The sequence below is a fragment of the Mauremys reevesii genome, linkage group 3 (genome assembly GCF_016161935.1).
Source record: "Mauremys reevesii isolate NIE-2019 linkage group 3, ASM1616193v1, whole genome shotgun sequence".
Classification (NCBI taxonomy): Eukaryota; Metazoa; Chordata; order Testudines; family Geoemydidae; genus Mauremys; species Mauremys reevesii.
The window spans coordinates 71,985,650-73,139,082 of record NC_052625.1 but is presented as its reverse complement, the minus strand read 5'-3'; the positions used below and the strand labels follow the sequence as shown (position 1 = coordinate 73,139,082).

At 41.9% G+C, this 1,153,433-nt stretch overlaps 6 protein-coding genes and 3 long non-coding RNA genes across 49 annotated transcripts; 5 read left to right on the top strand and 4 right to left on the bottom strand.

The window, feature by feature from the left end:
- Window positions 1-289,420: 289,420 nt before the first annotated feature.
- Window positions 289,421-290,353, bottom strand: LOC120401130 (taste receptor type 2 member 1-like). The gene has a single exon (XM_039530799.1). It carries the CDS (start codon window positions 290,351-290,353, stop codon window positions 289,421-289,423), a length of 933 nt encoding a protein of 310 aa, XP_039386733.1.
- Window positions 290,354-290,816: 463 nt separating this feature from the next.
- Window positions 290,817-291,708, bottom strand: LOC120401128 (taste receptor type 2 member 40-like). Its single transcript, XM_039530798.1, is given in 2 exon segments — window positions 290,817-290,952; window positions 291,593-291,708. Coding segments are annotated over 2 exon segments (252 nt in total).
- A 21,283-nt stretch (window positions 291,709-312,991) lies between these two features.
- Window positions 312,992-511,879, bottom strand: CEP170 (centrosomal protein 170). 11 transcript variants are annotated; one of them, XM_039530488.1, is made up of 20 exons: window positions 511,627-511,879; window positions 470,038-470,183; window positions 438,474-438,563; window positions 432,089-432,167; window positions 428,945-429,003; window positions 427,912-428,074; window positions 419,634-419,768; window positions 408,438-408,914; window positions 403,808-404,442; window positions 377,005-377,154; window positions 370,379-370,505; window positions 358,612-360,489; window positions 352,581-352,631; window positions 350,461-350,695; window positions 340,693-340,870; window positions 338,929-339,096; window positions 331,813-331,901; window positions 320,522-320,615; window positions 317,925-317,976; window positions 312,992-315,307 (listed from the first exon to the last, which is right to left on the bottom strand). In XM_039530488.1, exons 2-20 carry the CDS (start codon window positions 470,140-470,142, stop codon window positions 315,021-315,023), a joined length of 5,052 nt encoding a protein of 1,683 aa, XP_039386422.1. In that variant the 5' UTR covers window positions 470,143-470,183; window positions 511,627-511,879; the 3' UTR covers window positions 312,992-315,020. The 11 variants fall into 11 exon arrangements, with proteins under 11 accessions (XP_039386422.1, XP_039386428.1, XP_039386425.1 ...); XM_039530494.1 differs by having other exon boundaries at window positions 340,774-340,870; XM_039530491.1 differs by having other exon boundaries at window positions 350,461-350,665.
- Window positions 511,880-511,980: 101 nt separating this feature from the next.
- Window positions 511,981-661,934, top strand: SDCCAG8 (SHH signaling and ciliogenesis regulator SDCCAG8). Of its 16 annotated transcripts, none has more exons than XR_005596239.1 (20): window positions 511,981-512,286; window positions 530,351-530,503; window positions 530,609-530,694; window positions 540,291-540,404; window positions 542,717-542,842; window positions 543,153-543,293; window positions 545,808-545,872; window positions 548,210-548,398; window positions 550,276-550,414; window positions 554,077-554,229; window positions 560,057-560,191; window positions 564,237-564,353; window positions 582,472-582,614; window positions 602,387-602,514; window positions 605,118-605,226; window positions 611,252-611,383; window positions 654,831-654,957; window positions 656,449-656,600; window positions 657,403-657,444; window positions 661,573-661,934. XR_005596239.1 is itself a non-coding variant. In XM_039530501.1 (19 exons), exons 1-18 carry the CDS (start codon window positions 512,650-512,652, stop codon window positions 657,432-657,434), a joined length of 2,148 nt encoding a protein of 715 aa, XP_039386435.1. In that variant the 5' UTR covers window positions 512,493-512,649; the 3' UTR covers window positions 657,435-657,444; window positions 661,573-661,934. The 16 variants fall into 16 exon arrangements, 9 of the variants coding, with proteins under 9 accessions (XP_039386442.1, XP_039386440.1, XP_039386435.1 ...); XR_005596237.1 differs by lacking the exon at window positions 511,981-512,286 and adding an exon at window positions 512,492-512,704; XR_005596240.1 differs by lacking the exon at window positions 511,981-512,286 and adding an exon at window positions 515,423-515,468.
- A 2,819-nt stretch (window positions 661,935-664,753) lies between these two features.
- Window positions 664,754-950,037, bottom strand: AKT3 (AKT serine/threonine kinase 3). Of its 11 annotated transcripts, XM_039530519.1 has the most exons (18): window positions 924,088-924,213; window positions 855,995-856,095; window positions 854,495-854,630; window positions 853,811-854,240; window positions 815,191-815,316; window positions 793,469-793,520; window positions 783,105-783,216; window positions 780,605-780,749; window positions 771,272-771,403; window positions 765,589-765,654; window positions 762,316-762,384; window positions 743,706-743,828; window positions 742,595-742,723; window positions 713,856-714,070; window positions 690,980-691,067; window positions 682,902-682,961; window positions 674,003-674,105; window positions 664,754-666,978 (listed from the first exon to the last, which is right to left on the bottom strand). In XM_039530519.1, the coding sequence occupies exons 7-18, from the start codon at window positions 783,203-783,205 to the stop codon at window positions 666,893-666,895; spliced, it is 1,317 nt and encodes a 438-aa protein (XP_039386453.1). In that variant the 5' UTR covers window positions 783,206-783,216; window positions 793,469-793,520; window positions 815,191-815,316; window positions 853,811-854,240; window positions 854,495-854,630; window positions 855,995-856,095; window positions 924,088-924,213; the 3' UTR covers window positions 664,754-666,892. The 11 variants fall into 11 exon arrangements, with proteins under 11 accessions (XP_039386453.1, XP_039386448.1, XP_039386450.1 ...); XM_039530514.1 differs by lacking the exon at window positions 793,469-793,520; XM_039530516.1 differs by lacking the exon at window positions 793,469-793,520 and having other exon boundaries at window positions 854,605-854,630.
- LOC120401030 lies at window positions 725,536-735,117 on the top strand. Its single transcript, XR_005596244.1, has 5 exons — window positions 725,536-725,676; window positions 725,925-726,066; window positions 726,506-726,589; window positions 727,153-727,257; window positions 734,404-735,117. It is a non-coding gene; the product is annotated as an uncharacterized LOC120401030 (long non-coding RNA).
- Window positions 777,309-806,876, top strand: LOC120401033. Its single transcript, XR_005596248.1, has 4 exons — window positions 777,309-777,699; window positions 796,394-796,547; window positions 798,866-798,915; window positions 806,701-806,876. It is a non-coding gene; the product is annotated as an uncharacterized LOC120401033 (long non-coding RNA).
- A 265-nt stretch (window positions 950,038-950,302) lies between the features above and the next one.
- LOC120401032 lies at window positions 950,303-955,521 on the top strand. 3 transcript variants are annotated; one of them, XR_005596247.1, is made up of 3 exons: window positions 950,303-950,507; window positions 953,352-953,476; window positions 953,993-955,521. It is a non-coding gene; the product is annotated as an uncharacterized LOC120401032 (long non-coding RNA). The 3 variants fall into 3 exon arrangements; XR_005596245.1 differs by lacking the exon at window positions 950,303-950,507 and adding an exon at window positions 953,141-953,200; XR_005596246.1 differs by lacking the exon at window positions 950,303-950,507 and adding an exon at window positions 953,152-953,209.
- A 92,139-nt stretch (window positions 955,522-1,047,660) lies between these two features.
- On the top strand, window positions 1,047,661-1,055,978 carry ZBTB18 (zinc finger and BTB domain containing 18). Of its 4 annotated transcripts, none has more exons than XM_039532646.1 (3): window positions 1,047,661-1,048,000; window positions 1,050,125-1,050,181; window positions 1,052,193-1,055,978. In XM_039532646.1, the coding sequence occupies exons 2-3, from the start codon at window positions 1,050,169-1,050,171 to the stop codon at window positions 1,053,773-1,053,775; spliced, it is 1,596 nt and encodes a 531-aa protein (XP_039388580.1). In that variant the 5' UTR covers window positions 1,047,661-1,048,000; window positions 1,050,125-1,050,168; the 3' UTR covers window positions 1,053,776-1,055,978. The 4 variants fall into 4 exon arrangements, with proteins under 4 accessions (XP_039388580.1, XP_039388578.1, XP_039388581.1 ...); XM_039532644.1 differs by having other exon boundaries at window positions 1,050,098-1,050,181; XM_039532647.1 differs by lacking the exon at window positions 1,050,125-1,050,181 and having other exon boundaries at window positions 1,047,662-1,048,000; window positions 1,052,193-1,055,977.
- Window positions 1,055,979-1,153,433: the final 97,455 nt, after the last annotated feature.

Below are 1,153,433 nucleotides of genomic sequence, written 5' to 3'. Positions count from 1 at the left end.
CATTTGGAGCTAGGGTTAGGGTTCCTATGGGTAGGGCTTACCTCCATAGGGTTAGGGTTCCTATGGGTAGGTCTTCCCGCCCTAGGGTTAGGGTTCCTATGGGTAGGGCACTTAGAGCTAGGGTTAGGGTTCCTATGAGTAGGGCACTTGGAGATCGGGTTAGGGTACCTATTGGTAGGGTTTCCCACCTTAGTATAGGGTTCCTATGTGTAGGGCACTTGGAGCTAGGTTTAGGGTTCCTATGGGAAGGGTGTCCTGCCCTAAGCTTAGGGTTCCTATGGGCAGGGCTTTCAGCACTAGGGTTAGGGTCCCTATGGGTAGGGCACTTGGAGCTAGGGTTAGGGTTGCTGTGGGTAGGGCTTCCCGGCCTAGGCTTAGGGTTCCTATGAGTATGGCTTCCCACCCTAGCGTTAGGTTTCCAATGGATAGGGCACTTAGGGCTAGGTTTAGGGTTCCTAACGGTAGGGAATTTGCAGCTAGGGTTAGGGTTTCTATGGGTAGGGCACTTGGAGCTAGGGTTAGGGTTCCTATGGGTAGGGCACTAGGAAATATTGTTAGGATTCCTATGGGTTCGGCTTCCCAGCCTAGGGTTAGGCTTCCTATGGGTGTAGCACTTGGAGCTTGGGTTATGTTTCTTATGGGTAGGGCACTTGGAGCTAGGGTTAGGGTTACTATGGGTAGCGCACCTGCAGCTAGGGTTAGGGTTCCTAGGGGTATTGCGTCCTGCCCTAAGGTTAGGGATCCTATAGGTAGGGCTTTCAGCAATAGTGTTAGGGTTCCTATGGGTAGGTCACGTAGAGCTAGGTTTAGGGTTCCTATGGGCAGGGGATTCCGGCCCTAGGGTTACGGTTCCAAAGGGAATGGCATCCCACCCTAGGGTTAGGGTTCCTATGAGTAGGGTACTTGCAGCTACAGATAGGGTTCCTCTGGGTAGGGCACTTGGAGCTAGTTATAGGGTTTCTATGGGTATGGCGTACCGCCCTAAGGGTTAGGGTTCCTATGGGTAGGGCAGTTGGAGCTAGGGTTAGGGTTCCTATGGGTAGGGGACTTGGAGCTAGGGTTAGGGTTCCTATGGGTAGGCCACATGGAATTAGGTTTAGAATTGCTATGGGTAGGGCACTTGGAGCTATTGTTAGGGTTCCTATGGGTTGGGCTTCCCGGCCTAGGGTTAGGGTTCCTATGGGTGTAGAACTTGGAGCTAGGGTTAGGGTTCCAATGGGTAGGGAACTTGGAGCTAGGGTTAGGTATCCCATGGGTAGGGCACTTGGAGCTAGAGTTAGAGTTCCTATGTTTAGGGAACTTGGAACTAGGGTTAGGGTTCCTAAGGGTAGGGCACTTGGAGCTAGGGTTAGGATTCCTATTGCTAGGACAGTTGGTGCTACGTTTAGGGTTCCTATGGGTAGGGCTTCCCGTCCTATGGTAAGGGTTCCAATGGGTAGGGCACTTTTAGTTGGGTTAGCGTTCCTATGGGTAGGGCTTCCAGTCCTAGGGTTAGGGTTCCTATGGGTAGGGCAGTTGCAGCTAGGCTTAGGGTTCCTATGGGTAGGGGACTTGGAACTAGGGTTAAGGTTCCAATGGGTAGGGCACTTTCAGCTAGGGTTAGGGTTCCTATGGCTAGGGCACTTGCAGCTAGGGTTAGGGTTCCAATGACTAGGGCACTTGGAGCTAGGGTTAGGGTTCCTGTGGGTAGGGCATTTGGAGCTAGGGTTAGGGTTCCTATGGGTAGGGCTTACCTCCATAGGGTTAGGGTTCCTATGGGTAGGTCTTCCCGCCCTAGGGTTAGGGTTCCTATGGGTAGGGCACTTAGAGCTAGGGTTAGGGTTCCGATGCATAGGGCACTTGGAGATAGGGTTAGGGTACCTATGGGTAGGGTTTCCCGCCCTAGAATAGGGTTCCTATAGGTAGGGCACATGGAGCTAGGGTTAGGGTTCCTATGGGAAGGGCGTCCCGCCCTAAACTTAGGGTTCCTATGGGCAGGGCTTTCAGCAATAAGGTTCGGGTCCCTATGGGTAGGGCACGTGGAGCTAGGGTTAGGCTTGCTATGGGTAGGGCTTCCCGGCCTAGGGTTAGGGTTCCTATGAGTATGGCTTCCCACCCTAGCGTTAGGGTTCCTATGGATAGGGCACTTAGGGCTAGGGTTAGGGTTCCTAAGGGCAGGGCACTTGGAGCTAGGGTTAGGGTTCCTATGGGTAGGGCACTAGGAAATATTGTTAGGATTCCTATGGGTTGGCTTCCCAGCCTAGGGTTAAGGTTCCTATGGGCGTAGCTCTTGGAGCTAGGGTTAGGTTTCCTATGGGTAGGGCACTTGGAGCTAGGGTAAGGGTTCCAATGGGTAGGGAACTAAGAGCTAGGGTTAGGTCTACCATGAGTAGGGCACTTGGAGCTAGGGTTAGGGTTACTATGGGTAGCGCACCTGCAGCTAGGGTAAGGGTTCCTATCGGTAGGGCACTAGGAAATATTGTTAGGATTCCTATGGGTTGGGCTTCCCAGCCTAGGGTTAGGGTTCCTATGGGTGTAGCTCTTGGAGCTAGGGTTAGGGTTCCTATGGGTAGGGCACTTGAAGCTAGGGTAAGGGTTCCAATGGGTAGGGAACTTCGAGCTAGGGTTAGGTCTACCATGGGTTGGGCACTTGGAGCTAGGGTTAGGGTTACTATGGGTAGCGCACCTGCAGCTAGGGTGAGGGTTCCTATGGGTATTGCGTCCTGCCCTAAGGTTAGGGATCCTATAGGTAGGGCTTTCAGCAATAGTGTTAGGGTTCCTATGGGTAGGTCACTTAGAGCTAGGGTTAGGGTTCCTATGGGAAGGGCACTTGGAGCAAGGATTAGTGTTCCTATGGGTAGGGCACTTGGAGCTAAGGTTAGGGTTCCTATGGCTTGGGGACTTGGAGCTAGGGTTAGGCTTCCTATGAGTAGGGCACTTGCAGCTACGGATAGGGTTCCTATGGGTAGGGCACTTGGAGCTAGGTTTAGGGTTTCTGTGGGTATTGCGTACCGCCCTAAGGGTAGGGTTCCTATGGGTACGGCATCCCTCCCTAGAGTTAGGGTTCCTATGGGTAGGGCACTTAGAGCTAGGGTTAGGGTTCCTATGGGTACGGCATCCCTCCCTAGAGTTAGGGTTCCTATGGGTAGGGCTTACCTCAGTAGGGTTAGGTTTCCTATGGGTATTGCGTCCTGTCCTAATGTTAGGGATCCTATAGGTAGGGCTTTCAGCAATAGTGTTAGGGTTCCTATGGGTAGGGCACTTGGAGCTAGGGTTAGGGTTCCTATAGGTAGGGGTTACTTCCATTGGGTTAGGGTTGCTATGGGTAGGGCACTTGGAGCTAGGGTTATGTTTTCTAGGATAGGGTTTCACGCTCTAGGGTTGGGATTCCTATGGGTAGAGCACTTGGAGCTAGGGTTAGGGTTCCTATGAGTAGGTCTTCCCGCCCTAGGGTTAGGGTACCTATGGGTAGGGCACTTGAAGCTAGGGTTAGGGTTCCTATGGGTAGGGCTTCCCGCCCTAAGGTTAGGGTTCCTTTGGGTAGGGCTCTCTCCCCTAGGGTTAGGTTTCCTATGGGTAGGGCACTTGGAGCTAGGGTAGGATTCCTGTGGGTATTGCGTCCTGTCCTAAGATTAGGGTTCCTATAGGTAGGGCTTACCTACCTAGTGATAGGGTTCCTATGGGTAGGTCTTCCCGCCCTAGGGTTAGGGTACGTATGGGTAGGGCACTTGGAACTAGGGTTAGGGTTACTATGGGTAGCGCACTTGGAGCTAGGGTTAGGGTTCCTATGGGTAGGTCACTTGGATCTAGTGTTAGGGTTCCTATGATGCGACTACCCGCCCTAGGGTTAGGGCTCCTATGGTTATGGCTTCCCACCCTAGGGTTAGGGTTCTTATGGGTAGGGCACTTGGAGCTAGGGTTAGGGTTCCTATGGGTAAGGCACTTGTAGCAAGGATTAGGGTTCCTATGGGTAGGGCACTTGGAGCTAGGGTTAGCGTTCCTATGGGTAGGGCACTTGTAGCAAGGATAAGGGTTCCCATGGGTAGGGCACTTGCTGCTACGGTTAGGGTTCCTATCAGTAGGGCACTTGCAGCTACGGTTAGGTTTCCTATGGATAGCGCACTTGGAGCTAGGTTTAGGGTTCCTATGGGTAGGGCACTTGGAGGAAGGATTAGGTTTCCTATGGGTACGGCACTTGGAGCTAGGTTTACGGTTCCTATGCGTATTGCGTACCGCCCTAAGTGTAGGGTTCCTATGGGTATGGCTTCCCACTTTGGGATTAGGGTTCCTATGGGTAGGGCACTTGCAGCTAGGGTTAGGGTTACTATGGGTAGGGAACTTGGACCTAGGGTTAGGGTTTCTATGGGTAGGACACTTGGAGCTATGGTTAGGGTTCCTATAGGTAGGGCTTACCTCCCTAGTGTGGAAGCCAGTAAATAATTAACAAGGTTTTGAAGAGATCTTAATGAATGTTAGTTAGCATGAGTTAGGTTAACTGTGACCCTGGTGACGTGAGGAAGCAAGATAATGTAAGACAGAGTGAATTGTGTGAAAGTTATTACGACCTTGCAATGTGCAATCTTGCAGTCTTGTTTTTCTAGTGAGATAGCAGGAAAGCTTATGTATAAACAAAATGTATTTGTTGTTTTTTACTGTCTGTATTATTGCTAGAAATTGTCTGTAAAAGGTATAAAGGCTTGCTGTGATTGTTTACCAGTTGAGAGACCTGTCCAGGACCCTGTGTCCTATGGCACTCTCTCCCTCCATGGTAATTACTGGAGAAATAATAAAGTATTTGATTTTGCTGCATCCAAACGAAAAGTAAGAACTGAGTTTTTCTTCGACAATTTGGGGCTCGTCCGGGATGGCAACGCCCACGGACCCACAGACAACTACTACGGATCATTCCCCTTCGAACCCCATGGCGCCACATGAGAGGTATGAGACCTTTTGAAATCTCTATTGGGGTATCGGAGGAGGACTTTCCGTGAGGACGTCTGTCTCTCTGTTGGGCTCACGCCATCTGAACTTATTGACTGTGCAGCAGGATCAGATGCAAAGTGGTATTGGGGAGAGGCCCCAATAAGGTTAGTTTATTGCAGTACTGGGAACTGCTGAGTTGGCCAAGGAAATGCATAAGGTAATGCATAAGGTAATGCATAGGTAAATGCATTAGAATGCACCGGTGCTGAGGGGTTTTTACCACCTCAAGAGGGGTTGTCATACCGCCTCATGGTATTGGTCCGGACCAGGTAAAGATGCATCGTGGTTAAAAAAAAAAAAAAAAAAAGATAAAAAAGGTTGAAAAAGGGTTAAAAAAAAGAAAGAAAAAGAAAAAGGAAGAAAAAGAGGCCTTGGTGTGTGTGTGTGTACACCAGTGTGAGTGGCTGTTACCGGGCTAGCCCAGTAACTAGTGGATCTTTAGGAGATCCGACCCATGGTGGGCTGACTCAGCCTGGCATAGTCCGGCGAGGAAGCTGCCTGGGTCTAGGAGTGTGTGAACCCATCTTCCCTCCCCTTTCCTTGTGAGTCTCTCCTGTGTGAGTGGAAAATGGGTAAGGGACTGTCTTAATATTCCACCTCACCCCCTAAGGGTGCCCCAGCATATTATATGTACGTACATTATGGTCCTAAAACCTGCAGGTATTTAAATGATTGGAATCTGTATACGCGTGAAAATTCATTTAAACAATGCCCATTAGAAGGTACCTTCAATCTAGATAAGATCATATATCTCAGTGGAGCTTTAATCATAAAGAAAAACCTCTGTTACAGTGTGAGCAATTTGTCTAGGAACGGGTTAATTTGAAATTCGGCTTAGCCCTGAGATAAGGGAGAAGTTGTTTTGTCTTCAAGGTCATGAATTAGTGCGGACTATGCTAAGTGCTAAGTAAAACTGCTTCAGCCCCAACTGGTTGTGGAAAATAAAAAAAAAGGGCAAACCAAAAAAAGCAGTATAAGTTACAAAACTGAGATTGCATTTGCAAAGCTTAACGGTTCAGTGAGATCCAACAGTTTTTGCAACCCTGAAGCCGGACAGGCAGCTGACCTGAACTGGAATCTCTGAAAGAGACGCCGCAGGAGATTCCAGGGTGTAAAAGAACAGCCATCCCAAGAGTGGCAGCATGTTGGAAATGCTGGACAAGCTGTATACAGGATAATCTCCCGTCCACCTATTTCCCTTCTCTGAACATTATACACAGACATGCCAGTCTGGATATGTGTAAGTATTAAAGTGGCTTAAGGCTTGGGGCATTCATATTTTTCCCGAGTGATGTGGGAGCATTCCCAACACTCTCCATTGTTGTTTTATTATTTTAATGAAGCTCTAAAATTTTATTATATGCTCTGTCAGTTTGATCACCTGACATGAGGGATAAATTAGTAATAGGAATTTGTCACAGTTTGGTGAGCAATTGCAGAATTTACACCATCTATCTGTTTTACCCTTGTTAGTTTATGTTTGCTTTGTTTGGTACTGTTGGTGTTTTGTGTTAAGAATAGCATGATTATAGGTGAGCTCTAATAGAATAAGGAAACACTATTTGGTTTTGGTGCACTATTTAGCTTTGGCTCTGTTTTGTTTAACCGGTTACTGATGTTTTTCTGCTCTGTTCATTTGGGCGTTAGGTGTGTGAGCGGAACTGAACTTCTCGTTCGTAATTCCTCAGGGTGGAAGCCATGTGTGCGATGAAGCTCTGAGGTTGTCCTGAAATTTTACAGTCCCGCCCCCCCGTAGCGGACAATATAATAGAAGTAGAAAAATTTGGCTTAGACTGTAATTTTCTTTGCTTTTGTGGTAATTTTCTTTTCTGTTTAAGTGTCAGCAGACAAATGGGTGGGTCTCTGGGTAGACCCCCAAAGGCGTTTGGATTATGTGTTAAGTGAATGGCCATGTATTTTTGCCCAGGTGGCAAGCCTTACTAGGAAGGACTCAGGTAGTCTTGTGAGTAGAAATGTTTTGGGGACAAGACAAGACCAGAAGGGTGGGGGCTAGTTGAGTAGCCCACCCTCCTAGCTAAGAACTGGTTGTGGAACAAGCTAGTGTCCATGGACGGGACGATTCAGTGAGGAAAAAAGGATCGGGCCCAGGCAGGCGGGCAACAGACAGAGAGATTTGGAAACTTTTGAGGGTGTAGTGGAAAGAAGGAGTAAGTGAATATAAGCATGAGGATTTCAAATACTCAGAAGGATATTTGGAATGGTGATTTGCATTTGGCTATGAACAATTTTGTTAAATCAGTTGAAGAATGTATACAGTGCTATGTAATGACATTGTATTAGGCCCTACAGGCACTATAAGTGGTGATGTTTTCTTTCAGTGTTTAAAAGCAGGAGTTAAAAGAAATAAAAAGCAAGCCGGAGAGCATCTGTGTTAATGCAAATTAACTAACTGATAAGGTAGGGGCCGCTGAACCAGGGCTGTCTACGAAGCACATACGAGAAAATATGGGGTAATTCCTCTGTTTTGCCTAGAATCAACAAGAGTATTTGTATATTTTAAGTATTTAACTGCCCCGAAGGGGTGGACCTCTGTTTTTGTCTTTCAGATAATCAAAGAACATTAATGCCAGCTACACAGCATTCAACATACTATGATTTACTGGCAGTCACAATTATGTTGTGTATTCTATGTTCTGTTTTGTGGTGTTTTGCCAAAGAATTGTTGTGTTTAATATTTTCATGAGATGGTCTGATTTGACATCAAGCGAAAATGTTGCATTGCAATGCAGATACTTGTTTTGTTCAACTTAGAGTACAAAGTGTTTAGTTATATCAGAAAAATGTGATATACTAAAGTCTAATACATTTTCTTCAGTAAGGGAAAGAAACTACATTGGCCAAATCTTTTAATTGAGAATTGTTGTTAAAATTTGCATACTGACAGTCTTTGGAAGCAAGGACATGAAAAGTTAACCCACTCCCCATATTGTACGAGGGATCCTTCTGGCTACCTCAGACTTTAGCCAGAGGGCTGGGGATGGTGGATAGCTATTGGACTAGAAGTTATATTAAGTGAACTTCTCAAAGTGGGTGTGCTTGTCCTGGCTTGTTCTTCCAAAGTTCTGTAATAAGGTTATTTTAGTGAAAGGGTATATGTGGCATACATTGAATGATAATACTTCTGTACTGTATAACAGTACTGTTTATGTGTTCATGGTATGAAAAAGGTGTATAATTGAAGAGTAAAAGTTTCCTTTGTAGGTTAAATGAAGAAAAAAAAAAGCCAAGTAGAGAATGGCTAACATGCGCTGGCCCCAGTCAAGGACACCGCTTGGCTGCCTACCAAGGGAAGAAGGGGGGGGAAATGTTTGCTGCAGTTACACGAGATTGGTGTGCAGTGGCCAGCCCACGCTCCTCCTTGGGGACCTTTTGTAAATATTCAGATTGATTTTATTTCGATGTCTACATGTTGTGGTTATGGATATGTATTTGTTTTAGTTGATGTATTTACCAATTGGGTTAAAGCTTTTCCCTGCAGGAAAGCAGGTGTCAGGACTGTTGTGACATTTTGCTTAAAGATTTTGTGCCACGTTTTGCCATCCCTGTGGGTATCAACAGTGATCGTGGAATTCATTTTTACTGGACCGATTGTGAAGGAGTTATGTGCAACTCACTGCCCTCACCACCCACAGTTGGGACAGTGGAACGCCAGAACGGGATTTTACAGAATAAACTGGCCCAGATTTGTGCTGAAACGAACTTAAGGTGGCCGGATGCCCTTCTTTTGGCACTGAGGTGTATGAGAACCATTCCCAATTGAACGACTGGACTCAGCCCTCATGAAATTTGACAGGACACCCAATGCTGACTACCAACTGCACCCCCGCTAACCCCAGCTCAGATGGACATTCATTTGCTGGATAACATAATGCTTAAATATTGTCAGGCACTAATGAAATGTGTTAAGTCTTTTTATACACAGGTGATGGAAGCACTACCAAAGGATCCTGTGCAACCTTGCCACTCGTTGGAACCAGGAGCCTGGGTCTACATAAAGATCCCTCAGCGAAAGACTGCCTTGGCTCCATGCTGGAAAGGCCCTTTCCCAGTCCTGCTGACTACCAACACCGCTGTGAAGTGCCACAAACTGACTGCTTGGACCCAGGATTCTCACTGCAAAAAAGACCCCTCCACATCAGAAGAATTTTCCTATTGATGATTAGCCTATTCTTTCTTCTAGTTCTACTGTACTTCTGGACAGCAGGAAAAAAGCTCCCTTGACCACTGACGGACCAACTGTGCCTTTAGACTTTTCTAGAAAAGAGCACAGCTATTACAGGGTGATATGTGCTGGAAACCTCTCCCCTGTAGGATGCTAAACCTCGATTGTTTTGGGAAAGAAGAAGACACACTCACTCCACTGACATTGCCAAAGTCCAGGAATTCCTGACTGAAAAGGACACTGAGAACTGACCCTGGTGAAGAAACAAAGAATTACATACTGGCAGGAAGTACTTTGTGGGACCCATGCTTGGGACTGTGGTATTAATTGGATTTTGGGGTTTATTCTACAGGCTGCGCCCTGTGTTCTGGATAAATCCTTCAGTATGTATTGCCCTCCCTAATTGGATTTTACCTGACATTGCCCTTATCCAGTTTTCTACATACCCAGATTGCTCACAAGGGGCTACCATTAGATTAGCACAACAACAAGGCCTGGGTTATTTCCTCTGGACAAAAAGGGAATTGACCAGATCCCTGTGGGCTGGGTTATTTCATCTGGCCAATAGTGTAGTAGCCATTTGGACTATTCTTCCAGGCCAAGAACATGATAAGAAATTGGGGCAACTAGAAAAGGCCACTAGTCTTATTTTTGAAGCTCAGCTATCTTCAGTACAGGCTGGAGTTGCTGAGTTACATGTAATTTCCACCCTTAGTTCTATGACCCAGAAGTTACTGACAGAGATGGTATTGAATATCACTGAGGCTGGGAAGGCATTGCAGTGGGATCTGGACTAGACTTGGCCCACTGCCCTTACCGACGTCAGGAGTACCATCTGATCTGTGGTCATGAAGACATACTTGGACACTTTCTGGATGGAAGTGTGGACATTCACAGTGCTCCTTCCAAGCATATGGACCGGTTAGGGTGGGTGTGGGCTCCCACATACCGAATCCTGCTGGGTCCATGGGGAGGATGCCTGTGGGACTGTAATTGTTTACCGAGACATCTGGGGAAATTAGACCACCTGGTATCTCCAACTGATTTCTAGACAGTACCCCTGGAATGACACCTGACATTTTGGATAAGAATAGAGAGTCAATGGACATTTTGGCCGTTAGAACCACCACAGCTCAGTGTATCTATAAACTGAAGCTAGGGGAAGTTGTCACTGTTTATGACAATATTTGTTGAGAGGGTTGAGTTTAATGAACTACCCTGTTGGGACACCCACTTTTTCAAGCTAATGATAGCTGTGTGTGCGTTAATGACACCACTTTATAAGATATACATATTGATCTTACCACTACTGCAGGCAATCCTATCATTTCCTGGCCTGCAGATAGAATGTTACATGTAGCTCTTAGATTTCAGGTATATTTTAATTGGACTAGAATAATACCTGATTGGTTTCAAAATTTGCTTTCATTGTTACCAAAGGTTCGAAGAATCTCTGAATTGCAAGGGCAAATTCCCATGTTTTAGAATGTATATCAAGCTGGAAGGAATGCCTTTCATACAGCTTATAGAGTGTTTACTTTATGTACTAGGTATGATGTTTTGTGCTTTGTGTTCACGATTGTACAACAGCCCCATTATATTATTCCTATAGGATTGTTATTATTTGTAGTGTTGTTAGTTAATTTAGGATTATATTGTTGTTGTTGTTGTTGTTGTTGTTGTAAATAACGTAAGAATAGCAATGCCTTTCATGTTCGTGCTGATCAAGCATTGTCATTACATCCCATGAAAACCCTAAGATTGACATATTTGCTGTAGAATCTGATATCCATGGTTTGATGCAAATTGGGATTTGAAATGTTTGTTGTACTAGAAGTACAAAAGGGGGGAGTGTGGAAGCCAGTAAATAATTAACAAGGTTTTGAAGAGATCTTAATGAATGTTAGTTAGCATGAGTTAGGTTAACTGTGACCCTGGTGACGTGAGGAAGCAAGATAATGTAAGACAGAGTGAATTGTGTGAAAGTTATTACGACCTTGCAATGTGCAGTCTTGCAGTCTTGTTTTTCTAGTGAGATAGCAGGAAAGCTTATGTATAAACAAAATGTATTTGTTGTTTTTTACTGTCTGTATTATTGCTAGAAATTGTCTGTAAAAGGTATAAAGGCTTGCTGTGATTGTTTACAAGTTGAGAGACCTGTCCAGGACCCTGTGTCCTATGGCACTCTCTCCCTCCATGGTAATTACTGGAGAAATAATAAAGTATTTGATTTTGCTGCATCCAAACAAAAAGTGAGAACTGAGTTTTTCTTCGACACTAGGGTTAGGGTTCCTATGGGTAGGGCCCTTGAAGCTAGGGTTAGGGTTCCTATGAGTAGGGCTTCCCGCCCTAGGGTACGGGCTCCTATCGGTAGGTCTCTTAGAACTAGGGATAGGGATCGTGTTAGTAGGGCACTTGGAGGGAGGGTTACGATTCCTATGGGTAGGGTACTAGGACCTAGGGTTAAGGTTCCTATGGGTAGGGCACTTGGAGCTAGGCTTAGGATTCCTATGGGTAGAGCATCGCACCCTTGTTTTGGAGTTCCTATGGGTAGGGTTTCCCATCCTAGGTTTAGGGTTCCTAATGGGTAGGGCATTTGAAGCTAGGGTTAGGGTTCCTATGGGTAGGGCACTTGTAGCTAGGGTTAGGGTTCCTATGAGTAGGGTACCTGGAGTTAGAATTAGGGTTCCTATGGGTAGGGCACTTGGAGCTAGGGTTAGGGTTCCTATGATTAGGGCTTCCCGCCCTAGGGTAAGGGCTCCTATGGGTAGGTCACTAAGAGCTAGGGTTAGGGTTCCTGTGAGTAGGGCATTTGGAGCTAGGGTTAGGATTCCTATGGGTAGGGCATTTGGACCTAGGGTTAGGGTTCCTATGGGTAGGGCACTTGGATCTAGGGTTAGAGTTCCTATGGGTAGGGCTTCTCGCCCTAGGGTTAGGGTTCCTATGGGTAGGGCACTTGGAGCAAGGGTTATGATTCCTATGGGTAGGGCTTCGAGCCCTAGGGTTGGGGTTCCCAAGGGTACGGCTTCCCGCCCTAAGGTTAGGGTTCCTATGGGTATGGCTTCCCACCCTAGGGTTATGGTTCCTATTGGTAGGGCACTTGCAGCTAGGGTTAGGATTCCTATGAGTAGGGCACTTGGAGTTAGGGTTAGGGTTCCTATGGCTAGGGCACTTGGAGATAGGGTTAGGGTTCCTATGGGTATTGCGTACCGCCCTAAGGTTAGGGTTCCTATGGCTAGGGCTTTCAGGAATAGGGTTAGGGTTCCTATGAGTAGGGCAATATGAGTTAGGGTTAGGGTTCCTATGGGTAGGGCAGTTGGAGTTAGGGTTTGGATTGCTATGAGTAGGGCTTCCCGCCCTAGGGTAAGAGCTCCTATGGGTAGGTCTCTTAGAGCTGGGGTTAGGGATCCAGTGAGTAGGGCACTTGGAGCGAGGGTTAGGATTCCTATGGGTAGGGCACTTGAACCTAGGGTTAGGGTTCCTATGGGTAGGGCACTTGGAGCTACGGTTAGGGTTCCTATCGGCAGGGCACTTGGAGCTAGGGTTAGAGTTCCTATGGGTATTGTGTCACGCCCTTAGGTTAGGGTTCCTATGGGTAGGGCAGTCAGCAATAGGGTTAGGGTTCCTATGGGTAGGGCACTTGCAGCTAGGGTTAGGGTTCCTATTGGTAGGGCACTTGCAGCTAGGGTTAGGGTTCCTATGAGTAGGGCACTTAGAGCTAGGATTAGGGTTCCTATGGGTAGGCGACTTGGAATTAGGTTTAGGGTTCCTATGGGTAGGGCACTTAGAGCTAGGGTTAGGGTTCCTATGGGTACGGCATCCCTCCCTAGATTTAGGGTTCCTATGGGTAGGGCTTACTTCAGTAGGGTTAGGGTTCCTACGGGTAGGTCTTCCCGCCCTAGGGTTAGGGTTCCTAGGGTAGGGCACTTGGAGCTAGGGTTAGGGTTCCTATGGATAGGGCACTTGGAGCTAGGGTTAGGGTTCCTATGGGTAGGGCACTTGCAGCTTGGGTTAGGGTTCCTATGAGTAGGGCACTTGGAGTTAAGGTTAGGGTTCCTCTGGTTAGGGCACTTGGAGCTAGGGTTAGGGTTGCTACGAGTAGGGTTGCCGCCCTAGGGTAAGGGCTCCTATGGGTAGGTCACTTAGAGCTAGAGTTAGGGTTCCTGTGAGAAGGGCACTTGGAGCTTGGGTTAGGATTCCTACTGTAGGGCACTTGGACCTAGGGTTACGGTTCCTATGGGCAGGGCACTTGGACCTAGGTTTAGGGTTCCTATGGGTAGGGCACTTGGAGCTAGGGATAGGGTTCCTATGGGTAGGGCACTTGGAGCAAGGATTAGGGTTCCTAAGGGTAGGGCTTCCCGCCCTAGTGTTAGCGTTCCTATGGGTATGGCTTCCCACCCTAGGGTTAGGGTTCCTATGGGTAGGTCACTTAGAGAAAGAGTTAGGGTTCCTGTGAGTAGGGCACTTCGAGCTAGGGTAAGGATTGCTATGGGTAGGGCACCTGGACCTAGGGTTACGGTTCCTATGGGCAGGGCACTTGGACCTAGGGTTAGGGTTCCTATGGGTAGGGCACTTGGAGCAAGGATTAGGGTTCCTATGAGTAGGGCACCTGCAGCTAGGGTTAGGGTTCATATGGGTAGGGCTTCCAGCTGTAGGGTAAGGGTTCCTATGGGTAGGGCACTTGTAGCTAGGGTTAGGGTTCCTATGTGCAGGGCACTTGGAGCTAGGGTTAAGGTTCCTCCAGGTAGGGCTTCACATCCTAGGGTTAGAGTTCCTATGGATAGGGCACTTGGAGCTAGGGTTATAGTTCCTATGGATAGGGCACTTGGAGCTAGGGTTAGGGTTCCTATGGGTAGGGCACTTGGAGCCAGGATTAGGGTTCCTAGGAGTAGGGCACCTCGAGCTAGGGTTAGGGTTCATATGGGTAGGCCTTCCCAAATCTAGGGTAAGGGTTCCTATGGGTAGGGCACTTGGAGCTAGAGTTAGGGTTCCTATGATTAGGGAACTTGGAGCTAGGGTTAGGTTTCCTATGGGTAGGGCACTTGGAGCTAGGCTCATGGTTCTTATGGATAGGGTTCCTATGGGTAGGGATTTCCGCCCTAGGGTTAGGGTTCCTATGGGAAGGGCATTTGGAGCTAGGGTTAGGGTTCCTATGGGTAGAGCATTTGGAGCTAGGCTTAGGCTTCCTATGGGTAGGAGACTTGGAGCTAGGGTTAGGGTTCCTATAGGTAGGCTACTTGGAATTAGGTTTAGGGTTCCTATGGGTAGGGCACTTGTAGCTAGGATTAGGGTTCCTATGGGTAGGGCATTTGGAGCTAGGGTTAGGGTTCCTATGGGTAGGGCACTTGGAGCTAGGGTTAGGGTTCCTATGGGTAGGGCACTTGGAGCTAGGTTTAGGGTTCCCATGGGTAGCGCACTTGGAGCTAGGGTTAGGGTTCGTATGGGTAGGGCACTTGCAGCTAGGGTTAGGGTTCCTATCGGTAGGGACTTGGAGCTAGGGTTAGAGTTCCTATGTGTATTGCGTCCCGCCCTAGGGTAGGGTTTCTATAGGTAGGGCTATCAGCAATAGGGTTAGGATTCCTATGGGTATGGCACTTGCAGCCAGGGTTTGGGTTCCTTTGAGTAGGGCACTTGGAGTTAGGGTTAGGGTTCATATGGGTAGGGCACTTCGAGCTAGGGTTAGGGTTACTATGGCTATTGTGTACCGCCCTAATGTTAGGGTTCCTATCGGTAGGGCTTTCAGCAATACGGTTAGGGTGCCTATGGGTAGGTCACCTATGGGTAGGTTCCTATGGGTAGCTAGGGTTAGATTTCCTAAGGGTAGGGCTTCCCGCCCTAGGGTTAGGGTTCCTATGGGTATGGCTTCCCACCCTAGGGCTGTATTCCTATGGGTAGGGCACTTGGAGCTAGGGTTAGGGTTCTGTGAGTAGGGCACTTGGAGCTACGGTTAGGATTCCTATGGGTAGGGCACTTGGACCTAGCGTTAGGGTTCCTATGGGTAGGGCACTTGGCGATATGGTTAGGGTTCCTATAGGTAGGGCTTACCTCCCTAGGGTTAGGGTTCCTATGGGTAGGGCCCTTGAAGCTAGGGTTAGGGTTCCTATGGGTAGGGCACTTGGAGCTAGGGTTAGGGTTCCTATGAGTAGGGCTTCCCGCCCTAGGGTAAGGGCTCCTATCGGTAGGTCTCTTAGAACTAGGGTTAGGGATCGTGTTAGTAGGGCACTTGGAGCGAGGGTTAAGATTCCTATGGGTAGGGCACTTGCAGCTAGGGTTAGGGTTCCTATGAGTAGGGCACTTAGAGCTAGGATTAGGGTTCCTATGGGTAGGCGACTTGGAATTAGGTTTAGGGTTCCTATGGGTAGGGCACTTAGAGCTAGGGTTAGGGTTCCTATGGGTACGGCATCCCTCCCTAGATTTAGGGTTCCTATGGGTAGGGCTTACTTCAGTAGGGTTAGGGTTCCTACGGGTAGGTCTTCCCGCCCTAGGGTTAGGGTTCCTAGGGTAGGGCACTTGGAGCTAGGGTTAGGGTTCCTATGGATAGGGCACTTGGAGCTAGGGTTAGGGTTCCTATGGGTAGGGCACTTGCAGCTTGGGTTAGGGTTCCTATGAGTAGGGCACTTGGAGTTAAGGTTAGGGTTCCTCTGGTTAGGGCACTTGGAGCTAGGGTTAGGGTTGCTACGAGTAGGGTTGCCGCCCTAGGGTAAGGGCTCCTATGGGTAGGTCACTTAGAGCTAGAGTTAGGGTTCCTGTGAGAAGGGCACTTGGAGCTTGGGTTAGGATTCCTACTGTAGGGCACTTGGACCTAGGGTTACGGTTCCTATGGGCAGGGCACTTGGACCTAGGTTTAGGGTTCCTATGGGTAGGGCACTTGGAGCTAGGGATAGGGTTCCTATGGGTAGGGCACTTGGAGCAAGGATTTGGGTTCCTTGGGGTTGGGATTCCGCGCTAGGGTTAGCGTTCCTATGGGTATGGCTTCCCACCCTAGGGTTAGGGTTCCTATGGGTAGGTCACTTAGAGAAAGAGTTAGGGTTCCTGTGAGTAGGGCACTTCGAGCTAGGGTAAGGATTGCTATGCGTAGGGCACCCTGACCTAGGGTTACGGTTCCTATGGGCAGGGCACTTGGACCTAGGGTTAGGGTTCCTATGGGTAGGGCACTTGGAGCAAGGATTAGGGTTCCTATGAGTAGGGCACCTGCAGCTAGGGTTAGGGTTCATATGGGTAGGGCTTCCAGCTGTAGGGTAAGGGTTCCTATGGGTAGGGCACTTGTAGCTAGGGTTAGGGTTCCTATGTGCAGGGCACTTGGAGCTAGGGTTAAGGTTCCTCCAGGTAGGGCTTCACATCCTAGGGTTAGAGTTCCTATGGATAGGGCACTTGGAGCTAGGGTTATAGTTCCTATGGATAGGGCACTTGGAGCTAGGGTTAGGGTTCCTATGGGTAGGGCACTTGGAGCCAGGATTAGGGTTCCTAGGAGTAGGGCACCTCGAGCTAGGGTTAGGGTTCATATGGGTAGGCCTTCCCAAATCTAGGGTAAGGGTTCCTATGGGTAGGGCACTTGGAGCTAGAGTTAGGGTTCCTATGATTAGGGAACTTGGAGCTAGGGTTAGGTTTCCTATGGGTAGGGCACTTGGAGCTAGGCTCAGGGTTCCTATGGATAGGGCACTTGGAGCTAGGGTTCGGCTTCCTATGGGTAGGGCTTCCTGTCGTAGGGTTAGGGTTCCTATGGGAAGGGCTTCCCACCCAAGGGTTAGAGTTTCTATGGGTAGGGCACTTGGAGCAAGGATTAGGGTTCCTATGGGTAGGGCACCTGGAGCTATGGTTAGGGTGCATTTGGTAGGGCTTCCCGATGTAGGGTAAGGGTTCCTATGGGTGGGGCACTTGGAGCTAGGGTTAGGGTTCCTATGAGTAGGGAACTTGGAGCTAGGGTTAGAGTTCCTGTGCGTAGGGCGTCCCGCCCTAAGGTTAGGGTTCCTATGGGTAGGGCATCTCGCCACACGGTTAGGGTTTCTATGGGTAGGGCTTGCCGCCCTAGGGTTAGGATTCCTATTAGTAGGGTACTTTGACCTGTGTTAGGGTTCCTATGGGTAGGGCATCTCGCCATACGGTTAGGGTTCCTATGGATAGGGCTTCACACTCTAAGGTTAGGTTTCCTATGACTAGGGCACTTGGAACTAGGGTTAGGGTTCCTATGGGTAGGGCACTTGGAGCCTGGGTTAGGGTTCATATGGTTAGGGCTTGCTGTTTTAGGGTAAGGGTTCCTAAGGGTAGGGCACTTAGAGCAAAGCTTAGGGTTCGTATGACTAGGGCTTCCCGTCCTATGGTTAGTGTTCCCATGATTAGGGCACTTGGAGCTAGGGTTAGGGTTCCTATGGGTAGGGCACTTGGAGCCAGGATTAGGGTTCCTAGGAGTAGGGCACCTCGAGCTAGGGTTAGGGTTCATATGGGTAGGCCTTCCCAAATCTAGGGTAAGGGTTCCTATGGGTAGGGCACTTGTAGCTAGAGTTAGGGTTCCTATGATTAGGAACTTGGAGCTAGGGTTAGGTTTCCTATGGGTAGGGCACTTGGAGCTAGGCTCAGGGTTCCTATGGGTAGGGCACTTGGAGCTAGGGTTCGGCTTCCTATGGGTAGGGCTTCCTGTCGTAGGGTTAGGGTTCCTATGGGAAGGGCTTCCCACCCAAGGGTTAGAGTTTCTATGGGTAGGGCACTTGGAGCAAGGATTAGGGTTCCTATGGGTAGGGCACCTGGAGCTATGGTTAGGGTGCATTTGGTAGGGCTTGGATGTAGGGTAAGGGTTCCTATGGGTGGGGCACTTGGAGCTAGGTTAGGGTTCCTATGGGTAGGGAACTTGGAGCTAGGGTTAGGGTTCCTAAGGGTAGGGCGTCCAGCCCTAGGGTTAGGGTTCCTACGGGTAGGGCACTTGGAGCTGTGTTAGAGTTCCTGTGCGTAGGGGCGTCCGCCCTAAGGTTAGGGTTCCTATGGGTAGGGCATCTCGCCACACGGTTAGGGTTTCTATGGGTAGGGCTTGCCGCCCTAGGTTAGGATTCCTATTCGTAGGGTACTTTGACCTGTGTTAGGGTTCCTATGGGTAGGGCTTCCCACCCAAAGGTTAGGGTTCCTATGGGTAGGGCATCTCGCCATACGGTTAGGGTTCCTATGGATAGGGCTTCACACTCTAAGGTTAGGTTTCCTATGACTAGGGCACTTGGAACTAGGGTTAGGGTTCCTATGGGTAGGGCACTTGGAGCCTGGGTTAGGGTTCATATGGTTAGGGCTTGCTGTTTTAGGGTAAGGGTTCCTAAGGGTAGGGCACTTAGAGCAAAGCTTAGGGTTCGTATGACTAGGGCTTCCCGTCCTATGGTTAGTGTTCCCATGATTAGGGCACTTGGAGCTAGGGTTAGGGTTCCTATGGGTAGGGCACTTGGAGCCAGGATTAGGGTTCCTAGGAGTAGGGCACCTCGAGCTAGGGTTAGGGTTCATATGGGTAGGCCTTCCCAAATCTAGGGTAAGGGTTCCTATGGGTAGGGCACTTGGAGCTAGAGTTAGGGTTCCTATGATTAGGGAACTTGGAGCTAGGGTTAGGTTTCCTATGGGTAGGGCACTTGGAGCTAGGCTCAGGGTTCCTATGGATAGGGCACTTGGAGCTAGGGTTCGGCTTCCTATGGGTAGGGCTTCCTGTCGTAGGGTTAGGGTTCCTATGGGAAGGGCTTCCCACCCAAGGGTTAGAGTTTCTATGGGTAGGGCACTTGGAGCAAGGATTAGGGTTCCTATGGGTAGGGCACCTGGAGCTATGGTTAGGGTGCATTTGGTAGGGCTTCCCGATGTAGGGTAAGGGTTCCTATGGGTGGGGCACTTGGAGCTAGGGTTAGGGTTCCTATGAGTAGGGAACTTGGAGCTAGGGTTAGGGTTCCTAAGGGTAGGGCGTCCAGCCCTAGGGTTAGGGTTCCTACGGGTAGGGCACTTGGAGCTGTGTTAGAGTTCCTGTGCGTAGGGCGTCCCGCCCTAAGGTTAGGGTTCCTATGGGTAGGGCATCTCGCCACACGGTTAGGGTTTCTATGGGTAGGGCTTGCCGCCCTAGGGTTAGGATTCCTATTAGTAGGGTACTTTGACCTGTGTTAGGGTTCCTATGGGTAGGGCTTCCCACCCAAAGGTTAGGGTTCCTATGGGTAGGGCATCTCGCCATACGGTTAGGGTTCCTATGGATAGGGCTTCACACTCTAAGGTTAGGTTTCCTATGACTAGGGCACTTGGAACTAGGGTTAGGGTTCCTATGGGTAGGGCACTTGGAGCCTGGGTTAGGGTTCATATGGTTAGGGCTTGCTGTTTTAGGGTAAGGGTTCCTAAGGGTAGGGCACTTAGAGCAAAGCTTAGGGTTCGTATGACTAGGGCTTCCCGTCCTATGGTTAGTGTTCCCATGATTAGGGCACTTGGAGCTAGGGTTAGGGTTCCTATGCGTAGGGCACTTGGAGCTAGGGTTTGGTTCTTATGGGTAGGGCACTTGGTGCTAGGCTTAGGGTTCCTATGGGTAGTGCATTGGAGCTATGGTTAGGTTTCCCGTCTTAGGGTTAGTATGGGTACATCTTCCCACCCAAGTGTAAGGGTTCCTTTGGGTAGGGTACTTGGAGCAAGGGTTATGGTTCCTATGGGTAGGGATTCCCACCCTAGGGTGAGGGTTCCTATGGGTTTGACACTAAGAGCTAGGGTTAGGTTTCTTACTGGTAAAGCACTTGGAGCTAGGGTTAGGGTTCCTATGGGTTGGGCTTCCCGACCTAGGGTGAGGGTTCCTATGGGTAGGCACTTGGAGCTAGGGTTAGGTTTCCTACTGGGAAAGCACTTTGACCGTCTTAGGGTTAGTATGGGTACATCTTCCCACCCAAGGGTAAGGGTTCCTTTGGGTAGGGCAGTTGGAGCTAGGGTTAAGGTTCCTATGGGTAGAGTACTTGGAGCAAGGTTTAGTGTTCCTATAGGTAGGGCACCTGGAGCTAGAGTTAGGGTTTCTATGGTTAGGGAACTTGGCGCTAGGATTAGGGTTCCTATGGGTAGGGATTTCCGCCCTAGGGTTAGGGTTCGAAATGGTAGGGCTTCCCGCCCTAGGGTTAGGTTTCCTGTGGCTAGAGCACTTGGAGCTAGGGTTAGGGTTCCTCTGGGTACGGCACTTCGAGCTAGGGTTAGGGTTCCAATGGATATGGCACTTGGAGCTAGGTTTAGGGTTCCTATGGGTGGAGCACTTGGACATGTGTTAGTGTTCCTATGGGTAGGTCTTCCCACCCTAGGTTTAGGGTTCCTATGGGAAGGGCATTTGGAGCTAGGGTTAGGGTTCCTATGGGTAGAGCATTTGGAGCTAGGGTTAGGCTTCCTATGGGTAGGAGACTTGGAGCTAGGGTTAGGGTTCCTATAGGTAGGCTACTTGGAATTAGGTTTAGGGTTCTATGGGTAGGGCACTTGTAGCTAGGATTAGGGTTCCTATGGGTAGGGCATTTGGAGCTAGGGTTAGGGTTCCTATGGGTAGGGCACTTGGAGCTAGGGTTAGGGTTCCTATGGGTAGGGCACTTTGAGCTAGGTTTAGGGTTCCCATGGGTAGCGCACTTGGAGCTAGGGTTAGGGTTCGTATGGGTAGGGCACTTGCAGCTAGGGTTAGGGTTCCTATCGGTAGGGACTTGGAGCTAGGGTTAGAGTTCCTATGTGTATTGCGTCCCGCCCTAGGGTAGGGTTTCTATAGGTAGGGCTATCAGCAATAGGGTTAGGATTCCTATGGGTATGGCACTTGCAGCCAGGGTTTGGGTTCCTTTGAGTAGGGCACTTGGAGTTAGGGTTAGGGTTCATATGGGTAGGGCACTTCGAGCTAGGGTTAGGGTTACTATGGCTATTGTGTACCGCCCTAATGTTAGGGTTCCTATCGGTAGGGCTTTCAGCAATACGGTTAGGGTGCCTATGGGTAGGTCACCTATGGGTAGGTTCCTATGGGTAGCTAGGGTTAGATTTCCTAAGGGTAGGGCTTCCCGCCCTAGGGTTAGGGTTCCTATGGGTATGGCTTCCCACCCTAGGGCTGTATTCCTATGGGTAGGGCACTTGGAGCTAGGGTTAGGGTTCTGTGAGTAGGGCACTTGGAGCTACGGTTAGGATTCCTATGGGTAGGGCACTTGGACCTAGCGTTAGGGTTCCTATGGGTAGGGCACTTGGCGATATGGTTAGGGTTCCTATAGGTAGGGCTTACCTCCCTAGGGTTAGGAATCCTATGGGTAGGGCCCTTGAAGCTAGGGTTAGGGTTCCTATGGGTAGGGCACTTGGAGCTAGGGTTAGGGTTCCTATGAGTAGGGCTTCCCGCCCTAGGGTAAGGGCTCCAATCGGTAGGTCTCTTAGAACTAGGGTTAGGGATCGTGTTAGTAGGGCACTTGGAGCGAGGGTTAAGATTCCTATGGGTAGGGTACTTGGACCTAGGGTTGGGGTTCCTATGCGTAGGGCACTTGGAGCTAGGCTTAGGATTCCTATGGGTAGAGCATCGCACCCTTGTTTTGGAGTTCCTATGGGTAGGGTTTCCCGTCCTAGGGTTAGGGTTCCTAATGGGTAGGGCATTTGAAGCTAGGGTTAGGGTTCCTATGGGTAGGGCACTTGTAGCTAGGGTTAGGGTTCCTATGAGTAGGGTACCTGGAGTTAGAATTAGGGTTCCTATGGGTAGGGCACTTGGAGCTAGGGTTAGGGTTCCTATGATTAGGGCTTTCCGCCCAAGGGTAAGGGCTCCTATGGGTAGGTCACTAAGAGCTAGGGTTAGGGTTCCTGTGAGTAGGGCATTTGGAGCTAGGGTTAGGATTCCTATGGGTAGGGCAGTTGGACCTAGGGTTATGGTTCCTATGGGTCGGGGAATTGGATCTAGGGTTAGGGTTCCTTTGGGTAGGGCACTTGGAGCTAGGGTTAAGGTTCCTATGGGTAGGGCTTCGAGCCCTAGGGTTGGGGTTCCCATGGGTACGGCTTCCCGCCCTAAAGTTAGGGTTCCTATGGGTATGGCTTCCCACCCTAGGGTTAGGATTCCTATGAGTAGGGCACTTGGAGTTAGGGTTAGGGTTCCTATGGGTAGGGCACTTGGAGCTAGGGTTAGGGTTCATATGGGTATTGCGTATCACCCTGAGGTTAGGGTTCCTATGGGTAGGGCTTTCAGGAATAGGGTTAGGGTTCCTATGAGTAGGGCAATATGAGTTAGGGTTAGGGTTCCCATGGGTAGGGCAGTTGGAGCTAAGGTTCGGATTGCCATGAGTAGGGCTTCCCGCCCTAGGGTAAGGGCTCCTATGGGTAGGTCTCTTAGAGATAGGGTTAGGGATCCTGTGAGTAGGGCACTTGGAGCGAGGGTTAGGGTTCCTATGGGCAGGGCACTTGGAGTTAGGGTTAGAGTTCCCATGGGTAGGGCACTTGCAGCTAGGGTTAGGGTTCCTATTGGTAGGGCACTTGCATCTAGGGTTAGGGTTCCTATGAGTAGGGAACTTAGAGCTAGGGTTAGGGTTCCTATGGTTAGGCGACTTGGAATTAGGTTTGGGGTTCCTATGGGTAGGGCACTTGGAGCTAGGGCTGGGTTCCTATGGGTTGGGCACTTGGAGCAATGATTAGGGTTCCTATGGGTAGGGCACTTGGAGCTAGGGTTAGGGTTCCTATGGGTAGGGCACTTGGAGCTTGGGTTAGGGTTCCTATTGCTGGGGGAGTTGGAGCTAGGGTTAGGGTTCCTATGGGTAGGGCACTTGCTGATACGGTTAGGGTTCCTATCAGTAGGGCACTTGCAGCTACGCTTAGGTTTCCTATGGGTAGGGCACTTGGAGCTACGCTTAGGGTTCCTATGGGTAGGGATTCCGGCCCTAGGTTTAAGGTTCCTATGGTATGGCTTCCCACCCTAGGGTTAGGTTTCCTAAGGGTAGGTCACTTGGAGCTAGGTTTAGGGTTCCTATGGGTAGGGCACTTGGAGGAAGGATTAGGGTTCCTATGGGTAGGGCACTTGGAGCTAGGGTTAGGGTTCCTATGGCTGGGGGACTTGGAGCTAGGGTTAGGGTTCCTATGAGAAGGGCACTTGCTGCTACGGATAGGGTTCCTATGGGTAGGGCACTTGGAGCTAGGTTTAGGGTTCCTATGGGTATTGCGTACCGCCCTAAGTGTAGGGTTCCTATGGGTATGGCTTCCCACTTTGGGATTAGGGTTCCTATGGGTAGGGCACTTGCAGCTAGGGTTAGGGTTACTATGGGTAGGGAACTTGGACCTAGGGTTAGGGTTTCTATGGGTAGGACACTTGGAGCTAGGGTTAGGGTTCCTATAAGTAGGGCTAAACTCCCTAGGGTTAGGGTTCCTATGGGTAGGAAACTTGCAGCTAAGATTAGGGTTCCTATGGGTAGGGCACTTGGAGCAAGGGTAAGCGTTCCCATGCGTAGGGCTTCCCGCCCTAAGATTAGGGTTCCTATGGGTGGGGCACTTGCAGCTAGGGTTAGGGTTCCTATGGGTAGGCCACATGGAATTAGGTTTAGGGTTCCTATCAGTAGGGCACTTGGAGCTAGGGCTAGTGTTCCTATGGGTAGGGCTTCCCGCCCTAGGGTTCGGGTTCCTATGGGTATGGATTCCCACCTTAGGGTTTGGATTCCTATGCGTAGGGCACTTGGAGCTAGGGTTAGGGTTCCAATGGGTACGGCATTTGGAGCAAGGATTAGGGTTCCTATTGTAGGGCACTTGGAGCTTGGGTTAGGGTTCCTATTGCTGGGAGAGTTGGAGCTAGGGTTAGGGTTCCTATGGGTAGGGCACTTGCTGAAACGGTTAGGGTTCCTATCAGTAGGGCACTTGCAGCTACGCTTAGGTTTCCTATGGGTAGGGCACTTGGAGCTACGCTTAGGGTTCCTATGGGTAGGGCACTTGGAGCTAGGGTTAGGGTTCCTATGGGTATTGCATCCTGCCCTAAGGTTAGGGATCCTATAGCTAGGGCTTTCAGCAATAGGGTTAGGGTTCCTATGGGTAGGTCACTTAGAGCTAGGCTTAGAGTTCCTATGGGCAGGGATTCCGGCCCTAGGTTTAAGGTTCCTATGGTATGGCTTCCCACCCTAGGGTTAGGTTTCCTATGGGTAGGTCACTTGGAGCTAGGTTTAGGGTTCCTATGGGTAGGGCACTTGGAGGAAGGATTAGGGTTCCTATGGGTAGGGCACTTGGAGCTAGGGTTAGGGTTCCTATGGCTGGGGGACTTGGAGCTAGGGTTAGGGTTCCTATGAGAAGGGCACTTGCTGCTACGGATAGGGTTCCTATGGGTAGGGCACTTGGAGCTAGGTTTAGGGTTCCTATGGGTATTGCGTACCGCCCTAAGTGTAGGGTTCCTATGGGTATGGCTTCCCACTTTGGGATTAGGGTTCCTATGGGTAGGGCACTTGCAGCTAGGGTTAGGGTTACTATGGGTAGGGAACTTGGACCTAGGGTTAGGGTTTCTATGGGTAGGACACTTGGAGCTAGGGTTAGGGTTCCTATAAGTAGGGCTAAACTCCCTAGGGTTAGGGTTCCTATGGGTAGGAAACTTGCAGCTAAGATTAGGGTTCCTATGGGTAGGGCACTTGGAGCAAGGGTAAGCGTTCCCATGAGTAGGGCTTACCGCCCTAAGATTAGGGTTCCTATGGGTGGGGCACTTGCAGCTAGGGTTAGGGTTCCTATGGGTAGGCCACCTGGAATTAGGTTTAGGGTTCCTATCAGTAGGGCACTTGGAGCTAGGGCTAGTGTTCCTATGGGTAGGGCTTCCAGCCCTAGGGTTCGGGTTCCTATGGGTATGGATTCCCACCTTAGGGTTTGGATTCCTATGCGTAGAGCACTTGGAGCTAGGGTTAGGGTTCCAATGGGTAGGGCATTTGGAGCAAGGATTAGGGTTCCTATTGTAGGGCACTTGGAGCTAGGGTTAGGGTTCCTATGGGTAGGCCACTTGGAATTAGGTTTAGGGTTCCTATGGGTAGGGCACTTGGAGCTAGGGTTAGGGTTCCTATGGGTAGGGCACTTGCAGCCAGGGTTTGGGTTCCTTTGAGTAGGGCACTTGGAGCTAGGGTTAGGGTTCATATGGGTAGGGCACTTCGAGCTAGGGTTAGGTTTCCTATGGCTATTGCGTACCGCCCTAATGTTAGGGTTCCTATCGGTAGGGCTTTCAGCAATAGGGTTAGGGTGCCTATGGGTAGGTCACCTATGGGTAGGTTCCTATGGGTAGCTAGGGTTAGATTTCCTAAGGGTAGGGCTTCCCGCCCTAGGGTGAGGGTTCCTATGGGTATGGCTTCCCACCCGAGGGCTGTATTCCTATGGGTAGTGCACTTGGAGCTAGGGTTAGGGTTCCTGTGAGTAGGGGACTTGGAGCTACGGTTAGGATTCCTATGGGTAGGGAACTTGGCGCTATGGTTAGGGTTCCTATAGGTAGGGCTTACCTCCCTAGGGTTAGGGTTCCTATGGGTAGGGCACTTGGAGCTAGGGTTAGGGTTCCTATGGCTGGGGGACTTGGAGCTAGGGTTAGGGTTCCTATGGGTAGGGCACTTGGAGCTAGGTTTAGGGTTCCTATGGGTATTGCGTACCGCCCTAAGTGTAGGGTTCCTATGGTTATGGCTTCCCACTTTGGGATTAGGGTTCCTATGGGTAGGGCACTTGCAGCTAGGGTTAGGGTTCCTATGGGTAGGGCACTTGGAGCTAGGATTAGGGTTCCTATGGGTAGGGCTTCCCGGCCTAGGGTTAGGGTTCCTATGGGTAGGGATTCCCGCCCTAGGGTTCTGGTTCCTATGGGTAGGGCTCTTGGAGCTAGGGTTAGGGTTCCTATGGGTAGGGCACTTGGAGCTAGGATTAGGGTTCCTATGGGTAGGGCTTCCCGGCCTAGGGTTAGGGTTCCTATGGGAAGGGCACTTGGAGCTAGGGTTAGGGTTCCTATGGGTACTGCACTTGGAACTTGGTTTAGGGTTCCTATGGGTAGGGCACTTGGAGCTAGGGTTAGGGTTCCTTTGGGTAGGGCACTTGGAGCTAGGGTTAGGGTTCCTATGGGTAGGGCTTACCTTCCTAGGGTTAGGGTTCCTATGGGTAGGTCTTCCCGCCCTAGTGTTAGGGTTCCTATCGGTAGGCCACTTGGAATTAGGTTTAGGGTTCCTATGGGTAGGGCACTTGGAACTAGGGTTAGGGTTCCTATGGGTAGGGCATTTGGAGCTAGGGTTAGGGTTCCTATGGGTAGCGCACTTGGAGCTAGGGTTAGGGTTCCTATGGGTAGGGCACTTGGAGCTAGGGTTAGGGTTCCTATGGGTAGGGCACTTGCAGCTAGGGTTAGGGTTCCTATCGGTAGGGCACTTGGAGCTAGGGTTAGAGTTCCTATGTGTATTGCGTCCCACCCTAGGGTTAGGGTTTCTATAGGTAGGGCTTTCAGCAATACGGTTAGGGTTCCTATGGGTTGGTCACTTGGATCGAGGGTTAGGATTCCTATGGGTAGGGCACTTGGATCAAGGATTAGGGTTCCTATGGGTAGGGCACTTGCAGCCAGGGTTTGGGTTCCTTTAAGAAGGGCACTTGGAGTTAGAGTTACGGTTCATATGGGTAGGGCAGTTCGAGCTAGGGTTAGGGTTCCTATGGCTATTGCGTACCGCCCTAATGTTAGGGTTTTTATCGGTAGGGCTTTCAGCAATAAGGTTAGGGTGCCTATGGGTAGGTCACCTATGGGTAGGTTCCTATGGGTAGCTAGGGTCAGATTTCCTAAGGGTAGGGCTTCCCGCACTAGGGTGAGGGTTCCTATGGGTATGGCTTCCCACCCTAGGGCTGTATTCCTATGGGTAGTGCACTTGGAGCTAGGGTTAGGGTTCCTGTGAGTAGGGCACTTGGAGCTACGGTTAGGATTCCTATGGGTAGGGCACTTGGACCTAGTTTTAGGGTTCCTATGGGTAGGGCACTTGGCGCTATGTTTAGGGTTCCTATAGGTAGGGCTTACCTCCCTAGGGTTAGGGTTCCTATGGGTAGGGCACTTGGAGCTAGGGTTAGGGTTCCTATGGGTACCGTACTTGGAGCTAGGGTTAGGGTTCCTATGAGTATGGCACTTGGAGCTAGGGTTGGGGTACCTATGGGTAGGGCTCTTAGAGCTACGGTTAGGGTTCCTATGGGTAGGGCACTTGTAGTTAGCGTTATTGTTCCAATGGGTAGGGCATTTGGAATTAGGGTTAGGGTTCCTATGGGTAGGTCTTACCTCCCTAGAGTTAGGGTTCCTATGGGTAGGTCTTCCCGCCCTAGTGTTAGGGTTCCTATGGGTAGGGCACTTGGAGCTAGGGTTGGGGTTCCTACGGGTTGGGCACTTGGAGGTAGGGTTAGGGTTCCTATGGGTAGGGCACTTGGAGCAAGGGTTAGGGTTCCTATGGGTATGGCACTTTGAGCTAGGGTTAGGTTTCCTATGGGTAGGGCACTTTGAACTAGGGTTAGGGTTCCTATGGGTAGGGCTTACCTCCCTAGGGTAAGGGTTCCTATGGGTCGGTCCTTCCGCCCTAGGGTTAGAGTTCCTATGGGTAGGGCTTTCAACAATAGGGTTAGGGTTCCTATTGATAGGTCACTTGGAGCTAGGGTTAGCGTTCCTATGGGTAGGGCTTCCCGGCCTAGGGTTAGGGTTCCTATGGGTAGAGCACTTTGAGCTAGGGTTAGGGTTCCTATTTGTAGGGTATTTGGAGCTTGGGTTAGGGTTCCTATGGGTAGGGCTTACCTCCCTAGGGTAAGGGTTCCTATGGGTCGGTCCTTCCGCCCTAGGGTTAGGGTTCCTATGAGTATGGCACTTGGAGCTAGGGTTCGGGTACCTATGGGTAGGGCTCTTAGAGCTACGGTTAGGGTTCCTATGGGTAGGGCACTTGTAGTTAGCGTTATTGTTCCAATGGGTAGGGCATTTGGAATTAGGGTTAGGGTTCCTATGGGTAGGTCTTACCTCCCTAGAGTTAGGGTTCCTATGGGTAGGTCTTCCCGCCCTAGTGTTAGGGTTCCTATGGGTAGGGCACTTGGAGCTAGGGTTGGGGTTCCTACGGGTTGGGCACTTGGAGGTAGGGTTAGGGTTCCTATGGGTAGGGCACTTGGAGCAAGGGTTAGGGTTCCTATGGGTATGGCACTTTGAGCTAGGGTTAGGTTTCCTATGGGTAGGGCACTTTGAGCTAGGGTTAGGGTTCCTATGGGTAGGGCTTACCTCCCTAGGGTAAGGGTTCCTATGGGTCGGTCCTTCCGCCCTAGGGTTAGAGTTCCTATGGGTAGGGCTTTCAACAATAGGGTTAGGGTTCCTATTGATAGGTCACTTGGAGCTAGGGTTAGCGTTCCTATGGGTAGGGCTTCCCGGCCTAGGGTTAGGGTTCCTATGGGTAGAGCACTTTGAGCTAGGGTTAGGGTTCCTATTTGTAGGGTATTTGGAGCTTGGGTTAGGGTTCCTATGGGTAGGGCTTACCTCCCTAGGGTAAGGGTTCCTATGGGTCGGTCCTTCCGCCCTAGGGTTAGAGTTCCTATGGGTAGGGCACTTAGAGCTAGGGTCTGGGTTCCTATGTGTAGGGCACTTGGAGCTAGGGTTAGGGTTCCTATGGGTAGGGCACTTGGAGCTAGGGTTAGGGTTCCTATGGGTACTGCACTTGGAACTTGGTTTAGGGTTCCTATGGGTAGGGCACTTGGAGCTAGGGTTAGGGTTCCTATGGGTAGGGCTTACCTTCCTAGGGTAAGGGTTCCTATGGTTAGTTCTTCCCGCCCTAGGGTTAGGGTTCCTATCGGTAGGGCGCTTTTAGCTAATGTTAGATTTGGTATGGGTAGGGCACTTGGAGCTAGGGTTAGGGTTCCTATGGGTAGGGCACTTAGAGCTAGGGTTAGGGTACCTATGGGTAGGGCACTTGGAGCTAGTGTTATGAGTCCTATGTGTAGGGCGTCCCGCCCTAAGGTTAGGGTTCCTATGGGTAGGGCTTTCAACAATAGGGTTAGGGTTCCTATTGATATGTCACTTGGAGCTAGGGTTAGCGTTCCTATGGGTAGGGCTTCCCGGCCTAGGGTTAGGGTACCTATGCATATGGCTTCCCACTCTAGGGTTAGGATTCCTATGAGTAGGGCACTTGGAGCTAGGGTTAGGGTTCCTATGTGTAGGGCACTTGGAGCTAGGGTTAGGGTTCCTATGGGTATGGCACTTGGAGCTAGGGTTAGGGTTCCTATGGGTAGGGATTCCCGCCCTAGGGTTATGGTTCCTATGGGTAGGGCACTTGGAGGTAGGGTTAGGGTTCCTATGGGTAGGGCACTTGGAGCTAAGGTTAGGGTGCCTATGGGTAGGGCACTTGGAGCTAAGGTTAGGGTGCCTATGGGTAGGGCACTTGGAGCTAGCATTATGGGTCCTATGTGTAGGGCGTCCCACCCTAAGTTTAGGGTTCCTATGGGTAGGGCTTTCAGCAATAGGGTTAGGGTTCCTATGGGATGGTCACTTGGACCTAGGGTTAGCCTTCCTATGGGTAGGACTCTTGCAGCTAGGGTTAGGGTTCCTATGGGTACGGCTTCCCGCCCTACGGTTATGGTTCCTACGGGAAAGGCTTGCCGCCCTAGGTTTAGGATTCCTATTGGAAGGGCACCATGCGCGGTGTTAGGGTTCCTATGGGTAGGGCTTCCCACTCTAGGGTTTGGGTTCCTGTGGGTAGGGAACTTGGAGTTAGGGTTAGGGTTCCTCTGAGTAGGGATTACGGCCCTAGGGTTAGGGATCCTATGGGTAGGGCTCTTGGTGCTAGGGCTAGGGTTCCTATGGGTAGGGCATTTGGAGCTAGGGTTAGGGTTCCTATGGGTAGGGCACTTGGACCTAGGGTTAGGGTTCGTATGGATAGGGCACGTGGAGCTAGAGTTAGGATTCCTATGTGGAGGGCGTGCCGCCTTAAGGATAGGGTTCAGATGGGTAGAGCTTTCAGCAATAGGGTTAGGGTTCCTGTGGGTAGGACACTTGGAGCTAGGATTAGGATTCCTAAGAGTAGGCCTTCCCGCCCTAAGTTTAGGGTTCCTATGGGTAGGGCACTTTCAGCTAGGTTTAAGGTTCCTATGAGTAGGTCATTTGGAGCTAGGGTTAGGGTTTCTATGTGTAGGGCACTTGGAGCTAGGGTGAGGGTTCCTATGGGTAGGACACTTGGAGCTAGGGTTAGGGTTCCTGTGCGTAGGGCACTTGGAGCTAGGGTTAGGGTTCCTATGGGTAGGGATTACCGACCTGAGGTTAGGGTTCCGATCGGTAGGGCTTCCAGCCCCAGGGTTAGGGTTCCTACGGGAAAGGCTTGCCGCCCTAGGGTTAGGATTCCTATTGGAAGGGCACTTTGAGCGGTGTTAGGGTTCCCATGGGTAGGGCTTCCCACTCTAGGGTTCGGGTTCCTGTGGGTAGGGCACTTGGAGATAGGGTTAGGGTTCCTATGAGTAGGGATTCCGGCCCTAGGGTTAGGGATCCTATGGGTAGGGCTCTTGAAGCTAGGGCTAGGGTTCCTATGGGTAGGGCATTTGGAGCTAGGGTTAGGGTTCCTATGGGTAGGGCACTTGGACCTAGGGTTAGGGTTCGTATGGGTAGGGCACTTGGAGCTAGAGTTAGGATTCCTATGTGGAGGGCGTCCTGCCCTAAGGTTAGGGTTCCTATGGGTAGGGCTTTCAGCAATGGGGTTAGGGTTCCTGTGGGTAGGACACTTGGAGCTAGGGTTAGGATTCCTAAGAGTAGGCCTTCCAGCCCTAAGGTTAGGGTTCCTATGGGCAGGCATTCCCGCCCTTGGGTTATGGTTCCTATGGGTAGGACACTTTCAGCTAGGGTTAGGGTTTCTATGGGTAGGGCACTTGAAGCTAGGGTTAGTGTTCCTATGGGTAGGGAATGTTGAACTAGGGTTAGGGTTACTATGGGTAGGGCACTTGGAGCTAGGGTTAGGCTTCCTATGGGTAGGGATTACCCCCCTGAGGTTCGGGTTCCTATGGGTAGGGCTTCCAGCCCTAGCGTTAGGGTTCCTATGGGTAGGGCTCTTGCAGCTAGGGTTAGGGTTCGTATGGGTACGGCTTCCAGCCCTACGGTTACGGTTTCTACGGGTGAGGCTTGGCGCCCTAGGATTAGGATTCCTATTGGAAGGGCACTTTGCGCGGTGTTAGGGTTCCTATGGGTAGGGCTTGCCACCCTAGGGTTAGGGTTCCTGTGGGTAGGGCACTTGGAGATAGGGTTAGGGTTCCTATGAGTAGGGATTCCGGCCGTAGGGTTAGGGATCCTATGGGTAGGGCTCCTGGAGCTAGGGTTAGGGTCCTTCTGGGTAGGTCTTACCTCCCTAAAGTTAGGGTTACTATGGGTAGGTCTTACCGCCCTAGGGTTAGGGTCCCTATGGGTAGGGCACTTGGAGCTAGGGTTAGGGTTCCTATGGGTAGGGCACTTGGAGGTAGGGTTAGGGTTCCTATGGGTAGGGCACTTGGAGCAAGGGTTAGGGTTCCTATGGGTAGGGCACTTGGAGCAAGGGTTAGGGTTCCTATGGGTATGGCACTTAGAGCTAGGGTTAGGGTTCCTATGGGTACGGCACTTTGAGCTAGGGTTAGGGTTCCTATGGGTAGGGCTTCCAGGCCTAGGTTTAGGGTTCCTATGGGTAGGGATTCCCGCCCTAGGGTTCTGGTTCCTATGGGTAGGGCACTTGGAGCTAGGCTTAGGGTTCCTATGGGTAGGGTATTTGGAGTTTGGGTTAGGGTTCCTATGGGTAGGGCACTTGGAGCTAGGATTAGGGTTCCTATGGGTAGGGCTTCCCGGCCTAGGGTAAGGGTTCCTATGGGTCGGTCCTTCCGCCCTAGGGTTAGGGTTCCTATGTGTAGGGCACTTGGAGCTAGGGTTAGGGTTCCTATGGGTAGGGCACTTGGAGCTAGGATTAGGGTTCCTATGGGTAGGGCTTCCCGGCCTAGGGTTAGGGTTCCTATGGGAAGGGCACTTGGAGCTAGGGTTAGGGTTCCTATGGGTACTGCACTTGGAACTTGGTTTAGGGTTCCTATGGGTAGGGCACTTGGAGCTAGGGTTAGGGTTCCTATGAGTAGGGCTTACCTTCCTAGGGTTAGGGTTCCTATGGGTAGGTCTTCCCGCCCTAGGGTTAGGGTTCCTATCGGTAGGGCACTTTTAGCTAGTGTTAGAGTTGGTATGGGTAGGGCACTTGTAGCTAGGGTTAGGGTTCCTATGGGTGGGGCATTTGGAGCTAAGGTTAGGGTGCCTATGGGTAGGGCACTTGGATCTAGGGTTAGGGTACCTATGGGTAGGGCACTTGTGGCTAGCGTTATGGGTCCTATGTGTAGGGCGTCCCGCCCTAAGGTTAGGGTTCCTATGGGTAGGGCTTTCAACAATAGGCTTACTGTTCCTATTGATAGGTCACTTGGAGCTAGGGTTAGCGTTCCTATGGGTAGGGCTTCCCGGCCTAGGGTTAGGGTTCCTATGCATATGGCTTCCCACTCTAGGGTTAGGATTCCTATGAGTATGGCACTTGGAGCTAGGGTTAGGGTTCCTATGGGGAGGGCACTTGGAGCTAGGGTTAGGGTTCCTTTGGGTAGGGCATTTGGAGCTAGGGTTAGGGTTCCTATGGGTAGGGCTTCCCGGCCTAGTGTAAGGGTTCCTATGTGTAGGGCACTTGGAGCTAGGGTTAGGGTTCCTATGGGTAGGGCACTTGGAGCTAGGGTTAGGGTTCCTATGGGTAGGCATTTCCGCCCTAAGGCTATGGTTCCTATGGGTTGGACACTTGGAGCTAGGGTTAGGGTTCCTATAGGTAGGGCACTTGGAGGCAGGGTTAGGGTTCCTATGGGTAGGGCACTTGGAGCAAGGGTTAGGGTTCCTATGAGTAGGGATTCCAGCCCTAGGGTTAGGGATCCTATGGGTAGGGCTCTTGGAGCTAGGGCTAGGGTTCCTATGGGTAGGGCATTTGGAGCTAGTTTTAGGGTTCCTATGGGTAGGGCACTTGGACATAGGGTTAGGGTTCGTATGGGTAGGGCACTTGGAGCTAGGGTTAGGGTTCCTATGGGTAGGCATTTCCGCCCTAAGGCTATGGTTCCTATGGGTTGGACACTTGGAGCTAGGGTTACGGTTCCTATAGGTAGGGCACTTGGAGGCAGGGTTAGCGTTCCTATGGGTAGGGCACTTGGAGCTACAATTAGGGTTCCTATGGGTAGGGCTTCGTGGCCTAGGGTTAGGGTTCCTATGGGTAGGGCACTTGGATCTAGGGTTAGGGTTCCTATGGGTACTGCACTTGGAACTAGGTTTAGGGTTCCTATGGGTAGGGCACTTGGAGCTAGGGTTAGGGTTCCTATGGGTAGGGCTTCCCGGCCTGTGGTTAGGGTTCCTCTGGGTAGGGATTCAAGCCATCGGCTTATGGTAACAATGGGTAGGGCACTTGGAGCTACGGTTAGGGTTCCTTTGGGTGGGGCAATTGGAGCTAGGTTTAGGGTTCCTATGGGTATGGCACTTGGAGCTAGGGTTAGGGTTCCTATGGGCAGGGATTCCCGCCCTAGGGTTATGGTTCCTATAGATAGGGATTCCAGCCCTAGTGTTAAGGTTCCTATGGGTAGGGATCTTGCAGCTAGGGTTAGTCTTCCTATGGGTACGGCTTCCTGCCCTACGGTTACGGTTCCTACGGGTAAGGCTTGCCCCCCTAGGGTTAGGATTCCTATTGGAAGCGTACTTTGTGCGGTGTTAGCGTCCCTATGCGTAGGGCTTCCCACCCTAGGGTTAGGGTTCCTGTGGGTAGGGCACTTGGAGATAGGATTAGGGTTCCTATGAGTAGGGATTCTGGCCCTAGGGTTAGGGATACTATGGGTAGAGTATTTGGAGCTTGGGTTAGGGTTCCTATGGGGACGGTTTCCCGCCCTAGAATATGGTTTCTATGGGTAGGACACTTGTAGCTATGGTTAGGGTTCCTATGTGTAGGGACTTGGAAATAGGGTTAGGGTTCCTATGGGTAGGGCACTTGGAGCTAGAATTAGGGTCCCTATGGGTAGGGCTTCCCGGCCTAGGGTTAGGGTTCCTATGGGTAGGGATTCCCGCCCTAGGGTTATGGTAACTATGGGTAGGGCACTTTGAGCTAGGGTTAGGGTTCCTATGGGTAGGGCTTACCTACATAGGGTTACGGTTCCTATGGGTAGGTCTTCCCGTCCTAGGGTTAGGGTTCCTATGGGAAGGGCACTTTTAGCTAGTGCTAGAGCTGGTATCGGTAGGGCACTTGGAGCTAGGGTTAGGGTTCCTTTGGGTGGGGCAATTGGAGCTAGGGTTAGGGTTCCTATGGGTAGGGCACTTGGAGCTAGGGTTAGGGTTCCTATGGTTAGAGCTTCCCGGCCTAGGGTTAGGGTTCCTATGGGCAGGGATTCCCGCCCTAGGGTTATGGTTCCTATGGATAGGGATTCCAGCCCTAGGGTTAGGGTTCCTATGGGTACGGCTTCCTGCCCTACGGTTACGGTTCCTACGGGTAAGGCTTGCCGCCCTAGGTTTAGGATTCCTATTGGAAGGGTACTTTGCGCGGTGTTAGGGTCCCTATGGGTAGGGCTTCCCACCCTAGGGTTAGGGTTCCTGTGGGTAGGGCACTTGGAGCTAGGGTTAGGATACCTATGGGTAGGGTTTCCCGCCCTAGACAATGGTTCCTAAGGGTAGGGCACTTGGAGCTAGGGTTAGGGTTCCTATGGGTAGGGTTTCCCGCCCTAGAATATGGTTCCTATGGGTAGGGCACTTGGAGCTAGTATTAGGGTTCCTATGGGTAGGGCTTCCTGGCCTAGGGACAGGGTTCCTATGGGTAGGGCTTCCCGGCCATGGGTTAGGGTTCCTATGGGTAGGGATGCCCGCCCTAGGGTTATGATAACTATGGGTAGGGCACTTTGAGCTAGGGTTAGGGTTGGTGTGAGTAGGTCACTTAGAGCTAGTGTTAGGGTTCCTATGGGTAGGGCACTTCGAGTTAGGGTTAGGGTTCCTATGGGTAGGACTTCCCGGCCTAGTGTTAGGGTTCCTATTGATAGGTCACTTGGAGCTAGGGTTAGCGTTCCTATGGATAGGGCTTCCCGGCCTAGGGTTAGGGTTCCTATGCATATGGCTTCCTACTCTAGGGTTAGGATTCCTATGAGTAGGGCACTTGGAGCGAGGGTTAGGGTTCCTATGGGTAGGGCACTTGGAGCTACGGTTAGGGTTCCTTTGGGTAGGGCATTTGGAGCTAGGGTTAGGGTTCCTATGGGTAGGGCTTCCCGGCCTAGTGTAAGGGTTCCTATGTGTAGGGCACTTGGAGCTAGGGATAGGGTTCCTATGGGTAGGGATTCCCGCCCTAGGGTTATGTTTCCTATGGGTAGGGCACTTGGAGCTAGGGTTAGGGTTTCTATGGGTGGGCCATTTGGAGCTAGGGTTAGGGTTCCTATGGGTAGCGCTTCTCGGCCTAGAATAGGGTTCCTATGGGTAGGGCACTTGGAGCTAGGGTTAGGGTTCCTATGGGTAGGGCACTTGGAGATAGGGTTAGGGTTCCTATGGGTAGGGCTTCCCGCCCTAGAATAGGGTTCCTATGGGTAGGGCACTTGGAGCTAGGGTTAGGGTTCCTATGGGTAGGGCACTTGGAGATAGGGTTAGGGTTCCTATGGGTAGGGTTTCCCGGCCTAGGGTTAGGGTTCCTATGGGCAGGGATTCCCGCCCTAGGGTTATGGTTCCTATGGGTAGGGCACTTGGAGCTAGGATTAGGGTTGCTATGGGTAGGGTATTTGGAGCTTGGGTTAGGGTTCCTATGGGTAGGGCTTACCTCCCTAGGGTAAGGGTTCCTATGGGTTGGTCTTCCCGCCCTAGGGTTAGGGTTCCTATGGGTAGGGCACTTAGAGCTAGGGTTAGGGTTCCAATGGGTAGGTGATTTGGAGCTAGGGTTAGGGTTCCTGTGGGTAGGGCTTACCTACTTAGGGTTAGGGTTCCTATGGGTAGGTCTTCCCACCCTAGGGTTAGGGTTCCTATGGGAAGGGCACTTTTAGCTAGTGCTAGAGTTGGTATGGGTAGGGCACTTGGAGCTACGGTTAGGGTTCCTATGGGTAGGGCACTTGGAGCTAGGGTTAGGGTTCCTAAAGTTAGGGCTTCCCGGCCTAGGGTTAGGGTTCCTATAGGCAGGAATTCCTGCCCTAGGGTTATGGTTCCTATGGATAGGGATTCCACTCCTAGGGTTAGGGTTCCTATGGGTAGGGATCTTGCAGCTAGGGTTAGGGTTCCTATGGGTAAGGCCTGCCGCCCTAGGGTTAGGATTCCTATTGGAAGGGTACTTTGCGCGGTGTTAGGGTCCCTATGGGTAGGGCTTCCCACCCTAGGGTTAGGGTTCCTAAGGGTAGGGCACTTGGAGATAGGATTAGGGTTCCTATAAGTAGGGATTCTGGCCCTAGGGTTAGGGATACTATGGGTAGGGCACTTGGAGCTAGGGTTAGGGTTCCTATGGGTAGGGTTTCCCGCCCTAGAATATGGTTCCTATGGGTAGGGCACTTGGAGCTAAGGTTAGGGTTCCTATGTGTAGCGCACTTGGAGATAGGGTTAGGGTTCCTATGGGTAGGGCACTTGGAGCTAGGGTTAGGGTTCCTATGGGTAGGACTTCCCTGCCTAGGCTTAGGGTTCCTATTGATAGGTCACTTGGAGCTAGGGTTAGCGTTCCAATGGATAGGGCTTCTCAGCCTAGGGTTAGGGTTCCTATGCATATGGCTTCCCACTCTAGGGTTAGGATTCCTATGAGTAGGGCACTTGGAGCTAGGGTTAGGGTTCCTATGTGTAGGGCACTTAGAGCTAGGTTTAGGGTTCCTATGGTTAGGGCACTTGGAGCTAGGGTTAGGGTTCCTATGGGTAGGGTTTTCCGCCCTAGGGTTATGGTTCCTATGGGTAGGGCACTTGGAGCTAGGGTTAGGGTTCCTATGGGTGGGGCATTTGGAGCTAGGGTTAGGGTTCCTATCGGTAGGGATTCCCGCCCTAGAATAGGGTTCCTATGGGTAGGGCACTTGGAGCTAGGGTTAGGGTTCCTATGGGTAGGGCACTTGGAGATAGGGTTAGGGATCCTATGGGTAGGGTTTCCCGGCCTAGGGTTAGGGTTCCTATGGGCAGGGATTCCCGCCCTAGGGTTATGGTTCCTATGGGTAGGGCACTTGGAGCTAAAATTAGGGTTGCTATGGATAGGGTATTTGGAGCTTGGGTTAGGGTTCCTATGGGGAGGGCTTACCTCCCTAGGGTAAGGGTTGCTATGGGTTGGTCTTCCCGCCCTAGGGTTAGGGTTCCTATGGGTAGGGCACTTAGAGCTAGGGTTAGGGTTCCTATGTGTAGGGCACTTGGAGATAGGGGTAGGGTTCCTATGGGTAGGGTTTACCGCCCTAGAATATGGTTCCTATGGGTAGGGCACTTGGAGATAGGGGTAGGGTTCCTATGGTAGGGCACTTGGAGCTACAATTAGGGTTCCTATGGGTAGGGCTTCCTGGCCTAGGGTTAGGGTTCCTACAGGTAGGGCACTTGGTTCTAGGGTTAGGGTTCCTATGGGTACTGCACTTGGAACTATGTTTAGGGTTCCTATGGGTAGGGCACTTGGAGCTAGGGATAGGGTTCCCATGGGTAGGGCTTCCCGGCCTAGGGTTAGGGTTCCTCTGGATAGGGATTCCAGCCCTCGGCTTATGGTAACAATGGGTAGGGCACTTGGAGCTAGGGTTAGGGTTCCTATGGGTAGGGGATTTGGAGCTAGGGTTAGGGTTCTTATGGGTAGGGCTTACCTACTTAGGGTTAGGGTTCCTATGGGTAGTTCTTCCCGCCCTAGGGTTAGGGTTCCTATGGGAAGGGGACTTTTAGCTAGTGCTAGAGTTGGTATGGGTACTGCACTTGGAGCTACGGTTAGGGTTCCTATGGGTAGGGCACTTGGAGCTAGGGTTAGGGTTCCTATGGTTAGGGCTTCCCGGCCTAGGGTTAGGGTTCCTATGGGCAGGGATTCCCGCCCTAGGGTTATGGTTCCTATGGATAGGGATTCCAGCCCTAGGGTTAAGGTTCCTATGGGTAGGGATCTTGCAGCTAGGGTTAGGGTTCCTATGGGTACGGCTTCCTGCCCTACGGTTATGGTTCCTACGGGTAAGGTTTGCCGCCCTAGGGTTAGGATTCCTATTGGAAGGGTACTTTGCGCGGTATTAGGGTCCCTATGGGTAGGGCTTCCCACCCTAGGGTTAGGGTTCCTATGGGTAGGGCACTTGGAGATAGGATTAGGGTTCCTATAGGTAGGGATTCTGGCCCTAGGGTTAGGGATACTATGGGTGGGGCACTTGGAGTTAGGGTTAGGGTTCCTATGGGTAGGGTATTTGGAGCTTGGGTTAGGGTTCCTATGGGTAGGGTTTCCAGCCCTAGAATATGGTTCCTATGGGTAGGGCACTTGGAGCTAGGGTTAGGGTTCCTATGGGTAGGGCACTTGGAGCTAGAATTAGGGTTCCTATGGGTAGGGCTTCCTGGCCTAGGGTCAGGGTTCCTATGGGTAGGGCTTCCCGGCCTAGGGTTAGGGTTCCTATGGGTAGGGATTCCCGCCCTAGGGTTATGGTAACTATGGGTAGGGCACTTTGAGCTAGGGTTAGGGTTGGTATGGGTAGGGAACTTAGAGCTAGCGTTAGGGTTCCTATGAGTAGGGGATTCGGAGCTAGGGTTAGGGTTCCTATGGGTAGGGCTTACCTTCCTAGGGTTAGGGTTCCTATGGGTAGGTCTTCCCGCCCTAGGGTTAGGGTTCCTATCGTTAGGGCACTTTTAGCTAGTGTTAGAGTTGGTATGGGTAGGGCACTTGGAGCTAGGGTTAGGGTTACTATGGGTAGGGAACTTGGAGCTAGGGTTAGGGTTCCTATGAGTAGGGGATTTGGAGCTAGGGTTAGGGTTCCTATGGGTAGGGCACTTGCAGCTTGGGTTAGGGTTCCTATGAGTAGGGCACTTGGAGTTAAGGTTAGGGTTCCTATGCGTAGGGCACTTGGAACTAGAGTTAGGGTTCCTATGGGTAGGGCACTTGGAGCTAGGGTTAGGGTTCCTAAGGGTAGTGCTTCCCGCCCTAGGGTCAGGGTTCCTATGGGTAGGGCACTTGCAGCTAGGGTTAGGGTTCCTATTGGTAGGGCACTTGCAGCTAGGGTTAGGGTTCCTATGAGTAGGGCACTTGGAGCTAGGGTTAGGGTTCCTATGGGTAGGCCACTTGGAATTAGGTTTAGGGTTCCTATGGGTAGGGCACTTAGAGCTAGGTTTAGGGTTCCTATGGGTACGGCATCCCTCCCTAGAGTTAGGGTTCCTATGGGTAGAGCTTACCTCAGTAGGGTTAGGTTTCCTACGGGTACTTCTTCCCGCCCTAGGTTTAGGGTTCCTATGGGTAGGGCACTTGCAGCTAGGGTTAGGGTTCCTATGGATAGGGAACTTGGAGCTAGGTTTAGGGATCCTATGGGTATGGCACTTGCATCTTGGGTTAGGGTTCCTATGAGTAGGGCACTTGGAGTTAAGGTTAGGGTTCCTACGGGTAGGGCACTTGGAACTAGGGTTCGGGTTCCTATGGGTATTGCGTAACGCCCTAATGTTAGGGTCCCTATGGGTAGGGCTTTCAGCAATAGGGTTAGGGTTCCTATGGTTAGGTCACTTGGAGCTAGGGTTAGGGTTCCTAAGGGTAGGGCTTCCTGCCCTAGGTTTAGAGTTCCTATGGTATGGCTTCCCACCCTAGGGTTAGGGTTCCTATGGGTAGGGCACTTGCAGCTAGGGTTAGGGTTCCTATGAGTAGGGCACTTGGAGTTAGGGTTAGGGTTCCTCTGGGTAGGGCACTTGGAGTTAGGGTTAGGGTTCCTACGACTAGGGTTCCTGCCCTAGGGTAAGGGCGCCTATGGGTAGGTCACTTAGAGCTAGAGTTAGGGATCCTGTGAGTAGGGCACTTGGAGCTAGGGTTAGGATTCCTATGGGTAGGGCACTTGGACCTAGGGTTACAGTTCCTATGGGCAGGGCACTTGGACCTAGGGTTAGGGTTCCTATGGGTAGGGCACTTTGAGCTAGGGTTAGGGTTCCTATGGGTAGGGCACTTGGAGCAAGGATTAGGGTTCCTAAGGGTAGGGCTTCCCGCCCTAGGGTTAGCGTTCCTATCGCTATGGCTTCCCACCCTAGGGTGAGGGTTCCTATGGGTAGGGCACTTGGTGCAAGGATTAGGGTTCCTATGGGTAGGGCACTTGAAGCTAGGGTTAGGGTTCCTATGGGTACTGCACTAGGAACTTGGTTTAGGGTTCCTATGAGTAGGGGATTTGGAGCTAGGGTTAGGGTTCCTATGGGTAGGGCTTACCTTCCTAGGGTTAGTGTTCCTATGGGTAGGTCTTCCCACCCTAGGGTTACGGTTCCTATCGTTAGGGCACTTTTAGCTAGTGTTAGAGTTGGTATGGGTAGGGCACTTGGAGCTAGGGTTAGGGTTCATATGGATAGGGCACTTGGCGCTAGGGTTAGGGTTCCTATGGGTAGGGCACTTTCAGCTTGGGTTAGGGTTCCTATGTGTACGGCATCACTCCCTAGAGTTAGGGTTCCTATGGGTAGAGCTTACCTCAGTAGGGTTAGGTTTCCTACGGGTAGGTCTTCCCGCCCTAGGGTTAGGGTTCCTAGGGGTAGGGCACTTGGAGCTAGGGTTAGGGTTCCTATGGATAGGGCACTTGGAGCTAGGGTTAGGGTTCCTATGGGTAGGGCACTTGGAGTTAAGGTTAGGGTTCCTATGGCTAGGGCACTTGGAACTAGGCTTCGGGTTCCTATGGGTATTGCGTAACGCCCTAAGGTTAGGGTTCCTATGGGTGGGTCACTTGGAGCTAGAGTTAGGGTTCCTGTGAGTAGGGCACTTGGAGGTAGGGTTAGGATTCCTACGGGTAGGGCACTTGGACCTAGGGTTACAGTTCCTATGGGCAGGGCACTTGGACCTATGGTTAGGGTTCCTATGGGTAGGGCACTTTGAGCTAGGGTTAGGGTTCCTATGGGTAGGGCACTTGGAGCAAGGATTAGGGTTCCTAAGGGTAGGGCTTCCCGCCCTAGGGTTAGCGTTCCTATGTGTATGGCTTCCCACCCTAGGGTTAGGGTTCCTATGCGTAGGGCACTTGAAGCTAGGGTTAGGGTTCCTATGGGTAGGGCACTTGGAGCTAGGGTTAGGGTTCCTATGGGTACTGCAATTGGAACTTGGTTTAGGGTTCCTATGGGTAGGGCACTTAGAGCTAGGTTTAGGGTTCCTATGGGTACGGCATCCCTCCCTAGATTTAGGGTTCCTATGGGTAGAGCTTACCTCTGTAGGGTTAGGTTTCCTACGGGTACTTCTTCCCGCCCTAGGTTTAGGGTTCCTATGGGTAGGGCACTTGCAGCTAGGGTTAGGGTTCCTATGGATAGGGAACTTGGAGCTAGGTTTAGGGATCCTATGGGTATGGCACTTGCATCTTGGGTTAGGGTTCCTATGAGTAGGGCACTTGGAGTTAAGGTTAGGGTTCCTACGGGTAGGGCACTTGGAACTAGGGTTCGGGTTCCTATGGGTATTGCGTAACGCCCTAATGTTAGGGTCCCTATGGGTAGGGCTTTCAGCAATAGGGTTAGGTTTCCTATGGTTAGGTCACTTGGAGCTAGGGTTAGGGTTCCTAAGGGTAGGGCTTCCTGCCCTAGGTTTAGAGTTCCTATGGTATGGCTTCCCACCCTAGGGTTAGGGTTCCTATGGGTAGGGCACTTGCAGCTAGGGTTAGGGTTCCTATGAGTAGGGCACTTGGAGTTAGGGTTAGGGTTCCTCTGGGTAGGGCACTTGGAGTTAGGGTTAGGGTTCCTACGACTAGGGTTCCTGCCCTAGGGTAAGGGCGCCTATGGGTAGGTCACTTAGAGCTAGAGTTAGGGATCCTGTGAGTAGGGCACTTGGAGCTAGGGTTAGGATTCCTATGGGTAGGGCACTTGGACCTAGGGTTACAGTTCCTATGGGCAGGGCACTTGGACCTAGGGTTAGGGTTCCTATGGGTAGGGCACTTTGAGCTAGGGTTAGGGTTCCTATGGGTAGGGCACTTGGAGCAAGGATTAGGGTTCCTAAGGGTAGGGCTTCCCGCCCTAGGGTTAGCGTTCCTATCGCTATGGCTTCCCACCCTAGGGTGAGGGTTCCTATGGGTAGGGCACTTGGTGCAAGGATTAGGGTTCCTATGGGTAGGGCACTTGAAGCTAGGGTTAGGGTTCCTATGGGTACTGCACTAGGAACTTGGTTTAGGGTTCCTATGGGTAGGGCACTTGGAGCTAGGGTTAGGGTTCCTATGGGTAGGGCACTTGGAGCTAGCATTAGGGTTAGGGTTTCTCTGGGTACTGCACTTGGAACTAGGGCACTTGGCTAGGGCACTTGGAGCCAGGGTTAGGGTTCCTATGCGTAGGGCACTTGGAGCTAGAGTTAGGGTTCCTATGGGTAGGGGATTTGGAGCTAGGGTTAGGGTTCCTATGGGTAGGGCACTTGCAGCTAGGGTTAGGGTTCCTATAGGTAGGGCACTTGAAACTAGAGTTAGGGTTCCTATGGCTAGGGCACTTGGAGCTAGCGTTAGGGTTCCTATCGGTAGGGCTTCCCGCCCTAGGATCAGGGTTCCTATCGGGAGGGCTTCTAGCCTAGGGTTAGGATTCCTACGTGTAGGGCACTTGGAGCCAGGGTTAGGGTTCCTATGCGTAGGGCACTTGGAGCTAGAGTTAGGGTTCCTATGGGTAGGGCACTTGGAGCTAGGGTTAGGGTTCCTAAGGGTAGGGCTTCCCGCCCTAGGGTCAGGGTTCCTATGGGGAGGGCACTTGGATCTAGGGTTAGGGTTACTATGTGTAGGGCACTTGGAGCTAGGGATCGGGTTCCTATGCGTAGGGCACTTGGAGCTAGAGTTAGGGTTCCTATGGGTAGGTCACGTAGAGCTTGGTTTAGGGTTCCTATGGGCAGGGGATTCCGGCCCTAGGGTTACGGTTCCAAAGGGAATGGCATCCCACCCTAGGGTTAGGGTTCCTATGAGTAGGGTACTTGCAACTACAGATAGGTTTCCTATGGGTAGGGCACTTGGAGCTAGTTATAGCTTTTCTATGGGTATTGCGTACCGCCCTAAGGGTAGGGTTCCTATGGGTATGGCTTCCCACCCTAGGGTTAGGGTTCCTATGGGTAGCGCAGTTGGAGCTAGGGTTAGGGTTGCTATAGGTAGGGGTTAATTCCATAGGGTTAGGGTTCCTATGGGTAGGGCACTTGGAGCTAGAGTTAGAGTTCCTATGGGTAGGGCACTTGTAGCTAGGGTTAGGGTTCCTATGGGTAGGGCTACCCGCCCTAAGGTTAGGGTTCCTATGGGTAGGGCACTTGGAGCTAGGGATTGGATTCCTATGGGTAGGGCACCTGGGGCTAGGGTTAGGGTTCCAATGGGTAGCGCTTCCCGTCCTAGGGTAAGGGTTACTAATGGTAGGAGACTTAGAGCTAGGGTTAGGGTTCCAATGGGTACGGCACTTTTAGATACGGTTAGAGTTCCAATGGGTAGGGTACTACGATCTAGGGTTAGGGTTCCTATGGGTAGGGGACTTGGAGCTAGGGTTAGGGTTCCTATGGGTAGGCCACATGGAATTAGGTTTAGGATTGCTATGGGTAGGGCACTTGGAGCTATTGTTAGGGTTCCTCTGGGTTGGGCTTCCCGGCCTAGGGTTAGAGTTCCTATGGGTGTAGAACTTGGAGCTAGGGTTAGGGTTCCTATGTTTAGGGAACTTGGAACTAGGGTTAGGGTTCCTATGGGTAAGGCACTTGGAGTTAGGGTTAGGATTCCTATTGGTAGGGCAGTTGGTGCTAGTTTTAGGGTTCCTATGGGTAGGGCTTCCCGTCCTATGGTGAGGGTTCCAATGGGTAGGGCACTTTTAATTGGGTTAGCGTTCCTATGGGTAGGGCTTCCAGTCCTAGGGTTAGGGTTCCTATGGGTAGGGCACTTGCAGCTAGGCTTAGGGTTCCTATGGGTAGGGGACTTGGAACTAGGGTTAATGTTCCAATGGGTAGGGCACTTTCAGCTAGGGTTAGGGTTCCTATGGCTAGGGCACTTGCAGCTAGGGTTAGGGTTCCAATGACTAGGGCACTTGGAGCTAGGGTTAGGGTTCCTATGGGTAGGGCATTTGGAGCTAGGGTTAGGGTTCCTATGGGTAGGGGATTCCGGCCCTAGGGTTACGGTTCCAAAGGGAATGGCATCCCACCCTAGGGTTAGGGTTCCTATGAGTAGGGTACTTGCAACTACAGATAGGTTTCCTATGGGTAGGGCACTTGGAGCTAGTTATAGCTTTTCTATGGGTATTGCGTACCGCCCTAAGGGTAGGGTTCCTATGGGTATGGCTTCCCACCCTAGGGTTAGGGTTCCTATGGGTAGGGCAGTTGGAGCTAGGGTTAGGGTTGCTATAGGTAGGGGTTAATTCCATAGGGTTAGGGTTCCTATGGGTAGGGCACTAGGAGCTAGAGTTAGAGTTCCTATGGGTAGGGCACTTGTAGCTAGGGTTAGTGTTCCTATGGGTAGGGCTACCCGCCCTAAGGTTAGGGTTCCTATGGGTAGGGCACTTGGAGCTAGGGATTGGATTCCTATGGGTAGGGCACCAGGGGCTAGGGTTAGGGTTCCTATGGGTAGCGCTTACCGACCTAGGGTAAGGGTTACTAATGGTAGGAGACTTAGAGCTAGGGTTAGGGTTCCAATGGGTACGGCACTTTTAGATACGGTTAGAGTTCCAATGGGTAGGGTACTACGATCTAGGGTTAGGGTTCCTATGGGTAGGGGACTTGGAGCTAGGGTTAGGGTTCCTATGGGTAGGCCACATGGAATTAGGTTTAGGATTGCTATGGGTAGGGCACTTGGAGCTATTGTTAGGGTTCCTCTGGGTTGGGCTTCCCGGCCTAGGGTTAGAGTTCCTATGGGTGTAGAACTTGGAGCTAGGGTTAGGGTTCCTATGTTTAGGGAACTTGGAACTAGGGTTAGGGTTCCTATGGGTAAGGCACTTGGAGTTAGGGTTAGGATTCCTATTGGTAGGGCAGTTGGTGCTAGTTTTAGGGTTCCTATGGGTAGGGCTTCCCGTCCTATGGTGAGGGTTCCAATGGGTAGGGCACTTTTAATTGGGTTAGCGTTCCTATGGGTAGGGCTTCCAGTCCTAGGGTTAGGGTTCCTATGGGTAGGGCACTTGCAGCTAGGCTTAGGGTTCCTATGGGTAGGGGACTTGGAACTAGGGTTAATGTTCCAATGGGTAGGGCACTTTCAGCTAGGGTTAGGGTTCCTATGGCTAGGGCACTTGCAGCTAGGGTTAGGGTTCCAATGACTAGGGCACTTGGAGCTAGGGTTAGGGTTCCTATGGGTAGGGCATTTGGAGCTAGGGTTAGGGTTCCTATGGGTAGGGCTTACCTCCATAGGGTTAGGGTTCCTATGGGTAGGTCTTCCCGCCCTAGGGTTAGGGTTCCTGTGGGTAGGGCACTTAGAGCTAGGGTTAGGGTTCCTATGCGTAGGGCACTTGGAGATAGGGTTAGGGTACCTATGGGTAGGGTTTCCCGCCCTAGAATAGGGTTCCTATAGGTAGGGCACTTGGATCTAGGGTTAGGGTTCCTATGGGAAGGGCGTCCCGCCCTAAACTTAGGGTTCCTATGGGCAGGGCTTTCAGCAAAAAGGTTCGGGTCCCTATGGGTAGGGCTTCCAGTCCTAGGGTTAGGGTTGCTATGGGTAGGGCTTCCCGGCCTAGGGTTAGGGTTCCTATGAGTACGGCTTCCCACCCTAGCGTTAGGGTTCCTATGGATAGGGCACTTAGGGCTAGGGTTAGGGTTCCTAAGGGTAGGGAATTTGCAGCTAGGGTTAGGGTTCCTATGGGTACGGCTCTAGGAAATATTGTTAGGATTCCTATGGGTTGGGCTTCCCAGCCTAGGGTTAGGGTTCCTATGGGTGTAGCACTTGGACCTAGGGTTAGGTTTCCTATGGGTAGGGCACTTGGAGCTAGGGTTAGGGTTACTATGGGTAGTGCACCTGCAGTTAGGGTTAGGGTTCCTATGGGTATTGCGTCCTGCCCTAAGGTTAGGGATCCTATAGGTAGGGCTTTCAGCAATAGTGTTTGGGTTCGTATGGGTAGGTCACATAGAGCTAGGTTTAGGGTTCCTATGGGCAGGGGATTCCGGCCCTAGGGTGACGGTTCCAAAGGGAATGGCATCCCACCCTAGGGTTAGGGTTCCTATGGGTAGGCCACTTGGAGCTAGGGTTAGGGTTCTTATGGCTGGGGGACTTGGAGCCAGGGTTAGGGTTCCTATGAGTAGGGTACTTGCAGCTACGGATAGGGTTCCTATGGGCAGGGCACTTGGAGCTGGTTTTAGGGTTTCTATGGGTATTGTGTACCGCCCTAAGGGTAGGGTTGCTATGGGTACGGCACTTGGAGCTAGGGTTAGGGTTCCTATGGGTAGGGCTTCCCGCCCTAAGGTTAGGGTTCCTATGGGTAGGGCACTTGGGGCTAGGGTTAGGGTTCCAATGGGTAGCGCTTCCCGTCCTACGGTAAGGGTTACTAATGGTAGGGGACTTAGAGCTAGGGTTAGAGTTCCAATATGTAGGGTACTTCGATCTAGGGTTAGGGTTCCTATGGGTAGGGGACTTGGAGCTATGTTTAGGATTCCTATGGGTAGGCCACATGGAATTAGGTTTAGGGTTGCTATGGGTAGGGCACTTGGAGCTATTGTTAGGGTTCCTATGGGTTGGGCTTCCCGGCCTAGGGTTAGGGTTCCTATGGGTGTAGCACTTGGAGCTAGGGTTAGGGTTCCAATGGGTAGGGAACTTGGAACTAGGGTTAGGTATCCCATGGGTAGGGCACTTGGAGCTAGAGTTAGGATTCCTATTGGTAGGGCAGTTGGGGCTAGGTTTAGGGTTCCTATGGGTAGGACTTCCCGTCCTATGGTAAGGGTTCCAATGGGTAGGGCATTTTTAGTTGGGTTAGCGTTCCTATGGGTAGGGCTTCCAGTCCTAGGGTTAGGGTTCCTATGGGTAGGGCACTTGCAGCTAGGCTTAGGGTTCCTATGGGTAGGGGACATGGAACTAGGGTTAAGGTTCCAATGGGTAGGGCACTTTTAGCTAGGGTTAGGGTTCCTATGTCTAGGGCACTTGCAGCTAGGGTTAGGGTTCCTATGGGTAGGTCACTTGGAATTAGGTTTAGGGTTCTTATGGGTAGGGAACTTGAAGCTATGGTTAGGGTTGCTATGGGTAGGGCTTACTTCCCTAGGGTTAGGGTTCCTATGGGTAGGACTAACCTCAGTAGGGTTAGGGTTCCTATGGGTAGGTTTTCCCGCCCTAGGGTTAGGGTTCCTATGAGTAGGGCACTTGGAGCTAGGGTTAGGGTTCCTATGGGTAGGGCACTTGGAGCTCGGGTTAGGGTTCCTACGGGTATTGCGTACCGCCCTAAATTTAAGGTTCATATGCGTAGGGCTTTCAGCAATGCGGTTAGGGTTCCTATGGGTAGGGCACTTGGAGCTAGGGTTAGGTTTCCTATGGGTAGGGCTTCCCGCCCTAGGGTTAGGGTTCCTATGAGTATGGCTTCCCACCCTAGGGTTAGGGTTCCTATGGATAGGGCACTTAGGGCTAGGGTTAGGGTTCCTAAGGCTAGGGCACTTGCAGCTAGGGTTATGGTTCCTATGGGTAGAGCACTTGGAGTTAGGGTTAGGCTTCCTCTGTGTAGGGCGCGAGGAGCTATTGTCAGGGTTCCTATGGGTTGGGCTACCCGGCCTAGGGTTTGGGTTCCTATGGGTGTAGCACTTCGAGCTAGGGTTATGGTTCCAATGGGTAGGGAACTTGGAGCTAGGGTTTGGGTTCCTATGGGTAGCGCTTCCCACCCTAAGGTTAGGGTTCTTATGTGTAGGGCACTTGGAGCGAGGGTTTGGGTTCCTATGGGTAGTGCTTCCTGCCCTAAGGTTAGGGTTCCTATGTGTAGGGCACTTGGAGCTAGGGTTAGGATTCCTATGTGTAGGGCACTTGGAGCTAGGGTTAGGTTTACTATGGGTAGCGCACTTGGAGCTAGGGTTAGGGTTCCTATGGGTACGGCTACACGCCCTAGGGTTAGGGCTCCTATGGGTATGGCTTCCGACCCTAGGGTTAGGGTTCTTATTGGTAGGGCACTTTGAGCTAGGGTTAGGGTTCCTATGGGTAGGGCACTTGCTGCTATGGTTAGGGTTCCTATCAGTAGGGCACTTGCAGCTACGGTTACGGTTCTTATGGGTAGCGCACTTGGAGCTAGGGTTAGGGTTCCTATGGGTAGGGCACTTGGAGCTAGGGTTAGGGTTTCAATGACTAGGGCACTTGGAGCTAGGGTTAGGGCTCCTATGGGTAGGCCACTTCGAATTAGGTTTAGGGTTCCTATGGGTAGGGCTTACTTCCCTAGGGTTAGGGTTCCTATGGGTAGGGCTTACCTCAGTAGGGTTTGGGTTCCTATGGGTAGGTTTTCCCGCCCTAGGGTTAGGGTTCCTATGGTTAGGGCACTTGGTGCTAGGGTTAGGGTTCCTATGGGTAGGGCACTTGGAGCTATTGTCAGGGTTCCTATGGGTTGGGCTACCCGGCCTAGGGTTAGGGTTCCTATGGGTGTAGCACTTGGAGCTAGGGTTAGGGTTCCAATGGGTAGGGATCTTGGGCTAGGGTTAGGGTTCCTATGGGTAGCGCTTCCCGCCCTAAGGTTAGGGTTCCTATGTGTAGGGCACTTGGAGATAGGGTTAGGGTTCCTATGGGTAGGGCACTTGGAGCTAGGGTTAGGTTTACGATGGGTAGCGCACTTGGAGCTAGGGTTAGGGTTCCTATGGGTAGGGCACTTGGAGCTAGGGTAGGATTCCTATGGGTATTGCGTCCTGCCCTAAGGTTAGGGTTCCTATAGGTAGGGCTTACCTACCTAGTGATAGGGTTCCTATGGGTAGGTCTTCCCGCCCTAGGGTTAGGGTACCTATGGGTAGGGCACTTGGAACTAGGGTTAGGGTTCCTATGGGTAGGGCACTTGGAGCTAGGGTTAGGGTTACTATGGGTAGCGCACTTAGAGCTAGGGTTAGGGTTCCTATGGGTAGGGCACTTGGAGCTAGGTTAGGATTCCTATGGGTATTGCGACCTGCCCTAAGGTTAGGGTTCCTATAGGTAGGGCCTACCTACCTAGTGATAGGGTTCCTATGGGTAGGTCTTACCGCCCTAGGGTTAGGGTACCTATGGGTAGGGAACTTCGAACTAGGGTCATGGCTCCTATGGGTAGGACACTTGGAGCTAGGGTTAGGGTGACTATGGGTAGCGCACTTGGAGCTAGGGTTAGGGTTCCTATGGGTACGGCTACCCGCCCTAGGGTTAGGGCTCCTATGGGTATGGCTTCCCACCCTCGGGTTAGGGTTCTTATGGGTAGGGCACTTGGAGCTAGGGTTAGGGTTCCTATGGGAAGGGCACTTGGAGCAAGGATTAGGGTTCCTATGGGTAGGGCACTTGGAGCTTGGGTTAGGGTTACTATGGCTGGAGGAGTTGGAGCTCGGGTTAGGGTTACTATGGGTAGGGAACTTGGGGCTAGGGTTAGGGTTCCTATGAGTAGAGTTTCCCGCCCTACGGTAAGGGCTCCTTTGGGTAGGTCACTTAGAGCTACGGTTAGGGATCCTGTGAGTAGGGCACTTGGAGCTAGGGCTAGGATCCTATGGGTAGGGCACTTGGACCTAGGGTTAGGGTTTCTATGGTTAGCACCCTTGGAGAAAGGGTAAGGGTTCCTATAGGTAGGGCTAACATCCCTAGGGTTAGGGTTGCTATGGGTAGGGCACTTGGAGCTAGGGTTAGGGTTCCAATGGGTAGGGGACTTGGAGCTAAGGTTAGGGTTCCTATGGGTAGCGAACTTGGAGCTAGGGTTAGGGATCCTATGCGTAGGGCTTACTTCCCTAGGGTTAGGGTTCCTATGGGTAGGGCTTACCTCAGTAGGGTTGGGCTTCCTATGGGTAGGTTTTCCCGCCCTAGGGTTAGGGTTCCTATGGGTAGGGCACTTGGAGCTAGGGTTAGGGTTCCTATGGGTAGGGCACTTGGAGCTAGGGATAGGGTTCCTATGGGTAATACGTACCGCCCTAAGTTTAAGGTTCCTATGCGTAGGGCTTTCAGCAATACGGTAAGGGTTCCTATGGGTAGGGCTTCCCGCCCTAGGGTTAGGGTTCCTATGGGTAGGGCTTCCCGCCCTAGGGTTAGGGTTCCTATGGGTATGGCTTCCCACCCAAGGATTAGGGTTCCTATGGGTATGGCACTTGGAGCTACGGTTAGGGTTTTTATCGGTAGGGCTTCCCGCCCTCAGGTTAGGGTTTCTATGGGTAGGGCACTTGGAGCTATGGTAAGGATTCCTATGGGTAGGGCTTCCCGTCCTAGGGTAAGGGTTCCAATGCGTAGGGCACTTTTAGCTAGGGTTAGGATTCCTATGGGAAGGGCACTTGCAGTTAGTGTTAGGGTTCATATGGGTAGGGGACTTGGAGCTAGGTTTAGGGTTCCTATGGGTAGGTCACTTGGAATTAGGTTTAGGGTTCCTATGGGTAGGGCACATGGAGCTAGGGTTAGGGTTCCTATGGGTAGGTCACTTGGAGCTAGGGTTAGGGTTCCTATGGGTACGGCTACCCGCCCCAGAGTTAGGGTTCCTATAGGTATGGCTTCCCATCCTGGGGTTAGGGTTCCTATGGGTAGGGCACGTGGAGCTAGGGTTAAGGTTCCTATGGGTAGGGCACTAGAGGCAAGGATTAGGGTTCAAATGGGTAGGGCACTTGGAGCTTGCGTTAGGGTTCCTATGGCTGGGGGAGTTGGAGCTAGGGTTAGGGTTCCTATGGGTAGGGAACTTGCTGCTACGGTTAGGGTTCCTATCAGTAGGGCACTTGCAGCTACGGTAAGAGTTCCTATGGGTAGGGCACTAGGAGCTAGGGTTAGGGTTCCTATGGGTAGCGCACTTGGAGCTAGGGTTAGGGTTCCTATGGGCAGAGATTCCGGCCCGAGGGTTACGGAGCCTATGGGTATGGCTTCCCACCCTAGGGTTAGGGTTCCTATGGGTAGGCCATTTGGAGCAAGGGTTAGGGTTGCTATGGGTAGGGCACTTGGAGCAAGGATTAGGGTTCCTATGGGTAGGGCACTTGGAGCTAGGTTTAGGGTTCCTATGGCTGGGGGACTTGGAGCTAGGGTTAGGGTTCCTATGAGTAGGGCACTTGCAGCTACGGATAGGGTTCCTATGGGTAGGTCACTTAGAGCTAGGCTTAGGGTTCCTATGGGCAGGGATTCCGGCCCTAGGGTTACGGTTCCTATGGGTATGGCTTCCCACCCTAGGGTTAGGGTTCCTATGGGTAGGCCACTTGGAGCTAGGGTTAGGGTTCCTAGGGTAGGACACTTCGAGCAAGGATTAGGGTTCCTATGGTTGGGGCACTTGGATCTAGGGTTAGGGTTCCTATGGGTAGGGCTTCCCACCCTAAGGTTAGGGTTCCTATGGGTAGGGCACTTGGAACTAGGGTTAGGATTCCTATGGGTAGGGCACCAGGAGCAAGGATTAGGGTTCCTATGGTTGGGGCACTTGGAGCTTGGTTTAGGGTTCCTATGGGTAGGGCTTCCCGTCCTAGGGTAAGGGTTCCAATGGGTAGGAAACTTTTAGCTAGGGTTAGGGTTCCTATGGGTAGGGCACCAGGAGCAAGGATTACGGTTCCTATGGGTAGGGCACTTGGAGCTAGGGTTAGGATTCCTATGGGTAGGGCACTTGGAGCTAGGGTTAGGTTTACTATGGGTAGCGCACTTGGCGCTAGGGTTAGGGTTCCTATGGGTAGGGCATTTGGAGCTAGGGTTAGGGTTCCTATGGGTACGGCTACCCGCCCCAGGGTTAGGGTTCCTATGGGTATGGCTTCCCACCCTAGGGTTATGGTTCCTATGGGTAGGGCACTTGGAGCTAGGGTTAGGGTTCCTTTGGGTAGGGCACCAGGAGCAAGGATTAGGGTTCCTATGGGTAGGGCACTTGGAGCTAGGGTTAGGATTCCTATGGGTAGGGCACTTGGAGCTAGGGTTAGGTTTACTATGGGTAGCGCACTTGGAGCTAGGGTTAGGGTTCCTATGGGTAGGGCACTTGGAGTTAGGGTAGGATTCCTATGGGTATTGCGTCCTGCCCTAAGGTTAGGGTTCATATAGGTAGGGCTTACCGACCTAGTGATAGGGTTCCTATGGGTAGGTCTTCCCGCCCTAGGGTTATGGTACCTATGGGTAGGACACTTGGAGCTAGGGTTAGGGTTCCTATGGGTAGGTCACTTGGGTCTAGGGTTAAGGTTCCTATGGGTACGGCTACCCGCCCTATGGTTAGGGTCCTATGGGTATGGCTTCCCACCCTAGGCTTAGGGTTCTTATGGGTAGGGCACTTGGAGCTAGGGTTAGGGTTCCTATGGGAAGGGCAATTGGAGCAAGGATTAGGGTTCCTATGGGTAGGGCACTTGGAGCTTGGGTTAGGGTTCCTATGAGTAGAGTTTCCCGCCCTACGGTAAGGGCTCCTTTGGGTAGGTCACTTAGAGCTACAGTTAGGGATCCTGTGAGTAGGGCACTTGGAGCTAGGGCTAGGATCCTATGGGTAGGGCACTTGGACCTAGGGTTAGGGTTTCTATGGTTAGCACACTTGGAGAAAGGGTTAGGGTTCCTATAGGTAGGGCTAACATCCCTAGGGTTAGGGTTGCTATGGGTAGGGCACTTGGAGCTAGGGTTAGGGTTCCAATGGGTAGGGGACTTGGAGCTAAGGTTAGGGTTCCTATGGGTAGGGCTTATTTCCCTAGGGTTAGGGTTGCTATGGGTAGGGCACATGGAGCTAGGGTTAGGGTTCCTATGGGTAGGGCACTTGGAGCTAGGGAGAGGGTTCCTATGGGTATCGAACTTGGAGCTAGGGTTAGGGATCCTATGGGTAGGTCACTTGGAATTAGGTTTAGGGTTCTTAAGGGCAGGGAACTTGGAGCTAGGGTTAGGGTTCCTATGGGTAGGGCTTACTTCCCTAGGGTTAGGGTTCCTATGGGTAGGGCTTACCTCAGTAGGGTTGGGCTTCCTATGGGTAGGTTTTCCCGCCCTAGGGTTAGGGTTCCTATGGGTAGGGCACTTGGAGCTAGGGTTAGGGTTCCTATGGGTAGGGCTTACTTCCCTAGGGTTAGGGTTCCTATGGGTAGGGCTTACCTCAGTAGGGTTGGGCTTCCTATGGGTAGGTTTTCCCGCCCTAGGGTTAGGGTTCCTATGGGTAGGGCACTTGGAGCTAGGGTTAGGGTTCCTATGGGTAGGGCACTTGGAGCTAGGGATAGGGTTCCTATGGGTAATACATACCGCCCTAAGTTTAAGGTTCCTATGCGTAGGGCTTTCAGCAATACGGTAAGGGTTCCTATGGGTAGGGCTTCCCGCCCTAGGGTTAGGGTTCCTATGGGTATGGCTTCCCACCCAAGGATTAGGGTTCCTATGGGTATGGCACTTGAAGCTACGGTTAGGGTTTTTATCGGTAGGGCTTCCCACCCTCAGGTTAGGGTTCCTATGGGTAGGGCACTTGGAGCTATGGTAAGGATTCCTATGGGTAGGGCTTCCCGTCCTAGGGTAAGGGGTCCAACGGGTAGGGCACTTTTAGCTAGGGTTAGGGTTCCTATGGGTAGGGCAGGTGGAGCTAGGGTTAAGGTTCCTATGGGTAGGGCACTAGGAGCAAGGATTAGGGTTCAAATGGGTAGGGCACTTGGAACTTGCGTTAGGGTTCCTATGGGTAGCGCACTTGGAGCTAGGGTTAGGGTTCCTATGGGTAGGTCACTTGGAGCTAGGGTTATGGTTCCTATGGGCAGAGATTCCGGCCCGAGGGTTACGGATCCTATGGGTATGGCTTCCCACCCTAGGGTTAGGGTTACTATGGGTAGACCATTTGGAGCAAGGGTTAGGGTTCCTATGGGTAGGGCACTTGGAGCAAGGATTAGGGTTCCTATGGGTAGGGCACTTGGAGCTAGGTTTAGGGTTCCTATGGCTGGGGGACTTGGAGCTAGGGTTAGGGTTCCTATGAGTAGGGCACTTGCAGCTACGGATAGGGTTCCTATGGGTAGGTCACTTAGAGCTAGGCTTAGGGTTCCTATGGGCAGGGATTCCGGCCCTAGGGTTACGGTTCCTATGGGTATGGCTTCCCACCCTAGGGTTAGGGTTCCTATGGGTAGGCCACTTGGAGCTAGGGTTAGGGTTCCTAGGGTAGGACACTTCGAGCAAGGATTAGGGTTCCTATGGTTGGGGCACGTGGATCTAGGGTTAGGGTTCCTATGGGTAGGGCTTCCCGCCCTAAGGTTAGGGTTCCTATGGGTAGGGCACTGGGAGCTAGGGTTAGGATTCCTATGGGTAGGGCACTTGGAGCTTGCTTTAGGGTTCCTATGGGTAGGGCTTCCCGTCCTAGGGTAAGGGTTCCAATGCGTAGGGCACTTTTAGCTAGGGTTAGGGTTCCTATGGGTAGGGCACTTGCAGTTAAGGTTAGGGTTCCTATGGGTAGGGAACTTGGAGCTAGGTTTAGGGTTCCTATGGATAGGCCACTTTGAATTAGGTTTAGGGTTCCTATGGGTGGGGCACTTGGAGCTAGGTTTAGGGTTCCTATGGGTAGGGCATTTGGAGCTAGGGTTAGGGTTCCTATGGGTACGGCTACCCGCCCCAGGGTTAGCGTTCCTATGGGTATGGCTTCCCACCCTAGGGTTATGGTTCCCATGGGTTGGGCACTTGGAGCTAGGGTTAGGGTTCCTTTGGGTAGGGCACCAGGAGCAAAGATTAGGGTTCCTATGGGTAGGGCACTTGGAGCTAGGGTTAGGATTCCTATGGGTAGGGCACTTGGAGCTAGGGTTAGGTTTACTATGGGTAGCGCACTTGGCGCTAGGGTTAGGGTTCCTATGGGTAGGGCATTTGGAGCTAGGGTTAGGGTTCCTATGGGTACGGCTACCCGCCCCAGGGTTAGGGTTCCTATGGGTAGGGCACTTGGAGCTAGGGTTAGGGTTCCTTTGGGTAGGGCACCAGGAGCAGGATTAGGGTTCCTATGGGTATGGCTTCCCACCCTAGGGTTATGGTTCCTATGGGTAGGGCACTTGGAGCTAGGGTTAGGATTCCTATGGGTAGGGCACTTGGAGCTAGGGTTAGGTTTACTATGGGTAGCGCACTTGGAGCTAGGGTTAGGGTTCCTATGGGTAGGGCACTTGGAGTTAGGGTAGGATTCCTATGGGTATTGCGTCCTGCCCTAAAGTTAGGGTTCATATAGGTAGGGCTTACCTACCTAGTGATAGGGTTCCTATGGGTAGGTCTTCCCGCCCTAGGGTTATGGTACCTATGGGTAGGACACTTGGAACTAGGGTTAGGGTTCCTATGGGTAGGGCACTTGGAGCTAGGGTTAGGGTTCCTATGGCTAGGTCACTTGGATCTAGGGTTAAGGTTCCTATGGGTACGGCTACCCGCCCTAGGGTTAGGGTCCTATGGGTATGGCTTCCCACCCTAGGCTTAGGGTTCTTATGGGTAGGGCACTTGGAGCTAGGGTTAGGGTTCCTATGGGTAGGGCACTTGGAGCAAGGATTAAGGTTCCTATGGGTAGGGCACTTGGAGCTTGGGTTAGGGTTCCTATGGACGGAGGAGTTGGAGCTTGAGTTAGGGTTCCTATGGGTAGGGCACTTGCTGCTACGGTTAGGGTTCCTATCAGAAGGGCACTTGCAGCTACGGTTAGGGTTTCAATGACTTGGGCACTTGGAGCTAGCGTTAGGGTTCCTATGGGTAGGCCACTTCGAATTAGGTTTAGGGTTCTTATGGGTAGGGACCTTGGAGCTAGGGTTAGGGTTCCTATGGGTAGGGCTTACTTCCCTAGCGTTAGGGTTCCTATGGGTAGGGCTTACCTCAGTAGGGTTAGGGTTCCTATGGGTAGGTTTTACCGCCCTAGGGTTAGGGTTCCTATGGGTAGGGCACTTGGAGCTAGGGTTAGGGTTCCTATGGGTAGGGCACTTGTAGCTAGGGTTAGGGTTTCTATGGGTAGGGCACTTGTAGCTCGGGTTAGGGTTCCTATGGGTAGGGCACTTGGAGCTAGGGTAGGGTTCCTATGGGTATTGCGTCCTGCCCTAAGGTTAGGGTTCCTATAGGTAGGGCTTTCAGCAAGAGGGTTAGGGTTCCTATGGGTAGGGCTTACCTCCCTAGGGATAGGGTTCCTATGGGTAGGTCTTCCCGCCCTAGGGTTAGGGTTCCTATGGGTAGGTCACTTGGAGCTAGGGTTAGGGTTCCTATGGGTAGGGCACTTGGAGCTATTGTCAGGGTTCCTATGGGTTGGGCTACCCGGCCTAGGGTTAGGGTTCCTATGGGTGTAGCACTTGGAGCTAGGGTTAGGGTTCCAATGGGTAGGGAACTTGGGCTAGGGTTAGGGTTCCTGTGGGTAGCGCTTCCCGCCCTAAGGTTAGGGTTCCTATGTGTAGGGCACTTGGAGCTAAGGTTAGGGTTCCTATGGGTAGGGCACTTGGAGCTAGGGTTAGGTTTACTATGGGTAGGGCACTTGGTGCTAGGGTTAGGGTTCCTATGGGAAGGGCACTTGGAGCAATGATTAGGGTTCCTATGGGTATGGCACTTGGACTTAGGGTTAGGGTTCCTATGGGTAGGGCACTTGGAGTTAGGTTTAGAGTTCCTATGGGTAGGGCACTTGGAGCTATGGTTAGGGGTCCTATGCGTACGGCACTTGGATCTAGGGTTAGGGTTCCTATGCGTAGGGTTCCCGCCCTAAAGTTAGGGTTCCTATGGGTAGGGCTTCCAGGCCTAGGGTTAGGGTTCCTATGGCTAGGGCCCTTTCAGCTAGGCTTAGGGTTCCAATGGGTAGGGCGCTTTTAGCTACGGTTAGGGTTCCAATGGGTAGGGGACTTGGAGCAAGGGTTAGGGTTACTATGGGTAGGGAACTTGGGGCTAGGGATAGGGTTCCTATGAGTAGAGTTTCCCGCCCTACGGTAAGGGCTCCTTTGGGTAGGTCACTTAGAGCTACGGTTAGGGATCCTGTGAGCAGGGCACTTGATGCTAGGGCTAGGATACTATGGGTAGTGCACTTGGAGCTAGGGTTAGGGTTCCAATGGGTAGGGGACTTGGAGCTAGGGTTAGGGTTCCTATGGGAAGGGCACTTGGAGCAAGGATTAGGGTCCCTATGGGTAGGGCACTTGGAGCTTGGGTTAGGGTTCCTATGGCTGGAGGAGTTGGAGCTAGGTTTAGGGTCCCTACGGGTAGGTCACTTGGATCTAGGGTTAGAGTTCCTATGGGTACGGCTACCAGCCCTAGGGTTAGGGCTCCTATGGGTATGGCTTCCCACCCTAGGGTTAGGGTTCCTATGGGTAGGGCTCTTGGAGCTAGGTTTAGGGTTCCTATGGGTAGGGCACTTGGAGCAAGGATTAGGGTTCCTATGGGTAGGGCACTTCGAGCTACGTTGAGGATTCCTATGGGTTTGGCACTTGGACTTAGGGTTAGGGTTCCTATGGGTAGGGCACTTGGAGTTAGGGTTAGGGTTCCTATGGGTAGGGCACTTGGAGCTATGGTTAGGGGTCCTATGCGTACGGCACTTGGATCTAGGGTTAGGGTTCCTATACGTAGGGTTCCCGCCCTAAAGTTAGGGTTCCTATGGGTAGGACTTCCAGGTCTAGGGTTAGGGTTCCTATGGGTAGGGCCCTTGCAGCTAGCCTTAGTGTTCCAATGGGTACCTGGTGGACTGAGAGCAATCAATGGGACACAATCATTCCAGGGTACAAAATATATCGGAAGGACAGAACAGGCCGTGCAGGGGGAGGAGTGGCATTATATGTTAAAGAAAGTGTAGATTCAAATGAAGTAAAAATCTTAACCGAATCCACAGGTTCCATAGAGTCTCTATGGATAGAAATTTCATGCTCTAGTAAAAATATAACATTAGGGATCTATTATCGACCACCTGACCAGGACAGTAATAGTGATGATGAAATGCTAAGGGAAATTAGAGAGGCTATCAAAATTAAGAACCCAATAATAGTGGGGGATTTCAATTATCCCCATATTGACTGGGAACATTTCACTTCAGGACGAAATGCGGAGATAAAATTTCTCGATACTTTAAATGACTGCTTCATGGAGCAGCTGGTACGGGAACCCACAAGGGGCGAGGCGACTCTAGATTTAATCCTGAGTGGAGTGCAGGAGCTGGTCCAAGAGGTAACTATAGCAGGACCGCTTGGAAATAGTGACCATAATACAATAGCATTCAACATCCCTGTGGTGGGAAGAACATCCCAACTGCCCAACACTGTGGCCTTTAATTTCAAAAAAGGGGAACTATACAAAAATGAGGGGTTAGTTAGACAAAAGTTAAAAGGTACATTGACTAAAGTGAAATCCCTGCAAGTTGCGTACGCTTTTAAAGACACCATAATAGAGGCCCAACTTCAATGTATACCCCAAATTAAGAAAAACTGTAAAAGAACTAAAAAAGAGCCACCGTGGCTTAACCACCATGTAAAAGAAGCAGTGAAAGATAAAAAGACTTCCTTTAAAAAGTGGAAGTCAAATCCTAGTGAGGCAAATAGAAAGGAGCACAAACGCTGCCATCTTAAGTGCAAGAGTGTAATAAGAAAAGCCAAAGAGGAGTTTGAAGAACGGCTAGCCAAAAACTCCAAAGGTAATAACAAAATGTTTTTTAAGTACATCAGAAGCAGGAAGCCTGCTAAACAACCAGTGGGGCCCCTTGACGATAAAAATACAAAAGGAGCGCTTAAAGATGATAAAGTCATTGGAGAAACTAAATGGATTCTTTGCCTCAGTCTTCACGGCTGAGGATGTTAGAGATTCCCAAACCTGAGCTGGCTTTTGTAGGTGACAAATCTGAGGAACTGTCACAGATTGAAGTGTCAGTAGAGGAGGTTTTGGAATTAATTGATAAACTCAACATTAACAAGTCACGGGACCAGATGGCATTCACCCAAGAGTTCTGAAAGAACTCAAATGTGAAGGCGGAACTATTAACTAAGGTTTGTAACCTGTCCTTTAAATCGGCCGGTACCCAATGACTGGAAGTTAGCTAATGTAACGCCAATATTTAAAAAGGGCTCTAGGGGTGATCACGTCAATTACAGACCGGTAAGTCTAACGTCTGTACCGGGACAATTAGTTGAAACAATAGTAAAGAATAAAATTGTCAGACACATAGAAAAACATAAACTGTTGACCAATAGTCAACATGGTTTCTGTAAAGGAAATCGTGTCTTACTAATCTATTAGAGTTCTTTGAAGGGGTCAACAAACATGTGGACAAGGGGGATCCGGTGGACATAGTGTACTTAGATTTCCAGAAAGCCTTTGACAAGGTCCCTCACCAAAGGCTCTTACGTAAATTAAGCTGTCATGGGATAAAAGGAAAGGTCCTTTCATGGATTGAGAACTGGTTAAAGGACAGGGAACAAAGGGTAGGAATTAATGGTAAATTCTCAGAATGGAGAGGGGTAACTAGTGGTGTGTCCCAAGGGTCAGTCCTAGGACCAATCCTATTCAATTTATTCATAAATGATCTGGAGAAAGGGGTAAACAGTGAGGTGGCAAAGTTTGCAAATGATACTAAACTACTCAAGATAGTTAAGACCAAGCAGATTGTGAAGAACTTCAAAAAGATCTCACAAAACTAAGTGATTGGGCAACAAAATGGCAAATGAAATTTAATGTGGATAAATGTAAAGTAATGCACATTGGAAAAAATAACCCCAACTATACATACAACATGATGGGGGCTAATTTAGCTACAACGAGTCAGGAAAAGATCTTGGAGTTATCGTGGATAGTTCTCTGAAGATGTCCACGCAGTGTGCAGAGGCGGTCAAAAAAGCAAACAGGATGTTAGGAATCATTAAAAAGGGGATAGAGAATAAGACTGAGAATATATTATTGCCCTTATATAAATCCATGGTACGCCCGCATCTCGAATACTGTGTACAGATGTGGTCTCCTCACCTCAAAAAAGATATTCTAGCACTAGAAAAGGTTCAGAAAAGAGCAACTAAAATGATTAGGGGTTTAGAGAAGGTCCCATATGAGGAAAGATTAAAGAGGCTAGGACTCTTCAGTTTGGAAAAGAGAAGACTAAGGGGGGACATGATAGAGGTATATAAAATCATGAGTGATGTTGAGAAAGTGGATAAGGAAAAGTTCTTTACTTATTCCCATAATACAAGAACTAGGGGTCACCAAATGAAATTAATAGGCAGCAGGTTTAAAACAAATAAAAGGAAGTTCTTCTTCACGCAGCGCACAGTCAACTTGTGGAACTCCTTACCTGAGGAGGTTGTGAAGGCTAGGACTATAACAATGTTTAAAAGGGGACTGGATAAATTCATGGTGGCTAAGTCCATAAATGGCTATTAGCCAGGATGGGTAAGAATGGTGTCCCTAGCCTCTGTTCGTCAGAGGATGGAGATGGATGGCAGGAGAGAGATCGTTTGATCATTGCCTGTTAGGTTCACTCCCTCAGGGGCACCTGGCATTGGCCACTGTCGGTAGACAGATACTGGGCTAGATGGACCTTTGGTCTGACCCGGTATGGCCTTTCTTATGTTCTTATGTTCTTATGGGTAGAGCACTTTTAGCTAGGGTTAGGGTTCCAATGGGTAGGGGACTTGGAGCTAGGGTTAGGGTTACTATGGGTAGGGAACTTGGGGCTAGGGTTAGGGTTCCTATGAGTAGAGTTTCCCGCCCTACGGTAAGGGCTCCTTTGGGTAGGTCACTTAGAGCTACAGTTAGGTATCATGTGAGTAGGGCACTTGATGCTAGGGCTAGGATCCTATGGGTAGGGCACTTGGAGCTAGGGTTAGGGTTCCAATGGATAGGGGACTTGGAGATAGGGTTAGTGTTCCTACGGGTAGGGCTTACTTCCCTAGGGTTAGGGTTGCTATGGGTAGGGCACTTGGAGCTAGGGTTAGGTTTCCTATGTGTAGGGCACTTGGAGCTAGGGTTAGAGTTCCTATGGGTAGTGCACTTGGAGCTAGGGTTAGGGTTCCTCTGTGTATTGTGTCCTGCCCTAAGGTCAGGGATCCTACAGGTAGGGCTTTCAGCAATAGGGTTAGGGTTCCTATGGGTAGGTCACTTAGAGCTAGGCTTAGTGTTCCTATGGGCAGGGATTCCGGCCCTAAGGTTATGGTTCCTATGGGTATGGCTTCCCACCCTAGGGTTAGGGTTCCTATGGGTAGGTCACTTGGATCAAGGATTAGGGTTCCTATGGGTAGGGCACTTGGAGCTAGGGTTAGGGTTCCTGTGGCTGGGGGACTTGGAGCCAGGGTTAGGGTTCCTATGGGTAGGGCTTCCCGCCCTAAGGTTAGGGTTCCTATGGGTAGGGCACTTGGAGCTAGGCTTAGGATTCAAATGGGTAGGCACTTGGAGCTTGGTTTAGGGTTCCTATGGGTAGGGCTTCCCGTCCTAGTGTAAGGTTTCCAATGGGTAGGGCACTTTTAGCTAGGGTTAGGGTTCCTATGGGTAGGGCACTTGCAGTTAGGGTTAGGGTTCCTATGGGTAGGGGACTTGGAGCTAGGTTTAGGGTTCCTATGGGTAGGCCACTTGGAATTAGGTTTAGGGTTCCTATGGGTGGGGCACTTGGAGCTAGGGTTAGGGTTCCTATGGGTAGGGCATTTGGAGCTAGGGTTAGGGTTCCTATGGGTACGGCTACCCGTCCCAGGGTTAGGGTTCCTATGGGTATGGCTTCCCACCCTAGGGTTAGGGTTCCTATGGGTAGGGCACTTGGAGCTAGGGTTAGGGTTCCTATGGGTAGGGCACTAGGAGCAAGGATTAGGGTTCCTATGGGTAGGGCACTTGGAGCTTGCGTTAGGGTTCCTATGGCTGGGGGAGTTGGAGCTAGGGTTAGGGTGCCTATGGGTAGGGCATTTGGAGCTAGGGTTAGGGTTCCTATGGGTACGGCTACCCGTCCCAGGGTTAGGGTTCCTATGGGTATGGCTTCCCACCCTAGGGTTAGGGTTCCTATGGGTAGGGCACTTGGAGCTAGGGTTAGGGTTCCTATGGGTAGGGCACTAGGAGCAAGGATTAGGGTTCCTATGGGTAGGGCACTTGGAGCTTGCGTTAGGGTTCCTATGGCTGGGGGAGTTGGAGCTAGGGTTAGGGTGCCTATGGGTAGGGCACTTGGAGCTAGGGTTAGGGTTCCTATGGGTAGGGCACTTGGAGCTAGGGAGAGGGTTCCTATGGGTAGCGCACTTGGAGCTAGGGTTAGGGTTCCTATGGGTAGGGCTTACTTCCCTAGGGTTAGGGTTCCTATGGGTAGGGCTTACCTCAGTAGGGTTAGGCTTCCTATAGGTAGGCCATTTGGAGCAAAGGTTAGGGTTCCTATGGGTAGAGCACTTGGAGCTAGGTTTAGGGTTCCTATGGCTGGGGGACTTGGAGCTGGGGTTAGGGTTCCTATGAGTAGGGCACTTGCAGCTACGGATAGGGTTCCTATGGGTAGGGCACTTGGAGCTAGGTTTAGGGTTCCTATGGGTATTGCGTACCGCCCTAAGGGTAGGTTTCCTATGGGTATGGCTTCCCACCCCAGGATTAGGGTTCCTATGGGTAGGGCACTTGCAAGTAGGGTTAGGGTTCCTATAAGTAGGGCACTTGCAGCTAGGGTTAGGGTTCCTATGAGTAGGGCATTTGGAGTTAGGGTTAGGGTTACTATGCGTAGGGAACTTGGGGCTAGGGTTAGGGTTCCAATGAGTAGAGCTTCCCTCCCTACGGTAAGGGCTCCTTTGGGTAGGTCACTTAGAGCTAGGGTTAGGGTTCCTGTGAGTAGGGCACTTGGAGCTAGGGTTAGGATTCCTATGGGTAGAGCACTTGGACCTAGGGTCAGGGTTTCTATGGGTAGGACACTTGGAGCTAGGGTTAGGGTTCCTATAGGTAGGGCTAACCTCCCTAGGGTTCGGGTTCCTATGGGTAGGGCACTTGGAGCAAGGGTTAGGGTTCCTATGGGTAGGGCACTTGGAGCTAGGTTTAGGGTTCCTATAGTTAGTGTACTTGGAGCTAGGGTTAGGGTTCCTCTGTGTATTGTGTCCTGCCCGAAGGGCAGGGATCCTATAGCTAGGGATTTCAGCAATAGGGTTAGGGTTACTATGGGTAGGTCACTTAGAGCTAGGCTTAGAGTTCCTATGGGCAGGGATTCCGGCCCTAGAGTTATGGTTCCTATGGGTATGGCTTCCCACCCTAGGGTTAGGGTTCCTATGGGTAGGGCACTTGGAGCAAGGATTAGGGTTCCTATGGGTAGGGCACTTGGAGCTAGGGTTAGGGTTCCTATGGCTGGTGCACTTGGATCTAGGGTTAGGGTTCCTATGGGTAGGGCTTCCCGCCCTAAGGTTAGGGTTCCTATGGGTAGGGCACTTGGAGCTAGGCTTAGGATTCAAATGGGTAGGCACTTGGAGCTTGGTTTAGGGTTCCTATGGGTAGGGCTTCCCGTCCTAGTGTAAGGTTTCCAATGGGTAGGGCACTTTTAGCTAGGGTTAGGGTTTCTATGGGTAGGGCACTCGCAGTTAGGGTTAGGGTTCCTATGGGTAGCGGACTTGGAGCTAGGTTTAGGGTTCCTATGGATAGGCCACTTGGAATTAGGTTTAGGGTTCCTATGGGTGGGGCACTTGGAGCTAGGGTTAGGGTTCCTATGGGTAGGGCATTTGGAGCTAGGGTTAGGGTTCCTATGGGTACGGCTACCCGTCCCAGGGTTAGGGTTCCTATGGGTATGGCTTCCCACCCTAGGGTTAGGGTTCCTATGGGTAGGGCACTTGGAGCTAGGGTTAGGGTTCCTATGGGTAGGGCACTAGGAGCAAGGATTAGGGTTCCTATGGGTAGGGCACTTGGAGCTTGCGTTAGGGTTCCTATGGCTGGGGGAGTTGGAGCTAGGGTTAGGGTGCCTATGGGTAGGGCACTTGGAGCTAGGGTTATGGTTCCTATGGGTATTGCATCCTGCCCTAAGGTTAGGGATCCTAGGTAGGGCTTTCAGCAATAGGGTTAGGGTTCCTATGGGTAGGTCACTTAGAGCTCGGCTTAGGGTTCCTATGGGCAGAGATTCCGGCCCGAGGGTTACGGATCCTATGGGTATGGCTTCCCACCCTAGGGTTAGGGTTCCTATGGGTAGGCCATTTGGAGCAAGGGTTAGGGTTCCTATGGGTAGGGCACTTGGAGCTAGGGTTAGGTTTCCTATGGCTGGGGGACTTGGAGCTAGGGTTAGAGTTCTTTTGGGTAGGGCACTTGCAGCTAGGTTTAGGGTTCCTATGAGTAGGGCATTTGGAGTTAGGGTTAGGGTTACTATGCGTAGGGAACTTGGGGCTACGGTTAGGGTTCCTGTGGGTAGGGCTTCCCGCCCTAGGGTTAGGGTTCCTATGGGTATGGCTTCCCACCCTAGGGTTAGGGTTCCTATGGGTAGGGCACTTGGAGCTAGGGTTAGGGTTCCTATGGGTAGGGCACTTGGAGCTAGGGTTAGGGTTCCTATGGGAAGGGCACTTCGAGCTAGGTTGAGGGTTCCTATGGGTATGGCACTTGGAGTTAGGGTTAGGGTTCCTATGGGTAGGGCACTTCGAGCTAGGTTGAGGGTTCCTATGGGTATGGCACTTGGAGTTAGGGTTAGGGTTCCTATGGGTAGGGCACTTAGAGTTAGGGTTAGGGTTCCTATGGGTAGGGCACTTGGAGCTAGGGTTCGAGTTCCTATGGGTAGGGCATTTGGAGCTAGGGTTAGTGTTCCTATAGGTAGGGCACTTGGAGATAGGGTTAGGATTCCTATGGGCAGGGCTTCCGTCCCTAGGGTTAGGGTTCCTATGGGTAGGTCTTCCCGTCCTAGGGTTAGGGTCCCTATAGGTAGGGCACTTGGAGCTAGGGTTAGGGTTGCTATGGGTAGGGCTTCCCGGCCTAGGGTTAGGGTTCCTATGAGTATGGCTTCCCACCCTAGGGTTAGCTATCCTATGGATAGTTCACTTAGGGCTAGGGTTAGGGTTCCTATGGGTAGGGCACTCGGAGCTAGGGTTAGGGTTCCTATGGGTAGGGCACTTGGAGCTAGGTTTAGGGATCCTATGGGTACGGCTTCCCGCCCTAAGGTTAAGAACATAAGAGCATAAGAACATAAGAACATAAGAAAGGCCGTATCGGGTCAGACGAAAGGTCCATCTAGCCCAGTATCTGTCTACTGACAGTGGCCAATGCCAGGTGCCCCTGAGGGAGTGAACCTAACAGGCAATGATCAAGTGATCTCTCTCCTGCCATCCATCTCCATCCTCTGACGAACAGAGGCTAGGGACACCATTCTTACCCATCCTGGCTAATAGCCATTTATGGACTTAGCCACCATGAATTTATCCAGTCCCCTTTTAAACATTGTTATAGTCCTAGCCTTCACAACCTCCTCAGGTAAGGAGTTCCACAAGTTGACTGTGCGCTGCGTGAAGAAGAACTTCCTTTTATTTGTTTTAAACCTGCTGCCTATTAATTTCATTTGGTGACCCCTAGTTCTTGTATTATGGGAATAAGTAAAGAACTTTTCCTTATCCACTTTCTCAACATCACTCATGATTTTATATACCTCTATCATGTCCCCCCTTAGTCTTCTCTTTTCCAAACTGAAGAGTCCTAGCCTCTTTAATCTTTCCTCATATGGGACCCTCTCTAAACCCCTAATCATTTTAGTTGCTCTTTTCTGAACCTTTTCTAGTGCTAGAATATCTTTTTTGAGGTGAGGAGACCACATCTGTACACAGTATTCGAGATGTGGGTGTACCATGGATTTATATAAGGGCAATAATATATTCTCAGTCTTATTCTCTATCCCCTTTTTAATGATTCCTAACATCCTGTTTGCTTTTTTGACCGCCTCTGCACACTGCGTGGACATCTTCAGAGAACTATCCACGATAACTCCAAGATCCTTTTCCTGACTCGTTGTAGCTAAATTAGCCCCCATCATGTTGTATGTATAGTTGGGGTTATTTTTTCCAATGTGCATTACTTTACATTTATCCACATTAAATTTCATTTGCCATTTTGTTGCCCAATCACTTAGTTTTGTGAGATCTTTTTGAAGTTCTTCACAATCTGCTTGGTCTTAACTATCTTGAGTAGTTTAGTATCATTTGCAAACTTTGCCACCTCACTGTTTACCCCTTTCTCCAGATCATTTATGAATAAATTGAATAGGATTGGTCCTAGGACTGACCCTTGGGGAACACCACTAGTTACCCCTCTCCATTCTGAGAATTTACCATTAATTCCTACCCTTTGTTCCCTGTCCTTTAACCAGTTCTCAATCCATGAAAGGACCTTTCCTTTTATCCCATGACAGCTTAATTTACGTAAGAGCCTTTGGTGAGGGACCTTGTCAAAGGCTTTCTGGAAATCTAAGTACACTATGTCCACCGGATCCCCTTGTCCACATGTTTGTTGACCCTTCAAAGAACTCTAATAGATTAGTAAGACACGATTTCCCTTTACAGAAACCATGTTGACTATTGCTCAAGAGTTTATGTTTTTCTATGTGTCTGACAATTTTATTCTTTACTATTGTTTCAACTAATTTGCCCGGTACCGACGTTAGACTTACCGGTCTGTAATTGCCGGATCACCCCTAGAGCCCTTTTTAAATATTGGCGTTACATTAGCTAACTTCCAGTCATTGGGTACGGCCGATTTAAAGGACAGGTTACAAACCTTAGTTAATAGTTCTGCAACTTCACATTTGAGTTCTTTCAGAACTCTTGGGTGAATGCCATCTGGTCCCGGTGACTTGTTAATGTTGAGTTTATCAATTAATTCCAAAACCTCCTCTACTGACACTTCAATCTGTGACAGTTCCTCAGATTTGTCACCTACAAAAGCCAGCTCAGGTTTGGGAATCTCCTAACATCCTCAGCCGTGAAGACTGAAGCAAAGAATCCATTTAGTTTCTCCGCAATGACTTTATCGTCTTTAAGCGCTCCTTTTGAATTTTGATCATCAAGGGGCCCCACTGGTTGTTTAGCAGGCTTCCTGCTTCTGATGTACTTAAAAAACATTTTGTTATTACCTTTGGAGTTTTTGGCTAGCTGTTCTTCAAACTCCTCTTTGGCTTTTCTTATTACACTCTTGCATTTAAGTTGGCAGTGTTTGTGCTCCTTTCTATTTGCCTCACTAGGATTTGACTTCCACTTTTTAAAGGAAGTCTTTTATCTGTCACTGCTTCTTTTACATGGTTGTTAAGCCACGGTGGCTCTTTTTAGTTCTTTACTGTTTTTCTTAATTTGGGGTATACATTGAAGTTGGGCCTCTATTATGGTGTCTTTAAAAGGGCCCATGCAACTTGCAGGGATTTCACTTTAGTCACTGTACCTTTTAACTTTTGTCTAACTAACCCTCATTTTTGTATAGTTCCCTTTGAAATTAAAGGCCACAGTGTTGGGCAGTTGAGATGTTCTTCCCACCACAGGGATGTTGAATGCTATTGTATTATGGTCACTATTTCCAAGCAGTCCCGCTATAGTTACCTCTTGGACCAGCTCCTGCGCTCCACTCAGGATTAAATCTAGAGTCGCCTCTCCCCTTGTGGGTTCCCGTACCAGCTGCTCCATGAAGCAGTCATTTAAAGTATCGAGAAATTTTATCTCCGCATTTCGTCCTGAAGTGAAATGTTCCCAGTCAATATGGGGATAATTGAAATCCCCCACTATTATTGGGTTCTTAATTTTGATAGCCTCTCTAATTTCCCTTAGCATTTCATCATCACTATTACTGTCCTGGTCAGGTGGTCGATAATAGATCCCTACTGTTATATTTTTACTAGAGCATGAAATTTCTATCCATAGAGACTCTATGGAACCTGTGGATTCGCTTAAGATTTTTACTTCATTTGAATCTACACTTTCTTTAACATATAGTGCCACTCCTCCCCCTGCACGGCCTGTCCTGTCCTTCCGATATATTTTGTACCCCGGAATGATTGTGTCCCATTGATTGCTCTCAGTCCACCAGGTTTCTGTGATGCCTATTATATCTATATCCTCCTTTATCACAAGGTACTCTAGTTCACCCATCTTATTATTTAGACTTCTGGCATTTGTGTACAAGCACTTTAAAACTTGTCCCTGTTTATTAGTCTGCCTTTTCTGATGTGCCAGTTTCTTTTTATGTGACTGTTTATCATCTGATCCGGCCCTTACATTATACTTCTCATTCCTCTGCTCCTGACTATAACCTGGAGATTCTCTATCATCAGACTCTCCCCTAAGAGAAGTCTGTGTCTGATCCACACGCTTCTCTGCAGCAGTCGGCTTTCCCCCATCTCCTAGTTTAAAAACTGCTCTACAACCTTTTTAATGTTTAGTGCCAGCAGTCTGGTTCCACTTTGGTTTAGGTGGAGCCCATCTCTCCTGTATAGGCCCCTCCCATCCCAGAAGTTTCCCCAGTTCCTAATGAACGTGAACCCCTCCTCTCTACACCATCGTCTCATCCACGCATTGAGACTCTGAAGCTCTGCCTGCCTACCTGGCCCTGCGCGTGGAACTGGGAGCATTTCTGAAAATGCCACCATAGAGGTCCTGGATTTCAGTCTCTTCCCTAGCAGCCTAAACTTGGCTTCCAGGACATCTCTCCTACCCTTCGCTATGTCATTGGTATCTACATGTACCACGACCACCGGCTCCTCCCCAGCACTACACATAAGTCTATCTAGATGCCTCGAGAGATCCACAACCTTCGCACCAGGCAGGCAAGTCACCATACGGTTCTCCCGGTCATCACAGACCCAGCTATCTACATTTCTAATAATTGAATCTCCCATTACTAACACCTGCCTTTTCCTAGAAACTGGAGTTCCCTCCCCCAGAGAGGCAACCTCAGTGCGAGAGGCAACCCAGCACCATCTGGAAGGAGGGTCCCAACTACGGGAAGGTTTCCCTCTGCTCCCATTGACTGCTCTACTTCCCTGGGCCCTTCTTCCCCCTCAACAGCACAGGAGCTGTCTAAGCGGAGGTGGGACAATTCTACAGTGTCCCAGAAAGCCTCATCAACATACCTCTCTGCCTCTCTCAGCTCCTCCAGTTCCGCCACCCTGGCCTCCAAAGTCCGTACATGGTCTCTGAGGGCCAGGAGCTTCGACTGCACACATACGCCACCCGCCCACAGGGCAGGTAATCATACATGTGACAGTCAGTGCAATAAACTGGATAGCCCCCACTCTGCTGCTGGGCTTCTGCCTGCATTGTCTCCTAGTTAGTGGAAGGGTGGTTTACGGAAAGTAGTTTTGGAATGTAGTTTGGTTTATAGGTTTTAGGATTTTAGGGGGGGGGCACAGGGAAGGGGTTACGGCCGGCGAGGGGCTCCCACTCCCTTCCCACTCCCCTTCTAAACTCCCTTGCAAAACTCCCTGTTAGCAGCCCCTGGTCGCTTGTGCGTGGCTTTATAAAGCCCTGGCCTGAGTGAATGCCCCGCCCACTGATTAAGGCTCAGCCAATTACCAGAGGCTTCGAGCTTTCAAACCTGCCTCCAACTGCCAGCCAGAGCACACGGTCCCTCAAACAACCAAACAAACAAACAGACTGACAAACACAAGCTCAGCACACAGCAAGTAACCCCCAAACACAAACAAACACACACTACAGACAGTCACTTACCCCACAGATGCTGTATTAGCTCCTCCTTCACCTGGAGAACTCCCTTGCGAAACTCCCTGTTAGCAGCCCCTGTTCGCAAAAAAAAACAAACGGTTAGTGTTCCTATGGGTAGGGCTTCCAGCCCTAGGGTTAGGGTTCCTATGGGTAGGGATCTTGCAGCTAGGGTTAGGGTTCCTATGAGTTAGGCTTGCTGCCCTAGGGTTAGGGTTCCTATTGGTATGGCTTCCCACCCTAGGGTTAGGGTTCCTATAGGTAGGGCACTTTCAGCTAAGGTTAGGGTTCCTATGAGTAGGGCTTCCCGCCCTAGGGGAGGGGCTCCTATGGGTAGGTCTCTTAGAGCTAGGGTTAGGGATCCTGTGAGTAGGGCACTTGGAGCGAGGGTTAAGATTCCTATGGGTAGGGCACTTGGACCTAGGGTTAGGGTTCCTATGGGTAGGGCACTTGGAGCTAGGGTTAGGGTTCCTATAGGTAGGGCACCTGGAGTTAGAATTAGGGTTCCTATGGGTAGGGCACTTGGAGCTAGGGTTAGGGTTCCTATGAGTAGGGCACCTGGAGTTAAGTTTAGGGTTCCTATGGGTAGGGCACTTGCAGCTAGGGTTAGGGTTCCTATGATTAGGGCTTCCCGCCCTAGGGTAAGGGCTCCTATGGGTAGGTCACTTAGAGCTAGGGTTAGGGTTCCTGTGAGTAGGGCACTTGGAGCTAGGGTTATGACTCCTATGGGTAGGGCTTCGCGCCCTTGGGTTGGGGTTCCCATGGGTACGGCTTCCTGTCCTAGGGTTAGGGTTCCTATGCGTAGGGCACTTGGAGCTAGGGCTTGGTTCCTATGGGTAGGGCACTTGGAGCTAGGGTTAGGGTTCCTATGGGTAGGGCACTTGGAGCTAGGGTTATGATTCCTATGGGTAGGGCTTCGCGCCCTAGGGTTGGGGTTCGCATGGGTAGGGCTTACCGTCCTAGGGTTAGGGTTCCTATGGGTAGGGCACTTCAAACTAGGGTTAGGGTTCATATGGGTAGGGCACTTGGAGCTAGGGTTAGGGTTCCTATGGGTAGGGCACTTGGAGCTAGGGTTAGGGTTCCTATGGGTACGGGACTTGGAGCTAGGGTTAGGATTCCTATGGGTAGGGCTTCCCGGCTTAGGGTAAGGGTTCCTATGGGTAGGGCTTTGAGCAATAGGGTTAGGGTTCCTATGGGTAGGTCACTTGGAGCTAGGGTTAGGGTTCCTATGGGTAGGGCACTTGGAGCTAGGGTTAGGGTTCCTATAGGTATTGCGTCCCACCCTAATGTTAGGGTTCCTATATGTAGGGCTTTCAGCAAAAGGGTTAGGGTTCCTATGCGTAGGTCACTTGGAGCTAGGGTTAGGGTTCATATTGGTAGGGCACTTGGAGCTAGAGTTAGGGTTCCTATGGGTAGGGCACTTGGAGCTAGGGTTAGGGTTCCTATGGGTAGGGATTCCAGGCCTAGGGTTAGGGTTCCTATGGGTAGCGCACTTGGAGCTAGGGTTAAGGTTCCTATGGGAAGGGCACTTGGAGCTAGGGTTAGGGTTCCTACGGGTAGGGCTTTCCACCCTAGGGTTAGGGTTCCTATGGGTAGGGCACTTGGAGCTAGGGTTAGGGTTCCTATGGGTAGGGCACTTGGAGCTAGGGTTAAGGTTCCTATGGGAAGGGCACTTGGAGCTAGGGTAAGGGTTCCTAAGTGTAGGGCTTTCCACCCTAGGGTGAGGGTTCCTATGGGTAGGGCACTTGCAGCTAGGGTTAGGGTTCCTATGGGTAGGGCACTTGGAGCTAGGGTTAGGGTTCCTATGGGTAGGGCACTTGGAGCTAGGGTTAGGGTTCCTATGGGTAGGGCACTTGGAGCTAGGGTTAGGGTTCCTATGAGAAGGGCACTTGGAGCTAGGGTTAGGGTTCCTATGCGTAGGGCACTTGGAGTTAGGGTTAGGGTTCCTATGGGTAGTGCACTTGAAGCTGGGGTTAGGGTTCAAATGAGTAGGTCTTCCCACCCTAGGGTTAAGGTTCCTATGGGTAGGGCACTTGTAGCTAGGGTTTGGGTTCCTATGGGTAGGGCTTCGCACCCTAGGGTTGGTGTTCCTAGGGGTAGGGCACTTGGAGATAGGGATAGGGTTCCTATGGGAGCGCACTTGGAGCTAGAGTTAGGTTTCCCATGGGTAGGGCACTTGTAGCTAGGGTTAGGTTTCCTATGGGTAGGGCTTACCGCCCTAAGGTTAGTGTTCCTATGGTTGGGGCTTCCAGGCCTAGGGTTAGGGTTTCTATGAGTACGGATCTTGCAGCTAGGGTTAGGGTTCATATGGGTACGGCTTCCCACCCTACGGTTACGGTTCCTATGGTTAAGGCTTGCAGCCCTAGGGTTAGATTTCCTATTGGTAGGGCACTTTGTGCTGTGTTAGGGTTCCTATGGGTAGGGCTTCCCACCCTAGAGTTAGGGTTCCTGTGGGTAGGGCACTTGGAGATAGGGTTAGGGGTCCAAAGAGTAGGGCTTCCGGCCCTAGGGTTAGGGTTCCTATGGGTAGGGCACTTAGAGATAGGGTTAGGGTTCCTATGTGTAGGACACTTGGAGCTAGGGTTAGGGTTCCTATGGATAGGGCTTCCCGTCCTAGGGTTAGGGTTCTTATGGGTAGGGATCTTGCAGCTAGGGTTAGGGTTCCTATGAGTCAGGCTTGCCGTCCTAGGGTTAGGGTTCCTGTGGGTAGGGCACTTGGAGCTAGGGTTAGCGTTCCTATGGGTAGGGCACTGGGAGCAAGGATTAGGGTTCCTATGGGTAGGGCACTTGGAGCTTGCGTTAGGGTTCCTATGGCTGGGGGAGTTGGAGCTAGGGTTAGGGTGTCTATGAGTAGGGCAGTTTTAGCAAGGGTTCGGGTTCCTATGGGTAGTGCACTTGGAGCTAGGGTTAGGGTTCCTCTGTGTATTGTGTCCTGCCCTAAGGTCAGGGATGCTACAGGTAATGCTTTCTGCAATAGGGCTAGGGTTCCTATGGGTAGGTCACTTAGAGCTAGGCTTAGGGTTCCTATGGGCAGGGATTCCGGCCCTAGGGTTACGGTTCCTATGGGTATGGCTTCCCACCTAGGGTTAGGGTTCCTATGGCTGGGGCACTTGGATCTAGGGTTTGGGTTCCTATGGGTAGGGCTTCCCGCCCTAAGGTTAGGGTTCCTATGGGTAGGGCACTTGGAGCTAGGGTTAGGATTCAAATGGGTAGGCACTTGGAGCTTGGTTTAGGGATCCTATGGGTAGGGTTTAGCGTCCTAGTGTAAGGTTTCCAATGGGTAGGGCACTTTTAGCTAGGGTTAGGGTTCCTATGGGTAGGGCACTTTCAGTTAGGGTTAGGGTTCCTATGGGTAGGGGACTTGGAGCTAGGTTTAGGATTCCTATGGATAGGCCACTTGGATTTAGGTATAGGGTTCCTATGGGTGGGGAACTTGGAGCTAGGGTTAGGGTTCCTATGGGTAGGGCATTTGGAGCTAGGGGTAGGGTTCCTATGGGTACGGCTACCCGTCCCAGGGTTAGGGTTCCTATGGGTATGGCTTCCCACCCTAGGTTAGGGTTCCTATGGGTAGGGCACTTGGAGCTAGGGTTAGGGTTCCTATGTGTAGGACACTTGGAGCTAGGGTTAGGGTTCCTATGGATAGGGCTTCCCGTCCTAGGGTTAGGGTTCTTATGGGTAGGGATCTTGCAGCTAGGGTTAGGGTTCCTATGAGTCAGGCTTGCCGCCCTAGGGTTAGGGTTCCTGTGGGTAGGGCACTTGGAGCTAGGGTTAGCGTTCCTATGGGTAGGGCACTGGGAGCAAGGATTAGGGTTCCTATGGGTAGGGCACTTGGAGCTTGCGTTAGGGTTCCTATGGCTGGGGGAGTTGGAGCTAGTGTTAGGGTGTCTATGAGTAGGGCAGTTTTAGCAAGGGTTCGGGTTCCTATGGGTAGTGCACTTGGAGCTAGGGTTAGGGTTCCTCTGTGTATTGTGTCCTGCCCTAAGGTCAGGGATGCTACAGGTAATGCTTTCTGCAATAGGGCTAGGGTTCCTATGGGTAGGTCACTTAGAGCTAGGCTTAGGGTTCCTATGGGCAGGGATTCCGGCCCTAGGGTTACGGTTCCTATGGGTATGGCTTCCCACCTAGGGTTAGGGTTCCTATGGCTGGGGCACTTGGATCTAGGGTTTGGGTTCCTATGGGTAGGGCTTCCCGCCCTAAGGTTAGGGTTCCTATGGGTAGGGCACTTGGAGCTAGGGTTAGGATTCAAATGGGTAGCCACTTGGAGCTTGGTTTAGGGATCCTATGGGTAGGGTTTAGCGTCCTAGTGTAAGGTTTCCAATGGGTAGGGCACTTTTAGCTAGGGTTAGGGTTCCTATGGGTAGGGCACTTTCAGTTAGGGTTAGGGTTCCTATGGGTAGGGGACTTGGAGCTAGGTTTAGGATTCCTATGGATAGGCCACTTGGATTTAGGTATAGGGTTCCTATGGGTGGGGAACTTGGAGCTAGGGTTAGGGTTCCTATGGGTAGGGCATTTGGAGCTAGGGTTAGGGTTCCTATGGGTACGGCTACCCGTCCCAGGGTTAGGGTTCCTATGGGTATGGCTTCCCACCCTAGGTTAGGGTTCCTATGGGTAGGGCACTTGGAGCTAGGGTTAAGGTTCCTATGGGAAGGGCACTTGGAGCTAGGGTTAGGGTTCCTAAGCGTAGGGCTTTCCACCCTAGGGTGAGGGTTCCTATGGGTAGGGCACTTGGAGCTAGGGTTAGGGTTCCTATGGGTAGGGCACTTGGAGCTAGGGTTAGGGTTCCTATGGGTAGGGCACTTGGAGCTAGGGTTAGGGTTCCTATGAGAAGGGCACTTGGAGCTAGGGTTAGGGTTCCTATGCGTAGGGCACTTGGAGTTAGGGTTAGGGTTCCTATGGGTAGTGCACTTGAAGCTGGGGTTAGGGTTCAAATGAGTAGGTCTTCCCACCCTAGGGTTAAGGTTCCTATGGGTAGGGCACTTGGAGCTAGGGTTAGCGTTCCTATGGGTAGGGCACTAGGAGCAAGGATTAGGGTTCCTATGGGTAGGGCACTTGGAGCTTGCGTTAAGGTTCCTATGGCTGGGGGAGTTGGAGCTAGGGTTAGGGTTCCTCTGTGTATTGTGTCCTGCCCTAAGGTCAGGGATCCTACAGGTAGGGCTTTCAGCAATAGGGTTAGGGTTCCTATGGGTAGGTCACTTAGAGCTAGGCTTAGGGTTCCTATGGGCAGGGATTCCGGCCCTAGGGTTACGGTTCCTATGGGTATGGCTTCCCACCTAGGGTTAGGGTTCCTATGGATAGGGCACTTGGAGCTAGGGTTAGGGTTCCTATGGCTGGGGCACTTGGATCTAGGGTTAGGGTTCCTATGAGTAGGGCTTCCCGCCCTAAGGTTAGGGTTCCTATGGGTAGGGCACTTGGAGCTAGGGTTAGGATTCAAATGGGTAGGGCACTTGCAGTTAGGGTTAGGGTTCCTATGGGTAGGGGACTTGGAGCTAGGTTTAGGATTCCTATGGATAGGCCACTTGGAATTAGGTATAGGGTTCCTATGGGGGGGGAACTTGGAGCTAGGGTTAGGGTTCCTATGGGTAGGGCATTTGGAGCTAGGGTTAGGGGTCCTATGGGTACGGCTACCCGTCCCAGGGTTAGGGTTCCTATGGGTAGGGCACTTGGAGCTAGGGTTAGCGTTCCTATGGGCAGGGCACTAGGAGCAAGGATTAGGGTTCCTATGGGTAGGGCACTTGGAGCTAGGGTTAGGGTTCCTATGGGTATTGCATCCTGCCCTAAGTTTAGGGATCCTAGGTAGGGCTTTCAGCAATAGGGTTAGGGTTCCTATGGGTAGGTCACTTAGAGCTAGGCTTAGGGTTCCTATGGGTAGAGATTCCGGCCCGAGGGTTACGGATCCTATGGGTATGGCTTCCCACCCTAGGGTTAGGGTTCCTATGGGTAGGCCATTTGGAGCAAGGGTTAGGGATCCTATGGGTAGGGCACTTGGAGCTAGGGTTAGGTTTCCAATGGCTGGGGGACTTGGAGCTAGGGTTAGAGTTCCTATGAGTAGGGCATTTGGAGTTAGGGTTAGGGTTACTATGCGTAGGGAACTTGGGGCTAGGGTTAGGGTTCCTATGGGTAGGGCTTCCCGCCCTAGGGTTAGGGTTCCTATGGGTATGGCTTCCCACCCTAGGGTTAGGGTTCCTATGGGTAGGGCACTTGGAGCTAGGGTTAGGGTTCCTATGGGTAGGGCACTTGGAGCAAGGATTAGGGTTCCTATGGGTAGGGCAGTTCGAGCTAGGTTGAGGGTTCCTATGGGTATGGCACTTGGAGTTAGGGTTAGGGTTCCTATGGGTAGGGCACTTATTAGGGTTCCTATGGGTAGGGCACTTGGAGCTAGGGTTCGAGTTCCTATGGGTAGGGCATTTGGAGCTAGGGTTAGGGTTCCTATAGGTAGGGCACTTGGAGATAGGGTTAGGATGCCTATGGGTAGGGCTTCCGTCCCTAGGGTTAGGGTTCCTATGGGTAGGTCTTCCCGTCCTAGGGTTAGGGTTCCTTTGGGTACGGCACTTGGAGCTTGTGTTATGGTTCCTATTTGTAGGGCACTTGGAGCTAGGGTTAGGGTTCCTATGGGAAGGGCGTCCCGCCCTAAGCTTAGGTTTCCTATGGGCAGGGCTTTCAGCAATAAGGTTAGGGTTCCTATGGGTAGGGCTCTCCACCCTAGGGTTAGGGTTCCTATGGGTAGGGCACTTGGAGCTAGGGTTAGGGTTCCTATGCGTAGGGCACTTGGAGCTAGGGTTAAGGTTCCTATGGGAAGGGCACTTGGAGCTAGGGTTAGGGTTCCTAAGCGTAGGGCTTTCCACCCTAGGGTGAGGGTTCCTATGGGTAGGGCACTTGGAGCTAGGGTTAGGGTTCGTATGGGTAGGGCACTTGGAGCTAGGGTTAGGGTTCGTATGGGTAGGGCACTTGGAGCTAGGGTAAGGGTTCCTATGAGAAGGGCACTTGGAGTTAGGGTTAGGGTTCCTATGGGTAGTGCACTTGAAGCTGGGGTTAGGGTTCAAATGAGTAGGTCTTCCCACCCTAGGGTTAAGGTTCCTATGGGTAGGGCACTTGTAGCTAGGGTTAGGGTTCCTATGGGTAGGGCTTCGCACCTTAGGGTTGGGGTTCCTAGGGGCAGGGCACTTGGAAATAGGGTTAGGGTTCCTATGGGTAGCGCACTTGGAGCTAGGGTTAGGTTTCCCATGGGTAGGGCACTTGTAGCTAGGGTTAGGTTTCCTATGGGTAGGGCTTACCGCCCTAAGGTTAGGGTTCCTATGGGTGGGGCTTCCAGGCCTAGGGTTAGGGTTTCTATGAGTACGGATCTTGCAGCTAGGGTTAGGGTTCATATGGGTACGGCTTCCCACCCTACGGTTACGGTTCCTATGGTTAAGGCTTGCAGCCCTAGGGTTAGATTTCCTATTGGTAGGGCACTTTGTGCTGTGTTAGGGTTCCTATGGGTAGGGCTTCCCACCCTAGGGTTAGGGTTCCTGTGGGTAGGGTACTTGGAGATAGGGTTAGGGGTCCAAAGAGTAGGGCTTCCGGCCCTAGGGTTAGGGTTTGTATGGGTAGGTCTTCCAGCCCTAGGGTTAGGGTTCCTATGGGTACTTATGGGTAGGGATCTTGCAGCTAGGGTTAGGGTTCCTATGAGTCAGGCTTGCCGCCCTAGTGTTACGGTTCCTATGAGTAGGCCAGTTTTAGCAAGGGGACACTTGGAGATAGGGTTAGGGTTCATATGGGTAGGGCACTTGGAGATAGGGTTAGGGTTCCTATGGGTAGGGCTTCCGGCCCTAGGGTTAGGGTTCGTATGGGTAGGTCTTCCAGCCCTAGGGTTAGGGTTCCTATGGGTAGCGCACTTGGAGCTAGGGTTAGGGTTCCTATGGGTAGGCCACCTGGAGCTAGGGTTACGGTTCCTATGGGTAGGGCACTGGGAGCTAGGGTTAGGGTTCCTATGGGTAGGGCACTGGGAGCTAAGGTCAGGGATCCTATGGGTATTGCGTCCCGCCCTAAATTTAGGGTTCCTATGGGTATGACTTCCCACCCTAGGGTTAGGGTTCCTATGGGTAGGGCACTTGGAGCTAGGGTTAGGGTTCCTATGGTTAGGGCTTCCCGGGCTAGGGTTAGGGTTCCTATGGGTAGAGCACTTGAATCTAGGGTTAGGGTTCCTATGGGTAGGGCTTCCCGGCCTAGGGTAAGGATTCCTATGTGTAGGGGACTTGGAGCTAGGGTTAGGGTTCCAATCTTAAGGGCACTTTTAGCTAGGGTTAAGGTTCCTATGGGTAGGGCACTTGCAGCTACGGTTGGGGTTCCAATGCGTAGGGCTTCCTGCCCTGTGCTTAGGGTTCCTATGGGTATGGCTTCCCACCCTAGGGTTAGGGTTCCTATGGGTAGGGCACATGGAGCTAGGGTTAGGATTCCTATTGGTAGGGCACTTGGAGCTAGGGTTAGGTTATCTATAGGTACGGAACTTGGAGCTAGGGTTGGGGTTGCTATGGGTAGGGCACTTCGAACTAGGGTTAGGGTTCCTATGCATAGGGTACTTCGCGCTAGGGTTCCTATGGGTAGGATACTTGGAGCTAGGGTTAGGTTTCCTAAGGCTAGGGCTTCCCGCCCTAGGGTTAGGGTTCCTATGGGTAGGGCACTTTGAGCTACGGTTAGGGTTCCTATACTTAGGGCTTACATCCCTAGGGTTAGGGTTTCTAGGGGTAGCGCTTCCCGACCTAGGGTTAGGGTTCCTATGGGTACTGCACTTGGAGCTCGGGTTAGGGTTCCTATAGGTAGGGCTTCGCGCCCTAGGTTTGAAGTTCCTATGGGTAGGGCATCCCGAACTACTGTTAGAGTTACTATTGGTAGGGCACTTGTAGCTAGGGTTAGGGTTCCTATGGGTAGGGCACTTGTACCTAGGGTTAGCGTTCCCATGGGTAGGACACTTGGAGCTAAGGTTAGGGTTCCTATAGGTAGGGCTTCCCACCCAGGCTTAGGGTTCCTATGGATAGGGCTTTCCGCCCTAGAGTTAGGGTTCCTATGGGTAGGGCTCTTGGAGCTAGGGTTAGGGTTCCTATGGGTAGGTCTTCCCACCCTAGGGTTAGGGCTCCTATGGCTAGGGCACTTGGAGCTAGGGTCGGGGTTCCTATGGGTAGGGCACTTTGATCTAGGCTTAGGGTTCCTATGGCTAGGGATTCCCGCCCTACGGTTAGGGTTCCTATGTGTAGGGAATTTGGAGCTAGGGTTAGGGTTCCTAAGAGTAGGGCACTTGGAGCTAGGGATAGCGTTCCTATGGGTAGGGCATTTGGAGCACGGTTAGGGTTCCTATGGGTAGAGCTTCCTGCCATAGGGTTACGGTTCCAATGGGTATGGCTTCCCACCCTAGGGTTAGGGTTCCTATGGGTAGGACACTTGGAGCAAGGGTTACGGTTCCTAATGGTATGGCTTCCAGCCCTATCGTTACGGTTCCTGTGGGTAGGGATTCCCACCCTAGGGTTAGGGTTCCTATTGGTAGGACACTTGGAGATGTTTTAGGGTTCCTATGGGTAAGGCTTCCAGCAATAGGGTTAGGGTTCCTATGGGTAGGGATTCCCGCCCTACGGTTAGGGTTCCTATGGGTAGGGATTCCCGCCCTACGGTTAGGGTTCCTATGGGTAGGGATTCCCGCCCTAGGGTTAGGGTTCCTATGGGTAGGGCTCTTCGAGCTAGGGTTAGGGTTCCTATGGGTAGGGCTCTTCGAGCTAGGGTTAGGGTTACTATGGGTAGGGATTCCCACCCTACGGTTAGGGTTCCTATGGGTAGGGCTTGCCGCCTTAGGGTTAGGGTTCCTATTGTTAGGGCACTTGTAGCTAGGCTTAGAGTTCCTATGAGTAGGGCTTCCTGCCCTGCGGTTAGGGTTCGTATGGGTAGGGCACTTGGAGCTAGGGTTAGGGTTCCTATGAGTATTGCACTTGGAGATAGGGGTAGGGTTACTATGGGTAGGGCTTCCTGCCCTAGAGTTAGGTTTGCTATGGGTATGGATTCCCACCCTAGGGTTAGGGGTCATATGGGTGGGCTCTTGGAGCTACGGTTAGGGTTCCTATGGGTAGGGCACTTGGAGCAAGGATTACAGTTCCTGTGGGTACGGCACTTGGAGCTAGGGTTAGGATTCCCACGGGTAGAGCACTTGGAGCTAGGGTTAGGGTTCCTAGGAGTAGGGCACTTGAAGCTAGGGTTAGAGTTCCTATGGGTAGGGCTTGCCGACCTAGGGTTAGGGGTCCTATCGGTAGGGCAGTTGGACCTTGGGTTAGGATACCTATGGGTAGGGCAGTTGGACCTTGGGTTAGGATACCTATGAGTAGGGCTTCCCGCCCTAGGGTTAGGGTTCCTATGGGTATGGCTTACCCTACTAGACTTAGGGTTCCAATGAGTAGGGCAGTTGGAGCTAGGGTTAGGGTTCCTATGGGTAGGTCTTCCCGCCTAAGGTTAGGGTTCCTATTGGTTAGGGCATTTTGAGCTAGGGTTAGGGTTCCTATGGGTATGGCACTTGGAGCTAGGGTTAGGGTTCCTATGGGTAGGGCACTTGGATCAAGGGTTAGGGTTCCTATGGGTAGGGCAGTTGGAGGTAGGGTAAGGTTTCCTATGGCTATTGCACTTGGAGCTAGCGTTAGAATTCCTATGGGTAGGGCTTCCGGTCCTAGGGTTAGGCTTCCTATGGGTATGGCAATTCGAGCTATGGTTAGGGTTCCTATGGGTAAAGCTTCCTCCCTAGCATTACTGTTCCTATGGGTAGGGCACTTGGAGCTAGGGTTAGGGTTCCTATACGTAGGGCTTCCCACCCTAGGGTTAGGGTTCCTATGGGTAGGGCTTCCCGCCCTAGGCTTAGGATTCGTATGGGTATGGGCACTTCCTACCCATAGGAACACAAACCCTAACTCCAAGTGCCATAACCATAGGAACCCTAACCCTAGGGCAGAAAGCCCTACCCATAGGAATCCTAACCCTAGGTCTATGTTCCCTACCCATAGGAACCCTAACCGTAGGGCGGGAAGCCCTGCCCATAGGAAACCTAAGCCTAGGGCGGGAAGCCCTACCCATGAGAACCCTAACCCTAGGGAGGGAAGCCCTACCCATGGGAACCCTAAACCTAGCTCCAAGTGCCCTACCCATAGGAAACCGAACACTAGCTCCAAGTGCCCTACCCTTATGAACCCGAACCCTAACCCTAACCCTAGGGCAGAAAGACGTACCCAAAGGAGCTCTAATGCTAGGTCGGGAAGCCCTACCCATAGGAACTCTAACCATAGCTCGAAGTGCCCTACCCATAGGAACCCTAAACCTAGCTTCACGTGCCATACCCATAGGAACCCTAACCCCAGTATGAAGTGCCCCACCCATAGGAACCCTAACCCAAGACCGTAATCCCTACCCATAGGAACCATAACCCTATCTCCACGTGCCATACCCATAGGAACCCAAACCCTAGTTCCAAGTGCCCTAACCATAGGAACCCTAACCCTTGCTCCAAGGGCCCTACCAATAGCAACCCTAACCCTAGCGCGGGAAGAGCTACCCTTAGGCACCCTAACCCTAGCTCCAAGTTCCCTATCCATAGGAACCCTAACCCTAGGGCGGGAAGACGTACCCATAAGAACGCTAACACTAGGGCGGGAAGCCCTACCCACGTGCCATACCCATAGGAACCCTAACCCTAGCTCCAAGTGTCCTACGGATAGGAACCCTTACCCTATGCCGGTAACCCCTACCCATATGAACCAGAACCCTAGGGCGGAAAGCCCTAACCATGGGAACCCTAAACCTAGCTCCACATGCCATACCCATAGGAACCCTAACCCTAGATCCAAGTGCCATACCCATAAGAAATCGAACCCTAGGGCGGGAAGCCCTACCCATGGGAACCCTAACCCTACCTCCAAGTGCACTACTGATAGGAACCATAACACTAGCTCCAAGTGCCCTACCCATAGGAACCCAAACCCTAGGGTGGGAAACCCTACGAATATGAACCTAAACCTAGGTCAGGAAACCCTACCCATAAGAACCCTAACCCTAGCTGCAAGTTCCCTTCCCAGAGGAATCCTAACCCTAGATCCAAGAGCCCTACCCATAGGAAACCTTACCCTACGGCGGGAATCCCTACCCATAGGCATCCAGAACCTAGGACGGGAAGCCCAATCCATAGAAACAATAACCATACGTCGGGAAGACATAGCCATAGGAACCTTAATGCTCGCTCCAAGTGCTCTACCTATAGCAACCCTAACGCAAGGGCGGGAAGCCCTACCAATAGGAACCCTAACCCTTGCTCCAAGTGCCCTCCCCATAAGAACCCAAACCGTAGCTCCAAACGCTCTACCCATACGAAACCTAACCATAGGGGAGGAAGCCCTACCCAGAGGAATCCTATCCCTAGCTCCACGTGCCATACCCATAGGAACCCTAACCCTAGCTCTGAGTGCCCTAACCATAGAAACCCTAACACTAGCTGCAAATGCCTTACCCACAGGAACCCTAACCCTAGCTCCAAGTACTCTACCCATAGGAAACCTAACTATAGCTCCACGTGCCCTACTCATAGGAATCCTCACCCTAGGGCGGGAAGCCCAACAAATAGGAACCCTTCCCCTAGGGCGGGAAGCCCGACCCATAGGAATACTAACCCTAGCTCCAAGTGCCCTACCCATAGGAAGCCTAACCCTTGCTCCAAGTGCCCTACCCATAGGAACCCTAAACCTAGGGCAGGAAGCCCTACCCATAGGAACCCTAACCCTTCCTCAAAGTGCCCTCCCCATAGCAACCCTAACCCTAGATCCAAGTGCCTTACCCATAGGAAACCTAAAACTACCGCCAAGTGCCCTTCTCATAGGAACCCTTACCCTAGGGCGGGAAGCACGACACATAGGCACCCTAACCCTGGGGCGGGAAGCCCGACACATAGGAATCCTAACCCTAGCTCCAAGTGCCCTACCGATAGGAAACCTAACCCTTGGGCGGTAAGCCCTAACCACAGGAACCCTAACCCTAGCTACAAGTACCCTACCTGGAGGAACCCTGAACCTAGCTCCAAGTGCCCGACCCATAGGAACCCTAACCCTAGCTCCAAGTGCCCTACACATAGAAACTCTAACCTTAGGGCGCGAAGCCCTAATCATAGTAAACCTAACCCTAGCTCCAAGTGCCCTACCCAAAGGAACCCTAACCCTTATCCTAGGGCGGAAAGCCGTACCGATAGGAACTCTAACGCTAGGTCGGGAAGCCTTACGCATAGGAACTCTAACCCTAGCTCCAAGTGCCCTACCCATAGGAACCCTAACCTTAGCTCCAAGTGCCCTACCCATAGGAACCCTAAACCTAGCTTCACATGCCATACGCATAGAAACCCAAACCCTAGCTCCAAGTACCCTACCCATAGCAACCCTAACCCTAGGACCAGAAGCCCTACCCATGGGAACCCGAACCCTAGCTCCACATGCCATACCCATAGGAACCCTAACCCTAGCTCCAAGTACCCTACCCATAGGAACGCTCACCCTAGGGAGGAAAGCCCTACCTACAGGAACAGTAACCCTAGCTCCAATAGCCCTACCCATAGGAACGCTAACCCGAGGGAGAGAAGACATTCCCATAGGAACCCTAAACATACCTCCCCATATGAATCATAACCCTAGGGCGGGAAGCCCTATCCAGAGAATTCCAAACCCTAGCTACAAGTTACCTACCCATAGAAACCATTATCATAACTACAAGTGCCCTACCCAGAGGAACACTAACAGTAGGGAGGGTAGCCCTACCCATAGGAACCGTAACCCTACGGAGGGAATCCTTTCCATAGGAACCCTAAACCTAACTCCAAATGCCCTACCCATAGCAACCCTAACCATCTGGCAGAGAGCGCTACCCATAGGAACGCTAACCCTAGCTCCAAGTGCCCTACACATAGGAACCCTAACCCTAGCTCCATGTGCCCTACCTATAGGAACGCTAACCCTAGCTGCAATTGCCCTACGCATGTAAACCCTAACCCTAGGGCGAGAAGTCCTACCCATAGGAACCCTAACCCTAGCTCCAAGTCCCTAGCTGCAATTGCAACCCTAACCCTAGGGCGAGAAGTCCTACCCATAGGAACCCTAACCCTAGCTCAAAGAACCATAGCCACAGGAACCGTAACCCTAGCTCCAAGTGCCATACACATAGGAACCCTAACCCTAGGGAGGGAAGTCCTTCCCATACGAACCCTAAATCTAGCTCCAAATGCCCTACCCATAGGGATCCTAACCCTCTGGCGGTAAGCCCTACCCATAGAAACCCTAACCCTAGCTCCAAGTGCCCTACCCATTGGAACCCTAACCCTAGGGCGGTAAGCCCGACACATAGGAATCCTAACCCTAGCTTCAACTGCCCTACCCATAGGAACCCTTACCCTAGGGCGTGAAGCCCTACTCATAGGAACCCTAACCCTAGCTCCAAGTACCCTACCCAAAGGGATGCTAACCCTAGGGAGGAAAGCCCTAAACATAGGAAACGAAACCCTACGGCGGGAAGCCCCAATCACAGGAACCTTAACCCTAGGGCGGGAAGCCCTACCCAGAGAATCCCAAACCATAGCTCCAAGTGTCCTACCCATAGAAACCATTACCGTAGCTCCGAGTGCCCTACCCAGAGGAACACGAACCCGAGGGAGGGAAGCCCTACTCATAGAAACCGTAACCCTAGCTTCAAGTGCCCTACCCATAGGAACCCTAACCCTAGCGAGTAAAGACCTACCCATAGTAACCCTAACCCTAGCTCCAAGTGCCCTACCCATAGGAACCCTAACCCGAACTCCACGTACCCTTCCCATAGGACCCTAACCCTAGGGAGGGAAGCCCTACCTACAGGAACCGTAACCCTAGCTCCAAGAGCCCTACACATAGAAACGCTAACCCTAGGGAGCGAAGTCCTTCTCATAGGAACCCTAAACTTATCTCCAAATGCCCTACCCATAGGGATCCTAACCCTCTGGCGGAGAGCGCTACCCATAAGAACCCTAACCCTAGCTCCAAGTGCCCTACCCATAGGACCCCTAACCCTAGGGCGGTAAGCCCTACCCATAGAAACCCTAACCCTAGCTCCAAGTGCCCTACCCACTGGAACTCTAACCCTAGGGCGGTAAGCCCGACACATAGGAATCCTAACCCTAGCTTCAACTGCCCTACCCATAGGAACCCTAACCCTAAGGCGGAAAGCCCTACCCATAGGAACCCAAACCCTAGCTCCAAGTGCCTTACCCACAGGAACCCTAACTCTAGGGCGGGAAGCCTTACCTATAGAACTCTAATCCTAGTTCCAAGTGCCCTAACCAGTGGAACCATTACCGTAGCTCCAAGTGCCCTAACCATAGGAACCCTAACCCTAGGGTGGGAAGGCCTACCCATAGGAACCCAAACCCTAGCTCCAAGTGCCCTACCCATTTTAATCCTAACCCTAGGGCGGGAAACCCTACCCATAGGAACCCTATCCCTTGATCCGAGTGCCCTACCAATAGGAACTCAAACCCTAGGGCGGGAAGCCCTAGCCATATGAACCCTAACCCTAGGGTGGGAAGCCCTACGCATAGGAACCCTAACCCTATCTCCAAGGGCCCTATCAATTGCAATCCTGACCCTATCTCTAACAGCCCTACCCATAGCAACCCTTACATTAGCTCCAAGTTCTTTACCCATTGGAATGCGATCCCTAGCTCCAAGTGCCCTACCCATAGGAACCCTAACCCTAGTGCAAGAAGCCCTACCCATAGGAACCCTAACCCTAGCTTCAAGTGCCCTACCTATAGGAACGCTAACCCTAGCTGCAATTGCCCTACCCATGGGAACCCTAACCCTAGGGCATAAAACCCTCCACCTAGAAACCCTAAACCTAGCTCCAAATGCCCTACCCCTAGGAATCCTAATGCTAGCAGCAATTGCCCTACGCATGGGAACCCTAACCCTCGCTCCAAGTGCCCTACCCACAGGAACCCTAACCCTATGGTTGGAATTCCTACCCATAGGAACCCTCACCCTAGCTCCAAGTGCCCTACCCATGTGAACCCTAACACTAGCTCCAAGTTCCCTACTCACAAGAACCCTAACCCTTGGGCAGAAAGCCCTACCCATAGGAACTCTATCCCTAGCTCTAAGTGCCCTATCCATAAGAACCCTAAACCTAGTGCGGGAAGACCTAGCCATAGGAACCCTAACCCGAGCTCCAAGTGCCCTGCCCATAGGAACCCTAACCCTGGTGCGGGAAGCCTAACCCATAGGAACTCTAAACCTCGTTTCAAGTGCCCTACCCATAGGAACCCTAGCACTAGGGCGGGAAGCCCTACCCCTAGGAACTCTCACCCTTGCTACATGTGCAGCAGCTTTTGGATATAGTCCATCACAGCTCTTGATTGGAATACAACTCAGAACCACTGTTCTAACTTTGATAAATAACTTATTCTCCATAGTGTCCAAACTTGAAGAGAACAGACAAAGTGGATAAAAAAGCTAAGAAATCCCATGAACACTTTTACAACTGATAAAAAGTGACAAAATTATGTGGCACCTTATAGACTAACAGACGTATTGGAGCATAAGCTTTCGTGGGTGAATACCCACTTCGTCAGACGCATGTAGTGGAAATTTCCATATCAGTCTGGAGATAACGAGGTTAGTTCAATCAGGGAGGATGAGGCCCTCTTCTAGCAGCTGAGGTGTGAACACCAAGGGAGGAGAAACTGCTCATGTAGTTGGCTCGCATTTATCCTTTTACATAGGGATTGTCCAGTTTGGCCAATGTACATAGCAGAGGGGCATTGCTGGCACATGATGGCATATATTACATTGGTGGACATGCAAGTGAATGAACTGGTGATGTTGTGGCTGATCCAGACTCTCTACTCAGACCCTTCGCCACCAGCATTCCCAGCTATCTCTGCGACACCATTGATTTCCTGACAAATGGCAATATACAAATCCCATATGGGAACACAGACTAACACAGCTACCCATCTGATCATTTCACAACCGATGTCACTCAATCAGAGAGCAGCTGAAGCTAGAACCTGTGACCATGTTTATGTCAAACTGGATGGAGAACTCCAGCTGTCATAAAGAAAAAGAATTCAGCGCTCAGTTCATATGTGATTGAGACCAACAGTGGAGAGTTCAACAGAAACCATCATCATCTGCAGTTTGTTCCTCAGAAAGAACAATCAACAAAGCAAAGTCTGTTCCTCAGAAAGAACAATCTATGGAGTAGTCTACAGATGGCAGATATAGATCAAGACAATGACAACTCAAGGATCCCAAACTGACCACAACCAATTGTTGCAACTAATGGATATCAAGATGACCATGTTGTTATGCAGTTGAGTCATGTAATTAGAAAGCCCGTATGATTCAAAGACACTTAACAGACTGATCCATACTAAACTTCAAAGATAGAGTGATACTGTATATTTTGTGAACAGTAGGAATGTAAAATTTAAAGCAGGAGACGTAATGGAATACTAAAGTGCATTATGCCATTCAGCCACTAGGTGGCAATACATGTAAAATACCTCATTTAAGCTAACCTCAACCATATGTGGCAGAGCATTAAATGATCTCATGATGAATGCATCTGGTGTGTTCCTCGCTAAAAAGGAAGCTACAGGATTCATCACCAGAGTGCCTCCTGTGGCCAAGCATAACATAGCAGGTTTCTCCTGGTCTGCTGCCTCCTGTTGACAGCCTCTCTGGTCCTCTGATTGTCCATCTCTTCCTGTGACTCATCTCTCTGTCTAGGTCGCAATTTAAGTCCATCCCTTCCAGGTAACAAAATGTCCAACAAACCGGTGTCCAAGACCTTGTATCAAGTCTTCAGCCCTAACTCTGGGCCCTGTGGTTCTCACCCCTTTTCTCAGGATTCTCTGTTGTCATTGCCCCTTTCTCTGGTCTCATGACACCATATCAGTGGCTGGTAGAGGAACACAGAACCTCCAACTACACCAGATTCCAGGCCCAAAAAAATCTATCACCAGCATCCAAGGTCTGCTCAGTCCAACTCCTTGCTGCTGCTGCCCTGGGCTTCTTCCTACTATGGCCTTTCTCAGGCCTTCTCGCCTGCAATCTTTCTGGGTTCAACTTTCTCTCTGGCCTCTCCCCTGAAATCCCCTAACAAAATCCCAAATTAAAAGTGTAAACATAAACCCAACTCCTGCCCTCCCTGGGCTTGAATTTTTATCCCCTTTTAGTTTCTTCTTACTCTATAGCCCTTTGAAATGCTTTCCAGACTCCCCTCTGGAAATCCAATTCCTGCGCTTTTATCAGGGTTTAGCACTGTAGCTCACTGCCCTCCTAGCTACCACTTCATTTCTCTCCTGGCCTCTTGCCAGACTTCTCTACTTAGGAAAGCATCCCAAAACCAACCTTCCTTCCCAGGCTTGCTCTCCTTCTTCTCTGAACTTCCTCTATTTATTGTCTTCTTCATTAAGCCAGTCCACTTCTCAGATGCAGCCTAGTAATTGGCCTCTCAGGCCCACATTAATCCATTCAGAGCCTTTGTGGGGTATTCAACCCATCACAGACCCAGTCCTTCAACTCTTACATACAAAGTATTGCAAACTCCAGGAGGTCTAAAATCATGAATCAGGAATACAAAAATCATGAGTTTGTTTTTAAACAATATACTATGGTTCTTTTCATTTACCTTCTGAGTTCTGAACCTTTATGGTGGAAGTTGGATCACATTTTTAAGCTTTTCTCCACAATCATAGGCTAGAAATTTACACTATTTTTAATTAAAACTCCGTTTCTCATGTATTCACATGACTCCAGAAGCTGCAACTGTAAGAAAATATATTCCAAATAGTTTGAGACACTATAAAAATCAGAGTTTACAATACCACATATGTGAATAGTCATTGGATTAAGTAATAAGCAATTTTAGCTTCTTCATCCTGTTCCTCTGGTGCTTGTGACCTGGGATTGGCTGGTTTTTGGGATGACTATTCCTTGGATGTTTTTGACCTCCTGGCTTAGTCCCTCATTTTCAAAATCAGGATGTAATCCTAGGTCTCCTGAAAAGAAAGTCTACTGAACTAATTTACTGAATCACCCAAAGAGAAACTAAAAATTAATTTCCGCTCCTGAGCCTGCAAGCCTACCTTTATTGCAGAGTCAGTAGAAATATTGACACTTTTAACTTATTTTTCTTTGTGTGCTTTGAAAGCAATAGGAGGAAGATCATTAAGGTTGTCTTATTACTATATTGGGAAAAGCTGCAGAAATATTACATACATCTTCTTGGCCTTTTGCCTATGCTCAAGTGTAGTGTCAGTGCAATATCAAACAAAGTCTCTCTGGGGGAGTATCTCTTGCTTTTGCAGAGGTCTCTCAGACTATGATTTAAAAAGCCTTTTCCTTCTCTAACTGCTTTGATCACTATAGCCTTTCACATCTACAAAAGGTGAAAGGAGGAAAGCAGAGAAAACTGAAGAGAAGTGATCAGTTCTCCTCATTAAAAGCTAAAAGATTCCATACAAGAGCAGTTGTTAAACTGCAGTTGTTATTCTCAGAAAGGTAATTCTGAAAATGGCTCTTTGGGGTTACATATTTATTCTCACAATGATTTCCATATAAACTTATTTTTCAGTTGAAAAACTAAGAATGAGAAGGATTTGTGTGTGTTTAAGGGATCCTGTGGAAAGGCATTCATTCCCTTCATGCCTCATGAGAAAGGAGAGGGGAGAACTGGCCATGGTAACACAATGACAATGCAACACAGATGAGATTGTGATGTATCTTTATAGCGTGACCATGGAGTTTGTAAATGAGCATTTCCCCTACCATCAGCCTTCCTGAAATAGTGAGCCTTTCAGTGAGCTCTGACTCTTCCTCCAGTGAGGCACATTCCTCGGTCAACTCTGGCTTGACCTTGGAGAACCCAAGATCAAATGTGCTGTAGCTGTTTGTAAAAAAGTGGAGAAGAAAAGCAGGATGCTGGAAGTGGGTTCCAAGTCAATACACTATGAATGGTCCTTTAAAGGCAAAGCAACTCCTCTTTGGCTCCACTTCCTTTCATCAGGGTGATATTGAGTAGAAGACTGGATTTTGTTGGGGTAGAATCATCAGTGAATGAGACAAGTGTAAGAAGAAGAAAGGGAAACTGACAAAGTAGGTGATATGGAAAGGCATCTCATACTTTAAAAAAAAAAAGACATTCACTGTATGGCAGCTTTTGTTCAGTCTGTGGACATGCCTATTAATAAACACAGTATCTGAAGCTGCTGAAAATCTCCTCTCCTTGTGAAAAGCTTATTTGTCTGGAGGTACATAGCCCACACATACCAAGTATGGATCTTCAAGAGTTAGCACAGCCTGAACATAAAGTTCTTTGTGACACTGGAGGCTGCATGTTATCAGTGCAATGTATTCTTTATCGAATTACTGCTAATATAGATGCTAGAGGAAGAGTCTTTCTATGCATATGGCCAATTGATGCAGGAGTAATTATTTTCGAAGTTACAGACATGGATTTAAAATTCCATCTGTCCTGCAGGAATGCAGTGAGGGTTATTTTTATTCATTTGTTTTTGTGTTCTGCTTTGAGTTTCTTTCCCCACCCCATCCTCAGAAAAATCAGTGTAATTCAACATAATTCACTCAGCAGGCCAGGGAATTGCATGGGACTCTATTCAAGCCTAGCATAGCTGAGCTAAGACTCCACATTTACCAATTTTAATATATGCTGCAGGAATAGGTACTTGAATTGAACATCTACTTCCACCTGTAGAAGCGCTTCACCTCCATGAATCCTTCTGCTTAGTTTCTCAGCCTACTCCTTTTTCCTATGGCATCCTGAGTGTTTAAGTAGTGCATGTATGAAGGGCTGGTGATTTTGTTCCAAGCGGGGATGTCTCTTTTGTAATTTATCAAGATGGAACTAAGACAACATGATATGAAGGGAATATTTGGGTGACTCTGATAGGTCATTCAACATCAACCTAACAGCAACTTTAACAAGCTGATCCTAAAGGCAAAGCATCACAAATACAATCTCAAGAAAATGAAAAAAGCAGAAGTAGGCTTAAGTTATAATTTACGTATTGGGTATACAGATGATAGGCAGCCCAGAGTCTCAATGACCTTGATAGTATCACAGGAAATTTTTACATAAAGAGTAATCTTCAATTGCTTAGGGACTGAATAAGCGGGGTTTTTAACTCTTTTGCTTTTTTCACTGCTGCCACATCTTTAAAGTGTACTGTGACAGACCCAGGCCAGTGGGGTACAGGAGTCTGGTAGAGGGCAAATATACTGGTCACTGGATGAGTAGTTTTCTGTTCCCTGAGTGACCAGAGCAGGGGCTGCACTAGAGTAATCAGGAACCTGCTAGAACCAATTAAGGCAGACAGGCTGATTAGAACACCTGCAGCCAATCAAGGCAGGCTAATCAAGGCACCTGGGTTTAAAAAGTTGCTCACTCCAGTCAGGCCAGAGGGAGCCAGAGAAGAGGAAGTGCATATGAGGAGCTGGGAGCAAGAGGCGCAAGGAGCTGAGAGTCAGAGGGTGTGCTGCTGGAGGACTAAGGAGTACAAGTGTTATCAGAAACCAAGAGTAAGGTCCTGTGGTGAGGATAAAGAAGGTCTTTGGAGGAGGCCATGGGGAAGTAGCCCAGGGAGTTGTAGCTGTCATGCAACTGTTACAGGAGTCGCTATAGACAGCTGCAATCCACAGGGCCCTGGGCTGGAACCCGGAGTAGAGGGCGGGCCTGGGTTCCCCCCAAACCTCTCAACTCCTGATCAGACACAGGTGGAGTTGACCCAGACTGTGGGGAAGATCACTGAGGTGAGCAAATCTGCCAATAAGTGCAGGACCCACCAAGGTAGAGGAGGAACTTTGTCACAGTCCCTATGTTATTCTCTTAAAAAGTCAAAAGTCCAAACTCATCATCATTGAAATCTGAGCTCAGATATAATCTTCCTTCTCCCCTAATTCATTGTACAGAATAACAAACAGTATGATATTTGGATGCTTTGTGTGAGTATTATGCTGAAACCAAGCCCCACACACTCCAACATAACAGAGGTACAGCATTAAAAAAAGGGACCACATATCAGAACAAAAGTCAAAGGAGAGGAGAGGACAGAAAAGCACCACAAAGATAGCTGAGTCACAGTGAGCACAATTACTACTAGGGCTTCCATTTTTCTTAACTCCATCCTGAAAAGGGAAAATTACTTTATGTTTCTTTTTTTCCAGGAGAGGGTGCACCAAGAAAGGAGGGAAGCTACTGATATAATAGAAATCTCTAGGCAATAATGTACAGTACAGGTGTAATGTAGTAAGCATGTTGGGAAACCAAAAAGTTTCTTATCTGTTCATATCCCATCTTTCTCTTCATTTACATTGCCCTTTGGTTTTCACCTTTCCACTACAGTGACTCCTTTGTCTCTTTTTACTGCAACTAAACCGTGGCCTACTTCTTTCCTACAGCCAGTAGAAAGCTTCAGGGCAACAACATTTCTAGCTGTAAGAACTTTACATTAGCAAATAGTATTTTGAGGAAATGTACTCAGGAACATTAATGCAATACCAATTATGTATCCAAGTATTGCTTCTTGTGCTTATGTTTCCCCTAAATCAAGATTGGCACATTTTTCACTCTAACACCCAGAACCATACTATAACTGCCACAAGGAATTATTCAGAACAGAAATAATGGGAAAATAGCATAACTTGGGCCAGCTCATGAATTAACATCCAGGTTTAAATGCTTTCAAATGTTGGAACAAAATGCCAAGCCCCAAGCAAAGTGTTTGTGATGCTACATTATCTGTAACCTGAGATGACATTTTAAAATGAGACCCAGACAAAGGGAAACTGTAATCCAAAGGATTTTTATCTACCTAAATTGCAGATTTTTAGGGCCTGATTTTTATACAATTAGATGAGCAACAGCAGACATGATATGAGCAAGCAATGGTGCACCATTATTTGTGAGGTTAAATCCATTAAATAATGTTTCCTATACAGAGAAAGAAGCGCATTCTGGGTTATATCATTCCATTTGTCTTGCAGGCAGAAGAACAAAAACCTGACAAATCCAAGGGGACAGAGGGCATGGAAAAGGATACAGTACCCCTCTAAGGGCATTATGGTTTACTCTACAAGAGGGAGAAGAAAAGGGCTGTGGGGGAGTCAGTTGGTACTCTACGGTATCATAAACCCACAAACCCTAGCCAAATTTTAAAAAGTGTTAATTCTGACCTCATCGAGGGACGAGGTTGTGGAGACCTCCATTACTGCTCCCCAGATTCCCTTATCACAGGGTGGGAAAGAAAAAGTCTCTCTGGCTTCACTAAGGCTTGTCTCATTGACCAAGGAGAAAGGTGTGATAGAACCATACAACCAGATCTTGGCACTTGTCTCCTTCAGGTTCCACCAGACTCTATCATCCCTCTAGTTATTCCCAGCACATCATAAATGCAATGAATTAATGCTAGCCAACATTAAGAAGAACAGGAAAGGATTTACCAAAATCCAATGGTTGAAAGTTAAAGTTGTCAATGTTAAAACTCGGATATAAGATACACATTTTTAATGGTGACAACATTGGAACAGATCATCAGGAAATATGGCAAATTCTCCCTCATATGGATGTCTTTCTAAAAGATATACTAGAGCTCAAACAGAAGTCATGGGGCTAGATAATCCCTTCATGAAATTCAGACTGGAAATAAGGCATACATTTTTAATAGTGGGAATAATTAAATAGGGAACAATTTACCAAGGATTGTGGATACGATTCTCAGTTATAATTCCCTCTGATCAGGGATTTTTTTTTATTACTATAATTCATTATTTTCTCTAGCTGTACCTTTGTCCATAACTGTAGGCACTATTTAGCTCAGTAGAACCATATCGCTGATAATATTTGGGCTCATTTATCATGTAAATTAAATGTTACATTGCTACTATCGTTTTTAAGTACTAGCCCTACTGAAAGATGTTCTCTGATTTACAGAGGTGTAGAGTGAGTACAAGCTTACATTGGCTTCATTTGGACCTGTAAACACCTCTGTGTTTGAGTATTGGACAACTCAGAGGGGATGAGCCAGCCTGACTGATAAACATCTGCCACATAAAACAATGGTGAATAAGTTTAGTAGCTGATATTTTAATTTTTTTTTAAATCATCAACTTTTCATTAGTCTTTGCAATGCCAATAAACACAACAGGACTACTTAAGGGATTGAATTGTCTGATGGATGAAAACAAGATGTTATTCTTAAAGTCTTTCATGTATTGTTTTAATACCAAAAATGTTTTACCAACACAGACAAATCAGAATGATTTCATAAAGCATGAATCATACAGGTATCTGCAAAAGTGAACACTGACAAATTGACCAAAACAGAGTACAATGACTATGACTGACTGGACACCAAGCTGAGTTTTAACTGTTTGTGATTTCTTTTCCCTTTTTGTTTTAGTGGTGATGGTATATTTACATAATATTCCTTCATATTCACAACTTCATACATGATAAATGAAATGAACTTCTGTACATTTGTGAAATCGAAGCATGTAGTGGTTCACTTTGTGAACTTCCATCCTGCATAGACTCCTATGTAGTTTGCACAATTATGGTATGACCCCCAGCAAAGCAAAACTGCTTCCTTCCAGACATTACTAACACTGGTGTAGTAGAGATGAGGGGGAAAAAATCTCATTGGGTCAAATTGAGCCCTGGTCTAAACATGCTGAATTCTACTTACGTCAAAAGAGTTTTGCCTGCATACACTATGGCTATTTTTTGTATTACTGAAGCTGATCTTGGTAATGAATGTGCTATGAGCTATCCAAAGTTTATAGTATTTTATTGTTCAGAGGTTTTATTGTTCATGTTATGCTTGTTATTTGACATTGACAGAGCACCAGTATAGAGTCACAGTTGTTATATATTATATACTACAGCATTTATAGAACAAGAAAAACATTTTTCACAACCCAATCCTAACACACATGCTAGGTCCTTTGGAGCAACACAGAGCAATTTATAAATGCAGTTGCAGTCCATGTATGCCCAGGAGGACTGATTGCTGAGCAATGATTACATAGTTCTTATAATCTGAATGAACTTTATGACCTAGCTATGAATGTATTCACAACAGCAATATTAATTATGTATAATGTATTGTGCCTCCTTTTTTGCTCAATTAAAAGCATTGCTATATTAAAAAGCGTTAAATTAATTAATTGGTAATTGCATGAATGGAAAATAGCTCATAGACATTTTGAACAAAAGGATAACCTTAAGAGACTCTTAATGCCTTGCCTTTTGAAATATGATGAAAGAGCAATTTAATCCATTCAGTTGAAGAGTTTTGGGTTGCATTCATGGAAATTTACAGGTTTTCTCATTAACCAGATGTCTTTTCTATTGTTCAGTAACTGCAACAACATATGGAGAATTAAATGGAAAAATAATTTAAAAACACAGAAAATAAGGAATGCAGAATCTGAACAAAGCATGCCACCCTAGTTCATACCAATGTCTTCGTGTGCATGCAGCATTCTCTGCAAATCAGCCTGAATTTACTGTGTCTTGCATTTTCATAAAAGCCACAATCTAGCTATGATTTTGGGTTCAATTGATTACAACAGGAGATTTACCTAAGTGACTACTGTGTCAAATCAGATTGGCAGTGACCTTGGCACATAATAGTCTAGTAGGATTTCCAAATTTTGGCTGGAGATAATCCTGGAGATTTCATCACATGACAATCTTTAATTAAAGATTAATCTTTAATTCCTGGAGTCTCTGGGACAATCCTGGAGAGTTGGAAACTGTATAGTCTAGTCTCCTGTGGGCTGTACCACTTTGGTCTAGTTTCAGTTGTTGAGTTTAGTGCGTGGGTACTGGTGGTTTGTGATATAAAGGAAATGAGACTAGATGATGGTCCCTTCTGGCCTTAAATGCTAGGACTCTATTGGGTCCCATTTTTGTCAGAAGCACAAAGACATGATATGGTGTAACCTGTGCTACCTCATAGCATGCAGGGTTGCACCCACATTTCCAAGCTATTTGTGTTTTACTAAGAAAGATTGGACTGACCCCTAGGTTTACAGGCCCTTTGATAAAGATGCCTTGCCTTTTCCTATTTACCCTCAAAGGACTGGTGTAATCCAACACCTCTCTGTCATCAAGAATGACCCTATTTCTCTAGATTTTTTTCTACACGTTTACCCTTGTCGAAAAGATCACGCTGAAATGTGTTAATTGCCTCAATTACCTTAAGTAATGCATTACACTGTCACAACACTGACAGATGATGTTCTCCGGAGTTCATAAAATATCCGGTCTTGGTTGCTTTAATGTTCTTTTCCAACATCCATCAGATGCTATTCACACACATTATAAAAAAAGTGTATATCTAAAGATTTGCAGATTCAGATAAAATCTAAATGGCAACTGTCCACAATATGTGCCCTGAAATACAGGAGGTGCTGGTCCAATGTCTTACATACTTTAAATACACATCCTCCCTTTCAGATGCTAATTTAGACCTTTTCAGGATTCATTTCTAAACAATTGAAACAATTCTCTTAATAATGTAAATTAAGATTGCTAACTACACATTTTATTTACAGATACAGAAGATAGATGTTATATATTCAATAAATAAGCATTCACTAAACAAATCCACTGAGGACCCATAGACTATGGAGATTCATAGATTCCAAGACCAGAAAGGACCATTGTCATCGTCACGTCTGACCCCCACTTTATAACACAAGCCATAGAACTCCCCCAAAATAAGAATCCTAGAGCACACGGTTTAGCAAAAAATCCAATCTTGATTTTGAAATCACCAGTGATGGAGAATCCACCACAACCTTTTGTAAATTGTTCCAGTGGTTAATTACCCTCACTGTTAAAATTTACACCTTATTTCCCATCTGATCCAGCCATTGGATTGGGTAATACCTTTCTCTGCTAGATTCGAGAGCATGTAATAGAGTAGTTGCTAATTCTGCTACATGGTTGGCAAGCCTCACAAATATTTGCTTTAATCAAATAATCATTGAAGGTCACACTAGTTTCTTCATCTAAAGATTACATCTAAAGAGTTGATTGAGCAGGAAAGGTGGGCACATGGTACCTAGAAAAAGGTGGCAGTTTGACTGGAAATTTGATATATTTATTCATCACTATTTTAATTCCCCATTAGGCACAAATATAAGAATAAAAAGTTTTCTGGATGCCTATTGTATCAAAAGATTAATTTTTATGGCAAACAAAGAGATAATAAGAGAGTGATGCCTAATTCTCCCAAAACAGACTTTACCTCATTGCGACAGAAGCATAGCAGCAAGGCCTAGCACAGGATGTAGAGAACTAAGGGGCACCCTAACAGAAAAATTAGACAACATTTAACAGACATTCATGTGTTCCCTCAGAAACCACGTTTCTGATGTCAGTTTGCAAATGTCTTGCACAGAAAACGATCTACAGAAAGTGGCCATTGAAACAAAAGAAATAAAGGGGAAAATAACTTCCCTTACACTGAGGGTACGTCTTCACTACCGGCAGTATTGGCAGGTAGCAATCGATTTCTCGGGGATCGATATATTGCGTCTCATCTAGACATGATATATCGATCCCCGAACACGCTCCTGTCGACTCCGGAACTCCACCAACGCGAACGGGGGTAGCGGAGTCGACAGGGGGAGCCGTGGATGTCGATCTCGTGCCGTGAGGACAGTAGGTAACTCGATCTAAGATACTTCGACTTCAGCTACGCTATTCACGTAGCTGAAGTTGCGTATCTTAGATCGATCCCCCCCACAGTGTAGACCAGCCCTGAGAATGTAGTCTGGGAAACAGGTCAAGAAGGAACAATCTTTATACAGCACCACAAGAGGTTGGGAAGGTAAAAATATCATCTCTTCACACTCCAATGCTCCCAAATCTCCCCAAGTCAGGCCCACTGCTAGTTTTTAACCACTCTACCCATTTATATTTCCTTACTGGTTGCCAGTGAAAAAATTTAATGTGCCGGGGAGGGAGGAAGGGGGTTGCTGCTCCCTGCTCTCATATCTTGAGAGTGAAGCAGGAGGAAATGTTCAGTGGGGACTTTTCATTAGGTTATTCCTTTAAGAACTGGGCCTCCCTTGAAGGACTTCTTGGCTTCCTTCCCCTCCTTCCTGGCATACTCCAGGGTTGGCTGGACTCTTTAGCTGCCATCTTGATAGGAGGAATGCCTGGGAGAGGGTTGTTGTTGTGGGGCCACCTTCCCTGCCAGCTACTGTGGATCTGACAAGGACCCTGACCCACCTTCCTCCCTGGATGGACAGGTGTGAGGAGGTAGGGAAGTCTCTGGCATGTGACATTACCCAGCCCAGAAGTGGGGGTTTTCACAGCAAAGAAGGGTAATGCTCCCGGCTACTTGCAAGTGAATGACACTAGCCCATATCTCCAGTCCCAGACACAACCGTAGGAACCTCAGTCTTGCAGTGTCCAGTTATGCCCACTGGACGCTGCAAGCATATATGAGTTTGTCAATTTAACAAATAAATTGATATGTTCCAAGCTTGGTATCCCAAGGGGAGTCTCTGACACATTTCAAAGTCTTTATTGCTGTGTTTCCCCCAGCAAGGTTGAGCAACTCCCCGGTGGGGCCTCATGCAGGTGAATCATTTCATTGTAGCTCCCTTGCTGGACAATGGCTGTTGATGGGCTGTTTTACACCATGCCTGGACTTTGGTTACTTTCCTTACTGTTGCCTCTGGGGACTTAATATCTGGCTGATTCCCCCAACGTACAACATATTTTAGTGACAACCATACTACACAATTCTCATAACTTCATATGCATTAATGATATACATATAGATAGAGAAATGACTTTCAGCAGATCATAACCTTTCCCCTGATACCTGGTGTGCTTTATATGTAAGATCACGATTATATGAAAATTAGGAATATGGGGATTACAGCATGCTCCCCCAAGGTATAGAATGTCACAGAAGGTATAAATATTGGCAAGAAAACATAGTAAACAATTATTCTGATATGTTCTTAAGGATCATCAGTATGTCCACATCTATGACTCTACTTTATGACTTAATTATGAAGTTTGGACACATATGAAACCATGTCTTCTCACTTTTTCCAAGATGCACTGAAAAAAGTAATTGAAGAATAAAAGTAATCTTGGTGTCCCTGAGTACTACCAGTGCAATTGGCTCTCCTCCCAAAAAGTCAAATGGAAATTATTTTTTGCTTCTTACTGGTATTTTTAATATGCTGCTGCAAAGATCTTCTGAAAGAGAACAGATTGTCTTACAGAGCTGCGCCAGGCACACCTGAACTAATACCCTGTGGAAAACATCACATATAATCTAGAGAAAAAAGTATGGTATCAGTGACTGTACCTCTTGGGAGAAAATATTTGCAAGCATCCTGGAGAAGCAAATTAAAGAATCTGTGTGGGAGTATGACATGAGCAGTTAGGCAACAGAAGACTAAAATAGTATTTGTCTCTCCACAGACACGATAACCACTTTTTAGCAAAATTTTGACTTATTTTACAAACAGCATGTATGATCTCCTGACCTCATATGAATGCCTCCCCCCGAAAAAAAATTCTACCCTAGATATATAAATTATGTGCATAAACTTTGTAAAACTTGTTTGTAAACTTCATCAATGGGTATGTCTACACTACCCGCCAGATCAGCGGGTAGTGATCGATCTATCGGGGATCGATCTAGATGTGTGTCTCATCTAGACACGATAAATCGATCTCTGAACGCACTCCCCATCGACTCCAGAACTCCATCAGGGCGAGAGGCAGAAGTGGAGTTGTCATAAACAGATAGTTAAGGGTTAAGGTCTCTTTTACCTGTAAAGGGTTAACAAGCTCAGTAACCTGATGAACACCTGACCAGAGGACCAATCAAGGGACAAGATAATTTCAAATCTCTGTGGAGGGAAGTCTTTGTCTGTGTTCTTTGTTTGGGTTGCCGTTCTCTTTTTGGATCTAAGAGAGGCCAGACATATCTTCAAGTTCTCCAAGTTTTCCTGAAGTATTTCCTACTATCCAGTATAGTGAGTATTAGAAAGGCGGATTAGTCTTATAATTAATTTCTGCATTTGCAATTGTGTGTTGGCTGGAGAAATATCTTTATCTTTATTTCTGTTTGCTGTTACTTTGATTATTCTGAGGAAGAAGGGGGGAGAAGTCTCTCCAGTTTTATAAGTTAGACCCTGTAATTTTTTCCATCCTGGTGTTACAGAGATAGTGTATTTTCTTTCTTTCTTTTAATAAAATCCTTTTCTTTTTAGAACTTGATTGATTTCTTCCCTTGTTTGGATTTTCAGGGGAAGGGAAGGGGGATAGGGAATCCCTCTTTGTTTGATTCAAGGTACCTTTCCCAAGGACTAGGGGAGGGGGAAGAAGGTGGGGGGGAATGGATTATTTCCCTTTGTATTAAGATTCAAGGAGTTTGGATCTGTGTTCCCCAGGGAAAGTTTGGGGGAACAGGGAGTGTGCCAGACACTAAAAACCTGGCTGGTGGCAGCTTTACCAGATCTAAACTAGGATTTTAGTTTAGAGGAGTCCATCTTGTGGACGCTAAAGTTCAAAGTGGGGAATAAACCTATGACAGGAGTCAACAGGGGAGCGGTGGCCATCAATCCCGCGCCACGAGGACGCTAAGTCAATCTAAATAGATCTAAGATATGTCAACTTCAGCTATGCTATTCTGTTAAACAGAATTAAACACTATTAAAATCATTAGGGTTTAACAAAACCTCACATTTGTATGTTAAGATATGTCCTCACAGCCAGATGGGGTCAACACACTTGGCCTAGTGGGGTTCACACTAGCGCTCTAAAAACAGCTGCATAAACGGTACTTTGAAATTGCAGCAGATCAGGCTCTGAAACCCATCCCCCACCCTAGGCTTCAGAGCCTGAGCTGCAATTTCGAAGTGCTTTCTAGACAGCTATTTTTAGAAGTGTTAGCATGAGCCCTGCTAGCCCAAGTTTGCCGACCCACGCAGGGAGGCTCACTGCCACAGGCTGTGCAGATGTATCATTAAAGTCAATCCTCTCTCTCTTTTTATTTTAACATTAGTAAGGACAATTTTTATGCTCTTCCATATTCAAAGAGCAAACAAACTGACCTGCGGTCTATAATGATATATATTAAGGAAAATAAGAAAGAACAAACCTTAAGTCTTCAACCAAGAACATAATGTCATGTCTATAAAAACTGGCTTCACAGAAAGGTAGACTTAGAAATGTAAAGGGCCAATAGAGAGGAAACAGTCATAACAATTACATAGCTACACGTTCCACAAAACCAAAATAAATTACCATATAAAATTATATTAAACTTTAATGTAAGAGTGTCTGTGAAAAAATCTGAAAACCTGGTTCTAAAGTGCTCCTCTAGATCTCACTGGATGAGGTTCTAAAGAAGCTCTGCTTTGGTTATTGAAAATGTAATGATTTTGTTATTCTCTTCATTATAAAATAGCTGTAAATAGCTACTAGAAATGGAAGTTTTGTGCATTTTATGCTCTCTCTCTTTTTAAATGTTTATATAAATGTAAGGATAACTGACCAAGAGAATATTGATGTGTTTATTTTAAGTATGAAAGAAAGATAGCATGAACTTAGAGAGGACTTGATAGTCTGTTCAGAAACTAGTGCCAGCATCACCAGCTGAGGATCCCTCCAGTTGTATACAGAAGGCACAACACATCCCACGTGTGTAGTCAAGAGGAGTTCCATGGATCAGGGACTGTAAAGTTATACTCATATCCAGAATGAAAACAGGAAAGATAATTAAAGAAATTCTTAAGCAACAAGAAGGTTGAAACTGGAGCAGCCTGATGGGGATGAATGGTCCTGATTTGGCTTCACAGAATTGATAGCTAATATTTTAACTAATTTTTAGTAATGTCTTCCATTTTATTAAATTATTCTTTCCTGAGTGTCAGACTAATACTGTAAATATGTTAATGGTGTGTGTTTATAATATATGCAAAAGAATTGTGCATTTCAAGATGAAAATATCTGTCTGGAACTCTAACACCTAGAAATCAATTAAAGTTCAAGGTTAACATGCAGCATGCCTGTAGAGTTTGCTTTTATTATAAAAAGATTTAGACGCACCTCCAGAAAATCCTAAACCTAAGGGAAATAGGTAACAAATTGATAGGAAAGTGTCGAGATATTAGGATAAACACAAAGTGTTAAAAGACATTGGGGCTGATCTGTTACAGAACTGTAAGTCAGCAGTAACTTCACTAAAGCCAAAGGATTTACAATGGTGTAAAACTGGTGCGAAAAGAGAATCAGGCCCATTAACTTGCTGTATACCATACAACCATAGGTATGGTATACCTGTATACCATACAACAGTTATCCTAGTATGTACACCTGTAGCAACAGTATCTCTTGTGGACTGAAAGCCCCCTGCCCAGCAACACAAGAGGGGTCCAGCATGTGGGACACTAGAAAATAATATTGTAAGACAATCCTGCATTGACATAAGGGTGGGATAGTCGGTAGAACTGAATGAATCCCAAAAGGTTTGGTAGTGTAATATACTCAGTCTACACCCTGCAAGGTCCATTTACAGGGCTTGGATATAAGCCATCTATGTGACAATATGCAAGTATTCTACCTAATCCAGGGGCAGGCAAACCTTTTGGCCTGAGGGCCGCATCAGGTTTTGTAAATTTTATGCAGGGCCAGTTAGGGGAGGGGGTCGTGGCCCAGCCCCCACCTCCTATCTGCTCCCCCACCGGGACTCCTGCCCCCTCTGTTCCCTGACGGCCCCTCTGGGACCAATGCCCCATCCACACACCCCCGCTCCCTGTCCCCTGACCACCCCCAGACTCTTGCCGCTCCATCCAACCCCTCCTCTCATTCCTGACAGCCCCCCCGGGACCCCTGCCCCCATTCAACCCCCTGTTCCCCCCCTGACCGCCCTGACCCCTATCTACACCTCTGTCCCCTGACCACCACCCCAAACTCCCCTGCCCTCTATCCAACCCTCCCTGCTCCCTGCCCTCTTACCGCGCTGCTTGGAGCACTGGTGGCTGGCAGTGGAACAGCCGGGCCATGCCACCACCACCACTCAGTTCAGATGACCGTGTCAGGCCTGGCTCTGCAGCTGCACTGTCCCAGGAGCTCACAGCCCCACCACCCAGATCATTGCATCAGAGCAAGCGGGCGAGCTGAGGCTGCGGGGGAGGGGGGACAGAAGGGGTGGGGCCAGGGGCAAACCTCCCGGGCCAGCAGCTTGGGCAGGCCAGTCCCACGAGCTGGATGTAGCCCACAGGCTGTAGTTTGCCCACATCTGACCTAGTCCCTGGAATATAAGGAGAGAGAGAAGGAGAAAGCCTGTGGAGAGAGCCCTTCTTTCTCCCAGACACTGGCAGTTGGGAAGATAGGCAGGGTGGGAAGTTTTTGGCTTGTTACTCTTTTTTTGCTTATGTTACATCCTTTGGTCTGTGTGTATAAAGAGTCTCTCCTTCATAACACACCCATTTCTGCAGTACTGCTTCCTAGGCAGTCATTTACCATTTTGTATTTGTGCACTTGATTATTTCTTCCTATGTGTAATATTTTGCATTTGTCCTTATTGAATTTCATCCTATTTAATTCAGACCATTTCTCCAGTTTGTCAAAATCATTCTGAAATCTAATTCTGTACTCCAACGTGCTTGCAACCCCTCCCAGCTTGGTACTGTCTGCAAACTTTGTTTACTCTCTGTCATTATCCAAATCATTTATAAAGATATTGAATAGAATCAGACTCAGGACAGATTCCTGTGGAATGTCACTTGATATGCCCTTCCAGCTGGATTGTGAACAATTGATAACTACTCTTTGGGTATGGTTTTCCAGCCAGTTGTGCACCCACCTAGATTCATCTAGGCTATATTTCTCTAGTTTGTTTATAAGAAGGTCAAGAGAGACAGTATCAAAAGCGTTACTAAAGTCAAGATGCACCACATCTCCTGCTTCCCCCTATTTACAAGGCTTATTATCCTGTCAAAGAAGAATATTAGGTTGGTTTGACAGGATTTGGTCTTGACAAATCTATGTGGACTGTTCCTTATTACCTATTTTCTTCCAAGAGCTTACAAAATTGTTTTTTTTTAATTATTTGCTTCATTATCTTTCTGAGTACTGTAGCTAAGCTGATTTAATCATCCCATACACTTAGCATGCTTGTAATTACTTTATTACCTTAGTATCGTCTAACTTTAATAAGATGAAAGCTATAGCTAGCTATTCCTAGTTTTCATCTCATTATCAAAATAAGTGTTTAGGTATATAAGTAGTAATCAATAGTCTCCAGGAGTTCAGTGAGCAGACAAGCTCTCAGTAATAACTGATTATCCCAAGGGCTTAAGTTGAAAGGACCAGTGATAACATAGAATGCTAAATTATATAGTGCCAGAGCCCCATAGAAGCGATCTGAAGTTTGTAGTTCTAACACATGTGAGATAATCTTCTAAATCTGTCATGTGTGATCATCATAAGAGAAAGCATCCATATTCAAAACCTAATACTTTACCAGAACATTTTATCCACTTGAAAATCTGCACAACAGCAATAATGAGATTTCACATATTAATAATAAATACACATATAGTATCAACATAAAACACGTGTAATTCAGCTTTCGTATGCCAAACTTTAAACTAAGTAGCAAGGCACATCCAAAGCATACATGTAGTTAATCAAAAGGCCATGGGGGGCACGTAAAATACCATTTTTACAACATTCATATTATCTGCAAACTTCAAATAAGCCATTTATGATTCCAAAAAGAGTATTAGATACTGGTTTTGAACTTTATTCATATTTTACAGCCACTTATTAACCTTCTAGGAAAAAGGTAGATTGGCACCAATGCATAAGATTTAATGAGGTTAGCTTGAAAAGAAGTGTGACTCTCAATTTGAAAACACGATGTGTCCGTGATAAGGGGATTCAGACTATAATGGTATTTTAAAAGGAAACAGTAAAAAGCTACTCACCCAAACTAAAGCAATAGTTCCCACAGTGAGTCCATGATACTGCTCGTAGTCACCATAGCCACTCTTGCTTTGGTATCCTCAGCTGAATGGTGACTGCACAACCAAGTATTAATGTAATTTGTGAGGTCCTAGTCTCGAAATGCAGGTCCATGCAGTTTTATAAACATAAGTGAAGATACCCGATGAAGCAGAAGTCATGACCATGTAGGAGCTATTATTAAGTTTGTTTGGCTGAGCTGCCTAGTATTCATTTTGCATAGGTCAACAATGGTTGTAATTCTTGAAGGATTCAACATCCAACTTCATCAACATAATTGCTTGTAGGCAGTTATAATAGCAGTAGTTTGCAGAGAGGTTACTTCTAACTCAATGTAGCAGGGAAGAAGCTTTGTTGGCCAGGAGTCACAGTCAAGAACCCATATCTGTATAATTAGAAAGGCATGACTGGATTGAGCCTGGGATTCTGAACTTTTCGATGAAGATGCCATGAATATGTGCAGAAATAAATGCAGCAAAACCATACCATGCCACCTTACTACTGTGCTGCTGCTGGCAGTGGCACTACCTTCAGAGCTGGTCAGTGGGAGAGTGGCAGCTGCTGGTCGAGTGCCCAGCTCTGAATGCAGTGCTGTGCTGCCAGAAGTAAAGGTCGCATGGAATATACAACTGTATGAACACATCTGCAAAATTTGCTCTTTATGCTCTGACCAACCTGCAAAAAAATATGTGATTTCTCTGCAAGTTAAGTAGATCCTTACTTATAACTTGGCCAACTCAGAATGACTCACAGACTTTAGTGCCAGAAGGGACCATCAAAATAATCCAATCTGACCTTCTGCACTTTGCAGGCCACAGAACCACACCCACTCCTATAAGAGACCCATAAACTCTGGCTGAGTTACTAATGTCCTCAAATTTAAAGACTTCCAGTTACACAGAATCCACCATTTACTCTAGTTTAAACCTGGAAATGACCCATTCCCCATGCTGCAGGGGAGGACAAAAAATCTCCAGGGTTTCTGCTAATCTGACCTGGGGGAAAATTCCTTTCCAGATGCAAATACGGTGGTCAGTTGGATTCTGAACATGTTGGCAAGAGCCAACAGCCAGACTCCTGAGAAAGAATTCTCTGTAGTAAGAGAATTACCTCCCCATTTAGTGTCCCATCATCAGCCGTTGGGGATATTTGCTACTAGTAGTCCCAGATCAGCTATATGCCATTGTAAGCAGTCTCATCATACTATCCCCTCCATAAGCTTATCAAGCTCAGTCTTTGAAGCCAGTTAGGTTTTTTGCACCCACTTCTCTCCTTGGAAGGCTGTTCCAGAACTTCACTCTTCTGACGGTTAGAAACCTTCCTCTAATGTCAAGCCTAAACATGTTGATGGCCAGTTTATATCCATGGATTTAAGTATTGACAGCTCTCATGATTTTAATCTCAAGTCTCACAATATTTGGTACTTTTCTTAAGAAACCCTAGCTGCTAGAATCAGAAGATTGTATGAGAATCTCAGCTTGCATTTTTTTTTAAAAAAAGTAAGCTTCTAGATCTCATAATTGTGGAGAAAAGCTTGAAAACATGAAGTGAATGCAATCAAATGGGTCAGAAACCAGAAGACAAAGAACCCCAAACCTATGGATAAAAAAAAATAAAAATAAAAAAAAACCACACACACAATCCCATGACTTAAGTCAATCTGATGATTTTTTGGACTTGACATATGACATCTGAATACTGGGAGTATGCAATACTGTGACTTTCACTGGCATAAAAAAGGCACTTTTTGGACTCCTGGCAAATTTCAAGTGGTGGTATGCAAATTTCTTCAAATTGGAAAAATGTTTATAACAAAGCATTAAACAACATATTTATTAGGGGTACACTACCAGCTCTGCCTAGAGTAAGTTGATTATCTCAAAGCTACACAATGAGCAGACCTGCCAACTCAGTGATGTTTCTTTCTAGACTACTGATTTTCAAACTCTGCTTTGGATCTGGAGAGTCAAATTTCTCAACACCTATCCTCTTTTCGGTGCTTCTCTTGTGTACACACATGGTGTGAAAGCTTTTCTATCATAAGGACAATTAAAACATTACTTTACCACAATTCCATAGGAGGAGGAGGTATCATACATTTCCACTAATGTGCAATATAGACTCTAGCTGCTAACAATAAAAAAGTAATTAATGTGTCAACCTGTTTAAAATGCAGATCCTTTTCTTGAACAGCGCATAAGCAGGTCAGGGGATCTCTAGGAAGCTGGCATTTTGTCATAAGATGAATCTCTTTAATAGTTTCCTCTCAAAACTCTAACTCTCACTGACTGCTATACTTACCCACATGCCTCCAGCTTCCATCCAGGACACACCACACGATCCATTGTCTACAGCCAAGCTCTAAGATACAACTGCATTTATTCCAATCCCTCAGACAGAGACAAACACCTACAAGATCTCTATCAAGCATTTTTAAAACTACAATACTCACCTGCTGAAATGAAAAAGCGGGGCAGGACAGCAGAATCCGTGGAGCAGGCAGGCATGGTAAGCCGTAGACTTTTGGCTGCTTAAAACTTAATGTATAGCAGTGCCCTCCTGCTGCAGGCAGTCCGGAAAGCATGAACTCTGCCCCTGTTCTACCCCCTCGCAGCTGTCCCCGGGAAAGATTGACAGAGCCAGAAGAATACCCAGAAGTCATCTACTACAGGACAGGCCCAACAAAGAAAATAACAGAACGTCACTAGCCGTCACCTTCAGCCCCCATCTAAAACCTCTCCAGCGCATCAAAGATTTACAACCTATCCTGAAAGATGATCCCTCACTCTCACAGGTCTTCGGAGACAGACCTGTCCTCACTTACAGACAGCCCCCCAACCTGAAGCAAATACTCACCAGCAACCATACAACAAAAACACTAACCCAGGAACTATCCTTGCAACAAAGCCCAATGCCAACCTTGTCCACGTATCAATTCAAATGACACCATCATAGGACCTAATGACATCAGCCATGCCATCAGGGGCTTGTTCACCTGCACATCTACCAATGTGATATATGCCATCATGTGCCAGCAATGCCCCTCTGCCATGTACATTGGCCAGACCAGTCTCTACGCAAAAGAATAAATGGACACAAATCTGACATCAGGAATCATAACCAAAACCAGTAGGACAACACTTCAACCTCTCTAATCACTCAGTGACAAACGTTAAGGTGTCAATTTTGCAACAGAAAAGCTTCAAAATCAGACTCCAATGAGAAGCTGCTGAACTTGAATTAATATGCAAACTAGATACCATTAACTTAGGTTTGAACAGAGACTGGGAATGGCTCGGTCATTATACTAATTGAATCTATTTCCCCATATTAAAGTATCCTCACACCTTCGTGTCAACTGTCCAAAATGGGCCATCTTGATTATCACTTCAAAAGTTTTTCTCCCCTGCTGATAATAGCTTCTCTTAATTAATTAGCCTCTTACAGTTGGTATGGGTACCTCCACCTTTTCATGTTCATAAATATCTTCTTACTGTGTGTTCCATTCTATGCATCCGATGAAGTGGGCTGTAGCCCACGAAAGCTTATGCTCAAATAAATTTGTTAGTCTCTAAGGTGCCAATAGTACTACTGGTTTTTTTGCTGATACAGACTAACATGGCTGCTATTCTGAAACTCCTAGACACTAATTGTCACCACATGTACAAGTATTTTCCACTTTCTCCACAAGCCTTCCAAAAGATCAGTTCCCTAATAGCAAAAATATGATGTATTTTAACTGGAGTCAAGTGCTACCCATAAAGTAATTTATAAAAAATCTCTTTATAAGCTACACAAATAGACACCTTCAATCTATCCCCTTTCCCATATAGAGACTCACTTATGAAGATCAATTTCTTTGTCCAAATCCCTCTCCAATCGTTTCATCTCATTTGCTTTCTTATCAACATTTTTTCAATCAAAATTGTATACATGTTAGAAATCAAACCTTTTGTTCCAGCTCAGTCCTGGGTCAACTTCTCAAATGTGGATAAAGGTCTAGCTAGAATCACCTCATATCCAGATTTCAGACTCAATCTCTTTGCTAGAAACTTGGCATGAATTTTAGCATCCACATTAATTAAATAAATAGATCTGTCTGATGCACAATTGGTCAGATCATTTCCTTTTTTAGGAATGACCACAATTTTGCCTCTTTCCATGACTCTGGAATCTCATTCTCCTGCAATATACCATTAAACAATACAGTTAAATTACCAACACTTACTTTAAAGCTCTATAATTCCCCTCCAGAAAACCCATTGGGACCTGGAAGTTTTATTGAATTTTAATTCTTAATTACATCTTCAACATCCTCTGCAACAATTTGCCTATCAAGAATTCCCACATCATCCACTGAGAGCTGAGGAAGTTTCGTGCTTCTCAAATTTCTATTTATCCTGGTCCTCACATTTTTAAGGCTCTGAATAATTTTGACTTCCCCTCCTCCTCTGTTCTCATTGGCTCCTACTCCCTCTTATGAACCCTGCTCTTCCCAGTCCTTTCTCCAACTCTCTGCTTCCTGCTATCTTTCATACATCCTCTTACATCAGAAGCAACCCTCTGTTCACTGTGCTCCAACCACCCAAACATTCCTTCTTCAAATCCCACCTCAGATTGATTTAATTAATCAATTAATTAATTAAATTGAGCCCCTGGCTTATTAAGATCATCATCGTAAGGACATGATTTTGATTAGTTTAATGCCTTTTTTAAAACTGTAATCCCCCAAATGGAGCAGTATCATTTGCTTGTTGGCTGAGATCACAGGCAATAAAACCCTGTATTGATTAGGGCTGCCTTTACCCTGTGGTTTGTGGACACAGGGCTCCCACAAGCTGCATGGCATTCAGGAGAGGAGAGATGTCTGCTATAGAGTGAGATATGAACAATCAACCTTCCACTCCCTGCCCACACACAGCATTGTGCCCAATTCTAGCCAGAGTCACTTAGCATTCTGGAATGCTCCCCTCTGTCTCTGGACACATTCCCTCTCCTGGGCACAGATTTCTCTCAGATAGCTTCAGCTGAGGCACAAATACAGCAGACTCCCAAATGCCTGCGTCCAACTGGGCCCCCTGAGAACCTGTCTTTTGTCCTCCACTTAAATGTATCCCCCACTAGGTCGTCTCCTCCCTGTACTGCAGATGAGACAAGATACTTACCCTGAAACACTCTTGATAATCAGGGATGATAACAAAACCCCACATGTTAAAGAAAAGAGTAAATGGACCTGAAAGAACATGAGAGCTTTGGCTGGCAACATGCAGTACAGAATACAAATATTTCACTGCAATCTGATACACTAATATGAAAAAGAAGTTCTCTTCTGCAGTACATTTCATTATTGTATGTGTGATACATACATACTTTCAAAGAGACAGCTCTTCAATAAACTATTGTAAACCTTCTATCCTGACTAAAATAATTTGAATCTGTTTTTTCCTTGAGTTGTGTTCCCATTTATTTATGATGCCATGTATATGTACTAGAAAACCTGATTCTATCATGACATATGCATTAACCTCTTCATAAACAGACTAAGAATTATTTGTAGAAATTATTCAGCAAATAATTTCAAACAATACATTAAAGACCATTTGTGCACAATTCACAAATAGGAAAATAGGTGAGATTCACTGGATACATAATTTGATATGGATCATTCACCTGGCACTATCTGTGATGGATGACTAAGAGAATAAGATAGGCAGAAAAGAAAAGACATTGATTAAAAGCATTATAAAAACCACAAAAAGACATCAATACCTGCAATTATGTTGTCTGCCTGCTCCTTCTTACCTAGCAGCTTTTAAAAAGTTATGCTGGCAATATTCCAGTTTATACAGCATTGTTGCTAACTCTTAACATGTGCAATTTAAAAGTGTATTATAAAACAATGATGTAAATAAACATATGTAGGCACTACTCCACAACTGAGAGTTTTATCTGAGGAAAGACTTTAGTATCAGACCCAATGTTCATATTATTGCATATCCTATCAGCTAAAATAGCAATCACTTAACACTGTTTGACTCCTAAAGCAACATATCAGCTGTTTGTATGCATACTGTTGCATGCTTAAAATATCTATATACAAGATTCCAAGATTGTCACTGCCTGTGTGTCACTCTGAAGCCTAGAATGTCTGTTCAGTCAGTGTGATGGAAACAGCTACAAGCATGGCTGAGGGATCTTTATGTTCAGAATGTCACCAGGTTCAATCAACACTGGGATTCGCCATCTGTTACCATCCTCTTTTAAAATTCTCAGCCATTTTTACCTTACAAATTACACTTGTGCAGTATAGCTACAGCAAGGCAGGTATCTATGCCAGGGGTTCTCACACTGGCATAGTGAGCCTCCTTAAGCTAAGAAAAAAACCTAAAACAATTCTGCCTCTGCATAATTTACTACAATACAAAAAAACCCTGAAAATCGTATACTTTGCAAGAATATGAGTAATAAAGTAGAATGGCTTTGATCAATATAGTTATAAGAGCATGTGTCAAAAGTACTAATTTTATTTCATAAAGCACTTTTCATGTGTAGCTCTTCTGCCGTCTGAGTTGGTAGCAACAAGGGCCGGGTTTAGTATCTTGGGGTTCCATTTCAACAACTCAATGCAAAACCGGCTCGAGCCCCCACCCTGTGACCTGGGACAATTACATACCATCCCCTGGGCACCTCTAAGAGGCAATACTTTCCCTCTTGCAAGCACGGAGTCTGAGTGTAGCAAAGTCCTTTTAATAAAGGAAGGAAACAATGCGGCATTATGTTGGGGAAACACCACAAACAGGATTTATAACACAATCCATGAGCAAAAGACTCACCCCCAAGTAAGTTTGGCTGTGTCCTTTTCCCCTCAGGGTCTTAAGTCCAGCAACCCAAAAAGAGTAGAAATTGCAGCAGCTAAAATAAAACTACAATAATATTTTAGGAATTCATAACAATTCTCTCTTTTGGCAGTATCCACCATTCCTACCTTGTCAGTAGGAGGAGTGAGTTTGTTTCCTAGATGTACAAAGTAGTGGAATTCAGAGTTGCAGTGTAGAAAAATAGGAACATAAGTCATTTTCCACTGAAAGACAGATGTGACACTTAATTTTGATTGCAGCCAAAGCTGAAAGGCCTGATTCACATAGATAGGGTAAAGAAAAAGGAATGAGGACTTTGTGGGTATGCAAGGGGGAGGGTCTCAGAGTCCTGGCTCCAACCCAACCTAGAAGGTCTACATTGCAATTTTATAGCTCTGCAGCCCAAGCCCAAGTCGGTTGACACGGGCCAACAGCGGGTGTTTTATTGCAATGTAAACCTACCCTAAGAGTTCAGTGAGTTAACTTAGGAAACTGACATTCAACTGAACCAAAAATCTGTGACTGGCATTTGTGAAAATACAGTTTCTTGTTGCTTGATAGGTCAGTAAGTCTTTCCTCCCCTTTTGAAGAAAAATTATTTGCAGGGTTTGGCTTAAAAATTGAATGCACTTCTGATCCAAGCCACTTCAGGAATGTACTTGTGTAAATGCTCCTCCATGGAGCTGTTGAGCAATTACATCCTTGATACTGTCAAATGACCAATTACTACACTGACACACAATGTCTTCCAGTGTTGGAACCATGCAAGGAGATCTCTGCTGCACTCAAGAAGACCACAGTTCTAGATTGTTCATGCATGCTTCTCTCAGGTCGCTAACAATTAAAATATTTCCATCTCCTCACTGAAGTGACACAGGAAGAGTATTTCTATGATTCTAGGTATGCCAACAAGGCAAACTGAGTGTCACTGAAATGCTGTACAAATGAAGAGTTACTATCAGCAAGAGAAATATGGACTTCCTCATGCAGTTCAGTCTTGTCAGTATCTTCTCCCTGGACAGCCAACAAACTTCTGCATGTAACACCTGTGTAAAGACTACCTCCAACTCTTTGCATAAAATGGCAAAAACCCTTGAATTAACTAGCCAGCTCTTTATAAAGTTTGCAATTTTCACTGCATCAGAAAGGACATTGCTGAGCTCCTCTGATATCTTCTTGACAGCCAACGTCTGTGGGATCATACAATGGTTACAGACTGCTACGTCGGCCTCTGCCTGTACCCTTGTCACATGCCTGCTATGCTAAGGATACAAGTTGAAATTGTGCCCTTGTTGCCAAGAAGGCTAATGGCATTTTGGGCTATATAAGTAGGGGCATTGCCAGCAGATCGAGGGACATGATCATTTTCCTCTGTTCGACATTGGTGAAGCCTCATCTGGAGTACTGTATCCACTTTTGGGCCCCACACTACAAGAAGGATGTGGAAAATTGGAGAGAGTCCAGCAGAGGGCAACAAAAATAATTAGGGGGCTTGAGCACATGACTTATGAGGAGAGGGAACTGGGATTGTTTAGTCTGCAGAAGAGAAGAATGAGTGGGGATTTGATAGCTGCTTTCAACTACCTGAAAGGGGGTTCCAAAGAGGATGAAGCTCGGCTGTTCTCAGTGATAGCAGATGACAGAACAAGGAGTAATGGTCTCAAGTTGCAGCGTGGGAGGTTTAGGTTGGATATTAGGAAAAGCTTTTTCACTAGGAGGGTGGTGAAGCACTGGAATGGGTTACCTAGGGAGGTGGTGGAATCTCCTTCCTTAGAGGTTTTTAAGGTCATGCTTGACAAAGCCCTGGCTGGGATGATTCAGTTGGGGATTGGTCTTGCTTTGAGCAGGGTGTTGGACTAGATGACCTCCTGAGGTCCCTTCCAACCCTGATATTCTATGATTCATCCTGTCATACAGGATGTGCCATCTCTGCAAATTCCAAAATAATATCTCCAATCAAAGCTCATGTTATGGACAAAATTATGTAATAGTTTAAAAAGCTATTCACCAGTTGCTCATGTGGGGCATATACAGCAAAACAGAAATTCTTCCTTCAGAAGAACATAACCAATATACACCAATAGGTGTGCAGCATTCAATGTATCAGTAGATTCATCAGTCTGAATGGAATAGTTCAAGTTCTGCTGAACACTTTGGATGAGCTGCTCTTTTACATCGGTGGCCATATCTGCAATACGACATGACAGTGTCTCATTGGAAAGCAGGATCACTGTGCTGCTGCCTTCTCTCCCTGCATCACTGAGCACACGTTCTTTGTGGTGGGAAGGAATAGTTTCTCATCTGTGTTGTGTGGTTTGCCAATTTGCAAAGAAACAAAGATAAAAAGCTTCAGTAGCTTTCATATTAACAGTGCTACATTCTTCAACAATCTTTTTTTGCTCTGTTAACTCATTCAGCTTCCTCTGAAAAAAGACAACAGATATAGATAAGGTAGGATGGCCTGTTTCCTGATGCTGGCATCACTTACAGGATCCTATGACTGTGAAATTGACCAAAATGGAATTTGTTAGGGCCCTACTGATAGCCAAAAGACAGGCAACTGACACCTCTCCTGGTGCATGCCTGCACCTCCCCAGAAAGGCACACCCAATAGTTTGAGAACCTTTGGTCTATGCCATGCCAAGGATCCTAGACCATTTTGATAGGAGACATATTTCAACCAATCTCTACCCTTATTCTACAGTTAATTTTCATGCAACAGTTTCATTGGTTGTATGAAGGAGACTGTGGAGATGGTGGATTACTTGGTCCAGTTTGCCATGTTACAAAATATACCGGTATGTCAAAAAACACATAACCCCACCACCACAACACACCCCTCTTATGCACCTCACACAAATCAACACAAAGTCTCCCAGCACAACCCCCCTGGACATAACTCAGCACAAATATCCCAGCCGAACACCACAACCAGCACACACAAGAACCCCAAACACCTCACCATAGAAACACCCCTCATTCAGCATGCACACAAGTCAACACAAAATCTCCCAACACAATACACATACTCGTCCACTCTCACTCATACTACTATAAATCTGTAAACTCGATCATCGCTAGTAACAAAGTAAAGATCTTCAGAGGTTAACCAGGAACACATTATCTCTCTCTCTGGCATTAAAATAGTTGGAAGTTTCATTTGTTTAGTGTAGAAGTTATGTGAAAGTTGCAGGGCTTTCCTCTCAGTATTTGGAAATCCTATTGTTTTCTCTTTGTGCTACAGAAAGCTGGTGATAAATACAATTATTAAGAGTGGTACCTGTGCCTTTGTGTACTGACATGGCCACCCTTGCCTTATACCATGGGATACAGATATTACAAGTAATACTAATACATGCAGCAACTTACAAGCATTTTTATAGAGTCTAAACACATCCTCACAAATCTAACACGCATCTTGAACAATACTATCATACAGGTGAGGTGGTCTGGTTTCCAGCTATGAATTTGTTAGTGCTCAGCTGACACCTACAGCCTTGGCAAGAGCTAGCATATCGTGTACCAGCATCACACAGGTTATAGTAGTTTTACAGGAGACGAACAAAACATTTGAATAGGTGGAATTTTAAAAGTCAATTTAAAATGTTCACAAAGCGTGAAACTTTCACTTCAGCGAACAGCTTGTTGGAAATTCACATTAATTATTTGACATTTGTTATTCAGAATTAATTATTGCTTTAAAAAAATACAGCTGAGGAAGAGATACTCTATCATGTGACTTAAGGGATGAATCACAAATAACAAACAAACAAGAAATAGTTAGCTAGTTAAAGCAAACAGTTCATGTCCCCCACACAAGGTGAAATTTTTTCACTAAACTATTCAACAAATACTTATGCATAATGAATACATTTGTGGAAATATGATTTAGTTCATGAATGATTTGCAGACAGAAAAAAGGCTAATTCTAGCACCAATTATATGCACCCAAAAAGGAAAAATAGTATGAAGAATATCTTTAAGATGGTTTCCTTACTGTTTGTTGTTTGTTCGTTCATTCCCTCACATCAGTTATAAAGAACGTTAGGGTTTCTGAGCTGAGTCTGTGTCTGGGTTTGGCATTTTCACTTTATTTCTAAGTGTTACTGGCTATCCATATCCTATTGCTTTAATGTTTTTATTTTTAGTGAATTTATGGCTCACAAAAGTTGCCAGATTGAGCTTCAGGGCTATCAAAGACAGATATTTATCCACAGAATAGAAAGGACAGAAAGCAGCAGCGTAAGTTTCCCTACAGCATCCTGTACTTGAGAACTCAGCACAATAGATGAGATAATTTAGTTTTCATGTCCACTTGATTCTTGGCATCTTTGCTGAGACTGCCAATATTCTCGCTAATTAGTGCCAACTGTGGTGCTGATTTTTATAATATGAACACCTGTCCATTAGAAACTGGACTCAGACTATTAAGAAAATGGCCACTCCGACCTCTAGCAAACTCAGCTGATTTAACTGGTGACATATAGATGAAACTTCCATTATGAATCCCCTAAACAATCCAGTTTCCCTATTTAATCTCATTTCTCCCCAAAGGGGGGAATGCAAATGAATGAAAGTAGATCATTTAAAACTCCTGTCTCCCTACCTGTGTGTGTGGGCACCTGATATAGCCAAGCAACTCCAAATATGCTAGTGTTTAGTTAGCCCCATGAGAAATTAGGAAGCTTAAAGATACAGTAACAATGATTGAAGAAGCGGTAAGCAAATATAGTTCTGTTAAGAGATTTTCACTGGAAAGAGAATAAGCGCCTTCTGAAAGCACAGAGACAACACAACAAGGTCGCTATTCCTGCCTGTGTGGAAATAACCCACATAGGAAGTAGAAATTGAGTCAAACATGAAGTTTCCCTGAAATTCTATCTGCGGGTACGGTTTGTCCTCCCTCTTCCCCCAAGCCCTCAATAGAAGAGGCCAAAGGCTCCATCCCAAACCTACGGATTTCAGGGGATCCACAAGAAGCAAGGGATGACCTTTGCCTCTGCTCTGCCACTCAGCCCTTGCCTCCCCTGGGATCACTGCAGCCTTTGGCCAGCATGAGTGCTACAGGAGTCATGCTGTTGGGGCTCCCACAAGAAGCCCCTTCAAGAATGTTGGGGAGGGAAGTCCAGAAGGTGGATAGGCAAGAATAGAAGTTAATGCAGATTTTGTCTGCAGTGGTCCCCCATTGGTTTGCTGTTAAAGTGGCACCTCTTCTCTGATTGGGGAGGGGAGAGATCCACACATCTCCAGTGTGTAATCTGGCTATACACAGGAATCTGTGGAGGATGGCTCAGGTAACACAAGGGAGCTAAGAGTAAATACAATGGGATGTAATACTACCTTCTCGGCAAATATTACTCAATTAACACATCATTAGGAGACAGGGCTCAGAGAATACAGGCCAGAGGCTGTTGGAAGTCACAGGACTGCTACTCTGAAATTATTTCAGTCCCTTTGAGCGCTGCTGTTAACCCCTACTTATGCTCCACTGAATACAGCATTGGGCTCTGATGGAGGATGGGAAGGTTTTGCTGTAGCATCTATCTGCTAGTGGATAAAATATGAGCCCTGGAGATGGTTGCAATACTGGAGGAAAATCAAATTGAAAATGAAATTAGAGTAGCACTAAAAGCACACTATGCCAGCCACAGTTTCATTTGTTGAGAGATCTGATTCAGCCAGCTACTTGGGGTATTTCTAGTGTAATCAAACTCAGAATGGCTCATCAGCAAGTCCGTGTTTGAAATATTAACGTACTGTATTCACAATACAGTCTGTCTGTCATCTGTTCAGCTCTGAGGCCTAGAGCTAAAATAAAGTGGGAACATTGTATCTCTTATTAATGAACTAAAACCAAGCAGACACCAGGTTTAGGACACAAGCAGAAATATAATATGAAAAAGAGGCAACAAATTACCGATTTCCTCTTTGATTTCTTTCCTACTCTTAAGCAGAGACACAAAGTGTGTGTGTGTGTGTGTGCGTGCGTGTGCACGCATGTGTTGGGGGAAATTAACTAGCCGAGAATAGAGATAACTGTAATTTTGGGCCATATCCCCCACGTGGGGTGTCAAGCTTTTTTCTGGGGGCATACAATTGTCTAAATAATCTATCCTTTCATTTAAAGGAAAACCTTAACCTTAATGGAAATAGCATTATTTAGTATATGTTACATCTTTTCCAATAATAAGATAATGTATCACTTATATTTTGGCATATTTTAAATTGTGAAATCATCATATTTTTATGTACTGAATGTAAATATCGTTTACATTCAGGAGGCACTCTAGCTGCCTATAAAGGATCCTGCTGCACACATACAAATCATAGCCTTTTTCAAACTCTGTATTTTTGTTTGATTGTGTGAGGGAGCAGAAACTGCTGTCCAGCACAGCAAGGGTTAAAGAAGGAACCTTTGGGTTCAGCGAGCCCTGCCCTGCTACACCTGCAGCCAATGCCAGGCCTGGAGGGGGAGAAAAGAAGGGAGCCTGGCTCAGTTAGGGGCTGACTAGGGAGGCGCTCTCTGTCTGCCTGCCCCAAGGGACAGATCAGCGACCTGCCAGCCAGCACAGCCACTTAAGACAAGTAAGGACTCCCCTGCCAGGAGGAGGCTGCAAATAAGCCCCAGCACTTGAGGCTACTGGCCTAGCGGGGCCGTGTCCCAAACTGAAGAGACTTGTAGGAAGTAGCCCAGGGAAGCAGGTCTTGACTCTCCGCTGGGAGGGAGACACCATCTCCCCTGTTTAGGGGTTGATTTACAGAATAGACAGGACATAGACAGTATCAGCGTTAAGTTTCCCTACAGCATCCTGTACTTGAGAACTCAGCACAATAGCTGCGCAATTAAATATTACCCACACACACAGCCCACAAGACAATGTGTTTTAGTGTGACTTAAAATTACATGAACTAGAGAAGCATTGTATTATTTTAAAAGAATTTTATATAGAGAGACACACAAGAGCACTGATCCTAGGTTCTAGGCACCTTTGGCACTATGAACAATCAACCATAGCAAAATTCAGGCCTGACAATACTTCCCTCCCCACACAAATCACACTCTCTTCCATTGACCTGTAGATGCTTCAGTAATGTAAGGGTTTAATATGACCCTGCTCCTTACTTCCCCAAATTCCAGATAAATAGGTGGGTAGAGCAGCATGTCCTGAAATCAACAAACTCAAGCTAATTCAGGCCATTGAGGAGGGGGAGAGGGAAGCTTGAAGTCATTTCCTGGACAACACAATGCTGGCTGCTTTCTCTTTTTTATACCAAAAAGAGTCTTCAAATCATGTTGGTCTTCTGCCCACAACTGCAGCAATATGATATGGGGAGATGTATAATTTCGGACAGGGCCCAAGTCTTGAGGCTTTACAGCTCAAAACCTGCATCTTAAACTTCACCTGTGGGGTTGGGGAAATAGGCAGAACTGCAGATCCTGTAGCACAAGTTTTCCTTGGAAAACAACACACTGCTTAATTAGTAGGCTGCCACATCCTGCACCACCCAGATGACTGAAATCCTTATCATTAAAGTACCCTAAGATTGAAGTTTTCATTTCAGCTATGCAGTTACTAAAGCTGGTTGGGAATTTTCCACCTCAATGATTTTTCAGTGGAAAATCCAGTTTCTGCAAAATCTGACTGAGGCATGTGGTGTATTAGAGGAGCTGTAGGCCGGCCAATGAGCCTGGCATATATCGGAGAATGGGGGCAAGAGGCATCCAAACTACAACTCCCACGAGGCACCACAGACAGATGCTGTTTAATGTCAGACTGACTCATTACAATTCATTTTCGATTCCAAACAGAAATGCTTCCATTTCAAGTATGTCAAAACATTTCATTTCAATCAAAAAAAATCTCAAAATAAAACATTTAAACATTTCTGAAATCAATATTTTTCATACTTTTCATCCTGAGAAATGTTGACATATCAGAATTTGCTCTGGAACAGAAATTCCAATTTTCATTCAGCTTTGCAACAACTTTTCTTCAAAACATGACAAATAGAGAAATCAAATTGGATAGTGAGCTGAAAATTCTCTGTTATAATACTTTGTGCTTATAGTCTACTTTTCATCTACAGGAAGTTTTACAAAGCTGGCTAAGTATCATGAGCTCCATTTTACAGAGGAGCAACCCAACACCTAGAGGTTAATGAGTTGCCCAAGACCATGTAGAAAATAATTGGCAGAATTAGGGTTAAAACTCAAAAGTTCGGTCTCTCAGAATCCAATATAATATTCTTCTCTAGACTCAGACTTTAAGGTCAGAAGGGACCATTATGATCATCTAGTCTGACCTCCTGCACAATGCAGGCCGCAGAATCTCACCCATTCACTCCTGTAGCAAACCCTTAGCCTATGTCTGAGTTATTGAAGTCCTCAAGCTGCAGAGAATCCTCCAGCAGGTGACCCATGCTCCATGCTGCAGAGGAAGGCAAAAAACTCCCAGGGCCTCTGCCAATCTGCCCTGGAGGAAAATTCCTTCCCAACTCCAAATATGGCGATCAGTTAAACCCTGAGCATGTGAGCAAGACTCACCAGCCAGACACCCAGGAAAGAATTTTCTGTAGTAACTCAGATCCCACGCCATCTAACATCCCATCACAGACCACTGGGCATACTTACCTGCTGATAATCAAATATCAAGTGCCAAATGAATTGCCAAAATTAGGCTATCCCATCATGCCATCCCCTCCATAAACATATCTGGCTTTAAGACTAAGCTTGATAAGTCTTTTGCCCCCGCTACTCCTCTTGGAAGGCTGTTCCAGAACTTCACTCCTCTAATGGTTAGAAACCTTCGTCTAATTTCAAGTCTAAACTTCCTAGTGTCCAGTTTATATCCATTTGTTCTTGTGTCCACATTGGTACTAAGCTTAAATAATTCCTCTCCCTCCCTAATATTAATCCCTCTGATATATTTATCAAGAGCAATCATATCCCCCCTCAGCCTTCTTTTGGTTAGGCTAAACAAGCCAAGCTCTTTGAGTCTCCTATCATAAGATAAGTTTTCCATTCCTCAGATCATCCTAGTATCCCTTCTCTGTACCTGTTCCAGTTTGAATTCATCCTTCTTAAACATGGGAGACCAGAACTGCACACAGTATTCCAGATGAGGTCTCACCAGTGCCTTGTATAACGGTACTAACACCTCCTTATCTTTACTGGAAATACCTCGCCTGATGCATCCTAAAACTGCATTAGCTTTTTTAACGGCCATATCACATGGGCAGCTCATAGTCATCCTATGATCAACCAATACTACAAGGTCCTTCTCCTCCTCTGTTACTTCCAACTCATGTGTCCCCAATTTATAACTAAAATTCTTGTTGTTAATCCCTAAATGCATGACGTTGCACTTTTCACTATTAAATTTCATCCTATTACTATTACTCCAGCTTACAAGGTCATCCAGATCTTCCTGTATGATATCCCGGTCCTTCTCTGTGTTAGCAATACCTCCTAGCTTTGTGTCATCTGCAAACTTTATTAGCACATTCCCACTTTTTGTGCCAAGGTCAGTAATAAAGAGATTAAATAAGATTGGTCCCAAAACTCATCCCTGAGGAACTCCACTAGTAACCTCCTTCCAGCCTGACAGTTCACCTTTCAGTACAACCCATTGTAATTTCCCCTTTAACCAGTTCCTTATCCACCTTTCAATTTTCATATTGATCCCCATCTTTTCCAATTTAACTAATAATTCCCCATGTGGAATCGTATCAAATGCCTTACTGAAATCAAGGTAAATTAGATCCACTGCGTTTCCTTTGTCTAAAAAAATCTGTTACCTTCTCAAAGAAGGAGATCAGGTTGGTTTGGCACGATCTATCTTTTGTAAAACCATGTTGTATTTTGTCCCAATTACCATTGACCTCAATGTCCTTAACTACTTTTTCCTTCAAATTTTTTTCCAAGACCTTACAAACTACAGATGTCAAACTAACAGGCCTATAGTTACTCGGATCACTTTTTCCCCCTTTCTTAAAAATAGGAACTATGTTAGCAATTCTCCAGTTGTACAGTACAACCCCCGAGTTTACAGATTCATTAAAAATTCTTGCTAATGGTCTTGCAATTTCATGTGCCAGTTCCTTTAATATTCTTGGATGAAGATTATCTGGGCCCTCCGATTTTGTCCCATTAAACTGTTCGAGTTTGGCTTCTACCTCGGATGTGGTAATATCTACCTCCATATCCTCATTCCCATTTGTCATCTTACCATTATCCCTAAGTGCCTCATTAGCCTCATTAAAGACTGAAGCAAAGTATTTGTTTAGATATTGGGCCATGCCTAGATTATCCTTAATCTCCATTCCAGCCTCAGTGTTTAGCGGTCCCACTTCTTTCTTTGTTTTCTTCTTATTTATATGGCTATAGAACCTTTTACTATTGGTTTTAATTCCCTTTTCAAGGTCCAACTCTACATGGCTTTTGGCCTTTCTCACTTAATCCCTACATGTTCTGACCTCAATAAGGTAGCTTTCCTTGCTAATCCCTCCTATCTTCCACTCTTTGTAGGCTTTCTGCTTTTTCTTAATCACCTCTCTGAGATGCTTGCTCATCCAGCTTGGTCTACAACTCCTGCCTATGATTTTTTTCCCCTTTCTTGGGATGCAGGCTTCTGATAGTTTCTGCAACTTTGACTTGAAGTAATTCCAGGCCTCCTCCGCCTTTAGATCCACAAGTTCTTCAGTCCAATCCACTTCCCTAACTAATTTCCTTAATTCTTTAAAGTTAGCCCTTTTGAAGTCAAAAACCCTAGTCCCAGATCTATTTTTGTTTATCCTTCCATCTAGTTTGAACTGAATTAGCTCATGATCACTCGAACCAAGGTTGTCCCCAACAATGATTTCTTCTATGAGGTCCTCACTACTCACCAAAACCAAATCTAAAATGGCATCCCCTCTTGTTGGTTCTTCAACTACTTGGTAAAGAAATCCATCAGCTATCACATCCAGAAAAATCTGAGCCCTATTATTACTACTAGCACTTGTCCTCCAGTCTATATCTGGAAAGTTAAAGTCTCCCATAATCACACAATTCCCATTAGTGTTTACTTCATTAAAAACATTAAAGAGGTCTCTATCCATATCCAAATCAGATCCCGGCGGTCTGTAGCACACCCCAAGCACTATCTCAGGGAAGGCTCTAGTAGCTTTCTTTCCCAATGTGATTTTTGCCCAGACAGACTCTGTCTTATCTATTCCATCACTTCTTATTTCTTTACAGTTAACCTCATCAATGATATACAATGCTACTCCACCACCTTTGCCTTTATTTCTGTCTTTCCTAAACAGCACGTAACCTTCAATACCTGTATTCCAGTCATGACTACTATTCCACCATGTTTCTGTTATCCCTATAATATCCGGTTTCACTTCCTGCACCAGTAGCTCTAGTTCCTCCATTTTGTTTCTTAGGCTCCTCGCATTAGTGTACAAACATCTTAATTTTTGCTGTTTGGCTTCACTGACACTTACCTGATTAGGCACAGAGATTCTACCACCAGTATCACCAATTAGACTGGTATCTACACTACCCTTCCTCCTTATGTCCATTCTTCTGCCCACAGTTGTATCCTCTCTTACTTTGTTTTCTTTCCTCTCAATGTTAAATTCTGGCGTGGAGATTATCTGGACATCTCCCAACCATCTCCCCCAAATTCCTAATTTAAAGCTCTCTTAATCAGTTGTGCCAGCCTCCATCCTAGAAGTTATTTCCCTCCTTACTCAGGTGAAGTCCATCCCAAGAGAACAGTCCTCTGTCCATGAATGCTTCCCAGTGGCCATACATCCCAAAGCCCTCCTTATAGCACCACTGCCTGAGCCATCTGTTGATCGCCATAATCTTGTCACACCTTTGTTGACCTTCTCTAGGAACAGGCAGAATCCCACTGAAGATCACCTGAGCCTCAATTTCCTTGAGCGTCTTCCCGAGTCTGGCATAGTCTCCCTTGATACATTCCAGCGAGAATCTAGCCGTATCGTTCGTTCCCACATGAAAGACAATCAGCTGATTCTTTCCCGCTCCTTTTACCCTCTCTCTACTTCAACATAACTTAGTAAAGAGCAATATTTAGGCACCTACGTACTTTTCAACTACGTAATTCAAGAATACACTCTTGGGTGCTCCTAAAATGGGCTCTTTACTCATTACAGATTTTTATCCGTTTAAATCTAAAAGTCATCTGAACTTAAATCAGAAAAGAAATTTACAATAAAATTCAATTGTGTTTTTCTTTACTTCAAGTCTATTAAAAGAAAACAAAAAAAATCAAATACTTAAACACTGGAAAATAGAAAAGGAATCCCTTGAGAATATGCAGTTTTGGTTGCAAATTTGTACTTATTCTCTGACAGCTCAGGTCTTACAAAAATAAGGTTTAAATATTGATAGAAGTAAGAAAAAATAATCCCTTGACAAAGAACATGACTGTTTTGAGATGGGTCTTATTTCACCAGACCAAAGACCGCCGCAAGCTTCCTTTTGATATAATATGTTTAATGTACATTTCTATTTCCAGTCTCACTATTAATCTTTAAGTGGCATTAAAAAGGTGGCTATTTCTATTTAGGGGGTTGAGGTCAAAACTTTTTTTTTTAAAAAGGGCAGGGGAAGAACAGCCATCCAGTATGTAGAAGAGTATCAGAACATCTGAATGCCTACTGAGAGCACGTGAATGCACTATGGCAGGGGTCAGCAACCTTTTGGAAGTAGTATGCCAAGTCTTCATTTATTCACTCTAAGGTTTCGCGTGCCAGTAATACATTTTAACATTTTTAGAAGGGCTCTTTCTATAAGTCTATAATATATAACTAAACTATTGTTGTATATAACGTAAATAAGGTTTTTTAAATGTTTAAGCAGCTTCATTTAAAATTAAATAAAAATGCAGAGCCCCCTAGACCAGTGGCCAGGACCCAGGCAGTGTGAGTGCCACTGAAAATCAGCTCGCGCCATAGGTTGCCTACCCCTGCACTATGGCAAAGCAGGGTCACAAAAGAAGAACTACAAACACGAAGTGGGTATTCACCCACAAAAGCTCATCTCCAATATGTCTGTTAGTCTATAAGGTGCCACAGGACTCTTTGCTGCTTTTACAGATCCAGACTAACACGGCTACCCCTCCGATACACTACAAACACGAAGAGTTATGTAATCACAATCCCTCTGTTATTTTTGCATGAAAATTTCATTGAGTTGAAAACTGGGTCAGAGTGTCTCTCTCCAGGAATAAGGCATATTATTCTCTCCGCGCCATCCCAATCAAAAGTTCAGTCTGCCTCATATCAAATGATTAAGTTGTTACAGTGAGAAAACCACCCTAAGTGAGGGATTAATTTTGCACTGAACCTTTAATGAAAAACAAAGAGACTCTCTGATAGTGTAGATAGGGAATACTTACTGAACTGATAAAATATTGATTTGCTCTGTGCTTTTGGTAATCTTTAGCTTCAAAGGCTCTGCCTCAGTGCTGTCAGGGCCACAGTGTTGGACTGAAAAGCTTGAAGCATTAAGGCTTGATCATCATTTAAAGAAAAAGACAATGTATGAGCAGGGAACTTGATACTCAACACTGCAGAGTCACTGGAGTGCAACAGCTGTTTTTTTTTAATATCACTAAACTTCTAGTAAACAATGTGATCAGGTGCCTGGATGGATCACTGATAACGCCTCACTCAGGACAGGCTTCAAGACAGACTATCCCCAGAACTGGTGGTTTATTCTATACTTACATTAACCAAGCCAAAACAGTTTCTGCAATACCAGACTAGTTAATAAGAAGCTAAACACGGTCCCCTTTAACATTCCACCTCATGGCGCCCATCTAGGCAACCAAGAACCGAGTCTAATATAGTGAGGTGTTATGGAAAACTTAATTCACCATACTTGAGGTTCACCAATCCCAAAGGACCAGACACTTATCTCCAGGTCAGTATGAGTCTCAGACCTTACCCAATAATCACACTGATGCCAATCCTATAGTAACTAAAACTAAAGAGATGATAATAAAAGGAAAAAGAAAGAAGAGAGTTACAAATGGTTAAAAGATCAATATACATACAAATGTGTAAAGTCTTTAGGTCGGTTTCATAGCAGAGATAGTGAGACTGGTGATTTGTAAAAGTCTTTCTGGAATCAATTTAAAGGGTTATAGTCCAATAGACAGTCCAGGCATAGAGTCTGTTCAAATTCTTCCATGAGAATTCCAGGGTAAACCAGGGTAAACCTGGAGACCTCAGTTTTATGGCTTCGACCTTCCCTGTTAAGCTTGAAGAAGGCCTGAGATGAGAAGATCAGGCCAGAGGCTTTCCTTTATAACTCTCTAGGGGCTGACAAGCCTCCTCATAGCATTTGTCACAATAGGGCTTTCTCCCCAGAAAGAATAGGCAAATACAGATCTTTGAAGCTAATCTTCTATTTCCTATGCATACTCAGAAAGCAATTAGTTAAGCTGACGACAACATAGATATTATTAGTGTACTGCAGTATCTCTCACATCTTTGATCTTAAGGTTAACTGGACATAGTCACATATGTAATTTAGGCAATTAAGACATGAAAGAGAATTAGCATCTACAAGCTACATTGTTAAACTTCTAACCGGATATAGGTAAACACAGACACATGTGTATATCTAACCGGATATAGGTAAACACATGTTCACATATCTAGTCAGGGGACACAATCATAGGACCTAACCACATCAGCCACACTATCAGAGGCTCGTTCACCTGCACATCTACCAATGTGATATATGCCATCATGTACCAGCAATGCCCCTCTGCCATGTACATTGGCCAAACCGGACAGAATAAATGGACACAAATCAGACATCAAGAATTACAACATTCAAAAACCAGTCGGAGAACACTTCAACCTCCCTGGTCACTCAATTACAGATCTCGAAGTTGCAATACTCCAACAAAAACACTTCAAAAACAGACTCCAACGAGAAACTGCAGAATTGGAATTAATTTGCAAACTGGACACCATTAAATTAGGCTTGAAGACTGGGAGTGGATGTGTCATTACATAAAGTAAAAACTATTTCCCCATGCTAATTTTCCCCTACTGTTACTCACACCTTGTCAACTGTTGGAAATGGGCCACCCTGATTATCATTACAAAAGTTTTTTTTTCTCCTGATGATAATAGCCCACTTTAATTGATTACTCTCGTTACAATTGGTATGGCCACGCCCATTTTTTCATGGTGTGTGTATCTTCCTACTGTATTTTCCACTGCATGCATTCGATGAAGTGGGTTTTAGCCTATGAAAGCTTATGCTGAAATAAATTTGTTAGTTTCTAAGGTGCCACAAGTACTCCTCATTCTTTTCACAAAAAGCTACATTTTTTCCCCAACAGCACTGTACACCTTGACATTTCCAGCTGCATTTGTATTCATCATGTTTTTAAAAAGGAAATCAGATCCTGTGAAGGCTTGTAAAATAGTTGGAGGGCAGCCTGGATGCACTCAAATAGATAGAGTAAAACTCACTTTATAGTGTTTACCTGAAGAGACTATAAAAAATTCTCCTCCTTACTCAGCAGATATGCTCCCTACAGACATGTAGAGTCAGATGTTATTAATTTAGTGACAAATATACTTTTTATCCTTGTTTGTTCTGCAGAGCTACAGTTTTAAAAAGCTATAATCACTAATATTAAATTAATAAACTACATTTAAGGTCCTGAACTTACATTCTTTATTCAAGCACTAATTCCCATTCACTTTTATATACCCAAATATTAGTAGAAAGCAACTTAAATTTAACAACTTTTTTTTCTGTTTATATATAATACTTAGTAATTGAATTGGGTTGTTGGAAAAAGATATTGATAATGACAGTATATGTTGTATACATTATTATAGCTTTCGGTGCCTTGGGATACTTTTTGGGGAGTATTAACACATTGTTACTTATCTCTTGAGGTGACTGAATATTTTGCCTCATGACCTGAAACTAAAGATGCCCAAGTATTCAAAGGAGATACCCATTTTAAATGTCACCTATCAAAACAATCTATATGGCTCAAACACATATTGAGATAATCTGGTTCTTTTGTATCTATAAGAGACATGGTTTCTCTCTAAGTGCCTTGCTGGCCTTAAGTATGTGCTTACCTTTAAGCATGTGAAATCAGTGGAAGTTTATGTGATTAAAGTTAAGCATGTGCTTAAATGATTTGGTGGATTGGGGCTTAAATCTTCAGTTTAAAGATCAGCTTCGGAAACTATTCTGAAAATTCACAGCATGAACGATAAGAGATTGTGGTTTCCATTCATTGACATGAGAAGCTAAGGAAACTTCACTGTGGTTCTCTTTTTTGTCTCACATAGTTGCTGTAATGCAGCATAACCCAACATAACATGATGCACAATTACATAAAGCATAAAGACACTGTCAAGTATTCTTTTTTTTTTTAACAAATACAATTATAGCCAGTTAATCTGTATACTATACGTCTGAACTTGCTCTCTGTGAAGTCACACTAAATGTGGCTTATTATCCATTGCTACTACTCTGGAGTGTATGTCCCCTATTCTTAAAATGAATTTACAGGAATAAGAACACACACTCCTCTTACTACTTCACAAGAAACAGAGATACTGCACTTTATGCTGTCACTGTACCACTTTCTCTCACCCTGTTCTTTTAAGATAATATCAGCAAGAGCCATCTTTATATTTTCATTCCTTGCTCTGTTTACTGTACCATAGCCTTTATATCTGACAAATCCTTTCTGCAGTAAACACTGGAATTCAGAATTCTCTACACGTTAGAACTCCTGGAACGGTTTGAACTTTTCCCTTTTTAGCCACCATGTTTGATGTTAAAGAGAAAAGCACACGCATTATTTATTCCCTGAGTTAATACAGTGCTGACTAAAGAACACACCAATGGCTTCAATTTACACTTTACACTACCAAAAATGCTGAAAACAGGATTCATCTCAGCCACTCTGATTCACCAGCAGACATTTTATACAACAAAAGATGTGCTTTATTGAACACTTCTTTTGCAGCTACCTTTTCCATAGATTATTTTTTTTAGAGAGTGAGAGGGGGAAAAAACATGCAGTTTAAGAAGCATAAGGAATGGTTTATTCCTAATGCAGCTTTATCTTGTCACTACTAGCACTGAACTACAAAAAAAATTAAAAATGTAACGATAGGTTTTACTAAAATATTTATAATCTTCAGCCTCCAGAGCTGTCAATCAAGCCACTTTCACAAGTACAAAATTAACTTTAAAAGTGTGTGTTTGTAGGAGCAGGATTTTATAATTGTACTATGAGAATTAATGTATGATTTGATTTCATCCTGCCAGCCACCCTTTTTGAATAGCAGAAAGGAATGACAGACCAGAACAATCCTTATGACTGATTATGGTCACCCTTTTGTTTTAAGCTAAGTTATAATGTCTATTATGGTTTCCTATATGTATTACAAATTAGGCAGTCTAGTTAATATACATTTATTTGTTTTAAGGTTTAGAAAGTAAGAGACAGGAACTTGTATTGTGTCTATGTTAAGGAGATTAGAGGAACATTGAGGGCCTGAAGCCCCAATGTGAATTGTTTTAGTTGTAAGATTTAGCAAGGCTTGATTTACAATGTATTCTGCTGAATATAAAATACTGCTGTCTGTATACCTTTGAAGGTTTCTGTAAGAGATTGTTTGTGTGACTGAGGAATGCATGCATCAGGAAAAGATAAGGTGTGAAAGCCATCACAAATGTCCAGATGGTCAAGAAAAACTGAGAGACTTGGAAAGACCAGAAGACAATCAGAAAACATCCATTGTATCCAATGCTGAACATGTTAGCAACACTGATGACCTCAGAGGTGGGGCAGGGTTCCCCAAAGGTGAGACAACAAATAGGAGATAACGGATGGGAAGCCCGACAATAACCATCAAATGATAACAGCAGAAAACCCCAAGATTAACACCACTTAAGGACATGATGACATTGCAAAATGCATGGACTCAAATGGGAATTTACAGCTATAAAGCTGGGGTGTTTTACCATGGAACTCTGGGTTCAGTCCTGCGAAGCCTCGGAGCATCAGATCGCGACCGACAGAGCCCAGCTCCTCACTCGTGCTCAATCTAACTGGCCATTAGATTGACTCGAGCTACAACAGACTGGTAACTATAAACATCAACTGGCAGGTGTGTGTGTGTGTGTGTGTGTGTGTGTGTGTGTGTGTGTGTGTGTGTGTGTGTGTGTGTGTGTGTGTGTGTGTGTGTGTGTGTGTGTGTGTGAAAAGCCTATGCTAACTATTGTATTTTCAATAAATCCAGCGTATTTGCCTTTTCCCCCTGAAAAGATCCTGTGTGCTTTGTATAGCATAACATATGTATAATATAAAAAGAGCTAATTGGTAAAAAATCGTTACCTCACACTTTCTAAACAGATATGCTGCCATTTCATTCTAGGTAGAGTGTCAGACTAGAAATAGATCACAGGCCTTCGTTTTAAAAATAGTTTCATGATGTATGATGACTATCCTATAACACTTTCAACTTTTAAACATCTTAAACATTTTCATATCTTTAAAAATGTTTTAGTTTATGAACAATAACTTTTTGTACTAGGGAAGGGCAAGAACACTCCCCTCCAAAACAAGCAAGCAACTAGTCTAAATTAACAACCAATCTGTTGTGTGTGTGGGTGGCAGGGGCGGCTCTAGACATTTCGCTGCCCCAAGCAGGGCGGCATGCCGCGGGGGGCGCTTTGCCGGTCGCCGGGAGGGCGGCAGGCGGCTCCTGTGGACCTCCCGCAGGCGTGCCTGCAGAGGTTCTGCTGGTCCCGCGGTCTGCTGGTCCACCAGAGCCGCGGGACCAGTGGACCTGCCGCAGGCACGCCTGTGAGAGGTCCACCGGAGCCACGGGACCAGCGGACCCGCCGCAGGCATGCCTGCGAGAGGTCCACCGGAGCCGCCTGCCGCCCTCCCAGCGACTGGCAAAGCGCCCCCCGTGGCATGCCGCCCCACGCACGTGCTTGGCGTGCTGGGGCCTGGAGCTGCCCCTGGTGGGTGGGGAAATAAATATGATTTTAAAAAGGTTCTTCCTGACTGAGAAAGAGTATTAGCTCTGAAGGAGAAACCAAATATCTTTTTAATTTAAATTCCCTGCAGCGGCCCAACTTTCACTTTAATTAATTAGTCAAGTTAATACATTGTGCAACACTATTGACTTCAGTAGAGTTACAACAGAGATAGATTTAGCTCATTAATATGATTTAGTTCCAATGCCTCACCCTAGAATGGCGGTCTACTCATTTACCCCTCTCTCAGTAAAATACCACCTCAAAGTTCATTGTATGTCATTATATGTTCTCTCTAATTCTGCGTTATGTAGTTTAGATCCATCCACTTAAAACAGATATAAGATCTAATATTGCCATCCTTTCATTTGTAAGAATCTCCAGGACAGCTATACATTTTCAGATGGCATTTATTGGAATTAGTGGATTTTGTCTGTGGCAAATTTCTTTCAGCCAGCTCATTTATTATAGTAAACACATCAGTCAGAATTTGGATGATTGTTATTCCCACTTCAGTATACTTTCCAACTGGCAGAGTAAATTTCATTAAACTTGATATTTACAGACGAAATACTATATGAAGCAGATGGAAGAAGTGTTAGGAAAACAGTAAGCATTTCAGTCAGCTGTTTTCCCCAGAGATGCTTATTACTCTCCCCTTCACTGTAAAACATGCTAAAAGTTAGATTAGACTTTTGCTATTTGTCTCCCACACAGACACCTTACAATGTGACAAAGGTAACTTGGCAAATATTTATAGGAACATTTCTGAAAACCATTTGGATTGATGGAAAGTCTTCAAGTCACACTATATCCTATACTACCCAGGTGTTGACAAACTGCAGGTTGAAGGAAGAATATTTTTCTATTATTTTTATCATTCCTTGTATCACAAAAAATACATACAAAGGGAAAACAGCACACAAGATATTGCTCATGTACACAAAGATTTGAGGACAAACTCTGCTCCCAGATACACTTGTGAAATTCTCACTAACAGAGTTTCACAGATGTAGCAGAGAGTAGAATTAGAGTATCAGGCAAAATGAACAGCCCAAACTACCCAAGAATAACCACTTATTAATCCAGCGTCTTTTCCCAAAAGGGCTCTTATTGCAGTAGTGTATATTCCAGTGTCTAATATCTATGTATTATTTTGTAATATATTATTTAGTGTCAGATTTTCCCATTTCAGAGCTACCAAGGATGAAATCATGGCCCTGTTGAAGTCCATGGCAAAACAAACCTAAATTTGTTGCTTATGCTGCCAAAAATACCAAAACAACTAAACATATTAAGGGAGGTAAAGAAACTATTCATAGTAGATAAGAGATCTCTGTAAGGCCTAGTCTACAATGGGGGGTGGGGTCGAACTAAGGTACGCGACTTCAGCTACGTGAATAGCGTAGCTGAAGTCGAACTACCTTAGTTCGACTGACTTACCCATCCTGACGCCGCGGGATCAAAGTCCGCGGCTCCCCCGTCGACTCCGCCACCGCCGTTCGCGGTGGTGGAGTTCCGGAGTCGACGGGAGCGCGTCCGGAGTTCGAACTATCGCGTCTAGATTAAACGTGATAGTTCGAACTCCGAGAAGTCGAACTCTCCGCGTCGACCCGGCCAGTAAGTATGGACCTACCCTAAGATACAGCCTCTCTTATTTATCCACACAGCTAAAGCTCTTATCCAAGCCCATCATCTCATCTCAATTACTGCAACATTCTCCTCTCTGGCCTTGACAAATGTAATCTTGCCCTACTCATATCTATCCTGAATGCTGCTGTGAACATCAATTTCCTAGCCTGTCATTTTGACCATGTCATCCCCCTCTTTGAATCCCTCCACTCACTCCCCCTCTTCTTATTGCATCAAGCATAAGCTGCTTGTATTCAAACACCTTTATAGTCAATCCCCACCCAGCCTAACATCTCTCAGTAGTTATGGGGCTGTCAATGCTTACCTCTACTGCCTGCTTGTTAAATATTCTAACAAGCACTTTTGTGCTTTCTCCCTTGTATCCCAATACCCTTGGGACGTGTTCTCCAAAAACATCTGCAAAGCTACCTAATTATCCACCTTCAAATCCCTCCTCAAAATTCTCCTTTGATGTGATGCCTACATAAAAACTTAACAGTTGGGCAGTGGCCTCTGCAAACCAGCAACTTATTATGCTGTCCAGTACTTTCCTTGGACTCCCCAGTCTGTCTGTATCCATCTAGGTTTAGAAGATAAAATAAAAAAAGAACAAGTTAAAAATCACTTGGAAAAGTTAGATGCCTGCAAGTCACCAGGGCCTGATGAAATGCATCCTAGAATACTCAAGGAGCTAATAGAGGAGGTATCTGAGCCTCTAGCTATTATCTTTGGAAAATCATGTGAGATGGGAGAGATTCCAGAACACTGGAAAAGGGCAAATATAGTGCCCATCTATAAAAAGGGAAATAAAAACAACCCAGGAAACTACAGACCAGTTAGTTTAACTTCTGTGCCAGGGAAGATAATGGAGCAAGTAATTAAGAAAATCATCTGCAAACACATGGAAGGTGGTGATGTTCGTCCATCGTTGTCAATGAAGACCTCAACAACTTATTCTTTCGATGACCGGACTCTGTGCGTCCGAAGATGACTGATCAGTCCGATTCGGGCATGGAACGTCCTGTCACACGTTGGGCAGACATGTGATGGCACTGTCGATGATGTGCGGGCAGCTCTGGACTTGCGCAGCTCACGCTTTCTTTCAGCCTCAGCAGTACGCCTCACCTCAGAGGTATTACTGCCTGTGTGAATGAGGCTGCGCCATGCTGGACAGTTCAGTGCGAGGGTTTCCCATGTGGCGGTGTTAATCTCAAAGGACTTCAGAGAGGTCTTCAACGTGTCCTTGAACTGCTTCTTTTGTCCTCCATGGGAGCGCTTTCCCTGGGCGAGTTCCCCGTAGAAGAGCTGTTTAGGAATGCGCTCGTCTGACATTCTCACGACATGTCCAGCCCATCTGGTCTGGGCTCTCATCAGCAGTGTGTGAACTGACGGCAGACTGGCTCTGATAAGGACTTCAGTATCGGGCACTTTGTCCTGCCATCTGATTTTTAGAAGCTTTCGCGGACAGGAAGTGTGGAAGTGATTGTGCCTTCGTGCATGACTCCGATAGACAGTCCACGTCTCACAGGCGTACAGCAGAGTTGGAAGCACCACTGCTCGGTAGACCTTCAGCCTCATTGGTAGGCTGATCCCTCGACGTTCCCAGACGTTGGAGCGCAATCAGCCAAATGCAGAGCTGGCTTTAGCAATTCTGCACTTTACTTCTTCATCGATTGACACTGCTTGAGAAAGGGTACTGCCCAGGTACGTGAAGTGGTCCACTGCCTGAAGTCTCTGTCCATTTACAGTGATGGACGGTTCTGAGTACAGAGTGTGGGGAGCTGGCTGGTGCATGACCTCAGTCTTCTTGATGTTAATGGTAAGGCCGAAGCGGTTGCATGCAGATGAAAACTTGTCCATACTGGCTTGCATTTCTGGCTCTGTACTAGCATTCAGAGCACAATCATCGGCAAAGAGAAAGTCTCGAAGTACAGTTTCCTTCACCTTGGTGATGGCACGCAGTCGCCTCAGATTGAATAGTTTCCCATCGGTTCTGTACTTCAGGCCTACTCCTTCAGTGCAGTGTTGAAAGGCATCAGTCAGAGTGGCAGAGAATATCATGCTAAACAAAGTGGGTGCTAAAACACACCCTTGCTTGACGCCGTTGGTGACTGGGAAGGCCTCAGATGTTTCACCGTTATCCAGGACACGAGCCATCATACCGTGATGAAATTGACGTACCATTTGTATGAATTGGTCTGGACAGCTGAATTTCAACATGATCCGCCACAGGCCCTGGCGACTGACAGAGTTGAACACTTTCGTGAGGTCCACAAAAGTTGTGTAGAGTTCACGGTTCTGCTCTTGACATTTCTCCTGTAGCTGACGCGCAGCGAAGATCATGTCAATAGTCCCACGCCCCTTGCAGAAGCCGCACTGTGATTCTGGCAGTAAGCCCTGCTCCAGGTGAGTGATCAGTCGGTTCAACAAAACCCGTGCAAGAACTTTCCCCGCTGTAGAGAGCAGCGAGATTCCACGGTGATTGTCGCATACCTGGCGATTGCCCTTCCTCTTATAGAGGTGCACGATGGACGCGTCTCTAAATTCCTGTGGAATGGATCCCTGCTTCCAGAAGGACTGAAACAGCTCAGTGAGTTTCCGTAGCAGCACTGGTCCACCGACTTTGTACACCTCTCTGGTATAGCATCTGATCCTGGGGATTTGCCACTTGACAGCTGGTTGATGGCTTTCTTCACTTCATCCTCTTCTGATGAAGCATCCATGGAGTCATTGACTGCAACCTGGGGCATCTTGTCGATGGCCTCATCATTGATGACTGAGGGGCAGTTGAGAACTGCTTCAAAATGTTCAGTCCATCTCTGGAGAATCTGCGTCTTCTCTGTAAGGAGCACAGTGCCATCAGAGTTCAGGAGGGGAAAGCTCCCAGAAGCCTGTGGACCATAGAGCATGTTGAGGGCTTCATAGAACTGCTTATAGTCGTTCCTGTCCGCGTATGCCTGTATTTCATTTGCTTTGGCGCTCAGCCACAAGTCCCGCATTTTGCGCAGTCGGTTCTGTACTGTTCTGCAAGCGTTGATAAAGGTAGTCTTCTTTGCCACTGAGGATGGATTGTTCTGATATGCGCGATGCAGGCGGTGCTTCTCAGCAAGTAAGGCCTGGATTTCTGCAGCATCATCGTGGTAAGGTGATAGGGAATAGCCAGCATTGATTTGTAAAGAACAAATCGTGTCAAACCAATCTGATAGCTTTCTTTGATAGGATAATGAGTCTTGTGGATAAGGGAGAAGCGGTGGATGTGGTATACCTAGACTTTAGTAAGGCATTTGATATGGTATTGCATGATATTCTTATCGATAAACTAGGCAAATACAATTTAGATGGGGCTACCATAAGGTGGGTGCATAACTGGCTGGATAACCGTACTCAGAGAGTAGTTATTAATGGTTCCCAATCCTGCTGGAAAGGTATAACAAGTGGGGTTCCGCAGGGGTCTGTTTTGGGACCGGCTCTGTTCAATATCTTCATCAACGACTTAGATGTTGGCATAGAAAGTACGCTTATTAAGTTTGCAGACGACACCAAACTGGGAGGGATTGCAACTGCTTTGGAGGACAGGGTCATAATTCAAAATGATCTGGACAAATTGGAGAAATGGTCTGAGGTAAACCGGATGAAGTTTAATAAAGACAAATGCAAAGTGCTCCACTTAGGAAGGAACAATCAGTTTCACACATACAGAAAGGGAAGAGACTGTCGAGGAAGGAGTATGGCAGAAAGGGATCTAGGGGTCATAGTGGACCACAAGCTAAATATGAGTCAACAGTGTGATACTATTGTAAAAAAAAGCAAATGTGATTCTGGGATGCATTAACAGGTGTGTTACGAGCAAGACACGAGAAGTCATTCTTCCGCTCTACTCTGCGCTGGTTAGGCCTCAACTGGAGTATTGTGTCCAGTTCTGGGCACCGCATTTCAAAAAAGATGTGGAGAAATTGGAGAGGGTCCAGAGAAGAGCAACAAGAATGATTAAAGGTCTAGAGAACATCACCTACGAAGGAAGGCTGAAAGAACTGGGTTTGTTTAGTTTGGAAAAGAGAAGACTGAGAGGGGACATGATAGCAGTTTTCAGGTATCTAAAAGGGTGTCATCAGGAGGAGGGAGAAAACTTGTTCACCTTAGCCTCTAATGATAGAACAAGAAGCAATGGGCTTAAACTGCAGCAAGGGAGATTTAGGTTGGACATTAGGAAAAAGTTCCTAACTGTCAGGGTAGTTAAACACTGGAATAAATTGCCTAGGGAGGTTGTGGAATCTCCATCTCTGGAGATGTTTAAGAGTAGGTTAGCTAAAGGTCTATCAGGGATGGTCTAGACAGTATTTGGTCCTGCCATGAGGGCAGGGGACTGGACTTGATGACCTCTCGAGGTAACTTGGCAAATATTTTAGTTTATGAACTAATCCTAGAATTCCAGTCCTAGAATCTATGAATCTCTTGTCTTATACTTAGATTGTAAGCTCCCTGGAGCAAGGACCAACTTTTTTGTTCTGTGCTTGTGCACTGCCCAGCGCACTGGGGTTCTGGCCCATAACTGGGACTCCTTGGCAGCACAGTAATACAAATGAATACGAAAAAGAAGAGTGTTCAGCTAATTGTGAGTGCTCCAAACCAGACTTCATTTCCAAAACCTTACCAATATTAAAAATTAACGGAACAAAATGTGTGTATTATGCTGGTTATTTCTTCTCTGAAACGCTCAGATTTTTCCAAAAAAAAATTTTTGTCCTATCATTTGTATATTAGATGCTCATGGGTAGCAGTTTCAATCATGACAATATACTATCCTGTTACAGTAAGCTATTCCATATTCATAGAAGTAAAATGTTTGTATTGGCCAAGAAGAGCCATTTTCTAAATGTCTGAGTTCAGAGATCCTTGAAATCTTCTCAGCATGCCTACATCTCCACCTAGCACACCTCAGTTACAGAAAGCTCACCACTTTTATCACAAAAGGGAAGATAAAAAACTTACAATGAGCAGATAGTGAGTTGAAAAAACAGTCTCTGATTCTAAACTTTGCACTGGGGACGAACTGCCAGATTTAACAGAGGAGCCAGTTCAATCTGAGGGAAATTGTCTGGTGCAGAGTGTTGACTTAATAGCATCTAAAAATGGTAAGTACAGGGCCAGCTGGGAAAATAAACAGGTGTTGTCACAGCTGGAAAGAGCAAAGCACAGTGTTTTTAATATTGGTTACTGCCTCTGTTTCAGTCATTCTAAACTGACTTACGAAATTCCAGGGAGCGATGTTATAGTGATGAAGAAAATTTGCAAGTGACTGAGTGGCCAGGTTCCACTAATACCCTCAACTAGTTTTGAAAACCATGGTTTATTCTAATGTGTCCTATTAACAGAGGAGGATTCAAGATCAGTCAGGTAAGAGTGGCAATGGTGGTGGCTATTAAAAGGAAGTTAGAATAAAACACACCCCCTGGCCGACATCAGCTTCACTGACAAAAGTGCTGGTGTGGACAGTGCTATGTTGGCAGGAGAGGCTCTCCTGCTGACATAGCTAATGCTGCTTGTTGGGGGTGGTTTAATAATGCCGGCAGGAGAGTGGCACAGCTATGCTGCTGCAAGGTCCGTAGCATAGACACAGTGAAACAAAGGCAAGGACATGCAGTTAAACAAAGGATTACAACTCTGAAGAAAAGATACTGCTTAAGCTGTGATCCAGAAGAAAACAGAAGGATGAAACCGATGTAGGAGAAGCAGGGGGATTGTAAAGAGAGAAGGAGGCATCATTCAGAGGAAGCTTTTGTGCCAGCTCTGTAAAAAGTAGAACCAAATGCAATTAGGTAATCTATTTGGGCATTCTAAGATTCATTGGCTTAATTGACTAATGAGCACCACAGAAGTGAAAGAGAAGGAACAACATAGCAGTGGTTCTCGATTATTGGCAGCAGCATGTGGCAGTACATTTTCTCAGGCTGCAATATGACACTGGACCACAATCTGTATTGATGGCAACAGTGAGATGATATTTTATTAATGAAAGATTTTCAGATGCAAAAACACTAAGTGTTAGTGAACACTAGATCAAAAGGACACTTTGTTTGTTAGGATGGATAACATGGAATTATAGCTCAAGTTTCACTCAGCAAATCCACCTCCCATACATATATATTAACAGCAGCAGCAGCTAGTTAAAGAAATTTCAAAATATGAGCTCATTTTTCCCTTCAGTACTCAAGGAAGAAAATTTAGGCCCCGCTAAAAAATATATTTGATTTAGAGCAGTGACTCTCAACCTTTCAGGAGTCTAATTTGTCTTGCATACCCCCAATTTTCACCACATTTAAAAAACTACTTGCTTACAAAATCAAACATAAAAATGCAAAAGTGTCACAGCAGACTATTACTGAAAACCTGCTTACTTTCTCATTTTTACCATACAATTATAAAATAAATCAATAGGAATATAAATATTGTACTTACATTCAGCGTATAGTATATAGAGCAGTAAAAAAGTCATTGTCTATATGAAATATTAGTTTGTACTGACTTTGCTAGTGCTTTTTATGCACCCTGTTGTAAAACTAGGCAAAAAAATGTAGGTATAATGGGTTCATGTCCAAGTTCAGGAAGGAGCGTATTCTTGTCTCTACAAACCTTTCTGTTCCTATCAACCCTCTCCCGAGTTCCTGACTCTCACCTTTAGCTCCTGCCCCCATTCCCATTCCTCTGCTCCTGTTCCCAGTTCCTGCCATTGTAGCCTTCTTCCTGCCATTGCTCTTTCACCACCCATACTCCTATTCTTTCCCCTTCTATGGCTCCTGCCCTTCCCCTTGTGATGATTTGAGGAATCTGTCTGTACAACTTAAGAATTCTGTTTGATACTATGGCCTCTTCATATGTATCAGTGTCAGACTGAAGGCTCCATTTTGGATGTTGGGTTCTTTACCTCCTCCATTGCCTCTTTACCTTCATGTTGGATTGAAATTCCAAAGGGTGGTAGTACAGGACTGACCATAGGCAGCGGGTGAAAATATTTTTGGGGGAGGACTCAGTAAAACCTAATAGCTAGTGTGGTCAGGAACATTATGTGGTGTTCAGCATTGTGTAGTTCATAGTTACAGCAGTAGTTTTATCACCGATGGCATATATTAGCATACATATTCAAGCTGCACATTAAAGTAAGGGACCGCTACTAAATAATAATACAAAAAAAATTGATTTACTGCATACAGCATTTGTCCATACCCTACCTGCTAATCTGTTTATCTTTTTTTAGTCCACTTAAAATCAATAGTAAAACACATTCAGCTGCAAGAATATGAATAATAAAAACCTTGCTCTTATTTTCTTTATTCCAATAGAAGTTATTTGTTTGCCACGGAAGCACAAATTTTCACAAATTCTGCACAATTAATGTCTTTGGTGATGTTATATTCAAAGACCAGTGTAGCCAAAGACAAAAACCTTTCCTGGTTCATTGTTCTCAAGTGCATTTTAAATTGATGCATAGCTGCGAAGGACATTTTAGTTTTTCTAAGCCAACAGGGAATATACGTGCTAACCAGCTTAAAGAAACTGGGCTATTCCAAGGCTGCTCCATGTGGGATTTCAGAATTTCTAATGTTACACATCTCTACAAGATTCAGTATCGGAACATGCAATCTGCATTTCAGATTTTGCTAAACTGGCATTGCTTCCTATAATCTTCCCATAGATTTCCAGCACTTTGTCAGTTCTGACAGGTTCACAAGCCAGAACAGCATCTGCACTTTGGCAAGCATGAATGTTTCCTCAGAAAACCTTTAATTTCCCTTGTTAATGCATTAATAACTGGTGGGGAGAGGGAAGTTGCTGGCACCGCTTTTGCTTAGTTAAATGGCTCATTCGGAAAATGTTCTCTCTCTCCACACCTCAAGTACAACACAAAGTTGCTCAGTTTTAAACTCTTCGTGGGCCACTAAACACTTTTGTCTTCCTCTCCCACAATAAAGTTTCCAACATTTTTGCCCTATTGCAAGACATCAGCCCAGACGCTGCCCCATAATTTTTTATTTCTCATATTTCCAAAGTTGCAGTGGTTACTAACTACTTTTGCTGTTGAGGAGAGTGTGGCATTTTTGGCTTGCAGTGCCTTGTGAGCAACTTGAATGACAGCAGATGATCAAAAACTACAAGGCATATAATAAAATCTACTTTTTGGCACTTGCTGCAGTAAACCACTTGCTTCAACAAAGCTTTGATTACCTCCTGGCCGGCTGAGCTCATTTAGACACTGGATGAAAATTTTCAAGGTGGATTTGCATGCACTGACATTTCTTCATCTGCTTGCCCAATGTGGATCACTCAAACTAGTCTATTGAACAGGCTTGATTCCTAGTGAATGCTGTACAGCAGGGGTTGGCAACCTTTCAGCAGCGGTGTGACAAGTCTTCACGTATACACTCTAATTTAAGGCTTTGCGTGCCGGTAATACATTTTAATGTTTTTTAGAAGGTCTCTTTCTATAAGTCTATAATATATAACCAAACTACTGCCATATGTTAAGTAAACAAGGTTTTCAAAATGTTTCAGAAGCTTTATTTAAAATTAAATTAAAATGCAGATCTTATTAGTTTAGTGTAATCCTTTTCCTTGCTTTTCCTTGCTGAGTTTTCCAATGTCTGGTGGTACGTATTTGGATACTTCAAGCTGCACACCGGCTTCTGAGTGATCAGTTGTTAACCAGCTGGAACCCCAGATCGGCAGCTGAGGTGAGTGGAGCTGGCAGCTGGTAGGGCCAGAGGCCTGAACCCTGTCTGGCAAGGGGCCTGCGCTGGAACTCCACCCAGAAGCAAGGTAAGTGGGGCTGCGGCGGGGACCCCCGCTAGCAAGGGACCAGCAGCCAGAACCCCAGAGCGGCAGCGGGCTGAGCAGGTCAGCCCACCCAGCTCTGGGGTTTCGGCTGTGGACTGAGCATCTCCACCCGCCCCCGCTCTGAGGTTTCAGCCAGGTCACAGCCTGCTGCCAGCCTGGGGTTCCTTGACCCAGGCCAGCAGCGGGTGCTGAGTGGGACCAGTGGCGGGACCCCAGCTGGCAAGGAGCCAGCAGTGGCAACCCCAGAGCAGTGGCGGGCTGAGCGGCTCAGCCTGCCCCATGTGCCATCAAAAATTGGCTCAGGTGTCACCTTTGGCACGCCTGCCGTAGGTTGCCAACTCCTGCTGTACAGTCTGTGGTGCCCAGGCATGGAGAAATAGCAATATAGTGATCCCATAATGCTGAAAAATCCCAGCACAGTTTTGTTTATTTTACAAGCATATGCAAGAACAAGGTTAAGCTTGTGAGCCATACAATTGGCATATGTGGCATGGTGTGTGTGTGATTTTTAATATTTTGCTGTATCCCATTAGTGTTGCCTGAGAACACTCACCCAATCATAAACCTGAGCCACCCTAAGAATGGTGTATATTCCAACTGTTTCTTTTCATTTCTTTCTTTGAGACTATTGTAAATTCCCTCTGCACTTCATGAGCCAGAGCAATCTTTACACAGGAGAAATCTCTCATGTACATTTAAATCAGCACCTACATAACACACACAGATTAAGAGTTGCTCTTCTTTAAGAGTGTCCATCAGCAATCAGGCAATAAAATCTAACATTCTCCATTTTCTTGACTATGTTTCTTCACCAGGTCAGCTGCAATGCGCAGCAACTCATTTTGAATTTCATGGCTTGTTAAGTTAAACATACCATGCAGTTTTCATTCAGACTGCTCACCACATTTCACAAAAAAAGAGCACTACTTTGGAAAAGTACCTCCATTTTCCATTGTTTGTGGTTCCTCACTTTTCCTTGGAATGAAAGTTAAAGCAGCAAAAGTAGTAATTTTCCTTGTTTTCTCCATTTTCTTATTTCTTTGTTTTTCTGAAGTGAACTTCTGAAGTGATCTTGTGAGAATTTGAAAGTAAAAATACAACTGAGTGTGATTTACTAGCCCGCCTAGTAATCTCTCTGCTTTACCATGCACTCTAAGTGAATATTACAGTTGGCATATCTGATTCGTTTCTCAGCAATCTTTTTTCCAATCACACACCTCCATTCTGTGCATTCTGAAGCACGGTAAAAATTCCTACAAGGATTGCAAAATACAGCATCAGCAAATATTGTATTTGATGAAAGGATACAAATTGAACAATGAACTTGAGAAGGCACAATTTTATTTGCCAAAAAAACTTTTGAGATAATTAGCCATCTTCATCTGTGCTGGCCCACATGATTGGGTACTTAGTTGCAGATCTTTATAAATATGACTAGCACAAGCAACACTGCAGTACCCACTTTTACATCATCACCACCAAACAAGCATATTTTACTGAGGACTGCTCACCAGCCAGAATGACCGCAGTTGATGGTGTCACGCCAGGCAGTGTGGAGTGAAGTACCCAGAGCTGGCTCAATCCTGCAAATTCACAAAAAACTCTGAGGCAGCCCCATGGAAATCAATAGAGAGTATGGTGTGCTGGGGTGTTTTCATCCATCCTGGCAACATGGCTGAAGAGCGTTCAATGCCAGTTTTGAATATGAGCAATTGAAAAAAATCTTGCTGTGATGTGGCCTATGACATTTTGCACAAAGTCAAACAACTTTATACTCAGCGACACAGCACATATGCAACACCTCTAGCTGCTCCAAGTCTGCCTGTAAGAGTGTCCAGGTGTCTGATCCATATAGCAATACAGGTAGTACACACATTTGATAGATCCAGAACTTTCTTTAAGCACAAAGACATTTTTGTGCCTGTCACAGGGTCACTCACCACACTGGCACCTCCTGCAGGACATTTCAGGAATTAGCTCTGTCCCTACAGATGTGCCCTCAGGTGGTGACTCTTCCGTCCTCGCCTCTACCTGCAGACCAGTTACGGCGCCTTTCTCTCAGCATCTGCTGTGTCACCATCCAGTTCCCCCACCCCTTCCGGGGGACTCCTCCAGCAAGAGTCCAGCCACTCCTCGCAGCAGGTTGGCAGTCCCCAGCCAGGTCGGCTCCTTCGGGGGGGGCATGGAAGGTGCCCAGGCCTGCTCACTACTCCAGGCCACAGCCCATGGACCCTGCAAACAGCAGCTTCCAGCTGCCTCTTCCTTCCAGCTCACGGGCTCTATTCCCTGGGCCACTTCACCGCAGCCGCTGTTCCTTCTACTCCTGCCTCTGGCCCCAACTCCTTTGCCTCCTTCCCAGGGCCTCAAGCCTGTAAGTCCTGGCAGCCCATCAGTAGCTCTCCTTAGCTCCTCCTGTCCCTGCTAGCACCTGCCCTTCTCCAAGTGCTGGTCTCTCTGTAGCCCTCTAGGAAGCCAGTCTTCTCCCTAGGGCTCCCTGCAGCAGACTCCCCGCTCGGGTCTGCAGCTTCCTTTCATATGGGCTGGCTGGGCTCAGATTGGCTGGTCCAGCCGCCACCCTAATTGGCTGTTTCCCCTGCAGCCCTTCCTTTGGCTCCCTGCCACTCAGCCGCCCTAGGCTGGTTTTAATCCTCTCAGGGCTAGTACGGGGCAGGCGCCCTGTCACAGTTCCCATAAGCAAGACATGAACTTAATGCAGGAGGCAGTGAGACCAGTTCATTGAACATCCAGTTTGCTGCAACCCTTTGAACTCTGCTTGCAGCCTAGGTAGATGAACTCATTAATGCTCTCCATGCTACTTGACCCCACCTATCCAGGGATTCTGGTGGCTCAGCTCCAAGCTCTTGGACATGGGTCTTCTGCCATGAGACGTTCAACCTTACTGTGTGGGTGGCATGTTGGGTGGGGCTAATATTCTCTCCGCATTCAAGGCAGCATCGTTGGTGTAGGTTCAGTTAATACTTTTTGGCCAGCCTTGATTAAAATGTGATGCTTCACACATCAGAATATCCACTTGATAGTTTGACAGAATATGCCAGTGAAAAATGCATCCCTACTACAGACCTAAAGTTCTGCAGAAACACAGTGAAAGCCATGAACCAATGCGCACACACACACTTGTTCCACCACCAGCTAGTAGCAAAATTCCAGTCAACTCCACCATTTGACACACTAAAAACCTCTGAGCACTTGCAGTCTCGTGACTGGCTGTGATCAAACTGGGTATGAAACCATGATAGGTCCCTTTGATTCTGGTTCCTCAAATGAAATTCTACCCAGCTTTTGATACTGTGTGCCACTGAAAGCTTGTCTGTTATTGGCACCTGCCTTTGCCACCTTAACAATCATAGCTGAAGTTGGATTTCAAACAATGGACAGACCATGAAGAAGACTGACCACATCCTCATCAGAAATTGCTCCACAGTGAAATCTCACTGGGTCTTCAGCAGTGCAGAAGCACCAGAAAACTCAGACTATAGATTAGGTCATAGATCAATAGAGCAGTGGTCTCCAAACTTTTTTGATCATGCACCCCTATCAGTAAAAAAATTGAGCATGCACCACCCTGCCGCGCTGAAGCAAAAAAACAAAAAAAACCCAACACCAACACCAAACACCTCAGACTCCCACCTGAACTGCCAAAGCACAAAAAAAGCAAAGCACTCCTCCTGCCATGCACCCCCAAGAATCCTCTTGCGCACCCCTTGGGGTGCGCACCCCCCACTTTAAAGACAACTGTAATAGAGCATAGATCAATGTGCAGCAGCAGTCAAAAATGCTAACAATGTTAGGAACCACTAGGAAAGGGATAGATAATAAGACATCATAATGCCTCTATGTAAATCCATGGTACCGGCTACATCTTGAATACTGTATGCAAATCTGGTTGTCCCATCTCAAAAAAGATATATTAGAATTGGAAAAGGTACAGAGAAGGGCAACAAAAATTAGGGGTATGGAGCACAGGGAGGACTGGACCCCCTCACAGCAATCTGGTGAGCTGCCAGTAGCAAGAGCAGCCTGACCAGCCCTGTGACACCCCTTCACCTTCCCGCACCTATCCTTCCCCATCCTCAACTCCCTCCCCTCTCACTGGCTCCTTGCACTTCCCTTCTCCATCTGCTGGCCTTGTCCCCACTCCCAGCTCCTGCTGCCCATCTCCCCCACATCCTGCATCCCTTCTTCCCCACCCGCAATTCCTCACCCCGCCATATTTGAGCCAGGCAGCTTCCTTCTTCCACTGCACACCACCTGGAGCCAGCAGTGGGAGCACTGAAAGCTCAGGGGAGACCAGTTCCCAGCATCACTATGGCCTCTGGCAGCTGGGAGGAGCAATTGCAGGGAACGTCCAGCTCAGCCCCCAGCAGCCCTGAGCTGGAGCATGTTCAGTCACTAAGGGGATGGCGCATGCACAGTCCAGTCAGCATATAGGAGGTCTGTGGGGATGGAACATGCTTAGTGCACATGGCATCTTCAGAGACTATAGCAGCGAAACCCTAAAAAGTCACTACTGAGCATGTGTGAATTGAGATTTTTCAATGGTTTATAATTTGGCCAAATTTTCCTGGGGATGGCAAAGGCATCTCAGGCTGTCCCGCTACCCAATTTCAAACCTCTGCTCCAAAGCACCAGGGCACAATAGCTTCTTCTGTTTTAGGTCTATCAGGCACAACCAAATTTTACATGGTTTCCACTTTAAATCAGAAACAGGCCGCAGTTTGTTGAAACTTCGACCAGGGCTTAGTAAAAATATTCAAGCCACAGCAAACCTGATGAGTTTTTCTTCAATTCAGTATCTATAACAAAGCTTCTGCAACTATAAGTGAATTCTTCTTCACCGTAAGTCTTGAAATAAAGTCTGGATGTCTTTCTAAAATCATATACTATAGCTCAAACAGAGGTTATGCGTTTGATGCAGAAATTATTGAAGGAGGTTTTAGGACCTGTGTTTTGCATAGGGCCCTACCAAATATCACAGCCAGGAAATCTGGTCTTCCCCCATGAAATCTGGTTTTTGTGTGTGTTTTTACCCCCATACTATACAGATTTCAAGGGGGAGACCAGCATTTCTCAATCTGAGAGTCCTGATCCAAAAGGGAGTTGCTGGAGTGGGGTCACAAGGTTATTTTAGGGGGTCATAGTATTGCCACCCTTACCTCTACAGTGCCTTCAGAGCTGGGTGGCCGGGTGCCCAGCTCTGAAGGCATCGCCCTGCCAGCAGCAGTGCAGAAGTAAGGGTGGCAATACCATACCATGCCACCTGTACGTCTGTGCTGCTGCTAGTGGGGGCTCTACCTTCACAGCTGGGCTCCCTGCCAGCAGACGCCGCTTCCTAGCTCTGAAGGCAGCACCACTGCCAGCAGCAGTGCAGAAGTTAAAGTAGCAGTACTGCAACCCTCCACAAAACCACCTTGCAACCCCTCCCACCCACCCCCACACACACACCCCTCCTTTTTGGGTCAGGACCCCTACAATTACACACTGTGAAATTTCAGATTTAAATAGCTGAAATCATGAAATTTATGATTTTTAAAATCCTATGACCGTGAAATTGACCAAAATGGACTGTGAATTTGGTAGGTCCCTAGTTATGCAGGAGATCAGACTAGATCATCAGATTGGTCCTTTGTGGCCTTATGCATTTGTGAATCAAGTAATAATGCTAGAGTGAAGGGGCAAAGAACATTCTATCTTGTAGCAGAGATATTGTGGAAACCCTCGATGCTCCTACTCCTAATTAAATCACATCTTTATACAGTGCCTTAGATGTCCATAGTGTTTTGAGAAGAGAATAAAGTCTCTGCTCTCAGGCACTTACAGGCTAAATAGCATCATAAAAATGGTCTATATTTCACAAGAATCCACTGAGTTATGAGAAAGAAATCTTAAAAGGAAATATCAGAAAAAAGAGAAGCTCTAATTCAGGATGCCCCAGTTATTATTTATATAGGGCTGTATAACAGTTTACAAACATAAGAAGAGAAGGTCCTTGCCCCAAGAAAGTACAACAACCTTAAAAAAATCCTGCACACCTGACTATATCTTTCTATGGGCAGGTTTGTTTCAAGGAGCCTCCAGCTCCATAATATGTCCTAGGAATATTTAATATAAGTCTTGGTGTACTATTTTGTTATTTCTACTTCCAGTCTCAGCCTAAAGCAACAACTGCAGAGGTTTACACCAACTTTTATTTAGTTCCAGTTTGAGCAAAGGTTCAGGGCAGCTTTTATTTTATCTAAATTGGTTCGCCAAATAAAATCTATAAATAATGTGTTTTACTTCTTAAATTCCGTAGCATATATATCGTTAGTAATTGATAAACTCCAAATACAACTGTCTAAGAACTGAATGGAGGAAGAAATTAAAATATTCAATAGAGTTGTCTATATTCAGTCCTCATATAATTGCATTGACTGCAATGGAGTTGTACCTATTGACACAAATTCACTGTCTGAATTTTGTCTATCACATCTCCCAGTTGAAATATTTTTGGAATCAATAATTCATCAACAACAACATACAACATTGTCATGATGCTGTTGTGAAGAACAGACTGGAAGTTTGCAGTGATATGGAATATAATGTCAGTGTTTAAAATCATGCACAGTTTTCACTGAATTGGATGTTTGCCATCTGTGGCTAATGAACAAAGGCACTGGTGATTATTGTTCTTTATTTACGGATCAGATTAGATCCATGTTGATCTACCTGAAACAGGTTCTGAAGACTTTCACTGATAATGTTTCTTTTTTCAAGATAGTGAACATTTTACTACAGCCAACAGCTAACTTATCCATCTAAAAACTCTGCCTTAGGAAGCTAATTAAAAAAGCTAATAACTTCTCTCTGTTTAAATTCTTTGGCTTAGTAAAGTACTGAAAAGGGTAAGCCCCCAGCCAGAACAATTTTTATTAAAAACGTATGGAAAGTTTTTCAAAGCGAGCTCCCAATAATATAGAATAAAAATAGCAGGCCAGGAGGCAAAATTCAGAAATGTGAAAATCTTGAAAGACATCCAAACATTATGCAACATGACTCTTAGATAATCTGGCAGAGCAAAATGAAAAAGCACAGTGGCCAGTTTCCAACTCAGCTAATTATATTCTACCTAATTTCTCCTTCAGTTTTCAATTGGATTATATTCATTTCCTGACCTAAACTGTTATATAATGTGCATGTGCTGTTAAAGAGTTGCCCCAATTCACCCCAGACATGGCCACAGAGATGTGTGTATAGTTTTTACCATAATCATTCTCCATTTGTAAAACACTTTGGGAGGTGCTAAGTTATTATATATAGTATATCCAAGCTAGCTCCAGTATTTGTTAGATCTCCACAAGGCCAGCTACCGAACCTTAAATATAACCTGTTTTTCCTTAAGTCCAGCTAATGAAGATCATTCCATTAATGTATATACACATTCAGTATTCATGGTATAAGATGAAGCTTTTTAAATTTGTAGAAGAATGCAACTAAAGAATGAAGGTGGCAGCAACTTTCTGTAAAACCAGAACCTATCCTCCTAACCACTGACAAGGTACATGGTAGAGGGTGAAGGGTTTTGGTTTTCTGCAACATTGGTCTACCTTTTAGAAGGAGTGGGGGCTGTCTAGTTTGGATGGCCTCAGCAGAATGGGGACCAATCTCCTCTGGGACATAGCTGGCTAGGCTATTCAGGAGAGCATTAAACTAATAACAAAAGGGGAAAGTAAAAAGAAGGGAAGATATGAACACTCCTTTAGCAGAAAATCAAAATACTGAGAACAAAATTAACCAAAGGACATGGAGAGAGGAAATTCTTTAATCACCGATACATCAATACTACAAGCCTGGGTAACAAACAAGAGGAATTTGAATTGCTTATTTAGAAACAAGTTCAATCTAGTTGGTATTACTGAAACCTGGTGAGGTGATTTCTGTGATTGAAGTGCTAAAAATCAATGTTTATAACCTGTTTAGGAAGGCTCAAGTGAGCAAAAGGGGTGGGGGAGTGGCACTCTTTATCAAAAATGACATTATCTATTTCTGAGTAACTGATAACTCAGAAGAAAATGATCTTGAATGCTTATGGATCAATGTCCTATCAGACAAAGCACAAGATGGAGTATTAGCTACAGACAATCAAGTCATAATAAGAAATAGGATGACCAGCTCATTACACACCTATCTATGAAGTGTAGGGGAGAAAGCTGCATGATCATGGGGAATTTTCAATTTGAGTGACATATGCCAGAGCTCTCTTGCTGACAGTATTAAAAACATCCTTGGCATTTCTAATTATTATGGATGACAATTTCTTAAATCAAAAAGTATTGCATTCAACACAGGGGAATTCTATATTAGACCTCATCTTGACAGATAAAGAGGAACTGATCACAGAACTAAAAGATAATGGTAGTTTAGGTACAAATGATCATGACTCGATGTACAAACAGAATGAAGTCCAGACCAGCAATATATATACTTGGTGCTTTGAATATGTAAATTACACAAAGCTGAAAACAATTACAAGCCAAATCAGCTGAAAGGAAGAATTTAATTAGAAAAATGTGAATAATTGGAAGTTGTTTAATAACACTTTACCAGATGCCCAAAAAAGCCACAATCAAGGAAGGTGGTCATGTTGGTTTAAAAACCAACCTGGTTTGGAAGTGAAGTGAAGATAGATATATGAGTATCAGAGGGGTAGCCATGTTAGTCTGTATCCACAAAAACCAACGATCCATCTGGTGGCACGTTAAAGACTAACAGCTTTATTTGGGCATAAGCTTTCATGGGTAAAAACCCACTTCTTCAGATGCATCTCCTTGTTTTTGACAGATATATAAAAATATATAAAACAAATGGAAAAAGGGGGAAGTTGGTAGTAATGAATATAAATCAGAAGCTAGGAATTATAGAAAATTGGCAAGGGAAGCAAAGGCAATTGAGAATAAGGAGGGATTTTAAAAACATATTAGGTACAAAAAAGAATCCTAACAATGATGTTGGTCCATTAGCAAATGGAAATGGTAGAATTATCAATAATAATGCAAAAAAAGCACAAGTGTTCAATAAATATTTTTGTTCTGTATTCGGGGGAAAACAGATAGTTGTCATAATACATGATGATGATGGATGATGATACTCTTTCCACTCCACTAGTATCTCAGGAGGATGTTAAACATCAGCTACTAAAGTTAGACATTTTTACATCAGCAGTACCAGATAACCTGTATCCAAGAATTTTAAAAGAACTGGCTGAGAAGCTCACCGTTCCATTAATGTTGCTTTTCAATTAGTCTGGGAACACTGGAGAAGTTCCAAAAGACTGGAAGAAAGCAAATGTTGTGCCAACATTTAAAATGGGTAAACAGACTGACTCAAGTAATTATAGGCCTGTCAGTGTGACATTGGTACCTCAATTAATGACGAATTAAACGGGTAAAATAATCTGTTAGGGTTCAGTGCTAGTTAATAACATGAGATGTTGATTACCCAGGCTCAATCATTTTGATTAGTCAAAGACAAAAACAGCACAACACGAAAAGAAGTCAGACACTACCTTCTTTGTAAAGCAGTCTGCAATGTTGTACCTCACAGTGAAGACCTGTTTCCAAGGTTTGCATTCAAGCCTATTTATATTTAGAGAGTGGTTGTTTACGATTGATGGAACATTATCCAAGATTTTTGCACAAGTTCTTAACAATTCCTTACCTTATTTTCAACATAACAGTTTAGAAGCTAGAAAAAACATAGGGACATCTGCATCCTGGTACAGCCTCCATGTTGGTCAAGCATCAACCAGATCATTTATTTTATCCTGGTATTTTTTTGGTATATCTCCACACTTAGAACTGAAATTAAAACAATTCACATTTCCTCTTGGTTAAACAGCTTAACATAAAAAAAAGTATCCTGAGAAGAGCTGAATTCAAATACAATTCATAGTTATACAAGAACATATGTAATAGCCAATATAAGATACAATATTAATTTATCCTCTGTCTCCCTACATGTTTTGCAAAGCACTGAGGCATCTTGCACTAACCAGGCCCTGTACCTGATAGATTGCTTTCACAAGGCCCAATAGAATATCCATCTTATTTCCAGATAGATTTTATATAAACAAAAAACAGAGCTTCACGTACACAGGATCAAGATTGCAACAGTTCAGCTCCCAGTAAGTTTCCACAGCAAAATTTATAAAGAATTCTGAGAGTACAATCCATAGATATAAAAGTATTCTATAGACCATACTTTGTTTACCCTTAGCTACTATCTTATTTTAATTGCACAATACTCCTTCAAATCACACTTGTAGTTACAGCAATGAAGCAATTGTACACATTTTAGTTAATACATCTGTTTGCAAGAGCCAGTTTCACAGTTCTTAGTACAATTCCATTCCCTATATGGTGAAACTGTCAGTGCTACATCAGCACCATAGCTTCTCAGGCAAGGTTTTTCTACTTCACCTTTGGCCTATCCATAAAGCATTACTGGACTTTGGTTCAGTTTGGTCAACAAATCAATACCAAAGCACCATGGGTTTATGGAAAATAGATCCTGTCAAATTAACTTGATATATTTCTTTTTTTTAAATGAGATAACAAGTCTGGTTGCTAAAAGTAATAGTGTTGTTTCAATGCAAATAGGCTTCTGTAAGGTGTTTGACTTGGTAAAAACTAGAATGATATAAAATCCACTTGAGAGACAGGCCAGGTAAGAATATCCTTTATTTTGTTTTGCTGGTGGTTTTTGGGCTTCACAGAGCTCTTCCTCAGGTCTCTCAGGTCTGGAGAAAGAGTCCCAGCTAAATACAAAAACAAACAAATTGTTAAAAGTTAAAACACATGTGTTAAGAGACCTTTTACATAATTTAACAATACAAATAACACAAAGGGGACAATAAGGGACAATAACAGACAAGGACAATAGAGTTAGTGAACACATCCACTCATCGTCATCCAGAACAACAAAACAAATGTCAAAACCAGCCAAAAACCCCAAACCTGGGTACAAGCTCTCCAGTATGTCAACCTCTTCATGAGCCATCTAGAGGAAGAATTTTGGTGAAAATACACCATGAAGCTGTTACATTAATGATATTTTAATCTTCTGGACAGATGAACTAAACTCCCTCATTGATTTCCACCTCAATCCTGTTATCTACAGCCAGGCACTCAGATACCACAGGATATGCTCTAAAGGAAAAGTCTGGGATACACACCTTCACACACTTAAAACCTAAATGGGGAATCATCATTGAATGGGTGTGTTTCTAGTAGGGTTCCACAGAGATCAGTTCTTGTCCCTGTGTCAATTAAATTTTTTATCTATCACCTGGAAGAAAACATAAAATCACCACTGATTTTGTCAAATTGCAATTATGTCAAATTGCAGATGACATAAAATTTGGAGGAGTGGTAAATAATGAATAGTACGGGTCACTGATCTGGATCACTTGGTAAGCTGAGCACAAGCAAACGATATGTATTTTAATATGGTTACATTTTGAAATGTATACATCTGGGAACAAAGAACGTAGCTAGTACTTAGAGGATAAGGGATTCTGTAAAATATTTAGGGGGCATGGTGAATAGTCAGCTGAACATGATTTCCCAGTTCAATGCTGTGGCCTATGTATGTATAATAAGGAATCTCATTTAAGAGTAGAGAGGTTATTTTATCTCTTCACTTGGCACTGGTGCAGCCGCTGCTGGAATACTGCATCCAGTTCTGGCATTCACAATTCAAGAAGGATGTTGAATAAATTGGAGAGGGTTCAGGGAAGAGCTATGAAAATGATTAAAGGATTAGAAAACATGCCTTATACTGACAGACTCAAGGAGCTCAATTATTTAGTTTAACAAAGAGAAGTTTAAGGGGTGACTTGATTATACGCCATAGGTACCTACTATTTGATGATAGCTCTTCAGTCTTGCAAAGATAGATAACATGAACCAATGGCTAGAAGTTTAAAGCTAGACAAATTCAGATTAGAAATAAGGTGTATATTTTTAACAATGAGATTATGAGGTTAATTAACCATTGAAACAATTTACCAACTGTCATGGTAGATTCTTCATCACTGACAATTTTTAAATCAAGTTTGGATGTTTTTCTAAAAAGATATGTCTAGGAATTATTTTGGAAAAGTTCTATAGCCTGTGTTAAGCAGGAGGTCATCCTAGATCATCACAATGCTCCCTTCTGGCCTTGGAATTTAGGAGTCTCTGAATCCAGAGCTGTGTGTGATTATCACTGTTTACACATTTTACAATCACTGTGTAAAACTTACTAGCTTAAAACTCTGTTTCCAAATGTAATATGAAACTATTTACTTGCTTCATTGTTAATATTCATGCCACAGGTATATTTTACAGCTACCATCATAAAGTACTGTCTTCATATGCACATAGGGCATGCTAGTCAAATAAGCTACTAGGTGATATCGTATCAGCATTTAAGCAAGGTCCCCATTGATTTCAAGTTCCACTTGAAGTCTACATTTAAATCGGGAAAATGGCCCTAAAACCCAAGTTTCTCCAGCCTGCTTTGTTAAACAGTGGTTAAAATAGTTAAACTATAAAAAGGCTTCAAACATTTTCAAATTAAAACAAAACAGTACATAAATACTGCATTAAATTGAGCATGGAACTCATACATTCAACCATGTCAATTTCAATAGATGCTGGTGTTTGGAAGATCCTGAATGATCAAATCTATCCCTTGATATCCCTGAAGGACAATGAGGATCACTCTGATATCATCACTCAAGCCATTCAAAACTTGGTAGTTTCAGGTCACCAGAGTTTGTGTGAACACTGTCTAGCTTTGGTTCATATTTGGTTCAGGATTTGCACCCCAATTTTTGGTATGAGTTCCAGGTTTAAATTAAAATCACTAAAAGTTTCAAAGTGAAACGCCGTTGGAGTTACCAAGTTTTTTGCTTGATTCCATGCCAAGAAAAACAAACAAACAAAAAAAACCACCCTTTCAGGACTACTGAATTTTACATTGTTTCGTCCCCTAGCTATAAATAGAACTATATTTTTTTTAAATTTGATCTGAGGTTGCTCAGAATTTGGCCCATCTTCACCAAAAGCTTCACAAAGGTCAATGAGCCTTTTGAGAAATCTGACCTATGTTTCAGATTTAGAATTAGCCCCTTGTTTGAGAGTGGTGTTGCAATAAAACATACAGCTCTGATCATCATCTGTGATTCCACCCTCCCCCCAAATAATATAATTCAAAATGCAACATTTGCCAATAAGTATCACAAGTTGTACTCAAGCAATAGAGTGATATTATTGCCTATTTTAAGTAAAGGAGAAAACAATACTAATCTGTGGACCAAAATCAGAAGTGATGCCTCAGATGTTCTAAACAAGACTCCCTTTAATTTTAGGCTCTTAATTACAGTTGCCAGGGCCTGATTCTCTATTGCCCTGAATCTTGTGTAGTCATTTGCACCAGTGCAGAGAATGGTTTGAGTTCTGGACTGAATTTTTTTAGACTCACATGGTAAATCTGTTTAGCTTATCCAAGAGAAAGTGAAGAGCTGACTTGATCATGTTCTATAAGTACCTACAAGAGAAGAAACTATCTGATGGTAGAGTTGTTCTTCAGTCTAGCAGACAAAGGCATTAACAACCACCAATTGCTACAAGCTGAAGCTAAACAAATTCAGACTAAAAGTAAGGTGTAACTTTTAAACAATGAGAATAATTAACCATTGGAACAACTTACTTAGGGATGTGGTGGACTCTCTGTCACTTGAAGATTAGATGGCTTTCTAAAACATACTGACGGTCTAGCTCAACCAGAAGTTATAGGCTTTAACTCAGGAAGACCTATAGAAGTTATGCAGAAGGTCAGATTGTAAAGATCTCTTATGGCTTAAAAATCTACAAATATATGAAAAGGAGTGCAAAATGAGTATGAAATGCAACCAGTCTGATATGAGAGTGTTCAACACCCATGCTATGTAAGAGCTGAGTATTACTATTATTTATACTGATGTAAATGACTACATAAGGTGCAGAGCAATGTAGAATACAGCACAGATTCCTTTAGACTTGCATTCACTCCTTGGGACATTGTCTAATTCAGGGGTCGGCAACCTTTCAGAAGTGGAGTGCCACGTCTTCATTTATTCACTCAGATTTAAGGTTTTGCATGCCAGTAATACATTATAACGTTTTTAGAAGGTCTTTTTCTATAAGTCTATAATATATAACTAAACTATTGTTGTATGTAAAGGAAATAAGGTTTTTAAAATATTTAAGAAGCTTCATTTAAAATTAAATTAAAATGCAGAGCTCCCCCTCTCAGACCGGTCGCCAGGACCTGGGCAGTGTGAGTGCCACTGAAAATCAGCTTGCATGCCACTTTGGCATGTGTGCCATAGGTTGCCTACCCCGGTCTAATTCAAATATAACCATGAAAACTATCGTTGCTACCACTGTTATATAATTGCAATAAATCTTCTACAAAACATGTAACACATGTCCAGAAAGGATTAAGCATCCTGCAGGCTAAATGATCCAAAGCCAACCATTAAAGACATGTTAGTAAGTATGTGAATGGTCATTAAGGCCATTCCACGTTAGATAGGCTAGAACTTTGAAGTGCAAACCTGTATTGTTAGAGAATTAGATGTGATGCTAATTGTGTGTCACTATAGCTATTGATTCAGAGATCAAAAGGGAATATTAACATTTAGATGAATCTCGATTGCAATAATGTCATTGTCTATCTGTCTCTTTAAAGTTTGTGATAGACTCCCTAATGGAGAAGTTATTTTATGTTAATCCATGTAGTTAATTACCAGTGATGTTTGGGAAAGAGAAAGTTACATCAAAAGCCTATTGTTCACCCACAACTGTATGGTCAAGTGGGTGCTAGAACACTGTACAAAAGACCCGTGAGTCCCAATCCTTTTTATTGCAGGTCTGCTTGAGGTTTCATGCAGGGGAAGCCTAAGCCATAAGGACTGAGCTCCCAGTCCTGACTCGACCACCCTGAATATAAACATTGGACTATAACCTTTGAACTATTTCTGAAAGAACTCTTTGCAACAACAAAGCTCACCATCTCTGCTGTGAATCTGAATCTCAAGATTGTGCTCATGTCTGTATGTATACTGATCTTTTAACCAATACTCCCTCTTTTCTTTTTTTAATACATTTTAGTTTAGTTAATAAGAATTGGCTGTAAGTGTGTATTTGGGTAAGATCTGGAATATTCATTAACCTGGGAGGTAATGTGTCTGGTCCTTTGGGATTGGTAGAACTTTTTTATATGATGAATAAGATTTTCAGTAATCCTCATCATATTTGACTTGGGTTTCTGGATGGAGGCCTAAGATTTGGTTACTTTAAGGGAACTGTGTTGTTGGGTAACCAGTGAGGTATTATAGAAGCTGTTCTGTGCTGGGTTGGTAAATCTAAGTATTGAAATATCCACCAGCTTTGGGGATTGTCTGCCTCATTCTTTACAGTTCACCCTAACTGAGTGACCGTGGTTGGCTGCCCAGGACTCTGGTCACACTTCCGAGTAAGGGAGTGTGTATGTAATTTACATACAGAAGGTATGAGCAAATACTGCTTAAAGTAGGGTGTGGAATTGCCACCTCACTGGGTAAATGGATTTGGAGACACAGAGTAGAAGCTTTTAAAAACAAATAAAAATAAATAACATTGCCAACTGCTACCCCAACAGTTCCCACACGCATCTGCTGTTTTAAACATAGGGGGTAAAAATGGTCACATTCAGAGAGCACTCCCTGATACCTTTTGGCAAATGTTTTTAATGGCCACTGTTGTACTTCTCCATCTCCCCTGTTTCTTTTTCTGTTATCGTGTTTGATAAACAGTACTGGGGACAGACATTTTCTGGGATGGGTTTGTGGGTACAAGTCTAGAGGGTCTGGCAAATATTAATATCTGAGGACTGCGAGAGCATGAAAGTGAATAGCTGAGCATAAGTATACAGCAAGGTAGGTATCTAAAAGTGCAACCTGACTGGTTATTTAATACAAGCATCAGTCAGCTTTTTGCTGAAATTTGGGTGGCAATATTCATAGCTTTTCTTGCCTCCAGTTGATGGCTGAGATCTCTTTCCTGTGTAATTCCTCAAACAGCAAGTGCCTTCAAGTTACTAAATGTGAAATTTGGCTTCTTATATAGTTTTACTTACATTAGTCTGTACCATGAAGACATCTTCCCATTCCAACTCTTAAAAACAATGACATTGCTATATAAAATTTCCTGTAATAGTACCTTATTTAAAGATCTAATGAAAGAAATGTATTTTCAAATTATGATTACATTGTCTGTCTGACTTCTGCCCTACTTTTGCAACCTATTTTCAAATTTTCATTTGCAGACAGAATAAACCAGATAATATTTATATGCAGGTCTAAGGTTATTATTTTTATTGTCTCTAAATAGCTATGGTGTCTAGAAGTGATGACATCTGGTAAATACCAGACATATTTATTTTCCAGTTTCTATTACACCAGTCAGCAAACCGATTAATTGCCCAAACTGCTTCAATGTGTAAAGCAGAGCAGAATTAAATATGTCCTAATGATTACCTGGGAGGATACTCCAAAGCATCTATATTTTGGCTCATGTTATGATTCAGCTGGCAATGTTGTAGAATATCCAGTTTCAGAAACAAAGCTGTTTGAATAATTCAATGCAAATATTGGCCAATGTTTTCCAGTGTAGGTGCCTAAGTTGACACACAGGCACCTGAATGTACATTTACTCAATGGACGCTGCAGAGAGTCAGCACCTCTGGGGGGGTAGGGGGGTGGAAATCATACAGGTAGGGTCCTAACTTGAGGAATCCACATTTATACATTTTGGCCAATAGTCATTGTGAATTTTTACATTTTTCCACTGAAAAATATTTTCCATGATTTAACCAGGTGTACAGCAAAACAAGGAATTCTCACTACTTGAGTTGTTCAGAAGCTGGAATAGACATTCAGACACTGAGATGATGCTGCAAGTTTCCAGGAAAGAGGGTGGGGCTAGAGGGTATGCTTTGCAGCATTCCCTAGCAAATCCTAGTGACTGTGCATCCTATATAGCCTTAAGAAAGCCCATCTGGCTTTGCTGCTGAAGAATTGCGTAACTGCATTTATGTCATGTATGTTCTGCAGCTTGGGATGTGGTGAGACCACGCAAGTTTCAAAGAGCCACTCATGAAAATCTGATAAAAGGGTGGGTGAACACTATATACACATCTCCAATTTACCCCTTGTCCTTTGTACATTTCATCTGTATTGATGCTGTGACATGTTTTGTTGGCTAAGTGTTCTGGCTGAGATTGAACATAGTAAAGTACAGCTCCTGCTGAAATGTCTGCAGCTTCCACCCACAAAATGATTATTTTACTTCCCCCTCTTATAAAAGTATAATTCAAGATCAATTTGGATTTTAGGCACTCTATCCATTACAAGGTCATTCATTCTAAGAACAATCTCTTTGCTGGTGTCCTCATTTTCTGCTCATTTAAAAAAAAATCCTTTGTTAAAATCCTTGAATTGCCTGGGGTTATTGTGAGGCTAAAACAAGTCTCTGAAATGGAAGTTTCTTCATACCTTGATGAAAAGTTACCTGAAAAATGTCCTGTTTACAAAATGACCTCTTAGATATCATGGGTGCTCTCAGGAAGCTTTGTATGCTTCCACATGAGGTAGAGGAGCAGGGAGAGCCAAAGTCATTTATTTTGCAAAAGCTATTATGTATTAGGAATGCCAAACTCTGTCCCCTTTTAGATTTGAGTCATGCTTTAAAAAAAAGCAAAGAAAAAAGGAACACCCCACACACGCACCTTTGACATCTTGCAAAGCAGCCAGGACCCAGATTTACACACAGACTACATTTTCATAAAATTTCCATTGGTAATAAAGGAAGAATCGATGTAGGCCTCCAGGACAAACTTCAGCTATTTTTTCTTCCACATGTCAGTGGTGGAAATGGGCAAAAAAAATTCTAGCAGAACTCACCTTCTGTTGCAAGGTGAAAGGTTGTTAAGTGGGTCTCTGTCCCCGACTCCCTACCAGCAGCTTCTCTCACTGAGACCAGGCAGTTGTTGAGCATCTCTCTGCTTCCCCCAATCTGTATTATCACTGAGACAAGGGGAATTTCTTCAGACATTTTCCTCACTCCCTGGAGCGGTCTGTCCGCTTCCTTTCAGGCTCTTTTTGCCTCAGTAACTACCAGCTAATGGGGTTCCTTTTTCTACTTCCTCAAACAGACCCAAACAGGGATAGGTCATGGAGACAGGATAGCAGACCTGGAAAGGAGAGAAGGTCTCATAATCCCACCTACACTGAAGCACCTTCTGCTGATTGCTAGCAGGGATGGAGGAAGGTTATTAGCATAGCTGCAAAGGAGGAAGGAGAAACATGCAGGAGACAGCAACCAAAAACTCACCAAATCACTGGTCAGAATGAGAATTGAGGGAAGGACACTTCATGCCAGCATATCCCATTGGGGGTGTTCAGACCTGACTAAGGGGGAACAGAGGGAGTATCAGGGCCCTGAGCTCCATAGGTCCCCCAAAACATCTGTAATGCCTGTGTAAATAAAGCGAAATGGGGGCAGGGACCATGAACATAATGTACCAGGGCCCCTAAGTTTCCCTCCACAGGCCTGCTGGTGTGGTCAGGTCTCAGATTTAAGTTCTATTACAGTTTCACTGTGCACACCACTGTTAGAGCTATGGTCCTACATCCTTCCTTGCAAGTCTTGCCTGTGTAATCTTACCTGTGTGAAAGAATAGGCCATAATACTGCAATAGGCATGTATTATGGCATCTCAAGGGTTCATACGAACCTGGTATTTTTCTAGTGAAAACAATGGGTGATGATGGAGATTGCATGTGATATAGGCTACCGGGAAAACTTAATATTTCTGAAGATGTTTTAAAAATTACAATAGATTTAAATGGTTTTCTGATCATCATAGATTCATAGACTCTAGGACTGGAAGGGACCTCGAGAGGTCATCGAGTCCAGTCCCCTGCCCTCATGGCAGGACCAAATACTGTCTAGACCATCCCTGATAGACATTTATCTAACCTACTCTTAAATATCTCCAGAGATGGAGATTCCACAACCTCCCTAGGCAATTTATTCCAGTGTTTAACCACCTTGACAGTTAGGAACTTTTTCCTAATGTCCAACCTAAGTCTCCCTTGCTGCAGTTCAAGCCCATCATATATGCTTGAGAGATCCCAACCAACTCTCAGATCTTTCCAGCTATGATAGAGCATTCCATTGTATTACAAGGACTAAAATGTTCCTTCCCTTTCCATTTGGAATCCCAACTAGCACTGACAAAGCGGGTGGGCGCCAGACGAAGGACTGTGGCGGCAGTGGAGCATCCGCCGAAATGCCGCTGAATTTCTGTGGCATTTCGGCGGCAACGCCTCTCGATGATGTCACTTGTCAGCGGCAAGCATCATCATTAAGAGGCATCGCCACTGAAATGCCGCAGAAATTTGGGGGCAATGCCTCTCAATGATGCCGCTTGTCAGCAGCAAGCGGCGTCATTGAGAGGTGTCGCCGCCGAAATGCCGCAGAATTTCAGTGGCATTTCGGCGGATGCTCCACCACCGGCCAGGATGCGGGCACATTTAGATGCCCCCGCGGGCGCCATGGCACCCGCGGGCACCACTTTGGGGACCCCTGCCCTACAGCATCTCAAAAAAATATATACATAATTACACCAGAATTTAACATGGGCCAAACCACCCAGTATTCACCATCTCATTCTCAGTAATGGCTGAACCATTTTGGCTAAAAAATTATATTATATATATACACACACACACACACACTTATTTCAGCATGAGGTAGACACCTGACATGAAAATTTCACCCAACTGTTAATGTTTGACAAAGTAGTACGCAACTGAAAACAGGGTCTTATAATGGGAAATGTCAGAAAACACCACCTATTAATAAGGTTATCAGCCCATCCTATAATATGGAACCCATTCAGCATAGTGCTCTGTCCTTCTCTAGAGGTGCCTGGCCACAAATAGAGGTTGATGAGTTAACTGAAGTTTTGGTATCAGAGGTGATTTTTCTAGCTCAAGCAGTAGTGGTTCATGTGTTAAGATCCCAAGATCACAGGTTCAGTGTCTGCTGCTTATAATCCTGCCCCCCCCCCCAAGGGGTATGGCAGTTCATATATAAAAACCAACCTGAATTCCTAATTTATGAATCCAACTTTGATCCAGTCTCCTATAATTTACTACCATCGTTATTGGATATTAGCATTTCTGTAAAGAGTTTTAAGTAAACCAAAAAAAGGATTGTAACTCATTCAAATTGCACTGACTCATTATTTGCCATTATATCTTTCATTAAACAGAAGCTAGAAGCTACCGTTTAGTCTTTATGTATCCGTTTCATCACAGCTGAAGGAAATATTTTCAAGAAGTCTGTGATGGGTTGGGTCACAGAGACCCCTTGGGACTGCCACTTGATGTGCTGAGACTATCTCTGAGCCCATTTTCTCTGACAGTTTGGGCCTCCAGAACCCTGCCTTGTTGAGCCAGACACACCAGTCTGCTCCAGCACAGACCCAGGGTCTGAACCACATGGCCAAAAACTGCAGAACTAACTAAAAACAGTTTAAGACGTGCTCCTGTCTCTAGCACCCAGACACCCAGCTCCCAATGGGATCCAAACCCCAAATAAACCCGTTTTACTCTGTATAAAGCTTATGCAGGGTAAACTCCTAAATTGTCCACCCTTTATAACATTGATAAAGAGATATGCACAGCTGTTTTCTCCCAGGAATTACTTACTCTGGGTTAATTAATAAGCAAAAAGTGATTTTATTAAGTATAAAAAGTAGGATGTAAGTGGTTCCAAGTAATAACAGACAGAACAAAGTAAGTTACCAAGCAAAATACAACAAAAAAAAACACACAAGCCTAAGCCTAATACATTAAAAAACTGATTACAGATAAATCTAACCTTCATAGATGTTCCAATAAGCTTCCTTCACTGACTAGACTCCTTTCTAGTCTGGGCCAAATCCGTTCCCAGTACAATCCTTGTTCCAGCTCAAATGGTAGCTAGAGGATTTCTCATGACTTCAGCCTCCTTTGTTCTGTTCCACCCCCTTTTATAGCTTTGGTACAAGGCAGGAATCTTTTGCCTCTCTGGGTCATGCTTCTAAATGGAAAAGCACCAGGTTAAAGATGGATTTCAGTACCAGGTGACATGATCACATGTCCTGTGAGACCCCAAGCCTTCATTCTTCCTGGCCTGACTCACAGGAAAGCTTGCAAGTAAGCAGAGCCATTTACAACCAATTTTCCTAGTTGATGGGAGCCATCTAGATTCCAAACTACCATTAATGGTTCACACTTTGCATAATTACAATAGGACCTCAGAGTTATACTTCATATGTCTAGCTTCAGATACAAGAATGATACATTTATATAAATAGGATGAACACTCAGTAGATAAGCTTTTTAATTATATTTTACAAGAGACCTTTTTGCATGAAGCATATTCCAGTTACATTATATTCACACTCATTAGCATATTTTCATAGAATCATATGGAGAGCAACATCACAAAGTCTAATGAAGTCTTTAAATCAAGAGTGGATGCCTTTCTAAAATAGATCTTCTAGACCTTGAGCTCAATTACTGGATGATGGGTATGGCCTTTGTTATGCAGGAGGTCAGACTAGATGATCAAAATAGCCCTCTTCTGGCCCTTCAAACACAATATCAGATTCTACCATTACTTTTCTTTTGGCAACCTGCACAATTAACAAAGATAACTTTTCCCATGAGAATCTTATAAAGAAGAAAATAAATGGAATTAAAATTCTTCCACCATGGACGACCAAACGTATTTCACAAACAGAAATGGGAGAAAGCCAACAATTTCCAACATTGTCCTACCCAAGCGCAAGTCAAAACAGGGTGCTCAGGGTGGGTGTACTCCCACAGATGTGGAAGCACCTATGGCACAGAGTGGATTCAATGATTTGGTATGTATTTTCCTATTAGGCCACACTCCCTCACCACTAGAGAGGAGTAATGTGACTGCTGTGCAGCAGTGCTCTCCTTCATGTTCTTTTGTGCACTTTTTAACTTGGGCTTATATGTACAGTGCTCCTCACTGCTGCTGTGCAGGCTCAAGCCCAAGATGAGGTGAGGTGGTTTCACAAATTCAGATTCAGACCTGCATTTTACCCCATTATTTTACCTTGCAGTGTGGTAGCAAGAGATCTCTTGCTCATGCAGTAAAAGGATTGATCAGATCCTGTATTTTATACTATTGCAAGTTTGTGTTGTGTGTAATTCCTTCTGCCTGCAAACACATTATATAAACATGTTATGACTGAGAAGTACAAATCCAAAGTTTATAGTACTTGGATAATTCATGGTATCCCAGGGCACATTATGAGACTTTTTTTAAACCCTTGTCTAATAGGTTATCCAATATTCAGAAAGAGAAGCAGCTGACAGGAGATGAATTTCCTGATCTCTCTCCCTCCACCACTCCCCTCAGCACTTCAACTTTATTCAAACAAATAAAATGTTCTTTGGATAATTGCTTCATCTGAGAAACAAAAATGTTGAAAAGGCTAAGATGGGGTGAGGGATAGCTCAGTGGTTTGAGCATTGCCCTGCTAAACCCAGGGCTGTGAGTTCTATCCTTGAGGGGGCCACTTAGGGATCTGGGGCAAAATCAGTACTTGGTCCTGCTAGTGAAGGCAGGGGGCTGGACTCAATGACCTTTCCCTTCCAGCTCTGAGATAGGTATATCTCCATATTAAATAGAAGGAAAAAAGTGAAAGAAGAGATTGTGTTGGAGAACAAGCTATCAATTATGAATAATAATGACAAACAGTTATAAATTAATAACAAACCCCATTCTTTAACTATAGTCTGTACATAAGATTTCAGGGAGTTTTGACTACATGGGAAGTTTGAAGAGTCTGTGTCATTCCATTATTAAGATGATTTGGGACAACAGAAGGTCTACATTTCTTCAAGATTCTTTAACTGTTAATTTCAGCTCCTACTAATCAGATTTACTTGAAAAGTCTCTGAAAATTCATTCTGTACTGAAAAGTACTGTAACACAGGGGAAGATGTGCTGTATTCCTCGTACACAGCGAAGAGGTTGAATTGCATCACCCCAAACTGGGACCCAAATGAGGTATCATTAAACAAATTACAACCAACCCTCAGGGTTTGTCTAGACTACCCGCTGGATCAGCAGGCAGTGATGGATCCAGCAGGGGTTGATTTATCGCATCTATAATAGACATGATAAATTGACCGCTGAGCGCTTTCCCATCGACTCCAGTACTCCACCTGAATAAGGAGCACAAGTGGAGTCGATGGGAGAGTGTCAGCTGTCGACTTTCCACAGTGAAGACACCGCAGTAAGTAGATCTAAGTACATCAACTTCAGCTACGCTATTCCTGTAGCTGAAATGGGTATCTTAGATCAACCCCGTGCGGTAGTGTAGTGGGGACCACTTTCCTGAACCCTCTCTTCTGGCCTTCAAACAACCCCCCAAACTCATCATTAGAAGCAAGATCGTGTAGCCCTGAGGATTAATCTGTTGGTCTGTATAAAATGTCTTTTTGATAAAAGTGTGTAGGCTGCATAGATTAATAGAATTTGCAATAAGCTGTAATGATACCTAGAAGCTTCTAGACCAGACATCCTGGCCTATTTCCTCTGTGATGCTGAAAGCAACCTTTAAGACCCTTACTCAGAAAAGTGATAATAGGAAACAAACCTACGCAAATTGTCTAGGGACTTTTCGAATATCTGCTAACCTTTCACCTAGTTAGGTGCAAAAGGACCTAACAAGTACACCACAAGATACGTAGATAGTTGTCATTTAATACGTATACAAAGGTCAGCCTATGAAAACAGGTACCCTCACCTTTCCATGGGGGAAAGACAAATTTGGGCATAGGAGGAAGGATTTCTCCCTATAAAAGGTGTGATAATCCACCATTAGAGCAGGCGATACATCTCTCTGTTTCCTTATCGTCTCAACCTGCTTCGAAGCCTCTTTCTCCTACGAACGCTGTCAATACTAAGTCGTAGTATTAATTCTTTTCAAAGTTGTGAGTATGAACAGATTCTTATTTCTGCTACAGCATTTAGGTTAAAAAGAGAGTTTTACTCATAACCTCTTTATAACTTCCTCTATCAATAGGTGTGAACAACACCCTCTTTGCTGCAGAGTGCATTCAGAACTGTGTAATATCATATCATATCTCTTACAGAACTGTGATATTTTGTAACTTTGTAATCTCATACTGCTTTTAACATTTTACATTTACTTCTTGTTTTATTGGTTTTAAATAAAAGGTCTTGTTTGACTAAACTTTGTCTCAGTGTAAATTCCTGTTATACCCCAATCTCCTTGTATTAAATTCTGTGAAGCCTGATTCAAGACGAACTTTTATCTTCTGATCACACATATTGGCGAGCCATACCCATATTATTAATATCTATTAATTATTACTAACATTCTTAATTAATTAGAAAATTAATTATTAAATAAAACTAAATTAAGTGGATAAATTCCACTGTCCCTACTAACCCTCCCCAAATCAGGCAACAATCCCCACAGACCAGGGCACACCAACTAAAAAGAGCATCAGATCCTGCCAGAACAAATATGAAATCTGTAGACATCTCTATTACTATGATGATTAATACTCCCCCAAAACACACCTTTCAAGATCCATGGGTCCTACACATGCCCATCACAACGTGTGGTGTACCTCATCCAGTGCACTGAATGCCCCAACAACAATTATAGGGGTGAACCCAGACCATCACTATGCTCTCAAATGAACTCACAGGAAAATGGTAAAAGACCAAAACACCATATCACTTGTGGACAAACACTTTTCACAAAGCCCTCTTTCCATATCTGACCTCTCAGTCCTTATCTTCAACACAAACCTGCACAACCACATCTTCAAAAGAAAGCCTGGGAACTTAAATCCATAACTTGCTAGACACTAAAAATCATGGACTCCGTATTGATACTGGATGTATGGCTTTACAACAATCTGTAACCACTAACTCTCCTTTTTTGTCCTACAACTGCAGATGTGTTAACTGCCCACTTCACCTTGAACGGTCTCATGCAATCTTTTAACTTATGCTAAACTTTCTGTTCCATCTTCTATTTAGCAGTGGCATTGAGGACCTGAAGAAGAGCTCTGGGTCAGCTTGAAAGCTTGTCTTTCTCCAAGATATTACTTCACTCACATTATCTCTCTAAACCTTCTAGATTACTTTGAAAATGTCAACCATATAGACTGTGTGGATGTCTGCCTTTTTTGCTTTTCTCCCTCCCACACCATTCCTTTTTATTCTTCCTCTTCCCTACAATCCCTTGCTGATTCCCCCCACCATCACCACCACCAGCATTCATCACCTATCTTGCTGCTCCCCATCTGTTTGATGTACTGATGAGCCAGGCTGACAGAGGTCAGCTAGACTGAGGCAGCACCACCTGCAGTGAACGAAGCAGCACTGTCTCTAATTGACAGGAGGCACCGTGTTCAGCTAAGCCACTTTCAGCTAGGCTCACTGGAACATCAGACAGGACAGGAAGGGTCAAGGACCAGCGAACAGGTCATTTAAAAAAAAGAAATGCATAAAAGGAGTAATGCACTAGAAATCTGGAAGGGCTACATGTGACTCACAGACTGACTGCAATTTGGCCACTGGTGAATTATCTGAACTTTCCCCCTGGCCAAGGCAGGCTTTTATTTGGACTGGCTTTATTTTCAGTATTCTTTCTAAATCTTGGCTGGTTATGTAGCAGTTCACGTATTTTGAAAGAAGAAGAATATCCAGATGCATGCTACCATGTTATAATTTAGAGTTTGCTTAAAACAATTCTGTATATTCAATCTGTTGGTTGATGAGCTTTATCTCCTTGATGAACAGTTCTGCTAAAAATAGCTATGGGAGGTGGTGGTGATTCAGTGAAAACAAATGGAACTTTACAACATCTGTTCCACTCTGATCAGACAGATTTTATTAAGGACTTTTGGTCACATAGAGATTATACCGTAGGCAAAGCTCAAATGAGATAAATGAGATAAACAAAAACAGCTCTCTAGACGACAAGAGATTTTAAACACTATAGAACAAGCATTAAAAAAATAAAGTGAGCTTCTTAAACCTGTAGTGTATCATTTTTCTAAACTCACATATAGAGGCATACATTCATCAAGCAAATGGAGTTTGGTTGCGGATATAACTGTAGTATACTGCAGGGGTATCCTCTTGTGCTGCCCTTGCTTTGAATATTATAACTTCACTACCCAGTGTCTTAATAAAATTGAATTAGTGCCAAGAAAGAGCAAGTTGCTATTTTAAAGCTTTTAGAGGAGCTACAAGGCTTTGCCTATCAAATGCTGATCTTTTAAAATTGTACTATTGCAGTTTTCTTTGGCAAAACATTATAACTAATAACAGCACTATTAGACATAAAAATTCAAATCATCATTATGGTGCACATCTTGAAAACAAGGAGCCAGAAATGGACCTGAGTGGTAGACTTGCATCGTTTTAAAAAAAAAAACCCTCCCCTTTTGGTGCTCTGTGCAATCACTTGATTCAAGTTCAATGTATTGCCAGTCCTGAAGGTTCAAAAAGTCAGATCCCCCAAAATCATTACATTGGCCCAAAATTCATGAACTTTGTAAAATGAGAAATATATTTTGGTCTGTCTTTGATTTTGACCTTCTCATGCCCACCCTTAAGATGTACATAACAAATAGCTTAGAAGTAGTTCACTGTCACACATCTTGAATCTAGCTCACTTTGCTTCTCCAAAATCTCTATCCAAATTTTGGAATCTTAAACAATGAAAAATGAGTCAAGCCCCCAAAGGGATAATTTTTTTAAAAAGACAACATTGAGATGGTTCTTTTTCCCCCTGCTTTTAACCCTTTAATGGATCATCTTGTATAGCTTTTCTCCACAACCATGAGGGCTGGAAACTTACTCCTTTTATAAATGAAACTGAGAGCCTCACTTTCTTACATGTCTCTAGAAGCTGGAGCTTTAACAAAAACATCAAATGTTATAAAACACAAAGAAAAGGAAAGGAAGGAAAAGCCACAAGAGTGAGCCATACTGCACATCTGCCACTTAGTAGCTTTCTAAATGCACCTTTTTCATTCTGATGGTGGTTTTATATCTTCCTTTAATTCTTTATAACAAATTTCTGGATTCTTCTATGGAAGATATAAAATATAAAATACAATTTTTGAGAAGTCGTCTGCTTCAGAGATAAAATGTGCTATTTATTATGTATTTTGATGTGCTGAATTCAAATATGACAATTAAAACAACTCCATAGAAGAATTTAGAGGCATTTAGAGGCATTCCATAAGATGGTACATTTTAGAATTCTCATTAAAAGTGAAGGCTAATCTATTATTTCATTGTTGCATAATTCCCAGTTTGCCACATAATTCAGAGTACAGCACTGCCACATAAATTGTGGATGTCAAGAGGGAAAAGGCTTTCTGCAATTTAGGGTCTGGCACACTAATGAACGCAAAGCCCTTCTGAGGACTGAAAAATTGTGATATGGACCTGATGGAAATAATTACAAAAATTAAATTCTATCAAGGTAAGGAAAAATGAGAGAATTAATAAAAACTCTACTTGTGAAGTACAACTTACTGTTAAATATAGTAATAAACACCTCATGTAGCATTTTCATTCATACATCTCAAAGCACTTACAACAATGGGTACAAATCATCACCATTGAAGAAATTAAGGCACAGAGGGTGACTATACTTGCCAGAGGTCGTTGACAGTATCAGGAATACAATCCAACTCTCATCCACTAGATCAGTTTCCTCTCTATATACCATTTATACTTTGCTAAGAAAACTACTGCTCCAGGGAGTTGTGGGAAAAAGTGTGCCTTCCAGGAAGAAATCCTCTTGACACTCCAGTTGCTCTTCACCTGACTGATTTGAAAAATCAAATCCACTTTTAACATCTACAAATCACCTGCTTTTGACTTATATTTCACACATCCAGATTGGATCGGGAGTGTAAGTGTGTTTCAGTGGACCTATAATAAAAGTCTGAACTGTCTTAAAAGTACTATTTGTTATTAAGATGGATAGTTACCCTCTCCTCACTCAAAGGCTAGGTCTACACTACCGTGGTAAGCTGACCTATGCTACACAACTCCAGCTAAGTGAATAATGTAGCTGGAGTCAACGTACTTTAGGTAGAGTTCCTGAGGGGTCAGCCCCGAGTGCTGTAGACAGGAGAAGCTCTCCCGTAGACTTACCTTACTCTTCTCATCAGGGGTAGAGTACAGGGGTCAACTGGAGAGCGATCTGCAGTTGATTTGGTGGGTCTTTACTAGACCTGCTAACTTGGCTGCCGGTGGATCAATCTCAGAGCGCCGATCCTAGTTGTAGTGTAGACCTGCCCAAAGATAATGATGTTCCAGTTTAACAAAAATCTTGAGGGAGGAGACATTTCCTTTTGGTACTCAGATATTGTAAAATGTCATTTTTACAAAGAATTACATGACCCCTTTATGTAAATGAAAAATGTAATCAGTGTTGAAGCTTGCAGAGTGTTAAATTTAATTGTACGATTCAGACTAAATCAATAGCTTCATGTTTGCAGTTTTTTTTTATCCTGAAAATGTTCAGCTTTTTGCTTTTGCTCCAGTTTCTTCTTTCTCCTATCCTCTCTTTTCATTGGCAAAATGGAAAAAAGGGAATTGATGGAAAAAAGGAAAAGAGAAAGTAGTCTCTTTCACCCTCAAATTTTCTGTTTTTACAAAGTCAGTTAAATGAAAGTTGTTTGTTTTTTAAAAATATGGAACAGGAATTATTTTTATTGTGTGTGAGAGAAGTCTTCCATTTTTCAACCAGTTCTAATATTTAATGGATTTTTAGGTCCATTTTCAATTTTCAGTTTAGGAAGACAGTCAGTACTATGTGACTAGCCAACTCTCCACAGACCTGGCAAGTTCTCCACAGACCACTGGTAGTGCACATCTGCAGGTTGAGAACTGCTACTTTAAGTAATCCCAGAGTAAAGCGAGATCAGGTTAATCTACTAGATGAGGAATAAAATGACTACTTCTTTCCAACCTTTGGCATTCTAGCAATGCCTTTTCCTTCAAGAGATTCAGAGCTGTGTAAGCATTCTAACACCTGTCCAAAACAGGTCAGAAAGATGATAGCATGTGGAAAGTGTTCTGTGATTGTTCATCTCATTTTATAGATTAAAATGTGTTCATCTCTCTGATCATATTTATCTAGACAGAGTTATAATAGTGAACCCTTGGGTATCAGTCATGCAGAGATACGTATAACATATGGTGCCTTCTAGTTCATGCCTAATTTAAAATTGAAGTTTTGTTGTACAGATTCAAGTATGTAGTTCTATATATGAAATCACCTGGGACTGTTACTTGATCAGAGTTTTAATTAGCTGTAATTTAATAGCCTAAAAACATCAGTTCTGGAACCCCTAAAATTAGTATTCTGAAAGAAACATTTTCCAAGTAAAGAAGTGTTCATTTTAAATGTTTTTGACCATCTCTGTTAAATACATCCTTCAACTTTTCCATGTAAGCAATTGCTATAATTGGCACATAGACATCATATGATAAGGACCAGGAGGGGGATGGTCTGTGAGATAGCAATAGGGAAGAGAGGTGATTGAGAAATTATACTGAGATTTGGGCCCTCGCTATGAAAAACTTCAAACTCCTCTGAATGAAAAGGAAATTAAGAGAATGTAAAGGAAATTAAGAGAAATTTTCTCCTGATTAGGTCTGAAATGAACCAGAATCCTGGATGTGAACACCCCTGAACTTTGGGAAAGTTCAGATTCAGACCCAATCTTGTGATTAGCCACAAGTTCTATAACAGACTAAAACCAAAGTCTCTCCCTGCTTTGGGAAAGGTCAGATCATGACAGGCTGAGGCTTGGGCCTATCTTCAGCCATGATGAAAAGATATTGAGAACTACAGTGTCCAACTGTTGTTTCAAATAGGTTTGCTGAGGTCGCTGTAGGAGTTCCACTCTTCTACACCTGCATCAGAAGTGGTGAACAATGTATTTATGTAGAAATGAAGTCTGCAAGCCCTATTTTTGGTACTAGAGGCACAAGGCCACCCAGAGAGAATCTCTGCTGTTTCTGGGCTCTTTACATTCCCACTCCCTCCTTGTGAGGGGAGGCAAAGACTATTCCCATCTCCTACAGTGGTACCAGTGTTTAATCATGAATAATGTGATTGTAGCCTCCACTGGAGTCACTAGCCATGAGATGAGAAACTCCAGCCCTCATGCTATTTTTGGCCCTGCCAGGGGGAAAACCCCCTCTGATTGGCTGCCTGTCCTACCTCTTAGGGAAGAGCAGCCAATCAAAGCTGAGGCATAAGTCAGGCAGTGCTCTTCCTCTCCCTCCTCCCCTCTAACACCCCACCCCTCAGGAGTCTGAGCAATTTGGGGGTAGAAGAAATGGAGCAGCTCCCTGCTCCCCCACTTCCTGGAAGCAATGGGTCAGTCTCCTCCCTGCTCCTCCTCTCTCCATCCCAGCAAAACCAGGCCTGGGAAAGGAGAAGGAGGGGAATAACTCTGGAATTCCAGCAGAGGCCAGGAAGTAAGGGGACCCTGCTGCAGATCCTCACCGCCAGGCCTGAGGGAAGGGGGAAAGAACCCCTGAAGGTGGAGGAGGAGCCGAGGTGCACTGAGGGGAAGGGGCAGATGTGGGGCTGGGGCAGCAGAACTGTTGTCCAAAGCTGATGTGTGGGATGGGGGCACAATTTATTGGTGGGCTGGTGAGATGCAGAATTAATTGTTGAGCTGGAGGGTGAGCAAATGTGGGGGGTGTAGAATGCAGAATTCATTCCTTCAACTATTGGGGGTTAGAGAAAGCTGGAAGTTCCACACTATCAGGCTGCTAGTGAGAGCTCCTGTGACAGCAACCAGAATCACCTTACTTTGCACATTGGAGCACTGGCAAAACTCTCACCCATACACTTTAGCGGTTGGCTGGGGGAGTTAAAAGAGAGAGAGAGACCAAAAGATCTCTTTAAAAATATGATTTGGGACCAATATGATTTTTGGGGGGAGGGGGTCCTGATCATTTTTGAATGTTTGGGGTTGGCAATACTGCTCTTATAGCTGTATATATTGATTTTTTTGGTGTCCAGGCACTTCAGTCTATAGCCCACGCCAGGGCTCTTGCCTGTTCCCCATTGTGCCCTTAACTGCCCACCCTCCCAATGGATGGCCCCAGTCTTAGTTCCTTCTCTGTGCTCCCAAATTAACTCTTTTCCAATAACCAGCTTCTTCCTTCCTGCTAGTGCGTCCCTTTTTCTTGCCACCAGGGCTGCTTCCCCCTCTTCTGGAAGAGTTGTTTTGAACTGCTGCCTTTTTAAACAGAGTGCAACTGAGGAAGGGAGGACTGCTTTAAGCCTAGCCTAAAAGCCCGAATAGGAAGCAATAAGAGGTACTGAAAATGTTAACGAGCGCTTTAAGTGGAATAGAATCATGGGGAGTTTGTTATAAGACATCACAGTGGTGGTAGGGCTACCTAAGCTATGATGGGGACTGTTTCAGCCCCTGCAGCAACCCAGCATTAGGAGGGCACGAAGGTTGTTTACAGCTACCTCTGCCAGACATCCCAGAGGTGCAGCACAAAACTGGCAATCCAGGTATGGGGAAGAGCACCCCATATTTGCGCTTCTGGAAGGCAGATCTGTGAATAGCTGTTTAATTTGGACCAGATTCCCCCTCATATATGCACATGCTTCCTTCACTCTGTTTTTCCTAGGCAGATGGAGGCTGTAAGCTCTAGTGCATTAAATACTGAAACAGTTAATTAAAAACTTAAGGACACCAGTCACTCAAAGCATAAGTGTAATTCTCAACAGCATGATTGGACGTTATGTGTGTACAACAAGAAGAGAATAGAGTCCTTGAGGTGAGTCTTCACTTTCCATCATTTGTCTTATTAAACAGCATCACAGGCAGCATAGCCAGACGTCAGCAAGTAGGGTCAACAATAAAAAAATACATTATTGGCAAAAGTCCTTTGGTTCTAGCTCCTGTTCACAATATAATAAAACTGTGGAAATGAAATGTTAAATGTCAGACAGTCTGGGTGAGTGTGAAAGTAGAGAAGTTCTATTTTTGTCTCAAGGACAGTAAATATGGCATCTCTCAGACTGATAAAAGCCTTGCATCATAAAAAGATATTTAAAGGAAGAACAATGTGGACTAATCATGTCTGAAAGAAATCCAAAAATATTCCATATTTCTTGTGACATTACTGTACCTTGTAAGCAGCTATTTGTATTTTCCTAACAAAACGCCTGACCATTATATAACCAAAAGGAGGAAGATTTTAAGTAGCTTCGAGCTCTTAACATTTGTCTAACAAGCACAGAGGCCAACATCCTCCTCATTCCCATTAGCCCTACTGCTCTTCTGGACAGTTTTCTATTGACTAATGAAACATGGTGCAGATAGTTTTTTGGAAAGTAATGTCCTATCATCTGGCTGTTTCCAGGCATTCTAGCTAATAGGAAACAGCAGCTCATATGGATTCCTTCAAACTATCAGATAGGATCACTGATCCTCAGCTACCCTGATGCCACCTCATGCTGCCCTCCCAGTGCAGTGTGGGCCTAAAAAGCCAAGGGGGTGTAGAGCTACCGTAATGGCTACTATACTAACCCACTCCTTACAGCTAGTCTAATTTAAGCTGGGGCCACCCAAATGCCTGGGAAGCACCCCCATGCTGAAAAAACACTTTTACACCCCTATTCTGAAAGGGGCTGACCACACCAAAGCCAGGGATCAGGACAATTGACTCTGGCAACATGCAGAATTAAATATTTTTCAGTGGGTATCAATCCAGCCATCAGGTTGCAATACCTAAACCCAAAGTAGGAATGGTTAATCAGGAATTCTTAAGAAAGTAAAATTCAAATAGCGCCACAAACTTCAGCTGGTGACAAACTTTCCTAACTTCAGGCATCAATTGACTATGTAAGTTCCTTAAAGAAAAGGCCGACCCATTATTATAACTTCACATCTTTGATTATAACCATTCCTCCAGGGGAATGTAGTAGAGAAAGAACTTCTCTATATATTATTTTCTTCCATCCTATGGAATTGTACCCCTACTATAAGATTCTATATAAATTCAAAAACTTAGAGAGTTTATCATTGTCTATTCAATACTACAGGTTTGTTGAGTAATTTCTTTATAACCCTATTCAATTTCTAAATAACCATATTCATTTCTATATGACTTTTCAATCAAGGAAAAATTAAAAGTCATATGTACATAAAAGTTAACTATAATCTGGTTTGTAACTTTGATAACAGCTCATGTCTGTGCAGCACCCCAATATTACAGTCCTACCCTCTCCTGATTATGTTGGTTTTAATATTTTCTCCAAAACAGTGGAAGCAAATTCAGCCATATTCTACTGTGACTGGACAATTCTCTTATTTATACAGTGAAAAAATGCCTCACAACAGCTAAATTTTAGGGACTTGGTCACACATACATGAAAGATGAAGGAAGACAAGTTTTCATACACATAAAACTTGTCCAAACAATTTGTAATGCAAAGAAAAAGAAGCAGCAACCCCAACTCCCAATTTTTCCTGAGATGATATCTAACCTGGCATGTTTCAGCCCAGAGTGAATGTTTATGCATGAGCTATGACGCCTGGATAAACCATTCAGAATGGAAGCTGTATAATCAACATAGAATCATAGAATCTCAGGGTTGGAAGGGACCTCAGGAGGTCATCTAGTCCAACCCCCTGCTCAAAGCAGGACCAAACCCAACTAAATCATCCCAACCAGGGCTTTGTCAAGCCTGACCTTAAAAACCTTTAAGGAAGGAGATTCCACTACCTCCCTACGTAACCTATTCCAGTGCCTCACCACCCTACTAGTGAAAAAGTTTTTCCTAATGTCCAACCTAAACCTCCCTCTCTGCAACTTGAGACCATTACTCCTTGTTCTGTCATCTTCTTCTACATTTGCAATTCCTATGTTCTCACAGGTTACTCTGAGCCCTGCACTGTAACTGTAGTGCAGCATGGCTAGTAGTCGTCCTCCTTACTCTGAAAAAATGGGACTAGAACAGTAATTAGGGAGCTACAGAGTAACTCATCCCTCCCACGCACTTCCTCAAAGCATGTAACTGCAGCTGCTTTTTATACTCCTGCGCAGAAGTAATGGCTTTCTGCAGCATTGGAAGTGGATTTAAAAAACTTTTCTTGTACTATTGATAATGCACTAATTGGGACAGTGGGCATCTGAACATTCTCCTGCTCTCATCCCTGGCAACAAGAAACCAGGACTCCCCCTTCACATCCAACCCCCCACCAAATCCCAAATTACACTGTTCTACAGTAATGGACCCACATAGTGGAGTGTTGCTGTTGCTAGTTGTGGTTGTTTATTTTTAAGGTTTTCAAGCCTCTCTGGATATGACTACATTGCAGCTGAGAGCTTTGATTCCCAGCACTGGTATCATAAGCACTGACTTTTGTTTTTGCCAGTAGGTGCTTTTGAAGAGGTGTGTGTTGAGGGGGGGGGGACCTTCTGCCAGTTTTGGGGGGAGCCTATTTATACACTTTTCATATTTAGTTATTGCATGTCACTCATTGGTATCTTTTACTTTTTTTTACTTTGATTCAATTGTTATGAACTACATAATTACATTATCATGAATTACAGTATATTAAAATCATTGCAATAATCTACAAGCTGTCTTCACTGATGTCCCATTTTAAAGACATGTCTGCTGATAGCTTTCTGGATGAAACTACAGTGAATCTTATTTATATCTAGAGTCCCTGGTATTGTTTTGTTACACGTTAAGGACAGCTACATTATTCAGTTGCATCCCATTGCTAACTAGAGATAACTTTTAAGTCTTCTGAAGATGGAGAAGGAGTTCAGAATGATACAGGCACACTGAGAAGGTGCAACAGGGTTCACTCACCACTCATCTCCTGCCAGCTGTCATGGGAATTAGCTCTGCATGTTAATGTGCCCCCTTTGGGTGGTACCTCACCACCATCACTCCTGCTCTAGGACCCATGTCTCTCCAAGCACTGCAGCAATATCTTCAGCAACACAGTCCTCGGGCCATGCCGCACACTATGCTTTCCCCCTTTTGGGGGACCTGCTGTCTGCTGTTCAGCCACTTCCCTTAGGGGCCACTACAGCAAATTGTCTGGCCACTTCCTTGCAGCCCAGCATCCTCTTTGCCCTGCCTACAAACCCCAGCAGCCAGCCAGGATCAGTTCCAGGTTTCTGCTAGCAGCACTGCTCTGTCCAGGGTGCTGCTAATTCACACAGCACTCCAGAGAGACAATCCTTTCTCTTTAGGCTCCCAGCAGAGAGTGGCCCTCCTTTGTCCTGCAGCTCCCTTTTTAAATGGGCCTGCTTGGCCCTGATTGGCTGCTCCCTTTAGCCCTTCTCTGATTTGCTGCCTCCCACGCAGCCTACCTAGGGCTCTATTATCCCCTTGGAGCCCATTGTGGGGCAGGCACCCCATCACAGAAGGATTCGTATGCATTTGCAGTACTCTGGAAACAGAGCTTCCAGAATACTGCAAATGACTCCAACATCTTTTTCTTCATGGCTAACAACTAATTTAGGCACCACCATTTTTTATGTATAGTTGGGATTATATTTTGCCATGTGCACTACTTTGCGTTTAACATTGAATTTCATCTGCCATTTTGTTGCCAAGTCACCCAGTTTTGTGAGATTCCTGGACCAGTACACGCCCCTTGGGGGACACCACTATTTGATTCTCTCTGTTCTGAAAATGGACCATTTATTCCTATGTTTTGTTTCCTATCTTTTAACTGGAGTACCTAGGAATGCTTTCAGGATCATCTAAGGCTGCTTAATTTAATGACAAGTCTTTTGTTATTTTAATCACACTTGCTCCATTCATAAACAAACTCCCTACCCCAAGGAAAGAAGTTGTTAGCACAGAACTCATCACATTCCACATTCAAGCTCTGACTCCTGGGTACTGGGCACCCACTATATTTTTTTTGGTGCTTGAGCCCCAGAGCAGCCATGGAGTCAGTGCCTATGACTGGTAGATAGTCTCATACGAGCTCAGCTTGAGCTAATGCACTAAAAATAGAAGCACAAACATTGCTGCACAGGTGCTTGCTTGGGCTAGCCACCCAAGCTCACCCCCAGAGCTAGGCTTGGACTCAGGCAGCTAGCCTGAGCTTCCACCTGTGCAGCTGTGATAAAGGAAGAGAGAGTGTGTGTCAGTGTGTGTGTTTGTAAAGGGGCAGGGGATAGCTCCCTTTGATGGACAGCCATAAAATCCCTCTTGGTAGCTGTTCTCTGTAAAGGGTTAAAAATCCCCCCGTGTAAAGAAAAGGAAGGGGGCACCTGACCAAAAGAGCCTAATGGGAAGGTAAAACTTTTTAAAATTGGGAAAGAAACTTTCCTTTTGTCTGTTCTTTTCTCTGGGTTGCAGGGACACGGTACAGCAATGCTGTAACTAGCTTTAAGACAGGTATGATTATAAATTATCAATTCATACCTCGAACCTAGTTATCTGAAGCCTCAGATATGTAAGTAAAATTAAGGAATGTCTAAAAAGACATGATTAGGTTTATTTCTGTTCATTTTTTAAGACTTGTGGACTCCTCTGTGATAACCCTGGATGCTTTTGTTTGCTTGTAACATTTAAGCTAACCCCCAAGAAAGCTATTTTGGGTGCTTAATTTTTGGAATTGCTCTTTTAAAATCAGTTCCAGATGTATTTTCTTCCTTTTTGTTTTTAATAAAATTTACCTTTTTTTAAGGACAGGGTTGGATTTTTTGGTGTCCTAAGAGGTTTGTGCATGTTGTTTGATTAGCTGGTAGCAACAGCTAATTTCCTTGGTTTTCTTTCTCAGCTCTTCCCCGGAGGGTGGGGGGCAAATGCGCTTAAGGGTACCCTACAGGGAGGAATTCCCAAGCTCCTTCCTGGGTCCAAGGTGTATTTTTGCACTTGTGTGGTGGCAGCATTTACCAAGCCAAGTGAGAGAAAAGCTGTAACCTTGGGAGTTTAATACAAGCCTGGAGTGGCCAGTATTAATTTTTAAAATCCTTGTGGGCCCCCCGCTTCTGTACTCAAAGTGACAGAGTGAGAATTCAGCCTTGACAGCAGCAATATCCATATTACTACTTTTAGCATGTTAGTGCTAGATGAGGTGGTACAAGTCTGTCTACCTACCCTGGTTGCAATGCAGACATACAGTGGAAGGCTTTTTTCTGCTCTCCAATGAACAGGTAGATGATTTCTACTCTTTGCAACCGGTAGTAGTGTTTTGTTTCCATAAAATCCTGATATAAGCTAAGGGCCAAATATTGCTCCCACTGGAGCTAAAGGGAGCTTTACCATGGACTTCTATTGGAGCAGTATTGAACCCTATCAATGGACAAAATTCTGCTTTAAATTCCTGTCAGTCTGGAGTAGCTCCCCTGGGTCAATGGGCATTATTTCAGATCTCAACTGGTGTTATGGAGAGTAGAATTTGGCCCAGTGCCTTTTCAATAATAGCAGCTTTCTCTGTGTTTGTCCATGTTTGATTAGCTGTGAGGGTGTATTTGGTTACCTGACCACTGTCAGTCACTGGGAAGAAGTAAAGCTGCAGGAGTGTTACACTTTTAGATATGCAGTGAAATTTGCTACTATGTGTGGGATTTATTTACAATTCAATGGGAAACTGCAGAGTTGTTTCCAAACTCGCATGGCAAGTAGCAGGAAACCAATATATATTCATCCTCGCAGCGGTTGTTTGCTCATATGTCTGCCCTGCCAGCTCTTATTCACAGTACTCTAGCTTGGACTGGCAATCTTCTATACCAATGTCATGGATACGTCTTGCAGTGTGCCCACTTCCCCTGAATACCCTGTTTAGCCCATCTAGATCTCATTGTGCATTATTTCCCAAAGCTTCAAATGATCGATGGCAAATACCAAAATCTTGGACCAAAAAGATGACATGAAACAGGCAGTCAAGTGCTGGCTAGAATTCACACAATTTCAATTATAATTCAGCCCTGTGCCATAAAGGGGAATTGCTCACTGTCACTGGTCTTTCTTCTGGCATTCCAGTGAATATGGCAGGCTGGTAGACTGTGAACTATTTCCTCTCTCAGAGGGATTCAGAGTTTCTCTTCTGAGTAGACATCTGTGTAATTGGAAACTGGTGATGTTGCCAGTCTCCATATATAAGGAGATTTTTGACATCAGCAACGATGCTGAATGATGTAGGTAACCAAATTCCCCCTCTCCCTTATTTGAATACATTAATATTACAAGCATCTCCACCCAGAAGGAGCATGTGCTTTGGATCTGGAACAAAACACCTAAATATCTTGGGCCAGATTCTCAGCTGCATCCAGTATTTCCTGGGGGAAGCGGAGGGGAAAATGAGCCACAAAGGAGCTGACTGCTGTTACCAGCTTTTGGGGCTACTTCTATATTGTCCCAAGCCCTAATATAGCTTAGAGCAGCTTTGGGGTTGCTACAAACTATGCCATTATATGAGCTAAGAATCGTTGGACTGCCATATTGCTTCAGCTACATCTAAGGTCCCCACCTTTCTAATTGCTGATAACTGGACCTCCAAGGCCGCGCTCCCAGTCCCACTTCTTCCCAAGACCCTGCCCCCATCATTTGCGCCTCTTCTCCCATCCTCCTGTCACTCACTGGATCATCTCCATCTCCCTCCCACCCCCGGCTGGGCTTCCTCTGCTCCAGGGCTGGGATGGGAGCTGCTACAGCCTGAAGAAGAGCCTGCCTGCCAGTAGGAGGCAGCCCCGGCTAAGCAGGGGCTGGCACAGGTTAATGATCCAGCACCTTCCCCCACCCCACAGTCACCAGACTTTTGGTGTCTGGTCAGTACATCTGACTGGACACTGCCAGGTCCACTTTTTGACCAGACTTTCTGGTCAAAAAGCAGGCACCTGGGGCAACCCTAAATGGCACTCTTGACACAGAAGCCAAAACCCAGCCTATCTGGGTAAAATCTGGATGGGTAGTTACCCCCAGCTGCATCCCCAGTATATCCCCTATGTTGAAATTGTAAGGGATGGTGCTGTCAGAGAGCGATGCTGGCTCAATGCAAGCTGGAGACTCTCCCAAACCAGTTTGGGAGATCCAGCTGCTTTCTGGCCCCTTTGTATCACCAGAGCAGTGCAAAGTGACTGGATCACAGCAGAGGATCTTGCCTCCTGTGCATCTCATCCATTTACAGATTGACGCACCCCTATTAAAATTGATGATCCTTCTTCCAAGGACTTGTTGAAATGCCTTTGCGGTGACAGGATTTTCCCCAATATACAATAGCCCTGAAATATTTTTCACATCTGTAGCACAGACTTGAGATCTTGTATTTTAAGCTGGAAGAAGTAACTCTCCCTTGCTTAAACCATGTAAAATATTTTGACTATTATATAAAAGGAGTCCAATCTCTCTATCTCTTGCTTAAATTTAAGTATTAAAAGTTTTAAAGTGTTTCCCTGCAAATTACTGCAGTCTTTTTCTTTTTTCATACACCCAATCCCACCTGCAACAAAGTACATTTTACTCACTTCCACTATTATAGCAGGGGATCCCAGTTCCACTGCAGGGCTCTGCCTTCCATCTTAGGCTCACTATTCTTTTTAGGATAACTGAGTCTCTTGAGAAAAACACAGCAGATTCCCCCTGCAAAATACCAGTGGACACAATGAAAAAGGGAAAGACCCCATACCATTAAATCTTCATGTAGTAATGGTTACTTACACATCTCCCAAGACTGATGTAAGGACTAGCTAGTTTATGCATGCACATCACTTTGAAGATGTACATATCTATTGTGACAATGTCAACAGACAGCTACAAGAGAGTGTAGGAAGGCAGATGTTAGTCTTAGAATGTTAAAGGCCCTCTTCCCTATATGAAGGGGTTACCTCAGGTCAATTAGGAACACCTGGATCCATTTAAGGGCTGCCTGAGACCTTTTAAAACCAGGAGGGAGCACATGAGATGGGAGGGATAGCTCAGAGGTTTGAGCATTGGCCTACTCAACCTAGATTTGTGAGTTCAATCCTTGAGGGGGGCACTTAGGGATCTGGGGCAAAATCAGTACTTGGTCCTGCTAGTGAAGGCAGAGGGCTGGACTCAATGACCTTTCAAGGTCCCTTCCAGTTCTAGGAGATTGGTATATCTCCTATTATTAGCTATCAGGCTAGTAGTAATAGGGAAGTAAGCCACTGCAGGAGGGGAGGCAGACAAGCCTGAGCACCTGCTAGAGGAAGGACTGATACCCTGGGGCAAACTACAGGGTGACACCCAGACCCAGCGAGGAGGTAGGGGAAGGTATTACCCTTTGTTTTTGTGTTTATGGGACTATTCCCCTTTTGTTTGGTGGAGGATCACCCCGTAGGCCTATCCAGGAAATATGGCCAAAGAAGCACAGAAGGGGGGAGAAAATACACTGTCCAGAGTGCGGTGGGGCTGATTTACCCCACACCTGCCATCACCAGAGGGGGACATGCTTGGTCTGGTGAGACTAAGGAGGTGCTTTGCCACACTATATACACAATAGATGACTTTTTAAGATACTTGTAAAAGCTTTAAATAAGACCTAACTATGTTTCCTTCTTCCCCCACATGTACATTTATAAACCCTATGGGAGAGGCCAACTTATACCCCGGATGAATTTGGTCCAATTTGTCTCATTTAACTTGATTTTATAAAGCCACATTCTGCCATAACTCACTAAATCCAAGAGGTGCAAGTCAAGACCAGATGTCTCTCTTAAATAGCAGACTTCTTTTCTTACATGGCTTTTCATAGCCATCACATCTCCAGATAGCTGTCATGTTCTTTTCATTCCCTCTTTAAAACTCAAGAAGGTTGGAAGCAGGTATATTTGTTTCAGAGGAAGAGAAAGCTAGATCTTGTTAAAAATACAAACCTATTCCTATCAACCACATGCTATTATACTCACAAGTACTCGAGAATAAGTGCGTGGATTTAAAAGATCTTCTCTTTTCAAACATACACAGACTAGAAATTCATCCTAGTCCTACGTATGTAAAGCATTCAAGGGCAAGGCTAGAGTTCAGTTCTAAGATGGAGGAAAGAGAATCAAAATGCAATTTAAGCCATTTAATTGGTGAGTCCAATGATATCCACAAATAGCTCATCTACTTCGGTCTGAAGCTTGTGAAGCCAACTGTATGTTAGTGAACACTTCACTTGCAGCAATCACACAGAAATAGGTAGAATTTGTGTCTATATTTCCCTCTAAAATGCATGCTGGCTGTACTTTGTTTCAATCTAAGCCTCCAGGGCATATACTGTAACACTTTCTTTTAAGTGAAAGGCTGGATAGGTTTTCCAAATGGTGTAATGGGCTGATTTGCTACCTTAATTCAAACTACTGTTTTTTTAAGGGTTTTCCTGTCTTCAGAACAAACTCCCATAAAAGATTAACTTTAACCTTCAAATCAGAACTCGTAGCATTCTAGAGAGATCTCAGCTGAAGACAAATAAATGTTTTCCAGATGATCTGAATAACTTTTCGCCCCATGTATGCTATGTCATTTTATTCTGTATTACAGAGATGGAGTATCTATAATATGCAATTGAGCTCTTCTTCCCTGAACAGAGCTGCAGTCGAGTTCCAAAGCATGTGTTCTAACTTGTCCTCAGCATTCCTTACATTGTGTTTTTCTTTGTACAACAAAACAGCCACCAAACAACTAAGACCCACATTTTCCAAAGCAGGCAGAGATTTGGGATGCCTCCATTTTTAGAAGCCCAGCTTGAGACACCTTAGGCTTGGTGTACAGGTGCTGAATAGAAATAACTGAATTTTTTTTGGCAAATATTTATTCCCCTTCCTGCCCCACCCCCCTGAAAAATGGAATTTTGGGTCAGCTGAAACCGTTCACAAATTTGAGTTGAATCTAGCAAATAGTTTTGGGCAAATAAATATGGAGGGTGGGGGGGAAATATTCTGAAAAATGTTAAAGAAACATTACAACTTCCTGTTTCAAAATGTTTTATTTAAAGGTTTAGCAGGATTTAACTTTTTTTAAAAAGTGGTAAAAAAAAACTCCCCAAAACAAAGTTTAGTTTCAGGTCAAATAAAATGTTTTGTTGGACCCAAAACTAAATTTTCTTCAATTTTTTGCTTTGGTAAGACCAACCAGAAAATTGCTGGTTTTGGTTGATCCAAAATTAAAGCTTTTCTGGGTACTTTTTTTTTTTTGGTTTGGCCACCACCCCAAAAAAATAAATTCTTCACCCAGCTCTAGTGTGAACAGAGCACACCAATTTCAACTAGAGAGTTATAGAAGCTCAGTGCTGAAAAATTAGGACCAAACTTTCTTGAATTGAGCATCCAAAACCAAAGGCACCCAAATCTGTGGCTACTTTTGAAAATGTTGGCATAGAGAAAGTGGCCCATATTTAGGTTAATTAGGCCTCTCTCTACTAAGAGATTTTAAAGAGCAGCTTTGTGTTGTTATGAAACAAAGGCATAAATGTCCTATATGCACACTTGGTTTAACTCCATTGAACTCAATGGGATTACACCAAGTATTGTTCACTGAAACCATGAACTGTGGGGAATGAGCTCTGTCTAATTCTAGCAAACATTTTAAGTTTAAAGTGTAGCTCTCTGAAAATAGGGAGATTATAATGGAAATACTTACTAAGCCTTATAACAAACAGTGATGCTATTACAGAAAAAGCAAAGACGTTAAAGAAATTAATAATTTAAAGTATGGTGAGTGGGGATCTGGGGCTTGCCCTGCTCTGATGCTCCAGCTGGGGAGCAGGGTTGGGGCTGCTCCACGTGGCTCCTGAAAGCCATGGCATGGCCTCACTCTGGCTCCTACGCACTCCAATGGGAGCTGCGGGTACGGTGCCTGCAGATGGGGCAGTGTGCAGAGACGCCTGGCTGCGCCTCCGCATAGGAACCGGAGAAGGGACATGCTGCTGCTTCTGGGAGCCATTTGAGGTAAGCGCTCCCTGGAGCCTCCAGCCCTGATCCCCCCCTCCTGCCCTCCAAACCCCTTGATCCCAGCCTGGAGCACCCTCCTGCACCCCAAACTCCTCATCCCCAGCCCCACCCCAGAGCCTGCACCCCTAGCTGGAGCCTGCACCCCAACCCCCTGCCCCAACCCTGATCCCCTTCCCACCCTCCAAACCACTCAGTCCCAGCCCAAAGCACCCTCCTATACCCCAAACTCCTCATCCCCAGCCCCACCCCTCCCGCACCCCAACCCCAACTTTGCGAGCCCATCATACAATCTCTCTATTCCCAGATGTGGCCCTCGGGCCAAAAAGTTTGCCAACTGCTGACTTAAACGGTAGAGTCAATAGACTCTGTGTGGATTTAAGTATCTTTAAGGTGAAATTATTTAAAATACTTCAAACAAACATGTGTGAGGAAGTTGTGATCTTCAGTACATGTAGTTTCCAAAGCTATGCAAGCTTTCCTTCTAAGGAGGTTGCAATTAATGTTCATTTTCCCTACAGTTGCTAGATTCACAATGCCTGTAGGAAGGTAAATGTAACTGCAAGTATCAGACTGGGGTTTGTACAGTTAGAATGTTTAGGTTATCCTGACTGTTACTGCCACAATGTTAACAGTAATTTGTGTTTGTGATCCTGGTGCCGGGTGCTCAGCTTCACTTATTGTGCACAAAACAAAATTCTTTTGAACATGTATGAAAACATAAAAATTAAAGACAAGGGGTTTTTTTTTGTTTTTTTTAAAGGATTTAAGCTTCCTTATAACACTTATTTCTCTCTTAACGTTGCTGCTCACAGAGCACATTACTCCTCTGCTTCACTGACTATCACCCCCCATTGTCATTTCCAGGTGTGGTTTTTATGTAGTGTGATCAGAGATTCTACAGAGAACCCTAACAGATTGAGAGAATTCAATGTGTTGTCATTTGATTGGTAAAGCACTATGTGATTTAAGGCTGAGATATCTTAGAAACTATGTCTGTCTTTCTTGAAATTGTCTGAGATGCTGTCACTGAGTGCCTAATTCTTACATCTTTTAGGGAGGTAGAGCTCTTAGAAGAGGTTTCTGCATTCTGGGGCTTACTTCTCGTTAGTCTGACAAACTTCAAATCTGTTGACCTCCAGAGCATGCTACAACAACACAGGCTTGCAAGGCTCTCTATCTGAGGGGATAAACGTAAAAGAAACCTCTTGGAGAGGTTATTGAGCTCTTGAGTTGCCATTTTGTCAGGGTTTTTTTTATGTTGTAGTTCTTGATTTCAGTGAGAGAAGGCCTGCCACAAAACTATCCTTCTCATTTAAATATAAATGTGAGGTCACAGTTAAATTTAATTCTCAGACAATAATTGTCAACATAATTCTCACACACCAGGGACCAATAGGCAAGCTCTCACTTAGCTAGTTTAGAATGTTGCCTGTTAACAAGACTCTTAATCTTACTGGATTTATTGTCTGCTTGACCTTCTGATGACCTTGTCTTAGGGTAAGGTTGTACTTGTTAACTTTTTTCTGTAAATGTTTTTCTGTAATCAATGCAGTTATAGATGAGTGAGTTCTTGCACCATGCATGAGCAACTGAGAAAATGAAATGAAGACTGAAGATTAGAGAGAGACAATTATGAAATAGGAAGCAATTCAATTGTGAAATTGCAGTGAGGTACTATCATATACCATACAATACAGTATTACATGAGCCTGAAGGGGTGATGGTTTAGAATAGCAGAGAGTATATGCGCTTCCACTGACTTATGAGGAGCAGTGTGTGGGGCTGAGAGCCCAGGCTCTTGGCTCCCTGCCTGTAGAGCCTCAGTGCATCCAGGCTCCCTGTGGGGAGGGGTCTCTAGCTGGAGCCCCACACCTGCCCGGCTTTCTTGTCAATTCCACCATTCCAGCAGGGAGCCATGAAATTGACAAGAATGACTGCCAACAGCCAATGTAAGCAACCTGCAGGGTCTCCACAGACACCCTATCACCTTTCATGGAGGTGGAGTTATGATGTCAGTGTAGTACAGCACTTACATCAGCAGGACCAAGAATGTATCATGTACACTGATCTCACTCTGTAGCGCAGGCAAGGCCTAAGATGCATTCTTTCCCTCTTTTAAGAAACCTGGCAGAAAAGCTTCTGCTGCTCTGAACCAATGCCTCAGGCTAAATTGATATCAAGGACTCAGGATGAATACTATCGACTTCACCCAAGAAACCAGTTTCACACTCAGAATGCACAAGACTCAGCTACCTGATAAAGTCCATGGGTACTCAGATTGAGAAGGAAAGAATGATGCAAAACAGTTTTAAAATTGATGAACATAAACAAAACTCAGGTGAAGCACTGCTGGTTTATGGATGCAGTTTGAACACAATCTCTGGTTTATTTCCAATCCTTTTGGAGTTGGACTTGCACTATCCATACACCTACTGTAGTTATCCTTGGTTCTGAATTACAAATCTTGAAGCCATAAAAATAGAGAGAGGAAGATTTTGGAAAATAATTAGATTACGGCACAAATTTACTTGTAACTGAATCTCAACATCCCTCCCTAGATTATAAATGCTTGTTAGGTCTCCCTTTCTGTATGTACTCTGTAACCTCCTCACAACTGAATTCCCTTGCAATACCTTTTCCCCTATATTTCCTTTCTATGAAACATTGCAGACTAACGTTAGACCTGAGGTACAGAAGGTTTCTATTTTAATCATAGGTCAGATAATACTTTTAACCAGTGGAATCAAGCAACATTATAAACATATACAGTAAATCTTGCCAAAACTTCAATATAAAATAAGATTGGGGGGGGCAGGGTGGGAATTAACATTAAAGGCTGAAGCCAGAAACTTCCGGTAGTCGAATCAGCTGCATAGGTAGCCAATGCAGGACTGCTACACTGGGATGGTGGGGAGAAGAGATCAAAGTCCCAACTGAAGCCGCCCCTCCACCAGCACACATGCCCCCAGTCCCAGAATTGTGCAGAGGAAACCCACCACTACCACCACTCTGTGGACAATAGGACCAAGATGGTGCCCTCCCTACCACAGCCATATGGTCTAGGGGGAAAACTGCAGTGAGGAGCCAGCTAGAGACTCCAGCCAGTAAGGGCAGAAGCAGCCAAAGCAGGGCCCCCTGAACATGCAGAGAACTTTCTACGCTCATGACTACACATTCTGTCCAATGCTGATTGGCTGTTTGCTCCAACCTTCCCCTTCCATCACAGGATCTTCACCTCAGCTTCACTCTACACCTGCCCCCCTTACCTTCTTCCTTGCCCTGTCTCCCTCACTTCTTCTCCCTTCCTTTTAGCCAGAACCCCTGCTAACTAACCCTTCTCCCCCCACCACACACACATACTCTACACCTCAGAACGAACATGACATTTGGTGCCATCACTCTGCTTGTGTGTTCTTTCCCTGCCCCTACTTGGTGTCTCTGTCTGGTCTAATCTGTAAGCTCTTTGGGGCAGGGACTGTTTCCTACTCTGTTTGTACGGTGCCAAGCACAAGGGGGGCCTCATTATTGGTTGTTCCTTAAGCAGGCTTAATAAACATTATTATTAATAATCCCTGACATATTTCAGTGGCATAACAGCAAAGGTTAATTAGCCCAAAATTATCATGCTATGGAAGAGATTTTCTCAAGAGCAGGATTCAATTGTCAGTTCCAGCACAGGATTTCCTGTGTGACATTGGGCAAATAATTTTTTTTCTGTTATTTCATCTTCCTCATCTGAAAAGTGAGAGTGATCATGAAAATTCATTAATATTTGCTAAGTACCCTGTGACACTTGAATGGAAAGTGCTACAAACATGTTAGCATTTGTTACCATCAAAGTGCTCCGCTGTGCTATCAGCCAACAGGGATGGGAGGGGGTGCAGAATTGGAAATTGGGAAGAGAACGAGTTCTCAGTACTGAGAGTATAGATTTATTCTGTTCTTCCCATTTCACGACTTCTAACTGTGCAAGTTGATTGATGATGTGCATAACTGAAGGAAAATTACAATAGACATGCTTCCTCTTAACTCTGTCATTCCTTCCAAAAAGAAACATGCCCTCATTCTATACATCAAATTCAAAGAAACTGTCAGATTTCAAGTCCAGAGAAGTACATTCCACTGTAGCAATCAGTACAGTCCTCAGAAATTTTATGCAGTATTACTTATGTCTCTCTGTAGGGATGCTCTGTTTAGCACCCACAGCAGGGGAGAGGGTAAGAAACCTGATTAAGAGATGTGACATACTCCCACAAAGGATGCAGCATCACCATATGTGCCACAAAGCTCTAAATCAACTTTCTTCACATTAAGGGAAGTGTTTTAGAAGATTTGGGAATGAAGTTCCTGACAGAATTTGGCAATAATTTGCTAATGATGCAAACATTCCTTCCTTATCCCGCTACTCAACTTTCTTTTCTGCTTTCATCCTCAAGTTGTTTCTCTATACATTTATTTCTTTGGTATAATACAATCTCCCTTATTTCCACAAACTTTGTAGAAAATTTGGAAAGAATAGGTTGGGCCAGCTCCTGCTCTCATTAAAGATGTTCCAGGTTTAAATTTGCACAAACAATGGCAGAATCAGAACTGTTGTGGGTGTTTTTCCATGCCATTTTCATTATAGTTAAAAAGGTGCAACACCACCTCCATTATTAAGATTGGATTCACGTTTGAACTTTAAAGAAGGGAATCATCCTCTGTTTTCTGTGAAGTATATAGTATATCCTCCTCAAACTGACACCATGAAATCTGCATGTAGAATTGAATTTCCTGGGGATTTTCAACTGTATCTATTAGTTTGAGTTGAAAATATTTTTGAAACTAACTTTGAATGTACATTTGAAGAAATTTAGTAATTTTGCAAAGTTATTAATTACTTTTCCTATTTTTCCCATTATATTCACAATTTTCCATCATTCAAACCAACCATCATTTCCCACAACATACAATGAGACAGAAGTTGCCCTTTGGGATTGAAGCTGCTAATATCTTTTATAAACATAATGGAGGAAATCCTGACCCTACTGAAGTCAATAGGAGGTACACCTAATCACTGCATCACTAGCAACAAGGATGCCCATAGTAAAGAAAGCCTCCATCTCCCATTGTTTATGAGACTGAATGCTCAGGTTGCCCCTCATGGAAGATATCCAAAATTTCACAAAAGTCTTTGCCTCATACCTCTCAATCTTTGTACCTCCCAATGTCTGACATAAGCCATGAAAATGTATGACAAATGACTGAAATGTGGCAAACCTTTACTTTGTTGCATGGCTCACCATAATTGACAGATTATAAGGATTTCCCGCACACAACAATGTAAAGGATTTTTTCCTCTCACAGTGAGAATTAAATAAACTAGTTTATTTTTAAAAAAGGAAAGAATTTTTTTTTCCAATTAAGTGCAACTCTAGGGACCCTTCAGTCATTGGCAGGGTTTGAGCCCTGGTCCTCTACCACATAAGGTATAGGAATAACAGCCTCTGTGAGGACCAGCCACTAGAGGGGAACACAATACACACCTCTGTCAGCTGGTCACACAACTATTTCCTATACAGCAGTAAAATGCTTTGGATCAGGAGGCCTGGGTTCTATTCGAGCTGTGGGAGGGGAGTGTGTCTCGTGACTGGAACATTGTTTGTAGTTAACAATAGGATAGTTATGCATATAGATTTTGGAGCCTCCCTCTCTCAGAGGCAATATGGCTGAATGGATAAGAGAAGCATCTGCCATATTAGAGACCAAAGTTATATTCACAGTTCTAGAAATAAACAGGTGCCTTCTTACCTTACTTATAAGACGGAGTGGTTGATGCTGGACTGTCGCCAAACATAAAGATCTTGTTGCTCAACATTAAAGGCTATGAAGTGCATGGAAATATCAACAGCAGTTGATGGAAGAGAAAATATTTGAATTTATGACCTAGTGACTTGTAGCTCGATGCATCTTCCCCTAGACTGCACAGTATTTTAATAGGGATTGCTCCCATTCACCTCACTCATAAAATAGGAGCCCAATTGAACTGAAATGTGGAGGTTGTTCTTCCCATGCCAAAGTTAGAAATATGGTTATAATGTTGTGGAATCTGCTTGCATCAGAGACCTCCTGTCTCACTCTTCAACACCATGAAGGTTGGTATCAACTGAGGTAATTCTACTAACAGGTCTTATGTGCAGACATTTGGATTGGAGGCTTGTAGTTTATAGTCCTGGTTTGTGGAATTTGCTCCCTTTGGAGCTTCCACCCTCCCATGAGCATGGTGCAAGTGTAATGCCGACAGACTCCAGTTGTTGGCAGACAGGATTGAACCTGGGAATCTCTGAAGCCTGGTGTATGAGCCTCTACTGCATTAGCTAAAAGCCATGTGGCTCCTAGCCAAGGCTGTAGCAGACTCAACCTCTAGCTGGTTTAGGTGCCACTGGGGGAACAGACTGCCACACCAAGCAGGAATGTGTTACACATGACTCATCTTTTCAGCCAAATCTTTGACTTGAAAGAAGAGTCCAGACATGTCTCATTCACTTAGCTGTTTGCTGTCACTTGTATCACAGTAGCAGCCAGAAACTCCAATCAGGATCAATGACCCACTTGCTGAAAGACTTAAGAGAAAATTTAAGGACCTGATTCTGACCTGTTTTGCTTATGTTGACTGTCATCCTTATTTTGTAATAAAACTCTCCTTTGCTAAACATTGGTTGTCAGACAATGCAGTTTTGCTCTACATTTTTAGTAAAAATAAGTATCTAAAATGTTGTTCCCTGTCTAGTAACAGGCTTAAGTAGGGCTCTCAATCAATGTGCACTCTAACAAAGTGAAGGCAAGATTTTATTATGTCTTCAATTATTACTGTACATTAGTTGGTTGATAAGAGTCCACATAGCTAACTGTATGCAACTGATACTCTAAGCTGTGCATAGAGTTTACAATATCTACACTAAATACACTGGAGGCTTTAAGATACTAACTGGAGTTGCTGTAATTTGAAGATTCCTGGCTCTGTTTGACTGGGAAGATGTAATGATTCCTTCTCAAGCTTCTTTACTGTTAGCACTCAGCAGGAATATTTATGACCGCAGCTAGAGGCAGAGCATGAAGGACATACCATGGTCATAGCGCTGGATGGTATGTGTGGTACACACTGGGAAATGTAATACAGTAGCATATTTATCACCTTTGGCGTTGCATATCCCATTTTTGCCTTATAAGGTAAAAAAATCAATATGCATCTTCAAAGCAGGGGTCCTACCAGTTTTAAGACATACAAAAATGGTGCAATTTAGTCAACTAGATCAGGGGTTCTCAACCTTTTTCTTGCTGATGCCCCCCCTCAATGTGCTATAAAAACTCCAGGGCCAAGCTGGGGGGGGTGGAGGGTAGGAGGAGGATTTGGGGCTCTGGGCCGGGGAGGGACCTTTGGGCATAGGGATAATTTGACTTCTATTGGTGGGGGGAGAGGATGATGAGGTCCAGGGAGGGAGCAGTACCTCCACCCCCTGACTCACCTCAGCAGGCCACCCACCTGTCTGCGTTGTGGGGGGCCACAACCAAAAAATAATTCAAAATGGGGGACTCATCTTAAAAAGTTTTAAAACTGCTCAGGGGGTAGCTAGGGGCTGTGTGCAGGTAGAGGGTAGCTCAGGGTGCAGGCAGAGAGTAGCTAGGGGCTGTGTGCAGGGGGAGGGTAGCTCAGGGCAGGCAGGCAGTAGCTAGGGAATGCGTGGGCAGGGGGGTAGCTCAGGGCAGGCAGGGGGTAGTTAGGTGCTGTGTGCAGTGAGGTGGGTAGCTCAGGTTGCAGGGAGAAGGATAGGTAGCAGCTGTGTGCCAGGAAGGCTTCTCCTGCAGTGGCTGCTCCCCGAGGGCTCTGCTGGCCCCAGAGCTGGGTCCCCCCACCCAGGCAGCTCTTACTGACTATGTGAGCAGTCAAAGAGGGCTGGGAGCAGCTGCAACCATGGGTACCAGCAGCAGACAGGGGAAGCCACAGCTCCCCACTCTATGGCACCACCAGCCAGAGGAACAGCTGTCCTGCACTGCCTTGCTTGGGCTTCCCACCTACAACCTGGCCAGAGGGCTGGTCCTGAGAGGAGCTGGGGGAGAGGAGGAGGTGGGGGGTGGAGCTGCCCCCTGACTGCCCCTCTCTGAGTAAGGCCCTGAAGTTTGAGGAGCCAATACCCTTGTGCTCCCCCATCTCTGCCCATGCACTCAGGGCTTCTGCCTGTGGGAAGCACCGGGGCTCAGGGCTTCAGTCCTGCGTGGCTCCTGGCTCCCCCAAGGCTTTCAAATATTTTTAAAAAAAAATACATAAACCCAAATCCTAGACATACAGCAATAGCGATGTAAAATATGGTCCTTGGGGTAGAAAAATTAGATTGATTTTGATATGTTGATGTTCCAGACAAAGGTTTTGGCATTATATCACAGTCTGACTTTTATGGCCCTCGGGTAATATATTACAGCTGGGACCGGACATTACATATAAACAGTATTTATTGTTCATTGAGCCCTAGATGTTAGACATGGAAAATGACCCATGAGATCATCCAATCCCTCTCCCTGAAAATGCAATTCATTGACATCAGGATAAATAGTGTCAGTCTGGGTTTTATACCTTCCCTCACCTGGATCCTGAGCCTGGTCCCATTGAAGTCAATGGCAAAACTCCCACTGACTTCAGTGGTGCAGAACTGGGGCCCTACTCATTGCCTATAACGCGGTGGCCAATCTTAATGCCCCACTGAGCTGCACATGACAATCTTCACAAGTTCAAGAATTGGGGCACACTGACCGGCTAAAGCCCTGAGCCCTGACAGATGCATCCCGTGGACCTAAAACCCTGAGACCCACCTCCCGGCTGGACACTTAATGAGGCACACATGGACCATCGCAATATCATTTTGAGTCACTTTTCAGAGTAGAATAATACTTTTATAATTGAGCTTTTCTCTGAAAATCCCACCACGTACCTGTGGGGACTTTTTTCCCCAAAACAAATCTTTCTTGCATTTAGAAGTTATTTAAAAAAAAAAATCTAATCAATATAATCTACTATCACAATGTGCATGCAGTGGTTTGTTTACTGTAAGCCTGAAAGTATGCAGTATGTGACTATAAATGCATTTTTTAGAATCCAACATGAATCAATTTACAAATTGTCAATAGTGGAATTGCCACAGCTAAGCTCATTGGTATGGGACTACTTGTTAAGTTACTCCAGTTTGTGGTCCAACAACTTTGACGGTGTCCCTTTAATTGTTATGAAAATGACTACTTATTGAAACAGAAGAAAAATGACAAATATTGAACTAAAATAAAATGTTATATAATGCACTAGAGGATATCATGCCATATTCAATGTTCTGTGCATTAGAGAATTGTATAGCATGTGTTGGAAGATAAAAGAATACACTTTTTGTGTTGGTGGTGTGGTAATCTTTCATGAGATTTAATGCTGGTGAAAATGATTGCAACCCTGGTGACTAAAGTCCTGTAGGTATGTATTTATTCCTGTAAAATTAAGCATAAGTGAAACTACACACCATAAAAATCAGGCCCTAGGTGTTCAAGGTGGATTTACTGATGCTTACATGTTATGTTCATTCAGTTGGGACATTTTTGAAAATGGGCCTTAATTTTGGCTGCCTTTATTTTGGTGTCTAACTAGAGGCACCATAAGATGGAATTTGTCAGAGGTGCTGAGCACTATTGTGAAATTCAATAATAGCTATAGGTGTTCTACATGTCTCAGATATCTGAGGTTGAGCACTCAAAATGCACTATTTTGTTGAAACTGAAACATTTAGACACGAAGGTGGGGTGGAGGCGAGACTGTATTAGCTTGGTACCTAGGGCACCTGCTTAGCATGCAGGAGAGCGGAGTTTAAGTCTCTGCTCTGCTTGAAGCAGAGGGATATGGACAAACTACTTTGAATGGGGAAGAGCAAGGACTTGAGCCTGTGTCCTAACCACTAGGCAATAGAGAACACACACATGAACCTTTTCACTAAAATACTGGAATGAAAACGAATGTCAGAACCTCAAAAGTTGCCATACAACAGCTCTATCATCCTTCAGCCAGCTCTGCTTCTGTCAGGCTCCTGCCTTGTCCAGGTTACTCAGGGTCGATGTACATTGAAAACACAGCCCTAGAAAATGTATTCTGGATCAATGTGTGGACTCTCTCTCTCTCAAGCTTGAAAGTATGAAGTTAAGTTCTCTTTGTGAGTCTTTAGTTCAGAGGTCTTCAGAAAGCCCATTTTTCACACCAGGATAACCTAGAGGAGAGATCCTCTTCACAGTACTGCAGACCTCTTCACTGGCTAATGTAAAAATATTATACACAGCAATCTTATGACAATAGAACAGTTACCACAGGCAAAAAATACGCCCAACACTTAGGAATTGCTAGTCTCATGTATATGTATAAAGTAAGCAGGATTTGGCTCTAAAAACAAGCTTGACTATGCAAACTTATAAAGATTCCTGCTTGAAAATAATGTTTTGCCTTGAGTCCAGCTGTCCCAAGAAAAAACAGCTCAGAGTCAGAACTTGCCTTTTGCCAAAGCAAGTTATAATTCAAAATTTTTGAGGTTCTAATTTTCAAACTCTAGAACCAATCAAAAATTGTTGATTACAAATTGGCCAAAACAAATTCTCCTTATCCTCAGTCTAATTGTTTTGCGGCATTTTAAAAAACACTTCAAGTTACCTATGTGTCTCTTCAGCTGTTAAAATGTGCGTGCTACTGATGCAATACAGTAATGGTATATACTCAAAATGAGGGGAAGCCAAAAATAGGCAACAGATTGAAGATTAGAAATATGTAATAACAAAAAATATCCCTTCGTGGCTTCAGCTACTGTCTGTTTGTTTGGATCTAAATAAAGCATCAGCCTGTTTAGTGTAGGAGAAACTGTAATTGGAGTTTTGTATATATGACAACTACAAGACCAGATCTCAGCCATGGCTTCTTCCATTTAGTATAAGGAGTTAAAACTGCCTTTCAAAATTTTAGAGTGTCCTCATGCGTCCTCTACAAAATATTTGCCAGCTTGGGGAAGAGGTGCCAAAGTTTTGGTTTGGACCTATCATTTTTGGAACACTGGTCACAATTTGCTAAATCAGAGCTGGGGAAACATAGTATGACAAACATTATTTGTAAATATTTACTTGAAATTCTTCACAAAAAATGCATATACATACGCAGAAGCATTCACAAATGATTTGCCCAGATGCCTGTCCTGGATGAATAGTAGCAGCAAATCCTTGTAGAATAATTTCAATTAATTTTGTGATTTTAAATAAATAGTTTAAAAATGAATAATTTGACCAGCTCCAGGCATAACTCACTACAGTAAATAAAAAAAACCTGGCTGTCCTCACAAATGTAGCATTCACAGGATGTATCGTTGTTTCCTTATCTTAGCCATTGCAGAAGCAATCTCATTCTATAAAGCTACATACCACAGCAGAACTGGCAGACTATACTGCTTATGAACCATTAACAATTTTCCTTTTTTACTTTCTGGAGAAATGTACTACTGCTCATAAGGGCTTATAGGTCATTCACTCTCAGAAAATAGGCAGTAAAATATGGAATCTAAGTTACTAGGTGAGAAGCAGCAGCTGATGTGGGTTTCCTGGATTTGTGCCTAGGAGGGACCATGCTTTTTGGTGTCTGTGCATAAGATATTGTAGAAAACAACCAGGGTGACTTGATCTGAAATGTTTAAATCCTTGTCACATCAAAATTTTTCACAGTTCATGTATATAATGGACTTCTATTACTATTTCAATTCATTGTTGTGTGAATCTCTTGTATACTGACTGATGAGAGGATAGATCCCAATATACTAATACTTGTTCACAGCTGCTCTTACAGGTACACAGGAGGATGTAGAAAATGGTGCAGAGAGCACAAAGAGTGTTGATGGGGTACAAGACCATGTCCCTCTCTCTCTCCTCTAGAGAACTAGCAAACTGTTGCTTGGGGTTCGGGGGAGAGAAGGAGGGGGCGTGGAAGAGGACATAGCAGAGTGATCACGTTTCTGGAAGGACAGTAATGTGAGAGCTGCCTCTGTCCCCCTTCAGCGCCCTCAGAGGCATTCTGCCTGCCAGCATCCTGCACAAACAAAATGTTTCCAGAGACCTGTACTGTAGCAGCGCCCCTCTGCATACCTAACTCCCTCTGCCACAAATGCCTGTCCTTTGGAACGGTTCCGTTAATAGGAAAAATGAGCCCTTGATGGAAAAGTGACATTTCTTGCAATAAAAACAGAAACTCAGTGTTAGACAAAGGGGACAGTTGTTCCAACATGGAATGAAGAGCCAGAGGAATGTAACTGTTAGGAGGCAGTGTTACCCTTAAATAAAGATGTGGGAAAGAAAATCAACTAATTGGAGACCAGAAATAGAATGTTAGCAGCTAGGAACTGCATTATTTATTCTGACATTATTAGAAGAAAAGGAATACATTGAGAGATGTATTAAAGTATAGCCAATAAGAGGTGCTAGGAAGGGACAGTTATTTGTTTGTGTAATTACAGTTCAATCTCTCTTTCTCCCTATTTAATCACTAGGGGCTAAATCCTTCCATCAGGTCTGCAGCACTGACGTAAGGTAAGAGACTGAAATGAAGGATTATCTTCACTCCCGCAAGCACATAAATCTGCAGATTCAAAATAGAGATTTTTGCTGCTCTGTACTGGAGCAAATGGATCTCCAGATGGAGTTGGTTGCTTGAAAAGGGATGGCTTCAGCATAATATGCTCATAAGTCAGAGTCTAACATCCTGACACATCTTACATAAAAGTCAGTTCCAAGATTTCTCTGCCCTTCAGTTGGAACAAAAAAATTGCTTCACTCTCCTCAAGTGTCACCACTAAGCGGGCAGAGATAATTTATCTGTTAATGCAAAGGCCCCCATGCTTAGGAAAATTTTGTGGATATGAGAAACCCAAACATATTTATTTGAAAGGCCTGGGGGACATAAACAACAGCTGGCTCGCTAGCCAGGGAATAAGGAGTGTTTGGTGAGTCGCTTTTCCATCAAGGGCTCATTTTCCCTATTAACTGGGCCTTTTACAAGGGACTAGCAATATATATGACAAGCAGACAATCCAATACAACATAAAACTTTTATAGCATTCTCTGATCTGATGATCCAAAACCTATAATCAAGTTGCTAAAGTAGGTTTGATTTAAAATAACTGACAAACTCAGCAATACAAACCTCAAGTAGGAAGAATTACAGCCATGGTGTCGAAGGGGGTACAACATTTATAAACTATAAACCAAAAAGGGTTGGGAAAGTAGATAAGAGCCACTTGAAGACAGTTAGGCAAATAGGGAATGAAGAGGTCATTCTGGGACTTGGCAGTCAACTAGGATGGATATACTACCAGAGAGATCCTACCATCCATCTATAAGACAGCCTTATTTGGGTATTATTTCTACAAACTCTAAAGCTTTTTATGTTCCAGTAATACGTTAAGTCAGCTGACAGTATAACAGTGTAAAGAAGACATTTGGAAGAGTTTCATCCCGCTGCATGCTTTAAAGAACAAGGGGAAGTGATCCTTCCCTTCTCAAGCACCATTTCCCAATAGGACCATAATTAAGTCTTCTTGGACGGGCTAGCTGCCAAATACCCTCAATGTAAAACTCGAGGCCCTCAGCACAAAAGTTGGATTGCCTACCGCTTACAGCTGAACACATTAACCTGCCGGGATGACTCAGAAGAAATAAGGATTTGCTTCTACTGAATGTCATCACAACTGAAGACAGGTTACCACAATATACATAATAGAGTCCCCAATTTTAAGTTCACTCAGCAAAGGCAAGAAAAGGTGTTCCCCTTCTCTGCCTAAATTCCCCACTTCTGTCTCTCAAGCAGCCATCCTCAAAACTTTCCCCCAAGCACCTGTGCTAGTGAGGAGTTAACTTCCTGGAACCAGGACGATCTGGAAGCAAACCAGAATAGAAAGCACCATAGCTGCTACATTTCAAGACAGGGTAGGTGCTGGAGGCTGTCTATAAGTAGAGAGACTTTGCAAAAGAAGGATTCCTTCTTATTTTTCCAGTCCTCAGCCTAACAACAACAGGAAAGATAAACAGTTAATGATATCAAAAAGGATTTTAATGATGCAGATGCTAGTGCAGAAATTCTCTACCCTGAAAAGCTCTGAGAAGCCGATGGAGATAGATATAGGTATTTTGTAGCCTAGAATCTGCAACATGCCTTTGATAGAAAAGAAATACAGGAGAGAATCACAAAGCCTTGTAATAGGATCATGCTTGAATGGCAGTAAATGGCTGCCTCTCCATAGGGCCATGACTTTGGTATAAGTATCCTACAAGTCTATCAGTATAACTACTTTAGTAAATATCCCTCAAAAATACTGTTCTAATTGTGGCATGAGAGGCTATCTAAGATTACTGGTTTATTTGCTCAGTGATAACATTTATATGCCCATACTAAAGTGAAGGAAGCAGAATACCATGTTGTAGCTCTTGTTGCTATTCCTAAAATTGGATAGAAATAGATTGCAGTATCATTTGGAAAAAATTGCTGGTTTTGCTATTTCCATTTTATAAGGTGAAGATGTTGCATAAATCCTATTCCCCCACCAATTTAAGCTAACTTCTGCTTCTCATACCATGTTCTCCCTCACCTAACAGGAAACATACAAAATGAAATCCATACAAAATAAGCAACAGTCAGAGTTACTTAGGACAATCTATGCTTTAAGAGACAATATCCATTAAACCAAGGGAAGAGAAAGAAAACTTTATCCTGTTTGCTCATGCAGCAGCCAGTTACATACTGTTATAGGGACTGTATTGAAAATAGTAGCTATTTTAGAAAGGTAATTCCAGCCAGAATGGACACAACAGAGGTGGTTGTATCTCTGTGAGGAAAAGGATTCCTACATATTCAGGCTAAAATTTTCAAGTCCATAGGTAAAGTTTTCAGAGTCAACTGAGGAAATTAAGGGACAGATTTTAAAGGTATTTAGGCTTCTAACGAGTAACATATCTCTTATGAAAATCCTACAAGGTGCCTATCTGCATCTTTAGTCACCTAAATACCTATAACAACCTGGCCATAACTCATTTTTGAAAATGTTTTGTATGTGCCTAAAGTGAAGCTAATTAAATAAAAATTTAGGCACCTAAATATAGATGACCTTTTCAGAAGTGCTGAAAATCCACAAATATTATTTAAAAAATAGAGAGTAAGAGGAATAAACATTTTATCTTGCATTTCACCTTTAAATTTTTAATGTAGGCAGGTTTAATACTATAGTGAGATTGGTCATTTTCAGGCATCACACGGACATGTGAATCAGAGTGTAATTACAATGCCCAACCAGCATCTCTGTTGAGAAAGTCTCTTGAATCATGTATTTATCTTTCTCGGACAGTGAAAGCTGATAGATGTAAACCAGCTGCCAGAGAGATGCTCAGTACAGATAGTATACTAGAAGCTATAGCTATCAGACATAAAAGTTATGTTGGCTGACATTCAGAGGCTATTGCAGCCCAGTTTACTGAATGCTAGCTGTATAGTTAGTTGTGGAAGAAGTTACTGAAACTTATGTTCTAGTTCAACCAAGTTTCAAAAGTAAAGTCATTATGAAATAAAGACCAACTTGCATGGACCACAAATGCTACCCAGCATTTTGCTGCTACCCCAGTGCCAGTTATGAATGCCATTCTGGGGAGAACACCTTTCTGCAACAACACTTCACTTTTCATACGCAAAGCGGTCGCAAAGTTCAAAAGGTAAGTGCATGTCTCGCCAGCTATAAACTGAATTCTAACTGAAAATCAAGTTTTGAATTCAAGTTGGCATTTCTGAGGCAGTTACTTTTGGCAGCCACCTTACTGAAGAGTGACACCAGAAGCTTGGGATCCCAATAAAAAGAAAACAGCAACTATTGTGTTTAACCTTTTGTAATGCTGGCTTTAGAAAGAGAAAATTTCATTAAGTTAAAAGTTTTACTGAATTTCTTTAAAGATAAAAGCTCTGATTTCTAAATAAGACTAATAGCAAGACTGAAACTGGCTCAAGACTACAGACAGATTATCAAAGGCAAGGCTGCCAACTGCATGTCAGAAACTATTAGTAAGAAAAAGAACAGAATCTGTTCTATTGACTTTAAGGAACAGGTGCAGGCTACTGTGAATAAAAGAATTATTAACCCTTAACTCAGACAGAGTTCTCCTGTTGTGGTGACAGATGTATTTAGATGTAACTTAAGAATTCTTTGTCTCAGCACAGTGTTTTAGTGATTTTTGGCTTATCTTCTCAATAACTACACATGATGTTAAGCCTTCTGTTTCATTAGCTTAAATATGAAGAAAAATTGCAAGTGACAAAACCAGCTTTTTCCTCCCTAAATGATGTGCCGTTTCTAATGCTACAATGTCAACATTCTCAGCTTGCTTTAAAAAGCTGCAAGTGTTGCCTTGTCAGTTTCAGAGAGGAAAATAGTAGTGTCCTCCCCAGGAATCTGTTCTAGGACCTATTCATAAATGATCTGGAAAAAGGGGTAAACTGTGAGCTGGCAAAGTTTGCCAGGTGATACAAAATTACTCAAGATAGTAAAGTTCAAAGCAGACTTTTTTTTTTCATTTTTTTCCCCCTAGCATATCACCAGTAATATTACTGCTTGATCTCATTGAGGATATAACATGTTACAAAGGGATCTCACAAAAGAGGGTGACTGGGTAACAAGGTGGCCGATGAAATTCAGTGCTGATAAATGCAAAGTAATGCACATTGGAAAACAATCCCAATTGTACATACAAAATAATGAGATTGATATTCGGTATTACCACTCAAGAAAGAGATCTTGGAGTCATTGTAGATAGTTCTCTAAAACCATCTGCTCAATGTGCAGCAGCACTCAAAAAAGCTAACAATGTTAGGAACCATTAGGAAAGCAATAGATAATAAGGCAGAAAAGATATTACTACTATATAAATCCATAGTACACCCATACCTTGAATACTGCATGCAGTTCTGATCACTCCGTCTCAAAAAAGACATATTAGTATTGGAAAAGGTTGAGAGCATGGCAACAAACATGATGAAGGGTACGGAACAGCTTACAGTGGTCTGTAAAGTCATGAATGGTGTGTAGAAAGTGTTTTTTACCCCTTCACATAGATCCAGGGGTCACCCAATGAAATTAATAGGCAGCAGATGTAAAACAAACATAAGGAAGTACTTCACACAATGCATAGTCAACCTGTGGAACTGGTTGCTAGGGGATGTTGTGAAGGCCAATAGTATAACTGGGTTAAAAAAGAATTAGATAAGTTCCTGGAGGATAGATCCATCACTGGCTATTAGCCAAGGTGGTCAGGGATGCAACCCCATGCTCTGGGTGGCCATAACCTCTGACTACCAGAAGCTGGGAGTGAATGACAGGGGATGAATCATTTGATTACCTGTTCTGTTCACTCCCTCTGAAGCATCTGGCACTGGCCATTGTTGGAAGACAGGGCCCTGGGCAAGATAGACCATTCGTATGACCTAGTATGGCCATTCTTATGTTTTCCCCAAGCTAACATGACACACACAGGACTGGAAAAAAAGAAAAAGAATACATGCTCCTTTTCTGGTCCAGTGGCATGTGGGTGGTGACTTGTCAGCTTCAGACTGAAGTTTTGGCTTTTTCCTCAGGTAGGCAGTCTGTGGTCCATCCGAAGTCCCATAATGTGATGACATTTCCCCTACTCTCCCAGTGGCAGGAGCCAGTAGAGCCAGCATCTACTGAACAGGAAGCACTAAATTCTGAACCAGACATAATATGTTGGCTACACTAAAGAAACACCACAGCCTGAGCTTGGACAGTTTGAATAACCATAACCTAAAGGAAACTAAACCAAAGCAAATAGACAAAACCAAAATCACCTAAAACAAATATACAGAAGAGACAAGATGAGCTGAGTCCCCTTTGAGAGATTTTTTAGGTTTAAACCTCTCATTTAAACAACTGAATACTCTGGTTTATGGATAGGGGCTGTTCCTATAGATCTTTCCTATATGTGATATGTTGAGTGTGCAAAAAAAACAAAAAAGCTGTCTTATAAGAGGGTATTACTAATTTAAAACCCTGTATTCCACCGTCTGCGCTTCAAAAATCCTACTCCCACTGCAAAAAAAAACATTAGTTATCACTAAGAAACAATGTGCCATTTTATACTCATGAAATCCTAAGTAGGGTGACCATCCAACTCATTTTTAAAGGGACAGTCCCGTTTTTGGGGACTTTTTCTTATATAGGCGCCTATTAACCTCCACCCCCTGTCCCATTTTTTCACAGTTGCTATCTGGTAACCCTAATCCTAAGGAATAATTATGCAACCCAGAGAAAAGACCAGACTATTACTGGAGTCAGAGTAATTTTACAAGGGATAAAGTTTGGCATGAAAGTTTCTTTACCACATTCCAGAACGTCTCATACAAGTTTATGAACAAAAAGGGATGTTTTGCATAAATCCACGAAGCAAGCAGATAATAAGTGCAATTATTGGACTATAAGTCTTCTAGGTTGTAATTGAACTGTCTAGTGCAACGAATGAAGTGTAAAATAATATGCATTCTGTTTGTTTTTGAGTTTTCATCACTTAATGTTAGAGAAATCTGCCGTAAGCAGTCCTTTGACATCCATAAGGCTTCTGCCCTAGTTTCATTTTTAAATGCTTAGCAACCTATCAGGTACACCGTAGTATTCACTACAGTGCTAGTCTAGGAATTAAAGTGTGTCTTTACATCACCATATTTTCAAAATCAATGAACATTACTGCAATGAGATTCATTAATCATGAAATAGTCATACAAAAGTACACTTAAAAATGTGCTGTGTCCATACTGCCAGCTTCAGACACAGCAATGACGTGGACATATTCTCACAGTTGAAGGTTTTTTCCCCTTAGAACTTAGTGTTCTGAATTAATTCATCATGAAACACTGAACAAGTATCATTAAATTTTGGTTTTAGCAAGAACAGCAGCTTTGATAGAATCTTGAATTACTTGACTTTTCACACCAAACGTTGTTCATCACAATGAATACTTGTTCCACAGGACGGTTTGTTCCTGGCAAAACACAGAGCAAGTTCTATTTGGCATAGCCATATGTCTTTAACAACGATTTTGCTATGAAAAAAGATGTTTTGATTGTGAAAATGAAAATACAAGTAAGTAAGTAAGCTCTAAGGATGCCATACAAAAACTGACAGTTTCATTAGAACTGGGGAATATGTTCACTTTAATCTGTGGGCATGATCCAAATCTCACTGAAATCAATGAGGATCTTTCAAGTAATTTCTGTGGGCTTTGGATGAAGCCTGTTAAATATAACTCAGTTTGTAGAGACTCATTTGGCAATTTACAATAGTAATAACCCATCACATCTGATCTCGAGTTTGTGCATCCATAGTGCACTATCAAATTCTCTGAATGTCCATAGTTCTAGTTCACTCCCCTAATTTTAACCCAAAATATTTCTGCCCCATTCAACCACACCTCCCCCCAAAAAACCCAGCTTGTAATAATATCGATGCAAAATCATTCTCTGCCATTTCTCTAAGTGAGCTTGACAATTTTTGATAATGTCCAGGATTGTCAGCCATCCACTTACTAACAACCTCTACATACAGAATAAAACTCAGGGAGTTGCAGTGTGAGTTTCCTCACCAGCATGTCTCAGAACTGATCAAGCAGGCTGACTTCTTGGATGGAGGTGGCATATTCAGCCACTGGTGCACAAGCTGGGGCTGCCAACCACCATTTAGGATGGTGATCTTTTGCCCATTTAAATAATGCATATCTAATAGAACAAAGTATCTTTAGTTTTAAAAGTTTTCAGATGTTTTCTATAGTCTTTTGGGGGTATTGCTTAAGCTTTAATTGTTCTGATAATCTTGTGTGTGTAAATAACACATGAATATATTTTATGGCTTACACTTAAAAATTAAGGGTAAGCTTCCTGTGACCCTGGCAAGAATCATAGAATCATAGAATATCAGGGTTGGAAGGGACCTCAGGAGGTCATCTAGTCCAACCCCCTGCTCAAAGCAGGACCAGTCCCCAGTTAAATCACCCCAGCCAGGGCTTCGTCAAGCCTGACCTTAAAAACCTCTAAGGAAGGAGATTCCACCACCTCCCTAGGTAACCCATTCCAGTACTTCACCACCCTCCTTGTGAACAAGTTTTTCCTAATATCCAACCTAAACCTCCTCCACTACAACTTGAGACCATTACTCCTTTTTCTGTCATCAGGTACCACTGAGAACAGTCTAGATCCATCCTCTTTGGAACCCCCTTTCAGGTAGTTGAAAGCAGCTATAAAATCCCCCCTCATTCTTCTCTTCTGCAGACTAAACAATCCCAGTTCCCTTAGCCTCTCCTCATAAGTCATGTGCTCCAGCCCCCTAATCATTTTTGTTGCCCTCCGCTGGACTCTTTCCAATTTTTCCACATCCTTCTTGTAGTGTGGGGCCCAAAACTGGACAGAGTACTCGAGATGAAGCCTCACCAATGTCAAATAGAGGGGAATGACCGTGTCCCTCGATCTGCTGGCAATGCCCCTACTTATACAGCCCAAAATGCCGTCAGCCTTCTTGGCAACAAGGGCACACTGTTGCCTCATATCCAGCTTCTCATCCACTGTAACCCCTAGGTCCTTTTCCGCAGAACTGCTGCCCAGCCATTCGTCCCTAGTCTGTAGCAGTGAATGGGATTCTTCCATCCTAAGTACTGGTTTTGCTATTTTCATTTTAACTCAAAGCATGATTACCCCCATTCCATGTTAACCAAATATAATGGGGGAGGCACTTAGGAATGACATAGAAACCATGTGGCCTAGTAAACAGAGCTGCAGACTTGGACTCAGGAAACCTGGCCTTTATTCTGGGTTCTGCCACTGGCCTACTGGGTGACCTTGGCCTTCACCTCTTTGTGCCTCAGTTTCCTCATGTACACAATCATGTTTCCCTCCTTGCTAAAGGTCTGAGATCTACTGATGAAAATCACTATGTAAGAGCACTGTATAAGACTACAGAACCACTTCAACTGCAAATCCACATAAGTTACAACTGCCTAAATGGCCAATAACTCCTTTCAACCACATTTCTCTTTCTGTTTAAAAAAAACCCACCAAGGAAATTTACTAACTTAGTTAATGCAGAGTTAAGGTTGCCTGGAAGTATCTTGTGCCCTTCCAGAACATAGTGTTCAGCAAAACACAAGCTTCTGACAACCAAGAAATGGAGAGTTACAGTAAACACCCACACAACCTTAACTCTGCCCTCCAGGAGCTAGCAATAGCCACTGGGACTATCTACATGCACTCCAGCTGCATTCACAGCATTCGGTATAGCTGCACTGAATGGTATAAGGATTAGTTGGAGCAGCTTGGTAGAGCTGTGCTTGTGATAGGAGGTGATTGGGGGCTGTGTGACAGCCCTTCTCTTGATTCCCCACCACCACCACCACCTATGTGTGTGTGAGAGAGAGATCAAAATAAAAAGCAACAGAGAGTCCTGTGGCACCTTTAAGACTAACAGATGTATTGGAGCATAAGCTTTCGTGGGTGAATACCCACTTCGTCAGACGCATGTCAGACTAACACGGCTACCCCTCTGAAAATAAAAAGGTGCATGTGTACCTTGATAGAGCCAGTATGCTTCATTTCAGCACTGCATTGTGTAGGATGGGTCAGTAGTTGAGTATGGGGTCATGTTGCCATGGGGATTGTCAGCAGTTAGGTGTGAGATGAGTGTGATCTATGGGTTTAATGACGAGTAAGGGAAGGTATGGTATTAGAGGGAAGTGTGCCTATGGGTGAAAGAGTTGTAAAGATTAGCAGATACGGTATCCTTTCTATGGAGTAGGGGAAGTAAGTGCAGAGCAGGTAGCACCTGTTGAGTACGGACATATTGGGGCATGGCTGAGAAAGGGCAGAGTTGAGGTTGCATGGATATTTACATTAACTCTTCATTTCCTGGTTTTCAAAAGCTTGTGTTTTTCTAAATTCTATGCTGTGGAAGGGCACAAGATAGAGTTAAGGCTGCCTTGTGCTGTTTTTGTCAGTGACTAAAATGGAAGTTTGGAGCTCAAGGGCTTACTTGCCTCTCCCCGCCCACAGAGTTCCAGTAAACAGATTTATCAGCTCTCAGGGCTTGATCTGCCTGAAGCCAGTAGTAGTGATGGAGTCCTCGGAAAGGGACCAAGTTAGCTCTAGTCATGACTTGTTGAACTTGATGGTTTAAAATATTCCTCCAGTGGCTATATCATATTTTTATAGGACTGAAGGGCCTGATATCTTCAGAATAACTTCCACTCAAATCAGTGGGAAAGTGTTTGTATCAACTGTCTTTTTTCTTAGAAAGCAGAGAAATTCTCATCTAGAATTACATGCTAGGAAAAAAGTGATAAACATCCTTGTACGAGAGTCTGTACTGAGTAGTTTCATGCAACATAAAAGGGACCCACTGTGCAGCAGTCTGCACAGAGTGAATGGAAAGCTAGAGAAAATTGTTTACAGGAGAGAATCTAGCTCAGGGACACCTCCCTACTGATCTGGAAGGCAATTACAAGGCAAAGTTACTTATAAAATAATTGAAATAGAAAAGCTGAAAACTTCAAACAAAATAAGGTATTTTATTTCACACCCAGTTCTACATGCAATGAAGTTTCATGCTGTGTATTGTTTCAATTCTTTAACAAAGAGAAGTTGATTAAATATTCAGTCCAAGCACTGTGCTCACCTATGACAGTCTAAACTATGCAACAAGAAAAAGGATTTAATATAGTAATCCTCATGCCTACAACTGATTGTTTGTGGGTGCACTATGGCACCCACACAGGATTCTGCTGTTTTCAGTGGGACTCCACACAGCCCTCGTAATCCAACCCTCTGCTAGCAGTTGCAAGATCACAGCCAGGTCCATGCAAACTCACCAAGGGAGATATGCATTCCCCATAAATCAGATTCTCATGAGGGCTTCTGTACAACCTAGTCTCTATAAATAAGTCTACAACAGCAGCCAAGAGGGTACTTCCCAGTGTATGTAGACAGCCACACGCTAGCTCTGCTCAAACTACCACACTAAAAGTAGAAGTGTGGCACTCAGGCTAGCCATCTAGTATTTAACCAGGGGGTCAGGCGAGATAGTACATGGACAGATAACCCAAGCTGCCCCCTGTGCCCCTGTCACCACACTGCTATTTTTAGCTCTCTAGCTTGAGCAGAGTTAGCACATGTCTATCTACCTGGGTTGGGAAACACCCTCCCAGCTGCTGTGCAGACTTACCCTAGGTTATGGGAACACCCCTCCACAACCCCACCCAGTAATTGGGTTGTGCATATTGTTAATAGCACTTCTCCCCCCTCACCCCACCTAACTTGACTCAAGTAACTACTAGGACATGCAGCTAGCATTCAGGTATGGATAGAACATGCACATGTAGACTTTAAAGGTGACCTTCATGAAAAAAAAAAAGTGGGTTTGTGTCATTTTTATTTTGTATTTCATAGAGAATCTTTTCTCCTGCTTGATTTTTCCATTAAAAGCCTATGTCTTGTCTACTGTTTTTTCTGCTGGTTACCATCTATAAACTAGAAAACAAGGAGTTAACCATTACCCTCATTTTGCAGATAAGGAAACTAAGGCTCAGCAGTGAAGAGACTTGTCCAAGGTCACACAACAGGCCTGAGTGAGTCGTCATCTCTCTCTTTACTCAAAAGCAGTTGGGAGAAGTGTTTTACCACAGTCAGCTGGAGGGATTCAGATGTTCCACTTACCGCAGTCCTTGGAATGCTGAATACATTTTCACTGCTACATTGATTCTGCATTTTGTTCTCCTCTCTGTGGAGAAGGAGAAGAGCATTTACATTCCATCTCATTCATCTACCAGACACCAGCAGTCACTAATCAATCTAGAGCGCCTTCAAAGAGCTGTCCAGTAAATTTCATTCTTGTCACTAAATTAAAGGACACGGAGGTGCCCTGTTCAGTCATGTAATGAGAGATCAACAATTGCAGTATTGAATCACTGGTTAATTTTTAATATAATCTATTAGAGATGTTCCAGTTATTATAACAATTTTACACATCTGTTGCCAGAGGCAATAGTCGAAGAGAATACTTACTGTAGATAGCATATTACTCAAATGATTACACAAAGGAATCATGAGATGGCAAATTTGTTCATAAGAGGTTAAACTAAAATGTGAATGTTACAAGAAAGCCTCAATACATGGGCAGCTAACTAGAATGGAAATGTTTCTTGTAAGATACCAATTATAGGGCATAGGGAAAAGGTAGGTATGAATGATGGCTCAGCACACAGGTATAATACACTGTCACAAACCCAGGACAAATGGCTACAAAGAGAGGGGTAGTAATTAGTCCCAGGGGGCAAAAGGCCTCTCCCAATCCACTGGGAAGAGACAGCCATGGGGAAATAAGGTTCAGCTGGAAAAGGAGTTACCGGGGAACTAATTAGGTTCAGATGGCTCCAACTGCTGGAGACCTTTTTAAACCCTCCCCGGTGTGGAAGGGGAGAGTGAGAGAAGCAGGGAAGCTGCCAGCAAGTTAGGTGCAGCAAGGCTCTGAACCCTTCCAGCAAGGAAGGCTGCACTCTGTCCCCAGAAGGGGAGAAAACCAGCACAAGGGACTGACTGAGGGAAGGATTAGCCAGACCCTGTGCTAACCGGAAGGATGTGCTTTGCCCAAGCCGGTGTCTCCAAGGCTAAAAAGGACTGAGCCTGCTGAGGAGAAGAAGGTACTTTGCCACAACACTAATGCTCCTTTACAGTGTTTAGTCACCACAGACAAAAGACAGAGCTTTAAGATCACTGGTGACTTCAATTTACCAACAGAGGGCGCTCCAAGTTAGGTACATTTGTTTTCCTAAGCACTTCTATAAAATGATGTTCAGTCTTCTATTTTTCCCCCTCATTAACCTTGCTTTAGGCTAGATTGCAAAATAAATTTTTATTTTACTTGCAGACATTGGTTGAAGAAGATAGAGTGAGAGGAGCCCAACAGGAAAAATTAGGGTGTTTGTTCACCAATGCAAGAAGCTTAGGTAACAAAATGGAGGAACTGGAGCTCCTGGTCCGAGAATTGAAACCGGATATCGTAGGAATAACCGAAACATGGTGGAACGGTAGCCATGACTGGAGTACAGGTATGGAAGGGTATGTGCTGTTTAGGAAAGACCGATGCAAAGGTAAAGGTGGGGGAGTAGCATTGTATATCAATAATGAGGTGAAATGTAATGAGATAACTAGCAATGCAATGGATAATACAGAGTCTGTCTGGGCAATGGTCACATTGGGGAAAAAAACTACCAGAGCCTCACCCGGGATAGTGATTGGGGTGTGCTATAGACCGCCGGGATCTAGCTTGGAGACAGATAGAGAGCTCTTTAATGTTTTTAAGGAGGTAAATACTAATAGGAACTGCTTGATCATGGGGGACTTTAACTTCCCGGATATAGATTGGGAAACAAATGCTAGTAATAATAATAGGGCTCAGCTTTTCCTAGATGTGATAGCTAATGAATTCCTTCATCAAGTGGTTGCTGAACCGACGAGGGGGGATGCCATTTTAGATTTGATTTTGGTGAGTAACGAGGACCTTGTTGAGGAAATTGTTGTAGGGGACAACCTTGGCTCGAGTGATCATGAGCTAATTCGTTTCAAAATAAATGGGAGGATAATCAATAGTGCATCTGAGACTAGGGTTTACGATTTCAAAAGGGCTAACTTTACTAAATTAAGGTGACTAGTTGGGGAAGTGGACTGGATTAACATATTTAGGGATCTAAAGGCAGATGACGCCTGGGGTTACTTCAGGTTGAAGTTGCAGGAGTTGTCAGAGGCATGTATCCCGAGAAGGGGAAAACGGCTCGTAGGTAGCAGTTTTAGACCGAGCTGGATGAGCAAGCGTCTTAGAGGGGTCATTAAGAAAAAACAGAAAGCGTACCAGGAGTGGAAAATGGGAGGGATCAGCAAAGAAACCTACCTTATTGAGGTCAGAGGGTGTAGGGAAGCAGTGAGAAAGGCAAAGCGACGGGTGGAGATGGACCTAGCGAAGGGGATTAAAACCAATAGCAAACGGTTTTTTAGCCATATAAATAGGAAGAAAACCAAGAAAGAAGAAGTGGGACCGCTTAAAAATTTAAACGGAGTGGAGATTAGGGATAATCTTGGAATGGCACAATATCTGAACGAATATTTTGCCTCGGTCTTTAATGAGGCTAATGAAGGGCTAAGGAATAGTGATAGAGGGACCGATGGGAATGAAGATATGGGGGTAGACATTACGGTATCTGAGGTAGAAGCCAAACTTGAACAACTTAACGGAAGTAAATCGGGGGGCCCGGATAATCTTCATCCTAGAATATTAAGGGAATTGGCGAGTGATATTGCTAGCCCGTTAGCGATAATTTTTAATAAGTCTCTAAATTCGGGGGTTGTACCGTTTGACTGGAGATTAGCTAATGTAGTTCCTATATTCAAGAAGGGGAAAAAAAGTGACCCGGGTAACTACAGGCCTGTTAGTTTAACATCTGTAGTATGCAAAGTCATGGAAAAAATCTTAAAAGAGAGAGTGGTTCCGGAGCATGAGGCCGATGGCAACTGGGATAGATTACAGCATGGATTTACAAAAGGTAGATCGTGCCAAACCAACCTGATCTCCTTCTTTGAGAAAGTAACAGATTTTTTAGACAAGGGAAATGCGGTGGATCTAATATATCTGGATTTCAGTAAGGCGTTTGATACGGTACCGCATGAAGAATTACTGGTTAAATTGGAAAAGATGGGGATCGAAATGAAAATCCAGAGGTGGATAAGGAGCTGGTTAAAGGGGAGACTTCAGAGGGTAGTATTGAAGGGGGAACTGTCAGGTTGGAGGGGGGTTACCAGTGGAGTTCCTCAAGGTTCGGTTTTGGGTCCGATTTTATTCAATCTATTTATTGCTGACCTGGGAACCAAGAGTAGGAGTGGGCTGATAAAGTTTGCGGATGACACCAAGTTGGGAGGTATTGCCAATTCGGAAAAGGATCGGGATATCCTCCAGGGAGATTTGGATGACCTTGTAAACTGGAGTATTAGTAACAGGATGAAATTCAATAGTGAGAAGTGTAAGGTTATGCATTTAGGGATGACTAACAAGAACTTTAGTTATAAGCTGGGGACGCACCAGTTGGAAGTAACGGAGGAGGAGAAGGACCTAGGAGTCCTGGTTGATCGTAGGATGACTATGAGTAGGCAATGTGATGTGGCCGTTAAAAAAGCTAATGCGGTCTTGGGATGCATTAGGCGAGGTATTTCTAGTAGGGATAAGGAGGTGCTAGTCCCGTTATATAAGGCATTGGTGAGACCTCATTTGGAGTATTGTGTGCAGTTTTGGTCTCCCATGTTTAAGAAGGATGAATTCAAACTGGACGGGTACAAAGAAGGGCCACTAGAATGATCCGAGGAATGGAAGGCCTGTTGTATGAAAGGAGACTTGAGGAGCTCGGTTTGTTTTCCTTAACCAAAAGAAGGATAAGAGGAGATATGATTGCACTCTTTAAATATATCAGAGGATAAATACCAGGAAGGAGAGGAATTATTTCAGCTCAGTGCTAATGTGGACACGAGGACAAACGGATATAAATTGTCAGTCAGGAAATTCAGGCTTGAAATTAGACGAAGGTTTCTAACCATCAGGGGAGTGCAATACTGGAACAGCCTACTGAGGGAAACAGTGGGGGCGAAGGACCTCCATGACTTTAAGATTAAGCTAGATAAGTTTATGGAGGAGATGGTATGATAGGATAACGGGCTTAGTCAATAGGTCAATTAAGTGCCACACTGGTAAATAGTACAATGAGTCAATGATATGATATAACCTTTTTCCAGAGGGTATGGCTGGAGAGTCTTGCCCGCATGCTCGGGGTTCAGCTGACCGCCATATTTGGGGTCGGGAAGGAATTTTCCTCCAGGGAAGATTGGCAGTGGCCCTGGAGGTTTTTCGCCTTCCTCCGAAGCATGGGGCAGGGGTCGCTTGCTAAAGGAGTGGGTGGATCGGCTTATGTGACCTGCATCTAGCAGGAGGTCAGACTAGATGATCATAATGGTCCCTTCTGATCTTGAATTCTATGATTCTATGATTCTATGATAGTGCTTACCCAATACTTCTTCCAAGCACTGATTCAGGATGAGCTATATAGCTCTAACTATTACAGTGACTCATTTCTAATGCTATTTTCTGTCCCATATTTACCTCTCACCCACCTGCCACCACAAAACAAACCCAAGCAGAAGATTAGTCATGAGATATGGTGCCTCTCATCGCTGGATCACTGGCTTAGGTCTGTTCCGTGACCTATGGGTGAAATGAGTTGGTCTTAGTCCAGTTTCTAATAGACAGGTATTCCATCACATAAACAGTCCCATAATTGACATTGATTGGCCCTCATGTTGTCAAGCATAGAAGAGAAGCCAAGTATTGGAAGGGCCTGGGCACTAAGATATGCAGGAATTTTGAGAGGCTTATCTATGTCATGGCAGATTGGTGGGGCAGTGCAGGGAAAGTTTGCACTGCTTCTGCCCTTGCTGGTCTTGTTCTGGGGCATTTCCAGGAGTACTAAGTGAGTCATATATTTTTAAAGGAAGCATATGTATCTTTCCACAAAGCAACAATAAATGTTGGTGTATGATGCATATGAGCAAGTTACTATAAACTGTATGGATTGCCACCTAATCCTTCTGGAGATCAATGTCAAGTTACCAGATTTAGGTGTGCATAATTGCATGTGTAGTGTGAAACCCCTGGGTGGGTTTGAAGCTGGGAACCTCAGAATCTAAAAACATGATCCTCTACTGACTGCACTAGAAGACCAATGTTAGCTCAAAGGCCACACAGACTCAAACCTATGTGGGCCAGTGACTAGAGGAAGATTGTGTAAAACAGATTTACAGTGTGGCACTTGGATTCATTTGCATATGTCCAACCTATGCGGATGCCTAGATCAGGTATGTGCACATGACTATGGCCAGCAGGCAGCTAACCATCTTATACACATGCAGATACTGATTTAGTGCCAGGGAGTAGCTATCTGAGGGCATAAACACACACCCCAACTCCCCCCTTGGAATATCTGGCCCCAGAAACCTCACTGCCAAGTTGTTTCTAGTCTCCTCATACCCCAGGTTTGCCATACTGCATCTTAACTACAGTACTGTGAAATCATATGGCATTATGACCAAAGACTCAAATGAGTAACTGAGCTGTGGTGAAGAGGGACTCCAATCTCATATTAATTCTAAGTAACAAGTACATAAAATTCACTCCGAAGAAATTGATATTCAATAAAGAGATGCATTATGCACCACAGCTAGAAAGCCTACCTTGGGAAGACGTCTGAATCAAGTATCTCACAAATATTTTCAGTCATTCATTGGTAAAACTGCCAAATCCTGATTGTTTTCCAATTTCCATTGCATCTCATTGTGTAGTACATTGTATTATGTAGCAGGATCCATTTCTTAGCACCATGTGACAGAAGTATGAAGATCCTGATAAAACTCAGCAAAAAACACTGATTCATGCATTAGAAATCTGGAAATACTAAATTTAACACATTGGGATTCAATTAAGATGTTTCTTCTGTCTAAGACGATGTAAAAGAAACAAAAGTCAAGCAACCCATATGAAGCCTTTTATTATTCACAGGAAACATTTGTTCAAAGAAAATGTTTTTCTTATTCATATATTGTGAGAAGAATAAAAAAAGTCAGGTTATCCATGAGAATCAGGTACAATTCTCTGTTATATCAGCAATCTACTCAGTCATGCAGACATTTAAATCCTGGGGCAATACAGTGAATAATTTTATGCTCTGGCACAGGGATTATAATAGAGTGGTAAATAGTCTCTCTGGCAAACCAGAAATGGGACTGCGTCTGTCAAGACCCTCATTTGTATTCTGCTGTGAATAAATCCAGAGCCAGTCACTGGTCATTAAAAGCTGAAATCCCAGGCTTGGTAATGCTGTACAGTTCACCCTGATCACATTAACTCTCGTATAAATTGCTGTAGGTTAATACAAGTATGGTGTCTCAAAAGCAAAAAATGTATCTGACATTTGGATCTGTTTAGTAACAGAGACAACATGCAACAGTGAGGCACGTTTAGAACACTATTTACTATTCTTAAGGGTAAATAGTCTCTCGTGGCTTAAAAACAAACATACAGATGGAATGGAATATGCCTAAATTATTTACTGGTCCACCAGGAGTACCAGCAGACATACAGCCTGGGCACAGTTTGGCAAAGCAGCAAGAAATACGAACAGCAGTTACCTATCCTCTAGTCAGGGATTTTTTCTTTCTTTGGTCTGACCTGGAAGATGCTGAAGATAACAAATAGATCAGCTTGCAGCTATGCCACCATGGGCTGTGATCTTCTCATCCCACAGATTTATCTAGGTCAGATTGGGTCAATACCTAGATGGGAGACTTCCAGGAAGTGGAGTGGGAAGTTTAGTAGATATTCATCACTCTGAGTCAGCATTACACAAATAATGATGGGGGTAGTGACATGCCTTTGTTGTTTGCAGAAAAGTTGAGCTGAAGTCAAGCATCCTTAATAGCACTTGTTACACAGGAGAGAGTCACATTGTTGTTATCTGCAAATAAAAAGGATAAAATTCCTTTAACAATGGGCTCTCCTTGGGATTTCAAATGAATGACAGTGCAAAGCTGGTCTTTACTTCTGCCGTGATGTGATTTCCCACACTCCGGATGAAACCAGTTACTTGATTTCCTCTAAAAGTGTTTGTCCAGGTAAAATTTAAGATGTATCTATAAATCAGTTAGAAAAGCTGCCAACACTAATTTTGGTCTTCTCAGAATGACGAGGACGATGGGATTTGTAAAACTAAGATGAGGAGCGAGGTTGACACAATGACAACGGCTAGGCAATTGGTATGCTGAAATTGCTACTTACTATGAGAGTTACTGTTCACCTTGATCTGCCCTTTTCTTTTACTTTATCCACCTGTAGTATAGACTAGAAGCTTTCTGGTACAGGGACTGTCTTAATTATGTGTATATACATATACACACACACTCACTCTTTAGGACAGTGGAGCACAGATTGAGGAATTAGAGTCTACTATAATATAAGTAGCCACTCAGACTAAAACTCTGGAAAAATGTTAGATCCTGAGTAGAGAAGTAGCGCAGAAGGGCCAGGAAAAGCAGAGGTTAATACTGCATTTGGTAAAAGCTTAGTCCTCGTGCTTTGATTTTAAGGATAAAAACTCACTGGGCTTTCAGCAGCAGCAAAAAGCCCTACAGTCTCTTAGGAAAGTCTTAGAAGGATACTTGTAGATTTCTCAAGAGTACTACATTGTTCCATTAAGGAAGAGGAACCCCAGAGGGGAGGATCGGACACTGACGGGTTAACCCACATGCCTAACGATGGTGGATACCCTCCTGACACCATACAGACAGCTTCAGAGTACACACTACAGAGCTAGTCCCCTCTCTTTCTGCCCACCACTCTAGAAGTCTGAGCACACACCTACCTTTGGGAAGTGCTTCCCTAGTGTTCTTGGTCTGCTTTAGATTCAGAAGCCAGCAGTTCCTGCTTACTAACTGGAGACCCCATTCTGGAGTCACAAGAGTGGTCCTGGGAATGTTGTGCTATATAGCCACATGCAGCACCACGTGGTAGCACAGAACTCCACATTCCCATTCACCTCACTGAGATGTCAAAGATACTATGCTTTGGTTTGAGGTGGTTTTTGTTTTTAATTTTTTTATTTTTTTCCCCTGAACAAGCATTAGTGCCCTTTGGAGAAGTCTGGAAGTAAGTAGGGCTGGGCCAGAATCAGGCTGCCATCTAGAAACAGGTATAACACATCCCAAATGTGCACATCAACACACTGATATTCACCCATGCTCTAGTCTAGATGATATCAGCCTTATGCACAGCCCATGCAAGCATTTGACTCCTGCTAATCTAGGAGAGATTTGCATACAGTGCTGTGTGTAGAACCTGTCATGACTTGGGATGAGTGGCACCTGTGGTCTTTTTCCCAATCTCTCCCATGGACATTTTCCACGTGACAGGCTTCTACTTGCACTCTTCCTACAGTGGAACTCCATGTTCCACCCCACTTTAGGCTGCGTCACCAGGCTACAACCAACCTCTAACCCCACCATGCTGCCATGGTTACAGGGCAGTCAATGCCTTGTACTCCCTTGCAGTCCCTCACGAGGGCAGCCCTCAGGGGACAGGTTCTGCTTCCTTTGCATCTGAGTGGAGCCCCATGGTTCTGCCACTGAGACCAGATCCTGGAATGGCACCTTCCTTACTGTGTAAGCATGACAGGCCTGACTGCAATTGATACTGAAAGACACTCCACTCTGGGTAACTCTGACCAGTGGCCAGTTCAAGTGACTCAGAACAGCTCCTTCCAAACAGACCTATTGTCCATTCACTCGGGTACACAGCAAGTTGGGGAAAGGTAAATCCCCCAAGATCCACACACTTCGGTCTTGTCTACTGCTCACCACTCCTCTCAAAGCTTAAGCAATCCCAGCTGCCTCAGACACATCCCACACAGCCTCTGCCCTATTTCTCCAGCCATGTGTTACAGGCTCTGCCTAAGCCTGGACAGGGAGAGGCACTTCACTCCTGCAGTTTCTCTGGGGATAGAAGGCATAATATAAGCTTATAGCATTAAGAAGAAACACTAATGATGGCCATGTATTTTTTTTATAAGTTTGTGTATTTTAAAGTGTTTTTCAGCTCTACCCAGCAGCAGCATACTTAGCATGTCATGTACTCAACACCTGAAGCTGGCATAAAAATAGCAATTTTTATAAACATAAGATCCATTTGCCTTTAAAGCTTGTTATGTTTGTCAGAAAGTATCCCTGAGATGGATAGAGCAGTTATGCCACTAAATTATGTAACATAAAAGGAAAAATGCAATGGTAAGAGTAGCTAGAATATTGCAATATCTGCCTGATAAGGCTAGAGAATCTTAGTCTGTGAAGCAATAGAAATAGCCACAATATTTCACCATCAGCTTTGAGTGCCCTGAAAGCTATAGGCCACTAGTTCAAAGTTTTACCTGCCTGGAGCTATGAAGAACTTTTTTTAAAAAGTGGTCTGATTTAATTATTCCTCAAATGCCTTATTTAAAGCTAATAAATAAACCCACTTGGATCCTGAACCTGGATTAGCGCATTGTTCTCTGTGCCTCAGGTCAAGTGTTTGGCTCATTGTCGGCCTGATTCAATGATGGCTACTGAAGCCAATAGACAAACTCCCATCTAGTATAAGAGGCGTTGGATCAGGCACTAGAGGTCTCAGGCCAGAAAAGTGTGTATTGAAGATTAAATACTTCCAAGTTTAAAAGTGTATACAAATCAGTTATGTTAATATGGGCAGCTTTCCCTTTGTCTGATTATCATCTTGGTGCTGCCTCATGGGCAGTAGCAAGAGGAAGCAATGGTAAATGTAGGCAAGGGAAGGAAAGGAAGAAAGTGAACAAGTTGGAACAATCAGCATGTTTGAGAAAATGATAGCAATTGTGCTCAGGTGAAGGGTGACCAGCCAGAAACTCCAGCTCATAGGGGCAACTGCAGAAGGAGCCAAAGCAGGGGCCTTTGGAACTTTCGACTGTTTTGACTGACATTCTCTGCCGTGTGCTGATTGGTAGTTTGTTCAAGCAACCCGAGCCAGCCGATAGTTGGGGGCGGGGAGCAAAATGAGGGCAGCAGCTTCAGCAGTGATACTGAGCATGCTCAGTACAAGCCCAGCAGCAAATCTGAGGGGGTGACCCTGCCAGCCCCCCCCGACACGTCTCCTTTTCTCCCCTGCCCCTATCCCTTCACCCCGCCTCCTTTCAGCATACCTTTTCTTTCCATTTAGCAGATTCCTTCCTAATTAACACCCCAAAAAAACCGTGGAACTAAACATGGCATTTGCTGTCACCACACTGTTCACTTTGCTTGTGCATTCTACCCCCGCACCCACCCTGGCAGGGGCACCAGAACCGGGGGACCAGAGGGCCATAGCCCCATCACTTTTTACCAGCCGTAAGGGTGCAAGAAGAGGGGCAGGGCCCAAAGGGAAAAGGGACACCTGTGGCCCCCCTCCCCACACTTTTAGAGAGCTTCCGTCACTCCTGCATCCTGCGTCTGCTCTATTTAGCCTGTAAGCTCTAGGGGTCAGGGACTATCTGCTGCTTTGTTTGTACAGTGCCTTGGGTGGTGTCACAGAGTGTGGGGGAGTTAGGGCCCTGCAACCCCCACTTCCTGCGATTCACCCTGACTCTCAGCCAGCCAGTAAAACAAAAGGTTTATTAGTCAACAGGAACACAGTCCCAAGCAGGGCTTGTAGGTACAACCAGGACCCCTTAGTCAGGTCCCTCTGGGGGCAAGGATCTTAGACCCCAGACTTGGGGTTCCCTGCCTCTTCCCAGCCAGCCCAAAACTGAAACTAAAAAACCTCTTCAGCAGGCTCTCTTCCTTTGTCCAGCTTCCCGGGGCAAAGGTGTTGACTCCCCCCACTCCCCTTCCGGCTCAGGTTACAGGCTCAGGTCCTGTCCATCACCTAAAGTCATCCCCTGCTCTCCCATCCCCCAGACAACCGTCCCTGCTGCGTCACAGGTGGTTCTTAGGTGCTACTGTAATCAACATGATTAGTAATAATATAACTCCACATAAAATGAAATTTGAACTCTATGGTACAGAGTAAAACATCCAATAAAAGGGGAAAAAACCTCATTCAGGACATCTAGAAAACTTTTGGCTTCAGCTGTGATCTAGACAGGAGGAAGACCTGACTAGTTTGAGGTTTGTGAAATAGGATTAACCCTATTTTAGTGACAATACCATTACTAGTACTGTACATTATCAAAATACTGTTCAGGCATTACCTAAATCAATCCTCATGGTATCTCTGAGTTAAGTAGGTGATATTAACTTCTTTAGTTTTGGAGAAGATTGAGATGCAGGTGAATTGCCCAAAGTAACAGCAACTACGTGGCACAACCAAAATTGGAACTCAGGACCATGTCTCTCTCAATACTGTGATCTTTCCTCCACTGGCTAGGAGAAGTAATACACAGGGAGCTTATGAAACTACTCTGCATCCTTTAATATTACATGTCACACAAGATCCTAAGATACACAACATTTAGAATTTGACTCCTTTCTATGCACCTCTAGTGAAAGGACCAAATGACATGATTAAAAAAATTCTCATGAGACTACTTTTTATTCCTGTTTAAAAACAAAAAAAGACACAGAGGAGTGGGGTAGATTGATTTTTTTACCCCCTTGTCTGAATCCCAGTGCATAGGAGTAGTCTCAGACTATTTTGCCAATGTCTTTAATTTCTGTAGCTAGGGAACATTTTGTCATAGCTAAAAAAAAACCCCAAGACAATGGCCTGCAATGACTGTTAAGGAAAAGCCAAGACTGGAATAGAATAGTACAGTGCGATTCTAGCTCCAGAGATAAACCCTATAACACAGCAACATCTGCCAGCTAACTCAGCTACTGTAGATGTGCCATGTGCGTCCAAGCCAAACTGCCCCCTAAAAAATCCAATAAGAGACTTCAAAACGTGCAGTTCTGTAGGATTTAAAAAAAAATCAGTGCTGATTGTTTGGAAGAGGAAGCTAGGCCTTCTGCAGTACAGTGCTAGGGGTTTGGTTGTTTTTGTTTTGTCTTAAATCAAAACCAGACTTTAATTTCAGCCAATATCCAGTAAATTGCCAGTTTGCTATTCAAGTGAAGAATTTAATTAGTCTCACTAAACAAAAACAGAATCTTGTCTCTTGTGTATTGCAGGACTCAATTAGTGGTGCTGGAGTCTACTGGAATTTAATGGACTAAAACAATAACTTTGAAAGTAATAGTAACAGCACAACTAAGTGAAATTATGCCATTTTACTTCCTGTGTTGCACCAAATACCAAATTGTTTTGGTTCTCAAGACAGTTGGAGGGTCCTATCTGAAGAATTTCAGTGCTAGAGGGAAGACAAGAAGCAGCATGGATACATGTCCACCTGTCCATTACTACGCCACAGTAAAAATTTTAAAATGAAACACCACTTTCGTGAGATAGTCTGAGATTTTGGGATTTTCTGGCTGCATGGGGGACAGATGACTTTAGGAAACAGACAAAACTGGTATTTTATTTAAGGATCAGTGCCAAGTTTGTTTGTTTTTAATTTTTTCGTTTTTTGTTTTTTTTGCAGTAGCCTCCTAAATCCATATTTAAGATACTAGATAAGTGACCTGTTTTTTCAAGTGTTGAGCAGCCACTAAATACCTTCCTAATATTTTTCCACCGAAGCTACCATTACAATTGTCACAACAAAGTTATAGGTGGGAAGGATGATCCATTGACTAGGGAGCTAGAGTTAGATTCTAGAGACCCAGCTTCAGTTCTTATGTCCTTGGGCAAGTCACAGGTTCTCTAGTCCAGAATTCCCAGTTGGTGAAATGGACATAGTAGTTCATTACCTTACAGGGATGTTGTAAGGATAAAAACATTAAAGACTGAGGTTCCCAGGTCCTATGGTGCCCAGGCCCACTAGCAACCATAGAGATCTATGGTTGCTAAGTAAAGCGGTCTGTGCAGTCATGAACAAAAATTACTAAAGGTCTAGAAAACATGACCTCTGAGGGAAGATTGAAAAAACTGGGTTGGTTTAGTCTGTAAAAGAGAAGACAGAGAAGGGCCATGATAACAGTTTTCAAGTACATAAAAGGTTGTTACAAGGAACAAAAATTGTTCTTAACCTCTGCGGATAGGACAAGAAACAGTGGGCTTAAATTGCAGCAAGGGAGGTTTAGGTTGGACATAGGGAAAAAATTCCTGTTAGGGTGGTTAAGCAGTGGAATAAGTTGCCTAGGGAGGTTGTGGAATCTCCATCATTGGATTTTTAAGAGCAGGTTAGACAAACACCTGTCAGGGATGGTCTATATAATATATAGTCCTGCCATGAGTGCTGGGGACTGGACTTGATGACCTCTCAAGGTCCCTTCCAGTCCTACAATTCTATGAATAGAAGTGAGGCATTGGTCTATGAGGTGCACTCTCTGAAATGTGATCCACATTATGGATGAGTACGAGAACCTTGCTATACTGAGCTCATCTTGGCCTAAGCTCTGATTCTATCTAATGAAATAATCTTACACTGTAGGTGATAGCCTAGTTACAATATGAGTGCTGAAGAGAGGAGTTGAATATTGCTGAGCTAACTGCTTTACTCCTTCATTAACAGAAGATTTGTCAACCCTGGTAGTAGCAACCAGCTTAAAAAGATGATGATGACGGAGCAGCATGCGTTTTCCAGGTCAATTAATCATCTAGATTCCAATGAAATATTAGCCAAACTACTTAAGGATAGCAGTCAGAAAACAAATTAGATTTAAATTCAGACCACTGAGCTGCCCTGAAAGCTGCCGTCAGACAGAATCTTGCTGGAGAATCATTCATCAGCTATGGAGCTAGCTGCTGAATGCAAGAATGGTTAATATAACATTGTGAACTAAGTCAATGGTGTAAAATATTATGCACATATTGATACTATAAGTTAGTAGATATTTTCACTGGTCAGGGAAAAGAAAAAGCTTCAGACATTAGTCCTCTTAAGGCTTTTTCCCAAGGGCTTCCACAAAAACAAAATAAACTAACTGGAAAAAAAAACCACTGGGAAATAATTACCATAGGCATTCCAAGCTTTAACCAGACCTCTCCTTTAGTTCCCCTTTGACTCAGCTTCCCCTTCCTTTTATACTCCACCCCAAGCAGCCACAAGACAGGCAAGAGACATGTCACCCCTTTGCAGACTATGGCACCTGGTATCTCATCACAGCTATAATATAGGTTTATATTCTAATTATACACTTATTTTATGGTGGCCATGATTTCAGATAACATGGCCAAGTTTTGCCACCACTTGGACCCATAAACTGAAATGGGGCTGTACCAGTGCAAAGAATTGAAAGAATTATTTTTAGATGGTACATATTTGGAACTAAGTACTTTAAAGGCAAACACTAAGACAACATCCCTGACTTGAGACATTCTAAATAAACTACTATCTTTACCTGATCACCCTCCATGGGGGTTAACCCACATACGGTTGTGCAGTATAGGTCAAACGAATGCATCCATGCCCCAATTTGTATTCTGTATACCCTGCATGTCTGCTTCAAACTCAGGAGCAGATGAAGTGTGATGCGAGCGTGAACACATGTGCAGACTGAACAAACTTGTACTGTAAAGCTGAAAGACTACTGAAAGTCTTTTTAACACACAAAGGGGGGAAAATAAATTGAGACTGAAGTGGAAGCAAACTGGTGCTCCCTCTTACAATGTTTCTCCTGGTCTGAGAATGCCTTGCAGCTAAAGGAATTTTGGGTGACACTTCCTAGAGAGATTGTACACCAAGTGAAATTAATCCTTTTGCAGACAATTAGCACAAGGCCTATGCAACACATAAGTCCCACTTAACTTCAATATAAGGCTCACCCTCTGCAACAAGGGTTAGTTTCGCCCACTTAATTTTAAGTTGGAAGAGATACTCTGGTCAAAAAAGCCTCCAAAACAAGACTGGAGAAAATAAAATTACACTTCAGTCTGAAAGGAGGTTCCATAAATAGACAAAGATACAAAACAAAAGGTGGTGGAAAGAGGGACTAGCGCTGACAACCCAAGTGTGGAACAAATCAGCCAGAATTGATTGGCTTTGGACCTCCATGCGGAGAATGACAGAAACAGCCCCCACGAGGAGTCACTCTTCTCTGTAGTTATTTGAATAACCACTTGCCTTGTTTTATGCTTTCCAGCTAATGAACAAAACCCAGAAGAAGCTATTACTGTTGGTGTCATAATGGGAAAATAAAATCCTTTTCTTTTCAATCTTTGGCACTGGTAGTTACATAGTCAATTGAGGTTATTTTTTCAGGATTGTGCTGATAGGAGAAATTATTCCTACAGAGGAAAATCCAGACCTCAGGAGCAGGGCCGGCTCCAGACCCCAGTGCGCCAAGTGCGTGCTTGGGGCGGCGTGCCGCGGAAGGGCAGCAGGCGGCTCTGGTGGACCTCCCACAGGCGTGCCTGCGGAGGGTCCGCTGGTCCCGTGGCTTCGGTGGAGCATCCGCAGGCATGCCTGCGGGAGGTCCACCGGAGCCGCGGGACCAGCGGACCCTCCGCAGGCACGTCTGCAGGAGGTCCACCAGAGCCGCAGGACCGGCGACCGCCAGAGCGCCCCCCGTGGCATGCCACCCTGCTTGGGGCGGCGCAATTCCTAGAGCCGCCCCTGCTCAGGAGATAAGGAAAGGATTACCTAGCTTGTTGGAAGTTATTCTAAAGAGATAGGGAGCTTCCTGTCCACTGTGGGACACAAAGGCGGCTCAGGTTTTCCCTTTTGCTGTGGGCCTGGTTTTACTCCTGCATTTGGAAGAAATTTTCCAAATAAAGTGTAAATACTAAAGTCAGAAAAAAATTCCTTACTTTGAATGTAAATGATAATGTATCTCAAGAACTCTCTTTGGAACTAGCCTGGAGAGGGCCCAATTCTATTGCGAGTCATGTCTCTATACCTTTTTTATTCTAATCAATATCACTTTCATGGCTGCAGATATCATAATGGAGGAGAATAATCTCACATAACCCAGATCCCTGTTACACGATGGGTCAGTATTCACTGACTATAGTGGGTACAGTTATAAAGACACGCATGATCCACTAAGAAGTAATGATATTCCAGAAAGCGTCCTAATACTCAAATTCCCACAAAACTCTGAGGTTTGCCAAGTACAATGGAGTAAAGATGGGAAAAAAACAAAATATCTTAATTTCTTCCTATCGTATCCGCACCAACAAGCCATCATTTCTCCCATGTTCCCTCCATCTACTATGCAATACTCAGAAAAAGTCCAATATCAGACATTTTAGCTAGTTAAGCTATCTGGCATGCAGACCTGTCTGGTCTCTGCATCAGAGTAGGATTTGCTATATATCATAGGAAGTATAGTGTTTGGCATTGCAAATCCTACTCTGATGCAGAGACCACTGCTACTGCTGTTACATGAAATTTAGAAGTTAAACAGCAGTTTTTAAAAAGACATTTTAATGAGGCTAAAAACATTGTCCCTTCACTGTTAGCATTTCCTACAGTTCAGACACATGCCTATCTAGCCTATTTCAATCTGGGTTGGCTTTAAAGAGGACCCTGTGGGAAATCAAGGGAACAACTGTGAAGTACTTGTTTCTGGTCTCCATCTTTTATGGTGTCCACCATTTAATTTCATTCATTCCTAACTGACTTAATGGAGTTCAGCTGGAAAGTTCTTTAACTAGGAAATTGGATTGATCTGCTTTATAGACTCAGTTTTGTTCCTGCAGCAAGGAACAACCCACTTTAAACTCTTTTCTATACATAAAGTGGCTATTTTCCCTACAAGTTGTAGTTTTGTTTGGTGAACTTTTTTCTCGGTCCTATTCAGACTACCCCAGGCCACCTGCAATTAATAACCACCCATTTGAGGTTTTGATTGATATGCATCACTAGAATTTAGTATTAATAGGACACAGTGAAAATCTTATTTCTGAGGTTTTCTGTGTACAGTTCAGCTATTTTGTTGGTTTTTTCCTTATGGCTATTTTATGTGTGCTGTGACTTCATAATAAAGGAAACAGTGAACTGCAGTTGCAGACTCACCTATAAGCAATACCTTAACCAGCTGGGGGTTGGGGGGTGCCTTTAGAAACACTTGAACTAATGGCCTATTTTAAATGACACAAGGAAATAAAAGTAGCTATTCTCAGTGCAGAGAATTCCACCTTGATAAATATTTTATCGGGAATCTCTGAAAACAGCTCAAAAGTTTTGGCCAAAGTCTTATTCCACAGAAACACTTGGAAATACAATAATGCAATGAAATACATAATGGAGGAATATACCCAGAGGCCATAATATACAAATTAGATCCCATGCTTTTTAATAGTAGTGTTGGCAGGTAAAGGGGGTGAAATGGTTGTGACACAGTGAACAGCCAGTCTTGGGAGTAAGCATTCCCCTTGTAGGAAAAGAATGCAAGTAAAATCACTTCAGATGGTGCTGCAATGGCATTTTATTTCTCTCACACACACCCCATGTGAAAAGAGCACTGCTTACCCCAGCACACATGTACTCAGATACCAATGTGCATGCCTGCAGAAATTCCCCCAATGGTTTTGTTGAGGCAAAGGCAGTGGAGTGATGAGACCAAAGATTGCTTACAGATTATTGCTGCCGAACCTTAGAGGTGGATTCCGTTGGAGCTGTAGTGGAACAGTTAGGTGTAAACCTAAGGAGAACACAGCTGATAGGAAGGGGACCTATAACATGAAGACCAATGTAGTCATAATAAGAGGAATATTACTACAAATGAAATTAGGATGCAAGTAGGAGCAATTTAGAAGCACAAACAAGGACATAAGGAAAAGGCTACCCCTTAATCAATCTCTGTATAGCACTTTCAAGATGTAAAAGCCCTTAGTGCTAATATGTTGTATTGGCATATTATGTAGAGATGGCCTCAGAACAGAATCCCAAAGCCAAACTCTCCTGAACTTTGGGAAAGTCTGGATTCTGGTGCAAATCTCTGGCCCACACCAGAATCCCCTTCTCCCTGAGATCTGCAAAAGTGTGGATCCAGACCCAGATCTGAATTTCTTGACTCAAACCATCTGTTTTTATCAATTCCTCACCACTGTGTCTTAAAATTGATTCTAAATGCTCTGTAAAAAAATGTGCCATATTTACAGTCACTTTTCAAAGTAGAACCAGGTTTTAAGTACACGTTGATTTTCTTAAAACTATTTAAACTTCCTTTCTACAAAAATGTGAGCTGCAGAAAACCCTGAGCTTGCACAAATCTGCTTTTGTTTGCAAGAGAAAGATTCTGCTTCTCAATATATAGTGACATGCAGGCCCCCTTTCACATCCCATTCCATTGCCACATGCGACATGTATCAATAATTCACCTGAGTTCTAAAAGCAATGTGCTGAGCAACTTGCTTTCTGAATTAGGCTGTATTATTTACAGATATTTCTCTGGGAAAGCAAAATTACCCTGTAAATCCACAGCAACAATATAGACATCTAAAAGTCAGATTCCAGTAGTAATAATTATCATACTTTTCATTTGGATACCACTTTCCATGAGAGGATCTCAAACTGCCTTACATACCTTAATGAATTAAGGTTCAACTAAGCCTCAGTTAAGCCGAGACAACCCAAAGAGAGTACTGGCAGGGAAGAGCGGGGAGGAGATGAAGACATTGTCCTATCTCCACAACCCCACCAGCCTACAGAACTGGCCAGTTTAGGAACCAGGGGCACCGTGAGGCAAAGAGGTGGACAAGGGTGCTTCCCCCCCTCCCAATATACTCAGTAAAAATTTGTCCCCCTTTTGTTTGTGCTGCTGCTGCCTCAGAGGCAGCACTCTGCTGAGCCAGTAGGCCTCCTCCCCCAGCCCATAAAGAACTACAGCGGCTGCTGCCGGCAGGTGGGGGCAGCATCACCTCTCTAGGACTCCCTACACACTGCCCATGGGGGAAGAGGGGATGCCAAACCACTGGCTCTGGGGACACTGGTTTGGGGAGAGGCCAATGGTGGCCTGGGGAATGATATTGTCCCACCAATTTAAAAAAAACACACACACACACTGCGCAGCCCCCACCCAGGAGCCTAAACTGCTGCCATCAACTAGTAATGCTATAGGCAGTGCAGGTTGGGGCTGGGCTGGCTCAGTCCCAGGTATCTGGCCCGAGTGAAGGGCCCAGAACAGCTGCCAGAGGGTGCTAGCACAGAGTGGGGGTGATGGCACAGAAGAGCACCAGCCCCACAGCACTTCAACTTTGTGACTCATGATCAGATCCGGTAAGGTGCATTCCCCACCGCCCTTAACCCACCCAACTCCAATTCCTAAACCCTACACTCCCGGATGTCTACCTACCCTAAGTCAGCCAAGGAGGAGACAGTCGCAGACCCCTCCACTGTTGAAGCTACACTGACCAGTTGCAAAGCAGTACAGTCCAAGAGGAGGAGCTGAAGGTAGACTCCACTAAGGGGTAATAGACCCAGCTCATAGACCTGAATCCAGAAAGACTGCCTGAGAGACAAGCCACCTTTGCCTTTTTTTCCATCCAGAGTCCTCTCTCAAGGGAAAGTCCTCTCTCATCTGTTTGTTTATCTCAGAACCCCTCATATGCTACAAATGGGGCAAAATGACTGGCAGTGGAGTCTGGAGGGGCTTTGAGGGACCCCTTACCCCCCCACACACCATGGACCTTCTACTATATTTTTAGTTATTTAAAGAGTAAAGGAAGTTCAGTATAAAAGTCTTCTAGATCTCAGTACTTAACATTACAAATGCATAGATAAAAATCAAGTTGAGTATTTACATAAAAAGTAAAAGCATCCAATCTTTGGATAACTATTGGCAATTTGACAACAGCCAGAAGGGTGCATTTACTTGGTAGACACTGAATACAGCTACCCTCATCTTCAATAAGGAGTTGCATCCCATAGAGACTACAAGTCACAGAATTCAATATCACCTACAGAAATGATGACATGTCTCTGCATACATTGTTCCATCTTGATCCAAAACAGCCTCCACGTTGCATGCTGGACTCTAATCTGAGACTCCATCTTTGTATTAACATCGAAGGTGACCACAGGATACGCTAAAACTCCACAGCCTTCACAAGTAACACACTTTAGCTGACAAAGTAAGTGTGTAGCTCAATTAAGAGTGGCTAATCTATATATGAGCTTAGTTTGCATTCAAAATATTGGAGTATCAAGTCCAAAACATTACATTTGTGTTGACATAAGAGTAGTTACTTCTATCAATTCATATTTAACTCCTAACCAAGGGCTAGATCCTGCAATTCCTTACATGCAGAATTCCCACTGACTTCAGGATCAAGCCTTTGATATGCATCCTGTTTAAGTCTAGCAGTCATTACTTGATAAAGACAAGGGCCAGGAGGTGGTGTAAGTCAGCATAGCTTACCTATGGTTCACATAGCTATGCTGATTTACAACAGCTGAGAATCTGGTCTATAGGCTTTAGATTTATTAAATACACACAGATTGCCCAGAAGGGGCCATTATGGAATCTACTCTGATTTCATGTTTATAATTAAATAACCTGGGGCATTTGAGGGTATTGGAAAGAGGAAAAGTTAGAGATTATCAGGGTTCTGTGCATCCCAGAAAAATAGATGCAATCCAAGGTATATTTAAGCATTGTTTAATTTCTTATGTATTAGATGGTCCAATTTCTTACCAAGTTTACAGGGACAAAATTCATTCTTGGTGTTACTCTTTACAGCTAATGGAGGTACACTGGGGATTAAATTAGCCTCAGTGCATCCACTGGGCACAGGAAATTGTCCCAAAAGATTTTCCCCTGCCCCAAACATAAGATCCAGATAAAATATTTCCAAGTTTTGACCCTACATTTCAAATTTTCCTTGGTAACCAATTCAGCAGGCCATGCACTCTTAAAAATTGCCTACCACAGGGATCAATCCTTGCACGATCCTTTTTAAATATCTACACCAGCAGCCTTCCCTGGCAAGCATCGTGGCAATTTATTTGTGGTCTGACTACACAGGATGGGATTTACCTACTATTGAACAAAGACTAACCAAAGACCTTAACTATGAAAGAATAGCTCTTATATTGGCAGCTAAAACCAAACCCAACTAGGACTGTTGTGTCAGAATTTCATCTCAAATGTAAGGGGGCTGTTGGCCCCGCACTGAAACTTAGGGGGGGGGTTGGTTGGCCTTCTGCCAGCACCAGGAGAATGGGGAAGGCCCAAAGAAGAATCAGGAACCTGATTCTGGCAGGTCCTCAGGACCAAACAGGGAGAGACCAGTACTCTATCAACTGATGGGGTGGACAAGCAGGCCAGTGATGGAATTAATGGTCCAGGCCCCACCTCCATGTGAGTTGGGGCTGCCGGGGCAGTGTAAGGCAGAGCCAGGGAAAGTGCAGCACCCAGAGCAGAAGGCCAGAGCCAAGAAGCCAGAGCAGAAGCAGTAGGCTGAGCCTCCTGCTCTTGCAGCAGGGTTGTGTGACTGGTGTAGGGAGAGGGAAAAGAGAGAGAGGCCCCTTTCCAAAGTCTGTTGAGGAGGTAGTAAGTGCCAGACAGAGAGAGGGAAGTCACAGGTCAAAAGGGTGGAGAATGGGTTCTGTCAGTGTCCAAATCCATCGTGGGGGAGTTCCACACCAGCAGTGGATCATCTCCACATCCAGGCCCACAAAGACGACACCGGACTTGTAAATTTGTTGTTGCTGTGAAGTTTATTGCACTTTAAATACTGCTGCATTGAACCTCACCCAAGCCACTTCCTCACAGTGCTGATGCTGTGACATGTTCTTTGATCCCACAGAAAGTTTTGGTGTGAATAAATTGTATCTATGTTTAAGTGAATTGTAGTGACTACAGGTTAAAGGGTAACAAGTTAGGGGTATCATGGAGTAGGTGCACCCTTGTCCCTGCCCACAGTTGCCCATGGAAAGACTGAGCTAAACACCCAGGAACCCCTGGGCTCAGTCCTCTCTGTATATTACAAATCAGGCTCATGCAGGGCTGGAAGGGAAAGTCAAGCTGTGCGGGTACCAGCATGAGTGAACCAGGGCAGGGACTTTGATAATTTTGTCCCTTGGTTCAGCCAGGGTACTGTGTACATAGATATTCCCCTACTACAGCAGGACAAATCCTCTCCTTACATAAACAGTCAAAAGCTTAGGGCAGTCCTGCACATGGACTTGTGGCCAGCACACAAGACAATCCCACCCCAAAATGCCTTGGTGTGACAGGCCCAGAATGTCACATACCACCAGCACCTGAAAAACATCCACAACAAAATAAAGGTGTGTGTAAATCTCATCCAGAAAATGGCAGAAATTATGGATGTGAAAAAACTCTAGACCTCCTCACTGGCCCTTGTCTATGCTACCACAGAACACTGGTTACCAGCCTGGACAGAGAGCTCCCCACGTGCCACTTGTCAGTGTTTAAAATTATCATGGGGAATTATAGGCAGAGTAAAAGAAAAAAAATAACCACAGTGCCACAACTGTGGTTTCCTGTACTGGCACACACATGCCCAACCCATTTTCATCTAGAGAATTCTTTGGCATCTGTATTCAGAGGAACAAGAAATTTCCAATACATGAAGACCTAAGTAATATAACGGAGATTCTGACTCAAATCCAGAAAATTTTTGGCTTGCAGCGCAAGAGCTCAGACTCATGGTTCTGCCCTGAAGATCAATGGCAAACAAGATGGAAGAACATCCATGTCCCAAACAATCACCTCATCAAGGACCCAGCTGAAGATCCCAGTGGCTTTTCACTCCCATGGAAAATAAGGTCCACTTTGAATTGCATCTGCATATCACATAACAGATGCACCTACCTCCTGCATAGATAGAGGCAGACAATCCTATTCATGAGTGCAGAAACAGACTTTGAAAAGCGTGGAACACTTCATCAACCAATGTCCCAAATGATCATCTCAGTGGTATCTCTGCCTTCCACTCCACATCACCTGTCTCCAAGCAATCAGTTGGACTGCCAACCTAGACCTGGACATCTACTGTTTAAGCCAATAAAAAAGAAGGTCCAACTACTGTGAAAGTGTTCTCTTACAGTTATGAGTCCCCCATGCTGGCTGACAGTTCCTTTGTTCAGATGGAAAGTAGCCATTATGGGAAGTCCTGGTCATAGAGGAAGAGGTATTCTGTTCAGGCAGCTGTGATCAATCCCATGGCAGGCTTTGACTATTAGGACAAAGCCCTTGAACTGGACTCTGCATTCAGCAGGAAGCTTGTCCATAAAGCAGCATGCCAGGATGATGTGCTCATGGAAGCCTGTACTGTTAAGCAGATGGGTGGCTGTGTTTTGTAGCAGTTGTAGTTTTTCCAGGACACATCATTTCACTCCTATATAGAATGAATTGTAATCATCAAGCCTGGAGGCCATAAATACATGAACAGCGGTATTCAGATCTGTGTTCAAGAGGATAGGATCGAATGTTCTTACCAGTCACAGCTGGAAATAGGCAGTATTGCTGCTCTGGGCTATTTGGGCATCCAAAGAGGCAAAGAAATGCAAAGGGACCACAAGGCTGTAGGCAGAGGATCTAACAATTTGAGGGCATCGGAGGGATTAGAAGGGGTGTTGAAAAGGAGGCAAATTCTCCAAAGATTTGTCATCAAATATGACTTTAGTCTTGCCTGAGTTCAGCTTTAGTGAGCTGCTCCTCACCCAACTGCTGATTTTGGCTAATCACTGGGAGAGTTAGGAGATGGTGCTGTTTATGTTTGACATAAAGATGAGGTCATAAGGAGCTGGATGCTTTTCTGAATACTGCTGCCACAATTGTCTCACCAGCTCTCCCTTTGGCTTCAGGGGATTGAATAATACAGGGGAGAAGACTGAACCGTAGGGAACTCACATTTCAGGGTGCTTCCATTCACCCAGTAGCGTCTAGGAGGCAGGAAAGGAGTATATAGTGAGCAACCGCATCAGATGCCCAGCGAGATCCAGCACAATGCACATAGAAGCACTTTATTATGGACAGGAAAAGGTTATCCACCAGGGAACTAAGTGACTGGGTAACAAAATGGCAAATGAAATTTAATGTGGATAAATGTAAAGTAATGCACATTGGAAAAAATAACCCCAACAATACATACAATATGATGGGGGCTAATTTAGCTACAACAAATCAGGAAAAAGATCTTGGAGTCATCATGGATAGTTCTCTGAAGACGTCCACGCAGTGTGCAGAGTCTGTCAAAAAAGCAAACAGGATGTTAGGAATCATTAAATAGGGGATAGAGAATAAGACTGAGAATATACTATTGCCCTTATATAAATCGATGATATGCCCACATCTTGAATACTGCATACAGATGTGGTCTCCTCATCTCAAAAAAGATATACTGGCACTAGAAAAGGTTCAGAGAAGGGCAACTAAAATGATTAGAGGTTTGGAATGGGTCCCATATGAGGAGAGATTAAAGAGGCTAGGACTTTTCAGCTTGGAAAAGAGGAGACTAAGGGGGGATATGATAGAGGTGTATAAAATCATGAGTGATGTGGAGAAAGTAGATAAGGAAAAGTTATTTACTTATTCCCATCATACAAGAACTAGGGGTCACTAAACGAAATTAATAGGCAGCAGGTTTAAAACAAATAAAAGGAAGTTCTTCACGCAGCGCACAGTCAACTTGTGGAACTCCTTGCCTGAGGAGGTTGTGAAGGCTAGGACTATAACAGCGTTTAAAAGAGAACTGGATAAATTCATGGAGGTTAAGTCCATTAATGGCTATTAGCCAGGATGGGTAAGGAATGGTGTCCCTAGCCTCTGTTTGTCAGAGGGTGGGGATGGATGACAGGAGAGAGATCACTTGACCATTACCTGTTAGGTTCACTCCCTCTGGGGTACCTGGCATTGGCCACTGTCAGTAGACAGGACACTGGGCTAGATGGACCATTGGTCTGACCCAGTAGAGCCGTTCTTATGTTCTTATGTTAACTGCCACCTTTGTACCATTCCCTGAAGCCTGACTGAGAGGAACATGGGATCCTGGCAGCTGACACTGGAGACTGTTTTTACTAAATTTCTCTATTAGATTGCTTCGAAAAAGGAAGATTAGACACTGGGTAATAGTTTGTAATATTTCTAGAGTCAAGCAATAGTTTCTTTAATACTGGTCAGATTATTGCAAGTGTGTGGGTGGACAGCAGACTCCCTAGGGGAATGATTGTGAGGAACACAAATTGCACCAGCTACATTTATCTACATTCTGTGTGGGCTGATTCTGATGTTTTAGGATTATATTTTGGTCTATAGCTTCAGAAACTGACAGACATCCTAACAGTACTGCACCTAAGATAAAATATAGTTGTACTATGACAATCCAATTATTGACCTGTATTGCTATGAAGATTGAGTTGCCAGCATCTCGTATACCACTTAATTACATATTATAATTTGAACAGCTTCAGAACATGCAAACAAAAGAGAAAGATTAGTGATCTGCACTGCTGAGGAAACAAGAAGTCTCTCTCAGGACATGCAGCTTTCTTTGGTGTTTAGAGCAGCTTTCATCTGTGACTGCAAGTCTACATGAATTCCTAAGCAGCTGACCTTTCTTCCTTCTGCAGTTGTATTGAATTGATTTTATACACACTGCCTTCTGAATGAGTTAATCAACCATTTTGCTCAAAGGAGTGAGCCTCCAGCTATCATCTCAGTTTCTTTGCCAAAGCCCTTGTGAAAATAAAATCCAACAAACCACAATAGAATGTGTTTTCATGGAACACCTTTCACTTCCAGGTATTCCAAAGGCAACGAAAGACATACTGGCAATGCAGTAACTTTGTAGGCAAATGCAGCAGACATTATGTGTTCATCAACAACTCACACACAGACTTGGACATGACAATAAGCCAATGTTAATAGGGAAGGAAAAGCAAGCTGGCCAAGACATTATAGTTATTCCCTTCTTTAGAGTTTCTAAAACTATTGTGCATGGATCACCAGCGGTTCTCAGAGTCCTTCCTGACTGCCCACATTTAGGGACCCATTCAAGGCAAAGTGGCCCATTAATACCCCTCCATTCATAAGAAGGAAAGGAAGGAGGGGAAAAGCAAGTTGGGGGGAGGTTGTTAGTGGGTTACAGATTGTTGAAATAAGCTACACATCCAGTGGATCTATTCAGTCCATGATTTTTAGTGTCTAACAAAGTTATGAATGTAAGCTCTCAGGCTCATTGTTTGAAAGTGTTATGCAGGTTTCCTTTGAGGATGAGGACTGATTGATCACTCTATCTGCCCCCTTTGTGAAAAGTGTTCACCCACAGGTGATGTGGTTTTAGTCTTATTTTCCTGCACAAGTTCATTCAAGAGAGTGTAGTGATTGTCTGGTGGTTTACCCACAATAGTTGCTATCAGCAGGGCCAGCTCCAGGGTTTTTGCCACCCCAAGCGGTGGAAATAAATAAATAAATAAATAAAAGCCGCGAACATGATCAGTGGCAGCTCCACCATGCCGCATACTTCTTCGGTGGCAATTCGGCAGTAGGTCCTTCCCTCCAAGAGGGACAGAGGGACCCACCACTGAATTGCTGCCAAAGAGCCCAACGTGCCGCCCCTTCCCCTTGGCTGCCCCAAGCACCTGCTTGCTGAGCTGGTGCCTGGAGCCGGCCCTGGCTATCAGGGCATTTAGTGTGCTGGATGTGGTACACCTCGTGTTGTGATAAGCATGTTTAGGACCCATGGATCTTGAAGGAGTGTTGGGGGGATGGTGTTGATCATTGTAGCAGTGGAGATACGTCTGCAGGTTTTGCATCTGTTGTTCTGGCAGGGTCTGATGCTGAGTTAGTTTGTGGTCTGGTCTGTGAGAAGCTTGCTTCTGATGATCAGCTTGTGGGGTTGTTTAAAAGGCCAGAAATGGGGGTTCAGGGAAGATTTCTTTCAGAACGGGATCCCCATAGAGTATGAGTTGTAGATGTTTGATACCCTGCATGTATAGATTATTATAATAAGCCATAACCCTCTCCCCGTTCACCAGTTGCTTCCCTCCAACACTTCCTTTCCTCCCTATGACAGGAGGTATGTTAATAGGCCACTTCACCTTGAATGGGTCTGTGGTGGGGCGGTCCCTCAGCCCCTGAGAAAAAGGCTAGAACAGGCCATTGAGGCTGCGCAGGCTGGAAGCCAATCAACAGAGGCCTGTTAGGAGCCAATCAGGGCAGGGTGGAGGCAGCCAATCAGGGCTGGGTTAGGCCCTATATAAAGGCTACCTAGCAGGAGGAAAGGCAGTCTCTCCCTGACTGCCAAGGGAGGAGGACTGGCTTCTGGGCTGAAAGGTAGTACTTTGGACAGAGCAGTGCTGGGGAAGGGCAGAAGGAGCTGGGGAGCTCCAGCCAAGGAAAACCTCAGGCTGCAGGCCTTGCTACAAAGGGCTGAGTGGGTACACAGGGCTGAAGGGGAAGCAACCCAGGGATAAAAGTCTGACAAGGGGAGAGAAGGAGGGCAGGGAGGCTGCTGCTAGAGGATCCCTGGGTTGGGACCCACAGTAGTGGGTGGGCCTGGCCCCCCCCTTCCTCCTTGTACTACACCTGGCTGAGGAGGAGCGTGGCCTGATACAGGCTGTGGCTAGCCCATGTGACAAAGGGGCTAGACTTTGAGGCTGCAGCCGGCCACTAGAACAGGTGCAGATGGAGGACTGCTGTTAACACCAGACCCCCAGAAGTGGGTGAGACCAGACCAGTGGGCACTGCCAGAAGGCAGTGTCCTGAAGAGGATGCTGCCGAGCAGGGAGCAACGTGGGTCCTGACACCAACAGGGGAGCAGATGATGGATGGGACACCACCGGCAGAGGGAGCCCTGCAGAGGACAGAGCTAATTCCCAGACATGCCAGCAGGAGGTGCTGCCATGGTGAGTCCCAAGCCCGTGACAGTGTCCCTCAAAATGTGTATTAACTCCTTATGCTACAGGATCTGTTCCACCTCGTATTTAACTGTGACAATGAATACATTTCCCAGAACTAAAGAGCAGCTCTCTGTAAGCTTGACAGCTTGTCTCTCTCACCAAAGAAAAGTTGGTCCAATAAAAGATATTACCTCACCCTCCTTGTCACTAATATCCTGGGGCAATACTGCATACAACAATAGACAGAAAAAATGCAGTTTGATAAGCTAACAGTGCAAGATTTTGGTTTTGGAAGGTGAGGTGACATATGAGAGGATCTTCCTTTAAATAAATAGTCCATGGTAAAGTCAGAGAACCCCCAATAAATACATACATTCTCACCTGAACAAAACCAAAAATAGATTGGCTGCTCTAATGCTGTGCTGAACTAGCAGCAAGCCAGAATCCTGATGTGGGATTTCTGAATATCACAAGATTGTGCTCAGTTCATTGGCTAGGAGTTAAGATATGAGCAAAATATTCAGTTGGGGCATGTAAATGTGATGGAACTGTAATTTGCATATACATAGCAATGAATTGCTGTGAAGTGTAATCTAATGGATGGAATACAGGCCAAGTGAGGGATGCAGAGAGAACAGAATATACATTTGACAACTACACCTATCCAGCAGTGGTGTACATGGATGAAAGGTTCATTAATCACAAAAAAATCTAGAGTACCCCGCACCAGCACCCAAGCTCTCAAATTTAACACTAGTGTAGTGGTGACTGCCATGCAGTATGAAGCATCTGTACCAACTCAGACACCAGGACCTGCAGCTGACTACATTAGAATACTGTTCTCTCAACAACCATTACACACGCACGATGTGGTTTAAAAAGATTTTTCTTAAAATAAACTGACAGTGTGCCCAGTAACCCCCCATTAGGCAGAGAGGGATGCCACAAGTCCAGTGTAGTACCTGCAACACAATCCTATGTCTTTGAGCTTTCAAAATAAAAATCTAGCCTACTAACACACTGCTCTTGCACTAGTGTTTGTTCACTGGATCGCACTGAGGAAACAGTCCCTGAGTACACTAGACAAATCAAGCCCCACACACTTCTAGGAGCATCAGTGCTGTGCCTAGCTCATTTCACATAAGTCACATCAATGAATACCACTCACTTTGCAACCTCATTGCTATTTTGAGATTAAGACTACATGCATCTTTAGTCACCAGTTACATGCCAGGCACTGAATCTGGCCCATTTATTTAATTATTACTTAAATACCAGAAGTATGTACTAAAAGCTGTAACAACTCATGCAATTTTAGATGGCCACATGCACTGTATGTCTATGCATCAACGTTTTTACAAAGGAGGTCACAAGTGCATGAAGAAGTCTAGGATATTAGCATGCAAGCATCAGCAGACATGAAGGTATTGCATAGATTCATGGATTCCAAGGCTAGAAGGGACCACTCCACTAATCATCTAATCTGACCTCCTGTATAATACAGACCATAGAACTTCACTGAAATTATTCTTAGAACATATCTTTTAGAAAAACATCTAATCTTGATTTTAAAGTTGCCAGTAATGGAGAACCCATCACTACCCTTGGTAAATTGTTCCTCCAAAGGTTAATTACTCCCACTGTCTAAATTTGTCTAGCTTCAGCTTTGAACCATTGGATCATGTCATACCTTTCTCAGCGACATTGAAGAGGCCATTATTGAATATTTGTTCCACATGTAGGTGTGTATACAGTCTAACCAAGTCCCCTGTTAACTCTTTGCTAAGAAATAGGCTGAAGAAAATGGGTATTCCATCACCTTGGGATCCTTTCCAAAGGGTTCAGTTTCTCTACATCCTTTCTTTACGTTGGTGACCAAAATTGGACACAATTCTCCAGCTGAAGCCGAACCAGCACCAAGTAGAGCAGTACCATCACCTCCCCCTGATTTGCAAGTTATGCCTCAGTTAATGTAACCTAACATTGCATTTGCTTTTGTCTTGCAACAGCATTGCATTGCATCGTTGACTCATGTTGAGGTTGTGATCCACCACAACTCCCAGATCCTTCTCAGTAGTGCTGCTGCCAAGCCAGGTGGATAGAAAGCTGGCTAGATCATCGGGCTCAATGGGTAGTAATCAATGGTTCCATGTCTAGATGGCAGCCAGTAATAAGTGGAGTGCCCCACGGCGTGGACTACACCCTCAGCAAGTTTGCAGATGACACTAAACTGGGAGGAGTGGTAGATACGCTGGAGGGTAGGGTGTGACGGAGCGATTCTGGCGGGACCCAACTGAGAGTGCCAAATCAGGACCAATTGCTCAAACAGGGCAGTCACAGCCCTAGGCTGGGGTTTTTCCACCTCTAAAGCAAACCAAACCAGCCAGACAAAAAGGACTTTGGTCTCACCCCACTGGCTAACTACAAGTCACACAAGCAATTTCCTTAGACACTCCAGTCTCCCAGTATCACCACCAGTGCACTCGTCCTGGGGATAAATGGTTATGAAAACCAACACCCCAATAAAAGAAAAAGGTTCTCTCGATCCCAAAGGACCAAGCCCCAGACCCAGGTCAATATACACATCAGATCTTACCCACAAATCACGCTGTTGCCAATCCTTTAGAATCTAAAATCTAAAGGTTTATTTACAAAGGGAAAAAGGTACAGATGAGAGGTAGAATTGGTTAAATGGAATCGATTACATACAGTAATGGCAAAGTTCTTAGTTCAGGCTTGCAGCAGCGATGGCATAAGCTGCAGGTTCAAATCAAATCTCTGGAATACATCCCCCGCTGGGATGGGTCGTTCAGTCCCTTGTGTAGAGCTTCAGGTTGTAGCAAAGTCTCTCCAGAGGTCAGAAGCAGGATTGAAGACCAGATGGAGATGATGCATCAGCCTTATATAGACTTTTCCAGGTGTAAGAATCTCTTTGTCCTCACTGTGGAAAATTACAGCAAAATGGAGTCTGCAGTCACATGGACAAGTCTCTGCATACTTTGCTGAGTCACAAGGCGTGTCTGCCTCCTCTCCATGGGTCAATTGTGTAGCTGATGGTCCTTAATGGGCCATCAAGCCAGCTAGGCAGGGCTAACACCAGCTTGTCTGGGATATTTCCCAGAAGCAGAGCATAATACAAAATACAGACAGTACAGAGCCAATACTTATAACTTCAACTACAAAATGATACACCGACATACAGACAGCATAATCATAACCAGCAACCCAGAACCTGGTCTTAGACACCTTATATGACCCCCTTTACTTAAGATTTGGTGCCACTACAGGACCTTGGTTGCAACACATGTTCTATATGGTCCCAATTTATATCAATAACGTCACATAGGGATAGGATACAGAGGGACCTAGACAAATTAGAGGATTGGGCCAAAAAGAAATCTGGTAAGGACAAGTGCAGAGTCCTGCACTTAGGACGGAAGAATCCCAGGCACTGCTACAGTCTAGAGACCGAATGGCTAGGCAGCACTTCTGCAGAAAAGGACCTAGGGGTTACAGTGGACAAGAAGCTGGATATGAGTCAACAGTGTGCCCTTGTTGCCAAGAAGGCCAATGGCATTTTAGACTGTATAAGTAGGGGCATTGCCAGCAGATCAAGGGATGTGATCATTCCCCTCTATTCGGCATTGGTGAGGCCTCATCTGGAGTACTGTGTCCAGCTTTGGGCCCCACACTACAATAAGGATGTGGAAAAATTGGAAAGAGTCCAGCGGAGGGCAACAAAAATGATTAGGGGGCTGGAGCACATGACTTATGAGGAGAGTCTGAGGGAACTGGGATTGTTTAGTCTGCAGAAGAGAAGAATGAGGAGAGATTTGATAGCTGCTTTCAACTACCTGAAAGGGGGTTCCAAAGAGGATGGATCTAGACTGTTCTCAGTGGTACCAGATGATAGAACAAGGAGTAACAGTCTCAAGTTGCAGTGGGGGAGGTTTAGGTTGGACATTAGGAAAAACTTTCACTAGGAGGGTGGTGATGCACTGGAATGGGTTACCTAGAGAGGTGGTGGAATCCCCTTCCTTAGAGGTTTTTAAGGTCAGGCTTGACAAAGCCCTGGCCTGGATGATTTGGTTGGAGATTGGTCCTGCTTTGAGCAGGGGGTTGGACTAGATGACCTCCTGAGGTCCCTTCCAACCCTGATATTCTGTGATTCTATGAAAAAGATTTTTCCCGTTGAGGCAGCAAGAGCAGCCTCACTCCAAGCATCCCACCTCACCTAATACAGCACAGGTCATTCTTCCAGAAAACAGTCACTATGTAGTAGACTGTTCTCATACTGTGGTGACGCCACACACGTTGTGCCACAAATTAACATGATTTTCTGCTATTACTGTGGAGCTCATCCTCTTGTGGCAAAATGTAGAAGTGTCCAACCTTTAATGCAAACAGAATCTAATGCTCCTTCCTAGTAAAAAGGATGATGAATGAAAGTTCAGAATGCATAACAAAGTTACAGTTTCATCATCCTTTATACCCTCACTTATATTGGATTTTATTCATATAAATTCCCCTGAATTTCATTGTATGGAAGGCTTAAATTATAATGGTGACATTTATATGAACTTTTAGAAATGTTACTTCTAGCATAAGCCAGATAACAAGAATGGCATATTAGTAAATGAAGTCAAATTCACTGAGACTTCTCTGTAGCAGATAGGTCATTAAATGGCAAATGGTGAAATTGCTTTCTTATTTTCCAATAAATAGCTTCATTATTACCACAGAGGTGCTTATAATGCTTTATTTATGATGCCTCTCTAGGTATGCTCAGATATTATGAAATTTTGGTCCCAGTAAATCTCTTCTAAAGCCTAAATAGTAATTATTGTCAATATTCTGACAGGACAGCTTAGTAACATGTTAACTTTATCTGAATGATGTTATAAATCTAAATGGGCCAGTATTATTGTAGTCTATCAGTAGAAGATATCAATTGTATTAGTACTCTCAGTGCTCATTAATTTAGAGTGCATTGCCTGCTTCAGATCTGTAGGAAACAATAGGATAAATTAATCCCTGCTGTAACTATTGATTCATTCACTTCTTATTGGACTTGATATGGGTTCAAGTGTCAAAGCTGGATCATGAGAGCCTGGGCGGGTACAGAGTGAGTGGCTCAGTATTGGGGCCAAAAGTCAGAGTTCAATCCAGGACCAGGCCAAGTCAAAACTACAGAATCAGAGTCCATTACCAAATTAAGAGCATGAGGTGAGAACGGGGCTTGACTGGGCCAGGTCTTTCACCAGAATCAGCAATGGTCTTAAGCCAGAGACAGTAAACCAGGATCAAGGTCAGGAGCTAAGCCTAAGCTGAAAGCCAGAAGTCTGAGATCAAGGCATATCACAGCAAGTAAAAGTAACTAAGGCATGGTAACTTGATCGCTCAGACAACTCCCAGAAAAGGCTTCCTGGCTTATATGGGGCATGCCAGCTAATCAGGGAATCACAGAGGGTTGTGTCTGTCCGTCACCCTGTCATCCAGACGTTATCCTTAGGAGGGGTCAGTGTGTCCCTGTGTCATCTTTGGGGATTGTGTTACAGCATTACCTTGTATCAGGGTACTCTGGCACGATCCTTCTGGAATGCAGATGTATGTTTCTTTTAGAGCAGAGCAAGGTTATCAATCGTATTGTCACACATAATGCAAGCTAGGTAGTCACTTTTAGATTGGGACATACCTTCAACATTCAACTGGCAAATTCATAGAGCTGGGTCTCCGGTTCTCATACAGTGGCTCTTAGAGGAGTTACTTTTTGCAGAGAACTATTTCCAATGCTGTTCAATCTGGGACTTCATTGAGGGATGTCTGGATGCCGATTTGATGGTATTTGGAATAAACACATGCTATTCTCTTGTCCTACTCCACAAATATCACTCTTGAAACAAATTAGGTCAAAATCTAAATTTGTTCAGATCAGTCATGTTTAGCAAGATCAGACATTTGGCAAGATCCACCATGCCAAAAATTTTGCTTATTTGCTTTCATTAAAACATTCCCTTCTACAGTGTATGTATTAACTGGGGCCACACGATATAAGCGCTCTCATTATTCAGAAGTACATGCGTATCCATTAATCACTTCATTGCTTTATGCAGATATTGAAAGCATCATCGTCTGCATGGCCTTCTGATGAATTTGATGTAATAAGTTCATGTAAATCAACTCTGTTTGTTTTTGCTTTTTAAAAATCTTCCTATCACAAAAATTTCATTGGTAGTCAAGCCCTTCTATTTCCATTGGGAAACAACAGATCAGGGATCACATCGAAGTCTAGTTACATATTCTGGCTAGAGACTGGCTTTCTGATTGCTCAGCATCTCTGATTGCTCAGCACCTGAGCAGATGGTGAGGAGTCTGACATTGTTTTAGAAGAGAGAGCTTTCTGAACAGAAATAATGTCAGCCATTTATTTATTAAAATACATTCATATTTTTCTTTCAGATAATTTTGGGGGTGATTTTTGGTGTGTTTTATACCTGATTTGACAATTTTTACATTCATTTTATCCCTTTCCTCTCCAAATTTAAATCTTGTATTAACTTTCTGAAGGACTTACTTTTTTTGAAAATCAAAAACTATTTTGCACTTCTGCTTTGCCTGTAATTTGAAGACCTCAAAAAGCAATTCATTCTCACAACTTCTCTGTGAAGTGGTAGGTACAAATTCCCCCCATTTGCAGATGTGGAACCTGAGAACAAGGGATAAAACGGGCTTAGTGGACGAGAAACTCTCAGTACCCACGCTTTAACCTCTAAACCAGTGAGTCTCAGACCTTAGTGGTTCAAATTAGCAATCATCATTATCCAAAAGAGCCACAGTACTGGGAATTCATTGTTCCATTTACTATATATTATTCGCACAGCAAAATGACAGACCAAGTATTATTATTTTATCAACTACAATTGGTTAATAGTAAAAGCATCCTGATTGGTTAATAATTAAATCACACTGTGTTTTAATATCATGCGCTGCAAAGAGCCACAGAAGACACATTAAAGACCTGCTTGTGGGCTCACAAGGCTCAGACTGAGTATCACCGCTCTAAATCATACCAGCTTGCTTAGTTGTGCTGTATGAAGTGCTGATTTATTATGCTATAGTTAGTGTTTTGGACCAACAGAAGTGTTATATGAACCACAAAAGCAATGGTGTAGTGGAGCATATTTGCAGGTATGTGGAGTATACCTATCTTTTGTTTCAAGATTATGTTAACCTTTTGGCACCTGGGAAAGCTTACAAATACCACACTCCAAGTAGCAGTCTCCAGATAGTTGGACAGTGAAAGAAGCCTATTTATCAGCCTCGTCTAAGTTGCTTACATGGATCCCTGTCCAGTGCTTAAAAAAATTGTTTGTGGAATCATATTCTTTCCCTCCCCACTCACTCATGGTGAATGACAGAGATCACAGATAAGAGAGAGAATAGAAAGTAATGAGAAAACCTAAAAGGGAAAAAAGGAAGGAGAAAGATGTGGAGAATATTATTTCCTTTCCTGAGCAGCAGCTGCAGAATTTTAATGAGAGTGAAGGTTCCTGGAGAGCTGGCACACACTTGTCCACCCTCCCCACCCCCACCCCCCACACAGACTTTACATATCAGCTCTGAAAATATAAAGGAGTATAAATTGATAGACCCTCATCCCAAAGGGCCAGAAGAGAGGGGTTATGCAAAAAAGCCCAATTAATAGCAAGATATGCAAAAGTGTAAGTACATTAGAGCTGCCATACTAGGTCAGATCAATGGTCCATCTAGCCCAGGATCCTGTCTCTGATAATGGCCAGTACCAGAGCTGCAGAGGGAGAATATAGAACAGGGCAGTTGGAGTGATCCACCCATGTCTTCCACTCCCAGCTTCTGGCAGTCAGGAGACTAGGGACACCCAGAGCATAGGGTTGAATCCCTGACCATTTTGGCTAATAACCACTGATAGATCTGTCCTCCATGAACTTATCCAGATCTTTTTTAAATCCAGTTATACTTTTGGCCATCATAACATCCCCTGATGATGAGTTCCACAGGTTAATTGTGTGGTATGTGTGTGAAAAAGTGCTTCCTCTTGTTTTATTAAACCTGTTTCCTATTAATTAGATCAGGTGGTCCTGGTTTTTGTATTTTTGGGAAAGGTAAATAACACTTCTTCTTTGAATAGTGTCCTTATGAGTGCCCCACTTCAGATGCATGTGCATCCCACACACCTTTGGTCAGAAATTTTCATTAGCACTGTCCATTTGGCCTACGCATGCACTGCTGATAGCCATGTGCTCTGCCCCAAGGCTATATCAGGCTACCCAGGCAAATTGCTCTCAGTTCCTTCTCAAGCGCCTCAGCCTGAGACAGAGCTAAGTGCATCTGCCTTGTGCATGCCACAGCTACTTGCTGAGCTTTTCTACTTAGTTTAATTAGTTACTGGTTATTGAAGATTATTTTATTTCCACTGGGGAAATACTCCCTGTGGGAGGATTCCCTGGTTCACCAGGGTTTAAATGTTGCCTCGTGTAGAGAGGCTATCCTGTTCAGCAATGGACAGTCTAAGCATGTTCACTACCTGGGAGTCACACATCCCACAGAAGCGTAACTAGTTCTTAGCCCTCAAACCCAGGGCACAAAAGAACCAGAAAATCAAGCCACAACTGTAATGATGGTGCATTCCCTTCACCCTGCTTCAGAGCCTAGTCAGAAGAATTCCCCGCCCCAAATACCTCAGTCCCCAGGGGTCTGTAGCCCCACTTTGACCTCAGCTCAGCACTCATATAGAAAGGGGAAAGCCTCGGAGACCTCCTCTTAAAGGTCCTAAGAAGAAGAGCTCTAATTCTGCTCTGAAGGAACCCACCTCAAAAAGACCTCACTCTCCGACCAGGTCAACAGCCTCAGAGATTTTGTCCTCAAGGCTTGCTACTGTAGAGACAAAGGTCTCTTCCAGTACCCGTGAGATGAGAAAATCCCACAGCTCTAAGAGTAAACAGAGCTCTGAGAAGGCTCTGGTACCTTCTAGTGGAGATGGTCAGAGCAAACACAGACGATCAGTAGAGTTGAACTTAACACCCATTAACTATATACATGCTGTGCTATGGAAATAATCCTATATATCATGTTGGTATATGCCATCATGTGCCAGCAATGCCCCTCTGCTATATACATTGGCCAAACCGGACAGTCTCTATGCAAAAGAGTAAATGGACACAAATCTGACATCAGGAATCATAACATTCAAAAACCAGTGGGAGAACACTTCAACCTCTCTAACCACTCAGTGACAGACTTGAAGGTGGCAATTTTGCAACAAAAAAACTTCAAAAACAGACTCCAAAGAGAGACTACTGAACTTGAATTAATATGCAAATTAGATACAATTAACTTAGGTTTGAACAGAGACTGGGAATGGTTGGGCCATTACACTAATTGAATCTATTTCCCCATATTAAATATCCTCACGCGTTCTATGGGTCATCTCGATTATCACTTCAAAAGTTTTTTTTCTCCTGCTGATGATAGCTCATCTCAATTGATTGGCCTCTTACAGTTGGTATGGCTACTTCCACCTTTTCATGTTCTCTGTATGTATAAATATCTTCTTGCTGTATGTTCCAATCTATGCATCCGAAGAAGTGGGCTGTAGCCCATGAAAGCTTATGCTCAAATAAATTTGTTAGTCTCTAAGGTGCCACAAGTACTCCTGTTCTTTTTGCGGATACAGACTAACACGTCTGCTACTCTGAAACAGGCGCTAAGAGTCTAACTGAGAAACTATTAGTGATTAACCACACTGTAGATTCGGATAACTAGGATTTTTAGATAATTGGAATTTAAATAACTAGAATTATTCTGTGTACAGTGTGAAAAACCTACCACTGGATGGGGTTGGCCAATAACAGAACAAAAACCAAGTTACTAACCACAAAAGAAATATGAATTCCCATTTCTCTGTATCCTGCATTTTATCATTAGATTGCTTCTAGCACAAATGAACAGAATGAGTCACTTTTCCATGGCAGTGAGTGAGATATCAAACTGCTTTCCACTTTAATAGCCAATCAGCTGAAAATGATCAGGCTCTCTCAGGACTATGGGAGTTTGTATGAATCAAATACTTAATGTATAAGTGAGGCTTTTCCACATTCCAGGCTTCCTGTCTCCTCCACCCTCTGTAATTGACACAGAGTACATTTTGATCCAGAACACTGTATTGTATTGCACTTATCACTGTTCTCTTATCAACTGTCATGGTGCTTGTCCTGAGGAGTTTTAAAAGGAGCAGTCTGTTAAGTAACAATCTCCATCTCTAGCAGAACCTATTCCAGTAATACAAGGAATGGTCTTTTACAATTATAGTCAGTTTGGGCCACATTCATCCTTCCTACTCCACTGAAGTTATACCAGCAATGAATTTGGCTGGAAAAAAATATTTCTGTAGTTCTCAGCTAGGCTGAGTGAAGGCTGTAACAGTCCTCAGAGGGCCAGGAGGCCTAGTAGGAAGCACACCCATTTTCTAGTCTCATGCCTCCCAGTGGAAAGGGCTTTCAGTCCAATTCCTAAGCCTTGTATGTGGCTTATCTTCACCTCAAGGTTTTCAGCGTCCTTACCCTCTCTTTACTAAGGAGGGTGGAAGTGAGGCGTATGCCCCGCCCTGCTGCAACAAGAGCCTGGGCCCTCCCACTCTACAGGGCTCTGATCCAGGGCCCTGTGAGAAACAGCAGTGTCCGGCACTCTGGGGTGGCCTTGGAACTCCCTCCCTGGTTCACTTCCATTTCCCCATGTCTCCAAGTCCAATATAAGATAGCAAAAGAAAACACAACTAAACCTTCAGTCCCAACCAAGCTCAGCAGGCAGCCTCACATGGAGGCTTCTTCAGCAGCTTTGATCAGGAGCCCTCAGGGTAGGTCTGACTTTCTCCCCAGCCTCTTCCTTCTGAGATGAGTTGCTACCTTTTTAAGCTTCCTCTCCGACTGGAGCTTGCAGGTCTGGACGGTTGGGGTGACCTGGTCCCATTGTCCTTTTACCCCTTTGGGCCCAGTATAGGGTCTGTTCACCCCATCACAAAGGCAATATTTAGGTCTAAGCAGATGGTCAACAATGGACAGATGACTGCAGTACCCTGGCTTAGAAAATTAATGTGTATTCCTTGAAATAAGTATTTAGTGTAGAATTCTGCATACCTGTAGCCAAAAGGAAATGTAGAGTGAGGGCCAAGAATCAATTCCTGTGGTACCTCATGAGAAACACACCTGCTCAGTGATGTTTCCCCTTTTACAATTACATTGTGAGACATATCAGTTAGACAGATTTTAATCCATTTAATGGATGCCATGTTAATTTTACATTGTTCTAGTTTTTTCATCAAAATGCTGTGCAGTACCAAGTCACAGGCAAGTGTGTATTAGATCCTCACATTACAGACAGGGAAAGTAACACAATAAAGATGAATACATTACCAAAATACATAGAAGGAGTCTATATCACTATAGGGAGTTATTACATTCTAGTGATTCATTGATATTTGTTGTTATGAAGAAACTTGCTAATGGCTGCTATCAGGGGTTCTTGAATCCAAAGACAATCACAATCATTAAATCCAATGTGTGTGCCAAGTACTCTTTTAGGGTCAACAGAAGGAGCAATCAAGTCCCTGCAGACAAAGGGGGCTACTGCCTAAGACACTAGGGTGCATGTCCTCAGAGGAGCTAAACCTTATGGCTTAACAGAGGTTTCTCTGGGGTTGCAAATGCAAGGACTAAGGGCTTGGCTACACTTACGGTTTGCAGCGCTGGTCATCCAGCTGTGTAGGAGCAGCGCTGGTGTGTGGCCACACTCACAGCTACCAGCGCTGGTGTGTGGCAACATTTGCAGCGCTGTTGGGAGTGCTGCATTATGGGCAGCTATCCCAGCATTCAAGTGGCAACAACGTGCTTTTCAAAAGAGGGGGGTGGAGGGTGGTGTACTGTGACAGGGAGCGGGGAAGAGAGAGAGAGTGGATTTTTGGAGCCAACACTGTGTGTTAGTTTCCTGGATTGAAAAATCACAAAATGTTCATGAGCCCTTAGTCTTAACTCTTAATTGCAAACAGCCTGCCTCCAACACGGACTCCCTGCTGTTTCACTCACTCCCTGTGGTGTACTGTGACAGGGAGCGGGGAAGAGAGAGTGGATTTTTGGAGCCAACAGTTTAGCTTCCTGGATTGAAAAATCACAAAGTGTTCACGAACCCTTGGTCTTAATTGCAAACAGCCTGCCTCCAACGCTGTTTCTCTGTCAAGTAAACATTCACTCCCTGCCTCTCATTTGATCGTTCACAGCCAGGTACAGATAGCTCCTGTTTGCTGTGATCAGTGTTTGTTTTTTAGATAAGCAGTTCAACGGAGCTCCGATCGGAGTTCACAACAAAACAAAGAGAGGCTGCATAACAAAACAAAGAGAGTAATTTAGTTAAAAGCTTTCTGGGATATCTCCTTATTCCCTGGAGGCCAATAAAAGCGCTGGTGTGTGTCCACACTTGATGAGCAGCGCTGGATCACCAGCGCTGCAATCGCTACACCCCAACCTGGCCAGGTGTACAGCCAGCGCTGCAGCCAGGGAGTTGCAGCACTGGATGTGCCTTGCAGGTGTGGACGGTTACTAATTGCAGCTCTGGAAAGCCTCTACAAGCGCTGCAACTTGCAAGTGTAGCCAAGCCCTAAGATACTAGTTTCAGCCTCATGTGTGAGAAAAAAAGCAAGCAGAAGAAACAGTGAGTGCAACCCTGAAAAGAAAGAAAGATGCATAGCTTCTTGGGCACAGAGCTGGCTGGAATGATGCATTTGGGAATTTCCAAGCAAGGAAACCGGCTGCTGTTTGTTTCCACTATGTTGAGGGAAACTGGACTTTGTGTGCATTTTTATGAATAAATAAGATTACAACAAAGAATATACCAGACTCATATCATCAGATTTCTCATCCTAACCAGACAGTTGAAATCAATGGGATGGAAGCAGGTGCTTAAAATTTAGCACATGGTTAAGTAGTTTCCCAATTTAGAGCCTTTTTTTTAAATGAAAGGTTAAATTAGCCCTAGCATTTACATAGTCCAGAAATCAGGCAGTCCCTGCATCCATCAGTTTCATGGGACCAAAAGTCAGCTCTGATGTCTGTGGCCCCAATCCTGCACAGATTAATACATGTGTTTAATTTTATGCTTGTTATTCCTATTAAAGACAGTAGGACTACTCATATAAAGTGAAGCACATGCATAAGTATTTGCATGATCAGGGCTCGTGAGAATACTATTTTATCATATTTCTATTTTCCCCATTAAATAATTAGATAATTTAATATGTTCTTTCCAGTCTGAGTGATTCCAAGTAAGATTTAGCTCATCCTTTGTGTGTCAAACAAAAGAAATACATAAGACAGGCTAATATTTGTTTCAAGAAGACAGACTTTTCACGGGCATCAATGAATTAGCTGAAATAGTTATGTTGAGGTCCAGGGTGCCGTTTGGAAATTCAAAAGCAAGAATTATTGCTGTGTTGCTGATGTAAGGTTAAAAATAACTAATAAAAGCCTCTAGTGAACACAAATGCGTTCCTCTCAAGAATAGTTTTCTGGAAGATTAACACAGAGATATGGCCTTCGATTCTGCAAAGGCTCATATTTTTTCCAAACATTGTAGTATTTATGGGAACAAGCAGATGGAGTTTGAATTTGCTGAAATGAGATGAGAGTTTTGCTTGGAACTTTGCTTCCCTTGATAGATCTGATACTATGCACATACAAAAACACTGTAAATAAAAAGGAAGAAACATTTTAACTGTATGTGTGCAGCAGAGAGTGTGAAATTAATTAAGGAAGAATGTTACAAAGCAGGGGCTTCGTGTTTAGAAATTATACTGTAGCAAGTACATAAATTGCTAGCAAACCCTGCTGGTAAAAGTCTGCTTAGCACTTCTGTAGCACTCTGTACCTCAAAGCAGCACCCTGGAACTCCCATATCCAGCCCATCCGATAATTATGATACATTTCGTACAAAGCATGCCATGTAAGATATCATATGAAAGGTCAAGAGCTGCTGAAACCCATTCTGTCAAAATACATATATCATTATTATGTATCAAGTTATGAGATTTTTCTGTATGGTTGTTACTGAAATACGTTGTAAGTTTGCTAGTGACATATGAAGAAGGCAAACTACTCCCAGAAGAGTGTTAAATGACCATTAATCAGCAGGGAAGCTGTAATCAAGGGATTTACAATTCAATGACAGTTGTGTAAGCACCACACAATGGGGACTGCTCAACACTATGACTCCGTTGCACAAGACCATATCAGAGGGTTTGCTCAATTCTGTGACTCCCAAAGCGCACCAGGAGATGTCTGGGCTAGTATTTTCCAGGCACATGGGCTGAGGGTATAAAATAAGGGACAGTGGCATCACGCCTTGGCCTTTCTCCTCCTGCACCTATGCTGAAAGCATCAAGACTGCGGGAAAGACAAAGACTTCAACTGAGGGGACTGGTCCCAGGCTTGAGAGAGAAGCCTATGTATTAAGAACTGCAACACCCAGTGGAGTGAGGAAAAATGCTTGATCCAAATACTACCTCCCTAGTCTAATAAGGTTTAAGATTTAGACTGTGTGCTTACCTTTTATTTTCTATGGTAACTGTCTCTGACCTTTTATGCCTACCACTTATAATCCATTAAATTTATCTTTCTGTAGTTAATAAATCTGTTTTATATTTTACCTAAAACAATGTGTTTTGGTTGAAGTGCTTGGGAAATCTCAGCTCAGTTTACAAAGGCTTGTGTTTGTCCTCTGCACATTGAGGGAGGGGCGAACTGGTTTCTGACCAGGGCAAGACTGTATAGCTCTGGGGTACAAGGCTGGGGAGTTGGGGGCGGGAGGGATTGGCTGGTGCCTTTCTCTGTGTGATTCGTGAGTGGCTCTGGGAACAACTGGGTGTGGGGTTTCACATGCTGTTGTGCTGAGTGATAACAGTGCTTGGAGGGGGTTACTGCTTGTCACAAGCAAAGCATTGAGAGAGACAGTCCAGGCTGGAGAGTTAGGGGGAAAGAGGGATCCCATCACAACTTCTCAATGTTGGGGACTTTGGTACCCCAAACAGCAAAGTTCGTTGTCTGACCGCGAGAGACAGGCAACACCAGCAAAGTTCAAATATAATGCTCTTTATTGAAGAGTGCACACGACAATAGAGAGTGAGCTCGTCTTCAAAGAGAACCAGCTAACCTCTTTACAAAATTACCTAGGTTTATATAGACAGTTCCGTCGCATTATTATAATTGCAATTACCTAGTTAAGTAGCCACCCCCCTTCTTTTGAAACTAGAAACTTTTACCATACATACATTTTTTATGTTCTACAAGATTAAATGTTTTACATGATTTATGATACCTTAACAATTACTAATCAATCTAAAATGTAATTGTTAGGAATAGACATAGAACAGAAAGAGGGAGTACTGCACAGGGAGTCTGGAAGTTTGGAATCTTGGCTTCTTATGAGTTCTTTAAACGAATTGTTTTTACATCAGTACGTTTGGTACCATGCTAGGAATGCAGTCCCTTTCTTATCTCATGGTTGCTTAACTTTGTGAGAGACAGACCTGCAACTACCTGGGACTTTTCACTTATGAATTACCCATAAACCTCTGTAAGGCTGTTAGCCTGACTTTGTTTAGGTTGACACAACTGGCTTTGGGTTACATTTTATTTAGGCCTAACAATCCCCCCTATGTTCCTAGAGGACCGTAATGGGACTTTTGGGACAACAAAACTACTGCTTAGGGCAGAGTCGAGTGCCCATTTAGCAGCCACCTTGGATTATAACATATAGGACCAGCAGGCCACAAATTATTACAACTGCACTGCGGAGCAAGTTGTGGAGCCATTTTCCTATGTTTGAGAACCAATTAAACAGGTTACTTTACCAAGACTTACTTCGCTTTTTTTATGGTTTTTTCCACTTGCATAATGAGATTTGCTTTTTTTATGTGGCATTGTACATATTAGGGACATAAACACAACACTTTTGTTTAATTAAAGCACATTTTTTTTTTGTGAGGCCAGCAAGATGTTCAGTGCCAAGCGATTTTGGAGAACCATTTGTTTTAGTTTTGGGGTTTTTTTTTTAGTTGCCAAACCTACTAAGGCAGTAGCAGTGTTATTGGCCATTATTTTTAAGACCCCATGGAGTCTTATGACTTTTTTTCCGATTTGCCAAGTGGTTTTTTTACAAGCAAATACAAAACCTGCGCAGGCACCTGTCCAGTTAGTTAGGGCCCGACAAGTAAGGGGACGAGGTTTTTTAACGTTTTTTTTCGCCCCCCTTACATTTTGGATTTTTTTTATGGGTAAATGCGTGCGATAAACCGTAGGGGGTTTTAACCAAGCCAAGTAACAGGATTAGAGCTATAAGTTTTAACTTGCCAAAACCCCCAAAAAAGAAGAACAACAAATAATAAACAAAATAAAAACAGAAAACCCCATGCTAATAGGTTGGGCTGTTCTTTTGGGAAAAGACACAACCAAGTTACGGTTTCTTCAGTTGCAGTCGAAGCTTTAGGTCGCTCACAGGGGTAACAGTCCATTTGTCTGGGGCACTGCTGTTGTCTGCTTCTGGTTCACCTGGTTCGCAGTGGGGTGAACGTGCGTGGCACCCGCGAAGTTTGACGTCGTCTACTTTAGGAGAACCTTTTTTTAGGTTAGGTTTTCGAGCGGTGCTCCTCTTGACTCTTATGTGATGGATTCAACTAGGTAGCTCCTTTACTCGGATGGCGGTAGGGCTTACCAGAAGGATTTCGAAGGGTCCCAGCCTCTGTGGTTGGAGTGGGGTCTTCTTATATGCTTTTACCCACACAGAATTACCTGGCAAAAAAAGAATGAACAGCTTCCCACAGTGGTAAGGATTGGGAATGTGCAGAGTACTGTTGCAATGTTACTAGATGGCGCTGTAATTCCTGTACATAGTTTTTTGTTTTAGCTGTCATGTCAGAGTCACTAGGAATTGATATTAAAGGGGCAAAAGTTGGAGGCACATGTCCAAACAAAAGTTCATAGGGAGTCAATTTGGTTTTAGCATTAGGAGATGTTCGGATAGTGTAGAGTGCAAGAGGCAGAACCTTTGTTCATTTTAGCTGGAGCTTTTGGCACAATTTTGTAAAAGATTTTTTAAAGTTTCATTTATACGCTTTACCTGGCCCAAACTCTGGGGGTGCCATGGAGCATGAAAAGCCCATTATGTTCCCATGGCTTCAGTAAGTTTTTTACAAATTTTTGCTGTGAAATGAGTGCCTTGATCAGAATTTATTACTTCAGGAGGGCCAAATCGTGGGATCACTTTATTAAGCAATATTTTACATACTGTGGTTGCAGTAGCTCGGGCCGTAGGATAGGCTTTTACCCATTTCGTAAGCTGATTTACTATAACTAACAAATTCCGTTTTCCTTTAGAGGGAGGTAAATTAGTGAAATTAATTTGTAGGTGCTGCATAGGTCTGTATGCCCACTTGCGCCCCCCTGGTGGTGCCTGTTTACTTACACCCTTTGGATTACATTGTTGACACAGGGCACACCTCTTTACTATTTTTTTAGCTACCTTATAAAGTTCAGGAGAAACAAATTGTTTTAGAACAATTAGGGCCATTTTATTTGCCCCAAAATGTGTGTTACTATGAATTTGTTGCACTACTTTACCTTGATGACTTTTAGGCAACACATAACGACCATTACATTTTTAAAGTTCGGTTGAGTTAGGCTTAGCTTCCCATTTTTTTCAAAGTTTTTTTTTTTTTTTTTACTTTTTGAGGCTTGCTGTTGCCAGGTTAAAAGCGGAGAACTTACAGTCAACTGTGTATTTTGTAGGGCAGCTGCCTTATCAGCCTTATTTGCAAGCCTATTTTTTGCTGATACAGGATTAGTTTGTTTGGTGTGAGCCCAGCAGTGAATAACTGCAATTTTTTTTAGGGCTTGAATAGCTTGCAACAATTCAGTATTTTTTTTTATGAGCAATTTGTGAGCCTGAGGAAGTAATGAATTGTTTTTTCTTTCAAATAGCTTCGGTAGCATGACACACCCCAAAAACATATTTAGAGTTAGTATAAATGTTAACCCTTTTTCCTCTGGCATATAAACAGGCGGCAGTTAAAGCCTGTAATTCAGCTGACTGAGCGCTTGTTTTTGGTGACAAAGGTTTTTCTATTAATACTGTACGACCATCTGTAACCGCATATTCAGAGCGTTGAACACCATTTTTTACAAAGGCAGAGCCATCTACAAACAACTTTAACTTCTGATCAATTAAAGGAACATTAGTCAAATCAGGTCGCGGAGTAGAGACCTGATCCAAAACCTGCAAACAATTATGCACCGTTTTCTGTTCATTTTTATGAGGTAGCAGGGAAGCCGGATTTAAAGTTGCACACCTTTTTAGAGTAACGCCGTGGGTTATTAGTAGAGTCACTTTATACCTTGACAACCTTTGATTAGTTAATTGTTTATGCTGCTGTGAATTTAACAAACTAGCCACTGCATGGGGAGTGTGCACTGTTAAAGGTAATAATTGGAGATATACCAATCTCCTAGAACTGGAAGGGACCTTGAAAGGTCATCTAGTCCAGCCCCCTGCCTTCACTAGCAGGACCAATTTTTGCCCCAGATCCCTAAGTGGCCCCCTCAAGGATTGAACTCACAACCCTGGGTTTAGCAGGCCAATGCTCCAACCACTGAGCTATCCCTCCCCCCAAACAATTTGTTGATGTTCCAAAACAATTTTTTGAGCCTTTTTCACTAATAATGCAGCCGCTGCCACATTCCTAAGGCAGCCAGGGTGTCCCTTAGCCACTGGATCCAACTGTCCTGAAAGGTATGCCACTGGCCTTGGAGCATTTTTAAATGACTGTGTTAGTACTCCCAAGGCCACCCCCTTTACTTCATGCACATACCAATTAAAAGACTTATTGTAATTGGGTAGCCCTAACGCGGGAGCTTGAATGAGAGATTTTTTTAATGCTTTAAAAGCATTTAGCTGCTTAGGGTTTGGGTGTAGGGGCTCTTCGGCCTTTTCCTTAGTTAGTTTATGTAAAGGCTTTAGCCATTCGCCAGCCGAAATAATTCAAGGACGACAAAATCTAATCATGCCAATAAAACCCCACATGCCTCGCTTAGTGGTAGGAAAAGGAATGTTAACAATAGCTTCAATTCGTTTTGTGTCCAGACTACGGATTCCGGGGCCCAGAGTGTACCCAAGGTACTTTACCTTTTGTCGGGCCCATTGTAACTTTGTGGGACTGACCTTATGTCCTTTTACTGCCAACTGATTGAGTAAATAGACAGAGTCAACTTCATTGTCTTTTTGAGTTTTTGAAGCCACCAAAATATGATTAACATAAGTCACTAGGGTAGAGGCAGCTGGCAGCTGAACATCTTTTAGATTCTTTGCTAAAACTTTAGCAAATACACCTGGGGTTTTCACGTAACCTTGAGGCATTTTAGTTTAAGTGAGTTGTTCCGGGGAAAACCTTTCATCCCCTTTTCCTGCTGTACCCAGAACCCCCCAAGTAAATGCAAAAAGATACTGTTTTTCTGGGGCCACCAGCACAGAGAAAAAGGCGTTTGTCAGGTCCATGCAAGTAAACCACTTTGCTTCAGGCGGTACCATTGCTAAAATAGTACTTGGGTTTGGCACCACAGGATGTTCTGGAATCACGTACTGGTTAATAAGTCTCAAGTCCTGCACCATTTTATATACAGGTTTTTTATTAGAGCCAAGCTGTGGGGGTTTTTTTACAGCCAGAATGGGGGTGTGACATGGAGAAATACACGGCACCAAAATTTCTTTGTTTTTAAAATTTTGCACAAGGGGCTCAAGTCCATGTATAGCCTCAAGTTTAAGGGGATATTGTCTTTGAGCCGGAGGAGGCATGTCAGCCTTTATCACTGGATTTAGAGGTAAAGCAGATTTTACTAACCCCACATCATGCTTTCCTCCCCACACTATAGGGTTAACTTTATTTTGGACTTGGAGGGGAAGCATTTTACAATTACGGTCAGTTAACTGCATTAACAGATAAGCTTTCTCCACCGGGAATCGGAGGGAGATGCTTTCAGGTGTACAAAAGATTTGAGCATGCAGTTTACACAATAAATTCCTTTCCAATAAATTTACCGGACCATTTATTAGCAGAAAGGAATGCTGAACTGAGGTAGGACCCAGCGTAGCCATACAATCATTAGTTATGAAATGTTATTTAGGTTTTTCAGTAACTTCTATTACACATTTTTTAATTTTGCTATGTGATGCCACTCCCTTAGGTATAGCCGAATGAGTGGCCCCCATATCTACTAGTAATTTAAAAGTTTTTTGCCCTAATTTCAGGGGAACCACTGGAAATCATGCGTCACACTTAAACTGTACCATTTCGGCTTCATAAACTTCAGGACCCCAGGGGAGCGGCGCCTCCCTTCATTCATGATTTACAGAGAACTGACCCACTACAGGTTTACAGTCAGCTTTTAGTCTGAGGGGACATTCTTTCTACCAATGTACTTTTTTACCACACTGATAGCATTCAGTATTACTGGAACTTACATTTCCACCTTGTCCACACCCCCTACCAAATTCACCCCCTCGTCTACCCCTAAAGCCGCGACTTCAGCCTCGGCCCCTTCCTTTGCCTTTTGACATAACCACCGCCAACAGTGACACCTGATTCTTTAGATCCTTTTGTTTTCCCCTTTTTTTTTATTAAACATTTTAGTAGCAATGCTAACTACTTTAGACAAACTTTTTTTTGCATACCATTTGGATGCTTTTTAAATTTCTGCACATTGTGACATGAAAACCATTTTAATCATTTTTTATGATTAGTTTTAGGATTTAAATTACCATGCTTTTTAATTTTACAAATTAGTTGAGCACAAAAGTCACAAAAGTTGACACAACTGGCTTTGGGTTACATTTTATTTAGGCCTAACATCAATATTCCACCCAATGTCAGGGGAGCTGTGCGAACAATGTATATCAATAGCTTAAAAGCTTACCTTGAAAGGGAGATGTCAGTAAACATAACTTGTGCAGATGAGGAAACATCTCCACCCCTTTAATTGATTTAGTCAAGGAAAGCAGGGAAGAAAAAACAATGCCCATAACATCCCATTAATTTTATAAAGTTTAAACACCCAGTACACTTATACATTTAACAATCACTTCGATCTATACCAAGGGTCGGCAACCTCTGGCATGCGGCTCGCCAGGGTAAGCCCCCTGGCGGGCCGGGCCGGTTTGTTTACCTTCTGCGTCAGTAGGTTCAGCCAATCGCGGCTCTCACTGGCCGCAGTTCGCCGTCCCAGGCCAATGGGGGCTGCAGGAAGCAGCTCGGGCCAAGGGATGTGCTGGCCGCAGCTTCCTGCCACCCCCATTGGCCTGGGACAGCAAACCGTGGCCAGTGGGAGCCGCAATTGGCCGAACCTGCCAATGCGGCAGGTAAACAAACTGGCCCAGCCTGCCAAGGTGCTTACCCTGGTGGGCCATGTGCCAGAGGTTGCCGACTCCTGATCTATACTAATACACAAATGAATTGGCCTGAATACACTCTGACATGACCTGATCTGCCAGCATCACAGCATGTTGTGGTTAATATACAGATTTCAGAGAGAGGTGCTTAAATCACTGTTGTCCATCCACCCTTCCCCTTTCTTCATTCTACGTCTGTCCATCCACCTCTTCTTTTTATCCCTTTCAGTGTCTGCCCCTCCTTTTCCCCCTCTTTGGAGCAAAGCACTGTGGTTTTGCACTGTAATGTTTTAACCACAGCACCAACTTAATTTAATTAGAATTATGTTTCTGTTCTCCAGCCCTGCTTTTTAGGCTCCAGTTTCTGAGAAATATTGTTAAGGATCCTCTCCTGAGCTACCAGAGGGTCATGACTCTCCGTTTGAGAACTATGGCAACAGATACATTACATATGCTAATAACATTCTCTATTTCCCCAGAGATCATATGAGGTCATCTTGCCAGTTCCCTGGCAACTTTATATTTTGTACTCTGACTTTCTCCTCCTCCGAATAGTACTGTTTGTTAAATGTATATGATGTAAGCATCCCTCAGTCGAGCTCTGCAAACGGTCATAGCAAACCAAAACCTTTGTTCTCCTTACATGAATTTGGCAATAACCGTTGCTTATCTCCAACTTTGCTAATTTCTTCTTCAACCTCTCTAACCCTGCACAGAAGGTTATGACTTCAGGAGAGCAATAACCTGGAGAATTAGATGAACTCTTATGAAATGATCATCCTGCCTGCATATATACAGGGTGTGTATATAGTAATAAAGAATAAGGGAAGAGAGAGAAAATCAAACACGATATTGAGGCAGAGTTAGTTCTAGATTTAATGTCTGTCTTGGTTTTCCTGGTGGGGAGGCAACAGGCACTTTACCTAGGAATGACATAAGCAAACAACAGCCTCTCTCACGAAGATGCTTTATTATTTCAGTTGACAAAAAGCTGAACCATCACACCAAATAATGCAATTTTAATTCAACAAAGCACCTTTCAAAAGGTAATGAACTCAAAAGAAGAAAGATGGCCACTGAAATCAAAGGGTTAGCTAAAGTCTATGTACATCATAGGAAGAGATGAACAAAACAACCATTGCTTTGATTTACAGCTTAACAGCTATGTTGTTGTACCAGGTACAACAGACCATAAGTGAGAAAAATCAGACTCTTGCTGTAGCCTCTGGCCATATGGAGTGAGTGAAGCTAGAAAGCAAAGTGATGGCCCACATCTCTAAAGCCCAAAACAAACATGATCATCATCACCACCCAGCTGATTAAGACTCTGAAACCCCCACAATTTAGCAAGCATGTGAAATTATTCCATCACAGAAGGAATGTAATGTAACCTAAATCAAAATGCATTGCCCCTGGATAAAAGATGATGCCCTTTAGATTTTTGGCTTCTCTGGAATTTAGGATTGACGTAAGTAACAGAATCAGACTTTGGTGAACATGCAGTTTTGTAAGCCCACTGCTAATCACTCACTAACCTCATTCATCATCAGTTTTATATGGAGGCTTTTTGCCATTTACTCTCAAGATGAACAGTGAAGACCTGATTAATCTTGCCTTAAACTTTATGTAGTTATTTACACCAATGAAAAGTAAATGTTAACTGCTTCTATTCTGATTTAATAGTATTTTATACCCACTTTGCACTGGTGTAAACATCTAAGCAAGGGGGTGTATTGGGGCTTGAGAGTATAAGCTTTGATTTTTCCTGTCAACTCTACTGGTCACCAGGTTTTCCCTGTGTGTGCTTTACAGACATTGGCATTGTTATAAAGAGGCGGGTGATACATTGTTCTCCTTATCCACTGAGGACAGGACAAGAAGTAAATTTCAGCAAGGGAGAGTCAGGTCGGGCATTAGGACAAAATTCCTACCTGTAAGGATAGTTAAGCATTAGAACAAATTACCTAGGAAGGTTGAGGAATGTCCATCACTGGAGATTTAAGAACAGGTTAGACAAACACCTGTCAGGAATGGTCTATAATATTTAGTCCTGCGTTGATGCAGGGGACTGGACTAGACAAATCTATCAAGGTCCCTTCCAGCCCTACATTTCTATGATCCTATGTGAGTATCTCGATGTAAGCAGAGTCAGGATGAGCTCTACCCTGACATTTGGTGGTGAATTATGGTGAGTATGGAAAAGAGTTTCAGGGACTGATCATGTTTGCATAGGCACAACCACCCCGCCTAGCATAGCCCACGGCAGCCTAAAATGGTTACTTTGACAGCTGTGGGATCTCCAATTTCTTTGTTATTGGGGCAGGAGGAATAAAGTGTTGTCACCCTGATTATGTGAATGAGGAACTATGAAACTGCCTTATGACAGAGAATCTCACCATCAAGTAAATAGCACTCGCTAGACAAGGGACATGGGTGCCAAAACCCAGTGAATTGAGAGAGGTTGGGGACTGGTGTGTGTACCTGATGGTATGGGTCTCTTTTGAGGGCCTGGAATACTGATTGCACATCCTCCTCTCTCCACTGTTGAAGAGCAGAGCTAATTTTGAATCCATTAGGAGTCCATCTAAAGACTACTGAGCTGAATTCATGTTGGGCCAATGGTGCACCAGCACCTGGGCTCCCCTACTACAAGCTGAAATCAATAAAAGAGCTAAAATCACTAAAAGAGCTAAGCTTACTGAGCTAAGATCACTGAGTGCTGTGTTAACTAGTGGGGGAGCCTGAAGATCTATCGCTAAGCGGCTGACAGAATGGAGCACGCTGGAGCAGCCCATGGAACAGTGAGCGGAGTAGAGCGGTTTGCAGGAGCGGCTCATGGGTCTGCTGGAGGAGCGGCACAGCTGGTGGAATGGAGCTGGTCGTGGTGAAGGCGGCAGCAGAACTCCACGGAGAGGCGGCAGCAGTTGGCCCCTGGCCCACGTAAGGTGCCCCTTAACACCCTGTGTGTGCCCCCCCCATTTCCACCCAGGCTGGTGGGGGGGAGAAACTCTGCAGATAAACTTTTGAACTCTGGGATTGGCACTGACCAGAAACAGACTTTTGGGTTGTTGGACTTTGGGGCGATTGGACTTAAGACCCTAAGGGGGAAAGGACATTGCCAAACGTACTTGGAGATGGGCTTTTTTTTTTGCTTATGGTTTGTGTTATAATTCTGTTTGTGGTGTTTCTCCAGTGTGATGCCGCATTGCTTCCCTCCTTTATTAAAAGGATTTTGCTACACTCGGACTCTGTGCTTGCGAGTGGGGAAGTATTGCCTCCGAGAGGCGCCCGGGGGGGTGGTATGTAATTGTCCCAGGTCACTGGGTGGGGGCTCGAGCCGGTTTTGCATTGTGTTATTGAAACGGAACCCCTGGATACCGAACCCGGCCATTGTTGCTGCCAATTCAGAGGGGCAGAAGGGTTACATCAGCTTTCATTTAAAAATAGTAATTTTCTAGCCTTTGTGGTTACTGAAAAAAGCATCTATTGTAACACCCTGACTGTTTGCCGTATCCAGATGTTGTTTCTTGTCTTTTACTCATATTGTAAACTCTTTGGGATATGGACCATTTTTTGTCATGTGTTTGTACAGTACCTAGCACAATGGGGCTCTAATACATGATTGGGGCCCCTAGGTGTTACTGCAATAAAATAAATACAGTAATCTCAATAGCATGAAATAAGATTTATTGACTTGCAGAATCCAATCTGTTTCAGTGAATCTAAAAAAACTGCCTAGGAACGCATTGCTTAAACTTTGGACATTTCAATATTACAGTACACCAAGCACCGCAGCTGCTGCACACACACCTGCAGAATAAGTTCAAGGCATCATGCATTTGTTCTCAAGTTACCTTGGATGGGGGAAACACATATGTTAAGATTTTCAATGTCCGAGAGAGAGCGAAAGACAGAGTAGAAGTACTGAGGATTGACCACCACAAAGCCCCCAGAGACAGCATTCTAGATGAACTTCAAAAATTCCTTTACAAAATTTCAAAACACAAAGTTCCTATGTGTTTAAAATATTGATCCTGATGCACAGTTTCAGTGCCAAGATGCAGGGAGGGCAATAGTTGGGTTTGACACACACAGTGCTTAATTTGTAATGAAAGATGTGTCAGGGCTCAAGTAATTAGGTGCCGGGGCTCAAGCAATTTTTTTTTTTACATTCATAACTGATGTAGCAAACCCAGAGGTGGTGTGGCTATGACTTCCCAAGCCTAGAGTTGCTGGGGCTCAGCCCTGGCAAGTCCTGTTACAAATTAAGCATTGTCCATACCCTCATTTCTCATTGCTGCTAGTAGGGAAAAATGTGGGGGAAAGATGGGTGGGAGGAGGAGCATAACATTGTTTTGTCCCCAGTGGTGGCACTGCCCTGAAGTGATTTCTCCTTTCTGTTATGCTTATAAGAAGCATACAGGATCTTTTTCAGGGGAAAAGGCAATATGCCACATTTACTGGAAATACAACAATTAGCATATGCATTCAATATCACACACACACACACACACTCTCTCTCTCTCTCTCTGTCCCACCAGTCGATGTTATAGTTACCAGTCCAGAGTTCGAATCAATCTAGTGGCCAGCTAGGTTGACCACAAGTAGAGAGGAGCCGGGTTCTGTTGGTCGCAACACAATGCTCGGGGAAGTCTTAGCAGGACAAACCCAAAGTATCATGGTAAAGCACCCTGTTTATATAGTGATCTTCCTTCATTGGTACGAATGAGTTTTGCACCATCATGCTGTAATCAATTGCTGTTTGACGAGTGCTTGTTTTCTTAGATTGTTCTTCTTATCCTTTATCTTATTCTTTCGTCAGTCTCTCAGGGAATTACCCCATGTTGGTTTTGATCACAGCTATCTTGTCCCACTGATGGGTGTCTGTCTCATCTTTTAAAGTCATCAATCTGTCCTCCTCTGACGTCTCAATAGGGGCGTGTTGCAATCTCTTGGTGCCTTTACGTCCATCCTCAATTCCTCCCTAGAACATCTGATCCGGTGATGGCCTTCACACTTATCTTCTAACACACACATTCCTCATTCACACACAAAACAGGAGTGATTTACACAGAGCATTTGAACAGGAACATCAAATTGCAATACAGCAGAAAACAATCATTGCATTATTTTACTTATTTCAAAATGCTAAACCTACAGCAAAGTGGTGACCCTAAAGATCAGTCAGTGCCTTGACATCAGCTTCAAACACAAGATTCTGGCTGATGCATCTTTACCAATTGCACACTAGGCCATTTCTTTCTGCTTTCAGAAAGGGTGACTGGCAGGATGTGGTCAAATCATACATCAATATATTTAATGCAGGCTACATTATTATTTTTATTCTTCATTCTAAATTATACAAAATAGAAACATAAAATCCTACTACTACACTTCCTCCTGCATGTATGAACTTGAATAATCAAACCAAAGCTACAAGAGAGATCCTGGAGGATGGAGCTGAATGTAAGTGTCCTTATCTCTTGGTGACATTTTACTACTTCTCACAGAGCCAGAGAGACTATTAAAACACTGGCTGATTGTACAAATTAGAGTCCCTGCTCAGCCTTGGAAAGAAGACATTGTAGAAACTGAGGTGTTCAATCTCTCTGAAAACTAAGGGGTATTTCTTTTGAGCACGTTTCTCATGGTGAATTCAAACACCACTTGCTCTGGATTTATACCTTTATATCTTCATTGTCTTCAGAATCTGGGCCTGGAGAGTTTGAGTACTTACATAACATTGTATTGTGGTGTCAAAATAACAAGCTTTCCAAAAACTGTGTACCTGATGCAGTTATTTCCCCAGCTGCTTCCTAGAAACTCTATTGACTAATTTAATAACCCTGGGCGCTAAACCCAGAATTATCCTTAATAAAAATGTTTTTCTACTATCCAAAGATTATTTCCTTTATTCGAACTTAACATTGTTTTTATAACTGGACCCTTTGATTACATGTATTAATATGTATGGCTAAAAGAGAAATGAACAGAATTTTAGACAGAGGCTGAGCAAGCCATTATTCTTAATTCCTCAAGCCAGTATTTGTATCAGAGTACAGTAGTCCTGGCTCCCCCTTAATAAGATACCAATAATTTTGCAATACATAATGCGCTTTCAGCTTGACAATTAGCCATTCATTCATTCAACCAATATTATTCAAGATTTGCCACTGGACAAGAACTTAATTTCAGTTTGTTGATTGATATTCAACAAGAAGTGTAGCCTCTTGTGGGACTAATGAAAATGACATTACGAAGCACTCGAAACAACTCAGGCACATTGGCACTGCATTTCAGGGACAATTACTAGGTTGTTGTTTTTTTCCAGGCTAGACATTCCCAAACACAGATGTCAGAAGTGGAACCCCGCACTGCTTGCTCTCAGAAAAACAAAGGATGTTCTTGTTCAAGCCAGCAAGTGACCCATGGCATGTGTTTAAGTTCCTTGCTGCAGTGGAGCCTAAGCCAGCTGTAACACCAGTAAATTCAAGGTTTGCCATAGCAAACTCCATTGTAAAACTGCTCTGAGCAAAATCAGAATCCATCCAGGCATCTCTCTCTAGCATATGCTGTTGAGATGCCTTAGATCAAGCAGAGTGGGTCCCAAGTAATCATAACTGCCTCTGTATCTTGCACTATATTCCAGATATTTCCTATATGTTAATATTTATCCTAATGATGACCCATTTGATAGAACATTAATTTAGTAACAAGGTTAAGACCCATAGATATTTTAATTGACTTTGTTAATCAGAATCTGTTTCCATTAATAAAAGTGATCCAGGTGGCCAATGATATTCTGCTTGAGTGCCTGTGAAATCCCTCGCTTACAAGTTACTGAGTAAGCTTGTGATTTGCTTTGATACATGGTGCCGTTACAATTTTCTTGATGTCTGCAACATAGACAAGTCTTGAGATCTGCTTCTTTCTGTAGTTTTATGAATATTAACCTTAGATACCCTATATCTGAAAACACACACACTGATGTTCAGCGGTGCCTTGGTCTTTGCTGGCCATGGAATGAGGATGAAGCCATGGTCCTATCTTTTCCCTGTCTTCTTGGGGGTGGGTAGTGCCCTGGAGGGAGTGGTGGGCACTAACAGGGAGCAGTGCTTGTGCTCAAGGGCATGCAGGGACTGCAGTTGCACCTGATCCCTTTTTGGGGAATGGGTGTCTCAAGTTATTGCCTTGTAAATAAGAGTTACCCTCCAGTTATCATGATATTCTTGCAATTTTCAGTTGCGAGAGTTGCTTGGTTGAGAACTTGAACAGAGCCACACCATCATCAACAAACAGCTCTCAGCAATCCGTATGTCCAAAGCCATCTTATCAAATTACATGTCGAGGGTTAAGATAGCCATTGTTTTTTGTTACAGCCCTAATCGCATTTGTTCAGTGAAGATTAATGGAATGTCGCTGTTATATAGACATCAATAAAATATTCATGGCTTATTTGTTGCTAAATGAGGATTAATGGGGTTTTTTAATGCCATGTTCCTTAATGTTAAAATACAAATCAGTTATTTCTTGATGTGATTGGTGCTAGGGTTTCACTAATAGTCCCCAATGGAATTATGCAATCATTCACAGCAGTAGTCTGGCAACTCTCAGATGAATGTTAGCACCAAAATTTCCAGTTAATGGACTTTAATGTACTCCAGTTGCCAATGCCATTAAACAAACTTATATCAGCAGTGGCCTTATAATAACAGTGCACTTCTACACTCTGCATTCATTTGATTTTCAGTTGTGTGAAAAATAGGATTGCTGTTGATAATGGAATATGTCTGAGCACAAAATTATTTTGTAATTTTAGGAGAATACATTCAAGCATTAGCCCACAGGAAGTCAGTCATTATCTGTGAATAATGACTAGCTGGTAGCAAACAGCCCAAAGCAAAGCCAAGATTAATTTTGTATCCAAACATCAGCAGTTAAAGTGTCGCCAAGCAGCTGTATTTGTAAATCAGCTGTCACCTAAAATGTCACAAAATGCAGGTCATATTGTGAAGCTGCAATTTTGTTTAACTGAACATCAATAAATAATTGTAGCATAGTGCTAAACTTAAAATCTGGCCGGCCTTAGGGGAACTCATTTCCCATTTGCGAGTGAATAACCAGCCTACTGCTGGTGAACCCATGCTGAAATAGGTTTTTTTTCTGGACTCTGGGTGGTATTTAGAACATTACATATTAATTAAAAGGCAACATAGAAACCTGTTAATACCTGTTGGTATTTTACATCTTACTTTATTCAATGTGGAGTTAAATTGGGTATTCTTGCTGGCATAGCATACTGCACTTTTTCTAGACTCTTCCATTCTGTTTAAGTGGAGCAGCAGGGTGAATTTGATAAGATCTCAAGCAACCAGCATCTCAGAGTTCTGGACAGAATCATTTTTGTAATCCATTTCTTCATGTAGCAGAGAAGAGACAAGCTTCTACAACCCTGGGAGCAGCAAGGAGAGAATTCCAAGGTTCTGCATTTGGATCTGTGAAGCTGGAGATTAAAGTACCACCATTCCCCACCCCCCTCAACCTTGTTGAGTTACATCTGTGCATGCGCATAAGGGCCCATTACATTCAAGGCTGTTCTCAGTTGAGGAAGGAAGATACCAATTTTTGGCAGATGTGATTGAATCTGAGGTTTCAGGAAGTCAACTCCAGCAGCCAACAATGTGGAAGCCTGCTTACCTACTGCTACTAAAGAGATTAGGAGAGGATTTCCACTGCAGACTGTATGTCCACTAAGAATCTATTTGTTTATATTTATTCGTATATTAAAAAAACAAAATAAATCTATCCCAAGCATCTGGCACTTTTAATATATCTTTAAAATCATATTAATTAATGCAAGACAGAGGGCTTGATTTTCCACTCCCTTGCATCAGATTAAGATAGGAGTAAGTCTTCTTACCCAGTGGAGTTACATCAGTGAAAACAGATCTGAGAAAAGAATCAGGTCTAACAAGTCCATTGCCAAGAATGAGTAACTACAGTAAATCAGGTCTTGAAAATGCCTGTACTACATTTGGATTTTATAACATTTGAGGAACAAACAACAAACAAGTCTGCATCACGGTTTCTCAACATCCTACATAAAAACTCTAATATTTTGGCATCTATCAGACACACACATATGGCCCCCACTACCATAATCTCAGAGTACTTCACAATCTTTAACTCATTTATCCTTAAGTTACAACACCACTAAGTGACAAGGAAGAGCTATTATACCCATTTTACAGATGGAGAACAGGCACAGAGAGACTAAGTGACTTGCCCAAGGTCACACAGGAAGTCTGGAGGAGCAGGGACTTGAACTTGAGTCACTGGCCAGAATTCTAATCACTGGGCCATCTTTCCTCTCTGTATTCTATTGACAATCAAAAGAAACTAACAAATCCTGTTCACACCCAGGGATGCTGGAAAATTTTTTTTATAGTGGGGGTGCTGATGATGGAAACCATATATAAAGTGTTTGTTATTCTTCAAGCCAGGGGGCATGGCAGCATCCCCAGTACCCCTAGTTCCAGCACCACTGTCCACAGCTGTCCTAAATATATGCTTAGTAATATAATCAATGAGTTTAGACCATATTTTGCCCTCCTAGTCGATGAGCAGATGATACAGGAATCCAGTATATCCCAGCCCAATGGGTTTGGAAGAGGGAATGGGAAAAAGATGTCTGCATGATATTTTTCCTCCCCTTCTCTTCACCAGGCCTTAGCAAGGGCAGAGATTGTTAAAGATTCATACTTGAGAAGGAGCGGATAAGGACAAGCCAGTGATGGAGCTAAAATGAATGGCTAGAGAGATGGCATCATACCCCCGCCAAGCCAAAGAAACTGTGGGTAAGTTAATACTGATCCATGAGTCAGCATTAACCTACCCATCTCTACCATCTGAGAGAAAGGACTCACAGTACAACTTCCTTAGACACCAGCTGGAAAGAGGGACCTGGAACCCAGTGCCTCACTATATGTTTGTACAGTGTCAGAGCCCTGAGTTCCTCTCACTTGATATGCCCCCAACATCACCAGCCCCAAGAGTTCACAAGTCATGGGTCAGACCCCGCCCCCCCCAAAAAGATTGCGTGATTGGGAAAGAATCATGGGATGTTTTACTTAAGAGATTAAATCATGGGTTTTGGCCTGTCTGCTGAATTCTGAACTCCTCGGACCAGTGTTGCCAACTGTTACAAGTCTCTAGAAAGGTGATCTGGGCACTTGCTAGAGGACCCAGCCAAGACTGGGGTCCCATTGCACTAGGCACCATACAAACATATAAGAGGTACCAAATCCATCCTGGAAAACTTAGAATCTGGTGCAAAATGTAGCAGTGAGTTTGTGACAGATCCACCAAGCTCAGATATAGGAGATACCAAATATCCATTAGATGGAACAACTTTTAATCCTGCCCAGTTCAACTGATTTCCTGCAGCTGGAAGTCTCTCCAGCTCATCAGCACAGTCTTGGGGTATCCAGTCCCCATGAACACTAATGTTACATCTTTGAGAATCAGGCTTGTTTTTTGGAAATATAAGGTTTATTAAATCAATTCTGGCCTCTTTGGAGCTGAGACATGCAGTCTTTCTAGTCTCGGGACACCTAGGCAAAATCCTCCAAACACATTCTCAATCTGCCCCTGGTCTTAAAGGGGTAGCTGCCATTAACCAAAATGCAAACCTGAAAAATGCAACAGTAAAGCAAATATTAACCAAAATCACCTCTCAGGTCAATGTTTTGTGATTACAAAATTATGTGAACAATTACTCTAGAGGTTCTTATAGGTATATACTGTACATATTTTTTCACCTCCACATGGGTCAATCAGCAGCAGATCCACAGTACAAACTTCTGCCACTTTGGTTATAGGGGTAATCGGAAGCAAAAGAGAGAGAGACACATTAGGCTTTAGCTTCAATGGGGACAAATCTCTACCAGGAGACACTGCACACACTTTGCTAGTGGGTTACACAAGTATTTGTGGGGCAGTAATGAAATGCCGGGCAACAAGAATCTGTGATTCATTTCCTGGCTCCAGGAGCAAATCATAGTCTAGAAGCTACAGACATCATTGTCAAATATAACAACTCCCCATCTGGCTTGTTTGTGGAGATTCAACCTGTGACCTTTGGAGATTAAATGTGTATGAGCTACTGCCACTCAAGCTAAACAACCTGATCCCTTATCGTGTACGAAGTGGCAATCATATATGGTCTGTAATAGCCACTGGAGGGTGACGCAGCACCAGACTCTTAGTGTAAATCACAGAAGCACCTAATTTGCGCTGCTACTTGCAAAAAAAACAACAACCCGTGAGATAATGCAGATAAGAATTGGCTTTAGTATGTTAAAGACTTAGGTTCTATTCCCAGCTCTGTCTAAAGTGGCATCATGCCAGCTTTCAATTATCTTAGCTAGTGAATGGCTAGTCATTCCCCTGAGATTGCAGTGTGAGGCCTTGCTTCATAATATTTCTTTGCTTAACAGCCCCTAACAGCTGCCAGTGAAAGAGCTGGGACTAAAATTTATGGTTTCTGGACTTTCAGTTTAGTGCCTCTTCCGCCTAGATTCTCCCTCTCCCAAGTTGTGTGAAGGCTGGAATCTTTTGCGGCATTGCAAGATTGCTTTCAGCAGGGACCACACCCATCATATCCCCTGCATCACAAGCTGTGGGGAGCTGTGAGGCGCTGCGTATGCCAGGTGAAAGAATCCCCAGTAGGGGACTTGTCTCAGTCTCCACTTCCTTTACGCCACCTGAACAGCACAAAAGGAGCGGAACAGGAGCGAAAGTCTTCCCTGAAGTATTGATTGTGACCCTTTCACCTTTTGAAATATTACGTTGGCCACTCAGACTGAGAAGATTGGACGCAATTGATCCAAATAAAAAAGCAGCCTATAACTAATACAACTATGCAGCATTCCCAACCACGAGTGTTCAAAAAAATCAGGAGCCAGGCCCTAAAAAAAAGTAATGATTTTTAGCTTAAAAATCCATGAGATGTTAAAGAAATTGGATTATTTGTATTTGCCTTCCCAATTGAGACTACAGGGTGCTCTTGGGTCATGTTTTCAAGCTTTTCTCCATAACAGAAGGACAAACAAACTTATTTTTTAGAGAAACTACTAGCTGAGAAATTCACCTTTTAACATATTTCCAGGAGCTGGAGAATATAATTGAGAGTGTTGGCAACCGTGAATATAGTACAGTGACTATGTTACCCAAACCAGGAAAAGGGTTTACTACCAGCATAATACTTCCTGATGGGTGGATATTATACACTATAGTCTTACTCAAGCAGCATCATTTAACTTTGCTACCAATCAATAATTTTTCCATTACTATTGCAACAATATAAGTATTACTGGAGTGGAGCTATAAAATTATTTCTACATCAGACTAATTCCCCAAAAGCAGTCAATATGTTAAAGTATCTCTAATAGATAGGGATTAGATCTTCTATAGGTCTGAAACATGCAGATACTGTATGAAGTAAGAGTGAGCAACTCTTCAGCTGTAAGTTTCTATAATGGCATTAGGTTTTTTTTCTTTATTGTGCTTCTAGTTTTCTTCTTTCCCTCACATTTTCCAGGTTTGCTTTCTATTTGTAAGGATGTAGGTTTCTGTTAAACATAATCCTGAGTTAAAATAGCCACTCTCTCCATAAATAATCTTCAACCCCAGAAAAAATATGTATGTGATATCTTCATGGTATTTGAAAGAGTGCAGCTTAATGTCTTATTCTGGATCCCTTGCCCAAATCTCCCACTGATTTCAGTAAGAGATTGAGGAACACAAGAAATGCAAGACCGAACCCCCTGTGAAAAGGCAGTTTACCTTTCCCCTGACAGTGGCAGATGCTGCCTCAGTTTACCCACTAAACAGTCTCCCTCAGGCTGGTCGGGTGATTTGTCCCACCAGACAGATCAAACAGTCCTCTCCATCCAAGACAAACAGTCCGAATGAAACAGATGACTATGCTAAAAAAGAGACCTTAATCCTTCTTGGGCCACACCTGCTCTCCTAGGTCTGTGCTATTTTCACCCCCCCCTCCTTTTTTTTTTTTTTATCAGAAGGGTCATACAGTACTTCACCCCCTTCCCCCAGGGTGCAGCTCCTCTGAGTGCTTGTCCTTGGTTGCAGGTTAGGATAGCAAGTGCCCTCTCTCTACCATGGGTCATATCCCTAGAATTCTAGACCATGACCCAGCTGTCCACAGCACTCAAAACAACACTGTTTCACTTTTCCCCAGTCCTTCCAGGGTTGTCAGAGCTCAAGAGCACAGTTAAACACAAGTGAACTCACATAAGTTTGTGGTAGGACTTTTCCTCCAGGGAGCCTCTGGCAGGCTGTAGCCCTGTCAATGCCCAAAAGTCAGTTTTTATTACTAGTGTGAAAGCACTGGAGGTCTCCTTTCCCTCAGGAGAGGGGCCAATGGGCAGCAATCACCCAAGCAGTTCCTATCTTCTACCAAGTCCTCCCAGGAGCTGAGGACTGAAGCCCTGCTCTCTCCCTCCAGTCTGCCACCAACTGAGCTGAGCTACTCCTTGTTACATCCTCCCTCCAGGCCTGACATGCCTTTCAGGGGCAGCAGGGTGGGACTGCTCTCACCCGGAGCAGTTCCTTAACCCTTGTCTGGCAATTGTGTGGTTTGTACACCCTGGCACACGGTGGCTGCCCAAATCTGGACCAGGCACTGTCTCAGCATACAACAGCCTCCTCACAGAATGAAGAAAAAGTATAACAGAAAACAGAAGAACAGAAAGGAAAGGAAAGGAAATGAATGAGATTAGTGTTTCTCAGCTGTGCTATTGAATGTCTCTTTGATGAATTTTCTTCACCAGGAATCAAATTAATGGGGGTATGGTCATGGTACTCTTCCAAGTTTCTCCCCCAAAATAAGATTGTAGGGCTTGGCTCTATCTTAATGGGGGGAGGGGGAAAATGAGTAGTGGTATTGCCCACACACCATCTATTTGTGGTACCAAAATAAGACATCTATCTCACAGTGAGTTGTGTCAAACTGTGAGCCACACTCTCCATTCTTGAAATTTAACAAAGCTGGCATATATATATTACCAACACTGGGCATCTGAGTTAACACCTTGCTGAGATGAATGGGGCAGTTCACACTCTAAGACTTCTCATTCCAGGCTCTCGGCATATATCTCTGTGTCAGTTAACCTCAAAATTCAAAACGGAGTGTTTCTTCACAACTGTTACAACCTGAGACTTACTTTGTTTTTTAATGAAATATGTGTGTAGTAAGAGGAGGCCCTAAGATATAAACCTTGGTATCAGAGGCCTGGTATGAGGCCTGAGGCCTAAACTAAAGTAATGGTCAAGACTTTGCTAACATAAAGCAAAGTTAAGCTGTGACAGAGGTAGGCCCTGCTCACAGAAGCTGGCAAGGAAAGGGCTGATGCTGCAAGAAGATACGTACCTAAAAGGTACTGAACATTCACATACTTGCACATTCCACACAGATAACAAGAAACAGGCTGGCCCATCCCAATGGCAGGGCCAAAAGGGTAAAATGATGGATAGAGTTGTTTTGATCGAACCAACATGTACAAGGTAAGAGTCGGCACCTTAATACATAGAGAGGTTGAACCTTGCTGCGTAGAGGGGTTGCACCTCAATACTTCAGGTGTGATGTGTAATTTGTTTGTACCTGTGTATAAGAATGCATCCCTGGGGCGGTGTCTTTGTCCGGCCAAGGGGGCAGTGGAAAGTCCCGCCACTGACTGAGCAGGGTCCATTGCCAAGAGGCACTTTCTCGTAGTATGCCCGGTAGACTAAGTAATCTACGGGGAACTGCCATTGTGTCCGAGGTCGCAATAAACCTAGTCGACGTGACTTTGCATCTTACTGGACTCTGTGGTTATTGGGGGTTCTCGTCGGGTCTGCTGTGTCAGCTATCTGCGCAGAGCTGGGGCAGCACACAGAGGGAACACACGCATGCAGCCGAGTGATATCAACATTGGAGACAGCAGAGCACCATACCAGTAGCACTCTGACAACAATGTGATTCTGGAGCACCAGATAGTAGGTTCAACGAGGTACTGGTATATAGGCATATACCCTGCCCTTCACCTACTTCAAATATAAGGACTCATAGTGTGGAACATTGGCAGTCAGACAGACAACTCTCTGTCTCAGACAACTCATCTGCCTCCATATTAGATTTTTTTCTATAGCTTCCATTCCCACAGTATCTAGACACTGGACAATCTACTGTATTATATACAAGGAGCTGATGTAAGCAGAGTCAGGATGAGCTCTACCCTGACATCTGGTGGTGAATTATGGGGAGTGTGGAAAGGAATTTCAGGTATTTGCATTGGTATTTCAGTTATTTGCATTGGCACCCCTCCACACACCCCACCTAGCATAGCCCACAGCAGCCTGGGATGGTTATTTTGACAGCTTTGGAATCCCCAATTTCTTTGTTATTGAGGCAGGAGGAATAAAGTGTTGTCACCCTGATTATGTGAATGAGGAACTATGAGACTGCTTTATGACAGAGAATCCCACCATCAATTAAGTAGCACTTGCTAGACAAGGGACATGGGTGCCAAAAACCCAGTGAAATGAGAGAGGTTGGAAACTGGTGTGTGTACTTTATGGTATGGGCACCTTTTGAGGGCCTGGAACACCCATTGCACATCCTCCTCTCGTCACTGTTGAAGAGCAGAGCTAATTTTGATTCCATTAGGAGTCCATCTAGAGGCTGCTGAGCTGAATTCACATTGGGGCTCCCCTACTACAAGCTGAAATCACTAAGAGCTAAACTTACTGAGCTGAGATCACTGAGTGCTGTGTTAACTAGTGGGGGAGCCTGAAGATCTATCGCCAAGCAGCTGGCAGAGCAGAGCACTTTGCAGCATGTTGGAGCAGCCCATGGAACAGTGAGCGGAGTGGAGCAGTTTGCAGGGACGGCTGGAGTGGCTCACGGGTCAACTGGAGGAGCGGCATAGCTGGTGTAGTGGAGCTGGTCATGGGGAAGGCTGCAGCAGAACTCCACGGAGAGGCGGAGCAGTTGGCCCTGGCCCACATAAAGTGCCCCTTAACACCCTGTGTGTGCCCCCCCCCCCATTTCCACCCATGCTGGGGGTGGGAAAACTCTGCAGATAAACTTTTGAACTCTGGGGTGGCACTGACCAGAGACTTTCGGGTTGTTGGACTTTGGGGCGATTGGACTTAAGACCCTAAGGGGGAAAGGACATTGCCAAACGTACTTGGAGGTGGGTTTTTGTTGCTTATGGTTTGTGTTATAATCCTGTTTGCGGTGTTTCTTCAATGTGATGCCACATTGTTTCCCTCCTTTATTAAAAGGATTTTGCTAAACTCAGATTCCGTGCTTGCGAGTGGGGAAGTATTGCCGCCTAGAGGCGCCCGGGGGGTGGTATGTAATTGTCCCAGGTCACTGGGTGAGGGCTCGAGCCAGATTTGCACTGTGTTATTGAAACTGAACCCCTGGATACTGAACCCGGCCCTTGTTGCTGCCAATTCAGAGGGGCAGAAGGGTTACACTAAATTTTCAAAAAATACATGCACAGTTGTAGACCTAATTTTTGGACACAAGTCAATTACCATGACTGTACTCACAATTACAGTAATTGCATGAGCAAATGACCAGTTTCACGTGTAACTAACCATTTGCATGTGCAGTTTGACTGTGTGCAAAATCAAGGTAATCGTGTGAACATTTTTTCTGAAAATTTAGACCAATATGCCACCTAGTGGCAATGCAAGTCATCCTGGAAGCCAAGTACAGGAACTCGGGAGGTTTTTCCACAATTTTAAATTGAATACTGAAAGTATCTTCTCTTGTCACCTGGGTGTACTTTTCAGTGAGACATGATCTCACTGCTTTTATTATGCAGGAAAGGCTTTGGAGTCTATGGCCATGTGTTCCACAATTTGACTGTCAGGTTCCTGAGAAGGGCAGTCAGGGCCCAGGGTCAGAGCAGAGTCAAACCTGAGGCTGTGTAGTGGAGAAGTTCCAGGGCAGTGTCAATACCAAAGATCAGAATCAAAGTCAGCTTTCAGGGTCTAGGTCAGGTGGTGATGTCCAAAACAAGGCAAGGACGAAGGCAGGAGTTCACAAGCAGGAATGATTATGGCAGCTACAGAAGACCACGCTGCTGCCTGAACATTTTCTCAACTGCCCCTTGGATTTAAATAAGGCAGAGAGCCAAGCAGGAGCAATGAGGTTGCTGCCTATCCGACCCCTTGAGGAGGGACGTCTCCTGGCCTGCGCCCACCAAGTCATGGGTAGTGGAGTGCAAGCTAGTCATTGCTACTGCCGTGTGGCAGCCTTGTTTGCTACCTAGCAGTTCTGCAGGCCTAGGTTCAAGAATTTAGGCTTTACATTGACGTCTATGCTAGTGGTAATGCTGTCACTCTTATGGCATTCTTGTTTTTTATTCATTTTAAATTAATTTGCTTTGTCTTTGTTTGTCCCCCTTTTGTGTTTGCTTTCTCTAAATATTCTAAATGCATGTATTGTCTGTCTTGGGTTACGAAATAGTCTCCCTCAAGAACCACCCAAGTATTTAAAAATAGAAACAGGACAATAGTCATCACTGTCTCTCTTCCTGCACTACAGGCTGTCGGGTAAAATAACTTGTTTAGTTTACAAGAATGCTCATTTATGATTGTGTGTGTGGGGGGGTATATTTTGTGTATGTGTGTGAGAGAGAGAGACAGTGTGCAGAAATTAATGAAGACAAGATAAATTGCAGAATTGACTTAAGCATTTAGTTCTGCAAGAGGTTAGTACTTACGCTGACTGTGTGAAAGAGGAGGTCACTCACCAGAGCAATAAGTGTCTCTGTAATACAGTCTTGCCTGAAATTGTTTTTTTTAAACTTTCCCTTTATTTTTTTTAGTAGTTTACATTTAACACAGTACTGTACTGTGTTAAATGTACACAGTATTTGCTTTCTTCGGTCTCTGCTGCCTGATTGCATAATTCCAGTTCCAAACGAGGCATGTGGTTGATTGGTCAGTTCATAACTTCGGTGTTCATAACTCTGAGGTTCTACCTTATGTCAAAATGGCATCTGAGTCACCGATAACAGAGAAGAAAAGAATCTTGAATGTTTATGGCTCAATCTCCTCACAGATAAAGCACAAGATGGGGTATTAGTTGGTGTCTGCTACAGACCACCAGAACTTATTAGGGAACAGGATGACCACCTCCTTACACATCTATCTATAAAGCATAGGGGGGGGAAAGCTTGCATGACCATGGGACACTTCAATTTGAGTGATATATGTTGGAGGTCTCATGCTGCCATTACTAAATATGTTTGGAATTTCTAAACATTATAGATAATCTCCTAACTCAAAAAATGTTACAGCGAACACAGGGGTATTATTAGACCTTGTCTTAACAGATAAAGAGGAACTGATCACAGAACTAAAAATTAATGGTAGCTTAGGTACAAGTGATCATGATATGAACACATTTATAACGTGCAAGTGGAATAAAGTCCAAACCAGTAATATATATACTTAGTGCTTTAGTAGGGCCAATTTTATAAAGCTCAAAACAATGATGAGCCAAATCAGCAGGAAGGAAGAAGTTAATCAGAAAAATGTGAATGATAAATGGAAATAACTTAACAACACCTCACTAGGAAGCCCAAAAAGCCACCATCCCACAATCGAGGGAAAAGGTTGTACTAGTTAAAAAACTGACCTGGTTTAGAGGAAAATGAAGGCAGATTTTATATATATAACAAATGGAAGAAAGGGGAAGTTGATAGTAATGAATATAAATCAGAAATCAGGAATTATAGAAAATTGATAAAGGAAGTAAAGGGCACAAGGAGAAATCTATGGCCAGCACAGTTAAGGAAAATAAGGAGGATTTTTTTAAGATGTTAGGAACAAAAGAAACCTGAAAGAATGATATTAGTCCATTAGTAGATATGGACTAATATCATTATCAATAATAATGAACAAAAGTAGAAGAGTTCAATACATATTTCTGTTCTATATTTGTGGGAAAACAGATGATATAGTCTCATCATATGGTGCTGCTAACACACTTTCCATTCCACTAGTATTTCTGGAGGATATTAAACAAACTACTAAAGTCGAATCTTTTTTAAATCAGCAAACTTGCATACAAGAGTTTTTTCAAAAAGATGGCTGAAGAGCAAGCTGGAATATTAATGCTGATTTTCCGCAGGTCTTGGGTCACTGGGGAAGTTCCAGAAGACTGGATGAAAGCTAATGTTGTGCTAATTTTTCAAAAAGGATAAACAGGATGACCTGGTAATTATCAGCCTGTCAGCCTGATATCAATCCTAGGCAAAATAATGGACCTGCTGATCTGGGACTTATTTAATAAAGAATTAAAGGAGGGTAATGTAATTAATACAAGTCAACACAGGTTTATGGAAAATAGATCCTGTCAAACTTACTTGATTTGTTTTTATGAGATTATAAATTTGTCTGACAAAGATTACAGTGTTGACATAATAGACTTCTATTAGGCATTTGACTTGATACCACACAACATTTTGATTAAAAAACTAGAATGATATAGAATTAACATGGCATCATTAAATTAATTAAAAACTGGCTGACCAGGATGACCTTTACAAATGTTTGTAGAAGGCTCAATGCAGGCTAATATTGATATTGTAGCTGCAACTGACTAGTTCAATTCAAACCCTTCAAAGCATAACATTTTGAATTGGTAAACTGCAGTACAAGCCTTCTAATTGTAAATAGGGAATTGTCATCAAGTGGGTGTGTTTTCAGTGGAGTCCTGCAGGGATCGATTCTTGGCCATATGCTATTTAATATTTTTATCAATGACCTGGAAGAAAACAAAATATCACTGATAAAGCTGGCAGATAACACAAAAATTGGGAGAGTGATAAATAATGAAGAGGACAGCTCACTGATTCAAAGCTATCTGAATCAGCTAGTAAACTCAGCACAAGCAAACAATATGTATTCCAATACAGTTAAATGTAAACATATGCATCTAGGAACAAAGAATGTGGGCCATATTTATAGGATGGGGGACTTTCTCCTGGAAGGTAATGACTCTGAATAAGATTTGGGGGTTGTGGGAAATAATCTGCTGAACATGAGCTCCTAGCGTGATGCTGTGGCCAAAGAGCTAATCCAATTCTAGGCTGCAAAAACAAGAATGGAGTAGGAGTAGAGAGGTTATTTTGCTTCTGTATTTAGCACTGGTCAACCGTTGCTGACATACTGTGTCCAGTTCAAGAAGGATGTTGATAAATTGAAGAGGGTTCAGAGACGAGCCACAAGAATGACTAAAGAATTAGAAAACATGCCTTATTGTGATCGAGTCAAGGAACTCAATCTAGTTAGCTTAGCAACGAGACGGTTAAGGGGTGACTTGATTACAGTCTGTAATATCTACATTGAGAATATTTAGTAATGGGCTCTTTGGTCTGGCAGAGAAAGGTAAAACATGATCCAGTGTTTGGAAGACAAAGCTAGACAAATTCAGACTGGAACTAAGGCATAAATTTTTAGCAGTGAGAGTTATTAACCACCGGAACAATTTACCAAGGGTCATGGTGGATCTCCGTCACTGTCAATTTTTAAATCAAGATTGGATGTTTTTTTCTAAAAGAGATGCTCTAGGAATTATTTTGTGGAAGTTCTATGGCTGTGTTACACAGGAGGTCAGACTAGGTGGTCACAATGGTCCCTTCTGGCCTTGGAATTTATAAATAGAGAGGAAAACAGCTGGAGCATTTGGAACAACATACAGCAAGTTCAACATACAGTTCAAACACTATACATATTTGCAATGCAAAAAAACAAACTCTCTCCACGTTTCAAGCAGTACAAATGTTTAAGAGAATCTGGATTGATTTGATTGTATCTTCCCAACCCAGAAGCTTCTTATTTTGCCATCTGGTGATGTATAAAAGGTGAACAAAACAGAGTTATTTGTGCAGAAATGAGATGGAAAAGTTTCCAGAAGAAAAATCCTGTGCACAGCAGAAGTAGACAGAGTCAAGGACAGAGTTCCTGAGCATCTGTTACAATATTTTAAGGCTTGGCCTCTTGCAGCTTTGGGACATATCAGCAGTGCCGAGAATTGATATGAGACAACAAAATGTCTCTGCCAGGAATCAGTAGAACAAGAAAGCAATTGTCTAAGAGGCCATACACTGTAAATAGACCAGGATGACCTTTATGGATCTGAGTCCTTCCACTTCCTTTTTACCCAGAGGCTCCCTGCCCTTGAGGACTGTTGTTTACTTAACAATCAATTTAAAGAAAAGAATAAGAATAAATGGGAATGTTTACAGGAAACACATCACCCTGCTCTGCTGGCTCTCTGGCTGCAGCTCTGCTCCCAGCACAGGATCTGCTCTGGCCCCTGCTTCCTCTCGGCCCCTCCCCCCTCTGACTCGGCACATTCCTGCTCTGCACACACGAGGACGGGACCCACACTGGCCTTCTGTCTCCTGATTAGCTGGCCTGCCCTGTCAATCAGGCTGACCGGGTTTGCCTCTGTCCCCCCTCTGTATTGATCTCGCCTCCTATGGTCCCTGTCTGTGTCTATGTTACAACTACTAGTACACGGTCCGGGCCCTGATGAGACCCCACTGGACTTGCGATCATAAGTCCTTTATCCATGCTTGCACGCCGCTACCCATTGTGGCTTCTAGACTGGGGGTATCTGCCCCAAATCTCCGATCTGTCTGAATCTCCCTCCCATGAGTACCCGAGATTATTGCTCTCTCCTTTTACCTGATTTATTATGAAGAATTTAGAGTACTAAATAATCCTTAAATTTTTCAGTTCATCAGTTGTCACATATAAATGGCAGGCTAAAGTCAGGATATGCAGTACAGGTGTGACATAAGCTGATGTCTTAATTTGTCAAAAGCTGTCTGACAGGCATCATCCCACACAAAACATTGGTCCTTCCCTTCTCCTCATCTACCTGGGATTCCTCCTTTGAAATCACATGGCCCAAGAATTTGACTTTAATTTTCCATATGACTCTCAAAATCCTTGGAAAACACAATAATATCATCCTGCTGTCTTTTTGGTCTCGTTCTTTTCACTGCAACTGGAAATAACAGACGTTAAATCGAGGGTTGAAAAACACTTGCACCTCCTAATGCATCCAGTGACTCTTGTCACAGCAAAATCGCACCCCACCATCTTTTTATTACAATTTTATCGACAGCATCTCCAGTGGCTATTTGGTGTGTCCCAAAAATAATCTTCACCCCAGGGAGAACCAACCACCTGTCTCCCTGCCACCCTAACATAGCCAATTTGTCCTGCCCGTGGACGGTTCATCTCCTGGGTTTCCTTTCTCACAACAGTAATTTTTTAGCTCTCTCTTATAATATTCATCCAAGAATCCTGGGTACTCTGTCTCCATTAAAGTCTTTTCTGAAGCTGTGTCCTTTAGTTCACCACCACACACAGGGGGAAGTCCAGTGCTTTAGCTTAGCTGTACAAAATCGGGTATTGCATATGGTCATCTCTCTCTTTTTAAGTGTTTTCGGAAATATGATTCAGAAATAGTGGTGACTTCTGCCAGTGTGTATCAAACACAGCGGTTCTCACCCTGCTATGGTTATTTCCACTGTCAGAAGAGTTGAATCAACATCATCATCATCAGGGTCCTTCCTCGCTGCTGCTGCGCTGCCTTTTTCAGGGACAGCCAGAAACTTCAGTCCCCCCCCCACCCTTCTGACGGTGGGCTTGCTGCCCTGCCTCCTGAATGATTTCAGCCTGGGACTCCAGTCTCAGTCAGTGTACATTCTCGGCTAGTATGTCCTGGCCTTTTTCATCACCTCAGTCATTACTTTCAGCATCTCCCCTGTAGTTTTGGAACTTAAGCTTCCAATGTTAGCTGTGTTGGGGGCAGGGCTTTTCCCCAGCAGCTGCATTCTTACTCTTTGTCTCTGCCACAGGAGGAACTTCTTCTTCTGACCACATAATGGCAGCCTGCATGAGTTCATGGAACTTCTTACTGGGCTCTTCCTTAAACTTCTCCTGGTCCATATGGTCATATGGGATAGTTTTCCACCAGGCCTGCTTTCTCTCAAAGAACTCCTTTAGTCCGGGTTCCAGGGGCACCTTGTCTCCATACACTTTTCTAGGAGGGTTCAAATACCTTTTCCACATCTTCTCTGTCTGCCACTGCCATGAACTTTACTGTGGCCTTGGCCTGGCCTTGAGATGTTCCTCATGAAGTCTACATGGTCTCTACAGGTACTCTTAGCACAGACTTGACCCCACTCTCTACCGTAATGTCTCCTGGTCTTGTCGGGAAGCGTAGGGTTTCTAGCTTCTGCTGCTGCTTGTTCTATCATCACTGCCTTAGCCAGTGAGGCTTCTTCTGTTCAGTTCTAGCTTGTTGTAATGCCTCGCTTGGTCTGATAATCTGCGCTGAAGTTCAGCAAAGAGGCCTCCCTGCTTGAGGGGACTCTCTGTTTGGCAGAGTTCTCGTAGCCCCAACAAGACTGGGCCCAGTAACAATCAATTTAAAGAAAAGAATAAGAATAAATGGGAATGTACATGGAAACACATCACCCCCAGCACAGGATCTGCTCTCTCTGGGGCGTGCCTCTGGCTCTCTGGCTGCAGCTGTCAATCAGGCTGACCTGAAGCATTGGCCTCTTGCCATTGTTCACATTTACAAATATTTGTACAAGGCTCAATACACATGTGGGCTTATATTGATACTACAGCTGCAATTGACAAGTTTAGTTCAAACCTTTCAGAGCATAACACTTTGAATTGGAAAACTGCAGCACAAGCCCTGTGTATCTAACAGGATTGGCTCAATTTTCAGTGGTGCTAATTCCTCCAGCACCTATTAAAGTCAGTGGGAGTTGTGGGTGCTCAGCATCTCTGAAATGAGCCACCTTATAGCAAATATTTTTATACTCTTTGTAGACAGGGTACCAGATGTCCTGATTTTATAGGGACAGTCCCGATCTTTGAGTCTTTTTCCTATATAGGGTCTTATTCTCCCCCCCACCCCCCATCCCAATTTTTCACATTTGCTGTCTGGTCACCCTATTTGTAGATCATTTAGTGCTGGTGAAAGGTGAGTGATTGATAACCCAGCAGAATGATCTAAAAGGAACAAGCAACGCAACTGTCCAGCCAAGCAATGGATGTGGTTTAATTTGGCCACAACTTTATTCACTTAAAATATCTGGGAGTCCCCAGCTATAAATTGAACAGTGCAGGTCAGCATTATCTATTATTTTCACATAATCTCCAATTTGGTCCCCGACATCCCACTGCTAGAATCTCAGCATCCTCCTCTTGTATGAGGCTAAAGGGGGCTATAAAAGGGGTACCCTGAATCCCACTGCCTCTGCTCCCTTAAAGGGGGGCTAGTAAAAAGAGGAGCGTTAGCTTCCTGCTGTACCAAATGTCAGAGCCTGAACCCCACTTCCTTTGCTCCCTTAAGAGGGAGGCTAGAAAAAAAGAGTCCACTGTACTAAACATAGGAGCCTCAAAACCCCCTTCCTCAGCTTGCTTAAGGGATACCATCCTTGAACTCCTTTTCCAATCCCTTTTATCCAATAACCATATTCCTGCCTTATCGAGTACTGCACTGGACATCTGCCATAAGAAGCGTGGAATTTAGCTTGGCTGCCACCCCTCACCCCCGCCCCACTGGGTTCCTGGATATGTATTGATTGCTTCCTTAATATAAGACAAAATATATCTGCTTCCCTGTCAGATAGGAGTAACCCATCCTCTCTGAATAACTCAGGTGACCACTAACATATATCCAGCTGAGGAATTACCAACCCCCCTTGGTTACATGTGAATTTAGCCCCTCCTGATCTAATTGACCAGGTCACAGACATTTAAGGAGTGTTCATTTGGAACTCTTTTTCATGCACTAGCTTCATACTTCCAGCAATGGGATATTGCTAACTTCTGGATTTTCAAGCTTTTGCCTAATTTACTAGCAAAACTGAAACAGGGACTTGTTTGAGTCTTTAATGGCTTGTTCTTGACAGGTGCTGAGCACCCACAGCATTGAGTGAAGTTGATAGGAACTGTGGGTGTTTTTAACCTCTCAGAGTCAGGCCTTACCTGAGAACATTTAAGATCATGTAACAATTGTGCCATGCACTATAGTGTTGAGATCACAGGTGCTTATTTATAGGAGTGTATTAAGCTTGTCACAAACTAATTTAAATTAATTTTCCTTGGTAATTTCCCAACTAGTAACTATTCTTTATTACTTGAATAATTGACATTCATGATGAGAGTCAGATTTGGTTTTTTCACTAACATTAATCTTAATGAGCTTTATGGTAGGTAATTGGCAAACTTACTTTTTGATGGAAACAATCATGCCTCTTGGTAAAAGTGACACATATCTGGAAACCAAGAAAAATACCAAATGACAGTTAATGTCTCAACAAAATTCAATTGTTTGATGTAATTATCTTATATTCTCTTTTCTTGCCAGGCCGGTTGTAAAGCTTTTGGAGAACTAGACAGAATGGGGTGTAACCACAGGCATGGAATGTCAAATCTGGAAAGTCTTTTTCTTTCTCACAGAGAATCAGGGAGACAATCTCTGTAACTTTATCTGCTTTGACATCAGTTGGTGAGCTGATAATGGAGCTGACTTGAACACCATGTGGGGGAAAGGAGCCTTCTTGAGAAGCTCTGTTGTGTGCTTTATTGGAAGGAACTGCTTAAAATCCCATGTGGACGGAGAAGCTTGTCAACAGCAGCAGAGAAACCAGAAAACAGGATAATAAATTCCAGGAGAACTAACAGCCGCAGTCCCAGAGGTGAAAGTAAGCTGGTATGTGCCGGTACGGAGGACCAGTAAGAAAAGGAGACTGACTGAGGGAGGGAGAGAGAAGCTTGCTCCCTGCATAAGAATAGTTTAAACTCAGCTGTTCCCTGATGGTTCAGCCCTGATGGGCTCAGAGCCCTTTGAATCCCTGCCGCAGCTGGGATTTAAAGGGCTCAGAGCTCCCCGCAGCTGCGGGCAGCCCAGAGCCCTTTAAATCCCGGCCATGGCTCCGGTGTCCGGGCTGGGGCAGGGATTTAAAGGGCTCAAAGCTCCCCGCAGCTGCAGGCAGCCCAGAGCCCTTTGAATCCTGGCCACGGCTCTGGCGGCCAGGCTGGGGCCAGGATTTAAAGGGCTCCGGGCTTCCCTCAGCGACAGGAGCTCTGGGCCCTTTAAATCCCTGACCCAGCCCCGCAAAGCTCAGGGTCCCCCTGGCAGCCAGAGCCCCGGGCCCTTTAATTTGCCCCTGAGCCCTGGGGGGGCTCCCAGCCACCTCTGCAGCTGGGAGCCCCTGGTTGATTTAAAGGCCCTGGGTCTCCCAGCCACAGCTGGTTCCCCAAGGCCTTTAAATCTTGAGAGGCCACGCCTCTTCTGGATGAGGCCATTTCCCCCCTCCCCCAGGATTCCAGCAGTTCCTGTAAGTTACTTTCACCCCTGCTCAGCTCAGTCCCCAATAAGAGTGTCAGACCAAGCAAATCTGGAGAAGGAAGCCATGATAATTCCAAGAGGCCCATAGTTATCCTGTTTTTTCCCATCCTATTAGCCCACAGTATTGTCAACCCTAACAGTAGTTCAAACATCAGGAGTCACGGTCCAAAAACAAATTGAGATTGGCCTAGAAGTCATGAGATGTTTTAAATAAAGAGTAAATTGTGGGTTTAGTCTGTCTTCTTGATTTTGTACATCCCCCTTCCCCTGTGTGTGTGTGTGTGTGTGTGACAATTCAAACCTAAATGCATACGAACATGTACGTACAAATATGCAGCCCCCTGCTCCCTGACCCCATCCCAATCCCCTGTGTGCCTGTTCCCAAGCTCCCCCCACCCTAGCATTCCAGGCACCCTGGCTCTTCCCCAGACTCTCCCCCATTACCCCACCTCAGCAGTCGCCCTCTTCACCAGCTCCCTTTCCCTCCTGGAAGGCTCCTGTAGCTGCCAGCTCTCTCCAGCCTGCAGAGACACGGGGGTTCCTAGACCATGGTGGGAGGGGCCAAGTCTGCTGCTGATGAACTTGAGGAGGGGGCACCTCTAATGTGCTGCACTTTCTCTGTGGCTCTGTCCTGCTCAGAGTGAACAGGGGCACCCTGGTACTGAAGCACAAGTGCTAACAGCATCCTCTAGAGGCCAAAGTGGGGAAGTGCATCCCACTCATGCAAAATTCCTGAGATGCCCGTAGTTGTTTGCAAGATTGTGAGCACCCCCAGAAATGGCCCAACATTGCAATACTCACAATAATATCACGAGTGTTGGCAACACAGAATTTCCAGACTATTTTCCAGAAGAATTTCCATCAACATGGATAATTATTCCCAGGACAGGCTCTCTTCTTGCTCTCTCTGCTGGCATGAGCCTCCAGAAGTTAAAGGCTGATAAAGTTATAACTATCATACCAGCTTTAATGCTTTTCCTCTGTCTGCTTTTTTATCCTAACAATCTTCTTACAGAAGTGACATCAGAGTCAATGAGTTCTCCAACTTCCTGAGAAATCATGGTCCCCTTATTAATTTTTGGGGGGAGGGAGAAATAAAGCAGTTCCCCTCCTGTCAAATGTGTTTCTAAGCTTTAGGGTCTGGTCTTGTAAGGTGCTGAGCTCCCTAAGCTGCCAAGAACTTCACTCAGAGTTGAGGGCCCTTAGAACATCACAGGAGATGTTCAGCATATGCAGGGCTGGGCCCTTATATTGTACAAAACATTATATATATCTGATGCGACTAGGGAAAATCGAGGCACTTTGCAGACCTCACAGAAAGGCTTCATAGACTCTCTTTGGGAGCTACCAACACAGTTCAAGAATCTTGGAATTAAGTCAACTTTCATCTCAGTCCATGGAAGAGATTTTGTTTGTATTGGACTTCACTTTTGGAAGCCGCCCTTTAAAAAACAAAAAGGAAATATAAAAATCTTGTTGTGACACCCAAAACACTGCTCAGTAATGATGGAAAATATAACTGAAGAATCATTACCATTCTAACTAGGAGTTCAAAAACCCCACAATCAAAGAGAACCAGCCAAGATGATCTTTGATGGCTCTTTCAGGATATATTCATTTAGTCACAGTCTCCCACTGTTACAGAATACAGAAATCATTAACCATATACTTTTGATCAGTACAGTAAAGGCCCCAGTTTAAAGACATTGAACCAGATTCTGCTTCAGTTATCAATGTAAATCTGGAACAACTACACTGATTTCAGTGGAGATACTCCATATTTACACTAGTATAACTGAGAGCAGAAATTTGGTCTCATCCACAATGTAATAACTGCACTATAAAGAGAAACCTGCAATTGTTATACTGGTCACTAGAGCGAGTAAGTGCTTGATATTCTTTGATATTAAGTTGTGCAAATCATTCAAACTTATCCAGGAGATGTCAGATATAAAGCAACATCTTGTGTAGAAATCCTAATCAGTGTGATGTGCTGCACTACTTCTGAGAACCACAACACTGTTCTATTATTAAAACTTTCCCTAACTAAACACTACATGAAGTGGCAAAATAAGCTATTTTCCATGCTAGTATGAAGTGATCAGAAATTATTGCTGTGCTGAGATGCTGTACAGTGAGCCAGAACTAGTCAACTAACAACTCTGAACATGAGAGGGAGTTTCAGAAAACTATTTTTTCTTAAGCCTCTGGCCAGTGTTTAGCAGGCAGAGGGATACAAGCAGTTTTAGGTTACAAATAACAGAATTAAATGGATGACATGACAGAGACTCAGTTAGCATTTCATGAGTTTCTGTGGAGTCTCTAAATTGTGACAGACTTCTCCTATTCTATCCTAATAGGGAATTCATTAGTGTCACAATTCTCCCAGCCTCAACTTCCACAGCTACACTCTCAGTCTCTGGGACAGTCAAGCTGAAATTCTGTTCCCCTGGCACCTTCTCAGATGGTCCTTATATTCTTGTGTCAATACAACTGCGTCCGTGAGTGCTAGCATCCGTGTGAAATATGAAAGGGGTTTTGAAATACAAACAGGCTAAGAGAGGAGCAGTCACAAGGATCCCTTTCAGTTCTGGAAATGCCAAATCACACTCTGTCGACCACTGAAATGGTTTTGATTTCTCACTCAGCCTATGCAATGTTTCCCAATATTGGTGAACTCACAAATAAACTTTCTATAATAGCAGCAGAGCCCCACAAAACTCCACCCATCTGTGAGTGTCTGGGGAGATGGCCAGGAATTTTCACTTGAAATTCCTGCTTTTACCATTTGCTGTTTGTTAGAAACATTCAGTGAACAGACAGAAATCACAAGAACTTTACTAACTAGAATTCCCCTGAGACTCTGGGTCTCAAAGCAGGTTTCAATCACTCCCCATCTTTCCCATGCTGGAAAGCTAAAACAGCAAGCAGCTGTTGTCCAGGAGGCAGGAGGACAACTTGTTCACTGCAAATCCATTGTCCAGAAATAATTTGTTTCACCTGGGCCACACTTTTTTTGGCATTTCTTATGCAGTTATTGTCTATAATGGAATCCAAACCTCTTATTAGCTCATTCGCTATCTTGGCTACCCAGACTTCTTGCTCAATTCCAGAGATCTACTTTTCAAACCAGTTTTCTCCATTTTTGGACACGTGCCTGTTCCCCAGTCCCTGTCTCTATTTGAGACCAGTTAGGTCTATTTAGCATTCAATAGCTAAACTCCTTTTACTGTTGTTTAACTGCCAAGATGTAAACAAAGACCATGGGGCTAATCCTTGTACCTTCAAGCATGGCCCCTTCAGCTTGATGTTCCCTCATTTGTCAACTGGGACTTTTGTGATCCTCTGTACTGGCCAGCCTTATATTTATAACAATCCTTCTTTTTATGGCCTAACTTTTTCTGCACCAGCATTTAACTGACTTGCTTCCCTTAATGTTTGCCTCATTGGCAATACCCCTTGGTTTTACAAATTACATTTAACAATGTTTCCAATGCATAAAAAGTGTCATGAAGAAATTAGAATTCCCAGTACCACCATATAAATTAGACACAGATCTGTACTTAGAGCTCATGGTGATCAGCTTCCGTCTTCCCCATTGGAGAGTACTTTCTTCTCTGGTGGGCTGCTTCTAAGAGTCTGTGGCAAATTCCCCAGACTCACAAAATGTCGTCGGTCTTCTTTTGCTAACCTTGAGCTGCATGCTGAAGTTCAACTGAGCTTCTATAAAAACTGATCCATTACTAGTTTGTCCTGGAAGTCCTCATTCAAATCTGGAACACAAGTCTCCTCGTGTTTTCTGTCTGTTGAGCTGAGTGCTCTTCTTTTCCTCTCCTTCTAGCCCTTAACTGTGCCCTGGCCAGCTCACACTGATGGCTGGCTCCACACTGCATGTCAAGTGCTTGAACCAAATCTGAACAATACAGTCTGTTTTCTGGAGTGAATTCTGCAGCGCCATCAGAGATGGCCACTCAAGTTGGCTGCTAGAAAGCTGCCGCTCTCTTCATCTCTCCACCCATTCATTTAGGCTTTGATGTACAACTGAGCCAACTCTCCCCTCCAAGATAACGGACATTTGTATTACTTGAGCTGGAATAAACTGACCTCTCCCTACTGGGTCTCTGTGGGTTACAAATGGGGAAAAAAGTACTATAAGGTGTTCTGTCTTAGCCAAGTTCTCTGGCTGCCCTGATTCCTCAGCCAGGAAGCTGACATCCACATGGGTCTGCAACACTTAATTCCTTCCTAGGTTACTTTTTTGTTCCTTACATCCAGACTGGGAATTTTCTAGCTGCTGCTCCAACAAAGTTTTATTATTTAAGACTGCTGGTTATTTCAGTCCTTCCTAGGAAACCTCCAAATGTTGCTTTAATTACTTTTGAAATGTCTCCAGCTCTTCCTTTAAGTCTTCTTAGTTCCTTCTGGGACATCTCCAGCTTTTGTTTTCATTTCTTTTGGCTAGCATTAAATCCCAGTTTGCTATTGATTTGCTTTGATTTCTGGGAGCACCTTCGTTATCTGTTCCCATGGCAGTCAGCAGGAATACCAGCTCACAATTTCTCTCTTTGAAAGCTCTCTCCTGCAACTAACACCAGTGTTGCCCCATTGGCATGAACAGTTAGCCAATACTCAGGGCCTTGCCAGGTTGTTTAAATTAGGATGAGAAATTGATGATATGAGCTGGGTGATATTTTTCAGTGTAACCTTGTTTATTTACAGAAGTTTATACAAATTCCTGTATTCCTGAACACAGTAGAAATAAACAACTTCAGGCAGTTTCACGGCTCAAAATTCTCCAAGTCTGCCACTTCATCAACTGTTGTGCCCCAGAAGCACTGTCCATCTGCTTCCTCTCAGGGTCATATTCACAACTGCTTCTCCAGGCTTTCTCCTGGCTTTGTGCCCCTAGCACATAAACCAATATCCTAACCCCTGTGTTTGCAATCCGGGAAGCCCATCAGTCTATGCAGCTTAGCTCTGACCAGCCATGTGCCTTGGACATTGTTTGTAGCTGTCTCTACTACATAAAGGGACTTAAATGCTCTTTTTTTGGCACACCCGTTGACTTTAACTTGGTCTATCATTGTCTTTGGAGCAAAGGCTTACCTGGTGGCAGCCTCTAGCACCTTTCATAACAACAGGGTAGATCCTCTAGGTCATCTTTTCATTTGTTAATGTGATGTTTTTGATCAGAGGTCCTTACAAGTATCTGGTATTCTGCAGATCTCATAGCTTGACCATGGACAGTCCAGTCAATATCTCTCACCATAGGACCCCAGTATGACTGGATATGTGCACCAGTTCAAGGGTTCTTCCACTCCTCGGTCTCAGACAACGTAGCTTATAATTTATAGGAGTTTGCCCTTGACTTCTATGAGTTATTAATTCACAGACATTTAGATTAAAAGAATCATGTCACTCTAAGTTTAACATTGTCCTCTACTGCTATTCACATGAAGCAAAGCTCTGGAGGGAAATCTTCTAATTTTAGTGCATGCAGTGGTAGGGGGGAATTATTTCATGAATAGAAGGGAGGAAGGGGCTGTTTTTGTGGAGTTTGATCATGAGTGATTTTATGAAGCCTCATCTCTCAGCCAGCATTTTGCATAGTTCAGAGCCCTCACTGCTACCCTCTTCAATTTGGGGTTACCCAGGATCAGGATAACAGAGTGCCCAGAAGGATAAGCAGCCACTACCACTACACAGAACCATGTGAAATAGAGACTTGTGTGGGCAAATATTTGTAATAAAAATAGCACTGTTGCCACAAAATATGAAATGTAGAAGAAAATGAAAGCAATCAGACCTTTAATTACACTGACATGAGCCTCAGTAATGGTGTCCCTGGAGATGCTTGTGTTTTTCTCCATCCTCTTGGTGTGTCTCCACAGAGAAATGATTAACAGTACTGCAGAAACAACAAATATAAAAAAAGGAAAGGAATATCCAAGCATGTACAAAATAACAAGACCAGAAGATGAATTCACATTATGGCTACATTCCACTCTGGTGTTTCCTGACAGATTATTCGTTGAATTGCCTATGTACTTTCTACCTATGACATTGACTGAAAAGAGACAGGTGACCAAGGAGACCAGCAAGGAGCTCATGAGTAGCTGTGGCACTAGACCTGATATTCTCTGCTTCAGCCAGAGGAAGAGAGGTTGGCTGAAGTTGGCAATCTTCACGCAGTAGAAGACACTGAGCCACGTAGCAAACCAGAGGCTGAGAGTATTTAGATACATGCTAAAAATATAGAGGTTTCTCTGTATGGCACACTCTCCATTCATCACTGGAGATAATGCAAAGATATTGTGAACGAACATTGTCCACTGTATGAAAAATCTGGAGATGCCCAGGCTAGTCAAGATCATGTCACAACAGGTCAGTTTTCTGCTTCTGATCCACTCAGTACAATTTACAATGATTATCAATCCGTTTGCTATAATCCCTGTAATGAACTCAATTCCTAAAATGATCAAACCAATAATAGTTGCAGGAAGCATGGTTCTGCCTGTGGTCACTAACGCTTGTCCAGCTTTTGAAGCTCTTCACTGAAGTGCCAGGCTTCTGGTAACTTATTGGGGCCTGTGTTGTCCTGCCTTTGTATCACAGCCGAAAGTGAGATAGGAGATGTTTTCAGCTACTGAACTTCGAAGACTCACCTGTGTTTGTTGGGATGCAAATCCCAGAAAGATTCTTTTACATTTGGGATGATCTAATCCTTTGTCCTGCCTTTTATTTGTATATCCACTTCCTCATTTCTGTGCAGTGACTGTCTGTGACCAGCTTCACAAACTTTTTTCTATTGATCTTCTTTCCTGATTTTTATTATTATTATTATTGATTTTAATTATTGCTCCTTCATTTTCAGATTGGACTACTGCTATTCATTCTATTTGAGGCATTTGCTCCTATTACACAATATAGCCATGGATCTCTTTCTGCGGGTTCTAGTCATGGGAGATTTTATGGAGTCTCCTCTGTCAGCCTGCACTTGGCATGGTTTAGAGCCCTCATTGCTGCTTTCTTCATCTTCGGATTGCCTAAAATCAGGAAAACAGAGTGCCCAGAGGGATAAGCAGCCATTATCACTCCACAGAACCTAATGAAGTAAAGGCTGCCATCAGCAAATGTTTTTGATAAAAAAAATAGACCTCGTGACACAAAATAAACAATATAAAATAAAAGGAAAGAGCTCAGAGATGTAACAGCACTGTCGTGAGCCTCACTGCTGGCCTCCCTGGAGCTGCTTGCATTTTTTTCCATCCTCTTGATATGTTTGCACAGAGAAGTGACTAACAATTGTATGGATGAATTAAAAAAATATAATGAAGTGTATGTATGTTCCAAGCATGGATGAAATAATGAGGCCAATGGAGGAAGTATCCTTATATCTACATTCCACTGTGGTAAGTTTCCTGGTAGTCTTTACTGAGCTGCGTAAATACTGGCTATATACACACCCTGCTGAAGGGACAGAATGAGCAAGGAGACAGGCCCGCCAACAGCAATTCTGGGCCCCAAGGCCAGGGCCATCCCTAGGGGGGTGTGGGACCTGGGGCAGAAGTGACAGATCAGTCACTTCTGGGACTGACCTGTCACTTCTGGGACCGACCGCATTGACCAATCGTGCCGGCCCATAGGGCCCCCAAAACACAGGGTTTGGAGCCCCTGGGCAATTGCCCCTTCCCACCCCGCATCAGCGGGCCTGCAAGGAGACAACGAGTAGCTGTGTCAGTAGCCCTGATTGTCTCATCTTCAGCCAGAAGAAGAGGGGTCAGCTGAAGTTGGAAATCTGCATGCAGTAAAAGACACTGAGCCAGGTGGCAAACCAGAGATTGGCAGTAGTTAGATACATCCAAACGGTGCCGTCAAATTTTTTTCCCCTCTCTAGTCTTGGTCCTGCTGTAACCTGTTGTACTCCCCATTTTGAGATTCCTAGCCTATTATTTCCATCTTAGCTTCTCTTTAGCTTTCTGACTAATTTGTTCCTGAAATCCTTCAATTTTATTTCTTGTCTCCAGCCAATGACAAGACAAGGAGGTATTTAAAATAATTACACCTTCCATTTGTTGTTTTAACTCCTTGTTTTGCTCTTCTTCTTTTTCTCTTTTCTCTAATTTTCTATCTGCCAGCAAGGAGCTGTTTTTGTGCAGCCTGGCTTTTTAGGACTTAGGGTACGTCCAGACTACCCACCGTATCGGATTTATCGGGGATTGATATATTGCGTCTCATCTAGATGCGATATATCGATCCCTGAACACGCTCCCCGTCGACTCCGGAACTCCACCAGAGTGAGCAGCGGTAGCAGAGTCAGCGGGGGAGCCGTGGACGTCGATCCCGTGCGGTGAGGACGGGAGGTAAGTTGGGATAAAATACTTCGACTTCAGCTACGGTATTCCTGTAGCTGAAGTTGCGTATCTTATATTGACACCCCCACCCCCAGTGTAGACCAGGCCTAAGGTTAATATTTACTAACGAAACCATAAAGATGGTTCTCCATAATTCACACTCTGCACTCACCGTTTGATGTAATGTAAAGGGGAAACTATTGATCAATATTGCACAACGTAGGAAAAAACTGAAGGTGCTCAAGCTAGTCAAGATCATTTCACACAAAGTTAATTTTCTGTTTTTGAGCCACTCAATGCAGGACACACCTATTATCAATCCATTTGTTACAAACGATACAAGTTCAGTTGCTGAAATAATCAAAAAGATTTCATCAAATGTAGGAAATATGTCTGAATCCACCGTCTCCTAACTCTGCCCACCTTGTGAAGCTCCAAGAGCAAAATGTCTTACTGTAATGCAGAGGTGCTGACATCTAAATGGGGCACAACCTTTTCTTCTGCCTGTATATCACAGCTGAAAAAAATTAGTGAAATTTTTAGGTGTTGATCATGTTAGGCCCCAGCTGCCCTGGGATGCAAATCTCAGAAAGATTCCATTACAGTAATGATAACCTACTCCAGTCTCTTATTTATATTATATGGCGATGTGCCAATGTCACTAGCCAATTTGCTGTGAACTTGCTGCTTGTGATTATGTTCAGTTTGGTTTTTTTTTATTTCTCCTTTTCCAGCTTTGAAAAAATAATTATTTTAATTATTTGCACTTTTGTTTTCACTCTGGACTGCTGCAGTTCATGCTGTTTCAAGCAGCTGTTTAAATCTAATCGGATTGCAGAAATGGCTCAACACAGAGTACATGACTGCCACAGGCCTTTGCCCAGCTGAATCAGAATTTGCTCCACAGCACACGCTGTTGGTTAACATCAGTTTTATTATTTAAATTGTACATGCCTAGTCTCCGCTTATTGGTCTGATTAATGAATATTTATTTTATGGGTGACCCTCAGACACCTCGCTGAGGATCAGAGCATTATTGTGCCGGATGCTATAAACTTACAAGAAGAGACATGCCCTAGTGCAAAGATCCTACACTCTAGGATGACCCATTTATAAAAGGTAGAGAGAATGAAGCGATCAAATATATATGGTCCCTGTAGAGGAAGGGTGTTAAACATACCTCCATGATATATATATTTAGACATAACCAGGTTATGCAGCAGCTAAGCTTCCAATTTGAAAAAAGTAAGTTTCTTGCTCACATGGCTTCAGAAAGAACTTTCCAAATGTGAACTGAGTATAAACTGAGGTCATGATGTCTCTATGAGTCTGCAAGACAGCCTGAAACAATGGCTCAGACATATGGACTCCCCCTACCCTCTGTTAATCTCATTGGAACGTCAGCTCTGAACACAAATGATGGCACGTCAATGTCAATATTAACTATCCCAATGTGGATCATTTTAGTGGATGGAATAGGAATAGGGGTGGGACTGAAGCCCTTGGTGGTAGGAATTGGTAGTTGCTGCAGGGAAGGAAATGCAGAGAGAACAACAGTGGACATGGGCAAAGACAGAGAAGGGAAGATGGAGAAGGAAGAGGAACAAAGGACAAAAGTAATGGTGGCCTAAATGGAGGTATGTTGTCACACAGGGATATTGAATCTGACAATGAACTGCTCGATAAATAACAAATACAAGTTCACTTACTACACATAAACAGAATTCTCCCCATTTTTCTCTGTACAAACATCCCCCTGATCTCAGTGAGAGATCCTCTGTGGATTGAGGGGTGTGTGAAGTTCTGAATTGATATCCTGGCCACACATCATTATCAAACATGGAATCCATCCCTCTCTTCCAAATGAGTTCGACACACTTGCTTTAGGGCCATGTGTTTTTAAAAGTCTCATTGTAGAACTTGAGATTAGTGGGATTTCCAGTATTGGAGATGACTGAGAAGGACATTCTGGTAAATCTTTAACTAGGACAAGCCAGAGGGTTTCACAGAGCTTGGTTAGTGGTGGCATTTTGTGGGCTTAACTCAATTCTCACTTTAATGTTCTTCTAAAGGGCTCCTCTCTTATTAAGCTATGGTGAGCCTAATTTTCAGAGGCAGCCTCTGTATTTTTGCAGGTGCAATCCATAACAGTTGCCTAATTACCTAATTTGTGGGCACAAACCATAGATTGATGGGAAGTTAGTCAACTAAGGGCTTAGAAAACGCCTGGAGTTTATCACAGGAGCAAAACAGTGCCCAGGACAGAGCCTGTTTTGAGGGGCCCCTTTACATGTCAGGGCCAATATCTACAAATAGGGCAACATTTTTGTATCCGTCAGTTGCACTTCATCTGTACACAACAAACAATCCAGATGAATTCTAGTATTAGGAAACAGCTAAACATATACCATAATACACAGCCTTTCATTTAGGCATAGGTTGTTAGACTATTCTTTGATAGATCTCTCTTCCTGCCCGCTCATTTCTGCCTCCCTCAATACCCTTCCCACTGCTCTGGGTCACTTGGAGAGGGAAACTGATGGCCATTTCTCCTTGGCAAGAAATCTCATAAATGGAGCTGCACAGAAATTGGCAGCTGTTTCGCCATCCCTTTATCTTGTCACCTACAGCAGTGAGTGCTCTGTGGGAATAGGTGCAGAGCTGAACGCCAACCAATGCACAGCTGTCAGTTGTAACTGGTGTCCCTCAGACAATTTTCCTTCTCAGATGAAGAAATAGTCAGCTTCAGGACTGCCGCCTGTGGGGGATGGACAAAGACTAACAAGACCCGCCAGTCCCCATTTCAGAGGGGAAACATCCAGTGCCATGAGCTCCCTCTCTCCCAATGCTATGGTTAGCAAAAGAAATCCCCGCACCCAGCCTTTTGGGGGTTTCACTGGATACATCTCACACAGTCCCCAATCATCACAGGAATTGGGCCACCAAGGAAAGAAAGGACCTGGGGACCAGGAAAGAGTTGGAGAGGCGAGAGATGGGAAGATATTTGGGTAATACGAGGAAAAGACAGAGGAAAGGAAGGACAAATGATTTACAAAGATGGGAGAGGCTTGACTAAGGGAAAGTAGATTGTAGTTACATAAAATTACCAAATGGAAAAACATTGAAGGGAAAAATATACGTAACACTGACAGACCCCGGTTGAGGATGGGTAGCATTGAACCTAGGATCTCTGGAGCTTAGTGTATGAGCCTTTAGTGTATGAGCTAAAAGCCACACAGCCCTTAGCTAAGGCTGTAGCAGACTCATTAATCTCTCTCTAAGTGGTCTCGGAGCCACCAGATGGGACAGAACACCACACCCAGGAGGTGTGTGGGTTACACGTACAACCTGACAAGAGACAGAATTATAACTGGAAGAAGTGTCTTCAATAGAAAAGGAGATGTGAAAATCATACTAGAAGGGAAAAAATTAAAAGTATTAATAATAGAAGAGTTAGATTAACTTTAGCGCCTACAAGTCCGCTCAGTCCTATTTCTTTTTCAGCCAATCACTCAGACAAACAAGTTTGTTTACATTTGCAGGAGATAAGGCTGCCCACTTCTTGTTCACGTCACCTGAAAGTGAGAACAGGTGTTCACATGGCACTGTTGTAGCTGGTGTCGCAAGATATTTACATGCCAGATGTGCTAAAGATTCATATGTCCCTTCATCTTCAACCACCATTCCAGAGGACATGCATCCATGCTGACGGGTTCTGCTTGATAACAATCCAAAGCAGAGTGGACTGACGCATGTTCATTTTCATCGTCTGAGTCAGATTCCACCAGCAGTAGGTTGATTTTATTTTTTGGTGGTTCAGGTTCTGTATTTTCCGCATCGGAGTGTTGCTCTTTGAAGACTTCTGAAAGTATGCGCCACACTTCATTCCTCTCAGATTTTGGAAGGCACTTCAAATTGTTAAATCCAGGGTTGAATGCTGTAGCTATCTTTAGAAATCTCACATTGGTACCTGATGCATGATCTGCTGGTATTTGCAGCGCCTCACGAAGAACTGCAACAACAGGGGACATGATGAGTTCTTCAAGCACAGATTACTCAGGGACATAAGGAAAACCAGTTCAAGGTTGTTGATGAAATTCACGCAGTAGCTGCAGATGGTGGAGCATTGCTTCTGGGCCTGAGAACCAACACTGACTGATGGGCTCACATCATAATGCAAGTTGGGGATGACGAGCAGTGGCTGCAGAACTTTTGGATATGCAAGGCCACGTTCCTGGATCTGTGTGCAGAGTTCACTCCAGCCCTCCAGGGCAGAGATGCCGGAATGAGAGCTGCATCAACAGCTGAGAAGTGAGTGGCGATCACACTGTGGAAGCTTGCACTGATTGCTACTGCTCAGTGGGAAATCAGTTTGGGAGTTGGCAAATCCACCGTGAGGGCCATTTTCATGCAAGTATGTAGGACCATTAATCATCTCCTGCTACACAGGCCTGTGACTTTTGGAAATGTGCAGGACATATTGGATGGCTTTGCAGCAATACGGTTCCTGAAATGTGGTAGGGCAATAGACAATACCCATACCCCTATTTTGGCACCAGTCCACTTTACCACAGAGTACATCAATAGAAAGGGCTACTCGTCTACGGTTAGGCAAGCACTGGTGGTGGATCACCGAGGACACTTCACTGACATCAGTGTGGACTAGTCAGGGAAGCTACTTGATGCTTCAAGAACACAGGATTGTTCAGAAAGTTGCAAACAGGGACTTTCTTTCCCAACCAGCTGATTACCATTGGCAATATCAAAATGGCAATAGTGATTCTGAGTGAACCCAATCTACCCTTTGCTCCCTGGGTTCATGAAGCCGTGCATCAAAAAAGACAGACTCAAATACCAACTCAGCAGATGCAGAATGACAGTTGAATGTGGGAACCCTGGCCTGGTTTACTCATAAGATTGGATCTCAGCATGAAAAATATCCCAAAACTTATAGCTGCTTATTATGTCCTGCAGAATACCTGTGAGGTAATGGGGGAGAAACTGCCACCAGGGTAGAGATGCAGTGGCTGTTTGCCGACTTTGAAAAGCCAGACAAAAAGACCATTACAAGAATCATTGAGAAGCTATGTGGCTGAGGGAGACCTTTAAAGAGCACTACATTGCTGTGATATGGTGGATTGTGCTCTGGCTGGCCCTGAAATTTTAGGGACTGTTAGGAATTATGTAGTGCTTTGTCTACATTTATGACTATTATACTGTGTCTTTTACTGAACCTATGAATTATGTGGTTCTTGCTGTACATTTGTAATTATTATACTGTGTGTTTCACTGAACCTATGAATTCTGTGCTCTTGTAAAATTACAAGTACTGGGTGATTAGAATAGCACTAGCCAATCCACAGTATATGTTGTGAAGTAATAAAAATGAGGTTTTTTTTACATATATATAGAAATTTATTGTGTAACAAAAGCAGTGCAAAAACCCCCAATGTGCAATTGAAAAAACATAACACAAATTTCTAACATAAATTAATGGAACTGAACTTTAATGTTAGAAAGGCAGCAAACGTTCCTGCCCATTTTGGCTCCACATACACCAGCCGTGGCTCTCACACATCAGTGTACGTGAAACTGTGGTTGCCCTTACTGTCCCCCGGCACAGGCACAGCAGGTTTGTATATTTTTTGGTGGTTCCCAGAACGGGTCCAAGTCCCCCCGACCACCACTACCCCAAGACACACCTGCCTTGTAAGCCAATATATATATTTTAAAATAATGTAAAAAGTTTGGAGTTGGCACATCCACAGTGAGGGCCATTTTCATGCAAGTGTGAAGTGTGTAGGGCCATTAATCATCTCCTGCTACACATCTCCTGGAAACAGTAAGCATTTAACAGTTTCCCTATATTGCAGAATGTGGGGGGTGGGGAGGAATGAGGGCTCTGGCATGGGGATGAGGGGTTTGAGGTGCAGGAGGGGGCTCAGGGCTAGGGCAGGGGGTTGGGATGCAGGGGTGAGGACTGTGGGATAGGGCTGGGGAAGAGGGGTTCATGGTGCAGGAGGGGGCTCAGGGTGGGGCACAGGGTTGGGATGAGGGCTCTGGGGTGGGGCTGGGCTGGGGATGAGGAATTTGGAGTGTAGGCAGGCTGCCCCAGGGCTGGGGCCAGAGAGGACACCATAGTCTCCCCAGCCCTCTCCCCCACAGCAGAAGTGAGCTCCCCGCACCATCACTGCATGTGCTCCTAGGGGCCAGGCCCCTCTCAGGTCCAGGAAGCCCCCTCACCTCCCCTGTAGTGGGTGCCGGTGGGGGAAGGGGCTACCATCACATGTGGCCTCCTCCCCTGCTGCAGCCTGCTGCCCATCACTGTAGCCTCACGGGGGATGGGGCTGTCCTTTGCCCAGTGTGGGCAGGAGTGGTGGCTGCAGGTGTGGGGGGGGTTGTGGATCACATAGTCGAACACTCACCCAAGCCGCAGCAGCTGCTCAGGAGAGGTCCAGACTCCGTTTCCCGGAAGCCCCTTGGGCGTTGCCTCCTGGTGGGTGCTGGGGGAGGGGAGGGATACCAATCATGTGTGCGCCTCCTCCCCTCCGCAGGTGCAGCAGCCACCTCAGCCTGCCACCGGCGCCACTCTTGTGCTGTAGATAGCAGCGGCAGCAGCAAGGGAGCACAGCGTGGAGCGGCAGAGCAGCCACCCACTTGAGGCAGGGACACTCCAGGGCCGGGGAAGGCGCACGGGGGCAACAGGTGGGGGCTGAGGGATGCTCTGGGGGAAGCATTCGGGGGTGGCAGGCAGGGCCAGGGGAGAGACCCAGCTCCGAACATTGGTGGAGCCGGGCCCCCTTGTTTGCATGAGTATGAGTATAGGACAATGGCATTGAGTACTGGCACTATTTTCAACAGCCAGTGGGAGTAACTGCTGAGAGTAACAAAGGCACAGACAGCACAGCTGCAGCTAGTGTCCCAAAGCTGCCTGGACCTTTATGCCTCTAGCCTGTTGGCTGCAATGATGCTTGCCAAAGTTATTGCAGAGTGTTATGGGAAAGTGTCTTATGACACAGGAAGAAATAAGGCAGCCAGCTCTAGAAACCTTCAGGAGTCAGTGTACCTCCATGATAGTTTCATCAAGATCTCTCAGAAGGATGTAAGATACATCCCTGTGTACACAACCAAACTGCTCCATTTGCACCCCCATCCAAAAACTTACAGGAGAATGAAAAGCAGGTAACTCTATATCTGGTTATTGTACCACTACCTCTTCTCGTATGAGTAAAACGATGACAGGTCGATACCTGTGTCCTGCTAACTAGGTGTTGGGCTGGGCAACATCTTTACATTTAAAAACTGTAAGGAAAAATGCATGCACGCACTTACCCGAGGTTCCTTCCTTTCATCAGGCTCATCTGTGCTCGGCTGGACTGTGGTGGACCCCCCCCCACCCTCACACACACCCTCCGCCACATGTTCTTAGTAGGGGGTTGTGACTCAGGATCCTTGGAAGTAGCTATGGCAGTCTGTGGAGGGCTGGTGGGATCTCTGCCAAGTATGGCATGCTGCTTATTGTAAAAGCAGCAGGTCTGTAGCTCAGCACCAGATCAGTTGTCGACCTTGCTGGCCCTGTGATATGCCTGCCACAGTTCCTTTGCTTTCTTGCGGCACTGCTACTGGTTCCTGTTATATCCCTTTACCTGCATCTCCTGTTCAATCTTTTCATAGATGCCACATTTCTACAACAGGTCTGAAGCTGTGCTGGCAGAGCCTCATCTCACCGCAGGCCCAGGAGATCCAACATCTCCTGTCTACTCCAGGTAGGAGTATGTCTAGAGCATGGAGTTGGCATGGTCAGCTGGGCAGTTGCTCACAACAAGGGACAACTGCTAGGTCTGCTCACCAACCTGGGCAATAAGGAAAAGACATTTCAAAAATATGTAGGGGTCTTGAAGGGCAGGGAAAAGGGGGTGTAGCTCCTGGTCTCCATGACTCCAGGGCAGCGGAGTTCACAGTTGTGACAAGGCGTTCAATGTTGGTCACTGAGGCACAGCTGCTGGAGAACTGTTAGGGTTGACACTGGTCATGCAGTATCTACACTCACTGTGTTGATCTCAGTACATCGACCATAGTTCACTGTCCTGGGGATGGTTTTACCATGTCGCCATAATGGAGCGCTTACATCAGCCAGGGACAAATTTGAGTGTAGACGCATAAACAAATAGGTCAGCAGAAGTCAACTTGTGTGGACCTACTTTGTAGTGTAGACCAGGCCTAAGTGTAAAGGGAAGCTCTGACTAAAGAAGCCCAGAGGTATATGAACTACCAAAATGTTTGTATCCTTTTTACTTTAAATCAGCTCTTTAAAATCTCCTCAATGTTAGTGCATTCATGGCAAAATATAAATAATTAGCAGACTGGTGCCTCTCCCTACTGCATTCACCTCACAGGGCCTCATTTGACAAATATCGCCAGCTGAGGAGGACTCATCTGTTTGCTCAATCAGCACTGCCTTCAGTGTTTCAGATAAAACAGGGGGAATGTTCTTCCACTTGTTGATGGCACATGGACCCAGCTGCAGTCATCGGGAGGCAAATCAGTACTGGATTCCATTACAGACTCTCCATTTCACATTCACAACTTTGCATCTCCAGATGGATTGTTGTTTACAGTAAATGACAGGAAACAAATCACTGGTTAGGAATGTACTGATTTTTTAGGTTTCAGAGTAGCAGCTGTATTAGTCTGTATCCACAAAAAGCACAGGAGTACTTGTGGCACCTTAGAGACTACCAAATTTATTTGAGATTATGCCACAGGTATTCTTGTTCTTTTTACTGATTTTTTAATTATTATTAATTTGCACACAAAGGGTTCAGTTGTGACTCTTCAGTGTTGCTGGGGGAGGAAGTGTAGCCACTTTGATTGCAGTAGCTGGAGGCATTATGGATATAAGCCTAATAGGCAAGATCTCTCGATGATCCCACCCTAAACTACTCTTCTATATTGATTCCTTTGGACTTTTTTCCAGGGTTAGCTAAGGTAGCTGCAGGTCATTGGCTAAAAACAAAAGTGAAAGAGTTTGTGTGCAAGTCTCTAGCAAAAGAAATGATTCTTTGGCTCAGCTACTAGGGGTGTGGCTCCAAATCTAGGCATTAAAGAGCAAGTGATGCTAGTTTCCAAGTGTGTGAGATCCCTGCATTGGGCGTGCTCCACCCACACCTGAGTAGCAACTAATTCTAAGCACTAGTGAAGACCTGTCAAAATAGCTTCATTTCAAAGGGTTAATCTGTTTTAAAAGATCAGGTTGCCCAGACTGTCATACAACATAGTCAAATCTCAGTAACTATTACAGGTAATAGTGTCTCAACTCTTACAGAGGTCTACACAGACATACAGTTGGCTTCCTGTACCTGGTTCCACATTGCTCAGGTACTCTCTCCTCTGCTGAGGCACTATGAGACAGCTGCTCAAAACAAACTGAAACATACATGGTTAGCTAGGGGGGCAAGTGTGGATGCCCAAACATGGGTGTGATAACAGAAATACTGATGTATGGACACATATTGAACCATGGCACTTGTAAACTGGTTAAAATGACTCTGCTTCTAATCTAAGTACAACATCACAGCTAAACACTGTAGTATGTACAGGATGTTTTTTCAGACTCCAAAAACAGACCCAGGGTTGGATCATCAGTAGGTGTAATTTGGCACTTGTCCACTGAAGTCACAAGTGCAGGGGTGGCCAACCTGTGGCTCTGGAGCCACATGCGGCTCTTCAGAAGTTAGCATGCAGCTCTTTGTATAGACACCAACTCTGGGGTTGGAGCTACAGGCGCCATCTTTCCAATGTGCCAGGGAGTGCTCACTGCTCAACCCCTGACTCTGCCCCCACTCCACCCCTTCCCGTGAGCCTGTCATGCCCTCGCTCCTCCCCATCCCCCACAGAGCCTCCTGCACACCACAAAACTGCTGATCAGGAGGTGTGAGGAGGGAAGGAGAGTCGCTGATCGGCAGGGCTGCCAGTGGGTGGGAGGTGCTGGGAGTGGGGAGCTGATATGGGGCAGTTGGCATATTACTGTGGCTCTTTGGCAATGTACATTGGTAAATTCTGGCTCCTTCTCAGGCTCAGATTAGCCAGTGCTACAATGATTTAAGCCCACCAACTATCTAACCCCAAGCACTATCACAGAACAATATGGCAGACTGGCAAAGGCCCAGAAATCTCTCTCAACCTAGCCCCCGCCTTTCTTGCAGGGACCAGACTAGCTATACACAGCTACAAGCTACCATACAACAATGTATCATCTTTTAGATGTTCCCAATCACTTCTAGAAACAGTACAGTTGCTCTTATGAAATTCACCTTAGACCTTCTGCATAAACTTTCAGATTATAAACCCCTAAATTACAGGGCTAAAAATATACTACTGCCTTCAATGCCTAGTCTAATTGTGCTGCTGCATAACTGACTAATAATATGGTGCCTCTAGTTTACTGATGGAAAAGCCCAAGCTTTGATATAAATGACTGAACACTTTTTGCTAAAACTGTACTAGACATTTCTGGTCGACTTTTAATTGAAAGCTCTAAAAAATGCAGCTACAGAATGTGAAACAAATCAATCTACCCAAGCCTAACAAAGAGATGGTTTGCATGGAGAACTACAATAACTCAAGTGCCTAAGACCTTTATTAGTCCAGATAAAATGAGTAGACATTATTGCATTCAACACAATAATTTATTTTATTTTGGTACTGCCCCCGATAGGACATGGGGCAGTACCAAAAAATAAATTTTAAAAACAGCCAAGAAAACATTACCAAACACTTTTCACACACATACTGACAGATGAAGGACAAATCTCATTTGCTAGAAAGATACATTTGACAGAGCCCCTGATCTCTATCAAGAATTCATGGATACCGTAGATGTTTAAAAGCATCAGCATTCATGGACCAAATGGCTTTTATTACCACCAGGATAGCTACCATCACTTAATGAGTTTTTAATTTTTAGCAAAATCTGGTGTCAGCATTTTCTAGAAAGCTGTTTCACAAAGATCTTTGTGAGCTCCTTTCCCCCCCATCAGCATGGATAACAGTACTTCCCTAGCTCCCAAGGGTTTTGAGAAACTGAAGTAAGGATTGTAAAATGCTTTGAGACTCATAGAAGGAAGGCATCACCAAAGGGCAAACTTTTATTATTGTTCCTTGGGATCATTATCTTAGACTGCAAAACCGCAAACAATATGAATGCTCATAAAATAATCCTGTCCAATTTGAACCTCACTTTGTGGCAGCAGTGGTACCCTCCCTTAGCAGTAAGCCTGAAGGAAGGGCCCAGGAACTAAAAAAACTCCACATGTTCACCTCATTCCTCTAAATTCTTTCATCAGGGCCAGGGTTCCTCACGCACCTCCAGCAGCTTTCAACTCACACGGATCTCCAGAGATCCATTTGTGTGGAGGAGGCCCTGTGCTTTTACCCTAGCTCTGGGAACTTCTGGCTCCACTGAATCCTTACAGCCAGGAAGCCTCCCAGGAACCTCCCCAAAGATAGGGGAACACCGCTCTTGGCTGCCCTTAGTAGATGTTCTGTGTAGGACTGGGAGTGACTATAGGAGGAATGACATACGTCCCTGCTCATTTATCCTGCTCTGAACTCCAGAAAGTGGAAACAGTGTTGAATTGATGTTGAATTGATTTTTTTCTGCTAGTTTAGCCTTAAAGTCTCCATTTTGATTCCTTGGGGGAAAAACGTTAATTAGAAACATCCTTCTGACTATCTTGTTTTTTTAATCATATGGATAGCTCCACAGATCCATTCTTTTTCCTGTGCACTATGGTCTCCAGTTTCAGCTTACTACAGCCTGAGCTAGCTAGACAGGTTTCAGTCCTGTAAACTGCTCTGCAGGTGTGGCGCTGTATCCCTTCTCCCCCAGGAATTTAAATCATTGATTTCAATCACATTGAGACCTTGGACAACTAATTTTAAAAAATTGTGCTATTGTGAATTTAGACTGAAATCAATAATGAACTAAATTATAAATGCTATTCACAAACACCACAGCTGGTAGGGTCTGGTATTTGAATTTTACAAAACTACTAAAGGTGAAAAACAAAATATTGAAAATGAAGGCCCTGATCCTGCAGCCAGTTAAGCAGGTATGTTACTCACCTGAATAGTCCCATTGACTTCAAATATGATCACTTGTGCCTAAAGGTAAGCACGTGCCATAAGTGTTTGCCAAATCAGGGGCTAAAACGGTATTTTTACTAAACGCTTCTTTCTTAGTGACATAAAATCTATCTCCTTTCAAACCAAATTGCTTCAGTGTTAACAATGAATGTGTTATTTAGACTTTCAGTGTATTAAAGTTATCAGGTATGTTTTCATATCAACAGGCCAAAATCTTGAAAATAGGAGCCTAAAGTTAGGTGGGATTTTCAAAAGTACCAGAGTGATTTAGGACCACAGGTCCCATTGACTTCAAACTACAAACCCTGACAAGAGCAGTACAGCCTGGTTGAAGCATTTCAGTGTTCTCGACTTGGGAAGAACTGGTGTTGGTTGAAAATGTAGCATCAGCTATTTGCGCCTCAATTTTCTGTTTGATTCTGTGTTGTTCTCACAGTAAGAAAGTTAATGAGGTCATGGGTGTATCTTTTTCAGAAAGGATTAGCATTTTAAATGTGAAACTTAGAAAAAAAAATCTATGTAAAATCTGAGATTCTACTAATAATCAGGAAAATAATTAAAGAAACAAATACAAAACATCCACCTTAGCCACTAGCACGGACAAAAAGGCAATGCAAAAATGGATGCTGGTGGGCAAGAGTTTTGTAGGAAAGAATTTGTCAACTGCAAGAAACGGCAAGCAGGGCCAGGAAAACAACACGAGCCAAGTTATTCTGACTTGTGCAATTATTTTTTTATTCCACCGCTTGGAAAGAGGTCCCCATAAATCAATACTCTGCCACCATTAGAGAGTGATTGGTGAACATGAGTTATGCTGTGCTGTGTACTAATGGTGTGTCTGGTAACATAGATTTCTTGAAGTACTGATGGATTATTGCAGGTATTGTCTCCAGAGCAGTATATTTTTTACTTTAATCATGCATTTTTAAAGTTATTAGTGCCTGTCATGGAACTATGTCCTAGTTCCAATTAACAGTAGCCCCAGTGATCTTGATATGAGAACTGTAGAGACCAAAGAACAACCTCTAAAATATAGTGAATTTGTAAACACCAGTTTGAATGCTCTGGAGCGTAGCAGACTTACATTACATGACTGTTAATCAAAAATGAGCTACTTCAGTCCCCAAGTGAGAGAAGGGGGACCAGACCTCCAGCCTACACCCACTTCCTGGGAAGATTCACTTTCATTTCAATGAACCTCAAAATGTCTAGCCTCCAGTTAGGTCAGGGATTACAACAATCTTGAGCAGTGCAACAGTCAGGAAAAGAGCCTATTGTTCAGTGTTGTAATAGGGTACACAGGCCCTTTAAGACTAGAGGATGCCATTGCAGGGATGTTGGAATAAACAAAGGCCCTGGAAATGATCTTGTAGCCAGATGATAGAAAGTGGTCCTGGGGAATTAGTAACTGGATGGGAAAAACCAGGGCCAGAAGCTCTGTAGTGTAGGGTGGGGCAGGGCTTCCTTTCCTCCCAACCAAACTGGGGGAAGCTTTCCAAAGAAGAGCAGTATATATGCTGCTTTTTCCCTCAGAACAGGGCGTGCACTGTTAGGGAGAAGGAAGACAGAGCCAGAAAACTGAGCTCCAGCTAGCAAGGACAGGAGTGGTGACTCCATGAAGAATGGCCCGGGGCAGAGCTCCATGTGCAGCAGAAGATCCAGAGACGGGCATGAACTTTTATGTTGTTGTAATGGACTTTATCTGGGGACACTGATGACTAATTTGAACTAATTTGAACCTAATTTAACCCAGCCCCAGACAGTGGTTGATGGCAGTCCTGAGAAAGACTGGAGGGAATTTCTATGGGGCTCTGAAATGTAGGAACAGAGCAAGGATGCTGCAGAGGCACCTCTAGCCATTAAGGGGTGCTGAGTAAATAGCAACCCTGCTACAAGCATCAAGAATGCCCAGAAAGCCTGAGCAACACAAAGGTCACAGAGAGGATAACACATTATCTTAGGCATTCCTACGGTGCCCATCACTGTAATTTATTGAAGCACCTCCATTCTTTCCTAGCAGAGGGATGGTCTCTATCTGCTACAAAGGGAGAATGCATTATAGTTGGGGCATAAGAGAAGACCACACCTCAGGGAGCACTACATTTCTGCAGCAACAGAAGGGGATGGGACGTGCAGGTAGCCCTCCCCCTCCCAGGCTGTGGAGCGCACCCACCTTCCTGTCTAGAAGGGAGGAGGCAGAATGGTGCCCTAGAAGAAGCAGACAGCAGCAGACAGAGCTAGGAAATGTACCTGCAAGATTTCTGCACATGTCCCAGTGAGATCACTCCTGCAGCCTCAGCATAATTCTCACTTGTGGTCTGTACCCAGTTACGCTCTTTTCACACTTATTCTATGTCACCAATTAATGCATTGCCTTGGTCAGCTGCTTAGTATTCCCTCCTTACCTAATAACCATTTCTATTCATTATTATCCCATCTGCAAATTTTCAATTCACCTAAATCAACTTCTGACTATAAAGTACTTGATTCCCTTGCATGTTTAAGTTTCATTTCTCATACTGTGAAAGATTAGTTTCATTATTAGCCTTCATTACTATGCTTAGCTGATTTTTTAAAATGTATGATTCCCGATCCCCATCCCCAGTCACCACCTGAATTATCTGCTGTGAACTTTCTTTACTCCGCCATCCAAACCTGTCATCAATACCACAAGCTCAGCACTTTTCCTCTCCATCTCCTCTTACTATGTCTTTTTTCTGCTTTATCTCCTTCCTGCTTTACTCTCTTTTGCTTAGCTTGAAAGAATAGCTGTTTCACAGATGGCATTATATTAATCAGTAATATAATTTCTTTGTACCTCTAACATTTAACTGTGTCCTCCTTCCTGTGTGTCCAAGACTGGCTTCATATATGGAGAAACTCACAGTTCAGGAGTGTAGGAGCCTCATATTGTAGATATCCTTTATTCAAGCAGTATCTGCCATCAATTCAGCTTTTTCTGTCAAGAAGAATCAGCAGCATTTCCACTATAATTCAGCTGAAAATTAAGTAGTGTTTCTGTCAAATGGATGAAGCCGTTAAACTGGTTACCGTTTGTACAGTATAAAGACCTAGATTCCTGAAATGACTTTCACTCCAGAGGTTCACTATCTTTCCCATACAAGGTGAGAGAATCTAATAATTGTGAAAATATGTATTAATATTTTTAATTTGGCTAAAAACTCTAACCTTGAAGAGCTAGTGGGCTTAGACTAATGCTTAACATGAGTATAATATTCATTTGTCCCTAAAGTTAGACTTTTTTAATATACATTTTCTAGCTTTGGTACCTTTTCTATATCCTTTTCTGGATGATGTAACAGGTAAAATTTTCAAAAGCAGCTAAGTGATTTAGGAGCCTAAATCTCATTTACAAAGGTGACTCACAGTGAGAGTTGGGTTTCTAAGTAACTTCTGAAAATAGGACTTAGGTTCTTCGGTTCAGGTAGATTCCTTTAAATTTAACATACTTGCTTATCTGGGTGTCTGGAACTCAAGAGCTGTAATTCCACCTTCTGACAGTGCCTTCTTCTGAGAACATGGGCAAGGGCTCTAGAGATGATCCCGGCAATTACAGACCGGTAAGTCTAACGTCGGTACCGGGCAAATTAGTCGAAACAATAGTAAAGAATAAAATTGTCAGACACATAGAAGAACATAAATTGTTGGGCAAAAGTCAACATGGTTTCTGTAAAGGGAAATTGTTTTACTAATCTATTAGAGTTCTTTGAAGGGGTCAACAAACATGTGGACAAGGGGGATCCAGTGGACATAGTGTACTTAGATTTCCAGAAATCCTTTGACAAGGTCCCTCACCAAAGGCTCTTATGTAAATTGTCATGGGATAAGAGGGAAGGTCCTTTCATGGATTGAGAACTGGTTAAAAGACAGGAAAAGCATAGGAATTAATGGTAAATTCTCAGAATGGAGAGGGGTAACTAGTAGTGTTCCCCAAGGGTCAGTCCTAGGACCAATCCTATTCAACTTATTCATAAATGATATGGAGAAAGGGGTAAAAAGTGAGGTGGCAAAGTTTGCAGATGATACTAAACTGCTCAAGATAGTTAAGACCAAAGCAGACTGTGAAGAACTTCAAAAAGATCTCACAAAACTAAGTGATTGGGCAAGAAAATGGCAAATGAAATGTAATGTGGATAAATGTAAAGTAATGCACATTGGAAAAAATAACCCCAACTATACATACAATATGAGGGGGGCTAATTTAGCTACAACAAATCAGGAAAAAGATCTTGGAGTCTCTGCAGCGTGGGGCATGGGTCACTTGCTGGAGGATTCTCTGCACCTTGAGGTCTTTAAACCATGACTCAGACATAGGTTAGGGGTTTGTTACAGGAGTGAGTGGGTGAGATTCTGTGGCCTGCATTGTACATGAGGTCAGACTAGATGATCATAATGGTCCCTTCTGACCTTAAGTCTATGAGTCATCATGGATAGTTTTCTGAAGATGTCCACGCAGTGTGCAGAGGCGGTCAAAAAAGCAAACAGGATGTTAGGAATCATTAAAAAGAGGATAGAGAATAAGTAGGATAATATATTATTGCCCTTATATAAATCGATGGTACGCCCACATCTTGAATACTGCATACAGATGTGGTCTCCTCAACTCAAAAAAGATATACTAGCACTAGAAAAGGTTCAGAGAAGGGCAACTAAAATGATTAGGGGTTTGGAATGGGTCCCATATGAGGAGAGTAAAGAGGCTAGGACTTTTCAGCTTGGAAAAGAGGAGACTAAGGGGGGATATGATAGAGGTATATAAAATCATGAGTGATGTGGAGAAAGTAGATAAGGAAAAGTTATTTACTTATTCCCATAATACAAGAACTAGGGGTCACCAAATGAAATTAATGGGCAGCAGGTTTAAAACAAATACAAGGAAGTTCTTCTTCACACAGTGCACAGTCAACTTGTGGAACTCCTTACCTGAAGTGGTTGTGAAGGCTAGGACTGTAACAGCGTTTAAAAGAGAACTGGATAAATTCATGGAGGTTAAGTCCATTAATGGCTATTAGCCAGGATGGGTAAGGAATGGTGTCCCTAGCCTCTGTTTGTCAGAGGGTGGAGATGGATGGCAGGAGAGAGATCACTTGATCATTATCTGTTAGGTTTACTCCTTCTGGGGCACCTGGCATTGGCTTCTGTTGGTAGACAGATACTGTGCTAGATGGACCTTTGGTCTGACCCTGTACGGCCGTTCTTACGTTCTTATGTCACTTAGGGTATGGCTACACTTACAGCTGTACAGCGCTGGGAGTTACAGCTGTCTTCATACAGCTGTGTAGGGAAAGCGCTGGTGTGTGGCCACACTCACAGCTACCAGCGCTGCAGTGTGGCCACATTTGCAGCATTTGCAGCGCTGTTGAGAGTGATGCATTATGGGCAGCTATCCCAGCGTTCAAGTGGCAGCAACGTGCTTTTCAAAAAAGGGGGGTGGGGTGGAGTGTGACAGGGAGCGGGGGAGAGAGAGAGAGTGGATTTTTGGAGCCGACACTGTGTGTCAGATTTTGCAAGGCAGGGAGCTGAACATTTCCTCGACCCCTCATTCACTCTTAACTGCAAATAGCCTGCAGACCAGATAAGCAGCTGCTCCGACGGACTCCCTTTCTCCCCCTCCCCCCGCTGTTTCTCTCCTCAAGCAAACACTAGGCTGTAGACATTCATCCCCCTGCCTGCCTCATTCACAGCAAGGTAGTGGGTTATCTCAATTGATTGTTCACAGTCAATTACAGATTGATCACAGCAAACAAGAGCTGTGTTTGTTTTTTAGATAAGCAGCTCCCGGAGCCCCAGTTCACAACAAAACAAAGAGAGGCATCATAGCAAAACAAAGAGAGTAATTTAGTTAAAAGAATTCTGGGATATCTCTTAATACCCTGGAGGCCAATAAGAGCGCTGGTGTGTGGCCACACTTGACGAACAGCGCTGCATCACCAGCGCTGCACTCGTTATACCCCAAGCAGACCAGATGTACAGCCAGCGCTGCAGGCAGGGAGTTGCAGCGCTGGATGTGCCTTGCAGGTGTGGACAGTTACTAAGTTGCAGCGCTGTAAAGCCTCCACCAGCGCTGCAACTCTCCAGTGTAGCCAAGCCCTTAGTCATACTATACTCCATTTGCTCAACTGTGAAATGGGGATAATTAATATTCACCTGCCTCACAAGATTGGCTAGTGTTTGTGAAGTGTTTAGTGGAAAAAAAACCCTGGACAATGGATTTATTTTCTCTGATTATTCAGGCTCACCATTCCTTTATTGTTTTACTTCTGCTCTGTGGATAAGGCTGCAGAACTGGGCCTGTCAATCATTTGATGGGAGTTGGACTGAAAAATAGCTTAACTTTAACTATTAACACTTAATAGCTGACTTCCCTGATTTAAAGTGTCTCCAGAGCACAGTAGCATAACTTGCTTACTGAACAGAACTTTGCCCTTTTACATTTAGGAGTGGGGGCAGAGGGTCAGCATGGGAACTACTACTCAGAGAAGAGAAACATACAGGTTATCAATGGACTCTGCCTGTCATCTTGGCTCACTATTTTTCTGTTGAGGTTTCACTCCCAAGAAAGTGCTTTGAATAACTCTTACCAAACTGAAAGCAAAAAGTTCTAGATTTATAGATGTATTGAAGTATTATAGCATGTGGTTTACTCCTAGCAATGGCAGAATCTGACAAAGCCTGTATTGTTTAGTTTGTAGTGTCTGGCAAAAGCGTGACTAAACTGTCAACCCCTCAATCCTGCATTCTTAATTTTAAGAAGCATGTAAACACATCCACTGACTGCTGTGTGATTATTCAGGAGAGTGAAATTAAGCACGTGCATGCTGACAGGATTGAGGCCCAAGTTTCTGCCTTGCAAATTTTTTTTTCCTAGGATTCAAAGAATATTTTGGCCCATGAGGCAGGAAGCTCTTACTGGCTGAGCTTTGATCTCCCTCTTTTATTTTCCCCTTTAATATAATTTTAAGCTACCTAGCAGTAGATGTTACTTTGCCTTTTACAACTGGGCGTTACAGGAGAAATAACTGTAGATTTTCTATATGCCCAAGTTCTTGCAAAGCAAATCACAACTGCCTTGAGAATGTTAATCATATGCTTGAATTTTAGGTTGGATATTAAGGAGAGCCAGTCTTCTGAGACTGATGAAACACATTGTTGTCTTTTGATGCAAAGCAGCAGTTGTGGGTAACCTTATCCTGTACAGGTTAATACTGAGATTCCATTGGCAATGTCCTTATTTCTCAGTTGTTCTGCATGAAGATGTGATGGCCACCAGAAATGCAACTTTGATGGATGTTCACAGATGGGCGGGGACCCATGCCTCCTGAAGTCAGCCAGTCAGGGCAGGCAATAGTCTGATTTCAAGTGGGAGCCATTTGAGACAAGTCTCTGAGCAACCTCTATTTGAAGAATGGTGGGTAGAATATCTGAAGAGGGAGGCCACTGATGAACTGCCACCTTCTGGAGACAATCATGGATTGCTGCAGTGCTTACAGAGAGAGGGCTGTATGTGTGTGAGGAATACAAGCAAGGAAAGGCATTCATTCCCAGCTGATGAAGGCATTCGCAGCTAGGGGAGGTACCTTTACAACAGTGGCAGCTGAGGTGGGGGTGACCACACGGTCCGTGTGGGGCACAGGGCATGTCCCTACTGGGGTGTTAAGTGCTAGAGCCTTGCCTAATTGGAATCCATGGAGTCAGTTGATCCTTGGGTCCTTCTGCTGGTCTGAAGTTGAGAGTTGTGGAGCTGCTTCTGGTACCTCTGTCCAGTTTTGTGCCTGCTAGTCTGGAAGGGTTACTGAAGCAGGATCAGAGTTAGTCCCTTCTGTTGTGCTCTGTGCTGCACTGCCGAGTGCAGACACCAGAGCCTGAGCACCATCTTGCATCAATGCTGTTTGTTGGACTGTCAGGTTGTAGGAGGGGTTGGGTTGAAGCAAGGCCAGAGATCTTATCCCCAGCCTCTGATGTGCACATCACTGAATGCTGAAGCCTGGGGTACCAGTGCCAATGGTGGGGCCAATGGCTGAAGTTAGATGCTGGAACATGTTGACTGAGAATGTTTCTTAGAGCAAAATTTGTACATTAGGCTGCTGCATTCAATGGAGCACGTTCACATTACCCTGACTAGACAGGCTCCTGAAGAAAAGCACAGGCCAATTCCCAGCTGGGACAAGCAAAGTCACCAATCTGGAACAAAATCAGAATGTTTTAAAAGGATTTCTTACTCTTTGTAGCTTATGGAAAACAGGTCTGGAAACTACCATTTGCTGCTGCCAGAAGGCAGATCAAAGCTCATTTGTTTTAATTTCTGAAGGCGGAGTTTACTTGGTGATTGACAGGTCTGAATTTTGCCTCTCTAGCTGCACAAGCAGAAGTAAAAACCAGTGTGGAAATGGTGAACCTGGATGCGGGAAAGGAAGAATAAGTATTATTGTCAGAGCAGTGTATCTGATTTGGAAGAAACAACATACAATGTAACGTCTTCCAGGAAAGAAAGACTATCTGGAAGTACTTTTAGGAAAATGCCATTCCCTAACTGAGTAATTTAATGTAAGTTCCAACAAAGCAGAAACTTCTGAACCTTCCTAGTTCCAAACCACTGAATTACATATATACACACAGATTATATAAAGTTCCAGAAACACTTTATTTAAAAATGGAGTTGTAAATGCATATAACAAAATAACATACATAATAAATGTAACAAAAATAAATAAGGAGAATGTGTCCATACAAAATAACATAGTAAATGCAAAACGCTTCTTACAGAACAAAAGGGTGTAAATGCCTGAATGAACACAAACAAAATCTTGTGCGGAGAGCCTAAATTTTTAATTTTTCCTAAACCATTTCCTATTTTTCATGCGTCTGGGGAAAAATTCTGTTCCCAAGGATTAAACAAAAGAAAGAATTGTGATGGTGGTTTTGGTGCACTAATTTTTCAACACCTGACCCTATTTTCAATTTATTTTTGCCCTTCTGCACCATTTCAAACATTTTCTATCGCCTCTGTAAACTAATGGAGTAGAATATCGAGTTGTACAAGAAGGATATTCTGTTTTATTTTAAACAAATATGAAATCCATTATACCACAAATTATTGGTTTTCTTACATCACTACAAAAATGTTTTTGCATTTTTATTAACTGGTCCAACTTTTTAGTGACTTCTGAAATCCTGTACAATTTAAAAATGTACAGAAAGTATTTTAAACATATGTCATATAGGATTATTGCTGAACTACTAAAGACCATTTCATAAAAGCTGCAAAACTGTATGTATAACATTAATATAAAGAGACTGATGCAAAAGCAGGGAAATTCCAGTCTATTAGTTACATTTAACAGAAATAAGATTCCTCCAAATTAGTGTTCTGGAAATACAAGGTCATTTACTTTTATTTTTATTATTTCCAAATGTTACGTTACTGGGACAACTTATATAGAAAATAGGTTTATGTAGGATATTTTAAATAGACTTGCTTTTCAGTGGTATAAGCAAGAAATCTACATTAGCAGTCTTCTTTCAGAGACCTTTTAAACGTATAAGACAGAGAGACAGACTTACGAGGATTCTACAGGAAAATATACAGAAGCAATTTATTTGCTTGGGAGTGAGACTATTGATCAATCAAGTTATGACTACTATCTCCAAGTCTTCAGAAAATTTTACACCTCATGATCATTCCAAGAAACACACATCGCTTTTGTAAACTTATGTTGCATTTGAATTGGCAACTTAGTATGAGAACCCATTTGCCTCACTATGCTTTTAAATGTCCCACACAGTTGTACGTGTAAACTTGTTTTATTGTTTCGACAAACATCTGGAGAGAAATGAGATATGAAATCCTTCTACTTTCATTCACAACAAAAAGACGTTTTGAACAAGATCAAAAAGTGCCAAATTGTCCTTTCAGAAAGTGGATTAAAACACTGCTCTGTTGAAACAAGTACAGTATTATCAATTTTTTATGTACATCAAAAGACTGACTCCTATTGATATTGATATGTTCACCTACCACTCCCAGCAAATTCTTAGTGCAAACATAATAGCTGAACTTCGTAAACTCCAAGACAATTTACGCAGCAATAAGGTTATATAAATCACAGAACTGTTTGAAAATTTCAGTATGAAAGAATGAATGCTTTGCAAAGTCTGTCTTATCTTATACAATAATGTGTTATTGTACTCAAAGGTAATGTATCCTATATAAATCCTCTTATTCAGCAAACATAACTGTTCAATAATTCTATACAAACTTTAATTGAAGAGGTCCATTTATAGAACAGGTTGGCACAGGAGACTTGGGGTTTCAGTAACATTGGATGTTAGTCTGCTTGCAGGTCACTTTAAAAGCATTGCTCTTAAAAAGAAAAATCTATATATGGAAAGACTGCTGATATAATTCTGTTTGCAAAGCACACAACCACAAAGGGCAAACCTGCCACAATCTGCTTTTCTACACTGGTATCAATGTTCATCTGTATGGTTTGAAAAGGATGTGCATGACAATCAAAGCATCACAGTTAAAGAAAACTGGTTTAACAAACCAACTGCAGTTTGAACATTTTTTTTGTATAAAAGCAACATTATGACTTTTAATTTATTTCTAGACATTCCATATTGACGGTAATTATGACAACAATTAATAATGTCATTCACGCACACTGGGATCTTCCTCCTCCCCATCCGGGTTGAACCTGTTGAAATGTATGCTGAAGTCAGGCTTGGATTCAACATTGTCAAATGCAGTTGGAACAGACATGACGGCAGGCCGAAGGGCCCTAGCTTCTGGTTGACAGTTTGGTTGTATCTGAGCGCGGGTACTGTGAGAAACAGGGCTGGACTTATGTTTAGGTTGAGCAGGTAAGACAGGGCTTGTAAATCCCAAGTTGCTCAGAGCATCCAAAGTACCATCAGGGTCAATCATAGCATTAATCACTAAACCACCAAGGAGTGGAGGGAGGAAGAGAAACAAAACAAAAACAAAGATTAGGGTTTTGTGCTTTGAGAAAGACAACTCTTAAACAAAGTCTCTGTCATTTGAATTCATACACATCTTTGATTCCCTTCCCCTGGGTTAAGAGTTTGCAGACAACCCATTAATATCAATAACTCAGCACTGTTCTGTTTCATTTTCAGAGTCTGAATGGAAATGATGATGCAAAGATTCGGTTCTATTGATTATTTCTATAATGCCAGAATATTGACAGAGATGCTGGCCTTTTGTCTGTTGGACATTACAAAGTAATTACTCGAATACTAGAACATGATGGTGACTGTAGCTTGGTATATTACCTCTGGCAGAAGCCTTTTCATATACTAAGCATGAATACTTCAGGGAAACTATACAAAACCTATACAATGCATGGTTTGGTTAGAAAAAAAGAGAGGGTGAACAGTCTAAGACTAGCTGATGATCAACTTGTATCTGGTACCATGAGGGCCAATAGCCCTTATACTGTAATGGCAGATGCAGTTCTTATTCACATACAAGAGTTTTTATTTTGTAATATTACTAAGATATTATATTTCCTTCAGTAGTATCCTATAGTAGTAAATTCCATAAATTGATTAAATGCTGCATAAAACAGTAATTTCTTTTACCCCTTTTAACTGACTGCATTAGGAAGTGGGGAAAACTGAAGTACCTAATAGAGCTTCACGGTACAATTAACAATTTGGTATGCTCAATGTGTATATTTCTGCTTTCCAAATAGAATTGATCTGTGTTTCCATAAAGTGTAATTAGATTGTCTGAGCACCTAAATAATCACTGTTTTAATCTCGGATTAAATGTGCCCCCTCATACATTTTGTTACCCTTCTCAGGACCTCATATTTCTAATTTTTTTAAGGTAAAGTGACTTAACCCAAACACAGTCATCAATGTATATAAATATGTATAATATTAAAATACGTCCTTTATTACTCTTCATCCCTTAATACAAATACAACTTAGAATCAAATTAGCATTTTTGAGTTTGTGTATAGTGAGCAGATATCTTCAATGACCTGTCCAAGACGTCTAGATCTTTCTCCTGACATTTTCTTTTTTAAAAAACATACATTAATAGAGGGTTTAAAATCAAATTAAAAAACAAAATAGCAAATTACAATACAACATACAAAAAACCAAGACAACACAACCCAATCTCACAAGGAAATATACATAAACATGGACCATTACTCTCCCATCGAAACTATAATCTGCTCTTCACCTCACACACACTTACGTGTGTATACATTTTATGTGTAGGTTCTCTTTAATGTAGTCAAACTCAGCTAATTGATAGTTTAAAGTTGCATTTTATTTATTTCATAAGTGCAATATCCATGTGATGCACTCTTAGCCATGTCTGCATAGCAAACTTCTATAACTGGAGCATACATCTCCACCCACCACACATCCTCATAATTAGTCTTGACACAGGAAAAAGCAATAGTTTAGCATTTATTTAGTATTTTGGTAGCTCTATGTATTATCAAGAAATTATTCAATACTCTGAAGTAGAGAGGACAATGTAATTTTAAATATCCCTTTTATAGCATTAATCTGGAAGTCCTTAATTTTTGGACATAATCAAATAACCTGTTTTAGACACTCCCTACAGGCTGCACTCCTACTATATTTTTCTTTCTTGTCCTGAATTGTTCTATACATGAAGATATTAGTGCCTTGGAGAGGTCTTGATTTATCCAATCTAATCAGTCTGAATCTCTGCTGCCATTCTGCAAAACTGTCCCCTGCCAAATACATACATAAATAAAAATACTGAATCTGTCAAGCCTTCCTGATGTAAGCTGCTTGTTTTCTTTTGGGAGCCTCTCTCCTTTTCATTTTAACTCTGGCCTTCTCTCTTCCGTACAAAGTGCACAATCATATCCCCCCTTAGTTTTAAAATAATTTAGTAAAGCCTCTTTAGTGAGATGTTAACATTTATAATGTTTGATTACGGATTATCATTATTATAATTTATTAAAATAACATTTTGGTTTATTGCTTTTATATATATACACATTATGGAAGTCTTGCTTTAGATTACATGGAGATCCTAACTACTTCAAACAGATTAATATATAATACACTGGTTCAAACAATGACATGAAAAATATTGTTTAAAGTTTCTTCTATGAACAGTAAGAAACTGGCCAATAGAGAAAATTTAATTCTTCCCCGAGTCATGTAGTTTAGCTCAGTTCACAATATCTTCTCCCAGCATTCATATTTAGTAAGACGTGAATAAGGTTTACATGGTTTCAATGGAAAATATCTAACCCTGTACTTCAGGATGATTACTTTTACACAGCAATGTACAATTATGCATGAAGGAGGTCAGGAAATTAGGGAGTTTTACTCCACCCTGCAATCTTAGTTCCTTGAAATAGTGATGTACCATAAATAACTGTTTAAACCAAAGACTTGAATTAAAACAAAATATATCAATGTGAGCCATTTTGGAGAGCCTTAATATTACTTTACCCTGGCCAGTATTTATTAGGGGTTTCTGCAATGCATTTAGACATTATGCAGCAAAACTGTATAAAACATGAAATACCTTGCAACTGTTTTTCAACTCTTTTCAGCTCCTGCAAGATCGATGAAATCTCCTGGGGAAGAAACAAATATTCAAACTTCTAGTGCTACTTTTCACTAAGAAAAAGCAGATTTAATAATTCAATGGTAAACTTAAAATAAATCTTCTCATTTATTGTTTGGGTTGTATCTCCCTGCGGTAGGAATGTCTCGTAGGAGGTGGTGGTGATGGTGGTGGGAATAACCAGGGCCCCTGGCCAGAATGCCAGTTAGGTCAGGCTGCATTGCTGTGGGATGCACAACTGGTTGCCCTATCAGAAACAAAGAATTCCTTTAACTGACCAGTTGCCCACATCAATTCCTTAAATGGGGTCCATGGGTATCAAGGCTCAATCCATTCCTTGCTCATGGACCCACAAAACCTATTCCCAACCATGAGCCAGACTGAATCCCCTCATGGCACCAGGGTTGGAAAGAACCATTTTGCCAGAACATTGAGGCAGCTAATCGGCAAGGCTTTGCAGGAAAGTTATAATATAAATTCATTTTTAGGGGATGTGGGGAAGATGCTTCATGTTTCATAACTTGATTTAGGGGTAATCAGGATAGCTTATACCACAGGACAAGAGGTATTCTAATTGGCAGAGACTGGCAGAGGTTAGCTTGATGGTGGCTCTAATATAATTTACTGGAGTTTAGCACCCAGCTAACATGGTGACCATGCCTGGAAAGTCTGAGCTATACTGTCTAGGCATTCTTCTTTTAAAGTTAAGAATTTTGCAAAATAGCAACTGACTTCCAGAATTCTTTTGGAAGACCTCTGTACTGATTAATCCAATTTATGGATTCTTGAAGGTGGCCAAGAAAGACTTGAGCCCATTATCTTGGGTTTGATGGATTGAGGCAATATCGTTCAGCAGATTCCACATTTGAACATGACATCAATGTTCCACGGACAATAGTCATGATAGTCCTTCGGCATTTTTTGAGAACATTTGATCTAGAACCAGTAAATACTGGAATTCTACAATCTGGTGCTAGACACTGACCAATAAACCGTTGATACTAAATACTAAATAGAAACTAGAAATTCAGTAGATGGAACCAAAAAAATTTGGGACTTTAATGTTTTGCCATAGGAAAAACAGTGAAATTAAAATAAATCAAGTTAGGAACAAACACAAAAACTAAAACTTCATTTTAAAATTTCTTCCTTCTATGAGAATCCTTAAATAAAAAGTATATATAAATGAATTTTAGGATACAAACTTAGACTCCTTGGTAAAAGAAAGACCTGCATTGAAAAAGACTTGAGACTACCTCTCTTAAGTACCATGTTTCTAATATTATAAGCTTACTTCAGAAGTTTTTATGAATTATTTGCCAAATTAAAAAAAAACTGTAAATGTACCCAATTAATTCATAGCACTTCATCAGGAAAGTGGAGCTGCCTTTGAAAAATGAGTGTTCTATAGAAATTACAAGACCAATAGCAAATGTTCAGTGGTTTAAGAGAAAAATAAAGCTGGATTTAGATTATCAAATCTGATAAAGTTCTAATATCTAGTGACTTAATAAGACTGAAAACTAAGGGTTAATCAGCTTGCGATTTAGCCCATTGCAAGGAACAGTGCACTGTTGTGCTGTGAGAACGTGACTAGTAAATTCAGTCTCCTTCCTGGTCTCCCCACTGCTCCAGGAAGGGAGTAGACTTGATGGGTGTGGACACTACAAATGCACTGGTGTGACTACACTTCCCATTACTTTGGGCATCAGGAGGTGATGTAGTGGCTCTGCAGGAAGCAGTGGCAAAGTGCAATGGAGTAAGGGGGTAACTCTCATGCTCAACTCCCTTACACTCAAGATGGGCCACAATCTGGCCTTAAATGAGAAGGAATAACAAATTCTTACTTACACTTTTCATAATGTCAATTGAAAAGCAGAAAACAAATGTGCTTAATTTTGAAGATGGCTCTTTCTACAATATTTCCTAAATATTTTTATTCACCTACCTCAAAGTACAACTATTTTTCTAAATAGTAAGAGACAGTAATTAAATCGGTCTTCCTCAAGCATGTGAAATAATTCCAGTGAGAATTCCTCCTTAAACATAATCCAGATTTTAAATTCTGAGGGTTACTAAATTATTCTTTGCTCAAATTAAAGGTATTTTAAGGAGTCGGTGTTTGTTGTGACTCTTTGATTTATTAAGCCATTCTTCAGGAAAAAAAAAAAAGGTTATTTCAGGCCATTTCTCACTAAGAGTGACATGTTCTGAATACACTAGCCTTTGGTTTATTGTCCTAATGTAACATACCTAACAAAGTGCATAAAAACACAATGGTTGAACTATGCCTTGTAGTATTTTAAATGAATATTCTTAAGATGCTGAATTCTAGAGAATAGAATGTTTTTCTTGTAATTTTGTTCAATATTCATGAAGTATGAAAATTTTAACTAATTTAAGAGATGTTGAGGCAGAAGGTCTCCTAAATTCTCAAACTTTTTCTCAAGATTATTGCCTTGCTTCTTCCCATTTAAAACATGCCCAATCTTTTATGAATCAGAAACCAGGTGAAAATGAGTCTCATTCCATCCCAAGAAGATACTTCTTCATACCATGCTTGAAGTTTTTACAATAGGAACTTCGCTCTCAGTTCGTAACTTGTTTTCAATTTCTTCCCAATTCCGGTCTTTGTCCTTAAATAATATTCTATAAACAAGAAATGCAAAAATTGTATTTTAAAAAGAGATACATTATCAAATACACTATTTTTCAAAGATCTACAAACCTATGATGTAAAAAAAAAAAGCTTTGAAAACACAGACAAATTGGAATTTGAAATAGAGACAATTGCTACAGGCCTAGTATTAAGGATTATATTTTCAACGCAATTTGTAGCTAACTCCTTGTATAACTGCTAGTGACAATAAAAATTGCAGTCACATCTAAATACCTGCATTATTTTGAGAACATGTATCTAAATATCACTCCTACTTTTTTTTACCACACAGAACTGTGTTTTTTCAATCTGATGTTTTTATAACAGGCAAAAAATCTTTTATTGATCTTGTATTTTACAACAATTGCAAGTAGAAGTGAAAAAAAGAATGTTAATAGATCAAAAATGATGACTCATTTTCATTCCTTTAAATAAATTAATGGAAAATACAGCATGGTAGCAAAATAAAGAAAAATATGAAGACAGTTGTGTTGTGCAGACTTTATAAACTCATTTAGTAATGCTGATAGTTTTTTTTGTTAATCAAACTTATTACAGCACATGGTTTCTGAGGATGGACTGAAGATGTCTTTTCTAGTGACCTAGAATCTTAGAAACCTCAACTGCATGTATATAACTTAGTAACATGAGAGTTTTAGTACAGTGAAAACAAATTCCCTGTTATTGTTTACTTTAGAGCACCCATTATAGTAGGTGCCTCAAAGACAATTTCTTCTTTTATCATTTACCTGCAGTACTGAACAGTTTTTATATTCTCTTGCTACATCACATAATGTCATTACAGGTTGTCAAAGTTTCACATCACAAAGAAAAGGGGATCTATGGGTATTTAATGTTTGGGTTACTGCATCTTTGTTTTCAAGTAGTGAATAAAAGCCACTAACTATCTTTGAGAGTATATCTCAAATTTGCCTTCCCATGAATAATTCAATTAATTATTAAACAAACGAAAATGCAGCTGCAATCGTTGCATCTGTTACTGGTATTTCAGAACCAGAAGGAATTTACCTATGGTTTTCCCATTCAAGGGACAATGGCATCCATAAGTGTCCAGGCATGCAAACTGATTAATTTAAAGCACCATGAAAAGGCCACACACTTTAAACAATCGCCAAGTTAGTGGGGGCTCCCTCCGGAAATCATTATTTTTTATAAGTGAAATTGGTGTGATGTGTGGCATTTTACATCTCTTAAAGGCTGGGATTTTAAAAAGCGCCTAAGAGGGTTATGTGTCCAAATTCCATTGAATTGCAGTTGGTGTTCAGCACCAGCTTCCTTAAAAATCTCAGCCTAAAAATTGCCATCATGGTAGAAGGGTCTAATCTTTCAAAACTTGTGCCCCTTTATTATTTTGCAGGCAGCTCAAATTTATCCTAATTGCTCCTCCTGACTTTGCCACTGATCTTCACGGTCACTGTTGTCTCAATATCAAACCATAAACATCATGAGTTTTTCTTGTCAAATGTTTCACTTCATTAAGAAGTGCTGTCTCAGGATATGTCTACACTGCAATCAGGAAGTGCGATTGCATCATGTGTAGACATATCTGAGCTAGCTTTGATTGGGCTAGATCAAAGCTAGCTTGCATAACAATAGCTGTGAAACGGTGGCAGCAGGGAGTGTGGCTAATATTTAGTCCTGTCATGAGTGCAGGGGACTGGAGTAGATGACCTCTTGAGGTCCCTTCCAGTCCTATGATTCTACTCAAGTATGTTACCAGGATCCTGAGCAAGCAGGGCTAGCCCATGCAGCCACTCACACTGTCGTGGCTTCACTGGTATTGTTACCCAAACTGGCTTTGATTAAAGCTACTTGGGTATGCCTACACATGCTGCAATCACACCTTCCCATTGTAGCACAGACATACACTCAGTGAAGTGGGAACAAGGCAAAGGACCAAAGGAAGAAGAGAATTAGTGCCTTAATAGACAAAACCAGAGCAAGGATAGGCATTAATAAAACCTCTCTTTTCCAAGAAGACAGAATAAACCAGAAAATTATCAAGGGTATGGAGAAAGATGACACCCTTGTGAAGGAGCCCACGTCTTTAGGGCTCAGTAGTTCTAGTGGGACAAAACCATTTGGTTACAGATATACTCAGACAGGTGGCAGGAAGATATTCAAGGTTTTCTGGCAGGGAGTGAAGATGTAAAACTCACCTTCAAAGTTATCAAACTGCAAGCCTGTAGACCTGAAAGTCAGACTAATTTTGAACCATTAGGACTTACCTGCAGGCTGATGAGCTACAAACAGAGTAAAGCTAGTTAGGTCCTGTAGTACTGGTGCAAATAACTTCTGGAGATGTTTGGGAAACATTGTATAGAGAATGAGCTCTGGCTATATTTCCTGCATCTTCTACTGGCTTGTCTGTCATTCTGGACATCAGTATGAACACAGTTTCTTTAGTGCTTAAGAATTATTTACTGTTCCTTACTCCTTATCTGAAGCCATAATGCTCTGTTTTTGGCATCACACTTATTAGTTTCTGAGGAAATGATTGTGATGCGACAAACAAATATATTCATGTAGGGAATACACAGCTAGACCAGAAGAACACATTCCTGTTGAATGCAAAAATCCCTAGTACAAGAAAAGTTCAGAAAATCTAAGATATATAAGCAGAATTGTTTCTAAACATTCTATTTTCCAAAATTCACCTGTAGGCACTCAATGATTTTCCAAGAAACTGCAGAAGGTATGTGACACACACATCTTTTCCCCTTTTTCCTCATTTACCCTCTTATTATCAATTTTATTATTTCAAATTTTTCTGACCTTCAGGTCAGGTGATCAGATTCTTTTACCGGCTTCAGTCTGAGTTCCAGAGTTAATGCTGTTTGTTTCTCCATCTTTTCTATTTTTCTCTATCTTTAGCGCTCCCTTATCTTTTAATTTCTCCCTTTCCCCATACTGATTTTATCTAGCCTTTGTATTTTCTTTCTTTTTTGCTCAATAACCTATCAGTATTTTCCTTTTCTGTGCTGCCTTTCCCCTGATTTCTGCATATCTCCTCTCACCTCCTGTTAGGTCTAGATACAGACTGAAATATGGACACTTCTATCTATCTATCTACACATAGGCTTCTAGCATCAGGTTTCTAGGATTTAAAGGGCAAATTTCCCTTCTGTTGCCTCTCAAGTCCAATCACAACCACATTGAGCCAGCTAGAATTTAATCAAGGCTACATACCTGTTGCCACTAGTGCTTAACTTCATGTCCCAACACTGGTAACTGATGGATCTCAATTACCTAAAGCTGGTCAGGAAAAAACTTCCAATACTTTTTAAAGTTATTCCATTGTGTAGGGATCAAAATGGAACCAATTTTATTTTCAAAACTGTGAATTTTTAAAAAATGAAAATGGTATAGAAAACACTTCTGCAACAATTTTGATGTTTTTGATTAGTTTTTGCAACTTTTTTATCCAAATACTTATGAAGTTTTCCTCATGTGCCTGCAAGACTGTTGCCTTTCCTCCCATCCCTCTCCTTGTGGTATTAAGTCTCTCTTGCCTTATCTTCTCTCAAATACACTTATCTGACAGTGCAGCTCTCCATTTTACTTTCATCACACTAGACACTCTACTCCAAATATAGGAAACGTGAAAAGCCTAGAAGTTAGCACGAACACAGATCTGCATGCTGGCTTTGCCCTCCCATGCCTGTGCTAGCTCTCATCAAGTTAGCATGTAGCTGCATGAGGGGCTAGCTGCTTGAAGTATGTGCCTATGGTCTTAGATGGGTATATACACCTCTACCTCGATATAATGCTGTCCTTGGGAGCCAAAAAATCTTACTGCGTTATAGGTGAAACCATGTTACGTCAAACTTGCTTTGATCCACTGGAGTGTGCAGCCCCGCCCCCCCAGAGCACTGCTTTACTGTGTTATATCCGAATTCGTGTTATATCGGGTAGAGGTGTACTTGGTGCATTGCTGCTTGTGTCACAGCAGCTAAACTCTAGTTTTAGTGCACTAGCTTGATCAGAGCTAGCATGGGTATGTCCTCTTGAGCTGGGAATTATACCCCCAGCTCGAAGTGTAGATGTGCCCTTTAATTCCATATGCCTCGTGACCCCCCAAAAGACACATTATATCTTTCCTCTTCCCTTCCTTGCTGCCTCATGCTCCTGCTTTAACCTCTTCTGATAACATAGGGAAGAAGTTTCAGAGTAGCAGAGGTGTTCGTCTGTGTTTTTACATAGCAAGACAGACAAATTGTGCAGACTTTCTCTTCTCTGAGGAGCCACCACTATAAATGACTTCCAAAAAGCTGGTGATATGATGCTGGGCAAGTGAACTGTGAAATTTTGGGGTGGTTTAGTGCAACCATTGAGATTCTTATTCATCATTGTCTACAGACAAATAGGGAAGAAGCCAGAAAAACAAAAACAATTTATTTTTATTTTTCCCCTCAGATTCATTTATTTCCTAAACACAGATGCATCTCAGCTTATTTTTAATCTCTAGCAAACATTCTTGTGAGGAACTGCTGAAATATATGTACTTAAATTCAGAACTTAACTCAGCTAGTCTTTTGGGTTAAACCACATATAGTATTGCAAATAAATAATACAGTAAAGAATAGTGCTCTCACTCCAAAATGTAAGAAATGTGTTTCTTGGAAATGACAGATTTTACCTCTTTTAGAGAGAGACAAGTTTATAATTCTCAGCACACAATTCCTTAGCACAACTCCAGTTGCCCTGCACTGCATTTGTCTTGTAACAGAATCTCACACTGGTGGCCGCAAAATTTGGGGGAAGATTTTTCAGACACAAAGGTCAGCTAGGTGCCCACCTCTAACTGGTGCCTTTGAAAAATTCCTCTTGATTTTCAAGTTGAAGCACTCTGTTATAGTGCAAGATTGATAGTTGTCTCAGTCTTTGCTGAGTCTCACTATGTTACTATGGGCCAAATTCTCTGCTGATATTATTATGAATCATTTTATATTATGAATCTTTTTATATAAATCAAGATTTAATCTACTCAATTTAGCAGGCGTGCACAACTGGCATATACTTATTCAAGTTTTCTACTAGTAAAATGAAAAATCTTTGATTGCCTCACTGGGAGAGGTACTGTAGGAAATAATACTGAAAACTTTTATACTGTATTTTATAGTATTATGCAAATGCATCATTCTGTTGTAAATGTACAGAACATGTATAGTATGCACAAATTTGGTTCGTGCTATACACCTCTACCCCAATATAACGTGACCCGATATAACATGAATTTGGATATAACGCGGTAAAGCAGCGCTCCGGGGGGGAGAGGCGGTGCACTCTGGTGGATCAAAGCAAGTTCGACATAATGTGGTTTCACCTATAACTCAGTACGATTTTTTTGGCTCCCGAGGACTGTGTTATATTGGAGTAGAGGTGTACTGAATATATAATATCTAACTTACTTTCTAAATTTTCACATCTATAAAACAACTCAAATATGACTCTACTTAATAACCTGCTTCCTTCAGAAGGAGTTAAAGGAACTGTTGAATATACAAAGACATTATACTGAATTCTAAATATAGTTTATGATGAGTTGCAACTGGATTGGCAACATTTTTTCATATCAAAAGGTATCAGGTTGCCCCCTGAAATGAGGGATTACAAAAGAATAAAAAGTGAAAAAATATTTGAGTACTTTATAATTTATGAGGCACTCCTGTGACAGGTATCATGCTGGGAAACATTCAAGAACAATTCAGCCAGTCAACAAGATTCCTACTCTATTGAAACAGACTACTTTTAATTATATAAAAAAATAAAAAATTCTGCATGAACATAACTGTAATTTCCTGGAGAGATTATACCAAAATATAAACCTGAATTATAAGAATATTTTGTTTCTAATTTCAACATTTTGAATTCCTTCTAAAAAAAATTTCAACATATGAACAAGTTCAAATATATTAAATTTTGAATGTATCCAGATGTTAGCCTTTTACAGTCCGCTATTAAACTAAATCATATCTTTCTTTGAGAAGCGATTAACCTTACACAGTTTATGAGTTCTGAGCGTTTGCACTCTTCATTATAAAAAGTTTCATTCTTGCTAATTCTCCATAGTAATGTTCAATTCAGATAATCTGATGTGGATTAGTGGAGAGGCAAATAAATTGCACTTTTCTGTAAATCTGCATACCATGAAAAAATTTGGATCTACATTTTATACAAAGATTTAAGAACTTTAACAACATTTTAATAAATTGTAGTATATAAATCATCTTGAGAATGGAAGAGGAAAAAAGGAGGAAGAAGAGAATGATTGGTTTATCTCTGATATAATCCCACAACCCAACAATATGATCATTCATAGTGGTGACGATGGGTAAACCAGAGAAATGGATGAATGCCAATTCAGGAACAAAACTACCGGCTGGTCTACAGTGTGTGTGTGTGTGTGTGGGGGGGGGTGTCGATGGAAGATATGCAACTTCAGCTACGAGAATAGCGTAGCTGAAGTCAACGTATCTTATTTCGATTTACCTCCCATCCTCACGGCGCGGGATCGATGGCCGTGGCTCCCCCGTCAACTCCGCTTCTCGCCCTGGAGGAGTTCTGGAGTCAACAGGAAGCGCGGCGGGGATTGATTTATCGCGTCTAGACGAGACACAATAAATCGATCCCCGATAGATCGATCGCTACCCGCTGATCCGGCGGGTAGTGTGGATGTACCCTACCTGTTCATGAGAGTAATACCCTCCTAAATGTTGTTTATAGCTATCAGCATATTCTGTTATTTTTAACACAGCAGTCAGGTTCGGTAGATAAGTCTTTAAAAAGATTTTACTTGATTCTCCACTGAGTCACACCACTTCTGCTAGAGAATACAAGGAAAACAATGTGTGTGTGTGTGTGTGTGTGTGTGTGTGTGTGTGTGTAACTGAATTCAACAATGCTTTTACACTTTCAAAAAGAATGTTTTGTTTCTCTGTCTTTGTCTTTAAGCAAGCCTATTCACGATCACTACCACAATATCGTCCTCAGATATATTAACACCTTCACTGCTATTGCTAGCTGCATAATGCTGTGCTGGATGAAATCTGTGTTTTGGCAATTAATTTCAGTCATACATCTAAAATTACATTATCCAAGGCATATCAGTCAAATTCTATATTGCTTCTTCCATGTATTTTTAAACTGCTATATGACCAGTCAGAAAATTTTACACAAAATTCCCTCAAATTATTTTTACTGTACTTTTTCAATGCTGCTAGTTAATTCTGAGTACAATTGAAGTGGGAAATTAAGTTATGGAACCCTGAAAACTACATTTAGTGTTTCCATTCCCACATGCCTGCCAAAGTGGATTACCATACATAGTGTTGTACATCCATAAAGCAGTCAAAAGGATTAAATGCATCTTGCAAGAGTGAAGATTATTTTTCATTTTTGACATTTGTACTTTGTTAACTGCTGCAATATTTTATAAAGAAAGCTATCAATATACAAGTACCTTATCGTGTAGAAAACACTTAAGAGAATGAAAACACATACGGTGAGGAGTACCTCTTACCCAGAAAAAAGTATCAAATGAAAGGCATTTGTAATTAGCATCAAAAAGAGCTTAAATAAAAATTATTATTTGTATTGTGATGGCACCTAGGAGCCTCAGTCATGGACCAGGCCCACATTGTGCTAGGCACTGTACAAACACAGAACAAAAAGACCAGACCAGACACAAACAGTTAACAATCTAAGTATAAGACAAGATACAACAGGTATATACAGACAGAGATATGGGGGAGTATAAGGAAACAATAATATTGGTCAGCATGATAGGCAGCAGGTGCTTGTCGAAAATGTGACAAGTGGGTGATGGAGGTTGGCATTATTGGCTGATTAGAAGTGGGAATGGACATTTTGATAGTGATGGAGAGATGAGAGGTTGGGTGGCAGTAGACCACGAAGGGCCTTAAAAGTGAAGACAAGTAGCTGATGTTTTATGTGACAGAGAAGGGTAAGCCAGTGCAGAGTTGCAAAGAGAGGGGTGATGTGGTCAAAGTAATGGGCTAGGGAAATGATCTCTGCAGCACATTTATAGGGGGCAAAATTGCATTTGTAAAAGCCAGAAAGGAGGTTGTAGTAGTTGAGACACGAGATGATGAGAGTCTGGACAAGAGTTTTAGTTATGCAAATGGAAAGTCTGTATTTTAGAGATATTGTACAGAAAGAGTTGGCAAGATTTAAACACAGACTGGATGTGAGGTTCTAGACAGGGAAGAGTCAAAGATGACACCCAGATTATGGACCTGAATGAAAGGGAGAATGGTGGTGTTGTCCATAATGACCGAGAAAAGAGGGGGAGGAGAGGGTGTGACATTGCACTCCATATGTTTTATGAAAATATGCTTTGAATGTGAATATAATGTAACTGGAATATGCTTTATGCAAAAGGTCTCTTGTACGATATCATTACAAAGTTTATAATCTACTAAGTGTGTTCATCCTATTTATATGCATGTATCATTCTTGTATCTGAAGCTAGAAATATGAAGTATATCTCTGAAGTCCTACTGTAATTATGCAAAGTGTGGGCCATTAATGGTGGTTTAGAATCCTAATGGCTCCCATTGACTAGGACAATTGTTGTAGATGGTTTATTTACCTGCAAGCCTTCCTGTGTAGGAGTGGGCCAGCCTGTGGGTAATGAAGAATGAGGTCTCACAGGACATGTGACCATGTCAGATGATACTGGAATCCATCTTAAATCTGGTACTTTTCCATTTAGAAGGAGGGGTGGGAACCCAGAGAGACAAAAGATTCCTGCCTTGTGCTAAAGCTATAGAAGGGGATGGAACAGAACGAAGGGGGCTGCTGTCATGAGAACACCCCTACTTTCCACTTAAGATGTCTGCTGGAACTAACAAGGACTGTACCGGGGAAAGGATTGGGCCCAGATTAGGAAGGAGTCTAGTCTGTGAAAGAATCTTATTGGAACATCTCTGAGGGTGAGATTTTACCTGTAATCAGTTTCTTAATGTATTAGGCTTAGACTTGCGTGTTTTTGCTTTATTTATCTTGGTGACTTACTTTGTTCTGTCTGTTATTACTTGAAACCACTTAAATCCTACTTTAAAAAAACACTTTTGTTTATTAGTAAACCCAGGTAAGTGATTAATACCTGGGGGAGCAAACAGCTGTGCATCTCTCTCTATCAGTGTTATAGAGGGTGGACAATTTATGAGTTTACCCTGTATAAGCTTTATACAGAGTAAAACAGATTTATTTGGGGTTTGGATCCCATTGAGAACTGGATGTCTGGGTGACCTGCTGAGCAGTTTTTGGTTAAAGTCTGGTGCTTTGGGGGCCTGGACCAGACCTGGGTCTGTGTTGCAGTAGGCTAACATGTCTGGCTCAACAAGGCAGGGCTCTGGAGTCTCAAGCTGGCAGGGAAAATGGGCTCAGAGGTAACTTCAGCACGTCAGCTGACAGTCCCAAGGGGATCTCTGTGACCAAACCCTTCACAGAGGGCTTGGGGAAAAAATATTAGCAGTTATGTTTGGCCAGGTGGAACTTAAGCTGGACACCCATGAAGAGATGTCAGAGAGACAGGCCAAGATATTAGTTTGGATAGATCTTAGTTTGGACATATCAAAGTAGAGAGGCAGATTTGAGTCCTTGGCATAAAGAAGATAGCTGAAGCCATGTTTGTGAATAAGATTATGCAGAGAGAAGAGAAGGAGACCAAGAACAGAGCCCTGTGGGGAACCTTCCCCCAGGCCCATCCCCAAAAGCTGAAAGGGGGGGATTCAAGAGGATCCTCCTAACAACACACTGAAGAAACTATTAGATAGGTAGGAGGAGACCCAGAAGAGGACTGAGTCCTGGAAGCCAAGAGAGAACAAAATATTAAGAAGAAAAGCATGGTCAACTGTGTCAAAGGTGGCTGACAGGTTGAGGAGGATGAAGATGAAGTACTGGATCTAAGCCATTTCAGTGGAGTGTAGAGGGCAGAAGCTGGATTGCAGATGGTCCAGGATGAAAGTGGAGGAGGAGAACACCAGACAATGATTACAGACAATCAATTCAATATGCCTTTCTTAGCATGCTGCTTGTAGCCATACTGATGCACACACACGTCTGAAAGACTGACAATATGAAAAGTCCACTGTTAGAGACTGTCAGACAGTTTTTAACCTACTTTAAAATAGCTGTAATAAGTACAAGAAAAACTTCACGATTTCATCCTTTGATTATGACCCTAAGGAATCATCTCAAGGAAATTACGGTAACATAACCCTCCCTAAGAGATGAGGCTCACGTAGGAGATTGAAGAACAGTGTTGATGGAAATTGCAAACAGATTTTTAAAACTCTTGAATAGATTCTAGAATCCTACAGTATGGGCAAAAGGGATCATTGTGATCATCCAGTCAAACCTCCTGCATAATCCACAAACTATAAAATAGTAGCTATAGTTGCAACCCTTCAGAGATGTCAACATGAGGTCCAGTAACCTGCCGGTACTAACTGTGTTGCACAGATAGAAAATGGCAGATTTTGATATACATGGGTAAGGGTACAGTTATATTTCCAGTGCCTACTGCCATCTCCATGGGGGCAAAGTTAAAGTTGCGTGGGTGCCATTGCCTTAACTTTGAATTTCATGATTTTCAAAAGTTTAACTTCTAAATTCTGGAAAGGAACAAGGAACGCACTGATAAGCAACCTTAACTGACTGTTAATAAAGTTTTCTGTCAGTAAAATGAAAAAATATCTGAGGCTGGACTTCTTGCACAAAAGATATTGCAGGAAAGCTTCACAATGAATTGGAATTTAAATGCATTTGGGTGGAGATTAGACATTTTGCACAGCAGTTGGGAATACTGTAAGCAAGAACAGAAGAATAGCTCCTTTGTTCAAGTTATGACAGATCTTGCTACTTCCCTTTAGGGTTTGCCACAGTTTTCTCTATCCTTGTTCAAATCATGTGCATAATTTCTATAAGCAGTTATTCCTTTCCCAACAGGGAATTAATTCATTTCAACAGCCAAAATTTTCCCTTGACCACCGAGAAGTTGAAGCAATAGTATCTTTTTAAGTAGATAAGTGTACCAATATACTTGATCTACCATGCATTCTGCATTTTACTGCTACTATCTGGAATGTGAATCTAAGAAAGAAACTCTGAGTGAAGAAAATAAAAAAAATGTCCTACCTGATTTTGCCAGCTGTTTTGTCTATCGATTGTCTTATCTTCCGAGAAAACTGGAAGACTGAGGATAATAGCAAGCTGTCTCCCATGACCTGGAATAATTATTTAAAAATGGAAAAATTAGCAATGCATTGAGAATTAAATACTGTGATACAAACAATTTTGCACATTTTGAAATAAAGATTTTGTATTCCTCTTCCCACTTCGCTTTGGCAAGAATTTGCCTATACATTTACTGTTCATTAACATGAGGAATTAATACATCTGGGTTGTACGGGGCCGACTATAATCAAGCACTGTGCAGGTTTTTACACAAAGCTCTTCCAGTTTACTTCACTCCTAACCTGAAACACTATTGTTGTTATTATTGTCCTCTTTAGTGCAACAGCTGCCAATCATAGTGAACTGTGTGATGATTCAGTGATGTGTGCAAACAGAAATGAACTTGAGAACAAACTAATTTTCACTTGTAATCTATGGTAGAAATTAAACCCAGGCTTCCGAGTGAAATAATTTACTTATGCAACTCAATAGTCATTACTTTGTTTAGTATCCAAGATAGACATCATCTAGACTTTATAGTGTTCCTATCACCCTGGTATCTGAAGAAATGGTTACTCACCCTGTGCAGTTACTGTGGTTCTTTCAGACACGTGTCCCTATGGTGCTCCACTCTAGATGCACTAATGCCCCCTTGTGTCTTTGGTTGGAGATTTCTCATAGCAGTGTCCATTAGGTCCATACATGCGTGTTAATTAGTTTTGTGCCCCGTGCCATTGTTATAGAACACCGTGTGGGCAAACCACCCTCAGTTCCTTCTTTCTGTGAAGGTCCATGGCAGAGAGCTCCAAAACAGAGGGGCAAAAAGTGTAGCACCAGTAGGAACATGCATCTCAAAGAACCACAGTTACTGCACAGAGCAAGTAACCATTTCTTCTTCGAGTAGCATCCCTACAAGTGCTCTGTTCTAGGTGACTATTGAGCAGTATCCTCTAAGGTGAAGGGGGCTTCTGAGTCAAGTCCAGTATGGAGGAAAGTACAGCAGAGCCAAACAGAGTATCAGAGGTAGAGTTGGGAATTATAGCAGAGTGTTCAATGCACATATGTATAGATGCCCAAGTAGCAGCTTTACAGATTTCAGTAATCACCCTGTTCTTGAAGAAGGCATTAGAAGTGACAATGGACTTTGCAGAATGAGTACATTTATCTGACGGTGGATCAATATTGTGAAACTCAAACAAAGAGTTAATGCATCCTGATATGCATTTGGAAATGCACTTTGGTTAGGTCAAAAGGGCTGGCAGTCTCTATCTGCTAATAAGGCGAGTAACCTATGGGTCTCTCTGAAGGGCTTTGTCTTATCTAGCTAGAAGGCCAAGGCTCTCCTGATGACAAGGGAGTGTAGCAGTGCCTCCTGGTGATTTAGATGCAGTTTGGGGTGGAAAACAGGCAGGCGAATGGGATGACTGGTATGGAACTAGGAAGAAACTTTATGTAATAATTTCAGGTAGGGCCACAGCATGACCCCGTCCTTAAACAGTGCAGGGGAGGGGTTGCCATTTCTCCAACCCATTGTGCCGAAGGGATGGCTATCAAGAATGCAGTCTTCTCTAAGAAATGAGGCAGTGCAGGTTCAAAGGAAGGTCTTGAGAGGCATTTAAGGACCACATTGAAGTCTAGTTCTATGAGCCATTCATCAATCATGCTTTCAGATGAAGCATCATGAAATTGGGATGAAGAATCTTCCTGCCCTCCTGGGAGAGGAGATGGGGGAGTGGTGTGAAGAGTATTCAGAGAATAAACAAGCCAGCTGTATCACGTACAGAAACTATATTTGCCTGGGCCAAGTCAGAACTATTAGAATGACTCTGGATCTGTCTTCCTTTATTTTGAGCATAACTTTGGCCATTAGAGGAGTTAGCAGGAATGCATACACTAGGATTGATGCCCATTGAAGGTGGAAAGCATCCCCCAGGGACTGGTGACCCAGTCCACCCGTCAAGCCAAAGTGGGTGCATTTTTTGTTTGACTCTGTGGCAAACTAGTCTGTCTGAGGGGTGCCCCATTGACAGACTATGTGGTGTAATATGCTGGGGTCTATTTCCTATTTGTGGTCTTGGAAGATGTGTCTGCTGAGTGCATCTGTGGTCATGTTCTGAACACCCAGGAGATAGGCTGCTGTGATGGGGATCTGGTTGTGTATGCACCAGTTCTGGAGAATACGAAGATATCTTTCCTGCGGAGTTGTGCCACTTCCACCAAGATGACTTTTGAAAAGACTTTTGGGGCAGATGAGACGGAAGGGGATCACTTGGTTTTGAAAGTGGTCCTGGCTGACCGTGAAATGTAGGAATTGTTTTTGGAATGGTTGGATAACGATGTGGAAATGTGTGTCTTGAAGGTCAAGAGCTGAAAAGCAACCCCCTTGCTTTAGTGATGGAATTATCACTGCAAACATCACCATTTTTAATTTTTCTGCCTTCATGTAGATCTTGAGTAGCCTCGGGTGTAGAATGGATCTCCAACCTCCACTCTTTTTCATACCAGGAAGTACCTGGAATAAAACCCTTCCCTCTGTGCTGCATGGGGACTGGTTCTACAGCTCCCAAGTGTAAGACAGTGTCTATTTCTTGACGAAACAAGCTCTCCTGAGAGGGGTCCCTGAAATGGGGCGAGGGGGTTCACCGGTGGAAGTGAAGTAAAATGGATGGTGTATCCCATGCAGCTGATTTCCAAAACCCACTTGTCCGTAGCAATTGATTCCCAGGCTCACCTGAGGTGGTGAAGACAGTAACCAAAGGGAGGAAGGCTAGTGAACTGGTGCAGCTAAAGAGGATGAGGATGGTAATTCAGGCTCTTAAACAACCGATAAAACATTGCTGCTTGGAGGTAAACGGGTGCAAGGCTTGAGGCTGAGAGTGGATGATTTCGTTCTCTGAAATCTCTGCCTCTTTTGGTGTGACTCATAGGACCCCTGAGAGGTAAGGATTTGGATGTAGTAGGATCTCTGGGCCATTTTGGACTTGCTGAGTTTTCTCTTGTGGGTGGGTGTATAAAAACCAAGAGAATGCAAGGTAGCTCTAGAATCCTTCAATATTCGCAGAGACTTGAATGTGCTATCTGCAAAGAACTTAGACACATCAAAAGGAAGGTCCTCTACTGTACTATGGACCTTTTTTGGGAATTCAGAGAGTTGGAGCCAGGAAGCTCTTCTCATTACCACTGCTGTAGCAATCAAATGGATGGTGATATCAGCATTGTCAAGGGAGGCTTGTAGGGTTGTCCTGGCAAGTAGTTGGCCCACTACAATAATTGCCCTGAACTGTTCCCTGTGTTCCGTCAGCAGATGGTCCACAAAAGAGTTCAGCTTGGTATATAATTCATGTGATTGTACTTTGCTATTAACACTTGATAACTGGTGGTTCTAAACTGTAAGGAGGCCAAGGAATAAGACTTTCTCCCCAGTTGGTCCAGACGCTTGTGATCTTTGTCATGAGGCGTGGTTTTAGCACGGTCCTACCTACCATGTTCATTCGCTGCCTCCACTACCAAGGAGTTAGGTGAGGGATGGGAAAATAAAAATTCTGAATCCTTTGCCGGGATATAATACCTCTTATCTGCTCTTTAGCACGTAGTTTGAATAGGAGTGTAGGGGGTGTGCCAGATGATCTTTGCTGGGTCCAGAAGTGCCTCATTAACAGGCAAGGCTATGCAGGCCGATGAGGGTGAGTGGAGGATATCGAGCAGTTTATGATGGGGCTCTGTCACCTCCTTGAGGGGCATCTGCAGGGAGTCTGCAACTCTCTTGACCAGGTCCTGGAAGTATTTAAAATCATCCACCAGGGATGGAGGAGGAGGCATGACTGCTTCATACAGATGAAGAAGAGAGTTTGAAGTGTTAAAACATGTTAAAACTGGCCTCAACACTGACATCAGTGACACCTCAACTAGGTATCAATCTGTGGCTTTACTGCAAAGCTGTTGGGCCAGATCCAAAACTTGCTTGAGTCAATGAGAGTTTTTCCATTGATTTCAATGGGCTTTGGGTCAACACATTAATCATTACTCTCTCCTTAGTTTTTCAGTCACTTTGCTGCCCTTTGACAATGCTCATGTCCAAGATAATTTCTATTATCTAACTTTTTAATCAGACTAGGGAGACACTACCAAATACTTTTTATTTAAGTTCAGATATTATATTTATTAATTTACATTACAATAATCATCAGTATCCAGGAGTTTTACAGGAAAACACAATGAGAAAATATATAATTAGATATATAATTAAAAGTGCCTCAAAAAAACCCAACAACCCTATTTTAAAGACAAAGCAAATCACTTAACCACATTTCAAAATGTAAGTCATTCAGCCTAACAGGAGCTAAAAGTAATTGCACATGATCCAAAAGATACCACAGTGAGATACATGCCGAAATTACAAGCTCAAAGTGTGGAGAAAAGCAAATGAAATCAGATAACTATAAGGGAACTATCTACTTAAGAAGTTTAAATATAAAACAACAACAAATCTAATCTTAAGGCTAATGGGTTATGGCAATAAGAACAGAAGAGCAGCCATACTGGGTCAGACCAAAGGTCCATCTAGCCCAGTATCCGGTCTTCTGACAGTGATCAATGCCAGGTGCCCCAGAGGGAACGAACAGAACACTAATCATCAAGCAATCCATCCCCTGTAACCCATTCCCAGGTTCTGGCAAACAGAGGCTAGGGACACCATCCCTGCCCATGCTGGCTAATAGCCATTGATGGACCTATCCTCCATGAATGTATCTAGTTTTTTCATGAACCCTGTTATAGTCTTGGCCCTCACAACATCCTGTGGCAAAGAATTCCAGACTGACTGTTTGCTGTGTGAAAAAATACTTCCTTTTGTTTGTTTTAAACCTGCTGTCTATTAATTTAATGTGGGGTGGCCCCTAGTTCTTGTGTTATGAGAAGGAGTAAATACACTTCCTTATTTACTTTCTCCACACTAGTTATGATTTTATAGACCTCAATCATAGCCCCCCTTAGTTGTCTCTTTTTCAAGCTGAAAAGTCTCAGTCTTATTAATCTCTCCTCATACCCTTAATCATTTTTGTTGCCCTTTTTTGAACCTTTTCCAATTCCAATGTATCTTTTCTGAAATGGGGTGACCACACCTGCACACAGTATTCAAGATGTGGGCGTACCATGGATTTATATAGAGGTAATATGGTATTTTCTAATTATCTATCCCTTTCTTAATGATTCCCAACATTCTGTTCGCTTTTTTTGACTGCTGCACATTGACTGAATGTTTTCAGAGAACTATTCACAATGACTCCAAGATCTCTTTCTTGAGTGGTAACCACTAATTTTGACCCCATCATTTTATATGTATGGCTGGGGTTATGTTTTCCAATGTATTTGGATTACTTTGCATTTATCAATATTGAATTTCATCTGCCATTTTGTTGCTCAGTCACCCAGTTTTGAGAGATCCTTTTGTAGCTCTTGGCAGTCTGCCCGGGACTTAACTATTTTGAGTAGTTTTGTATCATCTGCAAATTTTGCCACTTCACTGTGTAACTCTTTTTCCAGATCATTTCAACATCATCCTCAGGGAAAGACCGATGTGAGAAAAGTGCATCCTCTAAGAAAGCAGATATAAAGATCTCAAGGTCCAATTCTCCTACCGATCCAGTGAAAGAATATAATTGTGTGAAGATTCTTGAGAAAGAGGGATATAGGAGTACGATGGTTCCTCACTGAAGCCCCTTCAAGGAAGATGCCAAACCACATATGTCTAAACAAAGGCAATTCAGTCTAGAAAAGAAAGGACAGATAGGAACTAGCAGGGAGGATGTTAGGACTAGAGAGACACTGGAAGACAGTGTCATTTCACTAAAGGGCTTGGCAAATGGTAGAGGCTATGCACGCAACAAGAGGGACCCCATAAGGAAGCACTTAAATGCAAATAGAACAAACAAATTAACTCAACTGTAAAAACACAGCCAAAGCTGAGATATGGCTCCTGAATCCAATGGGCAGATAGGAAAAACAGGAACAGTGGGGTAGGATTACAAGATCTTAAATCCTTTCAGTTCAGCATGTGTACATATTATTGTGGGCATCCGTGAACAGAGACTTAAAGATGAAGATGATCTTTAGTAACAGGACAAACACTTCTGAAGGAAATGTCAATTTAAAATTATGCATAGTGGATTCATAGGAATGTTAAAATATAATTTTTTATGCGAGAAAAGCATCTCCTTGTTCATTGTGGAGAAAGAACAGCTTTGGGCTTTCCATGACAAATCAGATTAGCACGTCAATCATGTGCACTTGAGTATACAACAGAATCCTACAGTATGTCAGCCAACAAGCAGAATTTGTCAACTTTTTTTTTTTTTTTAAATAGGGTGGAGCAATTTAGGTAAGCTACAAGAGAAAGAAAGGGATAATGTTTGTGTCTGATTCTGTAAAACATAATTATGAAAATAAATAAGTCTATATGCACATATTATATGAAACTGCACTTCTCTGTGCATATTTTAAAATAAGGTTAAGAGCAGGTTAAGTTTACGATGTTTCATAACCAATTTTCATTAATTAAATAATCTCCCCTTTCTTATCTACCAAGCTGATCTCTGAAATGGCACTGAAATCAATGCTGATTGTTTATTATGTCTTTTTTAAGCACTCTGACAACACCAGACATTATGAGTCTCACTTCATACATTCCCTGCCTGAGATGACAGTGAAATCACACAGAATTCACAGTTCAAGCTTCCTGGTTGTACCTATAAAATAGATCGGTGCCATTACAACAAAGTAGTGTGATTTGCTTTAAAATAAATGAATGACTGATTTGAGTGTAAATTTTTTTATTGTGTTCATGTTCTAATTATTACTCTTTCCAAATAAATACAGTATTGGAAAATTTTAATAGCCTACCCAGGACATACAACAAGCTCTCTCTCTCTTTCTAGGTAAAAAAGTAATATATCACTGTTTTTTTCCCACCATTATTGCAACCATATGGAAGCAGGTGGGCAAGTAAATTTTGTATCTACAATGGTAAAAAGTGATGACACGTAAGCATATTACTACACAGGAACACTGGTGCATACTCACCTCATCTCTGCTCCACGTTCTCCTCCGTGTAATTGTTGGAGGATCAAGAGCATCTGTTAACTGAGGCCTAGAATCATTAGACCGACTGTTCCCCTCTGGTGGTTTGGCATGCACTAATGGAGGAATCTTTCTGAAGTTCAGACTTTCATCAAATACACGGTCAACCAGCTGAAAGAGCAAAAAAAAAATTAAATACATTTAATGAAAAATAGGCAGCTTATGAAACCTTCTGGATACATATAGTACATGGGCTTCAAGATGAGACTGAAATTTTTCCTCTAAAGTAGATTTCCGTGATAAAATCAAATATTCTGTTTTCCTATATCTTATAAGTTGTATGTGTATTATATGATAGTGTGTCTAGTAAACAGATGGCTATTTTCCAAAATCAGAAATTCATGGCTATAAAATTAGATTGCCAGATGGAAAGGATTTCTCTATATATAGATATCATGTAGTGAGCATAAAAAATGAAATTCCAGTCACTTAAACTGGCAATGGTAAACCTTTTACTCATACTTTTACCAATGCTGACTATAAGTGATTAGAGTAATTGTTTTTCTCTTCACAAAAGGTTCTCTTCACAAATTACACTTAATGGCAGATTTCTATGAAACTAATGAAAAGGAAGATTTTTTTGCAAGTCACTGAGTATTTTAGTCTTTTTCAGACAGGTTAGTCACGTTACAGAGTCTACATCTACTTCAATGAGATACTGCCACCTACAGTATTATATATTTACTGCACAATTTAATAATACTAAACAAAAAAGGAAAAGGGAAGCATACTTATTCAGTGAAATGTAAGACATAATTTAAATGTATCTGAGTAAATGCATATTTATGTTATGCTGAAGTTTAGTTGGGGTTTTAAGAGACAATTACAACAATTAAATGGGTTTAGTCAATTACACTGCACATGCAAGGCATGTTTCTTGCCATTGTTTATATCTTTTTTCACGAAAAAAAGACAGTCTCAGAATGAACACAGTCGATTAATGTGTTAACCAAACCTTACTTACACAAAAATGATTAGACATATTTTGAGGGGAACAATACAAGAAAGAACAAAACCAAAAGTAAACATTTACAAAAAACTATCTGAATGGTAATATGGTAGAAGGTGAGTGATTTTTAAGTCATCTTTAACATATTTACCAGCATTAGACCTTGTGATGATGACTAAAACAAGTTAGTTAGTACAATGTAATACACAGCACTCCAGAGAAAGTCCAAGAAGAGAAAAATTAAACTGCAGCACAAGGCAAACCTAATTCAAGCTATTTTTTAAAATTATATATTGCGGATGTAGAGCTAAAATTATTGTTAAGCCATGCTACTTATATATTTAAATGCTAACAGGAAAATGTCTATATCTTCTGTGAATACAAGGACTTTTCTATCTGTAATAGCTATATTATATGTATATAATGCACACACCATATATTGTGTATACACACTAAAATCTTTAAAAGTAGTAATACTACTCACTGGTATCTAAGACTGTGGACAAGTAAGAAGTGAAAAGCACAATGTCTAGTGTTTAAATAGTGAAAACAGACACACAATATGAACAGTTTGGGTGACCACTTTAGTGATCTGTGTTCATAGACTGATTTTTGTGCTTACTGATTTTTGTTAAAAGATTAAGGAATCTTAAATCAAAAGAAGAGAATGCTGAGATTCATGCAAACAGGCTGGGTGGGAATAACTAAAAAAGCTATGCAAAAGGCTAAAAGCAAAAGAAATAAAGAAAAGAAAGAACCTTATGCATTTCTCCATGAAGATCTCCTACCTCTTCTCTAGTGTCTATGGCAGAGCCAGGGGTGGTGGCAGCAGTGCTTACTGTGGTACTCGGAGCAGTGCCTGATGAAGTCACTGAATCTATCTCTCCTGCTACATCGTTGATTTCCCGTGCGATGAGAGCCAGGTCTTGACTGATCCTGGTAATAATTTTAAAGACAACGTTACATTCTCCCGATACCATATACCTAGAGCAGCAGTGTCCAACCTGTATCCTTGAGGTTCTAAGTTGTGACTCTTGGGTGAAGCCATGCTAAGAAGAAAATATGTAATTGATTATGAAGTGAAAATGTGTTTGCTAAGCTGTGCACTGCAATTTTTAAAGTGAAGTTTTTAAATCAAGCTCATTGCTACAAGGAGGCAGAAGGGCACACTGCTTCCCAAAACGTATCCCACTGCTTCACCTGCAGCCCCAAGAGCAGTTCTACTGTGTGATGGGAGTGCTCTGAACAGCTGTTGTCTTTTCTCTGCCGTAGCTGCTCTTCTGCTGGACATCTGCTGCATCACAAGGAGCAGGGGAGAGAGTAGCTCTGGCTGCTCCATTGCCTGCTAGACTGTGGGAGCACATTATAGGAGCCTAGGAGCCTAATGGCACTCTTGTCAAAGGATTGCTCCCCTCCCCAACAGAGCCAGAGCTGACCATAAGCCAGGGAAAGGGGAAAAGCTGATGGACAACCATCAGTCATGGCTCACTGATTCTATGAGCCAGCCCAGATTAGAGCAGAAACTTGTGCCAGCTTTCAGCAGTCCTCTTAGGAAGCCAGGTTGGAATAGTAGTTTAGGTCTGTGCACTTCAGTTAATCCCTTTCCCTTTCCAGTGGCTGAGAGGAATGATGCATAAAAATCAGCTATGCTGGCTCTATGCCCACCAGGGATTCTCATTTCCTTTGCTAGGAAATGAACAGGGCAGAGAATCTGCCCCTAAATATTGATAGAGGACCACTAACTTTTTTGAAATATGTTTGTCCCTAAGGATGAAATGATGGGACACCACTGATCTAGAGGTAGAGAATTTAGCATTGAGAACAGTAGTTAAATTAGAATAGCAAACATAATTAACACATTTCCAGTCAAATCGCAATATTGCAACACCATATTAGACAGTTCACCATTGACAAGCACAATTCCATGGAACAATGCAATTTTACAGCTTGCATGAATGAACAGAAAATAGATACTATGTGAGCAATACCCTGCTGAAAATATTCTTAAACACTCGAATCTCAAATTATCATTTACTGTATTTACACAGAAGTGTAAAGCTAAAGCAAAAATTAAATTAACCCAAGAAATATGCTGAACTTTTTGCATGTAAATAAATGTTAACAGTGTTGAAAAGTGAAAAACATTCACTCACCAGATGCTCACTACAGCCTAGTTACTATGAGCGTTCAGCACATATTTCTGGGATTAATTCAAATTTATTTTTAGTTTTACAGTTCATATAAATATGTAAAAACATGTTTTTTAAAAGGTAGAAAATAAAACTTCTATTATTCAGCAAATTCTCCACGGGACAGTTACCACAAAAGTAAGGCCACTAGAAAATAGAATAATCCTGCCGAAGTCCTACTTCTCCACTGAAACATCCAAAAATCCAACAGACTGCTCAACTCTCAAGTGCATTCTTGCCAGACAGCCGTAATGGTACAGTGTCAGATGCCCATATGAAAATGAAGGCAAATGATCTTGCAGGATTCATGGTGAAGTTAGGCAATTCCAAAATGGATGCTACTTCACAGCAAGTAATAAATTATTAATTCCTCAAGCAGTCAACAAGGTCACAAATACCAGTGCAGCTGCAACGTAGTTTCACCGGAATTGTAATTGTGACTTGGTATAAAAAGTCCACTTCTTTGCATTTTGCTGTCAATTAATGAAACTGGGGGAAGCGAAGCTGAAGTTGGAGACTCCTTCGCTAGAAGGATACAACACTAGTCTATTAACTTCTGCAACACCATTTTGGTTATTCAGTGCAGTAAGTTCACTAGGTTTCATATTCCCAACGTCACAAAAATCATGCCATCTGGTATGCTACTTAGTTCCTTTTTCAGGCTTGAACCTGTACTTAATTTCACAACAAATTTTCTTCTACATTGTGAACAAAGCAGCAAGGAAACAAATCTCAGCAGAGTCTGAATTTAAAACATACAAAATTTATTCGCTGCAGTTATTGTTATAAAAAGAGACCTTCAGATGATGGAGTGTGCAATTACTGTGAAATACTGCATGCTTTGGGTTTTGAAACAGTTCCAAGGTCAAAGGCTAAGTGCCTCAAAAATCCAAGTAACGTGGTTCTGTCAAAGTGCAAACCATCTTGTGCATTATTCTACTTATAATTGACTTTTTCAAGTAAAAGAAATGTAATCAGGCTAAGTACGCAGGGCTTCATGAGCAACAGAAGTAGGGAATTTATTCCCTAAGCAGTAGAAGGCAGTTTTCATTATAGCAGATGCAATGTCACAGACACAACATTTTTCTTTTTAAATAACTGAGTTGCTGTATTGCTATATTCTCAAAAATGCTCAGATTTTCGATTCTTTCTATCTGGACATAAAAAGTTTAGAGCACTAAACAAAACACATTACAAAAAGCAAGGTGTAATGTCAACTTTTCTATGCCACCTTCCTTTTAGCATTGTTTTCAGATGGCATTGTTCTTGGCTGCTTATCTTCATGAAAAAAATTGCCAAAAAATTCTGCAGCCACTATTATTACAGAAGAGGACTGCACAAATATATAGGTCCTGAACTACATCATGAAAGGGGAGAGACTAAGACTCATCATCCTTACTGAAGGATTATTTATGACAGGTGGAAGAAACGCACTAAATTAGGAACTATCTCCACGGATTTCTAATGCATCCACCATAATAGTGTTTAGATGCAAGATTCCTGTTGAAAGATTTCATGTTTAGTCTACTATTCTATGCTGCCTCAGTTAAATCAATGACTTCTCTAAAATAGTGCTTTGAAATCCTGAGATGAAAGGTGCTATCAAGTTGTTATTATAATAACGAACAGAAGGGCTGCAATCATCTGTCCTGACTATTAAACAAACAGAATAATGGAGCAATTACTTAAAAAAATTGAACAATTTCACATAACAGAGTCTCATTACTCTGGAAAATTGTGCAACCAAAATTTTCCTTTGAATAATCTAGCATTCCTGAGAACTTGTCATTTCCCTTATCTCATCCTTTAATAATCTCTAACATTAAACATTTGACCTAATTCTTTCAGTATTTGACATCCTACCAGATACAAGGTACATGGAGTCAGTTTATTATTGGAAATGTGTGTGCTAGCAGAGTTATCAGAAAATTGTGAAATACAGAATTAAAATGGTTGCTTTTTTCTTTTTACAGAATTTGGGAAACTGTTCCATTAGTTTTTAATCAGCTCTCTCAAATTTCAACTAAACTAGTTATTTAAAACTAACAACTGAATATTGTTCCAACACAAATTTGCGTGAAAAGGACAAAGCATGGCAGCCCTTTTATCCAAATTCCTTTCATACCATAAGTAAATTAATCTTGTGAAAGTAGATGTTGCTACCATCTCTTTTCCTAATTCAATTGTGCATTTAACTGCTTTATCAAATACTTATCATTGCAGCTTCCTAAGCAGACTAACTAGTCAAAGAATGAATAACAGATATTAATAAGATCAGACAAAAAATAGGCATCAGGTCATCCAAAATCCATTTTCTTACTAACTCAAGAAGGCTTTTTACAAACACCGTAACTTTAAATTCTGATTAGGGAGATGTAAATTAGTATGGGAGGGTGGAATGGGGGTGGAAAAAGAACAATGAAATCACATATGTAGTGCTTAAGAAACCTCACAAAAATTACTCCATTATCCTTTCTGCCCCAAGGGATATTTTCATAATGCCAATATATACATTAGACCAATGGTTTTCAACCTTTTTTCATGTGTGGACCCCTAAAAAATTTCAAATGGAAGTGTGTACCTCTTTGGAAATTCAATCTGTGGATGCCCTACCATAGAAGTCTTAGACTGAAAACTGACTGACCAGAATACAACTCTAAATGTTGCACATGCTCGGCACAGCATTTGACACAGTGTGAGAAAGGGTGCTAAACTGTGGGCTTCTATGGTAACGACAACATTTGTGGGTTTTGACCTGTAGGTGGGGGTATTCACATACTTTTGCTTGATCAGAAGAATGGAATGCCTTTTCTGGGATCTGAAACTTTATTTTAATGGTCAACTTTTGTGGACCATTTAGAAAGCTCTGCAGACCCCCAGGGGTCTGTGGACCACAAGCTGAAAACAACTGCACTAGATTTCTATCAACTACGTGCAGTAAACGTCCATAAGCATGTATATACTTCAACTAAAAAAAGACACATTATCTCAATGCTATGGCTGTTTTGTTTCCCACAACAATTAAATGTCCCTTGGCACAGATAACCTTGTACATTACTACCTATGATAAGTTTAATGACTTCATATCTACTAGTACAGTGGCTCTCAAACTTTCTTACTGGTGACCCCTTTCACATAGCAAGTCTCTGAGTGCGACCCCCCCCTTATACATTAAAAATATTTTTTTATATATTTAGCACCATTATAAATGCTGGAGAAAAGTCGGTTTTGGGGTGGAGGTTGACAGCTCGTGACCCCACCATGTAATAGCCTTGCGAACCCCTAAGGGGTCCTGACCCCCAGTTTGAGAATCCCTGTACTAGTATATGTGCAATATGGTTCAAGTTACAGTTAGGGTGACCAGATGTCCCTATTTTATCGGGACTGTCCTGATATTTACTTGTTTGTCCTGCGTCCCAACCAATATTCGGTCAGGAGGTAAATTGTCCCGATATTTTGCCCTCTGGCGCACAGGCGGAGGGGGCTCCGCCCCAACTCCACCCCACCCCTTCCCCAAGCACGTTGCCTTCCTCCTCCTCACCCCTCCCTCCCAGGCTTGCGCTAATCAGCTGTATGGCGGTGCAAGCGCTGGAGGGAGGGGGGAGAAGCAGGACGAGGCAGCCAGCTCAGGGGAGGTGGAGGCAGAGCGAAGGCGAGCTGGTGTGTGGGGGAGCGGGGCGTGGAGCTGCGGGTGGGTGCTCAGCTCCCACCAATTTTTCCTATGCTCCAGTGGCTTCTTTTTTCTTTTGTTTTTTCCCCTCTGCTGCCAGCTCTTGTTTTTGTTTTGTTTGTTTGTTGCTCTGCCAGCACCACCCCCCCCACGTCCCGATATTTCACATCTCTCATCTGGTCACCCTAGTTACAGTACATGTAGAAACCATAACTTTGAACTTCCTTGCTTTTACACTTTTATATTCTCAACCCTATTATTGAGAATAACCGGCAACTACAGACCCGTCAGCCTCACTTCAGTCCCCGGCAAAATCATGGAGCAGGTATTTAAGGAATCCATTTTGAAGCACTTGGAGGAGAGGAAGGTGATCAGGAACAGTCAAAATGGATTCACCAAGGGCAAGTCATGCCTGACCAACCCAATTGCCGTCTATGATGAGATAACTGGCTCTGTGGATATGGGGAAAGCTCCCACAGTATTCTTGCCAGTAAGTTTAAAAAAAGTATGGATTGGATGAATGGACTAGAAGGTGGATAGGAAGCTGGCAAGATTGTCGGGCTCAACAGGTAGTGATCAACAGCTCAATGTTTAGTTGACAGCCGGTATCAAGCGGAGTGCCCCCAGAGGTCGGTCCTGGGGCTGGTTTTGTTCAACATTTTTATTAATAATCTGGATGATGGGATTAACTGCACCCTCAGCAAGTTCGCAGATGACACTAAGCTGGAGGGAGAGGTAGATATGCTGGAGGGTAGGTATAGGGTCCAGAGTGACATAGACGAATTGGAGGATTGGGCCAAAGAAATCTGATGAAGTTCAATAAGGACAAGTGCAGAGTCCTGCACTTAGGAAGAAAGAATCCCATGCACTGCTACAGGCTAGGGACTGACTGGCTAAGCAGCAGTTCTGCAGAAAAGGACCTGGGGATTACAGTGGATGAGAAGATGGTTATGAGTCAGCAGTGTGCCCTCGTTGCCAAGAAGGCCAACGGCATAGTAGGAGCATTGCCAGCAGACCAAGGGAAGTGATTATTCCCCTCTATTTGACACTGGTGAGGCTACACCTGGAGTATTGTGTCCAGTTTTGGTCCCCCCACTACAGAAAGGATGTGGGCAAATAGGAGAGAGTCCAGCGGAGGGCAAGGAAAATGATTAGGGGGTTGGGGCACATGACTTAGGAAGAGAGGCTGAGGGAAATGGGGTTATTTAGTCTGCAGAAGTGAAGAGTGAGGGGGGATTTGATGGCAGTCTTCAACTACCTGAAGTGGGGTTCCAAAGAGGATGGAGCTAGGCTGTTCTCACTGGCGGCAGATGACAGAACGAGAAGCAATGGTCTTAAGTTGCAATGGGGGAGGTTTTAGTTGGATATTACAAGACACTATTTCACTAGGAGGGTGGTGAAGCACTGGAATGGGTTACCTAGGGAGGTGGTGGAATCTCCATCTTTAGAGGTTTTAAAGCCCGGCTTGACAAAGCCTTGGCTGGGATGATTGAGTTGGTGTTGGTCCTGCTTTGAGCAGGGGATTCGACTAGATGACCTCCTGAGGTCTCTTCCAACCCTTATATTCTATGATTCTATTATATTGTCATTTTTAGCACTAACCTTTAAAAAACGGATTTATCATATGAATATGCTATGTTAGGGTAAAAAAATGGGTCTGACGTGGGGCTAGCAGTACTGCCTATTACTAAGATTTGTCCCATTATAAGAGCCTATTTTCTGACTCTTATAACTTTTTCAGATGTTAAGTGATTGGGCTAAATTTTCCATGCTGGGTATATACCTCAGGCTAAACATTTCTGAAAAAGTTATGCCAAAATGGCTAGCCATTTCTGAGAAAAAGGCTAGAGAAAAATACATTGTTTTACCTATATCAAAAAATTCTGGTGACCTTTTCTTTGAGAGGCTCTGACACCACTGTGCTTGAAATTTAGCAGAGGCTGGGCCTTTGCGTTATGGATGTGCTTTTAGCTGTCCCTATGAAAATCCATGCAAATTTTTCCAAATGACAAGTCTTTCAAAAATCACAGCTTGCAAATAGTCAGTAGAGATTTGCTAGAAAAAGTCTGGAAAGATTCTGTTTCTGCTGGGCAAAGCTTGTGTCTCTCACCAACAGAAGTTGGTCCAATAAAAGATATTACCTCACTCACCTTGTCTCTCTAATACCCTGGGATCGACACAGCTACAACTACACAGCATAAAACTGAAAGCCTGTCTCTCTTGTGCTCTCAGGGTATGTCTCTGCTGCAAGGTAAGCCCATGCTTGAGCCCGGCCCCAAGCCTAACCCCCTACTTGCATCTACACTGCAGTTGTGCTAATCCAGGGCTCAGAGCCAGGGTCCCATGACCCTGCAAGGGCTGGAGGCTCCAAGCTTGAGTTAAGCCAGGACCCAGGGTCTGAGATCTATTGCTCTGCAATGTAGACACAGCCTTGCTTATCTCGGGAGTCAGCCGGAAGTATCCCACAATTCCATGGAACAATTTCCTTAGTCCTCTCTACCGCAACAATCTGCAATCCACTCAATCAAAAAGGGAAGCCACAGCTCCTGCCCCCACCGCTTTGTGAATGGCAGCAGCTCAGGTCAGCGTTAGCCTATTCTGTTCTATTACAGATCTGCAAGCACACAGTCAGAGCGCCTTGTGGGTTTTCAATGGAGAGCGAACCAAACAAGCCTTATGCAAAGTGAGCTGCTTCCCAATAACATGCAGGGCAGACAGTAAAATTTTCCCACAGTGCACTTAGGTCCTTGGGCTAGAGTGGCTACATTTGGGGGCAGGGTTACTCTGGGCTATGGGGGCACAAGAGACTCTGGGATATGGCTACTTTGACTTGGGTCTGCGCACTGCAGTGAGGGCGCCAGAGCCCTACATTTGAGCCTGGGTTAGAAAAGTCTAAACATAAGGTTAAAATACAATGCAGAAGCTCAAGCCCAAGGTTCCCTAACATGAGTCAGTTGATCTGAGTCCCACTAACCCTGGGCTCACATTGCAGTATAGACATACCCTCTATGCCCACCCTGCTGGGCCCAAGCAGAGTGTAGGAGGAAGTTGCTTGATTTGAATGCAGAGATGAGGAAGAGAGAAATAGAGCAGATGAAGAGCCAGGAAAGGGTAACTGTGAATAACTGGACAAAAAGATTGGGACTGGGAGCACTGGGGGAAGCAGGACTGGGATTCTGGAGCTGGGAGCAACAGGCAACCTTAATTCTTGCATTTCTTAACTTTTAAGTGCTTGACTTTCCAACATTAATAATATTCTTTTAATATAGATGTTTGTGTGTTATATGTAGAGAGGGTCACAAATTTAGCAGCACAAATATGGACCTCAGCTAGTCCAGCCCTGCCACTGCAGTAGTCACGGAGGTCCAGCAAAGTCATGGAATCTGTGACTTCCATAACAGAATCAGACCCTTAGTGTCTGATGTAAGCCAAGAACTTGCCTTACAAAACAGCAAGGCTGTCAACTGTGCACACAAAAAAAAAAAAAAAAAAAAAAAAAAATCTGTTCCATGGAAGCGAAGGTTCAGCAGCAATGTTTAGGAGGAGGAAGAGGTATGCTAAGTCTGAATAACTGAGTTTCACAAATCCCGTATATGTGTTTAGCGCCTCTCTTAGTATGGATTCTCAGAAAGAAATCCATGGGTCGATATGTGAAGTTTTAAAAGTTCTTACTGGAAAATGCATATTTGAGCTTCATTCTAATAGTTCCCAAGATCATATCAGAGTCCCTTGATTTATTTACAATATTTATGTAGCTCATTTACATGTATCATAATCTACATAAATGTACAACAGATTTCTTAATTCCAGGAATTGGAAAACAATATTTCATATGACCAAAATATAATATTTCATAGCTGTGATGTCAAAGTATTAAACATTGTTTTTAAAAGGACACTATTAGGTCATGTAGGCCTCAAATTTAAGTTCCGTAAAAAGTTTCACAAAACTGAATATTAATCAGTGTTTTAATAACATATACATAAAAAGTTAAGCTTATTTAAACAGTCTATCTGAAATGTTCACAACCTTGCCACTGCATCACTGTAGAATGTGAAACAGACTATGCTTTTCATTGTTAAAGTCCAGTGCAAATAGCAATAAGGGGGAAAGTACATTTGATTTTTTAAAACCACTTTATTAATCTCAGGCACCAGCAAGAAAGGAAGTGATTTTTTGGACAAATATATATATTTTTAATTTGACAGTCTTCCTTCAATGCAGAGTAAAAACCAAGATTAACTAAAAATTAGAAGTGAAAACACGGTCTTTCATATGGTAAAAAATACACCTCCAAATCAGCTTTGCATTTAACTGATTTTATTACTTGCTGATTTTAAGGCAGTATAAAACAGATGCAACTATTTCTGAGGCAGAACAAAGTGTAACAAAATACATTTGTAACACTCACTAATGCAACAGGGAGATCATACAGAGGATGTGTGTACCACAAGACACTAGTACTGTTCTTCCTCCACAAGAGAAGTTTCCTGGTAGCACTACTTTGATAGTCTATCCTTTACAAGGCTTCAAGATTTCTGTACACCTAGCCATGCAGAAATATTGCATATGTAGAAGCACCCAGTGATTTAACTAGCTCATTTGTTCAGCACTACCAGTTTAGATAAAAGGCTTTGATATTTTAAAGTCATTTTTTAAAAACAAACCTTGCTATTTCTTCTCGATGAGCAGTCCAATCACGAATGTAGTCCTCCTGTTCCTTGATCCTGTGCTTGAACGTATTGCTAGTTTGCATTGCTGTCCCAGAGCTCTGCAATCGAGGGGTTTTCAGGGCTGGAGAAGTACGTAGACGGGTATGTTTAGGGGAATTACGGTTTGATCCAAACTCATCTTCTGAGGTGGAAGCATAATCTGTAGGAAAGCGCCTCCATCTTGAATTTACTAAATTAGTTTGATTATTAAAAAAGAATTATTATTGTATCTTTTTTAAGAAACAATAAAATTATTTCAGAAACACCACAACAAAACACCACAACTGCTCAATATCAAACCCCAAGTACCTCACAAAAGTGTATACTACATCTTAAAAAGAAAGATACTAAATTTGTGTTAAATAATAAATGTTGATTAATAAAATGTGGAAAAAGATGCTCTTTGTATAATGGTGAGTTGATAAAAAGATGCAAATGCCATTATTCCTACATAACTAAAGCAAGTTGTGTTACAGAATGAGAGCCCAATTCATTAACATTTATAGAGGTGGATTGCACTTATTTTTTTGGGCAAATTCCCACCACTCACATTAAATTTAAGGTATTGATTTTTAAACAGGACACACACAAAAAAGTGTAAAGATGTATGGGGGAACGTTGAGGCTAGCACAAGGTCTCTCAACGTGGGCCAACATAAAGAAAGCACACAATTCCTATAGAAGAAATTATGCATTTATTGTTGGAAAAAAATAACACTTTGTAATTCGGCATCTTGTTACAAAGATCACTGACACATCTACAATAACAGCATCTTCAGAGCAGACAGGACTTGTACTCCTACTGAAAACGACACATTGCTGAAAATGGACAGAAGCAGTGGACAACTGAAACTGAGCATGAGGATCTCACTCAACAATTAGTCATTAATGGCTAGAAAATGGATTTCAGAATGGCAATCCTCACACTTTTTTAGATGATAGAGCATTCATTATTATAACATGCCACACCCAATCAACCTTAGGCCACAGAGCTTCACAACATCAAATATTATTTCTTTGTTAATCACTGGCTCTAAAAATCAGTTCTCTTGGACTAAAGTTTAATGTTAGGAAAATTCTTAATGTAATTTGTAAGTATTCGAATAACCTGACTTTAGGTTAGGTGCCCAAAAGCTTAATTAAATTAGCTGGAAATTTGTAGACACCTTTACTGAGGTTGGTTAGGTGTGCTTACAATACTTTTGAAAACCAGTATATCCAAATGGATACACTTGTTCTTGGTAATTTATAAATCACAGATGCAAGATGTAATTAATGTGAATAACATAAAAATACAAGAAAATTAAAATTGATTTTCCCCTGAATTGTTATTTATTAAAAGGATAGCAAATTAAACATAAATCAGATGTGACTATAGGTACAGCTATTTGCAATGTGAGTTTTGAGATGAGAACAGATTTCTGTAATGCTCTGAAAGATTACAATATGTAGAGTGTGAAGCTGGAGTACAAGCTTAAGTCCCTTTCTTCATTTAATTATCTTTTAATTGTTAAGAGTAGAAATATGATTAACAGATTTTTTAAGGCGATTTAAAAGGAAGTATGGTTGCAAGCCTAATTCAAAGCACATTTAAAGCCCATTGAAGTCAATTAGGTTATATTTTACTGTCTGTTTTAATATTCTAAAATCAGCAAGAGGGGGGGAAAAGGTCTAGCCATTGAGCCATTACCCCTTAACTTATGGGATTCTAACTTGTTCTTATCAAGGAAAGCAGAACATAAGCAGAAAAATTACTCCTTTTCCCCCATCCCCTCAAAAGAAGCATGCAAGAAGTGTGAGATTGCAGACGAAAGAATTTTAGGAGTTGGGCCCAAAGTTTATCAACAAAGTCCTTTAAAATAATTTTGTATTTTTAATTAAACATTTGTTCCAATTCTTATTTTTAAAAAATCAAAATAAACATCAAATCTGCTTAAAAATTACCTTTGACGTGTTTCTTAAAGAGCTAGTTCAACAACTCAGCACTGTACAATGAGCATAAGTAGTCAAATTTAAAAACTAAAGATTGAATGAATAGTGAAATATTAGAAAGAGATATGATTTCTAGTACTCTACCACTGTAAGTTTCAACAGCAGGATCTGGGTCTGGGAGAAGCTGGGATTTCTCTGTGTACAAAATATTGTTTTATCATGTTAATTCTTAATGAAAACATTCAAATTTGTAGCATTTGCTTAACAAAAATCTATTGCTGAAATTTAGTGTAAGCCCTTCCCTTCCTCAGTCTATGGTTTGGAGAAAAGCAAAAAAGGGTGTTGCAGATATTCTTAATTATACATTATTTTAAAAGTAATTGATTCTGAAACAGTTTGAAAATTCGACAGAGAATTGCTATCCAAATCCAATCGCATTTATAACTAAAGGTAGATAGAGCTAAAAGCCTGTTTAATGTTTGGAAAGATCATAAAGATCTGAGGCCAAAATGTGATTGTGTTGCTGTTTGGCCTACGGGTTTCTCATAGTAAACTGTGGAGTTATAGTAACAATATCACAAGTCATGTAAATCATGATATATATTAAAAAAAACTCAGCATGTTTTGCATTAACCTAGCTATCTCTTTGCAGACACAGGATTTAAAAAAAAAACCTTTTGATCTCTGGATGCGCATCCCCTTGGGGCCAGATCAACGCAATAATCCGAGACTTTGAGTCAACTAAAAAGATCAAAGCGTTATAGTGCTTCTGCTCTATTTGAACCCTCTGCTGCTTCTTTCAACTCTCTCCGTCTGTTGGCTTGCAATGAGTTCTCCACCCTCAGGCCAGCTAAATAGTACAACTACTAATCATGTGACATGCAGCCGTTCCAAAACGTGACACTGCCCTTGCACCTATCCTTGCTGCTACTGCTGCTGCTCACCCCCCCATGACCGCCATCTTTCCCCATCAATCTCATAAACTCAGACTTTAAGGCTAGAAGGGACCATTGTGATCATCTAGTCTGACCTTCTGCACTCTTCAACCTCACCAACCCACTTCTGTAATAGACACACAACCTCTGGCTGAGTTATTAAAGTCCTAAAATCATGATTTAAAGACTTAAAGTTACAGAGAATCCATAATTTCCTCAAATTTAAACCAGCAACTGGTCCATGATCCATGCTGCAGAGGAACGTGAACACCCGCCCCCACGGGATCTCTGCCAATCTGACCCAGAAGAAAATTCCTTCCCGACCACAAATTCCTTCCCGACCTGAGTATTTTGACAGGACCCAACAGCCAGACACCTGGAAAAGAATTCTCTGCAGTAACTCAAAGATCTCTCCATCTAGTAGTGTCCCATCACCAGCTGTTGAGGATATTTGTTACTAGCAGTTGCCATGACATTGTAGGCAGTTTGATCCATAAACTTTATGAAGCCCAGTCTTGATGCCAATTAGGTTTTTTGCACCCACTGCTCCCTTTGGAAAGCAGTTCCAAAACTTCACTCCTCTGATGGTAAGAAACCTTCATCTCATTTCAAACCTAAACTTTTTGATGGCCAGTTTATATCCATTTGTTCTTCTGTAAACACTGGTGCTTAACTTAAATAACTTCTCTTCCTCCCTGGTGTTTATCCCTCTGATGTATGTATAGAGAGCAATCATATCTACCCTCAGACTCCATTTGGCTAGGCTAGTCTCCTCTCATAAGGTAGGTTTTCCATTCCTTTGATAATCCTAGTAGCCTTTTCCTGCACCTGTTCGTTTGAATTAATCTATTTTAAACATGGGAGACCAGAACTGCACACAGTATTTCAGATGAGGTCTCACCAGTGCCTTGTATAATGGTACTAACACTTCCCTATCTCTACTGGAAATACTTCACACCCGATGCATCCTAGGACTGCATTAGTCTTTTTCATGGCCACATCATATTGGCAGCTCACAGCCCTTGTGTGATCAACCAATACACTCAGGTTTTTCCTCCACCTCTGTCACTTCCAACTGATAAGCCTCCATTTTATGGTAAAAATTCTTGTTGTTAGTCACAAAGTGCACTTTACACTATTAAATTTCATCCATTTCTATTGCTTCTGTTTTCAAGGTCATCAAGATCTTCTTAATGATACTCCAGTCCTCCTCTATATTGGCACTACCTCATAACTTTATGTCAGCTTCAAATTTTATTGTCATATTCTCACTTTTTGTGCAAAGGCCATTAATGAAAATGTTAAATAAAATTGGTCTCAAGACCAGTCCCTGAGGAACCGCATTAATAACCTCCTGCCAGCCTCACAGTTCACCTTCACTATGACCCCTTTAACCAGTTCCTTATCTACCTTTGAATTCTCATATTAGTCCCCATGTTTTCCAATTTAACAAATATTTTCTCATATGGAACTGTATCAAATATCTTACTGAACTCCAGTAGACTAGATCTACTGTGTTTTCTTTGTCTAAAAAATCAGTTATCTTCTCAAAGAAAGAGATCAGATTGGTCTGGCACAATCTACCTTTTGTAAAACCATGTTTTATTTAACCCAATTACCATTTACCTCTATGTCCTTAGTTACTTCATCTTTCAAAATTTGTTCCAAGACTTTGCATGCAATTGAGGTCAAACTAACAAGCTTGCATGCAGTTTCCTGGATCACTCCCCCGCCACCCTTTCTTAAAAATAGGTACCATATTAGCAATTCTCCAGTCGTAGGGTATGCCCTGTATTTATGGAATCATTAAAAATCCTTGCTATTGGGCTTGCGATTTCATGTGCCAGTTTCTTTAATATTTGTGGATGGAGATTATCTGGGTCACCCAGTTTGGTCTCACTAAACTTCTTGAGAATTGTCTTCCACATCAGGTGTGGTAATTTCTACCGCCACATACTCATTTCCATTAGCCAGCCTGCCACTACCCCATAGCTCCTCAATACCCTTATTAAACCTGAGGCAAAGTATTTGTTTGACTATAAAAGGGTTAAAAAAAAACTAGATAAATTCATGGAGGATATGATTAATGATCAATGATTAGCCAGGATGGGCAGGGATGGTGTCCCTAGCCTCTATTTGCCAGAAGCTGGGAATGGGCGACAGGGAATGAATGGATCACTTGCTGATTACTGGTTCTGTTCATTCCCTCTGAAGCACCTGGTGTTGACCACTGTCGTAAGACAGGATACTGGGCTAGATGGACCTCTGGTTTGACCCAATATGATTGTTTTTATGTTCTTATGTATAGGTGTTGGGCCATGCCTAGATTATCTCTAATCTCCATCCCATCCTCAGTACTTAGTGGGCCCACTTCTTCTTTCCTTGTTTTCTCTTTTTATTTGTATGGCTATGGAACCTTTTATTATTGGTTTTAATTTCCTTTGAAAGGTCCAATTCTGCTTGGCTTTTGACAGTTCTCACTTTTTCCCTACACGTTCTGATCTCCGAGAGGTAGCTTTCCTTGCTGGTCCTGTTTGAGATGCTTGCTCATCCAACTTGCACTGCAACCCTTCCCTACAAATTTTCCCCCTTGCTTGGGATGCAGGATTCAGATAGTTTCTGCAACTGTGGCTTAAGATAATTCCAAGGCTCCTTATATATAAACACTTTCATCTAATGGTCTTTAAATGACTTTACAAATTAATAAAATAATGAATGAAGCATCTTAACAACCTGCTGAGGTGAGCAATGATTGTCATAATTTTAGAATGAGGCAAATAGAGGCACAGTGTGACTAGGGGGTCTGTGTACATTAGGGACTGTTACACTAGTATAGCTACACAGACACAAATTTCTGTAATGTACACATGCTCATAGCAGCATGGCCACAAGTCACAAAGTAAGATTGTGAAACAGCCACATAGTGCCTGAAGAGTTTATTAGATCATATTTTCTCTCTGATATTGGCTTTGACTGTTTTGTTAATTGCTTTATTATTATTATTTTTACACTTTACACTCATACCTTTGTTTTCCATAAATTTTAGTTTTATAATTATAAGGTTTGCTTTTTTTAAAAGAGTAGTAGTCTTTCTACTGAAAATATTCCAAACAAAGGTGGTATGCCCTTTTTATCTGTTTGGTTAGCTTGGGATAGATAGCTCATAAGGTGGCAAGCTTTTCAGCTTTTCCCTTTGAAATTGCAAATATTTTCTAAAAAAACCACAGTAGGTTTTGTCCATGGAATGCAGTTAAATCAACAAGAACGTTGCAGGAATGAGAACTGTAACAGACTAAAGCATTCCCCATTGTTAAAGGAGCTGAATACTTAATTATAACAATCATATGGAAGTCAGTAAGCACACTGTAGTTCATATTTTACCAAAAAACCCACCCCTCCTCCTGACTCATACTTTTGTTGAAAACAGAAAACAATCATTTGACAAAACAAGAAATCTTTAGTGTTTACCTCTTCAAGGCTCAATACCACCAGGATTTGGAATAATGATAGCGAATGTTAATTAAATCAACCTTGTAAATTAATGCAACCTAACTAGCTCCTCAGAAGTAACTGTTTTGCCTGAACTGATGTTACAGTCAGTCGACTGGACACACAAATCTCAGATTCTGGTTGAACCATCAGTATTAAACGTGCCTGATAAATACCCAGACAGATAATATGCTGGGAAAAATACCTTCATCTCCCTTTTAAAGTATTAGGGTAGATGGCTTGGGGTATTTTTTTTTTTTTTAGTTTCACTTGAATTCATGAGGATTACTGGCATTTCTGAAGACAACATTCAGAATGTAACAATACACGTGACTTCACATTTCAGGGAACATTAAGATTTATTGTTCAAGGAATAGATTTAAATTAACCTGTGATTTAACCAGTATTTACCTCTCAAGGCAATAAATATTGATAAGCAGCACAATAGAAGTTACTAACTACTAAATATGCAAGTTATATATCAGCAATGGCAATAGTTTTGCCAAAACAGCTCGGTTTATATAAAAAAATAGTCAGTGTGTAAAAAAATATAGAAATGTTTGTATAACAGGTGGAGATGGGAAGTATAATACACTGTTCTGATGACCATTCACATCAGTGAATGCAAAGGAGCCATTCAAGTACAACAAATATGTCATCTGGTGCTTTTGAAGAAAAAATCTGTACTCAGCAGTATTAAAGTTCAAAAGACGAGAAAAGCACTAGTTACCATGAATAAACTGATAAACAAGATGACTTATTTAAACATAAGCATTTTTCTTTAGGTTCTTTAACTAGCTGTGTCATAGATACTTGAAAACTAGCTAATAATCTCTTACATTGCCTTTTCTTCCATTGTCATATGTCAATTTTTAAACAAGATTACCGTTAAAGTGGTAGGCTCAAAACTATTAACTGTAATATTTTTTCATGTGACTATTAAATAATAGGAGAAATGTCAGAGACACTGAATCAACAATTTTGACAATAAGTGATCTGAGAGGAAGAAGAGATCTGGCCTCTGAAAATACAGATCCTCTCTTTTCACATAGGAATAAGTAGCAGAAATTGTTCCAGGACAGGCCTGAAGCCCTTGAGAGTGAAATAGATTTGGGTTAACACACAAACCATTTAGTTTGGGAATATTTCATTCAGTATTTTTGTGTTTAGAAGTATATATATTTTTCTATTTGTTACTTCTTTCTTTGCTTATTTTTGTAATTAAATTACACTTTTGTACTTTTAGAAGCTAATCTTAAATTACCTTGCATTTATCTTGTTGATGCTCCATGCCTTCCTCAGACTGCACTCATAGTTTTGCATACTTACAAACTTTCAAACACATTTCCTTATTTTTTACCTCACCGAACAGTGCTGCTGACCTTCTAAACTTTTAGAATACTGACCCAAGCAAAAGAGGTTTCTAGTATATCTACATTTTTGTACTATGCCAATCACTGCACCATTTGAGCACCCCAGATACTATAGTTTTTTGGAAGTTTCTGGTAAAAATCATAAACCAAATGGCTAAGGAATTAAAATCTCTTGTTCTTGTATTAAATTTAAAAATATCTGCAACGATAACTAATGGAGCTTCTTTCTGAAAAGAGGAGGACTGCTTCTACTAAAGTTTGAGTTAATACTTCATAATAAAGCATTATTAGTTTAACACTTATAAAAAGAGAAAAACCCAAGAAAATAAACAAAATATCAAGTAGTGAAAAAGACTAAATCCAAATAATCTCACATACCTGATGGAGAATTATGGGCGGAGGTCAATGATTTGGATTTAGAATCAGAAAGTCGAGAAATGCTATTAGCTCTAGTTCTAGCAGAAACTTTACTACTATCTGCTGATGGTGTTAATCTTCCACCACTTCTAATGATGGCTTCTGCAGTACGAGATGAGGCAGTGCTTCTAGTTATTGTGGCTTCAGAGTCACTACGTGCTGATAAAGAACCGAGCCTAGTTCTGCGTGGTTGGGCAAGTAAGTCAATTCTGGAGATATTTCTCCTTCCTGAGGGAGGCTTTGATGTAGAACTTGTAGTGGACACTTCAGATGCCACTGAAGCTTTATCTGCATCAGCAAGTTCGCTATCTGAGGCTTCACCAAGTCGTGCTCTGCGCAAGAGAGAAGTCCTCGTGGGACGAGGCCTTGGAAGAGTGATTGACTTACTGGATTGCCCAGTTGTAACAGGAGAGGTCTTTGATTTAGCTGACTTACTGCCTTCCATTTTGGAATGTAAGAGTTCATCTGCAGAGGTAAAATGACCCCTTCCATGTGATTTGCCAGAATAAGTTTCTTGGTCTGAAGACAAGATATCAGATATGGCAGAATGAGGTACACTAGATGTTTGGTCATCATCTGTTAAATCTACTGAAGGTTGCCTCATTCTTCCACTGGGTTGCACAAGTTTACGACCCTCTGCTCTTGAACCAGCATCTGAAGATCGGCTTTTAGTTTTCTTTTCTATCTTTTCTCTAGCATTTGTTGCAGAAGAAGATTTTAAAACATCTTTGGAAGGAGAACTAGTGGAACATCTATCTTTATAGAGGGTAGTAAAGCTCTTTCGCTTTTGAGTGGTTTTTCTTTCAGTGTCACCAGTAACCAGACTGATTGTGCTAGCAGTGTCTACATCTGACTCAGGTGATATAGAATTATCTCTGTTATAGCTAGGAGTTTCAGGTCCTTCATCTGTTTTGTTTTCTTCTCGTAATTTAGCTTCAAGGAACGCCATTACTGCTTCTGTGTCTTTTAAAATAAGTGTTGTATCCAGACTAGAATCAGTGTCCACAGAATCACTTCTCTCACGTATTCTGTTTGTGGAGGTTAAAGCAAATGAAGGGGGAGTAGATCCAGTTTGTTTATTGATATGAGGAATAAGTTCTATAGGTATATTTGTGCTAGGTTTATCTATAGTAAAGCTGCCTTGTCTCACTAACGGTTTTGAAGATTCTTTCTTCTCTCCTCCAAATCCTTTTGGAGTTTGGCCTTTTATAATTTCCTCTGTTTTTTTTCTTTTCCCTTCACTTTGTACAATCTTCATTTCTGCTTTACTTGTGGAATGTCCTGGGGCTTTTTCTTGATGATTATCCAACATTTTATGCAGAGTAGGAGTCTCCTCTCTACCTTTCTCAACTTGATTGGCAATAAGTTTAGCTGAAGACACTTTAGTTGAAGTCCTATGTGCCTGCTCCTTTTGCTCTTGCTGTTGAATTTTAGCTAAAGCTAGCTTTACAACTGAAGTTTCCCTGACAATTTCACTTTTCTCTTTACTGAAAGAAGAGCAGCTAATGGGGTGAGAAGACACTTTGTTGTCTCCACCAGGTTTAGAAGTAAGGCCATTCATTGTCCTATTTGCCTTAGCCATGCTCCTACTACCTGCATCTTGTGGCATTTCTTTTTGGGATGCATGAGTTGGAGTTTCTTTCTCTTGAAGTTCTGTGTCTTGTTTTTCACCTATCTCTGATCTCTGATGAGGTGTAACCTTTGCTCTTGAACTTTCAGTGGCTTTTTCCTCTTTTGGAAGCTGTGGAAGTGTTCTCCTCTTTCGTTCACCTTGGCTAGTCACAGAAGTGGCTGAGCTAGTACTTCTAACTGAAACACCAGATTCACTGATATCAGTATCTAAAAACAGAATGAAAAAACCTTTCGGAAATCAGTGACTGAAGAGCAAATCTGCTAATGGAAACATGCATTCTTAAGGCTACATAGAAGTAATTAACAGATTACATTATTTCTATTGCACAGAGAATTGGAACTTTGTCTTTTGTGAAATGACATTTAAAAGTCCTCCTAAACCCCTCCTAAACCATGAGACAATAGATTATTAAACCAGTCAACTACTTTCATCAATCTATTAGTCACAGAACAGACATTTTAAGATACTGGAGAAAAATATTATCTATTAGTAAAAATACTTTTATGCTACAGTATGGCACATGAAGGTTCTGATAGAAACAAGGGAATATTTCACTCTGTGACAAGCCTTTGTAGCACACATCAAAGCACTGATATGAAATGAACATCTGTCAAAGTAATGGAATTCTTGTGTGGTTTCATACAGGGATCCCCTAGCAACCAAATGCACAGAGCTATGTATTATCTTTAAGCAGCATCTTCCCTGGAACTTGGTGTTCTGCATGGTTGGACAAAGGAAGATGAAAAACTACAGTGGGAGTAGGGCAGGAATAAGAAGAGAGAGAGCGATCTTCTCTCTTGGTCCTGGTATCTGCTTGCTAACAAACGGGCTTATTTTCCTTCCACAACTGGCGAATTTTGGCTGTGACCGGACAGTCACCCACTTGTGAACCACCTTGTGTTCATGACCACAAGGTTGAAAATCTAAAGACCAGAAAAGTGGCTCTCAAACTGTTGAGTATGGGCCACCAGTAGCCTCGAGTATTTCCTAGCTGTATACAAAATTAAACAATTTGAATTCAAGCAGAGTAGGATTTGGGTGATGGATAAGAAAGTGGGTCTACGGGAGACACTCTTGGTGGAAATGGTCTGCAGAATGAAAAAGCTAGAGATCCACTGTGTCTAGATCGGGAAGGGCAAACTATGTCCCGCAGGTCAGATGTGGCCCATCAGGGCTTTCAAACTGGCCTGCGGGATTGCCAGCCCTGTGGCGCAGCAGGGCTAAGGCAGGCTCCCTGCCTGCCCTGGCCCCACACCGCTCCTGGAAGTGGCTGGCACCATGTCCCTGCGACCCCTGGGGAAGGAGGAGAGCAAAGGGCTCTGTGCACTGCCCTTGCCTGCAAGCACCGTCCCCCACAGCTCCCACTGGCTGGGAACAGGAAACCGTGGCCAATGGGAGCTTCAGAGGTGGTACCCACAGGCGAGGGCAGCATGCGGCAGAGCCGCATGCTCCGCTCCACCCCCAGGAGCCACTGCTGGACATGCTGGCCACTTCTGGGAGCGGCGCGGGGCCAGTGCGGGTAGGGAGCCTGCCTTAGCCCCGCTGCCTACTGCTGCCACTATGGAGCTGCTTGAGGTAAGCGGCACTGGGCCGGAGCCCACAACCTGAACCTCTCCTGTACCCTGCACCCCAAACCCCTGCCCTGAGCTCCCTAAACCCCGGCTTTGAATCCCCTGCTTCACTCTCCTATACCTCAACTCCCTTCCCTGAGTCCCCCCCCTGCACTCCGCACCCCCTCCTGCATCCCAACCCCCTGCCCTGGACCCCCTGCCGCACCCCGCACACCTCCTGCAGCCCAACCCCCTGCCAAACCCCCTCCTGCACTCCGAACCCCCGGCCAAGCCGCCTCCCGCACTCCGCACGCCCTGCTGCACCCCATACTCCTCCTGCACACCAAGCCCCTGCCCAAAGCCCCCTCCCACGCCACGCACTCCCTCCCGCACCCCAACCCCCTGTCCCAGCCCTACATTCATGGCCCTGCATACAATTTCCCCACCCAGATGAGGCCCTCGGACCAAAAAGTTTGCCCACCCCTGGTCTAGATGATCTAACAGGTTTTTTCCATCTTTACATTTCTAATTCTATGAAATGTTTAAGGACTTTTGTTTATGTTACTGGTACCCTGCAGGACCCAGATTCTTAATAGACTATAGAAGTCATTAGAGAGACAAGGTGGATCAACTTCTGTTGTGAATGAGACAAGCTGCCAAACTGTGTGTAAGCGTCTCTCTCTAATATCATGAGACTGACACAGCTACAATAACTGCAAACAAGTACAGAAGTTATGATATTGTGGCTGTTGTAAATGCACAGTAAATCTATTTTTCTCAGGACAATGATTAATTGTAAAGCTGCATTGCTGAAACAATCTGGTACTTCTTGAGTCTACTAACTTCAAATGGCTGTTACCAAACTCCAAATTAATTAAGTTTAAACTGTGTGTGTCATGAAGTCTGCTACAGTCTTTAGGCTCATGCAGGATCACAAAGCTGGTAGCACATGTTTTTAAAACCAAAGAGAAAAAATAGTAAGAAAAACAAAAAAGATGTACCCCTGTAAGTCTGAGAATAATGCCAGGAAATATGGGACCTACCACTCCAGTACTTTAATTGTGTGGGCGTTCTAGGGTTTCCACTCCCTCCAGTCCTACATGCTATGCAAAATTGCTCTGCAGAAGATGGTCAGATTTCCACTTGTTTCCACTGCTTTTAGTCACAAAAAGTGAACACGTCCAACACGGAAGTTCAACAGCTCACTAATATTCTCTATTTTAATTCTTTTGCTGACTTCATTTAATGCAAAAAGAAGCAATCAATGTCTCTAAGCATAGTGGCTTCATCAAGCTGATAAGACTGAATCTGCCCCAGCTCCTTTTCCCTCAGTTTTGTGTAATAAAGAGATCCTCTGTGACTCAATTGCTGGCTGGAATATGTACTTTGAGGGCTGTGTGTCATTTGGCCTTGCAGCCTGGAACCACATTGAAAAAATATTTTTTCTATGAAGCCCAGAGTCCTCAAAGTCCTGTTTCAGACATTCTTTAGTCCTCCATTAAACATCTTTCCCTGCCCACCTGAGAATAAGAACCATCAGCACCTCACTTATGTAAGACTCCATTTATTGGGGATCCTCCCATGACCAACTAACATGTTTTAAAATGTCCCTTTCCACTCTGTGAGCAAAATCATATTCAACGTTGTGCTATTAAATACTGTTTCTAATATAACACATTTGCCCAGGGTAGACAATGTCACACAGGAGGAAAAGGAGAGTGCAGTCAACTTGCAAAATACCAAGACAGCAAAGTGTTGCTGGCTAAAAGTTAACATAGGATTAAATCAACCTTAGTTTTGGTCTGCAGGCACCCAAAGACAATGACTGTAGACAGTCCGAATTGCTGTCTCTCAAACAGACAATATAATGAATGAAGTCTGCCTCCATCCCAATCAGGGAGATTGACCAGGTTCAGGTGTCCCAGGACAGAGGGACTTTGAAATGGATAAAAGACTGTCTGTGATTGGGAAGAGATACTAACTGAAGGGTCAGACAAAGGTAGAGGCTGCAGGACCACAGTCTACCTTGTTCAGCCCCATGCTGGGGGTGGGGGGGAATGCCTTCGACAAGGGTAAGGTGGCCACTCACACGTTTCTGGAATAGCAGACATTCCAGTACTTCTGGGAACAGCATGGGTCCGCATTCGCTGGCATGACCTTGCGCACACAGAGCATGCAAAGCCACGCTGCATGGGGGTCACTATTTTTAGGACCGCTCCATGCCAGCTGAGGTGAGTGGAGCAGCATGCTCTTAAAAATGGCATCCCTCATCCAATTTTGTCCCTGTATTGGACAGGGGACAAACCTCTCAATACTGGACCAGTGGCTTCCCTAGCCAAGGGCATGGGGCAGCACAACCTAAACTTGAAAGATAAGGAAAAGGTTTAGGTAAGATAATATGCAGCGGCGGCTCCAGGCACCAGTGCTCCAAACGCATGCCTGGGGCGGCAAAGCCGTGGGGGGCGCCCTGCCGGTCCCTGCGAGGGTGGCAGTCAGCCAGCCTTCGGCGGCTTGCCTGTGGGAGGTCCGCCGGTCCCGTGGATTCAGCGGCAATTTGGTGGCAGGTATGCTGAATCTGTGGGACCGGTGGACCTCCCGCAGGCATGCTGCCGAAGGCTGCCTGACTGCCGTGCTTGGGGCAGCAAAAAAGCTAGAGATGCCCCTGATAATATGCATATAGGTGTTTTGCTTTTTCATTGCCATTGTTGTTTCCTCTGTTGTTTTCCTGTGGATAAATAAGCAGTACTCTGTTTGGAACAAGCTGTTCTCTGTCAATAAGCTTTCATACTGCTCTCAGGCTCCTGGATGGAGGGGTCAAAATCGATTTGGACCTTCTTAAGATTGTAGTTTTGAACAGGGCTGCCATGACCTGGGGACCCAGTCTAAAAGGATTCCATCCTGAGAGAAGTACAGGTGGTGCAGGCCTATCACTTGGAAAAGATGTGCACGGAGAAACCGAGTGAGGGATCAAAAGTACAGCTCACCCTGGAATAGTAACAGCCTACCATAAAGATTATTGGGGTGAAAAAAAACCAGTTACCTACCTTTCCATAACTGTTGTGCTTCAAGATGTGTTGCACATGTCCATTCCAATTTAGGTGTGCACATGCACAGATGTCAAAGCCCTCAGTGGTAGCCACTGAGGTGGTTCCCTGTCGCTACGCACCACTGCGTGCTGGTATAAAAGCAGAGCTGCCCGATCCTCCCTCAGTTCCTTCATACCGGACAGACTCTGACAGAGAGGGGAAGGTGGGCGGGTCACAGAATGCACACGTGCAACACATCTCAAAGAACAGTTATAGAATGGTAGGTAACCCTTCTTTCTTTTCTGAGTGATTGAACATATCTATTCCACTGTAGGTGACTCACAAGCAAATATACATGGAGGTGGGTTCGGAGCCTACCTGAAGAATGATTGTAAGATGACCCATCTGAAACTGGACTGACGGGAAATGCCATAATGAGAAGCAAAAGTGTGGAGTGATGAATAGGTTGCTGCTTTACAAATGTCTGTGATCAGCACTTGCACCAAGAAAGCTGCAAAAGCTGCCTGCATTCTAGTAGAATGTGTCAACATTCTAGCTGGCGGGATTGTATTAGTTAGTTGCTAGCATAAACAAATGCACTAAGAGATCTGGGATGAGATTCTCTGAGTGGAATATGGTTGGCCTTTATGTCTGTCTGCAATTGCTACAAACCACTGAATAGAAGCTCTAATAAGATTTAGCCCACTCCAGGTAGAAAGCTAAAACCCTTCTCACAGCTGCGTGAAGCTTTTCCTCATCCCTATGCGCATGGGGTTTTGGAAAGAATGTGGACAAATAAATTGCTTGGTTAACATGGAAATTAAAGACTACTTTCATGAGAAATTTTGGACGATAGTGGATATAAATTTTATTCTTATATAAAACTGTACCAGAGTTCTCAACTTGCCCACCCTTTTGCCTGAGGTAATAGTCACCAAAAATGCTACCTTCATAGAAAGTTGAAGGAGGGAAAAAGTGGCCAGGGGCTCAAAGGGAGGTCCTATCAATTTTGCTAAGAATAAGTTCAGATCCCAAGGGATGGGGTCTTGTATATGTGGCTATAATTTGACCAAGCCCTTTGGGAATCAGGTGACAATGGGGTTTGAGAAAAGGGATCTATTATCCACCAAGAAGTGGAAGGCTGAAACAACTGCCATATGGATCCTTATAGATCTAATAGTCAAACTCTGTTTTAGAGCTAGAAGATAGTCCAGGTGTGTCCAATTCTGGAGAAGTGCTTCCACTTAGCCAGGTAATTGTTCCTAGTTGAGAATTTTCAGGGGATGGCCTCGGCAGACCTGGCACAGACTCTGGAGGAGACAATCCTCTCTTGGGAGACAAAGCATTCCAGCGGGGTCTCTCTCCCCTGAACACTTTGAGTGTCTGCCGCTGTCTGGCTTCAGGACTGACTAAGTTCAGCGAGGAACTGAACTTGAGAAAGGCCTAAGCCTTTTCTTCAGTACGAGGGAACAGTCCTGAGGACCAGCCGGCATCTCCAATGAAGCGCTCTGTATCGAAGTTGATAAACTTGGGGCAATTTCTCCATGTGTTAATTCCAACAGGGGTCAAAGTGCTGTGTCCTTAGGCAAGCACATAAGCCTCCCCACCCTGGTTTTTTTGAGTGGGGCTTGAATCTTTGCAAATGTGACATTTGTTACTAACATGGGATTCCCCCAAACATTTCAAGTGGCCAGATGTGGACCGCTGACCGGTATGGGCTTTGCACAGATTCAGAAGGACTTAAATCCCACCAAATGAAGTATCATTCTGATACTGATATTGGTACCAAAAGATAAAAAGTGGTAAAAAAAAAATCATAAAAATGGAAACCTAGCACTAAAATAGTCTAAACTAACTATAACTAAAACCACTAATCTACAACAAATAGGATCTTTATACAGAAAGGAGTGAGGAAAGCACTTGAATTAACAAGTCTGGATTGCTCCGACAACTGTCACTGGCGGAAAGAAGGAACTGGGGTGTGTCAGGGACAGCTCCGCTCCCTTTTACCAGCATGCAGTGTGGCGATAGACGATGCTTGAGCCATCCCTATGGTACCACTGAAGGGAAAAAATCTCAGACATTTCTGCAAGTGCATAGTTCTGGGACCAGGGAGGCTTTCCCCCGAATGGTATACTAACTATAACTATTAAGCTAAAATATAAAAGTATTTACAATGAGTTTACTTTACAGGTAATGCATGGAGTGAAGGAAGACATGATTCCGACTCAGGCCATTCAGCGGCAAGAAGGAACTGGAGAGGCATCAATCCTCTTCTACCCTTGGAATATGAGGGAAGCTACTGTGTATATGTGGGTCAATGGATGCTGAAAAATTTCTGGACTCATAGGGAACAGCACTCAAAGAATATATATTTAGACATTTCTACAATAAATATTAACTACAGTAAAAGTAGAGAGAAATATTCATTTTACTCAGCATTTCCAGTAACAGCTCTCTGCACACTACCCTTTGCAAATGTGCTAGTTGCTGGTACTGTGTGTTGCAGAATGCCAGGTGCTAAATACTTCTATTTTTAATATGCTTCTGTAGTTATCTGAGACTAAAAAAGTTTTAACTTTGTATCATTGGTAAGAATTACAAAGTCATCCATTTTTCACAACGAAGTCATGCACACTAACTCCTAAATTAGTCCAGCAGAAAATTCCTCCAAGACATTATCCCTGCACTGCAGCCAACATGATTGCAAGAGAATACTGTGGTTTTAGGAAAGCAGCGTGGTTTTAGGGTGGAATTTTGATATTACATTCATTTCAGTGTCATGAACAAAAAACAAAACAAAACACAAAACAAAACAAAACAAAAAAGAGACATGCCTTGGTTGCAGGACAGCAATATAAAGCACTGGAGTAGTAGCTCATGAGTTCCTAGTCAATTAATAGTATGCTCATTTCAATAGTTAGAAAACTCAGTGAGACTATATCGCCCTGTGATTTTCAGTCCATTTTATAGTAATGCTTTAAGATAGAAACAGCTATATAAATGTGTAATATTTACAGTAAGAATTTAAATACATCATTATCATCACAGCGTTTAAGAGCTCTAGTGATAGACAAGGACCCAATTGTGCTAGCACCATAAAACAAAGAACAAAAAGAAACCTGGGCAGGATTTAAAATTTATAACCTTATAAACCTTGCACTAGAACCTTTGATTTTCAAGAATCCGTGTTTAAATAATCAACCCTGTGTTCTGCATTGAACTTTTACAAATAAAGGTGAAAAGAAGAGAAAAAGTAAACAAAGGGATCACCTCCTTCACAGTCAAATATATGTTTTAATGCACAACATGAGGAACAGCATATTTCAAATAAAAAAGTCTGGAAAAGTTGTTAATAAAAGAAGGAGGGAGCCTGAACACTTGCCACTCAGAAGAGACAGGATAATGTGGTTTGGCAACTGCATAGGCGTTCTGATGATAGTAATATCAAATTATGCTTAGAATGTTTATTTGGACCGTACAGCTGAAGTTTCAGGTTGACTGTTTACTGTTCAGTGCACTAAAGCTCAGTGGGAAGGGGTATATACAGGGAAATATACTAATAAAAAGATCTGACAAGCTTACCCAAACTGAATCTTTGAATGTCTCCTTTTATATTTTCCCAATATAGGTACCAATAACCTTTTTTCTATACTATTCGGCCTATTTTATCATTAATATAAAGCAGGGCTGTCAAGCAATTAAACAAATGAATTGTGATTAATCGCATTGTTAAACAATAGAATACCATTTATTTAAATATTTCTGGATATTTTCTACATTTTCAAATATATTGATTTCAATTACAACACAGAATACAAAGTATACTGTACTCAGTTTATATTTATTTTTATTACAAATATTTATACTGTAAAAAAATAGTATTTTTCAATTCACCTCATACAAGTACTGTAATGCAATGTCATTTTCATGAAAGTTGAACATATAAATGTAGAATTATGTACCAAAAAAATTGCATTAAAAAATAAAACAGTAAAAGTTTAGAGCCTACAAGTGCACTCCGTCCTATTTCTTGTTCAGCTAGTCACTCACACTCAGACAAACAAGTTTGTTTACATTTGCAGGAGACAATGCTGCCTGCTTCTTGTTTACAATGTCACCTGAAAATGAGAACTGGTGTTTGCATAGCACTGTTGTAGCTGGCGTCGCAAGACATTTACATGCCAGATGCGCTAAAGATTCGTACGTCCCTTCATGCTTCAAGCACCATTCCAGAGGACAGGCATCCATGCTGGTGACGGGTTCTGCTTGATAATCCAAAATAGTGCAGTCTGATGCATGTTCATTTTCATCATCTGAGTCAGATGCCACCAGCAGAAGGTTGATTTTCTTGTTTGGTGGTTCGCGTTCTGTAGTTTCTGTATTGGAGTGTTGCTCTTTTAAGACTTCTGAAAGCATGCTCCACACCTTGTCCCTCTCAGATTTTGGAAGGCACTTCAGATTCTTAAACCTTGGGTTGAGTGCTGTAGCTATCTTTAAAAATATCACATTGGTACCTTCTTTGAATTTTGTCAAATCTGCAGTGAAAGTGTTTTTAAAACGAACAACATATGCTGGGTCTGCTATAATATGAAATAAATGGCAGAATGCTGGTAAAACAGAGCAGGAGACATACTATTCTCCCCCAAGGAGTTCAGTCAAAGTTTAATTAACACTTTTTTTAACGAGTGTCATCAGTATGGAAGCACATCCTCTGGAATGTTGGCTGAAGCATGAAGGGGCATACAAATGTTTAGGATATCTGGCACATAAATACCTTGTAATACTCGCTACAAAAGTGCCATGTGAATGCCTGTTCTCCCTTTCTGGTGACATTTGAAATAAGAAAAGGGCAGCATTATTTCCTGTAAATTTAAACAAACTTGTTTGTCTTAGCAATTGGCTGAATAAGAAGTAGGACTGAGTGGACTTATAAGCTCTAAAGTTTTACATTTTTTTGTTTTTGAGTGCAGTTATGTAACAAAAAAATGATCGACATTTGTAAGTTGCACTTTCAAGATAAAGAGATTGTATTAAGGAACTTGTATGAGGTGAATTGAAAAATACTATTTATTTTGTTTACCATTTTTACAGTGCACATACAGTGTAATAAAAATATTATAAAGTGAGCACTGTACACTTTGTAGTCTGTGTTGTAATTTAAATTGATATATTTGAAAACGTAGAAAAACATCCAAAAATAGTAAATACATTTCAATTGGTATTCTATTGTTTAACAGTGCAATTAAAACTGAGATTAATCATGATTTTTTTTTCAGTTAATCGCATGAGTTAACTGCGATTGATCAACAGCCCTACTATAAGGACTAATTAAATATAATTATGAGGTTGGTTTTTTGTTTTTTTGTTTTTGTTTTTTTAAGACTTAGCAGAAATGTAACTGATGATGAATCTATAGTACTGGTGATATTTAAACTATTTGTCTAGTTCTGTAACTAAGTCTTTCACTTCCACACACTCTTTGCTACAGAAATTAATACGACAACAAATTATCCTACCGTTTTCTAAAGGAGCCGGTGCAGATGACTCCAACCTCATGTCATCCTGGTCATGTCGTGTATGATTAGCAGCCAAACTAGCCCACTGGGACACCCAACGTTTACTTCCAGAGGCAGAAGAGCCTTCCTAAGAAAAAAAGAAATAAGACAAGAAACAGCAGATTTTGCTTAAAAATATGTGATATAAAGTTGATAAACTGGTATATTATCAAAACACAGATGTGTTTGAAATCTTAATTATTTTCATGGAAAGTGCAAATATTAAAGGAATTCATTTTAATTTATTTTGGAGAATCCTAATGTTAATACTGGATTGATAGTCTTAAATCCTTTATTGCTCTAGACAGATGCAGAATAACTACAGGCTGGGCAGTGGTTGCCAACATTTTCCCACTGAGATGAATATTCAAACAATATATATTATGTGAAAGAATATATGCCTAGGTGAAACAAGATTATTTCATTTCTGAATTTAGAAGAAGTTGTTGACAAAGGTAGAGCTAGCAGGCTTTAATCACTCAAAAATTAATATATTTTTTCGAGGGGGGGGGGGGGGGAATGAAAGGGCAAGGCAGATATTTTCTCCAGAGTAAAAGGGAAGCTATTAAATTGACCCTGACAGGAAGACTAGTTTAAGGATTGGAGAAGCCAGATAACTTGGAGTACTTCAAAAAATAATGGGTATTAGTAGCATATGTAAACATAACTGCCTGAAGATAAAGGTGTCTGGAACTGTATTTCAACATGAAAATGTGAAGTGACTGGAAAAGGTATCTGGCTCTGTAAATTATAAATAAACTGTATAGTTCAAGTCCAATAATATAGCTTAATGTATGAGCCAAAACACTGAATTGCATTTTTGTAGCCAAAACAAAGGAAGCTGAGGACATTTTTAGTATAGATAAAAATTAAATGATTGTGTTTACAAGATAACCAGGATTGTCTTGGAGGTATCACTGTTGTCAATGTAAGGAATCAATGATCTGGAAAGAACAGGGTCATAAAAGATATCCTGAGAGAAACTATGCTTGAATAGCTTTGATTTCTATTTAATTAGCTTTCCTTTTTAATCAAAGTTTAGACTTTTAAAATTAGGCTTACATAAAGGACATGTCCTTATGTCTATGTGTTGAATCATATGACAATTTAATTTTACTGTTGTATAATTTAAGATTATTCTGGAAAAGGTCTCTAAATACGCAAATATAATACTGCTATTTCATCTAACATATCGCAGCATCACTGTCTGTGCATCTCACTCATTCACATAGCCCAACAAAAATCATATCTCCAAAGGCTCTACTGAAGTTAATGAAGACTAACAGGATGGATCCAAGGGGCAGAGGGGATTGTGTGCAGGGAATTCATCTTTAAGAGTCTAAAAAGAAAAATTTTACTGACAATTTACATCTCCAGTGAAGATGGGTAACTCTAGCTAGACAACAGTGGTAATCATAGATTAAGGTAGAGGAACTGAGACCCACAAATGTACCTCACGAAGAATCTGGATGAGCTACCTGCACTCTTGAGAGTTTAGCTGAATCTCTCTTGTCCACTGAATTCTTCGCACTTCCAATTAGAGTGCCAGTTAGGGTCTATTGTGATGGTCGTTTTCCCACTAGGAACTGGACTGAAATTCCTACATATTTTATCTAAATCATCTGACAGTCCTGAGACATTAGGAAATATCAGCAAACTATTTTACTGAGTGTCTAAAGTAAAAGGTTCTCTATTTTATTAATTTTGAGTCAGCCCCATTCACTCAATCCTTCTTTAAATGTTTAAAACCCCAAATCATTAATTTGTTTAGACTTCACACATAGAAATAATACATTTTAAAGAACAAAACAACTGAAAATCATTCTCTCATTTAATTGTCAAGATTTGAATTCATGGTCCTGAATTGCCCCTGCTGATGCAGTTGACATCACTAACACAAAAGAGTACAAAGAATGCTATGAATCTAGCTTCCAACACTATTTTAGGAATGTGAAATGCAGGAGGAGCCCATCAGCCTGATCTCTGCCATTAGACAAGCCAGCAATTTGAATTCATTTTTCAAAATCAAATGTTACAAGTTTCAGTTCTACTTATAGAAAATTAAGGCAATTTTTCATTTACTTTAAGTGTGTATTACTGGCCACAATGGAGAACAAAATGATGGCAAAAAGAATGAAAGACCTTTCTACAACAGTTCATATATTGTACTGAATTATATAAATAACTTGCAGTATTTAAAGACTAATTGAAGAGATTTTTGTTAACATCTAAAGATTCATCTTCCTCTTTGGTTTATCCTAAACGTTATTTACTTCATTTTCTCCTGTTCCCATTAACAGTATTGTTTTTATTACAACACTAAAACTCCTGCCAAAATATGATGTAGAGACCAATTAATCACCTGTGAACCATATGCTAAAGGGAAATCTGAGTAGTTCAGCTTATACTACCCATAAACCCAGGAACTTAATCACCTTTATCAGAAGTCTGAACTCTATCATTTTGTGGAATAGGATATTATGGCCAGCTTTCGCTGACCCAAAAATTAATTATAACAAAACGAGCTTTATATTTTACTTTCAGAAGACAATTAAATTAGTTACACTGCCAACATATAACTCCTACTTTTTATGTAGTATTCAGGGCCACAGGTTATGTTGCTGAACCTCTGCTAGAGTATTGTGTTGTGAAGACAGTCACATTAAGCAGCTTATCTTCCTTCTTAAATTTCTACTACAATAACAAATAGCTTACCAAAAGTGATAAAGTTACAAAATAGTTTTATTTTTAAGCCTAACATACATCACCATGCTGGAAAACATCCAATAGGACACAGATATATAAAAAAAATTAAGTTACCAATCCTATAGTTATTCCTATAAGAAATCGTACCAACAGCCTCTCAGACTTCCAAATCACCAGGGAGACATCCTCTGAGCATCATCTTATATTGCATAAGGAGTTTCCAAATCCCCCTTTCAGACAGTTTCAGATTTAAATTTAAGACTTTGACTGCTCAAGCGATTCACGTTGACCCAACTTTCCCTTATTCACTCCTTTTACCTCCATCCCCAATGAACTGGAGCATCAAATAACCCCTTACTGTGACTTTTAGCTCTAAACTCCATAGAGAGCAGCATAACTTCAGGTAAGATTTATGGACTATGCACCAAGGGATTGCTACGGACATGCTTCAGGTTTAAAGGACATGGCTGAAAAACTCCTACAGTACGTAACATAGAACACCTTAAGTCACGCCAAAGCAGTTTTTTTAACCAAAGGGAAAAAAGTGACTGCCAGAGATTCCAGGCTGAGTGCTTTGGCTATAGGAATGGATCAGAGAATTTACTGACATCCAAATGGTTTGTTTTGAAGGGTCAAGGAGTTAATGCAATGCAAGTATAAATTATAAAAATAAAACCTGTTTGAAGCATAATGATTCAACTGTTCTAATATGGATGCAATATGCTAAGTAGTCATACAGAATATATTTACTCACACCTCAGAATATTTACTAGCTATATACTACTACTATTACTGAAGCGAGCAGAAAAAATGAACATAGGCATTCAGAGCTGCTCAAGACCATGATATCATCAAACTGGTGCATATGAACCTGAAAGTAGAGTACCAAAATTTTAACAAGACTGCTTCCATTTTGTGCAAAAAATTAAAGAAAACCATGAAGTAAAAGAGCAGAGACAAATTTTAAGATGTTAGTATCAAAGTAAAAGATTACAAAACTGTGGATAGTCTGAAGTAATCTGACTGCTGAAAATTATGTTCAAACTGTGGGTGAAAGGGATAAATCCTAATCTCAAACTTGTTAAGTAATCACATTAATCAAATTCATAAAACAAATGACCTTGTTAATTTTCCCACCAAAAACTCTCTAAATGTTCTAACAAATTTTATTAGCTTTTTTCCTTAAATCATGCTGACCTCTGGTGGCAAGTGGCTGCTGTTTAATATAGAAAATACAAGTGTTTTAAAATATTGTTATTGAATGGTTGGAATCGAAGCCTGAGCAGTTCATTATTTATTCAATAATTATGAACTAAGCTGCAATAGTTTTAAGTTAAGAAGTCAAAGAAGTACATATAATCAATCCAAATCTTTCACTCACTCCATTCTGTTTTATTTTGTTCCATTCACTCCCTCAATTTCAGCCAATCTCAGAATATTTAACCATTGCCATGAAATACAAGGTTGCTAATCTCCTCAATGAAAGATGCTAATTTCACTCCTTCATTTGGATGTATATCTTCTTCTTGATGTATTACAAGCACTTCAAACTTAACACATCTAAGGCGAAAATTATCTTTCCACCCAGAAAATCCTTCTGCACCGTCTGCATGACTACTGACACCACTTTCACCCTTCCCATCACCCAGACTTGCAACATGTATCTATTTTTTAATCCCTTTCTCCTTTTCATTCTACTCTCATATCCTGGCCCTTGCCTCATCCTGCCTCTTCATCTATGTCTCCAAAACTTATGTTTATTTTTTTCTCTCTAATACGAAAACAGTTTAGTATGTATTCTTGTAACTTTGTACTTTAAATACTGCAATCCTCTCTCTAGTTCATCCAAAAGGCTATTGCCATGATCATATTCCCATCCTCCAGATGCTTGAATTTGAACTAGCTTCTCTTTTTCTTTTGCTTAAGTACAATCTACTTTTACTTTCAAAGCCTTCCTTAACTCCTTCCCCAACTACATCTGTCTTCATCTCTTCCTGAGTTCACTCTGACTCTATTCAGTATATCCAAGATGTTCTTATGACAATTCTCTTGGCATTCTTTACCCTCTCATGACTTTGCACCTTCTTTGATATCACCCTTTGTGGCTTGGAATAGCCTCATAAATAAAGCTGTGTCAAAAGCCCTCCATCTCCAAACATTTACAAACCTACTAGTTCTACTAAGCATTCTGACTATCAAGAGACAGTCTGATATTGCAAACTAAAGTACACCCAACTTTAAAACTCCACCAGTATGAAGGGGATTTAAACCTGCCCTAAAGAGGCAGATGAGGATTCCTGTGCAGGAGAGAATCCACAACTGGCATTTAGCAGCATAGGTGACCCTATACCAGCCACTCCTCACCACACCAGCATAGATGGAGTGTGAACCTGTTCAGAATTACAGGGGGTGACACTGATCCCCAGCCAACATTATGGCCCCTAGAGGACAGTTATTAACTGGCACAGTTTGGAGCGGCTTTGAAGCTGCTCTAAACTATGCTGGGGATGGCAGACAACCCCAAGAGTATGCAGCCATAAACAATTCCTTTGCAGCTCCGTATTCAGCTGTGCTCAACATTCCCTGGTCACAGCTGAGGATTCAGCCCATGGTAATCAACTCAAATGAACAGACATAGTGGAGTCATTTTAGTTGACAGTGTCAGTCTTCATTCTGCATCTTTTGGCATTGGTTACAATCAGGTACATGTTATCATTGTGGCATAATCCCCTTTTATCTGCAAATAAACTAACACCAGCCTAGAAACTCAAGCACAAAGAACATTACACACACAGACACACACGCAACACTTGGCTATGTGTGCAGTTAAAGAAAGACAAAAAATTCTCCCCCCTCTTTAGATAGTATTGGAAGATGGAGAGGACACAAGGGAGCTGAAAGCTGAAGAAAAGGAAACAGGAAAAAACACAGTAAGTCAGTGGATTTACAGCTGAAAGTAATGGAGCAGGACAAAATAATATTCTCACAGTCACTATTCAAGCATACATTTTAGATATACTACATATGTCAACATTATGATCTCACAGTAACTAACATACCACCAAACAAGACAGATTCTGCTATGGTAGTTTCTTAGCAACTAAAAGTAACTTATTTGCACTAGCAGCTGGTAAGCACACAGACACGTGTCAAGGTCTTATTAAATAAGAACTTAATAAATTTCGACTGACCTCTTGCTGGACCATCTTTCATCATAAGTCCTGCCAAGGCAATTAAGAGCAGATGTAGTGCCCTTTCTTTAAGTCATGTAGTTCATCATCCTGCATCAATCTGATTCTGTTCTATTTCTATTCTATTCAGCTTATCAGACTGCACCCTTCAATCTGGTATCTGAATGCCATCCAGGAATCCAGTATTAGGTATGACAAACATCTGTCACATGGATATAACTGATTTATATATACAGGCGCAGAACTTCTAGTCCTTTGCCTAATTGACAAAACCAAACTGCCTTTCAGACATTTTACATCAGTGCCTTCTCAAAGACCAGGTCTCAATTTCGAGCTCCAACCCTGAAGATGTCCATCTGTATTTCCCTGTGACTGTTTTCAGAACTCATACTTTCTTTCTATGTGGGTTACTTAACTGCTCATGCTATATTTCCTATAACTGCACACAAGTACAAGCAGAAGGTAGCAAAGCTTAATGCCTTCAAGATTTAATTTAGCTACCTCTAACACAAAAAGTTTTGATAAACTACAATAAAACAGAGATGAGAAAAATCAAATTTTTAGAGGCCTAAATTAATGCTTTGTATGCAAAGTCTTCTTTGGTAGCTACTTAACACTCACAGGTCAACTATTAGTGCCCTCTCTCTTTTATTGGAAGAAAAAAGAAGACCATCAAAAATTATATTCTACCTCTGTGTCAAGAAATCCAGTTGTACTCAGTGGTCTTTTTTCTTCCAGCACTACTGTAGCAGAATTTATAGCCCAATCTTTTACTAAATCTTTCTGGTTCTCGTTGATAACAGGCCTATTATAATCCTGGCTGTCATCCACTCCAAACACCTGAAAATGAAACAAATCATTATACATATTAACCCAATGCTTTCCCGATTCAATGTTCAATTTTAATGTATGGATGGTGTCAATACTGGCATAAGTAGTCAGATCCTTTGTTTTAAAATGTTTTAATACTAATCTGACATCAACTAATTTGTTGTAAAGAACAGATTATAAATTTTAGAAATAGAGCAGATATGTCAGTTTCCCCAAAATTCAGGGAAATGGTAGTTGAAATGACCAGATATGAAACAATGATTCTTCTGATCAAAATAATTAAAGAGGGCACAAAGATAGTGGCCAAATCAGTGGCAAAACAAGAACATTTTAAAAAGTATTTGCCAGGTAATTTTTTATAAATATATTTTCAAAAACAAGAAATACGTGTACTTATATTTGCTACTGGTTCCCTCAATGTGTATTGTTCTAATTAAAGCAATACTTCAATTTTTTTGCTTTTTTCTGAAGAGTTCCCATTTTATATAGCAAGTGTTCTTCAATCTCATCATGTGACCCACATCTTGAATGAAACTGTTTCTTGGACCATCTTCTCTCCCACTGATGTTTGCTTGACCACCTTCCCCTAACTTTGGTGACAGAATAACATCTCTGCAGCAACTAAAGTAATTGCTTAATTAGAAAAATAATTCAGAAAATATTAAATATGTTTTAGTTTCTTTTAATGCAATTTAGAAGGAGGAGAGTCAGCATAAAGGTACTAGTCATTTTTCCATGGACCACTGGTGGGTCATGGACAACAGTTTGGGAACTACTATTATAGATAGCTTGCAGTTATTTTCAAAAAAGAACTCAGTGGGGTTTGGGAAATAAACACTTTTTAAAGCCAATAAACATATTATTTGGAAAATTCTGTTTAGAGAGATTTAAATTAACTTTATTACTATTCTGCTACAGGCTCCAACACTAAAACTGGATTTTTAGGTTTTTCCCTCACTGTAATTCTATGATATAATAATTGGCTCTTGCGATGTCAGAGGATTGTTTTGTCATAAGGAATAGGGAGCTTTTAAAATAACTTCTCTGTTCCTGTAAAAATATCACTAGTAACAAAACACCACAAAAATAAGTAGATATTTTTTCTAAATGCAATATTTTTCATAGTTTTGTATGGATCGTTTATAAACAGAGAATGCTTTGGCCAGTACTAATAGATAAATCAAGATGCACTGCTTACCAAAATTCTCAACAAGTTTCTTATTTTTAAAAGTCCATAAATCAGCCAATTCACCACTAGATGGCCTCAATCTATAACACTTTTTCTATACCCAAGAAAACCAGCAGAAGCTCAAGAGGTACTTTTTTATTTTTTTATTTTTATTTTTGAGTGAAAAAGTTTTGCAGGGTTCAGCAATACAAATTCCCACTTAAGCCAATTATGTAAATTTAGCCTCTAGGAGTCCATATATATTAATATTTGTGTTTTGCCAACACTTGAGAATGAGAAACCATTTTCAAATTTGTTTTATATGTTTGCACATTATTCTAGTGCAAAGAGTTAGCCTTCCACCTGATTCTATTATTTATACACAGAACATGCCTAAAATTCAAAATTATTTGGTTTATTAATTTTACCCTTTAATTTATGTCTTGATAATCTCATACACGAGTTATTTTAGAAGTACTTGGTATATCTTCTGAACCCAAGACAGGCATGATACATGATGTGATATCCATTTCCCCTTCTTTCTCTTCATTCTCCCTTCTTTTCCTGCTGCTTTTGACTAGTGCAGGTAGATGGCAAGTTTTACAGAGGCAAATAAAGTTAACTATCATGCTACCTCTTCTTTTCTTTTACTTGCTTTCTGCAGCTACTTCATCTTCCTCGTTTTATTTTCAAAGAATCCTTTTGATTAACTGCTTTACAATTCTCTTTAGAAACTGAAAACAAATACCAACTATTTTATTGCATGAATGCCTGTAGAATAATGTGATTTGAATGATACTTCACTCATACATACCTAATCAGAACTACAGGAGTAATTTGCTGCACATAAACTACTGACTATTATTGGATAATATCTGTTTACTATGCCAGTGAATCTCTTCACCACTCTGCAAGCCCCAATGAAATCATTCCGCTTCTTCTTTTATGGAAATCACTGATGTGACATGTTGAACGTTAAATTCTGCTTTGTTCTGTGCGGGTGTTCTTGGACTGGGGACAGGATGCAAGGAATATCTTCTTCTCCTTCTACACAATGGTTCTGTGAGGAGCCATAGGTAAATGTTGCTAGTATTGCTCCCTCAGCATGAGGAGTGGGGTACTCTATAGCCCTAGGGAAGTGTCCAGTTGGATTAGGGGTTAGTACTCAGAGACAGGAAAAGGGGGAGCACAAACTACATCTTTTTTTCAGCAGCTCAGCACATTTCCTGTGTTCCAGAGGCTTGCTTTTCCTTTTTGTGTTTCTGCCCTACATGGGCAAAATAATCCTACATCCTGAGTGTTAATACTCTTGTTCCCATCCTACCACAGAGCTCCTCACTGGAGCAAGGATATGATCTAGCCCAACGACTGGTATTACAGGATGAAGAAAGAGGCAAGGAAAAAATCCAAGACAAAGACAATTTAGGAAATCAGCATCTCAGTCTATTCAAAACTGAATTTCATAAAAACACTCAAAGGCATTTTTCAATGAGGGTCATTTTCATGCCAAATTTCAACTTTATACAACCAACCATTTGGCTATAAAACTGGTTTTAAAAAATGTTACCTGAATTTTTCTCTAGTGGGGAAAAAACTTTTTTTTCCCACCTTCCCCATACTTATATAATTAAACACTTTTGCACAAACTTAGAAAAAAGTAATCTTTGAGCAGAGATTTAGCCTGCATTTTGAAAGTTTCAGAAAATTATGAGACAACTTCAAATAATTTACAAAGTGTTGAAACGGACAATTGGTCAAATAATTTGAATTTTTGGAAGTCTGCTACACTGTCATCTACTGGAAGGTTGTACACATAGTTTGGTGAATTTCACAAACAATGAATCACCACAACCCTCTCTCCCCCATCTTCTGTCTTTCTATGAGACAAGTAGGTGTTATCACTCATGTCACATTAAGACAAAGATTAAATGACTTGACCAAGGCTACACAGGAATCTGGTGTCAGAAACAGAATTAGAATGCAGGCCCATGCTTCATCCACTAGAATACACTATCATTGCACCATTATACTATCCCTCCAAAGTCACTGCCTGTTCAGCAAAAGAGCCAGCTCATTTGCACGTAGTAAGCTATGAGGGAACATAGTAAGCTATGAGGGTCCTAGAACTCTCAGTGGCAGCCTACAATGCATTCTCCTTCCAGCCTTTCAGCTATGAGGTGACCTGAGAGCCTTCCAAATAATGCATTTTTGTTTGCATGATTCTCAAACAAAACTTTAGATGGCTATAATGGAAGGGAATAAAATCATAGTGGGTACGCTTTCAACCTGAATGATCAGTTTACTTTGGTTTATGTTTCCAAGCCACCATCACAAGGCTTAGAAACTTACTTTAAAAAAAGAAGCCTCAGTTTCTTTTTTTATTTTCCTAGCTCTTGTTGGGCCTCAGACGGGTCCAAAGTTCAGCTCTGTGGTCACTGCTGCTTCTGCTTTATGGGAAACCTTGAGTGTCATTCTAATAGGGAAAGGAAAATTCTGACTCAGTCAGATACCCTATCCAGGGTCAAGACAGGTGGAGGAAAGGGAAGTTATTTGTTTTATGGAAGGCCAGTACTTTTTGTCTGATGTTTCATTCACAGCTTGAGATCCTGCAATCAGAAGGATTTATAAATTCTGATTTGTAAATCCACAGTTTATCAGATGAAGATTTCCCTCCTTAGGAGGGAGCAACTGAGTGAGTGTACTATAAAAGTATAGAGTCAGGCACAGAGTCTCGTGCTCCTCCTACTGCCAACATAATTTGCATTAAGACCTATTAATCAAATGGTCCAATTCAAGACAGAAGGCTGGTCACAAACATAGGCAGTCCTGAATCTTGCTGCTTATTCTTTTGGAGCTGTCTATAGTTGCAAGAAAGACCGCCAGTTCTCCTCAGCAGCAAACCACACAGATAGCCATTAGATAGCCATGTAATGTATAACTGTACTGTATAGATAGCTGCCACTTTTCTCTGTGGTTATAGCTTGTATCATACCACCTACAAGAAAAACTATTACAGGAAATCATGGAAACAGGAGCCTCACCGCTGATGTAGCCCCAGGGAGGGCAGTAGGATGCCCGAGGAAAAAATTAGTTTAAAGCCTTTGAGAATTCCTTAATAAATCTACAAGAAAATTAATCATGCTAAAATCAAACCCAAACTTCAGTTCATTTTTAGTTCCCAGAAGAAAGAAAAAGGTTTACTGTATTTATTCTTCATTTGTGCTTATTCTCTTCTGCTCATCTATAATGAAAATAGAGAAGTTTCTAAATATTTTAAATCCCTCTCCCCATCACTTATTTTACTAATATTTTCATATGTTTACAAGAAACTGAGAAGCACCATATAAGTTAAAGAGCAAAAGAACATAAGGCCAGATTGTTAAAGGTATTAGCGCCTCAAGATGTACATTGGCACACAGTTGGATTTTCAAAACCACAATTTCAATAAAAGTTAGGCATCTAGGCACTTTTAAAAATCCCACCTCTCACGTATGGTCACAGTTCATGGCAACTGTCCCTGTATTTCCCCTCAGTGCCCCAGCAAGAGCACACAATCTTGGTTTCCAGCTGCCCAGCTATTGTCTCTCGTGGGTGACACAATCTTTAATTAAAGATTAATCTTTAATTCCTGGAGACTCCAGGACAATCCTGGAGGGCTGGCAACCCTAGTGAAGACTCACATCTCTCCCTTCTGACCAGAGCATTCCTCTGCCTTCACTGTGTATTTCTCAGCACAGACAAGTTGCTCAAGTACCCCGCTTGCTTTCTCTTTGGAGAGCGATAGAGTGAAAATCAAGATATAAGTACCACACAAGTCTTTCTAAGCAAGCCTACTTTATTCTTAAGGTAAAAAGTACGACAGAGAAAACAAAAGAACCTATACACATGCTAATAAAGTTACCAGGAACCCGAACCCTAAAATGGATTCTTGCAGAATAAATCCCTCAACCTGCCCCTTTCGGGAGTCCTTGTGGTTACTAGTTCATCACAGCTTCAGCTCAAAACAAGCACATGCATGACAAGCTTAGTCCACCCTTTTATATAGATCAGAGGTCTTCGATCAGGAGTACCCAGAATTAGGTAATTGGTATACATACAATGAGTCTCTCTTCCCAGGGCGTATCTTCAAAAGGTTGGCTTCAGAGGGGGAGAATTTACATTCCCCTCACCTCAAAGTAATTCCTAGGAAATCTACTTCACACATATTGTTCCAAAAAGATCTTTGAACCTCCCTCATATGGCTTTTGGAGAGCACATTAATCTTGTCTTCTTACTAAAGAAGTTCCAGAAGCTCTCACAATCGTACATAAACATTTGCATTTCTAAAACAATGTACCCCAAAGGTATTAACCCTAATTCAATCAGGTTTAATTTTATTGAACTAAGTTCATTCAGGATACTGTCAGGTCTGACACACCTATCTGCATCTTTAAGGCATCTAAGTATCTTTAAAAATCTGACCCATAGTTCACTGTATACCTTCTTCATGAGACATTCTATATGGACATGAACATAATCTTGTATAAATTACATTAGTATCATAATAATCATCTTCATAAGTTTCAGCATTACAGTAATAGCCAAAGATATCAATGAGGATTGGGGTCCTGTTGTGTCGCATGCTGTACAAATGGGTTAAAATTCTAAAAAGGCCCTAAGCAACTTTGGAGTCTGGGCTCCAGCCTGAGGCCAGAAGTCCACATAGCAATGAAACACCCCACAGTCCGAGCCCCATGTGTCCGAGTCAGGTGGCACAGGCCAGCCACAGGTTTTTCTTTGCTGTGCAGACGTATCCTAAGTCTCATTTTCAAAAGGCACTTAAGGGACAAGAGAGTAACAAATAAGGGGAAGGAAGGGAATGGAGTAATAATAAAGGCAATGATGATCAGTAACACAGATTAACTATAATACAACTCAGTGATTCTGAAAATGAGGATCTATGTAACCTATACATTCAAGAGTAATCACAGTTAACTCCACCTGTCCCAGCTAAGCTGTCAGTTACCATGCCAGCAAAACTAGATCTTGAAGAGGGATCTGAACGAGGAGAGAGCAGTGGCCTTTACAGATTAGTTCAGGAAGGGAGTTCCATGTGTAAGGAGATGCATGAGAGAACGCACAGATGGGAGAAATGGACAAATGAGCATTCAAGGCTGACATCACTAATGAAACAGAAGTATAGTGAGGGAATTCAATAAGGAGTGGGTGGCACATTGACAAGTGTACTAAAAGCAATGGCAAAGCTAGTAGAAAACAAGGAGCCAGTGGAAGAATTTTTTAAAAAGTGAGTGACAAAGAAAGTAATAGAAAAGACAGATTATTTTAGCAGCTGTGTTTTACATGGACTTGGGCAAGGGTAGATGGAGTGTCAGGGAACCCAGAGAGGTGAAGGTTACAGCAATCAAACTGTGAGAGAAGGTTGTCCTGAACACAAGCTTTAGCTATAGGGACAGAGAGAGATAAGGTTGAATTTTAGAAATTTGTTACCAGGATTTGGATATAGTCTAGATGTGCAGGGCAAAAAAGTAGAAAGTCAAGAAGAATCTAACATTACAGACCTGAATGAGTGGAAGGATGGTGGGGATGTCCAACAAAGAGTGGGGGAATGGAAAGGGTTTCAGAGGCAAGTCCCGGAGCTCACTATTGTCAGGGTTAAGGTTAATCTCAAACTGAGCTCTTGTTCTTTTTCCACTAAGTGATGGTAGTCCATGTGTTCATAAAAATTTAAAACAGATCATTCTTAGAGGTCAAAACCACTGATCACAGAGAAGAACCACTGATAAAAAACAGGAATATTCTTTCCTTTCAAAAGAGTGATACACTATACTGGAGTAGAATTCACATGCCCACTTCCCTATCTACACATGTGGCCTATATTTAAGTTGTTTTTCAAACTCAGATTCAATGGATTTTGTCCTTGATAGTCACCTTTGAAAAACATTTTAAAATAATATCTTTTTAGTAATGTAACCCAGGAGAACAGGTCAATTGTATAGTGCAGACTGGCCTCATGAAGTGATCTTAAACTTTCACACAAATTCTATAAATCATTCCTATTACAAAGTAAACAAGTGAAATCAGAACACACAACATAAACACTTCCCCAAAATAAAAATTAAAACAGTAATTGAGAATTTGCTAGAGCAAAAGGGCATCTCAAATAAGAAACCAAAGATATCAATGTGACAAATCTAATATTCTCCCACGTTCTTTCAGAAGCCAGTTACATATCCATGTGCATGCATGTATTTTGTACTTGCTTGTCATAATGAAGTCTTCATTCTCCATAGGGCTTCAAAATTTAAAACAAAATAGTTGCCCCAAGAAGTCCAAAGTCTAGCCAGGTCTCTAAAAAGCAAATTTAGCACTCACTTTCTGTAGTTCTTCCTTAACCAGGGTAAAGACAAGTATCACTTCTTGAAAAATTGCAAAACAAAACAAAAAATCAGGATAGATTTCCTCAGCTGATTCACTGGGTGTTGTTATTCCCAATGACCTTTCAATATATTAATTATTTATGAGTCCAGTTCTGTGACCAGGAATATTTGTTGGGCTGATGTGCTGTTCTTTTTGGCATGAATCATTAGAGCTATGAAAAAAGTAATTAAGCCACAGGGGTGTGCAAAATCCATCAGATTTGGAAGCCATTTTCTAAAGAGAAATGTCTGTCTTAATACCTTCAATTTTCTCTGGAATAACAATTTAAGTGTGTAGAGATTGTTCACTCTTGGTTTATTTATTCACACTTATTATCAGTTCTTTGATTTTAGTTTCAGGGAAATTTACTATCTACAATGCTGCAAAAAGATTCCAAAATGTGCACTCAAATCTCTCTTTATGACAGCATTGTAAAATTCACACACATTTTTAAATAACTAAAATATAATTACTGTTTTAGTCAGTCATTATTATAAAGTGTTGGGTAAACAGATTTTGCAATATGATTGCTGCACAATTTCTAACACATCTGCAAGAATGCTTTATTTTATTATATGGATAATGTTATATGATTATATCTGCCAGTTAAAATACACACAGGAAGGTTGAAATCCTTACAATTGCTGCTTAAATACAGATATTTTAAGGTTTAATGTAGTTTACCATTCACATTTACAAACTAGATTATTACAAATACAATAATGAGAGCATAATAAAATGCATATTAATATATTCTTAAACAAAATAGCCCTGCTGTTCCAACATTCATATAGTAACTGGTTATTAATCTTAAAATTACAGTGTAAAGTATTCCTGAATAAATCCTCTTCATATACAGGAATAATTTTATAGTGAATACTGATCTTGCTCCCTTACAGCTGCCAGAATATTGATATAGCTATTACTTAAGGACTTGCAAAAGAGAATATAAAACCAGTGAGCACAAGCTTTCTATGACAATGGAAAGCTTTTAAAAGTGTACAGCCAAAAATTTCAAATGCACCTCTGCTCAGAAAACCGACTGTAAAAGATGGAATTGTGAAGTTCTATATTTGTCTTCCACTGACTTCCACACCAGTTCACAAGTAAAAAGGATGTGAAATTCAAGTCGGTTCTTTTGGCTGGCACATAAACAAGCATAAAGACTCTTTCAGTAGAAAGCCCTCAGATCAACAAGGGAGAATCCACAGCAGCCCTTGATGAACAAACTTATGTTAGTAACAAACAGTATGAATGACTTGCACACAAGGAGCTGGTCTAATTGAGTGAGGAGGTGCCATTTTAGTCACTTTTCAAAGCAGAATCACATTAATACAACTGCTTAGAAATGCTTCATTTTTTTATTATTAAAGAATGATTGTAAAGAGAAGAAATAGAAAGTAAAGGAGAAAAGCTTTATGATTGTTCCTATAAGAGTACAACTTCATAAAATTAGCTTAAATTGGGTATCCTAAAACAATTTTTAAAAAGACAAGGTGACCTTTAGTCAAAGTATTCTTTCAAACAATTTTGGGCAGAAAGTCTAGATTTCTAGTATGCATTATTTAAAAATACGTCACTCCCAGGTTTTTTTTTTTATTATGATGCTATGCACAATAATAGAATCTCTGTACAACTACTTCTGTTTATCCTGTTAACTTGGGACATTAAAATAAAACATTATCTATTGTTTCAAAAAATCAATTAATTTTTATTTTAAAAGTGAAAACTGATCCATGATGCCAATATGCCATGAGAAAAGACAGTTACCTTTTCCATAACTGGTGTTCGAGATGTGTTGCTCATGTCTATTCCACATAGGTGTGCATGCTCGCCAGGTGCACTGATGCCGGAAGTTTTTCCTCTAGCAGTACCCATGGGGGGGGAACGCCCCCACAACCCCCGAAGTGGCGCCTGCCTGGCGCTGTATAAGGGGCACTGCGTGCTTCCACCACCCTCAGTTCCTTCTTGCCAGACAACTCCGACAGAGGGGAAGGAGGGTGGGATGTGGAATAGACATGAGCAACACATCTCAAAGAACACCAGTTACGGAAAAGGTAACTGTCTTTTCTTCTTCGAGTGATTGCTCATGTGTATTCCACAATAGGTGATTCCAAGCTATAACTGTTGGAGGTGGGTAGGAGTTAACAAGTTCCCAGGACAGAGGACAGGCCTGAGGAACATGGTGTCATTCCTGGTCTGGGGGATGATCAAATACCGCGAGGTGAACATGTGAACTGAAGACCACATGGCAGCCCTACAAAATGTCCTGGATGGGGACGTGGGCCATGAAGGCAGCCGATGAGGCCTGCGCCCAAGTCGAGCGTGCCCTCACAATGGGTGGCTGGGGGACACCCACCAGCTAATAACAGGAATGGATGCACTAAGTGATCCAATTGGAAAGCCGCTCAGTGGAAATCGGCTGGCCCCTTGCATGCTCTGCTGAGGCGACAAACGGTTGCAAGGACTTTCTGAACAACTTAGTCCACTCGAGGTAGAAAGCCAGAGACTGTTGCACATCAAGCGTGTGGAGACGGTGCTCCTCACTGGACGCGTGAGGCTTGGGGAGGAGGACTGGTAGAAAAATCTCCTGACCCATGTGGTGGGCAGAGACGACCTTCGAGAGGAAGGTGGGGTGTGGGCGGAGCTGGACCTTGTCCTTATGAAAAACCGTGTATGGTGGCTCGGCGGTCACCTTCCACGAGAGGTGAGACCAGGAACAGGTGGCTAATGGTTCAAATGGGGTCCCCATAAGTCGAGCCAGCACCAGGTTTAGGTCCCACTGTGGGACCGGGCGCCTAGAATACGGAAAGAGACGGTCCACACCCTTAAGGAACTGGCCAGTCATAGCATGGGAAAATACTGTGTGCCCTTGCACTGGTGGATGGAAGGCCGACATGGCTGCCAGGACCTGGGCTGATGAGGGCACCAGGCCCTGGGCTCTCAGGTGGAGAAGGTAATTAAGGATAAGCTGGATCAGTGCGGTCACCAGGGAGACACTTAGTCCACCGCCCACCTAGAAAACTGGGACCACTTCGCCAAATAAGTGAGGTGAGTGAAGGGCCATCTACTTTCAAGGAGGACATGCTGAACCTGCTCTGAGCACGTCCTTTCCTTTCCACCTAACCATTGAGCAGCCATGCCGTGAGGTGAAGAGCCGCTAGGTTGGGATGGAGGAGGCGGCCCTGGTCCTGAGAGAGCAGGTCCAGGCGGAGCAGCAATGGCGGAGCTACCGCCAAGCCCGTGAGGGTCCCGTACCAATGCTGCCTGGACCACGCCGGGGCAATCAGGAGGACCTGGGCCTTGTCCATGTCCAACTTTATCTTCTCCAGGACCCTGCTGATTAGAGGGAACGGGGGAAAGATGTAGAGAAGCCAGCCTGACCAGGACAGGAGAAAGGCATCAGAGATAGCGCCCCTCCCCAGGCTCCCCCTGGAGCAGAACATGGGGCATTGCCAGTTCTGCCAAGTCGCGAATAGGTCCACCTTGGGAGTTCCCGACCTTTGGAAGAGCTGGTGGGCCACTTCCGGGCAGAGGGACCACTCGTGCTGCAAGCAAGGGACCACTCGTGTTGGTCAAGCGATCCGCCCTCTCGTTCTGGGCGCCGGGTAGGTGGAAGGCCTTCAGGTGGATGTCGTGGGCTATACAAAAGTCCCACAGACTGAGGGCTTTGCGGCAGAGGATCGGGCCCTGCCTTGCCTGTTGATATAGAACATTGAGGCTGTGTTGTCCGTGAAGACCCTGACTACCTTGCCCTCCAGGTGCGAGTGAAAGGCCATACATGCCACCCACATCACCCTGAGCTCCTTGATGTTTATATGTAGGGTTAGGTCTTGAGCTGACCACAGGCCTTCGGTCTGAAAGTTCCTCACATGGGCCCCCCAACCCAAGTTCGATGCATCGGACACCAGCTCCAGCGACGGGGCCCTGTCCCTGAACAGGACCCCTTGGAGCATATTGTTTGGGGTGGACCACCACCGTAGGGAGGTGATCACAGAGTCTCGCATGGTGAGGACCGTGTCTATCCTGTCCGTAGCCTGGGAGAACTTTGAGGCCAACCAGAGCTGGATAGGCCTCATCCTGAGTCTGTGTGATGGACCACGTACGTGCACGCTGACACGTGACTCAAGAGTTGCAGGTAAACCCTGGCAGTTGTCACCGGGAACCTTGTGACTGAGTTGATGAGACCTTTCAGGGTCTCGAATCTGTCTGGTGAGAGAGAGGCCCTGGCCAATGCTGCATGCAGGAGCACCCCGATAAACTCTATGCGTTGGTCCGGGATTAACGTGGACTTGGTGTTGTTTACCAACAGGCCCAAGGCGGTGCATGTGGACAGGAGGAGTGCCATGTGATCCCTCACCTGCGACCAGAAGGTGCCCTTGACAAGCCAATCGTCCCAATGGGGAAATATCTGGACCCCTCTGTGACATTATGAGTGTAATATAATATTTCATTGGAAGGGGACAGGGCCAGAAAGAGTTAATTAACTCACAGACTGACCTGACCCATGGCCGAACTTTTAGAGACTGGTTAGGAAGATATGTAAATGAATAGAGCTTTGAAATTCAGGCCTGTATTGTTAGAAATAGAAGGGCAGATGTTTTCTCAGGTCTTGTGACGCAAGCAAACAAGCCTTGTCTATTGCTACAGCTTTGATTCAAAGATCAAAAAAGGAGTATTAACATTTAGGAAGACACTTGAGTAAAATAGTATTATTGTCTATATGTCTCTTTGAAGGTTGTGGTAACTTGTATCTGAAGTATTTAATGGATAAATTACCCTGTGCTAATTGCCAGGATGTTTGGGAGAAGGAGAGTTAAACCTATTGTTTTCACGGGCCAAAAGGCTACTGGAAATGTGTAAGAACCCTGGGACACGATCCTACTTCATCTCAGATCTGCTTTGGTTTTCAAGAGGGGGAAACCTTAAGCCATAAAAATTGAGATCCCCAGTCACTGGAGTCCCCCTGAATATGGACATTGGACTATAACCCATGGACTATATCTAAAAGGACTTTTGGCAACTACAGGCTCATCTCTGTTATGTGCCTGGACCTCAAGAAATTGAACTCAAGCCTGTATGTATATTGATCTTTTAACCAACACACTCACTCTTTTCTTTTTTAATAAATTTTAGCCTAGTTAATAAGTATTGGCTATAAGCGTGTATTTTGGGTAAGATCTAAGTTATAATTGGACCTGGGTGTGTGGCTGATCCTTTGGAAGACCCTTTTCTTTTATATGATGAGATAAGAGTTTCCGTAATCATCATCATATCTGACATGTGTGTCTGGATGGAGGCCTGAGGCTGGGTACTTTAAGGGAACTGCGTTGTTTGGACTTCTGAGTAACCTGTATGGCAATATAAAAGTTGTTTTGTGCTGGCTTGGTAAATCTAGTATTGAAATATCCACCAGCTTTTGGGGTTTGTTTGCCCCATTCTGTTTGCAGTTCACCCTAATTGAGTGAGCTCAGTTGGCTCCCATGGGAAACATCGTCACACCCCTGCCGTCTGAGGTAGGCCGCTACCACTGACATGCATTTTGTAAACACACTGGGGGCAGTGGACAGACCAAACGGGAGGACCGTGAATTGGTAATGATTCTGTCCCACCATGAAACAGAGTAAGTGCCTGTGCCCCTTGAATATGTGGATGTGGAAGTACGCATCCTGTAGATCGAGGGCAGTGTACCAGTTCCCGGGATCCAGGGAGGGGATGATGGAGGCCAGGGAGACCATGTGGAACTTGAGCTTCACCGTGTACTGGTTCAGACCTTGGAGGTCAAGGATGGGCCAGAGGCTCCCTTTGGCCTTTGGGATAAAGAAGTAACAGAAGTAATACCCCTTGCCCATGAACTCCTGGTGTACCGCCTCTATCGCTCCTAGTCCTAGGAGCCGCCCCACCTCCTGCTCGAGCAGAGCTTTGTGAGAGGGGTCCTCCAGGAGGGACAGGGATGGCGGGGGGGTTAGGTGGGGAGGAAGTAAACTGGAGGGTGTAACCCCAGGAGGTGGTGTTGAGGACCCATCGGTCCAAGGTTAGTCGCGATCATTCCAGGAGGAAAGCACACAACCAGTTGGAGAAGGGAAGCTTTATTGGGGGTGGATTTCTGATGAGGATTGGTGGGGTGCCCAAGCATCCCGTCAAAAATGCCTTTTCCCTGACTGCTTGCCCCTGGAGGACCCAGGCTGGGGGGTAGGCTGAGACTGCCTCTGAGGGCATCTCTTATAGTCCTGTTGCTTCTTATGGGCGGCCTCGTACTTCGGGAGGGCGGCCTGAATGAGAGTCTGCTGTGGCTTGAACTTAGGTTTTGCCGGAGCCGGGACATAGAGGCCTAGAGTCTGGAGGGTCATGCGACGGTCTTTCATGCCATGCAGCCTTGTATCTGTTTCTTCCGCAAACAGAGCTTTCCCATCAAACGGGAGATCCTGCATGGAAGACTGCGCCTCGCTGGAGAGCCCAGAGAGCAGGAGCCATGATGCCCATCTCATGGACACTGCGGAGGCCATTGATTGTGCGGCCGTGTCCGTAGCATCTGAGGCTGCCTGCAGCCATGCCCTGGCGGCCGCTGCCCCTTCCTCCACTAGCACCCTGAACTCCTTCCTACCACGCTCCTGGAGGGAGCCCTCAAACTTAGGCAGGGAGCCCTACAGATTGAATTCATACCGGCCCAGAAGAACCTGATGGTTCGCCACTCGTAACTAGAAGCTCGAAGATGAATAAATTTTCCTTCCAAAAGAGTCCAGTCTCCAAGAGTCTTTGTTCTTTGGGTTGGGGCTGGCTGACCCTGCTGTTCCCTGTGGTTGACCGACTCGACCACCAGAGAGTTGGGCGCCGGGTGGGCATACAAGTACTCATGCCCTTTAGTATTTACATTCCACCTTTTTAGTGATGGGGACCAACGAGGTCGATGTTTGCCACAGGGCATTTGAAATCTTAGCCACCTCTTCATGGAGAGGCAAGGCCACCCTACCCAGTGCTGATGGGGACAATACATTAAACGGAGTCCGAGGGCTCCTCCATCTCCTCTGCCTGGAGGTGTAGGCTTGCTGCCACCCTCTTTAAGAGTTCTTGGTGGGCCCTGAAGTCCTCCTGCGGGGGCGGCGCAATCGCCTCCTCCGGGTGGGCAAAGAGGCTGGTGCGGTGCTCTGGGTGTCATCCGGCACTGGAGGGTCCACCACCTGGTCAAACTCTGGGTGCGGTGCCGAGGACTTACATCCCACCGATTCCTTTCTTGGGGGTCTGGAGAGGGGGGCCAACGGTGTTTCTGAAGCTCCAGCCACCAAGTGAGCTCCCACCGGGAGCTGCGCCGGAGGCCACGGTGCTCACTGGTACCATTGGGCCAGCCATGATACTCGGTGCCACTGCACGCTCGGGGCCAGCTGTCCAGGTTGGCTGGCCTGGCCCATCGAAGGACTGCTACGAATGGAGGCCGGGCTGGCATAAGATCTGCTGCTGTCTCTGGACCAGGAGGAGTGGCAATGCCGGGATCTACGACAGCCACGGGACTGCGATCTCAACGTGGAGGACCGGTATCGATGGTAATAGCTGCTCCACAAACAGCCTTGATGGACAGACCTGCGATGGCAAGACACCGACAATCGACGCCAGGGGCTACGATGTCTTGGCGGAGACTTGGTGTGGGAGTCTGAGCGGGAACGGCATCGATGATCACGCTGTGACTGACTGCGGTACCCTCTCTGAGACGAGGACAGACAGCAACACCCGCTATGGACAGCGTCTGGACATACGGAGAGGCCTGTCCTGAAGGGGCTGGGCTACTCCGCTCATCTTGAGTCAGAGGCTTGGGGCCTGGTGGGGATCGAAGACTGCCTGACATGGGCCTAGACTCAGTCCCAGACTTCCCTCAGTGCCGCTGCAAAGAGGAAGTCTTCCTGGCCCTCTTGGCATGCCCCGTGGATGGGGAGCGGTGCCAGCTAGTCAATGGCACTGGAGGGTCGCCACGTACCAACTCCGCAGTGCCGGTCTGCAGCGGCTTGCCGGGGTCGGGGTCGGCGCAGACTCCATCAGGATGGCCCAGAGCTTAATGTGCCTCTCTCTTTTTGGTCCGAGACTTAAACAACTTGCAAATCTTGCACCTTTCGCTGATATGGGTTTCTCCCAAGCAGTGCAAACAGTGCAGGTCACTCCTTGACATAGAATGCCTACAAGAGCCGCATGACTTAAGCCCCAGGGTGTGGGGCATGCCCCAGCCTGGGCTCACTGACTAACTAAACTAACTAAACAGCTAACTAACTACAGGTACTAATGCTGAATGAATGAACAGTTCTGGGGATGAGCTACAGCAAGCTGGAGCAGAGCAGTTCCGACGCACCTTCACTGGTGGCAAGAAGGAACTGAGGGTGGGGGGAGCACACAGCTCCCCTTATACCGTGCCAGGCAGGCGCCGCTCCAGGGATCGTGGGGGTGATCCCCCCCTACTGGTACTGCTAGGGGAAAAGCTTCTGGCACAGGTGCACGTGGCGAGCACGCACACCTACTCTGGAATATACATGAGCAATCACTCGAAGAAGAACAGAATATAGTTAAATGATTATAATGAATTTTTCCATCTAGAAACTTTTCTAAGAATTTTATTTCTATGGGTTAGGCCTTAGTATGGCTATATGTAGGGAATAAAATGGTTCTGTTAGTGAAGAATGGAAATGTTTCATGTAAACACTTATCAGCAACCTTATCTTTCAACTTAAAATAGCATTACCGTTAAAAGAAACAATTGTGAAACCAAAATAATTTAAAAATATTTTCAGCTGAGCCTGATGTTTCCATAGGTAGCTGAACAACCACAGGACTCCATTTGCCCTGGCAACATAGGATTATGAGCTCTATTATGATCCTGATATTATGTATTATGATACTGATTATGATTACAGCACACACATGCTCTAGAATGTGAAGGAACAGAACAGGAAAATGCAGACTGAAATTCTCCTAAGCATAGTAGTAAGCTTAAAGCAGCATTTTATGGCATTAAGAGATTCAGGAATGTACTGCAATGCAGTTACTGTTGAGACGAACGGGACCTAGTTTAAATAAAGAATCACAGGACTGGAAGGGACCTCGAGAGGTCACCTAGTCCAGTCCCCTGCACTAATGCCAGGACTAAGTCCTGGCTGGGATGATTTAGTTTGTGTTGGTCCTATTTTGAGCAGGGGGTTGGACCAGATGACCTACTGAGGTCTCTTCCAACCCTAATCTTCTATGATTCTAAGTGTTATCTAGATCATCCTCACAGGTGTTTGTCTAACCTGCTATTAAAAATCCTCTGATGATGGAGATTCCTTAATCTCCCTAGGCAATTTATTCCAGTACTTAACCATCATGACAGTTAGAAAGTTTTTCCTAATGTCCAACCTAAACCGCCCTTACTGCAATTTAAGCCCATTGCTTCTTGTCCTATTCTAAGAGGTTAAAGAGAACAATTTTTCTTCCTCCTTCTTGTAACAACCTTTTATGGATTTGAAAACTGTTATCATATCCCTTCTCAGTCTTCTCTTAAACAAACCCATTTTTTTTCAATCTTTCCTCATGGGTCATGTTTTCTAGACCTTTAATCATTTTTGTTGCACTTCTCTGGACTTTCTCCAATTTCTGAAATGTGGTGCCCAGAACTGGACACAATATTCTAGTTGAGGTCTAATGAGTGTGGAGTAGAACAGAAGATTTACTTCTCATGCTTGATCACAACATTCCTGGATAATACATCCCAAAATGATGCTTTTTTTTTTTTTTTTTTTTTTGCAACAGTGTTATACTGTTGACTCATATTTAGCTTGTGATCCACTATGACGACCAGATTCCTTTCCACCATACTCCTTCCTAGGCAGTCTTTTCCCATTTTTTCTGTGTGCAACTGATTGTTCCTTCCTAAGTGGAGTACTTTGCATTTGTCCTTACTGAATTTCATCCTATTTACTTCAGACCATTTCTCCAGTTTGTCCAGATCATTTTGAATTTGAATTCTATCCTCCAAAGCACTTGCAAGCCCTCCCAGCTTGGTATCATCTCCAAACTTTATAAGTGTACTCTCTATGCCATTATCTAAATCATTGATGAAGATATTGAACAGACCCAGAACTGATCCCTGCGGGATCCCTCTTGATAGGCCCTTCCAGCCTGACTGTGAACCATTGATAACTCCTCTCTGGAAACGGTTTTCCAACCAGTTATGAATCCATCTTGTAGCTCCATCTAGGTTGTATTTGCCTACTTTGTTTATGAGCAAATCATGAGAGACAGTATCAAAAGCCTTACTGAAGTCAAGATATACCATATCTACTGCTTCCCCACTATCCAGAAGGCTTGCTTCCCTGTCAAAGAAAGCTATTAGGTTGGTCTGACATGATTTGTTCTTGATAAATCCATGTTGACTGTTACTTATCACCTTATTATCTTCTAGGTGTTTGCAAACTGATTGCTTAATTATTTGCTCCATTATCTTTCCAGGTACTGAAGTTAAGCTGACTGGTCTGTAATTCCCTGGGTTGTCCTTATTTCCCTTTTTATAGATTGGTACTATATTTGCCCTTTTCCAGTCCTCTGGAATCTCTCCCATCTTCCATGACTTTTTGAAGATAATCACTAATGGTTCAGATATCTCCTCAGTCAACTCCTTGAGTATTCTAGGATCAGGCCCTGGTGACTTGAAGACATCTAACTTGTCTAAGTAATTTTTAACTTGTTCTTCCCATATTTTATTCTTTGATCCTACCTCATTTTCACTAGCATTCATTATGTTAGACATCCAATCACTACTAACCTTTTTGGTGATGACTGAAACAAAAAAGTTTAGTATTTCTGCCATTTCCACATTTTCTGTTATTGTTTCCACCCCTCCCCCACCATTGAGTAACAGGCCTACCCTGTCCTTGATCTCCCACTTGCTTCTAATGCATTTGTAGAATGTTTGCTTGTTACCTTTTATGTCTCTAGCTAGTTTAATCTCATTTTGTGCCTTGGCCTTTCTAATTTTGTCCCTAGATACTTGTGTTGTCTGTTTATATTCATCCTTTGTAATCTGACCTAGTTTGAACTTTTTGTAGGACTCTCTTTTGAGTTTCAGATCACTGACGATCTCCTGGTTAAGCAAGGGTGGTCTCTTGCCATACTTCCCATCTTTCCTATGCAGTGGGATAGTTTGCTCTTGTGCCCTTAATAATGTCTCTCTGAAAAACTGCCAACTCTCTTGAACTGTTTTCCCCTTTACACTTACTTCCCATAGTATCTTACAAACCAACTTCTTGAGTTTGCTGAAGTCTGCCTTCTTGAAATCCATTATCTTTATTGTGCTGTTTTCTGTCCTACCATTCCTTAGAATCATGAACTCTACCATTTCATGATCATTTTCACCTAAGCTGCCTTCCACTTTCAAATTCACAACCAGTTCTGCCCTATTTGTCAAAATCAAATCTAGAACATCCTCCCCCAAGTAGCTTTTTCCACCTTCTGAAATAAAAAATTGTCTCCAATACATTCCAAGAGAACAAGACAACCCAGGAGAAATATATAAGGCAAAGACAACATAACCCCATTTGAACCAGCCTAATAATTTCAAAGTCAATACTTCATATTGTTGCAAGAGTCCCTGTTTAGGCTTAAGGTTGCTGCCTGCTCATTGCTATGCCATAAACATATGTAATACTTCCAAAATGCTCAGAACTGGTATCACATTCCGTTATGAATACAAGATACCTGCTGTGATCCATTTAACAGCATTATGAAATTTTCCAACACCTACAGAACATAGTTTCTTTTATCTAGAAAGGGTAAATGGTTTATATAAATACCATTTTGAATTCCTCCTAACCATTGTTACAGATTTACATTTTCTAAGATTCAGCAAGGCTTTCTAACCTTTGAAATATTTGTTGTTAAATAGCATCTTTGAAAAAAAAAACTTTTTTTCTGATAAAACAAATTTCATTTAATTATTTAGGGAAGGTTACAACAGTTACCAACTCTCTCTCCAATGAGTAAGTGGAAGGTAATTTTGACGGATTTAGAGCAGGAAAAAAGTTTTGGATATATACAAAGGACACATGGAACACCTGCTGAAAGATCAGCAAGAGAGAAAAATGCCATTTTTTCATTTAGTGATCAAGAAAATTTGACATACTGTAACATTAAAAACATGTTCTGGATCGTATCAAGATCCTGAATAGAATTTTTGTTCTGTTCTGCACTCTGGTATCAGCTGGAGTGTTAAGAATATTACCCTGCTAGGAAAAGTCTTGCCTTTTTTAAACTACTTGTTTGGAAAAGAGCATGTTTTCTTCCATTCAAGGTCTCCTCTGAAAAATTAAGCCAAATGAATTAAGAAATTAGGACAATGTATTTAAGTGTGACTTTTCTTTCCTTTACATTTGTCAAAGTAGCTTTTGCATCTCTACAGAAAGACTCTTTGCATCATACAACTCATCCTTCAGTCTATGACTCACGGGAATCCTGACATTTGCATCAATGCATGCATGAGGATTTAAGAACTGAATGTTACATGCAAAGGCTACCATATGAGGTTTAGTCATACCTTTTCCCTGCACAATTAACATGCTTAATTTTTCTATTTGTTCTTTTCCCGTCACGGGAATTCACTAATATTGCTCTAAATATTAAAGTCATATATGAGTAACAAAACTGCATTGAGTATTTGGATGCTGAAACATTGCTGGCTGATAAACTCACTTTCCAAAAGACTTTTTACTTGCCATTTTAACATCAAGCACTTCAGAGAGAGTGTAGAAATAATACCATACAGTATTAATACTAGAGAAGTATAAACTAAATAGGAAAGAGATATCATAGGAAGTTGTGGGGAGTACTACTATAACTACAAGAGTCCAGATATTTTATGAAATACAAATTCTGAGTAGTAGAGGACCATGCAGTAAGTCCTGAATGGACACAAATCCCTAGTCATAAGAATGCAAGTATACCAGTTGGGGGTATACTGCTGGCCTCTAGATCACAATAGTGACAGTCTGTGCAGTGTTGAGAGAGACTGTGATGTACTGAAACCTATATTAAAATTATAAGCTATCACCTTAAATTCTCAGGGTATTTCCTGGTCCTAGCTTGTAGGCTAGAGGGCTCTGTAGGGAAGCATGTGATCTGGGTCTTTTAGCAGCAATCTGCAAAGAGCCAGCTTATAGCGAAGTGGGGGTGAGCTTTACTTCTCTGCCTTAGGGAGCAGCCTGCTTTGTCTCTCTGTTTTTGGTTCTTGTGTACTGAAGTTCTAGACTCTAAGAAATAAAGTAGTATTTTCCATTACAACTTCTAACTTCTCTGTATGTCAGATCATTGAAGCCATAAAATTAAACTAAAACAGATGACTTCAGTTACCCAAGTAGTAATGGGTCAAAAGTCATACTGAGCTGGAGGCCGAAGAAAGCTTCAATAATATATGCAATTACTTGGGAGTAATTGGTTCTGGAACGCACACACACATAAAAGATTACTATTGACGGTCTCTGAGTAGCATAGGGGATTTGTTCAAGAAATAACCCTGGTAGCTGAGGAAGTAACAGTGACCATTACACTGGGCTAACGCTTAGGAACTGGAGGTTTGTAAACATAATTGGTTCGAATACAAATTAAAATAAGCCTTCAAATAAATCAATGATTTTGGGAGGAGAGGGAAGGAGAGGAGAGAGAAAAGCACAAACAGTTGCTTGGTGGACAAGAAGGGTTAAAAATTAAAGACATCAGTTGTAGAGGAAAGTGAGATGGATCCTTGGGCCATGTTTCAAATGGTGAGATGGCATGAAAAGCACAAAACTAACACAGGAAAAAGAAGTAGAATGAGATGATTAGGAACAATAGGGAGAAAAGGAGGAACCGAGAGCCACGTGAGACTTAAAAAAAAAAGCACCCTGGATGTCAATATCTGTTCTAGTGAGAGCTGAAGACATGTATGTATATGTATGTATATCCCTCATGATGGACAGCCATATAGATATATACTGTTAGATGCCAGCTCTTGCCTGGGCTGCTGGCATAAGTTAAGAACTAAAATTCATAGCTAGAGACCAGACCAGTTCACCTGTATATTAGTTTTGCTGAAAATAGCTATTTCTCTTATAAGAGGGTACAGTACACCGCTACCTCAATATAACACCACCCGATATAACATGAATTTGGATATAACGTGGTAAAGCAGTGCTCCGGGGGGCGGGGGCAGGGCTGCGCACTCCGGTGGATCAAAGCAAGTTCAACATAACACAGTTTCACCTATAACGCGGTAAGATTTTTTTGGCTCCCAAGGACAGTATTATATTGAGGTAGAGGTGTATTTAGTAGACTCTATGAAATGCTGGTAAATTGCTGCATGCATTAATGTCACTTGTAATGCCTGTATTCCAGACTATAAGAAATTATGTAAGTTTTGCTTTATAACTTTGAAGATGTTTGCTCTGAATTTGAGAGCTCAGCCATAAGAATTGTCCCCTCTGTCCATCCAGAAGGATTATCAAAATCAGATGGGCCATCAAGGAACATCGAAATACAAAGGATAGGTTAACACCCCTATCACACCTTGGAAATGCTACGTGTAAGGAAGCTGGTCCTGTGGACTTGGAAGCTGAATGAAGGAAATAAAAACTATGGGTATGGCTACACTTGCAGCTGTACAGCGCTGCCGTGGGAGCGCTCCCGTGGCAGCGCTTTGAAGTGCGAGTGTGGTCACGGTGGCAGCGCTGGGAGACAGCTCTCCCAGCGCTGCAGGTACTCCACCTCCCTGTGGGGATTAGCTTACAGCGCTGGGGCACTGTTTACACTGGCGCTTTACAGCGCTGTAACTTGCTGCACTCAGGGGGCTGTTTTTTTCACACCCATGAGCGAGAAAGTTGCAGCGCTGTAAAGCACCAGTGTAGCCAAGGCCTAAGTCACAGGAAGATTTTCCATCTCTCTTCGCTGTTTGAATTCAGACAGGGCCAGAGACTTTAGAGTCTAAAGTTTAGCCTGAGGCAGAGATCTCCAGGGGTTACTCCTGGGTCTGCACTAGAAGACACTTTGAATTGACAGATCACTACAACTCTGTCACACTTAGGAGAGCTCTCTCCCAGCGCTGGCGCCGTGACCACACTCACACTTCAAAGTGCTGCCGCGGGAGCACTCCCGCGGCAGCACTGTACGGCTGCAAGTGTAGCCATACCCTTAGGATTTAGATGGTAACTCATTTGTGTATATATGTTTGCTTGCTTTAACCTGTAAATAACTCTCACTTCTTTTTCCTAGTTAATACCTTTAGATAGTTTATTACAGGATTGGCTACAGGCGTTGTTTTTGGTGTAAGAGCTAGAGTACCAACTGATCTGCGGTAAGTGACTGGTCTCTTGGGACTGGAAGCAACCTGAAGACGGTGTGATTTTTGATGTAAGTGATCATTTATCTCTAAGTCCAGTTTGTCTGGGTGGCAAGATAGACTGGAGAGTCTAAAGGGACTGTCTGTGACTTCATGGGAAGACTGTTATAGTGGAGTTGACATTTGTTACTGGTTTGGTGAAATCTAATTATAGAACACACCCCCAGTTTGGGTCTACCCTGTTTTTGAGTCGGCCCCAAGATAGGCACTCATGGTCATGAACCACTTTTGACAGCATTTTATTTATATAAAATGCTCGCACTTCAAAGCGCTGCCACGGGAGCGCTCCCACGGCAGCGCTGTACAGCTGCAAGTGTAGCCATACCCATAGTTTTTATTTCCTTCATTCAGCTTCCAAGTCCACAGGACCAGCTTCCTTACACGTAGCATATATATATATGTATATATATATATATACATATATATATTATATAGACCAGTCACTTACCCCAGATCAGTTGGTACTCTAGCTCTTACACCAAAAACGACGCCTGTAGCCAATCCTGTAATAAACTATCTATCTATCTATCTATATGAGAGAGTCAGAGAAATCCTAATGGCTTGGGCATAAATAAATAAAAGGGGCCTCTGTTTAAGGTTTTATATGAAGATATCTCTAATTGTATCGCTGGACTATTGGGTTGAATCCTTGGCTGGAGCCAGAGCCAATACTGAACTCAACCCAAACAGTCTCTTGCTCTAACTGAGTCTGATAAATTACAGAGCAGTAGACCTTCTAGTTCTAAATAACTACAGACAAGAGAACAATTCCAATCATCACTGAATTTTCAGTGTAAAGAAAAACTAATACAAATCTAATTAATTTTTTGGGACTGGTATAGAGGAAGTAAAGCAGAAAATTTTAGTGGTAGGAAAAATTCTGTTTCTATTCATTTAAAAAAACCATCATCTCAATCTTGGCTACTGGGCACTGTTTAGTCCCAGTAGCCAAGTACCAGGTAAGACAGTTACATGACAACTGCTTGAGGTACACTCCCCATACAAGAAGTTTAAGCAGACAATGACCCAACTAATAATATTTAACAAAATACTCAAGTCTATGTTGCTGCCTTACACATAGTCTAAATCAAGGCGCTTTTTAAAAACATATACAGCTGATATAGAATGATTTTTAACTGAAGATAGACATGCATTTCCAGCTTGCTTATAAACATCCTAGAGAGCTGAAACAATCCATATTAACATCAACACTGCAATATATATGAGATACATTCTTTTCAGAGGTAACAATAAAACACAGAGTAAGTAGGAGACCTTATCAAAATACCCACATATGACAGAATATGACCAGAAAAACATGCGTCAGAGGAAGATCATGACTATATTACAGGGGTTCTCAAACTGTAGGTCAGGACCCCAAAGTGCATTGCGACCCTGTTTTAATGGGGTCGCCAGGGCCCAAGGGCTTCATCCCTGAGTGGCAGAGCTCAGGTTCTCTCTAGTCTTTGCAGAACCAATATTGAAACTTTCTTCTTATGATTGCCTTACAGGCTTCCCTAATAATATTGTTGCAGGTTTCTCCATTTTAATTGATTTTAAAATGCATTTTGATTTCCTTTCTTATAAACAGCTAAAGTTCCTGAGTCTTTAAGCAGTAAGTAATACATCCTCCAAGATCTCTGTCTAACTTTCAGTTAAATCACAGTGCACAGCAAAGACAGAGCATGTTCACTACAAACCGAACTGCTCTATGATACTTATCTCCTTTGTAAAACACTGAGATCTATGGATAATATTGATAATAATACATAGTTCTCATATATTATTATAACAGTTTCTAACAGGGTGGATCTAAGAGCAGAGGAAATTATTATTTGATCAAGCCATCTGTTTAACTGGTGAGCATGAGGCAGTCTTTGGAGGGTAATCAAAGTTCCTTCCAAGTCTCAAGAATGCACAGCTCCTACAGCTTAGTCTTTATATGTTGAGATCTATATGCTTCCTGTTTTTCTGCACTCTCAGGACCACATTTGACTCTTTAGATTTTCCTTTTGTAAGTTTTCAACTTGTCTAATCTGAGTTCCAGAGAATTTTCTCCCTTTTCTATTTATTTCAATTTTTGATCCATGTCTGTGACTGTTTTCATATGTTCACTTGAGACTGCTTTCATTTTGTTGACTCTTTTTGCTAGTTCTTCTACATAAGTTTTAAGATCTTAAACTGCTGCCTGAACATTGCCTTTGATGTATTTTAGCTCAGAAACAATCTTCTTGATGTCAAATTTCGTGGAAGAGCAAGCTTGGTTTTGTTTTTTTTTATTTGATTTACAGGCTGCTTTCTCTGAGTCAAATTCAGAGTTGGAGACAAATAACTCCAAGTTCAATAATTCATAAAAGTTTGTGACCACTAACACAAAATAAGTATACCCTGTTCTTTATTTTCACTTGTTCCATTTTGAAATGTTTTCTTTTCAATTTTTGTTAACTGCTTTAATACACAACGAAAGTAGCTTAGGTCTTTTGAGGACTCATAAGAAAGGAATTATCCGAATCATTTTATATTAACCCAAAATTGAATAACTATTCCATTAAATCCCTAAGTAAAATAGAAAGAACCTTAAAAATAATCTCCCATTTGGATCCACCCATTTACCGTATCAGTATTTTTTTCCTAAAATCAAAGATCTAGTTTAATCTGTTTCTTTATATTTTTCTGTTTTTCATTAGCCAGAATTGTTGGCTAAATCTGTTTACTGGAATCTGAAGAAAGGCTTTAAACATGAAGAACTAAAGTGACTATCACGTAATTTTTTGGAACAAATAAGCAATACATTATCTGCATAGCATGCTGAATATGCATCACTGTGGGTCTAAACTGGAGACCACTGTCCTACAGAGATTAACTCTCCTTAAATGGATTATTTAGGAAAGCAGAGAATTTGTAATAAAAAAGAGTTCTGATTCAAAAGTGGCAAGGCAAATGTTTATAGTAAGTTATTCTTATCTTGATATTGGAGTCCAAACCCTTATTATAAAACTAAAGTTATCTTGATAACTGAGCTACAGTCTCCATCAACAGGTGCCTAGAACTGTATGATCACTGTTTGAGTACCAGTGAGTTTATATGTATAAAGAAGAGGTGAAAATATTCTTAATTCTATTCCATGGAGTATGACAGATGCTGAAATTTAGGGCAACTTACTGAAATACAAGCTATACATTGACTCTACCACCTTTACAATTCTGGAAAACACGAGGTAGTGGTATAATTTATTCATCTGAATTTATTCTTTGTCACAACATTAATCAGTGTATGGAAAAACAGGAAGAGACATGGAGTTTTTAAAACAGATCACTATTTTCACAGGACTGTAGTAAATCCAAATTTAGTACCTTTGCTAAAAACACAGCATTTCTAAAATGTTGCTCTCTAATTCAGACAGACTGAGGGCAGACTGAAACAACAGTAGGATCTAACTGTTTTTAAAACTGTGTAATACTGTGTAGAATACTGAGTAGTAAATAAAGAATAGCAATATCAAGAATGATTTGGAATTTTTAGGCAATACACTGCAAGCCCCTTTATGCCTTTTTCCATACACGAATACTAAAGCCTACTTTGAGAATCTGTATTTTATTATGATTACAGTATCCTGGTAATTTCAGTAAGTAGCATGTATTTCCCATCAGAAAAAAACTGAAATGCAGTGTGTAATAGTGGTATGTATTTTAATTTCTTACCTTGTCAATCATTTTACGTGCTTCCATTTCCTCAGCATTGGGATTTTCCAACTCAATAGTGTAAGTACCTTTGTCACTTTGGTCATCATCATTGTCCTTTTCAGTAGCAGCAGAAACAAGTTGGCTTTTTAATTTTTTGTCCATCTCCTGGTTTTGGCTTGGTCTATGTCCAAGACTTCCTGAACTTCTTAACAATGCAGTTTGTAAAAAAGGTAATGCAACCGAGGGTTCTTCTGATTTCTGTTTTAATAGTTTTGCATGGACACCATGTGCTACCCTACTAGTCTGCACAGGCAAAGAAACACCTTTGATGTCTCCAGATGTACCTTTCACTTTCTCCGCTCTCACATGAGGTGTTGAAGGAGTTTCTGAGCAAAGAGCTCCTACGTTCTGAGAAAAGGAATAAGATCGTCTCTTTCGAGGATGGTCTTCATCAAAAAACTCAATCATAAAGGCAGTCTGACTTATAGCAGCCTGCTCTTCATGCTTTTCTGTAGTATGGGCTTTCTGGTATGACTTTTTCTGTTCTAAATGTTGATGCCTTAAATGCTCATCAAGTGTTGCTCGCTTATTGTAATGCCTGCGTGCACCAGCATTTTCTGAATCACTCTGTGTCCCATCATCATGTTTATTCCCTTCAAACAAAACAAAAAAAAATATTACTACAAAGTAAAAAATATCACATGGACAGAAGCTGGCAAATTAAAATGTACATGGAAATTATACTTGTTTTTCTGTTGGTAACTCAATGTCCTTCAGTAACAGGCTCTTCAGACTTCCTACAGCTACACTAATGCATTCACCTTGCTACCAGTCAAATAATGAAGTCTTCACAAGCTGATCAGTGACACAGATGCATTTGAATTGCCTTTTTTTTGATCTGTAAATACTTAATCAATGGTTTACAGAACCAGATAATATTATACAGGTGTACCAGATCTTGGTCTCATTTAATCAAGCCATCCAGTCAAATTGCTTTCTTTTATGTAGTCAGCTGATTACAAATGACTCCTGCACCAGAAAACAAAACTTGACCCTGAAAAAGCTCCAGGAAGGGTTAAGGGGATGCGGAATATAGTTACGTAATAATTCACTGTTATTGGGAAACACCTGTAGAGAACTACGGATTTGGAACATTATTTATAAGTATTTACAGAATAACTTTCCATCTAATTAATCACTGTAGTTTCCAGAAAAGGGTGTCTAGTTAGCATCAGCACTAACCCTTTATCATACTCTCACACAAGTACAATGAATTTTCCAACCAGTCACTCCTGCCAGTCTGCTAAAGCACTTTGAGATCTATGGCTAAAGATCACTGTGTAAGAACTTATTATTATTATTATTTAAAAGAAATTTAAATGGAAGGAACTACATAGCAACTGAAATTTTAAAAGCCAATCTTATTACAAAGCAGTCTTCTGTGAAACGAAACTATCCAAACACTGTAGAATAAGTTGCTATTCTCTCTTTAAATCATCTGGATTTTCTTCTTTTAGCGATAAGGTGGTTTTTTTTAAGTAATTTCTTTTTGTGCAAATATCAAACTATGCATGTTCTTAGTTACTAAAATGCTGACTTTTCCTCTGGGTCTCCTAGAGTGTTTAGATTGTCATTTAGATTGGAAGCTTTGCTAGTTAGTAACTGTTTTGATATGTCTCTTGTTCAGCATCAAACACACTGTTAGTGCTAAACCAATTAAAATAACCATAACAATTATTGGAAAACAACTAATATAGTAATTATAAAATTTAAATTTTAAATTCAGCTATTTTGTATGCTACAAAGATTATGAAGTGTTCATTTTTTGTTTCCTTTACCAGACACAGAAGTATCAGCTAGATAATAATATGAAACAGTCATCCAGCTGGCTGTGTTGATAATGTTATGTTACATGAAAATAAAAAGTACATTTTCCACAGTTAATTTGGAATTTCTGGTACTCTGTTTAACCAAAATGGAGCATTGCAGAGGCAATGTAACAAAGAAAATAGAAAAACTACAGCACTTATCTAGCAATCAGACATCATCTAGAGCCCATCAGGGCTTTGGATGCAGCCCGTGGGATTGCCACCTCTGTGGCACCATGGGGCTAAGGCAGGCTCCCTGCCTGCCCTGGCCCCACGCCTCTTCCGGAAGCGGATGGCACCACGTCCCTGCAACCCCTGGGGGAGGAGGGGAGCAGAGGGCTGTGTGCGCTGCCCTTGCCTGCAGGCACCACCCCCCGCAGCTTCCATTGGCTAGGAACAGAGAGCCTGCCTTAGCCCTGCTGCAAGCTGCTGCCACCCCAGAACTGCTCAAGGTAAGCAGTGCCGGGCCGGAGCCCGCACCCCAAACTCCTCCTGAACCCCACACCCCACCCTCCTGCACCCCAAATCCCTGCCCTGAGCCCCCGCCACACTCCGCACCCCTCCCTGAACCCCAATCTCCTGCCCTGAGCCACCCCCTGTACCCCCTCCTGTGCCCCAACCCCTTGCCCTGAGCCTACACACCGCACTCCCTCCCCACACCTTGCACTCCCTCCCACACCCCAACCCCATGCCCCAGCCCTACATTCATGGCCCTGAATGCTATTTCCCCACCCAGATGTGGCTCTCAGCCCAAAAAGTTTGCCCACCCCTGATCTAGAGTCTTTGCTCTTTCCTCTGTTAGAGATGAAAAAACAATATATCTACTAAAAAAAATAAAAATTGGGATTACCAAGTAGGAATGTGGAAGAAGCTCGGAACTGTTGTAATATTCCATGATTCATACTAATATAATAATCATACGCATATTTATATGCAGTAGGTTTAAAAGATGGGCTTTTGCACTAGAACTTAATGAGACAAAAAACCTTTACAGATTTGACATTTTAGCTTTTCTGTTGCTGTTACCTCTAATATTAACACTAGGATAAAAGTGTACTTCTACATGGCTTGTTATTATTGAAGTGGTTATAATCTTCACATCACAACCTATTATGACAACTAACTTAGACAGTAAGCACTCTGAAGCAGGAACCATCTTTTTATTATGTGTTTGCACAGTGCCTAGCACCGGTGGCCCTGGTCTAAAACTAGGGATTCTAGGTGCTACCACAATATAGCAATAATAATACTGTCATGAAACTTATAGGTCACAGTTTTTTGCATTATGATTTCATTGCAGGTTTAGCTAGGAATACAAGACAGACAGGGAGAAGATACCAATATGTTAAAAAGCTTCACTACAATGCTCAGAATCAAGCTTTCAGAGTGGTTGTAGGTATTCCCTCATGAAGGGGGGAAGAGCAAGAGACCAGCTGTGATACAGTAGGTCACACAGTGCATTATCCAGAACAAATTCCTCTGGTACAACATAAATTTTCAACTGAAAGAACTGTAAATGTGCATTTGTAACAGAAACGTCTTCAAGTTTCTGCTACCATAAAAGGGATGTATGTCTTGCATGCATATGCCTGCCCAGGCAATAGTTCTTCCCATTTTTCACAGTAAGATGTCTGATAGTATAAAGAATTTAAGAATCCAGTACAATCCAATGTCATCAACAGCAAAGCAGTAACTGTGATATTATGCACTAAGAAACACTGCAATAATACTATGCTATTATTTCACTAATAGCACAGTGATATTGCTGTTTCTAAGACTTGTATGGAAAAGCGAGCTTTCAAAGCAAATTTTTGATCAATAAGACAACATTTACTCAATCCCAACTGACTGAGCAGACAAGTACATTTAGGTTGCAAAGCTAAGAAATAAGGAACTGCACAGTTAAGTTTTCAGGATTTTTAAAAAGTAAATAATTTGTAGACTTAAATATCTGTCATCAAGTTTTCTTTCTGAAAAGTTTGAATGTTAGTGGAATACTCATGAGCAAATAATCATAACAGAATTTTTCATTAATTCTGCTTAATGAAATCCCCACATAGATTTTACTCCTTTGAAAAGCTATTACCCACCGCTGAATACATTTCCATTTGAAATGTCATTTGTAGTCTGCAATAAATCAACATCTGAAATCAACTGGAACTTTGGTTGACAAAAATATTTGTGTAAATATTTTACTGATGTATTACAAAACATTTTGGTTTATATCTGAGTATGGACTTAAAGTTGAATCCAGGGTCCCAAATCAGTATGTTAAATAGAGTAGCTGTGTATGCTGCATATCTAGCCATTAATGTGCATCTTCTTTAGCTCTCATGAATGTGATTATAGCAAAATGATTTTTTTATGTATCCAACAATGTTTGCTGTTGAAAGAACTGCAGAAACATGTGTTAAATCACGAGTTTTGATTATCAAGAGTGATTCAGCTTTTGTAAACAAATCAACCTACAGTCTTATAAATTGTGAAACATTAACCAAGATGTTTTTTCTTTCAAAAAGTAAGCTTTTGGAACATATGAAGCCTTCAACTGTATAATAACGTAACACAACTCCAGTCAGTATACTTACTGTAGGATCATTTAAATTAATTGTTTGACTTTTTTAAGACTCCATCCTGCAAAGACATTTGCTACCACACTCTCCTGTGCAGATGCAACAATGACTTCAACTGGACTCCAGAAGACTGCAGGGGTCCACCCATGACCTCTGTGAAAGATTTAAGCCTTAGGAAATAAATATAGCTGAAATTATTCACTTTACCTTTCAGCCTCTTCAAGTAAACTGGAACATCACTCTTAATACTTTTGGAATCCTCCTCTGTTGCTTCCCATATCATTCTAGGGGGATTGTTCTGTGCTAGCCAGTCAGCTACTTTGCTCTCAGCAGCCATCATCACAGTTTGAAGCCCAGGCAGGTCCTGTCCACCAGGAGAAGACTTCTTTGGCTTGTGGCGCTGATCTGAAGTGAATTTTGTCACATGATCTTTGATAGTTACTTTTCCTGGAGTGGTGTCATCAAATTCAATGGTAAATGAAGCATGCCCTGCACCTGCTGCATGAGAGGTTTGGGTGTCTTTTGTTGGGATTTCATGAATAGTGCTCTCTGCTATTTGTGAAGGTTGCTGGAATTCTTTTGTAGGAATTTCAAAGTAACTTGGCTCCCTACAGAAAGGATAAAGTTCTTCTTCATTTGCAGCTGAAGATTTCTCCTCAACTTGCTTGGCATCTGTGCTGCATCCTATTAAGAAAAATAAAAAATAGAGTTCACAATACTGGGGAACTTCTGGGTCTTTGAGGAATTTCAGAATTCCTATAAAGGCCACTGGAGTAATTCCTGGAAAACAGCACAAGCCCATGCAGAAGACTGAACAATGCACTTCTGGAAGTGTAAGTTATTTTTGCTACATGAAAAATGTCACTGAAGAGAGGACAGCCATGACTGTAAGCATGTGAATTTGGCAGAAAGTTCTCTTAGAATTTGTCAAAGAACATTTGCACTCCAACAGATTTGTGGATGATGGAAGGAGATTCATATTAATAGCAACATGGCAAACAGTTCAAAAAATCATAAGAGCTAATATTTTGAAAAATAATATTGCTATTCAGAGCTACCTGGAAATCATCAAAAAGCAACTGACTAGATTTATGGAACAGGTGTCCTGAATTAGATGGGGTTGATTATGACTTCATTTCCTAAGCTATACAGTCAGTATAATTTTTCATAGCAAGACTGTTTGGAAAAATAATTCAAATATGAATGCAAGATAAAAATGAGCTCCCATATGAATGTTAAAACAAAGAAGAATAAGCATTTGAGATTGTTTTATAATACAAACATGTTCTATATTTTTACAAAAGTTAAAGCCGCGAATTATAAACTAAATTCCTAATGCTACGCACCCCTATTTCACTGAACACAATTTATAAAGCACAGGAAAAGCAGACTAGAAACTACAGTAGCCAAAAGAATTCAGGAATTTAATAAATTTCATGCTTTTGAATGGAGCAAAGAAAACAGGAGGAGTGGGATGGGAAATGAGCGTCCCACTGCACATCCTGAATGAATGTTAAATTAAAGTTTTCATGCGACTGCTAGCAAAGCGATCAGTATCCTTTTAGGAAACTAGCCTTTACATGCATTTGGCAAAAGAAATATACCAGGCAAAATATCTGATGTAAAGATGCACCATAAGCAAGAGATATTCATCTAAAAGTTAATAGCAGAAAGACAGACTCCAAACAGCATAATTCAAATGGTTCTCACACTTCTTACATGATTCATATTAAGATTTGTGGAAAAGGATTTTAGGACACAGAGTGAAGTACTAAAAATCCTATTAATATGTTCATCATGTGGCTGAAAATAGACAAATTGTATCCACCTAAGATAGTTAAATTTGTACCTGAAATCTGTTATTTAGCCAGTAAGGTAGCAATGTAAATAAAGGAATGTACAAATGAATTATAAATATTTCCTGTTATTCTTCAGGAAAGATTTGCTTTTTTGAGAAGTCTTGATTTATTTTCAGCATCACGTGTCTTTAGAGAAAGATAAAAAAAGATGATGAAGCCACAGAAAATAGGATGGGTGCTTTGATCCTAGTAATATGGACTACTTTGAGAGTAACATAGTGGTTGGAAAAGTTCAAGAATGAACGATACTAAGGAAGGATGAGAGGATTAATGTACATCCTCCCCTTATTCTCATGCTTGGAATGTTACAGAATAAGATCCCTTAAAACAATTTGTAGGCCTTGTACTAAGTTACTTTCTTTAATAAGTAGCTTTTTGCAGTAAAATATTTTTGTACCTATTTTAAAAGTACAAACTAGATCAGATCAAAAGTAAAATTCTTCTCCTGACTTTCATATCAAGACACCATTTCTTGTATAAAGTGAGGTCTTTAAACAGCCTGAAAAAACATATTGGAATACACAAAATGTGATCTGAATACTGGGAGTCAATCTAGTTCAAACCTAAATTATGACAAGAATGAATTTATCTCAAATAATTTAGGTAAAGAAAAAGGTATGATGAGTAATTTTTAAAAAAAAATCAAAATTTCCCCATACAAGCCAAGGAGTGATTTCTCATAAAACAGGTAAGATTTTTTTTAAAGTAAGCACAAAAACAATTTAACTAAATATATTAGCTAAAAAATAGGAACTTTTTTTCAAACTACAACATTTGCAATCTTGTGTGAGAAGGTGAGATGTTCAATGATTAAGCAGCACAAGAAACAAAATGTAATATAGTTTTAATCTTCTATGTTCCACTGTAGTATAAGCAAAAACAAAAAAGACCCAAGTTTCATGTTGATGGAGATCTCCTTTCGGGGAATGCTCCAACTATGTTATCTTTTTAAATTAAATTACTGGTATTATATTAGACTTGTAGAGAGTAAAATGAGTAAGAGTCTGTAAAATAGCCTCACCTTTGCCTTCATAATACCATAAAGTAATCCACACTGCCCAAGCAATCTGTGCATCAGAAAAATGTACATAGTACTGAAACTTAACTACATAAACACTTAACATTGAAGTGCTTCATAACAACAATTTCTGAGCTAAATAGGAACTACAAAAACACATTTCTTAATGGATTATAAATTATCATTGTGGTGGAGTGGATGGGGAGAGGACAGCACCAGGCTGGTGTGGGGAGTGCAGGAAAGGGCAGAGGAAGGAAGCAATGTCCTGGTCTTGCATCAGAGGAGCACAAGGAAAAAAGCAGCTGGTGCTTAGCGCTGGAGAGCAAGGCGAATGAGGCTGGATGGTGGGAGAAGTCAAGGCTGACGTCACATGAACTCCATCTGCAGGGAGCCCAGATGGGGAAAGAGCCTATCTTGGGAAGTAGAGCCTGAAGATGTGTGAGAGGGCAAGGAAGGTTGTGAGCAGTGAGGGGGAAGGGAGAGGGAGCAGGAGTTGAGAGTAAGTTTCTTGGTAGCAGGGGAGGCAGAGGATAAAGGGGTGTATATGGAGATGAAGAGCTTCCACCCTGCACAGTTCCTCAGCTAGGAAACAGAACCAGGCAGCAGCTTCTGGGAGGAAAACAGGGACACAAATAGCACTGCAATTACCACAGGGTTATGTGATTGCAAATGGAATCATGAGAGTTGGGAGCAGAGGTATTGTGAGTGGTCATGATTGGGCAGGAAGACACTTGCTTCACTAAGCAGTGGTGCACACTATAAAAGCATTTGGAGCATAACTGGCCTAATACATTATCTCATTTGAAAACAAATGGATTCAGAAATTTATTTTACTGGAATGAACTTACAACTTGGGTAAAAAAAGCAGCAAAATTCACTTTGCACCTTCACTGGCACCAAGTTTTACGGCAGTGTTGGTTTTTTATTGTTTTGTTTTTCTGAACACACACAAATAATCATGGGGCCCTAAATTTCCATTTGTCCTGCAGGACAAAAATGTATGAATATGTTCTCATGGTTATTCAATGGAATTCATTTGTTGGCCTGCAAGACTGGAGATTTTTTAAGGCACTTGTACTGCACTTCTGAAAAACATGTAACAGTTTTAGGAAACTATTTCCACAATATTCAGGTTATTTATTATTCAAAAATTCTCTTTGGTACTTTGCATGGTGTGATTTTATATATTTTTCCAGCTTAACACAAAAAATGACTTGACATTGAATAGATTTTTCAAAAGAGTATTTCAGCAAAAGTGGAACAAAGAAAAAGATCTTCAGTTACTGTCATCTCTTCTATTTTAGCAGACTAGTTTGCTACTAGACAAAACAGTCACAAGACTATATATAAACTCATAGCTTTTCCATGTTCTCTTTTAAATGGCAGTCACTCCATCAATCCAGATGCTAATGTTAGAGACAGATAAACCTAAAAGCATGAACTGGAGATCAGAACAGCAGATTTACATGCCAGTAAAAGAATCCAAAATTCTTGAAGTCTTGTTAGCCACTATTTGAAAACAAAAGTTACACAATTTTTCAGAGACAGAAGCTAAGGTGTGCCAATATTAGTACCTAATGGAATCCTATTCTTCTGATCTCTTATCCTGTTTCTCCCCTGATTTTTTCCAGCTATTGCTTTTTCTTTCATATTTTCTCGTTCCTTTCCTTTATTGACCCTTCTGCTTTTCATAGGTCACAATTTTCTAGTGACTTTACTTTATGTCCTATATTTCCCATAAGGTCCAGAAAAATCTATATAATAATTTATCGCTATTAAATACAAATATTTCCCCGCAACTTGTCTTTTAGCAAATGTGTGAAGTTGTTCTCTAAACATTTTTTAAAATCTTTGTATGTCATTTTTCATAAGTAGTATGTTAACTAAAAATTACAAAAAGAAAATTAGAAGCTATCTTTCATTGTCTAAATATTTTAAAAGGTCCCTGTTCTACAAAGTTCTGAATGCCTCCTGTGACATGCTATGCACGTTCACTTCCATAGCCTTGCATAGGCTTACATAAGCATTATTCACACTTATTCTAGGTCTCTATACCTCAAAGTATTTAAACATGCACTTAAGTGTTTTGCTGAATTGAGGCCTTAATGTTTAATTTTAAGGATCATCCGGATCGCTTCTTAATTTATCTTTCAGGGATTTAATATTCTACTGTTGCCTTAGAATGGCAGTTTTTTGTTACCTGCAAAGAAACTTTACATATAAAGAATTATTTAAAGTTACCAACTGCTGGAATTCAGAAATATTTAGTTCCTTATCATAAAGAGAACTGTATGAATAACTTAATGTTCTTCTCAAAGCCTTAAACTGAATTCCTACATATTTATGAATTCAGATTAGGAGAATTAGTGATGCCAAATTCTACAGCAATTAATGAAACCACAAATAATTTTTTTGATGGGAAAAGGGATGAGTGGAGGAGATGTGATGAGAAGAGTTAGATCCCAGTATACTTACCCCTACCAGAGAAAGCTAGAGAAAATGAGTGTACTTTGAACTCAGCTCAAAAAGCAGCAGTATTGGGTCATATATGAAGTCATACACCATTTCATGGATCCATAGCACATAAAATTACATCACTATATTTCTCTAACAAAAGCACAAGGATGTGCCTTTTTGAAATTGAGTCCACTGTGCTCTGTTTACTACAAAGATTTTCCATTAGAGTTTCCACTAAGGTTGAAAGACTGTAATACCAAAATAATCTCATTAATTTGAGACTTTAAAGGCTAATTTTACAGATCTCCCATATCAATCTCCTCATTAAACCATGGTCCATCTATTGTAATGTATACTTTACCTTCTAGTCAACAGAGAACATTTTTTTTCAAATTGTTAAAGACTGATGGAGACTCTTATTTAGATTAGTTTATTAAAATGTTTGGATGTGTGTTATTGGAACAAAAGTTTGCAGAATTATATATATGAGAATCTATAATTTACTTGTTCTAGATCAGTGGTCCCCAAACTGTGGGGCACACCCACGTAGAGGTATGTGGAGTAATGTGTGGGAGGCATGGCAGGGCCTGGGCCAGCCCCCATGTGGGCAGAAAGAAAGCACCATCCAGCCCTGCTCCTGGCCGCGCCCTGCTCCCAGCACCTGACCTCGGCTCCCTACCGTGGCTTTGGGGGGGGGAAGGTGGATCTGGTAAGGGGTGGTGCACAAGCAAAAAAGTTTGGGGGCCACTGTTCTAGACAGTCTTGCATTAAGAAGGCTGTTTCAAAGATCTTTTATTTGTTTGTGTTAAATATCTGAGATAACAATGATTTACCATATAAAAAGCAAATTATACGTTACATCTACTATCTCAGCTGGTCAGTGCTGGACTACAGATTAGGTCTAAAAAGTTGAAACAACATTCAAGGAGATCTGAAATTTCACATGAGTTCCAGTTATAATAAATATAGAACATTTCCATCACACATGGATTGTTTTTCCAATTTCTGCCTGAATGTACTTATGCTGAAATGTCAAGAGACACAAAGAAATTATATGCAAGTCTGTTGAAAAGCAACAAAAATATGTTTTAATGGGAGGATGAAAACTTTAGGGGGAGCAAGCCTTGGAAATTATGTGCCAGTGAACTGGTCCAAAAAAGGCTATGTAATAATTTATTTGGTATTAAAGTGTGTGAAAATATTTAGTAACTTTGGAACAGTTCTACAGCAAATACTAGTATCACAGGAAGGCAGGTTTTCTGGGGGAGGGAAGCCCACTAAGGTATACCACATAGAACAAAATTGTTTGTCCTGCACATGTCAGAAGACAGACAGGATCCAAGGAATGTGATTTAATTAGGTAATAACTTTACTAAACTTAACTCATTAACTCAACCTATTCAGCAATAAATTGTACAGTGCAGATCATGGTTCCTTCTTTAATTGTTTCCACCTGGTAGAGGGCTATCACTAGCTCCCCAGCCCTCCACAGTGGGTTCCCAGCCTGTTGCTGGGATCCCACCACTCTCCCCTCACATGAGGGTTAAGTGTCTGGGGAAAGAGGGTTGGTCTCCTCGCAGAACCAAACTTTAGGAACCCTCTATTCTGTTCCTCAGCTTCTTTAGGAAGGTTTTGAAGGCTACTTCAAATGCCAGTTTATCAGGGAACTGGACCTCTAAGGAGCAAATACCTGCACTGAACACCTGCCACCTGCTAAATTACAACGGCTTGAATCTTACCTCTTGAACAGGTCCCTCAGCTGTTGTGGGGATGCCAAAAAGCCCAACCCCCCACCCTAGCCAATCTGACAGTGATGGAAAAATTCCTTCCCATTCACAAAAAGCAACTATCATAATGTCCAAAAAACCCCCAGTCCTATCCTAATTCTAGGTATAGGAGAGAGGGAGTGGTTAATCCAGAAATGAGATTCAGGCTGGAAGACCAGGGCTACACTCCCTCATGTGTGCAGGGGCCAATGGTTTATCTGAGCCCTACCAGCCCACCCACCAGCTCAGGTGATGCCCTCCTCCTCATCTGCCAGCCAACTCCTTCCTAACCTCAAAGGGAGAGAGAGGACACGCAAAGGAGCCACAACTCATTTCTTTCTGCCAGTCCAGACAAAGCCCTCTGTCCCCTCAAGATGGCCTTCCACCTGACATGTCTACTTAGGCATTTTGCCAACACTAATAAACATTCTACATCAGATACAGAGAAGTTGAAACACAGAGAGTGAGTTTGAAAGTCTACTGATAACCTAAAGTGATTAAGAAAATAAAATCACTATTTTCAGTGTGGGATCTTAAAGTTCTATATCCATGCAATTTGAATCCTTTTAGAGAAAGGAACCAAGTATTCACCAATACAGGGTTTGTGGTTTGTTTGTTTTGTGGGGATTTTTTTTTTGCTTTAATGCTCTTGTACAACTTTATTCATTTAAGTCTGTTGACTATATTCTTCTGTCACAAGCTAAATTCCATTTTTGATAGAAGTAATAACCCTTCAATTTAAACAAAGAAGCTATTTGCACAAATATTTTTATTTAATCTCTCTTACAGTGATTCTGTTTGTAGAAGGTACCTTGAAAAGGTATTTCAAAGATAACATGGAATTGTTTCACACAGTGAGATGATGCACATTATGTATTCTCCTGTGAGGCCCAAATATTTTTTATAACCTTGTATAAAAATTTTGTCTAACCATGCCATTCTTCACTTTGTTTGTAAATTACCACAACTGAGCACATTAAACAAATCCTTTAGACTTCCATTCATTACTGAAGTTCTTCTCTAGCACAAACTTTATTTTTCCTTCCATTCTACTGCGAAGGCGGGTTTTGATTTCATTAACCAGTTGGCTTAATCAGATGTTGGCTTCTCTTATCGGCGTTTCTTTGAATTCAAAGAGCACTGTAAAAGCTACTCCTCTCTTTCACAAAGTACTTATGCTATTTTGAAGAAAGCAATTTTAATGTATGAATAAAATAAGACAACAACTTGAACATCATTCTGGAGTACTTTCATATCTTGGGTGTGACCTTCAGAAGTCACCTAAAGAGTGGTGTTATTGCAGCACAAATATATATCCTGCAGAGATTTTTTTTAGTTTTATTTAAAACAAAACAAAACTAATAATCCTATATAAAAATTACAACAAAACCACAGAATTACACCATTTCACTTTTCAAAATGTGGCATTAAATTAACAAAAATGGATACAAGAATTTTTTTTAAATCCCTCTTAAAATTACTCTTCTTCATTTGACTTTTGTTTCCTTAGTTTTCTTTTAAGAAAACTATCCTCCCCCAAGTTCACGTACAATATTCCTCATCTGAATCAGAAGACCAGTCAGGACTAGTGACCTATGGGGTGAACAATGCCATAAATGTTGGCATCTGAACAGGTGACAAAAAAGGAGGTGGCAGAGATAACACCATGGAAGAGACAGAAAGACAGAAGAGTGGAAGATTTCATGACCAGTGTTTTACAATTCCCCAATTTTAAAAAGCAAGAAGGTAGACCGCCCTACCACTAAGACTGTATACTTCATATTTTAAAGGGAGGGCCCCATAGAGATGGAGAAGGTAAGAGCTCATCAGCGAGCTTGAAGGAGAAAAGTGCTATGATGCTAAAGCTCACTGCTTTCCACTTGCCTTCACAGACAGCAACAGACATTTTTCCTTACCCAACCCCACAACACATGCAATTTCCCTATGGAGAGAGGAATGGAGACAGAAACACATACGACAGCTGTTAGTCACTTGTTTCTCTTCAGATGGCAGTCACTGATGACTTTGTTATGAGAACAGAGAACCTGAATAAAACTCTACCACCATTGTTACAGACCAAAACCCCAGAGTTCAGGGAATTCTACCTGTTACTTGCTAGGGACCTGGGAGTGAGAATGCTGCACAAAAGGTATCTTCAGAAAAATATTTTTTTAATTAACATGAAGTGCAGGATGGTGAACCTACAAATGAGTTATGCAGTTATGTTATCTCAGACAAGTATTCACAAACCCTTTATATCACACCATCATGCATTTTATTTATCCCACATACAGTACAGATTTTTTGTAGTGATATTTAGAGAGTTTCATGCAAATTATTGTGACTATTTCTGTATACCAATGCTTGTAAAACTAGGTGTCTTAGTCAAACTGTAGAAGACTCAAGCAGAGCCATAAAAACCTTAGAATATGACAAAAAACTTTTTCACGCATAAAAAAGTCATCGCTTTAAAAGAAACCTTTGAAGGTCTTCACCCAGGCTCTACCCACTAATCCAAAGCCCTAGTGGTGAAAGCTTTATTCCATTAGAACGTGGAAATTCAAGGCTGCCAAACTCGCATATAGTCCCTAAAGGTCCTAAGATATTGGATCTTAAGTTCACTACATTTTTAAATTATTTTGGGATATTTTAAACAGACTTTTAGGGCTTGCTCCAACCCCTCCCTGGTAGGATTCATGGCAACTAAAACAGATGATATAACGGGAGGAAGGAAACAAAAATCATTCCAATTTAAAAAAAAAAACGAACAAAAACCTTCAAACACACACACACACACGGAAGTCTAAAATAAGGCTCCCAAATCCATGTATAGGCACCTAAATAAAAGTGGCTTGGATTTGCCTTGATTTAAATAGGATTTGTGAGTGTTCAACAATTTCCAAAGTGAGTCCACTTTTATTTAAATGCCCTCATGATGGATTTAGGAGCCTAACTTTTTTAAGTTTTGTCCATGTATTTTACACACACTAACTTTTAACAGCATAACAAGTAGAAATGGAAAGTCCTATTTATAGACACTACCAGGGTGAATGAACATTACAACAAGGATTTTTCTTGCAAATTTAACATATAAATCAGAACATGAACATATCTTTTTTTTTTCATTAAAATACGGACTAACATTAACGCTGATGAAACACTAAGGAATGACAGTAGGACAGAATGTTGCCAGAAGGAATCTTGTACTGCTGGCATCCACACAGCAAAACAAAACAGAACCATTAATTTTCACAGTCAGAGATATTGATTTGGTGACAGTATCCATTACAATGGCTTAATTTTTATTATACCAAATGACAGAAGTGGATTTAATCACTATCGGCTCGATACTAGTTCGGAAGAATTACTTTACTCACTATATCCACTAGTAAGCTATTGATTTAGGTAACAAACTCTGTACTCAGAACAGTACAGTTCTGTTATTGTTGAACTGCTATTTATGAACATTTTTTTTTTACTAGCCAAACTTATCCTAGCTTTTATCAGTGAATAACTGTCAACAATCCAGAAAGCTGGCTGGTTAACAAAATCTCATTTACTAGAATTTGGATTAAATGTATAGTGGATATTATGTGGAATCAAATAATTAAATCTATGTCTGGGTTGAGTTGGCAGGGGTGCTGAAACAATTTGTATAGTGGGGGTGTTGACAGCCATTGAACCAAACTGTAAACCCTGTATATAATGGAAACCACTTCAAAACAGGGGATACAGAAGCACCCCCAGATCCCCTAGTTCCAGCACCTATGTGAATTAGTATTAAACAGAGTGAAGCTGAGAAACTTCTCAAGCAGTAAGAATCTCCAACATGTATTTATATCCTTTTTGTTCATGTAAGCACAGCTTTATTAAATATTTGGAGAATAACTCTGTCCACTGCATCATGACAATAGTTGAGAAGAACTAAAGAAGGCATTTACAAAGGGCAAAATCCTAGCTATATTACAATTAATGTGCGTTTTTGCCTCTGACTTCAATAAGGCCAGGATTTCAGCCATAGACTCCAATATGATGAAAATCTGAAGTACTTTGCTGTCATAAAACAGTGACAAAAAACAGAAGGTCAACACAGAAAGGCTACTCTGCAGCATAAAGTTCAGATATTAGTGAAGCAACAGTATTTAACAGTGATAAAAGAACATACAAAATTGGTTAATAAGCCATTAATTATTGAAAAAAGTTATCTTTCCTATATAACTCTGTGGGCTCCCACATTTAAGAGATACTTACTAAAGAATAAAAAAAGATACTACAAATTGAAATGTTTTCTGAACAATCTCACCTGAAGCTCCTGTTTCATGTATTTTTTCTTCATGTTTGACATCTTGTTTGCAGCCATTTTTTTCATCAGCCTCATCCTCACCCCACCAGGATGGCTGTCCATACAAAGGTGTACCACGAGGCATGGCAGAAAGATCTATAAAAATATTCCAAAGCCAAAGAAATTACTTTTTTACTTTACCTAAGATATTTAGATACAAGTGACAAGGAGAAAAAGCAGTTCTGATGCATCTTGTATGTTGCAAGTCAAAACAGTTTGATTGCTTGTTTCCTCAAATACAAAACCAATTTAATGCCTGGACAAATGACCTGCATGCTAAATATAAAAGCTTACTAATGATCTGACCAAAACTGCTTGCTTAGGAATTTATGCAAATACAAGTGACTTACATCTTGCTGCTACTGCACAGTATTTTTAAATATTATTTTCAGCTTTCATTTAAAGACAAATCATCTCACTATCAGAACATTATCAAAAGCTATCTGCTACCATTTCTGTGAAATGATTCTCTCTTTTACACATTGACCTTTTGCTGGAATACCTATCACATGGAAAACTGATCAAATTTTGTAATGCTGCCAAGGTTTCAAATAGCTGGCTGTTACTAAAGAACACCAATATGTACACACTTATATATGAGTTAGTTTGACTACGCTATTTTTAAAGCCATAGTTAACTAAGAAAATATAAAAAGATTTATCAAAAGATTTAGCTATCAAAAAAGAACTAAATCTCATTATTTACTTATAATATACATAGCACAAGTAGCTGAATAGGAAAGAGTTAAGTAAGAAATTAGATATGAACTAGTTATTCCACCTCCATGACTAACCAGTCAGTTGAACTCTGACCTGCTCTCCATATTAAGAACAGTTCATATTTCTTAAAACAATATTGCACCCAATTAAGATTTGGCCATTTTAATATCATACAGATGTTCTAACTGAATACATCTTAACTTCTTTTATATTGTGTTTCAACACCAGATACCTCAGTGACTGGGTATATGTGCCCTCTATGGTAAAAACAGCTCTGTTTCCTTTTCCGAATTCCCAAATCTCTATCATGTTATAGCAGACATTTTTGTTTGGTGCACAAAATAGAATATCTGAAAGTATTCTATATTTTGACAGTAATATACACTATTTGCATGCTAGGAAATAAGGACTATTTGTGAACTTCTACATTGTTAGCAAATAATGGTTTGTTCAGTAGTGTTCAAAGGGTTAAATTTCACCCACAAATAAATGAATGGGCGCTTCAAATGTTTAATACAATTTTAAATACCCATATAACTAATTATTTTTCTTCCAAAACAATGTTCTTCTACCTTAGAATATACTGTAGTTTAAAAAAACCCAGCGACAAACAATAGAGTGAATTTTAGTGTATTTAACTGCATGAACAATAGCAAACACTTATGTATGTAACAAGTGGCTGAAGAGAAAAATCAAGACTTCAATACACTTCTGAGTAGAGCTGGGAAAAATTTTTCAAATAGTTTATTCAATAAAATGAAAATGTTTTCAGGGTGCTTCGGATAAGAATGAGAGAATGTGTGCGCCCCTTTAGCCCAATGGTTAGGACTCTTGCTTGGCAGGTGGGAAAACCAGGCTTGAATTCCCACTCTAAAATAGGTATCTGAATTAAGATCTTCCCTTCCCAGGTGAGCATCCTAACCTCCAAACTATAGGCTATTCGGAGGTGGGTTACTCAATCTCTCCTGTTGAATATGTTCCATTTTGTATAAATACTTAAATATTCATAGGAGCAGGGATTTGAACTCAAGTCTCTCCCCTAGCAGATGAGTGCCCTAACCAGTAGGCTACACGGTATTCTGCTCTCAATTGACCATAATGAAGCTGTTCCAACTTTGCAAAAATATTCATGGATGGAAGTGGGGGGGGAGGGTGGGAGAGAGAGAGAGAGAAAAACAAACAACTGTATAGCCTGTTGATTAAGACACTCACCTGGGAGATAGGAGATGTGGATTCAAGTCCATCTTTTGAATCAGACAGAGAGAAGATTTGAATCCATATCTCCTACCTCTCAGGTGAGTGTATGTTCTCTGGGACAAAGACTGTCCTTTTCTTCTGTGCTTGCACTGTGCCGAGCACAATGGTGTCCTGGTCCATTATCAGGGTCCCTAAGTGCCAGAGTAATACAAATAATATTAATGTAACCAGAAAAAATAATAAATTATACTGTAACCTACTAAAACAGAAAAATATTACAGAAAAATACAATGAGGTAGAACTATCAAGAACAGAAGAGTACTAAAAAATATTACCGGTTAACTGAAAAGTCTCATTAGTGAATAAATTCAATGAAGTGCCACTCTACCATGGCTAAGGTTCACAAAAGTTTGCACTGGGTGTGATGGCTGTGTGCAGGGGAAGAGCTGGAAATTCAGGAAACTCAGAGCAAAAAACTTACTCAAGTTTTTATATTCATGTCTGGACGCTGTGATAAAGAAAGCTAGAAATTCTGAGGGTTATTATTAAACCTTTTTTTTTAAAAAAAAAATCTTTATCTGGTGATCAGTATGTCTCGGATGTCTCGCCTTCTGACAATGGCATAATCTATCAGATGCCACTGTTTGGACCTAGAGTGCATCCACGTCGTTTTGTATTTGTCCGCTTGTTGGAACAGAGTGTTGGTAATGGTCAGGTCATTTTCAGAACAAAGGCTCAAAAGAAGTAGTCCATTGCTGTTCATTCTGCCTACACCATGTGGCCCAGTTACTCCTTTCCAGTTCTCGCTGTCAGCCCTGACTCGGGCATTGAAATCTCTAAGGGTACGTCTACACTACGGGACTATTCCGAATTTGCATAAACCGGTTTTGTAAAACAGATTTTATAAAATCGAGTGCGCGCGGCCACACTAAACACATTAAATCGGTGGTGTGCGTCCATGGTCCGAGGCTAGCGTCGATTTCTGGAGCGTTGCACTGTGGGTAGCTATCCCGTAGCTATCCCATAGTTCCCGCAGCCTCCCCCGCCCCTTGGCATTTCCGGGTTGAGATCCCAGTGCCTGATGGGGCAAAAATCATTGTCGCGGGTGGTTCTGGGTAAATGTTGTCAGTCACTCCTTCGTCTGGGAAAGCAACGGCAGACAAGCATTTCGCGACTTTCCCCTGGATTGCCCTGGCAGATGTCATAGCATGGCAATCATGGAGCTTGTTTTGCCGTTTGTGACTCTCACCGTATGTGTACTAGATGCCGCTCACAGAGGTGATTCAGCAGCGCTACACAGAAGCATGCTTTTGCTTTTGCATGACAGCAGAGATGGTTACTAGCCATATTGCACCATCCAAACCCTTCCATAAATTGGAACTGAGGATGATCATGGCTACCAGTCCTTTTGTACCATTTGCTGCTAGTGCCCCTGGCCGATCAGCCAGGGGCGCAAAAGCCAAGATTGGTTACTAGCCATATTGCACCTTCCATCGTTTTGTACCATTAGCTGCTGTCATAAGTGCCCCTGGCCGATCAGCCAGGGCGCAAAAGCAAAATTGGGAATGACTCCTGAGTCAATCCCTCCTTTTTGGTATCTAAAAATAGAATCAGTGCTGCCTAATATAGGCAAGTGTGCTAGAGAACCACCGTATCATAGAACCAGAGAGCACAGCTGCTCTGTGTCAGAGCCTGCAGAAATTATCTGTATGCTATTCACAGGGGGTGCTCCTGTAACAACCCCACCTGTTGATTCCGTTCTTCCCCAGCCTTTCTTGGCTACCGTAGCATTGTCCCCACTTGTGTGATGAATTAATAAAGAATGCAGGAATAAGACACACTGACTTGTTAGTGAGAAATGAGTGGAAGGCAGCCTCCAGCTGCTATGATAGTCCAGACAGGACATTAAGCAGTGTGTAGGAGAGAAGCCCAGCATCCCACTGCTAGTCCAGGGGCAACTGAATCTTTTCTTTACACATGAAGGGTGGGGGCTGATGGAGCTCAGCCCCCTGTTGCTATGATGAGGATGGTTACCAGCCATATTGCACCATCCATCCACCAGACAAATTAGGGCCAATAGGCTGATGACGAGGACGGTTACCAGTCCTTTTGTACCATCAGCTGAAGCTGATCATGAGGATGGATTTCCAGCTTTTTGCACGATCAGCTGATGCTGATGATGAGGATGGATTTCCATCATATTGTACCATCAGCCGCCCATGGCGGGGAGCAAGGATGGTGGGGTTGAGTGCTGCACGATCGCGTCTATCTGCAGCATTCAGTAAAGATAGGGTGACATGTAAAAGAGTCAGAGGATTGTTTTACCTTTCGCTTCTGGGGTGGGTGGGGGTGGGTGAGTAGATTGCCAAGCTATGCCCTGACCCGCGGACACTGTGTTTGACCCTAGAAGCATTTGGAGCTCAGCCAAAAATGCAAATAATTTTCGGAGGCTGCAGGAACTGTGGGATAGCTTCAGTCCTCCAGTCCATGAGCGTCCATTTGATTCTTTGGCTTTCCGTTACGCTTGTCACGCTGCAGTGCGCTGAGTCCCTGCTATGGCGTCTGTCTGGAGATTTTTAAAAAAGGATTCTGAATTTCATCTTCTGTAACGGAGCGCTGATAGAACGGATTTGCCTGCCCTTACAGCGATCACATCCGCATGGTCCATGCGGGAGCTCTTTTTTTAATTTGATTTCGGACTGCATCGCCACCCGTGCTGATCGGAGCTCCACGCTGGGCAAACAGGAAATATTCAAAAGTTCGCGGGGCTTTTCCTGTTTACCTGACCACTGCATCCGAGTTCAGATCCGAGTTCAGATTGCGGTCCAGAGCGGTCACTGGTGCACTGTGGGATAGCTCCCGGAGGCCAATACCGTCACACTAACCCTAATCCGATATGTTAATACCGATACTGGCGTTACTCCTCTCGTTAGGGAGGAGTACAGAAACCGGTTTAAAGAGCCATTAAAATCGATATAAGGTGCCTCCTAGTGTGGACGGTTGTGGCGTTAAATCGGTTTTACGCTCCTAAAACCAATTTAAACGCCTAGTGTAGACCAGGTCTAAGTAAGAGTAGTTTGTCTGTTACAGGTGTGGCCTTGATCAGTCTGTCGAGATCTTCAATATTGTTCCTTTGAGTTGTCAGAGCATGTTAGAGTGGGTGCATATGCACTGATGGTGGCATGAGGTTTGGCATTTAGTGGGAAGCATAGTTTCAGCAATCTTTCATTGATACCCACTGGAAGGTCTGGGAGTTGATGCATCAATGAGGTTTTTATTGCCAGACCAACTCCATGTATTCTGTCCTCTGTCTCAGTCTTACCCTTCCAGAAGAAGGTGTAACCACTTCCTGGTTCGCTCAAGGAACCTTCCCCAAGCAATCTTGTTTCACTTAATGCCGCTATATCAATGTTGTAGCGGGCTAGTTCTCGAGCAATGAGAGCTGTCCTTCTCTCAGGTCTTGCAACAGCTTCTCGATCCATGAGGGTACGAACATTCCATACACCAATGGTAAGTTTCCTCAAATTTTTCTTTTGGTTTCGGCCGCAGGTTGGGTTAAACTGCCAGCCGCGGCTTGCTGGCCAGTTGCTGTAGGGCAGGCAATTTTTAGGCCACCTTTTCTAGGCCCCTCCCTTACTAGGGTGAACAGTGCTGTCCTGAAGAGGGCAGAGTAATGCGAGGCGCAGAGTGCTGGACAGATCACAGATTAGTCAGGATGTCTCTTCAACTTCACATCGCTCCCTCTTGGCACAAACGCCCTAAGCATGTGCGACCTGCTTTCAACATAGCCAAACTGAAGGATGCTCAGTGTTTCAATAATTTCCAGAGGAGTCTTGATGACAAACTGACATCCCACGGACAATTGATCGATACTGTAACCGAAAAGTGGGACCAGTTCAAGCAGATAGTGACTGACACAGCAATAACATCTCTTGGACCAAAGAAAAGAACACATCAGGATTGATTTGATGAGAACCAAGAAGAAATATGCTCAGCACTGGAAGTAAAGAGAAAAGCCTTTATCGAATGGCAGAATGACCCCTCCTCAGTCTCTAAACGGGACCATTTCAAGTACCTTCAGAGCAAGACACAGAAAGACCTCCGTCAGATACAAGACAACTGGTGGGAGAGCAAAGCCAAAGAATTTGAGCACTGTGCTCAGACTCACAACTCAAAGATGTTCTTCAGTGCTATTAAGACTGTCTAAGGACCTTCTAAACCAAGGACAACCCCATTGCTCTCATCAGACAACACAACGCTGATTAAAGATAAAGAAGGCATCAACGAAAGATGGCGAGAACACTTTAGCAACCTTCTCAATAGACCATCAACCGTGAATAATAATGTCCTCAATGAAATTACACAACAACCTGCTCTGATAGATCTTGACTTTCCGCCCACTATAGATGAGATTAAGAAAGCTGTTAGCCAGATGAGTTCAGGAAAAGCTCCTGGAAAAGATGGGATACCAGCAGAGATATACAAAGCAGCAGGTCCAGCAGCACTAGCAGCGTTCCACAGCATGATCATCAGCATCTGGGAGGATGAAAACATACCACAGGACCTCCGCGACGCTACTATTGTCTCTCTTTTCAAGAACAAAAGGCAGCAAAGCAGAATGTGCAAACTATAGAGGCATATCCCTCCTCTCCGTTGGTGGGAAGATCATCACCCGCATCATCTTGAACTGCCTAATAGCCAGTATTTCCGAGGCAAATCTACCTGAAAGTCAATGTGGTTTCCGACCTGGCCGGAGCACAGTCGACATGGTGTTTGCTGTCAGACAAATACAAGAGAAGTGCATTGAACAGAATATGCACCTGTATGCTGTCTTCATAGATCTGACAAAGGCGTTTGATACCGTCAACAGGGAAGCCCTTTGGACCATTCTAACACGACTTGGCTGCCCAAGAAAATTTGTCCAGATTATACGCCTTTCTCATGACTGCATGATAGGCGAAGTATTGTCTGATGGAGCCACATCAGCCCCCTTCAACATCACCAATGGCGTGAAACAAGGATGTGTTCTCGCTCCTGTCCTATTTAACCTGTTCTTTGCATGCGTCCTTAACAATGCAATGAAAGATCTGGACCGAGGTATATACTTGAAATACCGGCACGATGGTTCACTTTTTGACCTTCGTCGCCTGAATGCAAAGACTAAGACAGTGCAGAAACTCCTTCTTGAGGCACTCTTTGCCCACGACTGTGCCCTCATGGCTCACACTGAAAATGATCTTCAGTACATTGTCAACAAGTTTGCTGAGGCCTCGCAACTCTTCGGACTATCAGCCTCGGAAAGACAGAAGTTCTTCATCAACCTGCACCTGGATCAAATGCTTCTGTCCCGAGTATCTCCATTGACGGCACTCATCTTAAAGTAATGGAGAACTTTAAATACCTGGGTAGTGTCATATCCAGTGATGGATCACTGGATAATGAGATCAACGCACAAATATCCAAAGCAAGCCACACACTTGGCTGTCTGCGTGTCAAAGTTTTAAACCACCACAACATCCAGATGTCAACAAAACTGCTTGTGTACAGAGCTGTTGTTCTCTCATCCCTTTTGTATGGGTGCGAAACATGGACACTATATAGGTGTCACATCAAGCAGCTTGAAGCATTCCACATGCGCTGCCTCCGCAACATCATGAAGATCCGCTGGCAAGACAAAGTGCCCAATCTCGAGGTCCTCAAGAGAGCCCAGATGACAAGCACCGAAATGATGATCATGAGTCACAGCTACATTGGACCGGTCATGTCAGCCGCCTGGATGCCAACAGAATCCCCCGCCAGCTTCTGTATGGTGAACTCTCCCAGGGCATCAGGCATATAGGTCATCCACAGAAACGTTACAAGGACACCATCAAAGCCAATCTGCAGTACAGCAGTATCAAACCTAGGGACCTTGAGGATGCCGTCAGCGACAGAACACAGTGGCGTGCAACAGTTAGAAATAACTGCATCGCCTTTGAGGAAGACCGCTGCCGGCGTCTACAAGAGGCACGCGAATGACGTCACAGAGCATCAGCAGCACACAATCCACTGACCGCGAACTTCCCATGCACCATCTGCAGTAAAATGTGCACCTCTAGAATTGGCTTGTACAATCATCAGAGGGCACACCATGAGACTAACAATAGATGATCTGCACAGATTTGTCATCATCGGATCGATGGACTACCAAGAAATAAATAAATAAATGTTATATAAATAAATCTCTTCTGCAACGTGTCTACAGTATCTGTCGAAATAGCTGAGGAAAGAAAAAACCTGCCTTCTCTAATTATACATTGTATTGCTACAAAAATTGATCTCACCCATAGATTTTTCTTCAGACTTCAATGCTTCTGTAGCTTTGTGATGCACTTCACCTGTGGCATCTGGTACCTTTGGCTCTGTACCTGTGGAGCTGACTGGCTTTGATCCTTCTGCCTCTGAGGATTTTTGGGATAACTGGAGTTGACTTGTAAATTTTTCATGCTAAACAACATTTAAGAAAAAAAGAAAAAGATCTCACAACTAAAATAAACTGCATTAACTATAGTTATACATATAAAGAGAAGGGCAGAATACATAAATAAAAGTGTGACAGATGTGAAATTTGGGAAGCATGAGGACTTCAAAAGACTATTGTATCAAAATGTGCCAGGGAGGCATGGACTTCTGCTATAATAGATGTTCAATGCCTTTTCAGTGTCCTGGCTTGGTGAGTTGGTTTCCTGGGGTATTGGGTGGTTAATACAAAATCCCCAATGCCAGTTACGCAAAAACTCAGCCTCTGAAGCTTTTCCCCCTGAGGAGAAGAGCATTGACTGGTGTTACCTGTTACAGTCGGTCAGAGATCAAGTGCCCAAATTCTATAAAGAAACAGCTAAACTGTCCCAAGGTGTTCTTACTCTTGATCTCCTACCAGAGCCAAATGCTGGAGGTGGAGTGACTTCTAGCTTTTAGCATACGTGTAGATCTGCTTGATGATGTGGCTGTTTTGTTTTTTTTTCTCTTTAATTTTAATGTTTTGTCTTTGATGCTTATGACTCAAGAGTAAATGTACTTTGCTTTGTGAATGCTGGTTGATAACTGGTCTGCACTGTTATAGTCTAGCACCTGGAGAAAGAGTGAACCACTGCTAGACCCAAGTCAGATCTGCTGGAGAACTCACAGTGAGGTGCAGAGGGATTGCACGCCTAAAACCTGGCCTGGAGAGAGACATGGGTCTCCATGTGAGAAAGGTGACTGCTAAAAAACCTGAAACCTTAAGTGGTTGCCCTTGAGAAAGCAAAGAGGTGGGGAGGGGAGGCCAAAGGTGCAGTTAACCCTTAAACAGTGACAGTAGTGATTGCACGTTATTACCTTAAGGGCTTCTTCAGGGACCCTCATTTCACCTCTGACTACAGTAAAAAGATTAGTATGTATGAAATGATAAGGAAAACCACCTGAAAAGTTTCACAGCTCCACAAAAAATTTACACGACAGACAGAAAGTCTTACTTTAAGATATGCCACAGCAAAAAATTGAGATTTTTTCTTTACAATGGAATAAATGTAACTTAATAGGATGAAAATACCAAACAATATAAGAATATTAGAAATGTGATACATTCTTACTTTGCTTACTTACAAAAGCTCTCACAAAACCCCTGACAGTCTCATCCAGCTTCTAAAAGGTCTAGAAGATACTACAATGTAGTCTCATATTATTAAGATCACAGTTTTTAAAAAAATATATTACACTTATGACTAACATATTATGAAGTATATTTGTCAAAATAAACACATTGTGATTCATTACTTGTAATAAATACAGTACAATATGTACAATAGATATAGTATGTACCTTGTAAATACAGTAGTATAAAAATGACTAGTCCTTGCTATGAAGAGTTTACAAATTAGGCATACAACAAGGAATGACAGCATACAAAGGTTTGGGAGGACGACGATTGACCATGAGAGATCATGAGATATACTTATGTATCAGTGTATGTTATCAACGGTTATGTCACCATCTTTTTTTTTCATTTTTCCATTTAATATACTAACATTTAGCTCAGTGTCTAGAATTGGAAAATTTATCTGTGCTTAATTGAAAGTTCTCTTTTTTTCCCCAAGTAGTGAGGTCCACAGGGTACCTTAGTCTTCTTGGAGTGTGGGGCTAAAACAAGAGTCAGTCAGTCTTTGTCTGCAAGGTAACGTATTAGCCCCCTGAAGTTAGCTCCAGTTATGACATCTTCCACAGGCAGAATAATGCAATTGTACTTTCTTAAATTACATATTGTGTTAACTATACTTAGAAGAAAAAGCACAATTTATACTACTGTAGAGCATGGGCAATGTCCCCTAATGAAACAAACCCAAAATCTTTGGATATAAATTTCCATCTCTTTTCTGGATTATCTGTTTGCAGTACAGACCAGATCTGTGGAACTTATTACTCAAAAAAGGGCATTTCTGATAGGCACACATAAGTTTTTATATTCTTCATCATGCTCAAGTCCACAGATCCATTACAACTGGATTTTCACAGGATTGCGCCTCCAGGGTAGGACGCAGACTCATCCTTTAAACATGGACATCTAAAATGTGGTATTTAGTTACCGTTATTCTTCATCTGACCACTACGGTGCGAAGAAGACTTTTTCCAAAAGTGAAATTGACTAAAGACTGGATCACCAATATGCTGAATTTACGGATGGCCATGAGGCTGCACAGCAGATCTCAATACAGGTGACATGAGTACTCAGATTGTCAGTGCTCCTAATTACTGGATTTTGATGCTTAACAGAAGGAGGAGCGTTTCTTGAATTTACTTTGGGAATGAATGAATTGTGAAGACTACCTGTTTGAATTAAAAATACAATATAGGGTTTCACTGGAGAAATATGCAGACTACAAAACTAATCTGATTGGAGACAGCAGCTATCCAGATGTCTACTTTAATAGATAGGAAGTGAAATGATAGCTCCTGGAGGAGTTCAATCTGGGTAGTGCAGTAAGGAGCTGAATGAGAGGTTCCAAGGTCGTGGGCTGACTTTGTGAGGCTGGAATATGGGCTGTTGCCCTAAGGAATCATTTAATGTTGGAATTTACACAAAACTTCCTTTTCTTGAACAGGCTATTAACATTACATTATACTCCTATCATTATACTATACCTCTATACATTACAGAGATTTCACCTTTTTGCTGGGACATTCATACATCCACATTAAGGCCCTCCTCGAGGAACTCAAGACTATGTTTCAGTTCTTTAACACTGAGTTTGCATCAGCCAAGATAATAAGTTTTCTGTGTTAACTTCTGTTTCAGGTCCATGAAAGTGATGATAATCATTTAACTGAAGTGTCCAATTTGAAGCTGTCTGGTCCTGGACGAAGGAATGGTTTTTCCAGTAGCAAACCTCCTCTATGAGATAGAGACACTGGAAGGTCCTTTGCTAGGTTAAGTAAACCTGACAGTCATCACCTTTTTAGCTAGGAAGACAAAAGGTAACATGGCTGCTCTATTCTTCCTATCCTTTTGTATGGTTCCAGGGAGCATTGGAAAAGCTGAGAAGGCACGTAACAGCTTCTTGCAAAGCTGGGCAATGTGATTATTTACCACCTCACATACTGGGTTCTGAAACATGGAGATGCCAAAGGATGTTATTGCTATTTCATTATGCAAACTGGAAAACCACCAGCCCACCAAACTGACTTACAATGAGGATATTTCTGGGTGTACATTTCACATTCCTTAATCTCACTTTTACCATATGCAAGTCGTCTTGTTCATCTCCCTCTTGATGGGCAACATACATAGAGACAGGAAATTTTGTTCCACTCAGTGTAGGAGACGTTGATTTTCTCTCTGGAGTTGGGCTGATTATGTTCTTCCTAGTTTCTTTATGAAAACCTCACCAGAGACATTGACTGTAACAACCAGCACAAATTAATTCCGTATTTCTCTTTGAATTCGAGTTTAAAGCATTTATATGAAATATTGTGCCAGTTACAAGGTATTTATCAGCATTCACTAAGTAACCAGAATTGTCTTCCTCAATGTGCACGTATAGCTGTTCACTACGGATTCTTCACCTTCTCTGTGTTACTGCTTCTGTCCACTAACATTTCACTGAAATGCACAGAGTATTATTAAGATGAGCATGGTACTTTCAGCAGCACAGCTAATATCCGATAATAGCGGGAACTTGTAACATTCAGCAACAGTTTAGCTGTCTAAAGTTCTTATTTTAGCCCTCGTTTTTCAGAGAACGTTCCTTAGTCCATTCTTGATTTGCCACTGGGCATAATATTTCTAAAACTACAGGTTCTCGACAATTCATATTTTCTTAATGGGCAAAGGAACATAGGCTGCAGATTTACTTCTAATAAATACTAAAGAAATATGAAAAGCATGCAAATCAGATCACTTTATGATCAGTTAAACTAAGAAGAGCTAATATACTTTTACAAGAAAAATGCCTTGCAAATAGCTGTACATTTTTATAACAAGGATATCATAGCCAAATCTCAATTTATCTTCAAGCTTCAGAGTAATGTATGTCTGTTCAGGAATCCTCACATCATTGACAAATGTCTACAAAATAAAAAGAGAAAATAGATAGTTATATTTTAAACTGTAATTAAACTACCAGTACCAACCTAATCTTGCATAAGAAGTTGCAGCACTACATAATTAACATTACTGGTTAATGATGCATGATCCTATTGGTGAATTAAACAATTGTGTAGAGCTATTACTCGCCTAACAAAGTATTTCAAGAAGGAAGTGAAATATTAGAATCAGCAAATCAGGGTGGTATAATCAGACAAAGCTTATTACCATTTTAATCTTATTAGTAGTATGTACTAGAATTGTTCATTACTACAATATGCTGTTCCCTCAAATAGTTTTTTTCCTGGTAGCCTTGTTTATCCAATCCATAGAGATGTTCAGTTGTGCAGTTATTTTAAGAATGTTAACTGACTCTTGTGAAAAAATTAAACGAGGCCTGGACATGAAATGGCATGGAATAAGAAGTACTGCATTGCTGTGGCACTGCTTGTCTAGTTCTGCAAAGACTAATCTTTAATCTCAGAAAGAAAGGCTTTCAGTGCCAGGAGAATTGTTTAGTTGATTATGTCCATATGAAATCTAATTTCTTCTCGTGTCCAGAGGCCTTATATTCAAAGATGGCTTAGGTAACCACTATATTCTAAACTGGAGGCATCTATAATTACATTATTTTGTAATGGGATAGCACAACTTAAATGGATGTAAGTATCTTGGAGGTTGGGAGCCCCCACCTCCCAAAAAAAAAACCACCCACAAAATTCTTGAACTATTAATGTACGCCCGGAATTGAATCTTAAAATATTTGTTTTGTCCGCTTAAACATAATTTTGGATGAAACTTGCACTTTTCCTGAGAATACAGAAATGAAACTCCTTCCCCAAAATGTAACCAGTGTCAAAATTCTCAAGAATCTCAATTGTGGGTTTTAAACTAACATGTAAGTTCTGGCTGCCAGAATTAAGCAAAGAAGCCATTTCTCTGTCTGTCTCGGTTTTCATAAGGTTGCATGTCAGCATGGTACTTGAGTGTCTTTCATGAGAAACGAACACAAAAATATGTTTTTGCCAGTCCTGGTGGCCAAAAAAAAAAAAAAAAAAAAGTTTACCTACCTTTCATAACTGGTGTTCTTTGAGATGTGTTGCTCATGTCCATTCCATGTTAAGGGTGCGTGCACTGCATACAACGCTGCTAGAGATTTTTCCCCTAGAGCTATCCATAGGATCGGCTCCGGCATCCTCTGGAGTGCTGTGCTCATGCGCCGGTATATAAGGCACCGCCAGTCCTGCACCCTCTCAGTTCTTTCTTGCCATCAACTCCAACAGTGGGGTAGGAAGGTGGGTCATGGAATAGACATGTGCAACACATCTTGAACAACAGTTAAGAAAGGTAGGTAACCATTTTTTCTTCTTTGAGTGCTTGCTCTTGCTGATTCCATATTAGGTGACTCTCAAGCAGTATCCCTGGAGTGGGCTCAGTGTTCACAGTCTTGCGGCTTGCAACACTGCTCTACCAGAGCTTACATCATCCTCGGTTTGCTGGGTAATGGCATAATGCGATGCGAAGGTGTGGACTGAAGACCAGGTCACGGCTCTGCAGATGTCCTGTATCAGTACTTGCACAAGGAAGGCTGCTGACAAAGCTTGAGCTCTGTTGGAAAGGGTGTCACGAGAGCTGGCAGACACACCCCTTCTTGCTCACAGCAGAACCTGATGCAGGTGGTTATCCATGAGGAGATCCTCTGGAAGGAAACTGGCCTGCCTTTCATCTTGTCTGCTACTGCAAAAGGGCTTGGTCCTCTTGAGGTAGAAGGCCAACGTCCATCTGGCATCCAGGGTATGTAGCCTGCATTCCTTACTGGATTTATGAGGCTTTGGGAAGAATACTGGCAGGAATATATCCTGATTATTGTGGAATTGCAACACCACTTTCAGCAAGAAGGCAGAGTGGCGCTGCAGTTGGACCTTGTCTTTGTATAGACTACCATATAGGGTTGTTTGGAAGCGAGTGCTGTAATTTCAGAGACTCTGCGGGCCAAAGTGATTACGACCAGGAAGGAAACCTTCCATAAGAGAAGCAGCAATGAACATGAGGCTAATGGCTCAAAGGGGACCCCGTGAGCCTTGGAAGCACCAGGTTCAGATCCCAAGGCGGGATAGGGTCATGAACTTGAGGATGAGTCACTCCAGGTCATTCAGAAACCTGAGTATCATATCATGGGCAAAAACTGATCTGCCTTGAACAGCTCTTGGGGCACACCTGCCAGTGCTCGAGGTTTCAACCTCTCTCTTGCTGATGCCCTAAAAACCCCACTCCCAGGGTTTGACCATCCCTGGCATAATGAGTAGAATCAGAGAAGATTAAGGTTGGAAGAGACTAGTCCAACCCCCTGCTCAAAAGCAGGACCAACACCAACTAAATCATCCTGGCCAGGGCTTTGTCAAGCCGGGCCTTAAAAACCTCTAAGGATGGAGTAGTAACTGTCTGACCACATGTGGACATATACAACATAGATAGCAAGTGCTGCCCTAACAGCACCCACCACCACTCAATTGACCCTTCTGGTCAAGTTTTTGCACTCTGCTAGTTCAAGGTCAATATTTTCAGAAGCCCCTGTGACGTTATGAGCGTACTATAATATTTTGTTGGAAGGTGACAGGACCAGAAAGAGTTAATTAACTCACAGACTGACCTGACCCATGGGTGAACCTTAGGGACTGGTTAGGAAAATATGTAAATGACTAGAGCTTTGAAATGCAAGTCTGCATTATTAGAGGGAGAAGGGTAGATGTTTGCTCAGGTCTTGTGATGTAAGCAAACAAGTCTTGTCTACTGCTATAACTTTAATTCAAAGATCAAAAAAGGAATATTAACATTTGTGATGATACTTGAGTGAAATAGACAATAATACTATGTGTCTCTTTGAAGGTTGTGGTAACCTGCATTTGAACTGTTTAATGGATAAATTAACCTGTGCTAATTGCCAGGATGTTTAGAAGTATAGTTAAGCCTATTGTTTTCTCAGGCTGAAAGGCTGCTGGAAATGTATAAGAACCCTGGGACACGATCCTACTTCATCTCAGATCTGCTTAGGGTTTCAAGAAGGGGAAATCTTAAGCCATAAGGATTGAGATCCCCAGTCACTGACTGGAGTCACCCTGAATATGGACATTGAACTATAACCTCTGGACTATTTCTAAAAGGACTTTTGGCAACTACAAGCTCACCTCTAATATGTATCTGAACCTCAATAATTGAATTCAAGGCTGTATGTATATTGATCTTTTAACCAACTCTCTCTCTTTTCTTTTTTAATAAATTTTAGCGTAGTTAATAAGAATTGGCTATAACGTGTTTTTTGGGTAAGATCTAAATTATAATTCGACCTGGGTATGTGGCTGATCCTTTGGGATTGGAAGAACCTTTTCTTTTATATGATGAGATAAGATTTTCAGTAATCATCATATCTGACATGTGTGTCTGGATGGAGGCCTGAGGCTGGGCACTTTAAGGGAACTGCGGTGTTTGAACTTCTGAGTAACCAGTGAGGAACTGTAGAAGCTGTTCTGTGCTGGTTGGTAAAACTAAGAATTGGAATAACCACCAGCTTCTGGGGTTTGTCTGCATTTTGTTTGCAGTTCACCCTAATTAAGTGACCTCAGCTGACTCTTACGGGCAGCACCGTCACAGCCCCTTACCTATGCAAGTCTCTTGCAAGTGGTTTCTCACCAGCACCTGCTTCTTTGTGATCACTGTTAAACTATTTTTGGACCATGGCACAAAAGAAGCCATCATACCAGTGAAGTACAATGAACTAATGAATATTTGTCTGACAAGAAAATTGAGTCTCAGCTAAACTAAATGTGGGAAACTTTTTTTTTATGATTGTATGTCTAAATGCCTTGCTGACCAGGGTGCCACTGTCGAACTACAGAGATCACAGTAGAGTTACTGGCCAAGTATGTGAAGAAGGAAGAGGACAGGGCAGATGGGGTGACCCCCAGCACAGCCTATGCTGTTTGTGTTAAGTTTACTGAACAGGGCTGTTTTTGCATGTCTGGAACCAAAGCAACAATTCTCTGTATTCATACGAACACAGTAATTCTCATTGTGAAGAGATCAATAAAGGCTCATGAGAGCAGAAGTCCCACAAACACCTCAGGCTCCACTACCAGAACAGAGGTGGCAGCCTCTTATCCATTCTGTTACCTACCCATTTGGGCTTGCATGGACACCATTGGGTTTGGCAAATCCCTCCTTAACTTTCCTCACACGTCAGCATGACCTCTCAACAGTAGGCTACTAAGACTGTCATTTAAAATAGAATAAAAAACTGCACAGAAGTTGGTTGAGCTATGCCATCTGGGCCGACTAAAAAAGGGAGCCAAGCAAGGAATTACCCCCTTTTAAAATAAAATAAAATAAAAAGACAAAACACCCTAAACATAAGCAAGAATCTGAAATTATTCAAATTGGTCTTAAATTTCTCCTCCGATTCTATTTTGCTCATACTTGTTTTCAGCTTTAGGAAAATGATCCTTTTAAAGCATCCAATATATTACTAGCTGAGATCATTTTGCTAGCACATAAATGAAATTAGGTTGTGATATGTGTACCAAGGCAATGTTCAATTTTTTAGTTCTGTGAAAGGTGTGAAGTTACTGTATACACTGCCCAGCAACACTGTTGTTTGGCTGAAGCATGACATTGTGATATCAATGAAAATTATGAGATACGGGCATCAGGTTTAGCAGAAAATGGGCGAGGTTCAGAAGGAAGAGATGGGTAAAAATATGAATGTAGTCCTTACATGACCTAATATTCTCTACCTTAACTTTGGGAAAATAAGGAATCATTTGATATGTATCCTTTGCATGTTGGGTGAGCTATCACAGAATGTCTGAGGCATGATGCTGGGGAGATTAAAACAAAAAATAAAACCAAAGACTATCAGTAAACACATGGGCAATACTGATTTAGCTTGTCATAAATATTACAGGAATTGAAGTGCAGTGAAGAGATGGCAGTCTCACTAAGTACAGTCCCAGGAGTCACAGCTGAACACGTTTTTTTAAATATACAGTAGAACCTCAGAGTTGTGAACACCTGAGTTATGAACTGACCAGTCAACCACACACCTCATTTGGAATTTGAAGTACACAATCAGGTATAGCAGAGACATAAAAAAAGAAAAGTAAATACAGTATAGTATTGTGTTAAATGTAAACTACTGAAAAAAAAAAAAGGAAAAGTTTTAAAAAGATTTGACAAGGTAAGGTAACTATTTCTGTGCTTGTTTCATTTAAATTAAGGTAGTAAAAAAAGCATTTTTCTTCTGCATAATGAAGTTTCAAAGCTGTATTAAGTCAATGTTCAGTTGTAAACTTTTGAAAGAACCATAACGTTTTGTTCAGAGTTACAAACATTTCAGAGTTATGAACAATCTCCATTCCCGAGATGTACGTAACTGAGGTTTTACTGTAATATAAACACGTTTTATACTCCACATTCTTTAATTCGGATATGACTACAGTCTATATAAAATTCATATGGTAATGTCTAAAAGGACTACTAAAATATGACAGTCGCTAAATTTAACAAACTACTATGACGTACACTAATATATTTAACACACTTACCCAGCAGGTTGCAAACGCAATCCCTAGAAGTGCCTTAAAACGTAAAAGATCATATGAAGCTTTTTATGAACAGTTCTGTTCTTGAGAACTTTATTGCCTGTTTACTATATTATAGATTTTCTATCCACTATCTTACATTTATTACATTATATTCACAGATAAATTACAATGAAAAAAGAAGATATGCTAAAATAGCAAAGACAAATTACAAAATAAACTATGGGAAAATAATTTTATATGAAATCAACTACTGGATAACTTTTTCACATATGTGTATAACAAATCCTTTTTTCAAAAAAAGAGGAAAAAGGATTCCAATGCACTATTAACATGGCTAAACACGATTTCCTAGAGTAAGTATGATTTCCCTAACACTAAAATTTTAGAGAGTGCAATACCACCTATTAGTGTGCTTATATATTGACCTATTCAACTAGAGGTTTGTTGCTTTTGTATTTCTGAAATGCTACAGTTTATAATTTGTATTAACATAGTGTCTAAGAGCCCTAGTCAGGGACCAGGAACCCACTGAGATATATGCTGTACAAATACTTACACCATGTTCATTTTTATTCTTCAGAACTTCCTCTATTTCAACTTTAATTTAACACAATCATGCTCTCGTATTACTGTAACATTTGACTTTGCCCCTTACATGACTGAGGAAGACATCTTGGATTTGTTGACTTACCCCATTTAGGCTGCCCAAATCCTTCACCAAGTGTTCATCCGTAGAGGCATCATAGTTAACTACAGCGTGTTGCTTGTCCACACTACGTGACTGAAATATTAAAAAGATTAAAATTAATGCAAGGAGAAAATAGGAAAGCTACAGATGAAAAGAGAAGACGCTACAGACAATCTTTTTCATACTAACATGGTACAGTTGACGTGTTCTAACTAAGTTTATCAAAAGTAACTGAGTGTGTTTGTGAGATTTATTTTCTCTTAGACAGGCTGGATACCAGATCTTCCTACTTTCATGGTCCTGAATTATATTTTCTAGAATTCTTTCACTAGAAGCCTCCATAGTTTAGATTTACAACATTTTAAGCATTTACAAGCCCTTAATGAAATGTAAAACTACCACACTATTTCAGCTGAGCTAGAAGTATATTCTGTTGTACCAGGTGTTCCCCAAGGATTGCTAGCAGAGAGATGGTTTTGTAACATGGATAAATAATGTGGAAACAACACGGTCTAAAATCCTTATATTTGTGCCAAATACAGATGAACTTAAACCTTCAGCATCAACAGGCTAGAGTATTAACCCATTACGCTATTCACAACAATACTCCATGAAAGCATTACTTTAAAAAGAAGCTTAATAAAAATGTTTAAAACTAGGGAACCAATTTCCCCTCCGTATCATTTAGTACGTTAGAAAAACAATTTTAAGGTGATTATTCCAAGGGCAATGTGTGTATCAAATCTGGTTGTCTGACAAATCTGATGATTGTCCAAAATATTTTGTGTACTAAAATGGATGGATGTTTGTTAAATTAAGTTGTATCCACCTCCCTGAAAGATATTAGCTCACCAGTACTTGGTGTATTCACGGAACATCAATTTTGAAACTAAAAAGTAAACCTCATAAATGGTAAGTGGCATTTGTGTCCATTGCTGCAAGAGAACACACATACTTTTAGCCATATACTTGCCTCCCAACGTGCAGAATGGGGGACATCATTCACTGAGTAAAACCACATGGTGAATTTAGAACATTGGGACAGGTGGGTAAATCACCTTTCTGGAGTTAAGTAGCATTTGCATAGAAACAGAGGGAAGAGGCCATTGTTAATTTCCAGCTTCTGATTGGAAAGGATCAGGATAACCAGATGGTTAGTGCTAGTTATCAGAATGTTATTCAAATGTCATTTTCTGTACTGCAGTTGCCATTGTTCTGGGATATATGGCAATATATATTTTTCCCAGACTGCTGTTTTTGGATTAGTACTAACATCAACTGTTAAAGAAGAAATCAAAACGCTAAACTCAAGTATTTTTAGCTACAATATTACAAATATATGTAGGTCAATAATATATTTCTATAATTCACAAATGTATGTTTTAAAAAGCAGGACACTGTTGACTATGTTTTTACTATCATATATGTGACTTGGTCCTGTTATATTAACTGAGTTGTGTAATAAAAATTTGAGGTAAGTTATTTGATAAATATTTAGAGGTTGGAGACTATGCCTTAATATATTAATGTCTTACAAAAAACAAAAATCCAACTGACAACCAAAAAACATCTGTTTCATGGCTATAGTATAAACTAAGTAAAGTTGAAAAGCTCAATATACAGTATTCCATTACTGATTTCTTCCAAGCCATTCACTATGCCACAATTATTTATTAAAAGGCAATGTAGATCCTGCAGAAAATAAAGTGTTATGAAAAAAATCTTTAACATTTTTGTTTGAAGTGGTGTTGTAGGCATTCTGAATTTTCTTTAAAACTGGGAAATTTACATTTTTTGACACTTGTGATTTTCTATTTACTTGGGCAGTATACTCTGAGCAAACACACATACCTGATACAGACTTATAAAATTACGCTTTTTACAGTCTGGTAATCTTACATTGTGAATTCATCATGTAATGGTTCAAGCGATTTGATACATATGGTTATTATTATGCCTTTAAACTTGAGTTTACTGTAGTTTTGTATAATTAACAATGACTATCTGTCATACCAGATAACTAAGCAATACCTTCGCCAGTTGCCCAAAACATCTACATTCAACAAGGCTTAGACAAGTTGCTGGTTGCCTTCAATGTTCCAATTTAAAACCTCAAATATACTTTCATACTTTTTCTGACCCAAAAGAGATAAGCATGTAAGGATTCCAGGCCAGAGTTAATCATGAAAAGGCTTTATTTTTATTATTTAAACATGTGACCAAGAATTAACCTTCAACAGATTCTTCAGAGGTAGAGATATTTAAACTAAGGATTCAGGATTCTCCAAAGACTTCTTTCTCAGACAATTTAATGATATTTCCTGAATGTAATTAAGAGTGCGGAATTTCTCTTGCTTCCCATCTAATTAAATAGATCTTTAAATTAAGAGCTTGTTTTAATGACATAATCTGTTCTGCGTTCAGGTCCAGATTACTCATCATGTTTACCTCACAACTGCTTCCACTACCTTGCACAAATTGTTAGCATTAAACCCAGATTCACAAAAAGAAACAGCAACTTATAAATCTGTTACTAATGTTTCTCGTAGAGTAACATAGGAAATTTCACAATACATACTGACACAGTATATGTTAAGTAATACCACAATTTACTACACTGGTTCCAGGTTTCAAGATTGGAAAAAAAAATCTGCTAAGGTACAAAGAAATAGGGAGGAACAATTAAGGGAAGGCACAGTACTTTTATTAAATCAAACATATTCAGTATGACACCACCAGTAAAGGTTCCACAGTTAAGGAGAGGCTAGCTTCCCTTCCCAATGCCAAGTTCTGTTTTCTATCCTCTCTAACTTTTGACTAGAGTAACTAATTTACTAGAAATTGGTATGCTTAATATCAGGTATGAGAAGAATTTCTGACAAATTTTGAAAATGTAGGATTAAAGATTTTATATGTTACTTACCATAAAATGGATTTTGAAATAAAAAACACTTACAAAAAAAAAAAGGGGGTTCCCAGAGTCCTGGAATATTTCAGCACATATCTTCTCTGCATTGGTAGGACTAACATCTCTCTCAATCATTGCTGCTAGAAGGGGAGAGAGAGCTCAGTTTTTTGAGCATTGGCCTGCTAAACCCAGGGTTGAGAGTTCAATCATTGAGGGGCCACTCTAGGGATCTGGGGCAAAAATCAGTACTTGGTCCTGCTAGTGAAGGCAGGGGACTGGACTTGATGACCTTTCAGAGTCCCTTCCAGCTCTATGAGATAGGTATATCTCCATAACTATAAGGTCTGGAACCCTTTCACCATTTTATAGTTGACAATGTCTTATCCATCTCTCTCACTTCTTAATAGGCTGCTTTTTTTTTTTTTTTTTTTTGCTGCTGTTGGTTTTAAGGAATCAAATGCTGCATGGATTCCAAATTGGAATTTTCTCTCTGGCATTACTTGTTGCCTTCAATTTAAACTTGCAGCCTATCACCCTTCTCTTCTCTATCGGATTTTAATGGTAGCACTCATTTTTTAACAGAGGAACAAATTAGGATCAGGGCCAAATTGTGTTACAGGGAAGACAGTGCCTGCTCAAAAGAATTTATAATGTAGAACAGTGGTTCTCAATCTATTTTACCATTGTGCAGCTCTCTCTGTGTTATGTGGGCCATATCCACACAATATATATACAATGTGTATGGCCCTGAGGATGTCACAGGGGCACAGATGTGTGCTGATTGGGATGCTGGTTGAGAACCATGATCTACAGGGTCTTGAAAAGTCAAAAACAAAAAAATCCAGTTCAATATTGATTAGTCTTAGAAATGTGGCTGTTTTGAGGGGGTGAGGTGATGTCAGGGACTATGCCATTTGAAACTGATTTTTATAGTAATTTCAGAACTTCATCCAGGACTTAAATATATAGTAATTAAAACAGAACAGAGCTTGAGAAGATTCACGGACACCTAATAGCCATATGCAGATATAGAAATAAGGGTAGGAAGCTTCAGTGACAACATGATGAGAAGTCCAACCCCAACTCAAACTACCAGCTGCTGGAAAAGGAGGCTCCATCTTTTGGATCTTCTTTTAACAACTGTCTGAAATGTAAAGCTTTACCCCCTTAGCAGCTGGAAAGGAGAAAGAAACGGTTACTTACTGTAACTGTGGTTCTTTGAGATGTGATGCAGCTGTGTATTCCATTTCAATGCGTGTGCCCCCAGAAACCTGAGTAGGAAAATTTGCCTCCCAGTACCCGTAGAGGGGTGGCGCTTGTGACTTGTGGCCATAGCCCCTCCACTGGCTACATGAGGCGGCACCGCCCCTACCCAACCTCAGTTCCTTTGCACCAAACACAAGATTCCAATGCAGAGGGAACACAGGGTGGGTTGTGGAATACACGTCAGCATCACATCTCAAAGAACCACAGTTACCATAAGCAATTGTTTCTTCTTCGAGTTGTTGCAGCTGTGTTTTCCACTTAGGTGACTCACAAGCCGTACCCACCCCCAGGAGGCAAGGCTCTGAGTCTACCTAAACAAGGACTGCAGGACTGCTCTACCAAAGCCTGTATCCACCCTGGAAGATAAGGTTAGAGTGTAATGGTTCATGAATGTAGTATCGACAACCAAATAGCAGTCCTTCAAATGTCCAATACAGAAAAGAACACATTGAGAAATGATATGCATGTTGCTTGTGCCCTTGTAAAATGAGCTCACACCCAGTGAGGGGGGGCATAGCTGAGGCTATTTCATATGACATTTTGATGCAGGATGTTATCCATTTGGAGATCATCTGCAAATAGACAGTTTGACCATTCATGTGACCTGCATACAAGACAAACAATGAAGACAAAACATGAAACTGTTTAGTTCTGTCCAGATAAAAGGCCTGATATCTAAGATATAGAGACAATGCTCCCCTCGAGATGAATGCAGCTTAGGAAAAAACAAATATAGCTCCTGGTTCAAATGAAACTGAGACAACGTTAGACACAAATTTTGGATGTGGTCATAAAGTCACCTTGTTTTTGGAGAACTGTTTATAAGGAAGCTTTGCCCTTAGATCCTGCCGCTCACACACACTCCTTTACAGATGTTATCGCTACCAGGAAAGCAGTTTTCTGACACTACAGTGTAAAGGGCCAAGATGCTTGCAGCTGAAGTGGAGGACCCATCAGAGCTGCCAGGACTGTGTTTAGGTTCCACTGGGGAAACAGCTGTTTGACCAGGGGATGTAGACAAAGAAGTCCTTTTAAGAACCTTGTTATCATGGCATCAGAGAAGACTAATCTTCCCTGAACAGAGGGATGAAATGACAATATCACTGCCAAATGCATTTCCAATTAACTAAGTGCAAGCACCAACATCTGAAGATGTAGCAGGTGCTCCAAGATGTCCTGGATAGAAGCCATTGTCGGTTGAATTCCACTGGCTAATAACCACACTGAAAATGGCTTTCATTTAGCTGAGTAGGCCATTCTGTTAGAGGACTTTCTACTGTTGAGCAGGACTTGCTGGACAGTCGTCGAACACTGCTCTTCCTCTTCATTCAGCCATGAAGCAGCCATGCCATGAGATGCTGGGAGCTGAGAATGGGATGCAAAGTGCCACTGTGATTGTGACTAAGTACCTCAGGATGTAAATGAAGCGATAAGGGAGGCTGAACAGAGAGAGAGAAGGTTAGAGAACCAGCACTGTCTTAGCCATGCCAGGGCAACAAGAATAAGCTCATCCTGATCTGCCTTAAGTTTGAGGATGACCTGAGGGATGATCAGGATTGGGGGAAAGGTGTACAGGAGAGTTGACTGCCAACTGCGGTGGAAAGCATCTGACAGGGAGGCCTGGACTGAACTCCCCTTGAGAGCAGAACAGATGACATTTCCTGTTGTCTTCTGTAGTGAACAGGTTGATTGTCAGGATGCCCAAAGCTGTGAAGATGACCTGGAGGACCCTTATTTTCAGGGACCATTTGTGACTTAGGGAACAATACCTGCTGAGATGGTTCACAAGATGATTCTAAATCCCAGGCAAGTGAATGGCTATCAGAGTAATGCTCTCCTCAGTGTAGAACTGTCACTGATTGCCTCCAGGCAGAGCAACCTTGTTTGTGTTTCCCCTTGTTTATTTACATAATACACTGTAGTGGTAATTTCATGTACTGGATATATTTGTTGAGGCCACGAAGGCCGAGGATAGGTCTTTCCCAAATCCAAGGGAGGGGTACCAGGAAGTACTGGAAGTAGAAGCCATGACCCCAGTGTTCTGGTAGAACCTCCTCCTCCATTCCCAAAACCAACAGAGCGTGGACCTGTTCGAGGAGCATTATCTTGTGAGAGGGGTACCTAAGAGGAGGGGAGGGTGGTGAGGAGATGTGGAGAGGAACTGGATGGTATAACCTGATCTGACGGTGCTTAGTAGTGACCCAGCTATTGGTAGTGATCAAGCTCCAAGCATTGTGAAAGCAGGCCAACTTGTCCCCAAAGGTGGGGAGATGAGGAGGGAGAAACAACAACTGGACTGAGGAATCAAAATGGGCACTTGGAAGGAGACAGGGTAGGGCATGTGAATTGCTCAAACCCCAAGCCCAACTGCTTTCTCCTGTGGGATCTATTGCTATGCCTTGGAGGAGGAAATGGCTGGCCAAACATGCGCTGCAGAGGGTACTGCTGCTGGCTGCTGTAGTGCTGCCTCTTCACTGCTGGCATGTATACCACCAAGGACCGCTGGGTAGATATAGAGTCCTTGTAGGAATGTGACATCTTGTCAGTTTTGTCCGAGAACATCATTTGGCCATTGAAGGGAAAATCTTCAATGGCTTGCCGGACACTGGGGACAACATCCCAATTCTGAAGCCACGAAGCCCTCCTCATGGTGACCGCAGAGGCTGTCTCCCTGTCTGAACTGTCCATAATGCAGAGCACGGACTACAAGGATGTCTTAGCTCCTATGCACAAGGCCTTGGGCTACTGGTCTGAACTTTGACATAGCTATCCAGTTAACAACGCCATACTTGGGCAACAAGGCTTGCTGGTTAGCAATACGCTTCTGCAAGGTAGATCATCCTGCCCATTAGATCTAATTGTTTAGGAGTCCCTATCTTTGGAGGTGGACTTAAACCTGACTCACCAGGCTCTCTCGTTCACTGCAGTTACAACTAGGGAATTTGGGGCCGGATGGGAGTAAAACCACTCAAATTGCTGCACGAGGATGAAACAGCGCTTTCCCATGTGCTCAGCCATGGTACCAAAGCTGGCATGGTCCAGAGGCCTTAGTCAGTTCAAGAAGTGCGTCACAGATAGGGAGGGCAATTTTCCCAGGGGCAGCCGGCTGTAAAATGTTCACCAGTTCATGGATGTTTTCCTGCAATATCTCCATTTGGATACCGAAGTAAAGAGCACTTTGCAAAAGGTCTTAGTACTTCTTAACATCCTCCAGTAGGGATGGAGAAGCCAGGCAGCACAGCATCATCCAGAGACAAAGACAAGGTTCTTAACTGAACCAAAGCTGGATTCTGCTCCAGGTTTGACAGACCCAGATGGGATGACTCTGGAGGCTCCACACGGAGAAGGACCACCAGTGACTGGGTCTGCGGCGGATTGACGGACACCACTGCAGGACTGGCTGGCAATCTCGCCTGTGAGCAAGACAAACAGCAGACCTCTGCAACCAAGGAGTAGCCCATGGATTCAATGGAGGCCACTGACATGGATAAAGCATTGGAGGCTAGTAGGCGCTGGGCCAGGGACCTCCGTTCTGACCATGAGATGCACGCCAGTCCTAGTAACCGTAACTGTCCATGGACAGCCTTTGATGCCGGTTGGGTAATGGAGAGTGGGAGGATGACGACACTGATTCAGACAGAGGAGCCTAGGGATCCTGAGGTAAGAGCGGAGCAAGACTAGAAGGAGTGAGTATGCAGTCAGACTCATCCATCACATAGAACGAGGATCGAGGAGGCACTGCTGATGGATCCTGTACTGTCAATAGGGAGCATGCTGGTGTAGGAAGCAGTGTAGGTCCCAAAGGGAACAGTGGTACTAGAATATCTGATGGTACTGATGTCAAGGACTGTGAAAGCCACCATGAAAACATCTGTGTTGCCGAATGCAGGAGAGCCGAGGAGATTCCTGGTACCAAGGTCTCCCATTTTGATTCCAGAACGAGCCCTATTTCCACAACCTGTGGAAGAGGAATATTGGGGTGGAGTGCAAACAGACCTGAGGGTTCGCTGGCTCATTCAATTGAAGGGGCTATAGTTGACACAGCCCTGGCAAAGTCCTGGACCAAAAGAAAGGTCAGGACTGAAAGGTAGAGGAGGTGTATACCTGCTTAATACGCTGCTGATGTGGAAAGAACTGGTACCCCAGCATCTCCTTCATCAGTACCAGAGTTAACAAATGACCATGTCACCAGCTGGAGCTGAGCCCCCACCAGCTTCAGGGGAGAGGGGGAGCAAGGGCGAGGCCTAGGGGAGGAACACGGGCGGGGCCATGGCCTGGGTTACGGGAGGATTAGCCTCCCTTGGCCTATGATACTCGCTGCCCATGTTGTTCATTGAGAATGTGTGGAAGTAGGAACCAGCTACAACAGCTCTATGTCCTCCAACTTTCTACTCTCCTTGCACCAGCTGAGGAGTACAAAGTGAGCAGAACAGAACATACAATCTGCCCCAAAGTACTAACTGCAGCCTCTGGATCCTTTCAGAATAACGTGTGGCTCTCAGGCTGAAAAGGCAGAACTTTGTTGGTATATGGGAATTGAATTCTCTTGTTTTATTTACCTTTGTATGATATTCAGAAAAAAGGTCTATTCAATTTTTCTAGAAATTAACCAGTATTCTAAGTGAACCTGAATTGGAAAGGAAGTGTTCAGGATGTAAAAGCCCCAGTTCCAACAACATTTGCCCACAGAAAAGTGGTAAAAATTGGTACAAAATGAGAATGTGTATACACACAGAAAAAAACAGAAGCTATTTTTAGCTGGAATAATGGATCTGAAATATGAGCATCAAAATTACCTCGTATGGAGAGTAATCTCAACAATTCAGAATTTTTCACCTTCTGGGTGATAGAATAAACTACCACCTGGAAACAATGGGTTCTCTCACTATGCTGATTCATAAAAATAAATAAATATATATTTTTAAAACATGCAGTATCTACACAGGAGTAAAATTACGTACTGTAGTATTCAAGATTAGATTTATCTCAAATACAAAATTATAAACACTAGTGCTTTGGCATACCTTACATAAAAATCCACTTTAGGGCAAGTCTGCATCCACAGACTTGAATAAAACATCTGTTAAAACAACAGTGATTAGGCATAGATCTTAAATTTAATTCTCTACTTTATTTCTTTGTTTTCCTTTTATAAAGTATTTTAGCAAGGCTTCTATAATATCCATGATCAGTTAACAGAGAAGATAAAGAAATTGGCATTTAATTGTGGTTTTTATCATGTTTTGCCCACATTCTTTGCCTTTAGAAAATAATGGAACCATCACTGTAAAATGGAAGGACCTGCACGAAGAACTATATATGCACAACAAAAAGTCATTACTTTTTTTTTTTAACCCATGGGCTATTATAGTCATGCAAGAATGCAGAACATGCTTCAAACCATGAGTGCCCTGGCTTCTGCTTGCTTGCACTACAAAGTAAATACATGGAAGATGAAATTTGTATAATAGTGGAATGTATTGCAAAATCCTAATTAAAAGTTGAAAATTACTTTTAGGAGGCATGAAAGTTTTGGTATATAGAACATGCAATACTATAGGAGTGTGAAGCCCCGACTCCAATTCCTCCAAGTATTAAAACCTAAACTCACACCATTTACTTATCTGAAAACTGCAAAATTACAGAAGTGTGTATCAGATCTGTAATCTGGTGTGAGATATAAGAATAAACACACTATGCGCAAGTGATAGCAGAAGCCAGGGACGATGAAATACGGTCTTGGTGGCACCACAGATTATAGCAATAACCAACAATCATCTCCCAACAGTTTTAAATACTCCATTTGAGCAGCTGGAGACAAAACATTATATTTCAGACACAAAATTCAATTCACTCATTATGTTGGTTGAGAATATAGAGAGCCAAATATCTTACGTATCAGACTGGAAAGAGACAAACAATGGTAAACCCTTATTAATGCTTTACTTTCAGTGTATACCACAACAAATTATTATGAGGATTTTTGAAGACAGTGGACACTACACTGAGATTCCTGAAGGCCTGGAATAGAAAAAATAGCAATTACAAGAAATTTTACAATTTAAGGTATATAACTCTTGAGAATGAACGTATCTACTGAGATTTGGGATGGTAGCAATAAGCTCACACACAATTCCACAATCTACTGAAACAAACAAGGGGAGTGTGATGGAGGCCCATGGAGGATTCACTACTCTGTGTCAGCAACTCCTGCCAGGCCTGACGTTCTCGCTACACCTAATATACTGTTATGATACATAACATACATAATAGGTGGTATGTCACATATCACTGAAATACTAAACTCACTGATCATTAATATTTCTTGCATGATATATGTATGGGATGTGTACAAAGAATTACTGAAACCTCCTAGAATTATATTATTGGAATGTGTTTGACAAGGAATGCCTAAGTCCAGTCTGTCCTGAACAATAGAAAGCGTATTTGCTTGGCTGACCAGCTTGATTGTTAGGCAGAGACAATGAAGACACATTTACATAAAGGGTTAACAAATCATTCAACCTAGCAATGGAGGGTGGGAAGACAGTCTCTTGAGTGGGTTCTGAACTTTAAATAAGTAAATCAATCAACTGACTGACTACAATATTGCTTTATTATATGAGTGTATTAAGTAAGGTCTTTTATGAAAGCTAATGCACACTGGTGATTAATATCATTGTAAAATGTATGTATTAGAACTATATGAGGAATTACAAACAATCATTGATATTATGCTTTCAAATCTGTGACCAAACAAAAGAAGCTGATTAAACAGGTTTTCTCACAGACAGGGGAAAGGCATCTATCTACCTGTCTTCAATTAAATTAATCAAGGCATGACCAAAACCAACTATTTTATATAAAACTCTATTTACATGAAAATCAGCAGGGGGATGGGAAGTCCACAGCAATGGAAGAACAGCATGAGGTCACCCGGAGTCAGGGGACAAAAGTGAATCTGGAAGTTACAAGGAGACAGAGGAAACCATCTTGTCATCTATCACTAGACAGAAAAAGGGCATGCTGAGAAAGATGGGTCCTTCAAACAAGAGGGTTGAAGCCTTTGGGAACTGAATATAGGTGAGAAACCTGATTAGGCAAAGGTCTTTCACCCAAGATGACGAGGGAAATTGGCACCTTGCACTTCTGTGGGAGATCTCATCTGAGAGAAAGCCAGCCATTTTGGACAAAGAATCATTGGTGAGAGAAACCATCTTAAAGACCGAACCCTGCTTGCTTGAGGTTTAGACTTCTAGATAAGTATTTTCACTTGTACGTGTTGTAACTCTCCCTGCCTGTATTTCTTGAACTTGGCACCACTTAATCTATATCCTTTTGTTAAAAACTTGATTTTTAAACTAAACCTACTCAGTGCTGTGTCTGAACAGAAGTAATTGTTAACTTCAGGTAATGAGGCTAGCATCTGGGTATTGTCTCTTTGAAGGATCAAATTAACCTTATTATTTCTCTGAATGGTTCAGGAGAGGACCAGACACTTTGGCAAAGGTAGTTTTGGGGAAATTCTGGACTAGAAGTGTGTTGTGTCACTTGGCTAGTAGTCTCCACCAGCCTTGGTTACCAGAGTGTGGCTGTGGTGTAACAACCAGGCTGCTGGAGTTAGAGCTTCTGCCTAACAGACAGCAGCAGAACATTTTAGAGCATTCAGGGTTACAGGAGAAGCAGTGACATGACCCCTTGCTGGTCTGGACTTCATCCAAAAACATGACAGGGTATTTGCAAGTTCAAGAGCCCTTGAGAAACTGAAAGCGGATGCCACTAGATTTTTCATTTTTTCAAGGTATCACTGTTGGAGCAAATTTTGCCTTTCTGTGCTTCAGTTTAAAAGGAACTATATGCTGAACTGTTGTGCTTCTCCCTACTTTTCTTCACAACTATAAATATCTCAGCATTTCCAACCGCAAGCATTGCAAAAAACATGAGTCAGGCCCTAAAAAACAAAAAAATGGCATAAAAGTAATGAGAACTTTAAAAAATAAATTTGGGATTCTAATTTGTTTTTTGGTTTACGAATCTTTAGGATGCCATTGGGTCACTTTTTCTAAGTTTTCCTCTGTAAATCTGAGGACTAAAAAACCTTTTTTAAAGATAAAATTCTCATATAACTAGATTCTAAGAGCTGGAGCTATGAAAAACAAAAAACAAAAATATTGCAACAGTCATGATAAAACCATGAGTTGACAACATTATTACTTACAATGGAAAAAATTTGTTTATATGACCTCAATGTTTGAATCTGAATTGCAATGCTTTTAATGTACAGCCTGTTGAAGTACACCCAGTTGCATTTTTATATGTATACATAAACAAACATACACACATGCATATGTATGTTATGCAGTATACATTTGTTAGCAGCAACACCTTGGAAGAGTAACTGCTGCTTACGAGCAACATTTCCCCTGGGAACACTTCCCCTATTGTGAATTGTCCACTCAGTAACAGCAACATAGTCACCACATAAGAGCAACATTTGTGATGTTGTGAAATCACATCTTCTGCTTACTTGCATCCTTTTTTGTGTGGCAAAAAGAGACAACATGCCAAGAGGTCTGTTACTGAAAGAAAAAAATACAGATTATCTGAGGCTGTCAAACTCCGGGGACTACTCAAAACCAAAACTGTAGTCAAATGGGAATTGCACAGGTAGGTTGAATTCGGAATATGGAAGCAGAAGGATAAGCTTTTGGCTAAATATGAAGACGGACTATCAAATAGTTGCCATAAGTGCAAGTGTGAAGGAAAAGCCCTTGATTTCAACCGGGCTCTCTTTATATGGTTCAAGGAGAAGACACTGCTTGCTGAACTTGCAATCAAGGAAAAAGCCCACCACCTTGTCGCTTCACTTGGATTGAACGATTTTAAGGCAAGTGATGGCTGCTTTACCAGATGGAAGAAATGCTTTAGTGTCGCTTACCAAAGAGAGCATAGCAGTGGCAGTGCGAAAAACTTCCTCACATTCTTCAGAAGTTTTGACCGGCTGACATCTACAATGCTGACAAAACAGGACTTTATTTGAAAGGGCTCTGTGACAGAGGACATGCAGAAAAAAAAAGTAAAAGCTAGAAGGAAGGAAACCTTTAAAGGACAGGGTATATGTGCTCATCTGTGCTAACACTGATGGGAGTGGCAAACGCCTGCTATTCATGATCAAGAAGTCAAAATGACCCAGATGCTTTCCAAAGGATTTCAGTAAACTTCCCCTCAATTATGTCAGTTCAACAAATGCCTGGAAGATTTTAATCAACTAGCTAAATGTGGGATCCTCAACTTCGTTTGCAGAGCTATAAGATATACCTTTTATTGGATAACTGCACCGCATATCCTCAAGGAGTGGTTCTCACTAACATTCAGCTCGAATCTTTACCCCCAACACGATATCTTTGATGCAACCTATGGATCAAGGTGTGATTAAGAACATGAAGGGACATTACCGATCAAAAATCGCAAACTGGACTATTGTTGCTCTTGATGTGGACCCTAACACACATGTTCAGACATTCCTGAAAACTGTAAATGTATTAGATTGAGTTCATCTTGTTGCTGAAGCATGGCAAGATGTACAAAAAAAGGGTTACCCACCTTTTAGTAACTGTTGTTCTTCGAGATGTGTTGTTCATGTCCATTCAAAGTAGGTGTGTGCGCGCCGCGTGCACGCCAGCCGGAAGATTTTCCCCTAGCAGCGTCCGTAGGGTCGGCCCTGGAGCCCCCTGGAGTGGCGCCACTACGGTGCCCTATAAAGGGGCCTGCCGACCCTCCACCCCCTCAGTTCCTTCTTGCCAGCACTCCGACAGAGGGGCAGGAGAGTGGGTATTGGAATGGACATCAACAACACATCTCGAAGAACAACAGTTACTAAAAGGTGGGTAACCATTTTTTCTTCTTCTTCAAGTGGATGTTCATGTCCACTCAAAGTAGGTGACTCACAAGCCTAACCTTAGGTGGTGGGGTCGGAGACCACTGCTGACTGGAGCACTGCATGGCCGAAGGCTGCATCATCCCTAGCCTGGTGCGTGATGGCGTAGTGTGACGAGAACGTGTGGATGGAGGACCACGTGGCCGCTCTACAAATCTCCTGAGTCAGGATATGAGCCAGGAACGCCACAGAGGAGGCCTCCGCCTTAGTGGAGGGGGCCGTGACCAGAGGGACAGGGGTCTTAGCTATATGATAGCATTCCCGGATACAGGTCGCGATCCACGAAGAGATGCGCTGAGAGGAGACTGGGAGCCCCTTCATCCTATCCGCCACTGCGATGAAAAGCTGAGTCGAGTGTCTAAACGGCTTGGTACACTCGATGTAAAAAGCCAAGCCCTGCGGACATCGAGGGAATGTAACCTCCTCTCCTCATTGGAAGAGCGTGGTTTTGGATAAAACACCGGGAGAAAGATATCTTGTCCCATGTGGAACTGTGAGACGACCTCGGGGAGGAAGGCCCGGTGAGGTCTAAGTTGGACCTTGTCCTTATAAAAGACAGTGTACAGGGGCTCGGATGTTAACACCCTGAGCTCCGACACCCTCCTGGCTGAGGTGATCGCCACCAGGAAGGCGGTCTTATATGACAAATACAACAGAGAGCACGAAGCCAGGGGCTCAAAGGGAGGTCCCGAGAGGGCGGAGAGGACCAGATTCAGGTCCCAAGCAGGGGTCAGCTGACGAACATGCGGGAATAACCTGTCCATACCCTTGAGGAAACGCCCAACCAGCGGGTTCACAAACACCGAGGCACCCCCCTCTCCCAGATGAAAAGCCAAAATGGCTGCCAGATGAACGCGAATGGAGGAAAGGGAGAGGCCCAGTTGTCTTAGATGGAGTAAATAGTCTAGGACAACGGGGATTGGGACCCCAGGCGGATCGTGACCTCGCTGACCGGACCATATGGAGAAGCGCTTCCATTTGGCCATGTAGGTGGCCCTAGTTGACGTTTTCCTGCTACCGAGCAGCACTTGTCTGACCTGCTGGGAGCACGGCATCTCCACCAGGTTCAGCCATGGAGCATCCAGGCTGTGAGGTGAAGGGACTTGAGGTTTGGGTGGCGGAGGGAGCCCCGGTCCTGCGTGATCATGTCCGGGAGCAGGGGCAGCGTCAGGGGCGCCTGAACGGACATGTGCAGGAGAGACGTGTACCAATGCTGGCGCGGCCACGCCAGAGCTATCAGGATGACCCTCGCGTGATCCCTGCGAATCTTCAAAAATCACCCTGTGTATCAGGGGGATCGGAGGAAAGGTGTAGAGCAGACCGACCCCCCCAAGAGTGTAAGAAGGCGTTCGACAGAGACCCCCCACTGCGGCCCAGGAGGGAGCAGAACCGTCGGCACTTCCTGTTTTCCCTTGAGGCGAACAGGTCTAACTGGGGAAACCCCCAGAGCTGGAAAAGTGAGCGCACCACATCCCATCGGAGGCCCCGGAACGAGCGGCTGAGGGTGTCCGCCAAACCGTTCTGTTCCCCCAGAAGGTAGAACGCCGTCAGGTGGGTAGCATTGTGGACGCAGAAATCCCACAGCGCGAGGGCTTCCCTGCACAGGGGAGAGAAGCGTGCCCCCCCCCGTTTGTTGATATAAAAGACTGCCGCCGTGTTGTCTGAGAGGACTGAAAAACATCTGCCGGCCAGATGGGATCGAAAGGTCAAACAAGCCAGGCGAACCGTTCTCAGCTCCTTGACATTGATATGCAACTCGAGGTCCTCTGGCGACCACAAGCCCTGCGTCCTGAGGTGTCCCAGGTGCGCTCCCCAACCCCGATCTGAGGCATCCATTATCAGGGAGAGGGAGGGCTGGGGGGCAGCGAAGGGGACACCCATGCACACTTTCTGCGGGTCGAGCCACCACCACAGCAAGCTTAGCACCAAGCTGGGAATGGACACCACTGAGTCCAAGGGGTCCCTGGCCGGGCGATAAACTGTCGCTAACCAGGACTGTAGCGGGCGAAGCCGGAGTCTGGCATGATCTACCACATAGGTGCACGCCGCCATGTGACCCAACAGCCGGAGGCAAACTCGCGCCGTGGTAACCAGGGTGCGGTGCAGTCCGAGGATGAGCTCGGAGATCGCACGGAACCTGGATTCCGGCAGGAATGCTCTGGCGTGGGTGGAGTCCAAAACTGCTCCTATGAACTCTATTCGTTGCGTCGGAGACAGGGTGGACTTGGCTTCGTTCAAGAGGAGGCCGAGATCGAGAAAGGTCCGCCTGATGAACGACACCTGGGACTCCACCTGCTCCTTGGAGCAGCCCTTTATGAGCCAGTCGTCCAGGTAGGGGAATACCTGGATGCCCCGCCTGCGCAGCTGACAGGCCGAACGGGAGCACCGTGAACTGCAGATGGGCGTCGGCCACGACAAACCTGAGGTACTGACGGTGTAGGGGAATTATGGCAATGTGGAAATAAGCGTCCTTTAAGTCGAGGGTGTCATACCAATCTCCTGGATCCAGGGAAGGAATAATCGAGGACAGGGAGACCATGCAGAACTTGAGCTTTTGCACAAACTTGTTCAGCCGCTGCAAGTCTAGGATGGGTCTCAGGCCCCCTTTCGCCTTCGGTATTAGAAAGTACTGGGAGTAGAAGCCTTTGCCCCTGAGCTCCCGAGGGACTTCCTCCACCGCTCCTGCCTCCGTGAGGGACTGCACTTCTTGAGTTAGAAGTTGCTCATGAGATGGGTCCCTGAAGAGGGACGGGGAGGGGGGCTGGTGGGGCGGGAGGGAGGATAACTGGATAGAGTATCCCCTCTCTACCTTGCGGAGCACCCAGCTGTCCGACATGATTCGGGACCAAGCATGGTAGAAGGGGGACAGACGAGACCCAAAGGTAGGGGTAGAAGGATCCAGAGTGTCGCTAGGTAGGTTGCCCTCGACTGAACCATCAAATAGGGGGTCTAGGCCCCGATGGTGGTCTCAATTGACCAGACGCCTGGCCGGAGGGGCGGCGTTGGTGGCACCTCCTGCCATTTCTGCCCCACCTGCGCCCCAGCTCCTGGTGAGTCTGCGGCTGGTATGGGCGTGGGGCTGTCTGCGGCGGGTCGCAGGGGTATGTAAGCCCAGCGAGCGAAGCGTGGCCCTTGAGTCCTTTAGGCTATGCAGACGTTTGTCCGTCTTTTCTGAAAATAGCATCTGCCCCTCAAAGGGGAGGTCTTGAATTGTCTGCTGGACCTCATAAGGCAGGCCTGAGATCTGGAGCCAAGCTCCCCACCGCATGTACAGGTCCGTGGCCAGGGTGCGCGAGGCTGAGTCCGCTGCATCTAATGCAGCCTGGAGAGAGGCTCGGAAGATCAGCTTTCCCTCCTCCACTAGGGCCGAAAACTCTGACGTCAAGTCCTGGGGAAGGAACTCCGTAAACTTCGACATGGCCGAACACGTGTTATGACCATATCGGCTTACAACTGCCTGTCGGTTGGCAATGCAGAGTTGTAGGCCCACCGTGGAGTACACCTTTCTGCCAAAGAGCTCGAGTCTTTTAGCGTCCCTGCTCTTTGGCGTTGACCCCTGAAACCCTTGACGCTCCCGCTGGTTGGCCGCATCCACCACCAGGGAGTCCGGGGTGGGGGGTGGTGTACAGGTGTTCGTGCCCTTTAGAGGGGACGAAATAGCGCCGCTCCGTTCTCTTGGCAGTAGGGGCCAGTGAGGCTGGCGTTTGCCATAAGGTGTGGGATGTATCCGCTATAGACTTTATCAGCAGGAGGGCCACCCTGGATGGCCCAGAGGGAGCCAGAATGTCTATGACAGGGTCCGCATCCACCTCGATTTCCTCCGCTTGGATTGCGAGGCTCTGAGCTGCTCGCCGAAGCAATTGTTGGAGGATTCGAGTGTCCTCGAGGGAGGTGCTGCAGCCGTGCCCGAGACAGCTTCATCTGAGGAGGAAGACGAGGAGATTACATGGAGTGGTCCTTCCTCCGGTGCATGCAGCCCCTCGGGGTCCTGCGGCACACGGTACTGTGGTTGCGGTGCCAGTTCCGACGCTAATTGCGGCACCGCGCCCGGTACCGGGGTCGCCAGTGAGCGGCTTGGCGTATCGGGCGGTGCCTGCAGAGCCTGAACTGAAGCCGCTGCTGGTGCTGCTGTCCGGTTATGGGGTGCTGAACTTGGAAATGGCACACCCCTGCCCAGCAACGGTGCTGGTGGGGGAGGCAGCTGTGCCGGGGCCACCGATGCCGAGGACACCGAGGCCAACCTAGATCGGGGACCAAACACCTGGCCTACCGACTGATGGTAGGCCCAGGGAGTCCAAAACGGCCACTGCGAGGGTGGCTGCCATTGTTGCTGCCATTGCGGGTAATGCTGGTGGCTTGCCCCCGAAACCGATCTCCTGCTCCGCGACCAGCTGGAGCAGTGAGAGTCTGCCTCTGAGTCTGAGGTCTCTGAGTACGAGGACCTGGCGGGGAGCAGCACCCGGTGCCATTGGAGAGCGGTGCGGAGGGGGCGGGGAGCCTCTCATCTGGTCCGGTACCGCCTTGGCGGCACGGTGAGGGAGGCGACAGCATGGCCGACTTGCCCCTTGATTGTACTAGGGGACGGACCACGGTAGGCAACTCCCTACGGTGCAGGGAGGCCAGCGCCGGGAGTCCCATAAAATCTGAGGCCGCCTCGAACGCCTCCGGTGTCGAAGGGGGGCGCAAGTCTCCGCTGAGGTCCGGGGATCTAGGCTGGTCCGGACTCAACCACCCTCTCTGCGGTGCAGGAGTCGACGGAGCCACCGAGGGCTGTAGCCCAGCCTGTCCGCTTGCACCCACGGACGGCATCGGCCTCGGATCCTGGTGGGGTGACCCTTCCCTCACCGGCTTACTTCTCTTGGCGGACACCGGCGATGGTGAGCGGTGCCGCACTGAGGCCGACTTCCTATGACCCGACTCCGTCCGGTGCCGGGTTTTTGACTACTTGGGCTGGGCCCTAAGTCCTGATGCCGGTGCCGGGGCGCTCCGCACCGAGGAAGACGTGCTGGGCACCGCCTCGGCCGGTTCCGGGTCCGAGGGTGGCCGCAGGGCAGCCTCAATCAGGAGGACTCCAAGTCTTTGAGCTCTGTCCTTGAGAGTTCTTGGGTGGAAGCCTCTACAGATAGAGCACCAGTCCATAGAGTCTCTATGGATAGAAACCTGACCAGGACAGTAATAGTGATGATGAAATGCTAAGTTCAATTATCCCCATATTGAAATGCAGAGATAAAATTTCAAATAGTGACCATAATACAATAGCATTCAACATCCCATTGACTAAGTGAAATCCGGTGACAAATGAGGAAACTGTCACAGATTGAAAGTCAGTAGAGGAGGTTTGGAATTAATTGATAAACTCAACATTAACAAGTCAACTATTAACTAAGGTTTGTAAAAGCCTTTGGCTATTAGCATGTCCTTTGGTGGCTCTCTCCGAGGCACTTCAAGCAAGCAGAGTGCAGGTCACTCTTGGGCATGAATTTCCCACAGTCCTTGCAGAGTTTAAACCTGGGGGACCCGGGCATGCCCCAGCGGGCGACGAAAATTTGAGGGGGGAACCCCCCAACTACGAAGAACTATAAACAACGATCTAAGAAAACTAACTCTAATGAAACTGTGTACATGGACTATACATAAGGACAGGACACTGCAAACTTGCTATGCAAGAGAAGTTCCAGCTAGCCGTCACTGGCGGTAAGAAGGAACTGAGGGGGTGGAGGGTCAGCGGGCCCCTTTATAGGGAGCTGTAGTGGGCGCCACTCCAGGGGGCACCAGGACCGACCCTACGGACACTGCTAGGGGAAAATCTTCCGGCTGGCGTGCACGCGGCGCATGCACACCTACTTTGAACGGACATGAACAACCACTCGAAGAAGAACCGACAATTTCCAACTGTTTCAGGAAAGACAAATATGTTGTACCAGTGGAGAGTGTGCAAGACGAGGATATTAAAGAATTTGACAACCCCCCAAATGATGTTCCACTTCCAGTCAACAAGGAAAAAAAGAGAACGCAGTAGCTGCTGTGGCTGAGGATTTGCTCATGTTTGGAGAGCTAATTGATGAGGAATTACTGAGCACGGCAACTGTTGCAAAGCCAGAGAAATGAGATTGTGTTGATGAAACATATCATAATCAAGATAGAGAGAATGATTTTGATCAAGTTCTCGCTCCAATAAACTGAGTTGTTGAAGGCTTTGAACACACTTTGGCACTATTCTCAGCTAGGGGAACTTGGTGGCAGGGTCTACAGGTCTCTTTGGGACACTGAATACCATTTTCAAAACAAAACTGACTGAGAAGAAGCCAAGAAAATTAAGACTTCTGTCACCTGAAATTAGTTAGTTTATCCATTCTTTAATTAATTTACAAGTTGATACACACTGTATAAACAGAATACACTTTAGTGTGGAATAATACTTCAATTTAGGTTACTACGGTATTATTATTTGCTTCGCATACATCCTAATCCAGGACAATTTACAGTGCGTACAAAGTAGTCAAGTGCAAGTACAAAAAATGTTTACAAGTAAGAGCAAAAGGTTGGGTTTCTTGTCATGGTTGATGTTTGATTCTTCTAAAAATATAAAAATAAAAATGGACACTTTTATAACGTTAACTCAATTAATACCGCTTTCTTGATACAATATGGTAATAGGCTACAAATGCAGAGCAGAACACATGTTTAAAAATGTACATTACATACACTAATGCAATACTGAAGCAATAATAATAAACATACATCATATTGTTAGCACATACTGTAGCTATTTTATGTATTGGAAAAAGCAGGCTGCCTTTGGTCAGACAACACACCCCTTAACAGCAACTTAGGAGCAGCATAGCAAAAGGGCATTGATATGTTGTGTCTACTGTACATACTTACAAAGATTTTTAAGTCAATTTCTTCAAATTCTTGTTCATTTTCTTCTCTCCCTCCTCTGTAAGGCCTTGTCTACACTGTGGGAAAAAGTAGATCTAAGCTACGCAATTTGAGTTATGTGAATAGCGTAACTCAAGTCGACATAGCTCAGATCTACTTAATGCAGGGTCCACACTATGTGATGTCAATGAGAAATGCTCTCCGGTCGACTCCCCTTACTCTTCTCGATCTGGTGGAGTACAGGAGTCGACAGGAGAACGATCTGCGGTCGATTTAGCAGGTCTTCTTGACCGCTGATTCATCGATTGCCTTGTGTCAATCCCCCGGTAAGTGTAGACAAGCCCTAAGTGGCTATTATCTACTCTCCCTATGGACCATCTTCCATTTCTATGACTGTCTTTGTTCAATTCTCTACTCCCAGCAGAAGTGACTTTAAATTCCACATTGATGAACAGGCTGACTCCACTGCCTCCCACTTTCTTTAATTTATTTGACTTTTCATCTCTGGTTTCATCCCCATATTCAACATCTATGTCACTGTTGATCTGATCTTCATAAAGAACTGTTGTCTTCACTTTTGTTACATCCAAGTTCCCCACTGTTCAAACCTCACCATTTCTTTTTCAACGTTGCTTGTGCTTTCACATTTTCCTTCCCCTAGCCTTCCTCCCCATCTGAGTACTTGATGCTTGCCTTCAATTGGAACTTCTCTTCTCCTGATTTCTCCACTCTCTTCTGTTACTATAGTTACTCTTTCTTATTCCTGGCTGTTCCCTATTTCAGCATCTGCAGTTCTCATCTTTCTCTGGCGGAAGTCCTATGAGTAGTCAAATCTCAACTTTAAGTTTGTCTAACACTTCAGATCTGCTTAGTTTCCTAATGAATAATACTATTTCTCTTCTTTGATTAAATTTCCTGGACTTCAACTGTGTGTTTTCAAACAATTCTAAAGATATTATTTTATCAGACAGTAAGCATAGAAAATACTGCATGAAAATAACCCATTACAATACCGCACAATCCATCTTTTCAGAGAAATAATTACTTTTCTAAACATAGAGGACCACTTTAGAAAATAGGCTTGTAAATATCTGTAGTGTCCTATGGTAACACTAAGTTTAGCACATGCTTAGAGAGGACTACAGAACTACAGGGTATATTATTAAATAACAGTTAATATTTAGTAAGTAGCTTTCTAAATAAATGGCAATATTGAAACAGTTTTATAAAAGGTTTGAAAAAGGTAGAAGTATCTCATTTTATATAATAAGCACTGGATTTTTAAAAAAAGCTAGCAAGATAGAGTTGGCTCTCTTCCCACTCTAAATCTCAAATTTCCTACATGCTAGACTGCATAAGATAGTGTGAAATATGTTAACTGTCTCCACAGCCCCTGAAGAAACAACAGCACATCCAGCTACTCTGACAGCGTTAATATTCAGCAAGAAACGTCACACTCCCATGCTTTTGAGTTTCACACATCACTTTGGCTTTGCACATTGCTTTTTCAATGTGATTCTTAAACTTACTATGCAAGAGTCCCAACAGCAATGTGTCAGTACACCTGAGAGCAGAACATACCACTGAATTAGCACAAATCTGATCATGAATTCTGAAGCAAAACTGTATTAATCCAATTTCTGCAACAGATATAATTCATGTCACATTGCAAATAGCAAAAGAAGAAAACCTGACTGAGATACAAGCACAAAAGCAGTAATAGTACAGAAATTGGTATTCATATATGTTACTGAATGGGTAATGAGGTAAAGCAGCAAGATATACAGTCAAAGTGCAGCAACAATTATAATATTGCCAAAAGAGGGAGAAAAAAAGGAAAGGACAGAAGTGCTTTGAGCTCCCATATCAAGTTTCACTGACTGTAACAAGACTTGATCATTAAAGTAGCCTCTCTGCCAATAAACAAGACAGATTAATTTTTTTTAAACAAAAAATTGTGTAGGGCCCCTAAGCTCAACTTTAAGATCTCCCTGTTAGAAATGGAAACCTTTTATTCTTGACATCCTTTTCCTAAGTTTGCATCCGTTTCCAATCTCAGGACAAAAAAATCACAGCTACAGGACTAGCCCACCATGTTTCCTGATGCAAAAATTAAAGAAATAAACATTTTCTTTAAAGCAGTAAATTCAAATCTTAAAGATTACAATTTTTCTGATCTACTGTCAACTCTTTTCCTCCTCTCCTCAGACATTTTTAAAAAGTAAATTTTGCGCTAGAAAACATGCCACTCTGGATAATCCTGGAGTCTAAAGCTCTTTATCCACAGAGTAAGATGGGCAGCATCAGTACAAGCTGCCTGGTATTGCTCCACCAATGTGCTTGTATGTCATTTGGGGTAGTGGTTTGTGTTATGTTTGAAGTTTTTACACAAGAAACGGGAATGGCTCCATCCAGACACTTCACAAAGTCTTCTAAGTAGTCAGATAATGACTTTATTACTACCCACGTAGACTGGATTTCAACTAGCAACCTCTCAACAAAAGGCTCCATAACCCATCAATAATTCCCCTAGTTATAGTCTGGAAGCAACTACAGTTAACAGACTGGTATTTTTAAGTAAAAAAGATTTAAAAACTGTTCTGTACCGAATATTGATTGATTGAACATACAACCATACTCTGCAGAATTTTAACTAACATGTGCTGTGCAAAAATTTGTGCAAATATTTTTAATCATAATTGTATTGAACACATTATTTTAGCTTATAAAATGTCACTGCAAAGATGAAGCAACCCTAAAACAGGTATTATTGTTTATATTTCTAGTCTCCTAAAACAAGTAAAACAATAAATGAATAAATAAATAAATAAATAAAATGTTTTCCAGACAATCACTACCACTACTTCTCCTCTTTTAAATACAGAACAAAAAAGTTAATAAAATATTTACAATTCTCTGAACAAAGTATAGCTGCTGATTGACAATCAAACTTTAGATTTAAGGTAAATATTTTACATCTTTAATTTGTAAAATATAGAGAGCTGTGCAAATCCTACTAACTTAAAAGTCTTATGAAACAAACAAACAAAACAAAAACAAACAAACAACCCTCCAATACATTAATGAAATGGAGGGACAGGGAAGAGAGGTAAGGAGTAGACAACACAGAACAGTACTGCTCTTTTGTACTTGAAAGCATAATGGAATTTTCTTAGAATCAACTCTATGAACCAGTGGCTGTGACTGAAACCAAAGAAACACAATCTATTCAGAGGATTGCACAGCTACTTCAGACAATAAAGCTAAGATGTCTAATTATTGGTATACGCTACAGAGTTCAACTAGCAAAATATAAAAATATATGTACCTTAATATAGTCTTTTTGCCACATACAATGTATTGGCTAAAAAAGTTTCCTTGGAATGAAACCTCAGGCTGACCCAAGTTTAATGCTGTCATCAAGGTAATTTATAAGTAGACTATCAAAATGAACTTTGAATGGTTAGTAGTTATAGCAACTGTTGCATTACATGTGCTGTCCATAGAAATGGACAAAGATACCTAGCAACAATAGAAGGTATACATAACAAGGAAAGTCAGCTCTAGAAGACAGACTGAAATAATCAGTGACCATAAGGTTACTCTATATGGTTTCTCATGCTGAAAAGTATTGGAGAGCTCAGCACCTTGCAGGAGGGAACTCCACCTCTCCTATTCATGTTTTAGAAATAACATTAAAAATTCTCCCCTCATGTTTAGTCCTAAACAAAACTTTGAAATTTATAAATTAAGTGACCTTCTACTGTGTAATTAAAATAAAATATAGAGTTAGTGTAACTTGGTTTACTCACTATTATTCACAGTGATAGAAAACATAAAATGAAAAAGTACAAACATAGAGGATTTTAGTACAAAGTTACTAGAAATAAAACACTGGCCTCATTCTAGCAAGCTGCAACTCTGTATTTTTCTTTGTTGGTAAGATGTATGACAAAGAACAAACATGGAGCAGTGCCCATGACAAGAGATAAAACAACCCAATTATCATCAGGTGTGTATAGCAGACAGACAATTATTTGAAGGCCAGTGATACTTCTAAAAACCTTTAAGTATTTAGTTAGCCCACATTTTTCAGCAAAACACTGATATGCAACACCTGAAAGATCTCCCTTGCTTAAATACAATTTTCAGGAGACTAAAGAAAAACTGATGTGAGGGCAGAAAGATTACAATATATGCAGGAACAACATTTACCATAGAAATTTTTCAAGTGCCTGGACAACGTAAGTTGGAAGGGGAAATTGTTAGTGACGAAAAATTATTTGACAGAGAGGAACTATTTCAATGTCTTAACTGTTAATGTTCTTTTAAAATAGATATAGTGCTCAAATGTTTCCACTGAGGTGAGCTTTGTATTAACCCTCCACTACAACATTCTGGAATTAAAATGTTTTTTGTATAGATTTCCAGATATAGTTAATTCCATAAATCACTAATTATATTTAAAATTAAACCAATCTCATGTAGCAATCTTGTTTTGAATTTTTCACTGGTATCAATTCACTCATAAAATAAGAATAAGAACAACTAATTATCTCACCATATAAATTAAGAATGACTAAAATATTTTGGAACATTAAAAACAAAGCTTAAGTATTACACAATTCATAATGCAGCTCGATAATGGTACACCATAATCAATCATCATACTTCAGTGATCATTATTTCAGTGATCTAACATTTGGGAGAAAGGTGGTATGATTATATATACATATAAAAACTCATATCTAAGGCTGTGAGTTTGTCATGGAGGTCACAGAAGTTATGGATTCCATGACTTTCCGTGACTTCTGCAGCAGCCAGTGCGCCTGGCTCAGGGGCAGCTCAGGCAGCCCCAGCATCAGTCAGACCAGCCCCTGCTGGAGCAGTCCTGGGCCACTGTGCCCCTCCCCACAGCAGAATTTGGGTGTCTGAGGGGGGCAAGGGGTTGGGGAACGGGACGGCTCTGGGCGGCACTTACCTGGGGGTCTCCCTATATATGTGAAAGAAAATGTAGATTCAAATGAAGTAAAAATCTTAAGCGAATCCACATGTTCCATAGAATCTCTATGGATAGAAATTTCATGCTCTAATAAAAATATAACATTAGGGATCTATTATCGACCACCTGACCAGGACAGTAATAGTGATGACGAAATGCTAAGGGAAATTAGAGAGGCTATCAAAATTAAGAACCCAATAAGAGTGGGGGATTTCAATTATCCCCATATTGACTGGGAACATTTCACTTCAGGACGAAATGCAGAGATAAAATTTCTCGATACTTTAAATGACTGCTTCATGGAGCAGCTGGTACGGGAACCCACAAGGGGAGAGGCAACTCTAGATTTAATCCTGAGTGGAGCGCAGGAGCTGGTCCAAGAGGTAACTATAGCAGAACCGCTTGAAAATAGTGACCATAATACAATAGCATTCAACATCCCTGTGGTGGGAAGAACATCTCAACAGCCCAACACTGTGGCATTTAGTTTCAAAAGGGGGAACTATGCAAAAATGAGGGGGTTAGTTAAACAGAAGTTAAAAGGTACAGTGACTAAAGTGAAATCCCTGCAAGCTGCACAGGCGCTTTTTAAAGACACCATAAAAGAGGCCCAACTTCAATGTATACCCCAAATTAAGAAACACAGTAAAAGAACTAAAAAAGAGCCACCGTGGCTTAACAACCATGTAAAAGAAGCAGTGAGAGAGAAAAAGACTTCCTTTAAAAAGTGGAAGTCAAATCCTAGTGAGGCAAATAGAAAGGAGCATAAACACTGCCAAATTAAGTGCAAGAATATAATAAGAAAAACCAAAGAGGAGTTTGAAGAACGGCTAGCCAAAAACTCCAAAGGTAATAACAAAATGTTTTTTAAGTACATCAGAAGCAGGAAGCCTGCTAAACAACCAGTGGGGCCCCTTGATGATCGAGATACAAAAGGAGCGCTTAAAGATGATAAAGTCATTGCGGAGAAACTAAATAGATTCTTTGCTTCAGTCTTCATGGCTGAGGATGCTAGGGAGATTCCCAAACCTGAGCTGGCTTTTATAGGTGACAAATCTGAGGAACTGTCACAGATTGAAGTGTCACTAGAGGAGGTTTTGGAATTAATTCATAAACTCAACATTAACAAGTCACCAAGACCAGATGGCATTCACCCAAGAGTTCTTAAAGAACTCAAATGTGAAGTTGCGGAACTATTAACTAAGATTTGTAACCTGTCCTTTAAATCGGCTTCGGTACCCAATGACTGGAAGTTAGCTAATGTAACGCCAATATTTAAAAAGGGCTCTAGAGGTGATCCCAGCAATTACAGACCGGTAAGTCTAACGTCTGTACAGGGCAAATTAGTTGAAACAATGGTTAAGAATAAAATTGTCAGACACATAAAAAAACAAACTATTGAGCAATAGTCAACATGGTTTATGTAAAGGGAAATCGTGTCTTACAAATCTATTAGAGTTCTTTGAAGGGGTCAACAAACATGTGGACAAGGGGGATCCAGTGGACATAGTATACTTAGATTTCCAGAAAGCCTTTGACAAGGTCCCTCACCAAAGGCTGTTACGTAAATTAAGCTGTCATGGGATAAAAGAGAAGATCCTTTCATGGATTGAGAACTGGTTAAAAGACAGGGAACAAAGGGTAGGAATTAATGGTAAATTCTCAGAATGGAGAAGGGTAACTAGTGGTGTTCCCCACGGGTCAGTCCTAGGACCAATCCTATTCAATTTATTCATAAATGATCTGGAGAAAGGAGTAAACAGTGAGGTGGCAAAGTTTGCAGATGATACTAAACTGCTCAAGATAGTTAAGACCAAAGCAGACTGTGAAGAACTTCAAAAAGATCTCACAAAACTAAGTGATTGGGCAATAAAATGGCAAATGAAATGTAATGTGGATAAATGTAAAGTAATGCACATTGGAAAAAATAACCCCACCTATACATACAATATGATGGGGGCTAATTTAGCTACAATGAGTCAAGAAAAAGATCTTGGAGTCATCGTGGACAGTTCTCTGAAGATGTCCACGCAGTGTGCAGAGGCGGTCAAAAAAGCAAACAGGATGTTAGGAATCATTAAAAAGGGGATACAGAATAAGACTGAGAATATATTATTGCCCTTATATAAATCCATGGTACGCCCACATCTCAAATACTGTGTACAGATGTGGTCTCCTCACCTGAAAAAAGATATACTGGCACTAGAAAAGGTTCAGAAAAGGGCAACTAAAATGATTAGGGGTTTGGAGAGGATCCCATATGAGGAAAGATTAAAGAGGCTAGGACTCTTCAGCTTGGAAAAGAGGAGACTAAGGGGGGATATGATAGAGGTATATAAAATCATGAGTGATGTTGAGAAAGTGGATAAGGAAAAGTTATTTACTTATTCCCGTAATACAAGAACTAGGGGTCATCAAATGAAATTAATAGGCACCAGTTTTAAAACAAATAAAAGGAAGTTCTTCTTCACGTAGCGCACAGTCAACTTGTGGCACTCCTTACCTGAGGAGGTTGAGAAGGCTAGGACCATAACAGCATTTAAAAAGGAACTGGATAAATTAATGGTGGTTAAGTCCATAAATGGCTATTAGCCAGGATGGGTAAGGAATGGTGCCCCTACCCTCTGTTTGTCAGATGATGGAGATGGATGGCAGGAGAGTGATCACTTGATCATTGCCTGTTAGGTTCACTCTCTCTGGGGCACCTGGCATTGGCCACTGTCGGTAGACAGATACTGGGCTAGATGGACCTTTGGTCTGACCTGGTACGGCCGTTCTTATGTTCTTATGTTCCCCTGGAAGTGCCGACATCCCCCTCACTCAGCTGCTAGGCGGAGGTGTGGCCAGGCAGCTCTCCACACTGCCTCCGCCTGCAGGGAGCACCCCCGCAGCTCCCACTGGCCATGGTTCTTGGCCAATGGGAGCTGCGAAGCCAGTGCTCTGGGAGGAGGCAGTGTGCAGTGCTGCCTGGCCACGCCTCCACCTAGCAGCTGAGCAAGGGGGGATGTCCGCCCAGAGCCTGCCTCAGCCCGTCCTGTGCCCCAATCCCGTGCCCTCTCCCACACCCGAACTCTGCTGTTGCTTGGCGGGAGGCACGGAGTCAGGTAGGGAGCCTGCCGGCAAACCCCCCCACACCCGCAGCACCAGTTGGGGTCCCAGGCCACGTGCTGCCGCCTATATCTCCCCCCACGCAGCACTCGGGTTGCCCTCCACCAGCACCAGTGGCACGCCCGGGCAGTGTCACTCCAAGTTTTAGTCACGGGTATTTTTAGTAAGAGTTATGGAAAGGTCACGAGCTATGAATTTTTGTTTATTGCCCGTGACCTGTCTGTGACTTTTACTAAAAATACCCGTGACTAAAACGTAGCCTTATTCATATCATCTTTCTCCCAAGTGTTAGAGAAAGACCCCTTCCTGTGGGTGGACATTCATGGAGAGCACCCTTTCAGCAGCTCCTCCTAGCTAAACCAGAAAAATCTGTGAAAGCACCTCTGCTGAGCATAAATGTGGTAGTGATGTACTGGGAAGGAGGTGGTCTCTCATTCAGCCATATTCTAAACCAGGGGTAAGCAACCTATGGCACGTGTGCCGAAGGCGGCACGTGAGCTGATTTTCAGTGGCACTCACACTGCCTGGGTCCTGGCCACTGGTCCGGGGGACTCTGCATTTTAATTTAATTTTAAATGAAGCTTCTTAAACATTTTTAAAACCTTATTTACTTTACATACAACAATAGTTTAGTTATATATTATAGACATAGAAAGAGACCTTCTAAAAAAGTTCAAATGTATTACTGGCACACAAAACCTTAAATTAGAGTGAATAAAGAAAGACTCGGCACACCACTTCTGAAAAGTTGCCGACCTCTGTTCTAAACTCAGGTTAAATACCCCAAGGAAACCTACCAGTAACCAGTGCAGATTATGAACATCAGTCCAACAGATTCTCTGCATGACCCTTCTTAATAAACTGATGACTGCATTCTGCACCAATTTTGCCTTCCAGATGGTTCCAAGGTGTAAAGCCATGAAGAACATACTACAGTAATATAGGTCACAAAGTATAAACAACTATATACCACATTCTAAAGAAATGGTCCCATTTTTCTCTTCCTGAAGAAAAGAAAAATATAGCACTCAGTCAATAAACTGTGACCTGAGCATCTAAGTGTAGCTAAAAAACACTGAACAGGATCACCATTAAACAGCAAACCTGTGCTACAAATGGTAGAGACACTTCCTTAATCTGGGATTCTGTAATAATCTCTGACAATATTTCCAGTTGCTTCTCCAAGTGTACTAGTATTACTTCACTTTTATCTTGGTTGACCATTAGCCTCATTCAACCCCCAATTTCATTCAGATACTGGGTCATTCATACTACTGTATCAGCTGTAAAAAATTAAATAGCAAAGCAGTCAATTATCAGCACACTGAAGACATTGCACCCTGCAGCCTATATCTCCTTACTAATTTATTCTACTGTAAACACATTAGATTGTAAATTCTTCTGGGCAAGAATCTTGTCCTGTTACGTATCTCGTAAATCACCCAGGGCCCTACCCTTTAAAATGTTTTAACATTCCCTCCCTCTCTCAAAAAAATCTCTCTCTTCTTACAACAGCCTTTTATACAAGATAAAGTAGGGCATATATATCTGCCATTAGTGTACACAATGGACTCTTTATGAGGTATGAAAAAAACAGAATGTAACTTACTGGTAGTATTGTTCATAATAACTACACATACAAGATAGCTTTTCAAAAGTGCTTTTTGCACTGGAGATTTTGATATGGCTATTAATGGCTGCATTAAAAACTATTGTTTTATTGAATAAATACAAATCTTAGATACATTCAGTCTAAACCAAGTACATCCCTGTTGTAATAGCTAGCCTTGCCTTTTATTGTTTTTGGACAAAATGCAGTAGAGGGTTTGAGTGTAGTCATAATAAATAAAAAGTTATATCTCTGCTTTATATTTTTAAAATTTTCTTACTAATCCCCCTTATAAATACTGTCAGGAAGATCAAGTAAGATATTCACAAAGTGTTTCAGGCCAAGATTCCGAAAACACATATATGCTTTAACTTTACTACCATGAGTAATCCCTCTGCAGCTAAGAAGACTATTCATGGTAATAAAATTAAGCACGTGTGTTTGGAAGCTCAGGGACTAAGAGAAGAAGCTATGCAGGTAACAGTTGCAACACATCAAAAGCAGCGGCGGGAGTCCCTGGGGTAGTGGAGGTACCCACTGCTGCCTGCAGCGCTGGCTGAAGTCATGGAGGTGTTTGGAAGTCACGGATTTTGTGACTTCCGTTACCTCCATGAATAAATCGCAGCCTTAACAATCACTATTCAGAAGCTACAACAAACAGCAGCACATTCATAGTAACCATTTTCCTGCATGAGGAATGCAAAAGATTAGATCAATTAAAACTGGTGGCAAGATCTAGAAATGGAGAGTCCAAAAAACTGAACAGTTGGCAAACTTAATTCTCAAAAGAAATATAAATCTAGTGTATTAAATCCAAATTTTGAACAGTTACACATGGAAGGCTGATGCAATTACCTGCAACATCAGCTCACAGTCATCTCTTCCAACAAAAATCATCTCTCGTGGCAGCCTGTGGCGGGTGCCTCCACTGCTCACCAAAAACCAGGACGTTAAGCTCATTTTCTGCTTAGCTGCTAAGTCCTTGGCAAAGCTACGTCATCCTACAGCAAGACAGAAAGAGAGGGAGAGAGAAATCCATTTAGTTATTTTTAGCTGTAGCTCCTACTCAGCAAATGCTGTGAGCAGCATATATAAGGAATCTGAAAAAAGCAGTTATCAAGAGCACGTATATTTCCCAATGGATTGAATCCAAATGTCATGCGAAGTGACACAGACTACAGGATTTACATAAAATCTCAGGGCTTTGGTTCATGTAATTAGACACATTCAATTGAATAGGAAGGCCTATTCAAAATAAATCAGTAGCTAGTTAAATAAGCAATGCCTGAGTCACGTTTTCAGAAAGCTTTTAACGTCTAACTGCTTATTACAAAGGAAATTAATACATTAATGTCACATTTGCACCATCAACAAAAGATAAGATTAGATACATTCTCTTTCAGAGGAGAAATGAATGTAAGTATTTTTTATTAATCCATCTGTCTGAATATCAAACAGTACAGTTTCATTTTCCCCAGAAACAAATTATAAAGAGAATTAAAAATGGAAAGAAACTGTAGGAATATTTAATTGTGCCCTTTCCCAGTAATCTGAAATTAAACAGTCCCAATAAAAATTTATTAGTTATTTGCTCTTCATTTGAGAAATTTAAAAGCAGCCATTACTAGAACACATCTTTCAAATGCAAGTTTAATTTATAATGAATCCTCAAGACATTTTATAAAAAGATAATTATTAAAAACCAAATCAAACAAAAAATATTAAAAGCTTTAATAGTCCTGAAGCATGGTTAGTAATAAATATTTATATAGTCACTTGATTCATCAATGGACAGTCTAGGATATAGGACAGTAAAAGTTTCTTCGGATGAAGAAAAATACAGCCATTAAATACCTTGAGAGTTTGAAAATTAATACACAATTTAATAGGGAGGAGGGCACCAATGTGAGCAGGTACTGGATAATAGACAAAAATTTAATTAGGAGCACCCATAAAAAAGCCTTCAGTAGTCGAGCCTTGGAAAAATTAAAGTATTTATCAAGCATTCCAAGTCTCTTGTTAAAAAAAAAAATGTAGAAGCCAGACAATATTCCAGAAATATTCTAGTTGATAGACTATCTAGTAAGATATTCTAGTTGTGAAAGCTGAGAATAAATCCACTGACAAAGATCTATGTCAATACAGCACCAAAATTCCTTTCATTAGGAGAGGGTCTCAATACGAGTTGCCAACCTGAGAGCCCCAACTCAACAATCCAACAACTGGCATTTTTGGTTTGGTTCTAGATTTCATAACATTATGTGAAATTGATATCTTTATCACATTTCAAAGTGGCAAACTCAACCGGACAAATGGATGAAGTTTGCAGCAGATCATGACATCATCTGCTTAACAACAAAAATGCAGTGTAGAATGTAAAGACAAAGAGTAACATGTAAATGTAGAATAATAATACGGTCCCAGCAATGACCCAGGAGGCAAACTACAACATGAAGTAGAGAGAGACTTTGATCTGAATTGAGGCATGGTAATCACTGATGTTAATAGGAATAAAGTAAGGTCAAAGCTGTATCTGACAGCCTAACAATAGAGCATAAATGCATTGAAGGGTAATTGTGACAGATGCTAAAAACTGAAAAAACTAGTCTGTGAGCTCTACATCTGGACTGGTAGTTTTTATACAAGTCAAATCGAACTTATTAGGAATTGGCTAAAATTTATACATGGCTTCCATTGCTGTAGGTTTCTTTAGCAAATAAACTAAAGCTATTTTAATAGAGTGAGTGTCTATACCAAGGTATTCTTGTATTCAGAGATGCAGGTCACAGAATGTAGAAGAATTAGCTTTCCATAGGTTCTACCACAGATATTTTTAACACAAGAATGTTTCCAATTAACGTTCTCCCAATGAATGTAAATAGTATGGGTAAATGCACCCTACAGCACAGAAAATATGAATAAAATTGTTTCAGTGTGACAAAACATATCAAACATCTACAGAGAAGACAATTTCATGAATAAAAACCTGCAGAAATCACATGTATTATTTTAGTGAACTGCTAACCAAAACATAACAGTTTATTTTTCTGAGAGAGAACTAAGTTAACCTGATTTTATTTTCCAGCTTTTAAATCTTACATTTTTGTTTTGTTCCGACTGCAAATGTACTGCATTCATAATCATAAACTATCTAGTTCAATATATTTCTTACTGCTTTTACTCTGCTCCTCTTAATCTTCCATCCGCTTACTGCTATAAAATTTGGGGGGTTGTTTTGTTGCTCTAATTTGAATATCCAGCTCAAACTGATACCCAATGAAGTTTTATTTGAAAAAAGTTTAAATCCAAATACCTTATTTGGCATATCTAGATTTGAACATCAATAAGAAAAGTAACAATTTTGATTTTTAGAATACAGACATTAACAATTAGGTCAGCAACAACCATGTCACAAACAACCCAGAAAACTATAAATATTGACAGTGAACAGAATAAATTAAGATAGCTGAAAAAGATCTTAAATATTTATCATTCTGAGCTATCATAGCACTGCTTGGCAGCACATTTATAGTTAAGGGCCTGTCAGCATTACCATCAAACAATGCTAGCGTTGTTTCAAACAGCACTGGCTGAATTGTGACAAATCATCAATCCTGATGCATATTTTAATTTTAAAATATTCTTTAGAACAAACCAGTGTCTTTGATCAATGGGGCTATACAGACAAATCTAACATTTCAAAACACATTGAAAATCTAGAAAGCAGCAGCACTAGGTTATGTTTTAATAACTTTAGAGCATTGATATGCCCTATATAGTTTAATTTCATACTCAAATATTTTAAATTAAGCATATATATATTTTGCATGCAATTAAATTATGTACAGCAGGTATCATGAAAGCTATCGGTATTTTTTAGTCTGTTTTGTTCCTGTAATTTTACAACATTATATTAGGTAAATGCCTTGCCGGTAGTATACAGACTACGATTTTAAAAGGTCACAGGCCAAGAAAATGGGGTGGGCATTCCACCTTTAAATCACTCCATTGTTTCAGATATTACAGTTGTTCTGGTTCTTTATCAGAGGCCCCAGTAAGCCTACTGTACATCCATTATGAGTTGCAATATCTAGCCATTGCGGTCAGACTTCAGGATAGAACGGTAATTATAACTTTGGATTTCCTTGCTTTTGTAAATTGGTGTTAATTTCCAACCAGGGAGCTAAAAAACAACTAAATTATATAATAATGCAGAACTGAATACAGATATGAATTAATTTTACTGAAATTCTTACCGATACTACAGTGAACATTTCAAGTCTATGAAGAATGCAAACTGCACATGGAATTTCAATTTGCATCTTACACTAAAGAAAACTCCACTTTGCTATAATAAAGCAAAATTGTTCTCAAGACCAGCAAAATAAATTTTAAATAGTACATAAAATTCAATATATCCACTGATCTTGCATTACATTGCTTACTTTAAATAAGTTGGTGAACAATTCACAGTTGAAGACTTGCTGATGTTGGGAAGAAAGTTTAATTCTGGGTAATTTTAAAACTGTAATAAATTTCATCATAGCCAAGTTTTCAGACTTTTGTTGTAGTTATGAAATGTTTTCTATGTCTGGAGAGGAAACAGTGTTTTGTAGTTCAAGAGCTATGAATTTTGGAAACTTATTCTGCAGTCTATAAGTATCAACAAATTTATTATACTCACAGTTGTGTCAAACAGATGATGCACCAGCTGGGAAACTAGCTACATCATCTATATAATGTAATTAAATTCTAAGAACTGGAGCCCTGCATTCTGCAGCCAAGAGGTGGGTGTAACCCAATTCTGATATATCTGCAGATGTCTTGCCAAGATGATGATTTTGATACGCTAAAATGACATCACTGTAAAATAAGCCTTAATTTTAATAATTAAGTATTAATCTCAGATAGTTGAGCAATTAGCCTACATTTTTATAGTTGCCCATGGCTAGCAATAACCAACTGATTTATGCAATCAGATAAGTAGTGAATGTAAGATTGAGGCCCTGGGGAGCAAACACACACACACCATGCTTAGCTGTAAGCATGAAGTAGTCCCACTCCATGATTTCCAGCGGGATTGCTCATGTGCTTGAAATTAAAACATAACTAAATGTTTGCAGGATCAAGGCCTACAATTTCACTGGTCTTCTCATACAAGCTGAGTATCAGTAATACAATTTTGTAAATATTTTTTTTAAAAGAAACTTCTTAGAAAATATATAACCAGTTACCACCACTAATGCATATGATTTAGGTGGTGCTGGTAATGCTGTCTATCCAACATTTCCCTCCTTTTAGACCCCATTTACAGTTGTGATGACTTAGGCAAACACATGACATGGACAATTTCAGTTTGACAAAGGCTCATTTTATTTATTTATTTATTTATTAAATTTCAGAAAAAGCTGTTCAGCCATTTCTGAAAGTGAGATTAGGGAAAAACACATTGTATTGCTCATTTAAAAAAATAAAATAAAAAAAATTTCACAACTGTTATATTGAGCTCTAGCACCACCATGCTTTGGAGCAGGGAACTAAAATTTGTCAGGGGATCATCGTGTTAGGGATTTGCCTTTTCCTATTTGTGTGAAAAACTGTCTAAACTTGGTCGAGTTATAAGCTTTTGAAAAATCTCAGCCCGCACATTCGCAGTAGATACTCGTTTGACAGATAAATTCTTCACCTATTCTCTGCACTGATCATGCTCAAATTTAGGGCTGCTCTGGTTGAACAAGGCCATTCCTGCAATTGCTGCTCCTGGCTGCTGTGAGATGCTATGGCGCCAAGCACAGGAACTGAGAACAGGGAAACTGTCACTCCTGTGAACAAAGTGCCCACACTGCTGCAATTCAGGCAGCTTGAAGGAGGAACGACTCGAATGCAGAAGGAACAAGAACCAGACTGGAAGTGAGAATCTCTTGAGAAGGATGGGTGGAAACTGAAATCAATGAACTTGAGGGAGTGGAGATTGAGACAAGGAGCTGGGGGCAAGGAAAAAAACGGAGCTGGGATGGGGACAGACTGGAAGTAACAGAGGAAGAAAGCGTCAGATGAATCTCACCACTAGAACACATTCCCTTCAGAACCTGGATTTGAACCCAATTCCTGAGTCTCAATATTCCTTTGCTGTCAGCAAACATCTGTGACAACCACTGGAACAGCATGTCTCCTCTCCCTGTATTGCCTGGTCCACACAAAGGATGACAATCTTCTACTACTATCAGTTTCTCAGTTAGCTCAAGAAGCAGAAGTCTGTGCTGGGTATATAAAGGTTCTAACCCTGCTGATGAGCCACATGGATGTCAATGTGACTCCACATGACGGATTCCCCCTCTCCCGCTCCCCCCGCCCCCGTTCGTTTTTCTTTAGAAAAATCTAGGACGTTATACACACAAAGCTTAGTTAAAAGGTTGCTACGTTTTTGCATATTACATTATTAAATTTGCAAAGTCAAGTTCTCAAAAGTCAGGAATTGCCAGAATAGGGTTTGCCTGTGCAATTGTAATTCAGCCCCCTGGTGTGAATGTATCAGGATACAGACTTTAAATACATGATCACACAATATTTTCCCCCAAGAACCCTGGCTCATTTAATAACAAAATATGCTCAATGAATGTGCATCTTTTCAATATTTTGTTTTCTCCTCATTCAATGTGTGGCTCCATGCTTCAGTTACTGGTCAGTACGCAAACCTTATTCTGGATACAGAACTATTAACTTCCTTATAGACTTTTCTATGGAGCTCATAACTAGTGTCTGAGTGCTTTACAAATAGTAATGAATTTCACCTAGGATGTAGGAAAATCATGTTCTGCTCCAATGATTACTTATATATAAAAAGTGGAACAGCTTTCATAGAAGAGACTGAGAAAGACCTCACATAAGAATATCTTGTAGTTCAGTGGTTAGAGCACTCTCCTTCAATGTAAGTTCAAATCCCTTCTCCACATCAGAGAGAGGGGAAAACTTAACCTGTGTCTTCAACATCCCAAGTGTGTGCTCTAACCACTAAACTACAAGTCATAAGGATGGCACTACCTTCACCTCCTCCCCTTCCCATTTTTGGAAACTAGTCATCCGTTGCTTTTGTTAAAATGTCCAAAAACAAAAAGAATTTTCAAGTCAGGCTGAACAAAACATTTTCTTTGACCCAACTCAAACTATTTCTGACTTTTATTTACTGAAAGTTTTGAAAAAAAAATTGTTTTTGTTTGACCTGAAATGAAACTTTTTTTATTTTTCGGAATTGCCAGCAAAACTAAAATCCATTATTCACCCAGCTTAGCCTCATGTGCTCAGCACTTCTGCAAATCAGACTCTATGATCTCAAATCAGGCACCTAGAAAATGAGAAACATACCATTCATGACTACATGTGAAAAGTCTGGTTTAAGTGACTTGCCCAGCATCACACAGGAATTCTATTTATTTAGTGTTTGCATATTCGCTGAGCCAAGCAATAGTGCTCTTAGCGGCCAAGTGGAGTTCTCAGAGCCCACCACTGAATTTAGTTAGTGGGCACTCCTTGACAATGTGTATCGCTGTTTTATCTGCACTGCAGCTTGGATTGTTTCAAAGACCCCAATGGTGCTGGTTGGTTGCACAGCGGCCTTGCCCAGTACGGAATCGGTTAAGAAGTGTCCACTGATGACGTGACAGGTTGAAGCTGGGCAGGCATACCGTAGGGTCTGTGACAAGGAACTGATTGATGGTTGATGTTAAGCACCTGTCTTCCTGCCACAGGGACTCAAGTGTCACGGCCTATCATGGCAGCCTTCATCACAGTGGGTGTAATAATGAAAGATGTGTACCTGGTGGACTAAAAAGATCATTGAACAAGGGCAAGCTTGGGTTGGCATACACCTTCTCAAGCAGCTTGCTTGCTATAATCTCCCTCCTGATTTAAGGGGGGACAATGTGGCTCAGAAATGGAAGCCATGAAAGATGAGTTGGTTGGAGAGTTCCTATGATGATGCACATTGTTGAGTTGAGTTGCATGTCAAAAAGTTTGGTGTGTGCCGAGTGACTCCATATTGGTGCACAGTACTCTGCTACTGAATAAGAGATGGCAAGATTGGAGCATCCGCTCCCCATAAAGAGCCTGACAGTTTGCTAAGAAGGTTGTTGCATGTCTTGTCCTTGACTACTATCTTGCTCAGGTGGCTTTTCTATGTTTGGCCATGGGTCATGTCTAAGTAAACTGGGTATGCTTCAGTGTCTGGCCATTTATTATGGTGTTTAATTCCCTCTCAGCATTGGCATGGTGGAGGCGGAATGTGCGGCAATGGATCAGCATTTTTGTAGTGCCACCTGTCAGTAGCTGGCACAGTCCAGGGAAGCTAATGATCCTCCTACCACATCAAATTCCGCAAGCTCGTACTTGGAGAATCCCGGTATCGCCATCGGGATCACACTCCAACTCTTACAACTCAATCTTGAGGGTTTATCAAACAGCCAAGTGATATTTAATCAGGAACTCTATGCCAGAGGCAGAGACAGATCCAATTCTCCAGGGCAGCATTCAACTGACCTAAACATTACACTGGCCTTTCTGTTCCTGCGGTTTCCTGCCTTATTCACTCTATGTTTTCCAGCTTCTGCAACAAATGAGGCAGGTGTCCTACAGACAGACTCCACAGCCCTGATTTATACCGAGAGCAGGTTCATCCTGTGCACTGAATAAGGAAGGGGTCCTGTGGAAAACATGTGATGATGTAATTAAAGACTGTCATGATGCATATGCACTGTGGGGAGGGGAGTGGAATTAAAAATGTACACGCAACCTAAATTCATTAATTTCCTAACTTTGGAGTGCTTGACTTTTCAAATTTAACATTCTTTTAACATAGTTTTTGTGTGTGTGCGCTATACTGTAAACATTTGAATGGGAAAAATTGTTCCTGAAGAGAAAATGAAGTAGACTAGGTGCACCAGGAAAGAGAGAGAAATGGATTAATATCTCTATTAGATAGAACACTCCTGACCATTTCTGATGTTAAAAAACCAATTTATTAAATTTTCTTTTTCTGGCCACCTCCCTTCTTCCCTCAGATAATTAGTTGTTAAAGCTGCAGCAGATACGGGAGTAAAAAAGTTAACTATGATCATGTAAAAGCAGCAAAGAGTCTTGTGACACCTTATAGACTAACAGACGTTTTGGAGCATGAGCTTGACATGCATCCGACGAAGTGGGTATTCACCCACGAAAGCTCATGCTCCAAAACGTCTGTTCGTCTATAAGGTGCCACAAGACTCTTTGCTGCTTTTACAAATCCAGACTAACACAGCTACCCCTCTGATACTTGACAACTATGATCATGTTTCCAGTGTTTTAAATTTAAAATGTATTTTACAGTGTTGTGTTTTAGAAGTATCCTGTATGTGCTTTCTTGAAACCAAAGTACCTTTGATCCCTCTTAGCCATAACAAGAGAATGTTAATGTTTCAGTTGGAGGGAAATTTCAGTTTATTACACTGCTGTTAAAAATATTCTATTTTGTTTGAATGAAATACTCAGGGGTTTTCTTTCTGATGCCTCTATGATGTTACAGTCCCATTAGACCATTTGATCACTGTTTTCAACAGACAGGAAATAGGAAATAGTTATAAAACTAGCTTATATTTAAATCGAACATAAAACACTATTGGTTATGTACATACACAGATTTTTAAACAAAAAATTACCATACGCATATTACAAAAGGTAAAATGTATTCTACATATAACAGGAACATCTATATATGACTTCAAAAATCAACAAAAACAGATTACTTTTCCTTACCTAAGCCTATGTCTTACAAGAAAACTCACTAAGAGCCTCTCACAGAGACATAAGTCATCTAAGAGGCATCACTTGGTATACCTTCACACTCCTTGTGGAATTTGCAATGCTCCCTTTTAAGTCGTTCAGGTTATTTCACAATGAGAGACATAATTTGAGACTACAACCTCACTCAGATGATTCAGGAGCACCTGTTGTCTCTTATTCACTCTTTAAAATAAACAGAGTCAGAAAACCAAACATTTATTTGTTTGGGCATCCAGTTCCCTGCCTACTTTGGGAGCACTCAGTCTTGATATAAACAGTTGACAAAAAGTGCATCCATGTTTGCAGATGCAATAGAACATGCATCTACATTTGGACAGGCACAATAAACCATTCTTCAGGTTCTATGGCAACTGACTGGAATGATCTTACATCACGTTTTGGCTATGAGGAAAAGTCTACAAAAGTCTTAGAGTAGGAGTTTCTCATCTGACAGTGCTGAGGAGATGGCAGGAGATGAAAATGCCTCAGAAAAGCAAGCAACATTTTGGGCTAATGATTATGCACCCTAAAATAATGCAACCTGAGGCAACAGTGCTCAGAAGGGGAAATGCAGAACCTTTCACCTTGGCCCTTATGCACCAAGCAACTGAGGGCAGGTCTACACAAACACTGCAGCAGTGCCACTGTAGAGCTTCAATGAAGATGCTACCTACACTGACAGGAAGGTTTCTCCCATCAACGTAAATATTCCACTTCTGTGAGACGTGGTAGCTATGGGTAGCCCACCCATCAACATAGCGCTGCCTACACAAAGAGTTAGGTCAGCATAACAATGTTGCTCAGGGGTATCCATTTTTCACACCAGTGAGTGATGTAGTTATACTGACATAAGTTTATAGTGTAGACCTGGCCTAAGAGTACCCATAAAGGGTGATGAAGGACCCAAATTAACGGGGTGTAAAGTCTACCGCATTATAAAGCAAATAAGCTATGTTTGGAAAAAGCAAAATTCCTTTGTAGCACAGCACAGAAGAAAATGTTACCCAGATGGAAAAAGTAGTTAGATCCACCCAGAAATTTTATACCAGACCAATTATTTGTTGTATTAGATGTTATAGTTACCAGCCTAGATGTTGCTCATGCCAAGTTACTGGCCAGGTATCTTGGTCATGAGGATGGAGCCGAGTCTATGGTTCTGCCGCCAGCCTCCAGGAGCATCAGATGCATCTGACACAGACTCGGCTCCATCTAGGCTGGTAACTATAACATCTATACAGAACCTGAATGAATGATTGTGTGAGTGAATATGTGTGTGTGTGTGTATAAGGAATAAGTAGTAATAGAAACAAGTAGAAAAACATTGTTTTTTGTTTTGTTATGGTATTTACAATAAATGTGGCATCTTTGCCTTATCCCTCTTAATAAGATCCTGCTGGTTTTTATTATATTGGTATAACACTGCCAGTTGGCACCAAGGTGTCCCAGGGTCACAGGTTGCCACAGGGGCTGAGATAAACAAAGATTATTCAGATCTCCCCAGCTCTTGGCTCTGTGACAGGGATGGATACGCTAAGTTTACTTACATTCTAAACTGGAGCAACATGGTTTGAGAAGTAAATAATGCATACTTAACTTTTTTTTTTCTCACTTTCATGGCTGTTGTCAGTCAGTCCTTCCCTTGTACCCCCTTGCACCTGTGGATCTAATTCTAATCTATTAAACCAATGTAAATCTAATGCAACCTATTAGACACCTATTAGGCAACCTATGGCACGTGTGCCGAAGGCGGCACGCGAGCTGATTTTCAGCGGCACTCACACTGCCTGGATCCTGGCCACCGGTCCGGGGGGCTCTGCATTTTAATTTAATTTTAAATGAAGCTTCTTAAACATTTTGAAAACCTTATTTACTTTACATACAACAATAGTTTAGTTATATATTATAGACTTATAGAAGGAGACCTTCTAAAAACATTAAAATGTATTAACGGCACACACAACCTTAAATTAGAGTGAATAAATGAAGACTCGGCACACCATTTCTGAAAGGTTGCCGACCCCGATCTAATGTAATTCCAGAATCTTTAATGGAGTTTACTTTGGTGTAACAGAGAAAAATTACTGCATCATATCTTTTTATGAGAGTATCATCCTGTTCAGGAATTTGCATACCACTGGAATACTCATTGAGGTCTATTTGGCTGAATGCTCCAGTCAGTTGAGTGTTCACTAATTTGCACGACAAAACAAATCCCTCTTTTAACCTGTAATCATAGCTAACTGAGTGATTTCTTGGAGTGCAAAGAGACACATGGATTTTGAGTGAGCAATAATCCAGTAGACAGGAGAGTACCTCATTAATTAAATCTAGGCTCTAGAATGCATATTATAATTTTATTTTATATGTAACCATTTGTTTCCAATACTTCTGCCTGGCATTACTTGAATCTCTATGTTTTATTAAATAAATTAATACCTAATTTCCCTACAAACAAATCTAAGTTCTGTGTGTTAAGCTGAGCGGTGATCTGAGATGGAATTGATAAACTGGGGTGTACTGTGGCTTTGACATTAGCACATCTGTGAATGTCCAGCAGACCAGGGACTGGACACTCCAGGGAGATGCTCAGAGTCCTCTGAAAAGCCTAGAACAGAGTGCTTGTTTTGCCAGTGGGGTTGAGGAGCTGATGCAAAGCAGGCACAGACAAGGCTTCGTCATGCTAAGGGCATGATAGCAAGGTGCTTCTCAACCCTGGGAACTCTGAGAAGCATTACCCGCCCCTAACTACACAAAAGTGTCAGGAAACCAAAGAATAAATGGAACAAACTCTTTGGTTTAATAGGCTACTGTTGAGAACATGTGCCCTGCTGCAATCTCACAGCTCAGCGAGGTTAGTAACTCTCCAGATTTAGCCAGGGCTCCACAAAGAGGGATCAAGCATGATTAGTCCTTCCTTTTAGTTCTACCAAAACATACTTCTTTCTTACCTGCACAATGTTTTTCTATCCATCTGTCTCATTCAAAAACATAATATGGTTATGAATAACCACATTTAAGAAGGTTTCAGAGTAGCAGCCGTGTTAGTCTGTATCCGCAAAAAGAACAGGAGTACTTGTGGCACCTTAAAGACTAACAAATTTATTGTAGCATGAGCTTTCGTGAGCTACAGCTCACTTCTTCGGATTCATCCTTCTTCATCCGAAGAAGTGAGCTGTAGCTCACGAAAGCTCATGCTACAATAAATTTGTTAGTCTTTAAGGTGCCACAAGTACTCCTGTTTTTTTTGCACATTTAAGAAGGGAACCACACAGAATCAGAACTCTTTTTACTTACTATCCGGACCCGCAAAAGAAAAAGGCAAAATGTGAACTTTTCTTCCTTTGAGTATAGGGCAGAGCCTGTGTTTTTAGTCTGTTAAGGACTGGAAACTGCTGAAAAAACAGTTTATTTGTAGGATCCAAGAAATCCAGTAAACAAAAGCAGCTTTTCTCCTTACCCCTAGAAAATATAGAAATGTTGAAGTGCAGTTTTACTCACTGAGGTAATTTTTCACAGAAGTGAGAATCAGGGCAAGTAAATAGCCAGTTATTTTCTTATATAATTTTGGGGCCCCCAGCTGAGGCCCTTCTTTTTGCCAGTGGAACCCTGCAGTAGACCTGTAGATCATCTCCAGGAACAAGGCCAGGTAGGATAGCAGAAGTTGCAGTAGCCCTAGGAAAAGACAGAAGGAGGAGCACCTGACTCCGTCTCTCAGACCAGGGAGATTCACTCATCCAAGAATGAATAGAGGGCACAGGAAAAAACAGGACATAGAGCTACATCTTCTTCCCTCCTTCCAGTGGTGGATCTCTGGACTGCCTGGAGTGAGAAGTTTGGCCAATCTGCAGGTAGCATGAGGAGAAGCCTGTTCAGTGCTCAGGGACAGGTTATCAGACTCCCCCGTATCACTTTCCCCTTTCAACTTTTTGGCAGGGAATACTTCCCCCTATATTCCTATTACAGGGCTAACACAAGTGCCCTTCTCAACCCTTCTAGCTGTCAGTTCCATTCTCTGGTGGGTGTCTCTCCTGGAGCATAGTGGGTGCAGAAAATTAAAATGGAGAGAGGCTCAGGTGCTCTTCTTCAGTTTCCTCTGTCATCCTTTTACTTTTGGCTGAAGTTCAGGGAGTGGAAGGTGTTTCTCCCCAGACCTCCCCCAAAACAACATTTGTGTGTGGGGAAAGGGATGGAGAAGGAATAAGGAAATGCCCCCAACAGATGTTCCTTCCTTCCCTCCCCTAATTTTCTTAGGGTCTCTGCAACCTCTACAGCTCCAGCTGGCCTCAACCCCTTGCTGAAGATGTACAAGTCTACCTGGAAAAGATTTCAGTCTGTAAACAGGAAGAAAAAAAAAAAAGACTACTTGTGACATAAGTGAAAAAACATCGACTTGAAAATTTTACCTATTAATGATAATAAAACACTTGTACTATTAATGGCTATAATCTTTAAAATGTAATTATCTACAGAGTCCCTTTATGTGGACTGCTGTTGTATTCAGAAGTACTGAGGTAGTGAATGTGCTGTTCAATGTTTTTTTACTTAATTTTACATCTGGGCATTCAGAGAATTCTCAAACTATAAAACCCTACTCTAAAAACTGTTAAAAAGATAGTCAACTGTTAGTTACCATAATAAAAGAAGGTTAAGGATTCATCAGAGGTTGGTTTTCTATTTTCTCCTCATCACAGACAATAAGACCATTTTGCAAATATTCAAGAATAAAAGTTAACAGCTAATTTTTACGTTCATAATCTTAATGTTCATTAAAAAGGAATCAGTTCTCAGACTCCCTGCTAATATACCCTACATGAGGGAAAGGCTAAATGTAAATTTATTTTAGGCTATATCTACACTACAGCCTATGTCAGCAAAAGTTAAGTCGCTCAGGAGTGTGAATTCCACCCCACTTGAGTGACATATGTTACACCGACATAAGTATTCATGAGCTGATGCTGCTCATGGGTGGTTTTTTTAAAGTTGGTAGAGCTGCACCACTGCAGTGCTGTACATATATAGACATACCCTTACTATGATCAACATTTTGATTTAGTCTAAATATTTTCAAAGCAAGATTTTCAAACTAAAAGGTAAAAAAAAAAAATCAACTCTGCTTTCAAATGACATCAAATAGTGTTGCCTCATGAGAGGACAAAATATGACCGCTTGCTAATCTACTATGCCCTTTGAAGTTCAGGAAAGTGAATTAAGGGTAGAAACCTTTTGCAGTTGTCCCATATTTCAATTCATCCAGACTAGGTTGACTACACAGCAAGTGATGTAACAGTTTATTGAAAGTACCTACTTTGCACCTGTTTTTTAAGGAAATGTAATTTTTAAAAGGTAAGATTTTAAGCACCTTTCTTCTGATAAGTGGACACTGTGACTCTTGGTAATGATTATGCCCAGCAATTTAAGTACCTGAGTGGGCACTAAGTCATCCTGTTTTGGTATAAAATGTAACCATTGCCCTGCAGAAATTACATAATAGATTTGGGGCCCAAATATGTCACATTGATTCATTTAAATGGAATTATACTAACATAAAACTGGAATTACACAGTGGTGAATGAAATTAGATCCCTTTGGTGTCTTGGGCTGTGCTCTTCCCCACAAGAACCATAGTAAGTACTTCATCTAAGAATGGATTGATATGAGTATCCTTTTTCCTTAAAAATCCAGTGGAGATCATCATTATCTTGGTGTAGTTCTTCAGAGATGTCGAAAGATCAGAAGGATGAGCCTTGTTTTGTAGTGTAGCATTTGGCAACTGAATCTCAGGAATCCTAAATGAGAGGGTGTGAGGATAATATGGAGAAGATGCTTTAGTGCATTTCTTCCATCTTGAATCTGAACTTCTTGGAGCAATTTTAGGTCCTGCACTGAAGAGATCTTTTTAGGTACTGTAAAGAATACGATCTATACCAGTGCCATAAGGAGGGTGAGGCGAATGAGGCACTTGCCTCAGATATACAGAGCCTAGGGGTGCAAGTGTCAGCTGCTCTCTCAGCTGCTGCTGCCTCTATGGCAACCAGAGAGGCTGGCTGGCAGAGAGCTGAGCCTGAGGGCTAGCGAACAGCTGGCTGCTGCAAGTCAGGAAGGGGAGGAGTAGGACAGAGAGGCACACACATGCTTCTGAGATGTAGCCTTCCCCGGCACTCATCTGGAGGAGACGCTGAGGGGGCTTCCGGTGGGAGTCAGGATCATCGGCAATGGACCTCACTCATCACCTGAGCAGCTGCTGGGGCTTCGGTGAGTGTTTGACCCTGTGATCCGCACACACACACCCCAGCCATCACTCCTGCAAACTGGGCAAGGGGCAGCCCCATCCACCACCTCCAGTGAGGCTATGGAGAGGGGCAGCAGAGGAGGAAGGAAGCCACATGTGATGGCAGTCCTCTCCCCCCACCAGCACCCACCCCCGCCCCCCACACCCCCTCTCCTGCCCCCAAACTCTGTCCCAGAGCCTGCACCCCAGACTCCATCCCAGAGCCCAATCTCTTAACCGTCCTACACCCCAATCCCCTGCCCCAACCCAGGGCCTGCACCCCAGACCTCCTCCCCCTACCCAAACTCCCTCACAGAGCCTTAGGCAGGTGGGGGGCAGAGTTGGGGGGTGGGGTGGGCTCTGAGTGTTCTGGGCGCCACCAAAATTTCTACAAACCTGCTGCCCCTGATACTTGGAGTGGGGGGTGAGGAGGCAAGTTGGTGGATGGAGAGGGGTATTCATTTTCAGTATTTTAGTTTTTGGTACTGCATTGATTGACTACTGTGTGCATTAATATAGTGACCCCCTGGGTCTTTGAATGAGGCTTTATACTTGGGGTGGGGAAGTGAGGAGGCGAGTGAGTTGGTGGCTGGAGTGGGGCAAATCTCCCAGATTAAAAATCTGGGACTGTGTCCGTTGGTCCTTTTTGCTGCTTTTCTCTGGGCTGGGGGTTGTCCCAATGCTGCAAAGAGGGTGTTCCCAAAGGAAAGTGCTTGCTTCTAACCCCTGAAGCCAGCCCACTTGACAAGTTTGATTGTCCTTGGTCTGGGTCCAGCCCCTTTCCAAAGGTTGCAGCTGTCTGGAGGTGCCTGCCTTCCAAGCCTTCCTCATTCACACCTCATTCATTCAACAGGACAATTGATTACAAAGTGTGTGTGTGGGGAACTTATTCTACTTCTAGCAAAAAGGCATTTTCTTTTACCTTAATTATACTACCTTAGGGGCCTGCTGTAACATATTACCAAGGTTCAATACAAAGTCATATAAAAGTTATACAAAAATGCATAACGCAGAGATTTATCTACAACTGCATTGATTGACTGCTGTGTGCAGTAATATAGTGACCCCTGGGTCTCTGAATGAGGCTTTATACTTGGGGGGGCAATGGGGTGAGCAGCAAGTCAGGGGCGAGTGGATGAGCAAGCGGTGGGTGGGCAAAGAGGCAAGCAGTGAGCCAGCAGGGGCTCTAGGGGTGGGCATGGGGGTTTCTGGCAGGGGGAGGGAGAAGGTGAAAGGAGGCAAGTGGTGGGTGGGGGACTGAATAGGAGGGACACAGCAAGCCAGCGGAGGCTAGGGGGTGAAGAGGGGTGTGTTGGTGGGGCCAAGCGGGGAGAGGGCGGGTCCTATTTTACTGTGTGATCTGGTCACGCTATGCATGCTGTTTCTCCCTCCCCCCAAACCTTCCTTTTTGGCTGTGACGTTATTGACATAATCTGGGACAGTATAGAACATGGGTGCAACCAAAGTCCTGTAGTGGCACCAAATCTTGTATAAAGGGGGTCAAATGAGGTGTCTGAGACAAGCTTATGGTTTGCTGGTTATAATAATGCTCTCTTTATGTGTGTATCATTTTTGTAGTTGAAGTTATGAAGGTTGGCCCTATATTGTCTGTATTTTAAACTTATTCTATGCTTCCGGGTGACATCCCAGACAAGCTGATGTCAGCTCTGCCTAGCCTGCTTGATGGCCTATTAAGGACCTTCAGACATACAAAAAGGAAGATTACTTACCAAATCAGAGTGTAAATGTTGTAATCCTCTATGACTTTACTGTAAGTGTGCCTTTAGCTAGAATCCACCTTGAATGGAATAGCTGCAAAGAGTGTTGTGGCACCTTATAGACTAACAGACGTTTTGGAGCATGAGCTTTCGTGGGTGAATATCCACTTCGTCGGATGCACTTGCACCTGACGAAGTGGGTATTCACCCACGAAAGCTCATGCTCCAAAACGTCTGTTAGTCTATAAGTGGCCACAAGACTCTTTACTGCTTTTACAGATCCAGACTAACATGGCTACCCCTCTGATACTTGAATGGAATGGTACTCAGCATGAAGTTATAGCTGGTGTAAGGAAGTTATTGCCTAAGGATCTTTTGATTGGGGAAAATGTTAAAGCTTTGTTCAGTCCAGGTAGCCAATCACAGGTCAGGAATGATCTTAAACCTGTGTCCGTTATGGGCAATGATTTGCCTGGGCAGGGTTTCTCCAAAGGTTTGTCTGAGGAAAAGAGCTGTTTGTCTGTAAATGAAGTTTCTGAATGTCTTTCTAATGTCTCAGAAGTAAATCTGAAGTTAAATCAAGAGCAGAAAGATCTCAATGGTCAGGAAAACGTTTCTCAGGAGCAGATTAAAGTGGATAGTCAGGTGAAAGCCCTAACTGAGGAAGGAAAGGGTAGATTTTGGATGGGTGATCGATTGTTGGCTAATACAGCTTGTAAAAGTGAACCTGAAAAGGGTAACTGTGATTTGCTGGAAGTAGCTCAGTGTAGTGAGAAGATGTCAGAGTCTACCCTCACTTGAAACTGGGGGGTTTCAAGGTGAGGACCCGCATGCCACCATGTCAAAGGTCTCACCCCCACTTGGAACTGTTGGGCTCCAATGTGGGGACCTGACTTGGTTTCCCTCTAAACTAAAATCCTAGTTTAGATCTAGTAAGCTGCCACCACTTAATCAGGAAATGTGGATTGAGACACAGTCCTTCCCCAAAATCCTAGGGGATTCCAAGAGCCCCAAATCCATGGAGTTCTTACACCCAGGAGAAATAAACCATTCCCCCTGCTTCCTCCCCCCTCCCTTTTCCTAGGAGAGATACCGGGATCTACTACAGAGGGATACCTCCCCCTTCTCTTTCCCTGAGAATCCACCCAAGGAAAGACCAAACAAGTCCTTAATAGAAAAGAATTTATTAAAGACTAAAAAGAAAATACAGAATCTCTATGAGCCCAACCTGGACACTCATAGGGTCTAAGCTTATCAATCTCTGGAGAGAATTCCCCCTCCCCCCTTTCTCAGTCAAAGCAAAATCAGCAAACAGGAATAAAGCATTTCCTTTAGCAAACACCCAATTGCAAATATAGAAATCAAATCATAAGACTAATTCGCCTTTCTAATTAATACTCACTATTAATTAGTAGAAACTACTCCAGGAGAACTTGGAGACATGACTGTCTCTCTTAGATTCAAAAAGAGTTCTTACACTTACACAAAGAACACAGACAAAGGCTTCCCTCCACAGAGATTTGAAAATAATCTGTCTCTGATTGGTCCTCTGGTCAGGTGGTCATCAGGTACTGCATGTTAACCCTTTACAGGTATAAGAGACCTTAACCCTTAACTATCTGTTTATGACAGAAGAGCTGCAGTTTATCTGTTGGGAGTGGCAATGCGCTTGGTAAGGAAAGTCTGGATGAGCCTACGCAGCCTTGTGAGCTGATGGCTTTATCTAGTCAGCAGTTTGGGAAGACAAGGATAGTGGAAGATGGGTTTGTTTCTGCGGGGCGGGTGGCGCTGGGGGGTGGATTGTTTCCGCAGGGCCGGGCAGTGCTGGGTGTGTGTGTTTCAGGGAGGAGGGGGTGGGCGGTGCTGGGGGAGGGGGGATTTTATATTCTTGCCTCGGGCGCAAAAATAGCTAGTTACGGCTCTGATCTATACCACAAAATGTCTCTTGATCAGGAACTGGTCATTAGCCCTTGTCCTTAAGAAGTGATACACAAACGAATCTGAGGAGACAACGTCTATGGGTGTGTTTCCTGGGGTTCTGGGAAATAATCTTTTTCTACCAAATATCTTGCCTAAATTATTTACCCACTTGACCAAGAGTTACAACATTATTTTATAACAAGCCAAGGTCTTCTCCAGAGGAGCGTTTCAGCGATGGATGGATGAAGGTAGTGAAGGGAAGGAGTCAGAATGATACATTTTGCTGTCCTGTCCTTCCTCTCTTTTGTCTAGACCATCTTTTGCTGTAGCTCTCATATGGTATCTAGAAGAAATTAAGCTATGAAAAGTCTGTCTTCGTCTTTACTAGGCCCTAAAGTTCCTTTTCAGTTGTTTCAGTGACATTACAGATTCTCTCTTTTAGGATGCAGTATGTCAAGTGACAGATGTCTTTTTGATACTATGTTAACTGCCACAATCATTGTTGCAAAACTCAGGAGGTAGAGAAGCATCCACTTCAAATGACAATGCTAAATAGACTTTTTGTAGAATAGGTCTAATCCTCTTGACTTCCATTGAGAAGCTTTCATTTAAGTTGTTCCTCTGTGCAAAAATGCCTATGCAAAAACACATTGAGGTACTCAGTGCTGATGGGATCTTTGTAGAACTTCTCTGCCAAACTCTAACTACTTAGTCATCAGCGTAATATTCTGATAGCTCCTGAAGTAATTAATGCATGTGTCTGATGTTTGGGCTATGCAAAGTGGGGTTAATCACATGGTTCACTATGTAATATAGTTCTCGTGGCTATATTGCTGCACTGATTGTGGAGGGGTAGAAGGATCATTTTGCTTCCTTTACTGCAGTGACATAATCTTGTAAGAGTTGTTTGTGCTGCTGGCTACTGGATTCAGGATGCCTTTTGTATCACTGGTGCTCTACCTTTCTGCCTGTGCACTTCCATCAGCATCTATGCACCATGGTGATCATAGGGGAGTGAGCATCTTGGGGCCCTCGAGGTGTCGGTGATAGCAGACCTCAGGTCACTGTACTGACTATTCAGAGACTTGGCTTTTTATTAGCTGGCTTGTTCTCCTAGCTAAAATGTAAATTTTAGCTTTTAGCTTTAGTTTCTATTTCTATAAGACAATCAAGACAAATAGTCAAGATTGATTCCCTGACTACTGTAAAGTGAATTTTTTAGCCCCAAAATATTGTACTGTCTTCTGTATTTTTATCCCTGTATTTTCTAGTTCTACCAGTGAAGGTGGAGTTAACTTTTTTATTGAAGACAAACATCTAGCTTTCTAGTGACACTGCCAATTGAAAGATTGTGCTGAAAAAATAGGCTGTGCTATAACTAGAGTCATACTGCAGTTTGTAGAGCAGTCATCTGTTCAGCACATTCAATTTATTTGATGCATCAGAGATTTTGTAATACTAAAATAGCTTAAGCAAAAGCAAGCATCTGAATTGATTGACTCATTCTGCCTTCAAGCTTTTATTGTGGTAGAGTTAACTGGGGATTATATGGGATTTTCTGAATGGTGCATATGTACATCAAATGACTCCAGATTATAAAACCTAGCAGTTGTGGCCTTTTTAGACACCTATATAAAATTAGGCTTATGCACGCATGTCTCCTTCACCATGGCTATGATGATATATTCAAGTTGATAATCACATAAACTGATTAATTACATACAAAATATTTTAACTACTGAGATATGTAATTTGACACATTCTACTGCTAGAGTCCAAGATGGTAGGTAATTCAGATATTGAGATGCATCTTTCACAATCAGTGATGCTGGGCAGAAAGGGGAAATGCTTTGAAGAATTTCTACCCCTTGACACAGTACAATACATGATTTTATACATTTTGGAAGCAGCAGGAGAAGTGAATAAGGACAACTGCTGATGTAGGCCTCATCAAAGTCCAGGCACTGACATAACACTATCACCCGAAAAGTGTATAAAATTAAAACTTTGCTTATAAGAGGAGACCTATTAGCAGGTTCAGCACAAGGTCGACTTAATAAAAAAAGTCTTCTGCTGTGTCCCTTATGGAATAATTTGGAACTTTTTACAGTTAATCGTAACAGCCAAGTCCACAGATGTAATTTTTTTTAGATATACAAGATGTTTGTTCCAAGCACAAGTGGAGCAAGCCCCATGTTAAATATATAATTACAACAAAATTATATATATTGCACAAAACCATTGGAGGCTCAAAACTTTACCTTGTTAAAATAGCAAATTTGCTGTAGCGAATCGTTCTGCACCTGCACAGGTGGACTAGCTGAGCTACTATTTCTTTTCCATCACTAAAGAGTCTCATAGATAACGACATGGTTTTTTTTTTACAAAACACGCCTCTTCCACCAAACACTCATTTTTTACATTTGAGCTAATAGCAAAACAACAAAAAAAACCTTGTAGAATATAAACATATGACTATTTTAAAAAAACAAAACACTCTTATTGAACCAAGTGACATCTTTGAAGGGGATTTCATTTATATCAGAGTTGTCATACTCACTAAGTGGAGAGGGTGTAATTCCCATTTTAATTATGTTCCAGGCCAGGACATATATTTAGGGCTACACACTACTCTCAGTTCTCAGCAGAGCTCCCAGTGATGATATCAACAGATTTGTACAAAGACAAAGGTAGAATATGGCCTTCAAGTCAATATATTTTTTATGTATTATGCTCTCAGAACTGTAGTCACAACCAGAATTACTCAGTGGGGGAAAACATCCTAGCTTTTTAGGACTACGACTAATTTCTGCCCTTTGTTTCTCTTCTTTCCCATTCTCTTTTCTCTGTTTCTTGCCTCCCTTCCTTTCATTCCATTGGCTTTCATGCCGCAGAAAGAGATGTCACAGATGAGGAAACTGAAAGGTGGCAAATTGAAAAAATGATAAGGGGAAACTCATTCACATGATATGTGATTAGAGTGTGGAAATGACTGCCAAAGGATATCACTGAGACCAAGGATTTAGCAAGATTCAAGTGAAACTGGACTTTTATATGGGTAACAAGTTTATCCAGAGATGATGATAAATTCTTAAAAAAAATTAATGTAGGAAGAGATAAACCTCATGCTTCAGATTTTAAACTGATGTCACAATTTCAAATTATTAGAGATCAGGAAACGTCTTCCCTGGGAGCAAATTATCCCTCATCCACTTACTGTATGATTTTCTTGCACCTTCCCCTGAGGCACTGAGTGCTAGCTACTGTCAGAGGCAAGATATTAGACTAGATGGACTCTGGTCCTGATCCAGAATGGCAATTCCTATGTTCTATTTCCCATTCACTTCCCATTCCATTGCTTAACAAGATCAAAGCAACAACTGTTGACATGTGAAGTGTCACCATAACCATTTAGAATTCACATCTCAATAAAATGAATGGAGGGATTAGAAAGGGGGAAGTTCACCCCTCTGACAGTCTTAATTTCCAGCTGTCTACAGATTCAGGAAAACAAACACTGCTTTGAGATAAGGGTGTGTATACACATAATGCTTGTCTATATGGTGCATTAGTCTACACTACAGGAGGGTAAATTCTAATGTGCAACATGCTAGTGCACACTAACTGGCTCATGTGGACCCTGCTGGCACACCCTAACAATTCCCTAATGCTGTTAATATGTCTTTAATGTGCACTAGGGAACCTTCAGTGTACACCAGCAGCATCCACACAGGCCATTTAGTGTGCAATATGTTAGCATCCACTAGAATTTACACCCCTCTCATGCAAACTAATACATCATGTAGACAAGCCCAGAGATATTGCACCAATGTAACTAAATCAGTGTCCTATATCAATTCTGTTAAATTAGTGCAACACCCTTGTGTGGATGCTCATACAAACTGGTCATAAGAGTGGCTAATATCAATTTAGCTTAATTTGGTTTGTTACAAAATTAACAATAGACCAAGTTTTCTTATGTGTTTCTGTGATACCCAATACAATGGGGCCTCGATCCTAAATGGGACCTTTGGATACTACCAAAAATACACATCTCTCAAAAATGGTAGATCCTATGTTTTAATACTCATTATGGATTTGTGTTAAATAATTTGTGAATACCAACATAGTTTTAAAAACATGGTTAAATTATTCTGGACATAGAAAAGCCTATATATATATAATTTTGGTCATCTTTAAAAAAAAAAAAAAAAAAGGATAGAGATGGAAAGGTTCAAAAAGTGTGAAGCCCTGACTTATACACACAGGATTTCAGATATGGACCCACACACTTAAAAGGAATTGGCAATATAACCTCAGCCTACAAAAGATCCCGCTGTATACATACATCCCAGTATTGTGTTACCCTTTCCAAAACTTCATTCAATTTATTATCCACTATCACACGAAGTCTGTCTTCATGAATCTTCTCTATGGAATACTCCCTTATTTTATATCTATGTAATAATTTTAGACATTCTTACACTTTGGACATTCTATATTATCTAGATTGCTCTTGACAGACATGTTCACTACCATTTCTTTGACGTATTTCCCATAAACTGGCAAGATCCTAGATCAGTGGTTCCCAACCTTTTCATCTGGCGGGCGCCAGATGAAGGACCATGGCAGCGGTCTACCATCCGCCAAAATGCCACTGATTTTTGGCGTGATGCCTCTGGATGACGTCACTTGTCGATGGCAAGCGGCGTCATCAAGAGGCGTCACCACCGAAATGCTGCCAAATTTTGGCGGATGCTCGACTGCCGGCCAGGACGCGGGCACATTTAGATGCCCCCGTGCCCACAGGCACCGCGTTGGGGATCCTCTGTCCTAGATCATATCAAGATCATGAATACATAGAATAAAACTGGATTGCCACACTGTATCCATTATATACAAAGATGTAACATTATTAATAACTTTTTTTTCCCTATCTGTAAAACAAATGTTTGTTCATATAATAAGTAATTGAAATCCAGGAAGTTTATCTCCATTTCTAAATGAATTTTGCTGCAGTCTGATCAATATCTTGCGACAATCCTAGACTATCAGGACTGGAAGGGACCTCAGGAGGTCATCTAGTCCAATCTCTGGCTCAAAGCAGGACCAATCACCAGACAGATTTTTGCCCCAGATCCTTAAATGTCCCCCCTCAAGGACTGAACTCACAACCCTGGGTTTAGCAGGCCAATGCTCAAACCACTGAGTTATCCCTCCGCCCGCTTAATTCCCTTTCCCCACTTAGTCTGTTACTGTGTCAAAAAAGGGAATGTTACTAATGGGGGAATTCTGTGCCACGGCACAATGCAGAATTGTGCAGAAATTAATGTTGTGCATGCAGAATTTCCCTTTCCCCACAGAAATGGGCTCCAGTGCAGCTAGCTGCCATTAAGGGCCACTGGACCTGGCAAAGCCCAGCTCGCACATAGAAAACATTGCTTGGGGGAGGGAGCTAGTGAGTTTTTGGCAGCTGCAGTTCCCAGCATGCCCTGAAGGAAGCAGAGGACAGCACACAGGAAACTGTGCAAGCCTGGGACTCAGCATCAGGCTGTTTCTCCCTCTGGATCCCTGGGTTCTGCAGGGGAAGGGGCGGGTGTCTGGGAAAGATGGGTCCCCACAGCTGGGATCTGGAGGGCGGTGCAGGTATCTGGGCTGGGGGGACCCACAGCTGGGCTCTGGGGGGAGAGGGGTTGTAGGTGTCTGCCCTCCCCACCCCTGGCTGGGGGGAAGGGAGCAGTGAAACAGGAACTGGGTTGTCATAGGGGTTTCTTTTAACTCTTTACTCCTGGGGGAATTTGTGTGTGTGTGTCTGTATTGTTACAGACGTACTTGCCGACAGGTATTTTGAAATAAATTACCAAAATAATTGAAACTGGCATGTTTATGTAGTTATTTTGACAAAATAAAATTTGCAAAATTTAAAAATATTGTGTGCAGAATTTTTAATTTTTTTGGTGCAGAATACCCCCAGGAGTACTGTGTCAAAACAGCTAAATCAGATTAGTCTGCCATAATCTGTATTGCTATGATAATCTCTCCTCCAGTTGCCCACAAATGTTTTCAGATATTTTACATGAGATGAAAACCAGGCTAATGAATCAGTAATTTATTAGGATGTAAACCTCCTTTCCTATAAACAAAACAAAACAAGAAAAAAAAAGGGATGAACAGTTTAGTTCCTGTTATTTAAACCTCACTGGGTTTCTATGATCTGCTAAATATTATTGCCAATAGTTCCTATGGTCTTTTTAGACAATTCCTTCTCGACTCTAGGATGCATCTCATTTTGTGCTAAAGATTAATATATTTTGTAGTTTAATACATTCTCTTTTATCATCTCTTTATTGCAATTTAGTTCTAGATTTCCTATTTTATGTATTTATTTTTACTTTGGCTCTCACTGGGTTTCATTTCCCATGCCCTTCCTATTAAACAAATAATATTTATTTAGGAGTTCTGCCATCTACAAGTCTAATATTATTTCCAATTCTCTAGTCCTCAGAGGCCCGCCTTTTATTCTTCTTTCTCCCTTGATGTTCTTGAATATGTTTCTCTTCATTCCTTTGAACAACAGGATTTCATTTTTACACTTATCACTTACAAATCTTTAATAATATTGTTGTATTCACCCCTCCCCCCATATTCTCTTTATGCTTCAATCCTTTTAGTGAAAATATGGATTTTTTCTACCATGTTTTGTCGTCTTATTTGGATTGTTTCCCTTTTGGATTACAAAATCAATACCTTCGCATTTGCCTTTTAAAATTCAGGAGTGTTACTTATATTTTTTTATGCATATTCTAAACAATATTACAGAGAAAGGGAGGGAAGAAACCATATAATTTCCCTGCATCTAATCCACATCATAAACAGCATAAGAACTGTCCAATTTCTGAAGGTATAAAAAAAATTAACCAGATGATTAAGACAAATAGCACTGCGTTAAACATAACAAATGAAACAGAAAGCATCTAACATCCAAGATCAAGGCCAGAAATATCAACCAACATATCTGCAAAAGTAAAACACTACAGTTAGACGCAAGTGATCTTGGTCAGGCCACTGAACACGCCGAACAATCAGGTCATCTTGCAGATTGAAATTTTTCTTATATGACTTCAGTAATTCAAATAAACTTAACTGCTTTTCTGTCACATGTATGTAACAAACTATTAGCAGCTTACAATGTTCTTGCCCTCCCCGCACCAGTATTGCGCACCACTGCTCCCTGCACTTGCCTGGTACAATGAAGACCAAAGGGAACAGAGTTGTGTAACTCCACCTAAAGAAACAGAGAAGTGCACTCCCCCCAAACCATGCTACAGAACAGATCAAAGACAGGCACCCTTCTTCAGCTGGCACCCCTAGAAGTTAGGAACCCTAGCCTTAGATAACTAAATGCTAGAAGATATTCTGATTTTATATTATTTATATTTATAATTCATTTATATTATTATTTTAAAACAGCAGTGTCTGTCATGCTTCTCTCATCTTATTTTGAAATACCACATAGTATCCAAACTTGGTATGCAACTTCATTTTTCAAAATAGGATTCAACAGGAAACACTATGTATAGGATTTCTTGTAGAATGTTTGGATTGAAATATTTAAAAGAGATTGCAAGTTGTATTAAGAAGTTGGTTGGTTAGTACTTACTACAGAAACTGCAACTCCATATGTAATAAAAACTTTAGTCTTAAAAATAATATTTTAAATAAAATCCTATATACACAGTGTGACAGACTGCACCCTTATGTCATCACTTTTACAAGACTATGATAAATTCTATACAAAGTATGCCTTGTGAGGTATCATTTGAAAACTCAATCTACTGAACGTTATTGTCCTGGTAAAATGTGCGTAGCAACATTGTATGTAAAGTTATAAGATTTTACTGTCAAACATTGCTGTTTAGAAAAGCAGCCCAAACCAGTTCCTCAGAGACAAAAGGTTAGCCAGCACCTCAGCCAAGTGTCAACATAATCAAAGTGGACTATTACAGGGTTAAGTGGCCATTCTTTGGCAGGAAGAAGGATATGAGCAAAAAATTTACATCTTGGCAGACTAACTTACTGTCACCTGAACCCCAACTGGAGATGATTCTCAGAGAGAAGGGAAAGATATTAAAATGAGGAACAGCGGACACAAATCACGTCTCTCTCCTCATCTCTATTCACGGCATCAACGTTTGGAAAGAGAAAAGAGGCATCACTGAACTGGGCAAGTGGTCCTGGGTGAGAGATTCAGCCAGACTGCTGTATGTGTTGAGAAAAATCTCCCCCCCACCAAGTTCACTTATTTGTTAAATTAGGTATTAGTTTGTGTTTTACCTTTTATTTCTTTGTAACCAATTCTGACTTTTATGCCTCAATACTTGTAATCACTTAAAATCTCTCTTTCTTAAACTTGTTTTATTGTTTTAGCTGCACCAGTGTGTGTTCGGATTGCAGTGTTTGGGAAACCCCATTTGAGATAACAGGCTTTGTGCTTATTGTTTTCTATTAATGAAATGATGGACTTTCTTTGAGCTTGTACTGCACAGAAGGAAAGTGCTGGGCAGTACAAGATGCACATTTCTGGGGACATGCCTGGGAATGGGAATTTACAGGTGTCACTCTGCAATAGAATTCAGGAATGGCTGGCTAGAAGTACTCTACCCCAATATAACGCGGTCCTCGGGAGACAAAAAATCTCACCGCGTTATAGGTGAGACCACGTTCTATCAAACCTGGTTTGCCCCTCGATCCTTGTTCCCTGACCGCCCCTCCAGAGATCCCCATCCCTAATCAACCCCAGGATCCCACCCCCTCCCTAGCCCCCCGTCCCCTGACTGCTCTGAACCCTATCCACCCCTCCCTGCCCCCTGACAAGCACTCACCAGCAGCGGCGGGAAGCAGAGCAGCCAGGCCCCAGTCCGCTCCACCCTGCCAGCTCCCAACCACGGTGCTTCGCTTCCCGCCGTTGGTGAGTGCAGAGAGGTTGGGGAAAGGATGCCCCCCAGCAGTCACCTGCGGCGGGAAGTGGAGCGATGCAGCCCCAGCCTGCTCCGATTTCCTTGCCCTGGCTCCAGCCGTGTCGCTGGAGGGTGGCTTGGGAAAGGTCCTACGCTCACCTGCAGTGGGAAGTGGAGCGCCACAGCTGGGAGCTGGCGGAGTGGAGCTGGCTGGGGCTGGGCTGCTCCGCTTCCTGCCCCTGGTGAGTGTGGGAAGGTTGGGAAAAGGACGCCCCCCATACTCATCTGTGGCAGGAAGTGGAGCGCTGCAGCTGGGAGCTGGCGGAGTGGAGCAGGCTGGGGCCGGGCTGCTCCACTTCTGCCGCTGCTGGTGAGTGCGGGGCAGGGGGGAATCCCTTCCCCCAAGCCCCCTCCCCCGAGTGACACAGCTGGGGCTGCGGTGAGGGAAGCAGAGCGGGCTGCTCCTGGCTTCCCACTAATCCCCCGGGCCACTCTGGGACTGCGGGGCCCCCAAAAGTGCCCTCCCACAGCTCCTGCCCCCAGACCCAGGAGGAGAGCCCCTGACCACCCCCGAGACCCTCTGCCCCTTATCAAACCCCTCAGCCCCGACTTGGCCCGAAACCCTTAACACACTGCTCAGAGCAGCGTGTCAGAGCTTTACCATGTTGCATGCGAATCCACGTTCTATCGGGTCGCGTTCTATCGGGATAGAGGTGTAATTCAGCTGGGAGGAATTCTGCATGCTAAAGAGACAAGGAGTTGTTCTCATGGCAAAGCAGTGTAAAAGGCACCCCAATTGGAGAGTTGAGGGGACACAGCTGTCCAACAGTCCAGACTGTAACCTGGAGAATGTTACACACAAGTTTTAATGCTCCAGGACAAATTCTGATTGATTTACAGCCAATTAATTTCAGTGAGGTTACAACAGGTGCAACTCAATGCAAAATTTATCCATAATAAATGAATAACCTAATTATCTGCAATATGGTCTAATAAAATAATTACAATGTGATATTTTAAAAGTTATTTTATTGCAGATAAAAAGTACTGCAGTATGACTATGAAAATATTCAAATGAACAACCGAAACAACATTTCACTTTTTTATGTCTATCGTTGACAGCTACAATATTTAGACAAATAGAAGTTAAACTAAACACAGAAGAGAATGCCTTCTCATTAAAGTCGTGCCTCATTAATTATGATTCTGGTTTATATGTCATCCCAAAATAATAATTCTAAAGACCAAATTCTACCCTCATTTATACCTCTATAACATAACTGATCTTTGATTATCAGCAGGTAAGTATGCCCAGTGGTCTCTGATGGGATGTTAGATGGGTTGGGATCTGAGTTACTACAGAGAATTCTTTCCTGGGTCCTGGCTAGAGAGTCTTGCCCACATGCTCAGGTTTATCTGAACGCAATATTTGGGGTTGGGAAGGAATTTTCCTCCAGGGCAGACTGGCAGAGGCCCTGGAGGTTTTTTGCCTTCCTCTGCAGCATGGGGCACAGGTCACTTGCTGCAGGATTCTCTGCGGCTTGAGGTCTTCAAACCACAATTTGAGGACTTCAATAACTCAGACATAGGTTAGGGGTTTGTTACAGAAGTGGATGGGTGAGATTCTATGGCCTGCGTTGTGCAGGAGGTCAGACTAGATGATCATAATGGTCTCTTCTGACCTTAAAGTCTATGAGTCTAACTGGAAACTATGGAACTGTACAAGTGTAACTGAGGGAGAGTTTGGACCAGTGGTTAGAATATCATGAACAATTCTGAAGATGTATGAGCAGGAATATAATCCAGCTCTCCCTCAGTTACACTTGTACCGTTCCATAGTGCTGCAGTGCTAACAGGAATAAAAAGTAATAGAATATTATTTTAGTCACAAAAATGAGCAGATCTCTCTCTGAATACACATGGGAGCGGAGATTTGTAGAGTAAGAAGAGGCCATTTTTTACAGAGGCACTTTTCAGAGCATCCACAGTGAAGCGCTGATAAGGTGAGAGTAACAACCTTTCAACTACAGTAGGGAGCTCTCAATGTATTTGACAAACATTAGATACCATGTCTGCAGAATAAAAGCTAGATTTTTAACACATCTTCTTTAGTAACAGTCATCTTGTTTCTTCATCAGACATGGAAGTTACTGGAAAAAGCTTACAATGATCAAGGGAAAAAAAATATCCACTTATGTACTTTCCCCTTAGTAAATTAAGGTACTACACAACTACAATGATGCACATTCTTCAGCGACACAAACCCATACAACTCTTCAGCTCTATTTGTCAGAATAATCATCCAGGTCATCCAAAGGTGTGAATGGATTTAAAAGAATTTCAGAGAAAATAAACAATGGAGGAAACCTTAATGTCTTTCTGCAACCTGCAGGACTTTCCTCCTGAACATGGAAGATACTCAACAATAAAAATGTTAAGACCATAAACACCAAATAGCCAGAACCAAATAGAGCTTTTGTTTACAAACATACAAAACAATTTATATACTTTTATGGCTGACTATTTCAATTTGTGGTCTCAGCTGGCAAGTCGGCTAAGAATTTGTGTGTGTCATTTTAATTAGATTTTCTTAATTCAAAATTACATTAGGATTAATACATTAGTATTCAGGAGTCTTGGTGGATGACCAACTAACCATAAGCTCCAAGTGCGATGCTGTGGCTATATCGGGTGGCTAAGGTGGCTAAAGTAATATTTGGATGTATAAACAGGGAAATATTAAGGAGCAGTAAGAAAGTGGTATTACTCAACATGGCACTGATAAAGATCATTACTGAACTACTACTTTTCCTTTCAAAAGAAGGAAACTGAAAAATTAGAAAGAGCTCAGATGAGTTACAACAATTTGAGGTCTGGAAAAACTACCTTAAAATGAGATTTATGAAGCTCAACCTATTTATCTTGTCTAAGAGAAGATTAATAGATGACTTGATCATAGTCTATGAGCACCTACATGATTCTGATAAAAGACAGCTCTTTAATCTAGCAGAAAAAGGTATAACAAGATCTAATTGTTGGAAGCTGAAGCTATACAAATTGAGATTGGAAATAAGGTACATGTTTTTAAAAGTTAAAGTTATTAACCTTTGGAACCACTTATGAAATGAAGAGGATTCCTCCATCACTTAGAGACTTTAAATCAAGACTAAGTGTCTTTCTAAAATGTATACTCTCACTCAGCACAAAGTTATGCAGTTGATGCAGGAATTACTGTGTGAAATTCTATGTCCTATGTTATTTGGGAGGTCAGATTAGATGACATAAGGGACCCTTCTGGTTTCAAACTCCACAAATATATATTCTAAGAAAGAAAACAGTATTTGGCTATCATGAAGAAAGATAATATTTTTCTGCAACTCACATAAAAACCTAAATACCTAAGTATAAGAGATTTAATTAACTTTTACAAATAAGTATTTACAGTTATGGTTTCATTAACCCTGACTGCATAATTGTGATAAATTTCTGTGATTCTTACTCAGTGATTTTCATCTTTACGGAGTTTTATAAGTGCTAGCTACATTAGTGTATTCAAAAAAACCATTGCAAATTTGATACAATCAGTCTGACTAGCTTACAGGTCTTTAACCATATGAGAATTTGGCAAATGGCAAAAAAATTACAGTCACAAGAGCAAGTGTCTAATTTAGATTTTAATCTTAAACCCAACAGCTCCCCCCCACCCCACCCCCCGCTATTACGGTGTTGTGTTTATTTCTATTTTCCTACACCCACAAGATACTTATAGATATTACAGTGATAGGTGAATGAGAAATGTTTTCATGTTAACTGGAAGCTTTTTATGTATGTAAGAGCTTTCCTTAAAGCGCTGTACAATAAGAATGCACTGAAATTACTATGGCACAATCTAAACAAAGTAACTGGTGACAAAGGGGGACTTTCCCCAATGGAACATACATGGAAAAGATCTTTTAAAACAAAACCCAACTTATTTTGCCAGCATTTTTCTCTTTTTCCCCTACTATTATTGAAGATAAACATACTACACAACTCATTTTCTACTGCTTGACCAGGGACAAGTAATAATCCTGTGTTTATAACAAATGTCTGTTAAAGAAGAAGTGATCAAGGTTCCAAATTTAGCCTTGTGACCTCAGTACAGCCACAGAAAATGAGATGTTTAGGAGAAAGACTATTTAAACACCATCGGTATTTTTAAGCATTACCAAAAGAAGAAAGGTAGACATGTACATTTGTTTTTTGAGCATGATATACACCTCTACCCCGATATAACGCCACTCGATATAACACAAATTCGGATATAATGCGGTAAAGCAGTGCTCGGGGGGGGGGGTTGACTTGTGTTTCTAAAGGTAATAGACATTTAAAATATGAAAAGTCACAGTTAAGGTAACCAAATAACATTAGTTGTGCCCCAGAGCAACACCCCCTCCCACCTTTCACTCTTTGTTCTTTTAATATCTATTTTATAAAGATACATTTCTTTTTGGATCAAGGCCTCATTCTAAGGGCTTTAGAGGTCCACATCCTAGACCACACACATCTAACATGTGGAGAAAATACTGTAGTTGGATTGCTTTTCAGGCCACATTCACTTTGATACCAAGTGTTATTTTCCACTGGGGACCCAATGTGCAGACACTAAGAAATTCCAGGCTTTCTTTGAGCTATTCTATTGCTGTTGCTCCCAGGAGTGGCTCAGCTTTATGAAGATGTAAATTCAGCTGTATGTACATGCTCACCAGCATAAAACCATGTATATAACAACAGGTACCATAAGACTGAGCAATCTGGCCTGACTGCGAGTTCTGTCCAACATCACCCCTCTAAACATTAAAGAACAAATTCTGCAAAGCTACTTGTCACCTAAGATGAAAGACATGCCACATATACGCTGTTTAAAAATGTGTTTCAGCTGAACCATTGTCTTAGCTCAAGGCACCCCATTTGGACAATTTCCCTAAGGAACCCAACATCACTACCATTGGCAATTAATTCAAACAAAATTAATGCCTATCATGACAGATCCAACAGTCCAGACCCCTAATTTTGATATCAGATGCCATCTTTGTGTAAAACTCAATAGCTTCAGATATGGAATGATCAGATGTACTATAAATGAAAATAAGTGAGGTTTTTGTGATTCCTCCCTTTGTAACTATGGCCAATTAGAAGATGTAGCCCAAAATGCTTGTACAATGCTCCTCCCTCAGCTAGTCAATGGTTAAGATACTTAGACTAACACACTTAATTTGAATGTCTATGTAGATAGTACACATAGTGTGATTGCAACTTACTTAGTCATGTGACATCCTCTTAAAAGGCAGTCTAAGCCTGACAGGATACTTTGACTTTACTAATCTTGCCAAAGATGCCTTTCCCAAGATCAAAACGAATCCAGTTTGCAAGCCATTGCAGTATATTGAGACTAACTCTTACTAAGTTTTTAGAACAAGTTGCTTTTGATATAAAACGTGACAAAAAAAAAGAACTGTACATGAATTAAAAAAACAAAACAAAACCATGATTAACAACTGTTTTTCCTAAGTTTCATCTGTCAAAAACAATTTGTCCAAATTACCTCTAATTTGCATTAAAAAGTATCTTCTAGCCACAGGCCATAGACGCAGATTTAAAGTAGAAATGGTCTTTTGAGGAGTTTTGAAGAGTGGGTGAATTAGAGTTTGTAATGGAAAATAAACCTCAACTCTACAAATCTACTGTATGTTCACAATTACTTACACACACACACAAACTACAATAAAAGAATATTAAGGATGCAAAGTGAAGTACTCAAAAGTTATGAAATGTCAGAATTGAGGTTGCCTGGGCAACCTCAATTTGCCTCACTGTGCATGTAAATTCATAGAATCACAGAAACGTAGGAGTGGAAGGGACCCAGATAGGTCATCTAGTCCAATCCATTGCACTGAGGCAGGACCAAGTATTATCTAGACAATTTCTGACAGGTATTTGTCTAACCTGTTTTTAAAAACCTCCAATGACAGAGATTCCTCAACCTCCTTAGATAATTTGTTTCAGTGCTATCCCTACAGTAAGAACATTTTTCCTAATGTCTAACATGAATCTTCCTTGCTGCAATTTAAGCCCATTACTTCTTGTCCTGTCCTCAGTGGGTAAGAAGAACAAATTTACCAATCTCCTCTTTAACAACCATTTATGTATCAAAGATTTACATATACTCTCAGTCTTCTCTTCTACAGACTAAACAACCCCATTTTTTTTCAATCTTTCCTCGTAGACCTTTCTAGACCTTTAATCATTCTTCTTACTCTTCTCTGGACTTTCTCCAATCTGTCCACATCTTTCCTGAAGTATTGGACACAATACTCCAGCTGAGGCCTTATCACTGCTGAGCAGAGTGGAAGAATTCCTTCTCGTGTCTTGCTTACAATCCTCCTGCTAATACATCTGAGAACTATGTTTGCTTTTTTTTTTTTGCGCAACAATATTATATTAATGACTCATATTTAGTTTGTGATCCACTATAATCCCAAAATCCTTTTCTGCAGCATCCCTTCATAGGCAGTCATTTAGCATTTTATGTGTGCGCAACTGATTATTCCTCCCAAAGTGTAGTACTTCGCATTTGTCCTTATTGAATTTCATCCTATTTACCACATGCATCCGACGAAGTGGGTATTCACCCATGAAAGCTCATGCTCCAATACGTCTGTTAGTTTATAAGGTGCCACAGGACTCTTTGCTGCTTTTACAGATCCAGACTAACACGACTACCTCTCTGATCCTATTTACCGTATATACTCGTTCATAAGCCGAATTTTTTTAGTAAAAAAGGGAAGCACTAGAGAAGGGGGTCGGCTTATGAACGGGTATAGAGAGAGGGAGAGGTGGGACACAGCCCTTCCCCCCAACAGAGGGAGCAAGGAGAGGCAGTACAGCCAGCACAGACAGAAGGGAAGAGGTGGGGCCAGAGTCTCTCCGCTTCTGGCCATGCTGCTCTCTCCCCAGCCTCCAAAGCAGCTGCTGCTCTAGGGCTGGCAGGCTGCAGCCTTGCCGCTCAGCCCTGCCCCCAAGAGTAGGCTGTGGCCATGCTGCCTGGCCCAGCCTGCTGGAACATGTTGCAGCTGCGCTGCCCGGTCTGGCCTGGTGGAGCAGGCTGTGGCGGTGCTGCCCAGCCTGCCAGAGCAGCTCCAGACAGGTCAGAGACATCCTCCCCGGCCCTCCCCAGATAAGGTGGGAAAGGATGGTATGGGGAGAGTGTGGAGGTCTGAGGCTGGGGGAGGGGGAATCATGTGGGGGGTGGTCACAGGGGTTACTCCCCTGACTCCCAGCTTCTCCTCCTCCCCCATCCAAATTTCCCCACCAGTTGCTGTCCCAGCCCGTCAGGGTAAGCAGCTGGCACGCCAGGACACTTTGTTAACTTAGGTTTACCTCAGTGCCTGTGGATGCTCGAAGTAAACAAACCATCTCAGCCCCACAGCGGCTTATCCTGATGGCCCGGGAGCCAAAGTTTGCTGACCCCTGAATTATAGGGTCGGCTTATGAACGGGTTATAAAAAATTTCCATTTTTACTTATCCATCTTGGGGGAGGGGGAGGGATCGGCTTACAAACAAACCGGCTTATGATCGAGTATATACAGTAATTAAAATCATTTCTCCAGTTTGTCAAGACTACTCTGAATTCTAATCCTGTCCTCCAAAGCACTTGCAACCCCACACAGCTTGCTATTGTCTGCAAACTTTATAAGTATACTCTCTATGCCATTGTCTAAATCATGTTATGAAGATATTGAATAGAACTGGATTCAGGACAGATCCCTGGACTGGACTCAGGACCCCACTTGATATGTTCTTCCAGCTGAATTGTAAAACCGCTGATAACTACTCAAAGTATGGTTTTCCAGCCAGTTGTGCACTCATCTCATATTCGGTTCATCTAGGCTATACTTCACTGGTTTGTTTATGAGACGGTCATATGAGACAGTATTAAAAGCCTTACTAAAGTCAAGATATAATACAGTCTTTAATTACATGATCCCATACTATTCCCCTCCACCTCCACCTGCCTCATTCAGTTCTACCGATGAATCACTGTAACATAGTGAATGAGGCAACTGTCTACAAGATCCTTGCCTTATTTCAGGGGCTCTCAAACTGGGGGTCAGGACCACTCAGGGGGTTGTGAGGTTATTACATGGGGGGTTGCAAGCTGTCAGCCTCCACCCCAAACGCTGCTTTGTCCAGCATTTATAATGGTGTTAAATATATAAACAAGTGTTTTTAATGTATGGGGGGGGGTCGCACTCAGAGGCTTGGTATGTGAAAGGGGTCACCAGTACAAAAGTCTGAGAACCCCTGCCTTATTTGTTGATGAAATGTATGGAATGAGGCAGAAAAAGAAATGCTGGTCAATACAGCTACAGGATGAGGGTAGGGTTTAAAAATGTACCAGAAACTTAATAGCCAGAGGCTAGTACAAAAGACAGAAAAAAGCTCTACAAGTAAGGTTTAAAAAACAACAAATTCGGTGGTGTGCGCCATTAAGTAATCGTCAAGTTAAATCAGAAATGCGCTCTGTGGCTAAATTTTCCTAGCAATCCCAGTCTTCCGCCCATGGTCCATATCTAGTTTGTCGTCCACCCTCCCAAACAGCCTCTTGGGGGCAAATCATGCCCCCATGGTTTGGCTCATCACTCCTTGTGCCTGTTCTTGTCAGGGAAATGTCGGCAGTCAATTCCCCCGTCCAAAGTTTTCCCTGAGAAAACTGGGGCTTGCATGCCTTTTGGCTGCAGCTTGCATGGCTGCGGCATGCCACTTGGAGACTCTGTGCTACGCGCAGATGCAGCGCAGATTCTACAGAGATGCCGCTTGGATTGTTGCACAGCAGATGCCATAGAAGCATGCTTTAACTCACATTGCAGTCCAGATCATGACAGCCCAATGCTTTGCACCCCATAAGCCCTCAATGAAATTGTTTTGGAGGATCCTGTTGGCTAAGCCATATTTTTTAGTAGAGCCTTTGCAATCCCCTATATCGCCTTTGTACCTTTTTGCGCTTTGTACCATTGCCTGCCATCACCAGCCGCCGCTAATTTGTACCATTGGGCCCATGGTAAATCTCCCTGGGTCAGCAAATTGGGCTCTTGTAAAAAATCCTGGCCGAGAAAGCAAGCTGCCTGGCAAGTAAATGCTGCCTACTCTCTGCAGCTGCTAGGCAAGTGTGAGAATGCTGTGCCTGCTCTCTGTCAGGTGCTGCAGAAACAACCTGTATATCTGTATCAGGGGTGCCTTATTCTTATGCCCACTTTTCTGCGATTCTCCCCAGCCCCTCACCTGTTCTGATAAATGAATCCCCCCGGGAAATTGACCACTTAGTGAAGAATGAGGAAGAAGAAGACCAGCTAAGCATGAAGTGAAGGAATAAGACACACACAGTGTGTATTGAGAGGTGCAGGGCAGCCTCAGCTACAGTCCAGAGCAGACCAGCACTTTCTTTAGCCCAAACAGGGCACAGGGCTGATGGAGGGCAGCCCCTGGGTGTAGGATTGAGGATGGTTACTCAGCCATATTGCATGTGACATCCACCCCAAAAAATTTGGGCCCATCCATCACCAGAAAAATTAGGTTATATGTTTGTTGTCTTTTGTGCTGAAGCTGATCATGAGGATAGGCTCCATCATTTTGTATGATCAGCTTATGATGATGATGAGATGATGATTCCATCTTTGATTGATGAGGATTGACATACCATGGGTGGGGTGGGGCCCATGTTGGTGGTGAGTGCTGGAGTGAAGTGGTCTGTGCTTGTGCAGCTCTGCAGATAAAGACATCTGCAGAGTAAAAGAGTGAAAGGCAGAGAGGAAAGGGGTGGGGGGGGGGGGGGGGGGGTTCTGGGGGTGGGGGGGTGTGAGATTGTGGGGCACTGGCACTGACTTACTGCCTTTTGACCTCAGAAGAAGCAGCAGCAAAGCATAGGAAGCAAAAGCAATTTAGGATGCAGGCAGAATGCCAGGTCCAGTCCATCCCCATCATCCATCATTTTTTTCTCGCTTTACGCTACGCTTGTCACGCGTCAGCGCTGAGTCCCTGCCTGTCTGGTTTGAAATTTTTATTTTTAAAACCGCTGCTAGGGAGAACGGATAGAACGAGGGACGGATTACAGGAGCTCAGCATGCCAGCTGCATGGTCGCATGGTCCTTTTTTTTTTTTTTTTATTTCGGACTGCATCGCCACTCGGAGCTGATGATCGCTGGGCAAGCGCTGGGCAAAAAAAAAAAAAAAAAAGTTTTGCTTTTTTTTCTTGCTTACCACCACATACGAGTTCAGATTGCGGCGTCTGGTGCACTGGTCACTGTGGGATAGGCTCCCAGGCCCATACACCGCCCATCACCCCACGTCCACTATCCTAATATAATAATCCGATATGTTCGATACTAGTAGTAGTTTCTCCTTACAGAGAGTTTAGAAAGTTCAGTTTAAAAATTAAAATCGATATAGGGTGTGTGGTGTTGTGGAGTGGTTTGCCGTTAATGTTTTTCCGCCCTAAACCGATTTAAACGCCTAGTGTAGACCAGGCCTAAGATCAAGGGACAAAGTTTAGCACCATTGCTATAAACCCCTTTGCTGCTAGGGAAGAGGAGGATGCTGGAATTCCTAGCAGTTGCTGTACTTGAACATTTCTTGGGGACTTCACCTTTATTATTCCCAGTTTCTGATTAACAAATCAGAATCCCCAAGAAGAGATGAGGCTCTCTCTCTTCTCTCCATTCCTAAACAGTCTCCTAGTTGCTGGAATGCGTGAGGGTTCTCACTGCTCCAGGCAAGTTTCTGCAAAGGGACATTCTCTACTATTCTGTCCTTCTAACAACCCCATGGCTGTTGAGAAAGAGAGGTAAGGGATTCTGCAACTTTTCATTCTCCTAATTCATGAACAGCTGCAATGCCTGTCTCTGCTGTTAGTAGATTTCTCAATAGTAACACAGAGAGACAGATATAAATCTGGTCAGTTTTGCGGCTTCTAAGGGAATTCTGAACTACGGTGAAACTGGTCATATTCATCTCAACTTCATTCTGCTTGCCAAAGGTAAGAGGAACAAATGTGGCAGTGGAACAATCTGTTTAGAGAATCAGGGATTCAGCACAGAATTAGTTAACATTAAATAAGTTATATTTGCATCCATAAGGGCTAGAAACAATATTTTAAATGAAAGATCAAATTCTGCAAATATTGATGGTTTAGGCCTTGTTCCAGTTACTAAGAGACATGTCCTACTTCCCAACCACAAATGAGCAAGTAGACTTTTCTAAATCCAAGAGAGTGAGTGAAGTGGATTATTTTCTGGTTTATATATCATCAGAATTGATAGCTACATTCTAACTGCAGAATCTATTACTGGTAATGAAGCACAAGAAAGAAAGAAATCCCATCTTGGCTTTCAGATCCCAACCTGTGTGTGCAATGCTGGCAGCTTTAAAACAAAACAAACTTGTAAATGCAGCATATTTGATACAAAAATCAGAGCCAAAGATGGAAATTGCAATAAAGTTTTTTACAGAGATGACTTACAGTTTAGCTAGCAACACTGTCTGAAAATATTTTACCTACTACCAAGTAACTTCTAGATAAATATATTTTTCTCTAATCTTTAAGGTTTTTTCCCCAGCTTGATTATTTTGTAGTTTTTACAACATTTTGTGCATATTCAGCATCGCTATTTTCCCACTGGTTAGTCAGTTTCCCCTGTTTCTGTGAGCCTTTCATGGAGCAACAAAGAAAAAAAACCAACCATTTTTAAAAACAGGGAAGTACAACTGCATAAACATAAATATTGGTAGAAAAACTCAAGAGCACCTGTTTGTAACTCATTTTTTAAAAGCAATCAAATTTTACGTTAATAGCATCCCTTTTGGAAAAGATATGTTCTCCAACACCTACGCACAATGAATACCTGGAAATTAGTCATGTGAAAACATGAGCAACAAAGTGGGTAAGGTAATATCTTTTACTTGTGAAAGATGTGCTTTCAATCTCCACAGAGCTCCTGTTCAACCATGGGAAAATAGTTGTACTTAGTCATGAACTCTTCATTTTGTTTTTGTTCATATTACTTTGTTACAATTGTTGGCTCTGATTCTGCATACTGTTTTATATGGCAAATCCTGAGGCAGCGCAAAGTCCCATTCACTTGAATGGGACTCCACGAAGGTACATGATCAATGTAGTTGAATATTTATGAATACCTTTAATTTCACTGTAACTGAGGAGAGCCTGGTTAACTCACAAGGAGTTTACATATTGGTGGATAGTCCCCATCACATCATCTTTTGATTATAGATCTAAAACAGGCATGTCATATGTTCAATTCATCTAAACCATAAACACTCCTCAACCTTCTCCTGCTCCCCCTTAAATCCATACAGAATAGGTGGCCTGTTGTCAACTCATTAAAAAAAATATTTAAGACAGTGTCCAATAAGCTAACAACGATTTCATGCTCTCAGCTACCTTTCACTGAGAGTCAGCTTCCTAATGTCTATACACATACTACTACATTGAATGGCTGTGGTGTGTGCTTCATGCATTTGGCATTTCCCTGATTGGATTCAGAGATGCAAGAGTAGCCCCTCCTGATGCCAATGAATAGACTGGATTTACTGAATACTAAATGTACCAGAAGACAATTTTGAACAGAATCCCTCCTCCTTCCCCCAGCTCTCACTGCAGAACCACTAGCATCCGGCTCCAAGCAGTGCATGGATGAGATCACAAAATAAAGCTCATCCATACAACTGTCATCTGCTTCTCAGTCGAGTCAGCTTCCTCTTCCACAGAATGCTTTATATTTGAAAAGCGCCATCAGCTTTGTGTTATATTAGTAACCCATTCATTTCCACTCCAACATTTTCTTTCACAAAAGGCAAATTATTTTACCTTTTCCTGATAAACATTTGTAAGGACCCATGTATATCAAATATTAGGGAAGTAAGGGTTTTGTTAACGATTAGAGAGACCTTATCAAAAACCTCAAGATAGAGAGAAAGAAAAAGAGAGAAAGGAAATAGACAAATAAACGGGGAAATAATGGGATTTCTCATTTCCCTTTCCCGTACATTAAAGGAAAAGTTGCATTTTTCTAATTATGGGGTGGAGGGGCTGCTGGACTCCAACTATGGGGGCGTTTTGAAACGGGGAGAAATTCAAAAATAAAAAGGACTCGATGAAACAACAAAATCCGTCAACGGAGGAGGAGAGATTTAAAAATAAAACGACGCTGGCTATAAACAATAAGCCCACACTGCAGGAGACTCGCCGTCCCAGGTGAGTGAGGACGGGAAGGGATGGCTGTGTCCGCGGGGACAGCTGAAGAGGGAAGTCTCCCTCCCTCCCCCCACCGCGGGACACGTCTGTGTCGGGCAGGGAGAGGAAGAAAGCGATTTAGCGGCTCCATCTGCATCCAGCGTGGGCCGGCGGCTCGGGCTCGCCCGTGGGCAGCGCAGGCTGATGGGCGGGGATCCCCGGGAAAGGCGGCGGCCGCCGGGTGGGAAGGGTGCAGAGCAGCCAGCAATCCGGGAGGGGTCGCGTGGAACAAGCCGCCCGTCCCCGGGCGGACAGCTCGGAGGCTGGGGTACCGCCAGCCGCACCCCCCCCACCCCCCAGCAGGGCAGAGGGGGCGGCGGCCATGGAGGCGCACGGCGGGACGCCGCAGGGACGGACGGTGCAACCCCCCGGCGCCCCAGCTCAGACCGGGGGGGGGGGACTGGGGCAGGAGCATCATCACTTACCCCCCCGCGAAGGAGACTCGCCGGGCAGGGGTGTCCCTAGTGCCGCCGCTCACTGACCCGCCATCTCCTCGTCGCCAGGGGGCGGGACGCACCGGCTCCGGCTCTGTCGGTCTCACGCTAGCAACCGCTCTAACGTTATTCCCTGAACATAGCGGCTAACGGCACAGAGCGGGGCGCGGGCACTGCGCAAGCGCCGCCCTAACACATACACACAATGCGCGGGGGGAGGGGCAAACGGAGTCCGAGTCCCGACTCCGAGAATTACTGCGCAGGCGCTCTGGCGATTGAGGACGCCCCAGCGAACTCTCAATGCGCTTGCGCCACATCCAGACAATGGAGGCGCAAACTCCTCTTGGAAGCGGGCGCACATTACGCATACACCAAGGGGCACAGCGTGAAGGAGAAAAACATGGATTCCCTCTTGCCCGAGATTACTGCGCGTGCGCTTCACCCAGACACTGCGGGGAAAGAAACAGATGTGCTGGAGGGGAAGAGTTGCGCAGTGCGCAGGCGCGATCTGACCGCATACAAAGGAGAGAGCCGAATGCAGCAACTCTCGTCTAGACTCGGGGAGGTTGTAGCCCCTGGGAACTACAATTCCCAGGGATCAGAGGATGGCGCGCTGCGTGCTGGGAGATGTAGTCTTTGGAAGGACACAACGTGAGTATGTGCTGTGTTACTGGGCGGAGCTCTGCGGGTGACTCGCTCCGCTGGGGGCCTAGGAGACCGTTTCCTAGTTGGTTAGCAACAAGCTCCCAAACTGCTTTGGGAGGTCAGGAGGGGAGGTGGGTGCCGCATAGCCGTGTGGGAATTGTAGTTCTGCTAAGAGCCCCGGGCTGTTTGGGGGGCGGGACAGTGAACGACACGGAACTACAACTCCCGAGTGCTGTTGGGGGAGGACTCGGGAGCGGGAGGCTCGGGACGGCTCCTCGCTTCTCCGGGATACAGAGAAGGGGCGCAGAGGCTGGAGCCCGGAGTCTGAGCGGGCGTTGCCTCACGGCGTGAGACGCGGACTCTGCCCCTATGCGGGAGGCCCGGGAGGAGTCCGACCTGGAGCGGTATCAGAGAAGCCTTCGAGGTGAGCGCGGTCCCCGAGACAGCTGCCGCCTCGCTACCCCCATCCCGCCCGCGCCGACCCGTCCCAGGGCCGCTCTCTGTGCTGCCGCTTGTCCCTCTCTGTGCAGCACTGGGCCTGCCCGCACTGCTCCATGCCGCCTGCCCCCTTCTCCAGTCCTGGCAGTGCCCACTCCCCCGCCGGCTGAGTCGGTGCCTGACGAGGCCCGCTGCTCTCCACTACCTACCTGGCTGCTGACAACATGGACCACTCCTATGCGTGCCACCTCTTTTCCTGCCACTGCCCCGCCACAGTGTGCCACGGGGCTTCTTTGCCTGGGGCTGCCCCGCCTTCTCCACCTCTCTGCTCACTGTGTCGTCCCAAGTTTGAACTACAGTTGGGTAGAATTACCGGAGCTGATGCCCCTTATGCTGTCTTAACCATCCCAGCCAGTTGAATCAAGTGAACCAGACTGAGAGCGCCACTGTGCCTGGGCCCACTGCTTTCAGATAAGTCTACATACTTCCCCACCACTATGAGGCTGAGTCAGTGCCAAACTTCCACCACATCCCCATTACTCTCTATCTCACTGGGGAAGAGGAGGGACAGCTCGAAATCAGCTGCTTCACTCACCCTCACCCTTTCTTTAACACTTTGGAAGCTCCAGTAGCACCAGCACCTCAGATCAAAACCACAGTTTACTGTAGATTCAGCTGTGCATTCTACCTATCCAGAGAAAAATCACCCCCCTGAGCACAGCAAGTCTGAGCACTTTAAAGCACTAGTGTAGACAGGCTCCCAGTGCTCGGAGCTAATCCCCTTGTGGAGGTGGATTACCAGGAACGTTGGGAGAGCTCTCTCCCAGCACTCATGCGCAACCACACTCGCACTTCAAAGTGCTGCCACAGGAGCGTTCCTGCAGCAGCGCTTTGAAGTTTCCAGTGTAGACATACCCTTCTCGCTAAGGGGCTTGAACAACCTGAGTATCTGTACTGTAGAGGAGTGGAGTTTTTGAGCAGTCCAATCTACAATACAGTTAGGGTTGGTTTGGGGAGAAAGTGAAGATTTCAATTGTTTTCCTCCTAAAATGGGAAGTTTTGACATTTGAAAATTTTCAACCAGCTCTAAATGTAATACATGCCACTGAAATTAAACACTTAATCGTATATCAGTTGCAGTGTGAGGCCTTCTTGTATACACACATAGGTTTTACCACTTTAGGTAATTAAAATGATGCAACTCCTCTAGTGTGGACACATAGAATCATAGAATATCAGGGTTGGAAGGGATCTCAGGAGGTCATCTAGTCCAACCCCCTGCTCAAAGCAGGACCAATTCTCAACTAAATCATCCCAGCCAGGGCTTTGTCAAGCCTGACCTTAAAAACCTCTAAGGAAGGAGATTTCACCACCTCCCTAGGTAACCCATTCCAGTGCTTCACCACCCTCAGAGTGAAAAAGTTTTTCCTAAAATCCAACCTAAACCTCCCCCACTGCAACTTGAGACCATTACTCCTTGTTCTGTCATCAGGTACCACTGAGAACAGTCTAGATCCATCCTCTTTGGAACCCCCTTTCAGGTAGTTGAAAGCAGCTATCAAATCCCGCCTCATTCTTCTCTTCTGCAGACTAAGCAATCCCAGTTCCCTAAGCTTCTCCTCATAAGTCGTGTGCTCCAGCCCCCTAATCATTTTTGTTGCCTTCCGCTGGACTCTTTCCAGTTGTTCCACATCCTTCTTGTAGTGTGGGGCCCAAAACTGGAGACAGTACTCCAGATGAGGCCTCACCAATGTCAAACAGAGGGGAATGATCACGTCGCTCGATCTGCTGGAAATGCCCCTACTTATACAGCCCAAAATGCCATTAGCCTTCTTGGCAACAAAGGCATACTGACTCATATCCAGCTTCTCGTCCACTGTAACCCCTAGGTCCTTTTCTGCAGAAGTGCTGCCTAGCCATTTGGTCCCTAGTCTGTAACAGTGCATGGGATTCTTCCATCCTAAGTGCAGGACTCTGCACTTGTCCTTGTTGAACCTCATCAGGTTTCTTTTGGCCCAGTCCTCTACTTTGTCTAGGTCCCTCTGTATCCTAACCCTACCCTCCAGCATATCTACCACTCCTCCCAGTTTAGTGTCATCTGCAAACTTGCTGAGAGTGCAGTCCATGCCATCCTCCAGATCATTAATGATGCCATAAAAGCATTAGCAGGTGAATAGCCTATGTAGATGCACAGAGGCCCATGCAACTGAGAGGGCAGGGGTATGGTGCTGCTGGAGTGGTGGTGGGGGAGTGTGTGTGCGTCAGCACCTGAAATCCAGCCCGGAGTGGCACCCTCCAGCACTTAGTGCACAGAGTCACAATGCCACTGCAATATGGCCCAGCTACCCCTCTGTATAGATGAAGGGGCAGCTGGGCCAAATTTCAAGAGCATTGTGACCTCATGTGCCAGGTCACAATGCCAGTCTAATTTGGTGTGCACACCAACATTCCCTGACCATGCAGCAGTGACTACCTCATACAGCTGGGACTTCAGCCAGCACTTGGGTCCTGATCCACCTGTCAAGTCCTTCTGCTGGATCCCATCAGCTCCTCTCTGGGCCCTAGAAACATCTGAGCCAAGGAACAAGACATGGGGTGGAGGGAGTGTGGTTGGATCCCACTCTGCTTGTTATGCCTTCCTGCTGGAACCCACAGCAGCTCCTCTTGGTATGGGGGAGAGACAGGAAGCCTCAAGTTGGCAGGGAGGAATAAGGAGAGCATGTGGAAGCTGTTTGTGGTCCCACCTTCAGGTGCATGGAGCTGGCTGCAGAGAGGCTGGCCCCTACCCCTATCAGCAGCATCTAGGGTCTCGGGGTGCTGAAATGAACCCCCCAGCAGCCTGGACAATGGGGAGCTGTGACACAGTGCGGAGAGGGAGAGCCTTTGCTGCTCCTGGGGCAGGATTGCCTGGTCCATGCATGCCAGGCTGCGAAGGCAACTTCCTCTCGGGGTGCAGGGCTAGATGTGGGATACAGAGGGGGTAGGGTTGGATGTGGGGAACAAAAGAGGGTTGGATTTGGAGACTCTTGTGCATGACTGAACAGTTGAATTGGCATGTTTGATGTGTATACAGATTTTAAGGGAGCCCAAAATAACCTTTTAATACGTTAAGCACTGGGGTGAGGCAGCAGAGCCTAGAGATTATGGGGGTGGGGGGAAAAGCTCAGGGAACCTGTGGGGCCAGAGGTGATTGGTATGCATGTGCCAAAATACAAGTTTGCCCAGGGCACCATTTTCCTTAAGGCCGGCCCTGCATGCTGCATTGATGTTTATGAACTAGCCAAAGTGGTCAATCAGGCCTTGGAGTACCATGGAGAAATACTCCTTTCTGTTTATGAATTCTGAACCCTGTGAGCCTGGGTGACAAATAATAGACACATGGCTCCCATTAGTTGCCCTAATGCAGTTTGCTCACCCTACATGTCAAATGCTATCAATAATCTCCTGAGTATTACCAAGATTTATAAAAGCAGCAAAAAGTCCTGTGGCACCTTATAGACTAACAGACGTATTGGAGCATGAGCTTTCGTGGGTGCATCCACAAAGTAGTATTCACCCACGAAAGCTCATGCTCCAGTATGTCTATTAGTCTATAAGGTGCCACAGGACTCTTTGCTGCTTTTACAGATCCAGACTAACACGGCTACCCCTCTGATACAAGATTTATAAGATGGTGTAATGGTACCTTTCCTAGGACATTGTCCTGTGATGCTTTGCAGGGGTACGCATGGTTGTGAGGCACCTCACCACCTCCTGCCTTTAGTGTGAAAGAGTCTTGTCTGAGTGAGCTTGTTTTAGCTCCCTGAAATCACCAGCCTCTGGCAACATAAGCACTTGCTTCCAGGCTTCGTAGACTTTGCTGCCTCTCTGCAGGTTAGTGATAGAATACTAAGGACTTGAGGGTTGGTGTGTACGTATGTAGCGTCCAGACCCTTATCCACTGAACACTCACAGACAGGCCTACTTTTTCCAAAGGAACAGTAACTGCAGCTTGCTAACTATGTTTTGGAACATTGCTCTTTTGAACACACAATACTTAGCTAGATTTATAATGAAAACAAGAATAAGTTTATTATCAAGGAACAAAGATTCAAGTGATAATGAGTAAGAATATTGGAAACACAGTTACATATTAAACAAAATCATAAGTTTCTAGAGACTTAATTTAACTCACAATTTATCCCCCTGTCTAAAGAAGCTTTTCTCACCCAAAGTGGTGTGGTGTGTGGTTTTTTTTATTTTTATTTTTTTTATTTCCCCCCAGCATGTTCAGCCAAGCCTGGTTGGGATCCCCCTTCCATGAAACAAACTCACTGTCCATTTACTTCTTAGGGCCAGCCTGTCTTCTTCCCTCTCCAAACAAACCTTTGATGTACACCCTAAGATAGGGTTGCCCCCACCCTTCTGATTACCTCTTCCTGTTAGTTTCCTTCTGAAGTCCCTGCCAGCTCTTCATTATCATTTGATTTAGAATGCTAATGGTTGCCCATTGTGAACCAGAGAATATTCAATTTATATATAAACAGATACATGTTTCTTGTCTGAAAGAGAACCTGCTTTTCACTTATGCTTGTGAACTGTCCCTAGACATAGACCTCAAGAACATAATTTTCTGTGTGTGTATATATAAACTTCTTACATACCATGTGTACATGCATTTCCCAGTGATACTGATCACCAGTGTGACATAAGCTTTTATTAGAGACCTCCCATGACACTCTTTGGTAAACTAGAGTGTAAATACAGACCCAGAGGGTTCCTGTAATCCAGGGGTGGCCAACCTGAGCCTGAGAAAGCACCAGTATTTACCAATGTATGTTGCCAAAGAGCCACAGTAATACATCAGCAGCCCCCCCATCAGCTCCCTCCTCCCTGCCCCGCTCCCAGTGCCTCCCACCCCCCTGTCAGCCCCACTGATCAGCTCCTCTGCCTCCCTCCTGATCATCTGTTTTGTGGTATGCAGGAGGCTCGGGGGAGGAGTGAGGGCACAGCAGGCTCGGGAGGGGGCAGGAAGGGATGGAGTGGGGGCAGGGCCTGTGGCAGAGCTTGGGGTTGAGCAATGAGCACCCCCCCAGCACATTGGAAAGTTGGCATCTGTAGTTCCAGCCCTGGAGTTGGTGCCTATAGAAGGAGCCACAAATTAATTTCTAAAGAGCTGCATGTGGCTCCGGAGCCACAGGTTGGCCACCCCTGCTGTAATCCTTATGCTCTCTGCAAGTTGGCATCAAGAAGGCTATGTGCTTAGTATGCACCAAGTCACTGCCATGTGTACAAAATGATTCAAATTGAAAGAGGCACACCTGCTTTACATGCACACTATTAGTCTGGTTTATGTACTGTGAGTTAAATAATAAACTGGATTGATTTGCTGTGCTACACTTCTTCAGCCCCTCCCCTGTGTAGACAGGCCCTAAGGCCTGGTCTACATTGGTGGAGGATCAACCTAAGATATGCAACTTCAGCTACGAGAATAGCATAGTTGAAGTCAACATATCTTAGGTTGACTTACCTCGCGTCCTCAAAGCGCGGGGTCAACTGCCGCCGCACCCCCGTCAACTCCATTTCTGCCTCTCACCGTGGTGGAGTACAGGAGTCGACGGCAGAGCGATTGGGGATCGATTGGTTGCATCTACACTAGACGTGATTGATCGATCACTACCCGCCGATCCGACGTACCCTAGAGTGCCTTTGGGCTAAGCTAAACCGCAGAAAGGCTCTCTTAGTGTGGAATAAGTTTGTCCACGCTGGGAGTTAGTGCTGAATAGCTGTTGTGCTTTATATTCAAACCCTAGCTTATTCGTCACTAACTTCCTTGTGTAGACGTGTCCTTAGACTAGGAATGCCTTCTCACAAAATCGATATTTAAGAGTAAGCATGTCCCTTCCAAACCCTCCAGCTGACATTTGTCAAACATGTGACCTGTCCCTCCTCTCTTCTTTAGCCTTGTCTTGCCTATATCAAGTCCTTGTGCTGCACACTGGTTTACCATTGGCCATTACGCCTGGCTGTATCTTTGACAAGGTTTTCAAAGTTTGGATGTGCCTCCCTTTGTTTACATGGATTGCTTTTGCTAGCTTGCCTAAAAACATTACTGAAATCAACCATTTGGGAAGTAGTTGAAGCCATGTTATACGTGTTCTTATTCAGTGTTTTGGCTCAGAAGATTAGTACCGGTACATTATATTATATATTTTCCCCTTCTATTACGTGTTTTTATTCTATTTTCATTTTTGAATAATTAAAGTTTGACTTTTCTCAGTCTTTTGATCTGGTACTAAATAGTTTCATGAAAAACTCACCCAGCAGATATGGCAATTCAAACAACATGATAGTCATTTCAAACAGTTTGGTTATCAGAAATTAAGAGCATGAGCTCAGTTAATTGTTCAGCTGAACAATTAAGCAGTCTATTTTGTGTTTTTGAGGTGTGAGAAGCAATAAAGGTTATCTAGGAAACCTAAAAGTCCTTTCCAAGTTGCTGCTCAAGAAAATAATTACAAAAAAAATGTTTTTTTTTTTGTTTTTTGTTTTTTTTAGGTTACACCTTGAAATAATAGAGTTAACTTTTTGAAATAAATTTCTGAAGTTCTGTTTTAATACAGACAAGATGTAGGTAATCATTATTCTTATGAAGCTGCATGCCTCACATTTCCAGTGATAAATAGGCAACCAGACATTAAAAGTCTTAACTCAGTTGAATGGGTATTTTTGGTCTTACTTTTTTACATTTCTAATGGGTTTAGATGTACTGTTTGTCTGAAACAGTATTCCAGAAGTACATTATGCACCATTTTGGGTGTCTACATGTGGCTCGAGTGAAGTCTGTTTATTTTTGCTCAGTAAATCTTTCTTTAGCTGTCAGTTGTCATTGGGTGTGGGTTTTTTTGTTTGTTTTTCCCCCTTGTTTTCAGTGAATGGGTTTAGTTGGAAAAAGAGAATTTGTTTCCCTTATAGGCCAGTTACTTGTTGCACATGACTCACTTTCCTATGCTCCTGATTCTGCTATGATTATGGTTCCAGTGCCTGCAACCTTCTAACAGACTTTTTTCCTATTAGGACTTACGTGACATCTGTGTATGTAAAGTGGGGTCATCCTTTGTATTTATAGCCAATAACTACCAGCAATTTTCCTGTAAAAGCTATTCAAATTAGGCCTTTGACCTCAGTTGTTATCATAGTAATATATACCCATTTAGTATGAATGTGGTTCTTATTTTCCCTCAAATTATGTTGCTTAGCAACTGTTTCCTCTTAAATTTTCACTTCCTCCGTCATTGTACTATTATCTTAAACTGTTTTCTGTCTCTCTTTGGGCAGCTCATCCTTTAACTTTGTCTTTATTGTGGTAAGTGATTCTAGTCCTCAAAGAACTCTTGTGGTATATCTGAGTTCATGAATGTGGTGGCTTCATTATAGAGGAGGGCCTTTCAGATTCTTGTACAAGAATCTGAAAAAACCTTCTCTTGTTTAGGCATTGCAAACATTGCTCAATACTTTCTCTCTTTTTTCACTTCAACAGCAAATTGTTATTCCAGTAATTTTTTTTTTGTCAAAGTTGATCACCATCACCCTTGAATTATAGTAAGCTCTTCAGCATCATATTTTGCTTTGGAGGTTGCTGACTACAACCTTTTAACTTTCTTTTTTTATTAACAAGTTAAGTTCACCAGTAAAATAGCTCTACAGCACCAAATATTTTATTGTTTACACTGATGCAATAAAATTCAAATATTAAAAGGTGCACAAGAATAACCATTTTTATTAGGTTTACTCCAAATATCAAAACTATAATCAATGTAGTATTCTGGAAAAGGACACCTTAATACTTTTTTTTTTTTTTTTTTTTTAAAGAATGGGAGACTTCAGCATGTTCTGGCACTCGCTAGGAAAAAATTGCAAGGATAATAAAGCTTCATATCTCAGGGCATAAACTGATCTTTAGCTGGTATGTGGGAGACCTTTTCTCCTGTGCTGTTTAACTTTAAACTCCTTGGGACTGGGCCCTCTCGATCTTATCTGTCTAAAGCTCTATGCATAGCTATGAAGATAATTTTTTTAAAATAAGTCCAATATTGCATGTTTGGGTGCATTATGGCACAGGGAAAGTATGTATTCACATGTTCATACGGTGCCCTGCACAGTGTGATTTTTTTTTTATTAGGATTTCTGGGTGTGACTCTCATTTAAATACTAAATAACATAAACTTTTTTCTCTGAGACATCCAGTGTTGGCTGCTGTCTGCAGTAAGATACTGGAATAGATGCACCATTTGTTTATCCCATTATGGCAGTTGGTCTGCAACTATCATATTTGATCGGTGGATAATGGCAGTGTTCTTAAGGTGCAGTTACATATTTTCTTGTAATGTGCATTGTCAGGTTTGGTAGCCTCTGTGCCATTTTCAGTCATTGTGAGAGCTCCTATAAACATTGACAATCGAAGAGCATTAATCTGGTTAGGTTATTTTTTTGAAGGTCTTAATCCAGTTTACGGTTGTACTTTAAGAATCAGTTAGGTGGCAGTCTGCTCTAACTGGACCGTTTAATTTGTCCCTCTGCTAGCAGCCTCATCCCGTATCTTCAGCATCATCTATTAGAAAATGATGTATCAACATAATCTTATGCAACAGAAACATATGTTCAGATTGTTTGTATTGTTTATAATATAAAAACAGAAGAATAAAGGACACTCAAATTTTATACATGGAAAATTACAGTACTGCATACAAGCAAATTTACCACATCATTCAGGAGATTTTTACTGAGGACTAGATTCTGTAAGTCTTAATTAGAGGAGTGGTCTGACTGATGTCTCATACAATTAGTCCCACTGACATGACAAACAGGATGAATAAAATTTTGTAGGATTAGGCACAAAGCTAATATTATTTGGCAATTTTGTATTGTAATTCAATATTACATTAAGTAGTAGCTCAAATGCCTAATTTGCCCTCCACAGAAGTTTTCTGTTTTGTCAGATTTAAAAAATGATTCTACTTTGGCAGAAGCAGTGGAAATATATCTAATCCTACTCCATGACATGTATCCTGTGACCCTAATGTCTTGAATTAGCTCTTCATCTCCATGTTATCTAATTATACCCTTTTAGGGTTCCAATTGGAGTCATTTAGTCTAGCCCCTAGTTCTCAGTTTGCCAGGCCCTCAAGCATTTCATGTATGGAAACAGTCACTATAACTTGGAACTCATCAAGTGTTTAAGAAACTCTGGCATGGAAATGTCTGTTACAACATTATTGTTTCTAGCCTGCATTACTCCAGAGCCCTAGAAAATGGGGTATGCCAGTCCTCCCACCCTACCCCTGGGTGGCAGAAAAGACTAGCCTGAAAAGTGTGGACAGCCATTTGTATTGTTGTGCAGAGCCTTCACTTCCATTAAATAAATGAAGAGAAAACAAAAAAAAACTCTCTAGTTGTTACAGTTGTGAGGAAAACTTTCAAAATGTGAAGTGAGTGTAACTGATAAATGCTTATAGAGAGCTTGAAACAATAGCTCTGAGGTGTGAACTGTCTTTCATTTCACTGGGTGCCAATGCAGGATGCTTCCTGACCGATAGATCTTAAAATCCGAGTCAGCCATACACGATACAGCAGACAGACTGAATCACCCCAAAACCAATGGTAAATTTAGAGAAAGCAGGTGAACAGATGTGAACTTACATTACTGAAAGTGAAGCAATTTCTTGAGTTGTTAACTATGTTAGCCATTCATAAAACGTCTGAAGGATGATTGTGGAGGGTTCTAACTACTGATCTCACATCAGTGTTTTAATTTGGCATGATGTGTGAGAAAATTGTTAGAAATACTTTCTTGCATTCCTGCCAAAGTGTCAGTGACTTGATGGGGCAGAGCGCTAAATGAGAATACAGGCTTCTTGAAGGATCCCTGTATCACTTTCTTAGACTATTTATGTAATAGGCACTGTGCAAACTCATGGTAAGAGACTGTCCGTGTCCAAAGATCTTACAATCTAAATAGACAAGGCAGACAAATTGAAGCAGATGAGACTTTCTCCTAGTGTTTCCCAGCTGTAAAAGGGGGATGATGCAATTTCCTAAATTGCTTGCCCAAGGCCATGTAGTCTATAGCAGAGCCGGCAACTAAACCCAGATCTCCTGAGTTCCAGACTAGTTGTTTTAACTAGGTCACAGCTTGACTCTGGCTTGGACCCTGGGTCAGCGTGATATGTGTATAGACTGAAAGGGAGTTAGGCTAGAGCCTGAACCTAGGCTTAAATTGCAGTGTAGATATACCCTGATACAACAATATGGTTACTGAGTTCCATGGTAAAATAAGAAGCAATAACAATTAAAACTTTAGCTTTTCAGATGATACACACATACGAATCCCTAGGTTTTTGTGCATTTTTTGTGTGGTGGACAGTGGTAGAGGCACCTCCCCCCCTGCAAATCCCATTGGCCAAGAACAGGGAACCGCAACCAATGGGAGCTTCGGGGGAGGTTCCTGGAGGAGTGGCAAGCAGCGTGCGGAGCCCTGCATCCCTACTCCCTCAGGGACCACAGGGACATGGTTCCAGATGCTTGCCAGGGCCAGGGCAGGCAGCCTGCTCTGGCCTCAGTGTGCGCCACTGCCACCCCGGAGCCACTCTAGGTAAGCGGCTTTGGGCTGTGGCCCAGAGCCCTCTTGCACCCTGCCTCCCAACTCCCTGCTCTGAACCTCCTGCTGCATCCCCCACCCCTTCTGCACCCCAACCACCTACCTTGAGCCCCTTGCTGCATCCCACACCCCTCCTGCACACCAACCTCCTGCTGCATCCCACACCCCTTCTGTGCACCGCTGCCACCCCGGAGCCACTCTAGGTAAGCGGCTTCGGGCTCTGGCCCAGAGCCCTCCTGCACCCCGCCCCCCAACTCCCTGCCCTGAGCCCCCTGCTGCATCCCACACCCCTTCTGCACCCCAGCCGCCTACCCTGAGCCCCCTGCTGCATCCCACACCACTCCTACACCTCAACCCCTTGCCCTGAGCCCCCTGCTGCATCCCACACCCCTTCTGTACCCTGAGCCCCCTGCCTGAAACCCAACCCTCTGCCACACCCCATACTCCCTCCTGCATCCCACACTCCCAGCTCTCTGCCCTGAGCCCCCTGCCACACCCTGCATACCTCCTGCACTCCCTGCCCTGAGCCCCCCCCCACACCCCTCCTGCACTCTCTGGGGGCAGGGAGAGGGCGAGTTGGGGTGGGGACTTCGGGGAAGGGGTTAGAATGGAGGCAGGGAAGAGGTGGGGCAGGGGCGGGGCCTTATGAAAGGAGTGGAGTAGGGGGTAGGGCCGGGGACAGTGAGGGAAGGTGGTATCAGTGATGCGGCTCTCGGGCCAATGAACTAGTCCTCATGTGGCCCTCATGGTCATTTGAGTTTGAGACCCCTGTTCTAGACTGAGCACTGAGTCCCATTGAGTAGAGCGAAAGATTAACCTAAATATACAGAAACCTGTGCAACCCCATAGATTGGGTCCCTAATCCATGAACTATTGGAACTCATTTAAATAACTTTTCTTAAACATTACATGAATATATTGTCTCGTACAATAGAATTATAATTTTAATCCCTATTCCATGATGAAATATCTTTGAGCTATAATGTATCTTAATTAAAACTATCTTTAGATGGATTTTTTTTAATAAAATGCTTTTTGAGGGAAAAAAATCTGATTTTTTTTTTTTAGTCATCGATTTTTATCCACCCTGTGAACAGAGCTAAGGTACTATTGATAATTATATTTTTATTATTATATAGTGGAATGTAAAGTTTGCAATAACCATTCTAAACCTGTCAAACGGTTGAAAAGAAATTTCATAATTAAAACAAATGTAGGTAATATTTAAATACCTTGAAAACACAAGACCATATTTTTGAAATTGCCTTAAATGTTTTCAGATAAACTCATGGTAGAGTTAAGAAGTCGTGCTGCAGTTGTCAGTCCTAGATATCAGTCATGTCGTCTTCACGTTTTTGGCCAAGTTAAAGAGACTTGGCTGTCAAACAATGCCAGCTTAGTGCAAAAACAAACAAACAAACAAAAAAAATAGGCATTGTACTAAAGAGCTGCATTGAAAATGAAAGGAAAATATTATCACCATTGTGTGATTGGATTTGGTTCATTCTGGAAAGGCTTTATAAAATATTAGAAATTGTTTTCCCATTTCTTCTCAAGCACTCAGTGGAAGTATCTGTTCTTAGTTAACTTCCAAGTCTGTTCAGAACTCATCTTATACTTTTATTTAATTGCCATTGTAAATCGACAAACCTGTTTGCTGAGCTTTAAGATAATTTTTAACAGTTCTGTTGAATAATGCTTTATTTGTGGCTGTCATTAGAATCCCCAACCCCCCAACTAAGAGGACTAGAATCCCAGTCCTCTTAGGGACTGATCCTGCACATTGTATCAAGCATAGCTCTTAAGACTATGAGCAGTCTTGTTGAACTCAATGTGGTTGTTCATGGTAGTAAGTGTTTGCAGGTTCAAGTCCATAATTAATAACTGAGGCCTCTTCTACCCTGGGGATTTCAGTCAGCAGAAAAACATTGGTGTATCTGCACCAGTACAGACCTCTATTGTGGATAGCTACATTGCCATTTGCACTAGTGTGGTTAATGTTATGTAAAGCCTCCGCTCAAATGCAATTGTAAGATCTGTAATGTGTATCATTAAGTTCTGCAACCTTTTTGCAGACTTTGTAACTTCAGTTATTGTTAGCATAGCCTTTTAAGTTTTGTAACCTTTGCAAGCTCTGTGGTCTTTTCAGGTTGCCACTTGTATGAACTTCCAAGCTTTGTAATATCCCATCCCTCAGAGAGTGTGAACGAGGGAGTGTGAACAAGGGAGTGTATGTGGGACTGGGCAGAGAGGAACTGCAAGGACAGAGGAGTGAGGAGCCAGGTGTGTCTGATATAATCTGCTCTGAGAAGGCAGTCATGAAATGCTGAAAATAAAAGAACCTGGTATACATGAAAGGAACTGGTCTGGGAATGCTTCTCGGTGACGGACACAGAAAGGAAACTCAGGCTATGGCTACATTAGCGCTTCAAAGCGCTGCCGCGGCAGCGCTCCCGCGGCAGCGCTTTGAAGCGCTAAGTGTAGTCAAAGCCCCAGCGCTGGGAGAAAACTCTCCCAGCGCTGTCCGTACTCCAGCTCCCTGTGGGGAATAACGGACAGCGCTGGGAGCCGCTCCAGCGCTGGGGCTTTGACTACACTGGCGCTTTAGCGCCGCAATTTGCAGCGCTGCAGAGGGTGTTTTTTCACACCCTGCTGCAGCGCTGCAAATTTGCAAGTGTAGCCATAGCCTCAGTGTACGTGACAGGAGCCGCCCAGTTCCAAAAATAAGAGGAAGAAGGCATGCACACAAGCCCCTGCTTTTTGACCCTCTCAGCAGCCTGAATTCGTGATCGCAGACAGACACATCAGATCTACCATGCTTCGGCTTCTCGGCCTCCATGCTGTCTCGGTAACTCTCTGCCTGTGCAAGTGTGTGGGTGCGTGAGGGTATGAATGCAGTGAATGTGTGCGTGTATGAATAAGCTCCATCTCTTTTTCTATCTGACCTAACAGCGGCATTGTAATAAAACTAATACAAGTGTGACCCTGGGTTGGTATATGAGATTGGCAGCAAAGGGTCATTGGCATTTCTTCACAGCATCTTCCTTATTTCTTTCAGCAGCAAGCAAAGCTTTCAAGCAAGCAAGCAAGCAAATTATTTAAAAAAATTTAAACAGGTACACAGCCGCCTTCATAAGGTAATTATCATCCTAACCTAACACCTGTTTGACTTTATCCATTATTAAAACTAGCCCCTAAAAAAACCTCTACCTTGAACCTTGAAGTCTAATACTCACAACTTATCACACACCATCTCCGCCTTTTCTACAAAAAAAACAAAAAAAAAAAAAAAAAAAAAAAAAAAAAAAAAAAAAAAACAAACATAAACAACTCATAACAAACACTCAATCTATCACAAAACAAAAATAAAAACTATAAAGCCAACCTATATATAACCATGCTTTACATAATATAAACAAACAACAACAAACAAAACAAAAGCACAAAAAAAAAATGGTGTAAATTTACAGGATTCCCCTTTCTATAGCACACCAACTTGTGGCAAACTATCATCCTCAGATGTCATCAGACAAAACTGGAGGGAGGGAGGGAGAGAAAAAAACACAACATAAAATAAAAAAAATAAAAAAAAAAACAATTCCAGGAAAAAAAAACAAACAACAAACAAAAAACACATATAATATACACATAATAAATTTAACTCTAAATAAAAATGCATGGTACAAAAAATGCTGCAGCTAACACCAATTTTCTTAAGATCTAAAAACTGGGCAGCATACAATATACATACAATACAATATATACACCATACAAAAAAAAAAAATCATCAAAAAAAAAATCATTTAAATAAATAATACAATCATTTAATTACTTACTTTCTTGGCTCTAAAATAAATTAAATTTTTTTTTTTTTTTTTTTTTTTTTTTAACACAAAAAACAACACAAAACATCACCCATATGCCCTTAAGCCTAATACAATTTCAAATTACATATACTATATACAGCATTTACACAATAATACAACAAAAATTTAATTAAACAAAACATTACAAAACAACCTAAATTTAATTTTTAAACACAAAAAAAAAAAAAAAACCAAACTACTTTTTTTAGCAACTTTGCAAAAACTGCTGTTCCTCTAGCAATCATCCACAGAGTTTTTACTCTGCCTAACATTACATTAGCTTGTAGTTTATTACCTTCTCTATCAACTACACCTCAAGGTTATCAACCAGTTTTCCAAGCTTGTTGTCTCCAAATTACCTAAATTTATGCCTAAATAACACCATAAAGAATAACAAAACTTTTTTGGCTTTTTTTTTCAAACTTAAAAAACAAAAACAATTAGCTCTAAAAACAGGGGTAATGGATCAGGAGAGGGAGGCAATACAAAAAAAAAAAAAAACACACACAGGGCGCAGCAAAAAAAACCCCAAAAAATCAATCAATACCACATTTTTATATCATGATGTGTTTTTTTTTTCTTCTCCACCCACCACCATCGTCAAGTTCTTCTACGGGGAAATTATCAGATATCATCCTATACATTCAGGCAGCAAAAAATATTTTCAATCAATTAAATCAATCAGGAGGATCAAACATCTTTGCTTTCTCAGTCATTCATCCCCCCCCATTGCAGCAGTCTCTAATACTGACACCTGTTGCAGTTTTTTTCAGTCCTACTGTTTGCAGCCTCAAATCCTGAATGAGCAGGGCAGTTGCTCTTGAGGGGCCATTTCTGTGTAGAGGCCCCACATCTACCCATTCCTTAGATGGCGCATCTTAGGCATCATCATCTCATCCATTCTGCATGGGGGCCCAGCTGCAACCGCTCGCCTCACTCTGATTCCAAAGTAAGGACCTTCATCTTCTACCCAGTCTCCGTCCCCCCCTCAGTTACCCCACATGCATTGCATAATATCCTCATCCTTCTGCTTGTGATCCCATCCGATCCCCTCCCTGAAGTTCGTCGTGTTGGGTGGGCAAGTGTGATGTAGCAAAGGCAGGCAGGGGAGGCAGGCATCCAAAACTCCGAGACACCAATCTCAATCGGGTCAATCAATCGGCATCACTTGAAAAGTATTAATTGAGCAAGACGTACCAGCAGTTATAGTCACAGGGACAGAGGGGGGGACACATACCATTATCCATATATTCCCATATCCGGGCATCATTAAGGCCAGGGCAAAAAAAAAAAAAACCTTTGTACGATGTTGAACGGCCGCCAATCAAAGGCACTCAGGCCAAATCCTAATGGACCATCGGTGTTGGAAGGAAGAACTTGAACCGATCAAGTCCAAGTTCTCTCTTCTTCTCCGTCCAGAGAGAGAGATCTATCAATAGCCTCTCGGCGATCCAAAGGTGGAATACGGTTCGATGGGGGGCCTGTGTTTGTAATTTTAGGGAGGGGGGGGCTTCCCATCTGGGCACCGCTTAAGGCAGCCAAAGCCAGTTCCTGTGATTGCTGCAGGATCCGGAGCAAACCTGTTCAATGATAGACTGTACATACGGATTATCTAGTCCATAAGCCATGATCGATTTCTGTGCCACGGATCAACTTCCAGGCTGACATGATGGCACATCCCCCACCCCCTCCCGTTCCCCGTGGGGGCACCCAGGGTCCGTGACACGGCATGGCTTTGGAGGGGCGCTTGCACAGGCAAGGCCTCCTCTCAGGCTCGGGGTCGGGGGTAACGGGACCAGGATCAATCATGTCGGGTCCAATAGCCCACATGGGAGGAGGTGGAGCCCGAGAAGGGGCAACATCATCCATGGGGCCTCCTTCAGTTCAGGCCACCAACACTATCCTCATTCAATCCAAAGCTCTTCAGTCAGTTTGATTGGCAGCAATTATCATCCTAACACCTGTTTGACTTATCATCCTATTTACTGCACAGGTTGGTTTTTAGGGGAACCTAGGTAACAGTTAATGTCTGCCTGAAACAGGTAAACTGCATTACTGTAAATTGTGGTTAACAGACAGGCAAAGCCACTGTAAGGCAGTTCCTGGTAGCTACTCACCAAAGGTTCAAATGAGGTTAAAGCCTTAATTCAGGCAAAGCCTGAATATATTTCACTCTACTATCTTTTTATAGAGTTAAAATATTAGTTCTGTAAATTAATCTAGCTTTGAGTTTGTCATAGGTTTATTCCGCACTTTGAACTTTAGCGTCCACAAGATGGGGACCTGCATGGACTCCTCTAAACTTAAATCCTAGTTTAGATCTGGTAAAGCTGCCACCAACTAGAAAGTCCAGTGTCTAGTACACTCCCTATTCCCCCAAACTTTCCCTGGGGAACACAGATCCCAACTTCCTTGGATCTTAACACAAAGGGAAATAATCCATTCCCCCCCCCCCCCACCTTCTTCCCCCTCCCCTTGTCCTTGGGAGGGATACTTTGATTCAGACTCCTTGAATCAACCAAAGAGGGATTCACTTTTTCCCCCTCCCCTTCCCCTGAAAATTCAAACAAGGGAAGAAATCACTCAGGTTCTAAAAGAAAAGATTTTATTAAAGAAAGTGTACTTTTTTTTTCTATCTCTGTATTACCAGGATGCAAAAATACAGGGTCTAACTTATAAACCTGGAGAGGCTTCCCCCCCCACCCCTTTCTCAGAATAATCAAAGTAACAGCAAACAAATAAAGATATTTCTTCAGCAAACACACAATTGCAAATGTAGAAATCAATTATAAGACTAAACCGCCTTCTAATACTCACTATACTGAATAGAAGAAAATACTTCAGGAAACCTTCGAGAACTTGAAGAATATGTCTGGCCTCTCTTAAATCCAAAGAGAGAACGGCAATCCAAACAAAGGACACAGACAAAGCCTTCCCTCCACAGAGATTTGAAATTATCTTGTCCCTTGATTGGTCCTCTGTTCAGGTGTTCCTCAGGTTACTGAGCTTGTTAACCCTTTACAGGTAAAAGAGACTTTAACCCTTACTATCTGTTTATGACAGAGTTGCTTTTTCATCAGAAAGGAAAGACACTCTGTTTTTGATGGCTGATACATATTGTTGTTCGCAGACCGTGCTAGTAAAAGTATCCATCAACTGAAATATGCCTTGGTGGAAGGAGATCCCACAGCGGGAGAAAGTGAAGTTGCATTTGACCAGTCCTCCACAGGTAATGATGAGAGTGGGGAAACGGCCTGGCAGGAACTGCAACACAGTCATGCAGGTAAATGTTACTCTGGGACAGCTAGTCTCAGAACTGCAGAGCAAAATTATTGTTTGATTTCCATCAAGTCTGATTGTTAACCAGTAGTTTAATTTTGTTCCTTAGTTAATCAGCTTAAAGCTTTATTGCGGGAGCAAGAAGGACTAGAAAGTGAAGTATCTCCATCAAGGAGGAGGAGGATGTCACCCTCAGTATGTATTCACTTCTAGTTTCTTCATGTAACTTTGAATGAGTAATAACTTTTCCCAACAGGCATATTATCCGCTATCCATGAAGAATAGGAGGCCCCAAATCTCCGTAATCATCCCATGGGTGGGGGCGGGATTGGCTGCTTCTCAGTAGAGAGAGGATTTTTGTGAGTAATTCTCCTTTGTAATCTCTTTGAGAACTAAAGATGGGAAAAGCCCTACATGAGCTATTAATTTATTATGACCACAGTAGAAGAGTGACAAATATCTTCCTATGGAATCCAGGCCTTCACATCCCCTCGGTAGTACAGATGGCACCCATGTGTGTATGGCTCCCTCATCTTGGCTGCTCCTTTCTCCTCCAGAAGTTAGCACTTTGTTTTGGAAGTGAAGTCCTGTGTAGAGTGTTTTGCCTGTGAGGATGGTTCCATAAGGGCAGGTGATGAAAGGATCCTACTTTCCTCTGTGGCTACTTACTGCAGCCTTGAGGTTCTGATGGTGGTGTACCCTTTGCCTTTTGTACAATTGCTCGTTGATCCATGTAACAGCAAACCCTATAGCTCTGCACTAAAATTCTGCTGCTTAGGGACACACGAGGTTTGCTGTGGAAATGAGCTTTTTGGTGTAGGAAGGTCCTCCCCTGTGGAATCTCCTCACATCCATCCCTCTTGCAGTGGAACTGCACTCTGCACTGGGATATATGGAAAGCCTTTCACCTCCATGGGGCCAGTTCAAATCAGTTATTACTCTCTGATGCTTGTTCAGTATCAAAGATTAAATTAATTTGGTGATATTGCTCCAGTTCTACCCTGTGACAGCCTCCAGTGACTACTCTACCCTATCCTATTATGCTAAAGAGTCATAATAATAAAAAAAAATCCTTCCTGGAAGTGATCTCTCCATGTCAGGATGGAGGCACGGTGGTAGGATAATGTGTTGAATCCTGCACCAATGATTAGTTAAGTATTCTGGATTTTTTTCTTCAACAGCAAACATATAATATTTTAACAAAACAAGCATATGAATTTTTGAATTGACTATGTCAGGCATGTCAACATGATAAACTTAAAATATTTGCTTCTGCAGCTAACTCAGTTGTCTTCACCTTCATTTTCCTGTTTGTTCATAATCTGGAAAAGAAAAACAAGCTTTCCTGCTTTTTCAGGTCCCAAACGATTTCTCAATTTGGAATGAATTAGTCCAAAGGAAGAAAATATTCTTTCTACACCGGCAGAAGAAGCTACTGCTGTTAAAAGTGAGATTATCACTTCAACAGTCTCTGAATTCAAGTGCTTAAGTGACTTCCACCAGTTCAGTGGTGTGACTTTCTTTAAAACATCATCAGCAAACATATATTTCTTGAATGGTTCACTCTTAGCTCTGAAGTTTATTATAGTTGGCATTATGGAGGGATGATGGCTATGACATGGACATCCAGCAAACGCCTCTTCTTCAGCAGTAAAGATTTGACCCTGGTACCAAGTATTGAGAATATTTGCAAGAAAATGAGCTTGTAATTTAACTCTGTCATTGCGTATTTCTCTTGTCAAGATCTCACTCAGTTCCTTCCAAATTTCAACAGCGTCATCAATAAAACAGCTATTTCCCTGTATTTTGTTCTAGGCTACAGAAATAGGCTTCAGGGTACTCAGCATGTGTTCAACATTTCTCTTAAGATGAATGTTGAGAACTTTGGCTGTGACAGTGCTATCTATTTTTTTACAATTTTGGTCACAAACTGTCATCAGATTAGGCCAGTTCTTGATATAGTGCTCAAAATAGTCCACTACTGAGTTCCATCACACGTCTTGTGGAAGAGTTAGCTTGGTTCCTCCCACTTTTTTCAGAGGAGCTGCTGCAAAGTGGTTGTTATGGAAGTATTTTGCAATTTTGAAGACATTAGCCTTTATTTCTGGAACACTGAAGTCTTTGGCTAGGGACTCTCCACTAAATAATTTCTTCTCATCTTGGATACATTTGCAGCATTGTCTGTGACCAAACTGCATACTAGACTATTTTTTTTTTCACAGTTTGTTATAGCTTTTACTGCTACTTCTTGTAAGTATTCTGCTGTGTGTGCATTTCCTGATGTATCAATTGTTTCTGTAAGGAAGACATTCCCTTTGTCTGTCACACAGGCAAGTACAGTAGGATCATTGTGGACGTTGCTCCATCCATCAATACTCAGGTTAACAATTTTACCCTCTAAACCAGGGATCGGCGACCTTTGACACGTGGCCCGTCAGGGAAATCTACTGGCGGGCCAGGACGGTTTGTTTACGTGCAGGGTCCGCAGGTTTGGCTGATCGCAGCTCTCAAGGGCCGCGGTTCACCATTCCAGGCCAATGAGGGCTGCAGGAAGTGGCAGCCAGCACATCCTTCGGCCCACGCTACTTTCCGCAGCCCCCATTGGCCTAGATTTCCCTGATGGGCCACATGCCAAAGGTTGCCAGTCCCTACTCTAGACCTTTTGCACACTGCTCAATGTCTCTTTCATACACTTTATCTAGCAATTTGCCTGCGACATCTGCTCTGTTGAGTGGACTGTATCCTGGTCTTAATGACTGAACCATGTTAATGAAGTGTGGCTTCTCAATCATATGGAAAAGAGAGTTTGCTGCATAAACAAACCAGGCAATTTTTTCATCAGTTACCTCTTTTTGTAATCTGCGTGTTCTTATCCAAACTTATCTGTGGTTCTTTCTGGGTGATGGAGATTTTTTTTTTTTCTTTTTGCTACAGGTGATATACTGTGGCTATGTGACATACATGATGTGACTGAAACACTATCATTGGTAGATAACTCTGAAACTATAGAAAATGATGATGATCTTGAAGGTGGATAGTCTTCAGAATCCTGTATGTTGAGGATGGACTCTCCTAAATAAAATAAGTCAATATAGTTATTTAATTATTAATGCCAAATTGTTCATTTAGTATTACTCTTTGTATTCACTGACTCTCAGTACTACTTTAAAGGTGAAATTGTAAAAGGAAGATCTACCTATTTCTGCTATTTAGTTTATCACAACTGCACCTAAAATAATAGTAACATAGAGTAACAACTGCGGTGTTTTCTTTGCTCAAACATGAGAATTCAAGAGTAGTCCAGAAGGAAGACAGGCAGTTCTAAAGAAAGAAGTATGAATTAAAAACGTTTACCAACCTGAAGATCCTGCATGTTCAGACACATTCCTTTCATCATCTTCAACACAGCTTCCTCCTGAGAAGGAACACTTCTTATGATGTTATTTCATTCGGGCAACCAGGCCTTGCATTTCTTTGTTGCACTGTTTTGCATTTTGCAGGCATGCCTGTCTTACCCACAGGTAGAGGAACTTCATTAAAATATTCCCAAACTGGGTCTCTTTTATGGCCTGCTGCCATTGTAGGTTTTCCCTTCTAGTGAGAGAATGGTATGGTAGATCTCAAATCAATGAAGGCTACATTCAGAAAGACCTCAAGACTTCTGGAGTATGCTGCTCAAACAGTTTCACCTTTGTTTCTACTGCCTGTTCTTCCCTTCTCACGTTTATCTCCAGACTTCTTCTCCTTGTCCAGATCTCTTCTGCCCACAACAATCTTCTGTTCATTGAACTTTTTGAAACTTTGCACTTTTAGACAGAGGTAAGGGATTGACTCTGTGTACACAAATTTGCAGAGGGACAATAGGGTTGAGCGCTGTTATTTCTCATCTCAATATATTATTTATTTAATAACATTTTTGCTGTTAAAAAGCATGTTACCTTTGGGGAGACAAATCCACAGTTTGAAAACTGCAAAACTAAGCATCTCTGATGGTATCTTCTAGACTGAGCACTGAGTCCCATTGGGTAGATAGAAAGATTAACCTAAATAATCTATACAGAAACTGTGGAACCCCATAAGATTGGGTCCCTAATCCATGAACTAGTGGAACTCATTTACAAAACTTTTCTTAAACATTACGTGAATATATTCTCATACTATAGAATTAGAATTTATAATCTTTATTCCATGATGAAATACATTATAGATCAAAGATATCTTAATTAAAACTATCTTTAGATAAAATGCTTTTTGAGGAAAAAAATCTACCAAAAAAAGCCAATTTAAATGAAAAAAAAAAATTGATTTTTATCCACCCTGATTACAGTCCTGTATCAATGCCGCTGTAGTGCCATAGCATAGATGCGTCCTTCAGCAATAAAAGGGGTTTTTCCATTGCTGTAGCTAGTCTGTCTCCCCAAGCGGCTGAAGGTAGGTTGATGGAAGGTTGACCTAGCATTATCTACACCGGGGATTAGTTCAGTTTAGCTCCGGCACTAGACGTGTGAATTTTTCACACCCCTGAGTGCCATAGCTTTGTCAACTTAACTTTTACTATAGCCCAGGTCTTAGTCGTTTTGAAAATTTTACCTCTTGTCTCTGAAATTTTCTATTTCTTCATACATTTGGGTTTCCTTTCATATTTCTGAGTGGACTTAATTAGTAAACACATTTTAAATGGAAAGAATGGTCCCAGAGAATCAAAGATGTTAATATGACCCTGTTTCTATTGGGGTCCTGTGGGATCAGTTCTTGGACCTATGCTATTTAACATTTTACATCAATGACCTCAAGAAAACACAAAATCATTATTGATAAAGTTTGCAGATGACCCAAAAATTGGGAGATGTTTAACGGGTAACTTCATTCCTGTCTGTAAATACAATTGTGGAAACAAAAATATTTGATGATGGACTTTTTAATGTAACAAAAAAAATATAATACAATTCAAAGGCTGAAAATTGAAGCTAGACAAATTCAGACTAGAAATTGGGCATAATATTTTAATGATGAGAGTATTTAACTATTGAAACAGTTTACCAACAGGACTTGTGGTGGATTCTCCATCACTGACAATTTTTAAATCCAGATTGGATGCTTTTCCAAAAGATATGATCAAGGAATTATTTTGGGGACGTTCCATGGTGTTATACATGAGATGAAATTAGATGATTACAATGATCCCTCGTGGCGTTGGAATCCATGACTCTGAAAATACCCTGTCACTTTGCAATATTAACAGTTTTAAACAAAGTTTGGGGTTCTGAGTACAGAGACTTCAGCCTGCTTAGTTCAAACAACAACAAAACAATCCCACTATCATTTGACAGTCTCTTAGATTATATTCAAGGTGAGAACAACTGTCCTTTGTGAGGGAAATAAAAAAGTTAGTGTTAAAGTCCAGTCCCATTTCAAAACAAAACAGAAACAGGAGGAGAAAAAAGAATGGTTTGGGTGTTGACTCTTACTTGCAACCTCACTGTTTGAAAATTACAGGCATAGCACAGTCTTATCAGCTATTGTCCAGCTATGCTGAAAGAAGGACAGGAGACACTGGATGAGGTTTAATCAGGCCACAATTTTATTAACAACTGTCTGGGAATAGTCGGCAGATAAAAGTGTACAGTGCAGGTAATTCCATGATCATTTCCATTTATACCTAGAGAGCTGCTGTCATCATCTACCATCATCCTGGTCCCCAGCCCACCAGCTGCTGGGACCTTGCCATCCCCCTGCCCCTCAACTGAGGGTTAAGATGGGCTATAAGAAGACGGGGTGTTGCAGGGCCAGTCAGAGGAGCCCCAAGTCCCCCTCTCCCATTTTTCCACTCCTTTAACCCATGTTTGCCCAACTAAGTGATCAATCCTTCTCCCCCCTCCCCCCCACGTCCCCTCCGAATCTGCTGTGGGGAAGGTTTAAAAAAAAAATCCCACTTCACCTAGTCCAATCTGGCAGTGAGGGAAAAATTCCTTCTAGCCCCCCAGAGCAGATCCTGACCAAACCTGATCTTCTACATGCCACTTTCATTGGTGGGAGCATGTACTTATATAGCCTCCCTCTCTTCCAGTCATCTGGGGGGGCATGGAGCAGCATTTCCATGCTGCCTGGCTGCGCGGCTGCTGCAAAAACCATTCTTTGTCTCAGTCTCTTAAAGAGGTACACACCTTCCTCCAGCAAGCCAGACAATAGCTATTTTAGCTAAAACATGAAAACTGGTTAGCTGTAGAATACACTAATACATTTGGATTGCTGTACTTACCTCTGGTGTACAGCCCCATCCCCGGATCTTGGCTACACTTGCTAAAAGACTGGGTCAGGTGCTTCTGTCAGCAAGGGAACTATTGCAAAGCTATATGTGAAGGTAATGGGCATGACTCTTCCCTTACACTTGTTTTACACTAGTGTAACTAGATAGACTTCAATGGAGTTGTCTGCTTTGCCGCTGTGTAAGTGAAAGGAGAATCAGGCCTAGTGTCTTATAGTTAGCATTTGTTAAAATACTCTATCCTTTTTATTTAAAAACTAGTACTTCCAATTAAGCTGAAAAATACAAAATTATCAATTACAAGTCATTTAATGAAATACAGCACAGCCTCAATGAAACAAAAGTATCTGAAAGAGGCCCAGGCCCACCATGTGGACACAAGAACAAATAGATATAAACTGGCCATCAGGAAGTTTAGACTTGAAATTAGACGAAGGTTTCTAACCAGTAGTGGAGTGAAGTTCTGGAACAGCCTTCCAAGGGGAGCAGTGAGGGCAAAAGACTTACCTGGCTTCAAGACTCAGCTTGATAAGTTTATGGGGGGGGATGGTATCATGGGATAGCCCAATTTTGGCAATTAATTTATCTTTGACTATTAGCAGGTAAATATGCCCAATGGTCTGTGATGGAATGTTAGATGGGTTGGGATCTGAATTACTACAGAGAATTCTTTCCTGGGTGTCTGGCTGGTGAATCTAGCCCACATGCTCAGGGTTTAACTGATCGCCATATTTGGGGTAGGGAAGGAATTTTCCTTCAGGGCAGATTGGCAGAGGCCCTGGGGGTTTTTCACCTTCCTCTGCAGCGTGGGGCATGGGTCACTTGCTGGAGGATTCTCTGCACCTTGAAGTCTTTAAACCATGATTTGAGGACGTCAATAGCTCAGACATAGGTTAGGGGTTTATTACAAGAGTGGGTGGGTGAGATTCTGTGGCCTGCATTGTGCAGGAGGTCAGACTAGATGATCATAATGGTCCCTTCTGACCTTGAAGTCTATGACTCTATAACACTCCCTCCCTCCCTCCTCTTCCCCCCGCTTAATGTGCAGTGTGGTCACTCTGAGACCTGGCAAATGCGTACCAGCATTGAGCGTTTTAGGGCATTGCTTTTAACTTCCTTTTTGGTAACAGGCTTACAGGTATGTTGCAAAAAGTAGTAGTCTTGGCAGGCTTCTCAAATAAAAAGAGAGGGGTTAAAACAAATAGAAAGAAATACAAAGGGGTGTTTTTTAAAAAGAAAACACTATTACAAGGGAGGGAGTGACGACAGGAGCCAGATGGTGTTTGGAGTTCAGACAGAGCCAATGGAGGTGGCAATATCATATGGGTTCCTCTCTTTCTGCCTGGTCTGATCAGGACATCTCTCAGGGTGAGGACAATATTGGCCCAATTGTGTCATTGGATTCTGGGATCCCAGGAGATGGTGGGTGTGGCAACCATGATGATGAAGCTCACTTCTTCCTGTTTTCCTATTTTTCAATCAGCCCCTCATCCCCCAACCCCCAGGCCTGTTTTTAAGGACCCCAAAAGGGGAGTTTTAAATTCCAACTCATTAATTTTGCTCTATTGATTTCTGGTTTAATGACAAATCTATATGATGACAAAAGTATTACTCAAAGACCATTGCAGTGTAGCTAGAAATGGTTCTAATATTGTTAATAAGTTTTAAAAATGAATACATTTTAACAAGTAGCCAGTGATAAATTTTGTTACAATCTGAGTGTCAATTTTTAAATCTCAGAAATTGGGATTTTATTTGCTAGACAGGTGAAAGAAAGGTTATACTCACCAAAAGAACAAAAATCAACCCCAAAACTTAGAGGCCTTTTAAAAGTCATTATAACTTAGCTTGATGAACAGATTTCTTTACCTTCTCAGTTAATTTATACTGTACTCTTAAGAATAAGTGCTGTAATATTAGATTCACATGTAATAATGGAGCTGTAGGATGCATCAGGAGAGGTATTTCCAGTAGAGACAGGGAAGTGTTAGTACCATTATACAAGGCACTGGTGAGACCTCATCTGGAATACTGTGTGTAATTCTGGTCTCCCATGCTTAAGAAAGATTAATTCAAACTGGAGCAAGTGCAGAGCAGGGCTACTAGGATGACTGGAGGAAAGGAAAACCTACCTTATGAGAGGAGACTCAAAGAGCTTGGCTTGTTTAGCCTAACCAAAAGAAGGCTGAGGGTAGATATGATTGCTCTCTATAATTACATCAGAGGGATAAATACCAGGGAGGGAGAGGAGTTATTTAAGATAAGCACCAATGTGTACAGAAGAACAAATGGATATAAATTGGCCATCAACAAGTTTAGGCTCTAAATTAGGCGACGGTTTCTTACCATCAGAAGAGTGATGTTCTGGAACAGCCTTCCAAAGGGAGCGCAGTGGGTGTAAAAAAACCTAACTGGCTTCAAGATTGAGCTTGATAAGTTTATGGAGGGGGTGATATGATGGGACCACTTACAATGGCATGTGGTCCATTGGCGACTGCCAGGAGCAAAAATCCCCAACAGTTGGAGATGGGACACTAGGTGGGGAGGGCTCTGAGTTACTATAGAGAATTCTTTCCCAGGTATCTGCCTGGTGGATCTTGCCCACATGCTCAGAGTCTAACTGATTGCCATATTTGGGATTGGGAAGGAATTTTCCTCTGGGTCAGATTGGCAGTTGCCTTCCTCTGCAGCATGGATCACTTGCAGGTTTAAACAAGTGTTAATGGTGAATTCTCTGTAAGTTGAAGTCTTTAAACCATAATTTGAGGACTTCCATGGATTCAGCCAAAGGGTATAGATCTATTACAGAAGGGGGTGGGTGAGGTTTTGTGGCCTGCAATGTGCAGGTCAGACTAGATGATCATGATGTCTCTTCTTGCCTTGCATCCGAAGAAGTGGGTATTCACCCACGAAAGCTCATGCTGCAAAAGGTCTGTTAGTCTATAAGGTGCCACAGGATTCTTTGCTGCTTCTTCTTGCCTTAGTCTGTTAGATATGTAATCCCTACTTTGTGCGGACTTCTCAAATGTAATTATCATGCTGTTATGATACTCCCATAATATATATTATACTTGTTTGTATATTCATCCTTCTACAGTGTGTTGGTACACTACTGAACAGTACATATGTGTGATCATGTCTCCTTATAGTGAATACAGTGTGTTGAGGATCAGCTCTAATATATCTCTTAACCAACCACTCAATTGACCATCAAAAATTGGTTGCTCTGTGGAAGTGGTCTTTTGTAAAGGTGGAACAGAATTGGGTATATTTTAGGATTGTCTCTTAAGACATTGAGTCCTTTAGTAAATGTGGTCTCTAATATAGATTTCACTATATTACTACAATAGCATGAATAGTTCATCAGTGTTTTTGTACAAGATACACTTTTGAAAAGTGTTAAAAAGAAAGTATTAAGTATGAATAGGATTCTGTGAATGGAAACAACTTTCTGTGTTTCAAAAATTAGAGAAAAATTCAGATTATAAAATATTTATTATGCTTAATTTACTTATTTTCCCCCCAGAGAACTTCAGAAGCTGCAGATCAGAGTTTGCCTACACTTTGTGATCTTGTTCCTATCATTAATGATCAGTCCCAGTACATTCACCACTTAGAAGCTGAAGTGAAGTTTTGCAAGGTATGCAGCCTGCTTCACCCATTAAGATCCTGATCACACAAGTGTCATACTCATGGAATTTCCATTGAGCTTAATAAGAGTTCTATATGCAAAGTGCTTATGGGCTCAGACCTTGAGATTCTAAATATTACACTAGCCAAAACTGAAGCAAATACAGTTCAGAATGTACAGTAACTCATTTAACGTTGTCCCACTTAACGTTGTTTCAGTGTTATGTCCCTGCTCAGTTAGGGAACATGCTCATTTAAAGTTGTGCAATGCTCCCTTATAACGTCGTTTGGCTGCCTGCTTGTAAGAGTCTGTGGAATAGCAGCAACTTTACAAGGGAGCATGGCACAAGTTCCGCTTCTCTGCCTCTTCCCCCTCCCTCCCAGCACTTCCCCCCACTTTCTGGAAGGGAGGGGCAGGAGCGGAGAAGCACCAGGTCTCCACTCCTCCCGCTCCCTCCCAGAAAATCCTAAACGCCGCTGAACACCTGCGTTTAGGACTTTCTGGGAGGAAGGGGCAGAGCGGGGAAGTGCTGTGTCTCTGCTCCTCCCCTTCCCTCGCAGAAAGTCCTAAGCACCGCCAAACAGCTGTTTAGTGGCGCTTAGGATTTTCTGGGAAGGAGGGAGAGGAATGGAGACGCGGGGCTTCCCCGCTCCTGCCCCACCCTCCCAGCACTTCGTGCTTAAGACTTTCTGGGAGGGAGGGGCAGGAGCAGGGAAGCGCTGCGTCTCTGCTCCTCCCCCTCCCTCACAGAAAGTCTTGGCAGCACTTAGGACTTTGGTGAGGGGAGGGACGTGGCGTGCTCTAGAGAGGAGGTGGAGTGGGGGTGGGAAGAGGTGGGCCTGGAATAGAGTGGGGACAGGAGGAAGTGGGCCTGGAGCATTCCTGGCAAAATCAGAGCCTGTTCTCCGGGGAAGCTGCTGCTGCTGCAAAGGTGCTTTCTAGCGTCCTTGCCTGCAGTGGGCTGTATGCAGTATGCCTTTTATCTGCCCCCCCCCCCAAATTTCCTTGGAACCTAACCCCCCACATTTATGTTAAATCTTATGGGACAATTGGATTCATTTAACATTGTTTCACTTAAAGCTGCATTTTTCAGGAACATACCTACAACGTTAAGTGAGGAGTTACTGTACTGTGTCTTCACATACATCATCACATCTGTATACCTCTTAAAAATCCATCTTATCAGGAGGCTTTTTTTTTCTTGATAAAATGTGTCTGAAATAGACAAATGTGTATCTACTTATACAACTGTTTCATTTAAATAACTTTTCCTACTCAAATAACCATCTAACCAGCATTAATGTGCAAATTAGACTATTACCAAACATGCTTATTGTGCCTGTAATGGGGTTAAAAAAGAACGAGAGTCTTTTGCTGATATCTTAAGAAATATATATGCATGACTAGAGCTAGGTAAAAAATTTTACATGAAACTTTTTGTTACTGAAAAAGAGATTTGGAACAACCAAAACATTTCACAAATTTGTGGTGAATTGGTGAAACCAGTGAATTTTTTTGGCCAAAATGGTAAAAAAAAAATAATAATAATAATTAGAAGTGACCAAAACAAACAGTTTTTTAACATCAAAACAAAACATTTCAATTTTGTGTGGGCAGGAGATTTAGGCCACATTCACAAAAACAGATATGGAGGTGGTATGTGGGGCCCACTGGTTAGAAGACACACATATGAGGGAATTGACTCAAGTTAAAAGTCTCACTTTGTACAAAATGCTTGAATAGTCATTGGGTCAGAGAAAGAGAGTGAAAGAGACTCTATAGGCCAGTGGTTAGGGAACTCACCTGGGACACCTTGGATCCAGTCTCTGTTCCAATTGATATGTAAGTGTTTATACAAAGTAGAACAGCTTTGACAGGAGAGATTGAGAGAGGCCCACTCCAGAATAGCCCATCACCTGGTGGTTAATTTACTCACTTGGAAAGAAGAGATCTGGGCTCAAGTCCCTGCTCCAAAGTTGGGTTTTCCATGTCTCAGGTGAGAACCCTCACCACTGGGCTATTAGGTATAAGAGGGGACATTGCTGCCTCCTATGTTTTTTTGTGACTGTAACCCTTCATTTCCTTTGCTGTTATTAAAAATACCTGAAGCTTTTCATTTTGGGTTGAAAGAAACATTTTGTTTTGATCTGAAAAAGTATTTTGGTTCGACCCAAACTGAATCTTTTTCAGTTTTTGGAACTGCAAGTGAATCAAAAAATCAGTTATTTGTGCAACTCTGCCTGTGACATCAAGATGTATTTAAATGGTCATAGCTTTATCTAGGAGCTGTCTATGTACAGTATTTGTATTTGGTCTCATAGGAGGAGTTGTTTGGGATGAAAGATCGGATACGAGTAGTTGTGCTTGAAAATGAAAAACTCCATGAGGAACTGAAATCTCTAACTGTAGAGCAGACGTTGAGAGAACAAACTCTTTTGGATGCCTCAGTAAGTTTGATATTTCTTTTTATTAAGGGTCGGTGAACTGGTTCATTTAAATAAGAACTGTCCAAACTATCACTTGTTCTCAAACTGAACCTTAACCAAACCTTTATGAAAATTTTGAAAAATGCTGGATTAGAGATCCCGACATTACTATCGTCTTCCCAGAGGGCAACTACATTATATTCTGCACAGATTCTTCCGTTAGTGGATTTTAACAGTAACATTCAATATTTTTCTTTATTTAGCAATAGTTAATATTTTTACTTAAACAGCTGTTGTGATTAAATTCTGAAGCATTACAATTGTATTTTAGGCAAATGTTCGGAACTCCTGGACTGTAGGAGGTGATGATTCTTATTTATGTCAACCTGCCAAGTCATCACCATCACATAATAAAGAACAGGTTTTGGCCACAAGAGCCACTGCAGAAACAGAAAAATGGCAGCTAGAATTGGTTGGTATTGAAATAACTTCTTTGCGGTGTCACATCTCGGCTAAAGATTTTAGTGCTTCTCTTTCTTGGTGGCATTTTTTAGGATTAATAATTTCCTGAGAGTTTTGGAGGAGGAGATTTGATTGATTTAACCCCTAGTCTTTGAGGTCAATAGCTATCCCTTGAAGCTCATGTTCTTAGTGTCTTAAGATAATTAATTGTATTGTCCCTTTAGGCAGTGGTGATAGGTAGGCTGTTTTGTGCAAATCTCAGCATGTCAAGGTGGAGCTGGGGTAGACAGCGCTTGTCTGGTATGGCGCTGCAATGAATAGCGCTGTGGAGATTCTAGACAATACTGATGCCTGCAGGCAGCCAAGAGCTAGCTACGGTAACTTAGGCAGCTGTCCAGTACTGAGAGTCCATGCAGTCTCCGGAGCAGCCCAGCATCCAGATGGTGCTAAAGTGGCTTCATCTCTTCTTAATCTCCATCCCTTAGGTTACAATTTCTGTGTTGTGCTCTCAGAGATGCAGCACAGAAGGCCCACAGTATCTTGGAGATACTCCATTTGGGAAAGTCCTTACCCTGTCATCTCAGCTTGACAATGTATTTTTCACTTCCTAACCTAAACCGGTGGTGGTGTATTGTTGTCACTGCTACTTACTTCATTCTGCCTAACAGTTGTGGTGAGTGAAGTACTGTAATATCTCTGTGTGTGAACTATGTAGGTTTAAAGGACATTTGGGTGCTTCAAGATTATTATTCCTAATCACTCATTTATGCCAAGAAAACACTATACTGTATATAAAAGATTATTTTCATTGATGTCTCTGTCTGCAGAGCCAGACATCTTTGTGATGACACTAAGCTCCTAGCATCTTAAACCCTGTGACTGTTCAAGTTGCCACAGTAGTTGCCTCTTTTCTTTCCTCTTATTTGCCCATATGTGATATTTGTTGTGATAAACTCAGGACAGACAGCTGCAAGGGAGGGGTAGGAATCAGTCCCAGAGGGTTAAAAGGCCCTCCTCCTTATCAACTGGGAGGCAACTACAGGTGGATCAGGTTCAGCTGAGAAAGGGTTACCAAGGTAGCACTTAGAATCAGCTGAGGGGGAGCTACCTGAGGTTAATTAGGATCAGCTGATTCCAACTTAGAGCTGCCTGAGACCTTTTTAAACCCTTCCCTGGGAGGAAGGAGGGGGAAGAGCAGAGAGAGAAGGAGCCCTGCTGCCAGGAGTGTTGGAGCAGCAAGACAGCGAGCCTCACCAGGAGGAGAGGCAGTACTCTCTTCCACAAGGGAGTAAAAAGACTCTAAACAGGACTGGTGGAGATACGGGGAGCAGACTTCCCCAGTGTCCCAAGGGGGACCATATTACCCAAGCCTGTAGGACTAAAAGCAGCAGAGGCTGGGGAGACTGAGAAGGTGCCTTGCCACATTGTGTATTGGTTGATCATTCATGGTGAAAGAAACAACAGTGAGAAATTCTGTATAAGGGATTGCTATAGCCCCACATCACTGTGCCATTTAACCACTGCAGGTACATCTTTTTCATGTTCAGCTTTTTAGCAAGAAATAGGACTAAACTATTGAATAACTCATGTTGTGGTAATGAGAGAGTCTACCAGGTTCTTCATAATGGCCCCAAATCTTCATCTATTTAGGAGTATTTCTATTGACTTCTGTGGGAGCAAAGGCAGGCCTGTCATAGGGTGACTGGCCCCTTTAAGGGAAAATGGGGCTTCAGCTCCAAACTTGACATGATCAGATCACTTTCCCAGGTGGGTAATAATGGTTGAGATCACGTGATTAACTCAGGCATGGTGAGCTAAGGTAGGAAGGGACAAACTTCTGGGGAAAGGCAGCTCAAGTGGGAGCTAAGATGGCTGGAAGTGTCAAGACAGAAGCCTGGGAAGTTGTATCTAGCCTGAGATGAGTGCTGCAGGTAATAAAGGAACTGTTTGAACTGAACCCTGCTTTGAAGTCTCCTGAGTCAAGGAGAGACACTGAAATATAGGGTGTGAAATTAGCCCCTGGAGGGCTAATGTGTGAAAGGACTAAAAAAATTGACCTTGGAAGGGGAGTGTTTTTAATTACCATTGGATTATGGAGTTCTTAGGAGGCCCTGAATAGAAGGGGAAACTAAGGCAGGGTGCTGCCCCAGGTTATGAACAGGCACTTTGGTGGTGGCTCACCCTGTTATGAGACCCAATTGGTCAGATCATCAACTTGTATAAATTGAAGTAGCTTAACTGAAATCAATGGATCTGTGGCAATTTACACTACCTAAGGATGTGGCTCGATGTGTAGAAATAAGTAAGCATCAGTGTGAGAGTTCTGTTAATTATCTAAGTTTTCCGAAAAGAAGAGTAAGGAAACTTAGTTCTGAAACTAATGGTTTGAGTTAAAATAAAATTGATTATCTTCAGGGGAAATTAGTGAATATAGCTAATTTTTGGATGTATCTATAAAGTGCTAAGAGAAGATAATTGTGAGGAAAGAGGAAGACATACAGTTTTCTTTCATCTGTTCATAAAGGAGAAGCTAAAACTTCTTTATCAAGAAAGGACTGATACACTTGAAGCTCAAGTACGGTCTCTAAGGTAAATTGAAATGGCCATTTTTTTTCTTTAAATAATTTGTAAAAAACACAAGTGTTTTCAGTGGTTTGCACTCTTGTTGAAAATTAAATTTTAAAAAGTAATCAGGCACATGTGACAATTAAACATCTGTTTTCTAATATAAACAGTTCTTCCTGAAATACAATTAAAAACATGATTTTAAGACAAGTTAATTACATGACACTTATGGAAAAGATTTGTCAAATTTAATAAAGATAAAGCCAATATTAAAAAATCATATAGAGATTTACTAGAGAATAGGATCCTTCCTTAGACTCTTTGACTTTTGTAGGATAGTTCTCTTGAAGAAATAAAACTCGGTTCAAATTTTGTAAGCTGATCAAAATAAAAGAGAGGGAAAAAAAGAGATATGTAGAAAAGTTATACATTTTCTGTTAAATTTGATTGGTCTATCCCATAATAGAAATCTTGTGCCAGAAGTTTCAGATCTTAAATGGACTGTGTCAATTAACTTAGACCACATTTTAATTTTGTGGGGTTTTTTGAAAGTGTTTTACTTTTACATGAATAAGTATTTTTCATTATTATTTTTTGGCGGGTGGGGTCACTGGTAAAGAGGCTAAATTTAAATATATGCCCTGCAATACTGGAAACCTGAATGTAGGACACAGGAGTGGAAGGTCATTAAGTCCAGTCCCCTGCTATAGTAGGCAGCCCCATTCATAAATTTATCAAGCTCTATCTTAGAACTAGTTAGAGTGTTGGGGGGGGGCTGTTCCAGACCCTCACACTTACGATGATCAGAAATCATCCTCAAATGGCCAGTTTATACCCACTATTTATTGGGCTACTATTGTCTTTTAGCTTAAATAGCTCTTATTCCTCCTTGTTGGTTACCCAGCAATGTATTTATAGAGAGTAATCTATTCTCAGCCTTCCTTTTGCTAAGCTAAACAAATAAAGCTCTTCCAGTTCCTCTCATCATATAGGTCCTCCATTTCCCTGATCATCCTGGTAGTCCTTATCTGCCTCTGCTCCAGTTTTGAATTAATCTTTCTTGAAGATGGGTGACCAGAATTGTATACAGTATTCCAGATGCGGTTGTATCAGTGCCTTGTACAATGGCATTAATACTTCTCTATCTCTACTGGAAATAACTCACTTAATACATCCGAGGATCAGATTTTTTTTGATTTTTTTTTTCTGTCATGGCTGGATCATATTACTGGCTCATAGTCATCCTGTGATCGACTAATACATCCCCAGGTCTTTCTTCTCCTCTGTTTCCAAGCGATGAGCCCCCAGCTTATAGCATAAATTTTTATTAGTCATTAAGTGCATGACCTTAGTACAGTACTATTAAATTTCACCACATTCTATTACTCCAGTTCTCCAGGAGTACTGGAGTAGTATTCATCCAATTCTTCCTGTTTCTGATCCTCCTCCATATTGATGATGCCTCCCAACTTTGTGTAATCAGCAAATTTAATTAGTATGCTCCTTCTTTCTGTGCCAGGGTAATTGATCTGATTTAATATTTTCTATTAGTCCCAAGACTGATCCTTGAGGGAACTACATTAGTAACATCCCTCCAGCCCAATAGTTCTCCTTTTTAGCACAATCCTTTGTCATCTCTGCTTTAGCCAGTTCCTCGTTCACCTTACTAATTCTTGTACTAATCCCCATATTCTCCATCTTAAATAATGATTGAATAATGAAAGTAACAGCTAGTTGCACTAGTACAGTGAATGATCCTGAAGTGCAAAACATGCACAAACACCAGAGTCAAAGATAAATAGGAGTATTCAAATTCTTTGAAAGCTTCAGCCAGTGGAGAATGCAGCCACCTTCTTAATGATGTTTCTTATAGGGGACTTGATCTTTCAAGGTGCTGAGGACACTGACCCTGATCCTGCAAAGCACACAAACATTTGCTTAACTGTATGTATGAGTAGTTGCATTGAATTCAATGGGGCAATTCAAATGCTTAAAGTTAAGCATGAGCCTAAGTGCTTTGCTGGATCGGAGTCAGAGTGTTCAGCACCTTGTGGCATCAGGTCCAGGGATCATATGGCACCTTTATCTTGTATTGGCACTTGTTGCAGATTAATTTCTAGGGGTGAGGCACAGGCAAGGAGGTGATGACAGCGTTATAGGGAGAATGCAGAATATCATATAGTCACTGGCCTTCAATGCAAGTGTGCACAGATTGACTGGGTCCCCCTTCACATGTTGGGATGTCCTTACTGTTGATGGGCTATGCACCTTGTCCTTCTAGTTATAACAGCTTTCTAGTTATTAAAATAAATGTAGAAACATTTGTTTATTGCTTATAATAATAGCTTCTCTTAATTCCAGAAAAGACTTATCTGAATCTGAGAAGAACTGTGAAGATCTAAAAGGAAGATTAAAACACCAAGATTCACTTATTGCAACCAGTAATTCCAACCGGGTTGGTGGTCTTTGTCTGAAATGCGCACAGCACGAGGCTGTTCTTTCTCAGACTCATTCCAGTGTCCACATGCAGACCATTGAAAGGTTAACAAAGTAGGTTCATGGACATTTACGTTGTAATTAAAAGCTCAATGGCTTCTAATAGGGAATACTAATTTTAATAGTGTTGTTTTTTAACATTTAACACAAGAATACAGTATTTCCCAAAAATTGTGTGGTGATTTTCCCCCCCCACCCTGTCTGTGTTTAGGTTGTAGTGCTGTAGGAAAATTCTGTTGGGAGTTCTCCTTAAAAATCTGTGGCAAATATAGGGTCTAATTCTGACCCTACAGAAGTCCCTAGGAGTTTTGCCTTTGACTTCAATGGGAACAAGATTTCAATGGTGTTTTTGTAACTATGACGTACAATCGGCCTTCTGGCTAAGAGAGGTGAAAGCATTATCTAGTACCTGCAGACAGGGTTCCTTCAGCTGTTTTTTTAATACTCCATGCAGCAATTCTTTTTGATCTGTTTCCATGAATCTTTGGGAGCTGTAGAAAAGTTGAGCTACAAAAAAAGTGTGTGCATGCCTTTTTTTTTTTTTTACCTTGTCTGTGTAAATAATATTTCAGGTCTGCTTTTTGCTGGTTTGTACCTTTAACCTGTCAGTGGTCCAGGACTTAATATTTTGCTTCCTGCATCTCAAACTAGTGTACTTTTAAGGAAGTAATTCCATACGTGGGTAAAAAGAAGGCAACATTTTTGTGGCAGTCTTTAAAAGAACAATTGCAACTGTTTCTCTTTCTTTAATTAGGTTTAAATAATAAAAAAATCTATACAAGATGCTAGGCACTCTAACATAATTTATAATACCACAAAATACTTGTTCAAACAGGAATTCAGGTAGCTAACCAGTCATCTACCAAAATCTCCTTTCCTTCCCTCCATCAATCTGTGAAACATAAGCAGAGCAAAAATCAATACACTATTGTTTTCCTGAGTTTGTGAATAGCTTGAAACAGAATATGTGGGCTGATCCATTCATCTCAATGGGTTATTAGATCTGAAACTTAGAGGACCAGATTCTTAGGTGGTATAAATCGGCCTCATTCCTTTGAAATCTTATCCAGCAAAATTGACTGTTGCACTGCTTTGCAGAGATATCTCAGCAGAAATATTTAGGCTCGGATTTTAAGGAACTAAGGAAGCTTAAGTGCATAAATCTCACTGAAAAAAATCAGTGAAATTTGAGCACCTAACTCTCTCTTAGGCACCTTTTGAAAAGATCAGTATTTGCTACTATGATTATGCCACAATCCAAACTGTCTCCTAACCTTCCAAGGTGTCAGAAGAGCCAGTTGCCAAAACTTGTAGCTGCACCTAAGACAACTTCTATATATTAGCAATATAAAACTCTTATGCATATCAAAAACTGAAAATATGGATATGAGAACCTACATTTCTTACTTTAAATAAAGAAGTGATGGTGATACAGAATTCAGAAATCTTGTAGCAGAATTTAGGTCCAGTTTTCTGCAGAGTACAAATGGCTTTAGATATATATTAGCTATCTCAGATACTAATATGATTCAGTGCAGTTTTCCTTTAAATATAAATGCAGAAAAATGTATTCTTAATGATTCATTATTGTCAGAATTGTCCCATTTTGCCTTGCCCTATGTTTTTTCTGAAGCTTGTCATTGACCTTGTATTTTTTTTAAACAAGGTCGTACTTGTACTATTTAGCTTGGGTAAATTCCTGACATGAACCTTGCCATCATTATTGCAGCTTCACTAACAACCCACTGCTTTTAAGGACAGCAGGTCATCCTTCACATTATACTTTAGTATGTGCTGAGCTGGCGCTACTCTGTCTTTAAAACTTAATACATATTAATGCAGATTTTTGTCTTACTTTACTTATGACCCTGCTGTTTTCAGTCCATTAATGTTTTATGTTTCTTGTCTCTGTATTTTTTTTGCTGATGCAGAGAAAGAGATGACTTAATGGGTGCACTTGTTTCAGTAAGAAGGAACCTGAGTGAGATGCAGCAAAGGGAATCTAGTGCTTATGAACAAGTAAAACAAGCTGTGCAAATGACTGAAGAAGCCAATTTAGAAAAAATGAAGGTAAATTTAGTAAGAGGATGGTATAGTTCTTCAGTGTTCTTAAGTGTTAATTAGATTTTGTTTCCATATCAACAAGACAATAAGCCCTCCAGGCTCTAAAACACTATTTCCTACCCAGATCATGTAGCTGTCTTGAAATAAAGGCTCATTTAAAATGTTTGATATTGTGATGGTCTTCATAAGACTGTTTAAGGGAAGAAGCATGATTCTGGAGAGGAAACATTCTTAGTGATCTGAACACAGAACTTGACTTTTTTTAGTTCTAATTCAGGTTCTTAGACGGATATGCATTGTGGCCTCAGGCAAATAACTTAATCTCTCTGGGTATGTCTGCACTGTAATAACATACCTGTGACTGGCCTGGGTCAGTTGACTTGGGCTCATGGAGATCAGGCTGCAATACTAAAAAATTGCAGTATAGATGCTTGGTCTGGAGCTCAGGTTCTGAGACCTTGTGTTTGTGGGCATTAATTGTTTAAAATGCATATAACTGTGTGAAGAAGTAAAATGATATATAAATGTGATGTATGTATTACACTTTTTTGGGCGGTATAAATTTATTATGGTAAAATCAAATTTCTGATCTAGTGCTTATGTTAAAACTAATTACTTTGTATAGGTGTCAGCTTCAATTGGTGTAGATTAAATTATTATCTTGATATGTAGTGCCATCTACTGTGTAATTAATGAATTGCTACTAAATCAGAACATTTTAATTTAATGACTTTGTTAAGAAAGGAGAAGATTAACATAATGCTCCCACTGGGTATCAGTTACTGGTATTATTTATGGGACACTATAAAAGTGCATGTGTTCTTAAATAAATATTACCATAAAGTTAGTTTCAGACTTAGTAGGGGGGAAATGATGATGGGAGAGGGAAATACCACATATTGAATCACTATAGAGATATTTAAAGAAATAAAGCCCTCATTAACTAACAGCCATTAACTGTTAGTGACCAGGAGCCAGACTTCTAAAGGTATCTACATGCCTGAAGATGGAGTTAGGCACCAAGGTGCTTTTGAAAATTCCACTAGGTGTGTATCTGCATCTTTAGGTGCCTAAATACCTTAGTATCAGATTTTCAAAGTTAATACATGTGTAGCAGGAATCAGTGACAGTCATTCATCAGTATGTGTAATACCCTACTAGAGACCTAAACTGTTTTTCAGTTTTGTTCCCTGCTCACAGAATTAAAATTTTACATGGTTTATTGGTTTACTTATTTGTGCATTTACAATATCATCTATGATACTTTATTCTCAGAGTTGCAATTGCATGTCAGTGGTTCTCAAACTATGGAGTGGGTCTTTCAAGGGAGACACAGAAATGTGTCAAGGGAGGCGTGAGTTGTGTGTTTTAAGAGCTCTGGCTATCAGCCCCAGGCGACTGATGCTCATAAGGAAGGGTCATGCACCCCCGGAAGGTGGGGATAAAGGGGACAGCAGGAGCCTCGCCACCTGAACTCTCCTCGCACCTCCTCCTTCAGCTGGGGCTCCGGCTCTCCTTCCCCACCCCCAGTCCCTCACCTGGAGGCGGCAGGGTTCCAACTGTCAGCCCTGGGGTGGCAGCAGCAGCGCAGAAGTAAGGGTGGTAATGAGGTGCTAAGTCTGCTGTGAAAAGGGATACTAATGAATATCCCTTTTCACATTGCCACCCGTACTTCTGTGCTGCTGCCGGAATGGCGCTGCCTTCAGAGGTGGGCACCTTCTCCACTCTGCCATCAGAGCTGGGTGGCGGCATATGTACTTTGTGCCTGTAGTCATTCATGCCGCCCCCCCAAAGAAGGGGGGCCTGATCAAATAAGTTTGAGAACCACTGATGTATGTTAGTGACCTGCTTCTGCCAAACAGAGCACAGAACATTGTTTTTGCTCAAGCCATATATAAAATGACAACAGTTATTTTTCCTTTGGTTTTATTTTCTGTTTGAAAATTTGCTTTTTATTTTAGTATTAAAAAATACAGAAGATATTCTCCACCAGATCATATTCAATTTAACATAGGTCAGAAATAGGGACTATTTTGGTTAGGGCTGTCTCCAGTGTCTGAGACCTTGAAGTCGGAGCCAGACTCCTACCACTCAAGTAGAAGCAGGAGCCGTAGAGTGAGGTCGGGCAGAGATAGAAAGGAGCAGCAGGTGTTGCCTCCGCGCTGGCAGAACCCGCCTCAGTGGCCCTTCTGGACTCCCTAGGCTTACCACCAGGACCAGGGAGGAACCCAGGGCCCACGCTCAGCGATGTCTTCAGTCACCTCCGCCACTTTTGTGCACCCTTCTGCAGTCAACTCCCTTCCTGCCGGCACCGTTGTCGACTCCAGCACTGTGCCCGACTCCGACTTAGGCACCAGCCCATTTGACATTGTCACACCCTGTCTCCCATGCCTGCACCGTTGTCTGCATTGACCTTGATGCAGGCACCTTCGGCCCTGGTGCCGATGTCGGCTCCGGGCCCTCCGACACTGGCAGCTCCTGTGAACGTGCTGATGCAGTTCCCTCCTGTGAGGTTGATGCCGACGGTGATGTTGCCTACGACGTCTACGGCCGTGACACCATCATCAGCACCACCTCCTCCACCACTGTCCCGGGAGTCACGTGACCCGTCCGGGCCAGACGATAGGGAGCTTCCACCACTGGTGCACGCTTCCTCCTCATTGCCGGACAAAGCGTTGGCATGGTCATCCATAGCTCCTGTTATTCAAGATGTGTTGTTCATGTCCATTCTAATACCCATCCTCCTACCCCTCTGTCCGAGTAGTCGGCAAGAAGGAACTGAAGGGTTGTCAGGTCGGCAGGGCTATATATTAGGCGCCACGAGGGCGCGACTCCAGGGGGTGCCCAAGCCGACCTGACGGATGCTGCTAACGGAAAAATCTTCCGGCCACTCTTGCTGCCCACTTATGACTTGCACTTTAGTCAGTTAGCCCAGTATTTTAATCAGGTATATACATCCTGAAGCTGGAATTTCAATAAATGGCCTCCTTCCTCAGCATCATTTATGAGAAATCTGAACATCAGAAGAATAATTTGCCCTTTCAGCCCTCTACTTTGCCAAATTGCTTCTGTGGCTCTACTCAGCCTTTTGCACCTAATACTTCACTTTAGGAAGAGAATAGACCACTGTAATGGACTGTCCTGTCATGCAGTATGGAATGCAACTACAATTTATTGGTGTCTACAAGGAACCAAATATTGGCAGAAAGTTTTCCTTGACAATCTTGGGTGAAATGCACACAGAATTCTTAAGCACAGGTCATATCAGAACAGACATCTGAGAGAGGGACAGACATCTGCAAAACACAAATTACTCTGGAAAATCCCATCAACTTTATTATAGGTTCTAAACACAAGTGGAATGACTATTTTCTTGTTGGACAACCAAGTTGTCCTTGGGCATGTAGTTTTTTAAAGATCGTGTGTGTGTGTGTACGTGATCTCATTTTGTCAATCCCGTTTTATTTTTTTGTATGCCAATACACACACAGAGGCATCTGTGCACAGCCATGAAACTTTGTTCTAATAGCCAATTAGTTCTTCCGAAAGCATTAGACTAGAATGTTAGGCTTGTTCTACTTAATGCCTCGCTTTGGAGGAATGTTTATATCCTGTCCTATGTCTAAATAATGGAATGCATTCTAAATTTCATAATATTCTTTCCAAAGGCTCTAGTCCAGTGTGAACAGCTGAGAAGTGAGATGGAAAGACAGAAAGATCGCCTTGAAAGGGAGCTAATTGCCCAACTAGATAAGAGGGCCGGTGAAAAAGAAGCCCTGCGAGGAGAAATGAAGAAAGAAAGAGAGGACTTGGCATCAACGGTAACACTAGTAAATTTTTTTTCATCCATATATGGCTAAGGAACATGCAGTGGTTTTCTATCAATAAGCTAGATACAATAAAACTACTGTATGGATTTGTAAACCGAGTAAACAAACTTATTTCTGACTCAGCATTAAAGTGATTAAGACAGTGGTTTCTTTTGCAAGTAGTACATATTAGATTTCACTGTGTAATTATGGCTGTACTTTAGAACCACAGAGTATTCACTGAAGACTGTCGAGAAATTTGGGGTCCCGGTATATCATGTCCTCTGGGGCCTCACCTCCTTCCATTTCATCCCAGTTAGACATTTTGGGAGCACCACTGAGCTCAGGGCCCAGGTATAGTTGTCCCCCGTTTCCTCCCTTCATCAACACTGTGTGCACTCCAACATAAATATCACCTTTATAAACAAGCACTTCATAATTTTCACTATTATTGAAGCTTAGCTTCTCATGATGCTGTATATTGTCTTATTTAGACTGATCCCTGCTCTGAGGACTTGCAGTCTTCTAATATTGTTTTGAAGTGCCATGCATGCCTAAAACAATATATTCTAATACTGTGCTTTTATAGTTGGTAATTAGGGTTAGTTGCTGGGTGTCTTTGTAGAAAAATTATGATTATACATCATGTAGTGGTAACTGAAATGGAAGATTTTCTTTTGAAAAATAGAAATTAAGTACCTGGAAAATACTTTATTTGTACTTTCCTTGATCTTTTCTTGAATTTGTTGTATTAGTTCCCTAACAAGTGATTTGTTAGAGGAACCATCTGGCATGGGTCCATAAATCAGGTAGATATATAATGGCTGAAGTGTAGTTGTGAATACATAACCTTCTAGGTCCAGCTTTTGACTTCCTATAACGTTAACCTAGAACTGTCAGGCCCTATTATTTCCACTTACATTAGGCAGCTTCAGGGCTAAACAGCTCAAGGGCTAACAGCTTTGTTTTATTGTTACAATTGTTTTTTTTTATCATTCAGCAAAACATTAACTCAACTATATTGTTTGGAAAAAATGAAATTGTAATTTTTGAACATACTGAGTTGGCTTTTGTTTACTGCTACACTGCATCTGCTTTTAGTTATAGTGGTGAGACTTTTTTTGCCTCAGTTTAGAAGTAATTTAAGTATATCTATAGTCACAGGGTGAGTTTCTGTAACCGTTTCTCTCTTGGCATAAGGTAGTTCCCCTTGCTACCAGTTAGTCAAAATCAGAGTCTAAGTGAGTGATGGGTAAGTAGATGTTATCTAGGATGCAGGAATAGAGAATCTGTTGCTGCTGCTTTGGGAAGATGCAGCCATGTATTCCACTTGTGTGCGTGCCCAGCGCATTAGAGCTGGTGAATTTTGCCTAGAAGTACCATACAGGGGTGGCATTGTGCCTCATGGCTATAGACCCTCCCCTGATTACATGAGGTGGTGCCACCCTGAGCCCCCTCAGTTCCTTCTGACTGCCCATGGCTGGAGTTGGAGAACTGGGTGATCTTAACCTCACAATTTCTCAGCAGTTTAGTGTGTGTGGTTTTTTTTCCTTCTTGTTGTATGTAGTTAGTTAGTACCCTTAGTATTAGTTAGGTTAGTGTTAGTTGTATTTAGTTAAGTATTCTTCTATGATGCCCTCACAGTGGTTTAAATATTGTCTGTCGTGTGAGGGGAGCAATCCCCAACAACAATCCCCACATGCGATGCTTGCTGTGCTTGAGTGAGGCCCATGTCGAAGAACAGTGTTCAATATGTAGATTGTTCATGAAATGGACTCGGGTGGCTAGGGACCCTTGCCTAAAGCAGCACCTGCTTGACTAGGCCATGAGGCCTACTATAGCACTGAGGCCCTCACCGGATTGCAGGTTCCCTTCAGGTTCCTAGAGTGCTGCTGCTTTGCACTCTGGAGTGTGCGCCTCTCCAAAGAGATGGAAGAACATTTCCCATCTAGTGTGCTGAGAAAAAGGTCACACAAGACCACTCCAGGTCTTGTGGGGTACTCTTCCACCTACCCCAGGAAGACTTTGGACTGCCACAGGGTTCATGGGGGTGCCTCTAACCATTACCCAGTACAGAGTAGGGAGGTTAGAGCCCCTGTGCCATCAACTCTGGTTCTGGCCTCAGGGTGTTCGTTGAGTCTGGTATTGATGAGGGTGATGCCAGCATTGACTTATTTCTGTCGGTGGCATACCAAGTGGCTACAGACCACCTCTGCCGTTCCATCCTGATATCTGCTTTGGTCCAGGACTTTGCCAAGGCTGCATCGTTTACAGCCCCATTGGGTGAATGGGCTGCTGAACCCTTAGGTCAGTTGGCACTACACTCTGATGTTCCCCTTCCACGGTTTGTGGAAGCAAGGCTGGTACTGGGCTCGGTGCAAGGGACCTTGCCCTGGGGAAACTCCTTGGCACTGTTGCAGTCAGCACCACCAATAGACTCATAGACTTTGTCAGAAGGGACCATCCTGATCATCTAGTCCGACATGCACATTTCAGGCCACAGAACCTCACCCAACCACTCCTGTAATAGACCCATAACCTGTGGCTGAGTTACTGAAGTCCTCAAATCATGATTTAAAGACTTTGAGTTACAGAGAATTCATCATTTATACTAATTTAAACCTGCAAGTGACCCGTGCTCCATGCTGCAGAGGTAGACGAAAAACTTTCAGGGTCTTTTTCAATCTGACTCAGGGGAAAATTTCTTCCTGACTCCAAATATTGCAATCAGTTAGACCCTGAGCATGTGGGCAAGACCCACCAGCCAGACGCCCGGGAAAGAATGTCAACGTGGCACCTCAAATTCAGCACCACCTGCTGCTTCAGCACCACTGATAACTTTGGGGTTGACACCGCCAGTGTATTTGGTGCCAACAGTACCACTTTTATCATCGGTGCTGGTCCCTGGCTCATTCTGGGTGATGGATGAGTCAGACTGGTTACTTGCTTCTCAGGAGTGGCTCCACCTTTATCCCCAGAATCCCGAAGCTCCTCAGTGTTGAGGTCTGGATCTTCCTTCTCCTGCTCTCCATCACATGACTCATATCCGGGACTGTTTATGGAGTATTACCAGGGGATTGGCATTCATCTCACAATCACAACTGGGGCCCCTGGCCACCAATGCCCTATCCTTATCAGTGACCTCCATGGAATCGTGGGACACTCCTCAATCACAGAGGTTGCACTTCTAAGGTCACTCTAAGGTGAGGTCACCGGGCAGATCAGTGGTGGGAACTATTGACCTACCGCAGGTTCAGGTACCAGTGAGCCTTCCCTGTGTGGAATCCATGGAGCTGCCCCTTCCAGCTCCACCAGTCCAGTTAACCACCTACTCTTCATCCCCAGATGATGCAGCAGTGTCTGGCTCTTCCTGTCCTCCAATAGCAAAGGATTTTAAGGCCTATCAGGACCTTTTGCAGAATGTGGCTACTTCCTGGGCGTTCCAGGAAGTGGATTTTCTGCAGGAGAACACCCATATGTTAATGGATATCCTGAAGCTGTCTGCTCCTGGGAGAGTAGTCCTCCATATCAACAATGAACCCTAGACCACACCGGCTTCAGTACCATCTACTGCAAAGCATATGGAGAAATGCTATTTTGTCCCAGTGTCGGAGGGCTTTTACTCCCATCTGCCCCCAAATTCCCTAGTCGTAACTGCAGTGAACAATAGAGATGTCCGAGCAGATTTAAGACCACTCTGAAGGACAAGGTCTCCAAAAGGACAAATTTAATAGGCAGCTCTCCTGTGTGCTTTTCCTCTGATCCCAGTTGTTCCACAGCTCACCCTCAAGCTGAAAGTGGCTTGGGCCAAGCTTCCCCTCGCTGCCCCAGCATGGCTGAGGGCAGTGCTGGTTTTCTGACATTCTCATGCTGTCGATTCAGCGTCCCATATCCCTTCCTCTCCATCCCAACCTGTTTACACAGATTCATGGCCACAGTCTGCATCTTGCATTCGGTTCCCTACATCTCACAGCATTGCTGCTCTGTTATTGAATGAAGAGGAAGAGCAACGTACAGCAGCTGTTCAACAGGTCCTACAAAACCCGATATCAGAATGTCCTATTCAGCAACGTAGAAACATTTTTCAGTGTGGTCTTTGGCTCGTGGAGTTCAGCCCATACTGGATAATATACAAGACATCTTGAAGTATTTACTACATCTTCAGTCGTTGGGTCTTAGGCTTGGTTCATTGAGGGCGCATCTAGTGGTGATCTTAGCCTTTCATCCATTTATGGAAGATCAGTGTTTTTCCAATGTCATGGTGGTAAAATCCTTGAAAGGAATCCTTTGTTTCCAACCACTGGTGCGGGAACCGGTTCCCTTGTGGGACCTTAACACTGTTATTGCACCTATCATGGGATCTCCATTCGAGCCTCTGGCATCTTGCCCCTTTCCTCATTCTTATGTCAAAAATTTGCATTCCTCATGGCAATAACATCTGTGAGGAGTGTGTGAGAGTTGCAGGCTTTGCTAGCAGAGCTTCCTTACATGCATTTCTCCAAAGACCGTGACATTGTGGCCACAACTGAAATTTGTCTCCTAAAGGGGTCTCTGTTTCATTTAAACCAGGCGGTATATATTGGCCTGCTAAACCCAGGGTGATGAGTTCAGTCCTCGAGGAGGCCGCTTAGGGATCTGGGACAAAAATTGGTCCTGCTAGTGAAGGCAGGGGGCTGGACTCAATGACCTTTCAAGGTCCCTTCCAGTTCTGGGAGATTGGAGATATACCAATTATTACCTATTACCTTAACCCCCCCCTCCCCCAGGTGTTTTGTTTTTTGCCCCTAAGCCACATTAATCTCCAGAGGAGCAGCATCTTCACATACTGAACATTGGACAATGTCTGGCCTTTTATGTAGATAGGACTAAACCCCATATGAAGGGATAGGCAGTCTCCTTACAGATGATCTGTAAGTGAGTAACTTGCTGCATACAAAACAGCTTCGGCTACAGCCCCTCATCAGGTGCAAGCTCATTCTATGAGAGCACAAGCTAAGTCAATAGTGTTCTTAAGTGACATCTGCATAATAGATATTTGCAGGGCTGCCATGTGGTGGTCGATGCATATGTTTACAAACCATTGCTCCATTACCGCAGCATCCAGAACAGATGCAAACTTTGGGAAGGCAGTCCTGCAGTCCTTGTTTAAATAGGCTGAGTGTCCCATCCCTTGGGGAAACTGCTTGAGTCACCAAACTGGAAAACATGGCTGCATCTGCTCAAAGAATGAAAATGGTTACTTGCTGTAGCTGTGGCTCTTAGAGATGTGATGCAGATATGTATTCCATGACCCATCCTCCATCTCCTCTGCATCAGAGTCTAGTTTCCGGGCATTTGGTGTGAAGGAACTGAGGGGGGGTTGGGGAAGCAGCACCTCGTATAGTCAGGAGAGAGGCTATTGACATAAGCGCTGCTCCTCTACAGGTACTGATAGGCAAAATTCAATGGCTCCAAAGCGCTGGGTGCGCACACGCCTAAGTAGAATTCACATCTGCATCATGTATCGAAGGATTTCTTCCAACATCATTACACACATTGAGAAGTCCCGTCGAGTAGTTTGGCAGACTGAAAATATTTCAAATGTTTACTTGAATCACTTAAAAATAATAACTGTGTTGTGCTAATCATTCTGCAATCCTTATGCAAGTAAAGCCTGCATTTCTTGCTCACTCAAAATTCCTATTGCCTTAAAATCAAGTTTTGATGTGAAGGAATGCAGCATTGGGTCCACTGTACTTAGTCGGGCAAAATTCCTATTGCTTTTAAGGAGTGAAGACTGCAGAACTTATCCCTGTATAAGGTTTCTGGTTAATTCACTATAGTGTTTCTCTTTCTGCAGGTGATGGTTTTGTCTCAGAATGTGGCAACACTGGAGGCTCGGTTAGAGAGAATTACAAGAGAGAAGAACTCAATAGCTAACCAGCTAGAGGAAGCCCAAAACCAACTTACCTCTCAGGAGATGGAAGTTAATAAGGTAGAGAGAATCTCAAATGAGTATTTGCTTGTTACCATGGTTTGAAAAATCACATGACAAGAAATGCTTCATACTGTGTATTTTCTATAAAACATATTTGAAAAGATGGTATTGATAAATTTGGCTTTCTGAAAACAAACACTTGTATTATGAAAATCTGGTGCATGATGTTGTGAATTCTTTCCTCTTTAACATAGTTTAAGGGGTTAAATAGTATAAAATAAATAATTAACATTAAAATTTGTCATTGAGGTTCCATGTTTAATTGTCTCAAAAATTTACAGATAGCGTTTACAACCTTTCATCACATGAGAGAGTCAAGCTTCTATTTTTTTCTGATCCATGCAAAATCACTTAAAAACTGCAGTCAACATTTAATTAATAATTCTGTTGATACAGGGGATAGAGCAGGATTCAGCTCCCTCTTCCATAGCTGTTTTGGCTCTGCAATGCTAAAATGAGTAAAGAGTAGCACAAATTTATTTTGGGGTTAAAATTCAAAACTTTTTTTTTAATTTTCTGTAGATGTTCTGTACAGTATAGTTCTTTGTAATACTAGTGCTAGTTTTATGCATTTTAAGAAGGCCTCTTTCTGCTGTTTTAGTTTGAATTGGTTTTGTATATAAATACAATCCTGGTTTAACTTGAAATCCCCAGTTTTGGTGGTCCTCACCACCTACATACCTTTAAGTCTTCTCAGGCTCAAATGTGGGATGCAATTTTTTTGTCTCACTCATTCTGGGACATACAAAAAATTCAAGCAGAACAAATAAAATACTGTAGGATCAATTAACTTTATGTGTAAATCCTATAACTTCAGCATCATAATTCTTTATTTTGATGTAAAAAGTTTTCAGCAATAAAGGTGAGGAGACACCAAATTTGTGTAGAATATAGGTGATTTTAGTACTAAAATGAGTGATGTCTGTTGAAATAGACACTTGAGATGTGTGCCTGCCCTCTAAACCCAAGGCCAGAGAGGGCTTCTGAACAGCTAGCTCAGGGGTTGGCTAACTATGGCCCGCAGGCTGGATCCGGCTACTCAGGGCTCTGGATCCAGCCTGCAGGATTGCCCGCCGTGGGCCCAGCGCTGCTTTCAGAAGCAGCCAGCACCATGTCCCTGCAGCCCTCGGATGGGGGGGCAGAGGGCTCCTCCATGTGTTGCCCTTGCCTCCAGGCACTGCCACCCGCAGCTCCCATTGGCCAGGAAAGGGAAACAGCAGCCAATGGGAGCTTTGGGGGAGGTACCTGGAGGCGCGTCAAGGGCAGCGCACGCGGAGCCCTCTGCCCTCCCCCTCCCAAGGGGCAGCAGCACTTCCTGGAGCGGCGCGGTGTGGGGCCAGGGCAGGCATGCAGGGAGCCTGCCCTGGCCCCAGTGCGCGTCGCTGCCGCCCCAGAGCCATTTTAGGTAAGCAGCGCCGGGCAGGAGCCCGAACCCTGCCTGCACTCTGCCCCCAGCTCCCGGCCCTAAGCCCCCTGCCTGCACCTCACACCCCTCCTGCACCCCAACTCCCTGCCCTGAGCCCCCTCGTATACCTCCGCATCTCTCCTGCACCCCAGCCCTCTGACCTGAGCTCCCTGCTGCACCCTTCCTCTGCCCCAGTCCCTTGCCCTGAGCCCCTTCCTGCATACCGCACCCTCTCCCACACCCCACACACTCTCCTTCACCCCAACTCTCTGCCCCGGCCCTGCATACAATTTCTCCACCCAGATGTGGCCCTTGGCCCAAAAAGTTTGCCCACCTCTGAGCTAGCTGCAGTTTCTTGGAGCAATTTGCTCTGTTGGCCACTAAGGGGCACTGTAGCATGAGCTTCTGGTCAGCTTTTCCTCACTTCCCATTCCTCTAGCTGCCCCCACTGATTCCTCAGCACTGTGTGCTGCATATTGAGAGGTGGAATGGGAGGCAGTTTTTGTCTTCCTCTTCAGCTGGGAAGTGGAGAAAGAAGCCTGTCTCAGTCTCCCTTCTGATGAAGAAGAGGAGGCAGAAAGGCAGAGTTGGTAACTCTTGGCATTGTATTGAATTTCGGTATTTTTTTTTTATTTCTCATCTCTCATTGTCTGGCATTCAGTTCTTGAGCATCTTCCCCCAACCTCCTTTTATTTAAAAGACCATTTCCTATTACTTTAAATGGGACTGAATCCTCAGACTGTCCTTGGTGAAGATTCCCTACATATTTTGAATGAGGAGGTGAGGCTGTTTTTTGTAAAGAGGACCATCATGTCTCATTGTTTGCAGGAGGACTGAAGCCAGTTGGCCCTCAGAAGTTAGATTTTCCTGTATGCAATTTTTTTTCTGTCTTTTTGAAAAAAAAAAAACACTGGGAAGAGACAGGAATAGGTAGGGGCATTTGGATGGCAGAGGGAGACTGAAAGAGGAGAGACTGGGGAAATGAAGAGAAAATATAGAGAGCAAATTAAGAAGAGGAGGCTGTACATGAGGGACAGAGTATAGAGAAAAATGTGAGTGGATGTTACACGGTGCCTCCATTGCTACCCAGTGAACTGCACGGTGACTGGTCAGTTCATATAGTTTCACACTCACAAACACACACCAGGTTATCTTTCACCCAAGTGTGTATTTGTTCTTTCCTTACATAGTAACACAGTGTACTGCGAGCTTACAGACAGGAGAGGCTTCCCTGCAGACCTCACGCCTCAACCTAGGCTTACCCTGTGAGCCACCTACTGAGCCTCCTTTTGAGCTTCTTGCTTCTAGTTCCTGGTCCTTCCACTTATATTCTCCCAATTACCTCATTAGCCCAGTGATTACCACTCAGGTACTCACAATCCCCCACCAAAAAGTATATAATTGACTCCAGCTGAAGCTGCAATAATGTCAGTGATTAGGCTACTGCTGGTAGTGCCCTTTCACAGTGGGTTACAGAGGGAATGAGGAGGAGAAAGGTAGATTGAGAGGGAAAGAATGGCAACTCCCACCCCTGAAGTGTTAGGAGAGCCTAAGTAGAATCCCCTGTAAGGAGCCGGGGGATAACATTTTTGAGTGTGCATTTAAGGTTGAATTGTTAACCTGAAATGGTTACACACAAATTGGGGGTCATTGTCTTAGATGGGGAAGGAGAGGCAGAGATCCTGTCCAAAACCTCTGCTTTTGACATCAAACAAGGCCCACTAAACCCTTGGATTGTGAATGTGGAAGAAGACAGACCTGCTCCCAAAACATAGAGAGGGGAAGAGCAAACACTTCCACTGGCCCTGGCCCTGTAAGCTTGGGATAGATTGAGGTAGGAGACAACACAGAGAATATCATCAAATGTTTTGGTCTGGAAGAGGTCAAGATCCAGAATGGAATATCAACAAAGAATCCTGTGGCACCTTAGAGACTAACAGACGTTTTGCAGCATGAGCTTTCGTGGGTGAATACCCACTTCTTCAGATGCAAGAATGGAATATGTTACCTTTCTGAAAACGAATTTTCTCTGTCTCTCCACACAAAATAAGTCCTTTGGGGGCTTTTTTGGCTTTTTCAGTGTCTGTGTATACATTTGAATAAGTTGTTGCTGTTCAGGAATTTATGTTCAACCTCTTTATGAGAATATAGTGTTTCAGTACAACTTTGTACTGTAATTATTTTCAATCTCAAGATTTTCATTCCTACCTGGAGAAAAAAATTGCTAAACAGGAAATTGTGCTCTGGAAATGTAACACATCCTTTAATTTTAGCATTTGAAAGTGTGATCCTAGAATATCTTTGGATTTAAAAAGAGAATGGAAGAAAATTTAATAACCAACTGTAGTTTAAATGTATTTAGTAGCATATATATTGACAGCATAAGTATTTTACAAAATCTTGATACTAATATAATTGAATCTAGCAGGCACTGCATATTTCAAAGTTAATGACAATACAAGGATTCCAGATCCACCTTTTTATATAAAAACATTTACCATATGTAGTCTTAAAATATCTGTAAATAAAAATGTGCTGGATTCAAATGATCTCTAGGGGGCACCAAAAGATCTAATTACAAATATTAAACTGTGGGTTCCACAATCTACAGATCATGTTGTCTGTGTAATCTAACAGGTGTGTGGAGAAATACGTTTTCAGTTGAATCAAACCAAAATGAAGAAGGATGAGGCAGAAAAGGAGCACAGAGAGTACAGAACAAAAACTATAAGGGAGCTTGAGATTAAGGACCAGGTAAGAGATGATACTGCCATAACTTTGCAGTTATTAGAAACATAAGTAGGGTTATTTCTGAAGTTGGAATGATTCATTTTTCTGATACTGGTCATTTATTACTGTTATGTGGATTCTAAACTAATGGCAAAAAGCCAGCTATTACTATTAAAGAAATGCTTCTTGCCTGCCTTATCCTTGTTTTCAGCCCTAAAAAGGTGCAGTAGTACCTAATACTCATCATATTCTTCATATACAGTGTATGAACACATATGATAGGCTCAATATGTATGAAATTTATGGACTATATACATATAGTTATACATCTCACTCATAAACACACACAATGGGTATGCTAACAAAGCAAGACAAAACATAAACAAGGATAAAGTTTGGAGTATATAAGGCATAGTGTATCATTTCTTTACCAATTTCTCTGAAGATTCAATTCAATTGATTTTTGTGATTCATAGAAAAGTTTCAAAGAAATTTATGCAAATATGCCACTAGGAATTAATTGTTGATAATTTAAAGGTGAGTTTGTATTACTTACAAAACCAGTGTATGCCTTAGAAAGTAGACTGAGAAGACGTCCCTTATTAGCAAATATTAAATTAGGGTGTACTGCAGCTTACTTCACTAATAGTTCAAACAGATGTTATGTTGCATTTTTTTTTTAAATCTCCCTCTTTTCAATGTGACTCACCAGCTTAAATTTCCAGTGTTCAAACTTCCAATTCTTGTTTCATGAGATGACATATACATGACTAGAGATTGGCAGTATGTTCTGAATACACAGAAAAGTGTTTACGTATGTTATATTTCAATGATTTTAAATACTACTTACAGCTGTTTATCCAGCATTTTTAAAACTTTTTTTTCCCCTTTTTAGCAAGTGAACAAATCAGTTCATCTGAAAGGAATATATGCAGGAAAAATGTAGTGTTATGAATTAAAAAGATATTTTATTTAGTAGTGCTACAAAACCTTAATGTGTAGCCACAGAAAATTTCTAACCATTAACTTTTTAAAGAAATGTATCTTAACTCAAAATTGAAACCATACTAAATGAAATTATAATCAAAAGACCCATTATGTATTGTTTTAAGTTATATATTTACTAGTTAAAATAATTCTTTTAAAAAACTAATTTACTATATCAGATTATACAGCACAGCAATACAAGGGCCTTGTAAGTTTTTTTCACTAGATCCTTATGGTTTAAGAACACTTGGAAAAACAAAAATACAGGCTCATCTTCTGTCTTGACAGATATCTCAAATAAGAGAGTTGGCATAGTCTCGGCGTTCTAATGAACTAGGAAGTGTGCAATAGAGTATTCAAAGAAGTATCTTGCATTGAAAGTCTTGTTCTGCAGCCTTCCCCAAGGTTAATTTTTTTGATGAACTAGACAATGTAACAAAATATTTAAGTTTACATTTAGGATTACTTGTGCTCTACTATTATGGGAATAATGAAATGTTAAAAATGGTAATTAGCACTCATACATTTTAAAAGGAGGGGTTATTCCCTGAAGCATAACATACCATGTTTAGGTTTTCAAACATTTTTAAAGGAAGTGATTGTTGGATTCTAGAAAAACAACTGTATGTGTTGAAATAATCATTGTTCTTGGTATTTACTAGTTATTTTCTAGGTTAGGCTTTTAATAACAGTAGTAATCAGCAAAGCTCTATATGCTGAATAATATTAGAAACTACATAAAGCAATCTATGATAATGAGATAAGTGTAGCTATTTTGCTTTGATAAAAATGTAAGAGGTCATTAAAATTCTTATTGTAAATAAGCTGTTCTTATTTTACATTTAGTTTCATGTTTAGAAAAGAAAAATGTAATGTCTCATCTTATGGATGGCAAAAGCAGCAATTGTTCTTTGGTTTCTCAGCCATGACCTGACCTTCTGGCTAAGAGACAGAGTTGATACGTTCCTTGGCCACCATCTGTTTGTAATAAATATATATTTAATTTTTAAACGTGGACAGTGAGTCACTTAGCTGATATACTAACGGTTTTACTAGTATCTTATTTTACTTTAGTATATGTTTTCTTGGAAATTGAGAAGAAAGTTGTAATTTCCAATAAGTTTCCCTTACTGAAAATTGGTTTAACATTCCATCTACTCAAAATATAATTTCTTGATTATGTTGTGGGTAAATTAAGTTTGTTATGAAATAGAGTTTTTAAATAATTGGCTTAATGTACCCAGGTATGGTGGGAAAGACATAGTTTCTATATGTACAAATAGGAACATATGGCTATTAAATAAATATATTCTCTTCTGACCAAAGTCCACACTTGTAATGGCTTGTTGAAGAGAAATTAAAATGAATTTAAGAAGAGAAAACGTGATTGAGTTTCCGTTTTTCTTTCTTTTTCTATCTCTTCCACCCTCTGCTGGGATTTAGTTCCTGTTCTAGGTGTACTTTGTATGTATTACATTCATGTGAAGTGTTAACATTGTAAAATATACAACCAAGACACATTTTTGTTTTGTATACTAACCTGGTGCACCACCTTATCTGATGAATAATCCATAGTATGAACATTATGATCCTATGATATTTTAGGATTCTGAAAAAAAACAGAATTTTATGGTAAGTATACCTGAGGGCATGTACACACACATTGTACTCTTTTAGTTTTACCAGTATAGTTAAAGTCGAATTGCCCTGCCTAATTTGTATTTATACTGGTATAATGGTGCTTTATACCGTATAGCTTATTCCTTTAAGGGACCTTTATACCAGTATAACTGGGTCCACACTGGGGGGTGTACCAGTATCACTATATTGGTTTAAAAAAAAAAAAAAAGACTGAAATGCAACATTATACTTGTATGAAGACCATATGTAAATGAGGCCTTAATGTATGGCAGAAGATTTTTGCATATTTAATGCAATATAGATTTCACTTCTTAGTACTTTCCATGGAATTTGAGGCATTATACAATGCCTTTAATAATAAAATAATTTGTACACAGCTAATGCAATATAATGAGAAAAGTACTTTTGACATACTGTGATTCAGCGTTTCCTCAAATCAGTATCTCTTGGTCAGTGGCAATTTATAAAAGTAAAACCATTATTATGGCTTAAAACTCACTTTCTTTTATTTTGTGTTTCAAGCTCAGGAATCATAGAATCTAGAGTTGAAAAAAAACTACCATATTGGGTCATTTAGTCCATTTCTCTGCCAATTTGAGATTGTTCTCTGTTGCGCAGAGTTTTCACTAGTACATCTACACTACTGGGAACAGCTACCTCGTTCTTATCTTGTTATAAAACAAGGAACGTGTTAAATCTTATTTGAGAAATCTGTACAAAATGTTTCTCATTTTTACTTACTGTTTTTATTTGATTTTTTTCCAACAAATAAGTTAAAAACAAAGCCAAATCCTTAGTGAGAGTGGTAAACTATGGGAAAGCAATCTTTTAGGATTGGCCTTAAAATTAGACCTAGCATTGTCCTGAGAGAAATGAAGAACTGAGTTCCAGATCTGAGGCAGAATGAAAGCTTCAGAACTCAAAGGTCTTAAACGAAGGAATAGGAGGCTCGTGGGTCTAGGATTCAGAGGCCAAAACTGTATATAAAGGAATTTGGAGGCCATTGTCCTCCATGGGCTAGACCAGAGGTGGGCAAACTATGGCCCGCGGGCGACATCTGGCCCACAGGACCATTCTCCCCGGCCCCTGAGCTCCTGACCCAGGAGGCTAGCCCCAAGCCCTTCCCCTGCTGTTCCCCCTCCCCTGCAGCCTCAGCTCAGTGCGCCACCAGCGCAATGCTCTGGGTGGTGGGGTGGCGAGCTCCTGGCCCGGCCTGACCTGGTGTTCTGTGCTGCACGGTGTGTGGCTGGCTCCAGCCGGGTGGCGTGGCTGCCTGTCATGGTGCAGCCATGCCGCCAGCCACTGGTGCTCCAGGCAGCATGGTAAGGGGACAGGGAGCAGGGGAGTTCAGGGGGTGGTCAGGGGCCGGGGGTGTGGATAGGGGTTGGGGTGGTCGGAGGGTGGGGAACAGGGGGGGTTGAATTGGGGACAGGGGTTCCGGGGTGGTCAGGGAGCAGGAGGGTGGATGGGGCAGCGGTTCCGGGGGGGCAGTCAGGAATGAGAGGAGTGGTTGGATGGGGCAGCTGGGGGCATTCAGGGGTGGGGGTTCCAGGGGCAGTCGGGACAGGGAGAAGGAGTGGTTGGATGGTGCAGAGATCCTGTGGTGGGGGCAGTCAGGAAGGAGAGGGGAGGTTGGATGGGGCAGTTATGGGTAGGGGGGTCTTGGGGGCAGTCAGGGGACAGGGAGCAGGAGGGGTGGATGGGGCAGAGGTCCATCAGGGGCGAGAAGCCGGGGGGGTCGGATAGGGGGCGGGGGCCGGGCCACGCCTGCCTGTTAGGGGAGGCACAGGCCAAAAACTTTGCCCGCCCCTGGGCTAGACCCAGTTGAAAGATGTACATGTTTCAGCATTTTTGTAAATAATAAAAGGCACCTATGTTGTATAGTGGTTATTCAACAATAATCTAGGATGAGGAATGGAATTGTGTATGAAATATAATATGAAAGCGTTTTGCATAAGATATTCATAGAATGTTTTACCTGGTAGGCCGTAAAGCAATCACTTAATGTAATCTAATTTAGAAAGTACGGATGCAAGGTTTACTAACTCTGCATAGGCCAGTGTTTAGATGTGTTCATGAAATGTTAAAAGGAGGATCTGATTTAAGGGCTAATGTAACTTTCCAATAACAGACCAAGATCAAGGACTGGTTAATTTAAATTAATTTTTATGAAGCAGTATTACCAACTTCAAGTGATCCAAAAATCATGAGCTAGGTCCCTAAAAATCACTAGATATTAAAATAATATATTTTGTGTTTATTTACCTTCTGTTTTTTGAGCCTGTAGGAGTCATGTTCTCAAGCTTTTCTCTGCATCCCTGAGGGCTAGAAACTTCTTTACCCCCAAATAAAAGTTGAGATTCTCATGTAACCAGTAGACTTCACAAGATGAGGCTTTACAAAAATCACCAGATGGGGTGAGAACCTCAATCAAATGGGAAGAGTTGACAACATTGATGAAGTTAGGCTAGTACTATATATTGTGTATGTATGTATTTAAAAGCCAGTATAGCTATTGTGATTTTTAGTCAGCGATGTAATGATCTCATTAGCTGGGTAGACGAGAGTGTGCTTTAGCCACAGAAAAGAGAACATAGGGAAGTCTTTTTGCTCCAGAATAAGCTAAGGCAAATGTACAATTACAATTGTACAAAATGTGCAGTTTTGATTCTTACTTTGTCCTGAATGGCCAAAGTACTGAGGCATCTAGGAGACCAGGATGTGATAATTTCTATAACTATTTTCTGATTTCTTGTGTTGTTTTATATAGTTCAAGGCTCCCACAATATTTTTTAAAGCAATATATTATTCTATACAAAAATCCCCCTGCATGTTTACTTTAACGAGAATCTGTTAAATGACACCCTCTACCCCACACTCCTTGAGGAATGGTTTTAAATTTACAGGGCCCAGTTCTCAAATATGGCTTGGGCTCAGGAATTATGAAGCCCAGTAGCTCCTGATCAAGAAATCTATAAGACTCATTAGTGATAATCTCTCCCCCAACTCCTCTGGGAAAAAATAAATCCATGACAAAAGTTATGTTAATTTATAATGTAAGATTGCATAGTAAAATAGTCAAGATAGGAAATGTGAAAGTTAGGGTTGAACAGAACCTAAGGTGAACTACCTTTGAGGATTGTAGTCAAGTCTTTGTGTTCACATCACCAATGAAAGGAAATGCTTGACTGGTGAACAAAGGGCACAACTCTGTTTAACACCAATCACTAAAATCAGACTTGGCACAAATAGTAATCTCTTACCAAGTCTTTCCTGAAGGTATTCAATAGTCCTCTGTCCACTGACAGGAAGTCCCAAGCATATGGCTTTGACTACTGCAGTCCAGCACCATTATACACTAAGCCCCCTACAGTACATAAATGTTATTTTGCTGTTTAGAAGATCATGGTTTTTACCCTAATCACCTGTGGCTTTTGCTCTTTCTGCAGCCTTTCCAAAGCTAGTGTAGCTTTTGTAGTGGATTCTCCTGCAAATATTATTTAACCTACTGAATTTTCAAGGACTACTTGCAGAATCTGTTACAATTAATAAATCTGTTCTAATATGCAAGACACACATACCACAAGTGAGTGAAATCATGTGGGTGTTTTTATGCAAGAAAACTTACACAGACACAAGAGTAATACCTGGAACCTGATCATCATTAAAACAAAACTTTAAATTGCTTATCCCAGTGGGACCATATAGATAGAAAAGCTGCTTGCTTAAATAGTCTGGCAAAAATGTCCTCACACCTCTTCTTAGATGATTTGCTTAAAATTGTCCAATAAAGATAGAATGTGCTCACCACAAATTAATGTGATGGGTCTTTGTCCAGGCAGCAGGAAAAAGAGGATGGGGCTCCTTTAAGGACTTCAACTGCATTTGGGTCATGAGGGAGGGGAAATGGGGCGGACTTACCTGAATGGAACCAAGAGGGGAATAGGCCGTGGCCAAACCAGGTGGGGGCACTGACCTACTATGCTGAGGTAGAAAGGTTCTGGGCTGGGCCAATTCTTTACTCCTCCATCACAAACTGAATTTTGGCTTATTTGGTTGTAATGGATTGGCTTTATTATCTATAGATAGTGCAACCCTCTACCACCATCTACCTAGCCAGATGCATTCCATCTTCATGGGCCTGTACAACTGTAATGTGCTAGTACAACCTCAGCCTGCTGTTGCTGGGTCCTGTGAGAGCCAAGCTCGACCTTACAGCTCTCAGGATCCTCTACTATGTTGTCGAGTTGGATCCTGCTTTGAGGCCTGTAACTAACTGACCTGGTAAGGCTTGCTCTTGATATAATGATTCTTTCAAAACTGGTGGGGAAAATATCACTTCCAGGCTGGGACCCTGCAATTAAATATGAACATAACCTTTAATCATAATGTTGTCACTTCTACGCTCTTATAATATCACACGTGAAAAATTAGAGTTCATGAGCATTAGAAACGTTACAAAATGGCTTTTGCTATGAAAGAGGCCCATAGTTTGTGTTTTTACTTTTATCTGATAGCAATATGGGGTGAAATAAAAATGGTTAAACAGACCAGAAAAAATGATGGTTGCATTAGTCTTCCCATTAATATTGTGGGATCAGCTCTGTGCTGCTGTGTCTGTCATAGCCGCCCTCACCGCTTGCCTGTAACTATCTGCTGCTGCTGTGTGGGAGGGAGGACAGACTTCCATTTCCGTCCAGCTCTATACTGGTGCAGGCTGTGGAGAGAGGTAATCCCACTTCACTCCTGTCAACTGCTTCTTCTTGAGAATAAGAGAAGTACTGCTTAGTCTCCTCTCACATTTCTTGATAATGAGATGAAAGTAACCCTCCTCCTCTCTTCCTCCTCCTTCAAAACAAAAAATGCAACCATAACCCCCACACCCTTAAAATATCTTGCTCCAGGGTGAGTTTTATTAAACCCATTTTTTGCTTAGCTTTACTGGTGGTTGCTGAGCTAGTCTCTGGTACCCCAGTGCTTGCTTTAAAAATGTCTCCATAGGAATTTACCTACATACTGGCGCTGAAAGTGCTGCTTCAAAAGAAGCTATTGCAGTTAAGACAGGTTGGCAAACCAGATAACAGTATTTTCAGAAAAGTAATATAGTCAAAATCCCAATAATTTTACATGTTCTGGCCGTTCCCCCTTGTTCAACTATCTAGGTATTCATCCTACGGTCATCTCCGTAGTATCAGAATACCAGATCGGTCTTGGGGTTGCCCAGGGAAAGGCCACAAGGGCCCTTGCTAGTTGTCTGTTGACCAGTATTATCAACCCCAACAGTTTGAAAATCATCAATCAAAAACATGTACGCACACACTTCATGCGCTCACACTAAAATCTTGTCAAAAGTTTGTCTTTTGGTTTTTTGAACTCCCACTACCCACCCCCTGTGTGTGTGTGTATGACAGTTAGAAGTTGAAAATTCTACCTTAACTGCATAGGAAATGTGCCCCAAAGAAGCAGGACCCTGCTCCCTGACACCCCCCATTCCTCACTCTTCATTGAAAGGTTTCTCTTCTCTCCCCTTCCTCCCTACCCCAAGTAGGTCCCCTACAGCACCAGCATTCTCTCCAGCAGGCTCTTGTGATGCCCCACTGCACTTCCCTCCGCAGCAGCCTGCAGGCGAAAGAGCATCACCTGAGCTCCTATCTCCATTCACACTCTATCACTGCGCTGTGGTAGTGGAAGAGGGGATGGTGAGGTCACAGCTGCTGATTTTGGGAAGGGGGCATCTCTGCTGTGCTGCACCTGTTTCAGTGCTCTGGCCTTGTGAGCACACAGGAAGCCATTGCTAAGATTGCCTGCAGCACAAATAGCTCAGTGGCCTCTGAGCTGCATGTGTTTTATCACACAGTTGAAAGAGCCACCAAAATGGCAATAGTCACAATGATATGAGCGTTGACAACACAGGATTACAGCCTGCACTGTTTCAGTCAGTTGCATCATTTGTCCCTTGGTATCTTCAGATGGCCTATCGATTTGTGTGCTGGTCAGAAGACTTAAATCCTTAAATGGGGCTGAATACAAAGCAGGGGCCTATTTTGCTATTATGCTTCCCTTTCCTTAACTGCCTTTTCCATCCACTCCTGAACTGGCATTGACTTCCACCCCAAAGTTTGGTTTTGTGTTTTGGTCTAGCAACATTGTGTACCTATCTGCTCTTATTTTCATTACCTAGTCACATGAAACCTTTTTTTTTCCTTTTTGTAATACGTACATTTTAGCAGATCTTATGAGACATATACATATTTTTAACCAAGTTTTTACTACTTGTTTGTACATCCTCACAATTTATCACATTTTCATAGCTTTTAAAGAAGGTTTAAATTTTGAAGCCAAATGTAGGCTTTGGATGTTCTTGATTCCCATCCTGTTTTGAATAGGAGGCAGGGTAAATTTACACAGCAAAAACAAACAAACCACGTGCACTGTTGGGGACTGTTCAGGATTACCCTGGTGATGACTCTGACTCTCTTTACAAAGGTGGATGGTTCTTCTGATGCAATCTGCTGTGTCAGATGGTCCTGTCTGGGAGGCCGGAGGTTTAGAGACTGCTCAGAACACAGGGCTGCCTGATTGATATTAGAATTAATACAGGGAGTTGCTCATAGTTGGAAGAAATGGCTACAGTTGACCCCTACTGCAGGTTATATCTGCATGTGCAATGATGGATTTTTTTTGTTATGTCCAGAATAAAATATTTTCAATTTTTACTACATACGTGCAAAAATATCTTTTCATTAGTTTGAATATATAGCACAGTATGAATTATTTATCAGACAAACTATGTAATATAAGACCGCAATAAAAATTACATCTGTACCCCGATATAACGTGGTCGTGGGGAGCCAAAAATCCCTACTGCGTTATAGGTGAAACGCAGTTATATCAGGGTAGCAGTGGCGGGGCTGCTGCGGTGATTTAAAGAGCCCAGGGCTCTGGCCGCGGGGAGCCCCAGGCCCTTTAAATTGCTGGCAGAGCCCTGCTGCTGCAGCCCTGGGCTAGTGGTGGCAGGACTCCAGTGGTGATTTAAAGGGCCCGGGGCTCCCTGCGGCAGCCAGAGCCCTGGGCCCTTTAAATCGCTGGTGAGCCCCGCTGCCGTAGCCCCAAGGTAGCAGCGGCAGGGCTCCGGCAGTGATTTAAAGAGCTCTGGGCTCCGGCCACTGTGGGGAGCCCGGGCCCTTTAAAGCGCTGCCGGAGCCCCGCTGCTACCGCACTATATGCGAACCCCTGTTCTATTGGGTAGCGTTATGGCGAGGTAGTGGTGTACTCTGGGATCAAAATTTATGTTAAAAATGTCACATAAAATTGCTTTTAAATAGTGTATCCAAGTACGCTTGAATGTCCGCACTAGTGGTACCTCATACTGAAGGCAACTGCAAGTGATGACGTATAGCCACAGTCCAGCAAAGATTTACAAATATACTTAACTTTATGCACAATGAGTGTTTCTGTTAATGTAAATGTGGCTACTTGCATTGAGGAAAGTTGAACATGTGAGCATCTGGGCCTACATATGTGGGAAATAGGTAATAAAGTATCATGTTGAACAGTGGCAGATTTAGAGTTAGTGGGGCCCTGCGCACGCCTTCGTTTTTGGGGGTCATCATAAGTAATATTTTGTAAAGAGGCACTTTCAATTGCCAATATTGCCTAACTTGTCAAATGATCCTGACTCATCATATTTTGCAAATAATTTTAACTCGTTTCAATACAGAAAAACATTCACCAAAAGCATTTGTGACAGGTATTGTTAAATATTTTCAGAGTGGTTTCTACATTTGGAAAGGTTGCCTGCAAACAGTCACGTACAAGTCTGTACAAATCAACTGGTGATCTCGAAGCACAGACCTCATCATTTTCAATTTATAATGAATGAAATGTTTCATTTCATCTTGAAAAAGATTTGTGTCTATGTCCTCTCGGTAGAATTCACTTAATTTCTTACTGTAGTGGCTTTTAGCATTTTTGTCCATACTTCTGTCAAAAAACACACAAAATAAATCCACAGTTTTCTTTAGAGATTCACCTCTTCTCTGCAATTGCACTATTATTGTGTCACAAATAACATGGACGGTCTCAACAATAATCTTCTCTTTCCCTTTTAAATTGATTTCATTGTCTCTAGTTTAATTGAAAAATAACTTCCTACTTTTTTACGCTTCTCATCAGATATATCAAAGGAACCTATATTTTCTATTCATATTAGTGCCTCTGCTTCCACCGAGCTATAGTCTTTTCGAGCTTCCATGACAAAACTTTTAACTGAGGCTAACAATTGTGCAGCATTCAGTAAATTTGTATCAAACTTTTGCAGCGACGGTGCAACCTTTAATGCTGACAGCATTAATTCTTTGAAGTAAAGGGTTCCACAAAAGAGTAAAAACAGCAATATCGTACTTTTCAAACTTCTGCTAAGGATTTTGCTTCAGTTTTTGCGCACATTTTTTCAGAAATTGATGTGGATATGTCTATAAGGTTTTCTTTATATCGTCATAGCTCATTTTCAAAGCCAAAACAGCATCCACACGAGCAGAGCACCTGGTGTTACAAATTCTTTAACTGTCAAATGTTTTTCATTTGCCTGAGCCAAGCATGATTGTAGCATACTCCACCAATGCATGGAAACTGAAAAAAAGCATACATGTTTTAAAAGAAGTCAAAAAAATGTGTAGCTCCCTCACAAGATTCGTCTGCAGTGTTGGAAATTAATTTTAAGGAGTGGCTGGAACGTGGTATGAATAAAGCAGAGGGGCTTGCATTGTTCAGTCTTGCCTGTAGACCTGAATATGTCATGGGCAGAGCTTTTGATAATTTTTGATGTCCAAACCTGAATTTGCAATGAATTCCAAAACAGTTGTCTCTAGACATTCAGAAGTGTGGGATTTTAGTGAGACTAAACAAATCACTCTACAGCTTCACCATTGCCAGTCACATATATCTTAAAATTAATGTTAATTGGTCTACATGACTCACATCTGGTGTTGAATGGACTATTATGGAGTAGTACTTGGCATCCTTTACTTCATCAGTGAATTGGTTTCTAAGTTGCTCTGCCATAATAGTGATGAATTCATCGTAGGTTTGGTGTGTTAAAAAGTTGGTCTTCCTTGAGCCACAATACTGATAATTTTTCAAATGTTTTTTGAGGAAAATTGTAAAATTCACTAAGCTATTCAAGGCAGGTTGAAAAAAAAGTTACCTTTTTGATTTGACAATGGTGACTCATCATGTCCTCTTAGACAGCAGTTTGACCATGGCAACATCATGTCTCACCACTTTCCTCCAATAAGAATACTCCTTTTCAAACTGAGCTGATAACACAGAATCAATTCTTCCAGATAATTTACATCTTTGAACAAACTTACACATTACATGAATATGAGCTTTGGAAGTCTCATGATCAGCAATATGTTTTGCAACGTTTCTCCAATTAGCGTGCCCATCGACAAATGTTTGCTTTTCCTTTACTATGATCAGGAAATAATTTGAATAGTAGACTGCCTTAGTGGTTTCTGAAAAAAATCAACCAAATTCTCATTTCTGTTGTCCCATTTTTCTTCATCCTCAGAAAATGGGACTCATGAAGACCTCTAAATTGCTTTTTGTCCTGCAACCTCATACTCTTTTCTCAAGTTTTCCATATTACTTACTTTTTTCGGTTTATTTACTAAGAATAATTCTATCAGATCTAATTAAACTGATTTTGGCCATAATGCAATGACTTCAGGGTAGGTTTCTTTCCTTAATTCGACAAAATTACCAGTATTTTTTAGTTCCACTGTCAATTCAGAGTCCACTTGTTCAACTTTTGCAGTCATTGTGGTATCCCCACAATTCAGCAAGTGATCAGATAATTCAGATGTTTCCTTGCCCATACTTTTTGATGAATGTACATTATTCAATACTTCAAGCTTTTAAAAATAAGATGACAAACTGTATTTTGCTTAGCTTTGTCTTCTTGCCTCGCCTTCATTTTTTTGCATTTTTGACTGCCAGAATCAGTGTTGCTTCATTGCTAAAAAACTGACCTTGATTTTAGGCAGATTAAAAATGTCTGAAAGAGCAGGGGCGTAGCCACGGTTGGGCCTGGGTGGGCCATGGACCACCCATTTAGATTTATCACAGTTAATGCCGTGTTTTTATCAGGCACTGTAAAAACGGAATTTTTAACCATTACATACTAGTGACAAATCATGGGCATTGTTACAAAGTGCAGGGGAGGGTGCTTTTGTTCAACTGGATAATTGGTCAAGCAGACAGACGTTGATTGGCAAATGATGATTTCCCTTAGTTGCTATTATGCTATTGCCAAGACAGAAAAAAAATGGCAAAGCAAAATTCTTTGCTAGACTAATTTTTTAAAAAAAAAAGTGTTTAGAGCTAAGTTCACAGAATGCAGAAAGCCTGGACTGCTTCGTGACTTGCAACACTTATTAAATTCAGTCATTTGTTAGATTTGTCCTGCATTTTGGGGTCCCCTGTTGTTGGGGTCCCCGTGCCACTGCACAGTTTGTTTCATGGTAAATCCGCCACTGATGTTGAGGTGGTCCTGATTTTTAAGTAGTGTACTGCCTCCAATAATCACACATTCTCTGCAGAAAGACAATCACCACTAAGATATATTTTTTTAAAAAGGATCTTCACTTCTTACTTTATGTCCCTTTGTTTTCATAATTATTAAAGAGACCACAAGACTGAAATATCAAATGAAAAAATACAGTAGATTCATGATGATACCTATATATACATACACACACACACACACACTTAATAGTTTTTTTCTTAACATGTAGCAGTATTTTGTATGTACAGAACTGTTTTTTGGTAAATTTTGTTCATCATTGCACCTCAGATCAAAGGAGATTGGTTTAAGAATTAATGTTATTGGCTTTTTAAAATACATTTGGCTTCTAACCTATTCTTGATTTGTTATAAGGCTTCCAAAGTATTTTTCTGAATTTAGTTCAATGTAGGATTTTATCTTTTATCAGTGGTTAATCATTTTCATTTGTGAAAGATTTCTTTGCCTTTTCTGTCAGCTCTGCAGTTATTCTGAGTTCTATGAAAAACATCTGCTAGCTTAGAAATTTAAAGTTGCAGTTTTCTGCAGACAATAAAGTCTGCATTAATGTGGACAAGAATTATTTTAATTTTGTAATTTGACCTGTTTTGAACAAAATTGTCAATTTTTTTAGAGGTAAAGAGATGTCTAGTTAGTTAAATGGAGAATTTTCACAAAACACTTTGGCATGGTTAAATGAAGATAGTCGGTTGGATTTAATTTGAGAAGAGGCTGTTTTTAAAAAAAAAATTGAGAAATCATTCTTTACATTTTTGTATGAAGTTGCATTTAGTTTACTTCAAGCCCATCTACAGTGTGTTAATGTGAAAATGCCTGTAAGATTGTATAAGGGTTCTTCCCCTATAATCTAATGAATTAGAAGTAAAATGCTTGTTTGCTTTTTAGTATTAGAAGGAAAAGACTGCAAAAGGTACGCGTTTCCTACAAAAAGGGAGATTTAAAACATAAGTACTTGTTGATTAGGATGTCCAAAAGTAGTAATTTACAGAGACAGACCATGTATTGTAGTTTTATATTTTTCCTAAAAAGTTGTTTTTTTCTAGTAAAACTTGATCCTCCTGTTTTTGAATACTATATTATTTTTTGGTTTCATTTATTTGTGGTGTACTGAAATGGCAGTTCTTTTATTGCGTTTTATTCTGTAGTCTTTATACAGACAAAGTTTCTGCTTATGTCAAAGGGAGTTTTAACAATTGAGATGGAAGACAAGATTACATAATGTATATATTTTACATACAAAAATACTTAAAGAATGCTAAAGTTACATTTGTCAAACACTCAGAAGTTGCCTGTGCAATGTTAATGAGGTGAATGTGCATAGGAAGTCTGTGATAGAGCCACGATACATGAGGACGTCCTTTTGTGTTCTTGCAACTCACTGCCTTTTTCTCTGTCTAGCCTGTGGACTGAAAGAAGCAGATATCCTGAAGAAATAATACATGATCATGTAATTAAAAATGGTACCATGATATAAATATACAATCAGGTCAAATTAAGGTTTCATAAACATGATTATCATAAAAAAATTCCAAATGTGAAAGATTAACGGCCTGCTTTTGATTCTGCACTACTATGTGAGTGAGCTCAAATAGCAACCACTGCTTGCAGTTCCATGGATTGGAGAGGGCAAAACTTCCTCCCCCTTAAGTTACTCATAAAACGCTTGGGAACCAAGATTTAACACTAAAAGAATAAACACTCTCTCTCTCTCTTTACAGACACATTTATGATTATAACTGCACTTCCTGATGATCAAATATAAGTTCTAATTTTGTAAAGGGATGTATTATTTTTTGTACTACACTAATACACTTTGACCTCTGCTAAAATGCTATCATCACTTCCCCATTACTTCACACCTTGCCTCCTTTAGTTTAAAGTCCCTTTTAAGCACATCAGATTCAAGTTCCTTGACCTTCAAAGTTTTTTACAAAATGTTGTCACCACCTACATCTGCTTTCAGTTCTCCCTTACTCTCTTCCCATATCTTTCTCCTCATGTTTTCCTTATCCCAGAGCTTGACTGTATGACAAGCCAGGGTCTGACTCAACGGAGCAGTAGTTTGCCACATATTAACTCACCATATGGACCCTACTACCGTGCACTAAAAGTTCCATAATGTGCTTTGACATACTGCTGTTTGAAACCAGACTACAACATTGCGCTAGGAATGTGCATCAGCAGGGTCTGTATGGACACTTTGTGCATGACACACTGGCATGCACTAGAATTTACGCCCCAGCTTGTGTACACAAACACAACATGTGGACTGGGTTTGTAACTTGGAGGGAGGAGGGGAGACCATTTACAGGAGTTGCCCAGTACGCAAACACATCACAACCATAGATAAAGGTACCTTTCAGATCACCCTTATACACTGGACCAAGTGTCCTCAGAATCGATTGGACTGATGCACAGCCGGTTTATAATATGAAACAATCATATCTTTCACTATTGTGTAAAGTGGCCTCAAGATATGTAATATGCTATATTTCAGAAATAGTACCAGAAACTACTGGCTGAATTATTGGACCAAACTACTTAATGGTATTTGTGGTTTGGATGGTACTCCTTTTAAGGTGTTGATACACAGCAATAAATGAGGGTTTGTTTTTTTGTTAATCAAGCCTTCATTGTGCTTGGATGAGAACAAGCTCATTGAGACGTAATCCAAATAAGTTTGGAGATACTTTAGGATCTCTAATTGCACGGGTGCTTTTGGTGTTCGGGGTACCTTTTTATTCTTTCTTTTCGCTGTGATGTAACTGTTTCTGACGTGAACTTTTCCAGCCTTATCCAGTCCTTTGTGGGTTACTACAATGCTGTCTACATGGGAACCCACTTGGGAACCCACTTGGAAACTACAGGTGACACAGACTGTTGTAGTATGCCTGCTTACTGCTGAATATTTTGGGGAGAATATTGTGTCAGTACTTCAGACTATACTGGCTCCCTGACTGCTTCTGGTTGGAAGTCATGGGCATATATTGATCTTTAAAGCCTCACCAGAGGTACATTGTTTGGGTCCCAGCTACTTTGACAACCTGCTTTTCTCTTTCTGCATCCTCATGACAATTGAGATCAGCTGATGCGTTTTTACCTTCAATTCCTTGATTTGAACATCTGGCAGATGGAGGCAGAGCATTTTCAACAGAGGTCCCTTTACTTTGGAATTTGTTTCCCACTTTGGTCCGACAGAACCTGAGCCTATTTACCTTCAGGAGACAGTTTAAAGCCCATCTGTTCACTTAGGCTTTTCCCTGAGAGAGTGATGATAGGCTGTGTTTGTTTATAGTTGGAAAATAGAGGTTTTAAAATATTTAGCTGACGTTTGTCAACTAAGTTTTGTTGTTTTTTTTTCTTCATGGCCGTTCATGAATAATTTTTTTAAAATAAAAGGTATGTTGCAGGAGTGTTGCTTACCTCTGAAGATGGGGAAGAACTCAGGCAAAAAAATAAATAGGATTAGTGAAAACAAACATTAATGAACTGCTGTTGCTAACTAGACTAGAACATAGTGAATCTGTTCAGACTTTCATTCTATCGTACTTAAATGTGCCCTTTGGAAATGAGAAAAATTAAGATTTTTTTAAAACGCATACTTACCATCTAAAAAATGTTACTGGTACAATACATTACTTACACTGAATACCTACAATACACTGAATTAATTTATTATGATTTCCCAGTTTCTACATATTTTGAGTTTAAACAGTAAAACTTGCTTCTAGTTTATTTTGTATACTTTCAGGAAATGAAAAATATTGCATGGAAACATTTAGACAGATTTTAATCTGATTTTCCTTTATGAAACATCATTGGAACACTTAAACAAAAACTAATTTCAACAAACTAGAATATAACTCCTAACAAGAAAGTAATGTTTTGTTAGAAATGCAAAAGGACTGTGTTAAGAAAAAAATGCTTTACACACCGATACCTTTTGTTGGATGTGGATAATGAAGGTGTTTCAGGAGTTCATATTGATACTGGAATACGTTCCTTTTTATTTAAGGTATTTGAATATTTAAGTAAACTGGAGAAGAATGTTAGTGGAAAGTGCGATAGTGTGGCATAAAGGTACCTGTATAAGTGTTTAAATACTGAACGAAGTTTTGCTACGAAAGGTATTTTCTGTTTTGGAAGAAGGGATAGTTCTTTTAGTATTTTGAGATAGTTTAATGTAGTACGTTTATTTCTCTTTGAAAATTTTATGTGCCTAGAGACATGCAAAGGGCTTACAATATATACACTAGAAACTAAAACCCCAATCCTGCAAAACATGCACATGCTTAAATTTAGCACATCAGTAGTCTAGCTATCTTTAACTGGACTGTTTAAGTACTTAACATTAAGTAGGTGTGTGTGACCTAGATATGTGAAGAAGGCAACAAGATTTGATAGTGGTCAGCATTTTACATGATCAGGCCCCACAAATAAGAGCTCTTTTAAATGAGTACAAATGGTAAGAAACACCTTAATGCCTTTTAAAGTGCAATATGAAGTGAATACAAATCAGATGTAGTTTTTTTAAATAAGCTGATTGAGCAGACAGAGCACATTGGAACTAAAATGTTATGGGGGGCATTCTTGTACAAGAATATTCATGGGGAACATTTTTGTACAAGAATATTATCAAGGTTCATGTTGACATATCTGTTTGCATAGGCTTAATATTTTTAATAAGAAAAACATGGTGAAATAAGATATTAATAAAAGAAATGAGCTTTGATACTTCAAATTACTTCCTTTCATTTCCTTGTTTCTTTATTAAACTTTATGTTTACGCACCAAAGAACTCCGTTCCTTTTTCATTAAATGAAATCATGCTTTATTTTGCTAATAACTTTTGATCACATAAGGTAGATTGTCTTACATTTTAAAAATATATGTAGGTAAATTTTATTTTCTTATATATTTTTAAAGGAAATAGAGAAATTGGGATTAGAGCTGAATGAAAACAAACTGCGTTTGGAACAAGCACAGCAGAATGCAGCGAGAGCCAAAGACGAGTGCCTAAAACTGACAGAACTGCTGGGTAAATCTGAGCACCAACTGCACCTCACCAGGTACCCCTTATCTTATTACATGCCACAGCACCAATTTCATTCTGCTAATTTTTGCCACAGGCTTCCCCACAGTTGTTGCAGATATTCATAATCATTCACTGCATGCATTGCTTTCAGGCATTTTAGGAGAAGTGAAGATGTGGTAAATAAAGCATCCATTTACCTAAATTATGATCTTTCAAAAAGCCAAAATACATTTATTAAATAAAAAGTCTGTAAGCACCAAACTGTATAGCATCTATCGGTTTAGAAACTCTACTGCTTCAAATTTATGAATTTAGGGTATTGTGACATGACATAATGTAAATACTTACTGATGTCAGTTATGAAGCTGTAGTTCATCTGAGATTAAACAGTCTACATAATTTAACACTCTAGGAATATAGGGAGAGATTCAGGACAGATCCATGAGAATAGCATTTCTATCGTTTGCCTCAGTGCAAATAATAAGATTGTGTGACACAAACATATTTCTTTCAATCTGGGCTCTTTATAGGCTTATTCCATCATTGAACATAAACTACCAACCTACACTTAATTCTTACTTTTAGACCTGTAGAGAAAATTCCAGAGTGGCAACTTGCTGATCATTAATTCCATCTTGAATTTCAGTAACTGTTAAAATGTATCTTTTTGCTAAATACACAGCTGCTTCTTTTAATCTTTTGTATCACTTTTATCTGTTGGTAAACATCCAGGGTCAGATTTCAGGCCCTTACTCAGTCCTAAATTAGACACAAAACCTCACTGGAGTCAATATAAATTTACCTGAATAACAGCCTCAGATTTTGGCTAATTGACAGTGAGTATTCACACTCCTAGTCTAATCCTGCAGCCACTGAATTTAGTGAGAATTTTATCATTGATTTAAATGACAGAAGAATTGGATCCAATGTAAACTTTCTAAATTCATTTAATCAATCTTTTACTCAGCTAAATTTCAGTGTTATTCAGAGTACGGTAGTTTAACAGATGGAAGAAAGCACCACAATAACAGCCTGTATTCAGAGAAAAAAATATGCTAGAGGTTGATGAACTTGAAAAAAGTTTTGGGTGAGTTGTTAAGATATCTAAAGTTTGGATTTAGCAGAACTTCCTTAATAATGATTTGTTGTGATAGTTAACCAAATGGTTTACCAAGCTCCGTTTTAGCAAAAGACTGATCATGCATGATAAAGCTGTGTGATATCTTTGAGAAAATCCACATAACACATATTTTCTGTGAAAATCGTTAACTCTGTTAATAATACAGATTAATAACTATAAATTTAACATGGTTCAACACTTAAATCTGGGTGCATAATGTCAAAAAGATTCAGGTAGCTGTTTAATTACAGACATTTTAGTATCTGACTTAGCGTATACAATCTGGCCTTTTGTTTATAAAATAAAAAGTATGCTCATGCTGACTTAGTACATAGTTCTAACTTCATTATAAAAAGGGAAATATAAGGGCTAAATCTTCCCCTTAAAAGTCACCAAATTCTATAATTATCTGTTCTGTATAGGTTCTGTTACCACCCTTATAGGGTGGCCAGGTGTCTGGTTTTCAAATGGAAAGCCTGGTCGAAAAGGGGACCTGACGGTGTCCAGTCACATCTACTGACCAGACACCCAAAGTCCAGTTACTGCAGGCAGGAAGGTGCCAGGTCATCACCTGTGCCAGCCCCTACTCAAGTGGGGCCGCCTTCTACCTGTGTCTGGCAGCTGCAGCTCCCAGCCCGGACTCTGCATACGAGTCCCTCGCGACTGGGACGGGCAGAGGGAGGAAGTGGAAAACCAATAAATCATGAGAAGAGGGAGGAAGAGGAGCGACTAGGGGGTGGGGCCTTCAGGGAAGGGGTGGGGTGGGGCGAGGCCTTGGGGGAACAGGCACAGCAGGGGCGGGGCCTCAGGGGGCGGGGGAGGTGGGGCAGGGAAAGTTCCAGCACTCCTGCCGGAGTGTCCGGTTTTAAATTTACAAATTTGACACAGTAGCATCTGACAGCCGTCCAGTAGTGTATTAAGTGATGTTACTAATGTTGGTCAGGTATAGACAGGAAAAAGCAGCCACTCTTTCTTCCTCCGAGTTGTACCCGCTCTCCATGCCACTTCTGTCCCTCTCACTGTAGCATCACATCCTGCCAGAATAGGTCTCTTAATAAGTGAAGGAGCAGATATGGCTGTGAAAGTCCCGCTTTCAGATCTTTCATTGAAGGCACTAAATCTCTTATGGTGTTCCCATGTTGAGTCCAGTAATTGTTTAGTAATATGGTACACACAGTATTTTAGTTAAATACTTTTGATTCTTGCTCATCTCAGCCCATGGGGAAGGGTAAATTGCATTCCCTTTCATATGCAGGAGCAGCCGTGCCAACAGAGGCATTCATCCCAGGGGTGTTGGCAGTATTGCTGCTATCCTTCCCTGGGGGTTCTGCCAAAGAGAATAGCTTTTAAGTTCTAGAGCCCTGTCTTTGGAAGGATGTTGAGAAGATGCACTGATTTAGTGCATCTCAAGTGTCCTGGCCTTGCCCTTTTCTAGCTGTCTCCATCTACTTTCTGGACTAAACTAGCTAGCCAGCTCTATGCCTCCTAGTAGAACTGGAGGTGTGGCTGGCTTGTTCCCACTGTGGCTAGTCTTTCTGCTACCATGAATCCATAGCCAAGTTTCCTCTGGCAGAAGCTAGAGGAATCCAAAGCGTTAAGTAGGCCTAGTAGTCTTCTGCTTTGTTGCTAAAATAACCCATTATTAAACAGAAGATTAGTGAAGTATTAAAGAACATCAGTCTAGGTATTTTGAATGTAAAGAAGAGTAAAAAAATATAAAATGTCTAATTTAAGTATTGGAAAATTAGAAAGTAAATATTATAGATCAGTTGGATTAAATGAGAACATGCAATCCAGGCCTGAAGGGGGGGGAGGGAATTATCCTCCGAGCTGTTTCTGTTTTTTTGCAGGGAAAACTTGTCACCCACCACCTCCTGCCCCCCAAAATCCACTTTCTAAACACTGGTTTGATATAGACCAATTAAACTGCCTATCAGCTAAAGAAATATACCTGTTAAAATAGTAATTATTAGACTATTTATTTATTTGTCTCTTGCATATCACCTTTGCTTCTGGATCTCTGTAATGTGTGTTTACTTACATTGGAAGTACAGCTTTCTTAGAAATCCTGGATGTTTAGTTAATGCACATATTTTTGTTCCTTGAATCCAGTTCATAATTCCAACTTCTGTATTTGGAAATGAAAGAAAAAATATGGCATTATTGCTGACCTTGAACAATAACCATTGTAATCTTGCATACAACATTGGCCCTCTTCTCCCTGCGTTTACAGCTTCACCATAATGTGACTTTAACAAATTTGTTTTAAGCGCTATGTGGTTATGAAATAGTAATTAAGGTCCAATATCTCACCTGTTGAATTCCAATCTGCATTTTCATGTGAGAACTGCTATAGGAAGAAAACATGGGCCTAATGTTGCCTCAGTGAAATCAATGGCAGGATTTACTAGATCAATTTACTAGACCAGGATTGGACCCTGCTACATGCACCATGCCATCTGAATGCTTGATTTGCAGCTTTCAAAAGGCATGAAGCATTCAGGCCTGTTAGTCTGTGACAGAATTATTGCCAAAATCATATTGGTACTATAGTTGTGGGGATCAAACAGAAGACACAATATGATAATCAGAATGATCTGATTTTAAAATGTCATTTAATTTATTGAAATAATTATTTCACTCTTCTTGAGTAACTGAAAGATGAGTCTGAAATCTCTCTATCATTACACAAAACAACTAAAAGTTAATATTTGTGCTTCAGTTGCAGTTCTGTCTCTTAAGAAGTGGTTCCTAATTCCTATCCAAGAGAAGCTACACAAATTCAAGGAAGTGACGTGAAGAAAATATTGGGCTTAGTTCTCTTTTGTTTTTAAGTCTGATATTTCTTTCACTCTGTTGGTTCATTGTTTCTCCTCTCAAATCATGGCAATCAGAAATGTTTATGATAGTATCAGAACAGACTCATGTCATCTCAAATTTTGCTGGGAGAGAGAATTAAAGCAGAGACTCATATTTACTACTTTTTTGCAGTCATTGCTGGTAGTGTTGGATGTCAACTTTGTAAATGAGGAAACATTACTTGAATAATATAAGTGTCACCCATGCTTTTAAGTCCAATAATGTGTGACCGCCCAGGCTAATTTGAATGTCTGGGTTGCTCTTTAAAGATCACATATTTGTAGATGTTTATATTGCAGTGATGGCGGTTGGTGTTTGTAGTCTCTCTGTACTTCTCTGAGGAAAAATGTACATAATATGATTGAAATAGCACCAAAATATTTGATGACAAAATATCTTCAGAAAGTAACACATTTGAAGAAAATGTCTTTTAGGGCATACAGTTGTTTTCAGCAGTGCTGTGGCCTTTGTGGCTTCAAATAGCTACAGTACATCAATGCTTCTAGTAGCCTCTAGCGAGTTTTCAACAGCTCCATTGGCATTAACTGCAATCTATGTATAATAAATAAGGTACATAAATTAAACCTACCATTCTACCTCCGGGTTCTTGTGACATTATTAAATTGCTAGAGCTTTGCTGTCATGGCTTATGATGTCACCAGAATTCCTTGCTAGAATTACAGCCTGTTTGTAATCTATATTTAGGCTATATTATTCTTTATATTATAAAGCATAATCTGACTTGTCTATTTACAGCAGAAGTCTCATGCTGCTACTCACTATCCTTTATTAAAGCTGTACAAAACCTAGTATCAGCTGTGTTGATTTCAAAGTAATATCTGTTAGTTATCAGCAGAATTATTTAGTGTGTTGCCTTTTATTCAGCAATTTTAGAACATCAGAAGCAGTCTCCTATTGATGATAGATGAGGAATGCTAATGAGATTTCATTTTTAGTATTAATGGACACTGTTAATTAGTAGCAGTGGACAGTCTCTCATTTTTCTAAACTACTTATTTTCTAGTCTAATGAATATAGCAAAAACACCAATATATGGAAAAAATAGCCAAAAAAAAGCTTAATTTTAAACATGTTATATGCTGTTTGTTTTGTATGAACAGCTTTATCTATTAAAAATAGTGTAGGAAGGAGTAATAACATGAAACAACTCATATAACTAATAAACTTTCAAATTCTGTTTCATATGTTTAATTTTCATTAAATGTAGGTATAGTTGTGACTGTGGTGTTGTGATTCAGTCAACATTTATTTCTATCTGTTTTTCATATACAAAGGCATTGGGATGCCAGAAAATAAACTGTTAACGGAGAATTAACTTCTTTGGCATGCTTTCATACTTATCTTCCAAATTAAAGAAAATGAAATGGGCAGAAGCAGAGTGTAGATTACCTCCTTTTTGTCAAAAATGGTGGGAATTTGAAAATTAATAATAAAAAAGGGAACAGATGCAGTAACATGCCAGAGGGAGATTAATGTGGAGAGTAAAATCTGTGAGCAACAAAACTGAAGCAAACTGAATCAGTGGGAGGTGGTTGTACAATCAAAATCAGGATAAAAGAGAAATTACAAACAACCCTGCACTTGTCAAAGTAGTAGTAATGAAATCCTGACTCTGCCAGCAGTGAGAACCTGTGTTAGCACTTTGGGGTAAGGATGGTAGCTGGGTGCCAGGTAGGAGGGCAGTGTTAGGTTGCTGGGCAGCAGCCATCTTGTGTAGAACAGATGGCACTGAAAGCTGGCAGGGGAGGGGCTCCTTAGCAGAACTAATCAGACAGTAACAGATAGGGCAGCTGGGAAGACTGACCACAGAGAGGGAAGCTGCAGGGTAGCTACAGAGCTCCATGATGTTTACAGTGGTGTGCCCATTGGTCTGAGATAAGACCTTGCAATGTCTTTTTACTGCAGAAAGTACACAAACTTTATTTAACAAAATAATTTATCTGATCAGTCTACAATAAAAGGAATGTATCAACTCATTGCTGAGCTAATTTTGTGGCAACATTGCATTTTGAACCTTTGCTACCAAGAAATTTTGTGTGGCATAACCCTTGCAAAAATAAAAATATACCATCAGGCATGTCACACACAATCATAAGTTTGTGTTCCATATTTTAATAATATACACAATGAAAGAATTGAAGATAAATATACAGATATCCACACATTAATCTGGAGAGTGATCCTCCTGGCAGACCCCTACTTCCATTGATGTTAATGAGTTGTTGGCATTCAACACCTTGCAGTATTGGGTTCTTCAGTTGAATTAAATATTTTATGATATTTTACCATGTGTTTGATTTTGTTCAGGAGGAGCCATTTCCTTCCTTATAAGTGATACCCTATGGGAACTGAATTAAGGTCCTAGTCCTGTAACCTTCAGTCACATGAGTAAATTTTACTCAAGTAAGTAGTACCACTAGCATCAGTAGAACTACTCACAAGAGTAATAGTTATCCCTGTGCATAAGAATTGCGAAATCAGGCCCTGAGATAGCAACTGTCAGCTTGAAAGAGAAATGGAAACAGAATTGTAACACGGAAGACAAAATAACCCAAGTACTGTATAATGAAAAAGAACTGACTGACTTATTGTATAGTATTATTAACTAGTTTAGTTGATCATGATATAAAATAAAAAAAAAATCAGATATACAGTTGGGTTGTGGATGCTGAGCTCATCTTTTAACAAAGAAATCTACATCTGTTTTAGAACTTGTATATCTCTCTTTTACAGTAGGTTTATAGCTTGGCTCAATTACTCATTTTGAGTGGGGAGGGGAGGAAACATTACCGGGATTTGAAATAGGTGGTATAACATGGCCATATGCTATTTATGCAGCAGTTTCTGCAATAAATCTAATTTGGTGCTGTCAAAAAAAATTAGACTTATTTGATATAGCAGCACATTAGTAAATGATTGTGGTAGATTTGAAAGTTGTCATTCACTCTGCTTACTTGTAACAGAATCTTGCAAAGCCTTTTTTTTTCTTTTTCCCCGAGCAACTCTATGAAAATTTCTCAGTTCTTTGTCCTGCAGCTGTAGAAACTGAAATATTTCTACAACTGAAAAGAAGGTCTTGCTTTAAGGTAATTGTGGAAGGGGGTGGAAGAATGAATAACCTCTCTTAGCAATTATATGAATGTATAGGCAGAAAAATCAATAAAACAGAGGGGGGAAAAGCTAGATCTCTCCCTTGCCTACAGATTTTTCTAGTGCAGCTGAAATTGTTTATCTCATTATACAGTATGTAGATAAATTAGCTGCTCTGAGTTATTATAGAAGGTAAAATATTTTACCTGCCATCATAAGACCATATGCTGCTTTATAAAGACTAATATTGAATGATTTGAAATAAATCGGCTGTGTCTTCTTCTGGCAGTGCCTTTTAGAAATTGCATTACCAGTTTATTTAATAATAAGCAGTCAAGATAATACATGATTGTTTAAATACCCTTACATTTAACCATGTACAAATACTGTTTAAGGTATATGTTGTGAGTATTCAAATGTTATTAACAAAGTTGTAAGAGAAAACAAAAATAAGGTCAATATAAACATGGGGTTAGCAAGGAATCCACCATCATGTCAGTTAATTAGGGAAAAGAAAAGCTTTATAACATCACCTATTTTCCTTTTCTCTTCATTTAAAAAAATGTTTTTTAAAAACCTTGCTGATTGTTGTTTAATCTGATTTGTTGCTCTACCATGCAAGTTTCTTAAAAGAAAGTCAGTGATATGTTTTCGGATTCCCATTTTAATTACATTCAATATTTACTTTGTAGTGTTTAAACTGCCACTGGACAAAAGAGAATTTTACTAATGATTTCATCTTTTATACAACGAATCAGGCTGTTAAAGTAACCAAGTTGTTTCTGCAAATAGAGTGTATTTACACTGGTAGCAGGTAACAGTACTTGCAGCACTTCTGAGCAAGCAATGTAATTCAGAAATAATACAAATGAGATTAGCCAATGATTACAAGAAAATTTTTAAAAGTATTTTTAAATGTCTTTTTTTTAAAAGGAATATTTATCATTGAGAACTCATCTGTTAAGGAAGTTTATAGATTAATATCAATATACATTTACTTTGGACTAATTCAATCAATTTTTTAAAATAACTATTGGGAATGGAATAATATGATTTTTTTTAATTTAAAAAAAAATCTTTTAGAAGAATGTATCCAAGCCTGCTAGATTTTATACTAATTTTGAAATTAACTGATTCTGATTTATGTTAGAGACCAGCACTTGTTTTCTCTAGTACATGTGAAAGACTGTTTTAAGGAAGTTGCAAATGTGTTTTCTCTATAAAGGTTTGATTTTTATAATGCTAATTTTAACCATTTTGAAAGCTGCACCATGCTTTTTTAAATACAACCAGTTATTTTCTTTATGGTCAGTAACAATATTTCTTTTTCTCTCCTGTGTCAGGATCCAATCCTGAAGTCATTAGGTAATAAGGGCTTCAACATGGACCCAAAGGGTTTGCCACTCACTGAAGTCTGTGATAAAACTCTCATTCACTTGAATGGGTGCAGGATTGGACACGTAATTTTGTAAAATTTGACATTTAGGAACATCATGTTACATGTTGTCTCTTATGTAAAACGCTTCCACAGTGGGGGAGAAATTAGCTGGAAATATCTACAGCTTTGGCTATCTCATTGTCTTACCACATCCTCACCTCAGTCAGTTAAAGCCAGTGTGACTGAGTTCGCTAGGAGCAAGAGTGAACTCGCTGAACTAAACCAACATGCTGCTATTGGTTGTCACTCTGCTTCTGGCATTCTGAAATTCTAAGAGCATTTTTGCAGAAATTAGGAGGAGGAGTTCTGACTTCTTCCCCTGGCTGGCCTTGACAATTGTTCTTCAGAGCTTGAATCACAAAGTAGGGGTGGGGAGGAATATGAGTTGCTATGCAATTAGGTGGGATGTTGCTGTGTGCTCCTCTTGCCCCTCAGGTCCCTTTTTACAAATTTCTAACATTTTTGTTCTCCTCCATGTAACACTGTAGAGGAAAAAATAAGGACCCCTAGAAATAAGATGGAAAAAGAATCATTAGATCACAGAGAACAGAGTAGTCCCCCAACAAACGATGTATCTGATATTAAATTGATACTATTTGGCTAACTATGTTTAGTATTAATTTGTCATAATACTATACAAGACTTTATTTCTTAAACTTTGAGTAAAATTCAGACCTAATGTAACCAGATGTAACTCCATTTCAGCTAATGAGGTTGTATTTGCTTACATAGATCCTGAATTTATCCATGAAAGTTTAACACCTGATTTTTTTTTTATTTTTTTTTTTTTACCTTTAGGAAACTGAATAAAATGTTTGGTTCATTATAATTACAGGTGATAAAATGCTTTTTAAAACTTTTTTGGGCACAGCTTTTTTCCTTTTGAGCGAATTTTCTGTTTCTTAAAGAATACCTGAATTACATGTTGTGAAGGATATTTCTTATTCCAGAAGAATGAGACTATCTAAGAGACTAGTTAATAATTCAGTTGTATGTGGTTATCAGAATCTATTTATGAAAAGAGGGATGAGTGCATTAATAGCTACACATAATGGATCCTGTTGACAGTATAATGTTTATCTCTATCTTGACCCAAAATTATTATTATTATTATTTACAATTCTAATTTTATGTACAGACAGTATTGTAGTAGAGAGATGGATATGCATCTTGCACAAGGACAGAAAGTGAGAAAATTATGTTTTCAGGCTTCAGTTTAACAATTATTTATAAAAGTGCTGTATTTTTAACATCTCTATATAAGAGCTTAAAAGAACAATTATTTCAAGGTACTGTTTGTTAAAAGTAATATAACAATTGATGTGGGACATTTTTGGATATTTAAAATAATTTGATTGAACTTTCTTATCCTGCTGTTCCCTTCTCCCTAACTCAGTTTTAGTAAATACTTTTGCCTCAAATTTTGCTGATCTTCAGCACAAATTTTCTTTTAAGGTGGAATTTGGAATTTTTGTTTAATTGTAAATCTTCTATTTATAAAGCCTTTACTATTTTGTCTTTCGTTATAACTAGAAAATATTTAGAGCATTTGTACCAATCTTTTGCGTGTTTAAAAAAAAGATGTATGAAGAGACATAGTTGTTGTTAAAATAGTCTTATATTTTTCCTCCACATTATTATCTGCCTATACCCAAAAGTAATTTTCACAAACACATTACTGTACAGAGCTTCTTATTCTTCTGGTTAGCAGAAGTAGATTTAAATCCATACCGACAGTTCATTTGACAATGACCTTGAGGGGCTTTGCTTCTTGAAGAAGAAAGCAGAAGCTTGCAGTAAACAAAGTTCACTTCTGACAGATGGATTGAATGACAGAAAGGTTGCGAGTGCCAGAATAGCCCTGGCAGAGGAGGAAATGTTCAGTGGAATCCAACAGGAGAGGAGGTGTGAACAGGTGCAGGGTTGCTGACGGAAGGGGAACCAGATGGAAGGAGCCAGAGCCAGTTTATTTAAAGGAAAAGGCAGAAAACACTGAAAGGCTGTGCAATCAGTGGCTAAAAGTGTGCATGGAAGAAGGTAAAAATTCACAAAGCAAAACTGCACAGTGGGATATCTAGCACTTAGCATAATGGTACTAATTTGTGAGTTTAGTTTGAAAGTTGCTATTGAAATACATTATACTTTATCCTGTGAAGACCAAGGTATAGATATTTGAAATCTGATTTAAAAAAAAAAAAGCAGCTTGACATAAATATCGCCTGTCCATTATTTGTAATATTTAATGCACACAAGTTATGATTACAGAATAATGTTAAGGGTGTGCCACAAACTAACCAGAGCAAGAAAATATAGAACTATCGGGCTAGATTTCGATTCTTAACTCATCACACTGGAGTGCCAGCATGCCTAAGTCTTGCCACATGTAATAGGTCATTCATCTACTGTTGGGAGTCCTCTGCAATACCTATGCACAATGGTAATGCTCAAGTACTGTGGAAGTGTTGCCTTTGTACGTCTCCACTTCCATTGTTTTTGGTCACATCTTTAATGCCAGTTTGCTGCTATATTTGCTAACTTATTTTAGGACAAGAGAAGGATTTTGATTTTTTTCCCAGCCCAGAAGAATAAAATATTCGCCTCCCTCAAATGATAGCATTATCCTTATTACTTTGTCCTGTCACACCACTCCATTTCTGCTCATGGGTTTGATCTTGTAAGGTGCTGAGCCCATTCAGTTCCTGTTAACTTAAATGGTAGTTGAGGACAACTGGCATCTTGCAGGATCATGCCTTTGAATAACCTCAGCCAGAAGTTATTCACCTAAGGTCTGTCCCAAAGAAACATCAGTGATAAGTCAGAGAAAGCATCAGCACCAACCTCACAAACCATCACATGTCAAGAAAAAGCCTCTCAAAACTTTTTTTAATGTTGTAGATGGAAATTGTTGTTATTTAGATAGTACTGGAGTGTACGTTCAGTAAATGGCTTCTATAGTAATCAAACACTTCAGCATTTAATCATTTGTAAAAGTCTTTGTCTTGCTTGCTCATAATTATCTGACAATAGAATGTGTTTTTGTGCATATGTATATTTAAAAAATTAAGGTAAGTGGTGGGATGGGGGAAAATTCCTTCAGAATAGAAGGCATGCTACAATAATTGGAGCTATAGTTTAATACTTCACATAACCCACTTGTTCCACACTGCTTATAACCAATGTGCTGTCGGTTAGTTCCCATACCAGCAAGTTTATCAAATCTTTACACCATTCCTAGTGCTGTGTTCTACCTGCTCTCCTAGTCTCTTCCTGCACCATTTTACATTGTTGTCCATTATTGTATGTTGGGAAATTTATTTGAAAGATGCAATCTAACATTAAATAGTATTGCAAGGCATGCTACCAACTACACTTTTACCAGAATTTCGCCCGCTATAAATGTATTTGACATACTGTAAATGCTGATTATTGATCTGAAAATATTATAAACCACTGAAAAAGAGAGCAGTTAATTGAATAATATTTAAATAACTGTGCATTGATATATTAAAAATCCAAATAAAAAGTAGTAATGTTCTGTGTATGGCAGCCAATTTTCAATATTAAAATTTTAGGGAGGAAATACCAAAAGAGAGAGATCATATTATGGACGAATTGTTTACAGATAAAAGCTTTTACATTGAATTTGTGGGGGAGGGGGTTGTTTCAATTTTTATTTTATAAGTGAATCTACTGCTTCAAAAAAACTGTATAGACTGAAATCTATAGACAGAACTGGTACTGCCCAAGTCGTATCTATTAAGGCTTCTTCGCATTGCCCATTTGATATGCCTAAAACCTGACCTTTAGGGACCTCTTGTATAGATGAAAGAGTGATTCGGGTTCTGTGTCCATGGAATACTTCAATTCTCTGAGAACATTGCCATGGTTTCCAGTTGATAACTGTTCAGTTGTTGTAATGTGTACAACTGTCTACTAGGACAGCAACTTTCAACCTTTTTTCATTTGCGGACTCCTAAAATTTTTCAAATAGAGTTGTCCATCCCTTTCGAAATATTAGACATAGTCTGCAGATCCCCAGGGATCCACAGACCACAGGCTGAAAACTGCTGCCTATGGCGGTAACGCTGAACCTGTTACACATAGTCTGTGGACCCCCAGGGATCTGCAGAGCACAGGTTGAAAACCACTGTAGTAGGAATTGTAGCAAGACCTCAAACTCATTTAATACCACAGCTGTTGTAGTGTAATATCTTCTTTCCACAAATGACTCAGGCTAGATTTAAAAAGATGACCTGGACATTATAGGATTGTGTTCCATTTTACCAAACCTTCAAATCGTCTAATTTCCCATTAAATGATTTACATTTGGACAAATATAAAAAAAATACTTTAAAGGCATAAGCTTAGTTTTTATTTTGGTAAAATAATTTTGGCTATATTGCATAAATATGAGAGTCTGTGAAATAAAGTTTGTCAGTGAGCTGTGAAATTATGTATGAACTTTCAGCCTTGGCTGAATTGTAAAAGCCAAGTTGAAACTCCCCAAAAATATAGAATTTTATTAAAATACTGACACTAACTGAATTCTAATGCAGTAAGCACACAGTACTGTCATACCCTTTATTAGTAATGACCATACTGTTTGCTTTAATGTGAGAAAGTGAATGTAGGATAATTTGTCAGGTTGCTTGAGGATAATCAGTTGCCTAAATTTGGAAATTTGTCGAATTTTAACTCTGATTGCGCTGAATAAGATTTTCTTGGTTTTGTAAGGTTTCTGAGAACTACTGTCATCTTGGGAGAGAGACACTTTAATGCTTGTAGTTAAGAGATTTTGTTCTGTTTTATATCATTTTAAAGGCAATTTTTACACTGTATTTGAACATTTTAAATGAGTCTGAAACACATTTAAAATACAGCAACAGCTGGAATACCTTATTTAGGTCCTGAATGTAATCCTACACCGGTTATAGCCTAGTGTAACTTCATTGACTTTACTGGAATTACTCCTGATTCTCATTGATTGTTATAGAAAGCTATGTCAGTACCCATTGCTAAAACACCAGTTTGCTATACATCAATAAAAATAATAATTTTATAAAATCTGTAAATTGAAATGCTCTGGAATAGAACTGTTTGCACTCTATCAATGACACAATCGCTGAAAAGCACCTAATAAATTAATGTATAAATCCACGGGTCAGTGAAGCATTTGACCAAATAAGTAAATCTTAAACTGTCTGGATGTTCATCAAACACAGCCTGCTGGCTGGAGTCAGTTCTAGTAGCGTGTGCCCTCTGAGAACACCTTGCAACCAACAGTAGAGAGTCCATGGCCAGTTTGCTCCCAGCAACTGACAGAGAGAGAGAGCAACCCAGAATGTAACTGCCATAAAGGGCAATCTTTCAAAACCCGATGAGGTTTGAAATAATGACCTGGTAATAATGGTTTTTATGAGTTGATAATTTTTATACAGTTCTAGTACACATACACATGCATTGGTCTTTTTTCCCCTTCTAGAGTTCTGTTAATTTGAAAAATAGATATAATACTTGTTTTTTATGCTAAACATTTCCTACTTTGTGTAAGTATAGTGGTCATCACTGAAATTCAGTTTTACCTAGTTACAACACAGTGGTATCTGAGATCCCACAGGTATTTTCTAGTCTAAACAGAGAAATACTGAGGGATCTAAGCGAACACTGTGTGGTAACTGTGGATAGATGTGGTCATCATTAAAAAATAACTGAATGGCATTAAGCAGAATGGAATGGGATGACAGATTTGAATGTGATTTGAGGGGTTTTAGATTAACAGAGGGAACAAATTAAGTCCATGCCTTGGGTGAATGCCTTCCTGGTGCATGGTAATTTACTTTTAATTTTTGAAACCCTAATTCCCAGTGCCTTAATATCTGAATAAGTTGTGAAGAAGCTGCATGCTTGCCCTTCTACTTGCAACATAGCTGTATTCTGAAAATGGATTAGTGAAGGATGGAGGGGAGAAATTTGTGGGAAATTCTGTCAAACTTTTTATATAGGTCTTTCTACTGCCTTCATCATCGTAGTAGTTGAGTGCCTTCAGGTAGTAGATTAAGTTATGTGATTAACATCTCTCTCATCTTCTCCCTGGGGAGAGAATATTGTGTGTAGTGAAGGATTTTGTTTTTGTAGGGTTCTGTTTAGGAATTTTTATTTTATTTTTTAATGTACATGCTGTGTGTTTACGGTAAAAAAGGCAAGGTCAAAGAACCAGAGGGGTAGCCGTGTTAGTCTGGATCTGTAAAAGCAGCAAAGAATCCTGTGGCACCTTATAGACTAACAGACGTTTTGCAGCATGAGCTTTCGTGGGTGAATACCCACTTCGTTGGATGCAAGTTGCATCCGACGAAGTGGGTATTCACCCACGAAAGCTCATGCTGCAAAACGTCTGTTAGTCTATAAGGTGCCACAGGATTCTTTGCTGCTTTTAAAGGTCAAAGAAGTGCGCTTTGCCTTTGAAGCGGAAAGTACTTAGGTTTATCCCATATTTAGGATTCTGTATGTAGAATAATACGTGTTTTGAGATAAACAAGGCCTGTTAGCTCATAGACTCCATCCAATACAGGATTGTTTCTTAATATTTAATTTCTAGTACTTTGAAATGATCTGATGCTGCTGTTAGTCTCATGCAGAATTCCCATTGAGTACAGTGGGAATTCTATGTACAGAGTGACTGCAGGAACATTATACAGTTAGACCAGCAAATACAAACTTTTTCAAATTATGAATATGGATTGCAATCTCCTAATCACAATTTGTTTGCTACCCATATGGCTGGGCTATGTTCATACCATTATCTGGCTTTAGAACAAAAATTCCCAAACTGTGGTGTGTGGAGCACATGCTGGTGGTTCACAGAAAACTAGCTGGTTGTATGCTGTTCTTCCTCCCTATTTCCAGCTGCTAAAATGCATTAAAATACCTTCTGAATATATTTGCTTCTGTGTAACCAAAGGCAATAATTGCCAGGGAGTTGTCTATATTATTGTGAATGGGAGGAAAAGTGGTCTGTGGGACTTTCAATAGGAATATAAAAGGTCCAGGAGACTATCTGTATTAAAATGTGAGCCATGCTGTGGAAACATTTGAGAATCCCTCCTGTAAAAAGTTTTCTGTCTTCTCATGTCCCATTTGGTACACATTTTGGTGACTGAGAATTGAAAAGCTCATCGTGACTGAGAATTGAAAAGCTCATAGTGCAAGTCTTCACTCCTATGAGTAGTCAAATTTAAATATATGTTTTGTTTGAAACAAAATCTGACTTAAAAAAATAAAAAAAAGAAACTAGTGTTCCTGGTATTTATTGTGGTAAAAGCATAGAATACATACATGATCTGACTAAAGTTCCTTAAATCTCTCCCCTCATCTTGGTAACAGTCCAGTTCCCAGGAAATGCTGTATGCATAAATAGAAAATATTTCTGATTTGAAAAGAGTAGTTAAGATAGGTTTCATGTGTCTTTACCTAAGTTTCCCCATCTGTAAAATGGAGATTCTTGTCTCCTTTGCAAAGTGACTTGGGATCTATAGATGAAAAGCATTATGTAAGAGCTAGGTGGTGTATTCTTAAAGAAGAAAAAGGCTGGGTTTTTTTCATTGAAATATATTTTACCCTTCAGAGGACTTTCTAATTTTGATCCCTTACTACATTTCAATGGCTTTAGCTCTGATTTCAGTGTCAGATATTGATAAATGTAGTAGAGTTTCTTGACTATTTTAAGGCTTGTCCATCAAGATTAAAATAAATAAATGCAATGAGATTTCATTTTTACTAGCATTAGGCTCATTTTTTATTTTTTTTTCCTGTCATGTGTGAGGAAGATACAGGATGCTCTTTGATTTTCAGTTTTTTTTTCATTAGACTCGTTGCTCTTAATGTTAGTTTGGTTATTGATGACAAGACAGTTCAGAAACATCTTTTAAATTCAAGTCCTTGCTAAGATTGTACTAAAGTGATGCAAAGTACACTGGACAAGATGAGTCTGTGTACTGGCAGCTGCTCATAGAGATATTTGGTGTAATTTTCAAAGCAGTTGGTAAGTAGGTTTCCTAAGTGCTTGTGTCACTTTAGAAAATGGGACATAGGAGCCTTGAAGCTATGTCTACACTACCGCGGTAAGTCAACCTATGCTACGCAACTCCAGCTATGTGAGTAACCTAAGTGGAGTCAACGTACCTTAGGTCGAGTTACCGCGGGGTCTACAGCGTGGGGGGTTGACGGGAGAAAATCTCCTGTCAACTTACCTTACTCTTCTCGTCAGGGGTAGAGTACAGGGCTTGACTGGAGAGCGATCTGCAGTTGACTCGGCGGGTCTTTACTAGACCCACTAAATAAACCGCCAGTAGATCGATCTCAGAGTGTTGATCCCAGCTGTAGTGTAGACCTGCCCTACGTAACCTAAGTGCCTTTGAAAATTTTACCCATTGTGCATGAAGGAAAGGAACATCCTTCCAGGGGTAATGGACGACCACAAGCCTGAGTGTCCTTACCTCTCCTACATAATGGCGAGCAGAGGTGGGTATGTGCACCGTCTTCACAAGTTTCATGCTACTGTCAGTGTTGGCCTTCCTTGGTCCTTGCCAGAAACATGAGAACTGATACTGTGTCTGTGCTTGGCCCTCCTTGAGTGCCCAGGGTGAGGCACAATCTAGTTTAATGTGATTTTTAAAAAAAAGGTTTGCTTTCAAAACTAGGATTGTGAATGATATGATTAGGCACATCTTATTCTGTAATGTTTCCATGACAAAAACATGTTTTTCTTCAAAATTTTATCCTCCCCTCCCCCCCCCCCCCCCCATCAGCCAACATGTCTTCTTTTTGTCACATCAGGCCCTGTCCCACCTCAGGCAAAGCTCCCACTGCCTTCAAGGAGAGTTTTGTCTGAGGTCAGATCGCAATGTCAGTCCAGGAATTAGAGTGTAATGTAGCCCACCCACCATTTATATTGCTTTGGCATAAATGTAAGCAAGAAGATGTAACGTTGTGTATGTCATGCTGGGATATTGTAATATCTCAGATGGGTTATTAGGCAGAAAGCCAAAGGTTAAGTGCAGCAGCCAAATGAGGTGTGGCACTATCCTTATGTGACCCATTCCCAGAACTGTCTTCTTATTTTATCGCCCAATGCAATGAGTAATATCACTGAGAATAATAAAAGGATTTCTTAAATTGTACTTTCAAGGTATTCTTAAACCAATTTAAGTAGTTAGAGCAGGACAGTAGAATTTTATTTTATTTTTTTTTAAACCTAGGATCAACCCCCATATACATGAGCACACTCAAATTTTGGGTTCGGTTTGCTCTAGATCCAATCTTTGCAGTGGTTCATAGCAGGACTAAACTCCTTTGCAGCACAGGCCATTATCTAATACAGGGGTAGGCAACCTATGGCACGGGTGCCGAAGGCGGGAGGCGAGCTGATTTTCAGTGACATGCACACTGCCCGGGTCCTGGCCACCAGTCCAGGGGGCTCTGCATTTTAAATTAATTTTAAATGAAGCTTCTTAAACATTCTGAAACCTTATTTACTTTACATACAACAATAGTTTAGTTATATATTATAGACTTAGAGAAAGAGACCTTCTAAAAAGGTTAAAATGTATTATTGGCATGCGAAACCTTAAATTAAAGTTAATAAATGAAGACTCGGCACAACACTTCTGAAAGGTTGCCGACCCCTGATCTAATATATGCATATGTTTCCCTTTCTTGTTACCCATGCTGTCTTTGCTTGGCATGTGTGTCAAAGAAAAAGTTTGTATGGTGTGTGATAACTTGACATTTATTTTGACTCTGTAGTGATTGCCACATCTTGTATATTCAGTCAAGTAAATTGCTAGCAAACTTATGTCTTCAGACCTTAGTAGTGGGACTGGCAATTAGTCACCTGCATACAGCCTTACTGTATAAGCCCTAAATGTTTACACACGCAGGATCAGTCCCCTGTGACATGTTAACTGTTTCCTGTGAGGTACTGGATGCCCTCATCTAGAGCCCTGTGAAATTTTTTAGTTTTTATAATTTTTCATTTATTTCATTGTATTGTGGGAGGGATTGAGTCCTGCCCCTAGGGAGATGGGCTGCTCAGGGATAGGTGGGTTGAGTCCTGCCCCTGGGGGTGTAGGTGGATGGCCTGTGGGGGGTGTCAGGTCCTGTCTCCAGAGGGAGGGCATTGGGTCCTGCCCTGGGGGTATGTGTGTGTGGGAGCCCTGGGGTGTGTCAGGGGTCAGGTCCTGTTCCTGGAGTGTGTGTGGGAGGCCAGCATGGATGAGAGCAATAAGGTCCTGACCCTGGGAGTGAGTAGTTGGGTCCTGACTGGAAGGGGTGTGTGTGCAGGCCTCCAGGCTCTGTGTGTGTGTCTGTCTGTCTGCCTTCTGCGGGAGGGGTTGCAGAGCAATCCTGTCCCACACTCACCCCATAGCAGTAGCTCCCGTGCCAAGGGGCTGGATCCAGCTCCCTGCTCGAGACACCAGGTCTCGATTCAAATTTCTCCCTCCCATCTGTTATGAGGCAAACCTGAGTGGAACTGTGACCCTGTGCGCCAGGTCACAAGGCCCAGAGCAGGGTACAGGCACAGGCCAAAGGACAGGAGCTGCTGCTGCAGGGTTAAGTTTTTTCTTCTATTTTGTTTAACAGGCTATTTTTTTGTTTTATTTCATGTTACGGTATCTTGCATTTACGAAACCCAGAGGACTCCACCTTCATCTTCTGTTGTCTTAAATTAATGGTGGAAGCATTTCTGCTGTTTGGATGCTTAAGCAAACTCATTAAGCTTTTAGAATAGCTGTAATGTGAGCACTGTGGGAACTGTTGCTATTGACTCAACTCCCATTAATTTCACTGGGAGTTTAGTTCATCTCAGGATCAGGCCCCTAAACTTTATCAGTAGATGAAATGTATAACAGTTACAAGAGAGAACAGATAAACTGCACAAGGCAAATCAGATCTTAAGGGAGGCTTTCTTATAGTAGAGGACTCATTTAATATTATAAAGTATAATCCAAGAATACATGGATTATTCTCTGGAAAAGGAATCCTTTTTCACTCAGAAAATAGGTCATGCTTTTGTCCATTTTCTGCTAGCCACTGAGGTGTGTTTGTCACTGTAAGAGAAAGGTTGGCATGTTCAGCTTCAAGTATGCGTGTGGGGAAAATGTTTGTTGTGTAAAGCTAGACCAATTTTTTTAAATTATCAGTTGAACTATCCATTTTGGCATTTGACTCATCTGTAGAGTAGTATATATTTTGTATTTCTGTTTCCTGTTTGTTTTTATAGATTGAAGAAAGAAAGTATTCAGCACAGTTTTAGCAATGAAGCAAAGACCCGAGCCCTTCAGGCAGAGCAAAGAGAGCAGGAGCTGACACAGAAGATGCAACAAATGGAGGCCCAGCATGATAAAACTGGTAGGTGGTAGAAAAAGATTAGAGCCTGGGCACTTACTCACAAGCCAGGCCCGTGCCTTACTGTGAAATGACATCAGGAACACCTGTAACCTTTGGCTGGCCGAAGGGAGCAGATGCTAACTACACCGGAGATTCCGAATTACATATTAGTTAGCGTTTAAAAGAGAAAATGGAAAGTATTGCCCACTGTCTGTTGATTTCAGAGTGCTGCTCTCACATCTGTTGCACCATCTGGATTATGAGTTTATTTACCTGTATTCAAGAAACGTAAAGCTGAGAGAGACCACAACAAAGTAGAAAAACAAAGGGCTTGTTTTTGGCTGGATTTTCAGGCACACATGTTATATAAAGAAAATAGCATCAGAAGCTCTGCGGGAAATGCTCTGAGCTTACAGTTAAAGTCTCCTGAATAGCATTGAACAGTTCCCACAGTACACACATTATAGCTACTCTAAAAGCTTAATGAGTTTGCTTCAGCATCCAAACTGGAGAAAAGCTTTAACCATTAATCGGTTCTTAATTCACTGTCGCAGCTGGATGTAATTCACTGGCTCCAAATTGATATGTTCCTTTATTTAATCTTTGCAGCCTCAAACATTTTTAGCATTAGTATGTTTTTCCCTCAGTATAGAACAAGGATGTTTAATCTTTTGCATTCTTCAGGTTATCACTACTGCAGTTTAAATTTACTAATACAAAGCATTGACCGTAACTGGCAGCTTGGCTGGAAGGGGACGTCCTTCATCACACTGGCTTAGCTGACCTATAACTTTTTACCTTTAATCTGAAAAGGACTCTCAGAATATGCAATTTCATTTGTTCACAGTCAAAACATTTTGCCGGTCGTTTTACCATTGTAATGCTCCATGTTCATGAATGGCATTAGGCAAAATAAGGATAACTCCACATTTAATATTTAACCAATTACATAAAATATTTAGCCTTTAACAATTTAAAGGCTCAAATTGTAGCTCTTAGACCCCATGGAATGCTAAGTGGGGGAAATCTGTAACATCTACATGATGGTGGAAGGGGGTGCTATAACTTGGCAGAACATCATGCCTACCATCTTTCTGGGGAAAACACATTCGCCTGCTACCTCTTAACACCTCTAGAAAAGAGGTAGCTGGCATTCCTTCCCAGCCAGTGCTAACTATTACAAGAGGTGGTGAGCCCACATCCACCCTCTGTCCTATGCAGACACGCCTCCTGCAGCATTGTCACTGGTACTAGTGGGCCTTGCTTTGTGTAAAGGGAGTACAAACAGCTGCATTATGACTGCCTTCTACACAGAGGTGGTATAGGGAAAGGAACTCTCTCTCTCTCTCTCTCTCTCTCTCTCCCCTTTCCTCATTCTATCCAGCATATCTGCATATGGGCAGCTGTAATTTGGCATAAATTAAGGAAAACTAACTTACTTGCCCCTCCTGGTCCGTAAGATATTGTTTAATCTGAGTGTATTGAAACAAGAATGGATGTCAACTTTATATCTCTACTAAGAGTGGGAAGAGTTGAAAAAATGGTCATTTTGTACATAAAAATTTCAAGTATTATGCATCTATGCATTATAGGGGATATTATATACTACTACTGTAAGTTGGATACAGATGAAAGGTCTACAATATTCTAGTCATAATTGTATAAGATGTATTTCATTATATATCATTTATTAAATATGAAGGAATCTCTGGTAACAATACAAACAAATTATTTACAGTTTCAGGAATGATTTTAAGACTAGAAATTTAGGGAATACATAGTCTTCTCACTTGAATATTGAAGACCTTTGATTTCTAGATAATCGGTTTTGGCCCAGTTTAGGTCAATAGTAACAGAAACTAATCAATATAAAATGGTGGTCTAAGTGCAGTTCCCACTGGACATAGGTCTATGTATCTACCTCATATTTGTCAAATGCTGGTTGTCAGACTCAATAGAAAGACTGACTAAATGAGCTGATTTCTGCAAAGATGGATAAGATACCTTGGTGGGCCCAGTAAGGACATTATCACTCCTGATTCTGTACCTGTTGGGTATATGGAGGACTTCAAAGCCCAGTGTTTGCCAGTCTGATATCCCTCATGAACATAAAATTCTCAAGTTTAAGAAAAACTAAGTGTGAATTTGGCATTTATGGTAGTTTTGTCACAAAAGGCTTTGGTCCATTATCACATTAGATAGCCTCTTTGAGTTGCTTGCATGTCCGTTGTGAATGAGACTGCTTGCTCATCCTACCAGAAAGAGGCAGTAAGGACAACTGTTCAAAGGTCTGGTAGTGTGAGGTGATGCTCAACTCCATTTATGATCTCAAGAGAAGTAGAAGGTTCTCTGTACCTTGCAAGATTATGCCCTAATGATGAATTGCAGGAAAGGTTAAGATAAATGTTTGTGGACGTCTGAGGGAAGAAGTGGCTTACATTTTTCCCATTCAGAAATTCTTAAGTTTACCCATTCTTTGGGAAATTGTGATTAGATCATTATCTCATATTCAAATACCTGGAATTTAAACCATATTTTTAAAAAAGTGTGGGGGTGGGGGATAAGAATATTTTAAATCTTTGTATCAAGTCTTAATTTTATAAATATAAAAATATAATTTCTAGTGAATGAACTGGATTCTTTGCTGACCTCCCAGAATACATTCATAGCAAAATTAAAGGAGGAATGTTGTATGTTGGCAAGGAAGCTGGAACATGTAACAGAAAAAAACAGGTAGGTGTCATTTTGCTATTTAGAAGTGAGCTACTGTATTTATTTATATTTATTATTCTCTTCTAAAACTTGTCATCCACACCTATTCCAAATCTGTTACGGCATCTGCAACTTGAGAAACCAAGATGGGATTTTGCCCAGGGTATTTCTAATTTTATGCTTTTCAAATGGTGTTTCCATTTAAATTACTTGGACTATTCAGATCTGAGAAATCATATATTATACTCTTTAGGATTAGTATTCTTCAAATAAAAAGTAGTAAATTAACTGTCAAATTGCCACAATTCTAATGTTGTTTGAAATTAAGCTAAAAATAATTAATAAATATTCAGTTAAATATCTTCAGGTCACATGAAGAAGCTGAATTCTGTTGCGTATCTGGGATTAAATGACATAATTTTTTTTTAAATAAGCCATTTAGTTTACAGTAGCACACACTAGGTAGTGGTTCTGGATTTTCATCACATCTTCCCTCTCAGCAAACTCTTGTGAAAATTGTTGCTCAGTAAGTGTCTGATTCTATAGCCTCCATTCATGTGGCATTCCCATTGAAGTAAATGGTAGTTCTACATGTGGAACAACTAAAAAATTAGACTCCAAAGTAGTTGAGTAAAAGTAGGAGTTTAGAGTTGCACTAGTCATATACAGTATAGTGTTATGTCCTGTTCATAGTTAGCTCTTAGGCTAGAAGAAGGTTATCCTGCAAAGAATTGGGCTACTTTGTGGTTCTAGCACTGAGATTCTGTGTTCATATGTGAGATTAATCAAATAAACCATTTGATTTTGTATTCCAAAAGAGTGAAACTCACCGATTTGCAGAGTCTCCCCACAAGCCTATCCACCATTAAATCTTACTTGCAAGACAAAGTGGGTATTGAGTGGAGCATAGACTTCATTCATACTCTCCATATGGGGTGAATTTCATCCAAAGTAAATTTGGAAAGCAAAACATTTGGAGAAGGGATTAAAAATGGAGGGAATGTAAAATGGGTCATTTTAAAAAGAAACTCCCATGTTGAAAATGTCATCCTGGTTCCTCAGGAGGCAAAGTAGTAGCACTTTTACCAATCAATCTGCCTTTCAGGTTGTCCAACATTGTAAGAGTAACATAAGAAGACTCACAAAATAGGAAGAATTCAGAGAGCTGGTGAAGCTTGAAGCCATAATTGGCTGCAAGCAAAGTAATAATTTAAAATAATTGAATTAAGATTTATTCCACCTGTTCATATAACATATAAGGGCTTCCAACACACACACAAACCTGGTCAAGTAACATATGAAGGGTGGGTGCAAAGAATGAAAATATATACTTTTTTTATTTAAATTATTCTCAATAATTCCCTAGTCCCCTCATTTTAGTCAATATTGGCTGACTAACTTCCTGGAAGTGTCAAGGATGTGAAAGAGGACTGGGTAGCAACTTTTTCTATCCCTAAAGAAGGGTATTTTGTGCATAGGGAGCACAAAGCATGAAGATAGTTGTGAGAAGTGGACATATGGTGGGTTGAGGCTGACAACATTGGAATGGAGGGAATGGGGGTTTGATTCAATCCAGAAAGAAGAATGGATAAATTGGGAGAGGCAGAATTGTCAAGGGCTTTGAAGATAAGAGGAGGAAGACTGAAATAAAGATGGTGGAAAATGGGAAGGTAGTAGAAGATTTGGTGAGACGTGGTTAGAATTGCAGACAAGAAAGATGATCTTAGCAGCTGTAATTTGAATGACCAGAGGAAGTAATGTCAGAGCACCCAGTGTGCCATTGGCTTTCACATCCTCTCAACTCGAAGTAATTTTGTTATCTCATGATCACTGTGTGTGCAGCTACAATTCCAGGAGTCAATGGAGAGGGCATTTTCTTTTAAAATAGAATTCTCTTACAGATTTCATAATATGGTGCCAATATATTATTATTCAAAACAGATTCTGATCATATAGTTTATTCAGTGTGTCTTATTTGTCTGACATAGTGGCCAAACCATAGGTTTCAGTTACTGCCAAAATCCTGGATTGTGCACAGCACATTAGAGTGTCTAATCTAGTGATTAGAGCAAGGGTCTGGGACCAGAACATATGATTTCTCTTCCTAGATATGTTGTTTGCCATGCTACTTGGGAACCTCTGTGACTCAGTTTCCCCATTGGTAAAATGTGGATAATACTTAACAGGAGTCCTATGATGCTATATTAATTAATGTGTGTAAAAACACTTAAGCTTTTGCAATAAGAGATCCAATAGAAGTATAGATTTATATAAGATATTTGGTGCACATTTAGAAGAAGCAGACTGTAAGTTTTACCAATGCATTTGTACATAAAATGTGTTACCTCCAGCTGTGTATCTACCTCGCTACACTTCATACATGGTTCCTGTACGATATCTATAATATGTTTTTTGTTAGGTAAAACCTTTTATTGTGAGCTAACCCCTACCTAGGGCTAGATAGATCTCAGGACAGAATACTGAACAAGATTATACACCCCTCAGGCTGCATAGAAGAAAAATAGTATATATTAAGGTACTATATAAACGCGCAAGTGTAAAAAAAATCTAAATATAGTCCTTTTGGGGGGTTTTTTTGTGTTGTTTGGTTCATTTTTTTTCTCAGATTGTTACTGTCTGAGTTCCTAGACTTGTGGATTGATGCTTAACACTGCCCATTGTGTATTTGTGATTTCCGTTTTGTAATTAAGGGGAACAATGGGAGTCCATTGGGTCTCATTATATATAATGGTTGGTTTAATTTGTTTCACTTCTATCTTGTTAATTGTAAATTGATCATTAAGATTTGAATTCTAATCTGTCACCAGGGTTGTGAGTATTGAAGCTAGAGCAATGATCCTGGTTTTAATCACTGATGATGAGAAACAAATTTTACAATTTTGGTACATATTGCAGTTCATATATTTTAACACTGTATTTTATGGTGTTATAAATATTGTTAAATGACTTTTAGTGTAGTTTTACTGTTTGGACTATAATGTATAAATTATATTACTGTTTTGGCAACAGTAGGTGTCCAACTGTGTGAGTTTAATTGAAGTAAAGAACATACACTCGGTTGAACTATTTTTCTGCATGTTTGGTTGATGTTCTGTTTAGAGACTGCACTCGTTATACTCAACACCAGGAGTAGCTTGCCCAAGCTAGTGGTACCAGGATGTGAAATCTGTCTGCAAAACCCAATCATTAAGATGATATGCTATCCACTTAAAGAAGAATTATCCCAATCCCAATTATGTCAATAAAATTTTTACTTTCTAGCACTTGTCATTGCAATACTATAAAATTGACTGGTTTTCTGAGAAGCAAGAATAGACACTGCTGCATAAAACAGCTAAGCTCTGATTCTGTGCTGTGGCTCCAAGAAATACAATGCAGAGAAGACAGTGTAGAAGGAAGTGGGGGAAAAGAATTTTTACCAAATCCAAGTGTTTAAAAAAAAATCATGAATCAGACCTCAAAAAAAATGGAGTAACTTAAAAATCATGTTTAAAAAAAAATTGAATATTTATTTGCTTCTGGGTTTTGAATTTTAGGGTGCCCTTAGGTTATGTTCTCAAAACTGTCTCAGCAGTTTGGGATAAAAACTAGTCTTTGTTTTAAATGAAGGCTGAGACTCTCACATAATCACATAAATCTTGGCGCTCTAGGAAAAACACCAAATATCTAGGGACTTGAGATAAAATTGTGGGAGTTGGCAGCATTGCAAGGTGGTGTATTATAAGCCATCTTTCTGCTGTCCAAATTCTGGCCTTCTGCAGAGGTTGTTGCAGCCAGTGATGTAAATTAAGGTAGCTATGAGCTGCTCAGACTTAACAGCAGCCTCCTGAAGGCTGTATCATAACCCAGAATCCCGAAAGTGCTATGTGCTACAGTGTTGCCGCCTCACCTTTCCAACACACTTCCCTTCCATTCCCAGCACATGAGGGTTTATGAGGAGAGCAGAGGAGAACCAGTTACACTGGCCCTATGCTGCTTTAGCCCCCATTCTACTGCAGTGTTTGTCTCATATGCCACCAGAGCAGCACATGGGTACCACAATTGGAAGAGAATCTCTCCCCTAGAATTCAGTCATTCCACTAGGGCAATGTCTCTCAATTTTTCCAGACTACTGTACCCCTTTCAGGAGTCTGACTTTTGTCTTGCGTACCCCAAGTTTCACCTCTCTTAAACTACTTGCTTACAAAATCAGACATAAAAATACAAAAGTGTCAAGCACACTATTACTGAAAAATTGCATACTTTCTCATTTTTACCATATAATTGTAAAATAAATCAGTTACAATATAAATATGGTACTTGCATTTCAGTGTATAGAGCAGTATAAACAAGTCATTGCCTGTGATAATTTGCACTTACATAATGACTTTTCTGCCTAAATGACTCAAGACACTTAATGTATCTTCATCTATTAAGTCTTACAGTGCCTTGTGAGGTACTAAGTTGTATTATCCCCCAAACTGAGATGTTAAAAGATGAAATTATTCTGTCATGTAGAGTGAATAAAACGTGATCCTTGCTATTCATCTTCTGAGAAATATACTCTGAAACTCAACATAGCAGTTTTAGCTTATTAATAACATTAATACTACTTTGCTCTTATAACAGTACCTTTTACTCCAAAGTCTTAAAGTGCTTTTATAAACCATTCAGTAATTAATCTGAAACACCCGTGAGGTGGGTTGCTGATATTATTTGTATTTCTGTAGCACCTATGAGAGTTCTAGTCATGCACTGGACCCATTGTGCCAGGAGCTGCACAAACACAGAACAAAAAACAGTCCCTGCCCCTAAGAGGCTACAGTCAGAATGAACAGTTGATGGCAATAAACATCACATTAGTTCGGTTATATTTTATTTTTGGTGGGTTTAGTTAGGAATGATAAGCTAAAGGAAAGGGAGAGGGGATGTTGAAGGGAAAAGCAATGAGGAGGACAGGGAAGGGGAGAAGAGGAGTGACGCTATGATGAAGATACTGAAGAAGGGAGAGATAGAAGGAGAAGGTTGGAGCAGCCAATCAGTACAGGGCAGAGAAAGTCCAGTCAGAACTGTAGAAAGTTCTCTGAATGGCCAAAGGATCCCACTTTGGCTTCTTCTGTCCCTACGGGCTGGAGTTTCTGTCTGGCTCCTCTCTGCAGTCTTCTCTCAAGCCCACATGATGGTGGGAAGGGGAGACACCACCTTGGGCCTAGTGCTCCCACAGTTGGGGAGTCTTCCTTGTCCATTGTTATTCCCTTTTACATATTAGGAAACTCAAATGATTTGTCCAAAGCTGCTGAAGGAGTCTGTGTCAGAACCAGGATTAGAACTGAAGAGCACCTGGTTTCCAGTTCTGTACTTTATCTAGCACATAGACCCAGAGGACTAGGTTCACAAAAGGACTTACATGCCTATGTCCGATATTTACGTACCACTGACATTCACAAAATTGCTTAGCTGCCATTTAACCCGGGAGGCACCTAAAGTCCCCAATGCATCCAAGTTTCTGCTGGTAGGTATGCACAAAGCCACTCAAGTCCTCATTCCACCCCATAGCTAACGAGCTGCTCATAAACCTCTCTCATGCCTAAACCCTGCCAGGATTGTCAAACTAGGCATTCCATCACCTATCTTGCTTTCAGGTCCTATCTATTGGGCGCATGTAAATCTGATACAACTCCATTGACCTCATTTGACACCAAAAATGGCCAGTTGTCTTTAAAATCAGTCCTTAGTCTGATTGTCCACACCAAGCAAGGGGAATTGTGATCTTGCATAAGTGGGTTTTTACATATCTAGAAGTGAGAGGCTGCTCTTATTGTAACTGGGTTACCAAAAAGTGGCATACCACAGTGTCATGTCTCCAGATGCTAGGAAGTGGCTTGCTAAGTTAAAATGAACATATGTTTTTTTCTGTAGGGTCTAATAAGAGCCTATTTACACATGCATGTAAAGAAGTCTTATAAAGGTTGAGACTACATAGTAATGGCCCAGTATAGGATGAAATCTGACAACATCCATCACCACTGTGTTTTTACTACTTTAGGTCTGAAGTCAGCCAGCTTAGTCAAGAAAATGAGTACGTTCATGATAGACTGGAGAAGATGCAGAAAAGAAATGATGAATTGGAAGAACAGTGCATCCAGCATGGGAGAATGCATGAGAGAATGAAGCTGAGGTAGGAAGTTCTGTTAATCCATCCATATGTGGTAAACTATGCAGTACCTGTTGTGTTGTATAAACAAGAAAAAAGCTTTAGTCTTTATTTTATGAAAATGACCAAAACCTCACAGACCATCCTTTGTTTGTTCTTTTGCTTGTGCTGTTTTGGATAAATAGCAGGAAAGCATGTTTAGTTTCCACGGTTCCCTGAAGAATTTAGACCTAATTGATTTAGCATATGTGTTGTAGGCTGTTTCTGCTGTTTAGGCTCTCTCAAATGAATTGTCATAAGAACAGTCATACTGGGTCACACCAGTGGTCCATCTAGCGCAGTATCACATATTTCAATGATGGCCAGTGCCATCTCCTCATTGAAGTAGTGCCACATCCCTTAGTCATGTGGGCTGAGAATGAGGAAGGGCAGAAGCTTTTGGGAGAATAGCCAGCCCTCAAGAGTACCAGAGACTTCCCTAGCAACATGGGAGTGGGAGCAGCTGCAGTGGGGTTGGTATGAGGCTCTTTCTGGACATTGGTGATAAAAGCATTGTGCATGCCAGAGACTCCCATCCAGTTTGTGCTGGGCAAGCAGCATTTAATGGCCATAAACTGACCAAAAACAGCTGGTGGAGAATTTTGCCTGCATGGAGGAGCTCAGCCAATGATTCCATCACCAGCCTCCTCGTGCTCCTTCCACCCTGGGTTCTCGGTGTAATAGGAAGGAGCAGATGCTGGGAGGGAGTTTGGACAGGACGCTGAGGAAAGGGGCATAGCAGAGTATAGCTTTGGTACACCAAAACCTCCACTCTGGAGGGACTTCAAGCCAGTAATGTAAGTTAGAGCTGCCTCCTGTGCAGCCCTAAATTATGCTGGAACTGGACAGTCCTGAATCAGGGAGCGAGCTGCAACTAGCTCTCTACAACCCCCAACTCCATTTAAACAGAGTTTGGATGGACCAGCATATCAAGGCCTATGTGTTACACAGGGTGTTCTGTCTGGTCATTGTTTGCCCCACCCCCCTCCTACCGCTCTCTAATAGAGTTTCTCTCCTGCCGGGCTCTGTCTCCCTTCCCTCCATTCTTCCTGTTCCTTCCTTTTTGCTTGCTTTCTCCCAGTAGCTCATCCTGCTCCTGCCATCTCGCTTCTGCCCCCATAGTTAAACTTCAAAGGGAAAAAAAAAGAAATTCTGAAAATCTCAGATTGTGCACCTAATCTGTGAAACCACATGATTTAATTGTTACCCTCATCCTCCCTCTCCCTGACTCTTCCTTGGTTCCTTGCATTAGTTGTTTTATATTAGATTCCAGCCTTGGGGAACAGGGAGCATGTCAGCCTATATATTTGTACAGTGCCTAGCACAATGAAGCTCTAATCTCAGTTGAGCCTTCGGGTACTACCACAGTAAGTATAAGTAAGGAAAAAAATCTGGCTGCTTTATTATTGGAAGTTGACAACTGTTATGTTGCATTTTAATTGGTAAAATGGATTTTCATCTATAAAATATTGGTTTAGGTAGCTGATGTGGGGTAAGTAAAAGTGAAGGCCTTTCAGGTTATAAATTGGCTGCTAGTATAACAGCACCTGAAATACTCTGCTTATGGAGCACACATTCACAGTGTAATCCATGCTACTATAGGAATTCCAGCCTCACCTCTGCTTTTAGAAAACGTATGTATTGTCTCTTTATACTGGAATAAGGACGGGAGATATTACATATGGTTTAATTAGGCTGCTATGTCACAATGCACAATTACTGACACCTTCCCCCCACTCCAGTGATCCCCATGAATTTGGCCACCTCCCAATTCACATACCTCCTAGCCTTGTTGACCCCGGGCCATTGGGAGTGCTTCACAGTTCCCTGCCACACCCTGCATGTGCATGTCCTACCATAAAATTTTGACGTGTAAAAAAAAAAGTTCCAGGATCAGCCCCATTTCCCTCTTAACTCTAAGCTTTAAGGCTACCCATCGAAAACATCCGTATTTTTTCTTTTTTTTAGCTTAGTACCCAGGCCACTCTGCTTCATTATTATTACTAGCTTGAATTTCAGATCTGTCTTTTGTCAGCTGTTAGGGCAACATTTAATAGAATGAAACAGAGATCATGAAGTTGTTGATCCTTTTCTATACAATCACAGCAATTTTATGCACTAAAAATTAATCAAAGCATTACAACAGAACAGAAAATTGGTCTGAGAGGAACGTGGTCATGCTGCAGGCAGTGTCTTAACGTCTGCTATTGCTTTTAATGATGGAGAGCACTAAAACCAGTGCAGTAACTGTTTTTCCTAAATTTAATATTCTATAATGTATAAATATGGCATAGATCATCATCTAACTGGGCCATAGTCAAGAGATTTTTACCGGCATATTAAAGGGGAAAGCGATGAATGCTTTGGTTTTATAGTTGATCTAATTCTGTATTTATTTAAACTCCAGGTAGTTAATAGAATGTTATCAGAAACAGCTTAAAAATCACAGTAAGGTTGTTTTACAACTTCCACAATGAAGAACAGTAGTAGATTTCATTATCAGCTAAGCTAATGTATTAAGTTTGTTCCCAAAGGTCATGAACTTGACTATGAATTGTTCATGTACACTAAGTACAAAAGCAAGTCACAAAAAGCCACTGTTTTCTAGCATATGCATTTGATGCTCTCCTCCCAAAACCAAAAATCGTAGTGAGGTTTTTAGTCTGCTATTCTAGATCTCTGCAGCCTGCTGCTGCCTTACCCAGGCTATTCTTCATTTTTTTTTTTAACTTAATAGTAATGGAGTTTGCTGCATTGTTCAGCCTTTTTCTCAAATTGTAGAGATTTCATGAAAGTGGTATACAGAATGATTACTCCTCTGCACAGCGATGCATTTTTTCTTTGTATGCAGCCACAAATAACACTTTTTGCTGCTGTATCACACAGTAAGCTTGCTTCTAATTTGCTATATGCTGTTACTCCAAGGTCTCTTTAGGCATTACTGCTTTCCAGGTTTCTCACTCTTATTGAATATAGTCCAGTTTATTTTCCATTTATTGATCCTCTTGTTTGGTTCTTCAGCCAGTTTTCACACTCAAAATTAATTCAGATTGATTTTAACTTTCCATGAGTCAAATGTTTTATAAAATTGAGACAGGCTATCTGTGTTTCAGTCCCTTTGTATACTAATTTTGTAATTCTGTCAAAACCAGACGTCGGTGTTCTTCATAAACACTACGTATTGTTCATAATTGTGTTGCCCTCTAGATGTTTATAGAGTCTTCTCCTTCTATATTATAGTTAAACCTGCTGGATGGTAACTGCAATGATCATCATCCTTTACTTCTTTGGATATTAATACCACATTTTCTCTTCTTTGCTCCTCTGGTCTTTCACCAGATGTCTATGATATTTCACAAATACTGAGTGAATCAATAATTTCTTGTCACAGATGAGAGATGTTCTACAAATACACTTTTGCATTTATATTGTAATGAAATATGGTATTTATAGTGAGGAAAAAAGGTAACTCTTGTTTGTCATCACTTCAGTTTTTGCTTTGGGATACAAAGGACGGGGCAATAACCTATTTTATAGTCCTTTCTGAGTTCCATGAAACAGTAGTTAGAGTAAGACCTTATTAATTGATCAGTCAACTTGTTTTGAAGCAGCAGCTTGGAAATGTTTGTGTCAATGAAATAGAAAAGATAACACTTTCCCCAGTTATTTCTATCTTTCTCTATAGAAAATATGCTGTTTATAAACATCTGTTCTGATGATATGGAGTGTTTTTAAGAACAAGGTTATTTTATATTTAAATTACAATAATTAAAGTTGTTTTTGAGTCACTTCTTTGAATATAATGTAAATATTCATCCCTTTCAGTTTTGTTTGCTCAATGAAATGTGTCATTAAAAGAAAGTAGATGTCCGTCTGAATGATAGATGGTTGACACCTGCTATTGAAATGGAATTGAGCTGAGAAATTTGCAATTTGTGAGAGTGAAGGAGAGATGTTATGATTCTCTCTGAAACTTAAATGGGCTGTACAGTTGTTGTTGTTTGTTATCTAACAGCCCATGATGCCCTCCATGGCTTGTCCTCCCTTCTTTCTTTTACCTGCCTTCTTTTTACATCAGCTTGTTCTTTATTATCTTCTTGTTCCCACGTGCTTTTAATTTTAAGGTGTATTTTTGAGGGTGAGTAAATTAATTCAGAAGCATTGTCTAAATTGTGGCATTTGATCAAGATGACAGTGTCATTGCTCTGTCACTGGAGATGTGGGGTCAACTTTACTTGGTAACTTTACAATTCTGAACCTCAGAGAAATGTCACTTTGAACACAGTTCTGCAAAGAACATGTTAGTATCATTTCAATTTTTAAATATAATTTTGTCATTAAAGTCTGCATTTTGCCATTCTGCAGAAAATGACTCTTAATAGTAAAAAGTATTTTTTTTTCTCGCTAAGAGAAAAAAAAAATATTACAAGGCCAATTATAAATAAAGGCAACCAGCAAAGGAATATAAGATCAAATATAGCAAAAATAAAACCTAAACCAAAACACTACCACCTTCCTTCCCCCCAAAATAAATAAATGAAAAAATTCTACAGGATATTAAATCTGGTTGCCATTTTTAAGTTCACCTGAAATGTTGGCTCGTGGTGTGTATTGCCTATACTTTCAGTACCAATTTTAAAGTACTCTGCACACAGTTCTCCCTGTTGTAGTGATGGGACCTGTACTAGTTGATGACGGGGGAGTTGAGGGTGACTTGCTTTAGGTGTATTAATGATTGAACTTATTAATTTGTAATTAATATACAACCATACTATCATAGGCAAGGATTTCATCAGCTCTCTTAAGCTTTAATTGATTTTGATCTAGTCTGGTGTATTCAGCACTTGTTACTTATCACTCAATTTTTCTAATACACTCCCCTTCCTAACCATTAGAATGCTTTTGGTTAATGTAAGGGTTTGAGCATAGTTCATCTCTTCAGGCAGCATCAACTCTCTGACCTTTCTCCATTGGAATGGCCATTGGCTGTAAAAGGAAGCATGCTACTTAGAGTAGGTAGCTCTTCTTCCAAACCTTGGCCTGCACCCTTCTTCTTAGAGCCTAGATGGAGTGTGGAGTTACAGCAAACGGGGAAAGATGTCTACATGTAGTCTGAGAGCACCTCTCTTAACCATGTCCTTTCTTTGCATGAGCCTGCCAGGACCGACTCCATAGTTCTTCTTTTTCCTGAACTAGGCAATGAGATGGAGTATATGGACCATAGTTTATAAAGTGCATGTGGATCCTTGAAGTTATTTTATATTATCAATACATTATTGATTTGGAGGCTTGTAAATATATTTTTTTCAAGGATTGTTTAGAATACTGTAAATGGGGATATGGATGTTCTGTACAATAATAGTCTGGCAAAATAGTCAATACTTTATTATAATTTCCTCCAGTTGCTTAGAATCTCTTAAAAGTCTAGTCTATTGTGATGAGGGTTGGCTTGCATGTTTTGGTATGTGATCTTTTATTATTTTCTGGTTGCTTGAAATGTCCTCTGCTAGGAGGAACGTACCAGGCAAATAGTAGTTTGTTCACATTTGTACCTGCCGAACAGGATTTTACACTCCAACACTGTGCAATCTGTGTAGTCTATTTTTATATCTAATATAAATATATAAATTATTTAGAGTATTATGTGTGAGCATGTATACACACATGCACAAATTGTGTAGAGCATTTATATAGATGGGCTTTTTACACCTATTTCAACTGTGTTTCTGGTAGCTGAAAAGAAAGAGCCTACGGGATTGGCAGTTTGGGGCAGATGTGTTTCTATTCCTCGGGCATCAGTGGTTGTAAGTTAACTATAAAAATGTTATAACCATCTGTGTAACAAGACAGCAGAGATCTGCTCTTGCCTGTTACTATAAATAAGGAGGAGATTTGTTTGACTTCATAGACATTGGATTTATAAAGATTATACGTGTCAAATCATAACTATGTGCCATGCTGCTAGGATGTGTCTGCAGCCAACTACCTGGGGTGGTCTTCCCTTCAGACATTCCAGTGAAGCACACAACAACTGTTTAGAGATGAATATGTGATGAATTATGTGTGTATTCTTCCTATGAGGAAATGCCTGATTTTCACAGATAGCCTTATCTGCAAGAATAGAGTTAAAATGGACATTTAAATGGGTCACTTAGAGAGTAAAACAAAATGCACTAAAATTATGTCTCAAGTTCTCTTCCTGCCCCCACTCCCAAAAAAGTAATCCTAAGATATTTCCTTTAAAAAATGTGTTGTGTTGTGCTTTTAAGCGATATGGTCTGGATATATAATATTTGGGGGGTGAGGAGAGAAGTTAATTTCAGACCTATGACACAATATTTGATTTACTAGGACTACTACCTCCCTACCAGGGCCGGCTCTAACATTTTTGCCGCCCCAAGCGAACACAAAGAGCATCGCCCAAGTCCCCGGAGCGTCGCGTCGCCCAAGTCCCCCGAGCGTTTCGTCACCCGAAGCCCGCCCCCACCGAGCACCGTGCCGCCCAAGTCCCCGCCTCCCAAGCACGGTGCCATGCCTCCCAAGCCCTGGCTCCCCCCAGTGCCACCCGGCCGAACCAGAAAAAAACAAAAACAAACCCCGAGTGCCGCCCTGTCCCAAGGTGCCGCCCCAAGCACGTGCTTGGTAGGCTGGTGTCTGGAGCCAGCCCTGCTCCCTACTCAGAGAGATTTGAATTTCTGTGAATTTCTTCGGCAAACTTCTAGTAAAACAGTCAATTAAAAATCAAAATCCTTTCCTGATAATCAAGTCAATCAATTTACATTTAAAAAAAGCCTACATTTTTATGTATGGTTTACATACTACTGCAAATAATTATCTGGGCGGGGGGGGGGGGGAAGAGACATAGGAAAAGTGAAGTTATTAAAAGACCCTTTTTAGTCCAATGTCCTTCATATTTTGAATATATTTTCCTCCTGATCCTTACTATAGATAGGTTAATATTATTTTTTTAAGTGAGGAGAAAATGTTAATGTGACCTTCTATTTACTAGACATGTCTATCTTCAGACATCTGTAGGGAATAGGTAAGTGTAGAGTCAAATGTCCAGAAAAATGAGTTTTGTTTTTTAATTAAAATGTGTTCATGTTTATAACAAAAGCAAACAAAGACAAATACATACATCTCTCTAATTTATCTGGTACTAAAGGTGTCTCAATATATAAAAATATAAGTGTTTTTTCTAAGCATCCATACTCATACCCAGATATCTGTATAGGGGGGCTTCATGGCAGCCGGATTGCCACAACAGTTGGAGGTCAAGTTGTTCGTGTAGCCTTTCATTCAAGGAGTTTCTCTTTTTTGAAAAGCTTTGTGTCACTACATCCTGCATTGCAGTGTAGCCAAATGAGACTCTCATCTCTGTCCAGGATTTGGGGTTATCTCTATCACTTATACACTGCCATTAGAAAGACTTTCATTGTAGGTTGAGAAACACAACACTCCAGAGAAGTAATATTAGGAAATAATGAAAGGATGAGATTCTATACAGAAAACAAATCCTGTCAGAATCTGAAAATGTATTTGGCTTCTGTTTAATGTGCTTGGCTGTTTGCACACAGTACACATGGTCTGGAATAGAAACTGGATGTTTAAAATCTCTCCCTCCCTCTCACTCTCTAGCTAAGTATTTGTCTATTTGCTATTTATTTATTTATTTATATTTGTGCTTCCATGTTAAATATTTATCATTTATATCACATAACACACTGAATTTTCCCCACAAAATATTATCTAAAAAAATTTTATTCTTCAACTACATGAACAGCAGATGTATAAAACAAAAAAATAATTTTATTTGATACTGACCTGAAAGCATCTACAGTACGTAAAAGACAGAGTAATCGAGGAAAATATGTTCTACAATTCTGTGTAACTCAGTCCTTGCTTATCTTGACATAGTAATGGCAAATGGTTGGAGGGAAAGTATTGCATACAATGTCCATGTTGTGGGTTTTTCTGTTTGAATTTTCATTAGAGTATCTAGTGTACTGATTAATTTATTAATAGAATGTAAGACACCTAAAAGCATCAAATAATAATGTTTAACAGCCTTGCAAAATTCTACTTACCCATTCACCCAAAATGAGTGATTTCTTTTCTTTAAAATATTTTTTTATCATCCCTGTAAAAGGCCATGGACTAGTTTTTTTGTGACAAGGCTGGTAAATGTCCATGACAATATTGCAAGGCAGATTTATGACAAGACATTACAGTTATTTTACACATAGGAAAAACATGTATATCCATGCAGTCAGAATGTGTGACCCCTCTGCCCTTCAGCATCTGTGAGCACTCAGAAGCCAATACACTCTTTAAGGAAACAGTAGTTGGCCTCTCCTGTGAGTGTTTTCCCACCCCACCCCACTCCAATACTACTGAGGTACTCTGCCTGCCTTTGCACTCCACAAGCAAATCCCTCCAAAAACAGATATCTGGATACTTTACATTCATGTTCACCTCTTAACTGTGGCAGCAAAAGTCTTTAACTTGCAGATAGTCAAAAACCTGGTTGACAATCCAGAAACATAGCAAGCCCTGAAATAAGTGCTGTATTTAAGAGAGTGTAGTGCTAGCAACCAGGCTGCCCTTATCACTTTCTGCAACCAGCACAATTGTTGGTTAATATGGTTCTCAGTGCTAAACATTAATCTAATGTTGATGAAGGCCTTCCCCAGACTGTTCTTACTACAGAAATAGGGAAGGTGATGCTCTTGACGGCCCAAACAAGAGTCTGTTGTTTGGCATGCCAAGTTCTAGAAATGTGTGTCGCAAAACAGATTCCTCCAGAGGGGCTGGAGTAGACAGATATCACTAGAGATGCACTCAGAGCACTGCAATTCAATCCTATTCAGTTGTACTAGGAAAAGCTCCCAGAGGTCTGTTCCATCGTAATGAGCTGTTTGTAGTGATGAGAATGGGGCCCCTTGTCATGGTATCAAACAGGTAAGAGTTGTGAACCACCATGTGAAAGACAGCATGCCTGCTAATTTCTGCCTTAGCCGTACCAACATCCTTTAACCACTGTGATCTTTTCTCTGAACCACTCAGCCTTGTCAGGGTGTTCAGTTCAGTGCTGAAAATGGTTAAATTAGTATTCATGGACCTCCATTTTGTTGTATGTATGGGAGAAGCATATGCCCAAGATGTTCAGCCAAGAAATGAATGGTCTGGATCAACATGTCATAGTAACCATGTCCTAGCAGACCCATATAAATAAAATTGTATAAGTAATAGCAATAACAAAACAACTCATTCGCTTCAGGCACTGGCTAAAGGTCTCAAATGTACAAAGAAAATAGAGCAATTCAGGGGCACAGTCTTTTCAAAATAGATTGCCCTGGAAGGCAAACCTCCCACCTCAAAGGTAGAGCATTCAACAATTTTGAGCAGGTTTGGGGGAGTATATGTTTTCTTCCATACATTTAAGAAAAAGAAAACCCACCTTCTTGATACTTTAGACTCCTGTTGATAATTGCTCATCTTAATTAATTAGCCTCTTAGAGTTGATAGGGCTACTCCCACCTTTTCAAGTTCTCTGTATGTGTATATATTTCTCCTTACTATATGTTCTATCTATTCTATGCATCCGATGAAGTGGACTGTAGCCCACGAAAGCTTATGCTCAAATAAATTTGTTAGTCTCTAAGGTGCCACAAGTACTCCTGTTTTTTCTAAAAAATTGAGCATTTAAGGCCTTGACTTAATTATAGTCACCTAATTTTCTTCATTCCATATTGTGATTGCATCTGTGTGTTTAAAGTTCAGTTTTCTGTGCTGTATTCCTCTGATATTTCAGAATATAAAATAAGATGTTTACAAATACCAACCAGAGGCTGATACTATGCAGCAGTTCAGTAGCAAATATCTACTTTGGGTATTTAACCATAATTGGGATCTGTGATTGGCCTTACGTGAACTCACAATAGCAATAAAATCTAACTACCAATCCATTTGGCAAACTTCTTTAAGCAGTAGCAATTTTGCTTTTGCTGTTTTTATATACCTCTTTGAGATTTTAGGCTCAGGCTGTCTAAACTTGTGGTTTTCCTATAATGGAGAACTTAAAATGAGGGATAGACAAGTACCGCTAAAGCAGCCTTGCAAACTGTTGTGAAAATTTACCAGCTCAAAATCTATACATCTACCTGTTACCAAAATGATCATCATGAGGGGAGGGACCTGAAACTAATGATGATTTACTTTCCCAGCAACAAAGAAGTGAGTAGAATTTTGCAAGGCTGTTGGAAGAGTTTTTTTCTTTCTAATAATCATGATAGTTTGATTCTGCTGGGCTCAATACTGCTCCTATTGAATGTGATGGTAGCAGTTCTTGTTAATGATATCACTGTCCCCTTTTTTTAATTCTACTGTGCAGTTGGTTTCAACTAGATCTTGTGCCAGTGAGTTCCACAGGCAAGCTAATAGTGTGTTTTTATTTTGTTTTTTGAATCTTTTTATCATTTTTTAAGTTTGCGGCCTTTCAATTTAATTGAATATCCCATTGTTTTTGTATTATGAGATTGGGCAAACAGATGTGCCCAGACTGTCTTCTCTATATCATTCATATTATATCTTTTATCATGCCCCCTCTTGTTCATCTCTTTTCTAAAGTAAATCATCCCATTATTTTCAATCTCTCTCCATATGAAAGTCTTTCCGTGGCTCTAATTATTTTTGTCAGTCACCTCTGAATGTTCTCTAAAAAGAGCAATATTCATTTTAAAGCCTAAAGACTAATTAGAGTAGAGACCTACAATACATATGAGTTAATGTTGCTCTGATAAGACAATATCCTGACCCAAGGAGATGATAGTGTAAGGGTGTGTTCTTTCAGACCTTATAGGAGAAGTCACACTGAAGCAAAGACTCCAGGAGGTACGTGCTAATGGCCAAATCATGAGAGATGTTAAGGATCTGCAATTCCTGTATACCCAAGGGAACACTGTAGATGCTCATTACCTTGCGTGATTTGGTGTTAAATTAAGGAAGGGATGGGAAATGTGGAAAAAATGAGAGAGGCTAATGCATTAATCTAGATTTGTTCACTTAATTTTTGTTGTTGGAAAACAAAATAAGTGCATGTGTTTGGGGAAGGAACTGAGATTTGAAAAATGTGTCAGTTTTAAACTCAGATCAGATTGTAATCTCTGTTACCCCACTATAAATGTACTCAAAGCCAGGCTACTGTGTATAGTTGCCTAGGTCCTGATCCTGAGCAGGGTTTAGTACTCTGAACTCAGTGGAAGTCAGGGGTCCTGACCACCTCCAAGATCAGGCCAGTAGTTCCAACAAATAGTGACAGCCATTGTGTAGCTTAAACCTTAGTACAACATTTTAGTGTGTATGCATAGTAGCCATTTAATTAATAGCATTGTCATTTTTAAAGACTGTTTTTCAAACAGCCACAACTCCACAGAGAGTACCAATTCTTGATGTTTTATGGTCACTTCACTGCTGATATAAGCTGGTGTAACTCTGTTGATAGTAACAATGCTGCACTCACCCATACCAGCATGAATTTAGCCTTTAAATATCAGCCTTTTTAAGTAACCCATATACAAAAATTCTTCTTTTTTCCCCACCCCCTAAATATGGTTATTCTGGTTGGATAACTCAATGGTTGAACAATTTTTTTTTCCAACTTTCAAAAATAAAAAAGTTCACCTATGGATTGATGCCAAGCATGGACAGCTCCACAGGATACATATTTGGAAACACATGAGCTAAAAAATAAAAAGAGGAGTCTAATTAAAATTGTCTTGTAACCTTAACTGTTGCTGCCATGAGAGCTATTGTTGTTTGCTGTACCATATTGCAAATATATTAGTCAATTTACACAAATACCCATTCATTTAAATATGCATCACAACTGAGTTTTATAAATAAAATGCACAAGCGAGCTGAAATGAGGCATATGTATCACTGGGAAATGGCTTTAAAAGGCTGGACACAAATGGAATTTTCTCATTGGCTTTCTCAATGTCATCCCTATGTCAATAAAATCCAGAGAAAATGTGTTTTAAATTTTGCCCTCTTTAAATTTCCATTTGTAATAGCAGTAATACACTTCAGGCAGTGCATTTCTGGGGGATTATTGCATTTCTCAGGTGGCTGAAGTCACTCACCCTTCAGCCTCATGCCTCACAACACACCCGAGGCGAGCAATAATCCCCAGCAAGGCACTGCTTGTCCTGTCTTATTGCTTAATTATTATACCTATTTAATGCTACTTAGAACATTGTCAGCTGTTGAGAAAAGGTAATTATCACTAGTCAAATGAAAAACACTTTTTTGGCTGCCTTACGGATACACATTTTACTGGTACCTTGATACATAATGAAGCCTGATAGCAAAACTTTTGCTTGTCTCTTCTTCAAGCCACAGCTGTTTCCCTGCTAAATTCATCCCATCTGTCTTCCCTTCCGTAAGGCTGTAGGCAGTATAGCATAAGTACAGAAGCAGTTCAGTGCTATTTTGGATAAACATAACTGAAATTTGAATCTTTGCCATTTGCAATGCACACATTTTGTTTTACTGCTGTAAAGAGAGCTGTCAAAATAAAAACTACATGGATAATTTACTGAAATACAGTTAAATGCAAGGATGATCAAAGGGTAAAAATATACCTAGGGTCAATCTTACTCTCTAGATATACACTGAATCATTGACCTCTTGACACTGAGGAGTCCAGAGCTGCTGGCAGTGAGCACTGAAGAACTCTGAATAGTGCACAGAATAGGGAAGTTAAAATCCCAGTGTCAAAAGGTTAGCAAATAACATGTAACAATGTGTGATGGCATCATATGTGATATCTGGCTCGCTATAGGACTTCACTTTCTTTTCTCTAAATGAGTTGACTTAATGAACTTCACTGTAGCTCAGTACTTAAGATCAGAATGTGTCTCATTGCCACTGGAAATGGGAAGTGTCACAGTTCAGGTCAGCTGCTCTTGTATTTCCCCTCCATGGTCTAGCAAGGGCACCAACTCTAGGTTCTAAGCTCCGGAGAGACACATTTCTCTCCCTTCTGACCAGGGTACTTTCATGCTGAAAAGTTCCTGTTGACGTCATTATTCCCCAAAGGCCAGGCTGCCAAAGCAGGCCTGCTTCGCTTCTCTCCCAGACATAGCGAATGTAATTGTCAACAGTTATAACTTACTACACAGTTCTTTCAAAGCAATCACTTTTATTTTTAAGGTCAAAGCATTACAGAGAAAACACATTTAAAAACAATAAAAACTTAAATTCATGCTAATAAGTTTACCAGAGATCACCCCCTGACTCTAACAAGGGCTCTGGCTGGTGAATAGTTCTTCAGACCCTACCAAGGCATTTTCCTGTGATCATAAGCTCATCATAGCTTCTGCTCAGAACCAGCCCCCAAGTCTTATGGGGTCTGAGTGGGCCAAAGGCCTTCCAACCCTTCCCTAAGGATGGGGACCTCTTTGCACTAGAGGTCCTGTCTGTTTGCTGTATCAGAAAGAAGGCCCTGAATCAGTTTTAACTCAGGATTTTTGGTTAAATGGCCTTTCTTTTTCTGTTGCTCCCTTGAGAATCCAGTTTGAACCAGTATATGTAAGATTTTCTCCAGATGGTAGTAGCTCTCTGGAGGTGTTTTACCTGAGTGAATTTGCCTAATCACCTCACAGTGGTCTTAGTTCCTGGAGAGCTGTGGTCCCCCTCCCCTTTGGAATTACATACAATCCCTCAATAGTAAATACACATTTGCATTTTTAATACCATTAACTCCTAAAATACTTAAACTTAATTCAGCAAGGTTTTTCCAGAATATTGTCTCATCTGTCACAGGAGGCACCACAACTGCTGATGCCAATGCAGTTAACCATCTCCATCTACCCATTCCTCTTATGTTTGCAGTTTACTAGTTGACACACAAGAATATTAGTTCATGCTTTACATTATATATTAAGTAACATTTTGCTCTCAGTTGTTTATCCTAAATTGGAAGGGGATGGTTTAGTGAGCTAAGGGTTGGGTTTGTCTGTATTTCCTACCAGAGCTTCACATCCCAACGGGGTCTTTTCAGCACTTCATCCTTCTGATCTAGATAAATTAGGTACTATGCACTTCACAGCATGTAGGAGTCTTTCAGACACGACCATTAAAAACAATGTCTTGTCTATTCTACATAAATATTAATGATCCCAGGATACTTTTTTAAGAGTAGGGGTTTAGCATCGTGTCCTGGCTCTCTAGTTTCCCCTTCTTGCACAGTTGTGTAGTATGCTTCCTATCTCTGACATGGCTGTATTTCATTACTGTGTATCTAGTTTGTGAAGCATTTTTGGAGCTTTTATGAGGAAAGCTGAAGGAAACCTGGATAACTTTTGTGTAGATAACCCTACATTAACTTGATGTGTTATAAGGACAAGTTCATGTTCTCTGAACAGATTGTTGCTTCTAAAACAAAAAGGTAATGCTTCCAAACTCTACAATATGTTAAAAAAAAAATTAAATGGACAAAAATAAATTTGACTTAACCCAGAAAATCCTTTCCTTGAAAATAAAACCAAAATCAATCTTTTTAGCTTTAGTGAATTAGTATGAAATGGTGCTGACATGAAATTAATCCAAATGCAAAACCTGGGTGACAGAAAGTGCTGTTTGTAAGAATGCTGGGGGTGACTGACCACTAATAAAATTCAGTTACTAATCAGTGAAGTAGGGCGCAAAAGGGGTGGGGAGGAGAACAGGATAAAGTCATGAGTTGCCTCCACATATGAAAGTATATTTTTCCTAGCTGTATTAAATGAAACATAAGTCCTTAGAAATATTACTGGAAAAGGCACCATTGTATGAAGACCTTACATGAAAAATACGCAGTGGGATCTCTTGTAAATATATATAGCAGTACTCTATAGCAACTACCCAAAATACTGGATTATCACTATTGTAAAATGTAATATTTTGCACCACTGTAGAGTACTGTAGTCTCTTTTTTTCATTTAATGAGAATTGGAATAAGATTTATGCAGTAACTATGCATGTAAAATAATAATTATAATTTTGATTAACAATATATACACACACACAAGGATTATTTTGTTTTCAGGAGCCAGAATTTTAGCACTTGCAGTCTTCCTGCAAGTAATGAACTCTCACACATTCCTGCATAGTACAGTGATCCTTCAGCTTGAAGAAAGCCTTTAACTTAAACCTATCAGAGTAAGCTTAGCAGGAGCCTCCCTTACCTCTTTGAGGACCAGTTGCTAGTGAGCAATATCAAACACATAAAACCAGTACATCACACACTTCAGCTTGCAAAAGCTTGTGAAGGCCTCAGCTTTGAAGGCCTGGTAGGTGTTGACGGGAAAGCCTACAATGGGAGCTTTTGTCCAACTTGGGTTGTTCCCAATGATTGGAAGTTAGCTAATGTAACGCCAATATTTAAAAAGGGATCTAGAGGTGATCCCGGCAATTACAGACCGGTAAGTCTAACGTCGGTACCGGGCAAATTAGTTGAAACAATAGTTAAAAATAAAATTGTCAGACACATAGAAAAACATAAATTATTGAGCAGTAGTCAACATGGTTTCTGTAAAGGGAAATCATGTCTTACTAATCTATTAGAGTTCTTTGAAGGGGTCAACAAACATGTGGACAAGGGGGATCCGGTGGACATGGTGTACTTGGATTTCCAGAAAGCCTTTGACAAGGTCCCTCACCAAAGGCTCTCTTTATTATTAGTTGGTTGTTGTGGAAGGAAGGGAAGGTCCTTTCATGGATTGAGAAAAAAAGAAAAAGACAGGGGTAAAGGGTAGAAATAAATAAAAATTCTGGAGATGGAGAGGGTAGTGGTGTTCCCCCCCCCATGGGTCAGAGGACCAATCCTATTCAATTTATTCATAAATGATCTGGAGAAAGGGGTAAACGGTGAGGTGGCAAAGTTTGCAGATGATACTAAACTGCTCAAGATAGTTAAGACCAAAGCAGATTGTGAAGAACTTCAAAAAGATCTCACAAAACTAAGTGATTGGGCAACAAAATGGCAAATGAAATGTAATGTGGATAAATGTAAAGTAATGCACATTGGAAAAAATAACCCCAACTATACATACAATATGATGGGGGCTAATTTAGCTACAACGAGTCAGGAAAAAGATCTTGGAGTCATTGTGGATAGTTCTCTGAAGATGTCCACGCAGTGTGCAGAGGCGGTTAAAAAAGCAAACGGGATGTTAGGAATCATTAAAAAGGGGATAGAGAACAAGACGTAGAATATAGTATTGCCCTTATATAAATCCATGGTACGCCCACATCTCGAATACTGTGTACAGATGTGGTCTCCTCACCTCAAAAAAGATATACTGGCACTAGAAAAGGTTCAGAAAAGGGCAACTAAAATGATTAGGGGTTTGGAGAGGGTCCCATACGAGGAAAGATTAAAGAGGCTAGGACTTTTCAGCTTGGAAAAGAGAAGACTAAGGGGGGATATGATAGAGGTATATAAAATCATGAGTGATGGTGAGAAAGTGGATAAGGAGAAGTTATTTACTTATTCCCATAATACGAGAACTAGGGGTCACCAAATGAAATTAATAGGCAGCAGGTTTAAAACAAATAAAAGGAAGTTCTTCTTCACGCAGCGCACAGTCAACTTGTGGAACTCCTTACCTGAGGAGGTTGTGAAGGCTAGGACTATAACAATGTTTAAAAGGGGACTGGATAAATTCATGGTGGCTAAGTCCATAAATGGCTATTAGCCAGGATGGGTAAGAATGGTGTCCCTAGCTTCTGTTCGTCAGAGGAGGAAGATTACTTGATCATTGCCTGTTAGGTTCACTCCCTCTGGGGCACCTGGCATTGGCCACTGTCGGTAGACAGATACTGGGCTGGATGGACCTTTGGTCTGACCCGGTATGGCCGTTCTTATGTTTATTCTTTATTCAGTCAGCCAATTGGAGAAGGATGCTGCAGGTTGAAAGTGGATGCAGGTTAAACTGGGAAGAGGTTGTGGAATGGTAGCCAGGGCTCAAAGCCACATGTACAAGTTTAGTTGATATTTTTATCATCCTCAGCTCAGGCGTTTGTGATGTAGACTCACCCAGACAACTATGCGGCCATCCAAATGCTGCAGTGTAGAAGCCAGTTGCAAGCACCTTGATGAAGCATTTAAAAAAAAAAAAGACAAGGTCAGACTTGTAAGGCCTACAAGATTCAGGACTTGCCTTTTAAAAATAGTTTTATATTGGTTTGATTAGCTGGTTATATATACAACAACATAAAAATATTTACATTTAAAAGAATGTTCAACATCTGAAAAGTGTTTGCGTCTACCGACTTTGCTCAATATTTCAGCATGCTGTGTACGCTTTTTCCTCTCCAAAAGGAGCAATTTATGCAGTCTTCTCTAGTAGAAATTCTAATAGACTCCATTAGAATTATTCAACTGGTATCTCTTGGTTCCTACTGGAGGACTGGTACCCTTAGGAACAACTAAACCAATAGACCTATTGATCTGTTTCAGAACCTAGTTGCAAGATGCAACCATCTGAAAAAATTCCACTAGGGAACTTGAATTCACACACTCATAGAGTTTAGATATACTGAAGTCTCAAACACAAGTGAGTATTGGAAGGAAACAAAACTACAAACAGTCGAGCCAAAATGCCTTTGGGGTAAATAAGTTATTTTCCCAAGTACCATGATTATGAAAATTGTCAGTCTTAATGTTTTATGGTATTCCTTCACACCTCATTTGTGTAGTTCAGAGTGCCTGGGCAAGAGTATGCATATCTGCAGATACTGTTTGATCATAAGAACATGTTTACATGGATTTTAGGAGATTCCTTCACAAATCGTTTCATATATTTTCCAGTTTTGGGCTCAGTGCAATGATGGTCCATAGTGAATAAGGAAACTTTCTCATGTTATGCTGTAAAGATTAAAAAATCCTAACAATTCTAACTACTCCTTCATTTTTGTCATGTGGCAGCTTTTACTTGGCACATGCAGATATTATTGTTCAGGATTTTTCCCCATTCTTTTTGCAGTGGGCTTTGCCCATTGTTCATACAAAAGACTCTGAGCATGTTTTCTATCCAGAGAGGAAAAGGTGGGGTGCAGAAGAAGTGAACAGAGGGACAAGAGGAAGAAAGTAAAGAGGAACAGCTAGTAGGGAAAGAGAGTGGCAAAGAGAGGTATATTATAAAGATAAATACATAAAGTGAAAGAATAAAAACTGAGTTTTAATGGTACTATTTTTTCTGTCCTTTTCCGCTTTAAACTTGGACTTTCCTAATGACCATGTCTCAGGGTAATTTAGACAATGCATCTTTACAAGTGAAGGGATACTTTGTGAACAGTTATACCAATAACAATGCTTTAAAGCTTTCTCTAAAAGTTTACTGTAAAAGCATTTCTGTAAACTATGTGATGAACAAAATGTTTGCCTCTACCAAGTTCTCAAAGTCACTTATTTGGATACTCAGTCCCTTGTGAGGTGTGTGGTGAGCCCAAACAAGAGCGATTTAAAAACTTTACAGCTTTTGTCACATTTCATTCTATTTTATCTATCCATATTCTTACCAAAATGACAGCATTTTTAGATAAGTAGTTAATAGGCTGTTAAATGCCTAGGGATCATGATGAGTGCCTAGAACACTGTGGTCCAGTAATTAGCTCTAAAAAGGCTCTAAAACAGAGAAAAAACAAAAAGAGTATATACCTGCCGTATGTGTCTTTTCTCATTGTAAGTGGAAAATATTGCTCATCTGATGTCAAATTCCTAATGAAAATTTATTAAAATATAGACTCTTCCATCTTGCTAAAAATTGTTCTGGGTTTTGGCAAAATTCATTTGTCTCCACATTTTCAAATGGTAACTTCCGGGTTTTTTCCCTTTATGATCTTCCATGGAGAATTTTTTTTAATACTACAGCAATTTTTCATATCAAACTGGCAGGTAGTGTTGAAATCAGTTGTTTACATAATCAGTGGGTTAATAGTAAATATATCAATTATGCTTTATAGACCTGTAATAGGATATTGGTCCAAAGAAGTTCACAATCTAAGCATCAAAACCTGCTCCACGTACATGAGGGCCCACTCCTAAGTTTTTATGTAAGGCAGAGCAACATTTTTCCATCTCTGTATAATAACATAAGCTGTACTCCCAAGCGGAGGCCTTGCACAAGCCCAGTTCACCACTTATGTCCCATTTAAATGCTCTTTGAGGGATAAAGTAATGCATGAGTATTGTATTGGCCATGTGTGCAGGGGTGAATTTTACACTTAGTGAATAAATGGTGTGTATGTGTTAGCTTGGTAAGTTGTAAAGTGTAAAATAACATTGCTATTGTCGCTTGGAAGATGAGAACAATTAATTTATTTCTAAAAATCAACCTTATGAAAGCTGGAATCTGACTAGTTGATAGTTCCATTGGTGCAGGTAATTCCATTCAATATTACACTTGGTATGTTACATATCCACTCATCTAAGGGCAATAGCTTGTCATCGATAGTATCTGAGTATGTGGGATGCATGCATACCCAGTCTTGCATTGTTTTGGTATAATGCATATGCCCAGTGTTGAAAAATGTCAAAAGCTGCCTTTTGCAAACTATGAATTACACTCATCCCACTAGGACATTTCATGAGTGAAATGTTATGTTTGTAAACTAGAGAGACAAGGTGGGTGAGGCAATATCTTTTATTGGACCAAGTTCTGTTGGTGAGAGAAACAAGCTTTCGAGCTTACACAGAGCTGAAGGAGAGAGACAAGCTCTTCCACCAAAAGAAGTTGGTCCTATAAAAGATATTACCTTGCCCACCTTCCCTCTAATATCCTGGGATCAACACGACTCCAACAACATTGCATACACTTGTAAACTGTAACTTTTGGTTTGCTCATTTGCAATATATTCTCTCTCCTGCTGCCCAGGCTCTGAGTCTGCTCAAGTATGGGAAGCAGTTTGGTCTTTGTAAAAACACATTTTTTCCCCATCCTTTGAAGAGTTGTGCAAGTTCCCTTGCTTGTACATTGAATAGTTTATATGAATGACAGGTCTGAATAAAAAAAGCCCTGGATCCAAATACACTCAAGATTTTTAAAATCTGGGTAGTTCAGGCCTTTTTCTAGTTTATATTTGTCTTTTTCAGTTGGAGAAATAAACTTGCCCTGATTCCTACTATATGCTGTGAAAGAGCATGGGATTAAACACATGGGTTGTTGTCCAATGTGATTTCACAGAATTATCCCCATTTATCATTTTAATCGTGAATGAAGAAGGAATTTTCATTTAATTTGCATTGGGGACATTTGTGCTGGGTGGAGACCTTCCCCTAAATCCTGTATGGCTCAGCAGGGGGCTGAGAGCCTAGGAGCTCCTTCGCTGCCCTTATGCCTTAGCTGCAGCTCTCTGAGATGGGGAAGTTTTTGCCTTTAGTGCCTTCTGTGACTGGGCACGTTCAGCAAAGTCAAGATGGGGGTTAGGCAGCTCCTTGAGTATTAGCACGCCTTTGTCCCCTGTTGCAGCATCTATTTTGTCCTTGCATTTGGTGCTGTTGAAGCTTGTTACTCCACAGCTCAGAGGTCCTGCCACATTTGGATCCCTTCACCAGTTTGAATCCCATAGAACATTAGGTTCTTGCCACTCTGAGAGTGGGCATGCGAATGCTGTATGCACCTGGCTATTTTCAGAAGCCTCCAGGCTTTTGATGTATTAGGATCACTGGAGCTTTGGCATCTTCTCTCCAGGTGTTGTTTAACCGATCCCAATGCTCTGTGGGGTGGGATCTGCAATTGGTGCTGTTCAGGGCTCCCAGTCCTGTGTGCAGAAAGAAAAGGGTTCAGTGCGGTGTTATTCCTGTAGTTAGATTTTTAAGTGGAAGATTTTATATCTAGGAGTTTTATTGGTTTTAAAAAGAAAATAATAATTTCCCACACTGACTATCCCACTGTATGAGACCCATTTTGCTATTTCCTTACTTAAGACAACTGTCGTATCTTTAATATTGTTGTGTGGGGGGTACATGTTGACTCCTTAGCCTTTGATCCAGCAAACCCTGTCCAAGATTGTTGTGCTCTAGTACAAATTGGAGGAATGGCTACTCACAGATGCAAGTCAGTGTAAAGCATTAGACCTATTCCACTGTGCAGAGTGACAGTGAGTCTCCTGCCTATAGCATGCTCAGTCCTTTGTTCACAAAGCTGCAGTTTAATAGAAGGAGGCAAAGCATGGATGCAGAGTACACAGGTCCAGTCCTCAACATGGTAATATGGTACATATTCACACTTCCCTCTTAAGCCTTAAACATGCTAGGTGGCAGGGGTAATTTAATAACCAAGGTTGAATTCCCTTCCAAGTCCTGTCCTACTCATTGCTTTTTAACTTATGCTTATGAACAAGATTCTGTGCTATCCAGGATCAAGCCTTTAATGACTACTGTAGAATTGTACCAGGGGTCTAAATGTTCATATCAAGCTGTATGATAAATAAGAGACAATTCAGATAAAGGAATATCATGCTCAAGGATGCCTGAAATCAGATTTACTATGGTAGTTGAACTGGTGATGCTACAGTGAGATTCTGGAGTTTTAATATAGTGTATTGCGGGAGAAAAGAGCCTCTTCCCTGATGAGGTACCACAAAATGTAAGTGTTTTTAAACAGAATAAACAGGAAAATCTCCTATGAGATATGCAGCTTTTTTTTTCTTTTCCCAAAAATGAGTCAGGGGGCCTTAAAAAGGGAGACAATAATTCTGACATCAGTGAGTTAAAGAACAGACTCTAGAATCTGGGTAGAAAACTGTCTCAGATTCTAACATTCCTTTGAGATGACATTAGAAACTAAGGTAGACTTAGCATGAGAAACAATGCTTTTATTGAAGAGATTGCTTTTGTTAGGCACATATGTGAACCATAAATCCAGACTCTCAGTGCATCCGGTCACACACATTCATGTCAGCATCTAAACGGAGATCTCCAAATGTTCAAACATCCCTTTCAGAGCAGAGTTTTATTTTGGAAGACTATTTTGTCCAGTTAATTTTGATTACAATGATGTTCTGTTGGAAAGAGATGTCCGAAAACAGCATTTCAACATATGAAATTCTACTTACAAAGATGTAGAGAATGTGTGTGCATGCATGCGTGCGTGCATGCATGCATGCAGCATACAGTTATACTTTACAAACATACATAAATGTGTACATCACTATTGTATAAGCAGTAATACAGCAAGAAATGTGTTATGCATGTTTTGGGTGTATTTCTAACCATAAAATTGAAGCCTGAATACCTCTACCCATCTGAGAAATGTATATAAAAATAAGGATTTGACACGCAATACACCTTTATGTACTATATTATTTTTGCTCTCATAACTTTTTAAATGTTTGTTATAGATTTTCAACAGGACTAGTATTGTTTTACATTTGCATAGGTCAGACAGCACCTTAGTCCTGGTGAAATTATGCAGATACAAAAAAGTTGCCACATGCAGTATTAAGGATGAACAATTAACCACTCAAAAGTCAGGAAATGCAGACTTTTAAATTGAATGCACAATCTTAACAGTGCCCATTTAGGTATTTAATTGTATAATCACAGGGTGTTCTCAAACACACATTTATTTAAGGATTTCTTAATGCATATATGGAAAGGGGCAGTGGAAAGCTTGTGAAAATTGAGGTTGAACACACATTTCCCAACATGGGTGCTTAATTGTACAATCTTAAAATAGCATTAATATAGTTTTTTTGCATTTAATATATATTTATAAAAGTGAGTGAAGATAGTTCCAGGGCCACAGCAGTTTTAAAAATTCAGAATTTTAAAACCGCAAAACTGATTTTCTTTAAATATAGTTAGATTTTTTTTTAGCATTTTATTCATATTTTCTGTGACCTCATTAATAAAGAACATGTATGAATTAAATGACAAACTTTTGAGAATACAAAAAGCAGTAAGAAACAAACTTGTTAGGCTAAATCCTCAGAAAAAGCCCAGCTGCTATAGATTATTTAATTAAAGATTTATTGAATAGCTAGGAAATTCAGCAAACAGCTCTAAAGGTTTAAAAGTCGTATGTCTAACATTAAGAGAAGTCAAAAACAGCAAAGATTAAAATTAAAAGTTAAAAGATTTTTGAGACTCTGAAACTGAATATTCAATAATTCATCAGAGTTCTTTAAATAACCTGTCCAAATGCCCCTTTCTGTTACTTTACTGTTCTACAACCTGTGTTTTGATATTGAATAAATGTTTGTTCTTATCAGCCTGAAACTCAAAATGACATTGAAACTGTAATTCCAAGAGGGGAAAATCCTCTGTGTGTGTGTGTGTGTGTGTGTGTGTGTGTATATATATATATATATATATATATATATATATATATATATATATATATATATATATATATATATATATATATATATATATATATATATATATATATATATATATATATAAATTAAAAGCATGATTTTGTTTCTTTAGTGATGTTGGAGAAATTCATGCCCCCCACCCCACCCCGATCAAAGTACTTAGGTGGTGGAATCTCCTTTTTTAGAGGTTTTTACGGTCAGGCTTGACAAAGCCCTGGCTGGGATGATTTAGTTGGGGATTGGACCTGCTTTGAGTAGGGGGTTGAACTAGTTGACCTCCTGAGGTCCCTTCCAACCCTGATATTCTATTATTCTACTTTCCACTTCCATATTGCCTGCCTATCTTTGTCCATATACAGGCAGAAAAGTAATAATAACATATATACACATAAATAAGGCTGTTTTTAAGCACCATCCTAAAAATAATTAGGGATCTGAAAAAGAGGGTTTAACTTATGCTTTAGCATAAATTTAAACAAAGATGGTCATTTATCAGTTTCAGAACTGTCAGGATAAGCCTAGAACACAAATATTACAACCTTAAAACTGTTCACCATAATCTTGACACATTGGCTTTTATGTTGCCAGCACACTGTTCAAAACTTTTTTTCTGTACTGATAGCTTAGACATTTTATGTTCCAGATTACTAGTACATTTGTCCAGCCCTATTCTTAAAGGGCGCAGTCTGCAACCTGTTGAAGTCAGCTGGAGTCTTGGCCCCAAATCATTAAGGAAAAGCTCTTCTGTTTGTGCTGCCCTTGGGGGAACACTGGGAAGGAATTGTACCTCTTAAAAGCACAATTCCTTCCCTCTTTTCCCTTGTTTGGCAAGGATGGTGTCAAGGCAGGGGAACAAAGTATAATTTGTTGCTGGCCTATGAACAGCTGCAAATGATACCTTTCATGCCATCTCAGATGCACTGGCTGGCTCCTTGTGGGCTGAGCCAAGACTCCACCCACTTTCTTCTTCTCTCTGCCCACCTGCTCTGGGATGAGGGAATATAGTAGGTACACAGAGTCCACTTACTCTTGCATGCCAAAGTTTCAGATCCTGGTAGCCTGTTCTTACTCTGCCTTATGTTCCTGCATGGCTATGCAGTCCTGAATATAATTTAGTCCTAAATTCTGAATGAAATAAATCTCACGTAGATTCCACAGAACCAAATTGAGACTTGAAGACTTCAGTTGACCAAAAAATAGTTTCTGATGTTACTGTACAAGGTATTTATATGGGGCTCTGACAGGAATATGCTTATTCAGCTGTTAGAGCATAAAATGGAGCTTGAACTGAGGGACACTATGCAGCAATAGGAAGGATCAGGGAATCCCTCTTTAGCTTCTTCATCCATAGGAACCACAGTCAAAGTGGGCGTTAAATACTTATCCAAACTACTTCAGTTTTCTTACATTTTGTAAGAGACATTTTAAAATATGAATATAAAATTATTAGAGAGTAAAGTATGATAGTCCTCTTCAAGTATAACCAAACACCTGATTATCACCTATTTCTCCGAAATAACCTAATGAACAAATATTGTTTAATAGATGTTAAAGTCTGTAAACATACACTGTAAGCAATCTATTCAGGGTGTGTTGTGCCATTGGGAAGAAGAAAGGTAAAAGCTCTCTCCACCACCAACCATATATAAACAAAAAATGGGGAAATTACCACCTAAAATTAGGTAGTTGGGTGTGTTCTTCGGCAAAGCAGCTGAAATGTAGCTTGATTAAGGAGCAATGAGATGCAAGAGAGAAGCCAAATTTGAGGGGAAATAGTTTTAAGTTATGAACATTAAAAACTAGCAAGCTTTGAGAGAGTTGCACCTAACTAGCTGAACACATGTACATACCTTTAAGTACAAACCTGTCGACAACAAAATTGTCTACTGCACTTGTTCTCCATGTAATTTCTGTATCATCACAGCTGGTAAATCAAACCCTATCAAACTCAACCCAAAGTTGCTGCATCTCACTGAGAACTTTGTACAAACCAAGGTTTTGAACTTCAGCTGTAGCTCTGTCGTCTTTTTTAAAAATTGCTTAAATTTCAAAGAGGGAATGTGGGGTTTTGAGAGGATTTTTTTCAACCTCTTAACTCGAAAATAGGCAAATAAATTTTGATTAAACCTAAGACGAAAAATATTCACCATGATGTAGAGATCATGCCTAAAAGTGAGTGTTTCAAAAGGGGTGAGTTATAATGAAAACTACAGCAGGCACTGTTGGACTACCACTCTTTATCGGAACTATTCCCTTAAGAGGGGAGGATGCTAACTAAACATCACCCTGTTGTTTGTGAGGAGCCTCCCTTTTGATAAGTTCAAACACAATGATCTGTGTGTGATTATATTTAAACAGTACATGGTTAGTGTACATACACACACACACACACACACACATATATAATATAATGTTTATTGTTTGAGACAATGGATTTGTCCCTACTCATGAAAGCAGTGAATTCTGTGGGGGCTGGAGGAGAGAAGGAATTCTTTACAGATAATGTACTGTTATTCTTACAGAAAAAAAGTGCATTTGTGCCTGGTGTTTCCCATTATTATTCTCTGCTTTTTTCTGTACGGACACACACATTAACCATACATGAGACTAGCGTTTTGGGAAGATCTCTGTGTGGTACATACCACTTGTATTTCTGTATGTTATTTTACCGATGAATAAAAAGTTGAATATGGAAATATATAGTGATTGTGGAATAAAAGTGCTGGGTATCTAAGCATTCACACTCTCGTGGCACAGTCCTCCCTTTCTGTAGCTATGTGTTTCCTTTCTCCCTGTCCTTTATCAACTGAGCATCATTATTGATCACTAGGTATACATTGTGTGCACTGTACAGGCATTTATTTATAGTTTTAAAAATTCCAGATTTAATTGGTTTTGTTACTGTTAATTGTCTATAAGTTACAAATGGTCAGAATTATAACCCACCATAACCAGCACTTATTTTTGCAGCCTGTCTTTCTGGCGGCTGGATTCCAAAGAGGCAGCCTGGATGCCTACATGCCAGTGCAACCAGGATTTCAACAGTGTCAATAATCTTTGTTCATCATACCAAAAAAGCAGTGTGTCAGTGTACTCATGCAGATTCATTAGCATACAGATTCACTGTGCTTGCTAACAAAGCATGCTTTGGTATATTCTAGTTTCCCACTATGTTTGTCTGATTTACCTCTGACAAAGGCAGTCATAGAAAACTCTGTCCCCTCTTCAGTGAATCAATAACCCATGAAATAAATCTTAGAAATTAGTATCTGAAGTGGCAATAATTTAAGTAATTCAAAAGCAATAATCATTTTTGTCAGTGTGCCTTTCATTCCTTTTGTTTTTCTGCTCTATTTGAGATCACTGATTGGCAAATGAATTACTGCAACTATTTTTTAAAGGATCCAGGGCTAAATAAATCCTCTTCTCTTTAAATGCACTTTAACTGGGTATAGTGTTAAATAATTATTGCTCTCTCTTTTTTATGTGGGGAGGGAGGGGAGTTGGAGGAGAGAAGTAGCGTACAAGCAGATGTGCTGCTAGATCTACAGGCTTCTGCCAACCATATGGCATCTTAAAGAAAGATGGTTGGAGCGTCTGGATTAGCAAAGAGTCGGGATGGAAAGCCATGTGTCGTGTTGGTACAGGCAGTTGTTTTAGCTCTCTGTAAAAGGCTTCAGGAGATTGTGTAATGGAACAAATGGTACTGCAAGCCTAGTAACAGCCTTACCGCTGCTGGAGAGGCAATTGGCCCCCAGGCGGGTACTGCTTGCTTGTTGTGGTGTGTGGGTTTTTTTCCCCCCATTATGCATTCTCCTTTTCATGTACTGGAAACTTGGAGACTTTGAACTTTTTAACTAATAAGTGGGCTGCTGGATTTTTAATTTAATTTTATTTTTAATAAAGAAATCAGACAGCTTGCCTCTGCTTGAAATGAGGAGTTTGTGCCCGTCTGCAGATTTGCTGCATCCTTGTTGAATGCTCTGAGAATTGAACCATTGTCTTTGTGGCTGTTCCCCAGATGTTGGGGGGAACTGCCTTCTCCAAGTTTGCTTTTATTAAAAACAAGTTTAGGGGCTAACGTTGTGCTTTGTGGCTGTAACATACCAACTTGGAATTCACGTTCTGTTTGACAGGTTGCTCTTTTTGTGATCAGGGGGCCTGCTTCCATTAAGGGTAATGGCAGAACTCCTGCTGCCTTTAAGGGTGCAGGATCAAGCTCATGGTGACATTTGCACTTACACACACCTTAAAGGAGTCTTCCGTAGAGCACATCCCAGCTCATGTTCCGTGTGGTTGAAAGAGCTGTTGTTTTAATCATTGCAGCTCTACATACAACTACAGAGAACTCGTATATCACGTACATATCCTGCGGACTTCTAAATGTTCCTATATATGGAAGCCCAAGCTAATGCCAGTGTTACAACATCCAGACCACTATTTTTAGTGGGCTGGCTCAAGTCTGTCTATCGGGGCATGGAATCAGATCTCCCAGCTGCAGCATAGACATACCCTGAGGCTACTTACGTTAGCAAGGACTATTCATGGGTGTAATGGTTTGCAGGATTGGACCCGTAAGGAGTAAGTGAACAAATATAAAAATACCTTTTTGTGATGTAATAATGATGTTACCTTCTGTAATTGTATTGCCAATTGTAGTTTAGTTTTGGTTTGATATTTCATAGTATCTGGGTAAATATGTTATGGTATATTTTGAAAGTCTTATTTCTACTCAAATGTGTTATGTTTTTATTTCCTAAGGCCCAGATTTTTAGAGGTATTTAACACCTCCCTGATTTAGGAGTCTAAATTCTGTCAACTGTTGCTGCGATTTAGACTCCTAAGTTCCTAACCCACTTTTGAAAATGAGATTTAGGCTCCTAAATCAGTTTGGCATTAGAACACTGAGTACAGCAATCCTTAAATACTTTTAAATATCTGGGCCTAAGTCCTTGCTCCTGCACATGGTCCCATGGAAGTCCCTGTTGTAAGCGTATGTGCAGGAGTGTTTGCAAGATTGGGCCTTAGTATGGTAATTTGTAATGGATGTCCCAGTCATTAGTGAGAATCTGCGAAGTTTTACTTTGTGTATGTAGTAGTAATAGCTATAAATACAGAACAAGATGTAGAGATATGGAGGCTATTGTATATATAGCCAGTGACTACAGTCCTTCTACAAGAGTTTGGGCTGAGTAAGGGCTTCAGGATTGAACCCAAAGTTTCTCTAAGGCCTGGTCTACACTAAGAAGGGGGGGGTCGAACTAGGGTACGCAAATTCAGCTACGTGAATAGTGTAGCTGAATTCGAAGTACCCTAGTTCGACCTACTCACCCGTCCAGATGCGGCGGGGTCGAACTCCGTGGCTTCCCCGTCGACTCCACCACCGCCGTTTGCAGTGGTGGAGTACCGGAGTCAACCGCAGCGCTTCCGGAGTTCGAACTATCGCATCTAGATCAGACGCGATAGTTCGAACTCCGAGAAGTCGAACTCACCGCGTCGACCCAGAAGGTAAGTGTAAACCTACCGTAAGTGTCAGTGTTAGAAATTACTGAAGCAGTTGTAGCTAAACTGCACCATCTTTCCTACTAGCATTTTTTTAAATGAAGACAGCAACCAAAAAAGTAAAGTAACAGAAGTTTGATGCTTTTATCAACTTTTTTGCTTTAAATGTCTGATGTCAGTTTGTGCCCACATGTACATTATGCACATGCCATTGAATAAACAGAGTAAAGAATTATCTTTTAATTCTGTGCAGCATGCCCAAACACCACATGCACTGTCTGTTACATGTCACGTCGTATGAGGTTCATGCTGGGAGTTTCTTTTTAAAGGCAAATGTTTCTGAAGGAAAGGGTTCAGATTGGGCAGATTGCATTAGTAAATCTCACTGTCTCCGAATAGAATTCATATAGTTATTATTCTGTGCAGCCTCAAACTGGTACTTTATAAAGGTTCAAATATGCCTGGGAATTGGAGATATAAGAGGGAAATTGAGATTTGCAGCAGAAACAATGCCTTCGAAGGGGAAACATTAGTAGAAGGAAAAAATGCTTCAGCAGAGCAGTATATCTACCTTGATGAATGATGATTATTCACATAAAGCAAATCATTTATTCTTTTTCCTTAACTGGGCATGTTCCTATTGATATATCATCAGGATTTGTATTTTTCTTTTTGAAAAATCATGAGCGTCTGGAATCCCTCATGTATCAGGCAGATACCAAAATCAGAGAGAGATGAACATAGTCAAACAAGATGTTTTCTTTTTCAGAGTAAAGCCAGCCCAAAGTCCATTATTGTCAACCTATAACTTCCTATTTTGAATCTCCTTGAAGAGGGGGGAACCACATCTTTTCCTTCCTCAGCAGAGTTATACAAACACACGTGGAGTTAATGCAGCTTTCACACATCTTCTGTATGGGCTGCTATCTTTTCTTTTTTAATCTCCTCACTCCTCTCAAAGCTCAAGGGGGCTGAAAATGGCTATAATGTCTTCAGAACCCACCTTCCTTCCAGACTAGAGGCTGATAATGTCACCTTTTCCACACTGTTAGCCTCTCTAGACGTGAGGAATGGATCCAGATCCTGGTTGCCCATGAGTGATCTTATTTGCTTAACCTGTAGGACCAGCTGTGGAAGTGAAAATAAGCTACTAGATCTAGAAACTGGGGATGAAATATAAAACAAAAGATGAATTACTGTTACTAAATTAGACCCCATCTGTTGTAGTCACCATGGCACAAGAAGGCTGTTATTGTATTGGAGAGGACAGAGTAGAGTGTGTCTGAAGAATCGAACATTTGGAAGGGTTAAGGGAGCTGAATTTCTCATTCTTAAAAGCGATTTGGAGGTGACCTAATGGAAATTTCCAACATTATTAAATTAAATAGGGCCTGGCTAGCTACAGGAATTAATAGTGAGATGTGTCTGGTTCCAATCCAGCCAGGATGGTAGTAACCAAAATTTCCTATCCATTGGTTGTTGGATGGCTTACATGGAAGAAGCTTGGTTATCTCACCTGAGTTCTTAGTTTGTAGATTTGAGAACTTGTCTACTATCACTACATGTGATAGTTTTTGGCATTCTTTCCATAAAGATAAAGGGTAAAATCTTGTCCTCCATTGAAGCAAGTCTCTGAGGCCAAATTGTTTTAAAAATGTCTGTCATTTTTGGGTGCCTAACTTGAGACACCTGGGTCTGATTTCTCTGAGCTGCTGAACACTGACTTCAGTTGGGGTTATTGGGTGCTCAACCCTTTCTGACATTTAGATATCTTAATGTTGGGCCATAACTGCCCTGTGCCTCAGTTTCCCCTTCTCTACAATGATACATTCTTATTTACCTACCTTACAGAGGGTTGTGTGAATTAGTTAAAGCTATAAACCACAATGAGAATATAAAGTGCTTATATATGTGTTAAGTATCATTATATTATTATTTATAGGTGGTGCAGGTAGCAATGCCTATAGTTAAGTTGACTTGATACTCCCCATTATAAGACCCTCTTTTCAATTGTTCATAATTTTGCCAGGTTCTCCAAAAAAAGTTTTGGAAAGTGTCAGCTGAAACATTTCTATGAATGAGATTAAGGAAAATATTTTGTTTTGCCTATGTTAATTTTCCCCCTTAACTCTAACACTCCATGCTTTGGAACAGGGACTTGAAATTTGGCAGAGGGGTCATCATGGTATCAGGGGAGGTCGTCATGGTGTTATCATTTGTCATTCCCATTATAATGTGCCCAAATTTGGCCAATACATAATTCACACATGTTTGTTAGAGAGTTGTTAGAATTTGGCAGCTAAATTCCCTAATGATTCCTATTTGTACTAGGCTGCAGGAGCTGAGTAGGTCTTTCCCTGTGATTGCTATTCCAGGCTGCTCTGGTGCTGAGCACTGGAACTGAGAATAGGAAGCCTGTTTTTCTTATGCTGTCAGTGACCCCCTTCTGGTGCCCAGGCACTGGAAGACAAGGAAGAAACAGCCTGATTAGAATGCAGAGAGTTGAGAAATGGGAGCAGGGGGTGTTGCAGCTGGGGAGAAGCAGCGTGGAAGGGGCAGCAGGAGTCAGAGAACAGACATGTTAGTGAGGGATGTGGTTAGAAGTAGAGGGGGGAGAAGCTAGAGGGTATAAAGGTGCAGAATGGGGTGGGGGTGGGGGCCAGGGGGCAGGAAGCAGGAGCTAGGTGTGGATAGGCGCTGAGGAGGAAGAGAACAAGTGCTGCAATGTGACTGGGGCAAGTGGGGGTGGTGGGTGGGAGGGAAAAAGGGGATAAGGAGAGAAGCTGAGGAGGAGAAGGGTCTATAACTACGAGAGGTTGCAAAGGTAACCGTATTTTTGAGTGCTGACTCTGCAAACTTGATATTCTTTTAAAGTATTTTTGATGTAATTATTTATGAAGTGCACCCATTTAAACTACCTTGCACACTAATTATTTTGAGTATCTGGTAATGTCAGGCCTGCTACTGGTACCACATAACCCAGTACAACTTGCTGCAGGTTGAGTCCCCAGCAACTAAGCTGGGAACCCCACTACTCTGAGTGATGTGGGACATGCCGGACACCCACTGGAATGAAAAACAATATCCATAAAAGGGTAATCTCCATCTGTTGCTGCTGCCTTGCAGCCAGCTCTTGGCTGAATAAAGGCTAGGGGATGAAACCCTGAACCAAACCCACTGGAGAAAATATTAGTTGGTTGGTACTGTAACTCAGCTTTGTGTTCCAGTATCTTCTGCAGCTGTGCTGGCTTCCAAATGTCTTGGATCCAAGTCCTTGGCTTCAGTGAGTACCACTGAGGGATGGACTTTGATCCTAAGGCAAGTTCTGCCTCCTTATTTCCATTGCCAAAGGTTTGGGTACGATAGTAACCCTCTTCAAACTTACTTGTAGGGACATCTAGGTATGTCAAATGACCTAGAGGAGGTCAGTGACCCTAGAAAGGGCCATAATCGATAGAGAGCTAGAGAAGTTTGAAACCAGACTAGCTGCCACAGGTCTCTCTGAAACCAGACTAGCTGACACAGGTCAACGCAAGATACAGTATACCTTTTTTTTTTGTGGGGGGGGGAGGGTGGCACAGAAAAAGTGAACACAGGGTGGGTTTTGCAGTCGTCTTAGCATCCATGGTCAAATGTCTCATTGCAACATCAAAACGTATTTTATCAGTAATATCTTCTAGAAGTGGCTTTGCCAACTCCGTCAGTACATATGCCCCAACACTTTCCTCCATTTCTGAAGAGAAGGACTTGTTCTATCAGCAACTCAACAATGTCATCAGTAAGCAACCATGGCATGAGTGACTCTATTGATAAACTTCAGTGCTAGAGCTGGCTCAGATCAGAAGATCATGTTGGTCCCATGGAATGAGAAAATTGATTGGCAATGGGCAAAGATTATTGGAGCTCTGCACCCAACAAGGACTGTGCATTACCGTTACCTACTTCCAAGGCGATCATCATCAACGGGTCTTGTGGAGACACCTGAGATCTGGACACTGGCACCAACTGGATTTAATGGTCACCTGTAAAAAAAAAAACCAAAAAAAAAAAACCAAAAAAAAAAACCTGCAGGATGTTCTCCATACTCAGTTTTCACATGCAGACTATGACACAGACCATGTGCTTGTGTGCTGCAAAATAAGGCTTTCATTATAGATATCCATCATACTAAACACAGCTGTTTTACACCCCGGAATATCAATAATACAGAAGACCAAGAAAGGTATTTCCAGTTAACTCAGGGAAGTTGTCATTGGTTGCACCTCCGCTGAATTCTGGTGCAGCATGGAACAACACTCATGTTCACCTCAGAGCAGCCAAGAGCACATTTCAACAAACAGCAAGGCAATGTGCTCAATCATACTGGCTCAGTTTGTGCTAGAATATACAAATTTCCTTTGAGAATGAAGATCTAAGAGGTACATATGATATAATAAAAACAAACAAACAGGTCCTTTAGCTAAGAAGTCTGCTCCACTGAAATCTCTTAATGGTATCATCATTGACAGAATCAAACAGATGCAGTGCAGAGTGGAACAGTATCACAAACTTTATTCAGATAAAATCACCGTTTCTGAAGCAGCATTAAACGTAATCCCCAGGCTCCAGGCAATCAATGCTTGATATAGAACCAACTATACATGAACTTGAAAAGGCAGCCACCTGCCTGGCATCAGGAAAGGCCACAGGAAAAGATGGAATTCTGCCTGAAGTATGAAACAAGGAGAACTGGCTGTGCTTCAATATTTGCACAATGTTTGTTTGGTGGTGGGAAAGAGGGTACCCCAAGACATGAAGGATGCCAACAGTGTAACATTGTATAAAAATTAGAGAGATTGGCGTGATTGTAACAACTACATAGGAATCTCTCTCCTTAGTGTTGCTGGCAAGGCATTTGTACTGGTCATTCTCAACAGACTGCAAGTTCTTGCTGAACACATATATCCAGTCAGTGCAGCTTCCATGATGGTAGATCAACTATTGATATGGTCTTCACACTTAGACAACTTCAAGAAAATGGTCTAGAACAAGGAAAATCTCTCTCTGACCTTCATAGATCTTACAAAGGCATTTGACCTGGTTGGCAGAAAGGACTCTTTTCAATTGCTAGAGAGAATTGGCTGCCCTCCAGTTCTCCTTAGTTTGATTCGATTCTTTCATGAAGACTACAGTCCAATATGATGTTGATCAGTCTGACAGCTTTGAAAATCTACAGTGGTATCAAACAAGGATGTGTTTAGGCATTAACACTCTTTGGTATATTTTTCTCTCTGCTAATTAGTCATACTTGCTCATCTAGCACCAAGGATATAAATCTCCATACAAGATCAAATTGAAAACTCTTCAACATTGCATGTTAGGAGAAAAAAGCAAGGTTAAACCTATGTTGATAAGAGAACTACTTTTTCAGTTGGTGCAGTGCTCTTTGCACATAGTGCAACAATATCTTTGTTTGCTTGTGATGAATTTGGACTATCCATCAGTCTAAAGAAGACAATGATTATGGCACAAGGTGTGTTGACTGCCCTAGAAGTTTTAATAGCTGGCGCTACACTAGCAGTTGTGCATGAGTTCTCATACTTAGTATCAAATATATTGGATAACCTATATATAGATTACTAGCTTAATTCTCGCATCAGAAAGGCAGCCACCATATTTGGTCAACTGGCCAAGTCCATGTGGGATAATAGGAAACTGACGTTGAACAGCAAAATATGGGTTTACCACATATGCATCCTGAGCATGCTGCTGTATGGTGAGAGCTGGACCACCTACAGCAGGCATGCAAGAAAGCTAAACACTTTCCATACCTGTTATCTTTGTTTGTATTTTAAATACCAAGTGAGAAACCAAAATTCCTGATACTGAAATACACCTCCCGATATAATGCGGTCCTCAGGAGACCAAAAATCTCACCGCGTTATAGGTGAGACCGCGTTATATCAAACTTGCTCCCCCACCCCGTTCCTTGTTCTCTGATCGCCCCCTCCAGAGATCCTCCTCCCTAATCACCCCCAGGACCCCAGCCCCTACCCAACCCCCCTGTCCCCTAACTGCTCCGACTCCTATCCACCACCACCCCGCCCCCTGACAGGCACTCACCAGCAGTGGTGGGAAGCGGAGCATCCTGGCCCCAGCCCGCTCCACTCTGCCACCTCCCAGCCACAGTGCTCCGCTTCCCGCTGCCAGTGTATGCGGGGAGGTTGGGGAAAGGACGCCCTCCACACTCACCTGCGGCGGGAAGCGGAGCGCTGCGGCTGGGAGCTGGTGGAGTGCAGCGGGCTGGGGCCGGGCTGCTCCGCTTCCACCACTGCTGGTGAGTGCAGGGTGGATCTCTTCCCCCAAGCCCCCTCCCCCGAGCGACACGGCTGGGGCGAGAGAAGCAGAGCGGGCTGCTCCTGGCCCCCCACTAATCCCTTGGACCACTCTGGGACTGCAGGGCCCCCAAAAGTGCCTTCCCACAGCTCCTGCGCCCCCAGACCCTGGTCTGGGGAAGCCCCTGACCACCCCTGAGACCCTCTGCCTCTTATCAAACCCTCGGCCCCGTCCTGGCCCGGCACCCTTAACACGCTGCTCAGAGCAGCGTGTCAGAGCTTTACCACGTTGTATGTGAATCCGCCTTATATCAGGTCATGTTATATTGGGGTAGAGGTGTACTTGAGAAAGTAAAATTGCCAAACACACACAGATATCTTTGTTCACTTGGTCATCCTGCACTGGATGGATGATGCATTCCAAGGACCTCCTGTATGGAGAACTTGTGGATTCTCCAAGGCCACTGGGCCAATCTAGGCTCAGGTTCAAGGATGTTTGCAGGAGGGATTTGAAAACTTTCAATATCAACACTGCAAACTGGGAAGAAGCAGCTAGCAACAGGCTACCCTGACTGTGCTGCACCAGGCAGGCAAAGAATCTGAAGAAAGGTGGTTGAGAGAGAAGCAGAGAGTGCAAACGGAGAAAAGTGCAGCAGGCCTCAAGAACCACTAGTGCTGCACCAGTCTCATCTTCTGGCCCTGTGCCGTATACGTGCACCATCTGTGACAAGGACTGCTACTCAAGAATTGGACTTTTTAGCAACTCATGACGCTGCAGCATGACACACAGTAACTGAACTGCCTTAGCGCTTACACCATTGTCTTTTGAGACCTAGTGTTGCCATCTACCCATCAACTAGTAATTTTGAATTTCGCCGCTAAAAATGGTATTGGGGAAGGGCAGAAACATACAGATGGATTGTTCTGCTTTGTTTTCTTTTAGTTTACAAGTGACTTGTATTTAGTTTGTGCTTTCTGGATTTTTTTTACCATCTTGCTTCTAAGCACTATGTGCTTTTTAAAATTTATATAGTTTTTTTTCACAAATATGCGAGATTAACAAATAGCTGATGGATTTCAAAATCAGTGTGAAATTGTCTTGATATTGGGTTATATTATACTCTCTTGCACCTTTGTGATTCAGGACTAACACTGTGGGCTCCCATGGAGTTACTCATGAATTATACCACTGTAACTGAAAGCAGCTAATCCATTGCCTCTACTTAAACAAAACCCAATAAATTAAATGTTAGGAAAGGGACATTAGAAATAAGTGGGTTGCTGCTTTGCTTTCTGCCTAAAAAGAAAGCCCTTTTCAATGTCACTCTCTGTACAAATAACATGCTCTGGGCTTTTTTATGACAAAACTTATTGATGCTGAAAAAGAAATGGATCTGTGTGCATCTGAACTTGTGATCCACCACTGCTCCTCTAGCCTGCAGTTATGCAGTTGTTACCATAACACTTATAGATTTATGAAAACTCCCTTTTACTAAATGATTTATTACTCTTACCTAAATTCCTTTGGCCATTGACTTTATTTCCAAGTCACTCTGTTCAGCTCAATTGGTTGCCTTCAGTTACCGTGGCAACCAGCAGATGGGGTTCTTTGACAAGGGTCAGCAGGGAGGCTGCTGCAGTATACAGGAAGAGCAGCTAAATAACACAGCTTTCAGCATTGACAGTCCTGCTCTGGCTGGCCAGGAGTAGTTATCAGATTACTTGTATTAAAACCTAATTAAGATGTGTGCCAGTAAATGCAGCATGGTTATTGGATTTGGTGATTTAGCTGCTGCAGGTTGCTGTAATTCAATCATACTACTTCAGCAAATTCAGCTATGCAGTGAAGAGTGGAAATGCCTTGCATGCATAACCTGATGGCACTAAAATAAGTAATCTTTTCAGCACACTTCAAGTCTAAGATCCCCAATCCTGCTCTTAAATTTGGATGCTGTCTGCAAACCCCAGTAGATCCGTTTATTGAAAATAAATGTAAACATCTGGAGATGGATTCACAAGCTTCATACCATCCTCTCCTCTTTGTTCATAGTCACCTGTGGGATTGTTGAGTATAATTTAGATTGCAAACTCCCCAGGGCAGAGACCTGTCAATATGTTTGTCTAAAGCCTCACTATTAGAATAGACATACTAAATACTTCGCACCTGGTGAAGATATCATTTTGTCTGGTACACAGAAAATGTCAACGTAACTTTCTGTTGTCACTATCATTTTGTGCACTGAAACTTTATTTTCTTTGGATGAGATTCACCGCAGTGTAGAAGGCTTGCCCAAAACCCAGTGTGCCACCTACACTGAGCTCCCTGACAGCCTGAATAGTATTCTCTATTAGCTGGGATTCTTTTTACTTTGGTATTGTCCTTGCTCAGTGTAATTTATGAGAGCTAAGAGATACTTATCCAGTCACTTCCTTTTCATCTCCATGCAGGTCTGTCCACTTAATGAGAACTCATTAAGGGGGCGCGCGCGCGCACACACACACACACGTCTCAGAGCCCAGGTTGAGAGATTTGGGCTCATGCTACAGCACTAAAAATAGCAGTGTAGACATTTCCACTCAGGATCTGAGACCCACCCCCCTTTGCCAGGTTTCAGAGCTGAGTTCCAGACTGAGTGGGAAGGTCTTTGCTATTTTTAGCACCTTAGCATGAACCCAAGTCTGTAAACCCTGGGCTCTGAGACTTGTTGCCAGGTTCTCTAAAAACATAAGAACGGCTGTACTGGGTCAGACCAAAGGTCCATCCAGCCCAGTATCCTGTCTACCGACAGTGGCCAATGCCAGGTGCCACAGAGGAAGTGATCCTAACAGGTAATGATCAAGTGATCTCTCTCCTGCCATCCATACCACCCTCTCTCTCCTTCCCCCTCCCCCCCTTTGCAGTGTAGGTGTACCCTTAGGGACACTGATTTTAGATTTAAGGCTATTTGTTGTGCAGAACATGAAGACATGGGACTTGATCCTGCAAGGTGTTGAGTACCCTCATCTCCTACTTCTTTGTAGGACCTGGCCCATGGTCTCTGCCCCAAGGAACTTAACATACTAACTGGGATTTCTGAGGGTTCAGTGTTGCATATACCTCACTTCAAAAACAGTGCACCTCATATTGGGCCACTCTGAAATAAAGCTGCATGTACATTCTGAATAGCACCACTAACAGGTGATGATTAAGGTTTAGAATAAGAATTTATTTTCTCTTTGAAACAAACTAAAGCTGCAGTTCCTTATGCCCCAAATCTTGTTTACTTTTCTTTTATGTAACCAGTTGCCAACCTGTGCTTATGTCCCACACTGCTATCTTTTGCTCCCTTACCCCTCTGTGTAAATTGGGAATTTTTGTAATATGAGGCAACAGATGGAGAATAATTTTAAATGTATGATTTGTAGATGGGAGCTATTTTCCTGTTTTGTCAGATTATGCTTTAAATGGTCTAAATGTAGGGTAGTGCTAGAATGGTTAGAATTTGTTTACATAACTGAACTGCATAATAAGTAATACTTGTATAACTAAAGACTTGTTACTCTTCGCTTGCAATAGTTTGCCTCCAATTGAATTATCTTTCATATGCTTAAAGCAAGATGTGTAATCCTGGGTAGACAGACAATAGGGGCCTGACCCAGTAAGGCTTTAGGGTCACATGGGCTATCTGCCAAGGGTCCGGTAGAATGTAAGATGCTGATTTTGATCTGTAAAGCATCAGATGCCCTGGGACCCATCTCTCTGGGAGACCACTGCTCTCCCTGTGCCGAGCTGCCAAAATTGGGATTAGTGAGGGTGCCAGAGCTGGAGCTCACTCATGAAAGAGAGGGGGCACCTGGAATGGCATTCTGTATTAAGGCCATCTATCATTGCAGTTTGCTTCCTCTGATACAAAATAGTGATGTGCACTATCAACGTGAAAACACTAATTGCTTTGCTGTGAGGGTCTGGGAGGATGCTGATGCGGGTTGTAGAGCTTAGCTATGGCTTTAGTTGCTGGTGATGTTAATTATTGATTAAAGTGTCCCTGGGGACCATGTTTTTAAAACATGTCCAGGCACTAGGACAAAGGAGAGGTGGTGCCCTTTATGGAATATTTATAAATCAGTCCAAGTTCAGTTTATTATTTTAATTTATCTTGAAGTTGGTAGGAGTCGGACCAGGCCCTTAGCACTATCAGAGTTTAGGAACCTGGAGTCAAAAAGTTTTCTAGACCTCAAGATGCTAAAGAGGTAGGACAGAACCTTTAAAGAATCTCTTTAAAGTTTTCCTTTGCTCTGTGTTTGTGAAGAAAGTAATTTATAATAGTAACTCCCTAGCACTGATAGAACTCTTCATCCAGAGATTCCCTAAGTGATTTGTAAAAAGGGGTAAATAATACCTACCTTATAGCTGGTGTGCTAAGGCAGGGAGAGATTGTGACTGTCCTCAAGTCACATAGTGAGCAGGGGCGGCTCTAGATATTTTGCCTCCCCAAGCATGGCAGGCAGGCTGCCTTCGGCGCCTTGCCTGCAGGAGGTTCCCGGTCCTGCGGATTTGGCGGCAGCCTGCGGGAGGTCCGCCGAAGCCACGGGACCAGCGGGCCCTCTGCAGGCATGTCCGCCGAAGGCAACCTGCCTGCCACCCTTGCGGCGACTGGTAGAGCGCCCCGCTTGGCGTGCTGGTGCCTGGAGCCGCCCCTGATAGCGAGCCAGTGACCAAGCAGGGAATAGAACCCAGCTGTCAACTTTCCCTAGTTTGGTGTCATATCCTCTATAACTACACTGCTTCACAGTAGACATTGCTTCCTCTCTTACACTGGAAGGGACATATTGCTTCAGGAAGAGGTACTGCATCTGTTTACACAAAAAGGACACAATTTCTAGGTCCCTGAAATCACACAACCAGAGTAAAGAAATACATACAGTAGTGAACTTGTGTGTTAATGTGTTATGCCTTAGAAGTTATACAAGGTGTGAGACTGTAATTAGAAATACTTTCTATGCTATCAAATGGTCTCTTTGTTCACTTAGTTGGCAGCCTAAAACCAGCTGTCAGGGTTTGCAGCTTGTTGGGTTGCGCTTACAGCTTCTTTCTGATCTCCAGTACGTGGTAATAAAGCTTGTAAAATCAGCTCCATGTGCACATGTGCTAACATGATAATAGACATTGCTAAATACATAGCAATATAGTCCACACCAAGAGGACCATGTGGTCTGAAATGTGGTTGTGCAGCAGCACTATTGCAGTAATATTGGGGGGGGGGAAATCATATTATGGCACATAGCAGATTGGAAAATGTGGTTTTGGGATCATCCTCTCACATTGTCTTATTCTTTTCAACCTGGTTTTGTGCAACTTTTATTATGAAGAAAGTGTTTTTTTTCAGTCTCGGCTGAGGAAGCATTTACTAGCGCCAAAGTTGAACAGGGCAGTTCCTAAAAGCGTATATATTGCAAGGTGGCCAGATGCAGAGCTGATGTATGTAAGTTCAGTTGGTTTATTTTACACCTCAGTTGAGAGATAATAAAGTACATCACAGAATTACTGCATAGTAGCTTTCAATTCCATCTCCAGTTTGTCATTAGAGGTAGTTTAGGGGCATAGCCATAGTTCAGCCTAGGTCATGGCCTTTCATTCATGTGAGCCCTGAATCACCAAGATACTTAAGCACATGCCTAACTTTAAGTGTGTAAGTTGTCCCATTAAAATCATGTTGAAAGTTAGGCTTAATTGCAAGCCTAGCACAATAAATATGCAGGCCCTTAGCAACAATCACCCTACCTTGAAGAACTTAGTATTAAAAGACCTAAGCCACAAAGTTTGGATCCATGGCCCAAGCCACTAAACTTCATCTATATTCGGTGGTGATCATTTCCAGGGTTTTGGTTCAGTCTATCCTAAGGTGGGGTCAGCTCTCCTGTTCCGATCTGGTTCCAAGCTCCCCAGCGTTATGGGGTGCTTGGCTTCGGAGTGTTGGGTCAGACCCATCTCAGCAACATCTCTCAGTATTTTCCCCCCAATTCATTTGATCATCAAGAAACTGCCAAGATGTCATTATTCAAAAAAAAATGTCTAATGAGCTTTTAAAATCTGGGCATGTAGATGTTTCCTTACAAAATTGTGTTTTCTCCTTCCATGCACTCTGGTAAGGGGTTGTTTTTGTAGGGTTTGTCAGAAGTGCTGATTGTTTAGGGGGGAAGGTAGTATTTCTTCACACAGCTAACCTGTGGAACTCCTTGCCAGAGGATGTTGTGAAGGCCAAGACTATAACAGGGTTCAAAAAATAACTAGATAAATTCATGGAGGATAGATCCATCAATGGCTATTAGCCAGGATGGGCAGGAATGGTGTCCCTAGCCTCTGTTTGCCAGATGCTGGGAATGAGCGACAGGGGATGGATCACTTGATGATTAACTGTTCTGTTCATTCTCTCTGGGGCACCTAGCAGTGGCCACTGTCTGAAGACAGGATACTGGGATAGATGGACCTTTGGTCTGACCCATAGGGCCATTCTTATGTTGGGTGTTAATAGACACTGTACTTGCAATGGCCCCAGTTGGAAGGTCAGCATTTACTCCCAGTTACTGTAGTGGCATTTGAGATACCACAGTTTTTCACTCTAGTGCTTCCCAAGGAAGGGTTCAGTTGTTAATGGCACCCAGCTGTATAAATGTAAACAGATATGACAAAGGAGTCCATTTACATTTTCCTTTGAACAAAAACCAAACACACAGCACTCACCCAACCTGCAAGCACTAGTACAGTAATGGATATGAGCTCTTCAGATTATCTGAGGAGCTGTTTGTAAGCGGCACTCGTATTCCTGTGCAGAATACTACAGTAGTTGTGTGTTTCATGAACATAGGTTTTGAATGTCTAACCTCAATTTGAAAGCCCTGCATGCATTATTTTGGCCAGGTAAATGTAGATGTAACACTTCCAATAGTATATGCTCTGGCTGTACTCAAGACTTTATTGTTGAGTCATATCGTGACTGCTTTCAGACACCACCTGTTATAGTGGCCCTGTGTGCCACTTGTTCCCTCCTGATACCCATTTTGTACAGCGACTGTCTTCTCCTAATACAGCACCTAGCACAGGAATGCTCCCTTTCTGATTAGGATCTTTGGGAGCTGATGCAATGCAAATCATAATCCCCTTGTATTCATCTGCTTTGTCATTTAGAGTCTATTTTATTGAGGAGGTTTTTTGGTTTTCATAATTCATCATAAAACTTACTGAACACTACCCCAGGAAAGTATCCAGGAACATGAGCAAGTGAGGTGCATATGTTTAAATACAACTTCCAGCTTGTTTGCTTTTTACTTTCCTTATGGCAGGAAATGGCCGATTTTTCCTTTTTCACTATTCCCTGAGAAGGGTGCTGGCAGGCACTCCGCCTGATAGACTGGCACTGTAGAGCTAGAGGAGTGATTGGCTTTTTCATGACACAGCGGTAAAAGTTCCTGAGGCCTGTTTTTTCTATTATCGATACGCTTGGCAAGTTCTGAAGCAGCATTTTTCATACATTGCCTGTCTCTAAGTTTATTGGCAACTGAATTTTTCCCCCCCATTTGTGTGTATGTGATGAAATCAACATTTACCAACAAAAATGTAATCCTTCCAACCCTAATTACAGGCCAGGCTTTTGTGTTTTCAGTCTTATTCACCATTTTATTCCCCTAGGAATCCCTGTCACTGTATTCAAAGTTCATTGACCAGTTTCAAACCAGCTCTTCCCCCTCTTTTAGTTAAATGAATGTTGCTTCCTGTGAAGAGCATTGGGACTCAGTGTAGGTTGTGAAAAGCAATATGTCCAGGTTGGGTGTGATATGGTATCACACAATTGGTGAGCTTGGATTTTATTAGCTGTCTGGATTAGTGTTGATGTAGGAAGTTTGCAGTGATGCTGATTCTGTTGCATTCTGAAGGCAGAAGCCCTGCAACTGTAATATCCCATTGACTCCTTTTCCTGTAGGAGAGGAATATGATATATACAATTCTGAAATACACATACTAGCACACGGGTTCTGTTTAATTTGTTAGCCCTTCAGCTTTTAATTGAAAATTGAAAACATTTTAAAATGCTCTTCTTTAAGGGATGGAGATGAACTATAGTAAATATCCTCTGCAGAACAGTTTACTCCCGCATGATGACCAAGCTGAGCTCTATTGTCATACATAAACGGTACTCTTGCGGGTTCATATCAAAGCCCTTGTGGTAAATTCCAGAGCCATGCTGTATCCTATTATCTGTTTTATCCAGGTTACACCAGCTTGACAAGCATTGCCAAACCACTGCCCAGCAGCTAGTGGAGTTACTCAACAAACAGAATCAGCTCTTCAGAGAGAGGCAGATGCTAACAGAGGAGGTGCAGTTCCTGCGAACACAGGTACCATGCCAATACTGGGAACAAGAGAAAAGAAAATCATAGGAAAATGTTCTGCAGCCATCAAGAAAGATAAAGACTTTGCTAAAGTCTTGTATCAAGAAGGAAAACCACCATGAAACACAATCTTCAGAGTACAGAAATAACTAATTGATTAAAAGGGATGGCAGGGCAGTTGATAGTTGTACCCACACTCTGATTAAACCTACACTCGATTAAGAAAATGCTGTGAGATGCATCTAAGCAGAACAAATACTACTTGTGTCATTAATTCCAATCAGAAATTTTTGTTTCATCCTTCATGTCATATGATAGTAGGCAATAGAAAATTCCTTGTTTAACAGCATTAGCATATAGTATTGAAACGCAGAACTGCCTCTCAACTTGAAACGTAATCATTTTGAAAACTCTAGTTTTAGGGTGTAACGCCTGAGACCCCCACCCTCTGGTTGTGGTTTTGCAATCTCATTTCCCTGTTTAAAAAAAAAAAAAAAGGTTTTTTGCCTCCCTTGTTGCAGTGCGAAAACCCCACCCAAACAAGGGAGACAGACTGCACAGGGGAAACAGTGGGGATCTGTATGGGCACAGGAGTCCACCCTAGCACAAGAAATGGCAGGATTAAGGCCTTACTTATGTAGGGTGCAGTCTGCACGTTACTGTTAAAAGTAACATTTTTCAGACACTGATTTTTAAGTTGGATGCTGCCCCTTTAATCATTCACTACTTTGGAAAGCAGGAAAAGAATCGTGACTTTTTAAACTGTAACTGAACTGCTGAATTAAACGTCGTTTCCAAATCTAGCACATAATGAAGCCTGTGTTTCTGTGACTAAGTAAATTAACTGATTTGACCGTATCAATGTGATACCAAGCCCTCTGGCTCATGAACAAAGCAAGTTTCTGGGTTCATACATGAAGTTTGGACTTTCATTAACATGAACAGGACCAAGAGAGGAATTTTGTAGTACCAAACTGCAGCGTGAAAGGAAAATCAGTGTTTTAATCATGCTGTTGTTCACCCCAAAGTAGGCTAGTATTAGCGTATGCATGGCAAATACCAGCATGCTTTAACCTAGAACTAACTAAATAACACACATTATCAGTGTGGTAACCATGGGAAAATGTTGTCTTTTTAATGCTGACAAGAGCACCCGAGTTACCAATTTTCACTATATCTAGAATAAAATACTATCCTACCTCAGATTCACCTGTAGATGTTGGCAAATTTAATGGCAATCACTGTGTTTCATGTTTGAGCTCTTTAGAAGCTGAAGAATGTTGCATTAAGAGAAAGTGAAATAACCCTGCACCAAGGAGAGACAGAGACTCTCTGAAGCCCACTAAGGACTCTGAGATGTGGAAGATACTCAGAAAGCAGATGGGCAGCAGTACACAACCATGACTACCTTCTAGATGTTGTGCTGCTCACTACATTGAATATTGTTACCACTGAAAGTCTGCTTTGCAGTTGTAAAAGATGCATTTGTTAAAACAGGGAACGTGTGCTGCAGTCAAGGCTTTTTACCACCACCACCTAGCAGTTTTCAGCAGTAGATCTTAAAGTACTTCAGTCTAATGTATTGGTTGTAACACCTCTGTGAAGTAGAAAGTAGTGCATCCAAACAGGGAGACTTGGAAGGAAAGAAGGTTGGTGACTTTTTAAAAATTTATTCCTGCAAAACAAGAACCTCAGTAATCCAGCTGAAGTGTTTTTAAATAACATTGGATCCATGGGAACAGGAACATAGCTCAGCAGAACTGTATGGTGCACAAGGCAAATGTTTAAAGGAAACAAAGGACAATTCATTATAAGTTGGATATTTTAAGTCCAGATAAATATGAATTCCTTTAAGCTTCTTGTATTTTGTTCAAAAGCAATCATTTTGAGTATATGGCACTATTGATCCTATTTTGAGACTTCATATGATGCCACATTTCATATTTAAATTGATCACAATACCAAAACCAACTACTTGCCATGTCCATAAAAAATAATAGTAACCAAGAGTGGTGCTGTCACAATGATGCTGGTTAACATTGCTGATCTTAGCTGTACATAATGTGCAAGGTGAGCCTTGATCATCTAATCCCAACGAGGTGCTGCTACTTAGTGCTTGTGGCTATTTGAAGATAAAAAAAAAAGCCCAATAGTAGTGGGTTTTGGGGTTTTTGGGGTGTGTATGTGTGTGGGAGGGGGTATTCAGTAAGTACAGAGTATTTTTTAAGAAATGCCCAGTACCATAGCCACCTGCATTTCCCAGTGTTCAATATATCATAATGGGATTTAAAATAATTATATATCAGTAGCTGTTCAGATTGCTTGAAAGTCTGGCCTGATTTTTTTAATTATGCACAGTGCTCTTTCAGCTAAATTTATTGTTGCATGTTTCATTTGCAACTTTGAATATGTGCAACTGAAATGTCACTAACTCTTTATTTCATGAGGCAGATAGAGGCATGAAGCTCATACATGGATGCTGATGGGGGCAAGGTAGGAACCTGGAGAAATGAGGACTAGTCACTAAAACTTTAATGCAGATTTTTACATAGATAAGGTTTTAGGTAGAGAGAGACATTTGTCTTGTGGTCTAAAATGAAGATTGAAGGCTGGTCCCTATGATTATTATTCAAATTTGTATGTGATCCTATAGCAGAAACTGCTTTTTCTTCAAAATTGTAGCAATTGCTGCATTTAATATTGGTATGAATAGAGGTAAATATCTGAAAATGAAGAACAGGTTTACATTAGGGCTGTCAATTAATCGCAGTTAACGTCACGTGATTAACAGTGCAATTAATTGTGATTAATTTTTTAATCATGATTAATTTGTTAAACTACTAAACGGAACACCAACTGAAATGTATTAAATATTTTTGGATGTTTTTCTACATATTTAAATCTATTTCAACTAGAACACAGAATACAAACTGTACAGTGCTCATCTTATATTTTTGATAAACAAAAAATTTTATTTTTCAATTAACCTCATACAAGAACTGAAGTGCAATCTCTTGTGAAAGTGTAATTTACAAATGTAGTTTTTTTGTTACATAACTGCATGCAAAAACAAAACAAGGTAAAACTTCAGGAACCTACTTCTTGTTCAGCCAATTGCTAAGAGAAACAAGTTTGTTTACATTTACAGGAGATAATGCTGCCCTCCTTTAATTTACAATGTCACCAGAAAGTGAGAACAGGCATTTGCATGGCACTGTTGTAGCCGGCGTTGCAAGATATTTATGTGCCAGATATGCTAAATATTCGTATGCCCCTTCTATGCTTTGGCCACTATTCCAGAGGACATGTTTCCATGCTGAAGACGCTTTTTTTTTTAATGTGTTAATTAAATTTGTGACTGAACTCCTTGGGGGAGAATGGTATGTCTCCTGCTCTGTTTTACCTGCATTCTGCCATATATTTCATGTTATAGCAGTCTCGGATGATGACCCAGCACATGTTGTCCATTTTAAGAACACTTTCACTGCAGATTTCACAAAACGCTAAAAAGGTAACTACAGCATTCGATTTAAGGTGCCACAAGTACTCCTGTTCTTTTTGCGGATACAGACTAACATGGCTGCTACTCTGAAACTTGTCATTCGTTTTGAGACTCTGAAGTGCCTTCCAAATTGGAGAGGGATGAGCTGTGGTGCATGTTTTCAGAAGTCTTAAAAGAGCAACACTGTGATGTGGAAACTACAGAACCCAAACCACCAAAAATGAAAATCCAACCTCCTCCTGGTGTCAGATGACGAAAATGAACATGCATCGGTCCGCAGTGCTTTGGATCGTTATCATGCAGAATCTGTCATCAGCATGGACACGTCTTCTGGAATGGTGGTTGAAGCATCAAGGGATATATGAATCTTTAGTGCATCTGTCATGTAACTATCTTGCAATGCCGGCTACAACAGTGCTATGAGAACACCTGTCCTCACTTTCAGGTAGCATTATCTTCTGCAAACTTATACAAACCTGTTTGTCTGAGTGATTGGCTGAACAAGAATAGGACTAATTGGCCTTGTAGGCTTTAAAGTTTTACATTTTTATTTTTGAATGCAGGTTTTATGGTACATAATTCTACAGTTGTAAGTTAGACTTTCACGAAAAAGAGATTGCACTACAGTACTTGTATTAGGTGAACTGAAAAATACTATTTAGTTTTTACAGTGCAAGTATTGGTAATAAAGTGAGCACTCTACACTTCTTATTCTGTGTTGTAACAAATATATTTTTGGATGTTTTCTACATTTTCAAGTATTTAAATAAATGGTATTCTATTATTGTTTAACAGTGCAATTAATCATGCTGTTAATTTTTTTAATCGCTCGTCAAATGACATGTAAACTAGGGCTGTCAACATGTAAATCATCTCACTCTTGGACAGCTTGGTCACACTGGTACCAATAATGCCAAACTACCCCTATTCCCAAGTATACACTACTTCTTGTGCTGCAAATTCAATCCAGCTTTTTAAAATGGCTAGTTACATTTTAATCCAGTTACACAAGTGGGAAAAACAAAAACTGAGTATTACATTCAGCATCTGTATTTGCCTTAACAGACAAGTTACTTCCATCACACTCTAACCCTATGTTAATATGTCCCTTATTCTTAGCATTCAAGGGCCACAAAAGTGTCTAATGAAAAAGATGCTGCCTGGCCTACAGTGTTCTGAAAATCTTTTCCACAGAAATATTTTTACATTTGCTGGACAAGTTCTTGGTATTTTACTGATTTAACAAAAAGGCCAGTCCTGCTAGTTGTTCAGCTACCACAAGGAATGGGACTTGAGGGCTCTTAGCACCTTCTACAACGTGTTAAGCACCTGATTGGTACTATCACAAGTTAAGAGGTTTTAAATGCTGGAGAAAGTGGTCAGTGTGAACTACACACTTTACAAGTAATATTAGCTGTTCCCTTATGACTGAGGGTGGCACCATGTTAGTTTATTATAGCAACTTGCTCACAATGTTGTAATAAAGGTTCTGGAAGTTTTAAGTTACAAATATTTTCAAAATATTTGTTTCTCCCACAGCCCAGCAGAGAATTTTAACTCATCAATCCCCTCTCTCTGATAGAGGTTGAATTTAATTAGCCATGGGCCTTCTGATTTCCCTTTCTATTACTTCCTGTCATGAAACTCAAAGCATGTTCTTTGCAATTGTCTCACATAGCTGCAAATGGGTTAAATATTGTCAATTGCTTGGTACAACACTCACTGTCTAAGATGTTCTCAGGCCATGCTCTTCATTGACAGAGTTAAGGCCAGAAGGGACCATTATAGTCATCTGGTCTGGTATGACACAGCCACTAATTCCTGCATGAAGTCCTTAACTTCTGTTTGAACTATAGCATATCTTTTACAAATAAACTGCTTCAAAACAAGGAGCCCAAAATTAGGGTCGAAAGGCCCTCTTTACAAACCTACATAGGTGGCCGGATTTCTAAAAGTGCTGAGTACTTTTAAAAGGCCACTGAAGTAGGTACCTAATCATGGCATTTAAGCTCCCAGTTTTGAAAATCTGGCTGCTGCTCTGAACTCCTGTTGCTCCCAAATCAGGAGCACCAGCAATAATGTCCATACCCAACTATCAGAGAGAATCTGTTTGGCTCCCGCCCTCGTTATGCTATATAAAGGTTGAATAACATACACAGTATAAAAAACAGTTGGATTGCTATAGACCCGTCTGACATTGTTCCTTAGGTTAGTTCCGGGCACTGTATTGAGGGGCACATACTATTCTCTCCCCTCAACTGCCTTAATAGACTGCTTGTTTACCAGATTATTGGCTTCCCTAAATCGGCCACATCTTCTTAAATAGCAGAATTCTCCTTGCTTAATCCAGTGCCCTCTGAATTCTAGGAGCAACTCAAGTCCTAATTACCTTATAAATTTCAATAAAAGCTTCAGTCATCTAAAGATAGAATAGCTGTAAGAACATTAGAAATTTAAGTGGCCTTTTTCACAATTTACATGAAACATCTTTGATCAATATGTAATCTAATTCAGAGTTTCATTCTAGATGGGTATCCCAGCTCAAATACTGTTCATTGGACCACCATTAACTAAGTACTGAAATGCAAGTGTTTACATACACACAATAGCTAGGAAGAGCTGAAAAGTTGCAAATTAGTCTTCCCACCAGAGGTTTCTTAACAGAACAGAAGCAGCTTCCTGTTTTGAGACAGCAGCCCACACTATCTACAGTCTGAACAATTCACAGTAAATAGTCTCTGGCACAAACCTGCCTCCTCTTTCCTGGAAAGGAGAAGGGGCAGTACCTTAGACGTGCCCTAAAGCAAGAGCTCTTACTTACTGCTAAACATGAACAATGTCTAGACCTCATGGAGATCTTGTTTTTCAGGAATCAGATGGCTCTGTTCTTACTACCTGTAAGATTTTTGATCTTGGAAAAAGCCAAGGACAGCAGGTCCACAGGAAGTATAACTTTGAAACAGCATTTGTTTACATAGTATTACCACATTCGTAACCACTGACGAATTACTTTTCTGAGAACTTAACCACAGGAAGAAGAGAGACAAACAAATTAGAAATTCAAGTAACTCTATGAACACAAGCTATTTATAAACCCGTTTTTTATTTTTATCTTTCAGTTACCCTGTGTACCAGTCTGAATGCTGACTTGGTTGAAGCTGACCCAAAGCAATGTTTCAAGTGAAAGAAAACTTTTGCTGGTTAAGTTCAGATGATTTACTTTAGCTGTTTCACACATTAAATCATTACAACTTTTTGAATGCAAACGCAAACCTTTCCAAAGTTTGAAATAAGACTTCCAGCATGTGAGTTTTCCCAAGTGCTTCAGCGCAGGATCAAGTTAAAACAGCAGGTGCACAGGATGGATTTAACATTTATTTTGTGTAATTTTTAAGAAAATATTTTAAATGTATTTTGTAACTTATTCTATCATATGTGTCTTGTTACATATGTAAATACCAATAAATTTACCTGGATTTTTTTCTGTGTGTCTCATTTTGAATTTAAGGGGAAGCTGTGCAGTTATCTTTTGGCATATAAAACCTTATTACTAGGGGCGACCAGCATATATAAGGGGAAGGCATAGAGAATTTCCAAGATATATAGCTAACTGGAAACTTTTTCCTTTAAACAGCCTTGTACAAGATTCCTTCAATTAAGTTGTAGTCTAATGCTAAGTGTTTTATAATATGAAGTAATTTGCATGAGCTCTTGGTTAGCATTCAAATCAAATTTTTTAAAAATTAGCTTTCACAGACCAGATACATTCTTTCCTAGGTGATTAAACCACTAACATACCTTAATAAATATGTACTTACAGAACAAACACTTGCATGGAGCATCTCTCTAAAGATGAAATTCACATTGCCTGCATAAAGCTGGAACAACTATCTATATTCAAGTGAACTGCAGAAGGTAAGGTAGGTGAAATTCGCCTCAACCCATGTGGTGGTAGCATCCTGTATGACTCTGATCACATCTTGAAACTTCTTTAAAGTACACTCTGTAGTGATCTATGCTTCCGTAAAGAGAACGGCCTGTGTAATCATTAGGTGACCAAAGTAATCCAAGCTAATTCAAAGCCATTAGAACAACATACATGTTCTTATTTAAATACAACTACTAAAACCATTGCTACATTTAGCTCAGTCATAAGAAGCTTGGTGCTTTTTGCAGGAGTAGATGTTGACTTTAAGTGACAGAAATTGGATTTGAAAGATGTCAAATTAAAGGTTGTATATTTATCAGTCAGACTGTACAGCAAGGTAATGGGCCATCCGATTATTCCATGCATGATAAAAAAAGGAAATCATGATGTACATATTTTATAAAAATAAACTAGGTGGGGGGGCCTTTCAGATTTCAAAACTGGATGATCTTCCTGAAATTAAAAAAAGTACTAGATGTCATGATCAATAATGTTTAAACTAACTCTCACACTTGAGATATCATCTGATTTGCAATACTATGAAAAACTAAAACAAGCAGATTTTCACCACCTTATATGGCACAAGCTAAGAATTTTATCCTACATATATTTAATATCCAATATAAAAAATACTTCATTTGCAGCAAACTTCAACATATGTATTTACAAAACTTCAGAACAAAAGCAGCATTAATAAACACAGAAGTAGCAGATTGACATAGTGCTTTATTTAAGCTGTCTGTACGAAGGAAAATAATGTGCATCCCTATCATATACGTGTAAAAATACTAAGGATGTACAGCGTACAAAAACAGTTTCTTGTAGTTATTTCACATCCTTGTGGGTCATATATTTAAGGAAATAAACAGTTTAAGTATGACCAACAGTAATACGGTTTCTTGGGTTCATAGTTGTCTGCTTAATATCCTTAACCACATGACTAGATCTTGCATGTATCTAATGAAAGCACTAGCAAGATCAAGAAATGTCAAACTCTAAAGCTACAGGGAGGTAATTCAATTACCAATTTAGAGGTTTTTTTATTTAAATAAATACTTTACATTTCATGCTTGCCTGTAATGCACTACCAGGAGCAAGATAAGGAAATTCTACTGTAGACAGTACAAACAGTAGCAGCAAAGTGTGTACATTGAGGTGTAACATATAGACCCTGCAGTTAGTAAGGAAGGACCTTACTTTTGTACTCTAGGAGAAGCACGTGGCCCCTGCAAGAACAGTCAGCTTTAAGAAGCCACAAATAAAGACGACATGACATGTCAAAAGAAAAATGTAAAACAATACTGGAATAAATGTTCCTTTAGCAACAGGAATGTATTGGATTAGTGTGGAAAGCAAAGCTGTGTGCAAAACTGCCAAAATCCAAACAGAAATGACATTTCCTCAAAGATGGCTGCAGTATAAGAGGGCATACTGTATGTCATGGAAGTCAGTACAAGCTGGAGTCAAAGTCTGAAATGTACTATGACTGGAAGGCTCAAGGTACCAGCTACCGACTGCTGTCCAAATCCAAACTACAACTGAGGACAAGCAGAAGAGAGAGATGCTTCAGCCATCTCTCTCAGCACAGCTTTGAGATTTCTCTTTTGTCTGTTTCGAATGCTGGTAGCAGAAGTCAGGAATTCCTAAACTCCAGGCAGCATTCAGTTAGTATTAACTGTGTCTGTAATAAACTTGATAAACAGTAATTGTTGAGACAGGTTATGCAATTCAGAGTGAAGTCTTAAAATTGTCAAATAATTCACTAATTGATATTTACTGCAAACTAAATTCCAACTACATAAGCAATAATGATCTAGCCACAGGGCCTGCCCTACACATGAGGAAACAACAGCCCTGGCTTCTCATTAACTTCAAGAAATGCACAAGGTATTTATTGCTAACACAACTGAAAATTAGAATGGAGGCATATACTGGAGATATTTAATCAACACAGTTTGTTTGCATCTATGAGGCATTTCTAGAGAACTATTCAATGCTCTATTTACTAATTAGTTCATTTAAATCATCACTATTTCAGTGTCAAAATTTTTAGAAAAAGGTGCAGAATGTGATGATGTATTAATTGTGCACCTTTCCCTCTGAAGTGCCATTCTCTAAAGATGAGTAGTGTTACAAGGTGATAGGATGAGATCATATGTGGTTAGTGCAGGGGTTGGCAACCTTTCAGCAGTACTATGCCGAGTCTTCATTTATTCACTCTGATTTAAGGTTTTGCATGCCGGTAATACATTTTTAATGTTTTTAGAAGGGCTCTTTCTAGAAGTCTGTAATATATAACTAAACTATTGTATGTAAAGTAAATAAGGTTTTTAAAATGTTTAAGAAGCTTCATTTAAAATTAAATTAAAATGCTGAGCTCCCCAGACCGGTGGCCAGGACCCAGGCAGTGAGAGTGCCACTGAAAATCAGCTCATGTGCCGCCTTTGGCACTTGTGCCATAGGTTGCCTACCCCTGGGTTAGTGCATACACAAAAAGATACACCTCTTATCTGTTGATTATTAAAGGTAAAACTTTGCTTAGGTAGAAACATGAAAAATTATCTGAATGAGTCTGTCTTAGCTGCCCTGCTAAAATGCCCATCTACCCCTTGACCACCTCAGCACATCCACTGCCAGCAGTGATCTTCATGCTAAGATATCTAAACTTTAAACAGCAAGAGGATAAGGCATCTGCATATGAACATTTCTTCTTTCAAAAGTCATTTACCAAGTGATACAATTCTATCAATAATACTCTGTGACATCACATTCTACATGGGAGCTAACAAGGTACTTCAATAATAATCCCAGGGTTTTCTGATGTCATTAGCAAGGGCACATACTCACCCTTACTGCACTTCCTGGCAACTTTGGAATATCCCAACTCCTAGCACCAAAAGGTTTATTATTAAAATGATACTTAATGAAGACCGAAGCTAAGGTTTGTGCACACATCCTGCTAAATACAGATCTTCAGAAATGAAAAGACAACATTTTCCTTTCAGTGTGGTGTTTACCATGATGGTTTAAATTCAGTCAGTCAGTTATCATACTCATACTGCACATGCTGGGTTTCATTACCTACTTGGTTCAGGGCAAATGTTCCCATCAATCTACTGTTTACAGAATTATAATAAAGTGCTTTTCTTGCAATCATTGTGGTCTCAATTGTTTGTATTTTCTCCATATAAAACCAAAAATTTCTGTTGTGCTGCCAGGATTTTATATTACTTTAGTGGAGCACAGACAAGCATTTTTGACCTCTTGGCACATAGAGTTGGAATGTCCTCATCTACAGCACCGAAGAATTATATGACAGTATTTCATCCACAAAAGCCCAATTTAAGTAATATGTACAATTTCAGAGCCTTGTTAAAATTTCCACATGGGAGAAAAAGTGCGTTATTCTCTTCAGCTTGTACAGTCCTTCCATATATTACAAAATAAACTGCTATAAGCCTGTTCTAAGATGTAGCAGCATTTGCAAACATGACACATACAATCCTTATCACTAAAAATAAATACTACCGCGGTATAAAAAAAAATATATATATTCAGAGTTAAACACCTGGAGAAAAGCTAATTCACAAACTCAAAATAAAAACAAATATGGCAAACACCTGTTTACCTTGGTGCACAAATTTTGGTGAAAAGCAATACCATTATGCCTGTCTACATTCTTCAGCCATCTGAGGTGATGTATATCAAGAAAGACAGAGAAAAGCATGAGAAAGATGTTATCTGGTGCAAATTATAAGACCTTTAAACAACTTCAAATGCTGCTTTTATGCCTTCGTTTCTTGCATGTAGAATGTTCAATTCTCCATGATTGCACATGAATCTGGAAGTCTAAGTGGCAGGCTGGGTGAGCCCAGCCCTTCTGCTTCTTCTGTAGCATCCAACAGTAATTAAAAAATAATATATATATATTTATATATATATATGAACAGTTACAAGTTCTTCTCTCAAATGTTTCCCAAACGCATTCCAGCCAGATGTTAATGACATAGACCTGCTTCAAGTAATGATATGCCTAACAAAAACCTTGCATATTTACATCACCACCCCCTATCTTTCCTTGTTCTGACCAGCACAAACAGCTGAAAGAAAACATTATAAACTCGTCTTTTTAGACTAATTACAATTCTGATTTGTCTTCTAGAAGAAATGAGAAAATGCATTGGGAACCAACATGTTTCTTTTAGCCCCCACTGTATACAATGGAGGATGTAAGTCGTCTGACTTCAAAAGATTTCAAAATTACTTCTTGACGTTGCTATTATACTGAGACAGTGGGAGCAGCAACGGGAGGAGACCTCAGACTGATACAAAATTTCATGCAAAAAACAAAAAGGCCTGTTGGAGAGGGAGGGAACTTTTCAATTTTGAATGACCTCTGAAAGTGCCCTGCAATCTTCATGGCTAGTACTGGTGGTGATGTTCAGGAATCGTTTTCAGTGATAAACCTAAGATGACAGTGAAGCAGAACAAAACAAAACAAAACAAAAAAATTATTCTCGTCCACTTGCAGAGTAGGAAAACTGGGGGAAATGTGGTCGCCTCTCATTGTCCATGCAGTCCATACCATCTTCATCATCTGTGGGAGGGGAAAAGCGTCATGTTTTAATTTATTCACCACTAAATTATTTTATTTTCTAAGTGTCTGTTAAATAACGTTATTTCAATGACTGTTGTATAAGATGGGTCTAATTTGAGTAATAGATAAAAATTATGCAGTTTACATAGGCTTGTGCACACACAGTAGAAATGGCAGTGGTTTTGAGGGGGACTTTTCTGATGTAAGTATATATTTATAGTTTTTTTTATATATGTATGTATTACTTCAGAATAGCACCTGATAATTCCAAGCACCTTTGCAACTGTCTACAACAACCAACATGTGCCAGTTACAGACCAGTCAATATGGGCGATGGAAAGATGGGGAAGAAAACTCTCTGCTGTCTTAAGGAGAAAACTGCTCTATTGGCTTAGGGAGCAAACTATTTCTCAAATTGATTGGGGAACTATATTTTTACAGTGATCAAATTTAAAGTTTCTTCTATTTTGAAAGATTTGCTATAGTTAAAAAGGAGACTGCTGAGAGCATGTAATCTCAAAATGGAAAAAAAAAATTAAAAAGAGTGACCACTTCATGTAAGTTTCACATAGTATTTTTTTTTTAAATTGGAAAATAGTTACATTTAGCTTTACAACATTTCCTGGAATGCACACTAAATTCTTAGGTTTTTTTATGTATATAATTTATCTTTAGAGACTCCAATTTAAATTGTTCTCCTCAATTGACATACTTATGTCTTCATATATTTCAGGCAAAGAATCTAGAATTAATGCAACTTTGAGTAATCAAGTACTCAGAAGTGAATAAATATGGAGGTAATAATGAATACTTAATTCATTCTGCCCCATTGTGCTTATTGTTTCAAATATACTCTCCTTTTATATTTAAGTTTAAACTAGCACACTATATACTTTTTTTTATATCACCATACTTAACATAAGTTATAGGATATATTTAAAATAATAAATCTGATTTTTAAAATTTCAATGAGATCTACAAAATAGTTGAAGAACCATTTTTCTTCACACTTGGCCTTACAGTAACTCCTCATTTACTGCTGTAGTTATGTTCCTGAAAAATTCTACTTTAAGCAAACCCAATTTCCCCGTAAGAATTAATATAAATGAAGGTGGGGGAAGTTAGGTTCCAGGGAATTTTTTTTTGCCAGACAAAATACTGTTTTGTGTGTGTGCGCGCGCATACACACACACACACACACACACAGAGTACAAGTTTTAACAAACAATATTGTACACAGCAATGATGATTGTGAAGCTTGGTTGAGGTGGTGAAGTAAGAGGGTGGGATATTTCCCAGGGAATGCCTTACTGCTAAATGATGAACTAGAACTCAGTTGAGCCCTCAAGGGTTAACACATTGTTAATGTAGCCTCACACTGTACAAGGCAGCAGCAATGGAGGGCGGGGAGATAGCATGGCAGAGAAAGACAGAGACACACACAGAGTGTGAGTGTGTGTGAGAGAGAGACACGCACATTTCCCCTTTAAGTACGCTGACTCCACTCTAAGTACACTGCCTTTTTAAGTATATCAGCAAGTTGAGACAGCAGCTGCTTCCAGCAAGCTCCCTCCATCCTGAGCCCCAACCCCCGCTTTGTGGAGATAAGGTACAGGAGCGGAGAGAATGGGGAAGACCCTGACATTAGCACCCCTCTTTCCCCCCCCGCCCTCTGCACAGCAAGCAGGAGGCTGCACACAGCAGTGGGGGGAGGAACAGCTGAACTGCCAGTAATTGATAGCCTGGTGAGCAGCTGCCACACAAGGACCTTAGGGGAGCTAATAGGGGGGCTGCTGGCTCACCCTGGTTCCAAGCTCCCACCAGCTAGCTTCAAGGGCTGCTCTTTCTGCAAGCAGTGGACAAAGCAGGCAGCTGCCAAACAACATTATAAGGGAGCATTGCGCAACTTTAAATGAGCATGTTCCCTAATTGATCAGCAATGTAACACCAACATTAATCGGGACAAAGTACAGGCTCAGATTCTTTAGTTCAGGGCAGTCACTTCATGCAACACCAAGATGTAATCTATCTCTAAAGCAGATTTAACCAGCCAGGGGAGGATCACTCATAAGGACGACCACAACTAGGTCAGACTAAAGGTCCATCTAGACCAGTATCCTGTTTTCTGACAGTGGCCAATGCCAGGTGCCCCAGAGGGAATGAACAGAACAGGTAATCATCAAGTGATCCATCCCCTGTCTCCCATTCTGAGCTTCTGGCAAACAGAGGCTAGGGACATCATCCATGTCCATCTTGGCTAATAGCCATTGATGGACCTATCCTTCATGAACTTATCTAGTTCTTTTTTGAACCCTGTTAGTGTCTTGGCCTTCACAACATCCTCTGGCAAGGAGTTCCACAGGTTGACTGAACTGTGTGGAAAAAATGCTTCCTTTTGTTTGTTTTAAACCTGCTACCTATTCATTTCATTTGGTGACCCCTCATAACACAAGAACTAGGAGTAAATAACGCTTCCTTATTTACTTTATCCACACCAGTCATGGTTTTATAGACCTATCATATCTCTTCTTAATCGTCTCTTTTCCAAGCTGAAAAGTCCAACATTTTGTTTGCTTTTTTGACTGCTACTGCACATTGAGTGGATGTTTTCAAAGAACTATCCACAATGACTCCAAGATCTCTTTCTTGAGTGGGAACAGCTAATTTAGACCCTATCATTTTATATGTATAGTGGGGATTATGTTTTACAATGTGCATTACTTGAAATTCAATGTTGATAAATGCAATCTACCATTTTGTTGCCCAGTCACCCAGTTTTGAGAGATCCATTTCTAGCTCTTCGCAGTCTGTCTGAGACAATTATCTTGAGCAATTTTGTATCTACAAATTTTGCCACCTTACTGTTTACCCTTTTTCCAGATCATTTATGAATATATTGAATAGGACTGGGCCCAGTACAAACCCCTGGGAGACACCACGATTTACCTCTCTCCATTCTAAAAACTGACCATTTATTCCTACCCTTTGTTTCCTATCTTTTAACCAGTTACCAATCCATGAGACGACCTTCCCTGTTATCCTAGGGAAACTTGCTTAAGAGCCTTTGGTGAGGGACCTTGTCAAAGGCTTTCTGAAAATCTAAGTACACTATAGCCACTGGATCCCCCTTGTCCACATGCTTGTTGCCCTCAAAGAATTCTAGTAAATTGTGAGGCATGATTTCCCTTTACAAAAACCATGTTGACTCTTCCCCAACAAATTATGTTCATCTGTGTGTCTGACAATTTTGTTCTTTACTATAGTTTCAACCAGTTTGCCCGGTACTGAAGTCAGGCTTACCAGCCTGTAATTGCCGGGATCACCTCTGGAACCCTTTTTAAAAATTGGCATCACATTAGCTATCCTCCAGTCATTTGGTACAGAAGCTGATTTAAATGATAGGTTACAGACTACAGTTAGTAGTTCTGAAGGAACTCAATTGTGAAATTGCAGAACTCTTGGGTGACTACCATCTGGTCCTGGTGACTTATTACTATTTAATTTATCAATTTGTTCCAAAACTTCCTCTACCGACACCTCAATCTGGGACAGTTCCTCAGATGTGTCACCTAAAAAGAATGGCTCAGGTTTGGGAATCTCCCTCAGATCCTCAGCCATGATGATCGATGCAAAGAATTCATTTAGTTTCTCCGCAATGGTCTTATCGTCCTTAAGTGCTCCTTTAGCATCTCGATCGTCCCGTGGCCCCACTGCTTGTTTAGCAGCCTTCCTGCTTCTGATGTACTTAAAACATAATTTTGCTATTACTTTTTGAGTCTTTGGCTAGCTGTTCTTCATATTCTTTTTTTGCCGTCCTAATTATATATTTAAATTTCATTTGCCAGAGTTTATGCTCCTTGCTATTTTCCTCAGTCAGAATTAACTTCCACTTTTAAAAGGATGCCTTTTTGCCTTTCACTGCTTCTTTTACTTTATTGTTTAGCCACTGTGGCACTTTTTTGGTGCTCGTACCATGTTTTTTTAATTTAGATTATACATTTAAATTGAGCCTCTATTATGGTGTCTTTAAAAAGTTTCCATGCAGCTTGCAGGGATTTCACTTTTGGCGCTGTACCTTTTAATTTCTATTTAACTAACCTCCTCCTTTTTGTGTAGTTCCCCTTTCTGAAATTAAATGCTACAGTGTTGCACTGCTGAGGTGTTTTCCCTGCTACCGCGATGTTGAATTTAATTATGTTATGGTCACTATTACCAAGCAGTCCAGCTATATTCACCTCTTGGACTAGATCCTTTGCTCCACTTAGGACTAAATCAAGAATTGCCCCTCCCCTTGTGGGTTCCAGGACTAGCTGCTCCAAGAAGCAATCATTGAAGGTGTCAAGAAACTATCTCTGCATCCTATCCTGAGGTGATATGTACCTAGTCAATATGGGGGACAGTTGAAATCCCCCATTACTACTGAGTTTTTTATTTTAATAGCCTCGCTAATTTCCCTGAGCATTTCACAGTCACTATCACCATCCTGGTCAGGTGGTTGATAATATATCCTTACTGCTATATTCTTATGATTAGAGCATGGAATTACTATCCATAGATATTCTGTAGTACCTTTTGGTTCATTTAAGATTTTTACTTCATTTGATTGTACACTTTCCTTCACATATAGTACTACTCCCATCAGCATGGTCTATTCTGTCTTTCCAATATATTTTGTACCCTGGTATTACTGTGTCATAAAATCATAGACTATCAGGGTTGGAAGGGACCTCAGGAGGTCATCTAGTCCAATCCTCAGATGGATTTTTACCCCAGTTCCCTAAATGGCCCCCTCAAGGATTGAACTCACAACGCTGGGTTTAGCAGGCCAATGCTCAAACCACTGAGCTATCCCTCTCTGTCCATCCTAGTGATTATCCTCATTCCACCAAGTTTCTGTGATGCCTATTATATCAATATCCTCATTTAAAACGAAGCACTCTAGTTCACCCATCTTGTTATTTAGACTTCTAGCATTGGTATATAAACACTTTCAAAACTCCAAATAAGGACCATCTTAGAATCATAGAAAATTAGGATTGGAAGAGACCTCAGGAGGTCATCTAGTCCAACCCCCTGCTCAAAGCAGGACCAACTAAATCATCCCAGCCAGGGCTTTGTCAAGCCAGGCCTTAAAAACCTCTAAGGATGGAGATTCCACCACCTCCCTAGGTAACCCATTCCAGTGCTTCACCACCATCGTAGTGAAATAGTGTTTCCTAATATCCAACCTAGACCTCCCCCACTGAAACTTGAGACCATTGTTCCTTGTTCTTCTCATGGCCCAGATGTAATGTAGGAATGCTTACATCATACCCTCCAGCTCTGTTGACAATATAGCAGAGAAAAGGAAGTGAGACCATACAAAAGGGTGGTTGGTTCAGACACTTGAGTTACATGCTGAACCTGAGCTGCTTTTTGGGCCAGTAGGGCTACCGCAATTCAGCAAAAATGCTAGCAGTCTCTAGGCTCCTCTAACATCGTGCAGGAGAACTGGCAAAGTACCAGTAAGCTTTTAGTCACCTAACCACACTCCTGACCTGTGCTCTGTGCAGCTGAATTTCAATTTTTTAAAAAAATTTAAAAAATTCAATTGATTTCATCTGAGTGAAAGCTAAAGCAGTTTAAAATGCAGGGCTCTCTCAAACTATGTACTGTCTTCAAACTGGGATAATCTTAAACTTGGAACTGTCTCAAACTCTAGGCCATTTAACTTAAAACATTCATGAAATTGATGATCAGCCCAGAATTAAATTCAAAGCTGAAGCACTTCATAATGCCCAAACTTTCTTTACCACACCTGCTTTACCCTGACAAAATATAGTCCATTTCTCCTGAAGTGTAAAGTTCATAGCTTCAAAATACTCAGCCCATTTTCTCTAAACTGAACTAAATTTAAACAAAATATGATCAGTTTTTTAAAGTTATGCATATACAAAATTTCTCATTAAAATACATGGAGAAGATGGGGGGTTATTTTATTTTAAAAAAATATGCAGAACTCAAACAGCTTCTAAAAACCCCCACTTCTAGACTGGCACACCACGCCCAGAAAATCTGAGTCAAAAAGGAATGTGTTTGAGAAAGTTATAAGCCACCAAAACAAGGGGGCAAACTAAAGGAACTCAGCCTTAAGTATAGTGTGTGCTGCCTTCATATGCTATAATTATATACATACTTTTTTGTTAAGCAAAAGGTAATAAAAACCAATACCTTTTTAGACAGGAAATCTATCTAAAATATTGACCACTGGGGTTTGGAATATTGTTTCCCATGTGATAATAATAATAATAATAATAAAAAAAAGTCATTAAATACAAGTTAGAATGATCAGATATAGATTTATAGATGTGTAGATAAACAGGATAAATGCAATGTGTATGAAGAGTGAAACTCGCCCAAGTGCAGAGGGCCTGCACAAGGTGCAATGCACCACTTAAATTAAATTAATAATGGCATTAAGGGTTCTTGTGCATGGAGCCTGGCATGAGGCCTCTGCACTGGAGTGAATTTAATCTAAAACAAATCAATCAGGCTGTCTAGATAGGAGATATCTGTTCTCTGTGGCAACATGTGCTCTTTTCTGGCCTTGCTACAGAAAGGTATTTAAGTATGTGCCTACCATCTTTAAATATGTGAATTGTTTCATTGGAGTCAATGGGAGTATACATATATATGCTTGAAATCTAGCATGTGCTTAAGTACTTTGATGATTTGGGGCCTTTATTAGCAAACAAACGATGCTTAGAAATTGGCATTTGCTTCATTAAATAATCTATGGAATTGTGAGGTTGTTCAGAAATCTCATGGGCTAAAAATATGTAACCTTACTACGCTTACTGTAAGGAGTCTTGTGCCATACAGAACTACTCTTAGATGGTTCCACATTAAGTTCCACTAAAAGGGGTGAGAACACTTTCCCCATTAGAACGAGTAACCTATTTCATATCAGTCTTTGTAGTATATGTACATATTGATAATCTATCTTCTCAACTGTAGTTATACAGTGCTTTTCAGGCTTACTTACATTTTTCAGGTGGAGTAATTGTAATTGTCTGAGCTGTAAATTCTTCATCAAAATATCTGGTGTCTGTCTCAGATGTCACTTGAGGTTTAAAAGGAGGTACAAGCTGACGGGAACAAATAAACAAGAGGAGTCATGTTAATATACCTGAATTCAACCAAATTATTGTCAGGAGTAGACATTCCTGCCTTGAGTCCAGCCTTGAGTGCAGGGGACTGGACTATATGACCTGTTGAGGTCTCTTCCAGTCCTACATTTCTCTGATTCTATAAAGATCTCAGTGGTTAGACCAAAAGGAGGATCATGGATTGAATGACAGTTGAGTTCCTAACAGCTAGTATGACAGGCATGTCATTAGACTTGTGTGTGTCAGAGATGATAGTTTAGAAACTAGGTAAGATCAAGAGCACAAAACCAAAATGACTTTTCTTAGATAAATTGCACTTTAGAAAGATAATTAACTAGAAACTCTGAATGGGATGTTTAGGGCAGATAAAAATTAATGATATATATTTTTTAATTTAAGGTTGACTTTTTAAATTTAAATAGGTTGTTATAATTTAAAAATAAAACAGTATGTTAAGGTCTAAACTTACTATTATATATTAAAATCATTTAAATTAATTTTATAAAAAATTAAGCAGCACATTTGTTGCCAAGTTTTAAAGAAAGTAAAACCACTGAACTGATGGAAGTTACTACTAAGCACTAGAATTTGCTGAAGTGCCAAACCAGCTTTTGACAGTAGTATCCTCTTTTGCAGATGTAAAGAGAATATTTTCTTCATTTTAGTTTATTTACCGCGTTCAGTCCAACACTAATTCATTCAAAGTTTAGAAACTGACAGGGAACTAAAAAGGCAGGAAAGCTTGTTTTCCTTTTCTAATCTATGAATAAAAACTAGGTGTGAGAACGAGATCTACTAGTTCTAAAATCTTAAAAGACATGGCAAACAAAAACAATCATTACAGTTCACTAACTACAGATAATACTTCCTTTGTTTAATTAATCCTTTAGTTTTAAATGCAAAGCATGTTTTGTTAACTTTTTATAAACTTATCCATCTAGCACTAAAAGGTAGTTTTATGTAACTGATAAAAATTGTCTTAGGCATTTTAATTACCATCCAAATAGAGCTTGACACAAATCACAAGTAAAACATTAATCATCTAGTAAATAAGAAATGCATTATTCAGCATTTTCTAAAGTACGTACAAACATTAAGAATCTGAATAAGTATAAATTAAACTATATAACTGCTTAAATAAATGTGTACAGATATAGTATATCCTCCTAATTACCAAAAAAGACATTCCAGACTTAGTGTAAAGATTAGATTTAGTTGCAAATGAACATGTTTTAATGATTCCCAACCAATGAGAATCAACCTTTTTCTATAGGAACATAACTAAAAAGCACAAATGCAAAACAAGATTAAAATCAGTGATTAAAATCAAGCTTTCCTGGTTGCTGATTTCAATCATTTTGATTTAAATTAATCCACCCTGATGAGATTCTCATTCACTGAAAAACCAACATTAGAGCACTCATCTTACAAAGGTTTACACATGTGCTTACCTTATACTCTGAGTAGTTGCAATCAAGTCAATAGGACAACTCAAAGTATGCAAAGGTAAGCTTGTGTGCAAATCTTTGCAGGACAGGGCTAGTGTTTGTCATGAACTGTTTCTAAAAAATAATATGAACACGTACATTTTAAATGTCAAAAAGGTCAATTCATGTTTAGGTCAGCCTCGTGAACACAACATTTCTGGACTTTTTTCCCCACCATTTTCACAGTATTTTTTTAAGTGCAAAGATAAACTGTCATGGTTAAAAAAAACTGCTCCAGTTCACTGGTTTGTTAGTGCATGTGGACTACACACTGCCATGAAATTGGCCTGATCAATGGATGACAGAAAACATCAGAGGTCCATCAGGAATTGCAACAGAAGATAGGTCAGGGCAACACAAATGTGTAAGCTTCAGGAAGATCATCACCTTGGGGTGAAAAGTGCAAGAGTAGGATTTTCACATAGGGTGCAAAGTTTTCACTATATCTTTAAGCAAAACTTGGAGAAGCAAAATTGTAAACACACTCCCAGCTCTAAACTTGACTAAATGCTGAATAGCAGCAAAAATAGCAAATTTGTGTGAGAATTTCACAACACTGCTTGCCTTCAGTCAAGAAGATAATCCATTTCTAAGTGTTCATGATGCTTGCACATGTTTGGTCTATCACATATTAGAAAGTTGACCATGATAATAACCTTAGTCCCTTCAAATGAATTTAAGAGTCTTCTTAAAATCAATCTCCATTTCCATCCCACCCTTTACTACTAATATGCACACTCCTTACTAGATGATGCTGATTTCAGATCCATTTAATTTTTTGAGCCTATTCTAATCCAATTTCATCCACCCAATAAGTGCTTCAGAACAACATGTATATTGTACTTGCCTTCCACATTAAATGCATCAAGTCCCTTAACATGGCCTGTTCCAGACAATATTAAACTTTGGGTAACTTAGTTCCCAGTTTTGAACATACATTTTTGCTGTAGCTGCACTATGCTTAATAAGATGATTTTACAATCAAACAACTAAGTGAATGTCACTAGAGTGACTGGAATCTCTTTAAAAACTTCAGAAGCTGCTCATTGCTTACATGACAGTGTGATGGTGTAGTGAGGCGGCCTGGCTCCCGAGGGCCCCTGAGAGAGAGGAACCGGAACAGCCACCTCAGCGGGCGGAGCCACCGCCACCTGTTCCCGCCCCCCGGAAGTCAAGGGGCGGGACAGGAAGTATAAAAGCCTGGCCCCAGTACTCAGTTGGAGCCCGGCGGCCGGAGAGGACAGACGCTCCTGATCGGGCTCCTCCTGGACCGAGCCTCCCTCGAGCCAGGTATCCTGACGTGGACGGACCGAGCCCCCCTCGAGCCAGGTATCCTGACACGGACCGACCAAGCCTCCCTCGAGCCAGGTACCCCGAGGTGGACTGGCCGAGCCTGCCCCGAGCCCGGTACCCCGAGGAGCGGCCCGAGCGGCCCCCTGACCCGAGTCCGGAGGAGCAGCCCGACCTAGAGAGCCCTCAGCACGCCGAGGAGCCCATGGTGTGGGACCCCACTACCGAGCCCAGCGATGAGCAGGTACCCATGGAGGGGGAGATGGAGTGTAGCCCGGGGGTAGCCGACCCCTGTCCGGCTGAGGGCACCGACGTGCCCAGGTCAGTGTGTTGCGGCCAGGATCCCCACTGACTGTAGCGGATCCACGCCGCTGCTAGGGCCCCGGGCTGGGACACAGTGGAGTGGGTGGGCCTGTGTCCCCCCTGCCACCCCACTCACGGGTGGCAGACTCCCCCTCCTACCAGCGTTCAGGCAGAGAAGCCTGCACTTACCTGGGCTTCCTGAACTATTGCTGCGGTTCAGCCCCTGCAACAAGGGCCTGAGCTCTGAGACTATTATTACCGCTCAGCTCCTGCAACAAGGGCCTGAGCTCTGAGACTATTATTACCGCTCAGCTCCTGAGGCAAGGACCTGAGCTCTGAGACTAGTATTACTGCTCAGCTCCTGAGACAAGGACCTGAGCTCTGAGACTGTTGCTCAGCTCCTGCTACAAGGACCTGAGCCCTGAACTGTTGTTGTTGCTCAGCTCCTGCTACAAGGACCTGAGCCCTGATTGTGTTATTGTTGTAGCTCAACTCCTGATACAAGGACCTGAGCCCTGAACTATTATTGCTGCTCAGCCCCTGCTATAAGGATCTGAGCCTAGAACTGCTGTGTTGCTGCCCTGCCCTGACTGAGGGCCTGGGCTTGCTGTTTACTCTGTGTGCTCAGCCCTGCTGTAAGGATCTGAGCCCCTTGAACTATTGTTTGCTGCCCCACCCTGACTGAGGGCCTGGGCTTCCTGACTTTGGTATTGCTCAGCTCCTGCTGCAAGGACCTGAGCCCCTTGAACTATTGTTTGCTGCCCCGCCCTGACTGAGGGTCTGGGTTTCTCTCATTGACTCTGTGCCGCTCAGCCCTGACGGAGGGTCTGAGCTTAGAACTGTTATTTGCTGCCCCGCCCTGACTGAGGGCATGGGCTTTATTGACTGCTTGCCTTTTGTTCAGCCCCTGCCTGAGGGGCGGAACCCCATGACCTTCGGAGACTGATCACTGACTTAGGCCGTGTAGTGAGGCGGCCTGGCTCCCGGCCGCACCTGAGGGGGCCGAGCCCCCGCACCGGACGGTTACAGATGGTTTAAAGCAAAGGATTTTTGCACCTCTCTCAAGTGGTTAAAGATCATCCAAAATGCATTTCTTTTCTCTTTTTAAAGAGACACAAAAAACTGACTTCCCCAATCTTTAGCAGATTAGATAAACAAGTCTAGGCATAAATTGGTTTTAAGATGTATTTTTAAATAAGTCTATTTGTTTTAAATGGGTTCTTTCTCCATTTATCTGCAAAGTCTTGCATTCAGGTTCCAAGGTTTCAGAGTTTTCACTGCTACTGTGGAAGGCAACTACCACAACATAAAGGCAGCAGCTCCCTGTCCTGCTTTTGATATTAGTCTTACAAGCCACTTTTGAAGGAGAAACAGAGTCAACATTTACAAATAGATGCATTTTTAATTTGGAGCCTCAACCTATATTGTGTTAATGATCTGGGACCTGTATGCCATCTTTTAAATTTATTCAATTTCTAAAAGGCACCTCTGTTCAACTTAAAATATACGAAGTTCCACATAATGTTATTTAATGTATTCAGAGACATAGAATAGTATCTGTATATTCTCAACTCAAACTCAAATCTGAAGTTAGCAGTTTCAGTGTCTTATATCAGAGGCCAAATCCTGGTCCCACTGAAGCCAATCGATTTACACTCTGAGGCCAGGATTTACCTCTCTATCTCACCTTGACTTTGAAACATTATCACCAAAGAATTCACTTGTCAATTTACTCTACAACACACAGAACAAAACTACAATGTAACACTATAGCAAAAATATTGGCAAACTATTCTACAGTACAGATGTTGGAGGAAAAACTAAGCCTTCACACCTTAATCAATGGGGACTATATAATCCTAGCATATCTATACTGTGTAACCAGAATGATAATGTAACTATGTTCTAAGTAACTAGCCGTGTTGGGAACGTTTTTTGAACAGCATGCTGTCCCGATTAGACCTCTAACTGCCAACGCTTCACCTTTAGTTCTAAACACCTCTATACTCTTTTCTAGAAAGGAGGGAATTATTCAGACTGTGGTAAAATCCATGAATAGTGCATTGAAAAAAACCCCCACAAAACCAACCACACACACAAGTGAATTCCAACTGTCTTCATATCCAACTCTTGAAAATTCTATGCAGATGTTTTCATTCACCCAAGAATGTTTTAACTGACTGCTGTTAACCTGAAAGTTGTGCTAGTAAGAGGAAAATATCTTTAATACACTGTATAAACACCACAAAGACACAAAAGGATAACACAATGCCACACAAACATTTTTAGTAATTGGAACAGATTCTGCTGTAAGTTATATCTGTGTAATTCCATTAATCCTTTGACACAAATTTCTAATTGGATGGTCTGTTTCTTTAAGCATGTTTTCCTGATCTTGGTTACATACCTATAGCTATAATTTGACCAAAATTTTCACCCAAAATCTATGGGTGGCATTGATGAAGGTGCTTAGGAGTTGTAGCGCTGAGCATCACAGTGTCTAACTTTTACACGCCTAGAAAATCCAGGAACCATTCTGGGATCCACAAAGCCAAGTCAAACACCTCGGCTCCCTGCACAATGAATGGGGAAAGAGAGGTGCCAAAAAAACATGATTCACGAAAGCCAGCACACTAGGCAGGGAGCTGCCTAAAATAGCCAGTGGGAGTTTCCAACCAGAGGGGTGTATGCTAAGCCCTACCCCATCTCTCAGAGATAGGCGCCAATGTCCAGGCTGCAGAGTGGCATTTATCTCCAAAAAATAGGTACCTGCCTCCTGTAGTTAGAGGGAGTAGGCACGGAAAGTGTTTCTTATGGGAATGAGTTAAGCACCTAACTCACAAGGTGATGGCAGTGCCCATCCTATAACTTTTAGCCCAGTGGTTGGAACACTCACCTTGGAGGTTGAAGACCCAGATTCAATTCCCTCCTTTCTGCCAAAGAGGGAGAAACAATTTTTACAGAGGTCTCCCACCTCTCAGGAGGGTGCCCTAACCACTGGGCTGTCCCACTCTCTCTCTGGTCCAATGACTGTCTCACTGTGGATAAATACTTAGTCACGGGGCCAGAGAGAGAGTAGGAATGACTCTGTAGTCCAGTGGTTAAGGCCTGACTCCATGTCCAGTCCCCCTGTTCCAATCACTCTCATTATTTATCCACATTGGAACAGCTTCAAAAGGAGAGAGGCTGAGGGAGCCCCACCTCAGAATATCCCATAGCTCAGTGGTTAGAGCACCCTCCTAAGAGGCAAGGGACCCCTGTTCAAATTCTTTGTCCCCCTCTGGCAAAGAAGGGGGAATTGAACCTGGGTCTCCCACATCCCAGGTGAGTGCTCTAATCAGTGGGCTAAAAGTTATAAGGTGGGTACCACTACGAGTGGAACCTGAACTAATAGGTGTCCTTTGAGCATATGTACTGAACCAGACCCCTAGGTGTGCAACTGCCTGCAGCCTCTTATCATCTTTCTCCTGGTTTGTGAATCGCTCTGGGGCTTAGACAGGAGACAGGCATTCAGATGCCTAGAGTGAGGTAGCAGCACACATGCCCAGGAGCAGAAACAAAGGTACCTACAGTCTATGGCAGGTGTTTTGTGGATTGCAATGAAGCCAAACTGGGATTTAGGTGCCTATGTCTGGGGTTTAGGCACTGAAGTACTTTAGTGGATCCCACCCTATGTGACTAAAACATTCTTTCACCTACATATACTACTTAGAAAGGTGCTATGAAAATTATAATTTTACAAAAACGTGATTTTCATTTAACTTTATTTGATTGGAAAATATTATACCACAACAAAGGATTTTTAAATTAATATACTTAGTCATCTTATTATTACCTATTTAAAAGCTAAATACAGATCTAAACTTGGAGTCAGAAAGAGAATTTATCCCTCAAATATAAACTAATCTACATACAACTTAAAAGGAAGTTGTTCATTTTTTTAAACCACAATATGCACATCCCTTTATTTACAAAAACACAAACACATTTCCCAGCATTCTCCCCACCACCCCCCATTTAATTCTGCAACACAGCCAGTCTCAGACAGGAGGACAAACTAATAAGGACTTGCTGATACAAAAGTTCCCAAGCAATGTGCCCACCTATAAAATGGTCATAAGATTCCAGAACAAGTTGTACCTGTAAAACATTCCAGTTTTTTGGTCTTCTCAGGTTAAACTTTTCAACAATGCAGAGAGCAGGCCACCCATCATGGTTTGAAATCAAATGATCTGTTCTACCCGCAATTCAACAGCCATCACTATATTATCATTTTCCAAGAATCTGTTATGTTTTTCCACAAATTATATAAGCAACTTAGGTAGTACTAAATATACAGCAGACTGCACCCTATTTAGCAATCCCAGTACATATCTCCAGTAGAACAGAGTGCTCAACTCATGGGAAAAAATCATTCAAGATATGACCTTTATGAGGGGGATGTTATCCTGACCTCAGCTGGGGGTGGCAGAGATGACAACACAGGAACATTTCTTATCGCTAAATACTGTGGCCCTATAGTAATTGTTAGTGAGCAACAAAACAACAAAGAGGCAGGAAATGATCACAGAAAGTAATAAAAATAAAGAGCAATACACAACCCTTTAGTATATCAACCTACAGGTCCTTCTATAAAATTTGACTACATCAGCAAGTGATGTGGGTCTGAACCAAAGCCCACTGAAGTCAGTAGCTCAAATGAAATATTCTCATTGACTTCAATGGGATCTGAATCAGGCCCTATGCAGACTTCATCTGTCTAAATGAGTGATGGTTCTTAGAATACTTTGAAAAATTGCTTGTTGGTTACAAAAGCAGAGTGTTGCATGAATCTTACGGCGCAGAAAGGTAAGAACAATAATCAGATGTCTTAAATACTGTTAAATATCAATTTTAGAGATGTTTCACAATAGAAAGGGAGTAGTGTCATCTAATCCCATCTGAAGAAAAAAAACACTATTTTACATTAAGTAGTTAGGTGTGTCTCAGTAACATCCAGTGACTCAGTCTATGAAACTAAAAATTATGTCAATATTCCAGACAGTTGGGAAAATAAAACAAGAAAAACACACAAAACTCCAGGCTGTAACAGGAAGGGAAAAACTTGATATAAAATACTTTGTTGATGTTTTGGGATTAATTCTGATTACACGACCTTACGCATTGCCTTTCATGATCAAGATATTCCACAGCAATTTACAGTGCAATAGGAGATGCTCGTAATGCAGAGACTGTGTAGAAAAACATGGCAGCCCCATCACCTTATGTGTGTGTATATAATATCTATATATTCACACACATCAATACAAAAAAAGCTACGAAAAAGAGAAAATGGGACCTAAGACTGAGATATACAAATACATGTGACACACTACACAGGAGTGTCTCTCCATTCCTTTCATATTTTTTCCATTAGCAGTATCATTTATGTAATCATGACTACAAGTATAAATGCATTTATGCTTCAGTCATGATTGTATAAAATTATGCACCAGTCCTTTTGATCTATTCAGCCTATTCATGCACACACAACTGTGCCTCAATTATTTTTTCAAAACACCAAATCAACCTCCTGATCTGCCATCCCATGCACACCTCATAAAAATCTTCCCTGGACCATTGTAAATAAAATGTTGTGGCTATTTTCAAATCATATCACCCAATTTTAGAGGAAGAACCTCTACAAAAAATTTACCGGCTTCTGTAGAATTCTTGTCAAGAAATGAGGAACCGGCACATGGAGCTTCGGCACCACCTCCAGAAGAAAATGAGAGAAATGTAGTAAGAAATCCTTTCCTAACACCTTTCCCATAACGCGGAAACATAAAAAGTGATATAAATCATTTACATAAATCAAGACACAGAGGGATATTGTATTATGACTGCAAATTTATGGGATTAGAGGCATATACTTGAAACTGACTTTGTAAGTGATGTCACCAGTGCTCAAGTTGGACCAGGTCACACCACAAAGTCTCTGTACTTTTTGAGGCTGCCATCTTGTTCTTTAGAATCTACACTTTCATTTAAAAACAAAAAAGTAAGTCTCCAGTGCTTACAGATGTTAAGAAATCCTTAAACATATGAACCAAGAATAGCTGCTGCAGAGATGGCTATCTGAGTTTGTAGAAAGCCTGAAACAACAATTCCAGGAGATGTGAACTGCCCCATTCATCTCAAATGGGTTTTAGCTCAGAAGCTCAATCATGAGGACGTAAGTGTCCACACTGTTAACTATTACACTCCTGATTACAGCATTTAAGAAAGGACAATCATATTATGAAGATTTCCATAGTCTACAGTGAGTAACATTTCAATTTGGTGCCACAAATGGTGCTTGGGTGATCCCACCACATCTTGCTCCACCCTTCTGATCTGTGAAACCAAAAGTCTGGAGGGAAAGAGCTGAGCACAACAGGGGACCCAAGCCTACATCTGAACCAGCAGTTATGGTAGGAACTAAAAAGCCAGGTGGCCTTGTCCCATGGTTGCTGCTCCTCCCTCTGCTCCAGGCTCCCTCAGGCTCAGACAGACAACACAGCACCAGTTACACTGAGATGACATGTTTCAGCCCTTTCTTCATAACCTAGGAAGACTGGAAATACTTTTTTTAAATTGAAGTTTAGAGTGTGACTTCACCACGTGCCTCTGGCAGCCAATGTCCAAGGCATGTGTCTATTGTGCCTATGCCTTAACGCAATCCCAGATCATGTGTTCCTTTATCCCACATAGAGGGAATCACACCTGGAGAGCCCAAGAGAACCTGCAAGATCAAATTCTGAACATCTGCACAATCCCTTGTGAATGACATCTCCTTTTGGCATCCAAAGAAGGTGAAACTTGGGACAGTACCACCCCTTTTTTCCCCTCTCAGCTCAAGATCTGGATGCTACCCATCATTCATGAACAATAAGGGCAAATACAGTATCTCACTGTGTGCAATTATATAAAGAGATTTTATACCAGTCTGAGGCTTTTCATGCTTTCTAGATAATGTATCTCCACTGTACAAGTAGTTCAACATAGTAGAAAATATTCCATATAATCCAAAGGTTAATCAATCAAATGATAATCATTATGTCTTGGAAACTCCTGACCACCATTTTAGTTACTTACAAATGGCTGAACATATTACGGAGTAGATATACTGCACCAATGCTGAAACTACCAAACTAAAAAAATGAAGAAGCTGATTCTCACTTTGCCTCAAAGTTCACATAAAAAGGAATTTACCCTCAAACTGGCATGAACTGAACATCACATTAAGACCCTGATCATGTACTTATGTATGTGTTTATATCTAAGCATATCAGTAATTCCACTGAAATCAATAGGACTCTACAGATGCTTAAAGTTAAGCAAATACATACTGTTTGCAGGATCAGGGCCAAAACAATTTTCATTTCATACTGATGAAAAATATGGTAACACAACACTAATGGTTAAATATGTCATTTAACTGCGTAATTCCCAGTGAAGGGTGAATAGCCACACCTCTTAATTCTTTAACACTTCTCCTCAATGTATTATCCAACCGAAATAAATTATGGCCAAAATGTCAAACCTGGATGACTGAAATTTGGCTCCTAAATCCATATTCAGGCACCTAAATAAAGTTTAGCCTGAATATCCATGTATTTAGATGCCTACATTTAGGATCTACATGCAGATTTAGGAGTCAAACTTCAATAAACAGAGGGCAGAGCCTCAGCTGGTATAAACTGTCTTACTTCCAATGGAGTGAAGACAATTTATACCAGCTCAATTTATACACCAAATTTGAAAATGCTGACCAATATTCATAACATACTGTTGGGGGTTAAATCATGGCTACATGTCTCTACAGCTATATTGACAACTACAAATACACACAGAGATTTTTATTATCTCTATCATGGTTGTTCTGCAGACCTTCCATGAGCATCATATAAATATAATAAGAAACTGAACAATGAAAACCAATATCTGTGTTCATTCATTAGGGATGACCATTTATAACCTACTCATAATTACATTTTAGTATGACACTGTTTTTTCCCAATTCCTGACAACAAAATTACTGTACACTCTTGCTCTTTACAGATATGAATTATAACATGGGAAGTATAATTTTCACTTTGACCACAGTGTGTATGTTTTAAAAGTATATAATATAACACATAACTTTAAAATATACACACCATTACAACTCACTAGAAATATCATCATATGTTGTACCTTAAAACTACCATCTAGTTTACTGTACACAGAGTCTTAATACAAGTCAAAGGATGTGTCAATTTTAAGGTTCTTTCTAGTTATAAAAATCAAGTCTTGGAATGTTATTGTAATTTACATTGTAATGCCCAGAAATCACATGTTGGGCCATCCTATCAAACTTTACTGGAGATCTATATCATTGATCCTATAAAATGGCTACTTTGCAGCATTCAACAGAATAAATCACATGCTGATAATAAATTTAGGTGTGATTTCAGGAGACTGATTTGTGAATTACTTAAAGCAGATGGAGAAAATCCTGAATCAATTGTGTAAAGAAAATGGGGAGAGCATGCCACTAGAAATACTAACATTCACTCTCTTTATATCATAAGTGTGCTCATCCATAACTTTTGAAAATACGTCTCACAACTCTCATATGTAGTCGCCATTTACAAAACAGTATGGACTAACTGATCAATGAAGATTCCAAACAATTTAGGTATGTGATGTTCTCACACAAATTGGAACTCATTAGCCAAATCATTATACATAGCAATACACCAATACATTTTAAAAGGGACACTGTCAAAGTTGGTAGTCCCAAAATCTGACCTACCTTTTTGCTGTTTTTCCTTACATATGTCTGCAAAGACTGTGTAGTTCTCTTGTGTTCTTTCCAAAACAATTTTTCCAATGCTCCTTCAAAAAGTAAATAAATGCTAACAGCTCAATACCTATCTGAGCAAGCTTTCAATAACAAAACAGTGTATGAATGCAATGGAGGGAAAGTGTTTTGTAAAGAACAAGATTTCACATTAAAAGTTTCCAATAGATTATCATAGTGATATTTTAACATTTTGAAAAATATATGTCAGTGTGTCCTTTAAAATGTTTTGTTTTGTTTTTTAAACAGTTGATATAATGGGCAAAAAGTGATTGGAACCTCCATAACTAATTAAAACCAACATCCATAAGAATCCAAAATGCTTTTTGTGGTTTCTTTATGTCATGTAAATTCAGTCAGCTGGCATTATTTTGCTAATAAGTAGGTTTTGTGCATATAATTTAAATACCATTGGAAATCCAATGAAAAGATCAGACTGGTTAACCATTTTCTGATCCTTTTACTACTTTGCACAGAAGCAACAAAAAAGAGAATTGAGAAGATCTATTTTGCAATGTTTATGATGATGTTGCAGGCAACTACACTGAAGTATGATTCCCAAACAGGAATTGCCTAAAGAGAGCTGTGGGAATTCTCCCACTTCAACCTTCCTTCCTTAAACCCTGATTCAGCGAAGCCTTTAAGTATGTATTAAGCAATGAGAGTTCAGCACATGCTTAAGTGCTCTCTTGAATCAGGGGCCCCAGAACAACATTTGACAATTTAAAAATTAAATTTTCTCTAGCCTGAATAAAAGTATATATACTCCAAAAAAAGTCTTAAAGGAGTTAGAGAAAATTCAACATTCAATTATACCTAAAAAGAAGACTAAGATAAGACTTCGTCAACCTATTCAGTTTCTCAGTCTCATACACAATAATAATAAAAAAAAAATGCAGTAATCAACTCTATCAGGATTGAGATGATCATAAAGTGCCTGACAAGGTCATTCTCTTTCCTTTGCCTTCATGATTTTTTTCGGACAAAAAATAGATACATCGGAACAAAATGTACAATTATTATTCAATTTTCATTTCAGAACAAGGACTTTCTCTGCTCTTGCCTACTTTATAGCACATTATTATTCAGTTAATGTCAACAAACTGATCCAATTAAACAGCGGTATCAGACAGCCACTCATTCATTTGCATCTGTTGGTCAGCCAGAGCTACTAACTGTTGTCATGAAACATTTATAAACTTTAGGTTTTAGGTTAAATAATCTTGTTTCTAGTAACAATAGATTGAAGTTGGGTGAACAAGAAGAGATTCACATTTTTCTAATAAAAATGGCAAGTTAGCTGTACGAGAGTGTAGTGCACACATATACAAAAGCACGTGCTTTTTTGTTTTCCACTAGCCCAAAAATGAGGAAGCAGTCATACATTTAGGATAAACCCTTCCAGTACAACCAGTAAGAGAGTGCTGCAGTAAAACAAACACATTTTATATGTTTAGGATTCTGTTTTTCTCCGGCATCATCGTGCCTAACACATCCATCACATGCAGGTATTGTAACTAAGGGGATCCTCTTAATTGTTCAGTTAAGCAATTTTCATTTCTCATATCAGCACGTCTAATTTCTCAATGCAGTCATGGAAATGGTAAACAGTGATTAGGATCACTCCTATTTTAAGACCCTACTGAGGGCCCAATCCAACTCCCAGGGGCAGCAGCCACTAGCACCCACCACAATGGAAATATTGTGGGGTCTGAGCTACGTTTCCACCCTGGCCCCCGCGTTTCATTCTTAAGCAAGTTGTTTCATGCACTCAGGCAGGGCGGGAGTGAGTCTCAGAGGGGCTGGAGTGGCTATAGCAGCATCCAAGATCAGGCCTGGGAGCCTCAGCTCCCCTCATTCCCCATGTAGAGCACCCCCTCACACTCCTCTTACTACTCCTAACACCAATTCCCCCTGCAGGGCACCTACCCTGCTCCCCTTCCTAGGGTGACCAGATGTCCTGATTTTATAGAGACAGTCCCGTTTTTGGGGTCTTTTTCTTATATAGACTCCTATTACCCCCCACCCCCATCCTGATTTTTCACATTTGCTGTCTTGTCACCCTACCCCTTCCTGGCCTTAACACACATGACTTCCCTCACTCTACAAGCAGGGCATCCTCCCTGACTTACACAGACACCTGACTTCTTCCCACTCTCCCCATTTCCCATGCCTAGTTTGGTGCTTCATACATTTAGGTTTCACTATACATCTCCACCCACCCAATCCCCATTCAAAGCAAGCTTCCACCACCTCTGAATCAAAACACTTGCAGGTGATTTCAGTGGGTGCAGGATCAGATCCTGATTGAGGAGCACTGTTTCATTGACTTGCAAGGAACTGAAGCACATGCTTAAAGTTAAGTACATGCATAACTGCATGTCTGGATCAGGGCCAGAGTGCTCAGCGCCATGCAGAATCAAGTCCATTGTCCTTAAATTTGATTCTTCTTTTTTCTTGTTTAGTTGGGAAAGATGCTTGAAGTTAGTTTGGCAGCATTTTTCCCTTGTTTCCCACTCAGAGCGCCCTTGTATTTATGCCTTTATATATTTTGCAACCCAAATAGTTTTAACTTAAATGTTAAAAACACAATTCCCTTGAGGGTCCGCCATATTACATTTTCTCTGGTATATTTTTAACTATACTCTTGCAGGGGCAACCAAAATTTCCCTTAGAAGTGAAGGAGATTTTGTTTTAAATACCTGAGCACATTACATCACTTGATAAATTTATTTGTTCTAATTATCATTCTTAAGGTTCTTGCAATATTATGGTTGACTGACAGTAACATCATGGTTAAGGTTCTGTCAGATAACATTTAGGTTTAGATATTCTTGTGGCAGCAAATAACTTGCAATCAGCTTTGCAGAAATATGCATTTGTAACATAAAAATGGTAAACAAACAACCAAAACTGCCAAGCCATCACAAAATAGGGGGGAAAGAGCTCTATATTATAGTAACCCATGAAAAGAGACATAGCAAGATACAGCACAGTGTTAGTCTTAATATCACACAGGTTTCTTTATCAGGTTTTCTTGTTTGCCAAAGAAATACCACACCAATCACAAATTCGAGTTTTCAAATTCTCACATACCAACAAGTGAAAAATATGTCAGAGCAGCACAATCGCCACCCTGCACTTAAGCAGTTTGTCTGAGTTGTCTGGCTGGCTGGGAGAAGAAGGCAATGCTTTCTGGCTTGGGGGAGGAGGGAAGACGTAAATCTGCTGGAAAGAGCAGTCCGCGTGGTAAATGACTCACTACATAGGAATGTGGGGTTTAAAAGGTCAGTTGGGCCTGGCCCCTCCCTCTTTACTCAGAACACACCTCCTTGTGGCGGTTGTTCAGTGCAGGTACTCCATAAATTAAGGCTCAAAAGAACCAAAAAAAATGGCTTGGAAAAGGAATTGAGGAAGCCGGGGGCAGTTGGGAACTTCTATGACTGGTACAGCAGGGAGCCAACTTCCCCATCATTATAGTCCACCTTAACCCCCTCCTATGAGGGGGCGTGGTCGGTAAGGTCCTGGCAACGGAATTGCTGGAGGGACCTGGATAAATAGGGAGGAGCTGTGGAAGCCCCCTATTCTCCCGGAATTGGCTGGAATTGGTAAGGTCCCGGCAGTAAATCTGCTGGAGAGACATAAATTTTGCACCTGCACTGTACACATTTTTATCTGCCAGGTTAGTCCCAGACATCTGTCAATAATAAAGCTGCGGCCTGATTAAACCCATATCTAATGTCTCCTGTCATTCTTTCGGCATAGCCAGACAAACATGTTCTGTCCCTGCATGTGTTTTTGATCCTTCATTTAAGCAAAAACAAATAGGAAAGACAATGTAACTTATAAAAGATATGACTTATTTGACAGGTAGATCAGTTGGCAGGAATGCCAAATGATCCTGTTAGAATACCAGGGACCTATAACAATACATAAGTTACCCCAAATACTACAAAAATGTCTGAATCTACAGAGACAGTTTATAAAACAGCTTAAATCAAACTCAGTTTCACTTTTAGAGGGAAAATAAACTAACCACCTTCTTTCCAGAAATCACCTGAGAAATGTCCAGGATCACAGTAACAGGCATAGAATTATACACAGTGAGCCAAATTAACTCACTAGAGTAAATATGCGCAATGTCATTGACATTAATGGGGTTGTACCACTTACATCATGAGTGATTTTGGCTCAGTATTTTGATACCACACTAGTTTTGTTAGACTCTCTTTTACAACCCATCTCAAAGAAAGGCTTCTGCTGGGTACCAAGACATCAGAAAATGCCTACTTGCTGTGTATCCTTTTCGAGAAGGATTCAATATTTAAATGATGACAGTCTTTTTCAAATAAAAAACAAATAAATTTTTTTTAAAGTTTAATAATTAAAATGGTCCATTTTTTAATACAGTTTCTGCTAACAACATAATGTGGTCCTAAAAAAGGAAACAATGATACATAATATAACTACTGACGCCACATAAATATGTATAATTAAATAATAATACTTTGCCGGTGTATGGAGTTGAAAGAAAATGAGAGTCAATTCAGAAACACAGTGTTCACACTTTCTCACACATCATCACTGACTTTTTTTTCCTCCACTACCTCTTCATTTTTTGGTTAAAGTTATAGGCCAAAAGGGGGAGGGGAGACTTAAACATTTAAACAATTAAAGGAAAATCTTAAGTGATTCTAGTTTATTTTTGGCACACTTTGGTTTTAGAATATTTCCAAGGTATTAGTAGTATATTAAAACTATAAATAATTAAATTGGTTATTAGTATACTATAATATCAAAAAGTGGCAAAGTAATTTATGTATAATTTTAGAAACTAGAAGTTCAGTAATAGTTTCAATTGATTATCGCGCAGAAACCAGACTATTCCATGCCATATAAAGACCTACCTTTTTATCATATACATCTTGCCAGTTTACTCCAACAAAGAAACTGTGCCGCATAATTTCTTTTGCATCATCTGGGCCTCCACCAAGGCTAAGGAGAGAAAAAAAGATTACACATTATACAAATGTTGTTCTTAAAATGAGACTCATTTACCATAATTGTTGGGAGATTAGCAGTTTGGTCATGAATATTTAGATACAATTCTGTCCCTTTTATGTAGGAAATGCTACATTCAGGTGACCACAACAATGGAGGTGATGATAAAGGTATTTGAGACAGTGCTCCATTTGACAGATAGGCTATTTGGTTATTCCCACTGAACTGTTCATTACAGTATATGTCAAGCTTCATCCACAAATCACCAACTCTATAACTGAGCTTACTTTAGTTTTAATGAAAGGCTAAGGAGTCTGACAGTATTGAAAAAAAATCACTATACAAATTTGCAGGGGAAGTGCCAGGCACCAAAATGAATCAATAACAATTCATGCATTATTTATGTATTTTTATACAGTGCCCATTGCTGTAGCATCAGGATGTTGTAACAATTAACCATTTACCATAAAATAGTCAGAATATGAGATAATTAAGCACAATTAAGCATTGTAGCCTGCTGAGGAGGTTATTTAAAGGCTGCTCTTTATATCCACACTACTCATCGTGACCTGAAGCTTGCCAAACCCAGACTCTGGCAAACCATCAGGAGTGAGTTCCCCGAGTAGAGCCCTCGAATAAGAATGCTTAGCCAGTGGTCTAAAACAATGAAGTTATGGGAGCCACCAACAAAAGCAAACCACCTGATCTGAACTGAGGCAATGGGATTGTGAAGGGACATGCCCTCACTCTGGCTGAGAGGAGACTAAGGAGCTCTTCTGGGCCTATTCAACACCAATGAGGTGCATCTGCAAGGCTCGTCCTGCCCGGTCCGACTGGGGGAGCTTAAAAGGGAAAACCTGCCACAGGAAGGGGCGGTGAACAGGAAGAGAGCTGCCCCACTTCAGAAAGCTGAGACAGGTCCCAAGAGGGAGATAGCGGGCCTCACTACTCCCAAACTTCATGCCCAGCCTCAAAGCAGTATGCCCCAAGAGGAGGGGCTGGTGGTAGACTCCATTTTAGAGTAAGCCTAAAGGGCTGATCCAGGAAAACTGCCTGATATCCAGGTCACCCTTGCCTCTCCATTTTCATACAGACTCCTCTCTCTCATAAGGGAAGTAAGAGGGGAGCGGACTTTTCTTTTGTTTGTTTGCTTGAAGAACCACTCCCACCCCACCCTTGAGCGTCAACCGACAGGGGAGGAAGACATTATAAAGGACCGGAAGCGGGGTCTGGAGAGATCTTAAGAGAGCCCAAGCCCTGCCCCCCACAAATGGTGGAGAATGCAGGCATAACCACATCTGATGCAAGCGGTTAAAAAAAGAGGAAATTGAGCTCAGCTGGTCCATGCAAGATGGAACAAGAGCGGTGGTATAAGTAATTAGCAGAATGCAGCAGCAAGCTGCTCAGCAACAGCATTTCCCAACAGCAATTGCTGCAGCAGTGGATCACTCAGCAGTAAGTTCAGACCACACAACAAGAACTGCTGAGGAAACTGATGGCCCAGCAGCAGGAGTTTCAAAAGAAGATGATACAGCAGACAGTGCCAGCCCTATGCCCCCAGGGAATTCCAGCAGGTCATGCGTCCACCAAGGGTGTTCCCTTGCCAGTATCAGTAAAGCTAACCAATATCAGGCCAGACGATAACCCTGAAGATTTCCTACTTACATTTGAGAGCGTGGCACTAGCAGCCTAGTGGCCCCTGATCAATGGGATTTGATCCTAGCCCCATACTTGACAGATTATTGGAAGTGGTCAGGCAGATCGAGCCAGTGAATTATGTGAAAAGATTACCAGGGAGGAGGAAAGAAACCAAGATCTATAATGTAAATCTTCTTAAACCCTGGACATTTTGGATGGCCCGCCTGATAACTTCCTCTCCGATGAAACCTGAATTATGGCCCCTAAGTACCCAGCAGCCAACAACTGCCAACAGTACTGGGTGGCGAGGGGCTCTCCCCTGCACAAAGGATGCTGCTCCTCCAATATTGTCCACCCACCCAGGGAGAACGCACTTGGTCCAACATCATCGAGAGACCACCCCATGCCAGCTGGTCAGGGAGAGCCCTAGACCATTGCCACAGAGGATGTGGGACACAGTCTGAGAGGAAGTGCGAGCAATGCTGGAGATGGGAGTAATTGTGGAATCCAAAACTGAATGGAGGAGCCCCATGATTCTTGTTCCCAAACTAGATGGTTCAGTTCAGTTTTGCACTGACTTTAGAAAGGTTAATTCCATCTCAAAATTCTACACCAACCCAATGCCAAGGGTAGAGGAGTTACTACAGTAGATGAGATTGGCAAAACACTAAAGCACTATCAACTTAACAAAAGGGTATTGGCAGATCCCTTCATCCCCTTCCTCACAAGAGAAAACACCTCTCTCTATCCCTTTAGCGCACTTCCAATTCAAGACTATGCCTTTTCCATGGAGGTTTTCCCACAGCTTATGAATAGGATCCTCAGCCCCCCACCATCAATATGCTGCAGCCTACATACACAACATCGTAGTCTATAGTTCTACCTGGGAAGACCATCTATAGCACTTAAAGGTGGTATTAAAAGCCCTAAAGGATGCAGGACTCACAGTGTAAGTTAGCCATAGATGAAGTAACCTATTTGGGGTACAACATATGAAACAAGTAGTCAACAAGGTACAGGCCCTAACAGCGTGTCCCATTCCCCAAGTGAAGAGGCAAATAAGGTGTTTTCTTGAGCTGGCAGGATATTACTGGAGGTTTATCTCCAGTTTTGCCTCAATCGTGGCCCCCCTTATGGACCTCATAAAAGGCAACAACACTAAGACAATTCAGTGGGGCGAGGAATGCAAGGACGCTTTTAGCAAACTAAAAGCGCAACTATGCCGGCTGCCCATGCTCTCCAGTCCTGATTTTTCCTGGAAGTTCACACTGCACACAGATGCTTTGGGCTCAATGCCATACTCTCACATGACTTCAGAAAACACCCAGTCCTAACCTTCCTAGAGAAAAGGCTTACTCAATTATTGAAAAGGAGGCATTAGTGATTAAATGGGTTATGGATTCCCTCAGGTATTACCTGTTGGGTAGCCCCTTATCCAGTGATGAGCTGCCAAATTTTTAACAACCGGTTCCCTCCTCCCTCCAAAATTTTAACAACGGGTCCCTCCTTCCCCCCCCCCTCCGGGGGGGGGGGTCGTGCCCCATCCAACCCCTCATGTTCCTTGACACACACACTCCGAGACCCCTGACCCATCCCCCCCTTCCCTGTCCCCTGACTGCCCCTTGCCACCACCCAACCCCTCCTCTCATTCTCAGTGGCCCCCCAGAACCCCTACCCCATACAACTACCCCTTCTCTCTGTCCCTGAATGCCCCCACCACCTCATCCAACCCTGCTCTTTGCTGACTGCTCCCCGGGACCCTTGCCCCCATTCAATCCCCCTGTTCCCTGCCCTCTGACTGCCCTGACCCCTATCCACCCCCCCACAACCCAACCCCTCCCTGCCCCCTTCCACACTGCCTGGGGACCGGGTCCACTCTGCCAGGACCACGACCGGCGCCCCGGGGCCCAACTCCCCGAGCCCGGCCGGACCAGAGCAGGCACCGCTCGGCGGCAGCCGCTCGGCCCGACTCCCCGGGCCGGCACTGGGGCCCAGCGGCCCCCAGGGACCCCTGCCCCATCCACCCCCCTTCCCTGTACCCTGAGTACCCTCCGCCGCCCCATCCAACCCCTCTCATTCCTGATGGACCCCCAGGACCCCTGCCCCATCCAACTACCCCTTCTCTCTGTCCCCTGACTGCCCCTGGAACCCTTGCCCCTGACTGCCTCCCACCGCCCCATCCAACCCCTGATCCTTTCTGACTGCCCCCAGGACCCTGGCCCCGTTCAATCCCCTGTTCCCTGCCCTCTGCCCCCACCCCCAAACTCCCCTACCCTCTCTCCAACACCCCCTCCCTGCCCCCTTACCGCGCTGCCTGGACGTGGCTGGGCCGGGACAGGAGTCGCGCAGCCGGAGCCGGAGAATGTGGCGGGAGCCCGGCGGCCGGAGCCAGGCGGCTGGCCGGGTGGAGCCAGGGAGGGCTGCGTCCAGAGCTGGAGCCAGGCAGCTGGGGCCGCCGCCACGCCCAGACCCGCGCTGCCGGAGCCCGGCCCCCTGGCAAAACAGCAGGGGCGGCTGGAGCCACGGGGCCAGGCCGGGCTGGAGGTGGGGGGCCGTGTCCAGAGCCGAGCATCCCGGTAGGTGGGGGCACGGCAGGGCCGGGGGGGCCGTGCCGCAGCCGGTGAGTGTCGGGCGGGGACCGGGCAGGGTCGCGGCCGGGACCGCAGGGCCGGGAACGCGGGGAACGCGCCAGGGAGGGTCGGGCGGGACCCGGGATGGGGAGCCGGTGGCTCGGCAGGGTCGCAGCCAGGAACGCGGGGCCGGGAACCCGGGAGGGTGCGGCCAGGAGGGGTTCGGGACGTGGGGCCGGGAGGGTCGCGGCCGGGACGGGGGCGGGGCGTGCCACAGCCAGTGAGGGTCGGGCGGGGACCCGGGGACAGGGGCCGGGCAGGGTCGCGGCCGGGAACGCAGGGCTGGGAACGCGGGGACCCGGGGACGGGAGTGGCCGGGCAGGGTCGCGGCCGGGGAGGCGGGGACGGGCCGCGGCCAGGGACCGGCCGGGGCACACGCCCCCCCCTAGTTTCCTACCTCAGCGTCGTCTTCCTGGGCCGGGGAAGCCTGCTTGCTTCTCAGCCCTCCCAGGCTTCCCGCGCAAACAGCTGATTCGTGGGAAGCCATGGGGGAGGAGAAGCAAGGAGGAGCTTCATGGCAGGAGGTGGAGGCAGAATTCGCAACGGTTCACGTGAACCGTTTGCTAAAATTAGACGCCGGACAGAGAACTTTGGCATCCGGTTCTCTGTCCGGCCTCTAATTTTAGCAAACGGTTCGCATGAACCATTGCGAACCGTCTGCAGCTCACCCCTGCCCTTATCGCTGGTCACGGATCCCCTATGCTGGATCCACTCCATGAAAGAAACAAACCCATGCATGATGAAATGGTACCTTGCGCTACAACCATACAGTTTCAGAGTGTAACACTGAGCACGAAAAGACCATGCTAATGTCAATTTCTTTTCATGGGAGATTGGGGATGGAGACAAGCCACCCCAGAAAGGCCTTTCTGTCTTGAAGGATAGGGTATGTGAAAGGATGTGCCCTCACTCTGGCCGAGAGGAGACTAAGGAGCTCTTCTGGGCCTGTTCAACACCAATGAGGCACACCTGCAAGGCTTGTTCTGCCCGGAGTAGGGGGAGCTTAAAAGAGAAAACCTGCCACAGGAAAGGGCAGTGAACAGGAAGAAGGCTGCCTTGCCTCACACAGCAGAGATAGGCCTGCCAAGAGGGAGACAGCAGCAGGGCTCACTGCTCCCAAAGCTGCACAACCCACTCTCGAAGCAGTCTGTCCCAAGAGGTGGGGCTGGACGTAGACCCCTTTTTCTACTAAGCCCAAAGGGGTGACCCAGGAAGACTGCCTGATATCCAGGTCACCCTTGCCTCTCGTTGTTTTCCTACAGACTCCCTCTCTTGTAAGGGCGGGAGAGGATTTTTCTCATTTGTTTGCTCAAAGGTCCCCCCTTCTGCGTCCACGGTGGGGGGGGGAACATTATAAAGGACTGGAAGCAGGGTCTGGAGGGGCGTGAGGGAGCCCCGGCCCCCCACAGGGTCACAAGAAAAGTTTTAGGTAATTGGGTCGTGGACCATCAGAAACTTAAAGGACAGTAAGTGTTATCTTGATTTTTATCTAAAGGTAAACAGCCAATGCAGACTACAGAAGACCCATGTAATATGCTCATAATGACTCTACTAGGTAAGTTTGCACAAGTTGAAATCCAACTTCTCTTCAAAAGTTCCTCCAAGTGGAGCACATTGATCCTCGCCTGGTCTCCAGACCAGAACACTGCAATGTGGTGAGATTCACATCTGGCCACCACTGCTCTCTGAAGTTCTAGACGTAGTAAAGTACTGGCTCGAATATGACCTCAGGACTGTGGACCATAATGGCAAAAGGCTAGCATACGCTCCAAAAGAAAGGATGCAGAAAGGGAAAGGTAATAATAATTGTCCATTATTTGTCCCCATGTCCTGAAATATACAGAAATGATGGCCAAACAGGGGACTTTGGATTATACAGCATACTAACTATAATTTCTTTTTCAGAAAATCAGCTGTCAGTCAGTCAAAGAACAAGCATAATATGTTACACTCTCTAATTTATGAGTACACAATATTGATATTATCCAGCAACATAGATATAGTAGAACCTCAAAAGAACACCTCGGAATGGCAGTTGTTCGTAACTCTAAACAAAACGTTATGGTTCTTTCAAAAGTTTACAATTGAACATTGACTTAATGCAGCTTTGAAACTCTACTAAACAGAAGAAAAATGCTGGTTTTAAATCATCTTAATTTAAATGAAACAAGCACAAAAACAGTTTCCTTCCCTTGCCGATCCTTTTTTTTTTTTTTAAATGTTCCCCCTTATTTTAGTAATTTACTTTTAACACAGCACTGTACTGTACTTGCTTTTTTTATTTGTGTCTGCTGCTGCTGATTGCGTACTTCTGGTTCCAAATGAGGTGTGTGGTTGACTGGTCAGTTCGTAACTCTGGTATTCATAACTCTCAAGTTCTACTGTAAATCATGCCAAAATGAGCGGGATCCATACAACCATTTTTAGTAGTGGTCTGTTTGTGTTTTATACTGACAGCACAGCAGACAAGCAGTTAGAATATACGGTCAAGTGACTGAAGTACAGGTGTTAGATGGAAAACAGAAAGTTATGTTTCTTTGAGAATTTGAACATTCAGTCTCTATTACAGGAAGAGACTGCAAGAAACATGAATTAGTGAAAATTGCACAGTGAGGCATATAACCAATTGGTGCCTCTTATATCCACTAATACATGAATTCTTCAGCACAGAAAAGACACACTAAGGCAGTCCTGTCCCACTCCTCCCTGGTCCCTCAGATAAGACAAGGAACGGTTCTTGACACACATACTATAGAGCAGAGGCTGTCAAACAGTGGTCCGCGAGCTCCATTCAGGTGGTCCGCGGATAGTTCCCTCTAAGGTGCACACCTGGGTGGCCACACTCGAGAGAATGAAAGGCCACCCACCTAATTAGTGGAGCCACGCCTGATTTGGGACAAATTTGGGATATGCAGAGCTGCGGCGGCCTGAGAAAGAAGTGACTTTCTCCAGCTCCAGGGCTGTGGCTGCTGGGGAGAGACTGCCCTCCTTCCCAGCCTCAGCTCTGTGGCTGCTGTGGCGGGGGACAGACACCCCACTTCTTCCCAGTCCCAGCTCGGGGGCTGCTCCAGCAGGGGACAGAGGGCACATCCATCGCATTAGAAACGTAAGACTACTGATATTAAAATATGAGTTGTGTGCTTTTATTTGTAGAACAAAAAACGTTAATTATTATTAAGGAGTTTTTTTTTAATATAGCGCTTTTATCCAAAACGCTTTACAATAGTTAGCTAACAGTACAAACAACATTTGGAAAGATCATTAAGTGGTCCGCCGAGACCCTCAGCAATTTTCAAGTGGTTCACAAAAAAACAGTTTGAGAACCACTGCAAAGTGTACACCAACAAGAGGACAATAGAGTTCAGTTCTATCTAAGGGTATGTCTACACTACGAAATTAGGTCGAATTTATAGAAGTCGATTTTTTAGAAATCGTTTTTATACAGTCAATTGTGTGTGTCCCCACACGAAATGCTCTAAGTGCATTAAGTCGGTGGACTGCGTCCACAGTACCGAGGCTAGCGTCGACTTCCAGGGCGTTGCACTGTGGGTAGCTGTGGTTAGCTATCCCACAGTTCCCGCAGTCTCCGCTGCCTATTGGAATTCTGGTATCAGAGGGGTAGCCGTGTTAGTCTGGTTCTGTAAAAGCAGCAAAGAATCCTGTGGCACCTTATAGACTAACAGACGTTTTGCAGCATGAGCTTTCGTGGGTGAATACCCACTTCTTCTGATGCAAGTAGTGGAAATTTCCAGGGGCAGGTATATATAAAGCAAGCAAGAAGCAAGCTAGAGATAACGAGGTTAGATCAATCAGGGAGGATGAGGCCCTGTTCCAGCAGTTGAGGTGTGAAAACCAAGGGAGGAGAAACTGGTTCTGTAATTGGCAAGCCATTCACAGTCTTTGTTTAATCCTGAGCTGATGGTGTCAAATTTGCAGATGAACTGGAGCTCAGCAGTTTCTCTTTGAAGTCTGGTTCTAAAGTTTTTTTGCTGCAGGATGGCCACCTTAAGATCTGCTATTGTGTGGCCAGGGAGGTTGAAGTGTTCTCCTACAGGTTTTTGTGTATTGCCATTCCTAATGTCTGATTTGTGTCCATTTATCCTTTTCCGTAGAGACTGTCCAGTTTGGCCGATGTACATAGCAGAGGGGCATTGCTGGCATATGATGGCATATATTACATTGGTGGACGTGCTGGTGAATGAACCAGTGATGGTGTGGCTGATCTGGTTAGGTCCTGTGAGGGTGTTGCTGGTGTAGATATGTGGGCAGAGTTGGCATCGAGGTTTGTTGCATGGGTTGGTTCCTGAGCTAGAGTTACTATGGTGCGGTGTGCAGTTGCTGGTGAGAATATGCTTCAGGTTGGCAGGTTGTCTGTGGGCGAGGACTGGCCTGCCACCCAAGGCCTGTGAAAGTGAAAGATCATTGTCCAGGATAGGTTGTAGATCCCTGATGATGCGTTGGAGGGTTTTAGCTGGGGACTGTATGTGATTGCCAGTGGAGTCCTGTTGGTTTCTTTCTTGGGTTTGTCTTGCAGTAGGAGGCTTCTGGGTACACATCTGGCTCTGCTGATCTGTTTCCTTATTTCCTCATCTGGGTACTGTAGTCTTGAGAATGCTTGGTGGAGATTTTCTAAGTGTTGGTCTCTGTCTGCGGGGTTAGAGCAGATACGGTTGTACCTCAGTGCTTGGCTGTAGACAATGGATCTTGTGGTGTGTCCGGGATGAAAGCTGGAGGCATGAAGGTAGGCATAGCGGTCGGTAGGTTTTCGGTATAGGGTGGTGTTAATGTGACCATCACTTATTTGCACCGTGGTGTCTAGGAAGTGGACCTCCCGTGTAGATTGGTCCAGGCTGAGGTTGATGGAGGGGTGGAAGCTGTTGAAATCGTGGTGGAATTTTTCCAGAGTCTCCTTCCCATGGGTCCAGATGATGAAGATGTCATCAATGTAGCGTAGGTAGAGAAGGGGCATGAGTGGACGGGAGCTGATGAAGCGTTGTTCCAGGTCGGCCATAAAAATATTGGCATATTGTGGGGCCATGCGGGTGCCCATAGCGGTGCCACTGATCTGGAGATATATATTGTCATTAAATTTGAAATAGTTGTGTGTGAGGATAAAGGTACAGAGCTCAGCAACCAGTTGTGCTGTGGCATCATCAGGGATACTGTTCCTGACAGCTTGTATTCCATCAGTGTGTGGGATGTTAGTGTAGAGAGCCTCTACATCCATGGTGGCTAGGATGGTGTTTTCTGGAAGGTCACCAATGCATTGTAGTTTCCTCAGGAGATAGCTGGGAGTGCTGGTAACATAGGGTCTGAGTAGAGAGTCTACATATCCAGACAGTCCTTCAGTGAGAGTACCAATGCCCGAGATGATGGGGCGTCCAGGATTTCCGGGTTTGTGGATCTTGGGTAGTAGATAGAATAACCCTGGTCGGGGCTCTAAGGGTATGTTGATTTGTTCCGGTGTTAGTGTAGGGAGTGTCCTGAGTAGATGGTGCAGTTTCTTAGTGTATTCCTCAGTGGGATCTGAGGGAAGTAGCCTGTAAAATTTGGTATTGGAGAGTTGTCTGGCAGCCTCCTTTTGGTAGTCAGACCTGTTCATGATGACAACCGCACCTCCTTTATCAGCCTCTTTGATTATAATGTCAGGATGGTTTCTGAGGCTGTGGATGGCATTGCGTTCTGCATGACTTAGGTTGTGAGGCAAGCAATGTTGTTTTTCCACAATTTCTGCCTGTGCACGTCGGCGGAAGCATTCAATGTATAGGTCCAGACTGTCATTTCGAAATGACAGGAGGAGTCCATGTGGAGTTCTTCTTCTTGTGCTGTTGGTGGGAGGGTAACTGTGTATCAGTGCGCTGTTCAGTGTTGTCCTGGAAGTATTCTTTGAGTCGGAGACGACTCCACCAGCTCAGGATTAAACAAAGACTGTGAATGGCTTGCCAATTGCAGAACCAGTTTCTCCACCCTTGGTTTTCACACCTCAACTGCTAGAACAGGGCCTCATCCTCCCTGATTGATCTAACCTCGTTATCTCTAGCTTGCTTCTTGCTTGCTTATATATACCTGCCCCTGGAAATTTCCACTACTTGCATCCGAAGAAGTGGGTATTCACCCACGAAAGCTCATGCTGCAAAACGTCTGTTAGTCTATAAGGTGCCACAGGATTCTTTGCTGCTTTTATTGGAATTCTGGGTTGAGATCCCAATGCCTGATGGGGCAAAAACAGTGTTGCAGGTGGTTCTGGGTACATGTCATCAGGCCCCCCATCCCTCCCTCCGTGAAAACAATGGCAGACAATAATTTCACGCTTTTTCCTGGGTTACCTGAGCAGATGCCATACCACGGCAAGCATGGAGCCCACTCAGCTCACCGTCACCGTACGTCTCCTGGGTGCTGACAGGCATGGGACTGCATTGCTACACAGCAGCAGCTCATTGCCTTTTGGCAGCAGACGGTGCATTAAGATTGGTAGCCATCGTCGTCGTACTCCTGGGTGTTCTTTTAGCCGACCTCGGTGAGATCAGTCAGGGACGCCTGGGCAGACAGGGGAGCGACTCAGCCAGGTCACTCCCATCTTCTGCCAAGCACCCAGGAGATGACGATGGCTAGCAGTCGTACTGCACCGTCTTCTGGCGAGCAGCCAGGAGATGATGATGGCTAACAATTGTAATGCAGCATCTTCTGCTGAGCACCCCTTTTGTTGATTTTAATTCCCTGTAAGCCATGTCGTCAGTCACCCCTCCCTCTGTCAGAGCAATCGCAGACAATTGTTTCGCACCTTTTTTCAGTGCAGATGCCATAGCCCTGGGATCATAGAGCCCACTCAGATCACCGCGGCAATTATGAGCACTGTAAACACCATGTGCATTATCCTAGAGTATATGCAGAACCAGAAGCTGCAAAAGCAAAACCAGGCGAGGAGGCGATGCGGTGACGAGAGTCACGAGGACATAGACTTCTTACAAAGTACGGGCCGGGCAATGAGCTCTGCATGAGCTCTGCATGGTCACCTGTGCTGATCAGCCCGCCACGCTGGCCAAACAGGAAATGAAATTCAAAAGTTCACGGGCCTTTTCCTGTCTACCTGGTCAGTGCATCTGAGTTGAGAGCGCTGTCCAGAGGGGTCACAATGGAGCACTCTGGGATAGCTCTGGGAGGCCAATACTGTCGAATTTTATCCACACTGCCCCAAATTCGACCCGGCAAGGCCAATTTCAGCTCTAATCCCCTTGTTGGAGGTGGAGTAAAGAAATCGATTTAAAGAGCCCTTTAAGTAAAAAAAAAAAGGGCTTCGTCATGTGGACAGGTCCAGGGTTAAATCGAGGTAACGCTGCTAAATTTGACCGAAAACCGTAGTGTAGACCAGGCCTTAGTGCTATAATGACATCTCAAACCAGACCGGTGGGGATTGAGAAATACATCTGGAAGTATTCCAACACCATTTTCTCAGGTCTCTTTTTGGGAAAGGTTATTGTCTATAACTGGCATGACTTTTTACATCACGAGAGTGTATTTAACAAAGGCTAAACCAGATTTTAAGTAAAAATTCGAAACATTTTTTTTTATTTTATCCAAACCTATTCAACTAAATAGCAATCAGTAAACCCAACTCATTGTCAAATCCATCCTCGGTTCCATTAAGAGTTTTTGATTTAAAAAGGGCTGGTGATTATCACATCACTTCCTAGTGGACAAAAACCCTTTGTAAAAATGACACTATTACTAGTCTTGTTTTGTTTGAATTCACTGAGGACTGAACTATTCTCTCATTCCCAGAAGTGGTCATTCTAAGTCTAAATTGAGGCAATTCAAAGACAAATTTAGGGCAAATCTATGAATCTGGACCCTCCACCTCAAGGGAACACAAAGACAGTGAAGTATTCACTCCACAGGTATGTCTACATTGCAGTAAAAAAAAACATGGCTAGCCCAGATCAGCTGACTTGCATGCACAAGGCTTGGGCTGTGAGGCTATAAAACTGCAGTATAGAGGTTCGGATTTTTGCTGAAGGCAAGGCTCTGAGACCCTGCAGGTAGGGAGGGTCTCAAAGCCCAGACTCCAGCCCAAGCCGAATGTCTACACTACAATTTTATAGTCCTACAGCTCAAACTCAAGCCAGCTGACCCCAGCCAGCTGCAGCTCTGCCATGGGTCTTTTATCATAGTGTAGACGTACCCCAAGAGACAAGTGCCAATCAAGGTCCAGTGCCCTTGGACGATAGTAGAAGAGAAGCCTACACTGTCACTGCCTTTTTTTTTTAAATAGATAAATTCCGTTTTCAGCATGTCAGCAGTCTACCAACTTTCGAGAGGAAGGAAATGTTCCTTCCCTCCCCACAATATATTCTCTCTGTCTCCTTCCTCTGAAGTATTCAAGATGGCCACAGCTGGAGATTGGATACAGGATGGAATGAGCCTATGCTCTGAGGTGGTATTGAGAATTCTCTGTCCCAGGTACTTGGCTGCTGAGCTTTGCTTTCATGCCAGGGCCTAACCAATTACCATATTCAGAGTTGGGAAGGAATTTCCTCTGGGTCAGATTGGCAGGGACCTTGGGACCTTTTCACCTACTTCTGCATGGGGCGCAAGTCTCTTGCTAGGATTATCTGGGTATATCTCACTTAATTCCCTGCCACTGAGGGGTCTCAGGCATTAGTGCACCTCGGTCCCTCCAGCTCTTTACCTGTGGCACACAGTATTTTAGTTTCCTGAGGGCTGCAATACTTTGGTCTAATTCTGATTGTTGGGCTTGGTGTGGAAGGTGGCTGAGTGGTGTTTAGTGGCCTGTTATATACCAGAGGTCAGATTGGATGATCTGGCCCTTTTGGACTTGAACTCTTATAATTCTATAATAAATAAAGATAAGAAAATAACCAAGAATAAAAAGGACAAATGTCAAACCTTAGTAAAGAAGGTGACATAAACAGGGAGTGTGTTTCATCAGGTGGATTAGACAATAAAATAAAAGCCCAGAGCAGTCTTTCAAACCATCTGTGTTCCTCTTTAAGGCTTGTTATTTCAGTGTGCTCAAAGAACAATAATTCCCACAAACAAAACAAACTGGTCTTATATTGCCAGAAATTGAAACGGAAAAATCCAAGCCTGGGCCATCACCTTAGCCACTGGGGCATGGAGTCCTTATTCTAACACATCAATCCCTTTTTGTTTCCCAAGCAATTATTCAGAGTTTCCTGCCTCTCTACTAAGGAACCTGATTGGCCTGCAGTCACCAGCCTGGACTCTCAATATCTTTCGTGATCATCTGTGCAAAGAGAAGCCAAACTGCAGTTAACTTCCTCCCTATGTGTCAGTGGCTGGCATCCGCACCCCAAACAAAGTTGGTTGGTAAATATGGCTCTATCATAAATACTACTATCTGCAAAGAAGAATTACAGGGAACTATTTGTTTCTAACTCTAAAAGTTAATATTTTTGAAAGAACACCATGCTTGGAGATTAAAAAGCATCATATGTTGCTACATGAACAAATATTTATTTTAGTCCAAGAAGGTATACTCTAAACCAGTGGGTCCCGACCCCCAGTTTGAGAACCCCTGCTCTAAACTGAATTACATACTTAAATGCTACGTTAATTTACTGAATTAAATACTTATTTAAAAATAAGAGACAAAAATAAGGAGATATCCTCCCAGCTACCATACAGCCTCACTCTGCAATCCATTCAAATTCAACGTATCTATGCATAAATGCTATATTTTCATTTTTTCATATCACCAACCACATAAAGGAATCACATTAAAACAACTAAAATCTAGGTATGTATACTTAACACACACACAACCTGGAAACAGATTTTTTTTTCTTTTAAATATTGAGCAGTTTAACCTGGATTAACTACTCCAGGCAGTAATGTTTCACAAACGTACACAGAAAATACTAAGTTACCCTACATGCTACTTGGAATGGAATACATGCTACCACCACATACATGTCTCAGATCAAACATACCTTACTATGACTTAGAGTTCATACTACCACGAGATATAAAGCAGAGATATTTTCACATGTTCCCTCAGACATACTTATCTAAGGTGTTAATGATGAAAAAAGGTTAAAAAAAATGTGTGGAGTGAAAATGTTTTCTTTTTAATCTCCACAGAAAATTCAAGGGTCTTTTTCAAATGTATAGCTTGCCCACATCAGCAACTGGAAGAATGTTTAAGCTGATCAAAGTAGCCCTCCATTAACATCTCAGACATAGGCCTTGTATAATTATGACTTTGGTCTAAAGCTATTTATTTGGCTCTACTCTTTTTATTGTATTTGTATCTATTGCTTTCTTCTAGGTAGAACAAGGACTCCCCAATTCCCTTCCATGACTGCAATAAGCTAAAACTGTCCCTGGCACTTGGATAACATAACATAAGTAGTATTTGGCCTGGGCCTTTAGTTTAAAAATTCCTTCTGGTTACTCTGCTGCTGTATCCTTTATAAATCTTTGCACACTAGCTGAAACTTCAGATTTGATTCTGCTTCTTGAATTTCTTTTATTAAATTTAGAAAGGGGTGGGAGCAAATGAGTAAGAATTAATTTAATATGTATGTGATAATTTATCAGCAGATGATTGACAAATTAAAATGCAATCATCCTCCAACCCAAACTGGATTTTCTTTTGCTTTGGGCAAGGCTAACAATAGTGTAAACCTAATCACACAAGCCTTAAGAGCTCAAAATGATAACCTCAAGTAGATCCCACACATGGCTATCCAGAGGCAAAATAAATACTTCTGAACTCTAACCTAACTTTTCTAGGTCAGTCCATTTCTATTCATATGATCACTATTAATAAATTAAATATATTTCCCTTTCCATTCTATTTTTACGCTGCTCAAGTATTAATATAGAGTCTTCCTTTGTGTGATGATTTTGAAATGCTAAGAGAGGTTAGAGAGGATACAAAAGCAGAAAGTGCAGTAATAATGGATGATTTAAACTATCCTCATATTGACTACCCAGTCACCTTGGCATGATGCAGAGAGAAAATTTCTAGACGCTATAAATGACTGCTTTTTGGAGCAGCTAGTCCTAGAATCCACAAGGGGAGAGACAATATTTGATTTAGTCCTAAGTGGAGCCCAGGTTCAAGAGGTAACTATAGCTGAACCTCTTGGTAGTGGTAGTGCCCATAATGTAATTAAATTTAGCATCCTTGTAGCAGTGAAAATACCAAAAAAGCCCACCATGGTAACATTTAACTTTAAAAGGGAAACTACACAAAAATGAAGACTCGCTAGACAGAAATTAAAAGGACTGTCATAAAGGTTAAATTCCTGTAAACAGCATGGGGAGTATTTAAAAACACCATAATCGAGACTAAGACGAAGTGTATACCCCAAATCAAAAAAGACAATAAGAGGACCAAAGAATGCCACCATCGCTAAACAGCCGAGTAATGACACCCATTAGAGGCAAAAAGGGTTCCTTCTAAATTGGAAGTCAAAACCTAGCGAGGATAATAGAAAGGAGTACAAACTCTGGCAAGTTAAGTGTAAAAGTATTAACATAGGCCAAGAAAGAATTTGAGGAGCAGCCTGCTAAAGATGCAAAAATTAATGGTAAGCGTTTTTTAAAGTACATCAGAAGCACAAAGTCTAACAAGCAGTCAGTGGTGCCACTAAATGACAAAGGTGCTAAAGGAGCACTCAAAGAAGACAAGGCCATTGCAGAGAAACTAAATGAATTCTTTGTATCGGTGTTGATTGCAGAGAATGTGGGGGAACTATCCACATCACAGCTATTCTTTTTGGGAGACAAATCTGGAGTACTGTCCCACATTGATGTGTCAACAAGACGAGGTTTTGGAACAAATTGATAAATTAAACAGTTATAAGTCACCAGGACCAGATGGTATTCACCCAAAAGTTCTGAAGGAACTCAAATACTAAATTGCAGAACTACTAACTACTACTAATTCTAGCATGTAACCTATTGCTGAAACAAGCCTGTCTACCCAATAACTGGAAGTTAGCTAATGTAATACCAATTTTTAAAGAGGGTTCCAGAGGCGATCCTGGCAATTATTAGCCAGTCTATTAGAATTTGTTGACGGGGTCAACAGTCCTGTGGATAAAGGTGATCCTTTAGTACAATATACAATATTGTGAATAATATAGTGTACATTGATTTTTCAGAAAGCCTTTGACAAGGTCTGTCACAAAAGGCTCTTAAGGAAAGAAGTCATGGGATAACAAGGAAGATCCTCTCATGGATCCTAACTGGTTAAACTATAGGAAACAAAGGGTAGGAATAAATAATCAGTTTTCACAATGAAGAGGTAATCAGCACGGTCCCTCAAGGATCTGTATTGGGTCCTGCATTGTTAGCATATTCATTAATGATCTGGAAAAGGGAATGAACCTATTCAAGATAGTTAAGTCCAAAGATGACTGCATAGAGTTACAAAAAAGTGATAAGGGATTGGGGAACACTTCTAGTCATCTAGTCCAACCCCGTGCTCAAAGCAGGACCAATCCCCAATGAAATCATCCCAGCCAGGGCTTCGTCAAGCCTGACCTTAAAAACCTCTAAGGAAGGAGAGTCCACCACCTCCCTAGGTAACCCATTCCAGTGCTTCACCACCCTCCTTGTGAAAAAGTTCTTCCTAATATCCAACCTAAACCTCCCCCACTGCAACTTGAGACCATTACTCCTTGTTCTGACATCTGGTACCACTGAGAACAGTCTAGATCCATCCTCTTTGGAACCCCCTTTCAGGTAGTTGAAAGCAGCTATCAAATCCCCCCTCTTTCTTCTCTTCTGCAGAATAAACAATCCCAGTTCCCTCAGACTCTCCTCATAAATCATGTGCTCCAGCCCTCTAATCATTTTTGTTGCCCTCCGCTGGACTCTTTCCAATTTTTCCACGTCCTTCTTGTAGTGTGGGGCCCAAAACTGGACACAGTACTCGAGATGAGGCCTCACCAATGCCAAATAGAGCGGAATGATCACGTCCCTCGATCTGCTGGCAATGCCCCTACTTATACAGCCCACAATGCCATTAGCCTTCTTGGCAACAAGGGCACACTGTTGACTCATATCCAGCTTCTCATCCACTGTAACTCCTAGGTCCTTTTCTGCAGAACTAATACCTAGCCATTCGGTCCCTAGTCTGTAGCAGTGCATGGGATTCTTCTGTCCTAAGTGTAGGACTCTGCACTTGTCCTTGCTGAACCTCATCAGATTTCTTTTGGCCCAATCCTTCAATTTGTCTAGGTCCCTCTGTATCCTATCCCTACCCTCCAGCATATCTACCACTCCTCCAAGTTTAGTGTCATCTGAAAACTTGCTGATGGTGCAGTCCACACCATCCTCTAGATCATTAATGAAGATATTGAACAAAAACAGCCCCAGGACCAACCCTTGGGGCACTCCACTTAATACCGGCTGCCAACTAGACATGGAGCCTGTCATAGGTTTATTCTCCACTTTGAACTTTAGCGTTCACAAGATGGGGACCTGCATGGACTCCTCTAAACTAAAATCCTAGTTTAGATCTGGTTTTCGCTGCCACCAGTCAAGTTTTAAGTGTCTGACACACTCCCTGTTCCCCCCAAAACTTTTCCTGGGGAACACAGATTCAAACACCTTGAATCTCAGCACAAAGGGAAATAATCCATTTCCCCCACCTTCTTCCCCCTCCCCTTGTCCTTGGGAGAAATACCTTGATTCAAACTCCTTGAATCAAACAAAGAGGGATTCACTTTTCCCCCTTCCCTTCCCCTGAAAATTCAAACAAGGGAAGAAATTAATCAAGTTCTAAAAAAGAAAAGATTTTATTAAAGAAAGAAAAAAAAGTACACTATCTCTGTATTACCAGGATGCAGAAATACAGGGTCTAACTTATAAACCTGGAGAGGCTCTTCCCCCCGCCCCTTCTCAGAATAATCAAAGTAACAGCGAACAGAAATAAAGATATTTCTCCAGCAAACACACAACTGCAAATGCAGAAATTAATTAGAAGATTAATTCACCTTTCTAATACTCGCTATACTGGATAGTAGGAAATACTCCAGGAGAACTTGGAGACATGTCTGGCCTCTCTTAGATCCAAAGAGAGCACACAACTCAAACAAAGAAAACAGACAAAGCCTTCCCTCCACAGGGATTTGAAATTATCCTGTCCCTTGATTGGTCCTCTGGTCAGGTGTTCATCAGGTTACTGAGTTTGTTAACCCTTTACAGGTAAAAGAGACTTTAACCCTAAACTATCTGTTTATGACACGCCCCCCAAATCGCAGACAGTGGGGGAACCACACTGGCGGTGATTTCCTTCTAGAACTTTAAAATAAACAGATTAACAAAGACATGCACTATAACATATACTACTAAGTATGTAAACAACAAGATATTTGACATTGAAGAACACTTTTTATTCATTTGACCGGACATACTTGGCAACGTTTTTGCCCATCCCCTTACAGTTTTTGGTTTTGTTTACCCCAGAATGACCACTGGGATGATCATGGGCCAAGCGTAAGAGCTTGTCCCGGTACTTAGTTGGAACTACCAACTGTTTTTGAGGATGCTGGCCTTTTTGGTGTTTACCCAAAATAATTTTTTTATATAAAAGTCCTTGTTTTACAACAAACCGGGATCGGTTAGAAGAGCTGAGAGGTGGTGGGTTGCTGCGTGCCGCCGCCCAAGCTTTTTTAAGGCTGTTATTGGCTTTCTGCTCAGTCTGGAACTGTTCCCTTGAGGCTGGAGACACCAGTCCCTCCTTAGACTGTGGACTTGGGCTTGGTCCCTCTGGAAGCGATGTAGGTGATGAGGTTGTTTCCGTTGACTGTGGACCGCTCTCCGCTGGTGCACAAGGTGATATTTCAGGCTCTGACTGAGCCTCTTGGGTAGGGTTGTCTACTGTTTCTGCCAGTTCAGGCCCGCTGACGCCCTCTGGCGATGGGGTTGGAGACGGGTTTGCAAGCGCTGGCGTCAGTGCTGGCAATGGTTCTGTCGCTGGTTGCTCTTCCAGTTCCGGTTCTGGGACTGGATGTACTATGGCTGTTGTAGTTGTTGGCATGGGATCTGGTTCCACCACCTCTGTCTGGGTCTCTGGTAACACAGATGGGGCCCCGGTGGACGGCTCAGGAACAGGGATGGAAGTGGAAGCTTGTTTGGCCTGACTGTGGGTGACCACTCCCCTCCTCTTGGCCAGTTCCACATGGTTGGCCAAGTCTTCCCCCAGTAGCATGGGGATGGAAGAATTGTCATAGACAACAAAAGTCCACTTTCCTGACCAGTCCTTGTACTGGTCTTCAGAGATGCTGTACCCATGGCAGGTCCTTTTAAAATTTTTCAAGAAGGCCTCAGTGTCCTCACCTGCCATGTAGGTGGGAAATTTCTTGGGATGGGGAACAGTGCCTGGAGAAGGATTGTTAGGGTTGGCTGGAACATGTGGGTTAGCTCTTGCTAATTCCAGGGCCTGCTGGTGGGCCTCCCTCTGGAGCTCCAATGCCCTCCTGTGGTCAGCTTCTTGCTTCTCCATCTCCCTCCTGTGGTCAGCCTCTGCCCTGGCCGTTTCTGCCTTAAGTAGCTCCATCTGTCTTTGATGTGCTTTCTCCTTTTCATTTGCTTGCAGCCTGGCCAGTTGCAGTTTGTTAACTGTTTCACTGGTACTCATGTTTGTGCTTTCTGGTGCTGGCCACACCTCTCTGCAGTCAGTGAACTGACTATGTTGCTTGGTTCAGTTGCTTGGTTTACAAATTCCTACCCTTTCTATTCACGACTGAATAAAAAGAAACAAAACTTTTCATTTGCAAATGGTGTTTTGCTGATTGTTTGCTGGCTCACAAGAAACTAGAAAATCTGGTTTGGTAACTTGTCTCTAGCAATCTGCTAATGCCCTCTCAGTGGGGGGTCCTTCCTAACAAGCCTGTTAGAAAACCTTACACCTTCTTTCTCCCAAGCTGCTTTTTCAAGCAACCAGAAAGAAAAAAAAATCTCTCTCTAACAAAGCCTGTTAGAAAACTTTTGTCTGTTTCCTTAAGCTGCCTGTCCAAGCAGCCAGAAAGAAAGAAAAAAGAAAAGAAAAGAAAAAGTCTCTTTCTAACAAAGCCTGTTAGAAAACCTTATTACCTCCAACTTAGCCCAGCTGGAAACTCCTTCTAACAATACCTTGTTAGAAGCTGAATACCTCTTACCCCCGCCCCTTCTCAGGCTGCCTCCCTGCTCTAGAGGGAAAGAATAGCTCTCAATGGCTCCTGGTTCTTAATACCATCCCACCACTGCCTACCATGTCATAGGTTTATTCTCCACTTTGAACTTTAGCGTTCACAAGATGGGGACCTGCATGGACTCCTCTAAACTAAAATCCTAGTTTAGATCTGGTTTTCGCTACCACCAGTCAAGTTTTAAGTGTCTGACACACTCCCTGTTCCCCCCAAAACTTTTCCTGGGGAACACAGATTCAAACACCTTGAATCTCAGCACAAAGGGAAATAATCCATTTCCCCCACCTTCTTCCCCCTCCCCTTGTCCTTGGGAGAAATACCTTGATTCAAACTCCTTGAATCAAACAAAGAGGGATTCACTTTTCCCCCTTCCCTTCCCCTGAAAATTCAAACAAGGGAAGAAATTAATCAAGTTCTAAAAAAGAAAAGATTTTATTAAAGAAAGAAAAAAAAAGTACACTATCTCTGTATTACCAGGATGCAAAAATACAGGGTCTAACTTATAAACCTGGAGAGGCTCTTCCCCCCCCCCTCCTTTCTCAGAATAATCAAAGTAACAGCAAACAGAAATAAAGATATTTCTCCAGCAAACACACAACTGCAAATGCAGAAATTAATTAGAAGATTAATTCACCTTTCTAATACTCGCTATACTGGATAGTAGGAAATACTCCAGGAGAACTTGGAGACATGTCTGGCCTCTCTTAGATCCAAAGAGAGCACACAACTCAAACAAAGAACACAGACAAAGCCTTCCCACCACAGGGATTTGAAATTATCCTGTCCCTTGATTGGTCCTCTGGTCAGGTGTTCATCAGGTTACTGAGCTTGTTAACCCTTTACAGGTAAAAGAGACTTTAACCCTTAACTATCTGTTTATGACAGAGCCATTGATCGCTACCCTTTGAGCCCGACGATCTAGCCAGCTTTCTATCCACCTTATAGTCCATTCATCCAGCCCAGACTTTAACTTGCTGGCAAGAATACTGTGGGAGACAGTATCAAAAGCTTTGCTAAAGTCAAGGAATAACACATCCACTGCTTTCCCCTCATCCACAGAGCCAGTTATCTCATCATAGAAGGCAATTAAGTTAGTTAGGCATGACTTGCCCTTGGTGAATCCATGCTGACTCTTCCTGATCACTTTCCTCTCCTCTAAGTGCTTCAGAATTGATTCCTTGGGGACCTTAAATCCCTCCTCCCTACACCGTTGTTTTATCCACGCATTGAGACCATGCAGTTCGGCCTTTCTTACTGGCCCTGGCACATGGAACTGGAAGAACTACAGAGAATGCCGCCATGGATGTCCTGAACTTTAATCTCTTACCTAGCAGCCTAAATTGGGCCTAAACGACCTCTCTCCTACTTTTCACTGTCATTGGTACCTATATGTGCTACAAGCATTGGCTTCACCTCAGCACCACCTGTATGTTTACCTAGATGTCTTGTGAAATCAGCTACCTTCGCACCCAGAAGACAATTCACCATGCAGTTCTCCCACTCATCACAAACCCAACTATCTATATTTCTAATAATTGAAACCCTCACTACTATTGCCTGTCTATTCCCAGTAACTGGAGTCTCTGCCCCCAGAGGAATATCCTCAGTGTGAGAGGATATCATGACATGCGCTTAAAGGTGGGTCCCAACAATGGGATTGTTTCCCTCCGCTCAAGTTTGATGCTCTCCTGCCCCAAGACTTTTGTCCTCATTAACAGAACAGGGATGGTCAGACAGGAGGAGGGACCGCTCTACTACGTCCCTAAAAGTCTCCTCTGTGCACCTCTCTGTCTCCTTTCGCTCCTCCAGTTCAGCCACTCTGGCCTCAGGAGCCTGTACTCTGTTTCTGAGGGCCATAAGTTGCTTGCACCACACATGCACATATGCCACCTGCCTACGAGGCTGGTAATCATGCATGTTGCACTCAGTGCAATAAACTGGGTAGCCTACACCCTGCTACTGGTCATCTTGCCTGCGTATTTACCCTTGGGACTTTTTTATTTAGCCTAAATTTATGGTATGTTTGTAACGTGTATTGGTTTTTCTTTATTCAATCAGTTGCTTTTCTAGGGGAATTGGTGACTATCTAATTGTCAAATCCTTGGGACTCTTCCCCCTGCAGCCAAAATCTCCTTATCATGGTAGCTCACTCACTTGTTATGCATTCTCTCTCTCTCTCTCCCACCAACCTGCCCAGGATAGCATTAGCCTAGACAATATTCAGCATAATCAGTTATTACACAGATATTACATTAATTTCATTTTTCTAATTTAATGAAGTTAAGATTTAAGATTATCTCTCATTAGAGTTCTTTTACACTCACCGTTTATTTGGATCTTTTATCAGGAGACCCGAAAGTAATGACTTTGCATCTGACGAGAGAGTTCGAGGGAATTTTATGTCCTCCATTAGTATTAGTTCAAACAGTTTCTCATGATCCTGGTTGTAGAATGGTAATCTCCCACACATCATTTCATACATGACAACTCCCAGGCCCCACCAGTCCACTGCACGACCATAGTCATTGTCTTCTAATACCTAAAATTAAAAATTAAAAAACCCATGCATAAATCATATGGAGTTTCAAGAAGATCTTTTCAATCAGTTTAGATTTAAGGTTTTCATGTATTATTAACATATATCTTTCAACCTCGCCATGCTGTAATATGGGGCACAGATTCCCAAAACATTGGACACAGAGACACTGACCCTACAAAGGGTATTGTTTATTACAAAATTGAGCCCAACTAGTGCTGGTTGAAATTCTATTCATGCTAAATGGTGCTGTGACAGCACAACTGTTATTTATATAACTGTCTGAGACAAACGGAACAGAGAAGGTTGTCATCAATGTGACCAGTGCATTTTTCCTTCCCCTGTTCTCTCCATTCCCCTATCATAGGGCCCTCCATTTCAGGAGAGGAAAGGAAGCTTGATCTACTGGCCATCAACCACCACCGCTGTCTTTAGCGCCTCTCTGACTCTTAGGCTTTTTCTCTTTCCGCCTCCCCAACTACCTCCTCTCGTCACTTCGGCTCTCCAACTGCAGCAGGAGAGTCTAAGACTAACAAACATTTTAACACTCTTAAAGTATGCATAGCTTCCTAGCAGGCTGTTCATATGCTGGACCCCCAGCTACACTTCCTGCACAGTCCAAAGCACAGCATACCAGAACTGATTCTGGTGCATTGAAATATGCTTGTCTCCACTGTTTATGGCTCTAGAAGATTTCTTATGTCACAACTCTTCACCCCAATATCCCCAGAGAGAATGGAGATAAGCAACCTAGACAAGCTGATTTCAATACACCTTCATAATGAAATGGAGAAAGGTATCACAAAGGAACATGACCATAAAGAAGCCCTAAAAGCAATCCCGTTGAGGGGTACAATGTGTCTATACATATATACAGGCATCCTGAAAAGTGCTGATTTGTTCAAATTCCTTTAATGATTCATCTAAGAACCTTAAAAACTGTGTGACAAATAGAAGTTAATAATATGAATTCCTTCATATGAAAGACAGTAATTTTAAGAGCACAGGGCACAAATATTTACTCAGGACAGATACACTCAAGAGGCAAAATACAAAATGCAACTTTATTTTGTAAAGAATCTTTTAAATAAACGGTAACCCAAAATTTTATGAGTTCAATATAATGAATTATAGACCTGAATAATACATTCTAGAGATAATTTAAGAGACACAGGTAAAGGAAATAAGAGGTTTTCCTCTGTGACTTGATAACAAAGATGCAGAGATAGGGGAAGGCTGTTCCAGTCAAAAGAAGCTGCTGAGGAGAAGGATTTCACAACGACAAAACTCTACTGAGTTGCCAAGAGTGGTCAGATAAATGAAGTGACCCGGAATGGAAGTAGAGAGACACAAGGCGCTGTAGGTCAGTTATAGTCAATGCAAAGATACAGGGGAAAAAAGGTTTATTTAAAAAAAGAGAAATCCAAATTTACTTGGGACCTTGGAATGAACAAGGAGCCAGTGTAACTGTTTGGGCATGGGGATGCACTTTTTTGTACTTGTGACAAAGCAGCCAGCAGCATCTGCACATGCTGGGGTCTGAAAGCCTAAGTCTTTTGGGAGAGGACAGAAAATGGAGTTGCAATAGCCAAGGTGAGAGGTGATGAAGATAAACAGAAATGGTTGGATTATATCAGTACTACTTTAAAAAACCTTTATGCAGTTGCTCTATTGTTGAATGCTGAAATTGAAAGGGAGCAAATCTGAAACAGATAAATGGAGAAAAGACAGTACCTACCTTTCATAACTGTTGTTCTTCAGGATGTGTTGCTCATGTCCATTCCAATAGGTGTGTGCGCGTGCCGTGTGCACAATTGTCACAAGTTTTTCCCCTAGCGGTGGAGCCCCCTGGAGTGGTGCCTTTGTGACGGTGTATATTGGTCCCTGCCAACCCCCCGCCTGCGCAGTTCCTCTTTGCTGGAACACTCCGAAAGAGGGGAGGCAGGCGGGATTTGGAATGGACATGAGCAACATATCTTGAAGAACAACAGTTATGAAAGGCAGGTAACCATCTTTTCCTCTTCAAGTGATTGCTCATGTCCATTCCAATAGGTGACTGCCACGCAGTTTCAACGGAGGAGGGGTCGGAGTTCACTGAGTTGTTGATTGCAGTACTGCCCTGCCGAATGCCGCATTGTCCCTCGCCTGTTTAGTGATGGCGTAGTGCGACGTGAAGACCACGTTGCTGTCTTGCATATGTCCTGAATGGGGACTTGTGCAAGGAACGCAGCAGAACATGTCTTCACTCTTGTGGAGTGTGCTGTCAATGCTGAGGCTGGGATCTTAGCCAGGTCTGTCTTCTAAGCTTCTCAGCACGTTCTGATGCAGGACGAGATGGGAAGTCCTTTCATCCTCTCAGCGATTGCAATAAAACGCTGTGGTGACTTACAAAATAGCTTTGTGAGTTCAATGTAGAAGGCGAGGGCACGCCTGACATCCAGGGAACGGAGTGTCAGCTCTTTGTTGCTGGCATGTGGTTTAGGAAAGAATATCAGTAGAATATGCCCTGGTTAACGTGAAACTGGGACACTATATTGGGTAGGAATGTTGGGTGATGGCATAGCTGCACCTTGTCAAAGACTGTGTAGTGGGGCTCAGAAGTCAGCGTTTTGAGCCCCTTCTGGCCAAGGTTATGGTCATCAGAAAGGCCACCTTCCAGGAAAGATAGGATATGGGGCAGGTGGCCAGAGGCTCGAAAAGGGGACCCATGAGTCTTGAAAGGACCAGATTAAAATCCCACTGAGGAACGGGCTGCCTCACCTGGGGGTAAAGCCTATCCAAGCCCTTAAACCAGCTCACCATGGGATTTGTAAAGACTGACCTGCCTGCCACACCCAGATGGAAGGTTTAGAGGCTAGAGGCTTGCTGCAGGGAGGTACTTTTCTGTAGGAACCAAATGGAGAAACACTTCCACTTTGCCAGGTATGTTGTGGGAGTGGAGGACTTCCTGTTCCAGACTCGATGGATCCTCCCGCCCACCCTTCGAGGCTGGAGTCAACAGTGTTGGGACCGACGGACCAGCCTTCCGGTGTCTCAGTGTGGGATGCACCACACTGGAGTCCTGTCAGCAGTTCTTGACAGGGGAGCAGCATTGTTCTGCCTTCTTCTTCTTATGCAGCACCTGGGATTGTGATTGTGATGAGCCGGCCTTCCGCACAGGGAGCAGTGCTGATGCTCCTTATGCGGGTCCTCCCTCAGTGCTGAGATGTCCCGCACCGAGGCCAGTGCGCTGTGAACTGAGGCTGCCAGTGCCGGCTCTTGAGTCAATTGGAGCCTGAGAGCAGACTCCATCAAGAGGAACTTGAGGCAATAGTCTCTCTCCCCCTCTTAGTTCTGGGCTTAAAGCCTCTGCAGATGGTGCACCTGTCTTGCAAATGACCCTCTCCCAGGCACTTCAGACATGCGGCATGTGGATCCCCTCTTGGCATAGGCTTACCACACCTAAGGCACGACTTGAACCCCTGGGGCTGCAGCATGCCCCGGCGACAGGGAAAAATATTTCCAGGGGAACACCCCCAACTTAAACTTACTAACAAACTAACTGACTAACTAACTAAGGTAGTGAAGGATAACAACTATATACAGGGAAAACCACTAGGAAGAGTGGCTAAAGCAAGAGACCAGATGCTCTAACGACCATCACTGGCGGTAAGAAGGAACTGAACAGGCGCTGGGTTGGTAGGAACCTATATACACCGCCACAAAGGCGCCACTCCAGTGGGCTCTATAGTCGACCCCACAGGTACTGCTAGGGTAAAAACTTCAGATAATCATGCACACAACACGCACACACACCTATTTGAATTGACATGAGCAATCACTCGAAGAAGAATAGTATTTCACACAAACAAATTAGCTTGTGGAACTCATTGCCACAAACGATCACTGAGGCCAAGAGCTTAGCAGAATTCAAAAAAGAAGAGGACATATATGGATAATGAGAATATCCAGATGTATACTAGTCAGGATATTTTTAAAAGGAAAAAAAAATCAGAAGTGAAATAAACCCTCATACTTTAGGGCACAAGGCAATCTAACCTTTGAAAGGTAGGGAAAAGTTTCTTCCTATGACCAGGTTATTCCATAACTGTCTTTTAACAGAGCTTCCTGCACCTTCCTCTGAAGCATTTGATACTGGCCATGGTAAGAGACAGAACATAGACCAGGTGACCCACTGGTCTGGGTCAGTATGGCAATTCCAATGGCCCCATGTCAATGTATACGCTCGAATACTTAGTCTTCACTATCATTAAAGATTAGAAGTAGTATGATGAAAATGTATATTACTAAGGGCATGTATATAACTAAGATCAAGAATTGTAAGTTTTAACAAATTAACTCATGCTATTTATACATCAATTATATTTACTTATGCCAAAACAGAGACTCATCAGATACTCTTTATTATATCAGAATTTGATATTTTCAAGGAAAAGGTGAGATTTTGGAGAGTGTAAAATTAAACTAATTTCCTGTATACATACATGTGACCAAATGAACTAAAATTACTTCTGCTTTTTAAGATTAAATATTGTATGAGTAGGAGACTGTTGCAAGCGATTCGCTGAAAAACTGAATATCAATCTGTGATGTTTAGAATCTTTTAATCACCATTTTCTCTAACTTAGAGGAAATGTAAATTTTTCACACATGCGGTCATTTCTACTGTTAGCATTTTTCTTGTAATTACAGCAAAATAAATAAAACAGTGACACAATGGTACCTATACTACACATAAGATGAGGTGTGGACTGAATGTATGAGTTAGAAAATGGCAATGGAGAAAAAAAAACTTTCATTTTCTGAACAAGGCATTATCACATGGTCAATAGCAGGAATGTACTGTATGTGGGGCTTTACCTAATAATAATAAAAAGTATGAGCAATCTTTTGCTGCATTCCCACAACAGCAACAAAACAGTAGTACAAAGAAAGAGCCAAATGTGATTTTTAACTTCTTTTTACATAAAATAAAAAATAAGCATAAAAGCTGGATTAACTGCCTCGCAAACCCGCTATCACCAGCCGGGTTCTCATCCCCAGCTGGCAAAACTGGCAACCCTTTATTTTTGTTTAAATACCTGGTTTCCAGCCAACTAGAGAAGCAAGTGCATTCAAAGGTTTTAGTTTAGGAAAAAGAGCAATAAAAAATAATGTTAAATTATGGAAAATGTGTGTCAGTTTATCATAATATAAATTTAATAACATGTATAATTAAGTCATAGTAAACACATGAAATTAATTTTTTTCTTTACATCAGAAATATTATGTGCACAATTCTATCTTAAGAATTTTTCAGAATTTACAGAATGTGGAAAGTTAATGGCACTGGTTAGTGCTCAGTACCTCTTAGGATCAAATCTACATTAAGTGTATATGTACAAGAATGAGTGTCTGTGTAAGTATTTTCTCCTAATGCTATAGTATCTTTTTCAACCAACTCTTAAATCTTTTTTTTTTTTTAAATTGAATGCATCTTAAGGTCAGGAATGCTTCAGCTCAATTGGCTATACACACCTTTTAGAGTTGCACAGCCTGTAAAGCTTAAAGGAGCATGACAAAAAGTTAAGTAGTTTACAAATGTCATAAGAACAGTATTTAAGATTGTTCATGAGTACAGCACAGAACTGCAAAGAAACAGGAAGAAAATACAGAAATGTTGACTATGCTGAATATACAGCTGCATTTTCTTGAATCGGGGTGCCTATTTAAGTCATATACTTGGTGCTCCCCTCCCCCAAACAAAGTGTACACTACTCAAGCTAAATAAGTCATTCAAGTACACTTCTGTCTTTTCCTCAGGACTCTTTTATAGAAGGTTGCAAAAGTTCTAATGTCACCCCTCCTGTTCAAAGGGCATAAGAGCCTTCTAGAAGATTAGTAAAGAGGTGTGAGCTACAGTGTCTGTGATTTCAGTATGCAGATGAGAGCCAGCTCTATTTCATCAGATCAAGTCATTGTAGCTGGGGTTTACTTACCTAGTGTTTGATGGAGAAGCAAGCTGACTGGAGGTCAACTTGGATAAAACTGTGGGCTGTGGAAAGACTCAAGAAATGAGATATTATGGACTCCCTTAAATGAGGGGGCATGCCTGTCATTCGTTAACATGGGTCACAACTTAAAAGATTATGTTGGGTTGCTTACCTACTCCTGTATGTCTAGACAGCAGCAAGAGCCATTTGAATTTGACTAGAAGATTATCAGTCTGATTCTCATTAAGGCCTTAAAGTGGCCATAAATTAAATTTACGATTAAATTGTGATTATTAAACTTTAACAGACCCTGGAATGACTCTAAAATGTACAGTCTTATTTGTATCTAACACAGGGCATAGTATGGGTTGCACATGTGCTTTACCAAAGACCTGCACATGTTAAGGCGTACTATGGTGGACCAGGTTCCCACCCAGTAAGGACGCGGTTAAAGAGCTACTCTGTGCACAATCAGCACCAAACTGGTGCTCCTATGAGGACTGTCAAACCTGGAGAGGGGCAGCTCCTTATATGGTAGGATCCAAGCCCAGTGTGGGGTGGCACTCAGAGAGAAGCAGAGCTTGAACTCCTGGGCCCCACAAAGCAGGACTGCTTACCAGAATAGATCCTGAAGAACCTCTGCTGCCTGGATCCTCTGAAGAGATAAAGGGGACCATCTTTACTTTTTGGGGGGACGAGAGCATTATTTGTTTGTTTTTTTAGAGCCCAGGGTGAATAGCCCAGCCTGCCCCCAGACACACGGGGTTAGGAACCCAATCGCCCCTGACAGAGACCGTTTATCTTCAATCTTGTGAGGAACAGTGGAGTTAGCCCAGACAGTTTTGTGGGCTGCAGGATTATTTTATTTGCCATTTCCATTTAGAACTGCTGGTATGCCCAGAAGGGCTTCATAAGACATACAGCTTAAGGATTGCACTTGGCACTTCGAATCAGGGCTACAGTGATGCCAGAAAAAAGATGTCGGGAATGAGAGAGGCACCCATCCCTACAGCAAGGGAATGCCCTACAAGTATATCCTACGACAAAATATTTGCTTCAAGAATACGCAGTTACTTAAGTGCTCTTACAGATGTTTTATGGACACTGGACAGTATTGTAATTTCAAACAGGGTTAAGCTATTGATTTGCATAACTTCAATTTTCACTGTGCTTAAAAGGCTAATAAACCTAATTATGTTATTATATAGATATAGCAAAATACCAGTACCATCTAACAAAATTTAGTTAAATAGGTAGGCAGATATATTTCAGATCTGACTCAGATATCTGATACATAAAATGACTTTTTAAAGCAAAAATTCAAGAAAAAATAATTGTCCCATATTTATACTTTTATCATTTTAGACAGTAAATACATCATTAAATACAGTCCACACCCAAGGCTGTCAATCTCTAGAAAACCACTCTCACCTTTTCTCTATCCAGCTGCAATAGTGAGCCGATCAAATGTATTTAATGTTTTTAGTGAGTTCACCATCTGCTAACTGAGTGAGGTTTTAAGACAAATGCTATCAGCCATTTACAGTAGTGACTGATTATGTGATGGGACACTGCTTTACATAACTGGGGTATAGTTTTCCAAAAACCCTTGCTACTGCCCTGGCATGGAAATAATGAACCAGAAAAGGATCTGAAGGCACCTTTCATAGAAAGGAGCATGTATCCGCACACAACCTAAGCACTGATTAATGTAGTGCTGTTGCTACTGCTTCTTGAGAGATTCAAGCCCCTACTGGCTTCTCAAAGTCTTCTTCCTGATTATAGGAGACAAGCTCATGCAATCCATAGTTTATTTAACATACGGTACCAAAAAGCAATCTGATGATTTTAACTTTTTTTTAAACTCTACTAATCTAAGACAAACACTCTTGTGACCATGAGAATGAAAGACTCCACATCCCATTGTCAGTCTCTTACAGACTGTTGTTCATAAGATGATTTATTTTTTAAAGGCAATAGAAGAATCATTTTCACACTGTTGTGTGCATTAATCATTAATGTCATAAAAGACGACTTCTTGGGGTGCTGAACACCCTTGTCATTCAGTCTACTCACAGTCCCTCTCAACTCTCTAGAGATATGCATTATAAGACAATGCAGACCCTGACATATCTTATTGCTCAATCAATTCTGACAGAACAGATGGAAAAAGATTAAAACAACTAAACAAACTGTCTGCACACCTATGTTGTGAAAGAAAACTGAGAACTTGGATACACCAATTTACAGTTAATTCAGGAGGAAAAAACTGTTTTCAATTAACCTTACAGTTCAGGTGAATAGTATGCACCTAATAATTTTTACTAACACTTCACACATTCTTATCACTTCAGTTGTTGGTCTGTTAGCAAATATTCACCACCCATATATTTTTCAATAAAAGTTAAAAATATATTTGTTATAACTTTGTATGAATTGTGGCAACTGTTGGAGCAACAAGAAAGCACATAATTTAAAGCTCTGATCAACAGTGGTGATAACTATTTTATAAAACAGTCTCAGACACCTATCACTTACATAAAGTAAGAAAGTCACATGTACAGAAGGTAGTGGTGGTATCTGTCAGAACCTGCAGGGATAGAATCTGGGACCATGGGGGTTTTGGGCCATTAACATCTCTGCATCACCACAGGAGGACCCTGTGAGGGTGGGCTCAGCAGGAAGTACTGCCCAATAGGACCTGAGTGGCAGCCCCTCACAGCCCACTGATGGGCTGGTACTAGTACTTAAACCAGGAACCCATGAATGGAGCTGCTTTAGCAACAACATACACTGCCTGCCCATTTCTGCTCACGATAGACCCTAGATTCCGGCGTCTGATCCTTGTTTGTCCTTGACTGTGTTATTTGATTATCTGTAACCTGGAGCCTGACCTCAATCTCTTGGTAACCTGACCCTGCCTGATGCCCTCTCGGTTTGCCCTCTGGCCTGTTTCAGACTCTGACCTCCCAATATCCTGGCCCTGCCTGCCCCCAGATGACTGATTCTCAATCTGCCTACTGGCCTGTCTCGGACTCTGACCTCCTCCTGGTATCTGACTCAGTCTGAATCCCAACTCCTGCTCAGTAGGTCTGACTACCCATATGCTGGTTCTGACAGTGTCAATCAAATTATGAGTTGTGAGTTTAATTGTATGCAAAGAATGATAAATCTCCCAACTTTGTAGTTTGAAAAAATTGAATATTGACTTTATCTGGCCTGAGGAGTTGTTAGAGACTTTTCCAGTGTTCTTGCCGAACTGGGAGATAGGTATGTGGGAGATAGGTAAGAGAGGAGCCATTTTTCCCCATCTAGCCAGTTTTCTCAGGTATTTCCCCTCATTTTGAGATTAGCATTCATTGTTGCATGATTTGGCAGTCCTGCACAGGAGTTTTTCCTATTCACTTTTAGGAGTACAGTTCCCCTTTTCTCCCTCCTTCTCGTTACGATATCTTAAAATACTTAATACACAGAATAAACTGGCTACTGTAAAACAGCAAACTTTTCATTTTTCATCCATTAAAAGACATGGAGCTTTTCCAAATACTGTCACAGTAAGAACTTACTGTGCTCTTACATGAGTTTAAAAAACCCCGTCAGAGCAAAAAACAATGAGATACCAACTTAAATCTGCAACTCCCTACAAGAAACAATAACTTCAACAGATTAAAAAAGGTGAATAATGTTAGGAATCTACACAGAAAAAAAAATCCCAGTAAAAGACCACAGTACTGCAACAGCAGGGTTTGCCTACTCAAGAAAAATCAAATCCTCCGAGCTAATATGGAGACAATGGATAACAAAGTAAGAGGGAGATACATTCGTATTGTTGGATTAGAAAATAATCTTCATGGAAGCAGCTGGGGTGACTGTGCAAATGGTTACTGGAGGCTTCAGATCCACAGAACCTATGATTCCTCCTTCAGTTTGATATCATTAGCTATTCCCCGATTAGGAAAATTGAGCAATTTATAGTCCTATTTGGAGTCTTAATAACACACACTTCCATCTACGAGATGCAAGACAAGCTGGAGAAATAATGAATACAGATACTTATGCAAGATTATTTTTCATGAGTAATTCACCAGTCTTGTTGAGAAGATGTAGCACCTTCGCCAGTGTCTTTAAAAAAAAAAAAAAAGGAGAGGGGGATATTTTGGGCTTTTACTTATACCTTGTAGTTCTCAGAAAAACTAAGGACTGTTGGTTGAGGACACACTTACATTTTCATTATCACATGGACACTATTAAAAGCTGTACCTGGATGACAAAAGAGTTTGCCAGTACTGATTAATTAAATTAATTAAAAGAACATTAGCTTCATAAAAGCTTATCTAAATTTTATAGGAAACTGTCATATTTAATTGTTTTGGACAAAAATGTGGTTTATATTAGAAAACTGATCCCTACTTTGAAGTACTAGGTTGTACAAGATAGTTATAGACAGAATGTGGAACTGAAATGTCTTCTACTTTTGTTTTTTGATGTTTTTAGCATATTCGTTACATCTTTAAGAGGAAAGATGTCTGACACTGGGTGTGGACAATTAGGCTGCACGTCTGGTGAGATTAGCCAGACTGCATGAAGATTCAGAATTATTTACATTAGAACACTCGTATCTGGCCTAGGAAGAAGGCCGAGGGTAACTCTTCTTCTACTCTTGTAGGAGCTATTGTGAGTGTTCAAATGTACAAATATTTTCTCATGTCAATGCTGCGTGACCTTTTGATCTTGCTGCTGCTGTTTGCAAATAAGTGATGTTACTGATCTGTGTATCCTGCCTTGCCTAAATTTCATCACACTGACCTCAAGGCCCCTTGGTTTAATCCTAAAATGACAAAAATGCTGGCACTCAAATTATTAGCATTCATTTTATGACTCAGGTAGGTGCACGAGAAAGACCAATGTGGTCCACAATATAATAACAGAAAGGGGGGAAAGGATGAGTTGCTTGAAATTTCACAGGTACAAAATTTCAAGGAAAAATGGGATTTTTTCTATTTTCACATGCTTCAAAGTGAAAAATAACTTTGCAGCTTAAAAGTTTGCTGTAAAGTGACTGGCAAACAGTTTCATGCAAATATAATTTTATATTCTTATTTATAACAGAAACATGAGAATCTCTTCACCTGCTGCTGAAATGAAGCTCAGTCTACAATAAACCAGCTCTTCAGCACCGCACTGCAACATCATTACATAGTATTTGTCTTACCTGCCTAACTATTATTGTGTTCCTATATATGATGTGACCAGATTATGCATGTTAGTACCTTGGGAGACCTAGATAGTATGGAATGTATTTAAATTAGGAATAAATAATTTAAAAAAATCAATGTAAAATGAAGCAAAATTTAGGTAGGCAGAATACAACTACCTACATTTCAATTTGTCCAAGACAACAAGGCCAACACCTCTATGCTTATGAAAATTCCATGAGATCATTGATGACAAGTGGTCAGAACTTGGAGTTTCTGGTGTCATCCAGAAATTGCCACCTAACAACAAAGTGCTCCCAGCCACCATGATAGGGCAGTGGTTCAGTATGGATTCAGAATAATATGAGAGGTGTCATTCAACTAAATCACTAATGTCATTTTCTATAGTTTTCTGAGTTTTCCTTGGAGGTTTCCTATTCAGGTACTCATTAGTCTAGTTTTTGCTTAGTTTATGAGATCAAATATACCGCATCCAGGGAAGTTTTGTAATAAATGATGTAGAAATGGAGGTTACTAACCTGTAACTGGAGGTTCTTCAAGATGTGTGGTCCATTTCTGTTCCCCACATTGGTACACATGAGCATCATGCACCTAAGACCAGAGATTTTAGGTAAGCAGCATTTGTTGGTTTGCATACGCCCAGTTGTTCTCCTTTTGTTTTGAATCCAGGGCACAAGGGGCAGTGTGGACCGGTGCTTCTCCAGTTTCTTCCCCTACTGTGAATCCAGTTATCAGTTGCAACAGAGGGGATGGAGAGTGGGTAGTGGAAAACAGATAGGGACTGCACATCTCGAAGAACCACCAGTTACAAGTAAGTAACCTCAATTTTTAGTTTGAGTGATGGTCCCTATGTGTACTCCACACATGGGAGATTAGCAAGCAGTAGTCAACAGGAAGTGGGAGCGAGGATGCAGAAGTGATGTCTGACTGTAATACTGCTATCCCCACAACTGTATCTATAGTAGAAGATTAGACCAAAGCATAACGTCTTGTGAAGGTGCATAAGCAGCTCCAGATAGCTGCCCTACATAACTCTAATACAGGTATATCTCTCAGAGATGCATGCAGCAAGGTTGTTTGTGCTCTGATTGAATGGGCTCTCACCACCTCAGATGAACTAGTTGGTAACATAGGATAATGTAGCCAGAGATTCATTTAGAAAGTCTCTGAAAAGACATAGTTTGACCTCAATCTCTCTGCTATGACAAAAGAAGTCTAAGTGTCTTTCTAACTGCTTTTGTTCTTTGTAGATAAAAGGCCACTGTTCTTCAGACAGCTAGATAATGAAGCCTTCTTACCTCATCAGAGGCATGTGGTTTTGGAAAAAACTGTCAGTAAGTGGATGGTGTGACTTCTGTGAAATTCTGAAATTACTACAGGGATGAATTTCAGGTGGTAGAAAAGGGAGACCTTTATGGAATGTAATATATAGTGGGTCTGCCATGACTGCTCCCAGCTTACTGGCCCGTCTGGCTGATGCAATGATGATTAGGAAGACAACTTTAATTGTGAAAGGAATAAAGAACATGTGGCTAAAGGTTCAAAGGGAGGTTTGGTGAGATATGAAAGAATGGTGCAAAGGATCTAATAAGACCCTTCAGGAATCTAGTCATCCTGAGATGAGTGAAGCTGGTGTGTCATCGATGCAGGGGATGAAAAGCACTAATTGCTACTCAATGAACCTGTAGGGAAATAACAGCAAGGGTCTTAAGAGTAAATAGATTTTCTAGAATAGCAGGAATCCCAGTGGACTCTGAAGGTACCTGGCATTGTTGGGCCCAAGAGGATAAACACTTCCACTTAACTGAATATCATCTCCTGGTAGAATCCTTCTTGCTTTGGTTGAGGATGGATTGAACTGCCATGAAATATGAATTCTCTATATCTAATTGTGCAGTTCTGTGGTGAGAGCGTCAGCCATGAGGCTAACCCAAAGTATCTTGGTGTTACACTGGACCAGAATGTAAACTTTCAACGACACCTCGAGAACAACCATGATAAGGTGAGTTCTTGTGTCGTGCTTACCAGGAAATTGGCCAGAACATCATGGGGCTCCAGTCCATGGACCTTACAAACCGCAACAATTGCCTTGGTATATTTCTGTGGCTGAATACTGTGCGCCAGCATCATCTCACAGCAGTCACGCTAACCTCCTTGATACTCAATTCAATAACGCCATGCGCATAGTGTCAGGGACACTCAAATTGACTCCAGTTGACTGGCTCCCAGTCCTATCGCACATCCAGCCTCCACAGATTAGAAGAGTTAACCAGATATCTCACTTTCTCAACCATGTCAATGCAAACATGAGGATCCCGTGTTGCGTTGCATGCGGGCCGGATAAAGCACAACAACCAATATGATTGCAAGCTGAATCATTTATTATTTACAATGCATCATATTATATAGGCTTCTCCATATTAGCAAACGTCAGACACACCAACATTACATTGCTGCTGATTGGTTCTTTGTCTGATACACACACTTTTCACATGCATGGCCCTTTGCTTACTGGTTTCCCATTTCCCATGCAACTTATCTGATCCCAGTTAGGCCACCTGGCATTTGCCTCGCTCTGGCAGTTCCCTACTTTCTCATAACAACTTTATCTAACTCCTCTATTCTTGTTATCCTGCTGCTGTAACTTTCCACCAAGGCAGCATAGGGATGATGTAACCCCACAATCCCGTTGCTCAATGACCTACAGAACCCGCCAAAGATAAGATTAAAATCCCGCAAATCTCTATGGAACTGCATCAAGACCCTTATACTGAACTTCGATGCTGAGGCTCAATGCAGAGCCACATAGAGCGTTTCGACCACTCAAAACAAAACAGCTCGGTTGACCCTTTCAAGGAACCACCGGGTTTTGATTTATGTTGGAAAGACTGGTGCAGATTGAATCGTATCAGTACATCTCATAGGAGATGTGACAAACCCACTTTAAATGGAAAATTAGCCAAACACCTGTATGCAACTGTGGTTACCAGGCACAAATGATGGAGCACATCATATCTGAGTGTTCCCTTTGTTCTTTTGCCAGAGGCTTGAAGGACATTCACCAGCTCACTGCTGTGACAATGTGCTGGCTGTCAAATCCAGATATAAATTTGTAATTGTTGCTACCTACTCAAGCCATATGAAAGAAGAAGTCTACACCATCAAAATACCACGCCTTGAGTTGCAGTGGCTCTGGATTGAGATGCTTGATAGTGGTATTGTGTTGTGTTAGAAGGTCTGGAAATGGTCAGATGTTGACAGGCATATGGTTTGAAAGTCTCACTTGTTCCTTGCTCCAGAACCATCTCAGATAGCTGGACACAACAAGGATGACCCAAGCCCTGTTTTGATAGATTTTCAGAACCTGTGGAATTAATGAGATGAGAGGGAAGGCATACCTGAGATGATCCTTCCATGGTAGCATAAGGGCATCTCACTTTGAGCACCTGCCTAGAGCTGCTCTGGAGCCGTACAGGAGACATTTTTGGTTTGCCTCAGGGGTGAAAAGGTCCCAAGACAGCATTCCCCACTGATGAAAAGCCTTATTCAGGACCAAATTGTGAATCTCCCACTTGTAGTCCATGAAAAAATGTCTGCTGGGGAGTTCTGCACTCCTGGTAATTATGCTGCAGAAAGGTTTCAGACATCATATAACCACCAATTCCAACGGTTGGCTGTCTCTACGCACAGAGGAAGGGATCTTGTTCCTCCTTGCTTGTTTATATAGGAGACAGGTTATCATATTGCCTTACATTATTTGGATATGCCGGGATTGGCTGCAGGCCTGACGGACTGCTCTTAGTTCCAGTAAATGGCAATATATCCTGGACTCCCAAGGGGTCCAGTGGTCTTGTGCAATATGATCATCCATATGAGTTCCCCTGCCTAAGAGGGAGGCCTTGGTAATGACAGTCACCGCAGGTGAAGGCTATTGTGTATTTGGTTGTCATGGTTTTTGTTCCTATGGCAACTGAGTTCGATTATTAGGGGATAGCCCAGCCGGTTTCGGCCGGTTGGGTGAGCTCTGTGTCTGTAAATAAAATGGTAGTTTTGTTAGCTGTCTGCTGTCTGGCCTCAAGTGATTTCTTCCTAAACCGGCTGCCCCCAAGGATATAACAAGTGGCGACGAGGGTGGGATTCCGGTGCTGCTCCAGTAACAGAAGGAAGAAGTCAAGGTAAAGATCAAACAAACAAAAAAGCTGCTTGTTTGCACTGACTGTGAAAGTGAAACTAAAAATCATGGGTACTCTGACCAGGCCACTGGAACCTTTTGATGAGAATATAGAGCAGTGGCATGTGTATACTGAGCGTTTTGAGCTTTTTGTTATTGCAAATGACATTACAGAAGCGAAGAAGGTGCTAATATTCTTAAGTGTTGTAGGGGCTAAAACCTACTCCCTGCTACGCAGCTTACTACACCCTGTTAAGCCAGCGACTGAATCTTACAGTGACATTGCGGAAATCCTGGGGTCCCATTTTTCCCCCAAACCACTGGTAATTGCTGAAAGATATAGGTTCCACAAAAGAGACCAAAAGGAAGATGAAACAGTTGTACAATTTGTAGCAATTTTAAAAAAGCTAGCAGAACACTGTGAATTTAAGGAGATGTTAAATGATGCCCTGTGTGACAGGTTAGTGTGTGGCCTCTACAGTGAAGCTATACAGAAGCGCCTACTTACAGAGGCTCAGCTTACCTTACAGAAGGCTGTTGATATTGCTGTCTCCATGGAACTGGCTACAAGGGAGGCGCAATACATCGGTGCATCCCTTAGGGTGCAAAAAGTGTCACAAGAACTGACCCACAAAACTGTGCAGAGTCAAGAATGTTACCACTGTGGTAAGCCGGGTCACCAGGCATCAGAATGCTGGTGTAAGGACCTGGTGTGTCGACACTGTGGCAAAAGGGGACACATTGAGTGTGCCTGTAAACAAAAGAAAAAGAGGCCTGTGGTCTGGCCGACAAAAAGAGGAACCCTGCATACCCTAGAGCAGACCCAGGATGATCAAAGTGACACCTCATCGCAAGAGGAAGTGCCACTGCATGTTTTGTCTTTGGCAATGGCCTCACATGAATACTGGGTAACCCCGTTGTTGGATGGCAAACCTATATGCATGGAACTGGACACTGGTGCAGCCGTCTCGCTGGTCTCCGAGACTGTGTATAAAGAAAAGCTACAGCATCTTCCGCTTAAGGCAACAAAAACTGTTCTGAAGACGTATACGGGAGAAGCTTGTGCCCATGTTGGGCACTATTGATGTTAAGGTGGAGCTCAATGGACAGGCTGCTAAATTGCAACTGTTTGTGGTGAGAGGTAACTACCCAGCCTTAATGGGTAGGTCTTGGCTTGGGAAGATTCAATTGAACTGGGCAGAAGTGCACCGGATGACTAAAGAAGAAACCAGTCTAACCCCTATACTAAGGAAACATGCTGCTGTTTTTGGAGATGATTTGGGAAGTATGAAGGGAATCACTGTGACATTGAACATTAAACCTGACAGTCCACCAAAATATCTGAAAGCCCGAACTGTGCCATATGCCATCAGGCTGAAAGTCGAAGCGGACCTGGAGCGCCTGGTCACCAATGGAGTCCTAATACCAGTTACCCATAGCTCATGGGCCACTCCTATCGTTCCAATAGTGAAGAAAGATGGCGCTCTCCGGATTTGCGGTGATTTTAAAGTCACTGTCAACCCAGTGTTGTGTGCAGAGCAATACCCGCTTCCCCGCATCGATGACCTCTTCGCAGGCCTGGCTGGGGGACAAAAGTTCAGTAAGATTGATCTGAGTCAAGCATATTTACAGATGCACGTCGATGAAAAGTCCCAAGAGCTGTTGACTATTGTGACTCATAAGGGGCTTTATCGATACTGTCGCCTACCCTTCGGAATAACGTCTGCTCCTGCCCTGTTCCAGAGGGCTATGGACCAGATATTGTGTGGCTTGTCAGGAGTTCAGTGCTATTGAAGAGAAGGCAAAAGCTTGTATGTCATGTCAGGGTGTGAGGAATGCACCCCAGTGGGCACCCCTACACCCATGGGACTGGCCTGAAAACCCGTGGCAACGTATTCACATTGACTTCGCTGGCCCCCTTGAAGGAAGCATGTTCTTGGTGGCAGTAGATGCCCATTCTAAATGGCCAGAAGTCTCTATAATGCAGTCCACTACTGCAGAGAGTACTATCCAAAAACTACGAGGACTCTTTAGTCGCTTTGGTCTGCCAGAACAACTTGTGAGCGACAACAGACCGCATTTCATCTCTCAGGAGTTTCAAAATTTGATGAAGGCAAATGGGATACACCACATCACGTCAGCACCATATCATCCATCCACCAACGGATTAGCTGAAAGATTTGTGCAGACAATGAAACACGCTTTGAAATCAGCAAGGGGACAACACTCCATTCAAAAGCATCTGGATACCTTCTTACTTTCCTACAGAAACACACCTCATGCTACGACCAAGGCATCTCCGGCCTTTCTAATGATGGGACGACAGCTGCGCACTTGCTTTGATCTGCTGAAACCTTCTGAACCCCGACAAATTGTGCAACATCAGCAGCAAAATCAAGTTATCAGACGGGCACCCAGAGCAAAAGAGCGAACCTTTAGCCCGGGACAGCCAGTTTTGGCTTGGAATTATACTCCCAGAGCTAAATGGGTCCCTGCCACAATCATCACTCAAACAGGACCTGTTTCCTACACAGTCCGGACTGCAGAGAATCTTACCTGGCAGCGACATGTAGATCAGCTGTTGCCAGGTCATGACAGTCCTCAGGACACATTTGCAGTTGAGTGGTCTGACTTCACCACTTCTGGTGAGACACCTGTTTCTGACTGTTCTCCTCCATTACTGCCGGCGGCTGAGATACCCCTTTGCCCAGCACGAGCTGATACCACCTCCTCAACTGTTCGTGCTGCGGACCCAAAGCCCATGGTACTTTCGGGTGCAACAACACCAGGAGTTTGCCGTAATCCACCTAGAGACAGAAGGCCTCCTCATCGGCTGGATCTTTAGCTAGGGCGAACCCACGGTTATGGGGCAAAATAATCCCCAGGGTTTAGCCGGGAATGGAGGCAGTCTACCCTCCTTCTCTAGTCTATTGTGTGTTTTATTATGGGGATGTTCTTATTAAGGGGGGAGGAATATGTTGTGTATTTGGTTGTCATGGTTTTTGTTCCTATGGCAACTGAGTTCGATTATTAGGGGATAGCCCAGCTGGTTTCGGCCGGTTGGGTGAGCTCTGTGTCTGTAAATAAAATGGTAGTTTTGTTAGCTGTCTGCTGTCTGGCCTCAAGTGATTTCTTCCTAAACCGGCTGCCCCCAAGGATATAACAAAGGCGTGAGCAAAGAAGTCCCTAATCAAACTTTTTCTGGCTTTGTCCACCAGATGAGAGAGGCCAGAACCTTGAACAAAATTATTACTTTGGCCCTGATGTTGACTTTTTCTAGCAAGCAGGCAGACTGAAGCCAGGTTTGGAAGCAATGGAGAAGAATCCTGGCAAATGGTGTCACATGTGTGCATGAGGTCACGCTGTCAAGGAAGGAAAAGCAAGTTCTGACTGAAGTCTGAGAGTGACCTCTTTTATGAGATCTCCCATGGCATGGAATCTCTTGATAGGAAGACAGGATCTTGCTGCAGTCAAGTGCAGGGTCACTCCTGTGAAATTTATGGACCTCAAGGGAGTCAAAATTGACTTTTTGTGGTTGACACAAATTCCCAGGGAAGGTAGTAGATGGAGCAGGAATCAGGCTGCAAACTGGACTGCCTTGTACATTCTGCCCATCACAAGCCAGTCGTTGAGGTGTGGGAAGACAGTAAATCCATTACTTCTCATTCAACAGCCATCACCGAAAAGACTTTTGTAAACACACAGGGGTTCCACAGCTAGCCCAAATGGAAGGACTGAATTGGCAATGGTCTTGACCAAGGAGGAGCCTGAAGAACCTTCTGTTCACCAAGTGAATATCTATGTGAAAGTATGCATTTTTCATGCCAAGAAAATAAAGCATGTGCCCTCTTCCAGAGAGGGAATTATTGACATCAATGTAACCCCATGCAGAATTTTAATTTTCAGATGAATATATTTAGTCAGCATAGGTCAAAAATCAGTCTCCATCCCCAACACTTTTTGAGGATTAAGATGTGTGGGGAGTAGAATCCTTTCCCTTGATGTTCAGGTGGAATTCTTTCTATGGTTCCCCAGTAGAGAAGTAAGTCGTCTTCTTGTTGAAGAATTTCCTCATGAGATTGGTCCTTGAAAAGGAACTGGGAAGAGCTTTTTGAATACGGATTGACAGAAACTCAATCAGATAGCTGCAGTGAATAATTTCCAAACACCAATCTGTCTGTTGTTATAGCCCTCAAGTTGTGGGGAAACTGGGTACAGTGGCCTCAAAAAAAATTGAGGGGCTGATATTATGGCACTAATAAAGGGATGTGGGTCTTGACAGTCCCATCAAAAGAAATTATTTGGTTGTGGGGTAGAGTGAGGTGTGGCAGTGGATGGTGCAGGAACTGTGTACCTGTGCCTTTGAACCCTCAGTTGTGTGGTGGGAGTTGCCTACCCCTGACCTAAATCTTTAGGATCCCTGCCCGTGGACTCTCCAGACTTCAAAGGAGTTGGGGAGGGATCTCTTTTCTTCAAGGCAGCTTTGAAAGAAGGTGGTTTGTCTCTATGCTTGTAAGAGTACTCCTTATTCCCATGAGAAGCCTTCTCCTGAGGCCTGGAAGTCTTAGCTTCAACTCATGAGGTAGTGCTCAGAGTGGTGCTCCCTACTGATTGAGGCTGATGTACAGGGAGGTCTCCCCAGCCCGGATCTCATTGAGATCTCACGGCCTCTTCCATCAGATGTTTTCTAAGTCTTAGCTCTCAACCCTCACAGGTTTTGGGAGGGAAGGAGCAGCAAATGCTGCACTTAGGTGAGATGTGAGCCTCACCTAGAGAATAAAATCAGCAGTAGTGTTCAGTGCTCACTGAAAATGAGCAAGGCAGGAAATGCAATTCTTGGACCCCAGAACTCTGGGAATAATCGTAGCCTTTCAGGGAGGATTTCCCCGGGGCATGGGTGGGGACACTTAACTAACCAATACTTAAGACTAAAAGAGTAAAAATAAAATACTAAAACTATTTACAATGTATTTACAGACTGAAGCAGTCAAAAGAGGAAACTGTGGACACAGAAGAATCTGACCCCGGCCATGTGGCAGTAAGAAGGAACTGGAGAGGCACCAGGACACATTGCCCCTCTTTGCCCTCAGAACAACTGTGCATGCATGGACCAACGGACACTGCTTACTAAAAATATTTGGGTTTAGGCGCATGGGGCACATGCACACCCACATGTGGAATACATAGGGACCATCACTCAAAGAAGAATCTTTGTTTTTAAAATTAAATGAATATCAAAGTCTGTATTTTAAATGTTAAGTTATGGACCTACCAAACAAATGTAAGGACACGAAACATATTGGAGTAGATCCTCAGCTGGTGTAAATTGTCATTACTGTTGATTCCATTTTGTTCACTTATGCTATACAGGAGTTAATGCTGATTTGTGACAGCTTTAGCTTTGAATTTCAAGGGTTTTGTTGGTTTGACAAACAATTTACAGTTTACATATTTTACACATATGCCCACACAAACATATATACACATATGCATATTTAGTATTACAATATAGTGGAAACAATCTTTCCAGTTATACCTGAAATAAAATATTTTTTCATTCTAACACACCACCAATATCTCTAGCCAGTACGTTAAAGAAAAGCACTATAAGAAAATGCCTGACATGAGAAAATGAAAGATTAATTTAAACATGGATCTCTGTAAAAGGAATAAAAATAAAATTTGCACTTTTTAAAATATTTGGCCAATAAAAAAATAATATATTATTCTTGGATAAGATAAAAATGTTGCATATACTTTTCTAAACAGAAACTGAATACTGATAAATTCATTTGTTTTCTTACAATCAAGTATTTTTTTGCAATTCTATTTTGTTAGTTCTAACATGGAAATCAAATAAATTTTTATTTTTACACTATTACAGAAGTGCATTTCTCTAGGTTTCCAAAACCACCTTATTCAACCTTCCCCATCTGTCACCATCTGCTTCTTTTTAGCGTGTACTTTTTGTGTGATCGCATAAGCATTTGAAAAATAACTAACATTCAGATGATTGTCTGCTGGTACATTTGAGGACTGGGCATAATAAAAGTGAACTGCCAAAACGTACTTAACACTTTTAATTTTGCTGGGTCTTGAGAGTGAGCTACATTTGATTTCCAAACTGTTTTACAGTTGGAAAGTTGATCAGGTATTGCTAACTCAACAGCAAAAGCCGAGACTCTAAATAGCACCCATTAAAAAATTTATCTTCCGTGAAGCCAGGCCAAATACAGATCTATGGTCCCAAGAGTTTACACATTTGACCTGATTGAATTTTACCTTGCACTGATGTTAGAAGGATGTGGTGGGGAGCTGGAAAGAGCCTATTTTGAACCCAGGGTAGACACAATCTAGGTCCTCCTTATATTCCCAGTGAGCAAGAAAACACAGAAGTCTAATACTGACAGTGGTGCAAGAAATCTCATGGGGAACTAGGAGGGGCAGAAGAGAAGAGGCAGAGCTCTGCCTGTTTCTTACCAGCCAATGGAGATGAGTAATATGGAAGTAGTATTTGGAAACACAACACAACTTTTTAAGAGTGTAGCAGATGCCTCCACCAAGCACAAAGCATTTGGAAGCTGCCAGGAATGCACCACGTTGGGATGGAGAAGATATGGGTTTCCAGAACTCTGTCTGTACCCATCAGCTAGGGCATATCCAGATAATGAGGATAAGCATACATTCCTGCTTGTAAATTCACTTGATATTACATTAATGGAAAATGAACACAAAAGAGATACAAACATAGACAAAGCAAGTTACACTTTTTGCAAGCAAAAAATGTTCTTCAGTATTCACACAGCTCTACCACTAACAGTCTTTGTTGCCATTTCTAGACCTTTAATATATCTGATATACATTGTACATAACTGTTTATATCTGCATATGTTTTTGTTGACTTTTTCACCTTGCCGGGGTTTCAGGTATGCTTTTCATGCTCTACCTCACCCACTACAGACCTCTCAGGCTGTCAAGTGAAAGCATTGTGAGCTCACAGGTACACTCATGCCAACATCCACAATTCTGAGATGCTGCATTCCTTCACTCTTTTTTTGGAAATCAATAGACGTGGAGAGCATCTCACAGAAGAACTAAGCATCCCGCAGAAACAGGACTTATCATGGCTTCCCAATGATAACAAGTGGGAGTCTAGATGCACTGCCAGAGATATTGCCTGTTGCCCTCTACAACAGCATGAGCATGCTCACAGCCAGTGCTGCAGAGCCAAACTGGCCCCAAATTCAGTAAATGTTTCAGGTACAATCATTTTACAGATTTTGAAAATCCAATAAAATAATTTTACAGTTAACAATTCCAGGTCTAGAGTATTTCTTACAGCGAAGCAACCAGACTTGGACACATACTGCAAAGAAGGGCACATTATTATTCACTATGATATAATTTATTTTTCTATCCCTCATAAATGCAACCAAATATCCTATTTGCTTTATTTTTAAAATATTTGTTATGTTGAGGAAAAATAATGTTTGTGTGTCACTCATCTTCTGTTTTCAAACAGCAATTCCTGTCAGCATGCTAAAAAGAATTTTTTGTATACAGTCTACCATGGTATCCCTCCAGCTCTTACTTTTACCACACTGCAATCGAAAGTATAAACCCAAGGTTCTTTGCACATTATTTTTCCCAACAGTTAGCACCATTACTATTCTGAAGGCTCCTTGTTAACTAATACACGTAAACCTTAAATTCAAAAACTATTTTCCCAAAATTTGTCCCCTCTTCCTCAAATTCATTTATCTTCCAATAGTTCCAGGGCTGAACGTTATTTACTATATTACTTATACAGTGCCAAAAATTTGCATAGCATTTTACAAAACAAATCAAGATTGCAAGATCATTGAGGCCATGACTCAATGTAAGTTAAGTTAAAAAGAACAGGAGTTGATCACAAAAGCAGAAGGAAGTTGGGGTGAATACAGCCGATGTCTTCTGGGTTACATGGGTTTTTATTATGAAATATATATAAACCTACGGTTGATTTAAAAAACTTGTAACAAGTGACTTTTGAGAAAAAGTCTTAAAGGAGGATAGGATTAAGGAATGACAACGTGTTATGAAATAAGTTCTGGGTGTAGAAGGAAATATGAAAGGTGGCACAAAGAGGACAGTCAGACAAGGAGCTTGGACTGAACAAAGAGGGCACCAGGGAGCAAAAGAAAACATGACCAGATGTAAGAAAAATTTAAGTTTTAGATGTGCTCAAAAGTGAAAATTAGGAGCCTGAATTTCAGAAGGGAAAGCAACAGAGACAATGAGAGGAGTCTGAACTGGGTTGAACTTGGACAGTGATGAGTGAAGCAGATGATTTTCACAGCAGAGTTTTGAATAGATGATTGATGTTTATCATAGTGGTCAGTGGAAAGAAGGTTGCTGTAGTTAAAGCATGAGATAATGAAGGCTTGTATAAGGGTTTTGTGCTGTGAACAGTGAAGAATAGGTGGATTTAAAAATACTGTAGCAATGAAACCAACAAAATTTAATGATCATTGCAGGAGGAGAGGAGGGGATTAAAATGATACCAAAACTCCTAATCTGTGGGGTTGTCAACACTTATAGTGAAATTCAATGAGGGTGTAGAAGCAAATCTAGCTTGCAAGGAAGTCTGCACATGCAGCAAAGCAATCAGAAGTTGGGGGTGGGTGGAATGAATCAGTCTGACAGATAAGGGGGCAAAGGAGCTGGGAAGAAAGGATGGAATTTTAGATGGAAATTGTGAATTGAATGGAAGAGAGCAAAGAAAGAGAAGGAATGAGAGGCAGGGAGACAAGTAAGAAATGTCAATGGATTAGAGGTAACAGAAGGAATATGAGCCAGAGATGGGGCAAGTGAGCAATACAGAGAAGGAGATAAGATAAGAGAGAATTCAGCAGAAGGCAGATCAGTGAGAGAGTAGTTCTTGTCAATGATATGGTCAAGGGAATGGCTTGTGTCTTGAGAAGAGAAATTGATCAAAGGCAGGAAGTCAGATGAGGGGGGTAATTAAGAGGAAATGTGGGTCATGAGTGCCATTAACATGAAGTTCTAAGTTCCCAAGGTGCAGAGGCTGGATGACTTTTCACTTATACAATGTTTAAAAGGCACACTGAAATTTAGTCCAATGTCATACGAGTTAAAAGCAGTTTCAGATATTATACCTGCATCTGAATTTTCCTGTCATTCAACACATTTTTTTCCAATCACATTTACTGATGTTCTAAAAGGCTTATTTATTTATTTATTTATTTAATTTGTGAAAGGCTTACATAAACACAGGAAACTAACTAACTACATATGAGAAAGAGTGCAATCTCAGTAGGATTCCATGACCACGCAAATGACAACTCCCCTGAACTGATTCCCCAACTTTGTCTTAAATTATCACTGTGGTTTACAGATAACTTGCAATAGATGAAATAAGAGGAAAGATTACTAGAGTACCACTAGCAGATTCAAGTCCAACAGTTTGCAAAATCAATAATTTTTTTTAAAAATGTATAACATGGCTGTACAGAAAAGGAAGAAAAGTTTCATTCTGTCCACCATACTGCATTTGCACACTGAATAACTGTTCTGGATGATCAATACCCCGATCAATCCAAGCTGTCTCCATTTGAAAACAGAGGAGAGATTTTCTTTCTGTGAGGAATTTGCTGTTCACTTTGTTGATAAATTTACTCTGATTTGGACAGAGATGTCTGCATCCCTGGGTACAGGGCAATGTCTTGAAGGAACAAACAAAACATTTTCTTTCACTGAATTTTGACCATTGACACTCAAAGTTCTGGAAGTGTTGAAAACACTTTGAGTCACTACTTGTGCACGAGGCCATGTCCCTCTTGGCTGGTAAAGGCTAACAAAGAGATAATATGCCTGTTGGTGTTAAAAAAAAAATCTGTCAGATTCTTTGGTTCAACGTTTGGTGGCCTCAAAGAGACACTGGTAAGGCCTCTATTCAACAAATAACGACACAAAACTTTGCCAGTTACACAATCTCCCTCCTTCTTTTTGAGTAGTCAAACAGGTATGCTATCTGCAGTCTTCAGATTTCGTTGATCTCAGTCAGTCTTGTTTTAAAACAGGTTATGAGATAGACACCAGTGGGGGCTTTGATCACAGATGTCTTCCCATCCATGGATGAAGACAATGTACCTCATGTTGATTTTAAGATGACTAGTACCTTCAATACTGCTGGGCATGAGGTGGTACTGAGCTTTCTTTTGTGGTTCCTACCAGGAGTGGATAGAATTGTTCTTAAGTGGTTTGCTAATTTTTATATACAAGGACTCTCACTATGATTTAGGGCAACCGTTCATCCAATTCTAGGACACTCTCATGCAGATTTCTACACAGTTCTACTGTTTACCTTCTTGTTAAGATAAAACTTGAAAACCAACCTGTGATGATGAGCAACTATGGAGAGACTTCATGAGCACCAATGAAGTTGCAACATGAATCACAGAATATCAGGGTTGGAAGGGACCTCAGGAGGTCATCTAGTCCAACCCCCTGCTCAAAGCAGGGCCAATCCCCAGACAGGGATCTGGGGCAAAAATCTAAGTGGCCCCCCCAAGGATTGAACTCACAACCCTGGGTTTAGCAGACCAATGCTCAAACCACTGAGCTATCCCTCTCCCCATGGTCTCAATTGTGGCCTTTTGTCTACAAAGATTAGGGTCCACAAAAGGAAAGTCAAGTACTTCATCCTGCATCTTCTGGGTGAAGCCAGAATTTAGCAGCCAGAAATATACCCCTTTAATTGTAATTGCAGATGCAATGGATTGTCATATCAAGACTGCAGACTTAGCCTCAAGGGATTGCTTTGTTAAGTCCAGACCTTTCTGAACCAAAGCCTTGAATATTTGTTAGTCAGTCACTGGCAGCATATCAATCACTGACAGCATCTCATCCCATAGATTTAATCCTATTTAGCCACCACAGCTTAATAGTTAGTTATGCAAATAGCCAAAACAACTAAAAAGTACAATTTCCTGCCAAAATGGTCCAGTCTCCTGGACATCCTATCAGAGAATGAAGGATGAAAGGTCTTGTCAGCTCTTTGGTCTTTAACAAGTGAAACCATCAAGGAGCCTACCTGCTTTTCACAGTTGCAGGGTCTATGCTATGCAGTATGCTATCTCACAGAGGTAAATTCTTGAAGTATGTGTTTTACACCTTACTGCCTTTTGTAAACAACTGATGATCTGCGGAAAACTGATAACATTCTTGTGACCCAAAGACCTCGATACCAACTGGCAGAGGGCACAGGTTTACATAAGAATACAGGGTGTCCTGGGTTCACCACAAATGTCATGCAAGGTCTCTAAAGAACGCCTGTGGCACACTGCATCATAATCACTGTGAGAGGTATGTAAACACAATATGTGAGGTGTTATATACACATGATGAAAATAATATTCTCTAGGCCTTGTAGTTAAAAAGACAGGTCACTCAAGGCACGCTGTGTGCCTTGAGACAAAATTCTACAGACAGGAGATGAGACACACTTATCTATATTGTGTGTCTTCCAATAGAAGTCTATCAGCATACTGAATCAAATGCTAATGAAGAGCTTGCTTGCTGAGACTTCATAAGAAAATTAAAAGGAAGAGGTAAACAGAAGACAGGGAGGACAGCCCTGTTTTCAGGTGAAGATCAAAGTTCTGGTCTGCTATATCTGGGAGTGCAGAGAGATGTTCTGGTATCCTTCAGTCTGTAAAGACAGGCTGCCAGCAGGTTAGATCTTATAAAAGGGAGATCTCAGCCATCTTGGTTGAAAATGCTGGGGAAAGGACTTGGGGTAAGCGATTTTGTATGAGACCAGGAAGTCCTTGGGAGTTATGTTTAAGCTTTAGAAAGAGTATTATAATTGTGTTTTGTATGTAACCATTTGTTTCCAATATTCTCTCTTACTACCATTTGAATCTCTGATCTTTCAAAATATATTTATAGTGAAAACAAGAATAAGTGTATCTAAATACTGGGCATTAAGTGGAGTGGTGATCCTGAGTTAAAGCTAATAAGCTGGTATGTACTATTCCTTTGGGAGTAGCAAATCTGAAAGTTCTGCATGTGTTCTGTGGAACAGGGGCTGGGCTCTCAAGAGGGATGCTCAGAGGACTTGGGGGTTTGTGTATCATTAACCAGTACAAAGTGAGCAGGGCCTGCAGAAACCTGGAAGCTAGGGCTTGAGCTGCGGGAGGCTAGTGGAGTCAAGGAGTTGATCCACAGCAAGCACAGACAATAAAAATAAAATAAATAAAAAATAAATAATTGGAGATATACCAATCTCCTAGAACTGGAAGGGACCTTAAAAAGTCATTGAGTCCAGCCCCCTGCCTTCACTAGCAGGACCAATTTTTGCCCCCGATCCCTAAGTGGACCCCTCAGGGATTGAACTCACAACCCTGGGTTTAGCAGGCCAATGCTCAAACCACTGAGCTATCCCTTCCCCTGTACACTAAGGGCACATGGTTGTGAGGTGCCTCACAACCCGGGGTACCCCTGGAAAAAATCATAGCTCTGTTTTTAGCCATGCCAGAATGTGGAAAGAAAGAACTTTTTTTTTTTGGTTCTTTTCTCAGAAACATAAAAAGGTCTGTATTTCTTAATCCTACTACACATTTTTCACACTGTAGGATCCTACTACACATTTTTCAGTTCAAGTCAATCCTTCTTCTGTGATACCATAATCATCGTCTGGTGAAGATTAAGCAGTGAAAGCAGCTAGGCGCCAAAGAAACAGAAGCCTGATTTCCCTGCAAATGTATCTAGGAATGAAAAATTAGCAATATTCTATATACCTAAAATGGGGATTACTGTGGAAACTAGTAATGTTTCTCAAAACAGAAGAAAAATTTAGGTATGACCACTATACATGTAATAAAGAAAGGATGCTGTTTTCAATTCTTGTATTGTAGATTATACTGGAGTTTTATTATATTTCAGACGATTTAGCTATATTTATAAACACCCAAATTTCATAAATTTGAAAATATGATTATTGGTAGATAAGGTTTCCCAACAGAAATAGTACAGTAATAGTAACAATAATCCAACCTATTGTCCATTCTTCACAACAGTTTTGATCACCCAAATAATATACACTACAATTCAATGAAAGATAAAACATTTTATATTGTACAGAAAAAAGTATTCTAAATCATACCTCAGGAGCTAGGTATTCTGGTGTACCACAGAATGTTTTCATAGTAGCTGCATCTGTGATTCCTTCTTTGCAAAGTCCAAAATCTGTAATTTTTATGTGGCCATCTTTATCCAACATTAGATTTTCTAACTGCATATTAGAAAGAACACACACAATTAGTCCTTAAGTGTTTCTTAACAGGCTAATATACTACATGTCATCGAAAAAAACTTAACTAAGCTATATCTGCAAGGTAACAAATTGCACTGTAGTTTACTACTGTGTCATCAAGGAAGTGACTGTAGGCTCCACCAATAAACACCGTAAGAGTTTGCTCAATATACTTCTTTCCCACAGAACGAAAGCAAAAAACACTTTCTAAAAATTTCTAAGACTCACATAATTTTCAGAGGACCTATTGCAATCATCACAGAATTGTTTGTTCGGCAAAATTTTATGGTTCTTTATCTGTGCGTTACCTGCAGCTCAGGCTCATGGAAATGACCCTCAGTTGCTACATTTTATTACATTTATTTATTACATTTTATTTACATTCTATTTTCAAATATTTAAGGAACCAGAATGAAAACAGGTACAATTTTTACTAGGAATTAACCCGGAGTAATGAATAACACTAGTTCTCCAAAAACTTCTTCTGTGTGCATAGAATTTGTTTGGACATTAAAAATAATTCAACAGATATATACAGCAAACAAGCAAAACATTGTTCTAAACTACTTTTCTAAATAGGAAACCTTAAATTTTCTCAGTAGAAAATGTGTTCTGAAAATGCTGATTCAACACTGGTGAACTACATGAATTCAAGTCAAATAATGAATCTCTAGCATTTTCCAAAGAGATATTAATTAGGACCCCATGTATTCTGTGATTCCACAACTACAGAAGAATGTGCATTAGAATTTTAGCTTTCTTTTTTTCTTTTTTAATGTGTTTCTAGTCCTTGAGGTCTAATGTGTAGCATTTTAACTAAACACAACCTTCTCCCCCCCACACACACACATACACAAACTCTGTTTTTCTCAAAATGGTGTAACTTTATAATTACTTTGAGTTTGTCCCAATAGTCTTTGCAGAAACAAAAATTTGATTACTTGTGTTGGGTTTTTTTTACCTTGAGATCACGGTACACAATCTTCCCGGAATGCAGATAGTCCAAAGCAGAGACAATTTCTGCACCATAGAAGCGTGTGCGGTCCTCAGAGAACACCCGCTCTCTCGACAAATGGAAAAACAGCTGCAGGGTAAACAGCAGGGACAGGATTGTAATAATTACTGATTTAGTGGGGGAAATTAACACAAACATAAAACACCTCTCATCACCATATTGTGATGATAGATAGTGTACTCTCAGTGGACACTCAGCACTCTTAGACAGCAGCTGGCTTATCTTTTCCAGGTTTCCAAGGGGGGAACGCGAGCTGTTAAATCAGCGTTTTAATCAATATACCAATCTTGTTTAAGGCATTCTGCTTGCTACCCATTTAACCTTCCGTTACCAGAGGAAAAAAGTATGCAACACCATCATCCTGTACTTTCCCCTCCATCTCCTCCTCCCAAATTTTATTTTTTAGCTGTTGAGACATATCATTTAGACACCTGAACACGGATATTACTGTAAGATTTTTTTCTTTCTATTAATTGCCTGACTTACCTCTGAACTGAGAAAGTGTCTAGTCCTTAGCTGCATACTCACCAAACAAGTGAAGTATGACATTATGCAACCACAACATATTACAGTCTTTTACAAAAATGCCAGATAGTTATTTTATGGTTTGTAAAAGCAAACTTATAAATAGTGGTACAATTTTGGTACATAAACTATACATTTACTCGATTTTATACTCTTCTTCTGTCCCCCTTTCAGCACTTCATAATTAAAATTTTACTCTGTAGACATTTCTTAAACTGAAAGTATTTAGTGAAAAAATTAGTCATTAAATGATGCACATTATAAAACGCAAAGAAAATGTGTAGCATGAATCTGAAGTTCTGTAGCTGTATAAGCCTCTTATGAATACAAAATTATAAAATAACCCCTCCAAAAAAAACTTATAGCAGAGTTAAACTGCAGACTATGACTATTCATTCCATTCACTAGATATACCCCTTTTCTACTTTAGAGATGTTGGCAGATTCTTTAAACACAACTAATCTTCAAAAGCCATTCGTTTCCATCTACAGGCTAGTTTTCTATTCTATATAAGACAGCTCATGTGGCTTGATATATACAGGCACCCTATTTTCTCCCCATAAATTATATTAAAAATACTAACAAGGAATAATGAACAACAGTCCTAAAAATATGGAAAACTTCACTGTTTGGAAACCATGTACTGGGCAAGAAAATCTACAGTAAAACTACATAGTGTTTTCATGCAGTGCTAAAAGAGAAGAAATAATTCCAAAACATAGGTCAAACAGAAAAGAAACACATGATAATAGATTTAACTTATATATTACCAAAAGGCAGCTAAAAAAAGTTTTAAATATTAAACATTAATACAGTGTTGGATATGAAAATTAAATTATTTTTTAAATGTTTTTGCAATTATTTCAAGCTTGTAGATACTGCAACATATAAATTATACTTTAAGCATCAATACAAACATTTTGGTCAACAACTGCCCTGCAATTATACTTGAACATCATTTTTATTTTTTAGTTTCAACCTGAAAAAATGCACTGTATTAAGCCAGTATAGTAGTCTATATTTGTTGGTCCAGGTGCCTCATGGAAAATTTAGAAAATAGAATTAGGTACAATTTTGAGTCACAAGCATTATCTCATTTTCTGTGTAATCGCAACCATCCTGTAAAAAAAATTATATACATTTGCATGAACACTGAAACTTTGTTTCCTAAGTATCTAATATGCTCCTGCTGCTTATTTCCTGCCTCACATAGCAATCTCCTTCTATGACATCACAATTACTGGCAGTGGGGAAAACGATATTAGAAATTGATAATCCTGGCACATCAGATACGGAATAAACAAAGAATTTATGAGCTAAGGAACTGAGTCTGTTTTCATACAATGTCCCTAATATTATAAAACAAGGGAGGAAACATGTATACAGTATTAGAGTAGTTTCTAAACAGAATTATTTATCAAAGGTTTCCATGCAGTGTTCACCAAATGCAGGTTAAAACTGAAATTTTCTAAAATAGTGTTAAAATATAAAAGTGAGAAACACTTAAGTATTATGTCCTAGTCATGATCTTCTTGTTTCACAGAAATGGAAACCAAGAATCATTCATCTTAAAAAAATTTTAAATACTCAAAGTAATATAAAATAATGTGATTTTATTTATTTTGCTTTATAAATCTACTAACTAGACACTCTGCAAATTTAACAAATATATACTCCATAAAAACTATGTAGCCCTCTCCTCTGGCATCTGGAAGAATGGTGAAAGAGAAGGAGATGTCTGGATGCCCCCGTATGAATGGCTGTGTACAAGACAGAGTTACAAATTTTCCATCTTCAGACTGTCCCAGAAGCTTAGCAGTAAAACTCCTCAGAACATTCTGGAACCTCAGGGGTCCAGCAATTACAGAGCAGACAACAAAAATAGGTATACTATGATTCTCAATGCACTGAAAATAGAAAAGTTACTGATTTGAGCAAGCAGGAGTTGATAATCTATCTTGACAAAGTTTTTGATTATTTAGGGTTTGGTTTGATTTTTTTAAATCCCTTTATTGTAATTCTCATTCAAAATATCAAATCCATGGCCAAATTAATAGGGCTAGAAACTACTTGCAATAGGCCCATGGTTGCCACAGAAGATATGAGATCCCAAGTGAAGCTAATTCCAGTATCAGGTCTGACAAGAGCTCTCAGTACACTCAGGTAGCAGTTCTAACAACTAGCAGCCTAGTCTGCACCAAAAGGTCCCATATTCATTTTATCCAAGGATGCATAAGGTAGACACACTTAAGTTAATCCATCTTTAAGAATCTTCTTGACCTGAGATTAGATAGAAAAAGACCAGTCATACCTTCTCTCTGGTACTTTCTAGACTCACAAAGGATCAAATATCCAACCAGACACAGTCGAGCCAATAAAGGATCACTCAGACAGGCTTCAGAAATAAATGCAAGGTCTGCCATCCTCCTTCATGATTAAATCGGGTCTTATTAGCTATCAATTACGCTTTAAGCAATAGAAGCTTGTAGTTAAAACCACTGTTTGCCATTGACCCACACCCCTAAAAGAAGGCCTCAGAAAAAATTAAGTGGTCAGCAGGTCAGGTAACAAGTGTCAACCACCTGGTCTACCAGTAAAAAAAGAATTTCCCCCCTACATAGTGTCATTATTTATTTGTACAACTGTAGAGCTTAGAAGCCCCAGACATAAACCAGGACCCCACTGTGACAGGTGCTGAACAAAGAACAAAAACACAGTTCCTGCCCCAAAGAGTTTACAATCTATGTATAAGACAAGAAACAATAGATGGATACAAACAGATGGGTGAGTAAAAAGGAACAAAACTATATTGTTCACCAAGGTAGGCAGTGGTCTCAGCACACCAGCAGCCTAACTGTTGTCAAGTTTGCCTCTCTTACCCCCTCGCTAGTCAATTCAGGGATTCAAGATTTTCGTCTATATAATGTTAAAATTCAGGCGTACATCTCCTTTTTCCATCCAAAAGCACAGTTAATTGTATACTAATTTATAATATAAATAAGATACAAGAGAATCAATCAATCTTTTGGAAATAGGTACCTTAAACTAGACACTTATTCAGCAACTGACTGGCAGATTTTCTTGAAAATCCTTTAAAATGAGTCTTTTTTATAACCTAATTGAAATATATCAATTCACCTGACCAAAAAAATAGGGCAGGCCTTCTGGCTGAATAGTTGTCACCGCATTCTTCCTTCTTCCATAACGCTAGATGGGTGGATAATTCAAAATGAATAATTTGCCTAACATCATCATCTTTGTAATTGTCTGTGAGGTAACAGTGATTTTTAGCAGATTATTTTATTAATCTCTGAATGACTTCTGCAGATAGTTCTTGGTTTGTACCTTGTCCCTAAGCACTCTGTTACAAATATTCAAAATATGGATGATTTTGATCATTTACATAATACTGGAAACAAATGTATGTTTCTGTGCCCTGAAGGGATGAATTTAGTTAAGAACTGGATTTCCGGTGCAAATATGTTAATTTTTTGCCAATATTCTGCAAAATACATTTAAAATTGGAAAGGTAGGTAACATTCCTATAGTATCAGAGGGGTAGCCGTGTTAGTCTGGTTCTGTAGAAGCAGCAAAGAATCCTGTGGCACCTTATAGACTAACAGATGTTTTGCAGCATGAGCTTTCGTGGGTGAATACCCACTTCTTCGGATGCAAGCAGTGGAAATTTCCAGGGGCAGGTGTGTATATATAAGCAAGCAAGAAGCAAGCTAGAGATAACGAGGTTAGATCAATCAGGGAGGATGGGGCCCTGTTCCAGCAGCTGAGGTGTGAAAACCAAGGGAGGAGAAACTGGTTCTGTAATTGGCAAGCCATTCACAGTCTTTGTTTAGTCCTAAACTGATGGTGTTAAATTTGCAGATGAACTGGAGCTCAGCAGTTTCTCTTTGGAGCCTGGTCCTAAAGTTTTTTTGCTGTAGGATGGCCACCTTAAAATCTGCTATTGTGTGGCCAGGGAGGTTGAAGTGTTCTCCTACAGGTTTTTGTATATTGCCATTCCTAATGTCTGATTTGTGTCCATTTATCCTTTTCCTTAGAGACTGTCCAGTTTGGCCGATGTACATAGCAGAGGGGCATTGCTGGCATATGATGGCATATATTACATTGGTGGACATGCAGGTGAATGAACCGGTGATGGTGTGGCTGATCTGGTTAGGTCCTGTGATGGTGTTGCTGGTGTAGATATGTGGGCAGAGTTGGCATCGAGGTTTGTTGCATGGGTTGGTTCCTGAGCTAGAGTTACTATGGTGCGGTGTGCAGTTGCTGGTGAGAATATGCTTCAGGTTGGCAGGTTGTCTGTGGGCGAGGACTGGCCTGCCACCCAAGGCCTGTGAAAGTGAAAGATCATTGTCCAGGATGGGTTGTAGATCCCTGATGATGCGTTGGAGGGGTTTGAGCTGGGGACTGTATGTGATGGCCAGTGGAGTCCTGTTGGTTTCTTTCTTGGGCTTGTCTTGCAGTAGGAGGCTTCTGGGTACACATCTGGCTCTGTTGATCTGTTTCCTTATTTCCTCGTGTGGGTACTGTAGTCTTGAGAATGCTTGGTGGAGATTTTCTAAGTGTTGGTCTCTGTCTGCGGGGTTAGAGCAGATAAGGTTGTACCTCAGTGCTTGGCTATAGACAATGGATCTTGTGGTGTGCCCGGGATGGAAGCTGGAGGCATGAAGGTAGGCATAGCGGTCGGTAGGTTTTCGGTATAGGGTGGTGTTAATGTGACCACCACTTATTTGCACCGTGGTGTCTAGGAAGTGGACCTCCCGTGTAGATAGGTCCAGGCTGAGGTTGATGGAGGGGTGGAAGCTGTTGAAATCATGGTGGAATTTTTCCAGAGTCTCCTTCCCATGGGTCCAGATGATGAAGATGTCATCAATGTAGCGTAGGTAGAGAAGGGGCGTGAGTGGACGGGAGCTGAGGAAGCGTTGTTCCAGGTCGGCCATAAAAATATTGGCATATTGTGGGGCCATGCGGGTGCCCATAGCGGTGCCACTGATCTGGAGATATATATTGTCATTAAATTTGAAATAGTTGTGTGTGAGGATAAAGGCACAGAGCTCAGCAACCAGTTGTGCTGTGGCATCATCAGGGATACTGTTCCTGACTGCTTGTATTCCATCAGTGTGTGGGATGTTAGTGTAGAGAGCCTCTACATCCATGGTGGCTAGGATGGTGTTTTCTGGAAAGTCACCAATGCATTGTAGTTTCCTCAGGAAATCAGTGGTGTCACGGAGATAGCTGGGAGTGCTGGTAACATAGGGTCTGAGTAGAGAGTCCACATATCCAGACAGTCCTTCAGTGCGAGTTCCAATGCCAGAGATGATGGGGCGTCCAGGATTTCCGGGTTTGTGGATCTTGGGTAGTAGATAGAATAACCCTGGTCGGGGTCCTAAGGGTATGTTGATTTGTTCCGGTGTTAGTGTAGGGAGTGTCCTGAGTAGATGGTGCAGTTTCTTAGTTTATTCCTCAGTGGGATCTGAGGGAAGTAGCCTGTAAAATTTGGTATTGGAGAGTTGTCTGGCGGCCTCCTTTTGGTAGTCAGACCTGTTCATGATGACAACAGCACCTCCTTTATCAGCCTCTTTGATTATAATGTCAGGATGGTTTCTGAGGCTGTGGATGGCATTGCGTTCTGCACGACTTAGGTTGTGAGGCAAGCGATGTTGTTTTTCCACAATTCAACCTCCCTGGCCACACAATAGCAGATTTTAAGGTGGCCATCCTACAGCAAAAAAACTTTAGGACCAGGCTCCAAAGAGAAACTGCTGAGCTCCAGTTCATCTGCAAATTTAACACCATCAGTTTAGGACTAAACAAAGACTGTGAATGGCTTGCCAATTACAGAACCAGTTTCTCCTCCCTTGGTTTTCACACCTCAGCTGCTGGAACAGGGCCCCATCCTCCCTGATTGATCTAACCTCGTTATCTCTAGCTTGCTTCTTGCTTGCTTATATATACACACCTGCCCCTGGAAATTTCCACTGCTTGCATCCGAAGAAGTGGGTATTCACCCACGAAAGCTCATTCCTATAGTAAACTCATTTACTAGAATGACAAAAATGTAAAGCCTACATACATATATATATATACACACACACACACACACACACAGAGATACACACACACACACACACAGTATGAGCAGAGTCAATTTTTTATTAAAAATGTGAGCAAATATTCAAAGAAAAAATATGCTGCATCCATCCAGCTCTTGATGGCACTTTAAGTTTGGTAAATGAAGATCATGATGTTCTTAAATATTGTCAAAAATACACCCACATGTTATCGCAGATGACTTACTACAATAGAATATTATCTTCATTCACTGCTTCACCATAATATATTGTTAAAAGTTTAAGTAGTATTTTAGATACAGCTAAAAAGTTTCACAGTCTTTTAATACAAGTCTCAATTTCTATCATTATCATAAAATTAAAATACAACAGAACAAGTATTCTGAAGATGGCTAATCAAGTAATGAGAAACAATAACCTGTGTGACAGTGTTGATTATTATACCCACAAATGCACAGGGAGGCAGAAAGCGAGGCATTTGAGGGAGCATTAATAAGTATTTCTGCACTCTCTGAACTGTATTAGTGGAATTATAAAATTTAAATTAATTGGGCCTGATATTCAGGCCCACTCCAGCAGAGAAAAGCAATAGATAACTAGATGAACCTACCTAAAGGCAATCTCCAGATGGCAAAAAGCCAGCATAGAGGTTCACCCTGGCCCTGGTATAAGGGAAGGTCCCAGAAGAAGGGGAGTGGTACAAGGATGTTCCTATTTTGGGCTGCAAGAATGGTCCCCAAGGTATAACTTGGGTCATCTTTGAGGATGTTCTAAATTATGCCTGGAACTGGACCAGCCATCATAAAGCCACCTTTGTTCTCTATCCTGCTAGGCGTGCTCAGCATCTCTGTACCTTGCCAAGGATCTAGCCAATTTACTTTTAATTTTTAAATTAAAACATTCTTAAAATATGTACCTCGCAGAACATCATAATTGATTTTAAAAATCATGTGATTAACTAACCCACTAAATATAAATGCACAGTTCAGAACTTCGTTTCAAGTAGGTGGCCTCACCACAGTACTACGTGAAAACAGAAATAAGCCACACTTGAAATAAATAAAAATCCTTCATTATAATTTTAAGATGTTTTACATCTACTTTTCTTTCAATGATTTCTAGGAAGGTTTTCTTTCTGTTCCCCCTTTCCAAATTTCCCTAGGCTACACGCAATATGTTTAAGTTTATGTAACCCATACAATTTATTTTACTTGTCTGCATCATCTTTCAGTTACCACACCTGCACCTCAGCCTAGCGTCCCTACATCTTACAGCATGGCATCTGAACAGGTGTTGTTGATAGAGCAGGCCTGCTCTATCAACGTTACAGAAATTCTAATAAGCACCAGAAAAAAAATGAACAAGGCAAACCTACCTGAAAAAATGGACAAGGTTTTCCCACTGGTGTCATCAAAAATCAGTGGTACCCCAACATTCCTTGATTCCTCAAGTACTCCACTACTTACTTGAACTAGGAGACCTGGGAATTGATAACGTTTTGGGTTGGGATACTGATAGGTTCAGTAGATCTCTGAATCAAAATTGTCTGGACAACACTGGAACTATGAGGACTAGCTTGTCCGAGTCCTATTTGAATTTGCAGAGCACCCTGAGAATCAGAAGTGTTAGGGAATAAGCATACAACAGGTCTCCTGATCATGTTATCAGGAACATGTCAACTATGGATCCTGGGCTCATTCTACCTCTCAAGCAAAATCTCGGACACTTCTTGTTATAGTGAGTGATGAAGAGGTTCATCTTCAGATTGCCCTAGTCCATGAAGATGTCCTCCAGTATCTTGTCTTTAATCTCCCACTGATAATTTGTGAGGAAGTGTCTGCTGGGGTTGTCCACAAACGTGTTCCGCTGTCCAGGTAAGTGTACTGCCACCAGGGAAGCCAATGTTTCATGCACCAATTCCAGAGCCTGACAGCTTCCTGGCAGAATGGGAGAGATCTGGCTCCACCCTGTTTGTTGATATAAAACTTGGTGGTCATGTTGTCAGACATGATTTGCAGTGACTGCCCTTCTATCAGGGCAGGCCTTCCCTACAGCTCTGAGCTATAGGAAAGCTATAGGATGTGCATTCTCTTCTCCCTTGGGGATCATAGACCCTATATCTTTAATTTGTTCAAGTGGGTATCCCATCCTAACAAGGATGTGTCTGTATTCTGGGTGTCCCTGTCATCCAATACCATGAAGGGGACACCTCTGCAGAGATTCATTGGGTTTTTTCCCCACCATTTCAGTGAAGATAGAACCCAGGGTGGGATACCACAAGGCATATCCTGGTGATGTTTGGAGGATGTGTAAACCAGCTTGAAGCAAGCAGTGGAAGTGAACTCTGGCATGCAGTGTAACAAAAATGTAAAAGGCCATGTGACTGAGAAGTGTGGAGATATGACCTTTCATTGGTACATAGGTTTCCTTCCATTGGAGAATTAGGGCGGACAGGTTCTTGAATCTGTCCTGAGGTAGGTAGGTCCGGTTGTGGAAGCATCTAGGATTGGACCAATGAGTTCAATCCTCTGAACCTGAGTTAATGTTGATTTCTGTTTGTTGACTTTTAGGCCTAAAATCTGAAAGACCATGGTGCAGAAGGCTTCAGAGGCCTGCTGAGATTTCCCCCATATGAGCCAATTGTGCAAATAAGGATACATGTTGATGTTGCATCTTTCCGGAAAAATTGCCACTACTGATAGCAACTTAGTAAATACACTTGGTATCATGGAGAATGCAAAGGAAAACACTCAATAATGATAGTGGTCCTGGTCCACTGTAAGCCTTAAGTACTTCTCATTAGGCAGAATGATGGAGATGTGAAAGGATACATCCCAAAGGTCGAGAGAAGCAAACCAACCAGTCTCCTGAGTTCAGAGTCAGGATCACTGATGTGAGGGTGACCACCCTGAACTTCAACTTATGAATGTGTTGAGGATTTAAGCATAAAAAATTGATCCCTTTTTCTTTGGAATAAGGGAATAGTTGCTGTAAAAGCCTTTTCCCCTGCATTGTGTAGTCTATCACTCAAAGAGAGAGGAGCATGAGGATCTCTTGATGTAAAAGATTCTCTTAAGAAGGGTCCATTCAAAGGGATGGGAAAAGTGAGTTGGGTGTAGTCACCATCGAAATCTGGTGGAGTACCCATGTGTTAGTATCTCCATGGCCCTTTGGTTGGTAGTGATAAGGGACCAACGGTGCCTGAAGTGAGTTAAATGATTTCTGAAGGGAAGGACTGAAACATCAGGAGTCACACATGAGACACGTCTTGATCATCCCATCAAATCGAGTATTTCTAGGACTCTGAGGTTTGGTTGGTGTGAGAGGAAGCAGTGGGTGGTTTCCTCCTGTGGAAGCACTGATGTTTCCTGGGTGGTCCCAACGTCCTTTAGTGACAGAAGGATGGCACAACTGTCTGTGTGAAGTATAAGGCTGTTTGATATATCTTTTCTTAGGAGCTGGTGTTTACACTCTGACGGAACGTGAGGTGGCTTATGAGTCCTTCAATATATGGAGTGCTCCATCCATCTTGGAACTGAATAATTCAACCCCTTCAAAGAACAGATCCTCCACTTTTGTTTTGACTTCTCTGGGGAACCTCAGTCCCAAAAGCCAAGATGACTGTTGCATAATGACTGCCACTGCCATAGATGTGGCAGCCTATCCACCACATCAACTGCTGTTTGCAGACTTGTCCTGGATACTAGATGGCCCTCGTTGACTAGCAATATAAGTTCCTCAGGACTCTCATTTGGCAGGTTACTACAAAGGCAAACAGTCTCTAACATATGTGGAACTCATACCTGGCCAATATGGCCTGGTAATTGGACACATGGAACTGTAGGCTGGCCAAGGAGTAAAGCTTTTCAAACACATAAATCAGTCTCTCTGGCTCTTTCTCCTTTGGTGTGGGCCTGGATTGTTTTACCATTTCATTTGCCACTGTAACTACAAGGGAGGATGGCAGAAGATGTATGTAAAAGAATTCCACACTTTGGAGGCACATGGTATTTACAATATGCCATACAAAAGATAGGGGATGCTGAAACAGATATCTGCCACAGAGTTTTGGCAGGATCCATAATAGCCTTGTTGACAGGGAGAGGGCTATTTTTACCACTGAGAGGCCTAGAGTATGTTCACTAACTTATGTGTCTGCTCCTGTACTTCATCAATAGGGATTTGGAGGGCCCCAGCCACCCTTTGTAATAGGTCTTGGAAACCCTTGCAGTCATCCAACTCTGGGGTCATTTGTGGCATTATAGCATCATCAGGGACAGGGAGGATGGCGTCACCCAGACTGGGAGGTTCCCCTCTAGGCCTGTTCTTTCATTTCTTCCTCTTCTACCTGTGATTGGAGCAGAGCCAGGAGGGGTGGTTGGGAGGTCTGTAGAGCCAATACTGTGGGTGAAATAACCTTCTGGCAGTGCTGTTTGTTCCCTCTGGCTAAAGTTGCTCTGAGCAAACCAGGATCCCCAGAAGGACCATGGGGCATTGGCAGATAACAGCCTGGAGACCAGGGGGTAGGGAACCATGGGTCATGGTTTTGAGGCTCCCCATAGCTCTCTTGTGAAGTGTGCTGGACTCTCTATAGAATGTTGAGTAAAGATACTATTGGTATGGATCTTCCTCACTCTCCAACTCTAAAAGATGCTGAGAATAATGCAAAACTGAAATCCAGGGCCACGCTATAGTCCTTGATGTCTTAGGGACTGACAGTGCCACACCTGTGCATAGAGTGGGTGCCCCAGCATTGCTAAAGTTGACACCAAGGAAGACTGCAATTTCAGATGTATCTGCAGCTCTATGGTGCCTTAAGATGAGGTAGCGTGAACAGATGGGCTGGAACCAGATTTTCTTGGGCTGGCATGACAATGTCTGACATGGTCAAGGAGGGAACCTTAGTGTGCAGCCCCAGCGGACCTGGCTCCAGTACCAGGAGAATTGGGCATTGAGGCCTCAGAGACAGACAGCACCGGGGTTAGGCAGAGGTCTTTCCCAAAGGAGTGGATTTTGATGCCAGGCACTTCGGTGCCATTGGGTTGGAACTGGCATGACAGTGAAATTCAGTGGGAACAATTCTAAGCCATGCAGTATTAGAGGATTTTTGGTGCCACGGGGAGGTATTCCTCTTAAAGGAAGCCTAGGTAACTGACCTACCTATGGGGCTCCTGGTCCCTTGCAGTCTATCCAAAGAGGATGCTGTCTTCATATTTGTGGTCTGGGCTGCCACCACCAGGGCTCTTTAAGGCAGAGACCCTACACTTGCTCTCTTGGGCTCCAAAAGTCCCTGTATGGGGAGAGGGGGTGTCTAGCAAGCCCAGTTGAGAAGTGGGTCTCATGGACTCAGTCATCAGGGAGACTTGAAGGCGAGCCTGTCTCTCTCTGTCCTTCCTGGCACAAGAACTGAAGGACTTACAAACTGCATATTTACTGGGAATGTGCGAATCTCTGGCATGAGGGGCAGTGCTTGAATCCAGGAGAACTGGATGACACCACACCAGCAACAAGTAAAATTCTAAGACACTAACGATTACAACAGTCAGATAACTATGTCTATATCTACTGACTGACTAAACTATAAAACAATTAAAGCTAAGAACTAGTATAGAAAGTCTGGCAGTCTCTCAGACAGTCAGGGCTCTGTCTCCAAACTTTTAGGCAGAGACACTGAATGGCTGTGTAATGAGGCGGCTGCCCCACACAGGCAGAAAAAGGGTTAAAGCCGCCTTGGGGAGGTTGTGCAGAACCCAGCCTATTAGAAGAGGGCTTAATGAGCCAGCCAATAGGGGGAAGGCTTAGTAGAGCAGCCAATCAGGGCCAGGCTGGCCCATATAAAAAGGGCTGCTGAGCAGAACCAGGGGCAGTCTCTCCCTAGAGGCCAAGGGAGAAGGACTGGCTGCCCTGTAGGATAGTTGAGACAGCCTCACGGACAGAGCAAGGCTTGGCAGCATCAGGGGAGCAAGAGGGAGCTCCCAGCCTGACGTCTGCCAGACTGAAGCCCTGATACCAGGGCGGAAAAGGTGCTAGGGCTGCAAGGAAGTTGCCCAGGGAAACAGATGATGGAGCAGGAGATGGTGCAATACGTGGCTGTCAGCTATAGGGTCCCTGGGCTGGGACCTGAAGTACCAGGCGGGCCTGGGTCCCCCCTTCCATCCCTCCCACTTGCCACCAAAGGGGTGGACTGCAGTTTGCCACTGAGGCGAGTGGCTAGACTAGAGACTGCAGTTTGCCACCGAGGCAAGTAGCTGGACTGAGGGCTGTCGAGTCCACCGGAAGGGGGTAGTGAACTGGGTGGGACACAGCGGGAGGGCTGTGTCCAGAAGAGGATGCCGCGATCTGGGAAGCAACGTGGGTCCTAGAAGTGCAGGCGAGAGAGACGAAATAAGAGCTAATTCCCAGGATGGCCAGCAGGAGGCACCACGGTGGTGAGTCCTGCCCAATTACATGCAGACAGTGCGCTTCACCCTTCTATGCCCTCAGCACAGCTCACAAGATCTATGGGGCACATATGCACCATCAGTACAATGTGCATATGGCTAATCACTGAAAAAAAGAATGTGGAATTATTTGATAACTATTTTAAATTTTATGATCTCTCAAGGTATAGTCTGCACCTCAGGAAATAAGTAACTTTTGTTTTAGATTGTAAGCAATCTGAGGCAAGGATTGTCATTTACAACATGTAGAGATGGTTGAAAATGGGATAAAACCCAGGAGCTTACAAATAAAAGCAGCAACTGTATACTGTTGTTTTTCCCCCACAAGTTAAGTTGTAATTCCTTTCAATTAAGTCTTGCCTAGAAACATTAATATCACCTGCTCTGATACAGCAAACCACTTGGTTCTTCCTTATCTGCTGAATCAAAATAAGAGCTATGACAAAAGAGAAAAAATGCAAAATATGGCAGAAATACTGTAAGTGTTTCAGTGTTGAGAAAACCATCTGGTTAGTTTTAAAATCAGATTTTACTGAGTTATAAATACATAGGTAACAACCAATTAATAAGTCTTATATTGAAGTCTAAATCTGAAAATATACTAAAACTATAAAAATTGAGACATTAATAGGCATATTCAGAGTATTCTCCAGGAGAAGTTACATAGTATAATCTTTGCATTACTGCACATTTCTGAGCTTTACTGCCAAATAATAAAAATTAGAGATAGGAAACATCTATTAAATTATATGGTATATTCCCCTGCCAGTAAAAGGTTGTTCCTGAAGTAGAGTTTATAGCGTTTTGGGTAGCAGATGATCACTGAGTACATTCTGCTATACAAGACAATGTATGTAATATGTTGTGATACTAATGTATTGTATCAAACTACAGCCACACCAATTGCTGGTGCCTTTTGGTGGCAGGTGCCCAGTGCATGTGATAGTTCAATAGAGGGGTCTGGTTTCCTGATAAACTGAAATTGGGAGTGGATTAAGCACCTCCTAAAAAGTGAAGAATAGGGCTAGGGCTCTGAATGATTGGTACAATGAGGGGAAAAAAACCTTTCCCGCTGCCTTAACCCTTGTACCATGTGAGGGTGTTTTGGTCCCAGCAACAGTGCAGGGCCTAGGTATAATAGAGGGTGGGGATGCCAGCAGGCAGCTCTCCACCAGGTAGAAGCAGGGCTGGATTTACATCTTGTGCCCCCAGGCACAGCATCTTTAGCGCCCCCCTGCCAATAGCTGAACTTCATGTTTTCTGTAAAATATGAAACTTTTAACCCACTTTTAACTTTTAGGCACCCCTTGGCACGTGCCTACTGTGCCTAACTGGAAATCTGGCCCTGGGTGAAATGGATTTCAAAGGAAGGATGCCTTCAACTGGACAAGTTTTTTCCAGATCTATTTCCAGGTTTGACACTTATTAAAGTTACAGCCTAGTTAAACCACAGTTAAACCAACAGTCTTGCCTGTCCTCCTTATGTTTCTGGAACAAATGCTATCTCTAACACCTTTATATAATATGTACAATATTTTTTAAACTTCTGTAAAAAAAAGTGATATATGTAATCAAAAACAGAAAGACTGAAGGATTCCTCATCTGGTATCTAACCCTCTGATCTAAACCTCTCAATTGCTCCCTCTGGCACCGCTACACCATATTCTTGAGCCTCCCTTACACTTTAAGTTCTTAGTCATTAGGACAAATTCCTAATTCAAATTCAAAATCCTAGTGTTCACTTATGATTATGGAGTTATGACAGCTACTAATTTGGCAAATATGCATCATAGGAGAATATTCTTAAAGTGAGAGAGGAGGGAGAAGCCTGTCCAGCATTCAAGCAGAATATCAGGATATATTTCAAGGAAACAGACCCTGAAGGGCAAGCTGCAGAAACTGACACCCATGGGCTGCACATAAGGCTACCGAAATGCAGAGTTCCATTAGCTCTAGTGGAGCCACTGAAGAAGGAACCAGCAAACCTGCAAAGAGGCCTCATTAAACTCACTGAAACCAACACAGAGTGGATCAGAATTCCATTAGCGCTGAGAAAACCTTCAGGTAAATAGAGGATTTGCATTGACCCAAAACCACTGAACAGAGCATTGAGAAATCATTACCCATTACCAATGACTGAGGAAACACTATTCAATTTATCCATGGCAAATGTGATATCAAGAATGAGTTCTGGCAAGTGGAGCTAGGAACTGCAAAGTATGAATGCCTCTAGGCATCAGTCTGGCTCCAGAGGTCTTCCAGTGTAAACTGAACTAGGCCTCATCTGACAGACTGACAGGCATAAAGACTGTAGCTGATGACATTCTTATTGTAGGAGAAGAACATGACTAAAAAGAGGTAATCCAGGACCATGATACCAAGCTGCAATAACTCATAAACTAGTGCCATGAGTGGACTATTGGGTTGAATGCACACAAGCTGAAGATGAGGAGAACTGAGGTCCCCTATGTCAGACATCTCTTGACCTCTGAGGGACTCCAGCCAGTCTCCAAGAAACTGACAAACATTAAGGAAATGCCCTGGCCAAAGGAAGTGAAGTGAGTCCAGCAATTTATATTAATGGCCAACTGTCTACACAGATTCAGTGCACACCGATAAGAAGTCTGTGAGACCTTGAGACAGTTAACACACAATTATGCAGTGTGGGAATGGTGAGAGACTCATGAAGCAGCATTTGAAAAAGAGTAAAGAAAATCATAAGCAAGGTACCATCCTGAAGTACTACAGCCCTGCAGAGCAGCTAGAGCTTCAGCATGATGTCTCAGCATGAGACCTAAGAGCAACAAAGTCAGCAGCCCACAGAATTTGCTATTAGAGCCCTGAAAGACACAGAAAGAGGGTATGCACAGAGAGAAAAGGATCCACAAGCTGTGGTATGGAATGCCAACAGTCAGGGGTGAAAGTAACTTAAAGGACTTACAGCTACGCCGGAGTCCTGAGTGGGGCGTGGCCTCAACCGGAAGAGGCGGGGCCTTTAAATCACCCTGGAGCTACCAGCTGCACAGGCAGCTGGGAGCCCTGGGGTGAATTAAAGGGCCCGGGACTCCAGCCGCCGTGGAACTCTGGGCCCTTTAAATCACCGCAGGAGCCCTGCCACTGCTACCCTGGGGCAGCAGGGCTCAGGCTAGGGCTGGGGTAGCGGCGGCAGGGCTCCGGCGGTGATTTAAAGGGCCCAGGGCTCCGGCTGCTGCGGGGAACCCAGGCCCTTTAAATCGCCTCCGAAGCCCTGCCACCGCTAGGGTAGCGGTAGCAGGGCTCTGGCCACTGCGGGGAGCCCGGGGCCCTTTAAAGCGCCACCGGCACTCCGGCAGCAGGGCTCAGGCAGCGCTTTAAAGGCCCAGGGCTCCCCGTAGGGGCCGGAGCTCCAGGACCTTTAAATTCCTGCCCAAGCCCAGCTGCCAGAGCTACAGCGGTGATTTAAAGGGCCCGGAGCTCCCCGAAACGGCTGGAGCACTGGGCCCTTGAAATCACCACTGGGGAAGCCAGTCCTGTCTGGCAAAGCGTGTGCAAGAGCTTACTTTCACCTCTGCCAACAGTTCATCTTTGGGCATAACATAGTTGTGCACTCTGATCAGAAGCTATGAAGTCATTGCTGAGAGCACCCAAGTGACAACAACAACACATGATAGACTCCAGCAGGTTGATGTACGCATAAAGTATTGTACAAGAAAATCACTACTGACAGCGAATATGCTGAGTGAGGTATACCTTCCAGAGCACAACACTGATGGCTTTGTGGAACAGGAGATAGTCTATCAATATGCTATAATACCTTCACATTTCAGATGGGAGGACCCAGGCAAACCAACAAAACACTGAATAGGGCGGAGTGCTACAGGAACTAAAACAGTTCATACTCCAAGGCTGGCCAGATGCCGAGGAGCAAGTACCGCAGGTGAGGGTTGAACTGTGTGTGCAAGACACAATTTTTTTTTAAAGGAAACTGAGCAAATTTAAGAACAAACATCATGAGACTGATACATGCTTCACACCTGAAAAAGGAAGCATATTTAAGATGAGCCAGGAAGTGTATCTACTAGTCAGGAATTAATGCCCAATTCTCAGTAGAGCATACACAGAACACTGCAAGTTGTACAACAAATAAAGTAATCAACAGAAAGCGACTACAGCCTCACAAAATCCCAGCTCAACCCTGGGAAAAAGTTAGTTCCTGTTATTAGAAGTTATGTTGTCAAAGTAGGTTACTACTCTAATTTCTGGGAGGTGGACTACCTGGAAAAAACTCAGGCCAGAAGTGTCATCAGGAAACTACAGACGCATTTTACAAGGTATGGCAAACCTGACCTGGGCCACAATACATTACATCCCCCCCCCAAAAAACCCACCAAGTTGGCAGTCAAAGCCAAGAGACTGATGCCAAAGGCAAAACAGACAGGAATGGATCGTTCTACCTGTCAACATTGAAGTATCACAATAAACCCTCCCAGGGACTAGAGAGTAGCCCAAGACAGAGACTGATGAGTCAGAGAACCAAGACTCTGCTTCCGAGGAATGACTGTCTGCTGCAGCCCAGCAGAGGAACAAAGGACAGTACACTAAAACAGTTAAGAGAATGCCAAGCTAAGTGGGCATCCCACTACATTAATGGAGCCAAGGATCTGAGGCCACTACATAGAGGTGAGCAAGTCTACAGTCCAACCTTCAAACAGCCACACAAAGCAATGGCACAAGGTAACAGTTCAAGCTGCAATGGAACACAGGTCAAATAAGGTAGGTACAGATTCAGAACAGTGGCAGAGACAAAACTGAAGACAACTGCAGTGTAGTGGTGGACAAGAAGGCAAGGACCAGGAAGACACAAGAAGAACCTCAGCTATCCTGGCCTGACACAGGAGAGTTGGAAGAAATGAGGTATATGAGCAATACTGAGGACCAACAGGACACCAACTGACAGAATAAAGGCAGCAACAGGATGGTTGCAAGTGCCCCACCAACAGTGTTAACACAAACAAGAAGTAGGAGACTGGTTCAAAGACCAGCACAGCTGAAGAATTATGAGGCCTAACAGGCAGCAGTAGGATGGCTGTAAAGGCCATATCTCTAAGGTTGGGTTATGTACTAGTAACCTCTGGCCCCAGCAATCTGAATGCTTGTACAAAAGACACAACTACAATTGTTAAAAGGAAAGATGTAGCAACCTGCATGGAACTTGGAGAGAGCAGTACAGGCTGCAGGAGGGAAGAGTCTCTAGTAGGCAGTAGGCATGCACATGGCTAGCCTGCTAGCTATAAAGCTAAACTTATTTCTTTGTCATGCACTGAAACTTTAAAATACGACAAACTAGATTTTCAAAAATCAAAGCACACTTTTGAAAATCTGGCTCTAAACTTTTTATAGGTAGTTTCCTATTTTAAGAAAATTCCATCAAACACAAATAAAAAATTCAGGACAAAGTACATCTTTAAAAAATACTTCCTAATGGCAATAATACCAGTGTAAATGCATTTTTTTTCTTTGACTCACCTCTCCCCCATTAACATACTCCATCACAAAACACAAACGATCCTTTGTCTGGAAGGAATATTTCAAAGACTTAAAGAGAAGAAAAAACAAAAACACAAAAAATTATCTTCACATATTAACCCGATTTCTAGTAATTAGAATGGTAACAAAAATTTAATTGTATCTTGTTAAACAGACAAATCTGATTGCTGGAATGTATCATCACTGTTTCCTACTTCTCTATCTGAAGCACTCTACTATGAGAGCCATTGACAAGAAAAGTCTACACGTTTTGCTCACTCAGCACTGTGTACATTAATAAGATAATTATTTTTTACTATGTTGCCATTAAAAATAAGCATAGTTTTCTACTGGCATTTCTAATCCTACTACGAAAGGAAATGTCTTCCTCGTTTCCAAATGTGTGGTATTAGCCACACATCTTCCACCACCATACTCTCCTCATTCTAATACCACCCCAAACCCACTTTTTCTATGGTACCCATAAGAAGAAAGATTAGAATATTGTGGGAGGAGGGGAGCAAGGAGGAACCTTCAATGGGATCCCTATGTCTGTCTGTCTTATCTTCAAAGCAGATACTGCCTTTATTTTAATGTACTGTTCAATGCTGAACATTTTTTCAGTGCCAAATTAGTAATACATAAAATTATATAACTTTTAAAATTAACATTTATTATTCATATAATTTAAAATCTTGACTTCCCAAGGTTTGAATGGCTCATGATGGGCCAAAGTCATTCCTGGTGTAAATCTACTGACTATAAATCCATTACAGATATGCATTTGGCCCAATTATTTGAAATGCAGTGTAGAAAGATTCAATGTAATTATGAAAGGATAGATCATGACTTAACAACGTACCTAGAGTAAGTAGAGCTGCACGTTGTTGTGCTGTCCCTAGAGTAGCCCAGGAGGGAGACTGTGGCTAAGGGAGTCAACTGCCCTGCTGTTCTCCCGGCTGCTCTGGGAAGGGAGAAAACTGTGCTGGATCTATACCTGGTACAGCATATAGCTCCCAGACATACCAGCTATGTGACCAGTGGTTTGAGGAGCAAGGCCAAGGCTTTGCCCACTCCCCACCCCATGTACCCATATGCGTCATATGCGCCTTTGTGCTACTAGGCAAGCTGAGCACAATTTGGCCCAAAATGTCTACTTGGTCTGCCAAGTATAGCTATAATGTCAGCCTCAGCCTCCATAAAATAGCTTTTAAAACAGCAAAATGAACAAGTCATCACAATAGAACATTATGCTATATACAGAGTTTATGATGAAATTGACTATCTGAATTATATATACGACTTCGAAGGAGAAAATTAGTACTTTTTAAAGGGGGAAACTAAGAAATTATATCAACGTATGTAGCAGAGGCACTATCTATTCCCTGAAGAACAAAGTTAATTTCAGCTCATCTTCCCCCTCCTATTTATCTTTACTTAAAAGAAGCTGGTCACAAATTTTTTGACTAAATTTTTTCATTGGAAACTACCGTTTCATCAAAACCAAACTTTTTTGTTTTGACAAATTTCCTGTTTCAATTTAAAAACAAACAAAAAAACCCCCTGAAATTGTTAGTGCCCCATTCTCTGCATTTTCAAATCTGAAGTTCAATTTTTCATTGTGAAATCACTTCATTTCAAAATTTAATGTATAGTAAGAATAGTTTACAAATTAAAAAGGTCACAATCAAAATGAAACATTTTGAAATTAATTAAACAAAATGTTTTCACTGAACCGATCCAATATTTCTTTCAGATATTTGGTTCACAAAAATTTTCAGGATTGACCTGTCATCCCAGCTGGGACTAGGAAAACTTTTTGAAATCTCAAAAATTCCTGCAGAAAGGGATAACCACTTCCTGACCAGCTTGAGAAGAACTATAAGAGGGGCTGGCTTGGGAAACTCCAGGAAGACCTCATCTATATGAAGGCAGAGTTCAAGAACCAGAGTTACAGGACTGACTTGAAGCCGAAGAGGAGGAGTTTTCTATTTACTTTCTGTTTAATACCAAATAATAATTTTGTTAATTTATTTAATCTTTCTTGTTACAAATACTAACATTTTTGGAAATAACCTTCCAGACATCAAGTGTAGGTTTCTTTTATCTTGAGTGAATAAACAAATTTACAACTGGTAAATGATCATATCACTAATATTTGTTCAACACCATAAGCATGGAAGGCACTTTAAGCGATGATGAATCTACCTTCACATGTTCTAGATTCTGAAATGGGCTATGGTAGACATATTCTTGCCTATCTTGATACTCTGAAATTTAAGAAACTTCTGAAGTTCTCATATCTCCCGATATACTTTTATAATAATGTTTTAATATATCTAGTTTAATATAAATCCAAAAAACCTTTATCATCCATATATCCATTGCTGTCTAAATGGTTGTTTATAAATCAGTGTATATATAGTTTATCATGCTCATATTATAATTAGCCTTATTTTAAAAAATAAGATATAAAAATCTGTAATAGTCTCCAGATTAAAGTTACAACCCACTAAGCATTGTTTTTTTAACATAGTAGAAGACCGGAATAAAACTGTTTGTTTTTCTTAATTTTCTGAAAATGTGACATCAATATATTTTTGGGTAAATTGAGAGTGAGGAGGGATTTAACTTTGTTTTACATTGGGAAACTGGTTTTCTTAACTGTAGACTAACCTTAATTTGCAGTGAACCTCAAATGCATTTAATCTGTCATTCTATTTCCTTTATTTTGTTAATACATAATAAAAATGGTGAATACATATTATTGTCCATATTACATATTTTAAAACATTTAATCAGCACACAGTACACAAAGATACTGAACTATTGTTATTATACGTTATGTTTGCCAGACACAAACATGTGTTTCAGTATCTTCCCTTCAATTTCTAACCATTTAAAATCCACTTTCTTCTAATTAGTCTCTTGACAGTGTGTAAAAAATTCTACAACTTAATTTTTATTTTAATGGATAAAAGAATCCACAAAAAATGCAACATTTTAATTTTACAACTAACTTTTTTTTGCTTTCATATAATTTAAGCTCTATTAAACTATTAGATCCTTTAGTATTTCTAAACTGCAAACCTTAAATGCATTTTCCAAACTCTAATACAGTTTACCATAAACTCAAGATATTTGCCACCCTAATTCACATGAGTTATATAAAGTTTTAAAATGTATTTATTTACAATTTTTTCCCAATAGTTGTATATCCCTCAGGTTAAAAATTAGCCATTTAAAAAATTATTCTGTATTCCCAATACTTACCGTTAAAAAAGGGTGTCTAGTGTTTTTTAATACTCTGCTTTCTGTAAGAGTGTGAGCCACTTCATCCTGAATAATAAAGGGTTCAACATGAATTGAGAGATGAAAATTATATTTAATTTATAAGTCTAATTTCACTACTTCAGGCAAGACAAAGATACAAAATCTTAAAATGAGATAGCACATTCAGTTTTGATAATTGCTATTTCTTTTCAAAGAATTCTATCATTCAAATATATTCTAAAAACACAGGGAGAAAATTAAGCATAGCTCCTAATGTGGTAAAAGATGAATTAACACACCCTGTATTTGAGTCCCTATTTTTTCTAGTGCTAATGGATGAACTATTATACCACTTTCTGTATAAGAGGAAATTATTAAGGAATTGATGGTTTAAAAATACAGACAACTTATGGTCCTACATAGCAGTTGTGATGTGAAGCATCTAGTATTACACATGTAACAGTCTACAACTTTGTATTAATCAGTAACGATTTATTTTTGTATCAAATGCAAATGGATAAAATTTGGGAGGCAACTGCATATATCACACCCAACTGAATCTTAACATAAAAGAAACTAAAATTTTCAGAGGCTCTCTAAATTTTTACAATTAACTCATAATTAGAGTAGCAATGAATCTCTAAATAATAATTCACTGTTTTAAAATAATTTAACTCAATAACATCAAAAACGTATGTCTGATTTGCAGTTCACAAAGAAAATTCATTAGAATAACCCCTTTATCTGCATTATCTTTAAAAGGGTAGGAGGGTCAGCAACTTACTGTGTGGGTTGCCTAGCAACTGCTGAATATCATAGTGAATGGAAGATTAGTTTGGTGTGAATCAGAAGTATCAGCAATAACAATAAGCAAATGCATTTGTTCAAAGTATACTTTTAAAATAATGATAGAAATAATGAAAATGTAATACTATTGCAAGGTACATATTAATTAATCTAAACTATGAAGAAAAGAAACCCTTAAGATACAAATTAACCAAAGATGCCAGGAGTTATGAATTATACTGAAAAGAAGACTGTCAAAATAAAAAGAAGACGGTCAAAATAAGAAGTTAAAAATAACTGCAACAAAAAGTTAGTGATTAAAACTGTATGGTGTCATTTAGTGTATGAAAATGAATAGCACTGAAATGTTGGGCGAATGTAACACAACCACATACAAGAGGAAGCCATTAAAACAGTTTAGTGGAGGAACTATGAGGATTTTCTAGCATATTTGTAGAAGTTTATGGAAATTTTTTTGGATAAAGAACTAGAAAGGGCAATGTCAAGTAACTTTTTAGAACTCTACTTTATATGCTATGTAAATATTCCCCTCCCCCTTTTTACTATCTGATAGTCTGAGAGTAGATTTAGTATCCATGAAAACAACAAAAATTCCTCTCTCTTTACTTCATTATCATTTTTCCGGAAAGCATTTGATGATATATCAGAATATTTCTGGCCCCAGCAATTCACACTTGGATCTTAACACATGGATTGGCCCTAACTTGTTACAAATTTTTCATGTTTTTCCTGTTCAGTTAATTTAATAAAACATCTCAATACTTCCCTAAACCTTGAATAAATGTTAACATCAAGTTTACATCTGCTTTGACTCCTTTCCCAAAAGTCTAAGATACAATTTGAGTCCCTTGCTGCTGAGGTCACAAGCAGCTTCCGTATCCATACAAAAAGAAGATGAAGTGAGGCACAAATAATACTATCATTGGGGGGGGGGGGGGGGACAAGAAGTCCTCCTTTTCAGCATGGAAACAAACTACTTACGTTGTCACCAATAGGATGACTCTCAAATGCCCCTTGATTTTCATGGTGAAAAGAAACTACAGTGAAGCACAACATTTACCTATTATTTAAGATTTACAGAGCTGCTGAAACATTTTAGAGAACTTAACATTCAAATAACAAAAGTAAATAAAATGACAATACAATTCTGCTCTGAACAGTAACTATGTAAAAATGGCACCCTCGGATTCAACAGATCTGCTGTCAGTTTTTACTACATCATACATGTTTACTTTTAGTTACTGAATAAGGCCTCCATTCTGCAAATACTTAAAACATGTGCATAACATTACTCATATTAGGTCAATGGAACCACACACAAAAGCAAAATTAAACACATATTTAAGTGTTTGTAGGATCAGGGCCTAAGATTTTAGTACACTTTACTCTTGGTACCTCTGCAGAGGTCACACAGCTATGAGTATGAAAGGAGGGCTCTATTCCCACTTGCACAAAAAATACTGACAGAATTATTTGTTTAAGTTCCAGTCAGTTATACCTATGCAAACCCATTATAGGTAGGACTGTGCAGGTTTATTCAAGGGCCTATTTTGGCCTGCAGAACCTTTATTACTGGTGATGTGGGGAAAAGGACTGAGGCTTGATTTCTCAGGTTGAGTGCACAGAACTAAAAGTTAGAAAAAAAACTGTATTACTTGTAAACTGAGCACATTTCAAAACAGCAAAGATTTTAAAAAATAGGAGCATTAAGTCATTTAGATATCTGCCTGAGTTTCAGAAGTGGTGAGCACCAACCAGCCCCCATTGGATGTCAATGAGAACCTAATATAAGGAATCTCTGACACACAAGCAAACATGGAATCCCACAATGCCATTTGAGACACCTTTGGTAAGAATACTAAAAAAAAATCAAGTAATTCTATTCTGATCTTGCTTCCTCACTCCTGGTGTTCAATTCTGGCACGATTTTCATAGCTGTCACATCATAAGCTTTAGACTGAGATTAATGCTTTATTTAATTTGAAAGCTAGGATTCCCAGCTGCTTTATGTAGCATACAGCATTAGAAAGGGATTTTCAAAAGCACTAAGCATTGGCCAAATTCTGCTCCCATTGATTTCAATGAAACCTGAGTTAGACCAACATGAAATGCTGCTGAAAACCCCATTCTTGAGCAAATAAGAAACTAAGAGGAAGATCCTCAGATTGTGTAAATTGACACTGGAGCACCAGTTGAGGATGTGCCTCTTAGTTTATAGTTTTAGTGATTCTCAAAAATAATGCCAGAATTTACGCGGGGGGGAAAGAAACAAATTAAATTAAATGCAAAGTTTAGGTCCAATATAGTTCGCTGTGCTTGAGGTGGAAACAAATGTGTACAAATGAAAGGCTGGGAACTACCAAAGATTGATACCTTTTGTTTATAAGCTCAATGGTTCATGAGTTATAGGGCATTAAAAGCTGTCAATGATCCCATCGGCCCAAGATTTAATAATACTGGTAGCAAGTTCCGAACAAATGCAATGTTTGATCTGTCACCGAAATTGAACTGGGCAGATGCCTTACAACCTTCCCATACACAGGTCTGCCTTTACATCTCAAACCTGAACCATAAAACACCTACTGTTACAATCATGGTTTTCTCTAGTGCATATTATACCAAGCTGTAAGTAGACTATGTGATGTACTTAAATGAAGACTAGGTTGACACTGAAGAACTTATTTTAACTTGTGCCCTTAAGTATCAATTTAAACACTGTGCTCTAGAGGTTAAATGCTATCATTTATAAATCTCTGTGGATGTACTTGATGTTAGCGTGCCAATCAACTGTGCCTACTAGCCTGTCATATTTTTGCATGTGGTGGGAAGGGAAAGAGAATCTACCACACTCTTTCTGAAGACCCAAGTATATCCCCCCATTCTAAACTTCACCAAGACCTCACATCATCACTACCACCCTATCAACCATGGAAAACTGAACACCACTGCCTCCAAAGTTATAAACAGTAATCTAGCGAGGTCAAAGTTCAGAGATTAAGGAATGTGTTGCTTCCTCAGACATTAAAACTCCTTGGTTAGCATGGGTGAGACCAAACTAAACAAAAAATAAATTAATTAAAAAAAAAGAAAAATCAAATCTGGATCTCTGGCACTATCCTAATGAGCAAGTTTCTGAATCTCTGAAGTAAACAGAGTAACTTCATTGACCGCAACAGAATTACTTTAGATTTTCATTAGTTTAATGGAGAGCAGAACCTGCTACACAGAAATAGAAAATATAAGTATGTTAAGAAATGTTATTTTAACTTTATTTTAAATTCAGTGTTACTGCAGCAGCCATCAGTGTGAACAAGGGAAGCCAAAATATTGGTTTTGTATAACCGATACAAAAGCCACCCCAACTATGGCATCTTTACACTGGGTAAAAGGGCAAGAAAATGGCATAAAGAGGCTCTAAAGGCCCTGCATGCAGCCAGGTAAGGATTCTCTCAGCACAGGAACTAAGAAAGATATCCATAAGACTGTCTCCTGAGGATCCCTACACAAGCACTAATAAAAGGGCCATGTTGAGAACAAAGGTGTTGGGGGTAGGGCTGCTGTGAGAAGCACTTCCACCCACAGAACAACCAGCCACTCAGCCGCTGTACACCCACAGGGCTGTCTAAATTGCACTGAGAGCTGCTCTAGCCCTTGGAGCTGTCCAGAATCAGGAAGGCACAAAGGTAGCTTAAAACCACCACAGCCCCTATCCCCCTTGGCTGCAAGTTCTGGCATAGCACAGTTCATCCCACAATTATATTTAAAAGCAAAAATGTATAGAGTGATATTTTAAAAGCAAAATATATAAAATGCATGAGAAAAATCCCATTAGAATTTTATGGTTATCAGTTTTGCCAACCCCAGGCCTCAAATATCATGAGTCAGACCAACAAAAAAATCATCAGATTGGGGTTCTTTGGATTTGCCTCCTGACATTCAGAGTTCAAATTTTTAAACTTTTCCACATGACAAGAAATTTACTTTTTTTTAAGATGAAAGATAAAATTCTCACATAATAATCTGATACCAGCAGCTGAGGTTTTCATAAACCACCAAATATTGCAACGGTCACAATAAATTACTGGGCACAATACAGGGGTAACCAGGTGAAATTTAAGGGCCTGTGTTACACAGGAGATCACACTAAATGATTTAACAGTGCCTCTGGCCTTGAACTCTTTGAGTCTAAGGCTATGGCTACACTACAGCTTCTCCTGCTGACATAGCTACCGCCGCTCACAGGTGCTGGAGTAATTTAGCCAATGGGAGAGAGCTCTCCCATCAGCTTAGAGCAACTACACAGAGTTTACAGTGACAGCCTAAGAATCAAATCACAACAGTTGGCAATACCAGGCTAATCAAACACTAAGTTTAAACTATTTGATCCCGCCCCTTTAACATCAGCCCTACAGGCATAAACTTCAGATTTTTCCTGTCCCATAGGAATGGAAAGTTTTAAATTCTTTATCCCATGAGCAAGGCAGGGAATAAAATTTAAGCTATATTTAATTGCTCCACTTCAAGCAAATTACTCTGAGAATGATCACAGTTTACTTTTAAATAATCTTTTCCTGTAAGCCTACAGTACTTCCCACAGTACATCTTCTTCTTATTTAAACCTGGCTTCCACAATCTTTCTGATGCTTTCCTAAACATAGATCCAGATGACCACAGCAAGGATCATCCAAATGCTTTCTGTTCATTAGATTGGTAAGGCAATGGAAAAAGGCTCATGAAGTACAAATGTTAAGAGAACTTAGATCCCTTTAGAAACTTATAGTTACCATCAGAAACCACTGGCGTTTTGCCTGTTATGTATGGAATTTCCCACCCAAAGGAATACTTGAGCAGGGAAAATATTAAAATATAAGCTTACCTTTGCAATAATAACTTCTTTTTTCAAAATCTTCATCGCATAATATTTTCCACTTGCCTTCTCTCGGACCAAAATAACTTTGCCAAAAGTGCCTTTCCCCAGTAGTTTTAAATAGTCAAAATCATTCATTGTCTGGATGGAGGAAAAAATCAAGAATAGGATTGTACTATGCAGATACTACATATATGCACATTTGGTGCACTGCCACTACCAAACAGTACCACTGACAGCAAGTTAAGACCAAGTTATACAAATAGTGGATTTCCACAATCAAATTCAGAATAGTGAAGAACATTTTAGTTTAAGGCTTCAACTATACCTTTAATGCATTTATTAATATAATTATTTAAGTTTATATTCTCTAGAAAAACCCCAAATAATATAAATTAAGTGATCTTATATATCATATGTAATGATTCTTAGCAACAGCACATGCAGAACAAATTAGTATGAAATTCATGGATTCTGCCAGTTTAAGAAAGATTATCAACTCTAGCAGAACAAAGGGAGTGAAAGAAATATGGCCACTCACAAGCTTCCTTTAACATCAGGCTGCTGCTGGCTCTGGACTGACGGGTTTTGGGTTTTTTTGTTTGTTTTAAACATACATGATCCACTAACTGCAATACAATGCCAGTAACAGACCTTGCAGCTTAGCACCAGCTGTTGGCTTATTTAAGTCTTTGGGTATAGAGTTTACTGCTTGATTGTTTTCAGAACCAACCTGGTGTTTATGTTTGCATTTTTATTTTCTTCCACTTAACTGAACTACTGCAAAATGGATTCCAAGAAATCAAAATATTAGCAGAAAACAGATCTGGAAACCTTCATATCTATCAATATAAGCAGGCAGGGTAAGGAGGCTGATGAATCTGGTGAGTCTACCATTGCTCACTCCTTTTTTAGGTGATGGGTTTAGTTATCCTGAGGGAAACATTCTGAAGCCTCTTGACCTCTCTAAAAGCAGTTTTGAAGTTACAGAAGGCACAAATAAAGGGTGTCAAGATACTGTGAACACTGAATACAGACTGAAAACATGAAAATAGAAACTGCAAATTTAAAAAACTATATAAAATACTATAGTTTAAGTCTCTCTAAAAAAATTAAAAATCTGGAAAATTAGGAACCCAGAAATGACCAACTGTTAAAAATCCAGGAGTGTTTAAAAGGGGCTGAGCCAGAGAAAGGCATTTAGGAGCTGCATGTAACAACATAATCCATTAAATCTGATCTTGTCAGTGAAAGGGTGCTCCTCATTCCTGGGATTTAATGATAATTCTCCCCAACTTGGCTACTCTCATCACATTTCCATGCCTAGTTATTTTTGCTCATACCTAATAAAGACCGTGAGTGTGCATGAGCATACACATGTGTGTACACACACCCACAAATACCCCCTTCTTATGAAGGAAAAAAGAAGATTGCTTGTACAGGCAACTAGGCCTCCCATCTGTCATCCATCTCAAATGATAATGATGCACTAGGCTGCTTTTCCACATACATGCCTTGCTAATGGTTCGTCTACACTGGCAACGTGGCAGAGCTTTAACGTGGCTTGTGTGGTCACAGCGCAGCTCTAAAAAAACCACTTCCCCTAGAGGCGTGGCTCCCAGCGCTGAAACACCGTCTAAAACGGCACTTTACAGCGCTGAAACTTGCTGCGCTCAGGAGGATATTTTTTCACACACCCGAGTGAGAAAGTTGCAGCGCTGTAAATTGCCAGTGTAGACAAGCCCTAAGAGTCACACATTCGGGGGGAGGGGAGAGAAGAGATGGAGAGGCTGTCCCTTAAAATAACCTTTGGTCCCATGTAATGTGTACTCAGCTAGGAGCCAGAATACTATGGGTTCTGGTCTCACCTCTTTTGCTGATTGGTGTTAACATTTCTATGCACTGTGTTCTTTACTGATCAAGGTCTCATATCCCTACCCTAGGGACAGGAAACTATCAATTCCCCACAGTTTACAAATAAGGTAATTGAGATGTTGCACATGGCCACTTCAGGCAGATGTGGAAAAAGAACCCAGGTCTCCAAGACAAAAGCAATGCAAAAATTCATCCACTTAGCCATGATGCCTTTTGGAATGAGTTTGCAAAACCTACATGCTTGAACTGTGATGTCTCTAACCACTAGATCACACTCTGCTGCCAGAACCACAAACAAAACCCAAGAATCCCAATATCCAACATCCCACTGCTGTCTCACCTACAGCTGTGTAATCCACTGGCCAAGCATGTGTTATTTCCCTCTCTAGGGGCTGATACACATACAAAATAAAAGCCTATTCATGTATGTATCATTCGCTCCTTTCGTTTAAGTGGCAGAGATCTGTGTTGTGGCTCTGAAGCTCCTGGGTTCAAATCCTGCTGACGATCCATCAGGGAAAAGACAGTATGTGACTATGTAATTAAAGTCTGTTTATAATGCATGTGCACAAGGGACATAACTCAAGTTGCATCAACAAAATTAATCCTGGCATTCCATAGTACTTGGCTTTGCAACTTTAATGCTCAATGTAGAATTTTTGAAGCTAAAATATAAAAAGATACGGGACCACCACTTAAATTAGCACTTATGGGATGACTAAATACCTCATGACATTGCTAATGAGCTACACAGCCTGTTGCTGTAGGTCTCCAGTCTGAATCCAGCCCAACTCAGTGGTACTTAAAATTTGTTCCCATCTAATGTATGTTTTGTGGCTCCTCTATGACTATTTTAGTGAATCACATTTCCTGTTTGACAAACTATCATGCTTTGCACTACTTGGTAGATTCAGTAGAGATGCTCAGAACTGTGTAGACCATGGAGAACAAAATATCCCTGTAATCCTTAGAAAGAAGCATTATTTATCAAGGCCAAAACAGACCACTGTGATCATCTCATCTGACCGCCTGTATAACATGGGACACAGAATTTACCTGAATTAATTCCTGTTTGAACTAAAGCATATATTTTAGAAAAATGTCTAGTCTTGATTTAAAGTTTTCCAGTGATGGAGAATCCACCATAACACTTGGTAAATTGTTCCAATGGTCAATTACCTTCACTGTTAAAAATGTATCCATTAATTCTAGTCTGAATTTGTCTAGCTTCAACTTCCACCCACTGGATCGTGTTGTACCTTTGTCTGATGACTGAAGAGTCCATTATCAAATTCCTGTTCCCCATGAAGGTACTTACAGACTGTGATCAAGTCACCCCTTACCCTTCTTTTTGTTAAACTAAATAGATTGAGCTCCTTGAATCTATCACTATAAGGCAGTTTTTCTAATTCTTTATTCATTCTCATGGTTCTTCTCTGAAACCTCTCCTCTTTATCAACATCCTTCTTAGACTACATTCTTTGTTCCTAGATGTATATCTTTACATTTGGTAATATTAAAACACTTGTGTGTTTGTGCCCTGCCTCCAAGGCAATCCAGAATGTTCCCTATCAATGACTTGTCCCCTTCATTATTTAGCACTCCCCAAATTTGTGTCATCTGCAAACTATCAGTGATGATTTTACATTGTCTTCCAGGTCACTGACAAAAATGTTAAATAGCATAGGGCCAAGACCCAATCCCTGTGGAACACCATAGAAATACACACACACAAAGATTGCCCCATTTATAATTATATTTTGAGACCTTTCAGTTAGACCGTTTTTAATTCATTTAAGTGAGATGTTAATTTTGTATCATCATAGATTTTTAATCAAAATGTCATGCAGTACTAAGTCAAATGCCTTCAAGAAGTCTAAGTATATTACACCAATACTATCACCTTTATTGTTGAAAAACCTGCCAGTAGATAAATAGAGGGTTTCATTTTCCATGACTGTCTATGCCTTTTACTTGCCCTAAATCTACACAACTGTGTTTAAAGATGAAGTTTATGATTTTAGGTAAACTGTTTGAAAATTTGATCATTAAATAATTTGTATAAAATGCCACATCTGGAACTGCACAAAACCTGAGATCTATGGGCAAGTGACTAAATGTGTTTGCTGATTTAGCACAGGAAACTCAGAGGCATAAAAAAGAGAAGTAAAAAATTGCTAGTGGCTGGGGCAAAAAGAGCTGTGAAGGTCTTTCCAGCTAAAGCAAAGATAATTGATAATGGTGACCTCCAGAAGTTTAAACAATTTGATCATGCAAAGAAGTTTTTAGAACAAAAGAGAAGGAAGAGGATTAACAGGTAGAGATCATCTCAAAAAGGACCTAATCAAGAATGCTTCTTTTACTCGGTTTTAAATTTATATGATGATTTTCTTACAAAAATCTTTAACCAGTTTAAGTTTTAGTGAAGGCTTAGCACAGTGGTTCTCAAACTGTGGGTTTGAGAACCCCAAAGTGGGTTTGCCAGGGCTGGCATTAGACTTGCTGTCGCCACTTGTGGGGAACCACTCAAGGTGAGCACCGCCTGGATCCAGACACCTGGCAGCCTAAGGTCCCTGTAAGCTGCACAGATGCACAGCCTTCTTAGTGGAACCCGCCCAGAGGCCTGCCACAATCGGGGGAGGGGCGCCCCTCTCCTGGTCCCAACCTCCCCTAGCCCCAACACTACCATGGCCAGGGCGCCCTTATCCCGGTCCCAACCAAGCTGCGGCGGCCCTCCCCAGGCCCGAACCCAACCCCGTCCCAGACCTGCCAGGGGATGGGTGTCTATCTTGAGGTCCCAGCTCCGGAGTTACTGCACCAAGGAGAGGCACCTCTCTCCCCTAGCCCAGATGCAGCTCGGGGGAGTCCTCTCTCCCCGTCGTAGCCTTGGAGCACCCTCCTGCACCCCAAAACACTCATCCCTGGCTCCACCCCAGAGCCCGCACCCCCAGCACCCAACTCTCTGCCCCAGCCCTGAGCCCGCACCCCAAGCCAGAGCCCTCACACTCCTTCACCCCAACCCTCTGTCCCAGCCCTGAGCCTCTCATCCCCAGCCCTACCGCAGAGCCCTCACACCCCTGCACCTCAACCCTCTGCCTCAGCCCCCTCCCACACTCCAAAGCCCTTGGCCCCACCCCCACCACGTGAATTTTGTTATGTGATGTGTCACACATCACCTCCATATTGGTACGCACAACAAAATTCATTCCAAACATGGGTGGGAAAAATGAGAGGGAATACTGCTGGCAACCCTGTCAGAAATGCCGGTTTCTAGATCTTTCCGGTTGGTAAAGTGCTGGAAAACACAGCTTTTACTGTAGCTAATTTTCTCTGTTCTATGTTCCGGCCTGCATATAATAAAGCATAATTACATTGTGGTTGACACATGGAACTTTTAAGCAGATGCTTGTAGAACACTTCTAAATTACAACTGTGCTGTTGCAAACAGGTCCACCATGTAATGTGTGACCACAAGTGTGTGGTGACCACATGGAAGATGTTAATACATATCTTCAGCAAAAGACTAGTCTTCTCTAGAGTCCCGTGTTTTTTACAAATACAAAAGAACACAAAAATGAACAAAAAATGTATAAACTAAATAAAATGAAAAACTCACCCTGTAGCAACAGCTCCTGTTCCATGGGGCTGGGCCCAGCTCCCCACTCCAAGCATAATGGGGCGGAAGGGGTGAAAATTTGAGTGAGTGGTGTTGCAACCTGGCAGGCCCAGCCCTACAGGACAGGTGCCTCTACTGCAGGGTGAGTGCAGGACTGGCTCTCCCTGCAATCTGCACCTCCCAGGGCCTCCGACCTTCTAGAGGCAGGATCCAAACCATCCCCCAGAGCTTCTCACCACACACACAGATAAAACAAACTAAACAAAACAACATGAAATCTCCCCCACCCGCTAAATGAAAAACTATAAAAAATAAAAAGAATTTCATGGGGCTCCAGTGTTCTAAAGGCGTCAATTTTTAACAGTGATAGTAATTCATCATTGGAGTCATGGTGCATTCTCCATCACTGACAAATTTTAAATCAAGATGGGATGTGTTATACAGAAGGTCATTCTAGATCATCACAATGGTTCCTTCTGGAGCCCTGGAATGTATTCATCGCCCCACAAGTCACAATTAGAATTCTGGCAGAACAAGCCAGGTCATCTGCTCCGTTTTAACAGTCTTATAAACAAACATGCAGCAAACAACTTTCTTGCTCTTTTCTCTGTTAAAGTAGTGAAAACTGCCTGCCTGAGAATGGCCTGGAGATATGATTCTTGCAGAGTGAAAAGCACAAGAAATCCCCATTCAACAGAACAGTGGCTTGGTCAGGGTTGGGCAGAATCCTTTGTATCTTAACCTATAAGGCTGGCCATTCACTCCCTGGGGGATGGGACAACCGCTTGATTAACAAAGGGCAGTTGATCATCTACTCTGTGAGTCTGAAGAAGGAAAGTGAAAGCATTTTATGCCATACTACTTCTAAAAGTCAGAAATCTGTGCGAACAGCCAAAACCTCCGTAAAAGGGATCATCTCTTCCTTCAGAATCATCACCAGACTGGGGTGAGTACAGTCTTGTCAAAGTCCATTCAGAAAGTTAGCACAGCATCAATGAAGAAGGGAATACTTTGGTCTAGATGAACACAGTTATAGGTATGAAGTGAAGGGCAGAAAGCCAGTCGTATTGTAAGAATCTGTAATCTAATATCTCCACAAATGAAACTAAAATCAGTGCTATCATGGATCTAGTTTACACACATGCCGCATCAAAGCAGATATTACAAAGGGAAGCAATAGCCTTGGAGGATTCTGAGTATGGCTTAACAGCAGGCCATGGTCATAGACCTAGCGGTGGAGACAAAAGTATCTTCCTGAGTTTACCAGAGGGCTTAGAGATGGCAAACAGTGCAGAGTAACACAGTGAGGCCTGCCAAGGAATACAACGGGTGGATGTTGGGAGACTGAAGAAGCACCCCTCAACCAGAGGAATGAAAGAGCTGAGACTACTAAAAACTTTGATGGGGTAAAGGGGCAAATACCCATTCACCTGAGGGTTTTAGGGAATTAAGACTCTTGAGGGGCTTCCATCTATTAGATGAGGTTCTCTTCTCTTGTCCCTCCCCCTCACCTCCTATTTCTCCAGTGTTCTGGTACTATTTTTTTTCTTACTTCTTACTCATTCTGCATCCTGAAGAACTAATTTATGAGGTAAGGGTAAGATGGAGAGAGCAGAGCTGCAGGTTCCATACTTCCGTTGTTGGAAGCCAAAATAACTAAGAAAGGTTCACATAGTTAATCCTTGTGTAGAGCTGACTGACTCCACTACTGGTGTTTTATTTGAAGGATGAGAAAGAGAATAGGCTTTACAACAAGTTGTGAAAAACTCATAAGAACATACTCTGTGCATAAAGGAACCAGTTCCGTTCCTATTTAAATCAACAGGAGTTTTGCCATTGATTTCAATGAGAGCAAGATCTGACCATAAGGAAAAAGTGCATACAGGAACAAAAACAATCTTCAGATCCTAATCTAGCATACTGTATTTCAGGATTCTAGTGATGGTATTAGCATTTTATAACTACAATATACATTAAGCTTTTAAAAGTTATTTATGAAAAGCACCACCTTTGATTTACAGAAGTACCCAGACTGAAGATGATGGAGCCAGTTCTATCAAAATTAAATCATGTACTCAAAAGATCATTTTATTTACAGACTCAATTTACTACATTTCTAGAGCAGAGTAGTCCCATTTCTGTGTATTTGTTTCTTAATATGATTATGTTCTTATACTCATAAGTGTACCATATGGAGCAGGCAAAAGCAAAATTCATTGGGCTTAGATGTAGAATCCTGTGACAAAGCTGTGTAGGACATATTGTACAACAAACCCTTGATGTTAAACAAACCCATATAGAAAATAAATGACAGAATAGATGGATTATATGGTTATAAATTGTGGTTCTGAGTATACCAACAACTATAAGAGCTTCACAAAATCATATGTCTAGACTGATTTCTAACCAGTCAATACTATCGTTTTTTCCTATAGAAAAGTCTTTAATAAAAGAAGCAAGAAAAAATATTCTGAATGATTAACATTATTATAGTATTCAGGACTGCTGGCTGCTGACTCTATGGATATACAGGGAAAGTGACGACACACCCTGTATTAAGGTTACTTCAAATTTTTCATTTAAAAAAAAAATTCTTGAAACCTTCTTTGAATTTTGGAAGGGAAATAGCCATAGGGTCATGGACGTGCCCTTTACTGCCCTCAAAAAACTCTATTCAGATACAGCTGAGTTATTAGGTATCAAAAATCACCATTTCCCATCTGAGGTTAGTTTTGTACAGCTTGCTTTAGACTTGCTGCCAAAATCCCTCAACATTCTGTAGCACTGTACACGCACTCATCTCAGGCATCTCACTTCAGATTTCACAGAGAGCTCATGGTCTCAATAGGACACAGAAAAAAAATTAATCTTCCTCTTCCTACACCCTCCCACCCCTTTTGGCTTATGGAAAGATGCACTGCACGGTGACACAGGGAGACCATGAGTTCCAAATGCACTTCTTATAAACTGTTAATAATTCTGTTCTGTTGACAACACTTATTGATATGCAATGTCTTATACTCCACTGAGAAGATACATAAACTGGGAATAGTACTCAGATCTCTAGCCAGGCAGACCCAAATCCCTTCAATTTAGCCACATTGCCTATCAGAAAGACCCTGCCATATCTTTGGGCATGCTGTTTGTAAAAGAGTGCTAAATCATGTATAGGTAACCCACTGTTTCATTGTGTTATATCTCCACCTCTAGTGGCTGGTTGACATAGGGCTCTTCCTGTTAACTGATGTATGTCCTGGAGCATAACTGGTAGAAGTACGTGCTGCGATGCTAAAAGCTCAGGATTCAAACCTTCCTGATGATGCATGCTGAAGAGATTGTTACAGCTGCACATAACAGGACCTGGGTTTTGCCTTATTAAAAACTAGAGCACAGATATTTTGCTTTCTGTGAAAGACAAAAGTCATTAAGAGCCAAATCCTGCTTACTGTTCTCGTGCAAATAATACATTTCTTTAAATGGGACTATTTGCATGAGAAAGGCAAATAGTTTTCCTTTAGGACAACTCCTATTTCCAAATTTCTAGTAAAGTAAAAAAACTAAAAGGGAAAATATGAAAATGTATAATGGATTAGTTGACAATTTTTTAAACCCTGGTGTAGGCGTCAGTTGCCTGAAAGAGTGAACTGTGGGCTCAAAGAGTGAGTTATATTAAAATAACGAAACCAGAGGCATTGAGCTTTAATAAAAGAATTGTATACTTCCATGCTTTATGGTAAACAAACTTTTCTATAAATAATTGTCTTTGCATATTGCTTCTATACAAATACACAGCTATACACAAGCTATTTACATATTAAGGAACCTTATCAGTCATCTCTGTATCCTGTTACCTTTCTTTTATGATGAGTTGTGGAAGCATCCATCTCCTCCTCTCCTATATTGTCTATCTGTGATGTTGGACTACAGTTCATTCTCTCCTCTTCTTGCCTCTGAAGCCTGTCTGCTACAGCTTGGATGGCTTCTGTCCATTCTTCCCTATCAAGAATAAACCAAAATTCCTATTAATAAAAACTAACAAGACTTGACCCCTTCTGTCAAATATTTTCTAATGAATGCACACATAGTAGTAGTATTTTACCTGCAAAGTTATTATGCTATATAATAAAGGAACTACTGAAGTAATTTGCTTCAATTTACTCCCATATACTATATAGTCTGGCAACTGGTACATGCTCTAGATCCAGCAGCATAGGATATATGTGCATGGTAGATTATATCACAATAATAATGTGTGTTTGATTTTGTAAATACTTTAATAGCAAATTAAATATCTTAATGAGTCAAAGTATAGCTCAGGGTTTAGGGTAGACAGTATTCTGCAATCCTTATACAGTCTATGTTTCTTGATGGGCTTTTTAAAAGAATATCACTAAGAAACAAGAATTGCACAGTATAAGGCAATGTTGGGCTTTTAAAACAATCTAACTACATTTAAATGTATATATATATCTCTATACTAATATAATATTAACAAGACTGAAAGGAAAGCTTGTAGCTATGCAATTTCTAAAATAATGCCAAACCATGGTATTAATCTCCACTGGAAGAGGGCACTAAGAAATAACAAGGATCACAATACAGCTAAGTAATGATACACCTCTACCCCGATATAACACTGTCCTCGGGAGACAAAAAAATCTTACCACATTATAGGTGAAACCGCATTATATCAAACTTGCTTTGATCCGCCGGACCGCACAGCCCCGCCCCCCTGGAGCGCTGCTTTACCGCGTTATATCCAAATTCGTGTTATATCAAGTCGCGTTATACTGCGGTAGAGGTGTACTTACATGGCATCTCATCTCATGTCTCCTATACACTTGTCTTGCAAATGAAAAGTTTATTCTTATACTTAAATAAATGTGTATACATCTACTCTAACAAGGAATTGTAATTACAACTAAAGATATAGTCATACGATATTGCATTTTCTGACAAAACAAAAGATATACTGGAATGAAAAGAAATTCAGAGCTACCGAGAGAAGAAAATGCGTTTCAAATTTGGTTTATGTTGCTGAAGATGTAACACTTCAGAGACATGTCATGACACAACTTTGGATAAGCTGAGCACATTCTTTCCCTTCAGTTATATAAAGTTCTTATCGTATACTTGATATGAATTAGGAATATTTTACAAAGGCTAATATATAAATTCTTAAAATAATCACACACAAATAATCATAGAATCATAGACTATCAGGGTTGGAAGGGACCTCAGGAGGTTATCTAGTCCAACCCCCTGCTCAAAGCAGGACCAATTCCCAACTAAATCATCCCAACCAGGGCTTTGTCAAGCCTGACCTTAAAAACCGCTAAGGAAGGAGAGTCCACCACCTCCCTAGGTAACCCATTCCAGTGCTTCACCACCCTCCTCATGAAAAAGTTCTTCCTAATATCCAACCTAAACCTCCCCCACTGCAACTTGAGACCATTACTCCTTGTTCTGACATCAGGACCACTGAGAACAGTCTAGATCCATCCTCTTTGGAACCCCCTTTCAGGTAGTTGAAAGCAGCTATCAAATCCCCCCTTTCTTCTCTTCTGCAGAATAAACAATCCCAGTTCCCTCAGACTCTCCTCATAAGTCATGTGCTCTAGCCCCCTAATAATTTTTGTTGCCCTTCGCTGGACTCTTTCCAATTTTTCCACATCCTTCCAGTAGTGTGGGGCCCAAAACTGGACACAGTACTCGAGATGAGGCCTCACCAATGTTGAATAGAGGGGAATTATCACATCCCTCAATCTGCTGGCAATGCCCCCACTTATACAGCCCAAAATGCCGTTAGCCTTCTTGGCAAGAAGGGCACACTGTTGACTCATATCCAGCTTCTCGTCCACTGTAACCCCTAGGTCCTTTTCTGCAGAACTGCTGCCTAGCCATTCGGTCCCTAGTCTGTAAGAGTGAATGGGATTCTTCCGTCCTAAGTGCAGGACTCTGCACTTGTCCTTGTTGAACCTCATCAGATTTCTTTTGGCCCAATCCTCTAATTTGTCTATCCCTACCCTCCAGCATATCTACCTCTCCTCCCAGTTTAGTGTCATCTGCAAACTTGCTGAGAGTGCAGTCCACGCCAACCTCCAGATCATTAATGAAGATATTGAACAAAACCAGCCCCAGGACCGACCCTTGGGGCACTCCGCTTGAAACGGGCTGCCAACTAGACATGGAGCCGTTGATCACTACCCGTTGAGCCCGACGATCTAGCCAGCTTTCTATCCACCTTATAGTCCATTCATCCAGCCCATACTACTTTAACTTGACTTGTGCCATACTGGTAGATGTGCTGAAACTTCTGTCCAAAAATTTGGAAGACATAACATTCCTCACCGTTCCTCTGGAGTGTCTACATGAAATGTCCTCTCTATGACAGTTGTCCACTGAAGACATCTAATAATAAATGTATTTGGCTTCGGTCGCTCTGTTTTCATTAGCTGGCATTCTAGAAAGATATAAAAGGACATTTTTTTTCTTCTAAGTATTGCTATTATAATATGGGAAGAGCAAATAAAATTGTTTAGTTACATTATTCATAGTTTATATACACATCCAGTATTTATAAGAAGCCATGGAATGAATTACCCAATGCCTAGCTGAACTTGGGGCATGGATGAAAGCTAGTTAGTTGCAGGCAAGATTGAGATAATATTTGTGGGCTGGAGGAAACATCCAGAAGAGTTGATGGAATTTTATCAGTGTCTCTCATACAGGGAGAGTGATTCTATTTGTAAAACGGGTGTGCAACTTGAGGGTGGTGTTAGATCTTGGACTGCTCAAGGATGCTGAGGTAGTGCTTGTAGCTAAAGGCACCCTTTTCCATCTGCACCTGGCAAGATGAATGTGCTCTTTTTTCTACAATGCAAACCAAGCCACAATTATTCATGCTGTTGTCACTTTAAGATCAGATTGCTGTAGTGTGCTCTCCATGGGGATACACCTTAGGACCATTCAGAAGCTGAAGCTAACAGAATGTTGCAGACAGCTTATAAAGAGCATATTATGATCTGCACAGTCTTCTAATAAGCTTCCAGGTGGAATTCAAGGTGTTGGTTTTAATATATAAAACCCTAAATGGTCTGTGAGAGACTAGCTTCTTTCCCTTGCTATTCTGGCACAGTTAAGATTAGCAGAGGGGCTCAACATGGAGCTCCCTCAATATAAAGAAGAGGGAGCTGCTGGCAGGACATTCTCTGTGAGTGGTCCTATGTTTTGCAGCTTTCTCCCCCAATTTTGCCAGAGACATATTTTTTATCTTTCAAGCATACTGTAAAGCCCATATTTGTTTTTCAGTTTGTTAAAGCAGCTGAGATTGCTGAGAGTTGAGGTGTATATTTATGCTGTAATTTTAAAATGCATAAGATAGTTACCCAGACCACTAGATAGGAAATATCAATGTATTTTTAAAAACTTAATATATTAAACATAATAAAATAAATATTTGCAATATTGTACATATGAACATATATTAATTCACAAAACTATATTCACAAACATATATTCCTATACAATGAATGGTAAGTAGAAGTTTGCTTTTTCAAGTACATTTTTGCAAGAAGAGAGTAATGTTTAAGTTAAATTCTTCAAAATTTCTTAGGGAAGGAGTAAGTTCATCCAGATCTTCCCATATATAACTGAAAATCAAGACAAAATAGATAAGGCATTTCAGAGAACGAGCTAGACGACAGTTACGTTTTCCATAACTGGTGTTCTTTGAGATGTGTTGCTCATGTCTATTGAGCAATAGGTGTGCATGCTCACCACGTGCACCGGTGCCGGAAGTTTTTCCTCTAGCAGTACCCATAGGATAGCGCCCTAGCGACCCCTGGAATGGCACTTCCATGGCGCGGTATAAGGGGTGCTGCGTGCTCCCCCCACCCTCAGATCCTTCTTGCCAGACAACTCCAACAGAGGGGAAGGAGGGTGGGATGTGGAATAGACAGGAGCAACACATCTCGAAGAACACCAGTTACGGAAAAAGTAACTGTCTTTTCTTCTTCAAGTGATTGCTCATGTGTATTCCACAATAGGTGATTCTAAGCTGTATCTGTTGGAGGTGGGTAGGAGTTCACAAATTCTCAGGACGGCGTACAGCCCTGCCGAACCCAGCATCATCCCTGGTCTGGGAGACGATCACATAATGCGAGGTGAACATGTGAACTGAAGACCACGTGGCAGCCCTACAAATGTCCTGAATGGGGACATGGGCCAAAAAGGCAGCTGACAAGGCCTGCGCCCGAGTCCCGCCGGGTCATAACAGGTACGGATGCACGAGGTGATCCAGTTGGAGAGCCACCGTGTGGAGATCGGCCAACCTTTCAGGTGCTCGGCCGAGGAGATGAACGGTTGTGAGGACTTTCTGAATGGCTTAGTCCGCTCCAGGTAGAAAGCCAGATCTCATCTCAAATCTAGCGTGTGGAGGCAGCACTCCTCACTGGACGCATGGAGCTTGGGGCAGAGGACTGGCAGAAAAATGTCCTGACTCATGTGATAGGTGGAGACCACTTTCAGGAGGAACGAAGTGTGTGGGCAGAGCTGGACCTTATCTTTATGAAACACCATGTACAGCCGCTCAGAGGTCAGGGCCCTGAGCTCCAAGACCCGCCTAACCGATGTGATGGCAACCAGGAAGGCCACCTTCCATGAGAGGTGTAACCAGGAGCACATGATTAGCGGCTCAACCAGGGACCCCATGAGATAGGCCAACACCAGGTTTAGGTCCCACTGCGGGAAACGGGGCCTAACATACGGGAAGAGGTGATCCAACCCCTTAAGGAATCAGCCAGTAATAGCATGGGAGAATACCATGTGGCCCTGCACCAGCGGATGGAAGGCCGATATGGCCGCCAGGTGCACCTTGACTGACGAGGGCACCAAGCCCTGGGCTCTACGGTGAAGGAGGTAGTCCAGAATAAGATGGATCGGGGTGGCCACTGGGAAAACGCCTCTCGTCCGCCCATCTGGAAAACTTTGCCAAGTAGGCTCGATGCGTGGAGGGCTGCCTGCTTTCTAGGAGGACACACTGAACCCTGTCCAAGCATGTCCTTTCCTCCCTACTTAACCATTGAGCAGCCACCCCGTGAGGTGGAGTGGTCCTGGGAGAGCAGGTCCAGGCAGGACGACAACGGCCACAGTGGGGCAACTGCCAGGTCCGTGAGGGTCCCGTACTAATGCTGCCTGGGCCATGCTTGGGAAATCAGAAGGACTCTGGCCTTGTCTGTCTTTATCTTTTCCATGACCTTGTCGATCAGCGGGAACAAGGGAAAGGCATAGACAAACTTGCCTGACCAGAACAGGAGGAAGGTATCGGAGATAGTGCCTCGTCCCAGCCTCCCCCAGAGCAGAACTGGGGACAGTGACGGTTCTGCCGAGTCGCGAACAGGTCCACCTGGGGAGTTCCCCACACTTGGAAAAGTCTATGCACCACCTCTGGGTGGAGAGACCACTTGTGCTGAGAGGAGACGTCCCTGCTCAAGCGATCTGCCCGCGCATTCCGGGTTCCCAGCAGATGGAAGGCCTGTAGACAGATGTCGTGGGCTATAGAAAAGTCCCACAGCCTGAGGGCTTCATGGTAGAGGGTAGAGGATCGGGCCCCACCTTGCCTGTTGATGTACATCATCGAGGCCGTGTTGTCCGTGAGGACCTTGACCACCCAGCCCACCAGGTGCAAGCAGAAGGCCATGCAAGCCAGCCGTGCTGCCCTGACTCCTTGATGTTTACATGGAGGGTCAGATCCTGAGCCGACCACAGACCTTGTGTCTGAACGTTTCCCACATGGGCCCTCCATCCCAGGTCCGACGCATCGGACACCAGTTCCAGCAACAGGACCCTGCCCCTGAACGGGACCCACTGGAGCATGGTTCTCGGGGAGGACCACCAGCATAGGGAGGTGATCACTGGCTCGGGTACCGTGAAGACTTTGTCCATCCTGTCCCTGGCCTGCGAGAACTCCGAGGCCAACCAGAACTGGAGGGGCCTCATCCTGAGTCTGGAGTAATGGACCACAAACGTGTACGCCGACATGTGACCCAAGAGCTGGAAGCATGCTCTGGCTGTTGTCACTGGAAACCTTGTGACCATGTCAATGAGACCGTTCAGGGTCTCGAACCTGTCCAGTGGGAGGGAGGCTCTGGCCCACGAGGCGTTCAGGACCACCCCAATAAACTCTATGCGTTGAACTGGGACTAATGTGGACTTGGTGTTGTTTACCAACAGGCCCAAAGTGTTGAACATGGACAGAAGGAGTGCCACGTGATCCTGCACTTGTGACCAGGAGCTGCCCTTGACCAACCAGTCGTCCAGATAGGGGAAGATCTGGACCCCCCCGGCGCCTGAGGTAGGCCGCCACCACCGATGTACATTTCATGAATACCCTGGGGGCAGTGGACAGACCAAACAGGAGGACCGTAAATTGGTAGTGTTCCTGCCCCACCGTGAAACGGCAGACGCGTCTGTGCCCCTCAAATATATGAATGTAGAAGTACGCATCCTGCAGATCGAGGGCGGCGTACCAATCCCTGGAATTCAGGGAGGGGATGATGGAGGCCAGGGAGACCATGTGGAACTTGAGCTTCACCACATATTGGTTCAGGCCTCGCAGGTCCAAGGTGGGCCTGAGCCCCCCTTTGGCCTTCGGATAAGGAAATAGCAGGAGTAGTACGCCCATGCCTTTGAACTCTCCGGGTACCACTTCCTAGGCCCAGGAGCCGCCCCACCTTCTGCTTGAGCGGAGACTTGTGCGAGGGGTCCCCCAGGAGGGACGGGGGCAGGGGATGGTTGAGTGGGGAGGAAGTAAACTGGAGGGTGTAGCCCCAGGAGATGGTGTTGAGGACCCATCAGTCCGAGCTCAGCTGTGACCACTCCGGGAGGAAAGCACACAACCGATTGGAGAAGGGAAGCTTTATTGAGGGTGGATCCCTGATGACAACTGGCAGGGCGCTTCCAGGCGTCCTGTCAAAACCGCCCCACTTGCTTGCCCTTGGAGGACCCAGGCTGGGGGGTAGGCTGAGACTGCCTCTGTGGGCACCTCTTATAGTCCCACAACTTCTTATAAGTGGTCTCATATTTTGAGTGGGTGGGCTGAGCGGGAGACTGCTGCGACTTGAACTCAGGTTTAGCCAGAGCCGGAACATAGAGACCCAGAGTCTGGAGAGTCATGCGGGAGTCTTTCAAGCCATGTAGCTTTGTGTCCGTTTGTTCCGCAAACAGAGCTTTGCGGTCAAATGAGAGGTCCTGCAGGGAGGTCTGCGCCTCGCTGGACATCCCAGAGAGCAGGAGCCACGACACCCTTCTCATGGACACCGCGGAGGCCATGGACCACGCGGCCATGTCTGCTGCATCCGAAGCCACCTGCAGGGTTGCCCTGGCAGCCACTGTATCCTCCTCCACCAGCACTTTGAACTCCTTCCTGTCCTGAGGCCAGCACGATACTTTGTGTCCCCACAGGCACCAGAGGGTCCACCACCTGGTCGGTCTTCGGGCATGGGGCTGAGGATATACGTCCCACCGACTCCTTCGTCGGAGGTCTGGAGAGGGAGGCTGATGGTCCTTCTGAGGCTCTGGCCACTGAGAGCTGCATGGGGGGCCACGGTGCCCACTGCATCCGTTGTGGCACTGGTGGAGCCAGCTGTTCGGCCTGGCCCATCGATGGACGACTACGAAGGGAGGCTGGGAGGACATACGACCTGCTGCTGACCGGGAGGAGCGGCGGCACCAGGAGCGATGCTGACCATGGGATGGCGATCCTGACGTGGAGGACTAGTATTGTTGGTAACAGCTGCTCTGCAATCAGCTCTGGTGGGCAGACCCGTGACGGCGATACGCCGGTGATCAACGCCCAGGGCTGCAGCGATGGTGCCATGGCGGGGTCCTGGAGTGATACGCCGAATGGGAACAACGTCTATGTTCGTGCCATGATGAACTGCGATTGCCCCTCCAAGATGGGGACCTTTGGCAACGTCTGCCTCAGTCCCGTCAGTGTTTGCTCCTCAAGACGGAGTGGTGCCAAGAGTCTCAGTCAGACGGAACCCAACCAGACAGCGTGGTGGGCGTCAAGGGCGATCCACGTGGACTTTGCCCTGAATGGTTGCTGGGAGGCAAACAGCATCAAGAATGTTCCCTCGACTGAGACCGCTACCAAGCCAGGGGTGACTGCGGAGATCCCAGCAGTGGCTTGCCTCTGGAGCGCAGGGCCGACATCGGCAGTGCTCCTGGTATCGGCATGGACCAAACATCCCAGGTTGCCTGCAGGGCCTCTGGTATGGAGGGCATCCAGACATCTGGGAAGGCCTGCTCCAAATGGGCCGGGCTACTCCACTTGACTTGCGTTGGAAGCCTAGAGGCTGGTGGGGATCGAGGACTGCCCAACTTGGGTCTAGCCTCTGTCCCGGGTTTACTCAGGTGCCGCAGCGAAGGCGGCCTCTTCCTATCCTTCTTGGCATGCCCGACTAGTTGATGGCACCGAAGGGTTGCTGCACACCAACACCATAGTGCCTGGTGCCGACTCGGAGTGGCGCACCAGAGCTGGGGTCAGCGCCGACTCCATCAGAATAGCCCGGATCCTAATGTCCCTTTCTCTCTTGGTCCGAGGCTTGCACTGATCGCTGAGATGGGTTTCCCCCTAACAGAGTAGACAGTCTGCATGTGGATCACTCACTGGCATAGATCACCTACAAGTGTTGCATAACTTAAAACCCGGAGCACGGAGCATGCCCCGGCCCTCTAGCTAAAACTAAACAACTAACTAACACTACAGGTACCATACACTGAATGACCAAGCAGTTTTGGGGACGAGCTACAGCAAAGCTGGAGCAGAGCAGTTCCAAAGCACCTTCAATGGCAGCAAGAAGGAACTGAGGGTGGGGGGAATACACAGCACCCCTTATGGAGGCGCCTCTCCAGGGGTCGCTAGGGCACTCCCCTATGGGTACTGCTAGGGGAAAAACTTCCAGCACCGGTGCACAGTGGCGAGCACACCTATTGTGGAATACACATGAGCAATCACTCAAAGACGAATAAGAAATTCCACAGAAAAATTACATAAAGATCACATTCTTAAGGACCCATAATTCAGGAAATATAAGTTAACTCTTTACCTTTGCACCTAAGCATTAAGTTTTTAACATGTAATCGCACACTATTTTTCAAACAACAACAAAAACATTTCTACGACTGTAGAGACACATCTTTTTAAAATGTTGTATATATATTCAAATGTTGTGGTCAATGTCCAGTTGAGATTTTGACCTCAGTCAATAAACTTAAGAACTGATAATCATGTGCAATTTCCATTGACTTCAAACCTGGATGGTGTTGTGCACTGACTCAAGATTTAGCCTTTAAATCCTTTACAATAATAAATCTTTTTCCCACACATTTTTAAATTATTTTTTCAGCACTCATTCATGTTCTATACATTTAGAGATATTTTCTCCAATTGCAAACACATATTAATATAATAAATTACTATTCAGGCAGGGTTGGAGTTCACTCTATGTCTTATAAAGCACTGTTCATAATCTATAGTGCTATACAAATGTTTATTATTATTAAGAATAATAAAAAATTTCATTTTTGACTTCTTACTAAGCTCTGCAATTAGCAAACAGTAGTTTGGAAGTAACTGTCATTACAGTTGGTCAATATTGGAACGATTTTCATTAGAAGTGCATTTGCCAAAAATTTTAATTTCAAAGAAAAATATTGGAAAATCAAAATTCAGAAACTTTGACCAGCTCTGGTTCTAATACTCTCCAAACATATGTAGAACTCTTATTTAAAACTAAATTTTACGAGTCTAGTTTAATGTCTTTTCTTCAAAAAAGGAAAACAGTTTTAGAAAAGCAGAGTAACAACACACTTCAAAAAAATCAATATTTTATCCATATTTCTCAAGCAAGTGAAAGCACTAAAGTTTATTGGCATCTGGCATACACACACACCTCATAAGCTATCGTATGCACATTTACTTGGGTAAGCAACATTCCTACTATGATTCAAAAATGAATAATGGCTCATTTGTTGACCTCTCCTTTTACTGACAGCTAATGAAAAATATGTGTAAAGATGAATGAGCGAGTACTATAATATAGAGTATTACAATTCTTTTCCACTAGCTACTGAAAAACTGCATTACACTTACAAAGAAAAAATAGTTTGGAAAGTGAAGTACAAAGCACAGAGGAATAAGTGAAGCTGGCTACCAAGAGCTGGCTCAGGATGCTCAAGCAATAGTTGGGTCACTACCAAGAGAAGAGAACAAGCCGCCATAATGTCTTCAAATTTGCTACTATACATAAACAAATGTAATTAAAAGGCTGAATCTCAATTCAAAACAGTTGGAAGTATAAATTATCATTCAAAAAGATGAGTAAGCCAGTAAACAGACTCAACTTTGTGTTCTTGTATGCTAGCCATCTATAATTTAGAATTACAAATTTTAATCCTAAATCCTTCAGTGATGTTAGGATTCAAGATCAACCATGAAAGTTTTCTGACCTTTTAAACCTAGGCAGGATACAACAACTCAGTGGAGACTATATGTTCAAAAGACTACAATACTAAATGAACAACAGAAATTGGAAATACAGTTTTAGAAAAAAATATATCTTTTCAGGCCATTTCTGATCTTTTATCTAAGATGGGGCAAAAATAAAGAGAGTTTAAAAAATACAAAGGACCTTTCTGAATTATTGAACTTACCTCCTTAAAATGAAAAGATGATGTAAAATGCCAAAGGTTAACTTTATTCATTATGGCTACAAAACGTTTGACACCTTCCGAATTATTAGGTAAACTACCATTTTCAAATAAAATGATGCTGCTATCTAAATTAGATAGGTTAGTTAAACTCTCCTGAGCAACTCTAACTACAAGCTGTATTTCAAAATGTTCTGTTTACTTTACACCATTCTGAACCACAGATGACAAAGTTTGCTTGAAGCTGTAATTACTCTGTAAAACTGGGAAGCCAATTAGAGGGCCTGAAACCTGCCAGTTCAAAAAAAAAAAAAAGGCAGATCATCTGTTCAGATTTTATTAAAAAGTTTAGTCTGAATTCTATAACTTTAACCATTTAATCACCAGTTTTCTTCTCAATTACATTAATTCACCATAAAAGCTAAAAAGAACACTAAATGGTCATCATGATTATTTCATGTATACAAAGTTACGACAGCAACACAATTTGTTGATGTGGCTAGACAAGAGTACTGACCACGTATTAAGCAATAAATATATACACACACACACAAACACACACAAGAACTCTTGCTAACTTGATCAGAAGGCTCCCAGCAGCAGATGCAAGAGATGACTTCTGCTATGGAGTGGGGAAACTTGAACATAAAAGGTAATTTCCCAAGATTACAGCATAATATGAAAGAAAATACAAAGTTATTATTAATATTATTGTACAGAGAGTAGGCATTACAACTTATTGATCAAGAGAAGTAACCTTTGCCATTGCATAGCAGACACAAACAAGTTAATTATATTCCACACTACAGAATAAAAAGTGCCTTGATGTAGTTGGTCATGCTCCAAATTCTATTACTTCTGATCCCCCAGGAGGTACTGTGCTGGCACCCACTGATGATTTATCATTGCATGCTCTCATTCAATAAGGGAGGGTGCAAACACTGGCACTTCACATGCCAGTGGTAGTTTTTTAAAAAAAAAAAAAGAGAGAGAGAGAAGATTATATTAAACACACAAATAAATCTGACAATTTTCTTGGTTAATTTAGTGCTCATGAAACAGAGGTATTCATAGCAATAACCTGAGCCAGATATAATACAGTCCCCAGAGCACTTCTTATGCATCTCAACCCTGACATGCCATCCTCAAACCATTTCAGCCATAGGCCCCTCTTCAGCAGAAACTGAAAACTACAGTATGCCAAGCTGGTGAAGGTTATATGAAATGTCCATTAGCTTTAAGGATGAGACAAGCAACCCATTTTAATTGGTGACCCATGTCAAGATTGGAACCCAAGTCTCTGAAGCTAAATGATACCATACTAATTGCATACCTAGCATTCACATGCTAATATGAAAAAATCCCCAAAAGAGAATCAGACCCTAGAATACTAACTGTGGACCACTGAGAGCAAATCCTTTCTAAAGCTCTTTAGTGCCATACAATACAGCTGGAAGGAAATACAATTCTTCTCCTCCCCACCCGCTCAAACTCCCAAAAAAGAAGTACTATTGTGTGCTTGTGTGATGTTAATACCATGTTCATATATACAATGGAGAAATAGTTTATGCTAGTAGAAATATCCTTTCCCATTGTCCATCTCCACTTCCCCTACAATATTGGTAAATTAATTGGTACTTTAGTTTACCTAACAAACAAATGTTAGCTATATACATTAGACCTGAGTAGGAACTACCATAGTTTACTTGTGCATAGTGTACTCATAGTTATAATAGGGGCCATCACTCAAAGAAGACCCTTAGTGCACTCATAGTCAGGTACAAATGCATATAACTTGGAAGGGAAAACCCAAAAAAGAAACGTAAATAACTGCTGTTCTTTGAAAAATGTCTCTGTGAATCCCCACGTGTGGAATATGGTACTCCCTGGTGTTGATGCAAGGAACCTCTACCAAAACTCTGTCTGTTGGGGTGCACAATGCCCCCAAGTGATATTGATGGCTGAGGTCTGAGTATATATAAAGGGAGCGGAGTCCCTACCAATCTCAGTTCATTCTCCTGAATCGCTGAGTCCCAAAGCGTGACAGGAAGTCTGAAAAAGAGAAGATGAGTGGAAAATGTGAATGCACAGAGGAGACTCCTGAAGAACAACAATTACCAGTAAGTTCCTTCCTTTCTTCTTCCAGGACCTCTGTGCATTCCCACTTGAGAGAAGGTAGCAAGCTGTACCATTTGTAAAGGTCAAAAAGCGAATACTCCCTGCTTGAACATGGCATCTGAACAAGAGGCAAAGTTTAGAGGCTTAAGGGTATGGATGGGTACAAGAGGCATAATATTTAACACAGGTATGAACTGAATTTTTATCTGCCTTTCTGCATCTCTCCATTGTGGGTATCTATCATAGATATGCCACAGAGGAAGCCGTGGCTCGTGTAGAATGGACTCTAATTCCATTTGGAAGGGACATTTGCTTTAGCATAACACAAGCAAATGCAGGAACTGACTCTCAGTGACTAGAATGTGGATAGTAAGGTCTAGTTGTTGGAGCAGGTATCAGGCCTCGTGGTTAGAGCAGTGACCAGGATGTGGGCAGTGGGGTCTAGTGGTTAGAGCAGGCACCAGTAGCTAGGGTCAGAACCAAAGTCAGAGGCTAGATCCCAGAGCCAAGCATCAGAGCTGGAATCAGGAGTCAGAACCCAGTGTCAGAACCAGGTTACCCAGAGTTACACAAGACAGGGGCAGGGCTGGGAAGAAGCAGGCACAGGCTAAAACAGCTATGGTTGAATGCTTTGAGCAGCTGCTGAACTGCTGCTGCTGGGCTTAAGAGTCAGTCTGACTCTTCCAACCAATCAGGAGGTATAGTCAACTAGGTATTAGCTTTCCAAGGACTACATTTAAATCTCTCACTGGTGTAAGTTCTTTATCAGAAGGAAAGGCATGGATTTGTCCCTTGAGAAACCTAGTTGATGTGGTGTGGAAAAACCCTGGATGACAGGCTGAAATAGCAGTTTGGCGTATGTTCTAGTATGCAATAGAGGCCAGCTTCCAGCCTGAATGTTTCCACTTTTATTTTTAGTCCTGCAGTCCAAGTCCCACAAACCCAAGTCAGCTGACCTGGGCCCTGAGACTAGGTGCCAGGGATTTTTTTAATTGCAGTGTAGACATACCTCCAGGGGGCAGACTCCAGCCATAAGCCTTTACCAACTGTTGAGCATAAAAATGTCCATAACACTATTGTGCTGCAGGTTTTCTGGATAGGACAGGATCTCAATTACTCTTTCACCACAACTAAGGTCAGGACCCATTAGAAGCCAATCATCCAGACCTCCAGGTGCCTGGATGGGAAATTAAGATGAGAATTTTCTCTGCTGCTTAGGATAGGAAGTCTATAGATTGGAGTAGGTGGTACGAAGGCTCCCAAGGGAGCTGTAACAAATTGGTATACCAGTGTTGTCTTGACCACACCAATGCTATCCACAGACTTTTTATCCTGTCCCTTTGGATCTTCTGTATACCCTAAGAGTATGGGCAGGAGTGCATATGGAAAGTCACTGGACTAGTGCAATAGGACGGTATTGGTGAGGCTTTGTCCTTGCCCACTCTGGATCACAGTAGGTTGCGTTTAGTGTTCTCTCTAGTGACAAACAGACCTATTTCAGGAGTTCCTCACCTGCTGAACAAGTGATGAGCCACCATCTCATTCAAAGACCAAACAGTCTGCTTGGATACTATGTATTCTTGGCACGTGCAGGGCTACAGGTTGTACATAATGGTGGATGCCCCAGTGCCAGAGTTTCATCACTTTCTGGCAAAATATAGGGGAATAAGTACCCCCTTTTTGGTTCAGATAATGCATGTCAGTAATGTTATTGGTTAGGATCTGAACTATTTTCCCTGAGACAAAGGGCAGGAATGATCTTAGTGTCAGTGTATGACCCAAAGTTCCTGGGCATTAAAATGAAGTATGGAGTCTTGCAAATTCAACAAACCCTGCATTTGTGACTCCTGAAAGTGAGCTCCCTAGCCAACCATGGGCGCATCTGCTGAGACCACCAGTGCCTGGAGCCGAGGGCTGAACTGTACTCCCCTACTAGTGCATTCTCTCTGTACTTCAACCAGGAGAATTTCTGTAGCACCCCTGGTGGAATGGTCACATGCCTCTGTAGCCTGTCCATGTTTGGGGTGTATACTTGTGCCAGCCAGTGCTGTAAAGGTCTTATGGGGAGTCTTGTATGAAGTGTCACAAACAAGTCCCATGAAAAACCCTGTCCTTTGGCATGGTTGATTGTGTTGGGTGTACAGAACTGTAGCATGTGGAAAAATTGCTCCTCTTGCAGGAATGCTGAGCCTACAGTCAAGTCCAGTGTCTCATTTATAAATGTTATCTTTTAACATGGGATTTGACATGATTTCTCCTAGTTGATTTCCAGCCCTAGCCTGTGAAACAGCTAGCACATTAGACCTACTGAATGAAGTGAACTGGCCTTAAGGAGCCAGTTGTCCAAAGTTGCACCCTTTGGGATTTTTTTAGATGTGCTGCTGCTACATCCAGCATTTTGTGAATACCCTTGGTGCAATTAATTATTGTTGTCGTCATTCTGCATACATCAGAAATTATGCTGATATAATATCTATCTTGTGAGAAATGTGGACTAAAACCACCAATCTGCAAATGGCAGTCCTTTCCTCATTGAAGGCACATGTAGCTTGATATCAAGGAAGGGATTACAGTCTGTGCCCGCATAATCTGCTACTGTTTACGACTTAGCCTCTGTGCCTCAAGAGCCATATGGGAATTAATCTCAAATTGAATAACCCCATCATTGACTGCTGCTCTATCTATGCTGATGACTCCCAGGTGTCAACATCAATATTGCACTGTTTCAACTCATGCTTCAGTGAGTCCTTGAATTGTTTCTTCTCACCACCTCATGCGCAGTTACCCACTTTCAATTCACCATACAGCAACTGCTTTGGCATTCTGGTGTCATCCATCCTCAACACATGACCAGCCCAGCATAACGGTGATGCAATGAGTATGGCTTCGATCCCAGTGGAGTGGCTGCATTCCAGAACAATCAAAAGGTCAAAGGGAAGAACTCTATATGCAGAACAACAGGTATTTCTCATTCCTGTCTGCATCCCTCTTTGTCCACAGTCTATTTGAGAGGTGGTCATGCTCTTTGATTTTTTACACAGCTGCTGTATGCATCAGGGAATTAGCACTAAGATGTTAGATGAAGTAAAAAAAAAAAAAGTTCTGAGTATTGATCAGGTACATCCTATTGCCCCTGCCCCTCTCTAGCTGGATCAAACAGCCCCCTATGGATAGGCCAGGAAAAACTACCCTTTGGTTTCAACTTAAGGATGTCAAATAAAGGATCCCAATTTTCAACTGGCGTCTCAGCAGCACCAAGCTAGAGTGGGAAAACAATCCTGTTCAACAGTTCCTGGAACTGTTGATGTGGTGAGGAAACCACTGAAGTCACAATGTTCTCATCTGGTGACATTCCATAGATTGGGATGTCATCCACTGGGATATCATCGGCACCATCATCTATGTCTGTGTAAACACACCTCAAGTATATCTGGGATTGTGAGACTTCAGTTTTCTAGAGATTGTCAGTATGGTGGCAAAGCAGGTGGCAGAGCCAATGAGGGTGGGAGTATCGGTAGTGCTAGTGCTTTAGGTGGGAACATTGATTGAATAGGTGGCAGTGTAGGCAGATCCAAGGCCAAAGGAGCAGGCAGGGGGGCCAGGTAGGATGCCAACAGGGCCAAGTATTGTGCCAGTGGGATTGGACATTATGGCAGAAGATAAGACTGTGATGCTGAAAGCAAAGTTGATGGACCCAGGAGTGGCAAGTATGCTAGTGCCAATCATGATAGATCCAAGTAACTCAACCAAGCAGATCAACCATGGCCCTTAACGTGTCCTGTAGTGCAAGCCACAACATGCATCGTACAAAGTTGTGTGGAGTATAGTATCTATTTGGTTACAGGGACAAAGATGTCAGTGGGATGAGATGGTAAAATTGAGATGGACCGAAAAGGTCCCCCACACCTTTTCTTCAAAAGGGTTGATAATGGATCCTGAAAATCAAAGGCAAGGTTTGGTGCCAAAAGCAGAGACGCCATGGTCCGATGTAGTGGGTGATCCTCTTGTCTTGGCAATGCCAGAGACATAAATGGGATGCGCACTGGACAATGAGCTCTCTTGTGTTGCCCAGGTGTTTAGGAGGGTCAAGGTGCCTTCCCGGGAAGTGATGTCTTTTCTTTTCTGATTGTCTCATTCAAGTTGATGCGTGATTCTTCTCTTCAATGCTCCGATGCTGGAGTGCCCAATGCCAATGAGGAGTGAGAAATACATGGTGCCACATCCTTTTTAGTATAGTGAATGTGGAGCACTGTGAGCCTTGAGAAGCTGTTGCCAATTATTTTTGGTACCAAGAAGGATTCTTGAGACTGCAAAGGTGTGGAAAATGGCAACTGAGGTAAGGGTTTTGAAGAGCCGGTGCTAGAGCCTTTCTTGGATGTCGGTGTCAAAAGTGGTGCTGACATGGAAGTTCGGTCATGAGGCTTAGACCATTTATTTAGCTTTGGTACTGAAGCAGATCTTTGAGGGCCGTGTTATCAGCCTGGTCAACCAGTGACATGGCTGGAGGTTTTAGCACTCCACTAGTTAGATGCACTCTCAGTGTAAGGTGCTGGTCTCAGTGGATTCTAAATATAAACGGCTTACAGACTGAGCACTGTATTCAGGTGTGGGCCTCACCCAAATACATCCCTCAGTGAATGAGTCAAACCCCCATTTGTACTAAAAAAAAAAATGAGAAGATTAAAACATCTTATGTTCTTTTTATATGCTTTCTTGGTTTTATACATTTGCCTCATATTTTTGAGATTTTTCTGCAACAAAGAGGGCTTGAATTTTTTTTAAATTAAAGCTGGCATTCTCAGGTATTCACATGACTCCAGGGGCTCAAGCATTGGGGAAAACACCGAATATCATGAGACTCGCAAAAAAAAAAAAAAAAAAAAACACATGAGAGTTGGGAACACTGCAATACCTTTCTGGAAAATGGGACCTAAAAACCCCAAACTACAGAATGCTCAGTTAAGGTCTCAATATATATCCCTGGGAAAAAATGTTTTTACAAGAAACAACAAATGACAAACTTATGAAAACCAAAAACTGCACAGTAAAGAGAGCATTTCCCATACAAGATACCTACAGACCTTAAATGTTCCTTTGAGGGTAGGCAATAGAGAGGTGCTGTGATGTTCCCATTCTCTATCACCAGACCAGTTTAGGACTCCTATTCATATGCACCAATGGGATCCTCAGTGTGGCCTTTGTAGCAAAACTAATATGGAAAACTAATATGGAAAGCAATGATCATACTAGACATATTTTGCTATCTCTTCTTGTTTCAGTTGCACAGGCACAACAGAAGATCAAGCAACATATCAGGTATTTCCTAAAGGTAGGAGCTATGCTGACTCACAACTAGACAGTGCCTCACTTTACAAAGCCAAAGGCAAACTAAAAACTTTTTATTTTTAAGTTACAGAACTTGTTCTTGCTGCCACTAGATCACAATGGAAATAATGCAAAAATATCAGGCTAATGTCTCCCTTTCCCATCATTTTTCTCCTCAAAAAAATTATTAAGAAAGGTAATTTTGAGTGGCCTTGTATCTTAGGGGTGTATTGACAAAATGAATCCAAATTTGTACCACAAACGTTATCCCAGTCCCTGAAGAGGTATGCCAGTTTTACAGCTGATCTAATTATTCAAGTGCATTTTAGAGAGATTTTAAAATTGGTCTTCAAACTTCGTTGCACCTTACCTATGGAATTGCTAGCATATAACAGCATGTCTAATGATCAGTTAGTTCCCTTAGACCTAAATTAAGCCTGTTGCTTAAAAAAAATAATTCACATCATTCCTTTATTGGGAATTCAAAAGGCGACAAAAAGTTCACTGCTAGAACCTTTAGTTTCTTATCTTTTCAATATCTTAAAATCATATCAATGATGAAAAGTACCCTATGACCTACTGTAAGTTTAAAATTTAAGAAAAGCAACACCACGTCTCTATTTAGAAGGTAGTAAGCACTTTCAGAATTAATTCCTAATCCTTCTGCATTATTTAGAGGGAAAACTGTCATTAAAAGGTATCTCAAACTCTCATTATTAGAACATATCTTCACCTTAACCATCTTTTTTAAAGACAAGAAAAAGCTCCACTGCAGAGTGCCTTGCAAGCACAAACTTTCAAGGTATCAAAGGTAAATTCCACTTGCTCTCACTTTTGGCCAAAACTCAAAGGTTCCTGTGAAGGGATGTATTTCTCCCCAATTACTCTTTAGATAAAACAGAGGATGAAGGCAGAGAGCCAGTTTTCAAGGATATCTAGTTACGAACATGCTGTGTGATTACTCACATAGTCATTGCATGTGCAAAAGGTAATTTTTATCAGTGGGTCCCTGAAAGAGCACAAAGCACTTATGGCAGCCAAAGGGTGCAGTAGTTTACACAAAGTGACATTACAATAAGCTTTCATTTTTGTTTACACAACACTGGATCTGTTAATAATGATAAGCCACTGATATTCTGTGAAAAAAGCATCTTCTCATTCGCTCTTTGCTAGCCAGGCACTTCTCTCTCCTCTTTCCTCCTGTCAGCATGGTGGTAAAGTAAAACTTTTTGGTATCATGATGTATGTACCCCATCATACAGGACAGCCAGAGTGCCTTGTTTTGTATGGAAAACAGTGGTTTTCTAAAAATAGGAGGCTTCTCCAATATAAAATGAGAATTTAGGACCTTGCCGACATATTGAAGTTGCACTCGTTTAACAAAAAACATTATTAAACTAATTTTAGTTAAATCAATTCAAAACCCTGTATGAACATAGTTCCACTGTTTTAAAATGGTTTAGCTTGCGCCTGTAAATTTACCAATGCAAAGTAAACCAACATATACCAGGCTGACATAAAATTAAGTATGTCCACAAAGGGTTTTCCAGCAGTTTAAATCAGTTCTTTAAAAAAAAACCCACACTTTTAGTTAAGGTAAACTGGTATAACTTTTTGTGTTGGCCTATGTCTCAGAGCTTGGGAATTAACTGAAGGAAAAGGTCCTATAAGTCCATGGGCTTCTAAACCGGCCTCTAAACCAAACACAAGCCTGTTTGGTTTAAAACACATTGGCCCTTACAACCCGAGTGCATTTGTGGGGGCAGAAGTGGTGGTGGTGGTGTTCACCCTCCTCATTAGTAAGGGAGGTCCCAATCAATAAATGGGACTGATCCATCTGGTACAAATCTTGCCCATAAAGAGTTTTATGGTGTGAAGGCCAGCGCTTTTCCAACTTTGCCCTGTGCTGCCGCCACTAAAGCTGTGGATGGGGTCTAATGAATCCCTACCACCTAACCCAAATCCTCACCTTTCTTCCCTCCCACTATGAACTGCAGTGCTCGGCAGCAATATCCTCCCTCCTCGCCATTCTGGGGGCAGCACTGCCTTATGTTGCCATGATTGCACATGTGTTCCTGGATCCCTTCTGCTCAGGCCACCCTGTCCTTCCCTGGCAAGAAGCAGCTACTGCTCAGCTAAACACCTGGGTTCCTTGCTCGGGGGTGAGTGGCAGCTTTTTCTCCTCACATACTACAAGCGTGCTTCCCCTCCATAAACTTATCAAGGTCAGTCATGAAGCCAGTTAGGTTTTTTGCGCCCACTGCTCCTCTTGGAAGGCCGTTCCTCTACAATTTCTAACCGTCAGTCTAATTTCAAGCCTAAACATGTTGATGGCCAGTTTATATCCAATGTGGACACACGAACAAATGGGGCTTAACTTAAATAACTCCTCTCCCTTTCTGGTATTTACCCCTCTAATGTATTTATATAGAGCAATCATATCTTCCTTTAGCCTTCTTTTGATTAGGCTAAACAAGCCAAGCTTGATAAGAGTATTGAGCCAAACAGAGGACTGACAGATTACAGAGCCTAGAAGAGGCTGTGAGACCCTGCTGCAAGAGGATGAAACAGCGTAAGGCATGGGATTTTTGTCCCAGACACCAAAAATAAAAATAATGCACCAGGAAGGTGGTTTAACTAGGCCACAACATTATTCATTTAACACATTCCAAAAACTATCCAGCAATAACTCTTCCAGTGCAATGTGCTCATCCTTACATAATCCATATCAACCAAGAGAAGGCTGCCCTTAGCCCAAACCCTATTCAAATCTTTAACCAGGTTGCAACATCAATGCTGTGATGCTACTGGCTTCCCTTCATACAAGGATTAAGGGTATGGAGAAAAGGAGATGGTCCATCTCTATGCCAGACAATATGAGCCTCAACCCCATCACCCACATTGTTGAAGGTATGCCTTCAGATAATCCCACTTCCAGTTAATCAGGGAACTGGATCTGTTGTAATAACTGAGACCTAGCAGGTCCAATTGTGAGCTCAATTGTGGAAAAGCAGGTGAGAGTTTATAAAGTGTTACAGTCAGCTAAAATAACAAATGCTGACAGGAAAGGGTACAGACAGAAAGAGACTGAATTAGTCCAGAAACAAGGACTACGGATACAGTCAAATGACTGTGTTGAAATCATGCCTGATAAACGAGAGGAGAACAGAATCAGAGAGCTTGTATCTTCCACAAACAGAAGCTGGCCCAATAAAAGATATTACCTCACTCAGTCTCTCTGATATCCTGGGACTAACACAGCTACGACAACATGGCAAACAAAACCGGGGTGTCAAAAATTAGGCCTAATTAGTTAATAGAATAATAATTCACCTCCCACTTTTGGGCTCCTTAAAAAGGAATATTTGGGGGGAGGGAACAAATGGGGAACAGATTCCTGGGGGAAAGGCAGACAGGCTTCTGCTTCACTCTAGAAACTGTCCTTTGTTCATGAGCCCTGAAGTTCAACATATTGAAATGTCAGGCCATCACCGCTGCACCAATGAAGACACAAGCCTAATTACTCTGTCTTCCCTTCCTTCCTGTATTCCTTTCTGTCCCTCCTATTTCTCCTCTCCTCTCTCTCTCAGCTTTTTATCTGATCCTGAAACCAAATGCAGCACACAGCATCACTACAACAAAGTGTAGTGTCCCAAAGTGTTTATAATCTAACCTAACCTCCCTACCCTGCCCAGGCAGCTAAGTGGAAAGCAAAACAAAACAAAACAAAACCACCAGCCAGCTGGTCCAGGCCAATCTGGCAATGAGGGAAAAATTAATTCCAAGCTTCAAAAAGTCAACTAGCATGATGCCTTCAGCAAGGTCCAAAATCCTCGTCCTGCTCTAATTCTAAGGAGTAGAAGGAGGGAGCTGTTGTTCCCGGGTGCAAAACAGTGCCCTGGGCACAGGAAAGGGCTTATAAGCCTTCTCATTCAGTGCACAGGGGCCAATGGGCTTCTACTGCATCCTTCAGTCCAGTGTATCAGTTGGGAAGACATTCTTCCCCCAGCTGTCCTATCTTCAAGATCACAAGGAAGCTGATGTCCCCTGATGGTGGGCATGAGGGGGGGGGGGGAATCATTAAAGGAGAACCATGGCTTTCTTTCCCCCACTGACCCAGACAAAGCCATCCCATCGTCGCAACTAGAGCACTTATTGTGAACCCCGTGCTGCACAAGGGAAGCACTACTGCTATACTTATTGTGTGTAATAAATTAGACCATAAGTGGAGGGTGTTGTCAGAGTGCTACCGGTGTGGTGCTCTGCTCCCTCCAATGTTGATATTACTTGGCTGCGTGCGTGTGTTCCCTCTGTGTGCTGCCCCAGCTCTGCGCAGATAGCTGACACAGCAGACCCAACGAGAACCCCCAATAACCACAGAGTCTAGTAAGATGCAAAGTCACATCGACTAGGTTTATTGCGAGCTCGGACACAATGGCAGTTCCCTGTAGGTTTCTTAGCCTAATTTAGGGCACACTACCAAAAAGTGCCTCTTGCACTTTTGGTTGCAATAAGGGAGGGGATCAGGGGGTTCCCTAGATCGAGGTTTGCTGCCATGTTGGATTGCGATTTTTTTTATTTACTTCCCTGCGACTACAGCGCAGTTCCTGTTTCCTAATGTGCTTTGTGAACTGTTTTATTTTTTTTAAATTTGATTTACCAATTTAGTGAGAGTATTGTTTGCTACTCTTTCCTTCTGTGCACTTACTTGTCCCGTTCTGACAGGAACCAGTTTAGGTTCCGGTTTAAGTTTAACTGGAACCCGGCTTTTATTATAAGGTGATGGTTGCAATGCAGTGGACCCCGTTTCATCTTTTAATTTTACTAGGGCCACCGTTTTTCATTTTTGTCCCTATTCTTCAGGCACAGCGTAGCTACCTGAAGCCTGCTGTTTACCACCAATATTTATAACAGGGGACGGCACATGTATTTTTTGTAGGTTTCTTACAGCTGTTTTTAGTGTTTTACGCTGTTCCTGTACTGGTTGTTTTTGGGCTGCTTGCCACCTTGCAAGGGGGGGGGCATTTTAGGGCTGTGTAGCTTTTTTTGATTTTTTTAACTTTTTCTTTGTTACTGTTACTTGCTTGGCCAGCATGCCAGCATGCTGTTTAAGCCATTTTACTGCCATAGACATGAGTTGCAAAATTTTTGCCTTTTTACTTTTATTACTATTTTTAGAGCCTTGGTTTTTACCATTGCTTTACATATGCCAATCCATGTTTCCCCACTCTCTTTTTTAAATTTATATGGACCCCCCCTTACTGGCAATCCAGTGGGTCCAAGAGTTATCAAACTCTGTGGGGATCATAAGGGAGGGGATCAGGGGGTTCCCTAGATCGAGGTTTGCTGCCATGTTGGATTGCGATTTTTACCACGGCAGGTTTGCTTACTCACCAGATCAGTGGTCGGGGTCACCAGTGTTGTCGAAGTGTTACCGGTGTGGTGCTCTGCTCTCTCCAATGTTGATATTACTTGACTGCGTGCGTGTGTTCCCTCTGTGTGCTGCCCCAGCTCTGCGCAGATAGCTGACACAGCAGACCTGACGGAAACCCCCAATAACCACAGAGTCTAGTAAAATGCAAAGTCACGTTGACTAGGTTTATTGTGACCTCGGACACAATGGCAGTTCCCTGTAGGTTTCTTAGCCTAATTTAGGGCATACTACAAAAAAGTGCCTCTTGGCAATGGACTTAGCTTAGTCAGTGGCGAAACTTTCCACTGCCCCTCGGCTGGACAAAAACACCGCCCCAGGGATGCATTCTTATACACAGATACAAACAAGTTACACATCACACCTGACGTATTGAGATGCAACCCCTCTACGTAGCAAGGTACCACCTCTTACCTTGTACATGTTGGTTCGATCAAAACAACTCTATCATATTACCCTTTTGCCCTGTCATTGGGATGGGTCTGTTCCTTGTTATCTGTATGGAATGTGCAAGTATGTGAATGTTTTGCTCTCTAGTGTTTAGTACCTTTTAGAAGCAGCAAAGAATCCTGTGGCACCTTATAGACTAACAGACGTTTTGCAGCATGAGCTTTCGTGGGTGAATACCCACTTCTTCGGATGCAAGAAGAACTGCTGAGCTCCAGTTCATCTGCAAATTTGACACCATCAGCTCAGGATTAAACAAAGACTGTGAATGGCTTGCCAACTACAGAACCAGTTTCTCCTCCCTTGGTTTTCACTCAACTGCTAGAACAGGGCCTCATCCTCCCTGATTGAACTAACCTCGTTATCTCTAGCTTGCTTCTTGCTTGCCTATATAAACCTGCCCCTGGAAATTTCCACTACTTGCATCCGAAGAAGTGGGTATTCACCCACGAAAGCTCATGCTGCAAAACGTCTGTTAGTCTATAAGGTGCCACAGGATTCTTTGCTGCTTCTACAGAACCAGACTAACACGGCTACCCCTCTGATACTTAGTACCTTTTAGGTACGTATCTTCTTGCAGCATCAGCCCTTTCCTTGCCAGCTTCTGTGAGCAGGGCCTGCCTCTGGCTTACAGCTTAACTTTGCTTTATGTTAGCAAAGTCTTGACCATTACTTTAGTTTAGGCCTCAGGCCTCATACCGGGCCTCTAATACCAAGGTTTATATCTTAGGGCCTCCTCTTACTACAGAGGGATGCTGTTTGAACTCAACAGATCTGTACATGCATTCAGCAGGTATTAAAGAAGTGCAAAAATTAAGTGGCAGATGTGATCTCTTGGGCTAAGCCAACCGTGTCACACTTATCTATAGTTATCAAGGTTTTGGTTGAGTTCTCCTTCATAGTTTATTGAAATGAGATCTCATAATATTTATTTACAGATACAGGATTCAGGTGGATCCTTACCCTCTGCTGCCTCCCCCCCACATTTATTTAGGAGGTTTATTGGATTCCTCTTCATACATTTGACAAATTGAATATGGGCTTCTTTCTAACTGGGCAATTTTTCTGGGCATGTAGTCAGTCCCACCCCCTTTTTTCTTATAATTCCAAAGCTCCTTTGCTGAAGTCTTAAAAGAAGAGTGTGACCTTAAACATCTTTGTATTCACAGCCTTCACACGGTTCTAATAATCTTTGTACACAATATAACTTGTGAGGTATCATTTGAAAACTAATAACTCATTTAACATCAATATTCTTGTGTGCAGTATGAACATGTTATGTATTAAGAGTTATGGATGTATGCTGGAATTATTATCAAAGTGTGTTAAATCCAAATATGTCAGGAGGAGATGGTAAACAGGTCTGCCCTAGATAAAGGAATGACGATTTGCTTCTCTGCCCAGCCTGATCATCAGGCAGAGACAACGAAGGTCCAATTTTACATATCAGATAGCTTTGTTTGTCAAGCAAACAAGTGGGGGAGGAGACAGCATGGCCTCGACACCCAGCAGAAGAGAGGAGTTTATTTTTAAGGAGTTTTATCTGGGTTTACTTTTCAAATAATACATTGCAAAGGTTTACTGGTCTATAAAGGGGAAGGGGGCTGAACCTCACGTGATAAGCAACTGAAACAACTGATTGTATACATTATTATTATATTATAAAAGTATATAGAGTGTGGTCTTCTCTGAAAGCTAATGACACACTGGTGATTAATATCATGGTGAAATGTATAGATTAATACTATATGAGGAAATATGGATACTTAATGATATTAGGCTTTAAAGTCTGTGGCCAAACAAGGAGAAACAGGTTCCCTCCCAGACAGGAGGAAAGGCAGCTATTTATCTGTCTCTTATGTAAATTAAGCATAGTGGAATCAAAACAATGAAAGCCCCATTTACATACAGGAGGATGGGAAGCCAACAGGAAGGGAAAAGACAGTATGAGGTCATCCTGTCTCTTGAACTAAAGTAACTGAACTTTGAAAGATACAAGAAAAGACAGAAGACATCTTTGCCATCCATCATTAGACAGACAAAAGAGGCCAGAGCTCTTTGAAGCTGAGAAAGATGGGGCCTTTAACCAAGAGCTGGTGGAAGTCACCGGAAACCGAATACAGGTGAGAAACCTGCTTAGGCAAAGATCTTTCATCTAGAAAAATAAGGAAAGCCAGAACCTTGTACTTCCATGAAAGGTCCTAACTAAGGGAAAGTCAGCCATGTGTGGGAAACAGAATGACTGGTGAGAAACCATCTTAATCTAGTAGAGTACAGGCTTTGGTCAAGTTTTAGACTTTTAGATGCATGTTTTCACTTTTATTTGCTTATAACCCTTTCTAACTTTCTCTCTCATACTTTAATTCACTTAAAAGCCTATCTTCTTTTGTCAATAAACTTGTTTTACTGTTAGTATAAACCAATTCAGTACTGTGTTTAAATGGAAGGGTGTACCCTAGTTAAGGTTATAAGCTGGGATGTGCTTCTGTGTCTTTGGAGGAACAAATGAACCTTATTATTTCTCTTAACTGTTCAGGAGAAGAACAGACATTAAAGAGAACATAGTTTTGGGAAAATTCAGGACAGGGAGTGTGCTGGGGTTGTAACTCAGGCTTGCTGGTTGTAATAACTAAGGCTGATGGGCTGGTGGAATCACAATTGCTGGACCAGGGCTGCCAGTGTACACAGACACTCAAGACGTGGCCTGCAGGCTTATTGCTGGCTGAACATTTCAGGCGGGAAGTTCCAGTAGCAAAGCTTTGTGGGGCACTCAGGGTTATAGGGTAAGAGATGACAACCCCTCACTGGTCTGGATTGCACCCTGAACATGGTGACAGAGAGATTTAGATGCGTGTCTCCACTGTCTTTAAATTTTCAAACTAAATACTGTAGCTGTGGGTCAGAGGGGAGAGGTTTAAGCTAACTGTAAGCCATTTTAAGCAGTCCCCCATGTTTCCTCTAAATCATCCTGAGAAAAGTAACACCACTGAAATACTCTGTCCTGTGACAGAAAAGATATGAACAACAAAACTTAGGGCATTACTATTTAGACTCCTGCCCAAAAAAAGATATGATGAATCAAAGTCTTATCAATGTAAATATACCTAGCCTTGTCCGAAATGAGGGCCTTGCATAGAAAAATGCAGGTTCTGTTCCCTCAACATTTTCCTTCAATTACCATAGAGTAGATAGAAAGTATTCACTGTGCAGGGTTACGGATAGAATAATTTACTGCTGTGTTTTTAATAATTTTGGAAGATATTAGGAATAAAACCACAGAAAGAGTGCCCACATGTCTGGGAAACAAAGGGCTTATCTAGACAGAGCAACAATGCTGTGATAAATGAAGGGGTGAGGGGGTAGCTCCCTTTTATGGGCACCCAGCCAAACAGTTAGCTACAAAATCCCTGTTAGTAGCTGTTCTCTACTTGCTTTACCTGTAAAGGGTTAAAAAAGCCGATAGGTAAAAGGAAGGTAGTGGGCACCTGACCAAAAGGCCCAATGGGGGGACTAGAACTTTTTAAAATTGGGAAAAAAAATCCCTTTGACTGACTCTTCTGTTGTTCTCCAGAGAGAGGGGTCAGCAGAGACAGGGCTGGAGTAATGCTGTAAAAAGCTGTGGGCCAGGTATGAAAAATCACCAGCTCATACCTAGAAACTACTCATTTGAAACCCGCAGATATGTAAGTAGATCAGGAAATGTCTAGGAAGACGCAATTAGGTTTCTCTCTTTTATTTCTTTGTGGCTTGTGGACTCCTCTGTGCTAACCCCCAAATGCTTTTGTTTTGCTTGTAACCATTAAGCTGGACCTCAAGAAAACCATTCCTGATGCTTAATTATTATAATTTACTCTTTTTAAAACTAGCAATAGCCTAAGTTCCAGATGTATTTTCTTTCGATAAAATTTACCTTTTTGAAAAACAGGATTGGGTTTTTGTGTCCTAAGAGATTTGTGCATTCTCCTGTTCTGTTCATTCACTCTGAAGCATCTAGCATTGGCCACTGTAAGAAGATACTGGGCTAGTTTGACCATTGGTCTGATCCAGTATGGTCATTCCTATGTTTGTGCATATCTTATTTAATTAGCTGGTGGCAACAGCTGATTTCCTTTGTTTTCTTTCTCAGCTCTTTCCCGGAGGGGGTTGAAAGGGCTTGAGAGTACTCCACAGGGAGGAATTCCCAAGTTTGCCTTCCTGGGTCCTTAGCCGGCACAAAGTATTTTCTCTCCGCTTTCTTGGAGATGGGGGCCAAGGAAGCTGGGGTTTGCCACAGGGTAGTCGAGATATTGGCTACCCCCTGGTGGAGAGCTAGGGCGACCCAGCCAGGTGCCGAGGACGAGAGCACATTAAAAAGAGAATCAGATGGCTCCTCCATCTCCTCAGCCCAGAGCTGGAGATTGGATGCCACCCGCTTAAGGAGCTCCTGGTGAGCCTTGAAGTCCTCCTGTGGGACGGGTGGCAGTGCCGTTATGGCCTCCTCCAATGCCGGCGAGGGGACCGGCACGGTGCCTAGGGCGTTGGTGGGTACCAGTGAGTCGATGCCCAGGTCTGAGTCCGGGTGCGGTGCCGTCAGCTTGAGACTCGTTGACTTTTCCCTCTGCCGAGGAGGGGAGGCCAAAGGAGCCTGGGACACTCCAGCCACCGAGCGAGATCTCGCCTGGCCGGGCATCTGAGGCCACGGTGCTCAATGATACCACTGCCCCTGCCATGGTGTTCCATGCCACTGACCGACTTGGGGGCCGGGTGGCACAGTTTGTTCTCGTTGAGCTGCACAACTTGAAGATGGGCGGCTGGGTGCCGATGCTGAGGTCACCGTTGACTGTATGGTACCAAAGGAGCAGCGAGAGCGACAGTGCCTACGACGGTGCCGTCCACGTGACCGGGACCTAGACAATGAAGATTGGTACCCATCCAAGGTGCTGCTCCTGTACTCGCCCCAGCGGCTGGAGCTACGACACCTCGGTGCCAGAGAATCTCGAGAGGAGTCCCGCATGCGATGTCTGGTAGAGTGGGAACTCGAATCAGAGCGACTACGTCGGGATCAGCTCCGGTAGCTGTCTGGCGTTTTCCCCAACAACTGGGAGCCCTCCAGCTCGAATGATATTGCAGGCAGGGCTGAATCTCCATTAGACGAAACTTAAAGAAGATAATGACCTGGAGTCACTCCCATTTATGTCCTGGCGCCCCCGACTGACATCACCGAGGCCGGCCAGGAGCACCCATTTCTGCCCAGGCGCCCCCGACTGACCTCACCGAGGTTGACCAGGAGCAACCAGGAGACAGCAGCAGACAGTGCAATACGGCTGCTAACTATCTTTGCTAACTTGCAACGGCAAGGAGCTGCTGCTGTGTAGTAATGCAGTACTGCATCTGTCAGCAGCACCCAGGAGACTTACAGTGACAGTGAGCTGAGCAGGCTCCATGCTTGCCATGGTATGTCGTCTGCACAGGTAACCCAGGAAAAAAGGCGAGAAAGGATTTTTTGCCATTGCTTTCACGGCGGAAGGGAGGGAGGGGGACCTGACGACATGTACCCAGAACTACCCGAGACAATGTTTTTGCCCCATCAGGCATTGGGAGCTCAACCCAGAATTCCAACGGGGGGCGGAGACTGCGGGAACTGTGGGATAGCTACCACAGTGCAACGCTACAAAAGTCGACGCTAGCCTCGGTACTGTGGACGCACACCACCGACTTAATACACTTAGTGGGGACACACACAATTGACTGTATCAAATCGATTTCTACAAAATTGACTTCTATTAAATCGACCTAATTTCGAATTGTAGACATATCCTATGAGAAGTAACTTACTGACCTTTCATTAGGAATAAACATGCTACATTGCTAGAGGCTGCAAACCTGCAGCACCTCAGGAACTTTCCAATCAGAGGCCATTATACCAATTATTAAAGCTTACCAGGTGCTGTAAATGAGAATGCATCTAGATGCTGTTTTCATTGACTTGTATAGACTTTTTGGGGGAGGGGGGGGAGGTGAGTTTAATTCAAATTGTTAACCTCCCCTAATTAAGTAGTGAACAAAAAAAAAGTATATTCCTTTGCCAATTTACTGTGTGACAGCAACTTGCATTATGATTTTAAATCTTTCATATACAATGTTATTTTTATGTTTATAGTTAATGTCAGCTGCTACTCTGAGGGCAGTCTGTATACTTAATCCTCACTCAAACTCTCAAAACTTATTTTTATGTTCTGCAGCCACATAATGCATTTTTCCTCCAAGTATATTTCTGTTTCTGGTACATGGCTGTAAGGCAAATAAAATCTAATGATTTATGAAATCGTTCTATTTTATTTAACCACAGACCAATGCCAGAGGATTCAAGTTTCTCAGACACTAAAAAATTTACCTGAATTTTACCTTTATGCTTTTCTTAAAATGTATTACCAGATTCTTTATTAGGCAAAAACATATCTTCCTCTATTCTTACAGACACTCTTAATCAACAATAATTTATGTTAAGAGTATCCAAATGATTCCCCTCCAAAACAGAAAAATGTATCTTGCTTACCAAAAATGTCCTCTCTTCAAGTATCACAGTCCACAGATCCATGATAACAGGTCTTCAGCCTGCATGGCACAAGGGAGGCACAAGCAGATCTGTCCATCCTTGGCAGGAAAGGAAAGCCACTCCAATCTGAACAGCCCACCAATTTGAGATGATTTCCACAGCCAGAAAAATACCACTGACCAGAACTAATGATTACATATTATAGGAGCTATAATATATGTATTTAAAAACCCACTACAGCGCATATAGGAGTACAAACTAATGTAATTAGTGTGATGGAGCAAGACCGGATGGCTACAGGAAAGTACTCAGGAACAGGTATGTTAGCCCCAGGCTAAGCAAATCCCTAGTACCATGGGAACCAAAATGGCAGTTGCTCCAAGGTAATTAAGGCACCTGGGGCCAATTAAGAACTTTCTAGAAGGCACCGGAGAGCTACATTGATTGGAGCACCTGCAGCCAATCAGGGCAGGCTAATCAGGGCACCTGGTATAAAAAGGGGAGCTCACTCCAGTCAAGCAGGAGGAGCCAGAGGAGAGAAGTGCGTGTGAGGAGCTGGGAACAAGAGGCACAAGGAGCTGAGACTGAGAGGGTGTGCTGCTGGAGGATTGAGGAATTATCATACAATCAAGCATTATCAGACACCAGGAGGAAGGACCTGTGGTGAGGATAAAGAAGGTGTTTGGAGGAGGCCATGGGGAAGTAGCCCAGGGAATTGTAGCTGTCATGCAGCTGTTATAAGAGGCACTATAGACAGCTGCATTCCACAGGGCCCTGGGCTGGAACCCGGAGTAGAGGGTGGGCCCGGGTTCCCCCCAAACCTCCCAACTCCTGATCAGACACAGGAGGAGTCGATCCAGACTGTGGGTTCCACCAGAGGGGAAGATCACTGAGGTGAGCAAATCTGCCAAGAAGCGCAGGACCCACCAAGGTTGAAGAGGGACTTTGTCACATTAGTCAACAGATCCTAGGCCCTACATGGGTTAGATCTGTGGGCCACACTATTTGAAGAACAGAAAATTTCTGGTAAACCAGAAACAAATTTTCCTATTCTCCGTCACATCAAGGTCCACAGGTAAGAAAAGGTACAGAGAAGGGCAACAAAAATTATTACAGGCATGGAATAGCTTCCATATGAGGAGAGATTAAAAACACTGGGACTCTTCAGTTTAAAAAAGACATAACTAAGAGGAGATATGATAGAGATCTATAAAATCATGAATGGTGTTGAGAAAGTAAATGTTATTTACCCCTTCACATAACACAAGAACTAGGGGTCACCCAATGAAATTAATAGGCAGCAGGTTTAAATCAAACATAAGGAAGTACTTCTTCACACAACCCACAGGCAACATGTAGAACTGGTTGCCAGAGCATGTAGAGAACCAGCATGGCTTCTCCTGTCAATCTCTGTTCCAGGTTTGGCAAGGGAGACCAAGGAGACCCTTGCATCGAATACAATGATTTTGATAGCCCTAGTACCTCCTTATACAGGAAGCATAAATTGCTGCCCTGACATTTGATGAGAGGCATAAAACAGGCTTTACAATACCAGGGCTTCCTTCATGGCTTGTCCACCATCATGTCACATCTCCAAGATATCAATACGTCGTCTTCTTTCTTCTCGTGCACAATACTGATTTCTACCCTTCAGATGTTAATGGAAATCCAAGACGCTAAACATAAGCGTGTCCAAAAGGTAACACCTTATTTTCCTCACCCATGTTCTTAGAACTCTTCAATGGTTACTTGTGTATGTCAGAATCCAGTACAAAGTATTTTACCCTAGTTCCAAGGTGCTCCAATGAACTACTGCAACTACAATTACCAAACAGAACTTCTACTGTATTCTCCATGTTCCTTTGATACTAGGCTTCTTTCTATTTACCATCCTCATCTCTCCAGAGTAGTAGGAAGTTTCTTTTACAGATTGCTCCCACATGAAGTAATTTCCCTGCACACAGCCAATTCCCTAACTTTTCAAATCAAATATCAAGAGGCATTTTTTCTGCAAAATATAACTTCTTAACCCTCTCTTTAATGTAACAATGAAATGCTACTCTCTGATCCTTCTACTGTTCCCATAGCCATTCTTTCTGAAACTTGGCCACAGGATCTCTCTTCACTGCTCTCCTACCTGAACTACAGATGCTATATGATATACTGTAATCTATATAAATTCCTATTAGTATGAGTTAACTAATAGACTGTGCACTGTATCAGACCATACCAGTTTTCTTTTCTAACAGTATAGCTTGACAAGTATTACAATAACTGAACTTTATAATTTGTGGATCTGTATGACTGTTAACAGTGGGGGCCATCTCAAAATGCCCTGTTGTGACCAAGTGCGGTACTACAGGTGTACCTTGCCTATGGGTGTCAGTAAGTTCACATTCACAAATTGACGCAATGAGGAGCCAAAACAAACAAATCAAAATAAATGTGTCTCCTTTAATAAACCAACAACATCAAAGGAGTACTTGGAATAATAAGGGCCCTAAACTCAGTACCCTGGTTCAGAGATCCCAAACTTAAGTCCAAAAACAAGGCCTCTGAGCCTGGTCGGGCTACTCTTCTAGAACTGGAGAGAGTTCATCACACCTTGCAACCTGGATGGCTTTTAGTCCCTTCTCTCCTGTTCAGCTTCCTGTTTCTGTTCAAACAGGCCAAGCCTTAGGGCTGACCAGACAGCCTCCTTAAATATACCCAGGCTGTTTTGGCTGAGAGTTACTGGCTGTCTCGTAAAAGGGCAGAACACTCCTTCACAAAGGGTGTAGAATATGGATGAGATTTTCAAAAAAAGCCTAATAAGATTTGGGTACCTAACTCCTGTATGGTCCTTTGAAAATTCTGTCCAAACTCTAATTCTTATAGATCTACAAATTACAAGGCTTAGTTATCATATTATTTTTCAAGTTAACTTGCAATAGGATTTGGGTGTCTAACTCCCTTAGGCTCTTTTGAAAACCCCAGCCTTTGTCCACACAATATCTTTGTTCAGTTTAGTCCCTCAAGTACTTCCATTTTTGTGGCAAACACCATAGGCCATATGTCTTCATTTGTAAACACCTTTCTATTATCCCCACCTTCTGGGGATGAACTGAATCTAAAAGGTTACCTTTTAAACAAGTTTTATAAAAAATGGAAATCAAGATAGCTCCATTTTATCCACCGGATGCATATTTCACAGCCTTGCTAATACATGTAAATTGTTTGATTGCTTGGAACTACTGATTACCCTGTGTGGCGAGCTGATTACCTGATTATCTAAGAGACTAATCCTTTAGCTTGATTTTGTGCCATTTGACAGTCTGGATAATTTTCTAATTACTTTGGGTTTTCAAGTGATTTTATAGATATTACTGGGGAAAGGTGGGAATGTCTTCCTATAGGTAACATTTTCCCACAAATGTACATCTTATGACAGTCACTTGTCTAATTTGTTGTTGTTCATTATCTGTAACCTTAGCTAAGAAACTTTAATTAGAAAAGCCTCAAAACCTAATATTTGATAAAAATTTAGTGGTATTTCCAAAGGTGGTGTTTAGAGTTTGACTTCAGCCACAGTGGAACAACGTTGACCCACAGCATCAAACTTTTAGGTTTGACGGTGAATTTCTAAATTACACATATAAAGTGTAATGTAGTAGGTATTTATCAATATACTAAGAGTTAATATTTTGAATTGAGTGATAATGTATGTCCTTCCCTCTTTATATAAACACACTACCATGGGATCTAAAATATTTTAATACAGTCAATATATTTAATATAAGTAATATATATAATTATGTGCAAAGAATTAAACAAATTTATAGTGATTTAAATACTGTAGGTATAACAGATGCTGAAGAGAGACTCACTTGCTACAGAAAAGTTGTTGAGGGGATATGGTAGATCCACATCTTGGGGCTTCTCCTTATACCCTATGAAAGAACCATCTGTCTTCAACAGGAAGTATCTTGGCCGCCAATTTTTGATATATTCTCCTATATGAGAAAAATATGCATTAATACTAAAGAAAAGAAAAGAAAGACTTTGATATGGGATGTTACAGTGCTGTATCCGTGCCCAACATTAACAGTGTCAGAATTTGCTTGAACAATTTTCTTCATTTAAAAGATAAAAATGTCACACTTTTATAATTAATTACACCTTATGTCTCCAGAGATTCATTCAACAATACACACAGAGTTGTGGGCAAAGAGAAACCTTACACATAGATCACATACATTTTTTAAAAACACTGATATCCTAGATACTGTTCCCAAAGTGCAATGAACAATAAAGAAACAGCATGCGCTGTTTATTACATTGTGGTAAAATCCAGGGCCAAGAAGGTAAAAATGGACCTTCTCTCTTGTAAGAATTGTTGATTACAAATTAGCTTCCCAAAATGTATCTACCATGAAAAGACACAATGCAAAATCCAGTGTAAGAATAAGAATAAAACAGAGGCTCATAAAATTGTCCAATTACATATATGGACAGAGGAAAGTACATATACTGTATAAAATCTTATTGAGATCAAAGAGCTGTTAAAAATTGCTTTTAAATTTAACACATGCTTTGAAAAGATAATCAAATGCAGTTTAAAAGGAACTGGACAGATGCACTGGTTACTAGAAGTGCTGTAAACCACAAGCCCTCAGACACTAAATCATATCTTCCACTGATGTATGCTGAACATTTTCCACAAAGAATGTAAATCAATCTCAAGATCTCCCTATTAACCAGCTAAATGTGCACTTGATACAGCCAGAGAAGTAAGCAAAATCTAACACATACAGTTGTGATAGTAAAGGAAACAATCTATCAACAAGAAGTACATCCGTTTTTTTCATAATGCAAGTTCAAGAACTTCACTAACTATTGAAATGGTAGCCTGCTCCTTCACAGAAGTGTGGGTAAGAAAATAGTGAAACTAGTATGCCAAGCAGAAGATGTTGTGTAATTAACTTCTATCTTCTGAAAAATTACTAATGCAAGCTATTTACATGCATTACTAGATTAAAATATGGAAAACCAATCTTCTCCAATAAATCAAAATGGTCTGAATCAAGAACTTTGAAATCAGAAAAGTGACTGGTTTCAAAACTTTTTATGATGAATTTTGGAGAAATGTTTTATCTAGATGATCTATGCAATGCTATTTCAGGAATAAAGGCAATGTCTTCATCCAAATAATTCACAAATCTGCTGTAGCGATCAACCAGTAATGATATATTGTCTACTATGAACAAAACCTCCTGCAACACTTCTATATCTGGGTCTTTAAAGGGTTTCGTGAATACGCTTGTATATTATATGTAACATGGGAATTGATTTAAGTGCTAAACAGCATGATTTTGCCTTAAGTTTCAGCCCCAATATAGTAGCCCACAATGATAGCCAGATGCAGAACATGTCGTTCCAAAAGGAATATACAATACAGCACAACTTCTCAGGTCTCTTGCACCATGGATGTCTTTCTTTAAAATACATTAACTCTGCCTGGTTCCTACAGATGAATCATACCCAAATTTGCTTTTTCAGGATGTTGTTTCCCCCCACAAAAAGAAGTTAATATAATTTTTGCACACAGATACACTGAAGGGTGTGCCTTCTCTTGGACTGATCAATATTGCTCTAACAAAACTGGCATGGATAAAGGCTATTGAAAATGGAGTGGGTTTAGGTAAATATATTTATGGGCAGGTTTTTGTTTATATTGTAATTTTTAACGTATGGATACCATGCCCAGAAAAATGGATGGATGTCCACACTTGCACTTCAGAAATCTGAAGAATAAAATAAATAACATACTGGTTAACATTTCACTTAATTGCTGAAATAGCTTAATAGTTATCAAGATACACTCGTTTTCCTCTGCTTAATTTATAAAATGCTCCCTTATAAAAATTATTATGCTCCCTTCTGCATAATCCAACTTTTTAAAGATTAAAAACAGTTTTCAGTCTAGGTTTCTTAAAAAGAGATCAGTGTTCACATGAAGCCGAAATTCTCACCATAAGAAACACTCATATACTACATATCTCAGGGATATTTGGAAAGGAGGCCAACTCTCTGACTTCCAAATGACCTATCAGCATTTCAACTTTAAGTTTTTATATTTTTCAGCAATAAAAATATGTGCATATGTAAACATCATTTAAAGTCTGTTATATTTCTAAAGAAGAAGCTAATATTAAATTTGAAGTCATAGTAAGAATATACTTTTCAGAATGGAACATATGTTTACCAAGTACCTTAAACATAAACGAACTGCAAAAGACTTACCGGTACATTTGAAAGTTTGTATATTCAAGTGTTAAAATTAGAGTAAAGGATTTTGTGAGAAAAGAGAAGTCCACACGGACTAACCAGCAGAAAAGATGGCCTGACAATTTAATGAATTACAGTCTTTGAGGTAGTTAAAATAGCAGTATTTTTCCTATAGAGAACTATTCAGTTTGTACCCAGCTTCCTGCTGGGTTAATGTAAGCTAAATTATTATTTTGCTTAAATGTATGCCCTTCTAAATTGAAAAACATGTTCTCCTAGAATCTGCTTACTAGACTTGGAAGAGATATCTAATTTTACACATTGCACTGAAGTAAACCAAGTTATTCATGCATCTTTTTAACTCTGGTCAAAGTATTTAAAGCTATTACAGAATAATGGCACTTTCACATACAAGGAAAATTCTGTAACCTAGGAGTCAGCTTCAGCTTCTTCGCTGCTCTAGCAATATTTACCAGGGTGTTCCCCAAAATTGGGAATTGATATGGCAACAGAAATTCTGATTCACATGAAAATAAAAGTCTGGATCTTTGACAAAGGCAAAAAAAAAAAAGTTGAGGTAGCTATACAAGGAATATGGTAATATTGAGTACGTCAACACTGGAATAGAAGACTGCTGTGTAGACATTTGGGCTCAGGCTGTGGGGTCCAAGGGTTCGGGCTGCAGCCTGAGCCTGAATGTCTGCACAGCAATTTTACAGCCCCGCAGCCCAAGTCCTGTGAGCTGAGACAGGCTAGCCCCCAGGTGTTTAATTGCTGCCTTCACGTACCACAGGGTCATGAGAATGAAGTTCTGAATTGCTCTTTACCTGACATTCTTTGGTTGTTATTGCTACCCAATGTACAGTAACTCCTCACTTTAAGTCGTCCCGGTTAACACTGTTTCCTTGTTACATTGCTGATCAATTAGGGAACATGCTCATTTAAAGTTGTGCAATGCTCCACTCTTGCATTGTTTGTCTGCCTGCTTTCTCCACAGCTGGCAGCCTCCGGCCCCCAGCACCTCTGGCCCCCGCCGGCAGACCACACAGATCAGCGCCTTCCCGCTTCTCCCCCCTCCCCACCTGTGGCAATCAGCTGGCTTGCAGCATTTTGGAGGCAGGGGGGAGGAGCGAGGACTCGGCGCACAGGCTTCCCCTCCCTCCCCTGCCTCCCGAACGCCACAAGCCAGTTGATTGTCCCGGGCAGGAGGCTGGGGGGAGGAGGGAGAGCCTGCATGCCCAGCCCTCGCTCCTCCTCCATCCTTCCTGCCCCCTAAACACCGCAAGCTAGCTGTCTGCCCCAGGCAGCAGGGAGGGGGGAGGAGCGAGGACTCGGTGTGCCCCCCATCCCGCCTCCTGCCGGCAGCAATCAGCTGGCTTGCAGCATTTAGAAGGGAGGGGAGGGAAGGGGGAAGACCGAGGATGCAGCATGAGAAGTAAAGGGGGAGGAGGTGGGGGAGGAAGAGGCAGGTCAAGGATAGGGGCTTGGATGAAAGGGGGGAGTGGGCGGGCTGAGGGTTGAGCCCACCCCGGTGCTTGCTGAGTAGGGGAAGCTGCCACTGCTGCTGTGCAACATGCTTCTCCTAGCCTACAGCACCTTCAGCCTCCTTGCCTGCCTCATCTCCAGTGCCAGTGGGCTGTGCCTGTGTGGGGTAAGGCAGGGGCACCTCCCAACTATAGTACTGTACAGTATGTTTGTAAACACACAGTATGTGCACTACTCCCCCCCGCAGCATAGTATTAAATTGCTTGTTTAAAATTGTTTAAAATGTATATAATGCCTTTTGTCTGGCAAAAAAAAAATTCCCTCGAACCTAACTCCCCCCCACCATTTACATTAATTCTTATGGGGAAACTGGATTCGCTTAACATCATTTCACTTAAAGTCGCATTTTTCAGGAACATAACTACAACATTAAGTGAGGAGTTACTGTATTAAGTGCAACCCTAATGAAAGGGGTTTTATACGGCCATTTCTTATGCAAGCAGATAGCAACGGTGACTTGCCTTCAGATTTTTTATTCTGATAAGGAGTTTGTTGTAATGATGTAATGCTTGTAATTTTGATACTTTGGTGAGAGGAGTCTTCAGTTTGCTCATGCGCACATAAAATGAATCTCTTAAAGTCAGTTATGTCTTTAAATTTATCTCAGGTCTCTAACTATGTCTTCAAACACAGACTTCACCTAACACTTTATCGTTCCTTTTACTATTAACATCCATTTGTAATCTTAAGAAAATGAGAATTCAGCACTCCTTTTGAGAATTACTAATTCAAAAATACCCAACCAATTTTATTGCTGAAGAATCACAGTAATTATTAAGACAAATTGGTCATTTTTGCAATAGATAATTTAACCTGTTTTATTTAACAGAGTTTGATACTTCTGAATATAAAAAGGACTTCTGGAGATGTCAGGAAAACATTTTTAAGATACAGAGCTGACAGGCAACGGAAGGAAGCCTTTGAGTTCAATAACTTGCTTCCCAGAAAGGAGCAACAGCTGCCACACAGACACAAGTGAGATTTAAAAAAAAAAAAAATAGCAAGCAGAGAACACCAGAAATCTGCCTCAAATATTTCTTTATCAATTTACCAAAATGGTTTTAAAAGAAAGAACATTGTGGGGTGAACGATTGTTTGAGATTTTTTGTTTGTTTGGCAGGGTACTGGGAAAGGAGGAGAGGAGGGAAAAACCGTTTTGTTTTGTTTTTTTAAGGGAGAAGTGTACAGGTTTTCTATTTTAAAATGGACTACAATCTCTCTCATGTCCAGATAAACAAATAGAGGGACAAAAATAACAATGTAACCTTAGAGTAAAGACTAGGAAAATGGGGCAAACAAAAACTGTTCAAAAGAAAACAAGGCTAAACCATATTACTATACAAGTTATTAAAATGAAGCAAGATCATGAGTGATGCCAGGTCAAGCAAGACATCAAAAATACTGCTTTCTGTTTTTAAATTGAATTTACTTACCTTGGCCCTCTGAGGGCAGTGTTACCTAACACATCATAAGAAGCATGAGAAGTGACTTTTTACCTAAGATGACAGTTATTAAATTTACAATGGTTTTATTAAATATTTACCCTTTGTGATTTATTAACATATGGAAATTGCAATGTAATCTGAAGCAACTGTTAAAAAAATTGAGATTAAAAGAAATGAAAAGCATATCTTCCCTTAGCATCAAGTGTATGCTGTTTAATATAATAGATTATTATAGATGCACGTACACACAAAAATTTACTTTAAGGAGAGCCAAATTTGGGCAATAAATGTTTAGATCTTATCCTTTGTCTTTTATATAGTAAGGCAACCCATATTTGAATAAAAGTGCATGTTTCCAAGAAGCCACTGATAATACTAAATGACATTTTGAGTATATCTATATAAAGACTTGGAAAATTCAATTGTCTATTCACCAGTGGCAAGTGGGAAGAGGATATATGCCTACAATTTATGCAGTACTTAAGCCTTCTTTAAGAAGTTTCTAGCCTGGGAGTGAAGATAAATGACAACTGAACGTAAACTGAGGCAATGTTGCTTTTCTGAGGCTACAGACAGTTCCAGTCCACCTAATGTTCCTCCAAGCTTAAAGTACCATCACAGTATAATTAACAAGATTGATCAATTTTACCACTGCTGTTCAGAACCCTATGGGCAGAAACTGTCAAGAACTTTGAGAGACCTTCCTTCTCCTTGCAGCAACCAGAAGGCACAAAAGGGAGGAGAAGACAGAAATCATCTTCTTTCCAACAGGACATGGTCAGAGACCAAAATTAAGGGGTTGACTGAGTCACCCAGGAAAATCCCGTAACAGCACTCTAGTTGACATCACATCACATTTCCCAGGAGCTGGAGGTGAGTAGGAGAGCTGGGCTTCTTACCGGGGCACTGTTCCTGGATCTCGCTAATGGGGTCCCATACCTTCATCTTTTGTACATAACTCTAGCTAGAATTCCTCCCACCCCATTTATGTAGTAGGAGACTATATAGGATCTGCAGGATGCCAGACATCTTTGAAATGAAAGTGGGAGCGTAAGCAGGGGTAGGACCCTCCTACGCCAGGACATTTCACCACCCTATGGCCAGCCAGAGTAAGATAGGAGCCAAATGACTTCTTACTCCCTATGGTAATTATTTAAACCTTTGCCTTGCCTGGGCTTCTTGAGCCTCTTGCTCTATTTTAGCTAGAAAGATTAATCCTCCAACTGGTAGAAAACTGGTAAATTTTCCAAGCTCTTTTGCAGACTGCCAAGCCAGTCGAACAGTCTTCAAAACAATAAAAAAAGGCTATTTACCTTACAGTAATTGGAGTTCTTTGAGATGTGTGGTCCCTGTATGTATACCATTGTGGGTGAGCATGCACTCTATATGCCTAACGGAAGATTATTCATTAGCAGTGTGCATGGGTCTGTGCCTGCATCTCCTTTTGCTTTGGATCAAGAGCATAAGGGGCAACACAGACCAACAGCCTCTCCAGTCCTTTCTCTAACACAAGTCACCTTAGGAAAGGATCTGAAGCAGAGGGGAAGGAGGGTGGTATACAAATAGGAACACACATTTTGAAGAACTCCAGTTTTTGTGAAGCACTTACTTACTTTGAGCAATGCTTTCTATGTGCATTCTATGTGGGTGTCTCACAAGCTTTACTCATTGAGAAAGATAGTACCAGGAACCACTAGGGTTGCCAATGTTCTGATTTCTGAAAATCAGACACCCCGCACCCCATCTCTCCTCTTCCCCTGAGGCCCCATCCCTGCCCCCAAGTCCCCACCCCCTGCTCACTCCTCGCCTGTTCCCCATCGCTCACAGCTTTCCCTGACTCCTCATTGCAAAGTCTGCCAAGCTCTCTGCTGCTTTAATGTACATCCCTCCACACTTGAATTGCGACATAAGAATGATGGAGAAACAAATTCAGGCCTGGCATTAACAGAGTATCCATCCCTAGGCGTTAACAGTCTTAGGCCCTCTTCTTATCACAGGTCTGAATTTGGCCTCTTTGCTTTAAGCGGAGGCCTAACAAGCAGATTCTCGTCCCACCAGCACCTTTCTAAACCCTGGGCAACTCCAGCATGAGCAGCAAGGGACATACAAACCCCAACTCCAGCAGGCTGCCTGGGAGCGCAGGTCAGAAGAATGCTGTGGCCGCATGGGAGCAGCCAGGCAGCCCCGCTGGTGAGCTAGGACATGGCCATCCTGCACGGCAGCCTCCCACCTCCCCTTGCACTGCCTGCCCAGCAGCCCCCTTCGCCGCCCGCTCGAGCCCTTCCCACGCTGGAGCTGCCTGAGAGGGCGGCCAGAGGAAGCGCTGGCTGGCAGGGCGACGCAGGGTGGGGGAGAGCTCCTCACATGGTCTCATGAAAGTGGCTTTTCTCATCCGAAAGTTCTGCAGCCACTGCTCGTCATCCCAGACTTGCATGACGATGTGATCCCACCACTCAGTGCTTGTTTCTCGAGCCCAAAAGTGGTTCTTCCCTCCCGGAGAACATTCCATGCCTGCTGGGAGCGCCTTACCCCACTTGCCATGAGTCCCCACACACTATCCTCTGCCGCAATCCGTGCTCCTCAAAGGGGCCGCTGGTGCATGCGTGTTGCCTTGGGAGCTGCCTCTTCAGGGCCGGGCGACAGGCTGCCACTCCTCTCCCTCCTTACCCCACACCTGCAGTGACCGAACACTGCCAGGTCCCCTTTTCCACCCAACTTTCCAGTTGAAAACCAGACACCTGACAACCCTAGGAACCATGCTGCACCACAGACTACAGGACCCCTGTGCCTAAAGATGCACCTGATGAAGAAGATTGTACTAAGGCCTAAAGTCTATAAAGGTATGCACAAAGCACCATGTTGCTGTTCTACAGGAGAGAAGCAAACAAGCAACCCTGGAGAGACGCAACCAACGTAACCAGTAGACAATAATGAAGAAGCAGAGTGGGGAAGGAAGCAGTGTCCCCAGACCTGAAGAACAACTCTGTGTAGCTCAAAAGTTTGTACCTTCTACCAACAGAAGTTAGACCAATAAAAGATATTACCTCACCTACCTTTTTTTTCTGATATCGTGGGACCAACACAACTACAACAACACCGCATACAATTATATATGACGATGAATGTTGAGATTCAAAAACTTAAAGCTTTATAACCATTAAAACAGTCAACATCATGTCAAAATACACAATGTCAATATTCTTCAGTTAAACTCCAGTAAGCTATTTCTTTATTTTGCCTACCTGTAATTTTCAATTATCATCCATGGAAATATTTTTTCATCTGTCTGTGTGGTAAAAGAAACATTTACCAATAAAAATTTAATAAATTCCAAGCCTAACTCTGAGTCTGATCCAATATGGCAATTCCTGTGGCCTTAAATACTTTTGTGTCCTAGTATTTTAATTTACTTTTTTAAAAAGAAAATTACTTAATGGTAATTCTTGTTCTCAGAATGCTTGTAACAAACAGGCAAAAACCCTTTAGCTAAATACCATATCCAATGAATTCCCTTGCTGATCTTTTTGCTAATTCTAAACAAATGTCTTCCCTATTTTAAATCATTGGGCTGAATCTCTGTCCTATGACCTGTACATTTAGTACTATTATGGATTCTAGTCATTGTTCAACTCTTTCTTTCCTGTTGCATTAAACTCTCAATTTTTTTAAATATAAAAATATGGGAAAATATTAAGAATAAATATTCAACAAGAAAAGCGAGAGATTGCCCTATAGAAATGCAATATCAGTCTCTAACTTAGCAGGTCTGGACTCAGTTTTTAAAAATGCATTTGCTTAAATATGCACCTAACGTACTCACACAAAACTACTGATGCGCCATTGTAAGTCAAGGATTTGCACTCACAGGTTACCATAATGCAGATCCTCAACATGAGCATGCACAAGATTATCTTGCCAATTTAAACATTACTCTTATTCCCCCTTAACTCTTGAACGCTTCAGATGACATGTAGCCAAATCAAATTCAATAGAACTACTCATATGTGTGAAGTTACTCACTTGCATACATCTTTACAGGTTCAGGTACAAATTCGGGTCCTGATCTTATAACAGTAAATGTTTAAAGTGGCAAGATTTTCTTCCTGATAGCTCAAACTGGACATAGAAAAGGTCAGTTTTGAATTTGGTCAGGATGTCTCTAACTCTTCATAATTGTGGCCTGAATTTTTAAAAGCAAGTTCATAATGTTATCCAGCACAATTTGTGGCTAATTATCAATATGGGAGTGCAGGTACACATCTTTTAACTAATTTGAGATGAAAAAGCAGGTCTTTGAATCAACTCCCTTGCTGACAGTCTTGAGGAAATATATCTTGAAATATATATTTTAAAATAAACTGTTTTTATTATTGGAAACTCTTGATGGATAAAGAATAACGTATTGCTGCCTAGAGCAACCTGGTCTTTATTATCTATAACTGTAATATCTATATTACCCTGATTATATTTCTTGTTTCTCTTGAGATGAGCAAATTTACATTCCAATTCAGTAATAAGCCTAGCTTACTCTCCACTTCCTATGTCTGTTCTCACAAATTCCATAATTATATACTTGCATACTACAAAGTTTTAGTGCAAAATTCTGCTCTCAGATATGACTGCACCAACCAATAAGATGGAAGACCAGTTTAAACAAGCATGATCTTTCTGGCACTATAGAACACAGAAGAACATGGAATAAAACCCGTCAAGAAGAAATGCCAACCCAACTAACAAAAAGAAGATGACTCACCATTTGCAAAACTACTGACCTCTGCCAGGACACAGATGTAGAAAGCAATACTTGGTGGGAGGCAGTCACACCTGAATTCTCAATTAAATTCCAACTGAAATAATAATTTCAAATTATGCCAAGACGACTGAAATGCTGTCTCCAAGGATAAAAAAGAAGACATTCAATGCTCTCAACTGTTTGTTTTCTTAGATCAGTAATCTTTAAGAAAATGTCTTTACCAGATTTAAAACTGGCATCTTTCTTTTTCCTATGAAGACAGAGAATAAGATTTCTGCTAAGCTCATTCACGTAATATTCCAGTCATTCAGTGACTAACCAAAAATCTTTGTTGTATCCTGATCGAAAAAGGTTAGAAAAGCAGTCTGAAGTACATAGACTAGGGTGACCAGAGAGCAAGTGTGAAAAATCGGGATGGGTGTAGGGGAGTAATAGGAGCCTATACAAGAAAAAGACCCAAAAATCGGAACTGTCCCTATAAAATCAGGACATCTGGTCACCCTAACATAGACACAGCCATGGAGCACTTCAAACTACTATTTCCATTTACCATTCTTAAGGCAATATCTTTATCCCATCAAAATAACCCAACAACCAGAACAGTAAAACTTAACTCTTCTATGCAGTGTAGTTGTAGCTGTGTTGGTCCAAATATATTAGAGAGAAAAAGTGTGTGAGGTATGACTTTCATTGGACTAACTTCTGCTGCTGAGAGAGACAAGCCTTGAAGCTTACACAGGCCTGAAGAAGAGAGTTCTGTGTAAGCTCGAAAGCTTGTCTCTCTCGGCAAAAGAATAAGGTCCAATAAAAGTTATTACCTCACCCATCTTGTCTCTCTAAACTTATTCTTAATATTTAAGAGGGGAAAGTCTGTGGATTTAACTTTCCACTTCCATAATCTAAAGTAAGAAGTCACCTGACAAATAGGAAAAGATTACATTTACACTTAACCCTTTCGGGACTGCTTTAGTCCTTTTCAAAATGTCTGTACCCCTTTTCCTGTCAAAATTTTTCATATGTTTACTTCTTTCAAGTGAACCTGGAAACTCATAATAAACAAAACAAGCCCCCCTTCCCAAAAGGGGATATTAGAGGGGAGGGGAGAAAGTATGATTGATGCCAGTGGTTTAAAATCTGGTTTATATGCAACTGTCAATACATAGGAAAAAAATGAAAGGAAGTTAGCTGATGCTCTTCAGGAGTCGACCAGTCTTTCACCACTGGAGAAGATTCAAAATATGATCAAGTTGCAAGAGAAAATTAGTCTGCTAATCTAAGACTAGCCCTTAGTGTTTATTTGTCTAGTTTTATATAATTTTAGACAATTTCTAACTGGCATTTTCTGCACAGGAAAGGCCCAAGTTGCGATAGCACGGGTGTGCAACATATCACTTTTGAGATACTTGAACAAAGCTACATAAAAGAGCGTACATAGCGCCTGCCTACACATTTCTTGGGATCAAAATAATTTTATTACTCTATTTCCATAAGTGCTAAATTTACCAAAAACTTAAAAATAGCAAAGAAAACTTAATTTCTCTCTCAGAAAGGTTCCTTTTAGAAAAACAACAATGGAGGAAGGGGAAATATTAAACTCCTGAACTAATTAACAAAACTAAAGGAGGAGGTGGGGGACAATGATAATTAGTATGTACCCTCCCCTAACCAAACCTCCAAATACACTCATTCTGTATATGCACACACAACAGCAGCATCATAAACCGTCTCAAGTTCTTGCCATTATTCAGTTCGACATCTGCACATGTTTATGCGTCTCTCCAAACAACCTCTTGAACACCCTGCTGGAGCTGTCATTTTTTTCTTCTCCCTATCTGGCAGATGGCAAGTCAACAATCGGCATCAACAGCAGCCGAATATCTCCCCCCTCCAGCCTACCCCCCCCAAACAGACACAATAATAACTTCTTTGTGCTTCCCCACAATGCAGCTGCTTAAACCATTTCGCTACAAGGCTGCTTTGCCTTAATAAAAAAAATCCCTTCTGTCAAGTCTAAAAAGCAGCATAATGTTAAGCAAGCTAAAGCCACAGCACAGCTGCAAACGGGCAGACACATTGACAGCTCCTCCCTTAACAAAGCCCTGTGAATTGAAGGGGGTTCATCTGAGGCTCACACAGTAATTAGTATAAAAAAGTCCGACAGCCTCTATTATGCTAAGGAAAAAAAACTGGACAGAACTGGGCTGCTGTTTTGCGTCAAGAGTTCTGCTGCAAAGTAGATAAATCATGTTGGGTTTTTTTCCCCTCTCTTTTTAAAGACAGTAATAAGGAGGATGAGAGAAGCTAATTTGAAAACTTGGACACAGTAATTGTACCATATGGTGAGCATTTATCCCTTCTGAAATACAAGCTAACAGTCACTTACATGCACAGTGCTTTGTTTTACAGTTGTTATTCTCTCTACCATATTCATAAAATGGATCTGAATATCCGATACTCCAGAGAAGTTGTGTGTAATTAGCAACAAAACTGCCTGGGCTTATTATACTGGCCTAGCATACCAATCTAGTATACTGCAAAACAACTGCCTCCCTTCCTTTTCTCCCCTCCCTCCAAGAATGAAGTAGTGTCCACTTCAAGGTTTTATCTTCAACTCAAGCTAGTCAGATATCAAAATATGACAAAGTTTAGAGAAATAATTTCTTGACACTTTCATATATTGCTTCTTGAAACAGCTGGTTCTAGAACACATGAGGGGAGGTTAGTCTCATTATAATCCTATGTTACACAAAGAAGTTGGTTCAAGAAACAAGTATAATTCAGCCACTAGATAAAAATAACCACAAAATAATTAAGTTTAACCATCCTCAGGGGAGGAACTGTACCAAAAACTTCCATGGTGACATTAAGCTTAAGAAAGGGCAATTTAAAAAAGAAAGAACACAGTTAAAGAGATCCTAAGAAAAAGTGAGGAAATTGAAATCTTTATTTTCTACCTGGATGATATTAAAACATACCGTACCATAATAGACTCACAGAAGATATGCACACAGCTGAACAAAAAAAGAAGAGGGAATATCAGAATTATTTAAAAAAAATAAACTGTGGTTGAATGGCAAGGTTCAGAAATTATTCAAGTCAAACAGTATCTTTCAGAAAATGGAAATCCAATCCCGGAAAGGAACATAAACCAAGCATGCAAAATGTAAGGTAGCAATTTGGAGGTCTAAAACAGATTTTTGAGGAGCAAATAACCAAACACATATAAACAAAAATAAATTAAGGCGAACAACATGAGAGAATCAGTCCATCTGCTAGACACCAGGACATAAAGGCTACAACTGAGAATTAAGGTATTGTAGAGAAACTAAATGATTTCTTTGCACCAGTCTTCATTACAGAAGATAGTAAGGAGAAACCTACTGTGAACGATCACTTTTCAGGTAACAAAGACAAGGTACTGTCAGTAACCGTGGTATCAAAAGATGAAATACTGGAACAAAGTGATAAAGAGCAAACATGGATAGTATGTAGCCAAGATTTCTAAAGACATTTAAGAATGAAGTGGTTGAACAAACAAAAATTTCATAAAAGATTGCATAATCACCTTCTATTGTTGGATTAGAGGGTGGCAAATTTCATACTTACGATTAAAAAAAGAGGCTAAGGGTGATTCAAGGAATTGCAGGCCAGTGATTTTTACTTCAGTGCCACGAAAACTGTTCAAAGCCATAATTAAAAACAGAATTAGAAAGCGTATTAGGTCAATCTACATGAGATAGACAAACCAGCACTGCTTCTGAATAACATGCCTATCTTAACTACTGAAATTCTTTGAGTACCTCAACAAAATAATGAATTAAAAAAAAACAATTAGCTGACTATCTATCAGTTAAACGATTCCAGTAAGAGTTACTAAGGAAACTTGGTAGTTCGGGGGGGGTGGGGTGGAGGCAGGTAAAGTGCCATGGAATGAGAGGGATTAGAAACTAGCTGAAAGAAAGGAAACAGAATAGGATTATGTAGTCAATTTTCAATATGGGGTGCCACAAGATTCTATATTAGGAACAGTTTTGCTTAATAAATACATTAATGACCCAGAAAAATGTGAGGTGGAAAAACTATTTATGTTTGTCTAGAATATGAGGAATTTCAGAGGGCCCTAACAAGTTAATAAAATGGGCAGAAAAATAGCAGATGAAAGCTAAGATGGAGAAATGCAAAGTAATGCCCATAAAAAGGAATAATTTGCAGAACTCAGACTGTCCTGAGTCTTAAATTAACTATAACTATTCTGGACTCCTCTACAAAATCTTCTGCTCAACATGTGCCTTTGGGGAAAAGGAAACAAAATATTAGGGTATATAAAGAATGGGATGTAAAGTAATACTGAAACATTACAATGTCGTTATATACAGATAAATATATGCCTTAATTTGGAATACTATGTTAGTTCTGGTCAAACTTTCTCAACAAGATGTAAAAGTAGTAGAGGGGATTCAGAGACAAGACAAAGGAATCAAGAGGCTTCGATATGAAGAGAGAATGAATGGATCAGGACTATTTAAGTTATAGAGAAGATGAAGAAGAAGGTATATGATAATGACATACAAAATAACAAATTGTATAGAGAAGATAAAGGATAACAGGTGACACCAAAAAGGAGAGGACAAGAGCAAGAGGGACTTCACTGAAAATGAAAGACAAGAAGTTTTTAAAAACACAAAAAGAAAATACATTTTAGACAGATCATATTTATTCTCTGGAAGTCACTGCCACAAAATATCATTGACACCAGGGGTCTCAAACTCAAATGACCACGAGGGCCACATTAGGGCTAGTTCATTGGCCCGAGGGCCGCATCACTGACGCACACCCCCTTTCTGCCCCCAGCCCTGCCGCCACTCCACCCCTTCCATGAGGCCCCACCCCTTCCCTGCCCCCATTCCAACCCCTTTCCTGAAGTCCCCACCCCAACTCCACCCCCTCCCTGCCCCCAGAGGGTGCATGAGGGGTGTGGCGGGGGCTCAGAGCAGGGAGTTGAGGTGCAGCAGGGGGCTCAGGGTGCAGGCAGGGGGCTCAGGGTGCAGAAGGGGAGTGGGGTGCAGCAGGGGGCTCAGGGCAAGGGGTTGGGGTGTGGGGTGCAGCAGGGGGCTCAGGGCAGGGAGTTGGGGTGCAGGAGAGGTGTAGGGTGCGGCAGGGGGCTCAGGGCAGGGGGTCGGGGTGCAGCAGGGGGTTGAGGTTCAGGCAGGGGGCTCAGGGCAGGGAGCTGGGGTGCAGCAGGGGGCTCAGGGTGCAGAAGGAGTGGGATGCAGCAAGGGGCTCAGGGCAGGGGGGTGGGGTGCAGCAGGGGGTTGGGGTTCAGGCAGGGGGCTCAGGGCAGGGGACTGGGGTGCAGAAGGGGAGTGGGATGCAGCAGGGGGCTCAGGGCAGAGGGTTGGGGTGTGGGGTGCAGCAGGGGGTTCAGGGCAGGGAGTTGGGGTGCACGAGATGTGTAGGGTGCGGCAGGGGGCTCAGGGCAGGGGGTTGGCATTCAGGCAGGGGGCTCAGGGCAGGGAGCTGGGGTGCAGCAGGGGGTTGGGCTGCAGGCAGGGGGCTTAGGGCAGGGGATTGGGGTGCAGAAGGGGTATGGGATGCAGCAGGGGGCTCCGTGCAGCAGGGGTTGAGGTGCGGGCAGGAGTTGGGGGGCAGGGGGGCTTCAGGCTCTAGGGTGGCAGCAGTGCACACCAGGGCCGGGGCAGGCTGCCGGCCCTGGACCCACTCCACTCCAGGAAGTAGCTGGAACCATGTCCCTGTGGCCCCTGGGGGAGGGGGACACAGAGCTCCGCACGCTACTTGCTGCGCCTCCAGGTACCTCCCCCGAAGCTTCTATTGGCCATGGTTCCCCATTCCCGCCAATGGGAGCTGCAGGGGGGCAGTGCTGGAAGCCCGGGCAACACACAGACCAAGCCGTCTGCTTCCCCCTCCCGCCGCAGGTGCGGTGCGGGGCTCAAGGCGGGCAATCCCATGGGTGTAGTTTGCCCACCCCTGGCCTGGAGGTAGGCCAGGAGGGGCGGGCACGGGCACGGGCCGCAGGAAATAACCCCGCAGGCCGCGTGTTTGAGACCCCTGATTTACACCAAGAGCTTGTTAGGGGTCAATAAAAGATAAGACATTTATATGGATTATGAGAACATCTACAGTTATATTAGATAGGATTTTTTAAAAAAATATGGATTATAAATCCTTATGCATCAGGATATAAATCAGCCTAAAAGGTTTAGATTTTCAGAAGACCGCAAGAGTAAGTATCCAAGTGCTCAGCACCCACAACTGGGACCAGATTTTCAAAAGTGCACAGTTACAAGCATCCAGCTCTGTAATACTGATGGTCAAATTTTCCAAAAAAAGATCAGCAGCCACCATACCGAAATCTTCTGAAAAACTGAACCCTTATTTAAGGTACCTAAATGCGAGCTGAGCTCTTTTGAAAACCTGGCCTCAAATGTGTGTGAGCATTCTCTTTTTTAACGTCTGGACCTAATTGTTACAGCTTAGGACACTAAAAATCATGGTCTTAATAAAGACACTGGATTTATGACTTATTACAACAAGAGGTAACTGACTAGCCCCCTTTTTTCCTATGACTACAGCATGTTAACAGGCCACTTCACCTTGAATGGTCCCTTAGAACATGTGCTAATTCCTTACCTTACACTATCTGTTTGATCTTGTATTAACCTGTGACACTCTGAGAACCCTTCCCAGACCCGAAGAAGAGCTCAGTGTAGCGTAAAAGCTCGTCTTTCTCACTAACAGGAGCTGATCCAATAAAACAGTGGTTCTCAAACTTCAGTAACCCAAGGACCCAATTTCGATTTGAAGTTTTGCTGTTGACCCCCAAGTCCCACCCCCACTTCACCCCTTACCCCAAGGCCCCACCTCCACCTCTTCCTACCCCTGCTCCACACTTGACCTTCCTCTTCCCTGCCTCTTTCGACCCACTCCCCTCAAGCATCCTGCCCCCCCTCATCCCCCTCCCTCCCAGCACCTCCTGCATGTTGGGGAACAGCTGTTCCCCAGAGCACAGGAGACGCTGGGGAGGGAAGGAGGAGCTGAGGGAGGGAGTGGGAGGAGTGGATCAGCGCAGTGGCAGGCCCTGGACATGATTCCAGACCCTCCCCCAAGTGCACCCCATCCTCAGAAAGGCACACATGCTAGCTCTGCTCCAACTAGCAAGTAAAAATAGCAGTCTGGCTGTGGCAACATGGGCAGTAGCTAGGCATCCTCGTACAATCCCGCCTAACCCCAGGTATGTACTTGCATGGCTAGCTCAAGCAGCCACCTGTGCTGCCATGGCCACACTGCTATTTTTAGCATGACAGCTCAAGCAGAGCTAGCACGAGTATGTCTACTGAAGCTGTGAATTATACCTCCCGTAGATATACAAATAGACGAAACCACATAGAAACTTTAAAGGTTTGTATAATTTACCAAGTGCTCATGGAGAGCTGTAGGCTAAACCCTGTACTTGAAAACCCCTTGAATATCTTCAAAATAATTTGAAGTAAAATACTTTAACATCTACTTCTGAAGCACAAACCAAGAGTCAACCATGTCAACTAATTTTGCCATTCAAAAAAGAATTTTTGAACATCAGGAAGCCAAAAAACTGATTTTTCTTCAGGTTGACTTAGCATTGTAACACTAAATACAATGCTATAAAGAGCACCAAGAAAGTTAATGATGTCAATAATATATTTTCTTCAGCTTACATAAAAAGATCTTAACTAAATAAAGCTCAAATGTCCTTAAAAACACTTCAGTTTTTTTAGATTAAATACTTTGTCAGTTCTTAAATATTTGTATTTGATTGCTAATGATCAAGTCAGAATGAGAATCACAAAACAATTTTAAAGAATATCATTTAGTGTTATCTTTTGTAATCTCTTGTTTTTTAAGAACAGAAGTGTCAAGGTCAATAAATATTTACTTAGCTGAGATAATAAAGTTTTCTTACCTGTAATTTTGACCAGTCAGACCCAGCAGTCTAGAATTCATTAAGTGTTTCCATCCTCCTCCATTTTTGTAACTAGTGTACAAACATTAGCCAGTTTCCAGTCATAACTTGAAAATTTTTAAAATAGCTTTATACAACCCTATCTGCAGAATTTCTGTCATTGATAGGCCTTTTAAGTTGCATGACCTGCATCACAAAAATTTAATTTACATAGCCTAGTGCAACAACCTAAGAGAAACTTTTGTCCCTGATTTTCTGATTTGCACATACTCCATACAATACTAACCTATGTGTATCTTGTGCTTTTTCTCCACTAATAGAAAACCCAAGATTTTTTTCCTACTTTCTAAGTACAAGTTGGTAATTACTGGGTGTCTAGTACACTCCTGATGTAAAAGACAATTTTAGAACTTATCTGATGGTCTTAAAAATCTGCAGTCGTATTATTCAATATTCTGAAATTTCACATCATAAGAAACATTTTTCCCATTAATTCTAAAATTGGCACTTCTGAGATTTTAGCTAATGATCCTTAGTATAACTTACTGACGAATGCTATTTGTGACACCACAAGATAAGTTACAACATAAAACTGTAAATCTTTTACTAGTTTATTCTAATAATTAGTGAACAAAACACTACTGATTTAATATAAAAGGTTTTGTTTAAATATGAAAACAGCAAAGTCTGCTGATTAATAAAACACAAAAATGGAACCGACATACAAAACTGATTTTAGAATCCTTGAGTAATTCTGTACCAGTGGTGTCACAAAAGATGTCACATCTGAACAGGCCGTGGTCTGCTGAAGGTTCGGAAATGTCCAATTTAATTGCTTTTACAGATCCAGACTAACACGGCTACCCCTCTGATACAATTTAATTAAAATATTTATTAAAAGTAGCCATGTATTCTTTCCACTTCAGCGAGTTTCAGAATGCTTCTGAGAAGCATGGGTGCAACTTCCTTTTTGGGGGGGGGAAAAAAAAAAAAGCAACACTGGTCTAAATTAAATGAAAACTAAATGTCTTCTTCTAAAATGTAGAATAGGATGTATAGGATGTGGGGAAATCTAGATTATACTTACAGTCTAATAAAAGCATGAACAACAATGCTTACAGAACCTTAATGAAACATCCATATTTTCTGATTGCTTTAATAACCTCCAAACGATAATTTCCTCAGAGCACTAAAAACTGCTGACAAAAACACCAGCATATTAGCACAGCACTACAAGATGGGTAGGAGGGAATGAATTTCTACATACTAGTTGTAGTCTTAAATTAACCTTTTAACTTCAAGGAAAAATACCAATTATTGAATAATATTTTCACTGTGTGTCTAACCTATGAAAGCTCTTTGTAAATCATCTGAACGCTACCATCTGAATTTTCTGGAGCAGAATACCAGAAAAGCCTAATACTTATTAGCGAATGGGTCGTTGATATTTAAAAGATACCAAGAAATCTTAACAATAATGGCCTAAATCCTCTGGGTCCAACTAAAATGTACTCAGGCATAGATTTGCAGGGGGACTTAGAGGGGGTTTAAAGTCTCTGCATTCCCCCAATCGTGTGGGCAGTTAGGCTTCCGTAATTTACACCTAAGGATAAACTCAGGGAAAATTACACTTTTTCCTTCTTATGCCAGTCCAGATCCTAGGAGCCTTCTAAAGCAGTGCAGTGCTGTACAGCAAGAAGGGATCAGCATCTCAGAGGTGCTTGCTGCACTCCTAAACATTAATCTGTAGTGTTAAGAGAACTTGAACAGTAGATGATGCATGATCCAGGTGGCTGCCTTAACTGGTCTCCAAAAATGATCATTCATCTTTTCAGCTCATAACACTATTTACTATTATTTCCAGTGTAGTGTACTTTCAAAGCACCTGGGTCTTCTCTGCCTGAAGTGAAACAAGATTTCCTGACTAGAACTTTTATCCATTTGGAAAGAATTCATTCAGAAGCAGTGCAGCTTCATTTTTTCCGCCTTCAAGGGCCATCATGCAGGCTAAAATGGCATTCCAAGGCCCTGAAATCCCAAACTCCTTTAAGTGATTGGTATCACTCTACTAACATTATGGAAAGTAGTTTCTTGAAGTTTCTAGAACTGGAATTTAAAAAAATAATTCTATAATCTTAATTCAGTCAGAAACAGGTTCTCTCTGCCACAAAATAAGGAACCTTCCCAAAAATGATTATTTTAGTGAAGAAAAAAAATCAAACGCAGATCTTCAAAGAACAGGGCTTGCACTTTTTTCGTGCTTTTCTAATTATGCTGATGAGGAAAGATAGGAAAGGAGTCCAGGAGAGCTGGCTGTATTTTAAAGACTTTTTTTTATTTTATTTTAAAGGCGCAGGAACAAACCTAGACAAAGTGGACGATTGGGCTAAAAGAAATCTGATGAGGTTCAACAAGGACAAGTGCAGAGTCCTGCACTTAGGATGGAAGAATCCCATGCACTGCTACAGGCTGGGGACCGACTGGCTAAGTGGCAGTTCTGCAGAAAAGCACCTGGGGATTACAGTGTATAAGAGGCTGGATATGAGTGATTATTCCCCTCTATTCAGCACTGGTGAGGCCACACGTGGAGTATTGCATCATTTTGCCCCCACACACACACACACTACAAAAAGGATGTGGACAAATTGGAGAGATTCCAGCGAAGGGCGACGAAAATCATTAGGGGGCTGGGGCATATGACTTATGAGGAGAGGCTGAGTGAACTGGGCTTATTTAGCCTGCAGAAGAGAAGAGTGAGGGGGGATTTGATAGCATCCTTCAACTACGGGGGGTTCCAAAGAGGATGGAGCTAGGCTGTTCTTAGTGGTGGCAGATGACAGAACAAGGAGCAATGCTCTCAAGTTTCAGTCGGGGAGGTTTAGATTGGATATTAGGAAACACTATTTCACTAGGAGGGTTATGAAGCACTAGAATGGGTTTCCTAGGGAAGTAGTGGAATCTCCTTCCCTAGAGGTATTTACGGTCAGTCTTGACAAAGCCCTGGCTGGGATGATTTAGTTGGGGATTGGTCCTGCTTTAAGCAGGAGGTTGGACTAGATGACCTCCTGAGGTCCCTTCCAATCCTGATATTCTATGATTCTATGATTGGTGCCAGGGTCACAGGAAGCTATCTCCGAGATACCACTGACTTCTTGAGGAAACTACAATCCTTTGGTGATCTTCTAGAAAACACCATCCTAGCACATATGGATGTAGAAGCCCTCTACATCAACATTCCACACAAACATGGACTACAAGCCATCAGGAATAGCATCCCGGATACCATCACAGCAAACCTGGGGGCTGAATTTTGTGACTTTGTCCTCACCCACAACTATTTCAGATTTGGGGACAATTTATACCTTCAAATCAGTGGGACTGCTAGGGGTACCTGCATGGCACCTCAGTAAGACAACATTTTTATGGCTGACTTAGAACAATGCTTCCTCAGCTCTCGTCCCCTTACGCCCCTACTCTACTTGTGCTACATTGATGACATCTTCATCATCTGGACCCATGGGAAGGAGGTCCTTGAGGAATTCCACCAAGATTTCAACGAATTCCACCAAGATTTCAACGATTTCCACCCTACCATCAACCTCAGTCCACACGAGAGGTCCACTTCCTAGACACTACAGTGCTAAAAAAGATGGTCGCATAAATACCACCCTATACCGGAAACCTACTGACCGCTATACTTACCTACATGCCTCCAGCTTTCATCCAGATCACATCACATGATCCATTGTCTACAGCCAAGCTCTAAGATACAACCGCTTTTGCTCCAATCCCTCAGACAGAGACAAATACCTACAGAATCTCTATCAAGTATTCTTAAAACTGCAATATCAACCTGGTGAAGTGAAGAAACAAACTGACAGAGCCAGAAGGGTACCGAGAAGTCACCTACTACAAGACAGGCCCAACAAAGAAGGTAACAGAACAACACTAGCTGTGACCTACAGCCCCCAACTAAAACCTCTCCAGCACATCATCAAGGATCTACAGCCTATCCTGAAGAACGATCCCTCACTCTCACAGACCTTGGGAGACAGGCCAGTCCTCGCCTACAGACAGCCCTCCAACCTTCAACAAATACTCACCAGCAACCACACAACAAAAACACCAACCCAGGAACCAAACCCTGCTACAAACCCCGGTACCAACTCTGTCCACATATCTATTCAAGCGACACCATCATAGGACCTAACCACATCAGCCACACCATCCAGGGCTAGTTCACCTGCACATCTACCAATGTGATATATGCCATCATGTGCCAGCAATGCCCCTCTGCTATGTACACTGCCAAACTGGACAGTCTCTACGCAAAAGAATAAATGGATACAAATCTGACATCAGGAATCATAACATTCAAAAATCAGTAGGAGAACACTTCAGTCTCTCTGGTCACTCAATAACAGACCTAAAAGTGGCAATTCTTCAACAAAAAAACTTCAAAAATAGACTCCAATTTGAAGCTACAGAACTGGAATTAATTTGCAAACTGGGTACCATAAGATTAGGCCTGAATAAAGACTGGGAGTGGTTGGGTCATTACAAAACCTAAACTTAATTTCCCCAATACTAATTTCTCCCTATGGTTACTCACAGCTTCTTGTCAACTGTCTGTAATGGGCCACTTTCTTACCACTTCAAAAGTTATTTTTCCTCCCTTGGTAGCTTGCTGTTAATTGATTTATATTGTTAGACTGACCTCACACTTGGTAAAGCAACCCCCATCCTTTCCATTTATACCTGCTCCTCTATTTTTCACATCATACATCTGATGAAGTGGGCTCTAGCCCACGAAAGCTTATGTCCAAATAAATCTTTTAGTCTCTAAGGTGCCACAAGGACTTCTTGTTGTTTTTGAAGTGTCCTACAGTTTCTCCCCTGAGGGCAGGGTGCTTTGATGCTGGCAAGGGACATAAGCTCACTGATTCCCAGCCCCATTTTTAAAAAGTAGTAAACAAACACTTCCTCCATTTCTCCTCCTGCTGCCCAGGCTTCTCATCCACTGTCTACTGCTTCCAGCAAGGCCCACATTACACTCAACTGTTCTTGACAGAAGCCATATGAATAGAAGAGGAGATGAAGTCAAGACAACACAATGTACAGTGATCTGCTTGACATCCTCATTCAGCCTCTCTTTCGGCAAGTCTGTGGTTGCACAGGTGCTAACACTGCACTGTTGACCCATAGAACATATCCAGCAAGAAAAGCGAGGTGTGCAGACACTGTACCTTCCTTTAAATGCCTGGTTTTGGAAGAAAGACCAAAATGCCCATCCAAATAATGTATGGAGTATATGGGAGGCAGAGTGTTGAGGGTACAGAGACTGTAGAGTGCTGAATTCAATGCAAAGGATTGGCTAATAACCTAGGAAATGTCATGGTTCTAAGACTTTAACTTAAAAGGTGTTACTTTTACTAATAATATTTAACATTTTTAATGCCATGACTTAAAGGTGAAGGACAACCTTGATTTTTAATGTTTCATTCAAAAGATATGATTCTGATTAACTCCTAGACAAAAAACACTAAACTTTCAGAAATTCAGTTCAGATTCTGATAAATATCCAAGTTTGGTTACTATTTTGAACCTTTTCAGTATGCAAAATTAGACAGGACACTTTGGACGATTTATTCGTCAATTCATAGACTTTTAAAGACAGAAGACATTTTATATTTACATCCAGATCACTTATTCAACATTTGTATAGTGCTGGGTGTAGATCTGATCTCTGTAGAACTCCAATATAACCTTCTGCCTATTAGTCAAAAAAAAATTGTTAAAAATGCCTTTTAGCATGCCATTTTGGTATTTCTGCCCCCAGTCATGTAAAAATATAAAATAATTAAGTAACAAAGTGAATCCAACACAGCCTCCAAAGCTGTCTAGTGCTTTACCAAAGATTTCAAGATCTTATTCTTTGGATTAAATCAAATCATGTGACCCATCTTTAACACATTGGACATTAACACAATTTCAAAGATAACAAAGATTTTCAGAGTTCAAGCATAATTAATTCAAAATACCCACTGAAAATATAAAAGAAAAAACATCTTCAAATATTCAACAAATAGCATCATGCCATAACTATTGTTATCTGCTACTGCCAATCAGTATTGTTATGGTTGTACAAAGACTCCTGTGCACCAGACTGTCGCTAATTATGTATATTCAAGTGATTAGCAAGCACTTGTTGCCTCGTTCACACCACCCTCCAAACAGCAGCCTTTGAGAGGAGAATAGACTGCAAATTTATTGAGAGAACACTGTTAATCCTTTGGGGAGAATGTAAATGTAAACAGGACTACTCTACATCAAGGTGCTTTGACAACAACAATCATCTGCATAAACACATGCTCAACAACAAACAGGTGTTCTATTTCACAACTAGCACCGATTTGATGCTTTCAAGTAAGCATTATGCACAAACTGTTAGAAGTACTTTGAAACCAGCTGCAATTACTATAATTAGCTGTTTTCCTGCACTTTGTTTCCTCCCCCCCGCCACCCCTACCTGTTCAGTATTGTGCTGGCTGCAATCTGTAATCTCAAAGTAAAACCAAGGTTCCAAGCCCTTGTTTTGAGACTACCATCCTCAGCAAGTTCATATTTACCATTAAAGCACTACCAGTAGTAACAAGATGCTTTGCATTAAATAGTTTAACATTCTTATCAGTGTTAGGTCACAAGTACGACACTTATTGTCAGGAATAGGAAAACAAGGACAACTGCAAAGTAACAACATTATAAACATAGTAAGCTTTCCGTGGTCAGGATTTCCTTTTATATCATCATTAATCTGTCCTGGAAATGAAAAGACAAAGCACCTAGTCTTACCAAACAATGGGTAGAAGAATCATAGGGTTAGAAGGAACCATAAGGGTCATCTGCTCCAGTGGCTCTCAATCTTTCCAGACAACTGTACCCCTTTTGAGAGTCTGATTTGTCTTGTTTACCACAAGTTTCACCTCACTTAAAAACAACTTGTTTACAAAAAATAAGACATAAAAATAAAAGTGTCACAGCACACTATTACTGAAAAATTGCTTACTCTCTCATTTTACCATACAATTATAAAATATACCAATTGGAATATAAATATTGTGCTCGGGTAAACAGCATCAGGCCCCGCTGACTTGAATTCATTCAAATTAGTCAGAAGATCTCTGACGTGTTCTTTACTTATCCCAATCTGCATCCCCTCCCCTTTATTGTCTATGGTAACTTTGCTAGTTTTCTGGTCACGTTATTTTTTGAGAGAAGACTGAAGCAAAGTAGGCATTGTGCAGCTCCGCCTTCCTATCATCTTCCGCTACCAGATCACCTTTCTCTACTGAGCGGCAGCCCCATACCATTCTTGATCTTTCTTTTTTGTCTGACATAACTGAAGAACCCCTTCTTGTTGTCTCCAACATTCCTTGCCAGCTATAAAACTAATTCTTTGTCTTGGCTTTACTGACTTTGTCCCTACACTCTCGCGCTATTCCCATATATACTTTCTTGGTAACATGCCCCTCCTTCCATTTCCTTTCTGTATCCCTTTTGATTTTTAGATAGCTAAAAATCTCCTTGTGCAGTCACACTGCCTCCTGTGGCTCTACTTATCTTTCCTCTGCATTGAAATAGCTTGATGTTGAGCCTCTAGTATTGCATCTTTTAGGAACTGCCAGCTCCCTTTGACTTCTTTTCTTCCTAAATGGTCTTTCTATGGAACCTTGCCTACTATTTCTCGGAGTTGGTTGAAATCTGCCTTTCTGAAGTCCAATGACCTTATTTTGTTTTTTCGCATGCCTTCCTTTCCATAGGATCTTTAATTCTATCAGATCATGGTCACTTCTCTCCCAAGTTCCCAATCACATTCGCAACTAATTCATCCCTGTTGGTCAAAACCAGATCCAAAATGGAAGACCTTCCTAGAGTTGTTTTCTCAACTTTCTGAATCAGAAAGTCATCCCCTACACATGGTAAGAATTTGCAGGACACATTATATTTTGTTGTAATAGTCTTCCAACAGGTATCAAGAAAGTTAAAATCCCCTATTAACACTAGTTCATGTGTGTTAGCTAATCTTGTTATGTGCTTGTAGAATGACTCATCCATTTCCTCCTCCCGATCTGGTGGTCTATAACAGGCCTCCACCCTTACATTGCTACTGTTCTTTCCCCTTTTTATCCTCATCCAGAGAGTCTCACTAGGTCTGTCACTGACTTCCCTCTTGGACTTTGGAGCAAGTTTACACATTCTTGACAACCAGTGCAACACCTGATTTACCCCCCCCCCAAACCTATCATTTTTGAACAAGCTATATCCCTCAATGCTGGTACTCCAATCATGGGAGCTGTCCCACCAAGTCTGTGTAATGCCAATTAAGTCATAATTTTCTTCATATACCATGACTTCCAGTTCATCCTGCTTATTCCCCATACTCCTTGAATTTGTATGCAGGCATTGACGGCATTTTGCAGATTGCCCTGTTGCTTTTCTTCTTGCTATTGTAATTCAGTTTTGATTTCTAGTCCCTTCTTCAGAAATTAGCCCCTTTCCCTTGTCTTCATCACTTGAGCAGATGTGCATTGGCTGGATTTTTGTCACCATCCCCCATAAGACCTAGTTTAAAGCTCTCATTATTAGGTTAGCCAGATGCCCAAAGATGCTCTTCCCAATATTTGATAGATGAAGAACACTCCAGCACAGCAATCCTCTGTCCTGGACTAATCAGCCCGTTGTCGAAGAAGCCAGAGCCCTCTCACTAACACCATGTGCATAGCCACACATTTACTTCCATGATTCAACAGTCGCTGCCTGGGCCTTTTCCTTCAACAGGAAGCATAGTAAGAGTTTTATTGACAGATAGCCACCATTCTCAATATGTATATGATTAAAAATAAAAAAAATCTTCTCTCTTTTGATTCAGTCTTAGTTGGAATCTGTATGGTCTTCTTTTTGTTTGGTGGATCTATAGTGTGTATATTCCCACCTACCATTCTTTTAATTATTAAACAACACATCAAGATGGCACACCTTTCCTGTTTTTCACCTCTCCTCTTTGTACTGACACAGCTGTTTGTTTTCAGGCCTTTTACTCAATTAACAGTTTCAAAGATGTTCCTGGTGCATTTGTGTGGGTGAGTTCAACAGGAACAACTGAATATCTATTGTGCTCTTCTCCACAAATTCAAATTTAAGAAGCACTAATAATTATAGCCAGGGCTGGTAGCATCACCTATTATTAGGGTTACCTGACACTTCCTATTATAAGACCCTCTTTTCAGTTGCTTATAACTTCACCAAAAACTTAATTTTGGCTGAAATTTTCCATGAGGGGTATCTGCCTAGGCTAAATATTAAATTATCATTGAAATTTCAGTGAATATCGTTCAGCTATTCTTGAGAAAGAGATTAGGAAAAATACATATTTTTTGCCCATATGAAAATCTGGCAATCTTTTCTCAGAACAGCCTCCATGCTTTGAAGAAGGGACCTGAAAGTTGTCTGGGTGTGCCTTTTGCCATTATCATGAAAATCCACCAAATCTCACCTAGTTATTAATCAAAAGAACATAAGAACAGCCACACTGGGTTAAACCAAAGGTCCATCTAACCAAATATCCTGTGTTCTGACCATGTCCAATGCCAGATGCTTCAAAAGCGAATGAACTGAACAAGGCAATTAACAAGTAATCCATCCCCTCATCCACCCTCAGCATAGTACCATTGCATCCCTGGACCATCTTGCCTAACACCCATTGTTGGACCTAACCTCCATGAACTTACCTAATTCTTTTTTGAACCCAGTTATACTTTTGGCGTTCATAACCTCCCCTGGTAACGAGTTCCACAGGTTGACTGTGCATTGTATGAAGTACTTCCTTATATGTTTGTTTGAAACCTACTGCCTATTAATTTTATTGGGTGATTCCTGATTCATGTGTTAAGTGAAGGGGTAAATAACTTATTCACTTTCTCCACAGTGTGATTCTATAGACCTCTTAGTCATCTCTTTTCCAAGCTGAAAAGTCCCAGTCTTTTTAATCTCTCTTCATATGGAAGCTGTTCCATACCCCTAATCATATTTGTTGCCCTTCTCTTTTCCGGTACTAATATTTTTTGATACGGGGTGACCAAAACTGGACACAGTAATCAAATTGTGAGCATATCATGGATTAATATAGTGGCATTAAGATATTTTCTGTCTTATTATCTATCCATTTCCTAATCATTGGAAAGCTAATGTTAGCTTTTTTTAATGCTGCTGCACTTTGAGCAGATGTTTTCAGAGATCCACAATGACTCCACAATCCTCTTCTTGAGTGTGATGCTAATAGGCTGACTGTGCATTGTATGAAGTATTTCCTTATATTTTTTTAAACCTACTGCCTATTAATTTTATTGGGTGAGGTCAACAGGAACAACTGAATATCTATTGTGCTCTTCTCCACAAAGTCAAATTTTAAAAGCACTAATAATTATAGCCAGGGCTGGTAGGCATCGCCTTAATAATAGATGATGCTACCAAAAATAAAGGGAAATCATGCCTTCCAAATCAGATGAGCAACATTCACATAAAGAATCAGACACATCAGAAAAGGGCAGACAAATAAACAGCGACAAGTTTTTAAAGTGCTTGTACACAAATTCTAGAAGTCTAAATAATAAGATGGGTGAACTAGAGTGCCTCATGATAAAGGAGGATATTGGTATAATAGGCATCACAGAAACCTGGTGGACTGAGGACAATCAATGGGACACAATCATACCAGGGTACAAAATATATCAGAAGGACAGAACAGATCATGCGAGGGGGGGAGTGGCACTATATGTGAAAGAAAATGTAGAATCAAATGAAGTAAAAATCTTACGTGAATCCACATGTTCCATAGGATCTCTATGGATAGTAATTTCATGCTCTAATAAGAATATGACATTAGGGATCTATTATCGACCACCTGACCAGAACAGTGATAGTGATGATGTAAGGGAAATTAGAGAGGCTATCAAAATTAAGAACTCAATAATAGTGGGGGATTTCAATAATCCCCATATTGACTGGGAACATGTCACCTCAGGACGAAATGATGAGACAAAATTTCTCGATACTTTAAATGACTGCTTCTTGGAGCAGCTGGTACGGGAACCCACAAGGGGAGAGGCAACTCTAGATTTAGTCCTGAGTGGAGCGCAGGAGCTGGTCTAAGAGGTAACTGTAACAGGACCGCTTGCAAATAGTGACCATAGTATAACAACATTTAACATCCCTGTGGTGGGAAGAATATCTCAACAGCCCAACACTGTGGCATTTAATTTCAAAAAGGGGAACTACACAAAAATGAGGGGGTTAGTTACACAGAAATTAAAAGGTACAGTGACTAAAGTGAAATCCCCGCAAGCTGCATGGGCGCTTTTTAAAGTCACCATAATAGAGGCCCAACTTCAATGTATACCCCAAATTAAGAAACACAGTAAAATAACTAAAAAAAGAGCCACCGTGGCTTAATAACCATGTAACAGAAGCAGTGAGAAATAAAAAGACTTCCTTTAAAAAGTGGAAGTTAAATCCTAGTGAGGTAAATAGAAAGGAGCATAAACACTGCCAAATTAAGTGTAAAAATGCAATAAGAAAAGCCAAAGAGTTTGAAGAACAGCTAACCAAAAACTCAAAAGGTAGTAACAAAATATTTTAAAGTACATCAGAAGCAGGAAGACTGCTAAACAACCAGTGGGGCCCCTGGATGATCGAGATACAAAAGGGGCACTTAAAGACGATGAAGTCATTGCGGAGAAACTAAATGGATTCTTTGCTTCAGTCTTCACAGCTGAGGATGTTAGGGAGATTCCCAAATCTGAGCTGGCTTTTGTAGGTGACAAATCTGAGGAACTGTCACAAATTGAAGTGTCACTAGAGGTGGTTTTGGAATTAATTGATAAACTTAACATTAACAAGTCACCGGGACCAGATGGCATTCACCCAAGAGTTCTTAAAGAACTCAAATGTGAAGTTGCGGAACTATTAACTAGGGTTTGTAACCTGTCCTTTAAATCGGCCTCTGTACCCAATGACTGGAAGATAGCTAATGTAACGCCAATATTTAAAAAGGGCTCTAGACGTGATCCCGGCAATTACAGACCGGGAAGTCTAACGTCGGTACCGGGCAAATTAGTCGAAACAATAGTAAAGAATAAAATTGTCAGACACATAGAAGAACATAAATTGTTGGGCAAAAGTCAACATGGTTTCTGTAAAGGGAAATCGTGTCTTACTAAACTATTAGAGTTCTTTGAAGGGGTCAACAAACATGTGGACAAGGGGGATCCGGTGGACATAGTGTACTTAGATTTCCAGAAAGCCTTTGACAAGCTCCCTCACCAAAGGCTCTTATGTAAATTGTCATGGGATAAGAGGGAAAGTCCTTTCATGGACTGAGAACTGGTTAAAAGACAGGGAACAAAGCGTAGGAATTAATGGTAAATTCTCAGAATGGAGAGGGGTAACTAGTGGTGTTCCCCAAGGGTCAGTCCTAGGACCAATCCTATTCAACTTATTCATAAATGATCTGGAGAAAGGGGTAAACAGTGAGGTGGCAAAGTTTGCAGATGATACTAAACTGCTCAAGATAGTTAAGACCAAAGCAGACTGTGAAGAACTTCAAAAAGATCTCACAAAACTAAGTGATTGGGCAACAAAATGGCAAATGAAATTTAATGTGGATAAATGTAAAGTAATGCACATTGGAAAAAATAACCCCAACTATACATACAATATGATGGGGGCTAATTTAGCTACAACAAATCAGGAAAAAGATCTTGGAGTCATCATGGATAGTTCTCTGAAGATGTCAACGCAGTGTGCAGAGGCGGTCAAAAAAGCAAACAGGATGTTAGGAATCATTAAAAGGGGATAGAGAATAAGAAGGAGAATATATTATTGCCCTTATATAAATCTTGAATATCGCGTACAGATGTGGTCGCCTCATCTCAAAAAAGATATACTGGCACTAGAAAAGGTTCAGAGAAGGGCAACTAAAATGATTAGGGGTTTGGAACGGGTCCCATATGAGGAGAGATTAAAGAGGCTAGGACTTTTCAGCTTGGAAAAGAGGAGACTAAGGGGGGATATGATAGAGGTGTATAAAATCATCAGTGATGAGGAGAAAGTAGATAAGGAAAAGTTATTTACTTATTCCCATAATACAAGAACAAGGGGTCACCAAATGAAATGAATGGGCAGCAGGTTTTAAACAAATAAAAGAAAGTTCTTCTTCACACAGCGCACAGTCAACCTGTGGAACTCCTTGCCTGAGGAGGTTGTGAAGGCTAGGACTATAACAGCGTTTAAAAGAGAACGGGATAAATTCATGGAGGTTCTGTCCATAAATGGCTATTAGCCAGGATGGGTAAGGAATGGTGTCCCTAGCCTCTGTTTGTCAGAGGGTGGAGATGGATGGCAGGAGAGAGCTCACTTGATCATTACATGTTAGGTTCACTCCCTCTGGGGCACCTGGCATTGGCCACTGTCGGTAGACAGGATACTGGGCTAGATGGACCTCTGGTCTGACCCAGTACAGCCGTTCTTATAATTATCCAGTGGCTCCATTGATTTTTTGGGAGGTTTTTTGCTTCTGATGTATTTAAAAAAAATTGCTGTTAGTACTGTATGTCTTTTTTTGTTAGTTGCTCTTCACCATTTTTTTGTTTTTTGTTTTTTGTTTTTTTTTGCCTAACTATACTTTTACACTTGACTTGCCAGAGTTTACGCTCCTTTCTATTTTCCTTAATAGGATTTGACATCCCATTTTTAAAGGATGACTTTTTGCCTCTAACCACTTCTTTTAGTCTGTTGTTTATCTTGGTGGCACTTTTTTGGTCCTCTTACTGTGTTTTTTTAATTAGTAGTATATATTTAGTTTGACCCTCTATTTTATGGGTTTTTTCATAGAATCACAGGACTGGAAGGAACCTCAAGAGGTCACCTAGTCCAGGCCCCTGTGCTCACGGCAGGACTAAGTATTATCTAGACCATCCCTGACAAGTGTTTGTCTAACCTGCTCTTAAAAATCTCCAATAATGGAGATTCCACAACCTCCCTAGGCAATTTATTTCAGTGTTTTAAAAAGTGTCAATGCAGCTTGCTGGCATTTCAGTTTTGTGACTGTACCTTTTAATTTCCATTGAATTAGCTCTCTCGTTTTTGTGTAGCTCCCCTTTCTGAAGTTAAATGCTACTGTGGTGGGCTTCTCTGGTATTTTCCCCTCACACAACAATGTTAAATTTAATTACATTATGGTCACTATTACCAAGCAATTCATCTATATTCATTTCTTGGAGCAGATCCTGTGCTCCACTTAGGACAAAATCAAGACTTGCCTCTCCTTATGGGTTCCAGGAATTGCTGTTCCAAACAGCAGTCATTAATGATGTCTAAAAACTTTATCTCAGCTTCCTGTCCTGAAGCAACATGTACCCAGTCAATATAGGAACCGTTATTCTTGAGTTTTCTATTCTTATAGCCTCTCTAATCTCCTAGAACATTTCACAAGCACTAGCCTGGTCAGGTGCTCAATTGTATATTCCTACTGCTATAGATTTTACTGTATTTGACTCCATGCTTTCTTTCACATATACTGCCACTCCCCTACGAGCATGACCTAATCTATCATTCCTATATATTTTGTACCCTGGTATTACTGTGTCCCATTATCATCATTCCACCAAATTTCTGTGGTACCTGTTACATCAATAACCTCACTTAATACCAGGCACTCAAGTTCGCCTATCTCAGTCTTTGAAAGACTGCAGTTCACACATGCTCAGTAGAGAATTGCTGAGCTTAACAGCTAAAATCTCTGAACATTGTCCTCACTGAGCATGCTCAACCCTCTCACCGCTCCTAATGCTGACTGGACTACATGCACTATCCCCACAGAGCAACTGGGCATGTACCAGAGTCACAGGGGCAAAGCCAAACTTTCCCTGTAATGGCTGCTCCAGGTTAGAGTGAGTCCATGTGCTAGAACCAAGAGCAAGGAGACTCTCTCTTGTGATCTCAAGAACTAAACCAACCCTTCTTGCTTGTACCAAAGCAGCATGAGGGAGGAAGCGGTCTGATTCAAATGCAGCGGGGGCAGTAGCCAGACCTGGTGGTAGAGAAAGGAGTGGGATGAATCTGGGGAGACTGGGACTTACGGGGCAAGGGGAAGATATACTGAGACTGTCTGGGTCAAAGGTGAAAAGAGGTAACTGGGAGTCAGTTTGCTTGGGGTTGAGCAGGACATTTAGATTGGACAAGGGAGGGAGAACTCAGACTGTCTGGATAAGGAAACTAATGTCTCTCCTCTATGCTTTTCACCTCTTCTTCAGGGGAAAAAAATTGCAAAATTCTCAGATCATCATTCCTTTGGTCGCATGAGGCCTAACCAGTGACAGAAATGAGCTACCTCAAGCTGATCTTCCTTCCTAGCCAAGATTTGCAAGTCTGTCACCTCCTTTTGTTATCTGTCTTAGAAACACTGTACACCATTTTAACCTAGTGGTTAGCAAGACAAGAGTGGTAGGGAACAGAATGGGAGTGGGGAGAAGGAGATTGATCTGATAAGGACCTGGACTGCAAGGGGGGAGAGGGAATAAGACTGGCTGGGCAAAGAGACTGGGACAAAGGAGCTAGAGAACAGGGTTGGGTTTTTTGGGGGGGAGAGGGGCTTAGTAGGGAGAGAGGCTGTGGTTGGATGAGCAGCCCCAAGAGGAAGACTAAGGGCATGGCTACACTTGCAGATGTAGAGCGCTGTGAGTTAAACCCGCCTTCGGAGAGCGCAGTAGGGAAAGCGCTGCAGTCTGTCCATACTGACAGCTGCAAGCGCACTTGCAGCGGCATTGGGAACGGTACATTATGGGCAGCTATCCGACAGGGTACCTCTTCCCATTCTGGCACTGTGGCTTGTGGGAAGGAGGCGTGGAGTGTGGGGCATTCTGGGTCCTGTCCCAACACCCCATTATGCATCGGTTTGCATCCCAGCATTCCCTTTGCTTCCATCCACATTTAGCGTCATCTTTCAACATTTTTTGTACTGCGCGCTCTGTCTTCTCTTTCAGTCTGCAGGAATGGAGCCCGAACTGCTGAGGAGTATGCTGACGAGTCTCGCCAGCACATCACATTTGGCAAGCAAGTTATTCCTTTTGATCCAAAGTGACAGTGAGACCTCCAACGATGATATCGACTCAAGTAACAGATAAGACACAAGTCTGCTTGTGGCATTCACAGACATGCTCATCACTGTGGAACGCTGCTCAGGAAACAAGCACTGAGTGGTGGGATCACATCGTCATGCAACTCTGGGATGACAAGCAGGGGCTGCAGACCTTTCGGTCGAGAAAAGCCACTTGCATGGGACCGTATGAGGAGCTCGCCCCCATCCTGCAGCGCAAGGACACAAGACTGAGAGCTGCCCTAATGGTGGAGAAATGGGTGGCTATTACAATCTGGAAGCTGGCAACTCCAGACAGCTACCAATCGGTCGCTAACCGGTTTGGAGTGGGAAAGTCAACCATTGGAACCATGTTGATGCAAGTTTGCAGGGCCATTAATTGCATCCTGCTCAGAAGAACCGTGACTCTGGGTAACGTGCAAGAGATTGTGGCTGGCTTTGCACAAATGGGTTTCCCTAACTACGGAGGGGCAATAGATGGCACGCATATTCCAATTCTGGCACCAGCGACCTAGCCTCCAAATACGTTAATCGGAAGGGGTATTTCTCAATAGTTCTTCAGGTGTTTGTGGATCACCGTGGATGTTATCATTGACATTAACACAGGCTGGCTCGAAAAGGTGCATGACGCACACATCTTTCGGAACACTGGCCTGTTCAGGAAGCTGCAAGCCGGGACTTTTTCCCCCAGATCAGAAGATCACCGTAGGGGAAGTCGAAATGCCCATTTTGATCCTTGGAGAACCTGCTTACCCTTTAATGCCATGGCTGATGAAACCCTACACAGGGAGCCTTGACAGCAGCAAGGAGTAGGGGAGGGATAGCTCAGTGGTTTGAGCATTGGCCTACTAAACCGAGGGTTGTGAGCTCAATCCTTGAGGGAGCCACTTAGGGATCTGGAGCAAAATCAGTCCTGCTAGTGAAGGCAGGGAGCTGGACTCAATGACCTTTCAGGGTCTCTTCCAGTTCTATGAGATAGGTATATCTCCATATATTATTTATTTTAGCAGGCTGAGCCAGTGCAGAATGACTGTGGAGCGTGCTTTTGGCCATTTAAAGGGCCACTGGCGCTCTCTGTATGGGAAGCTGGACCTGGCCGAAGACAGCATCCCCGCAGTTATATCCACATGCTGTACACTCCATAACATTTGTGAAGGGAAGGGTGAAAGATTCCCTCAGGTATGAAACTCAGAGGTTCAACACCTGGAGGCTGAATTTGAACAGCCAGAGAACAGGGCTATTAGAGGGGCCCAGCGCGGGGCTGCAAGGATTAGGGATGCCTTGATGGAGCAATTTGAGGCTGAAAGCCACCAGTAATGTCTGGTGCCCTGCATGGGAGTGAAGTGCAGTGGTTCCAATGTTAGTAGGAATCTGTGTTTGCTACACTGGCTTGCAGTGCTATTTCTTTCCTGGACTAAGGTATCTTTTACTTTATGCAATAATAAAGAATGTTTTCAAAGCCAAAAAATCCATTTATTAAAAAGAAAATGCATTTATTAAAGAGAGACAACTGCTTAGGAAACAGATAGGGCAAGGGGGTGGGGAATGGTACAATCACAGATTTGCGTATGTCCTGTCTGGAGTGCTGTGCAATGAGTGCTGCACTTCAGGATGGCTATACTGCATGGTGATGGGGGTTAAGTGCAGTGGGTAAGGGTGGTAATTTTCAGGGCTGGGTGGTGAAGCTACAGGTGTTGGAGGCAGCTGGTGGCAGTAAGAACCCGGATGTTGGGGAAAGTGGGTGGGAGGTGACATGGGGGCACAAGGGAAAGAGTTTTGGGACAAGGGCTGCGGAGGGCCAGGGGGCACAGTAGTGCCCTGCCTGCATTGCTACGTGTGCCTGTATTGAGTCCGCTTGGTGCTCCATGTTGCTTAGCAGCCGCTCCATGCTTTGGTGCCGGTGATCTGCATTCTGCTGGCGGACCCTCCTTTCACTCTCTCGCCACTCCTGCACTTTTTGATTTTCATTGCATGAAGTAATGCAACATTCAAGTAACATGTCTTCCTTGCTTCTACGTGGCCTCTTTCTGATTCTTTGGAGTCTTTCGGCCAGTGATAACACAGACAGCTGAGATCTCAAGGTTGCATCTGTAAAGGCAAAATGCAACACTTAACAGAAGCAGCATTGTTCACACCAGACAGAGCAATGATTCCCCCATACTTAAGAGCAAACACAGTCTACACAATAGCGTAATTTTCCCATCCTAAAGCAAGCGCACATAACGCACAGGAGCCCCAAAATGGTAAGCACAGGGTCAAGCGTGACTGATTGTTTCACGGCCATACTGTCCTCTGGGTTTCTGTGCCTTCGAAACAGCCAACAGTGGGAGGGGGTGCCTATACTGAACACTGTCCCCACATTTTCCAGAGGAGTTCATCTTGGAAGATATCTCGCTGGGAAGCAAGGGAGGGTCTTCTACTGCAATGCGGCTTCTGCCCTGGCCCATATGCAGCTTGCTTGTGTGCAGCAATGGTCTCCCCACCCCTCACGGCACAGTGGCACAGACAAGTTAGCCTGGCTGGGACAAGGACCACAGTGGCTCTCCCAAGAAACATGAGTAAGCACATGCCCAAGTTCTGGATGAAACCTTTAAAGAGATCACTGAGGCTGATTACCGTGATGTGAGAGAGCACATCAACACCCTATTCCGCATCTAGGCATGCATGCAGCCCTAACCCTCCTCGCCCCAAGAGTCTGCACCTAAAAACTTCCTTCCCAAAATAAAAGTGGCTTACCGGGAACCTCCTCTGGTGTTTGTCCTTCCCCAAGCACCGGCTGCCGCGAGTGGCTACCTTCCTCCTGGCTTGAGAACAGTTCTTGGCTGCATGTATCTAGGGATTCCGGGGTGTCTTCCTCTGCCTCAGCACCCTCACTCCCACTTTGCTCCTCCTCCTCCTGCCTTGTTGCACTGGGCTCTGAAGGGTCTATGGTGGTCCCCAGAGTGCAGGTGGGGTCGCCACCAAGTATCGCGTCCAGCTCTTTGTAGAAATGGCAGGTTGCAGGGGCAGCACCAGAGCAGCGGTTTGCCTCATGGGCTTTGTCGTAGGCATTCCGCAGCTCCTTCACTTTAATCCTGCACTGCAGTGCATCCCGGTCATGGCCCCTTTCCATCAAGTCCCTTGATATCTGCCCCAAGGTATCGTAATTCCTACGGCTGGAGCGCAGCTGGAACTGGACAGCTTCCTCCTCCCAAACACTGATGAGGTCCAGCAGCTTGCCATTGCTCCATGCTGGGGCTTGCCTGGGGCATGGAGGCATGGGAACCTGGAAAGATTCGCTGATAGCATTCCACGCCTGGCTGAGCAAACAGGAAGGGGATTTTCAAAATTCCCAGAGAATTTAAAGGACGGGTCTGATGGTTGGTCACCTGAGGGCAGGGCAGTAGAGTTCAAAGTGATGACCAGGGTGGCTAGCACAGGCATTGTGGGACACTTCTGGAGGCTGATCAGAGCGCACTACAGGACCAAGGCCTCCACACTGGCACCGCAGCGCTCCAGTGGGGGCGCAGCAAACGTTATTCCACTCGCTGAGGTGGAGTACCAGCAGCGCTGTATCTGCAGAGTCAGAGCGCTCTATGTGCCTTGCCAGTGTGGACGGATAGTGAGCTAGTGCACCCAGGGCTCCTTTATTGCGCTGTAACTCGCAAGTTTAGCCAAGGCCTAAGACTAGGATTCAATGGGAGAAAGGGGAGACACAGATCAAACAAGGAACCAGGAGGGGGGAACTGGGACCAGTTGCGGAGATAGGGACTTGGACAGCAAGACCAGGAGGGAGACTAGGACTGTCTGTGCAAGGGTACTTGGATGAGAAACCTGAGGAGTGGAGCTCCGAACTGGGACAAGGAGACAGAGTGGAGAAGAAACAGGACTGGGAAAGGAATAGACTGGAAGGGACTGGCCAGACGAGGTCAAGCTTCGAGAGAATGGGCAGAAGTGTCTGAACCCTCTAGAGAACACTCCCCGCCACAGCCTGAAATAAAATCCAAGATTCCTGAGTCTCACCACTCCTCTGCTATATAATCCACTGGACAAGTGTCTCTCTCATTACCCTTTAGTGCTGATCCACACAGAGGATGAAAATCTACTACTGATATCAGTTACTCCATTAGTTCACATAGCAGAGGTTCATAGATCAATCTAAAGCATTGAACCTTGTTGATGACCCAGCTGAGTGTCAACATGAGTTTTTGTTTTTCAGTTTGCTTTTTTTAAAAGCAAATAAATTAGACACAAAAAACTATATCAAAAGAACATTACTGAGGTTGCAAAGTCAAGTACTCAAAAGTTAGGAAATGGTTGCCTATGATACCTTAAGATCTCAATGTTCTGTGGAAAGGAGTATTTGTCAAGAGGTAGGAGGACTTCTCCAGGGTTCTATTCCAAACTCTCTCACACACCTTGTAATCCCAAGTGAATCACAATTTCTCTATCTCAGTTACTTCATTGTAAAATGCATCAGAGTTGAGACATTTAATAGTGAATTGAAAAGGAAAAAAAAAGATTCTCCCTTTACTGCTTCATACATTATAAAAGTTCCCACACAAACTCTCTCAAAAAAATGTTTTTCTTGTTTCTTTCCATTAGAAACGTCAGGACTTGATGCCCCTCTTTTTGCTGAAGGACTCTAGAAAACTGGAGTGGAATGATTGGGAAGGTGATATTACACTGGACTGAAACATGAGCTTCAACTTTTCTGCAGCTTATTCATATATGAGCACCACCTCCCGCTCTTCAGAGTCCTGCAGCAAAAAAAAAAAAAGAAATTAGATCATGGTATTCCTAAATGCTTTAAAAAAAAAAATCACAAATCTTTTTGTGTTGGAAATAAATGTAAGGAGGAACACAAAAGTGTACAGACAAAAATTTTCCTTGCAGTACACCAGTAAAGAAACATCAGATACTTTGAGAAAATTGTTAGATAATTACAAAGCCGTTAAGACCTACAAAGACCTATACATATGCTTCAGTTGGCTACAATGGGACTACTACTTACCGTGCGTAAACACGTGCCTAAATCTTTGCAAGATCAGTATGAAAGCATTCCCAGCAAAATGTATTGAAATAGATGAAGTTTAAAATAAACCAGACATTGAAAAAACTAACCAAAGGAAACGAAGAAGCCAGGGCCCCTAGGCAAAAAGAAATTAACATACATTTAACATAAGACTATGTTACTATTTTACAAAGTCTGTCAACACAAATTTTAATATTTTTAAAAACAAGATGCATTTAGAATCCCTCTCCCATGAACATTCTATTTATATTATTACAATTTTTTGTTGAGCTCTGATGAAATATGTGTTTTTTATAGGAATAAGTTGGATGGCTGTGGAGAAGGCCAAAGCACAGGTAAAATAAATATACCAGACCGATGTTCTAAAGGCCATTGTGCATTTTTCTATGAATATGCATATAAAGCATGACTTACAGCAACATAATACAGGAATGATCCAGGTCTGATTGCTGTCACCTGTAGGGCTTTCCCGCAGGAAGACAGGGAAATTTTAGTACTGAAGAGGTACCTCTTTCCAAATCTTGCATCTGCAGCTCTGTCAAAATCCTATATCTGGTGGTTGGGACTATGTGCACCTGACAGCAAGAGGGTACCTCTCTCAAACTCTTGTGTCTTGCAAGAGGTGCCCCATATTTTTCTTCTTCCCCTCCCCCACAAAAAATAATATGCCTGGAGAGAGCCATCCTATGTTCATGCATACTCTTCAAAGAGTGTCTTGGTGAAACCAATCTAGTGGTTTGTTTTACAGATAGCAATGACTAAGGCTAAGATTATGTCTCAGAGGTCACAGATTCCATGACTTCCAGAGACCTCCGTGACATTTTCTGCTTCAGCCCTGAAGCTGTCAGCCGGCAGGGGGGATCCCAGAGCTCCCAGCCACCTGGGGCAACAGGGGGACCCAGGGGCTCCAAGCTGCTGACCCTGCAGCTCTGAGCTGCTTCGAGCGCTAGGGGGGACCCCAAATCTGTCAGCCAGAGCAGCACAGGTACTGGACCCTTCCCCCTCCCTACCCTCTCATCCCACTGCCCCCTCCCGCAGCAGGGCTTGGGCTCTCATTCCCCCATCAGTCCATTTTGCCACTGTTATTTTTCATATAAGTCAGGGACAGGTCATGGGCGTCCATGAATTTTTGTTTATTGCCCATGACCTTGTGTGACTTATACTAGTAATAACAGTGACAAAATCTTAACCTTAGCAATGACTAGTGGCTGGAAGTATTGCCGGGGGAGAGGGGGAAGGAGGGGAGTGTAGTACACAAGAATATTTAAATCACAAAATATACTTTTTAAAATGTTTTGTTAAACAAGGACATGATACAATTAAACAATCTAACACATTTATCACTATGGCTGATTAAATGAAATTGCTTATGTCAGAATATCCAGAGCAAAGAAAATGCATTGTAATGGAGATTAGAGTTCCCTGTGCTGCTGTAACTGAAGTACAATAAATCTTTTAAGCAGCCTTTGTAGTACTCACATTCACTTCTCTAATTCAGAGTGAAACAGTTGCTCTCCTTACATCCTGTTCTTATGTGGCTTTCAGGGCAGTGTATGAGTATGATGTCACCCTGGTGCTGCCTGAGAACAGAAAGTACCAGGAAGTGTCAAACCTTCTCAATCTGCATGGGAGCTAGCACGCAGACAAGGGTTGTAAAACTGGAAAATTACAAATAAGATTTTAAAGCAAAATTTGAATTTTTGATTTCTAAGGCATTGTTAGTAATATCTAATGGGGAAAGTGTTGGATTTTTTTTTAATTTTTGTAATTTGTAATTTTAATTGAACAGCTGATTTCCATCTTACCCCTACTGTCTTAATTTAAGATGACAAAACAGCTGAAATATAAAAAGCTGACCTCTAACAAAAGCAGTAAACATCTGTCAATGTTAGATTCCAAAACACTTTACATATATATACTTTCTGTCCATTTCCCTCTTGACACAAAACAGCTATAGTTTCAGATTACATCTGTAGTCATCACATAAAATAGTGAACTACATTTATTACCTTGAGAAGTTAAAAAGAACCAGGAAACAATGAATGAGCTCATCAGTGAAAAAAATGTTTCTTTTCACAAATTAGAGGCTTTTTAAAAAAAACTTTTACTTAAAAAAAATTTGTTTCCTGAAGTGCTACTCAGTCTCTCCATTATGTAATAGTTCTTTTGGAAACAGTCAGCTACCTTGACAACTGGGATGTTTTGCCAGTGTGGCTTTGTCTAAATCCTAAAGCAGTACTTGGTTATGCATTAAGCCCAGTGGCTGTCTGTGATCTGAATGCCAATTAAGAGTGCGGCCGTCCCTGTCATCTGACAAGTCCGAGACTAAAAGGTCTATCTGAGGTCAAACTGTCTGGACTACTTTCATAATCTTAGATTGGGAAATGCAGACCACAATGCATTCTATTCCTTAAAAGTATGACAGTGAGGAAAAAGAGCACCTGATGTAAAATCTTCATTACATGATATGTAAGTAGGAGAAACAAATTCTTCACATTTTATTTCTGTTTTGATTTCTTAACATAATTTTCTGAATTACAAATGAAGATTTCACCCCCTAGTGGAGAGGTGGAGATGAGAACAATCTTTATATTTCTAGTACCGGTACTTAAAAAGAGAACACACAATAGATGTTTCCAAAACTCTAATATACATACATAAAATAAAATACAGACAGCATCCTTGAAAAAGACAGACAATTAATACTGATATAATGGGATCTGTCCTATTTCCCACATATTTTTATACTAAGGCCACCACTTGCACTCACTTACTCAAGTATCTACAACCACTACTACTTCGATTTCATATATTATAGGGGGAAAAAGTCAAATGTTTTAAGTATTCGTTTTGAAACGGACCAAATTACTTTTCCAACAGTTTGTTTGCTCAGCAATGCTGAGCTGCTTCAAATTCCTTTTTCAGGCATTTACAACAGAACTCTGAAAATGACAGCAATTTGATATATGATCCCTCAATTTTAACTTTTGAAATAACTTCTACTTTTGGACAGAAACATCAATTTCTACACGTTACACATAGTATCAACTTATTTTCTACTATTTTATTTTTGTTTATGATTTACTTAGTGCCAATTAACTAACTCATTCACTTTATGTTTGTGCAAGTATATTGTCCTAGGCAGCATAGGTCAATTTATTCTCGAACTACATAGCTGAAGTTGCAAGGTTATACAGTATTACAATCAAAGAAGCTACTGTTTAAATGTCTATTTTAAGGACCTCTGAGAGAGATTATTAACTGCTTATTTAGGGTATAATTCTTTTAAAAAATCAGCATGGGAAATCTAAACTCAAATGTTCTATTCTGCACTCCTTACATCAGTGGTCCCCAATGTGGTGCCCATCAGGGCATTTATGTGTGCTGCCCAGTGCCCAGCAGGGGACCTGCCGGGGACAGAGAACTCAGGCTGCGGGCGCGGTGTTCTCTGTTCCCGGCAGGTGCGGGGCCTGCCTAGTTCCCAGCAGGGGAGAGAAGCTGCGGCCCCACGCCTGCCGGGGACAAAGAACTCTGGAGCTGCAGGTTGTGGGCGCCAGTGTTCTCGGTCCCTGTCAGGTGCGGGGCCGCGGCTTAAGCCAGAGAGAAGCCGCGGCCCCACGCCTGCCGGGGACAGAGAACTCTGGAGCTGCAGGCGCTGGTGTTCTCAGTCCCTGGCAGGTGCGGGGCCTGCCTAGTTCCCAGCAGAGAAGAGAATCTGGGGCCCCGCGCCTGCTGGGGACAGAGTACTCCAGAGCTGTGGGCACCGGTGTTCTCTGTCCTCATGGCTTTTCTCCGGCTTCTCTCTACTCTCTGGATTCATGTATTATGTAATATTAAATATTTTTTTTGTATTATTTAATGTACAAATACAAAATAAGCCTTGTAAAATTGTTGGCGCCCCCCACGCTCTTCTGAAAACATGAATGTTCTACTGGTCACAAAAAGGTTGGGGACCACTGCCTTACATTAATTCCATTGACATGAGAGAGGATGCTTTGCTTTCCTCACTTACATAATTTTCCCCTTGCTGCAGTTTTTCAGTTGACATATGCAGAAAGAGTACAATATCAAGATTAAACTTCTAGTGAATTCTTAGGTGGAATTATGCCTTAATTTTGTATCAGTCTGTATGTAGCATATAGAATTACAAGAGATGAGACAAAGAGCTGTGAGTTTTGTGGGGCGGAGGGGTTCAATCTTGTTTTATATGCTGTAGCTCAATTAATTCCTTTTAAATGTATGTGGTTATTCATTAATGTTTGTTGTGATATTCATCCAACTCAGTTTACTACAGAGCAGCTATTAGAATGTGTCGGAGTAACTCACTGCTGAAATAGTCTTGGCATTTTAAAGTAAGATTGTTTTTAGATATATACACAAACTAAAGCATGAATAACATATTTAAGAAGAACTGTTGAAACCAAGGCCAGGTGTACACTAGACAAGGTTTGCCAATGTAACTATACTGGCAAACTCTCCTAGTGTGGATGAAGCTTATATAAGCAAAAAACGAGCTTTTGTTGATATACTTTATACGAGTTCCCTAAGTCAAATGAGTTATACTGGCAAAAGTGCTTTTACATGAGCACAAGTGTGTCTATACCAGAGTTTCTGCTAACATAAAACGTCATAAAAAAAAAAAGTACTCCTCTAACTAATATTACTATACCAGCAGAAATTTCTAATGTAGACCTGGTCTAAGAAATGGATACATCTCATTCTACTGTCAAATGGTGTCACTTTTTCATTTAATAGTTGATTTCAGTAAGTTATTAAATTAGCTCCCCCAATTCCCTGAATCCGGTTCCGTGCTTTATATTCCTCCTGTCCCCTGAATCTGTTTTGCCCCCTCCATATCCTGTGAGTCTTCTGTTCCACACAAATAATGTTTTTCAATTTATCTTGTGTCTTATTCCAATATAACTAATCCACTATGGAAGCAATATAACTATTTCAGAACGAGTTATTCCACTGTAAGTTTACATCATTCCCATTTTGAGTTAACTATACCACATCAGGTACTCCTGCCAATGCTATCACATACTGTACTGCTTCACATGTCAATTGGTAGAGCCCTGCAAATCCACGGATATCTGCAGACCATTTTTGTAGATTGCGCATCGGACATGGATACAAATTTTGGTCTGTCAGGTTACTTATGTGCTCTCCAATGCTGTGAGGTCATCTTGACCTGATGTTCCCCCTCTACCAATGAACTGTAGCAAATTACAAAAATGCAAAAGACAAAAACAAGACTTCCAGTAACGTTCCCAGTACTTGTGAATACATCAAGGTGCTGGACTGGATTTTTTGCCCAAGAGCCCCACAGAACCATGACATATGTTAGCTAGATTGACCATGGCCTGCAATAAAGCAGGCATCTTTGAAAACCTGACCAGGAGGAAGTTCCCCGGGATAACCAAGATCTTTTTACTCTGTGTTTGTGCCTAGCACAATGGGGTCCTGATCCATGACAAGTACTCCTAGCTGCTACTACAATACATATAAATTAATAATAATCTCTTCAGCACACTTTACAGCCAGAAAGAGCCCCAGTTGGAAACAGACCTTCTCTCCCCTCAAATCAGAGTGACCATACTGCAGAAAGGATCTCATCCACTAAGTATTATGTGCTGTTTATAGGAATCTGGAAACTTTTCTTTCAGGTACCAGGGGAGATGATGTATGTTGGCCTCATGAATAGGTCCCCCCACAGAGGGCAAAAGAAGCCCAGACCAAGGGATCTCAAAGTGTGGGTCCCCATTTTTGATGGGGGTTGCCAGGAGGTCCATGGGCAAAGGGAGGCTGAAGCCCCAGCCAGCCCGCCACTCCGCTGGCAGCTGCAGCGGCTGGAGGCTGAAGGTCCAGCCAGTGTGCCTCTCTGCCAGCAGCTACCATGGCTGGGAGCTGAGGGCTGAAGCCCCAGCCAGCCTGCCACTCTGAGTGGCTGGGGGGTCGGGGACTGAAGCCCCAGCCAGCCTGAAGCTCCCCTGGGGGTTGAGGGCTGAAGCCCCAGCCAGCCCGCATATCCAGAGGCAGCTGAAGACCCAGCCCACAGCTCTGCAGAGGCCTCAGGGTTGAAGCCTGCACCTAAGGCCCCCTCGGCAGGACTTCAAGCCCAAGCAGTTTAGTTTAGCATCGCCCCTTGTGCCTGCGGTCCTGCGATTGCCCGGCTTTCCACCAGCTGCAGGCCCCCTGCACCAGTTCCTGTACGGAGGTACTTCCTGTACTCAGGCACCTGTGTTTACTTGACAGCCTGTCTCAGCACATGTTGTGTTGAAACCATTTTGAAAAGTTGCTGTATAAGTAATTTTAACAATGGACCGTTTTCTGAAGAAAAGTGAAGGAAAGGGGTGTAGTGAAAAGGAGTCAATTGCCACGTGCAACAGAAGAAGGGCGCATGAGGATTCAAACAGCAGTTAAAAGCCAAGAAACCGCAAATATGATCCATAATATTTGGAATATGGATTTACATGGACTGTTTTTCAGGAAGATCCATGAACACGGTGTGTGGTATGTGGCGAAATTCTGGCAAAGGAGTGCTTAAAACCATGTAAAATGTTGTGGCACTTGCAGATATGGCACAGTTCTCTTCAAACAAAACCACTTGACTTTTTTCAGTGAAAGCTGGGAGTGCTAAAGGCCCAGAAAACAATACTGAGAATGGCAGCCAAAGCAAATGAGAAAGCCCTTGAGGCATCTTTTGCTGTGTCATAATGGATAGTAAAACTGGGATATCACACACTATTGAAGAAACTTTTTTCTACTATGTGCCATGAAAGTGTTTTCGATTATAGTGGGGCAAGGTGCATTAACTCAACTTGATTCGATTCCCATCTCTAACAATACTATTGCCAGGCGCATTCGCATTATGACAAATGACATGACTTAACAAGTGATTGCCAAAATCAAGCGAAGTACCTTTTTTTTTTTTCATTCAGCTTGATGAAACAACAAATGTGTCGGGTGCCGCTCAGATATGGACATACGTAAAATTTGAGAATGATAAAAAACTCCAAGAGGAATTTTTGTTTGGCAGACCATTACCACGGTGTGCTACAGGGGAATAGCTCTTTTCATTTTTGGATGCTTTTGTCTCCGATTCTGGCTTGGAATGTCAGCGCTGTGTAGGAACTTGCAGTGACGGTGCTCGTGCAATGACTGGAAAAAACAGCAGGCTAGTCACCCGAGTGCAGGCTATTGCATCACAAGCAGTTTGGACTCACTGTACTATACACAGGCAAGCCCTAGTTGCAAAAAAAAATAAAAAAATAAAAATAAAAAATGCCACCCGTTCTAAAACAAGTTCTCGATGAAGCTGTTCTTGTGCTACTCTTGATGAAGTTGACTATACGAAGTGTACATTTGTTTGGAGTTTTGTGTGATGAGATGGGAGCTGAGCACCATCAGTTACTTTACCACACAGAAGTTCTACTTCTAGGACATTCTGCGCCAAAAACATAAAAATTCTGCACCAAAAAAAAATAAAATTATGCACACAATATTTTCACATTCTGCAAATTTTATTTGTCAAATAAATGTGGAGGCTCCAGCATGGCATTGGGGAGCACAGGCCACTGGCTGCACAGAGGTGGGAGATCACTGTGCAGCTCCCCCTGCCCCTCAAGACACAGACACATCGGTGAGGCTGCACCCAACCCTGACACAGTGCGAGGACCGGGCCTGCACCCAAAACACCTCAGGGCCCTGCCCTTCCATGCCAGGTGCACCAGGTGTGTGCAGGCAGGCTCAGTAAGGCAGGATCCAAGTGTGGAGGGGCTTAGTGCGGGGGGGAGGGAATCCAGGTGTGGGCTGAGAGGGTTCTAGGGGGGGAGGCGCAATCAAGGTGCGGGCAGCTCAGTGTGGGGAGGGGATCTGGATGCACAGGTGGCTTGTTGGGGGGTTCTGGGTGCAATGATAATGGGACTCTGCACGGGGTCCAGGTGAAAGTGGTTCAGGCTCAGCGGGAGCGTCTGGGTGGGGAGGAGATAGAGCTCGGCAGGGAGTCTGAGTTTGGGGCTCAGTGGGGTGAGGATCCAGGTGAAACTGGTTGGGGCTCAATGGGGTGGAGATGCTGGTGGCTCGTCGGAGTGGTGTAGCTGCAGGGGGAGCGGGGCTCATCAAGGGGTTTCTGAATGCAGGAGGGTCTGGGTGAGGCTCGGCGGGAGGGTCTGGGTATGATGGGGTCTGGATGCATAGGGGATTGGACAGATGGAGAAGCAGCTCCCTATACAAGGAGCAATGGGTGCGATGGCGGGGGAGGGAGTTTGCACAGCTTCCTGCAGTCAGGTGAGAAATCTGGGGGTGGGTCTGACCAGGCCCCGTATGCCATGCAGGCGAAGAGGAAGTCCCGTCTTCCTCAGACCAGCCTGGACTAGCAGCTGAGCCCAACACAGGGTAGGAGTCACCAGCCAAGTGTTCCCCAGTCCCACCTCCTGCCCCACAGTGATTTACCTCTTTGTTGGTTGATGACAACATACTGCTAGGGATGGTCGCATGATCACTCGTCGCTTCCCTTTGCTTCCCCATCAGAAAGTCCTTTTTTTTTAATTTTTTTTATTTTTTTAAGGAAAGCAAAGAAATCAGCGGGGGACAAATTCTGCGCATGCGCAATGGTGCGGAATTCCACCAGTGATAAAATTGTCTTGGGGAAAGGTTCTCAATCATTTGTTTGAGCTCAGAGAGGAAGTGAGAATTTTTCTTTCTGACAAAATTCACCCCCTGCCTGAAAAGTTTGCAGATAACCAACTGCTTGCTTTGCTGGCTTACCTGGCAGACGTTTTTTAACATCTAAATGTGTTCAACACCTCACTTCAAGTACGAGACGCTTCTGTCTTTTCTCTCACTGAGAAAATAGATACTTGGATCAAGAAACTTTCCTTGTGGTATGCTCACATGGACAATGGCAGTTTTGAGGCGTTTTTCTTACTGGATGACTTTTTGGATGAAAATGCCTTGCCAAAATGTGAGTTGCAACCCATTAACATCAACAACCTGAAAAGCCTTAAACTGCAGTTTTGGGCATACTTCCTTGAAAAGGATCAGAAAACAGAGGCGTGGATTAGAAATCCCTTTAATGCAGAAGCAGCTGCAAGTGCTCTTATGTCACTTACAGTGAAAGAAACACTAATGGACCTTTCCTGTGATGAGACGTTGATGCTGAGATTTTCTGAACAAGCTCTTGCTAACTTTTGGATTTCTGTGCGAGAAGAATATCCTGAGCTGTCATCTGCAGCTTTGAAAGCCCTCATGCCATTTACATCTACCTACCTGTGTGAAGCCGGCTTTTCAGCACTGACTTTACTGAAAAACTAATACAGGTCCTGTCTCACTGCTGAAGAAGACCTCCATCTTTACCTCAATCACACAGAGTCCCACTTCAAGGATTTGTGTTCATCAATGCAAGCTCACCCTTCACATTAGGTGCATATTTATTTTTTACTACTGGATATAAAGATTGTCTTGTGATTGTATTGGGAATTAAAATATGTAGTGGCTACTTTTCATTGATATGGCCTTGTAATGCATTAAAAAAAAACTATTCTGAATAACACAGGGCACTGGGGTCGTGCAGTAATTTTTCAAGTCAGAAGGGGGTCACGGTGCAATGAACCTTGAAAAACGCTGGCCCAGAGGAATGGAGGGAAGAATTTCATGCTGGAGAACAAGAATAAGAGAAAGATGTGCAGGGAACAACCCAAGAAACTGTCAAGGGGGTGCAAAGACCACCTGGAAAGAAAAGACATGCAGGAAAATGTTAGACATGATGCACAAGCAAAAAGTTAACTGGAGAACACTGCTGCACTGTGCTCACTTATAATACCCAAACCTAACCCTACAGTGCAGCCTGCTGAGAACACAGGAGATACCGGGAGCTCCCTTTACTCCCCAAACTGCAAGGAACAGATAGTTCCTATACCATTCCATCCCTCAGGGCAACAAGAACAGTTGCAATCCCACCTACACATTTTGGTGACTACCTATACAAATGTGGTCACTCTGCAGTTTGACTATTTTTGCCCCAATTTAGTTGGTTTTAAGTTTGCACTGTCTTGTGTATCAAATCAAATAGTGAGGATCTCTGCCTTGAGATCACAGATGCTCTGCAAAACATCACCTACAGCACAAGAAAGATCTCTTTCAAAAGGCTCCAAACCTTGTCATGATATATTACCACCTTCCTTTCAGTCTTCCAAATCCACACTCCAATTATACCCTGATTAGCTGCAGAATAACTTTGAACAGCCTTTTTTCCTATCCAAGTGTCCAGTAAAAGCATCATCAAGGCAGGGAAGAAGAGGTAAAGTTGAATCTCCCAAAACAGCTGGAACCAAAACATTATTGACCACAGTGATTTTGGGAGCAAAAGTTCCATTTTTCATTGCATAAAATGGGGGGTGAATTTCTAAAGATCCTGACATCACAGACCATTCTAGACTACCTCACATTAATATCACAGAATTTATTGGCAATCAATGAGGACTTGCATGACAATAGAGCAGGGGTGGGCAAACTATGGTCCACGGGCCGGATCCTGCCAGCAAACTGTTTTAAACTGGCCCGCAAGCTATAGCCGGGACACCGGGTTGGGGGACAGACCCCGCAGCTCCCGGAAGCCGCGGCATGGCCCCAATCCGAGGATCGAGGGATGCTCCACACCTCTGAGCCAGAGAAGGGACATGCCCACTGCTTTCGGGAGCCACTTGAGAAAGTGCCGCTCGGAGCCTGTACTCGAGCCTCTCCCCACGCCCTAACCCTCTGCCCCAGCCCTGATCCTCCTCCCGCTCTCCAAACCCCTTGATCCCAGCACAGAGCGTCCTCTCATCCCCAGTCTCACCCCAGAGCCCACAACCCCAGCTGGAACCTGCACCCCTGCCTCAGCCCTGATCCCCCTCCAAACCCCTCGGTCCCAGCCCAGATCACCCTCCTACATCCCAAATTCCTCATCCCCAGCCTCACCCCAGAGCCTGCACCCCCAGCCAGAGCCTGCACCCCAACCCCAATTTTGTGAGCATTCATGGCCCGCCATGCAATTTCTATTCCCCGATGTGGCCCTCAGGCCAAAAAGTTTGCCCACCCCTGCCATAGAGGAATAATCCTTTTTGTTCATGAACACTGAGGTGCGGTAGGTGGGGGAGATAATTTACAGAAATGCAGAACCCATCAATGGCCCCTATACGATCTGGGAACCCCAAGCATTCAACCTCCTGTATACTGCCAAGCTTTATGACCCGTGGCAGCAGCACCGTCTCAATAGCAAGAGCACCTTCTTGACAACATACAACTGACTAGCTATTAACAAAAAGGTAGCAATCAGGTGTGGCCAGTTTCCAAATGGTGATAGCCACATATCCTTGTGGATGGGGACTCAGGTTGGTAGGCCTATGATGCAGCTCCAGGGTGAACACTGCACAAATTTCCAGTGAACTGACCTTCCATATCCTGAAATTCTACAACAACTGCTGGTCAACTCATGTCTGCAGCAATATCCTGTCCTACCAATCAATGGTGGTTGGTCAAGCACTGAAGAAGCATTCCATTGCGTGAAGCAGGTCCTGGAAAATATCATGCAGAAGTAACTGCCAGGTTTCATCCTCCTCCTTCTCCAGAATCCACACAGCATCCTGGTGGTTATGGTGACGGGTAATCTTCCATCTCCTTCAAGGTCACCCCTGCCTGTGAAATTGCCATTCCACATGGAATACTCTGTTCATATTAGCAGTGGTAAGGATCACAAATGCTTTCCTCCATACCGTCAAAAAGCAGCATGAAAACTTTTTGGAAACTGAAACAGTGTGAAAATGGAACCGACTAGAGAAAACCTGATAAATTATGGGATGTTAGGGTCAAACTCACATAATTCTTTCCATAAGACCCAGAACTGTAGCAGGTTTTGGTACATACACCAAATCCATCATAATAAATAATCTATAATATGTATTGAGCCTAGCAATGGATCACTGCCCACTGGGATACCTATCCAAAATGGTGCACATATTTAAAAAAAGCATAGTGTTGTCTAGATGTTATGATTCACAAAAGTAGCAGCATAAGCCATTTTAGACAAAGCAGTTTAGATGCACTCTTTCAATTAAATTATACCTGTCTTTAGGGCAGGGGAAAAAAACGATCACAACCTTATGTTGAAAAGCTTTCCCACGCAGATACGGCATTCCAGGATCTCTATGCTTCCTAGCCAGGGAGTGAGAACACTTCCTTCTTCTGCCTCCAGTCTCACTCCCCAGCCATCTTGCACCTTTTATTTATATTACTGCTCAAAGAGACCCCTAGTTAACCCTTTTCCTGTCTCCATGACATTTATATTATAAAGCTGCTTATAATATAGTTTTGTAATTTCCCATTTAAACCAACATCAATCCCCACTTCAAGATCACACACTGAAAGGCATTTTCTATCAAGACCAAAAAAAATTAGAGAATTTGTAGGCCAATCAATTTTGGAAATATGAGCAGCCAAATGAGCATAGTCGGCTGAGCACAATCCTTTCAGCCATTGGGAGGCAATGAAGATAACTGACCCTTTCTCCCTTTTCTCACAAATCCTAGCAAGTGCACCCACCTGGCCTTTAAGCAGAACTGCTGTGAGAGGTATCCAAGTTTCTATGTTCTGGATCCCTAGGGTGTTTCAAGCTCCTGGATCCTAAAAAGAGTCCACCCATTGCCCCAATCTCTGGGTCCATAGGAACATACTCATTCTGCAGACCTGACTGGTATCCCCCTCAGAGTGTTGGAACCAACTGTCCAGATGCCCAGCCCCTCTTGGCACAACACTGATGGTTCAGATGCCCCCATACTTAAAGACACCCCTCTTTCAGAACTCCAACTCCCAAAGATGTGACACTTCTGGTTCCAATTTCCTGTGCACTCTCTTGATTCTTCCTTACAGTTAGTCTGGTTAAGCTCAAGATACATTCTAACACAGTTTCAGATACCTTTTAAGGACAGTTTTTCCCTCTAAATAATGGAAAAGACTAGTGATTAACTTCAGTACCAAGAAAACTGATTGAAAACTATAGTAAAGAACAGAACTATTAGACACACAGGTGAACATGGTATGTTGAGGAACAGTCAACACAGGTTTTGTAAAGGGAACTCATGCCTCACCTGGCAGCATTTTTATCATTAATGACAATAAAATTAATCACATATTGGAGGGGGAAAGAACCCTTAAAATGACTGAAAAATAATAGAGATGACCTCTTAAAAGGTATTAGAAAACTTAATGAATATTTTTAGAATGAAGAAAAACTGTTCTGCCTCTGAAGAATTCTTTGTAGTAGAAAAGCAAGTACCACAACATAGGAAAGAAACAACTGCAAGTTGCCATGGTGAGTTTAGAAACAATCATTAAAAGGGTCTCTGGGATCTCAGCCAGTAGTATAGTTTTGTACTGAACTATGCTTCCATTGAGAGGAGGGGAACCCCTAAATAACTATTATTCCCATATCCACCCAGCTATTGTAACAACAAAGTCCATTTGTCCTTAATTAAATTTAAGATCTTAAACAATTCTTGGGGGGAAAGGGAGAAGTAAGTATTTCAAAATGGCTTGTCAAATGCATAATTTCTTACTACAAAATATATTTTCCTAGCCTTTTTTTTTCACTCTGGAAAGATCAACTTAAAGGAATGAGATGTGTTTTCTGGCAATTTGTATTAAGATTCTGCATAGCACTTATATGTATTAGTTGCAGAAAAAAATAGGGTATGGTAAAAATAAAGTGAGTGACCCTTGAGAACATTGTTTTGTGAGAAACCTGGACCTGGACTTTTATAACTGGAATGGTTTTACTACTGAATTCAATGCCACTTTACACTGTAAAAAATAATACTCCCAAATTTTACACTGAATCTCTTTGGCTGATACCAATTGTAAAAACAACCCTCTACCCACAGAGCTGACACATACAAGTAATATTAATCTTCCTAGAGTTACCAATAGATACAAGCAGATCAACACTCTTGGGTTCAACCAGCAAAGAATGACCAAGAGGGAATACAGAAAAACTTAGAAATTATACTTTTTTAAAGTCAGTCAGATGTAGATTATCTAAAATACTAATTCGCTCGGTCAAGATTTGCACTACTACTATGGCTAGTCATGGCTAGAGCTGCTCAAAATTCAGAATTTCCTGTTCACATTTTGAAATTTGGTTTTGGTTCAATTTGAAACAAATATTTTCAAAATGTCCTGATAATCTTAAATTCTGGAAAAAATAAGGTTTTGGAAACTGTGTTTCAGAATTCTGAAATTTCATTTTCAATTTATTTATTTTTCATTTCTATTTTTTTTATTTCATTATTTCATAACATTTCAGCAGAAATCAGTGCAACTAGGTTTCCAATGGAAGTTGTAGAAACCCAATCACTGGAGGCTTTCTAGAACAGGATGGACACATATCTGTCAGGGATGGTCTAGTTTTATTTGGTCCTGCCTCACTGCATAGGGCTGGACTTGATGGCTTCTTGAGGCCCCTTCCAGCCCTACATTTCTATGATTCTATAATATGCACTGTGTCAAACTATTTCAAACTTACAACACAAAAAAGAGACACTTTGATCTAAAACAAATGATAAAATATTTCAATCAGTACTAAACAGCTGCTCTTAATTGAAAAATATACTAAAAATAGAACATTTCAACTACTATGTCATATTATGACATCAGCAGCAGTAACGCACTGCTCCTACGGACATATTAGTTAATAATGTAAAAATAAACAATATAAAAGGAAAAAATAAAATTTGAAATGAAATTTCAAAATCCAAAAAAATAAGTTTTCCAATATGAAAACTTTGTGATTTCAATTTTTTCCCTGCTTGAATGTTCACCAAAATTGACATTTTCTTAAATGTTTCAATTCTAACAAGAACCGCATTTTTCCACTGAAAAACATTTTGATGAAAATTTCTAACCAACTCTAGTCATGGCCAAGGGAGGGTCACTTACAAGTGTGACCAAAACTGGACAACTTTTGCATGGGACAATTCCAATGTAATTAAAGCTAGAGCCCTACGCAGATGAAAAAAATGTGGATCCGCATCCGATCTGCACCTTGTATCCAACCCGCAATCCACACTCCGTCTTACCTGTATCCACACCCGCAGCATCATGCTATCTCACAGTGCCTCTCAGGAGGAGCGTCTATGTGCATGTATGTGTATGTACTGTATAAGAAAGCTATACAGCTTAATAAATGTGGACATTATTATTATTATTGCTATTGTTATTCTGAACATCAATCTTATTATACACAGATATCAGAATAAATAGCTTTTTACATTAAAAATAATAAATGTCAAGTCATTAATGCTCAAAATCACACACAGAACTATAAAATAAAAAAGTCTGCTGCCTATTTAGCTTGTAATTTATAAAGTCATCACACTTAGAGCTCAGCAATCCCAGTTTCTTTGCATGTTCTCCCTTTGGAAGCCTGCCAGGGGAATACTATCACAGGGCTACAGTGCTTAATTTTTGTGGGGGCTTGGCACCTTTCGGCTTGGCAGGTCATCCTTCTATAGGGGGCTGTGAGGGGGGAAGCAAGGAGCAATAACAAGCGCTCCATGACACCAGGTCAATTTCCCATATAGGCACAGGAAGGGGGTGCAGAGGTGAGGGGCACAGGAAGGAGGTGAAAGTGCTCTCCAGCCACCTAGCCAATGCTTAATTTTTGCCAGGGCTGAGCCACAGCATCTCTCAGCTTGGTAGGTCATCCTCCACACCCCACCCCCACCCCGAGGGGACTGTGAGGGAGGGAGAGGAGCAATGACAGCAGGAACTCCATGACTCTAGGTCAGTTTCCGCAGGTGGATGCAGGAGGGGGGTGCAGGTGCTAGGGGTGAAGGGGACACAGTCAGGGGTTGGGGACACAGTGAACACAATGTTCCAGGTACAGATGGATCAGAGCAACAAAGAGTCAGGAATTTTATCCACATGCTTAAATCAGGTTGTTTTATTTATGCAACCCAAAACCGCATTTGCATTTTTGCAGGCTTATCCCATTGCAAACCATGTCTAATTTGTTGTCCATCACCTATCATAGATCTCCTTCAGCATTACTGCTTCCCTCATGTCTTCCACCAATTTAGTATGTCCATTTCATATAATTTCTCTCCATGTGTATTTGCCTGAATTTTTTTAAAAGTTGAATCTCATTTTACTATCTTCCCATCTTTATCATCTCTCTAAATGATCCTTTTTATTAATAAGTTGCTAAGAGAGAACTTATTAGCAAATTAACCCTCCCCCCATGAACAAAACAACAACAGGAATTCTGATATGTGGTCAAGTTCCAGAACCAAACAGTAGCCACTGCCTAGTTTCTTTGTTCAACACAGGTTACACAATATTTTCTAGAGCTGTATCTAACAGATTAATTTTAAGATTTAGTACATCAATTTTAGTCCAGAAAGGAAAGAGAACATAACTATGTAGATTTAATTTCATTTTGATTTCTCTGTGTAAATGCAACAATCAGATTGCCTTCATAGTATTTAAGAATGAAAAGGCTGTTGAGAGGGTTGTGTGGGGTTGTCTGTTACACATGTTGAAAAGTGAATGTGAATATGCTTATATAAAATGCATTATAAATCTTAGATCTAATTTCCATGCACACTGAACCTAATTTTTTCATAACACAAGCCAGTAAATCAAAATAATCTTTAATTTACAGAGGGGAACTTTTTAATGTTGTCCAAACTCAATTCTCCTTTTTCCCTTAATTTCTGTATGAGAAAATAAGAGTATTGAAGAGCAGCCATACCTCATTCAAAGCAATCTTCTACAGGAAGCATTGATTGAAGCATGACACCCCAGGAGCAGTCACCTCATTAAGCAAGGTGAACCCTCAGAGTCTGATCTAACTTTCTTTGAAAATAATGGAAGTTTTTCCAATTATTTTAGTGGAAGCTGAATCAAGCACTTAATGAGACAACAGTAATCCTCAGGAGCCTTTGCCTCACTCAGAGTGTACACCTTGCATGTAACAGGGCATCCTGGTAGTGCCAAACCAAATGATTCTATATTATAGAATATTTAACCTATATTTTAAGAAAGCTTTTGAAATTCCATTAAAACACACTAGTTGTGCAATCATAGAATCATAGAATCTCAGGGTTGGAAGGGACCTCAGGAGGTCATCTAGTCCAACCCCCTGCTCAAAGCAGGACCAATCCCCAACTAAATCATCCCAGCCAGGGCTTTGTCAAGCCTGACCTTAAAAACCTCTAAGGAAGGAGATTCCACCACCTCCCTAGGTAACCCATTCCAGTGCTTCACCACCCTACTAGTGAAAATGTTTTTCCTAATCTCCAACCTAAACCTCCCCCTCTGCAACTTGAGACCATTACTCCTTGTTCTGTCATCTTCTACCACTGAGAACAGTCTAGATCCATCCTCTTTGGAACCCCCTTTCATGTAGTTGAAAGTAGCTATCAAATGCCCCCTCATTCTTCTCTTCTGCAGGCTAAACAATCCCAGTTCCCTCAGCCTCTCCTCATAAGTCATGTGCTCCAGCCCCCTAATCATTTTTGTGGCCCTCCGCTGGACTCTCTCCAATTTATCCACATCCTTCTTGTAGTGTGGGGCCCAAAACTGGACACAGTACTCCAAATGAGGCCTCACCAGTGCTGAATAGAGGGGAATGATCACATCCCTCAATCTGCTGGAAATGCCCCTACTTATACAACCCAAAATGCCATTAGCCTTCTTGGCAACAAGGGCACACTGTTGACTCATATCCAGCTTTTCGTCCACCGTAACCCCTAGGTCCCTTTCTGCAGAACTGCTGCCCAGCCATTCGGTTCCTGGTCTATAGCAGTGCATGGGATTCTTCCGTCCTAAATGCAGGACTCTGCACTTGTCCTTGTTGAACCTCATCAGATTTCTTTTGGCCCAATCCTCTAATTTGTCTAGGTCCCTCTGTATCCTATCCCTACCCTCCAGCGTATCAACCACTCCTCCCAGTTTAGTGTCATCTGCAAACTTGCTAAGGGTGCAGTCTACACCATCCTCCAGATCGTTAATGAAGATATTGAACAAAACCAGCCCCAGCACCGACCCTTGGGGCACTCCACTTGATACCGGCTGCCAACTAGACATGGAACCATTGATCACTACCCGTTGAGCCCGACCATCTAGCCAGTTTTCTATCCACCTTACCGTCCATTCATCCAGCCCAGACTTCTTTAACTTGCTGGCAAGAATACTGTGGGAGACTGTATCAAAAGCTTTGCTAAAGTCCAGAAATAGCACATCCACTGCTTTCCCCTCATCCACAGAGCCGGTTATCTCATCATAGAAGGCAATTAGGTTAGTCAGGCATGACTTGCCCTTCGTGAATCCATGCTGACTGTTCCTGATCACTTTCCCCTACTTTAAGTGGTTCAGAATTGATTCCTTGAGGACCTGTTCCATGATTTTTCCAGGGACTGAGGTGAGACTGACTGGCCTGTAGTTTCCTGGATCTTCCTTCTTCCCTTTTTTAAAGATGGGCACTACATTAGCTTTTTTCCAGTCATCCGGGACCTCCCCCAATCGCCATGATTTTTCAAAGATAATGGCCAATGGCTCTGCAATCTCATCGGCCAACTCCTTTAGCACCCTCGGATGCAGCACATCCAGCCCCATGGACTTGTGCTTGTCCAGCTTTTCTAAATATCTTATCACTGTGTTAAAACTCAAAGAATCAGGAAATACCTGCATTAAGGGTGCATATGCCATTTTAATTTTACCTCTTGGACATACACATTATAAGGTCTTAAATTATATGAAGACATTAGTTCTCGTATATATATTTACTACAAACTTCTCAGGTGCATTTTGAAAAGTGACTAAGGGAATGAGACATGATAACCAATGCACATATTTTTATATTTTTATGTTGGTAGTACAACTCATAATTAAGGTTGGTCACCACTTTGCATTATAAGACCCTACTTTCAGTTGCTTATAAAACAGCCAAACGTTAAGCGTTTTGACTGAAATTTTCTGTGCCAAGTGTTTGCCTCAGGTTGAATGTTTTAATGAAAATCCCAACTAAAAACGGTCAACCATATTTGAGAATGAGATGAGAAAATGATGCACGGTTTTGACCATGTTAAAAAGTTTTTATGACACCTTTGTTGAAAATCTCTAGTGACTTTGAAACGAAATCTGCAAGGGGAGTCACCTTGGTGTCATACACTTGCCATCCTAGTGAAAATCCACCCAAATTTGACCAAGTTAAAAACCTCCAAAAAAATCTCACTTTGCAACAGCCCAGTAAACACTTGAACAAGTTGGCAAGAAAACTCTCCAAAAATGCAATTGACACTGAGTATGTTCTATTCCAGAGATGCAGGGGCTGAACAGGACTTTTCCTGCTATTGCGTTTACCATCAGGGGCTGCAGTAGTGCCAGGCACAGGAACCGACAGCAAAGAGAGTGTTTCTCTTCTGCTATTAATCCCCACCCACCACCACTGGTGGTGCCCAGGCAGCACAGAGAAGGAGCAAGCAGCCTGACTGGTATGCAGAGGAGCAAGGAATAAGGTGGGGGAACAGGACTGCAAGAGCCGGAAGGCAGGGGGAAGCAGATGCAGAGGGAAGAAGAGGGCCTGGTAGGTATATATAGGTGCAATGGAGAAGGGAAGCAGGAGCCAAAATGGTACAATGGCTAGTAGGGGCACCATTCAGATGGACAGGGGGCTGCTGCCCCCTGTGTGATCCTGGGGAGCCTTAGCCAAGCTGAAGGCCAAGCTATAGTCCAGATTCCCTGGATTGCAAGTGAACTACATGTCCTCCAACCTGAGCACAGAGGACAGGCTGCAGTTGGTGCTCCCAACAGATCCCAGGGTTGCTTCAGAGCCCCACACTCACATGACAGCCATGACTGGCCTGAGGTGCTGTCAGTCACCGAAGCTCTGATTTGGAGGGAACTTCCCCTGCCAAAGCTTATGAACCTGTGGCAGGGAGCACCAAATCAAGGTGAGCAGGAAGCAAGACACCTGAAGGGAGTAGGACATGGAACAGAGAACTCCCCCCCCACACACACCCTCCCAACATCTCTCACTACAGACACAGGCCATGGACATGTGATTGAAGGGAGGGAGAGCTGCTTAGTGATCATGCTGCCAGGTGATTTGGGGGCAGCACGGTGTGGGGGAGCAGTGCAGGTGGGGTTGGGGAAATTAGGGGGGTGGGAAGATGCTGCCAGGTGGGGGAGAATGCTGGGTAGGGAGTGCTGCCAGCTAATTTGGGGGTGAGTAAGGAGGTATGGGGCACTGCTGGGAGGCATAGGAAAATCATAACAAATGCTCCCCAAATAAACTGCTTTTTGTAATTTGACCTTCAAAAAATTCCAACAGCTTACAGGGGCCTAAATAGCCCTGGAGCCCCACTGAAAGTTGCCTCTCTACTGAAATCCCAAATGGGACCCCCATGGATAGGTACAGAAGACAAAGATGATGGAATGGAGAGATTCAAAAGAGCATAAGAGGACAGAGGTAAGAACCAGAGGATATGGGGAAGGGCATCGGAAGGTACAGAGGAGGAACTGGCCAAGAACTGGAACCGAATGGTAGATAGCAACAGAGGAGGTGGAAAGTAGGAGCTGGGGGCAAGGGAGTTGGATAGGAGCAGAGGAGGACTCGAGCAAGAGGCAGGTAATGGGGGAGAAGTGGAGAGGAGAGGGGGACAGGATTTGGGGTAAGGGATAAGGCAGCGGGGGACAGAGGCAGTTTGGGGAAACAGGACCAAACCGGTCTATTACCACTAGAGTACACTCTCCTCTAGAACCTGGAATTGAGCCCAGGAGTTCTCAAGTCTTTACATTCTTCCACTGTCAGCAAATAGCTGTGAAATCCATTGGCAAAATGTGTGTGTATTATTCCCACACAGAAGCTAAAGACCTTCTACTGTTACCAGTTCTCAGTTAGCTCAAGTGGCAGAAGTCTATGTTGTGGATATAAAGGTCCAAACCCTGTTGCTGATCCATACTGTGGGTTGATATGGTTCCACATGATAATTTTTTTAAAAAAATTGGGAGACTAAATCCAAAAAACGTACATTAAAACCCTTGAGGTTGCAAAATCAAGCGCTCAAAAGTTAGGAAATGCCAGAGTTAAGGTTGTCTATGCAACCTTAACCTGGCTCTGTTGTGTGTAATAAACTGATCACATACTATCTTTACCACAGGAACGGTCCCTCATTCAGTGAATGGGTAGTTACTCAATATTTATTTTTAGCCTTCTTATTCAGTGTGTGGCCCCAGACTTTATTTAATACACACTATTCAAAACATGCATAAATACTCTGTATTTAAGAAATCATATGTGGTCATGTAACAAAAGACTTTCGTGCACATGCCCTAGAAGCAGTTAGGACTTTACTTTTACAAAATGACATCTCTGATATTGAATTTCCCATTTTGTATAACTATTTACACTGTTTTTAGTTTGTGTTTCTGGTTTTGAATATTCACTAATTGTTGGAGAAGTGTCATATTAAAATGTTTTATTTATTTATTTTTAAGTCACTCCCACGACAGAAATCACAACGGCAACTATAATGCAAGTGCAACTGCTCACTACTAGAATCAGTAACCAAGCATTTTGCAGACCCAACAGTTATTGTAACAGCACATGCACCATCTGTAATACATCAGATTATCTTGCACAATGTGGAAATATTCAGGTAAATCAATATTTACTGATTTACTACAATTCTACATTTTTTCCAAGACTGCATCTGCTGCTGTAGAATGCAGCACACACAACAGTAGAATATAAAAGCTAATTTATGTTCTGGACATGTGCTATACAGAACTTGCAAACACATTAATCATTTTTTTTCAAACATAGGAAATCGATTATTCATCAATAAAAACAACCATATGCCAAGTTTCATGTTTTAACATTTGGATGTTTGGAATTATTTCAATACTGCAAATTGCAAGATCTTGTTTAGAAAATAAAACAAAGTAAAAAAAATTGGGCTTTGGGGTATTTTTTATTTTCTATTAACTTAAAGATAGCTAACCTGTTTTTATTTTTAAAAAAAATTAAAATTTATTGTTGAACTGGGACGAGACAAACGGAGTTTCAGCTATAAAATTAACATTTCTGACAAAATTATGAGCAATTGAAAATAAATTTAGAATTGACTACCTTAAGCTTTATTATCATTCCTAATTATAGGAGAGCTGTGAGTTTGCTTTGTTTTGCAGGTTTGTTTGTTTTTTTTAAATAATCTGTCGCTGTCTTTGCACATTTATTACATGAATAAATGGGTTACATGCACTCTTAGTGAACTTACTTACAATTTTCTGTTACTCCTATACTTTAACTGAGTAAATGTGCTTAGTAAATGAATAATTTGGGTATATGGCAATTTTTACTAGACTTTCCCAATATATGAAGACTAAATTACGTACACTGAACATCAAACCTTAAAAATGTTATGTTGAAATTATTTTTAAAACTTTAGAAGCTGAAGCAAAACTTTACATACAGTATCCTACTTTTTACGTGATTTTTTTTATTAGATGTATGAATCACTCATGGTTCCCTTCTGTGATTTATATGGTCAACAAATAATAATGTACATAGTCACCAGAAACAATGTTTATACTGTGTGTTTTCTATATAATATACACTTTCTATTGCCCCCTCAAACTATTGTTTTCATCGTTTGATCAATTTAACAGGCAGTTTTGGAGCAGTAAGATATTTGGGGAAGGAAGGAATGTGTCAAAATGGTCTCTTATCTGGCTGATGCATAATCAATGATCCACCCTCCACAGATGGCTATGAAAGCATCCAAAAATGCTTAGATGCGAGAGTTCATCATGTGCCATAAAATGCTTTTTTTTCCCCCTTATTTTTTTTTAATTAGACTTTTAACATACACACACTCTCACACCCTCCTCCCTGATCACCAGTCCCTTCGGGGCTTAAGGGATTTTTGAGAATAAATAAGCAGATATATGTGAATAATCAGAGTACTGACCTCATCACATCTGCCACTACTATTTATGCATAGTAAGATAAGTGTACTATTGCTGATATTTCAGATGCAAATCCTCCGAAAATTATACACACCTAGTTCTAAGCAACAAAGCTAAAAGAAATCAGACAAATGGTTCATATGTGCATTCTATCAAGTGTATTAGATTTTAAATAGCTATGTTTACCGTCCCCCCCATCTCGCCACATGTAGTGTCAACAGGTACTTAATTACTTTATGATATGGAAAGACAAAATAATCTAAACAGAAAATGAGATAAAAGATTTTTGGCCTTAACCCAAGAATGCAGATAAACGATCAATAGTATTATAGCGCAAAATAATTACATAGCTGTAATAACAAATCTCCTTGTTGGATCAAAATTAGTATCCATTTCCGCAAAACCTACTTCCCTTGTCTATGATTATGCTAACTCTGTATGATTTGTTTGTATCTAGATAAAACAAAATTTAGAATGGTTTAATTAAAAAGCCAAAGTGATTCTGGATTTTAAATTCTTTATACTTTTGTCCATGCTTATGCGCTTAACACTTCAACGACACTCCCAAAAGGTAATGGAACACTCAGATCAACACTCTGCACTGTTGGGTTTTTTTTGTCTGGGAAACAGGGCTATGGTAAACTTAGCACTCATTTAAAAAAAAAAAAAACCACTTGTTGCTATTCATTCCTCAGAATAAGTCATAAAAAACTGGGCATTCCCAAAAGCTTCTAAAAGGAGCAAAATAAACAGTGTAGTACATTAGTATTTCATTGGTGAAGATTTGAATACTTTCTTGGATCAAGGAGTCTGACAGGAATCGCAGGAAGAAAAAGGAAGTGTCATACGGGGAACTACACACACACAAAGCAAGGAACATGTTAAGACTTATTAAGACATGTTAAGGGGAGAAGAACAAAGGAAATAAAAGATTTAACTATGTAAGAAAGCAAACCAATGAGGGCAGAGAATATACTAACACCCCTGTCTTGATAAAACCAGCACTCCCAACATCTGTTTTATCATCATATTTTATATCTCCACTAATCCTGCAGTTACAAAACTTCGTAATTCCCTTCTACCTGTCAAATAGTCCACTTCCCCCTCCCAGGCAGTAGTAAGACTGTCTTTTCTCTCTCTAGCACCTCAGACAGATTCTCTTTCCCATGTACGAAAAGCCTGAACTCATTCCCATCACTCAAGTGAGAAAACAGTCATTACTCCTTCTACTCACAGCATACAAACCCTTCAGCTCTTAGCCCTTGGCCTACCGCACTGGACCCAGACTTCTACAGTGCAATTTTAAAGTACTGTCAATGTTAAGTTCTGTGATATCCTAGCATTCATATATGAAATCAATAAGAAATCATTAAAAAAGTGGTCTCTTCTTTAAAATTAAAATGAAGTTAATTGCTCATTTTTATAATTAATAAAAATCTTGTTTAATACTTCTCCATTTATGACACTGAAATTTAATTGATAAGTCAATTTGCAGCAAAATTTAGATCCAGCTGACCACAGAATCCAATGCCCTAATTACTCCTTGTCCTATTTACCGCAAGACCTTCACCGTCCTTTTCCTCTGAAAAGGAAGCAATGGTATTAAGTACTTTCTCCCACTTTTCCTTTTCTCATTATTGTGTAAAACACATTGTTTGCTTCCTTGTTTATGTTTATGTACCAATGTATCAAGTTGGCACTCATTGTCACTGACCTTTAGTCACTCGCCCTGCAGCAATACAGCCAGTTTTTTTAGAAAAATTGAAAGAATGGGCTTTTTTGTTTCATTTAATTTTTGACATTAACTCCAAATTTCAACAATTTAAAATTAGGTCAGACATTTAACAGTTTCCCTTTCATTATGAGAGAAAACAGTTCCCTCTGTTCAAATATCACCTTTCTATAACTCCTAGCCTTGTTTCACAATTCCTGAAGTACAGCAGAATCATTACAATTCTGGAGCCAGGGAAGCAAGCTACTGAAATTCAAGCAGGGGTAATTCTATACTTAAAGCTAAGATTTCATCATGGTTATTTTTAGCAAAAGTCACAGGTGATAAACAAAAATTCACGGAAGCCATGACCTGTCTGTGATGCTGCAGCTCTATGGTTTCCCCCACCACTGTGGTGGCTGGGAGCTGTGGGGTTCCCCCTCCACCCACAGCAGCTGGAAGCTGCAGGGTGACCACATTTCCCGAAGAGAAAACGGGACACCCCCAGCCACTTACCTGAGGCATCCACCTCCCTCCGCGCAAGGCTATCACCCATTGCTGGAACCCTGAGGAGGGCTCCCTCAGAAGTCTGTCATCTGTTGCTGGAACCTTGCAGGGGGCCCCCTTTCCCTGTCATCACCTGTCACTGGAACCCTGCCAGGGCCCTGCTGGCTGCAAGGTCCAGAGTCCTGCAGCCCTTGAGGATGAAGCAGAGAATGTCACAGGGGTCCCTGGAAGTCACAGATTCTGTGACTTCCATGACCTCCGTGAGATAAACGTAGCCTTATCTATACTCCTTACACATTCAGAACACTACTTTTGAGCAACTCTCTGTGGCAGTGCAGAGGTGGGATCTGTGGCTGCCTGGGCCTGCAGCATAATCAGCATGTCTGCGGACTACACAGATTAACTGTCCTAACTCCCCACATAACTGCTGCATAAGATTCTGCAGAGACCACAGCAGGCATGACCTTAAATATTTTGCCAGCAGAGCAGAAGACATTTTTGGTGTCCCTGCACTTACCCTGAAACAACTAAACTACAAACAAGAAGCCAGACAATAACAGAGCAAAACAACTCAAGCCAAGTAGCATAACATTACACTGCCGCCTGGGAGTTGATGCCCAAACACCCAGATTGTCTGCTCCTAGAATCAGCCTGGCCACTAACACACGGGCTGCAACAGCAACTACAGAATGGATGGATGAGCAGCCTATCTGCATACTGGCTCCTGATTGAAGTAAAAAGAATATCACACCAACCTACCACCTCAAAGCAGATCTCTGTACAAATACAATTTACTACAATTTTGGGGACTGAATAAGAATTTAGTCGAATATTATTTCTAATCTAGTTTTTATTAAGTACATATTCTTATAAAAGTCATTTATTAAGGTTTAATATATTGTTTAAATTGAGGGGAGCAATGTGCATTTTCCCCCTATCTCCCAAAGGAATCGTCATTACTATTATAGAGAAGATACAGCTAAACACTCAGTAGCAAATATCAAGTTTTACTTAAAAGGTCAAAATGCAATTGATTTTAATTAATGTTCTAGTCGACTCAGAGTAGAATCAGATGTATGACAAAGAAAGCTGAACTACGTGTTTCAGAAAAATCATGGCAAATCTTATCTAGGCATGGCAATATTACAGCATACTAATATTTACTTTTTCATATTTCCATTAAAATACAAGGAATTAAATTCCACATACAATCAAAAATAAGAGTAGTTAAAAGTGTAGTAACAAAGAACTGCTATTAGAAGAAGTAAAAAATGGGAAGTCTATATTTAACTTGGTGCTCAGTCATTAGAAAGGTGCCCCATAACGACCATATGTTACTCAAATATGTTATCACACCTACAATTTCATCATATGTCTCCCAAGAAATTAATTAGCTCTAACTTTTTCAACTTTGACAAAAATGTCTGCAGTAAGTCAGATTACTAGCTGTTACAAACATTTCAAAATTCAAAGCTTTCTTAAGCTTTTAGTTAACCTTTTAACTACTATCATTGAATAACATTTAGAAGGCAGATGTTCCCTTTTTTGCACAAGTATATTTTATTTTTTATATAAATAAAAATTAGATTTATATTATATTTTTCAAATACAAAAAACTTAAAAAAGAAAGAGCGATCATTTTATACATGACAAAAAGAAAAGTGCCTTACCTGGAATTCTCTCTCAAAGGAATGAATTCTAATATGATCACACAGTGTGATCACACACAAGATTCAGAAGCTGAATAGCAATATAGGATCCTCCAGTGAATCATTTGATCTTAAAGAGTCCCAACAATGTCAACTTCTAACTGCCAGTTTCTTTTCAGACAAGGAACAGAAAAGAATGTAATTCCACCTCTCCAGGGTAGTAAATGGGGTGGTATATGGATATACTACCTACAATATTTTGGAACCAATAAAATGCAACAAAAAAAGTCAGAACAGCATGCCAAAAAAACATAAGTTAAGTGGGAAATGAAAAATGTTGATTTATCCAGCAATGGTAGCACAGTACTGTCCGACCTATTAAATATCAGTCGTGTGCACGCCATTATATTTTCCATTATGCTATTTGTAATAAACCTGAAAAAAATGTAGTCCAAAACATTTCTCAGCTCCAGGGTGGATAAAAAACAATGATTATAAATAAATAAATAAATAAATAAATAAATTCAGATTTTTTTTTTTAATTTAAATCCAATTTTTTTGATAAAATGCTTTTTGAGGAAAAAACCTATCTAAAGATAGTTTTAATTAAAATACATTATAGCTTAAAGATATCTCCTCATGGAATAGAGATTATAAATTCTAATTCTATTGTATGAGACAATATATTCATGTAATATTTAAGAAAAAAGTTTTGTAAATGAGTTCCAGTGGATTAGGGACCCAGTCTTATGGGGTTCCAGGAACTTCTGTATAGATTATTTAGGTTAACCTTTCTATCTTCCCAATGGACTTCTAGACTGAGCACTATAAGAGATGCTGAGTTTTGCAATTCTCAAACTGTGGATTTGTCTCTCCAGAGATAGAATCATAGAATATCAGGGTTGGAAGGGACCTCAGGAGGTCATCTAGTCCAACCCCTGCTCAAAGCAGGATCAATTGCCAATTTTTGCCCCAGGCCCTAAATGGTCCCCTCAAGGATTGAACTCACAACCCAGGCTTTAGCAGGCCAATGCGCAAACCACTGAGCTATCCCTCCTTATTAACAGGAAAAAGGGGGTTTAAAATAAACAAACAAATAATATATGGAGGTGAGAAACAACAGACTTCAACCCTATTGTCCCTCTGCAAAATTGTGTACACAGAGTCAATCCCTTATTTCTCTCTAAAAGTGCAAAGTTTCAAAAAGTTCAATGAATAAAAGATTGTTGGGGGCGGACTATATCTGGACAAGGAGAAGAAGTCTGGAGATAAATGTGAGAAGGGAAGGACAGGCAATAGAAACAAAAGTGAAACTGAGCAGCATATTCCAGAAGTCTTGAGTGTAGCCTTCTGAGTTTCTGAGTGTAGCCTTCATTGATTTGAGATCTACCATACCATTCTCTCACTAGAATGAAAAACCTATAATGGCAGCAGGCTGTAAAAGAGACCCAGCTTGGGAATATTTTAATGAAGTTCCTCTACCTGTGGGTAAGACAGGCATGTGTGCAAAATGCAAACAGTGCAACAAAGAAACGCAAGACCTGATTGCCCGAATGAAACAACATCATGAGAAGTGTTCCTTCTCAGGAAGAAGCTGCGCTGAAGATGATGAAAGGAACATGTTTGAACATTCAGGATCTTCAGGTTGGTAAACTTTTTTATTTCCTACTTCTTTCTTAAAGACTGCCTGTCTTCCTTCTGGACTATTCTTGCATTCTCATGTTTGAGCAAAGAATATAGTTGTTACTCTATGGTACTATCATTTTAGATGCAGAAATAGGCAGATCTTCCTTTTACAATTTCACCTTCGAAGTAGTACTAGTGTCAGTGAATGCAATGAGTAATACTAAATGAGAAATAACTGCATTGACTTATTTCGTTTAGGAAAATCCATCCTCAACACAGGATTCTGAAGACTATCCACCTTCAAGATCACCATCATTTTCTATAGTTTCAGAGTTATCTGCCAATGACAGTGTTTCAGTCACATCATGTATATCACATAGCCACAGTAGATCACCTGTAGCAAGAAAAAAAAATCTCTATCATCCAGAAACAACCATAAATAAGTTTGTGATAAGAACCAGCAGATTACAAAAAGGGGTAATTGATGAAAAAATTGCCCGGTTTGCTTATGCAACAAACTCTTCTTTCTGTAGGATTGAGAACCCACACTTCATTAACATGGTTCAGTCATTAAGACCAGGATACAGTCCACCCAACAGAGCAGATGTCGCAGGCAAATTGCTGGATAAAGTGTATGAAAGAGAAATTGAGCAGTGTGCAAAAAGGTCTAGAGGGTAAAATTGTTGACCTGTGTCTTGATGGGTGGAGCAATGTCCACAATGATGCTGTTGTATGTGCTTGTGTGACAACAGAAGAAGGGAATGTCTTCCTTACAGAAACAATTAATACATCAGGAAATGTGCACACAGCAGAATACTTACAAGAAGTAGCAGTAAAAGCTATAACAAACTGTGAAAAAAATATTCAAATGTCTAGTAGGCAGCTTGGTCACAGACAATGCTGCAAATGTATCCAAGATGAGAAGAAATTATTTAGGAGAGAGTCCCAAGCTAATAACATACAGTTGCTGTGCTCACTTGATGCACCTCCTAGCCAAAGACTTCAGTGTTCCAGAAGTAAAGGCTAATGTTGTTGAAATTGCAAATTACTTCCATAACAACCACTTTGTAGTAGCTGCTCTGAAAAAAGTAGGAGGAACCAAGCTCTCTCTCCCACAAGATGTGCAATGGAACTCAGTAGTGGACTGTTTTGAGCACTATATCGTGAAAAAATAGATGGCACTGTCACAGCCAAAGTTCTCAACACTGGGCTTAAGAGAAATGTTGAACACATGGATTTTTCACACTCCTGAGAGACATAGCTATACTGCTGTAAGCTCCTAGTATACACCAGTCCATACTCAAGAGTCTCAAGGTGGAACAGATTGTTTAGCATAAGTAATTAACACATATTTCAAGGAATAACCAAGGTGAAGTGGCCTGTTAACACCTCTCCAGTCATAGGGGGAAATGGAAAGAAGCGGAAAAATTAAAATAAGGGCAGCTGGGCAGGAAGGGGTTAGTGGGCTATAGACTGTTGTAAAAAGCCATAAATCCAGTGTCTCTATTCAGTCCATAATTTTTAGTATTCAGCAAAGTTGTGAATTTATGCTCTCAGATTTATCTTGTGAAGGTGTTTTGATATCCAGTGTGAGTTCATTCAAGCACATAGTGATTGTCTGGTTTCACCCACATAGCTGTTATTGGAATGTATACCATATGTTGTGATAGGCAGGTGTAGCACCCATGGATCCTGAAAAGGTATGTTGGTCATTGTAGCAGTGGAGATACCTATAAAGGTTTTGCATCTGTTATCGCAACATGTGGTGTACCTCATTCAGTGCACTAAATGCCCCAACAACAACAATGTGGGTATGACATTCCACGATGCAATCCGGACCAATGAGGGGCTATCACCCCTGCCATGAAAACCTGGGTGCCTCACAAAGATTTGCTGCTGTAGCTCCCACGTGGGCCACTCACAAACAACCTTCCAGCATGCAGCTCACACCCTGAACATGTGTGTATAGCTGCAGCCTGCCAGCCACACATCAGTTACACTCTGACTTCTACTAGCATTGGTTACCACTTGCAGGGTGATCCCAACACACTCCCCATATTAGATTTCACCCCAAAATATTCAGACAGTCCAGATATATTAGGTCAGTTGCCCTGCTAAGGGGATCAATATACAACAGTTCACTATCCTAACTAGAGTTGACAATACCGAATTAGTTTTGATTAAAGAATAAAATAAGTTTATTTAACTACAAGCAGATAGGTTTTAAGTGAGTACAAGTATAAGGCATTAAAGTCACAAGAGAAATACTGTAAAGATAAAATGCTTCCTAGTATTAAAACTAGACTTGGTTCAAGATGAAATCCCTTATCATATGTTTCAGTGACACTGCTGATCAAGTCCTTAAGACAGGATCTGCTCCCAAAGTCCAAAGGCTGTTTCTTTTATTTTTTTAGGTGAAAGAGAGAGTGATGGATAGGGAGAGAAAACTTTGGGGTGTTTTGCCCCTCACTTTTATAATTCAGTCACCTTTTGAAAATACTTTTGCCTGAGGGCTATCCCTAGATCAGGGGATAGGGGTGTGGAGGGGGGTGAGGGCTCTGGCTGGAGGTGTGGGCTCTGGGGTGAAGGAGGGTGCTCTGGGCTGGGATTGAGGGGTTTGGAGGGTGGGAGGGGGATCAGGGCTGGGGCAGGGCTTGGGGAATGGGAGGGGCTCAGCGGTGCAGGCTCCGGATGGCGTTTACCTGAAGCGGCTCCCAGAAGCAGCGGCATGTCCCCACTCTGGCTCCTACACAGAGGCGTGGCCAGGCAGCTGTGTGCTGCCCCGTCCACAGGCACTTCCCCTGCACTTCCCGGCCAATGGGAGCTGTGGGGGCGGCGCTTGGGGCAGGGGCAACGTGCAGAGCCCACTGGCTGCCCCTATGTGTAGGAACCAGAGGGGGGACATGCCGCTACTTCCGGGATCTGTGCAGAGCTGCGGCACATGTGCGCGGAGCGGTCCCCAACCCCGCTCCCGGGCTGGATTGTCCCTTGCCCTAAAGGAACTAGAACTGCTCCTGATTCTTTCAATCTATGGCAACTTGAAAGCTCTCCAGGGCCCTTCTTTGTCTGTCTCTGCTATGTCCGCAGTGCCACTCCTGCCCTACCAGCAAAATGGTTTCCCTGTGAGTACTGGAATGTCTTGGCAAGTCAAAGGCAAGGCTAGCATTATATTTCACTTATCCTTTGAAGGAGCCTAGGAAGTCCCTCCCACATAACAACTGTGCTGCTGAAGGCCACAATATTGATACTTTTTAACCATCTCTGGAATGTTACTATTACAGCCCCCTTCCTTCAGAAAACTTAAGACTTACGAGGAAGGAGCTAAGAGTAAAAAATGTTAAGATACCTGCAGTACTGTTATTAAAATGTTGCACTGTTTACAGCAGGGGTCTCAAACATGCGGCCCTCGGAGCTCTTCCCTGCGGCCCGCGGAGCTCCCCCAGTTACTTCCTGTCGCCGCCAAACTCCCCTCACCCCCGTCCCCCTCCCCAAGTTATTTTCTGTGCCTAAACTCCCCGCGCGCTGCTCCCCAATGTTTGGGGCCGGGTCTCTCCCCTGGCCCCACCTGCCGCCCCCACGCGCCTCCCCCCAGTGTCTCCCGGCCCCCACTTGCTGCCCCCTCACCGCCCGGGAGCCTGCCCGGGAGCTCACGCTGACTCCACTCCTCCGCTATGCCGGCTTCCGGCATCACCTGCTGCCGCAGGGTCCTAGCGCCCCCCTGCACTAGGGCCAGGGCAGGCTGCCCTTCCCCTGCCCTTCTGCCCTAGTCCTGAGCCTCTCCAATGCCCCGAGCCTCTCCAATGCCTCAAACCCCTCACCCTCAGCCCCACAGCCCTCACCCCTGCACCCCCTCCTATCCCCAAACTCCGTCCCAAAGCCTGCACCCCCACCCCCTGCCGCAGCCTGGAGCCCGCACCGAGCACCGCGCCTGCACGCCAGACTCCCTCGCCCACCCCCCCGCCCGCCCCGGGCCTGTACTCCAGACCCCCTCCCCCACCCAAACTACCTCCCATAGCCTTAGGCACTAAATCTAAATGCGTGTTTTGTCCTTTTAGTTAGGTGCATTAATTAGTGTATATATTTATTAAAACTGCTTGAAATGACTTGTCAAAAAAAGAACACTCATGGAAGAAAAGAGAGTTTTCCAAGACAAATGGGAGAATTTATATTTTTCACAGAGGTAAAAGATAAAATTCAATGCCTTATTTGTCAGCAAACGATTGCTGTTCCTAAGGAGTATAACGTCGTCGGCACTATGACACGATGCACCGTGAAAAATATGATGCATTCACCGGAAAAATCCGAGAGGAAAAAGTTCAGCAACTTAAAGCAGCATTTGCCAAGCAAAGAAATTTATTTTCAGGGATTAACAAGTCTAGCGAAGATTCAGTAAGAGCAAGTTTTGTGATAAAGCGAAATGATAGCTAAATCATCGCGACCTTTTACAGAAGGCTTATTCATAAAAGAATGTCTTATGAAGGCCAGTGAAATTTTATGTCCTGATAGGAAGAAAGTTTTTGAAGGCATAAGCTTGTCTGCAAATACAGTTGCCTGCAGGATAACGGATTTAGCTGATAATGTGCAAAAACAATTGATTCAAATGGCAAAAGACTTTGAAGTATTTTCAATTGTTCTTGATGAGAGTACAGATGTATCAGATACCGCACAGTGTGCAGTGTTCATTAGAGGTGTGGACTGCAATTTGAATATAACTGAAGAATTGCTAGACTTAATGCCACTGAAGGGTACCACAACGGGACGTGACATATTTCAAGGATTGGAAGAGTGCATTGAAAAAGCTGCGCTGCCATGGAACAAACTCGTATCTTTGGCTACGGACGGCGCGCCATCAATGTGCTCTGAAAACATTGGTGTGGTTGGATTATTGAAGACCAAACTGAACAGCCTCAATATACCAGGAATTAGCTTCACCAGTATACATTGTATTTTGCACCAAGAAGCCCTGTGTAGTAAAAGTCTACAAATGAAAGAAGTTATGGATGTAGTTGTTAAAACTGTTAATTTTATACGTGCATGAGGGCTGAATCACAGACAGTTAACTTCTTTTCTAGCAAGTATGGACAGTGAATATGGGGAACTTCTGTATCACACTCAAGTTAGATGGCTGAGTCGTGGAAATGTTTTGAAGCGTTTTTTTGCACTTAAAGAGGAGATTGATTCCTTCATGAAAATGAAAAACAAGGAGGTTCCACAGCTTGCTGATTCCACTTTTATCTGCAACCTTGCTTTTCTAACAGATGTAACTGATCACCTGAATGCACTGAACTTGAAACTTCAGGGTAGAAAACAGGTGATAACACAGATGTATGACAGTATTAAGTCATTCAAAGTCAAGCTTACTTTATGGGGGAAACAGCTGACTGCTGGCAATTTGGTCCATTTCTCAACTCTGAATTCCTTAGGAAAAGTTGAACCCAAATCCTTGAAAGAATATGCAGAGATCATTTCTAACTTACACAAACAGTTTGATGTGCGGTTTAAAGATTTCAAGGCACTTGAACCACATTTTCAACTTTTTTCCACACCATTTGCTGTTGAAATTGACAATGTTGCAGAGGAAATGCAGATGGAGTTAGTGGACTTCAGTGTGACACAATTTTGAAGCAGAAGTATACAGATGTTGGAATTCCAGAATTCTACAGGTTTCTTTCACAAGAAAGATTTCCCATGTTATTCTCTGCTTCTGCAAGGATAATGGCAATGTTTGGAAGTACATATATATGCGAACAGTTTTTCTCTTCCATGAAGATTAACAAATCTGTGTTAAGGTCAAGGCTCACTGATGAACATTTGCAAGCAACACTGAGATTGGTTTCGTCTCAGGATATCAAACCTAATATTGATGCTCTGGTTGATGCAAAACGCTGCCAGCTAAGTGGCCAAAAATGAAATGACTGTCAAAATTAGCACTGACGTTTCACATTACAGTTAAAGAAGTTAATAAAAAAGTTAATAAATTGACTTTTAATAGCATACTATATTTTAATACTATACTACTATATTACTCTTCATTATTTTTTCTGCCTACCTCCAGGCGCTTCCCGCCACCAAGCCGCCAAACAGCTGTTGGTGGCGCTTAGCACTTTCCAGGAGGGAGGGGGGAGGAGCGGGGAGCCGCGCGCTTAGGGGAGGAGGTGGAGAAGAGACAGGGCAGGGGCGGGGCCTCATGGAAGGGGTGGATTGGGGGTGGGGCCAGGGGCAGCAAGGGGGCGTGTCAGTGATGCGGCCCTCGGGCCAATGCACTAGTCCTCATGCGGCCCTCGGGGTCATTTGAGTTTGAGACCCCTGGTTTACAGTGCATCGAAGGACCAGTTTGGGGTGGAGTTCAGTTCCTTTCCAGGATGACGTAAGTTAGTAGTTACGTATTTCTTCTTTAACAGCAGGCCGTCATTTGGATAACACAGCTATGTTCAAGGTACTGGAATTGAAATGAGAAGAGGCTTTTCCAGTCCTCTGGAGAACACCCAGCCACCTATGACAGAGAGATGTTTCTGCTAATGGTCACCCCTCCATATACTGCTGGGTGGAGGATTTAGTGAGCTACGCAGCTGGACCAAACACATTTGCCTTGCCGTTAAGCCTGAAGAACAAGCTTGAATTTCTGCTAGACGAAGAATGTGCTGAATTTTGTGTACAGGCTTGGGAGGCAATTCAAGAGGAAGCTGACTGTATTCCTAGCTAGCAGATGGACTTCCCAGGGAAGAATCACAGAAAACTTCCACCCACCCCCTAAATTCCACTGCATTACCAAAAAGTCCAGCCCGTGTCCAGCGAACAACCAAACGATTCCCTTTCCCGGACCTAGGCAGGCCTGCACACAAGAAAGCAACCACCCCTGCCCCACGTCCATGTGGCTCTCATTCATATAGGGAAGGAAAAGCAAAGGAGATAAGAAGGGAGGCTGTTGGATCTTTGTATAACCGTAAGTGTCAAAAATGGTTCTTTCGCCAACGAGGCCCTTTTCAGAACCAATCCTGCCCTCCCCCCTCCCTCCATCTACACACCCAAGGACCATCACTGCCAGAGTGCTAGCCAAGAAATGCCCAGACACCAGGGAATACTGACAGGTCATTTGCAATGAGGTATAGCTTCCTCTAAATGCTTTACAGAGTTCATGGGATTTCAGTAAAATCACTGATTTACAGCAATGTCCTGCTTGGGGACCATGTCAGGATAGAGTGGGGGAATGGGAGGCACAGAGGGGCACCAACTTCAGGCATGTATTAATGTCATCTCTTGCTCCAGTAAAGTGGGGGGAAGCTATTATGATTTACCAGCCTCAGATTCTAGTTTCTGCAGCAGCTCGGTGTCCTCCTCAGGCTCGGGGGGGGGGGGGGGGGGAGTGAGAGAGGGGGAAAATTCGTCAACTGGGTCTGTCCAGTAGAGATGTAGAATCACATATGCTTACCCTCTGGTTCTCCTGGGGCTCCCTTTGAGGTCCGTGTAGCCTCCTTGCCCTGCCCGATTGGCATCTAGTCACACAACGAGGCCAGCAGGGTTGAGGAGGGGATCGAGAGGCTTTTCAGGCTCCATACTCACAGCCCTGAGGAGTGCTCAGTCCACCTCCTCATAGCATGGGCATGTGCTAGGTACCCTCCCAGAGAGATTATTGGCATCCTTTACCCTCCAGTACAGAAGCCTGAGATACTTCATATGCTCCCAGCTCTAGGACTAAGTCCAGTGAATGCCCACCTCCTCCAACTTCCATGAAACTTCCTGGCATGGGTGCATATTCTTGCTGCTGCAGACGAAGTCATGGAGGACAGTGTACTTTGAATCATAGCTTGATCAGCACCCAAGCGTGCTCCAGAGATGGGGCAGCAGCCCTTGGAACATGATCCATGATCGCTGTGCTGATCAACAGCATTTACAGAAGAACTGATATGAAGTGCTCAGCAAAGGTCATTACTACCACTGGCAACGGGGGGCCAGGGACCTTTATACCTTTGGATAAGAATCAGGCAGCAAAGGGTCAATGCATTGTGGAAATAGCCTTGGAGGACTATAGATACCTGTGACCTGGTACAGACCCTTTACCCCATCCACGCTGCACTGCAGAACAGTTATGGGGCCATGAAATAGAGGAGGCATGTACATATCCACACCATTTCTGAGTGCTAGCTTTCATGCTGTGGACTCTCCTTCAGGAATTTGCTTCAGATGTGGCCAACAGGGAGGTTATGGCAGAACAATGCACGTGTAACCATGTACAGTCACAAGTGCAGACACAGTCTAAGAGTACAAAGACAAGTGACATGAAGAATGAGGTTTATGGATACAATCACATATGTACAATGTGTACACATATATACAACTGCAAATTTTTCTGATAATTATAAATATATTAAGTGCCAGCTATTTCCACCTGCCCTTCCAGTAATTATTAATAGTCTGATTTCTGTAGGAGGACCTGGAGGGAAGATTTACAGGACAACTGGACAGTTGGTTTGCATACTTATAATGTTTTTCCATGGGAGTTCTAACTTCATGTAAAAATCATTTCAAGTCCCCTTCTGCCATTCATATGGTCACCAAAAATAAAAACCAAAACCACAATCTAGTTTCCATTTCTGCAATCAATGAGACTTCACACAGGTAATGTGAGTAAAGAATACGGTCTTTGTGATCCACACTTTTATTGCCACCTCTTAAACTATATGCTCAAGTACATAATACTTCCTGGTAATTTTAATGTTTTCAACAATTCGTTTTAAAAATATATTCATTTCTTAGATCATGTTTCTCATTATACAGTTGATCATACAAAATATTACATGCCAATTACTGCAAAACGTGAAGCAATCACTTCGTAATGTTTTGTATTATATTCTTATTCCCAAATGTAAAGGAACAAAGTAGATCTAAGAAATGTTCATTTTGAAAAACTAAATACAAAAAACATTTCAAACATAAGAAACACAATCCATGAGGAAAAATACGGCCATAATTCAGATATGAAAAAAACCTCACCATGAGAAAAACTTAGAAAATATTGAGCATCAAATCAAGCCCTCTAATGCCAGTAAGCCATATTTATAGTCCACACATAATCCATATAATAGTTGTTCATAAATTTACATATATAAAGAACTCCATATGGCTGCTCTGCATATCACCAGTATGGGAACTAATCTAATGCTGTCTACAACTGCTGATGCACCTCTGACTGAAAGAGATTTAACAAGACCTTTTACCCCCCTGGTATTTGTTAACCTTCTAGCTCAATGAGTTTTCTTCATAATGTATACATGTTCCAATAGTATGGTGCTGTATTTCAGCAGATCACCTCTCACTCAGACTATCTGTTCTCTGCAATTTGACTTTACTAAACACTAAAAAAGTGTTCTCAAATTAGTTCGCTTTAAAATTAAATTAAAACCAAAATCAGGCTCTTTGGTTCATCACCCAGGTTACAGAAACAGACTGCCTCATTATTAAGTAAAAACAATAGTTCATAATATCATGGATATTACCACGGTAATATCAGGGTGACAAGTTAAAATCTCTGTTTTTGGTAAAAACTGCTTACTTTCCGCAAACATACAGATTACATTCTCTTTAGCGTGGGCCAACTAGGGTTGGTAAAAAAATTCCAATTTGTTCGGTGAACACCGAGCATTGTATCTGTTTGTGCATGTACTGCCATCCTTCACAGGCAAACAGGGAGTCTCATCATTCTCATGCTTCATCAGACATACTGCTGTTACTATTGGATCTAGGTTGTCAGGTGCATTTGATGTAGCGTTTGTGGTCTACAACATTATGCTCCTAGGGAACATAAATAAACTATCCAGAAGTTGTATTATTCTATTTGAAGAAAAGGTATATAGTGATGTTTCCACAAGCATATAGAGGAAAGTTTTGCTAGAGTCATCCATGTGTTCTCCTAAATAGTGGAGCAATATGAAACACTTTACTAAAAGTTCCCAAACTGCCCCAGTTAAATTCTCCAGATGTAATTTCTTTTGTGGCAATCAGACTTCACTTGTTATTTCATATCCTAATCAAAAGGGAAAAAAACAAAATAATTTGCTTACTGAAGACACTATCAGCTTTTTTCTTTAAAAAAAACTGTCTTTTTAGCCCTCTTCCTCTCCCACTTTCTATTCCATTTAAATAGCTAATGACATCAAAAAGCAGCTGTACTGCATTCAATCAGAGACAGAAAAACAACTGTATTAGATCTTGCCAGAGTTAATATAAAAAGTTTATACTTAATTAAAATTCTTCAGATAGTGTTATGAATATTTTAAATGATGATCATTTTTGGGTGTAGTATTTATCATCAAAGTAATAGATACCTTTCTTTTTATAATTTTAATCTAAAAATATTCTGGTGCTTTATACAAAGTGAAGAAAACAGCCAAAAAGGTTTGGTTGCCTGTTTTGCACCTGCACTCTTCCATTCCAAAAATGTTACTCATAATAACAGTCTCTTGAGGGCAGAGGTAAATAATTTTCAGAGACTAGATCTCTAACATAGTTTAAGAGTCTCCGGTGGATGATTTTTCTCTCTCTCTCCTTCTTTAAAATACATGATGTGATAAAAAAGCATGTACCATGAATAAACTTAGAGGAGATGACATGACTGATGCCCTTGACTCTGAAATTATACATTTCTGTCCTCTCTGCCAAGAAGGTGAGAAGGGAAACACTTTCTAAATGCTTTAGGTACAGGAGGTATATTTCTAAACCACCTGTTTGAAGTGGTAACAGCCAAGAAGAAATGAGGATAAAATAAACATTCACCTCTTGTTTTATGGAATTCTGGACCAGCAGATTCACCATGTGTGTTTGAGATGTTAAAGGAGGATATGAATTGATCTATTTCTTGCCAGAATTCCATGGTTCCAGATAAACTAAGCAGCTAAAAGAAATGCAGGATAGAACTACCCTGACAAAACAAAGAGGACTATCTACCTCCTATACCTCTTGCAGTATTTCATCCCAGAAAGAAGAAAAAGAAAGTTGAACTTATCCCTTAGAACGTTCAAGGGATTTCACCCAATAACTTAAATCTCTCTGGAAAAAAGGCGGTTTCTTGTTGATCTTATATTTTTTTTTAAAAGGAAAACATATAGAATATTAAAAACACAGATGTTTATCATTAATATATTTTTCAGGGACCTAGACAAAATTAGGAATATCTGCACCAGTACTAGAATTAATACCTTTAAAGGCTAATATAAGTCCTTCTTAATAGGTCTTCCTTTGAAAGATAACACCTGATATAAAGCAGAGACCAGTCCTGACAGCAAAAAAAAAAAAAAAAAACACTTAAAAGATTTGGTAGTGTTTGGTAATTATTTGATAAATAATTGAAGATCAACACAAGTTACTGACTTTTCCAGTTTTTCCTCTGCCTAGGAGCAGGCAGCAGGCTGTCATTTTGGCAGCAGTTCTCCCTCTTCAGCCCCTCACCCTTTTCCATTTTTTTTCCTCCCTTCAGAAATAAAATCTCAGTGGGTTTTTCAGGCACTAGAAACTACAGGTTCCCATTTAATCTCAGTTCAAGCAAGAACATAAACTGAATTCTGGAAAAGTTTTAATTTACTTTCACAGCTTATATAATTGAATGGCTACAAAGCGCAATCTGCAAACTACTGCTTCAAATTCTGAAACTGTTGATGGGAAATCTCTACAGTTTCTATGAGAGATACCTAAGACAAGCCTAGGCTGAGTGAGAAGAAGGTAGGATTTAAAGAACCAAGATTTCAGCAAGAAGATAAGTACCTTATGGATGCCTGTGGATGAGACTTATTTTGAAGTTCAATGGTAAATCTCATACCTACACTACTAAAAATTAATACCATGTACAATCCAACAAAGGGAGAGATACTAGATTCCTTTAGGTTGGTAAGGTAAAGGAAATACATACCTATACCTATCTCATAGAACTGGAAGGGACCCCGAAAGGTCATCGAGTCCAGCCCCCTGCCTTCACTAGCAGAACCAAGTACTGATTTTTGCCCCAGATCCCTAGAGTGGCCCCTCAACCCTGCATTTGGCAGGCCAATGCTCAAACCACTGAGCTATACAATTCTTAAAATTTTAAAGACAACAAGAGCCAAGAGGGACAAAGATCATAGCAACTAGAATCTTTTTCTTCCAAAAACCTGAGCCCAGTTACACAAGTCAGGAGAAAAGAAATTGTCGCAACATAGTAGGATTTTGATGTCAAAAAACTAACCACTATGATAGTATTTTCTGCCAAACAAAATTCACTATATTAGGAAAACGTATGTCATCCAGGTTATCAAAATCCATCAAATGAAGAGATGGACAACTGACGATCAAATCAATTCACAGTTAGTTCAACTGCTTCCAAGCTATCTTCTATCTCAATGTTTTGGAAAGTCATCCAAAGCTGAGCTTAAGTGGTAAATTCAATATTTGTTTGTGCTAACACTGGACAAGCCATTAAAGGAGAGTACAAAGAAGGTTGTCTGGTTGGACATTGCATTCCAAATGATTATTCCATATGATAGATTGCAATAATTCCAGGGAAAATACAGGCAATAGTTCTGAGTAGAATAGAAACTGAGTAACATGCCCAAGAGGAAGGGCTAAACAGAAATGATTATTTTAACCACACTGCCAATTCTCAACCCCTACCTCATACTAGGTAAAAATGAGGAAAATCAGGTCAAAGGCAAGGACAAACCAGAATGGACAAAAAGCAGTATTGCAGAACAGAAAAGTGAAGCTAGCAGCACTCCCATTTTAGTGCAGGAATAATTCAGTTAAAGATCTGGCAAAAACTCAACATAACTGCAGTATGTTGACCTACACAACCTGGTTCATGGGAGTTGGACATCTATAACCAACAAATCAAGGATCCTGGTTGATTCCACTCTCTTTGGTCAACCCATTAAACCTAATTTACTGGGGACATTCGTTCAACTGTGTAATAATCTTCAGTTAATGTTTGGTAAAATGAACCCACCTGGGGGCGGTCAGCACTTTTAGGTAGGAGACTGACTAGCGAGAGTCTTCTGTGGGCTTTTAGTCAAAATACTGAAAGACACAAAGAAGAAGTATACCAAATATAAAATTAATTTAAAGCGCAATCACCAATTTTATGACCAGAATCCAGTATTTTTCAGGTGAATCTCTGTATGTTAAGTTTTCCTTACATTCAAATTTTGTCTAAAACAATCAAGCTGAGCTCTTAAAATCCTGCTTCTTGAAAGTGTGCTTTTACTTTTCCACCCATTTGAAATAAGCCAATATTTTTAATTATCATCCTATCATTGTTTTCTCTGAGCACATTGTAACAATACATGACTACTCCGTCCAAGTTGCTGAGTGCAACTCAGATCATGTGAATTATGTATTTTTAGCATTTAATCAGTGCACATCAAAAACAAAAGCATTTATTCAGAAAAAATATCTAGTAGTGGATGTGAGACCATAGTTTATTAAAAGTAAAAAACTACTAGTTAATATCTAACCTGAAAAAGAAGTGTACCACAAAAATGGGTTTCCACTTCACTTACTTGAATTTACATAGTTTACAATTTGTGTCCTTGATTTCAAGGGAGACTTTTTTAATGTATTTCAAACACACACTATTTCCAGGCCCAAAGTAAATCTATTCCACACTGCACTAAATCCAGAGGAATGATAATTACTCATAACATAAAAGAACTGAATGGGAAAGAGAAGTGAAGATCATCCAGTTTTTACTGCAAGAAAAGGCAGTTTCTTACCAGTACAGTAACTGTTATTCTTCAGGATACACTGTGCATACATACAATTCCTCTGTAGGTGTATGTGCAGCCAATGCACGTGAGTCAGAGACTTTGCCAGCCATTCCAACAAGCAGCACATGCACCACCATTCATCCGCACACACAGAGCTAAAGGTATAAAGGGGCATGTCTGCTCCCTCCCTCTTTGGTCCTTTGCACCATCAGTTAGCTAAAACCCAAAGTAGCAGGGAAGGTGGAAGAGTCATGGAAGGTATATGTGCACAAAACATATCAAAGAACAGGTAAGCAACAGTTTCTCTCTCCTTGGAGTGATTGCACATACAATTCCTCTATATGTGACTCACTAACAGTTTCCTTTTTCAGGTGGTGGGACTTCAAACTTAAAGTGAGACTGCAACAATGACTTGACAAAGATAGCAGTGTCTCGGAAAGCTTGAGTAATAGCATCAAGTCTGGACTATGTCACTGCTTTACAAATGACTAAATGGATATTAAATGGACTCTCACTGAACTGACAGTATTGCAGATGCAGTAGGTTGTCCAGCATGTGGCTAATGTCTGTGCTATCTGGTGATTACTGGTGTGATTATACTCAGATTGAAAACCTTTTTCCATTTTGCTTTGTACATGGCTTTAGTGGAATCCTTTCAGCTGTTCACCAAACTAGTTTGGATACCTCAGGAGCAGACTCCTCATTGCTCAACCTAAAATCACTCATGCCATGAGGTGAAGAGATTGTAGGATGGGGTTACTCCTGGGGGAATTCTGCACCACTGCGCAATGGAAAATCTGCATAGAATTAATGTTCTGTGCTGAATTTTTTTCCCCTTGTAGCAGGATGGTCCCCTGCTCCTGTCCTGAAGGGCTTAAAACAGCCCAGAAGAGGGCTGGGCTGGGCAAGATAAAACCCTGGCTGATTGGGAGAAGTGGCTGCAGCTGGGGCCATGCCCCAAACTGAGCAACAGGGCCTTATAAGAAGGCCAGAGAAGCCAGGAGAAAAATGTCTTCCTCTGCCAGTAGAGGGAGAAGGGCCTGACTGCAGGGAGCTAAAGACAGAGTACCTGAGTGAAGCAGGGCTGGGGACAGGCTGAGGAGCTGGGGAGCTTTAGCCTGGAAAGCCCTAGGCTGCGACCTAGCAGAAGGCCAAGGAGTACTAGGGGCTGCAGAGGGCAACCTAGAGGTAGGCCAAGGCAGCAGGTCCAAACCCTCCTTGCCAGTGATGAGTAGGCTGATACTGCAGTCTGCCCCAGAGTGTGGGGCTAGACGATGACTGGCAGTAGCCATACACTGAGGTGAGGTGGGAATAGAGGGTGGCGGTTTCCCAGGGAGGGGAGACCCTGAGAGAAAGGAGTTACTGCCAGGGGGCAGCACCCCATGTAAATGGGCACCGGGTCCAGGGAGGAACACGGGGGCCAGAGGACAGGCGGATCCAGCAGAGGGCGCTCTGGAGCTGGAATGAGCTAATTCCCTGAAATCACCAGCAGGAGGCGCCACAGGGGTGAGTCTACTCCTCTACACCCCTCCTCACAGAAATGAACTGCAAAGCTGCTGGTCACTACTAGGGGCTACTGGATCCAGCAGCTTCCCAGCTCACAAATAGAAGACACTACCAGGAGAAGGGGGAGGAGGAGGAGGAGCTGGAGGGTTCCCAGCAGCTGCAGTTCCCCACATGCCCTGAAGGAAGGAGACAGCGTGCAGGAAATTCCATACAAGCCCAGGACCCATCATCAGGCTATTCCTCCCTCTGGATCCCTGGGCTCTGGGGGACAAGGGATGCAGGTGTCTGAACCAGAGGATGCCCATGGCTGGGCTCTGGAGGGGGAGGGATGTGAGTATCTGGCCCCCCAGATGGGCTTTGGGTGGGGGGGGGAGGGTGCAGAGAAACAGGAACTGGATTGTTGTAGGGGTTTCTTTAACTCTCTATTCCTGAGGGAATTTTGTTGTTTTCTGTATAGCCAAAATAATTGAAACTGGTGTGATCATGTAGTGTTATTTTGACAAATAAAATATGCAGCATTTTAAAATATTGTGTACAGAATTTTTAATTTTTTGGCACAGCATTCCCCCAGGAATAATGGGATGCAATGATTTGTCTTGGTTTTGAGACAAGAGATCCTCATCCACAGGTAGAGTAATGAGTGGTCAAATTGAGAAGTGATGCAGGTCCATGTATCAACACGGCATCGGCCAGGCAGCTACAATGCAGTAATTCAGGCGGCCCTATCTTTTTGTATCTACCTGATCATCCTTGGAATCAGAGGGACTGGAGGAAATTATTCAGCCAAGGAAGAAGAAAGGCATCTGTCAGGGAACCCTGGCTGTGACCTCCCCGGAACAGATTCTCCTACATTTGTTGCTCAGGTTGGTTACAAAGAGATTTATCATCAAGTATATCACCACTGATGGAAGATTTGCTGTAGAATGTAGAATGTGATGTAGAATCATCCCATAGATGATCAATGACGTTCCCTGCTGAGGGGATCTATATTATTGTTCCTCACTTGTGGAAGGTGAAAAGCATTTGGCAAGACACTGTTCTTTATACAAAAATTCCACAAGTAGATCACTTCTTCATGTGGCTGAGATGACACAGCCCCCACTTGCTTGCTCAGATAAAACACAGCAGTGTTGTTGTCGATGAGAACTTGAACCACCTGCCCCAATAGTGGAAACCAAAGTTTCACTTGCCTGGCAAACAGCTCAAAGTTCCAGCACATTTATATGAGACAACTCCATGAGGCATCTACAGTCCTTGTGTGTCTGGGTCAACTTCACACTCCTGCTAATCTCTGGTGGACACATTTGTTACAAGAGTTGTAGTTGGTTCTGGTAGTAAGGAACCCCTCTGCATACAATCTGAGGGTCTAATCACCAATTCACAGACTGAAGCAATTGTGCAGGCACACAAAAATCAGCATGTCTAGCAAATACCTGCTTGGGCAATATATCAAGTGAAGCCAAGCCTGCAGACCTCTGAGGTAAAATCTAGAAGGCTGAGTCACATACATATACAAGGCCATGTACCCCAATGGCTGTACATATGAACATACTGTTTATAGATTCATAGACTTAAGGTCAGAAGGGACCATTATGGTCATCTAGTCTGACCTCCTGCACAACTCAGGCCACAGAATCTTACCCACCCCCTCCTGTAACAAACCCCTAACCTATGTCTGAGTTATTGAAGTCCTCAAATCATGGTTTAAAGACCTCAAGGTGCAGAGAATCCACCAGCAAGTGACCATGCCCCATGCTGCAGAGGAAGGTGAAAAACCTCCAGGGCCTCTGCCAGTCTTCCCTGGAGGAAAATTCCTTCTCGACCCCAAATATGGCGATCAGTTAAACCCTGAGCATGTGGGCAAGACTCACCAGCCAGCACCCAGGAAAGAATTCTCTGTAGTAACTCAGATCCCACTCCATCTAACAACCCATCATAGACCATTGGGCCTATTTACCTGCTAATAATCAAAGATCAATTAATTGCCAAAATTAGGCTATCCCATCGTACCATCCCCTCCATAAACTTATCAAGCTTAGTCTTGAAGCCAGATATGTCTTTTGCCCCCACTAGTCCCCTTAGAAGGCTGTTCCAGAACTTCACTCCTCTAAGGGCTAGAAACCTTCGTCTAATTTCAAGTCTAAACTTCCTAGTGTCCAGTTTATATCCATTTGTTCTTGTGGCCACATTGGTACTAAGCTTAAATAATTCCTCTCCCTCCCTGATATTTATCCCTCTGATATATTTATAAAGAGCAGTCATATCTCCCCATAGCCTTCTTTTGGTTAGGCTAAACAAGCCAAGCTCTATCTTAGCACCTGGCAGACAGCACACCCTTCTGTTCTCCGGATCAGCTCTAGTTACAGGCCTGTCTATTCTTCTAAGTAAGGAGTCCCCAATCATGTAGACCTGCCTTTTCCTGGTGACAGTGCGATTCTCCGGTCTATCCCCTGTTCCCTCTGGCTTCAAGTCCTCTCGATTTCTATTGTCCCTTGCAATCCTCCGCAACCCATCCCGTATCCTCCCAGAACTCATATTTGGTGTTGTCTCCATTGACTCTTCGCCTCTTCCTATAGGACTAGCTGATCTTCTCTTCTTCCCTGCCCTCTCACCTTCAGCGACCACCTGCTGTGCCCCTTCTTCATTTTCCAACTCTGCAAACCTGTTCCTGAGTTCTATTTCTTCTTCACTGGCCCGTCTTTTCTTCTGCCTGGTTCTCTTAGTTACATTCTTTCACCGTCCACTTTCCTCAGTCAGCAGTCTCCCCTCAGAATTCTTTGGTCCTGCTTCCATCTGCAAGTCTGAGCTTTTCCCTTCAGCCTCCTGATATCTTTGCTCCATCATCCGCTCAAACCCCCTTCTAAACTCGACCAGAGTGTCCACCTGCATCTCCAGTCCTCGGATCTTTTCTTCCATCAGCTCTATTAGGCGGCACTTCATGCAGACGAAACTTTTCAGATACTCCCTCCAGGATCATGTACATGCCGCAGCTTCCACATCCAGTCATCCTCATTGTGTCTGTCACTGCTGCCTCTGTATCAGTCATAGCCTTCCCACCTAAAAACTTCTCCTCCAACAGAACTCCCACTGAAACTCCCCTGTTTACAGCTCTGTTTGCTAGCTTCTGTACCACTGCAGCTGTTGTCCGTGGCTTGGACCTGAGGCTCTCAGACAGAGACTATGGACTGGAACATGTCTGTCAGTGAAGGCGTATAGGAGAGGTGTGTCCCATTTCATGATTAAAGCATTACCCAGGGAGCAAGGACCCAATCATGCTCTGGATCAGAACTGAGAACAGTTGCCATTCTGTGTTGTTGCAAAGAAGTCTATAGTTGGGAACCCCCAGTGTTTGAATACGTTTTGTAATACTCGTAGGTCTAATTCCCACTCATAATCCTGGGAATATTTTCTGCTTAATGCATCTGCCGTGGTGTTTTGGCATCCTGGCAGTTAGGAGGCTGAGATGTTGATATTGTGACTGATGCTCCAGTTCCAGAATAGCATGGCTTCTGTCCACAGGCAGTGTGAACATGCCCCCCCGCCCCCTTGCCTGTTGATATAGAACATGCATATAATATTTTCGGTGAGGATCTTTATGGTCTTGTCCTTGATTGTAGGCAGGACATAGGAGCATGCATTGTGAACGGCACATAGTTCCAGTAAGTTCATATGTAGGAGGGATTCTGATGGGAACCAACAGCCCTGGATAGTTGGGAGAGTTCAGATGTGCTCCCCAATCTAGTAGTGAAGCGTCCATCATGATTATCACTGTTGAACCCAGAGAGATGTAGCCAGGATGGATACCTCATAACTAGTGCTGTGGTTATAGACCACGCTGCGGTGTCCGCAGAGTCTAGTGCAGCCGGCAATGTTGTTCTGTCGAGAAGATGTCCTTCAGAGATGATGGCCCTAAACTCTTCTCTTCTCTTCCGGTGTGAGTTTAATAAAATTTGACAATTTTGAATAGTTTGTGTGGTTGTATTTGGCAAATACCTCATAGTTGGCGATTCTGAGGTGTAACGTCACCGAGGAGTAGGTCTTATGACCAAAGAAATTTAGCCTCTTCTGAACTCTATCATATGGTGTGGTTTTGGGATGTTGTTGCCTACCTGTTCATTTACTGCATCCACGACCAAGGAGTTTGGTGCAGGGTATGAGAAAAGGAACGCCATTCCCCTGGCAGGCATATACAGTCGAACCCATTTATCTCGACCTCGGTTAACTTGCCAATCGTATAAAGTCGACGTTTTAGAAGTGGAACCGCCAAACTCCCTCTTTGTCTTATCGGTTTCTCATCGGTTATGTCGATTCTTTAATCTCGTCGAACCCTAATATCTCGAGCACAGAAGAGCGCCGAATTTGCCACTTACTGGTAAACTACTAACTCCGACGGCGGCCCTGCCCGGCTCCTGCCGCATCCCTCCCCGGCCACGCGACTCCTGCCCTGGCCCCGTGTCCCCAGCCGCGCGACTCCTGCCCTGGCCCGCGCCGGCCCGGCTCCGCCCGCATCCCGGCCGCCCGGCTCCCGCGTCCCGACCCCGGCTCCCCAGCCCCAGCCGCCCAGCTCCCGCGTCCCCAGCCGCCCACTCACGGCCGCCCAGCCCTGCGTCCCCAGCCGCCCGGCCCCGGCCCGGCTCCCGCATCCCGACCCACCGTGTCCCCAGCCGCCCGCTCCCGCGTCCCCAGCCGCCCAGCTCCCGCGTCCCCCTTCGCCCGTCCGCCCGGCCCGCCGCCAGTCCCGCCGCCGCCCGCCCGGCCCGCTTCCCGGTCCCGCCCGCCCGGCCCGCATACCGGTCCCGCCGCTTGCCGCCCGCCCGCCCGGCCCGCATATCCGGTCCCCGCTTCGCCTGCCGCCCGCCCGCCCCGCTTCCCCGGCCGCCCGCTCCCCAGCTTTATCTCGATCATCGGTTATCTCGACGCTTTTTGGCAAACCCCTAGGCCGGCGACATAACAGGGTTCAACTGTAGTATGTTTCGGTCAGACCTTTTGCACATAGGTGGAATTGTTCCTAGGGTCTGGCAAATTGATTTTGCCAGTTCCATGATTGCAGCATTCATTGGTAGAGCGATTTTGGAGGAGGCTGAGGTCTATAAGACATCAAATAGTTTACGTTGTGATTCTGGCACTTCCTCCAGTAAAATGTCCAATGAGTCCTCCGCCCTCTTAAAAAGTCCTGAAATTGCTTCAAGTCATCCTCCGTGCTGGGAGGTGAGGGCCCGATGGTTTCATCAGGTGGAGAGGATGAGAAATTGGCTACCGATGTCATCTCCTAGTCCAAAATCTCCTCCTCCTCTTTGACCACCTCTTCTGGGGACTCAGAGGGTCCAGTATGACCTCTTGTACAACACTGGCCACAGAACTCCCCCAAAATAATTCCTAGAGCATATCTTTCCGAAAAACATCCAATATTGATTTAAAAACGGTCAGTGACAGAGAATTCACCATTTACTCTTGGTAAACTGTTACAATGGTTAATTACTCTCACTGCTAAAAATGTATGCCTTTTTTCCAGTCTGAAATTTGTTCCACTTTAACTTCCATGCATTAGATCACATTATACCTTCCTCTCCTAGACTGAAGAGCCCATTAGCAAATTCTTGTTCCCCATGTTGCATTTGGCTGTGTTAAAATCTGTTTTGTTTCCAGATGCTCCGCTCACCAAGTAATCCAGATTGCTCTGTATGATTTCCCGGTCCTCAGTTATTTACTATTCTACTAATCTTTGTGTGCACAAATTTTATCAGTAGTCATTTTATATATACACCGTATATACTCGATCATAAGCCGGTTCGTTTATAAGCCAACCTCCCCCACCCGCCCCAAGATGGATAAGTAAAAATGGAAATTTTTTATGACACGGTCATAATTCAGGGGTCAGCAAACTTTGGCTCCTGGGCCACCAGGATAAGCCACTTGCAGGCCGAGATGGTTTGCTTAGCTCGAGTGTCTGCAGGCACGGAGGTAAACCTAAGTAAACAAAGTGTCCCGATGTGCCAGCTGCTTACCCTGATGGGCCAGGACAGCAACTGGTGGGGAATTTTTTTGGGGGGGTAGGGAGAAGCTAGGAGTCAGGGGAGTAACCCCTGTGGCCACCCCCCACATGACCCCACCCCTAGCCCAGGACCCCCAACACACTCCCCATCCCATCCCTTCTCACCTTATCTGGGGAGGGCCAGGGGAAGATGTCTCTGGCCTGGCTGGAGCTGCTCCGGCAGGCTGGGCAGCGCGGCCACAGCCTGCTCCGGCAGACCAGACCGGGCGGCGCGGCTGCAGCATGTTCCAGCAAGCAGCGTGCTCTGGCGGGCTGGGAGGCGCAGCCACAGCCTGCTCTGGGGGGCGGGGCTGAGCGGCACAGCTACAGCCTGCCAGCCCTGGAGCTGCAGCTGCTTCAGAGGCTGGGGGGAAGTAGCATGGCAGAAGCGGAGAGACTCTGGCCCTGCCTCTTCCCTTCTGGCTCTGCTGGCTGTGCTGCCTCTCCTTGCTCCCTCTGTTGGGGGGAGGGGGAAGTTGTGTCCCACCTCTCCCTCTCTATACATGTTCATAAGCTGACCCCCTTCTCTCATGCTTCCCTTTTTTACTAAAAAAATGTGGCTTATGAACGAGTACATACGGTACTTTCAGATCATTGATGAACGAAGTAGTAGGTTGTCAGCTCCTATCTGGGCCAGTCACTAGAGGGAGACAAGATATACATTCTGCATACACAAATTTGCTGACAGCAGAGGAATGATGAGACTCAAAAATCCCTGGTTCTATTCAAGTTTCGGAGAGAAGTGTACTCTCTACTGGTGTGATGTCATGGCATGAATCCTTAGGGGATGTCTGTCTCACTGTGGATGAAGTGCACTCATTTCCATGGTGAGGAAAACCACATTCTTGTAGCTGTGCTAAAACACAGGACAGGGGGAATGGCAGTACCAGTCCAGAAGCATGCGGCTACTACCCTTTAGAGGATGGCCATCTCCCAAGCATTAAAGATCTCTGAGCAACCAGTCTGTGGTTGGCAGGTCCACTGTGATGATGGATGTTGGTCAGGCAATAAATACACTGCTGCACCCACATGAGGTTTAAATAGCCGATGACCATGTTACTGCAGGCTCTGAGCAGCTGGGGACCAAAACTGTGATAGAGCCAGAGATTGGGCACATTTGTGCCCATAATCTGACTCACAATCATTGATACTTTCTGAATCAACACAGAAGTATATTACTCACTCCACTGGGATGTAGGCCTTGGTAAATCCAGCTGGGTTAATGAATAAAAACAAGTTACTGGGGCATGTGTATACCACGCACTACTTGGGTAGCTATTCCAACTTCTGCTACAAGCAAACAAACATATAAGGGACTTTTGTGTTTGAAATGAAGGTGAACTAGAGGGAACAATCAATTTCCAACTCAAGATACATCTCTACTGTAGACAAACCAGTAGTATACAGCACAGCATATGCCTCTGGAAGCCCCTTACAACTCTGGAGGCAATTGTTCCAAGGTTCAGTCCCCTCCATTTCCAACCCCTCAACCTTCAAAAATAGTTATAGGAGCACCTCTGTTGTGCATACTCTCACAAATACTTATTCATGGAATTAGTTATAATGGTTTTACCTTCCACAAACACTTTTGTAAAAAAAACAAAACCCTTGCTTACCTGAATATTCATAAACAAACAAAAGGCAGTTCAAACTCCAACAAAGCAAAGAGGTGGATTTTATTCAGAATAGTAGTGTGTGCAGTGTTTCTGCAGTATTCATCAAGTATTGATGGTGGGACTATGATAGAAGGGGAAGAGGTGTGAGGGGGAGGGATAGCTCAGTGGTTTGAGCATTGGCCTGGGTTGTGAGTTCAATCCTTGAAGGGACCATTTAGGGATCTGGGGTAAAAATCTGTCTGGGGATTGGTCCTGCTTTGAGCAGGGGGTTGGACTAGATGACCTGAGGTCCCTTCCAACCCTGATATTCTAGGATTCTATGACTGGAAATCAAGAGACCTGGGTTCTATTCCAGGCTCTCCCCTTGACTTGTTTTATGACATTTGTCAAGTCAATTTCCTCCTCTCCATGCCTTCATTTCCCCCTCTGTAAATTGGGGATGATACCTCCATTGTAAAGCACTTTGAGATTTAGAGATGAAAAACACTATAAGAGTTAGGCTTTGCTGCTATTATCTTACTGTATTTCTTCTCTCTTTACTCATCGTCCTCATTAACATATGGCAACTCTACCACTATTTAATAATTTTTGCTATTCAATACGGATTAGAATAAAAAATTAAACCAGCTGAAACAAAACAAACTTATCAGGAGACACTCAGAATTAAGTACTATTAGCTGAGACAATTAGAAAAAAGAATTTTGTTTCTACTTTGTGTAACAGATGTTCAAGATAGTCTATTTAAATTTCTCTTTGTTAGAGGTGTGTTAATCTACTCAAATAATTCAGACAATCTGCAAACAAGATATCTGACAGGTTGTGAACAACAGTCAATTAGTAGCATAACTTCTGAAACTATTTTTTCAAAGACATCCTCCTCCCCCCAAAAAATACCAAACTAGGTCTTTAACGTACATTTCCAAAATTAAAATCTCTTTGGCCTTTGCATAATTTCAAAGCCTTGCCTAACAAATTCTTCAATACTTTTTCAGGTTTCATAGTGAAAGTACAGAACACTGAGAAGGCAGTAAACCAGCTGTATCTGAAATAACAAATTCAATTAATATTTTGAATCAATGGGTTTATTCCAATAATTCGTCTTTGACAGTAGATACAGCAGGAAGTTTTTCCACACAGCTATAAACTTAAAATCTGATGGCATGTAAACTGCTCATTTAAATTTTTAAAACTGCACAGCATTAGTATTAATCTCAGAATTAGTGATCTTTGCAATACTGAATCGATCACTGGATAAATTAAGTTATTCAATATTAATTTCTATCCCATAAGCTCCCATTGTTAGAAATATTAAACACACTGTCTTCCAGAAGACCATTATTTAAGAATATCTAGCATTGTAGTGCTATGGCATCGTGACAGATTTTTTTTATGTAAAGGAAGAAAAAGAGGGGGAAAAAAACCAGTATCATTACAATACACACATTACAAAACAACTCTCTCATTACCAGAAAACTTCTCCAGGCTCCAAGGAAGTATGAAGGAGTATCTATCATTCATCCCATGTTGGTTTTGTTAAATTATAAGCATGGATATATATTGAAATACTGCCTTCAGAAAAAAAATAAAAAATGCATGAAAACAATCAAGGTAAATCCTCACTCCTAGTGAGAGAAAAGCTTAAGGATTTCTCTAGTGATAGGAATATACAAAAGAATTAATTCTGCTAACCAAAACACAAAGGCACTGATGCCCTCAAGATCGCACACACTTCAAGGAAAGACATTATTACGGCTGTCAATTAATTTCAGTTAACTCACATGATGAATTTTTTTTAGTTAAATATTGCAGTTTTAATCGCACTGTTAAACAGTAGAATTCCAACTGCAATTTATTAAATATTTTTTATTTTTTCTACATTTTCATATATATTGTATTCTGTGTTGTAATTGAAGTCAAAGTGTATATTATTTTTATTACAAATATTTGCACTGTAAAAATGGTAAACAAAAGAAATAGTATTTTTCAATTCACCTCATACAATGCAATCTGTCTGTAGTGCAATCTCTGTCGTGAAAGTGCAATTTACAAATGTAGATTTTTTTTGTGTTATATAACTACACTCAAAAACAAAACAATGCAAAACTTCAGAGCTTACAAGTCCACTCAGTTCTACTTTTTGTTCAGCCAATCACTCAGACAAACAAGTTTGTTTACATTTACAGGAGATAATGCTGCCCACTTCTTATTTACAATGTCACCAGAAAGTGAGAACAGGCATTTGCATGGGACTTTTGTAGCCAGCATTGCAAGGTATTTACGTGCCAGATATGCTAAACATTCATATGCCCTTTCATGCTTCAACCACCATCCCAAAGGACATGATTCCATGCTGATAACGCTCGTTAAAAATAATGAAATTTGTGACTGAACTCCTTGGGGGAGAATTGTATGTCCCCCTGCTCTGTTTTATCCACATTCTGCCATATATTTCAAGTTATAGCAGTCTCGGATGATGACCCAGCAAATGTTGTTCATTTTAAGAACACTTTCACTGCAGATTTCACAAAATGCAAAGAAGGTACTAACGTGAGATTTCTAAAGATAGCTACAGCACTCGACCCAAGGTTTAAGAATCTGAAGTGCCTTCCAAAATCTAAGAGGGACAAAGATGCTTTCAGAAGTCTTGAAAGAGCAACACTCCGATGTGGAAGCTACAGAACTCGAACCACCAAAAAAGAAAATCAACCTTCTGCTGGTGACATCTGACTCAGATAATGAAAATGAACATGCGTCAGTCCACACTGCTTTGGACTGTTATCAAGCAGAACCCATCATCAGCAAGGATGCATGTCCTCTGGAATGGTGGCTGAAGCATGAAGGGACATATGAGTCTTTAACGCATATGGCATATAAATATCTTGCGCCAGCTACAACAGTGCCATTAAACGCCTGTTCTCGCTTTCGGGTGACATTGTAAATAAGAAGAGGGCAGCATTATCTCCCATAAATGTAAACAAACTTGTTTGTCTGAGTGACTGGCTGAACAAGAAGTAGGACTGAGTGGGCTTGCAGGCTCTAAAATTTTACATTGTTTTGTTTTTTAATGCAGTTTTTTATTTATTTATTTTTTACATAATTCTACATTTGTAAGTTCAACTTTCATGATCAAGAGATTGCACTACAGTACTTGTATTAGGTGAAACGAAAAATACTATTTCTTTTGTTTTTTTACAGTGCAAATACCTGTAATCAAAAATAAATATAAAGTGAGCACTGTAAATTTTGTATTCTGTGTTGTAATTGAAATCAATATATTTGAAAATGTAGAAAACATCCAAAATATTTAACTAAATGGTATTCTATTATTGTTTAACAGTGCAATTACTCATGCGATTAATCATGATTAATTATTTTAATCGTGCAATTAATCATAATTATATTTAAAAAATTGTGAGAAATTAGGTACCCTCCAATAATGAAACCACAAACACATAATCAAGATAAAGCAAGGAGTGCAAAGGACTGGGCCACTTAACTCAAAAGAGTAAGCACACTTTACTTGGTCTCTTCATTTTGAATCAAAGGAAGGATGATCCAGTGGTTAGGGCACTAACCTAAAACTTAGAAAACCTAGATTCAAGCGCCATCACAGACTGCCTGTGACATCTTGGGTAAATCACAATAAACTGACGCATAGGGAGACCATCTACGAAATGGGCATAACAGTACTTTCCTACCTCACCAGGGTGTTGTGCGGAAAAATACACTGAGTATCATGAGGTGCTCAGATACTATGGCATAATATGACCCATACAAACAGAAGACAGAAGTAGTAAAAAATGCATAGTAAAAACATGGAGAGAATGCCATATCAAAAATACAGAACTGCCTGGCATATTATTTTGAATGGAAAAAAGTCGACTTGGCTCTTATTGCCAACATGCCTCTTGAAAGATTAACACTAAGGCTCAAAGTCAAAGAAATGTTGACCTTACACGCTTGGGAAACAGGACGACCTAATATCACAGTTTCAAACTAAATACATACATACGCACACTTTCAAATCTAGTTTGTGAGTTGTCTCATTGGGATGGATAGAATTTTTTAAAAATTCATGAAATTTATTTTAAAGTTTGAATTTTATTGATCCTCTCAGGTAAAGTTACTAGTTTCAGAAATTTAAAATAAAAAACCTTTTCTATTTAAGAAAATTCAACACACTGGAATCTAGTGGCACTAACGAGGTTTATTAATTGATTAAATACTATACTGACACTTCATAGCTATGTTCTATTTTGCACTTAAAGCATGAATTCAACCTCCTTGTTATGTATGAAAAAATACAGTGCATCCTCCTCAAACTCTACACACTTTACTCCTTGGAGACAGAATGAATTTTCTGAGAACTTAAACTAGCTAACAAATTTACCTTATGGGTTAAAATTAATTTAAAACGGATTCTTAAAAAATGGAAATTTAGCATCTGTGATAGGGTTTTTTTTGTTGTTTTTGTCCCAAATATGTTTTAATAATGGGATAATAGAGACTCTTAAAACTTTCCATATACTTAAATTAAATAAAAGCTTGTGAATGAGTTATACCTGAAGAAATTAAGTTGCAATTAACCAGTTATTATGACTATTGGAGGGTACAGACAGGGTCAAGTTAATACTTCAGCTAACTAACTTTCAGGTAAATTTATCTGAACAGACTATATACCACCACACACTTCTATACTGATATAATTGCACCCACACTATTGATTGTGCCTGTTAAATGTGCTGTTTTTTTAGCTGATACAGTTAATTTGGTGTAAAAAACCTCTGAGTAGGGCAAGCCCTCAGTCTGCCACTTAAAAGGACAGTTCAGCGTAACCAAAACACAAACACTAAAAAATTGAAATCAAATATTAACACATTATCCAAATCACTTCTGAAGTATTTTGCAATATAAAATCATTAAAAAAATTATTCCAGGATCAGGGCTTGGATCCAGAAACTTCATATCTAGTCCAAACCTCTTCCATTTCAGGTACAGGAGTAAATGATGGAGGGAAAGAAAGCTGTTATCCTGTGTCCAGATCACCCATGCAGGGAGACAACACACATTACCAAAGGCTTGCACAGGTAGTTGTCAAACAGCACTGGAACATAAGGCATGAAGGATTATTGGTTTCTATTCCTGGCTCTGTGATTAAACTGTCTCTGAGTTACAGACACTGCTGGGAAATGTAACACACCCTGATTGCATAGTCTGCAGGAAATGAACCTGGGACCCATTGAGCTGTAGGACCAGAAATCACAGCATGGAGGCAGCAGTTCAATAATAAACTTCTGGTTGTGGTTTAGCCACTAGAGAGTGACAGAGCCACACTGTTAGTATGAATTACAAAAGTACCTAATTTAGCAAGTTCCTTCTGAAAAGCTGTGGGGGTAAAGCAGGTAAGAGCCATATTATAAGCCTGTTTCTATTCCCAGCTCTGACTAAAGTGACCTTCTGACAGGTCTCATTATCTTATCTTGGAATGGATGGACACAAGTTACTTCCCAAGGTACCAGTATGTGGCCTTGACTCATAATAAGAGTTATGAGGAACACAGAAATATTAACAGCAGTCAACAGAAGAGGAAAGACTAGAACTCAAGTTTCTGTGCTTCCAGTTTAGTGCTCTTTCCCTAAATTACAGGGCATTGTGGGGCAGAGGGGAAAGTCTCTCACTCATTTGGCTTTCCCCAAGTCCTGGGAAGAGTGAAGTTTTTCCATCAAGTAACTTCCCACAGCAAAGGCAACATCATTTGCAATAAGTTTCCAACAGTTTGCAACATTGGGTTTATTTGTGAAGTGACACTACTTTGAGAGAGAGGATAAACCTCATAATAGGATAGAGAGGATATGCTGCACTTAAACTATAAGTTACTCAGTGTGTTGAGTATCTGGGTTAGATCTGGAGTGCTTAGAGAACAGTTTCAATTCTCCATAAATCCCTTTGAACCAACCAGAGTTACTCAGAATTCAACTGCAGTACCTACCACCACAGAAGTCGTATAAATGAAGATGGATAAACCTTTAGCAACACATGGCAGAACTGGGGAGGGAGAGAAGGCACAACTCATTTTGCTTTCTTGAATGGGGACTGATCTTTGAAAAGTTTAGGAAACTTCTTTAATTTGACTGAAATTTTCAAAATTTTCCATCTGAGATGAATTCCACAATGTCTGGAGAAAGTAAGTAGCTATTCCAGTCTGACCGTGTTACACAATTTCAGAGAACAAGCATATGCTCTCACAGTCGCAAAATATATAGAGAGCTATTGAGGAACAAAAACAGATAAAAGCTATAATCTCCTGAGCCAAGAGAAACAGACTCATTAGATGTAACCAATCTCTTCTCGGAGCCTTCAAAAAGAGCAACCAAAATATAGGACCTCTTATCCTCAAACATAATTCAAGGGTATATTGTTAGTGCTCTCCTTCACACACAGAATTGACAGGTTTTCCTTTTTGTTCTCTGGGCACTATAGCCAAATTAAAATTAAGGGGGGTCTGATTCAAATGGAATTTGGTAACTAACTTTGGTAATAAGTGCAGTACTATTTTGACTCATTCATGATAAAGTTTCAGGCAGGGAAGTCTAAATAAAATGGAGTATCTTTCCAATCACCCTCTTGGCTGATCAGAAAGAATACTTAAGTTGCAAAAGCGAAATGCCACTCACACTAGATTCTCCAAATGTTCAAAATAGAATCATGCATGCTCTGCTTGGGTTGGCTCCTCTTTTGGAGGATCTTGGATGCCTCACAGAGCTCCTTAGGCTCTGCTCCCACTTTGTGGGACTCAGATGCTCCACTGGGCTCTGTGGAGCTTCTCAGGCTTGGCTACCCCTTGGTTTTCTCCCCTCTTGCTTGTTGTCTCCATGTCTCTGATCAGGGAAAAAATAAGTGATTATATTTTCATAAGCATCATCTACTCGCAGTGCCAAAATGAGAGTTCATTTACAGTAAACAGTGCAGATCTACACTAACAGACTAGTCCAGGGATCGGCAACATTTGGCACACTGCCCGTCAGGAAAATCTGCTGGTGGGTCGGGATGGCCGCCGCTTCCCGCAGCCCCCATTAGCCTGGAACGGAGAACCGCAGCCAGTGGGAGCTGCAATCAGCTGAACCTACAGTCGCTGCATGTAAACAAACCGTCCCGGCCCGCCAGCAGATTTCCCTGATGGGCCGTGTGCCAAAGATTGCCGATCCCTGGGCTAGTCTATAATTTAGTAACCTTAATTCTGGCATTTCTAATTTTTGACTGCTTGATTTTACAGACTTAACATAGTTTTTTTATATGCAATTTCCTAGATTTAAAAAAAAATCAAACTGAAAAGAACAAAAATTTGATCCTGTGGAACTAGATATACTCACATCAGTAGAGTTAATAAAAAGGTTACTAGCCTTGTGCAATAACTGATTCTTCAAGATGTCTGTCCCTATAGGTGCTCCAGTTCAGGTGCAAATGTGCCTCTTGAGCCCCCAATCAGAGATTTTCCATTAGTGTCTTTTCGGCCCACACATGTGCTCTATGCCACGTAGTGCCACACTCCGAGCATATATAAGGCTGCATGGGTGAACCTCCCTCAGTACCTTCTTTATCCAATGTTCAACAAGAATAGTCCGAAGTACAGGGAAAAGGTAGGTAGTGGAGCACCCAGAGGGACATACATTTCAAAGAACCAGTTACAACCTGAATAACCTTTTGTTCTTCAAATAGCGTTCCTACTGTGCTCCATTTCTGAGCAGTATCCTCAAAGGGAGAAGGGAACTTCTAAATCAAGTCCAAGACTGAAGACAGTACAGAAAAAACAAGTGCAGCATCAGATCTGACGCTGCGAATCAAGTCGCACAGTGTTTAGAAAAGGTATGCACTGAAGCCCATGTAGCATATCTCAGGCACTGGAATGTTTTTGAGTAATGCTGTGAAAGTTGCTTAAGATCTGATAGAGTGTGCTATAATCGGCTGGGGAGGCAACACATCAACTGAACCATAGCAAACAGTAATACCCCCAGAGAGCCATCTCAGCAGTCCCTGTGAAGAGACTGTGAACTCTATATTTCTGAGATGGAGGCAAAAGTCTAGATAATTTCCAAAACTGCTGGGTCCTATCCAGATAAAAGGCCAATGCCAATTATATATCTAATATATGAAGGGAAGTCTTCCAATGAGATTGATGTGGTTTAGGAAAAAATATCCATAGATGAATAGTCTGATTAAGAAGGAAATCTGACAGCACCTGGTCGTAGGGAGACCATGTTCTTGAAAATATTTTAAAGGGGGGGAGGTGTCTGCCATCAAGTCTCCAACTTCTCCAACCCTGCAGGCTGATGTGATAGCTACTAGAAAGGCTGTCTTCATAGAAAAGTGAAGCTAGGAGCAGGAAGCCACAAATTCAAATAGAGTCCCATAAGGTATCTAAGTACCAAGCTGAGATTCCCAAGGCAGAATAGGATCCTTAACCTGGGGTAGAGAGTCCCCAGACTCTTAATAAATCTCAAGGAGATAGAATGCACAAAAACAGAAGAGGAATGAAAAGCTGATATCACAGCAAGATGAACCTTAATCAAGCTAATTGATAAACCCATTTTTTTAATCCATCAGATAATCCAAGATGGCCGAGGGCAGAAAAGGTTCATGCACAAGGTGGTGATGGTGACACTAGTGGTTGAATCCCTTCCATCTCTAAGGTAAGTAATTTGAATTAACTCCCTTATAGTGTTTAGTAATACTTGTACTTCTGTTCAGCAGGTGGATTCTAATCCCATGAACCACCTAGGAACCATGCTTGGAGGATCCCATGTTGGGGTGAAGAACATGATCCACATCCTCTGAGAGAAGAAGAGGAACTCTCGAAAGCTTGAGCACCAATTGGACAAATAAGTAAAGCAGGTAAGGATAATATGCTTGCCTTGGCCAGGTCAGTACTATGAGGATAATCCTGGTCCTGTCTTGCCTTATCTAATTCTAAGAGTGATGAACAAGAGGTGTGGGAGGGAATGCATAGAACAGGAAGTAGAAAGGTGTCTCTCAAAGAGATAACCTACATATCCTCTTAAGCAGAGTAAGGAGCATTTTCTGATGCTAGAAGTGACAAATAGGTCCACCTATAGAAGTCCTCACCTCTGGCATATCTCATGAAGGAACTGAGAGTCCAACACCCATTCAGAGTCCTGGGAGAAGCGCCTGCTGAGCCTATTGGCTGTGACATTCTAGACTCCAGTAAGGTAAAGAGCTGAGGTCTGAATCTGATGGTCTATACACCAGTTCCATAAATTTTTATCTTCAGTGCACTTGCTCCTCCCTGTTTGTTGATCTAGAACATGCAAGCCACATTGTCAGTAATGATTCTAACTGATTTGCCCTTGATAAGGGGCAGGAACTGAAGGCAAGCATTTTTGACTACCCTGAGTTCCAGCAAGTTGATAAGGAGACTACTTTTCTGAGGTGAGCATCTGCCTGAGTTGTGTGAGTGTGTACAGGTGTGCTTCCCACCTTAACAGTGATGCATCCATTGTCCCAGTTATTTTTGGAGCTGGGCAGATGAAAGGAACACCTAGGCAGAAATTGTGTTGATATTTTCACCAACCCAGGGACTTCTTCACCTAGAGGGGAACTATAACCTGTTTGTCCAAGCCACCTCCGGTTAAGAAACAGGTCCTCCTGAACCAGCCCTGAAAAGTGGCAGAGGTGTAATCTTGCATGCTCAGTCACAAAGGTGCAAGCTCCCATATAATCCAGGAGCTGCAAACAGTTCCTTACTGTACTACAGGGGCTTCCTTGAATTGTCCTGACCAGATTCAACAAAGTTATGAATCTGTCTATGAATCAGGGAAGGCAGGCCCTGGCTGCCAAAAAAATCCAAATATCCCCCCTATAAATTGTATTCTCTGTACAGGGGCTAACTTGGACTGCTTTATGTTCAGCTGTAGACCCAACTCTGGAAAGAAGGAGAGAACTGTCTAGATGGAAGTTAGTACTTCTTTGTAGGATTGGCCCTTGAGTAGCCAGTCATTGAGATACTAAGATTGCTTCCAGAAAGTAAGCAGTTACTACCACTAAAACCTTAGAATATACCATGGGGTCAAAGAGAGGCCGAAGGGAAGTACCCGGTATTAAAAATGATGCTGGCCAACGGTGACGTGCAGATATCTCTTGTGTGCAGGATGTATCACTACATGGAAACAGGCATCCTGTAGATCGAGGGCCAAAAAACAAACAATCTCATATCGCTAGAGAAGGCATTACCGCTGCTAGAGTCACCATCCAGAACTTCTGTGCATTTACAAAGTTGTTCAGTTGTCTTAGATCTAAGATCAGCCTCCACCCTTTGTTCTTTGGCATGAGAAAATACTTTGAGTAAAACTTTCCTCCCGTGAGGAAATGAGACTGGTTCTATTCCTACTAAACAAAGGAGGGCTCGTACTTCTTCACTCAGTATAGTCTTCTGAGAGGGGTCCTTGAAAAGGAATGAGAGGCATAAAGTGCAAGATGTAGCCCTATGTTATAACCTCCATTACCCACTTGTCTGTTATACACTGCCAGACCTGTTGGAAATGGGAAAGGCAGTCTCTAAAAGTGGGGAGGTGGGCAAAGGGTTGCAATTTGCAAACTAGAGTGAGGAAGTCATCAAGCCCTCGACCAATGTGCCAAAATTGCTGTTTTGATTATGACTGGGTACTGGCTGAAGGAGGATGGGAACCTCTTTTCCTCTGGGATCTCTTTCTTTTTCTAGCAGATTCAGTGATTTTGTCAAAACCAGATAACTGAGCCAGGCATGATCTCTGAGCAATCTGAGACTTACTAAATCTAAACTTGTTTGTGGGGTGTGTATACCCAAAGACCTCTGTATAGCCCTGGATGTCCTTCAGCATGTGCAGGGACTCATCCATAGTTCTCGGAAGAGCTTCTGACCATCAAATGGGAAGTCCTCAACTGTATTTTGAACCTCTCTTGGGAATCCTGACAATTGGGGCCACAATGCCCTGCATATGACAAATGCTGTGAGGATGGATCTAACAGCAGTGTCTGTGGCAACCAAGGACACTAGGAGAGAGGTTCTGGATAATAACTGACTCTATTTAATGATGGCCTGGAAGTTTTCTCTATGTTCCTATGGAAGATATTCAATATAGGTAATTCGTGTAGTCCTACTTGGCCATGATCACCTCATAGGTTTTTATCCAAAATTGAAGGGACATGGATAAGTAGGTGTTTCGTCCAAAAAGGTCCAACCTTTTCTGGTCTACATGTTTACAGCATCCGCCACCAGGAAATTAGATGGAGGGGAGGGATAGCTCAGTGGTTTGAGCATTGGCCTGCTAAACCCAGGGCTGTGAGTTCAATCCTTGAGGAGGCCACTTAGGGATCTGGGGCAAAAAATGGTCCTGCTAGTGAAGGCAGGGGGCTGGACTAGATGACCTTTCAAGGTCCCTTCCAGTTCTAGGAGATTGGTATATCTCCAATTATTAGAACACAATAATTCTAAGTCCCTGGTGGGGACATATTTCTTGACAGCCTATTTACAAGTTGGCAATACGATGGCAAGAATTGGCTACACAGTCTTTGCTAGATCCAGGAATGCTTCATTAATGGGTAGAGCAACCTGAGTGTGTGTTGCCAAGTGAAAAATGTCCAGGAGCTTGTGAGACGAGTCTAACCTGCTCAAACAATATCTGGAGGGTGTCGGACATCTTTTCAAGGTCCTGGAATTGACAAAAATTGTCAGCCTTCAACTGTGGAGGCATGATTACCTCGTCTGGAGACAAAGACGAAACAGAGGTTTGATGGGCAGCCTCTTTGGGAACTGCGACCAGTGGGAGCTGCAGGGGTGGTTCCTGCAGGTAGAAGCAGCACACAGAGCTGCCTGGCCATGCCTCCACCTAGGAGCTGAGTGAGGGGGATGCTGACACTTCTGGGGAGCCCCCCCAGGTAAGCACCATCCAGAGCCCGCCTCACCCTGTCCCATATCCCAACCTCCTGCCCCCTCTCACACCCAAACTCTGCTGCGTGGGGGTGGGGGGTGCAGGGGTCCGAGACTGCCCCAGCAGCAGCCGGTGCACCTGGCACAGGGTCTGCCTGAGCTTCCCCTGAGCCAGGCGCACCAGCCACTGCAGAAGTCAAGTAAAGTTACAGAATCAGTGCCTCCTATGACAAACTCACAGCCTTAACTATAAACACTAAGCAGAGTAAACAACTACAAAATATGCTGAGACATGCACAAGGCAGAAAAACTACAGCTTTGTCTCAGGCCAAGGAAGTAGAGAAGGAATTGAGGGCGGTTTACCTGTGAAGCCCTCTACACCTTGAGGCACAGCACGAGGTTGTATAGTGTGTGCTCGCAGGCTGAATGGACACAGATAACAGAAAATCTCCTATCAAAGGCTCAAGAGGTGCATGTGCACATGACGTGGAGCACCCACAGTGACACTACTTGAAGACGACCTTCTAGATCCACAACACAGACCTCTGCCACTTGAATAAACAGAATAACCTACTTCCGGAGCTCTCACTCCCGCACCTGCCAATATCTCTGCACAGCAATTAATGCTGCCCCAAATCAATTCTGTCCCCTCAGGCACTCATCAATTCTGCCCCCACATTAGAAGGGATTTTCTCCAGGCAGGGCTGAAATCCATCAGGGATATGAAAGTTCTCTCATCTTTGCAAGACTGGCTCCTGTCCAGGCTGAAATCCTGTGACATGCAATCATTACAGGAAGATAAGGCACACACTTTGTCACTGGGTTTCACAGCTGTTTGCTGGCTGCAGAAAAATGCGGAGAATTTCCAATTTCTGAGGGGAGTATATCTAGTGGTTACACAGACCTTTCTGCCCCAACCCGCCCATCCTATCACTGTTCCTGTCCCAGTTCCTCCCCCTCCTCCTGCTTCATGTCCACAGTTGTAACATTCCCTACCTCAGCTCCATGCCCAGGCCCCATATGCCCTAGCTCGTCAGCCACCCTCAGTCCCAGTTTTCCACATCCCAGTCTCCCCATTACCACCTAGCTCCTCATCACAGCTCCTCATTTTCAGAAAGTTTCCTCTTTCTCCTCTTCATTGCATGGGCAATGGCACAGGAAGCATTAACGGCAGAGGAGAGAGTCTCTCCCTACTCACAGTTCCAGTTTTTGGCAACTGGACAAGCAATACAGGAAAAGTCCTGCTCAGCCCCTGAAAACCTGGGATGAAGCATTCTCAGTACAAAAGAAATCTTTGGAGAATATAACTCTCAAAACTCAAAGTATCTGCAGTTTACGCGTGCTCAGCAATTTTGTTCGCTTAATTTGGGTGAATTATCACAGAAACGGCAAAAGGCACATCCCTGACACAAGGGTGACCTCTTCCCAACTTCTGAGACCCTGCTCCAGAAAATGTAGTCAGTACAGATTCTCAATTCAATGGCTATAAAAAAAAATTATGTTGAGGTTTCCCTGAGACCTCTTCCACTTTTTTTAGATTTAACTCACTCTTTCAGTGCCTGGAAACCTTCTCACATTTAAACCCTTCCAATGCCAATGCTAAACTGCTGGGTGTGATCTTTGACAGTAAAGCTACACATTCACAGCAGCACTATGTTGAGATGCCCTCCAAGGCTTCTTTTCCCTGAACTTCCTGAGAACTCAGTTCAACTCCAGATTTTGTCACTCAGATTTTTATTTGGCATACAGCAAAGCTATGTTGAGTTGATCAGACTCAAGGAGTACTGGATGGGTACAGGGCATACCACACATCCAAAGTTACACAGAAACCTCCTTTACATACATTTACAAATTACATTTTCTATCCATTGCATTACACGATTTGGGGGTAGCGTGGTTACTTCGTAGGAATCAAACCCTATATAGCATACTCTGTCTATGCACTGTCCATGTATGACTTAATCTTTACTTCATCTTTCATTTCAGGCTTATCTTGTCCATTGTAAATGATTCCCTGGATATTCCCCCTTAGGCAAACATTCTGTGTTAGCTTATTCGCTATATACCTCTCTTAATTAGCACAGACATTCTGCTTCCAGCCTGGCTGATCCATTTACCTCGCTAACGTTGTCTCCCAAGAAATGAGGCCTCACCCATGTCTAATTACTCATGTCAAGCAAGGCCTAAAACATATTTTTCTCTAACATGTTCTGAGAAGAGAGAAACCATTTTTACTGGAATATTCAAAAAAAATTTAAGTGAGACAAACACTCAGCATGGAAAACTTCAGTCCAAATGGTTGAAGTTTGCTGAAGTTACAAGCAACTGAAAGCAGAGTCGAGAGCACTGGGCCACCTAACTATAGGCATCGCTATCTATGCTGTCTCTAAACAAGAACATAAAAAGTCTCACATTGTTCCAAAATAAATTAAAATGAAGGGAAAAAAATAGGCCATCAAAATGTCTTTATTTACAAAAGAGGAAAGAAATATTAACCAAATTATCAGAAAAATGCCAATTAAAGAGGCCTTGCTTCAAAAAATAATCACCAGAAATAATTTTTTTTGCTGATTTCAGATTCTTAAATACTCAATAAAATATTAAATTTCATTTTTCATATCCCAGTCCCTTTCTGACCCCAACAGTCAATAAGAAACATACCATGCATTTACAGATTCAATGCCATAGTTCATGAGACTGCAAAAATTATGGTGGAGGCTTCCTGCTGTGTAATGAACAGTCAATCAGCTTGTCAAATTCATTCCTCCTAAGCGTATAGTAACTTACCTTTAAAGTCATATTACGAATAAAATTCTCAAAACAAAAAGGCAAATATCTACATTAAGCAACCAATTTCTGAGGGAAATTCAGAATTTAAAGTATTAATTACTGTGAGAACCAAACAAATTATCTTGTGTGTTCCAGACCTGAAAATATGCCATGTTAGACAAGATTCAGTTTACCACATCTTTACCCGTAGTACATATTATACATTCCAGAATTATACATTTCTATAAGATCAGAGGTTCTCAAACTGTGGTCCAAGCTCCATTCAGGTGGTCTGCGGATAGTTCCCTCTAAGGTGCACACCTGGGCAGCCGCACACAAGAGAATGAAGGGCCACCCACCTAATTAGTGGAGCCATGTAGGTGTGGCTCCACTAATTAGGTGTCTGGATCCTGGAGAAGACGCACATGTAAGGTGAGACGGCGGCCTTGAGGGGAAATAGGGGGCGGTGGGGTGAGAAGAGGGGGTGGGGGGAATTTGGGACATGCAGGACTGCAGCGGCCAGAGACAAAGGCAACTTTCCCCACCTCCAGGGCTGCGGCTGCCGGGGAGAGACGGCCCTCCTTCCCAGCCTCAGCTCTGTGGCCGCTGTGGTGGGGGAGAGAGGGCACATCCATCGCATTAGAAAGGTAAGACTGCTGATATTAAAGTACGAGTTGTGTGCTTTTATCTGTAGAAAACAACATTAAGCTTTTTTTATATAGCGCTTTTATCCAATGCGCTTTACAATAGCTAGCTAATGGTACAAAAACATTTGGAAAGATTAAATGGTGCGCCGAGACCCTCCACAGTTTTCAAGTGGTCCACGAAAAAAAGAGTTTGAGAACCACTGTATAGGAGGAGGTTTAGGATTTTTTTTTCAGCTTTTCCTGGTTTCAGTGACATTTAATGAAAATATGAGGTCACTATGCCAAATGACAGTCTTTCTCTCTGCACGCCATGCTATTTAGACAACCCATCTCATTGCTAAAATTAAAAGGTTATTCAGCACACAATATTCTTGGATTTAACTAGATTATGGAGCCATGATCCAGACAACCTTCTTGCAGTAAGAAGAGATGAGTCTCATTTGGAACTGTGTCTAGTTAAGGGCATGCCCAAAATATAGCAGTATATATCATGGGGAAATCTTGTTGCAAAGTATTACAAAGGTGATAACATATGATACAGCTATCCAACATTTCTAGTTTCCCACTTCAGGTAAAAAGCAAGTCCTCTTATTCTGAAACGGAACTAAATGAAGGAGTCAGATACAAAAATACTCATTCAGTTTACAACTTTTTAATTAGCCTAGCTATATACTTAAGTCCATTGTTGCCGCTTGGTCAAAATATATACACAAAAGTGAGACACCACCAATAAAGGGAAGTTACTCCTCTGATTTACATATAATTATGCTATAAAGAAGCAGATACTGAAATACAAAAGAGCCCAAGCAAGCTAGTATTCCTAACCAGACAGAAAGAGATCTCTTTCTGATTATACCAATATCAGCTCCCCGAGTTCTTTCAGCACCAATTCAGATATTCTTATTTTGTAGTCTCCCCTACTTATACAAACTGGAGGACTGAGAGCATAAGCTGTTGAGTTTCATATTCATACTGGATAAACAAAGTCTTAATTTGATTCCTTAAGACAATTTAAACAAAAGGATGTTCTTTTATCTTAAGAGTTTCCAAATGGTCTTGTTCTTGAAAAATCACTGCTAGGATAACCTAAAGGTATTTAAACAATTAGAAGCCAAAACTGTTTCTGTTATCAGCAAATTATTTTACTGTTCTTCAGTTTTTTCTTCTTGCTACTTTTTTCAGTTGTGCTTTATCTGTGCTGTAGTTTTGCCAGATAAACAGTCATTAAATTTGTTGTAAATAAGAAAATACTCACAATATAAAATAGGAAAAATGTTTTTAAGAAACCTTACTATAGTCATTAAAAAGGAAGTCATGGAGCAATACTACTTATGTGTCTTCTTTACTATCACTTGACTCGAATGCAGTGGGTCTCAAACTGTGGGTCAGGACTCCAAAGTGGCTTAAACTTGCTTGGGCCCTGGGCTTCAACCCTGGGCAGCAGGGCTCAGGTTACAGGCCCCCTGCCTGGGGCTAAAGCCATTGGGCTTTAACTTTGCCCTCCCCTCCCACATGGGCAGATGGGCTCGGGCTTTGGCCCTACCACCTGGGATACAGGGGCCTGAGCAGACTCAGGCTTCCGTCACCCCTCCTGGGTCTTGTAATAATTGTGGTTGTTAGAAGGGGGTGTGGTACAATGAAGTCTGAGAACCCCTACTCTAATGTGTATTTTCTTCCAAGTGAGATAAAAGAACTTATGGGCTGTAAGCTTTGATTTTAACTGGAAGCTGCCACAGATTTGTGTAAACTGTGGCAGAGAGCAAAGACGCCAAAGTCAAGCTTAGGAAACGTTTTTAAAACTACACACTTTGATACTACAAATAACTAAAAACTTGGGAGTGATCTAAATATCCCCAAGCATGAATTAGTTCCCACCCTACTCAACCTGGTTACGTACATACATACACTAGTACCCATGTACACAACACAGTAAAGATCTTTAACAACATATTCAGCATGGGAGCAGAAAAGCATTTTTGTGATGGAAAAGTTAAGCTTTGGACAAATCAGTCCATCCTCTCCTAAAGTGACTCCTTTGGGTTAGTTACAAAATGAAATTTGTAACTGCTAACAGCTACCAATTAAGTTATAACTACTTAAAAAAGGATCAGACAAAAAAAAACTAAGTATCAGCTTTAAATGGTCAGTTATACTTTAACTAATATGTGTGCTGAATTTAATTTATAAAACAAAAAAATTAGTGAGATTAAATTAAACAGAAGCACATCTAAACATTTTTAAAGGCATTGTTTTCACATGCACTACCAATCAACTAAATGCCTAATCTTGCTATGGGCACATTTTAATACTAAGAAAATAATTTTAAATTGACCTCCATGACAGAGATATTTCTTCCCAGATTAGCAAAAGTTAAAAAGTAAACTTTATAAAAAAAAGTTTCTTAAAAATGCAAATGGCACAGCTCTAAATCAAAGATCAAGCACACTAACAGTCCTCAATCTGTTACATCACTCAATGACATTATAAACAGTCAACCCAAAAGCTAAATTTAATTCAATTAATACAAAATTGCTCTTTATTTTGGAAAACATTTGTAACTTTATTCCCCATGGGCCCCAGTTCAGCACATGCTTGATCATTCAAATAGTCCCACTGAATTTTGCAGGACTCCTCACATATATACTACTAAGCACGTGCCTAACTGTTTGCATGATCAAGGTGTCAGTGCCCATGTAGTCTGGATTGTCGCATTAACAGAAAGAGAGGATACTTGCTATTAACTGGGAAAGAACATTACAGCAAAGTATTAGTCTTTTCATATTCCCAGCTGCAAAATATGGTTATTGAGAGCATGCTAGACTTTAGAAGAATTTTCTGTTTATATTTGGAACTTACCCCTCTTCTGAACCCAGCCTTCTTTCACAATGGTAACATCGCTCATGATGGCTCCACTCTGAGCCCTCAATTCAAAGAAAAGTTCTGTTGAATTATCAGCTTGAACGTTTGGCTTCTCTTCTGCTGCCTTTCCCAATCTCTACTGAGGAGTCAGCCTGGAAGGAAGTATTAGAGAAGGAATGAAAAGAGTTAAATTCTAACAGCTAAGTCTTTACAAATGTCTCTCATTGATTGACGCATATTAAAAAAAAGGGCCTGTTAAAACAATTTTTGAATAGCACTATAAAGAAAGTACTTCTCTGGTCTTATGGCAGGTTTCAACAGCAAACAGAACTTAACTAAAATACAGCTGTCGCAAACAATGTTAAATAAACTATTATCACCTACACCAACTGTAGAATATAGAGTTCTGCCCATGTTTGGAAAGCAATTAAAGGACACTGTCAATGGTTGGACCTACAGCACCTTTCCCTGTTTTCAGATGTTATCAGTGTCCATGTAATTCATAAGTGGTTCTATTTTTAAACTTTCAGTGCTCTTATGTTCTGTTTTTTATTTATTTAAAATACAGTGCCAAATGCACAGCACTCATGAAAAACGGCAAGACCACACATATACATTAGAAGAAAACTTATTTAAAGAAATATTTCAGTCTGAAGCCAATTAGGGATTATAAATGAGAAGTTACTTTTCCATGATTGCTGAAGTGTTTTTAACTGATTTGTAATTTTAACAAATATAAGGTTATAGAAATATTTCCATACCTTACCCAATCCAAACCCCTAAACACTTCGAAATTGAAGTAATTAGCAGAATCATATTGTCTACAAAACACCTCTTCTGTTAAAAAAAAAACATATAAAAAGCCTCTTAAGAGTTGTCGTTAGCGCTCCCCCCCCCAAAAAAGGTATAATTTTAGGGCATGCAGAAGTACATATCTTCCCACAACTGTCAACCCAGTTTTTAGATGGTAGAGTAGAACTGAGCCTTATATACATAAGTGTCACTGTCAGAAGCCACACTGTTTCCTCCTAAACACCTCCCTCCACAAGCCTGCACCACATTACAAGAGAGAGACTAAATCAAGGAGGGGGGAGAAGAGGAGGATTGCATAGAATATCAACTTCTCTGATAGTAGAGAGACATGCATGCGCATACCCTGCACACACAGGAGACAAAGGCTCTGGCATTGGGGGGAGCAGGTGGGGATAGAGACACTTATTTATATATTTTTGTTTTATAAAACATTACTATCATTCACACTTAGTATAGAAACTAAGTGAATGTAAATGTGTGATAGACCCGTGCATAGCACTGCTGCTCAGAGCCAGTTGGGAAAGGGAAGGGGGACAATATTTTCTGTGCAACCAGCAATGTGTCCCTTCCAATGTTTGGTTCAAAATTATACCACTGTAAATAACTTACATATACAGTTTCATGTTATTTATTATTTGATTTTTATTTCCTTTGTATAGATGCTGGAGGAAAGGTTATGTTTGACTCGATATTGTGCTGTAAAAAAAATAAATTCTAGGTAATAATTGGAGATATACCAATCTCCTAGAACTGGAAGGGACCTTGAAAGGTCACTGAGTTGAGTTGAGTCCAGCCCCCTGCCTTCACTAGCAGGACCAATTTTTGCCCCAGATCCCTAAGCCCCCTCAAGGATTGAACTCACAACCCTGGGTTTAGCAGGCCAATGTTCAAACCACTGAGCTATCCCTCCCCCCATAACGACAAATATATCAGAGCTATCCCTCTGTCATAATGACAAATATATTTTCCTTACATATTAATTTATGACATGATAATATATAAATATCAAGTGTATTTAGTTTAATATTTTATGTTTTTCATATATTGTTTTTCAGAAATATACAGGTGGATTTTTGTTTTTTAATTTTCTTTCGTTCAGATACTACAATCATTGCTACACACTATAAGGCCCAAATCCTGCAAACTCTTACAATTGTGCTTAAATCTAACCATCTATACAAAAGCACTGAATCCCATATACTCTAGAAAAACACCTAAAACAGAAAGATTTTGTTTGGTTTGTTTGCACTCTTGCGGATGGCTTTATTTAACTGTAAGAACTTTCTTTAAGGTCAAAACAACAGATTCTCATCAGCTGACTCAAGGCTTTTAGATGCTGTTCTTAAATGTTCATATCTTTAAGCATTTAGGTTTCATTTTAGGTATTATTTAGGGTGATGAAGGGGATATATAGTTTTGCATTTCTGCAGCATTAACCTTAGTACACAAAGTTTATTAGTGATTTTCCTAGGTTATTTTATGATTTTGTACATGGCTCATGAGAGTTTTAATTTGTGCAATTCAGATTAGAGTTTTAAACTACTGTCTGAGAGAAGTGAAAAAACTATTAAGACATAACATTGTACATACAAAAAATATTTTTCAGGAAAACTCTGCCTCCAGTTTCACTCTCACAGGAGACTTCCATCTATTCTTTAAGAAGACTGAGAAGCCATTATTATTACTACAATAAATAATAGTCACAGTAGTATATCTTCTCATACGACATCTCCATTATTGGAGGTTTGCAACCATGGCAGCCTATTCTGTAAACCCCTCTGCTCATCTCTTTGTGAGCCAAAAGTCCTTTTGATCCACCCAAGATACCATACTGTCCATCCAAGATTTTTTTTTCCTTCCTCTTTTTGTTCAGCCATAAACTTTCGCCTGCAAACATGCATCACCCGCTGACCTACTTAAAAAAATGTGCCCTGCAAATCAAACCTTTCTTTTCTTAAGATCTCCAACTAGTATTTGCTGAGTTCCTATCTCCAATACTTTTTTCATCTGTTCCATGGTTTATCAATATTTTCAGAATTCTTTTATAACCACATAATTTGAAGGACTGTAGTTTATTGATTGTTTGAATGTTCACACTTCATAGCCGTAATTTAACACAGACCATATGAAAGTTTTTAACAGTCAGAATTTAGTTGTGAGATATGTGTCCCTTCTCAAACGTTTATTCTTCCAGAATATCTCTTTCGCTCTTGCTATTCGGTGCTGACTTCAGGATCCAATCTCCCATCTTCTGTAATGATGCTTCCTCAGTAGCAATAATTTCTTACTTGCTGTATGGCTGTGTCATTTATTGGAATCTTGCATCTCTTCCCAGGATCCTTGCATACCACCATAGTTTTTGTCTTGTCCATATTCAACTCTAGACCATATTCTTCGCAATATTCATCTGTAATCTCTATGAATTTCAACTGACTACCTTCTGAATCAGCCAACAGCGCTGTGTCATTTGCACAGCAAATGTTATTAACCTATTTTCCATTCATCTTAAACCTTCCTCTATTTCTTCTATTAATTTAATCAAACACACACTATAAACATTGAATAAAGTCACTGACATTACACAACGCTGTCTCTCACTCCTTTTGATCTCTACTCAATTTTCATTTGCATCTCCCATTATAATTGCCTTGATTCCAATATAATTGTTTATTACTCAGAGTTCGTATCCATCAGTCCCAACAGCTCTAATATGTTGAGCACTCTGTAGTGGCAGATTCTTTCAAATACCTTTTGAGGTCAATAAAACACAAATATCATAGAATCATAGGACTGAAAGAGACCATGATAGGTCATCTAGTTCAGTCCCCTGAACTCATGGCAGAATTAAGTATTCTATACAGGTGTTTGTCTAACCTGCTCTTTAAAATCTCCAATGACAGAGATTCCACAATCTCTCTAGACAATTTATTCCAGTGCTTAGCCATCCTGATAGTCAGCAAGGTTTTCCTAATGTCCAACCTAAACCATTCTTGCTACAATTTAAGACCATTGCTTCTTGTCCTATCCTCAGAGGTTAAGAATAACAATTATTTTCCCTTCTCCTTGTAAAGGCCTCTTAGGTACTTGAAAACGTATGTACCCCCCAGTCTTCTCTTCTCCAGACTAAACAAACCCAATTTTTTTCCAATCTTTTCTAGACCATTTTTGTTAGTCTTCTCTGAACTTTCTCCAATTTGTCCACATCTTTCCTGAAATGTGCCACCCAGAACTGAACATAATACTCCATTTGAGGCCTAAGCAGTACGGAGTAGAGTGGAAGAATTAGTTCTCATGTCTTGCTTACAACACTCCTGCTAATACATCTCAGAATGATGTTTGACTTTTTGCAACAGTGTTACACTGTTGACTTATACTTAGCTTGTGATCCACTATGACCACCAGATCCCTTTCTGCGCTACTCCTTCCTGGGCAGTCATTTTTCATTTTGTATGGGTGCAATTGATTGTTCCTTCCTAAATGGAGTACTTTGATACATATCACTTCGTTCTCTTTATCCAATTATTCAGACTATTTCTATTTCTCATTCAGACATTACTAATTAGCATTTATTCTTCGTCATTTTATTTAGTCTTCCATATTCCCCTTTTTCTGTTATCCATCTTTGTGCTTTTACTTTCCTTCTTTCATCCATCAGAAAAATGATTTCATCTGCTATCCATGGGTTTTTCTTACCTATTAACTTCCTCAAAGTGTATGCCTGTGGGATCTCCTCCACCTAAGTACCTTACAGTACTTCAACCAACAGAACTGAAATATACAAAATGAACTGGATGAGAAGATAAGTGACTGAATTATCTCCAGCATCACAATATTACTTAAGAATTACCTGGACTGTTTATGGGACCCTGACCATGGTGGATTTGATTTAAATCACTAGTCAGGAAGACTCAATTTAATCATGGATTGCTACATAAAAGTGAATTCTTGTTGGCTGTTATAACCTTAATACATATTCTTCACAACTCAAAGATAGATGTAGGTTTCATATTTTGAAGGTACACACTACACATTTTTAAATGATTTATTGAAAACTTTTCAGATTAGTTTTACAGCTATATCAGAAAATGAATGATTGTTTGGTTATTTCATTTACCAAAGGTAATTGAAGCAGATAATTATGAAGTCATTGGGAGGTGAACCATCTCCAGTTCAACAGGTTAATCATTAATATTTGGAGGATTTTCTTGCCATGCTGTATTAGGAGGAGAACATCACTAGACAGACATTTAAATTGTTTATTTAACTAAAACAACAGTGTTATGTACTCTAGATTTTTTTTTCCTTCGACAGCAAACATATAATATTTTAACAAAACAAGCATATGAATTTTTAAATTTAAACAGTCAAGTTTTTTTAAATCAGGTTTGTTTTTATTAAAATTGTTTTTTTTATTAAAATAGGTAAATGAAATATTTTTTAAAAATTAAATCGACTACGTCAGCCAGGTCAACATGAGAAATAAAAAATATTGGCTTCTGCAGCTAACTCTGTCACCTTCACCTTCATCTGGAAAAGAAAAACAAGCTTTCCTGCTTTTTCAGGTCCCAAACAATTTCTCAATTTGAAATGAATTAGTCCAAAGGAAGATAATATTCTTTCTACACTGGCAGAAGAAGCTACTGCTGTTAAAAGTGAGATTATCACTTCAACAGTCTCTGAATACAAGTGCCTAAGTGACTTTCACCAGTTCACTGGTGTGACTTTCTTTAAAACATCAGCAAACATCTATATCTTGAATGGTTCACCCTACGCTCTGAAGTTTATTATAGTTGGCATTATAGAGGGATGATTGCTGGATGTCCATGTCATAGCCAACTCCTCTTCTTCAGCAGTTAAAGTTTGACCTTGGTACCAAGAATTGAGAATATTTGCAAGAAAATGAGCTGGAGATAGTGCTTTTCCCATTTGTTTTTTGGGTTTTTTTTTTATTTTTTTAATACTTGTAATTTAATTCTGTCATTGCATATTTCTCTTTTTAAGATCTCACTCAATTCCTTTCAAATTTCAACAGCATCAGCAATAAAACAGCTATTTCCCTGCATTTTGTTCAAGGGTACAGAAATAGGCTTCAGGGTACTCAGCATGTGTTCAACATTTCTCTTAAGTCCAATGTTGAGAACTTTGGCTGTGATAGTGCCATCTATTTTTTTCACAATTTTGTTCAAAAACTGTGATCAGATTAGGCCAGTTCTTGATATAGTGCTCAAAACAGTCCACTACTGAGTTCCATCGCACGTCTTGTGGGAGAGTTAGCTTGGTTCCTCCCACTTTTTTCAAAGCAGCTGCTGCAAAGTGGTTGTTACAGAAGTATTTTGCAATTTCAGCAACGTAATTATTTATTTCTGGAGTCTTTGGCTAGGAGGTGCATCAAATGTGCACTGCAACCATATGTTATTAGCTTGGGACTCTCTTCTAAATCATTTCTTCTCATCTTGGACACTATTGCAGCATTTTCTGTGACGAAGCTGCATACTAGATATTTGAATTTTTTTTCACAGTTGGTTATAGCTTTTACTGCTACTTCTTGAAAATATTCTGTGCATTTCCTGATGTATCAATTGTTTCTGTAAAGAAGACATTCCCTTTTTCTGTTGTCAGACAAGCAAATGCCCTGTCACCCAATCCCAGCTTCTGGCAAACAGAGGCTAGGGCACCTTCCTGCCCATCCTGGCTAATAGATTCATGGAAGATAGGTCCATCAATGGCTATCTAGCTCCCTTTTGAACCCCGTTATAGTACTGGCCTTCACAACACCCTCTGTCTGGCAAGGAGTACCAGAAGTTGACAATGTGTTGTGTGAAAAAATACTTTCTCGTGTTTGTTTTAAACCTGCTACCTATTAATTTCATTTGGTGGCCCCTTGTTCTTGTATTATGAGAAGGAGTAAATACTTCCTTATTTACTTTCTCTATCCACTCATGATTTTATAGACCACTATCATATCCCCCTAGTAGCCTCTTTTCCAAGCTGAAAAGTCCCAGTCTTATTACTCTCGCCTCATACGGAAGCTATTCTATACCCCTAATCATTTTTGTTGCCTTTTTCTGAACCTTTTCCAATTCCAATACATCTTTTTTGAGATGGGGAGACCACATCTGCACGCAGTATTCAAGGTGTGGGCGTATCATGGATTTATATACAGGCAATATGATATTTTCTTATTACCTATCCCTTTCTTGATGATTCCCAACATTCTGTTCGCTTTTTTGACTGCCGCTGCACATTGAGTGGATGATTTCAGAGAACTAACCACAAAGACTCCAAGATCTTTCTTGAGTGGTAACAGCTAATTTAGACTCCATCATTGTATATGTATAGTTAGGATTATGTTTTCCAATGTGCATTACTTTGCATTTATCAACATTAAATTTCATCTGCCATTTTGTTGCACACTCACCCAGTTTTATGAGATCCTTATGTAGCTCTTTGCAGTCTGCCGGTGACTTAACTATCTTGAGTAGTTTTGTATCATCTGCAAATTTTGCAACCCGTTTGCCCCTTTTTCCAGATCGTTTATTAATATGTTAAATAGGACTGGGCCCAGCACAGATCCCTGGGCGACACCACTATTTACCGCTCTCCATTCTGAAAAATGACCATTTATTCCTACCCTTTGTTTCCTATCCTTTTACCAGTTATCAATCCATGAGAGGACCTTCCCTCTTATCCCATGGCAGCGTACTTTGCTTAAGAGTCTTTCTGAAAATCTAAATACACTATATACACTGGATCTCCTTTGTCCGCATGCTTGTTTACCCCCTCAGAGAATTCTAGTAGACTGGGGAGGCGTGATTTCCCTTTACGAAAACCATGTTAACTATTTCCCAACAAATTATGTTCATTTATGTGTCTGACCATTTTGTTCTTTACAATAGTTTCAACCAATTTTCCTGGTACTGAAGTGAGGCTTACTGGCCTGTAGTTACCAGGGTCACCTCTGGAGCCCTTTTTTAAAAGGTGAATAGTCTTCAGAATCCTGTATGTTGAGGATGGATTCTCCTAAACAAAATAAGTCAATGCCGTTATTTATTACTACCATACAGCTCATTTAGCACTACTCATTGCATTCACTGACACTCAGTACTACATTAAAGGTGAAATTGTAAAAGGAACATCTGCCTTTTTCAGCTATTTATTTTTTATCACAAATGCATCAAAAATGATAGTACCATAGAGTAACAACTATATTTTTTGCTCAAACATGAGAATTCAAGAATAGTCTTTTGTTTCTACTGCCTGTCCCTCCCTTCTCACATATATCTCCAGACTTCTTCTCCTTGTCCAGATCTATTCCACCCCCAAAAATCTTCTATTCACTGAACTTTTTGAAACTTTGCACTTTTAGAGAGAGGTAAGGGATTGACTCTGTGTACACAAATTTGCAGAGGGACAATAGGGCTGAGGTCTGTTATTTCTCACTGCTACGTATTATTTATTTAAAAACATTTTTGCTGTTAAAAAGCATGTTATCTCTGGAGACACAAATCCACAGTTTAAGAACTGCAAAACAGCATCTTTGATGGTATCTTCTAGACTGAGCACTGAGTCCCATTGGGTAGGTAGAAAGGTTAACCTAAATAATCTATACAGAAGACCCTGGAACCCCATAAGATTGGGTCCCTAATCCATGAACTATTGGAACTCATTTACAAAACTTTTCTGAAACATTACATGAATATATTATCTCATACTATAGAATTAGAATTTATAATCCCTAGTCCATGATAAGATATCTTTGAGCTATAGTGTATCTTTAGATAGCTTTTTTCCTCAAAAAGCATTTTATCAAAATAATCCGATTTCTTTTTATTTTTTTAAATAATTGATTTTTATCCACCCTGACTATAATCTTTAGTCCTGGATACAACAATTGTTAATAACTTTGCTTACCAAAAGTAAACTCTTCAAACAAATCATAATATGTGAAGTTAGAGGAGATAGTAAATAAGTTAATATTGAGCTACAGAAATTAAAATAAACGTACAGTCAGATCAAATTTCAAAGGGGCTATTTTAAGATTTGTAACGTTAAACCCTATTTATTAAATTTTGTTGAAACTTTGTGAAAACATTTTACTTCACTCTAAAATTAAGTCTGTAAAACACTGATTAGATTTTCAAGAGTTACTCGGTACCAGGGATATCAAAATTGATCTTATTGTGAAACTTCATTTAAAATGTACCTGTTCAGAAACACACTCTCTCTCTAATATGCAATGAGGGGCTTTTAGGACAACACAGATTTCATTAGAGACAAGTAGGATGCAATGTGTTATTTACAAGTAAGAGCCTCATCTATACTAGAACTTCACCTATTTCAAGAGACCCAATAATAATGTTCCATTTTGTAGCATAGACAGGACCTTAACTTTGTTCCCAAACAACACTGTAATTTGGTCAGTCAACAACACTGATGTTCCCCGACACATTTGAAGTTCCAGAGTAGTGATACTGAGAGGATCAAATGTGCATAGTCACCTGTAGTCACTTTCACTGTTCCCAGTACATTAATTTTCCCATTTTTGTAGGTCTGTCTTACAGCAAGAGATGAGAAAAAAGCTTTTTACGGTGTTTGGGACAGGAAACCTTAATTTTACCAACACTGACAGAGACTGAGGGTTGACTAAACTTCAATTTTAAATATTCTGAGTGGGATGAGGGAAAGTGATAAAAGCTTGAAAAGGAGTGTGGTGCTGGCAACAAGACAATATATTAGGGAGTATACTGAATATAAAATAATACAAGAAAATAGGAGCTAAAATACAGTATATACAAAATAATAAGTATAACAGGGCAAAATTTAGGTAAAAAAATATTTTCTTCCTAGGATATTAAAGTTTTCCCAAGCCCCATTAAACTATGATTTTTTGCTTATTTTAATTTACAGTTAGAAAAAAACAAAGTACTATATTTTTATCATATTTCTTAAGGAAATGCATCTTTCCTAGAAGTACTATTTTAAATGAAAGAGACGATAGGGCAGGTGCTTGCTGATCTAGGGGCATGTTTTAAAATACAATTTCCTCTTATTCACAAAAAGTTGCAATGGCAGACAAAAATACTTGAAAGTCATGAAGGTAAGTATCAGAGGGGTAGCCGTGTTAGTCTGGATCTGTAAAAGCAGCAAAGCGTCCTGTGGCACCTTATAGACTAACAGACGTATTGGAGCATGAGCTTTCGTGGGTGAATACCCACTTCGTCGGATGAATCCGACGAAGTGGGTATTCACCCATGAAAGCTCATGCTCCAATACATCTGTTAGTCTATAAGGTGCCACAGGACGCTTTACTGCTCATGAAGGTAAGATGGCTTGCAGCAAGAAGAAACTTAAAGGACAAATATTAACTTTTAGCCATAACCGATATAACCCAAACATTTCTTTGTATATATTGTCAATGATACTCAAAACATAACAAATACTGGGAATTTTAAATTGCAATGACAGTACCATAGTAGCTAGCATCCTAGAAAGTAAGTTTATCTAACAAAGCAAGCAAACTCAGTGCATGAAGGAACTAGAGTTAAAGATCTCTTGCAGGCCAACTGCCCCCTAAAAAGGAAGAATTTACCTTGTATTCTTCTACTGCTGGAAAATGTATCAGAATGGATTGGGTTGTTTCTCCCTGCAACAGCAAGAACTTTTACAGACAACCTTATCCGGTGCTGTACTAGCAAATCATGCACATGATGTATCATATGCACACTCAGGAACCTATTCTTTGATACATTTGAAAATACAAGTCCAACATTTAACCCCAGCCAGGTAAGTAATTTTTAAATCATATAAAAAAGGATTCTACTTTGGAACCAATTATGATAACATTTCCCCTCTCTGCTTTGGGATGCTATGAAACCAGTATTAAGGGGTTACATTCAGCTATTCCACATACAACGAAAACTAACATTTCATTTTTTTAAATTAAGTTTCTAGCCCTTATAACTGCAAAGACATACTTCCCATACATGAATTAAGTGTCAACTGATGCAGTGCTGTCTTAAGAATGAACCACACAGACAGTACTAGAGCCTCTGGTGACAGAGCTTTCTCAAGCTGAAGATGAATGAAAACTGACCAGTGTCTTTTTAGTTTTCATTACTACTATTCTCAACTCTCAGAACAGTGAAACTGACAAAAATCAGGTCAATTATACTTTGCTGCTGCATAGGAAAGATAAGAGCAGCTACAAACATAAGCACTGAAACTATTCACCAAAAAGAGAACTTAAAAATAGAGTCTGGGAAGAGCAAAGAAGCTTCCATGGGCCACTGTAGCAGTCTGGTACCTCTAAAAGTTATGATGGAGTGTGCTCTTTCTCCCTTCTAGAAATAAGAGAGGTTAGGGAGCTTCAAATTTATCAGACACCTAATAAGCAGACCGCTACAAAACATGGAAGTACCAAACAAGATCCCAGGAAAGGGACAGCATCCTGGTAGGAATCCCAGCATCCTCCCCTTTCCCAACAGGAAGGGATAGCTGGAGAAGAAAAGGGAAACAATGTTGCCAGCGCAAACAAAACAATTTTCGCCCCTTCTGCAGGTACTCTCACAGGGTACATCTACACTACCCGCCGGATCGGCGGGTAGCAATCGATCTATCAGGGATTGATTTATCACGTGCAACTTATACACAATAAATCGATCCCCGATCGCTCTCCCGTCGACTGCTGAACTCCAGCTCGGCGAGAGGCGGAAACAAAGTCGACGGGGGAGCCGCAGCAATCGACCCCACGTTCTGAGGACGCGAGGTAAGTCAAACTAAGATACGTCGACTTACGCAACTTCAGCTACAAGAATAGCGTAGTTGAAGTCGACGTATCTTAGGTCGATTCTCCCCCCGCCCCCCCCCCCAGTGCAGACCAGGCCACAAAAACATAAGGTCCTATCCTCAAACAATTTTGAGCAGAGACACAGAGATTCAAGGCGAGACTCACAAAAGGGACTTAGACATTACAATGCTGAACCTAATTTTAGGCACTCTACTGCATAATAGAATCCACAGCCCAACGCTAGGCACCCAGGCTCCCTGTACAATGAACAGTGAGTTAGACACTTAAGGTGCCTATGCCCTTTGCCCTATACCCTTTCTCACAAACGAACAATAAAAACGGTGGTGGTGCTCCCCTTATAAACTTCAGCCTAGTGGTTACAGCATCAAGCAGGATGTGGGGGAGACAGATTAAATCCTCCCCTCTGCCTGGTTTAGAGCAGGAATTTTAACCCACGCCTTTCAGGAGAATGCCCTGATTCTGGGGAACATCTCTTACAATCTCTCATGTTGAAGCAATTGCAGTTTGTATACATATTTATCTGACCAGATAAGAGTGAGAATGAAGCCAGGAATTGTACAAAATTGATAAAAGAAACAATCTATGGCCAACAGAGATTAGGACAATAAGAAGTTTTGGTTTTGAGATTTTTTTAAAATGTATAACAGACACAAAAAGGATCCTAACACAGATACTGATCCATAACTAAGTGAAAATGGTAGAACTGTCAATACTAATGCAGAAGAGATGCAAGTGTTCAATAAATATTTCTGTTCTGTATTTGAGGGGAGGAAAGATGACTTAATTATATCTGATGATGAAAAACATTTTCCATTCCAATAGTAACTCAGGAGAAGGTTAAACATCAGAAATAAGCAAGTCTGGATAACGTGCATCCAAGAGTTTTAACAGAGTTGGCCAAGAAGCTTGCTGGATGATTAATCATAGAAATGTAGGCCTAGAAGGGACCTTGAAAGATCATCTAGCCCATCTCCCCATGCTGAGGCAGGACCAAGTATCTCTAGACCAGTGGTCCCCAAGCTTTTCTGTGGAGTGGGCACCGGATGACTAGCTGCCGAGGACCATGGCCGCCGGACAAGCAGCCACCGAAATGCCGCCGAACTTCGGCGGGATTTCGGCAGTAGCGCTTCTTGACGTTGCCACTTCTCAGCAGCATTTCGGCGGCTGCTTGTCCGGCGGCCACTAGGCGGGCGCACATGGATGCCCCGGCGGGTGCCATGGTGCTCGCGGGTACCACATTCGGGACCCCTGCTCTAGACCATCCCTGACAGGTGTCTAATCTGTTGGTAACCTATCAGTGAAGGTTTTTAACAAGGCAAGGTGGTGGAATTCCTATTCCAGCACTTAACTACCCTGTTAGTTGGAAAGTTCTTCCCAATATCCAACCTAAATCTCCCTTACTTCAGATTAAACCAATTACTTCTTGTCTTATCTTCAGTGAACATGGAGAATGACTTATCAAGAAGACAGTGATCAATGTATCTGAAGACTTATCAGGTCTCCCCTTCGATCTTCTTTTCTCAAGACTAAACATAGATTTTAAAAAAACTGGGTTTCTTCAGAAGTCAGGTTTTCTAAATATTTTATCATTTGTGTTGCTCTCTTCTGGACTCTCTCCAATTTGCCTCATATTTCTTAAAATGTGGTGCCCAAATCTGGACACAATAGTGCACCTGGGAGCTCACCAGTGGCTCCATGCTAGCTGTGGCCTCAGCGCCAACGCACATTGAGACTATGCTGCTGGGGGAACTGTGGCAGAAATATAGGAGGCGCTCTCAAAGCATAGAGATATTGAGTTCCCCTACTTTCCCTTCACATAGCACTAATCTAACACAGCCCTCTAAACCAGTAAGTTAATTGCAAACTAAAGACTAGATTCAGCAGTACACTTCCGTTGCTCTGTTCTTCTCTGATGACGCAAAATATCTGTAAAGCCAGTTAATCCGGCTGCTATGATCTGACTGCTCTGGTTGTTTTGTTGTTTAAAGTCTTAAAAACCTTTAGTCTTTTTTTTTTATTATTTAAAGTTGATACTACATATTTTCCCATCTTTAGAAATATTGCATTGTAGCATGGAGTTTCTAGTTCAGTGTTTGTGCATGATATTTTTAATTATTTTTAAAAACTAAAAAAATTCACACATGAAAACTGTGCTAATATTGAGTTAAGGTTGAGAGTACTTATAAGTAATACCAGTGTAAAAAAATATTATAAGGATGTACTAATTCTTCCAAAACCAAGTAATACAAATCCACGAAATTCAGAGCTTAGGTTACAATTAAAAGAAATCCTAACACGTTAAGGTAATAAATGCACCATTAAGCAACTTAGACAACCTTAACTCTGGCCTGTAGTTATATAATGAAGAGAAAAAAACACGAAAAAATCTAACACGTCTGTAAAATCTTAACTGGCACCACAAAATGCTCAAATATTACATGTGACTTGGGGAATACATTTTAAGAAATACTGTTTAATGTGCTCATAAATAAGTTTTCAATATCATTAAAAATGAAAGAAATCATCAGTTACTAAGCTCAAATAATTATGAACAATTTTTTTTTCAATTCAAACTCTACAGTAACTAAAGTATAGCAGCAAAACCCTGCAAATCTAGAAAGGTGATGGTACCTCCTATAGAAATGGAGACAAATTATGAAAGGAACTAAGGCTCCAGAGCCAGGCAGCCTCACTATAGTAATGAATGTGGCCCTGTAATAATTGCCTCGTTTATATGAGTTTAATGACGCCCTCAAAATCTCCAAATTCTTCTATCATTCAACTAACCCAGAAAGAGAGAGATACCAAAACCAGACAAAGGTCCATATCTATATCTTCTTCATATCAAAAATATTAAATTATAAGTTGTGTGCATCCACTATCATTTAGAATTCTAATCAAAACAACTAGAGATGTTGTCCATCATAATTAGCTAGGACAAGAAAGGCCATGATGCAGGGTACACAGTGGCACAGGATGTAACTATTTAATTTAGTATACATGTCTAATGAAAGCAACTCAAATGATACAATATCGAGAGAGATTCTGGGTGGCCGAGTGCTCTAAGGCAGTGGTCTCCAAACTTTTTTGATCGCGCACCCCATCAGTAAAAAATTGTTGAGCATGCACCCCCTGCTCCCAGCCAAACTGTCGAGGGAGGAGGGAAAAAAAGCGGTGCTGCTCCGGCGCTGCTCCTCCTGTTGCGCACCCCGAAGGATCCTCTTGTGCACCCCCGCGCACATCCCACTTTGGAGACCACTGCTCTAAGGAACCAGATGCAAGGCTCTGTCTTGCCCTCACTTGGATGGAACAGCCAATAGCCCACTGGTTAGGGCACTTACCTGGGAGATGGAGGAACCAAGTTCAAGTCCCTACTCCAATGATTATTTGTACAGGGTAAATTTGAACCTGGGTCTCCCACCCAGGCTATATCCCATAAGAAATGGGGAAGAAGGGCACCACCACCTGTTCCACAAGTTGTTTGGGGGGAGGGATAGCTCACTGGTTTGAGCATTGGCCTGCTAAACTCAGGCCTGTGAGTTCAATCCTTGAGGGGCCCACTTAGCAATCTGGGGCAAAATCAGTACTTGGTCCTGATAGTGAAGACAGAGGCTGGACTCGATGACCTTTAGGGGTCCCTTCCAGTTCTATGAGACAGGTATATCTCCATATATTTTTATATTAAAGTATAGGACTGAGTAGATAAGCTCTTAAAAAAAAAAAAAAGTAAAAGTAATCCAGAACTTTGCTTATAACTAAACATTTGCAGAATAGATTACATCTTTTGTTGTGATCTGTACAGTCTCCATGGGGTTAAATGGTTTAAACACCACCATTACTCAACAAAAGGGACCAGGAAGAGGGGTATTACTGATTAATTCATTTCTGAAGCTAATAAAAAATTGATTACACAGGACAAAGGTAATATGAGTAATATAAGCTAGCACATATCACTATAAAATACCGATCTTTTAGTATGTATAACTTAAGACACTTAAATTAATCTTTAAATTCCTTCCCATTAGTCTTCTATCCTCTGTAGTTTATAAAATTAACCTAACAAATTTATACTCTTTTGTAATAAGCATAATATATATATTTTTATTTTCATTTAAAATTTGCAGCAAAAGCCATAAAATATTTCAGAATATTAGTATTAATCTATTTTTAAAAGCTTTATCTCATGGTTAAAAAAAGGATTTACTTGAAGCTATGTGGTACATGGAAAGGCAGCAGTGTCTCCCTCTTACACTGGGGAAAGAGGTACACTGAGAAAGATAAATGGGTTATTGTGATTCCCGGATTGCTCCAAATGCACCCAGATGTCTGATGTGTGTCTCGTATTAACAAAAAATAATTCTAGCTTCATTAAATTTGCAAAACTAAACCAAGAAATGCATCAAGAATGCGGCAATTAAGAAAATATGTAACAATGTAATATTAGCAAAATATACTCTACATGAATGCTCTTTTTTATTTAGTTTTTGTTTGAAAATTTTACTGGTAACTATAAATCTGCATTTCTGGTCCATATTAATAATGAAAAAAACAAGTTGTTCCTACTGACTGATTAACACACAGGGCTATAGCTAAAGTAATTTGAACTGACCAACTCTGTTCTTATTTACCAAAGAAACAAAAACTCATTACATACATGAAGACATGGAAACCTTTAAAAATTAGTGGATCCTTCTACCGGCTTTTAAGAATCTTAAGGATGTCTCTTTTACCTTCTCTTTTCCCAGGTGAAATAGCTTTAACATGCCTCCATTTTTTCAAGTTCGTCCCCCTCTCAATACAATGTCAAACATTTACTGACAAATGCTATTTTAAATTTTAAACTGCCAGTTTACCAAAAAAAATACAAAATAAAACAGAGTCTTGGAAATGTAACAAAGGGAAAACATTAAGTCGTTTCTCTTTTTAACTGAAACTAAACAAATATCCTTAAATTAACAAAATTTAAAACTAGATGTCAAAGAAGAAAAAGCACCAGGAGATTAAACCTAGTAGTGGTATTACGTTTATTTAAATAAAGTGAGTCATTTCATTCATTTTACTAGTGATAAGTATCAGAACTATGCTCAGCCTTCTCTACTGAGAATTTTAAATTGCATGTAATATAGTTAGCATACTATAAATTAAAATTGGAACACCAATTTGTCATTTTTAATACAGATAAAGTTTTGTTTTAAAAAGGCCTAGTAATGACTCATAATAGCAAAGCAAAATAAATTTTAAGGCAAAGATTTAGCATTTTTAAGATTGGATGCCTAAAAATCAGGAATCTAAATCCATATTTAGGCACTTAAGTGGACTGATTTTAAATGCATCCAGAAATTCCCATTAATCTGGATTTTAATAAGTTATCAAGCACACAAGAAGCACACTTGACCTCACCATTCTGCTTCACCCCTTTCTCTTCTCCCAAGCCTTCTGCTTGTATGCTGTCTACTTAGGCTCTGATCCTGCACACACGCATATGTAAACGTGTGTGTGAGTGAGTAGTCCAACTGAACTCTCATACGAAAGTTCATACATGTGCATTTTACTTTTCTGGAACTTGATTATCTAACCAGGCATAAAGAACCTACTATCCTGTTGCCGCTATACAGATTAAAAAGTAAAATCCAAGGGTCTGTGAGCCATTATGAATAACAAAATTAAGTACAGGAAAATATTCAGATCAAATTTAATTTTTTTTCAAAATACTTTATTTCAGACTGAAAAGTACAATAAAACTTTCACCAAGAGATTACATTCTGCATTCTCAAAGTTGTATTTATTAATTTGGGGGATATGGTGCAATGATACTTAATAAGAGTATACAATTCTGGAAATATAACTTAGAGGTCCCATCCCTCACAGCATCCAAAAATTGCCAGAACTTTAATTTGGTAACCTTGAACCATGCTCTAACTTCTCAGCTAAATCCACCTAATAGCTCCTATTTATTATAATTTTCTTCAAAAATCGGGGATCCTTTTAAAGAGCTACACTCAACTTGCATATTTCCCAAGGATTTGGTGGATTCTCTAATCACTTGAAAGTCTCTAAATCAACACTGTATATCTTTCTAAAAAGTATGCTAGAGCTCAAATAAGTTAGGGGCTTGAGGGTAAGGATCTTTGGCTTGTGTTCCACAAGAGGTCAGATTTAAATGATCATCAGGGTCTCTTCTGGCCTTTAAATCTATTGATGTCCTTATACCCTATTTATTATTAACTGCTTTTTAATGGCATTTGTCTTAATTTTGGTTATACTTTTGTTTACAGATTTTAAATTTGTCCAACATTTAACCATCAACTCATTCTAATATTCATACTTTAACCTCCAATTTTTCCCCTCAAAAACCAAAAAATTATATATTAAAAAATTATACTTTTCAAAGAAAAAAGAATTAGAATTCAATAGACATTTTGCTTGTTGGTAAAGTGAAACTCTGCCTTCTCAAAAATTGTTAGTCTACAGTGTTCAGAAATTTAGACTTTCAATTTGAGGAATACTGAGTTATGGTATTAAACTAGCCCTGAAAGGAAATTTGGCACACTTATTCATTAAACATTCAACACCAACCAAAGTTAATGGAAAGACCTTTATTAATTTCAGTGGACCTGGATCAGGCGGTTTGCCTCAGTGCTACAAATAATGGCGCATACAAGTAACTTCACCTACATAAGTACATAGTCCAATTAAAGTTAAAATATATAAAGTGAGTAAAATTATGCTGATACATGGGCCTACAGGAATGGGGCCTCAGTACGTAAGAACAGCCATGCTGGGTCAGACCAAAGGTCTATCTAGCCCAGTATCCTGTCTTCTGACAGTGGCCAATGCCAGGTGCCCCAGAGGGAATGAACAGAACAGGTAATCATCAAGTGATCCATCCCCTGTCGCTCATTCCCAGCTTCTGGCAAACAGAGGCTAGGGACACCATCCCTGCCCAGCCTAATAGCAATTGATAGACCTACTCTCCATGAACTTATCTAGTTCTTTTTTGAACCCTGCTATAGTTTTGGTCTTCACAATATCCTCGGGCAAAAAGTTCCGCAGTTGACTGTGTGTTGTGTAAATACTTCATTTTGTTTGTTTTAAACCTACTGCCTATTAATTTCATTTGGTGGCCCCTAGTTCTTGTGTTATGAGGAATAAATAGCACTTCCTTATTTACTTTCTCTATACGAGGCATGCTTTTATAGACCTCAATCATATCCCCACTGAGGCCTTGGCTACACTGGCACTTTACAGAGCTGCAACTTTCTCGCTCGGGGTGTGAAAAAACACACCCCTGAGCGCAGCAAGTTACAGCGCTGCAAAGCGCCAGTGTAAACATGGCTCCCAGCGCTGTAAGCTAATCCCCACAGGGAGGTGGAGTACCTGCAGCGCTGGGAGAGCTCTCTCCCAGCGCTAGCGCCACGACCACACTCACACTTCAAAGCGCTGCTGCGGGAGCGCTCCCGCGGCAGCGCTGTATGGCTGCAAGTATAGCCATACCCTCAGTTGTCTCTTTTCCAACATGAAAAGTCCCAGTCTTATTAAGTTTTCCTCATATGGAAACCGTTGTGAGCATACCATGGATTTATGTAGAGGCAATATGATATTTTCTCTTTTATTATCTATCCTTTTCTTAATGATTCCCAACATTCTGTTTGCTTTTTTGACTGCTGCTGCATATTGAGTGTGTAAGTTTTCAAATTCCCATACTTCTCTGTAAATCTAGTTACTATGGTCACCAACTCAAAAAACATAGGACTGTTACTACTTGTTTTCAACCACAGTTTCTAACCCTGAACAGGCGCGTGCACAAGGGTTGGGAAGAAGCAGTGGCACAGGCCTCCTCTATGATCGGCGGGGGACCCAAGAACTCCTCTGGCCCTGGGGCTGCAGCGGGGAGCGCAGACCTTCGCCAGCCCTAGGGGAGAAGAGCTCACTCACTCTCCCCACCACAGCCCAGGAGCAGGAAGAGTTCTGTGCCCCTTGCTGGGGACCCGGAACTGGAGGAGTTTGCTCTCCTCCTCCCCCCACAGCCCCAGGGACAGAGAAGTTCTGCGTCCCCCACTAGGGCCCTGGTGCAGGTGGAGCTCACTTTCCCTGCTGCAGCCCCAGGGTGAGAGGGGTTCTGGACCCCCCTGCCTAGGCCCTGGAGGAGCTCTCTGCACCCCCCCCCCCCTTTTTCTACTATGGTATTTCCTCCTAACATGCAGTGTGCAAACTCAGTGAGGTTACACACATATCCCCATAATGTGTGGTTATGGATGTACCTGTGTCTATTTGATTTGCACACGTTCCCCCCCCATAATGTTAAGGAGCTTGTATCCAAGGTGGATTAAAGGTACATTTTGTTGAAATGGTGAATATACTGTTATTTATTTGCATATGATCTATGTGAGTGTGTTGATATGGTTTAATGTCTATAATGTGTGTGTTTAATGTGCCTTCCCAAAAGTGATAAAATATAAATTCCTGAGCACACCACTGAAGATCAGTACCTGACCATTAAAATAAAAGGGGATACATGAAAAATAAATAGGGGGGACTGTACTTAAATAAAATGAACCACTATCTATTCTAAACAGAAAAGTGTGTTAATGGTACTAAGAAATGGAAAAGAAATTGAGCCTACACAAATTTTGAGTATCTTAAGTGCTGAAACTAGCAGGGGCAGATTTACAATGAAACACACAGTGCCCTGGCCTGGGGCCACCAGCCAAGCACCATCCAGCACCCCCTGCGGGGGGGGAGGGGGCCGCTGTGGGGGCAGAAAATGTGGAGAAGAGCAGGGAGGGAGCCATTTAAAAGTGTGCTGGAGGTGCGGTGAGTTTTCCCAGCTGGCGAGCCAGGCTCCTGCTGGCTCCCAGGACTCCTGCTGCAGGCTGGCGCTGGCAGCCCTGTGTGCCACAGCAGGCAGGCAAGGGGAAGGCTGGGGGCATGCTATAGGGAAGGCGTGCGTGCTCCCCTAATTGGGCGTCCGTCTGTCCTGCTGCCCTGCTCCTCTGGACACCAGGCAGAGCAGGTGCAGTCCCTGGCGTGCACTGCTGCTGGCGGCCCCCTGGAAAAAAGCCAAGGGAAGGGAGTGGCAGGCCAGGGGGTCTCCGCTCTCACATGCTGCCGCCGCCGTCACAGCTCCCTTTGGCAGCGGCAAGTACGCATTCACCAGCCAGCCAGGTAAGGTAACCCAGCAGCCGCAACTGGAACTGCCTCAGCCTCGATCTCCCCCGCGCAGTATCCCCCACCCCCACCCCCCACACACACACCCGGCCCACATCCTCAGCCCTCACTCCTGCACCCCCCCCATCCCCACCCCTGCCCTGAGCAGCAAACGGGAGCTCCTGCACTTTCCCACCCCCACCTGCACCCCTCGCACCAAACAGAAGCTGCCCCAGGTAAGCGCTCAACACCCCAACCCCCTGCCCCAGCCCTGAGCCCTTCCAACACCCTAACTTGTGGCCAGACCCCGCACCCCAATTTTTTTTACTTTTTTTTTTTTAATAAAGCACTCTTATCCAAAGCACTTTACAATAGTTAGCTAACAGTACAAACAATATTTGGTAAGATCATTAAGTGGTCTGCCGAGACCCTTAGCAATTTTCACGTGTTCTGTGAAAAAAAAAGTTGACTACAAAAACAATCAAGATCCCTCACTTTATTTTCATTTACTTCCTATTACTTATAATATAGGCAGAGGATGAAGAAAAAAAGAATGTAGTACAGGGATGAGGGAGATAAGAAACAATATTCTTCTTGGCTGGGTCTTGAGGGGGCCCCCAAAAATGAATCTGAGCACAGGGCCCCACTAACTCTAAATCCATCACTGGAAACTGGTATACTCTTTTCTCACTGTAATTTCTTTTTAACAATATCCAACCCCTGTTCTTAAGATTTTTAACTTCTCCTCAGCTTTGTGGTGCACCTACTAATTATTAACTACAGGGACTGATGAATTTGCTCAACAAAACCTGCTTGAAATCCATTTCCATACCTCAAAAATTCAACTATAGCGAAAATACTGAAATTGAGTCTATGAGGTCCATGAAATCAGGCTGTCATGCTGAGTCAGTATGCTGTCATAATTATGTAGTATTTTTGTTTTCTTTCCTGTTATATATTTAGGGTTTCCTCAAGTTTAAACTACTCTCATACATTTTCTCTTCAGAATAAACAGATTCCTTTAGTCACCTCCTTAAAACTGTTCCACAGAATGCAGTAAGCCAGCACTTAAAAGGTTTTCACAGTATAAGAAGTTATAACATTTTGCCTGCAGTTTTCTGTTTTCTTGCTTTCATTAGATTTTGACACCTAAAATAACTCCCCCCCACCTAACTTATCTTTTTGTCTATTACTTTAAGTGCAGTCCCAATCTTCATGTATCACATCAATCTGTTACAAAAGAAGTGACTGATATCAAAACTTTATCAATGAAAACTTGTGATGCTGTGAATGTGTTTAGTACAGATCAAAAGGAAAATGTGTTAGTTGAGACAAAAGTTTTGTTAAACACACTTCATAATTAGTGAGATTAGCTGAACAACATAAATCCCCCTTTTTTATTTAAAATACATACTCTCCATGAATTAACACATTCTCCGGTGATAACAAAAAGTAATCCAAACATTTTAAAAGAATTGTAAACAGTAAACAAAATTAAGACAGGAATGTTCCAAAATAAAACATAATGGAATATCTAAAACAATGAAGGGTATGTATATTTCATATGGAGATTTTAACTATATGAATTTTTAATATTTAAGCCTGCTCAGTCATCTTAGGAATCTACATGTTCTATTATTTCCCTTTACAAGTCGTCTTATAACAAAAACCAAAAACCCAATTGTTTTAGACAGAATGTTTAATTTAGTCTGAGGAAAAACTAATCTTGAGTTTTAATACACACTAACATCCTCAAAAGTGCAACTGCAGTATCATTCATTACACTTTCACAGAATATCAGCTAATTTAGAATCTATCTATACTAGAAACGGAAATATGTTTCAAGACTTTGTTACAACACAGTTCTCTTCCAACACAGTTACAGGATGTTTCCATTGTCCCATGTTTTTAGTGAGTTGCTTTGTTTTGGTTTTAAGTTTAGTAATAGTTTTTAGAAGCACGTTAAAGCCTTGGATGATTGCAAGAGATGTTAGGTCCCTTCTGTATTGCAAAACAGAACTGTACTTTAACTGTGTACTTTGGATTTGTATCATGGATGGGAACAGTCAAACTGGATTAAAGCAACAGATATTTTTGTTATGTTAATCATGGCACAAAGTAAACAAGGTTTCCAAGTTACTTTTAATGGGAATCACTGCATTAGTGTACTGGTATCATAACAATAGCTTCTAAAAATGAAACATTTAAAAAAGTTATTTAAAAAACTATTTATAATTTTTATTGGGAACAGGAGGGATTATTAGCTATTTACCCATTTAAATCATTAAGACTTGTACCCAAGAAATGAGAGAGAACTTTGCAAACTGTTTCCTGATACACGTTTTCTAGGCATTTTGAAGACACTATTTGTCTGAGGATGGGGGCGTGTTTTGTTTTGTTTTTTAAGAGTAACAACTACAGAAGCACTCAGTTTGAAATTGCTTTCGTAAATCAATATATAGTTTCTTATAAACCTGCTCACAGAAGCTTAAATTATAAACAGTTCAACTCTAGAGACGTTTTCATGTTCATCTTAATACAGTCCCTTTTCACAATAAAATTTGTTTTAGTTTCAAAAGCAATATAACTTTTCTAAGAGGAACTAGAGTTTGTATCATAGTTCCAATCCAAACAAAATAAATCAAAACCTGCTGAGAGACTACCAGCTTCCTACAGACATGTAACAACTGCAACAAAACATTCCTGATTTCTTAATTTGGTTTTGTGTCAAACAAAAGTATATACTAAAACACTGAGATACTATCTTTCCATACAGCTATATAAAAGTTAGTAGAATCTTCTCAAGGTAACATTAATACCAACCTAGTTATAACAAACAGAGATGAACCAGGGAAGAAAACACCTACAACAAAAGATTATTACTAGTCTGTGTAAAAATCTACAAATGTTACGCACTGATATGAGAGAGAGAATTTGGACTAACCAAATTTTTTACTTACTTACTTACACACACACTCTCTCTCTCTCTCAAAGAAAATCATTTAGCTCTGTAAAGTTTTCCTTTGAATTTCCATGTTTGTCTCCTCCAACCAGCTCACACACACACACATTCTATAATTAACAGCCCAATCCAATTAAAGATATTGGGGTCAATTTAAAACTCCCAGCAGGAAAACAAGAAGACCTACAAACAGAATATCCTTAATGAATATACTTTCAAAAAATCAAAAGCAACTTTCTTCTTTTGTATGCACACTTTCTTACTTCAATCCTGACTGCCCTAAACTGTGTTATGCATGTGGAGCCATACAAAAGTAAAATACAATGCATGTGGAGCTATACAAAGTAAAAAGCAAAGCACTTTGTTAAAAGTTTAGCTTGTTCATTTTTATGCTACTTGTTTGTAGGCAGGTAAGAGTTTTTTTTAATATATACAAAATATGCACCAACTATGGTTGCTAAATTCAAGCAGCCCTATAAACAAAGTTACAGTAAGTCAGAAGCAAGTACCTGCAGAACAAACTGCTATAAGCAGTATTATATAAGTATCAATACTGGCTAATAGTTTACGGGATATCTACATCTGAACTTCGACAATAAAGGTCTTTGTCATAAGAAATTTACTTTAACTAAAGTAGATCTTAAAGATTTATTTTTGCAGAATAAATTAAAATAGCCACTCAACTAGTAATTATATTTAGGAATGTTATGTTATCCAGAAGTGTTAAAACCATTTATCATCCACTTAGCTTTACATTTAAATTTTAAGATAACAAAAGTCCTGTTTTAAAACCACTCATTTTAATTAAGGTACAAGGAAGAAAAAAACTGTTAGAAGTGATGTAAAATGTCTGTTTATTGCCCAGAAGTAAACTGAGAATTGCAATTCACATATAGCAATTAAACACTCTATAAACCCCCTGTCTGTCACCACTAGTTACTTCATGACAATGTAATCTAAATATATGATACTTCTGTGATCCAAAAACTTTCATTCAAAAGCAATTAACCCTCAAATAGCCAAAGTATCATATACCTATATACACTGCAGTTTGTATTGTCAGAATAAATTACACTTTGTTTACAGAAGCTAATAACTAACCCTGCAGACAATAAACCCTCACATTACTAGGTCAGGCCTTTTTATTCAACTGTGCTGCCTATAATTCTGTGCAAGTCCTCGAAACCACAACCGAGAGCAATGCACCAACTAACAACAGTTCACTTCAACATCAACTTTTGGATGTGCAAGACAGCCACCATAATGGCTGATCCAGCAGGACTGATGCGCAGGAGGAGGTTGGTTTGTTTACTTGCTTGCCAGAGCCGCCAGCAGCAGCAGCACCACTTGAGCAATGCAATGCCACGAACAGACCATCCTTCCACATTTCTATTCTTAGCACAAGCGCAACTTCCAAGCTAATAAAAAATTTACTACTAACAACACAGACTTCTACGTTGCAATTACCTCAAATCCACTGCCAGGCGAGGGGGAGGGGGGGCCAAGGAAGGCGATGGGGTGGGTCGGGGGAGGGGTTTCGGCGTGGGAACTAGCCCCGTGCACCTCCCCCCGCCCCGCCATCACCTCAGCGATGCAGTTACCTGCGGTGCCAGGACAGGCCGCCCCCGCCCGCGACGGCGTCCCCTGCCCGGCTCGGGGCGGCGGCCGGTCCGAGCCCCCCCGGGCCGGCGCCGCTGGGACCAGTCTCGGGGGTGTCTGGGGCTGAGGGGGAGGAGCTGGGCGCTGATGCAGCCTCCTCCCCACCCAGACAGGGACGGTCTGGCTAGGCCACAGGCGCCCCCTCCCCGGCTCCCCGCGGGCTGCCTGCGCGCCCGGCTGCGGCCCCGTCACCCCAGCTGCCCCCAGACCCGGCTGTTACCTGCGGCGGCGGCGCTGCGGGGCGGGCGGCGGCGGCTTCGGTAGTGGGATCCCCGCTCCCCCTGCCCGGTCCCCCCGCCAGGCTCGGTCCCGCGCGGCCGGTGTCTCCGCGGGGGGAGGGAGGCGGCTCCGGCCCCGGCTACATGGAGCGAGCGTCCCCGCTACACAGGAAGGCGCCCGGCCGGGCAGCGCGGCCGCAGCATCCGCGGGGTCAGGGCGGCGGCTCCTCGCTCCGGCTCGCTCGCCCCGGAGCCCCCGCTCGCGGCTCCGCCCGCCGCCTCCGCCGGGCTCGTTATTGACTTTCGGGAAAACTCCCGACGTCACTGGCTCCCCCCGAGTGTCTCCCCCTCCGTCCGCGGCGGCGGTGGCAGCGGCGGCATCCCCCCGCTCTCGCGAGAAGCGCTGCACGGGGGGGTCTGCCAGACAGAGGGGGGAGGAGAAGGAGGGGGAGCCAGACAGAGCGGCGGGGGGGGGGGGGTTGACGGAGACAGCCCGACCGACCCAGCCACCCGGCCTGACAGACAGACAGACAGCCCGGAGAGGCTGGCTGAGGGGAAGGAAGGGCCAGAGGCCGGGAGGGCTGGAGAGGAAAGGAGCTAGGCAGAGAGGGAGATGGAGGGGATGAGGAGAGGCAGGCGGAGGGAAGAGGGATGGAAACTCATCACCTGGGAAGGGTTCTAGGGCTGGAAGAAGTTCACCTAGGTTTCAGTTTTCCTTTTCAGGCATAAAGGCACGTGTGGCTAAGGTTACCCAGCCGGAAAGTGGTGAACGTTTCCGTAGCTCTTGGATTTTTGTACCAACACGCCCTATGTAAGGATAATAACCATCCCCCTGCTGCTATCTCTACACTTTATGGTTAAGCCCTTTTGTTTTCAGATTTTATTTTGTTTACAAGTTCTCAGCTATTTGTTCAGGTTTATTACAAAAATTTTGAAAAAAAATAATTAACCTCACACTTTTCTGGGTAAATATCAAGGTAACTATCTCTCTTTTCTCCAGATCTTGTTTTTGCCTTTTAAACTTTCAAAATAAAGTTTTGTTTATTTTCCTTATGTTCTGAAAGGAAAGCAGATAGTTTTTCATTTTCAACCCATTTTAGCCTGAAAAGTAATTCACCAGTCTTTATTTGCTTTGATGTACAGATAGTTATCAGCATATCTGTAAAGCTGATAATGTGTGTGTGTACTGGGTGTGGGATTGATAATAGTAATATATCAGTGCTCAAGTCATTCCGTTACTTTTGCCCTTGCTCCCCACTCCTGTGAAGGAAATAGCAACTCAGGAAGAGGTTGTGGAGCTGCCATCTCTCCTGGAGCAGGCCTAGAAGTGGAAGAGATGGAAGAAGCAGAGTGAGGAGGTGGCACCCTCATCTCCATCTCTTCTGCTTCAGGGCCCACTCCAGAAGAAGAGGTGGTTGCTCAGTAACCTAGGTGGCCCAGATGATCAAACTGCCCTCTCGCCTGCAAGAGCATGAAGCCAGATCTGGGGAGTTCTGGCATTTCTGAAATTCAGGTGAAAACCAAATAATGGCTTCTGTAATGGCAGCTGGTTTAAAAAAAATGGTAAAAACTGAAAACAAAGGGCCTTTGTTAGGGTATAGTAACTGTTCCCTGTACTACCACCCCTCTGAGGTGGAATGTGAGCTCTTTGGAACAGGGACTTTGTTTATGATCTGTAAAATACGGAGTACATTTATATCCCTCTTTAATAACAGCTCTACTTTTTCCAATAGTGTTATTTGCCCGTTTTCTCTCTATATTGTAATTTAAATGAAAATTCTTCTATAAAAATTGTGTAGTTTATAGTGCACAAGAGCTATCTAATCTGGACATGTTTTCAATTTTATTTCATTTTCTTTAAACACTTGTCTTCCCCTGAAAACTGATGGCACAGTTTGCTCTGTACAAACTTCGAAGAATGGAGCAGTAATACCACAAGGGAAAATGTTAAAACTCATTCTAGCTGAGATATCTATAGAATATCTCAAATCTGTACCTTTTAAAAAAATCATTTTTAGCTCCTTGCTTAATTTCTCCAGTGTTCACATATATATTTTATCCTCATAGATGTCTAAGAAAGATCAAGAATTTTTTCCACTTAAAGTTCTCCTTGATCGTTGACTGAAAAAACTATAAACTTTTGCTTCTCAGATCTTGATCCTGCAATACTAACTTGAACGAGTGATTCTTATGTATCTAGTCCCATTGACTAAAAGACTATATGTCAGCAGACTGCTGCTTCATTAAAATACATTTTTTGGCAATATACTGCTATCTTTTGATTTTTATCAGTTTAATGTTTTGCATAATATGTACGCAGTTTTATTTGTGCTGAAGTACATCCATGTACAGTGACATGTATAAGGATCTATTATCACTCCAAAAGGAAAAAGATGTTGATTGATCAAACTAAAACTTTTCAGTGTTTCTTTACCCAAACATTTGTTCTAAAAGTGACCTGCAAAGACAATATTTATTTATGGGAAACAGTGGGTTATGTTTCAGAGTAGTTATGTTGTTTCTTTTCCTTGCTACTCCACTGCCTTTAAAAAAATAATTGAAATTGCAGGTCCTTGTTTCCTTCATTTGCTGGAGGACCTGGTGAGATCTCTGAAAGACTTAAATAATCACATGGGGCTGTAACCAAGATTCAGCTCTCTGTCTCTTCAGTTGTGAAGGAGAAAAGCAAAAATTACTCCCTACATTAATTAATAGATACTGTTCTAGAAAAGCATACACCATATATTGCTACCTTCTTCAGTTCCTACAGTGAGGGACTTCCCCTTTTTCAGTAGCTCCTCAATGAGATGAGTAGACTGTGTCATCAGTCACTATTTCTGTGGCACACTGCTATTCTGTTTGTTGTAGAGTAACTGCAAAAGAACCCAAACCTTGAGCATAGGCAGAGGTGAAAGCAAGCCGGTCCGGTCTGATATGGAGTACCGGCAAGAGCCAGTACACCGTCCTGGACTGCACCAGCTTCCACGGCCGGGATGGAAAGGGCTCTGGGCTGCCCGTGGTGGGCAGCCCAGAGCCCTTTCCATCCCAGCCACGGCTGAGATTTAAAGAGCTGAGAGCTCCCTGCCACTGCAGGCAGCCCAGAGCCCTTTGAATCCTGGCTGCGGCTGGGATTTAAAGGGCTCAGAGCTCCCCGGGGCTGCGGGCAGCCCAGAGCCCTTTGAATTCTGGCCGCAGCTCTGGCGGCTGGGCTGGGGCCAGGATTTAAAGGGCTCTGGGCTCTCCTTAGTAGAAGAGCTCTGGGCCCTTTAAATCCCAGCCCCGCAAAGCTCGGGGTTCCCCCTGGCAGCCAGAGCCCCAGGCCCTTTAATTTGCCTCTGATCCCCGGGGGGGGGGCTCCCAGCCACCTCTGCAGCTGGGAGGCCCTGATTGATTTAAAGGCCCTGGGTCTCCCAGCCACAGCTGGTGCCCCAGGGCCTTTACGTCTTGAGAGGCCACACCTCTTCCGGATGAGGCCACGCCCCCCTCAGGACTCCGGCAGTACTGGTAAATCCTGTAAGTTACTTTCACTCCTGGGCATAGGCAATAACTAGTAGACTAGCTGTCACCCTGCACCTTCCTAGATGCATGCTTTGTTTGATACTAGTGTCACTGGCTCACTAATATAGCCCTTTTATTCCTCTAATCTTCCTCTTAGGACACTTATGTAGCAGGGTGGCTTGCCCAGAGCTGGAAAGCCTGGGACTAAGGCAGCCCCAATTACAAGATGAGTACCACCTGAGAGGAATCAGGGACTCCAATATAAAAGATAGCAGGAAGGTGGTGAGTATGATGTTAGGGTGTGAGTATAGGGTAAGAGGGCTGAGCTTTAGCAAGAGAGGGCTGGGGATGGTTTCAGGCAGAGTTTATGATTTTCGGACTTTGTTGAGAACAGTTTGGATTATTTTGTGATTAAGGTAGTGTGAACTTTATATGACATTAAATTAGCCTGAGAAATGGGTGCTAAGAGTCACAATAGTGACTATCTAAAGTACTTAAGTAAAAAGTCTATGAGTAGGGGCTAATAGGGACAGAGTGCCTCTAAATCACTCCTGGACATAAAGGGGTACTCAACAAGCAGCCACCGTGCTATAACCCTTGCTTGGGAATATTCAGCAATCTTTTCTGCTTTACCTAATTTGATTTTGAGGGCTGTACAGATGTCTTCACAACCTACTGATTGACCATAACTACAATTTCTTGCTTTGAAAAACTACTAAATTTGTATTTAACCAGAGTAAATATACCATAAACATTAACAATAGCTTTCAGTATTGCTTCTACTTATTTTTTTCACAGGGAAAGGCTAATTTTATGATACCGGAGCACTGCTTCCCTTCCTGATTACAATCTGGCTCCCCAAACTGTTCTCTGATTTTGATCCTTCTCTCTTGGAGAGCCAGTCAGCAGCCCTTCAAAACACCTGAAGTTTCAAATAAGCAATATGTGTGGAGCTTCTATCTTGGAATTCAAGCCTTTGTGTCTCAGTGCATCCAGTATGTTCTTTTTGGTCTTTGTCCCAAGACAAACTCCATCAAATAGTGTTAAAATAAATTATCTCATATCATACAATTTCAAGGTAATAAGGACCCTTCTGCACAGTGGCAAGTATTCAAAGGCCAAACTTTTTGAGTGAAATCCTTGTCCCATTTAAGTTAATGGCATTTGATATCAATAGAGTCAGAAAGTCACCTTATGTTTCTACTAAGTAGGTATGCCTTACTTTCAAATACTAATCTCTGCCACTTGCAATGAAAAATGCCACACTAGTAAAATAGATACATTGTATCTTAGTTTATTTCTCTTATTTTTTAAAAGCTGTCTATTTTCATTACTTTCTTTAATTTTGTTAATGGCTACTTTGTATAAATAACCTAGAAGATCCAACATGAAACCACATTTACTTTATATTTTAAAATGAAAAACCAAAAATGCTGCAGTAATGACACTTTCATTATTGATGAGGAAAACATTTTTCTTCTTTAATGAGAAGTACTTTATTATATTTAATTACATTAACTTACACATTTCTGAAAAAATGACCATGGGCTAAAATTGCTTGTATTTACGTTGAGCCTAAATGTGAATTTGTTTGGTAAGATTCCATTAGAATATTCTTGCTCTATCCCAAGGAGGGAAAGGGGTTGTTCATGAGTTAACACCTTCTGAAAAATGTACCATTTTGTATTTCATAACTATCTTTAAAAAATTCAGATTCATCATGGATTTAGGGCTAGATCTACAAAATAACTTAGTTGCCTAATTGCTACTTTTGGCATCTGTGAGATCTTCTAAATCCTTACTCAACTGCTGCCTGACTCTGTGCCTGAAGTCCCTAGGCATCTGATTTTCCACTATTAGAGTCCCCTAGATATCCATGTTTCTGCCAGTTAACATACACACAGCTGCCTCAATTTGCGTTTTTGGGTGCCTATTTCACCCATAAGCCCCAGTGGGATCCTTAGAGATGCTGCTCCATCTGTTTCACCTGTGGGGCCCAGCCCAGTAGACAATCTCAAAACATGTAACCCCACACAAAACAGCCAGAGGAGAATGTGGAGCTTGTGCCCCCTCCCCCCCGGCCTTTTAGCTCCATGGCTAGAGCACTCACCTGGGACATGGGCTCACAGGGGACTGGAACCAGGGTCTTTCTCTGACCCAATGCATATTTATGTACAGTGGAACAGCTTCAACAGGAGAGATTGAGTGAGACTTGCCCTTGAATACCCCATAGCCCAATGGTTAAGGCACTCTGGCAAGGTAGGAGACCAGAGGCGGCTCCAGGCACCAGCACGCCAAGCGCGTGCTTGTGGCGGCAAGCCACTGGGAGCGCTCTGCCGGTCACCGCAAGGGCGGCAGGCAGGCTGCCTTCGGCGGCATGCCTGCGGAGGGTCCGCTGGTCCCGCAAGAGGTCCGCCGAAGCCGCGGGACCAGTGGACCCTCTGCAGGCAAGCCGCCGAAGGCAGCCTGCCTGCCGTGCTTGGGGCGGCAAAATGCCTAGAGCCACCCCTGTAGGAGACCAACGTTAAAATTCCTTTTCTACATCAGACAGAAGGGATGGGGGAATTGAATCGTGGGTATCCCACATTGTGGGTGAGTGCCCCCCAAACAGTGGGCTAAGAGTTATAAGGAGGGCTGCTCCTCCTGGCATTTCTTGCAAAAAATAATTGAGGCACCTAACTCCAGGAGAGGGTTCACAGATGGGACTCCTAAGCAGAGATAGGTACCTGCCTCTGGCCTGGACCTAGACCATACCCCTGTCCTTGACATTTCTTTCAGGCTAGTTTAGGGACTCCCTGCTCAGTATGCTGGCATTTCTGGATCCCATTCTTAGACACCCAACTCTGCTCATACAGAGGGAACCAGGGCACCAAACTCAACACTGTGGATTGATCCGGATGACAGGGTGCCTAAAATGTGCTACACTGCTGAACATTGTAAAACCTAAGTCATTTTTTGGATCTCACACTTAATCCCCAACAACAAGTACCCTTGGCATGTTTGAATACTTCATTTGGAAATAGCAAAGTTCATAAGTCTTGCTAAGGGTCTGACTATGCAAAGCTTTACATACATAAGTAAGCCTTATTTGCATGAATAATTGTTCTACAAGTAGTCTCACTGAACTCAGTGGGCCTGATTGTAATCTATTTTTTTTTTGTGTGGATTGTGAAGTGTGTAGTTCAGCAAAGATTTACTATGCAATAGTTTACAGAAACTGTATTTCTCATTAATTAATAAAAAAATGTCATTTGGGGCCAGATTATGCCACCATTATTTTGATTGGTATTACCCTGCTCCATTATTTAAGTGGGATTTCTCATGTAGTAAGGTATTACTCAATATATGTTTTGTAGAAATAAGCCCCTTGATTAATAACTATTTTAGTGATATATCTACTTTAGAAATAATATGGCTGTAGTGTGCCTACTGTGAAAATTTAATAACGATGACATAGCTTCTGAAGTAACATTATTTTCAGATTAGCTACTCAAACTTAGTGTACATATTAATGATATATGGGGAAGAGAAGCATGATATTAATCAAAAGATTAATTGTATGAGGATAGCATAACTGTATGGAAATTACAGATCTTGTTGGTGAACAAATTGCTATAGCTGATCAAATTTTTTGCAAGTGGGATAAGGACAATAGGTCTATATGCTAACTCCCTAAGAGTGGGAAGCTGTGATGTTACACATTACACAAATAGGGACATGGAAGTATCTGAAGAGAACCCATTCATTGTCATCCATATTGGAAACACCAATATGTCTGAGACAAAGATAAAAATGATCATTTATAACTTCAGGAACCTGGACCAGAAGCTAAAGGAAAAAACTGTGGCAGGTAATCTTTGGAAATTTTGCCTGTACTGAGAGACAAAGATGGAAGGTCTCTTTCTGTTCAATTTAATACATTTGTGGAGTACTGAGATCCCACAGTGACAGGCTATATATATACATTAATCCTGACAGTAAACAGGTGGCTTAGAATGTGGTATAGAGAGGAGAGGGTTGTGTCTGCAGAGCATTGGTTCTCTTGTTGTAGCAAGAAGGGGCTGTGCAGATTGCATGGACTCCACTTCAGCCTCATTCCCTTTCATTGCTGGGAGACTAATGATGTCAGTTAGGAGGATTTTAAACTAAAATAGTGAGGATTGTAAAAAAGGTAAAGGGGCAATGTGCCTAATCAGGAAATGTTGACAAGGTATTAAAAAGGAAAGTTAGGAAAATACATCTAAAATAGCTCTACGCTATTATTAGCAGCTTGGGGAAATAAATAAGAATAACTCAATATTTTCATGCATGAACACATTTAAAAAGGACAGGGTTAACTTAAAATGTAGTCATTTAAAAAATGAATACATAGTAGCTCAAATTACTATACTTACCCTTGAGTTCCCCATGCCAGGTTATGTGGTTTAACAATCACATATGACTAGTTTCCCTATTGTGATATGAAAGACCCACACCGGTAACAGGGGGAAATGACTGGCAAGTGAAGTAGTGATATTCACGATACACTAAGTGCTGCCAAATGCATACACTGAAAAAAAAATCAAATCACTTTCAATTATAGGGGCTACTTGCAAAAACAATGCTTAAACTTTTTTAGACAAACATGATTTGTTTGTGTAATTAGATGGCACCATAGATATAGTGAGTCTGATCCTGTGAGGTGTTAAATGTCCTCAACTTCCATTGGGCTGTGACTCTGAATCCCCTTTCTTGTTACATACACACAAATTCTTCTCCTCATGATAACTAGATTCTTAGGGATAAGAATGAGCTTATTTGTAGGGTGAAGGAACATAGAGTGGGTACCGATTTCACCTCATCAGACACCCACCATGCATTGAGAGATAACAGGTGGGTTGGTGTGTTCAGGTGGATTTTACAGTCTCTCTCTGTCACTTTGATTTCTATCTGGTTCTGTCTTTCTTTCCTTCACCCCTTCCATCTCTGCTTCTCATTAACCTCAGTGCCTGTTCCCTGTGTCACGGGGCAATGTGTTCCCACTGCAGTTACTATGCTTTCCTCAGCTTTCTCCTCCCTCTCCCACAGCTACCCATTCAAATGACTACTCACAACTGCAATGGAACCTTTCAATGCCAACATCCTCCTCCTTCTCCTCTTAAAAGGGGGCATTATCCATCGTGTTCTGCATGTTGGCAGTAACAACCACAGCACACATAATAAGCATTTATTTATTTTAGACCAACAACATGTAAGCACTCTACAAACATGTAGAAAGGTGAGGTCCCTGCCCCAAATTTGTTACAGAAAAACAGTAGAGGAACTAATGTTATTTTGTGTACCTTGTTACTGTAATTAGTTTAGCTATGCTGAGCACCATAGGATTCGTGGATTAACGTCAGTTATTTTTACAGCACTTATATTATTTGGTGTTTTATCATTTATATATGTAACGGCTTATTTATTATTATTTCAGTATTACTCAAAGCCCTCAATAAAAGTTGGGGCCTTTTGTACTAATTGTATGCTAATGCTGAACAAACACATAGAAAGACATGTTACCTGCCCAGATAAATTTAGTCTAATTTGAAACAAGACAAAACAATTGTGTGTGACAAACAATGGGAGGAGAGGGAGGAAAAGAGTAATGACAATATGATCACACAGTTATATAGGTTAGCTATATCCGTAACTTGATGTAAACATCCTCTAAAGTTCTTGAAAATTTTTCCTCAAAGTGAGCACATAAATTGGCTCCACGGTCAACAGATTTTTCTGAGGAAGGTCAGTCTACTACAGAAGCAACCCCCCAATCCAATCCAATAACAGTATTTTTTCTTGTGTTCTCTATCCACCTTTAATGTTCCCCCTCCGTCCCTCTCTCTCTCTCTCTAAGGCCTGGACTACACTAAGTGTTTAAACCGGTTTTAGGAGCGTTAAACCAATTTAACGCCACACCCGTCCACACTAAGAGGCCCTTTATATCGATATAAAGGGCTCTTTAAACCGGTTTCTGTACTCCTCCCTAACGAGAGGAGTAGCGGTAATATCGGTATTACCATATCGGTTTAGGGTTAGTGTGGCCGCAAATCGACGGTATTGGCCTCCAGGCGGTATCCCACAGTGCACCACTGACCGCTCTGGACAGCAATCTGAACTCAGATGCAGTGGCCAGGTAGACAGGAAAAGCCCCGCGAACTTTTGAATATCATTTCCTGTTTGCCCAGCGTGGAGCTCCGATCAGCCTGGGTGGCGATGCAGTCCAAAATCAAAATCCAAAAAGCGCTCCAGCATGGACCGTACAGATGTGATCGCTGTATGGGCAGGCAAATCTGTTCTATCAGAGCTCCGTTACAGAAGACGAAATTCCAAAGCATTGAAAAAAAATCTCCAGACAGACGCCATAGCAGGGACTCAGCGCACTGCTGCGTGACAAGCGTAACGGAAAGCCAAAGAATCAAATGGACTCTCATGGAGGGAGGGGGGACTGAGGACTCAAGCTATCCCACAGTTCCTGCAGTCTCTGAAAAGCATTTGCATTCTTGGCTGAGCTCCAAATGCCTGTAGGGTCAAACACATTGTCCGCGGTGGTTCAGGGCATAGCTCGTCAATTTACAGCCCCCACCCACCTCCAGAAGTAAAAGGGAAAAAAATTGTCTCTTGACTCTTCTAAATGTCACCCTATGTCTACTGAATGCTGCTAGTACACACGATGCTGCGGCACTCAATTGCAGTATCCTCTTTCCCCCTCACTGGTGGTAGATGGTGCAATATGACTGGTAACCGTCCTCATCATCAGCCTTGTGGCAGATGGTGCTGCACAATAGGACTGGTACCTGTCCTCATCATCAGCCCGTGAGTGCTCCTGGCTGGCCTCAGGTGAGGTCGGCCGGGGGCGCCTGGGTAAAAAACTCCTGGTCATTCCTAGTAGATGGTACAGAATGGCTGGTAACCATCTTCATCGTAGCAATAGGGGGCTGAGCTCCATCAGCCCCCGCCCTTCATGTGTAAAGAAAAGATTCTGTACTGCCTGGACTATCATAGCAGCGGGATGCTGGGCTCCTCTCCCCCACACTGCTTAATTTCCTGTCTGGACTATCATAGCAGCTGGAGGCTGCCTTCCCCTCATTTTATCTCACTAACAAGTCACTGTTTCTTATTCCTGCATTCTTTATTACTTCATCACACAAATGGGGGGACACTGCAATGGTAGCCCAGGAAGACTGGGGGAGGAGGGAATCAACAGGTGGGGTTGTTGCAGGGGCACCCCCTGTGACTGGCATGCAGCTCATCATTTCAGCGGGATCTGACATGGAGGGGCTGTGCTCTCTGGTTCTCTGATACACTGCTTCTCTAGTACACTTGCACGAAATGATTGTCTGCCGTTGCTTTCCCGGAGGAAGGAATGAGTGACGACATTTACCCAGAACCACTCGCGACAATGATTTTTGCCCCATCAGGCAATGGGATCTCAACCCAGAATTCCAAGGGGCAGGGGAGACTGCGGGAACTATGGGATAGCTACGGAATAGCTACCCACAGTGCAACGCTCCAGAAATTGATGCTAGCCTCGGACCGTGGACGCACACCACCGAATTAATGTGCTTAGTGTGGCCGCGTGCACTCGATTTTATACAATCTGTTTTACTAAACCGGTTTATGTAAAATTGGAATAATCCCGTAGTGTAGACATACCCTAACTCTCTCTCTCTCTCTCTCTCTTTAAGGAATTAAATGCAAAGCAATTGGCAACAATATCTTTGTTGTGGAATATAATAGCACAACAACCAGCATAAAGTGATTTCTAATTAAGCACCTCATAAGAGGGCCTGCTCTTTCTCCCCTGAAGGTGGTGGGGAAAATGCCAACTGATTTAAATGGGAAAGGATCTAGCCCATAATGCATAAGCACAAGCAAGGAGATTAGGTTACGAGGCAGGGGGAACAGGTGGGACTCTTACTGAATGTTCTATGCTTAGAGGCTTTGTTGGTTACGTGTCCCCAGTTCTGAGAAAGGCATAGGTATCCAGAGAGAAGGAAAGTAGCATATGAAGAGAGAGGCGGCTGCTGCTGAAGATAAAAGAAGCCAGCTCCTGCCAACTGTAGGCCAGACCGTCCCCTTGGCATATATAGATAATCTTTCCCATCTTCTTTAGCAAATAATTAGAGAATCTGAACGTGAGTGAACCTTATCCTTTGAATAGCCCTTACTTCAGCACATGACTGCCCTATCAGTACTCTCTTTTCCTCCCAGCAGCCATACAGTCTCCTTTATGTAACTTGCTTGCATCAGTCACTTGGATTATAGCCCTCATTATTCTGGACCCTTAGAGGTGTGGGAAAGATCTTTTAGGCTTAGCCATAAAAGTGGTTGAGTAGCTGCTCCTGGAATGCTCTCTATGCTGCTTCCCTAATTTTGCCTCTGACCTGCCTTATGTCAGAAAGTGCCTGCATTTCCTGAGAACTAAAATGTGAACTGAAATTAAAGAAAAGTAACATTTAGACTACTACCACAGATTGGGTTTATACCAGCAAGGACTTGTGCAGGTCTGATAAATGTAGTTTGGTTAATAATCTGGTATAACCACACATTAAAATCTTAACAATAACATTGCATTAACAATTTTCAAAACTATGGGCTAGATTCACTTGAAGGCTTCAGTTCATTTGCACCAGTTTTGCTGACTAAGATGGATTTACAGCTGCTTTGCTTCATCTGGGCAATGCAAAGCATCCAGAGAATACTGGTGAATCTGGCCTTTTATATACATATGTTTTGCAGAATAATCCAATGTGAAACACGAGAAATATTTAAAATGAGATTTTCTGCCAAATTGAGTACTGAGCTGTCCAGTCCAAACTTTTTTGATAACAGAAATTTGATCAATTATGAACCTCTTATATCTTTCTTTACCCTGTGCTTGGGGAGTTGAGGGGAAGGGAAAGAGTATCAGCAAAGACTAGCAACTTGTAACTCAGTACAAGAGACAAAAGTATAATATTCACCCATCCTCCAGTAATGCCAAGATTTGAACACGGTGCTCCTGAGCAGATGGTTTAACAGACTAAAGCATTAGTTTGCTGATCCTCTGTGCTTGCTAATTAATTCTTCAGTTTACTAGGATTTAAGATGATTGTTAAAAACAAGGCTTCTCTTAAAATAAACTTTAGGTAAATGTTGGAAAATGATAGTGGAGATTATAATGATTATAAGAAGCATTTGTGTGTCATCTTTTAGAAATGACATTAATCAGTTGACCTGTCTTACCTGCTATCCTCATGTGTTTCAGATTTTCTTCGAAGAAGAATTCTGTTTTGTTTTCCTAGTTAATTAATCCTCTAACTTCTTGTTGATACTGTTGGGTCAAGATTATCCCCTTGAATTCAGTGGGAGTGCCGTATGCATAGCCAAGGGAAAAATGTAGTCCTATGTTTTCAAATTTTACTTTCCCCCGACCTCTCTCTCTTCAGTTGTTCTAAGATTGCTTGTTATATGCTTATTTTTGCAATTTTCATATAATGGTTTATATTATATTACACCAAAATGGAAATATTATGGAGAAAATATTATGAAAAAACATATTTTAAAAACAACATTTTCTGTGAAAACAAGGTCTTTACTCACCAAAACAAAAAGTTATGAATTCTGAAGACAAAGGTCCATTTTTTCTAAGTGCTTACATGATCCCCATTATTATACTAATGGCCTGATCTGATGCTCATTGAATTTGGTGGAAAAATTTCCCATTGATTTCAATGGACTTTGAATTAGGTCCTATCTGAGTATCTCTCTCCATTTTGTTGAGGAGGGCTGGATGGATTCAGTTAGTCCTCACTACTTGGCCTTGTTGCAAACAGAGGTTGCTGTGGAGTGATACAAGTTGTTTTTGTTGTTTTTTCCCCCCTCTAGTTTTGTTTACGAAATTGTTTTCTTAGTTATAGCCAAGTCTACCGCTGGATGATTAGTTATATCTTCTTTCATTTGACCAACATGTCTGAATTAAGAGTTCCATTGCATCTCCATAATTGTTGATTTCATCACAAATATTATTGAGTTGTTTGTTTTTGTTTAAAAAAACCAAAAATTTGTAGATAATTTATACCTTATCATTATTTAGGCTATCCATCTGGTAAACCAAGAAGATGCTATTACTGCACAGTGAAAGAGTGGACTTTTTAGTAAACCTTCAGTATTTTTTTGCACCAGTCTTAAGTTAATTATAAAATGTAATTTTCTGATCCAAAATAAATGGAAAAAATTATGAAATAACAAAATCCTTAATATACCCTTAAAGAATCCACTTCTGAGGTCACTTGCAATATTTTTAGGCTGTCAAGTGATTTAAAAAATTGCATGATTAATCGCATTGTTAAACAATAATAGAATACCATTTATTTAAATAGTTTTGGATGTTGTTTTTTACATTTTCAAATATATTGATTTCAATTTCAATACAGAATACAAAGTGTACACTGCTCACTTTATTTTTTATTACAGATATTTGCACTGTAAAAAACAAAAGAAATAGCATTTTTCAATTCACCTAATACAAGTACTGTAGCGCGATCTCTTTATCATGAAAGTTGAACTTGCAAATGTAGAATTATGTAAAAAAAACTGTTTTAAAAAACAAAACAATGTAAAACTTGAGAGCCTACGAGTCCACCCAGTCTTATTTCTTGTTCAGCCACCTAGCTCTATGGGGTTTAAATTGCTGCCCTTGGTTGATTACTCCTTTGTTGATTACTCCATGTTTTAATTGATCTCTGTCTAGAAATTCTTCCTGATGTTCACCCTACATTTTCCTTTTCTGAATTTCATTCCATTGCTCTTAGTTATACTCTCTACAGCACCCAAAAGTTTCTCTCTTGCTATTTACAACCTTCATATATTTGTAGACTGTATCCCGTCCCCTTGCATGTTAGTTATCCTTCAGTCCCTCTGGCCTCCTAATCCTTTCTGTTGTCCTTTTTAGACTCTTGTTAGTTCAATAGGTCTAGTACTTAGGTTGAGAGAAATGAATTCAGCATTCCATATGTGGTCAAATAGAAAAAGACTATTACCTCTTGGCTCAGTGACATTATGTCTATGCAACACAAAATGACATTTGCTTTTTTGTTGTCAATTCCATTACAAATTATGTTGGACTCACAAGTTGTTGTCCATTATTACCATGAAGTTTCTTTCAGTGACACTACTTTCATGTTTCTCTCTCTCATCATATCTTCCATGAATTTTATTAACATTCTTGTAATGGGATGTACCAGGAAACCCCGAGCAGTTGGTCTGGGGCCACCTAAGTAAATCTAAGGTTCCAAACTTATTTTCCCCAAACCAGAGAGGATATCTATTATTTGGAGATATTTATACCCCGTAACTCAAGAATTTTTTTCTTAATTTTACCACTAATGATATGGAATCCAACCTATGATTTACTTCACACAAACCCTACTAGCACCTCTGTTAACCTCTAGAAAGATCAGTGCTTCTAAGTTAAACTACTAAAAAGGATCTAATTCTTATATTGTCTATATCTTGCTTTTGATGTACAAGCCATCTCCCTTTTCTGAAATCAGATAGCCCCACTTCCCATAACTGTGAGTTAGGATAACAGAAACCACCAGACCTGAATGGCTAACACACAGGTTAGGCTCAAATGTCTATCCTCATACTCTGAACATAATGAAATGGAGAAACTCCTGTTCAGCTGTCTGTCTGGAGTTCCTCTCCTAGAGACTCACAAACTGACCCTGTAATCACCTACGTACATGCATAATTTTATGCGCTGTGAGAAGTCTCTTTGAAGTGAGATTCTTAGTGTGTCAAGTTAAGCATATGTGTAAGTCTTTGCAGGATCAGGATCACAAGGATTTGTTATTGATTTTCCTAATTTCCTGGGAGCAATAATAGTTTTCTGGGAAGCTTCTGAAACCTTTTCCAGTTCCAATGGAAATCTGGACTATTTTATAAACTAGAAAGGATATTATTGTCTTGAGAGATTTCTCCAGAAAATCCCAAAACAGTTTGTACATAATGTTCCAAAAGTACTTTATTTTTGTGGCAAAAAACTCCAAGTCCTTGTTGGGTGGTTAAGCATCTGTGGTCGGTAGTGTCGCCTAATAGCAAGAGGCTGAAGGGCAAGTGATAGGGGAACTTGGTCTCTCCCTGCTCCCTGGCCCTGTGACTGGCAGGTTGGATATGTGGCCTGGGGTGGCTCCAAGCCTGCTCCCTGGGTCACTTGCTAGCATGGCCTCTGCCCCTCCAAAGTCACCTCAGCATCTGCTTATGGACTCACCAAATACGGGGGGAGGAGTCTCCTTGGCAGTGGCCTGGAAGCTCTTCTCCATCAGTTGTGGTCCGCCGTCCCCTGTCTCCATAGGGGCCTGCAGTGGTTCGGTAGCAGGGTCTGGTCTGGTCAGCATGGAGCTCCAGTAGCCTCTCTGCAGGAGCTAAAAGCACAGGACTTCTCCCTTGTTTTGACTGACCTGGACCACTTCCTTTTGAGCGCTGGTTCCATTGTGAGCATGCCCACCAGGTGTGGCTGGGTGGGCCTCTGGATCCCAGAGTAGCTCGCTAACCATTGGTTCCCCATCACAGTCCTTCACAACAATGTCATTGAAATATCAAAAAGTGTCAAAAACTCAACAAATGAGGGGGTCTCCAAGCCACTCTTAATAGGGAGAAAATTCTGTGACCCTTCTAAGGCCAAGAGGAAGAATATAGCAGTAACCCAGGGCTGCTGTCAGAGTCTTCATTTAGGCATACTTGCACTAGCTCTTTGATATGTTCTCTCAATGTGTAGTTTTTATTCTATTTTTAAGGAGCCATTTGTCAAAGAAGCTGATGTATATTCGTCTCATTTCCGTCAGAAAATCTTATAATTCTCCTCTTTTTGCAGCATTCAGTTGTTGTTTTTTTGTGTTGTCCAGTTATAATGAAAGTTCTTTTTAATTGCATTTTGGCCTGATTATGCTTATCTTATACTAAACTTTTGTGTCTTCTAGGCCAGAAATATGTCCTTGTACCTTGTTAACGGTTCCTGGTGATGAAGTACCTAGAGAATTTCTTGTTGATTAAATTCACTCTTCCTTTCCAATTTCCCAGATCAGGTGCCCAAAACAGTTATTACACTGAAGAAATATTTTTAGTAATGCTGTTTGTTCTCAGTTCCTCAGGTGCAGATTAATTTCCTCTGGTGACATCTCTACCACTGATTTGTTTCCCTTTAATTATTATAATAATTTGTATATTTTTCTGTTTTCAGAAGGGCCCACAATGTCGGTTTTTATGAGCACAATAACCTAATTTAGACCACAATTCTGTTGAGGATCTTCATACAATTTAAGAATTATACTCATTATACTTGCTAATTCTAATGTTACATCCGTGTATTTCCATTGACTAAATCAGGACTTACCTCAATGAACACCGGTGTGAGATCAGAATCAGCCCCTTTATGTTTACATTTGATGTAAAATAACTAAGAAAAACAATATATGTGAGGAGGGAAGAATTTATTTCTCTAAAATTTCCATCCCTTATTAGATTAGTTCTCTGGGATTATGGTAGAAAGGCCGAGCTAACAAATCCTCCCACAGGAATGGAATGCTTTCATTTTGAAATTTTAGAATATTAGAGTGATTGCTCAAGTTTAACTTATAAATGGATGTTAACTTTTTAGTTATGTTAGTAGATTGAAAGGTGCTGCATTGACACCTGTGAAAAGTAATTTATCCACAGAATAGGAATATCCTTGATCCAGCAGAACAAGCTTTTCCATACTGCTCCACCAGTATGCCTGAGCCCTGATATGGAGGGTTGACATCTAATCACAAGAGGGTAGCCCTGTCTCCCTGTCCTTTCATTTGTTGGCCTCTTTGCCAAGATCGCCAACAAGGATGCCAATTGCTACCAGTCATGGTGATATTTTTTGTAACGAGACCACTAAATCATTTTACAAAGGTCAATAAGCAACCATATTATGAAAATAACTTTTGATTACTAACAACCAGGGTTTGATGCTTAAAAGTCAAAGCCCCTGCAATCCAAGACCAATTACCTGAACTAAGCTATCTAGTGCCCTTTAACCTATGTTTGTGCCTGAGTAAATTAACTATAGACAGTGTCTCCTAAAGGATAGAAAGAACACCACTCTCTCAAATGAGGAAGCTAACACCAAAGCGAGTGCAATGTGTGAATTTTCAGGACTAATGACCAAAAGCTTTCCTGTCAGAGTACAAAAGCTGTTGCCAAGAGGAAGAAAGGTTGGATGAGAGGAGCAAGATCAGCAATGTATATTTCTAAGAGTCTTCCAGATTGCTCAGAGCTCTGCAAGAAGCAGAAGTAGATATTATTCTACTCATCTGATAACCTTCAAAGACCTATTCTCCAGAGATCCCCCATTCACTAGTTCCCATCCCATTGCTCTTATTCCTGCTGCTGTAACCTAACTATCTTCCTGAGGCTAAAGTTAATTTATACTACAGTCCTATGCTGGTGTTATGTATATCTGGGGAGCAGCACTCAGTTAGTTACTATAATGATTTTTGACATGTTTAACTTGCATTTTTCTTGGCATCTCATTCATAAATCACACAGTCTTTAACTTCTGTGACCTAGATATTGAAATGTATTGAATATTATTCAAACTCTGCTTCTTTCCCAAATTCAGAATTGAATTTTTTCCATTGGCTTTTAAATATTTTACCCTTTCAAGAATAGTTCTCTCATGCATGGTTGAACTGAAGAAGCTTATGTAAAATTTTGGTTTATTTAATAACTATTTCTATATTTCAAGGTTTCCTGTTTCAGTACCTTGGAGAGCATCTAATTCTATTCTGCCTTAAATTCACAGTAGAGTACATTAATCTGACATTGATCTTGCTTTTTTATATTTTAGGGGGTTCAATAAGCATAATAATTTTGGAACATATTTTGAGATCCATCACTAAAAAGCATAAAAAAATTACAGTGGAAGCATTATGCATGATATCATCAGTCTTTAAAACTGAAGGATAATCCAGTGACTGCAACCTTTTCAGTCATATGTGCCTGAAATAGTACTCTAATGATAAATGTACATTGCTACTTTTTGGTATGGAATTGGGGTACGTGGGTGTGTTTTGATCCTATTGTAAGCCAGTGTGGGTTCCTCATGTGAACAACAGGATTCTTTCCAGAGAATTCTAGATGCAATCCAGGATCTATGCTGGGCTTCTGCAGTTGTAAAACTGGTTGAAGGCACCAGAAATGGAAATTTTGCCCACAGGATATGGCACTTGCAGAAGCAAAAAGGTGTCACACTCCCTCCATCTCAGGGAGTTAATGCAATCTCAAAAGTGGGTGTTATCTGACTAAGGAGAGTGAATCTCCATAGTAGGTGGAAGATATTCTTGCTTAGAGCATCTTTTGAGCCATCTTTATGGCTCCTATGGAATCCAAATACAAGTTTTACCTAAGGTTCTGAGATCCAGCCTGGTGCAAGGAGATGTAACTTAAGGTTTGCCTACACAGGAAGGTTAAAGTTCTATAAACTGAGATGTGAAATTCAACCACCATAGTTATACCAGTATAATCCCCATGTGGACACTAAGATAATCTTTTTCCAGTTTAATTTATGATGCTTTAGAAGGGGTTTAAGTTAAACAAACAACAACAAAAAAGCCACGTGTGTTCTGGAATAAGGGTGTCCACATAGGGCGTTATAGTGGTATAAACATAGTGGTTTAACTATACTGGTATAATTATACTGGTAAAACCTTCCCATGTAGACAAGCCCTTAGACTTTCCTGGACCAGCTTGAGTGATGCTAGCCCTTGAACACTTAAAACTAGATATTTGTAAGTAGCATGTTGACACTGTGTAGAAAAGCTCCATGAATTATAAGAAATATGTCAAATGTTTTTTATGTAATTTCCATGTAACTTTCATTAAAATCAGTGGGTGGTCTAGAATAGAAGGAATTGGCACAGCAACATTAAAATGAAAAGATTGTTGAAGGACAGAGTCATGGGAAAAAGTTTGTTGGCTTGCATCCACTTCTTTTTTAAAGAAGGAATTCCACAATAATAATTTCCAATTAAAACGGATTCCTTTTTAAATTAAATAAAAAATAGGTTTCCAGGGGCAAGCTGATAAAATCAAGTGAGCATGTCAGTGTTAGTGCCATTCTTCAAAAAAAAGCATACCACTTTATTCAGCTATTAAACATTTATAACTTATGAAAGGGAAATAAAAAATACATTTGTTGGGCTATTGAAATTTACCATTACTGGAAGTCTTAAAATGGTTTTGAATCCATTGTCAGGGATAGTTTTCCTGTGATAATTTCTCCACTAAAAGTGTTCTGGAAACAATAAGCAAAGACATCTACAGAAAAATGCTCAGTCTATGTTAATTATTCCTCTTCTGTCTCATTATCTAGCAATCCCAAGTAATGAGACTGTTCACCTACTCAGTAGCCAATGTTTTTACATTATAAAAAAATAAGAAGGATGACATTTAATGTGATGTAATATTCCCCCAAGTGGATAAGCAGGCAGATTTTGCTTCATGTTTCTATTAATGTTTAGATGCCCATTTCCCTTCAATATGTAGTGTAATGTCTCTTGCTTTCCTTTTATACTTTTGGTCTCCTTTCTTATAAGTTTCTTTTGCACTTAATTTCTTTTATTTTTTAGATGAGCATTTCTAAAATTTACATTTTAAATGTGCCCTACTTCTTTTTACAAATTATATTTAAAATTTCTTTTTTCAGGCTGGCATGCCTTATCCAGACCATTTGTTAATTAGAACAGCTTCATGATTTGTGATTATTGATGAAAAAATTACCTTTAGGAATAATTTCTAGGGTTGAAAGTGTTGCATGTTTAGGTGTGGTTCATGCATTTTTCAGGGGGTAGGAGAGAAGGGAAGGGGGGGCCAGGAAACAGCATTTGTGGACATCAAACCCTTCTACAAAACAGCACTGACATGCATTAAGGGGAGGGATGCTATTAGATTACATCCTGGCCCAAAAAAATATTGTCACTAAGATGGAACAAAAAATGGTAGAGGAAAGGATAAATTCAGACATGATGATAGTGGAATTGGGATTGTTGGGACAGGGAGAAACAGAAATGTTTTTCATTTTAGGGTAGTCTGTGTTACATTTACATTAGCCAGCCAGTTACAGGGTGTAACTGTGAATCTTTTAGTTTAACTGAATATTTCAGTACAAACTCCTCAATGAGTACATATTTTATTTTAGTGGATTTCAGATTTCTGTTAGTAGAACAGAGAATTTATAATGTTGCTTTACTCAAATACACTTATTTAAATAGTTTCCGTGAATATACATAAAATGCATTTAATTCTCATTGCAAACCCTTTTATTTTTCCATTCATATCCATAACCATGTATCAGAAAGAAATGTGAATTCCATATTTTTTAATACTACCTGCATTAAAAAGCATCTTTGAAAAGATCTATCACACAGGTGTGTTACTTGTTTTAGTGGACACACTGAAATACATTGACAAATAGCTTGGCAAACAGTTCTTTCACAATGTTTTCTACCAGCAAAGATACAGATGAGATCACAAGAAGGATTACCGCACTGCTGAGCTAGTGATCCCCTCTCATCTTAAACAATCACTTATATGATGTCATCCCTGCTGCTACTAGAGGAGATGTTGAAATGCTCCTTTAAAATAAGAACACTAATCTTCACCAATGATGTAAGCACAACTATCCAAACAGATGAGTAAAAAGCATGCTTTATTTTGATTAATACAGCACTGTCAATGTTGAAATGTAGAGTTCTTTTAAATCTATTATTTATTCGTTATAAATTAAAATTTTAAAATGAGAAAACGTGATTGATGTAAAGAAACTAGACTAAACAGCCTAATCCAGAAGAAGCAAGGATTTAGCAGAAATTGCAATATCGTTGAAGTTCAGCTGTGTGAAGAAAACTGCCTCCCAGTGGGTACAAAGTGGCACAATAGCTACAGTCTACACATTATCAGAGTGAGCTGAATTGAGCTGATGTGTGTATTCACTATTTCATGGATTAACTACGCTTTCCCATGAACTACAAAAGAAAGCTTGAAATCTGGGACATTTGTCATCCAGGATGGGGTCTACTCAGGACACAAGATACCCAGAACCTATTCTGGGACTGTTCCAGTCTTTTGAGACATGTGGTCATTCTAATCCTTCCTGTTTATGTTGTGAATGCACATGCAGTGAAGCTTAATCTCTGTAATAGCAAACATGCATTACTATGCAGGCATTCCCAAACAGCTACATTCTACAGGTTGGGAAAAAAAGAAATGAGTGTTGTTTTGGGTCATCTATTCAGTTCTATAACAAGCAGCTAACTTGCAGCAGTGCGGTATGCACATATTCAGTGGTTTCTCTCCAGCAGTGAGCTTTTCCCTACAAAAGATTTTAGATTTAAAACTCCATAGTACAAATTTCCATGCTTTTCTTTCCTATTTTAATTATTCGTACTGCAGTTTTTTCTCCCACTTTTAAAGTCACAGTACATCTTAAATCCCACCAAAACATAAAAATAAAAATGAAGTTTGTTCCCTTCTGCATAGTTATTGTTTCTTTTGAACATTCTATCTTTTAAAAAAACCCAACATTTTCAGGTTATTTGCTGAATATTTAGTGTGCGTGGTTAGGCTCTCTAAAAGTATATTTTATTATTATTTTTCAAGTATAACTAATGCATCCAGTTATAACTAGTGAATCATAATATAACTATTATTCACTGCCAGTAGCGCACACAAAGTGCAGTTTTACTCTGAAGAGGGATGCTGTAAAAATATGATGGACTCCTCTGTTTATTGTCTCTCTATAACTTCATATCAAGTGTATTCCATTTAGAAGTTTAAAAATATCTTTTCTAACTGCTAGCTATAAAATAAAATATATGGAGATATACCTATCTCATAGAAATGGAAGGGACCCTGAAAGGTCATTGAGTCCAGCCCCCTGCCTTCACTAGCAGGACCAAGTACTGATTTTGCTCCACATTCCTAAGTGACCCCCTCAAGCACTGAACTCACAATCCTCAGTTTAGTAAGCCAATGCTCAAACCACTGAGCTATCCTCCCATATAAAGGCTACTTGGGATCTTAGAGTCAAGTTGAGTTCTTTCCATATCTCATATCATCACCAGGAATAAAGGTTCTGCAGATAAAATTTAGGCCTTCAGTTACACCTGCACAATCCAATAGTCTTCATGGGCCTGATCCAATCCCACTACATGAATGGAAAGATCCTACTGACAACAATGGGCTTTGGAACAGGCCCCATGTAAAGTTCTCAGAATAATAGAACTGCACAGGTGTAAATGATTATGGCCGAATAAACAGATCTATTAATGAGCTGCATTGGCTCTGCAGTTTGAACAGGAGCAGTAAAGAATAACTTTTGACATTAAAGCAAGTAGACATGATGGGATACGTTAAAGGAGAAAAACTGTTGACTAAGAAATTGATTTCTCCACTCCCTCTTTTCCCCTTCCCTGTTTCTGTAATTGGTCTCTTCCCGCCTTACCTCTTTACCTAGTCTTCTCCACATTGGTGAGAGGGAGTTATTGGGGTGTGTGTGTGTGTAATAATTTATTGATATTTTTCTCTCCCCTCCCATAATGCATAGGTAAGTGGAGCTCCAGAATTCATTACAGGGATATTCTCACCTTTCACTTGAGAATAGAAGGGAAGGGAATCAACAGGGGAAAGTGCATGTCGACAGACAGGCGCATGCTAAAGATAGCAGTGTAGCTGCATAGGCACAAGAAACAGCTCAAGCTAGCCACCTGAGCATCGGGTTGGGTGGGTTTGTACTCTAGCCTAGCCACTGCCCATGTCACTGTGGCCACACTTCCCATTTTTAGCATGCTAGCTCTAGCAGAGCTACTGCATGTCTGTCTACCCACACTGGGAATTATGCTCCCAGCTGCAGTGTAGGTATACCCTAAGGATCTTCTTTCCCCACCCAAGTATCTGTGGGAGATAGAAGCTCCAAGGGAAGACTACCAATATAATTGCTCTCTCTCTCTCTCTCTCTCTGTGTGACCTAATTTCTCCACCTGCAAATTGGAGATAATGATGCTTATCCACCTTTGTAAAGCACTTTGAAATTGATGAATGAAAGGTGCTCTTTAACTACTAGAGGATAAATTCACAAAAGGACTTAAGGTATGTCTATACTGCATTGTAATTGCCCAGGGCAGCGAGTCTCAGAGCCCAGACTTGGGTTCATGCAATGGCTTGGATTCTGCAGACTTGGGTTCATGCAATGGCACTAAAAACAGCTGTGTAGGTTTTGTTGCTTAGGCTCTGAAGCTCACCCTCCTCTCTGGGTTTCAGAGCCTGGTCTCCAGCCTTAATATCTATACAGATGTTTTTAGCACCTTAGTATTAGCCTGAGTCTGTAGACCCGGGGCTCTGAGACTCACTGCTACAGTTTTAAAACGCAGTTGAGAAAACTCCCAAATGCCTAAGGCCAACATTTAGCAGCCACTGAGATCCTCAAAACCACTGTTCATCTGTTGCCTAACTCTGGAGTGCCTAAAGTCCCCATGACACCTAAGCTTTTGTCAGTAAGCATAGCCATATGGGCACCTAGCTTCAGGGACTACCAACTATGATGTTTTCTTGCCTTCTGCTACCTGAGTATACATATAATAGGCGGTGTTGTCTACTATTGACTGCTAATGTATAAACTTTACAATGTTTGAGCTATGAAAATACAACTTTCTTTTCAAGAATGATCTGATGGTATTTACTCTGGTTTCCCAAACAGTAATAATTGAACAGGTAGATATTACAATGATGGATGCCTTATAAATAGAACTAAGAATAATAATAGAGTGCTGAATTGAGAATTCCAAAATACTGTTTAATACACAATTGCAAAACACTCTGTTCAAAATCTGTGGAATAAAGAAAATACTGGAGGTGGTAAAAAAAATGTCAGATGAAAAACTTTCATCCAAAATGGCTTCTTTTCAAAATCAGAAATGTTGTGAAAAATGGTTGTTTTTTTAAATGTTGCAGTTCTCCAATGAAAGTGGAGCATGAATAATTTAGAACATTTTTATGTTTAAGGGTTTTTTTTTCTTTTTCAGTTTGTTTTATTTATTTTTACTTCTTCCTTATTCCCCCCCACTCACACACACACATACTTTTCAGTGACAAAAACATAGGAAAGGGGAAAAATTATAATTTCAAAAATGAAAAAAATTAATAAATTAAAAGGAATTAAGGGAGAAATAATTAAGGTACAGTTAAGAAATAGAATCTTCCATGAAATAATGTATATATGAGAACCATGAGCCTACGCAGAAATTTTCAAAAGTGGCTGTTAAAATGTTATTTTTAATTTAACAGTCTATCACTGTTAATTTACCTTTAATATGCACATAAAAATGACTTGCCAAATTGTTTTGGGTTTCATGTGTGTCTTTCTATTGCAGGTTGTACAAATGTAAAAGAAAATTACAAATGACTTTGTGTATGCTGGGTGCAGATTACTGGTACTCACAAAGAGAGGATTATTACTTGAAGTAGAGAATGGGGGTTATTCTGTTGATAATGCACTACAGTAACCTCTGTTCATTCCTTTCATTCCTTTGAAGAAGCTCAAAATATGGCCATGCACTTTAACATCCCATGCCAAGAGAGAGACTGTAACAGCCACAGGCATCCCACACCTGCTGCCCACTAAGTCTTTCACTGATCAGCAGCACTGAATGGCCCTTATAAGCAAAGGCTCAGACAATCCTTTTCCTGGCTTAACCATGACCAGGAAGCACACCAAATCTTTTTCCATTTTATCCATTTAAGACACTACTGTCACTTAATGGAGAGTCCTTGGTGTACTGTTGTGCTGAGGTTTCTACAATTTGATTTTTCTAGATTTTATAATTCATGCCAAAATAGTAAACTCTACAATATTGAATTTTATAGATTAAGTAAGCAAAATTTATCTCTCTGAAGCTATGGTACATCTATTTGAAATGGGATATTTTAGGGATGAATTCTCTCACAATGACATCTAATTACTTCATAGCGTGAGAAGAGAATTAGTCTCACTGTTTGTTTTTTGAAACATTTATTTCCTGGATAGGGCTTTAGCTTTACATATAATGAATGTCTCAGTACAGCTTGATATCAAACTAAATTCTTCTACATTCTTTATGCACAGATCTTGAAGTCTTCACTCAGTTATGACTCAGACAAAATTCCCATTGATGTCAATGTTGGTGTTGCCTTTAGGATTTGTTCCTTAGTTCTTAGCTAGAATACACAACTGATTTGTAAAGACAACCATGGTAGGTAAGCTCATGTAATTAGAGCATACTTGTCCAATGTAACTATAATGGTCCACATCCTCACCTAGTACAAGTTAGTGTAGTTCTGTTGAAATCAGTGGTGCTATGTAAATAGATTAAATGAGTGTTAAAGTTGCAAAGTCAAGCACTCAAAATTGGGAAATGCCAGACTTAAGGCTGTCTGTACAACCTTAATTTGGTATGAATTATGATACATCTTTAATAATGTGAGCATATACTATTTTTCCTACAGGCCCCCAGTGCATAAATAGTTACTGAATGTTTCTTTTATCTTCAGTCAATATGTTTACTGCATACTTTCCAAACCTTGCACTGAATACAAAATAATTGATTTCCACCCGGGGGGTTCTTATGGTGCTCTCACCACAATATCTGAATGCTTCACAAACACTGATGAATGTATCTTTACAAGACAGCTCTGAGAATAGGTAGCTTTATTATTCCCATTTTACAGATTGGAAACTGAGGCACAGAGCGAGTACCAGCTAAAATTGTCAGGTGTCCATTAAATTTGGGTGCCCTACTTGAAACTTCTAGGCCTTGATTTTTAGAGTACAGATAATTTTTACAGCACTATATATGTTCAAAGCACAACTCCAATAGACTTCAGTTACAGTGGTGAGAGCTCACAACTTACTGCTGCAAATTTCAACCCAGCAGTCCCACCAAGAAAACAAGAAACACACAATTAGGGAACAACCATGAAATTTTTATTTAAGTGAGTTGCCCAGCATCACACAGGAACTTTGTGGCAAAGGCAGGGACACATTCCAGTTCTCCAGGGCAGCATTCAACTGCCTTAACCAAGAGATCCTCCCTTTTCTTCCTGAAATCCTTTGTCTCATTCATTAGTCAGCTTCCAAATGCACTCCACACCCGTGGCCCCACAGAGACGTGGGAACTCCTTGTCAACCTCCTTCTGGCACCAGCCAAGATGGCCATCTGTCATACCAGGAGGAAGAAGTTGGACAGGGGGTACTGTGAAGCTGTGGAGCTTATTTCTGGTCCCTCATCCAATCATACCTCTGAGCTGAGTCCATTGACTTCTTAGATGCCTTTGAGGAGTGGTGGGTACTGTCAGAGTTCTCTGCTCAGTGTCCTCCTCTGGCTCCCTCATATTTAACCTTTGATCTCTCCCCTGCTCCTGCTTTCTTCTTTGTTGTCCCCAGTACTCAATTGTGGCCTGGTCTTAGTGGTTCCTTCATCTTAGTTAAGGGAGTGGGCCTTTAGTCTTGGGCAGGCCTAGACCCATCTGTTCCAGTCCTATAAATAGGACTCACCTTCCAACTTTTGCATAAAATTATGCAGGGGTCCTAAATAGAAGAGTCTCCTTCACTACACATTGCTGATACATTCTCAGAGTACCATCCATCCTGTGAACTAATTAAGCCGTCCTGGGGGGAAAAATAGCAGATGATCATGTAATTAAAGACTGTATTATAATGCCTATATATGAGGGAGTGCTTGACTTTGCAACCTTAACAGTCTTAATGTAATGTTTATGTAATTTCTTCATTAAAAAGCTGAATAAAAAGTAATTCCATCACATGGAACCATATTCAGGTCAGAATAGATGATCACAGATCACTCTCCTGGCCTTAAAATCTATCAATATTGGGGCATCAGCTGCATTTGAACCTTCAAATCTGAAGTACAGACCTCTTATCACTTGAACTATTGGAGTACACCTCTACTCCGATATAACGTGACCTGATATAACACGAATTCGGATATAACGCGGTAAAGCAGTGCTCCGGGGGGAGGGGAATGGGGCTGCGCACTCCGGTGGATCAAAGCAAGTTCGATATAACGCGGTTTCACCTATAATGCGGTAAGATTTTTTGGCTCCCGAGGACAGCGTTATATCAGGGTAGAGGTGTATCTGGTAGCAGTAATAAGCTGTTATGCTCTAGAAGGACCAGCCACTAGAGGGTGATGAAATGCAAGAGGGTTTCACAGCTATTTGCTGACAGCAAATATATTTAAAGACACGGAACTCCTGGGTTCAATTCCACCTTCTGGAGGGGCGTGTAATCTAGTGGTTATAGATATTTCTGCCTCTGTCCCCATAGCCTATCTGCTCCCATCCCCCTCTCTCCCTATTTTCCTCTCCCCCCTCTGCACCTGTCCTCACCCACATCCCTCATGTCCTGCCCTCCTCCCCTATATCCATGCCTATATAGCCCCCAATCCCACTCCTCTGCTTCTATCCAGCCACTCCTCCTGGTTCCTGTCCCCTACACACTCTGCTGCCCCCTCAATGGCTCCTGCCTCCCTCTACTTCTCCCCCTTTCTGGCTACTGACCTGCCTCTCCCACTGCTTTTCACCATCTATGGTTCCTGCAACTCCCTTTCTCCATGTTACCCACAGCCCCACTCCATTCCTCACCTGTTTGAATTCTACATCAGGCCGCCTCCTCCACAGGCTGCCTGGGCCCAGCAGGTGGAGCATTGGAGCACAGAAGAGACAGGTTCTTTGTTCTCAGTTCTGCTGTCCAGAACCACAGCAGCCTGGAGCAGCAATTGCAAACATAGTCCCGCTCAGCTCCTGCATCCCTGGGCAGAAGCATGCTCAATTGCTCTGTGGGGATGGCACATATGCAGTCCAGTTGCAGGTAGGAGCTGTGAGCAAAGCATGAAACATGCTCAGTGCAGACAGAATCTTCACATAATTTGGCTGCCAAACTCTATCAAGTCTCCACTGAGCATGTGCAGAGATATTTTTTGAAAGGCTCATAACTTGGCCAAACTTGAGTGTTTTTTTTCACAGCAACAGCAAAAGGCAAATCCCTGACACCAGGGTGAACCCCCTGCCAAGTCTCAAGTCGGTACTCCAAAGGGTGGGGGTGCTAGAGCTTCTAAAAATATTCTTACAACTCATTTAACATGGGCAAAACTATTTTTATCTAATCTTGTTCTTTGCTGTGGCTGAACTGATGCTGCTGAAACGTTAAAAAGAAAATCAGCCTGAGGCCAACATCCATCATGGAAAACTTCAGCCCAAGAGGTTAAAGTCTGGCAAAGTTATAAGCAACTGAGAACATGGTCTTGTAATAGAAAATACTGAACAATCAACTATTGGTGGTGCAGGTAGTTGTTTATAATCTAGACAGAATGAGAGAGATACACTTTATATATGAGAACAGGGTTACCGGGGATTACAAACAAGTGTTAAAATGTCATGTTCACTGTGTCCTTCCCACTGTGTTTGTGTGTGTTTGCACATCCATCCATCCCTCCCCGTCCCTGACTAGACACCAGCTAGATGGAAAGGAATTTCTGGATATGGGGGGCCAGTATGGAAAAGGAGATCCCACTATGGAAAAGATTGTGTTAGAACATGGATTATAGACTAAAATGTATCTGTTCTAAATCTTCTTTTGTATGTGTCACAAGTTGATATCTAGATTATTCAGTTAACTGCTCTATCATTGAGGGCAGCAAGGTATTGCAGTTCACCCTCCAATTTTCTAACTGTGCACTCCTCCATCACACATTTACATCTGCAGGGGTAACCCACAGTCACATTGTGAAGATTGGGCTTAGCCGAACTTCTTTATTGTGGTAGCCACTCTGACTCTTTCTGTCAGCAGCCTGTTAAGCCTCGTTCAGGGTCCACATCCCAGGTTGCAAACAGGTGGGTGTAAATTAGGGCATCTGAGGTTCATCAGCATGCCTGTCTCTCTATCCCAGAGTTGTTACCACTCTGTGAGGACCACTTGTCAGCCCTGGTATGCTGTTGTTCATTTGAGATTGGCAGTGGATCAGCAGCACTGGATATGAATGCATGAATGGCCTCCAAGGATGTCATAAATTCTGTCATGCCAAATCAACAGAAACTGCAGGTGTAGGTGTTTTCTTCTGGAGGCAGGCAGATCATCTTGGGGAAGTGTGATTTGCTTATTTGTATCTACTGGAACAATAGTCAACCTTGTGTGCACCAGGTTGTTTTCATCCATCGTAGCTCTCCATGCAGTTTTAAAGGCGATGGCATCTCGCCAAACTTTTGGGGGCACTATATGAGCCAACACATATAAATTAGATGTTAATGTGTGGCTGATATGAATGACTGCATTCAGCTCCAAATCAATGAGATGCATATGCCAACTTCTGCCCCAAATTGCTACCCAATATTCCACTGGAGTGAACACAAGTCTCAGGACAGAGGTTTATAGAATATTTGTCTCTGCTCCCCAGCAAGTACCCTCTAGCTTCTGAATCAAAACTGTGTGGGAGGTGTTGTTCTTTACGTGTTCTTGATGGGATTGGTATGTTAGACTATGGTCTAATTTGACTCCTAAATAAGTGACAATTGTCTAGAAAGACAATGGGTGATCCTCAACACTTACTGGATGGGGTTGTTTGGCCTGGCTGTTGTTCAGGTGAAAGTCTGTGGCCACTGTCTTAGACTCCCTTAATGTAAAGTCTCAGCTGACAAAGGTAACTGACCAGAGCATTCGTGTCCTGGCTGAGTGACCCTTCAATATTGAGTAGATCATTACCCACATCAATGAGACAGATGTCATCTTACATGTACATACTTAATGGCATTAGTTGTTGGTAGTCTGTAAGTATATATGTTGAAAAGGACAAGTGCTAAAATAGATCCTTGAGGGAGTCCGTTACGGAGACACCTAAGCCAGCTGACTTTGTCTCCAACTTGTAAGAAGAAGTTCTGATTTGTTGTCATTTCCGTGATGAACTACACCATGGGCGTACAGGGAATAGTGTGCAACTACATGGCAGTCAGTCGCACGTGCCAAACAGTGTCATGTGCAGCTGACAGATCCATCAGAATGGCGCCAACTTTATTGACCCCATCAAATGGCTTCTTTGATGTCTTGTGTTAGGTGAAAGACTTAATCTTAGGTACACTGTCCATATATGAAGTCAGCCTGAACAAAGTGCAGTTGTGGTTCAGTAACCTCATTGATGCACATTAGAATCAGTCTCTCCATAAGCATCTACATGACACAAAGAAAAGAGATCGGTTGATAGCTCTTAGAATTGTCCAGCAGTTTTCCTGGTTTTGGAATGGCTATGACTTTTGCCCTGTGCCAGATTTTTGGGATGCAGTTGTCCTGGAAACATTAGTTAAGGAACTGAAGCAGCCAGCATTTGGCTTTTGGGCCTAGATAAAAATAGGAACTCCATATGGATATAATCCAGGCCTGGAGACTTTCCTGTTTTCATAAGCTTTATGGCCTGGTCCAGCTCTTTGTCTGAAAAAGGAAACATCAGGTTTAAATCCACACTAGGAGACTGCTACCCCTCTGTAACCTCAGTTTTCACTGCCCAGCTAAAAGACTTATCCAAGTCTGTATATGGTCTTTAACCACTAGCTGGGATGCAAGATCATTTGCAGTGACTGGAAACTCCATTTTGCCAACGCTGGAATCTCCAGAAAGTCTCTTGATGATCTGCCAGGCTTTCTGGCTAGAACGAGTGAAGTCTATCTTTGTAACTGTCACTCTCCGTTGATTGGGTCTGGTCTGATCTAGCACTGAATGAGTTCCTTGCTCTTATTAACGGTTTTCTGTTTGTTATCAGCAGATCTGAATTTCTGGTAGAGCTTAATTGTCTCTGACTACCACCCAGGGATATACTGTTGGTGATAGCCTCTAGGGATTTATTTCTTAGCAGCTGCCTGAACTAATTTGCAGAAAATTTGGGAGGGATCATTTATATTAGCTGGACATATTAAGCCCAACTCAGCCAGTTCGTTGACAGACGTATCTAGTTCTGATTGAAAGACGTCCCACTGAGCCTTCTGAAAATTCCACCAGGCCTTCCGTAAGCTGTTTGTTATTGATATCCACATGCCTGTGGTGATCAAAGATGACCAACGCTGAGACTTTGGGAAAGCTTCAAGCACCTTATGCTCTATGACCACTGGCTGCAGTTGTCCAGAAGGTGAAAAAGTGATGTCAGGTGAGGATCCTGTTGCCCATCTGCTACTATGGAACCTTGGTATTTGCTTTGGTTCATAGAGGAGTTGTAGGTCAACAAATGATGGGCACTCCATTAGAATCTCTCCATCTGCATTGTTTTCCAGGTATCGCCAATTGATAAGACAGCAATTTAAGTTGCCACAGTCATTGGAAAGGCCTGGGAAAGTGGGCAGAGCAGAGGTTAGCCTGTTAACTGATTGATGTCTACAAGCCTCAATCAGCATAAGCTCATTCACCTTTATTGCCTGCCAATCTATGATGTCATGTGGGCCAGATGTTGATATGGTGACAGTGAACAGCTCTTCTCTAACATAAAATGCTGCTTGTGATAGTGAGGAGCCATGACATTGTAGCCTGGAACTGAAAGTTGCACATTGGTGGTGGAGTGTGTCTCCTAAAGCAAGATTGCACACGCTTCAAGGTTTGTAGCTAGATGGAGGAGGGTATACCTTTTCACAGCATATATTCCCTCAACACTGAAATGCAGCAGCTTGAGAACTGGCACCAAGCCCTAGGATTTGCCTCAGGTTTGCCTGAAAGGACTTCTCTTGGCGCATGGCTCTTTTGGCTTGATTGTCACTTAAAACATAAATCTTTCTGCTGTGTTTTGTCTACTTTTGTTTTGCTGCATGCTACTAAATAGTTTCAGTTAAAAAAGATATCACAGGCCAGGTCCTCAGCAGGCATAAATTTGCATAGCCCCATTGGAGTCAATCAAGTTATGCCAATTTACACCTGCTGAGGACTTGGTCTGTCATATTTGACAAACAGACATTTTAGAAAAGGTGCGACCTGTCAGAGTGATCAAGTGGAGCAAGAGAGAATAGGGTTAACTTGACTCCCTGCTGGTGCTTGTAAACCTTTTATGAGAGCTCTGAGTCTGAAGGAGGTTCTTACCCTTTTATATACTAATTTCCAATGACAGGATTTGAAGTAAGGCCTCTGTTTTGAAAAAGGGGCTTCTTGTATTTCATTTCTTCATTCAGAAAAAAGTAGACAATGAAGAATTTCCCTATATTTTGGTTATAATGTCTCTCCATAAATAGGTTATTTAAGTAAAACGAGTTCAATATAAGATGCTAGCATGATTGAGCCAATGCAAAACCACAAAGGGCCATAGTCTGCCCTTGGATGGTCTTTTGCATTTAATGGGAGCATCATAGTTGTACCTCTATGGGCAGAATTCAGCAGCAAAGATGAAATTCTGGTCACATAAGTGACGTATATGTAAGAAGATTTTGCCCAGGGGACCTAGGCAATGACTCGGTGTGTGTGTGGAATTTTTACCCACAACACAAAAGGGCATCTGCACAGGGATCCTGTACACAGGGACGGTTTTACACCTTATGTGCCCCTAAGCACAGCATCTTCAGTGCCCCCATGCCTACAGCTGACTTTCATTTTGCACACAGTTTTAGAGAGGTAAGGTGCCCCTAGAATGCTGGCACCCCATGGCACATGCCTACTGTGCCTAATTGGAAATCCAGCCCTACCTGTATACCTGATTTGTGACGACTATCACATGTTATGAACCTATAGGCTGTATTATTTATGCAGCAATCAAAACACTGTGCCTCACTGATCGTTAAGTAGGGTTTCTGGTCAGTGGGTAGTACAGTGTGACTTATTGGCTGAGAGTGTGGCATGGGTGTTGCCAATCTGCAAACTTCCCTCTAATCCCCCAGAGAGCTGCTATATAGCAATGCAAGGAGTTATGAGCTTCCCCCTGCACAAGGTCTGTGCAGCCTTGCCAGCACCAACCATATGGAGAAACCTGACATTTCAAATCAATTTCTGGCCTAGCTTGTCTGCAGAGTGGCTCAGGATCTGGCCATAAGACAGTATGTTCTGTGTGCCTGTAAAGCTCCTTCAAAATAGAATGGCATTGATACTAAAGGAAAGACTCACTGAAGATTAAGGAGTTGCTCCACTCCCCGAAAAGCTATTGTTTTCATGAATATAACTGTGCTATTATTTTTCCTGTAGTAGAGCTATGCAAATTTAGGCTGTAAAGAAGACATTTGTTTGGCCTGCATTAATTTCTTGCAAATTGATTCTGAAGTTGAAACATCTAAAAAATTGCTTTCACTGCATCATTACCCTTTTCTCTGCACCTGCATCACAACAACATTTCCTGTTGTAGCCCGCCTGCCCCTTTCAACAGAGACCTACAGAAACATATGCGGAAAATACATAAAAACTCCACTGTAACAACAGGTGTTCAACCAGTATTTCACTAAAATAAAACCAAATGACTCCTTAGCAACTTGGCTTGTAAACAGCAAAAGAGCTACCTGCGTTTGTGTTCTAACAGCATCTTTGTGAGAAAATGAGCCTTTCCTACTGACCTGGTTTGGTACATTCACTACTCCCAATTCCAATCTCTCAGGTTCTTCCCATGAACTCTAGCCTTTGGTGTCTTCCTGTCTGCTTGTCACTGATCTCCCAGAGCATTTATTGGCCAGAATCTGGAGTTGTAAAGATTTCGGCCTTGACAGTGCTTTCCTTTCTTTCTAGAGAGTACCTCTTCTGACAGCTTCGAGCCATAGACTAAACCATTCTGGCTTGGTCATACGTGCTCTTTTTCTTAATGACATACCGTTCTGAGAGAGGATCTCAAACTATGGTTATTAAGTGCAATGATTTTGAACAAAGCAAACCACTGTACAGGGGTCACCATTAAAGAATTTGCATTCACCAAGCGTGACCACATCACAGTACCTGAAATATTATAGTTATTTCCTATTCTGCGGAAAGCCATTGTCTATGTTGAGCTACCAACAGTGTACTAATTCTTGGCAAATGACATGATTGATTTTTTTAAATGGAAAACACAGTAGTATATGTTGAGACACATTAAGGTAACTACAAGCTGTAAAAATAATGGCAAAAGCCTCATGCACCAGATTATAGGGTTTGCAAGTATTTTTTTCCTTTTGCTTTTAATTGTTTACATTATTGTTTTTGAATTTGGTGCTTTAGTATAAAAATGTTTAGTACCTGTTGCAAAGGACAAAATATTGAAATTATTTACAATTAATAGGACAATTACCAGAATTAGAGTGTTTTAAAAAATCATATCAGAGCTTTTCCTTCTTTCTCTGAGGTTGAAATTCATCCCCGTATAGAGGAACAGCACAAGTCCTACATACCACTTAAACACAATTGATGCCATGAAAAGAAGAAGTAAAATATGGCTTTTGCCAGCCCTCTGCATAGGGATAAATTTATCCACAATGCATAATTATATACCATTTGGAAAGGCACTAATAATTTAGGCCTGTCTTTAGAAAGTTATTTGGAATTGAACAGTTTTGATGGCAGAATTTTTGTGGTCTTTCATGGGCTCAGTTGTCTCACAGCATATGTTTCATTTAGGAGATAAAATATTTCCCCTCATTGTATCTGGGAAGCTTGGATTTTAGTTGGTTCAGCAATTCACATAGAATAGGATACTGGACATAGGCAAACTCTTGTCTTTTTGCCATTATATAGAAATTGGCTCTCATCTTTGCTTCTCTGCTTAATTAAACTGATGGTAGATAGAAAGAATAGGTGGAATAGGTAACTGTACTCCAAGGCTAAATGACAGCCTGTAAGCGTCCGCTGTTGGGGTTGCCCCTCTCTGGGGCGGCTGGGAGCCAGGCTGCCTCACTGCACGAGTCCGGTGAGTGGGCGGATTAGCCTGGTGATGTAGGAAACAGTCAGGGGCTCAGGCCTTCCGGGGAGGGTTGAGCAAACAGTTCAGTATTTTAAGCCCAGGCTCTAGGTCCTGAGAGTCAGGGTGAGGGGGAGACTGTCACCCGTGAGTGGGGTGGCAGGGGGGATGCAGGCCCGCCCACTCCTCTGCGTCCCAGCCCGGGGCCCTAACCGCGGCAGGCAGCCTGCTGCTGTGTCAGTGGGGATCCTGCAACACACTGACATTGGCTCTGGGTGTGCTGCAGCCAGACTAGGGTTGGCTACCCCTGGGCTACTTCCGACCTCCCCCTCCACCAGTACCTGCGTCTCAGCGGCATCTTCCACGGTGTCCAATACCATGGGCTCCTCAGGATACTGAGCGAGGGGTAAACTGGGCAGCTCCTCTGGGTCCCTTTGTACCGGTCGGCTTACTGGCTCTTTCGGCGTCTGGTCAGCATCCAGCCTCCGCAGGTATGGCCAGTCCTCGGGTCGGTCACAGGTGGCAGGAGTCTTCCCAGCGGGAGCTAGGGCATCAGCGTCTGGCCTCTCCGGGGGCCAGGCAGCTTCTGAGCCCTGGGGTTGGGCTTTTATACTTCCTGCCCTGCGCCTTGACCTCTGAGGGGTGGCGCAGGCTCCAGCGACTCCGCCCACTTTGGCATCCACAGGAGCTCATCCCTCTCTGGGGTGGCTGGGAGCCAGGCCACCTCACTACACAGCCTGTCAATATTTATGCAGAAATTTGCCCATCTCTTGCTTGGATTGGCCAGCTGGCCATGTGACAAGAAGTACTAGATTCTAGCTATGACTGCTTTCTCACAGCTAGTTCTATTGTTGTCCATGAATGACTACAGGTAGAACCCAACAGCGCTGTGCTTCTACCATCACCTATTCCTCTTACAGTTTAGAGTGTTTTTCATTCAGAGCCAACACGTACAAAAATTCTTGCCTTTGTGCCACAAAGGATATGTAGCAAATATTGTTGATCAGATGATGTCATGCATCTTTGATTAGTTGCTGAATTACTGAGGTGAATGCACACTGTATATCTTGAGCTCTTTTAGGGTTAGCAGCTTTAGAGATGCCCATTCAGAATAATTATTTAGAAAGAGGGATCTGTAGATGGTTACAAAATAGTATTAAAAAAATCCTGTTCTTCATAAATCTTCACTCTTCTTCTTTGATAGCTATATCTTAAGCATTTCCCTATAATTCTGAAACACATGACTATATGAATCCACTAGTTCATTGCAATTCAGCTACCTCATTTTTTTAGACACATGGTGCTGAGCACATTTGTGAGTCTCAAAAATGGCTGCAACAATAAAGAAAAATCAAATAGGACAGAGGTAAGGCATTATGGGGTCACATCTTCTGCTGGTATAATTCAGTGTAGCTACACTGATTTACTCCAGTTAGGATCTGCCCTTAATGTAGATATGAGAACTTGCTGGGCTAGGAATAAAGACACCAAGTATTTGTAGTCGCAAGCAGGGACAGAAAAGTGAGTTATATATTAGTAGCAGCAGGAGCTCATCAGAGTTTCAGGGCAACTGTACCTGTAGTCCCCCTCTGTACTACCTGGAGGGCACCTGCTTAAACAGAGATGACATGTGCCTGCTGATGGTGGGGGGACAGAGTGAGAGCAGCCAGCTTCCGCAGTGTTACTGAGCATGCTCAGTCTGTGTGAGCAGCAGATATTGGGGGGTCATGTGACTCTGCATGCCCCTCCCCACGCATCACACCTGCATTTAAAGGTTTCTGGCTCCCAGATATCACCTCTTCTGAGCAGAGAACCTCATCTCTCTCCCTCCTGACCATGGGTTTTAAGTCTGCCCAGATCCCTGGATTGCACTGTGATATCCCCAGCAAGCCAGACAGCCTAAACAGGCCAGCACATGCACTTTGCTTTCCCTCCAAAGGCTTTGCCTGCAGTTTTAAGTTATCATACAGTTCCCTCTAAGCAAGCACACTTATTCTTAAGGTAAATTCATTGCAGAGTAAACATATTAAAACAATAAAAGAACCTAAACACATGCTAAACACCTTCCCAGGGGTCACCCCAATGCCAGCCTAGGACTATACTAGGTTTCAGTCCTTCAAAACCCACAACTGGATTTTCCCCGTGGCTACAAATTTGTATCCATCTTAGATCCAGAATGAGAACAAACACTGGGCAGATCAGTCATTCCTTTATACAGCTCAGGCCTTTGCTCTTGGCCTTCAGTAACAGGTAATCAGCAGACAAAGACCCTCTGCTCAGCATGTTGCTTCAAAAGGCTTGCTTTCTGCATAACCGGACTTGGGTAATTTGCATTCACGTCTCCCTAGGGAATCCTCAGGCAATCCACTTAGCACTCATTGTCCCAAAGGTCCATACTCGTCTAGCACATTTTCAGTATGGTCATTTGAACTCTCAGGTCTCATATCTATCACATTTCCCACCTAGAGAGGTTACATATAATCATGGCCCACAATAATTGATAAACTTAATACAATAAGGTTTTTCGAGGATATTGTAGGAAATTGCCATGTCAGTCACAGCTCTATGCCTTGATTTTTGTATATTTTATGTCTCCTGCAGATACATTTCTAAATGTTTTAGGGAAATTGCCAATGATTGGTTCCTTTATGGCTGAGCTTGTGCACTTGTACCATTGTCTGATACAGGCTTGAGTTAAAATAGAGCAATTGTGAACTCTGCACTTGTATTGCTTACCATTTTCAGCCTGTTATCTGAGGGGTTTCCCAAGTGCTCTCTGTAGTGCAACCTCTCTCACTGGAAATCATAAGTACTGGAAAATGTGTTTCTCTTTTCTCTGCTCCTTCTTTGCTGAGGACTTGATTTTGCCATCCTTGCTCATGTCAAGTGGTACATTATTCTATGAGTAGTTCAATTTAAGTCAAAGTAAACCAGTAAGGTACTACTCATTGAGAGTAAGGGTTGCAGAATCTGGGCCTAAATAAATGGAAATAGGATTAGAAAGTGTGGTACCTATACCACAGTGCTCTCATTGTGGTGCTACTTCCTGCAAAAGAAGAATCATTTGCAGTCTTTATGCAGGCAGCCTGACTCCCCATGATCTGAAATTGAATAACTCATGTAAAACTGTGGAATGCTGGAAAAGCCGCACAGGGGCACCCAACAGACTATAACGTATTTGGGAAGTTCAAACTAAACCATTGTTTTTGTTAAGGACATAAGTTACAGTCAACCATAGCACATCCACTGATCACTGACTTATGGTTGAGGGAGGAGTTCACGCTGGACCAATTGTGAATAAAAAAGAACATTTACTCTAAAATGAAATTGGCTGTTTTCATTTGTTTACTTTGCTTTATTTTATATATATATAAAGTATATATATATATATATATATACTGTAAATATTTAACTATATGTAGCAGGTCAGTCTGATAGCCAGCTGGCCTAGTGGTCAGGCAGTTGCTATGCCATTCTTTCTGGCCTGATCATTCTTGAGGGGGACCCCAGCTGGGTCATAGGTAGCAGGCCCCAATCCCCCCTGAGGGTCTCTTCCATGTGTAGGGTTCTGTGATGGCAGAGGATGGGGGAGCAAGGTAGGAGGACCCAAGTCTCCCATTCCACCAGGTCCCAATTCAGGTCCCTAGAGGGGCATTATAATATCTGGACGGGTTCACCCCCCAAGTTATGCTCCTCCCAGGTGTCCTCCTACCAGGCTGTGGCACCTCTTTTGGGGGCATGGTCATAGGTTCAGGAATATCTATTTAGTCTGTCAATGGAACAATGTCTGTTCTTCACAGTCTTTTGTAGGTTTTCATCTCCCAAAGAGCTTAATCATGATAAATCTGAATCACTGCTTCTAGAGTAAAGACTATAAAGTGCAACTGAAGCACCACGTTAAGGTTTTATGTAAGACTTTGCATGGTTCCTCTCTACTGAGGGGAATTTCACTTTGTAGGTATATAATATGCATTGCAAATTAATTACTGTAATGAATATCTTTAATGTAATGTTTCTAATTCAACTATTTGTAACATATGGATTAATGCAAACCATATTGCTCACTACTATTCACATACATTTTCTTATATAGACAATAGCAGCAGTATGTCAATTAATATGATTAGAAATAGTTTTTTGTTCCATGCAGGATGGCAGAACACACCTAGAGGAGAAAGGTAACCTTTCCTCTGATTTGCTGACACAATCTATGTGCTTCTTTCACACAGGTGTGATCTTTCTCCCATTGGTTTCAATTATAAAGTATAATATTCAGGTACATTGTTTCTTAGGACAATCTCTTCCCTCTGCACCCTCAGCATATGGTCTTCTGTTTTTGTAATTCCATTGGATATTTAGCAGTGTGAAAAAGCTTTCTGGATTAGTATCTATAATGTCTGAACATATGAACTACTGGTGAAAACTACAGGTGTGTTCTGGGAGGAAGGAAAGATCTGACCCTCATCTGTTACTCTTTACCACTTTAGTGAAATGAGAGATTCAGTTGGAATTAATAATACCCAAGTGGATAGACAGAAATCATGAACTAGCCTTTTGAACCTTGGCCTGAACAACAGAGCACTGATGGCTCAAGGCATTAGTTCTTTTCAGTGACCTTCCAACAACAGTTCTGCTTGAAATCAATTCCCAACTCTTGCAATTTTGCACTTTAGCTGTAACTGATATAAAATACCAAGTACCATCACTGAGCTTACTCATGCTTGCAATGTTGCTTTTATTTGCAATGACTGAAACCCCCTGAAGTTCTCCTATTTTGTCTATAACAGGACATAGTATAATGGTAAGTATTCATGTTGCTAAGGATAGTCACAGAAAAGATGTACCACAAAGGATAAGGTAGTATATGCTGGCCCTCACTGCTCCATCCATGTGCCTCAGTTATTTTTGGTTGCACCATCTCTATGGGTGAAAGGATAGTTCACAGCTAAGAGTACCAACAAAAGGATTCCAAATTGTAGTGATGCATTTTTAATGTGGACACTTGTCCAATAGGAAATGCAGTACAATCGCCAGCACATTTTACAGTAGCTTTTGAATAGTCATCTGATAGCAGGAAAGGGATGCTGCTATATAATCAGTAAATAAGTAGGTGAATTTCTGTCTACGCTATGGAGATTTTGGAAGACAAATCTGCTGCAAAGCTTCTTTCCCAACTAGAGCTGTATACTTTTATTTTATTTGTTTAGAAAATGTCTATCATTTCATATCAGTCCCTTGTGCATCTCAGAATTTTTTTTCAAAAATATCCACAAATTAGTCACGTTCTTATGAAAAAAAAGTTTCCGTTTGATGTTTTTAGTTTTTTAGTCACCTCACAAAGTTATGCAGCTGGGACCTCATCACTCAAAGTTTATGTCTATGCCCAACCACTTCAGGTTTAATCTGTGAGGGCACAAAAAGTATACAGTATATGTAAAAGCATGTATATGATGTATGTAACATGTTTTAACAATGTTAAGAAAACAGGAAGTGGGAGGAATATATATATATAAATTTCCTCCCACTTCCACTGTTTTTTTTTAAAAGTACATGTAATTTAAAAAGAAATTCATACAGGTGGCTGTTTGCGACAAAGGCAGTTAGCCAGTTTTCCACTCCTCCTCTCTCTCTCTCTCTGCCTTTCCTAACAGCTGTTTTTCTCCCCTCTTCTACTGTCCAACAGTCTCAGGAACAAAAGTGCCATGAAAACTCTTAACAACTCACTGTAATTTTTGGATGGAAGAAATTGAATTAATTAAAACATTTAAAGCAAAAGCGAAGGGTTAAAAGAGCACTTCATTTCCTGGTGACTAAACAGGAAGTTCCCCTCACAAAAAACAGCTGTGAAAGGGAGCTCAAACAGCCCTTCACTTTTGCCTGAAAAGGTGTGTTCTTTCTAAAGGTTTTATTTCTCTACAGGAAAAATGCTTTTCAATCAATCCTGAGGGCTGTTTGAGTTCCCCTTCCTACTGCAATTTTAGAAGGAGGCATTCCCTGCCTGGTCATTCAGGGGCCTAGAAGTGGCATTATACAGCTCCTGGTTGCTACCTTACCAGGCAAAACCAGAAAGATACAAAGTCACTTTGAAGGAATAGGAACACCTTACAGTTCTCAAACACAATTGGCCATATTAAGTCCCATTTGCACTACTCCATTAGCAATTTAAAGCTGCTGAAGCTGGAGTAGGAGAATCCCCTGATGGTATAAAACTTGGTACTCCTCTAATCTGGGGAGTCCAGGGATGGGGTGAGGGCAGGGCCAATGTGTGCTGTGTTCCAGCAATCCTAGGCAAGTGGAAGGACCCCGTGGAACAATTCCGCCCACTTTAGTTAGAGCAGACCTGTGAGTGCAGTAACCTGTGTGCGGGCCATTTTCACTCCAGACTCACCACAGAGTTAGGATAAATAGAAAGGTAGAGTGAGGGGCAACTGAGAATCAAACTCATTGTAGCCAAAATTGGATCGTTTCCCACAAATCACCTTGGATATTTTAATTCTCTATGGAAAAGGCTTGATAAAAATTCTTAATTCTCCAGACTAGCATTTTTAATAAGGCATGCTGGGCCTAATCTATGGCCCAGTGAAGTCAGTGGAAAGCCTCCCATTGACTTCACTGGGCATTGGATTGAACCTCCTGTGAGGATGGCAATAAAGAGATAAAATGTGTGTGGTGGGGAGTCAGGAGTTGAAGAAGAAAAAGTGTTTGTATTAGCCCGGTCCTTCCCCTAAAGTGGCAGCTGCAAGGCATGGCTTTTTCTGGCATTTTGATTTCGTCTTCTAAAAGTTAAACTGGGAGTGGTTCAATATTGCACATTTCATTTTTATAAAAGAAAGTGCGTTAAAATTATCTGCTGAGGATCAAAATGGGTGATGAAAGGACAGCCGTGTTTCTGGGGATAAGGAGAGGGTGCCAAGAATGCAAGAAACCTTAAAGAAGAGAGGGGCATGGCTTAGGAAAAAATGAACAAACAACTTTATTCAGAATAGAAGGAAAATGTTATAACATTTGTCCAATTATTTTCTCATCATTTTAGGAGCTACTTTTTACAGTGGAAGAAGCCATTGCTTTACCCTTTTCCTCCAAAACTGCTTTTCATTTTTTAAAATGAAATGTAAAATGAATGACCCATACGCTAGCAATATGATATGACAGGAGGTGAAATTTTCACCCCCATTCTGGCCCTTTCACACCAAGTGGTGTAATGGGGCTCTAGAAGCTCTGTGTCTTGCTGGTGCCACATCATCCAAGTAGCACTCTCCTTGAGTGCCGAAACTGAGGAAGACAGCCATAAAGCTGCCCTGCAAGGACCTCCTTACAAGCCCTGGCATAGGGAATTGGAGGGGCAGGTTTGTGGGTAGGGGCTCAGCATTCCATGCTGGGGAGACACTGGGCAGCACTGTTACCCACAGGGCAGCCCAGGCAGGCTACCATAACTTAGATAGGCCTCAGGGCTATCTAAGTTATGCCAGGGACCTCTTTAGTGCCTAGAGCAACCAGGATTGGGAGGGCTCAAAGATGGTTTATAGCCACCTTAACTCCACACTCCCCCTGGGTTGGGAGTTCTTGCTGTGCCTTTAAGTGTTGCAGCACAGCCTCTTGCCCGGGGTGTGCATTAGTAGGTTATGGGTATACTTCTCAGCTGATTGAAGGCACCTGGGCAATGCACTTGAAGCAAGAACCAATAACCTACAAATGTGTATCCAGTCATGGCTTATTGCTGTATTACATTTACACCACATTGTATAAAACTAAACAAAAATAATGCAATATCCTAAGATGAATATGATATTACATTTATAATAAAGAGGAAAAGTTAGCTCTACCAGGCTTAAATCACATATATTATTATTTCACCCCAGTTCACTTCTGCACTGTGCTTTATATTGTATTGTTTGAAATTGGTTTGTGTTCTGTTTTTGGAAATGCTACAAAATGGTGCATATAAATATACTGATGCAAACGAGAAGAAATTGCCAAAGGTCACCCTGAATTGACAGGTGATGGACTCTAATTGGGTAGTAAGTCCAAATTCAACAATAGGATGGGAGACTTTGTCAGAGAGATGAGACACCTGTTCCAGGGCTCTTGGTATGCTTTGGAATTCTTGCCCAGAGACTCTGAACCGGTGTGGTTCCCATTTAGCAGGACTGCACCTGATATCAGCAGAGCTGACTTTGTGGGATTGGACCTGATAGCACTGGAACTTACTTCATGGGTTCAGACTTGGTATCAGCCAACCTGGTCGTGTTGATTTCACTGAACTGCGACCTGGCAGTAGAAGACTTGAGTGGAATATGGGAGGGTGGACTTCACTGGACTGCAGCAGATAGGCTGAAGAGAACAACCTCCTGGCACCCATGTAGCATGCAGAGAGCTGTGTATGGTAGTGTAAATATAATATTTTTGGTGTAAGAATTGGATTGGATGCGAGGGCTATTTTTTCTAGCACCCTGTCCCTAAAAGGGGTGGAACTCTGCTGAAAGGGTCAGATGGACTTAGCTCTAGTGAGCAGGATATGGTGCTCCTGGGAGATTCTCCACCAATGGGGCTTGTGCAAGCCATGCATATGCATGTGTGCATGTTGGATTCTAACAAAAGATTTAGTAAAATGCTCCATCTTAGAACAGCTCCCTGCTCTGTGAGTGTAATACACACATGAGCACCCCTGAATATAACTAGATTTATGAGAGAATTTAAGGTGGGTGGAGATTGTTTTGTGACTAAGACTTCTGGCCCCAACAAACTTAACTGGGACTGGGGGGACAGCCACTCCCATTCCACACTGTTTGGGTCTTGCTAATTTTGTTTTATTATGTAAATAAATATTTACCTGTTTTTTCTCAAACAAATGTTATTTCTGGTTTCATATTCCCGAGGACTGCTAGGCACCTGTCAGTAGGGAGAAACACCTGTAAAAGTGATGAGGGGATTTAAGTGTAAAGTGCCTAAAACCAGGGAGAGAGTAAGGTTTTAGGTGGGAGCTCAAGACTATAATTTTATAATCAGCACGCCGAGACAATATTTGAACCTGACCTTTACTGCTGCTAATGACACGTGGTAAAAGGACAACATAATAAAGATAGTAACAACAATTTAAAAAATGCTTTTGGAGACTGACAACTTGTTCTTCTAAGTCCTGTTCCATGCAGTTTGAAATGGGCTAAAATGAAAAAGCTTCCCTGAAAATAGAGATTTAAATGGAGATGCCAACCTAGGCTTTGGTCCAATCCTGCAAGCCTTCTTCCCATAAGTGGTTTCACTGAAGTCGGTAGGTCAGCTGGCATGAGTGAGACTTGCAGAATTGGGTCCCTTATTTTTACTATTGTTTTACAGTCTGATCTTTTATTATTATTTATTTATTTGTACGGTTCTATCCAGGAGCTTCAATCAAGGTCAAGACCTCAATGTGCTAGGCACAGTACGGCATAACAGAAACTGCCTGCCTCACAGAATTTACAGTGTAAATACAGACAAGGCATAGCAAGTTTCTATAGTATGTGCTAGAGGGGTTGGCAGAGGGGGAAGAAAAGGATATCATCAAGAGAAACGTAAGATTATGTAGACTTGGTATGTGCATAATTTGTAGCTTTAAGGATTTATTTTTAAATAATGAATCATTGACGTCAATGGGAATTTTGTCTGGGTAACTACTGCAGGACTACAATCCGTCAATTCAGTGTGTAGTTTAGGAGTACTCTTGGGTTCCTCACTGATGCTGAGCTCAGGGCCACCCAGAGGATTCAGGGGGCCTGGGGTCTTCGGCGGCAGGGCCCCCCCGCCGCCAAATTGCTGCCAAAGACCCAGAGCGGAAGAAGCTCCGGGGGGGCCTGGGCTCCACGAGAGTTTTCTGGGGCCTCCAGAGTGAGTGAAGGACCCCGCTCCAGGGTCCCTGAAAAACTCTCGTGGGGGCCCCTGCGGGGCCTGGGGGAAATTGCCCCACTTGCCCCCCCCTCTGGGCGGCCCTGGCTGAGCTCTCAGATCACAATGGTCTTGAGTAAAGATTTCTACCATCTCTGGGTGGCTAAGAGACTCCATCCCATTCTGGCAATTGAAGATCTGGCCTCATTTATTCATGCCACCTCTCAGCTGGACTACAGCTACACGATATAGCTGGATATCAGACCTGCAGCACTTAGGAAACTCCAGCTAATACAAAACACTGCAGCACATCTCCTCAGCAACACAGGCTACCATAAGGCACATCACACCAGTCTTTGCTTGCTACACTGGCTACCCATAAAATTTTGAATCAAGTTTAAGTACTCAGTCCTCCTCTTCAAAGTGCCCCATGGTGAGGGCCAGGATACCTGAAAGATTATTTAAAGCTCTGGGATGAAGACTGTGGTTGATAGCATCACTTCTCTGGTACATTGGAACTCTCAACAATAAAAATAAAGCTGTTTTGTGCAGGAGACAGGTCCTTCTCGAGGGGTTGTCCAAGACTGTGTAATGCAGTGGTTCTCAACCAGGGGTACGTGAACCCTTGGGGGTACGGAGAGGTCTTCCCGGGTGTACATAACTCATCTAGATATTTGCCCAGTTTTACAACAGGCTACATAAAAAGCACTAGCAAAGTCAGTACAAACTAAAATTTCATACAATGACTTGTTTCTACTGCTCTATATACTGTAAACTGAAATGTAAGTATTTTCCAATTGACTTATTTTATAATTATATGGTAGAAATGAGAACATAAGCAATTTTTCAGTACTAGTGTGCTGTGACACTTCTGTATTTTTATGTCTGATTTTGTAAACAAGTAGAATTTAAGTGAGGTGAAACTTGGAGGAACTCAAGACAAATCAGACTCCTGAAAGGGGTACAGTAGTCTGGAAAGGTTGAGAGCCACTGATGTAATGGACTCCCCAGGAACTAAGGACTATCGTAAACCTGCTCCAAGAGCAAGGTGCATTTCTTTGACTTTGCCTTCCCTAATACAAACATATTGCAACAGGTATGTTTAACGAAACACCACCACCAACTACCTATCAAAACAAGACACTCTACTCCATGCGCTTCTCCCTCTAGGGAAAGGTGAGAGAACAAACAACATGTGCCAGGTGTGTAGTCACGTACTACAGGAAGGTGCTCAGACTCTACAGTGATGAGCATGGCATAAAAACCTATATAGAATAGAACAGACTAGTTTCTCATTAGAGAACTGTCTATCTGCCTGTCAATTCAAAGTTACCTAAAATATTTATATAAAACATTTCTCCATCTTTTCATTATATTTTTAACCATCTCAAAGAAATGACCATACAGAACAGAGAGAGATTCAGCTTTTGATTCACTGTAAACCATGTAGAACTTATGAAACTTTTAAAATAATATTTGTTTATCATGACAGCCAAAGAAAAAGATTGAAGGGGTCTGCAAAGTTTCACATCTCAAAGTTCTCTGCTAGTCCATCTCACTTAACAGCTGAGCCCCACTTTCTTGTAGGAGGGACTCCTTGTCATGCAAATTAGGAGGCACGATTGGGTCTACAGTTTTTCATTTTGTGTGTTCTATTTCCCTCTCTATTAACTGCCTCTCTCGCTCCCTCCACCTCCTCCCGATTAACTGACTCGTTTTTTTTAACTTGTACCTTCCTTTGATTATGAGCTGTCAGTTCTGTTGATTCCAATAGTTGCAGATTGGGTTTATGCAAACCATTTGCTGGCTCCCTGCACAGCACAATGTCTCTACAGTGACACACTGCTGTCTATTGTAGGCATGAGTAATTCCAACATGGCAGCGGGGAGCTCAGATAAATACACAGACAACACCTCCAACATAATGGGCCCACTACTGCAAGATACCAAGTACCTCATGTGAGGTGCCAAGTGCATATAACTCGCACTTAGGTCAGTTAGAGTTGAAGTGAGGCTTGAACACCAATGATATGATGAGACATCACAGATTGAAAGGGTACGATTTAAGGGCCAGATTCTGTCCCCTTCACTCACTCTGTGAATATTCCTATTGATTTTACTGTGACCGCTGACTAAGTAAGTTCCATCTAAATGGGTGAAGATCATCCCTACGCAAGGGGCCAGCACTATGCACTATTTAAATCTTACTTACGTTCTATTTTGTGGGCTTAAGTGGTATCTGAGTTGTGCATATACCTTGTGCTGGTCCTCCCCACGGGGATGAATTTACCCAAGAGGAGTAAGGGTAGCAGAAATTGGCATATAATTCTTACTGAGGCAAAACTCTTATTTAAGTCAGTGAGCCAATGTGAACCCAAACCTCCCACTGAATTCAGCGAACATTGCAGAGGCTCAGCACCTCTCATAATGTGGCCCACTGAATTAAATGGGAGAATTCTCTTGCCATGCAGTGAATAAAAACTGAGTAAATAACCTGAGGATTCGGTGCTGTGATTTTTTTTAGTTAACATCTTTAGCAGCACATAGAACAAGATCCCATATGTCCTCCCTATTAATTTAGGAAGTTAAACCTACTAATCAGTAGACCAATCATTAGATAAATTAATAGCAAATAACATAATACTTACATAAGGCCTGATTCTCCTCTGATTTACCTCATTTTACACCAATGTAACTCCACTGACTTCCATACAGTTAGTTCTGATTTACATTGGTATAAATGAGATCAGAATCAGGCCCACAGTTCTTTAACCAGTTCAACATAGCAATATTTGGACAATTTTATTTGTAGCCATTAAGACTATTTGCAGCCTGCATAGCCTGACTTTTTTTCTTCCTGTTCATTTCTCTGCAGCTACATAATCTACGGGAAAAAATATCTTCTCATTAATACTGAACTTGCTATCATGATGCATGATTTAATCTGATCAAAATAATTTTGACTGAATGTACATTGACAAAGTTGTGTTTACAGATAGATGGATGGATAGATGTAAAGCGATTGTAGTGATTTAGCATTGATTCTGTCTCAAAAAATTGTGAAATAGAATCTACCAGCTAAAACTAATGAGCACAAAACTACATTGATTTGGCCCAGGGTGGACAAATAGAACATCTGGCATATTTGGCACCAATGACACAGCTGGCATTGTTGGAACCGTTTCTGCAGAAGGTACAGATGCAGAAATGGGAGAATTGGTACAAACAGTGCAGATGGAACAGTTGGAACAGATGACAGTGGGCAGAGCTGGCGATGCTGGCACAGGTGTCATAACCTCAACAGCTGGCACAAGTTGTGACAATCCTGGGATTTCTTAGTGCAAGGCACATGTTCATTTTGGCTTTGGCTGCAGAGAGATAAGAGCATTTTATAATTAGTAAATGTGCCATTTAAAAAAGAACTTTCCCCCCCCTCCTTAAGGACATCCACCTCCAACTGTTAAAGCTTGGAATGTAGAACATTTTTGCAAATTATAATTTCCCAGAGAAAGCCACAATTGATAACTACAGATTTAATAAGAAGGTAATTAGACATTTTTATTCTAATACAGACAATAATCATGAATAGGATTTCTTCATAAGAGGTTTTTAAAAAAAACATGGTCAGATCTGTAGCCTGATCGTGGAGATTAAAACATGCTTTGTCTTAAAGCCAAAGCTTGTTTACCACCAGATTGGTGGGCTATATTTTCCTAAAGTGCAATGCTTCACAACAAAATGAGTTTGCTGTAAACCATGTACAGAACAGCACTGGATGAGCTCGTACAGAAATGGTTAACTGTTTGGCCAAAAAGGAACTGTCTTAAAGCAAGACTAAACAATGGAGAGACCACTATGTCCCCTTTCCTTAGCAATGTGGCTTTGTTAAATGTTATGGAAAATATCACCATTCAGAATCTGATTTTGATCAGAGAAAGCAAATGCTTCTCTCTCCTTAGAGCCCCTGCTGTGTAAGTGGCTATAATAAGGTAAGATTCCTTGAGCCCTCTGAAGAGATGAGCAAAGAAATCAACTTGCTTGCTAAAGATTTAGAATAGAAATTAGTACCTGCTTTTATTTAGGATATTAAATGTGTGTGGTTAGTAAACTGATTAGTCAGAGAGCAATACTGAGCTCAAAGGTCTGTTCCTGGCCTGTAACCTATCTCACAGGAGTGTCCCAGTTGTCTTCAATGGAATGATATGCATGAATAGCGATTATTTGTATGAATTAGGGCTTGCAAGATGGGGGTCCTATTCTGAGCAGACATACACACTACAGAGAGCTTACCTCTTGTATACTTTTCTGATGCAGCTTTTGTCATCTAGCTTACATAAAAGCTTACATAGCTCACCAACCTCATTTCATTGTACAATAGAACCCTTGGCTAGTAATTTTTAGTAAAGTAAAGGAATTGAAAAGAGGATGAAGGAAAAGGGGAAATACCAGGACACGCTAGCAACAATAACTCTGAATTGAAAAATATTTAACAATTCTGAAAAGCAGCAACCACTGCATAATATGTTGCTGCTAGAGGAATGTCTTGGTTACTCAGCAACATCAAGCAGTTTCTCTTGGCTTCTTCCTCGGCAGAGTCACCCATACACAGTCCTACCAAACTATTAGTTAGTCACCATATTTCATTTCAGTCTAGTTCCTCACAATGCAAGCAATGTGTCTAGTGATTGGGGCAGAGAACTGGAAGCCTGGCCTCTGGAGTTAAGTCCTAGCTGTGCAAATCCCAACAGTTCCGTGCCTCAGTTTCTTTAAGCTGTAAAACGGGGATAATATATACCCACCCTAGAGGATTCCTGGGAAGCTTAATTAATGAATGTTTGTCAATTGCTTGAGATGACCCCACAGAAGTGCAACAAGGAAGAATTTCAGTTTGACTGAACAAATATAGTTAATTTATTTGAATTTTAACTACATGTTCAATTAAAAATCAAGGGCCAGTCCCTTAGCTGGTGTAAACTTACACAGCTCCATTAATTTCAGTATTCGAGTTTTTCCCAGCTGAATGTGGGAATTGTTTTAGAACAATGTATTTTTAAAATTGAATTGTCAACAATGACTGCATCTTTCCTGTTTCCTGCAATCTGATATGCAACCTAATTTAGAGCCTGACTCAGTAAAGGGCTGAAAGTCTTCTGTGGGGTACTCAGCACCTCACAGAATTGATCTCTGATTGGTCACAGGAATTGCACTTCACATCTCAGTCTGTTTTATAACTTACTTCAGCTAGCTCCTTAATAACAAAATAGTCATATGCTTTAATTTTCATAAATACCTTAATATGCTGTCAGTAGCCACAAACCACAGAAAGCCTGGGCAGAACAAGGGAGAGCATTATTCCTCCAGGCTACAGTGCCAATGGCAGATGTCCTTTGTTTGGGTGAGTGGGCTAAACATTACAAACCTTCCCTACATCTGATCATTCTCCTTCATATTGGGTTGGACAACTATCAATTCAAAGACATTAGTCATCACTCTCCAGTCAGTACCTAATCCACGTAAATGATTAATCCATGAGACAAAATAACTAGTGGCATTATAGAATTTAGCATTACAGGAAAGGGGCAAAGAATTAGCCCGGGATATTAATTGACTCACTGCCCTCTTTGCTCCCAAGTACTGCAAGATTTCTTTTCTTCTTCTTTTTATTCTTTTTTTTAGTTTAATCACTAAGAACATAAGAACATAAGAAAGGCCGTACTGGGTCAGACCAAAGGCCCATCTAGCCCAGTATCTGTCTACCGACAGTGGCCAATGCCAGGTGCCCCAGAGGGAGTGAACCTAACAGGCAATGATCAAGTGATATCTCTCCTGCCATCCATCTCCATCCTCTGACGAACAGAGGCTAGGGACACCATTCTTACCCATCCTAGCTAATAGCCATTTATGGACTTAGCCACCATGAATTTATCCAGTCCCCTTTTAAACATTGTTATAGTCCTAGCCTTCACAACCTCCTCAGGTAAGGAGTTCCACAAGTTGACTGTGCGCTGCATGAAGAAGAACTTCCTTTTATTTGTTTTAAACCTGCTGCCTATTAATTTTATTTGGTGACCCCTAGTTCTTGAATTATGGGAATAAGTAAATAACTTTTCCTTATCCACTTTCTCAACATCACTCATGATTTTATATACCTCTATCATGTCCCCCCTTAGTCTTCTCTTTTCCAAGCTGAAGAGTCCTAGCCTCTTTAATCTTTCCTCATATGGGACCCTCTCTAAACCCCTAATCATTTTAGTTGCCCTTTTCTGAACCTTTTCTAGTGCTAGAATAATTTACTGCATTTTATGAATGATTTGAGATTTATCTCTTATTTAATATCTATCCAGGCACACAGCACTCTCTAATTTACTGGTGTCTCATGCAAATATTCCTTTCACTCTCTTAGCATCAAGATTTTACGATGTGCTTTAATCCCACCCTTCAAACAGTTGCTGTACATTCTGACTCACTGCTGTCCCTGGAGAACTATTGAATTGTATGTGATATTTCATCTGGCTGGCAACTGGGGGTTGGCAACTAATCCCTCAGACATATCTCCACAGTCACACCCCTGAGTAAAAATTCTGTAGGCCTTGAGATGAGCTTGCTACTCCATACATGTTCAACAAAATACACCAGTTCACGCTTTAAAATGAGATGAAATTAGGATCCAGTGAAAATTTACTTTTCTCTCCCTTGTGTTCAGTGACCATAGGAATGTAGTGTACACTGCAAGCCTACTTAGGGAAGACAGCACCTATCATTTTATTTTAAAAAGTTTGCCATATTTGTACTGTTTTTCCAAAATGTTGATTGAGCTCAAGACATTTCAATAGAGGTTGAATGCATGGGTAGAATTCAGCCCTGTGCAGAAAAACAGCACAAGGCCTATGTGCCATTTATATCACACTTAAACCCTCAAAATATGGGTTAAATGGAATGTAAGTAGTGCCTGTGACTGGTGCTGGCTCTCTGTGCAACGATGAGTTTCTCCCATTGCCTCATAAATGAGCCCTATTAAGAATTTTCAAATGTTGGCATGTAGAAATTTAAGGATAATATTTGCTCTTACATCAGTATTCTGAAACTAAGGATCAGTTCTTTGGCTGGTATAAATTGTCAGAGCTCAATTAAAATCGATGTAGCTATGCCGATTTCCATCTACTGAGATCTGGCCCCATACGTGGACATGCCATCTCCATCAAATTATGATTTGGAAGCATATGCAGCACCTTCCCAGATGTGAGCACCATGATGCAGCAGATTAAGCACACAGCTACTATGACAGCAGGCACAAGTTGGTTCTTCGTGCCTGTAAAAGTCATTTGTATGCTCATTCATGCCATGCCACCAGCCTTGATGCCCCTTTCATTTCCTTTTCCCACTCCCATTTCCATGCTGCCCACTGCCTCCTATGCATGCAATGCCATCCCAATACCTGTTTAGTTCCTGTGGTTAGGGCACTAACCTAGGATTAAGAAACTTGCATACCACTTCCTGCTTTACCACAGACATCCTGTGTGCAGGGCCGGCTCTACAGTTTTCGCTGCCCCAAGCAGCGCGCCGAATTGCCGTCGTGGACGGCGGGGGCAGTCCGTGTGCCCTTAGGGCAGCAGGTGCGTTTCCGCGGCTGTGGCAATTCTGCGGCAGCTTCTATGTTTAGCTGAAGCCCCCGCTGACAGCTAAACATAGAAGCTGCTGCTGAATTGCTGCCACCGCGGAAACGCGCATGCCGCCCTAAGGGCACACGGACTGCCCCCGCCATCCACGGTGGCAATTTGGCGCGCTGCTTGGGGGCAGAACAACAGGGACTGCCGCCCCTTGCAGATTGCTGCCCCAAGCACCAGCTTGGAATGCTGGTGCCTGGAGCCGGCCCTGCCTGTGTGACCTTGGTCAAGTTACTTAGTCTTTCTGTGCTTCAGTTCTCAGTCAGTAAAATGGGGATAATAGTACTTTCCTACTCCATAGGGGTGTGGTGAGTAAAATACATTGAAGACTGAGAAGCGCTCAGATACTACAATAATAGGGACCATTTAATTACATAAGACAGAAAGATAGGTACATAGGTAATTGCCATGTCACTCAACTTCACTCACTCAGTTTCTCCCATTTCTTCTGTTTCCTACTAGAAATGAGTTATTTCCAATAAAACCCCACCCATAAAACTTGAATGAAACCATTAAGATGGCTCTGTGCCTACATTTGTGTAAGCTTATTACTGTAGTCCGTGCCTTTCCTCAATGCCCCCTATTTGGTGACTCTCACTGTTTACATCATGCCTAAAATTATGATGTAAATTCTTTGGGAAAGTCTCTGGATACAGTCTGTAAAACATCCACCATTGTGAGTCACAATGTAAGTATTCTATACTACTTCCATTAATTAATAATACACAACCAGAGTCACAGAAATTGTTTGTGCAACTATAAACGTAACTTGTCTGAAACTCTGTCCCCATAAGTATGGAATGTGTCTAGCTACCTGAGTGAATTTTTAAATAGATTTCTATTATTTAAAATGATGAGCATTAAATTTACTGCACAGCATATTGTTTAGGATGGAATTTTCTGCTTCATTTAGCAGCCTGTGTTACTTGCTGTATCAGATAATTACTTAACTTTTGTGTATGTTGTGTAGGCCTTAAAATCAATTGAATTTTGTAAAGAGATGATTTAAGGCATTTAGGGCCTGATCCAAAGCTCTTTGTAATCAGTGGAACTCTCTCCGTTGAGTTCAATGGGCTTTCAATCAGGCCATTATTCATTTGTCAAGATTATTTAATCCCCAAATCCTCTCTCCAGTACTCAGCCTGGCTGCTTAGACAGTGCACTGGGAATCTCCTTAGGGACTGGGGAGCGGGAAAGGGAAGCAGCTCTGTGATTGTTATTCTAAGCTCAGAGCTGGAGTCATTTCTGTGATACCTGTGCTTCCCCTCCTCAGAAATAGGGAGAGGGGCCAATGTAGTTATGAATTACCCACCTTTGGCCCGATCCCAACTCTATGCAGAACCATGCTATGCAGGAAGCCCCCATAGATCCGAGCTCCATGGAACACCAGGGGCGTGCACCCTGACAGAGAATTCCCACATTCTGCAACTCCCTTTGTTGAAGAACCCCAGCTCTTTCAATGTAGGCAGTACCCATAGGGTTGAGATGTGAGGGGATTTGTTCCTATATGCATGTCCTAGGTAACCAGTGTGGACCTCCAGCAAAGCACTCATGCATGTGTGTAGTTTTAAGCACCAGAGTAGTTCCACTGAAATCAGTGTTTAAAGTTACACAAATGCTAATGCTAATTCTGATGCCTTTCCAGCAAGTAATATTTTCTTCCATAAATAGCCCCATTGGCTTCAGTGACACTATTCGTGGAGTAAGGTACTTGTTAAATCTAGTATGAGAATCTGGCTACTAAGTGCTGTCCTGGACCAGGGCCTAACACCTGTACATTTGCCTTGGAGAGTAAAAAAAAAAAGGGATGATATATAGACCCAGGTAAGAGTCATCTGACTGTATTGTCTGTTTTTTTCTTGCTACTTAGGGGACTCCTGGCATGACATAGGGTGGCTGAGAACATGTGTATCATTGCCACTCCTCCTTTGTGATTTACCCTGTTTTATGTAGTGGAATGCTGTAAGATTTTTTTCATTCTAGACTGGATCTTCTTTCAGATTCAAATCTAAAACTTCAGAAACTAGCCTGTCTACATACACAAAGGGGGTCTCACTCCTCATGCCCTGACTACTTGAAGCATTACTTTTGTTTCCTAACAGCCCGAATCACTTTTCGTAGGTTACAAAAATTTTGGTTTCAATTTTGGCTTTTTGAACTCCTTTTAAGAATGTGTTACTTTCCACATCTTTTATGGTCATTGCTCTCTGCCCTTTTTACTGCATGACTGACACAGAATCTAAACTGGCTAGGTGAGCAGCAAAGTTCCTGTGTTTGCTCTTTCTATCAGATATGAAAGGTTGCATTGTATTTACTTTCCAGCTTTGGAAAAAAACTTACAAGGTCTTTCCTCATCACACTCAATAGAGAGACCTTCTCCCTTGAGAGGGAAAAGATGGTACCACATAAGTATCCAACACTGAAAGGGGTAGTGCGTAGCGCGAAAAAAGCCTATGATGCTTGTTTCCTCTCATCATCTTAGTCTTTACTTTTCTTTCTGATTCCCAGTACATCAGACTCTTGGATGGAGCACAATTTATGGGGATTTCGGGCATTAATATTGGTGAAATATGTTTAATTCAGCTCCATAGTCAGCAATCTACACTTGTAGGTCTGCTCCCTTTGCACGTTAGGTGTCACCACCTTCCAACAGGTTTCTATATTCTTTTGTTTGTTAATTTCAACATTCTCATAAAAGCAGGGAAAGTTTGGATACTACGTAAACGATGGAAATGAACTCTCGGGGACAGGAACTGTCTTACTATATGTTTGTATGGTGCCTAGCATAATGGGGGTCACAATCTTGTTCGGGACGTGTCTCTAGATGATACTATGGTAAAAACAATAACAATAATAAATAAAAGATGGAATTGTGTTTCAACATCAGAGTAAAGATGTGTTTTAATTAGAATGCCTACGCTCAGAACTAACAATTGAGGTGTGCCTTAAATTAAAAGGTTAGGGTTTTTTTTTTTACTGTTTTAGTTTGAATAGCTAGACTTTTGCATCAGAGGGAGTATGGTCTAGTGATAAAAGTAGAATACTGGGAATTGGGACTCTTGGGTTCTATTCCTACTCTGACACTGGTTTTCTGAAAGACTTTAGGGAAATCTCTCTGTGGTCCATCGTCCTGTACACTGAAGTATTATTTCTTAGCCGATAAGCTCTTTAAGGTCAGGGAGCCCCTGTTCACATGGATTTATGCAACATCCAGCTTAAAATGGGGCCCTTCTGTAATACCTGTTACACAATTATTAGTAGTAATAATAATTGCATATTGCTGACATTGGTGTGTCCTTAGCACATGAATTCAATATTCTTTCATCATTAGAAAAATATTCAAAATTACCCTGTTGTCTTTCAACTGAAATTGTTTTGTAACTGTAACCAGCATAAAATATTAGGTTTGATGGAAAATACAGGGGGGGAAATCTGTGTAGCACTGATGGAATCTAGTGAAATCAGTAGCAAGGGTTCTGGAGCTCTTTCCCTCACACCCGAAAGAAAATGTGTGTGTTGTGGACCTTGGTGCCTGCAAATCAACTTCTTTATTTTATGGAGGACAATGAAAAAAAAAACGACTTTTCCAGCAAGAAAAGTTCCATAATATAAAAAGCAAGGCATGAAACAGTGAATGTTTTCCACTAACCTTTATGGGTTTCCTACCAGGAATGGGTGCAAAAAAGGGAGTCTGATTCTCCTCTCCAATCAGTGGGAGCTGAGAGCACTCAGAGTTTCACAGGATCAAACCCAAAAGTTGGAGCTTTATGAAACCAAAGGTTACACAAGGAATTCTAGCAAGCATTTGAGTAAGAAGAAAAAAACAGCTGTCTCTTAAGTGGAAAAAAAGTTTCACAAAGGGACCCAACACCAGCAACTGACAGAGGAAGATCTTTCTAATCCCATTCACCAGCTGGCCAGTGCTCACTCATGTAATGTCTTTCACATAGGAATGAAAATGAGTAAGAGTCTTGTTTAAGGTCAAAGCTTTCTGGTACTGAAACCTAGCTGAATTTAAAAAGAACTTGTTACTCTCCCCAGCGGTCATACATAAAAGACTGATCCTGAAAACCTGACCCATGCAAGTAAGGATTGCAGGTTGGGCTTACCATACCGATTGGTAATTGTGTAATCAGACAAACCAATTTACTTTTATCATAAGCACTTGCTAATCAGTATCCATGTTGGTTCCTGAGGTTGAGTAGGTAGGTTTGGGATCTCATCACGGAGATCAGCATCCAGAGGCAGGAACAGGACTGTGGGAATAGGGGACAAATTAATGAAAAAAGCCAGCGTTTACAAAGTATGGTCTAATTCAGTGTTCTTCAGTGGTGGCTCCCATCGATCCTAAATATGTTTCCTTGAGTTCCCTCTAAGCTGAGTGGCCGCACAGCAAGCTATAAATAGCTGTGCAGCAGCTCTAAAGGGCCACGCAGCAGAGACCTGGAGAGGAGAGAGGTCAGGGGTGGGCGGGAACTGGGGAGAGGAACAAGTTGGGGCTTGCAGGGCTGCTGTGGGCCTCTCCTCCAGCCCCAGAGCTCCTGTGCTGTCAGCGGGGGGAGAGAGGGTCCCTTCCCCCCGGAGCTCCTGTGCTGTCAGCAGGGGGAGAGAGGGCCCCTTCCCTCAGAGCTCCTGTGCTGCCTGCCAGAATGGGAGAGAGGGCCCCTTCCCCGAGCTAGCTGCTGCCAGCAGGAAGTGGGCTGGGGGGAATCCTCTGGCCCCAGCCCTGGGGCAGCCTGCCTTCAGCCCAAACTCCTCATCCCCGGCCCCACCCCAGAGCCTGCACCACCAGCCAGAGCCCTCACCCATCCCCTGCATCCCAACCCTCTGCCCCAGTCCTGAGCACCCTCCTGTACCCAGAGCCCCTCATTCTGGCCCCACCCCGTAGCCCTCATCCCTCCACACCCAAACCCTTCATCCCCAGCTCCACCCTAGAGCCCTCACCCCAAGCCAGAGCCCGAACCCCGCACCCTACCCTGGGCCACCTATCACACTCTGAACCCCTTGGCCCCACCCATGTGACTCTCATTTAATTCATAAAGAGGGCTTTGCAGCCAGGGCTTCTCAGTGCTGAACTGGGAACCTGTTCCCAGGTTGTTACTGATGAAAAGTTAATATAGAACTCAACATACCATTTGTAGTCAGTTTTTCATTGACATATATGTATCTACTGGACTTCACACCTACATCAGTTCAAATGTTACCATATGTTGCTACAACAAATACTCTTTATAGAAAATCAGAGTACATAGTTCTCAAACATTAATATACAGTACCTGCTGGTTGGTGGACAATATATACTACAAGGGGCTCGCGTTGGCTTGTGCATATGGCATATTGGCTAGAAGATGAAATATTGCTTTCTGTGCAAACATTTTGAACTCTAACCAATTAGAAATCCCATCGTTGTGTTTGTCTCTTTAGAAATCAAACTGAAAAATGTAGGGTTGTAAGTAATGGAGAATTGGCTGCTTGCACGCAGGAAAAAAGGGGATGAATAAAATGTCACATTTGATTATTTTTATCCCAGTAAAGTATGTGAAATTATTTACAAAAGCCAAATTTTGCCCTTTTGAAAGTAAAGTACATAAGTTGAAAATCTGGGTGGTTCTCTCCAGGCTACCAGGAAAGCAAAACATGGACTGTATATCTGCCCTTTGAATCTGTATTGAATCTTGCAGATCTTTATTTGCAGATCTGGCTGTGGCTGGTGTTTCTAAATTTGTGCTCCTGCCAAATATAGGGCCAGACTCTTGTTTTGGTTACACTGGTGTAAATCTGGAGCAATCCTATTGATATCAATATACCTGGTGGAAATGAGAGCAGAATTTGGATCCCCTCTCAATTTATCCCTAACCTCTACCCATATATGGGTCTCTCTATCTATGCTATTTTGTGATCTATACACCCCATGCCCTCAGTTATGGGAACGTAGCTCCCACTGACTTCAGTGGCAGCTGCATCCCTGTAACCTGGGGCAGAATTAGGCCCTAAAGCACGGGTGGCCAAATCATGGCTCGCAAGCCGCATGCAGCTCTTTTACAGTTTCAGTGAGGCTCATGGAGCCCCCCCCCCCCATTCTCCACCTACAAGACTGGGAGGTGGGGAGCTCAGGGCTTCTCCTTCAGCAGGTGCAGGGCTGAAGCCCCGAGCCCCGGCAGGCACCTCCCACGGGGCTAAAACCTCAAGACCCCCCTCCCTGAAGGGCAGAAGTTCCTAGCCCCACCACCCTACTGCAGGGCAGAAGTCCCAAGTCCCGCCAAGTGCACCTGGCTCTCAAACTTCTGAAGATTGTTGTACGTGGCTCAGAGGGTGAGTAAGTTTGGCTACCACTGGCCTATAGGCTCGATTCTCCTCCCTTGTACTCAGGTTTTTCACTAGTGTAAGTCTATTCACGTCAGTGTAATCACAACAATGTGAGAGCTGAAACATTGCCCAAACCCTTGTGAATACAGAATAAGAATTCCTCTCCAGACATAATATTAAACCTATGCACTAAAGGTCATTAGCAGGGGTTTAAATTCAATGCACAAATTCACACTTTTAGAGCTGTCCCTGAGTTTTCATTCTGTCCCAAGCAAAATCGTCCTGCTTTACAAGTAGGCCAGCTGAGTCCATGTTAAACTGGGGAGTTTTGCTCTCTCCCACTTCAGCTCTTTAGCCAATAGGCTGCCTAGAGGTTCTGGTGGAGGGAAGTACCTTGAGACTCTGTTTCCCACTCTGCCACCCAGCCAGGGGCTCAGCAGCAGCAGCTGCTATAGCAATGGCGCACACGGAGAGAGGGCTGGACCTAGGGTTGCCACCCCTTCAGGATTGTCCTGGAGTCTCCAGGAATTAAAGATTATGTCATGTGATAACTCCAGGAATACGTCCAACCAAAACTGGCAACCTTAGTTGGACCTGCTCAACAGGAGCATTTAGCTTCACTGGCACTCAGCTCCCGCAGAATGGCCAGGCTACTGGTCAGCTCTACATATGCAACACAGGAACATCTATTGGAAAACATAGCCATTCAAGTCACATACAGGCAGGTCAGTTAGTGGAAGGGTTATAGATGTGTTTTAAATGGCAGAATCTCTTTCACCTGGGCTGTTCAGTTATTAGCTGGAGCACAGAAATGAAAATTTTAAAAAGAGTAAGGTCTAGAGCAGTAGCCTTTTTTCCCCTGCACTCCGAGCATGGGGGACTTGAAGTACTGTGAAGATACCATCCAAGCCTGGAGGACATAGCCTAGCTTCAGTTAACTGGAAGTTTTGATTAGCTGGAATTTGGTTTCATGGGTTTGTACTGTACATGCTCACCAGGGGAGGAGGGATTAAATAATTAAGGAGAAAGGGATCCAAAGGTTTACCCTTATTTCTCCTCTGCTTTCTTCTTTTGCTTTGTTCTTTACCCCTGTCCTTAAAACTCCCTCTGGTTTCCCCTCCTTTGTCCTTCTCCGTGCTCAGGGGAGGTGGCTAATGATGGCTTTTGAGCCTTAAATTTTCCACTGCAAAGTCCACTTTCTACTTGTCTGTAAATATGGCTCTCAGTCTCTCTTCTCTCTTTATAAAACACAATGGTATCTTACAGGAATGGTCCATGGAACTCTAGTAGCACAGTCAGAAGCTCTGAGGTTGGAAGATCGTAATATATATTTATATAAAGTTAGGTTGATGCCTATCTGTTTCCATAAATACAAGTGACAGCAAGAGAAGGAGCCGGGCTCAGTATCAGCTACTTACAAAGGAGGCAGACCAAACCCATTAGATTTTTCAGGAAAGGGGCTTATTCCCTGCAAGGCCCATGAGCTCTGCTGCTGCCACAGTAAGAAACTGGAGGGGAGTGCATTAAGAAAACTGAAAAAGAGGTGATAACTAGATAGAAAAGTATCAATCTAAGCACACAAGGCCAGATTCTGATACCCTTACTCACATTGGCCAGCACCTTTCTCCACAGCTAGTTCCCCTGATTTCAATGAGCCCACTCCTGGAATAAGGTAGTATTCAGAGTATCAGAGTCTGATCCACGAGATACATGTAGCACACGTGTTACTATTCATGTAAACCTGCACCAAAAGCCATGTTTCCATATGTACTTGTAAGGAAGAGTTATTTTTATTTTTTCCCATTCTATTTAGCACTTAAACAATGCTGTTTGTCTTGAGGGCCCTTTGGTTGGGGGACAGGGATGGGAGTCAGGTAACCTGGTTTCTCTTAACATCATTGCCAATGACAGGCTGTGGGACTTTGGTCAAGTCACTTAACCCTTCCACGTCTCCATTTCACCATCTGTAAAATAGGGAGAATGATCCTTACCCTTTGCAGTGCTAGTAGGCATGAAAAGTAGTATAAATAAATACACTAAATGTGTGTTACTCAAGACCCTCAGATGAAAGGCCCATGTCTGGTATTATTCTTATTGCTTACAAACATTAACCCAGGTATTAACAGAGACAAAAAAGGTAGATATTCTTTTCCACAATTTTTTTTATTATGGCGGAAGTGTGGCCCTTGGTTCCCAGTTAACTCTATTCATTCCCACTTCACTCCATTTTATTCTGTTATATTGGGCTACCAAGTACTGGAAGTCATGCTTCGAATGCCATACTGATTACTCCACAGCTACCGAAGGTCTTGTTACTGCTTGGCATCAGACGAAGAAAGGCTGCCCTACATACTTCCTGCTGATGCTGCTGATTCCCCTGAGAAGGTCAGGACTGTTATGAATTGCAAGATAACATCAGAATCCTTAGCAATCGGCACAGGTAAGTGGTATAGACACTAGTTGTTTTTCTATAGAATATTTATTATGACTATTTTAGAGCAAGAAGTTGATATCCCACTAATATAAAATGATTTGGTGGCGTGGATTCTGTATTGTAATTCAGATTTTGGATACCAGTCTCCTAAATGTGCTCTGTTGCTCCCTCCTTCCTGTATCTTCAAAATGTACTAGAGGGAAAAGACCAAAAGGTGACGCTTACAATATTGTAATAACTCAAGCCTGTTCCCCTTACTTCTGAATAGAAAATGGATTTGCTTATTCAGTCACTTAAAATAACAGCCAAGATATTGAAAAGGTTTCTTAATTTTGCTCTGGCAAATCTATGCATAATCTACATTTTTAAAGAAAATCATATCAGTGAATTTAGCCCTAGTGAAAATGAAGGGTTAATAGCACTGGCTTGAACCTGTGCAGCCTTTCATACACAACTCTGCCAATGCTCCTCAGTCCTGACCTGCAAACCCGCTACTATTCCAGTCTGGGATCTCTCTTGGCCATTGTACTAAATTGTGTGGTTATTTTGTGCTATACACAAATAAGGGTTCAGAGGAGGCCCCATTTGAACTTGTACATAAGAATGACCATACTGGGTCAGACCATGGGCAGTGGGTGAAGCTTCCTATCGGGGAGGCTAGCTCCCCATCCCGCCTCTTCTGCCTGTAACCCCACCCACACTTCACCTCTGTTCCGCTCCAGGCCCTGCCCCTGCACTGCCCCAGGCCCCGCCCCTTCCCCTGCTCGGCTCCCTCCCCAATCTCCACGTGCATCTTTCCTCTCCTTCCCCCCACCTCCCCGCTTGTCCCCTACCCCCCACTGCTGCTCGCTGCATGCATCCCTCCTCTCCTCCCCACTCCCTGTTTGGGAGGGATGCAGCAAGCAGCGGTAGGGGTGCTGAGTGAAGAGGAGAGTAGGAACCGGCGAGCAGCAGTGGGGACTTCCGGAGAGGGGGCGGAGTGCTGGGGAGGACCACTCAGGCAGCGGCAGGCAGAGAATGCTGAGCTTTTATGTGCACCATGCAGGTTCCCGGGCGGCTGAGGAGGCGGTATCTGCTATTCAGCTTCCCGGGTTCATCAGTAATCTCTCTGGGGAGTCCAAGGGACCTGGGAAGCTGAGTAGCAGATACCGTCTCCTCAGCTGCTCAGGAACCTGCATGGCACATAATAAATAAGCAATAACTTCTGGCGGAAGCCCTCTCCCAGCAGGAAGGGGAAAAGGTGGGGCCACCACGGCCCAGTCATCCAGTGGCAGGTGCAGTGGCAGCTGCGCCAGGGGAGGCTTAGCCTGCCCTGGCCCATTATACCTGCTGTGCATGGGTCAGACCAATGGCCCATCTAGCCCAATATCCTGTCTTCTGACAGCGACCAATGCCAGGTGCTTCAGAGGGATTGAACAGAACAGGCAATCCTCAACTGATCCTTCCCCTGTCATCCACTCCCAGCTTCTGGCAAACAGAGACCAGGGACACTCAGAGCATGGTGTTGCATCACTGACCATCCTGGCTTATAGCCATTGATGGACCTATCCTCCAGGAACTTATCTAGTTGTTTTTTTTAACCCTGTTATAGTTTTGGCCTTCACAACGTCCCCTGGCAATGAGTTCGGTTGACTGTGTGTTGTGTGAAGAAGAACTTCCTTTTGTTTGTTTTAAGCCACCTGCCTATTAATTTCATTGGGTGAGCCCTGGTTCTTGAGTTATGTGAAGGAGTAAATAGCACTTCTTTATTCACTTTCTCCACACAAGTCAAGATTTTATAGACCTCTATCATATCTCCTCTTAGTTATCTCTTTTCCAAACTGAAAAGTTCCCATTTTTTTAATCTCTCCTTTTATGGAAGCTGTTCCATACACCTAATCATATTTGTTGCCCTTTTCCTACGTTTTCAATTCTAAGACATCTTTTTTGAGATGGGGTGACCAGATCTGCACCCAATATTCAACATGTAGGCGTACCATGGATTTATAGGTATTATGATATTTTATGTCTTATTATCTATCCCTTTCCTAATGGTTTCTAACATTCTGTTAGTTTTTTTGACTGCCGCTGCACACTGAGTGAACTGAGTGCACATTGAGTGACACAACTTTCCAGAAGTGAACGATTAGTTATCTCACTAAGGGCCTGATCCTACAGTCCTTATTTATGCTGGTAGTTCTTACTCATCTGAGTAAAGTAGTTGAGGTTAATGGTACTACTTGCGTGAGTAAGGGTTGCAAGAGCAGGTCCTAATTGCTGCTTATCATTGTTATTAAAATCTCTGTCAAAACCCATTGTGAAGACTTTGGCCAAGGAGACTAACCCTATTTTTGAGGCACTTATATGATTTTCATTACCACAGTATCTATCATTAGCTGAAACATTGGGCTTTTGTTGCTGAAAATAAAGACAATATTATCAAAGCTACTACAGAAATACATAGTAAATAAACAGGTTTTTTCATATACTGTTTGTCCACCCACAGTTGCAACTATGTCCCTCCAAACATATAATCAAATGTGTTGTTGCAGTACCCCAGATACTTCAATTATTGTAGGGCAGCCATGTCAAAACAAAAGAAAAATATAAATGTTCAGTCTTTATACTGAAAAACTACTGGCATGACATGCTAATTCATTAAAAAATTCTCATTCATCAAACAATTCATTTTTTGTCTGAACAGGCTGAATAAACAGTTTCTTACTAATTTAATTCTGGCAGCCTTTCCAGCTACAAGTGGCTACACTTCATTTAGCAGCTCAAATGACTCTTTAAAGATAAAGAACTAGTTGGGTATATAAAGGCATTTAAATGATTATCTCTTCTCTTTATGGCTAACTATTCCACTGTAAACTTTTTCTTGCTTTCTTTCTATTTTGGTTCATGACATTGAAGTCTTGCATTTACTTGATGAACATCTGGACTGGATTCTTTCTTTTTCTTCCACTGTCAGTGAAAGGCTGCCATGGCATGAAGCATTTGATGGAATCAGCACTAGATTGTGTACACTTCAAGAAAGGTCACTGTGTAGTACAGTCTTGGAACGGTGAGCAGCCTCCAGCAATCATGTTTGCCACAGAGCATGCACTTGCAAAAATAAAGGAAAACTTGTAATATTTTTAAAACGTTGAAAGTTATAGATTCTTTTGTACTGTTTTCTTTTTCAGCTGGCATTTATTAAAGTATAAATGCAGAATCAGCCCACAGTAGGACCTAGAATATGGCAATAATAACTAATGACTACACAGGGTAGTTAAAAATGAAAAATTAAAAGTAGATGCACCTATTTATTATTAAGCCACTAAAATGGCCCATTATCCTCAGGTTCAGTTCTTTCCTTATCACCTCTGCTTATTATCATCATTCAGTGTCTGGCTAATCATCTCCCTCCCACTGAATATTGACATGATTTTGCTCTGTCTGACTATATACTTTCAGTATCGTCCAGCAAAGGCTAGTACATTTTTACAGAGCCCTTTCCTCTGTAACTGTGTAGTAAATATGTACCTTCATTTATAAACTTCATGAAAATGCACTTCTGCTCTGAAGTGCCTCCAGTAAAATGGCACCATCTCACTCCTCACTCATGAGATCTGTTCCTTGCATATATTCAGCCATATTACCTATTTTAGTGAATTAAAAATAAGTGTTTACTACTTGTCATGTGGATCAGTGCTGCAGACTTAGAACAATTATGGAAGAGGGAGCTGGATTTTATTCCTTTTCATGCATCATTCACAGAAGTATTAACTGCTAAATTCCATTTCCAGGGCCTAATTCTTTCTATATTTATACCTGTACCACTCCACTGAATACGATGGGGTAGCACAGGGAAAAGTGAGTGAAGAACTTGGTCCATGTGATCTTTATTATTTGTGATTCTATGGCAGCCAGAAAGAATCCAGCTTCTCTTTCAGATCCCAGGCTCAGTCTGCAAGATTGGCAGATAGAAAAAACATCTTTTTGTGTGTGAACCAAGTACATTTTATCTGGAGAAACAAATATAGAATCCCACAATTCCATTTTTACAGTCAATTTTCATAGTCGGAGCACCTCTGATGGCTTGTTAGAATACTAACTAATGGATAAAGAACTCTTTCCCCCTACCTCCCCAAGTACAACTTTTATGGAGCTCATTGCAGGATCACAACCTTATTTCGTCCTCACAGTTCTGGATTCGGGTCACATGCTAATTGGAAATATACCGGCATAAACGAGATAAATTAACAAAAGAAATCCAGGTTATAATTTCAAGAATTAAATCTCGTTTCTACTAAATTAGTTGCATAAATAAAATTCTACCACTTCTAAAACTCTACCAATTGTCCCTATTGCATAAAGTCTCTGTGCCCTTACACATTTAAACTGAATGAACTCAGGCTGCCAGTGAACATTTTGCATTTTTATAAGCCAACAATTTTACACATATTTTTCATTTTTTAAAAGGGAATCCTTTCCCTTCCCAATTTACTGTTCACCAAAAAGAAAAAAAGAACCCTCTAGCTATAGTAAGCATGCCCCGAACTTACATGTCCCCTTGCACCTCCAATACATGGGAATTAGTCGGTTAGTCAGAGAGTACTTTAAAAATAACCCAAACTAACAAGTAAGGGCCTTGAGTCATGGAATTTGTCTTGACTTTTAGTTGTATGTTTTCATATGAAAGCCTAGGAACTTTTTTATGAGAGAGTCTTTTGATATTGATGATTGACTTTTTTTTGTCTTGTTTTTTAGTGGCTGGAGAGAGGTTCTAACAGGTTTAATAAAAATACTGCTTTTGGTCTGTTTGGAAAGGGCTTGAGCCACAAACAAACCACATAGAAAAGGCAGCTTAAAAATATTCAGCTATTTTTCTCCATTATGTGTTCATTGATGTTAGATGGGGAGCCCACAGGACTGCTTTTGGTCTTGTGATCTGTAACAAAGTCTAAAAGAGGGAAGTTAGTCTATGTGCCAAGAAAGGTAAAGAGAACTTTAGAGCAGTTAGTTAGCCAAGGGAGGAGGAGTACAATAAATCCTACTCATTGAAATTATTCATATACTATTCAAGGCTGGAACTAAGCTTTAGATTTCCCTCCTTAAAGAATCATGGCACAGCACTACAGTGTAGGGGATGTGGGAAAAGCAAAGGCGTGGGGAAAGAAAGATTTTACCTGCCTATCTTCAGACACTGCTTTCTTCAGGGACCATAAAAGGAAGAGGAAAATGCATCTGACATTCTTTATGGGATCTGCAAACGTCAGGTGATCAAACTTTTAAAGTATTTGTTTTTATAAACAATACTTGTTCTGCGAGGCATGTTGAGAGTGCCTGGGAGGGTTAGGGCAGGTAGCAGAAAAGGTGTCTGTGTATATAACCCACTATCAACCATTTCAGAACTTGAAAACTGGGTCCTGTTATTGGAAGGGACAGGATGAGAGAAAGCACTATTTATTCCTTTGCATACCCTTCACTGTGTTCTCCCCAACCCCTGACTCTTTCTCTTCCCTATTCAAGCAGGCCCAGCTCCTCTTTATTTTATCACGCCCAACTTGCTTCAAATCCCACTTTATTTCTTGCTCCTACCTGTATCCATGTTTGGGCCCACCACCTGTTCTTGTCAATCTCTATTCACATCCCCAGCTTTCGGCCTCCTATCTCTCCCTTCAATCTCTTTGTTCCCCCTTTCTCAATCTCTGTCTCTTCTTTCTCCCTGCACACATCTAACCATCTCTCCCATCTCTCACTCTCTTGCTCTGGGGCTAGGTGGTGGTGAAAGAAGAGGCACTTCTGCTTGCATTTCTCAGCTATTCAGGGAGAATAGATGGGGCATTCAGTGGAAGTCAGTGCACTTAGTGTTAGAGCATATTGCTGACTGTCAATAGATCTGGATTCCATTTGCAGTTCTGATGCTGACTTGCTGTGTGACCTAGGGTAAGTCACATTGCACCTGAACCTGTTTCCATCAATGATTTTAATGGGAGTAAGATCAAATACTTGATTGCTCTGGGCCTCAGTTTCCCCACTTGCAGAATAGAGATAATAATAGATCTGCAATGATCCCACAAGTTTTGATGTGTGAGTGGATCCTGCATCCACATGGTGGAGCCCTACAGATGAGCTATGGTGAGTTGTGAAGCTTATTAATTGTGGACTGCCTGAGATCCTCATTTGGAAGGAGCTAGGTACATACAAAGTAAAAGCTCTTAAAAATGTACTCAACCCCCAAAAGTTTCTCTGAAGGTTCAGGAAGATAGTGCTGTACCAATTTGCACTCAGTTCACATTCTGAAGGTTTTCTTTCTACGTTGCCTCTTATCAAAGGGGGAACCAATTCCTTACCAAATGTCTGCATTATGGTATAAAATTGGATTAGAACAGAAAAAAGCAAAGTTCTATATCTCAAATGATATCACTTTAAAGAACGGCACTCCCAATTTTTTCAGCAAAACAAAGAAGTCCTTGTCAGGTGTGGTGGGCACCACTTCCCCTGCAGCTGGCACTGGAGGTGGAATAGCTTTCTTTGCCAGTTGTGGACTACTTCACAGATGTCCTTTTGTTCCCCTTTCACACTAGCCACAATTTCCTCTTAAACTTTAATCCTCTTGCTGTTTGCTAATGTATGCAAATATATGCCAAAAAAATCAAGTGTGAGATATGAGACCAAGTTTTTGCTGTGGGGGAGGGGAGGAGGGAGGTAGCGGGGGAGGTAGCAAATTACTTTATTAGTAAAATGTTTTAAAATCCAAACTGTTTTGAAAAATATGTGAAAGTGATGAGTGAAGCTTTTTTCTTTATCATTTGTGCTGGCTTGTGAGAGCAGAGAAACACAATTTTCTATATTGCAAAATTTATTTTAGCAGTACTCTTAAAATAAGACGGAAGAGAAAATAGCTTGTTTGGGGCAATGTATGCAAAATTTCAGCCACATTTTTGACTAAAAGTCACTCTAAAAGATTTATTGTGTAATTCTTTAGAACATCTATCTTGAATCCTTTCAAGCTGATGCCATGAATTTACCTGACTTTCACCTACCTTCTCAAGTTGCATGAGGAGCTGCTTCAAGGGGGTCAAGAACAAAGTTAACTAGTCTTGTGAAGAAGATTACGTGTGTGTGATATATGAATATGTTCAATGAGAGACAAAGGCAAGATTGAGGAGCTGAGCACTAAAGGAGACCCCAGAACTTAGAAAAGAAAGGTGGAAATGTTATTTATTGCTCTAACAGCATGAGAAATTTTTCAGTGCTATTGTCAGTATATGGCCCCCAGTGACTTGGAAACAGGCCTGGGAGCTAGGAGACGTTGGTACTATTGCTGGCTCTGCTGCTGTCTTTCCTTGGATAACTCATTTATTCTCTCTGTGCTTCAGTTTCTCAATCTGTAAAATGAGGAGATGGATACCCACTTTTGAGATCTGTGGATGAAAAGTGCTAACTACAATTATATGAAAGCTCGGGAAAGAAGAGGAAAGGCAACTATCACAGCTTCTACTGCACAGCTCCAAGCTCGCACTTGCCACCTGCCTAAAGGAAATTTGCTTGTAACCTCTATAGCATGCTGGGCCAGATTCACCACTGGCACAAGTGGGCACAATTCAGTTGCCTTCAGTGAAGTTGTGCCCATTTAACCCAGTGTTGAACTTCATAGAATCATAGAATCTCAGGGTTGGAAGGGACCTCAGGAGGTCATCTAGTCCAACCCCCTGCTCAAAGCAGGACCAAACCCAACTAAATCATCCCAGCCAGGGCTTTGTCAAGCCTGACCTTAAAAACCTCTAAGGAAGGAGATTCCACTACCTCCCTAGGTAACCCATTCCAGTTCTTCACCACCCTACTAGTGAAAAAGTTTTTCCTAATATCCAACCTAAACCTCCCCCTCTGCAACTTGAGACCATTACTCCTTGTTCTGTCATCTTCTAACACTGAGAACAGTCTAGATCCATCCTCTTTGGAACCCCCTTTCAGGTAGTTGAAAGCAGCTATCAAATCCCCCCTCATTCTTCTCTTCTGCAGACTAAACAATCCCAGTTCTCTCAGCCTCTCCTCACAAGTCATGTGCTCCAGCCCCCTAATCATTTTTATTGCCCTCCGCTGGACTCCCTCCAATTTATCCACATCCTTCTTGTAGTGTGGGGCCCAAAACTGGACACAGTACTCCAAATGAGGCCTCACCAGTGCTGAGTAGAGGGGAATGATCACATCCCTCGATCTGCTGGAAATGCCCCTACTTATACAACCCAAAATGCCATTAGCCTTCTTGGCAACAAGGGCACACTGTTGACTCATATTCAGCTTTTCGTCCACCGTAACCCCTAGGTCCTTTTCTGCAGAACTGCTACCCAGCCATTCGGTCCCTAGTCTGTAGCAGTGCATGGGATTCTTCCGTCCTAAGTGCAGGACTCTGCACTTGTCCTTGTTGAACCTCATCATATTTCTTTTGGCCCAATCCTCTAATTTGTCTAGGTCCCTCTGTATCCTATCCCTACCCTCCAGCGTATCAACCACTCCTCCCAGTTTAGTGTCATCTGCAAACTTGCTAAGGGTGCAGTCCACACCATCCTCCAGATCGTTAATGAAGATATTGAACAAAACCGGCCCCAGCACCGACCCTTGGGGCACTCCACTTGATACCGGCTGCCAACTAGACATGGAACCAAAACTTGGTCTTCCTGCTATGAATGTGAAAACATGTTCACTGAATATACTCCCAGAAAGGAAGTTCTTGGGAAGGGAGGCTTCTCCCACAGATCATGTGTGCATTTTGTTCGTTGTTCTCTTATTCACTTTTGTCATCCCTCACTTTCTCTCTGGCCTCCCGCCCTTTCATTCTTCTCTATTCTGGCCACCTCATCTCTCCTCCTCCTTCAATTATTTTCCATTTGTTCCCCCATCACCAAAAGTCCAGACTTTTTCTCCACAGCCTTTCTATATCAGACAAACCCACCCAAACCTACCTTGTGATCCTGAAAGACTAAGTAACCCATTACAAAAATGAGCAAATTCCTAAAACTTTGAGTACCACCAAACTGAGAGAGGGAGTTTAAAAGATCATGGTTAAGTTGGTTGTTTTGTTCATTTTGGTGGGTTCAAACTGGAATGCACATGGATGAGTTGTACCAAATGATTCAGGGCATTTCTTCATAAATGAGGAGATAGATGCATGAGTGGAGAATGAAGTGTGCGTCTAATAAGGCAGTAAAAGGACAATGCTATTGTAATCCACTGGCTGCCATATGTTACATATCTCCTTTGGTTCCCAATTCAGAAGTTCTCAAGTCTGTTACATTCTCTATTAGACTATCTGGCTCTTTTGCTCAAACTGTGAAGGTTCATATTTTCACCTGTGGAGATCCTTGGTTCAACCCCTGGGGCCAGCTTAGTTGGTGGCTGTCACACAAGTGGAGGCTTGTCTAGGATTCAAACTGCTGCTGCCTCACACATTCAGGGGAAGTTTCCTCTGTCCAGAGGAAATATGAAACCCACTGGTTGATGTGTTTTAAATATCTTCCTCTGTGCTTGATGCATGGATGGTGTGAGTCTGTTAAAGCTCTCCACCAGAGAGTTTGACTCTTGAGATTACATTGTAGAGATTCATGCTCTTACATCTGAAGATCCCCAGTTCAATCCCTGGTTTGTTAACCAAGATGGTGGCCATCACACTACAATCAGGTGACGGAACAACAGAACGTTTATCGTTGTGTATGATTATGTGAGAAATAAGCCCAAGTATTATTTGGGCTTTAGACATACTAGATCAATAGGTCTCTATGCCTGTAATGAACTGGATAGAAAACTCATATAATACTGGAGAATTTCTCATGTCTTCAGCTTTATGAGCTAAATAGTAACAATCAAGTGCAAACTGACCATTCCTGACCATAGATGACATCAGGGACAGGAGGGGAATGTCAAGGCTGGATTTTTGGGTTTACAAGAATTAAGAACTCCAAAAGTAAGACCAAGATGGATATTTGGTGTCGAGTGTATGGTTACTATACCTATACAAGTCAACATGTTCCCCTGTAACCACTTCTGCAGTATAATGCTTTGGTTTACTTCTATATACAATGTTGTATGCAAACTCCACAAACCCAGACAAAACTATCATAATGTTGTACAGACTTGCTAAAACTAAAACACTATGGAAGTTCATCCTATCCTGAAACTTAGGCCATGGCTCCTGGTCTGCAAAAAGTAGTACTATTTCAGATGCTGATGCCTTCATGGAGTCACAATGAAGTTAACTGAAGCCATTGTAGGTGTGAGGGTCCACACAAAGGCATCTGTTTTCAGGATCATGGCTTTATTTAAGACCTCCATATACAAATATAACTCATATTGATTCTAACTACTGGTGGACTGAAGCTACAGAATTCCAATAAGGATTTCTTACAGAAGTATTTGGATCAGGTTTTGACCGAAGCTGAGTTCTAAAGTTTTGTCTACGCTACAGAAAACACTGGGAGAATGGAGCAGGTTTCAACCACTGTTTTCTAAAACAGACAGCAGCACAGCTGGTCTTCTTTGAAGCTTGCAGCTAAACTGTGTTCAGCACCAGTTCAGTTGATGTTCCAAAAGTTGTCACCTGACCCCTGTAGAATATTTAAAAAACTTTTTTTGGCTGATAAGTATTTCAATTTTGTTTTTTTGCTGAGAGAACCTGATTTTTTTTCCAGCAGGAAGGCAAATCATTTTACAATACTGCCAAATATAACAAACATCTACAGATGGGTTGGTCTGCAGCTGGAGGCTTTAACTTTGTAGTATTTATTTGAAATATCAAAGCCAGCAGTGCAAGGCTAAAACATAGTGGGCACAATTCACAATGTTTTGGCTCTTCAGCAAATAGCAGTTGAACTCCCCCCGCCCCTCTTTTGCTGAAATGGAATTTATGCAGATGTGCTTTGCACTAAATTCATTAACAATTACATCCTGGTGCAGTTTTCACATTTTTGTAAGGGATCTGCATAAGCACTAATTAGGTCTAAAACAATGTTACTGTGCAAATTACAGTGCTGATTGTTCCAGTAGTCTTACATTCTGCATCTGCTTTACAATGATGATAATATAGGTGCATGCAGTACAAATGGCAGCTTGTTACATTTAGCCGAACTATTTATTTAAAATATAGCATTGAATTGATAATGCAGTCGTTTAAATTTCACAGGGCACTTTTAGGTAAAGTTGTAAAGTGAAATAAATAATAATGATGATAAGGTGCAAAAACTAATTGGTATTTCATTAGCAAGGAGGAATCCTGTAAAGCAGCTAAATGTTCCATTTGGCTACAGGAACAAATGGGGTGTAGATGAATTATAGCAGCTTTATAAAGATTGCTTTGCAACTTAAATAGAAAGAGAGTGAACAGCTCAAAAATATTGCTTCAGACCATGGAGACCCAACCACTGACTTCTTTACTCTACTTCAGTTTCCAGATATTATATAGCACTAGAGGATCATTTGGAAAATAGTGTGTTTTCAGGCATCTGAAGAGACATTTTAGCATAGAGCCTTGATCTGCATTCCTTCTATAATGCCCCAAACAGTGTTAATAGAGCATTAAGGTTTAAATCCTCAAAAGTCAGGGAGACAAATTCTGACTTACAGCGTACAGTCTTGCAATACATTTCACTTCAGTGGGTGTTGCAAGAACACAGAGGACAGAATTTGGCCTAGGAAGTTCATAATTGGAACCCACCTGTGTTTATGCAGAAACCGATTAACCAGCCCAAATTTACTTTTAAAAGTGCTTGCTCAGAAAGATTCCTTTGTCTCTCAAGCTACAAATTTACTCTGGCTTCTATCTAGTCCAAGGATACGCGCTATGGTATTATAGTACCTAAGCCCACCCCTTTCTTAGGGATCCTGGCAATGATGCCAAGAGGTGGGGAAGCCATAGTGATCATGCTCAACGAGTCTACCAACATTTGGGAAGATATGTCAAAGGAGTTTTGTGGTCATAAGGCATCTTTGCAGCAGAACTCCATTGCAAAATGAAATTGGGGAGAAGAGTGAGGCCTTCTGGGTTGAAGATACTCCTTCAAGTACTTACCAGGGAATGAAAGATCTCATATTTGCAATGGGACCCACACAGCTGTGATAGGAGAATAGGACCAGTTGAAAACATCTTGTATTTCCTGATAACTATATGAGGGAGTGTCTTCAGCCCAAGGGAGCTGTCTCTGAGGAATGGAGCAGGAGTTATTCCCTTCCCTCTCCAAACTGGTCCACCAGAGCAATTGGACAGGTGGTGCACCTATTTCAACTAAAGATCAGTAGTTGTTCTCATTCTTTGTTTTCCAACTGTGCACTGCCTTGAAGATATTTGTTAAGGTAGCCATTGGCCCTGTTCTTGTAGTAACCAACATCATGATTCTATGTTGGCCTTTGTGTTCAAAATTTTCATACACTTACTATCAGTAGACCACTGCACTTTAAAGATTTACTGTATGTGGTGACATCTTTCTCACCTGCAGTTATTAAGCTACTCGATTTTACAAAATAAACTCTCCTTTTGATCTCACTATGTTTGACGCTGTGTCATTGGCTGACAAGGACATTGTACTCTTTCCTACATCAAAAGGAATTGGGTCAATCTGCAATTGTGTTCAGTGGCACGAGCTGTCAGAGTTGGGGAGAGTCACTTTATTGTAGAATAGTCACAAAATAAATGCAGTGTGATAGCTTGAAATTGCATTATGATGTCTGCAGTATGATGGTGCAATTTTGTGACTTAGTATTAGCATTCACTGGGCACCCTGCCGTGGTGCAACCACTGTATGATAAGAAAATTACTGGGTCCTGATGGAAAGTTTGAATAGCCACAATCTGACGCAGTATACTCAACCACTGAAGTTCTTGAGAGCAGAAAGACTAACTTGAAATGGGCCAGAACTGGAACCTCATTTTGGATGCATGCAAAATCTCTCTAGAACAGAGGGCAAAACTTCATTACCATTGAACCATAGTTCTGGAACCCTAGTCTAAATCTACTCCAGATTCTTACCCTGTCTTCCCAGACCATCTCTAACTTAATATGACAGCACTATTCCATCCACTGCATTTTTCAATATTAATCCTGAAATTAATAACTCACCTTCTAGCATTAATTTTACACAAAGATAATCCAAGGAAAACATTTGAATAATAATAATAGAAAGAACAACCTTGTTAGTGATTAAAATATACATTTTTGAAGGATTTAAACTGAAATAGTATTCTTAAGGTCAAGTAAAACACTGTTCATTCATGGCTCCCTTATGTCATTAAGAACCCACTGCTCTCTTCTATATCTGAGCAGGCATGAGCACTGATAACTCTCCAGCTCATGAACAGCTAAACTGGTATTGTTCTTATGGACCATGGATAACGTTTTCAAAAGTATGTAAGTGATCTAAGTCTCATTTTCAAAAGTGACCTTCAAGCTTAAATCCTATTGTAGCAATGTTGGGAGGTTTTCCCCGGTTCCTTGAATAAACCCAGTTGTTAGCATCACACAATGACAGATAGTAGATAGTACGGGATACAACTACTATGTCCTGAAAGTGATATAAAAATGTTGGTCTCCAGATCACATGCAATACAACCAACCTTCTGTCAGCACGTCCTGGATTCTGCCATCCTGAGGAGTCAGAGCTGACACTTGGAATGGTGTGTTTTAATTCACCCACTTGTTCTCAGTGTTTTTCGTTGCCCAGCAGGAGTGAACCCAGAGTTCAGTGAGAACCCTAAAGTAGGCCATCAAGTGACCTAGATTACAGCAGGGGGAGATGGGTTTCTATTTCTGTTTCTCCTGGCCTATCTGGTCACGGTAGTTGTTTGAAGATTTAGCTTCAGGGCAGGATGTATCCAGGATGAAATCTGCTGTGAGGAGTAGAAGATGCATTAGGAAGAGCAAAAATGCCTAGAGAGGGAAGGGGAGAAGATGGAGGTAAATAAAACTATTGGGCCTGAGGAATAACTGGAATACAAAAAAAAAAAAATCAGTTGAAATCCAATCCTTCCTTATGTTTGTGGCTTACCATGTCAGTTGGCATATTAACATTAGCATATGGGTTGCTCTTATGTGAGTTACTGCATACAGTATGTTATGTTCAGGCCTAAAGTATGTAATTCTTTGGGATTAATGTTGGCAGATCTCAGTGTGCAGTGTACAATAAATGTTCATAAGTTGTATGTATTTTAGGTTTTTCTATGGTGCTCATCACTGCAGTATTTGAGCACCTCACCTTGCAAACATTCTCACGACACCCCTGTGAGATAGGGAAGTGTTATCCTCATTTTACAGCTACAGAATTGAGGTAGAGAGAGATTGGCTTATCTGAGGTCACCCAGGAAGTTTGCAACAGAGCAGAGAACAGACCACAGATCTCCTGAGTCCCTATCCAATTAACTGCAAGAACAGTCCTTCCTCTATAAGTGATGATTCTTGTCTAGTCTAGGAGTTCATTATAGTATTGCAGGAAATGTGGGTTTAGGTGTGAGCTAGCGGCCAGGAACCTAACTCTAGCATTTTCTATTGTATGCTTCCTATGGGTCTTGGAATTAATGTCAGGTAAATGCCATGCTTTGTTTTTACATGAAACTCATATCATACTTGCAAGATTCATTGGAGGTGTCATTCTTGGGAAGATTTATGAGCTCAAGTGATTTGAACCAGACAATACTTCCTCTTTGTGATCCTCCAGCTCCTCTGGTTTCATGTCATCCTTGTATCACCATAAGATTACCCTCATATTTTATCTTTTTACCAATCAGACCAGTTTTGCCCCATACAAGTAACTTTCCTTTCAGAGCAACTAAGTGAACAAATCTGAGCTTAGTTACTCATGGTGGATGTTTCTGCAGGTGGCTGGGAAAGCCTGCATATTCTTTCAGCTACTGGCTGTTAATAGTGCTGTGTACATTTGACTCTTTCATGTATGCATCTAGATGGAAAAAGAGCTGTGGGATTTTGCTTTCTCCACAGGTCCAATGTTAGATTTCCATACAGTTACCTGTGCTCATGCTGCTCCCTTGGGATTTGAATATTGGTCCCTTCTCCTTGTCCTCTTCCTCACTAGTCTCCACTCCCAGTTGATATGGGTACCTCGTAAAGTGGCAGATTTAAACTCAGTAGAGGTCTTCAGGGGTGGAAACTATTCAGTAACTAGTCTGTGCTTGAAGTAAAAATAACAGGATGGAGGGGAATTATAAAAAAAACCTGATTGGATTAAAAGTAATAAGACTTGTTTCAACTGAAATTTAAAGGTAACTTCATGTGCTCGATGGAGAGGAAGAATTCTGGTTGTGTTCAGTTCCACAATGCGTTTACTCACCCACACAGATTCTAATGAACAATATTGGTTTACAAGCCTCACGCCATCAGAACAAAATCATTGGCTCAGCATATCCTGAGGGCGTGACACTTGCTCATCAGTAGTTGATAAGGAATTATTTTGGGGACATTCTATGGCCTGTGTTAATGGTCTCTTCTGGCCTTGAAATCTATGAAAAATGCTGTTTGCCCACTTGGTTGGGATGAGGAACTTTTTCAATGGGTAAGTAAAATATTTGTTTCATCTTCATGTTATAGGTAGGATGGTAGATTTTTGTGCCTGGAAAATGTATAATAGTTTTTCAAAGCTGCTCTTACTAGTGGCCCAAGGAAACAGGGTCCTTATTAAAAAAAAACCTTACCTTTTCATGGCTGTTGCAAGACAGCCCAGTAAGTATGAAACACGAAGACAACTTAATAGCGACAGCTGTGGAGAGAAGAGGAAAAATCATTCTTGTTAACAGGAAAAGGCAAACCAACTTTAAAGAGAAATTGTTGAAATTAATATGAAAAATAGAAATTAAGACTTCTGGAGCTGTAGGATCCAATTCTGGGCCATGTTCCAGACCCTTTAAAGCCGATGGGACCAGCTGGGAGCTCCATCAGTGGAGCATATTTTCCTTTGTGGTATGAATGGCCATATGCCACTTACCCTCATAGCCCCTAGTGTGGGGATAAAGTGGAAATGGGAAGTGAAGTGTATCCGGATCATTCTCTGTTCTGGCTGTTCTCATCTGCTGGACAGCTCCATGGGGAGCCACGGGCAGCAGTCACAAGTCAAAATAGTCTCCAGAGATACTCTAGTCTAGCCTATGCTGGGGTCTGATCTGATTGCTGACCACCTCTCGAATCTCTGCAACACCCAGATGGCACACAGCCACCTTTCTCCCCAGCCCCTGGGCTACAACTCGAAAGTTGTGCCACTCAGGAAGGACTGCTCAGGATTTGGGCTGTAATATCTGAGGGAGAGAATAAGACAGTTAAACACAAATAGCCAGATCAGTAGCATTATAGAAACTAAGCAGAAAATAGTCATATTGGTTTGTAGTTTGAGGACTAATTTGAACAATGTGCATTGATCACAACCAGAAGGGATCTCTTGAAGATTGTAATGGGCATAATAACATTATCATGCTATTTGGCAATCTTCTCACTCCCCCACAATATTTTGACTTTGGCAGGCCATTTGTTTATTTGAACGTGCACCAGTTCACTGCTCTTTTGACAGAGTCCATATTCTGGTATCTTCTAGGTATAACAATTGGTAAGGAAGTTGCTTTGTTCTCTAGCCTACTATTTACAAGAAATCGTGTTAATTCTTTTAATGATAACACACATTCATAGATTTATTTTTCTTGTTTAGACTCCAACTGCACTTGTCCACTCCCTCTGCCCCTTTACCACATGTATATTATGACTATGTTCAAAGTGGTTTGAAGAGAGATTTCAGGATTATTTTAACTACAAGCTGAAAATGGTACTGGCACTTAATTCTCAGCCATGAGGCCTTCCTTTGGAACTATCTACAAAGGAAAAAGTAGTTTAGATTTTTTTAAAGCTATTTCTGCTGAGAAAACACATTGTGCCATTCACCTATACCAAGAGAGCCAATTATGCCACTAATGACTGACATCAAGAGTATGTTGACAAGGGCCAGCTTTTAAGTCAATGGCATATCAGGTAGCTCTGACTTATCCTTTAAACATAACAAAGGAAAGTTACTCTGCCCCTGGAAAATGAAAGTGTTTGTATGCGGGTTAATGGGTGTTATAAAACCCACCCAAAGCCTATGAACAGCCTAGGTGAATGCCAGGCACTGTAAAGGCTAGATTTTCCCTGCTGCTGTATTGGGGATATATAGCGAGTGCAGAACAAATACCCATGAAAATGGGGTGAGGCTTGCATACAGAGTGGAGAGGTGACCACACTTAATGTTTCCCTTATGACAGCATACAAGGGCACAACCTAGTTCTCCCTAGGGCTAACTCTTGCTTCCCCTTCCCTTCTATCTTGAAGGCTTGTGTTAAGGGGAGGCTATAAAAAAGGCTGCTAGAGAGAAAGGATGAGGATAATATCTGGGGATCTTTTGTTTGTTACTCATTATACCTTGTTTGGTTCATGTTTATGAAGGGTCTCTACAGGCAAACATATCTTCCTGCCTGTTCCTGTGGTTTATTTCTGCTCAGTCATCCCAACCTCATGTACCCCAGAACTGGAGGAAGCCCCTGGGCATGTCAAACTCAGCTTTGAGGCTCTGCTGGCAACTGGAATGTATGGCTGGCTGGGGGTGGTGATGGAGCTAGGGTGCTGCTGCTCTAAGGAACTAGAAACTTTTGCTGCCCATTTCAAGCTCCATGCAACTCTAATCCCGTGTGGACAGCCAAAATATGGCTTTATGGTTTATGTATTTTCAGAGGAAGTGCAAAAGTTTCCAGCTGGGCACCAGTTCTTTCAATCCTATGGCAAGAGGCACCTCATCTCCCTCCCCAAAAGGCTCGCTTCACTATCACCACTGCAATCTTTTCCAACTGGCTTTCAAAATGGAAAACTTACATTGCCACTGAGGAGGCAGCTCTCGATAAAAGACTGCCACATGCAACCACACAACTCACACTTCCCTCTGGCAACCTCCGAGGAAGTAGGAATGGTGCAGTTATAGTGCAGGAGACAATGACACACATTCTGCAGTAAAGGGGTGTCCTGGAAGCCAAGCTGTCCCTGTTTACCCATTAAATTTGAAAGGGAGCTGGGCTGCAGATGGGGCCTTAAAACCCCCACCGCTTTTCAAAGCAAGTTTACCCCTTTGTCAAAGAGCTGATCTAGGACTAAGCATTGCTCAGTGACACAGTAGATGAAGGACAGAATACTGACACCCTGTATAGCTGAGACAGGATTACCAATCTTTTTAGAAAAGCATCATTGTTTGACAATGGAGAAAGAGAAACAGCAGTGCCAGAAATGTGTGCACGCACAGAGAAAAGCAGAAATGCCAACTACTGAAGTGTATGCTTGAGCTCTCCAGGGATCTGCTAGGAGGGAGCTCCTTGTTACAGTTTTGCCATCGATCTGAGGAGAAAGGTTGAGGTGATTTCCCTGCTCCTGTTAGAGTTCACCACCTCTCTGGGTACTGCTAAACCATAGAGGTGAGTTTGCAATGCGACATGGCAACAAAAAAGGCTAATGGGATTTGAGGCTACAAAGGCACATTATAAAGCAGAGTGCTAATAATCCCTGTCTATGATTCTGGTGTCACTGAACTAGGACTATTTTGTTCAGTTCTGGGCATTTAATTCATAGAATCATAGAATCATAGAATTCAAGATCAGAAGGGACCATTATGATCATCTAGTCTGACCTCCTGCAAGATGCAGGCCACATAAGCCGATCCACCCACTCCTTAGCAAGCGACCCCTGCCCCATGCCGGGAGGCGAAAAACCTCCAGGGCCATTGCCAATCTTCCCTTGAGGAAAATTCCTTCCCGACCCCAAATATGGCGGTCAGCTGAACCCCGAGCATGCGGGCAAGACTCTCCAGCCAAACCCTCTGGAAAAGGTTATATCATACCATTGACCCATTGTACTATTTACCAGTGTGGCACTTAATTGACCTATTGACTAAGCCCGGTATCCTATCATACCATCCCCTCCATAAACTTATCTAGCTTAATCTTAAAGTCATGGAGGTCCTTCGCCCCCACTGTTTCCCTCGGTAGGCTGTTCCAGTATTGCACTCCCCTGATGGTTAGAAACCTTCGTCTAATTTCAAGCCTGAATTTCCTGACTGACAGTTTATATCCGTTTGTCCTCGTGTCCACATTAGCACTGAGCTGAAATAATTCTTCTCCTTCCCTGGTATTTATCCCTCTGATATATTTAAAGAGTGTAATCATATCTCCTCTTATCCTTCTTTTGGTTAAGGAAAACAAACCGAGCTCCTCAAGTCTCCTTTCATACGAAAGGCCTTCCATTCCTCGGATCATTCTAGTGGCCCTTCTTTGTACCTGTTCCAGTTTGAATTCATCCTTCTTAAACATGGGAGACCAAAACTGCACACAATACTCCAAATGAGGTCTCACCAATGCCTTATATAACGGGACTAGCACCTCCTTATCCCTACTAGAAATACCTCGCCTAATGCAACCCAAGACCGCATTAGCTTTTTAACGGTCACATCACATTGCCTACTCATAGTCATCCTGCGATCAACCAGGACTCCTAGGTCCTTCTCCTCCTCCGTTACTTCCAACTGTGCGCCCCCAGCTTATAACTAAAGTTCTTGTTAGACATCCCTAAATGCATAACCTTACACTTCTCACTATTGAATTTCATCCTGTTACTAATACTCCAGTTTACAAGGTCATCTAAATCTCCCTGGAGAATATCCCGATCCTCTTCCGAATTGACAATACCCCCCAACTTGGTGTCATCCGCAAACTTTATCAGCCCACTCCTACTCTTGGTTCCCAGGTCAGCAATAAATAGATTGAATAAAATCGGACCCAAAACCGAGCCTTGAGGAACTCCACTGGTAACCTCCAACCGGACAGTTCCCCTTCAATACTACCCTCTGCAGTCTCCCTTTAACCAGCTCCTTATCCACCTCTGGATTTTCATTTAGATCCCCATCTTTTCCAATTTAACCAGTAATTCTTCATGCGTATCAAACGCCTTACTGAAATCCAGATATATTAGATCCACCGCATTTCCTTGTCTAAAAATCTGTTACTTTCTCAAAGAAGGAGATCAAGTTGGTTTGGCACGATCTACCTTCGTAAATCCATGCTGTAATCTATCCCAGTTGCCATCGCCTCATGCTCGAACCACTCTCTTTTAAGATTTTTTCCATGACTTTGCATACTACAGATGTTAGACTAACAGGCCTATAATTCCCCGGGTCACTTTTTTTCCCCTTCTTGAATATAGGAACTACATTAGCTAATCTCCAGTCAGTCGGTACAATCCCCGAATTTAGGGATTTATTAAAGATTATCGCTAACGGGCTAGCAATATCCCTCGCCAATTCCCTTAATATTCTAGGATGAAGATTATCCGGGCCCCCCGATTTACTTCCGTTAAGCTGTTCAAGTTTGGCTTCTACCTCAGATACCGTAATGTTTACCCCCATATCTTCATTCCCATCGGTCCCTCTATCACTATTCCTTAGCCCTTCATTAGCCTCATTAAAGACCGAGAGTCCAAGATATTGATAAACTGGAAAAAATTTGGAGAAGAGCCCAAAAATGACCAGAGTCTGAATGGATTTTGGAGGGAAGATTAAAAGAGCAAAATAGGCAATGTTTAACTGACAACTGAATTTGGGGTGTAAGACTACTAACATTTGATGGATGTAAAGGACAAGAAGGGAGAGGAATTATTTAGTTGATAGACTGGGATGTAACTAGGACTAGTGAAAGGAAACTAAGAGAAAACATTTAAACTGAATGCCAAAAAAATATTCTTATTTGTGTGCGGACAGTAATGAGGTTTGGGTTTAAACCTGAGTCTGACCCCTCCTCTCTTGCAAGGTTTCAGAGCCCAGGGTCCAGTCCAATCTTGGACAGCTACCCTGCTATTTTTAGTCCTGTGAGCTGAAGTCAACTGAGATGGGCTCAGAGCCACAGGTCTTTCATTGAAGTGTAGACATGCCTTTAATGTCCCCAGTGGTCTCCCACGGTAATTGGTGGAAGCCTCATCACTTGGGACTTTTAAAACTAAACTGGACAAAGCACTAGAAAATGTACTGTATGGGACAATCTTGCCGCAATGGTGAAATGGACATGGACTTAGAGATCGAAAAGAGATTGAATTGATGTGTTAAATCATCAATTTGTATGTATGCTTGGTAGAATTTGATTTTTTCTTATAATTTCAACAAACAATATCAATGTTTATTTTAAAACTTTTTTTAGATTTCAGTTTCAGTTTTACCAGTTGTTCAGAATTATGGGCTTTAAGTCCTGTTTTAGCTTTTTACCTATTTAAATTTTCATAGTTTCAGGAAACAATGGAGGGGGTCAGACTATTATTTATTGACAGTGGACTTTTAGATTAAAAAAGTTATAGCTTTATAAACCATTAAAATACATTGTCGACATCACATGTCAAAATATACATTAAATTAACAAATCATATCTGTGTTTACTGTTCATTTACTAGTTCGTTTGTACCGAGTCTAATTCAAAAGGTTGAAATCACTGGGTTTTGACTCTCATAGTTCTCAAGCAGCATTTTTCTTACTTCGCCTGCCTATAAATTTTGATTCTCAGTGTAAATATGTTTTCTTCGCTTTGTGTGTATATGATGAACTAGATGCTTATCGACATTTACTGATAAAAATCTAATCCTTCCAAGCCTCTTCACATGATTCTAATGGTAGAAAACCCTATTAGGCAATGGTAAATTAGCAATCAGACTTCTAATATAATTCTCTACTCCCTGTTTCCACATTAAAAAAATTAAAATGACGAAGTTGGGTAATTAAAAATAACTTCACTCATTCTGTGTGTGTGTACACACCCAACCAGGCAAAATGTATATATATGTAGAGCCGGGCAAAACGTTTTAACCAAAACTCTTCTCAGTGAAAAATATAGATTCCAGTTGATTGAAACGTTTCATGAATTTGTACCAAATTTGCCAAATTGTTTCCACCAACAAAAATCAAAACACTTCATTTTGACATTTTCAAAATGAAATGCTTTGACGTTTTGATTCAAAATGACTGTTTTGAAATGTACTTCAATTTTATTTAAAATTAAAATACTCTTTAAAGAACAAATGAGATGGAAACAATTGATTTTTCAGTATACACAGCTCTAATTGCATGGTCACTGATTGTGGTATTATGGAATTGCACAATACCATAATGCCATCACAAGATTTTGGGGATCTCTACCTTGGTACAGTGTCAAACCTATGAATTTGCCAAAGTACAGTTGTCTTCATCTTGCCAAAGAAAGAACATATTTGCCTTCTAATTTTCTTTTTTTAAAGGGAAACTAAATGCAGAAAACTTTTATTGATGCAGTGCTAAGGTTGCAAATCTGAACCTGGAAAAGTCAGCAGTTGCAAAGGCAAAGTGCAACAACTTCACTTGCTTCCATCGGTTGTACTGTGTATTAAAGAAGGCCTTTCTCCTGCCATGAGACACAGATGCATGGAGCCCCATTAAAAGTGCCCACAGAGTTCACTGGAAGATGGAAACTCTAGAAGCATATAAATTTGTAAGATCATTTTTCTGGCATCTGAACTGAAGATTAGTAGTTAGCTTAATTTGAATCCCCCCCAAGTCTTTATGTTACAAGTTGGTTCAGTTTAAAGTGAGAAAGGAAAAAGAAATGAAGTTTTTAATAGATTTCCCCTCTTTTCTCTTCTTTCCTAAGAGAGGCATAAAAAGAAGCCTCCATATTCCTTTCCCACATGCTGTCCTGAATTTCTCTCATTCTTTCCTCAATGTTTTAGTTTTTCTTGGAATGCCTGTATGTGCCAGATGACAGTGAGTTACAGTGCTAATTGCTTTATTCTTCAATAAGGACATTTACTATACCAAACTCCTACAATACTTATGTGTAAATTAAAATTTGGCCTTAGAACAACCCTACCTTTGACAGTCTTCTTTTAACAATTAAAAAACCCTCTTCCTTGAATGTAGCTAGCTTTTGTACCCCAAAAAGCTTTGAGGGATAGCTCAGTGGTTTGAGCATTGGCCTGCTAAACCCAGGGTTATGAATTCCATCCTTGAGGGGGCCATCTAGGAAACTGGGGTAAAAATCTCTCTGGGGATTGGACCTGCTTTGAGTAGGGGGTTGGACCAGATGACCTCCTGAGGTCCCTTCCAACCCTGATATTCTATGAGTCTTGCGTGGTTTCTCAGTTTTAGGTGCATAATGCAAAAGCAGCTAGTATCACATAGGGAAAGAAGTCTAATAAATCACCAAATTACCCTGTTCATTCAATAAAAGTACATTCCATTCTATTCCATAGTCAAGAATTAGGAATCCCACATATAAATTCCTTTTTTTTTAATCAAACAGACAAGCTGAAGTCTTAAACAAATGTTTATCAACCTGCCAGCTATGTTGGACAGGGATGCAGCTGCATGATAATAAAGATGTGCCATGGAGAGGAACAGGGCAATCTACCACTTATTTCTTTTTGCCCAGAGAAGAAATAATCATTTTAGTTATACTTTGCTCACTTGCAACAGTAAAAACAAAATGATGCCGCAGAAGAAAACTGTCATGTTACTCCCCTTCCATCTGTCCTGTACTACACACCCACATAACCCGTCATTCTACAAATTAATCTTTCACACATTTTTAACAAAAAAAGTGTTAATGTTATAGAAGAGAAAATAAGGTAAACAAAGAGCTGTGTAAAAAGACATTAAAATTAAAATATGGTGGCAGTTATGGATTTTCTTAATTGAAAAGGAGAGTACATATTCACACAAAATCAATGCCAATGGCATGTAAATTAAAGCTCCATTAGGGTAGCCTTGATATAGGCACGATCATTTTTGATATATCTGTGCTTTAAAATATATGGATAAATGTTCTTCAATTATATTTCCCCTTGTCACTTTATACTATTTTAAGTAATATTTTTCATTCAAAATCTAATCTCTTCACCCTATGCGCCCCCATTAATGTTTTCCCCTATGATTGGAGAGCCTCATATACAGAAGAACTACTGTGGTTCCACTGACTCTCTTCTTTAGGGTTAATCTGCACCCATCATCATAGTATTTAACTGCTGCATGGAGGGGGATGTAGGACAGGAGGTCACAACTTTAGGAAGCTGCATAGGGCAGAAGGGATGCAACTCCCAGTGTGACATGGAACCCAGAGCCATTGGGAAGGGGAGAGTGGGGGCCAGGGCCAATGAATCTGCTACTTTAAGGGTGGAGATGAAAGTGCAATGGCTACAGTAGCCCCAGGGCAGAAGAGCAGTTGTACCGCTGCTCTGTAGTGTGCATTCCTCTCCTGGTTGGGAGGAGATTTATATGAATGTAACCCTTACTCCACTAGAGCAGTGCTAGCTGATGTCTAAGAGGGCTCTGGGTTTTTGGAGTGGTATTGACCTGGTTTAAGAACTCATCTATTCACTGGCAACTGGAGCATCAGTTATTACAAGTGTTATTACATAGTGCTTCCAGCTCTTGTGGGGCCGTGCCTACAAAGGTGTCACAAAGCCGCCCAGAATAAGCTACGGCATAGCTTACACAGTGCTCTAAGGAATGATAAGAACTTTAGTGCAAGAAATTAGGGGGGTAAATTTATTAGTGAAAGGGAAAAAGAAGGAAAAGCAATACTTTCTAAAGCAATCAGTTCATCAAGATCTCAAACTTGACTATTCCTCCTTCATCCCTGAGGACTCTAAAGGTGACCCTGGAAGTCTTGCCAAAGCATAGATTTACAACGAATAGTTCTGAGGGCTCTATTTTTCTTTGGGTCCTATGTACGGCCAATGGGTGGGGCTGGAAGGTACAGACACAATAGCATGGTTCTGATGGAAAGCAAAAGCTCAGTACTTAGTGACAGGGTGTATCTGGCCTTTGTGGCTCCCTACATGATGCCCTAGGGTCCTACTACACCGAACCCCAGGAAGCAGTGAAGTTATAGGAGAGAAGAAACGAAGGTTGGTCCTGTGTGCCTGCCTAGAGAGGCCTCATGGAAGCAGCCAGTTAGAATCCAGCAGGCTCATATAAAAGGAACTGCAGGATCTTAGTTCCTGGCTGGGACTAGAGAAGTGAAGAAGGGGACACCTCTTCGGCCAAAGGAAGTAGTCAGAGTTTATGGCCGGCTGAATTTACATATCTGGGACTGCAGAGAAAGAAGGAACTGAGGACACTGGCCCTGAGAGAAGGCTGGAGATAAGAGGGGCCTTGTAGGAAGAGGCCATGGGAAATTGCAGCGACAGATGAGAATAAGCAGTACGTAGATGCTGTGTACAGGATCCCTGGGTTGGAACCCACAGTAGTGGGTGGGACAAGGTTTCCCGACCAGCCACAGGTAAAGTGGCCTTATTTGGGAGGATTGATCCAAAGTAGGCAGGTCACTCCACTCCTCACAGAAGTTAAAATACTGCTCATTCTCAGTAGGTGTGGCAGAACTTCTGAGGACTATTTCAGCAGATCGGATTAAGCCATAGCAGGCAGCTTGTGCTATGGCCTCCTTCACAATCTTTTCCTTTTCTCCTTTCCCATAGGGGAGGGCCAGAGGGTTGGGTGAAGGGCCAGTAGGATGTGGATGGGGTGATGCCACAGAGCTCTCTCTGTTATGTTGCATTCTTCTCTTGATTGAGAGAGAGGAAGGGCTGAGTGAGATAAAAAAAACCACCTTCCTTTGACTTGGGAAAAGAGAAAAGCAACAAACTTCAAGAACAAATACGGACAATGTCTCTAAGCACTTTGTACTGGTGCAGAGAGCTTCACTCGAATCCAGGCTGCACTCAGAGTGCACCTTACTTCTGAGAGTGCTACTAAAGTGAAGGTTACATTAGTATACATAAATAGACGTCTTTCTACTTTATTTCTTTTCTCCCACATTTCTTCTTATCCAGCTCATTTTCTCATTTGTTGCTCTCACTCTTTTTCTTTCTCCTTAGCTTTGCTCTCCACCCCAACATCTTCCATTTGTATTTTTTCCCTTGATAAAATTGCGGTTCCTAGTCTTTTTCTTTCTTTGCCCTAGAGAAATGAGCACAGGGTTTTGAAGCCACCTAGCTCTAGCGCTGACTTGCTGTGTGGGCTTGGGCAAGTTCCTTCACCTCTCTGCCTCTGATCTCCCATCTGAAAAACAGGGATGATAAATACCAACCTCAAAGGGTGGTTGGTTGTGAAAGTTCATTAGTGAGTGTCTGAATAGCACGTTAAATATCTAAACCACTATTAAAGGATCTTCTGCATGAGGAGCACTTGGAGCTGCCATAAAGACACTATCTGAACCTGATGATTAATGACCCCATAGCCACACTTTGCTGTTGAAGTTAATGTTGCTTCCTGAGGGCAACATGCCTGATGAGAAAATTCACAGCAGTCCATATACCATATTGATTTGAAATGCTACTGTAAATTTTAATTGTCTTTTCAATCATTAAAATCTTCTGAAAATTAAAATAGCTTATGCACTTATGCAGCAAATTTACTTACCAAGAAGGTGATCGCCAGCTAATGCTAGAAGCGTCAACAGTGAATCACCGCTGGCAGCTCTAGGTCATCTTTGTTTTAGCTGTGTCTGTTAATTCATTTCCACAGTTTTTCTTCTGTTAGTTTTGTGCCACATATTCATTTACAGCTGTTCTCAAACCTGGGCAGTTGGTTTCATTTACCCTGGCTATCTTCTGAAAACTCAAAAGTCTTTAACATGTTATAAAGATTTAATTTGAGGAACTGTGTTTTAAAACAAATCTGTAGAATCACAGACTGTCAAGGCTGGAAGGGACCTCGGGAGATCATCTAGTCCAACCCCCCGCTCAAAGAAGGACCAATCCCCAGAGAGATTTTTACCCCAGTTCCCTAAATGGCCCCCTCAAGGATTGAATTTACAACCCTGGGTTTAGCAGGCCAATGCTCAAACCACTGAACTCTTCCTCCCTTAAGTATTCCATAAAGATAGACACAGCATCACAATGACTCTCTTTATTGTGACAGTCCTTAATACCATTATAACAGCTAGCCATGGCACTTATATAACCCTCATTACCATAGTATTTGAGCACTTCCCAATCTTTAATGTATTTATCCTCAAAACAACCCTGGTGAGATAGGGAATTATTGTTACCATCTTACAGACATGGAACTGAGGAACAAAAAGACCAAGTGAAGGAAGTCTGTTGCAGAAATGAGAATTGAACCTGGGTCTCCCAAGTTCCAGACCTAATTTATCATCTGTTCATATGCCATCACAAAAAAACAACAACAAAAGATTTTGACCAGAGCATAAAAAAATTAAGTACTGTTTTCATGACCATGACATTGTTATTAACTATTGTATATAAAGCTATCTAAACAGAGAGTGGGGAAGGCTAAGTGGGGAAGGAGAGAATAGGGAAAACAAGATGGTGGAATTGTGACATTTTACAAGTGAATTTAAATAAAGGACTCTCATTCAAGCCTCTCCTTGTTCTTGTCAGTTAAAATTCAACGCTGACAGCATGTGTCCTGTCATGTAAGTCAGGTCAGGTCTACACTAAAAAGTTAAATTGACCCAACTAGGTCGCTCAGGGGTGTGAAAAATCCATAGTGACATAGATAAGCCGACCTAACCCCTGATTTAGATGGCACTAGGTCAATGGAAGAATTCTTCTGTCAACCTAGCTGCTGCTTCTCGGGAAGGTGGATTAAGTGTAGCGATGGGAGAACCCCTCCTGTCACTGTAGTGAGTGGCTAGACTGTACTGCTCTGGCTTGCCGTTGTAGAGGTTTAAGTGTGGATATAGCCTCAGTTTGCAGACAGGACTTTTCCTTGAACAGCTCTTCACTTCTTGAACCTGCCCTCTGTTTCAGGGGCAGAAAGTAGGTGAAAATGGTATTCCTGGAAAATCTCAGGGAGAAACAAAACAAATCTTTCCGTGCCTCTTTTCTTTAATGGTATGGGTTTGCTGGTTCATCTTTGGTCTTGTTGCATATTAGAAATAGCGCTCATGGTGATAGAATGTTTTCACAATAAACTGTTTCACAGAAATCAAATGCCTCAGCTTTACTTCAGTTTTTAATCACCTGCGAAAACAATTTATTTCCTCATATATTTCTCCTAAGTGATCATTCTCTTAGGTAAGCATAACTTACAATTGTAATATCTCTTTTCTGAAGAAAGTTAGATGTCCAGGCTTGTACAGTCAGTCCCTTTATCAGTTCTTTATCATTCTCTAAGGGCTTTGTGGTTATCTTAAGAAGCAGGAAAGGGAGGCGTAGCACAGCTGTACTGAGCTGAAGTACTTCAGAACGGAATGTTTTTCCATGCTCTTTTTAAGTGTTACGGATTGAAGCTATCAGAATAATAAATAAATAAAAAGATCTGAATCAAAATCCTGATCAGATACCAGAAGCCTCCTTATGGTCTTAGGAGTTTAATTTCCATTTAAACAACAATAAATACAGGCATAAAGGTTTAAGATAAATTATGTAAGCCCTTTAGCCATAGCCATTACATTCTGCCACAAAAATGAGCTGCTGTTCTCACTTTGTTTTATGGGCTCAGTGTAGCCTGTTGTTATTGTAGCTGCCAAATAAAAACCAGAAAGCCTTGCAAATGAAAATATAATATTTTACGCTTATATAGTCTCAGGATAAACAACCATGTGCAATTTTACAATTTTTTTTCCAGTTTGCACTGTCATGCCTCAACCTTCAGGGGACTTTGACTATGGAAGGAGAAGCCTTCTCCTCTTTGGCAGCTTCTGTTTGGCTCCCTCAATCTCCTTTGGCTCGACACAGCTACCCTCTAATGGGCTGAGAGAATTGTTCTACAGTTTTCAGCTTCAACTTTGTCAGAGACTTATCTTTAGGGTGACCAGATGTCCCAATATTATTGGGACTGCCCCAATATTAGGGACTTTGTCTTATATATGCAACTATACCCTCCCCTTGAAAAAAAAGTGTTTTGATTTTTCACACTTGCTATCTGGTCACCCTACTTGTGTTTCTCTGCCAGTTGTAACTTTCTAGAGTTATGAAGAAAAGAGGGATTATGGGTCTTTTCATAGAATGAAAATACTGTTGATTTAAAAGTACATATGCTCCCCAGGTTACGCAAACCCAACTTACGCAAATCCGTACTTACAGAAAAAGTTCCGTAAGCATTTTTTTTTGCGTAATTGTCCGGTATACGATCCCAACTTAACGCAAAATTTGACTTATGCAAGGCATTCCGGAACGGAATGCTTGCGTAAGTTGGAGAGTGTCTGTAATATATTTGCAGCATTCAAATTCTTCCAGACCTCACTGTCTACCAACTAGCACAAATATCCTGTGATTTCTTTGGAGACGGGTTCCCATGAGATTTGCAGCACTCAATGAATGTGCGGGGAGGAAAATCAGATTGGGTTACCTCAAAAGAGAACTGCAACTGCAGAAGAGTAACCAAGGCATATGATGCCATATTCAATATACCTGGGACAAAATGCATAACATCATGTGTTAATATGTGCAAGTAACACTGATTGTGTGGCCTGGAGGAAAAGGATGCAACAAAGAATTGAACTAGGGGCATCATCTCATCCATGAGATATGGAAAATAGTAATGTATAATGGGCATGAGTTAAGGTACTTCAACCTAATTGCAGCAGAGAGCAGCTAATACGACAAAGAATAGGAGCTTTTGCTGACAGTTTAATTGAACCCAGAGTACTAACACATGGTTTTTACTTCATAACCCGTGCCCTCAGATCACATGGCTTCACTCCCCTTTGCCATGTACCTTCCTTTCCTTTTGCACAGCTGTTGCCTGGTCTATATATATTTTGTAACAATAGCCACTACATTTTATATTTTATGCTTCACAGTGGGAGCTATGTTGGAATTCTGGCGCCCACTTTTGTGCATAGAGTTTTACGTTTTTTTCCCTCCTTCCACACCTTTTACACAAGATGATAACATATGGCCTTGGGTGATTAAATGATTTAGTCAATGAACTGAGCAGAAAGAACAGGCTGATTGGAAGAAGACAGCTTCTGTTTAGGCACAAATGTCTTTGTAATCAACAATAAGAGGAAAGGAAATACAGAAAAAGCACAAGAAAATTTAATTGGGTTTTGTTTAAATATTGTATGCCTTAAAAAGTGAAATAGTAGTGTAGCCACAATAAATTAATTATAATTTCTGTAGTATGCCCTCCATTAAACGGAACAAGAGGCAGATGTACACAGATGTGTGCACCAAATATATAGAGACCAAACGAAAAAATAAGTTAATGGTAGTTCTTTCTTTCTGTAAAGCTAGGTCTGACTTTCTTTTGACTTTTAAACAATCATTCCTGCAGAGCTTAATGTTCAGCCTACTAAATGAAAAGCACTTCATGCTTTTGTACTTTTTAATAATGAAGCAAATCACAATACGCATCAGGTAGATATGCAGCCTCAAAGGGAAATGGAAGATGTTACCCAAAATTATGTTGATCAGGCTGGAAACTAGCATCATTCCTGTAGGCCAAGATAAAATATTTTTGTATTGGTTCTGGTGGTTCTGAGTTATCCTTACAGTAGAACCCCTCTTTTACAAACTAATTGGGGACTGAGTTCATAAAAACCACAAAGTTCATAAAATTTAACATCTCAAAATTACAGGAAGTACAGTGCCCCAGTCACAGTATGGTACACCGCATCACTTTCCCCCTTGTCCTTCAAACTATTGTAAAGCAATTTACAATGCACTGAAGGCATCAGCACATGTAAGGATGTCAACTTGTTCTTCATCAACATCACTTTCATTATGGGATTTTCCTCCCTCCTGTCACAGGGTACTCACTCACCATGGGTGGTGCCTCCTTATGGCTGCTTTGAGGAATAACTTTCTTCCAGGTCTGACGCCTCCCCTTGTGGTCTCTCAACGCATTGTCTTCTCTCTTACTCTCCGGCTCCTCTCTTGCTCCAAGAGCAGTAGTTTCCATTTTGTGATGCAGCCCGCTGGCCAATTCAATATGTGGTTTTCCCTTGCAGGGTATATAATCTCACTGGATCCATCAGTGACTGGCAGGAAAACTCAGGCCTGCTCACTACTCTGGGTTCCAGCCCTGGAAGTTTACAACACGCCACCAATGTCTGCTCAGTCCCCAACCTTGCTACTCTCTCCCTGGGCTGCTTCTTACTCCGCCTCCCACAAGCTTTCTTTTCCACTTGTCTGCTGGGTACACCCTTCCCTCAGGGCCAGGCTCCCACGTTCCTACTCTTTCCCTGGGTTCCCTCCTTCCCTCTCTAATGCATAGATAGCTCAGCCCACACCTGCTCAGCTGAGCTCCATCTTCGAAACAGGGGTTGCTTCTCCAACCTAATCCCCCTATCTCACTAATTGGCCCTTTTTCAGCTTCCCTCACTTTTTCAGGGCTGGTGTGGAGTGAACACCCCATCACACACCCACACGGTGGGAAAATGTTTTGTATAACTGGTCCTTTATAAGATTGGTATTCATAAAATCAAGGTTTGGTTGTATTTGGTGAAAGTGACATTAATATTCAGAGATGAATTGTGCTAGACTCCAGTTTTCAAGTCTCCAGCCATTCAGTCTTGAGATGACTCCATTATTCTAGATAACCATTTTGCTCACGCTACGGTACTTGATCCCGTGCATAAAGAATGGGTCATTTATCTCAAAAGCTGTCCCCACATAAAGTAGCAGCTGTTATTTAAAGACTTGCAAGTCTGTACACCAGAAAAGGGTAGCAGAACTGGGAGAAAGTACACTAGCCCATCATCAATCATAAATACTGGTCTTTATGAGTAATCACATGGGTGCTGGTACTGGTCATGGTAGTGGAGAAACTTTATCTCATGGTGCTGCTATTCCCCCATATTATACCATGTGAAAGGAGAGAGAAATTTCTGACCAGTATGCTGAGATGAGCTCTTAACTGAGCACATCCTGATGACTTATCCAGCATAGCTAAAGCTGATAAGAATTACTGATCCAGTCAGACTGGCACAATATACTATACATCAGGGGTTCTCAAACTGGAGGTCAGGACCCCTCAGGGAGTCACGAGGTCATTACATGGGGGGTCGCGAGCTGTCAAGCTCCACCCCAAACCCCGCTTGCCTCCAGCATTTATAATGGTGCTAAATATACAAAAAAGTGTGTTTAATTTATTGGGGGGGTTGCACTCAGAGGCTTGTGATGTGAATGGGGTTGCCAGTAAAAAAGTTTGAGACCCACTGCTATACATGTAGCCAATTCATGCAGTTCAAAGACTGCATTATATTACCTCGGAGATCCTCCAACCATGATTCCCCAGAGAGACAATTCAGTTCCATAGTGACATCACTTCACCATCATGCTTGAGGTTGGACTCAGAAAATATTTAACTTTAAATTTTTCTGAAAATCAAACTGTCATCAATTAACTTTTGTTGTGGCTCAGAATAAAAATGTATGATTGTCAGTAGCACCAGTCCTAACTTTCATTCTCTGGGATCAGAAAACAGAGAGACTCTGCTGTCACCTCTAATTCCATTTTACTACAAACATTTCTAAAATAGCTTTCACTATACTGAGGTACCTGTTTCTGCTTTCCTTCTTAATCAAACCAGCAGCAATACCTCATTGGAGCACTGAGTCTCATTGGACTGAGATGATCCATACAACATAGATACTAGACAACTGGTCTCCGGTGGGTGGTTTCAGTCCATTGTTTATTCTTTTCTAAGAGCAAAGTAGAGGGAATAAATGGTAACTCTGGTACCTCACAACACACCTAGACAACAGATTCAGGGGCTTCTACAAAAGAAAATAACAAAGTCCATGAAGTATCCACAGGTACCAGGGATTGTCAGAGGGCACTATCAACTACAGAATTGTGTTACAATTAGAAGAAAAGATTAAAAACTGTAGAACAGAGAGTACAAGCAAAATGTGCTAGCTGATCACACAATTTTAAAACATTTTAAAATTACTTACAGGTTTGGCCCTCAGTCTTGTGTTTTTACCTTAGATTTTTTGTGACTCAACATTGCCCTCTTTGTACCCACCTTTAGAACAGAATTTGATCTTGTACAGTCTAGCGCTGTATACTCAAGCTATTTCAAAGCCCTTAGCAACGTAATTAATTAAATCTGGATATTACACTAAGTGCAGGGAAACATGGCAGCTACAATACAACATGCTCAGCAATAGTTCATCATCCATAGCCTTTGAAGTTGGAAGCAGATCTTTTTTATGTTGAGAAGTAATGGTGAGCCATGTGGAGATTCACCATTCCTCTTTTCAAAACATGACACGGGGTCTCCAACTTCGATCAGAGACAGACAAAGAGGATCTTGGATTTAATGAATTATTAGAAGGACAGGACCTTTAACAGAGCTGGAACCCCTCCCACGGTACTACACTGCAGCATCAGCACTGGTTATGAGCCAAAGGCCTTCAGGCTTACTTGTTGCCTGGAGGATACAAACTAAAGTCAGCAGGCAAAAAGGTGCAAGAGCTTTCGCCTGAGTTGCACCAAAACTGTAGTATATTATCCCAAATAGTATTTGTGCAATAAATGGGATTAATTTCTTATTTTATAATAAATTGAAAACATTCCTATTTTCTGTGGCTTATGAATGTTCTTAGTTTAAATTTTGTGATTTTGTATAGTACCTTGGGATGCCTGACATGAACAGTGCTTTATAAATGTACATAGGAGCCAGATGTATTGCCAGATGTTTATGTCCCTTTACAGCAAATCTTCCCAACCCTTTCCAGCTGAACAACTCCTGTTTATATTTAAAATTTTGTACAGAGGCTCAATTAGTCCATTGGCTTCAAATGAATTACTCACATCAGTTAAATTACACATATATAAGGATTAGGAAGATAAGGCCTTAGTGCACTAGACAGACAACTGAAGATATAACATACATCAAGAAGGAAAATGGGGAGGAAGGACATGGGTTTCAGCCATGACGATATGGTTACTCACTTCAGGCATACATATTGGCAATTCAAATGTATGTACATGCATGTGTTTACGTAAAATATAGTTTAAATATATCTGTGTAAATACATGTAAAATATATTTAAAATATATAATATAAAAATAAATGTAAATCCATTTTTAGCAAATGCTTTTGAAATTAATTTTTAATGTTATTTAAATTAGTTTTAAGAGTTATATGAATTAGGTGAGGGTGCAGGCTTAGCAAAAAGATTTTGGAAAGGCATTCCAGACATAGGAGACAGGTACTAATTTTTGTCAAGAGATGAAAGCGTGTCCGAGAGGAATTGATGGGGTGAGGTGAGGGAGAAGAGACTAGGTTTGAGCTGTTGGGCCTTGAAGACAGGGATGCAATGCATAACACAATGTGGAGTCCGTGGCACGATTGAAAAAAGGGACAAGTTACATAGTTGACACAATATGTAAGTAAGATTTTGGTGGCAGCAGTTCGGACGGGCTGGAAGGGTTTGAGATTAATATAAAAAATCCAAGGAGTCTGCAGTAGTCAAGATGGAAGGTAAGATGTGTATGAGCAATCTGCCCACGAGAACCTAAAGAATAGGGTGGATTTTTGTAATGGTTGTGGAGGAAAGAGAAACAGGATTATTACAAGATGGGCACCTGGACTCCAGATGCTACATAGTATGCAAAGTGATGCTGTCAAATAAACTAGCCAAAATAGGACTTGATGTACCTTTATTATAATGCTGTAAGTTAGTGAAGTGTGCTTTCCAGATCAAATAATTATACAAAAATATATATAAAAAGAGAGATATTTTCATTCCATTTTGGATTCACATAATATAGCTGTTTCCCTTTTGATTCTTGTTCTATTGTTACTTTTGTGTGCTTTTTTGTCAACATAAATTCATACTGGAGTTATATGCTATCTTTTAACCTGAAATGGTGGGGGAAAAGATCACACACACACATGCCCCAAAAATTACTCCTTTGCTAAGAACACATTATCGTTGAAAGATGCATACACATAGTGAGGGTTTATGGTGAATGTGAGCAGGGCCTGTTACCACAATTGTGGTAGTCTTGGTGATTTCCAACTTGTCTTGGCAACTGTCCCGTGTTTACCAAAGTCCTCAGCTGTTCAAGTCTGTCTGCTGCTGCCTTTGTTATACATATTCTAACCCACCACAAAGCTGCATGGAGCTGTCATACCAAGCCTTGTCCTTGTTGCTGTGGCCCAACAGCAGGCCTGAACAATCCCTACACCCCACATTGTTTTCACTCCCCATTGAGCCTGGACAGCACCAAAGTCCCTGGCCTCACTTCTAGTGGTCGTTCTTGCCACAGAGGAAAGCATACACTTTGCCAGTGGATTAACTGTTTGCTTAAACAATAGTAGAATTTTGGAGACTGGAAATCCTGAGTTCTGTCCCTGGGTCTGGGAAGGATGTTTGATCAAACAGAGGAAGAACAACCCAGGCCCATAGATTTGATATATTCTGTCTCAAAGGCAACTTGGCTGAGTAAGAGATCTCTTATGTCACAAACTTGGGTTCAATTCTAAACTCCGCCTTAAGTGACCTTGGACAATCTCTTGTATAATGTATTTATAAAATGTGATAGGCTAATAGATGACAGCCTTTTAAGTTAAGGTATAAGGCCTTGGTCAGTAACTTGGGCTCTGAGGTACATAGAAACATGAATATCAATTAGGAGAGGAGGGACCAGAATTTATGCTCTCCGGGCTCCTAGCTCAGTGCATGTCCCCCTAGGTTACAGGGCTGGTATGTATTGGTGCACCCCTTCCTCGTTCACACTGCTCTGTCCCACTGTGGGGGAGGCAGGCCCCATCCCTTGCTGCTGATCTGAGCGGCTCCCATTCAGCTGGGGAGCTGGGAGCACCACAGTGCACTGCAGTGGTGCAGGCCAGACAGCCACCCTGCCCCGAGACAGAGGGTTACAGTGGGGCAGGTCCATGAGCTGCCCCTGGCCTTGCCCCTCATCTGGAAACCACCCTCCAGTCCTACACTGTCCCACAGTGCACTACGCCTGGCCCCGCTCCTTCAGCCCCAGCCCCAGAGTGAGGCTATGGGGGAGGGGGAACAGCACCGGTAACGAAGCCCGGCCCCCTCCCGGCACGAAGAACCCCGCCCCATCTCTCGCTCCGCCCCTTCCCTGCGCGCCGGGAACAACCCTTCCTTCCGCCTTTGCGCCGAGAGCCCCGCCCTCGTCCTTCTGATTGGTCAGAGGTGAAGGCCTTTCGTCTTCCGTCACTGGGCGGCAGTCCTTGTCTGTCAACACCTGTTTGCCTCTCCGATTGGAGGAGAGGGCGGAGTGGGCAGGCTAGCCTGTCAGTCAGGAACGGAGAGGGAGGGGTGGGGAACATCTGGGTGCCGCAGCCCTGGCCCGTCTGTGCCGCTGCCGCCGCCGTGCGTGCGCCCGGCTCCCCCGCCCCCATTTCCCGACCCCCCCGCCCGGCCGGCCCCGGGCTCCGCGCTGTCTCTGGCGGCTGGTGCCATGGGGAGCCGCTGAGCGTGGGGCCGCTTCGCTCCGCCGGCTGCCCCGCTCCTCAGCTGCCAGCGGGGGGGAGGGGTGGGGAGCGGGCGGCGCAGCCGGGCGGGGGGAGGACGAGAGCCCGAAGCAGCAAGTGAGCGAAGAGGCGCCGGGGCAGCGGCGGCAGGAGGCGGAGGGAGCCCGGGGACTTAGGGCCGCTCCGGAGTGTGTGAGTCCCGCTCTCCTCACCTCCCCCCCCCCCCAGGCGCTGTGAATGGGGCTGGCACCGGGGCTCAAGAGGAAGGGGGCAGCAGGTGGGGTAGGGAGTGACATGGGGCAGGCGATGTAGCGGGGCTAGGCTTGGGGGCAGGCGTGGCGAGTGGGGCGGTGGGGCTGGGCTGGGGGCTCTGGGGATGGGAGCAGGTGGGGCTGGGCTGGGGCCGCTGGCCATGGGGGCAGGTGGCGCAGTGGGGCTAAGGGGCGCTGGGGGCCAGGTGGGGCTGGGCTGGGGGGCAGGCGGTGCAGCGAGGAACGAGTCCCTTGTGTGTGGTGGGAGCAGAGTTAGTTGATGTCCCTGGGCTCTGGGGTGGCCGCGCAGCTGTACAGAGGGGGGAGCGCAGCAGCCCCACGCCACAGACTCGCTGCTCAGCGCTTCTGGTTACTTTTGTTTTGTTGCTGCTGCTGTGACCTAGGTCTGTTTTTCCTGCACGTTTGGCTGCTTCCTTCCCTCGGCTCTGAGCGCTGCCGCTGCTTCTGTTTTTTGTCTCTTTGCTTTGTATGTCCTGGTTTGTCCAGTGCACATTATACATGTACACACAAGGGAGCAGAGTTAGAGGTGCTTTTATCTGCAACCTTTTGCAACACTTCTTGAGAAAAAGGGGGAAATATTTTTTTATAAATAATAGTGACAGATTCTCCCCTAACCCTTGGTAACTGACTGGTCCTAGTATTGTATAGTAACTGAGGAGGTGCTGTAATTAGTTGGTAGCTGATGAGGGGAAGATGTGGTGAAGCACTGCTGAGAAGTTGATTTCATGAGCATCTTATCTTGAGTCTGGTTCATGTGATAAAGAAAGTTACCCAGACAACTTGCTCTGTCCTGTTTGACTTCTTTGATTTTGATGATTGATCACCACGTCCCATTTTAGATCTCCACATGGGAATTCATTACCTGAGACCATTGCTTTTTCAGTCTGATAGGAGGCCACAGTCTTTCCTCCTACCCCTTTGAATGTGTATGTATGCAGAGATGCATTTGACATTCACAGATGTCAGCACAGTGAACACAGCATAAGTGTGTCCAGCTTAGGTTGCAGAACTGTTTTGTCAGCCTTTCAAAATATCAGAACTGAACTTAAGAGCTTTTTACAACAAACGTATTAGACATATATTTGACAACTTCACAAGAATATTACAAAGTGGACTATAAAAGGTTTTGGAATGGGGCAGAGGGGAGATAAGATCACATTTCTAGGTACAAAATGAACAACAGTGCAATTTAAGCTATTTCCTGCATTCCTGATCTTTAATTTTATTTCACTGTTATGAAATAATATAGTCTTAAGGGTTTCTCAAAGAAAAGTCCAACTTCAGTGTTGCATGATATTTATGCATCAGAATAATAATGACAGTCTAAGGAAACATACAGAAATGATCTACAGTATATGCAGTGGCTAAACATGAGTAAAATAACGCTTTAGCAAGGCTGACAGCCTTGGTCAAGGCATATATTTAGATTGTTAGGTTACTATCTGCTGTTTACCCCCCCCCCCCCAAAAAAAAGTTAAAGGTAATGATATTGAAGTGGTGGATTATAAATTGAGTTCAATAGATTTAGTTAAAAATGTCATCTTTGTAACTGAACCTCTGGGTTCAATAAAAAATGAATCAGTGTGGATTTCCTGGATAGCCCTGTAGCTTGAGTATGCTGTCAATATATAAAGCAGTCCACCATCTTTAAACAGAAGTGTTGCTATCCCATAAATACAGTAGAGCCCCATATGTTTAGGATTTTCAATTTTTTTTCTGTTAGAAAGTTTGAAAAAAAGAGACTTTGAAGTATTTTGTTTATACTAACAGAAGAGAAAAGTTCTCCTAAGAAAAAGCTGGTGGCAGGAGTGTAGAGGAGTAGCATATGGCATTAAAAGGAGCACAGCTGGAGGTAGCATTTCCATCTGAACATGATGTCAGAGCAGCTGACAGCCTGCCATCCCTCAGCCTTTTATTCTAACACACAGACAGGGAGTTAGTGTGTGCAGATCTGTGTGTGGAGAAGGTATCTCATTCCTCTCTAACATCATCTCCACTTTGCATCTGTCTCTCTTAGTCTGCTTTTTTTCCACCGATCTAACAGACCTGGAGCCAGCAAGACTCAGAGGAAAGGACTTAATCAGGTTTATGTGTACTAAAGGTAGGAGTAGTAATAGATTAGATACAGCATATTTCTGTTTTGATGTGTTTATTTAATTTCAGAAAAATCACATTACTTTTCTAACCAAGTTTAGGGATAATATATGAAATTGAGTATTAAATGGATGTGTACTTTCTGCAGTTGAAAAGGTTAGGATGTAGCATGAGAGTATGTGTTCCTGCGCATGTTATCAGAAGAAACTTATATTCTCATTTTAGAGCATAGAGATAACAAGTTTCCTCATCATTTCTGACCAAAATTGAGAAGATTTTAGTTGCAGACAGTATGAGGATTCTGGTTTCTATTTTGTATTATTTTTTTTAAGGGTGATAAAGCAAAAATATGTTTTGGAATGAAATATGAAAAGGTATATTAAAAATAATGCCAGTTTAAATGTTCTGTGAATTCTACCATTACACTTCATGTTTAAAGATCCATCAGCCTAGAACTACAAAAGCATACAGCTGTACTATCTGAAAGATAGAAATCAGTTGTGTGTTTCAAAACTTTTGTCCCCAGGAGAATAGCTTGACTGGTTTCCTCTTTTTTTTTTTTTTCTCAGATGCATATTTGAGATCTTTTATTTCAACATAACAACAATTATTTGAGGGAGTTTTTGTGTTCGCGACTAATTTAGAACTTGTAGATTTGAGCTGCCTGAATTGGCCAGACAGCTGTAATCGCACTCCTCTATTCTTAATCTCTTTATCTGGGCAGCAGCTGCCATATGGCCACAGTCAGCTGGATCAGATGTTTATAAGCTTCCTTCTTCGTCCCTCTCTGTCCTTTCAGCCTCCTAATTTGATCACAGCTACCTTGTGAGCTGCCCTCCAATCTTTATTTTTAGCCCTCTTAAGGATTAGGATTGATGTTGGCTGTTGGGCACTTAAAGTGATTGTATTGTAAATCTTCTTGCTTTATTCTAGCAATGGTATTTTACAGAATATATTTCAGGTTGGGTTGTAAGTTTTAATAAATCTTGGATTGTGAGGGATAATTATTTTTTCAGTAATCCATGCCAACCCAAAAATGCACAATCTGTGTTTAAATGGTTTCATAGAACTTTGCTTTTAGTCACAGAAGAGGGGAAATAGATTAGCCTTTTTTTTTTTTAAATTGAAATTTTACATTCTAGCTGAGTTTTGACTCTTGCACTTCCTTGACTTTCTCCTCAAGGAAGGTGAATAGGAAAACAATGCCTTTTGAAAAATAGTATCTGGAATAATTGACACGGCCATGCTGAAACACTTTCTTTTAGTTTGGTATTGCAAACTGTAGGGAAAAAGCATCTTTTAAAAGCCTCTCTTTACAAAGAAGAAAAGTCTTCTTGTATAATCAACACTTGTTTTCATTTTAGTCTATAGCTTTCTTCAGAAGTTTTACCCATTAATATAGACTATTTTGCTCTCATATTGCATGGGGAAAGTTTAAAACCTTAAGTATGTCAACATAAGTGTGATGATTTTTTCTTCTTCAAATTTCTAAAATCTTTGCTTTTGCTGTTTGTGATCCCTTACCTATGTTATACCTGTAGATTTTAAGGTAGGAACATCTGTCTTCACGCAGTAAGCTCTCTTGTTGTTGTTGTTACCATTTGACTTTGTCGAGAAAGTTGCTTAATTCTCAAAATACACTTTATTTTCTTTGCTGTGAAAATCCAACTTTTAAACCTACAGTATTTTGAGTCTATTTTAAATCTACTGTTTTAAGTAGCTTAAAAAGGATCACTGAACAGACTTAAGGAACAACAATGATACTTTTAAAAATAATTAGTGATTGCTTTACCTAAATTCTTATCAAAAGCAGTTGTGGTCTGCTGTAGTCTAGTCATAAAAATAACTTTAGTGTGTTTTGTGGGGTGTTAATCATTGTGTGTGTTTTGTAGTTGTAGTATAGTTGTCACTTGATTAAAATCCAGGGAATTAAATAATAGTTTCTAGAGCATAATTTGTACATGTAGATTTGCTATATTTCTACCTATATTTAATTAAAAAAATCTTTTTGCTTATAGGTTATGAAGACAATATGGAGTTTCCTGATCATAGTAGACATTTGCTACAGTGTCTGAGTGAGCAGAGACATCAGGGTTTTCTTTGTGATTGCACAGTCCTGGTAGGAGATGCCCAGTTCCGAGCTCACAGAGCTGTACTGGCTTCATGCAGCATGTATTTCCACCTCTTTTACAAGGACCAGCTGGACAAAAGGGACATTGTTCATCTGAACAGCGACATTGTTACAGCCCCAGCTTTCGCTCTCCTGCTTGAATTCATGTATGAAGGGAAACTCCAGTTCAAAGACTTGCCCATTGAAGACGTGCTAGCAGCTGCCAGTTATCTCCACATGTATGACATTGTCAAAGTCTGCAAAAAGAAGCTGAAAGAGAAAGCCACCACAGAGGCAGACAGTACAAAAAAGGAAGAAGATGCCTCAAGTTGTTCGGACAAAGTGGAGAGTCTCTCCGATGGCAGCAGCCACATAGCAGGAGATTTACCCAGTGATGAAGATGAAGGAGAAGATGAAAAATTGAACATCCTGCCTAGCAAAAGGGACTTGGCGGCTGAGCCTGGGAACATGTGGATGAGATTGCCCTCAGACTCAGCAGGCATTCCCCAGACTGGCGGAGAGGCAGAGACACACGCAACAGCAGCTGGAAAAACAGTAGCCAGCCCCTGCAGCTCAACAGAGTCTTTGTCCCAGAGGTCTGTCACCTCCATGAGGGATTCAGCAGATGTTGACTGTGTGCTGGACCTGTCTGTCAAGTCCAGCCTTTCAGGAGTAGAAAATCTGAACAGTTCTTATTTCTCTTCACAGGACATGCTTAGAAACAACCTGGTTCAGGTGAAGGTGGAGAAAGAGGCTTCCTGTGATGAAAGTGATGTTGGCACTAATGACTATGACATGGAACATAGCACTGTGAAAGAAAGTGTGAGCACTAATAACAGGGTACATTATGAGCCAGCCCATCTGGCTCCTATGAGGGAAGATTCTGTCTTAAGGGAGCTAGATAGAGAGGACAAAGCAAGCGATGATGAAATGATAACTCCTGAGAATGAGCGAGTCCAAGTGGAAGGAAACATGGACAGCAGTTTGCTCCCTTATGTGTCAAATATACTTAGCCCTGCTGGCCAAATTTTTATGTGTCCTCTCTGCAACAAAGTCTTTCCTAGTCCCCACATTCTGCAGATCCATTTAAGCACGCACTTTCGAGAGCAGGATGGGATCCGCAGCAAGCCTGCTACTGATGTCAATGTCCCGACCTGTTCCTTGTGTGGTAAGACTTTTTCTTGCATGTACACCTTGAAACGTCATGAGAGGACTCATTCAGGTGAAAAGCCCTACACTTGCACCCAGTGTGGGAAGAGCTTCCAGTATTCCCACAACCTGAGCCGCCATGCTGTGGTTCACACCCGGGAGAAGCCACATGCTTGTAAGTGGTGTGAACGCAGGTTCACGCAGTCTGGAGACCTTTACAGACACATTCGGAAGTTTCACTGTGAGTTGGTGAACTCGTTGTCTGTCAAAAGTGAAGCACTGAGCTTACCTACTGTCAGAGACTGGACCTTAGAAGATAGCTCACAAGAACTTTGGAAATAATTTTTTATATATATAAATAATATATATATAAATATCTATATAGTTGTGGTACAGTCTAAAAGCAATCTTGTTTCCTTGATCTGAAAGTTTGGCTATTAGCTTGTTTTTGCACTTTAAGGCAGCATGAACATTTCACTAATTTAGCACTCTGAGAAAATGAACTTTAGAAGTAATATGACAAAATAATAAACTACAGAGGATTTTTTTTTGCCCCTCTTTTTGGAATATAAGCCAGTAAATATTTCGCTGTTAAAGGAAATCTCAAATTGTAAAAAGATTTTACATTGCTTTATTCTCTTCCACCCCTCAAACACTGCATTATTTTAAGACCCAAATGTTTTTCATTATTTTAAAAATATGAATGTAGAAATCCCCTTCAGTTTTATTAGTTCCTTTACATTTCTAAAATTGTATGAGTCCTTTCTAACTGTTGGAAACCTGAATGCTTTTAGACCCAAATGGAAAATTTCTGAAATGCTGGATTATCTATTTTTAAACAAGCAGTTGACTTAAAACTTATTATGGCAACTTCTGGATTTCTGACAGTTCCCACTGGAAAAAATAATTCTGAAAGTACACTGGGATCACTGGGACTCTGTTCAGTCTGTGAAGGTTTGCTTGGGATGAAAACGGATATTGCAGCTTCAGCAGTGATGAACTGTGTGTTTAAAAATGTGAATTACTGTTATTGTATACTGTAATTGATTACATGGGTTGGGGGGGTGTCAAAGAACTTGGCAGGTTGTGTTGATGCTCTTAGTTGAGTTTTGAAAAGTAAATATTAACGCTACAGAAATGCATGAGTTTCAGTATATTTTTGTCTTTGTTTGCATTGTATAACTTTAATGAGTGAGTTTAAAATTATTTAATTTCCTTAGGAAAAAACACCACTGAAAAAAAACTGGTGTTATGAAGAACATAAATGCACTGTTTTTATTTTATATAATTTAAATTTACTTTCCCACTGTCTTTAAGTTGAATAAAACTTAAGCTACAAGTTGATAATTTAGCAACATAAGAGGAAGATATTAATGTTTACAAACAGGCTTAAAGATTTGCATGTGCTGTGTGCATTTATTAAAAGAAAACCTAATTGCACAAAATCCACGCCAGCTCAAACTTTAGATGCATACATTTACCCAGATGAGCATTTTTAGAATTCCTGCTGCACAAATTAACAATAGGTCATTCTTATTCTTCTCTCTCACCCCCCACCCCCTTTTGAAAAGATTCTAGGGACTGAAAAAGCCCCAGGCTGAAAGGACTAGAAAGCTTTGATTGACATGGGGAAAGGGGGGGGGCAGGGTGGTTAGTGGACTCTGTGTATCCAAGCAGCAGAGACTGCAGCCTGATGTGTGGTTTTAATGACCAACACACAGGTCAAAAGCATTTTGCACAGTGTTTGTTTTCCTGTCTTGCACTTACAAATAAGGTCTATGGGAGTAGCATGGAAAACGTTTGCTGTTTTTCCTTCTTTTTCTGCTTTTGTTTAAAATTTGAACGCCTTAACTACTGTAAACATAGCCTATTTTTGTGCTTAAGATACTGAATGGAAAACTCCATTGTGTATTGCTGGACTGTTTTGGAAATATTTGGTCAAATGTGTGTTAAGTTGGCTGTACCCTGTAATGGCATTTAAAACAAAACAAAAAAAAAGCTGTGAAAATGGCCTTGGAGCATTATCTTTAGTTACTTGAATAGTTTCTAGGTTTTAAAAATACATTCTTTTATTAATTTAGAAAAGACAATCAGTGTCTGAGAAATGGATTTTCTCTTGGATTTTTTTTGTGGTCCTCATGAGTGATTGCTTATTTTCTTTTATTAGTTTCACATTCTTCTTTTGTTCTAAAACTTAGACTGACATCTAGCTTTGACAATCATAGTATGTTTTATTTTCCTGAGGGGGGAATAACTTATAATGCTGTTTAGTTTTGTACTATTGGTGTGTTGGTGAATTTTTAAACTGTGTGCTAACTGCAATAAATTATATGAACTGAGAAATCAATTCCCTTGTCTTTTTTTTCCCCCTCTTTTAAATTATAACTATGGAGTATTTTTTATATTGTGTAACTTTATTACTTTTGTACAGACTTCTATTGCTAACTGTGTATGGAATATGTTTTCGGTATGCTTTTAAGCACTCTGTTGCTAACATGCATATATATTTACCTCTCTCATTTAACATTTAAAAAATTAAATGCTTGTGATTTGAAAGCATTCATCTGTGTGTAGCGCTCTATCATTCTGTAGAGGGGAAAAATACATTTTCTTCAGAGACCTGCGTACAAACATCCTATTAATTTCCTAGGGATCGCTAATGTTTCCTAACACTGTAAATTTCTAACAAAACAGAAGTGAGTGTTGTTCTTATGTTTTAAATTTACCCTAAATAGATCTGTCGGACTTGTTCTTTAGTATTCAAGTTTCTAATAGAAAATTAGAGGAGAAAGGAAAAACTTAATTTGAAGCACTGCTTGACTATAAACTGGCATCCTAGGCAATAGAATTATTAGGCATTTAAAATGTCCTGTATTCCAAAATATTGGCTGCACTCCAATCTACTCTGGATTACTATAAGAAAATGGTAATCATCCCTCATCCGCCTGGTCTGTCTGTAAATTTCACCTACTGTAAAAACCAGGTTATTTTAAAAATGCCTGGGATACCTCTGACCCTGAACTATTCATTCTTGTAACAGGGTAGTCCTGAAATGTGTTTCCGAATCTGTCATATCCTGCTCTGAACAGAACTACGACTGTAAAGTCTAGTGGGAATGTAAGGGTAGAACTGTGGAATCTGGAACAGGAAAAGGTGAGAATTTGAGAAAAATCTTGTGAAGTAAAAGTAAAGATTCATTAGCACCATCATCTAAACAGGTTTAGCTTCCATATAGCCTTGACCAAGTGAGTTTCATCACCTAATATGCAGAAAAATTTATAGATAAATACCTGAACCGTGCAAATTTCTGCATCCAGAGTAACTTGTACTGCGCTGTAAGGATCTTTCCACAAACATTTTCATTAAATCCCTTACTAAAGTCTCAAGAGCATTATTGTTCTTTGTGGTCTATGTATTAATAAAGTGAAGTATTTCAAGCTAATTCCTCATACATTCTTAATGTTAAATTTAGAAATGTAAACATCTGTTAAATATATACAAAGCCTGCTTAGCAACAAATTCTTACTACAGTCATAACTTTCAAATTATATAACCTTAGTACTTGGTTAAATAATATAAGAGAGTGGAGAAAGGGAAGGTTAATATTGTAGCTATTAGGTTTGAAATCCACATAACTGATTAGCATTAGATGTGGTTTTGGACAGGCTTGCCATATGTTCCCGAGGGCCATGGGATTTTAAGAGCAGAGGATTCACAAATCCAGCAATACTTCATTTAGAATCTTTGAAAGAGAATTCTTGTCCAAATGAGTAACCTTAATCATAACTTCACCCCTAAAGATAAAAGCACTTGGTAAGAACATGCTTCATCATTTTGGCTTGTAGTTAGTTGGTGTGTGTAAATATACAACGCGTGCTCAATCATGGCCACTGAATTGCTGCTTCTTGAAAAGAGGAGGCAAGTACACTTGTATCTTTCATCTCTCCGTAGATTTAAAGAAGTGACGTCTGAAAACTTTGTAACTATTTTTTTACATTGTCTCTAAATACATTTTAAGCTTGAGAATCTATTCTAGATAGCTTTGGGAGTGTTGCTTACAGAAATCAAAACACTTGTGCATATTATGGTCTAATACTGGTTGATAAACTGAAATTTCGGTCTCTGTATCTATTATGATAGCCTTATGGGTTCAACAGTCTTTTTCTGACCAGTGATGGTCATTGGTATTGAAGAGGGAATGTCTCTGTGATCTAAAACCACACTGGGACTGTACCACATAATTGCATTTTTAAACCAGTCCCACCGATGGTGAATTGGCTCTTAATTTGACAGTATTAAAACTCTATTGAAAGCTTATGGCTTCAATTATTATAATACTAATATAGCTTAATATGATAGATTTGATAAAACAATTTTTAAGTATTTACTTGAGAATGTATATTACTCTTACAGGCCTTCTGTTAATACAAAATTATTTTCACCTGAAACATGTAAATTTAAGATTGAAATGGCTCAGAATTTAAAACAAAATATAACTTGTCTTTCAGCAAAGGAATCTGCATTATTTACCCCATTCTATAAAGGGGCAGGGAGAACATCTAACAGATGTTTCACAGTCCTGCTGAACACTGATGTAAGACCATTCATATTTCAAAATCTAAATTAACCTTTTATTTGTAACTTAAAATAATAAAAAAAATTTAGCAGCTTGTCATTCTTTCCAGCAGCTGCACTTGTTAACCTGTTTGGGTAGCATGTTGTGGTTTTCTTTTCTTCTCTTCGTAAACTACCCTATCTGTTTTACCTGTAAGGCTGATTGATAATGTGACCTGTTAAAAATACTTGGGTTCAGATGTTTTTTAAAATTAAAACAAATCCCTTCTATAATAATCATTCAAGCATTCTAACTTTTTTTTAATGGACTTATCAAACCTAACTTTAAAAATAGTATTTCTTTGGTTAGTGCAGAAACCTACGCACAACGCTTTCTGAAAGCTACCTATACTCTGGTATGTCACAGAATTTTTTGCAACATTAATGTATAGTGTTGGACACATTTGAATTCTATAGTAGAGGATTTGATTTTAAAAAATTGCATTTAAGCTCTGGTAATATTGATAGAATATAAACTATAATTTTTTAAACCACTTTAAGTAAGCTTCAAGCCTGTAAATGGTCTAAAAATATTATGTAATATTTTTAAACTGTTTGCATGCTTGAGGTGTGTACAATCTTAAATTATTTTTACAGGCTTGAAGTTAATGTTTTACATGATTGATGGAAAATTGTTATAAAATTTTCTAGCGTAGATGTACTCTTCAAATTTGGGGGCACGGCTAAGTTTTGTGGTTTCATTTTTAGATTTTTAATTCAAAACTAGTGTACATAATTTTTCTTGTTGCAAATATTTAGTGTGGTGTAGTTTATGCTAGTGAATAAATCTATAAATTATGACAAGTACTTACATATATGGTAGCTTTGACTTTTTAAATTTTTAAAGCAGCAAACACTACATTTTTTTTTAAAGAAGAGAAACCAAAAAACTAATATTTTAGACTTCCTAATAATGCTTTATCTTAGATATCACAATTTAATTTTTGCGGCATTTCAACTTTCAATGTCAAGTTAAATTAGATCATTTAAATGTAGTTAATCTGATTTTTAAAATAATTTTAATTTTATGCACAGTAAAGTTGTTTGTTTTTTCAGAATTCCATTTGTACAAATTCCTTTGGGTAAAACTAAGGTGGTAATACGTTGTCGCCAAATGAAAACAGTCATATGAAAAAATGCTGCATGTTCAAACCCTAGAGCTAGACACTCATTCTAGAGTGATAAAATCCAGATAAACCTTTTACAGGGTCTTAACTGATGACAGATTATGTGTTTTCAGAAAGATTATCCTTTTTTATTATTGTGGGTTAAAAATGCATTACTGACTTCTTAAAAAATCTAAATATTTTCTAAACTAATGATACAGAAGCATGTCCTATGTCTGTCAAAACCTTGGTGTCAAGGAAAAACAAGTTTGAGACATCTCTGTAAAACAAAGCAGTAATAAGGCAAACTATGATGTGGGTATAACTGTCACATAGTGGCTGTAAGTACTAAATACATATTTCAAATTATATGTTTTTCAGAAATAGGAATTGTCTTTCAGCCATGCTGTTTGTCGTAATAGAATTCCGCAATTTGCTTAATTCTAGAGTAGTATAATTCAAATACATTGTATGCTGCGAAGTTTAAGAATGATTTTTATTTTACTTTCAATTGTCTTTAATTATAAATCAGCCACATCACTAGTAGGAAGCATTATTATAATATTGCAGATTTTACACTGAAATTTAATTCTCTGATTCATATATTATATATAACATTAAGCATGTTTGGTTTTGGGAGTCAAAACGAGCTCATTTGAGTGAAAAATTTTACAATAGTCACACAGATCTTGTTGCATCTTCTATCTGTAACAGCAGAGTTTTTATGATTGTGTCAAGTTTTCCATGATACAACCTTAAAAAGTAAGGTTTTATAATCTGTCCATAACATCTTACTCTGAAATATAGTGTAGTGTATATATTGACCTGGAAGTGAAGTTTTTATTCTATTTGGGGTTTTGAGAAGCCTCTGACTGAGTGCTGCCCAAAAAGAAAGAAAGAAAGAGGGGAAAAAAAGCTGGTTAGTTTTTAGAATTTTTAATGTACTCAAGTGGTTTTGTATTTCTTAAATGGAAAGTTTTCATTCTTATTGTATTTTGGTGGGGAATTTTTGTTTAGAAACAGCAGTGCATTTGCATCAAATTGAAGGGGTTTTAGAACACACATTTTGTGCTCATATGTGACAGCCAGATTGACATGATATTCTGTAACGGTTGCTTGCAGTTGTTGCGGTCCCTGGAGGTAATCTGTGTACTAAAAAGGGTTTTTATGATATGTACAGTACATGCAATAATATGGATTTACACAGTAAATTTTTAATCATTAGAGTCCAGTGCATGAAACCCTTTTTAAATTTAGTAAAATATTTTGAGTAAATTATATGGATATCATGACTTCTAGAGAGGATTTTTTTTAAATTAACATGAAGTGTTGTTGCAGAGATACCATAATAGGGGCATTAAAATAACTTATAAAAATGTTAAACAGCTTTGTGCTCTCTGTATAATTTATATTTGGGTGAATTAAAAAAAAATCTTTCACAACTGTCCTAAAAGTGTAGTTTTCTGAATTTCTGTTTACAGCTATTTGAAATATAAAACAGCCTTAATTTTAAATTTCTGGCTTATTTTTTTCCAGTTTCTTTCAATTTTAGCACAAAACATACTTTTTATACATTTTTGGTTTTGATCCCAATGTGCATTTACACTTTTAAATATGCACTTATTCTATAAATATGATTTCCTTGGGACTGCTTGAAGTTTATCATGTAAATTAGATGTGATTTATGTTTTAAATATATTTGCCAGATCATAATGCTTCCTAAGGATTCATGTTAAGATAATTTTGGAAATACATACTGATATGGAATGTGTAGTTAAAATCTTTATGAAGCATTTTTTGTGTATAGGCAGCAGCTACTGTGACTTCATATTTTTAGCTATTTCCCTCTGGTTTAAAAAAAGCCCAACCTAGTTGGCATTGTGTATCCAGTATCTTACTTTAATTCCTAGATTTTCGGGCATTGTAGTCCACGAAAGCTTATGCTCAAATAAATTTGTTAGTCTCTAAGGTGCCACAAGTACTCCTGTTCTTTTTGCGGACACAGACTAACACGACTGCTACTCCGAAACCTGTCATAAAATATTGAAAATACCGTGACCTTATTAATCTTTCAATATTTACAAATGGCTAAACTGACTTTGAGAACTAATATACTAAGTTTCAAACAGGAGGGAATCTTTAGACCATTTTAAAATATCTGGGACAAATTTATATTCGTATGTCCTTACATTAACATTAGGGGTGTGTATTAGTGCAACTGTAATGCTTAGCTTCCTGGACAGTTAGGTTAAATGCTGGACAGTTAGGTCCATATACCCACAGCAGATGCTGAGTAACTCCTTGCAGGTTGCCTTAAGGATTTTCTTAATGCTAGTTTTCACTGCAAATAGATTAATCTCCTTATAGATAATGGATAGTGCTTACAATGGCTACAGGTTTATAAACTGGGTAGATTACAATGCAAAACTTTACTTCCCTTTTTTATTAGTTTGGTAGAAAGCAAAATCAGGAAAGGTATTTCCTTATTTTAAGGAATGAAAAGTTCCTTAATCTTTTTTAGTTTTTTAAAGGCAAAAATTATACGAAATTATATTTTAGTCTTAGGAAATATTGATTATCCTGAATTTGTGTAAAAAATAGATGAATTTTAGACATGTTAGTGGGGAGGCCTGTTCAGACCTATCATCAATAGTTCAAAATGGGACTAAATTAGGAAATATAAAACTCTTAACCTGCATACTAATTCTAAATATTCCCTTGTATCTTTTTTTTTTAAGCATGTAACTTGGGCAGTTGGATTTGGGAGGAGAGGATGGTGTTACCGTATCATGTAGCAATTACTCTATGGCTTTTTTGATATTTCAACTGAGCATTGTTTTATTTGAGTGATGGTTCAAGGCAAGTACTAGAGTAATTTGTGTGTGTAAACTGAAAGGCTCACTGTCATTTTACAAATATGGCTTCTAAAGATGAATATCTTGTAGTGAAAAATATGTGAATCAAAAAAATGACAGCAGGTTTGTAGGCATGTCTGTTATGGAATGATTTAAAATGACTGAAGTGATTCTGCCTGGAAATGAATCAGATAACATTCTGATAATGTACAGTGGTTCAAACCTAGAATTGTTAAAATAACCACACTTGTTCACACATAGTAAATAATGAAGATGTAAATATTCCTAACCTCCCTCAACTGCAGCACTTAAACTTTACAAACATAATCGCTGGCTTTAAAAATATTATATTCTGAACTAATTGTACAACTAAAGCTTAGTACAATGGGATCCTTGACTAGGGGCTCCGTGGTGCTACAGTAATACAAATAATTTCTAATACACAGTAAATTAAGGGCTTGATTCTGCAACACTTATTTATGTGGATTGTTAGCATGAGAATGAGAAGAGTTGTAGCATATGAGACCAAACTGGCTTGAGCAGCACTTATTTAATTAGTAAAACGTACATTAGACAAATAGTGCTGTTCCTCATTTCCCTTTTCCTCTGTTTAAGAAACATATTCAGAACTCCCTCCATCCTGGAGCACTGCCACTTACTGTACTTGTACAGCAGTATACCATAGTGGCATTTTCCCTAAAAATCTTCACGGACTAACAGACATGTTAGCACCAAGACTGCTTGAATTAAAAGTAAATCGTTCTGTTCATAAAACATAGTTTTGTGTAGCCACACTGGTAGTGTCAAATCAGGGCATAAATATCGGATGTCAGAATCTAGAACAGAGATGATGACTTTTAGAGACATCAGTTTATATGCATTTGGAAGATGATACTAACATTTGGTATCACAGGCTCACCTTCTGAAACACTTGTTACTTGCTTTTATATAGAGGAAGTGCAATCCATGCTTTGTCTCCCATCCAAAGTGACCCAGTTTGATGAGGGTGAAAGAGAATGCTGTAGTTAAAGGTCAATTGTTTTAAATAAAGGAAAAAATAAACACATTAAAGTATGAGGGGAAATTTATAGAAAGATCGGAGGGAAAACAGATGTGAATGAAGAAAAGATGCATCAGGATATAGAAATGGGAAGTAGGAAGAGAAAAGAAAACTAGTGTTTTCTTAATGTAACAGTTTAATCTGATTTAGTACAAAAAGCATTCTGAATTTTTTTTCAGCTTTTGAGAGGGAAGTGTAGGTATCCCCCATTAGCCCCTTTGGATTCCTATTGGTTGCTGTCTGTCACCACCCACCCTGTGGTTTTAGGAAAGTGTTAACTTTTCAAAGTATTTTTTTTTAAGTGCTGGGTAGCATATTGCTCTAAAATGGAAAACCTCAGCCCTATTCCTCCTTCAAATATTAAGCACTTTTCATCCTTTGATCTCAAAAGTGTTTTACAAAGGAGGGTAAGTATCATTATCCCCCTTTTATGAACATCTGAGGCACAAGTGAAGTGTCTTTTCCCCCAAGGTCCCTTCTAGAACCTGGGACTAGAACTCAGGTCTCCTGTGACTCCTAGTTCTATGAACTGCAGCAGCAGCCTGATGGCTGATAAAGCTAGAAAAAGATGCAATGCTTTGAAAACCAGTGAGTAATTAAATTATTGAAGAAGGATGAGTAAAACTTGAAGCTAAAGCTGTGTTTGTCCTGTGGTTAGGTAAAGAGGATTTGCTATGTATCAGTCTTCTGTTTGTTTTATGTTTTGCCCTCCATCAACCAGACCTTATACTTAGTGTTTGGTGCTTGCTTTTATAGCGTTGCTCTTGGCCTTTCTACTGCAGGCTAACTTGAGTTGAATGTGCTTTAAAAATGATTTTGGGGAAGTGGAAATAATTTTAAAATCAGATGGATAGCTCCAGAAGCACTTAGTCCAAGTAAAAGTGAAAGTTATGATTCCTTGAGCTATGCAGACCAGGATCTCTGGGCAAGATTTTCAGTGCCTAAAGATAGGCAACAAGATGGATTTTCAAAAGCACCAAAGCAGGTTAAGTGCCTAACTCCCTATTTTTAAAAATCCCACTCTAAATAGCTATGCTTAAGCACCTGAATACCCCTGAAAATCTTCCTCGGTGTTCACCTTTATAATTACAAAGGTGAAGAAAGGGCTCAAATCTGCAACTTTTTTACAACTCAGTTTTGTAGTTGTTAATGCTGTGTATATCTCCTCCTCATCCCCTACTGAGAGGTAATTGGCATTGGGCGGGAATAGAAACACCAGTGAACTAATTAACCTCCCTCTCCCCCGACACACTCACCCAACCCATTTGTACTATGCTGGGGAAGATGTGCAGCACTGTATTACACGAAGCACGATCTGTTGGAAAGGGCCACAACACGTGGAAATGTGCAGCAGTTTTTTCCGTGCCCTTTGCCATTTGAGTCAAAGCCTAGATTTCCACACATATTTAGCTGATAACCTCTCCCTACCTAAAATCCATGCTGATTGTAGGATCATAGCCTTAGTAAGTTTAGTCTCGGGTAGTGAATATAGTACTTTGACTCTCCTAATTTGTTCCATCATCTCAAACCATACCCATTTTCTGGAGCTTGTACACTTAGTGCATGGGACCATTTTTTGTGCTATGTGATGTTGCAACAACACGCCAATAAGGTGGTTTGAGATTGTTTCAAACAATTTGAAAATAGGTTTTGTATTGCTGCACTCTTTAGTGCACAAGGCATGAGAGCATGTGATCCTGGGCTTGTCAAAAATCTTGCTGGCATAGAGTCCTTCTGGAAATAAAAATGTGGGATTCTGAGTGAAACCACTACAAAAGCCAGAGCAGACTCCAAAATAATGTGTTTTTTGGGGGGGATGGGGGATGTAATTATTTTCAAACAGTGTTTTCATTAGGGCCCTGTCTAAAGAATTGCAGAGGGAAATCTGTCAGAACTAAGACAATTGCAAGGTGCTGTACCTGCTCAATAAGGAAGGGCACTTGGAAGAAATGCGTACATCAAGTGTTAAACATTGTGAGTTATGTATGATCTGGGACTAGTACTTCTTAGAGAAAACTCTTGAAACTCAGCTTGTGAACAGTGGCCTATTTTTATTATAAACACTTAAAATAATTAAGACTGTACAGCAGAACAATTAAGATAGGTACAGAAACGAAAGATATTGGGAAATGGTTTGGGCTTCTTTGGAAAATGTTGAGGTTTGGGAGGAAAAACTGATATATTTTGATTCAGAAGGGCCACCATGGTGCTTCATTGAAATTGTAGTTCAGGTGTCTCACTCCTATTCTCTCTAAGTTGGGCTCTCGGTTAGACTACTTTTTCCATGATGCACCACAGTCTCCCCTCTTGCTGGGGGGAGTGGGTGTATCATAGGAGATGGTTTAGTTGGGTAGCCTGGCTCATAGACGAGAATGGGAGCATAAGGTACCATGGCAGCATTTCAGAATTTGAAATATTTCAGTTTTCATCCAAAGATCAAAAGTTTTTGTTTTCCAGGTGCTTGGGCTTTTGATGAAAAAACAAATGTTGCGGCAGAAGCCACAAACTTTTAGTAAAAATGTCATTTAATTGAAAACTCGGTTTTCTGTCAGACAGTTTTGATGGAAACGTTTCAGCCATTCCTAATAAACTTAAGCAGCCACATGACCTGATTTATGTAACTTCCCCTGTTCTTACCCCATTGTTCTTTGCTGCTGCTCATTGTGTCTAATTTAACATTGAGGCACTGTGATGCTGCAAACAGTTATGCACAGGAGTAACGCTACTGATGTGAGTAGTCATATCAGAGTCAATGGGACTACCTACTCGCATGAGTCAATTTACTCAGGTGTGTGGGTTCAAGATTAGGACCTTAGATTGTAGAGTCTTTGGAGAGAGGAATTAGTCTTTTATTCCTTTTGTACTATTTGTCTGTAAAGCACCTATCATGTATTTGGGTACTGTTACATAATGATGTCTGTGAGATTTCAGGCTCCTGCCATCCATCCTCTTTGGGTCTTTGTACACATTTCTGTGAGGCAACCAATTTCACAAAAACATCAGAACCGTAATCTGTTTTCCTCTCTTCTTTGTTGCTTAATGGATGACTCAACCTTCTTTTGTGATTACATAGCTTTAATTTGTAGTTTTTAGGATAGTGATCATTCCTCTTATTATTTATTTTTGGTTAAATATTCTTATTTGTTGATTATTTAATAGTTTGTTTGGGTAAAGATTAAAAAAAAAATGAGCTTGGTGCCATAGACTGAGTCCAAAAGAAATTAACTGCTCCATTGCACATATTGGAGTGGAGAGTTTACTGAGGACTCAGTCCTGCTAATAGACTGGCAGTCTTATAAAAGAGTTTAAAGATTCTGTATAACTATATTCTGCATCAGTTTTAAATGAACTCTCTTCATTTTATATGAAGTGTTTGTGCTTTGAAAAACTGACAAGTTTTCACTGACATTTATACATTAAATATGATTTTAAATTACAAATTTTGGCGGGGGGGAGGGGTTTGCTTCCTCTTCCTTCACCCCTTTCTTCCCCCTTGGTGTTTGTAGGGGAAACAGGGTGAGAGACTACATCAGATTACTTTAGTGCCTATTATGACCTGGGCGTGGCCAAGGAGTCTGTGAATAAGGCTTGTCCTCAATACACAGCATTAATAAACACTTTCAGTCAGCTGTCAAGTGCCACTAAGGAAGGAACAAATAGTTATAAAGAAAAAATGAAGGGGAGATGGTTAAATTTAAACAGAAAAAAAAATCACTGAAGCATAATTATGTTAATCATTGTAGATGATACAATTTTTCAATAACTGTGTTTAAAACTTGGAGTTCTAGCTCACAAAGGCTATTTTGCTGGCCTACTCTATTTGATCATAGTTTAATTATGAAATAAGCTGAAATAAGAAATTAAATATTTCTTGACAAAAAGGTAATGTTGATGTAAGGTTTCTTTTTAAAGTGCTAATTGCAAACGAAGGAGGATTCCTATTTTGGGGAAGCTAGCTTTTACGGATTTACTGCTACTAACTGTAAATGTAAAGGAAAATGTACAAAGCATATGAGGTACTGTAAATCATAATGAACTGAGAATGGGGTAATAGATGACATTTTAAAAACTGAAAATATAAAAAATTAAGTATTGTCTGATTCCTGGGATAAAGTTATATGATGCATAGCACCTCCAGTCTGTCTGGACCAAGGCAGTTTTTTTTTTAAACATTACTTCTTGGCAAACTAGATATGCAAATGCCGGAATACACTAAAACCACATTTAATTGGACCCACTTGCCAACTTCTTGAACACAGCTTGGATTATTTCACTGGAGGCTGCTTCTGTTAAAAGATGGGGGAGGAGGAAGTGGCATATTGACAAGGCTTCAGATTTTTTTTTCCCACTAGCAGTACAATTCTGCTATGAGCCAAGTTTGGAAGTATTTTACTATGTTTAATAATAATGATTATTAAAAATATTGTAAACATATGCATTTAAGTGGAATGCAATGGGAATAAAATCATGTCATGAATTTAGCTTTGGATTAATTTTCACTTTTCTTTTTTAGTGTAGCTGCCTTCCACAATAACGGAAACCCTACAGAACTATGTAACATATTTAAAGAGAGGGGACATGTATTACTTTTGAGGGCTAAATGAGCTAATAGCCTAAAAATATTTTCTTACTTGTGAAATTCCCATCTCTGCCTAGCAGTCAATTATAATGTAAAACATAAAGAATTAAAATTAGAGGGTCTAAGGATCTCTCTGAAAATTCAAACATGGATATTGGATGCTGTATTTATGCTATATTATTTCAGTGAGAAATAGAAACCACAAAAAGTTACTTCTGTAATTATATCAGTACTGCGAACAATTAACTATAAGTTTAATTCCATTCCAAGTTTAACACCCTTTCTTTGCTATACAGCTTAGATCCTAACATTTTTAGGAGAGGGACTGCCTTTGTTCTGCTTGTACAGCATCTACAAGAAAGGGGTCCTTCCTGGTCCATGACTAGGGCCCCTAGGTGTATCAGTAAGACTAATAATGAGCATGTCAATAAATTCCTGGACGATAGCCAGAGACAAATTGAATTTACTTAAACTGTAAGCTCTTTTGGGTTTTTTGTTATGTGTTTGGACAGCGCCTAGCATGATGGGGCACTGACAACTAATTATTGAGTACTAGTATCCTTTTGGCCTCTGTGAATAGTCATCCCATAACCATGAAAACAATGTCCAAACCATTGTCATGTTTCTAATGTGTAAGCGCAGGTCCAACCTGGGTTCTTTCTTGTGAGCCACTACCCTATTTGTTTGTGAACCTTAACAAAGGTGCCATCCCAACTGGGTCTCATGGCGCATGTGATTGTTTTTCATTGAACTCAACACACTAGGTACAAACCTTATGATTTTCTCACATTCCAACTTGAGTTGCTTAGCAATTGTGCTGCTTCTCCATTGTGATGTTTTGTCCTGCAGTACCAGAATAATAGTTTGCAGTGAGAAGCAATGAAAGAAAACATTTATTTGTACGTGCTATGCAGGATGGTGTCTCAAATTTCTCTCTATTCTCCTATAATATTTCAGTGTCAGTCTTAACTTTATGAAAGTGTTCCCTATTTGATGTCTTCATGTGGTTTTTACCCTCATTTGAAATTTGCTGCAGCATGTTGGATGTGTAAAGGTTACTTAAGGACATCAGCACAGCATTCCTTGAAGCACTGAGCATGCAGTCATTGGGCGATTCAGCCACACCTGCCCTACCACATTTCAAAGTCATTTGTCATCTATAACCTCTTAAATGTCACTTTCTCAAAGGCCTAAAACGTTTTCACTATCAACAAAGATCTGGAAAAATAATCTTGAATAACAGTGTCACTAATTAGGGATGAAGTGTCATTTAGATAGTAAACATCTATTTTCAGGTACTTAGTATTTTTTTCAGAAGCTTCTAATTGGGCTCATGTTCTTCACCCGTGTTCATATTAACCCAAAGCAAACTTTCAAGAGGAAATTTTTATTGTAGAGGTTTTATTGTAGAGGGTTGTGAGTCAGAGAAGGGAAGAGGAATTTCTTCAGCTTTAGAAAAAAATTGTGATTTTTTTTTTCCCCACATGAATAACTGAAGTGGTGTGTATTTAAAACTTGCTTAGATCTGAACTCTGACCATCTCAAGGAGTTCGGGGTGTACAAATCTGAGATGTCAGTTTAGCCCATTATGAACACAACAGCCATTTTCAAAATTCAGATCAGGGTGCAGAAGATTTTTAACATCCATAAAAATCAACAGTGTTTGGATTCAGGGCCTTGATAGGGATCTACACCTATTGCGTCCCATTATCATAGTTTATAAGCACCTCACAATCTGTAATGTTTATCCTCACTACATCCCTGTGAGGCTGTTAAATACTATTGTCTCCGTTTTACAGGGATCTGACACATCTAGGCCTGGTCTACGCTTTAATTTGTTTTTGTTTAATGCTGGCATGGCTATATTGGTTGGAAGTGTGGGGGAAAAAAAATCACACCTCTAGCCAACTTAATTTTGCCAGCAAAAGCCCTGGTGTACTGGTATTCTGGCCAAAAAGCCCTTTTGCCAATAAGCTCATTTAGTTCACAGATCTGGTATAAGCTATACCAGCAAAAACATTCCTTTGGTGATATAAGCTGTCTCCACTAGGAAGTTTTGACGGTATAGCTACAGTGGCGAACCCATTCTAGTGTAGACCAGGCCAGGGAGACCAAATGACTTTTTCCAAGGTCATGCACGAAATCTATGGCAGAGCAAGAAACGGATCCTGGTCTCTGGGGTCCCAGTCTAGTGTCCTAAGCACAGGGCCATCCTTCCTCTTCTCATCTCTGCTAATGTTGAAAAATTGCATCCAATCTGTGTCTTATCTCAATGCTCAATGATCAGTACAAGGGAGGGAGCCGAATCTGCCAACACCAATAGAAAATAGCTTTTGGAATGCAAGCTTCAACCTGCTCAGCCAAGAGACCACTATAATCCATGCTCAGTAAAAATGAATTCTACTTATTTTAATTATTTGTTTAAAAAAAAATTAAAATAGCTTTTCACTTGAGGTGTACACATTATGGTGCTGGAGAGACTGATATAGGTGGGAAGTTTAAGAGCTAAATATGTATAGGATGGCTAACAGGAAGGATGTTAGTCTACAAACATTTGAAAGGTATAAACAGCCAAGAGGGAGAGGATTTTAAGGGTATTATAAGGAAGAATTATTTAGGAGTAATGGGCTCAAGTTACAAAAGACAAACTTTACACTGACTATCTGGATTCATTTCCTGAAAGTGAGATCTGTAGAATCCAGAATAGAAAGCCCCTTTCCCTGGGACACTTTAAATATGACTGGGCATAGCTCTATATGTACTATAGAGAACAAGCCTGTATTGGAGAGAGTGATGAGCTATCCACTCCCTTAACCTAGGTTACCTCTTTATGGCTAGATGGAAGATGAGTCCTGAAACTTTTTACTGGGGTCATGCTATAAAAAGGCTGAAAACCACTGAAGTAGATAACCTGATGGGTTCTGCCCATCTCTAATGTCTGTGATGCTTCTACAAGTGGCACAGTAGTCAGTTGGAGTGAAGTCAGAAATAGAGCTGGGTGAAATTTTTCACATGAAACTTCTTTGGTGAAAAATGCAGATTCAGCAACACACTAATATTTCATGAATTTATGTTGATTTTGCCCAGTTTTTTCAGTAAAAAAAAAATCAGAAAAAAAATGAGGTTTTTGTTTGGACATTTTTTAAATGCAACATTTCAATTTTCCTATTCAAAATTTATTTATTTTAAAATTTCTTTAGATTTTATTTTAAAAACCAATTGTTTCAAATCAGTAGAAATTAAAACAAAACCTTTTGATTTTTTTTTGTCCAAAGAACATTTTTTGACTTTTCAATTAGTTGAAAATACTGAAAAATTTCATTTGCAACTATTGTTTTTCAATTTTTCTGAATGGACTGAAAAATTCATCATTTGCCCAGCTCTAATCAAGAGTGGGCCGGTGAAAGGTCTATATAATTCCAATATAAGTGGCATTTGCAAAGCTGCTTTATGGGTTGGGAACCTGATCTTCAAGAGCCAGTCTGATCAGTGCTTTCACCCAAGACATTTTGTAAGTGTTAGCTCCAAATCCACACCGTAGCTGTCTCTAAGAGCAGCTTCTTCATGTTTTAGTGCATATACTGACAACAGAACACTTCGTTCCTGGGGAACAGGCGCACCAGAAAGCGCAGCTTTTAAAATGGGGATCTGCCACTAAAGCAACTTAAATAAAGATCAGGAGAACTTGTGGCATCTTACAGACTAACACATTTATTTGAGCATGATAAATAAATAAAGATGTCTTTGCTGCAACAGAGACAGTACGATTTCCGTGGCTGTTTCAGCCGTCTCTGCTACAGCAACTGCAGCACAGGCACTCTTTTAGCCTTAATGGGAGATAGAATGATGAGTCACTGTGTTCTCTCCTGTGGAGTCAATTAATGTTCATTTTTGTTTACCTATGTGTAAATGTGAAATAAGTCCCTTAGGCTCAGAAATGTGTTTTGCAACTTATGCAAAGGAATGTATAACAATTTCAATGTTAAATCCACTGAGTTTAACAGCAAAATGATGATGTTCCACCCAAATTCAATCTAAAATATGATTATTCAAGCAGGTTCTTTATGGCTCCCAGAGAGTCATTGATAATAAATTCTTCTGGCCACAGTGTACCCTTGTTGACCCCTACAAATCCCATTATCTTCAGTGGGGTTGCACAGGTGTGAATGAGGACAGAATTTGGTTTTGCAATTAGAATTTGAGATAACAATTCTCTTTGCTGTGCATAAGCCAGAACAGAATCCAGCTCACTCGCCCCAAGCTGCGTTGGCTTTGCAATGTTAACAGCCGTAAAAACCTGTTGTCCTTAATTAAGCAGATACGACTTTTAATACACACAAGAAGCCAATCAGTTGAGTAAGATGGGTGCCATTTTTACTCAGTTGGCTTTCAGAGTAGAATCACACTTTAAAGTAGTATCTGAATTGACCTACTTCTACTTGCAATCAACATAAAATCATTTTTACAGTAAATGCAAGTAAAGTAATAAGTAGAATGCCTGGATTGCCCTGATATGCACTATTAATATATACTGTATCAGACTGCCCTAATTAGCAATTGTCGAAAGTTCGTCTAACTTCATGATAAATACCTCTTATATTTCAGGAGCATGACATGCAAGAGGCTAAAATTATTTAAAAAATTTTTTGCAGTGTGATTACACTCTTCTGCATGGGCAGCAACCAACTTTTGTTGATTTTTAAATGAGCTGTGACGTGGGTTAATGGCAAACTGGGTTACAAACATTGCAGGGGAATATTTGTTTATATTTTAAAAAAATCATAGAAATGCTTTAAGTGTTAAGGTTTTCTTTTTTAATATAACTACATTTGAGGCCAAATTTCTCTTGATAGTACACCTCTACCTCAATATAATGTTGTCCTTGGGAGCCAAAAAAATCTTACCACGTTATAGGTGAAACTGTGTTATATTGAACTTGCTTTGATCCACCGGAGTGAGCAGCCCCCCCCCCCACCCAGAGCACTGCTTTACCGTGTTATATCGGGTGGCGTTATATCGAGGTAGAGACGTATTCCTTTAGCTCCCATATTACTATTAGAGCTTGTCAAAAAGCATTTGTTGAATCAAAATTTGAAGCAGATTTAGAAAAGTACGTACAGCTTTCAGGAGCTGGGCCACTGCAGTAAAGTGAGATTTCTGTGAATCAATATGTTACAGTAGTCTGATAAATTGATATTCAGACAAAGATGTTTGAGACATGGAAAGACGTCTGTACAATGACAGATGGAAAAGATGAGGACTGTTTAATTTAGAGGGGAGAGCAAGAAATCAGGGCACAATAGCAGTATATAATATAGCGAATGGTATAGCAAAGAAAAATTGGATGCTCTAGTTCATTCTATCATAAGCATCTAATGCTATGGAAAGGCCATAATACATTTTTATATATCTATATCTAATATGATGAAAGAAAACTCCTTGTTATAGCATATTTAATTTACCTATGAATCTCCCTGTCAGAAGATACCAATGAGTGAACCGTGTTTAAAAAAAAAAAAGAATTAGACATTTAATGTATAATGAGATTATCTACAATTACAGTAGAATACAAAATTAAATGGGACATAAATCCTACTTTAGGACAAAAGCCAAGGAATAATTCCTGGGAATAATCCCCTGTGGTCAGGTTATTCCAAAACTGTCCAGTACTGGATTCTTGTTCCTTGCATGTTAGCAGGTGCTATTTGTCCCTCTGCCTGAATCAGGATAGTGGATTAGATGAACTGTTGGTCTGATCTATATTCCTAGAAACTACTATTAAATTCTATAATTGTATCTACCAAATCCTTATGTGTTTGGAAACAACCACTTTTAGCTTGGCACAAAGGAAATTGGACGCAGAACTCTTAAAATTCACAGTGGAGTGGGAGAGGTAGCTAATTCCAAGTACAATGTGCTGAAAAGGAACCCTAGGGGGTGAGTGTACACACAATGACAAATTAACTCCGAAACAACCCTTGTGGCCTGAAGGTTGCATTTGGTGTGTGGCTTTCAAGGGGGCTACAGAAACACAGTGCCAATTACATGATGAACAAATCTGGTATTTAATTCAGTGGCCACAGGATTGTACTTTCCATGTCCGTTTGGCCACTACCCTTCATCAGCTTTGTGACTAATATTACCTGGTCAATCATGCCGTGCTGTATTGACATTCAAGGTGGCTAGCAGCCAGTGTAGGTCTAGTGCACGAGCTGCTAGTTTCAAATGTTTTTAAACAATGCTACAATAATTCTTAATTTCTTTAGAAGGCTGTTAGAGATCTATGCTCCGACTAGCTGCAAGTGACTGAAAAGGTAAGACAATCCTTTCTCCTCCTTGCTCGCAGGAGCTGTGGTAGGACAAATTATTTTTCTTATGAAAAATGTCATGTGGCAACAAACGTACATTCAGGTACCAAACTGCAGCAAATTTATGGTACGGTCCCTACATGTAATCTATATTCTAATTAATACTCTGCATAGTATAATCAACAGAAATCTTCTGGCAGTCATAGTCTGGTTTAAAAAATGTTCAGCTGAGAGGTTTTTCCAGCCTCTCCAAAGATCAGGGTAATTAAGCAAAGCTGCTGGAGGGGGTTCCCCTTGCAGCTTCTTTAATACTGGAAAGGGGGAGCGGTGCTTGAAAACCCAGGCAACCTCTGGCATCCTCACTCTGCAGTGGAAGGCTCTTTGGAACAGAAAGGAAAGAATCTTTTTTTCTGCTGCTGTTGAGCTGGTCTCTCTCCCGTTGTCTGAGAGCCAGAGCTGCAAGCCTATCCTGCATCCCTTGTATCTAACATACTGTCCATTCTAGAGCAGATGCAAGGGAGGCAGTGGGACTGTTCAACTTGTGATGAGGCGCTCCAACAAACTCAAAAGTAGATGAGTACAGGTATATTTATAATATGCTGTGGGGGAGGAGGAAGGAAGCACTCTGGCCCTGCTTGCTTGTGCTAATTGATAACTTCTGCTGCAGCTATTCACACTTTAAATAAATATACTTGTTGCATTTTTTTATAAGCAAAGAATAAAAACCTAACAGCTTCATCAGAGTGTCAAGCTAGAATGAAACTGTATTTAGAATGCTTTATGAAGGCAAAGGCTGCAGTTGCTCAGAGTTGGAAACCATTTTACCTGGAAACCTAGATATATTCACAGAGTTGTAAAAAAAAAAAAAAAAAAAATTTTTTTAAGTAAAACATTATATTGTTGTGATGCACTGCATGACAGTAGGACCTCGTGGATAGAGACCTGGGATTCAGGAAACCAGAGGGCCACTGGCCTGCCGGGTGAACTTAGCTAATTACTTAACTTTTCTGTGCCTCAGTTTTCCTATCTGAAAAATGGGGATAATGATACTTGCCTCCTTTGTAACATGCTTCCAGATCGATTAATGGAATAGCACTACATAAGAATGAGGTAGTATAAAATTGTATTTGTTACTTGAGCCTAACTCTCAACAGGTTGTTTGGATTTTTTTGTGCCCATGCTGACAGATCAGGTTCATGTTGGCACCATTTGAGCTGCCTTTTTTTCAGCTTCCTTTAAGGTTAGATATCAGTTTCTTTTATTGGAGCCCACCCTGGTGGGAAATTTTGTCTTTTGTTTAACAGGTACATACTGAGAGAGGTTTCTTGTTTTGGAACAGGGTAGAAAATAAAACAAGAATCACAAACAAGATATCACTGTGAAAAGCAGAGCTAGCTAGGCTATAGGCTCCAATAAGACAGAGAGAACTGGTTAAGCAGGATGAAACCTGTATATATATCTGAAAGTTCTTGGCCTCAATTGCTGTTCCCATCTCTCTTTTTAAGCAAACCAACTACGTGTGTGTGTGTGTGTGTGTGTGTCTCTCTCTCTCTTCAGACCCAGAAAGTTTCTTTTTGCATTGTAGGAAAACTGGGATCCTTTGTTCTTCTGAATAATCCCTTTGTGTTGAAGTCCAGTTATCCATTAGGGCCAGAGTGCTGCAATTGACTGTGTGGGAGTGCAGGGGTGTACATGTGTGGAGTCAATTCCAGGATCGGGGTGTCCATCTTCTAAAACCAACTTAAGGTTGCCCGATTTTATATATATATATTATATATTTGTCCTAGCCTTTGCATGCAAAATCCTCTTTGCTAGTTCTATGCCTCATTCATAACCATTAATTTTATGTATCCTTAAATAGCATTTTCAAGATGGGCCTTTGTCTATCCTAATGACCTTTCTGGAACATCTTTCAGGATGCATGATGCAAAGCTAGGCAAACTTTGCCCCAAAGCCACTAGTGTAAGTTAAAAATAGATAAATAACATAAAAGGTCAAAAGGTTACTATGCACACAATTCTAAATTGAATATTCAGCCATAGTCTTCTGTCTCTCTCTCTCTCTCTCTCTCTCACACACACACACACACACACACACACACACACACACACACACACACACACACACACACACACTCCGTAGACAGCTCTGAAACACTCCAATGTAAAAATTATTGCATGAGTAAGGATGATAAATTATATCCCAATTCATGAAGAAAAATGGAGAGAAGTGTTAAGTGGCTGCTAGAGATGGGCCTGAACCAAAGCCCAGATCCAAACTAACCTGCATTTCAAGCAACACACAGTCTGGGGTTCTCTCTCTAGTGAGGACTAACCATCTTTCTTTTGAAGGTTCTTTTTATTGTTAAAAAATGTGGTTCAATATATCTTTTTGGTGTAACTCCACTGAAATCAATGGAGTCGTACCAAGGATGACTTTGGCCTATTGTAGCAAAAGCTTTCTTGGTAGTTGCTGTGATATTAGTTAATAAAACTGCACTCATACCATCTTGGACTGTTATCTTGTCCAGTCTCATCATCTAAACAGGATTAGGTCTGATCAGGATTTACATGGCAGACTTCCCACAACAATTTACATAGGTGGTACAGAAGGTGATGTGGGCAAATCAGTAGCTGATACTCCACATGAGTCAGTACCGAAACAATGTCCAGTTTGTTGTTTGGAGTGGTGAGGTGCTCTCTATGGGCAGTGTCCTCTCTGAGATATGGGACCAACGCTATGGCCACTTATGGTGATTAAAGATCACATATCTGCTACAAAGGCACTTCGCTTTCAGGACATACTCGGAGCACGTTGAGAATAATTTCTGACTTACATTTCAGAATTCATGACTCTTGTATCTAAAACTGTGATTGTGTCCACTCTTGACATAATACTTCATTGTAGTTAGTGTCCTTCTTGAAAAATTTCCAGGTGAAGATGGGTGTCCCGCACTATGGCTCTGCACCTCTGGTCAACCCAAATCTTGGTTCCTTTCTCCTGCTTCTATTAATTTTTTTTTCTTACTTAGTCCTGCTTTTCTTTTAGGGAATGACCCAGCAATCCTTGCACGGATGATAATCCCATTGATTTCCAGCCCGTGCAAAGACTTCAAGGATCGACCTTTACACACCTTTCCAGCTTAGTTTCTTCTAATTTTTCATTCATCTTTTTGTAACTTTTCTAGGTCTCCTAACTCTTTTTCTCTCTTTAATCTCTTCCTTCTCTTCCCTTAGCCTGTTTCTTCACTGTATTCTGACTTTACCACCATTTCGTCTTTGTAGCCTATTTCTGTAATAACCTCTGATACACTTCTCTTCATATATCTGAAGAAGAAACCCTTTTAAAAAAAAACAAAAACCCCTTTACTCCAGAAAATTTTGATTTTCAAGTTGTTAAATCAGTGCAATAATGGGCAAGCAATAGAAATCTGGGTCTTTCCACATTTTTACAATATTTAAAATGGTGGACTCCATGATTTTCAGTGGCTGTGATCATTACTTCCTTGCTAATCTCAGTGTTGGTCACCTATTCCATGGGATAAAAACAGCATATGATGGAATTCTTATATCTTTTATGGACCTATTTTGGTTACTTTGAGCATCAAGTCATAGCAGAACATGTCACTGGATTTGCAGGTGATCCTGACGCTTGTCCTTACCATTCAGGCTGTAGATGTAGCAAGACAGCCACAGTCTTGTAGCAAAGAGGCTTACTTCTGTATAGCTTGTTGCTGTTTAATTTCATCAAACAGCAAACCCTTTGTCCTGCTCTAGCTCCTTACTGATTAAAAATTTATATTAAAAAAACCCTGGGTTTTTTAAACACTGGAAAAAAGTCCTAGTTCCTCAGCACTGGAGGTTCCCCAAAAAAGTACTAATTAAGAGGCAAAGAGAATACATTTGTCCAACCAATGAGAGACTTGATATTGTATCTAAAAGGAAACTTAGAAACTGTTAGCAAATAATAGAATGCTTGGACATTCCATTCTAATGTTCTAAATACCATCTGCACAATAGGAGCGTTTAGTTATTTAGCTCACCTCTAGCTGCTGCTGTTTTTCGTGGTTTCACATATACAATATAATTTAAATATATTTTATGCATAGCACAGTACTAAAGCTGAAAGGTTTGGCCAGTCATAATCAATTGAATGTTTGTGGAATGTGAACACTAAAAGTAATGTGAACACAACCTAACCAAATTCACCTATATATCTGAATTAATATTTGTAGAACATTTGTTTTGCTAGTTTGGCCCGACTCTAGACAGCACAGCTTTCTGATGAATACAACTTTGTCACTAACTGGAAGTAGTAATCTTGCTCTATCCATTAGTTACTGTATATACAGCTTGTATATATAATATTTATATTTTCCCCTAAGTTGTGAAATATATAAAAGTATAATTTCACTAACTGAGAGCTCATCATTCAGATGACAAGGTGCAATCAATAAATCATGCAGCACTTGTGGTTATTCTGCATGTCAACTCATATTTCCATGTCGCTGTCCCGACTGTTACTGAGTGTTTGTGTTGTTGTACCTTTCCACCTCCTCAGCGTTGATTTAGAAGTTATTATTCTGGGCTCATAGTAACTGTAAAAAAAGCAAGTTCCAAGTGTCTCTGCCAAAAGGAGGAAATGAAATGAGCAAGTCAACAGACAATTCCACTTGTCAAACACCACTTGCCTCCATCTATGACTTTGTTGAGGAAACCTGTGTTTGGGCAAGTTGCATGAAGTAAACAGATTGCCTTCTTAGTAGGATAACCTCAGTACCCAATAAAGAATCTTGGTCCCAGCAGTTGTGGTCCTCAAATGAATGAAATGGAAAAACCAAGGCTACTTTTAAAACTTACAAATCGTAAGCTTCTGAATAATGCATTGCAACATCCAGACTGGCTATGTGGGAAAAAAAAAGTTTTTTAATGGACAACCAGACGGATAAGGATGGTATTATAAGAAGAGTTTGACATACCAAAAAAAAAAAAAAAGTACTTGCACACTTTTGAGATTGACTGTCAAATCATTTCACATCTGTACCTAAAGCAAACAGACATAATGCTAACAGCTTGCTACAACTCAAAAATGCCACCCACTAATCAGTCCACCTGTGGAATTATCAGTCCATCTTGCAAGCCGCATACCCGACTGCCAAGAAGCTTGACAAGAAAATGTATATTAAAATGTTGAGTAAGACTGGAAATACAATGTGGTGTAGTATAAACAGAATGCACTTGGTGTATGGAAAGTGAATATGCCTTTTAATTCAACTTCTGAGTACAGATGATGACCCAACACTGTTTGCTCCTGCCTTTGCCAATTGTAAATGACTAAGATGCTTCACTGACTGGAAGGCATACACACTTCCCCTGTGTGATGGCTTCTCACTCTGTTTTGTAAAATAATTCTCTCAGTTACTTTTTGTATGCAGAGGTAATTAACAATTGCTGGAATTATAAGCATTTGCAGGATCATCCTCAACAAAAATGTACCAAGAAATAAATATCTCCTATGTAATGGATGCACCCTTCAGTGTAGGACAAAAATGTTTTATTGAGAGTGTGCAGTCCATGAGCATAATTCCTTGAGATTAAATTACACTGGTTACAGCACCAGATAGCCCGGTACTATTTAACATGCTGGCAAAATGATCATTTCACTCTTTTTATCCCCCAAAAGAATGTAAAACACTGAGACATTAGAGGAGCAAGTTTTCTGGGACTCTGAGATGGGAAAAGAAGGGATGGGGGATGTGCTGTGAAGGGTAATTATTATATACAACACAGGATCAGACGGTTGTGCAGTCTGTGGTGTTGCAGGAGATACTGTGGAACGATTAGATTCTTTAGATACTATTTTCTATATGTTCCAACCTCCATTTCCACACAGTAGCTGTTTTCTGTATCTGGGAGTACGAAATGCTATTTTAACATCTGTTCTTTTAAGGCTATTTGCTCTGGGAAGGCAGTGTGTTTTGCCATAAATTTAGGTCATTAATTTGTATCTGTTCTTTGTTTATTTAAGAAACAGGACAAAAGGGCAGCTGCTGAAACATTTGGCTGTGCCGAGGGGTAGTGGGCTCAACATGCTGGAGTTCTGCACACGACCAGCTTGAGTTTGTATCTACAGCTACAGGACAGAACTTTATGGAAACACTTTGCCAAGCCATGTGGCGCTCTGCTCTCCTTTGCACCAGCACCCTTTTAATTATCTGATTCAGGGAGGGGGACGTTTTGGAAAAGTGTTGATGGCATAACAGAAACCTAGAAATCTGTATGCAAACAGGTTTTTAAAAGGTGATTTTTATAAGGCAATTATTTTTTACTGCATTGATTTAAGTGCTGCAATTGGCCAGCACATCTAACATACTCCAAGTAAATATGACCTATATAATTAGGCATTTATAAACAGAAGCACAATAATACCTAGTAAATTGATTGTTAACAGCATTTAATGCTCTTAAATTGGCTACTAAGTGCAGAATAATTTCTAGGGTGGTATTGATATTATAAAGCATTACAGAGGTTTTATTTATTATCTTAAATGTAATGGTGTAAATTAGGTGTGTTTGAAAAGGTCATTTTTTGCCGCATGATTCTGTGACTTCTAGCCAATTTAATCAAACCTGATAGAAAATCATGAGTATTTCCAAATATGTTTGTTTCTCATACAACCACATATATTTTAAAATGTAGCACATTAATATCACTGTGTGAAACCCAAGCCCCCAATTAAAGTTAAAAACAAATGACCTAATCCTGTAAACACTTAACTCACCATATAGTTCCTACTTATGGGGCAGAATCTGACACATTTATTCCGACTGAGTAGTGTTTTGTCCCATAAGTACCATTGAAACTATTTGTAGAGTAAGGTACTGTACTATTCAACATGAGAACAAGTATCAGAATGTCTCTCTACAAGTCCCAGTAGGTCCAGTCCTACTCCCAGTAGGGAGTAGGCAATGGGAATTTTGCAGGTGGTTTCAGTGGGAGCAGGGTTAGGCACATTGAGTATAAAGGTATCAGTGGTCCTCAGACCCATTACTAGGCATATTCCATATATACTTTATAGACACTAGTCTCTCTAGAAAAAACAGTTTAAAGGTGGCTATTGAAGGGTTAGATGGTCAAAAATATTTTGTAAGTGGTCTTCAGGATGCCACCTGAGTTTGACAAAGTGGTCCTCTGGCCTTTGCTGGGTCTTTTGAAGGTACACTAAATTTAAACGTTTCAGGGGATTAGCCATCCTTATGGGGGGTGAATGATAGTTACTGAATCCAAGATCCTTAAAGGTAGTTAGGCATCTAAATCACATGGGAATCAATGGGAGTTAGGTACCTAAATACCACTGAAGATCTGGGCCCAAGTCATGAAATGCTGAAGAGCATGTCATTATAGAAAATCCTAGAGGAACTATATAATAGGTATGAAACAATTAAGGTTTTATAGAAATTGTTCTTAAAACTGACAGCATTTGTATTTTATCGAATACAGGTATAGATAGCCATTGTATAGAATGTGTGTTCCTTCCTATTGATGGTATAGAGAATGATGCCCCCCTGTTAATATTCTATAAGTGGGTTTAAAAATTCTGCAGAATAGTTGTTATTCTCCTCTTAAGTTCTATAAGACTTTTCCATAAGAATGTGATTGCTCCATCCTCAGAGGTATGAAATTCAGACGCCCAACCAAATTAATAACTCCTGGAAATGGGCTTGGCAAATATGTTGCAATTTATCAGGTCTGTAGATAATACACAGGACTCAGATACCAAAATAAGAATCTGACACACAGATTGAAACCACTCCCACATGCAGGCAAAATGGCTGCCGCTCTATGGTATTTGGGGGCTGGCCAGTGCACAGGGCCTGTGAGGAGCAGCAGACTGTGAAAGACTGAAGCGGAACAAGAGGCAGATTTAGGGGTTGTAGGCGAATGGGGGGGGCAGGAAAGAGGGGTGAGAAGGGAAAAAGAGGAGAGGGGGTTCAGATCAGAGACAGCAGGGGAAGGGTGGGGATGTGAAGGGGGCTCTGAAGCAGGGGGAGGAGTGGAATGGAGGAGGGAGCCCAAACCACTGGGACGCAGGTGAGGAATTGGGGGAGGGAGTCCTGCCCAGTCTTGGGCAGAGAAAGGGGCGGAATGGAAAGTTTTGCTTCTTGCAAAAGGCTAATTGTTTTCACAGTGCTATTATTGCTTATATGAATGATTGATATAATTTTAAAGTTCTTTAGTATATAAATCTGCAACTCATCAACCCTAAAACATAAGTTCTATGTAGGAGTCTGAATCATAATGCATTAATTAAGCCAGTGGTTCTGAAGCTTTTTATCATCCAGCCTTTCTCTTATCAAAGGAAATAAACAAGGATGGGAGAGAGAGTCAAGACAGTAATGTGATGTCAGTGGCACTTTTTTAGAGATGAGGCGAGCTCTCCATATGAGTACAGGGAGACATGTACATTTCCGTGTGCATTAAAGGTTGACTTTGCAACCTAACGTGTTCGTTTTCTCTCACTGGCAGAGGAGAGAGGGTAGTTAAAAGATTTAAAAAACATCAAATCAGATGTTTAAATGATTTGTGGTGGCTTGACTCATGATTTTTGATCTCTTGAGGCTGGCAATACTGTTTAAACAGAATTTTCACAGGCGGCCACTAATTGTGTCTTCCTCATTTTCTGGGTTCTCAACTTGAGACCCTGGGGTCTGATTTGCAGAAATGCTGAGCACTCACAGCTGCAACTGAAGTCAATGGAAGCTGTGTTTTGAACATAAAAATGATATGTAATGGTAAGCACTCTGAAAAAATCAGGCCCTAGGTGTCTGAAATTGGGCACTCAAAAATACTGTGCCTCTGTTCCCCATCTGTAATATGTGGATAATACTACTTCCTTACTTCAGTGGGATGTTGTAAAGATAAATCAATTAATGTGTGTGAAGCACTCAGATACTATAGTGATAACTGTCATAGAAAAGCCAATGAAGAAATTAATATTTCTGTCACCAGAGCAGGGTTTGAATACTGTGCCACACATTCAGGAATAGAGAGAAAACAAAATGTTGAAGAGCTGCTCACTCAGTGACCACTGGCCATCCTGTGCACTGAATGAGGCAGGGGTCCTGTGGAAAAAATATGTAATATGTGATGAAATTTAATGTTGATAAGTGCAAAGTAATGCACATTGGAAAACCTAATCCTAACTATACATATACAATGATGGGGTGTAAATTAGCTATTATCACTCAAGAAAGAGATCTTGGAGTCATTGTGGATAGTTCTCTGAAATCATCCACTCAATGTGCAGCTGCAGTCAAAAAAGCGAACAGAATGTTGGGAATCATCAAGAAAGGGATAGAAGACAGAGAAAATATATTGCCTCTATATAAATCCATGGTACACCCACACCTTGAATACTGCATGCAGATGTGGTCACCCCATCTCAAAAAAGATATATTGGAATTTGAAAAGGTTCAGAAAAGGGCAACAAAAATGATTAGGGGTATAGAACGGCTTCCGTATGAGGAGAGATTAATAAGACTGGGACTTTGCAGCTTGGAAAAGAGGTGATTATGGGGGGATATGATAGAGGTCTATAAAATCATGAGTGGTTTAGAGAAAGTAAATAAGGAAGTGTTATTTACTCCTTCTCATAATACAAGAACCAAGGGGCCACCAAATTAAATTAATAGGTATCAGGTTTAAAACAAACACTTGAAAGTATTTTTTCACGCAACGCACTGTCAACCTCTGGAACTCCTTGCCAGAGGGTGTTGTGAAGGCCAATACTATAACGGGGTTGAAAAGGGAGCTAGATAGATTCATGGAAGATTGGTCCATCAATGGCTATTAGCCTGGATGGGCAGGAATCGTGTCCCTAGCCTCTGTTTGCCAGAAGCTGGGATTGGGTGACAGGGCATGGATCGCTTGGTGATAACCTGTCTGTTCATTCCCTTTGGGGCACCTGGCATTGGCCACTGTCAGAGGACAGGATAGTAGGCTTGATGGACCTTTGGTCTGACCCAGTATGGCTGTTCTTATGATCGTCATACTAAGACTGTATCATGATGCAATATGCACAAGGGTGCTGAATTAAGGTTGTGCAAGCCACCTTAATTCTGGCATTTCCTAACTTTTGAATGCTTGACTTTGCAAGCTTAATATTCTTTCAGTGTAGTTTCTTGTGTGTGGTTATATATCTATAGATATAATTACATTCTTTATTTGAATTTTTTCCTAAACCATAATTGCCAATACAAGAGAAAAGCTGAATCTTGTATACTATTAAAAAGAAATGATTTAGCAACCTAGCTGTATTAAGTGTTTTCCTGAGCCCAGAGGAGTTGGGGCCCGCAGCTGTATTTGTTGCTGTGAACAACAGAGCGAATATACCTGCAAGAACCTGTCCCCCTCACCTCATCCCTAAGACATGAATGGTAAAGAGGAAATGCAAAGTGAAGGTTTGACTACATTTGCAGGTGTGCAGCGCTGGGAGTTACAGCTGTCTTCATACAGCTGTGTAGGGAAAGCGCTGGAGTGTGGCCACACTGACAGCTACCAGCGCAGCAGTGTGGCCACATTTGCAGCATTTGCAGCAGTGTTGGGAGTGGTGCATTATGGGCAGCTATCCCACAGAGCACCTCGTCCCATTTTGGCGCCATTTTGGCGCTGTGGGTTGTGGGAAAGGGGCGGAGGTTGCGGGTCATTCTGCTTCCTGTCCCAACGCCCCGTGATGCATCGTTTCACATCCCAGCAATCCCTGTTTTTCCGTCCATGTTTGGCGCCATCTTGACTCTTTCAGTGGTTTCTGTGCAGCGCGATTTCTGTGGGAAATGGAGCCCGAATTGCTGAGGAGTATGCTGACGAGTCTCGCCAGCACATCACGTTTGGCAGTTGAACTATTCCTTAAGATACAAAGTGATGAGGAGTCTGATGATGATAGCGAGTCGCCTGACACGTATGACACTAAATTGCTTCTGGCATTCACAGAAATGCTCAGCACCGTGGAACGCCGCTTTTGGGCTCGGGAAACAAGCACTGAGTGGTGGGATCACATTGTCATGCAAGTCTGGGATGATGAGCAGTGGCTGCAGAACTTTCAGATGAGAAAAGCCACTTTCATGGGACTGTGTGCTGAGCTTGCCCCCACCCTGCGGCACAAGGACACGAGATTGAGAGCTGCCCTGGCAGTGGAGAAGCAGGTGGCTATTGCAATCTGGAAGCTGGCAACTCCAGACAGCTACCGATCGGTCGGGAACCAGTTTGGAGTGGGAAAGTCGACTGTTGGAATCGTGTTGATGCAAGTTTGCAGGGCCATTAATCGCATCCTGCTAAGAAGAACCGTGACTCTGGGGAACGTGCAGGACATTGTGGATGGCTTTGCACAAATGGGTTTCCCTAACTGTGGAGGGGCGATAGATGGGACGCATATTCCTATTCTGGCACCACCCCACCTAGCATCCGAGTACGTTAATCAGAAGGGGTATTTCTCTATGGTTTTCCAGGCGCTTGTGGACCACCGTGGGCATTTCATTGACATTAACACAGGCTGGCCTGGAAAGGTGCATGATGCACGCATCTTTCGGAACAGTGGCCTGTTCAGGAAGATGCAGGCCAGGACTTTTTTCCCAGACCGGAAGATCACAGTAGGGGACGTTGAAATGCCCATTGTGATCCTTGGAGACCCCGCTTACCCGTTAATGCCATGGCTCATGAAACTGTATACAGGGAAGTTTGACAGGAGCAAGGACCGGTTCAACTACAGGCTGAGCTGGTGCCAAATGACTGTGGAGTGTGCTTTTGGCTGTTTAAAGGCGCACTGGTGATCTCTGTATGGGAAGCTAGACTTGGGGGAAAAGCAGCATCCCTGCGGTTATATCCGCGTGCTGTACCCTCCATAATATTTGTGAAGGGAAGGGTGAAAGATTCAGTCAGGCATGGACCTCCGAGGTTCAACACCTGGAGGCTGAATTTGCACAGCCAGAGAGCAGGGCTACTAGAGAGGCCCAGCAAAGGGCTGCAAGGATTAGGGATGCCTTGAGGGAGGAATTTGAGGCTGAAAACCAACAGTAATGTTTGGTGCCTTGCACGGGAGTGAAGTGCAGTGGTTACAACGTTAGTAGGAATCTTTTTTTCCTAAGCTGATTTGCAGTGCCTGTTTCTTTCCTGGGCTAAGGTATCTTTGACTTTCTGCAATAATAAAAACTGTTTTCAAAGCCAAGAATTCATTTATTGAAAAGAAAATAACTTTATTGACAGACACACAACATTTTGGGAACCTAAAAGGGCAGCGGGGTGGGGTGGGGAACTGTACAGTCACAGGTTTGCATATGTCCTGTCTGGAGTGCTGTGCAATGAGTGCTGCACTTCAGGATGCCTATACTGCATGGTGATGGGGGTTGAGTGCAGAGGGTAAGGGTCGTAGTTCTCAGGGCTGGTTGGTGAACGTACAGGTGTTGGAGGCAGCTGGTGGTGGTAAGAACCTGGATCCTGGGAAGGGGGTTTTGAGCTGACATTGGGACACAAGAAAAAGAGCTTTGGGATGGGGGCGGGGCGGCGCGGTAGTGCTCTGCCTGCATGGCTACAAGCGCCTGGATAGAGTCCGCTTGGCACGCCAGGATGCTTATCAGCTGCTTTGTGCTTTTCTTCCTGGCCGCTGCGTTTTTCTGGTGGATCCTGCTTTCCATTTCCCTCCAGTCCTGCACTTTTTGATTCTCTCTGGCAGAGTGATCCATAACTGCTTGCAGCAGGTCTTCTTTGCTTTTTCGCGGCTTCTTCCGGAGGTTTTGGAGTCTTTGAGCTGTTAACACGGGCAGCCAAGAACTCAAGGTTGCTTGTGGAAAGGCAAAAAAGGCAACACTTAACAGAGGCAGCATTGTTTATATCTCAGACCGTTATTTCCACACAGTGAAGGAGTAACATTCTTCACAATAGCATAATTTTCCCATACCAAAGAGAGCGTGCACAACCCACAGAAGCCCCAAAATGGTGAGTAAGGGGGACTGATTGCTTCAGGGCTGTACTGGGGTTTCTGTGCATTGGGGAAAGCAAACAGCTGCAGGGGGCACCTACACTGAACACTCTCCCAACATTTCCCACAGGAGTTGATCCTGGAAGATATCTCGCTGCTGCGGGTCACCTGGGAAGAGCGGGAGTTTCTTCTACAGCAATGCGGATTCCGCCCTGGCACCTATGCAGCTTGCCTGTGTGCAGCAATGGTCCCCGCATCCCTCGTGGCACTGTGGTGCGGACGCGTTAGCCTGACTGGGACAAGGACCACGGTGGCTCTCCCAATAAACTTGCACAAGCGCATTGCCCACGCTCTGACTGAAACTTTTGAAGAGATTACCGAGGCCGATTACCGCGACGTGATAGACCACATCAATGCGCTATTCCACATCTAGGCATGCATGCATGCAGAACCCTCCCTCCTCTCCCGAAAAATTTCCATCCTGAAAATAAAAAGCTGCTTACTGGGAACCCGCTCCTCTGTCTTCCACCAAGTACCAGCTGCTGTGACTGGCTACCTTCCTCCTGGCTTGAGAAGAGCTCCTGGCTGCATGCCTACAGGGACTCCGGGGTGTCTCCCCCAACCCGAGTACCCTCACTCTCAGTTTCCTCCTCCCCCCCCCCCGCTCTGAAGTGTCCATCGTGGTCCTCCGATTGGCGCTGGGGTCATCCCCAAGTATCGCGTCCAGCTCTTTGTAAAACGGCAGGTCGTGGGGGCAGCACCGGAGCAGCGGTTTCCCTCGTGGGCTTTACATTAGGCATTCCGCAGCTCCTTCACTTTAACCCTGCACTGCAGCGCGTCCCGGTCATGGCCCCTTTCCAGCATGGCCTTTGATACCTGCCCAAAGGTATTGTAATTCCTACGGCTGAAGCGCAGCTGGGACTGCACAGCTTCCTCCCCCCAAACACTGATGAGGTCCAGCAACTCACCATTGCTCCATGCTGAGGCTCATTTGGCGCGTGGAGGCATGGTCACCTGGAAAGATTCACTGATTGCACTCCACACCTGGCTGAGCAAACAGGAAGGGGATTTTTAAAATTCTTGGGGAATTTAAAGGGCGGGTCACCTGAGGCCAGGGCAGTAGAGTTCGAACTGATGAGCAGAGTGGCTGAACAGGCATTCTGGGATACCTCCGAATACCTCTGGAGGCCAATAACCGCGCTTTTGGTGGCCACACTGGCGGAGCAGCGCTGCATCACCAGCGCTGCAGTCATTATTCCCCAGGCCGAGGTGGAGTACAGCCAGCGCTGTAGCCAGGGAGATACAGTGCTGTATGTGCCTTGCAAGTGTGGACAGTGAGTGAGTTGCAGCGCTGTAAAGCCACCACCAGCGCTGCAACTCTCCAGGGTAGCCAAGCCCTAAGGGGAAAAAAACTAAGGAATGTCTGTAAACACTGAAAGTCAGTACAGTAAGCACTCATCTAGCTGTAATGTAAAATTAAAGCACGAAATATTCAATACACCTCTGATTATGAGCATCCGCAAGGGGAGACGGTCAAAGAAAGAATCATTTGATAGGTCTTCAAATTCTGCAGAAAAAAAACAATTTAGGTGTTGCAAAGATTCTTTCACAGTTACTCCTCAACACTCACAGCTGCTGGTGGCCCTGTAATGTGAAAACACAGGTTCCCCATTAGACCTTGGGCAGACCAGTTATATGAAAATGTGCATAATAAGTGGTGCAAAGTCACCAGAACGCTGTGAAAAAGATAAAATTAGCTTTGTACTCCTCTCACTTTGGATAGCTCTTGCTGAACATATGTTGAGAACTGAAGATCAGCATTTGAAGGTAAATAACAGCAAAACTTCCTAAGTGCTGCAGATGCATTTTTTTGCCTGTTCAGGTGATTTGATGAAACAGAGCAAGAGAGACAGTCAGAAAGAAAAAAAAATGCATGAAAAGGCCAGGAAGACCCATTTAAAAAATAGGTAACTATTTGTAATTAGGGCTTGTAAGAATTGTGTATTATTTGGGGAGAGGAGGTAGCAGAAAAGGTAGTGGTATTTTCTTAGTATAATTTTTGCACAGAAAAATCACGTATGTGTTTAAAAACAGTACAACATATTGAAAATTTCAGCTATTCTGTCTTTTTATGACTTAAAGGCTAAATCCTGCAGATTTTGCTCATTTCTTACTTAGGTAGTGTTGCTATGGTCTTGTGGATGGAAGAAGGTCTCTTAAAAAATCAGTTAAATGCTTTATAGATTAGAACCAGGACTTTGAAGTGGATCCAGGGTCCAATAGAAAATGAATGGCGTGCATGGAGTACTCGGCTTATGTGCTCGTCTTGTTCAAGAGATGGGCTGCTGTGTTGTGAAATAGTCAGAGCTGCTTTGTGGCTTTCATAGTCAGCCCCAGGTAGAATGAGGAACAAGACATGACCTACACATGGATCACAGTGGCTAGTTCCTCACTCACCAGCAATGTGTGCAATTTTAGGCTTGCTGAAGATGGGGGCCAAAAGGCAGTTCACTCTCCTAGCTTAGTATTTGTTTATTTATCACATAGAAGGTGGCAAAGGGATCTGCTGGTTAGAGCAGGAGACCTGGCTTCTATTCCTGACTCTGCTGCCTACTCACTGGACAAGTCACTGTAAGAATTTTGTGCCTTAGTTTTTCCCTCTGCAAATAGGTACAAGCACTTTGAGACTTCCAGATGAAAGTGCTATAGCCGCGTAAGGCATTGCTATTTATTTCTTGTAACATACATCCTGGCCTGTGTCATTATAGCACTGGGGGAAAAGACCAAAGTAATATTTATATTCCAATTCTAGTTGCACTTTAGTGACTCGCTTAAAAAGATTTCCTTCAGTTTAAACCCCACTATCCCTTCTCAATCACTGAGACTCAAGTGTCTGGAAAGGTTACTTATTATTTGCCATTATGTGTACTCAAAATTCAGTGTTTCTTTGGCTAGAAAGCTTAAAACTGTCTAGTTTGATACATTTTTAAAGGTAGAAAGGTTATTTAATAGTAATATAAACTGATTTTAATAAACTCTTTGTGTAATCCAGATTGTAAAACCACTTCTGAAGGGGTGAGATGTTTGGGAAAATATACCATCTGTTTTCTTTTCTTAGTGTTCTGATTTACATCCAACAACCTCGGGAGATTATGCTGTATTGGATATTTTATTACTATTGTTGTTTAATCAATTTTATTTGTTTGCATGTGATTATATAGACTATATTATATACTCCTTGTATACACACAAGGGCCACTGAAGCCAATGGGAATTCAGGCTGTGTTGGGAATATGAACTTGGGCTGCTAGTTAATTTATTTTTTAAACTAGTATATTTTTTTCACCCTCGAAAGTTCACAACAGGGAAGGAGGAGTGTCAGGTTTCAGTCTCATATGTTCTGTAATTCCGCATTCTGTAGCAATGCCCACGATGCTGGAATAATTTGAAACAAAATGACAATCTTTCCAAGTTTTGTAGAGTAAATGCTTAGAATTGATAAAAGTTTTGAAATGCAAATGTCAAAATTCTTTAGAACAGCATGTGATTAATTCTGAAAGTACTGAAAATGTTTGGTGGTGTATATAATTAGAGATGGGGATAGAGATAAAATACCCACAGGTACCAAAGTTAGTCGAGATTCTGGAACCTCAATCTGCAAAACTCATATTTAAAATGAGCAGAATGAATCATCTAAGAGATTTCTCATCTTGTCATTTAACAAGGGTCCCAGCATTGATATCTCCCCTACAATATTCATAATCATCTCAAGTAAGGCCCTGATCCTGCAATGAGCTTTGCATGGGCTGAAACCTGTACCTGTGTGGAACCCCACTGAAATTAATGAGATTTAGTACAGGCACAGGGGGCTGTCTGCATGGAACTCATTGCAGGATCAGGGCCTTACTGTCTAAACTGCAGTTAGCGTTCTGACATTACTACATGAATTGTCACATTCACAATTTTAATATACAGTGTAGAGGCCTATTCTTGCAGTTCTTATTATCGTAGTAACTCCATTTAAGTCCATGGGACTTCTCCCATGTGTATGGACTGTAGACAGGGGCTGTACCAAACCCACGTGAAAACAGGGGTTCTGTTTTCATCTCTCACAACGCAATGTTTATTGCTGACTAATATATTCCACTAAAGTTCAATTTTATGTTTGATGGAATTATGAATATCTTTGGGGCAAGGAGACAGCTAGATGTGATCTCTAGAGGCCAGGCTATTGGGCTGGGAAGGCGTGAGTTTCAGTCCCGACCTTTATGTGTCATTGTTTGCTCACTAAGTTTACCGAGACCAGAGGTCTTGTGACTTGCAGCTCTCTTGTAACAGAAGGTGAACTTTGTGTCACTCAGCAGTGATACCCACTGTCTTATCAAGCAGTGTATTTAAGGCCAGTATATAAAGAAAGGGGAGTTTATATAAGGAGGGGAAATAAAGCCTTCATGAGGATGCAGATTTGGCTCAGATTCCTTGCTGCCCAATACCCGAACCAATTTAATCCATAACAACTAGAAGGTCATTGTCTGGCAATGGTGGGGCCTGCCCAGAAAGTTTAGTGCTGGATTGGTGCAGTGTTAGAGGGAGTGGCCAGAAATAGAGTTAAAAAAAAAACCAAGGGATCACAAGAGGCTCACAATATATGTAGCCATATGTTATTGTTATTAACTCCCATGGGGCTCCATATGGGTGCTTCTGGTTTTAACAAAATAGTCCAATAGATCTCTTTACAGCAGCATCTATTCTAAAGAGAATCAACGCTTTCTCTGTAAAGTGCTTTGAATAAAAAATGCTATATAAGTGCTAATTTAATATTATTAGCTACAAAAAATAGCTTAAATGAATTCTATTGTAGGCTGAAATGCTTATTCAAAGACTTTTGTGATTCTGCCATATTCTGCAGTAGGGTATAAGGAGACTGGTAACTTGATTTAAAAACAAATAATTTTTAAACAAACTCCTGGTTTTAAAGAAAATCATTTAAAATATGTTTTATAAGGATTCTTCTGCTCTCATGTTGTTCATAGGGGCATTTTCAGTGGTGGAGGAACTGACCATCTGATTATACAGGGTAACAGTGAAAATGACACACAGTGCTGTCAAATGCACAAAATAAGAAAACCGAACAAATAAAGGGAAATACGTACTTTGCTTTTGCTAGCAAAATCAGATGGAGTCATCTTAATTATTACTTGTAACTACAAAAGTACTCATTTTCAAGTTCACGATGGCCCTTTAATTCTAGATTTGCATGTTTCTTGTTCTACAAAAGGGGACAGGATTTGTCCAAAAAGGGTGCCGTTAGCACAGCACATTACTTATTTCTATTCTATCATCTGCAAATATCACTTCAGTAAAGACATTTTCAGGAGCATAAGTTATTCCTGATCTTAATTAAATTGTGGATAATTTAAATTAATATAAAAGATCCTTTGGGGGGCTGTATATTATAATTTCAATTACACAATGAATATTTGATATCTATATTTGGCATATAATGAGGATTAAAATGATATTCCCCAAACAGAGGTTTAATAACAACATAAACTACTGAAGACTTCATTAAAGGGAGTAAGGGACTACAAATGAGATTTAAAGGTGGCCAAGGGGAAAATTTGAAACTTCCAAAACCCTTTTTAATACAAATAGCCACATTTAAAAAAAAATAAAGATGAATTGATCTAGGACTGACTCAAACTGCTAAAAAAAACACCTGCCTCTGAAATTGAGCTGTTACTGAATTAAATCTTTGTATGTAAATACCATATCACATTACAAAGATTAGTATGTTCAAAATCAAGATCCAGATCTGATTTCTGCAGCTCAGTACAACTCTGCATTGAAATATTTCAATGAGCTCTTTGGCCTAGGGCTACACAGCAAAATCAGGAAGTGTGTTTTTGAGGGCTACCATCTTTGCCAATATCCAGGATTGAACTGGGAACCTCCAGAACTGTACACATAAATTACTAAAGCTTTAACCTCAAGTTGAGTGCTATAATGGACTCATGGTTTCTGTAGCTCAGGCACATAACAGGCCATGTACCATGCACTGACTTGTGGTTTATATGCTTACCTGCTCCTGTGCCAGGCCAGAGCCCAGGTGTAAATTAGATCAGCCTACGTTTAGCCTTCAGCCAATAGTCCCACAGGGATATTTAGCATCTAAGGATTGGTTGGGCACAGGAAAGTCCCGGTCATGGCCTCTACAGCTCTTGAATTTCCTTATGTATATCAAAACCTTACTACTTCACAGAAGGTAAATAATGTTCCTTAGGTTAAAAAAGTACCACATATATTTTGTTTAAACCACACATACCATAATCCACATAAACACCATGAAAAAACTGGGCTTCATTAGTCATAACACACAGCTCAATACCTTGGTATTCTTCAGGAGAACCTAATCTTCTGTTCCAGTGTGTCAATAAAGAATACAGAAGGACAAAGATTTTTTAAAATGTATGCCTGACTTTAGGCTCCTAAGTCCATTCTTAACATTGGGCATCCGTTTTTGAAATTCTTGGTCAAGACTGACAAGGATATTTACCTATTTCAAAGGAGAAAAATGTTCACTGGCAAACTAAGGACTTAGTCCTGTGACAGGATCTATACCAGTGGATCCATACGTCCTCTTGGAGTACCAGTGAAGTCAAGGGGATTCTGTGCAGGCATAACTTTCCCCCTGCATGGACCCCTTTCCAGGATCAGCACTTAAATCTGTGGATTTAACATGTAAAGTTTTGCCCAATTGTAAAGAATTATTCCCAAATCCAAATTTATTCAAGGTAGGTGGTATATTGCTCCACAGCATTTTGGGAAGAAGGTTCACTTGACTAAGAGGCTAAATATCTTTGTGTGTGTTGATGTACGTACTTTTAAACAATCATTTGTTTGGCACTTTGGAGAATGTCAGCATTTGAGGGTAGAATATAGTGTTAAAAGTCCAATAGAAATTGGCTATGTACCTGTTAACTGTAGTGTAGTGGCTTCATTGCAGCTCAGAGTTCTAATTGTCTTCTGATTGTTTTTGTTTGACTTCTGCCTCTCTGATTTGTAGGTGCAGACTATGATGATGAATATATGTAAAATTATTTGCAAATATTCATTTTTGTCCTGGTTTTCCAATGTACTAACTTGGCATAAATATTGGCAGAAGTTGAATTAATCCTCCAAGGATCCTTGTCTAGCTCTCCATCCTGAGTCCTAATCTCTATAATGTGTCATCAGGTCTGTTCTTTAATTTCAAGATGGAATGTAATTCATTTCCTTATTATTTTTTCCTTCTTCCCTTTTTGCAAATATTGGCCTTAAAATGAGCATTGCCCCCTCTCTATTAACTTGTCTGCTGAATCTGTGTTCCATCTTAAACTGGGAGAGAATCTGTGAAGTAGCAGGAGTTTTGGATGTGAAGTGATATCTTTGCAGGTCCTTAATTCACCTTTCCAAATATCATAATTGCCAACAGAGGTCTTTTTTCCTTCTCATAATGTACAAAATGATCTGCCCTTTTATGATTGCCTTGAGAATATCCCACAAAGCTGACGGTGAGGGAGCAGATGCCTCATTCAATTCCAAATAGAAGGAAATCTGTTGTCTCAAATAATCCCTAAATTCAGACACTTTCAGCCAGCTATTATCAAGAGACAACATTTTAAGAGCAGATGTGTTATTAAGGCTGAGAAATGTTATGAGGACTTTGTGATCTGATAAATGAATTCAGTCTATCCAGCATTCCAACATTTGATCTTTTAATAAACTAAAAAACACAATATAATCTGTTTGGAGTGTGGGGGACAGATGAAAATGCTCCATCAGAAATGGACCTGGAATATCAGATCATCCTTAAAACTTTTTTGGAAAACACAGACAGTAGTGATTTTGGGCCACACATTCTCCAATAGAGTAACAATTTCTCCCAAGTAAGTGTCATCAGATCTCGTCTTTTCATATTAATCTTGCATTTATGTCATGTGGAAGTGTCATGTGCCTGTCACCAGTGACCTGGTTAATTTGGAAACAGCAGCATTTATCAGCTACTAAAATTGTGAGTCTGGTTCTGACCTCACAGTTGTGTAATTATTAACTACAGTAAAGATACTCCTTTTTATGTGGTTGTGTAGAGGGAAAGGAATCAATGACGCTGCATCCCAAAAGATTCTTCTCCTTAGGAGCATGTGGGTGGGAAGAGGACTGAAAGGCACAAGCAATAGGTGGAGCCATGACTATACACTCCTATGCATCAGCCATTTGAGCTGCCTGGTTGTGTATACCTGGTTGCAGTAAATTATTCCACCTAGCAAAGCCAGGGAGCCTCCTGATGTTCTCCTGGGGCTGTTTATTATGGGCTGTCACTAGATGCCACAATCTTGCCCTTAATTTGTGCCTTGTTCTACTGAAGGACATTAAGGTGTGTGAGTTGTCTGCACTGTTTATTGTTTATATTCTGTAGCACGTGCAACACTATTGCTGCTCCCCCTCATTTGGAAAGGTCCTTCTGCTATTAGGAAAATTTGAATGTCTAATATTTTACATCTGTCCTGTTAAGAAGTATGAGTTATACAAAGTAGTAATAACAAAGACACACAGTACATTCTCAGTGCTCTTGAATTATCTGTAAATCTATCCATGTTATGCCAACTCATGAAAAATTCTACTGTTAGAATTTACCTAATCTCATTGAGAGAGCTTTATAAAGGAGGGGAAGTATCATTAGTCTCAACTTACATATGGAGAAACTGAGGCCCAGAGGGCACACAATGAGGCAATGGCAGTCAGAAATAGAACACAATGCTGTATCCACTGGACTGAATTGCCTCTCTAAGAAGATAATATAGAGTATGTGATATCATAGAATCATAGAATCATAGAATTCAAGATCAGAAGGGACCATTATGATCATCTAGTCTGACCTCCTGCAAGATGCAGTGACTGACAGTTTATATCATAACTAAAGTTCTTGTTAGACATCCCTAAATGCAGGTTCCCAGGTCAGCAATAAATAGATTGAATAAAATTTATTAAAGATTACAGATATACTGTATCAACCCTTTTCTCTTCAGGTGTCTTGAGTTGGCCTGTGGGTACACCATAAGCATCCTCAGTGTGACATCTAGGAGCCCAAGAAATTAAAATCCCTATAGAAAAACTCACTTAGAAACCTCAGTGATAGGTACCATATCTATTTTGGCAGATAGTGGGTAAAGTTTTCAAAGATGCCTATGTCCCACTGACTTTCAATGGGACTTAGACACCTACATCACTTAGGCACCTTTGAAAAATGTCCCCTGTATTTCTATTTCAACACCTTCAGGGCTAGCTGCCATATTTTCGCTTGGCTTTGGCAAACAGTTGCAGATACTGGATTTGAAAAGGGACCCTGTGGAAAATGGAATGAATGGGATGGGGCCAGTGATAATCTCAGGCAACTGTAATTTCCAAAAGAATGTCTCCCGGCACCAGCACCTTTTTAGTATATCTGTATCTGCCACCACTGACAGAGAATCTGAGCTGCACTGGTAGCAGGAAACAAAGCCAAGTATTACTCAGACATGCCGTCTGGAGAAAAAAAAATCTGTGATGTTTTTATTTTTGCTTAGCTTTGGTCATTCTGAGCTTTACCAATAACTAGAAAAATTTCCCCCAGTGAAAAATTCAAAGTTGAGTTTTAAACAAGGAATATTTCAGTTATTTAATTTCTGAGCTAAAATGAAATAGCATATAGAAAAGCCTATTTTTCCTCACTCGGATGTATCAAATTTAAATTCAGAAACAGAGACATACAGTGATAAGTAAAGGGCTCTGGTGCATTTTGCAGGCAGCATCCAAGGACTCCTACAAGTTTCAGCTGCAGCCCAAAGCACAACCTGCCGACCATGCCATCAGAGGATAAAAATGAGAAATTATTAGGGTCACTGAACACTCAGTGAATTTCCACAGTGTTGTAGCCCAAAGTTTTTTAACAGCTCGGCTTTCGTAATTGTGATACAAGGAGAATGTTCACATTGTTCAGAGGGTTCCAAATGCCCCATTACCTGTGTAGTGAGATGGTTCAGTGCTTGTAGAACGAGCTACAAAGTAAAATTTGTAAAAATCTTTGTCTCAAGAGTGCGAGTGGGTCTTTCCTAGTATTTTCTGATTCTTCATCTAGGACTGTTTAATTGTTTCTGACTTTTTATTTAGTACATTAAAACTAAATGGTAATGCATGAGATCTTATGTGTTAGTATGTGTCTTAGACCGACATCAGGAAGGACAATAAGATAATGTTAGATGGTTCTTTATTTTGTATACAGAAAATGGACTGGCTGAATTTAACTTTATCCCAGTTCTATTGCCTTTATTTTGTGTCTCCACTGTGTTGTTTATTTTGGGGGAATGGCAGCTAATGGTGGGTATTGGAGGAATCTTTGTGAAAACATTATGGTCTTTTGACCCCTGTGGGAATGTGAAATGGGGAGGGATATATATCTGGTTTACAAGTAGAAGTTGAGAGGCAAGAATTTGTTGTAGTTGACTAATAAAGGGCAGATGAATTGGAATAGGGTCTGTGATTGGGTAGGTGGCTCCTGTGGAGTGAGAGTGTAGTGCATACATTAGTGTGTACATGTGGTATATTATAGTGAGGGTATATGGATACTGAAAAACAAGAAAAAGGTCTGATGTAAAGTAGGAGTAGGCTTGGCAGAATGTTTTTTTATTTTTTTTTTTATAATTTCAACAGATTGGTTTAATTTTAAGCTTTTTTTTCAGTTTTTATCAATTTAAATGTTTAAATGTGAGAAATGATGGGGCATGTGTGTCAGACAATAATTATCTAAGGACAATTTATGTTGAGATTCAAAAATTTAAAGCTTTATAACGATTAAAACACAAATTGTCAACATCACATGTCAAAATATACAAAGTAAATAGCCTTAAATCAAATTCTAATAAGTTATCAAGCAGCATTTCTCTTACTTTGCCTATCTGTAAATTTTGATTATTATCAATGAAAATATCTTTTCCTTGGTTTGTGTATGTATAGAGAAATTTACATTTATTGACATTTCTTGATAAAATATCTGATCCTTCCAGCCTAACTAGAACCTTAATTCTAAATTTCCAATTTTTCAAACATTTATTTTTGAAAATTTTGCCTTCATTTTTAATCCCTATTTTGCAAACTATTTTTAATACAACCCTCACTGTTCAAATAAGATTTTTTTCCCCTGAAGTAAAGAACTCCATAAATTAAGCTTCGATCAAGGATTTTTCTAAAGTTTTTTTTATACTTGTTTTTATAAACTTCCTGCGTGAAAACTTGATTGTGAATGGAGACCATATTATTTTGTGGAAAGTGTGATGGGACCAAGAATTTTTCAAAGCTTTCCAGTTCTGTGCAGAGCTTATAAACTCTGCAGTAGTCTTTGTAATAGTTACAAGCACAGCAGGAGGCTCTGCTGTAATTCTTCTTAGAACCTTTGGCAGCAGACATTTTTAACCCTGTATGCCAATCAATTCCAATGCAGCCATTACTGTCTATACGATCCATGTTTCCCTGTATACGCTGCCAGCTGAAATATGAACTTTGTTATCCACAGTCAATGGCTACAGGTTTTCAATGTAATACAATTTGCAAACTTTAAGACCTATGTGCATTTCTCAAAAATTCAAATGGCACTTCAAAATTAAACCACACTTTCCAAAAACCGTCAAAGACACCAGTCCTCATGAAAGCTGACATGATTAAACAAATCTGAAGTTTCTAGGCCAAGACGTTTTTGAGCTAAGGTGTCAAAAGTTAGGAAATATCCACCATTTAAAAACATCCATATCTCCCAAAAGGCTTGGCTACTTAACACTTTAAAAACCTCACCTTCTCTCCCAGTAAAAACATATGCATATGATTATTCGGGTGACTCAATTTAGTTTTGAGAAAGTTAGAAGGAATAGAAATTGTACTTTAAATGGAAATCCAATCATAGCATTAATTATGGAGGAATTACCATCTTTCCACAGTAGTGTTCCATCTCTAGAGGTACATCTATCCCTTAAAAACAATTAGTTGAAAATTTGAATGAAATAAAATTCTGGGGGGAAACATTTTGGATAAACAGCTTTTTCTGTGCTTCCCCCCCTGCCGCCGCCGCCCCATTTCTGTTTGAGATGTGGGAACTGGTATAAACTGATTGCGTCATCCAGCACCATACTGCTACATGCTACAGCAATTTATTTATTCCTTTCTTTTTAAGTGAAGTTAAGAAGTTTGCCTTCAAAAGATTCTACAGAAAATCATGTCTACATCACATCAAGTTAAAATTTTGAGCCATATTCTACTTTCATGTTTGCATAAAACTCCCACGTGAATAAGAGTTCTGTGCATATCATGCTGTATAATAAATAGCACTTAAAGCAGAACCTATGCAATGCTTTCTTAGTCTTTTGGACTACGAATTTATCATGTGCGTTACAGAATATTGAGGTAATCAAATATCCAAGCTGCCTGTGCCTTTTTAATACCCAGAGACTACTGTTGAAGTGGCTCTTTACTAGAAAATGCTGCAAACTTTCCAGGGCTGTGATCTTCCCCTCCCCTTTCCCCAAACCAAAACAAAAGACACCATATTCCTGTCTCAGCTGCATTCAGATATACAGATTTGCCCATTTTGCAAATTACATGCAACCGAGCTCACTCTTAGCTTGACTAGCACATCAATATCCTAATAGCTCTGTTGTCTTTAAGTCTTGGAGGAGGAGAACAAACCTACAAAGTTTTATCTGGAGGGTATTTATTATATATATATACACACTACATTGTAATGAACAGACTCTATTTGAGCCCTTGGGCTCTGAACCAAAAGTAGCAGATTTCACAATGCAGCTCTGCTGTTCCCAGCAGTGGAACATGTTGGAGCTCTGACTCTTCCTAATTTTCAGTCTCATTGGAGAGTCTTTTGTCTCCTTTCTCCTGTTGGAGTTCCCCCAAACATTTTTTAAACAAGACAATTAACAAATAACACCTCACAAGTAAAAAGGTTCATATTTATATGCCATATAAATATCTGGAAACCCTTGTCATCTTTTGTCTCCTCAAGCCTCGGGGCGTTCTGTGCTTAAGCTGGAGGAGGAGGGGGGATGGGGAGAAAATGAATAGATGGATTATTTAGGACTATAGCATTCCTTACTAGTTGCAAAGTCCAATATCCATGTAATGTTTATGGGAAGAGAACTGTGTGCAACCTTTTTACAGTCTGGCATTTGTTGGCAGTAACCCCTGTAATTACGGACGCAAACTATTTTCTATAAGCTATGAACTGTTGAAAATGGGGGGTTATAACTTTTTGAAATATTCCATTTGGGGCTGAAATTTTCTATGCTTGGTCTTGATCTAGGCCTGCATTCCATGTGAAATTCACCCTTCACAAAAGACCAGCACAAAATCAGGAATTAGGGCCTTAGTGGATAACTTTTCTAAATCATTAATTCTCCATCATGACCACCCTGCCATCCCCACATCACTATTTGGGAGGGGGCGGTCCTGGCTATATGGGACAGGGATTCCAATAGGCAAAAAGGTTAAGAACCACGGTCCCAAACTGTAAACAGGCAGCAGCTGAGTGCCTAATTTCATCCAACATTATATTTCCTCCACAATAGCAAAACCACTTTATGTGCATGCACATGGGTGCATGTAAATAAATGTTCCAGGGACACCCACTCCTTCCTGAGTGGTGCTTCTGAGGTGTGCTGGCCCATAAAACATTAAAGATGTCCCATAGAGCTGTTCTCTTTTACTTTGTGGCATTACCAATAAATCACAACATTGTTCCTACCCTTTATAATATTTCCATGGATGATTTTTACTTTCTTTAATGTTGTTTGAGGCAATTAAATAAAGTTTCAGCGAAGCTCCACTAGAATACATCTGTTCCTGGTTGCCACCCTTCGTCCCCCTGATGCATTCTCCTAAGTAAATAACTAGCAGTTCTACAACTCTAAGGAGGACATGAGGAGACAGCTCTTTAAAATATTTTTGAATTTAGGCATTGTATTTAGGGGGAAAAGTTACTGAGTCTTGAGAAAAATTAGAAAAAACACTTAATTGAAAGCTAAAGTTCATCTATATGAGCATAGGCCAGCGAGTTCCAATTAAGAGAAATTCTATCCATACAACTCTTCCAACAAGATATTGAATGATACCCTCAACCAATTAAATGAAAGATAGGATCACATCATCATAATGCTCTCATTGGCTGACTTTATTCTAAGGGCAGGACACTTCAGTTCACAAATACTGAAAATTTATTGAGCATTGGGGTGTCCTGTATAGCACAATCTGTCCATTAATATTTCATAAAACATTTTTGGTTTCAGAATTTTTATTTGTGTTAACTATTTAATATGTGGAAGGCAACTCTGGTATGCCAAAAAAACTATCATATGTATCCAGAATTAAGCTAATTTATTTTTTAATTTTACTTAGAACTGGGTGAAAACAGTGACACTTTTTTGTGATGTACCACTCATTTATTGATCATTTTAATAATTTTTGTATCCTCAGAATTTTGTGGAATGAAAAATTTCAAGTGTCCAGTTTTTTTTCTACACATCAGCCTGTGTGAAATCCACTTCCTTGGCAAAATTTAATGTGAAATTTTGAGTTTGCAAGATACTGCTAGGATAATGGACCTGCTTTAGGAATAAATCAGAACTGTGTAATTGAATGAGGCTGTTTTCTGTAGGACCCCTGACCCATTTGTTTCAGAAGTAGGAAGGTAAGTAGTGAATGAGGTAGGAGATTGCAGGAAGAGAAGGGAAGGTCTCACGGTTAAAGCAGTGGAACACTGCCCTGGAGAATTAGATTACAACCCTACTTTTACTAGAGAGTTCCTTTGTGATGTTTTTACACTTGTGGCCCTAGTCAGCAGCTGAGGATAGACAGTCACTTCCAGGTTAGGTTTCTGTCCCTTCTTTCAGGCTTCTTTTATTGTCTTCACAATGAAAGAAAGAAAGAAAAGTGTGCAAAACATAACATAAATAACAGTCTGGTTAGGATTCAATCCGGTGTCCTCCAGCCTCTAAGTAATTACCAGATAAGGCCCTTTTCAACCCACCGGGGAGGGTACTACACCCAGACTCTGCCAGCATGCTACCTTCTGCTTTAGTTGCTAGAAAGTATTTCCTCTCCCCAACCATAGGCATCCATTCTCCTTTATATTGTCCAGCTGAGAATGTGGGCCAATCATGAGGTGCTGATTTGCTGTCTCAGTTGATTCCCAGCACCTGTCTGCTGGGCTTCTTTCTGGAGCAGGGTCAGCTGCTCCCTGTTCCCACCCACCACCCTGGGCTATTAAGGGGCAGGTTGTCTTGTTACAATGCTGTTTAAGTCAATTAAACTAAACTTTTCCCAGGGGTCACTAATAGTGTGTTCCTTATTTTCTGGTTGCCCAACATGAGATTGTGGGGTTTGATTTGCAGAAGTGCTGAACGCTCACAGCTGCAGCTGAAGTCAGAGGGAGTCATGCTTAGAACATATACGGTGCTATATAATGCTAAGTACTGGGTATGGGGCAGAGCCAGGTTTTGTTATGGGTTGGGGGAAATGATGGGTCATTGATGGTACCATCTTCAATTATATCTATTGGCTTGCTAGTTTCATACATTATTGTGCCTGCTGCACTCTCTACCCAGGCACCATAGCCCTTGTCTTGGTCTGGTGCAGAGGGGAAGAGGCTGGAGAGTGAGAGGGGCAGCTAGGCTATATCTGAGTAAATGGTATAGTGATTATGGCACCTGGGGGTCACGATCGCATGCAAACCCATGCCCTATGTTGCAACGCCTAGAGCAGGAAGCCAGTCCTAGGGCCGGAGGGGTGGGGAGTGTCAAATTAAAGTTGCACAGGTAATTTTAATTCTAGCATTTCCTAACTTTTGTGTGCTTGAATTGCAACCTTAATAATGTTCTCTTCAAGAGGGTGTTTTTTGTGCACAATATAATTATATAAGCCGGTGTGCTTTGGTGGCTAAGGGAGGTAGATGTGTTATAGTGAAACCCTTATTTAATTGCCTCAGAAACTTAATAAAGTAACCAAAAAAGTAAAAAGGCGGCAAAGGGAGGAGAAGGTAAAAGACTATAAGAATCCTGATTCTACAGAAAGGATTTAGTGAGGCAGTGGTTAAACACTTACCAAGAGAAAAAGAAAAGAGGGGCCCAAACAAAAACCTCCATGTCCATATAACCCTGACCTTCGAGAGTTTGATACCTGATCTCTAGTCCAACTTTGTGACTCAGACTTATCTCTCCATCTCTGCAATGTAACTTGCTATTTGTCTCTAACTAGGACGATTTCTGAGTTCTACATGAGTCATCAGTAGGTTTTTATATAGAAAGCAAAGGAGATTCTTCCAGTCTCTCAGCAAAAAATGCTGTGCTGCCAGGAAGGCACTTTTGGTTGTTATCCATCAAATGATTATAACTATGAATTGCCAGAAATACTTTGTCTGAAGAGCAAAAACCAATAGTATTTATCATGCCTTCCTTATATCAGCTGAATACATTGATTCCACTTTGCAATAACTGATATTAGACTTAGCAAACTGGCCCATGCCCAGGTGGATGTAATTTATGGAGTAGTTAATTTCCAAGTGTGATGATACTCAGGGGCTACGTGCCAGGCATGGGGAGGGTGTGTGAGCACTGGGAATGGGTCTGAATAAGAACTCCTGTCAACAGTAAGTCCTTCTTTGTCCCTCCTTCCCCCTTCTGGGTACCACTCCTTCCAAGTCTGGTCATCTCAGTGAAAGCCACCTCCCCTTACAGTTAAGTCCAGTCTTCCTCAGAAGAGCAAGCAGCACAGACAGGAGAGACAGGTGGCAAGTGCCTGTAGCAGTGGCTATGGAATGGGGGTGAGGGATTCCTGGTATATAGCCCAGAGCAGCTCTGTGCTGAACAGGTACTAACAGGTGAGTGGAAAGGCTGGATGCTTAGATGAAATGGCCTTTTTAGATCCACCTCAGTAAAGATCACAGGGAGAGGACACATGGTGGGAAGGGCATATTTTGAAGAGGAGCAGGAAGGAACTGTTTGAGAAGATGCCAGGGTAACAAGTATGTATAGGCGTCCAGTGCTCAGAACCGGTATGCTTTGTCCTTAGCAGTAACTAAGTAGGGCAGTTTGTTTCTTCAACTCTTCTTCCTTTTCTCACTCTCTGTTTGCGGGAGGTGATGGCAGCGGTGTTGGTAGTTAAACCCATTTTAACTGATTTCCGACACTTTATATGTGTGAACAAGAGAAGTCAAGGGGGGATACATGGGAAGAGCTAAAGCTGCTTTTATATTAACAGCTGGTGACAATCCTTTTTACACAGTGCATGTCAGATTTCTTAGACTAGGTGGAAAGGAGTGAGAGAGGAGCACAGTTATTTTAAAATTTTACATTATAAATGAATTACAGATATTTTTTGGAGATCATGGTCCAGCTTAACAATTCTGCAAATGCAGGGGTTGATTCTGCACACACCTATGCAAGTTAGTATCTTTACCTACGTGAGTAGTTTCATTGAGTTCAAAGGCATTAATCTAATGCCTAAAATTACTCACATGCGTAAGTGGTGTAGGTTTGGCTCTGTAGGGCATTGGTGGACTCAATGGATACCTTGAACTAAGTTTCTCCTCATAGTTTAAGATATTATTTTAAGAAGTGTGAAGTATTACACCCAATTATTGTTCTATTATGGAATCAGTTCTGTTTGGTATATGTCACCTGTCTCTTACATGTATGTACACTATAGCTGAACATACTTATGGCACATATAAAGGAAATACACTTATTTAAACAGGGAGAAAGTCTACAAATTAAATCGAATTAATAATGGGGCTGGACAGTTGATTTCACACATTCCTTTATTGTTGCCATACTCTGTAGTTGACAAATCAGTCTTACCCTCCGATGACAACATTAGTTTGAGCCTCTTTAGGTTAAGATGGATGGGAGGAATTCTTGGCTCCCATTCCTACACTCCTTTTATCTGTAATAAATTGAAAGATGCATATTTCATCTGTTGTGTGCACAAATTTTTATTTCTCCTAAATCTAACAGTAATATTTTACATGGAATCTTCTTGGATGTCATTTTTTTTTCACTGTCTTTCAAGTTATCTGGTTATTTTCTATTATCTGGGCAACATTCGAGAAGGGTCTCTGCAGTGCTTCACATTTTAGTGATGCATCCTGTTGACATTTTTGGCAATCCCTTTTCCATTTTTTTAACTCTTACTTTTGTAGTAAATGCATTGATTAATGAGGATATGCTTACCTATATTTAAATTCATTTCTGTATGTGTGTGTGTTTGGAGATGTTGAAGGATAAGAGAGAAGCAAAGCACAGATTTTCTTTGCTTTTGATTGCAATAAAATTTTCAATGCCTCATGACCCCATCCGACTGGCTTTCGTGAACCCTTTCCTCAGGGGTTGCAACCCATCAGTTGAGAAACACTGCCCTGGGCACAAAGGAATAACACACTTGTAAAAATGCTGTAGCGAACATATAATACTCTTAACAGTGGAGATGAGCATGAACCAGAGCACCAAAGCCAAGTCCTCTCCAGTCTCCAGTTGGGAGTTCAGATTTTGAGTAGGATCCAAAATGGAGGTTGGGCCTGTAACAGTAGTCACTAGAGTTAGAATATACTGATGGCCCCTGTAATGTGAGAGGCCACATGGGATTTTGCCACCCCAAGCATGGCAGGCAGGCTGCCTCTGGCGATTTGTCTGTGGAGGGTCCGCTGGTCCCGCAGCTTCGGCGGACCTCCCGCAGGCACGCCTGCAGGAGGTCTGCCAAAGCCGCGGGACCAGCAGACCCTCCGCAGGCATGCCTGCGGGAGGTCCACCGAAGCCACGGGACCAGCGGACCCTCCGCAGACAAGCCGCCGGAGGCAGCCTGCCTGCCGCCCTCGCAGCGCCGGCAGAGCGCCCCCTGCTGCTTGCCGCCCCAAGCACATGCTTGGCGTGCTGGGGCCTGGAGCCGCCCCTGGTGAGAGGGCTACTGACATTTGTCACTCTGATCCAGATAACTGAGGCCTAAGATAAAGCCTAGTTTCTTACCAACCCTCGTATGTGTCAACCACGTACTACAGGGCCCACTTCTACTTAACACGGGTAATTTGGTATTTAATTATATTTTGTTACCTGTGTTTATGAGTAAGTTGTTGATTGAAGTGCAATTTTTATGCCCATTACTGGATTTGTATTTTATTTTTAAAATGTTCTTAGTGGGGAAGAAAGAATTCCAACAATAACAATGAAATAAATAAAATTCCATGACAGGTACAATACAAAGCCAATTAATAACTTAATAAAAGAATATGTTTGTATTTGTTCATTGCTTTACCTTGTACGAGAACGAAGAATACCGAAGATCCAAAGCAAGAGGCCTACATTTCTATTCTTACCTTTACCTATAGTCTTTGAATTCTGTTCTCTCACCTGTTCATAATGATTTTGTACTAATCACTACCATTAATGGAGAAATATGGGCTGTGTTCTTGCCGGGTTAGTGCATCATGGAATAGAGCAGTTGTCACAAATTAGAGATAGGTCTGAAGAACTCTTGTGCAGGCTGCTGGTCAAAGCTGCCTAGGAAGTATGGTGCCATCTCTGTTGCAAAACCCAAAACTCGAGAGAGCTGACTGAAATCCATAAATGAAAGAAAGGACAGTGTGGTCAATGACAAGGGAGGAAGAAGTCACAGATGACATCTGCTATGTATTTTATCCAGAAAGATACCACAGAGGTTATGTGGAAAGCAGCATAGGTGACACAGCTCTGCATCAGAGGGGTAGCCGTGTTAGTCTGGATCTGTAAAAGCAGCAAAGAGTCCTGTGGCACCTTATAGACTAACAGACGTTTTGGAGCATGAGCTTTCGTGGGTGAATACCCACTTTGTCAGATGCAAGTCAGCTCTGCATATTACTCTCTTCAGTGGGGTAGTAGAGCATAAGAGACTGTGCAATGTCAGCTGTTATATTCCAGGGGTCGGCAACCTCTGGCACGTGGCTCACCAGGGTAAGCACCCTGGTGGGCCGGGCCAGTTTGTTTACCTGCTGCGTCGGCAGGTTTGGCCAATTGCGGCTCCCACTGGCTCCCAGTACATTCCTCGGCCTGCGCCGCTTCCCGCAGCCCCCATTGGCTTGGAGCAGTGAACTGCGGCCCGTGAGAGCCATGATCGGCTGAACCTGCCGACATGGCAGGTAAACAAACTGGCCCAGCCAGGGCTGGCTCTACTGTTCTTGCTGCCCCAAGCAGTGCGCCGAATTGCTGCCGCGGAAGCCGGGGGCAGTCCCTGTGCCGTTAGGGCGGCATGCGTGTTTCTGCGGCGGAGGCAATTCAGAGGCAGAATTCAGACGGAAGACAGAAGCTGTGCCGCCATGGACAGCTGAACATAGAAGCTGCCGCTGAATTGCCGCCGCCACGGAAACACACGTGCCGCACTAAAGGCACACGGACGGCAATTTGGCACGCTGATTGGGGGCAAAAACACATGGACTGCTGCCCCTTGCAGATTGCCACCCCAAGCACCTGCTTGGGATGCTAGTGCCTGGACCCAGCCCTGGGCCCAGCCCGCCAGTGTGCTTACCCTGGTGAGCCACGTGCCAGAGGTTGCCAACCCCTGTTATATTCAAACAGCATATCACCAAGCATCAGTAGAGCTAGTTTGGCTTTCAGGCTCCAATGGCTGCCTTCCTTTATGGGGGAAATCCACCTGCTGAACCAGCTCCTGCATATCACAGAACAGCCATGGCTGGGGATGGCCTATAGACAAAGCAATAATGCAGGGAAGCCTTTGTATCTGACACGTGACTGGGAGGCAGGTGTGTTGGCTCAGAATTTGCCACACAAAACTCATTTACTCTGACTTGTCATGGGGTGTATGTCACCCAACAACCCAAGAGGAGGTTCCCCTCATAGTACTAGCAATGGGTGACCATTGCCTCACTATGTGGGGGCACTGACAGATGTTCCCTTTATGGTTCTACATACTTTGAAGGCATTGCACTCTGGGTCAGATTCTGCTCTCAGTTAAATTAGAGTGAACCCACAGCAATATCATTGACTTCAACAGCATTACACGAGTGTAAATCTAGAGTAAATGACATTAGGGCCAGTTCATACAACCTAGGCAGCAAATCCAGGTGTGGGGTAGGAAGCTCTTCAAGGTTCCCCTCACAGTTTTCTGTACATTTTTCCATCCAGGGGGTAGATTTCCATTCCTGTGACCTTACCCTCAGACTGCCCACGCTTCACACCACTCCATAGCACTGAGCCCTGGTCATGTGAAACACCCTCCGCAGGTCTAGGGAAAAGGTGACAAGGTGGATACAGCTGATTTATGATTTACAGATATTTATTTTTAAGTATTTTTTAAAAAAATTCTGTATTTAAATTTTCACCGTTGCAGGAAATTGTGGGGATCAGACGATAGGTAGGATCAGACAATAATTATTTAATAACAGTAGATGCTAAGATTCAAATAGTTAAAGCTTTATACCTGTTAAAACACAAATTCTCAACATCACACGTCAAAATATACCAAGTAAACATTCTTAATTTGAAGTCTAAGAAGTTCTCAAGCAGCATTTTTCTTACTCTGCCTATCTGTAAATTTTTAGTTGTTATTGATAGAAACATTTCTTCTCCAGTTTGTGTGTGCACAGTAAAATCAACATTTACCATTAAAAGTATAATCTGTCCAAGCCTAAATATAGTTTATCCCTAGACTGCCACTGATTTTCCACATCACTGGCCAAGCAACTGTTGGAGGGGGATGTCCATGAGCACACATGACAGCCTATAAGGAAACGCCTTCTTTTTATACTGACTTCTCCTGTCAGGAATGTCAGCAGCACTTTCACACAACATGCCAAACGTTAACCTGAATGTTTTCCTTAGTTACCAAGAGTAGGAATTCACATTGTCCTCAGCGAAGCACAGGGACTTTCTGTGATAATAACTAGGACAATAGGAAGGTATGTTTTCTTGACCCATTGCAGGAAATCCTGTCTGCCTTGCATGGAAATTCAACCTTTTCCTGGACTGTCTCCTGCTCAGTTCCAGTGCTTCAAGGGCCTGAATGAATGTGTTTTGAAGGAAAGCAGCATTTTTAAAGGACTCTTACGAAACCTAATTTGTTCACTGACTGTTTGGATCTGGGTTTTGTTAACTCTGGGCCTTGAGTACACTGAATTGCTGTCCAGTGATTAGACAGACAATTATCTCCCTTTTGGGAAATATTCAGTGGTAGTCTGAATGAAATTGAATGGCGACCAACACAATGTTTAGAGTGATTCTAAACTGAAACACTTGAATATCTCTTTGATAGGGCTGGGAAGGGCCAAGGAAACGGCCTGGTTTTGTATATTTTTTTAAAAACAGTGTGTTTAATACAGTAATTCAGAAAAGACTGTTGCACGACTGCGTCAAAATAAAAAATATGGGCTGTGCCTCGTGCCCCAGTGGAAATCACACTGATAATTCAAACACAGCTGTCCTGCTGTGCATTTGTATCAGTGGCCCTCCAGGATGGTGACATGTCATAATAGCAATCCTGTCTCAGAACAGAACTAATGAGAGAAACATCTGTCTCCCTGTTACTCTTTTTCCCACCCAGACAAATGGCACTTCTGATTCAGATTTTAGATTTGGGAAGCGCTCCCATATAAGCAGAAATACCTGTCTAAGCTTTATTCTCTCTCCTGTTAAGACTGTATAGACCATTTCTACTTAACACTACTGCCAGTGTTGATTAAAAATTTTAATCCAGAAAGTGACACAGTACTGCTGCAACATGAGTCCAGACCAAAGCTGTGTGAATACAGGTTGCTTTGTTTTTTAAAGGGAATATTCCTGTGAAGAAAACCCACAGATTTGCTCTGCTCGCATTAGTGAGAATGTGTTTATGAAAGGAAAAGCAAACGGAAAAAAAAAAACCCAACCCTACTATGTAGCTCTCAAATTGAGGCAAATGTATTAGCCTCCCATGTCACTGATTAATCATGGCTGTGGTCAACCTTGTCACCCACTTACCCATTCCCTCTCCTCCTTTTGTCCTTGTCATAATTTAGGCCCTGATCATGCAGTGTGACCCACCAGTTCTGTTGCCCACCTAGGATGCTATATCATTACTAAGTAAATATTCACAAAAAGAGGAGCTGCAGAAAGTCTTCTACAGGCATTTTTAAAAAACTTTTTATGACTCTCACAATAGGTCTGTTGAATGGTGCATGGATAATTTGTGAACAGAAAAAGGTTGTCTTCCTGTTTAGGTCATTCATAGAAGCATTATCACTTGGTTTAGGCGACCAGTCATACAGTGCAAATAATGATTCGTCAGGACTCTGAGTAAATGGGTTGCAGACAATCCCTAGGGGAACCAAGGTTTGTTTTTTTGTTTGTTTTCACAAATTATTTGGCAGGTAATTGTGACTAAGGAACATATCTGTAAACAGTGTGAACTGTGTGTGCATCGTTTATGGTCGTAAAAAGAGGGCTAAATTGGTCAGATAAATTATTTGTAATGAATAATCTGACCAGCTCCAATCCAGACTGTACCTTTCTTCTTTACTTTTGAAAGATAGAGTGAAATCATCCCTGCAAACATTGTTACTGAAGTCGAGAGAGATTTTGCTCTTTTAAAATTAACTTCAACAGACAAATGTGTTCAGTAGGCACATGCAGCTCGCGCAAGAGGAGCACCTATTGCCTACATACTGACTCCAGGCAGCAATGCAACTACTGCAAGTATAAACATATCATTCTTCTCAGGGTCAGGCAGATACACTCGCTTTTTCTACCAGCATGAGCGAGTCTGTCTGTGTGTATGTTAGTGAGGGCCAAATTTAAAAACCTTCGCAAAATGAGAGAGATGCACAAAATGCCCTTGCACATTTTAAAAAAGGGGAGGGGGAAATCTCACATATGCCCTTGTAAATGCAGGTTTCTGCTGACATGGTGGGTGCACAACTAGTCTGCCTGCCCCCGCCCTACAACTTGGGCTTTAAAGCTTTGGTTCACAATGTGTAAAGAGTGACCGCACATAGTAAGGGTGTCCTTTCATCAAGGGTTTCCAGTGAGAATTTGCAAATGATGAAAGTGCAGTTCAGATAATAATATCAACAGATCTATCTATCTGTGGTACTTAGACAGCAACCATCCCCAGCACCATGCTATCTAGGAGAAGAACCACCATGAGGAAGAAATGTGAGCTTAATTAACATACGCTCAAGGGTACATTATTTAATAAAATTCAAAATATAAAAAGGTTTGTTTTCTCTCTTTGTCCTCTTCTTGTGGCTCCTTCCCTGTCTGCATCTCTTGACCTATTCTCCTTCCCCATCTGTCCTTTATCTTTCTCTCTAGCCTGTGTCTTTGCCCTCTCCCCTTTGCCCTTACCCCCCACCCCCGGCCTGGTTCTTTCTCCGTCCTCCAAGGTGCCTGTAACTACTTCCCAGAGTTATTTGGAAAACAAATATAACTGAAGTACATTGGAAGTTATTTTTCTGCTGCTTGACCTCTAGGGCTAGACAGTAAATGGGAAAGTAGGACAAGCAGGTACAATACCATGCCCTTCCACTCAGTACTGCGGTCTGACCAAAGATTCCCTTCCAGGCCCCTGGGACTTACAATTAGCACCTTCTGTTCCATTCGTCTTCCCCTTCTGCACCAGGGGAATAAAATAAAATGTTGGAAGTTGAATACATTAGGTCAAGATTTACTGCCTTTAATGCTTTGTGTATCTTTTATTTCTTACTCCTTGCTCTGTCTTTTAGGCTGCCTTTCCTTCTGGCCTAACCTCTCAGCCTCTCTGGCTCTCTTTCTCTCACCTCTCCCTGTTCTCCTTGCTGTTTACCTCCCACTTCTCTTGTCCTTCCCTTCCCTCACATGTTTCTGTCTCTGCCCACGTCTCTCATTTTTCAGTGTGGCCAGCTCTCACAGTTTTACTGCAAGTCTCCTTATGATATTTGGTGTTTTTTCTTTCAGCCCTAGCTGCTGGAATGAAGAGATTCAAAGAATTCAGCCTGCGCAGACACCCAAATGGTTCAAATCTGGCGAAGCTATAAGCAACTGAAACCAGGGTTTTATAACGGGAAGTACTGAGTGCCAGCAGCTCCAACTAAATTAAACTCTGTCCCTGTACTGTGTATGCACAGTAACATTTATATTCACATTTCTAACAGCTTTCTAAACTCTGCAATACACTGACAAACACTTCATGAAGCTATCATTCCTGTTTTTAACACCTGAACTTTAAAATGCCACATTAAGCATTTATAAGGCCAGGAAAAAAAAAAAAAGCAAACATCCCAGCTTGAGTATGATGTGCTCTCTTTAGGCGTGATCCAAAACCCGTTAGAATCAATGGGAGTTTTTCCATCTATTTCAGTTGACTTTGGATCAGGCCACTTGGTGCCTTTTAAAATTACAGAGGAAAAATACCCAACAGAAATGCTATGTGCTAAGTTGCCCTTTGCGCCTGTAAGTGACAAAATTGAGGCGCTGTCAAATGATCTCTTTGGGCTAAGTATTTTAATTTACCATCAAATAATAATAAAAAAATCAAACTTCAAAAATTCTGCTCCTCTTCACATCTATACAGTATATTCTATTTAATGGCCTCATGTTAATTTTGTACTAGGATAGTAATCATAGTGTTGTTGTTAAAGTTGGCTGCTATTCCGACATCCATGTTTATAGTTGTACCATGCAATTTCATTCTATCTCTAGCTATAAAAATAATAGCTGTTTTCAACTGAAATATGAAATTCAGATGGTTCTTAGGTCTCTGTGCTTAATTATATGGGTGCAACTCCAGGTATAACTGGGGTGTAACTGAAGGCAGAACTGGCACATTTTAATTTGAACTGCTGCCTATGAATGAAAAAAATTGATTTGTTTATGTTTAAATATGGTTATATTGCATCAACTAAAGCACTTTTAAAATTAACTTTTATTACATCCAGAGAGCAGACAAAGTTTTGCCTGCTGTAATGCTCCCTTCAGGGTTACAAAGATGTAGCCAAGTTCAAAATGCCGCCCTTTGAATCTATTAAAATCAGTGGGAAAATGCTAACAAAACCCAGGTTTCCTATAGAACTACCTTGGTCTCTGAGTGGATTCATTAGCAGAGATTTGCCAATTGCATGATTTAGCGTTGTCTTCTGGTAAGAACTGAGCAGCTTCCTGTAAAGCATTTTTTTAGAAACACAATGAAAATCATCAACAAGCATTGCACTGAAACAACGTCAAGGGAATGACATAAACCGACAAAAACAGGGAAAACTACAGTGAAGGGGCAAACATATGTCTTCTAAAACCTATGCACAATGGGGAGCCACCTTATCTGCTTCTGTAATGCGCCTTATTATGCCTAAGTAATGAATATTAGAAGACAAACAGTATGTTATATTTCCCCTTAAACTGTACATTCCCTTGCTGTGCAAATGAATATGAATCCTGTGTGACATGTCATTGTGCTATTTTGTTTTTCTGAAATTTATGATTCCATCCACCCCGAAAAGTACTATGCCGAGAGGGAAATGGAGTGTAAGCAATGGATACCTCTGCATGGACACTTGGCAACATCAAAGATTTGACTATCAATCATCCCAGCATTTCTGTGATCTTCCCAGCTCTGTGTTGAGCTCACAAAATCTGAGCACATTGCAGTGTTGCATTGCAATCTGATGTCTGGACAAAATACGCTCCTTTGGCCCTGTGTACTACACAAGTAACCTTGGTTGTTACACTCCATTGTGACTACAGCTGGTAGAACTGTTAGTTGTGAACAATTTATTCATTGGCTTTGGCCCTTTTTTCTGTACATGTGTTATCTGCCAACATATTGTCAGTTTTACAGATTTGTTCGTTTTTTAGAATTCTTTGAACAGTATTTATGCACATAATTGGGCCAATGCGTTTTCATAGCAAGTACTCCTTAGGTTATGATTGTCAAATATGGGTGCCTCAAGTTAGGCTCTTGCATCCATGTTTATGCACTGAGGTAAGTGGCCTAATTTTTTCAAAAGTGCTGAGCTGCACACCAGATCCCATTAACAGGCCCGAATAAGTTCTACTATTTGTCAAGCAACTCCAAGTAACAAACCAACCTATACAACTTGTGATCTGCTTGTGTACCCCTCCTCTGTTGTTATTAGGGTATGTCCACACTACCTGCCGGATTGGCAGGTAGTGATCGATCTATCGGGGATCGATTTATCACGTCTCATCTAAATGCGATAAATCGATCCCCAAACGCACTCCCCGTCGACTCCAAAACTCCACCAGGGCGAGAGGCAGAAGCGGAGTCGACAGGGGAGCCGCAGCCTTCGATCCCGCGCCATGAGGACGGGAGGTAAGTTGAAATAAGATACGTCGACTTCAGCTACACTATTCTCTTAGCTGAACTTGCATATCTTACATCAACCCCCCACCCCCAGTGTAGACCAGGCCTTATTAATGCAGGGGCTGTATGGCAGTATAGGATCAGATGTAGCAGAGCTCCATTCCTTAGGCCCCTCCCTCCCCTTTCACCGAGTGTTGGTGGTATCCAGCCCATCAGTTGCTCTGCCTACTAGCCTTACATCAGGAGGGAGTTCTCCCACAAAGGGGAAATTACCCACTGATCATCTCTGACCACTTTCAGTCCACTCTGTGGTGCTTATGGAATGCACAGTGGATGTAGCAGATCAGATCATTGGGCCATTAGTGCATAGCTGTCTCTAGTTAGCCTCCCACCCCAAAAACTGAGGCCTGGTCTACACTAGGGTTGGGGGTCGAACTAAGGTACACGACTTCAGCTACGCGAATAGCGTAGCTGAAGTCGAACTACCTTAGTTTGAGTTACTTACCCGTCCAGACGCTGCGGGATCGAAGTCCGCGGCTCCCCCGTCAACTCCGCCACTGCCGTTCGCGGTGGTGGAGTTCCGGAGTCAACAGGAGCGCGTTCGGAGTTCGAACTATCGTGTCTAGATTAGATGCGATAGTTCGAACTCCGAGAAGTCGAACGCTACGCGTCGACCCGGCAGGTAAGTATAGACCTACCCTGAGAGTTAAAATCGGTGACAATTTTTGAGAACATAGGGTCTAAAAATTGGATCCTGGTGTTAACTCCACTGACTTCATTGCTATTGCCTCCATGATGAGGGAGAGGGATAGCTCAGTGGTTTGAGCATTGGCTTGCTAAACCCAGGGTTGTGAGTTCACTTCTTGAGGGGGCCACTTAGGAATCTGGGGCAAAAATCAGTACTTGGTCCTGTTAGTGAAAGCAGGGGGCTGGACTTGATGACCTTTCAAGGTCCCTTCCAGTTCTAGGAGATAGGTATATCTCCAATTATTATTTATGAATTGGACCCAGTGTGTGAGAGAACATAACTGACCAGAAATTACTTAGCTGGGGATCTGAGAAGGGTTGCAGCATTTTCTGACCTGTGGCCTGCATGTCAGTGAAGTGAAAAACATGTCATGCCTGCAGTATGACATTGCATGCTGGCCTTTTTCAGTTTTGTATGGACAGCCTAGCCTCCAGGCCCACCCCCCCCCCCCCCGGTTTTTGATGCACCAGATGGGGAGGCATGAGACACTTTGTGTTTCTGCAGGGCTGAAGAGCAAATCTGTGCTTTCTAGCTACAACTAATGAAACTGATTTGATGAGCTGATTATTATTATGTATGATTATTTGCTAATCACTGACATGGGGTTTGGCAGCACACAGAGCCCCCATGGTTGTTCTTCCACCTAAGAGCACCAGGGACATGTCACTGCTTCCGGGGAGCCATGCAGAGCCAGGTAGGGAGCCTGCCCGCCCCGCGCCAACCTGACTTTTAATGGCCTGCTCAGTGATGCTGACTGGAGCTGCCACGGGCCCTTTTTGACCAGGCGTTCCGGTCAAAAACCAGACACCTGGCAACCCTATTGAAGATTTGTACTGGGAGGTGTCAGAAATGCTGGTTTCTAGAGCTTTCATTGGCAAAGTGCCAGATAACACAGCTTTTACTGTAATTATAAAATAAATCAATTGGAATATAAATATTCTTACACTTCAGAGTATAGTATATAGAGCAGTATAAACAAATCATTGTCTGTATGAAATTTTAGTTTGCACTGACTTCACTAGTGCATTTTATATAGCCTGTTGTAAAACAAGGCAAATATCTATATGAGGTAATGTACCCCCTGGAAGACCTCTGCATACCCCTGGTTGAGAACCAGTGCCCTAGACCTTACCATGTAAGTGTACACACAAAACAATACAGAAACAAACTTCTCTGCTTTATCAGAGCACTGCAGCTCTTCTAATCGGTGTATTACATTATCTGAAGCACATTTATCTTTCTGCTGAAAGCCAGGGTCCCAATGGATATTCTGAAATTCTATGAGGGATTATTGTGGACAACTGTCTTGCGCCATAAGTCACGTAACTTCTGTGTGAACTCTGTCAAGCCTTTTTTACTGTCATTAGGAGGTCCCAAGAGAAAGCTGGTAAGTTTTCAGCCGTTTGTGGCATGTGACACAGCTACAGCTGCAAAGCAGGTGTTGTCATAATAGCTACACTCCTTACTTCTTGGCGCACCACTAGGGGACCATCCCCTCTTTGTTCAAATCCATCCTTAAAGGATATTTCTTCCACCAATCCTTGGGTACCAGAGTTAACACACCTAAGTCAGAAGCGCTGTTACCCCTACATTATGCAAGTGATCACTTGCGGTTTCAAATGTTGTTATTACTTGGGCAAAGTTTCTTTAATTTTTCCCCATATTTCCTCCCCTAAAATACAGAAAACTAGTTGGGCCTCTCCTGTGGGTACACAAGGACAGCCTTTTAAATGTTCTTGTTCGTTTCCACTGAAGATTCAAAAAGAGTAGAATTCTGTTGAATCTTCCATGTAGATTACATGGTTCTGCTCTCACTGAATCATCATGGACAATGATTAGGCAAGAACGATGGAATATTCCTTTTTATCAATTTCCTTGGGCTGACTTCTGTGTCCCCTAGGAAGGATTAGAGCAATGCCATGCCATGGAGCTCAGCCTCACAGTTTGAGATATCCTGCACTAGTGTGATTGCTCGGTGCTGGCATCTGGAACAAGCCACCTTGAATGACCACGTGCTTCTAGAGAGCAGCTATGGGATCCACTCCCACAATCAGACCCACACAAACTAAGCCTGGATTTGCAATAGGAATTTGTAAGCATGTGTTGCAATGCTGATGGCATGAAGAGATCTAGCAAAAACTGAGAATGAAGTGTGAGAATTTTGCCCATAATATATTTATTCATCTATATTTTTGAAAGCTATTTGAATATCTTTCCAGATTCTCTTGCCCCAAGCACCTGGTTCATGCAGATCCAAGGCTTTACCCCATCCTGGAGAATACTCAGCACCCAAATGTGTTCTTCAGCTCTGTCATTCTTCATTACAGCAGAAGAGGTAGCAAATAAAAGGCCAGATGCACAGATGAGTGGAGGATACTGCTACAAAAGAAAGCAACTCTCTTTGGACACAACAAACGCATGTGAACTTACTTGGCTCTTTGTAGTCCTGTTTCTTATAGTCTGTTCTCACAGCTATCCCAAATTAAAAAATACAAAGAATTCTTCTACCCCATCCACAGTCTTCCTTTTCGATTATCTATATTTGGTGTATTGAGAAGAGTGGGGCTGTAGGAAGAAGGAAGGAGTTGTAAGAAGCAAGGACAGTCTTACAATTAAGGCACAGGCCTGGGGAGCTGGATTCATTTCCCAGTTCTGCCAACAAGCTTCTTGTATGACCTTGAGTAAGTCACTTAACCTATGTGGGCCTCAATTTCCAGACTGTAAAATGGGAATATGACACATCCCCATGTCATATAGGTGTTCTTAGGCTTCATTCATTCATGTTGGTGAGTTGCTCAGATACCACACTGACACATATAAGCCATAGAAATGCTTATATGAAAGAAAGAGGAAAAGGAAACCTCAGAAGCTGAGATCTGAAAACATGTCATTTCCAGGACTCCTAACTGGCAAAAAAGTTGATATTTTTTGCCAAGCATGTTCTACTGATCTTTCTATGAGATAAATCTTCTTGTTTCTGAACAATAACAAAGGACCAATTTGACATGAAAGGGAGTTCCCTTAAACTAAATTCTCCCTACATGCTAAGAATTAAAGATAGTGTAATGTGATGCTAGCAATGAACTATTTGACATGAGGAAAACCCGTCATTTGTAGAGTTTTCAGAGAAACCCTGGAGTATGCAGGACTGGCGGAAGGAGTTGCAAGTTTTTATGAGAAGGAGTGGGAGTAGGGGAGACTTCCAATGTTGGCATGCTCTGTGGGAGCACTTCTAGACCAATTGTGCATCCCCACAATTCATAGTCGGTCTCGGTACTACTTTATAGTGTGGTGGGTGGGCGTGTTTTTTTTATTAGAGGAGTGGACAGAAATTACTGTTGTGGCTTTATATAAGGAAAACCATGTTACATTACTAATTATTACTATTATTGTTAATTATTTAAGAGTATGACACCAACAGTCTGCTAGGTGTGAAAATTTCCTGTGAACAATGAATCCTGAGTCAGACAGATTTGCCAAGATTTTCAGACATGAACAGTGGCTTTGAATGCCGCAAGTTTTGGGTGCCCATCATTTTCAGAGGGCAGATGTGTAGAACTTTTTGAAAATCAGGTCCCTTCTAAAAGTCTCAAGTTGGGTACCCCACTCAACATCAACAGCAGCTTTTCAAAAGCTTGGCCATTGTGTGACTGCAGTGGTTTTGAAGAAGCTATCTCAGACTGGTGCAGCAGGAGGATGTTAAATAGCAGCTACTGAAGTTAGACATTTTAAAATCAGCAGGTCCAGATAATTTGCATCCAAGAGTTTTAAAATCAGTGACTGAGGACCGTTAATGTTGATTTTCAGTAAGTCTTGGAACACTTTGAAAGTTCCAGAAGACTGGAAGAAAGCTAATGTTGAGTCAATATTTAAAAAGGATAAACAGGACAACCTGAGTAATTATAGACCTGTCAGTATCACATCATTCTCGGTCAAGATAATGGAGCAGCTGATATGTGACTTGATTAATCAAGACTTAAAGGAGGGTAATATAATTAATGCCAATCAACATGGATTTATGTAAAATAGATCCTGTCAAAGTAATTTTTTTGACGAAATTACAAGTTTGGTTGATAAAAGTAATAGTGTTGATGTAATATACTTAGACTTCTTCTGTACGGGATTTTACTTGGTATTGCACAACATTTTGATTAAAAAACTAGATCTATATAAAATTTAACATGGCACACATTAAATGGATTAAAATATTGCTAACTGATAGATCTCAAAATGTAATAGTAAACAGAGAATAATCATCCATCAGGTGTGTTTCTCGTGGGATGCTACAGGTATCAGTTCTTGGCCCTATACTATTTAATCTTTTTATCAATGACCTGGAAGAAAACAAAATCATTACTAAAAGTTTGCAGATGACACAAAAACTAGGGGAGAGGTACATAATGAAGAGGACAGGTCACTGATACAGAGTGATCTGGATTATTTAGTAATCTGGGTGCAAGCAAACAACATGTGTTTTAATGTGGCTAAATGTATGCATATGGGAATAAGCCATATTTACAGAATGGGGACTCTATTCTTGGAAGCAGTGACTTGGAAAAAGATTTGGGAGGGGTGATGGATAATCAGTTGAACATGAGCTCCCAATGCGCTGCTGTGGCCAAAAGGGCTAATGTGATCCTTGGATGCATAAAAAGGTGAATCTCGATTAGGAGTAAAGAGGTTATTTTACCTCTGTAGTTGCATTGGTGAGATCGCTGCTGGAATCCTCTGTCCAGTTCTGCTGTCCACAATTCAAGAAGGATGTTGATAAATTGGAGAGGGTTCAGAGAAGAGCCACAAGAATTATTAAAGGATTAGAAAAATATGATTTGGACTCAAGGAGCTGAATCTATTTAATTTAACTAAGAATGTTAAGGAATGACTTGACCACAGTCTAAAAGTACCTATATGGGGAACAGATATTTGATAATGGGTTCTTCAGTCTGGCAGAGAAAGGTATAACATGATCTAATGGGGGAAATTAAAGCTAGACAAATTCAGACTGGAAATAAGGTGTCAATTTTGTAACAGTGAGGGTAATTAACCATTGGAACAATTTACAAGTGTTGTGGTGGACTCTATCACTGGACATCTTTAAATCAAGATTGACTGTTTTTCTAGCAGATATGCTCTAGGAATTATTTGGGGGAATTAAGATAGTGTTTGTTATATAGGAGGTCAGATTAGATGCTCACAATAGTCCCTTCTGACCTTTGAATCTACAAATTTGCGAATTGTATGTTTGTCCTTGGTGGTAGCCCAGGAATCCCATCCTGGATTACAACTCCAACTTTAAGAGGTAGAACCAAGAGTAAGAGATCTAGCCTACAAACATCTCAACAATGGTTAGGCAGCTGGTGTGCTGTGGCCACTGCCTTTTGTGCTGACTAGTACTGTCTCATTCTTACCTTGTGCTCCCCATATCTGCTTATCATATTCACCTGTTGTCTTCTCTTATGCTTAGACTATATGCTCCTTGAGGCAAGGACCATTATTTTTTTGTTCTGTGTTTGTGCAGTGCCTAGCACAATGGGGTCTGCTCTGTGACTGGAAGCCCTAGGTGCTACTGCAATACCAATAAAGTAACTTAATAATATAGTTCCTTAAATCTAACCTATCTAGAATTCAGTCTTAGAAATGGTTTCCTTTTGAGATAGCCCCTCACCCCCAAAATAAAACACTTCCTGCTGCCAATGCTAATAAAATGTTAAGCCATCACTATACACGTATAGCAGAGGTTATGTCTGCTTATTTTTCCAGGCTGTGCTGTAGTTGCCTTAGCTACAAAACTGAAATGGTTAAAAACTGAGAGATAAAAATTCATGCATACTTTAAGCAACTGCAGAAGGAAGTATCTATGGGTGAATAAGGAATTTTGTGACTTCAAAGGTGGCATATTTCAACATCAGCCAGTGGTGAAAGCTTCTGAAATGATAACTTGGAATGATGTGGTAATAATGTGGATCACCTTCCTCAGAAGTGTATCTCACAATTGAAAAGGTCAAACAAAGTTACTCTGCCTTAGAAGGAACTCGGGACAGAAGTTGGGAATTAAGGTGATCAACTTCTTTTCAGTTCATTTACTTAAAACATTTAGGCAGAATACAAAATATTAGGAGGCTGTTGAGGCCACAGATGCTTGCAAAACAGTGAGAAAGACTAAAAGTGGCATAAACTGTAGATGGATGGGTATTTTTTGTAAAGGTGTATGAAACAGAAAAGATTTGCAGGTTCAGCTTGGATCAATACTTCAAAGACAACATGTTTATCTGAAACTTGGTTTAACTTCCTTCCACCAAGCAGAACCTGGATGGCAGAAAATCCTCCTGCTCTCAGCATGCCCAGGTGCAAGTTGTCTTCAACCTCCTCTCTGTTAGGGAATTGGTGGATGCAACCTAGAAAGTGAACAGGGATAATCAGAGAGGGTCAGAACCAAGAGACTTGGAGATGTTCTGGTTTGGCACATAGGGTTCCTGAGTGAGTGAGCCAACATTCCTATAGGGGTTCCTGCTCCTTACTGGCCCTCCTCTTGCTCACCCCAAAATACAAGTGTTGTGTCTTAAAGGCATAATCACATCCTAAATAAATGTACTGCAGCTCAATACTTTGACAGCCAGGATCTGAATGTTGTAAAGAAGTATTTGGATAGGAGGGTAAATATAATGGAGTTTGAGGCAGCCTACAGCCAAGGGGCAGCAGGCGTTATACCAGAGAAGTTCTCAGACTGGAGAGCCCTCTAATGAGTGAGTGGAGTAAAGCATTCCTCCCCCAGGAAAAGCGGAGTGTATGCAGGGATTAACAGAAGGTTACTATGGGAAAACCCGTTGGAACAAAGTAGCAGTTTTCCATTCTCTCTTACCTACAGCTATGGCCAATGGCACAAGAATGGGATGGGAGTTATCCATAAATAGTCTGGCTGCTGTTTGTCAGAGACAACGGCTGAAATGTTCTTTCACAATTGCTACTTTAGCATGTACTAAAAATGACAAAGCCATCCAAATGAAATGGCCCCGCTGAGAACCTTCATTCCAAATCACAGCAATAAAACCACGGGTGGGTGGTCTTCATCACCGGTTGGCCTCATTATCATTTCATTGTATTTATATGGCCTACTGCTCTATGGAACTCCCCAGTATTTTAAAGCATTTCATTCACGGGGGCGGTTTGACATTCATATTTATATGCCCTTGTTGTATTCTCCTATTCTTGGGATCGAAGCCTTTTGTGAAATGGTGTGAGGAAGATGTGTATTCAGATCTTGGCCCAATGACTTGGCTATTGTAATGAAACAATTGAGAACATTGAGAATTCAAACATCCTGGACCCAATCCTGTTCCCACTGATGTTGACGGTTTTGGCAGTGTCTTCAATGAGAGCAGGACCAAGGCCCGTAAAAGAAAGACAACTGTATGATATATACTTTTTTTTCCTTCAAGAGGTTTTGTTCCTTCCTTATATAAGAAACATATTGGTTATGGTTTTATTGATAGAAATCAATGTTAAAGAAGTAGGTCTCAATCATACTATAGAAGTTAATGGCAAAGCTCCTATTGACTTCAACAGCAGCAGGATCAAATCCTAAAGATATTTTTCATTAATGCTGAAAATGCATCACCTTAATATACCATTTTCAAGGAAAAAGGTATCACCATGCAGCTCAACGACAGAGCAAAAATGAGCTTGGAAAATAATAGCACATTCCACAAACCCACAATCTTTTGTGTAACAAATACAATGGAGATATAACACTCGATAGAATAGTAAAGATGATTGACACATGAAGTATTATTTTTAATTTCTTTGTGTTTTGTTTTATAGTCAATGTACCATCTTTCCGAGGTAGAGGAAAGCTGTTACTTGCAGGATGCTGCTGCTGTTCAATAGAAGCTCAAAACTGTGGAATAATTTAATCCAAATTGAGAAGGGCAAGATTCTGATCCCTTTACTCATGATGAAGAGTGCCTTACTCCACACATAGTTTCATTGACTTCAGTCATTATGCAGATCTTATTCAGACCAAACTCCATACATTTCAATGGCATTTAGCTGAACTAAGGACTGAGTAAATTTTTTTTTAAAACTGTAATTACTTTTAAAATATTAAAAAGATAATTATCCAAGGTTCATTAGTGCTGTAGCATTGTTAATAATACAATAAAATCCCAGCAGCATTAAGTAATCACGTCAACAGAAACTCAGCCAAGCAACCAGCTACAGATACGCTTTTCCATCCCTTTACCATTGTGGGAAGCGTCCTCTCCAAATCCCCTGTCAAACAGCTGGGTTTTGCAGCATCGTAGTAGGTCACAAAATTGGGGCTATTTTGGACAAAAGGATGGATCGAGGTCCAGGGTCATGGTTTCCTTGCGAAGAATACCCTGGCCTTTTCTTCAATGGCAAAAACTGAATGACTTCAGAATCTGATTCAATGAAATTAGAAAGTTTCAGAATTAGTATTTTTTCACAACTTATTTCAAATGTCCAAATGCTCCGTTTTATGAAAAACCTCTGAAATTTTGCAATTTCACTAAAAATAGGACCCTTTCTGAGTGAAAATGGGTTAATTTTCCCTAAAAAGGGATCCTACTTTTGAGGAAACATTTTCAAATTTTAGAAATTACTAAATTCCATTTGGACAAAGATCAATTCCACATCAAAGCAATTGAGAATTTGAAATTTTGTATGTTTTAATATGGTATTGGCTTTGTCATGGAGATGCTGTGAAATTTGAATTTATAAAATAGCCAAACTGCAAATTGAGTATGAAATTACAAACCTCTTTTCATGAACATGTTTTCCTCGATTTCATGTATTAAGATAACATTTTCTTAGAGGAAATAGAAATAAAGCCCACCCATGCTGCAATGCTGCAGGGTACTGGTATTTGTCCTTAGAATGTAACTTAAATCTTACTCCGAAAGCCCTTTTACAGGGGAAATTTATTTTATTCAGAGACTCCCACCTTATTCACTGTTTTTAGGGTAGATTCTCAGAAATTTGAGAAATCAGCAGAACCAATTGCTGCAATAGAATTGTGAAAATTCTGGGTTGGTAGCAGTAGAGTTTTTGGAACCCACAGACTCAGTGGGAATGAGGAAGGTACACCAAATCCACCTGCACAGAGATGTAAGCTGCTGGTGCTTCTGGAGCAATGGACACCTCACAGCGTAAGCTTTCCCTATGAGCCCCAATAACATTCCAGACCAGGTCCTGGGCCTTTCTATGGATCTTGGCACCACTCTTGTTTCATTTCAATAGCTTCCTGAGGATTCCCTAGGAGATTTCTTAGCTACAGCCACCCCGCTTTGAGCCTATGGTTTAGGGAGAGTTCCAAAGTGCTGCTGTGCTGTCTCATTCCCCCATTGCCGGAATTGCCCTTTGGGGACTGTTGCACCTACACCTAAATTAGTGGGGTTGAACTGGCCCCCAGTCACCCTAGGCACCTGCAAAGATGATACAAAGCTAGCTTTATGTTCCCCATCCTCCCATCCACATAAGGTCCTAAGCTTAGTGGAACTCAGCCAGATGGGAGAATCTGTCCCCACCCTCTGCTGTACTGACAGGAGGGACAGGGAAAGACATCAGCCTGATCCATTCTGTGCTGACTTATTCCAGCTTGTGCCTGAAATAAGTTAGGCATGGCAAGTGCATAGGGATTTTCTCATTTTGTGGGGCAACATATACAGAGCTGGCTTGCTCTGAGGCTATACCCCTGTTCTCAGAACTCTGGGCTACACTGCTGATTTTTCCCAGTTTTGCTCAGGCCAGACATATAAAGGAGCAGTTGCTGCTCATGTCTGCATGTGTTGTTGCCCAGTGAGGAGTTCAGGATCTGTCTTGGCAAAGGACAAGGGCCTAAAATCTTCAGGTACAACTCCATGGAAAATAAATGAAAAAAAATATGAATCAAATTTTAAATACATGTGTTTAAAATTTTCTCACAATCATAGTTGGAACTGGGGGAAAGCACCATTTATTTATGCTTGTGTGATTTAGAAAGAGTGACATGGGATTTTTTCCAAATGTTCTTTACAAATAAAAAACATTACCCTTGGACAGAGAATCAGTGTGGCAAAGGGCAGGGTTCTCAGAAATTACAAGTACCTGAAATACAGGGACTCCTAAAACAAATTTACTTTTATAAACTTTTAGTGTGAATGGAAAGACTGTGGAAGAGTGCTAGTCTCACAAGCCATTGGAGACTGAATTCCTTACTTTATCCCCAGAACAGATACAGGGCAGGCAATGAGAATGTATGCTTCCCCCATCTGCTTTACCAATATGTCAATACTGACCTACAGGGTCCACCTCTAGGGTAGAGTTCAGGGGAGAGCTCAGCCTTCATGCTCATTCAGTCCTTGGCCTCTCTGCTGAGGCTGCCAACAGAAATGGTGATTAGTGCCAAATGAGATGGTGGTTTTTGTGGCATGGGCTCTTGCCCACTAGAAACTGGACAAAGATACAGCTGTAGAGATGGCATTTCTTCAACCACAGGTGTAATATTCCCTGCATATCATTATGTATGACAAATGAATAATGTTTTTGTACCTTTATGATACCTCATAGGATTAAAATCATGCACAGGAATAGATCCGATAAATTTTCCATACATTGGGAAAAACTCTGACCTCACTTGTATCCAGTGCAACCTCAGAAGCTAATCCAGTATGTAAGGTGGGGTCATGTGACACAGCAATAGAGTTGGTTAAACTCTTCTTTTGTGTTTGTGAATGACGAACCAACCAGAATTTCTTCTGATATAGTCATTATTCCTAGCTATTTTCTTAATACTAGTAGTTGGACAGATAACTTTCATCCTGTGGTTTATTTGTGAGCTATTAAATTTGTCTATTCACTGTTTAAGATTCAATATTCATGGTATGCGATTGGTTACCTAAGTCACATGGTGTTGTTTCTGCTCCCCAGTTGGCTATCTGAAACTTTTTAAACCGGAAAATAGGAAATAGAGAACACGTTTGTTAGCGCACAAATGCTCATGCATACATGTGAATATGAGCATTCTTACACTGAATAACCAAACACTCCCCCTAACAGTCAAGCAAACAAAAAAATTTTAATCTAACAACTCTCAAGAGGGCACAACCATGGATGAGCTGAACAGCAGTTTGGAATTCAAACAAATACAGTATTCACCAATCCTGTTTTGCAGTAGTGGGTTAGCTCAGCTCTGGATCATTGTCCATATCAGATGGATATTTCCAGTAAGAGCATCTTTTGGAGACTATACCAGCATATATTATATATATATTATTAATGATATATAGAGTGATTCGCTGATGGAATCCTTAGTATTTAAATTGGGACTTCTGGTAAAGGATCAGTAATTTGTTTACTATTCTTATGAGCAAGGTGTGCTATTATCACAGCAGTGAAACAAGTGAACATTAGGCTGGACTATGCCACAATATGGGACCTGATCCAGCACAGCACTTAAGCACAGGAATAACTTTAAACATGTCCTACTGAATGCAACTGGACAACTCACATTTCAAGTTGCACATGTACTCAACAGCTTTGCCAGATTGGGACCAGGAGACACTATCATGATGAAAATAATACTAATTAATAACCTGGAAAAGAAAATAGAAATCTTACCGTTTCTTTGTGATTTAACAACTATTCCTGGAAAAGAGGACTCACCAGCCACTACACCTGAGTAATTAACATCCTGGCTTGATTCATACAAGACTCTAGGAGCACAAGATTGCAAAAAATATTGTTAAAAAGAACCCAAGAAAGAATGATTCTGAAAGGAAGATTGAACATGAAAGATTGTTATAAATCATGTGCAGAGACTGCCTATAGACTGCAGGGAAAATCAAACAAACGTTTTCCTAATTACAAAAAAGAAAAAGAAAAAAAAAAAAGCACGGAGCACCAGCATGCCACCACTTTGATTTGTTTTAGTTCATTTAGTTAGGTTTAGCTTTTGATGTAGGCTGGTTATATCACAGTGTATCACTGAGTTCAATACTGTGTTATATGTAAGGAACAGATACTGGCTTTGGCCAAAAGGCTGTGGGTAAAAGCCCATGTGTTGTATGCTGAAAAACAAAACCAATTTTTAAATATTTGTTAGTTTCTTTTCATTATTGTTGGAACTGTCACTCAAGGATCCTACTTTTATTAGGAAATCTTTTACTGGGGTTGTAAGTGCCTGACCCTGCTATCAGCCAGATCCTGCCCTGTATTGCACTCTGTGGGGAATAAGGCTACTGTGTGCATCAGCATAGCTGCAGGTCCCGATTTCCACCTCACACTCGAGAGTACTAGGGCCTAGTGAATGTTGTCCTGTGCTCTACATCCCTAAGAGGGCCTGGGCTGCCCAGTAGAGGGTATGGAGACAGTCCAGGCCCCCATGCACTTTTTAAATGTGTCCGGGTGACCTATGACAAGTTCCCCTCAACGCACACCTGACTTGAGCCACCCTGGCCTGTGCCAACTGTGGAAAGCACCAAACAGCTACCACCACACCACTCTCTCTCAGCCAGAGCTACTGCACCAGGTGCAGGCAGGCTACATGGGCAAGGCACTTTTCTTTACTTTCGTCAAAAGTCTCAAATGAAGAATACAACTAACCTACTAATTTCAAAGCATATTTATAATTGTGCCAAGAAGCAGAGTCCCACGTCTCCTAGCACAGCAAAAATGTTACTTGCTAAAAAGGCTCTAAATCTAAGAGCCCAGTGAGCAGCCCCTCTTTATCTGACAGGGACGTGAGGATGGATGCACTGGTATACAGCACGCATAAAATGTAATTATTAGATGTTAGAAGTTACATTTTTGTTTCAAAGGCTTAATTTTATAATTGAAAGGGACACACCAGGCCATCTGTGTATATCAGCACTTCTTGGAAGGACAGAGGCACTTGGCTTCACCCTGTGCTTCACTAACCACTAACAATAGCCTGCCATGTCTTATTACTGAAATGTAGACTTACATGGTTGTGCTTTCAGCACATCTAGTCCTACTGGATCAAATTCAGCACTAGGTGTAAATGGGTGCAATTCCACCGGCCTCAATTAGAATTGCATTTACTGATGCCACTGGTGAATTTGGCTCATTGTCTTCTGATATTAAATTCATACATACCCAAACGCCAAGAAATATTTTATTATCCACAAAACTTTCAATTTCTACACTATTCTTACATTTTGAGGATCTTCTTTTAGTCCCAGACAATGTTCTTGGAAGAGACTCCAGGGCTGTATTAAACCTAGACTACCAGAAACATCAACAAGAAGAAGCTTTGGAGCTTAAATGTTATTGGACTTAAACTCAGCAGTAGAAATTCATTTCTCAGTACTGCTCCCATTAAAAGTAGGCAAGTTGAGTACTGTAATAGTTAGGTTGTCTGAAAAAAATCGTCATTATTCTTGTACCATATTCTAACCATGGTATTATATTTCATCCTGGAAAGAACATTCATGGCTAAGTTTTAGCCCTCTGATTTATAATGGAAACACTGATAGATCTAGATCCATTTGCAGATGCTATTTCAGCAATGGGAAAAACAACATCCTCATTTTTTATTTTAAATATCAGTACAATTTGGTATTGGTTTCATGAGGCATTTGGATGGGCCTTTATTCACAAATGAATAAAAATTAGTAAAGTCCTCGGAATCAAAGGTAAGCCAAAACTGGCACCCAGAAGCACAAGGCAACCCAGAGAGCCCATCTGCAGCCAAACCATGCAGCAGACCCAGACACAGCTTAAAGGCTGGCAACAAGACCGCCTGCAGAATCTGCCAAGGAGCCAGATGCTGTTGCTTCCAAAGCTTGGCATGGGGGTCTCTGATTGCCATCCAACAAAGAGGAAAAAGAGGGATGATATAACATGGTGGGATAAAACACATCCCACCTCAACCTTTTTTTATTGCTCATTGAAAATTTTGTGGAAGATAGTACTGGAAACCATAGCATTGTTTTTGGAAATACATATATTAGCCACAACAATACCCTTGCCAAATGGCAAATGTAGTAGGGATTTAAATGTATATCCTGTTTAAAAAATTAAATCTTCATACCTTATGTTTCTGGTATGTATGTCTTTGCATCTTTTGTTAACTGTTACAATGGAAACCACTGAAATGAACACAGAATGGCAGAAAGGTATGAGTTTTTTTGCAATAATTTTTCAAAATTCCCTATCTGCATAGCTGCCTAGATCAGCTATATCTTAGTGATGACTGCTGAATATGAAGAAGCAAGTAAAGTGTATGGAAATAAACAAGGGAATTGTAAATTAAGATGTATGCAGAGAAGGGCATTATAAAGAAGGGTGTGTATAGAGACATTATACAGATATGGGGGAAGGTCTGCTACGCCAATGTGTTACACAGTTTTATGCTCGTGTAACTCAATTGATTTCATTGGCACTGCATCTGAGGAAAATTGGTGTAACACAGTGGAGCATCTAGTCCAGCAAATGCACAATGGAGTGAGATTACTGTATAGTATTGTAGTAGTATTGTAGTGCAAGTGTGGAAGAAAAAGCACCGTGTAGCAGAATGTATATAGAGAAAGAAGTGTAGCATGTACATAAAGAAATAGGAATGCTGTAAAGGGTAGTGTACCTAAAGACGTAAGGCATTGCTTGGTTATGTTAAAGAGTAAGTACATTGTAAAATATGGAGCATGCAAAGAAGACTGTTGTAAAGGAAGATGTACAGCATATAAAGAAGTAAGGTTATTAGTAAGTAGTGTACAGATAATGTAGTAAGAATGTTGCTGATGCACATCCCATATTGGGTTTTATAAGGACACTTTCATGATTTGCAGATATATTTGTATTTAAAGCTGTGGAATCAAAAATAAACAATTCTATTAGATGAAATTAGCTGTAAGTAGTGAATTTGTTGCTATTGTGAAACCCCCATTGTTTGGAACTGATAATCAGAGTTGTGTGCTGGAAACTAGAAATGTGAAACAGATTCCGGGGGCATATCTGATACTGTTATTCTCACCTTTGCCACTAGTTTTTGAAATTGTTCCTCTTCCACTCTGTAACCAGGCATCTAGGGCTAATAGTTAGGAAGGCTTATTTTTTAATCATTGCTGTTTATTTTTGGAGCTGCCAATTTTTAGGTGGATAGTTGTGATTAGAACATTATTTATTCTAACATAGTTTGTTCCTTTCCCTTTCTATACGTCTGTTCTTAGGAGACAAATGAATTACATATTACAGCTAGGCATATTTTATAAAGCATATAATTATGGTGTGGAGCAAGTAGTAAGTTTGCCCAACACTCTCCATTTTAAGACCTTGTTTTATATTGCCTATGACTTAGCCAAATATAACCATTCAGGCTGAAATTTTCACTGGTGGGCATGAGTGGCGGGTGAAGCCCCTGTTCAGGCAGGCTAGCCTGCCAGCCCCACCCCTTCCACCTGAGGTCCTGCCTCCCCCCCCCCCACCTGCCAGGTCCACATGGAAGATAACAGCCTTCTACTTCTACCAGTTATTTTGTTAGCTCAAATGGTAGAGGACTCTGCAGTGGATCTAAAAACCCCAACCCTGCTGATGACCAGTGTGGGAGGGGGGAGTCCATACAGTACCAACATGGTTACATTTTTGTTTTTTTTTTCACTTAAGTTTAAAAACCAGAAAATTACAGCCAAAATTCTAAATTAAAACAATATTAAGGTTGAAAAGTCAAGCATTCAATAACCTCAACTGCCTGAATCATGAGACCATCCTTTCTCTTTTTGCAGTTTCCTGCCTGATTCACCACACACTTTCTGACTTCTACTATGAATCATTCTGAGGTCCTAACAACAGCAGCCTCTTTGCAACCCTGATTCATCTCCAGAGCACCATCCAGCCTGTGCACTGAATGAGGAGGGGGCCTGTGGAAAAATTAGTCTGGATCATGTAATGTCTGCATCATAATGTGTACAGACAATAGGGTTGAATTAAGGTTGTACAACCTTAATGCTGGCATTTCCTAACTTTTGAGTGCTTCACTTTGCAACCTTAATGTTCTCTTAATAGTTTTTTTAATGTAATATAGCTATCGCTGCCATGAGGTTTCCTCTGGCTCATAATACGAGGTGACTTATGAGCAGTTCAGGAAAGAGGGCATTGAAACTAAACATTTTCCCCATTGTCCTTTGTGAATTAATAAAAATCATACAACAATACAGAGCATGCTATAAATACATGACAAAGTTCTGAGCTGAGCTAATGAAACAGTTTTTATTAAAATGCACTTTTTTCCTAGACTTTCATTTAAAAGGGAAAATGGAACAATCAAAGTGATAGCTGAACAGTAAGGCAACCTGCTGCATATGCAAATGAATGATTCAACACAAGATCAACACAGCAAACTGAGTGGCTAAATGTTCCTACTGATGAATGTGTTACTGTGTGCTCTAGAGAAGCTAGTAGACAGAGTTCACTAGCCTGATATCAGGGGTGTGCTTTGCAGCGTCTCTTGTTGCAGAGAAAAGGATGTAATTGATATAATGTTTTTTCTGGGCTAGATTCTCTAGCCCACTACAGCCCTTTCTGCTGTTTTGGCAAAGCAAGTGGGCTGGAAACTGGCTGGATCTCCCCAGATGATAATTTCCTGAGCATGAGGGAGTCTTTAGCTGATGTAGAACCACGTAGTTTGCTCCTACTGCAGTCCCCAACCTGGTTCTGACATAGCAAGTGTGTTAGGAGAACTACAGCAGTCTGGCTAGTTTGAGCTGCTGGGTGTAGAGTAAAGCAGACTCCATGCTGTTGTTGACTATTCTAGAACCACAACTGGAATCAGGGCCAGAGCTAGGGCTGGCACAAAGTCATCCTGAGAATCAGGGAGCCAGCATCAGCTCTTTGTAACTCACTTCCTCTGCTGAACCCAGTGGTGACTTGAGATAACAGAGAATCTGTTCTAAGGCCATAAGGGACCACTGTGATTACCCAGTCTGACCTCCTGTATTATACAGATCATAGAACGTCTCTGAATTATTTCCTGTTTGAACTAGAGCAGTGGCTCTTAACCTTTCCAGACTACTGTACCCTTTTAAGGAGTCTGATTTGTCGTATGTACCCGCAAGTTTCCTCTCACTTAAAAACTACTTGCTTACAAAATCACACATAAAAATACAAAAGTGTCACAGCACACTATTACTGAAAAATTGCTTACTTTCTTATTGATACCATATAATTGTAAAATAAATTAATTGGAATATTAATATTGTACTTCTGTTTCGGTGTATAGTATATAGAGCAGTATAAACAAGTGATTGTATGAAATTTTAGTTTGTACTAAAAGCTAGTGCTTTTTGTGTTAGCTGTGGTAAAACTAGGCAAATATCTAGATGATATTTGATCTAGAAGACCTCTGCATACCCCCAAGGATACGTGTGTTCCTAGTTGAGAACCACTGACCAGGAGGGTATCCTTTAGAAAAACATCCTGTCTTGATTGTAAAATTGCCATTGATGAAGAATCCACTACGATGCTTGGTAAATTGTTCCAATGATTAAATACCATTACTGGTAAAAATTTGCACCTTATTTCCATTCTGTATTTGTCTATGTAAGGGGGCTATTGGCCTCTTACTGAAACTAGCCCCTGTTATGGCGAGAGTGAGGGTTGAGCCCTCCAAAGATCCTGGGCCCAGCCTTATTGGGGTTACAGGGACTCCTCTGCATGGGAGAGAGGAAGTAGAGTCCTCTAGCTCAGGCAGGCATATGGGTAAAGGGAGTTGGGGTGGGGACACAGATCCTTTCAAAATCTGATTCCACTGGGGTAGCAGAGAAGCCAGGCAAATTCCCCACAATAGCAAGACCATTCCTCCACTTACATAATGTTTCAACTTCTAGCCATTAGATCTTGTAGTTTTGTCTGCTAGACTAAAGAGCCAGTCATCAAATTTCCATTCCCCATACAGGTACTTAAAAACTGTAATCAAGTCACACCTTAACCTTCTCTTTGTTAAGATAAATAGATTGAGTGCGGCAAGTCTGTCATTAGGTGACATGTTTTCCAATACTTTCATCACTCTTGTAGCTCTTCTCTAAACCCTCTCCAATTTATCAACATTGACATGTGGACACCAGAATTGGACACTATTTCACTAGCGGTCACAATATATTACCTCATTATTTGCAGGGGCGGCTCTAGCGTTTTGGCCTCCCCAAGCAGTCATGCGCGGGAGGCGCCCCGGAGCCGCGGGAGCAGCGGACCTCCCGCGGGCATGACTGCGGAGGGTCCGCTGGTCCCGCCGGCTGCGGATGGTTAGCGGACGCGGCGGCTCCGCTTGAGCTGCCGCAGTCATGCCTGCGGGAGGTCCAGCCGAGCCGCGGGACGAGCGCCCCCTCCGCAGTCATGCCTGCGGCAGGTCCGGTCATCCCGGGGCTCCGGTGGACCTCCCGCAGGCATGACTGCGGCAGGTCCGCCGGCCCAGCCTGCCGCCCCCCCTCGGCCGCAGGGGACGCCCCCTAGATTTGGCCGCCCTAGGCACCAGCTTGTTTTGCTGGTGCCTAGAGCCACCCCTGATTATTTGGCATTAACCTCCCAACACCCACCTTGTTTATGCAACCAAGGATCACATTCTCCCTTACAGTGTTACACTGGGAGCTCATGTTCTGTTGATTGTACACCATGACCCCTCTGCCTCACCCACCCACCCCAAGCCCTTTTCAGAGTCACTGCTTCCCAAGGTACAGTCCACCATCCTGTAAGTATGGACTATATTCTTTGATCCCAGATGAATATATTTACCTTAGAATGCGTAGTGGTTTTTTGCACCCAAACTTACTAAGTGATCCAGATTGCTCTCTATCAGTGACCTGTGCTCTTCATTATTTACCATTCCCCAATCATTGTGTCATGTGCAAACTTTATCAGTGATGATTTTATGTTTTCTTATAGATCACTGATAAAAATGTTATATAGCGTAAGAGTATTTACCAGTCCCTGCAGGACCCCATTAGAAACACACCCACTCAATGATGATTTCCCATTTACGCTTTGAGACCTGTCAGTTAGCCAGTTTTTCATCCATTTAATGTGTATCGTGTTAATTTTGTAGTCTTCTAGTTTTTTAATCAAAATGTAGTAGGGTACGAAGTCAAATGCCTTACAGAAGTCTAAGCATATTACATCAGCATTATTACCTTTATCAACTAAATTTATAATCTCATTTTAAAAGATATCAAGTTAGTTTGACAGGATCTATCTTCTATAAACCCATCCTGATTGGCATTAATTATATTACCCTCCTTTAATTCTTTATTAATCAAGTGCCATATCAGTTCCATTATTTTGTCCGGGATTGATGTCAGACAGACTAGCCTATAATTACCTGGACTGTCACATTTACCCTTTTCAAATATTGGTACAACATTAGCTTCTATATTCAGGCTGCTGGACACACAAAAACTCTGTAGTTCTCCATGGTTCTCCAGTGTCCCATCTGAAGAACATTCCCTATGCTGTCTAAAGGCATCACAGAGCTCTTATACCACTGTCTTGCACCTTCCTTCCTAATTTATATCATTGCAAAGTGGATATAAAAATATACCACGTGGGATTGGTGGTGGTTTATACCCAGGTCAAACTTCTCTGTAAATCCTGACCTAGATCAAGGGTTACACTATACCTTCTGAAAACTGACTGATTTATTGCAGCCGATGCGACAAGGTGCTGAGCATCTTCACCTCTCACTGATAACAGTGGGAATTTTGCCTGAGTAAACACTAAGTAAACTGTGAGTAAGGGCCTCAGGCTTCATCCCAATGAGAGATGAGGGTTCTCATCACCTCTCAGGCCTGATCCCAAGGTGAGCTTACAATGCGCTAAATTGTGCCTGCCCTCAGTGACACCCAGGCAACTCCTCTGATGGTGTTTGCTGACAGCAGAATTTGGCCCATTGTGTTTCTTCTCATTTGACGATAATATCCATTTCTTTGATCCAAAACCCAGGAAATCTGCCCTCTAACAATAATTTATGTACTTTCTAAGAGACATATGCTCTGTTTTGTCAGCATGAAGGCCCCATAAATGTATTAGTACTGGATCTTTAACCCTTAGACTGTTCTGTTAGACCGGAGACTTTTTAATGCCACAAGGAAAAACAAATAAAAATAGGAGCTTCCACTTTATCGGTGCAGAGCTGATATGGCAATAGCTCACTGGATTAGATCAGATCAGACTTGACAAGCTTGCTCCTCTGTTGGGATCACAGCTTGAGTGTGGGCTTGTTGTGTCGGAATGGGCCTACTGTACCCAAACAGCTGAGCTTACTCCAGCTTTCAAAGGAACATTTTATACTCATTATACATGCAGCATAATTTCAAAATATGTCCCTAGCACTAGAATGCAGGAGGAGGACATTAAAAGTTAGAAAGTGGTGGAGAAGACACAATGGAAACGAGTCATTCAGAGCTCCAAGATAACCACTCGAGGCCTACCCAAAGTGGACTGTTACAAGTTATCATAAACAAGGAGAGAAGGGCTGCTTGACGCATTGATAACAAAGAGAGGGGTTTATGAGTGTATGTACATTTTAAAAGTGGATAGAAGCAAAAGATAAGCTACAAATCCCAGGTTTCAAATAGTTATGATCTAAGTACAGAATTAATCACTGCCACAACTAAGAGATCATACATTCTGGAATGTCATGAGCCATCCATGATTTGTGTCATTGCAGAGGATGATAAATCACTGCTAAAGACATAACAACCAACATCATCACTTCTACATAACAGATCATGATGCATCAAGATCTTTTCTGAAATATTATTTACAGTTAGCAGGGGTTTGGAATGGCAAAGCAGAAACTGATATTAATCTTCTCTGTACTATGCCGGCCATGTCCTGAGAAAAGCAAGGTATCTATGACTTTCAGTGGTTATATCCAGTATATCCAAAAGGGATTAAGTATATATATTTCCAGATGGAAAAAGGGGAGGGGAAAGAGGTAATTAAAACCTCATTAATCAGACAATTGTGAACTCTTTTATTATATTTAGAAGCTGTTTTAATTGTAATGATGTAAGGTTTGTATTCCCTATTGCAACTGTGGAGAGAGAATTTATTAATATACCTGGGAGGGGGAGAGCCCAATGCTTTTCAGAGAATTTCTAATGGTTTGGAAAAAAACTCAGAACTTCTTCTGGTTCTTCCATAGCCACAGGGTCTTATAGACATTTTATCTGTGTCTTGTTTTTTTAACTTACCTCTCTCCTGAAAACCAGGCCCATTTGTTCTACTTACAAATATAATCACAGGAGAAACCTGATAATTTTAATGACTTTTTTCCTGACAAAAATAGAATTTTGGGTGAAAACTTTTGTTGAAAATTCAAAATTCTGAAAATTTCTACTAACTTTGTGTATGTCTCTCTCCAAACGCTTCTCCTTTCTTCATCAATCCAGAAAAAAGATTTATGAGGCTCAAGGATCACTGACTCATTCCTCCTCCTTTTATGAAAGGTGTGTTTGATTTGGTTCACATCATTCAACAAGTAGGATTAATAGTTCCATTTTAAAAAAACACTGAGATGGGTATAGAAGGCCGGTGGGTAGGAAAAAACTTATTGCTACAAAGAAATCTCTATCTACCTTCGACAACAAGAAAAAATTAAAGCTTTAGAACGTCCTCCAAAGAATCATCCTACCTTGTCTTTGTAGGACTATTATCCAGCCACAGGCCAGCCAAAAGACACAAGCAAAGTGCCTTTCAGTTTTATATTGGTTACTCATCCTGTGCTTGTCTCATGATGTGAAGTCGAACCCTCTCACAGATTTTAATTGAGTTAATTCATTGCCAGCCCCCTTCAAGCCTTTTGTGAAGTGCCTTCCAATGCATACATTTTTCTGGCTAGGTGTGGGGGGGGCGGGGAGGGGGACACTTTCACAACATGCGGGAAGCACACCACATACCTGTACACTTCAAATGCTTCAGTCACTTACATTTTGCGTGAATGTTTTTGCTACTTAATGACCAGCCAAAGAATTTACTAGCTGATGATTGGAATCCATACAAGGATTCTCCAGATTTTCTATCCTCCTTCTTAATTGGATATTATCCCTCATTAATGATGCTGTCGAGCCTGTAGACTACTAATTGTCTGTGCTTCCTCACTGTTTCCCCCCAAATGATCAGCCTTTTGTTCAAGTTCACAAAGTTTAATTTCTGTTCCACTCACCAAAGTGTGGAGAGCATCCAACTTTTGTTCCATTCTAAGAAGGGCTGAGCACACAGAGCCTGGACTCATCTCCCTGAACTGTTTTTTAGGATAAGCTGAAGTTCCAAAGACTCCTGCTTACTTTAGTATTATTCACCAATTTGCAGCTGCTGGAATCTATTTCTACTTTACAAGTTGCCAGAAAGCCTGCTGTGCCTACAGACCTTTGCAAAAAGTCCCACGTCTGATACTAGGTGGGGGTAATCCATAAGAGCCGGTTCAGAGCTGTTTGAACCTTTTGATAAACCGAGGAAGGGTTTACATTTGCCATATTTCATCTCCTCTTATCTGTTGGAAAGCTTAAATTCTTTCAAAGAAAACCATTTGCAGGTTTTCCATGGAAAATCCCCAGGAAAAAGTATCTTAAACTTCTGCCAATTGACATTGTGCCACATAAGCCGAGTGGCATATCACTTATCAGCCAGTAGCTGCCATCTTGCCCCACCACGTCAGGATATTTTGGGTCAGTTTATTTAAAGAATTAAAACTGCTAGAGAATTTGGCAACATCATTATTTTGGGTGTGGTAGCTTGTTTTGACCGAAGGCCTACTTGGCTTCTGTAGTAGTATGTTGTTGTTATTGTCCCTCTTGTTACCATGGTGATGTGAGTTACCTAGATGGAACTAGAGGATACTTACAGCTCATGTAGCTACCATATACTGCTAGGACAGTTCGCATTGTAATCCTAGTCGTTGGTTCAGAAGTTCCTATAATAAGGAAACTGTTTACTATATGATACTGGTGCCGTGTCTCAATTACATTATATAACAATGTAGGAAAAGGGTGGATACTCTCCTACTTGCATCTCTTTCTGCATTTCTGCCTTGTTACGTGAGCCTGTACTGGTTTTTACAAACTGGTCTTGTATTTTGAAAACTGTGGGTGAAATACTGGCCCCATTGAAGTCAATGGTAATTTTGCCATAGATTTTAGTGGAGCCAGCATTTCACCCTTAATTTTTGCTATCAATGGGATGACTCCCAGATGCCTGGAATCAAGGTTTGCTGATACCCTGTCTGTGTGTTTGATTATATATATTTATACTATTTCTCTTCCTGATAACGCATATGTGTCTGCAGTTACAGCTATAAAGAATTTTTAATGCCTACAATAAATATAGTGGTAGAAAGATACATATTTTGCTAATTTGCAGAGAATGTGTGTGTCTCTCCAGACCAATAGATTGCTACTGTAGAGGAGCTTGTCATTTTCCAGCAATAAGATGACTTAAGACCAGCTCTTGGAGAAAACATCTATACCAGGCATAAATGAGTGATTACTGCTTGAACCAGAACTAACTATAGAACACAGTACTTTATTGTTAGCCAAATTGAATCTGCTATAGCAGAAGCTAAAATAATTGTGCAAGGAACTAGAGATGAGTAGGCATGCTGCAATACTCCAAGAAGGCCTTATTATTGGAGTTTAATGTACCCACCCTATACACACTCACATCTTATATCATTTGAAAGCTTATATTACGTATGTTTAGAGGAGGTATGATGTGGAACTGCCAAGTGATGGTATAAGCCTGTAGGCGAGGTGAAACAATGGTACCCAAAATGAGAAAGTGTCATTTTTTTGCACAGTTCCAGAAATATTGCACCATGACTATGACTACAGTTTTTACCCTTTAAATAAATTTCAACACCTTAATGTGCTGTTTATGGGTCAAAGCTACCCAACAACAATGTATTAAAAGATTGTTAATGGTTTTGCATGAGCAAGTATTTCTTCCTCTTTAGCGTGTGGCAAAAATGGCAAATATCAACATTTCGCGATCTAGGAACATGAAATGTTTTCACATTGCATATTCTGAATTGTCAGAGTATCTCACAAGTGATTATAATAGTTTTCTATCTTTTCAACTAGACATTTGCTGACCAGATTAGTCTCATATTGAAGGTTGTGCACCAGTAGCAGTAGATTGTGTGCCCATAGTTTGTACTACAGAAGGGGAAGATATAAATGTATGTGAATTCCTAATGTAATGCTTCTCCATTTGTAAGCTTTTGTACTTTGTGATGGGATGTACAAACCCCACACAGAGCCACGGAGGGTTAAGAAATTACTTTGGGTCCAGCCAGCCCCACCCCACCTTCAGCAAATGCTCCTCTTGGTGGAGGAATTAAAAGATAGAGAAACACACAGTTCATCTGGTGGCAAACCTGGAAGAAAGCAGACCTGCAACCTGTGGCTCCAGCAGCACAGAGCAGAGGGAAGGCCAAAATCTCTAAGATAACTGCCCCGAAAGGTCCCTCCCTGATGGAAGGGAGGACCCACCTCAGAAACAGTCAGAGAGGGAAGCATTCCCTTCTCCCCCACATATGGCCCCTGGACATACAATCCCCCGGCCAGTCATGGCTCATAGCCTTGACCAATAGGCCACGCTTCCTGGCCAACCTCGCCTTCCTCCCTTGAGTGAGGACCTTTACATACATACAATGTAGCATCTAGTCTGTCTGGTAGAAGGTTTTAATTTTGCCTATGCATACAGAAGCCTTTGAAATATTCTAGAAAGTAGCTTTTTAATTCAGTGACACTTATGCATAGGTCAATATTCGTGTTAGAGATGACACCACACAGCTTCATGATGAGCTTCAGTCACAGTGCTCACTAAACAAAAATGGCAATTTTGATACTAATATATAGATCTAATTTATATTTAATTTAGCACAAGTCTGTATGCTTGTGCAGAATGAAAAATGATGGTAGTGGTAGTAGTAATACTTACAGTATACTTTAGGAATTTTACCTCTCCAGGGAAGTTACAGCTTAAGAAGACAGGGAAGATACAAGCCCCTTAAAGCTTACATCAAAGAGAAAAAGACTCTCCACAAACTTTGAAAAATGTGTTATTTGTCAAGAAAAACAAAAGAATGCAAAACTGTCAAAAGCCACCAGTGCTGGACAGAATTCTGTGATGCTGGCAGTAGAAGCCAGGAGAGATGAATTGTACTGACGGCTACTGGATGAGATTTCTAGTTTAGATGATGTGCCACCAGTACTCTATCCCAGGGGTCGCTTTCAGAAATACACAAGCAAGTCACATTTGGCACATATCAGAGTCGTATTGAAACTAGGAAAGAAAACAGACTGAATCTGATCAGAGAGCATCACATTCACCTGCTTCTGTGGCTACCAGAGCAAGCACATCCTCCAGCAACTGGTCCTGTTGCATTGTTTGCTTGAGAAAAATACACAAGAAAAACAAGAAAGTTTATAAAACAGAAACATTTGAGAGATCAACCAATCTAAGGAGGCAGCACTTCAATGAGGAGATGGCACACAGAATAGCTGTGAAAGACTTGATTGCTAAGGATGAAGTTTATCACTCAACATGCCTTTCTTCCTAGTTGAGTAAGACAAATCCTAAAGCAAAACCATCTAGTTACACTGTAACCATACAGTCCTTACATAACACTGCATTTTATCAACTGATTGAAGAGATAGACCAGGGGTGGCCAACCTGTGGCTCCGGAGCAACATGTGGCTCTTCAGAAGTTAATATGCGGCTCCTTGTATAGACACAGACTCTGGGGATGGAGCTACAGGCGCCAACTTTCCAAGGTGCCGGGGGGTGCTCACTGCTTAATCCCTGGCTCTGCCACAGGCCCTGTCCAAACTCCACCCCTTCCCGCCCCCTCCCCTGAACCTGCTGTGCCCTCACTCCTCCCCCTCCTCCCCCAGAGCCTCCTGCATGCCACGAAACAGCTGATTGGGAGGTGCAGGGAGGGAGGAGGAAGGCACTGATCGGTGGGGCTGCTGGTGGAGGGGAGGCGCTGGGAGCGGGGGGGGGGAGCTGATGGAGGGCTGCTGACGTATTACTGTGGCTCTTTGGCAATATACATTGTTAAATTCTTTCTCCTTCTCAGGCTCGGGTTGGTCACCCCTGAGATAGACAATGGTCTGATGGACAGCAAGAAGGCTTGTCTCCTGTCCAAGCTGCTACTTCCCTCAGATGTAGAAACTGCAAACTATTCCAGTAGCAAATTACAGGAAAGGTTAGAAAAACACTGTAGTTCTGCAATTTCATTCCATGCACAGCATGCACAAGGCAAGTCTACCGTTGTTCTATGCAGTGCAATAACATCATCTAATGCTATCTAAGCTGCTAGTAAACTGAAGCATGAATTTAAGATATCTAAATGTTTTCTGGATGTTCTGGCAAGTGAGCTTGATGAACAGCTTTCCAATGAACAAGTGATTTTGTATAACACTGCCTCAAACCTTCAATATAAAACAGCCAAAAATGAAAGCCTCAGAATATTACCCAAAGCCAGGTGATTGTAGTTTAGATAGGTGAGCTATTTTTGTGACCCCGTTGGTGCAGGAGTTTGTTCTTTGGTTAATAGATAGTATGTAACAATTCCCAAATTATCACACCACTGCACATAAGTCTTGAGTCACAGCCACACCGTGAGTTTGGATCTCACAATTTAATTGACATACTTCTTGGATTCTGCATCAGTTATGATGAGCTGAGACGGTTCATCATGAATGCTGCAAAAACTGAAGTAGAAAGACTCCAGTGAGGTTTGTTCATTCCAGATGGAATCATACCACTTCATGCTGGTGGAGATCTCATTCATGCAAAAGATAATATAGACATCAATGTAGAGACCATTGATGGAAAGAATACCTTCTGTTCAATGGATAGAGTGGAATTTCAAGAACAGTCTGCAGATAGACCAGCAACTTGTAAAATTCCACAGTGAATATATGATTCAATATGCACCTAAGAGTGTAGGAGCCACAGCCAGCACAAACAATCCTTCTTGCTGGAGGTGAGGTAGCAAAGTCTATCACTGGTAAAGGTGCTGAAGAAGCCCAAGATTTATACAGTACTCAAGAGGAAGCAGGTACAAGGATGTTTCTGTATGCTGTATGTGCCACTATCCTACCTCATCTTAAAGTAGACATCATAAGCTTTCAAATGATGTATGCTGTGTGTGTTTGTGCATGTGCAGAGAGGGTACATTAAGTTGACCAAATTACCATTGTCTGCTGCTCACGTGTATGTCCAAGCTATTAATTCATTAACAGTTTATTCTCCAGACCTGCAAAGACTGGTTGACAAGATGGTGATAAATGGAGAATCATTCATGCATCTAGTAGACACCATGTACCCTACTACCCTCTATTATTTAAAAGTCAAACTGCCACTGTGGATGTATCCTGTGTTAGGCACCTTTTACTAGTGTGGCCTCTGAACTTACTTGGGAGTGTTCCAGTTGGGAAGATCCTGTATGCTGCAATCTAGCCTTAGAGATCACAATCCCATGATGCCTTGGGGAAAGAGTGAGAGACTTCCTCTTCCAGGGAGTGCAGGGAGAACAGGTGGCAGGCTCTATTTTGGGGAGATTGCTGGTGTGGAGCTCTGTCCATACCAGGATCTGCTTCTACTAAGCCAGAAGCTGCTGCTGAGAGCCTGCAGGGGCTTTGATTGAGCAGGGCTCTTCAGAGGTGGTTGGTGACTTCACAGGACCCAGGGCAGAGACTGTTGCTGTGCCTAGAGCTGACTGAGGTGGGCCTGCAGTGAAGGAACAGCAAGTAACCCCTACTCTTGTTTGGGAAAGTACTTGCAAGGGAAGAGGCACAGCAGAGAGACTGAGTCTGAGGGAGAGGCAGAATGATCTTCCCACTGAACCAGGACCCAGAGCTGCTGACCTTTGGTGGGACCAGCTCCAATCATCAAAGGGGTTGTGCAGCTTGTTGCCTTGGCTGGACTGATACACAGAACCAACAGGGGGCTGTCTCCAGTTGCAGATCTTCAAGCACACCCACGCAAGTGTCTAGGTCTCTGAAATCCAGAGGAGTGGACACTCCGGGGTGGGGTAAATGGTGACAGTGTAAATGCCAGTTACATAAGTTTCATTTATTACTGTATACTATATTTGTTAATTGATTTTATTCAACTGCCCCTGTGGATTTAAATTAGTAGTGACATTTAATCTTAGTCAGTTATACCCTCTTTCTTTAAATTGTTAAGTAGGAGAAGACGTAATCAACACACTAAACCAGTGAATTACATCTGGATCTGTTCTCTTTTCTACCCACCATTCCTCGGCTCCATTTCTTTGTCCTAAAATATCTTAATTTGTTCCTCTTGCCATTAGACCTGAACAATGTTCCTTGGAACTTTTCTCTCCTGGACTTATTGCTGACTAGCATTAAGTTAGAAAGTGTTATAAAATTGCATCTACTCATCCATTCCCACTTTATCTTAGTCCTTCATTTCATACTTCTAAAGGTCTGTTTGCTCAGTTAGCTAGTCACCCAAATTGTCACTGTTAGGCTGAAAATACCTTGATGGCTTTAGCAATTTTCTTTGATTCAGAATTGGACATCACAAAATTTTCTGAAATGAAATACTTTAAACACTGAAGGTCACATTGACCTCTTAGTCACATCAGTGCAACTTCAATGGGATTTCAGAAAAAAAATTAACCCAGAGGTTAAGATCAGTGGAGACCACATGGCTTTTAGAAACTGTAGCATAATATTTGACCCATTTTTGTCCTCCAAACACAATATAACATCTGTTCTCAGTACTTTTGATTACCACTTTAGAAAAAATTGCTAAAAAAGCACTGCACTGGTAATTCATGCTCCGTCTACTTCCAAAATTTATTATGGCCTAATATTATTATTAATCTGTGCAAAGAGCTATTATGGAATCTTTACACAGATTAAAACTTCTGCGGAAGGCTATCTTTGAAGGTCTGGCACAGGGTGAGCTGTGCCTTTAAGTGGGATTTCAGCCCTGGATCTAACTTGTGCTGGACCTCCAAAGCCTGCTGGGAGAGGAGTGGGAATAAAAATCAAACCACTTTCTCAGTGTGCGGGCACTGCTGGAGAAAGTAGCAGCCTGTGGGTGAGAAGTTGACTCAAGGTCCAGATAGTTCCCATACTGAGTTCCCAGTTGAAAGGAAGCTGGGAATGGAGTTTGTAGCAGTCAGGAAAGGAGGGCTAAAAGGTAGGTGAGCCTGACAAGCAAGAGCTGGGAGTAGGCCTGGGAAGGGTAAAGTAGAGCAGAATATTGGAGCTGACAGCTGCTTTGCTGCATGGAGTCTGGGGCTGGTGCTCCATCTCAGCCTTGGCACCTGGACGTATTGAGTGGAAATCCCTGCAGTCAAGGGGCAAAGGGACCATTTGAAACCCCTGCAGCCAAGGACTTGTTTTGTTTGTACTCTTGTTTTGCTCTGGAAGGAGAAGACTTTTGGTATAGCCTGAGAACTAAGTCACTCTCCCACTAGAAGGAGACTGCAGACCAGTACTTGGAATTTGAGGCAGCACCTTCACCTGATTATGGAAAAGTAAGCTGTACCCTCGGAGATCCTCACCAAACCAACCACTTTCAGTACTGCTCTCCAGTTCTTGATCACTATATTGGCTACTGTTGAAGTCCTAGATCAGTAAATATCACTCTATTTACTTAAATGAAATAAAAAACTTGTGTCCATTTATTTTAGAGATCAGCGTGCACCTTCAGCTCCGGTCTGTTGGAGTCTCCCATCAATTGGTATGAAATTTCTGAAATGATTGTACATCTCATATCAGGAATTTCCTACACATTTCAATTTGTCGCATTGATCCAAAACTGCTAGTACATCCACAGCATTTCCGAACAAGTTGGAGCCAGTGGTACCTTTCACATCACCCAAGAGTAGGGCTGCAGCATTCTCAGTGCTATTACTGACCGGCAATGTTACTGGTGCAAGGCAGAAGAAACTTGTATGGTGAAATAGTGTCAAATTGTCTCACCTGTTTGAAAGCTGGATTTGGAAACCATCAAAGCTTGTGCCTCTGCTCCTATTAGAATCATAGAATATCAGGTTTGGAAGGGATCTCGGGAGGTCATCTAGTTCAACCCCCTGCTCAAAGCAGGACCAATCCCCAATTAAATCATCCCAGCCAGGGCTTTGTCAAGTCTGATCTTAAAAACTAATCCTTCAGAGGATAAATCTGGCCCAAGAGGCAAGGTGCAGGGCAGAGTATACCCTTTTCAGTGAAATAATGAGGAGAGGGAGGTACCATTCATTCAAACAAACAAATAAAAAACAAGCACTATGGTTGCTGGCTGACCAGATAGCAAGTACAAGGAGAAAATACTTGTGTGCTACCACACTGGCACAGCTGCTAATGTGTGGCAGCTGATCCATCTGCAAAGCACACATCTTGCCAGGGCTTTGACTCAGAGTGGACTAAGAAAAAAAGTAAGAGTGTGTGTGTGTGTGTGTTTTGAAATCCACAGCATAGGGAGGGGACATCCCCCCTCACACACACCATACGTCTCAGGCTTCTCTCTATCCCCTCTGGTGTCTGTGTTGTTGAATGCTGATGAGACAATAGTTGGTCCAGCTCTAGGCTGTCATTTTCAGGTAACTTCCTTGGATACTGAACAACACTTGACCTTGACTTTTTTGGTGGGGTGCCAGGAAGCTGAGCTTCCCAGCATGTATTTTGGTTCTGGTACCTCTGTTGCTCAGACAGTTCAGGCTCTTCAATCATGTATCAGATTTGTTGTTTTATATTAGAAATGTATATACAAAAGAACCTCAAGGAGGAAGGGAGGGAGGGCTGTACTCTACCAGAATTCTGATTCTTCACTGTCAGCCAAGCAGAGGATCCAAAATCCAACAATGAGCTCCCTGCTCCAGCAGAAAAACATTTATAACCTCTCCAAGCAGAACTCTGGCAGAGTAATATAAACTGTGAGCGCCACAAGCTAATGACCTTGAAAGTATCCATTTATCTCAGCCTTTCCCCCCAGCATGAGATGCCACCAAAAATGTAAGAGTTGTTTTTGTTTGTTTTTGATTTTTGTTTTAAGCAGAAAGAATGAATAGTCAGAGAAGGCACACAACATGGATGTTGTTAACTTTCACCTCACAGACTGGCATCCTGTGCTGGAATCCCAATGGAAACCAACGGCCAAGAGTAATAGTTCCTCATGCATCAAATCCAACTACTCTGGGTCTGCTGTCCTGTGGAGAGAGGGCATTACAGCTCTGCTTTTATTACCTAGCTGTGCTTCACGCTGGTTGCTCCTCCATTAATCTTCATAAATACACAATATTTAAATCTAACAAAGCTATTCCTTTGAGCCAGTGGTTGACATCATCTACCAAAGGCAGCTCAGAGCTCTGCATGATGTGACAACCCTGAACTAAATTAAAATCCAAGGAAACAAATCAGGATGCCCCTTGAACACACAACTAGTACACAGTATACAATATTTCCTCGGGGACGAGGGTGGCTCTCTGCAGAATTGCATTTTGCAAAAATCAATATCTGTTTTCCATTACCTTTGCCTCTGTCCTATCAACCTTGTGTTTGCAGCTGCATGGAAGCCAGTAGTTGGCACAGCAGGATGCTCCCTTACTTACAGAGTATACAACGTGGGTGTAATAAAGTTCCTTTCCATTTCCTTTGGCATTCAATACATTCTGTTTAAAGTGAAAAGCAAATTCATAATCTGTATAAACAAGACAATTTACAGGCAGGCAGAAATGCCATTAAAAACAGTCATTGCACTTCTAGAAACAGAAAACACCTTGGCATGTTAGGTTGCATTCTGAATATTTTAGTCCTCAGTGCAGATGGGCTAGAACCAAATCACTATAGCTGAATCCTCCCGTATTTTGGGGGCTGACATTTGGAATCTGAATCGACATATTGTTGTTGCTCTGCTGCCACTCCATAAACTAGTGGGGCAGACAACCCCAGGCCTTCATGCACAGCCCTGTTACTTGGGTTGTGTGCTGGGACTAGGATTTGGGCCTAATAGAGAATGTACCCAAGGGCGCCAGAACCTTTGTAGAAGTGAGGGGGCCAAGGCCAAAGTGCCCCCTCCCTCTCTGCGGCTGGCTGCTCCAGCAGTGAACCAGCTGCCTTCTGGCACCACAGCAGCCTTTGGTGGGCAAAAGGTGTAATTGCAGCGCCTCCCCAGAAGAATCTAATATTCTGCTGGGGAAAAATAATCTACGTGGGACATGAATTCTGCGCTTATGGTTCTTTTGTTAAAAATGGGGAGCATGACCCCCTGTATCCTCTGGCTCCAGCGCTGGTGCTGTCACTTTCTCAGCTGCAGAAATAAACCTCAGCTTGTGTTTGAACTTTCAGAGTATAGGTAATGTACATCCTTGCTAACTGAACCACAGGATAAAATCCAGCCTAAGGAATTTGTGGCTGCACTCCTGGGTTTGATGTGTTTATAAGAGATGGGTTTGTACTGAAGCGGTCCATGATAGTCATCCTTTGATTCATTACCAGCAAGATTGAGAGTCACTAGTGACATGAAGACAAAGTTAAAAGAAAAAAAACCTCTTGCATTATCATTACATTCTTTGCTCATCCAAAACTCCCTATTGTTTTCTAGCTAGTGTCATTAGTGCTGGAAGTTTCGAGTGTGCAAGGAATACAGGATTGGGGTATTATCTATACAAGACCAACATGAATGGGAATTTGGAGTGTATCCCTGACAGTGCAAAGCACCAGAACTTTATTCTTTTGGGGGATTGTACAAGCCTAATCATAATTACATCATACAAAATGTAATTTTAATGGGTGCCCTACTTATGGGGAAATATACACCTAAATCATTAAAAGTCCTGGCATTTCTCCTTATTTCGGTAAATCAAGCCCTATATTCTTGAAATGTTGCCTGCATTCAAAGTCTTGGTTTGAACTAGGGAATTCAGTCCATCTGAATTGTACAGACCTTCAATAATTTTTAGTCATTCTGACTAGATTTCTGTTGGATTAAATTACAAACAAGGCCATACTACAGGGGTAAAAATACAAGGGTCTCATACCTCTCAGGAAAATGCCCCAACCACTGAGCTGTGGATATTCTGATGCAGGGTTCCCTCTATCTCTCCTGCTGAAGTTGTTCCACTGTGAATAAATAATGAAGAAGATTGGAACAGAGAACTAGACCCTGGGTCTTCTACATCCCAGGTGAGTGCCCAAACCACTGGACTATAAGTCATTCTTACTGTCTATCTGGCCCAATGTCTATTTAAGTGTTTATCCACAATGGAACAGTTACTGGGCCATTGTTTATGCATGTGTGTGAGAGAGCGAGGTCTGGGACCCCTGTTCAAATCCTTTCTCTTCCACTGGCAGAGAGAGGGGAATGGAACCTGAATGGCCAACATCCCACACAAGGGCTTTAACCACTGGGCTAAAAGTTATGAGATGGGCATCACCATCATCACCTTGTTACAAAAAGACATAGGTGCCTAACTCCAAAGAGGGGTTCCTGGCTGTGAATCGCAAGCAGAAATAGGTGCCTTCCTGCAGCTGGGACTTAGGCGCCTATCTCCAGGAAAGGGACAGGAGTTAGCACACGCTCCCCTTGTTAGCATCTCTGATGGGCTAGCCTAGGCAGCTCCCCACCTACTGTTCTGGCTTTTGTGAATCCCATTCTGAGGTGCCTATCTCTCCCTATTCATTATATAAAGATATTAGGCGCCAAACTCAGGCTTTGTGAATCACAGTGTTGTTCCTCTAATTTTCTAGGCACCTGTGTCACAGCCCCAACTCCTTTAGAGCATTCAGGCCCCAAGCACTTGCTTAAACATCCATCATTATTCAACAAATTATTTAAGGGGACTATTTGCTAATTAAGATACTACTTGTCATGAATAAGGGTATCAGAATCTGGCCTGATAAAAATACTTGTATGATACATATATACGATTCTTTCTTAAAAAACAAAAATCCTTCACAAAAATGTAAATGTCAAAGTCTTTTTAAAGTGTGCTCTCACAGTGAGTAATACGCCGGAACTGATTTATATATATAATATATGTCTGTATGAAAAGCATTTGCAGCGTGTTCTAAAAATAAAAGACATTTCAGAGCTTTTTGGGCAAAGAAACCATTGCATACTTTTCTATTTTATTTCCCTTAAAATTAATAGAATTAATTAAAATCCAGCCCTCTGCTGATGTACAGTCTGTGAGGCAATGAATCACAGCTTCTTATGCAAATACCTTTGGTCTAGTTCCTAGACTCCCCAGCTTTGCATTCAGAATATCATAGTGGACAACGTAGAGCTGTGTGGAAGTAGTGAACATTTTTTGGGTGCAATTCTGCACAAAAGTTATCACCCTTTTGTTTCGGTGATGTCATTTTTGGAGCCATGTCAGGATAATCGTTATTTTTCTCATTGAAACATTGTGACAATGTCAAAAGCTGTCTTTTAATCAAGATTTCTTGCTTGCAATATTTCAAGCAGATCTGGAGAAGCCTAGCCTGCTGCTAGCCTGCTGCACACTAGTCTGCTACAACACTGACCCAGGTCTGGTCCATGCCCCCAAAGCTGCAGACTTTAACCAAAAACTGCTCAGCAGGTCACCTATCTTCAGCACCCAGACACCCAGTTCCCAATAGGATCCAAACCCCAAATAAATCCATTTTACTCTGTATAACACTTATACAGGGTAAACTCATAAATTTTCCGCCCTCTATAACACTGATAGAGAGAGATGCACAGCTGTTTGCTCCCCTAGGTATTAATCACTTACTCTGGGTTTACTAATAAACAAAAGTGATTTTATTAAGTATAAAAAGTAGGATTTAAGTAGTTTCAAGTAATAACAGGCAGAACAAAGTAAGTCACAAAGCAAAATAAAGCAAAAACACGCAAGTCTAAGCCTAATACGTTAAGAAACTGTTTACAGGTAAAATCTCACCCTCAGAGATGTCCCAATAAGCTTCTTTCACAGACTAGACTCCTTCCTAGTCTGGGCACAATCCTTTCCTCTGGTACAGTCCTTGCTAGTTCCAGCTCAGGTGGTAAGTAGGGGATTTCTCATGACTGGCAGCCCCCTTTGTTCTGTTCCACTCCCTTTTATAGCTTTGGCCAAAGGTGGGAATCTTTTGTCTCTCTGGGAAAAGTACCAGATTTAAGATGGATTTCAACATCATGTGACATTGTCACATGTCCCGTGAGACCCCCCCCCCCCAGCCTCCATTCTTCCTTGGATGGCTGACATAAACACAGGAAGGCTTGCAAGTAAACAGAGCCATTTACAACCAATTGTCATAGTCAATGGGAGCCATCAAGATTCTAAACCATCATCAATGACCCACACTTTGCAAATTACAATAGGACCCCAGAGTTATACTTTATATTTCTAGCTTCAGATACAAGAATGATACAGACATACAAATAGGAGGAATATATTCAGTAGGTTATAACCTTTGTTATGATACCTTACAAGAGACCTTTTGCATAAAGCATATTCCAATTACATCATATTCACACTCATAAGCCTATTTCCATAAAACGTATGGAGTGCAACATCACACACATCCTTCCTCATCTCTCCTGGTCTGTGTGCATGTTATCAATTCACTTGTTTGTCAAGCCCATCGTTTACACTTTGATCCTGCATTACTTTACTCACTCCAGTAATTTCTTTGATTTCATTGCAATCAATGAACAATGCTTATGCATATGCTTAAAGTTAAGCGCATGCTTAAGTGCTTTGCTGATTAGAGATGAACTTAAGCATGTGCCTAAGTACTTTACTGAATAAGGGCCTAAGAGCTTGCAAGATCAGGACCTTAGATTATATTTTCCTCAGTCCAGGGACATATCTTCTGTGTGTTCTCTGTAAAATGCCTAGCACGCTTGTGAGGCCTCTAAAATAAATAGTAATTATGCTGAGCCTGATTGTCTTCTGGCTTGTATTAGCATAAATCAGAAGTAAATTTATAGAAGTTAATAGAATTAAACTGGTGTAACAACAGGGTAAATTAGAAAGGAATCAAAACCAATGTCTTGACCTTTTCCTAGTTCTATGAAGAAAATAATATAAACATGCAACCTCCAGCAATAACGTAGCAAACAATGAACAACGAGTAAACCAGCCACACCGCCCATATACCAACATATAATACCACACAGTACCATGCCTGCACAATAGCAAATCTATGTCACATCATGCAGTAAGTCAGTCTCAACACAGCAAACCTACACGTTTTCTATGGATGAGGGACGCGCCAAAGGTTTGGAGTTTGCTTTGGATAAGCATCCAAAAGTTCATATATCTAAATGAATGTCAAATATTTTATGACTCCTTACTTTTATTTGTAGCAACTATAGTTCACCCCAATCATGTAGGAAGAGCAATGCTACTTTTGGTTGAAATATATTTTCAACCACACATCAGTAAAATGTAAATAAATATAAGAGGCACATGTAAATTTGAAGGTTAAAAAAGCATAGGCTTTATTCTGAGCATTTGCAGACGCTCATCATCTCTGAGGATCAGGCCCAGTGGCCCCTTCTCACTGTCCTCACTCAGACAAGATTCTGAATAAAGTCAGTAATGGTTGTTCTTTTTTATTATACTTAAAACATTTAATTTTCTATTAGTGAGTTGTTCTTCTTTGCAATTCGATGTGATGATTATGATATTTTAATATTACCCTAGTGCTATCCTTTGGAAACCTCTTTAGGGGCATTGGTTGCACAGCGTGTTGATCACTAAGCCAAAATGTTCTGGCTAAATACAGATATTTAGGTCATGGAGTTTCGCGCATATCTTTAAGCACCCAAATTTGAAAAATTCAACCTTAGTATTGCATCTCCATAGTACTGGGTTTAAAACATACTGCCATAGCCTCCATGTGAAATGTGTCCAGAGGTTTTTTCCATCCCTAGCTGACAAATGCCCATGTCACAGAGCCACGCTGTTTGGTTTAGTTGCTTATATTTGCTAAGAAATAGTCCAGGACTTGTATAGCAATTTAGAACTGAGGCTCATTCCTCGAGCTGTGTGAGGAAGCTTGCACATTGCCTGACCACATTATATCTGCCTCTAGGCAGTGTTATCACTCCTTCTTTTCCATATGCTTAAACAGAATTTTTACAAAAATAAATGAAATACATATGTACATTATGCAGAGTGTTCTTGAGCCTCGCTATATTTGAATTTGCAGGCTATGTATCAAGTATGTAGACCACTGACACTCCGTCTTTAACTATTAGAGTTAAGTGGAGTCAAACTGAGCCACAAAAGAATAAAATATTCAGGGCCTGATTCTCATTTACACTGGGGACCCTTTACACCATCTCTGGCACTGAAAAGTAGCCATAAAGTGAGTGTCAATGTAACTTAAGCCCACTTTAAGGCCCCTTTACATTGCCAGAGCACTGTAAAATAGCCTTAGTGTAAATGAGAATCAGGCTTTAGAATACAAACACAGGCATGTAACCATAGATAAAGCATAGCTAATATCACAAAACTTCCTACAATAGTTAACAAGATTCTCATGTTTCCACAAGCATTACCACAATAACGAGTGCTGAAGAAAGACGGTATAGCAGTTTCCCAGGAAATATACAAAGAACATCCCCACTTAAAAACAAGGAAATCTATAGAGGTTTGGGGAACATGATTCCTTTGGATTAATATAGCTCTTTAAAACTATGGATACAGCACTGAGTTGCTCTAGGGCTGGGCACATTACCAGTTAACATGATACACAATAAAATAGGTAAAGTTTCAAAAGGCTACAATGTATGAGCAGCAGTTTTGACTTACCTGAGTTGGCTCCCAGCGCAAGCTCAGATTTAAACCATCTGTGTCCATGTGCCTATCTGTGTCTCCCTGTGTTTAATTTTATTGGCCATATTTTCCTAGGGTAACTGATGTGTCATAGTCAGGACTGTTATAATTTTCAATACAAAAGAGCAATCTGATACTTTTAGTTTGAATGACATTTATTTTACCCCAAGAGAATAAGAAAGAACAAAAGTAAAGATTCAGGAAAAGAATGCAGTGGGCCCAAAAGGGAGGGGGGGGAAACAGTGGTTTCATGTCCTCTTGCACATCCCCATATTCTGGGGCTGTCTAGGGGCTGCTTTGACCTTGACCCAGGTTAGAATCACATAACCACTGGATTTTCATCCCCCTGGCCCCAGAGGAGGGACAAGATGGCTCTAAGTAACATGCCCCAGGGCACAGACGGAGTCATTTTCAGAGCCAGAATGAAAACTAGAATTCTTGGCCTACAACCCTCAGCACAGATCACTAGTTCATGCCTCTCACTAACAGCTTTTTGCCAGAAACTGGGAATGGGCGACGGGGGATGGATCACTTGATGATTTCCTGTTCTGTTCATTCCCTCTGGGGCACCTGGTATTG

Coding starts and splice junctions, on each gene's coding strand:
- CEP170 (XM_039530488.1), bottom strand. CDS start 470,142: ATGAGCTTAACGTCCTGGTTTTTGGTGAGCAGTGGAGGCACCCGCCAC. Junction 428,075..428,944: donor TCCCTGAAGAAGCCCTTAAG/GTAATAACGTGC, acceptor AATGTTGTTTAG/CATGAAAAATTTACAAGTCA. Junction 377,155..403,807: donor CACGTAAAATGATTGACAAG/GTAAGAAATTAA, acceptor TTTCATTTTCAG/GTGTTTGGAGTGGATGACAG.
- AKT3 (XM_039530509.1), bottom strand. CDS start 924,133: ATGAGCGATGTTACCATTGTGAAAGAAGGCTGGGTTCAGAAGAGGG. Junction 815,317..924,087: donor AGGCTGGGTTCAGAAGAGGG/GTAAGTTCCAAA, acceptor TTTCTCATATAG/GAGAATATATCAAAAATTGG. Junction 771,404..780,604: donor CAACTCATCATAAAAGAAAG/GTAACAGGATAC, acceptor TCCTCCATCCAG/ACAATGAATGATTTTGACTA.
- SDCCAG8 (XM_039530500.1), top strand. CDS start 512,650: ATGCGGGAGGCCCGGGAGGAGTCCGACCTGGAGCGGTATCAGAGAAGC. Junction 530,695..540,290: donor GGAGGAGGATGTCACCCTCA/GTATGTATTCAC, acceptor TTTTCCCCCCAG/AGAACTTCAGAAGCTGCAGA. Junction 550,415..554,076: donor CCAATTTAGAAAAAATGAAG/GTAAATTTAGTA, acceptor TTCTTTCCAAAG/GCTCTAGTCCAGTGTGAACA.
- LOC120401130 (XM_039530799.1), bottom strand. CDS start 290,353: ATGCTTCCTGCAACTATTATTGGTTTGATCATTTTAGGAATTGAGTTC.